The sequence below is a fragment of the Trichosurus vulpecula genome, chromosome 2 (assembly GCF_011100635.1).
Source record: "Trichosurus vulpecula isolate mTriVul1 chromosome 2, mTriVul1.pri, whole genome shotgun sequence".
Lineage (NCBI taxonomy): Eukaryota > Metazoa > Chordata > Mammalia > Diprotodontia > Phalangeridae > Trichosurus > Trichosurus vulpecula.
Window position 1 is genome coordinate 189,123,855 of NC_050574.1, and position 1,153,433 is coordinate 190,277,287.

A 1,153,433-nucleotide genomic window follows, 5' to 3' on the forward strand; every position below is an offset into this window, starting at 1 on the left:
AGAATTCTATTGAGCAGAAAGTCGGAGCTGTTAGCTCAATGGTCTTCCCCTGCCCCCCTTAGAATTTGTCTGGAATACAGTTCTAAGCATCACATTCTAAGAGGGACGTTGACAAAACAGATTGGATTCAGAGGAAGGCAATTAAAATGGTGAGGACATTTGAAAACATGTGCTGGAAGAACTGGGGACTATTTATCAGGGGTGACATGGTGACTATTTTCAAATATTTGAAGCTTAGATAAAAAGAAGGATCTCCTTGGATCCAGAGAACAGAATCTGGACGTTATAGGGAGCCAGTTTTTTTGGCTTAATATTAGGAATGACTTCATAACCATTACAGAGCTGTTCAAAAATAGAATGGGTATTGTAGCCGTAGTGTGTTCCTAGCCCTGTCAGCTAAAAGGAAGTTCAGATGATGGTAGAGGAGTGAAAAGAGAACTGGATTTTGAGTCAACTAACAATCTGGTGAGCTTTTTATCACTGCTGAGACCTTGGGCGGTTCACGTCTCCTCTTGGGCCTCAGTTTCCTCATCTGCAAAATGAGAGAGTTGGACTTTTAAGGTCCTTTCCATCCCTAAATCTATGTTGCTATGATCCTTTGGGATACTGCAGGAGGATTTATGTCTCATATTGGGAAGACCTGTGTGTGTACTCTTTTTCTAAGCAGATGCTTAGACTGTGATGCCTGGAACTAAACACAGTATTCCAAATGAGGTCTAAACATCTTTAGCTGCTTAGGAAAAGAGTACACGTACACACACACACACACACACACACACACACACACCCCAACACACACACACACAGCTCTTCCTATATTTCTTAGAGGCATAACGTATTAGTATTAATACGTTACATTAATAACATTACAGTCTCCTTTTTACGACACTTTCCTGCCTCTCATAAACCTTAGTCTAAGATTCTTCCCAATGCCAACCTAAATTCTTCTTGCTAGCATTTAAACTTACCGCTTCTTCTATCCTAAATGTTAATTACTGTTGGTTTGACATCCTACCTAATTATACCCTTGCATACACAGCCTGCCTATGACTGCCTCTATTCGGTTATCTCCTCTGTCCGGACAATATTCTGCAGTTCAGAGGGCCAGGTCAGGATCCCCAGTCGCAGAAGAGGTGCGAATGAAAACGCCTATGCTTTTAGGCGCCTGGGTTAAAAACACCAAGTACCAGGGCGGCCGCCGTTCCCGACGGGGTGGGCGCAGAGGGCTGTTGGGGCTGCAGAGGGCGCTGTTCTCTCGTCTCCAGGCTTGTGGCTGCAGCCGGCAACGAGCCGCGGGCACCGCTGGGTGGCTGGAGGCGCCCTCTGCTTTCCGTGCTTGCAGCAGCAGCTGCAGCCCCGACCGCTGCCGCGTTGTGGGGGTGTGCGCGCCTCCCGCTCCCTCCCGCCCGCTCCCCAAGCTGTAAGGGAGGGCAGTAAATCTGGAGCGAGAGACACCGGCTCCGCCGCACGTTTCCAGGCGCCGGCTTCCCAGCCGCCGCCTCCACCTCTACCGCGGCTTCTCTTTGTCCGGGGAAAGGAAGGAGGGAGGGAAGAAGGGAGGGGGAGTTGCTGCTGTTGCTGCTGCGGCACCAGGTGCATCCTCGGAACCCTCCATCACCCTGCGCCCCTTCCCCCGGGCTCCGCGCGGCGCGCTTGGGGACCCGTGTCGAGCGGCCGCAGCTTCCTCGGGTGGGTACCCGCGGACAGGTGAGTTCTAGGCGGGGAGCCCGGCTGAGGCTAAGGCGGCTGCGAGATTTGCTGCTGCCTCCGCGCGGCATCTGCATGTGGGATGCGTGGGAGGTGTTTGGCGGTGACAGTTGTTTGGAAGTGCAATACAGGTGTGGCTCCATTCCCTTCCCTCTCCCGGTTCACCCCTCCTCTCCTGTACCGCTTGGCAAGTTCGTTCAGCCTGGGCACCTGGAATGACCCCTTCCCCCTCCAAAACCTTTGGACCCTCAGCAGGACCCCGCGTCTCCTTCCAACCCCCAACACTGGAAAACACTTGAAGATGGGAGTCCAGGACCCAGCTTGCGGCTACAGCCTAATTAAGTGTAGTCGTAGGCTTAGTTTTGGACATCTTCCTCGCTTCCTTCTGGAATCGCCAAGGCTAGGGTAACCGATGGGGGTCTTCTGTACCGCGTCTTTATTTTTGGCCCTGGCTCCCACGTTCATGGGTGTGGGAGGGAACAGAGTTTAGAGCATAGGGGGCATTTCCCATTGCTTCCACCTCCACACCCCGAAATAAGGCATCCCCTCCCCTCCCCCTTGCTAGAAGAATCTCCCTTTGCACCCCGCCTGAAGATAATTGAGATGCAGGAGCTATTTGATTCCCTCCGGAATAGTGTTGGGCGATTGCAGAGCACGTATGGCTATATGGCGCATACACGTGCGGACTGTTTGGGTAACAGCAGGATCCCCTAGGGGAGGGACAGGTTAGTTCCAAGACTGGAGCGTCCTCCCGGCCTGGGATGTTTTAGTCCGCTGCCGTACTACTAATTTAGCACGGCCATACTAATTCCTTTGAACTTTCTAATGAGACCTATTTTATTTTTCTTACATACATACGATTTAGCTTGGAGGCTATGCACAGAAGGGATTTCTGGCACATGGAAGTGATGGTTACTACCATGCTATTTTAAATACAAACGGGGAATAAGTGCGTCTGGCAGGATACCAGAAGAAACCCATACTCACTGTTATGCAAGTACATTTAAAAATACCTGCTCATTGGTTACAATGTAAAGTGATCACCAGGGCCTCTAGGGGGAAGCTGAGAGAGAAGCTAAGGACATTCATCCTCAAAACAAAAGCGTACCAGAAGGGATTGGCACGTCTGGCTTGAGGTCCTCTCTGAAGATGGTATTGGACAGTTTTAGACAGCATTTCAACCGTGGGAAGAATACATGAGCTCTAATAGAGCAGATGATGCTGCAAAGCATTTAGGAGAATTAAATGAAACAAATTGTTCGGTAAACTGCAAAGTGGGGTGAGAATTACGACTGTTACCACGACATGATGGTAACAATTCAGAACTTACTAGGTTTTCAAAATTTTTGATAACATTTTTTTAGAGGCTGATTTTGGAAATTTAATAATATTCGTTGTCAGTCAAAGTAACTCAACTGAAACTGGATTCAGATAAAGGAAGGACTTTCTGGTTACCTTTTCATCACTTCTAATAGTTTCTTGGTAAAATTAGGTATTTTGCTGACATAGTAAGGCTAAACTGCTGGACAATGAGATAGAAACCCTACAAACCACACACTTGCACAGTCCGGCTCTGAGTTACATCTCAACAGGCATCACCGTGCCCAGCTCGATGCAGGGATTGTTAGGAGACTTGCAATAATCAGGAGAACAAATATTCAACAGGTGATACTTGGCAAAAGGTAGCGGATAAGATGCGACTAATTGTGGGTTTGTGTGAATCACTTTTTTCTTTGACTTTGTGTGATCAATTTCACTTTTGTTACTATGTCCCAACCCCAGTTTTTACTCAGGTGGTCAGAAGCAAAGAAAAATATTAAAATAAAATGGAAAGGAAAGATATAATTTGGGGGAGGAGACCCAGACATGTGAGTTCATCGGCACATGGAACTCCCAGTGGGGAAATTGTACCTATTAATGCAGCTGAATACCTACTCTGTAACTTATAGACTTAGATGCCTGGAGGTCACTGAGAGGTTAAGAGATTTATCCAGTTTGACACAGCTAGTTCGTGTCAGAGATGCAAGGACTTGAACCAAGGCCTTCCTGACTCAGGAGCTACTATGCTTTTTGAGTAGTAATTAAAGATGGATAAAATAAAGTTTAGCAAAGGAAAATTGACAAATTGTTACATATACTTTTTATGTAGCCTTTCTGGAAGTATACTAGATCTTTTGGTGAACTGCATATACTTGTGATTTGTAATTCTTTCTAGCATTCAGGATCTGGCTTTTAAAACTCTCTTTTAATTTTTGGAGACATCAATGACAGATTAGACAGCAGTGTCATTATTTTAATTTGTTTACAAAATAACATAAGCAATGCTCATTTAGCATTTCATTATTTTCTCTATCTAATATAAACTGTTTGTTGCCTTTGATATAAAATAGCCCAGACAGTTGAGTGGGGTGCAAAAAGCTTTTGTCTTAAAGTTTTTGTCTAACACTTTTAGATTTAGATATTTTGTATCAGGTTTCAGCAAATAAGATGTTTTATGTGGAGTCTTATGTAAAAGGTATGAATTGGGTTGAAGGTATTTTATGAAACTCAGGTTTGGCTATTTTGTAACTGACAGCAAACTAAATTATTAAAGTCAAAAATAGGGAAACAAGAATGCCGGTGTCAGTTGACCAGACCTAATCCTATAATAAATTGCTGCTGCCAAGTTAGAAGACTATGCCTGCGAGTGGAGAGAGAAGTACAGTGTCTACAAGAATGGTTCCCGTTGGGTGGTTCATGAATCTAAGGTTCTCAACAATGGTCCAAGGAGCTTGCATTAAAAATTTTTAATGATGCCTTAATCATTAAATAGTTGTAAAGAGTATTATGAGTAGTATATTAAATTACCCCAGGGGTTCAAAATTTTTTTATTGTTGTTGAAAGGGGTTCATGGAACAAAAATGTTGGGAATTATTGGTCTAGAAGATGACATAAATTTGTTCCATTATATGCGTGAGTCTTTTCCTAAAGATTTCAGTGCTGATGTATAAAGCCTTTTGGGCTTTTGTGTCTGTCAATTAAGATCATCAGGAAGAGCAAGTTTAAAAAATTGATTTTTTTCCTAATTTTTGCTTTGGTAAGGCCAATCAGAAATCTGACCCAGATTGTCATTCACCTGGCTGAGAATGTTCAGACTGATAAGCTCTAGGGCCCTGAACAGCCAATGAAATCACAATATAACATTAAGAACAAGAACATCGGCTTGTGATTTTGCACTGAAAGTGACTTTTGTGTGAAGGTGAGTATTAGGGAAGCTGAGATAGGGTTGGGAGTGGGGGAATAATATAATTATGGCTCTCCAATTTTTCAGAGACAGGTTAAAGAGGATTTCAGAAGAGAGGGAGCTTAAGCAAGTAGCAAAGACACACCAGAAGATGCTTGATTTTTCTTTGTCCTTGATTAATAAAAAATTGACTGGGACCTAAGAGAAGAGAACTCCGAGACTTTCAACCTTAGAAATGTTCTTTAGAAGAGCATCTTTTTTTCCTAAAAAGAATTTTAACGACTATAGCAAACCACCCCTTTCAAATCTAGAAAATTTTCTGCAGGGAATAATTTCCATTTGAACGTAGACAAGGAGATATATGGGATCATTTTCATTTTCAATTTTTACGATTAAGTGGAACTTACTGTGTCCATAGGGAACTATTGTTGTTGTTTTATTCCTTGAAAACGATGCTTATTTCATAAGTGTGGCTGCCAAATTTTCTCTTTCCATTTCTGCATCACACAGACTCTCAGTGTTAGACGTATCCAGAACTCATAAAAATACCTTTTTTTTTACGCAGCTCATTTTATGGTGCCATCCCCCTCCCCAAACTGACTAAACACTCTAGAATGGCTTTTGTCACAAGACCAGGAGGTTGGAATTGTGTGGATCTTCCCACTAACTCAAGAAAGTTACATCATGCCAGTTTCTAAGTTGGGAAACTTTTGGAATGGATGTAGAAAGTATGGTTCTTCACTGAGTTTGAGTTTGAAAGGGAATTTGGAAATTCCATTTCAGTATAGAATATCTGAAACCATCCTTGGAGCCAATAAGAATTTCCTGAGAAGGGGAATATGGGAAATGAGGTTGAGTCAACAAGCATTTATTAAGTAGCCATTATATGGCAGGCACTGTGCTAAATGCTGGGGATACGAAGGAAAGCAAAAACCAGTACCTGCTGTCAAGGAACTCATAGTCGAATGGAGCAGACAACCTGTAAACAACTATGGAAGCTCCTTGAAGGCAGGGACTGTTTTTTGCATCTTTCTGTATCCCTAGCCCTTAGCACAGTGCCTGGCACATAGTACGTGCTTAATAAATTGAATATACAAACAAGATTGTATACAATATAAATTGGAAGTGATCAACAAAAGGAAGGCACTAGGACTAAGGAGGACCAGGAAGGGTTTCTTGCAGAAAGTGGGACTTTAGCTGAGACTTGAAAGAAGCCAAGGAAGTCGGGAGGCAGAGATGATGAAGGAAAAAGCCCCAGGCATAGGGGTTAGCAAAAATGCCTGGAGTGGGGATGTGAAGTGTCAGGTAGGAGGAACAATGAGTGAGAAAACTAGTGCAACTGGATCATGGAATATGTGTTGGGGAATAAGGTGTAAGAAGACTGGAGAGGTAGGAAGGGGCCATTATCAAGAGCAGGGCTGTCCAAAGTGCGATTTATGTGGGCCTGCCTACAAGCATAGAAATTTACATAAATGCTTTAGTAAATGAAGCTGAGCTACCACAGAGCTCTCGCTAAGATGGCAAATCAAAATATATTCTCTGTTGTTTCAATAAAAACCTATGGTTGGATAGCCCTGATCTAGAGCATTAAAAGGCAAACAGAGGGTTTTATATTCAGTCGTGGAAGTATAAGGAGCCACTGGAGTTTGTTGACTAGGAGAATGACACATCTACCATCAAGGATTCTTTGGGATGTTTTGGTCCGGGAACTAGCTAGTAGATATCTGAGATTTGCATCCAAATACCCCTGGCTTTCAGGTAGCACATTAATCTCAGTGCTAAACTGTCTTTCTTTTCCAGTCTAAACAACCCCAGAATAATTTAAGCCCCAAATTAATCTCCATATAGCATGAAATCAAGATCTTTCACCATGCTGGTTGCTCTTCTCTAGCCAATTTTTAGTTTATTGATGCCTTTCCTAGAATGTGGGATTCAGAAGCCAACATGGTTCTCTAGATGTGATACGATCAGAGCAAAGTGCAGCAGGACAATTACTGCCCAGCTCTTAGATACTATATTTTGCTTTGTTCAACCTCAGATTGGGTTCTCGGCTGCCAGACCACAATATTGATTCACATTGAGCCTATTGCTCCTTAAAATTCCCAAGTCACTTTCTGATTAAAGCTGCATAGCCATTCCTTTCCCATCATGTACTTGTGACTATGATTTATTTTAATCTAAATATATCCCTATTAAAATGATTTATCCCTATTAAAATCCATCCTACTAGATTTTGGTGGAAATACTCGTTATCTATTTTCCTTGTATCTTCTCTAGATAGATCATCAGACTAGAAATTGATAAAACAAATGTGGTTATGAAGAAATTTAAGCCTGAGATAATAAGATGATAGTGCATAGTTCATCTAAATGATTTTTTCCTCTTTGCTCAAATTATATCCTAGGGTGCTGAAAGATCTGGGAGGCAAGATTACTTGTGTCAGTGATCTTTTGAAGAATCCTGGGTAGGGAGAATAGATTCTGGAAGATTCAAGTTGGACAAATATCTCCATGTTTTCAAAAGTGAGAAGGGAGATTCTACAAATTATAGAATATTTGCATTGAATGGGTTCAATCTTGGGGACCTCTCTCAAAAACTATCTTTCTTTTACTGATGCCTGGAAGCAGTCAGAATTTGTCTTGCATGTATAGGTTTCCATAACACAAGAAAAAAGAACCTCATCCCTGTTGTTTGCATAGAAACTTACAACATCAGTTAAAGGAAGACCTGTTTGTTTTTTCATCCAACAGTCAAGACCCTTATGCTTTTTCCTGTGAGCCTTTGCTTCTCAGTCTTCCATACCCAGAGTGCTCCATTCAGACTGAGGCCTCCTGTAAAGGGAAAGCATGTGGGATTGCTAATGGGAAAACTCCTGCTGTCCCAGACTGGCCTAGCCCATTTTACTTACAACACTGGTAAAAGTCACCATCTGGGCTTGAGTAATAAATGAGTTTCATCCTGGAGGAAGGCATTCTGAAGAGATAGCTGCTAGCCCTGTCCTATTCAACAATTTTATTGATGACTTAAATGAAGCTGTGTGGTTTAGATGGTTTGCTTGCCAAATTTGAAGAGAACTCAGAGCTGATTTGTTGAATGACATAATGAGCTCAGAACAAGCTGTAATGGGGCCAGATCTAAAAACATGAGATTTAGTTAGGCATGAGTCCTGTATTTCTTTTGACTGCAACTGTGATTTCATTGGTGCCCTGAACTAAGGTTCAAGAAGAACTGTAAAAATATAGGTGAGAAGCGATTGTGGCTAGACACTCCTTCATGAGAAAAACACTTGGGGATTTTTGTTAACTATTAGGGCAATGAGAATGAGTTGCATGATGCGACTGCCAACAAAAGCTAATACAATCGTAAGAGGCATTAATATCCGTACTCAGGAGCTAATAAATAGCACTAATATACATGCTCTTGTTAAACCACATCTGCAGGATTGTGTATCATCCTGGCTAATACATTTTAAGAGGGTCATTGACAAACTGAAATGTGCATCCATAAGGAAGCAACCAGGATGGTAAAAAAATTTACGTCATGTTATTATCGAGACTCGTTGGAAGAATTGTTCATGTTTATGAGAAAGAAGACATAATGGATATCTTATTACTAGGTTTTATTTAAAAATCTGCTGCATATTGCTGGCTCAATGCTGCTGAGTCCTACTATGATCAAAATTAGGAGCACCCTCTTCTCCCCCCAAATACGTGTTTCAGCTCTATCTGGGAATGGTAGTTGTATATACTGGGGACATAGTGGGCATTTATGAGGAAGAAAGAGTGTCAAGAAACCTAGGGGAAAGCCACATTCCTGCCCACTTGCCGCAGACCCTTCCAAATAGCCAAGAGAGTGATTGATTAGTACTTCTGAGATCAAAGCCAGAAATCCACAAAAGTAGCAGATCTACATGGGAAAATGTGATATAAATCTAGGAGCAACAGGTCCAAAGTTAGGTCTGGGGAGTTGTAGATCTTGTACAGAGACAAGTCAAGAAACCATTGCAGAGGATGGAATGTAGATTCTTAGCTATTGATTAACTTATTGAAAAAATCAAGCCCTTGTAGTTTTCCTTAGGTCAGCCCCGCCCCCCCCTCCAAAGGCTGGGGAAGGATGTTGGCTCCAGCACCCTACTCTGCCTTTACACCAGCCTTCATTATTGGAGAACCGAACGTGCTTCTGGCCTTACCATCTGACTACAACTACTCTCTCCCAAGTTGCCAATGATCACTTAATTTGTAAATATGATGGTCTTTACTCTGCACCTTTTGATATTATCAGTCATGTTCCATGTTGTCTCCTCTATTAGACTGTGAGCTCCTTGAGAGCAGGGACTGGCTCTTTCTTTGCCTTTCTTTGTATCCCCAGTATCTCAGTACCTGGCACACAGTAGGTGCTTAATAAATGCTTGTTGACTTGCTCATTCTCCTCTTTTTTATCTTTGTTTTTCTGCTCTTTGGATGTGACACAAACTGAAATAAAATATGTCATTTTTTGGCATTAAGAAGTTAATTACCAAACTGTAATGTTTGGAACTTTGGAAGTCACAAGAAATCACAATATTTTTCTTTCATTCTAGGGCAGCATATTACTTGAGAGTCAATGTTATGTTTTGGATAGAGGGCTGGCCTTAAAGTCAGATTTGGGTTTAAGTCTTACCTTTGATGTGTTCTGGTCTTGTGATTGTGGGCAAATAATTTACCCTCTCAGTAATGTTGGAGACTAAGCATGTAAGTCAATGAAAAATTGCCAGTCTGCATTGGTGCAGCCTTATACCAATTAAATAACAGAGAGAGAGAGAGAGAGAGACCGACCGCATGTGTGTTTTTTTCTTGAATCTTTCTCTATCTGTTTATTCCTGCTCAACTGGCTATAACAATATTCAGCTTTCCCAGCTGTTAAAAACTAACAGAACTTATTAAATCCTATCCATCTTACTAGTTATCATCCTGTGTCTTTTATGCACTGCTCAGTTAAAATCTCTTAGACACCCTGTACTCCTGTGGTTTTGTGACATATGCTGTCCTGGTTCCCTTCCTCCCTCTCTGAATATTCCCTCTAAGTCTCCTTTGTGGGATTGTTATCTATGTTGTACTCCTTTAGCCTGGATATTCCATAAAGCTCTCTTGAGGTACTTCTTTTATTCTCCATGTACACTCTGTTGGTTGGTCATTTCATCCTTGAGTTCACGTGTCATCTATAAACAGGTGACTCCCATTTGGAACTAAGCTTTTGGGCTAACCTTGGTCATTATAGTTATGTAGTATGTAGTTTTTTTTCATTCTTGCAATTTACATTGTCATAGTCCTTGTAGTATTATATTATTTTCCTGGTTCTGCTTATTTGACTCTGCATCAGTTCATACAATTCTTCCAATATTTCTCTGAATGATTCCTATAAACTATTTCTTATGGTGCAGTAATATTACTTAATTTCATGTACCGTGATTGATTTAACCATTTCCCTGTAGATAAATCTTTTTTATTTCTAATTGTTTGCTGTGATCATATTTAAATGCAACCAAAGAGATGACGTTTCCTAAGAAGAATACTAACAGATGTTAATGCGTGTGTAATCATTATTACAGCACATGTCAGCCCTTAATAGTAGACATGGAGTTCACTATGAGAAAATCAGCTACTCTCATTAAGAAGCAAAGGTGAATGAACATATGCCTCATACCATAGCTCTGTTTACCTAAAGTTTATGCTTGTGAAGGTATACGTTCGTTGATCTCCCTATGACTTGACTACTTTTTTGCTGACCTTGTTTCTTTGCTGCCTTGCCAGGACCTTGTGCCTCTTCCATTTCTAGCGCTCTCAGGGGCGCCTCTCCTCTGTTTCTTTTATCTAATAATATTTATTCTCTTTTACTGCCTGCTTTTCCTGAACATGGGTTCTATACTGCAGCCTAAGGATCTAGTTTATATAAAATAATATCTTCACATTGTTGGCAGATTGTAGAGTGATTTCTGGGAGAAGTTATGAAATCTTATTCTCTGAATGCTTTAAAAATAAGATTAATTTTTATCTTTTAGGCCAAACAGAGCCTTTCCTGAATGGAAGGTGAACTCTAAAGAGTGCTATGATTCTTACTCACAAGCCTTAGATTCAGTCCCCTGAAAAAACCCCAAGACTACATTCCCAGTGGTTATATTATTTTGTGTTGAATAAGTTAGCACCAGATGGGATGAGTGGCACATCTGTCACGTAGGATAATGATGTGAGTGAGGACACCCAGCAGTCTTTAGAAAGGCAGGATCACTTGCCAAAATAAAAAGCCAAGGTATGGTGTTAGGATTCTGAAAAGACAGTAATAAGGCAAGTGGATTGCTGAAGCTTGCTAGTGTAGATTTTGTGGCTTTAATGGCCTTGCAAAAATACAGTGGGGAGAAGAGAGGTACAGGCTGTGAGAAATACCAACAAAATAGAGGAAGCAAATAATGAAGAATTAATGAAGGAGCCAATTTTCCACACTCAACCAATTTTCCACTGTAAAGTGCTAGTCTAGAAACTTAATATGTATGCCATCTATGCTAGATGACAGTGTAGGAGAAGTAATCTTCAATCAGCTAGCATTAATTATCTTTACACTTGATTGTTGAAATCATTCATGGAGTGCATCATTTTCTCAAGACAGGCAATTTTCCTCTCTCCACAAAGCATTCTAAGTTTGGAAAATTTGCTGCCTCCAAAATCAAGCCTGCTTAGCTTCATGATACTGCTGTTGCAATCCATTTATCCTTTGGGACAATCTAATTTAATGACCAAAATATCAGAATGATTTAGGTTGAAATTCATATTACTTTGCCTAGCATAGAGTTTCCCCATCATTTTGAATGACATCTTAAGATAATTGAATGTGGGATGAGGGTGGTATTACCTTTAACTTCTTAAAGCCTCCAAGTACTATTAATCATTGAATCTACATTTTGTTAGCCTAGCTAGCAGCCAGTGATGAAGTTTATGAGAGCTAGTGGTTTCCTTTATCAACAGATTTACATGATGAGTTTAACTTCCTTATTTCATTCTTAACCTTCATGTGAAGGTTTTCCTTTCTTAGTCAGAGTCCAGAGTGTGACAGTGGAATGCTCTTCACTTCTGTATATTTGCCATTCCCAATCAGTTGTTTTCTCTTTTGTTTCTTTGGTGAGACTTGCCACCCTGGATTCAGGTTTTTCTATCTGCCAGTTATTTCTGCCATGCTGGCCATAAGTTCTGCTTACACAATTCTTATTTCCCTTTTAAACTATTCGGAAACATTCTGCTGTGCTCACATGCTCTCTTGGGAATCCACAGGATTCTCTGCCTCATCAGAGGTTACCTCATTTTCTTTTGTCTTGCTTTATTTATTCATATATATATGGACTCACATAACTAATCAAGAGGCCATATTCCTTTCTGTTATTAATATCTTCCCTGTTGGTTTATCTGCTTGTAGTCTATGTATTTGAGTTTTCTTCCTCCTATGACCTTTGGAAATTTTAGTCATTTTCCCCTTACATTCTCTTCTTACTCTCTTTCTGACTCCTTCTTCTTTGATTGCCTGGGGTCTGGATTTCAAAGCTGTTGCATTTTTTCCCAAGCTGGACAGTTCATGTTTCATTGGCCTTAGTCTCTGTCCCAAATGACTTCTGAGAGAACTAGCCATATCTGGATGCCAGTACCCCTTGCTTCAGGTGGGCTCCGGTGTCCTGCTCCTCCTCCCTCTGTTCCTCACTTCTCTAGGTGAGTAGCTATTATTATGTTGCTGGTAACAGGACCCTGATGTATGGCAGTGGAACGTCAGTGTAACCTCTCTGAGATCAGAGACTATTCACTTTTTCTCCTTGTGCTCAGTACAGTACTGACTTGTAATAGGTGCTTAGTAAAAGTCTTTATGTGGACCTTTGATCCAACAGTACCACTAATAGGTCTGTATCCCAAAGAGATCATAAAAAAGGGAAGAGAACCCACATGTACAAAAATGTTTATAGCAACTTTTTTGTGATGTCAATGAATTAGAAATTGAAGGGATGCCCATCAACTGGGGAATGGCTGAACAAGTTGTGGTATATGAATGTAATGGAATACTAGGGTTCTGAGTGAAATGAGCAGAACCAGAAGAACATTGTACACAGTAACACCAACAATGTGTGATGACCGTCTTTGATAGACTTAGCTCTTCTCAGCAATGCAGTGATCTAAGACAATTCCAAGACAGTTTCCATGATGGAAAATGCTGTCCACATCCAGAGTCTGAATGCAGATCAAAGCATATTACTTTTTTGTTTTTGTGTTTTCTTAGGGTTTTCAAAAGAAGAATTGCAAACTACAATAAACTACTGTATAGGAAGGATTCCTCCACATCACTGAAAATATTGGAAATGCAAATTCAATTAATTGTGCCACACAGCTAGCAAACTGGCAGAATTGAAAAAAGACAAAAATAGTCAATGTTTGACAGTGAGGCTGCGGGAAGATGAGCACAAATTGCTAAAAACTTGTCCAGCCATCCTGGAAAAATTATTTAGGATGATGTGAAAGAATTGGTGAAACTATTTATACCAAGGAATCCTACTGCTAGAAATATAGCCCCAAAGGAGGTGAAAGATACAAAGGTCCCATATGTACCAAAATACTAATAGTAAATACTAATTCTAAATACTCACTTTGTGGTAGTAAGAATTGGTACTAAAGTGGGTAGCCATAGATTTGGGAAGTGGCTGAATAGATTACGGTATATGAATATAATAGACTTTTAATGTGTCATAAAGAATGACAAATATGAGAAATTCAGAGAAACACAGGAAGTTTTGTATGACTTGATATAGAGTGAAGTAAGCAAAACCAAGAGAACAATATACAGAGTGTCTGTTATAATGTAAATTTAAAAGAAAATCCTACTGAAATGTAGCAGAAATGTATTTGTTATGTCTAATCTTGACCACAGAGAAGAGATGGGGAAAAAAGGTGAGAGGCTATAGGTACAGAAGAGCATATCCATGATTAGATATGGTTGGTTTTGCTGCACTCTTTTTCTGTGTTAAAAGAGAGGGCTCATTGCCTGGGAGTGGAGATCTGTCCACAAATGACTGTGGCATAAAAACAAAAGAAACAAAACTTACTGTGAAATAAATAAATGATTATTGAATGCCAAGCAAAAATCAAGTTACACTCATTATCCTGGTCATGATTCCTATCCGGTATTTTTTTACAAGACGGTATTTGGCTTAATCTAGTGCCTGGTGAATTCATTATTTTTAAGTAGGGTATGGGAAATGGATGCATAGTCCAAAGAAAGGGGACACCAAAAGGTCTGCCTCTCAAATAGCTTCTCTTTCATGCAGAGAACAAATTTATGCCAAGACTTTGATTTAATGTTTCTTCTGGTGGAAGGGACAATGGATTTGAAACATAGACTAGTCCTTTGGAAAGAAGCAGATTTTTGGTATGTGAGTTACTTTTAAGGACGTCTGTCTTTTTTCTATTTTGTTTTGAATTTCAGTTGGCTTGCTGCTTCTATTATTGAGGGAAGCTATGGTTGGTGTTAAATGTAGATCAGAGAAATGCATTTTACCCTCATGTTCTCCAAAGTTCTTTGTCCACTTGGAGCATTCAGCAAGTAGATCTTTTGAGCTTCAAACAGTTGTCGTCTACTCCCTAGAATATTTGCTGTCCATGGATTCCTGTCCTTCTCAAACCTTTGTAATATATTCTGAGGCCACCCTACCATGGAAGCACGGGATCAGGGAAACTTCCTTCTTTTCTAGATTTTTTTCCTTTTTATAACTTTTCTTTTCTTTTTCACAAGTATTCTCTACTCTTCCTTTTCCTTCTTCTCCCTGACTTGAAAACAAAGTGAGCCCCTACTTCCTCTCTCCCCTATTCCTCTTTATTTATATGCTGTTGTTCTTTTTAGAGATGAGGAGGTTGAGAAAAAGGTGGAGAAGGGACAGAGACTGAATGATATAGAGAAGGATGTAGAGATACCCAACGATCCTCCAAGAGATTTTAGCATTTAGTTTATCTTTTGGGAATTGTGATTTTATGTTGGAAGAGAATGAGACTTCAAGATGACAATGCTATAATAGCCATTCTCTGGAGAACTGATTACTTAATGTCATAGAGTTATAGTTAGAAAGAGACCCGAAAGGGCAGCTAGTCTAACCCCTCATTTGACAGATGAGGAAACTGAGATGTGAAATGAGCTGCCCAAAGTCACACAGGTATTTTGTGACTGTGACAAATCTTCAAGCCTGGATTCAATCTCTGGGCTCAGGACGCCGACTCTGATGTTATTTCCATAAATTTATTCTCTAGTAGTCTGGATGAGAAATAATACCATTTTAGGGGAGAGAGGGCAGCTTCTGAATCAAGATAATGCAAAAAAAGTTTAGTGTGCTTGAGTGAGTATGACAGTCTAGAGATTCGTATTCCCCTTTGCTTTTGATTTCTTCACATCCCATATTACTTTTCTCCCAGCTAAATATTCCTTCATGATTTTCCTTCCTCTATATCTAAAGGCAAATTTGGTTATATATGGATTATCTCTATCAAGAAATTCTATTATGTGGTCACATCTGATAGGTTTGGTTTTGCCTAATCATGCTTGGATGATCATTTCCCAACCATTTCCATATCATGCCTCCTGTATTCTGGCCCTTCCCCTCCTCCCCTTCTATTGAACCCTCACCCCCACTGAAACTTTGGGCTCCTTCCCGGGATGCTAGACTGATAGATAAGCATTCATTTTAGCTCGCCCGGTACCAGGCCTCCACTTCACTTCCTGGCCATTTCCACATTATGGCACCAGGTGTATATTACGCACCTCTCCGCCTCCCCATCCTTCTATCTCCTCTGTATGTGTTGTCTTCCTCTGTTAGAAAGTAAGCTCTCATTTAAGGGGAGAGACTGTCTTCCTTATACGTGTATTGTCAGATATTAAGGCACATAATAAGTACCTAAAGCATATGTTAATTGTTTAATAAATGCTTTGTTATTCATTTATCAATCATGTCCTTTAGAAAGGTCCACCTTTAATTGTTTAACAAACGCTTTGTTATGCATTTATTAATCATGTCCCTTAGAAAGTGCCACCATGGACCCTGAATTCCTTTTGGAGAATTGGATGAACCATAGTGGGTGTGTAAGGAAGAAAGGAAACAAGCATTTATTTATTAAGCACTTATTATGTAGCAAACAGTGTGCTAAACCCTTTACAAATATTAACTCATCTGATCCTCACGACAGCCCTGGGAGGTGATTGCTATTATCCCCATTTTAGAGTTGAGGAAGGTGAAGCAGAAAGTGGTTAAGTGACTCACTCAGGGTTACACAGGTAGTACGTGTCTGAGGCCAAATTTGAACTCAGGTCTCCCTGACTTCAGGCCCAATTATCTATCTACTGTCTTTGATAAGAATTCAGAATGTTCAGACGAGCTTGATCTGTGATGTAACATAGTGAGGGAGGCACGGTGGTTGAAGTAGAAAAAGTGCTGGAGTTTCTAGTCAAATGACCCAGGTTGGAATCCTGGCTTTGCTACTTTATTACCTGTGTGACTTTGGGGATGTTACTTCATTCCTTCACTTCAGTCCAATCTATAAATCAGGAGGTGGGCCTCTGAAGTCCCTCCTGATGCTGAATCTATAATGCTATGATTGCTGATTTAAAGACAGTAGGGATTAGCAGCCTCAGATAGGAGAGATAAGTTCCATTTTTAGCAATCTAAGAAAAGTCAAATATATTAAAGATAGGTGTGTGTGTGTGTGTGTGTGTGTGTGTGTGTGTGTGTGTGAGTGAGAGAGAGAGAGAGAGAGAGAGAGAGAGAGAGAGAAAGACAGAGAGAGAGAGACTGCTTATCACCTTACAAAGGAAGTTTTCCTTCTCTAGACCAAAAGAATATTTTAAAAGTTAAGTTCTTCTTAAGCTGTGTGACCTTGGGTAAGTCACTTAACCCCAATTCCCCTGCCTTCACCCCTCCAAAAAAGGAAAAAAAGAAAAAAAGTTAAGTTCTTTGTATATTGACATTCTCTAGAGTGTATAAGGATATGTTTTCAGTTCATGAACTACCTGAGAGACCAGGGTACAAAGGAACTTAAATCTGAAGTGTTAGCAACTAGTGGAGATTAGTCTGAAATGCAGATCAAGCATCTCTGGAATGCTGATGTAAGCCAATGGACATATTATTTAATTTATACAAATTACATTAATGCATGACTTTCCAGGGAACACAGCTGATTATGTAAAGGGAAGTACTCTTCCAGTAATGGTTTAATTTTTTTTTTAAGTGGGAGAGGTGCTTACATGGAATGAATATTTTCAGGTCCCTAAATTTGTCTTCTTCCTATTAAAGCCTCCTGTCTTTTATTTTTGTTTTAAAGGTTTCCAACAGCTGGACTGGCTGTCTACTAAGGCAGATTGTCACCAATGGCAGTAAAACTTGGCTTCTGGTGCACTGGGTGAGTTTTTTGTTTTTCCATTTTATTGATTTTTAATCCATTTTGATTTTAAGTTCCTAATCACATTTTTGCCTTTTAGGTGGTAATGGTGTATATCACATTGGGTGACATTCAGGTAAAACATTTGACCATCACATTTTGTAAACCAATTGAAAAGAAACCATTAAAAATTAACTCTTACATGAAAGCACGACTTGATGATGCATTCTTGTTTGGGGGAAAACACTAAAATGTTGACTGAAATATAAATCCGAACAAATACCATATGATTCTAGGACAACTTCTGCTTTCTTTGCTGATGTACGAAACCATTTAGTATGTGGTAAGTAAAGGACCTGTCATGTAGTGAGTGTGAGGGATAACAGATGTGCTGCCCAGATGTTACCCTGGTGCTCCTCCTCCCCCATCTCTCTTGTCGATTTATGTGAGCACATGGATGCTATTGCTTTACAATGAGAAGTCAAAAATGGTTTTGTTCTGTATAGCTGAAGAGTGTACTTAACATGGATGCAATCACAGATGTATTGAAGCTTGAAGAAGGGAAGGGAAGCCAGTCTGGTGGAATGAGGGGAGTCCTTGACTAATTCTAGCTCTGGCTCTTTGTGATATAATGGAAAAAGAAATTGAATTAAGGGTTCTAGGATCTGGTTTTAACTTTCATCTTTGTGTGGCTTGTGGAAAGTAACAACCTCTCTGGGTCACAGTCTTCCTCAGCTCTAAAATAAGGGAGTTAAGCTAGATGACTTCAGAGATTCCTTTTAGCTCTAAAGTCTGTGAATCAAAGTGAGGCTAGCTGTGTAATCTTTGGTAAATTACTTAACCTCTCTGGGTTTCTTGAAGGTATCAGACTAGGTCATTCTAAATTCTCTACCAGCTCTAAAAGTTGTACTTATGTACAACTGTGCTTGTGATTTCATTGTAGGGAATTCCACTGAGGAAGCTCCTTCCACCAATGCAGATCTGTGCCTACTCCAAGACTGGCAGTGTTCAAGGGTTGACAGGGGCCACTCAGAGGTTGTGACTTGCCCAGTGTTACACAAGAAATACGGGTCAAAGGTGGATCTTGACCTAAGGTCTTCCTGACTCGCAGCTGCCTGATAGAATTATACATATATGTGTTATATGCACATATACTTACAGCATCATGTACCCTCTGATTAAAACACTAGTCGTCCAATGCATGTTTATGTAAATGTAGGTTTTGTGGAAGTTAATTTTTATAATGGGGCAGAGGTTAATGGACTGAAACAGAATGATCGAGAGTCAGACAACATCTGGGAAGCTGGAGGGAGGGAGAAGGGCTCCAGGGGAGTATGTGACTGATAGAAGTAGAAGTCGAGGTAAAATAGGCTTATTAAGAAAAACAGGCTTGGAGAAGAGCAGATAGGGTGAATTGAGTTGCAGTGAGTTTATAGCCTTTGAGAGGAGCAAAAAAATTTGCAGAGCTAAAGCTAACAATCAGTTAGAGAAAACTCTTGTGGCTCTTGACCCAGACTGGGAGAATTTAAGGATGAAGAGAATTCAGGAGATTCTAGTCCTGGAACCCAGAAGATAAGCCACTTCCTTTGGGAGTTAAGTGGCAGCAGGAATAACTCTATGTGTGTATGTATTTTTTTCTGTACAGTTTGACTATTCATGATCCTATTTGGGGTTTTCTTGGCAAAGATCTCGGAGTGGTTTGCCATTTCCTTCTCTAACTCATTTTACAGATGAAGAAACTGAGGCAAACAGAGTTAAAAGTGATTTGTCCAGAGTCACATAGCTACTAAGTGTCTGAGGTCAGATTTGAACTCAGAAAGAAGAGTCTTCTTGACTTTAGGAACTGCACTCTATCTGCTGCACTATCTAGCTTCCTCTTATCTATCTATCTATCTATCTATCTATCTATCCATCTATCTATCCGTCTGCTACATATATGTGTATATACGCTCGTGTATATACACACATGTACACAAATGTATATATGCGAAATAACATATATATACAAATGTGTATATTCATACAGAATATACTTATACATACCTAGATGTATATAATACTCTATATAGTATAATAACATAATATATACTTATATATGCTATACACATATGTACATATACTGTAATATACATATGCTCTCATATATATTACATAATATATATTCTCTCTATGTAAATTGAATTTTTTTACTGTACAAATTTGAAATAGCATCACTATTATTAATAGCTAACTAGTTAAAGCAACTATTAAGCACTTGCTATGTGTTTGGTGCTGTGCCAGGCACTAAGGCTACAAATATAAACAGCTAACATACCTTGCCCTCACTATTTTATATCTACCAGATTGGCTAAAATGACTGAAGGGGAAAGCAACAAATGTTGGAGGGGATGTGGAAAAATTGAGACGCTAACTCACTGTCCGAGGACTTGTGAACTGATCCAACCATTTTGGAGAGCAATCTGGAATTATACCCAAAGAATTATTAAACTACTTATACCCTTTGACTCAGCAGTACCACTGCTAGGCTTATTTCTAACTGATAGGGAAAAAGGAAAAGAACCTATATGCTCTAAAACATTTATAGCAGCTTCCTTTGTGGTGGCAAAGAACTGGAAATTGCAGAGATGCCCACGGGTTTTACCTTACTTGTATTTAGAGTACATGGGCTACATGAATAGAGTGAAGGAGATAGGAAGTCTGATTCAGCCTTGCCTATGATTGGATCATAGATTGAGAGCTGAAAGGGACCAAGTCTGACAGCTTTCGATCTATGATCCAATCATAGGCAAGGCTGAATCAGACTTCCTGTCTCCTTCGATTTTGAGTCATTGGCTTCCATTTGCCCAATTCTGATTTTTAAGGGATTATTTTCTTCAGTTAGCTTTTGTATTCCTTTTTCTATTTGGCTAATTTTACTTTTAAGGAGTTGTTTTCTTCAGTGGATTTTTTTTTCCAATTAGGCCAATTCTACTTTTTAAGGAGTTTTCTTCAGGCAACTTTTGTGCTTCCTTTTCCAAGCTGTTGACTCTTTTTTCATAGTTCTCCTGTATAACTCTCATTTCTTTTCCCAATTTTTGTTCTGCCTCTCTTGCTTGATTTTTAAGATCCTTTTTGAGCTGATCCAAGAGGACTTTTTGGGCTGAGACTAATTCATATTCCTCTTGGAGACTTCACATGTAGACATTTTGACATTGTTATTCTCTTCCGAGTTTGTGTTTTGATCTTCCCTGTTGCCATAGTAGCTTTCTATGGTTAGGGCTTTTTTTCTGTTTCTTACTCATTTTCAAGCCTATTTCATGACTTTTAAAGTTGAGCTGTGCTACTAGAGTACAGGGGGCACTATGCCAACCTTCTTACGCTGAGGACCAGGGTTCTGGTCACTAGCTTTCCATGCCAGGGCCTCAGGTGCTTGCAGCTTGCCCCCTGTGCTGGGGTGGCCTAGCCTAGTCACACCTGTTGTGCTGAGTTTCTGGGGCTTGCAATATGCCTTCTGCACTGGGGCTGGAGGCCTCACAGCTGGCCTGCTGAGCTAGGACCAAGTGGCCTCGGTTGCTAATCTGTGCTGTGGCTAAGGGCCTCCTCCCACTGGCTTGGCCAGACACCATCTACACTGGACTGCATTCCCCTTTTACCCAAGGGAGGCAGACCTTTCCTGATGTCCTTCTAAGTTATCTTAAGCTGAAAAAGCTGTTCTGTCGCTCCAGAATCCATTTAGAGGCTTGATTTAATGTTGTTTCTGAGGGAAACTGGGGAGAGCTCAGGCAGCTTCCTGGCTTCTCTCCGCCATTTTCATGACTGCTGTCAAGCCACTTAACTTTTCATCATTTGTAAAAAAATTACCCATGTCACAGATTTGCTGTGTGGAAAGAGCTCTGTAAGTTTTAAAGCTCTATATGTGGGGTGGTATCAGCAGTGAACATACTGACGATTAATGTGAAAAAATGACAAGTAATGTATTTTTCCTAGCATTACCAGCATCCTGAGAAGTCCTTTCCCACAAAGCTCAAGGCCTCTTTCCTCCCTTCATCCACTTATTTCATTTTTGACTTGAGAAATGCTCTTACTAAATGGTACTAAACAGTAGTCACGTCCTCACAGGGGTTATTTTTGCCTTCTTTCATGTGTCCTCCTGGGCGACAAAGAGGTGCATAAACCACAGGGGGAAAGAGATTTAGATTAAACATAAAGAAGAGCTTTCCAACAATAGAATCAGGAATCATAGAATTTCAGAGTTGGAAGGTAACCTCGTTGACCATCTAGTCCAATATGGACCCAGATCCCCTCAACGACATACATGGAAGACTGGCAGAAAAACAGGTAAAAATCATTTATTAAGTCCTTACTATGTAGAGAGTCCCTGCCTTCAAGGAGCTCGCATTCTAATGAGGAAGACAATAATACATAAGGAGGTGGTAGAAATGAAGGAGCATAGTATAACAGTAACTGGGAAGTAGTGGCAAATGGGCTGGCCCCAGCAAGGGAAGACAAAAGCAGAAAAAAATGTAATCCCCCTTTTACATGTCAACCTTTTAAAGATAACTGTCATCTCTCCCCCAAGTCTCCTCTTCTCCAGCCTAGGTCATATGGTATTAATTCAAGGTCTTTTATCATCCTGGTTGCCTTCCTCTTTGACTTGTCAATATTGTTCCTAAAATGTGGCTCTCAGAAATTGACACAATTCTCTAGATATAGTCTGACCAGTGCAGAATACAAGAAGACTCTGCCTTCTCTATCTTCCCTATTCCTGAAGACTTAGCCTCCCTTTATGCATCCCAAGACCACTTTGTCTGCCATATTCTTGGGCTTGCCCTGCACTAAAACACATAGATCTTTTTTCAGATGAGTTATTGTCTGGCTATCCCTTTCTCATTTTGTGCTTGTGAAATTTTTTTTTTAAATTCATGAATTTGGTGGAATATTCTAGCTTTGCACGCACTGGTCTTAATAAATTCTTAATAAATTCTCTGAATTTCACCCTAACTCTTCAATTTGCATTGTTGACTTCATGGTCAGAAGAATTTAGAATCACCCTCTGGGTTTTAATCATCACAGGGGACCAGCTGAACAAGGCTAGAGAAATCTTGGAAGCAAATTTACTCTGTGTAATGAGATGTTAGGGAATTGTCAACTAGGATTTGTTTCTAAGGGACCTTGGAGATTAAAGAAAAACACAGAAAAAAAGAGTTTGTTTTTCCCTCCCTGAAAGAAGATTCTGTAATTCTGAATTGACTGGATGACAAAGAGAACCGAGATAGAGTTGTTTCAGAATATGATTACTTGGTGAAAACCTAATGAGCTGCATATTTTATCAGCTTGAAAATTATTGACAAGGAAAGATTAGAAGCATTAGTCAATCAAAGCATATTATTTCAGGAGGAGTAAGACTAATCTTCTACCAAATCCATTCTTACTGTAGGCCAAAAAACCCCATGGGAGGCAAAGATCAAAAAGCATTATTTTTTGCTCCGAAAAATGACCATTTCTTGACCCCAGACTTTTAGGAAATTGTCTGCTGGTAGTAACACCATTACTAGACCTCACGGAAATAAAGACTTAGATTATATGATCTATCAGTGTTTCTATCTAGTTGGTTTTAAAATAACACATAAAGAGCATCCGTAATTTTTCCTTTGTTTTGCTTAAGATGTATTATGTGCTGCATAACTGCAGCAGGAAATTACAGTTTGATGTGAAAAAATTGACAAGATGGCTAGGTTTTTTTAAAAAAAATTATTAGGTCATCAAAGCATACTCAAAGGGCCCCGAGTCAGCTGTAGAATGCTAGAACTATATCATCTCTGGTAATTAAACAGGGAAACTCTCAAGAAGATAAATGGAACATCCTCACGCCTGCTATTAGACACAGATAGCAGGCAATTGGGTAACGCTTTAACAGTGGTCCAGTTAATTAATATTGAATTACAAATGGTAGGAAAAGGACTTGTGATACTTCCATTATGTCAGAAGGGTTCATCATGGCTGTAGTTGTTAACAGCAAGTTCCCAAAGGATTAATTGTGATGGGGTTATTCTTTAAAATAGCCATGGCGACATCGTGCACATTTCTAATAGAATCTGGTTTTATCGCCTCCTTTAAAAAATTCAGCAAAGCTATAAATATAGGCCACATGGCAGAAGCTCCTGTGTAGCAGAAAGAGCCCTATGTAGAGGACCATTTGATAGCTTTTCATTCCAGTCTCCCTCATTCAGAGATTTACTGTGGGCTTGCCCAAAAGCAAAATGATGACTTAGCTGACCTTTAAAGGTTTCTACTTGTCCCTAAGGTATGTGATTAAGTACTATTATATTTCTGTGCTATAAAGTTGTTAACAATACCTTCAAAAACTTAGCTTGGCTAATTGGCTTGTTTAAATGATGCTTTCTCTGAGCAGCTCAAAGGCAGATTCTCTTTTTATGCCAGCAGAAGATAAAGGCTCTCTTCTGTAAGACTTGTGGACTCTATTGCATAATCATCTCATCTGGAAATAGGCTTTTTTGACCTTCCCATATCTCCCCTTCCTTCCTGACCATGGGCAGCTGGAATTTCTTCCTTCATCTCCTCTAGGACATATTTTCTCCAATAACAAAGATCTCAACCCATCTGTGGGGGGATCTTGTCCATGTCCTAGTGCAGTGGATAGAATATTGAGAAAACTTGAGTTCAAATCCAACCTCGGGCACTTATGAGGTCTATGGCCTTGGGCAAGCCACTTAACTCAGTTACGTGCCTCAGTTTCCTCATCTATAAAATGGGGATAATTATAATGCCTGCCTCCTAGGGTTGTTGTGAGGATCAAATGAGATGATGTCTCTAATGTGCTTTGCTGACCTTATATGAGTTATATAACTAAATTGCATTTATTATACATAAAGATTATATGAATTCTAGCTGCTATTACCACCACCAACACCAGAACCACCACTTCCTCCATCATCATCACCACCACCACCTCCTCCATCATCACCACCATCACCACCTCCTCCATCATCATCACCATCACCACCTCCTCCATCATCATCACCACCACCACCTCCTCCACCATCATCACCATCACCACCTCCTCCATCATCATCACCACCACCACCTCCTCCACCATCATCACCACCACCACCACCACCATCATCATCATCATCATCATTATCAGCAGCAGCAGCACAGTGGATAGAGTGTTGGGCCTTGAGCCAGGAAGACCCAAGTTTAAATCCAGCTTTAGATACTTACTGGCTGTGTGACCCTGGGCAAGTCACTTAACCTTTGTCTGCCTCAACTGTAAAATGGGGATAATAACCTCGTTGGGTTGTTGTGAGGGTAAAATGAGATAATATTTGTAAAGCAGCTAGCACAGCACCACAAATACCTATTAAACTATCATTGTTATTATTATTTTATCATCATCATCATCTCATGATGTTGAGGATACCACTGGAGGAGTATGATTGTTAAAATGATGGGTCTTTGTCTCTGGGAGGAGCTCGATGTCATAAAAAGCACTGCCCCATTTCCCACGTTGTTTTTATTTATTCTGGGTGCCGCTAATTGTATATTTCTTAATTTCTTAAACTTAGAATCCCTTAATGTAGGGAAAGAGGTGAACTAAAAGTAGTTTTTCCATCTCTTAGTTACCCGGGAAGATGACCCAGGTGAAAGATGGGAACATACAATATAAGGTGCCACTCTCTTTGTTCTGTCCCTCTACCCTGCTGTGGCACCCTGCCATGGAAACATTCTCAGCAGACAGATGAGAGCTGCACCATTTGGCAAACATTAATTAAATGGTCAATTGACATTTATCATTTACCTTTTACATGTGCCACTGGGGCACGTATGAGGCTTTGAGAGTACAAAGACAAAATTGAAAAAATCTTGCCTCCAAGGGACTTACACATTATTGGGTGAACAACACCTGCATATGTATGAATGTAAAAAATGCACTTCAAGCAAACAAGAATTTTGGGAGTGCAGCACTAGAGGCTGGGGGATGAGACAGAAGAAGGGAAGATGGGAAGAACTACCACCACTAAGGATGCCCTGCCCCTTTGCTGTCCTCCTTCTGGGGAGCTGCTTGACCTCCCATGGTTCTTGGATGAGATGGGAGCCAATGAATCTCTTCCTTCTGATGAGATGGAGGACCACCAGGCCTTATCATCCACTCTGCCTCCATTTCAAGGGTTCTTAATCTGGGGCCCATAATCTTGTTTTAAAAAATATTTTCATAATATTATTGCAATATAATAGCTTTCTTTTGTAATCCTATGCATTTTTATGTACTTAAAATATTATTCTGGGGAGGGGTACATAGGCTTTCCCAAACTGTCAAAGGACTCTGTAACACACACAAAGCTAAAATCCTTGCTCTGTGCCCTTCAATTCTCTCCTCCCTTCCCCTCCCCTCCCTTCCCCATCTGATATGCCTGTATAACCTAAGGACCCCTGGCCCCAGCATCTACCTCAGTGATGCTCCCTTAGGATTTTGGGGCCTTTCTGGCTGTCTTGTAGCTGATTTTTTTAATGTGTTATCTCCCTGAATTAAAATGGGAGCTCCTTGATTTCTTTTGCCTTTTTTGTGCTTAGCACAGTGCCTGGCATATAGCAAGTGCTTAATAAATATTGACTGATTGATGTCTTGTCTCCCCCAATTAAAGCGGGAGCTCCTCAAGGACAGAGACTATCTCCTTTTTTTTTTGCATCCCCAGTGTTCATTTGTTCATTCATTCAGAAAGGCTTCATATGGAGTGGGGGTGGTGGTATTTGAGCTGAATTTTGAAGAAAGCTAGGAATTCTAAAGGCCAAGGCAAGAAAGTGAGAGCATTACTGTGCATTCTGAGGGAGAAAGATGATTTTATGGAGGTGCTTTTTCAGGTACTCGAGGAGCAGAGTGGAGTTGCCCTAGCTTCTCTGGGCCATTTTGTTGGTTCCTTAGGTTACCTGGCTTTTGGGGTCTCCAGGAAGCTGTACTTTCTTTAACTGATCAGGGCTATGTATTTTTTTTCTCCTAAGGCAGCACTTAGGCATTTTGGGAAGTTGAAGCAGAAAACTGAGACTATTGTAGAACAGAAACTCGAAGGCATTTTCTGTTCCTATATAACTTCATCCCACGTCTGATAATAACTATCGGTGTGTCATTGGGTAAATCACTAACTTACCTCGGGTCTCAGTTTCCTCATCCATAAGTGGGGCGGGTAGGTGGGTAGGCTAACTGGCCCTGATGGTCCCAACTCTAAATCTTCAGTCCTGTGGAATTAGCAAAGTTTCAACAGCATCAAGATACCTGGTAAATTGGTTTCCTCCTGGTATTTATTGTGCAGGAAATTCTTCCAGCCAACATTAATGCAGGGCAGGATGGTGCCCTTGCTAATCTTGCCGTGCATTTTACAGATGTACAGTATTTCTTTTTCCCTCCTTAAGACTGAAGGTCAGCTTGAACTCAGTCACACAGGGTAGCATGCCTGAAGTCTTGTGATTTGGCTCTGTTCTGAGGCATGCACAGTGATTAGGTCTCCGTATAACTGAACAATTTTGGACTAGTTTGAGGGAAAAGTTTGTTCTTGGATGCAGAATTCAGCTTTGAAATTCTGAGCAAAAGCTGTGGGGGATCTAAAATTGGGTAGTTTCTGAAAGCTAACCATTGTGTGCAGCTTTCTCTTCAGGGTGCAGTTTAAAAGAATAGTATTCTCTAATAACTAAAACTGTATGAAAGAACTAGATCCGAAACAATTGGCTGATTATAAATTCTAAAAGGGTGGTTCAGAATGCTGGGAATAGTCATGTGCTTTGTATCATCAGAACGCACAGGGGCACTTGTGAATGCGTTGAGCCAACAGCAACGTACTCTCATTATTTGTTTCATTTTCTTCTCCCAAGAAAGGAAGAAATTATATTCTCTGGACAGTTTGATCCCCATAGATTGTTCTGAAATGGGCAAATAATATGCCACTTGCATTGGGTTTTCTTAATAGGCAATTTCAGATGAATGGATGAATTCCAGGTGGATGTCATATATGTTCCCTTTCCCCCCTCAATGTGGAGACAGTGTTTGTTTTCAGAAAACAAAACAGCCTTTGGAATGTATGTTTACACATCTATTCTTCATTTTTTTTCCCTTAAGAAAGAGCATGAGACAAAAGCAATGCTTAAATAAAATAGGGGCAAAAAAAGCAGTTTCTAGAACTCTTCCCCCAGGCTTTCTTACCTTGCCAATTAGGGAAGAGTCTGACTACACACAGAGAGGTTGGTGGTGGGGGAAATGGTTTGTAAGTATTAAAGCACTATGCTGTTATCTGACACCTGGGCTACTGCTGTATACCCAAACATTCTAGGAGGAGAAAATGCACGAAAAGGACTGGATTCCATGTCTAAATGCTATACCTTCAATTGAAGGCCTTTCACAGTTGTCTCCCCGCCACACCCCCCCCTCCCAAGCTGCTACAACCTTCTCTAAAGTTGCCTCCTATCTTTGTGTAGATTGTATGGAGCTATTTATTTACAGATTGCCACCTCACCCACTAGAATGTAAGTTCCTTCCTTGTAGGTTTTGTTTCATACCTTTTATATATTATCTGTCATCTAGGTACATCTGTTGAGAATGATTTTATCCTTAAGCATAGTATATGCCTTACACATATTGTTCACTCATTTCAGTCGTGTCTGACTCTTGGTGACTCCATTTGCAATTTTCTTGGCAAAGATACTGGAGTGGTTTGCCATTTCCTTCTCTAGCTCATTTTACAGATGAGAAAACTGAGGAAAACAGAGTTAGGCAGCTTGTCCAGGGTCACACAGCTAGTAAGTGTCGGAGGCTAGATTTGAACTCAGTAAGATGAGCCTTCCTGATTACAAGCCCAGCACTCTATCCACTGTGCTTTTAAATTGGTTGATTGTAGTTGGAGGAGATGGTTAAAGGGTGATCTCAGTGGTCCATGCCAGAGGTGTCAAACTGATCTCAAATAGCAGGGGGAACCAGATTGAAGTATAATTGGGAAATGTTTAATAAAGTAAATAAACATGCAATGCAATGTAGATTGTGGTTTTCTAAGTCATTATATAGCCTTCAGGGGATCCATTTCCATTTAAATTTGACACCACTGGTACACTTGCGTCACTGCAGGGTACCATTTTTGGGATGAGAAGGGCTTATGTATTAAAAAAGTAAGTTGTAGGAAGACCTGCCAGTTGCATGAAGTCAACTTTTTAATCACTAGCACTCTGTGCTTTCTGTATGGCCACCCAAAACAGTGTTTGGGGCATTAGGTTGAAATGCAACTCCTTTTAGACTAATTTTACTTAAGTGGGTATTATTTGTTTCCTTGAATTCAAGAATTAGAGGTTAGATCTTCTACGTTTGGGGAACTTTCTCTTCAGAAACTCCTATGAAGTTGGATGGGAGAGTAAAGATAGGATGTGGAAGGTGGAGGGGAAAGGATCCAAGCTGTGTCGTTCACTGCCTCCATGGCCTTGGGCAGGACACTTGATAGTCTCATTGGCCTCAGTTTCCTCATCTGTAAAATTAGAGGTTAACGTTAGATAACCCCTGTGTGCCCTTCCAACTTGAAATCTATGATCCTATGACATGATCGATTGTGCTTATGTCTTAGTTTTATTTTTAAGGCAATTAAAAACAAAAACCAATTAGTTAAATGGAGCACTTTTGAGATAATTAAAAAAAATTAACAAGCTATTAAAGCTTGCAATGAGGATGAAATTTACCAATTTGCTGATAGCGGTTGGATGTTACCATCTCTAAAGTCTATTTTAGTTGCTATTAAAATTTATATAGATCCATAACTTTTAACTTATTTTATTTAAAAATACACTTCAAAATCTCCTTTCAGGAAGCACATGCAGATTTGCTACTTTGTTTTTTTGTTACTTGTAGAAACCCAAGTCCTTCTAATTCTCTTTTAAAAGTCATATATGTTGTATAATCAGTATCATATTGTTTGCCTTCTCAAAGGGTAGGGGAAGGTCAGGAGGGTGGGAGAGAATTTGGAACTTAAAATTTTAAAAAAACAAATGTTAAAAATTCTTTTAAATGTAATTGAGAAATATTTAACAACATAAAAATATATTTAACTAAATAAAAATCATATGTACATTTATACTGTGAGACCTTACAGTGGTTTCTTTGAAGCAGTTTTGCTTTTATTTTCTCTACAAAAATTGTCAGTTCACCTTATTTCAGGTTTTTAAACTTATCAAATATCTTTTCTGATTTACTATTTAATTAATTTCCATCTTAATGCAGGTATTACTATGAAGATGTAGCTCAAACTATAATGAAATGCATTCTTTCCTCCAGTCATTTATTAATCTTTCTAAGGCTTCAAGACAATGGGTGGGAGATTATGTAGTTTGCGTTAAGGTCATATGTAGCCCCTTCTTCCAGGGATTCTACACTTTGGCCTGGCCAGTAAGGAGAGTTTATAATAGGTATGAGATAGTATTTAAACCTGTTATTTTTAGTTAAGGAGATGTTATGTGTGTGTGTTTTCGCTCATGTAGATTATGTGTGTCTGCATTGGTCTCTCTATATATGGCTTAGATAGATGTCTCCGAGGGAGGAAGGGAACATGAAGTTGGGACTGGCCAGAGAAAGGGTACTAGCCTAGAATTATACACATAAACACATCTTCCCAACAAATGCCTTCCACAATGAACACACGTAGCAAATAGAAGATAAACTTATATATTCAACTTGCTGGCAAACAGAAATCAGAGATGGTATATAGATGAGGACATACAGTTATTCCTTCCACATCATGGGGTTAGGTGCTCAGTGTCCCCATGATCTGGAAAATATGTGTAAAATTTTTGACCCTCCCTTTATATCAGAGAGGTCTGGATTTTTTCCTTTTTCTTTTTTTTAAATTATAACTTTTTTATTTAATATTTTTAGTTTTCAGCATTGATTTCCACAAGATTTTGAATTACAATTTTCTCCCTTGACCCTGTCCCTTTTCAAAAGTGTTTGTTTTTGATTACCTCCTCCCCCTATCTGCCCTCCCTTCTATCATCCCCCATTTTGTATCTCCTTCCTCCTTCTTTCCTGTGGGGTAAGATACCCAATTGAGTGTGTATGTTATTCCCTCCTCAGGTCAAATCCGATGAGAGCAAGATTCACTCATTCCCCCTCACCTGCCCCCTCTTCCCTTCCTACAGAACTGCTTTTTCTTGCCACTTTTGTGCGGGATAATTTACCCCATTCTCTCTCTTTCTCCCTCTCTCAATATATTCCTCTCTCATCCCTTAATTTGATTTTATTTTCTAGATATCATCCCTTCATATTCAACTCACCCTGTGCCCTCTGTCTCTATATATGTATATTCCCTTCAGCTACCCTAATACTGAGGTGTCATGAATTATACCCATCATCTTTCCATGTAGGAATGTAAACAAAACAGTTCAACTTTAGTATATCCCTTATGATTTCTCTTTCTTGTTTACCTTTTCATACTTCTCTTGATTCTTGTGTTTGAAAGTCACATTTTCTATTCAGCTCTGGTCTTTTCACTGAGAAAGCTTGAAAGTCCTCTATTTTATTGAAAGTTGACATTTTGCCTTGGAGCATGATACTCAGTTTTTCTGGGTAGGTGATTCTTGGTTTTAATCCTAGCTCCATTGACCTGTGGAATATCATATTCCAAGCCCTTTGATCCCTTAATGTAGAAGCTTCTAGATCTTGTGTTATCCTCATTGTGTTTCCACACTACTCAAATTGTTTCTTTCTGGCTGCTTGCAGTATTTTCTCCTTGATCTGGGAGCTCTGGAATTTGGTGACAATATTCCTAGGAGTTTTCTTTTTGGGATTTTTTTTCAGGAGGCGATCAGTGGATTCTTTCAATTTCTATTTTACCTTCTGGCTCTAGAATATCAGGGCAGTTTTCCTTGATAATTTCTTGAAAGATGATACCTGGGCTCTTTTTTTGATCATGGCTTTCAGGTAGTCCAATAATTTTTAAATTATCTCTCCTGGATCTGTTTTTCCAATGAGATATTTCACATTGTCCTCCATTTTTTTCATTCCTTTGTTTCTGTTTTATAATATCTTGATTTCTTATAAAGTCACTAGCTTCCACTTGCTCCAATCTAATTTTTAAGGTAGTATTTTCTTCAGTCGTCTTTTGGACCTCCTTTTCCACTTGCCTAATTCTGCCTTTCAAGGCATTCTTCTCCTCATTGGCTTTTTGGAGCTCTTTTGCCATTTGAGTTAGTCTATTTTTTAAGGTGTTATTTTCTTCAGTATTTTTTTTTGGGTCTCCTTTAGCAAGTCATTGACTTGTTTTTCATGGTTTTCTCACATCACTCTCATTTCTTATCCCAGTTTTTCCTCTACTTTTCTTAGTTGCTTTTCCAAATCCTTTTTGAGCTCTTCCATGGCCTGAGACCAATTCATATTTTTCTTGGAGGCTTTTGGTGTAGGTTCTTTGACTTTGTTGACTTCTTCTGGCTGTATCTTTTGGTCTTCTTTGCCACCAAAGAAAGATTACACAGTCTGCGTCTGAATGTGAGACCGTTTTTGCTGCCTGTTCATGTTCCCAGCTTTTTGTCGGGATATGACTGCTTGTAGAGCAGAGAGTACTTTGTCCCAAGCTTGAGGGGCTGCACTGCTGTTTTCAGAGTTATTTCTACACAGCAAGCTCTGCCACACCAGTGCTACTCCTCCCTTAAGAACTGCCAACCTGGACCGTGACTCAGATCTGAGCAGGATCTGCACTCCTTCTCTGATCCACCACTTAATTCCTCCCACCAGGTGGACCTGGAGCCGGAAGCAGCTGCAGCTGTAGCTGTAGAAGCAACCTCATAGTTGCACCACCTGCACTGCCTCCTCCGCTCCCTCCCCCCCCCCCCGCAGGGCGGTGGCCAACTGGGAACTCCTTTCATTCTGTCCCAGCAACTTTTACCACTAACCTTCTCTGTTGTCTTTGGAGTTTGTGGGTTGAGAAGTCTGGTAACTGCCCCAGCTCACTGATTCAGGGCGCTATGGCCTGTTCCGCCTGGCTATTGGTTTGGTTGGTCCTGGCGCAGTCCACACTGAGCTCTGCTCTGCTCCACTCCCTGCTCCATGTGATAGACTTTACCCAGCGACCATCCAGGCTGTCCTGGGCTGGAGCCCTGCTTCCCTCTGCTGTTTTGTGGATTCTGCAGTTCTAGAATTTGTTCAGAGCCATTTTTTATTGGTGTTTGGAGGGACCTGGGGAAGAGCTTTAGGCAAGTCCCTGCTTTCCAGCCGCCATCTTGGCTCCACCCTCCACTTTTTCTTTTATGGGGTGTTTGCAATACCTTATTGTAAAATTTGGTTAAATATTTGGTCATAGGCTCTGTGTTGTCTGCTGTCCTTTGTATACTATCTGTGGCTTCTGCGAAACTCCCCCCAAATTCCCATTTAATTTCTAATGCTGACCTGTGATATATAAAAACCATGATGGGGAAAGTTGCAATGTGGACAGGATAACTGTATACACTGGACAAGGCACAGAGTGAAAAAGCTTTCCTGTTGGGAGTGTGATTATCTCTCTAGCCCAGATCTCTAAAAGGGGAAATTCCCTGATGTCTCTAGTGTAGCAAATTGAGAATAGAAGCATGATTGGGATCTTCTACATGCTCTCTTCTTCTCAGTCTTTCTCTCCCTTCAGGGACCTGAAGAGAGTCTGGAACCACTTGTCTTTTCTCTTTCTCTTGAAGCCAGAAGAATGCAATGTCTCTTCTCCTAGGCTTTCACCAACTCCATTCCTCATTCAGGGATTCAGTGTTAACTAATCAAACTCGACCAGTATTATTGTATTAATTTCATTAGAGTCTTTGAGTCATGGTAATATTTAACAACTATTTCAGTGTGTTTAGTACTATTTGAAGAATGCATACAAGTATATCCATGTCATCTAGAAGTTATGTTTTGAGTTGCCTTCATTTTTCAGGGCATATAAATATGTAAGAGAAGCAGTAGTGATGTATGGGGATAGAGATCTAGCCTTGGAGTCAGTGAGACCTGGATTCATCTCCTGCCTTTGACACATATCAGCTGTGTGACCATGGACTCTCTCAGACCATAAACTAGTGACAAATTGATGATTCGCATTGGTGGAGGAGTTTCTATGCTGAGAAGTCCTTAACCTGGTGAAATCACAGAACTACATCAAAATAAACAAATTAATAGATCTGTATGAAAACATATAAAAGTCCATTATTATACCCCTCCCCCATCCCCATCTGTTGTAATGCTACCTACCCATCCTTCAAGAGTCAGCTCCAAGGAGACTGCCTGAATGAAGCTTAATCTGATTCCTAGCTGACTTGATTCTTGCATTCTCAGAATTCAAGTAAGCATTTTTAACCTCTCTTATGTACTTGTATTTTAATTTTCATGATAATTTTGTAGAGCTCTTAATTCCTCCCTTTTGAGGAAAGGGGCTGTCTTTTATATCTACTATTACCCTCAGTGCTGTGACTTGTATACAGTAGGTGCTTAGTACATGAATGTAGAATTATTCTCTTTTACCAGGTTATTTTTAGTATCTCATGCTTCCTTTCTTCCACTTTTTGTTATGCTTGACATACTGGAAGTGAATCTTCAGTTTAAAGAGGGCAGTTATTAGACTGAGGTTTGGGCAAGAAGAGAGTCCATTTTTTTCTTTGTCTTATTTGGGAAGGTTGCTTTTTTAGGTTGTTGCTGTTCAGTTGCTTCAGTTTTGTCTTGCTCTTTGTGACCCCACTTGGGTTTTTCTTGGCAAAGATACTGGATGGTTTGTCATTTCCTTCTCCACCTCATTTTACAGATGAGGAAACTGAGGCAAATAGGGTTAAGTGACTTGCCCAGGGTCTCACAGGCAGTAAGTGTTTGAGGTCACATTTGAACTCAGGTCTTCCTGATTCCAGGCCCCAGTGCTCTATCCACTGTACCACCATTAGGTAGGGTTAGATTATATGGTTGGAGGAGTTTTTAGGATGGAACGTATAGCATGGAATCAGAGTTCAAGCCTGGAGTGGAAAGAATATGATCACAGATTCATGGGAGGAGGGAAACTTTTTTTTAACTTAGGAAAAGATGGGAGCTGTGGAGAGAAGGATAGAGACAGATTAGGAAAAAGAGACACTTACAGGGAAATGGTTAAATCAGAGTAATTGCCCTCTCCTATGGAATCTTCTTCTTTGCCAAACTTAAGAAGAAACTAGGCACAAAAAGATAACCCAGAAATAGTGATCATTGTTTGGTTTTAAACAAGAAACTTGATAGTCTCTCAGGGTACCTTTTATATTAGATGGAAAGATGCTGGAGGCTAATAGGGTTAAGTAAATTCATAGCTAATTGAATGAACAAAAGATTAGGTGGCTCACACTTGTATAGGGCTCTACAGCTTATAGAGCAATTTCCTTATAATAAACCCTCAAGGTGGGTAGTGCAAATATTATTACTGTGCTTATTTTATAGAAGAAGAAACTGAGACCAAGAGGTTAAGTGCCTTAACCACATTCACATGGCTATTAAAGTGGGACTTAATCCCAGGTCTTCAACTCTAAAACCATCCACCTTTCTACTATATTGTCTAACTGCCTTTCCAGGAATGTTAATGGGTAGTTTTGTATCAGGGCAGCTAGGTGGTGCAGTGGGTAGAGCACTAGGCTTAGAATCAGGAAGACCTGAATTAAAATCTAGTCTTAGATACTAGCCGTGTGTCACTTAACCCTGTTTGCCTCAGTTTCCTCATCTGTAAAATCAGCTGGAGAAGGAAATGGCAAACCACTCCAAGTATCTCTGCTAAGAAAACCCCCCAAATGGCGTCATGAAGAGTCAGACATGATGGAAACAACTAAACAAAGTTTAATATAACCTTAGGGTAAGGTCTCTGGTGTCAGAAGCTAGATAAATGTTGCTCAGAGATGTCATAAAGGGCATCTTGGGTCTGGTGAGCAGTTGGACTAGATAGTTTCCAACCATGATTTTATATAATCTGTGAAGCGTTTGAAGGAGACGGTAGTGAACTTTGAGCAGATTGATGGTGATAAAGTTCCCAAATGGAAGATTTTTTTTTTGTGGCCACACCTAGGAACAACTGAAATAGCCCCATGAATTAACAACCATTTATTTAGTGCTCAGTGTGAGCCAGTCATTGTGATAAGTGCTAAGACTAGGAAGACAGAATTGAAATTGTCCCTGCCCTCAGGCAGTTCATGATCTTATCAGAGGAATCAGCAAGCAAGAGAGTTCAGCTGTAAGGTAGATAGAAGACAGGAAAAGAAGTAAACAAACATTTATTAGGCACCTACTATGTGCCAGACACTTTGCTAAGCGTTTTTAGAAATGTCTCATTTGCTCTTCCCAGCAACCCTGAGAGGTAGGTGCTTCTTTTTCAGGAAATGGCTAACATTTCATCATAGGTACTTTGGAGGCATGGTTGGTTATCACATTGAACAGAATGCTTTTCAAAGTTGTTTTTCTTTGCACTGTTGCTGTCATGTATAAATTGTTCTCCTTTTCCTGTTGACTTCAGTTATGACAGGTCATAGAGGCAGCTGGATATAGAGTGCTGGGCCTGGAGCCAGGAAGACCTGAGTTCCCATGTGGCCTCAGACACTCACTAGCTGTGTGACCCTGGGCAAGTCACTTCACATCTATTTGCCTTAATCCTCTGGAGAAGGAAATGGAAAACCACTCCAGTGGGTTTTTTGTTTTTTGCCAAGAAAACCCCATAATAGGGTCATGAAAAGTTGGGCATGATTTGCCGCCAGCGGCCATGGGGCCAGGAAACCAGAGGGAAAAAGGATGCCATAGACAGTGGAAAGAGTACATGGGCCAAGCAGGAGAGTATAGCACAGCTCCATTTATTAAACTGAGGGAAAGGGCTTATATACTCTTTAGGCAAGCAGATAAAGAAGTTCTTGTGTGAAACATTTTGTTACATTGCATGACTTCTTCGTGCTTTGTTCCCTTTTGCTGTAACAATATTGTGTTAATAGCCCACAGAGGGTATTCAGCACGTGTGTGCCAAGGGGGTTTTGGAGAGCCCACACCCTGAGTTATCAGCCCAAGGACAAGAACAGGCTTCAGTAAAAACCTGGCCTGTATTTTATCCCAGAATGGACTTTCTCAGAGCTGGCCCTCTACAGTGATTGATTGACTGAACAACATAAATTGTTCTCCCTGTCCTACTTCAGCATATGACAGTTCAAATTACCCAGGATTCTCTGAAATTGTATCCTTCATCATTTCTTACAGAGCATTAATATTCCATTGCATCAGAAGCTACAGTTTATTCAGCTTTTCCCTACTTTTTTTAAAAGAAGAAGTCTATTCTAAGGTCCCCCTTTTAACTGCCCCTTAAGGATCAGGAAATGTATTTTGTGTTTGACTATTCCCTCACTGATATTATTCTTCCACTCCTTGCCTATCTCTGCTTGTTTATCTGTTCAGTTTGATGCATTTCTGCAGCAAATTATATGTGTACAATTCAACCTTTACTTTGTCAGTTTCAGGTAAGAGTGAGGTTCATCTGATGCCATTTCCCCCCACACTTTCCTCCATCTTTCTGTAGTCTTCTCATGTGCCCACAGTTATGAGAATTAGCAAGTTCCATTCCCTTCTTTCTCCTTTCTACACTTGTGTATCCCTCTTTTTACCTTCTCTCTTCTTTCTCCTTCTTCAGACCCTCAGAGTAGAACCAATCTACTACCAAGCCTTCTGTTTTTCTTATTAAACTTTCTGAATACCCTTTAAAGACGTTAAAGTTCTGAAGGGACACTTGTTTCTTCTCTTTCTGTTACACTATTAGCACTACATCATCATATGGCTCCTCTGAGATGCCTAAATGAATTTACCTGTATAGGGAAGTTTCTTTCTGGACTCGTGTTTGTAATGGAGTTCCAACTCAGCTCCAGTCTTTTCATCAGGAATGCTTGAATGTCCTCTGTTTTATTAAAGATCCATTTATTTCTCTTGTAGAATTATAGTATGCTTCGTAGAGTAAGTTATTCTTGATTATAAGCCTATCTCTTTTGCCTTTGGGAATATTGCATTCCGAGATCTCCTGTGCCTTTTTGTAGAAGTTACCCAGTCTTGTACGATCATGACTAGTTCCTTGGCACTTTTTTCTAGATGCTTGCAGTATTTTTCCTTTGATGTGAGAACTCTGGATTTTGGTGATGACATCTGGGACTTTCCCTTTTGGGGTTTCTTTCAGAACATAATAGGATTCTTTCTTTCTTTACTCTGGCCTCGGGCTCTAACAGATCTGGGCAGTTTTCATTTATGATTTCCTGAAATACGGTGGTTAGGCTTTAAAAAAAAACAACATTGATTTCAAGGAGTCCAATTGAATTATCTCTCTTTGATCTGTTCAGTTGTTTTTGATATCTGATATCTTACACGTATTCTAATATTGTCAAGCTTTTAATTGTGTTCTACCATTTCTTGCCATCTTGTGGGGCCATTGATTTGTGTTTGATTAATTCTACTTTTGAAGAATTCTATTTCTTGGATAAGGTTTACTATTTTAAAAAATAAACCACTTATTCTCCTTCCACTACCTTCCCAAGAGATTTTGTTTAATTTTTAAACTCTTGCTTCATTTCTTCTGGGTATTTGTACAGTTCTTTTGGAAAATTATTTCCTTTGGGTCTCCACTTGCAATTGTTACAGAGTTATATTTGTAATACTTTTTGATGCTGGATATTGTTTTCTTTGATTTGCACATTTTTCCAGCTTTAGTTTCTGAATTAGAGCTGTGTATCAGGGACAGGCTTAGCCCCTTACTGTACTTTTGGTGTGTGGTAGTTAGCCCTGCTTTTTTTTCCACTCTGGATCCCCTTGGTTCCTGTACTAACCTCTTCTGATGGGATTCACCCTCCTCATCTTTAAGATTCAATGTGTGGTTCTTCAGAGCTCTCTCTGGCATTTCAGGACAGAGTGTTAGGGACCTCAGAGCTCCTGGGACTGGGTTCTTTTGGTCTGCGTGCTGAGGTGCTCAGTACCAGAGTACTAGACTGGTACTAGTGCTGTTACCTGGGGCTTCCAAAGTCCTCCCTGGCCTGAATACCCTAGGGCTTTCTCAGGGGAGCCTCCATTCTTGCTGCCTCCAGACACAGAAGCTTGCTGGGTGTGTTTTTCCCTGGTTGCCTTTGGTGGTTCTTGGAGGTTCTTTTGAGCTAGTCCTTGTTTTGCTGGAGGGAGAAAAGGTGGCCAGCTTTTTGTGTGGTTCTGGGGTGTAAGAAGTTACTTAACTCTAGTTTTTCATTGCGTTGCTTAATATTATTTAGTCTGGTACAAACTTCAGGGTTCTGCTGGAGTAGGTCCTGGTGGGAACTAGATGTCCCTTCCTGTTCAGGTTACAGTTTTCACTGGAAAACGCCATAAAGTTCATTCTTAATTAGTTTTGTTCTCTCAGCTCTCTTTTTATCAAGACTGCTCTGAACATATGAGATCTTTAAGACCCCTTTTACTCTAGTACAACTTAGTTTTGGAGAATGTTACTTGTATATCCCTAAAGGCACCAGGATTTTACTTGTTCCCTAGTACATCTCTTATGATATCATACCCAATGGGGAAATGTTCTTTCAAAAGTCTAGGGACATCCTTTCAAAGAGAACATAGGCTCAGAAAGAAAGAAAAGAAGGAAGGAATAAAGGAAGAGAGGAAAAAAAAGGCACTTGGTTCTCCACTGGGGAACAGTTCAGAAATTGGGAAATGCTTTAGCTTTCTTGTGCACATGTAGGTCTCATATGTTGAACTAGCAAACATAGCAGAAAATGCACAAAAGAGTGTTTGGATGAAGGCCACAGAGGAATATACTGCTGGGAAGGAGCAGGGCCTGAAAGCAAACTCAACATAAAACCTGTGACAAGAAAGCCGGTAGGCAAATAGTCCGGGGAATAGAGGGAAGGTCTTAGCTCTGAGCAAGCACTGTCAGCACCTGTGGTGAGAGCACTGTTGGAATCAAATAACAAACTTGGACAGCATCTTAACAGCACGTTCATGAGAATACCATTGTGGCAACATTGAGCCACTAGGGATGCCTGATTTGCTTTGTTTGAACAACTGTACCTCTTCACCTTATCTCCCACTCTTTCCCTGCAATTCTTGTTTTCTCGTCAAATTTCTCCAATTATTATCTTCCCATTCACAGTCGCCACCCATCCCCTAGCTCCATTATTTTCACACCATTTCTCTCTCCTAGTATGCCCTACTTCTTCCTTTCTGTTTTCTCTGAGTCAATTCAGTATAACCAACATTAATCAAGCATCTGCTAGGTCCAAGGTGTTGTGTAACACACAACTGTGCTATAGTTATCCTGGAGTTTTTATAGTATAGTAAAGTGTGAACTCAATGAGCTGGGGACTGTCTTATTTTTGTCTCTATGTTGAACACCTGGCAAAACTGCAGCTGGCCCAGAGGTCTGTGAGATGCCCTTTCATGTTAACTAGTTGCCTGATCTCCTTAGTACTCTTGCCTTCCTTCTGTTGATTCTCTCTCCTGTTTATCCTGTATATATCTTGTTTGTACATAGTTGTTTGCATGTTGTCTCCCCCGTTGGACTTTGAGCTCCTTGAGGGCAGAGGTTATCTTTTCCCATCCTTTGTATATACATTGTTTAGTATAGTGCCTAGAATATAGTAAGCGCTAAATAAATTCTTGTTGACTAAGGGGCTTCAGCTCAAGACTCATGGACCTGATTTGGTCCTGGCTTAGCCTGGCCTTTAAAAAGAATCTAGACTCCTTGATATCTTTGGCTCTTATGACCCCACCCTAAAGTCCCAAGGAAAACAATCTAAAGCTTAGGTTAGGTTCATGTTTAGGGTCTACCCAAAGTGGATCAGAAAAGTACTTCATGTAAAATGTAGATTAGATATAGGACAGCTATTTATTTCCTCTACAGGAAAGTAATGCTTAAAACACAAAAGATCCTTACACATGCATTGACAATAACTTAAAACATGAAGCAGTTACCAGAGGATTCTCCCTAGAAGTTGATACTTAAAACATGAAATATTTTTGTGCAGTTTTTCAATAGCCTTCACCACCTCTGCACTGTCCAAATAACTCTCTAAAGTTCTGTATCTTCTGGCAAACAAATATATGGCTTAGACTTTTCTTTCTTATCTTTAAATGACTGAGTTGGACTCAGTGCTCTCTAAGGCCCCTTGTAGCTCAAAATTTATGATCTTATGATCCTATGAAAACAGAATTGGTGTCTATCCATTGGAGAATGACTAAATAAATTGCAACACATAAGTGTTGTAGAATATTATTACACCATAAAAGACAGACAAGAAGAATTCAGAGACAAATGGGAAGACATATAACCAGAGGCAAAGTGAAGCAAGAACCAGGAACACAATATACCCAATGACAGTTGTTCAGTCTTTCATTCACGTCCGACTCTGAGTGACCCCATGGACCATACTATCCATGGGGTCTTCTTGGCTAAGATACTGGAGTGATTTGCTATTTTCTTCTACAGTGGATTAAGTCAGACAGGGTAAATGACTTGTTCAGGGTCACACAGCTAGTAGGTATCTGAGGCTGGATTTGAAGTCAGGTCTTCCTGGTTCCAGGCCCAGTGCTCCATGCACTGAGCCACCTAGCTGCCTCCACACACAATGACTACAGCAGTATAAATGGAAAATTCATTAAAATAAAAATTAATGCTGTCTATTGATCATAACTAATATTAGACCTAGAGGAAGACAGAGAAATTGCAGCTTCCTTCCTTCCTTCATTGCAGAGGCAGAGGTGAGAGAGTGGTGTGTGGGTGTAGAATATTTTATATGTTGTCAACCTTGGTCAGTGTGTTGGTTGGTTTTGCTAAACCTTTTCTTTTCTTAAAAACAAACAAGCAACTTCGTTGTAAGGGACAATTTTCTGGGCGGGGAGGAGGAGAGAAATATTCATAAATGAATGTGATATAGAAGGAAAACGCATCAATAAAAATTAGAATTGTAGCTTATTTTTTTGAATTATGTTCTCTGACCAGGGTCAGGTAGAAGATGACAATCCAGGCTAGTCTAAAAATATAACTGCTATAAGGTCCAGAGCGGGGCTGGGTCACTGTTTCTTCTCTCTGTCTTTAGGGGCCCATCTTCAATTCTGATTTTAGGCTCCGGTCCAACCAGATTCAGTCCTGAGGAGGACTTAGAAAAGGAGTCATACTCCTTTTCTCATATTTCTTGGCTCATTAAACTCTTCACCCTGGTGCCTTCAGGAAAAATTGCTCATGGTTTAGGTTTTTGCTTATTTTCAGTCTTTCCAAGGGTGGAATAGAAAGGTATGGTGTATGATACCAACCAATTATGAGGCATGTGTTTATTTTCTACCCATGTAAGAGATGCTAAGCATAAAATACTCATAATAGCACACTGACAGGAAAACTCAAAACAGGGTATCAGTAATTTACAACTACTATTACCTTCTCCTCATCAGAACATAAGGTGGTTTACAGGGTAGCTAGATAGGTATTGTTACATTTCACTGTGATTTTGTAAGGTTTCCTGAAAGTCCATTTCTTTGGGCAAGTCAGGCCAGAGATTTCTCATATTAGTGATTGCCTTCTTTGATCCAGAAACTATCCCTGTTGCCGGTGAGGTCTAAAAAAGGGACCTCAGGACCTCTGAAACTCTTGAACCCCCAGGATTGCCTTCTATGCTGAACATAACCACATCAAGCGCAATATTCAGTCACCTGTGGAAATCCATGGAGGCAGGAGATATCTGAGAACAACAGGTAGAAAAGTTTGTCAGGAATTTTCTGATCAATCAATAAACATTTATTAAGTGCCCACCACGTGCCAGGTACTGTGCTAAGCGTTTTGATTTATGGGAATTTGTGACTGACAGTTATTTACACTAAATGGAGGAGAGGTAGGATCAAAGAATTACAGTTTAAATGAACCTTGGAGGTCATCTAGTCAAGGTTTTAGAAACTCAAATAGAAATGGATCCCTACATATTGATTTAGAAAACCACAAATCAACATTATAGATGTTAAATTGTATTTTTATTTATTTTTGTTAAACATTTCCCAATTACATTTTAATCTAGCTCAGAGTTCACTCCCAGAGTTTTGCTGGCAGCTTGTGGCCTCAGGCAGCAAGTTTGATACTTCTGATTTATTCCATCTCCCTCCCTATTTTATAGATGAAGAAACTGAGGACCTGAAAAGTAAAGTGACTAGTCCAAGGTCGCACAAATGAGGGCTAGAACCAAGATTGAAATATTCTCTTCATTGCACCTACAGGCAGGAGCCAGAGTGTAAGCTAAGTTTATATGCCAATCCGAAGAATTTGTATTTTGTCCTAGAGGTAATAGTGTGCTATCAATGGTTCTTGAGTAGAGAGGCTAACACAGTCAGACTTAATGCATTAGGACAAAAGAAGGATTATTGTCAGCTGTGTGCAAAATAGATAGGAAAGGGGAGAGAGTGAAAATTGGGAGTCCAGTGAGGAGGCTGTTGCAATCTAGGGGAAAAGTGAATAGGGCCCCTCTCAACAAAGGTGGGGAAGCCCGATGTGATGTGAGAGATGTCTAGAGGTGGAGGTGTTGGGGATGGGTGTGAGAGATGTCTAGAGATGGAGGTGTTGAGATTTGGCAACTCACTGGAAATAGAGAACCTGGGGAATAAGTATGGTGGTAAGTTAACTAGAAAACAGGCTTTTCACCTCCCCCTCTGCCTTTCCTTATAAAATCCTACTCTTCATCTCCACAGTGACCTCCAGTCTTTCAACACCTTATTTGTCTCCCAGGCCATCTCCTCTTCACTAATCACTCTTTCCCCCATCTTGGCCTGTTGTTGAACCAATTCAACTCTACACTGTCCTGTTCTCTTAATACTTAGTCCCCTTATCATATTTCTAATTACACCCAGACAAGCCTCAGCCTTGGATCATTCCCACCATTTCCTACCTTTGCTCCTTCACACATACTGCTAAATGAAGATAGATAAAATCACACAACTGTCCTGTCTGGGTCCACTACAAATTTATGTTACACAACCTCAACTGGGCCCTCACTGCTGCTAGGCAACCCTTCTGTATCTCCCTTATCAGCTCACTATCCCACTGTCTGTATTGGCTCTTCGAAACCCTTCATCCCTCCTCAAGCCTCCCATGGCTGCCCCTCTGTACTACTTTACTTCATGATCTCATCGGCTCCCGTGGGTTTAATTATCCTTCCTATACTGATGACTCTCAAATCTACCTGTCCTATCCAGGTATCTCTGCTGGCTTCCAATCTCATGTCTCCAACTGCCTTTCAGACATCTTGAACTGGATGTCTAGTAGACATCTTAAACTCAGTAAGTCCAAAATGGAATTCATTGTCTTTCTTTTCCCCCCACTCCTTTCCTATTATTGTACAGGACAACTTCCCTCCCAGTCCTTCAGGCTCACATCTAGGAGATATCCTGGATTCCTCACTATCTCTTCTCCCCGCCACCCCCCCCCCCCAATCCAATCTGTTGCCAGGGCCTGTCCATTTTACCTTTGCAATGTTTCTAGACACTTCTCTGCAACATCTCCTGTGTTACTGCCCTCACTCTAGTGCAGGCCCTCATCACCTCACACTTGGATTATTGCAGTAGCTGGTGGGTCTGCCTGCCTCAAGCCTCTCCATGTTCCAGTCCATCCTCCATTCAGCCGCCAAAGTGATTTTTTGTAAAGCACAGGTTGAGTCATATTGTTTCCAAGATTAAATACAAAATGCTCTGTTTGGCATTCAGAGCCTTTCATAACCCAACCCCTTCCTACCTTTCCAGTCTTCTTGTATCTTACTCTCCAACATGTACTCTTTGATCCAGTGATGCTGGCCTGCTGGCTGTTGTATGAACAAGACTCTTTATTTCTCAGCTCCAAGCATTTTCTCTGGCTGTCCCCCATGCCTGTAAATACTCTCCTACCTCCACTTTGATTACTGATGTTTCTAGCTTTAAGTCTCAACTAAAATCCCACCTTCCACAGGAAGCCTTCAGTAACCCCTCTTAATTCTAGTGCCTTCCTGTTGTTAATCATTTATGTCCTATTTATCTTGAATGTAGCTTGCTTTGTATATATTTGTTAGCATGTTGCCTCTTGTATTAGATTCTAAGACTTTCAATAAAGAGATGTTGATTGATGGTTGGGAAGACCTGCTGTTGTGACCTTATCTTTTGTGGTGGAAAGACAGATGAGTGAGAAGACATTTTTAAAAATCTGCCTTTCATTCTCCCCGCTTCATTGCCTTCTTCAAAGTCTCCATTACTTTGGACAGTGAAATTACCAATGATCTCTTAATTGCCAAATCTGATGGCCTTTTCTCCCATTGTAATAGTAATTAAGGTGGGACTTTTTGAGGTTGACCTTTAATGATTCTGGCTTTTGTTTGAATGGGGCAGATAAAGTGGGATGTTTTTGTATTTCTCAGCACTGAGACAATTAGGAGTCATTGATTTGTATCTGATATGATATTGGGGATGGAGAACTTTTCCATGCCCAGCCTGGGTGAGGTCGGGGCCCTCGGGGCCCTGAACAGGATATATAAGCGCAGAGGTTACAGTGCTCTCTTGGAGCTCTGAGCCACGGCAGGAGTGGTGCATGACTCTGGGTCAGCCGTTGTAATGAGCTCCCCGGCTGAACACTTGTTGATAACTACAAATTGTATTTGGTCTGTAATTCAGGGTGCTGGTTTTTTTCCCCTGAACTAAGTAAATGATATTTGTATGCTGGATTAAAGTAAGATTGTTAACCCCTCAATGTTGCTTTCCTTAGTAAAGCAGATGAAAAGGACCTGGGCTTGCAGCATTCTGTGAGCTAGTTGTTGTTGGTTTTACATCCCCACAGCACCTGCCAGCTGGATTGTTGATACACCCATCCGTCCTGACCTCTTTGCAGCCTTTGATGATGTCAGTCACCCTCTTCTCCTCAATCATCCTCTCTTCTCTCCTGGTTCTTCTCCTCTTTGTCTAACACTCCTACTCAGTCTCCTTTGCTGGATCTCCATCTATATTGCACCTGCTAACTTTAGTTCCTCTGGAGCTTTCTTTTCTTCTCTCTCTATGCCATTTTGTTTGCTGATCTTATCGGTTCCCATGGATTCAATCATTATTTCTATGCTGATCATTTTCAGATCTATTTATGGAGACCTAACCTCCCTCCTGACCTGAAGATTCGCATCTCCAGTGGTCTCTTAGACATCTTAAGCTCAGCATGTCTAAAACTTAACTCATCCTTCCCCTCCCAACCCTTCCACTTCTCTTAATTTTTCTTATTATTGTGGATAGTTCCACCACCCTTATTTGTCACTCTTGACTGCTCATTCTCACTTTGCATATCCAGCCAGTCTTCAAATGATCATAACTCCGCCCTTCTCTCTCCTGTCACTGCCACCGCCACCACCCTAGTCCACACCCTCGTTACTTCATACCTGGAATATTTCACTAACCTGCTAGCTGGTTTCTCTGCCTCCAGTCTCTCCCCATGTCAATCTATCTTTTCTGCTATGAAAGTGATCTTCTAAAGCACAGGTCTAATCATGTCATCACTCCCCTGCCTCCATTTCAGTGAACTCTGACTTCTTATTGCCTCCAGGATCAAATTGGAAATCTTTTTTGTTTTTTAAAACCCTTCTTAAGTTGGACCCCTCCTTAGCTTTCCAGTATTCTTATGCTTTACTCCTCCCACCCCACCCCCCAATATACTCTTATAATCCAGTGACATTGGCCTCCCTGCTGTTCCTTGCATAGAACTTTGCATCTCCGGCCTTGTGCACTTTCACTGGCTATGCCCATACTTGGAATTCTCTGCTTTCTCACCTCTATCTTATGGCTTGCCTGCCTTCCACTTTCAGCAATAAGCCTTTCCCAGGCCCCCCCTTGATGTTAGAGCCTTTCTTTTGAGGTTATCTCCAGGTTATCCTGTATTTATCTTGTTACATAGTTGTTTGCATGCTGTTTTTCACATTAGTGAGCCTCCTTGCTTGTCTTTGTATACCCAAGGACTAGCACAATGCCTGGTACATAATAAATGCTTACTAAATGTCTGTTGATTTGACTTGCTTTAAATTAAAGTCAAAAACAAGGAAGAAATGAAATTTAGTGGGAAGTTTATATATTTCTTGTACAAGTATGTAGAACCCAGGTTTCACTGTGTTCAGTAGTGCGTTAAATCAAATGGTGTTAATTCTCTACATACTTAGGATCCCTGATTGGATGATGGATATTCTTTTTCTCCTATAAGTTTACAATGGATTCTCGGAGTAGCCTACATTTTGTGACTAGGTCTTGGATCCTGCCAAGCCCAGAAAGATAACTGATTCTTTGCTAATTGGCCAGTCAGTCCCTCCTCTGACTAGAAGAACCATTTAGCCTCACCAGGGAAGTTTTCCCCAGGATTCCACTTAGATTTTTACAATATTGTCTAAAATTCCCTATAGCGCTGGGTTTTGATCAGCTCTTTTTAGGAGAATGATATTAAAAACATAAATCGCCCGGAGGGCTTTCTTAACATTAACATGTTAGGTAGTTGAAAGACAGGAAAGGGACTTGTAAAAATAAAATGTAATTATGTAGTGGATGACCTTTGCCCTCTGTAGGCCATTTTTTCCATTTTTTTCACATTTTATTTCTTTATTTAATATTTTTTAGTTTTCAACATTGATTTCCACAAGATTGCAAGTTACAAATTGTCTCCCCATTTCTATGCTCCCCCTACCCCAAGATGGCATATATTCTGATTGCTCTTTTCCCCAGTTTGCCCTCCCTTCTGTCACCCCACTTTCCCTCCCATCCTCTTTCCCCTTACTTTGTTGTAGAGCAAGATAGATTTCTATACCCCATTGCTTCTATATCTTATTTCCCAGTTGCATGTAAAGAAACAACTTTTTTTTTAAGCACTTGTTTTTAGAACTTTGAGTTCCAAACTTTCTCCCTTCTCCCCACCCCCCTTGAGAAGGCAAACAATTCAACACAGGCCACACATATGTCATTATGCAAAACATTTCCATAACAGTCATGTTGTGAAAGACTAACTGTATTTCTCTTTATCCTATCCTGTCGCCCTTTATTCAATTTTATCCCCTTGACTCTGTCCCTTTTTAAAAGTGTTTGCTTTTGATTACCTCCTCCCTCATCTGCTCTCCCTTTTATCATCCCTCTCTCTTTTCCCCTTCGCCCTTACTTTCCTGTAGGGTAAGGTACCCAACTGAGTGTGTATGTTATTCCCCCCTCAAGTCAAGTCTGATAAGGGCAAGATTCATTCATTGCCTTTCACCTGCCTCCTCTTCCTTTCCAATAGAACTGCTTTTTCTTGCCACTTTTATGTAAGATAATTTACCCCATTCTATCTCTCCCTTTCTCCTTTTCCCAATGTATTTCTCTCTCACCCCTTAATTGTATTTATTTATTTATAGATATCATCCCTCCATATTCAACTCACCCTGTTCCCTTTGTGTCTCCCTGTCTCTCTCTCTCTCCCTCTCTCTCTCTGTCTCTCTCTCTCTATGTATATATACATATATATATGTATATTCCCTTCCACTACTCAAATACTTAGAAAGTCTTGTGAATTACAAATATCATCTTTCCGTGTAGGAATGTAACCAAAACAGTTCAACTTTAGTAAGTCCCTTACGATTTCTCTTTCCTGTTTACCTTTTCATGCTTCTCTTGATTCTTATATTTGAAAGTCAAATTTTCTATTCAGATCTGGTCTTTTCTTTTTTCACGAATGCTTGAAAGTCCTCTATTTTATTGAAAATCCATATTTTGTCCTGGAGTTCTATGCTCAGTTTTGCTGGGTAGGTGATTCTAGCTTTTAATCCTAGCTCCTTTGCCCTCTGGAATATCATATTCCAAGCCCTTCAGTCCCTTAATGTAGAAGCTGCTAGATCTTGTGTTATCCTGATTGTGTTTCTGCAGTACTTGAATTGTTTCTTTCTGGCTGCTTGCAATATGTTTTTCTTAACCTGGGAACTCTAGAATTTGGTTATAATATTCCTAGGAGTTTTCTTTTTGGAAAGTTTTTCAAGAGGTAATTGGTGGAGTCTTTCAATGTCTATTTTACCCTCTGGTTCTAGAATATCAGGGCAGTTTTCCTTGATAATTTCTTGAAAGATGATATCTAGGCTCTTTTTTTGATCGTGGCTTTCAGGTAGTCCAGTAATTTTTAAGTAATGTCCCCTGGATCTATTCTCCAGGTCAGGGGTTTTTCCAATGAAATATTTCATATTGTCTTCCATTTTTTCATTCTTTTGGTTCTGTTTTATAATATCTTGGTTTCTAGATAAAGACAATGACCTTGATTTTGTACAGTGAAGAATGTTTTGCTCCCTGCTTACCACATTCTCCATTATTTTTAGATGAAAATTTCCTTCTTCATGTAGCAGTTTGCATTTCTCAGTGCTCGGAGGGGAAGGGAGATGCTGCTAATATATAGGGACCATTTGCCAAGGTGAAATGCATTCAAAAACAGGTGAAAGTGTACATGGATATGCATGCCTGGAACATATTTGCTCTGAATGTTATTTTCCACATTATTTTCCTTAAAGCTTATTAGGGAAGTAAGCTGCCTACCAGAAATAAAATCTCCTTATTTGGGAGTAAGGTACAGTATTTATGTAAAGAAATTTGCATATAGTGGACTTCAGGGAAATACGAGAAAATTGATATTTGCATATTTTAAACATGCAAATTGGTTTTGACAGGATAACTTCTGTTTGAGTTGTGACTAAAAGGAATATGAATAATGAGATGAGTCCCACTCTGTCACATTGTTTTGTTTACCAGGATGGTGTAAGGATGGCTTTTACTTTATTTCAAAAAATAATTATCTGATCTTCATGTAGATAGTATCTTACTTGATCCTCACAACAGACCTATGAGATAGTGCTGTTATTATCCCCATTTTATGGATAAAGAAACCAAGGTTGGGGGGGGGGGCGCGGTTCTAGTGAAGGAAGTGAACTGGATGATCTCTAGGGTGCTTTCTGATTTTTGTATCTGTATTTTTATGTGTACCAGCAGGTGGTTATTTATAGTACCAGGGTGCTAACTTATAGTAACAGGGTGCTAACTTATAAAAAGAAAAAAAGATGGGTATAAATACTTTGTTATAGCTATTTTTAGATAACTACATTCTAAACTATGTCAGCTCGGCAGTAAATAAGACCCATGGATCTGGGATTGTTTGACAGTTTCACTAGCTGGTGAAACATAATTGTAAGAAACCATAGAGAAAAGTTGTCTCTACAATCCCATTCAACACTTGGTCAAATGATGGCTTGTAATATTCTGGGATATTAACTGATCTCAAATATTATGAGTAAAGACTTCTCTGTTGCTCTCAATTATTAGTGTCATCTATTTCCTCAAATTGTCTTATGTCTATCAACCAGTCAATAAATATTTTATTAAGTGCCTACTCTGTGCCAGGTGCAGAGCTAAGCACTGGGGATACAAAAAGAGGAAAAAAAGACAGTCTCTGCCTCAAGGATTTTATAATCTATTTCCCTTTGGACATACTCTATATTCTGTTCTCTCAGTAAGCCCCTTAGGGGTAAGGTACTTTTCCCCCCCTTGTCACCCCCAGCATAGCCCTTCAGACATTGTAGGAACTTAAATGTATTGAATTGAAATTATTTTAAACTCAGCACAAAGCACCAACATTCTTGTATTTTAATTTTCTTTTTTTTTACCGTTAGAATGTGAGCTCCTTGAAGACAGGGATCGTGTTTTTGCCATTCTTTGTATCCCCAAAGCTTAGCCCAATGCTTGGCACATAGTAAATGCTTAATAAATGCATGTAGACTAACTAGGGGGAAGGAGTAAAGTAATTTACATTTATCAACAGCCATATGCTGATACAGCTTCTTCTCTTAAGGGACTAGTTCCTAAACCCTGGCAGTGGGGTGGAGGGGAGCTCAAACTATAGTCTTTTCTATTTTTTTCTGCCAATGCTGGTGGTGATTAAAAGGGACCGTAGTTTAGATGTTGAGAACCACATTCTACCACTATATCTCCTTATTTAACTCTTGTTCATGTGAGGAGATCAGCAAAATTTTTGTCAGTTAGAATGAAGCCCCAAAAAGACCCGTGATTTTGATGATGGCAGTTATACATCATGCAAGTAGGACAGTGAAGGCCAGGTTGAGGGCAATAGTTATGTCTGCTTCACCTACCTTGTTTTATTACTCCTAGCTTCAGTGAAATACTAATCAATGAGAAACTTGAGAATAAGGGAAACCTTCACCACCCCACCTTCTACACAGTTCTTGTGAGTTTGTCTGGGTCACAGGATACAGTGCCTCAGACACAGTAGAAACTTAAAATTTATTGAATTAAAATTATTTTAAACTCAGCACAAAGCACCAACATTCTTGTATCAGAATTCACGTTCAGAATTCAACAAGAGTTAGAAGGAATTTTCTTAATCAGAGTCAGATGGTTGTATGGGACCAAGGACCTTGAATATGTCCAAAGTCCAAGGTGGTCAAAAGAATAGATTTAATCTTAGTCTGGGACATTCTGTTGGTCTTTGTTAGCAACCTGTCTGGCATTGATACCTCAAAGATGTAAGATACCACACTAAAAGCATATCAACCAGTACTTTTCAGGGTGATTACTTTCTATCTACTGTATCCTAATAGATGGTAACAGGGAATGGCAGATGTTTCTGAGGATCACAAGCCCACTAGGTGATAGCAGAGAATGGCTCATCAGCTGTTACAGGAATAGAGCTAACAACCAGCAGAGAAGTCATTACTAGCAAGTATGATGCTATCGCCAGAGGACATTGGTAGCTCTGTGGTGTCAACTGTGTGATTTACTGTAGCCACATAGATGTCTTCCATTGCCGTGTCCCAGCCGTACTTTTTCATGATGTATGTTCTTTTATGCCTGCTTCCTTGACACACATATTCCTTCCATGTTTGCTTTTCATGTGTGATGCTTTCTCAGTTTGTACCCAGCCCCACTGAGGGTGTGATGACCTTTGGAAAAGCATTTCCCATGAATATATGGGAAAATTTTGTTGTCATTTTACTAGTTTGTTTGATTAAATGTATTTTTCTTTGAACTGACTTGTTCTTTGGCTGGTAAAAGTAACCCCATTGTTAAAAGCTAGTATTAACTAGCTTTAAGACTACCTTGAATCCAGGCTAACTTTTCTTGGGAGACCACAAGGAGAGGGTTTCAAGGACTACATTTAATTTGCTTATTTTTCCTAATTTTAGAAAATTTAAGGATTTTAAAATATTTTATAGAGAAGTAATTGGGTCAAGCTCTATTTTTCTTGTCTGGCAGTTTGGGAATGAGTTTAGTTTCATCTTGAGAACAGAAATTCGTGCTTTAGGTCAGGAAAAATGAGGAGTTATCAAAAATACAATGAAATATTTGTTCGCAGTGTTTCCTTTATTAAATGTTTAAAGTTCAACCAGCAAGCATTTATTGAGTACATACTATGTTCCTGTATTTAGGTACTGGCCTTATGTACTGCGCCTACTGAAGAAGTAAAAGGCATAAAAGCTTATGATTTTGTTGGGGAGATAAGATGAACACACTCCAAAACCATGATGTAATAACTAAATGCTAAATTGACTACAAGTGGAAAAAGTAGGACAAAGAATGGAAAGATAGTATAGGCTGGAACAATCAGGGAATGTCTTCATGGAGAAAGGCTTTGAAAGGTGGATGGGATATTGGATAGGCAGAGGGGAAGAAAGGAATATCAGAGGAAGGAGCATGGATTGGGATGAGGAAGGAGACAGGTTCCCAAGACCTTGAGAGGTGTGAACTCAAGTAGATCTTTAAACTATTTCTCCTCCTCCTTCTTCCCCTCTCCTTCCCCCCTTCTCTTCTTTCTCCTCCTCTTCCTCATTTTATAATTGTTCACAGGAGTTAAAAATGAGGCAGCGTGGCACGGTGAAAAGGGTTCTGGTCTTAGAATCATAAAGGCCTGGCTTCAGATGTTGCCTTCTTATTTCTCTGAACCTCAGTTTACTTATTTATAAAATAAGGATATCTACTGATGCCTATAACATTTACCTCACAGGGTCGTTTGGGGGTAGGGGAACTCAAATGAGAGAACATATATAAAGATATTATATACATTTTAAAATACTCTATAAATGTTAGCTACCATTGTTGGTTGTTATTACTGGGCCTAAGCTGTCAAAATTTGCAGAATTTCTAAACTCTTCTGAAAGCTGCTTTTTATTTATTTATTCCTTTGTAAATGTGACAGATTATCCAAAATAGGCCTGATATTTTAGTTTATCACCAATATAGAATTTTCAGGCCCAACTCAAGTGTTTTGCTTAGGTTTGGATGTGGGAGAGAGTGTGGAGGCAAAGTGGAGGGGGGGGGAGGACATTTTTTGTTTTTTAGTTTTAAAAGCATCTTCATTTTGGTGGGGTAGGAGTTCCAGACCTGCCAATGAAAAGACATATTATGAATAAAAATTCACATCATAAATAGCAATGATTAATAGTATTAATACTAATGATTGTTTAGTAATACTTCTATCACATATTATAGTTTAAACAAAATTAAAATGGCATTGCTTTATAGAGCACTTTATATATGCTGCCTCATTTGATTATCAGAGCAGCCCCTGGAGGAAGGTGCTATTACTATCCTCACCTTATAGAAGAGGAAACTGAAAATAAGAGTAAGTGATTTATTCAGCATCGCATAAATAGAAAATGTTTGAGGGAGGATTTGAGCTTCAGACTTTCCTGACTCCCTAGTCCAACATTCTGTGTGCTGTATTATGCTGATGCCTAGAGATGGATGATCTTGTTCATCAGCAAAGATGCCAATGTCTCTACCATATGAACTCCATGATGGGGAGAGTATGGTGTAAGAAGACTGGAAAATGGGGTGGAGCCAAGATGGTGGCTGGAAAGCAGGGACTTGCCTAGCGCTCTCCCCCAGGACCCTCCAAACACTGATAAAAAATGGCTCTGAACAAATTCTGGAACTGCAGAACCCACAGAATAGCGGAAGGAAACAGGGCTCCAGCACAGGACAGCTTAGATGGTCACTGGGTAGGGTCTATCGTGCATTGAGCTGGGAGTGGAGCCGAGCAGAGCCCAGCATGGGCCACTCCTGGACCAACTAGACCAACAGCCGGGCGGAACATACCCTAGCGCCCTGAATCGGTGAGCTGTGGCAGTTACCAGACTTCTCAATCCACAAACACTAAAGACAACAGAGAAGTTTAGTGGGAAAAACTGTGGGGACAGAGTGAAGGGAGTTTTCAGTTCGGCCACCGCCTGGGGCGCAGTGGAGGTGGTGCAGCTCTGAGGATAGAACTACAGCTGCTGTTGCTTCTGGCCCCAGGCCCACCTGGTGGGAGGAATTAAGTGGTGGATCAGAGCAGGAGTGCAGGGCCTGCTCAGATCTGAGCTGCAGTCTGGGTTGGTGGTTCTTGAGGGAGGAGTAGCACTGGTGTGGCAGAGCTTACTGTGTAGAAATAGCTCTGAAAACAATAGCTTAGCCCCTCAAGCTTGGGACAAAGTACTCTATACTCCACAAGCAATCATACCTGATGAAAAACTCAAGGGTCAAGTAGTTGGCTGGGAACATGGCCAGGCAGCGAAAATGGTCTCAGATTCAGACGCAGACTGTAATCTTTCTTTGGTGACAAAGAAGACCAAAACATACAGCCAGAAGAAGTCAACAAAGTCAAAGAGCCTACACCAAAAGCCTCCAAGAAAAGCACGAACTGGTCTCAGGCCATGGAAGAGCTAAAAAAGGATTTGGAAAAGCAAGTTAGAGAAGTAGAGGAAAAATTGGGAAGAGAAATGAGAGTAATGCAGGAAAACCATGAAAAACAAGTCAATGACTTGCTAAAGGAGACCCAAAAAATACTGAAGAAAATAACACGTTAAAAAATAGACTAACTCAAATGGCAAAAGAGGTCCAAAAAGCCAATGAGGAGAAGAATGCCTTGAAAGGCAGAATTAACCAAATGGAAAAGGGAGTCCAAAAAACCACTGAAGAAAATACTACCTTAAAAATTAGATTGGAGCAAGTAGAAGCTAGTCGCTTTATGAGAAATCAAGGTATTATAAAACAAAACCAAAGGAATGAAAAAGTGGAAGACAATGTGAAATATCATATTGGAAAAACCACTGACCTGGAAAACAGATCCAGGAAAGATAATTTAAAAATTATTGGACTACCTGAAAGCCATGATCAAAAAAAGAGCCTAGATATCATCTTTCAAGAAATTATCAAGGAAAACTGCTCTGATATTCTAGAGCCAGAGGGTAAAATAGAAATTGAAAGAATCCACTGATCACCTCCTGAAAAAGATCCCAAAAAGAAATCTCCTAGGAATATTGTCGCCAAATTCCAGAGCTCCCAGGTTAAGGAGAAAATATTGCAAGCAGCCAGAAAGAAACAATTTGAGTAGTGTGGAAACACAATGAGGATAATACAAGATCTAGAAGCTTCTACATTAAGGGATCAAAGGGCTTGGAATATGATATTCCGCAGGTCAATGCAACTAGGATTAAAACCAAGAATCACCTACCCAGCAAAACTGAGTATCATGTTCCAAGGCAAAATATGGATTTTCAATAAAATAGAGGACTTTCAAGCTTTCTCAGTGAAAAGACCAGAGCTGAGTAGAAAATTTGACTTTCAAATATAAGAATCAAGAGAAGCATGAAAAGGTAAACAAGAAAGAGAAATCATAAGGGACTTACTAAAGTTGAACTGTTTTGTTTACATTCCTATATGGAAAGATGATGTGTATAATTCATGAGGCCTCAGTATTAGGGTAGCTGAAGGGAATATACATACATATATATATACACATATATATGTATATATGTACATATATATGCATGTATGTGTATATTTACACATATATATGTGTGTATGTATATATGTGTGTATGTATATATATATATACATATATATATATAATATGTATATATAGACAGAGGGCACAGGGTGAGTTGAATATGAAGGGATGATATCTAAAAAAAAAATCAAATTAAGGGATGAGAGAGGAATACATTGAGAGAGGGAGAAAGGGAGAGATAGAATGGGGTAAATTATCCCACATAAAAGTGGCAAGAAAAAGCAATTCTGTTGGAAGGGAAGAGGGGGCAGGTGAGGAGGAATGAGTGAATCTCGCTCTCATCAGATTTGACTTGAGGAATAACATACACACTCGATTGGGTATCTTACCCCACAGGAAAGAAGGAGGAAGGAGATAAAAAAGGGGGGACGATAGAAGGGAGGGCAGATGGGGGTAGAAGGTAATCAAAAGCAAACACTTTTGAAAAGGGACAGGGTCAAGGGAGAAAATTGAATAAAGGGGAATAGGATAGGAAGGAGCAAAATATAGTTAGTCTTTCACAACATGAGTATTGTGGAAGGGTTTTGCATAATGATATACATGTCGCCTATGTTGAATTGCTTGCCTTCTTAGGGAGGGTGGGTGGGGAGGGAAGAGAGGAGAGAATTTGGAACTTGAAGTTTTAAAAGGATATGTTCAAAAAAAAGTTTTTGCATGCAACTAGGAAATAAGATTGACAGGCAATGGGGGATGGGGGGGGTAGTGGGGTGACAGAAGGGAGGGCTGACTGGGGAACAGGGCAATCAGAATATATGCCATCTGGAGTGGAGGGGAGGGTAGAAATGGGGAGAAAATTTGTAATTCAAACTCTTGTGAAAATCAATGCTGAAAAGTAAAAATATTAAATAAAAGAAGAAAAAAAGGACCCCAGTTCAAACTGGGCTCAGATACTTCCTAGCCATGTGACCCTGGGAAAATCACTTAACCTCTGCTTGCGTCAAGTTCCTTCATCTGTAAAATGGGGATAATAATAGCACCTGCCCCATTGACTTGCTGTGAGGATCAAATGAAATAAATTTAAAGTGCTTAGCACAGTGCTTTGCACATTGTAGATGCCATATAAATGTTAGTTGTTATTTATTATTAAAATGAAATATTTACAAAGCAAAAAAAAGACTGGAAATCTAGGGAGGAGTCAAGTTAAAAAAGGACTTTAAAAATCAAACAGAAGAGATTACATTTGATTGTGGACGTGATGAGGATGCCACCAGAGTCACACAAATTATTGAATTGTGTGTGCGATGTGGTTAGCCTTTAGGAAGATCAGTTTGACAGTTGAGTGGCAGATGGACAGTTGAGTGGCGGAATGGGCAGACACTGACCGACCAGTAGGCTATTGCTGTAGGGCTAGTGTGAGGTGATGAGGGCCTGCGCTAGCGTGGTGGCGGCGTCAGAGGAGAGAAGGGGGCATATCCGAGAGATGCTGCAAAGGTGAAATCAACAGATCTTGTCCTCAGCTTGGATGGGGGAGGGGGCGTTGAGAGATAGTGATGAGTCCAGGATGGCTCCTAGGTTTTGATCCTGAGGGACTGGGAGGATGATGGTACCCTCCACAGTAATAGAGAAGCTAGGAACTGAGTAGGGTTAATTGAGAGGGTAAAGATAATAAGTTCCTTTTTGGGCATAGTAAGTTTAAGCTGTCTGTAAGGTATCTAATTTGAGTTGTCTAATAGGCAATTGGAAATGCATGACTGGGAGGTTAGAATAAAGACTGGGTAAGTAGATCTGGGAATCATCAGCCTAGAAATGATAATTGAATTCATGGGAACTACTGAGATCATCAAATGAAATGGTATAAATGGGGAAGTGAAACGAGCCCAGGACAGAGCCTTGGGGTTCACCCACAGTTACCAGGAGCAATCTAGATGAAGATTGAGTAAAGAAGACTGAGAAGGTAGGAGGTGAACCAGTAGAGAGCAGTGTCATGAAAACCTACAGATAAATAAGTATTGAGGAAAAGAGGGTGATTGACACTGTCAAAGGTAGCAGAGAGGTCAAGAAAGACGAAGCTTGAGAAAAGGACATTAGATTTGGCAACTAAGAGATCACTGACTACTTTGGAAGAGAGTAGGAGGTGCAGTGGATAGAGTGCTGGGTCTGGAGTCAGGAAGGCCTTCGTTCAAATCCAGCCTCAGATACTTACTAGGTGTGTGACTCCGGGCATGTCACTTAACCCTGTTTGCCTCAGTTTCCTCATCTGTAAAATGATCTGGAGAAGGACATGGCAATCCACTCCAGTATCTTTGCCAAAGAAAGTCCCAATGGCATCACAAACAGTAGGACATGACTGAAACAACTGACAAGTTTCATTTGAATGATGCAATAAGGAGTCACTTAATGAGAGATGAGGGGAAAAGAAGTGGAGGCACACGTTGTAGCTGGCCATCTTAGGGAGGAAAGCTTTCAGACAAGAGCCGGTTGGGGTACATGGATCAAATGAGTGTTTTTTTTTTGAGGACATAGGCAACATGGGCAGGTGTCAGAAACAAACAATATACAGGGATAGAAGATGAATGAGAGATTTGAGCGGCAGAGAGGCCAATCTGTTGGGGGAAGATGGGATAGAATGAGATCACTTATTCACGTAGACAGTCTCGGCAAGAAGGGCACCACTTCATGTGAGATGGGGTAAATGAGAAAATAGTGGCAGAAGGCATCTTAGTGATGTGAAATGAGGAGGTAGAGGATAAGAGGGAGCCTTTGGTGAATGGCCTCCTTTTTGTTCAGTGAACTATGAAGCAAGGAAGGATCCTTCCCACTAAATTGTAAGTCACTTGAAGGCAGGGACTGCATCAGATTTAATTTTGTGTTTCCTCTAGTACTTAACACAGTGCTCTCTGCATATAGTGGGCATTCAATAAATTTCTAGTGTTCTGTAAAAGATTTATGCCAGGCTAAGGTTTACTAATTCATTGGTTCATCCTTAAAGCAGCATAATTTTTCATTGCTGTTAAAAGAAGAGTTGGATGAAATTCTAAAAAAAACTTAGAAGCTATCAGTGAATATCATGGTCATATCTTTCAGATTGGTCTTCAGCAGCTGTGGAGTTGCACCATAGGCCAGCCAAGTAAACCACTCAGTATTGAAAATGTCAATGCTGACAGATATCCCGAAGGTCGGAATTTGTAGCTGAGTAGGCCAGACATCTGTGTAAGCGGGCTGATGCCTGGCCATGCTGTTGATGGGGCAAACATAAGAGCAGGCAGAATATCCGAAGTGCTACAGTAATGGGCTCTCAGCTGAAAATGAGGCTGCTATTCTCACTTTGCCAGCAACAACAGTGCCTAATGCTGATGTTTGCAGTTGAACACATCTGCTTCTTTGCTTTGGAGCTCTGCCACTTATCCTGGGGAATCTGTTCGACAAGTTTGTTTGTATTTAGATATGAAGTTGTATATCAGCTAGCCAAACAGACCAAAAAGTAGTTTAAAGAGATTTTTTTTTAAGAAAAGAAACGACCAGTTTTGTTGGTGATGGGGGAACCAGTCATTCCAAGGCATTGCTTTTTGAGTTGGGTTGCGACATTTAGTGATGTCGGCCACATTATTTTCCTGGATACTATCTCCCTTCAGGATTGTCTGGTCTCTGCTCTCTCTTGGTTCTCTTTCTGCCTTTTTGAATTAGATGTACCATGGGCATCTCAAATTCAGTATCTCCAAAATAAAATTCATTATCTTCCCCTCCCTCCCTCCCAAACTACCTCCTCTTTTCAACTACTCTATTAATGTTGGATCTCCCAGATTCAAAATCTTGGTGATGTCCTATATTCCTCTCTCTTGATCTAATCAGTCATCAAATTTTGTAATTTCTTTCTCTATAATATATCTCATATGTGTTTCCTTCTTCATTCACATAGCTATCATACCAGCCTAGTTCAGGCCTTTATCACCTCTCAGATGGATTCTTACAATAGTCCTCAAATTGGTCTGCCTGCTTCATTTCTCCTCACTCCAGTTCATTCTCCACTCAGCTGCCAAAGTGATTTTCCAAAAGTGTAGCTCCTAACGCATGGGGAGGTAGCTTCTCTTACCACCCCTGTCTTACAAAGAGGAAACTAAGGCTCAGAAGGGTTAAGTGACTTGTCCAGGGTCACACAGCTAACAGCTATCTGAAAAGGTATTTGAAATCAGGTCTTCCTGATTCTATCCTTAGCTCTCTTTCCACTCTACCACTGAACTGCCTAATATAGTTATTTCTACAGTACTTCCAGTATTACACACTTCAGGCATGGTTTGGGTTAAACAGGCTTTTTCTGAGGTGACCTGGGAGTCTAACCACTCTGTATAATAACACTGTTTCCATGTAAAACATATTCAGAGTTCCAGAAGAGTGAATCACAAGCAACCTTTTGGAACAAAGGGTAGGGAACATGACTCATTCAGAAACTTGGGGCTTCATGAAAGTAGGTTGCTTAGAGTTTTTGAACCCCTCTCTGATTCTCATAAAATTCACCCAGATATCTTTTATTAGCTCTAGGTTCATGGGTATATTATATTCACATATCTGCAATAAGCATGACTTTTACAATTTAGAAGAACTCACTATAATTTGAAGTTGAAATGTCGGTATTGAAGTAGAAATGTCTGGTATTGATAAGTAAAACTTTATAATTTTAGAAAAAAATGTGTTATATTTTCAAGATTTGGGAGAAAGTAAATCTTCAAACTGGTTTAGAAAAGACTATTAAGTGAAGGACCTTGACAAGGAAACAATAATTTAATAGACAAGAGATACTGAGGACAATATAATAGGCAAGGGACCCCGAGGGCAACTTGTAATGCTCTAACAAAAAATTTTATGCAAAAGCAAAGTGGGAGAGAGAGAAAAAGCAATCAAATGGAAAACAGATTGCTGGTGCACAGAGTAGGGGAGTGGAAGCATTAATTTTATGCCACACTTCCACGTAAACAAGCGAGGTAAGCATAAAGACAGATACTGTAGGGTTTGATTTTAGAATTAATTTTGCTGATCAGTACACTTCTTTCTGACTCTTCCCTGTTTCAGCATCTGTGGGCCTTGGGGAGTAAGTTCCATTTTACATCACCATTGCTTTCTGTAGGTTGGATAAACAACTAATAAATTATGGTATCATTGGGAAGGTGGATTTTTAATCAGCTCAACTGCAATTTAGTGAGCTCTCTGGTTGTGAAAGTTCTGTGCCCTGTGCAGTCATGCCTGGCTTCGCTTGTGGGGCATTGTCTTGGAGAGTAATCTGAGTAGTCCTAGCTTGTGCCTTTTCGACACCTGCAAATACAATTCTTAATGAAATCCCACAAACATTTCTGGGAAGAGCAGAGCCTAGAAAGGAAACTACAGTTTCTAAAGCTCCTGGACCAATTTCACAGTTCTCCATAGGAACTTCTTTCCTCTGAGGATGAGCTCTAAAACAGAAGGAATGGATCTGTGTCAAGTTCCATATGATTGTTCTGATCTGGGTTGATTTTCCAGTGGTGTGATGATCTTTAGGGGGATGTGGCTTCTTGCTACTTACCGTCCTTTTGTGCTGATGCATGCAGATCCCACAGAGAAGTAAAATGTAATTAAAAGAAAATGGTAAATGAAGAGCGAATATAGATTTGATTTAATCTTTTGGGGAAAGCAAGAATTGGTCTGGCTAAAACAACACGATTATAAATGCGAAGCCTCCTAGAGATAAACCTCATTTAAGAAATCATTTTAAAAGAGTTGTATTAGTCTTAGCCATTTAACTGTGGATACAACTATAACTTGCAGTCTGGTAGGCTCGGCTCTGAGAACCTATGCAATTCACCTATCATCCTTCCTCCTATTCATGCCAAAGCTTCAGTGAGTAGGATGTTAGAATCAGAGTTTAGTACAAGCCACTCTAGGTGTCTTTTGTTCCATGAATCATTTAGTTACTATTGATTGCAAAGCTCATTGTGAGAATACACACTTAACTTAGGTTTACAGTCATGTGCTGGGTAAAGTGCAGCAGTGGCATCCTTTGCACCTGATTTAGTAGGTCCCGTGGTGGACCCGTTTTGCCATGCTCACAGAAAGTTGTATACCTTCCAGCTCCCCTAAGTACCTTCAACTTACAGAAGAACTCCTGCTGGCTCATTTTTATTATGGAAGAGGTTAGACATTTGTTCAAATTTGTCATTAGGGTCAGTAAACATTTATTGGCATCTGGGCTACTTCACTTGAAGGAACAAGAACACTTTTACCATTAGGTATAAATCAGCAATAGCTTACATTGTTTGAGTAGCCTGGGAGGAAAGCATTTCTGCTTGAAAATACCTGTGGTTATGGGGATGGAGAAGGGGAGAAGGAGCCAGTAAAGAGCTCTCAATGAAATGGGGATGAACTGTGAAAATGTTTACTGTATCGGTGATTTCTTTAAAACAAAATCATGTGGATTGATTGTCCATTAAAAGTATTTTCAGGTTTAATAATGAAAATGGTAATTAGGATTTATGTAGGACCATAAGGGTTGCAAAGTGTATTATAGTACAAGTATGTATCTCTTTTGATGCAATGTGGTCAATGCTATTGTTATCCCTATTCCATAGACAAGGAAACTTAAGCAACTTTTTCAAGGCCATGTCGTTAATAAGTATCACAGGCAAGATTTGCACTCAAGTCTTCCCGAATCCAAATGTTGTGCTCTGCACTCCATGCCCACCTCCCTTGTTAGCTCATTGAGTGAATTAGTCATGTATAGACTATGAGTAGAAAAAAAACAAAAACCAACACAAAACATCTAAACAACTCCCTCCCCTGAATAAGTGTTTTATTATATGCCAGGATCAAAATGTTCTCGGTGGGAGCATCCTCAGAATTTACACACAGCTTCTTAGGATTATGTCCACAGAATACAGTGAGGTCAACATGTGTGTGTTAAGGTTTTAAACCTATCTGATCTTGACTCGAAAGTAGATCAAATTAAAAAAAATTTAAAAAGTAGATCAAATTATGAGTCATTGGCTTGTCTAGACACACCTTAATGTCTAAGGATATAATAGGGATGGTTGCTTTGCTCAGGCATTGAGAATATCCACTATATCTGTAGGACTTTTGATGAAAGGTGCTGTTCATTTCCAGAGAAAGAACTGGTAGAGCCTGAATGCAGATCAAAGATACTTTTTCTTTACTTTCTTTATTTTTCTTGGGTTTTTTTGGTCATTTTTTTCTTTCACAGAATGACTTACATGGGAATGTGTTTTGCATGGCTACACATCTATAACCTATGTCAAATTGTTAGTCTTCTCAATGAGGGGAAGGGGGTAGAGAAGGAGAAAATTCGGAATTCAAAATTTGAAACAAAAATAATGTTAAAATTGTTTTTACATGTAATTTGGAAAAACAAAATATTGAATAAGATTTTTTTTTTAAAAAGAGAGATTACTACTGTAACAGGGTGTCCTGGGAGTGTTGGTATGTCTCACAAGCGTGGGAGGGGGGAGGGGTGGCAAAAGTGAGAAGGAAGACCCAGTACCATGACACCCAGACTCCAGGCTTTTCCGACCTCTCGAAATAGGCTGTGAAGAACTTACAGCTCAGTTGATTATACAGTGAGATTAATTAATTCAGGGTTATGGGTTCAATCTCCATATGGCCCAATTAGACATGCTTAGAGAAAAACTCAATTCCATGGTCACAGACAGCATTCCTGACACCAGCCAGCTGTCCTGCAATATATAGCATTGGCCATGAGGGCTCCCTTGAGAGTATGGATGGCTCATCATCATCATAGCCAGAAGTCTCAGTGTTTTGATGGGGTAGTATTGTTCTTTTTTTGTCATCCGACAGCATGTTTAGTTTTGTCTTCACATGCCATGTAATGACTATGCTTGACATTATATTATAATACAAAGAAACAAGGACTTGTATTTCACTATTGGGTTTACTCTTCTCTGTAAAATCTCTTTTCTTGGAGTGATTACAAGCAAACCTTTATGATAACTATTCAATGGACAGACCAAGAGGAATATGCTGTCCTTTTTCTCCATCAGTTCTCAAAGTGTGGTCCAGGGACCCCCTGACATTTCCTGAGATCATGTCAGGGGGCCTGGGAGGTCAGCACTATTTTCATCATGAAACTAAGGTGCTATAATTTCTATGCAGTAAATACTGGTAGATAAAACCCACATGACAAAAATTCTTTGGAGGATCTTCAGTACTTTATGAGTATAAGGGGTCCTGAGACCAGGAATTTGAGAACCTCTTTTGTTTTGTATAGCTCGGGCCTAAGTGACTTATCCCTGTGTGTCGACAATTATCACAGTAGAGGCAAAGGATAGAAAAGAAAGGGTTTATTTTTCTTTAAAAAGACACTCTAAAAATAACAAAGTCAGGATAAAATGAGGAGTTCGAAGGAACAGAGTATTCTAGAGGTGCTTTCATTCACTCAGTGTTTATTTGAGGGCATATTAATGCCAGCATGTGTTGCCTTGTACTGTTCTGGGCTCTGTAGGAGATGGAAAGAAATATGACAGTGATTTTTTAATAAGCTTACCAAAGAAAGAAATGTCATCAGGCAAGGGTTAAAAGACATAAAAATGAATGAGAAAATGTTAGGGAATGGTTAAGGGCCTCCGGGTCATCCCTCATTATGAAGACGGGTCAAAGCAACTAGGTTGAACCTAAGAGATGTTTTAGGATGGGCTAAGATAACTGCATTTGAAGGGTAGTCACCTGGAATATAGGGATTAATTTGCTCTGTTTGGCCTCAAAAGCTAGAAGTAGGAGTAAAGGGTAAATTGCAAAGAGGGGAATTTAGGTTTGATTAGTGGGGGAGGGGCAAAGAGAAAGGGGCTTGGGAAGCTTCCCAGCAATTAGAGCTGTCTAAAAGTGAAAAGGACTACCTTGGAATATGGTGGATTTTCTGTCATTGTTGGGCTTGAAGTGAAGGCTGGGTGATCATTTGTTAGGTGTGTTCAGAGGTTCCCAAACTTATTTGGCCTACCTTTCCCTTTTCAAAAAAATAATTACTCGGTGCCCCCCCCCCAAGAAATCTTTCTTTAACCCTTTAATTTTTTTTTAAATTTGTATCATTTCAAAAAATATAAAATATATTTTTTAAAATGGACATCTTAAGTTTAATAATTTATTGTAAATTTGTGGGGGATTTCTTGCGTTGAAATTTTGGTGATGTAATCATCATGTGACCATATACTATGTTATTGTAAACAAGTCATTATATGCATGTCTTCCTGCCAGTGCATGCTGGACTTCCCAACAATGCACAACACACTCACCTGTCAACACTTTCTTGTTAAGACCTGTTGGCAGACTTGACCACTGATGGGTTATAACTTGCATTTTATGTGTTTTTTGGAAAATAATGTAATCACTATGACTTTAACTCTGTTACACAGCAGATGAAACATGTATGAATGGTTTTTCAAAATCTTCTTATCCTCTCTTTCCTTATGCTTCCTCTGCCCCCTTAATTTTATTCATTGCCCCCTCCATTGCACCTGAGATCGCTGCTGCCCCTCCCCCCCCCATTGTTCCAGCACCCCCCAGGAGATGATATTGCTCACTTTGGGAACTTCTGGGTGTGTTTTAGAGGGTTCAGGTATTGGTTGGATCAGATGAACTCTGAAGTTGCTTCTAATCATAAATTCCTTGATTCTGAGCAATACAGATGATTCCTTCCTCTGGGAGTTCAGGAGAGGGTGACATCACTATGGGCTATTGTGGGGCTAGAAGGTTTCATTAGACAATAGAAGTCACCAAGTTTGTTGCCTGTAATCCTGAAACCCAAGCTCTATGCTGATCAATGCTCAAAATACTCATGTAGTTTTTATGCATCGTTGTGATTCTCTTGTTCTCATACTTCCTTCCATGGATTTTTTTTGTTCCCAGGCTTGCATGTAAAGCAAATCCTAAAGCATTAGACAGCAGCATGAGCGCTGAGCTTTTTCTTTTTGAGTCGTTATGGTCCTTGCCCATGCAACTTCTGCTCTGGGCTCCTGTTCAGTGCATCTGAGTCAAATGAACATGTAATTCCCAGAAAGGATTAAATCTGTAATATTAAGTTAGCAACCTGCTATGCCATTCAAAGCCTGTAGCTTTCCAAGTGTGATGTTATCATTCCACTGTAAATATATAATGAGAGTATATGCTTAGTTATGCAAATGATGTTAGTATCCCATATCTACTGTATGCTATCAGATTAAAGTTTGGAAGAAGAAGATATAACCACCATGGTGTAATGTGCGTTCAGTAAATCAGTTCTGACTGTTAGTTTTTGGTGGGTGATGTCTCTTCTATAACGAAGTAAGTTATGGTATTTTATTTAGAATTAGCCAGATGATGCTAGCAGTGTGGAAAGAGCCATTCTGTCTGGAGCTCCTAGGATATCATGTTTTCCCCATGGTGACATTCTAGTGGGGAAAGGATATCCTGGAGTGGGGGAAGAGGTTGAAACGCTCAGCTGCCACAGTTCTTTGTAATTACTGCTCTCTGGTGATTTCCTAGCTGAATGAACTAGAATGTTTTCTTGCAAACAGATCTGAGAACAAACCATCCTTTCTCATCTCTGGTGGAAAATTCTATTTAGGATGCTATGGTTTATGAATGTCTTCTGGCTTTCCTGTTTCACAGGTTAACAGGATGTTTTTGAATATTTTCATTTTCTTTTAAGGACCCCTTTCTCTTTAAAGTGGTCTTTAAAGACCGCTTATCTTTCAATTGGTGATGTTTTTAATTTTTCATGAAGGGCACAGTTCACTGCCTCTCCAGGTAGATGGCTCTGATGCTAAAAGCATGGAGAGGTTTTCCATCTGTGTGGGACATGTATATTTTGCTTCTATTATATGCCACTGAGCCAGGGGTGATTGGTGCAGTTGACTCCTGTTTAGATTCAAAATTTGAACGTAGCTCTTTTAATGTAACCATAGCTGACCCTCTACTGTATTCCCTTCCCTCCTCCCTTCTTACTCCTCTTGTGGTTCCAGGAAATTCATCTGGCTGGAAAACAGCCTTGATTTCTAAACAGCTGGCAAGCACAAATCCACCTCAAAATGTGGGTCCAAGTGAATGTGTGGTGTGACCAAAAGCAGAATGCTGTTACTTTTTTGTCTGTTTGTTTGACTCTTTTATTTGGAGGCAGTGGGGTTAAGTGACTTGGCCAGGGTCACACAGCTACTCACTGTCTGAGACAGAATTTGAACTCAGGTTCTCCTGACTTCAGGGCTGGTGTGCTATCTATTGTGCCACATAGCTGCCCCTATTTTTTTGACTCATAAATGAAGGAAGGCTTCATTGTTGTTCCTGGTCTTTATGTAATTGGTGTAATTTGGTTTCTGAAAACTAGGTAGCCTATACCTTCCGATGTAGAATTATCAATTTCACAATCCCAGTTTTAAATGAGAAACAAAGAAGTTTTAATTTTCATATACTTTTATCAGAAATTATATTCCTTGAAATAAATAGGTGATTTGTTTGCACTTTTTTTATTTAAAGAGTTTCATCTGAGAATTGGGAAACTACCTCATTGGGAAATGGTTCAAGTTGACTGATATATTGTCATTTTCATACTTTGGTTTTGTTGTGTTTTCTTTTTCTTTTTGCTGAACTCTTTAGAGCAGGGGCTCTTAAACATTTTTCGGTGGTGGGCTTTGTCGGAAATCTGGGGAAGCGTCTGGACGCCTTCTCAGAATAATGTTTTTAAATGGAGAAAATAAAATAGATGACAAAAACACAAGTTTTTGAACCCCTAAGTTAAGAACACCTGCTTTAGAGTTTGGTTTTTGCTGTCTTTTGTTTTTTTTGGTCCAAATATTTCCCATCTTAAACTGTTTTAATAACTTGGCAATTCTAAATTGTCATACGCTTCTTTAATAAATTATACGTTTTTTCTAGGTGTGGTGGCATATATCTGTGATCCCTCCTACTGGAAATACTGAGACCAGTGAATGCCTCTTGAGGCTCTTGAGCCAGGGAATTCTGAATTGTAGTAGGCTAAGCCAATTGAATGTTTACATTTAGTTTTTAAAAAATATTTGATTTTTCCAATTGCATGTAAAAACAATTTTTAACATTCTTTTGAAAAATTTTGAGTTCTAATTCTCTCCCTCTTTCCCCTCCCTCCTGCCTGAGATGGTATGCAGTTTGGTATAGGTTATACATGTGCAATCATGCAAAACACATTTCCATATTAGATTGTGAAAGAAAACACAGACAAAAAACCCTATAAAAATAAAGTATGCTTTGATCTACATTCAGACTCCAGTTTTTTGTCTGGAAGTAGATAGCATTTTTCATTATGCATCCTTTCTCTTAGAAAATGAAGGATGAACAACAATGTGAGTCCTTTGGAATTGTCTTGGATCGTTGCATTGCTGAGAATAGCTAAGTCATTCACAGTTCTTCATTGTACAGTATTGCTGTTCCCATATGCAACGTCGTCCTGGTTCTGCTCACTTCACTTTGCATCAGTTCATGTAAGTCCAGTTTTTCTGAAATCATTCTGCTCATCATTTCTTACAGTACAATAGTATTCCATTATAATCATATACTACAACTTGTTCAGCCATTCCACAATTGATGGGCATCTCTTCAATTTCCAGTTCTTTGCTACCACGAAAAGAGCTGCTATACATACTTTTGTATAAATAAGTCCTTCCTATCATTCTCTTTTAAAAAAATCTCATTGGGATTAAATCTTGAATCAATATGGTAAGCCCCCAGGTGAGGTACTGGTGGTGGTGGTGGTGGTGGTGGTGGTGACCAGGTTGCCCAAAAAGAGGAAAAGAGATCAAACCTTTTGTTCTGGGATTGGGCTGTAAATACCTACCGCATTTCCAGCCTAGGTGAGATAGGGAGTTTTATTTTTTTTTAAATAGCAGTAGCAAAATTCTTTATGCTTATTATGGGAGATTAAAATTGTAAAAGAAAAATATTTATTTAGGTTGCTTCCTTTGGACGGTGATGATGAAGCCATGGATTCGTGAAAATTCACTGTATTGAATATACTTTTCAGGTAAATTTTAGATTGTTTCTGAATTCCCCATGAATTTGTAGATGGATAAGTAAAAGAATTAACTCTGTCCCTCCTCTAGGTAAAAGTTATGGTTAGAAATTAAGGCCAACATACTGAATGATCTGCCCAACCCTATCGTGTGTGTGTGTGTGTGTGTGTGTGTGTGTGTGTGTGTGTGTGGAGGGAGAGGGAGGGAGGGAGGGAGAGAGAGAGAGAGAGAGAGAGAGAGAGAGAGAGAGAGAGAGAGAGAGAGAGAGAGAGAGAGATTGTATATGGTTTTAAAAAAGAAAAAAAAAAACATTTGTATTTCCTGACTATTGCCAATATTGTAATTTCTAAAGAAAACCTAGTTTTGACTTGCCACAGTACGTACAGTCCAGTGTCTCTCTTGTTCTTCTTCTCTGTCCTTCCATAGCTTATTCCATGTGAACCTCATACAGTAGGGTGCAGTGCAGAGAACACTGCCTCTATAGTTAGAGATGTGGGTTCAAATCACACATTTGATGCTTATTACCTGTGTGACCTTGGGCAAGTCCTGCAGCTCTATAGCTATGTTCCTTTGTTGTTTATTATTATAATAAGTAGATACCAGTCTTACATCGACAATATCCTGGGTTCATTTAAAAGTGAAATACCTGTTTAACTTATAATTTGGAGTAATTCTGAGCACCCCATTAAGAGACTTCAGGGTATCTCCCATGGTTGTCTTAAGGGTTGTTGCTTGATATTAATTTGTTTTGTTGACACAGTGGAAAAATGACAACCACAATTATGGGAATTCCCACATTAATGGGAATAAAGCAGAGCGATTTCATGAAGTACAAAATATACTACATAGTATGACTTATGGAGGGATTTCATTCAGTAAAGAGAAATATTCTCAATGCATTGACCTGGTGGAGTTTCTGTGGTTTTTCATATAAATAAATTAGCTACCTAGAGGATATGATTTTTGTTTCATTTGGGTTGTTTCTGGCATGCAGATTCTATACTCAGCTGGTCCCACTCAGTCTTAAAGACTTCTGAGTTTATCAAACAGCAGCATGGTTGCCCAGCAGAGTAATTATAAATAATTTAATTGTTCTACACATCTGTCACCTCAGTGGAGAGAGAGCCGGTCTGTAGTGTGAGCTGCTGGGCCAGCCCTGGGCTTGAAGCATCCCTGTATTAGAACACTAAAGATACCTGGAAGAGAATCCAGGAAAGGGTAACCAACAACATCATTTTGAGATCCCATAAGAATCCCCCCACCCCACCCCAAGGAATTCAAAGTACTTTTCATTTATGTAATTTATTCTTGGCTGCATGTGGCAGGGATTAAGGGATCACAGGGACTTATTTAGAAGGGGAGAAAGAGTTTTAGTGAAAAAAACCCCAAATTTTGGCCCAAGTATGGTATTTTGGGAATTACTGCACGCGCAGTTTAGCCTAATCGAGCATTACTCCAAAATGCAGTCCAATAGCATGCAGTTGGTTACTAGTTTAATGTGTTCTAGCTTATGACCAACCATCCATCCATTCTTGCATGTCTGTAGGGCTTTTGTGACTGCTTTAGCTTTCGGCTGGTGACATCAGAACGTACAGTAATAAGTGGGAGCTCTAATGTTTCAGCCCAGGGGAATATTAACAAAGCCACTCTTGTTTGTTGATAGTGGAGCTCTAGAGATGGAAAGGAAGAGTCTGAGACTTTGGGTGCAATCTCAATGTTGGATTCTGCTGGCATCCAGGGTGGAGAGGGGATTTGAATGTCACTTGAGAAAACGTTTGAAGGTATCAGGGAAACCTCTGAGGTTCATGTTATCTGTGATTCTGTGTTTAATCCGGTGAAGAAAAGACTGAAGAAAATTTAGAAGGAAAGAGGGATTAGATTTATACTTAGCTTCCTGTGAAGTAGATCTGGGCCCAGTATAAGGAAGAAATAGAATTGTCCAAAAATGAGCAGCTTTATGAGAAAGTGGGTCTCCTGTCCCTTGGTTTCTTCAAGCAGAAGCTACATGACTTGACAAGAACATTGTAAAGGCTTAGGTTAAATTTGAACTATTCCTCCAATGTCCCATCAAGTCTGTGATTCTTTAATTCCTTGGTTTTAATTGTTGGTATTTGAGGAGCAAAGCAACAAATTTTGAGGCAGTTTCTTTTAAGGCTTTGAGCAAAACATTTTAAATTATTTTTCTCTTTTTTTCTTTTGATGTTGGGGTAAATGGATGACTTAAAGGGATGATACAAATTATGGTAACACTTGAATTCGATAAATATTTTTTAATCATCTGCCAGGCGCCAGGTGGGGTGTATGGAGTGTTCAGGGAGGACTAGCATCTCTGGTGTGAGGGCTTGCCGAGTCCTTCTCAGGACTGCTCACCCACCACCTTTCACCAGCTCTCACCTTTGGCTCCCAGGAGCTGTAGCATGTACAGCAGCCACATCCCAGTAAAACTGTCTCAGAACGGGCTATAGCAGGTTGAGTGGAACTGACAGGACTCAAACCCGTTGGTGAGTTAGGGGGATGTCCATCCTAAGCACGTGAAGACTTCCCCTGGTGGAATGGGCAGATGAGAACAGTTTGTTCCAATGGTCATGAAGGTGGCTAAAGCAGGTGCTGCCAGTGAGCTTAGAGCTTGGTTAGTATCTGAGTTCTCTCTGGTAGCCAGGAGTTAAACACACACACACAGAGACACAGACACACAGAGGAGTTGAGCAACAGTGTCAAACTGAAATAGAAATGGGGGCTACTAAACCATATATGGGGCAGCTAGGTTACTAGAGTGCCCAGCCTGGACTGAAGAAGACTACCTTCCTGAGTTCAAATCTGGTTTCAGACATTTACCATCTCTGTGACCTTGGGCAAGTCACTTAACCCCATTTGCCTCAGTTTCTTCATCTACAAAATGAGCTGGAGAAGGAAATGGCAAACTACTTCAGTATCTCTGCCAAGAAAACCCCAAATGGGGTCACAAAGAGTCCAACGTGACTGAAAAACGACTCAGCCACAACAGTTATTACTGTACAATGGTTATTGCATAATAATTTAATCCTATAACAACATAACTATCATATCATTTGCTGCATATTTATATATAGTTGGACAATATAATAATATATCATATAAATACTTTAGAAATTATTTACGGTTGTTATTGGGGGACAGAGGTGAGAAACAGAATGTCACTGTCATTTATGGCCTAAGGCCTTCCCCAAGGACTTTGAGCCAGGTTTGATTTCAGGCACCAAACTACCCTCCCCCCCCCCAAGGTGAACTTCTCTTATTGGCTTGTTATATTCAATCCCAGATTAGAACTCCAGAGAAATCTCTAAAACAAAAGGTTATGTATGGCCTATATTTAGGGTTTCTTCCAAGTACCAACAAGGTCTCCACTCCTTTATAGCCATTCACTGTATTGTAGAGGCTTTGCAAATGAGGTCCTATTTCACCCAGCATAGAGAATGTTCAAGATGCAAAGGATTCAGAGGAGACTTTAAAACAAGAGAGAAACCGGAAGCGCTCAGTCTCTTTGTTACATTCATTAGACTTCTCTGGAAGGTGAAGACCTTTTGTGCAGCTGCCGAACAGCTATTTCCCATTCACCTCGGGCCTGCAGTGTCTGAACAACTCCTAGCAATACTGTGGAGGGCTGGCAAGATCCAGAGCTCCTGGAGCCTCATTGCATGGCTTTAGTTCTTTAGCTGCAGGGCTAAATCTGTCCTCTGTGGAGGGTCCTCTTCTCTTCTGTGAACCTTGCTATTCAGATAATCTCTTTCTGAAAGCCCAGTGCCTGACTCTTGAACATGGCTTTTGAATGGGAGTATCAAGAGATGTAATTAGTGTTGGTGGCATTTTAAAATTGCCTTCCCCTTAAAAACCTTTAAAATAACATCTAAGGCACCTTCCAGCTCTGAGTCTGCAACCCTATGATATTATGATTTGGCACCAGTCTATGTAGTGGAGCAGGTGAAAATTGGAGGTAGGGAGACTAATTAGGTCATTATTGTAATAAGGCAAGTACCAGATACCCACAGTGAGAACCCTTGCAAGATTGGTAATGATAAAGAATGGAAGGCACAGATGAGAGAGAGATTAAATAGAAAACCTGTATTAATAATAGTGCGTAGAGTGAAATACCACAAAAATGAGTTGCATCTGTGTTAGTGAAGCTTTCCGCGTTCCAATGTTAGGCTAAATGAATCAAGATTTTGTTTTTCTTTTATCACTTTAAGGCACATCCATGTATCTTTCTGTAAGGTCATAGTTTAGACATTCTGGCTTAATATCTATGTTAAATTTCCAGAGAGATTTGCCCTTAAGGACAGGAACAACACATAAATAAACAGATGAATTGATTTGTATAGACTTAACTTCTTGCAACGGAGAGGAATGTTGGAGTTGAATTATGGGATGGATCACCTGATATCCCAGAAAAATATTGATTCTTCCAATGGTTTGGGTCAGAAAAGAGGATGAGCTTATATTGTCCTAGATAAAATTGTTTAGTTTGTTTTGGGGGCATATTATTAAGTAAAAATACCTATTATCAATTAATCAACTGATAAGTATTTATTAAGTGCTATTGTGTGTTAGACACGGAATAATATGAAGACAGAATGAAACTGTTCTGTTCTCTCTCACTCCTTGAAGTTTTTTTATCCTATCGGGGCAAATGACGTACACATAGAAGTATATGCAGAGCAGTTGCAAAGTAACACAGTTGTGTTTTTCTCATGATTATTTTACCATGATATGCAGTACATTAATTTATTTTGCCTAATTAAAACTGTGTTTTAGAACACACAGGTTATGCTTAGACACCAGAAAGCATAGAATCCTTTTAGTTTCATGATTTCTGTTATTCTGAGACAATTTCTGTTAGTCTTATTTAAGTGCTTTGTTTGAGAGTTGTGAATTGACTCAGGACAGAGTAAAATTCCTGAGTGGCCAAATTCATTTCAGACTTTATGGAAGTACAAATACACAAAGATGCAATTGTTCAGCTCCTGATGGTCTAAGGAAATGATAAGTTGAGGTTCATTTATTTTTATGCTAATGTCATATTCACAACGAAAATTCAAACAAAAGTGAAAATGTGACATGAAAAGGACGGTTAGTTATAGCTTTGGTACCTCTTAGGATGCCAGAAGTTGAAAATTCATCTTGGCAGTGACTGTCCGTGCAATTTTCTTTTCTATAAAGGAAAAATTTGTTAACAATTGGTATAATCAGGTTTGGGTTATAGCCAGTGCTTCCTCCAGCGAAGGAAGGGCTTCAAGCAAATGCTGGATGACTGCTTGTCCGGATGTTGTAGTTGGTTGTACTCTGATGGTTGTAGATGGATGTCCTGTAGATAGGCTGGATTCTGAGGTCCCTTCCAACTCTGAGATCCTGTGACAAGTCAGAGAGGCTTCTTCTGAAGCAGGTTCTCTGTTTTCTCCAGCTCGCCCCTTCCTCAGCCCAGCTGTTTTGTCATTCCATAAGTTAACACAGACTTTCTTCATTGCTGGTGTAATGCGGCTGATCTCTAATTGGAGTTGGGGAATAATTAGCTGAGCTACTGAGAAGAAGTGTCAGGAGGAAATTTTTCTTTGAGATTCAGGTATTGTCCAATCCTGAAGTTTCCAAACCCATCCTTTCCTCCTCTTATTCCTTATCCCAATTTTTAGCATTCTTTCTCTCTTAAAATTTCTTTATTTGAAATCATTTTGTATATGCTTTGTTTTTACCTGTTTGTATACAAATAGTGCCTTCCTAGTAAAATGTAAGCTTCTTGAGGGAAAGGATATATCCCTGTTGCCTCATCTAGTGCTGTAGAAATAGCAGTGATTGTTTGGTTAGACTTGAATTATGCAGAATTTAATCTAAAGAGATTAAACAAATACAGACAGCACAAAGATGGTGATTAGAGTGGAAAGTAAAACTTGTTTTGATTTCTTTTGCATCAGCTATATAAATGAGCTCTGCACATTGATCTCTGAGGAAGCTTGTCATGTGGTTCTTTCACTGCTTACAAACCAAGTCCTCTGACCTGGGAACTTAGGAGCTCTTGTTAACTGTCATCATAGTGGTGGAGGACCAGAGCAATCAACTGTCATGTCTGCAGTGGGTGGGAAAGACTTATTTTTTCCTCATGGGCTTGTCTGAAGAATCAAATGAAGTTTATGCAAATGTGCTTTGGAGATGTATACTATATACATAGATTCATACAATATAAAATAAATTTACCTTGTATTTTTTTGTGGTGCAGTGGATGGAGTGCCAGGCCTGGAGTCAGGAAGATGAGTCTTCCTGAGTTCAAATCTGACGTCAGACATTTACTGGCTGTGTGACCCTGGGCAAGTCACTTAACTCTGCCTCAGTTTCTAAATCTGTAAAATGAGCTGGAGAAGGAAATGACAAACCAGTATCTTTGCCAGGAAACCCCCAAATGGGGTTATGAAGAGTCAGACACAACTGAAAAAATGATACGTGTCCTGCCTCTCACAGATAATTAACTGGCTGTGTTACCCTTGGCAAGTCACTGGACCTTTCAGGGCTATTGGCAACTCTTTTAGACTATAAATTTTAGAGATTGTCCTGACCTGTACTGGTAGAGGAAATTTCCTTAATCTAGGAGTTCCCAAAGCCAATGAAAGTTGTAGTTATTGAATCCTATAGATACGTACTATACATACATACATACATACATGATACATACATACACACGCATATGTGTATATTTTTTTCTTCCAATAGAATATACTGTCTTTGAGGTCAGAGACTTTCATTTATGTTTTTGTATCTGTAGGACTTAACTTGGCATATACTAGGCACTTAATAAATGCTTGCTTGGTTAATTGTTCATCTGTATTATTATTAGATTTTGAGCTGAGATACCTCTATATGAACATTAGCCATGAAGGAGTTGGAGGAAAATGGTATGCAGATAGGAATCTGGTTTTGAGTTCAAGAGTTACTAGGTGGCAGCATGATAAAACAGATTAAACATTAGATGGGGAATTAGGAGATCTGGCTTCTGGTTTTGGCTCTGCCACCAGTAATAGAATGTTTAGTTAATTGTCTACAAAATGAGGAGATTGGACTCAGTAATCTCTAAGACCCATTCCATGGGTAATATCCTGTAATTTTGTGAGTCTGTATGGTTAGCTTATTTTTTAAAAATCCCTGCTACTAGCAAAAGAAGTTTAAAAAGATGTGTTAATGCATTATGGAGAGCAATTTGGAACTATGCCCAAAGGGCTATAAAACTGTGCATACTTTTTGATCTAGCATTGCTACTGCTAGGTCTATATCATAAAGGCATAAAAAAGGGGAAAAGACCTGATTGTACAAAAGTATCTGTAGCAGCTCTTTTTGTGGTAGCTAAAAATTGTGGGATGATTAGAAATTGTAAGAGACATACTTTCTGGGTAATTTAATCATTTTATTAATAAGACCAGTGCATTTATTAATAAAAGGATGGTCATTTGGCTGTCTCTCTTAGACCAAAGACCCTTCATGGCAATGGGCTCACAGTTTATATGCCCTTTAGAGAGTAAGTGTTCCTTAGGGGTACCAATCAACTTTGATTGGTTAATCCAGTGGGATGTGGGCTATATTAAAATGAGGGTCTTGGGGTATATGTGACTTGGGTCACCCAAATCTCCTTTAGCAAGTCATTGACTTGTTTTTCATGGTTTTCTCGCATCCTTCTCATTTCTCTTCCCAATTTTTCCTCTACTTCTCTAACTTGCTTTTCCAACTCTTTTTTGAGCTCTTCCATGGCCTGGGACCAGTTCATGTTTTTCTTGGAGGTTTCTGTTGTAGGCTCTTTGACTTTACTAATTTCTTCTGTCTGTATGTTTTGGTCTTCTTTGTCAGCAAAGAAAGAATGCAAAGTCTGAGACTGAATCTGGGTGCGTTTTTGCTTCCTGGCCATATTCCCAGCCAACTAACTTGAGTTTTTCAGTGGGGTATGACTGCTTGTAGACTACAGAGTTCTATGTTCCACGTTTGGGGGGGAGGTGCCAGCTCTGCCACACCAGCACTGCTCTTTCCCCAAAAACCCCCAACCCGAACTGGGCTTAGATCTTCGGCAGGCTATGCACCCCTGCTCTGATCCGCCACTTAATTCCTCCCACCAGGTGGGCCTGGAGCCGGAAGCAGCAACAGCCGTAGCTGCCCCACCTCCGCTGCCCCCGGGGCTGGAAGCCGCACCGCGAACTCCTTCCACTCCCACAGCTTTTCCCACTAACCTTCTCAGCAGTCTTTGGTGTTTGTGGGTTAAGAAGTCTCGTAACTGCTGCAGCTCACTGAATCAGGGCACTAGGGCATGCTCTGCCCGGTTGCTGGTCTTGTTGGTGCACGCCGCTCAGGCTGGGCTCTGCTCCACTCCGTTCCCAGCTCCCAGCTCCATGTAGGATAGATCTCACCCAGAGACCATCCAGGCTGTCCTGGGCTGGAGCCCTGCTTCCCTCTGCTGTTTTGTGGGTTCTGCCGTTCTAGAATTGGTTCAGAGCCATTTTTTATAAGTTTTTGGAGGGGCTCCGTATGGAGCTCACATTATTCCCTGCTTACCAGCTGCCATCTTGGCTCCGCCCCTCGGGTCACCCAAATCTCGATCAAAGAGATAGCAATTTCCACATCACCTGTCTTGACAAAAGGGAGAATTACTACTTCCCCAGACCTGTCTGAGCAAACACAATGAGCAGGAATACACCCATTAACCCAAACTTAGAATTTGTTTTACTTCTGATTGGATCTTGGTCTAGGTAAATCTTTAAGAGAGATTTTCCACACTGGTTGGTTTCTGGATGAGGAAGTAGAAAAGAGGAAAAACCTTGGTTCTGATTCAATAATTAGTTACTACATACAAGAGAGAAATACTCATTTCTCACAACTGGAAATCAAAGGACTCTCTATCAATTGAGGAGTGGCTAAAAAAGGTGTAGTATATGATTGTGATGGAATATTATTGTGCTATAAGAAATGAGTGGGATGATTTCAGAAAAACCTGAAAAGACTTACATGAACTGATGCAAAGTGAAGTGAGCAGAACCAGGAGAACATTGTACACAGTAACAGCAACATTGTTTGATGAAGAACTGTGAATGACTTAGCTATTCTCAGAAATACAATGATCCAAGACAATCCCAAAGGACTAATGATGAAGCATACTAATTTGAATGCAGACTGAAGCATGGTATTTTTCACTTTCATTACTTTTCTTTTTTTATCTTCTTGTACAAAATGACTAATTTGGAAATGTTTTACATGATTGCACATGTATAACCTGTATCTTATTGCCTACCATCTGAATGAAGGGGAGGATAGGGAGGGAAGGATAGAATTTGGAACTCAAAATTTAAAAAAAAAAACAAATGTTAAAAATTGCTTTAACATGTAATTGGGGAAAATATATTTTAAAAAAAGGTATGTTAATGATGATAGGTTAATAGCCCCATCGTCATATATGGGCCCACAATGCTAATATAAGATCTTAATACTTTTTGGTATTTGATTTTTGAAAAGAGGAAGCTGGATGGCACAGTGGCTAGGGGACTGGGCCTGGAGTCAGGAAGACCTGAGTTTTACCTCCTGCTTTAGACCCCGACTAGCTGTTTGACCCTGGACAAGTCACAACCTCTGAATGCTGCAGTTTCCTCATCTGTAAAATGGTGATAGTTGAAGCCCCTACTTCAGAGTTGTTCTGAGGGTCAAATGAGATAATCCATGTAAAGTGCCTTGCAGGCTCTAAAGCACTGTGTAAATGCTAGCTATTATTGAAAATTTTCTCATAGCTTATAAATATGCACAATATAGCAGCAGCTCCAAACAGCTAATTAATTAGCAATTAATGATACTGTCAAATATGATTTAAAATGGCTTGGTTAATATGGATTCAGACAACTTTGTTAGCATATTCTGGGCATGAGAGTCATTCTGTTAACACTGAGAATGAGACTGTGACCCATTATTATAATTTATAGGCCAATGGAAGTATCCTATAGAAATAGAATTACCTTGATGGCATTTAGTAGGTACTACTAAATCCTTCATTACTACATGATTGTTCTTCAATTGTAAGATACCGATTTTGTGAGAGATAGCTATAAATTCTGTAACTAATGCAATTATCATATGACACTTTTATAAATGGATTTTTAACAAGATCTCTTATTTAGAAGCTGTCTTGTTGATACTTGTTAATGAAAGTATATGGAAATTTTCATATCTTGGAGAAATAACTACACCTGGATTTTTATATCACCAATAGCCCTTTTCTTTCCATTTAAAGTCTATCTAGCATCCAGAGAAAATATTACAGGGATAACACTTCGTATAGGTTCATGCATTTAGAGATGGAAGAGATATTAGAAGTCATCCACAGGCTGGCCCCAATTTATCTTTTCAAGCTCACTGTATATTTCTCCCCTTCTCACACTCTGGGCTACAACCACACTGGCCTCTCTGGTTTTCACACATAATACTTCAACTCCCATTTCTGCTGCTTTGGCGCTGGCCATTCCAACCTGGAATGCACTCCCTCTCTTCCCTCAGGTCACAACTTAAATGTAACTTTTTGTATGAAGCCTCCCCCTGTCCTGCTCAGCCCCCAACAGCTAGTGCCCTCCTTCTGTCCCTTGTATTTATTTTATATTTATTTGTACTTATTCTTTCTGTATAAACACATACATATGTATGTGTGGATATACACAGATATATACATAAATTCACACACGAAGGTATATATTACACATACACTTACAGATATATGTATATAACACATAGATACACACATACACAGATTTATATATACACATCCATGCACACAGATATGTATACACACATACACACATACATATATACACATACATATACACAAAGATATATACACATATACTTACAGATATATGTACACATACACATATACATGCATATACACACATATATACATATATACACACACTTATATACACAAAGATATACACACATACACTTACAGATATATGTACACATGTATATACATACATACACATTACATGCATATACACATATATACACACATGCACACACAGATTTATATATACACATACATACACACAGAGATATGCATACATACACAAATATACATATATACATACACATAAATACACACATATATATATGTATATATATATATATACACACACAGAGATACAAGAGACACACACACATATAATCCATTTCCCATTGCTGTCTCTCCTGTTAAAATGTAAGCTCTTTGAGATTAGTAGTTGTTTCATTCTGATATTTGTATCCCTAGCACCCAGCATGGCACATTAACTTAATAAATGTTAATTGGGTTTATTGATCTAGTCCAAACCCTTCATTTGAGGCAGCTAGCTGGCACCATGGAAAGAAATCTAGACTTAGGGTCTACTTTTGGGGAAGACTGAGTGTCACGTAGATGAAGGTGGGTAAAGGTCCCCACTTACATCCTGAAATGTCAGTTGCAGTTCTTCTGGTTATCTCCTCAACCATCATTGTATATCTCAGGGATATTTTGGTGTCAAAAGTTTTCATTCTTAGTGAAATGGACATCTCAGGGCACTTCTATGTGCTTTTTATTGTTTCCTTTTGCACACAAATTGGAGGGTAACCAAGGATGGAGAAGTATTTGCCACAAGAGCAGCAAAAATCAGTCTATTACCACTCCTCCCTCCCAAATGTGTGAAACTTGGCAGCTATGAAGCCAGACGAAGTAGGAGAAACATCTCGTCCTTAGATTTTGTGAAGTGGAAATGGTGGAAAGAATTCTGATGCCCTTGTAGCCCTTGTACACATTCTGATTATTCATGATGTGAATCATTTCCTTGAGTTTTCCTTTAAAAACCAAAAAGAAAGGGATAGAGAGAAAACAACTAAGCTGAAGAGATGTTTATGTTTTTCCTTCAAAAATAAACCATTGTTCATCATATTTCAAGAGTTTATGTTGCTTTCCATTATTCATGAGATAATGAAAGAAGAGAAACAGGATGAATTCATGTGTAATTAACATTATATTCTAAAATTAAATAAAGATTATAAAAAACATGACTCACAACTTACAATGTAGCAGCATGAGTCCTTTCTTTAGGAATGCTTATTCATATTCATACTCACAGTATTTCAAGGATCTATGATTTAATTTGTGTGGGTACTCTACCAATACAGATTGTCTTTCCTTACCCTTCAACAGATAATTCGGCTGTCTAACTTGCTACACTCAAAAGTCATATTTGTTTGCACGTGAGTCTCTCTGTACGTATATAAGCATACATATCTTCATGCTTTAGCATGTCCATGCCTTCATTGATGTGGTGTTGCCTTCGCAGTACCTTGCCATGGTCTTTCAACTTGAGCAATTCTTGTCTGTGTGTTCCCTTGGATCTTGCATAGGATCTGTCCAATGTTCTGGAGCCTTTCCTCTAGGATCTTAAACATTTTTGAGGAACTAATGCATCACTCCATCTCTCCATCTGTTACACTTTGCTGTCTCTGACCTTTTCTGACCTCAGAATTCTTGGTTCTCCCTGATGTGCGTATAATATTGTAGAGGACCATGCTCACAGATATTGATACTTGGGGAATTTCTGGGTTATATTCAATAAAAGCAAACTTTGCAAATAGTTATTAGGCTTTTAAAAAACATCCTTCATATCAGTTATCTTTCCAGGCAGGGAATTCCATTTTAAGGAAAAGTTTCTTTGTTTATGTGAGGAGTAGCCATCCAAAAGAACCAGCCTGACATTTAGTCTAGTAGAAACAGTAACAGCTTTGGAGTGACATCAGGTCATACCATGTTCCAAACCATTAGCACTTTTCTAATATAAATGCATCATCTTAACAGATTCTATTTGGATTTAATTTAGTATGTTTTAGGAAAAGTAATATTCATCTCTTTTTTGTCTTGTTTCATAATGATTGTATTCTTTTCTCATGTTCCTTAAATGTTAATGAGAAGTTTTCTAAAGAATGTTCTATTTTTAAAGTATGTTTCCATAATTTTCTAATTTAATTTCCCTTGGTTATTAGAAGGACATTGTAGGGGAAGCATGTTAATAAAATATATAATAGTTGGAGATTATAGGTAGCATTATCTTAATTAATAAAATATTCTTAAGGACTGAGTGATGTAGAGCTGTGGTGTCAAACTCAGATGGAGATAGGGACCTTTAAACTATATGTAAGGATTCCTGCAGGATGCATATTGGCTTAGAAAACCATATGTTAACATTCTCTGTGTTCTATTTTATTTTTATTTATCTTGTTAGTATTTCCTAATTACGTTTTAATCTGATTCAGGCTGCTCTCAGGAGCATTGTGGGCACAATTTGGCTCTGGGCGGTAATGTTTGACGCCTCTAGTGTAGAGGAATGTTGATTAATCAACAGCCTGGCTATGGACATCAGGTTGGCTTCCTGTGTTGTTCTCCTTTGGCCCTAATTCTGAAGCTCAGGAATTCCCAGATTCCATTTGGACAACCCTTGCAGTAGGCACAAATGATTTTCTTAGCTTGTGCTTACACATAATCTTAGAATTAATACCTACTACCCTGCATATGGACTATTTGTGCCTGATTGTGGTAGAACCTTCTGAGCTTGTATTGGTCAGATCATCTGCAGTCCAAAACACAGTACCTTGAACCCAACATAGTGATGGCATTTTGGTTCTTTTTGAGCATGAAGGACAACAACCAACTACCCATCAACCAATTAATGTTTACTGAGTTTGCATCAACCTGATAGGGCATATAAAGAAGCATAAAACTTAGTCTCTTCTTGCCCGCAAGGATCTTACAGTCTAGCCTATGAGACAAGACACATATGTAGAAAGATGATTAATAATGCAAGGTAGCATTGATAAATGGTATAGACAATAAAGGCTATCGGAGTGCTGATATGGGAGGGAGGTCCTTATGAAGGCTTCACGAAGGAGATTGCATCAGAGCCTTTCCTTGAATGCTAGATAAGATATAGATAAGCGGAAATATTCCATTCAACCAGCATTTCTTGATCAGTACCATGTAAGGTAAAGTGCTGGATGCTGTGTATACTAAAATAAGACAACACTCTCTTAAGGAACTTATATTCTGTTGAAAAGGATAATGGAAAGCCTTTTAGATGAAGAGAGGGCCTTAAACAGAGATACAGAGGTGGGAATAATTGAAGGACACTTAGTAGGTGAAGTTAGCGGGAGCCAAGGATTTATGTTGGGAAGTAGTGGGAAATAAAGTTGGGGCCAAATTTTGGAAAACCTTGAATGAAGGCGTTTAGGCTTTATTCTGTAGGTCACTTTACTCATCGAAGGTTTTTGCTTGAGGAATCAACATGCTGAAAGCAGTATTCTAGGAAGATTGTGTGTGTGTACATGTGTGCAGGTGCATGCACGTGCAGGCTGTTCCACATACCTAGAACATAATCCCGCTTTACCTCTGTCTCTTAGAATATTGACCTTCTTTCAGGCTAAGACTTCCCATCTCCTGCTCTCTCTAATTATTCTTCTTCCCCACCTCAGTTACCATGTTTTCAGTCAACTGTGTACATGTAACCTATCACTAGAATGGAAGCTCTTTGAGGGGAGGCACTCCTCCCCTTGATTTTGATTTTTTATCTCCAGATCCTAACACCATACCTCCTACATAGAAGGGTATGAACAGAATTTAATTCTTAAAAGGGAACAACCTGTGATTCTTGAAAATAATTCTGGAACCTCTAGATTGAAATACATTGGTTTTTCAATAAAAAGGCAGTGACAGGAATCATATGCATAGTACCCTTTTTATTAGGATAGGTGCTGAAAAAGGTCACCTTAGGTAGCAATTCAGGCCAGTAATCTTTTGAGGGGACGATTTACACCAGACAAATGAAACACATCTATGCAAATATTTAATTATTTGTTATTTTTTTGTCTGGATCTGTGATTTCATTTGTGTAAACTCCCCATGTCAAAATGCTGATTTGTTATCTTAGATGAGTGAGATAAGTAGTGACTTGCCCAGCTTAATGAAGCTAGTTTTTGCCAGAGACAGAGCTTGAACCTGGGTTTTCTTGACTCCAAAGCCAGCCCTCTATCCACAATGCCATGCTGTCTCTTAGTATCATAATCACAATAGTCAACATGATAGAGACAGCTTGGTATAGCAGATAGAGAACCAGCTTAAGCATCAGACAGACCTAGCTCCAAGTCTCACTTCAGGGACATACTGGCTGTGTGATCTGCAGAAATGACCTTGCTTCTCAGAATTCCAGGCAGAATATTGATAACAGAGGTTTCCTCACCCTGCATTCCCTATGTCAATGAATCACAATCTGGTCCAAAAAATATTGTCATCCTCCTCCTCCTCTTTCTCCTCATCCACCTGAGACTTTTTCTAGGAGCCTACACCAATGAATTTTATTTCCTGACTAAGTGCCTTGCATGGACCTTTGAATTTAGTGGCCTTTTCAGAGATGGACAACTAGAGACTAGTCTTTCTAGATTTTACAGTCAGCCTTATCCTTAGCAATCAGAGTCATATTATCAGTGTCTAGGGCAGAGCTAACGGGCTGGGAACATCATTTAGAATGATCGATTAAGGAAAGCCAGACACAATTGCATGCCAAGCTGAACCCTTCCCTTCCAAAGTGAAAATGTTAATTGATAGTGAAATTTAATAACTGAAGAACCTACTTAGGAAGTAATTATCATTTGCTGAGTGTTCCATGTATCCCATTTATTTTAGTTTATTTTTAATTCTTTGTGGTGATGTCAATGACAGGCTCATTGTACCCTTCTGCTTGGCTCTTCCCAAGAGATGTAGCTCTCCATGCTTTTTTCTTCTGTGTTTGAAATAAAACTTTTAAAAATCTTATGGTGCTGTAGCTCCATTCAAGGGGGAAAGAAAGGCTTCTTCTCCTAGACACTCATATAACTTGTAAATCTGACTGAATTAAGACATGCGTTCCTGGCCCTAGAGTAATTCCACTTATTTCCATGCTAACATTTTTTTCCTCATTGCTAGAACTGAGGTTGTAAGTAAGCCTGTGGTTGTATCTACCTTTCCAATTTTAGCTAATCCATTAAAGATTAATAAGCGAGTCACAGAGTTACTATTGATGATGTGCAATTTTCCAGTGTGAAACTCCAAGAAAACTGACAATTATGCTGAGTTTTGGCAGGAGGTCCTTATGTTTTTCTAGATGCTTCACCATTTAGTAGGATGGTTGAAATTTTATTAAAAGCCATCATTCATTCCATACCCTCAAGGAGAATGCTGTAGAGCACATGTTCTTCACCTTTTTTGTGTCATGGCCCCCTTTGGCAGTCTGGTGGAGCCTTTGGACCCCTTCTAGGGATATACCGGTAAAAGTTTAACAACCAGCTCTGAGGCGGGGGAAGGGCAAATGTAGGCTTTTAACACTTTTGCAACACTTTAAAGCTTAATCTGCATTATTTTTTCCTCTATCACTTTCATAAATCTAGAAGGCAATAAAACAATAAATTAAGTCCCGGTAGTAGCATTTGCTGATTTTCTGAGGTATAGTTATTCACCCTGAAAAATCTAACAGTTGGCTCATGGATTTGAACTGGCTCTAGAAACTTTATGAGTCCCCTTTTCAGAATCATGTTCTTTAAAGCACAAAATAAAAATGCATAAGATTTCAAAGGAAACCAATTATATTGAAATACAGTCATCAAGATAAAAAGCAAAAAATGTCACAAACTCTAGGTTAAGAATCCCTGCAAGAGCTTACTGGTATTAAATAGCTTAATTAGAGAGAGGGTCTTGTAGAGAGAATAAAGCCTCAACATCAGGCATATCAAATTTTCTTTTTTCTTTCTAAGGATAATATTATTGGTCCAAGTTTCTTGGACATATTGCTACATGGATAGTTGTCATATGTTCTTCTTGTATGATTTCAGGGAGATCACAATTTACTTTTTTTTCCTGTTCAAAGATCTTGTACCTGGATTTAATTTGTTCCATTAGATAACTTGTCATCTTATATGTAGCTTGTCTAATAATCCTTTGGGGAAAGATATTAATGTAGTTGCTTTTAGATTTTATTTTGATATCATGCCCTTGTTGCTTTTAATTTGAATATTTCTGGGGGATTGTGACATTGTCATTTCTCAGGTGTGTTCATATAAGTTGGGAGGAGGGGAAAAAGAGAAATTTCTAAAACTTAGAAGAATTGTAGGACATTTGTTGATAATAACTAGCATTTATATAGTTCTTTATGGTTTGCAGAGCACCTTACATATATCTCATTTAATCCTCACAACAACCCTAGGAGGTGAGTGCTTTCATTCCCCCCCCCATTTTACAGAAGAGGAAAGTGAGGCACAGAGCATTTAAATGATTGGCTCAGAATTACATAGCTAGAGCATGTCTAAGGCTGGATTTGAACTCAGGTCTTCCTAACTCCAACTCCAGCACTCTAGGTACAGCACATTGGATAGAGAGCTGGAATTAGGAGGTCCTGAGTTTAAATCCTGCACCTAACACAACCCAGCTGAATGACCATTGCCAAGTAACTTGAACCTGTCAGTGTACCAGACGGTTCTCGCTAAGATTTGACGTGTAGATGAAGTGTCCATCTGCATTAGTGGAGGGAGTTTCTTATAATAATTAAATCACAGGTCAGGACCAAAAGAAAGTTAAATTTCCCTTAAGTGATATGGGTAATGAGAGTGAAATATATCCACTTTATTTGGAAACAATTTGAAATCATATTTCAGGACACTTAAAAACCATATGAGGACTAGTTGAAGGAACCAGAGATGTTTGGCCTGAAAAAGAGGCCACATATTGGAGGAGGGAAGGCATGATTGTAATCTTCAAGTATTTGTGGGGTTGGGCCCAGAGAGTGGAACCAGAACCAGTGGGTGGAAGTTACAGAGAGGCAGATTTCAACTCTAAGGCTAGACTTCCTAAGAACTAGATAATTCCCAACAATTATCCCCAAATGGAATCAGGAGCCTCAGCTGGTAGTGATTTCCCTCTCAGTGGAATTATTCAAATAGTGCCTGTATATCCTCTTTTCAAGTATGGTAAAGGGAGGATTCCTATTTCAGGCATGGCTTATACTAGAGGAAGTGTAGGGTAGTGGATAGAGTCAGGAAGCCCTGGGTTTAAATTCTGTCTCATCATTTGTTGGGTGACTCTGGACCCATCATTTAAGTTCTGTGCCTCATTTTCTTCATTAGTAAAATGAGAGCGCTGGACTTTTTGATTTGAGGTCCCTTCCAGCTCTGATTCTATGATCCTATGAACCTCTTACCACTAAATTCCCATTCGTTTGTGGCATACAGTGCCTCTGTGCCTTGGGAGAAGGATACTGGGCAGACTTGACCCATCACTCTGCCTTCTGCCATTTGTAAGACTTGGTCCTGCTCTGTTTGAGATGAAAAATACTCATGATGACTTTGGCTCCTCCCCTTCTTTCTCTTAGCTGATGGTGTTATAATGTTAATGGGTTAGAAAGATCTTCCCCACCCATTCATAGGCTTCATGTGGAGCCCATTAAGGGAAGCTTGCTTAGGAGAGACTGGCTTGTAGGAAGACTCTCATCTTTTGATAATTTCTGATTAGGCACTGAGTCACAAAAGGTTGTGATGCCCTCTGGCCTTGAGAAGTGTATATATATTCTGAGGTGAGGTTTTGCTTTGGAGGCTTGCTTATGAGAAGGACCTTGTGATTTTCTCTGGTCAAGGCTCTGAGTGGCCCTATGTTCAGAGCTCCCTGACTGCTTAGAGGTAAAGGCTTTCTTGATCCAGTGATGTATGTAAAGTGTATGGCAACATTGCTTTGATTCAGGCAGTAGAGCCCTGTATGTTGGTCTTTATTTCTCTGCTTGTATTTTCTCTGAAGTTTGGGGTGCTGACTTTTCCCCTGAACTAGTGAATGCAATTAAAGATTGTTTCCCCCTTAAATAGCTATCTTTCCCAGTAAAGCAGATCTAAGAACCTGTGCTAGCAGCCATCCTGGGTATCCTAGAGTGCTTGCTGTTACAGGTGTCAAATTCAAACGGAAATGGGGTCACCAAAACATACATAAGAATCTTTACAAGCTGCATATCGACTTAGAAAATTACATATTAATATTATCTGTGTTTTATTATATTTTGTTTATTTTATTAAATATTTCCCACTTACATTTTAATTCAGTTCAGGCTAAGCTTGAAAGCATTGTGGGCTGCATGCAGTCTGTGGACTGTTTGACATGGGTGTTTGACACCTCTTCTCCAGGCCTATCCTCATTTATCTTGTTGTTTAATTGTTTTCAGTTGTGTCTGACTCTTTGTAATCTCATTTGGGAATTCCTGGGAAGAGATATTGGAGTGGTTTGCCGTTTCATTCTCTAGCTCGTATTACAGATGAGGAAACTAAGGTAAATAGGGTAAGGGCCTTGCTTAGGGTCACACGGCGAATAAGTGTCTCATTTCAACTCAGGAAGATGAATCTTCATGACTCCAAGCCCAGCACTCCATCCACTGCACCACCTAGCTGTCCCCAGATTTACCTGCCAAGAAAGGCCTTCTGGACTCAGAATTATTTAGGGACGTTGGAAAGAGGTAGGTCTAGTGACCAAACAGACCCAAAGCCAGGACCCGCTACCAGCAGGGTAATGGTCTTTTGGATTTTCTTAAATTTGTTAGCATAGCTTCATTTACGTGTGTGTATGTGTATTTGTGTGTGTGTGTGTGTGTGTGTGTGTGTGTGCATACACACATGTGCATTTCATTCTATGTCATTGCCTCTTAGTATCAGTTTTTCTTTCTGGAATTGATCTGTACCGGATTATAAGGAAAAATTTGGCATGCAAGTATGTAGATAGTAAATTATTGTGAAATCTTGTTCAGTAAAATCCAGTTTACCTGTTTCCCAGTGGCTCAAACCTGCAACCCGCCACCACCATCTTTTCTATTGAGAAACCACAGCTGGGGAGAAGCTAGCGCTACCAAAAGCCAGAGACCTGAGGCTCCAAGAAATCTACTGAATGGATACATTGTTTTAGAAAGGAGGTGATGTTGTGAATGGAAAAGAATGCTGCTCACTTGGGAGGATCAGGAAACCATGGTCTCTATTATTGGTTCTTCCTCTTAGGTAGTCGTATGACCTTGAACAAATCATTTAACCTTTTTGCCTGTCATTTTATAAGATCATAGGATGAATCAATTAAATATTTATTGAGTGCCTGCTATTTTGCAGGCTCTGTGGTATGTACTGCAGATACAAGTCCAAAGAATGAACAATCCCTCTTCACAAGGAGCTTATGGGGGAGATGAGTACATATATAGTATATATATCACAAATATAAAATTTTGATTTATGCTCACAACAAAATAGTTAAATATGTAGTTTGAGAAGGAGTACAAAGCAGTTGGGAGAATTAGGAAAGGCTTCATAAGTGCATCTTAAAGAAAGAAGACGACTATGAGGCATGGAGTCAGAAGAGATGAGAGTCACAAATGAGGAACCGAGAGAAGGCCATTCTACTTAGATTGCAGAATGGTGGAGGAGTAATGTCCAGTGAGGTTGGAAAGGTAGGTTACAGCCAGGTTGTGTACCACTTTAAAAGCTAAACAGAGGAGTTTATATTTTATCTTAGAGGCAATAGGAAGCCACTGGGGTTGGTTATGAGTGGATATAGTGGATTAGTGTGGTCAGATTTCTGCATAAAGAAAATTACTTTGGCAGCAGTGTATAGGATGGACCAGGGTGGAAGAGGGACTTGAAGCAAGAAAACCAGTTAGGAGACCATTGCAATAATATGGGTGAGAGGTGATGAGGGCCTTACCTAAGTATTTGAATATAGATGTGAGATGTTATGAAAGTACGAATACCAAAACTTGGTAACTGGGTAGGTGGTGTGAAAGAGAGTGAGGAATCAAGGGTAATGCTGAGATTATGAATTTGAGACACTGGAATGATGGTGGTCTCCTCAACAGAAAAAAGGGAAATTTGGAAGAGGTAAGGATTAGGGGAAAGATGGATTCAGTTTTAGACATGTCAGCTTTAGGGTGCCACTATCTTAGATCTGGAGCTGGAAGCAGCCTCAGAGAAGATGTAATTCAGCTCCTTCAATTTGACCCGTGAGGAAACTGAGTGTCAGGGAAATTAAGTATGCTGGCCAAGGCCACAAAGGAAGTGAATGTGAGAGAGAATATTAGAACACAAGTCCTTTAACTCATGAGCAAGTGCCTTTATCCAGGTCACCATACTGCCTCCCAATCTGTAAAATGAGGCGGGTCAATTATTAGGAGAGAAGAGAGAAGAAAAGAAAAAAAGAAAAAAAATGAAATTTACACAGTAACTTTATTACATATTTAAAAGAAATAGCAAGTTGTACATAATAGATTTGCAGTTTCATAGGCAATCATCTTTTTAAAAATTCTGCTATTATAGAAATGCTTATTTTATTTCATAAATTAAAAATAAAATAAAGACAATTAAAAGAAAGAAAAAATGAGGTGGTCTCTAAGGTCTTCCAGTACTAACATTTTATGGTCTAAGAACAGATAATGAAGTTAGTGAGTGCTGTGGTTGTTTGGTTAACAGACCAATAAAAGTGGAGACCCTCAGGGGCCAGGGAACAGAAGAGAAGAGATGTCTAGGTGAAGGAAGAAAGCCAGTGTATCATCTTTCTCAGATGGGTGTCTATATCTTACCCTGAGCTTTCCTTTGTGTGATATTTCTGCTCTCCTGCCTAAACTGGAATCCCTGATTCATCGCCCGTCAGATCCAAATGGCATTCCCTATTGAGCCTGTGGTTACTATTCTTTAATATGACATTAAGCAGTGAGAGGCTAAGGAGTGGTAATTAAATTCAGCTCTCCCATATGGCAACACAGATCCAGAATCGTCCAAGAGGGATTGGATTGTCTTCAGTATGCTGTATTTACCAAGGCGGAAGAATGGAGTAGACAGGCACATCTTAGAAAAATCTTTCTCAAGGAAAGAAAAAGAAAAGACCGTGATGCTTAAAGAATTGGTCTTAAGTCGGTGAATCATTTCCAGTCACACTGGTCAATGGAGATGTTACTGTAGAACAAGGTGTAGTACAAGCTACTTTTTAGAGACCGAGCAGAGTGGAGGGGAGGCAGTTTCCCTACTGGGCAGAAACCTAAACAACTGCGGTTATCTTGGGTTTTTGTGGTCTCCGTACTTTCTGCTTTGGAGTATCTTGACAGCTGCTGCCCTGATGTACACCCTTTTTGACTATCATCTTTTCTGTCTTTGCCTGGGAGCAGCATCCTCCTCGTCTCTGCCTTGTAGAATTCTTAGCTTCCTTCAGAGCTCAGTTCAGGTACTGCCCGTTACAGGAAGCCTTTGTGATCCATTTCCTCATGATTGCTTTCTCCCTTCTCAATTTGGATATCATCAACCAGTAAATGAACTTTCAGTTATTAAACATCTATTATGGGCCAGACACTGCAATATAAACGCAAAGAATGAAACCATCTCTATGCTCAGTACATATATCTATGTGTGTGTGTGTGTGTGTGTGTGTGTGTGTGTGTGTGTGTGTGTATAATGTATCTCTTCTGGTAGAATGTAAGCTTCTTGAAAGCAAGGACTTTTTGTGTTCGGTTTTGTTATTCTGTCTCGAAACCTGAAGCATAGTGCCTGGCACATAGTGGGTGGCTAATAGACATTGAATTGAATTTTTATTTTTTTCTCTTGGATCTAACGACAAAACATCATAGTTCTGTAGTTGCCTTCCTTAAAATAAACTTAACAGTTTAGGAAAAGTCTTGCACTCTTTTCCTCCTTTTTTCCTCTCTTTGTAAGAATATCAGAAAGGATGGAATTTTCATAGGACAAACTATTCTGGCCTATTATATAGTATAAATAGTACATTACATAGTTTATTATGGTTATTCATTTAGTTGGAGCCTGTGTGATCATTATTTTAGTGGTGGGTAGAATCTATATGCTGACTTAGTAAGCAGGAATGTCAGCCATCCTGAGAAACATTTTGAAATTTATACTGAGATGAGAACACAGTAAAGGATTCTTTCTTCTGAGATTTCTTGGAGCATCATGGAAAAACCCTCTTATACATTCTCTGTTTCTGTTGGTGATGACCTCAAAGTACAAAATGTACGTATGTCTTTTGTGAAAATGACAAACAGACTTAAAATCATTTATTTCAAAAGATGGTTGTTTTGGCTTGGGCCAGGGTTTGAATGGGTCTGTTATTTATGGTGGAAAGAATAGAGCTTGACTTCCTGGTTCCCACCCAGCTATATGACTGTGGGAGTAATCCACTTAATTTTCCAATTTCAGTTTCCTTATCTGTAAAGTTGAGGAGGTTGAATTAGATGTTTCCTCAAGTTCTTTTACCTCTATCATTTTATGATTCCAAAAATGTAAGGATTAAACTTTCTCATGCATCACCTCTAGTTTTGTTGAATGCAACTTAACATATGTGTTAACAATTAATTCCTTAGGCTTTTTGTTAATAAAGATGCTTACCCTACATGGTAGGAAAAAAGAACAGTTCAGTTTAAACACACAGCCATCACTAGCTATATAAACTTAGTAGGTTATTAATCAAACTGGCTGCAGGGAAGGAAAAATATTCCTAGGGATATTATAGGATTCTTGGAGTATCATCAAGGAATCCCCTTTATTTTTCTGGGTTTTTAAAAAAAATCCAACTTTTAATTTAGAGTATATCAAAGCTTGGGTTTTTTTGCATAATATCCTATGACAGAGCATTAGCTTGGGAATGACAAAGGTAGGGAGGAAGGGCTATATTTTCTACCTGTTTCTGTATGTCATGAATTATATTCCACAAATATTGAAAACTATGAAGCTTTCAACGTCTGTGCATATAGGCAGCTTTATCCTGTGGTTTCAGAGGTTCATCAAGCATTCATTCATTCATTCATTCCGTGATTCAACAAACATATATTAAGTGTCTATCATGTGTCAAGCACTTTGCTAAATGTTAGGGAAGATGAGTAAATAAAATATGGCCTATGCTACCGAGAAAACTGGAGTCCAGTAGAGAATATAAAACAAGTACATGAATAAAGCATATACCAAATATTTAAGCCAGGGCTGAGGGAGCTTGGGTGAAGAGTACTATTTAAAAGCAAAGATATTATAAGGTCATTACTAATTGAGTTCCACATTATTTATTAATTCATCATGCAATTACTGAGTGCATGTGCAGTGGGAATACAAAGCATCTAGTTAGTTGACCTACTTTCTCCCCTAAGGAAGGGGAGGAAATAATTGGGGAATTCACAGGTGTATGTTGGTTAATGTAGAAAACAATGTTTGTACGTAGTGGTAGATTACGCAGTATAAATACTCTTCATGAGGGCAGGTTCCCATGTCTTATTTATCTTTCTGTCTTATGTGAATCCCATGTGACATGTACTTAATAAATGCACATTGAATGAATGAGAGAATGGTTAGTTTAGCCAAGGGAAGTAGATTGGAGATATTGAATCTTTATTTTTTTTTAAGAAGATGTGAAAGATCTGAACTGTCAAAGGGGAGGCACAAAATAGAGATAAGCAAGACCAAGCATTTTTATGCTGGATTTCACAGGTGAAGATATGTTAATTATTTCCCACCACAGCTCTAGTTTAGTGATGAGTTGACATGCATGATTGCACAGTGGACAGAGAATTAGCTTCAGGGTTAGGCAATATGTGCCTCTGCCATATATTGGCTGTGTGACTTTGGACATGTCACTTAACCTCTCAGAATGCTTCAGACAACCATAAGACAGATCAGGTGTTAAACTGCACTGACAGAAGAAAATCCCTACTCAGTGCTCCCCAGACCACTGAAAGCTCAGGTCTGGTAAAAAAAGAATTGTCTTTCTCTAACCACGCCCCCCTTTTTTCTGTTGCTGGGGACATTAAAGGATGCTTGACTCATCAAGGAATCCTCTTTCTCAAGGTTCAAAAGGAAATTTTGACATTCACCATTGTCTTCTATATAAGGTCAGAGTGTCTCAAAGTATTGAGAATGCATTTAAGATAGTAGGGATCTAGAATGTATTATTTTTTTCCCCTCTGAGAGAAGATCATTTGCCCTTTGGGTATAGAATCTGTGCTCTCAGGTTCATTAGCATCATGCTTTAATTATATATCCACAAAAGGATCACTTATCTTATTGTCTGTATTAGAATATCAGTACCTTTGAGATTGGAAGACTTGATATGCTCCCTTAAAGTCTAGTATGATAACCCCTTTGTTCAGATATTCTGTTAATATTGGTATATTATATTGGTTTTGAGCACTAGTGGTTCTGCAATGTTAAGGTGTCAGAACTTGTGCTTTCATCGGTATGTGGTCTGTCTACAACTTTGAGTCCTTTAGAAAGTTGTCTGAGTCTCAGAGAACTCAAATTACTTGCCCGTGCAGTTATAGAGGTAGCATTTGAACCCAGGCCTTCTTGATTTTAAGTCCAGCATGCTTGATTATGCCACGCTGCCTCCCAATTCTAAAATATTTTCTGAAAAAGAAAAATTCTGTCATGTATGGTGCTTTACAAAACCTCCTTGTCTTTGTACCATTGGCTGGATGACTTTAAATTTCAGCCAAGCTGCTGCAGATTGTCTCTGTCTGTCTTTAAACTACCCTCCAAATGTTTTTTTTTTAAAGCTACAACTTTTTAAATGGGAAAGCAGGTTAAACAAAAACACCATGTGAATAGGGACATGATTATAATTGTTTCCATTCCTTTTAATTTTAAGATAATTTCCTGACATGTTCAGATTTGTCAATAAATTTTATGAGTTACAGAGTCTGTGAAGCCTAGATTCAAATAGAAATCCACTTTTTTTGCCCCCCTCCCCCCACTAAGGACTCGTTATTCTGTAGTTGTATTAGTTTCTTCCCAGATTTACAGAATTAACATTAGGTTCAAGAGATCTAGCCCTTGCCTTCCTACCAAGAGCGAAGCTTCTAATGTTTCATACACTCATAAACATCTGCCCAGAGAGGCTGCTTTGTTCCTTAATTAAGTCCAGTTTAGTTCAACAAAAGTGTAACAGTGACAGACCGATGTACAGATTGGCATTTAGGATCTGTGTCTGTGGTGAGCTAGTAAAGGGGCAGACAGGGTTTGCTTGTGAATCTCTTAAGCCCTGGGAGCCTGGAATGTAGGTTGCTCCAAGTATGGAAATTTTGAGGCATTGGTTATTTAACTGGGTTGGTGTTTAAATATAAAAATTCTTGTGCATGGGGTTATGATTAATAGGCTGGACAGTTCATGATTAATACCAGCTTGTTGTGCAAAGTTCAGTTGGAATACCTAGAAGAGGGCTCTTAGCTTAAATAATGGTGGGGGAAGGAGAGGTCCAAAGGGCTGAAAATGGGGGATGGGGGAAACAGAACTCTAAACTAGCGTGTCTATTCTAGTCCTAAAACTATTTTTCTTGCTAGCTGAATTCTAGCCCCTTCTGAGACAAAAGAAAACTGGTAGGAAGGACAAGCAGTACTTCTCTTCTTATCCCTATGTGGAAGGGGCACTATGAAACAAAAAACTCCTCAGTAGATTAAATCCATCAGAATCCTATCATCCTGGTGTCACGCTATACCCACAGTGTAATATGACTTTTACCATCATATCTAGCTGATGAAGTATTTCTGTTTCAGGGATATGATTTGCTTTTGGTGAATCTAAACTTGTACCCTCAAAACCGATTATATCTACATGTCTGTGTATGTCTATATATACATATATATTAAGGTTTTTTTGTTACTAGGATAAAGAAAGATATATTTCTTTTATTATTAAGATGGTTGGTAGGAGAGAAGCAGCTATTCAACCTAGTACCGTTTAACAGCTTGATTATAAATAAGACACCTAGGTACATTAATTTAGGTCATAAGAATATTGATAAACCATATAATGCCTAGGCATTACATAGAATTAGGTTAAATAAACTATTTATTCCTTCTTGCTCATTCATATAACATTTTTAGGTTTTAAAATTACTTTCCTCACAACAACTCTGTGTAGTAGGGATACCCTGGGTTTCAAGTTCGTCCTTTGTAGAATAGGCTTCCCCCCCATTCTTTTTGTGGCCATACTACTCATCTTGTCTTGGTAGATGGTGAAGTAGATAGAGCACTAGGCTTGGAGTCAGGAGGACCCGAGTTCAAATGTGACCTCAGAGACTTGCTAGCTATGTGATCCTGGTCAGGTCACTTAATCATTGTTTGCTTCAGTTTCTTCATTTCCAAAATTCGAATAATAATAATAATAAATAATAATAATGATAAATTGCATCCAGAACTAACCAGACCAGGTGTAGTTGGACCAGAGCAAAGTATATTGGGATCACCACCTCTCTTGTTCCGACAGTATGCCTCGTGCCATACCCTAAGACTGTACTCGCCCTTGGGATTCATAGGTTTAGAGTTGGAAAGGACCTCAGAAGCTGCCTCCCAGGTTGTTGTGAAGATAGTGCTTTGCAGACCTTAAAGTGCTATGTAAATGCTAGCTGCTACTATCCAACCATCCTTGTTGTTTCTGTTCCTGACCAGGTTGGAACAGAACATTGATGGTGCTGTTTCCCAGGCACGATGGAGGGGAATAGCATAGGACCCAAGTCCTTGGCCAACTCCCTTCACAAAGCCCCTTCCTGTGAGCTCCCTCCTCATGTTTTTACATAGAACTTGCTGGATGTCTCCTTTGTACTTACTGTGTCTCACTCTTGTATCATTTATATGTACGTTTGTCTTTTTCTGCATTGCTTTGAAAACGTCTTGAGACAGAAGACTATGCTTGAACACTGACAGAAGACTACCCTGCACAACTATGTGGTACAGTGGATAGAGCATTGTACTCAGAGTCAGGTAGACCTGAGTTCGAATCCTGCTTTGGACGCTTACCAGCTGTCATCCGGGCAAATCATGGGCTCTCTCTGTCTCAGTCTCATCTTCCTCATCTGTAAAAATGGAGATGATGTTGGGCTGTTGTGAAGATTAAATGCAATAACATACATAAATGTAAAGCTCTTTGCAAACCTTAAAATCCTAAGTAAATGCTATAATGATGATGACAATAATAATTATAATTATAACTGGCTTAGCAGATATTTAATAAATACTTGTTGAATTATTGCTAGGTCTTCCTTTTATTCTGATCATTGCTAAGACGTTTAAATGAAAACTAACATTACAATTTAGAAAAAAAAACCCTTGGATCATAGAATCTAGTTTGAAGATGAGGCCAACTTGTAACTAGCACTGATGGTCACTATTAATCTGTAGTTGACATTTTCAGTGAAGCCTTGCTCACACCCCAGTTGAACACTCCATGGGTACAACACAATATTTCTTGTTGTGACGCTTTGTTAACCATTAAAAAGTCCCAAACTTGAAGAAGACACCACAAAATAGAGTGAATCACGTACATGCATCCTCTATAGTGTGGTATGTTTCCCCTTGAGTGCCAGGGAGCCTGAATTCTAATTTCATTTTAGGATACCAATTTTGTGGTGTGATAATTTGGCTGTGTATGTGATTTCTTTACACTTTAGTTTCATTCTCTGTGAAGCAGAGAATATAATATTTGCCTACCCCACAGGGTGGTTATAATAATAATGATTCATATTTATTAGTGTTTTATGATAGCAATGTACTTAGATTTTCTCATCTTGTTTGAGCTTTACAGCATCCCTGGGAAGTAGAGACAATGTCTCCAGCAGTGTGGTAAGCATTGTAGATTCAACAGAACACTTAGCTTTGGAGTCAGAGGGCCTGTGTTAAAATCCTGCCTCTGAGGCTTACTGCCTTTGTGACTGTGGCCAAGTCACTTATCCTTGATGAAATGGAATTTCCTCATTTGGAAAATGAGGGGCATGGACTAGGTAGCTTCTGAGTTCCTTTCCAACTCTAAACCTATGAACCCCAAAAGCAAGTGCAGTCTTAGGGTGCATCACAAGGCATCCTATCCAGAACAAGAGAGGTGATGATCCCAATGTACTTTGCCCTTGTCAGACTATACCTGGTCTGTTTAGTTCTGGTTGCAATGTCTTAAGAAACATTTGCAAATGAAAATGATTCTAGAAATGAGAAACCAGGGTGTTAAAGGGATTCAAATCTGTATGAAAGTAGATTGAAAGAACTAGGAGTATTTGGACAGAAGATAATAAATGATAATGATGACCAGGGGCAGCTAGGTGGTGCAGTGAGTAGAGCACTGGCCCTGGAGTCAGGAGGACCTGAGTTCAAATGTGACCTCAGACACTTGACACACTTACTAGCTGTGTGACCTTGGGCAAGTCACTTAACCCCAATTGCCCTCCATTCTCCCCTCAGGAAAAAAAACAAAACCAAAGGAAAATGATACTGATGACTGGCATCATGACTAGTTTATACATTATTTTATTTACTCCTTAGAATGATTCTCTACAATATGTGCTATGGCTGCTACTATCCCCATGTGATAGATGAGAGTGAAAAACTGAGAAAGGTCAAGTGATTCACCCATAGCTGTGCAGGTGGTAACTGAATTGCTAGTTAATTTATGAAATTATTAATTGTGACCAAGGGAATGGGACTACATTGGGTCCCTCTGGATCGAGTAGGGGGCAGATACACTTGCTTCTTTGGGTACTTGCTGGGAAAGATCACGGTGGCAGCAAGTGGGAATTAATGCTTTAATCACATTTTAATAAAGTACAGAGGCAGAGAGATGGTGTATGGTCGGGGAAGGGGTGGTAGAGGGAGGCAGACGGTGTGAAGAGAGAACAGGGAGGAGGAGGGGACCGAGATGGATCAGAGTTAGGAGCATTAGGACAGCATAGATCTATAGTAGATGGAAGAATGCCCAGGGCAGGGTGAGGAGTTTGAGGGTCTCATTTTTATAGTGTTTTGATAGAGGACAGACTGACTCGTCCATGCCACTTTACGGTTTTGTTCAGTCATTTATGATTTTTTGTGACCCCATTTTGTTGGCAAAGATACTGTAGTGGTTTGCTATTTCCTTCTCCAACTCCTTTTACAAATGTGCAGGCTAAGGCAAACAGGGTTAAAGTGATTGGGCCAGTCACACAGCTACTAAGTGCTGAGGCCAGATTTGAACTCAGGAAGATTAGTCTTCCTGACTCTGGGTCTGGCACTCTATCCACTGTACCACCTAACTGCCAGCCTTAGGGTTAATTCGTTAACATAGCCACATCATCTCAAAGTTATCAGTAACACCTGGTATCCTACTGGTCCTATTTCTCACTTATCTGAGGCTTACAGACCATGGGCACTTAGCAGGACTGAGAGGCCATTACAGTAAATCCTGGATGGCTTCCTCTGGTTTAGCATATAGTCTTGGGAAGTGGTTTTAGTTAATTTATGAGACAATTTCCAGTGACTCCTATATACTCCTAATTTATGGGACAGTCTGTTAAGTGACTTCTAGACAGCCCTTTGCAATCTTACTTCCTACTAAGGTTACTTTATATAAGATACTTATAAAATTACCTACTATACTAACTAGAAGGGGTGGTGGTGGTGGTCAGGGAGACCAGAACAAGATACAATTTTATTTTAGCACAGTAACTGACTGAGGTAGAATTGAAACTCTCTTTTTCCTGACCTAAGTCTAGCCTCTATTCATTACTCTATTGAACCATCACCAGATAGTAATCTTTAAATATGTGAAAGGAATCACATAGAAAAGGATTAAATAGCTTGAGCTGGGAGGTCAGAATAAAAAAGGCCAGTGGGTAGAAGTTGTAGGGAGGCAGATTTGGGTTCAATATAAGGAATTTCCTAACAGTTGAAGCTGAACAAAAGGAGAAAAAGCTGCCTTGAGAGATAGTGATCTTCCTCTCATAGAGGTCTATAAGCACAGGCTTGTCACACTTGTCAGAGATGTTGTAGGAGGGTTTCTTTTCTCCCTCTTTTCTCTTTCTGTCACAAGTGCTTAACACGTTAGTTGTCACATAACATGCTTCATAAATGCCTTTTCAGGCAATCAACTAGTATTTAATAAGTACCTACTGTGTGTCAAGCTCTATGCTAGGTGCTAGGGATACAAAGAAAGACAAAAAAAAAAAACAGTCCTTTCCCTTGAGGAACTCAATCTAATCAGAGAACCAGTACACAAACCACTATGTACAAACGTGGCAGCTAGGTGGCATGAGGAAGACCTTAGTTCAAATTTGGCTGTTCTCGGAGAGTTCCCTTTTTCCCCCCTTCTCCTCATCTTACGTCCTCCTGTTATCACCCTTCACTATTTCTTCCAGCCTCTGATGAAGAGGTGGGCATCTCCTTATTAAGACCAAACCCTCCCTCTACATGCACCCTTGGTATTCCGTCCCTTTTCATCTTCTCCAACAGATTGCCTCCGTTCTCCACCCTCTCTCTAACCTTTAATCTCTCCCTTACTACTAACTCCTTCCTCCTGCCTATAAACATGCCTATGTTTCCCCCATGTTAAAAGGAAAAAAAACTCACTAGATCCTACTATGGGACAGCTAGGTGGTGTAGTGGATAGAACTCTGAGTCTGGAATGAGGAAAACCTGAGTTCAAATCCAGCCTCAGACACTTACTGGTTGTGTGACTCTGGGAAAGTCACTTAACCTCTGTTTGCCTCAGTTTCCTCCTCTGTAAAATGGAGATAATAACAGCACCTACCTTGCAGGGTTATTGTGAGGATAATGATTGTAAAGTGCTTAGCACAGTGCCTGGCACATAGTAGCACTATATATATGTTAATGTATATATGTATATGCAAATACGTACATATATGTATATGTATGTGCACATATATGTATACATATATACAGATATTAAATCGGGAGTGGTCTCAGAGGGAAGGTACTACACTAACGGAGAATGGAAAAGGCATTTTGCAAAAGGCAGGACTTTAGCTGAGACTCGAAGGCACCCAGGGAAGATGGGAGGTGGTGATGGGGAGGGAGATAGTTTTAGGCATGGAGGAAAGCTGGTAAAAATGCCTGGAGTTGGGAGATGGAATGCTTTGTGTGAGGGTCAGCAAGGGGGACAGTGTTACTGGATTGCCAAGTACACGGAAGGGAATGAAGTGTAAGAAGACTGGAAAGGTCATTGCATTCACTCATTTATTCCTTCTTGCTCTAAGAGGGTATTACTTCCAGCTCCAGGATTCCACGATTCTAGGCATTGTGATTGCCACCATTTCACAGATAAAGGAACTGAGGTTCCGTGGAGGCTGTGACTTGCCTGTGATGAGATAAGTGCAAAGTTTTATTCGCTGCCTCTAGTTCTAAAGATGAAATAATTGCAGTATAAAATATCTGTTCATAGTTTAAATGCTATCTGTGTGCAGCAGGAGTGGAGGTATGGCATTCTTAGTAGACGAGGAATGGTGCAGATGAATACAGGATATCCTTGGTGTTCCATATTGCTTCTCCCTGGGAAGAATAACACCTTGATATTGTGCTCTGTATGAAGAACACATTTTACTCTACAGCCTCATCTTTTTGGCATGTTGAAAGGCAAGAAGTCCCTCGTGTTCACAGTTTATTTTGTGACTAAAATTTAGAATTTGACCAGGAGAATAGATCATTTGCTGTGAGTCTGTATCATCCCCTGTGATAAATCTCCCTCAGGCATCACATGAAGGCTCCTGTATCTACCACTGGTAATTCTCATTGCCACCATTCATGGGGATAGGGTGGGTATATTTTCCCTTTTAGATTTTGACCTGGAGACTAAACATACTATGCTCTTGTACCACATCCAGGCGTTCCATATTGGGTCACCAGTTCATCGTATGCCAAGATAGTTGGCAAGGTTTTTAAATATACTTTGCTAACACGTTAAGAATTCCTGTTGTGCAGAGGTGAGGAACCTGTGGCCTCAAGGCCACATGTCTAGGTCCTCAAGTGCAACCCTTTGACTGACTCCAAACTTCACAGTAACAAATCCCCTTAATAAAAGCATTTGTTCTTCAAAACTTGAACTCAGTCAAAAGGCCACACCCAAGGACCTAGAAGGCCACAGGTGACCTTGAGGCTGCAGGTTCCCCACCCTAATAAGCTATAAATAGATTAGCCAATTATGGGTGCCTTGCCCAGTCATAGAATCCAGCTTGATGTAGCTTAGTACCAATTGCTCCATCTTTCTGTTTCTCTACTACTTAATTGGCTCTTTATTCTCATTAAGACCTCCAGGCTCTTTATCCATTCCATTTGTTGTAAATGTGGTATTCTTTCTGCCCTGGGATTGCCTCTTCTCCCCAGCTCCTGTCCTCGGGCTGTGCTCTCTTGATTGGTCAAAATTTACCAAATCTAGCCAGTCTGCCGTACTACAGTCAAGCCACTAGGGACATACCTCTATCACCTTCATTTCTCCTTTTGTTCTTGGAATAATAATAAATTATCATTTCTGGGAATTTCTAGAAAGGGGGAGTCAATTGTCCTTTGACTCTACTCAACCTTTTTCACTTCCCTGGCCAAAATATGCTTCCTGGCTACCCCTCCCCTTTACGTGTTGCCTTCACTTATTACAATGCAAGGTCCTTGAGGGCCGGGACTGCCTTGGACTTTCTGTTTTTGTATACATAGCACATATCATGGTGCTTGGCACATAGCAAGTACTTAACAAAAACTTTTTTGTTCATCCACTCATTCATTTATTCCTCAGACTCTTCCTGCCTTTGGTTGCTTCTCCTCCAATCTCGAATTTGGCCATCAGAGAGCAATTCTGTCCCAGGTACTCTCACATCCCTTCTTCCCCTTTAGTGCTACACTTGTGTAATGATTTTTTTTTAACTCTGAGTAAGTACTCCTACATGCTATGCAGTGATGCTCGTGAGTGACACCCCCCGAAGTCCCCACATCACAGAATCTGAGTCTACAGAGGCCATCTAGATCAACCTTTATCTGAACAATAGCCCCCTCCATGGTTTAGCTGACAAGTGCTAAAACACTGCTAGTACCTACTGAAATGGAAATGGACTCTTTACAAATTATACCCCTTGCTTCTTATTCTGCCCTCTCAGGTCTCCTCCACATGCCATCCCTTAAAATACCTGAGGTCCCCTGAGGCTCCTCTCCTCAAGGCTGAACCTGATGTGGCATGATGGAGCAGTTCTTAACCCCCCAGCCCAACCTTCTCTGGGCACTTTATCTAAACCTTTCCTAAAGCTCTTTGCTTAAAACTGAAAGGATGTGTCTCCACCAGGTCAGAGTAGAGCCAGACTATGCCCTCCCTAATCCAGGAAGTTAAATCCCCCTTAATGAAGCCCGAGAGTACATTAGGTTTTTTGACCACCACATCCCCTGGTTCATAGGATTATAGATTTAGAGCTGAAAGGAATTCTATAGATCATCTAGCCCAACTGTCTCATTTTACAAATGAAGAAACTGATGACTTAGTGAATTTTCAATCTGCTGTGACTGCTGTCTGAGCAATCTTCCTAAAATTCGGTTTAAATCATTTCACTCCCTATTAATCAGTGAACGTTTATCAATTGCCTACTGTGTCACAGGCACTGTACTAAGTGTTGGGGATACAAAAAGAGGCAAAAGACAGTCCTTGTCTTCAAGTATAAAACTAAAATTTAAGCTCTTTATTCTGGCATTTGGCCTCAGTTTACCTGTTGCACTTTTTCTCCAGCTACTCCCTTTCATGCACTTAATGTTTTAACCATCAGCTATGAAAAAACACCAGACAAACCCAACAACCTATGATGTTCTTTTTCCCCTCTCTGTTTTTGCTTTGGCTGTTCTTCCATTTAGGATGTCTTCCTCATCTAACCAGTCTCTGTTTCTATGTCAAATTTCTTTCCATCATTCAGGACCCAGCTTAAATACAAGGTTCTTTCTGAAGTGTAATTCCTCTGGTCACAGGTGTAATCTGGCCCTTCTTTATGCTCCCAAAGCACTTTGCTTCCATTGCTCCTATAGCACTTAAATGATTTTAATTGTGTTATGGTTAGTTGTGTACTAGATTATAAACTCCTTAAATGCAGGGACTCTGTTTTATTCATCTTTTTATTTCTGTCAGAATCTGGCACAGTGCATTGCTCAGAATAATAACTATTACTGTGATAAATATTTGAATTTAATTGACAGTTTCTCACCCAGGCCACCTAACAGCAGACTCCAGGTTGAGACTGCTGTTTCCAAAGTCATTTCAGTTACTTCAAGCCAACAGCTCCCCTCAATTTTTCAACCTGAAACTCTTTAGCAGAACCCAGGATCATAGTATTGTAGACCTACATCTGGAAAAGATGTTAGAGGCTATTGGCCCAACTCCATAATTTTACAGATAAGGAAAATGAGACCCAGGAAAGTAAAGTGACATACCCAAGATCACACAGGTAGTCGGTGTAAATAAACCCAGGTCGTCTGACTGATTTCAAGGACAACGAGTGCTCTTTCTACCATGCTGAGTCAAATCAGGTTAACAAGCATCTATTGAGTACCTACTATGTGCCTGGCACTATGTTAAGCTCTAAGGATACAAAGAAAGGCAAGAAACAGTCTCTGCTCTCAAAGAGCTCTGATGAGAGGGACTTGCAAATACCCAAGTGCAGACAAGATATATACAGGATAAATTGGAAGTAAAATCTCAGAGGGAAGGCACTAAGATTAAGGAGGGTTAGGGGAGGCTTCTCGAAGAATGTGGGACTCTAGAGGAAACTTGAAGGTAGGCAGGGAAGGCAGGAGGTAGAGATGAGGAGGGAGAAAATTCCAGGTACTTTCCCTCCCATGTACTTCTCTTATGGGTCTATTACTGTTTCCCAAATTCCTTCCCTTTACCTTGAAAGCTCTTACATTGGTCCTCTAATCAGACAGTATCTTCTTGTTCCCAAAGAACAAAAGACTCTCTAGCTCTGCTTCATTTGTTGAAGAATGGAACTCTGTGGACCACACCTCTTTTATTTATGTTAAACTCCACCTTCACATTAATGTAGAAATAGTGAACTGAATAGCTAAGCAAAGGTTTGGAGTTGTTGTCCTCAGACTGGCATAATAAACCCAACTCCAGCTCTCAGTGATTTCTTTCCCCATTCTTGGGACTTGTGCAGGTCGATGTAGACAGAAACCTGTGGGAAAAGTAGTGGTAATTCCATCTCCTCGTTTACATCAAACTAGAGCAAGCTGAGGAACCCTGAGTCAAAGAAATATCTTTGGCCTTATCTCTATGAAGTTCCTGCCTTTTAGACCCTGGAAGGAAATGAAATTTTGGGAATCATTTTAAGTTCAGAGGGAGTCAGCAGAGAGCCAAATGAGCTCCCTATCTGCTGGTCATTTTTCTTTTAAATAAAAGTATATATAGTGCCTTCTGGGCTGAAAGATAAACTAGGATTTTTGTCTTTTCCGAAGAGATATTGTAGTAAGGCATATTCCATCATATACTGAATTGAAAAGGAAGGAGGTTATTTCATTTTTCATACTTGCTCCCAAGTGCCTTCCTCTCACCCCCTCTTCCAATACCCCCCAAGCCCCCCTCCCCCACCACACCATGTTAAGAATCAGTAGTTTTAAGACCATGGCATAGATATCATGGACAATTGCCCAAGCACCATGACATGGATTGGGTCATGAGATGAGGGCAAAGTTTGACTCTACTTCCATGTTTTATGTTAATGTTTGTTGAAAGGTAGTGGGGTGACAATGGAATTGGAGTCAGGAAGATCTAAATTCAAATCCTATCTCAGACATTTACTATCTATGTGGCCCTGGGCAATTTTCTTAACCTCGTGGTCTCAGTTTCCTCATCTGTAAAGGGGCATAATAAAGGCACCTGTTTTACTGGGTTGTTGTGAAGTTTAAATAAACAATGTTTATTATGTACTTTATAAACTTTACACCTTTATAGAAATGCTAGCTATTAATGTAATTGAAATAATGTTTTAATCTAAAAGTACCTTGCTATATTTCTGTGGGGCAGAGGAGGGGTAAAAGGGGATGTTGATAGTGACTAGTTTTGCTTAGGGAAGCAGCCGGGAAGATTGATGACACATTTGAAAAGAAATTTTATTGATATCATTTATTTTTATGTCACCTGTATTTCCCAGTGTATCCCTCTGCTCTTTCCCTCCTAGAACAGTATCTCTTATAACAACAGCAGAGAGAGAGGGCGGGGAGAGTGGAGAGAGAGAGACAGGGAGAGAGGGAGAAGGGGGGGGGGGGGAGAGAGAGAGAGAGAGAGAGAGAGAGAGAGAGAGAGAGAGAGAGAGAGAGAGAGAGAAAGAAAGAAAGCATTTTAGGAAAACTAACATATAAAAAAAATCTGACATTATATGTAGCATTCTATAGCCATAGTTCTCCACCTTTGCAAAGAAGGAGGAGAGATGGAAAATGATTTAATAAATGAATTTGCCAGCTTTGGGGATGCTTATCATAGCTTAGGAAAAAAAAACTAATTATTTAATTGTGCCTTACCTATGCTATAAGTATTGGGTGTTGTCCTTTTTATTGATGCTAAGCTACACCTTCACATTAATGTAGAAATAATGCACAGATTTGCACATGGAGATAGCTAAGCAAAGGTTTGGAGCTTTTGTCATTAGACTGGCATAATAAACTCAACTCCAACTCGCGTTAATTTCTTTCCTCATTTTCGGCACTTGAAGAGATAAATATGAATTACGTTCATATTGTTAAAGGCTAATTATTGTTTCTTCAGGTAAAATGTTCTACTTTAATTAAAACCAGTAATTTTTCACAAGTAAGGTGAATGTGTATTTTTTTGGGAATTTGTCTTATATTTCATTTATATGTGCTTTTATTATTGTATTATAAAACCTTTTAAAATATGCCTATATTTCCAGTAGAGATGCAAATTAACCCCTATGCCACACATATTTTAAGTACTTACTATGTGTACTGAATTATATAAATAGTACCTTGATACGTGAATCCAATAAATGTTCACCCCAGATCCTCCTGTTTTCATAATAGAAGAATTATGGGACCACAGAATCTTACTTTGAGAAAACTAAAATATTATGCTTGTGGCCATAGCATATAAAGACTTTAAAAAATTTGTTTCTGGTTACCAAACTTTCAGCACCCTGGACAGTGAATGTTTATGTAATCCTATTAATTTTTTTTTAGCTTTATGCCTAATTTTAATTCAGTACAGCAAACATTTATTAAATATCTATGAAGTGCAAGGAAATGAAGATATAAAAATGAAAGAAGACAATAGTTACTGTCCCCCAAAGGAGTAAACATTCTTTTTTGGGGGGGGCAGGGCAGTTGGGGTTAAGTGGCTTGCCCAAGGTCACACAGCTAGTACATGTGTCAAGTGTCTGAGGCTGGATTTGAACTCAGGTCCTCCTGACTCCAAGGCCGATGCTGTACTCATTGCACCACCTAGCTGCCTCAGGAGTAAACATTCTAATAGTAGTATACACTTTCTTCAAGTTATTTCATATTTACTTATCTGTACAAATGCAGACGTGTAATAATTGAAGTTATAGAAGTCAATGAGATTAACAAAGGAAGATGTGGAGAGAGAGAGAAGAGAGGGGAGTAGTAAAGAGGCCAAGTAAAGAGTCTTAGGGGGCCCTCACCCTAGAAGTTAGGAGCAAAGTGAAGCAGCAAGAGAGATAAAGACAGTAGTCAGACCTGTAGCCAGAGAAGCAGGAGAGAACAGCATCATAGAAGCTGAGGGTGAAGAAAATGTTGAGGGCAAAGTTGATGAAAAGTATCATTTGATGAAAAGAGGACAAGTTTGATGAGGGTTGAGGAAAAACCATTACATTTAGCAACCAGGAAGTCATTGGTGACCTTGCAGAGTATACTTTTATAAAAATGAAAGGGATTGATCAAGATTAGGTTGTGTGAGGTTGAGAGGATGAAGAGATGCTGACGTAGGTAACTCAGTGGATAGAGTGCCAGGCATGGAGTCAAGAAGACTCATCTTCCTGAGTTCACATCTGCCTTCAGACACTTACCAGCTGTGTGACCCTGGGCAGGTCACTTCACCCTGTTTGCCTCAGTTTCCTCATCTGTAAAATGAGCTGGAGAAGGACATGGCAAACCACTCCAGTATCTCTGCTAAGAACACCCTAAAGGGGATCACAAAAAATCATACATGGAAACATAAATAACAACTGGACAAGAACAGTAGAATGATAGAATGATAACTTGAAAGAGTTGTAGTAGTGACAAAGAAAGTCTTTAAAAATAGTAGTAATAGCTAACATTTATATAACAATTCAAGGTTTGCCAGACACTGTACAAATATTATCTCATTAATCCTTAGAACATCATTGGGAGGTAGGTACTATTATTGTTTGCTTTTTACAGATAAGGAAATTGAGGCAGGCAGAAATTAACTTGAGCAAGGTAGGCAGAGGTTAAGTGACTTGACCAAGAATGTACAGCTAGTAAACGTCTCAAGGAGGATTTGAACTTCAGTCTTTGCAGTTCCAGATCTAGTGCCTTACCCATTGTACTGCCTAGATGCCTCTCTAGGGTAGATAGGTCAGAGCACATTTATAGGTGGAAGGGAAAGAGCTAGTAGATAAATAGACATTCAAGTGAGAGACGGTGAATCAGGGCACTGGATGAGATGGGAGAGGATATAATCAAATTAATAAATAGAGAGTTATATCATAGGATTGTAGATTTAGAGCTAGAAGGGAACTTAGAGATCACTGTGAAGGCGGATCCCCAGAAAGGTTAAGTAACTTCTCCAGAACCACACAGCTAGTAACACATATCTGAGGTAAGATTGGAGCTTGCAAGCTCTTCATCTTCTAAACCAGAGAGAATGAGAGAAGATGAATAAATACTTAACAGAAGTTTTAGGTATGGAGGAGCAGAGATGACTGTGCTTACAAAGGATACCCTCAATCTTCTCAGTAAAATAGTATGTGAAGTCATCTGTAAAGGGAGTGTAAGGTTAGTAGGGAATAAGATCTTCCTGCCCATCAGGCTTCATGTGGAGCCCATTAAGGGAAGCTTGCTTACTTGTAGTAAGGAAGACTTGCACACCTTTTGTTAATAAGCTGATTAGGCAATAAGTAGGGTTGTGATGCCTTCTGGCTCTGAGCCTATTAGCTGAAAGAGTATATATTGTGAGAGGTGAGCTTTTGCTTTGGGGGTTTGTTTATGAGAAAGATGTTGTGGTTCTCTGGTGGAGACTCTGAGTGGCCATATGTTCAGAGCTCCCTGACTCCTCAGAGGTAAAGGCTCTCTCGATTCAGTGGTGGCTATAAAGCTTTGATTCAGCCAGTAGAGTCCTGTCTGCTGGTCTTTATTTCTCTTCTCTGTATTTTTTCTGTTTAATTAAAGAAGATTATTGACCCTTGAAACAGTTATCTTTCCTTAGTAAAGCAGATAAAAGAACCTTCACTGGCAGCCATCCTGGGTATCCCAGTGTGGTTGTTATTACAGGGGGGCAGAAGTAGAGTTTGGGAGCTTAAAGAAAATGTTTGGAAGAGCCAAGGAGTCAATGATAGGGGTTCGGTTAGAGAAGAATAACTGTGTAGTGGTGAGATGAGTGGTGTGAAATTCAAAGAGAAATGGAGGCCACTCATCCATACATAAGGATTCCTGTGGGCCATGGATTGACTTAGTTTTAATAGGTAATGTTACCTATGTTTTATTGTATTTTTTTATTTTGTTAAATATTTCCCAATTATTTTTAATCAGGTTTGGCTGAACTAAGGGATGTTGCAGTTCACATGAGACCACCTGGGTGTTTGACATCTCTGTTGTAGATGGTGGCATGATTTTGTAGTGGGCCCAGTCAGTACAGTTATATAACTTCTTCTGGCAGCTCTTCATGGTTACTTATAACTAGGGAGTAGGCATGCTGACTTTGAGCCCTTTGTGGTCTGGCAGTCTGGGCAGCTGCCTCTTTAGCTCATTGCCTTTTTGCCCTTCCACATCCAAGAATGGTGTTGTTTATTATCTGTTCATTATTCTGTTTTTTTAAGCTCTGAAATTGGAGACAAGACATTACACACTCAATAGCCCTATCGACTGCTTTTTCAGAAAGGCATGGTCTTAAAAAGTAGTTTGCATTTATGAGGTTTAATTTTGTTATACTTTGTTATTAAGGAGAAATGATGTTAGTGGCAAATGCTTAATAAAAGTCAATTAAAATCATTTAGGGAAATTAAATTGCTGACAAGCTCATAATGGCTTTTCTGGTTGTTAAATGGGATTGACATGGATTAACATTAGGCAGTAGATGGTAAATTCTCTGAATTCATTGAAGGATATTTTCATTGAAATGACAGCTGCTTGTATTGGACTGCACAGGACATTTAGTTATGCTATCCAGGAGTGTGAAGGAGAGGGCTAATCAAATAAGATGCACTTTTACTTTGGTTTAATGAGGTAAATTCTCCTTCACGTTTTAACCATATGAACTGTGGTGGATGTTATAGAGCAAAGGCACAATTTTTTCTCTCTCTGCTATCTTTAATATTCATTTTTGAAAGAGTTAAGTTTATATAAACTTTGTTGTTGAGAGAGTACTTTGGTACTTACTGTGGTGACTGGAGAGTTGGAGACGTAATAGGATGTTCCCTTCTGATACCCTGGCTCTGTGACCCTGGGTAAGGCATTTTTTCACTCTGTGTACCAGGCAAATTTGTAAGACAATAAGTTTAATGCAGTTGTCATCTGCATTGGTCGAGGAATTTTCCTTATTGGGATGTGATGAGTAAAAAATCTTTTTGAGTGTTTTGGGATAAATTTTAATCAGTTTTATCAATCACAGCTAACAAATAGTTTACAAAAAAAGGTTCATTGCCCTCCCCATAATCAAACAGGAATCATGGCCACTTCTTGAGGCTTAGACCCTTGGACTAGTGGGTGTTCCAGCAGATAGCAATCAACTCTGGTGAACAATTAATGAGAGGTGGACTTTACAAAGAAAGATGGGCTCACTCCAGCAAAGGGCTGGGAGTTACATCATGTTACTCTTGGACAAAGAGACTATCTCTACACCCAGACCACTACCAGCCTTGGGCAGTCTAGACCAGCTCTTCTTAAACTTGTTCCACTCTTGACCTCTTCAGCACTTCTTAAACTGTGGGTTGTGACCCATTCTAGACAAAGGTTCTACCTCCACCCAAACTTGCCTGATTGGAACACAATGGGCAGGAATTCACCCTAGATAAGATTCCTTGTAAGATTGAGTGGGTCTGATCAAGAATGAGGAGAAAGTTAGTGCAACCTTCAGAGACTGAGTTTTTGAAGTGAGGACTTTAGAAAAAGTGGGGAACTCAGGATCTCCCCAAGTCATTGGCTATTAATCATTTCTCTCAGGGAGTTCCCTACATCAATGAAATCACAGGTCTGGTGCACACTCCCATCAGCTCTAACCAACTTGCTAGAACCAATTGTTAAATTTCCAGTGTGAGCATTTACGTCTTGCAAATCAGCAATTTCTACAGATCAGAGCTGGATTCATTGTTTTGTTGATTGTCTAGAAGAATGGACAAATGTTAATAATGCAGATTAAACTTAAAAACCATATCTTATATCAGTTATATTATGTGGAAAGCTAGTAGTTAAACATGTCCATCTGTCTATCTCTCTATCAAAAGCCAATACATATCTATCTCTCTATCCAAAGCCAATACTTAAACATTTACCAGCATACTACTGGCCCCCCTCCTAGCCCAATAGTATTATTTTAATAACACGGTGTTGCATCTGTTTACATTCTAAATTCACCTTTTGGTTGAGTATCATTTTCTAAGATTTTATACATCTACGTGCATACACACATTTTTCATCTTGCAGATTTATTTTTTATAAACATAAGCACGCGTCACTGTTTAGTCTGTCACAACACTGTTACAAATAAGAGAGCTAATCTTGAGTAATCAAAGTTAGAATTACAATTTAATATCCATCATTGTAGAGAAGTGACAGTGTATTAAGTCAAGGTTGGACTGCTTGGATATATGTGACATCAAAGTAGAAAGACAACACACCAGACCATCAGAGGGACCCTTTGATGTTGCTGACAGCTAGCAGAATGACAGTGAAATAGGGAAAAGAGCAGTTAAAGGACAAGAAGAAAAGACTCAACAACTTCCCGGAATGCAGATGGGGAAAGGAACCTTTACTTTAGGTTCTGGAGTTAGAGCAAACTCGGATCAATTTTAGACATTGAATATGGTGTCTTAAACTGCCTCCTTTTTTTTGAAAAACAACAGTCCTACACAGCTTGGGAGGGTGTAAAATGTAATCCTGTTCTGTTGTGTAGAATGATGAAAGCAGTGGAAAACACTAACCTCCATTGCAATGTGTGGATGGGGGAAGGAGGTGGAGGGGAGGAGACAAGAACCAAATTCCCAGATAATTTTTTTCAAGAGGTAGCAGCAATGTGGCGGCCAATGGTTCAGCAACTTTACACTTCTGAAAGTTAAAAAAGAAACAAGAAAACTGTCCTCAAAGCATGCACGCTCTCTCTCCCTGTCTCTCTCCCTGTCTCTCTCCCTGTCTCTCTCCCTGTCTCTCTCCCTGTCTCTCTCCCTGTCTCTCTCCCTGTCTCTCTCCCTGCTTTTCTTTCTCTCTATTTCTCTCTCTGTCTCTCTCATTGTTTGATGCCTTTTTATTTTGATCTGTTCTGCTGGTTTTAGGGGCAGCTAAGTGGTGCATAGAGCACTGGCCTGGAGTCAGGAAGATCTGAGTTCAAATTTGTCTTCAGACACTTGGTAGCTGTGTGACCCCAGGCAAGTCACTTCACCTTGTTTGCCTCCGTTTCCTCATCTGTAAAATGAGCTGGAGAGAGAAATTGCAAACTACTCCACTGTCTTTTTTTTTTTTTAAACCCAAATGGGATCACAAAGAATCACACACAACCACCAGCAACTACTGCTGCTGGTTTAGTTTTGTTTATTTTTCTGTGTGAATACAACAAGACTTGTTAAAGTAAGTACTTAATAACTCTTTAACGCCTAAACGAAAAACAAAGATTTAAAGTGGCCACCAAGAATGGACCAGCAGAAGATCATTAGAAATGTCCCTAACTGTAGGGTGAGGCTTAATACTCCAGGGGACCTGTGATCTCCTGGTTGAGGACACTCCTTCCAGTGATACATATCACAACCTATGCATGCCCTCCCATTCATACTCATATATATCCTCTTATAAGTCCTTTATAGTATCCACTCAACTTGGAGGAGAGGCGAAGAGAAGGAGAGGGAATCCATATCTTGATACTGCATATGTATATCCTGTGCATAGTTTATCCCTCACTTTTGGTTCGTGTTATTATTATTATTTTAATTGAGCATATGCTTCTCTGGTGGTATCCTTTACACCTGTAAGCTTCTGTACAATTCCTCATTTGTAATGGATTGCAACCTGCTCCTGCCCTCCTCCATTTTGTCATCTTCACCTTCATTCTTGGGAGAATATAGCACTTTTTTTTGGAGGCAATTGGGATTAAGTGACTTGCCCAAGGTCATGCAGGTAGTGTCTGAGGTCACATTTGAACTCAGCTCTTCCTGACTCCAGGTCCAGCACTCCATCCACTGTACTACCTAGCTATGCTGAATGTGGCACTTCTTGACTTGAAGCCATCCAGCTCCACTAGAAGTACAATGATGTTAAAAAGATGGGCCTTTGTTTCATACAGAAGTTTGTAATTGTTGAAAGAATTGTGCTTGCTCCCAAAGGCAATTCAGCCTACTCTCTTCTTCCTATTCAGTATTGGGTCCAGCCTATTGCTCAGATGCAGCAAATGTCTGCAAATGCTACACTCACTGATGGTTGAGGATGCCATCCAACTGCACGCCATAGCATCAACAATAAAAATTCTTATTTTATTTAGTTTTTTTTTCCTCTGTGAATATGATGAAAGTTGTTTGGGAACAACTCTATGCAGATATTCGTCAGGAATATCTCTCACGATCTCTTATGTAAGTTTTTATTTCCAAAATTAGATTGTAAACTTTTTGAGAGTAGGGAGTTGTTTGTTACACCTTCGCCACGCACTGTGCACAGTTAGGTGGAGCAGTGGCTACGGTGCCAGGCTTTAAGTTAGGAAGACCTGGGTTCAGATTTGGCCTTAGACGCTTACTAGCTATGTGATCCTGGACAAGTCACTTAACCACTTTGGCCTCGGTTTCCTCCTTGCAAAATCAGCTGGAGCAGGAGAGGCCAAACCGCTCTATCATCTCTGCCAAGAAAATTTCAAATGGGGTCACAAAGAATGGGACAGGAGTAAAATGACAAAATAACGACGACAACAAAAAATAACACTAACCGTGTTATGTTTCCAATGAGTAAGTTTTGGTTGGTTGTTATTAGTTGAAAAGATTTTTTTTAGTGAGAGCTTTAGAAGCAATGGTGCAATCGCATGTTGAATACCTGAAAGAAGAATATGGGATCACCTCAGTTGAAAAGTTTTTGGGAGGTAAAACCCTTGAAGTCCATTAAGGTCAACATTAAAACAACCTGTATATGGCCTTCTGCTAATCAGCTATTCTGAGTTATTTCCTGGGGGTGGGGACACAGTCGTTGATCACATTTGGTCAATTCAACAGTGTGCAAAAAAAAAAAAAAGAATATGGTCATTTTCTACTGAGTTCATCTTTATCACCATAAAAAGCACCTCATATTTAACTACCTCTCCCCACCCTTTTCCTAAAGCTATGCACTATGGATTCATTCATCTCCTTACCTATCCATATTCAATAAAATCTCACTAATTGGAAGTAAGCTTAGTGGGATTTAGTGAAAATTTTGCTCTCTGAAGTAGGTTAAATATACCCCCAGGAGTCTCGTTTACATGCTCAGTTTGCTTACAAACCCTTTATTCATAGATAATATAAAAGTTTGCTTCAGCCCAGGTCAAATTATCACTAATTCCAAATGAATAATGTATGTACTAAAGATATTCAAATTTTTAATCACCTTTGACCAGATTTCTGAATAAGCTCTGCTTTGTTAATTGGCTTAGCTTTTAATGAAATAATGTGTGTATCCTCCATAGTCTCAGGTTGCCTGGGTCAAATAGTTAGTGACAACAGTCATAACTCTTTTCTGCTGGATCAGAGAGAGGCCAGTGTGTTTGTCCCTGAATTTCTGGTTCTGTAAAAATAGGTTGAGGCCAGCTACTTTACAATAATGTGATAAAATCAAGGGCTCCAAATTATTTATGGATAGGCATGTTGCAATATAACAATAATTTATAATAACTCACATTTATTGTAAAAATATATAATTGGACATCAGGAGGTAGGGAGAAACTTCATTGTTATAATCTGTACTCTAATATGCATCTGGATCCTTGAGATTCACATTAGTCCATCCATCTGTACCTACACCACACTCTCATTGTCAGCAGGAAGTTGTGGAGTTTTTTGCTCTTTTGTTAAAATAACTTGATATATACTAACTTAAGGAATTCTTCCGTTAGCTTTTATTAGAAGTTCAGCATGACCTGGTACTGTATGTTATGCCTATATCCAAATCCATATCTCCCTTCTCCTGAGAGAAGTTAAGATGGTCTTTTGCTTTTTCCTTCCAAACTTAAAGGGATAATTTTGTCTGTTTGTAGTGATAAAGACCAAATGCCGGTTAATGTCTGCAACAGGTGAATTAATTATTGTGTTTTTTATAAACTGTTTTCAAACTTACATGTTAAATTAAGGCCTTCAGCCTTGATCAGAAAAACATGTTTCCACAGACAGTTATCTTTACCTAGAATCTTGGAAAATTCAAGCATATGCTAAATACTTCAGTTATATGACATATTTGGGGGATAAAATAGTGCTTTATAGTTGCTTGTTGACTGACTGCAAGATTATTAGTTTTTTAAAATGACAGCTGAAGGTAAACTAAGTTCCAAAATCTTTTTATTCTAAAATTTTAAATAGAAATTTAATCATTCCTCTAAAATATATGTTATACATCTCTCTACCTTAGTAAACAGTAAATCTTAGTCATACCTTAGTATGGTCATCATTATAATCAGGACATTGTACTTTAAACACAGATTTCAGATATTGGACTGAATCTCTTCAGATACCAGAGTATAGCTTAGAATTTGCTTTCTTGAATAAGCCCCTCATGGTCAACTTATTTTCTTGACTCTTTCTTGTTAGAGTAGAATATATAATATGTATTTATGACCTTGTCAGTATGTCATGATTTTCTTCCTCAAACATTAATTATGAATAGCGTCATCTTGAATTATTTTCTTGCCCAGCATTTGCATCTTTATTGACTTTTATCAGTATTTTTTGAGTTTTCAGCATTTTATTTCATCATCTGTAACCATTTAAATTACTAATCTGCTTTAACTTATGTGGATTGTTTGCATTTACTTCATGGGAAAATATAGTCGTGTGATTATTCCCACTAAAATACATTGAAATCTTTTTATGTTATTGCAATTATAGTCATTAATGGGACTTTGTACCTTAAGCTGTCAATTTCTAGGTTTACCATGATGTTCCATACTTGAGGATCCTGGATAATCAAAATTTACTGTACTTACTGTATAGTACAGATATTGTACTTATAAAATAGAAACTCTTTTAATCTCTTTTTGAGGCATAATATCGTAAATCTGCAGGTTGACAGAGGCAGTTGGTGGCTCAATGGATGGATCACTGGGCTTGGAGTCAGGAAGACATGAGTTCAAATTCAGCCTGAGATACTTCCTAGCTGTTTGACCCTGGGCAAGTCACTTCACCTTGTTTGCTTCAGTTTCCTCATCTATAAAATGAGCTGGAGAATGAAATGGCAAACTACTCCAGTATCTTTGCCAAGAAAACCCCAAAGCAGGGTGATGCTTGCAAGGACTGAATAACAACACAGGTTGATACTTGTATCAAGATACAGTTGCTTTGATTGCTCATATAGATAGAAGACTAATTCATGGGTCTGTTAATGATAATTCTTGATTATGATTCCTGATAATGGACATTAACCTGTATTTGGTCTTTGCCCACATGTAACATGGCAAAACTTTGCTTCTAGGAAGCTACCACATTTGCCATGCTCAAAACTTAAGGATAATTAATTTATGATATAAGGTTTTATTGTACCTGGTTTGACACCATTTGGGGATAGATTTTCAAGTTACAAGTTGAGCATGTGTAACTGCCTTGTGAGAAGTGGGAACCATGTCTTAATTATATTTTTGTAAAATTTAGAATTAGAAGGGACCAAAAAATGATGCAATCTTCCCTTCCCAATCTCCCATTTTATAGATAAGGCAACTGAGACTTATAGAGGCAGAGTGACTTATTCAACATCATATGTTCTGCTTCTTTCTCCTGGAGCTCCCAGGGCTAGGAAAAGGGAATTTGCTCTGAATATTTACTGAGAAGACTCAGGATTCTAATCACTTTATTTTTTCACAATCCAAAGGCTCAGGCAAGTCAACTTTTCAAACTCCATTCTACCGGGGATTTGTACTCTAGAAACTGTAAAAAGGTAAGGGCAATATTAGATGACATGTTTCTGTTTGTGAGGGGAAAAATGTCTTCCATCTCCGAAGTGTATTTAGCATTTCAGAGAGTGATGTTTTTATGCGAATTGGAGTTGGTAGGATATTGTCTGAAACATATTGTCTTAGTCTTATAAAATTAATGGGAGATAGAAATAGAACATGAAAAAGTCTTTTGTGGGGGTATTTACTTTAGTAATTCTTAGAAATTGAAGGCAAGATATTGTAGTTGAGGATATTTTTCTATCCACTAACAAAGAGAGATGAAATAAGTCTCAGGTGAGAGGGCCCTCAGTTCTGAGATTTGCTATTCACATTGGTCTAACAAACATAATTAATTTCATGATTCTAAGACTTCAGACCCAAGCTGTTCTCTTATTTAATTTGGTTAGTAAACTGGGAAATTGGCTTATATAAATTTTAAAATGCAACAAATCTTGTAGGTTTCATAGGCTTATGGGCTGATTAAAGTGCCAGGAGAATCTTCCCAGGAGTGATGTTAGAGGAGTCAGTATTCCCAACTCAACCAAATACCATAATTAAATAACCCATAAAGACATCTTGCTAGGAAGTGAAATAAATCTAGGATATATCCCTGTAAACAATGTGCTTCTTGTTCATTACAACATAGAAGATATTCTAATCATTGCACATAATTTAGATCTTGATTTTTACAAATTGTGCTTATTTGTACATTTACTGTTGGATCACCTATGTGCCATATATTCCAACTTTCATACTTGTTAATTTTATTTGTTGTTATTGATGCTGATGAGTTTTTTGAAGCTTTTAGAAGGAAGGAACCTTGTTGTTAATGTGGTATTATAGAGGTAGGCACTACTGATTGAGGGCCTAGCAGGCTAACAGTAATGCCTATTTCCATATTTGATGGATTATTAAGTCTGAAGCACATTAATAGATGAAATTGGAAAGAGAACAGCAACCGCATGGGAAATGAGGCAGGTTTGTTTGCATTTCTATAGCATTCCCTTATCATTGATGATAATAGTATATCTATCATATTTGGACACTTTATTAAATCTATTTTTTAAAATTTTTACATGCTTTCCTCCCATTGCTCCTCTCCCCCACCTCTGAGCAATAACAACCAAAAACAACAACACAAAAAATAAAACTCTAATCATCAACATGCACAGTCCCATAAAACAAATTCTGACACTGGCCATGGCCAAAAATGTACATATCTTTTAATTTCATAACTTCTCTGGCAGGAGGTACCTGGCATATTTTATCTTCATTCCTCTGGAATCATGGTTTATCATATATTTGAATTGTACAGAGTTCTAAAGACGCTCAAAGTTATTTTTTTCCTCTTCGATGCTGCTTTCTTTGTATATATCATTCTCCCAGTTATCACTTTGTTTTGCATCAATTCATAAATATTTTTACCAGTTTCCTCTGAAATTGCACATTTTGTCATTCCTTATGGTACATAATATTCTATAGCATTCTTATGTCTTTATTTGTCAGCCATTACCTTGTAGAAGAATTACCCCTTAGTTTCCAGTTTGAGGACATTAGGAAAAGAGCTGCTATAAATATTTTTACATATAGGTAATTTATTTCCTTCTTTCATCTGTTTGAAGTATAGGCCTAGGAATAGCATAGCTGGGTCAAAGGGTATGAACAATTTAGCAGCGTTTGAAAGCTTGACACATCTATAATAAATGGTATATGTTGCTTGAGAAGGTGAGACTGACTCATTACTTTCTGTGAATGACTTAATTTTAATAGCACTCAGGGATCAGTTTTTAAGATAATTTTTTAAAAAGGGAAGATTCCCAGGGAATAGCGATAGGAACTAGGTCTGCAATTTTATTGTCATAGGGAACTCTTTGCATGAAGAAACGGCTTTGTCCAGTGTTAAGTCGGCACCTTCTCTACAACTTATAATCTTAGAGAATGCCTAGAACTCTGAAAAGTCGAGTGACTTGCCCAGGGTTACATAGCCAAATGTGTCAGAAGTGGGACTTGAGCCCAGGTCTTCCTGGTTCTGAGGCCAGCTCTCTGTTCACCCTGCCATGCTGAGCCGAAGATGCCACAAGAATGGGAAGGATTACAAACAGCATTGTTGTCGTTTCACTTACATCTGACTCTCCATGACCCCATTTGGGGTTTTCTTGCCAAAGATACTGGAGTGGTTTGCCATTTCCTTCTCCAGGTCATTTTACAGATGAGGAACTGAGGCAAATAGGGTGAAGTGACTTGCCCAGGGTCACCCAGCTAGTAAGTGTTTGAGGCTGGATTTGAATTCAGATCTATCTGATTCCAGACCTGGTGCTCTATCTACTGCGCCACTTAGCTTGCGCAACAAGCAACATGATGACCCCAAATTACAATATTCATTCAACAAAATCCAATAACCATTTAATAAACACCTTCAATATTAATTATATATATCTATATATAATAGCAAGAACTTACTAATTATTACATTAATAACTACTTTTTTGCCTGGGCATGTAATGTCATTGGTATAGAGAACTCTCACTACCAATACAGATATATATGTGTGGATACATATACATACATTCACATATGTACACACACAAACATATGTGTGTGTATATTTATTTTTTGTTTGTTTGTTAGTTGCCTGGGATTTTGAGAGGTTAAGAGATTTACCCAAGGTCATAACAAGCCACAATATATGTTACATTAATTACCCAGCAATTAGTTGTTATATTAACTGCCATACTGAGAATATCTGGTGTGATCTTATTGGAAGCCAAGAACTATGGGAATATGCTTGTTAGTCTTATGAAAAGTAGAAGGGACAAAGCCAGAGGATGAGAGTTCAAATGCCATCCATGGTGCTATTTACTCCTCATGTGGCTTTTTATTAGGGACCTGCCTGTCTCCCTTGTGGCCATATTATAATTGTTAAAATAATCCATTTACCTTTTAGCTGCTTGTAATGTAGAGTGGATAATGGCTCACTCCTCCCCCATTTTACTTTAGTCAGAACACTAATGGCTCCCAGTGAGTCGTGTTAACTAGATTGAGGAGGAAATGCCTCTAATTATGTATATGCTCCTAATTCGACCAATCAACAAGTATTTATTAATTTATTACTAAACCTCACACACTGTGATAGCAGCTGGGGACACAGAGAAGTGAGGACTTGAGACCAGCACTCCATCCACTATGCCCCCATACTCCATCACAAACAATTTATATAATGCTTTTCTCCTCCTTAAATGGTGTTTGCCAGTACTTTGATGAAAAAAATGGAAAAATAAATTAGCAGATGATTTTGAAATAATTTTTTAAACCACCTTGGTGGACAATGAAGATGAGAAAAATCAATGACATTTTATAGTACGTGATGGTTAATTATAAAATACCAGATGAAAAAAAGTCAAACTAAATTCTAAATGCATTGTAATGCCCAGAGAAGCTTTGTATTATTGACCAGAGATAGGATAGTACAGTGTTAAATTGCTTTGAATAAAAGTCAGATGAACTGAGTTCAAAACACAGCTGTGCCACGTACTATCTGTGTGACCTCGGGCAAGTTGCTTAACCTATGTGGGTCTCGGTTTTCTTATCTCTGAAATGAGTGGATCTCTAAGGTCCCCTCTAATTCAAAATTTATGCTCCTTGATCCTCCAGTTAGTTATTTGTGACCTCCTCCTTGAAGGGAGGAGCCTTTCTTGCTTCATTCATTAGATGTAGAGGTGGCCCTCCTCCTTGCCTAGACCAACCCTTGACATGTGCACTCAATCCCATCTCCTTCTGGCTTCTCCAGCAGGTTGTCACAAGCATCATCTTTCCCTCTCTCTAATATTCAGTCTCTATCTACTGTAAGCTTGTTCTCTGCTGTCTAGAAATATACTTGTATTTTCTTTATCCTAACAAAAAACAAAAACCTTTTCATGTTTACTAGCTATCTTTCTATATCACTCATCCTCTTCTCTGCAAAACCCATATGCAGTAGGTGCTTCCATTTCATCCGTTCACTCTCTTCTCAACCCTCTGATATCTAGCCTTTGACATCATTACTTAACTGAAAATGCTCTCTCCAAAGTGACCAGTGATTCCACTCTTTCAAAAAATCCTCCCAGATGGTTTATCTAGTTTTAAATAGAATTTTATTGATAGCTTTTGTTTCTGTACCTCCTAGGATCCCTCCATGTCCTGTCCGCTCTCCCTTTTCAGAGAGGCATCTATAATAACAGCAAATTTTTTTTAAATGAGAACAAGTTAGTAATGACTATCAATACATTGAAAAAAAAACTTATGTTTTATTTGGTCTTCCATGGATGTACCCCACCCTCTCCAAAGGATCAGAAGTGGCATCTTCCCTTCTTTGGGGCCATATGTTCTTTTTAATTTTGCAACATTCAATTTTAGTTGTTCTGCATTGATTGTTCTTTTCATTTACATTGTAGACACTGAATATTGTTTTCTTGGCTACTTAGTTCACTTTGCATCAGTATATATCTTTCCATGATGTTAATCATATTCATAATTTCTTATAGCACAGTAATATTTCATTACATTCATATACTACAATTTGTTTAGCCAACCTGCATTTGATGGGCATCTACTCTGTTTCCTTTTCTTTGTTACCATGAAAATTAGTTTTAAATATTTTGTTTTATATGGAACCTTTCTTTTCATCAATGGTATCCATGGAGTATATGCCTAGCAGTGTATTTCTGGGTCAAAGGATATGGATATTTTATTATATTTTAATTTTAAAAAATTTATTGATATTTTATTTTTGCTTCATCTAAAATTTTTACCATTTCTTTTAACATATAATATTTTATTCCCTACAATTGAATGTTAAAACAATTTTTGACATTTTTTTTAAAATTTTGAGTTCCAAATTCTGTTCCTCCCTCCTCTCTTCCCTCCTTAAGACACTAAGCAATCAGATATAACTTATATGTGTGCAATCATGAAAAACGTTTCTATATTAGTCATTTTATAAAAGAAGACTCGAATAAAAGAAAAAGGATAAAAGAAAGAAAATGGAGTGAAAAATAGCTTCAGTCTGTGTTCAAACAATATGGAGGTAGATAATATGCTTTATTATTAGTCCTTTGGGATTGTCTTTTGTATTGCTGAGAATAGTTACTTTATTCACAATTCTTCATCGTGCACTATTGTTGTTACTGTGTATAATGTTCTTCTGGTTCTGTTCATTTCACTATGCATCAGTTCATATAAGTCTTCCAAAGTTTTTCTGAAATCATTTTCCTTGTCATTTCTTATAGCACAATATTATTCCATCACAACCATATACCACAGATTGTTTAGCCATCCGCAATTGATGGGCATCCCTTCAGTTTCCAATTCTTAACCACCACAAAAGAGTAGCTATAAATATTTTTGCACAAATAGGTCTCCCCTCACCCTTTTTGTGTCTTTGGGATATAGATCTTAGCAGACTTCATCTAAATTTCACCCAGAATCCCTCCCCTCTGCCTCCCAGACAGCGATCCTATATAACAATATTTTTAAAGAAAAAGAGGATGAAATTTTTAAAAATCAGCAAAAACTGAGCAGTGTATACAAAAAGTCTGAAAATATACACAGTGTTCCTCAGCCATGAACCTCCCACCTTTCTGAAAGAGTTGAGGGGAGTGTATCCTCATATCTTTTCTTTGGGGCCGTCCTTGTTTTTTGTCTTTTTGTACTGTATTTATCATATTCATCACATCTTTTTTCACAGTTAAATTTCATTGTATTCATGTACCACAGTATGTTTAGTCATTCCACATTTAGTTGATGGGCTTCTACTTTATTTCCAGTTCTTTGCTGTCACAAAAAGTGCTGCTCTAAATATTGATACATAAATATTTATATGTATTTGTATAAATTTATGTGTGTATGAGGAGTGTCTTCTTACTAATGATCTAATTCCAAATCTGACGCTATTAACACTGTGTCAAGCTGAGTGTCTGTTTTTAATTCTCAAGTCCTTTCTGACTTTGTCTTTTGATCCTTGATGGCAGGGCTTCTAAATTTATTTATATGTATATATGAGGACTTCCTTCTTGTCAGTGATCTGGTTGAGGTATATTTTCGTTGTGGCCTAGTAATTTCAGGCATCTCTGACTCTGTGACCCTATTTGGAGTTTTCTTGGCAAAGATACTGGAGTAGTTTGCCATTTCCTTCTCCAGCTCATTTAACAGATGAGGAAACTGAGGCAAACAGAGTGAAGTGACTTGCCCAGGTCACACAGCTAGTAAGTGTCTGAGGCCAGATTTGAACTCATCTTCCTGACTTCAGGCCCGGTGCTCTACTGTTCTACTCTTGAGGTATATATCTAGTGTCAAAAGGAATGGACATTTTAGTCACTTTATTTGCACAGTTTCATAATTCTTTCCAATTTAGTTGTACCAATTTCCAACTCCATCAACAATGTATCAGTGTGCCTATGTCCCCACAACCCCTCCAACATTGACTATTCTCATCTTTTGTCCAATTTGCTGGGTGAGAGATAAGACCTGGTGGTTGTTTTGATTTATATTTTCCTTTGGATTTGGACAATTATTTCAAGGTTGTTAATAATAATTTGTAAGTCTTCTTTTGAGGAATGTCTGTTCATTTGACCGTTACTCTATTGAGAATTGACTTTTTATTTTATATATCTCTGTTAACAATGATCTCTTTATCACCATATCTAATGACGTTTTCTCAGTCTTCATCTTTTTTGAAACTTTTGTATCATCCTGCAGTGATCCACTTTTCCTAGATACTCTCTCTTCTCTAGTCTTTCATGACATTGTTCTCTCTGTTTTCCTCCTATCTTTCTTTCCATACCTTCTCCATTTCCTTTGCTTGCTCTTCATTTGTGGATGTCCTCCAAGGCTCTTGGACTCTTGGTTGTTTTTTTCCCTCTCTATACCATTTCACTTGGTGATTTCATCAGCTACTTTGGATTCACTTACCACCTCTATGCAGATAATAACCAGATCTATAAATCTAGTCTTAGTATGTCTTCTAAGTTGCAGTTCGTAATTACTGACTGCCTTTTGAACATCTTGAACTGGATGTCTTGTAGGCAACTCAAAATCATCTCAGAATCAACATGTCAGAATCAACAGAATTTGTCATCTTTTCTTTCAAACTGTCCCATTTTCTGAAGTGCATGTTCCATAAGATGAATTCACCATGTCCATCTTCTACATAGATGTCCTTCAAAGCTTGTCTCAGTTTAAGATCTACTTTCCACACGAAGGCAGCCCTGATCCTTTCAGGGACAATGGCTTTCCTGCCAAAATTATCTTGTATTATTTTGCATATATTCTTACGCAAATTATATCCAGAGACAGCATAACATAACAGATAGAGATCTGGCCTCAGAGCTAGGAATGAAAAAAGGAAGGAAGGAAGGAAAGAAGGAAGGAAGAAAAGATGGAAGAAAGGAGAATTTATTAATCCACTATACTAAGTGCTTTATAAATATCTTAACTGATCCAACCACTCTGGAGAGCACCTTAGAACTATGCCCAGAGGACTGTAAAATTGTGCATATCCTTTGATCCCAAAGAGATCACCAAAAGGGGGAAAATGCCTACATGTACAAAAATATTTATATCAGCTCTTTTTGTGGTGACAAAGAATTGGAAATTGAGGGGATGCCCATTAGTTGGGGAATGGCTGAACAAGTTGTGGTATGTGAATATGATGGAATAGTTGTGCTGTAAGAAATGATGAGCAGGCAGATTTCAGAAAAACCTGGAAAAACTTATGTGAACTGATGCAAAGTGAAGTGAACAGAACCAAGAGAACATGATACACAGTAGCAGCAACGTTTTCTGATGCTTGACCATGAATGTCTTAGCTCTTCTCAGCAATACGGTAATCCAAGATGATTTTAAAGGACTTATGATGGAAAATACTGTCCACATCCAGAGAAAGAATTGATGGAGTCTGAATGCAGATCAGAGCATACTATTTTTACTGTCTTTGTTTTTTTATGGTTCTTTTGGCCTATTTCTTCTTTCACAATATGACTAATATGGAAATATGTTTTACATGATTACACATACATAATCTATATCAAATTGCTTACTGTTTTAGGGAGGCATGGTGAGGGAGGAAGAGAGGGAGACAATTTGGAACTCAATTTTTAAAAAATGAGTGTTAAAAAATTGTAACAGTATTACCCTTGTATGTAGCTGCTATCGAGAGAAAGAGAAAGAGAAAGAGAGAGAGAGAGAGAGAGAGAGGGAGAGAGAGGTTTTCCTAACTCCAGTTTTTTATCTACTATGCCATGCACTTGTCTCTAGAAAGACCTTGATTCAGGTCCCACTTCTGACACATAGTGGCTGTGTGACCTGGGTAAGTTGTTTACTCTTTCAATGCTCTAGGAAATTCTGCAGAGAAGGTGCTGAACTACATTGGTAGAGGTTGTTTCTTTATCAGAGTCCCCTCTATTAGTGAAATCACAAGTCCAGTTACTATCCCTGGCTATGCTTTATACAAACATATATCTGCATGTATTTCCCAGTAGAATGTAAGCTCCCTAAGGACAGGCTTAGTTTCAGCACAGTGCCTGGCAGAAGATATTTAATAAAGGCTTGCTTAATTAATTTTCTTTTTAATTCAGTTTTATTTTATTTTCAATTCTGAATTTTTTCCCTCTTCCCTTTTCCTCTTCCTTTCACCCACCTATTGAGAAGACAAGAAAACCAATACGTTTTACTTTGTGCCCTTTTTTATGCACTTATACTGTTCTACATGACATAATTATTTATCTGTCTTCTATGTACCTACTAGAATGTGACGGCAAAAATTTTGATCTCTTTAAGTTTCTTTCTATTTCCTCCAAAACCTAGTGTACGACATTAGTGCTATCAACAATCTCTCTGTATGTCAATGTCACTAAGTCACTTGGGGAAAGAGTACATTAGTGTAAAATGACAGAAATGAAATTTTGATTTTCATTACAAATATGTATAGTCATGCAGAGCAAATTCCCTCATTTCCCATGTCCAAAAAAAGAAATAAAAGACAGAAAAAGATAATATACTTCAATCTTTACTCTTAGTCTATTAGCTTTCCGCCTGGAGGAGGATATTATGTTTCATCATGAATATTTTGGAATTGTGGCTGGGCATTATGCTGCTTAGAATTCCTAAGTCTTTCAGAGCTGATTAACTTTATTAATTTTATATGTAATCCATCTTATATCTGAACATGAATTCTCTTTGGCAACATACCCAGCAAGTTGTCATATAGCCATTACTGGAAGTGCTCCAGTATGGAGGAATTCTACTATCTCTACAAGTATCTCCATCTATTTCAAGATCAGTTTTTGCCTCATGCCCTAAGTCTACTTCTCTGTATCTTCTATGCATTATTCTTAGTTCCCTTCTTTGGGGTCATGTAGTCAGTCATTCAGCAATGATTAAGCACCTACTATGTACCAGGCACTGCATTACGTGCTGGGAATACAAAGAAAACTAAAAGACAGTCCTTGTTCTCAAGGAGCTCACAGTCTAATGGAGGAGATGACATGTAAACAATTATGTACAAGCAAGTTATTATATACATGATAAATTGGGGATAATCGACACAGAGAAGGCTCTAGATCAGGAAGAGTCTCCCGTAGAAGGTGAAATTTTAGATGGACTTGAACGTAAGTCAGGCAAGCCAGGAGGTAGACACAGAAGGGAGAGCGTTCCAGATAGAGGGGACAGCCAGTCAAAATGCCCTGGGAGGCATTGTTGGGAGATGAAGGTCTGTGTAATCCCTATGACAACTCTGCAGATATTTGAGGACAACTATTGTGTACCCCTTTATCTTCCATTCTCCAGCATCCCTGATTTCCTCAACAAATCATTGATTAGGCATGATTTCAGCCCCTTTTGCTATCCTGATTGCCTTCCTCCAGAAAAATCTCCTTGTTTCATATGTTTGCTAGATGAATGATGCATCTAAATTATTAGGCCACGGCCAGCACATTAGTCTTTGAAAATCACAATTTCACTTATCTCATTTTTACCCTAATGCACTATTTATTTCCCCTAAGTGACTTAGTGACATTGACATACTGAGAGATTGTTGATTTCACCAACGCAATGCTCTGGGTTTTGGGGAAAATACAAAAAAAAATTAGATAAGACAAAATTTCTGCCCTCATGGAGCTTATACACCAGTAAGTAGGCAGAAGACAGACAAATAATTATATTATATAGAACAGTATGAGTGCATAAAAGAGGGTACAAAGAAATTTCTACATGAGGCTCAAGGAAAGAAAGATTATTTCTAGCTGAGTCATAAGGGAAGAACTTTAATAGAAATTTTGGCATTAAAGCTGAAATTTGGAGGATTAAGAATATTCCAACAGGCAGAAATGTGTGGTTGAGGTGTTAAGGAGGCAAAGACATTTCAAGAATTGAGAATATTATGAGCAAAGGTGAAGTGGTGGGAAAGTTCCAATATATAGAGACAGAAGTTAGTCCACTATGGCCATTTATCAATTGGGGAATGACTCATTCTTACAGATGTGATAAAGTTCTTTATATATTTGATATGTAAAATCTTTATCTGAGAAACTGTAATCCACCCCCCCTCAATTTTCTGCTTTCCTTCTGACCTTGGCTACATTTGTTTTATTTGTACAAAAACTGAAAAAAAATAATGTAATAAAAATTATCCATTTTACACCTAACTTTGTTCTCTATCTCTTGTTTATTCTTAACTTTTTTTGCCTATCCACAAGTCTGATAAGTAATATGTTCCATGTTTTTTCTTTTTCAGTTTTCTTGTAGTATCCTCTCTTTATATCTAGGTCATGTATCCATTTTGACCTTATCTTGGTATAGAATATATGGAAAAAATATTGTGATATACCTTTGGAGAGGAAGATGTCTGTGTTTTAGAAAATTTGATTTTTAAAAAAAAATACTGCATACAAACCTTGAAGAAAAATCAATGGTTGTTTTATTTGCAACTTTATTGGTAGCAAAAAATATTATCTGCTATGTCCTTATGATTAGCCTATGATACTTTATGCTGTGCCTAACTTGGCCTTTCCCCATGCTCTTAAAGAATGATTGTCCCTTTCATAGCATTTTTATAGCATCAAAATATTTGGCCTCAATGGTTTATTTGAGAGGATGTAGTTGTATTCTTTCCTGCTGGGAAGGGAGTGCTTCAGAACTGAGCAAAATTTTGAAGCTAGATCGTGCATATCAGAAACAAAGGAAATGTTCTGGCTAGATATAGTTGGTATCAGACTTTAAAGCATATAAAGGTAATACACAATTCTTGATAGCATACTGTTAACCTGTCGTTGACACAGTTAATGCTGTTTTAAATGAAAACTGCATGACATGGTATCCTTACCAGTACCCACTCAAAATTTCAATGAAACTGTTCTTATCCTTCTATTTTCTTTTTAAAATTTGGAAAGTAGCATTAAATTTTATAAGGTTCAGGGGAGGAATTAATTCCATTAATGTCATACAGCCATTAGTACTAATGACAGTGCAGTGTCTGATCAAGGTGGTTTCCTTTTAATATTCCTCATGCAGTAATGACCAAACCCTACTGTAAAGTCACAGTCCATTGTAGTGGTCTTTGATGAATGTGTTTCTCTGCCACATAGGTGAGAATGTTTGCTTCACCTTGGCTGCATATCCAGAATTGCTTACATTCTCTCTCTTTTTCTCCTCTGTCTCTGTCTGTCTTCTCTCTCCCTCCCTCTCCCTCCCCTCCCACTCTGCATTCAAGGGTACAAGTCTTCTTCACCTAGAGCATGAGCACCATACACTAAGCTGGGTTATGGAAAGCAAATATTCCTCCTTTCTCTTAGACCTTGTGGCCCTGAGAAAGGGGCTTGTGGTTTTTGGCCTGTTTCATTTGTCATTTTCCAGTTCTAGGTCCAGGGATTGGAGTTCTAGACCCAGAAGCTCAAGCCATGCTTACTTTGGAATCAGGATTTCAGGTTATGTGTTGCCACCAGCCCATCAGGGAAGCCCTGAGGGGCTGGGATGTAAGTCCAGGGAGACTTTGGACTTGGAATGTGGTAGAACTGATGCAATATAGAGACTGATTTAAGCTGTGAACCTCATCACCCTTTCCTCCCTAGAGATGGAGGGAATATAGGGAGGGATTATGTGCTCCCCATGTGTTGGGGGCAATGTTTCTATGTTTATTCTTGCTGTGCCTTTGAAGTAAATATTCTTTTGTAGAAGCTAATCTGACTGGGGATGTTTGGATCCCTAAAATTGGGAGTACATCATCAATGAGGAGCTTGAACCAGTCACAGAGATATCCATCCTCAACCCCCTTAAATGTACAGAAAACACAATGGGGAAGGGTGAAATGTAACTCACCTGATTATTAAGCAGTGGGGGCCAGAGGAATCACTGTTATGTCTGCTGAAACACTGATTCATTGTTCAGATATAGAAAATTTTAATATTGTTTCTATGAAAACAAATCCCAACAGAACATGGCAAGTTGTTTCCTTCTCCAGCTCATTTTACAGATGAGGAAATTAAGATAATGTTAAGTGACTTGTCCAGGGTCACAGCTAGCAAGTGTCTGAGGGTGGATTTGATCTCATGTCTTCCTGACTCCACACCCAACACTATCCATTGGGCCACCAAACTGCCTCAATTGGGTGTTTTCACTAAGCCCATAAAGGTGTTGAGTGGGGTGTGTCTACATCTCTCTTTCTCTTAATGAAGAGGAGGATATGTAGAATGTAAGCTCCATGAGAGCAGGGGCTATCTCCATTTTTGTCTGTCTGCTTAGACCCCAGTACAGTGCTTGGAACAGAAAAGGTTCTTGTAAGGTTAATGGGGAGTAAGATCTTCCCCACTCATCAATAGGCCTCATGTGGAGTCCATTAAGGGAAGCTTGCTTGATTGTAGGAAGGCTTACACACCTTCTGTTAATTACTAATTAGGCACTGAGCCTGTTAGCTGAAAGAGTATATATTGTGAGAGATGAGCTTTTGCTTTGGGGAGTTGCTTATGGGAAAGATGTTGTGATTCCCTGGTCGAGACTCTGAGTGGCCGTATGTTCAGAGCTCTCTGACTCCTCAGAGATAAAGGCTCTCTTGATTCAGTGGTGGACGTAAAGCTTTGATTCAGGCAGTGGAGCCCTGTCTGTTGGTCTTTATTTCTCTTCTCTGTATTTTTTCTGTTTAATTAAAGAAGATTATTGACCTCTTCTAAGTTGCTTTCCTAGTAAAGCAGATAAAAGAACCTGTACTAACAGCCATCCTGGGCATGTCAGTGTGGTTGCTGTTAAAATACTTAAGAGAAATATGTTGAATTGAGGTCTCATGGGAGGAAGTGTGGTGTTGTGAAGAGAGTTAAAATCCCTGTTCCTTACTATCTGTGACTTTGGGTTTTTCAAATATTTTTTTAAAATGTCTTATGTCTTCTCCAATCCAAGTTCCTTGAGCCACTTCAATTCCTAATCTGACACTAACTGTGTGACTATTTATCATATAACTTGTCCTCAGTCTCACCATTTGTAAGAGGTGATAATACCTATGATATCTATTCTGTAAGGTTGTTATTAGTCTCAAACAAGATAAGGTATGTACGTGCTTTGTAAACATTAATGATGTATACAGTATTATGCTCCCACCCTTTTACTCTCCTCTGTATATATTTTTGCTTCTTACTCTTAAGAATGGAAACTGAAAGGGAATTTCAGCTCTTGTTATTCATTAATTTGTTGAAAACTTATGGGTTCAATGTAAGCTTGACATCCTTATTCCAAACATTCATGGTTCTACTCCCTCTTAAATGTGATCCTTTTTAAGTTAATGCTCTTGAATTAGGCAAACAGATATTTTTTGGGGGGAACTTATTTAGGTGAAACTTTGTCATTAAATGAGGTATTTAGCCATTTGCTAAAGGCAGGTAAAATTTTTCAGGCAGATCATTAAAGGTAGAGATGTTATTCACCTAAATTGCTGAAGCAACACATCCAAAAATAAGCCAGCGTCTTTAAAATGAATAATTAAAATGATGCATAGAGGAAAAATATTGTGTTGTTTTTTTTTAAAAGAGAACAGTTTGCTGAAGAGATCATCTAATCCAGCCCCCTCATTTACTGGTGAGAAAGTCTAGGGATGATGTGATATGCTTCACAAATCCCTACCACCCCAAGTTAGTTTGTGTGGGGAATATACTGGTCTGTAAGAGTATTAAATTTGGGTGTTGCTTTATCAAAACTCTTTTTCATTTAAATATTTTGTTAAGAGCTATAGACATTTTCCCCCTTCTTTGTCTTTGTAAAACAAGGCTGAAAGATGCTCTGTGTATCTCAGTTTCTAAGTGGTTCTAAAATCTTGTAACTGATCTTTAAAGGAGCTGAGAATTATCTAACTAATTAGAAAGCTAAAGAAAGGAGCATTTTGAATATACACTCATGTGACTAATCTAGTTAGATGGGGAGGGTACATTCTAAAAGGTGTCTTATTTTAAACTGTTGCTTCTGAAGGAAAGAGAAAAAGAGGAAGATGCCTCTCTCCCAAGGCAATGGAAAACCTGTGTGATTCATGTGTGTAAATCTTTATTACCCTTTACTCATGGATTTTGGCATAGTATTGAAGGCAAAGGTGATGTTTCCCCAAGTGGAACATGAATTGACCCTTGCCAAATCAAAATGTTCTGTTAATTAGTGCTAGAGTATCGAATGCTGGAATGGACCTTCCAGGTCACATAGGCCACCCCCCTTGTTTTTCACAGGAGAAAATTGAGGCCCAGACACCTTTAAATGACCTGCCAAAGCTCACTCAATTAGTGAGTCACAGAGCCTTGATTTGAATCCAGGTCCCTTAAATCCAAATCCTGTGTTTCTTTCATAAAACTGTACACATTGCTTCCTTCCTTTTCTAGTCTTCCTCTCCTCCCCAATTTCTCCCCTGCTCCCCCGGCAGCTGATAATGTGCTATGTTACTATAGTGATCATACAGGCAGAGGATGGTTAGAGTCACAAAATATGCCTTCCGTATTTCAGTGCCAGCTTTTAAAAATAGCTTTTTAGAATTTCTGCACATCTCAAATTCAAAATTTGTCATTCATTTTAAAAAGTGTGCTAAAATCAGTCAAATGCTTCCAACCATCATACCTGGTTCATGTGATTCGCACATTTTTTGACCTACAGAGTAAAAGGGGCATGATGTAAACATTGAGATGAAAAGAATTCAGGGCTCTTGACATAAATCAGAGCTTTACGGACGATGAACTCATTTTTCTTGGTCAGCTTTACAGCCCAAAGTAGAAACCAAACTGTGGCGTGATTACCATATTGTTGATTTATTTGCCAATCATTATCTGTTATTCAAAACAAACCAGAATGCATTCTCAGTGTCTAAAATCTCTTTCTTTGAGAACAGTTTTTATTTCCATGTCAGAAAAGACCCTATTGCCCCCAAACTTTTGAACAATTTAAATTATTACACAGGACTAAGTAGAGTTGGTACCTGGCTTGCTAGCCTTACAAACTGTGATCCAGATGGGACATTTTTCTCTGAGAGTCTGTCCTAAGGCCTAGACATGCTTGTTTTGCCCTTTGTTATAATGGGGAAAAATGGAGCGAGATGTGGGTTTGAGCACTGGTTCTGTGGCTTTGGCCACAGTCTCAGTTTCCCCATCTGTAAATGAAGATGATGATGATAATATTTTATAATTTATCCTGGACTTGTCATATTATGAGAATGAAATGAGATAGTACAAGGGAAAGGCTTTGTTGCAGTGAGCCAGATGTGAGTTATCATTCCTCCCCACACCCAGTTGCTAGAAGCCATTAACAGTTAGCTGTTAATGATCTTAGCTCCTTGCTGAGCCGACTTTACTAATTGTAGATATACCTGAGTAAGGAAGCAAGTTGTTTTCATTTTCTTCTGCTGCTTAAATATTTCCAGGATTTCTATTGCTTACATGAGCAACACATTTTGTCTCTGCTTCCCAAAGGAGGTTAGGTTTCTAGCATGCTTTGCATAGCTGGCTGGGGGCCAGGAAGACTGAATATTTCTTTTGACAGTGTCCTGTTGTGCTATTTAATTAAGTTGTGGAATTTGCATTGTGGGAGATGAGAATAAATGCCATCACCCACAAATATGGGCATGTTTCTGTCTCACCTCAGACCCAAGATTAACTGAAGCATTTTAGGAGCTGCAGTTACCTGAAGCAAAGTTAAGGAAAATTAGGGAAAGTACAGCTAATGATTGTGGTTGTTCAGTTGTATCTGACTCTTTGTGACCCTGTTTGGGATTTTCTTGGCAAAGTGGAGTGGTTTGCCATTTCCTTCTCCAGACCATTTTACAGATGAGGAAACTGAGGCAAACAGAAGCGACTTACCCAGAGTCACACAGCTATTAAGTTTTGAACTCAGGTCATCCTTACTCTAGGCCTATCACTGTATTTACTGTGCCATCCAGCTGCCCAAATTATAACAGCAAGTGTGTGTGTGTGTGTGTGTGTGTGTGTGTGTGTGTGTGAGGGAGAGAAACAGAGAGAGAGTTAACATAGGTGCTATTATTATCCCCATTTTACAGGTAAACAAAATGAAGCAGACAGAGGTTAAATGACTTACCTGAGGTCACATAGCTAATGCATACCTGAGGCCAAATTTGAACCCAGATCTTCCTGACTCCAGGCCCATTGTGCCACTTAGTGCCTTTTATGTTCAAGGAAGAGAGGAATATCTCTTGCAGGACATATACTGCCACATTTTCTTTTCAAACATTGTATTTGGAGGATATGACAGATGATGTAGCCATGATAGGACAAGTGATAATTAAAAGATAGGGTCAGTAGACATTGAAGAAGTATAATGCTATTATGAATCATACTAAATGAATAAATAAGTGACTGTTTCCCAATTAAATAGTATTCTTTGTTGTTGCTGTTATTCAGTTGTGTTTGAATCTTTGTGACTCCATTTGGGGCTTTCTTGGCAAAGGTACCAGAGTGGTTTGCCATTTCCTTCTCCAGCTCATTTTACAGATGAGGAACTGTGACAAACAGGGTTAAGTGACTTGTCCAGGGTCACAGCTGAGTGTCTGAGGCTAGACTTGAGCTCATGAAGATTAGTCTTCCTGACTCCAAGCTCTGTGCTCTATCCACTGTACCACCTAGCTGACTAAATAGTATTCTTTGGTGGGCAGTAATTTCTAGATTGTTTCATCTTGTCAACCTTGAGATAATAACCACAGTGACAATAGCTGACATTTATATAGCATTTTAAGATTGATAAACCTTTACAAACATTGTCTCATTTGAAACTTATGATTCTCTGAGGTAGGTGGTATTATCCCCATTTTACAGATGAAGGAATTAGGCAAAAAGACCTTGAATTGCACCTGGAAACCAACAGTAAATGTTGCTCACTTCAACTGGATTTCCTATTTGCCTCCCAGATTTTTTTCCAGGGAATACTAGCATGATCGATTATTCTCCTTTGAGTGTTTATAATTTTGAATGGCTGTGTATTAGTTTGTAGTTTCCAATCAAATTTCATGTAATTTTTTACTATCTTGAAAGGATCCAAAAGTATTCATGAAGGTCATACCAATGGCATGCCATGGCCTGGAATATCTTACCAAGCTTGACAGGTTTTGAATATAGGTGTAGGATCATAGGTTTAGAACTAGAAATGACTTCAGAGGTCGTCAAGTCCAATATCGTCATTTAACCAATAAAGATGTTGTGTCGTGTTATGGGACCAGCTTAGTTAAGGCCAAAGAGGCTCATGATCAAAAAGTTGGTCACCAGGTAATGTTTTGTTTTTCCAGCCATAATAATTCTCCAAGACCTGTGAGTCTATACAAATAGCAAACATTTACTGTCTTCAAGCATCTTGCATTCCCTTGGGATTACATTTCAACCAAGATTTATGGTTTTAAATTAGAAAGCTGCTGAAATCATAGCCTGGTATGGTGTGGCTGCCATTACTGACTTTATAGAGTCATTACGGACTCTAGCGCTTAGTACAATTGCCTGGCACATAGTAGGCACTTAATGTTTATTTATTGATTGATGTATAGACAATAGTTTGGTCATGTATGATTTCCATTCTGGTGTTGTTTGCACAGCTTAGTGTAATATAGTGTGTATAGGGTTGCAAATTGCCTTGTTGGTGGTAATATCCTCAGTGATGACAGTATGACTTCCTTGAAGCATTGAATAAGATGAAGTACTCTAGAAGCCCTTGCAAGATCATCTCCCCAAAGTTCCTGCTGTCTTGTTGAAGTGTATGGATCAATGGTGTTCTGCCTTCCATGGATCTCTCTTCCTGGCTGTTGGCTGGCTGCCAGGTAAGGACAGGTTCTTGAACAAAGTACCATCATTACCAGCATTGCCCTGGAGGAGAAAGCCTATCAAGAAATTTTCTAATGGTGTAAAATGCTTTGCTAATAGCAAAATGAGGCAAATCCAGTTGAGAATAGCCTTCTTTATGAAGAAAAGAATCCTTGGAGAATCAAAAGAGCAGTGCTTCTCCTGAAGAAAGTCTGTGTGAGAAGTGGATCACATTCAACTATTTGGAGAAATGAAATTAAGCAAATGACTACAAAATAGTAAAGGAAGCACTGGTGTTGTGCTGTTCCTCAAGATGAATTTCTGCCCCCTGGGAATATTCTGTTGGCTTTGGGCATTGCCAATATGCATCTTTGGAGGGGAAAACACCCCAACGCTAATTAAAGTGTGTTTCCTTAACTAAGTAACCGATGCTTTATTGTGATTGGATTCCATTTCGTGGCTATGGATTGCATGGACTCTCACATTACTTTATGTCAGTGTTTTAATTGAATTCCAAGGGTTTCTTTAATTAAAATTCCATTTTGAAGAAAAAAGCTAGTTGATGATTTTAGCATTAAGGAAAGCATCTTATTAGGTGGTAAAACTTCTGGAAGTCAAAGAATGAGTCGGGCTTCATCTGTCCCCAACCGGTGTCTAGTTCAGGGGAGGGGAACTTACGTCCTCGAGGCCACATGTGGCCCTCTAGGTCCTCAAGTGCATCCCTGAACCTAAACTTCACTGAAACTTCAGTCCAAGGACTGCACTTGAGGATCTAGTGGGCCACATGTGGCCTTGGAGAATGCAGGTTCCCCACCCCTGGCCTAATACCTGGTGGAAATTGAGAAATACTTAAATAATTTTGGCTATTCCAAAAAATAAACAATATGCACAATTGCTACAGCAGTGTAAGAAAGAACAATCACACACACAAAAATTGTAAGAACATGGCTCAAAAAAAGAGATAAGATATTCTGATCCCACCCACCTTTGCAAAGGTGAGAGGTCCACAAGGGTTGTACATTGCACTTATCTTGAGACTTTTTGGATGTTTTAATCAGTTGTAGTGATTTCTCATTTGTTTTCTTTTTGTCTTTAAAGAAATACTATTTGTTATATGGAATTTCTATGTAGGAGAGGTGAAGAAGGATACTATAGAAAACTATAGTGACGTGAAAAACAAACTACATCAGTAAAACATTAAAAGTAATATGGCCCTGAAGAGAAGTTTAGTGGCTTAGATATGTTGGAGGGAGACATTTTTGGTCAGAGAATGTGGGCTTTTTAGAAGAGAAGTTCTTGATAGAGGCTAATGGTGAATGCTATTTCCTCTCTATTGGAAAGGGTTACGTTAATATTTTGTTTTCACTGTCCAACAATTTTCCCCACGTAGATTTGTTCAATTTAAAAGGGAATATTGAACCACTTAAACCATAAGCTATGTCCTTTTTTAGTTAAAAAAAAAACAAAACCAAACCAAAAACAACCCAAAGGAGAGATTTTACAAAATAATGTTTATGACTAGTAAGGGAAATGGAATAGAAATACATTCTTCTTCTGGAATAAAAGAAGCAAAGAGAAACATTTAAGTTTACAGTGTGGTGCCTAACCCCATTCAATATCTCTGTCCCCTGCCCCGCATGGTGCATTTAGAAAACGTTAAATAGCATGTCAATTGTATCAACAGTGTTTTAGAGATCATCATAATCATAGATTTAGAGCAGGAATGCGTGTTACAGGTTATCTGAGTTTAATTCCCTTCTGTACAGTGGATAGAACTGGGGATCAAAGACAAAAAGTGACTTGCCCAAGGTCACATACCTGGTTAGGCAGAGCATGGTTTAGAATTAAAATCTTACTCCAAGTAAAGTGTTCTATGCATTGTATTTCATTTCTCCTAGGTGAAAAACTTGTAAAACAAAAAGGCTCTGGGTTTAAATTATTTTTACTAATCGTTAACATGGGCAATCACTATCCTGGTCTGTAAAATGGATACAAAGTAGCTTTAGGATTGTTGTTCTTTAGTCATTTCAGTCATGACTGATTCTCTATGACCCCATTTGGAGGTTTCTTGGCAGAGATACTGGAGTGGTTTGCCATTTCCTTCTCCCCCTCATTTTACAGATGAGGAAACTGAGGGAAACAGTTACATCATCTGTCCAGGGTCACACAGATAGTGTTTGAAGTATAATTTGAACTCAGGTCTTCCTGACTCCAGGTCAGGTGCTCTATTTACTGTGCCACCTAGCTTCCCAGCTTTAGTATATATACCTCATAATGCAGTGATGATATGTGTGAAGCAATGTGAAACTTAAATTACTATATGGTGAAAAGCTATTATTTAAATTTACTCTTTATATCTTGCAAAATAAAAAGAGAATATTATCTCATATAAATTGACTAGATTTAAGAAAAAAAATAATTCTAGTTTGTGGATTGAGAATACAATTGGTTCAAATCTATTGTTTTTATCCTAAGGGGAATTTAGTAGAAAAATTTCATACTGAATTCTTAGACTAAATTCCTGTTAAAAAATGGCTTGTTGTTTTCACAGTTATGGTATTTGTGCAAACAAAATCACTGAGTATCCAATTATCTAATTTCCAGGAACAGAACAATTTGTTTCTATTATTATTTAGACTCATAGAGCTGGAAGATTGTCTCAAAGTTAATGAGTGCATATCTACAACATAGGTCCAACTGTTTTCAAATAATGTGGGAAAGACAACTGCTATTCATTTTGCTGAGTCTCTGGAGTAGATAGACCCTTAAGCTCTTTTGCATTGTAATATGAGAGCCATCACTTTAAAGATGGCCATGGCTGTCTCATTACCCCAGCCACGATTGCTGCTGACTTGGAAAAAGTCAGGTGTGTGTGTGTGTGTGTGTGTGTGTGTGTGAGAGAGAGAGAGAGAGAGAGAGAGAGAGAGAGAGAGAGAGAGAGAGAGAGAGGAGAGAGACACCTAGGTAACAATGTTAAAATAAAAATTAGGTTACTTTTGTGTGACCTGTTCTTGAGGAAACCATGCTGGGTCTCTTTTTCAAGGATGATTCATTAACCCTTATCATAAATGGCATTCTAGAATTGCCAGGTGTATGGGCCTATAATTTTCAGGTTCCACTCACTTCCAATTCTTAGAAATCTTCTCTGATTCCGTAGCAGCTTTACCGGTCTTTGTGGTCTTTGTGGTCTTTCATAGCTTGCTGACGGTGGATTAGCTGTCTTACACACGAGTTCTTTCATTAATTAAGCTGAGATATTGTTCACCTACTTTTGATATTTAACATTTTATCTATTTTTTCTCATTTTCCCCTTTTCTTTCCAATTCAAAGATTATTCTCTGTGTTATGTAGAGACAGTTTTGTGGCATAGTGGATGAAGTGTTGGTCCTGAGAATCAGGAAGACCTGAGTTCAAATTCAGCCTCAGATACTAGCTACATGACTCTGTGCAAGTCACTTAACTTCTTTGTGCCTCAGTTTCCTTGACTGTAAAATGGGGATAATAATAATACCTGCCTTGCAGGGTTGCTGTGAGGATCAAATGAGATAGTATTTGTAAGGCATTTAGAACAATGCTTAGCACACAATGGAAGCTTAATAAATATTTGTCCCCTTTCTCCTTTTCCATGTCAGAGGAAGCTTGCATCCACGCAAGTATTAAGCAATTCTGCTTTCTCTCAATTTTCTCATCACTGTCTCATCCACACCAGGAAAGTCTCCTCCCTTCTTTTATCATACTTTTTTGACTTAAAAAATAATCCCTAAACAAAATAACTAAAAACCTTCCTGATTATCCTTAGATTTCCTTGCCAGATTCAGCTTATCTTGAGCTTCAGGATTATGTCACCTTTGAAAAAAAATTCGTTCTATGTTATTTGAACCTGCTCCCATTTTCTTGGTCTAAATAAAAATTATGTTTAAATAAAATTTAGATCTAATACAAAATTAAATTTAAATAAAGCTTGAATTTAAAAAAAATCAAAGTTGGTTGATTAATTTTCTATAATTCACATCACTCTCTTTAGTTAATCCTTTGCTTTTTCCTCGTCAGAATGTTTGTGTTATCCTTGGATTTCATTGTTGAGTGTTTCCCATTCATGTTGGTATGACTTCATTGTAGAATTTTATTTCACGAGATCCTACCTCCTTTTTTTCCTAATTCTTTCAAATACGTTATCTTGAAATCTAGGGTTCATGTCTGTTTCCTATTTTTTCCCCTTCCATCACAGGAGTGGTTATGTTTTCCTTAATTTTTTTAACCATCTCCACCTCAGTAATCATTTTGTCGATTCTGGTGAAAAATAGTTCTAGAATAGAATATCTTCCTATTGGTTCATATACTTTTGAAGAATATAATGATTAAGGTAAATTATTAGGTATTCCAGCAAGTGTCCAAGTAATTGAAGTTATCTATTACTATAATGCCATACTTTCGTGATAGACTGGAGATCTATCTTCTAAATTACTAATCTATTTTTTCTGTCCGTGGAGTCTGTAAGCATATTTTGATGACAATACTGTTAATGCTTCCACCTTCTTTGATCTTTACCTATATGGTCTTCATTGTGTTTCTCCCATCTAGCTCCTGAATTTCCTCCTATGTATATGCCTTTTACTCTACAATGCTATTCCTCTTCCTTGTCTGTTCCTTTTTTAAAACACATTGTCCTCTTTGAGAGCTATTTCACAGCTTTCAGAGCTGCAAACACATTAATGATGACAATATTATATCATGGTTAGGAAGTGATTCTCAGGATGCAGAGTGTGTGCAAGCTTACACCTGCAGAAAAGTAAGATGGGGTCTGTTATCACTTTAAAAAGAACAGAATTTTGCAACAAAAAAGATATTGTATGTTTTGTTGTATAGTCATGTGGTTAAACTTTCCCCTTTCAATTAGTATCTATCTAGTTGATTACCATGTCATCCATGCTTTATGCCTTTGCATATAAATATTTGAGACCATAGTTTTTTGTTGCTTAGAACTTTCTCAAAATTTCTATCTTAGGAATTTCTGACTGTCTCTACTATTCTTATTCCTGTATTATATAGCTGCTCACTATGGCATCTAACAGATCCATGGAATACTCTTAGCCGACATATCAGTTTAACACCCTTTCTATTATATTTGTGAGGTTGTTCTTCAGTTGTTTCAGTGGTGTCTGACTTTCCGTGACCCCATCTAGGGTTTTTTTGGCAAAGATACTAGAGTGGTTTGCGATTTCCTTCTCCAGCTCATTTTAGAGATGAGGAAACTGAGGAAAACCAGGTTAAATGACTTGCAGGGGGTCACACAGCTAGTAAGTGTCTGAGGCCAAATTTGAACTCAGGTCTTCCTGACTCCAGGCTCAGTGCTCTATCCACTCTGCTACCTAGTTGTGAGTCTCTTAGGCAAATACATTTTTACCAGCAATCTTTAGCTATGCTGCATCTCTCACTGCAATCCTGTCATCTCTGTGTATTAGGCCATGGTCCAGAAATCCAAATACTATTCTTATACACCATCTTTGTAAAAACCTGTTCATGTTTGAAATTGTTCTTTTCATTCGAAGACTTTGCCTTTGATGGTAAGGAAGAATGAATACTGTATAATACCTGTGCCCCTAAGGTCTCAAGTTTCCTCTCAAAGGCATCATAATCTTTAATACTGCTTCCTGACATCCTCTGGGTGGGCACCATAATTTTTAGTTGTTATTTAGAGTTTTGAATTTTATTTCTATTTTTTATATCACATTCGTTTCTCAATATATCCCCCCTCCCTTCCCCGCCCATTGATCCATGCCTTATAACAAAAACATTTTTTAAAGAAAAAGAAGAGGGATGGGAAATGGGTAAAGTTAGCCAATGGAGTCTCACAGTCTATGCTATATTTCTGAAAATTACCCATCTATGTAAAGGAGGGAAGCAATCGACAGCATTTGTGTCTGCACAAGACACCAAAAGTCAGTAGTAGTCATCACATTTGATGAGTCTTAGGAGGTTCTTGGTTCTCTCTCACATGTTGGGTGCATGCCCCAGAAAGACAGTAGACTTTTCCTCCTGTAATTATTAGAGCTCCAGTATCCTGAGCAGGGGGTTATCAATAACCATCTTTCTTACTCTGACCCTTACCAAATGATCTCTCATACGTGAAGCCAAGTCATTACTCCTTGAAGGATCGTGTAGTACTCAGAAGCTTCAGCACCCTCCTTTTGTGAGACTCCGCACTAGTTAGCTCTCAGTGTTCAGTAGTCCTTCTTCCTTTTCTCACTATGTGACCTAATGGGGGCAATGTCCAGTAGTCCTGATCTATATCTGGCCGCTTGACCCAGATGGTTCTGGAGGAGAAAGTGAGTCTGGTGACCTTGCACAGCCCTGCCTCATTTAAATCCAATTCACTTGCAAGTTATGGCATCACCTTCCTGATGCCATGGTCCTCTTCAAGAAAGAAGGACAAACAACAATATGTGAGATAATGCTACCCTTCAGCTCCATGAATGAAACAGGTCAGGATCTGCCTCTGTCTCTTAACATATTTTTTCCTTTTTCATTTTTATCATTGGAGCCATTATTTCATTTTTTTCAAAAAATATTTCTTTTTCCTTGATAACCTGGAGAATGGAGAGGCATTCCTCATGCCCCTTTACCTTATTCCCTAAGAGAGAGCCAGCTTGTATTTGGAGCATAGATAGCAGTCATCTGACTGTGGCAAAAAGACAAAAATTGCATATTGAAATCAGATACTCCCCAAATTCTTCCTACATCCCACCCTTGCTAGAAGAGAAATCCTTATTGTTTGTTTCTCTTCCTTGTCACTCCATTGGAGAAATGTGCAAAATTGCTCTTAGTAGCCTTTAAAGTTTAGAGTTGTCATTCTCCTCATCTTATTAGCGCCTCGATAGCCATACCTACTTGTAGAACCACCTTGTAGAATTTACCCCTTACCTTGCCTTTCTTCCTCAACTTCTTCATCTACGTCTTTCATTTTGTCTTTCTCAGACTCTTCTCGTGTCTTCCTCTATGAATCTCTCTTCCTCTTATTTCTGTTCCTTCTCCTTAAACATGAGTCTTTCTCTTCCTTAAATTTCTGCTCAAGTCTTCCTGAATTTACACTTGCCAAATAATATCTTTACCTTTCTTCACGATTCCAGAACCCTCCAAATCAGCTTCACAATGCCTTCTTCAACTTTCCCTTCACCTACATAGATGTGAATACACAAAGGTTGAAAGTTGCTGTTACAGAAAATGTGTCACCTTATAGCGAACCTCTTGAGTGTTTCTCCACACTTTGTTAGGTTGGTCTTTGGACTACAGATGTACGGAATCTGGAACTGAGGCTGGGGAATAAGTGACCAAAATATAATATCTGCTGTAATGAAGAAATACTGTAGGTTAAGAGAAGCCCATGGGGCAAGGCCAGAAGTAGAGTATAGGTTCAGAGTAACTCTATAATAAGTACAAATAGAGGCTTAGAAAAAAGAATGGTGTCGCCACCAGGACTCCAAGAAGTGATGATACCAAGGAAGCACTTGACTTTTTATTCTTTCTCTCATTCTCACTAAATGACCAGTCCTGCTTTTTCATTCATGTATTTCTTTGCCCTCCTGAACGTTGTTTTTCCTATGTAATTCCTTGATCACACCTACCATAGCCCTCTGGGTGATTCACAGTTTCAGTTTTTTAGAAACAGTAGTGTTCTATACCTAATGGCCATATATCAAGAAGCCTCTGTGATACAGACTTCAAAATAATCCTTGTGGACCCCCCAAAGACCCCTGACTTCCTCCTTCCTCCTGCCTTAAGTAAGGCTGAACTTTAGTACTGCCTTCAGTAAGGCTACCCACAGTCTTAATCTCAGCTTGTGTATTCATGCTTTGTAATACTATATTAGTGTGAAAGGTGGTGCAGTGGATAGAGCACTGGACTTGGAATCAGGAACATTTTTTTCCATGAGTTCAAATCTGGCTTCAGACATTTACTAGCTATGTGACCCTGGGCAAATCCCCCTGTTTGCCTCAGTTTCTTCATCTGTAAAGTGATCTGGTGAAGGAAATGGCAAACTACCCCAGTTTCCTTTCCAAGAAGACCCAAATGGGTCTTCTGAATCAGACTCAACTGAAAAAATGACTGAACAGCGACAACAATAATTACTTAATGTTATTTTTTCCATTTCCCTAAATTGTAGATAAACTGTCCCTTGAGTATTTGAAAATTGACTGTAAAAGAAAATATAAGCAAATATGAGCTGTCTAGTTTTCTGGAAGCAGACACCCGAGGGAATAAGAAGTTGTTCACTTTGTTCTATTTCACACATTCCATTATAATAAGCAGGTAATACCAAGGTGTATGTGGTGACTCATTTAGACAGGCTGTTCTCTTTAATTAATGCACTATAAGTGGGACATAATAGGTTCTGCCATAATTGATTATCTCAGGCCAACCCTTCTATATTTATATATTTATTTATATCCAAGAAGGAGAAAAGGTTGGTTTGGCAAGCGTGAAGTGGCTTCCACTAATTTTTTCCCCAAAGACAGGTGCCAAACTAATCACCTTCTAACATTATTTTGCCCTTATTCTTGGAAAAGGAGCAGCTAGGTGGTGCAGTAGATAGTGTTAGGCTTGGAGTCAGGAAGACTTGAGGTTAAATGTGGCCTTAGTCACTTACTAGTTGTGTGATGCTGGGCAAGTCACTTAACTCTGTTTGCCTCAGTTTCCTCAGCTGTTAAATGAGCTGGAGAAGGAAATGGCAAACCACTCCAGTATCTTTGCCAAGAAAACTCCAAATGGGGTCACAAAATTGGACATGACTGAAACGACTGAACAATGACTTTTCTTGGAAAAATATTCATTTATACCCCACTGCTCCCAACTCTGCACCACCTCTATTACGTTTACCTTGAATGACACAGAAGGTAACAGACCTCAGGTCTCCAATGTTTCTGCAGCCTGCTCTGCCTCGGCTGTGCACTTCCCTTCAGAGGTCTTCTTTCTTTACTGGCCAGAGGAGACCTCCCTCTTAGGCTCAGCAGTGGCCTGGCTTCTATCTGCTTCCAGAAGGATGCCCCCTTGACATCCCTTCCAAGAGATTCAGCTTCCTTGTGTTTGTTGATTAGGGCCATAATCCCCACCCTCAGCCAGAATCACAATACTCAGAGTTACACGTCTAACTTCCTTAGCCGGATCTCTCTTTTACAAAGAATGACAAAAGGCAAAAAGGTTCAGACAGGGCCTTCAGAACCTAAAGCATATAGGATAAGAACTCCACCTGTGATTTCATCCATATAGGGAACTCCCAGGTGCAGAAACTCCCTCCATCATTGCAGAGCTGTACTTTCTCTGTAACTTGTGGTCTTAGAGAGTTGCCTAGAATGCTGGTTCAACAAAGTCAGAGGTGGTACTTGAACCCAAGTTCCTCTGGCTTCCATACCACCTCAGATCACATAGAGCTGGTGAAAAACAGAAAGAGTGGAAGAATGTGGGTGGGTCTAAGAGAAGATGAATGAGAAAGGGCAGAGTTAGTGAGTGAGTAGGAAATAAGAGTACAGGGAGACAGGATAAGTTGGTAGCCGGACATAAGTGATTAAGGATGGAGGTATATAACTTGGTCATCCAACCAACCAACTTGTATTTATTGAGGGCATACCATGTGATAAAAGCTATGCTAGGCATTAGATTTATAGAGACAAAGATGCAACAGTCTTTGCCCTCAGAGCTCTTATTTTCTTTTAGCACACATGCGTGTGTATGTACAATATATATTTATATATGTTTACCCTATATAAAGTAATTTGGCCAGGGATTGGGCTTGGTGGTAGGAGGGAAGCCTCCATCAGCTTGGAGAATCAGGAAAACCCTCATGTAGGAGATGATACTTGAGCTGAGCTTCAAAGGAAGGAAGCTAAGCACTCCAAGAGGCTGAGGAAGGAGAGCATCCCAGGCATAGCCAACCATTTGTGCAAAGACACAGCTTGCAGGTGCTCAAATGCCGTTTGCTTTTGAGGAAGAGCAAGAAGATTCTTTTGACTGGCCCTTAGAGTGTGTGAAGGGAAATGTGTTATAAGGGTAGGAAAGTCAGCTAAATCTGGAGAGGTAGATTAGGAAGGGCATTAAATGCCAAGGAGAGGAGTTTATATTTGCTTTTTGGAACCAGTAGGGAATTCCTAGAGCCAATCGAAAAGGTGAATGGTACTTACGGAAGAAACCCAGGGAAAGGAAAGAATGAGTGGTCACCAAAGACATTCCAGGAGAATCAAGTTTGAGAGGAGTCATGAGTCTGGAATTTTGTATCTGCCCTTATGTATGTGTTCAAGGATATAAACATATGCAAGTTTGTAAGATGACTGTTCATAGAGGCTAAGGTGCTTTTCACTACAGTTAGCATCAGCTCTGTTCTTTGGTTGAAGGAAACTGGTCTTTTGATGGGTAATCTCAAGACCTTCTTCTTAGGTCAAGCATCATCCCCTTCCTTTCCCTTCTTAGAAGAGGAAGTAGGTGGTTTCTTCGTGGATCTCTCTCTCCCTCTCCCTCTCCCAACACTTGTTTAACATGATGTCAGCTGTTTTCCGGTACAGTGCATTTGGTGTATGTCATTTAGCATGCACACACAGTTCTGCCTTTGTGTGATATGCATGTGTGTAAGCAACATTGGAATGAGCTCTAATTTTAGCCTTTAACCAATTATTTGCATAAGTCTCTTGGAAACTAATGTATCTGGGGCAAGTTTGCTGAGTGTAACACATCTGAAAGCATAACCAGCATCCCAGCTAAGACCCATCTGTGCTGAATTGTCAGCTGGGGCTATACTGTTATAAGTAGTATATTAAGAAAAAAATTAACTTCTGATTAAGCTTTTCCACTTGGAGTTGTAATCATCACTTACTTAGTACCATCGCTCTGGAAACCTTGTTTGCAGCTACTACAAGATTGCCTGATGTGGGTGTTGTTGAAAGTGGGGATGGCATGGGATTTTTTTTTCCCAATGAGCCATATCACAGATTACCAGTTTTTCCCTGAAATCACTCAAGGTGGTTATTTTAGCCTTAATAGCAATAAATGGTTTAGTCTATTGATTTCGATTAAAAATGGCAATATGTCACTTAGCCAGAAATCACTTTTCCAGTAACTCCAACACTGCCAAAGATGGTAGACATTAGTAGAACAGACCTTAGAACTGCTGTACCAGAACAGCTGTAAAATGTGGAGTTCACATATAAAGGGCTTATTAACTTTATCTATAGGAAGAGAGTACCTTGCAGACTCTTTACTCTTCTTTTAAACAGAGGTCTCAGAAAGCTTGGTTTATTTGTTTTTGTGCCCTGTGGTAGATCAGAAATGTTGCTAGGTCGTAGAAGGAATGAGATATCAAAGTGTACTCCCTAAGGCCCTTACTCAGTACCTAGCACAGAGAATAAGCACATTAATGTTTGTTGAGTATTTGACTGAGTTCAAAGGGTAGAAGAGGCCCTGTCCTTAATGAGCTTACAGTCTACTGGAAGGGATCAGGCATGTGAGCAGTGTTGAATACACATACAGTTCTGCTAGTTCTAATTTTTAAATGGTGATGGGACTAGAAGCTCTTTTATTTGACTCCTTATCCAATGCTCCTTATACTGCATAAGGCTATGGAGTACAATATTTTTATTCTTCAAAAGTAATGAGTACTCTTACTCCTCCATGTGTGAATTTTATAAATGATAAAATGTGTCCAGAGAATGCAAGGCGTAGGAACATTTTCCCTTGCGGTCTTCCATTCTCCCCCTATTGACTACCTCTGAACTTGTACCATTCTATATAACTAGTTTCTATATATTTAATATATCTGATATAATAGGATATGAGAAGCAGCATGCTATAGTTGATAGAAAGATGGCTTTAGGGTAAGGAAGACTTGAATTCAAGTCCAATCTCCGATTTCTACTAGAAGATTTGCAGTTTGGTATATGACCATCTTTTTTATTGTACTGTTATGGAAATGCTTGTTTTATTCCATAAATTAAAAATAAAATAAATAAAATTGGAAACAATAATTTATTCTATATGTGTGACTCTAGGGAAGTCACTTAATGTTTCAGTGTCCTAGGCAGTTCTATGAAAATATAAGTTACAGAGAAGGGTGCCAGCATGCATTGGTAGTATAAGTTTCTCACATTAACCCAATGAAATCACAGATCTAGTGCAAAGAAAAATAACAGGGTTTGCATATATACGAATTTAGCAAAACATAGAGTGACATATGATTCAAGTCAACTTCCTTGTTCTTTTTTCTTACTTGTCCTACAGGAAAATAGCTCCATTTCTTTTGTCAATTTCTCATCATTTTCATCCCCAACTACTAGTCTCAGATGCATAGCAAAGACTGAATATTGGCATTTTTTTCCTTTCTGAATAACCTTTTTTTCTAACCTGAATTTAATACCAACTTCTGTTTCACAATAAGGAAATTCAGCTTTCAAAACAAAATTCACTGACATCTTTCCAAGGTTCTTACAAATAAGTGTTTCTAAGCCTATTTGCTTTCTTCTACCCCTGACCCCAACATCTATTTCTGCATCCCCTATTCTGCGAGATGTCTTCACTTCCCTTTCAATGATTTCCATCTGTTGAAGGAGGGAAGGGATAGTGTTGCTTTGAAATAAAACAGCAAAAAGATGTTTTCCTGTTTCCAACTGGTGTATACTATACATCATTGTAGCCATTTGAAACTATCGACTAGTACCTAGTTTCTGGCCTCTTCCTCTGATTATCTTGTGCTGTAACATTGCATTAAAATGTATATTTGTTACAGTATTAATTCACAAAGGTGGATACAATTCTTTCTGCCTTTGAATGGATCCAATTTTAGTTATTTCCCTCAATTCTAAGTTTTTATCACAGCCTGAAATGTATAAGGAAGGAGATGCTAACCTTGGTTAGTCAAAGTGAGCTTCAAAACTGTTTTGAGAAGTCTTTAATTCTCTTTAATCCCAAGGGTAGGAGAGCTGTTGGAAATCACCATCAATATTAACAAAATTAGGTAGGTGGCAATTTAGTGAAGACTGATCCATTCTCTTTCCCTGCCTTCTACTCTCCATTCATTCCTTCTTGCTTTGGAAGTCAGGGTTGTAGCGCAGGAACAAAGACACTTGACTTGGAGTCAGGAGACCAGTGTCTCCTACAGTGGGTCTGCTCTTGCTTTGAAAGCTTGATTTGAGTCCATTCCTTCTGTGAAATGGGATGAAAACATCTGTCCCCAAGTCAGGATTTGTTCCCATCTGTGTTGTGCAGTTTGTATCTGTGTGGTCTCACTGGAGCACAGATCTTGCTGTCTGTGCAGTTAAAATAATTTCATATGATTGGAGCCAATGGATGTTTGTCTGATGGAGACTCAATCATGTCAAACGTAGCTTATTTCTTGGACTGATTTACCTCCCAGGGTTATTGTGAGCCACAAATGCTCATTTTGCCTTCATGTCTAGAATGTTCTCCCTCCTCATAGCTGCCTTGTGTTAATCCTTGGCTCCATTCAAGAGTCACCCCATGGGATATTTCCTACAGAGGTCTTTCATGATCTCTGTGATTGTTAACTCCCTTCCTACTCCACCTCCATATCTTTGTACATATTTTGGACACATATTACATTTACATGTTGTTTATCTGCTGCATAACATAAGCTCTTTAAAAGCAAGAACTGTTTACTTTTCTATTTTTGGCAGCCAGGTGGTCCAATGGATACAGCACTGAGCCTGGAGTCAGGAAGATCTGAATTCAAATTTGGTACTTAGCCATATAGCCCTGGAACTAACAGCATCTGCTTTGCAGGCTTATTGTAAGGATCAAATGAGATAATATTTGTAAAGTCCTAACATAGTGCCTGGCATATAGTAAGTGCTATGTTAATGCTTGTGCAGCTCACTGCCTCCTGGGCCATTGCCAGTTGTCCTGACTTTTGTCTTGCCACTGGATTACAATGACTCTGGAAGAGAGAGTGATACTGATGACTTTGTGCAATTCTGCTTCACTTAAACCCAATTAGTGCACTGAGTCAAGACATGATGTCATTGATCTTCTTTGAAATGAAGGACAAATAACAATATTAATGCTTATTCCTTTCCCTTTCCCTCTTTGCATACCTTGTGCCTAGCATAGTACCTGTGTAACATATGAAAAGTTCGAGGGACATAGTTTCTGGGTAACTAATAATCAATGTTATTAATTATGGCTAGCAGATAATTAATAAAATGATGGTCATTTGGTTTTCTCTAAACCAAAGATGAATCATGGAGTCTGCTCAATGCTTAAATGTCCTTGGAAGACTGGGTATTCTGGACAGGTGGAAATAAACTCTGATTGGTTAACAATTAATGAAAGAACAAATATTATAATGAGAGATGGGCCTGCTTCGATGAGGGGTTGGATACATGACTCTGATCATGTCACTCTTGGACAAAGAAGCTATCTCTGTGCCTAGATCACACCTTCTTGGAGCAATCTAGGCAAAGGGATCCACCTCTGCCCGTCTTATGTAGTTGAACAATGGGCTGGAATTTACCTAGATCAGATTCTCTTTACTCTTTAGTCAGAACTAAGATTTCCCCAGCTGGATGGGGTCTTGCCCAAGATTGAGGAGAATATTAATCCAAATCTCATCATTAGCCCTGTCCTTCAGATGCTGATTTGACCTAGTAGAGATAGGACAGGGAAGAAACCAGGATTTCCTCCCTTCCCCCATAGTAATTAGTTATTAATATGAGAGAAATAATTATTTCTCTCACCTGCCTCCTACTAGGTGCTTAATTAAGTGCTTTTTAAATTGAATTGAACGATGCATGTAAAGGAAGCCTAGTGTAGTGAATGGAGAGCTAGCCTGGGGACTAGGATGAGGTGGGTTCAAGTCTCCCCTCTGACATCTATCACCATATGGCCTTGGGCAAGTCACAATGTGCACCCTGCTCCAGGTAACTCTCTAAGACTGAGGTATAGAGCAGGTGCAGGCCTCCATTGATAGAGAGTTTCCTGGCCAGGAACTCCATCAGCTAATTAAATTACAAGCCTAGTCTCTCAGTGTATTTAAAACACATTGCAAACTTAAAAGTGCTGTATTAATGTCAGTTATTGTAAAACTGTGCCTTGGATTTGAAAACATATGAAAGAGATTCTAAAGTGCCATGCCTAAGAGGAGATGAGACTCTTTTGTAGCGTTTGTGAACAGAATACATGATGCTCCTAATCATGCATCTCCCATCATCATGGCTGAGTTTCATGCCGATAACACCATATTTTCTATAATTTTTGATGTGGTTCCCATTTGGGAAACATGGTTTATATGAGATCACTCTGCTTAGCTGATGAGCAGAAATATAATTGAAATAGCCTTGTGGCAGTCTGCAGTTTTTTTCTTTAGGTTAAGGTCGTTGGAAGCCTCCTTTGATTACATATCACAACTTTGTGATATAATTCATGTCTTAATTACAACTAGTCTTCTTTTGTGGGGTAACTTCAGTGCTACTCCAACTCTTCTTGTCTTAGCTATGCAATAACATTCATTACTAAAGTGGGAAATCAGTTCTGATATTTGAATATGTGAGAGAACTGATTCTTTTTTTTTTTTAAATCTTGGCAACTCCTGCTCAGGCATGTATCCCTTTGTGTTTTAATAGGTGGATGGAGCCTGAAGCGCAATCACTTTTACAGAAAGATTTTTGGAACCTCTGAAAAAAATTCAATGTTCTAGATGATTTGACCCCTGACCCCACAGGGTTAGTGATCTAATATGGTATCCATTAAAAGGTGTACTATAATAAAGTAGTAGGCCAGAGTGAAAGCTCTAATTATCAACCCATTTCAAAAATGGTCCTCAGTATTGTCTCCAACAAATGGATTTTTCTTTCAGCAGAAAAGTAGGTAAAGTTGATTAATTCCTAGAAAAAAGCTATTAGAAATGGTTTGGGTTGTCACAACCTCTTATTTTAGGGGATTGCTTAAAGACAGGCTATTTGCTCATTTCATGCTTTGGAGATTTTCAGAAACAACGCACTACAAATATCCAAGAATATAACGTATTTGATTTTTCTCTTTGGGTTTTAATTTTTGTTCAAATACTTTGGTTCAATTCAAGAGATATTTTGGGATGAGTCTTTTGCCTGTGAATCAGTGAAACTGGTGCCTATCCTGAAATTTAGGTATAAATCTAATTTACATTAGATTTGCGTAGATATTCCTTTGCCTGATTTCATTCTAAGGCACTGAGTGGAAGCTTTGGATGTGCCTACTTTAGACCATAATCATGTAGGGGCTGCTGTTGAGTGATGATGAAAAGCCTTCCAGTTGGCTGTGGAGCTAGAAAAATTCATGACAAAGGGGTTGCTGAGCTGGATCTGAGTGGACATATGAAAGGGTTGATCTGCTTCTTTACCTTTCTCCGTCTTTCTCTGCTTCTGTATCTCTGTCTTTGTTTCCATCTGTGTCTTTCTCTATCCATATCTTTCCCCTTGCTCCAAGCCATTATTACTCATTCCTAGTTTCCATGTATTCACTTGGGCTGGACTCAGAAAAGGAATATTTGCATATACTCCAAGGACTGGTCACCCATAGGCCAATCTACATAGTGATTTCTTCTACAACTCAGGAAGATGATATGGTAGAAGGGCTAGTTGGTTTGGAGTCAGTGGCCCTGGGGTTAAATCTTTGGTTTGCAGCTTTCTAGATCTGTAATTTTGGGCAAGTCATTTGCTTGACCTCAGTTTTTTAATCTATGAAAGGAAGGGGTTGGACTAAAAGCCTTTTAAATTCCCTTATATTTCTAAATTCTAGGAACCATTGTTTAGGTTTCCCCAGTAGGAATCAGTATAAGTTATAGTTATTTGCATTCATAGCAAACTCTTCATTGATTAGGTATAATGGAGATTACTGAATCGTTGAGCATTGCTAAGGTAATTTTTTATTGACTGTCCATCCAGAGTCCTTCCAGTCTACCTCAGCTTAGGAGTTCTTAACCTAGATTCCATGAATTCATTTGTTTGTTTTTTATGACCATATTCAATAGAGGTGATTTCTTTTGTAGTCCTTTGTATTTTATTCATTTAAAAACAATATTCTGAGAAAGGGTCCATAGGTATTACCAGCTTGCCAAAAGGGTCCTTGAAAAACACAAGAAAGGTCGAGGATCCCTGTCATAGTTGAACAAAGTGTCAATGTGGGTAGATATACTGATACACTGGTCTGCTAAATAGCCCAGCCTACCTTTTGTGGCATTTGTGTATTAGCTGTGTTGCCTACCCTGCCGTGCTAACATCCTGCTATATTTTTCAGGTAGAGATTTTGAGCATGAGAAAAAGTATTTTCTTATTTGCCTCTCCATCTGGCATCTTATTCTGTAAAGCCCTCTTTCCTTGAAACAGATCGTAACCTTTTCCTATATATTCTTGATGTGTCCACAGAAATATCCCTTTTCTGTTTATAATAGCTCACATTTATACCGAGCTTTAAATTTTATAAAGTTCTTGCCTCAAGATAAGACTTGTTATGGAAGTTGGACAAATAGTAGTGTACATTTTATGAGGGAGGAAGCTGATAATCAAGGTCATATGGCTATAAAGTATCAGTATCTGACCACAGAATTCTTTCCATTACACTGTTACTTTTTTTTTTTACTGTATGTATCAATTTACAATGAGCATTTCATTCAAGAGAAAGGGAAAGTTTGATCTAAAGAACCAACAGGAGTTTGATATGTCATTTTGTTGTACTTTATTTCAAAAGTCCTTGTATCAAAAGTAAAACACACAACAAATAAAAATAAATTGCCAGTTTCAGTCTTGAAATTGTTCAGTCTTATGCATTTCTGTGATAAAAAAGCCAAGAATCTAAGAAATTGTGGTTAGTTTTCCACAGGGAATTCACTGAATACTTTGTGAAAGAAGCATCATTTTGTGATTTCCTTTAAGGTTATATTTTGCGGTTTAAATGAGCAAAGTGTTTGCTGAATAATCCTGTCCTTCCCATATAAGGATGCTACTGCTATTGACCTTCTATCCACAGAGCTCTGTTAGCATCTTTGATAGATTAGTGTTGTCAGCCACCACCTCTGACCTGATGCCTCTTGTGACAAGGACACACCCATATGTGAGCTAGGTGGCTGGGGTCAGGGTGAAGTCTGTAACCATGGAAGAGAGAAATGCTAGCTAGTCCACGTGGGATTAACTTTCCATGACATCAGCCTCATTAGCACAGTGCTTTAATCAGTGGAGCTAACCAGCCATAGACACAGTAAGCCTTCTACAGGAAATATGGTATTTTAATCTTAAGAAATAATCTGGCCCCTGGTTTTTCACAAACTGAAAAAAGAACTGATAGAGCAGTCAGATTAATAATATCTGATGGAGATAATACTGCCTTTTAACAATCAAATGAATCCTAGGAGCTTGTATGAACACAGAATAGAATTCACTGTATGACAACCATGACTCACAGACAGTTTTTTATATTATTTAGCATATAGATCACATATATTTTAAGAACACTGTCATTCTCCATAAGAAAAAAAACCCCAGAAAACAAAAAAACCCCATGAAAATAGAGTACTCCACAGAAATGGCCATTGCCAGTGCCAGAGATTTCATAGCATGAAATCAGTTTTCACTTACAAATAGCCAAATAAATAATCTCTTCTCCAAATGATGATTTTGGTAATAATTAGGTTTTCCAAATTCGCATGAAGAGAGGCATATTTAGGGGGAAGGGTGTAATGTGAAAGTAGAAAAAAAACCAGATGTTTCTTCACATTTTACATCCAGGCATCTTACTCAAAAGAAAAGTCTGCTTAGATCAAACAGAATTTGAATAACATCTTGCTCCATACATCTGCAAAGGCAAAGATGGTTTTATTGTTGTTATTGGTTTTTGTTTTTTGTGGCATGGCACATCCTGCATTGTAAGACCATTAAACACAGATGGCAATATTTGGGGTAGGGGCCAGTGTACAGAATTGTCATATTTACAGCATAAATAATGAATGATCCCTCCCCTGAAAGAATGAATCCCTCCTCTACCCCATCCTTTAGTATTCTCCACTGTGAAGAACCTCAGCAATATTAATCCAGAAAATAATTGGTCTCTGCAAAGTTCTTTATGATTTTGCCAGATGGCCTGGCTCGCACAAGAAGTCAGCTAAAATCATGGCTATTCAGCAGTGCACAGTGTTTCAACTACTTATACTTTAGGATCTAGTGTATAAGATTGGAACATTAGAAAAACAGAATGCTCAGGAGCCCAAAGCAACCCTGAAGGTTTCAAAGAGAAGTCATTCTAAAAATATCACTATGTAAGTTCTACCTTTAAGCTCACAACCTGCTTGCTTTTGCCCAAGAAAACAAAATTCAAAGCATTCTATAGCTGTCCAAGAGGTTCTGTGATTGCCTCTAAGTATTACAGAAACAGCTATCTTTTGAAACTTAGTGACTATTTAAAGACACATGGGATGGAGAGTTGATTCTAATAATTAGAAAAACAGTAGGAGACAAAGTCGGTATTGTCAATGTAGATCTGGACAGTCATGAAAAGTTCTCCATTTCATATTTATGAAAACCCTTAAATGTATTAAAACCTTAAAAACCTTCTTAGAGAAGGAGGTTAGAAGCCCAAAAGACAGCAGTAGATAGAGCTCAGGAGGATCTGAGTTCAAATGTAACCTTAGACATTTATTAACATTGTGACCCTGAACAAGTCCTTAACTTTCTGCCTCAGTTTACTCATCTGTAAAATGAGGACCATAATAACAACTCACGTCCTAGAGTTGTTGTGAAGACCAAATTAGACAGCACTTAGTATAATGCCTGGTATACAGTAGGTGCTTTATAAATGTTTGTAGCCTTTCCCTAGGAAATAGAGTCTCCAGCCTTGAAGAAAGCTACACGGTGTCTAAATCATTGGTTCTTTGGAGGGCCAAATGGATAATCTAGAGGGTTCCATGAAAGAATATGAGCAGTGATAATAAGATGATACTTACCTCCTGACAGAGAGGTGAGAGATTCCAAGCTCATACAAAGACTTATTTTTATTTTTGGACATGACAAAAGTGGGACTTTGTCTTGCTTGACTGTATGTGTTTGTGCCAGGGATTTTGTTTTTCTTTCTTTTTTTCAGTGGCTGTAGGAGGGGAGAATGTGGTAGATTTTTATTGTTTTAAAAAAAATTACAAAATCTATGAGCACTAGTCATTGGCCTTTTGGTTTTAAACTCTAACAAACTATTGCGGTCACTCTGAGCAAACACACCTTTGAATAAATATCTTGCTCTTATACACATTACACTTCTTTACAAATATATATATATATATATATTATACATACATATATTATACATATAGATGGTACTGTGATTAATTAAATTGAGATTCAGTCAAAAAGGGTCATTAAATTTGTAGTAGCTTTTTGTTACCTTGTATGTTCTCAATCAAGGATTGCTAACTAGTCAGAGCTGCTATCATGGTGGGAGAAAAGCTTTACAATTTTTTTGACATTTACACGGGGTTTTGATATTCAAAGTTCAGGAACTCCTGCTCTAGAACAGAGATCATCTCGTCTGGCAATTCTCAAACTTTTTAGTTTGGGGGTACCTTTATATTCTAAAAGATTATTGAGGACCTTACCCTTTTGTTTATGTGAGTTATAGCTGGGAGTGTGCTGATAAATGTTTAATAACTGGCTCTCTGGGAGGGAAAAATTATCATGTGTTCCAACAATCTGGCTAGCAGCTGTTGTGTGGGTGAAAGACCAACACCAGCCCAACAACAAGAACGCTACCAGCACGCTGCAAAAGCACAGGTTCTTTTGATCTGCTTTAGTAAGGAAAGCAACGTTAAGGGATTGACAAGCTTACTTGAATTCAGCACACAAATATCATTCACTTAGTTAAGGGGAAAAGACCAGCACCCTGAACTTCAGGGCAAAATACAAAGTACAAACATTGACAGACAGACCTTGTCTGATTCAAATCCCAACACATAGTTACCAGAGTTTAACAAAGTCCCAACATCTAGGTTATGAGCTGGAGGGCTCTTAGCTACAGCTGCCTGGATTCTCTGTATCAGCGCACCAGCGTGAGTGAGAGCACCTGAGCAAATGGCTGTCTTCTCCTCTTAAAGCATTTCAGACATCATCAAATGTTATCTGAATGACCAGAACTTAGGCTCCTATGGTTGGCTCTGGAGTGAGCACCTCCCCTTAGTTAGCCCCACCTTGGGCCCCACCTTAGTTACCAATCCACACCCACATAGGTTTTACACCTAACAGGGGTCTGGGCCTGGGGCTGAGCACCTAGTAAGACTCAATGAAATACACCGAATTACTCAAAGGAAACAAAAGACAAACTCTTCAAGGGCACTTGGCCCAACTGAGTGCTAAGAGCCCATTTTGCTTACTAACACATCATGACACATACTTTCAAGTTTAAACTGTATTATTAACATTTTTGCCATCACTTTTTTATGCCTCAATAAATCGTTTTAAAGCAAGCCCTGTTTTTGAGCATTTATCCATTTCCAGGGGGTAAATGCTTACACTGAACATTTAACAATGGTTTTCTTGAACCAGTGCAAGCAGGCACCAGGTTATCTCTTAAATCAAATTTAAATATTTAAACTCATCTAGTCAATCGCCTCGATTTGCTGATGAGGCCACTGAGATGAAATTATTTGTCCAAGATTACACAGTAGCCCGGAGCAGGCCCAAGAATGAAGTCAGGCATCTGGCTCCTATCTCTCCAACTCCAATTCCAGGGTTTTATTTTTTTTATCTAGTAGCTGTCTCTTTTTTTGCTCTTCATCTCTTAGGAGAAGCTTAGCAGTCACAAACAAGAATTCCATGTAGTACCTACCCCTTTGCCTTTCCCTTGGATTTATCCACAGAAACAGAACTGTGAAATGGCTAGACAGTTTTCAAAATATGAGCATTGGATTTTATTTCTTTATTGTATTATTTATCATTGTATTTGAGTCTATTTTATGGACTATTATAGTGGGAAGAGACCTTAGAGAACATCTAATACATGCATGAATGTTGGGGAGCCATAAATGCATTCCATTTTACATGAAGCTGTAAAATACCTTATTACTGTCAGTCTTACAATGAAAGCTTTTATTAATATTTGTTAGTTTTATAATGTTATTTTGAAAAGAGGCTAATACTGAAAATAAGTCCCTTCTCATCCAAAAACAATCCATAAGTCATCCACAAACTCTTCCTGAGCATCTGAATTGCTACATGGCTAGACTATAATTTATCAAGAATTTTCAGCACATTGATAGGTTCAGCAGTGGGGAAGATGAGCAGTGAAGAAAATGACAGCTTTGCAAAGAAACTATGAAGCACTGTTGGAATATAATACTCTCATTATTTTCACATATGTAGCCTATTCATCCCCAGAGTATTTGGTGGGAAGAAATATAACAATTCTTTAGCATTAGAGTAGGATAAAATGAAGTTCAGATGTCACAGATGATCAAGTCCAGAAAATTGTAGGACATTGGGGATTCTGGGACAATTAACATTATTACAACCAAGTTAGCTGTGTTGGTATGATGATAATGATAATAATATCTAGCATTTCTGTAGCATTTTGAGGTATACAAAATACTTTGTAAACATTATCTCACTTTATCCTCACAATATTCTTAACTCTGGGGAAATTTGTGTATTCTTTATCACCTCCATTTTACAGATGAAGAAGTAGGATTTGGACTTCAGGTCCAGCACTCTATCCACTGTTATTCCTAGCTTCCTCTTCAAGTGAGATTACAGAAAGTGTTAACATCAACAGGACTGAACTTCAGCACCCTTTTCAGCCTCATTTTTTTCATAAATGTCAAAGAATAAATTAAGTTATAAATCTCTTAACTATATAAAAGACATGAGTGCTTTGCCACCACCTTAGACTGTGATGCCAACAGATGGTACACTTTGTCAGTCTCCAACCCTGGATCACTGTCCCTGTCTACTTTCTCCATTCTTGTTCGAAGGACTTAGCCATTATTCTCTGGTGGTATTCTATGTAGATGTTTCCCATGGCAAATGCATACTGTCCGGTTCAGCTGGGTCCTTCCCATAACCACTTCAATGCATTTTGTTCATGAGCAAATGCATCACAATGGCTGCTTCACACCTTCGCTTTTCCCAAGTTTCTAGCCCTATAGAGTTCACTTTTCTTGTGGTTACTTCCAGCATATCACCTCCTGCTTCACTAAGACTGAGGCCCTCCTCGGTGTACCCCCATACCCTCAGTATCACTTCATCATTTCTGTTTCCACACCTCTTAACATCTGTCTACCTCAGTTTCCTCAACTGTATAATAGGGATCATAATAGTATAGAGTTATTTTAAGGATCAAATTAGATAATATTTCATTCAGCCTCAGAGGACCTTGACCTTACTTTTCCTCATTAAAGCTAACTGATGGACTTCTAAAATTCAGGAGATTCCAAATCAGATAAGGGTTGAACTAGGTTCCTGTAAGGCCTTCCCATCCTCCATCCTGCTTCAGTGCTTCCATTCACATTGTTCTCATTTGGAGATCACCTTCTCTTTTTCCAACCTAGGCAGCTGATGGTGAAGGCAAGAGAAGAAGAGGAAGGGGAGAAGACACCAAGCGTTTATTAATAGCCTACTATATGTCATACAAAGCACAAATTAGATATTATCTAATTTGATCCTTAAAATAACTCTATACTATTATGATCCCTATTATACAGTTGAGGAAACTGAGGTAGACAGATGTTAAGTGGCTTACTCATGGTCATATAGTTAATAGGTATTCAAGGCCAGATTTGAATTCAAGTTTTCCTGACTCCAAGCCTACCACTCTCTACCTCTTAGCTTAGCTAGGTGGATAGTGGTAGACTTGGAGTCAGAAAGACCTGAGTTCAGATCCTGCCTTAGACATTTATTAGCAATGTGATTGCAGGCAAGCTTTATATCATCTCTCCTTTTAATTTTCTCATCTATAAATTGGACATAAGAGCCCCTACCTCACAGAATTGAGATATGACATGTGTAAAGCGCTTCACAAATCTATATTTGTATAGGTGCAAGACACTATCTAAATACTAGGTACTGTTAGCTATTATTATTATCCCCTGTAACTGAAACATTTAAAACTCTGCTCAAGGACTACCTCATTTACACAGTTTTCCCCTGACTCCCACAGTCCTCATTAACCTCCTTCTCCCTCTCAATGGGAGCCACTTGACTGGGGTTGGAGTAGGGGACACAACTGGGTTATTGGTGAGAGCTGGTGGTTTCAGAAGGTTGAAATCCATTGACAAATTAAGGGAGGTGATGCAAAATCAGAATTCCAGGAAAAACCTGTCTAAATGATGACTCACCTACCCACATATCCCTTCCCCCATATTATTTGACTACTACTCCCCCTTCACCTTGTTACATTGAGAGAAATTTTGTTAATTTTTAGATATTTATTTAGCGGTCATTCTGAATACTTCAACCCCTTTTCTCTATATCCAATCAGTTACCAAATCTTGTACAATCTACTTCCACAATATCTCTTGCATTTTTCCCCTTCTTTCTTCTCGCCTCTCTCCTCTCTGTCCCGTAGCTGCCTATGCCTCTCCCAATTACATTCTATCCTGTATCTATTTTATATACTTACATATGTATTTAGATGCTTACATATAGGCATATAAATCAATCTGTTCTGTATTATCAATTATGTTAATGTCTATATTAATTAACATATTAATCTAAAACATTGACATCATTCTCTACTCTCTTCTTCCTAATTCTCTGATAATGACTTGGAGTATCTCCTGTATATTGCCCCCTGAATCATCCTACCCCCTTCTTCTCTTTCCTCCTTTCTTGCCTCCTTCCCTCCCTCCTTCTCTCCTCCCCTCCTTCCCTTTCTGTCTTCCTTCCTTCCTGTTTGCCTTCTTTTGTTTTAAATTTTTACTTTTGTCTTTATTAACAACATTAATCATACCCAAAGCACAGAAGGAACTGTTATGCTTCCAAACATATCTAGGCAATGTCAGTAGTAGGGCAGAGGTGTACAGGGTGGGGAAGACTAGTGCCTCTGATATGAGGGCTGCTGAGGCCTTGCCAGGGCTACTTTGTACCTTTGGTGCCCACATGCCACCCAACTTTCCCCTGTAACTTCAAGAAGCTGTAGTATGTGTAGAAGCCATACTCCAGTAAAAGCCACTTTGGCAGGCAGGCTAAACCAGGTTGAGGGTAACTAAGGTGCCTCAGGCCGGGGATCCTACCCTGTGGTCGAAGAAGTGCACAAAGGTACACAAAAAAGTACAAAAACTTGTGAAGATGATTCCACTCACTACTGGTAAATGAAATATGTGCGTACTTATGGACAACACAAAATCCAACAGACTTGAAAAATGAACAGCTCTTGTTGTGAGATAATTCATCAGGCATTGCATCCAAATAGCAGCCCTGGGTGAATCAGGGCTGGCAAATGAAGGCCAGCTTTCCAGTGTCAGAGTTGGAAACACATTTTTCTGGAGTGGTCTTTGTGATATAGGGCATTATGAAACTGACGTAGGTTTCCCAATCAAGTCTAACCTAGCCAACATGTTTGTATGCCTTCCAAAAGGAATTAATCTCAGGCTTATGACAATATGATTGCCACTTGTGGAAAAGTACCATGCCACCATCATCAGTATGTATTCTCCCACTGTGATGAACCCTGATGAGGTCAAAGAAAAATTTATGAAGACCTTGAGACCCTCATCACAGTGTCCTGAAAGAGGACAAGCTTATAATTCTGGGTGACTTTAATGCCAGAGTAGGCACAGAGTATCAGACATGGCAAGGAATCCTTGGAAGTAATGGAGTTGGAAACAGCAACAGCAGTGATCGCTTACTACTGAAGATTTGTACATTTCATGACCTTCTCATCACCAACACTGTCTTCCTTTTACTTAAATGCAATAAAACTTCATGGATGCTCCCTCGAAGAAAACATTGGCATTTAATTGACTGTAATTGTAAGGACGAGAGACATTCAGGATGTGAGGGTGATGAAGGCAGTGTGTGGTACAGAGTGCTGGATTATCCTTTCCAAGCTAAGTATTCACATTTCAATAAAAGTAGTGGCCCCAAGGTTAGATGATTGCCAGAAGACAGTGTCATCAGATTAGAGTGCTTCTCCATGCATAAACAGTTTCTCGCTAATTTGGAGGGAAAGCTGAGCCAACACGTGGTTGGCAGCAGTGAAGCAGAAAAGGAGTGGGAGGCTTTCAGAAATTTGATGTACAGTACCACATTTCCTTGTCTGGGTCAGAACACTTGCAGATGTCAGGATCAGTTTGATGAAAATGATGGGAAAATTCAGAAGTTACTAAATGAAAAAGGAGAACCTCACAGATCTTACTAGTGGGATAATTTTTCCATCTCTAAGAAGACAGTAATTAAGTCCATCAAAAGTAAAGTGCAAGTGAAGCTTAGAGGGATGCAGAATTCTTGGCTCATGAGACAAATTAAATTCGGTTTTATGCTGATAGTAGCAATTCATAGTGCTTTTATAATGTCCCAAAGGATATTTATGGGCTGAAGACCTATGGTACATCTCAACTACTCATTGCTGATGAAGAAGCCACATCGATTAGTGATAAGGACATGATTCTGGAGAGATTATCTAAACACTTCCATAATATTCTCAACATACCATTATCTACCAGTGCTGAAGCTACTGACCCTATACCTCAGGTTGAAGTCAATCCCTTTCTAGCTGATTTTCCAATCAAAGAAGAGGTTTTGAATTCCATTTCCCATTAGGCTCCTCTTATGTGGCAAAGCACCTGGTGCTGATTCTATTCCACCAGAGATTTATAAAGCAGGAGGTCCACTGCTCATACAAAACCTGACTGAAATCTCTCAGGTTATATGGCAAGAGGTTATCCCCTAGGAGTTCAAGGATGCCTCCATCGACCATTTCTATAACAGAATGGAAAATGAGTTGTTCTGTGACAGTCATAGGAAGTTCTGTCTCTTGATCATTGCTGGCAAGATTCTTGCCAGAGTCTTTCGTAATCTGCTGATCCTTCCCCTGGAAGATGATTATCTACCTGAGAGTCAGTGTGGCTTCAGAAAGGGTCAAGGAACAGTTGATATGGTGCTTGCTGCCTGACAGCTCCAGGAGAAATGCCAAGGAGCAGAACAGAGGCCTGTACACAATGTTCATCAATCTGACCAAGGCCTTTGGTACAGTCAGTCATGAGGGCTTGTGGAAGATCATGGCAAAATTTGCTTGCCTGGAGAAGTTCATCAGTACTGTATATTAGTTCCAGGACAGCATGTTTGCAATGGGTTCTGGATGATGGATGATGAAGCAGGGCTTTGTGTTTGCCACCAAGCTTTTTAGCATGATGTTTTCAGTGATATTGTCAGACAACTTCAACAAGGATGAAAATGACATCAATGTCAGCTGTTACACTGATGGTAAATTATCTAACTTGAAAAAGCTACAACCCAAGACTAAAGGGAAGGGAGAGTTAGTGTGTAACTTTTTGTTCTCAGACGAGTATACGTTCAATACAGGCTCTAAGGCTGAGATGCAAGAACGTATGGATTAATTCTCTGCCACTTGTGCTAATTTTGGCCTTACAATCAACACCAAGAAAACAGAGGTTCTCTATCAGCCAGCATCACACCATCCATATGTGGAACCATCTGTTAAAGCAAACAGAGAAATTTTGAATACTGTGGATAAGTTTGCTTACCTTGGCAATACACTTTCCAAGGATGTACACAAAGATGATGAGGTTGATGCACACATTGCCAGCGCTAGTTCAGGGTTTGGGAGGCTTTAAAGGAAAGCAAGGATGAGAAGAAGTATTAGGCTGCCTACCAAACTGAAAGTCTACAGAGCCATTCTACTGATCTCTGTCATATGCCTGTGAAACCCAGACAGTGTACCAATGCTATGCCAGGAAATTGAATTGCTACCATTTGAATTGTCTTAGAAAGATTCTGATAATCACGTGGCAAGATAAGGTACCAGACGCTAAGGTCCGAACTGCTAAGCATTCAGATTCTACTACAGAGAGCACAACTACAATGGGCTGGTCACGTTGTTCAAATGCCAATGAACATTTGCCTAAGAGATTATTTTATAGAGAACTCATGGAAGCAAGCACTTACATGGAGGTTAGAAGAAGAGATACAAGGACACTCTCAAGGTCTGTCTCAAGAACTTTGAAATAGATTGTGAGACTTAGGAGACACTGGCAAAGGACCGCCCAGCATGGCATGCCTGCATCAAAGAAGGTGCTGTGCTCTATGAGCCAAGCAGAATTGCAGTAGCTCAAAAGAAATGTGAGATGAATAAATTTAGAGGCATCTCTACCTTTACTTGTGGTAGAGCGTTATGAGCTTGTGTTGGTCTGATCAGCCACTGCTGGACACACAGCCAGACCTCGACCCTGACATCGTGATGTCACTTTGGTCCTCTTGGAGCATGAAAGACAACACCAACCACTAGGGCAAAGAAAGAGAAAATAGGAGTGACTGAACAATATTACTCGTTACCCCACCACTGCTACCTATTTATTCTGTATACACATCTCTGCCTCTGTCTCCATCTATAGAAAGGTATGTGTTCATCTATAGATATGTAACTATAGATAGAGTTGGTGATGGAGTTAACATATCTATATAGCTTACATATATGTGTATGTATGTATGTATGATTGTTGCTTCCCCTGTTAGAATGTAAACTCCTTGAGAGTAAGACTTTTTTCATTTATTGTATTTGTATCTCCAGTGTCTACACAGTGTCTGGCACAGAGTAGGCACTTAATAAATGCTTATGGATTGATTATCTAGACCTGTCACCTTTTCCATCTGGCTAACTAACACCTTGAGTAACCCCTACCATCTACCTCTTTATTCCTACTCTCAAGTGGCCAAACACTGCTGGAGGAAGTAATAAAATTGTCACCTACAGATTCATTCTCTTCATTCCAGCATGGTACAAGTACTATTGCATGAATAACAATCTTTTTCATTCATCTAATTGACAATTAAATTCCACACAATGACTGTTCTAAACCACCTCATCTTTGTTGTCATTGCTAAGGGGTGTCTTTATACCCTGTTCTACTAGGGTTTAGTCCATCACATATGAACTCTATCTCAAATTCTTTTTACCCCAGTTTTCTAAGCATTTTTTGACCTAGCTCATCTATTCGATCTTCCCTGCACTCTCAGAGGAAGAGAAATAGGTAGCTCAACTGAGTTAATCCTTTTTATTTTAAATTTCCTCTCATTCTGTCTCTTTTATGACCTTGCACCAGTAATTATCTTCCCTCTCTTATATATCTTCAAACTCTTTTTCTGCTTTCTCTTTCTCCCTCAACCTGCAAACATGCACAACTCCCCCATGTTAAATGCAAGAAAACTTTGACTTTGCTATCTATTCAAACTATTGCCCCAAACATCTTCTTTTTCCTGTTAAACATCTAGAATCTACCCTTTTTGGTACCTCCTCACCGTTTACGTACTCCTCAGTATCTTGCAAATGGCTTCCATTTCTAACTCTAATTAAACTCATGGCTCCAAGGGTCAGTTTCCTCACCACCAGATCCAATAGCCTTTTTTCTGTCCTCATCCGCCTTGAGCAAGATCTCCACAGGATTTGACACTGTTGATCACACTCTACTTCTTAATGCCCTCTCTCTCTTTTTTTAAACTGGAATTCCATGACCCTGTGTGCTCATCTTTCCTTTCCCTTTCATGTTGTGCTGTTATACATACTGAAAATGAACTCACCCTAACTCTGATGAATATTTTTTTTGGAAACTCTCAAATAGGCTTTCTCTATCTCTGCAGCTTCCTCCTCAAGCTGAAAGACTCCAACTTCTCATCAGATTTTTCCTGGCATAATGCTTAGACCTCTTCCTTAGACATGTCACAGTGTCTGGGGCTTTACCCTCTGCCAGCCTTAGGCACTGAGCTCCATGAGAAGCAGGGACTGTGCCATAGCTCTCATTATATTGCCAGGCTTTAGCACAAAGTCTTGCTACATAATAGGTGCTTAATAAATACTTGTTCGGGGCAGCTGGGGGTGAATTAGACAGAGTATTGGGCCTGTAGTCAGGAAAACTCATCTTCCTGAATTAGAATCTGACCTCAGACACTTACTAGCTGTGTAATCCTGGGCAAGTCACTTAACCCTGTTTGCCTCCATTTTCTCATCTGTAAAATGAGCTGGAGAAGGAAATGCAAACCACTCTGGTATCTTTACCAAAAAAAATCCCAATGGAGTTACAACAACTTGGACATGACTGAAATGACTAAAAATAAATATTTGTTGAAAATGAACAGAATTTTGATTGAGGAAAAAGAAGGTAGATTATTTTGACCACTTTCATGGGTGAAGACCAGGCCTGGGTGAAATATCATTGATATGGGAGAATGGAGGTTAAGGGAACATGGAGACACTGGGCATCTGAGGAATGTGGCATTCATAGATGGTCAAGAGGTACAGACGGTGAATTAGAAGCATACCAATGACACATTTTGCTTACTTTATGGTTATTGTCTAGGGCAGTGGCTCTTAATTTTTGTGTGTTTCATGGGCCCTTTCACAGAGTGATTTATTTTTATTTTTATTTATTTAATATTTTTAGTTTTCAGCATTGATTTTCACAAGAGTTTGAATTACAAATTCTCTCCCCATTTCTACTCTCCCCCCCACTCCAAGATGGCATATATTCTGGTTGCCCCATTCCCAAGTCAGCCCTCCCTTCTGTCACCCCATGCTCCTCCATCCCCTTTCCCCTTACTTTCTTGTAGGGCAAGATAGATTTCTTTGCCCCATTGCCTGTATATCTTATTTCCTAGTTGCATGCAAAAACTTTTTTTTTGAATATATGCTTTTAAAACTTTGGGTTCCAAATTCTTTCCCCTCTTCCCTCCCTACCCACCCTCCCTAAGAAGTCAAGCAATTCCACATAGGCCACATGTGTATCATTATGTAAAACCTTTCCACAATATTCATGTTGTGAAAGACTAACTATATTTTGCTCCTTCCTATCCTGTCCCCCTTTATCCAATTTTCTCCTGTGACCCTGTCCTTTTACAAAAGTGTTTGTTTTTGATTACTTCCTCCCCCTATCTGCCCTCCCTTCTATCATTCCCCCTTTTTTATCTTCTTCCTCCTTCTTTCCTGTGGGGTAAGATACCCAATTGAGTGTGTATGTTATTCCCTACTCAGGTCAAATCTGGTGGGAGCAAGATTCACTCATTCCCCCTCACCTGCCCCCTCTTCCCTTCTTACAGAATTGCTTTTTCTTGCCACTTTTATGTGAGATAATTTACTCCATTCTATCTCTCAATTTCTACCTCTCTTGATATATTCCTCTCTCATCCCTTAATTTGATTTTTTTAAGATATCATCCCTTCATATTCAACTCACCCCATGCCCTCCTGGCCATGTTCTCAGCCAACTTACTTGACCCTTGAGGTTTCATCGGGGTATGACTGCTTGTAGAGTATAGAGTACTTTGTCCCAAGCTTGAGGGGCTGTGCTGTTGTTTTCAGAGCTATTTCTACACAGCAAGCTCTGCCACACTAGTGCTGCTACTCCCCCAAGAACCAAACCCGGACCAGACTCAGATTTAAGCGGGGTCTGCAATCCCACTCAGATCCACCACTTAATTCCTCCCACCAGGTAGGCCTGGGGCCAGAGGCAACTGCAGCTGTAGTTCTATAGCTGCACCACCTCCGCTGCCCCTGGGGCGGTGGCCGAACCACAAACTCCTTTCACTCTGTCCCAGCAGCTTTTCCCACTAACCTTCTCTGTTGTCTTTGGTGTTTGTGGGTTGAGAAGTCTGGTAACTGCCACAGCTCACTGATTCAGGGTGCTAGGGGCTGTTCTGCCCAGCTTCCAGTCTATTTGGTCCATGCTGCCCATGCTGGACTCTGCTCTGTTCCTAGCTCAGTGAGCGACAGACCTTACCCTGCGACCATCCTGGGTGTCCTGGGCTGGAGCCCTGCTTCCCTCTGCTATTTTGTGGGTTCTGCAATTCTAGAATTTGTTCAGAGCCATTTTATAGGTGTTTGGAGGGACCTGGGTGGGAGCTCACGCAAATCCCTGCTTTCCAGCTGCCATCTTGCCAGAGTGATGTTTTAAATAATTGAAGAAAATGCCAAATATTGGTTAGAAGATAGTAAAAGTTAAATGATGCATTTTTCCAATTTATGTTTATGGATCCCCTTAAAATCTATTCATGGATCCCTTGGGCATTCATGGACCCCAAGTTAAGAACCCCTAGCCTAGGGCCTACTCTTTGTTCAAGAAATGGGAAGAAATTTTTTTTCCTCTCTTGCATGCTTAATGGGCACCCAGTTTCAGTTAAATAGGCTTTTGTGGGATAATGCTGGGATCTAACTTGCTATTTATGACACCATTCCAAAAATGTTCCAAATAACTGGCTTATATATATGTATATATATATATATATATATATATATATATATATATATATACACATATATATATATGTGTTTTTGAACACAACCTATCTATTAATTGGAGGCCAGCTAGACCACTTCCAAAAATTTCCTAACAGGGTAGATATTGTGAGCAACAAATTTAATAGCTTGGGTGCAAATTAGTCATTATAAAGTTGTTCTATAAAATGAGCAAGCAGAGATTTCAGAATTGTGATCCACCATTAGAAAATCAAAGGAACAAATAAATACATTTTTTCCTACTGGGATGAAAGAAAATAATTAAAAATAATACCTCTGCTAATCCTGGGAGCTCAGGATTTATTTTGTTTTAGGGACTTCACCCCTCATACCCAAAATGGTTATCATCTTTATTTGAGAACTTGGACCATTTTAGAGTTTTCACATCTTCCAAGGGTATAGGAAAAAAACATTAAGTAAAAATATAGGAACAACAAAAACTCCCAATTCAGCCCTCTAAAAGGGCTACAGCAATGTACCTATGTCCATTATAGATCTATATCGAAGAACAAATGGTCATTGTCACATAAAAATGACTTGTAATACATAATGTGATAAAAAAAGTGTGACATTGCACTGTGAAATGAAATGTAATTTTCCTACTATGTAATCAGAGTTATACTCTACTGCTACCTTTCTCTAGTCATATGTCCTCCATCTTCCTTTCAGCAATCGTTTTGCTTGTATTTGAACAATCAATCATTAAATCATGTTAAGATCATGGATAGGTAAGCGGGGTCACCTCCTTAGCTCAGTGTGGCAGATATGTACTGGTAGAAACTGTTGCTGTGGTTTAAAGATCTCCCTACATCAGAAAGGATGACTGTGCTTTACAAAATGATTCAGACAGAAATGAAATAGGGCTCAGATCCCCCTGCCACAAGATAAACCTTGAGCACCCACAAACAAAGAGAGAAACACTAGAGAGCCTCCTTCTTTCTATCTACTCCCCCTCCATCCCATATACTCCAGCCCTTGGGAGAAGAAGCTGAGGGGTCTAGAGGGTAGAGAGGCTCCCTCGAAGAATAAGTCAACATTTATTAAGCACCTACTGTGTGCCAGGCACTGTGCTAACTTCTGGGGACACAAAAAGAGGCAAAAGACAGTCCCTGCCCTCAAGGAGGTGATAATCCAATGGATGAGACAACATGAGAACAAGTATATGTATGTGTGTGTGTGTGTATACACACACATATACACACATATATGCACATTCATACATATCATATATATGTACCTATATGCACATATATACTCACGTGTGTGTGTGTGTGTGTGTGTGTATATACACATACAGCTATAATCAAGATAAATATAAAATAATTAACAGAGGGAAGGCACAAGAATTGAGAGGAATTGTGTTTGAGTAGAAGATGGATGACCACTTTTCAGGGATGTTGTATAGCCGAAGTCCCTTCTTCATAGCTCTGAGATTCTGTGATCTCAGTCATTGAATCCTGTGATCTCAGAGTTGGAAAAAGCATCTAAAGTCATCTAGTCTCATCTCTGCCCAAGTCACAGGTCCAAGTCTGGCATTCCCCAATACTTTCAATGCTTTGTCTACTCATCTCCACTTCCTGCTTTCTCTGACCACCTTCCATAGGAATCCCCTTAAGGCTGGTGTCTTCCCTCTGCTGTTGGTCTCCAGTTCACGCTGTATCCAGCTCATTTGTACACAGTTCCTTGCATTTTGTCACTCTAATTAGATTGTGAGCTTCTCAAGGGTAGGGACAATCCTTTACCTTTCTTTGTAGCCTCAGCTCTTAGCACAGTGCCTGGAGCATAATTGACAAGTGTCATCAACCTAATCACTGAACTGACTATAGTCTCACGCAGGATATTTCAAAGAGTGAAATGCTTGTTGAACTCCAGTGACAAGGGACCTCAGTAAGCCAGTCCATTCTGTTTTTGGACAACTCGCTGCTCGGAATCTTTTCTTTAGGTGAATGAAAGTCTGCCTCCTTGTAACTTTCATCCACTCATTCCAGTTCTGTCTTCCTGCGACAAACAGAGCAAGTTGTAATCAATAAATCCTGGAATTAGCAGTGCATCGAATAAGAAATGGGCTTGGGGATGATGATAATTCCAAATCATCGTATTAAGAGGTTGAATTATGAATAGAATGACATTTATAAGGAAGTAGGGTAGGTTGAATGTGAGCTGGAGTGAAAGAAGTTAACATGTTCAGATAAAACCTGAAATATAAAGTTAGGTGTTCTCTAGGATTAAAGTTCTCTCTTTCATGGCCAAGCTGCTATTAATGTTGAGTGTTGAACACTCAGCAGTTGAACTTAGGAATTTTATGCTAGTAAAATTAAACTAAATCTTTCAGAATTTCATCCATCTATTTTAATTATAGCTGACACTATCTTTATTGTTATTATAACAATAAAAACACGTCTTTTTAGAAGAAAGAATTGATGGCTCAATTAACAATTCTTTTTCATCCTGAAAATGAGTGTGTCATTTTCAGTTTTGAATAAAGTGATGAAAATTTAAGAGTCTACATGATTCCTTTAAGGTTCAGTGATTTACTTAACTGAAAATCATTCTGTTTTTTTAAAAGTTAGAGTCTCTATTTCTCAAGGATGAAAAGAACTGAAGTTTGTGGAACACATATTCATAGAAAATCAGATCTCGATTTGACGCGTAGAGAAACTAAGGTCAACAGAAATGAAATAACACCCAAATTCAGTGTCTGTCTTACAGGGTTATTCCAGGAAACTGCTTTGTAAACCTTAAAGTACTTTAGAAAGGTGAGCTGCTATTATTTGCCAAGGTCACATAGAGACAGTTAGGCGGTACAGCAGATGGAACTCCAGGCCTGGAATCCAGCGTCAGCCACTTACTAGCTTTGTGATCCTGAGTAAGTCACTTAACCTCTGTCTGCCTCTTTTAACGTATCTGTAAAATGGGGATAACAGTAGCATCTGCCTCCCAAGGTTGTTGTGAGGATTCAATGAGATCATTGTAAAGTGCTTCATATAGTGCCTAGCACATGTTATGCGTTATATAAATGTTAGCTATAATAATTATAATATATTTATGATATAATAATGATAGTATTATCCAGAACTAGGTTCAGAAATTAGATCTCCTGCCTTCTAATCTAATAATTTTTGTCATACCATATTACTTTCTTAATTCCCTGCCTATTAATAATTATTAAGATTATTATAATTATTATTTTTATCCCAAACTGGGTTTAGACAACAGAATTCCTATCTTCTAATCAAACATATATGTATGTTTTAAATTTTTATTTTTTTGCCGCATCATGCTGCTTTCCAAATTCCCCGCATACTAATAGTGATACTTATGACAATTATAATGATAATTACTTTAATCCAAAACTGAGTTTAGAAACTAGATTTATCTTCTAATCATATATTTGTATCTACATTTCTTTTAATACCTATAGCCATATTTTTGCCACAGCATGCCACTTTCCTAATTCCTTGCACATTGAGCTTTCTTTTTGTATTCAATTGATTGTTGCTTTTCTGCTCAAAACTCTTCAGTGCCTCCTTATAGCCTACTGCATAAAGTTTAAAGTCTTTTGCCTGGCATTCAGGGCCCTCCACAGCCTGGTACCACCCTACCTTTCCAGCCCTATCTCAGATTTCTTTCCTTCATTCTCTTTGCACTCTGCCTGGTGGCACTGGTCCACTCTCTGTCCTTTGACCATGCTTCATTCTTTCCTGTCTCTGGACTGTGGTTCACTTCAGTTCCTATGTTGGCAAAGCCTTTCTGTCCTTCTTCTACTGAATTTCTTTTTTTTTTTGGCAGGGCAGTTGGAGTTAATGACTTGCCCAAGGTCACACAGCTAGTACATGTGTCAAGTGTCTGAGGTCAGATTTGAACTCAGGTCCTCCTGATTCTAGGGCTGGTGCTCTACTAACTGTGCTACCTAGCTGCCCCTTTCTGCTGAATTTCTATCTGATCTGAAATCCATCTCTCAATTTCTGCCTTCTTCATGAAATCTTCCCTGATTTCCCTCCTTCATTTCATCAATTTCCTTACTTCTTGGACCCTTCTAATATACCTGTCATGCAACATTGTGTGTTAATGCATAGCATGTATTTGTCTTATTCTTTTTTGGTATGGACAACATTTTCAATATCAGTGAAGATAAGAAAAATGAGATTATGGCTGAATTATGGCAAGGGGGGCCCTTTTTTCCCTTCTTATACTCAGAGGCACCCGAGCATATTTATAAATAGATGTAAAGGAGTCGCTGTTAAGGGAGGCATTCATAGAACATCAGACCTAGAATGGGCACATCATGGGAGACCCTTGAGAATTACAGGACTCACCTGTGAGAAATAAGTCCATGAAGATAAATGAGAGGAAGAGGATGATGACTACAGGATATCCATCCAGCTTTGAGGGATATCATTATGCTAAAGAGTCTTCTGTAGTAAGAAACTAGTGCGTAGAGACTGCAGTCTTCCATTTTTGTATCCTTAGTTCATTGTAGGAGCTACATGCTGACTATTGACTCAACATGCATTTATTAAGCCCCTACTATGTACTTGCATCATAGGAATACAAATCTGAAGGTTAGGTAGACCCTTCTCCCAAGGAGCTTACACTCTAATTAGGGGATAGAACATGTTGGCAACATAACAAGTATAGAATACGTACAAATATATGCAGATAACCACATGGTGAATGGGACGTAGGGCACTAACTACTGTGAGTCACAAAAAACTCATAAAGAAGGTGACACCTGAAATGTCTTTGAAGGGAGTAAGGGGTTCTAAAAGATGGAGCTGAAGAGGGAAGCCATTTCAGGCATTGGGGCAGGGGAGGGGGGCACAGTCTGTGCAAAGGTACTGAGTTGGGAGGTAGAATTTCATGTATAGGAACCAATAGGCCAGTTTCAATTTAAGGACGGTACCCATCCAACCCTTCCAGCCATTGTTGGGGAAAGGGTAGCAAAGGATCCATGGAGGTAGCCAAGATAAAAATCATTGTGTGGAATAAGAAATATGAAGGAGAAAGAGTCTCAATAGTCATGACAAACTGGAAAGCTGGAATCAGAATGAGCAACACAATCAGAATACGTGGGTTTGATCAAAAGTGTCCAGGGTTATGGCTTAAGGCTCCCATTTAAACTCAAAGCTTCCCATGGGACAGCTCACCCTGGTTACTTCTAAGGAACACAGTTTATTGCAGCAACTCTGTATCTAAATCAAAATGTGTTTAATGAAATCCAGAAAATGTCCTTTGTCTGATTTAATGGCTGTTTGCAGAACATGAACACCAGTCACCCCTCCCCACCAGGGGCTCTTATAATGATGTGTTTTATATTGACTGCTGGAGGCCACATCTTTGAATGGTGGTACAAATAAGTGCAATGTCCAGAGTTTGGGGAAATATTTTACAAGTAGGGAACCTAGTAGACTGCATGTTTGATAGGAAGGAAAGAAATGCACATTTATTAAGCATCTGCTCTGAGCCAGGCATTGGGCTAAGCACTTCACAGACATTATCTCATTTGATCCATCTGAATTTGAACTCTTAGCCCAGCACTCCATCCACTACCCACTTAGTGGCTTCTAGCTGCTATTCTGGCTCTAGAATGCTGGGCTTTTCTGAGTTCTTGATGTTGCTTCACGAATCGATGAGACAATTAATCATGGATTTAGACCTGGGAGAAATCTTGGAGACCATTGAATCCTCCTATTGAAGCCTCCTATTTCAAGGATGAGGAAACTGAGGCACAGAGGATAAGTGACTCACCAAGTGTCTGAGACAGGAACTTAGATCTTCCGGCTCCAAGTCCGGTGTCATATCCACATTTATCAAATAGAAATGGAACCCTGCCTCCATATATTAACTTAGAAAAACAGAAAGTAACATTGCCGGTGCTGTATTGTATTTTTAGTGAACTTGTTAAACATTTCTCAATGACGTAGTAGCCTGGTTTGGGCATCTCTGGGGGAGTTACTGTGCTATAGTGTGCTGCCTCTCAAGAGAGAGCACCAACCTAGGAATCAGTAATACCTGAATTCAAGTTCTACCTTTAATATGTGCTGGCTGTGTGACATAAGACAAATTACTTAACTTCTCAGTGCCTCTTAGGTTAACTCTCTGAGACTAGGAGCTCATGTATCTTAAAGCAAAGGCAGTTTCCTTACTGGGAATTCCTATGCCAATTATCATCAATCTATTTTTAAAAGAAAAGGTTCTTAGACTATTAGATATAGAAGGAACTTCTTTGTTGTTATCATCCAGAACTGAATTCAGGCCCTCCTGACTCCAGGGCTAGTGCTCTATCCTCTGATATAGAAGGAACTTTAAGAAGTCACTTAATCCAGTCTTCTCTTTTCTAAACATTACAAAGAGTTGACTTTCTTTTCTGGTCATAAAATTCTTCGGCAAGGAGGGTTCCAAAGCCTCCCTCAATAATTGGTAGTTTGTTTTGATATTTAATCAGCATTTTCATCAGAGTTATCATCTTTATGACAACCTCAATTTATTCAGCCCTTCAGACATCTTCCACAAAACCATGTGAAGTAGACGGCGTGGTTCTTATTGGGAGGAAACTGTCTCAGAGAAGTTACGTGACTTGTTCATGGTCAGAGCCAGAACCCAAACCTTTGTATCTTTCCTCTAAATCCAACATTCCCTCCCCTAGAGCAAATAGCTTCTTAGTAATGTAACGGTTATCTCCTTTATCTGGCTAGCAATCGGGCAGCTTTACCTGTCCAGAATATAGGAAGGAGCCAGGAAAGAAACGGGAGAAAAAAAATCCTTCTTGGCAGGCGAATGAACTGTCACAAAATCCATAGAGTAGGCCAGAGGTGGGAAACCTTCAGTCTTGAGGCTCCCCACCCCTGAGCTAGGCAATCCCACACAGCCTGTTCACTCTAATTGTGTACACAAGGTCCTAACGAGCTGGATGATTTGGTTGTCAAGCCCATGAGGGATTGGAAGCTGAAAATTAAAAATGATAAGTGGGCCTGCTGCAAGCAAACTTAATGCTAATAGGGAGAAGTGACAACTTTCTGTCTGATAGAAAAATCATAAAAAGCCAATTTAAGAAAGAACTCAGAAGATGGAGTTAGCAGCCTGCTATAGCTGTCTGAGCCCATGGAGTGTAGGGATGAGTAGCCTGCCCTGTGCAGTGGGGCCCTGAGGTTATCACTATATCCCTGTGCAGGGAGATTTTTCATTGAGAGACTTCATGGTCATGTAGAAGTGCTGCATCTCTAAGACCTTGACCTCTTGGACCACAGTCTTCTGTTCTTCCCCCACTACTCCTGCTGAACCTGCCTACTCTTCACCCTCGCTGTGGAATGAGAGAGGCTATGTCCCTGCCTGTTGACTTCCTTGCAGGCGAATCAGTTCAAGGCAGAGTAGCCCTATGAGAATACTGAGGTAGGCAGGACTGAGCTGAGCCACGGGGCAAATCATGGCTGTGGCAGCATTTTCCCTGAGATTGAAAATGTTCCCTTTTCCTCCTCCTTCAAAAAGTCGGGAACCAGTAAGAACAATGGAAGTACCCAGAGTACTATTTTCCCACAAAACACGCTCAAAGCTTGGGTTCTGTCTTTATCCTGAAACCCCAGAGAGTTACAGAACTCGCCATGAGGATTAAAGGTCCAGGGGCCCTGATATTCTCTGAGCTGTGATCACATCATGCCCTGGGTCTCTCCCAATACCTGCTACTTCATAGCAGGCAGCAAGCATTGCTATGTGCCAGGCGTTGTGCTAAGTTTCAGGGATACAAATGCAAGCAAAAGGGGTCCTTGCCTTCAGGGGAATTACATTCTAATGGGGGAAGAAAAGACAGAAAAGGGAGTTGGAAAGGTGGGGCAAGGGAGAGAGGTTCCTTTGTGGTGGGAAAGGCTAGAGAGTCAGGATGGGAATGAACCATTGGCCCATGCCCAAAATGGATGACTTTGGAAGGACCTCACCTATGGGATAACGGGGTTGTCATGGTGGACGATGTTCCTGAGTGGGGGCCTTCTGCGTTGTTTCCACAGAACTTCAGTGCCCAGTGTCGTGTTATTATTGCTATGATTAAATACCCTGAGTATTATTACCGCTTTATCTTGTGTCATTTCCCTTCATATACTCTGCGTTCTAGGTAGCCTGGACTACATGTCATCCCTTGTTCTAGTCCTGCCCACCTTGGTGCAGGAAGGACGTAATTTGAGTTTTGGTACTTGGCGGCTTGAAGACAGTAACTAGGTAGTCTCCTAGCATTGCTGCGCTTTGATTAATTTTAATTACCTGTTACAAAGAGATTGTACTTACCCAGTGTGAAGATCATTCACCTTGGTAGAAAATAGTCATCGTTATTATTATTTATTGTTGTTTAGTTCAGTCGTGTCCTACTCTTTGTGACCCCATTTGGGGTTTTCCTGCAAAGATGCTAGAGTGGTTTGCATTTCCTTCTCCAGCTCGTTTTACAGATGGGGAAACTGAGGAAGACTGGGTTAAGTGACTTGCCTAGGGTCACACAGCTAGTAAGTGTCTGAGTCTGGGTTTACACTCTGGTCTTCTTGACTCCAAACCCAGTGCTCTATCCACTGTGCCATCTAGCTACCCTAATAATAATAATAATGATAATAATTAATAGTTATAATTATAATAGCTAGCATTTACACAGTGCCTACTCTGTGCCAGGCACTGTGCTAAACACTTTACAAATATTGTCTCATTTCATTCTCACGACAACTCTCGGGGTGGGGGATTAGGTGTTATCATTATCCTCCTTTTACAGATGAGGACATTGAGGCAAACAGAGGTTAAGTGATGGGCCCAAGGTCACATAGCTTATAGATATCTTGCTGCCATGCCTATCATACCATCATAGATTTGGAGGTCACCTAGTCCAGGGCTGGGGAACCCGCGGCCTCAAGGCCACATGCAGCCTTCTGAGTCCTCAGATGTGACCCTTTGACTGAATCCAAACTTCACAGAACAAATCTGGACTCAGTCAAAGGCCCCACTTGAGGACCTAGATGGCCACATACGGCCTCGAGGATGCAGATTCCCCACCACTGACATAGTCCAATCCTTTCAATTTGTCAGGTTGAGAAACCTGAGACCTAGAGAAGTTGATTGACTTTCCCAAGATCATGCGGGTAGTGAGGGGTCAAAGCTGGGGTTTGAGTCCAGATTTTCTGACCCCAGGTCTAAGACACCTTTCACTATAGCATGCTGCCTCCCTATAGTGGTTTGGAGAAATGGATGCTGTAATACTTTTCATTAGGAGTTGTGTTTCTTAGAAATCATGATTCGTGTGTGTGTGTGTGTGTGTGTGTGTGTGTAATAAGAGCAATATATCATGCAGAATATGTATGACCAGAAAAGGAGTTGGGCAGGGAAAATGAGGACTAACAACTGGATAATCTGAGTGTTCCATGGGCCCTATCCACAAAATAGGAGCACTTCCAGGAAACTGGTAGGTGTTCTATGCAGGGTGTACAGAAGGACAGGGGCAAGGATCACTCAGGAGGAGAGGTTGCTCACGGACTGTTTCTTTGATGAGGAGATGTGAATGAAATCACGAATCCATCCAGTTTTGGAAGTGTAAAAACCTCTCTACCTTTGCCTTTCCACTCCCCTTTTCCTAAAGAAGTTAATTCAATTTTGAAAAGCCCGAATATCATTAATAAAAGAGAATTTGGAGTGAAACCAAAGAGGGTGGGTGAGAAACATTTTTTTTTGTTTCGTTTTCTTTTGTTTGAGACTTTATCTCTGTCTTTCCCAGGCTGGAAGTACATAAGTCCCATGCCCCATTCCACTGCTGATTGACTTGAAATCTGTTCTGTTTCTGTCTTGGGGGCTCCTGGTCTTGGGAGCTACCATATTGGTGCCAGACTCAGTGTGGATGGATTTTAGACATGCCGCCACTCAGAACTGCTGAGGTCAAGTGGTCCACCAGCTTCAGGGCCTCTGCTACCCCTACTTCAGTAGTATGCCTTGAACCATACATGGCCCCATAAACATGTTTAAATTCATCTAACAATAGTTGTCCTTTGAATACACCTAAATTATGAGTGAACACATCTGTAACTGCTTTTAAAACATAACATAAAAGTTGGAAATTCCCTTGATGATAAAAGATTTAAAGTATTTATAGTAAACAAAACTGCCTGATACCATTCATAAAGGGCATTTTATTGTGGAACATTTTTTCTGCATTACAAGTCAGAGAAAGTTCTCTATAATTTAGTGATAAATGAAGTTGCATGGGGACCTAATAGTTAAAATGAAACAAAAGCTATTGTCTAAAATACTGACTTAATAGGGGTAGTTAGGTGGCACAGTGGATAGAATGCTGGACTTGGAGTCAGGAAGACACATCTTCCTGAATTCTAATCCGGCCTCAGACACCAGCAGTGTGACCCTAGGTAAATCATTTAACCCTGTTTGCCTCAGTTTCTTCATCTGTAAAATGAGCTGGCAAAGGAAATGGCACACCACAAGAAAACCCTCTGGAGTTATAAAGAATTGGACATTCCTGAACAGCAGCATCAACAACAACTGACTATATAATACAAGAATCTGCGTGTTCACAGCCTGAGTGTGTTGCCTCCTAGGCTCACCTGGTGTTCAAAGGCACTTGTTTGTAAAACAGTTTCACGGTGTCTGGATTCATTTGGTCTTGGACCAAATTCTGATGAGGAGATGCAAATATTTTTGTTTCATTGGTTTCAAAGGGGGATTTGCTCTGTTAATTTAAGATATCTTCCCATGCGTGATTATATAATTCCTGAAGCTGTGAAAAGACTGGGGAGCTGTGATTCTGCAACCTTGGGTCTGCTCTCAGAACTACAAGGAGCCATCTGTAGCAGCTACAGGAAAACCACTGCACCATAAATTCGGGCTTTGGGGTTCCAAGGTATAGAGTAAACTATGATGAAAGACTGACTCAGATCCCAAAATTCAGGTAGTGTTAGGAAATATGTGGAGCACCTGGGGAGGGAAATTATGGAGAACAGATGACCCAAGCATAGGAAATGAAAGAATTAGGAGCATTTCCTCCTTAATATTCGTCTGCACTTCAGATACTCTCGTTTGCCCTGCCAAGGATAGAGGAGGTTGGAGGTTAGAGAACCATCAGATTTCTGTACTGAAAGGGACTTTAGAGAATTGGTTTCTTGAAGGGACAGAGCAGTTAAGGATACTCTGAGCATGAACGTACTGAGAAGTGGTGTGCCTTGCTCTTCCATAAGAACAGGTGTGTCTGGTTGGCATTCCACTCTGGTATACGTGGAATGGAGCCATAGTGTATGAGGTCTGAAGATCTGGACTCAGGGCCCATATTTCCACTTAACTATATGTATGACCTTAGATAAACAAGTTAACTTCTTTGGGCTGTTGTGTACCCATCTACACAATGAGGAAGTTGGACAAAGTGATTTCTCCAGTTAAATAGGAAGGGAGTGGTTAGAGTGCTGGAGCTATTAGCTATGGAACCATGGGCCAGTCACTTAACCTCTCTCTCTCTCTGCCTCAGATTAATCATCTGTAAAGTAGGGATAGTAATAGCACCTGCCTGACACAGATCAACTGTTGTGAGAATCAAATGAGGCAACATATGGACAGCCATTTTATAAACCTTAACTGCTGTATAAGTGGTGGTTATTATTCTTGTTCTTGTTCATAGATGTATATATCTATATCTATATCTATTTATGTCTATGTCTATATCTATCTATCTCTTGTTCTTTTTATTGTGATTGTTCTTTCCAACTCTAAAGTCCTACGATTCCAGAAGTAAAGGAACTCTTGTTTCTGTAGGGAATGCTGTTACCACATCTCCCATCATGGTGAACTTTGGGCAGAGGGCAGCTCTTCCGAGTATCATGCTTATTACCCTTGGGACTTGATAATGACCCTAATGGGTCATTGAATGGTTCAAGACATTAAAAAATCATTATAGACTCAATAATATTCTCATAAATATAATCATTCAAAAATATGGAATAAATCAAAATTAAATCTTAACATGAGAACTATTTACATTTTTATTAGAAAATGGTAATGTAGCATTTAACAAAATTAAATTAAAATAAATTAAAGTTAGATTCTCTTCAATTTAAACCACAATTGTGGTGTCAGTTTCTGTGACCTTTATAATTCACAATGGAATGGAAATATACATCATTATGGGTACTTTCTGTATGTTTGAATGAGTTACACTAATACTGTAATTGCTAAATTAGAGTGTTGAAGACACAAGCTGGACAGATATTTTCTTTATCCAGCAGATTTTTATTAATATTTTCTAGTTCATATTAAGGCAGCTAAGTGGCACAGTGAATAGACCTAGAGTCAGGAAGACCTGAGTTTAAATCTGTACTCAGACATTTATTAGTTGTGTTACCCTGGACAAGTCACTTAACCCTGTTTGCCTTAGTTTTTTGATCTGTAAAATGAGCTGGAGGAGAAAATGGCAAACCACTCTAGTATTTCTGTCAAGAAAACCCCAAATGGAGTCTCGAAGAGTTGGACACAACAGACCTACTAAATAACAACAACAGTTCATATGAATATTCTTTTTTTTGCGGGGGGGGGGGAAGGCAAAGTAATTAGGATTAAGTGACTTGCCCAAGGTCACACAGCTAGTAAGTGTTAAGTGTCTGAGGTCGGATTTGAACTCAGGAACTCCTGACTCCAGGGTCGGTGCTCTATTCACTGCGGTCACCTAGCTGCCCGCATATGAATATTCTTAATTGAAAATAGCATATGAATATAAGTTTATTCACTAAACACTTATTGAGAATCTTCCTAAAATCACGATGCTATGATAAGTGCTGAGGGTTATACAAAGGAGACTAAGGCATGGTTCCTACTTTACAGTCTAGTAAGTGGCAAGAAGAATATATATAAATAGCTGCAATATAAGGCTGTATGTGATAAGTGCCTTTGGAGTGGTAGAAACAAGTAGCCAAAGGAGCAGTTTTTAGACAAAGAGATCAGTTCCAGCTAATGAGGATAGGGAAGACTTAATGGATTAGCATTCAAATTGGACCTCCAATGGTGAGTTGGATTCTAACATGTGCAAACATCCTGAGTAATGGGGAAAATGTGGAGTTGGGAAAGTGAAAGCCAAGGCATTAGCTGGTAGCCCAGTTTGGCCGGGTCAATGGAACCGGTAGGGGAGGAGCAGTAGGAGATAGAACTGGAAAGGTAGGATGGGACAAGATTGCAGAATGCTTTGAATACCAGACTATGGAGTTTAAACTTTTTTTAAGTACTTGAGGTAGTGCCAAGATCAAAGCTATGTTATAAAGTGTTAATTCATAGCATGATGGAAATATGAAGTAGAAGGGGACCTCTGAGTCCAGCTAATCCAACCTCATTGAAATTGAAATGGCCTAGATAGCATTTCCAATGAACCATCATCTAAATTATGCTTGAAGACCTTTATTGACAACCCATTCTATGTTTGTAGGCTCTAATATTCAGAAAGTTCTTCATTATAGCTATGACCTCTGGTAGCTTCAAAGTCAGACTCCTGCCTGGTGACCCTAGAGCAGCCCTCTGGGCCAAAGCAGAATGAGCCTAATCCATCTTCTGCATGAGGGCTCTACAGATTCGAAGGGCAATTCTTCCATCACTAAGCTCTTATTAAGCACTTAACTGTGTGCCAGGCTCTATGCTAGAGGTTTCTGCTACAAAGAAAGGCAAGTCTTTTCCTTTCCAGTCGTATCCTCATTTCCTTTAGATGAGCATCATGTGGGGAATGATTTTGAGCCTCTTCATCATTCTTTTTTCCCCCTCAAATTTAATTCGTTTTATTTTCAGGTCTTCATTGTCTTCCTCTCACCTTGCTCTGCTCCCGCATTGAGAAAGCAAGAAGAACAAAACCTGTTGTAAATATGTGTAGTTCAAAAGCAAAACAAATTCCTGCATGTCTGCCTCTTCTCTTCCCCCCTCAAAATTTGCCTCTTTTTGTACTCATCACCTCTCTAGCTAGCAGGGGTGGGGAACCTGAAGCTTCAACCCCCTAGGTCCTCAAGTGTGGCCCTTTGATGGAATCCAAACTTCACAGAACAAATTCTTTTATTAAGGAGGCCTCAGGTTTCCCACCCCTGCTAGAGGTTTCATCATGAGTGCTTTGGAATTGTGTTTGGCTGTTGTGTTGTTCAGGGTTCCTGTGTCCCTCAAAATTTTTTGTCTTTACAATATTGCTATTATATAAATTGTTCCCTTGGTTTCCTCTATTAGTAATTGTTATGATACTTAGAAATGGATAGATTGGCATGGGTTGAGATTAGAAGCAGGGAGATGATTTGTGTGGCCATTGGAATAATAAGAAGGGTCTGTGTTAGGCTGATGACAGTGAGAATGGAAAGAAAAGGATGCATGGGAGGGAAACAATAAAGGAAAAGAGATGCGACCTGGCAACTGATTACTTGGAGGAGGAGGAGGAGAATGAGAAGTATCAGATTTCAAGTTTGGATGACTGGGGAAATGGTGGTACCATTGATTGGGATGGATGGAAGTCAGGAAGGGGGATAGTCGAGAGATGCACTGTACACATATGGAGCTGCTACAATTGATTATTTAAAATAGGGGATAGAATTTGAGAAATGCAGTTTTGCTGTACATTTTTTGAAGAAATATATGTTTCACATTACAATCATTTCAACCCTCCTATTCTCCAGATTGCATCCTCCCTTGTGACAAAGCAAAATAATTTAATGAAAACATCCGATATAGTGAACGTATCTGACAACATCTATGATACTCTTTGTAGTCCCTCACCTCCTGGCCATAAGGAAGGAAAGAGTGAGATTTTGTTTTCTGTTCTCAAGGAGCTTTATTGATTTTTCATTTACTAAGGGTTCAACTTCCTTCTAGAGATCTTTTTTTACTTAGATATTATAGTTATTGGGTATATTGTTCTCTTGGTTTTATTTATTTTGCTCTAAATCATATAGATTTTCTTGTGTTTCTCTAGATTTCTCGTATTCATCACTTCTTACTATATAATAATATGCCATAATCTCCATGTGTCATTGTTTTTTTTAGCTATTTCTCTAGTGCTGGGTTCATTTACAGTTCTTCGCTACCTCAGAATATTGGTATAAATATTTTGGCACATATTAGATCTTTTTTTCTGTCTTTACTTCCTCAGGATGTGTGTATGCCAGATAGTGGGATCCCTGGGTAAAAGGGTATGGATAGATTAGTCGCTTTTCTTGCATAAGTTCAATTTGAAATCCAGAATTCTTGGAACATTTTTCTGTTCTACCGACAGTGTATTTGTCTTCTCATTTGTCTTCCCATAGCCCCATCCACAATGACTCTTCCTACATTTTTCCATCTTTGTCAATTTTTGTGGGATAAGCAGAAATCTCAGAGTTGTTATAATTTGCATTTCTCTTACTATTAGCAATTTAGAACGTGTTTTTATGTAAGGATGCTGACTGTTAAGTACTGTAAGATGTGATATGTCAACTCTAACCCATGAACTAGAACTGAATTTATGGCTTAACAAGTTAAGTTCTCCAACTTAACAAAGGTACATGAACATAACCTTGGATCCTCTGATATAATTGGAATGAATCCTTCAACTGAATCTCTTTTATTATTGGTAGTTTATTGTTTTATACTTATATAAGGATAGTACTTTATGAGAAATGCTGTAAGTTCAAAGTTGGGTTGCATGGTCAGACTAAATACAGGGAGAGAGCAGCAAAAGAGGAGCAAAGGAAATTAGGGTCAAATCAAGGTGATGCTGTAGACATGTGTGTACTGTTGGAAAGTCATTTTTCCTTCAGGGGTGAAAGACATAAAGAGCTAACTTAGTAATTTTAAAATGGAGTGAGATATGGCATAGTGGAAAGAATGTTCTGTTTAGAATCAAAAGGTTTGATTGAGTTGGGTTTGTTTCATTTCTGCTGCTCATTGGGTGTATTCATTCATATATTCAACAAACATTTATTAAATGCCTTCTGTGTTCCAGGAACTGTGATGGATGCTGAAGATACAGAAATAAAAATGGAATAGTGCCTGCCCTCAAGGAGCTTACTTTCTATTTGGAGTGCAGAGTGGGCAGGAGATCATGTACACAGAAAAAGAGACATATAATATGCAAAAATTAAATAGAAAATAATTCCCAGAGGGGAGGACATACTAGTAACTTGAGAGATTAGGTGATGATTCAGTATAAATCTTGTATATGAGATAGCAGATAAGCTGATCCTTGAAAGAAGCTTGATATTTTACTAGACTAAGGTGAGGAAGGAGTATATTACAGATATAGGCTACAACCTGTGCAGTGAGACAGTCACAGGAGATAGAATGTCCTAGAAGATGAAGAGTAAGAAGAATGTAGAGTTTATGAAGAAGAATGATATTCAGTGATCCTGGAAAGGTAGGTTGGAGCCAGATTGTGAAGAACCTTAAAATCCAAACAGGAAAGTTTCTATTGTATTCTAAAATCAAGAGGAAATCACTGGAACTTCTTGAGCAAGGGAGTGACATGGTCAGACTTGTGTTTTATGAATATCACTTTGGCAACTCTTTGGAGTATGTACTCTATGATGAGTAAGAGACTGGAGGCAGACAGACCAATTTGGATGCTGTCGTAATAGTCCAAGCAAATATTAGATATCTTGCGGTTTGCGGGCTAGATTTTTTTCTCTTTCTTACTTATTTGTTCTGTCATTTAAAAAAAAACTGGGAGAGTTAACTCTTTTGTCCCATGTAGTTTCATTTATGATTTCTTGAAATAAGTTCTGGAAAACCAGGCTTTGATAAAGTCCATTGGGATTCAAATGGAGCTACTTGACTATGACTTTAAACCCAAATCACTGTGGTTCTCACTTATTGACCAATAATAGGCTGCAGCCCAAGCTTCACTTGGTCATTGTTTGGGTTTTATGGGTCAGAGTGAGTGTAAATTGTTTCTATTCTGGCCAGAAACCCTGAGACCTGGGAAAGATCTTAGTTTAAAAAGGCCCAGGTCTCCCACTACAGCCCAGGCCAGTCATCCTGACCTATGTCTCAGCACTGGACTCAGATGACCCTGGTGGAGAGAGTGAGACTGATGACTTTGCACAGCCCTGCCTCCCTTAAATCCAATTCACTTTCAAGTCAAGATACCACCCTGCTGATGTCGTTCCAGAATGTTAGATGAACCACAACAGTGAGGTCTTGAGCTATGGTGAAGGCCGTATGACCAGAGAGCAGGAGAAAAAGAGAAGGTATTTTGTTAAGAAGTATTATGAAATCACTTCTCCTCTGGGTCAACTGTTTCCATATCTCTAAAATGGAGGGATTATATTTGACCCCTAAAGTAAATTGCAGCTTTTTGATTCTGGGGTTCAAGCAGGAGATGAGGAAGACGGTGATTTTTGTACTGACTTAGAGAAATGAGAAACAGAGAGATTTAATTTTCAGGCATTGCTCCTTAGATCAGGGAGAATTTCCCTCTGCCAGGACTTCACCTGTGTCTTTAGGATTGGTAGTAGTTAAAAAAAATACAGTAACAAAGTGAGGGGAAATCCTCGGTCCTCAAGCATCCTGCATTTATAACTTTCAATTAAGAAAGAAGAAAGACATGGAGTGACTTTGTTGCTTCCAGTCAGGCTGCTTTTCCTCTTTCCCTATGGGTAAGATAAAAGGATTCTACTTGGCTCAATAGAATATCAGACAGCAAGAACACAAAAATAAAAGAGAGAGAGAGGATGAAAGCCGAGTCATGATTAAGCATACACACACGTTACAAAGGAGATAATTAAAGCCCTAGGTAGATATTAGAAATATTTCACACTTGGAGGAAAGTCCCCTGCTACTTGAAACACTCTGATTATACATCTGATTATACCTAAGTATGCACTTTTCAACAAGCAGAAAAGGTTCCAGTTGATTTTTTTCTGCGGCTCAAAACATAGACACAAAAGAAGTTCTTTGGATGGCGGGCTATCCTCGAGTGTCCAATCCACCTCTTAGTTTTTTGTTTTGTTTTGTTTTCTGACTGAAATGAAGAGGGCAAACATTTCAGATACTTTTTGATTTATAAAAGTCTTAGACTAATGTTAATCAGTAGGTATTCTGAATAAGACAGGCAGTGCCTGGCTTTTAAAGACAACTGAGAAGAGAGGCGGGGTGTGGTAGAGGAGAAAAGAATCATAGAATCACAGGATTTCAAGATGACTAGGGTCTTGTGAGCAGCAAAAATAGTGGTCAGGGTGTTTGCATAGGTAAGTTCATGTTTCTTACTCATAGGAAAGTCCCTGGGACCCTCACTCAGAGCCTGTTTATTTTCATTTAGAAACAGCTCCAACAAATGTGGTTCTTTGATTTTTGTGAACCACAGTTGGGGATAAGGAGCAAATTAGAAGATAGGAAGTGGATTAACCGAGGCAGACAGACAGTGCTAAATAGTGATGGTTGTTAGCATTTGCTGTGAGGGAGGAGAAAAAGGAGATAAAAAGAGCCATGAAAACTCAAACAAAACCCAGTATCATGGTACCCAAATGGTAGAGCATTGGGCCAGGAGTCAGGAAGACCTGAGTTCACATGTGACTCAGACACTTACAAGCTGTGTGACCTCATTTAACTTGTGTTTACCTTAGTTTCCTCATCTGTAAAATGGAGCCCATGACGGCTCTGACCTGTGCTGTGAGGATCAAGTGAGATCGTAGTTGTAAAGTGCCTAGCACAGTGCCTGGCACATAGTCGGTGCTATCTGAATGTTAGCTGTCACTGCTGTTATTACTGTTACCATTTAATGTGGAGACCAATAGCCCCATAGTCCTCAATAGCCACTGTGGCACCTGTATTTTATAACACAGTTCATTGATCAGTTTTATACCTTGACTTATCAATAATCTAGTTTTTATGCCTTCTTTATATCTTCATACTTTGACTTATCAATAATCTATTTCATATACACCAAGGATGTATCAAAATATGTAATATTTTGTAGAGTTAATTTTTAGAGAAAAATTGCTATTTGAAGGGGCAAGTATTTCAGTTATAGGGAATATTTTGAATGTTCTATTCTCCAGTAGTGATGGAAAAATAAGTGTATCTTATTAACAGCAGCAGGTGAGGAAATTGAGGCTGAGAGTGGTTGTGTGGTTTGTTCATGGTCACATTGTTAGTAAGAGTATATGAGGCAAGATTTGAAATCAGATCTTTCTAACTGAACAGCAGCTAGGTGGCACAGTGGATAGAGCGCTGGGTCTGGAGTCAGGAAAACTCATCTTCCTGAGTTCAAATCCAGCCTCAGACACTTACTAGCTGTGTGACCCTGGGCGAGTCACTTCACCCTGTTTGCCTCAGTTTCCTCATCTGTAAAGTGAGCTGGAGAAGGAAATGGCAAAGCCCTCCAGTATCATTGCCAAGAAAACTCCAAAAGGGGTCATGCAGGGTCAGACATGACTGAAATGACTTAATAACAACTTCCTGACTGAACTTCCAACACTATCCACTGGGCTACCTAGTTGTCTTTTGCAGAGTACCATCTTGAGTGTCAGGCTACATAACCTTAGGCAAAAATACTAAGGAATTTTTCCAGGTAGGGAAAATGCAGAAAGGCTGCCGCTTGCCTTACCTTCCTTCTACTCACCATCCTTAAGCCCTTTGGTGAATACTGCGTTGTTATAGAAACATAGCCCACTAATTATGGACCTCTGCATTACTAAATGCAAAATGGATAATTTTGATTACATTAAATTGAAAAGGTTTTGTATAAACAAAGCCAACGTAGTCAAGATTAGGAGAGAAGCAGAAAAATGGGAAAGAATTTTTACAACCAGTGTCTCTGACAAAGACCTCATCTCTAAAATATACAGGGAACTGAGTCAAATTTATGAGAACACAAGTCATTCCCCAATTGAGAAATGGTCAAAGGATATGAACAGGCAATTTTTAGGGGAAGAAATTAAAGATGTGTATAGTCATATGAAAAAATGCTCTAAGTCAGTATTGAATAGGGAAATGCAAATCAAAACAACTCTCAGGTACCACATCTCTCCTGTCAGTTTGGCTAACATGTCAAAACAGGAAAATGATAAATGCTGGTGAATATGTGGGAAAATTGGAAAACTATTGCATTGTTGGTGAAGTTGTGAATTGATCCAACAGTTCTGGAGAGCAATTTGTAACTATGCTCAAAGGGCTATAAAATGTGCATACCCTTTGACTCAGCAATGCCACTTCTAGGGCTATATCCCAAAGAGATCACACAGAGGGGAAAAGGACCCGTATGCACAAACATATTTGTAGCAGCTCTTTTTTTGTGGTGGCAAAGTATTGGAAATCAAGGGGATGCCCATCAACTGGGCAATGGCTAAACAAATTGTGGTATATGAATGTAATGGAATACTATTTTGCTATAAGAAATGAGGAGCAGATGGACTTCATAAGAACGTGGAGACATTTATATGATCTGATGACAAGTGAAGGGAGCAGAACCAGGAGAACATTGTACACAACCACAGACACATTGCTTCTGTGATGGCTAATTTTGATAGACTTGGCTCTTCTCAACAATGCAAGGTACTAAGACAGCTCCAAAAGATGCATGATGGAAAAGACTATCCACATCCAGAGAAAGAATTATGGAGTCTGAGTGCAGAATGTAGATTGAGGAATCCTATTTGCTCCCTCTTTTTTTAAAAAATTTATTTTATTTTTGGTTTTGTTTCATTTTTCTCCTGATTCATTTCATTGCTTATTATTCTTCTTTACAACTTGATTATTGGGAAAATAAGTTTAATGTGAAGGTATATGCAGAACCTATATAATATCACATGTCGTCTTGGGGGGTAGGGGAGTTCAGAAGGGGGGGAGAAGATTTGGAACTAAAGACTTGTGAAACTGAGTGTTGTAATCTAAAAACAAAATAAACAATATATATAAAAAATTGTGGACCTCTGGTTCTACCTGGTCTTGCCCAAATGTCTGAATCAAAACCCTGGAGAATGTTCCCCAGTAGTTTTTGGCCACACTGAAGTTTATTTCAGCCTGTCGTTGAGCTCCATTCAGCTTTGCTGGCAAGTAGTCTGAATCTAGACAATGTGTATTACTGTACAATTCTCCTTCAAACAGTGCCGCGGCATCACACACAGCTAATCCACTCAGAAAGAGCAGAGCAAAGCCCTCCTATCTGATACCTCCATTGCATTTTCCCTCCTCACCCACTCTGTTGCCAAGGTAGTAAGTGCCAAATGGAGTTGGCAACACTTTCTCCTGACACCTGATTGTAAAGATGTTCTGTGAAGTAGGGCCGCCTCTTCAGGCTCAGATTTAGAGCCCTAAAATTAGGCGATTTGTTGTGTTTTCTGCAAACATGAATTTCGTGAATAAAACTGCTTCTCTGCAGTGATTTTAAGCCTATTGAATCAAAGCATTTGGCGGGGCAGGAGATGTAGGGCCCTGGATCTGCACTTTCATCAGCATGCGGAACTCCAGGTTTGAAGAACCACTCCATCAGTGCAGGTCTGCATCTCATCTGTAAATGATACGGTCCTTATTTTGGAGAGCATGGGTCCCAGCAGGGGGGAGTCTTCCCAACAGCTGTAATGATGGCACTTCCAATATCCAGGCCCTCACTTCTGGAACCTAGCTTTTCAAGAAAAGACTAAGACTAACTCAATGGGTGAATATTATCATTGGTTTTGTTTCAAAGCTTCTGTCGACCAGTGGCTTCTCAGATACCCTGAACAACACAGAAGAGAATGTTTGTTCAGTTTCAGGGAGGATGGGAAGGTGCAGATATACTGAGGGTACCATAATGGTGCGGACAGCAAAGCTCTGGGTTCCTCAGCAGATCAGACGATAGTGCTGTGGTCTGGCTGGTAGGGAGGCAGTACAGATAGCAAATCCTGAAGGATTTCAGGATACAGTGGCAGCGTGAGGTGTGGAAAAGAATTGGAGTTGTTGGCTCTCATCTTAGCTAAATCATGTGAGCAGTCAAGCAATCCAGAAGTGTTCTCAGTACCAGCAGATAGAGGGTGAAGAGAAGGAAAGGAGGAACGGTCCCCTTTGAATTGAATGGGTCTATTCTGGGCTGATTGGGAGGATGCTCAGGGAAGGAGCAAAAGAAAGGCAAGGAATATTGAGAGCACGCCTCATCCTTCTTTGTAACAGTATGGACTATTTCGAATATAGACTATTGTGCATAAGGCCAGACTTTTTTCAATATATTGGTTAATTTTGCTTAATTGTTTCTTTTTAAATTTTTTTCTCCTTTTGTTCTCTGTTATAAGGAAAGGTTTTCCTAGATTGGAGAGGAAAGGATGTATTGGGAAATGTAGAAGACAAAACATATTAATAATAAAGCATACATGCTAATGACAAACAGATCAATAATAAAGCACAATAATAAAATATTAAAATTTTTGACAGTCTTTCGAGGCTAACTTCTGAAGAGTTTTAGACAAGGAGAGCCTACTTGTACTTTCTTTGAGATCTGTTCTTCCAAAATTTAAGATATGCTCAGTTTTGCTCTCCTCTCACAGATTCCGAGATGGAATGGTCACTTCCTCCTAAAGTAACCATTACTCCCAGCTCAACAACTTCCTTAAACTCACAGTGCCCACACAGAGTTTTACCAGTTGGTAGAACATTAGTCATAAACATACTAATCTAGGCAATTGTAGCTGCAGGTTTTGCTGTGAAGTGCTCATGAAATCTGGGTTGAATTGATTGATCACAAAAGAGGTTTCTTAGAATATATCAGTGTCATCCTCAGGAGAGAATGTTTTGGGTTCCTAAGGGATTAATACCATCACTGTTTTTGCAGTCTGACCCTGATCCTATCTCCCCATCCCTCCATTAGAGTGGCAGTGTTTGGACCCTTAATCCATAAGATCCATCTTCACATCCATTTAGGCAAATCATTTAACCTCTTTGAGACATTTGGCTCCTCTGTCAAAACAGTGAATCAACCAGCAAGCATTTATTTATTAGAGACTTTTTTGCTTAATAAGCAATTACACTCTAGGGATATAAATGTTACAAATATGCTCTCTTAGAGTTAGCATACTACTTCTGTCTTCAGGGTTCTAGGGGTACCCCTGAGGAGTCAGGTATCTCTCCCCCAATGCTGTTGTCTCAAGGCCACATTTTGGTGTGGTTCCCCCACTGTTAGATGCCAGTGACTAGCATCCCAGTTTGATGTAACCATTAAACAATAGCTTTTACACAGGCATATTTATTTTGAAGAAATAGCAATAACTTAACAAGCATTTAATATGCCCCTCTATATACCAGGCACTGTGCTAAAAAAGAAAAAAAATCACTTCCTCCCAACACCTTGGGAGACAATTCTTTCTTTTTCCACCTAAGTTTCTGGTGGGAATGAGCTCAGACTTACCTCAGTTTCTACATAGCAGTGATCTAACCAATTTCATATTCATGTCCAAAAATGGCATCGCAGTTGAATGAGTCAGCTGTTGTTAGGATGGGTCATAAAGGTCATTCTTTAATCCTTAAGGCATTGATGTTGGACTGGCTGCAAAACCCTACATACTCTAACCTTTCAAATGCCTTACTCTCTTTAACTTTGTAAACCGAAAAGGTCATAGCTCCCAATTTCTTTCACCTAATTTGAAAAAGAACAATCATTGAGGTAAGCAAAGAAGTGAGGATTGTATTCACAGGGCCAGTGTTGGCTTTAGAGGGAGAACACCCAAAGCCTTTCCCCTTACGGTATTGTAACTCAGTGAGTCCAAGGGAGGGCCTGAGACTAGTTAAGGCCTTTTGAAGGAGTCCACCCTCCTAATTCCACAACTGTATCCAATCAGATAGGTATACCTGAACCAGTTGTAGAATGTCTATGTGTGCTCTAACTTCCCTCCAAGACTTGTTCACTACGTGTCATCATGAATCTCCTTGACTCTCCAGCGTCTTCTGCATAGGGAACTGTATGAGAGGAGCACAGTGATGCACTCTGTGCAGGGTCCTATGGACAAGGCTTCTTAGCCAGTCTCCCATAACACAAAGAAATACTGAAAAAAGTCCCTGACCACAAGGAGCTTGTACATAAACTAGCACATACAAAATACATACTTGGCAGATGTAGGCTTTGTAGGGGTAGGCACTAGAAGCTGAGTGCGTCCTGGAAAGACCTCTCGTAGGAGAGGATGCTTGAGCTAAGGCCCTAAGGAAGCCAGGAATTCTAATATGCAGAGACTGGGAGACACCCAGGGTTTAGATAAACTGGTCATCTTCGTTGATTCCTTCACCTTCCAGACACCTCCAGTCATTTATCAACACTTAAATCTACTTTGTCCATCATTTCCACTCTTTCTTCACTTGAGAATGAGACTGTCCCTGGAGCCACCTTGAGCTTTGACTGATCAGCTTTGGTCTTATACCATTGTAGTCCTCCATTTGTACTTCCTGGTCATCTCTGTCCATATCCTTTCCTCCGCCTTTCCAGTCCCCTTTAGACTATGTTACCTGAGAGCAGGGACCATGTTTTTCACCCTTTGGGATCCTCACCTGTGTGCTTAGCACAGTGCCCTGGACATAGTAAGCTCATAATATTTGCTATATTTTTCTTCTTCCCACCCCTTTCTCTCCTCCTCCCACTCCCTCTCTCAGGAAGCCAGAAATTCAGAACTAAAGAAGGAGAGCATTTGATAATACTTGGACCATCTGTCTTATAGTATTTTTGTTAGGAAAGTACATTGTAAAACTTGAACTGCCATATGAATATTGAGTTATCATTATGAAATGAGTAGACTGATTTCAGGACTAAAATAAATGCATACATAGAAGGAGATTTGATAGTGATTAGTGGAGGAAATAAAATCTACTCATTAGCTTTATAAGTTGCCTTTGTATGTAAGATCAGAGACTTGTGACATTTTAGTCTTTGATGAAAAGGATTGCCTTTTCAGAGTTTTTCAAGTTATCCAGTCATGAGTTCTAAAATGTGAATTAAAATATTGAAAACATTAGAATTAGTCATGTATAATTATTCAGATTTGGGCTTTCTGGAACAGTGTTTGATTTTTATTATTCAAAGAAACTTTCTGTTTTGATGATAAGGATCTATAATCTCAAAGTCTTACACTTGACAAGATGGAGAGCTGGATCTCCTGCCTTAAATCCAGAGGGAAGGGACTGCACTGAAATAATTAGGGCAGCTCTTCAAACTCATTTAAACTTATTTGTCTTTGAAGATTATTATTAAATTATTGGTGAAAGGGGGACGTGTTATGTTTCTTCCTGAGGATTTGGCTGAGGTTCCAGCACTGCCAAGCAGTCACCAGAGTAACGTGTTATCTGACTCCTGGAGCAAATGTGGAAAGGTTGTCACCTTCTCTCCCCTCTCCTCTTCCAAACTGCAGAAGACACCTCTCTTCCACCAATCTCAACTCCTTATTGTTGTTCAGTCATTTCAATTGTATCTGACTTTTCATGACCCCATTTGGGGTTTTCTTGGCAAAGAATACTAGAGTGGTTTGTCATTTCCTTCCCTAGTTCATTTTACAGATGAGAAAACTGAGGCAAACAGGGTTAAGTGACCTGTTCAGGGTCACACAGCCAGTAAGTGTTTGAGGTTGGATTTGAAGTCAGGTCTTCCTGGCTCCAGGCCCTGTGCTCTCTCCACTATGCCACCTAGCTGCCCCCTCATTGACCCTCACCCCACATATACGATAATTTGCCAAATCTTGCCATTTCTACCTCCACAACATCTCTCATCGTGGACCCCTTCTCCCTACTCATATAATTCTCTCTACTCACAGAGCCATTGCTTTAGGCTAGACCCTCAAAACTTCTGTCCTGAATCATTCCAATGACCTTCTCACTGGTCTCTGTCCCAAGTTTCTTCCCACTCTAGTCCATCCTACACATGACTGCCAAAGAGATTTTCTTTTAGCACAGATCTGACCACGTCATTTTTCTTGTCAATCAGCTCCATTATCTTTAGGATAAAATTCCAACTCATCTATTTAGGTTTTAAATCCCTTCATAGCCTGGCTCTTTCTAGCTTCATTGAACATATCCTAACTGTAGTAGTCTGTGATCCAGACATAGCAACTCTTACGTTCCTTGTACACAGCATGCTCCACCAACAGTCTCCGTGACTTTGTGTATTGACCATTGCCCATCTGCCTGGAAGGCACTCCCTCCTCACCTTTCCCTCAGAGAATCCTCCTAATCCTTCAAGAACCGGTGCTAGCACTACCTTTTACATGACACTCTTCCCCCTTCCCCCAACTTCTAGTGTTCTCCCTCTTGAGTACCTCTTAAATACAAGGTAGTATCAAACTACTTTGAATTTATTTTCTTTATATTCATTCTGTATATCTATGTCTATATCTACATCTATATATGCACACATGGATGTGTGTGTATATATGTGTGTGTATGGTATGTACATATGTATAGTATGTGTGTATACATACACATACATATCTGTATTTGTCTTCCCCACTAGAGTCTAAGTTTGTGAGTAGGGATTATTTCATTCCTTATATTTCTATTCCTAGAGGTCTAACACATAGTCGATACTTAATTAACACATCATGATTGATTTAAATCAGGGCCATCTTTCAATTTATTTTTGAGACCTTCTAGGCCCAGGTTAGTTCCCAGTTAAGTATTATTTTCCCCTTTTTCTTCCTTTCTCCCTCCTCTGAATTTTTATCTCGTCTTTAGTGTAAAGACATTTCAAAAGGGATGATGATGCATACCTTGGCCATTAGATAACACTACCTATGAAAGCTAGGAGATTCATGATGTTATCACAAGTCACAAAGATAGTGAATAAAATTGTCCTTTCTGTTTAATCTCAGGCTCCTATATGGCCCTAAAATCACTTTACACAGACATTTGGGTAGGTTTGTCCCAGAGTTCCTGCATGGTTATATAAATCCCTTCCACCAAGTTCTACCTTATTCATTCAGTAAAAAACCATTTACTGCCTCCTGTGGTAATAATAGCCCCATCCTAAGTGCTAGGAGAGATATAAAGTCCCTGCCCTTTTGTAGGGGTATAAGACACCAACCTAGGATACCCATTATTGTATAAAAATGCTCTGTGAGATTAGGGAAGATCATTACTAAAGAAACAGATGCAGTAGAAGAAGTGGCATTGGAGTTGGGCTTTTAAAATGCATAGAAGCAGTTCAGACAGAGAAAACATGAGCAAAGGCACAGACGTAGAAGGATGTGTGCTGTATTTGGGGTACCGGGATTAAAGCGTTCTGGCCAGAGCGTAGAATGTATGGGGAGCAGTACTATTAGACAAGGCTTGAATAGGCATAGAGGCATCAGAGAGTAGAGTGCCTTCCTTGCCAGGCAACATGAATTTCCATTTGAAGCAGGAGGACTCCCCTGAAGATTTCTGAGCAGAGCATGGCCAGATCTATGAGTAAGAAAGACGATTCTGGCAGTGTTACGAAGGATGAATTATGAAGGGAGTAGGGAAAGGAGGATGAGCTATCCGTCAGGAGAATATGGAAATAGTCTAGATGGATGATAATGAAGTTCTGTACTAGAGTAGTAGCGCTGAAAATAGAGAGAAGGGAACAGAACGGGTGCTAGGGGTGTTTTGGGAGTGACAAGACTTGGTCATTTACGGGAAGTGTCAAAGATAACTCCAAGGTTGTGAACATGGGAGATAAAGTGATACCACAGAGGAAAGTGGTAGCTTTCTTTAGGGGGAAAGAAGATAAGCTTGATTTTGAGATACATTATGATTAAGATACTAGTAGGTCATCCAGCTGGAGATCTTCTGACCTGGAATCCAGAAGTGAGATCAGCACCAGAGAGAGAGTTTTAGGAGTTCTTTGCCTAGAGGTGGTAGTTGAAGAGGCAGCTAACTGGCTTAGGGAACAGATTGTTGTCTAGAGTCAGGAAGACCTGAATTGAAATCCCACCTCAGATGCTTACTAACTGTATGACTCTGGCCAAGTCAATTAAATCTGTGTGTCTCAGGTTCCTCATCTCTAAAATGAAAATGAAAATAGCACCTACCTCCCAGGGTTTTTGTGAGGGTAAACTGAGATAATATTTGTAAAGTGCTTGGCAAACCTTAACATGCTCTGTATGAATACTCTTATTATTATCATTATGAAGATGTGGGAATAAATAAGATTGCTAAAGGAAAGACCGAGAAGGCCAAAAACTGACCCTCAGAGAGAGGACTGATCCGCGATTTCATTAGTGTCGAAAATTCTCAGGTGAGGAAATTCCAGCTACTAATGTGAGTTGGAAATTACTCTGCAATTTGTAGTCTTAGAAAGTTGACTAGAGCAGTGTAGTGTCAAGAAGAGAATGAGGAGCTAGTAAAGGATGTAGATCAGGAGCAAGTAGAGAGGTGGAAAGAGAACCCACCAAATGTGGTGTCTCCGAAGCCGATGGAGAACGTTATCTAGTAGGAGTGACTGGTTAATTAAATTCAACCAACTGGTGAAATTTCAAAGGACTTTTGTTGTTGTCGTTCCATCATGTCAGTTGTGTCTGACTCTTCGTGACCCTATTTGGGGTTTTCTCAACAGGGATACCAGAGTGGTTTGCCATTTCCTTCTCCAACTCATTTTTACATATGAGAAAACTGATGCAAACAGGGGTAAGTGACTTACCCAGGGTCACACAGCTAGCTAGAGAGTATCTGAGGCCAGATTTGAGTTCATGAAGTCTTCTTGACTTCAAGCCCAGCCCCTTTATCCAGTGCACCATCTTAATTTCATTCAATTCACTAAACATTTATTAAATGCCTACTATTGCCAGGTACTATGTTGGGGGCAGATGATACAAAGACAAAAATGAAACCATCTCGACCTAGTGTAGTACAAAGAAAATTGAGTTGAGAGAGGAAACATTAACAATAGGTGGTTTCAGAGAATTCTGCCTAGTTAATAGTCAACAAGCATCTATTAAACACCTACTGTGTGCCAAGCTCCAGATAAAAAAAGATAGTTGCTGCTCTCAAGGAGCTTCCACTCAGTCCAGTGTGGGGGACAACGGGCGAACAACTATATACGGAGTAAATTGGAGATAAACAATAGAGGGAAAGCAGAGGAATTAAGGGGGGAGTGGAAGCTGAGCTGAGCCTTAAAGGAAGCCCAGAATTCTGAGAGACTTAGGTGAGGAGAGAAGCACACTCCAGAGATGTGGACCAGCTAGTGAGAGAATGCCCTGAAGCAAGAGGGTCAGTGTTAAGTTCAGAGAACAGCAAGTATAGTTAGTTGGCTGGCAGGAAGAGGTCAAATAGGGGTATGGGAGCCACATTGTTGAGAGTAGTGTAATGGGACTCCAATGAAGGATTTTGAGTGCTGGGAGTGATTTGGTTGGACCATAGCTTAGGAAGATTATTTTGGCACCTGGGTGAAGGATGGCAGAGTTGAAACAAAGAAACTGAATAAGAGGCTGTTTTAATGCTCCAGGCAGGAAGTGATGAGGACCCAAAATAAGGTCTTGGCTGTGTAAGGAGAGAAAAGGGAACAGATCTGAGAGGTGTTGTACAGCTAAGAATGAATAGGATTTGGGAGCTGATTAGATGGAGTGGTGAGGGGGAGAGAAGGATGACTGAGATTATAATAGAAAGAGGAGAATTTAAAGGGTGGCTGATAATGAATTTCATCTTGAACATATTACACTTGAGATGCCTATTGGATATGCAGAAGGAAATACCCAGTGGCAGTTTTATAATGAATGATTAGGGTTTAGGAAAGAGATTAATTTTATGCACACATATACATACACGTATGTGCATGTATATATGTACATACATACTATATACACATACACACATTGTAGATATATACATACATGAGCAGATGGGTGGTGCAGGGCAGCTAGGTGTTACAGTGGATAGAGTGCCAGGACTAGAGTCAGGAAGTCTCATCTTCCTGAGTTCAAGTCTAGCCTCAGACTCTTAATAGCTGCGTGACTCTGAGCAAGTCACTTACCCCTCTTTGCTTCACATTCCTCATCTATGAAATGAACAGGAGAAGGCAGTGGCAAACCACTCCAGTATCTTTGCCAAGAAAACCCTAAAAGGGATCACACGGAATTGGATGTAACTGAACAACAACATAGACATTTTAGAGTCATGTGCATAGAGATGATGCTTAAACTCATCAGAGTTTTCTAAAGGAGAAAGTGTGGTGACAGAAGAGAAGAGAGCCCAGGATAGAACCCCGGGGAACACCTACACTAAGGTGACAGGACATAGATAATAGTACCTCAGAGGAGAGAGAGGGAACAGTCAGACTGGTAGGAGGAACACTAGGAGAGGGCAGTGTCATGGAAACCAAGGAAGGGAGAGTGTTCTGGAAGAGGGAGTAGTCAATGTGTCAAAAGCTGAAGAGAAGTGAAGGAAGATTAAAACTAAGAAAAGACTATCAGACTTGGTAATGTAAGAGATCATTAATAATCTTAAAGCAATTTCAGTCAGGTGGTGGGATTGTGATCCATATTCCAAGGGACTGAGAAATGGATAGTTTATTGGGAAAAGTAGATACAACAAATGGGCACAATTCTTTCTAGGAGTTTGGATATGAGAGGAAAGGTATAGGATGATAATTTAAGGGTAATGCAGGACCAAGTAAATTATTTTTAAAGAATAGATCTGAATATGTTCACAGGCTTGTAATTAGGAAGAGATAACGAGGAAAGAGAAAATAATCAATGGTAAACTTCAGGAGGAAAGAATAGGAGAGGCTTCTAGGGAATATGTAGAGGGGGTTAAGCTTGGTAAGAGGAAAGACTACTTCCTCAGAGATAGGATCAGTTATCTTACTGAGTCAGAAAAAAGAATAACAGGGTTCATTTGGGAGAGCAGAGGTTCAGGAACTTCAAGAAAACCAGGGGGAAAAGATGTCAAGGAACTAGATTCAGTAGTATCATAACTTAAACCATATTATAAGGTGAGAACAGCATAAAATGGATAATTTTGATTATTTTAAATTAAAAATTTCCTGTGTAAATAAAACTTTTGTAGCCAAGAATAGAGGAAATGCAGAAAATTGGGGAAAAACTCCCAGACAGTCTCCTAAATAGAATGTAATTGGGTCGGGATATTGTTGTGGTGTACGAAATGATGAGCTGGTAGATTTGGAAAAATATGGAAAGACTTGGACTTATGAAGAAAGATGCTCTCCACCTCCAGAGAAAGAGATAACAGGCGGAAATAAGCATAATACAGTCTTAAGTATATGTGTTTGAGTGTATATATATATATATATATATATATATATGTGCACGCTTAGGGATATCTATGTATATCTACATAGATACATATGTATATGTGTCTGTTTATCTGTCTATCTATCTATGTATCTATCTATCTCTGTGCTTAATTATAGCTTTTGTGGGTGGGGAAGAGGTGGAAAAATAAAGTAAAAAGTGCACAGCAGAGACCAAAAGAAAACATACAAGGAAGCAAAGAAAAGATGGACAGCTTTGAAAATAATATGTACTATTCATTATTTAGGTTTTCTTGAAATGGGAATTTATTGCTTTACATTGAATCTTCTCCTGTGTTCTGCTGTGGACATGGAAATGTTTTCCCTGTTTTGTATTTGTTTAAATTAAAAACTAAAAGAAAAGAGAATTAAAGTAGGAAATGAGGCTTGAAGATGTTGAGAGGTTTTGAGGTGTGGAGAAGAAGAAAGAGATCCCTTGGCAGATGGCTTCTTTTTACCCAGTAATTACTTAGGAATCCTTTTCCAAGCCAAATCATAAGGGGCAGGTGGGAGAATGGGTAGTGATGAAGTGAAGGGATTGGGTAGAGACAACTTTATAAAAGAGGTTTAATGGCGAAAGAAATAGATAAGAGTATTTGCTCATTGGGCTAGAACAGGGGTGGGGAAACTTCAGCCTCAAGGCCACATGTGGCCTTCTAGGTCCTTGGGTGCTGCCTTTTGACTGAGTCCAGGTTTTACAGAACAAATCCTTTTATTAAGGGGATTTATTCTGTGAAGTTTGGATTCAGTCAAAGGGCTGCACTTGAGGACCTAGAAAGCTACATGTGGCCTCGAGGCTGCAGGTTCCCTACCCCTGAAGGGGATATTTTTCAGGAGTGGAGAGACGTGAGTGTATTTGTTTGCAAATAGCAAGGATTTGAGAGAAAGGAAGAAGTTAAAAGATGCGTGAAAGCATGGACATGTCTGCAAGAATCAGGTCCTCAGAAGACCTTAATGCCACAAAAGAGATTCCTTCCTCCCTCCCAACAGCAACATAAAGAAATTCACTTCCAGGGGAAAAACAATTTGAACTCATGAGTAAGAGCAGCTTATAGTGAGCCTTGTATAGACTTTTGAGTTTTAGGTTATCCTGAATTTATCCTTGGGGATGCTAGTGAGATTTATTGCTTTGTTCCAGATAGCAATCTCTGGGATTTAAAACCTATAGTCACGGAGGCAATGAGGAATCCATATATTGTACTTGAGTTCCCATGGTTAGTTGGTTTCAAAAGTCCAGGACACAAAGTAGAATCTAGCCCATACACAGACTAATTTGGATTGTGAGCATCTTTCCAAAAGGTTACTAAAATATTTAAGAAGGTCTTCATGCTTTTTTTGTGTGCTTCCCCCTTCTCCTCCCAGAAAAACAGATAATTTATTTCACCATTGGTTCCCTTCTCAGATAGCAGTTTGGCAATATGGGAGTCAAAAAAACTGATTTGTACCCTTTGATCTAGAAATTCCATTGCTAGGTATTTATCTTAAAGAGGTTGTGAAAAGGAAATCTGAACCTATCTTTACAAGAAAATCATAATGCCTTTATTTGAAACACCAAAACAAAACTAGAAGCAACCTGTGTGTTCAGTATTGGAGGATGGCATAGTAACTTTGACAAATTAATGTAATTGAACATTTTGACATCATAAAATATTAATATGAAGCATTCAAGGAAATATTTGTTATTGCTTGAGGTTTTCCTAGCAAAGAGACTGGCGTAGTTTGCCATTTCCTTCTCAAGTTCATTTTGCAAATGAGGAAACTGAGGCAAACAGGGTTAAGTAACTTGCCCAGGGTCACACAGCTAGTAAGTGTCTGAGGCTATGTTTGAACTCACTAAGATGAGTCTTCCTGACTCTATCCACTGAGCCACCTAGCTTCCCCTCAAGGAAATATAATGGAGGATTTAATGTGTAATCATTATGAGATGTCATTGGTCCTCTTCAAAAATGAAAAAAAAAAACCATGAATCCTTATATTTATTTATTATGTTTTTAAAAAACATTATGTGATGTCATTGGTCCTCTTCAAAAATGAAAAAAAACCATGAATCCTTATATATATTTATTATGTTTTTAAAAAACATTTTTAAAAATATCTCAGGGAAATCTCTCAAGAAGGCATTGATCACTCTGTTCCCTCACTGGTGAGAGTTCTAAAAGTGTTGATAAAATGTAAAGTTTCTTCCTACAGTGGCTGCTACTGGCATGCCCTAACCATTCCCACTGTGTAGAGGGCCCAGACTTTGCTTTAAAAAGCTAAGGAAGAAGAAGGAAGTATTATTCTTTCGTAAATGAGATCTGTGCTGAGGAGTGAAGGATTAGAGTAAAAAGTACTTAGTAGAGTAGAGACATAGACTTTAGACAAGATGTTAGAACCTGGTTGGGATAGGGTTAATGGCCTGACAGGATTTTCATGAAAACTTGTTATAGCCTAGTAGTTAAATGAGGAGTTGATAGATTGATTGGCATGCCAGTGCATTATATATGAGCCCAGGAGCCTTAACCAGTGAGGTGGAAGCATGGGCAATTAACCCATGGCACCTGGGTCCTGCTTATAGCTTTAACACTAAGCTGCAGCTTACTTTCAAATGAGAAAAATGAGACCCAGAAATATTGTGACTTGCCAAAGGCCACATGGGGAGTTAGCTGCAAAAGCAAATAGGCAAATAGCCATATTCATAAAGAGAAAAGGGCTCACAGCTGCCCCAGATCATTAAAATATATCTTGCTGGTGACTGTGCTTTGGAATGGAGGCAAGATTTGACGTCTCTGTGTGTGTGTGCGTGTGCGTGTGTGTGTCTGTGTGTTTAGCATTTGACTGTGACATCATGATTGAATGAACTTGAAGTTAGACACTTGTTAAGAGAAGAGCCTTCAAGGTTGCTCTTGAGAGAGATGCTTTGTTTAATGGCTAACAAACAGTGAACCCTGCGACATTTTGTATACTTTGTACCTTTCAGCCAACCATGTGACTTTAAATATGTGGTCTGCTGTCTATTCCTTTTTCATACCATTATCAAAGATGTCTTCAGTACATATATTGTTGATTATCTTTATAAAGATAAGAAAGTAGACATATGGGGGTAGTTATTTACTGTGAGATGATTTTCTTTAGTATTTTCTTGTTTGCCTTTTGGGGAGTAACAAAAGTAGTCACTTTTATATTGAAAGTCTCAGAAGTCTTAGTGCTGTTGTAAACTATGAAAGTTTTAATAACTTACAACACAACAAAACTTTTGGGACACTTTATTTAACACTTTAAGGTTGGAAAAGAATTTTACTTGTATTACTTCATTTGATTCTCCAATGCGAGTAGACACATGGGTTGGCAGTTATTTATTATTGTTATTATTATCATTTTGAGTATTTTGTGTAAATTTTCTCTACCTCTTCCTCTTCTACAACAGATAAATGACATATAAGCTATAACTGTCTTTATTCCTTTTTATTTTGATTTCTTTTTGCTTCTCCTGGTTTAAATATATATATATATATATATATATATATGCATATATATATACACACACATATATAGCCATATATATATACACATACATATATATTTAAAAATTTTGAATTTAACAATTGCTAGTAAACAGGCATTTCAATATGCAAAGGAGAACAATAAACTCTGAACCTTTGTGATAGATTTTAAGTAAATATTACATTTGACAAGATATTAATGAAATTGATTGATTTTGTTTTATCCCCTTCTATGTATTTGGTTTTACTGTGTGCATTTGTTTCAACAATCCGGCTAGCAGCTGTTGTGGGGGTGAAAGACCAATACAAGCCCAATAACAAGCACACTGCCAAAGCCCAAGTTGTTTTGATCTGCTTTAGTAAGGAAAGCAACGTTAAGGGGTTGACAAGCTTACTTTAATTCAGCATGCAAATACCATTCACTTAGTTCAGGGGAGAAAGCCAGCACCCTGAACTTAAGAGCAAATACAAAGTACAAACATCAACAGACAGACCTTGTCTGATTCAAATCCCAATACATAGTTACCAGAGTTTAACAAAGTCCCAGCATCCGGGTTTACGAGCTGGAGGGCTCTTAGCTACAGCTGCCCAGAGTCTCCACCCCACCAAGAGTGAGAGCCCTACACAAATGGCTCTGTCTTCTCTTCATATAGCATTTTAGACGTCATCAAACGTCATCTGAATGACCAGAACTTAGGCTCCTATGATTGGCTCTTGAGTTAGCACCTCCCCTTAGTACCCTGGGAGCTTCACACCCACATAGGCTTAGCACCTAATAGGGGTTTGGGCCTGGGGCTTAGCATCTAGTAAGACTCAATGAAATACACTGAATTACTCAAAGGAAACAAAAGCCAAACTCTTCAAGGGCACTTGGTTGAACTGAGTGCTAAGAGCCCATTTTGCTTACCAACACAGCATTTCAAATTTTATTAATGCTTTTTTCTTGTTGTTACATTGCTATCATGACTGACTAACAAATCTCCACAAATAGAAGTCCTGCCTTATGACAATATATGTATAAATGAAATATATATCTTACATGTTATACATACATATACTATATGTAACGTGTGTGTTATATATAAAATGCATATTATATGTTATATATGTGTTATATATAATGCATACATATATGTAACATATATTATACATATACATAGGTAAGCAAAATAAATCAATATATTGGCTGTTTCTGAAAGTACATATCTTATTTTGCATCTCTAGCCAGTCTCATTTCTGTCCAAAGAGAGGTTGCATACTTCGTTATTAGTCCTCTGACATTGGGACAGCCCACTGCTTTGATCACAGCTCTGGAGTCTTTTAAAGTTATTTCTCCTGGATCTGCCCATTTCACTTTGTATCAGTTCATATAAGTCTTTCTGTGTTTTTCTTAAGTTGTCAGTCATGAGTTCTTGTGAAGCAATAACATTATATCTTATTTACATGCCAGACATTGTTCAGGCATTCTCAAATTGATGGGCTTCTACTCTTCCCCCCCACCCCCAGTTCTTTCCTACATCAACAACAACAAATCACTTATTCTCCTCATGAGCACTGCAATGCAAGGTGACCAAGTATTGCGGGAAATTATACCTTTGGTCACATGATAAAAACGACTGCCAATTTTTAACATTTTCCTTTCTTTAGAGGACCTATGAATTGTCTTTACATATAGTGGCAACTTATACTATTCATTTATGACAAGGATACCAACACTGGTGAGATTCAGTTCCACCATTAGTATGTTGACTGTTGTTATTCAGTTGTTTCAGTTATGTCCAATTCTTTGTGGCCCCTTTTTGGGGTTTTCTTGGCAGATACTGGAGTAGTTTGCCATGTCATTCTCTAGATGATTTTATAGATGAGGAAACTGAGGCAAACAGGGTTGAGTGACTTTCCCAGGGTGACACAAATAGTAAATGTCCAAGGTCAGATTTGAATTCAAGAAGATGAGTCTTCCTGACTCTAGGCCCAATGCCCTATCCCTTGTGCCACTTAGCTGCCCAGTAGATTGACTAGGATTGAATAATGGTGAGGATTTGAGAAAGATGGAGAAGGGCATAGCAGCTAAGTGGCAAAGTGAATAAATAGAGTGTTGGGCCTGGTGTCAGGAAGACCTGTGTTCAGATCTTGCCTTAGGTATTTAACCTCTCAACCTGTTTCCTCATTTGTAACATGTACATGATAAAACCAACCTCACAGGGTTAATTACATGACATAACTTATGTAAAGTACTTTCAAACGTGAAAGCATTAATAATATGTAGTATTATTATTGTTGTTATAGGAAAAGGATCATAGGATCATAGATTTAGGGCTGGAACAGAGCTCAACAATGATCTCTTCCAATCTCTTCATTTTGTGCAGTTGAGGACCAGAAATGTTGAATGAGGCCCCACCTGTAGTAAGTAACAGAGCCAGCATAGGAATCCTGACTTGCTAATTCCCAAGCCAATGGTTGTGGCAGAAAGATTGTTTTTTTAGAGTAGAAACTTATAGGTTAATGTTTGTGTACGATCCCAAAGCAGTGGTTCTTAGCACCCTCTGCCTCCTTTTCTGGTGATCTGAGACCATTGATGCAGCAATAAAAGAGGGGTGGGAATTGTATGCAGAGTCAAGTTGTTATTTTCCTTTGCCTCATAGGTTGTTGTGGCCAAAGAATTCATTCCTAAATGGCCCCAGCCTATTGGTGATGAGCCTCCTTGTGGTTAGCTAGGTTGGACTGTGGAAAGCCAATAGAGTCTGTCGCCCGGACAATATGACCATTCATATATGACAGAATATGGTAAGAAGGGTGCAAACTTTTGGAACTCAGAGAAGTCAATAAACGTTTGTTAAGCACCTACTACATGACAGGCACTGTGCTAAGCACTGGGGATACGAAAAGAGGCAAAAGACAGTCCCTGACCTCAAAGAACTTACAATCTAATTCAAGAAGTTTCATGAAAGACATGAGATTTATATGCTTTTTCTTGAAAAATGTGGGAAGATTTAGACAGAAAAGCAAAGAGGACTTTTCATGTATAGGAAATAAGATGAGGTTAGGTTCAGAGACAGGAATGTATGGGACTTTTTTCTTGGAACCTGCTGAGGTCTAGGATATGTAGAAAGGAGAGGTAAAAGAAAAGACCAAAACATAGGTTAGAGTCAGAGTATGCCAGGGCAGCAGTTTTGTATGGAGCCTGAAACTGGGGCAAATGACACCTGGAGGTTCTTTCTAGTTCTCTGATTGTAGGAAGCAAATGCAATATATTTGGTTGATGTTGTCTGGGGGAAGGTACTACTGTTGTGAAGAAACTCCCAGCTCAATTAAATTGCGAGATCTTGGTTCTTCAAAATAAAACAGCTTTTCTCTTTATTGGAAAATAAAATTGGCAGAGTTGTTACATTAGCATCTTTTATTTAATTACATGTAATCATAAATTATAGGTCAGAACATTTTTATGATCATATTTTACATTCAAAACAAAATTTACTTTGTCTTTGGCAGACTAGGGAATAATACATTTGTTTATATCAACTCTGACATTAAACCTTCTGACAGAGTCACAGGGCTGTGAGAAATCACTTGTTTGTTTATGCCCTTCATGTAATTTTGTCATATAATTGAATAAATGCTTTTTAATTACTTTTATATCTCACTCAAAGTTTGCCTCCTTTTCTCTCTTATTTCCTTCTTACCCTTTCTATTGTTCCTACTCAGCTATGCCATTTCTTTACATATAGATATATGTATATATAGAAAATTTATATATAATATAGTATATATAGAAAATTTATATATAATATGGTATATAGTATGGTATATATAACATAGTATATAATACAGTATAGTATATATAATAAAGTATATAATATAGTATATATGGTATAGTATATATAGCATATATAATAGAGTATATTTATATATAATATAGTATATATTTGCATGTAGCTGCATGTCTGTATAGATATGTTCAAAGAAATATATACATATATACCTGTGTATATTTTTCTGGATGATATGTCCTGATTTTCATTCATGCAGCTTTTCCATTTATTATATAGTCTCTATATAATTTTAGATTTAGCCTTCTTGCCTTCTCCATTTCCTGTTGGTAAAAGGCCTCATTTATTGATTCATGTACTGAATGTTCTTGTTCCCAGGTTATCCTCTCATAAATAGAAAGTGGGAGAGTATCAGAAAGCATGCTGCAAACTAGCAATTTGAAGCATCTTTAGTGGGGTATATATAGCCTATTTCATCACTACTGCATAACCTAAAGGGATTGCACCCAACTCTAGCTGGTCCCTAGGTTTTTCCCACTTGCTCACAGATAAATGTAAAATAACACATCTTTGACCAGAGAAGCTTAGCCCTTATTACAGGCTGGCACACTGCATCCCACCAAAGGATTTCTGGCAGGCCCTTGAAAAATGTAGGGTTGCCACTGTGCACGCTTTTGTTTGTCGCGTGACCTGTGACAACCAGCCATCATCAGTGTATCTCTAGTCCAGCCTGTGGGGGGCTTGAAGAAGTTTAGCCTATTTTAATTTTGGCCTTTACCTACGTAATGGCAAGCAAAGTGGGACTTTTTTGTTGTCTCTTGTTTTAGAGTGCTTCTCAGCACTAAGACAATCAAGTGCCTTTGAGTCTTGCCTTTGTTTCACTCAAGAGTATTTGATTGAATCAGGAGTCTTTGATGACCTGCTTGAGTCATGGGAAGGCTTAGGTCACATGGGTTTGAGTCGCATGGTTGTGATGCCCTCTGACCCTGAAGAAGTGTATATATGAGGTTAGCATTTTGTTTGAGGCTCACTCATTGGAAGAGTGTTCAGGTGGAGACTCTGGGTAGCCTTTAAGGAGCCCTCTGGCTTTGAAAACCCAGATGTTGGTGCTTCTCTCTCTGGTAACTATGTACGCATTGCTATGGTCAGACAGAAGCCTGTCTGCTAATTTGTGTTAATTTCTGTTTGTATTTGCTCTGAAGTTCAGGGTGCTGACTTTTTCCCCTGAACTAAGTGAATTATACACACACACACACACACACACACACACATGTTTAATTAAAGTAAGATTGTGAACCCCTTTCAGTTACTTTCCTTGGAAAAGCAGATCAAGGACGGGAGCCAAGATGGGGCTGTGAAAGGAAGGAACTAGGGGAGCTCTCTCACAAATTCTGTCAGATAAATCTAAAAAAGTGAATCTGAGTAGATTTGAGAGAGTTAGAAGCCACTAGTAGAATGAGAGGGGTAGGAGCACCGGGCACACAGATTGGAACCAGACCAAACCAACCAGGAAAGGCAGAGAAATCCAGCCAGCATGCTGGTCTGGGAGAGCACTGGGTGAGCAAAATGGGCAGGAACAGGCCCAGAGTGGAAGTACCAGCCACAGCCATGATCGAGCCCCAAGCCTCCCAGCCCAGGATGGGAGTCTGTTGGAGCACAGAGCCTGCGGCAGCAGGAGCAACTAGCCAGGAGGCCTCCAACCCCAGGCAAATGCAGGGGCACCAAACCAAACCAACCAGGAACAGCAGAGGAATCCAACCAGCCTGTGGATCTGGGAGAGCGCTGGGTGAGCAAACTACTGGAGCAGGAACAGGCCCAGGGTGGAAGTGCTGGCTATGGCCATGATCGAGCCCCAGGCCTCGCGGGCCAGGACTGGAGTCTGTTGGAGCACAGAGCCTGCAGCTGCGGGAACAGCTAGCCCAGAGGCCTCCAACCCACAATCTAAAGGTTTGAAACTCACCTTCTTGGACTCCTGGCAGCCAGGATGTGCAGGTAAAAAAGCTCATATCCCTCCCTTGAATAAACCCATAGAATAAAGTCTCAGGAGAAACAGAGGAGCCAGAAGGGGGGCTTCAGTAGCGAGAGAAGTGGGGGAGAGGGCCTTTCCTGTGGTGGCGGAAGGAGACCAGTGCAGGAAGAGAGGTGTTCTAGGAGCCCTCACCTCAGCAGAACAATGAGAGTAACTGAGCCCCAGGGGGTGGAGCTAACTAATATCAAGGCCAGGACCCCAGACTTGGCTTTGCACAGCCAGGGGAAGTCGCAGACACCAGCACAAACAAGAGCTGAGACCGCGCATTCTGTAGAACAGTCCTGGGGAAGAGGAGACCCGCCCCAGCAGTCAGATAACCTCTCCCCCACACCTCACAAAACCAGAGGCCATAGCACATAATGCTAGATCTCAACACAAGAAAGTTGGGACAGAGCCCCCAGAGCCCCAGAAGCAGAGATGCACTTCAGAAACCAGGAGAAAAACAAACACCATGAAGAAGAATAGCAAGAAGCTTTCAAAGACAATTGACTCATATTATGGAAACAGGGAAGACCAAAATACCAATTCGGAAGAGGACAGCATGGATACTACACCCACATCTGAAACCTCAAAAGGGAAAGTGAACTGGTCTCCAGACCAAAAAGCGTTCCTGGAGGACTTTAAAAACCAAATTAGGGAGGTAAAAGAAAAAATGGAAAAAAATTCATTGAGGAAAACAAATCTTTAAAAGGTAAAATTGGGGAATTGGTTAAGAAAATCAGAATATAAATGGAGAAAATGTCTAATTGAAAAATAAAATCAACCAAATGGAAAAGGAAATAGAGAAGACAAAGGAAGAAAACAAAAGATTAAAAATTAGAATTTGCCAAGTAGAAGCTAGTGACTCTATGAGAAATCAAGATTCAGTCAAACAAAATCTTAAAAATGAAAAAAAATAGAAGAAAATGTGAAATATCTGATTGGAAAAACAACTGACCTGGAAAATAGATCCAGGAGAGACAGTCTAAGAATTATTGGCCTGCTTGAAAATTATGATGAAAAAAAGAACCTGGACAGTATCTTCCATGAAATCCTTAAAGAAAATTGCCTGGAGGTCCTAGAACCAGAGAGTAAAACTGTCATCGAAAGAATCCATCAATCACCCCCTGAAAAAGATCCCAAATTGAAAACTCCAAGAAATATGATAGCCAAATCCCAGAACTACCAGGTTAAGGAGAAAATATTGCAAGCAGCTAGAAAGAAACAATTCAAATATCACAGAAATACAGTCAGGATCACACAGGATCTTTCAGCTTCAGCATTAAATGACAGGAGAAATTGGAATATGATATTCTGAAAGGCAAAGGAGCTTGGACTACAACCAAGGATCAACTACCCAGCAAAACTGAGCATAATTTTCCAGGCAAGGAGATGGACATTCAATGAAATAAGGGAATTCCAGACCTTCCTGATGAAAAGGCCAGAGCTCAATGGAAAATTTGATCTCCAAATACAAAACTCAAGAGAGACATAATAAAAAGATAAATGGGGAAAAAAAACCCTAGTTAATCAATAAGATTTTAATTACATCCTTATATAGGGTTATTTTGTTTTATATATGTTTGAGATATATATATATATATATATATATTATATATACGTCAATCTTGAGAATAGTATAGTTATTATTACAATTGAAAGGGATATTCATAGACTGTGGATGTCAGTATAAAATAACGGAATAAAGTCAGATCTAAATAAATGGAAAAATATCAGTTGTTCATGGCTAGGCTGAGCTAATACAATAAAAATGACAATTTAACCTAAATTAATTTATTTATTCAGTGCCATGCCAATTAAACTACCAAAAAATTATTTTACAGAGTTGGATAAAATAATTACAAAATTCATCTGGAAGAATAAGAGGTCTAGAATATCTAGGATATTAATGAAAAGAAATGCTATGGAAGGTGGCCTAGCCATACCAGATATTAAACTGTATTATAAAGCAGCAGTCATCAAAACTACCTGGTACTGACTAAGAAACAGAGCCGTGGATCAGTGGAATAGGATAAGTCCACAGGATGCAGTAGTCAATGACTATAGCAGTCTACTCTTTGATAAACCCCAAGAATCCAGCTTCTGGGCTAAGAATTCACTATTTCACAAAAACTGCTGGGAAAATTGGAAAATGGTAGGGCAGAAACGGCATAGATCAATATCTTACACCATATACCAAAATAAAGTCAAAATGGGTTCATGATTTTGGAATAAAGGCTGATATTATAAGCAATTTGGGAAAACAAGGAATAGTCTATCTATCAGATTTATGGAAAAGCAAAGAATTCATGACACAACAAGAGATAGAGAGCATTACAAACTGCAAAATGGATAATTTTGATTATGTTAAATTGAAATGTTTTTGCATATAAAAAGCCAATGCAACAAAGATTAGGAGGGAAGTAGAAAATTGGGAGAAAATCTTTACAATTGGTGTCTCTGATAAAGGCCTCATCTCTAAAATATACAGGGAACTGAGTCAAATTTATAGGAATACAAGTCATTCCCCAATTGAGAAATGGTCAAAGGATATAAACAGACTGTTTTCAGAGGAATAAATTAAAGATATCTATAGGCATATGAAAAAATGCTCAAAATCACTACTGATTAGAGAAATGCAAATCAAAACAGCTCTTAGGTACCACATCTTTCCTGTCAGATTGGCTAAAATGACAAAACAGAAAAATGATAAATGCTGGAGAGGATGTGGGAAAATTGGAACACTGTTACATTGCTGGTGGAGTTGTGAACTGATCCAGCCATTCTGGAGAGCAATTTGGAACTATGCCCAAAGGGCTATAAAAATGTTCATACCCTTTGATCCAGTAATACCACTTCTAGGGTTGTATCCCAAAGAGATCACACAAGTGGGAAAAGGACTCATATTTATAGCGACTCTTTTTGTAGTAGCAAAGAATTAGAAATCAGGGGGATGCCCATCAATTGGGGAATGGCTGAACAAGTTTTGGTATATGAAGGTAATGGAATACTATTGTGCAATAAGAAATGGGGATGATATGGACTTCATAATAACATGGAAAAATCTGCACGTTATACATTATATAATGCTGAGTGAGTGGGGCAGAACCAGGAGAACATTATACACAACCACAGATATGTGGATTCTCTGATGACTAACTTTGATAGACTTGTCTCTTCTCAGCAATACAAGGTGCAAAGACAACTCCAAAGGACTCATGATGGAGAGAGGTATCTACATCCAGAGAAAGAACTATGGAGTATGAATGCAGATTGAGGCACACTGTTTGTTCTCCATCTTTTTCCTTTGTTTTTTTTCTCTTTTGTTTGTTTTTGGATTTTTTGGTTTTGTTTCTTCTTTCTCATGATTCATTCCATTGGTCATAATTGTTCTTTACAACTTGACTATTGTGTAAATAAGTTCAATGTGAAGTTATATGTAGAAGATATATTGGATTCCATGCCATCTTGGGGAGGAAGGGTGGTAGGGGGAGGAAGAAAATCTGGAACTCAAAATTATGTGGAACTGAGTGTTGTAAACTAAAAGTAAAAATCTTAATTATTAGAATAAAAAAAAGCAGATCAAAGAATCTGTGCTAGTAGCCCTCTTGTGTGCTCATGTCATTGGCCTTACACAGCTACAGTAGTGGCAAGCAGCATTGTTGTTACAACCTACTGCCAAGTACAGCCGATCTGCCTTATTAGAACTCATGTATGCATGGAACAATCTGCCTTGAGAGGAAGGCCATTGGCACATAACCCTTCTGGGATACACATAGAACTTACACACAAGCACCTGTGGGAAAAAATCACTCTGAATTGCTAAAAGTTTGCTGAACAAACAGCTATCGCATGACTAACTCTCCTCACTTCACAGCAACAACTGCTCATTTTATCACCATTCTCACCAGTAAAAGTGATCGCTAGCTTGTATGTATTTGCTTTACCTATGAGCAATGAGCGAAAGTTGAGCATGGTTGAATTACTACAAAAAGCTTTCCATAGCAGGGTCCTTTCCTTGACTCCCATATTGGATTTCAGTGCTGGAAAGAGTTATGGAGTCATTTTAGACATGATTGTTAATTTTTCTGGATCTCAGTTTCATCATCTGTAAAATAAGGGGTTGGACTATGTGACTTCTGTGTTCCCTTCTGGCTCTATGTCTGTGATCAGATGATCTCACCTGGGCCTAACTATAACAAGGGTCTTATAGAGTAGATGGCCTTTTGTCTTCTTATGCCTGTCTTCCACAGGTGCTTCTGTGTCTTCACTCCCTCCCTGCTAATGGATCAAGTGGGCTGATACACGGCTGTTAAGAATGATTAATGTCTTCCATACTGTTTCTGTCCTGCCAGAGTATTCATTGTGGCACCAAGATCTGAGGTCTAAGTTAGCAGTTCTTTTAAAAAATAGAACAAAATAGGTACAGTATGTGATTACACTTCCCATATGTCACGCTATATAACCCTGTGTTCCTGTGGTCAGCTTACATGGTGGCCTGCCTTTCATAGATCCCTTCATGGTTTGGACTTTAACTATTTTGACTATGTATTTTCTTTTATACCATCCTGGCAATCAAGACCAGCCAATGTGATTTTTTTTCTGAAACTTCACCTGGATAGAATTAGAGTTAGGTGGGAAGGTGGATGGGTAGAGGGAGTTAGAATTTCTCACTCATTCTACTGGCCTCTGGGCCACAACGTCCTTTAAAATTGGTGTCGTCTTCATCATATCATGGGTCCCCGATGCTGTCTTTCAATGTCCTTGTAATATTTGTGCCTCAAGGACAAATCTGAAGGGAAACCATTTTACAATCTAGTAAAGTTAAAAGTAGGTGATTCAAGGAGAAAGAACATTTTGTGATAGGACAACCAACAGATATGAAGGGAAGTCAGCCGCCTAATTGGACCTTAGTCCTCTAGGAGGCCCAAACCATATGGGATATTGGCACGGAGAGGCAGGAGATGTGGGCAAGAAGGAGGGGGAAAGGAAAGGGATAAGGAAGAGAAGAGAAATGGAAAGGAGGGGAATAAGTATTAATATAGTACCTATAATGTGCCAGATACTGTGCTAAGTCCTTTGTACCTATCTTGACCCATTTGATCCTTATAACAACTCTGGGAGGTAGGGGCTATTACTATTATCATTATTATTATTATTTCTATTTTACAGTTGAGGAAAGTGAGACTAAAAGAGGTTAAGCATAAGTGTCTGAGGCTCAATTTGAGCTCAGGTCTTCTTGACTCCCCTCCCAGATTGATTTTCTTCAGTAGGCAAACTAGACCATCTTTTGACCCAAATCTTACGTAGGCCTACATCACTGAATGGGCTCAGACCAACTGAGACCTGGGAAAGACGTTAGCTTAAAAAGGCCACAGTCTCCCTGCATCCAGGGCCATCTCCAATCGTTCTGAGCTATGTCTCGCTACTGGACTCAGATGATTCTGGAGGAGAGAGTCAGGCCAATGATTATACAGCCCTGCCTCACTTAAATCCAGTTCACTTGTAAGTCAAGATATTGCCCTCTTGATGTCCTTGGTCCTCTTTGAGAACGAAGGATGAACAACTACAACAAACAGTACTGACTCCAGACCCACGGTCCTATCTGCTATGTCACCCAGATACCTCTAAGAGAGGCAAGAAATGAGCAAAAAGGTGGGGAAAGAAAGAATAGATAAGACAACTGGAGTAGAGGTAGTAGAGGAGAGAATGTGAGGGAAGAAAAGGAGATGGGGATAAAAATTCATACAAAAAAAATAAACCCATACCTGTGATAGGGAATGGTACCATGCTGTCTCTAAGCTACCCACTACTGCCACCATTGTTACCACCACTACCATTGTAGACTGCCCTAGATGTGAACTTGGTTGAGGAGTCTAGGGCTAGTTTATCTGTCTTTGAATGACTCCTTGAATCCATAAGCTGAGAAGAATATCTGGCTACAAGTGTAGAGGAAGGGATGACAGATTCCCAAGGATATTTTATATGATATGCATGTGTAGTCTAGCAGCTCATCACTTATTTATTATATATGATTTGTTATATTTATTGTTTATTTATTATATATTTACATTTATTTATTATTTATTATATAACCTGGTTCCTGTGGTCAGCCCTCAACCCCTCCCACCATGATACCTTCTCCTGAAGACCGCAAAACTTCTTCTGCAGAGAGTGAAAAGGTCTTACATCTAAAAGGAGCAAGATGAGCAGGGAAAACCCTTTAGCAAGCATCCTAAGAGAAAGAAAAGCCACATACCTAACCTCTTAGATGGTCCTTGGAACCCGTGCTTCAAGTCATCTTATTCTGCTCTCGTTGCATTGAAAATTGTCTCCTTTCCATGAGTTCCCTTCCCTCTGTTTCCCATCCAGTAGGAAATCTTGGACCTTTCTAGGCATTTATCAGCTAGTCATTCAGCATACAGTTATTGAGTGCCTACTAAGTGCTGTGCCCTGTGGTAGCGGCTGAGAGTAAGATAGAAAGGAAACTGTTCGAGCCTTCAAGGAGCTTGCATTCTATGTGTGAGACAATATGGATGTGTATGTACACACGTGCATGTACATACTTGCATATGTAAACGTGTGTGCATACGCACGTACACATGCAGGTAGGTATTGACTCTCCATGACCCCATGGACCATGCTGTTCACAGGGTTTTCTTGGCAAAATTTCTGCAGTGGTTTGCCATTTCCTTCCCTAGTATATTAAGTTAAAGAAAGTGACTTGCCCATGGTCACACAGCTAGTAAGTGTCTAAAGCTGGATTTGAGCTCAGGTCTTCCTGACTCTAGGCTCAGCGCTCTATCTCCTGAGCTACCTAGCTGCCTATGTCTATGTATATATGTAAGTGTGTAGGTATATACATACATGTATGTACATATACACATGCATATATACATACGTGTATGTGTGTACATGTACATATGTATGTGTGTGTATATGGGGATTGAGGTGGTGGGGAATAGAAGTGAAAGTGAAGTACACCTCACAGAACACCTTAGTTCGTGCTTCATTCTAATCCAATACTTCCCCCCAGCTGCCATCACATTTACAAAATAGATACACAGAGTGATTGGGGGCGGGGAGGGCATCATATAAAAGTCTCCTCTGTTTTCTTCTGAAGTTCTGATAACTTGGGTTTCCTGGGGGTGATTTATTAAGATAACTGTTATGCTGCAGTAGAATTAGAGGTACCTATTTTGCATATTTTTCACTAATTCATTAGAGGTTAGAATATACTGGCTGGTTAACTACATTGTTTTTCACAGGAGTAAAATATATCAGCCAGTGAAATAGAGACCGGAAATTTGTTGTTGTTTTTAGTGATTGGAGTTTTTACTACGCATTTAAGTGTTAACATAAATCTTCCTTTAGTAAAGAAGTGAACAGTTCACATACACACACATATACACATAAGCAATACACCTAAGACGCCTATAATTAAATAACTGCTGTTTATATAGAGCCTTAAGGCTTGCAAATTGTTTATGTGTATTATTTCACATGAGCCTCACCACCGCCTTGTGAGCAGAACCTCCACTTTGCAGAAAATGAACCTGAAGCTCAGAGAGATTAGCTGACTTGCTCATACTGATCTTAGTTTGTAAATGTGGGAGGCAGGGGAGAAACCAGATCTCTCCTGAGCTTAACTCTGGCATGTTACCCACTCTCCCCCGTTACTTCCAGATGTAGTGAGTAAAGTCTGTTCATTTGGTTGCTGGATCGAGTCATGAGACCTGGGTCCAAATCCTGATGCTTCTACTTTATTAATTTCGTGACCTTGGGCAAATCACTTAGCCTCTTTCTGCCTCTCCTTACTTGTTTAGAACTAGATGTGCTTCTACTTAGAACTAGAAGGATGAGATTTTATTTTTGATCATAGGTTCCCAAAGTGGGTGATGCTGCTCCCTTTGGGGTGCTGGGATGGTCCAGGGGGGTGATAGTAGCCTCAGGTGAGATTGCAAGGCATTGATTAAAAATAAGGGGTGGTGGAAGCATAAGGAAAGAAGAGAAGATAAGAAAATTTTGAAAAACCATTCCTACCTGTTTCATCGGTTGCATAACAGAGTTAAGGTTATAGTGGTTACATTATTTTCCAAATAAACACACAGAATACAAGTTATAACTGATCAGTGATCAAGTCCTCCAGCAAGTCTTAACAAGCAAGTTTTGGCAGGTGAGCGTGTGGTGCGTTGTCGCGAAGTTCAGCATGCTTGAGTAGGAATATGTATGTGTGATGACTTGTTTACAACATGGTACTATATGGTTACATGACACAATATTGTGTCATGAACATTTCAATGCAGGAAAAAAACACAAGCTTGCAATAAATTATTAAATTTAAGATGTGTCATTTTTTAAAAAAATATTTTTGAAATGATGTAAATTTCAAAAACAAACAAACAAACATTAAAGTGTTAAAAAAAAAAGTCGATTTCCAGGGGGCACTGAGTATGCTTTTAAAGGAGGCAGTAGGCCAAATAACTTCGGGAACTTCTGTTCTAGATCATCAAGAGGTCGCTAGGTGGTACCGTGGATGAAGCTATGTGTATGCATCTAGAGTCAGGAAGACCTTCATTCTAATCCAGCTTAAAACGCTTACTAGGTGTGGGACTCAGGGCTCTGTTTACCTCCCTTTCTTCAACTATTAAATGGGGATCATAGTGACACTTACCTTGTAGGTTCATGAGGATCAAACGAAATGATAATTATAAAGCACTTGGTACTATACCTGTTATGTGGTACATCCTTAATGAATGTTTGTTTCCTTTCTTCCCAATTCAGCATTAAGTGTATAAACTGTAGAACTCTATAATATTCCTAGGAATCTCCATCTTCCAATGTAACAAGCATGTTTTTTTTTGTTTGTTATAGGTCAGATGGACTAACTGGCTCTCATTCAGAAGGAACCTAACAGATCAGTTACCCTGCTGTATGTCCAGAACATTGTTTGGGTCTGGGAGCTGTTTTAAAAATGATTAAAGCAGGACAAAAATGTGACAGTGACATGGGACTCCAAGCAGCCTGAGAAGCAGCTTCCAATTAATTGCTTTGCAATTGGGAGGAAGCACTTTTCGATTTCGTTGGGCCACCAGGAAAGGCACTTCCCCCACTGAAGGGTTAAAATGAGTGCCCCATTGGTTCCCAGCAAGTCATGTTATACTCAGGTGCAAGACAACAGAAATGGAGTGAAAAACAATAATGAAAGCAACGCAAGCCTGGGAGATACAAATGCCAACCAAGTCACATCAGAGGTGAGCCCCTCTGTTGGTGAGACCAAGAGATGTGGTCTTGTAGAAGAAATGGGAAATGGAAACTTAGGTGGGTCAGAGACTATCACCCAGCTTCACAAGGAGTTTCACCAACTTCAGGGATATGGTAAAGAGGCCCAGAGAGGACACATCAGCGTGAAGGAGTTTAAGATTGCTTCTACTACTCTGCTCAGGGATCTGAGTGAAGAGTACATGACAGAGGAAGCTGTTGATATCACATCGATTCCTCAGCTGATCCAGGGACCGGAGCTATCCAGTCTGAAAAGTGTTGTGCATGGGGCCCATCCAGAGGTTCTTGCTATAAGTGATGCTGACATTATCCAGCATGTGTCTAGGGAGAAACTGGCCAAAACCCAGGGTAGCAAAGAACTGAAAAGGCATTCTTTGGAAAGAGCAAGCAGCTTTCCTGCTAAAATGGAAGCATTCACAAAAGAACATGCCAGTAGCCTGGCTCATAAACACTTCCAGCCTGCTTTGCTTGATTCCATTGAAACATCATCACATCATGTTGCTGGTGGTACAGAGATATCACAGACGACATCGGCGGATCACCTTCTAAGGGCAGTGTTTCATCCAAATGACAATACCTCAGAGGAAAAGATTGTGTTTTATTCTAAACCATCTACCTCAGAAACCAAGGAAACTGTTCTCCCAGAGACCCACGTGGATGGGAGAAATTCTCCGAATATCGGCGTTGAAAGCACACCCCTTCCTGCACACAGAGATTCTCCTCTCATTTTCACTGCAGCACCTGAGGGGATCTTGAATAAGCCAGAAGCACAATTAGGTCAGGGAGAGGAGAGGCCCAAACTGGAAGTGAAAAATGTACCGTCCTTGCAGCCTGAGACTGTTTGGGAGCAAAAAATACTCCAGGTTGAATGCCAAGATTTGCCTAAGGTAGAAAGCATGGCCACATTGGAGAAGAGAGGATGGATTCAGGAAAAAGAGGGAGGAAGAGGCCCTCCCCTACCAGGTTCATGTGAGGAAGCAGTGGATCCTGTCATAAGTCAAGCAACAACTTATGTAGATGGTGGTCAAGTCCTTTTGGATTTGGGGAGAGGAAGTAGTGGCAAGGAGAAGATAAGTACTCTCTGTGATGAAGGTGCAGTAGCTACTGCCCAGAAACTGGGGTCCATTCTCCCTGTTGCCTTAGGGACTGACAGTGATCAGCTCAGTGGTGAAGGTATCCTAACCACAGCTAAGTGCTTGGGTGAAGCTGTACTGGGTAGCCTTCCCATAGTTGAAGGTCACGCAGCATTTACTCCTGACAGTCTAGCTGAGAGCAAACCCTTGAAAGTTAATGAGAATAAAGGCATAGTAGTTGGAGGAACCACCACAGTTTCAGCTCTGGACCCTTTGGGTCAAGCAAACAGTGAAACTGTATCTGTTGAACATCCCATCCGTCAGGACAGTGGTTTAGAAGCCATGAAGGATCATCAGGCTGCTGCCACTCCTGAAAATAAACCCCTTCCTGATGAAGCAGCCAGTGAAGTTGAGACAGTCGCAGGAGGAACGGCTGGTTCTCTTGGCGTCCCTAGACCATTCCAGGTAGTGACAGCTGTAGATACAAACCACCAGCCCACATCATCCAACAGTAATCTGAAGGAACTTTCCCCATTTCACAATGACACGGTGTCATCTTCCACCATCCTACCTCCCGTTGACAGTGCACAGTTACTGAACATATCTTCTAAAGTGCCTAATAAGACTGCTTGCAACAGTGGGATTCCCAAGCCAATCTTGGTGCATTCCAAGGACTCTCTTCCCAACCAGGGAGAGATTGAGAGTGACTTTGTTGAGAAACCTGAAGAAAAGATGGAAACAGAGCCCATTATCATACCTAAACCCAAACATGTGAGACCCAAAATCATCACTTATATCAGGAGGAATCCTCAGGCCCTTGGCCAGGTGGATACTTCACTGGTCCCAGTGGGGCTTCCTTATGCCACTCCATCATGTGGCATGCCCCTGTCAAAAGATCAGAAGACGTCAAGTGGTGACCTCAAACCAGCCACTAACCTCTATGAAAAATTCAAACCAGACTTACAGAAACCACGAATCTTCAGTTCCGGATTGATGGTATCCGGGATCAGGCCTCCAGGACATCATTTTAGTCAAATGAGTGAAAAGTTTTTGCAGGAGGTAAGAGAATGCAGTCTCAGTATGATGTGTGATATGTGTTTTACCTCTTACAGGAAATTTGCTGTGATGGCTGGCAATTAGGTGCTTTCCTCTAGCAAGTACCTGATGTTCATGGATGCGTTTGATACTTCTAATTGGAGAAGAGAGGTGACTTGACATTTTGGGCTGTATCATTATAATCCGATGAGTTCAAAGTAGAGCATAATCCATTTATATACAGCTTTATTGTATAAGTGAATAACAAGCAAGAGAAGAGGGGGATATAGCATAAATACCCTCCTTAAATTGTTCTGATCTCCATTTGAACAGGTTTCTTTTGAGGGATCCTTTAACCTTTCTCCTCCCTCTCTGTCTCTCTGTCTTTCTCTGTCTCTCTCTCTGTCTCTCTGTGTCTGTCTGTCTCTTCTTTGTCTCTCTCTGTCTCTGTCTCTCTCACTCTCACACACACAAACTTAGACACACACAGAGAGCTGACTATATGTGGAATGAGTTTTTGAAGAGGAGGATTCTCCCCATCTTTGTCATTTTTTTTGAAAATAAACACTCATGGCACAATAATCCAATGAAAGGAATCTTGTCTAGGTACAAGACCACATTATCACTGATTTTTCTGATTCCCTTCCAGATTTTTTTCCATTTCCTTGTTTTATTTCCACATTGCTTTGTATGTGCTAGTCACTTAAGAAGTGTCTGACGAATTAAGTTGAATTTTCCTTTTGCCTCTCTGTGTCTCCTTTGTACCACTGATGAGCAATTTGTGTTATGACTGGATATTTTTGCCAGCAATTTATTCTCTTCCGCCTTTTGAAATCATGTTCAAAACTTGGCAAAGTAGACAGATTTGCACATATCCATGGCTTCAGTCATTCAGATGGGTATGCTCTGGGCCAAGGCTGATTGGAAGGATGGATTTTTCACTTCCTTCTGACTGGCATGCCCTTATGCTTACCATGAGTCCTATATCCACACTGATGGGAACACCAGAGGTCCTTGAACTATGCCTCGTACAGAGTTTATGCTTAAAATAAATGTGTGTTAAATTGAATCAGACCCCTTTGGTTGTTTCCCTTAGGCTATAGGATAGAGACAAGGAGTAATTTCCGTGATTAGTTCTTTTACCATATGAGGACATGGTTTATATGGTAAATAACCAGTGGAATACAGGACTGTGATAAATTAAAAATGAGTCTAGAAAAAAGAGATGAGAGAAGTGAGGTTTCAGAAAGGCTGGAATGATTACCCCTGCTCCTTTTTATAAAGAGCATCTCAGGGCAGAGATATTAGATAATTTTCCAAGTGCGATTCTGAAGAGTGATGGCTTCAGTTTGCCTCTGGTAAGACAACAAATTCCGGACTAATAGGAACAGAAGTAAGCTTCAAATGAAGAAGCCATGCATTTTTAATAAAATGTCTGAGACTACCAGAAAACCCCTTCAGACTTTCCTATCCTTACTGTTAAGGCTTCTCCAGGTATCACAGTAGGGTCATGAACACAGAGAGATTAGCATAGCATCTTTCCTAGTAGAGGGGATATTAGGGATACTACCCTCTGTCTATTTCTCTGAGCTATATCTGAGTGGGTGGTCCGTACTTGCAGAGAGATAAACTTGGACAGAAGGGCCCTGGTAATAGGAATGCCCAGGGCATAAGATAGGGAGACAATAGTCTAAGGCTTGTGCGGGGTGGCTGCCTTGTGTTAATTCAATCAGATTTTAATTTCTATATTGCTAGTTTTAGGATTTAAAAAAATTAAAGTACCTTTTATTCCTTTTTGAAGTTTGATCTAATAACCTCCCCATAAGAATATATTCCCTCCATTAGAGAAGCATTTTTCGTTGATCTCTGTGTATTTACGGCCAGTCTCTGCTACCTCAAGTGCTCTGTCAACAGAGATGAAAGCGAGTGGTTTGAAGCTTTTTGCAGGTTGGCCTGTTCTATTAAAAATGTATGGTTTTTACATTTGAAGCTCATTTCTGTTCCTGATACTGAGAGATTTGTTGTTTAACTGGAGGCAAATTCTCTAACAAAATGACAAGGCATGGTAGATAATGACATCCTCGGGGTCATCTTGGAAGGAGTGAGTTTGACCTGGGAACAACATCTGTTTCCAAAGCACTGAGAAATTACAGAGAAGATCAAAACACAACAGAAGCTGTTAAATGGACCTGGAGAAATGGAGGTTAGCAAAGATGGTTAGTTTGGCGTTAATAATTGCTTGAATGGGAACACCTGTTTAAAAGTGGCAAGGTGTCATTGACCAAGAGATCAGTATGTCAGCAACCAAAATTTTAAAAATTAGTTCTGTGAACATATTTGAAAAAAAAACAAAGAAACAAGGAGAAAACAAAACTAGATTCAGAGACCTGCCTTCCCGCCCTCCCCTCAAAAGATCACAAAGCAAAGAGAGAATATTCTTTCAAAGGAATATAATCTGACACTCTCTGAATTCATATATCTACTATAACAATCATGCCTACTTTAAATATAATTCTGATAATAAAAGCTTTGAAGACATAATCTCTCACTTCAATAATGGCAGTTTTAAGGAGATTTTTGTATCTTTTTCAGTTTTAAAAGGGTATCAAATTGGGCTGGCATCTTGAACAGTTAGGATCAAAGCTTTTATAGCCTCTATTAAAATGTATTGTTTAAATGCTCATAATTGCTAAATAGAGAGTGGTTTGACATATTAAATGCATTGTAAGTTATAGCAGAGTTAATTAACCGTTATATTTTTGTAGTGTAGCCCCAGGCGCTATTTTTGATTAAATTTTAAAGGAAATTGAATCATGATTTTCACCTCATTTTTTTCATTTTTAATATAAATGAGATACAGTAAATATTAATAGGCCTTACCAGTGCAGTAAGATTTTCCATTTAAAAAGACTTTTTATAAGTAGGACTCTAATCTAGACCATTAACTATAGGGAAAAATACTTATCTTAAATTTTAGGGAGAAAGAGAAGCTTTGATCTGACTTTCTTGGGAATAATTACCTTAATCATAGGAGAAAGAGGAAGTATCTGTTATCTAGAACATGATAGGCTAATTTGGGTTCCTTCAACTTTTAGTCATTTAAATGCAGCAAGGCTGTCCAACAAAATGCTTTTTCATTTTCAGCTTTGAAAATTAGCTTGCTCTTCCTGGGTAACAACAGTATTTGCCAGTGCTGGCTTAGATCTTTGCCTACTGATGGGCTGGTGTTCTTCATATAGTTTGGTAGTGTCTGTCTCCTTATTTGCAAAGCTTCATTGCCATTGAGATCTCTTCAGGAACAGAGTAAGTTTTCATAACATTTAGATTTTCTGACAGTTTTCCTCTTTGTTTTAACCATTTGGATAAGCACTCCCATGTCATCTCATGAGCTCATGCAAAAGATTCTGAAGTCAGAAACTTGCATGATTACCATTATATCTTCTTAAAATGATATGTATTACTCAGTAACATTATTCCAGAATTGTAAAAGACAAAATGGAACATTTCATAAATCAGGGAACTGTGTGAAACTTACTACATGGCTAATTGGTAATAATACTGGAACTAGAACCCAGACCTTCTGACTCCTTTGTCCATCATGCCCCATCATCTTGTTTTTGTTATTCTAATTGTTTCTTTCTCTGAAGGTTACAGACAGACCTGGAAAAGAAGAATTTTGTTCACCCCCATATACCCACTATGAAGTCCCTCCTACTTTTTACCGATCTGCCATGCTTCTTAAACCCCAGTTGGGATTGGGCGCAATGTCCCGGCTGCCATCTGCTAAGAGCAGGATTCTGATTGCAAGTCAGAGGTCTTCGGGTACTTCTCTTCATCCACCAGGACCAATTGCAAATGCTACCAATCTCTATCATTCTGATCCTTCAGGTAAGTATTTAAATAATTGTTCTCTGATGTTTTTTTAATGAGAACACATAAAATAGAAGTAACTGAGATTAATAGCTACTGACACTTTAACAGGAACTTTTTTTCATCATTCAAAGTTGTGTCTTCTATGGGTTATGTAACTACCTCAGACTAATCAATTTCTTCCCATTTGCAAGGTACTGACTTACTGTTCAGTCCTTAGTCTTGTTATTCTTCCCCCAAGAAATGGTTTTAAAAATATTCATTTTCATGGGCAAGAGATAAGTGGTATTTGATTTTTCTTTCATCTGGGCCTATGAGATAGTCAGTGTGGGCATCTCCCACTGGGGAAACTCCCACCATGGATGCAGTTTGCTAACTCATCTGTAACTTGGAGTCTTAGAGAGTTTCCCTGGTACATTAATTCTTGACAAGTTAAGCAAGACATGTTTCATCATTCTTTTATATGTTTCCCTTTACTACACTGTATTCAAGTATTACATAATGCTAGCTAGCTAAGATTTAATATCTACTAGGCTATAGGATCATAGATATAAAGTTAGGAGGGATCTAATCCATCCTCTTCATTTTACAGGTGAAGAAACTGACTCTCAGAATGGTTAAGTGACTTGCCCAGTTTCCCATAGGTAGTAAGAGACAAAGCTGAGATTTAAATTCAGGTCTGTTGATTCCAAAGCCAGGGCTCTCTCCACCTTGCCTGAATAGATGCATTATCTGACGTTAAAGACCCTGGCAGAAAAAGTAAGGTTTATTCAAACTTGGATTTTAGAAATGTGGCATCTCCCACCCCCACCTTCCATATGACCTTCCTGAATGCTATATTCAGGTTCATGGCCCTTTGGGAGACTTCATGTATTCACACCCACAGCCCTTAAGGCCCCATTCCATAAATCTCCTAGACAAAGCCAACAGACACATAAATACCAAACAGAAAGCATTGAATAAAACGTAACAAAGTAGTATCAAAGATATTAAATCAGGTAATAAGCCCTTTTCCCCAGCCCATTTGCCCATGACTGTCTATCACCTCCTTTGACTCCAAGGGAGGCTGTGGATCCTTTATCCATTCATTCCCTCAGCATCTTCAACCCTGTAGCAGAGGGATACAGGCAGTTTAAGCTTATACACTAATGATACAGGGCAGCTAGTGGTGCAGTGGATAGAGTGCCAAGCCTGGAGTCAGGAGGACCTGAGTTCAAATTCAGCCTCAGACACTTAATAGCTGTGTGACCCTGGGCAAATCATTTAACCCTGTTTGCCTCAGTTTCCTCTGGAGAAGGAAATGGCAAACCACTGCAGTACCTTTGCCAAGAAAAGCCCTAATGGGGTCACAGAGGGTTGGACACAACTAAAAAAACAGCTAAACAACTAATACTATATCTAGCCTTGGCTTGAGAGGGCAGAGAGCAGTGTTCACCATTACCATGTATACAAAAGCCCCTGGCCTCTCCATTGCCCTGAACCTCTGCTACCAGGGTTCATTTGTTCCATTTCTCTCCAGCCTCCTGGAGGACTTCTCCTCTCCCAGTGGCTAATTATTCTGCTCTTTGTGCGAGACTATCCTTGTGTACTTTTTTTAACTTCTTCCAGTGAGTGAAGCTTTGGAAAGCTTTGTGGGAACATTTTATATATGTTATAAATGCCCTTGGGTGAGAGGCAGGTATTCTACAAAAGGTGTGAACACAACTCATTTCCCAAAGTTAATTAAACCAGTCAGGCTTCATTTAAAAGGAAAAAAAAACATTTTAGGCAGATGAACAGATGTCTTGCTCTTAAAGGATTTCATGGCTGTCTTTTTGATACCTAGTCTAAGACTTCACTCTTAGCACATCCTACCTTAAAATCAACTTGAGCTTTATCTTGTTTTTTAAATCCATTTAAAAATAATTCTTTATTTATTTGAAATAGATAAAACCTAGCTGCTGTCTTTGACAGTTAACTACCTAGTTGATATCTTTGCAAATGCCAAAAAAAAATTCAAATTCCCAACATCTTTTTTACCTGGAGTCCTCTTTTTCAGTCCTTTACTTTTTATCACTCTCCTCTGGACCTTCTCTGAGTTCTTTGCTTCTTGTTTAAGCTGTGGAAATCTTCAACAGTAATCAGGAATTTAAAGTCAAATTTTCTCCTGATTTGCCTCATACAAAAGAAAAAAAGAATTATTTAAAAACATAATAATAATAATTTTGTTGATGATAACAATAACTAGCATTTGTGGAGCAACTTAAGGTTTGCAAAGCGCTTTGCAAATATCTCGTAACAAATATCCTCATAACAACTGGGATGTAGATGCTGTAATTAGCCTCATTTTACAGATGAGGAAGTGGGCAAACAATTCCTGTCTTGAAGTCCAGTTCTTTATCCACCCAGCTGCCTCATACATGAAGGGGGAAGTGTCAAAGATTTGTATTGGACATTGTGCCTTAAATCTCAAAATTTGTATGTTTTTTCTCCTGTAGTTCATCAGTGGGGAGAGAGGAGTGCTGCTTCACAATGCATGATGGTCTAAGATAGACCACATGTGGCCTTGAGGCTGCAGGTTCCCTACCCCTGGTGTAAGAAATATAGAATTGCTAGATTTGAAGAATGAACTTTGGTTGAATTTGTGTGAGCCTAGGTAGTAAAAATGGGTTGTGTTTTTGCAATATGATAGGCTTGCCAAATATCCTGGAATTTGATTTATAAACTCATACATACCACAATCAATTAAGCAGGCAGGCAACTGGGACATTGTGAAGCACCCATGTCATGTCAATAGAATTGGAGCCTTTAAAACTCCTGCATTTCTTCATACTTGAGTATTTCAGGGATCTGTGCATTTATCGCTTTTGTATGCCTTCCATTACTTATTGGAGAAGGAAATGGCAAACCACTCCAGTCTCTTTGATCAGAGAACCCCAAATGGAGTCACAATTGAACAACAACAAAAATGCCTTCCACTGATGCCGATCTCACACTCTTTCTGATTTGTTAGAGAGTCTTTGGAAGGGATTATAGCCAAAAATTCATCATTCCATGGCCCCTTTGCTGATGAGCCTATCTGATGAACCTAGGTGGGTTTTTGGATAACAAACATATGGTCATTGGGTAAAATCAGTAATAGACTTAGTGGTAGAAGGGATCTTAGAAGTTATATAAATACAACTCATTCATTTTATCTGTGAAGAAACTGGGGCCAGAAGTTAAATGTCAGAGGTGAGATATGGATCTAGGTCCTGTAACAAGAAAGCTGGCACTTAGAGCTTAGAAAACCAGCACTCCACTGGCAAAGCCTTTGAAAACCCAGTATCATCTTCATGGTTTGATGGAGGCGTCAACAAATTTAAAATTTTTATCTCATTTATTATGCCGTCAATTATTTATTTCTATCATTCATTCATTATTTATTACTAGGCAGCAAGATGGTCCACTGAATAGAGCATTCACCTTGGAGTCAGGAGGATCTGAATTCAAATTCTCAGACACTTACTTGCTGTGTGGCCCTGGACAAGTCACTTAACTTCTGACTCCCCTAGTTTGCTTATCTGCAGAATGGCGGGGGCGGGGGGGAGGGGAGGGATAATAATAGCACCTACCTCCCAGAGTAGTTGTGAAGATCAAATGAGATGCTCTTTGTAAAGCACTTTATAACTCTAAAGAGTTATATAATCGCCTAGCCATTAACTTTTATTATTTATTTGCTAATTTAACAAACAATTCCTGAGCAAAATATACAGTGCTAGTTGCTATGTGAAGACACATGACCCATACCTACAATGAGTATTGCCTACAGTATTGCCTAGCAGATAAGGCAAATATGTAAACATCTACAGTGCAAGTCAACATATGAGAAATGTCATATTAGAATTTAAAATAAAATTGCAAAGGGAGGGAGAGTTGCTCCCAGCTGTAATGGTCAGGGAAGTTATCATGGAGAAGGTGGCTTTTTATCTGGCCTTAAACAAAGGTTGATTTTCCACAAGTTAAAAGATAAGTGATAAAAGATACATGATTGCATATGTATAAACTGTATCAGATTGCTTATCATCTCAGAGGTGGGGAAGGGGCGGAAGGGAAGGATAGAATTTGGAACTCAAAACTTTAAGGAAAGTTTAAAAAATCATTTTAACATGTAATTGGGGAAAAAAACAAAATATTATATATGAAATATGAGAGAGGAGGTAAGATGGGGTGTCCAAGTCAGCCTTAGAAGCCCGTAACCTACAACATCTCATTTCTTAACCAATCAATACATTCTTATTTCTTAGTCAACACAAAGTTGATTTCTGTTTGAAAAGTTAGATGTTCTTGGTCTTGTTATTTTAGATTTTATAAAAAGCTGACACCATCAATTGCTTTAAAAAAGGTTCTGTAAGAGATATCTGGAAACAAAACTTGGTAACTCCTACATTATACATAAAACAAAAGAAAAATTATTTCATAGCTTGGGACAGAAATACATTTTCAAACTTGACTGAAATGCTGAAATAAGCATTAGTCTCTATTTTTGTTTGTTTGTTTAGAAGAACCCTTAGGAAGTTTGGGAACCAATAAATAGAGTTTTAAACTAAAAAAAAACCAGCAAAACAAAACAAAAAGACAAAGGGAGCAAACACTCCAGACGGACAGACTCATATGAATAAACCAAGGATTGGATTGTTCAGAGTCATGGTAAGTTATCCTGAATGGATAGAATTAAGGATTTCTGTTGTAGCAAAGTAGACCTGATTGTGGAGGACTTCCAATAGTAGACAAAGGCATTTGGACTTTATCCAGTAGGCAGTAGGAAGCTATTGAAGACTTTTGAGAAAGGGAGAGAAACTCTAGAGAGGATCCTTAACCTTAATCATATCATGGACAGCTTTGGTGGTCTGTGAGCCCTATGGACCTGTTCCCAGAATCATGTTTTTAAATGATTGAAGAAACGCTAAAACTTCATTTGGAAGTTAGTGAAAGTAAAGATGTCATTTTTCCCCATCCATGTTTATGAACTCCTGAAATCTGTGGTCCAGGGACCCCAGGTAAAAAACCTCTATTTTCAAGGAACATCTTAAAAATCCCTCAGGCAGTAGCTTAGAGCAGCTTCTGTTTACATTGAGGTTTTGGAAGGACTCTGTGTTTTTATGGATCAAAGACAGTTGTACCATTAAGGGAAAGAAGAGGCAGGAAAGTCTTTAAAAAGCAGTCTGGCACAGTACCTATCACACTGCCTTGTACACACACTCAGTACCAGAGTACAGATTACCACAGATGCTCTGTAAAGATTTGTTGAATGAACGAACAAATGAATGACATCCAGAAATAATTTTAGGAGAGGGGAGTTTGGACATCCGATAGAGCATCAACTGGGACCAGAAGATATTGAAGTTCAAAAGCAACTGTGCAGGAGGAGTAAGTGCCAGAAGTCTGATTAGCAAAATGAGGAGAGAAGCAAAGGAAGAGACAAGAAGGGGTTGGGAATTTGATTTCTGCCCAGGATTATGTCATGGCCAGAAAACGATAGCAGCTTCTGTTTGCATTATGGGTTGACCAGAGTAAAATAATACGGGTCAGAGGTACCTGAGGAAGCTAATATCAATTCAAAGAAATTCAAGGAGCTTTTGCTAACTGGCCACTATGTATCAGGCCCTGTTCTAGGCTCTGGGGGCTACAAAGACAAAATGGTCCCTGTTCTCAAGGAGTTTATGCTCTAGAGTAGCAACATAGACCTATTAAAACATAAAATATATGACAAGTAGTTGAGTGGAAGGATGGAGGCAGGGATGGCACTAAGAAATGGGGAGGATGGTATTTGAGTTTAATTTCAAGATTTCAAAAGGTTCCATTTTGATATCTCAGTGAGAAACGTGGGTCTGAAACTCAGGAGGGAGGTTAGGCCTGGAGGCACATACTTAGGTGTCATCCACAAAGAAGTAATAGTTGGGAGTTATGTGAAGATCACTAAGGAAGAAAGACAAGAGAAGAGGAAGAGGCCAGAGTTTGGGGGAAATGACTGGACAAAAGAAGCGTGAGGAACCCACAAAGGAGGAGAAGGAACAGAGAGGCAGAGAGAAGAGTGTTACACGAGCCAAGAAAGGAAAGGTTCAAAAGTTGAAAGCAATCCAGAGTGATGAATACTGCAGAGGAAAGGTGGAGGAGGAGGAAGACAGGTGTTCTCTCCATTTCAAAGATAGAAAAACTGAGTCTCCAAAGTTAAATGAGTTTCCTAAGATCATATCAAAAGATCTTGTCAGAACTAAATGAAAAATAAGGTCTCATGATGCCTCACACTGTTCCCTAAGCCACATTGCTAGATAATTAATAAGACTGTTATTTAATTTAAGTAATAATCTTGTGATTTAATTAGGAAGTATGTTATTTAGTGTACTGGACCCGGAGACAGAAAAACCTGAGTTTGAATCTTGCCTCAGATACTTACTAGCTTATTATCTCTGGACAAAGCTTTAGCAACTCTCTCAGTCTCAGCTTCCCTCATCTGTAAAATCGGGATAGTTGTATCTATGTTTTGAGGATAAAATGAGATATTTGTAAAGCACTTTTGCAAACATTAAAGCTTTGTATCAATGCTAGCTATTACTGTCGTCCTTATTTTTTAAAATACTTATATTGTAAGCTACTAGAGAAAAGAATTTAGTTCTCTTTGTGCCTTGCAAATACATAATTAGCTTCTATATTAAGTTTTTAGGATTTATGGTGATTAAGAAAGGAGAGAAAAATTTTGAATGTGTTTTATAGACTCTTAGAAGCTACAATTTCAAGTACTTTTTCTATTAACTTATAATTGTAGAGAGAGGGTGATAAGGCTAAGAAATGTAATACATGAATGAGAAATATGCATGGGTGAGTCTAGTTTTGGGGGTTTGGTGAGAAAGAGGAAGATGATCCTGTTAACTTTCCCACTCTCTGAACAATGAGTATGTTAATGTGAAGGAAAGCGACTCATCAGTAGGACTTCTTGAGACCTGCCTTACTGAGTGTGACACTCACTGATAGTCATCTAAATAAAGATGGACGTTTCAGCCGTACCCCACTGTTTTATGGGTCAGCACAAATCTATTAGCTTTTCAAGGAGTTGACACTTTTTATCTATTTGCTGTCAACATGCCTCCTTAATTTGACAGGCTGTGTATGTTATCTGGGAGATTTCCTCATGTCTGTTTGCTCAGCTTTTAGGTGACCAGAGCAGAAGAACAAAGTGTAGCCTCGATAAATAGGGGAAGCCCGGATGGCTCATGGGAAAGGACTCAGCTCCTGAAGGCTCCTACTCCTCCAGGGTCAGAAGGGCCACAGAAGTTAAGGAAACTATAACTTGGACAACGGCAGTCCAGCAGAGTCAGGCAATGGGAGCAGTGGAGCTTTGACTCCACCTGAGGCTGCATGATCCAGATATATTTAGAATTTCTCTGGCAAATTTAAGTATCCTGCTGGGCTGACATGGCCATCCCCCAGTCAGCAGGGCTAGAGACCTAGGAGTTATTTTGACTCCTCCCTGCCCCCATATTTTCAACATCCAGTCTTCCTCTGTAATATCCCTTAGTTCTTTCTCTCCGTTCCATTAACCCTAATTCAAGCCCTTATTACATCTCACTTGGACCAAAGTATAACTCCTGAGTTGTTCTTCCTACCTCTAGTCTCTTCCCTCTGCCATCCATACTATGCCCTACTGACAGATTAGTCTTCCTTAAGTGTGGCCTTGATTAGGTCACTTCCTTCCTCAAAAACTTTCACAGTATCTATCAAGTAAATCCATAGCATTCAAAAGCCCTTCACATTTACTCTCCTCTTACCCTTCCAGTCTTCTCTTTGCCAGGTATACTTTAATCCAGTGATACTAGCTTTCTAGCTGTTTCATGAACAAGGCACCCCATCTCCATTTCTTGACCTTGGGGATTTTCTCTGGCTGTCTTCCATGCCTGGAATGCTCTTCCTCCTTTTCTCCACTTATTGACTTCCTTGGCTTCCCACTAGTGCTTCCCAACCAAAGTCCCATCTTCTACAGAAAGCCTTTCCTACCCCCTCTTCAATCTATTATCTCTCTTAATTATTTCCTGTATACAACTTATTTGTGTATATATTTTTTTGCTTGTTGTCTTCCCCATTAGATAGTAAGCAAGTACTATCTTTTATCTCTTTTTTTTTGAATCTCCACTGCTTACCACAGTGCCCAGCACATAGCAGACAATTGATAAATGCTTATTGACTGAATTTAGCCTGACATTCTAAATCAGGGGTGAGGAACCTATGGCCTTGAGGCCACTTGTGTCTCTCTAGATCCTCAAGTGCGGCCCTTTGACTGAATCCGAACTTCGCAGAACAAATCCCCTTAATAAAAGGTGGTTCAGTGGATAGATACTGGGCTTGGAATCGAGAAGACTCATCTTCATGAGTTTGAATCTGGCCTCAGACACTTACTAGCTGTGTGACCCTGGGCAAATCACTTTACCTTGTTTGCCTCAGTTTCTTCATTTGTAAAATGAGCTGGAGAAGGAAGCCACTCCAGTATATTTGCCAAGAAATGGAGTTATGGAGAGTCAGTCAGACACCACTGAAAAATGACTCAACAACAACAACAAAAGAAGTATCTATTAAAATCAAGTGCTATGATCTGTATATTTAAATAAATATTGATGCATCACCTTCTCTACTCACATGGATACCACCTCAACAAAGGCCCACATCTCCTTTTCCCTGGACTAGTAGAGTAGTTTTTTTTAATTGATCTCCCCTCTATCATCTATCTGCCATAGAGAGGTTGAAATGATTTTCCTTAATCATGGGTGCGCCCATATCATTCCTCTGTTCAGTAAACCTCAGTGACTCCCTTTTGCTTCTAGCATCAAATACAAATTCCTTTGCTTGTCATTTAAAGGCCTTTAGAAACTCATTCCAACCTAATTTTCAGTCTTATTATTTATCACTCTCCTTCAGGCATACTGTGGTCCATTCAAACTGGTGTATTCTCCTTGTTCTTCATAAATGATATTTTGTCTCCACAATTCTTCACAGACTGTCCTGTTGACCTGGAATGCATTTCCTCCTCACCTCCACCTATTAAAATCTCTACTTTCCTTCACATTTCTGCTCACCTTTGACATGAAGCCTCTCCTGGTCCTCCAGCTGGTCATATCCACTTCATTTTACCTTGTACTTATTTTGTATGTATCATATGTATTTACATAGCTATATAATGCCTGCCCCCACAGGACAAAAGGCCCTTAAGCCCTGGAGAGGTTAAATTTCTGTCTCTGTGTTCATATTCCCTAATATAATTTCTGGCACTGTGGATTAACAAACATTTGCTGATTGGTTGATCGATTAGTAGCCCAAAGCACATCAAATAGTGTTTGTTACACCTGACAAAGTTGTGTCATTTTACATTTGCTTCTGAGGCTAATAATTATCATTTAAGGAATGTTATTCTGAAAATAAAATTTAACAAAAAATTTTTAAAAACCTCAATGGAGGGTCCAGATGGCAAGACAATACCTCCTTTTGTTAAGAGAAATAACTTAAAGATTTTTGTCTAATTAATATTTTTGTACTGGTGGGGAAAAAATAAAGAAGGTTCTTGATAGGCAGAGTCCCCCTATGACTCTGTGCTCATGTAGACAAGGACACATATAAATAATGTTCAAAACTTCACTGCCATTTGTTTTTGCCCTTTTCTTTAAAGCACAGCAGCAAATGAGAACGAGAGACTAGAATCTCACTCAGAAGCGATGCCCTATAATTTCATTGCTTCTCCTCTGTTAGCTGAGAGCAAGTTCACTCATTCTTCAGTCTGACAAACCCTGAACGTCTCCATTTGTGAAGGAAACAGGAGACATTTTCCAAAAGGAAAATGTTCCGTGCCCTAAGAAGAGAATGGCAGATCTTTGAGTCAATAAATAATTCTGTGATATATTCTGTACCTTTTGTAGTTGAGGAGGGAAAAAAGCTGATTACAAGTGTATGTAGAAATAAAGTCATGACTCCCATATTTAATATAGGCTGAGTTCATCATCTAGGCAGGATATCAAAGAATACAATTCAATATATTCATCCTTTTTCTCCTGATCTGAAGGGTTTTTCTCTCCAAGTAATAACTGTCCCCCACTTTTTTCTGAGTAAAGAAATTACATTAACATAATGTTTCCTAGGGCGTTCTAATAATATAATTCCTCATTCCCCACATACATCCATAAATCTGTTTTCTGTTCAGTTCAGCATTATTCCTCTTCTCTTCTGCTCTTTTCTTAATGTAGGGCAGGTGATTTTCTACCTTTTGGGCGGGGAGGAAAAGGGAACATGTCAGAATGAATTTGAAATTGTGGGGGATTGCCTAGAAATGCAGGCCTGATAGGGGCATCATGGAATGGTGCAGGCAGGAGAGAGGGCTAAGAAAGAAAGGAAAGTCTCTACATTCAGAGGAATACAGGAGGCTACAAGATATCCTGTGAGAGAGGAAGAGAGTGAATATTCACAGTGACGAGCGCTTACTACTTAACAGTTTTTGCCTAGAGATGAATCAGATGGACGAATGTAACCATATCATACGGGAAAGATAGAAAACAATTTTATCTTTTCATTTTGTGTGTTTCTGGGTCGCAGGCTCTAGATTCAGAGGTGCATTGCTCTGTTGTTTAAATTAAAGAACCAGTCTGGAAAGCAGACTGGATTAGGAATCAGAAGGGTTTTCTTCATGAACTCTGCCATTTACTAGCTTTGTGACCTTGAAAATCATAGAATCTTGAAGTTAGAAGGCACCATCCATAGAGGGTGTCGGCAACATCAGTGATTCCCAACCTGTGGGCCAAACACTGGAGAGTTATAAAAGTCTCTTAAGGGATCTTTAATGCACAAATCTATATAAACAGGCAAACATGACTCCTGTGGACTCAATAACTTATATGTCTGGCCATATATGTATTAGCATTTGTCAAATATTACTAATAGTAACTTACATTTATATAATGCTTTAAAGTTTGCAAAGTGGCCTGTTATTTCATATGGCAGCTAGGTGGCACAGTGGTTAGAGTGCTGGGTCTGGAGTCAGGAAGGGTTGAATTCACATCTGACCTCAGACACTTACTAGCTGTGTGACCCTGGACAAGTCACTCAACCCTTTTTTGCCTCGGTTTTCTCATCTGTAAAATGAGCTGGAGAAGGAAATGGCAAATGACGCTAGTATCTCTGCCAAGAAAATCCCAAAAAGGGGTAACAGAGTTGGACATGACTGAAATGACTAAACAGCAATGTTATTTCATCTTATCTTCATGGGAACCTGTGAGGTAGATGCTTTTATTATCCTCACTTTACAGATGAGGAAACTGAGGCTGAGAAAGGTTAAGTGACTTGCCCATAGTCACAGAGCTAGTAATACTTGTGGAAGGATTTGAACTTAGGTCTTCCTAATGCCAAGTCCGGCACTTTATCTATTGCACCCACTTGCTGCCTCTAGGAATAGATAGATAGGTACGTAGGTAGGTAGGTAGGTAGGTGGATGGATGGATGGATGGATGGATAGACAGACAGACAGACAGACAGACAGGTAGATAGATAGATAGATAGATAGATAGATAGATAGATAGATAGATAGATAGATAGATAGATGGGTGGATGTTCTCTACATCTCCAAATGTGTGTATGTGTATTTGTGTATGCTATTGTGATTATGAAAAAGAAATCTATTTGAAAGTTTGTTGAATTCATAGATTCATAGCAACTTTTTGTAATTATGCATTTTAAAATAGGTGGATCCAAATTAGAGGCAGTGAGGCAGCACAGTGGATAGATAACTGGATCTGGAGTCAGGAACACTTGGGTTCAAATCCAGCCTCATATACTAGCTTTGTGATTCTGGACAAGTCATTTAACCTCTGCCTGACTCAGTTAACTGCAAAATTGGGTTCAAAATAGCACCTCCTCACAGAGTTGTGAGGATCATATGAGATAATATTTGTTAGGTGTTTAGTACAGTACCTGGCACATAATAGACACTTAATAAATGCTTATTCCTTTCTCCACTTCTCCTAATAGTACCACAGTAGTAATGTTCGGATTCCATACCATGTTCTAATATTAAAAAGGGTCCTAATATTTGAGATAACTAAGAGCTGTTGATGTGGATCGACCCATACACATGAGGAGCTCTCTTTGCTATAGCATCCCCAGTATGTGGTCATCTAGGTTTCACTTCATTACTTCCTGAAGCAGCTCATTTCGCTTTTGGACAGCCATGATGATAATGTTGATAACAATGATTCATATTTGTAGTGCCGTAAGATGTAGAAAGCATCTTCCTCACAGCCCCCTGTTAGGTTGTTACTCTAGAAGTATTATTTTTCCTGCTTTAATGATAAGGAAAGTAGGACTCAGGAAAGTGAACTGGCTTTTTCAAGCTTATAAAGTGGCCAAGCCAAGAATCCAACCTGAATCTCTTCCTTCCAAGAATGGAACTTTTCCCATTATAACATTTTCCTTATAGTTACTCCAGATTGGCACAGGTAGCCCTAAAAACTCTCATTTATAACAATGGAGACACAAGGACATAAATTCCTGATACAAACAGTCTGTCAGCACTCAGTTTAGCTGTTCTTTTTGTCCCTCGTATGATGGCATGGTTCTAGGGGAATCTCTACGAAGTCAAAATGATGGCTTTGCTTTCACCTCCACACCCCACATATGATGTTTATAGTATAGATGCTAGCATTATTCATTGCCCAATTTTTCCTTTTGGCCAAGTGGTTAGTAATATACTCCAACAAAAATACGTCTTCAATCTTTACCTCTTTTCAATGTCACCTCATTGTTCTTCCTCATATTTTATTTCTTTTGGGGCATGGATTTCTATTTTATTGTATATGTATATGCATAGGTATTTCATGTGTATCTATCTTCTTATACATTGCTACTCAAGAGCCTTTAAAAAATTCTAATCTGTATTTTTTGTATAAAACTTATCTATCCATTACCATAATATAGTAATAGGTAAAATACTACAAGGACTCAATTATACCTTTGAAGTGATTTTTACTTCCTTAGGACAAGATACCTAGTCAAAAATATCTATACCTATTAAAAATATCTCTACTCTCTCCATTCTTGTAAAAATATCTGAGGCCAGGAATATTATTGATATCTTCTTTGTTACTTATCATCACTGGTAAATTAGTAGACATTTCCTTGGTTATTTTACTTTATTTTAACTGAATAAATTATATTATTTTAGTGTAATATTTTTATTCTACTTAACCCTTGTCTCTCCATTGTCCTTTACATGACCTTCAACATACTTTTTTAGAGACTGTGGCAGTCTATGAATCATAGCCCTACTGAGTGAGAAGAATATTGATATTAAAAAAGATGAGCCTTTGTTTGACAAAGAAGTTTGAGGTCAATAAAGGGGGTAGTTTCTAGAAAGCAATACAGCCCCCTCTATTCTTTCTACTTAATTTTGAGAATAGTCCATTGTCCATCTATACTTTCTGTCCAAGATATATGCATTGATGAACCAGCTTTATAGGTTGTTCATCTGATATATGATAACATAGATGACAGGCAAAATCCAGATGTCTCAGATTAAGGATAAAATACTGCAAGCAGCCAAAAAGAAACAGTTCAAATATTGTGGAGCCATAGTCAGGATAACTGCTACATTAAAGGATTGGAGGGCTTAGAATATGATATACCAGAGGGCAAAAGAGCTAGGATTACAACCGAGAATCACCTACCCAGCAAAACTGAGTATATTTCTTCAGGGGGGGAAATGGAAATTCAATGAAGTAGGGGACTTTCAAGCATTCCTGATGAAAAGATCAGAGCTGAATGGAAAATTTGACTCTCAAATATAAGATAGAAAAGAAGCATAAAAAGGTAAACAGGAAAGGGAAATAAGGCATTCAGTAGGGTTAAACTGTTTATATTCCTACATGGGAAAATGATATTTGTAACTCCTAAAAGCTTTCTCATTATCAGGGCAGTTAGAAGGTGTATACCTTGACAGAAAGCAGAGGTGTGAGTCGAGTGTGATGATATGATTATCTAAAACAAACAAAACAAAATTAAGGAATGAGAAAGAAGAATACCTTGGGAGAAAGGGAAAGGGAGAGGTAGAATGGTATAAATTATCTGACATAAAAGAGGCCCAAAAGAGATTTTACAGTGGAGGGGAAAATGGGGGAAGCAGGGAGATGAACACGTGAACCTTACTCTTATCAAAACTGGGAATAATATGTATCAAAATATATATATTTGACATAATGATATGCATATGATATATATGTCAAATATATATAAAAATGATATGTATCAAAGAGGGAATAATATACACACTCAGCTGGGTGTAGAAATCTGTCTTACTGCACAGGAAAGTAGGAAGGGAAGGGGATAAGAGAAGGGGGGAGCTGATAGAAAGGAGGACAGTTTGGAGAAGGTAAAAGTCAGAAGCAAAACACTTTTGAGAATGGACAGGGTAAAAGGAGAGAGAGTAGGATACATGGGGAAAACAGAATGGAGGGAAATACATAGTTGGTAATCATTACTGTGAAAAAAAAATTTACATTGAGGTTCTCTGATAAAGACTTCATTTCTCAAACATATAGAAAACTGATTGAAATTTATAGAAATAAGAGCCATTCCTCAACTGATAAATGGTCAAAGGACATTAACAGGCAGTTTTCAGACCAAGTAATCAAAGCTATCTATAGTCATATGAAAAAATATTGACTAATATGACGGAAAAGGAAAATGACAAATATTGGAGGGGATGTGGGAAAATTAAAACATTGATGTACTATTGGTGAAGTTGTATACTAATTGAGCTATTCTGGGGAGCTATTTGAAACTATGCCCAAAGGGCATATAAACCAAAGGGCTATAAAACCATGCATACCCTTTGACCAAGCAACACCACTACTAGGTCTCTATCCCGAAGAGATAAAAAACGAAAAGGAAAAGCACGTGTGTGCACAAAAATATTTATAGCTCTTATAGTGGTGGCAAAGAATTGGAATTTGAGAAAATGTGCATCAATTGGGGAATGGCCGAACAAGTTATTGTGTAGGACTGTGATAGAATACGATTGGGCTTTAATAAACGATGAGTAGGATGCTCTGAAAAAAACCTGGAGAGACTTATATGAAATGATGCAAAATGAAAAGAGCAGAACCAGGAGAACATTGTACATAATAACAGCTATATTATATGATAATCTACTATGAATAATTTAGCTATTCTCAGCAATATAATGATCCAGGACATTTCTGTCGGACTGGTGGAACTCAAATGAAGATCAACAATACTTTTTTGTATTTTTCTTGTTTTTTTTTTGTCTGTGTTTTCTTTCACAGAATGACTTTCATGGAAATGTGTTTCCTACATCAAATTGCTTGCCTTCTCCATGGGGAGGTGGAGAGGGAGAGAATTTGGAAATCAAAGTTTGAAAAAAATGTTAAAATTGTTTTACATGTAATTGGGAAAAAAATAAAATATTAAATAAGATTTAAAAAAGATATGCCCCGAGTGAAGATATAAGATGAGTATATAGTCCTAGCCATAGCTGTGGTACAAATTGCCCTTGTTGGTTGCAGTTACTTCCTGAGAGGGCATAATCATCTGATCCCCAGCACTTTAGCTCTCAAAACAGCTTCAGAGTAAACAGATATTGGAGGCTTGAGGGAGAGGTAGGGGAAGGTAGAAGACTGGAGGGCTCAGCAGGTGGGAATGGAGTTAAAGGTTAAATGAAGTCCCTTGACTTCACTATGTGAGCACTTGGCCCACTGGTTATTGGGCAAAGGGCATAACAGTAAAAGAACCAAGAAAGGTGATTGCCCAGATAAAGGAGTGAGGGCAGTTGTGACATGGATGTGGAGCCTGCCATAGAAAAATGAGGTAGGGGGCAACAGGATAGAGGTCCACTGTATGAAAGAAGTATGCTTCACAGATGTTGGCCACCCACTCTCACCCATTAATTTCTTATACTTGCTGGAGAAGCATAAGTAATTTTAGTGTCTTTTAAATTTCAGTACCCCAGGAAAAAGCCCTGGTCATCCTACCCTAGTTATTTTATTTCTCTGCTTTGAACTATCAAGAAATGGAACTGAAACCCTCAAAAGAGAGGGAGTTATATTTCAGTAGATTGGACAACCTCTTGCCACAGATGTCAAAAGGGAATTCTTTAGATACAGATTGGAATGGGTAATCTCTGAGGTCACTTTCACCTGAAACTCTTTGATTCTGTGGACTCCATACTCTTGGGCAACCCTGACTTTTCAATAGACTCATACATGTTTAATGCTGTACTTCTTTAATGAACATTTGTTTTAATTGAAAATGATTTCCCAAGCTCCTAGAATATTCTTGTTAAAAATGTACAGCTCTCTGTAATTCAAGAGTGTATTGAGGTAATTTGTCTGCTGGGTGAATGCGTGTAAAATGATGTGAGCAGGTTTCCTTAAGGTTTCCCGAGCATAACTTTCTAGTGCCAGCCAATTGCTATGGAAAAGATTCTAATGCTTTCTGATGGAAGTAGTTGAAGTGTCAGAGAATAACTGTTATGTAAAGTACAGATGAAACTACCTAATTCTATAAATAGAGTAGAGAATTCAGACAGCTCAGAGGAGTCAAGACAATTTTGTTAGTTTATTTTTTGCAGATTTGTTATAATGAACTCTGCTTATTAAAATAATTTTATTTTGAAGTCTGACATACTAGAGGCTCTCCTGTCTAAGCTGTATTTTAAAAATGTACAAGAAGATGGTTAACAGGACTCTCAAATGTAGACAGTTAAGCCAGTGTGACATATTTTGGTGAGCTTTTAAATTGGTCTGAAAGAATTTATATGCCTTTCTGAGCCAGGTTGCGGATTTACTTAAAAATTAAATGCCTACTATACTATAAGAAATTATTGAATGCCAAGAATATGCTCAGTAGATAATTCAGAAGTTATAAGTTCTGTAATTTTATTGGTATTGTACTCCCTCCAGAAAAACTCAGCATCCAACCAACTAACCTGGTGATGACCTTCCTTAAGCAAACCAGGCATGACCTTGGACATCAGACATACGGTCTATCAGAGTCTCTGAACTTTAAGCCTTTTCTTGGTTAGGTAGGATATCCCAAGATGTTTTATTCTGCTGGTATGATCTTCAAAAACCCATGGTCATCTCTAAGCCAAGGTAGGGCATTTTTCTGGGGGACTCAAATATGAAACAAAAGTGATTATATAACTTCATTTTTTCTTGCTTTTGTTTTTTTCTGTGCCAAATCATGTTTTATTGTGTTGTCTTATAATTCATATTTTTAAGTTTTCCTTACATTTTGAATGAGCATAGTTATTGTGAAAGAAATGGATTTAAAAACCTTTTGGACTTAGACTCTTCCTGTTCAAAGACAAACAGAACAGCTTTTCAACCTTTCTTGTTCCAAGGAATCTCAGTTTCAGTGAGAATTGAAGCCCTGATGGATCAGAAAGAATAAGAATTAAGTTCAGTCTTAGCCACATTGTAGGAAAAACATGATGAACCCATTTGTATCACCTGGTTTCCACTTTATTTTTTTACGCTACCATTTTTGTCAGCGTTGACTTGGTCTCCTGGAACTTGATCTTGATCAATGAAAACATGAAATTGTGGTCATGCTAAAGTAACTTAGTTACTTTTTTGGAAAGGCTTAATAAAACTTAATTGACTGTGGGCATGCTGTAACTTTAATTTACTTAGATTTTATTAAGGCATTTTACAGAGACTCTCACTCTTTTCTTATGTGCAATATCAAAATATGAGGGCACAATTAGTTAGATTCAAAGGGTAGTCATCATGGGTTCATATAAGCTTGGAAAAAGGTGTCCCAGGGATGTGTTCTTGACCCTGTGCATCGTAACATTACTATTAATGACTTTTATAAAGTTACAACTATTTTAAATTGCACCTGGACTTTATGGACACCATGTATAGCATGCTTATCCATTTTGCAGGTGGCACAAAGCTGGGGTGCATAGCTAACACATTACATGTCAGAATTCTGAAAAATCTTGGCCAGCTGGGATGAAATTTAATGAAAATAACTGCACAGTCTCATATTTGATATAAAAATCAACTTCAGACACATAGAGAAGAAGAAGGCATGGCTGCACTGACACAGATCTGGGGTTTTTAGATGGCTGCAAGCCCAGTATAAGGCAACAGTACAATATGGCAGTTAAGAAAACCACTGTGTTTTTAGGCTACATAAAGAAAGGCATATTTTTATAGGACTAGAAAGGTCATAGATCCATAGTATTCCACCTAAGTCAGACCACATTTAGAGTACTGTGTTAAGTGCTGATGGCCACATTTTAGGAAGGACGTTAATAAGGAGTAGAACATCCAGAGGGGGGCAGTCAGTGTGACAAAGGGTGTCTAGATCATAAATGATTTTAATGGACTAGAGGAACTAGAGACTTTTGCCCAAAGGGGAGCTTTAGGGGAAGATGTGATAACCATCTTCAAAAATGTGAAGGACTATTATCTGGAAGAGGGCTTATATTGGTTCTTCTTGACCCGCGATGATAGAACTAAGAGCAGTGCATCAAAGTTGTAGCTAGATGGTGCAGGGCAGTTAGGTGGATCGAGTGCCAGGCCTAGAGTCAGGAAGACTCCACTTCCTGAGTTCAAATGTGGACTTGGACACTTACTAGCTGTGTGACCCTGGGCAAGTCACCTCACCCTGTTTGCCTCAGTTTACTCATCTGTAAAATGAACAGGAGAGGGAAATGGCAAAACACACCAGTATCTTTGCCAAGAAAACCCCAAATGGGGTCATGAAGAGTCAGACAATACTGAAAAACAAGAAGGAAAAACTTCCTAATAGAGCTATCCAAAAGTAGAATAATAATAGCTAGCATTTATTATAGCACTTTAAGGTTTTTAAGGGGAGTTTGGTGGTACAGTGGATAAAGACTGGGCTTGGAATCAGGAAGATTCATCTTTGTGAGTTCAAATCTGTGTGACCCTGGGCAAATCACTTTTCCCTGTTTGCCTCAGTTTCCTCATCTGTAAAGTGATCTGGAGAAGGAAATGGCAGACCACTCCAGTAACTTTGCCAAAAAAACCCAGATGGGGTCACAAAGAGTCAGAAGCAACTGAACAACAACAGCAAGGGAAAACTTCCTATTGGAGCTATCCAAAAGTAAAATAAATAATAGCTAGCATTTATTATAGCATTTTAAAGTTGTAAAGGCACCTTCTATATGTTATATCGTTTGATCCTCCCAACAGTCTTGTGAAGTAGGAGTTGTTATTTATGGATATGGAAACTGTTATGGCTGAGAGTGGTTAAATAATTTAGCTGGGATTACACAGCTAGTAAGTGACTGGGGCAAGATTTGAACTCAGGTCTTCCTGTATCTAAAGCCAACACTGCTGTCACCTAGCTGCCTTAATATGTCTACCTTGGAAGATGATGTTTCCCCTTGTTTGATGTCTTCAAACAGAGATTGGATGATCCCTTATTTGGTATATCTACAGATCAGAGGGGTCAAACACATCCCTCAATGCTCCTGATTGAAGCCTGAACCAGATTAAAATGTATTTGGGAAATATTTAACAATATAAATAAAAATACAATAAAATAAGGATTTTTATTGTATGAAATAAACAAAAAATATAGTGAAATGTAGATAACATCACATTTTAAAACTAAGTCAATATGTAACCTGTAGGGATCCTTAGATATGGATTAGCGGTCCCTGTCCCTATTTTAATCTGACACCTCTGTTGTAGAAGGGATATTTTTTCAGGTATGCTTTGCAGTAGAAGGCAGCTGATGTCCTTTCCATCCCTGAAATTCTGGAATTCTGTTAGTCTGCATTATATGTACATCCTCACTAACATTTTGTTTAAATGATCCTCCTCAGCTGCTTGGGGCAGGAGACAAAGGAGATGTCACAAAGGAAAGATGTGAGGCCCAAGGAGCATGTGTGAAAGGGGAGAGGAAGGCACTGCTTTTTTCCACAGTAAAACCTTGGTAACACGCTGATCATATCAATGTAGAGTGACACAGATCTTTTTTAGCAGTAGGTTGGTAACCCACCTTCATTCCCCTTTCCCTTGAGGCAGATAGAGAAACCCAGTTCCCATAGCAACCCAAAGTCTCAGAGGGCAGGACCATGGATAGTTACTTCAATTTCTGATACCCTGAATATGGGCATGGGTATTTCAGCCTTACTTCTGCTTTCAGAGGGCTATTTTAAAATATTAATTTCATCTGATTTTTGACATTTCATATTTTTCCTAAAAATTCCCTTGCTGTTCAGTCTTACCTGACTCTTCTTGGGGTTTTTCTTGATAAAGATACTGGAGTGATTTGCCATTTCCTTCTCCAGCTCATTTTACAGATGAAGAGACTGAGGTAAACAGGGTTAAGTGACTTGCCCAGGGTCACACAGCTGGTAAATGTCTGAGGCCAGCTTTGAACTCATGAAGATTAGTCTTCTTGACTCTATCCACTGTACCACCTACCTCCCTTTAAAAATTCCCTAGGATAGTTCAAATTCACAATTTTTCTTGAAAAATGAATGACAACAGTAACAATTTCTTGGTCTACCGGAAGGTTTCCTAACCATTTCTGTGTCATGTAGCGCTTTGACAGTCTGGTGAAGCCTATTAGACCTCTTCTCTAAATAATTTCCTTAAATGCATAAAATAAACTATATGGAATTACAAAGGAAATAAAATTATTTTGAAATGCAGCCATAAAAATATTTTTCAAATTTTTGATATCTACTGGCAGGTCTGATAACTATAGTAATTTTTAAGTAGTGACCAGTGTAAGTGATATTTTGAGATATCTGCAACAGTTGTAATTGAATATGAAAATATCTGCTATCTCTATTAATGGCAAAATCACTGATCCTGCTAATATCTCTGTGGTTTGTTGTCTATATGTATAATGTAAGGAAATGCCAAGTTTCTTTTAGAGGTTAATGAAAATCCAATTTTATGAACCCCCTTTCAGGGATTCCTTAGTTAAGAACCCTTGGTCTAGAGGCACCTCAAAGAATGAAATGCAGTTATTGCTGTATTCATTTCATTATTGATCTTGGTGCTGAAATGGCAAGTAGGGTGGTCATTGGTAAGACCTGTTTCCGTTTCCTTCAAGTCATGGAATATTTGAACTGGAAGGAACCTTAAATATAATTTAGTGTAATTTTATTTTTTGAAAGAATGGGGAACTGATCAAAATGAAGTGAGTTAACAGAAGAATCATGACTAGAACCTAAGTCTCTCAACTCCAAATCTTGTGGCCCTTTCTATTATATTTTACTGATTTAGTCAAATTCCACTGATTCTCCTTCTCTATTTTTTTTTGGAAGGGGAAGGCAGGGCAATTGGGGTTAAGTGACTTGCCCCAGGTCACACAGCTAGTAAGTGTATCAAGTGTCTTGAGGTCTGATTTGAACTCAGGTCCTCCTGACTCCAGGGCTGGTGCTCTACTTGGTGCTCCACCTAGCTGCCCCCACTAATTCTTCCTTACTGCGACTTAGCCAAATACATCTATCCCTTTGCCTTTCTGTGTCTCTGTTTCCTAATATGTAAAATGAAAGGTTAAGTTAAATGATTTCTAAGACTCTTTCCTGCAATAAATTATAGAATCCCAGAACTTCAAAATTGGAGGGAACTTTAGAAGCCATCTATTCCAATCCACATCTGAGCAATAATTCTCTCTAGAGTATTCCTGACAAATTGTTATTTGACTTTTTCTGGAATCACTCCAGAAAGGGTGAACCCCTCCTTGAAGTAGGCCATTCAAAAAAAATAGGTCATTCCAATTTTTGGAAAATAGGGGGAGGCGAGCTATGGCCTCAAGGTCAAATCTAGCCCACTCATATTTTTGTAGGGTGTGTGACCTAAGAATGATTCTCACATGACAATGGAAATTTTTCCATAATTCAACCAAAATCATACTCTCTACGATGTCTACTCATTTTTCCTACTTCTGCCCTTTGACACCAAGCAGAAGAAATATACTCCTTCTTCCATATGATGGCCATTCAGATACTTGAATACAGCTATCCACTCACCCCTGTATACCTTTTACATATGTTTAACCACCCCCAGGCTCTGAGCCTTATGGGGTAAGATCTCAAGATCATTCATCATTCTGATTGACCTCCCCTGAATGCTCTTTATTTTATCAATGTCTTTGTTAAATTGTGACAATCAGAACTTAATGCAATATTGAAGATGTGGTTTGATCAGGGCAAAGTATTTTGGGACTAGCACCTCCCTGATCCTGGAAATTCTACCTCTCAGTGTTGCTGCAGAGCACCAAAACCTTCTTGGCTGCTGTGTCACCCAGTTGACTCACATTGAGGTTGAAATCCACTAGAACCTTCAGATTGTTTTCAGTCTAGCCTTACCCTTTATCATCCTGTACTTATACATATGGACTTATACATAACTTGTACATCATCTTGTACTTATTAGCTTTTGAACCAAGTATTTTTTTTGTTATTGTTGGCCAGTCATTTCAGTTACATCTGACTTTTTGTGACCCTGTTTGAGGTTTTCTTGGCAAAGATACTGGAATAGTTTGCCATTTCCTTCTCCAGATCATTTTACAGATGAGGAAACTGAGGAAAACAGGATTAAGTGACTTGCCCAGGGTCATAGAGCTAGTAAGTGTCTGAAGCCAGATTTGAACTCAGGCAGATGAGTCTTCCTGATTCCAAGCCCCGTGTTCCATCCACTGAGCCACCTAGCTGCCCCACTCAAGTATACAACTCTAAATTTACCCTTATTCAATTTCATTGTGCTAGATTTGTCCCAGTGTTCCAGTCTGTGAAGACTTTTTTGTACCCTGATTTTTCTCCTTTCTGTCTTTTTATCATCTGCAAATATGCAAAATATGCCACTTGTGCCTTTTTCTAAGTCTATGGATAAAAAATGTGAACATACTTAAGGTCAAACACAGATCCTGGCAATATTCCACTAGGGACTGCCTTTCAAAGTGACTTCAGACCATTGACAACCACTCTTTGCTTCCTGCTGTTCAACCATTTATGAATCCACTTAACCATATTATTGTCCAACTTACAGTTTTCCATCTTGTTCGTAAGAACTGAATGAGAAAGGTTATCAAATGCTTCACTAAAATTTGATTAACTTATATCTAAGCATTCACCTGACTTGCCAGTCTAGTAACTATCAAGAAAGGAATTGAGGTTAGTCTCATATATGACCTTTCCATGATGAAGTCATGAAGCTCTTTGTGAGCCTTATTTTTCTAGACATTCACAAGGACTTTTCTAGGGAATCAGAGCAAAACACACTGGTTTATAGTTTGTAGACTCCCCTCTCTTCCCATTTTTCAAATGCCATGACAAAATTTGCTGTTCTCCAGTCCACTTCTCTTCACTACAAAGCTGGAAAAGTTTTGAATATGCATTTTACGATGGACCTTATGTCTGTGGGAAAAAATAGCTAAATCCAGAGAGGCTTTTAACACCAGGCTGGCTGCAGATTAATTAAATTTTCCGCAGCAAATCTCAGTGCCCATCTATTAAGTCATAAAGGGATAGAGATCTGTGTAATTGGAGGGATTATGTACATTGAGGGACAAAATGATCCTTGAAGTAAATTAAGGCATAATCATATTTATAGACATAGGGAAAGGATTTATAGAGACTGAGAGATTTAGGAGTGGGATCACAGGATCAGATATCGAGGCAGAGTGCCACCTCATTCTTTGAGCCAAGGCGGAGGAAGGAGAGGATTGGGGGAGTCATGTAGTTATCTCAGATTTTTGTTTCTTTTTATCCCCTCCATTTGACGAGTTGCCTTTCAATTCTACCTCTGCAATTGCCCATTTATTGTAATCATGGAATTTTAGGGTTGGAAGGGTCCTTAGAGTTCATCTCACCCCAACCACTTCATTTTTAAAATACGAAAGCGATGGCTACAGAGGTTGAATAGTTCATCCAAAGTTATTTACGTGTAGTAAATTACAAGGCTTAGGATTTGAACCTATACCTTATGACTACAAAATTGAGAAGTGATTTTTCCTTTGTATGAATGGTGTTAGAGATTCAGTTAGGGAAATATATGACAGAAAAAGAAGAGGGACTGGTTACGTAGCAAGGATAAGGGATGACAGGGGGACAGCCTTCACTGATGTACTGCCAGGAAAAAATGAGGAAGGGTTCCAGTGTGTTGGGTGGACCTCATGTGGTGATCTTACTAGAAGATAGGGACCTAAGTCCCTTAAAATGAACAGGCCTTAGGGGAGGATTTCAGTCTATATCACTGGAGGTAATAATAAAATCAGTAAGATCATCAGTTTGCTTGAGTATCCCCAAGCTGTACCCAAGTGCCTTGCACACAGTAGGTACTTAATAAATGTTTGTTGAACTAGGTTGAATTACATCTCTGATTTCCTCTGATGTTCTCCTACCTCAATATTTTTGCACACTCACACTTACAATGGATTTTGCCTCCCCTTGATTAAATCCTTCACTTCCTTCATCTGGTTTAGCTATAATCACACCCATGAAACTGTCTCAGATCTCCCCATCTAGAATTGCTTCTTGTAGCCTATAATCCTGCATGGCTCTCCGACTAATCTTGTTCTATAATGTATTATTATTAATTGTTATTATTATTATTTTCATATCCCCTGTACTTTGTTGAAGAATCTTGGTGCAGTGATACAACGTAGTTCTTCATATTTGTAGTTTCTTTGCTAAGGATGGTATGTTGCACATAGTAGGTACTTAATGCTTGTGGAATTTGATTATTGAATGATTCACTTGCCAGCCCATTGAAATTTCACATATGTGAAGATATCAAGGTGTATTTCTCATAGAACAATAGTCTAAACATTGGCGAGGAAGAAACAGCTATAGTTATTTGGGACCTTACTCAGTAAACTCCAGTGGCTCTCTGTTGGTTCTAGAATAAAATCTACATTCCTCATTTTTGCCATTTAGAGTCCTTCTTAACCTGGCTTCTCCCTATTTTTGAAGACTCGCTGTATGTTACATCCCTTCCCACCTTCTATGGCTTTCTTACTTTTTTATTCACATACAACATTGCATCTCCTGCTTCTCTGTCTCTTCCTGGAATGCACCCCCTCCTCACTTCTGTGTCTCAGAATCCCTTACGTTCCTCACTATTCAACTCAAGCTACACCTTCTACAGGTCTTTCTTGATCTTCCCTAGCTGCTAAATATTCTCTCAAATTGATCTTGTATTTATTTTATATGTGTATATGTCCCTACAGTCTACCAAACTCTACTGTTTGGTGTGTTTGTAATAGAGCCTAACGTGAATATAGCCTTCAGGACCTAACAGACATCAGACTACCCCTACATGGAATGACCCAAGTTTCTTGTACTTCTTTATTTCATGTTTCTTTTGTTTCCTAATGACCACCACTGCCCATTCATTTATTCATTCATTCAGAAAATATTTATTAAGCATATTTTATGTGCTAGGAACTGTGCTATGTAGAGGCTAAAGATACAAAGACAAAAATGTAACAGTCTTGATCCTGGAGATTTTATAGGGGAAAACAATGTGTACACAGATAAATCAATATAGAATACATTAAATGTAAATAAAATTGTTGTTCAGTCATTTTCAGTCATGTCTGACTCTTTGTAACTCCGTTTGGGATTTTCTTGGCAAAGATATTGGAGTGGTTTGCCATTTCCTTCTCCAGCTCATTTTACAGATGAGGAAACTGAGGCAAGCAGGGTGAGGTGATTTGCCCAGGGTCACACAGCTAGTAAATGTCTGAGGCCAGCTTTGAACTCAGGAAGATGAGTCTTCCTGAATCCAGGTCTGGCACTCTTTCCACTGTGCCACCTCGCTGTCCCAAAATAGAAATAGGCACTAACAATGGGACATGTGAAGTAGGGGATGGCCCTAGGGCTGAGTCTTCAAATAAGCTAGGAACTTTCGGAGGTGGAAGTGAAGAGAGATGGCATTTTAGACCCGGGGTAGAAGCCTTTGCAATGGCATGCTGGTGGGCGATTGAATGACATATGGGGTAAGTAGCAAATGTTAAAGAGATATGAAGGGAGTGTTGGAGCCAGTCCATGATGGTCTTTAAATTCTAAATAGAAAAGCTTGAATTTTATCTTAGAAGTAATAAGTGACTTTTTGCCACCATTACCACCACCATATTTCAACTGTTGGATGCTTCTCCCCTCTTTTATCTACTTAAAAAAGTTACTTTTTACTTTCTCTGCTGTACCAGGTTTTGACTAAGCTGTTCCATGCCATGATAAGAGAGCTTTTTTCCTTTGGAAAGCAAGCCAAGAAATCATATCCCATCCCATGCTAGCTTGACATTTTAGGCTCCGTGCAGCATTTTTCGGGGGTAAGGGGGCAGTGTGGAGATGGGGTTATTGGGTGGTAGGCCTTGCTTTTAGGGTCATGGCTGTCCAGGAAAGCTGAAGATGCTAGAAAACTGATAAATGAATAACCTGTACCTCTCTATACTATGTCAAAGCCAATGCCTTAGTATATGGAGCCTTGACTGCAACCCAACTCGTGTCTTCCATGCAGATCTATGTACCAGAAGATAGATAGTAAATGCTTTTGGTTTTATTTGATTATTTTTGTATGGTACCTATTGGAGTCCATCTCTACAACCACCCACAGCACAAATATACCAATTGATCCTCTTCTCTGTATTCCTATATATGCCCTTTGTATCCGAGGGCAGCTAGGTGGCACAGTGGCTAGAGGTCCAGGTCTGAAGTCAGAAAGGTCTGAGTTCCAATCTAGAGTCAGATAGTTACTAGCTGTGTGACCTTGGGCAAGTCACTTAACCCTGTCGGTTTCCTCTTCTGTAAAATAAGCTGGAGAAGGAAATGGCAAACCACTCCAGTATCTCTACCAAGAAAACCCCAAATGGGGTTGATAAAGAGTTGGACACAACTGAAACAACTGAATAAACAACAACAAATTTGTAACAAGGAAAACAAACTAGCTCTGTTTTCTATTGCTTTTCACTGCTCCAGGGCACAAATTCTGTTTTTCTATACTGAAATATTGTAGTTAATGTCTCCTTGATTAATGGAAACCTGATATATACAGATTGTGTGTGTGTGTATGTGTTGTGTGTACATATACATACATACATACATATATATAGATACATTTTTAATGTTTCAAAACAAAACAAGAAAGAATAGCCATGCATCCATATAAGCTACCCACCTACATACTGTCAGAAGATACTTTGGCGAGGGTGGGGAGAAATATTGTTATGTTATGTTATGTTATGTTATGTTATGTTATGTTATGTTATGTTATGTTATGTTATGTTACATATATTATTTATATTGTATTATATCATATGTTATATTGTGTCATATCATATATTATATCATATTAAGTAGTTGTAATTGTAATAGCATTTATTATAGAGCTTTAAGATTTGCAAAATACTTTATAAGTATTGTCTTACTTTATCCTCAACAACCCTGGGAGACATCGTATTACTACGAACCCCATTTTACAGATGGGGAAACCACGGCAAGCAGATGGTAAATGATTTGCCTGGGGTCACAGAAGTTTGAGGCTGGATTTGAACTCAGGCTTTCCTGGACCTGACTTCATGTTTTCTAGGTCCGCTGTTCTGTCCAGTGTACCACCTAGCTCCTTAAAAGAACTAAATTTATGCAAAATGTATATACTCATGGTATAGTAAAAAACAGTGATAGAAGCAATTTTTTTCTGACATAAAATTCTAGAAAAAAAAATGAGTCTGGAAGACATATACCCATTCTTATCCTCTCCTCTTCTTGTTTTCTCTCCTTCCATAAAGGATATGACTTACTAGGTTGTTCTGAACATAATTGCCTTTCAAGTTCTTGATTCTTTTATTTTATTACCTATGGCTTGAAAAAATGTTGCACGATGACAGCTACTGCCTCATCAATATCACTTAATTCAGAGTTTAAAACACTGGCTTGTTCTGGTTGGCATTCTGAGGAACCATCCTTAACATTTACAGTGTCACATTTAGAGGAAGATCAACAAAAGAAAAAAAGGCACAACAGAAACAGCTCTTGAAGTTTAGGAGGAATTTGCCAATTTCCTTTCTTCAAAAGATTTATTTTTCAAAAGGACAAAATGGTTTCCCTTTGAAATAGCAAAACATCTTTCAAATTTTCAGTGACATGAAAATCAGTTTTTCAGTTCAAACAGAGCTGTTAATCTTTTATTCCTATAAAAATCTTGTCAAAATGTAATGCCTTATTCAAGAAAATAAGAGTGCTTATCTTAGGCTGCTTTGCATAGGATTTGAACAGTTGATACTGAAAAGCTTATTTGAAAAAACCTATTATTTATTTTCATTAATTTCCTTTTAAATAGACAATGATAGAATTATTCATTGGGAAAGGTCTTTGATCTGTTATATAAATCATTTATTCTACCTAGCAGGTTAGATGCAGCTTTTGGAAAAAGACACAATGACAGACCACGTTCAGTATGTGACACTTAATGGCTTTCTCAAAGGCCTTCCAAAGTGAATCTGAATGAAATGGTTGAGGTACAGATGGCCAGGAGAGATGGGAGAGGGTGTTGTAAGAGACTTATCTCTTCCTAAGTTCTGTGCTGTGTTATAGATTGAAAGAGACCATACACAATATTTCTCACTGTTTCCAAGGGCAGAGCTGTGTATGTGTTTCCAGACAGAACTGCATCCTGAGTAACCAAAATTGTGACTGTTCTAAAGGAAGGGCTATTCCTTCCTTTGGGTCCCTCTGGGAAATTGTAGTGACCACAATTTTTTTCAAAGAGCCCCCTTTTGTGAGGACTTCTGTAAGGTATTTTAGATTTCAGAGACTTGGATAACTTCAAATCATTTAGGAATGAGTAAACTTAAACATTTCACAAAATCAGAGAATGGAGTGGGATGTCTAATGTCATCTGGTTTGTTCTATGTGCAAAAAGGAGTGAATTTTATCCACCCCATTCAGCCACCCATGCTATGATTATGTCCTGGAGATTAATAAAATGCAGACTTGTATGAAGGCATACAAGGTAAGGGGCAGCTTGGTGGTATAGTAGATAGAACTCTGGGCCTGGTAGTTAAAAAGAGCTGAGTTCAAATGTGGCCTCAGACACTTACTAGCTGTGTGACCATGGAAGTCATTTAGTCCTCTTTACCTCAGTTTCTTCATCTGTAAAATGAGCTGGAGAGAAAAATGGCAAGCTAATCCAATATCTTTGCCAAGAAAGCCCCCTCAGCAGGGTCAGAAAGAGACAGACGCGATTGAAATGACTGACCAGCAACAACTTACAGAGTAAGCCAGTTTTAGACCAAAAGAAAGACAATAAGAATTATAGGTATTATAGTTTGTTTTTTTAGGCAGAATCAGTAGGTGATTTCGTGGATATAGGATATTTCGAATGTGGAAACCCCATCAACCAATGCAGGTCAGTAGCTGTTCTTCAGCTTCAAGTCTTAGAGAGTTACTGAAGACATGAAGAGGTTAACTCTGCCAGTACTTAAGCGTACCAACTGTGCTACTGTAAGTCCTTCCATTTCACTGAGCCTTGGTTTCTTCAGCAGTAGAATGAATGAATGACTCAGATTAAATGATGTTTAAGATTTTTAAATGTTCCAGCTCTAAGGTTTTGGTGCTCCATTGTCTGACTGGCTGAATGACAACTAATCTTATGTTTGGAGAAGAAGAGGAATAGGAAAAGGCTAGTGAAATGAAAAAAAGAAGGCTATCGATCGTTCAGTAAGCATTTACTAAGCTCCCACTGTGTGCTAGGCACTGAGGGTGCAAAAATGAAACAACTCCCGCCATCAGGGAGCTTAAATACGCACATACATTTTATATAAATGTATGTGTATATTGTACATGTTTATACACAAACATATAAGATGTATGTTTGTGTACAAACCTGGAGCAGCTAGGTGGCAAAGTGGATAGAGCATCAGGCCTGGAGTCAGGAAGATTCAAATCCAGCCATAGACACTTACTAGCTGTGTGACCCTGAACAAGTCACTTAACCCTGTCTGCCTCAGTTTCTTCATCTGTAAAATGAACTGGAGAAGGAAATGGTAAACCGGTCCAGTATCTTTGCCAAGAAAACACCAAATGGGGTCACGAAGAGTCAGATGCAACTGAAGAATAATTGAATGACTATGTACAAACATATGTAACATATATGTTTATGTATAAACCTATGTATTATGTGCATAATACATAGGTTTATAATACATAGGTTTATACATATTATATATAAAACATAATGTCTATGACTATATATGCATGTATATACACATAAAATAAATACAAGGCCATTCTGAGAAGATACTTAGCAGCTAGGGAAGATCAAGAAAGACTTCCTGCTGAAGGGGTAACTTGAGTTGAGTATTGAAGGAAGTAAATCGAGAAGTGAGGAGGGAGTACATTCCAGACACGGCATGGGGGGTGGTCAGGGAAGAAAGAGATGGAAGCAGGAGATGGAGTTTTGTGTGTAAATAATAGTAAGAAAAGCAGTTTGGCTGGATCGTAGAATGTGGGAAAGGGGCATAACGTATGGTAACTGTGAAAAGATAGGGAACAGCCAGGTTAGGAAGGACTTTAAATGACAAAAAAGAGGAATGTAGGTTTTATTCTAGTACCAATAGAACCGCTGGAGTTTATTGAATAAGATATTGAATGTAGGTTTTATTCTGGAGCCAACAGAACCACTGGAATTTATGGAATTAGGTAATGCCATGGTCAAACTTGTGCATAAGAACAGTTACTCAGTATCTTGAGACTTGTATGGCCTAGTTACATTTGAACACACTTGTGTCCCAAATAACTATTGATATTTCTTCCTCACCAATTTTAGGACTATTACTGTTTTTTATAAGAAATACTCCTGCTTGATGTCTTCACAATTAGACTGTGTGGTTGTATACAGACTCAAAAAAAATACCAAATGATGTTTGTACACTCAGAGACCAAGTGCTGAATACTCTGAGAACAATATTATTAGATTTCCTAACTAGATGGTTTGGGGTTCTCCATTGTTAGGTCAGACTAAGGAGCATGACACGAGATTGTGCTTTTTCAATTTTATAGAATATTAGTTTATCAGAAACTTTTCAGATTCTCTTCTTGCAGTGATCACTTTGCAATGAGTCCTGACTCAATTCTCAGTGGCCAGTGATTCATGGAGCCTGAAGTAGAGGCTGGAAATGCTGAGGCATAACTTTTTTATACCCAAATGTTAATATTTTGGAATAAATGGGCTTTCACGTGATTCCAAAGTGGTCTCAACGACTAGAGCAGAAGCAAGTAATGGAAGGAGCCAAACATTCTTCAAAACTATCCCATGAGCCCGTCTTCTGTGAGTCTGATAACAATTTGGTTCCAAGCATTTATGAATTATGATGCATGTGCCATTTGGTTCCTGCCACATCTAACCAGAACTCTTGAAACCTTTGTTCTGTAAAGTTAAAACAGAAGTTGCGTCCCAAGTTCTGAAACTTGGCAGTACTATTGAGAAGCAGCAGCTCAGGTTAGAGGAAAGACTACTGGGTTAAGGTCATAAGAACTGAGTTTTGCTCTTTGTTATCTGTGTGACCTTGTACAAATCACCTTTGCCACTGTGGGCCTCAGTTTTCTCATTGGTAAAGTGACATTGGGGTTAGGTCACCTATCAGCTTTAAATCTTTAAAGATAGTGGCAAACTGTGGTTTATGCTCTATACAACTTATGCGGTTCCCTGGCTTATCCTGTTAAGTAAAGCACTGTTTGCCCTTCTTTTCAGCTGATTTGAAGAAAGCCTCCAGTTCAAACGCTGCGAGAGCCAGCCTTCCCAAATCTGGACTTCGCCCTCCTGGATATTCCCGTCTCCCAGCAGCTAAACTGGCAGCGTTTGGTTTCGTCAGGAGCTCCAGCATCTCTTCTGCCTCCAGCAACCAGTCAGCGGACAGTGTCCAAAGCGATCAGAACAAAACAGCCCACCGTAAGTCAGGGGAAGGGAGGTGGGGAAGGAAGGTGGAGCAGGGCCGGAGACGGTCTGTTTGGGTATCAGAAAAATGCTAGAAGGAGATTTTCAGTGGATGGGTTAGTTTAATATATGTGACAGTTTTAATACTGCTGTATTTCTAGGATTGGTGGAGGTAAATAAATTAAGCATTCATGTAGACAGGCTTTTGAAAAAAAACTAATGATGGTATGTTATTAGCTATAAAAGAAGAATTTTTTTTTCAAAATCAGATTTTGAAAAAAAATTTGGGGAAAATATTCTTTGGAAAGATGAATGTGAATTATTTGCAAAAATGACTCTGGATCCTGGTTCCTGTAGTCAGTGTGTGTCAGATAGGCTCTAGATAAGAAAAGAAGACAAGGAAAGATCAGGGAATTTGCCTTATGGCATTGTGCTGGTCGTGACTAAAGGGACTGGGTTCTAAAGATGAGGAGCTGAAAGAATATTTTTAGTTACCAGTGATTACCTGTAATGCCTTTGAATCGTGCGGCACGTGACTTATTTTTAAAAGTTAAATAATTGATGTTAAAAATAGAAATGAGAAGCCCAGCAGTTTTCTCTTGCACTGCTGCTGTGGCTGTTCTCCACTCTCAGAAAAGCCCTATTAGCTGAGATGATGTCACCATCCCATCCGCTGGCTGTTTCCTGTGACTGGTGTGAATTCTCTGAAGAATGAAATCACTCTCAGCAGGGTCTGCCACCCTTCTGGCCCCAAGGAAGGACTGGAGGCTATTAGATCCTGCCTGAGCTTTGAAGATGAAGCTTTCCCTGATCCATGTCAATTTGAAAGCAATTGTTATCAGATCCATGGATGTTCCAATCCAAGGTTCTAGTTAGCAGGACAATGCCAGAGGCTGGGATAGTCTGAAACTGGATGGCAGTTTTGAAGGGATTATAGTAAATAGAACCAAACCAAGATAAAGAAGGAAAAAAAAAAAACCCACACAACAGGAACCTGAAGTTAAATTGGCCCAGCCCTCTTTGTGGTATTCTTTTTTTAATTTAAAAAGGTGCACAGTTCATCCATAATATTAATTTCTACCCTTAGACATCACATCTTCATTGCTCATAACTAGTTACATACAGCTTAGAGTTTGCTGTGTTACACTCATTTAAAATCTAAGGGCTGCTCATTTTTTTTCTTCTGAGGAAGCTACAGCTAAAAGTACTTTCGATGCATTCTCACAAAAGATTCGTCTTCTGAATATCTCTGTAATTAAAGAGTCGGTCTGTGGCATAGATGATTGCTTGGAGTCTGAGCTACAAATACAGCAGAAGCTGCTTCTGCAGGCCTCATTCAACTTCTCTATGTGTTTGCACAGGTAGTGTCAGAGTTGGAAGATTTTTAAAATTAGGCAGGTTTTAACAAAGTGAAAATTCAGCATTTCTTCAGACTGCAAGGAGGGCACCTGTATTTTCAATCTCAGAAGTATAGTTTCCAGCAGAGTCTCTCATTTAGAACTGGAATGAAAGAAAGCCATGTGTGCTTGTTTGTCTTCTCAGTAAAGAATTTGTGGTTATTTTAAATCAGGGAAAGATTTAGGTTATAAGAAAGGAAGAAAATTATTAACCTTGAGTTGAGCAATATCTTTTGCTAAGTGAATATAGGCTGTTTTCCCTGCTAGGTTGTAGAGAATAATTCTTAGACAGGCATAAGGCATTTCTTTTTCCCCTGTAGCAGAGGAAGCTTCACTCATCCCCTTCTGAGGAGCAGGGGTTGTTGTTGTTCGTCCTTCATTCTCAAAAAGGACCAATGACATCACCAGGATGATGTCTGACATAGGTGTGAATTGGATTTAAGTGAGACTGCGCTGCACAAGTCATCAGCCTCGCTCTCTTGAGGAGTAAGAAGAGAGCCCGTTATATGCCAAAGAAAGTATCTATCTCCCATATTAGGAGCATCCCATTTTACAAATTTACTCTCTTTAGACTTTTATTTTACATTTTAAAAAAATCACCGTTTCAGGATATTCTTGTTCTGGAATATCATTTTTGTGACTAAACCAGGCTTTTTGACTGTGTTGGAGGGTTGAGGCTGCCACATGTTTGATAAGCTGCATGGTGTAATCTGGATAAAGTGTTGATGCTTGGAATTCCAATGGTACCTTAGATATTCACTAACTGGGGCAGCTAGATGGCTAGAGCACTGGCCCTGGAGTCAAGAGAACCTGAGTTCAAATCTGGCCTCAGACACTTGACGCACTTACCAGCAGTGTGACCTTGGGCAAGTCATTTAACCCCAATTGCTCTGCCTTCCCCCCCACCCCAAGAAAGAGTACCTTGCAAGACCTGTCTTTAGATACTTACTAATTGTGAGACCCTTGACAATTCAAGTTCAGATTTCTTCATCTGTAAAGTGGCACAGCAGCACCTGTCGCACATAGTTGTTGTAAAGCTTAAGTGAAATAATATATTCAAAGTGTTCTGCAAATCTTAAAATACTGCATAAATGTGAACTTCTATAATGATTGTTATAAACAATTATACATTTGTCGTTATTTTTTGGAACCAGATGCTCATGAGATAGAGTAGAATTTTGATAGTGACAGCGCCCCAGTTCAGTTTTCCAGAATGTAATGGGAAGCCCATTTAGCATGTAGGCTAATACCTGAATTTCTGTTGAGAAATTTCCTTTTCTCTGTTCTTTAGAAGAAAGGTGCCATTTTGATCAGCAGCTCCTTGAGAAGAGCCCAAGTTCAAGGGCCTTCAAGAAGGGCCAGGTTGGGAACAATGCCTGGTGTAGGGGATTGCGTTTTTTTTTATTTTTCTTTTTTAATAGCACCCTGTGCAGCCATTGTTCTGGTGACATTTATGAGGAGATCTAATGTGGTATTAGATTTCACATCATCTTTATTTGCTTTGAAACAGGATTTTGCGTACAACCCATTGGCTACTTTTGCTTATATCTTCTGAGCGTTGGCTAGTGCAGGGTAAGAATTACTGGCTCTAGAGACTAGTAAGACAAAGCCAGGAATACAGCTTTGAATGAGAGAACTTTCTATATGAAATGCCCAGCCTCTTAGTCCCACCAACTTCGAATGGTCTTCACTAGACTTTGGAAAAGACCTATGGTAAGTGTGATGTGACCCAAAGCATTTAAGACAAAGTTGAACCCTGGATTGTATCAGGTGGGTGATCAGGTAAGGTAATCAGTCATGTGAATCCCATGCTCTGTGTGCCCCACCTCGGGGAATCCTGTTAACTGTAACTCTAACCTCTAAAGAGTGGAAGTCACCAGGGAGAGAAGGGAGGATGTGGCCTTTTCCAAGCAAAGGCTGGAGTTTTGGTGACTAGCAGGCCTGCCCTGCATTCTCCTCCTGATACTACATGACTTTATCTGTGATCCTTCCTTCTGTCTCTCATCCTGCAGATTCTAAGAACAACTATGTCAAACATAAATACTGAGCGACTTTGCCCATAATCCCCTGGTACAAGTTCTGGCTGTGAGTAGATGCCCAAGGACCTCTCTTATTTTGTCTCTGTGGAGCGCTGACTTCATCTTTTTTCAAATCAAATCAATTCAACAAATATTTATTAAATGACTTCTTTATGCAAGGGACCGTTCTAGGCATGGTAGATACAAAGGTAAATCACAAATTCCCATTTCTATAGGACTTTGAGAAGAATGCTTTATAGATGAAACTTTCTACTTCTGACAATCTTGTAACATGATCCTTGCTGTTGGGGAACTTCTGGTCTAGTTGGGGAGAAAACCCCAACCCAGATGAATGTAATGCATATTAAAAAGTGAGAAGTATATAAGGGAAAGTGTAGGGTAATGGGTAAATAGATGGCCTTGGAGACAGAAAGATCTGAGTTCCCTCAGACACATTGAGTGTGTGACCCTGGCCAAGTCACTTAACTTCTCAGTGTCCCCAGGTGACTCTATTACTTCACCAGAAACTCCCTACACTAATGAAATCAGAGCTCTAGAAAAAAATAAAAATGCATAGGAGAGAATATAGACAAAATGCTATGGAAGACCGAGTTTACGGAAGCTCCCTTGGAGAAGATGGCACATGGGACAGCAAAGACTGAAGTATGGGAAAACTCTAGTAGGCAGAGATGGAAGGGGAATCTAGGCTAATAGGAAAAGGGACAAGGAGGTGGCAAAAGGTGACTCTTTAGGGGACTTGTGAGTAGCTCAGTGTGTGAAAGGCAGTGTGAGCCAAGGCTGGAGAAGCAGTGTGATGGGGTGTGATGGACACTGGCTTTAGTATCAGAGAGCCTTGGTTTGAATCCTTGCATTTGACTACCTGGGTAATCTTAGTTACTTCCTCTTGGCTTCCCTTTCCTCATTCATAAAAGATTTTGAGACCGCCATTGTCCTTGAGTCATTTCAGTTGTGTCCAATTCTCCATGACCTCATTTGGGGTTTTCTTGGCAAAGATACTACAGTCTTTTGCCCTTTCCTTCTCCAGTTCATTTTATAGATGAGGAAACTGAGGCAAACAGGGTTAAGTGACTTGCCCAGGGTCGCAGTGAGTGTGTGAGGCCAGATTTGAACTCATGATGATGAATCTTCCGGACTCCAGGCCTGGCATTCTCTCCACAGAGTTGGATTAGATGATCCCTGAGGTCCATTCCAGGGCAGCTAGGTGGTACAGTGGCTACAGCGCCAATCTTGGAGTCAGGGAGACCTGACTTCAAATCCAGCCTCAGACACTTACTAGCTGTGTGACCCTGGGCAAGTCACTTAACCCTGTTTGCCTCAGTTTCCTCATACGTAGAATGAGCTGGAGAAGGAAATGACAAACTACTCTGGTATCTTTTCCAAGAAAACCTCAAATGGCATCATGAAGAGTCAGAAATGACTGAAACAACTCACCACCAACAACAACAAGGACCATTCCAGGTCTAAGCCTTTGGGCTTGTGAAACTGTATTGCAACCATATTGTGAAGGGCCTTGAATGCCATATTAAGTAAATTGGATGTCACTTTAGTGGGCAAAGGGGCACCGTTGCAGGTTCTGAGTAGAGAAGTGATTTGAGCAGACCTGTGAATTTGGAACATTACTTTGACCTCAAGGCCCATGGCTGATTATGTTGGATATGTTCAGAGCACATTAAACCTGTGTTCTTCTGTAGGCACCAGAAATGTCAGTGGACTTGGAATCAGAGGACCTACTTTTGTGACCTAGGGAAGTCACTTAAACTCTCTGAGTATCCTTTTCCCCATCTGTAAAACAATGAGGTTACTCTAGATGACCTTTGAGGTCCCTTTGAAACCAGAATCTGTGATCCTATCATCTATTGACATCATTCCCACTTCCCAAAGACTATTTGCAGATATACATAGGGGTACATATATATATACATACACACATATACATACATACATACATATACACCCCTATATGTGTGTGTATTTGTGTGGGTATATATATATATATATATGTATGTGTGTGTGTGTGTACTGCTGATTTCATTCATAGAGTCTTATTATTTTAAAGGGACTGATACCTAGTCTAACTCATTTTATAGATGACAAGTGAAGGGACTCGGGTGGTTAGTCTCAGGGCTGGGTCGTTGTGATGTAGCATCTGAACTCTGCTCCTTCTTCTCCAGCCTCAGTTTATTTACCTGTAAAATAAAGGAGGATGAACTCAGTGACCACCCAGCAAATATTGGAAGCAAGATTCAAACCCGGGGCTCCTTGTTCTGAGATGACAGCTCCCTGTCCTGTGTTTTGTTTATACTGTGTCACAACCCAAACAATCGTGCTCCTTCTTCCACATAGCAGCCTTTTGAGTATATGAAGACATCTTTTAGGACTCCTCTCACTCTTCCCTTCTCCATGATAAACTCCACCAGTTGCTTCAGCTGTTTCTTAAGTGATCTTTAAAGGTTTGGTTTATTTTGAGCCTTGCATAGAACTTCATATCATATTAAGTCTGTGATTTATGGCTCTTTCTAATTTGGTCTGAAAAGGAGAGACAAGAAATATCTCATTTGAAATCATACTGCCTGATTGTGGTCTCCATTTCTGATCCATAGCCAGTACCGATATTTTGCTGGCCTTTAGGGGGAAGAAAATAAAATTAATCTAATTATGGTGGAAATGGTCTGTTACTAATATCAGTTGTCATGTTAGCATTCTTTCAGTAATCAGGGACTTAAAAAAATTGCAGCATTAAATCCCTGTCATCTGTGGTAGCACGAGGATGCCTAATTATTAAATTAATCACAAGACTTAGGCATTGATGTTAGTTTCCCAGTGGGTAGGTAGGCATAATATTTTATTTAAAAAGTCAGAACCTCAGGAGGTGAGTATGAGAAGAGAAGGTAGATGGATGTGGGCCTTCTTGGATTAATCATTAATGGAAATCACTTGACAAAAGAAAAATTTAGGTGCAGGGACCATGTCTAATTGTGTGTTCTGAATATTACCTACCATATGACAAACCCTCATTAGAGATAACATATGTTAGTGTTCACTACACACTAATGTATATTAGTGAGAATAGAATATGAGGGTTAAGAGTCACTTCCTCCGTTCTTCCTCCATTTTTGTTGTTGAGTCATTTCAGTCATGTCTGACTCTCTATGACCCCATTTGGGGTTTTCTTGGCAGAGATACTGAAGTGATTTGCCATTTCCTTCTCCAGCTCAGTTTACAGATGAGGTAACTGAGGCAAACAGGGTTAAGCGACTCACCCAGGGTCAGATAGCTAGTAAGTATCTGAGATAGGATTTGAACTCAGGTCTTCCTGACTTGAGGCCCACGTGCCACCTAGCTGCTCCTGTTTCATCAAATCCTGCCTTATGTTATAGCTGTTTGTATTCATACATTCTTTCTTTTTATTGTATTGTAACTTCCATGAGAGCAGGGATGAGGCCCATTATGTCTGTATCCCTATTTCTTCTAGCACAGTACCATATGCAAAGTGCTAGATAATTTTATTTTCAAACTTGCATGTGAAAGAGGGTTACTGTGGTTCAAGGTTCATTCCTCTTGCCACCGCCTCTCCCTTGCTTTTGCTGACCAATTGTGAATGGAGCTGGGGCACAGCTCTTTGAACCAGCTTTTATATGATATTAAGGAGAATCTTTTTTTTTTAAAGAGAAATCATTGCCGAATAGAAGCTCTCTGTGTCTCCCTCCTCTCTCTATCTCTCTTCCTCCTCTCTTTCCTTCTGTCTCTTTGTCTCTTCCTAATTTAAGCACTTTGAAAGGGGTGGACCTTGGGAGAGAGAATGATCCAGGTAGCTTTACAAAACATTTTGTTAGAAACAAATTTCCCCTTCTCATTAGGTCTTTAGAATTGTTAGAAAACAACAACAACAAACAAACAGTGTTTGTGAATTTCTTTATTTGAAAGATGTCTAGAATATGCAGTAGCCAGTATGTCATTTAGTGTAGCCAACCTGGTCAACTTAAGTAGCGAAGAGAGCAGACTATTGAAAAATATGTTCCTGTCCTAAGATAAATAGTAAATACTGTAAACTGAAATAATTATACAAATATTTAATAAATTTTATATTTATGCTCTATACACTTAGTGGTTTATTAATAACTATGCTAAAATCTCACAGTGAAGGATATTTCCTTGTGAAGACTGTGAAATTTTGCATCTTCACAATTTATAATTTTTTCAGTTTAGAAATGAATATATATATACACATGCAAATATATGTATATCCTCTATGTGTACATGGAATTTTATTTCCTGTTTTCATCATATGAAATTAAAACAGTTGATTTTCCTTTAGTTTCTTGCAGGAATCTAATCATGGAGAAAATTTGAACTGGGAAATAGCCAGCTTTTTTGGTCGGTTAATTAACCAAGAAGGTTAATACCAAAACTGTTTGCATTCTGAACTCAGCATTTATTGTCATGACTACTATAAAATACATTTCCATACAAAACACGTTGATTTTCTATGTCTAACATGCATTCTAAATAAGATCATAGTTGACAAGGGGTATATTAATAACTCCTACAGAAACAGCTATTAGCCTCTCTCTTGCATTGCTAGCAAACAGAGATTCATTTTTTATTCATGGAATAGGGAGATTGAAGTGATTTATGAGGTCAGATCTCTCTCTCTCTCTCTCTCTCTCTCTCTCTCTCTCTCTCTCTCTCTCTGTCTCCCTCTCTCTCTCTCTCTCTCTCTCTCTCTCTCTCTCGCTCTCTCACTCACACACACACACACACACACACACATATGTATAGCAGTAAGTATAGCAGCCACTCACAGGCCTTTTCCTACTACTGATTTGCGTGGGAGTTTTGACCTGATCCATTTCCAACCTGGGCCATTTCATCTCACCTTAGGTGGCCTGGTGTGCTTCTGTTCTGGATAAGGGCTTATCTTAGGAGCTCACTATATTAGTACTAGATTTAATGCGGACACCCTGTTGACATAGTATACTGCAGCTCAGAAGTCCCAAGAATAAGAGAGCCACCAGCCTCAGTCTCCCCAGGGGCAGATATTACACATGTGCACCACCATGCCTGGCTGTAAGTGATTTAAGAGATCAGATCTCTACTCTTCCATTGTCTTTTGAGCTTTACGTGTAATTGGAAACTTTGTTTATCCCTTACAAAGCCTGAAGGAAATAACTGTCTATGAAGAGATGAAGTCAGTCCAAAAAATTCTGAAAAGGATTAGACTACAGAGGAAAAAGAAGATTTTTTTTAAATGTCATAAATAGGGAGATTTAAAAAGTCATGAAATAGGAATCAAAAGACTTGAGTTCCAGTCTCATCCCTTGCCAACTTACTAGTTATGCGATCTTGGGTAAATCAACTTCTCAGCCTCAATTTCTTTATCTGTAAAATCTGGTTTTAAAAACCTACTATGACTACCTAAGGGTTATTTTGAAGATCTCATGAGTTCCTGTGTGTGAAATCTCTTCCTGCTGACATCCTTGCTTTCCTTCAAAGCCCGGCACAGATGCCTCTCCCTTCCTGGTGCCTTCTCTGATTCCCCATGAGAGGCAGGGTGTCACAGGAGACAGGGGGCCAGCCTTGGATTCAGAAAGACTTGGATGGCTTCATTTCCCACCCATTAGAGTGGGAGCCTCCTGAAGGCAAGGACTGTCTTTTGTGTGTCTTTGTCCTTATTGCTTAGTACAATATCTGGCACACAGTAAATGCTTAATAAATGCTTATCGACTGACTTGGTTCATATTTGTACTAGATGTGTGATCCTGGACTAGTCATTTAACTCACTGAGCCCCACTTTCCTCATCTGTAAAGTGATAACTGACTGTCCTTGAAAGCATTGTAGGATATGAATTGATTTTTTCTTCCTGATCCCTAAAAGCATTATAAAAGTTGGCATTTATTATAGTGTTAAAGTTTGTAAAACAGCTTATATATTTTACCTCATTTGCCCTTTACAGTAGCCCTGTGAGGTAAATGCTGTTGTGTTACTCCCAAAATGAGGCAGACAGAGTTTGCCTCAGTGACTTCTCAGTATCACACAGCCAGTAAGTATCTGAGGAAGAATTCAATCTCAGGTCTTCCTGTCTCTGAGTCTAAAGCTGTTAATTTTTTTTCCTAAGTGCCCTTCATAATATATTCATTTTTCTTTACATTTTTCTTTGTCTACTCTTTCTGATAGCTAAAAAAACGATTTTCCCCAGATACTTTAATTAAGAGATATGATGTCATCTAAGTTTCATTTAATGTTTAAATCACACCTATTGCATCAACTTTGACACACATTTGAGAGAAGGCAAGCCCTTAGAGTTTCAACAAGGCCACTGACTTCTCCAGTTCCAACATCCTCTCTGAAGTAGAAATGTGGCACAAATGTTTAAAATTGCACAATTCATTAAAAAGAGCTACCATGCTTTTGTTATATTGAACTGTTTTTATTTGTTTTGCTTTGATGCCTAAATGTGAAATTAGACGTGGTCTGTGAGACACAATGTTTTTTGTGGGGCGTTCTAAGATTAAATCTGTTTCTATATCCCCCTACTGTTAAATCTGTGAGTTTTTCTATACGAACTCAAGGCTCAAAAATATGAAATGATTCTGATTGCACAAGGGCAAAACTTTATCAGTTCACATTAGCAAAACTTAGGCAAAAACGGAGCTGTTGTATTTTTGTGTAGCTGTACCTAAAAATGACTCTTCCAAATCCTTCCTGTCTCATCAATCAGGGAAAGAAATCCAGTTAGTTTTCCCTCTCAAGTGGAACATGTTTATGCGAGGTGACTAATAACAGAGCCCATTAACCTAACCCTGATGGCATTTAAAACCTGTGCTCAAAATAGGAAATGAGATTGTATCTGTTCCCATTCCTGTGCTTTTATGGTCCCACAGGGCCAGGGGTTGGGGTGCAGAAGGGAAACATTTAATTTTGTAGTCTTCACGGCTCCTCATTTTAAATGAGCCTGATTTCTGTTGTACCAAGATTTTTCCATTATATTAATCAAATATATCAAGGAATCTCAAAGCACTTTAGGTAAGTAAAGGAAAGAAAGATTAAGAGTGGGCACAGAACCCAAATGACTGACCTCAGAAATGAGATAGACTCTGAAGAATTTAACCCTTCTGTGCACTGGCATGCTATGTTTTCAGTGTAAATATTGGTCATAATACCCTGGAAATATTACATGCTGATGATTTAATTGTATTTGTTATGGCCTGTACTTTTTCTATATAATCATAAAATTCTACCCCAATATTAAAAAAGAAATAAGATAGACTCAAGAATGTCACTGAAGGATATAAAGAATCCATTTTTCTGAAGTATATAATTACAGAATTCCAAGTATTTTTTAAGAGGGGAAGAATTTGACTCTTTCTCTCTGAGCCTTACTGTTAATTTTTACTAATTACCTCTCATAACATATTCAATTCTCTTTACACTTTTCTTCTTCATCTACTGTTTCTGACAGCAAAAGAAAACACGATTTTTCTAGGATCTCTCAATAATCATCTAAGTTTCATCTAACGTTTAAATCAACTTTGCATCAACTTTGACACATATTTGAGGAAAGGCAAACCTTAAGAGTTTTGCCAATCACTTTTCCACTTCCAAAACCCTCACTCCTGAAGTAGAAATGTGGGTCAACTGCTGAAAGTTGCACCATTTGTTAAAAAGATCAGCCATGTTTTTATTTTATTAAACTGTTTTTTATGCTTTGTTTTTGCCTCTTTTTGTATTATCCTTGGTGCTTAGAGCAGTGTATGGCACATGGTAGGCAATTAATAAATACTTGTTGACTAGAACCTAAGAGAATGTACATTCATTAGACAAATTCTGTCTCTCCAAGGATTTTATTTCTTCCAACTGTGAACATCTAATTTGCGATAATCTGAATTCTACCTCTTTACGGACTTTGTAAATCAAAATCAACCCACAACTACTGAATATGTTTTAGTGCACAGATATAGTCTTGAATACTCCCTGTAAAGTCAAGTCAAAAGCACTTACTATGGGTTAGTCACTACATAAGCAATGGGGATACAAAGACAGAAACAGGCCCTGCCTTCAATAGAAGACTTGGTACCTGCTGCTGTGAATTCTGCATTTGTGCAGATGAGGGCTAAACCTGTGAACAACTTGTATGGTTTGGAATGTGTTTATTTCACCTCTACCAAGAGTCATGGAATTTTTAAGGTAAAAGGGCTCTGTTTAAGCCCTTTATTCGACGATGAGAAAATGAAGCCACGATCACATTAAATGACTCACCTCAAGGCCATACAGACTATTTGGTAAAGTTGGCTTCCTAACACTCTTGAGCTTGACCATGGAATATGCTTCCCTTTAAGTTCAGTAAAACCCAAAGCTGCCAAACCTTTTAAAGGAACAACTCAACGTTCAGTATTTGTCCCTTATTTCTGCTTCAGTTGTGGGATTGTTGTGCCTGGAGAAGTCATTGACTGTGTCCAATTTCATAGGGTTTGTCTTACCTTCATTATAGGTCAAGGTTAATGTAATACATTTCTCCCAAAGTAAAGAATAGCCTCAGATAGTGGATTCTAGCATGCTAGTGATGCCTTACTGACTTTGGAGAGCTCTGCGTTAATGACATTCCCCAGGGCTTTTGCACCTTCTAGAAATTGGAACACTCTAAGGAAATTACAAAAGGGGTCAGAGACAAGAGGATTGGAATGTTAAATAGGGGACAGAGATGATGACTTCATGCATGGTTATAGCTGGTCTTCTCATCTTTTGGGGCTCTTCCCCTATTTCTCTGGGACAGAACAGTTGCTACAATTCCCAGAGGAAGATGATCAATGGATTTTTTGTCCTTTATTTCATAGAAGGCTTATGAGATATCCAAAAGCATAAGATAAAAATAATGAACTAGTATCTTCATGTCAAGACTTTAAATATGGGGGGTGGGTGGAGCCAAGATGGTGGCATAAAGGCTGGGACTTGCCTGAGCTCTCCCTCAAATGACTCTGAACAAATTCTAGAGCAGGAAAACCCACAAAAAGACAGAATGAAACAACTTTCCAACCTAAGACAACTTGGAAGGTCAGCAGGAAAAGTCTGTTGTACCATGAGAAAGGAGCACAGTCCAGTGTAGGCTGTACCAGTGCAGATCAGGCCCCAGCAAACCCGGAGCAGGCCTCAGGGTGACTGAATCACTTGCAGCAGTGGCAGTTTCTAGACCTCTCAGCCCACAGAAGCCAAAGATGACTCAGAAAGTCGGGAGGAAACATCTCTCCCTCCTGGGTGAGAGAGGAGCACAGTCCAGTGTAGGCTATGCCAATATAGCCCCAGTCCCGGCAAACCAGGAGCAGGCTTTGGGAGTGCCTGAATCAGCAGTGGCAGTGGCAGCAACTAGTTCTGGAGCTCTTAACCCACAGATGGTAAAGGGGTTGGACATCTGGTCAGAAGGAGATTACTGGGTTTTTTTTAATAGCACTGAGGCAGGACTCTGTTGCTTTACCCATACTCAGATCTGGGTCACAGTCCTGGGTGGCAGTGACAGAGCAAGAAGGAGCACTAGCATAACAGAACCTACAGCCAGAGCGGAGGGGGGGGGACCCTCCTCACAGTGCCAGGGCAGAAGAGAGTGGTTGTTCACAGACCAGAGCATAGGCCAGGAGAGTAGTAAACACCTCTCTTTATATCATACCACTTGGAAGACTTCTAGGTCCCTAGATGTATCTCTGAAAATAAGCTACACAAAACCCCTGAAGCTTGGGACAGTGTGCCCTCCACCCTGGAAGCAGAGTCCTACTTTAACAGATAGTTAAAAGTCAAGTAATAAGCTAGGAAAATGAACAAACAATGGAAAAAAACTGACTATAGAAAGTTATTATGATGACAAAGAAGATCAAAACACACACTCAGACAACAAAGTCAAAGCTCCTACATCCATAGCTTCCAGGAAAAATATGAATTGGTCTCAGGCCATGGAAAAGATCAAAAAGTATTTTGAAAATCAAGTAAATCAAGTAGAGGAAAATTTTGAAAGAGAAATGAGAGTGATGCAAGAATATTATGAAAAATGAGTCAACAGTTTGGTAAAGGAAACACAAAAAAGTACTGAAGAAAATAACACCTTAAAAAACAGACTATGTCAAATAGTAAAAGAGATCCAAATAGTCAACGAGGAGAAGAATGCCTTAAAAAGCAGAATTGGCCAAATGGAAAAGGAAATCCAAACGTTCAATGAAGAAAATAATTCCTTAAAAATTAGAATGGAGCAAATGGAAGCTAATGACTTTAAGAGAAATCAGGAAACTAAAACAAAACCAAAAGAATGAAAAAATAGAAGACAGTGTGAAATATCTCATTAAAAAACAACTGACCTGGAAAATAGATCCAGGAGAGATAATTTATTGGACTACCTGAAAGCCATGATCAAAAATAAGAGCATAGACATGATCTTGAAAGAAATTATCAGAGAAAGCTGCCCTAATATTCTAGAACCAGAAGGAAAATTAGAAATTGAAAGAATCCACAGATCACCTCCTGAAAGAGATCCCAAAATGAAAATTCCCAGGAATATTGCAGCCAAATTCTATAATTACTAGATCAAGGAGAAAATACTACAAGCAACCAGAAAGAAACAATTCAAGTATGGTGGATCTACAGTCTGGCTAACACAAGATCTAGCAGCTTCTACATTAAAGGATTGGAGGGCTCGGAATATGATATTCTGGAGGGCAAAGGAGTAAGGATTACAACCAAGAATCACCTACCTACAAAAGTCAGTATGATCCTTCAGGGGAAAAAATAGACATTCAGTAAGATAGAGGAATTTCAAGTAATCTTGATAAAAAGACCAGAATATTAGGGTAGTTGGAAGAGTATATATAGACAGAGGTATATTAGGAAGGCAGAATTTATGATTTCAAAGAGAATCTCATATGTGCCTAAAAGGTCCAGAACCACAGGATATAAGGAATTCTCTAGGCAGAAGGCAGGAGAACTAAAGCATGTATTTACACTCCACAGTAACAAGCCCACAAACCAGCATCCCCATTTTGATATTTTCATCAAAAGCTTCCAGGCCCAATAAGTCCGCCTCACAAGGGTAACGAGGAGGCCACAGAGAAGCGAGATGGTATGAGGCAAAATCGTATACATGCTTCCCCTCTACGGTAAGAAGATTACCCACTAGCCTCCAGTCAGCTCTGCTACCGGCAGCTCAGCTTCAGCTGTAGGTGTCTCTGGCTCCAACCAGAAGAGAGAGAATCTTCAAGCTGTCTTCTCCCCTCTTATAGAGTTTTTGACATCATCAAGCACCGCCTGAATGACCAGGGCCGATTGGTTCTTGACTTGGCCCCTCCCCCTAGCGTAGACCAGGTTAACACACCTCTCCTCAGCCAGCCCCATGATTCATCACACAGGAAGTTCTCTGATTCCTGGCATGGTCGCTGGGCTTCCTGCCCCGGAAGAGCAAGCCCCAGTGTCCAGGGAAGCTCAATGAGGTAAGCCGAGTCATTCAAAGAAAACAAAGTCCATTCTGGTTACACGAGGGCAGATGTGAGTTGGATATGAAGAGATGATATTTAAAAAATAAAATTAAGGGTTGAGAGAGGAATGTACTGGGAGAAAGAGAGAGAAGTAGAATGGGGTAAATTATCTCACATAAAACAGTTGAGAAAAAGCTTTTATAGTGGAGGGGAAGAGAGGGAAGGTGAGGGCGAGTGAGTGAACCTTAGTCTCATCAGAATTGGCTCAAAGAGGGAATAACATACACATACAATTGGGTATAGAAATCTATCTAACTCTACAGGAAAGTAGGAGAGGAAGGGGATAAGAGAAGGGGTGGGGGCAGTGATAGATTGGGGAGGGTAGTCAGAAGTAAAACACTTTTGAAGAGGCACATGGTAAAAGGAGAGAGAGAACAGAATGAACTGGGGAGGGCTATAGGAAGAGGGAACTATAGTTCTCATTTTTCCCTTTTGTTCTGATTCTTCCTTCACAATATGATTAATGTAGAAATAGGTCTAATAGGATTGTACACTTATAGACTACATCAGATTGCATTCTGTCTCGAGGAGCGGGCAGGGGAGGGAGAAAAAAATTTGGAACTCAAAATCTTATAAAAGTGAATGTTGAAAACTATCTTTACATGTAATTGGAGAAAATAAAATACTATTAAGAAAAAGAGAGGCTTCAGAATAGGTTCTGGAAACCAACCCGAACTTTGAAGGAAGCTAACAATTCTAAAAAATTTTTAAAAAGACTTAAAATATTTAGATTTTCCTTTCCTTTTTGGACCAGCTCAAATTATGCCTTTGTCTGTCAAGCCCTCCCTGACTACCACAGTCCCCTTTGTGTTGCACCTTTCTGGCCTCAGTTATTGCTTATCTTACACACTTTCTTGCTTAATTTTTTATACTTTTTCATTGTTCACATATTGCTCCAAAAATTTGTTGTCCCTCTAGGTGCACTGTAGGTTCCCTGAGAACAAACACCATGGCTTATTCTTTGCAAATGTCCCACAGAGCTTTTAACTTAGTGCCACCCAGACTGAGGCAGGACTTGGCAACTACTTGTTGGTTGAATAGAGTATAATCCCTCTCGTCTGGAAGTCCAGGACAGATAGCTAGGGACTTTTACTCTTTCATGCTTAGCAACAACAAAATGGAGACCTTATCCCTTTGCAGCAGAACTGAGAAACAACATCATAGATGAGGGTGAGGACCACACTGAAATATGTCTTGTGCCTCTGTCACCAGCTTGGCTCCAGGGCTCCTGCCTTACCTGTCGGGCAGGACCAGGGACTATACATTTGCTCTGCCCTTTCTTTGTACCTTTACTCCCCAGAGCCCCACACCCAACACACTTTTCACTTCTTATGAATTGGTAACCATATCAACATACCTTTGCTAAGGATATGTCTCCATTCAATAGTCCTATGCTTCATTAGTGTATGTATTCTTTCCTTCCTTCCTTCCTTCCTTCCTTTCTTTTCTTTCTCTTCATTTTTCTTTTTCTTTCTTTCCTCCTTCCTCCCTTCCTTCCTTCCCTCTTACCTCCCTCCCTTCCTTCCCTTCCTTCCCTTCTTCCTTTCTTCCCTCCCTACCTCCCTCCCTCCCTTCTCCTCTCCCTTCCTCCCTCCCTTCCTTCCTTCTTTCCTTCCTCCCTCCCTCCCTCCCTCCCTTCCTTCCTTCCTTCCTTCCTTCCTTCCTTCCTTCCTTCCTTCCTTTCTTCCTTCTTTTCTTTCATTCTTTCTTCCTCCTATTCATACCAGATCTGTTTTCTCCTCCCAGAGGAGAATATATTTGTGTTTACTCATATGTGTACATGATACTTCCATCCAGAAGAAAATAAGCTCTTTGAGGGCAGGGACCATTCCAATTTGTCTTTGTATCCTCAGTGCCTACCCAACAGAGTACCTGATACATATAAGATGCTTAATAAGTGATTATAGTATTGAATTGAAATTGATAAGAATGTGGGACTTGGAATCAGGGAGACCTGGGTTCGAATACAGATTTAGACACTTAATAGTTTTGTAATCCTGGGCAGATAATTTAATCTCTCTTAAGCCTCAGCCACCTCATCTATGAGATGGAAATGTCAATATATATATAGGGCTAGGTTGATGACATGGTAGATAGAGCACTGGACCTGGAAACAGGAAGACCTGAGGTAAAAATCCAATCTTAGACATCTACGCTTTGCTACCTCAGTTCCCGCATCTGTCAAGAAGGGATAATAATGACACATATTTCCCAGGGTGGTTGTAAGAATTAAATGAAATATTTGTAAAGTTCTTTGTAAACCTTAAAGTGCTCTATACGTGGTAGGGAGAAATAGTAGTGGTAGTAGTGGTAGGAAGAGGAGGCAGAGAAGGAAGAGGAGTATTAGTAGTACTTATCTCAAAGGGTTATAATGGGGATTAAATGAAATTAAATTAGAAAATGAATTTAAAACACTTTGCAAATGTTCTGGTACTATATAAATGTCAGTTGTTGTTTTTTACCCTTGTTCTTCCTTTAATACCATTCTTCATATGATCTCCATCCTTATATTTGCCTTTTAGCTTCCTTGACTTCCTTCAACATTGAGCTCAAATCTCCTCTCTACAGGAGACTTTTCCTGGTCCCCTAAATTGCTAACGCTAACCCCAACCCCTCTGAGATTACCTCTTAGTATCTGAGATCACATGTGTCTTCTGCACACCTAGTTATTTACATGTTATCTCCTCTCCTTGAATGTGAACTCCTTGGGACAAGGACTGTTTTTGTCTTTCTGTGTATCCCCAGCACTTAGCATGGTGCTTGACACTTAGTAATGCTGTTCGCTGACTGATTTTGTTCTTGTCCAGTCAGGCTCGTGGCCCTGGCTCTTATTTTTTGGTTACACAATGGAACAATAAGGAAAATGCTCTTTGTTTTAGATGTGTAGGATGGTTTCTGTGTGTGTGTGTGTGTGTGTGTATGTGTGTATTGTTTTTGTAGCTTTTGTGCATCTATGTGGGTATGTCTAGATGTGATTCTCAGAAAGGCACGGATAAGTATCTCTGGTGTCTCCTCTGCCCAGGTAGCACCATGTGAGACTTTAATTCCTGCCAGGAAGGGAACAGAAACTGGGGCCACAAGGCTGACTCCTCTGATCACCTCAGAAAGGAGAGAGGGTTCCCAGCTAGAATTATATCCATCTCTCCTCCCTAAATATTGTTAATCTAGGGGAAATCATTTTGAGGTTCAAGCTGAACAATTGTTCACTATCCCTTAACAAGGAATGACTATACCAAGCTATATATCCAGGCTTGGTTCCTTTCCCAACAAATGCTGGTTATGTAAAGATCACATATCAAATAGCAAATTCATTTATCCAAGCCAATAAAAAAAATGGAAGCCAAAGAAGTTATACAGGTGAAAATGTATCAGACAAAATATAGATCTCATTCACAGGAAATTTTCTGAAGTCTCTAGTGTGATAAACTGGGTATAGGGTCATGACTGAGGTTCTGACTCATACATGTCAGCTTCTTCCCAGAATCCCTCTGTCCCGGAAGAGAATCTGGAACCACATGGCTTCTCTCTAGAAGCAGGAAGCTAGAATATTAACAACTTCTTCTTCTTCTTCTTCTTCTTCTTCTTCTTCTTCTTCTTCTTCTTCTTCTTCTTCTTCTTCTTCTTCTTCTCCTACTCCTCCTCCTTCTCCTCCTCCTACTACTCCTCCTACTACTCCTCCTCCTCCTCCTCCTCCTCCTCCTCCTCCTGCTCCTCCTCCTCCTCCTGCTTCTCCCTCTCCTCTCCTTCTTCCCCCTCCCCCCCAACTCCTCCTTGTACAGACATGGAGCAGTGAGTGTTCAATCTCCACCAGTAAGGAGAGTCTTGTGTAAATGGGCTTGAACCTCTGGTTACAGATAGAACACACTTGTCTATGGTTATTTTATCAATGGTGGCCAGATCCCAAATAATCTCAGTATTATGGGAGGCAGAAGGTCACAGGTTTTAGAGGCTGAAAACACTTACTTGCTTCTTCAGGACATCAGATTAAGCTAATTATGAAGGGGCACAAGTGTATCCAGCAGTAGAGAGTTTTGATATACCAGAATTCTCTGTATTCAGGCCATTCCTTGTCTCATGCCACTGCCAACCTTAAGGGCTAAATTATAGCAATTAAATATCCAGAGTCAAGATACAATTTTTATTAGTAATCTTAAGTCACTTGAACTTTAAACATGACCACATGAGCAGCTGGGAAAAGAATCTTCAGAACAATTTTCCCAATTGAGCTCACTGACACTTTCGGTAAAAATACTGGCTATTTCTTAGAAGCATCATTCAAAGAGAGAATTTCTGAGAATTAAATTCATAGCTATAGGGAATGACTACTTGAGGTTATATTTGACTTATTCATAAGATGATTTAAGCCTCTGGGGATGAGTGTCCTTTTAAAAAAAGGCTATCAAAGGAATTGCCAGTAAAATTGCCCAAGCAATTGTAGTATCCCATGTACTCAAATTTGGCATATAGATTATATAAATATTATCCACCTCCTTCCCTAAAAAATTATGTTCACATATTTAGATGTATATTAAAAGCTTAATAGTTATTTTTGAAAACATGTTTAGCCCATTTTAACCTTAATTATTTAAATGGGGAAAATTATGTTTATTCGTGCCCTAATAGGCAGAAGAAGGCAGTGGCACAGTGGATAGAGGTCTGGGCCTGGAGTCAGGGAGATTCGTCTTAGTGAGTTCAGATTTGGCCTCAGACACTTGACTAGCTGTGTAACCCTTGGTAAATTATTTAACCCTGTTTGCCTCAGTTTCCTCATCTGTAAAATGATCTGGAGAAGGAGATGGCAAAACACTCTAGTATCTTTGCCAAGAAAACCCCAAATGGGGTCATGAAGAGTCAGATATCACTGAACAACAACAAAAATAGGTACAGTTCATTGTGCATAGATTGATGGGGAAAGAGGAGGAGGAGGAGAAGAAAGAAGAAGCTAGTATTTATAGAGCTTTTAAAGTTTACAAAGCACTTTACAAATATTATCTTATTCAATCTTCACAATGCAGTAGGTGTTATTATTATCCCCATTTTCCAGATGAGAACACTGAGATAGATCACACAGCTATTAAGCATCCGAGGCTGCCTTTGAAGTCAGATCTTCTTGACTTCAGGTCTAGTGTATCCACTGTGCCACCTAGCTGGTACAAAGAAGTATAACACATAGTCTATACCCATAAGCAGTTAATTTAGAGTAGCTCCTGGTGTAGGATATATAATACTTCAATATGTAGGCATATGTGGATCCATGATCTCACCAATGTAACTGTTCCCTCCATTAGCATAGTATAGTGTAGTCTATCTATTCCAACTCGTCTATGCTTTCCCATCTTGTTTGATTCTTGTCCATATTCTCCCGTAGATCCTTTACAGAGATCTACCAAAAGTGTTGGAAACCTTCCTCTTTCTTCCTTGTGGGTGCCAGTACAGCACTCAATGCTGCCACATCTTAACTCGTTCACTCAATGCATAACTGCCCCACCTCCTTTTCCCATAACACATTTTCTTAGTGATATCATTTACATCATTTCTTGCACACTGGCCATCGCTGAAAATATCCTATACCTCACACGTGCTTCCCACTGTGCATCTCCCACTTGGTTCACCCCCAACTTGGATTTTTAGGAAGATTCAGATCACAAACACATTCATTAGTTCATTGGTTCGTTAGTAACATGAGAAAGTACATAAATTGGACAAATGGGTGGTAGAGACAACAAATACTATAAGACATCGAAATAGAGAGTAATTTGGATAGCAGTAATCAGGCTAGATCTTAAACAGTTGTGTGGATTAAAAAAGGTGGACGATAGGGAAATTCGTATGAAAAAAATTAATATGATAAATATACATAAATGATATATATAAATAATATATATAAATAAATAAATGAAGTAATATATAAATGATAGGTATGAGGTGGATTACTTTAATTTGAATTTCTCTAATTAGTGATTTGGATCAATCTTTTTTCTTAGAGCTGTAGATAGCCTGGTTAAAGGGCTATATAAATGACACAAGATTCCTGGGGAGCAGAGAGTTAGCAATTCTTCCCAACCCTTCTATCTGTAGCACCTCCCACTCATTCTCTACTTACATCTTCTCCCCCTCCACCCAGCTTCTGAGAGGTCTCCATTCATGATTCTACTTCTAATCGTGTCCCTCTCTCTGAGTCCTCCTATGCTCACTAGTTCTTTACTCTTTCCATTTAGTCCTCTACCATCTAAATAAAATTCCTAGTTCTCCTCCACTGTCTGCAACTCTCAGAAACAAATACCTGGGATGACATAATTTCTGGTTTTCACTCTCTGGATCTATTAATATGTCCGGTCAGGCCAGCCAAGCCCAACCCAACCCAGCCTGCTCCCCATAAATCCCTTGACAAAGTTTCGTTTCTCTACAGAAAATAATTTTAAGGTTTTTTAGTCCAAAATTTGGCTCTTTAGAAATGTATCTTTCATTTTTAACATTGCAGGTATGGAACTAACAGTGCCGTGCGCTGTTGTTTCACCTAGTCATGTTTTCATGGGACCAGTTAATGACTCTAAAAAAGCTGCACATATATTAAGTGTTTGCTTTTATGTCTTTGGTCTACCTGAATCTGTGTTATATTAGAAGCTTTTGGGGAGTTGTTAGGATGTACCAAATTAGCAAATATATGTAAAGTACTTTGCAAGTCCCACATAATTATGCAAATATCAACTGTTATTATTATTTTTATTATTATTTCTGTTTATCTTATGTTATACTCAGCAGATGTCTGTTTGTATAAAGGCACTGAAGGAACACTTTTTTGGTGATGATGAAATACATTATACAGGACATTTCATTTTCTACCATTAAAAAGTCTAATTTCTGAAATGGAAAGATGGAGACTGCAGTTTGGGAATTAGGGTTCTAAATGATAGAGGAAAAAAAATTAATTGGCCACTGCCTAATAGCCTAGGAGAACAGAGTTGCACCTGGATTTGTTTTTCCTCATATTATGAAAATATGCTGTTATCATTCCTATAATGCTAGTGCATAGAATGGAAAATATACACAGTTGGGATCACGAGCCAATTTCTGCTAAATGAGATATTCATAAGTGAAATTAAATCACATGCTGTTCCTAACTATTCCGTTATAGCACTACTTGTAAACACTGTGATTGCTGTTTAACAGGCATGAGTGGTTATTCTAGTTGGTTTAGAGCAAAGAGAGAATAAGAGGGCAACTTGACTAATAGAGGGAGCAATTTACCAGCCATACGGACGTAGGGCTACAATAATTTTTAGTCCATATCTGAATACTAAAATTGTTCTCATTATTATGAATATATTTTTGCCCTTTTGACCATATTGAGCATTAGAAAGAGACAGAGGTCATATAGCCTAGCACCTACCTCAAGCATGCCTTCTGTCTTCCTCAACCACCCTAATGTGTAAAGCTATGTAGGGAGCATGCCACCCTGACAATATTAGCCCCATAATTTCAGTTGGAGGTGGCCAAACTCTATCAGCCACACATGGCTCATGGAAGTTTTATATGGAACAATAAGGTATGGACAAAAGTCTTGAATCAATGAGTAAGGGACCAAAAAGTGCCTTTGTGAATTGTATTACTGCTATGGCTTCAGGGCAGGGACTGGTTCTGTTTTTGTTTCCCCATTTACAGGACTTTTTCGTCCATACCTTACTGTTCCATGTAAAACTTCCATGAGCCACCTCCAGTTGAGATTATGGGGCTAATGCCATCAGGGTGGCCTGCTCCCTGTGTGGCTTTATGCAATGGGATTAATGGGGAAGACAGGAGGCATTGCCCTCCTAAGACCACATGGACCCAGCTCTGCCTGCTCTGGATTGCAGCCGTCTTTTATTTTCAGTCAAAAAATTATGCTCCCCTCTTGATAAAGCGTTTTTCAAGCGGAGTGAAAAATAAACTTCTTTAAAGAAGTGGAGGCCTCTCCTCTCACTGAGTGATAAAACACTTGATTTCTGTGAAGTGCAAATTTGAGAATGTGGAGCTGGGCTATGAAGAAACCAGGGCTATTCGAATAAATCATATCATGCATGCAACAAAGCATCCATCCCCTCATATAAGGGCAGCTTAAACGGAAAATGTGACAAGATGCAAAGCTGAGCGGCTAATTGACGTTTAGATCTTCTTTACTGTGGAAAACAAACCCTTTGCAAGCAGTTATCATTGACAGCGATGAAATATTCCAACCCCTGTGGATAAGCAATTTTTCTGTTCTTACAGCTTCTCTAAGTACTGATAATGTGCAGGTTCTGGCCAACAGACACCCCAAATACCACTTAGTGCCTTGGCAGTTACTTTGATCACTTTGTTGGAGATGTGACTTTTCAGATGGATATATTTAAGAAATTGAGCCCTTGCAGACTGGAGAGACCATTACCCTGCTTCTCTGAGCTGTTGATTTAGACACTTTGACTAACCAAGCTGGTAGTAAAGTATCTTTGGAGTGGTTTGTGAAGATATAAACTTGGGCCATTTGAATATCCCAATCAAAAAGATTTTAATCTTCAGAGCTACTTGGTGGTCATCTCTACATGGTATTTAGGAACAAAATGAAAATTCACATTAAAGCTTAGTCACTGTCTAAGAGAAAGTCATAATTTTAAAAAATGTGATCATTTTCAGACCAAATTTAGTTTGATACTTAACACGATATGAATTTTTTTAAAAAATTATCTTTGAATATGTTTCTGTGAAATACAAAATGTATCCAGTATTGAGAGTTGAGATGACTCCTAAAACCTAGCTGGAAATGCTTTGAGTTCGTATTCTACAGCAGCATTACCCCTATTCAATCCTAGAGTTTGTGTAATGATGATAGATGACATCCAAAGGCCTTAAGTTTGCTTATTTCTTGTCCAGATGGTACGTTTTACTTATAGTGTTCATTCAATGATATATAAAGTAGAATAATGTAGTAAAATTACTGTGAAGTACAATTCTATTACATATCCACAAGCGAAATACTACACATTTTTTCTTATAGAACAATTTAATAATATTATTGTACTAATATTTATTTTAGGCCTCGATCCTGTGTTTTCAAAGTGCAAATACTTTGAATATGATAGGATAAAAGTTTTTTTTTGAAATGTAGGCAAAATTATTAACTTGTAACATAAACTATTAATGTTATGGAAGGGTTGAAGGCCCCTCTTTTTGGAGTCAATGTTAGAATCAGTTATTCCCAATTATTTTGATAGACTCCCATACGAGGGATCATACTCAAGTGTTTAAACAGTAATTAGAGTGTTTTTAAGTCTTTTCTTTGAAATTTTGTAGTTATTGGGGTTGTTTTAATATGGTGTTCACCTATGGTATGTGTTAACAACTTTAAATATGAAGTGAAATATCCTATAAACAATGTATATTGCACCTGCTTATAAAAAGAAAATGGAGTGCACAAAGACACTTTATTACTCTGGGAACTGGACTGGAAAGTATATGAGAACACGTGAAATTGCACCTAAAGTTTTGTTGTTAACTAATGGTTATAAAATGAAAAGCTAAATTGATTGTACTTCAATGAATGTACTTAGTCTGGTCTTTTAGTTACATTTAAATGTCTAAATTATGTCTCCCTAAAAATGTGTTTGACTGTAATTCATGCTGTTGGGCTTTGGGGGCCATTACTGGACTGCAGGGGTTGTTGATATGTAACTTGTATTCATTATTTTATAGAATCATCTATACCAATTTTATAATTTAAGTGATATTTAGATCATCCTAATAACTGTATATTTGGCAAACTATTAAAAATTTTCAGTGAAAAAAAAGTTACTTATTTTTAGTTTTTAACATTCACTTCCTTAAGATTTTGAGTTTTGAATTTCCTCCCCCATCCTTTCCTCCCCCTCCCCAAGATGGCATGCAATCTGATAGCAATAAATTCTTTGTGGCTATAAGAATTTTTTTAAATTTTTTTAATTTAATATATTTAGTTTTTAGCATTGATTTTCACAAAGGTTTGAATTACAAATTTTTTCCCCATTTCTACCCTCCCCCCACTCCAAGATGGCGTATATTCTGGTTGCCCCACTCCCCAGTCAGCCCTCCCATCTGTCACCCCACTCCCCTCCCATCCCCCTTTCCCTTCTTCTCTTGTAGGGCAAGATAAATTTCTATGCCCCATTGCCTGTGTATCTTATTTCCTAGTTGCATGAAAAAAACTTTTTTTGTTGTTGTTTTTGAACGTCTGTTTTTAAAACTTTGAGTTCCAAATTCTCTCCCCTCTTCCCTCCCCACCCACCCTCCCTAAGAAGGCAAGCTGTTCAACATAGGCCACATGCGTATCATTCTGTAAAACCCTTCCACAATACTCATGTTGTGAAAGATTAACTATATTTTGCTCCTTCCTAACCTATCCCCCTTTATTGAATTTTCTCCCTTGACCCTGTCCCTTTTCAAAAATGTTTGTTTTTTATTACCTCCTCCCCCGTCTGCCCTCCCTTCTATTGTCCCCCCTTTTTTATCTTCTTCCTCCTTCTTTCCTGTGGGGTAAGATACCCAATTGAGTATGTATGGTATTCCCTTCTCAGGTCAAATCTGATGAGAGCAAGATTTACTCATTCCCCCTCACCTGCCCCCTCTTCCCTTCCTACAGAACCACTTTTTCTTGCCACTTTTATGCGAGATAATTTACCCCATTCTATCTCTCCCTTTTTCCCTCTCTCAATATACTCCTCTCTTATCCCTTAAATTGATTTTATTTTTTTAGATATCCCTTCATATTCAATTCACCCTGTGCCCTTTGTGTGTGTGTGTGTGTGTGTGTATATATATATATATATATATATATATACCTACATATATACACACATAGACACACACACATATGTATATATATGTTTACACACACACACACACATATATATATATATGCATATTCCTTTCAGCTGCTATGATATTGAGGTCTTATGAATCATACACATCATCTTTCTATGTAGGAATGTAAACAAAGCAGTTCAACTTTAGTAAGTCCCTTATGATTTCTCTTTCTTGTTTACCTTTTCATGCTTCTCTTGATTGTTGTGTTTGAAAGTCACATTTTCTATTCAGCTCTGGTCTTTTCACTGAGAAAGCTTGAAAGTCCTCTATTTTATTGAAAGTCCATATTTCACTTTGGAGCATGATACTCAGTTTTGCTGGGTAGGTGATTCTTGGCTTTAATCCTAGCTCCATTGACCTCCGGAATATCATATTCCAAGCCCTTCGGTCCCTTAATGTGGAAGCTGCCAGATCCTGTGTTATCCTGATTGTTTTTTGTGGCTGCAAGCATTAAAGAAATATTTGCCCAGAGTCATTGAAAATTCTCAGATAGACGTTTATTTTATTGTTCTTCATTTATTTTTCTTTTATGCATCTTGTCTAAATCATTTCTTCAGCAACACTTATTAAACAAGCACACTGTGCTAGGTGGAGATATATATATATATATGTATTTGTATGTGTGTATGTATATGTGTATATATATACACACACATACACATATATAGACATAACTAGAACAGGTACTCACCTTTACCTTCAAGGAAACTCGCATTTATTTGGGGAGATAATTGGTGCCAAGATAATGAAATGCAAACAGAGAATATGATTAGTGTGCGAAGCACAAGATGCTGTTAGAGTTGAGAGAGATCACAAAGAAAATGACTGGCATAAGTTTAAGGGTTTTTTCTTTGCATTTAAGATAAAGTATTATCTTTTGAACAACACTTTATTTTATTGAGTTTCCTGCTGTATAAGGGGTTATTTTTTTTTTTTTTTACTAATCACACACTCTACTAAAAACAGTGCTAGACTGGAGGTCTAGAACTTGTTTTCCAGTTTTGTTAGAATGACCTTTGACACCTTCCTTATCTTCTCTAGGTCTCAGTTCCTAATCTAGAAGAGGAGAGAGTTAGAACAGATCATCTCTAAATTTCTTTCCCTGTGATTCTATAATGGTCCCCTTCCAGAATATTCTAAGGGATTGCAAACTTTGTGTCTTGATGCTGCTTTGTTATCTGGCTTTTTGGAGTCATAATATAAAATCAGTTTGTCACCTACCTGGATGCTCTGTAGTTACTGAGGACTGAAGCATTGCATTTTTGGTTGGTTCAGTGATACAGACAGGATAGGTGCTGCTCCACCTTGCTGGTCCACTGATTGGGAAAGGATGCCTTGATGTCAACTGTGCAATGGCTTTCCTCACCCCATTCCATCTTTAGCACATATACTTCTGAGTTCTGTGATAATGGAGGGTGGAGGCATTGTTGTTTTTTAAGAAGTATTTGATTACATGAGATAGTCTTTAAGGTCCTCCATACATGGCAGTAGCTTTTAACTAATTGAGTTTTGGGTAAGAAAACCTCCAACACCGGGCCCTGAGAATGTGTAGGCCTAGTGTTCCCAACCTGACATATCGAACAGTGACTGTGGCTCCATTGACGTTCTCTTTCTTAGATTGCTCCTGATTCATTTAAGCATCTACTTCACAAAGAACCCAAAGTAAGTCAAAGAATCAACCTTGAGTGCTATTCCTGTTTTCTAACTTCCTCTGGAACTTGAGATGACCAAGGTGGAAATGTATGACATCCTGGAGAGTGGTTTCCCAAAAATGGCACTGTGAGAAACCTCCTTGCTTATAAAATCATAAGATTTAGAGTCAGGAGGACTTTTCAGTTGACTCAAAGATTTGTGATTTCATTGATGGATTTCCTTCAGTGACTCAGCTCTATCTACTACTACCTTGCACACATTGGTAGATATAACTCATGAATTACCATGGTTAAAAAAATGACACAGTTATGGACCTTTTTGAACTTAACTAGGCTGGTATTTCAAAAGACAGATAAAGAGTCAGTCCTGGTCATCTACCCAAAGTCTTTCTAGCTTGGTAGACTACCCAGAGTTTATCCTTCTCAGGCAGAAACCTTGAGAGCCCAATTGTAGAGTCCCTTTGACTTCATGGTAAGGCACCAGAACAAGATTTTAGGGGACAATAGAACCCTCCATTTGAAGCACAGGTTTAGTAGAGCCCTTTAAGAAAAACGAATGAATGAATAGAGAGATGGATAGGTGAATGAATGGGCAAATGAATGAATGAATGATTTTTTACATACCTATTACAAATAGTACTAAATAACACCATAATAACATAGCTTAGACATATCACTAGATACGCAGTCAGTAAGACCTAAATTCAGAGCCTGCCCCGGATACTAATTGTGTGAGTTTAGGAACCTTAACCTCTCTGTGTTTTAATTTCTTCATCTATAAAATGGAGATAAGTAGGACCAACCTCACAGGGTTGTTGTAAGAACCATTAAGTCAGTCAACAAAGTATTTATTAAGCACCTGCTATATGCCAGACACTGTTCCCCGTGCTAGGCATATGAAGAAAGACAAAATTACCTGTCCTCAAGGCAGACTGTTCATTGTCTAATGGTGGAGATAGCGTACAAACAGCTATGTACAAGTGCGATATATACAGAGTAAATTGGAGGTAATCTCAGAAGGAAGATACTAAAATTAAGGGGGACTGGCTTTTCTTGTAGAAAATAAGACTTCAGCTGGCACTTGAAGGAAGCTGGGGAAGCTGGGAGGTGGAAACAAGGAGGGATAGAGTTCCAGACTTGGAGGAGGGGCAGTGACATGCTTTCAGTGTCTTGTGTGAGGAACAGCAAGGAGGCCTGTTTCACTGAATCACAGAGAACATAGGTAGTGGTGTGATGTGGGAAGATAGTGTAAGGTGTAAGAAGACTGGAAAGGTAGGAAGTGACTAGATTGTAAATGACTTCAAAAGCCAAGCAGAGGATTTTCTGTTTGATCTTGGAGGGAACAGGAAGGTACTGGAATTGATTGAATGGGGAATCGGGGAACCAAGTGGAAGATAGACTGGAATGGGGAGAAATTTAAGTTAGGGGCACCAACTAGCAGACTATTATAGTAGTCCAGACATGAGGTTATGATGGTGGTGGCAGTGTCAGAGTAGAAACAGGAACATAGACTAGAGACATTATAAAGGCAGAAACTACAGAATTTGGAAACAAATTGAATATGGGAGGGTAAGAGAGTGAAGAGTCAATGTTGACTTCTGGGTTGCAAGCCTGGGTCACTGAGAGGATGGTGGTACCATCAGCTGTAATAAGGAAATAAGGAAGAGAAAAGATTTTGGAGGGAAAAGATGAGTTCAATTTCAGATGTGTTGAGTTTAAGATGTCTTCAGGGCACTCAGTTTCACATATCCAATAGACTGTTGGAGATATGATACTGGAGGTCAGGAGACAGGTTAGAGCCGGTAAATAGATCTGAGAATCATCCATAGAGAAAGATGATCGTTGAATCCGTGGGAGCTGATGAGATCACTGAGTGAAGCATTATAAAAAACAAGGAAAACCCAGGTCAGATCCCAGTGGGATGCCCATGATTACCTAATGTGACCTGGATGCAGATCCAACAAAGGAGACTGAGAAGGAAGTGGTCAGACAGGTAAGAGTAAAACTAGGAGAGAACAGTATCATCAAAACCTGGTTAGAAGAGCATATCAAGGAGAATAGGGTGATTGACAGTGTCAAAGGCCAAAGAAAGATCAAGAAAGACAAGGACTGAGAAAGGTCTTTGGATTTGATGATTGAGATCCCTGGTAACCTTGGAGAGAGCACCTTCAGTAGAATGGTGAGATCAGATCCCAGACTGCTGGGAGTTAATAAGAGAGTGAGAGGAAAAGAAGTGGAGACATCTGTTGTAGATGGCCTTCTCAAGGAGTTTAGCCACAAGAGGCAGGAGAGATATGGGAGGATAGCTAGCAGGGATGGGTAGACCAAGTTGGGGATTTTTGAGATTGGGGGAGACACGGACATGTTTGTAGGCAGTAGACAGGGAATGATTGAAGGTCAGTGAGAGAATGGGAATGAGAGAGAGAGGCACAACCTGCTAGAGCAAATGAGATAATATGTGTAGATTGTTTTATGTGCTTCTAAATGCTATCTATTATTATTACTGAAAATGTATTTTAAAAGAATCCATGGACTATTAGAGCTCTTTTAAATTGCCTACAAAAAGAGAAAACCCTGAAAGACTGAATCTCTTTTCCTCTTGCAGAGACCCTGACTTGTTACTCCAAAATCTGTAGAATGTAAGCTTTAAGGGAGGGACTGTGTACTTTTGTCCTTGTAGCCTCAGCCCCCAGCACAGGACCTGGCACATAGTAGGTGATTAATAAATGCTGTTCAACTGAATTGAAAAGAAAAAAGGGGGCTGTCTAAGAACCATAGTTGTTTTCCTTCCAAACCAGATTTGCCCGAGACCCCAGGAGAGGAGGATAATTGGAAATATGTGCAGAGAATCTTAGAGTGTGGTAGTTCACAAAATTGGGGTATGATTTAAGGGGGCAGTTGTGGCAGTTGAAACTACAGAGAACCCAGGAAGATTACTTCCCTCTGCATTCCTTCCTTAATTTCTCTTAGAATTTCTCTTAGAAAAACCTAAGTAGAGAGAAAAGAATGGGGGCACATCACAGTTAACAGTAACAGCTAGCTTGTATACAGATCACTTTTTAAGATCTGCCAAATGCTTTGCAAAAATTAACTCATTTCATATTTATAACAGAACTGGGAGATAGGTGCTATGGTGTGCACTATGCCTCTTAGTTGCCTTAAACATAAACAGAGAAAATATTGAAGGAGGGTATGGGCCGATTAAAAGGAGAAGGGTAGTATTGGAATGGTTTGGAGGGAGGATAGGAACCTAGGGAGAAGAGCAGCTAGGACTACTCTGTGTCCTAGAGCACAGGTAATGAGATGGAAATGGAAGACACAAAGTTCTGGGAAAGTTACTGCAAACCTCTCAGCATCATGGCTCCAACTGTTGCTTCTAATTTTGCCCTCTAAAGTGAGAACTACAAATAGCTTCCAAGGAGCATCATGTCTCCTTCTCTAACTCTAGCTTCTCACCTTTACTTTCCCTCCAGAAAGATCTAAGGTTTTGTTGTCAGAAATTTTAAGGCCAGAGCAGTAACTTGAGGATGAGAGCCAGTGTTTGTACTTGTGTTGATGTAGCCCCAAACCTCTGCCAGTCCTGCTGAGATGATGATGGTGATGCTGATGATGTTGATGATAATGGTAGTGATAGTGATGATGATGGAGATGATAATGATGGTGATGATGATGATGGTCATGATGGTCATGATGGTGGTGTTGGTGGTCATGGTGATGGTGATGGTGATGGAGATGATAATGATGGTGGTAGTGATGATGGTGATAAGGATGATGGTCATGGTGATGATGATGGTAATGGTGGTGGTGGTGATGATGATAAGAAGATAATGATGATGATAGCTAGAATTTAGCTTTTTAGTTTAAGGTTTGCAAAGAATTTTATAAATATCTCATTTAATCCTCACGAGAACTCTAGGACTTAGTTGCTGTTATTATCTTTTTTTTATAGTCAAGGAAACTAAAGCACATAGAGGTTAAGTGACTTGTCCAGGGCCGCATGGCTAGTAAAAGTCTGAGGCTGTCTTTGAACTCAGGTTTTCCTGCCTCCAAGGGAAAAAATAGAGAGCATATAGTGTGCCTCAGTCTGCATTCAGACTCCGTATTTCTTTCTCTGGATGTACATAGCTCTCTCCATCACGAGTCCTTTGGAGTTGTCTTTGAACCTTGTATTGCTGAGAAGAGCCAAGTCTATCAAAGTTAGTCATCACAGAATCCATGTGTCTGTGGTTGTGTATGATGTTCTCCTGGTTCTGCTCCACTCACTCAGCATTATATCTTGTAGGTTTTGCCAGGTTATTATGAAGTCCATATTTCCCCATTTCTTATTGCACAATAGTATTCCACCACAACTTGTTCAGCCATTCCCCAATTTATGGGCATCCCCTTGATTTCTAATTCTTTGCTACTACAAAAAGAGCCGCTATAAATATTTTTGTACACATGGGTCCTTTTCCCACTTGTGTGATCTCTTTGGGATACAACCCTAGAAGTGGTATTGCTGGATCAAAGGGTATGAACATTTTTGTAGCCCTTTGGGCATAGTTCCAAATTGCTCTCCAGAATGGCTGGATCAGTTCACAACTCCACCAGCAATGTAACAGTGTTCCAATTTTCCCACATCCTCTCCAGCGTTTATCATTTTCCTGTTTTGTCATTTTAGCCAATCTTACAGAAGAGATGTGGTACCTAAGAGTTGTTTTGATTTGCATTTCTTTAATCAGTAGTGATTTAGAGCATTTTTTCATAGGCCTATAGATATCTTTAATTTCTTCCTCTGAAAACTGCCTGTTCATATCCTTTGACCATTTCTCAATTGGGGAATGACTTGTAGTCCTATAAATTTGGCTCAGTTCCCTGCATATTTTAGAAATGAGGCCTTTATCACAGACACTAGTTATAAAGATTTTCTCCCAATCTTCTGCTTCCCTCCTAATCTTTGTTGCATTGGCGTTTTTTTTATACAAAAACATTTCAATTTAACATAATCAAAATTATCCATTTTGCATTTTGTAATGCTCTCTATCTCTTGTTGTGTCATTAATTCTTTGCTTTTCTATAAATCTGATAGGTAAACTATTCCTTGCTTTCCTAAACTGCTTATAGTATCAGCCTTTATTCCAAAATCATGAACCCATTTTGACTTTATTTTGGTATATGGTTTAAGATATTGGTCTATGCCTAGTTTCTGCCCTACCATTTTCCAGTTTTCCCAGCAGTTTTTGTGAAATAGTGAATTCTTATCCCAGAAGCTGGATTCTTTGGGTTAATCAAAGAGTAGATTGCTATAGTCATTGACTTCTCCATCTTGTGTACCTATCCTATTCCACTGATCCATGGCTCTGTTTCTTAGTCAGTACCAGGTAGTTTTGATGACTGCTGCTTTATAGTACAGTTTAATATCTAGTATGGCTAGGCCACCTTCCCTAGCATTTCTTTTAATTAATTCCCTAGATATTCTAGACCTCTTGTTCTTCCGGATGAATTTTGTTATTATTTTATCCAGCTCTGTAAAATAATTTTTGGTAGTTCGATTGGTATGGCACTGAATAAATAAATTAATTTAGGTTAAATTGTCATTTTTATTGTATTAGCTCAGCCTAGCCATGAACAACTGATATTTTTCCATTTATTTAGATCTGACTTTATTCACGTGAAGAGTATTTCATAATTATGTTCATATAGGCCCTGGGTTTGTCTTGGCAGATAAACTCCCAGATATTTTGTAGTGTCTACAGTACCTCTGAATGGAATTTCTCTTTCTATCTCTTGCTGTTGGGCTTTGTTAGTAATGTATATGAATGCCGTGGATTTATGTGGGTTTATTTTATATCCTGCAACTTTGCTAAAGTTGTTTATTATTTCAAGTAGTTTTTTACTTGATCCTCTAGGATTCTCTAAGTAAATCATCATATCATCTGCAAAAACTAACAATTTAGTTTCTTCTTTGCCTATTCTAATTCCTTCAATTTGTTTTTCTTTTCTTATTGCTAGGGCTAACATTTCTAGTACCAAATTGAATAACAGGGGTAATAATGGACATCCTTGTTTCACCCCGATCTTATTGGGAATGGATCTAGCTCATCCCTATTAGGTATAATGCTTGCTGATGATTTTAGGTGGACACTGCTTATAATTTTAAGGAAGATTCCACTTATTCCTATGCTTTCTAGTGTTTTTAATAGGAATGGGTGTTGTATTTTGTCAAAAGCTTTTTCTGCATCTATTGATATGATCATATGGTTTCTGCTAGTTTTGTTGTTGATATGATTAATTATGCTGATAGTTTTCCTAATATTGAACCAGCCTTGCATCCCTGGAATAAGTCCTACCTAGTCATAGTGTATTATTCTCATGATAAGTTGCTGCAGTCTGTTTGCTAATATTTCATTTAAAATTTTTGTGTTAATATTCATTAGGGCAATTGGACTATAGTTTTCTTTCTCTGTTTTGACTCTTCCTGGTTTAGGTATTAGTACTATATTTGAATCATTAAAAAGAATTTGGTAGGACTCCTTCTTCACATATTTTCCCAAAGAGTCTATAAAGTATAGGAATTAATTGTTCTTTAAGTGTTAGATAGAATTCACATGTAAAACTGTCTGGCCCTGGAGATTTTTTCCTAGGGAGTTCATTGACAGCTTGCTCAATTTCTTTTTCTGAGATGGGGTTATTTAGGAATTTTATTTCCTCTTCTATTAACCTGGGCAAAATATATTTTTGTAGATATCCATCCATATCCCTAAGGCTGTCAAATTTATGGGCATACAATTGGGCAAAAAAATTCCTAATTATTGTATTAATTTCCTCTTCATTAGAGGTTAATTTACCCTTTTCCTTTTTGATACTGGTAATTTGGTTTTCTTCTTTTTTTAATCAAATTGATCAAAGGTTTATCAATTTTATTGTTTTTATCATAAAACCAGCTCTTGGTTTTATTTATTAAATAGTTTTCTTGATTTCAGTTTTCTTAATCTCTCCTTTGATTTTCAGTATTTTTAATTTGGTATTTAATTGGGCATTTTCAATTTGCTCTTTTTCTAGCTTTTTCAGTTGCATGCTCAATTCATTGATCTCCTTTTTCTCTATTTTATTCATGTATGCATTTAGAGATATAAAACTTCCCCTAAGAACTGCTTTTCTGGCATCCCATAAGTTTTGGTATGTTGTCTCTTTATTGTCGTTCTCTTCAATGAAGTTATTAATTGTTTCTATGATTTGTTCTTTGGTCCACTCGTTCTTTAGAATTAGATTATTTAGTTTCCAATTAATTTTAGCTTATTTTTCCATGGTTCTTTATTACAAATAATTTTTATTGCATCGTGATCTGAAAAGGATACTTTGACTACTTCTGCCTTTCTGCACTGGATTGTGAGGTTTTTATGCCCTAGTACATGGTCAATTTTAGAGTATATGCCATGTGTAGCTGATAAAAAGTATATTCCTTTTTATCCCCACTCAGTTTTCTCCAGAGGTCTATCATAGTTGCCTTTTCTAAAATTCTGTTCACCTCCTTAACTTCTTTCTTGTTTATTTTGAGGTTAGATTTATCAAGTTCAGAGAGGGGGAGGTTGAGATCTCCCATTATTATAGTTTTGCTGTCTATTTCTTCCTGTAACTCCCTTAACCTCTCCTTTAAGAATCTGTATGCCATACCACTTGGTGCATATATGTTAAACAATGATATTGCTTTGTTGTTCATGGTGCCTTTTAGCAGGAAGTAGTGCCCTTCCTTGTCTCTTTTAATTAAATCTATCTTTACTTTTGCTTTGTCTGAGATTAGGATTGCAACCTATGCTTTTTTTACTTTAGCTGAAGCACAATATATTCTATTCCAGCCTTTTATCTTTACCCTGTGTGTATCCCCCTGTTTCAAATGTGTTTCTTGTAAACAGCATATTGTAGGATTATGATTTTTAATCCATTCTGCTGTCCACTTCCATTTTATGGGAGAGTTCATCCCATTCACATTCACAGTTATGAGTACTGTCTGTGTCTTTTTCTCCATCCCATTTCCCTCCTGTTTATGCTTTTATTTCTCCCCTTCCCCTTCCACTCCTCAACAAAGTTTTGCTTTTGACCACTGCCTTCCTCAGTTTACCCTCTCTCTTGACTCTCCTCCTTTATTTTACTGTTTTCCATTTGCTATTTCTTCCCTCTCTTCTGAACACCCCTCCCTCCCTTTTTCCCCCTTTCCCCTCCTACTCCCTGTAGGACAAGTTAGATTTCTATACTTCTCAGGGTATGTTATCCCCTTCTTTAACCAAATTCGATGAGAGTAAAGCTCAAATACTGCTCTTCTCCCTCCCTTCTTTGCCTCTACTACAATATGTTTTTGTGCCTTTTCATGTGATATTATTTTCCCTTTTCTACTACCTCCTTACCTCTTCTCCCAGAACCATCCTTTTTATATCTTAATTATATTTTTATCATAATATCGGTTATTTTATACTGATATCCACAGTCTGTGGATATCCCTTTCAATTGTCATAATGAGTATACTGTTCTTAAGATTGACATATATATATATATATATATATGTGTGTGTGTATCATATAAAACAAAATAATCCTATATAAGGATGTAATTAAATAGCCTTTTTGATTAGCTAGGGCCCTCTCCCCATTTACCTTTTTATGTCTCTCTTGAGTTTTTTATTTGGAGATCAAATTTTCCCTTGAGCTCTGGCCTTTTCGTCAGGAAGGTCTGGAATTCCCTCATTTCATTGAATGTCCATCTCTTTGCCTGGAAAATTATGCTCAATTTTGCTGGGTAGTTGATCCTTGGCTGTAGTCCAAGCTCTTTTGCCTTCGGGAATATAGTATTCCAATTTCTCTTGTCTTTTAATGTAGAAGATGAAGGACCCTGCGTGATCCTGACTGTACTTCTGTGATATTTGAATTGTTTCTTTCTAGCTGCTTGCAGGATTTTCTCCTTGACCTGGTAGTTCTGGAATTTGGCTATCATATTTCTCGGAGTTTTGAATTTGGGATATTTTTCAGGGGGTGATCGATGTATTCTTTTGATGACAATTTTACCCTGTGGTTCTAGGACCTCTGGGCAATTTTCCTTAAGGATTACATGGAAGATACTGTCCAGGCTCTTTTTTTCATCATAGCTTTCAGGTAGACCAATAAATCTTAGATTGTCCCTCCTGGATCTATTTTCCAGGTCGATTGTTTTTTTTTCCAATCAGATATTTCACATTTTCTTCTATTTTTTTTTCATTTTTAGATTTTGTTTGACTGATTCTTGATGTCTCATAGAGTCATTAGCTTCTATTTGCCCAATTCTAATTTTTAATGTTTTTTTTCTTCCTTTATCTTCTCTCTTTTTCCATTAGGTTGATTTTACTTTTCAATGAGACATTTTCTCCAATTATATTCTGATTTTCCTTAACCGATTCCCCAATTTTACCTTTTAAAGATTTGTTTTCCTCATTGAATTTTTTTTTCCATTTTTTCTTTTACCTCCCTAATTTGGTTTTTAGTGTCCTCCTTTAGTTCTTCCAGAAATGCTTTTAGGTGTGGACACCAGTTCACTTTCCCTTTTGAGGTTTTAGATGTGGGTGTAGTGCCCATGCTGTCCTCTTCTGAATTGGTATTTTTATCATCCGTGTCTCCATAATATGAGTCAACTGTCTTTGAAAGCTTCTTGCTATTCTTTTTCATGGTGTTTGTTTTTCTCCTGGTTTCTGAAGTGGATCTCTGCTTCTGGGCCTCAGGGGGCTCTGTCCCAAGTTTCTTGTGTTGGGATCTAGCTCTATGTGCTATGGCCTCTGGTTTTGTGAGGTGTGGAGGAGGGGTGATCTGATTGCTGGGGGGGCGGGTCTCCTCTTCCCCAGGACTGTTCTACAGCATGGGTGGTCTCGGCTCTTGTCTGTTCTTGTGTCTGCCACTTTCCCTGGCTGTGCAAAGCCAAGTCTGGGGTCCTGGCATTGACGTTAGCTCAGTTACTCTCATTGTTCTGCTGAGGTGGGGTCTGCTGGGACACCTCTCTTCCTGCACTAGTCTCCTTCAGCCACCACAGGAAGGGCCCTCTCCCCCACTTCTCTCGCTACTGAAGCCCCCCTTCTGGCTCCTCTGTTTCTCCTGAGGTTTTATTCTCTGGGTTTATTCAAGGGAGGGAAATGAGCCGTTTTACCTGGCCATCATGACTCCTGGAAGTTCAAGAAGGCGAGTTTCAAACCTTTAGACTGTGGGTTGGAAGCCTCTGGGCTAGCCACTCCTGCTGCAGCAGGCTCTGGGCTCAGACAGTCTCCAGTCCTGGGCTGAGAGGCCTGGGGCTCAATCACAGCCGTAGCCAGTACTTCTGCCTTGGGCCTGTTCCTGCTCAGGCATTTCACTCACTCAGTGACCTCCTAAACCAGCGTGCTCCCTGGATTTCTCTGCTGTTCGTGGCTAGTTTGGTCTGGTGCCCTTGCATTTGGCTGGGGTTGGAGGCCTCCAGGCTAGCTGCTCCCACGGCCACAGGCTCTGTACTCAGACAGACTCCCCTCCTGGTCCTGGGCTGAGAGGCCTGGGGCTTGATCAAGGCGGTAGCTGGTACTTCCACTCTGGGCCTGTTCCTGCTCTGGCATTTTGCTCACCCAGCACTCTCCCAGAGCCACAGGCTTGCTGGATTGCTCTGCTGTTCCCAGTTGGTTTGGTCTGGTGCCAATCCACATAACCGTAACTCTACCCCTCTCAGTCTTCTAGTGGTTTCTAACTCTCAAATCTGCTCAGATTCGCTTCTTTAGACATATCTGTCAGAATTTGTGAGAGAGCTCAGGTAGTTCCTTCCTTTCACAGCGCCATCTTGGCTCCGCCTATCCTAAAATTCTAAATGGGAAATCAGTCCAGGAAGGATTTTTTTTTAATTGGACATTGATAAGTTGAGAAGTATCCAGAGGAGGGCCACCAGGAAAGTGAAGAAAGGGCTTGAGTTTATGCTACATGAGAATGGTCAAAGGAATGGAAGACATTAAGCCAGGAGAAGGCTTGAGGGTGGGGGTGGGCAAGGGGAACATGATAGCTGTCTTCAATTATTTGAGGATCCCTCATTTAGAAGAGGGATTGGTTTTATTCTTCTTAGAGTCAGAGGATGGAAGTGGTAACAAAAGGTAGAATTGCAGAGGCAAATTTAGGCTTAATGTCAGGAAAAAAAAAAATCCTAACATTTTGAAGTGCCCCAGAGTGGAATGGGCTGTTTTAGGAAGTGATGGATTTTTCCTTCCTTGAAGTCCTCAAACAAAGGCTCAATGGCTACTCATCGGGGCAGTGTTGAGAAGATTCTCATTCAGGTATGGGTTGGAATTTACCATTTTGAGCTCCACCATCTTGTGGTTCTCCAAAGCAGATGATTCCTACATGCATATGTCCATCATTATAGCTTTTGTCTTTGTGAAAACCCAGCATTTTTTGGGATACAGCTCTAAAAAATAAACTATACCAGAAGATGTGCCTATAATAATTATTCTGATATATCTCCGTCTACTTATTCCAACTTTTGAAATGCAGTTCTTAAAAAAATGGCGACAGCAAGGCAAAGATTAGCATACCCATCAAAAGTATGTGTGTATGTATATGTGTATAATATATTATATATCATATATATATATATATATGTGTGTGTGTGTGTGTGTGTGTGTGTGTGTGCACTCATTGTCCTTATGCCCCCCACCCCGTTTCACGGTTCAGACTCTTACCTCATGCTAATTGAGGCAGTGTTTGCAAGGAAGCCAAGATCTATTCTAATGTAAAGAAAAAGTATGGCAGGAAATTGGCGGCACTGAATCCCTAGCCCCAACCACATTGTCAAAATGACATGGAAATGATGACATGCTATTCTTTTCCTAGGTGCTAGTTATCGGGACCTACATGGTTGAAAATTGACACGCCAGGCATCCACAGCTGTCAGCTGTCAACATTCATTTACCCCATTTCCTTTGATTAAAAAATGAAAACTGCCAAGGTGTCCTGGGCGCTGTCAGCCTTGAGGCGAGCCTCTGAAGTTAGTACCATTAGAAGGGACTTCTGCCACCCTTAAGATTGTTAGTGAATTGCAATCAAGGCTGAACCTTTTCAGGATGGTTCTCTGAAGCAAGTGCTAACTGAACTGGGTTCATGGGGTGGAGGCAGCACTCAAGGGGGCTCCTGTTAATTCCAACCATGATGTGACTTCAGAGATCCTGTGAGATTTCTATCTCATCTGTCTGAGCTTCACCTTGCTGCCTAGGAAAAGTTGTTCTGAGTCTCTAGAAACCAGCTATTTGAACTCTTTTCATAGTAGTAAAAAAAACAACAATTTGGAATGTATAGAATTGCCTACCTATTGGAGAATGGCTAAAGAAATTGTGATACATGGATGGAATATCATGGTGCCATATGAAATGATGAAATGGACAATTTCAGAGGGAACTGGAAAGACCTTTATGAATTGATGCAGAATGAAGTGAATAGAACCAGGAAAACAGTTTATAGAATTATAACAGCATTATGGGCAGCTAGGTGGCATAGTTGATAGAGTGTCAGGCTTGGAGTTAGGAAGATTCATCTTCCTGAGTTCACATAAGGCTTCAGACACTTATTTAGCTGTGTGATCCTGGGCAAGTCACTCAACCCTGTTTGCCTCAGTTTCTTCATCTGTAAGATGAGCTGGAGAAGGAAATGTCAAACCATACTAGTATCTTTGCCAATAAAACCCCAAATGGGGTCATGAAGAGTTGGGCATGACCAAAAACAACTGAACAACAACAAAAGAATGACCCCAGAAAAGCATGGTAATATGTTTAAACAGGTAAAAGTAGTTGAATGTTGAGAGTCTATAACTGATATGATATTTATTCAGTGATAGTTCTTCTCTACCATTATATAAGGGGTCTTTAGCCTATATATTGATATACTCATTATATTTACTATTGTGAACTGCAGTAACCTTCAGAGTGGCCTAATTGTTCTGAGGTTCTATGCATGCTCTATGCATGTTCAGCTGGATCAGTGTAAAGGCACTAGAAGATTACATCAATATCCAGTTGGTACATGCAGTAGAAAACATGACCGCCATGTTGTCTGCTTAAAGGGACTATATGGTACAAAAGTAGATGAGAAATTCTGTATTCACTTTTGGCCTCTGAGAACCCTTCTGGTTCTAAGTCCATGACATAATTGAAGGACCTGTGAGTAATTGAAGCAAATGTTAAAGCATTAAGGTGATACAGAGTCAAAACAACTCAATAAACAGTTCCATATCAATCAGAAACTTTACCATAGAGACTTGAGGAGTAAAGAAATCCAGGGCAAGACAGGAGCCCGGAAGAAGGAAGATGTGGAAACTTTCTAGTTATCCAAATGGTCTGAGGAAGTTGTCTAACACAATAAAAATGCAAGTTGGATCAAATTAGGAACAGAAAGTTTGAACATCATTGGTGTAATGAATGACAAAACAGTTGCATCAAAGAGGATAACTTAAATTCTAGCCTCTCTGCAAAACTGTAAAGTGGAAAAGCTAGATAAGATCAGTAATTATTGGCTGAAATGCTTCATAATGGCAGCAATTACTAGCAAGGCATATAACCACTTTCCTCTAAGACCTGAGACTGATTGTACCTATCTTAACATAAGGAATCATATCTCAAGTGGTTTCAAAGGACGAAACCATTGACCTCTTTAAATATGGGCCAGTTATATGTTTATGCACTTCATACAAAGCATTCATAGCTCATGTCACTTAGAAAAAAAGTTCTATAAATGCCAGAAAACAGTATGTTGCCTGAAGACCAAAAAGAGTCTGGCAAAAAGCCCCAAGCCTGTGAATGGCAACTTATTATCAATTTTGCTGATTATTGAACAAACTGAACCCATATAGCTTAACATAACATATATACTGCCTTTGAAGGTTATCACAAAGCTTTTGACTCAGTTCTGCACTCATGGCTTATTCATGTACTGCAAATAGATAAAACAAACCTAAGTATAATGAGAACAGTACAATATATTATCTCCACATGGAAAACTGTTTTCTATTAAATAATGCCACCAGAACAATAACACCAATAAAAATGTATGTAGATGTGATGGAGAATCAGGAAAAGATTTACATGAAATGGTGCAAAACAAGGTAATTAGTACCAGGAAAATTTTATATATATATAATGTAATTGCAAAGTAACTACAGAACAATAATATTGATATTACAAAATTATAAAGAACACACTTGGCCTCAAGTAAGATATATGAGAAGACACCTATCCCTGCTGTTCTGCAGAGATCTGGGTCAATGGGTATGAAGCATTCCATGTAACAGCAGGCTTTTTCAGTAAGTTGACCGATTTTGCCAAATTTTTCTCTTCATTTTTTTCTTTCTTTTTAAAAGAAATTATTTGTTAAGAAGGGATGGCTCTCTGGGGATGGGCAAGAAGGTGGGATTTTTAAGGGAATCTAGGCAATGTAAAAAAGATTAAAAATCCATTTTTAAAAATTAAAAAAAATCATAAAAAGAACAAAACTCTAGAGAAGAACATCACTTTAAAGCAGTAATAGACAGATAAAAAGATGATTACTTCCATTCAAGAAAAGTAGAAGAGAATTGATAAGACATTCTTAAAGTACTTGAAAAAAATATTGAAAATCTAGAGGAATGAAGCTTTCTAAATAAAGAGGTCTGGCCAAAGAGATCCAACCCACATGGGAACAGGATGAGGGAACTCTCAGAGACTCTGCTGTTCTGTCTGCTATTGGAGTGGTACCAAAGATGCTTTTCATAGAGCATAGTTTATCTAACACTTCCATTTTGCCACAAAAAGCAGTAATTTTATCCACCATTATAGTATCCATATAACATGGAAGATATAGGAGTCATACAGATGGTGATGTGCCTTAGGATCATTTCTATCTGAACTCCATCAAGAAATATGGGAAGAATATAATTAATAATAATAATAATAGCATTTCCATAGTGCTCAAAGTTTGCCAACTTCATCACTTATATTATCTCATTGGACCTTCAAAAAGAAATCAAGTGACTTACCTAGCTGAGGTAAGATTCAAATTCAAGTCTTCCTGACTCCAAATCCACTCTGCCACTGAGCTTCAGGCTCAGAGAGGCTTTGATTTCTAGTAAATGTATTCAGTGCATTCCATGTGCTCTGCATTTTGCTAGGTGCTGGGAAGAATACAGAAGAAACAGAGGAAATGGTCCCTGTCCTCCAGGAATTCATCATTGTGTTGCCGAGACAAAATAAACAGAATAGAAAATAGAGAACAGTGCAAGACAGTATGTGATCAAATGGTAATCACAGGGCTGGGCACACAATAGTCAGCTAATAACTACTGAGGTGAACTGGGAGGCTCAGTTTGGACTCCTGAGGTGTCCAAGAAAGCTCTGTGGAAGAGGCTGGGCATGAACTATGTGCAGAAGAATGGCAACAGTTTGAATTACCTGAAGGGAAGAAAAGGAGAATTTTTGATGCAAACAGAATATTGATACTAGAAAAAGGGCCTTTTTACTAAACAACCTTGACCCTAATGCTCAGTGGCCATCTCCACATTTCTTTATCACTGCATATAAAACTTGTTTCTGTCTCAGAAGAGTCACACTACCATACTCTAGTCTTTATTTAAAAAAAATTTATAGATCGAAATTGTTTTATTTCCTTGTTCACCCTCTCCCCCAAACAACTTGATATCCTGGAGTGTCATCAATTTCTTCCATTCATCTTAAAAAAATACTCTCTCTGATGGTCAGCTGTGAAAAACTTAGCTACTCTGATTAAGACAATGATCAAAAACAATTCCAAGGGACCCATGATAAAAAATACTCTTCACCTGCAGAGAGATTTGATAATGTCTGAATGCAGTTTGAAGCATATTTTTTAAACTTTATTTTTCTTGTGTTTTTGTGGTGTTTTCTTTTGCAACATGACTAATGTGGAAATATGTTTTCTATGTTTTTACATGTGTTGTTATTGTTGAGTCAGTTCAGTCGTGTCCAACTTTTTGTGACGCCATGTGGGGTTTTCTTGGCAAAAATACTAGAGTGGTTTTGCCATTTCCTTCTGCAGCTAATTTTACAGATGAGGAAACCGAGGCAAACAGAAATAAGTGACTTGCCCAACCTCACACGACTAACAAGTGTCTGAGGCCACTTGAATTCAGGAAGATGGTATTCTATCTACCTCGCCACATAGCTGCCCCAAATATGTATAATTGATGTCAAATTCCTTGCCTTCTTAAGGAGCAGGGAGGAGCAGGCGAGAGGAAGAGAATTTGGAACTTAAAATTTTTAAAAATCAATTTAATTTTTTAAACATATTTGGGAAATATTTAACAAAATAAAATGTATTAAAAAGAAAAAAAAATACACAGAAAAAAGAAACTGTTGTCCTGTGTTTAATAGTAGTAGCTTTTGCAAAATCCCTATCTCTCACTCTGTTAATTTTTGTCAAGCAGGTAGGAGTTTGGAGCAGAGGACGGGTAAGGTGGTTGGGGAAACAGATACTCAATTCAGCAGTTATTAAGTGCTTACTGTATGGAAGGTTCTGTATTAGGTGTGTTCCCTTTGTAGCTGGGGAATACAAAACCAAAGATGCTAGGGGAATAGGACATTGATAAATATTAATAGTAGCTAGAGTGTGATGGTGATAAAGTTAACTTTGAGACAAAATGTTCTTAGAAAATTTGAGGAAGGAGAAAAAATTTTCACAATTGGAGAAGGAGGTGATGCTTCATGGATGGTACCTGATCTGAAATCAAAACCTATCTCCCATCTCCATATATTTGCATAGGCTGTTCCTCACACCTGGAAAACACTCCCCCCTCATTGCTGTTTTTCATATTCCTCCTCTTCAAAGCTTAGATCAGGTACCATCCACATCAGGTACCCTGATCACTTTTCAACCCCAACTTTTTGTGACCCCATATGGGGTTTTCTTGGAAAAGACACTGGAGAGGTTTGCCATTTCCTTCTCCAGCTGATTTCACAGATGAGGAAACTGAGGCAAACAGGGTTAAGTGACTTGTCCAAGGTCACACAGCTAGTATCTGAGGCTAGACTTGAACTCAGGAAGACGAGTTTTCACAACTCCAGGCCCAGAGTTGTATCCACTGCACCACCTAGCTGCCCCATAAGGTACACAGTCCTGTTCTTGAACTTACACACTAGTTGGAGAGACAAGATTTACATGTAAGATACAAAAAAGACTGCATACAACATGGCAGCACTCTGATTAAATACGTTACAAAGATAGAGGAATAAGCAACATATTTTAGAAAGATTTCCACCAAATGAGAATTATATTTGCAAACACTAGTATTTAAATTCTTAGGTCCACAGTGATTCCCTGATGATTCCAAATAACAGGTTTTGTTTTTCAGTTCTTGATCCCAGCATTCTGCTCACCAGTCTTCATCTCTGTATCTAGCTTGGATCTGACTTAGGGTTAGAAAACCCTTGCAACACCCATTTGGTGTCTAATTGCTACACTGTACCCAAACATCACCAGCCTGGAGGTGGTTCTTCCAACAAAAAAACACCAGGGTTCTCTGTTTCTGAGGCCTCCCAGTTTTTCTTAGCCCCAAAGTTCTATTTGGTTTCCCATGCAAGTGAATGGGGACAAAAGGCAAAAAATAAGATACCTCAGGTAGAGTGGCTGCAGGCATTGACCTCTACTTCAGTATTTTGTTTCAAATCCCTGCCTTTTGAGCAGTATCCCTGGTTATGAGATTACCAAAGTTACTTTAGAAGACTGACTCTTAAAGGTATGATTTGGCAGTTGCATTTTGACCCATGACCTTAGACTTCTTTAGCCACATGATCAGTACATTGTGCTATCCTTACAAAAGGGATCTATAACCCATTCAGGTCTGTGTGTATGTGTATGTGTATCTATGTGTGTTTCTGAGCATATACGTGATTGGAATCATCTGTGTGCAATAGTTCCTGAATAACCATCTCAAGGTTTCTGTCAAGCAACCATTTACTCAACATCTCCCGTGCTACATTTTGTGCACTATGAGGGCATACAGAAGTAATGGGAATGTGTGCTGTCTGTGCTGGTGATGCATATGTTCTGAATGGGGAGGCAGGACCATCAGCTATAAAGATGATACAATGAAGGGTAATTGCAACCAGGCAGGGTTAATTAGAGAGTGTTTTACTGGAGGAGGTGATTTGAGAGCAACACTGTTCTGAAGGATGGGCTGGGAAATACAAGCGATGGGAAAGGCATTCTGGGTGGGTGGAATGAGCTATGGAGCCAGAAGGGAGCAAGCAGTATATAAAATAGTAACCTAATTAGTTCCTTGAATGGAGTGAGTTTCTTGTAGGAAACAGCAAGAAATGAGGATGGCAAGATTGAGTAGGGCATGGGGGACAATTAGGAGGAAGCCTAATAACAAAGCTAAGGAGTTTGGATTGGATATAACAAGTACCTAGTATAGATTTCAGAGTGAGGAAACAAGCTAGGCAAAACATTTGACCTTTGTTAATGTTTTACTTTCTAAGAAGGATCAGAGACATATTTAACACTAGGTACTGGATCTGATGCAGTTTGAGGGGTTCAGGGACCCCTCAAGGACCGGAGAGCAGGACAGGGTGGTCTGGAATGAATTCATGGACTCAAGCAATCTTTAAGTCAAGTTGGCAAAAATTATTTTTACACTATTCAACAGGCAAAAGATCTTAAGGAACCTATGACCTTAGAGGGATACAGTTAAAGTTTATACAGGATAAACTATATTAAAACATGTGCCAAGTATGCTAACTAGGTGATACCAGGTAGGATTAGGGAGTGGTTAAGGAGTGGTCAGTTCTTAAAGGAACATGTACTTTTTGTGTCTACTGGACAGGCATTTTACCCAGAATTCATGGGGAAAAGCCCTGGGGAGGGGGAGGAAAGAGGGGGAAGGGGGGCCCCACAGGGAGGTGTGGTTTTTAGGTATACTACATCACTAAGTTAACTAGTGGTCAGGGCCGACTGAAAATTGCCCAGTCTGTCACCAATCAATGTCTTATTTGACAAGATAGATGAAGGGAGTATGCATACGTCTAAAGCCTAGGATACACATAATGAGGAATCCAGGATGCATATGAGATAGAGAGTTGTTATACATAGTCCAGTGGGTACCAAATATCTTTATGAGTCAGTACAAAGCCAGTTCAAACTAATTCCTACAGGTGTGGTTTGTTACTCTACCAGGGAGAGAGATAAGTGTTTTGCTGGGGCCCACTCACGAATAATTGCTAGGCATAGTGTCCTTGGGCTGGGGAGAGACTGCCAGGGATAGTGTTTTGTGGCTAGGGAGAAACGGGATCTTGGAATTGGGGTCTCAGCACAAGTACCCAAGCCTCCCATTGGATCCATTATTTCATCCTTAGAGAGGAAGAATGGTGTAATGGAATCTGATGCTCACTTTGACACTTGTTGACTCTCTGACCTTCTTTATCCTTGCTGTTCCCCTTTCCCTGTCCCTTTAAGGAGGGAGGCACTAAATGCTAATTAACCATGAAAAAAAGGCTGGAAGCAGGCATCAGTGAGCTAGGCAACATTTCCTGCTGAATGACTGACCACCTTTTGGAAAGTGCTATATTGGTTGCTGTGGGCTCTCACCAAAGAAGCTAAGAATGTCCTTCTCCAAAGTTCTTAGAATAAAATGTGAATGCAATAAGCCTACATGAAACAATACAAAAATATTAATCAGAAATCAAGTTTTCTTGACTGCTAATGACAGGTGAGAATTAATGAGAAGTGAAATCGGTGAGCCCGGATAGTACAATGTAGAGAGTGGTGGCCCTGGAGTCAGGAGGACTGGAATTTAATCTAGCCTCAGACACCTACTAGCTGTGTGACCCTGGGCAAGTCACTTAACCCTGTTTGTCTCAGTTTTCTCATTTCTAAAATGCGCTGGACAGGGAAATAGCAAATCACTCCAGTATCTTTGCCAAGAAAACTCCAAATGGGGTCATGAAGAGTTTAGACATGACTGAACATTAAAAATACAGTATAGATGGAACAGGCAAGTAAGTCGAACTACTCAAGTTCCATTTTAATGTGGTCTCTCCAAATCCATGTCTCTCTTGAGGTGTGTGTTTCTGTTTTTGGCTAGATATATTGTCTGTTCAGTAATTCTGCTCACACAGTCAGTAGGGTAGTTTGGAGGTGTCTCCTCCACAAAACACTCCCAAACCTGGACTCCTCAACTCTTGAACCAGAGCTAGTGAAATTCTCTCATGTATTTAAGCCCCCTTAAGCATGGCTGGCTTGTTTGCTCAGCTAGTCATGATTTTCCTTTCTTGATCCAGTCCAAAAGGCTTGTGTCTCACAAAGGGATCACAGTATGTATCTTGTTCATACATTAAAACCTCTTTATATAGCTATATCAACCAGAGTGGGAAGAGAAACTCACACTTTTGTGTTTGTACCACCTACCTCAAAGTGTGAGGAAAGCCCTTTGGCCAGCTTCATTCCCCTAATGGTGAGGGGTGGGCCAGGCAGTGTGCATAAATGTCTAAAGATAAAGTGCAAACTAGTGATTGACACAGAAGAAATCTGAACCATCTTATCCTTCAAAAGACTAGAAGTCAGCTTGGAAGAGGCAAAGGGGAATCCATTTTCATACCCAAGAGTAGAAATATCTAGTCCTTCTCTGCAAATTCAAAGCCTTGGATGTGCAGTAAGAGGCACATTTAGTTTCTCTAGCAGTTTGATCAGTTAAAATGTGAATAAATGCTTAAGTAGTTTGCAATTGACTAAGAAACATTTAGGGTTGCCAAGCAACATATGACTGCTGTCAACAGAAGCAGGTCTATTATTAATTTTTATATCTTATATAGTCTCTAAGATGATAGAAGAAATATTAAATCTAAATATTTTCATTTCTGCTTACTGTTCTGAATGGTGTAAACAATTTGATTGTCAGGAATGTGGCTCTTTTACATGTACAACAATGTCTTTATGGAGAAATTCTTATTTCTGTTTTATTTGCAAAATGATGTCCTGTCTGTTAGGATAAAAACAGGCTGTATGGGGATAGATATCCTTTACTATATTTACATGGAACAGAAAATTCCAAGCCAATGCTCTTTTGGAAATCTGTTTTTCCTGAGAGGGCATACATTCACCACATTATCTGAAGTCATTAAATAGAAAAATGACCTCTTAAGATTACTGGTTTTTTTTAACCGTGTGCTTTTGTTGGTTATAGAGAATGTAGTTACAGTAGCCAGACTGCTAATTGTTTTTTATGCTTAAGTGCACAGAGCAATGTAACAGACAATTGGACCTTAGAAACTATCCATCAGAAGCAACTGCTTGCTTTTGAAATTGTGGTCTAGGGACCTCAGTAATGGTGCCATTTTAAATATTCAAATTTTTTGTATTTCACTAGGTTCCCCCCCAAAATGACAGTAAATGAAAGTAGCTTTTCCCCTTTTCTAAATCAAGAAAATTGTCTTCTCCCCAGCCTTAATCTGTGGTCCCTCCAAGTGATGGATTGCACCTATCATATGTTAATGGAAAATATAATTGTTCATTTACCCTGTTTTAACGTTGGAACCTGATTCTTGTAAGAATTGGAAAAAATATGCCTGCTAAAAGAAGTATCACTGAGCAAGTGATTTGCACTATCATTTTCTTTGTTGCCTGCATAGTGTATTTTTCTAAAGAGTAGTATTTATTCGATGTTGTTTTTTTACCTGTAATTCTTTGTGAATAAGTAGAATAAGATTGAGAAAATACTTCACTAAGTACACGAAGATGTTCTTAAAGCACAGTTTAGATAAAGCACATAAATGATTGCTAGCAGAGTTTAGATAACAAAACCTGTTATTTGGAATCATCAGAGAATCACTGTGGACCTAAGAATTTAAATACTAGTGTTTGCAAATATAATTCTCATTTGGTGGAAATCTTTCTAAAATATGTTGCTTATTCCTCTATCTTTGTAACGTATTTAATCGTAATAGAGGTAGATGGTATTAGACATAGAAATAGATCATTTAACTTTTCACCACATTACCGTAAGCAGGGAATGCCCCCCTGCCCTAACTCCCTTCATCCCTCTGCCTCCCAATGAGCATTGAAGACATCACTGGGCCATGTTCCCTCCGTTATTATTTCTAAAAAGAAGTAAATGTACAAAAAAGACTTCTGCACCATATTTGGTACAAACACCTTCCTTGCAGCACAATGACTCCCTTAGATGTTCACCTTGTGGTTGCCACTTTCTTGGCTCCCCACCCTCTCTACACAGAGTGGTCTCTCTGTGTCTGCTACTTAAGAGACTACAGTATTGTAGTACTGGTGGCTATTTGTATCCCTCCTTGCCAGATAGATATCTGCTCTATCTTTTTTTCTCCTCATCGCTAACTTTATGCTCTTCATTACTGCTCTCCCCACACCTCTCATTGTTTCTGAAGTCTTTAGTGAGTCAGAGAAGGGGAGGTGGGGACACATAGGTTTTTATTTTCAAAGAGTTTAGCTGGAAATGGGTAGAGATATAAAAGACAATAACTAGAAGGGGTAATAGTAGTGGTGGTGATGGTGGTGGTAGTAGTAGTGGTGGTGGTGGTAGTAGTAGTGGTGGTAGTAGTGATGGTGGTGGTAGTAGTAGCAGTAGTAGTTGTAAGAGTAATAACAATGGCTAACATTTCTATGGCACTTACAATGTACCAGATACTGTGCTAAGCGCTTTGCAGTTACTGTCTTCATTGATCCTCACAACAACCCTGGGAGGCAGGTACTGCATTATCTCCATTTTTAGCGATTAGAAAACTGAAGCAAACAGAGGTTGTTACTTGCCCAGAGTCACACAGCTATTAAGTGTCTGAGGCTACATTTGCACTCAGGTCTTCCTCACTCCAGGCTCAGTTCTCTATCCACTGCACCACCTAGCTGCCCCATAGTAGGAGGTTTTTCTATTTCTTAGTATAGAGGGGAGATGTAGGCATGCTTGTAGGCAGCAGGGAAGGAGTCAGCAGGCAGAAAGAGATTAAAGTTTAGAGAGAGTAGGGGCAGTGTGATGGAAAGGGATGGGATCAAGGGTGCTGTAGAGGGGGGGTTTGACTTTGACAAGGAGAAGCCCACCTCTTCATCAGAGACTGGAAGAAATAGTGGAGTATAATATCAGAGGGATGTAGGATGAGGAGAAGGGGGAAAGAGGGAATTCTCTAAGAATGGTCTCAATTTTTTCAGTGACATCTGGCCTAAGGTTTTTGACTGAGAGAGAGTTTGGAGGCTTGAGAAGTGGGTTAGTTAATTTTCAATCCAATAAACCTTTGTTGAGTGCTTGCAGTGTGCCAGGCATTGTGCTAAGTGTCTGCGATGCAATTAATAAAAAGAAAGACAGTTCCTGACCTTAAGAAGCTTATAATGTAAAAGGAAAGACAACACATGAAAGGAAGCAGGAAAATGGGGCGGGGGGGAGGTAGGATGGGACTGGCACCAGGGATTACTTGACATAGGGGTGTCTTGTTCTGTGAAGCCGAAACCAGGAAGAGTAGCAAATAAAAAGTAGAGAAATCCAAAGAGTCCAGTTTCTGCCCTCTATGAAGGAAGGCATCAGGAGAAGTTTGGTACCCTGCCCTCCAATCCAAGGAGGAGGGAGCCTGAGGGAGGTGGTATCAATCAAGGCTTTAGTTAGCAGCGTGTATGGGGAGTTTAAAAGAGATGAGGTTATTCTGGCAGAGGCATCTTGTTCAATGGAGTTAAAATCAAGAAGGGCATCAGTGGCAGAGTGGAGAGAAGAACAATTAGTACAATTAATTTTAGGTACAATTAATGACAAGCATAAAGATTGCTTTGTTTTGATGAGAGCCCAGTTAAGATTAGATGGCAAAATTGTACTAGACTTTGTCAAAACAGTCCCGTGACCTCTTCTATTCCTTTTAGCACTATATGACTAGGAGCGAAAGAGGCAGATTGTAGGAATAATCCAGGGTTGGGGAATGGCAAGGTGTGATTGGCAACTGGCAAAGGGACAAGTGATTCAAAAATATACATCATTGTAGAGTTGAGTGGCTCACCAGAGGCTGAGGAGATCAGAGTCAGTGCAATGTTGAAGGGCAAAAGAACTAATGGTCAAGACGAAGACAAGCAATAGAGTTAGGGGTTGTAACACATATGGAAAGATGCAATCACAAAATACTGTGGTCAGATAAAGGAATTTTGGAGTTCATGAGCATGAAAATGGAGGGTGTCAAATTTGAGGATGTGACCATCTCTTAGAGTAGCAGAAGTAGAATAGAGGGGTAAGTCATGGAGCTTGAGTAGGTTGAGGAACTGGGAAGTTTGGGCATGTGAGGAAGCATCAGTCTGTATGTTGAAGCTCCCAGGTATAAGGGCTGGAGGAGTTGTGGTAAAGTAAGTGAACTTGCATTTTTAAGCACCCATTATGTTCCCTGCATTATGCTAATTGCTAGATACAAAGGGAATCTATGAACCGGGCAGTGGATAAGCATTTTTAATCACCAGTTTAAGGCACAGTACCAGGCACTATGGAATACAAAGAAAGATAAAAAGACAGTCCCTGCTCTCAAGGAGCTCACAGTCTAAGGGGGGTGGGGAAACAACTTATGCGCAAAGGACATATTATACAGTATTAATTGGAGGCAGACACTAAACTCATTGAGGAAGGAGGGAGAATGTTCTGAGGGTTGGTACATAATGGCCACTGGGTTCTGCATTGGATGATATATTTGGATAGAATGAACCTTACATGAGAAGTTTCTAAGAGATGGTAGTAAAGAGAGAGTCCGGAAGTGGAAATTGAAAGCAAGGTATTTGTGGAAAGCAAAAACCTACCAAGGCTAGGATTGGTTCTTTCCTTCTGATGGAGAGCAGAGTGAGTGAAGCTTCTTGGGTGATTATATCTAGACTAAGGAAAACCATCTAAATATATGGAATTAAATATAGAAAATATTTCTTTACATAAATTGCATTAACAAGTTTGTTAAAGAATATTCTCCTAGTTATAATATTCAGCAAATGATGTGCATCTTTTTATGTTTTAATGGGGATGTTTCATATACTTTACCTGTAATAATTTCTTCTCACGAGACATGTTTCTTTTTCCCCCTTAATTTAATCATCCGAGTGACAATGTTTCCAAAAAGGTTCACTGTGTAGCAATGATATTTTAATTTGTTGAACATCCCCACATGTGAATGTGAGCATATTAAACCTCCATAGCAAGACTGACTTTCTCAAAGATCACAAACCTGTGTGAAAAGTGTTTCTAACGTTGAGGCAAAGATGAAATTTACTGTGCTGTCAAATACACACAAGTAGACATTTAGAAACTGTGATGGTTCTTGAAGTGATGATAAGTGACCGCTTCTCAAACTGAGAAGGTTAGGAATTTCTGGGAGCATATTTTAGATACTGGCGTCATGGGACTTGAAATAGCTACTTGGTGGTCAGTGCACTGAATTTCATGCTACAGGAAAAGGGAGAGCCAATTATCCTTCAAGCTTTCACCTTGTGAAATCCTCTAAGTTTTGAAGGTATTCTGAAATACAGAGGACATGAGAGCTATGACCTTCTGAAATTGTTGATGGTTGTGGGACTTGTATGTTGATATTTTACAGTGCAGAGGTGGTGTGTCATGAGATGACCCAGGAGCATCTAAAGGGCCTCACTTTCTAAAGGGAAGGTTGACTTAGATCCTACACATCAACCATGATGATGATGAACACCTATGACAAGCATATGTCTCCTTTTTTGTGCCTACCTTCATGTTAATAATCAGTTGGTTGCCTTATGATTACAGTTGTTAAGTAGTTTTATATGATCTTAACATATGCATACTTAATGCACTGCTTTGCACTTAATAAGTACTTAATAAATACTTTTCCATTCATTCATTCAAAGATTTTTTTAGAAGGGAGCCTTTAAGAATTGTGCTGGATTTAATTTGGAAAATTAGGCAATGTTTTTAGTGATCCTAAGCTGCTTCTTTTAAATGTCAAATACTCTTTTTAATACTAGGGATGCTTTGTGTTTGCAAATTATGGATCTCCACAGTCTCCAAGGGAATGGTAATCCAAAGGAGAGACATATGATGGGTCTAAGGTGGTTTGGGTATGTTTATTAAGGTGACTTATATGCAAACAGTTGTGTAAGGGATATTATCCAGACAGTTACGATTGGAAATAGAGATTGGCTGGTCATGACGTGAGAGCAAGAAATAACAGGTGAGCCAGAATGCTATGCTGTTATCATGAAATATATGTAACCTAGATGTGAATCATTCCCAGTGCACCAATTTTACCTTAGTCATAGAATCTCAGAATTGTTAGGGACTCATTAATAAAGCAATCAGGGAGCAAAATGGATAGAGTACCAGACCTGGAGTCAGGAAGACTCATCTTTGTGAGTTCAAGTCTGTCCTCAGATATTTACTAGCTGTGTGACCCTAAGCAAGTCATTTAACCCTGTTTGTCTCAGGATCCTCATCTATTAAAAGAGCTGGAGAAGGAAACGGCAAACCACTCCAGTATCTTTGCCAAGAAAATCCCACATGAGGTCACAAGGAGTCAGCCACCACTGAAATGATTCTACAGCAACAATTCAGAGACCATTTAGTAGTTCAAATAATATCCCTCTAGAATATTTTTCATGGTAGTATCCAGTTTCTATTTAAATACCTCCAATGAAGGTTAACTCACAACCTCTCAAGGCAGGCCATCCCATGTTTAGGAATATTCCCCAGTTCCTTAATCTTGATCCTTCACCAGTTTAGTTATCTTTCTGTGTTTGCTCTCTGGTTGATCACTATTCTTTCTGAAATATGATGCCCAGAACTGAATGGAATATCCAGAAGTGGTCTGATAGGCAAGGAGACCAATTTAAAGGCCATTGTGATAATCTAGGTGAAAGGTGATGAGGGTGTGAACTAAAGTGGCAGTTTTGTGAGTAGAGAGAAGGGGTTAGAAGCAAGCAATGTTGTGGAGGTCAAAACAGCAATATTTGGATGTGTAGCGTGAGGAAGACAGGATTCCAGGATAAGGCCAAGGTTATGAATCAGGGACACTGAAGAAATGGTGCCACCTTCCGGAGAAATGAGGAAGTTTGAAAAAGGCAAGGGTTGGGGCAGGAGAAGGACAAAAAAAGGAGCCCAGCTTGGAACACATTGATTTTGAAATATTACTGGGACATCTAGTTTGAAATGTCTAGGAGACAACTGGTGATGTTATATTGAAGCTCAGGAGACAGATGAGATCTGGATATATAAATATGGAAGTCATTGGCATAGAGAGATAACTAAGTTCATGAGAACTGATGAAGTCACCAAGTCAGAGAGCGTAGAGAGAAAAGTGGGGTCTGAGGCACATTTTATTAGTGTTTGTTTTTTCGTCATCATAAGCCAGGCCAGCCAGGTCTTCAGGCTCATTCAATGTTTAGAAACTGAGAACCAAAGGGAAAATAGAATACAATTTTTTTCTCTGACAAATGAGGTCCACGACACCCAAAAGGTTTAGAGTCCCTGAATGTCTTGGCCATAAAGAGCCTGAGCCTGTAGTCTTTAACCAGCCAGTTTTCCTATTGGATTTAATGCTATTCCCTTTTTATTCAGTTATATTTATTCACTGTACATTTCTGCGTAACCAGTCTTTGGATTGTTGGTTTTATCTTCCTTCTCACTCCCCCACACCCGCCATGGTAGAATATATTTGGACAACAGTTTGTAAATAGCTGTTTGGGATAAGCTGTGTGATTTTCCCTTCCTCCCCCTCTAGGATTTTCTCTTTCCTCAACAGGTTGCTTTTTAAGTACTGGCAAGAGATTTGTTATGAAAAGCAGGGTAAGGCCAGAAATGGCCTCATAAAGATGCCGGGGCAGATTGTGATATATTATCATTAACTGTGAAGTTCTGGCTTAACCTCTTATTCACTACCCTGCTCAGATTTTTAATTCAGAAGCATCTTGAACTGAGAATGAATTATCTCCACCATGCATTAGATATTCATCTATCTAGTTCAGCTCCAAAGGTCTGGCCTCAGGCTTTTCTTCCTTACATGTCAACCATTGGTATCTACCTTTAAAAGCTAACAACGCAGAGAAATATCCTATTTCAGAACTGGTGTTTTGTGCCCATGAAACAATTAAGATTCTTTGGCTCTCTTTCCGTATGAGATAATGTGTTTTGTCAAAGTAGGAACACGTGGACGCTAAGAGTGCAGGCAGTTTCTTGGATTGTTTGGATCCAGAGATATCCAAGGGCCTAAAAATAGCTTGGAAAGAAATGTATTAGAGTGTTTCTCACTTTAGAAACTTCCTCACAATAGGTTACAAAAGTGCTGTTTCATCTTTCTCACTGGCTCATGGGAATTATGGTTGTTGCTGAGTCATTTTTCAGCCATGTCCGACTCTTTGTTGACCCCATTTGGGGTTTTCTTGGCAAAGATAATAGAATGGCTTGCCATTTCTTTCTCCTCATTTTACAGATGTGGAAACTGAGGCAAACAGGGTTAAATGACTTGCCCAGGGTCACACAGTCTATAGGTGTGTGAGGTTGGATTTGAATCAGGAAGATGAGTCTTAGTGATTTCAGGCCCAGCACTCTATCCACTGCAGCACCTAGCTGCCTATGCCATGCTACCTATCCAGGTTCCCCACCCCAACCTAGAGGCTCTGATCGGGTCCTAACTTCTGCCACTGCTTTCCCATCCAAAATGTGGGGAAGGTGAAGATTCTGAAATAAAGGAGATAGGACACGATTAAACCACATGTGCTTTAAAAAGGAAGACGGGGTCTCAAAGCTGTTAGCATATATAGGGATGGTATATCAAGCACACACCATAGATAAAAATATATCTATATCCATATCTATCTAACAACTATTTATCTTTCTATCTCTATCTTTCAGTCTCTCTCTATTTTTCCATCTTTCTGTTTGTCTTTCCTTCCTTCCTTCTTTCTTTCTTAAGTTTTTTCCTTTCTTCATTTCTTATAGCACAACAGTTAGTATTCCATTACATTCATATACTACAACTTATTCAGCTATTCCCCAATTGATGGGTATCCCCTCAATTTCCAATTCTTGGCCACCATGAAAAGAGCTGCTATAAATATTTTTTTGTACATGTGGGTCTTTTCCCCATTTTTATGATCTCTTTGGGATACAGACCTAGAAGTGGTATTGCTGGGTCAAAGGGTATGCACATTTTTATAGTCCTTTGGGTATAGTTCCAAATTGTTCTCCAAAATGGTTGGATCAGTTCACAACTCCACCAACAATGCATTAGTGTTCCAATTTTCCCGCATCTTCTCCAGCATTTATAATTTTCCTGATAATTTTGTCATGTTAGCCGATGTGATAGGTGTGATGTGGTCACACTGGCTTTCAATAGACAGATTGACCTTAATAACAAGTGGAACCCTTGGAGGCTGCCTTTGCTTAAGCCATGGTCTCTGATTTTCTTGAGCCTTTTGTCCTTAATTCTTATGCAAAAGTGAAAGCTTGTCCATGAAAATAAGCCAGATGATAAGTAATAAGGGGAAAAAGAGAGGAGCCATTAATTTCTAAACTTTTCTTTTAACCTTACCTTTATCAAAAGAGTATTGTCAAATTAAATGATTAATAGTAATCATAATATCTAGCATTATTATGATGCTTTAAGGTTTGCAAAGTGTTTTGTAAATATCATCTCATTTTATCCTTACAACAACCCTGGGATGTAGGTGCTATCATTAACCCCATTTTACAGATGAAGAAATTGAAGCTGCCAGATCCTTGCCAATGACTTGCCCAGGATAATACATCTAATAAGTGTCTGAGGTCAGATTTGAACTCAGGGCAATGAATCTTCCTGACTCTAGGCCCTGAACTCTATCCACTGTGCCACCAATAATAATGATGATGATGATGATGATGATGATGATGATTAATGTTTATATAGCACTTGAAAGTTTGCAAAGCACTTTCATTCACTCCTCACAATAACCTTATGAGCTAAGTATACCACAGTTTCTTCAAGTAATCTACCAATTAATAGGCATCTATGTCTAATTGTTTTAGGTGTTCCAGTTAGACCATGGACTGACTCCTCAGTCTGGAATCATTATGTGAAGCACAGTTTTATAGGCTGATTGGCACCATGAACATTTCTCCTACCTTACAAATGTTTATGGCCATAATTCCTGGTAAAGCCTGGAGTTGCCCAGGTGGTAACTTCTCTTTGGCACTCTGTTTTATTCATCCTGGAGTACATTAAGATTCCGTAGTAAAAGTATCTGCCTTTCGGGGCCCTGTGTCACTAGTTTTGTGCTTCAGGAAACCTGTGTTTCTACCTTTTTGGTACCATTTTCTCAATCCTCTGATTTGTGGAATGAAATCCTAGCATTCATTTTACTATTGGAATTTAAATAGAGAGGGAAGAAATCACTATGGCAACCCTAAGAAACATGCTATTTCTAAGAGGCAAACACCCCTACGCAGCAGTCTGCAGGGTGATATTTCCATTTAAAAAATATTTTTCAATTAAGTCTACCATGCCCTTGCCTTGTATTTGTTGTTCAAACAAAAATAAAATGGACTTATATAGATAAAATTTTTTTTTTGTTTGGGCTAGAAATGAGAGAGATACAGAGGACTAAATTATATTGTGGCTTTTTAGGATGGTGCAGGTTGTCTGAGATGATTTTTTTTCCTATGTAAACCTTGTCTCAGGGGCAGGCTGGGGGTGGGGTGGGGCTTATACCAAACTGACAAATGGTGTCTTCTGGCTATAGCTTAGTGAAGCATTAAATAGTCTATCAAAAAAAGATGGGATCTGACATTAAAGAGAGAACAATACAAGCTAGCTACATCTTCACATAAGCAAAAAAAGCCAGAGATCTGCCCAGTACCACGTCTGTGGCCAAATCAGGTATTTCATTCATTAACACAGGAATTGAACTTTTATTCTTACAAACATCTGGGTGGAATAGATCAGGTTTATTCCTTCCTAGCCTCCCCTCCCCCTCTCCCCCAGTTATTTTACAACTGGAGTGATTAAGACAAGGGAGAGAAAATTAATTCCCCATTATCACTGCAGCATCAGCTGTGACTGGAGTCAGAGCTTACACTGCTTCTTTCTGAGCCTGATATCCAGTCCATACAATCATTTGGCCTCCTCTCTAGCTAGCTGTGTTTGGAGGTAGACAGATTATGGTTCCCTCTCTACTAGAAAGAAAGGGGACAATAGCTCTGTTTTGAAAGAAAAATGTACATATGAAATTCTCCAGCATCTGTGGCTCAATGTTTCAGTTTTTCCATCTGTTTTGCACTTGAGGATTTCAGAAGAACCATGATTTCCATTTCATTGGTGAGAATTCTCTTTCTGCTCATGCACACTGCCATCTGATCTTTACCTGCCTTCTCAAGCAGCTTCACAAGTTACTGCGGCCTGAAAAATTCATTCTCTGGTAGCTAGCCTTTGAATGCTAAACATCTGTGGCCTTAGGAGGCTGCAGCTACCATCTATACTATCACCTGACTCACACTTTTGCCAATCAACAAGCATTTATTAAGTGCCTGCTGTTTGCCAGGTGATCTGCTGATCATTGAAGATACATGTGCGAGGTAATGCGCTAAGCTACTGTGGAAACATGAGGCAAAAATAGAACAGCTCTGGATCCCAAGGCACTTATAAGGTGTATTCAAAATGAATACAAGCTAGCCTATGAGGGAACGGGGGGACTCAGGAAAGGTTTCACATAGGTGATGCTTGAGGTGAGTTTTGAGGGAATACCATGGACTCCCTGAGACAGAGGTGAGGAAGAGGAGCTTTCTCATCATGGAGGTCAGCCATGTTGTATATGAGGAATGGTGAGTAGGCTAGTTTGACTGGAGGAGGAACACAGACTAGGGAGTGAGTTCTTCATATGAATAATAAAATAGCTGACTAGGCATTTTATCTGATGCCCACAACCATTGTAACTTCTCCAAAACAGAAAAGATGTGCCAAACATAAAGTGAATTCAGCTCTTTCCATGGTCTAGGACACCCAGAATCCAAAAGAAGGCAAAAAAATCCCTTCAAACCCCAGAACTGATGATGCTCACTGACCCTGAGCTCACTCCACACCCTTCTTTAGCCTCCCATACTTCCCACAAGGCTGCACCAGCTGAATCAAGCAACATTACACAGACATATCAGAACCCACCCTCATCCCCAATTTCTTCTTCCTTCTTTTCAATGCCTTAGAGACCAAGGTTCCAACCCATGGATTTTTGCTCAAGGCTCAACAGCCAGTTTGGCCACAGCCCTTTAGGAGCAGAAGTCTAGGAGGGTAGGGAGATGCACCCCAAAAGCATCATCATTCCCAAGCTCTCAACTGCCTGTGCAGGGAAAGTAGGCTCTGAACTGTTGGTGCAGGGCCAAAGAACAGGGAGAATGGGGCAGGTCTTCAGAAAAGAATTCTGTGCACTGGAGGCCTATACTGCATTCCACCAAAGCCTAAGAGAAAGAGCACAGCATCTAGGTGGGGCCAATTCTGACCATTCAGAAGTCAGTTGGAGCAGAGACTTAGGCTGGTGAACTATGAATTGCCTAGTGTGGGAGGACTCTGAGAGGTTTTGAGATCCAGCGCCCAAGAAAACCACCATAAGAGGGTTTATCACATTACTATGGTCATATACTATAATGTAATGTATGCCTAATCAATTCCATTGACCCACCACTCTATTTCTTAGCCTGTACCAGATTGTTTTGATAATTACTGCTTCATAATACAGTTTTATATCTGGTATGGCTAGACCACACACACACACACACACACACACACACACACACGACTTCAAACTCCTAGACACATAGTGGTTAAAACAAATAGTTCAGTTCAGAAACAAATGCTACAAGCCATCAGGAGAAATACCTTCAAATTCAAAGGAAAGGACATTTGAATAACCCAGGAAGGAATAAAATGTGTTCCAAAGAGTAGTGGAGGTAAAGTTGCATCCCAGGGTGACCTATTCTGCAAATTCTGTGTTTAACTATAGAAGACAAAAGAAGGGCATTCAATAATAAAGAAAAATTTGAAAAATTTTATTTTAATTTTTTCCAATTTTTAAACATTTTTATTTAAAGTTTTCAGTTACAAATTCTATCCCTCCCTGCCCTCCTCCTTTCCTGAAATGGTAAGCAATCAGATCTAGATTATACATGTACAATTATGTAAAACATTTCCATATTAGTCATTTTGTACAAGAAGACTTGAATAAAAGAAAAAAAATGAAAGAAAGAAAGTGAAAAATAGCATGCCTCAACCTGTATTCAATCGATATCAGTTCTTCCTCTCAAGGCAGATAGTATGCCTCATCATTAGTTAGAAATTATGCAAGTGAAGTGACTAAAATGTCTGTACCTTTTGAATTGTAGACTCCATTACTGAGCTTACACCCCAAGGAGGCCACTTATAAAAAAATATCCTCACATACGCCAAAGTATTTATAGCCGTACTTTTTATGATAGCTGAGGATTAGAAACAAAGTAGAGGCCCATCAACTGGGGCATGGCTAAACAAATTATTGTACGTAAATGTAATGGAATAGGATTGTACTGCAAAAAAAAATGATGTATATGATGGATACAGAGAAGCATGAAAAGATCTATATGAACTGATGAAGAGCAAAGTAAGCAGAGCCAAGAAAACAACATACGCAGGTGACCTCAACAATGTAAATGGAATGAAGAGCTACACACCAAAAAAATCAAAAGTAAATATAATAAAATTATAAGAGGTATGAGAACACACTCCCATTGTACCCCTTCACTGTGATGTGAAGGCCACGTTTTCAGACTTTTTTCAATATATTGACCCATTGTACCAATGTTTTCTTCTTTTTCCTCTCCAAAAGATACTATTTATCATCTGAGATGGTTCTCTGAGAGGAAGAGGGTCAAGGATACATGGGATACTGTGCTGATGTAGGAAACAGAAAATATCAATAAAAATGAATTTTTGTATGTTTTTAAAATACTGGAGAATTTTAGAAAGACTGGAGAGTTTGAATGGCTGCAGATCTGTGTAAAACTTTGAATACCAAACAAAGGAGTTTATGTCTGATCCTGAATAGTTGTGTATATGTGTGTGTCAGGGAGTGGGGGATGATATATGTAGTCAGACCTGTACTTTAGAAAAATAACTTTGGTGGCTGTGAAAGTAGGTATTGTAGTGAAAAAGGAACTTGAGGCTGGGAGTTAGTTAGAAATTAGAAAGTTATTTTGGTAGGCCAGGTGACAGGTGATAAATTCTTGAACTAGGCTTTATGAGTGGAAAGAAAGGGAGAGAGAGAGAGACAGAGAGAGAGAGAGAGAGAGAGAGAGAGAGAGAGAGAGAGGTAAATATATGTATATATACATATATAAAATTTATATATATATATATATATACTGGATTCATTCATATATAATACATTTTTAAACATTTATATACATATGTGTGTATGTGTATATATATGTATATGTATCTATGAATGACATTTTGGAAGTCATTGGACATTCAGAAGAAAACATAAGATTTGACAAGTGATCAGATATGTGGGGTTGAGAGTGAGGAGCTGAGGGTGACAAGCAAGGTGGTAAACTTAGGTAATTGGAAGGATAGTAGTACCCTTAATAGTAAGTAATAGGGGTGTTTGAAAGAGGTAGTATTTGGGAAGTCAAGATAATGAACTCCATCTTGGATATGTTGAGTTTGAGATTCCTTTTAGTCCTTTGTGGTGTGAGATTAATGCTCAAGAAAGAGACTAGGACTGAAAATATAAGTATAATTATATCTAATGATATCTACCAAGTGAGAGAGTATAGTTAAAATAACCTGTGTCAGAGCCTAGAGGGAATACCTACAATTATAGGCTTATTAGGATTGATGATCCAGGAAAGGAGACTAAGACAGAGTGATAAGATGAAGAATCTTGAAAGGGAAATGTCAGAAAAATTCAGGAGGAAGAGAGTACCCAGAAACAGATGGTCAAACATGTCAAATGCTACTGATCAATTCCAAAGAAAGTGGATTGAAAAGAGAACTTTAAAGTTGTTCATTTAAAAGATCATCCGTCACTTTGGAGGGAACAGTTTTGGTTGATTGATGAGGTTGGAAGCCATATTGCAAAGGATGGAGGAGTAAAAGGAAAGGAAGTAGAGGCACTGAATATTAATGTCCTTTTCAAGGAGTTTAGCTAAGAAAGGGAGAAAGAGAGATGTAATGATAGCCAGTAGGATCTATTGAGCACTTTTTTTAAAAAAGGGAAGAGGTTTTGGCATGTTTGGGGCAACACAGAAAAAATAGTAGATATGAAGCAGTTGAAGATTAGAGAGGGTAGGGATAATGAAGATGATGGGAGGGGTTGGAGTTAAAGATATATCTAGGGAAGTTGGCCTTGGTGAGGAGAAGAGCCATCTCTTCATCAGAGACTGTGGTAAAGCAGGAAATGGTAGAAGGTGATGTTGAGATATTGTGAGACCAGGAAGGGAGCAGTTTTCTCAGTAAAGTATCAGAGACGAGGTCCTCAGCTGAAAGGGTTTGGGCAAGGGTTCAGTGGAAGGCTTGAGAAGAGACAAGAAGGTAGAGAATCAGTTCCTCAAAGTGCTCATCAAACCTATGGTGCTTGCATTTCTGCTGGCATTGCCTTCAAGAATCCAAAGCCATCTCCACATCATGAGTCCTTACAGTGGACCTCTAGCAGAAGGAAATTGCCTTAGGGAAATAGTGGTTTCTAACAGATGTGGCATGAGCAGAAAGTCATGACTGAGTTTAAATTCCTTAAAGACTAAATACAATTCTTTCACTACATCTTTCTAAACCATGCTGGCAATATTCTGGTCATCCTCCTCATTTCTCTCCCATTATATGTCAACTATGACCCTAAGACACTAGTGAAACCTATCTGGATTGGTGAACCTTCTTACTTTGCTGGAAGCCATGCCGCCACTCACATACTTTCCAATATCTTTCTTCTACCTCCCCTCTATGTGTGTCTTCCCCTATTAGAACGTAAGCTTCCCGAAGGAAGGGTCGCTTCTATTTGCGTGCTTTCCGTAAGGCAGCTGGGGGCGCAGTGCATAGAGTGCTGGGCCTGTAGTCAGACTCATCCTTCGGAGTTCAAACCTGGCCTCAGACACTTACTAGATGTGTGACCCTGGGTGAGTCACTTAACCCTGTTTGCCTCAGTTTCCTCATCTGTAAAATGAGATGGAGAAAAAAATGGCAAACCACTACTGTATCTCTGCCAAAAAAACAAACCCAAATAGGGTCGCAAAGAGTCAGACATGACTGAACAACGTTCAATGTACTTAGTACAATACCTAGCATGTAATAAGTATTTAATAAATGCTTATTCATTCGTTTTGTGGTGAGACCACCTTCATGGTCAGTGGCTTTCTTGTTCATCTAACCAGGTGATATCCCAGGACTAGCTGGCCATAGGTGCTATTCAGTGGTTTTAGTCTCAGGATCATCTATGCGGGTCACAAGAAGTCCTTATCTGTGTGGAGCTGCATTTTTCTCCTTACCCTTACTCCTAACTAGAATGTAATCTCTTTGAAAATAGTACTGTTAGATTAATTTTATTTTAATTTTGCATTTCTAGAAACTGAGGGAGTCAGCATTGTGTAGTAGAAAGAGGGCCTTGAGGTCAGAAAGTGCTCTGGCAAGTCCCAGCTCTCATATATATTGACTTTATGGCTCTAGGCAAGTTACCTAACTATTCAGTGTCTTCAGGCAAAGCTCTAAGACCACAAACTCTTGAACAGTTGCCATTTGGAGGCATTTTTTTCCAGAAGTTCCTGCACCATTGAAATAATCGGTCTATACCAAAAAATCTCTAGATTGTAACATGGTACCATGCATAGAAGGATGGGAGATAGAGTCTAGATCTGGATTCTACTAGTATAGGGAATTCTAGGATGAGGAAACCCCTTCTATCAATGGAGGCTGGCACTTCTTCTGCATCTTATAGCCTTAGTTGCCTACAGAACTCAGAGGCTAGTGACTTGCCCAGGGTCACATAGCTCATATGTATCAGAGAGGACTTGGACTCAGGTGTTCCTGGCTTAAAGGACAGCTTTCTTTCTGTTCCACCCCTCTATTGAGTATACGTAGTATTTGCTTAACAAAAATTTATTCAAAGCTTTTTTCTGGTTTTCTTAAGAATGTCCTTAAAAGCTCTGGAGATAGTTTGAATACAAGTTCCTTTAGAGTAGTGATTATTTCAGTCTTTGAATTTGTATCCTCGGTGCCAAACACCATTCAGGGTCCATGGTAACCACTGAATAAACGTTTGTTGAATTTAATTGTATGCCTCTACCGCCATCACTCCGATACATTTCCTAGTACTGTCCATTGTGAAATGGAACTTCTTTGGAAAAGGCGCTGAATTGTCCAGGTAAGGCAGTTTGGTAGGAACAAGAGACGGTCCATAGGTGACTAAAGTACCTAAAATGAACAGCTGAATTAACATATGTAAATAGCTATCACAATAATCATTCCACCTTCTTTCTTCTGTTTTTAGTTCATGCTTTACAGACCCTAACACATCCTGACTTCTGTCTTTTGCCTTCTCTCTTACCGACATCCACATTCTTCTCAGAAAATAGAGTCCACAATTTTCACTGAGCTCCGTTGGTCAAGATAAATGTATTTGTAGATGACTTTCATTTGTGTGGCAAATGTGCTCACAAGGAACCAGAGTAAAGTTTCCTTGTTAATCCGTTGTTGACTGAGCTATCAAGGCTAAAGAATGAAGACTTTGTTTTGCATCGAAGGTTTTCCTTAACAGTCTATAAACTCTGCTGTCCTGGGATCCTGGTTCATTGACTATTTTAAGGATGATTGAATCAAAACCAATGTGTTCCCCTTTGGACTATATAACTTCAGCATTTGCCTTTAAGAGAAAGAGGCAGGGAGATGACAGCTATGAGACTCTTAGAGGATAAGCATTATTAACAGACTCGCTTCTTTGGAGAGGAACTCTGTGCCTCTCCAGGGCCCCTCAAGGGAACCACATGGCCCCAAGAGAAGAGCCATTGCTTGGCCACAGGCAGCAGCAGAGCAAGATTGGAATCCCAAGATGGAGCATCTGGGAGAGAAGTTCCTAGGCAATGCCAAGTTCATGGACCAAGCCACCTGGGGCTATGTGGTTCCTCAGACAGACTTCACAAATAATGTGTGGGCTTCCCTCTCAAGGAACTGAGCCCAATTAACCATCGCCCTCTCTTCCCTTATGTGTGTCTTTTAAAAGACTGAGTCCGTGGTGTAAAAAGCTGACCATGAATCAATCACTCACGCAACTTGAGCTGATGTCACTGGGCCAATGAGTACCGAGGGCAGAGGGAGCTTATGCTTCATCAGGGAGGCGTCTTAAGGGCAGAGCAGGTTAACCTTGTTAACCTGATTAAAGAGGGGAATTAAAATTGACCAGATTCCTCTGGGCCCTCCCTCCCATTGGTTAAACTGAATTGATATGCACCCAGTGGGGCTCAAAACATGAAGAAAATGAAAAGAAATTTTTGTGTCTCAGGAATTCGATCATCAACTCATTGGCATTAAAGAAATAGTGCTGGGCAACATAGGGGCTCAGTTAACTTATCAACTATCAAAATTCTGTTAAGTCCTACTAGGTAGAAAATTTCTCTGCTGGATAGTCCATAAGATTGACACCTACTCTCCTCACTTGTAGGCACATTGAGTGCAAGATAATAAAAGAAAATTTTATTAAAAGGAAAAAAAAACTTGGTTCTGTTAACTATTTTGTAGCAGGAAATGCACCAGGAGTATTTGTCAGTCTTGGAGGAGGATGGATGCACTTAAAGGCATACTATATACTTCTCAAGGGCAGCTAGGTGGCACAGTAGATAGAGTGCTGAATCTAGAGTCAGGACGACTCATCTTTGTGAGTTCAAATCCAGCCTTAGACACTTATTAACTGTGTGACCCCGGGCAGGTCATTAACACTCTTTGCCTCAGTTTCCTCATCTGTAAAATGAGCTGGAGGAGGAAAGGGCAAACCATTCCAGTATCTTTGCCAGAAATACCCCAAATGGAGTCATGAAGAGTTGGATGCCACCGAAATGACCGAATAACAACAACAAAAATGCTTCTCAACCTTGAGCAGAAGGAGGAGGACCAGCCCCATCCCCTGTTCTGTTTGCTGTGGCCTGGGCTCCCATCTGACAGAGCCATTCTATCAATGACAAGGTCACTAGGTGTAGATCTTCATAGATCGCTGCAGAATCCACATCTGTTTTCCCTCATCTATATCTGTATCTAAGTCCAGAGAAATCTTGCTACCTTAAGATGTCAGTCATTAAACGTTTATTAAGTACTTACTATGTGTCAGACACTGTGCTTGGCACACTAGGGATACCAAAAAAAGGTAAAAGACAGCCCTTTCCCTAAAGAACCTTACTTTCTAATTGGGGGAGAGGAGAAGGGAATAACATATAAATAATTATATACCTACGATATATATGCAGGATAAATTGGAAATAATCAATATAGGCAAAGCACTAGAATTAAAGGGGGTAGTGTCAGGCTTCCATAGCTCTTTACAGGACTGATTAGTATTATAGGAGACTTGCAAGCTCACTCTCAGCCACTGATCACCTTATCCAGCTGCGTTTCTTTCCTGGAGTCTATTTTCTTGTACTAAAATGCCAAAGTAAGACACTTCTCCTGAGGTTATCCCACCCGCTTATAGTTTTATAACAATTAATTTTTGCCATGCATGCAGCAACCAAGAATGTGGTCCTTTGACTCTCCATGTGCTGGATATCATTAAACCAAGGGCAATCAGGAGCCAAGGGAGTAGTAAGACCAAGAAATTAACAACGAACGTCTTAGTTAGAATTATCCATCATTTTTTCAGGGCAGTTAGGTACTCCCTGCACCGGCACAAGTCAACAGTGCTTTTAATGTTTTGCAGTGGCTAAAATTTCCATCACCTTGTGTCAGAGCTTCTGTTATTGGACTTCCCCAAACTTAGCTAGGTGGGCCCTTAGGTGACAGACACAGTCACTTGTCAAGCCTGTTCAAGTCTTTGCAGCTTGGTAGTACTCGTCAGAGCTGTTCTTTTTTGGCATAACCCTTGGCAACTCAGGGTTACCTCCATGCCATTTGATGATGTCTGATAGGAAACTAGTGACATCATGCAAATTTTTTAAGGGGCGGGCTGAGGTAAAGCTCTGCCATGGTCTTTCCCTTGAGGGTGAAACTCAGTCCCAAACTGAAGCTAACAGTAACTACCAGTCAGTTGAGTTAGTTTTCTTGTGCCAGGCGCTGGGGATGCAAATGCAAAAGAGACACAGTTCTTTCCCTCAAAGAGCTTACATTCTGTGGGGGAATGCAATGTACTAACAGATGAGCAAATAAAGGATATATACAAAAATAAAGTGATTTTGGAAAGGGGTGCTGCCTACTGTGAGAATTTGAGAATTGAAAAGAATTCCCAAAGAAAGTGGTGCTTGAGCTGAGCCCTGAAGGGAGTAAGGATTTCTGAGGGATGAGGAGGGAGAGCGTTCCAGTTATAATTGAAGCCCAGTGCAAAATGGGAAGAGGACTAGAATTGAATTCAGAAGTCCTGAGTTCAAATCCTGGTTCTGCTACCTATGGGACCTTTTACCTCTCAGCTCCAGCATTTTGTTAATCATTTTTTGCTCATCGGTAAAAGAAGGAAATTGGGCTAGATGCCCATAAAGGTGCCCCCTGGCCCTAGATCTAGGACCTTTTCATTCTAGACCAGTCTGGTTGGAACGTAGAGTGTATTGTGGGATTAATGAATGATCCACCTGAAATGATAGAGGAGGTTGGATTTTATTCTAGAGGTAATAGGGAGCCACTGAAGATCCTTGAGTAAAGGAGTGACATGGCCAGACCAGACACCAAAGTGAAGCCCAGATGAACATGAAGAGTCTAGTAACTAGGAGTTCTAAGGAGTGGGAGATCTATCATCAGTTAGAACAAGGGACATATCCAGGAAGAAAGGAAAGAAAGAAGTATTTATTAAGCACCTACTATGCGTCAGGCACGGGGCTAAGCACTTTTCAGATAACTTATTTGATCCTCACAGCAACCCTGGAAGGTGAATACTATACTCACTTTACAGATGAGAAAACTGAGACCAACAGAGGTAAAGTGACCTTCCCAGGGTCACACAGCCAGTGAGTGTCTCAGGCTGGATTTTAACCAAGGTTTTCCTGACTTCAGGCCCAGCGCTCTGTGCACTATGGCACCACCTAGTGGCCTCCATATGCAGGGAGAGAAATCTGGAGTCCTAGTCAGGTCTGAGTACCAAGTCTGTAGGAAGACTCAATTCAGAGTGATGAGCTCATCAGGGGGAATTGGATGTGGAAGGAGCTTTTGACAGCTTCACGGGACCCCTGAGTGTCCCTTTCCCTGAACCTCATAGGAGAACCTTCAGGCCAACCCCAGAGACCCAGTGGGAGAGACAGGTGCTCAAGAAAGGTGATGAGCAAGCACAAGGTCATATAACTAGCCGAAGGCTGTTACAGCTGAATCTACAGGGTATCCCAGAAGTCTTAGTCCAGTTTTAAACTACTAAGCTATTAAAGTTAAAACCACTCTAAGACTGCCTTGTACACTTAAAGATCTCTGAATCCTTTCTGAGTTCACTCTGTTGAGCATGTCAGAACAAGAAATCAGACCCATAATTGTCTATAATTCGTGGTTGTATAACCATGATACCTTGAGAATGAGTCTTAAAGTAAATCTCATCTTGCGGTCCTGACTTTTACCTGTCGTCTGAAGCCATGGGCAGGCCTCACATTAACTTTATAACTCAATAATCCTATACCATTCACTCAGTTTTCTGCTATTCCTAAGAGGACCCAGTTTATGTGCTGAGGTGCAGTGAAGTATGATAGATTATGAGACAAGGAATGGCAGTTGCTTTGCTTGTGTCTCCAATGGTAGAATTGAAAATATGTCTATTATTTTGTGCTTCTGTTTTGCTAAGTGCCCCTATAGATTATGCTGTGAGGCTGAAAAGCCAAATGCTGTCAATCTCTTTTAATATAGCTCTCATCCACTGAGAAAATCTCAATTCACTACAATTTAGGTGCGTGGTTTTGTTTCCCACGCCCCCCAGTACTGGGGCAGTAGAGAAATCCCAGGGTCTCTCTGGAAGAACACTAAAGCATGCTTAGTCTTAATCAGAAGTGGTGTCAACACTGGGTAGGGAGATATTATATTTTACTTTCTCCTATGAGTTATCTGAATCAACATTCCTAACATGGAAATTCATCTTTGTTATTTAGGAGAATGAAATTTAGATGTTCAAAGATAAATTCAGATGTTTTCTTGCCTCACCACTCCTAGTGTGTATTCATCATACTCCTTCATGAGTCCAGTGAGCCATCATGAGCTGAGCCTACCTTCTTCCCCCTTCCTCTTTTGAAAAAAAACTTCTTTTCACATGACTTGAATCCTCACCATAAAACTCTCCTGCCCTTTCTCCTCTTACTTTGCCATGTAGTCTGATGGATTTCAGCTTCCATGTAGAGTTGCCTACTTAAGATGTATATTAAGTACAAGCAGAGGAGCTGTAAATCAATAGGCAGAACCACAAAGACAACTTAATTTTTGATCATGGGTAATAGAACTTAATTTTTCATCGTATGTCATAGTAAGCATATCAAATCCAATTCAACCCAGACATCTTAAATCATTTCGAGTGTTAAATAATTAAATGCATTGTGTAGTCAAGGGATGCAGCATATGGCTCACCCATAGGTTCCCTTCATATATTGATTTTCATGCAGGAAGCATCTAGCAATTTCCCAGCACATGTGCTTTTGAATTTGCATTCTGCTGGTGGAGATGCAACAATCACAGGCTGTCCCATCTACAGTAAAAGTTATAGTAACACTAAAATTGGTTACTAGCATATTTTGTTGCAGAAACTTTAAACATTAGTAGATCGAGATAGTGATTGAAGGGTTTATTCCCACCTCCCCAAGGCTTAATTAAGCCAGCCTTAGACAACTTTTAATATTTATAAAATCTTATTTAGACTATAAATTCTCATGGTATGAGAAAAAAGGTACATAAAATGTTTCTGCAAATTAGCACATATTACCTTTAGACATTGTGGCATAGCACATACCAATCTTAGAGTTAATGGAGCACAGAAATTTTATCATGACCTGGTTTTGAGGATAGGAAGCCCGGGTGTGAAATTTTGTTTAGTAATAAGTTTCAATAGCCTCAACAAAGAAGTCATTCCCTATTGGTTGAGCTGCAGGGCCTGCTATCTTTTTGTTCTCTTCAGTGCACTCAGTAAGTGATTAATAGATCAGTCAATAATGATGATGACAAATGGTTTGTTTGTCAGGGAAACTGTGGACAAGGCAGAAAGGTCAGATGATTACTGAGAAAGCCCAGCCATTAATTGAAATCGGTGGTCATGTTGAACAGATAACAGTTTCCTGAGAATCAATGGAGAGTAGATTTCTCTAGGTATTGACCACTTGTAAAAATTGGTCTTGAGCTCATTGATTTTAGAAAAACATAGATAGACTTGTACAAAATAATGAAGAGTGAAACGAGCTGAACCAAGAGAACGTTGTATATAGTAACAGTAATACTGTTTTAAGAACGACTTTGAGCGACTAAGTCATTTTGAATATTATAAATACCCAAATTAATTATAAAGGACAAATGAAGGAAGACACTATGTATTCAGAGAAAAAACTGATAAACAGAAGTATATATAGAATGGTTTTACATAAGTATGTGTATTTGTGTCCTAACGCCATTTCTAGGATGGGGAAAGGGAAGAAAATAAAGAAATTTACATGATAACTTTATTATACATTTAAATGGAATAGCAGGGTATACTTAATACTTTCGTATACAAGTTTTTTTGTTCAACTACATTATAGAAATGATTGCTTCATTTCATATATTAAAAATAAAATGAATAATTTTTTATGGCATCCTGGCCATTGATTCTAAGCAGCCATTCCAAGAGTGTATACCATTCCTTCTATCTCCTTCCACCTCAAAACAAAAAAACTCAAGGATGTAAAGATGTTCACTGATGTATAAGCATGGGAATGAGTATTGAACTTGAAGTCACAGTATGTGAATTCAAATCCTGACTTGGACACTTAGTGGCTCATAATTGGAGAAGGAAATGACAAACTACTCCAGCATCTTTACCAAGAAAACCCCATGGAAAGTGTTGGCATGATATGGTCCATAGGGTCATGAAGAGTCACACAGAATGGATGACTGAGCAACAACAACCTCATGACCTTGGGCAGATATCTAACTTCTTTGGACCTTAGTTTATTTTTTTGTAAAATGAGTAAATTTGATTATAGATCAATAAACATTGAGTACTTATTATTATAAATTAAGAAGCAGTGCAGCGTGGTGGATAAGGTTTGACCTCAAAGCCATGAAGACCTGGATTCAAGTCATACTTTTAACACCTCCTGGCTGAGTGATACTGGGAAGGTTGACTACTTAACTTCTCAACAAAACCCTCTAAGGAGATATTTTGTAGAAAAGCTCCTGACCTGCATTGGAAGAGGGAATTCCTATATCTGGTATTTCTTTATATTAATGAAATCACAGTTCTGGCCTCTATCCCTTATGCTACAGTGTACTAGGCATTGTATTCTCCTGTCCCTTCCAGCTCCAAATCTCTGATTTCATAAAGTGGTGAGGAACCCAAAGTGAAACATAGTTAAACAAAGTCAAACAAAAGGTACAAAAAAAGGAGAGTAACACTCAGGAAGAAGGCAAATGGAAAGGTTGGATTCAATGAACTTGTCTTAGGATCTAGGACCATGTACTGGACTGCTCAGAAAAGCAGGGAGATTAGAGGTCAGGGGAGCAGCTGTGCCAAGGGCAAGAAGGTTATGAGAGAAGGGAAAGGATCTGAGGTATCCAAAGGGCATGGGGAGAGGGTAGTAACACATATTAGCTAGTTTGTGAATGTTAAAACTACTAGTTAAAACTCAAGGTGTAGAGTTAGAATTTGCAGTTATCTGGTTCTGGTTAAACCCTACAACTCAGAACCATAAAGAAGAGCCTTTAAAATTATCAAAATTCTCTTAGCACTTGGCAGTAGATAGTGGTAAATGTTGCTGTTGTTAGTCATTTTTAGTCATGTCTGACTCTTTGTGACCCTATTTGGGGTTTTCATGGTAAAGATGCTGGAGTGGTTTGCCATTCCTTCTCCAGCTCATTTTACAGAGGAGGAACAGAGGCAAACAGAATTAAGTGACTTGCCCAGGGTCGAACAACTAAGTGTCTGAGGCCAGACTTGAACTCAGGAGGATGAAGCTTCCTAACTCCAGGTCCAGCACTCTATCCACTGCACCACCTAGCTGCCCCAGTGGTAATTATATTGCAATTAGCGACAGTGTGACGTTGCAGTGTCTGGTGCATAATAAGTACTTAATAAATCCTTTTTTTTATTCACTCATTCATTCATCAACCTATCCATTCATTCATCATTCCATCCATCCATCCATCCATCCATCCATCCATCCATCCATCCATCTATCCATTCATCCATGTTTGGAGTGTTCTACCTAATATGAGATTGACAAAGCCTGCCTAAAGCATCTACCTATCTCCATATTTATAAGTATAGAATCATAGTATTTTGGATTTTGGGGGTTCACAGAGATTATCTCATCCTTTCCTCTAAATTTACAGGTGAGGAAACTATTAGTCCAGAGTTCTTTCTCTATACCATTCTGCTTAGAGCATCAGAGAAATAAAATAATTTTCGAAGTGTTTTTAGAAACCCCTTGCTAAAGATAAGCACCAGTATAGTTCAATGATAGTCTTCAAGGTAATTTAATTTAACATAAGCAACTAATAGTTATTTAAACTTAGGGAATGTTCACGTGTTAAAAAATATTCTCCTTTGAAATACCATCAGGGTAGTTATAACCTGGGAACTCATCAAAGCCAAGGAAGTCCAATTTTGCTCAACCATGGAATTGTGTAACTTTGTAAAATTTGTGAACATGAGGCTGGTGTGTAGTCGTCTGTTTTCATACGTATACAAAATTCTCCAGTGATATAATTGGAGAATATAAGAACTCTGAAGATAAGCAATGAATTTATCTATCTCTGTAGAATAGATCTGATGGGTGGAAATCTGCATGGGCTCCATAGATGGTTAATGAACATAGTGGAGAATCAGCTGAGGTATTAGATTTAGTTTTGCTGTTATGATGTTTTATCTTGATTCATGATTCTTACAAATACAAATTGGCTATTGTGACCCCCTGGGTTAAATTCTCTAGCCTTTTTGCAACAACTTTTATTACCTTTTCCATCGCTTGGAATTTTATAGAACTTAGATCTCATGGGTTTTCTACTCTGCATAACTCAGCAACAGAGAAATGTAAGTATTTCAATAGGCTATAGACTCTTAGCTAGTGTCTCATGCTTATATGAGAACTAATCTTTCTTGTTGGAGTAATTTATTTACCCCAATTGCCAAGCAAATAACTTCCCTATGCATGTTTAACAAAGGTGGCAAGGTAATGTGGAGAAAGTCACTTAGCACTTATTAAGCACCTACTATGTGCCAGGCATTGTGCTAAGCTCTAAGAGTGCAAAAAAGTCAAACCCCACCCTCCCAAAAATACCCAAACAGACCAAGATTAAAAAAGAATCATTCCCTCCTCTCAGGGAGCTCACATGAAAACAACTGAATACAACAGGATAGATCCAGAATAAATTGAGGCTAGTCTCATAGGGAAGGTACTAAGATTCAGGAAAACTGGAAAAAGTTTCTTGCAGAAGGTGGAAGAGACTTGAAAGCCATCAGGGAAGCCACAGATAGTAGGGAGACTGGTCTGGTCTGGGCTTATGGGATAGCCACTGAAGGAAGGGACTTGGAGTCTGGAGATGGAGTTACAAGGAGAGAACCAGAAGGCCACTGTTACTGGATCAAAGCGTAGGTGGAGGGGGGAAACATATAAGAAGACTGTGGGGAGATAGCATTGATTTATGTGTCCTCATTGCTCCACTTGCCAAACAGTTTGATGTCCAGGGTCTTGTCCACTACAGAAAGTCATAGGACCATATATTTGGACCATTGAATCCAATCTCCTTATTTTACAGAGGAGAAAATGGACACACAGAGAGAGGTTAAATGACTTGCTAGGGTCACACAGCTACTAAGTGTCAGAGGCAGGATTCGAACTCGGTCCTCTTGACTTCAGGCTCAGCATTCTAACCACTTCACCGTCTTCTGTCTCTGTTTGGATTTCAAAGATGGTACATGGTGGGAGATTCTAAAATAATGGTTTTGGTTGTTACCTTGGCTAGATTTTTTTTTCACACGTGCAGTGGTAGCAATTCTGTAGCACATTTTGTCATTCCCCCTTTTGTTTGGGGGAGGGAAAGTAGGAAAACATTCGCTATTTTCAAGTTCTTCAGGTTCTCTCCTATTTTTATGATCTTCCAAATGTCATTTACAGCTCTGCCAAGTTCCTCTGAGCCAGGTAAGTAAAGTCATCCTAGGCAGCCCAGAGCTCTCTTGCTTTCTCCTTACTTATCTGGGATATGATCTGCCTGTTAGCCACTATCTTGTTCTGTCCTTTGCCCTACAAAGACTTCTTGACACAAAGTGAAACAATACAAGCAAAAGTAGAAGGGAAATAGGGATGGAGCAATTCTTCCTTCTCTCTCTTTCCTTCTCTCTTCCTTCTCTCAGTTATCACTGTCCCATCTACCCCAAGCAGTGATCCTATCTTTTCTGCAGTCCTCATTGCTCCTACCAGCCTGAGTTTTAGTATTCCTAATGCTTTATTCTTAAAGTACCGTACCATTCATTTGTATTTGTTCTGTTACATGCCTTTGCTTTCATCTTCTGCACATACGTTTTTCTTTAAAAACAATCTAAATTAGTTGATGAGTTTCCTCTCCATTGACATCAATTTCTTCACATAATCCCTCTTTTGCTTCCTCATCAGAATTTTTCTTTGTGTCTTTAGAACTTTATTCTTGAAACCATCCTCCTTGAGCTGACTTCCCCTTTAGGTGGAACAGTGATATAGAAGACAATTAGTTCCATCAAAATAGCATTATTAGTGGATGATACATTCCTGGGTGGCCCAAATCCACATGGGAAAAATGCAGTAGATCTTGAAAGATTGTCACACATAGATTCAGGGGGTCTGGGTTATGAATTTTGGCTCTGACAGTTATTATCTATGTGAATGTGCTTTCTGGACCTGAATTCCCCAGTGTGTAAAATGAGAATAATAACACTTGTACCTTGTACCTCACAGGATTGAGGAGAGCAAAGTGCTTTTTAAAAATCTTTAGGCACAAAATACATGAATTGGGTTTTGTTGTCATCCTTCTCATTGTTGTTATTGTTATAGCTTTGCTTCCCTCTCCTCTCCCCTGAAAGGGCCCTTCCTCTGTTCTCCTGGCCCTCAACTCTGTTACTTTCATGTAGTCCTGGACCCTCTTAATGTTTGCCAACCCCTGGCAGGGAGAAGGCACTGATTCCTAGTTCTTTCTTCCCCATTCAGTCCCTTGGGCTACTGAAAACTCTACCAGCCTGGAAACTGTGAGGAAGAGGCAGGCTCAAGCTGTGGGACACTTCTTGGATGAAAGTGTACTGGAGAAGATCACTCAAGTTGTCCTAGTATATGTTTTCTGTTTGGCTATGCCAATCAGGGTAGTGTACCGGAGTCTCCCCTGACCGTTATTTACTAATAACTAGCAACCAAAAAATATGCAACAGCCAGGAACTGGAAAGTAGCCTCTACGTCCTTATTTAAAACACCTACATTCATGGTAGATGCAATATGCTTGTGTGTGCATCAACTGACACAGTTTCTTTTTCCTAATGTCCTCTGGTTAGACAACATACATGATAAATTTAAATGATTTCCTATACTAAGCATGACACTTACCTTCATTAAAATTTATCTGCTGTCCTATTTTCTAGTCCTGTTTGATTAGATCCTTCTGGAATTTCTTGCAATTCTCTGTAGTTTTTGCTAGCCTACATAATTTCATGTCGTCAGCTAATTCAGCGAGCTAGCTACTTATTAAAAATACGAATCACCAATTCCTGAGACACCCCATTAACTTCTTATATTGGACATTTGTTTGTACTCATTTTATTCCTCTGAACCAATTTTGAAACCACGAGAGAACTTGATATCACATTCCATCATTAGCAGTAATCACCATGCTTAGCCTTTTGGATGTTCAAAGCTCTTTAGAATCATTAGCTTGTTTATCTTCGTAGTACCCCCAAAGGTAGGGCAGCTTATAATCCCCATTCTCCAGATAAGAAAGTAGAGATTTGAGGGAGGTCACGAGACAAGCTAATCATCTGGCCAGTGAACCTTGACTACGTTGTGTAGAGAGTGCAACTAAGGGGCTATAGAAACAACAAGCAAAACAGTGGGTTGGTCCCGTCCACCTCAATAAATTGGCAAGTCCTCATGGGCCTTTTGGTTTCTACTGCTTTCTTGTGTAGTACTGGGGTCAGGGGCATTGTATAAAGCTAGTTCTTAGAAAAGATTATTCACTGACTAACCTATTCCCTTATGTCAAAGAGTTTGTAATTGAATGGGATAAAAAACAAATGAAGAACTTATAAAGTCAAGTGTCGAAGCTACAACAGCAAAAGGATACCCAATTAAGTTGGAAAGCATCTACACAAATGCTTAGTAATCAGTAAGGGGAGCAAAAGTAGAGCAAAAATGATAGATCCATGGAAATAGTTTTGAACCTGGGGAAATTACAGTTCTGATGTGGAGGTCATTGTCTTCCTTACAGTCAGTAAGTCTCTATCTGCTTTGTGACATCGCCAAATCACTTCAGTGTTTGGTGGCTCGGTTTCCAAATGAGTGGGATGAACTAAATGATCTCTTAGGTTCCCTCTAAATCTATGGTTCTCTAAGATAGGTGTTCTTATCCTTAGATTTGTGAATTTTTTCAAAGTATTTTGATAACAATTTCAATATAATTGATTTTATTTGTAACCCTATTCCTTAGTTAAGCAGATCAAAAGAACCTGTGCTGTTGGCAGCTTTCCGGGTGCTGACTGTGGGTGGATCTTACACCCTCACAGAAGCTGCTAGCCGGATTGTTGAGACAGTAGTCCGGAAGACTCATCTTTCTGAATTCAAATCTAGCCTCAGACACTTACTAGCCATGTGACCCTGGGCAAGTCACTTCACGCTGTTTGCCTCAGTTTCCTCATCTGTAAAATGAACTGGAGAAGGAAATGGCAAACCACTCCAATATCTTTGCCAAGAAAACCCCAAATGGAGTCATGGAGAGTCAGACATAATGAAACGACTGAACAACAACAAACTGATTCCATGCCATAAAGGGCTCAGTTGAAGGAACTGGAGGATACTTAGCTTTGATTATAGAAGACTGGGGAGAAAAAGAGTACATGTTAACTGTCTTCAAACAATGTAATGGTTGATGTGTGGAAGAGGGATTACACTTGTTTGATATGTTCCCAATGGGCAAAACCAGGAACAAAGAGTGGCAGCTTCAAAGATGCAAATTTAGACCTGATGCAAGAGGGAAAAATACTTCCTCACATTTAGAGCTGCCCAGATGTAGAATGAGCTATTTTGGGAAGTTATGGATTTCTCTCCTAACCCCCCCATTGGAAGTCTTCAATCAATGGCTAGATGACCACACAGCAAGTAAATTGTAGTGGCAATGTCTTTTGTATATAGACTGGAAAAGATGGTCATCTAGGTCCTTTCCAACTCTAAAATTCTGGGATTCAGTGATAATGTGCTATTACTGAGGTGGTTTTCTTTTTCCCCCAAGGTTACATGAAGTCAACTTTTGTGTAGATTTTTTTTAACTCTAATAATGTGGTGTTAACTTTTCATTTAAGTTGGGCCCACTATCAATAATTCAGGGTTTTGTTGATTAAGTTCATGAACTATACATTCAAATCAGTAATTATTTATTAGTATAGCTCCCCCTCTGGCCTCCTGACCCCCAACCTGAGCTCACAAGTTAGGGCAGCTAGATGCAAAACACGGTGAGCCACCAATACCATCCAGGTTTATCACTTCATATCTAGATGAGTGACGGATCAAGATTGGACCTGTGCTTTCTTTGGTATAGGGAGCTGTCAGGTGAGCATAGCACCACCTTCTCTGCGAGTTAGTCTTAAGGGAGTTGGCTAGAATAGTAAATGAGGTGACTTGCCCAGGATCACACAATGAAGAAATCTCACAGGCAGAACTTCAGCCCAGATCTTTATGGCTTCCAGACCAGCTCTACTGCCTCTTAATATATTCCAATTCACTCTATATGGCTTATTATATTGAACTTGAAATGGTATAGTTGTTCCCAGTGGCCTAAGAGAATCACAGAATCTGAGGCCCTTTCAGGGCCTCAGAACCATCTGATGCCTGCATCTGACCAGGAATCCCATCTGTAACATCCCTAACTATTGGGGATCCATTCTGTACTTGGAAACCTCCAAAGAAGGGATAGCTATTGCCTCCGGAAGCAGTGCCTTCCACTTTGGGGAAGCTTCCATTGTTAATAAGTTTTTTGTTATACCAAGTCTTAATTTCTCTCTTTGTAAATTCTGCCCATTTCTCCTAGTTCTGTTCCCTGGAGACATGGAAAACAAGTATCATCCGTCTTTCACAAGATAGACCTTCGTATATTGAAGAGAGCTATCATACCTCCTCTAGTTCTTCTCTTTTCCAGGCTAAGCATCCCTCGTTTCTTCAACCATGTTCTCTAATCTTCTCATCATTCTAATCACCATTTTTTTGTACACACACCTTTTTCTAGAATATGGTGCCCAGAACTGAACATGGTACTCCAACTATGGACTGACTACAGTGGGACCACTGTTTCCTAGATTCTAAGCACCTTTCTCAGCCTAGGACAGCATAAGGGAAATAGGAATTGGGGACATTTAGCCTAGAGGAGAGAAAATTGGTAGAGGTTGGGGTGGCAACATGAGATCTTTCCTTGATATCTAAAGAATTATAATGTGGAACTATTTAAAGACATTAGAGATATTTAAAGAATTTTAAGGTGGACCTATAATGTGTTCTTCTTGGTCCCAGAATCCAGAACTAGAAACAATGTATGAAATATGTAGAGAGGCACCTTTAGGTTTGATGCACAAAAAAAAAATAATAATTGATGGCCTCTGAAGTCCCTTTCCATTGAAAGTCTGTAACTCTATACTTGGCTTTTCATGGCTGCCATGTCACATGATTGAATCATGTTGAGCATAATGTCCACTAAATTCTAGATCTTTTTAAAGGAATTATTCTGGAACTGCACCTCCCCTAGGCTGTATTTGTGAAGTTACGAGTGTAAAACATAGAGACTTAGAAGATGTGTGAGGAACTCTGACAAAGTCAGTTTGACCAGATCACCAAGTACAGGAGGGAAATGGTGTTCAATTAGACTGGAAGGAAAAGCTGGGTGCCAGGGTATAAAAATATGTAAAAGCTAAATAGATGGGTTGATGTTTGATTTTAAAAAAATTTTTATTCAATATTTTATTTTTCTCCAATTACATGTAAAAACAATTCTTAACATTTTTTTTTTACATTTTGAGTTCCAAATTCTCTACTACCCTGCCCTCCCCCCTCATTGAGAAGACAAGCAATTTGATACAGTTTATACATGTGTAGTCATGAAAAACACATTTCCATATTAGTCATGCTGTGAAAGTAAACATAGAGCAAAGAAAAAAACAAGAAATAGAGTTAAAAAAGAAGTATACTTCAATCTGTATTCAGACTCCATCAATTCTTTCTCTGGGGATGGATAGATAGCATTTTCCATCAGTTATCCTGGATCACTGTATTGCCAAAAATAGCTAAATCCTTTATGGTTGATCTCAATATTTGATTTTAAAGACAACAGGGAGCTGCTGGAACTGGCTGAGTAAAGGAGTGAAATAATCTGTTCTTTGCTTAAGGAATATCACTGTGGCAGCGGTATGTAGAATGGACTGGAGCAGGGAGAGACTTGAGGCAAGGAAACCTAATAGGAGGCCCCTGCAATAATTCCTCACCCTTGTATTGCCTCATGTTGCTGAGTCTTGTTGGTTCTGCCTCAACATTTCTCAAAGCTGTCCCCTCCTCTTTGCTCACATGTCGATGCCCCTAGTCCCTTCATCTCTTCCCTGGGTTATTGCCGTAGTCCCCTAATTGGTCTTTCTGTCTCAAGTCTTTCTCCTCTCTAATCCATTCCTCCATACAACTCCCAGACTGATATTCTGAAAGCAAAAGTCTGACCATGTAATAATTCAGCTCAATAAACTCCAACAGCTCCCAGTTGTGTCTAGGATCCAGTCTGAACTCTTGTTAGGCATTTAAAGTTCGTCACAACCTGGCTGCAGTCCACCTTGCACAGATCATCCCTCATGTCTGGAGTGCACTCCTTCCTGGGCCTTGCTGCTTAGAATCCCTCCATTCCTTCAAACTCAATTTAAATGGTCCTTGCAATGTGAGACCTGTTCTGATCCGCCCAGATAAGTGTCCCCCAATTACCTTGTATTTGTTTCATATATTCGTACCTGTAAGTGCCATTCCCTATAGAATTTAAGCTTGTTCTGTGCAGGAACCATTTCATTTTCCCATCATTTTTGTGTTTTTATCCTCAGAGCCCAGCATATGGTAGGCATTTGAAACATGTTTAATGGGTGACTGATTGCCCACCCCAGACATTTTACTTATCTCTTTTAACTTGTATCTTATTTTTCAGTGTATCATCCTAGCATATCAATTTTTTTATTGTGACTGTCATCCAGCATATTAGCTATCCCTCAAATGCTGCGTCATCTGCAAATTTAAAAACAAAATATGCCTTCATGAAAATCATTAATAAAGAATGTTGAATAACATTGAACAGCAAATAATAATAATAATCCCTGGGTCACTCTAACAGAGATTTCCCTCCAATTTGATTTTTGTTCTTCAGCCATTTCAGTTGTGTACAACTCCTCGTGACCCCATTTAGGGTTTTCTTGGTAGAGATACTAGAATGGTTTGCCATTTCCTCCTCCAGCTCATTTTACAGATATAGAAAGTGAGGCAAATAGGGTTAAGTGACTTGCTCAGAGTCACATAGCTAGTAAGTGACTGAGGTCACATTTGAACTCAGGTCCTCCTGACCCCTAGGGCCATCATGCTGTCAGTTAGCTGCTATTATTGAATACTCTTTAGGTCGAGTCATTCCCCCAGGTCCCCAAATGCCTAATTGTATGCCAGCACACATCTCTTCATTTAGTCCATAGCACAAAGGGGCTTTATGAAAAGCTTTGATGAAAATTCAGTTTACAATGTCAATAGCATTTTTCAATCTGGCCATCTAGTTACATTATCAAAAGATAAACCGATAGATAGATGAATGAATGCATGCAGCTTGGGATGTCCATCCTGCCATTAATGACATCTTGGCTTTTAGAGATCATGACTTCCTTTTTTAAATTTTTTAATTAATCCTTTTTTTCAGAGAACTAAAACTGCTTATAACTTCTCTCGGAAGGGTGATTCTCTCTAGACTCATAGTCAGGGCCCTGGGTGCTTGCAAAATTTAGGAACTGCATGATCTTATTCAAAAGAGTACCAGGGGAGCTGCAACCTATTTCAAGTGCACCAATCATGCATGATTCAGATAAGGTTATACCTAAGGGTTTGTAGAATTTCTCTGGATGTGGGGCAGGATAGTCATCCATCTGTGGAAGTGTTTGGGTGTATATGTCACTTTTCCTTCAGTGGGCAAAAGGATCTGATCTAACTAGCCTCCATCAACAATGTATCAGAATCACCTTGAAGTCTGGGATTGGCCTAAGCTGCTTTTTGTAATCACAAGGATGGGCAGGCAGCAGGCAGAGGAAAAGGGTTTGCAAATGAGTGAGGTATGCCTGTGACTTCTTCCTCATAGGGAAGAGCTTTCTGAAAGCCTGTCACAACAATGGACTCCCTTAAAAGTCTGACAGGCACGTGACTGGGTGATTAAATGTGTTTCACTGCAGCAGGATTGGCTTTGAACTTCTGTCTGCTGCCAGGTTGTGTTTCATTGGTACTACTAATGCCAGTATAATGGGCACACTCAAGGTCAGGGGTGGGTAACCTGCGGCCTCGAGCTCCAGGCTGCAGGTTCCCCACCCCTGACCTAGGTTTTCCCATGTCGAGATAATGGTTCTGACTTGATAACTCACAATGTGGAATACTTTGATCTGAATGCTATTAATTGTTATAAGCCTAGTCTCTTCTTAAAGGGAAGTCCTACCAAAAATAGTTGTAGATTTTAGAACTAATTTTGGTTCTTCTTTAATCCTGTGACATGATGTCTGACATGGTACCACAGGCATCAGAGAGGCCAAAAGCACAATGACGTTAGGCACATTCTGGCTCCAGGACTTGTGTTTGCTCCAACAGAATGTTCTGCCCGCTGCTTCAGAGATAACACTTGGCAGCAGGTCATTTTCATTCCAAGGAAAGGTGTCACTTGTTTACCAGCCCCAGGGTGTCCATTATTTCAGCTCTGCATTTGAGCCAAGGGTCAAAGATAACTGGGAAACAGCTGGAGGAGACCTTAGAGATCGTCCAAGCCAACCCGCTCATTTTAGAGATTGGGAAATTGAGGCCCAGAGAAATTAAGTGACTTGCCCCAGGTTATACAGATAAAAAGAGACAATGTGGAGTTGAGAACCCAGGTTCTTTGGTTCCAAAGCCAGCTGTATCCATTGGACCACAACTTGTTGGTTGCCTGGGCTGGGGTTGAAGGTCGTCCAGGAGAGAAGTCTGGGGTGGAAGGGCCCTTTTAGAAAGTATCATTAGAACCCCAATTTCATCACACAAGATGCCTCTCCCAGGAAAAGCTCATCACCTCTAGTCTCATAACCTTGGTGCTGACACTCTCAGCCTCCTCATGTCTCTGTTTGGAAGGCTGGACAGTAGAGCACCAAACTCCTCCTCTCCAAACCTTCCTTTATAAGGGTAGAAACTGGACTTCCAGATAACTGCTGGATGTAGGATGCCAGCTGTCTGCAGGTGCCAGCAAAGGCATCTGCGGCTGCCTGAATTAAACTCCACTGAATGAGAAGCCCCCATGCTGGGTACTCTGGTGTCTCCCCTTGCCCCATCCAGAATCCTTTTATGTATTATCTTCACCTGTTAGGTTATAAGTTCTTCCAGGGCAGGAATTGTCTTTATTTCTTTCTTTTTTAAAAATTTATATCCCCAGAGCTTAGCATAGTGTTTGGTACACAGTAGGCAATTAATAAATGTTTATGGAATTGAAGGAAGATCACTTAGTTCCTAGGGCGTCATGGGCTGAATGAGCCATTACATCTGACCAGTTCATTTCCTTGAGGTAAAAGAGAAGGTCAGAAGAGTCCAGGAGAGGAAAGGAAAAAAAGAGAAGAGAGCACCTGCATGGTAAGAAAGCTAGTATAAAGTCTGCTGGGCAGAGAGCAGAGAGTAAAAGGAAAATAGATAGAGGTACAAAAATAGAAGTTTCTGGGGTCTGGAGTCAGTGAGACCAAGGGCAGGGAGGTTCTTGCAGGTCTGGAACACAGAGAAACCTGCTGCAAGCCCGGATGTACCATACCTAGTGTTGAAGCTGGAGAAGTAGGTTCTGGAAGGGCTGTAATAGTCTTGTCAAACCAAATCCACTTCCATCAGAAATCTGAAGTTTGAGTGCCTGGCCTAGCTAAAATAGAATTGTTTGACTTGGAGGATTAAATACCCTCAGTGTTTCTTTAATCTAAGGTACATGAGTTTGATTTTTAGAACACTTTGATGACTGTATTTCAATATTAGTTTCCTTTGTAGTCCTATGTATTTTCTCTTATGCATTTAAAAACATGATTCTGAGAAGTCCATAGGCTTAATTAGATCCATGGGGTCCATAACACACACAAAAAAGCTAAAAACCCTTCTAAGAAGAAATTTAGAACTGAAAAAGAATAAGGTCTCTTTCACTTAATATTTACATTCATGAGAATGATTAACTATTAAGGTCTTTGTAAACTTCACAACTTGGCCTTTAATCTCCTATATTTTAGTAGAAAATCCTTGAAAGAGCAACCACAAGCAACAACCTTAGAGGAATTTTGTACTGTTCATATAGCAGGGCAAGAAGTGGGAATAGGCCTGTGTCATCTGAAGATAGGGTTGGGTTAGTAACCCAAACCAGAAGAAGGGCCTATATCCATAATCATGTGGGAAAAACAAAGGTGAGAGAAAGTACTTAGAGGCCAAATATTGGTACTTATTGGTACAGAAAAGTTAGAAGTCATAGGAAGGAATAGTCCATCCCATCCTACTCAGATGCTCATAGGGATATGATCTCATCCATATTGATATTCCCTCCAACAATACAAGTTACAACCCATCCATGCCTGCTGATCCTGAGACCTTGGCCCACGTCCTCCTGCAAGTTTGCTGGCAGTGGGGAATCCTTGCTTCCTCTTGATAGCACAAAGATACCAGTAAAGTACATGGGCTTTCCATCAGTTCTCCCTCTCTCATGACTAGACCATTTTCTCTTTTGCTCATTAATTGCTTTAATTTCTTTAAATCTTTGCTCAAGATCTTCTTTGCAATTTCTTCTTTGTAATGGTCCATAACCTTTGCCAAATCATATGAATCTCTTAGACATTGGAAAGTAGATGCTATTTATTTTAAGTTCTTTGTAGGAGGGCATCATGGAGCTCCAGATCTAACTGTTTTCCTGTCACCAAAGCACTACGCACAGATGAAGCACTTGATGTTTTTCATTTAATTGTTTGATCATCAAAGCCCTGCTAAAGTTGATGGGAACCCAGCTGGCCTCCTTCTGCTATAGCTTCTCATGAAACCTGACTTAACTGCTATAGCTATAAGATTGCTCTTTAATTTAGGTAAGTGGGATGAAGCCTGGTTGGCTGGATACCGTTAGGTAAAGAAAGAAAACGTGCTAGAGTGGTGGAATTGGACTCAGAAAGACGGGGTCTGCCTCTGCCATTTACAAGCAGTGCAAGCATAGCAAACCATTTAACCTCAGTGAGCCTCATCTGTAAAATGGAGATGATAGTACCTGCAGTACTTACACAGAGTTGTTGTGAGGCCAGAATGAGATAGTGTATGTAAAGTACTTCGCACATTTAAATTGCTACATAACATCAGTCATTACTGAAATGATGCCTTGGTTCTTCTAGCCCAGAAAGAAAAGCTTTTTCTGCTGGCTTAGGTCTGGCACACTCCAATGAGCTCCCAAGACATTTCTGGTGCTAAGAATATTTCTGTGGAAGCATCTTCCTGACTCACTGATTTTGAATATTTCTATGGATTTTTTTCTTGGCCATTAATAGTATTAAAGTGCATTAAATAGAGAAGACATACTTATGTAAATCTCAATAATTTTAGTGATTATTAAAATATTGCCACAACCAAGGCAGAATGTATTTAAGACCAGGTTACTGTTTGGTGGTCCAAGCCAGTGGCTCTTTAAGTGTGGTCTGGGGCCTCCCAAAGGCCCCTTACATCTTCTTAGGAGGTCCTGAAACTATTTTCATGACAATACCAAAATGTATTAACTTCCAATATGATAAACATCAACAGATGTAACTCACATAAACAGAAGTTCTCTGGGGGTTCCTCAGTAATTTTAAGAGCATAAAGAGGCACCGAGGCCAGCAAATTTGAGAGCCCTAGATTTAGGCCATTTCTGCTGCCCTGATGTAACAGCTATAGTTTTGAGGTGCTACAGTTATATCACAGGTGTAAATCCCACCCCCAGGGACCCACTGTTGGTACAGGATGCATGAAAGGACAGGGAAGAGACATTTATTTTGCACTTAATCAAGGGTCCTTTTCCAGGATATTTTTAGTATTGTGGTGGGTGAAAAATGAAATGACTGAGGAAACAAAGGCTCAGTCTTCCAAACATATTGATTTATAAAGCAATGCATGACAGTTGTCCAGCAAAGTGGGACCAGACCTCCTCAGCTTAGGCCCAAACCCCAAATACTGGGGGAGACAGACTTTTATACATTAAAAAAAATCGAATTAGGCCAGTTAATGAAAAAGAAACAATACAATATTAGATAATCTGATTTCTAGTTGGAGGAAATATTGGGAACCTTCCCAGTTGGGAAGAGGAGAGTAAACCAATGCACAATTCGCTGAATTCAGAAAAAGTGGTATCCCGCTCGCTGCAAGTGTTTATAAACAATCAAAAGAATATGGAAATAGTAACTGATTGGTCAGTATGGGACAAGTTTTCAGATAAGATAAATGAGTTGTTTGAGATGTACAATTGTGAGAAAACTCCTCGCATTCATCTATGGATATGACTGAGTTTCTGGTCCTTAGTTAAGGGTCTCTAAGCAACAGGTAGAGGTGGTCCAGTTTCCCACCTACACAGGGCTAGGTTCAAACAGTGCAATAAGGTGCTCTCGCAATTCCCACAATTGAATAGTTTTCCCACAAGAGAGAAGTTAGACTAGACCCATAATAGAATAGAAAAGGAACTAGCTCCAGAATTGAGTCACAAGATGGGGTCACTGTGGTTGACTCAATTCTTACAATTAACCACTTGCTGTCTAAATCCCCTCAGTATAAGGAACTCAGAATTTAAATTTTTGTGACTTCTGAACGCTCGTTTTAGGAAGCAGAGAGCTTAGCTTGAAAAATGATATCAATTTAGTTTTAGTCATTATTCAGAAGAAACTCTTCATGAAGCCTAAGTTAACTGATCTTTAATATTTCTATGGATTTTTTTTCCATTAGATACTACATACCAGATAGTAGGAAATGAAAGAAATCAATATAACAAGTAATTGGGACCTGGAATCCTAGTAAAGCATTAAAGTTTCATGCTCTTAAAACTTTTATTTAAATATGTATACCTTTGTGAAAGGATGACAGTTTGAAACATGTGAATGGAATTTCAACTTAAAATTCATGGATATTGCTTTCCCAGAAGTTTTAATAATAATAACTGAGATTTAAATAACACTTTAAAATTGGCGAAGCCATTTATATACATTATCTCATTTAAGTCTCACAACAGCCCCATTAAGTAAGTGGTAAAGATATTATTCTCATCCCTCTTAGCTCTATTTTATTGATTAAGAAACTGAGGCATAGAGAGATTTAATGACTTGCTAGTGGTCACAGAGTATCAGGGGAGGGTTTCAAACCCAAGTTATTCCTGACTCCTGATCCTACACAATTTCTAGTCAATCTATCAACAAACAAAGAAGGGAGGGAAAGGAATAAGCATTTATTTAGTGCCTACTATGTGTCTACTATTATTTGATCCTCACAACAACTCCACAATGTAGGTGCTGTTATATCCCAATTTTGCACTTGAGGAAACTGAGGCAGATAGAGGTTAAGGGATTTGCCCAAGGTCACATAGCTAGTAAGTATCTGAGGCTGGATTTGAACTGAAGTCTTCCTGACTCCAGGCTTAGCACTCTATCCACAGTACTACCATCTAACTTCCTACTGTGTGCTAGATAGCATACTAGGTTCTAGAGATATGAAGGAAAAAAGGAAACTGTCTCTGCCCTCAAAGAGCTTACATTCTATAAGATGATATAATATGCACTTAGACAAATTTCTCCAGGAATAAATAAAAGTTAATTTATTTTTGTTGGGGGTAGGGCAGGGAGCAGGGAAGGCATTGCTAGCTGAGGGGATCAGGAACAACTTCAAGTAGAAGGTAGCCTTTGAGCTGAATTTGAAGGAAATTAGGGATTCTGAGAAGCAGAAGTAAGAGAAGATGAAGGTTCCAGATGTAAGGAACAGTAAGTACAAAGACAAAGAAGATGAGCCATGGAGGACTGTGTGAACAATAGGAAGAAGACTGATTTGGCTGGTCCTTAGAGAACATGAAGGGAAGTAATGTATAAGAAGGTTGCAAAGCTCATTTGGAACCTGATAATAAAGATGTTTAATCACAGACAAAGGAGTTTTTATTTGATCTTAGAGAGATCAAACCTAATAAGGCTGTTGGAAGGCTTAAATGAGATAATTTATGTGAAGTGCTTCACAAACTTTAAAGTCCTAAATAAAAATTAGTTTTTTATTATAATAATAAACAACTTGAACAGAATAAATTTTTATTTGCCTCGGAAGAATTGTTTGCAAAGTTTGTACAGTGGCAGTTATCAACTGGAGTTTACTGAGTAAGGTTTTGAAATGATAGGATCTAAGCATTAAAAAAAATCTGTTTGGCCACTGTATAGAGGATAGAACAGAGAGAAAAGAAATTTGAGGTAGGCAGACAAAGTAGGAGGCTATTCCAAAAGACCAAGCAAGAAGTGATGGGGGCTTGAGCTCATGTGGTGGAGTAGAGTAGAGAGGAAGGAACACATGGAAGAGATTTTCTAGGAGTAGGGTCAGCAATATTTTGCAACTAGTTGCTTATGTTGGAGTAAGGTAGAATGAGGATGAGGTTGTAAATCAGGTTGACTAGACTGATGATGGTGCCCCTGATAAAAAAGATAAGTTTGGAAGAACTTTGGTGGGTTAGTGGAAAGATAATGAACTCTGTTTTGATCATGTTGAGTTTGAGGCACCTATGAGATATCCAATTGGAAATATCCAAAAAGGAGTCAGGGATATAGGACTCTATCTTATCATGCTACCTCTGAGAGCTAGGATATTGAAAAGAATAAATGAATAGTGTACGTGCAAGCCTTGCCCTTTTAAAAGGCAATCAACATGGCCCAGTGGAAAGAACATTAGACTTCAAATGATTCCCAACTCAAATGCTTATTTTTCAGTGCCACAAGCAAAACACTTAACCTCTCTAATGTTTAGTCTCCATATCTATAAAATATGGATAATAACAATACCTAGATAGATAGCTTAGCATTCATATAGTGTTTTAAGGTTTGAAAAGAGCTTTACGTAGGTTACCTCATTTGAGCCACAAAATCATGATGAGTAAACAAGCATTTATTAAGAACCTACTCTGAGCAAGGAGCTGTGCTAAGTAGGGGGGATATACAAAGAGAGACAAACAATTTTTGCTCTCAGGGGGCTCACAATTTACTGGGAAAGATGATATGAAAACAATGTTGTACAAAGAAGATATGGAGACCTTTCCTGTGGGGGTGGAGCCAAGATGGCAGCTGGAAAGCAGGGACTTTTGTGAGCTCCCAACCATGTCCCTCCAAAAACCTATAAAAATGGCTCTGAACATATTCTAGAACTGCAGAACCCACAAAATAGCAGAGGGAAGCAGGGATCCAGCCCAGGACAGCCTGGATGGTCGCTGGATGAGGTCTATTGCACCCAGAGTGGAAGGGAGCAGAGCTCAGCGTGGGAGGCAGCAGGACGAACCAGACCAGGAGCCAGGCAGGACAGGCCCTAGCACCCTGAATCAGTGAGCTGTGGCAGTTATCAGACTTCTCAACCCACAAGTACCAAAGACAACAGAGAAGGTTAGTGGGAAAAGCTGCGGGGGACAGAGTTCCTGGTTAGGCCACCGCCTCAGGGGCAGCGGGGGAGGTGCAGCTACAGAACTACAGCTGCAGTTACTTCTGGCCCCAGGCCCACGTGGTGGGAGGAATTAAGTGGCAGATCAGAGCAAGAGTGCAGAGCCTGCTGAAGATTTGCGTCAGGTCCCGGTTGGTGGTTCTTGAGGAAGGAGGAGTGCTGGTGTGTCAGAGCTGGCTGTATAGAAATAGCTCTGAAATCAACAGCGCATCCCCTCAAGCTTGGAACAAAGTACTCTTTGCTCTACAAGCAGTCATACCCCGACGAAAAACTCAAGGGTCCAGTAAGTTGGCTGGGAACATCGCCAGGCAGCGAAAACACACCCAGATTCAGTCTCAGACTTTGGAACCCTTCTTTGGTGACAAAGAAGACCAAAACATACGCCCTGAAGAAGTCAACAAAGTCCAAGAGCCTGCACCAAAAGCCTCCAAGAAAAACATGAACTGGTCTCAGGCCATGGAAGAGCTCAAAAAGGAGTTGCAAAAGCAAGTTAGAGAAGTAGAGGAAAAATTGGGACGAGAAATGAGAATGATGCAAGAAAACCATGAAAAACAAGTCAATGACTTGCTAAAGGAGACCCAAAGAAATACTGGAAAGAAAAATATTGAAGAAAGCAAAGAAGATATGGAGAGATACAGATATACATATGTGTACATATACGTGTATATACGTATAATATGCATTATATGTATATATGTATGCATGTGTATATTTTTCATACACAGAGATGTATATGAGGTAATCTCAAAAGGAAAGTATTAACATTAAGGAAAGGTTTTGTTCAGAGGGTAGTATTTAAGCTGAAATTTGATGGAAACCATGGAGGCCAGGAGGCCAAAAGGGAGAGAATTCAAAGCATGAGAGACAGCCAGTGAAAAGGTATGGAGTTGAAAGATGGCATCTCTTTTGCAAGGAACAGTAAAGACATCAGTGTCGCTGGATTGCAGAGTATGTGGAGAGTAGTAAGGCATAAGAATACTGGAAAGGTAAGAAGGAATCAGGTTATAAAGGCCAAAAAAAAAGGACTTAATATCTGATCCTAGAGATAATAGGGAGCCACTGGAGATTATAGAATAGGGAGGTGACATGCACTTTGGGAAGATCGCTTTGATAGCTGAATGGAGGATGGACTGAAAGGGAGAAAGACTTGAGGCAGCATACCACTCAGAAACCTATAGCAGCAGTACAGGCATGAGGTTCTAAGGCCCAGCACCAAGATGGTGGCAGTGTCAGAAGAGTGAAGGGCATGTTTATAAGAGATGTCACAAAGGTAGAATTGAAAGGACTTTGTAACTGATTGGACATGATGAGAGAGGAGTCGAAGAGGACATTTAGATTAGAAGCCTAGGTGACTGACAGGGTAATAGTGCCTGCCCTCAAGGGGGCTCACAGTCTAATGGGGGTGACATCATGAAAACAAATACATGCAAATATAATTTTTGCATAGGATAAAATGGAGATAAACTCAGAGGAAAGGGAGAAAGGGATTTTTGCACAATCCACACCTGTGCATACCTCTCTGTAGCTCAGACTTTATATTTCACTTTTAATGGTGTTGTATGTGAAACCTGCCAACAGAGAGGCAGCTTCATGTCCAAATTTTAATCATCCGTGGAAAAAAAAGAGAGAGAGAAGCAGGCAACCCTGACACAAACCCTGGAGGAGAGCACAAGACATGAATCTTCCAGTGAATAAAACTCTTCAAAGAAACAACTTGAAAATGTCACTTTCCTCCTAAATATAACTTGAGCTTCCATAACAACAGCTGCCTGCCAGTGTGCTGTGTACCCAGCAGCCCACGAGCTTTACTACTTACTCTACAACTCTTGATGCCTGTCACTGTATTATTCAGATGGGTTCTCCAAGAACTGTGCATCCTTGTACAGGCATCTTCATCCCCCAATCCTGTGCTGCAAGAGCACAAGAAAACAAAATACATAATTTACCATCTTTTTCCTATAAATATGCATACTATTTTAGTACCTCTGTATTAAATGTTCACAATTTGTGTCAGCTTGGCAGTTACATCTGAAAAAATTAACTAGCTCATAAAAATGTTTTATTAATTGGTTTTTGTCTACTGTTCAATCCACTGCACCTCCCCAACCCCAACCCGTGCCATTGAATTCTTTACTGAGAGGCACCATGGTATAGTGGAATGAGCCTGGAATGTGGGGACAGAAATGACCTGTGTTCAAATCCTACCTCTCATTTTGCAACTGTTGGCAAGTCACTTAACCCTCTCTAGACTCAACTTCCTCCTCTATAAAATGAGAGGTAGAATGCCTATAGTATCTCTCTCATAGGACTGTTGGGGGGATTAAATGAGATGATTCATGTGAAGCACCTGCAAACCTTCAAATTCTATAGAGATAGTAGTTTTTATTATCATAACTTAACCAGAATAGATTTTTGCTTACTCTGAATTTCTTTTTCAAAGCTTGTTTGTACAATGGTATTATAAACCCTTGAGTCCTAACAGAAATATATATGTGTGTGTGTACATATATATGTGTGTGTGTATATATGTGTGTGTGTATATATATATATATTTAAAGAAATACCTTTCTATTCATTTTAAGTGTCATCTTTTCATCGTTTTAGATATTTATACACTTATTCATATTTCTAGCACTATTTACCCAGGCAATATAGAGTTAAGCTTATTTTGTGCATATAAAATATATATATAAATGTGTGTGTGTGTGTGTGTGTGTGTGTGTGTAAAACCAAATGTTAACCATGTGTATAGGATATCCCAAAAATCCTAAATAGTTTAATTTTAAACTTTAGTAGATTAAATAAGTATATATAATATATATGCTTATATGTGTATATATAAGTATATATAATAAGCTATAATTAATAGCTATAGTGCATATAGGGTCTTGAAACTTGCATGAATTTCCTTTACTTTGCTAAATTACTATATAGTTCATTCCAATAAATCAATGTAAACTCAAATAGGAGACTTGCCTACTTTCAGTAAGTACTTCAATGTAATTGCTACAATTTATGAGTTCATGAAAAGACAAAAAAAAAAAAAAAAGAAAAGCATCTGCCAAATCAAATATTTTGGCATTGAATGACAGCAGTGGGTTCTCTTGAAATCTTGAGATTTCATTCCTAGGAATCCTCACCATAGTTCCTTTGAAAACTGAAAACCAAGCATGAAAAACATGTTTTCTAGAAATGAATTTAACTTAATTAACTTACCTTAATGTCTTAGGAAAGCTGAATTATAATTCAGTACTTCCCAATAATGAAATGACTGTAGTGATGTGGATTTTGAAATTTACTAATTAAAAACCAACTATAATCAATTGGCCTTTAACCACCAAAACTGAATGAGGATCTTCAGATTAAGATGTCATGACTATGACATATCAAAGCTCTCTCTCTATTTCCAGAAGAAGGAGGGCAATGGATTTTTGAGAGAACCTATGAGGCTAGTTGGATCATTGTTTTGGCTCCCATATTTAATAAAAGAATTGTAAATGCACAAGAGGAGCCTTGTGATAAGGCTGTATTAACGTAATTTTCTGGGGTATGATGGCAGTTTTTAGTGCTATGTATCTGATATTTAGCGCACAGGTCAAATATCCCTGGGTATTGCAGCCAGCTAGGAAGAAGGAGTATGAATATTCAATTGCCTGAAAACAGTAATTATTTCCCTGGGCTGTAAAAAGGCATCAAGACCTTGACCACTGCTGATTGTATTTAATAGCCAGTATGGTTTGGCATATTGGGTGCCAGTTTAGACTTCTGCATGTGTTAATGAGTAAAAGGTGGAGGCAGGGAGAAGTACCTTGGAGAGAGCAAGAGCCCCACCCCAACACACCCCCCACATGCAAATGCAGAAGAGAAAAGAGAATGTTTTTAGAGCTTACCAAACAGTACTGGGGAGCCAGAGGAATGACAGAAGGGACTTTGAACATGGCCTCAGTCAGTGAAATCAGTTCTGTGTTGGGTTTTAGGGTAAGATTGATTCAAGTTACCCCTGATTGTGCAGTTGACCAAGGTGATTGATTACGAGTCACGGGCCTTAGAACCACACCTATTGGGCTACAATGATGAGCTGACTCTATAGTGATTTAATCTTGAAGTCCTTAGATTAAGTCGGTATTTTCCAAGCTCCTACATAGTCTTTGCATAGAAAATAGGGCATGTGAAGAGAAAATTGGGCTACAGAACTTGAAAAATCACTGTTTATGGTACTTTTGTCCCGAATATACTGCATGCCAATCTTGGGGCCAGCGCTGACATTCTTAATCAGCTAATCGTGACAACCAAAAGAACCTGCTGAAAATTAAACTAACATGGCGAAAACATCTGATTCCATACATGAGAACATTAGCCATTGACTGTTGTTGACATTATGTGGTTAAATTCAGAAATGCTGACTTCATAAACACATGTTGAACATTAGCCAGTGACTATGAGTGCTGTCAAAATTAAGTGCTTAGTGTTGATGTTGGCCCTGGTTCAGACTTTCGTGATGCCATCCACAGACATCAGAATGCCTCGAAAAGCACCTTGTACAGCTGTCACTCAACAAGTAATTCTGAATGATGGTTAAGTGCTTATAAAAGCAGTTTATATTTTGTGACATGTTTTTCAATCATCTTTTATGAATTCTTTTTCCAGCACCCCAGTGAGGTAGGTGATTACCGTTAGCTTCATCTTATAATTGAGGAAACAGATTAAACAAATTGCCGTTTCACATTCAGGGCTAGAGCAGGGGTGAAAATTCACAATTCAAAATCAGCACATGGCTGAGCTCACTTGGTTCCACTTGCCCTGCTATCTTTCTATTACAGGACTGAAGCAAAAAAAAGCCTCCAAGACTTCAATGGAGAAGGTGAGACTGACATCCGAAAACTGTCTTGCTGACAGCCAAAATATATATTCCAGCCATTTGAGGGTTGCGCCTTTGCTTCATCCTTCCCTTCCATCTTTACTCCCCTGTCCTCCGGGGTTACCTTATTAGTGTTCAAAGCAGAATCTCGACTTCTTGAGAGGGAATCCTTCCACGCTGCTGCAATTTGAACTTTGCCAGAGGGAGAGAATTCTAATGTGTTACATCTCAGACACACATTGGTTCACTCTCACTCTCGCATTATTTCTCACAAGCATCGGTGTGTGCACATTATTAGCATGAGACAATAAAGCCACTGGTAATTATCATTTGCGTGTATGTGATTGTAAGTGAAGAATGGAGCATGACTAATGTGCCTTCCCAGTTGTGCACATATAAAAGCTGCCATTTTGTTTGTAGCCATAGCTAGTGTTTAGAATACCCAATGCAGTTGTTGATGCTGCCCCCTAGTGGGAAGGGCATGGGATTTGCATTCCAATCTCAGCTTGGTTGCTTACTCTGGGTGTGAACTGGAGCAATTCTTTTTGCTAGGGGACTTACTTTTCTGTTATACAAAGTGAGAGAGTTAGAATAAATGATTTTCCTTTCTGCTCTAAATCTGTGATTCTACCACATTATCCCTACTCAGTAAACTCTGGTGGCTCCTTATCAACTCCAGGATCAAAATATAAAATTAAAAATACTATATATTTATATATATATATACATATATAAAATTAAAAATCAAAATATAAAACTAAAATGGATTTTCAAGTCCTTGGTAACCTCCACCCTCTTATACCTCCCACTGTGTACCATACCTGAAATGCTGTCCCTCCTCAGCTCCACTGCAGGGCTTCCCTGGCTTCCTTCAAGTCCCATCAACCACCTTCTACAAGAAACTTTTCCTTATAATTTCTCTTAATTCTAGTGTCTTTCTTATGTTGATTATTTCCTTCTCCCCCTGCCCACCGCCGCACCCGATATAGCTTGTGTTGTACATATTTTTTGCACATTGGTCTCCCTCATTAGATTATTAGCTCTGCAAGAGCAGGTGCTGTCTTTTACCTTTCTTTGTCTCCTGGCACATTTCAGTTGTTCTGACTCTTCATGACCCTGTGTGCAGTTTTCTTAGCAAAGATATTGGAGTGGTTCGTCATTTCCTTCTCCAGCTCATTTTACAGATGAGGAAACTGAGGTAAACATGGTTAAATGACTTGTCTGGGGTCACCCAGCAAGTAAGTGTCAGAGGCTAGACTTGAACTCATGAAGATGTCTTCCTGACTCCAGACCCTGCACTCTATCCACCTCACCACCTAGCTACCACCTGGCATGTTGCAGGTGCTTGATAAAACCTCACTAACTCACTCTCCATGGTCTTTCTGAAACCCTTGATAAAAGAAAACTTGTTCATTCCCAGTTTGAGTTCAGCAGACATGTCAGGGGATAAACTAAGCTCTGCTAAAGTTAGGACTTGCTTAAATCTCATGAAACAGCAGGAACAATGAACAAAACTAAATTGAAAGCCAAGAGCACTTTATATGTGCATTACATTTCATACTTTTCACAACACTGATAAATCCACAGCCTCATTTGGATGTGTCAGCAGCACCTTGAGAAGGAAGAGTTCACTATGCTAGGTTTTGAGGGGGAAGAATAGTCTTAATCATTCCCTGGGAGAAATAAGACAACAGTTTACAGTCTAATGGGAAAAAAGAAACACACTTAATGGTCAGCATAGTTAGGTTCAGAGAAAAACAATCTTTTTCAGGAGTGGGAAAGGAAATGTATTAGAACAACAGTTGTACTTGGGGGCCAGAAAATAGTTGAAATTAGTTTGCATTTGGTAGGTGCTTAGTGCATAGTTATTGGTTGAATGCCTGAATGAATGGGTGGGCTTTTAAATGTATTTTAAGGAAGAAAACAGTATAGGTTAGATTTCAGGAAAGGTTTTGTTTTTAAAACAAGCTCAACCAGGGACATTGTTAATTCCTAATCAGCCTTTTTTTTTACTTATCCTATTTTTTACTTATACCATTCATATATGTGTATGGATTTTACTTAAAGATCTTTAGAAGGATCAAAGAGAAGGTCACTTTATACCCTCTGAATGTCACTTTTCTCATATGTAAAAATGAGAAAGGTTGGATCATATGACCAGTATAGTCCCGCTACTTCTGTGGTTCCCAAACACAAAAAAAAACTGACAATGAATTTGACCCCCCTCTCGAGCTGTTAGTCAGACAAATAAAGTAAAATAATGGGTTTAACAGCTTTGAAGTGTATTTTTTGCTGGCTTGTCTTTTACTTGAATTACATGGGTGATTGGGACTATGTGGCTCTGATAGTTACATGACCTTCACAAAATGTGTATACTCTAGTACGAGAGATGGTGCCAGTAGGGGTGAACTAATTCTCAGGTAACAAGGCCTATATATTTATTAATGAGGAAATATTGGGCACCTGTTCTTTACAGAACATTCTGCTAGTTGCTATGCGTCCCATTAATAGAATGTCCGACAAGACATCCCCAAATAGTGTAGATTGTGGAGGTATGATACAGAGGCTGAACAATGCCTCTCAGGTGCACTTGGGTATAATCACACCAGCCTCCACCTATCTGTTTGCTACTGACTTATCTCCTTATTCATTCTCTTTCTCTGAGAAAATACCAAAATTATAGAATTCTCTAATTGTCTCAGTCCCAACCTGAAATAAACCAGGGAAATATATTCTCTGAAGGCCTGGCTTCCCCTCTTTAAATCTTTAACCTTTTATTAATAGGCATAGTTGTTGTTGTTGGTGAGTTGTTTCAGTAGTGTCTGACTCTTCATGAGTCCATGTTAGGCTTTCTTGGCAGATGGGGAAACTGAGGGTGAAGTGACTTGCCTAGGGTCACACAGCTAATAAGTGTCTGAGGCAAGATTTGAACTCATGAAGGTAATCTTTCTGACTCCAGGCCTGGCACTCTATCCACTGCAGTGCCACCTAGCTGACCTATAGGCATAGACAGCTATCCCTTGTAAGTATATACAGTAGTGATAGACATTACTATTGATGGCTATATAATTTATTAGCAGTATCAAGAAACATAAAAAGACATTTAAACAACACGGGGCTCATACTCCAAGGGGAAAGAAGAATTGTTGACTGAATCTTAATTTCACCAAGTGCTGAAAGTGTCCAGTTCATCCTGATCTCAGTTTCAGACCACACCTTCCTTTTCCCTGTCTTCACTCCTCATGCTCCCTGTTCCAGAAGGTCATTTACTTACATCCAGCCCTTAACTTTTTGCCTCCCTAAGTAGTTCTACTAAACTCAGGTTTAAGTCTCTCTCAAAGCCAACAACCAGCTTTTCTGAATGCCTACAAGCAGTCTAGTCCAAGGATATGCTATGCTTTCTATACAATCTTCAAAATCTCCAGGATCATGGGGAGATCTTGTAAAGTCCCTGTGATCCCAGAGGGCCACCCAAATCTCTGTTATTGTACATCTTGACAACCTGGGACCATAATAGCATTAGTCAGTATATGACCATTCCCATATTACGTATTTTTTGCTGAATCATTTGCAGTTGCTTCTTTACTTAGAAATCTGGCCAATGGATGAGTATTTAGTTCCACCCAGGTTCTCCCCTCATCTCATGTAACAAATAGAATTTCCTCTCTGTCGCATTGTGCTGATAGAATATAAGCTTCCAGAGGACAAGAATTATTTCATTTTTATTACTGTTTCCCAAGAATGTAGCACTTTGCCTGGCACGTAGCAGGCACTAATAAATGAGTATTAGTTGATTGATGGTTATATTGTACATTAAGAAGTGACCTTGGTAGCAGCAGCCCTGAGGACAATTGCATAGCTACCTCACACAAGCCCCTTGTGTCTGCCTTTTATTTTGCAATCATCTTGTGAGTCCCCCAAACTTGTACACTTGTAAGTGCCTCTCTGTCAAGTGATCCCTGAGCACCTCATTACCCAGTGAATGTTTATAAATTAGAAAAGATGCAGGAAGCCATGTGGTGGCAGTGATTAAAAGTCACAGAGAGAAAAGTGAAGGATTACATAGAAAAGAAACCCAGGAGGGTCAGAAAGCTGTTCCGAAGCCTTGGGAGGGTATTAGCTTTGAATGATATGACTGATTTAGCAGAGGGCAGAGGCTAATAAACTGGGATAGAATGAATTGAAGGAGAGGAAAATTTAGGATAAGTACAAAGAAGGCTTTTCTTAATGAGGTCTACCAAAATGGAATGGCCTCTCCAGGGAAGCATTAAATCTGCCCCCCATGAGAACTAAAGACCTGAATCTAAATTGGATACACCGTAATAAAGTACGATTGCGATTTAATCTTTGTCCAAGCTTTCTCTCTTACCCTGAGCCACCATAGGACGATTTTTAATTGGGCCCACCAAGTCCTACAGACTGAGAGAGACACAAGGTCTCTCTAGCCCACTCTAGTCTGGACCTGGATCTTGTGGCCTGATCCCTTCTAAATCTGAACCCACAGTCAGAGGGAGGTACCAGGTCACTCGCTGTACATCCCTTCCTACCCATGTATTCATGGAAGTGGCATGGTGGTAGGCTGAATGGTTCCACTGACTTTGAGGAGGGGATGGAATGATGTACATTTTCATTTATAATTTGAAAATGCTACCTTGTTTGGCTAGGAAAGTTCTTGGGACAGAAGGAAAGAACATATGCATCATCCTAAAAGGTGGAATCCATCTGATGCTACATCTTCCATTTGCCAAGTGCAAATGCATGGTGCACCATTTACATGGTATATTCTCCAGGGAGCACCATTTAATATCCCACCAGGTTGTGAATCAGGAGACTAGGTGTTCCAGTTTTTGCTTTGCCAGTGGCCAACTGAAGAAAGCGGCACTATCTCTCTGATCAGTGAGTGGTTTGTCTGTCTGTGTAAAGTAGGGCACTGAGTCAGGAAAATCTGAGTTCAAGTGCTGCCTCTGACTCCTACTGGCTGTGAGACCCTGAACAAAGACACTTAATCTCTCAGTACCCCCAGGATGCTGTAAGACTATAAGTTATAGAACAGATCCTGATTTGGGGCAGCTATTGGCACAGTGGCTAGAGAGCTGGGCCCAGAGTCAGGAAGTTGTGAGTTCAAATCTAGGCTTGGATACTCTCCCTGAGCCAGTAACTTAACTTCTGCCTGCCTCAGCTTTCTTTTGTTGAATGGAAATAATAATAGCCCCTACCTCCCGGGGTTGTGAGGACAAATGATATATTTATGGGGATAATAATAGCATCTATCTCCCAAGGTTGTGAGGAGATGATATTTGTAAAGTGCTTTGAAAACCTTAAAGATCTAGACAAATTCTAGTTATTATTATTATCATCGTCCATGATATACATGGGGCAGTTAGGTGGCACGGTGGATAGAGTACTGGGCTGGGAATCAGGAAGACTCCCTTATGAGTTGAAATCCAGCCTCAGACACTTACTAGCCATGTGACCCAGGGCAAGTCACTTCACCCTTATTTGCCCCAGTTTCCTCATCTATAAAATGAGCTAGAGAAGGAAATGGCAAACCGCTCCAGTGTCTTTGCCAAGAAAACCCCAAAGAGGTTCACAAAGAGTTGGACATGGCTGAAACAACTCAACTGTAACATCAAATGATCTACATTGGTAGAGGAGCTTTCCTATACCGGGAGTTTGCCATACTAGTCAAATCATGAGTCTGGAAATAAACATTTTATACATCTCAACCTCCATTATGAGAATATTGCCAAGTTAATTCAGTAATAGAGCAAGTATATCTCAAATACCTGGAATGCTCAGGGAATGGAGACATTGTATGTGGTGAATTGAATTTTTCTGGTTAACTGGGCTAATTTTAAAAACCATCTCTCTATTTTAAAAATTTTACCCTCATTGAAAACCTTTTTAGTATTATTGTTGTTGAGTCATTTTATTTTTCAGATGTGTCCGACTCGTTGTGACCCCTTTTTAAAGATTTCTTGGCAAAGATACTGGAGAGGTTTGCCATTTCCTTCTCCAGATCATTTTACAGATGAGGAAACTGAGGCAAATATGGTTAAGTGACTCGCCCAGGGCCATACAGCTAGTAAGTGTCTGAAGCTGTCCAAGCCCAGAACATCTTCTATAAGAAGATAGAGTACTATGCTTGGATTCAGAAGGATGAGTTCAAATCCCACCTCAGCAGAACCTAACTGCATGACCCTGAACAACTCATATCTTCTATTAAGGCCTTAATCAGCTCCTCAGGTGTCATCAATTAAGTCTTGGACCATGGCAAATCTTCACTAATTGAAACAGATGAAGGGAGTGTTCCCTCTGGAAGTTTCTCCTCCTGACCCAAATCACAAGAGTCCCTCACCTATATCATGCATATTTTGTAGCACATTAAATAGAAATATAAACTTATTCGATGAATCAAGACATTGTAGTGTCTCCAGATAACTATTCTGAGCATGAATAACCATTACTGGAATGTCAACATAGGAGCTGCAGATGATTGGGCTGAATTTATCCTGACTCTGAAAGTGACTCTTGTGACCAAACAGATGTTTACTATCTTGTTTTTGTTAACTATTTGCTGCTCTGCTCTAAAATGGAATTTAGGTGGGAAGTCCAAGTATTTGGACTCTCTGGTTATTTATATTTTAAAGGTTTTTCTGTTCTTGGGGAAGTCCCATACCTTAGAGGAAAAGTACACTACAAAGAGTCTGAGTGTTGTAATAAAATAAGCCCTAAATGCCAAATCAGCCTTGGGTTCCAGTGAAAGCTATGTCACTCACTAGCTCTGTAGCCTCGGACAAGTCACTTAACTCTACTTCCTTTCTCTGTTGGAGAAAGTTGTGGGAGGAGGAGTACAAGAAGAGAGATTTCAGCTGAATAAAGAGAATAAAATCATATGGTTCACTTGGAGGGGTGTAACAACAATGTTACTAGCAGCTGCTGTGGGTGTAAGACCAATAACACCATCACACAAGAGGGCTGCTAGCACAGGTTCTTTGATCTGCTTTTCTGAAGGAAAGCAACTTAAAGCAGTTTGCAATCTCACTTTAATTAAACATACATATATAATTCACTTAGTTCAGAGGAAAAAGTCAGCACCCTGAACTTAGAGAAAACACAAACAGAAATTACAAGCAGAAGTTATATAAATAGGGCAAATAACACAAATCAGCAGACAAGGCTTCTGACTGTCTGTCCATAGCGAGACATACATAGTTACCAGAGAGAGAAGCACCAACATCTGGGTTTTCAAAGCCAAGGGGCTCCTTAATGGCTATCCAGATTTTCTTCTGGCCAAATCATACAAATACTCTTCCAATGAGTGAGCCCCAAAGCAAAATGATAACTTCAGAGTATATACACCCTTCTTCAGGGTCAGCCCACAGAGGGTGTTACAACCGTGTGACTCAGACTTAGGATTTCTTGTGACTTAATCAGGTCATCAAAGATTCTTGATTCAATCAAAGACTCTTGATTCAAACACAGGCAAGACTGCTGAGAAGCACTCCAAAAGAAAAAACAGCAAAAAGTCCCGCTTTGCTTGCCATTTCAAGGGGTTTAGACTAGTGAAGTAGGACAGAGGTTGATCTTTGCGTGGAGAAATGTGGCAAAATGGAGGGAAAAAAGATGAAAATTTTAATAACATTGACTAGGCACAGATACTTGCCCAGATTCTTCTTCTGAGGTATTGATAAATAGCTAATAGAAAACATTTAAATAGTACTTACTATGTTCCAGGTACTGTGCTAAGCATTTTAACAATTGCTCTCTCATTTGATCCTCATGACAACCCAGGGAGTTAGGTGCTATTATCATTCTCCTTTGACAGTTGAGGAAACTGAGGCAAAGAGAGGCTTAAGTGCCTTGCCCAAGGTTATGCAACTGTGAAGTGTCTGAAGTTGGATCTGAACTCGGGTCTTCCTGACTTCAGGCCTGGCTCTCATCTACTGTGCCACCTGGCTACCTTGAATCAAAGGCAATTAAAGTGTATGTTTTTATATTTTCCTTATTAGGAAGGATTAAAGAGCAGAACCTAAAGAGGTTTACTCAAGAAGGAGAAAATAGTTGATGGGCCAAGGCAAAGTATATAAGAAAAGGTAAGGAAAACAATTAGAGGCCTAAGCACATTGACACAGAGTGGAATGCTGGATGGGACAAATTGAAAAGAAAGAAGATTAGTACAACTATGAGGGGGAGGTGGGTGTGTTTGTGGCAGTGGAATTAGTATTGACATAGACCAAAGAAATGTGAATAGGGTTTTCAGGTTATTTTTAAATGACAATTGGCCATAAAAAAATTTTGACCCGGACCTTATAGGTAAGGTGACGCTACCCATAAGCATTTTCAGTAATCAAGGCTGACAGTCTCAGCTGTCTCTTGGTGAGTAGGAGAAATTGTGTCATGACTTGCCCTGAGCCTGTGATGTTTGTATTTATGCTGGTGCTGAGTGACCATTATCTGTGTCCCCAGTGTTGGCTGGCATCCAAGCAGGAAGCTTATGTATTATACCATGAGCATTTTGCTGCCTTGGTTCTCCTAGAACGTGGACTCGCGGCCTGAGACTTTTGAAAACTCATTAACAGCAGCAACCTCGTAGTTGTGTATTATTATTTCAAGGCTTAAAAAGAGCACTTTGCAAACCTTCATTCTCAGAACTGCTCTTTTACGTGGGTGGCCACTGCTTGTTTCCTTGACCATTAAAAGGAATGCAATTCTGTCCTGTTTTATTTTTCCTCTTACGATCACTTTCTGCCCATGCCTGAACAGTCCCTTAAATTTCTGACATTTTCTTGTAGCTTCTGCCTCCTGCCCCAGCCTCTGTCCTCACGCTATTAAATAGCTATTCTTTGCATCCTGGGCTGGTTTATTCAGAAAAAAAAGAGTTTCTTTTTTCTGTGTTTTTCTGCCCTTTCTCCAATAGTTTTGCCTATCTTTGATTCCCATCATGTGACAGTTTTGTGGGGCTCCCTTCTGGTTCAGGAAAGCCCAGGACCATGTTCATCTCGCCTTTCTCCTTTACTTGCACTTGGCCCCAGGATTCTCCTCTCTCATTCCTCACCAAATATCTCAGTGATGGGTTTATTTTGTATTTTTATTTTTGATTCTTCCTGCCTGCCTGGTGATCCCAAACTTTCCACCTGTTGGAATCCCAACACTTTGTTCAAAGCATGGCTCAATGTTGCCCTTGTTAGGAAACTTTCCCTGAGCTCACCATCTACCTCTGAACTTCCAGCCCTTTTTTAAAAATTTTTTTAAAAATTTTTCTTTTTTTATAGTATTTAATAAATGTTTATTGAATTGTAAAAAGCAAACAAACTAAAACCAAAGTAGGCCTTGCTTATTAGAAACACAAAAGAATAAAAGTCTGAGTAGTACTTGAGATGGTGTAGCTAGTGGAGCGTGTCCCTGAGCCTGTAATATAACATTTTCATACATTGTCTTAAAGACTCACTGTAGCCCTGGAATCAGGAGATTGGGGTGCAAGTCCTGACTCTGACACTCACTGTATGATTATAAATTGGTTATTTAAGGTCTCTGGCCCTCAGTTTCCTCCTCTGTAAAATCAACCTTGGAATTAGGGATTTAGACCTAGAGGGTTCGGGAGAGGCCAGAGAGTACCTCATTTTACAGATGGGGAAGCTAAGGGCTGGAGAAGTAAAACTGATTTGTTCCTGGTCACATGGAGGTAGTAATTGATAGAGCAAAGTCCTGTGACGCTGGGTGATGGTGGCTTTGCTGCAAATTAGAGGTGTCCTAGCATGGTTTGTAGAGGGACAGTTTTAGAAGGAGGAATGTTTGGGTTCAGTCACTCTAATGTATGCTGACAGTATGACTGATGCCCGGCAAGGCATTTCGTCCGCTAGTGCCCAGAGGCGGCTCTCTGAGGTAGTGGGTGCAGAACAGTTGTCCATCTGCATTGGTAGAAGTTTCTCACTGAAAGTTTCTTTCACTGTTGAAATTATATGCGCAGAACAAAATAAAACAGTTTTAAAATAAGAGATAAGACCAGGGCAGCTAGATGGTGCAGTGAATAGCTCACTGGCCCTGGAGTCAGGAGTACCTGAATTCAAATGTGGCCTATGATGCTTACTAGAATTCACCTAAGCCCAATTGCCTCCAAATATATATATATATTTGTGTGTGTGTGTGTGTGTGTGTATACATATAAAGATAAGACTAACAGAAGGACTCTCCTCACAGAGTTGCTTTTCAGGATCTTATGAGTTAATCTATGCCAGGTACAGTATAAACCATCAGCTATCCTTTCTCTCTGAGCCAGAATTTCCTCATCTGTGACATGCAATTACTAATTCATTCACTACCCACCTGGCTTGTTCTGAGCAAAGTTCTTTGTTAACTCTAATGTGCTATAGAAAAGTAACCCATTATAATTATTTGCGTGTGTGTCTCCTTTCCTCTATTATACTGTAATAAGCTCCTCAAGGCCAGAGACTGGTTCTTCTATGAGTTCCTATCTCCATAGTACCTCCTACGTAGTTGAGGTTCCATAAATACTTGCTGAATGAAAGGATCTACAATGAAAATCTCTGTTGTATTAGTAGACCTTGGGATGAAATGGATGTTTTATTTAAACATGAATCCTCTGTAATATTTGGAATTTAAGGCTTTCTGTTATCCCTAAGAATCCATTCAAACATTGGGGTTCTTTTACTGTATTTGAAAGCTACCCGAATCTTATTCTTTATCTCTCGTAAATTATCCATCTAATTCCATGCTAATGTCTACTCCCTGTTCTGGCTCCCTGTTTGGTATCCTCCTTCCATTTTGGAGTTGTAGTGAATCAACTCCACTTCTTACATGTGATTCAGCAGTCCTCTATCTGTGTTCAGTACAAGATGGTTTGCAATGGAAATGCTGAAATCTTTTTAAAAAAATCAATTTTACAAATACGAAAGGTATGAAGCATTATTACACAGTGGTTTGTCTGAAAAAGATCTTCAGTCCTTAGTGCAAGTTTCTGTATAAATGAACAATGTGTTGTGGTAGGTGAGACGTTACATGTTATCTTAGACTGCATTGAAAGAAATAAGTCCAAGATTAGTCACATCACATCTGGAGGATTGTGTTCAATCAGGGACATCAAACCTTGGAGAGGATGTTGATAAATTGGAGAGCAACCAGGTAGGAGGAGGGCTTTGAGTGCATGCCCTATGAGGAGTAGTTGGAAAGACTGGAGATTTTTGTCCTGGAGCAGAAAAGTGTTAGGGGGATGTCATGAGAACTATCTCCAAGTTTGTTACGTGAACAGGGGAATAGATTTGTTCTGCTCAGTAACAGAGAGCAGGATACAGAAAGGGGTGGAAGCTACAGTGATACAGATGTAGGCTTGATGGCAGGATGCATTTCTGATAGACAAATTTGTCTATTTAACTGTGATAGGCTGATCTGGGAGAGGGCAGGCCCCACCTCATGGGCAGGCAGCCTTCATGACCATGCATTGCTGGGGGGAATCTTGTTTGTGTACAGGTTGGTTACATGTCCAGAGATCAAGAGGTAGTTGGAGACAGACAGGAGTCCTCTGATGATAAGGAGTAACCCACCTGGAAGCCTCCCAGGGTCCTTAAGCAAAACCACAGTTTTAGCTCCCTGCTTTCTGTTAGCTTTTGAACCCATCTTCTGTTTATGGCCTCCCTTCACCAAATCTTTTTAGAACAGCAGGGGCACAGGCCAGTATAGGGTCTGAGACTTTCCAAGATGCATAAAAGAAACAGGATTACAAAGAGCACTAGATTTGGAGTTAGGGAACCTGTGTTTGAGTCTTGGTTTTGCTACTTGCTGCCTGTATGGACAAATCCCATAATCTCTCTGGGCCTCAGTTTACTCATCTGTGAAATGGCTGGAGTGGGGATGGGGAGAGGATTTTGACAGGTTGATCCCTAGAGCTACAGCTCTAAATTTATGCTCCTAAGAACCTTAGAGCTACTATATCAGGTTCCCAAATCTGACCAAATAAACCAGAGGACAAAGTTCCAGCCTGCTAGTTGCTGGGAGTCTTTCTGAACCTTTCCCAATCAATCAGAAAACATTTATTAAGAGCTACTATGTGCCAGGCACTGCACTAAGTGCTGAAGCCACAAAGAGGGGCAAAAGACATTGCCTGCCCTCAAGGAGTTTATAATCTAATTTTCCAAAACTCCTTCAATCAGTCAACAAGCATTTATTAGGCACTATGTGCCAGGCATTGTGCTATGTGCTAGGGTACAATGACAATTTCTTTAGATGTCCCTCACCTCAAGGAGATTACATCCTGAGAGGGGGAAGATAACATATACTTAAATTGGTACATACACAATACCTACAGAATAGATGTATATATGCCTGATGGTCCCTTTTGTAGAAATTGCCTTTTTTTAAAAAATAAAAGTAAATTTGTGATTTCATTGATATAGGGACTACCAATGAGGAAAATTCTTCTAGCAATACAGATCAACATCCTCATTACAGATTCTAGTCTCAGAGTGTTGCCTGACTTGGTCAACATCATCCAGCCAGTTTGTGCCAGAGAAGGGATTGAAACTTGGATCTTCTTCACTCAACGGCTGGCTCACTATCCACTTTGCCACACTGCCCTTCCCTCTGTTGTCTCTAGGAATTTACTATACTTACTGTGCCCACACATGCAATGTTGAAATAGCTGGCATATTCTGTAGCAGCTGTAAAAATACATATATTGACCTAAGCATCCCAGAGGCATCTTAGAGCCTTTCTACTGGTTGTTACTAATTTTCTTGAAATTTCTTGAAATTGCACAGTGGATAGTTCAAAATTCACTGTTACTCTAAGACAGAGGTGGGGAACCTACAGTCTCGAGGCCACGTGTGGCCCTCTAGGTCCTCAAGTGGAGCCCTTTGACTGAATCCAAACTTCACAGAACAAATCCCCTTAATTAAAAGGATGTGTTCTGTAAAACTCAGACTCAGCCAAAAGGCCACATGTGGATTCGAGGCTGCAGGCAGCAAGCAGCAAAACCAAGACTCAAACACAGGTTCCCTAATCCCATCTCTACTTTATGTTTTCAAAGTTAAATGGAGAATAAATACAATTTTCTGTTCATTCCAAGCCTAAAAATCCCATTTACCTGATATATTTAAACAACTGAGGCAGAAAAATATATTTTTTCCTTGAATTATTCAGATAATTGTCCAAATTCTGAAGTTCATTATATATAGGTAAACACAGTCCCAATGTCTGTTTTCTAAATCTATAACCTGCAAAAAAAACCCTGAACAACAGCAAACCAGGTTGTAGCATGGTAAATTTTAAGTAGATTCAAGGCTTAGCTCAGGACTAACCCCTTCCTTTAAAACTTCTCTGATGCTCTCCAACTAAAATGGTTCTTTCCCTCTTCAAATTTGCCTAGAGATTTTTGTCCAGATTTCTCTTTTAGCCATCACATCCTTCCTTGAAATTTGTGTGTACACACAAACACACACACACACACACACAATATACATACACACAAACACATACATACACGTACACATATATAATGTACACGTGTATACGCATGTATATGTATATGTGTATATATACATATATGTGTATGTATTTTATATGTACCCACATAATATATACATATATACCAAAATGTATATTTATATATGCATGTGTATATACATACATGCATACACATGTATATATAGATGGATGGATGGATGTGTATATTGTGTGTATATATATATATATATATCCATACATACATACATGCATACATATCCCTCTAAGAGGCTTAATTAGGATTCTTGAAGGTAGCAACTGTATTTTTCATTGTGGAATCCTCAGCATTAGCACAGTGTTGCCTACGTTTGTTACTTAATAAATGTTTATCAAATTAAGTATTCACTTCTCCAATTAGCCCCTTTCCTATCCAGCTTGGGCCTGGGCTGTCTGGGGATTTTGATGTGCAAATGAGGTAGATTGATCATCAGGAAAGCCATCAGCGTGTGTTCCTTCCTTTGCCTATGGAAAATTTATAATTTTAAGCAATGGCTAACGTGGAAATAGGGTCTATTGATTATCCACTGGTGAAGGTCAAGATGATGAATGGTTTGAACCCTTCCAGGCAGCGTTGGTTACGAGGTTTTAAGTGATGAGATTGATGTGTCATTTGTGTTCACTAGCTCCAGGAAAACTGCTAAAAGCTCCCCTTGGTGTGTTTCTAGAAATTTAAAAAGAGATCTTGGGTGGTTTTACTTATGGGCATCTCGTGACAACTCAAACTCAACCTCAGATTTTTGTTGAAATGTTTTCACTCCAGCCGCATGTGCACTTAGATGAGATGCTGAGGTATTGCTCATGGATTGACGCTTCTTATACTCCGAAGAATGAACAGGAAACCCTGCTGTGGTACCCAGGAAATCAGCTAGATTTTTCATGAATTTGAAGACAACCATACTTGCATGTTATTGTTTCCTACCATTTTCTCCCTCCCCCTACCCTTAAATCAGCTTTTTAAAAAATTTTATTGGGAAACGTGCTTCATCGATCCCAGATGTTTGCCCCTTACCTGGGAATATAATGATATGCCTACACCATTTATTTTGCATAATGTGGCATATTGCATGTTTGGGTGCACTCTTAATGTCTTCCGTTTACCTCTGAGATTATCAAAAAACCAATTTCCTGACAACAAAAAAGAAATGGCCCATGGTAGTTTGCACATTTCTATTTACTGGGTTATCCTTGAGAAATCCTTCACACCCTTTAAGCATCAGTGAACTATTAGCATTGGAGGCTCAACTCAGCTCTCATACTTTGTTCATTAGTGGACGTCATGCTTACCCAAATTGAATTATGGAACTTGAAAATACTTTAAGCTGAGAAAACCTTGTTGTATGTGGACTCTAAAACCAGTGATGCGAATAGAATTTCCATCAATCTGCGTGTTATTTCATGTTCTGTAGTTGTATAGAATTTGTCTAATAATCTGGTTTTTTCCTCATTTAGAGACTTCCTCGTCACTTAACTTGGCTCTAAGGAGTCAATTTGCTAGCACAATAGCGAATCAAAACGTTTTTCTCTTATATAAATATGGGCCATGCCAAATGACATGATTGTTCCCATTTATTCTTATTAGCTAGACATCTGAAGTGAAAGAAATTGTTTTTTCTCTCCGTCACAATAAGGCAAATTGTCATTTTTCCTCCATCAGTGTTCAATGGAATTCAGATTCTCCAGATTCCACTAAATAATCCTGTTAATAGTTTGTAGTTCTTACATCAAGGTCACCCCTTACTTGATTTGCTGGTTAACAAGTCATTTAATGCCTCCATACCTCATATTCCCTGGCTACATAATGTCCTTAAATCAAAGGGATATTTTGAGACTGAATAAAATATTGACTTCTTAGGAGAACAGTGTTGTGGGAAGACAAACTGTGAACATCAATCCCTTGTGACACCCTCTCACTTTTAAATTCTCTTTTTATGATGGGCACATTTTTTTTCATTTCCATTGAAGACAATCTCACATAGAAAACAGACATGAAACCCCCTAGTATATGGTCATTACAAATACAGGCACCACAATGCTCTTTGATTGGCAAAGATATATTCTAAGATTGTATCTCTATTTTTCATAAATATGAATAAATTTCTCCAGGAAAAAAGGAGGGTTTGATTCTATTTGCCCCCCAGGAGGAATGGATTTGCTGTCCCTCCTTCCTAATTACAGTAATTTCTATTTGATTTATTTCACAGGCAATGACAGAATAGACAATACCAGCAGCCATCTGTGGTGGCCATTTGATGATGCTCACTCCCTTAATAATTTATGTGATAGATCAGAATGACTTGTGATTGGTAACAAAGGATGCATCTGTTACTACTGTTTTGTATCGACTTTCAGTGACTTTGAGAAGTCTGATTGTAGGCTAGCACTCAGCTGAATTGCTGGAAAGGTTGAAACTACCATTATCTCTCTTTGAACTCAACAGTAGGGCAGAACAAGTAGGAAGAGATCTTTGCTTTGTCTCCTTGTAATCAACAGAATTCTGCACATAGAAAGAGAGACCGTCGTCATAGCAAGGTCTAAAGAGCTTGCTTTGTGTTCCTTTGGAAGCTTCCAGCAGAGTTCTCTTGCCTTCTTATAGGTTTCTTTGGTGGCCTGTGGAGCACTTAAAATCCTGTTGTCTTAAAGCTAAGCTACCAAAGGGGTGGTAAAGATCAATCCCAAGTGGTTCCCTGTCAGAGCAGGTGCATCTCACTGCTGTGATTGTCAAAGCAGCAATGCTATAATTTACACAGTGCCACAGGGCTAGAGAAGGAAGTGCTTAAGACACCTCATTGTCAAAGAACATGAGTTTCCAATTCTCAGAGATTTGTTAACTAAGAAAGAGCCACTTGGGAGGTTCCACCATTCTAGCATGCATATGTGTATGCAGATGCATCCAAGCATGCTCATAGGTTTATAGGTCTAGAGCTGGAAAGGAGGTCATCTAATCCAACCCTCTCATTTTACAGTTGAGGAAACTGAGGCCCAGGGAATCGAAGTGATTAGGCTAAAATGGCCCTGGTAGTAAGTATTGGAGATGACATTTTGAACCCTGGTCCTCTGATTCCATGAATATGTCAAGTTTCCTTGTCTATAAACCAACATACAGGATTGTTGTAGGGAAAACACTTTGTAAGCTTAAAGTATTTAATAAACGACTGTTACCAGAGAGCGCTTAGAAGGATCTCTTGTGTGAGCAGAGCAATTGACTTCCTTTTGGAGGGAAACCCTTTGTAACACTCTACTCCACCTGGGCCAGACTCCTCTCTCTACCCCCATCAGAAGGCTTGCAGTGAATATAGGGTGGTCAAGGTTACTTCATAGCCTACCCAGTGTGTCACCAGCCAGGACTCCAGATCCTGGTATGCTGGCTATGTTCCCTAATCAGCAAGGCTTTGGTCTCCTGCACAGAATTCATCTAACCCTATACCTTTTCTTGAAAAAGTTAAGCAACTTGCCCAAGGTCATACAACCAGCTACTTAAGGGTCAGAAACAAGATTCAAACAAAAGTCTCTCTTATCTCCAAGCCCAGCAATCTTTCCACTCTACCACAGGCTGTCCTAGCTGCCTCACAGAATTTCCTGTGATCCTGTGAGTCTAATGGCAGAGAGATCTCCAGAGGCTGTTCCCTCTACCAGTGCATATTTTTACCTACACTGCAAGCTGCAGCCTTACCTGGGGGCCCTGTAAGAGTTATCAGTGGAGCTGGGGATAAAGAGCCTGCATCATGGAGAGAATGGTTTCACACAGACACACACATACATCATATACACACATGTATTTGTGTCTAATGGTAGCCATCGGTAGAGGCGGAGGAGAGAAGAAAAAAGGGAAAAAAGAAAGTTATATGTTAACTTTATTATATACTTAAAATATGTTATATATTTTATATTATATACAAATAATGTATATTAAAATAGCAAGTTATGGATAATAGATTTGCGGTTTCATGTTTAGTCATCTTTTTTCTGTTCTACTATGTTATGGAAAAGTTTGTTTTATTTCTTAAATTCAGAGTAAAACAAATTTTTTTTTTTAAAAAATGACTTAATCATAAGGCAGAAAAACCTAGATTCAATAGCTCTCTTTAGCCCACACAGTCTGTGTGACCTTGGGCAAGTCGCTTACCTAATAGGATTATCATAAGAAAATTATACAGTAACCTTTATAGGGATGTGTGTGTGTGACATATGTGTGTGCATGGTATTATTCAGTTGTTTTTCAATTATTTCTGACTCTTCACGACTCCATTTGGGTTTTCTTGGCAAAGATACGGTAATGGTTTGCCACTTCCTTCTCTGTCTGTATATAGTATATAATTATTATTATAATAACTTGGTCCATACCCTAACCGACCCTCCCAAATTTGTGATTTCCATAATCCACTCCCCCAAGTCAATTTTGCTCCTAATAGAGGAAAAGAGAGATAAGAACTCTGATTACAGCCCCTGAAATCCTCAATAATCACAAGGAATTGTGTAATGTAGTTTAATGTGGAAAGGTACAAACTAATGGGGCAGAACCACAAAGAAATAAGGAAAATTAAGTTCAAAGGGAAACTTTTTAAATCATGAGGTCAATTAGACATTAACCTATTAATGTCATGAAAAAGGTAATTAGAGGCAGGGTCACTGAAAATATTCCACAGCAGAGAACTGGATCATAGCATTGCAGAGGGTCCACTTTCCTGGAAGGAGGGAGGCTCTATCAGAATAACTGTCTGAGATAAGATTTTGGGGCTGAGTCCTCTGCAACTCTGGCACATCATCCTAGCATTCTATGAGGATATTGGGGGGAGAATTTCTTTTCCAGTTATAAACTGGTCTCAAGGGTCTCTATGGACCCTTCTAACGTTGTCATATGATTCTGTGATATCTGGTGAACCTGAAAGCCAGTGGTAGCCAAGAAATTAGGTACAGAGCTCTCTGAAGTACTTTTAAATTGATGGGGTCCCAAGAATAGTTATGAGACAGATCAAATTTAAGTAATTAAGGAAAAAGGGAGAGGGAAAAAGACTTCCAACTCAGGCCCACGTATCCCTAAATGGAACAAATGTCCCAGTTTTATGTGTCTTCTAGACACTGAAAAAATAAGACATTTATAAAATACTTTGCAACCTTAAAGCATTATATAAATGCTTGCTATCATTATTATCATTATTACTGAAATACATAGTTAAAATTTCTTAATGAATCAAGTTTATATTTGAAAGTTTAAAAAAAACTTGAGATTTAAATGGTCTCTCTCTCTCTCTCTCTCAATATTCACAAATCTGACATGCAGCTGATGCACACCTATATCTTCACTATAAAATAAAGCCTAAGATTGTATTTTTTAAACTGATGAGTGATAGAGGTTTCCAGATTTTCTTGATTCCCTCTCTTGGTGTATCAAAACAACTGGGCCAATCCATTCTGAAATGTGTATAGAAATTTCTTACACTGCAGAGAATTTTTCTGGATGGGTTATAAATAAACTCCTTAAAAACTAGTAACAGTGGCTGTGTTTGTAGGCAGCAGGAGTGTGTGGGTGTGTGAGGTGAACAAGCTCTAGCCCAAATCAGGAGCTAGTGGAATACGTTAAAGAGGAAGCTCTTTTTTTCTTTTCTTCCAGGGCTTAGTGTGATTTATTAACTTCTTAGTTCCTTTCCCTTTTTGGTTGGCTTCCAAATGAAAGTATTCTAATAAAAGAGGCTTTAATGGTTATTAATATGTGGAGTTTGTTTCCTTCTCTACTGAAAAAAAAAACAAGGAAAAAAAACCTTGGGAGAAGGCTGAATAATTTATGCATCTTTAATATTGGAGTGGGAAGTTATTCCTTGAAGGCCAGGATTTCATAACCACTTTTTCATGCTTGAGTTGATCTTTCTCCTCACAAAATGATATGCTTTCATTAAACACACAACCCAGTAAGCCACTTAACCTGACTTCTTCTCAAATCCCGTTAAATGGGTCACAAAGAATATATCTGCTGCCAAGTTCTTGAATTATGAGCACTGTACTTAGGGATTATTGAATTCAGAACTGATAGAGGTTCTCGATAGATAGAAAGAAAAAATAAAGTATGCTTTGTTTTCAATAAAAAGGTGTTTTCTCCTGAAAAAAAAATCCATTGCTTCTTTTCCCTCATTGGTAGGTTGAATTTTTTTACATGGCCAACTCTTTTTTTCATTTTTACAAGGTTTTCAGATTACCATCATCTAATCAATCAATTAATTAAAAATATTAAGTGCCTACTATAAGCAGGCACTGTGTGAGATGTTGGAGATATAAATGCAGTGAATGAAAAAATCCCTAATCGTAGGGAGGTTATATTCTAATGGGAAGAGCAAAGGGGGATTTACTTACATGTACAGAATAGTTATCAAGAGAATAAATACAAATAATAACAAAGTAGGTAAATACAAGGTAGTTAAAAAGGGAGGGTGGTACCCATCCAAGGGATCAGGGAGGTCTCATGTAGTTGGTGGTGCTTGAACTTCTTCCTGCAGGAAGAGAAATTGTCTCTGAATCAAACAAGAAATGCTTATCATTTTCTTTAATACCAAACACACAGTTTCTCTAAGACCTTGTTTATTGTAGGGAAGGAGGGAGGGAATTAGTGCTTGTAGAATGCCTACTTTGTACCAGGCGTTGTGCCAAGCACTTTACAAATATTATCTCATTTGATCTTTACAACAGCCTTTAGAGGTACTTGCTATTGTTATCCACATTTTAGTTGAGTTAACTGAGGCAAACATAGGTTAAGTGACTTGCCCAAGATTGCACAGCTAATAAATATGAGGCCAGATTTGAATTCAAAGTCTTCCTTAATACCAGCCCCAGTGCTATATCCACTGCCCCACCAGCTGCCTTTAAACTCTGATGGCTTAAAACTACACTAAGATTTTTGGCACACTCTGCATGTTCATATAAGTTAGGAAAGCTAATTAATAAATCTGCTATCAGAATGATGTTCCTGAAACATAAATCTGACCACATCGTCCTTCTACTAGGACTTTAGTGACTCCACCTACTTTCTCCAGGTTCAAATATAAATGTTATCTGTTTGTAATTTAGAGCTCTTCCTAATTTGGCTCTATCCATTTGTAATGTTAATGGGTTGTAAGATCTTCCCAGCCCATTAATAGGCTTCACAAGGAGCCCATTAAGGGGAACTTGCTCAGGGGAAGCTTGCTTATAGGAAGGCTTTCACACCTTTTGCTAATTTGTAATTAGGCACTGAGTTAGGAGGGTTGACTATGAGAAGTGTATATATATATATATACTCTGTGTTAGTATTTTGCTTTGGGAATTCACTTATGAGAAGGACCTTGGAATTCCCTGGTCAAGACTCTGAGTAACATATATTCAGAGCTCTCCAACTGCTCAGATGTAAAGGCTCTCTCGATCCAGTGGTGTATGTAACACGTATAGCAGTATTGCTTGATCGGGCAGTCAGAGCCCTGTCTATTGGTCTTTATGCTAATTTCTCTGCTTGTATTTTCTCTGTATTTTTCTCTACTTGTATTTCCTCTGATGTTCAGGGGGCTGAATTTTCCCCTGAACTACAGGATGTAATTAAAGGAGGTCGTCAACCCCTTAAAGTTGTTTTCCTTTAAAAGCAGATTGAAGTACCTCTGTTAGTAGGCCATCCTGGGTACGCTAGGGTGCTTGCTGCTACACCATTCTTGCCAAAGTTCTTCTTACACATCACTCCCCTCAGGCACTCTCTGGTCCAGCTCTACTGCATGACATTCCATGACCCTTACCCATAAAGTTCCATTTGCCATTTCCCACCTCCATGTCTTTGCACCAGCTGTCTCCTGTGCCTGGAATGCACTCCTTTCTCATCTCTGCTTCATAGACTCTATCTCTTCTTTCAAGACTCAGCCCAATTATCCTCCTCCATAAGAAACTTGTCTCATATCCCCAGCTACCAGTGCTTTCTCCTCTAATGTTACCTTCCATCTACTGTATGAATTTTGAATGTACCTCATTACGTACTTTCTTTTCCTATTAGAATGTAAACTCACTGAAGGCAGGGAGTGGTTTTTTTTTTTTTTTGCTTTTCTTTCTAGCCTCAGTACTTAGCTCAATGCCTAACACATAGTATTTGGCTAATTACTAAGCACTGGGGCAGCTAGGTGGTGCCCCAATGCACAGAGAGCTGGACCTTGAGTCAGGAAGAACTGAATTCAAATTTAGCCTCAGAAACTTGCTAACTGTGCAACCCCTGAGTAAGTCATTTAACTTCTGATTGCCTCAATTTCCTCATGTGTAAAATGGGGATATCAATGGCACCTGCCTCCCAGAGTTGTTGTGAGAATCAGATGAGACAATGATGGTGAAATGCTGAGCACAGTGCCTGGCACATAGTCGTCACTTAATAAACGTTTATTAATTGGTTGCTTGCTTGATTGTGTGGTTCCTATCCATGTGCTTCTGTATATTCTCCATATCAGGTCCGCCAGAAGTATTTTAGGGGTCTCCCTCTTATCATTAGGTGCCAGCCCAGTATACAAACTCTAAGTGATTCCTCACTCTCCCTTTTCCAGTAATACCTTCTCTTGCTAATACCTTTTGTTATGCTCCTGTGTGGTTCTTCTTTGGTAATATGCTTCAGCGAGTGAGTTAGCACCCATGTAATTAGGCACAAATCATTTAATTTCTCTGGGCCTGATTTTCATCATTTGTTATATAAGGGGTTTGGACTCAAGAACCTCCAGGGTCCCTTTCCACTTGAAATATATGACCTCTGGTAGAACCTTAGAGCCAGCTATCTCTTACCTTTAAAGCCATATTTAAAAATCAATTTCAGTCATTTTCCTAAATTTTGTTCTTATCTATTTCAATATCTTCCATAGAAATCTTCGTTTTTGGATAGCCTATAAATAGGCCAGCTTCTTCAGGCCAAAAGGTTAAATCACAGAGCGGGGGTGAAAGAAACACATGGCAGGCCATTCCCATTCATTTTCCCCACAGTGTAGAAATGGGGTGCCAAGTGTTAGCTAGAGCTAGGGGCGTGGATGCCATGAAAATCAGGGCTTTCTTGCCCTGTCCAGCCCACCAGGATGGAATGTAGCAGCCACCAGGAGGGTGATCTCAGAACATCTGTTCGCACTGAAGCATCCCTATCACCCATTTATTCTGTGCCCATGACAGCATCATGGGTGTGTGTACACTTGGCATGGGTCCGCAGCATCCTTACTGGCGTCCGGCGGATGTGACCCTCATCTCCTCAGGATGGAGAGAGGGAATTATCATCTTCAGGCATGCACTGAGTTGGCAACCTGGCTGAAAATGCATTAGCTGGCAGGATGGCCATCTGCTTTGTGAATTTCTTTCACATCCAACTTATAGCTGCCTTGGGCGAACATAACCTTAACGGATGCCTTTGTTATACGGTGTTAAACTGTCTAGGGATGTTGAACAGATTATAATCACAGAAGGCTTCCTCCTTAATGCAGCTGCTTTGTAAAGCAGTTCTGAGAGTAAATTGCCACAGTCAGTGAGAGGGAGGAGGGACTAGCCTTATGCACTTGGGCCTGGGTTAATATGTTAGCCAGGGGGATGAAATTTAGCCACATTTTTGGAAGCTGTTTGCTTAATAAGTATAATTAGCAGGTCAAGAAAAGTTTTTTTCTTCCGTTGCCGGCTTTGTTTGCAAACAACAATGAAATACACAAGAATGAAGATCTCAAATAGGCAATCACTTCCCTCTGTCATCGCTTTAAAAGGTATCCTTGAGATTTCCATTATGCTTGAGGAACATTTATATAGGCTTTAGTGCTTGGGAACAACATTTGCTTCTCACAACAACCCTATATACAGTAAGTGCCCATTATTACCACGATTTTACAGATGGAGAAAATTGAAGGAAAGAAGCTGTGACTTCCTCAGGCTCATAGAGTTAGGAAGTGTCTATGACAGGATTTGAAATCCAGAAGTCTAGGACTCTATCTACCTTGTCACCCAGCTGCTCTAACAATTGTTGTCCTAATGAGAAGTTCTCAGCACTTAGAGGCAGTTAAAAATGGGGGACATTAGAAAAGTATTGTAAATACATGTTTTCCTGCTAAGAAGAAGAGAATAATTTAATGTAATTTTGATAGGAATAACTGTTTGATGCATAAAAATAGATATGTGATTACATCCTCCCAGTGAGGAATTACTCTCCATCAATGCAGATCAGCACCTCCTCTGTGACTTATAGACTCGGAGAATCACCTGGGACACTGAGAGGTTTAAATGACCTGCCGGGTCACAGTTGGTTAAATGTCAGAGATGGGAAGAAGAAGGCTTTATATCCATTCACCCAGGCTGCCTCTACTACAAAGTGTCAATACGCTTCTGCAAATTGTTCTGACCACGTACCTCCTTATATTTCATATCTATATCTATATCTATATATATGTATGTATGTATGTGTATATATGTATGTATGTGTGTATGTGTATATATGTGTATATATATGTATGTATGTGTATATATGTGTATACATACATATATAAATAAAAAATATATAAATATAATGTGTATAAAATATAAAATAAATGTATACAGGAGTCCTCCTTTACACCATCACATTCTCTCATGCACCCAGCTGATCTGTGTTAATATCTTCATGGGGGTGGATTAGGGAGGGAACCAGGGCCTTGCCAAACCACCAAGAGCAGAACTGTCCCTGGCCATTGCCACCGCTTAACTAGTGTCTTCCCCAGTGTTCATTTCAAACCCTTGAGAGTGAAAACGCTCGGAAGTGCTAAGCATCCAAAAAGTTAAGCAGTCTTTTTTTTATCTTTTTATATCCAGAACTATCACAGTGCCTCACATTGCATGTTATAGATGTGTGTTGTATTCCAGTGAGTTGTTGTTCACTTGTTTTCAGTCATGTCCAACTCTTTGTGATCCTATATGGGGTTTTCTTGGCAAAGATATTGCAGTAGTTTGCCATTTCCCTCTCCAGCACATTTTACAGATGAGGAAACTGAGGCAAACGGGGTGAAGTAACTTGCCCAGGATCACACAGCTAGTAAGTGTCTGAGGCCAGACTTGAGACTCCAGGCCAGGTGCTCTATCCACGGAGCCACCTAGCTGCCCATAGCAAAGGCCTTTCTTCATACTACTTAAAATTGTAAATCCCTTTTAACTTGATTGGTACGTTTGTCCCCTGGGTATGATTGGTTGGATTCATTCCATCTTCTACTCCCTCTCATACCTTGTCCTTCTCTCCTTTCAAGCAAATAGGAAGATCTACGCTCTCTAAAGATGAAGGTTCACATTTGTGTTGTTTATACCTGGAGTATATTAGGCCTGGTATGACTGTGAAGCAATCCCTGACAGGAGAATTAAGACTCATTCTGCATGGCCCCCTGGGGGCAGAACACCCAATAGTAGGGGAAAGTTATAAATAGATTGAAGAAACAGAAGTTTGAAGTGTGATGTTTAAAAAGTTTGAGAGACATAATTTCTCGATAATTAATCATTTTGTTAATAATGTTAATATTTTAATGAAAGAGGTCAGTGGCATTCTCAAATGCCAAAGATGATCATTGCAGCAGGCTCATGGCTTATATGCCCTTGGATAGGTGGTGCTGCAGAGGGTGGCAATCAATTCTGATTGGTTAACAGTTAATGAGAATGAATATTACAATGAGGGGCTGGGCCTATCCCAATGATCCTTTGATTATGTCATTTACTTCCAAATTACCCCCAGCCTCGAGCAATCTATCCAAAGAATTTATGCCCACCCAAACCAGTAAAGAGCACAATGGGCTTCACCACGTTAGGTTAAATTTCTTAAATTAGATTAAATTCTAATTAGATTAGAATCTAATTAGATTAGATTAAATTCCTGAGTGGGGTCTGACCAGGTTGAGGAGAGTTAATTCAATCTCATTATCAGTAAAGTCCTTCAAGAGTCTGTATTTTGGAGTGAGGACTATAGAAAAAGGGGGAACTCTGGATCTCCCCAAATCATTGGTTATTAATAATCATTTTTCTCAAAAGAAAGAAGTTTCCTGACAATTAGAACTATCTAAAAGTAGGATGGGCTCCCTTTGGAGGGAGAGGATTCCTCTTTTCTAGAGGAGGTCTTCAAGCAAAGATTGGATGACCATTTGTTGGATTATGTTGAAGGGGATGTCCTTCAGATATGGATTGGATTAGATGACTGGACTATCTCCAGTTGTCCTAATGAATATCAGGCCACTGGACCCAGATGTCTCTGGAGGAGAAAGTGAGACTGGTGACCTTGCACAGCCCTCCCTCACTCAAATCAAAGTCAGCTGCAAGTCATGTCATCATCTCCCTGATGTCATGGTCCTCTTGGGGAAGGAAGGATAAACACAACCTGTGAGTATTCTGAGACCTGTGGGTAGTCTGAGTTGCCTGAATGGGGACCCACCCAGTTGGGTAACTCAGCTCATCCTCTCCCGCTCCCTCTTCTGTTTCTCTCCAAAGTCAAGTAAATTTTGTTGGCGGAAAGCTACCCTGTTCACTTGGGGTTTACTGGCCAGATATCTTTCTCAAAGAGCAAACCTTAAACTGGGCCTGGCTGACATCATATCATAGATTGTCTCACCTACAAGCAGCTTTGGTTTATCAAAACTGAGTTGATCAGCTCAAGATGGGGATATAACAGTAGAAAAGATTGTTGATGGACTTAATCATTTCAGGTGTTATGTTTCAGGTGTTATTAATTTATTTGCATTAAATTAGGTGTATATGTTATATACATACATATCTAGAATTTGTACCAGAGCATTTGTTTTATTAGAACAGTAGTTTTCTTGGAACAAACACATAATAGAGATCTGATGCTTAATAAAAATAGACAAGTAGAATATGTTTAAGTGAAAATTACTTGGAGATATATTTTTTTTGTATTGTGTGTGAAAATAGCCACCACCACAAAAGCTTAATGGGTAAAAATGTCTTTGCTTCTTATAAGTAAAAAGTCCTGGGTCTAAGCTATAGTCTTCTGCGTAGATCACTTGTTGTCTATGTTATAGTGTCTGTCAGTCACTCTTACTCCTCTGTGTCTGTCTGTCTCTGTCTCTCTGCCTTTCTCTGTTTCTGTCTCTGTCTGCCTATCTGTCTGTCTCCCTGTTTCTCTGTCTTTATTTTCTCTCTGTGTCTTTCTGTCTCTCCCTATCTCCCAAAAGCAGAGCAGCTAGTAAATGACTGGTTTGCCTTCACAACAGTTTCATTAACAGGTGGAGGAAGTGACAAGGGGACTTGTTATTTTGAAGTCTTTTTGTAATAAGATTGCTTTAAAGTAGAAGTGAGAGGAACCTGGTGGTGTAAAAAAAAAAAAGGCATAAAAAATTTATTTAAAAAAAAGAAATAATAGGAGCCTTGAGATTAAATCCATCAAAAAGTTAATGAAAAGGAAAGCAAGGAAGCCTGGCCACAGACTGATACACCTCCTAGATCTTCAGAAATCAGGTTAGAAAGTATTCAGGAAAGCTTTAGATAGTTTTGTTTGCTCAAAATTCTGTGGGAGATGAAAGCCTAGAAGGAATGGGGAGCTCTCAAGAATGAATTTCCGAACATAAAAACAGAAATGATTCCAAATAAGGAAAGGGATAGTTGTCTAAAGAGACTGATATGAATTCACCAAGAATTTATCCACCAACTTAGATTTTTAAAAGATCCGAATATATGATGGAAGCAAGATAATGGAGGATGGAGGTAAAAGAAGAGTACTAAAATTCAAGAATTAAGGTTTATAATAAATATTAAGAAAAAAAAACCTTTTTTCAAAAAAGTTGCATTGAGAAAAAGGTAGTCAAAGAACATATAGGACCACTGCTCAGAACAGATGGACTCATGATAAGAAATGGTAGAGAGATGGCTGAACTACTCAATGCTTATTTTGCTTTCTCTTTTCTCTGCTGAGGAGAATGATCTTTGCACTGGGAATTGCAGAATGAAGGTAGTTAATAGAGTTGAAAACAAAGATGACTAAGGTCATGGTCAGAAGCACCATGCTTCCTTTGATGAGTTCAGGTCACCAGGTCTGAGAGAACCACGTCTCACAGTACTGAAAGGTCAGGAAGATGTGCTATTTGTCATTCATTTTTGAAGAGGGCCAATTACATCATGAGGATGATGTTTTGACCTGTACGTGAATTGGATTTAAGTGAGGTAAAGTTACGAAAAGTTGTCAGCCTCACTGTCTCCCCCAGAGTAATTGAAATCCAGTGGCAGGACAAAAAACAAGATGACTGGCGATGGCCTGGGGTGCAGTGGGTGATTTTTCTAGTTGGCCTTTCTAAATGAGGGTCTTTCCTGGGTCTCATTTTGTCTGAGGCTCTGCCCATTCAATGACTAAGGGCTAGGTAGATAGGCAGGTGTGATTGCAGAGTTAATATCAGACATTCTTGAAAGATTGGCATCACAAGAGGGAGGTGCCACAGGGATGTATGTACGTGAAAAAAATTCCTGATTTGCCAAACAAGCAAAAAAAAAAAACCTGAAGAGAATATAGTCTGTGAATTATGGGCTAATGAAACTGATTGTGATTTCTGGCAAATTTCTAGACCATATTATTAAAAGGAATACAAGAGCCAGCATGGCTTTATTAAGAACAGGTGTTGCCAGATCAATTTCATGTCCTCTTCAAAACAGAAAAAAAAAAAGGTTGGTAAGCTGATAATCATAGTCATCATTTACTCAGGCTCCATTGAAGCATTTGATATAGACAAAAGCTGGTGAATAGGGAAAGACTTTAGAGGTCATCTTTTTCAACCTGCTTATTTTACAAATGAAGAAACTGAGGCCCAGAAAGGATAGGTGACTTGCCTGTGGTCTGACAAGTAATAAGTAGCACATCCAAGGTTTAAACCCAGGACCTCTGACTTCAAACCCATGGTTCTTTTCATTGCACCATACTTTCCCAAGAAAGAGAAAGGGCATAGAAAAATCTATTGAGGGAACTGGGGATGTTTAGCCTGCAAAAGAGAAGACTTAGGGGTGACATAATAACTGTTATTAAGTGTAAGAAGGGGGACTGAACCCATCCTTCTTGGCCAAAGAGCAGAATGACTGGGCTAAGCAGTCTCTAAAATACCCTTCCCACTATAAGCTCCTGTGTTCCTTAAACTGAACAGAGTAGTAAACAGTTACTATTTACATTCAGCCTGAGCCAGGAGGGCCCAAAAGTAGCCATTGAGTGGTGCTTGGGCAGGGACCTACTGTTGTCCAGTCTATGAGCTTGAGTGAATTGGGTAGTTTGGTCTTTGAGAAAGAAATCTAGCCAGTAAACCCCAAGTGAACTAGGCAGCTTTCCGCCAACAAAATTTACTGTGTATCTGAAATCTTGGTGAGGCAATTTATAAAGACTGCTTTGGAACACTTTTTTCTCTTTCAGCTAAACGTATGCCTCTAGTCCTAATCATTGCCTTGCTAACCTCCCTCTTCTCTACATACCTACCCACAAGCGGAGAACATTGCTCATTCCGGAGGGTCAAAGTAATAATTGGTCATGCTGTTTGCTATCTGATTACTTTATTGAAAATTATTCCAAGTGATTGGCCAAACCAATTTAGTTAAATTAATCTAAATGCTGCACCTTGTGTTCTAAAGATTAAAAGCCCAATTGAAAGTAAATTGTTCTCAGGAAGCCTTCTCTGATGCTATAGTACATGAATTTTAATTTCATTTCACCAACTGCCAAAAGAATTGCAAACCATTCCCCTCCTCCACCAATGTGCACATCGCCATTCTAAGATGGTTTCACTACAGAAGCGTTTGACATGTGAACTCTATTGGTTTAATTCCTCCTAAGTCTGTAAAAGGTTAGAACTGAGCTGGTCAACCTTTTCTGTAGCACACTTATATGCCAAACACATTTCTTTCTCATTTAACAATTTATCATTGTGCAGGCTTTTATTGTGCTCCTTTGCATTGTCCTTCCTCTGTCCTTACCCCTTTCAGTCACATTCTTCCCCTGATCTGTCTTTCCCAAGTCTTCATTCTTTTTCTAAGCAATAGATATAGTTAGAAATTCCCTGGCTCTCCTTCAGATGAAAATTCTTTTCACTGCAATTGTCATCCACAAAAAAGAATAATTTTTTGTATTCTTTGCCCTACCCTCCATCTGATTAATTCTTTTCTCCTCACCAATGAGTTTGGTAATCAGGCCTTGATTCTGGTTATATTCCTTCTTACAACATATTATTGTCTTTAACAGGTAACAAGATTTCTCATAAACCTTTATTTGCCCTTTTTTTTTTCTTTCCTTTGCTTTCATTACCTCACTCCTGTGCTCATCAAAGTCCTGGGTGAGATCAGTTACAAAAGTGTATATTTCTGATTCAGTATCGATCAGCCCATTCTTGTTTTATCATTTAGAGATTCTTCATCTTTCTTGTGTCATTAACCCTTTGGACAGTCTGGTGAAGGGTGTGAACCCCTTCTCAGCATAATGCTTTTAAATGCATGAAATAAAGTATCATAAAGGAAACCAATTGTGCTGAAATATAGTTATCAACACAGTTTTTAGAAAGGTCACTAACTCCAGATTATAAAAACCTTTGTCACAAACCCCTGGTGTAGTGACCCAAAGTTAGGAAAACCTGAGTTTGAATCCTGCCTCCTACACTTACTAACTGTGTGGTCCTGGACAAGTTACTTAACTTTTGTCTGCCTCAGTGTCTTCATCTGTAAAATACAGATAATAGTGGCACCTACGTTCCGGGGTTGTTGCAAATATCCAGTGAGATAATATATGTAAAGTGCTTCATAACCCCTCAAGTGCTATGTAAATGGTAGCTATTGTTATTGTTATTAATATAAACCTTCATCAAGCAGCTCTCCCCAGGATTCTTATGTAAGGCTTTGAGAAATGGCAGCTGCTCATTAGGAGTGGTCAGTAAAGAAGAGTGGCCCCAAGGAGTGACTATGTAGAATGTATTTGTTGTTGCATCCTCTAAAGCTGGAATTAAAGAACTGGGCCAAAATATTGTTAATATAATTGCAAAAAAAATTACTGTGTAGGCTTTAGCAGTTTTCACAATTTCCATTTAATGTAAATTATATGTACATTTTCTCTCGTAATGCAAAAGTGAAACTAAATCCAAATTTTTCATTTGGTTATTTTCTGGGTTTTGATCAGATTTTTTCGCCCAGTATTCATCATAGACAAAGAACTGCACAATCATAAACTTTAAATGCCTCATCTCAAGAAGTCAAGAGGAACCTAAATAGGCTCCTTGAGGGTAAAAAATATTTATGTTCAGTTATTTTCAGTTGTGTCTGACTCTTCCTGATCCCATTTGGGGTTTTCTTGGCAACGATACTGGAATGGTTTGTCATTTCCTTCTCCAGGTCATTTTACAGATGAGGAAACTGAGGCAAGTAGGGTGAAGTGACCTGCCCAAGGTCACACAGCAAGGATCTGAGGCTAAATTTGAACTCAGGTCCTCCTGACTCCGGGCCCTGCCCAAAATATAAAAAATTAAACCTACCCAAGATTATTTAAGTGACATCAGGGCCAAATTTATTGCTGTTGTGTCTGATGTTGATGATGTAGGATTCTTCAGATCTCCTAACTTCCAAGTTACATAGAAGCTCATCAAAACCTAAATTTGAGTCTTACTTCAAGCCATCAGTCGCTCTGAGTTAGAGTTCAGCATTTTGCTTTTACGAGAAATATCTTTAACTAAAGGAACCAAGAAAAGGTGTGATTTTTTTTTTTAGTTTCCCTTAACGGTGGAATGAACCTTTCATTTACCACATGGTAATTTAATAGGCTCTTTGAAAATGGAAAAAAACAGCAGAGTAATGAAGGAATCCAACATGTCGTTAAGAGGTGATGGTGATAATGAGTTTTTGAGACCTTTTTGCACAGGTATTAAGAGACATTGAGAAGGGAAAATGGCTTCTGATCGATTGACAAAGTAACATGTGCAAAGGTTGATATGGAATCATATCTACTCAGATATGTCATTAGATTTTTTTTCAGCAGAGGGGTCCCTTAGATCATTTCCTAGTAATACATTGCCAAGTAATTTGTTTAGTATTTCTGCTTTAATATTGCTTCAATGAAAAGCCAATGGTCATCACTTTAACATTGGCCCATAAGTACACTAGTCAAAATGACCCTGCAAATTCAACTCAACAAATATGGATTTGTTACCACATCACATGGTGCAGTGTGCTGCAGATAGACAAATAAAGAAGGCAAAGAAACTTATAAGACAGTGTTAGGATAAGACAGACATAGGAATAATTAAAATACAAATTTTAGCATGATAAATGCACAGGAGAGGTCCATATCAAACTGCATGAAAAATTCCAGAAGGATTTATAACTGATTTTAAGGGCAGAATCAGATAAGACTTCATGAAAGAGGTTGGTGCCCAAGCAGGAATGTGAAGGAAGAGAAGAATTTAAGCCAACTGAAAGAGATGAAGAAAGAGACCATTTCAGAAACAGGAAAGAATGAGTACAGAGTCACAGAGGTGAGAAAGAGCAGAATGAAATTGAAGGATGACAAATATAATGGTTTGGCTAAAATATATAAGGCAAAAAATAAAACATTTATATATTAAAAATAATAAAATAAAATGTATAAGGCATAAAATGTAAAATAAGGCTATAAAGTTAGATTGGAGCCATTGTGGAGGGCCTTGAATGTCAAGGTAGGCAATTTTAAATGTAATAATCCAGAATTGCTTTCATGATTATAGCACACACTGAAGAAAATTTCTCTTCTTGAAGAAAATTTGACTATAAAATGAGGGCAAATGAGGCTGAATCAGAAATTAGGAGAGACCTCTTAGAATTTCAGATTTTGTACATGGGAAACAAAAGGAAGGATATCTCTTCAAACAAGCAGTTACTTAGCTCCTACCATATTTCATGCACTGTGTTAGTTGCTGCAGATAAATAGACAAAAGACCATACCCATGAGGATCTCATAGTCTGGTTGGGAGAAACATCTTATACAGAGATAATGTAAAATATGTGGTGCTATCAGCCTAGAAGGAAACTCAAATCAATAAGGATATCAAGCATTTATCAAGTGCCTACTACTAAGAGCTAGGCACTGTGTGTTAAGTAGGGAGAATAGAGAGTAAGGCAAACAAAGTCCCTGTCCTCAAGGAACTTACGGTCTGATAGGGGAGACGAGATGCAAACAACTATGTACAAACAAGATCTATGCCAGATGAATTAGAGGCAATCTCAGAGTGAAGACACTAACAATAAATAGGACTATGAACAGCTTCTTCCATAATGTAGGATTTAATCTCAGACTTGAAGGAAGTCAGAGAGATCAGGAGGTAGAGATAAAGAGACAGAGATGTTTCAGACATGGGGGATAGCCAGGGAAAGGCCCAGCAAGGAAGTAGGTGTTAGTGGATCACAGAGTACTTGGAGCAGGGAGTAAAATATAAGAAGACTGGAAAGGTAGGAAGGGACCATGTTTTTGTATTGGGGATCCTTGAAGAGTTTGGCCTTTGTTTCCTTTGATTAATTCAGTGTCTTTGATTGAGTCTTAGTAGGTGCTAAGCCCCAGGCCCAAACCCCTGTCTGTTAGGTGCTAAGCCTATGTGGGTGTGAATTGGTAACTAAGGTGGGGCTCCAGGTGGGGCCAATGAAGGGAAGTGCTAACTCCAGAGCCGATAGTAAGAGCTTAAGTTCTGGTCGTTCAGATGACTTTTGATGATGGCTAAAGAGTGCATAAAAAGGCAAGACAGAGCTATTTGCTTAGGGCTCTCACTCTTGGTGGCCTGCTGATGTGGAGACTCCAGGCAGCTGTAGAGCCCTCCAGCTTGTAAATCTGAATGTTTGGACTTTGTTAAACTCTGGTAACTATGCACTGAGATTTGAATCAGACGAGGTCTGTCTGTTGATGTTTGTAATTTGTTTGTATTTGCTTTGAAGCTCAGGGTGCTGGCTTTTCCCCCTGAAGTGAGTGAATGATATTTGTATACTGGACTGGATTAAAGTCAGATTGTTAACCCCTTAGTTGCTTTCCTTAATAAAGCAGATCAAAAGAACCTGGGCTTGCAGTGTTCTGTGAGCTGGTTGTTGTTGGTTTTACACCCCCACAGCAGCTGCTAGCCAGATTGTTGAAACAGTTACATGAGAGCAGATTTTATACTTTGTCGTAGAGATAATAAAAAGAAACTGAAATTTATTGAATTCTGACATGGTCATGCCTGTGCTTTAAGATGGAGTGAAAAGAGACTTGAAGCAGGAAGATTAATCAGAAAACAGTCACCATAGTCTAGGCCAGGGGTGGGGAACCTGCAGCCTCGAGGCTGCATGTGGCCCCATATGTCCTCAAGTAAAGCCTTTTGACTGAATCTAAACTTCGTAGAACAAATCCTCAAGGCCCCGGTTTCCCCATCCCTGCTCAAGGCATTAGCTGATGAAGAGCTCCACCTGGGCGGTGGCAGAGCTGGAGAGAAGGGTGTTTATATGAGAGATGTTGCAAAGGTAAGAGTCCACAGGACTTGGCAACAAATTGCATTTTGGGTGGGGGGAGAGAAAGAGAGGGATGATACCTAGGTTGTGAGTTTAGGGGGCTGGAAGGATAGTGGTGCTTCAGTGTAATTAAAAGGTATCTGTTGTCTTTTTTATCCTTTGAAAATTGCATCTCGTTTCCTACTCTATTATATGTCAGTGCCTGACAATTGTTGGTGTGAACTCTCTCTACCTCCCTCCTCCCCTCCTCTCCTTCTTCTCCTTCCTCTCTCCTCCTCTCCTTCTCCCCCTCCTCCCCTCCCTCCTTATCTCTCCCTCTCTTTTTCTCTGAATCTCTGACACTCTCTGGGTCTCTTGTCTCTTTAAGTCTATGATGAGCCTGGAGTCAGGAAGACCTGGGTTGTTGTAAGGATCAAATAGGTTAGCATTTTTAAAATGTTTTAGTGCAGTGCCTAGCACATATTGGATGCTTAATTTTAAAAAATGATTCTTTCCTTCTCTGTCTCTCTCTGCATTTCTCTCCCTGTCTTTCTCTTTGTGTCTCTGTCTGGCTCTATCTTCCCATCTCTGTCTCTCCCTTTCTGTCTGTATCTGCCGCACTCTTGCCCTCCCCACTGGTCTCCCTCTCTTTCTCTCTCACTGCCTTCTTCGTTAAATTGTCCTGTTTTCCACTTTTAGTCACACTCCCATTTGTGCTACAGGTCATTATGCTGCTCTTTTATTTTTTCTTTAAAGCAAGCATAGCTGTGGATTTCTGGGAGCCCCAGAGGCAGAGAGACTCACTTGGTTTGCTGCTGTTGGAATGGGGCGGTCCCTTCTGAGTGAAAGCTTGGGCAGCCCAGGAGGCAAAAGTAGAACCACATCAGTAAACTGCTGCAGTCCCAATGAGAGCTTTCTTGTGGGGAGTGGGTAGAATGGTTGCCTTGGTCTGCACTGGACCTTTCAGCCAGCCCTGTGTACAGCTCAGTATTGCTGGACTACCCACAGATCTCATAGGTAGTGGAGGCTGCCCCAAATCTACTGGTTTCCCTAGTAACTAGGATGAATGAGTACACCGGGGAGCCAAGAAACAAGTAGGGTAGGAGAAAGAACACTGAACTTGCAGTCAGTCTCTGCTCTGCTGCTCATTAGCAGTGCAGTTTTGGACAATGCATAGAACGAAATTATGTTAAAGCTCCAAGAGATCTTGGACCTGGGTGCCACAGTGGACGATGTGCTGGACCTGGAGTCCACAAAGTTGTTACTGTTGTTGAGTTGTTTTTCAGTTGTGTCCGACTCTTCATAACCCCTTGTGGGGTTTTCTTGGCAAAGATACTGGAGAGGTTTGCCATTTCCTTCTATAGATCATTTTACAGATGAGGAAACTGAGGCAAAGTTAAGTGACTTGCCCAGGGTCACATAGCTTGTAAGTGTCTGAGGCCAGATTTGAATTCAGGTCTTCTTGACTCTAGGACTGGCATTCTATCCACTGTGCCACCTAACTGCCAGGGATCAGAAAGACCTGAGTTCAAATGCTACCTCAGACACTTATAAGCTGTGCGACCTGTGGCAAGTCACTTAATCTTTGTTGGCCTCAGTTTCCTTATCTGTAAAACAGGGATAATAATAACACCAACCTCCCAGGGTTTTCATAAAGATAAAATGAGAATAATTGTAAAGAACTTAGAACAGTAGCACATAGTAGGTGCTTCCTCAATGCTTATTCCCTTACTTCCATTCAAATCCAATCATTTTTTTATATGGCTTTCCCATACAGCTAGAGGGTGACATAATTGGGACCCAAACCCAAGGCTCTTGACTCTCAGGCCACTGCTCTTTAAATGTCTTTAAACTTTATTTTCCTTACCTAAAAAATGGGGACAACATCTCTTTCTGCCTTACATGTGCTTTTGAGGATCAGAAGAGATCCTATATACAAAAGCATATAGTCAGTCACTCAGCTTGCATTGATGTAATGCATTGGTGTTGCCTTCCATTCTTCAGAAGTCTCCACACCCAGTGTCCCTCTCTAGTCTCGTCTGCCCATTTAGGGGAAGCCACAGACAAAGCTGGCACTCTCCCCAAAAAGAAGGGTTAGATTTTAATCCCCCTTAGCTTGTATACTTGCAAAGGGCCAAGCCTGTGTCTGCTGAAATTTTCTTAACTGATCACCCAGTCTAGTTTCATTTGCGACAGGGACTTTTTTATATATGCTTTTCTCATGACTAGTTCTTGAAGTAGTCAAAAATAGCAAAGCTGTTAAAAGTCCCTTTCATTTGAGCTCCAGATACTCAGATTCACTTGTTAATCTTCTATCCAGCTCCTTAAGAGAATGGACTCTCATTTTTGTGTTATATTCCTAGTGCCTTGCATATAGTGGGTCCTTTTAATAAATGCTTTTTTGATTGGGGAATGGCAAGAAGCTTGTCTTCCTTAAACACCACTTTAATCATCTCACTGTCCTGCTTTAAGCTTTTAGCGATTTCCTGTTTCCTACAATGGGATCATAAGATCCTACATCTTGAGCTGGAAAAGACTTTAAAGACCACCTCATCTAATCCCCTCACTTTACAGACTAGGAAACTGAGGACCCAAAGAGATAAAGGGACTTGTCCAATGTCACATAAGTAGGAAGTAAGGCATCAATTTTCAGTTCTCCTGCCTGACTTTACATACATTTTAATTCCTTCTTGCATCTGGTTTCCACTACTCCCAAAGACAGACTTTCAATCTAGTCAGGCCAGTGTATACTCTATCCCACAAACATGTAGTGCTGACTCTTGGATCATAGGGTTTACAATTACAAGGGAAATTACAGGTCCTCTAATCCAACCCTATCATTTTACAGCTGAGGAAACTGGGAGCCACTCAGTGGTTTTCCCAAGGTCACAGAAATAGTAAGTAAAAAAAAATTGGAAATTGAACCCAGATTTCTTCTGATTCCAAATCTACAGTTTGTTACCCTCCACTTCATTCTTTCTGTATGTTATGTAAAATGTTTACCTGGTCTTTTGGAAGGCAAAGAAAGGGGCAAAGCATAATAAAAATTTTTTAAAAATTAAATATACAAGAAGAAAAGGAAGAAAAGAGGACAGAAACTTTGTAGCATATGTACCATGACTTTTAGAAGCATAAAAGTTCAGAAATTCCTAACAAATTTGTTAAGGAGCAAAAACGTTTTTATTATGCAGATCTCCTTTTTGCCAGCCAGAGTCAATTAAAAATTTGTAATGTATATCTCTATTACATGTATGTGTCATCCTCATATTATTAGAACTATAAAGCTGCCTTTGCTTTAAACTATTGAAACTATTAATCTCCTTCTACTAGGAAAGGGACTGCTCCATCAAAGGAGCAAAAGACCAAGAACACTGATTAAATGAAATTTTCTAAGGCAGACGGTTTAAATGCCCACTTACTTAATGCGTATTTTTCTTTCTGTAATGTAGCTCAGCCAATATTACTTTATATCCTTAGTTACCTCTTAACAGTTACTGTCTCTCTAATGAAATACACTGGCAGACTTTGCCTCCTACAGTAGAGGGGTGATTAGTCAATGCCTATGCTGAGGAGGGTTACTGACCTATTTCTTCCTGGCTCCAGTGACATTTCCCTGAGAAAGATTCCCTCTCTTGTATGCTACCAAAGCCACATTGGCTTCATAGAAGACTTTCCAGATCCCTCCAGCCTCTATTATCCTCCTCTCCCCTTCCCACCAGTCACTTTGTATATATCTATATATATTGAGATGAATGAAAAACCCAAGAGACAGAGTTTCTGGGTAATTAGTAATCAATTTATTAATTAGGCTATCTAATAATCAATAAATTGATGATCAGTGGTTTCTCTTGGTAACCAAAGATTGCTAATGGGGATGCTAAATGCCATAAATATTTTTTAAAAGGGAATGTCCCTGACAGAAGAAATCAACCCTGATTGACAGATGCTTAAATGAGGAGGTGGGCTAAAAGTCTTTCATAGCTTCTTGCTGAGAATGTGGCTTGATCATGAGATTAAGCCACCTTCAGCAATCTGGACAGGGGAATCCATTTCCACTCAGACCACTCTGATGGTGATAAGCTGGGTCATTCTAAACTCTAGTGGAGGAGTGCAAAGACATGGGCTTATTCCCTCAGGACAGGATTTTTACCTAGATTATATTCTGTTTATACTTCAAACAGAATTAAGGTCTGTTAGTTGGGAGGGATCCTGCCTAAAATCAAGGAGCATGTATCCCGAGGATTAGGGCAATCTCCTCTATCAGCCATACCCTTCAGAGATTGGCTAACTGACCTACAGGGGCTGGTCCCTATATGAGGAAATAAAAAGCCTGGATCCCAATTAATAATGGGCTGTTAATATAATAGAAAATGATCTTTTCTGTCATTAGATATGTTATCTTCCCTGAGTTCCTTGAAAATAAGAACTATTTTTTATTTTGTATCCTCAGTGCCTAACACAGTAGTTGGTTGGTTACAAAGTTTGCCCTTTTGAAGATTATAGACTGATCCCACTCTGGCATTACTGGTTATAATAGAGAGTTTATATAGTTGTGGTATAATGACAAAACCACTGGAGGGTTTGTCACCAAAGAACTGGGCTTCAGATCCCACCTCAGCTACTTATCATATGTATGACCCAAGTCACCTCTCTGAAAATTAGCTTCCGCATCTATAAAATGGTGTCTGCACTACACGACTCAAGGGGATATATTGTGGAAAACACATGGAAAACTTAAAATGCCAAGGGGAAGCATAAGTTGCCAGCATGAAAAACACAAGTAAATATAAAGAAAGGTATGTAGCATGTTCCACTGAGACCTGGATTCAAATCCCGGCTGTGCCACTTGCTAGCTACGTAACCTTAGGCAAATTCTGCTTCCATTTGTTATTCAGTCATGTCTGACTCTTCGTGACCCTGTGGACTATAGCATGCCAATACATGATTTTTTTCCTGGCAAAGATACTGGAGTGGTTTGCCGTTTCCTTCTCCAGTTGATTAAGGCAAACAGAGGTTAAGTGACTTGCCCAGGGTCACCCAGCTTTAGTGAGTATCTGAGGCTGAATTTGAACTCAGGCCTTTCTGGATCTAGCCCAGTGCTCCATCCACTGAGCCACCTGGCTGCCCCCAAGTGACTTACCCAGGGTCACACAGCTAGTAAATATCTGCAGTCTTCCTGACTGCAGGCCCATACTCTATCCACTGAGCTGTCTAGCTCCCATCTTACTTCATGGGCTCTCTGAATTTCCTTAAAACAAAACAAAAAAAGAAAACAAAAAAAGAAAGTGACTATTCCCTATTCCTCACTTAAATCCAATTCACTTGCATACTATGGCATCACCTCCCTGATGTCATGGGTCACTTGGAGAACAAAGGGCAAACAACTCTGTATTTCCTCATTTGTGAGATGCAGATAACAATATATGCTCTTTCTATCTCCCAGGGTTACAGTGAGGATCAATGATAGAAACACAAAGGCACTTGTAACCACTAGCAAATATTCAGCATTATTGTTAATTTTAATGCTCAGTATACTCATTTAATGCCATCTAGGTTAAAATATGATTCAGTGTGGAATATTTTCTAATTATCCCATGCCAATTGTTAAATTTAAGGATTTTGTTTGCATGGCTTCAACCTTAAAGCACTGAGATTGCAGTGAAGTAGAATTTTTTAAAAATGGCAGGTTTTCAACCTTTTATTTCCAAGAGTGCCTTCTACCATTTTCAATGGAAAGACAAAGGACTCATAGGGTCACAGGCCCTCCCACCCTCTCTTTATCAGATTTATAGCAAGGCATGGATTGCTTGATATTGGTTCCATTACTTTTACGCAAGATCTGCAAAATCATAATGTTTTCCCAGGGGCACTAAAACATCAAATGGCAGTGATTTCCCTCGGGAAAATACTGTGTTGAAATACTTGTACAGGCATATCCTGTAGGGGGCTTATTTTTAAGCTCTTATCAGAGTAGCCATGGGGATTCCACTAGGAAAAAAAAAAGGGAATTATTGAAAAAGAAGGCAGAGTTGTTGCTGGGGTGGCACAAGGCAACGTTATTTGGTGTTTCTGACGTGAGGGTTCTCTGCTCACCATCCAAGGTCTCATGCAGCTATGATTCACTCAGGGTATACAGACTATTAATCAATACCTAATTAGCATTAGGTTCATGGTTCAGTAATCTGAGTTTTAGATCAAAAGGGGATCTTTATGGACTATCGTAAACAATCCGAAATAGGAGAACATTGGAGATTTCAGCCCTAACAAACACTTCATCATTTCTAAGATGCATGAGGTTCTGTGATTGACTTACAGGAAATCTAATTTAAGAAGGAGGATTCCATGTGCACAAACACTGATAAGAAGCAATGATTAAGGTAGAAAAGTGAAGATTAATGGAAACAGTGCAGTCTGGTTCCCTATATAGTAGTAGCAATAGGAAAGCCAAAATCTTGGCAGTGTAGTATGTGCATTTTCATTCTCTATACACCCAGGAGACTTTTTTTTTCACTGTTCTTTTTACTGAGAATTGCTATTTTTGAGATGCAAATAGAGATTTGGTGTAATTATAACTTTGAGATCCTTTGATCCAGTGATAACCTGGGGTTGAGTAGAACATCTTAGCAGAGGTGCGAACAGTGATCATCCATTGCACTTAGCCTGTGGATCTTAGTTCTTATGTTCCTCGGACAGGATAAAGGATCAAAGGAAGAGAGCTTGAAAGAACCCTACAAGTTATCACATCTACCCACCTCATTTGCCAGGGGAATCGAGACCCAGAATAGTTAAGTTATCAGAAGCTACTCAGGTAGGGGGCACACACCACTTGACTCCTAATCCAGTGTCCTCACTCCTATACTTTGCTACCTCATTGGCTGCCAAACTCCAGCTGTTTGGTGTCATGGAACACAATCTAGGCAGCACATGCAAATAATTATTTGGGTGCAAAATTACATAGAGCTTTTAGGGGCAGCTAGAGTCAGGAAGACTCGAATTTGAATCCTGCCTCAAAAACTTATTGACTGTGTGACCGTGGGCAAGTCAAGTAACTGTTCAGCCTCAAGATCCTCATCTGTAAAATGGGGATAATTATAGTACCTACTCCCCAGAGTTGTATGGATTTAAATTAAGTAATATATGTAAAGTACTATATAAATATTAGCTGCTGCTGCTGCTACTAATTAACCTCCATCCTATTTCTGAATAAAGATAATGATGTGATACTTGGAAATGACATCCTGACTTTCTTATAAGCCTTCAACTTTCCCACAGTTAAACCTTTTTAATTTGTTGAGGGCAGGGATTGTCTTTTGCCTCTTCTTGTATCCTCAGCACCTAGGACAGTGTCTAGCATATAGTAGCTTAATAAATGTTTATCAAATGAATGAAGATTGAATAAATGTAGGAGATTGCATGAATCCCATAAACTCTCTAGCTGGTCATTTATATGTTGCATTATTTCCCGACGTGTACGATGGCTAATAAAACTTAGATGCATTAATCATATAAAGGTTCATATTGATGGTTATCAAAAAAGTCAAAACATAAAGAATCTATGATATCCTTGGTGTGAGAGCACTCCTTACTGATTGCAACCTGGTCTATATATAAACTATTTTTATAGTTCAGAGAGAGTTGCTTTGAGTTTCAGAGAAATTAAATGATCATAAAGAGTGAGAAGTAAGATTTAAGCCCAAATCTGACAACAAAAGGACAACATTCTATCATCTGTGATAGGCAGGTACCTTTCTTTTTAAAAAATGGCATCATGAATCCCAAATTTTTTAATGTGCTGAATTGTTCTACTGAAGTTATAGTACTATTGTAAAATTTATATGTTGAACAGTAAATCACTCAGTTCAAGTATTTGCAATGTGTATGCCTGTGCAAATACACGTATTCTTTGTTTTCTGTTTCTTTCCTTTTTTTCTTTAAATTGGGTATTGTGGGCATAGATATTTGTGGAGATGGATAGGCTAATGTATAGATGGTTGCCTATGTTAAAGTCACTAAAAAGTATGCCTGACCAAATCTATTTCCTGCTGTGACCTCCTATAATTGCATTAGATTTGCTAATGTTTTAGACAACTGAAATGGGGATATTATTTTCTGAAGCTCCTGACTAAAATATACCTGAGAGTCTAGGAACAGCTATCTTTCATCTGCATAAATTAGTTCATCAAATTATCGACTTCAAACATTAGTTTCTGATGGGTTGAAATTCAGGAAGCCCATTAGTGACTACTGGGTGGCAGAGAGTAGCATGAGGAGGGCATGAGATCAAAGAGGGCATGACTTATAGAGTAATGGGGTATGTGGGTTGGTAGGTGTGGTCATAAAAAGGGAAAAAAGAGATTCCTTAAGACAAACTTTACTTCACAATTTAAGGCTTCCCCAATTATAGAGAAACCCTGAGTCAGGAACAGGTTTAAACTCCAGAACATAACTTTACTAAGAATTTTCAGAATCTCAGAACTCCAAGTGACCTCAGAGGCCACTGCCTTCAGAGGCTGCTGGCCTTCATCCTATAGCTGGACAAGAATCCTGTCTAATAATGATAGTGGCATCAGTAATAACAACTCACATTTCTATAATGCTTTCAAGTTTACAAAATGTTTTCCTCGCATCTTCTTGGGATGTAGAGTAGTATTGTTGCCATTTTCCTCCACATCTCTGGCAAGGGTCATTCAGCCTTCATTTGAAGTGATGGGAAACCTGCCGTTTCCAGAGGAAGGTGTGCTACTTTCACACATTCTAACTATTATGAAAATTTTCCTCACATTGAGTCTAAGTCTTACTAGTTCTTCCCTTGGTGGCTAGACAGATCCTTTTACCAACCTACCACCAGCACCACTCTTTGGTTCATCAATTAACTCTTTGATACTTCAGAAATTACTTGGTTATTGGCTATAGTTAGTCTCTGAATGTGCCTGCTGTGAACGAATACTGTATTTTCTTTAAAAATAAACTGGAGAGAACAAATCATAATCATAGATTTTCAAAGTTGAAAAGAACCTCAGAAGTCATCTGTTTCAGTCTTTGCCCAAAGCATGAATTCTCTCCCTTTCCCCCAAAATCCCCAACAAGAGGTTATCTAAACCCTGCTCGAATGGCCCAGGAGGTAACGTGTCATTTTTGAACAGCTTTGATTGTTAGAAGAATCTTCCTCCTACTTGGTACTTGGAATTTTGGTGGGTCCATTATTTCATCATTGCAGACACTCTACAATCTACAAATGTAGTTTAAAATCACTCCTTATGGCTTAATCCTCTGTGATTCTTGTTATATATTTCCATAAATTCATAGAGTATCAGCCTCTACTCTGTAGAGCATCAACTCAATGCACTATCTGCCTTCCTCTTTATTATCTTAGGGATGCTACTTTAGCACTAAGGCTGTACATCTCTTGTCTTTGAGTTTCAGGAAATGACTGTCCCACATCCTTTTATAGTTATTCTTGTTTTTGGCAACTTATTCCGTGCAAGCGATTAGGATTAATTTCTACCTACTGATATTAGATCTGTTCTCCATTCTCACAGACCATAAATTTAATCTCTTTTCCACATAACAATAACTTGAAAACAAATAAAGTCCTTATTAATGCTGTTCCCTGTCCCTTGACACACTTTGGCGTCTAGACAATATGGCCAACCAGCTGTTCTCTGAGTTTGACATGGAATCTCACCACTCCAAACCTTTTCTCAGGCTGCCTCCTATATCTGGAATACATTTCCTCTTCCTCTCTAACATGTGGAATTCCTAGCATCCTTTAAGGCCAAGTCTAGTTACCATAGACATCTAAATGCATTTCCTAAATCTCTGGAATTTCTACTACTCTCTACTTCTTAAAATTATTTTGAATTGCTTTATCTGTGTATATGTTATAGCTTCTTCAGAGGAGCGTTGTCGTTGTATCCCCAGTGCCTCGCACAGAATAGGTGCTTAATACATGTTTGTTTAATTGAATTTTCTTCCCTTTTCAATATTAAATCCCCAAGCATAAATTACCTAAGACAGAATTCCCTATTTGACAAGAATTGCAGAGAACACTGAAGAGCAGTCTGGCAGAAAATAGGTTTGGATCAACATCTTAGGCCACATAACACAATAAATACCAATAGATGTGTGGCCTGAATATTAAAGATCATACTATAAAATAATTAGAAGAGAAGCAGATCACATACCTTTCATATTAATAGCTAGGGGATGGGGGGGGGGGTACATTTTCAACCAAAAAAGAGATAGAAGCAATAAAAAGGCAATTTTGATTACATGAAATTAAAAAGCTTTTGAATGAACAAAATTAATATGGCTAGGGTAGGAAGGGAAGTAGTTGATTGAGAAAAAATTTTTTATCAAATATCCCTAATAGGGATCCAATATCTAAGACATTGAAACAACTATCAGAAATATGTAAGAATAAAGACCATTCCCCAAATATATGTGGCTAAAGGATATGAGCAAACAGTTCTCAAAGGATGAATTGCACACTACTAACAGCTATATGAAAAAAAATTCCAGATCGCTAATAATAGGAGAAATTCAACTCAAAACTACTAGGTTTTATTTCTCACCAAGAAAACAGGTAAAGATGAAAAAAATGATACCCAATTTTATAAGGGCTGACGCAAGATGAGCATAGTAATTCATTGCTAGTGGATCTATGAATTGGTCCAGCCATCCTGGGAAGTAATTTAGAATTTTGCAAAGGGGATAATTAAAATGTCCAGGGATTTCTTTCCTAGGCATATACAGTGAGGAGGTCAATAGCAAAAAGAAAAGCCCCATATGTGCCAAAACACACACACACACACACCTTTTGTAGTAGCAAGTAACTGGAAATAAAATAGATGTCCATCAGTTGTGAAATGGTTAAACAAAATGTGACATGAATGCAATGGAATATAACTGTGCCATAAGAAATAATGAATATATAGAAGAAACAGAAGACTTACATGAACTGATGCCAGTAAATTAAGAATAAGCAGGAGGATGATATACACAATAACTACAACCAAAGAAATGAAAAGAACAACTACAAAACAATGAAAAATAAATCCTGAGAAATATCATGACCAAGCTTGGCCCCAAAGAAGAGATATGAGGGGGCCCTTTACCATGCTTATTTGCAGAGGTTGTGAAAATTAATAGCAATGAATATCAAATTTTTTCAATATGTTGGCTGGTTTTGCTGAACTTTTCCCCTCTTTTTCCTTTTTTAAAATTTTTTCATTGAAAGGAATAACTCTCTAGGAGGGAGAAACCCTTTGGGAAATGTGATATCAAAAAAAGGCATTAATAAAATTTATTTTAAAAGGAAAATGGTTGAATATCCCCATTTCTCCCAACTGTGATTCTCACATAACATGGCATTGTAGCTCCTCCTCATTATACTCACTTTCCTGTGAATACTTTCCACCTTTTTCCTCTTAAAATACGATGCCTAGAATGGAACACTGTAATTCAGAGGTGATGTGATCACAGCAGTGTTTGATGGGAACATTCATCCCTTCTTCTGGACACAGGAGTTCTATTAATTAATTCAACATTGATGGGTATTTTTTTAGCCATATCTCACTGTTGATTTGTATTGAAGTTTCAATCAGCTACCACATGTAAATCTTTTCTACATGCATTATTTCCTAGCCAAATTTCCAAAAGTCATCAGTCTATAATATTCTGGCCTGTCAAGATCTTTTTGTGTCCTGAGTAGTAAATTCAGTTTTATCTTCTAAGACCTGTAAGCCAAAAGCAGTTTTACATAGACTTAGTAAATTTTAAAATTTATTTATAAAATTATGTTTTATGCCATCTTAGTGTGTACCTAGCATAACATGGCGTAGCACCACACTTCTGTAGTTCCCTTCCTCTCATCTGTCATGATGTGACCAGAGTTGACTGTGACATTCTCCTGATGAATCATATCATGATCTACAAGCAGAAAGATGATTTCAGGAATGATGATTGGAAAAACACATTTGAATAGTTTATCTGAACCATAAGGCATGGACATCACTGATAGAGTTTAAATGGCTAGAATGATTTTTAAAAATTAACCTTAAGTTCTAATACATTAACATCCAAAGATTTTCCCAACTTTAGGTAAGAAATTATATAAAATCCTTAGCATTTCCTTGCCTCTGAAGTGTTTAAATGCTGACTTGGATTAAGGCTTTTTTAAATAATATAATAATATATTAATTATTGTATTTTATATGTATTATCTATAATATATTATTATATATAAATTATTAATAATAATACCATCATAATAACAGCACTTTATCTTATGAATCCTTTTTTTCTGCAATTATATCTTCAAAATGTGTGCTATTTTTCTACTGATAATTTGAATAAAAGTTAGCTTTGCCTTTTAACAAAAACTATTTATATTCATTAGTTCATGCTCTCGTAATAACAGAAGCAATTAACTGAGAATTGATATGTCCTACAGAATTAATTCTGTGCCCCCCCCCAACTGTCATGTTAAATTTAGTTTGGTGGTGGTGGCAGTTCTCCAGTGCCCTGCCAAGTAAATATTAGCTCTCATCTCATTGTTGTCACACCATCTGTACTTAGGAGGTGTTATCCAAATCACCAAAACCAAAAAAAAATGTGAAAGATAATTTTTCAAATTCCACATGAGTCTGTCACATTTAGACATACTTCAGTAGGGAAAGTCACAACATCAGAGGACTAAAAATAGTATAAAGAATTACTAAAAGATGATGATTGTATCCCCCACTAGGTCCACATGAAAAGAATATTACTAAACTCTGGTGCCAGGCTTCCAAAGGATTCCCAGTGTCCTTATTTGCACCTTAAAAGGACCAGAATGATAGACCTAGTTTTTTAATACTAAAGGATCAAAATTTATGTGCAGAAGTTAAGATTCACATAATCTACTCTTTGTTGGAAGTACTACTATCACTTCATATTTCAAGAAAATTTCAGGTTTCTCAATCCCAAGATAGGAAATAAATGAATTTTATGTTATTTTTCTCTGTTTTACATGTGAAAAGGCATTAATATTTCTATCTTCTAAAGTTTTTAAGCCCGTGGAATTCAGTTCACCGTGATGCATGTTTTATGACATATAAAAATGTGCAAATGTCTTGAATTGCCATTATTTATTCATTCACATTTTAAATATCTTTATGCAATATTAAAATCTTTGCTATGTATAAATAAAAAATGTTTCCAAGCTTTTTATAGCTATGGAAGAGTGTGAATTAAGCAAATAGAAAAAAAAATTATTGAGCATGAATATATGTAACCTTTAAAGTTATCTATAATCCAAAAATAGACCAAAAATTCAAAAAGAAACCACAATTCAGAAACTGTGCAAATGCACATCTATTATCTTTGCTTTCAACATGGAAAGAAAATGTTTGATCTACATTGGATGATTCAGAGAAAATTGTTATAGACTTTCAGAATAGTTACCAGTTTTGGACATTTCTCTGCTCTTTCCTGATCTTTGCCTTTGGGTACTAAACTTACAATAAAATTCCTTACATTGACTTGGAAAACTAATGTGTTTTGAGGTAATATATAAAGAGTGAGAGTCAGCAAGGGATGGATAGTGAACTGTTATTGGAGGCAACCAGACTTGGGTTCAAGTCCCATCTCTGACACTTCACTGGCACTGTGACCCTGGGCAAGTCATTTTCCTCAGCGCTCCAGGTAATTCTGCAGGTTACTATAAGTTGCAAAGAAGAAGTTGACATGCATTGGAGATTCCCTTATCTGATAGTTCCCTATGCCAAGAAATTACATGTCTAGTCCCTATCCCTGTAGAAAATCTTAGATCATCTTTAATCAGCCAAACTACTTGAGACTGCTTGGTGATGATCTTTGGAGTGTTTCCCCTCTATTTCATAAAGAACATCTGTGATGTAGGTTAAAGTACTCTGAATGTCTGGGAGAGATATGTATATATGCTAGTTCCTATTAAAACAGTCTGAGAGTTTTTTAGTGTCCTGCAATGGCATTATGAGTCAAGAGTAGAACATGGCAGCCAAAATACCTAACTTGACCGTAGATTTCTTTGAGAGGCATAGTGTCCAGAGCAAAGGAAGCTGATAGTCCCAATCTACTCTGTTGTGGTTAGATTATACCTGGACTATGGTTCTCAGTTCTGGACATCACATTTTAGTAAGTGCATCCATAACATAGAGTGTATCTAGAGCAGGCCAACCATTATGGTGAGGGAATTGGAAGCCATAGAACATGAGGATTGGCTGAAGAAACTGGAAATGCTTAGCCAGGATGAGAGAAGACTTGGGGGAAAGACGAAAAGGGAAAGCTCTTTGCAAGAATTTGAAGGCTTGTTCCATGGAAAAAGGATCAGACTTGTTCTGCTTGGCTTCAGAGGGCAAAAGTAGGAGGAAATTAAAGACAAGCATATTTTCAATTAATTTGAGCAAAAACTTCCTAACAATTAGAACTATCTAAAAGTAGTTTGTACTACATCATGAGGTGTAGTGGATTCTCCATCATTAGTGGTTTATAGGTTGGGTGGTCACTTATCAGGGATGTCATAAAGGGGCATTCTTTTCAGGTAGAGATTGGACTAGAGGATTTCTAAAGTCCTAACTTTGAGGTTTTATGATTTTGTGAGTCAGAAGACATAGATGTTAGTCTGAACTTTGCCACCTAATAGCTTTCTGACAGTGAGCAGAGTTTCTTTGAACCTTGTTTTCTTCATCTGTTAAGTGAGTATTAAAAGACTTATACTGCCTATCTCATATGATAGGATACAATGGGACAATGGATATGAATTGTTTTTTTTAAAGTATTTGTTTTTGTGCATCCTTTGGACTTGAAGAGGACCAATGACATCATGATGTTGGGGTCAAGGTACAGTGTGTTTGACTGTGGCTAATGGGTCCAGTATGAACTTGGGAGACTCTACCATAGGTCGGGTACAAATAGTCCATTTGAACATTTGGGATGGAGATGTCTCTAGGTTGCACATCTCACATTTCCTCTGTGCTACTGCAATTCTACTTTTGCTTATTGTGTATAGCATCTTCTTTGATGAGGGCACACCATGCCAGGTAGTCCTGTGCCTGCAATTTCCATGTCTCACAATCCATACTAAAGTTCTTCAGAGAGAACTTGAGCATGTCCTTGTATCACTTCTTCTGACCTCCATGTGAGTGCTTGCCTTGTGTGAGTTCTCTGTAAAAAAGTCTTTTAGGTAAGCATACTTTTAGCATTTCAACAACATGGCCAGCTCATCAGAGTTGTGGGGTCTGCAGTAGAGTTGGAATGCTTGACAATTTAGCTCGAGAAGGGACCATGGTGTCTGGTACCTTATCTTACCAAGTAATCTTCAGAATTTTCATAAGACAATTCAAATTGAAGTGGTTCGTTTTTCTGCCATGACTCTGGTAAACTATCTAGGTTTCACAGGCATACAACAATGAAGTCAGCACAACAGCTCTGTAGACCTTCAGTTTGGTATACAGCCTAATAAATAACTGTTTGTTTTTAAATATATAAATAAAATCCATTAATATTATTTCTTAAGTACTTTTGGGTTGGAAAGAAGTATAAGAGATCTAGCATTCTACCCTGATGCCAACATAAAAGAAGCAACTTGATAATGCCTAATATAACCTGAACAATAGTGAAGAGTAACAGTGACCCATGCAGCAGGACACACTACCCTGTAAGGCAGCACCATGGACAGCTGCATCATTTTGTTTCTTCAGAATTGTACTTATGTCAAGACTTCAATCAGGGTAGTTAGTAGCAGTGGTGGAGGTGATGGTGGTGGTGGTGGTGGCAGTTGAAGTAGCCATAGTGGTAGTGGTAGTGATAGTAATAGCTGACAATTATATTAAGCTTTAATAGATTAAAAATACACTGAGCCTTGAAGTGTATGGTTTGCTAAATATTTTCTTCACAACAACCCCATGTGGTAGACAATTCAGCAACAAATATTAAGTGCTTACTATGTGTCAGGCATTGTGGTAGATACTTAACAATATTTGATTGGTATGAAAGCTACTGGGGCAGGTGGTGGCATAGTGGATAGAGTGCTGGGCCTGGAGCCAGGAAGACCTGAGTACAAATCTGGCCTCAGACACTTCCTAGCTGTGTAACCCTGGGCAAGTCACTTAACCCCGTGTTCCTCAGTTTCCTCATCTGGAAAATAAGCTGGAGAAGGAAATGGCCAATCACTCCAGTATCTTTGCTAAGAAAACCCCAAATGGGGTCACAAAGAGTCAGACATGACTGAAAATGACTAAACAACAAGGAAATCTACTAATCTACTAATTTTTTCTTGATGAAGAAACTAAAGCTCAGAGGTAAAGTGACTTGCTTTTGGTCACATGGATATTTGATAAAAACAATTCTTCAAATACAATCCTATTTATGAAGAAAACTATTCAAGTTTCCTCTGCTCATGCTGTTTGGCTCAAGGCTTGGCATGAAAATTAAATGTGAATAAAAATATAATTACATTAGAGTTGCTAGCTCTCTAGATTCCCTTTTTACTAAACTATAAATTGTTTCCAAAACTCCAACTGCATGCCATGATCTAGAAAATAAGAATTTGCATCCACTTAATTTTTTGTGTTAATTATTAGATTGACCCTTTGTGAGGATCTTACTGAGGAAACTATGTAGTATTTTGTGTCTTGATGTAGTTAATACTGTGCTATCCCCAAACTTGAACATCAGAAGGATTCTCCTTTGATCCAGAGTCGGAAGATTATGTCAGGGATCAGCTTGTCCAACTGCCTAGTTTTACAAATGAGGAAACTAAGGGCCAGAGCTTGAGGTTGGACATCTGGTAGGGAGCAGAGTGGAGATTCAACCTCAGGGCTGCTGAGTGCAGAAAATTCTACTTCCATTTGGACTTGTTTGAAGGATCTCCATGACAATAGTGAATACCTTTGGCAAGCCAGTTTTACAGTAACAGGTGACTGTTAAATGGTTTTTTCAGTGATTGCTTTATCAAAGAATCTCAAATGACTTTGACAAATGTCTTGCTGGAGAAAAGCCTTTCAGGCTGTGTTCTCCTCTACAGTCTAATGCTTTTTCATGATCAACCAACAATGAACACACTTGGACGTCATCTTATTTTTACTCATCGGTGAGACTTAAGATGTGATCTGCTGTAGAGAACCACTAGCAAAATCCCACCTGGATCCATTTCATCTTTTCATCGAACATCCCCTCAATGATAAGCTGGTGGCATCCTGCCTTCTATTGATGAGCTTTTCTGAATTTAGGCCAGGAGTGGGGAATCTGAAGCCTCAGGGGCACATGTGGCCCTCTAGGTCCTCAAGTGCAGCCCTTTGACGGAATCCAAACTTCACAGAACAAATCCATTTAATAAAAGGATTCGTTCTGTAAAACTTGGACTTAGTCAAAAGGCTGCACCCAGGGACCTTAAAGGCCACATGTGGCCTCGAGGCCACAGGTTCCCCATCCCTGTTTTAGGCTGTTTCCTGGCCAATAGACACAACATCACTTTTCAGGCAGGTGAAGAGCCTTAGAGAAAGTAAATGACTTACCTAATGTCACATAGCTAGTGGTGGAGCTGGGCTGCAAACGCCAGGACATTTGGCTACAGAGTTTTCCTTTTTGTTTCAAAGTCAATCTGTCTCCTCCATTTTTGAAACTACTTGGCTTTGATTTCTCCAGCTTCTGAGGGATTCTGTCATTTCCGGCTCCATGATATCCCTCACGTATATCGCGTCCTCCAACCCTCCTTCAGACCCTTACTACTTCCCACCTGGACCATAGAGATTCCTTCCTAATTGGTCTCCCTGCCCTAATACCATCCTCACTCCAATCTGTCCCCCACACAGCCGCCAAAATAAGTTTCCTAAAGTGCAGGGGTAACAAGGTCTCACCCCCCACTCAAACTCCAGTGGTTCCCTATTAACTCTAAGTTGTTCATCTGGCATTTAAAGCTGTTTCCAAACTACCCCCTTCCTACCTTCTCACCATTATTACATATTGTTTCCTTCTACACCCTCTACTGTCTGGTCAGAATGACCTTCTTGCCACTCCTTACATGACACCCTATCTAGTGCCTTTGCAGTGGCTCTCCTCCATGCTGGGATGTTTTCTCTTTTCACCTCTGCCTTCTTCTTTTTCACCTTTGCCTTCATGACTCAGCTCAAATGCAGTGTTGTGCATGAGGCCTTTCTTGGTCCTCCCCTACTTGGACCTCTATATATGTTAATGTCATCTCTTATATCAGAACGTAAGCTCCATGAGGGCAAACATTGTTATATTTTTGCCTTTGTATTTCCAGTTCCTAGTATGGACTACATGTGCCTTTGCTTCAGTTCAGAGATAAATGAGGGGAATGATGGTATTCATAGAATCACAGTCACAGAATGCATCGCTAGGGAATTTTAGAGCTAGAAGGGACCCTTAAGGTCATCTGGTCCAACTGTCATCTTAAAGATATAAAAGCAGATGAATGACTTGGCCAAGGGATGGACAAGTAGAGGTAGGACTCATGCAGTAGTGTTTCCCATCCCATACTGCCTAAGAGATGCAAGCACCTACTATATGTCAGACATTGTACCAAACACTGGGGATATGGGAGAAGGTGAGATAGCAGAACAAAGGTACCCAGTGTGGGGCCATCATGATGTGGAGCTGGTGGAGAAGAATGAGATGGATTCCTCAGGCCCCCACCTTAAGTAGAGGATCTGGGAGGAGCTCTTCAACATCCACCCTATTACCTCTTCAGTTAGAGGAAGAGAAACGCCCCATGGTACTGAGAATGTACTGACAGATATAAGTTTCAGGGTTGATGTAATCAGGATGACTTTCTGGATACCGTGATGAACCAAGATGTAGCCTGTTTATATTTCGGTGGTATGTGTTTATGTGTGTGTGTGTGTGTGTGTGTGTGTGTGTGTGTGCGTGTGCGCGCACATACTTGGTGCAGATAATTGTTACAAAATCAGTGTAACTACCAGAAACTTCAAGCAAAAGAGGTTTGGGAGGTTTTTTTTTAAACTTAAAACTAAGTAGCTATGCCAGCTTTGGACTTCCGTGTGGCTGTATTACTCCAACTATGAAATTTTTAGTGTTGTCTGTGATATTTTTTCAGATTAACTATGATTCTGAATAATCCATGTCTGTGTTTTGGTGCCTGGGAAACCTGCCCTGCCACTCTTATTGTCTACATTAATCTTGTGAGACCTGAAGCTTTTTAATGTGGGGGCTAAGTCACTCTCATATAAAACTGTGTGTATTGAACAGGATTAGGAAGGACTCGGCAGTGAGCGTACCTAAATGATACAGTGACTGCTGTCCGAAAGAGACATCAAGAGGTTAGGCTCAAATTCCAGGAAATAAAAATTAGAGATGCTTGGGTGTTTACTACAGAGAAATGCAAATCGCTTTCACACTTTAGTATGGGCCAGCTTTCTGGCACCTGGAAAACAATAGATGCTCATTGCTTTGCCTTGTTGCCTTTCAGTTACATACTCCTGTGGGTAACACAGTCTCATTCATTCTGTCATTGAGCATTGTTGTCGTTGTTCAGACTTTCAGTCCAACTCTTCATGAGCCTGTGAACCAACTATCCATGGAGTTTTCTTGGTAGAGGTACCGGAGTAGTTTGCCGTTTCCTTCTCCAGCGGATCACCTCTTGTCAGAACTCTCCATTATGACCCGTCCATCTTGGATTACCTGCGTGGCATAGCTTATAGTTTCATTGAGTTACATAAGCCCCTCCACCATGATGAGGCAGAGATCCAGGAAAAGTATTAAACATTTACTCTTTGGCAAACACTTTGCTAAGCACTGAGGGTGCAAAGGCAGAAGGGCACAGTTCCTTTCTTTGGGGGAATCCATCAGTACAACAATACAAAATATGTCCAAGATGATTTGTGTTGCATACACTAACAACTAGAGACTTCACGTAAGACAGGGATTCTTAACCTAGGATCTGTGAACTTATGTGTGGGCGTATATGGGTATATATATACACATATGTATTCATATATACATATATATGTATATAGGTGTGTGTACATATATATTTCAAAATAATCGGTTTCCTTTGTAATCTTATGTATTTTATTGTAAGCATTTAAAAATCTTATTCTGAGAAGGTTTTACCATATTACCAAAAGGTAAATCTAATTTAATTTAATTTAAATTTATTTATTTAACATATTTAGTTTTCAGCATTGATTTTCACAACAGTTTGAATTACAAATTTTCTCCCCATTTCTACCCTCCCCCCCCACTCCAAGATGGCATATATTCTGGTTGCCCTGTTCCCCAGTCAGCCCTCCCTCTATCACCCCCCTCCCCTATCATCTCCTTTTCCCTTCCTTTCTTGTAGGGCAAGATAAATTTCTATGCCCCATTGCCTCTGTAACTTATTTTTTAGTTGCATGCAAAAACTTTTTTTTTCTTTTTGAACATCTGTTTTTAAAACTTTTAGTTCCAAATTCTCTCCCCTCTTCCCTTCCCACCCACCCTCCCTAAGAAGTCGAGCAATTCAACCTAGGCCACATGTGTATCATTATGTATCACCCTTCCTCACTACTCATGTTGTGAAAGACTAACTTCATTTTGCTCCTTCCCAACCCATCCCACTTTATTAAATTTTCTCCCTTGACACTATCCCCTTTCCAAAGTGTTTGTTTTGATTACCTCAACCCCCATCTGCCCTCCCCTCCCTCATCCCCCCCCCTTTTATTTTATTTTATCTTCCTCCCTCTTCTTTCCTGTGGGGTAAGATACCCAACAGATTATGTATGGTATTCCCTCCTCAGGCTAAATCTGATGAGAGCAAGGTTCATTCATTCCCCCCTCACCTGCCCTCTCCCCTCCTCCCACAGAACTGCTTCCTCTTTCCACCTTTATGCGAGATAATCCATCCCATTCTATCTCTCCCTATCTCCCTCTCTCAGTATGTTGCTCTTTCATCCCTTAATTTCATTTTATTTCTTTTAGATATCTTCCTTTCATCTTCAACTCACCCTGTGTCTGCTCTCTCTCTTTTACATATATATATATACACATACATACATACATACATATACATACATACACATACACATAGATATATACATACATACACATTCACCTATATATATATACATAAACATATATATATATATATATATATATATATATATATATATATATATGCATATTCCCTTCAGCTACCCTAATACTGAGGTCTCATGAATCATACATGTCATCTTTCCATGTAAGAATGTAAACAAAACAGTTCAACTTTAGTAAGTCCCTTGCAATTTCTGTTTCTTGATTACCTTTTCATGCTTCTCTTGATTCTTGTGTTTGAAAGTCAAAGTTTCTATTCAGTTCTGGTCTTTTCACTGAGAAAGCTTGAAAGTTCTCTATTTTATTGAAACTCCATATTTTGCCTTGGAACATGATACTCAGTTTTGCTGGGTAGGTGATTCGAGGTTTTAATCCTAGCTCCATTGACCTCCGGAATATCGCATTCCAAGCCCTTCAATCTCTTAATGTAGAAGCTGCCAGATCTTGGGTTATTCTGATTGGGTTTCCACAATACTCAAATTGTTTCTTTTTGGCTGCTTGCAGTATTTTCTCCTTGATCTGGGAGCTCTGGAATTTGGTGACAATATTCCTAGGAGATTTCTTTTTGGGATCTATTTGAGGAGGTGATCGGTGGATTCTTTCAATTTCTATTTTGCCCTGTGGCTCTAGAATATCAGGGCAGTTCTCCTTGATAATTTCTTGAAAGATGGTATCTAGGCTCTTTTTTTGATCATGGCTTTCAGGTAGTCCAATAATTCTTAAATTATCTCTCCTGGATCTATTTTCCAGGTCAGTGGTTTTTCCAAGGAGATATTTGACATTGTCTTCCATTTTTTCATTCCTTTGGTTCTGTTTTATAATATCCTGATTTCTCCTAAAGTCACTAGCTTCCACTTGCTCCAATCTAATTTTTAAAGTCGTATTTTCTTCAGTGGTCTTTTGGACCTCCTTTTCCATTTGGCTAATTCTGCCTTTCAAGGCATTCTTCTCCTCATTGGCTTTTTGGAGCTCTTTTGCCATTTAAGTTAGTCTATTTTTTAAGGTGTTGTTTTCTTCAGTGTATTTTTCAGTATTTTTTTGGGTCTCCTTTAGCAAGTCATTGACTTGTTTTTCATGGTTTTCTCGCATCCTTCTCATTTCTCTTCCCAATTTTTCCTCTACTTCTCTAACTTGCTTTTCCAAATCCTTTTTGAACTCTTCCATGGCCTGGGACCAGTTCATGTTTTTCTTGGAGGCTTTTGTTGTAGGCTCTATGACTTTGTTGTCTTCTTTAGGCTGTATGTTTTGGTCTTCTTTGTCACCAAAGAAAGAATCCAAAGTCTGAGACTGCATCTGGGTATGCTTTCGCTGCCTGGCCATATTCCCAACCAACTAACTTGACCCTTGAGTTTTTCAGTGGGGTATGACTGCTTGTAGACTAATGAGTTCTATGTTCCACGTTTGGGGGGGAGGTGCCAGCTCTGTCACACCAGCACTCCTCCTTCCCCAAGAACCCCCAGCCCGGGCTGGGCTTAGATCTTTAGCAGGCTATGCACTCCTGCTCTGATCCTCCACTTAATTCCTCCCACCAGGTGGCCCTGGGGCTGGAAGCAGCAGCAACTGTAGCTGCCCCACCTCCACCCCTCCCCCCCCCCTAGAAGCCGAACCGAGAACTCCTTCCACTCCCGCAGCTTTTCCCACTAACCTTCTCCGCAGTCTTTGGTGTTTGTGGGTTGAGGAGTCTCGTAACTGCCGCAGCTCACACATTCAGGGCGCTAGGGGCCCCATCCGCCCAACTCCAAGTTTGGTTGTTCCTCGCCGCTCAGGCTGGGCTCTGCTCCACTCTGTTCCCCGCTCCCAGCTCCGTGTGGGATAGACCTCACCCAGAGACCATCCAGGATGTCCTGGGCTGGAGCCCTGCTTCCCTCTGCTGTTCTGTGGGTTCTGCCATTCTAGAATTGGTTCAGAGCCATTTTTTATAGGTTTTTGGAGGGATTTGGTACGGAGCTCACAGTAGTCCCTGCTTACCAGCCGCCATCTTGGCTCCGCCCCTGACACTGCAAAAGGTAAATCTAACACATACACACACACACACACACACACACATACAATACAGACCCTTGACAAAGGAATCAACACTTAAGTTTAGCCTTGAAGGAAACTTGGGGATCTTTAAGGTGTAGGTGAAGAAGTATGTCCGTGGAATACATGAAGGCACAATCTGGTGCAAAAATAGAGAGACAATATGAGTGAATATAGTGTATGTTGTTGTTTTCATTCAGTTATATCCAGTTATTTGTGACCCTATTTAGGGTTTTCTTGGCAAAGATACTGGAGTGGTTTGCCATTTCCTTCTCCAGCTCATTTTACAGATGAGGAAACTGAGGCAAATAGGGTTAAGTGACTTGTTAGTAAGTGAGGCCAGATTTGAACTCAGGCAGACAAGTCTTCCAGATTCCAAGCCTGGCACTCTATCCACTGCACCACTTAGTGGTGTAAGGGAGAATAGCAAATAGGCCAATTTGGTCAGAACCGGTGAGGGAAGATAATATGATGTAGAAAGATAGGTTGGTGCCAGGTTGGACAGGGTTTTAAGTGGCAACCAGAGGAGTTAGTATTCTATCCTTGAAGCAAGAGGAGACTGATGAAGCTTCTTGACTTGAGATGGAGAGGTGGCTGAGCATCCCTACACTTTAGAAACATAGATTTGTAAGCTATGTAAAACATGGATTGGAAAATGACTTTGACTTATTTTCCTTTTTCTAATTGTTAGATGATCAAGGGCAATTTTTAGAGATAGAAAAAAAGAGAAATGAATACAGGCCACTATAGGCCATATTTAGATTACTTTTCAGTGAGATTGGCACATTGTACTATGAAGCAAAAAAGAAAAAAGAAAAGAAAATGGGAGGAGGAATGGGGGAGAAAAAGGCGGGAGGGAAGGACATTCCCAAGAATAGTTACCAACAAATAGCTATCTACTCCAAACAATTATGATGGGACCTAATTTAAAATCTTGTGGTGGGGGGAAATGTGGCTTTAGGGGCTTTTTTGTAAATTTTCACTCCCCTACAGCCATTGTTCATTGCAGTGATCCAGTCTCAGCATTTTATTCCACCTAAAAACCATCTGTTTTGAGGAGAGCATTTCAACAATAATTTTGTGGAGGTAAATCCAGCACATCATCTGGCAGTTGACAGGAAATAAGAAAAATGACTCTTTTGAATGTTCTTGGGGGGAAAGTGAGCCATTTTAGTCATTCCCATTTCAGAAGGTCATTCTCATCTGAACGGGATGCTTGGTAGGTTGAAAGGGAATATTGCCACAGATGAATAGGAGTAATAACCAATTATTTTAGTATGGAGTTTTGCAAAGGTATAACATTCTATGTCTTAGACCGTGCACTCAAGGAAAATTGGAAAGCTGAACAGTTAGTTCTTTAGTGAATCTGGGACAGATAGATCTTTCAGGGCACATATCTTGATTGGCCATCTAGATTGCCTTTTTAACATTGTGAATTCAAGTGTTTGCCTCACTAAATGTGTAAACTGGGCTTATGAATGCAAATTTCTACTTTCATTTTTGCAACAGACCGCAGAAATTATGATTGAATGTTTGAGCTATATTTTATCTATTTTTGTCTATTCCAACTCCATCATTTTACAGATGAGGAGATGGGGTCTTAGAAATTAAAAGTGAAATTTACCCCAGGTTGTGGAGGAAGGTTACGTGGGAAGATCTAATATTATCTTAGAGATAGGCTTCAGGAAAAGAATTCAAGAAATGTTACTGATTTAGTTATCAGAAAAGAAATTCCATCAGGTTAAAATGAATCCCTGTTTATATCAATCCCGATACAGGAGAAATAAAGGCACTCATTCAGTCGCAGGTGTTTTTCTCCATTTATTTGCCACAGTGTTCCTGAGTGAAGCCATTGGGAATACTTTTAACTACTAGAATGTGGATGTAAATTATTAGATAGGCCCTAAAATGAAACGTCAAGGTTGAGTGAGAATTTCAACCAAAAACAGTGTGAAGTTGTCTCATTGTGGACGAAGTTTTTTATATGAGATTCTTGTTTCTGAAAGAGATTGGAATATATCACCTCAAAGGTCCCTTGCAATGCTAAGACTCTTTGTGGACAGTGACTGCTTCATTTGTATTATTCTATCCTCACCCTACCACATAGTACAAATTATACATAGTAGATACTTTATTTACTGTATCATAAAAAGAAACAAAAATCTACACATGGGTATAAAGTAAGCAAAGACCATTGATGCCTTGAATTAGGGTATATAATGTTTTTATCAACCCCACATGGTATGTTTTTATTTTCCATCATTAACACCAAATAAAGTCAACAACATTATTATTTTCACTAGATACATACTGTTTACAATATCAAAAGCAACCTTTTTGTATTGTATAAACTGATTTAAATTTTCATTTGTCTTTAAATATATTTCCAGCTTCAGACACTTACTAACTGTGTGATCCTAGGCAAGACACTTAATCCTGTTTGCCTCAGTTTCCTCATCTGTAAAATGAGCTAGAGAAGGAAATGGCAAACCACTCCAGTATCTTTGCTAAGAAAACCCCAAATGGGGTCATGAAGAGTCAGACATGACTGAAACATGACTCAACATATTTTCCTTATATCGAAATTTCACTATATTACCTATATTTCCTCCTAAGTGATTTTAAGTGTCTTCGGTCTACCAGAAATATTGACCATGGTGCAGACATTCCTAGTGAATAAAAAGAAAGCCCTAGTTAAGTTGACCCAGTATTTTTCATCAAGGCTATGGAGCCATGTGCTCATAGTAATGGAAAGGACTGCAGTAATAACCTTATCTGACTAAATCACATGACTGTCAAGGAAACTAAGACCCAGATCTCTGAAGTGATTGCCCACTTCCATTCTTTCATCTTCAATATGGTTTCCTTACCATTGGAATCTTGGAGTAGAGGATGTGCCTCTCTAAGAAAATCTGAAAAATTAAATTGAAGACTTAGAGAACAATCAATTCAGAGTTAGCATTCAAAAACTGAAAGATGTCCCCTCAGGAAAGCTCTTGTACCCACAGTTTCCTTCTAATCATTAACTACTTGAAATGGGTAACATTGGGGACATGGATAGAATAGTTTAAGATTAAGGTGTTGGGAGTCTAGCAGGCAAAGGGAAATCAGATGACTCCAACATTTCTCAGTGCGCATAATGCCCTGAAAGACATAGATGAGTTGCCAATCTATATTAGTGGAAGAGGTTTCTACATATGCTGTTCCCTACATGGATGAATTAAGAATGGATTAAGAGAGAATGAGAGAGATTCTAATGAACACACACATTTTGCTAACATTTATTGCTATTGGCAACTGTTACTTGGAAATTAGTCAGAGTTCATCACTTTTTTAGGCTATTGTAATATTCTGTGCTTTGGAAAGTTCATTTAGAGAGACACTGTGTCATAGTAGATCTAGCTGAATTCGTAGTCAGGAAAGTCTGGGTTTAAGTACTGCTTCTGACACATCCTAGCTATGTATCCCTGGACAAACCACTTAACCTCAAAGTATCTCAGATAGTAACCCCTTAAAAAGCCTTCCCAACTGTATTATCTCCCTGTCCTCATGCATGCTACTGCCAGACAGACACCTGGTGTTCCAGCTACCCCAGAGTACTGGCTGTCTCTGGAATATACCCTGTGCTTACCTGCCTCTGTTAGTCAAGTGGCTTCTCGTGCCTGGAATGCTCTCCAAACCTTTATTTGTTGATTTCCTACTAAAGCCCAACTCAAATGCCCCTCCTCAGAAAGCCTTCCCTTATTTATCTCTTTAATGACCCTCCTTGCTGTGGAGCTCATTTAGCATTTGGTTTGAACTTCTCTAATACGTTCCTAAAAAAGGAACCGAAGAGGCAAACAAAATTATTTATAGAAATATAACTGATGCCTTGTTCCACAAAAGAAGAGTCCTGGAAGCATTGAAACAGGTCTTAGACTAATCCTTCACAGTGTTTCATGAGTACCTTTCCATTTGGGAAGATGATTCACTTTCAACGTGTTTATTCAATTTCTTTGTTTATACATGTATTCAGTATGTTAATTTCCCCAACACAAAGGCTACATGAGGTAATGGACAGACAGCTGACCTCAAATTCAGAAAGACAGGTTCAAATTCCATCTCTGATACGTATTAGCCATGAACAAGTCACTGACCCTCTTAGTGACACCAGGAGATCCAAGACTTTGAGTTGTAAGACTGCATTGGTAGAAGGGGTTCTTGGTCTGGAAATCTCCACAGTGATGAAATCTCAGTTGTCATCAAAAAGAAAAATAATAACCAGATGCATAGCTCAGATCAGTCCTATGTAAGGCTTAGGAAGAGAAGAACGAATCAGGGGGCATAAAAACTGATGGAATGACTTCTTACCCTAAAGAAAAGCCCTCCCATCTTTCCACTTCTCTCTCCACCTCAGCTAGTCCCCACCCACAAAACGTTTACCCACCTTACCCTTCAACTATCCTCCTGATGTTGACATTCCTTCTTTCCTGAGACATTTGCTGCATCTGATATGCATTTTCCTACATTGCTAGATTCAATGCAAGCCAAATCTTCTCTTTTAATATGACACCCAAGACCTTTTGGCATTTTGTTGAAGATAAACTTTAATATTTTTCTTTCTGTTCTGTTGACTAAATTAGTTAGACCCTTTAAAAAAGTATGATAAGGAAGAAGCAATGACCTAGTATATTCTGCATTAATGGAAAAGACATCTTGTCTCTAGCTTCGGGGTCTTAATAACCTTCAAGCTCCACATTTTGTTTATTCTGAGCTTAGGTTTTGCTCATTCTAAGGCATTCTCTGCACAGCTTTTCAGCCCTCACCACCAGGACTTTTTCCCATAGAGACAATAACCTTTGCAAACCCCCAGCACTACTTAAGGAAAAAGCAATATATGGAAAGCACCTCTAATGAGCTGCTGAGATAAAGGTGATTCTATTGCTGACTTTGAGTACATAGCCAGTGCTGCACATGTTCCTGCATGGTATGTTAATTAAGAATATAGAGGAACATGTAAAAAAAGTACTTATTCTCAGAAAATGAATAGACATTTCCTTTTGAACCAAGAGATCTTTGTCAAGATCATCAGCAACAGAATGTTGTGAAGGCCTGTTTCTGGTTAGAACTTTTCTAGATTCTGCTGGGGAATGGATGACTTAGGCAAAATCCCTCCCCTTTAGATATTTATTCTCTCACATACAGACAACACTAAATAGAACTATTACTAGGATGGGATGGTTAACTGGACTTTGTGCCAGTGTACTGAAATTTAGACAGCATTGACAGTACTTGTATTCCCTCTGCGGCTGGAAACAAATCAGCTTATTACTGAATTGTCAAAACTTAGTTAAAGTAGGAAGCAACCAGGTGGTGTACTTCCTCCCCCCAATGCCCTTTAACTCACTCACTTCCCTCCTGTGCTAGAATGCCATGCAATAAGATGTTCAATTTTTTATTAATGGAGATGAGCTCCCTTCTGAAGACAAAAAAGAGCTAATTAGATATGAAACTACACTGCATGAAAACAGGTATGACATTATATAGTAAGCAGCAGCCTTATCACCATTGTTTCCTTTTCTCAAAGGCTAATCTTGTATTGGGTTTCTAGGAATGGATTCTTAAGAAAGTGTGATTTGACAGATCACCCAGACAAAGTGGCACTTAATTTTACAGCCTATAAAATCCCAGCTCAGAGATGGGGCCAAGAGGAGATAAAAGACATGAACAGGGAAGAAAATAGAAAACATAATAGTGAGAAAGGAAGAAAAAAGGAATACCATTCAATTAAGTTTCTGCTTCACGCTGGGATCAGTGGGATCTCATTCCTTTGCTGGGGTAAGAGGATGAGGCTTGATGAAAGTCAGCACTTTGTTCTCTCATTTAAAATTCCTATTTTTTCATTTTTAAGATTTTTGAATAGGACAATTAATGAACAGTAGTGTCAACAAACTTTAAATAATTAGCATCAGAACAGTACTTTGAGATGCTGTTTTTGATAATATAATACTTTGGGGTTTTGTAAAAATCAAAGGGCAATCCATTATCTTGAGCAGCCTTTGAATACACTTCCCAATTATTCCTTCTCTCTCGCTTGGGCTGCATTTTCTGTACAGGATTGTTTTTATGTCATATTAGACTTGCACTGTGTCTCAGCAAAAGTGAACCAGAGAAGGCATTCAAGTCTGACTGAATTAAAGTTTCTCTCCTCTGTTTTCAGAAATTGCAATTAAAATGCTTGTTCTAATTAACATACAAAATATTGAATAGCATGTTAGGTGCTACATAGTCCCTGCTAAGAGATCACGTTAAAATAGACTTGCTCCTCCTCTCAAAACAAAATGCAAAGTGATTAACAAGGTCAGTGAAGAATATTTGAATGTTTTCCAATTCCAAGAAATATCCCCTTAAGGAGCCTGAATTTCAAATATTCTTCTCATTGGCCAAAAATATCATTTGATACTTCCCCCATGAAAATGACATATTCCAAACTTTTGAAAGGTTGACTTTGGATGGATCCAAGTAAATCCTTGTATTTACCAAATTTATGAACAGTAAATGAAATACTTCCTCATAATTCTAGTCTGATGCCTCAGCATGCTGTAGAAATGAAGCTCTGGCAGACACAACAAGGCTAGAAAGGTCTGAGTCTGAGTCTGCTTTACAAGGAGCAGCCTAGCTAAGTATGGAGAGACTCCTCACCAGCAGGTGGGCCACTTGGTTACAAATTCCTTGCCCATGGCTTCCTAGCAATAGCATACATGAACAAAAATGGAGATGGGTTGATCATGTGGTGAGAGTAAAGCGTGAATAATGGACCATTAGGGCATTCCTTTAGTATCCTCACAATGACAACAGATAGCAAAGAAGGCCCCAGAACTTTGGGTAGGCCTGCTTTAGTGAGTTTTTAGGAAGACATGAACAAGAGTTGCACAGGATGTTACAGACATAAGTGGATTGCTTTAGTCCTTCCACTTAAGTTTTTGTGGCATGAAGGTAAATCTGGTCCTTAAAGGCTTTGCACAAGATTTTTTAAGTCCTGCCAAGCTAGAAAGACTTTGAATACCACCCTGGTGGTGAATTATGTGTTTGCTGTCCAAGGACCAGCTTAACCCAATTCAGAGAGGTACATCTACAGGTTGGCCTTCAGGTGATGAATTTTTCAGCTATAGCACTTCTCAAAAACTCTCCACTAAATTATAGAATGGTTACAATCTACATCATGTAGGTCCTATCCATCCTGACAAAATTATTGAAGCATCAAGTAAAGGAATCATTGTAACCTAGTTTGTAAGGGGTTTTGTTGAACATTATATTCCATTTTGACTTGAATTTGACGTATTATTCTCATGAAATTCTACTATTACCAAGCACAGTTCTGCCTGGGAAAATAAAAAGAAGAAAACTACACTTTATATTCACTATACAATGCTTTAGCATTTAGAACCTAACCTAGGGAAAGTATTGATAGAAATGAAGGGTCTAGATTCAGGGAAATGCATCTCTAGGACCATTTTCCCAGTTATATCATTTAATCTAAATTATACAAATTATACAAATAATCAAATTATTTACACATTTTTTGATGTATATCCAAAGTAAGTTACTTCAACCAACCTTTGCCTGTACCCCAATTATAACCAATCCCTCCCACCAAGAAAATTCATATAATCTTCTTCACATATATCAATTGTATGTGGTTTAGTATTATAGTAATCTGTGTAGGTCATAGCCTGCAAGTGGATTGTAAACTCCATGAAGACCAAGGACATGTGTTTTCTAAACTTTATATTTCCACCAGCGTCTTAAATAGTATTTAACCCATAGTAGGTACTTAGTAAATATTCTTTGAACTTTATAGAAACAGACATGGGTCCTTTGTCTCCAAAAGTTTAGAAATTATCACACAACATTGATATCAACTGGTAGCTATAAAGGTGGTATTTGTCCTTCATTTTCAAAGAGGACCATGACATCAGGGAGATGATGACATGACTTGCAGTTGACTTTGATTTGAGTGAGGGAGGGCTGTACAAGGTCACCAGCCTCACTTTCTCCTCCAGATCCATCTGGGTCCATTGGCCAGACATTCATCAGGACAACTGGAGATGCCCAGGATGCAAGGGTATTTAGGTCACTGAATACTTTCAGTGCCTAAGAGCTAAATACTCAGTGTAAGAAGTCTTCCCACCTTTCTAATGGCCTTTCTTTCCACTATTTGAAAATTCCCTCTTGGTGCTGCCAGACATTGAGAGGCACAAGGAGGAGGGAATAGTTCACACAAGTCACAATCCGCTCACAGCAACTATTAGGTGAGAAGTGGGGGTAAGGAGGAGGTGCCCTTGACATGAGTTTCCAAAGGAAAGAGATAGATTCTATATACCTCATTGGAGTTTGGAATGGAGTTTCTTATAAAAAATAATTTTCTGTGGTATTTAAATTCTAAGCGTAGCCCACAAAAACCTTTTTTAAAACCAGATAATGTAATTAATTCATAAAACTGACCTGAGAGCTAGGAGACTTGAATTCTAATCCTGGCTTTGTTGCAAACTAGCTGGATGATTTGGGGCCAGTCATTTCATCTGTGGAACTTAAGTTTTCATCTGTAAAATAAAAGTGTTTCATTAGATGACTTTTAAGTCCCCTTACAACTCAAGTATTCTCTGGCTCAATACTTTAGTATTAAAGTATCAGCTTAGAGGGAAAAACCTCATATGATTATAGATTTAGAGCCAGAAGCAACCCTGAAGACCACCTTGTCCAGCCACCTCTTTTTACAGATGAAAAGACTGAGTCACAGAAAGGTTAAGTGATTGGCCCAAGGCCACATAGCTAGTAAGTGTTAAAGATGGGTTTTGAACATGGATTCTTTTTTTTATTAATTAACTTATTTTTAGTTTTCAACATTCACTTCCACAAGATTTTGAGCTCCAAATTTTCTCCCCATCTCTCCCCTCCACCCACCCCAAGATGGCGTGCACTCTGATTACCCCTTCTCCCAATCTGCCCTCCCTTCTATCACTACCTTCCCCCTTCTCTTACCCCCTTCGCTTCTGTTTTCTTGTAGGGCAAGATAGATTTCTATACCCCATGGCCTGTATATCTTATTTCCCAGTTGCAGGTAAAAACAGTTTTTAACATTCGTTTTTAAAACTTTGAGTTCTACACTGTCTCCTTTCCTCCCTCCCTCCCTCCCCACCCACCCTCATTGAGAAGGCAAGCAATTTGATATGTCATACATGTGTAGTCATGCAAAACACTTCCTTAACTGAATTTTCAATATTTCATGTTGTGAAAGGCTAACCAATCTCTTCTCTCCTTTGATGCTGTCCCTCCTCAAAAGCATTTGCTTCTGATTACCCCTTCCCCCAATCTGCCCTCCCTTCTATCATCCCCCCTCTCTTATCCCCTTGCCCCCTGCTCTCCTGTAGGGTAAGACAGATTTCTGTACCCAATTGAGTGTGTATGTTATTCCCTCCTTAAGCCAGATCTAATGAGAGTAAGAGTGAACCTGGATTCTTTAACTCTAAATCCATTGCTGTTTCTGCTGTGCTATACTGTCATAGAATAATGCTAGTAGTCCTAATAGCAGCATTCACATAATGCTTTAAGCTTTGCAAAGCACTTTACACATGTTACATCATTTTATCCTCCTAGGATCATTGTGAGGGTCGAATGAGATAATAATTGTAAAGTTTGTAAAGCACTTAGCACAGTGCCTGGCACCCGAGCACTGAATAAATTGTTGTGGTTGTTGTTATTGTCCTCACAACAGCCCTGGACGTTAGGCACCGTTATTATCTCCATTGTACTGATGAGATCCCAGAGGCAGACAGAGATTACGTGATTTAGTTGCCCATAGACACTCAGCCAGTAAGTGCCCAAGGTCAGATCTGAACTCAGGTCTTCCTGACCCTAGGTACAGCACTCTCTTCACTGCGTTACTTATACTGTATGTGAGCAAAGAATTGTATTTTATGAAATGGTGAATGAACAAAGAGTTAGGAAGTTTTCAGGTTTGGAAATCTGGAGGCATTAAAAATAAAAGAATTTAAGGAAGGTCAAGGGAAAAGAACATTATGGGGGAGGCTTAAAGCATAGAAATGGGGGATTAAGTGAATTGACCTAAAAACTTCCAGCTGAGAGGGAGAAAATGGAAGTTGTCCAGGTTGACAATATACATTACTGTCCACACCACATTCTGCAGTCCAGCCAAACTGCCCTTCACACTGTGGCTCACTCACAACACTCCATTTTGCATCTGTGCTGTCTTCCGGAGAGCCTTCCCTCCTCACCTCTGTCTCTAGCTTCTTTCCAGACTCAGCTCCAAGGCCATCTTCTAAATGAACCTTTCCCTATCTCCCTAGTTCATAGTTCTCTCTCTTCCAAAGTTGCCTTGTTTTTATTTTATATAAGTTCTCTATATACTTCTGTATGTCCATATTGTATATAGAATATAAGCATCTCAAGGGCAGGAAGTTTCCCTTTTGTTTTGTATCCCCATTGCCTGGCCTAGTGCCTGATATAATGAAGACTGTGTAAATGCTTATTTATTCACTTGTTGAAGTGAAAGACTTTAAACGTGGTTAGCTCCTTGAACTTGGTGGTCGTTCTTGAGCGTTTTCCAGGTACTCTGGGTAGTTATAAACAAAGCCAGCCTCCGTAGCTACATGAGGGTCCCCTGGAAGAGGTGGCACTGCAGAATCCTGTGGAGTCAAATACATTATTGGCCTGGTGGCAAGAAGTGATTGACCAGGCTCTGGACCAAGGTTATGCCCAGGGGATGGAAAAGGAGTGAATTTAAGAAATGCACCAGGTAAATGAAACAATTTTGGACAAACCTGATACTTTGAAGCTCCTGGCTTAGAAAGGTAGTGATTTATCAGGATTTGCTCCTGTGATAAGGAAGCCAGACATGGGGCAGAGACAAAGAGGGAAGCAGAATAGTTCAGGCTTAACCACATTTACTTTGACATAGACATCTAGTGAGAGAGAATAATGCTAATGTGGTCACCAAAGTTTAAAAACCGAACAAACTTTGCTTTCCTGTCTAATTAAAAGTGACTCTTCTGCCTCTGTAATATCCATGTGACCTGGCTTCCTCTGTTTCCTATGATTGGGTCTTTCTTGCTGACAAGAGAACAAAATACTATTTCACAGAGATACAGAAACCCTGACAGTTTATATTAGCATCACTCCACCTAGTCCTGCCTTTTCCCAGCTTCTTGTACTGTTGATCAACAAATACGTGTTACTGCCAGCTGAAATACCAGTCAAACTGCACCATCCTGGGTAACCTGCTTTTCCCTTCTTTCTTTCTGTTCCCTTTCATTGGTTTTCACAATTATAATACCCTTGGCATGCCATTATGGTTGTTATTATCTCTTTAATATTTCTAAAACCATTTAGCTGAATAAAATGTGCCCTGTGATTTTTCTTTCTCCATAGATGGTGATTTCTTCAAACTCCTTAGCTTCAAGAAAAAAACAAAACCAAAATGAAACAAAGCATAAAAACATTTTAAATAGCCCCTAGATGAACATTTCCCAGATGTGGCCTTAGCAGTTATACTTGAATATACCATTAGTGCAGATGTAGGCAAAAGTAGCTAATGAAGACTTAGGCCTTTGAAGATGATCATCATATTACAGAATTAGGGTTGGGGCATCAGAGGGTAAGACAATATGTCTGCACAGATTGCTAAAGATAAGCCTTATTCTTTGCAACCTTGAAGTTAATCCCAAAGTATTTTTTTTAATTACAGCATTATTAGAATTGTTTTGTTTTTTTAACCCCTTAGATAAGTTTCCATCAAGTTGGTTTCAAGTGATGCTTTATCCATCTCTCATCGTGCCAGCCCATCTCCACAGTAGAATGGAAGTTCCTTGAGGGCAGGGACTGTTTCATTTTGGGCTTCACATCCCTGGCATCTGGCATAGTGCCTGATACATAATGGGTACTTAATAAATATTTGTTGAGGTTTATTAAATTGAGCTGACTACCATAGGTCTACTTGATGTTTCTCTCATGTGATACTACATTTCCCATCACCATGTCTTTACCCTGGCTGTCCACCATTCCTTCCTGCTCTACCCCCTCACCTCTACATCTTAGCTTCCTTGACTTCTTTCAGGATTCAGCTGAAATCGTATCTTTTTCACAAGGCCTTTCTCTCTTCATTTAGTTTCTAATACTTTCTCCTACTGTATGATTTTCCATCTACTCTTCTAGTTTGTGTATATCTAGTTGGTTTTTTAATTTATTTTGCCTTTCTTTATGGTCACAGCAACTGGTATATAGTAAACACTTCAGTGCTTGTTAACTTGCTAACTGATTGGCTGGCTTGCCAATCAATCACTGTTACACCCACCAAAGTAAAAGTAAAGGGTTTCCCCTGTGATAATGACTGTATCTAATGTTTCTTTGCTTTATGACATGATCTACTTCTGTGATGGCTCCATTAGCATATATGTTAAGTTCTTATTATTGTTATCTCATCCTACTCATCTTTTTCAGTGGAGTTCAGATAGAAATAATCTTGGGGCAAATTACCATTCTGCTATTTTTACTTCATATTCAGTGGTCCTTTGACTTTTGCTGAGGTGGATAAAATAATTGATTTTTGTAGGTGAATAGGATTATTAGGATGTAAGCTTATCCTCTCTAGGACAGTCCAAAGAAAGGTAAAAGATAGTCCCTTCCCTCAAGGAGCTCCAGTCTAATAGGGAAGACAGCACATAAAAAGAAGCTAAAAAAGGAGGTAGGAGGATGGGTACCCAGAACATGATGAAATCCTACAGCCAGGTGGGAAATGATGAATTGATTGCCTTGGGTGTCCTCCTTAAATAGAGGCTCTGGAAGGAGCTCTCTACCCTCTACCCTCTCCACTCAGAGGACCCCAGGGGCTGGGGCCATTGAAAAGGTATGACATGATCTTGCTCTAAGATGAGTTTTATACAGGATAACAGAGATGATGTGTAGTTCATCCTGTTCCCACAGGCTTTGGGTCTCCTTAGTTACATCTCTATATTTTGTAAGTTTTTTGTTCCATGTAACTTGGAGTCTATCATCATCATCATCCTCCTCATTATTAGAGTTATTTATTAGTTATATACTACAAATAGATGGCAGTAAATTATAAATAAGGAATTACAATAGTGGACTGCAGTAGAGGATATTATTTAAGAAGGTAGGAGTAAAAAAGGAGATAGATTGGTCATGTGGTAGGAAAAAGGCCAAACTATGTACCCTACTTATGTCAAGACAAATGGAGGAGGGCTATTAGTGTGTCGAATAGACCCCATATTGTAAACACATTAGAAGATGTGGACAAGACTCGCAATCTACCATTTTTTAAAAACAGTCATAATCTTCCTTTTTTATTGGAAACTCTTAAATTTTGCTGCTTGAATGGATGAACAGTAAGTTGTGGGATTGCAAATCCCTTGGTATGGTAGTTGTTAAGTACCTTGATCTTGGTGTTTCTTAGTGAAAACACATCCTGATGTGGTATTGAGTAGAACCAGTGTAGCATTTCCTATCTACCTGTGACAAAGTCATTTTGAAACTTGTGGTTCTTAAGTTCATAGAGCAGGATGACATCAAGCTAATTGTATCAAGTCCCCAAGCACTACAAATCCTCAATGAAATTCATACTCATCCAAAAGATATTACCCTAATAAAACTAGACAAAAAAGGAATAAAAATACGTATTGCTCAAATTATAACATGTAACTGAATAGGCAGCCCAGTGAATTAGTCCATCAGTATATACATCTTGGGCAGGTACTACAATTGGGCAATGAACTTAACTTAAGGGGTTGATCAGGCTAAGACATGCTTAGATAAGTGTCTTGTTCTTAATGATTCTTTACTTTGTATGAGGAATGGTGAAAATATGTGATCAACAGCATATATAAGCAGAAAAGTATGGCCATGTAGTGAAAGTGAGGGGTCACAATTAGACTAACATCTGCACTGGTATCCACCCATCATTTATTTGGTGAAGCCACTGTGGAGGATTGATGGAAGATAAGGAACAGGAGTTGCATGGGGAAAAGAGGAGTGAATGGGCCACAGTCTTGACCAATGGGGGAAGCATCTCACATGGGTGAGGTGGCTGAGGCACTGAAGGATTGAAATATTGTCGAAGAAGTGTCTTTCCTTTATTCACCAGACACCTCATTTCAATGTCTTTAAAAGATGAAATATTTAGGTGGTTGGAATGAATTATTAATATTCTTCTTTGAATAATGATTAAACCTCCATGGCTGTATTAGAAATATGCAAATCAAAAGGCAATCATTCTTGTCATCCTGTTGGCATTCAGCATTTGCTTCAGTTTCTTGAATGTCTAAGGTCTTGCATTCTACCTTTCCCCTATTAATTTTATTTTGGTGGTGTTTATTTTTGTTGAAATGCCTTATTTAAAGCCTGATATTGAATACCAACTCAACTAACTGAACTTGCTTTGTAACAATTTACATTTAAATTAATTTCAATGCATAAAGTATCATAATATTTTCTCAGTTAGTCTCTCTAAGCAGGATACTTTCTCCAGTCATTCTCATTCACTTTTTCTCTAATATGTCATAGTGACTGAATATTTCATTCTTCTGGTTTTGCTTTTTTCACTTTGCATCATTTCATAAAGGATTTTCAGATTTCTTTGTATTCCTCCTACTTTTTGGTCTTAATTTCTTATAGAATGCCATGACATGAATGCATCACAGTTTGTTTAACTAGTACCCAATTGTTGGATGATTAGGTAATTTCCAGGGTGTTTTGCTTTTGGTTTTTATTATTGTTGTTGTTGTTGTTGTGGGTTTGGGTTTTGTTTGTTTTTTTTTTTTTTGCAATTACGTATGACACTTATGAATGCCTTTGAATAAATTTATTTTTGGTTTGTTTTTGGTAATCCTTTCGGATCACCAACGCTTTTCAGGTAGTATACTTAGACATGGAGATCTTAGCCCTTAATAAATATTTTAGGAAACAATCTATTTGCTTTTTGTTTAAACCTATGGATTACTTAAAATGTGGAACAATCTCTTCTTTTTTGGAGTTTACAAGTGAAAGTGCTTTGAGAGAATCAAATTACTATTATATTTATCTGGCTTAAAGTCTTGCAAAAGGGGGAAATTTCCTTGGGACTCTTAACTGTTCTGCTGCTAGAGCTGGACAGAGGAAAAGAATGCTCTTGCTTCTAATGCGGTGTCAAAGAAACAATATGCAGATGTCAGAACTACACAGTTGAAGCCCAACGGAGGGAGGATCATGAAATGAGAGGAGCAGAGCTAGTTCAGGGCTCTTTACTGCCTGTCAAGGTAAATCAGACAAGAGTAGATTTTTTGGGGGCAACTGAATTAATCAGATGGGTTTGAGCAACCTTCAGATCTAGTCCTTTTGGCAAAGATTTGCTTGCTCTCTCTTAGATTCTTTTATTGGATTGGGGTCTTCCAGTTCTTTGTTAAGTTATGGTCACCACAATGCCATGAGGCACTGCAGTAGAATTTAGGAGAGGTATAGATACTCTAGATCATGGGTGGGGAACCTGTGGGCTGGAGGCCACATGTGGCCCCCTAGGTCCTCAAGTGCAACCCTTTGACTGAATCCAAACTTTACAGTGAAATTTGGATTCAAAGGGCCACACTTGAGGCTACATGTGGTCTTAGGCCACAGATTCGCCACCCTTTGATGGAAAGAGAGCTGCCCTTGAAGCCAGGAAAATCTGGGCTTTTCTCAGTGTCCTTAAGAACTCCTCTAAGATTATAAGACATACAGAAGATGTTAGCCTGTGTGAGTATTGGAAGTTTCCTCACCTTGGAATTCCTTATACACATAAAATCACAGGTCTAGGTACTATCCTAATAGTACTTATCCCTATAAATTCTTGGGTCATATGAGTTTAATAGCTTATAGTCAAGAGCAAGCTGGTCCATCTGAAGAAAGGGAGAAACCTTCCTTATATATTCTCTGTGAAAGGAGTTTCCTGAAATCCCAGGAAGAGATAGGAAAAAATACATATTGGGCAAGATATTAATATCAGCTTGGTTTACTTGATACTTTCTTAAGACCATTTTGCTCTATATTGGGAGTTCACAAGGGCTTGAAATTTTTTTCTTCTTAATTCTCTCTTCTTAAATTTTCTCGTAGCATTTTGCCTATATTTCTCCTTTTGTCCTCAAATATTCTACCTTATTTCATATTTATCAAGAGGCAATATGGGTAGTACTATAGTGCAAAAAGACTGAAACATACTATTTTTCTCTTTCTTCCTTTCTTTCTTCCTTCCTTTCCTTTCCTTCCTTCCTTCCTTTCTTTCTTTTTCCCTTCCTCCCTCCCTTCTTCCTTCCTTCCTTCTCTCTTTCTTCCTTTCTTTCTTTCTTCTTTTCTTTCTTCCTTCTTTTCTTTCTTTCTTTTGAATCCTCCACAAAATCACAAATATGCAAATGTTTTACATGACTACACATGTATAACCTATACCAGATTGCTTACTATCTCAGGGAGGAGGGAGAGGAGAGGGAGGGATAGAATTTGGAGCACAAAACTTTTTTTAAAAAAATGTTAAAATTGTTTTTACATGCAGTTGGAGTAAAATTAAATATTATTTAAAAAAAAGAAAGAGAAAGAGAGCTGGCTTCCCATTGAGAAAGACCTAGGTTCATGCCTTGCTTCTGACACATCATGATTTTGTGACTCCAGCAAGTCACTTAACCTCTAAGTATAAGGCAGGTATTGATACTTATTAGTAGGGACAGTCCCTTACCAGGTACCAAAGAACTAGCAGAGCCAGTCCAATTGTATCTGTTAGCGAACATGCTCCCTCCTCCCCCTGCCCCAGCCTCTGCCCCAATTTATGTTAGAAGCTCCTTACTGGAGGCATTTGTTTTGAGGTTTTGTTTGTTTATTTTTGGAGGCAGTCAGGGTTAAATGACTTGCCCAGGGTTACACAGCTAGTAAGTGTCTGAGGTCAGATTTGAACAAAGGTCCTCCTGTTTCCGGCCTGGTGCTCTATCCGCTGCACCAAGTAACTGCCCCTATGCAACTGTTTTGTGTATTGTATCCATTGCCCCTAACACTTTGTCTTTTTTATAGCAAGTGCCTAAGAAATGTTTGTAAATTGAATTGAACCATTTGCATTCTCTCTAGAAACTTCAAGGTAGTAGAGATTCTTATTAAGTCTACTAATTATGTCCTGCTTCTGGGCGCAGGAGTCACTTCACTAAAGGCATCCTCTCCTCTGGAAACGTGCAAGCGCTGGCTGCGTTCAAGCCCTGGGAAAGCCTGCTTCAGAGGAGTTAGGATATTTTTCTTGTATTCTTTGGCTCATTGCATCCCATATCCTGACATCCTGGGGATGATTTGCTCAAAGCTTATTTTGTGGCTCATATTTAGTGTTCTTCCCAAAGAGGGGAGTACAGAGATGCTTAATATTAATTGTGAATCAGGTATGGGACAGGTATTTCTGTCCTCCGCACAAAAGAAATGCTAAACACACGATGCCCATAAGTGTGCATTAACAGAAAGACTTAAGACAGGATTCAGTAACTTTACTTATAGTGTAAATAATGTTATCTTCTCGTAGGTTCTGTTCTCATCATAAAGGACGTAAAGCAGTTTGTGAGATTGCTGAATCAGCATTTTTACATTTCACTTCAGTTTTGTGCTCCCCTTCAAAGTTCGTGTCTACTGGCGGGCTAGACCAGAGGTTGAGTTTTTCTCTTTGTTGGGGTTCTTCATCTGCATTAGTGGCAGCTAGGTAGCAGAGTAGTTATAGAGTGCGAGACCTGGAGTCAGGAAGACCTGAGTTCAAGTGTGAGTTCTCTTGGCCTCAGTTTCTTCATCTCTAAAATGGGGATGATAATTATAGCACTTACCTCCCAGAGTTGTCGTGAGGATCAGATGAGATAATATGGGTAAAGTACTCAGTATAGTAGGCACACAGTAGGTGCTATGTAAATGCTAGTTGTCATCTTCATCATCACAGTGTTTTACACAACTCTGTATGCCACAGGGGAGCAGCTGCCATAGAGGCAAGGTGGGGTAAGGGCCACCAATCCCAGTTCTCACCCCTCCAGCTAGAGTTTTAAATGATACTCACATACTTTGCAGCCAAGAAAAAGAAGAAATTTGGTTTTCCAAATCTGTTTTTACTCTAGAAAGAGTAGAATAGTAATAAAAAAAAACTTTCATGTAGAAATAAACTTTGGATACCAGAGCTTCCACTCATCTTTTGTTCTATGCTGGGTTTGGTGGCCTATAAAATAAGGTGCTTCTCATCTCATGACATATATAACAGATATTTGGGGGGAACAGAGAACTTGAGAGGACCCATTTGCAAAATTAGACCAAGATTCCCATAATTTTTGACACGCCCCACCCAACTTACATGTTAACCTCATGCTTAGTTAAGAAAGAGGTTCTCCATGATACAAATTCCATAGCCCTTTAGTAGCCTTGAAATGTCCGAGGTGATGTGGCACAGAAGTGGATTTGGAGGGGTCTTCAGGGTCAAACCCACGAAGAGCCATAATGGCCCCCTTCAACGTTCTTGTTGCTTTAACAACATGATCTGGTTCCTAAGCCCTTGATTCGTAATTTCTTGTACCATATTAGTAACTTGAGCAGACTTTAAAATGAGCTCAAATCAGATATGCCCTTATCCTTTGACAATCCTGTATTAAGCATATGATTGAAATGCTCCAGTTTAAATGCTCCAGTTTAAATATTTTCCCCAAGCCATTACCTACCCTAAGAGTCACAGTGATGAACCAGAGTGTTCACAAATGATAGTTTAGCTTTTGAGTACTTTATATGGGAAAAAAAGATTTATTATACCTGACCTAATTGATAGAAAGTAGGTTTGATAGAAAAAAAATGGCTTGTAATTACTCAGAGGTCTTTTTTATATTAGCCCTTGGTTTGTTTTTTTTATTGTTAAGAAAGCAAAGATCTAAGAAATCAGTGTTACACTGTATTCTCCACTGTGTGAATGTGACCTCCTAAAAGTATTACAAGGAATTTTCTCATATCAGAAGGAGATCTGTAGACCTTGTAGTTTGCTGGATAGTGATGACAAGTGCAACATGGGGCTGCTTTTATCTTCCACAACTAGCTCGATGACCGTGGGAAAGCTAACGCCTCTGTCATCGCTTTCATCCAAGCTTACCTTCTACCAAAAGGTGGACAACATGTTCATAAATTAAAAAAATATATAGGATAGAGACAAAAATACACAGAAGTGATTTATAGATTCATATCCTAATCCTCTTCAATCTTATTATCACCTCCCACATCACTATAGTTATTTTCTTCGCATTTTGTTCCCTATACTCTCTGTTCCATTTCCCTTCAGCGCACCTTACCCATTTCTTGCCGACATTATTGCAGAAGTGGAATTGTCAAAGAGCAAGGATATACCTCTCTTTCAGACACTAGAATGTGTTACAGAGGTCTGTTTTAGAATCTCTGTCTGTAGACCTTAAAAAATGTGATAGATTCTTGTGGATCTTCGTTTGTCCATTCCACAGCTAGGGGGCACCGACCCTGGAATCAGGAATGCTAGTCTCCCTGAGTTCAAATTGGGCCTCAGACATTTATAGCTATGAGACCCTGGGCAGTCACTTAACCCTGTTTGCCTCAGTTTCTTCATCCATAAAATGAAATGGAGAAAGAAATAGCAAGCTCAGTGTCTTTGCCAAGAAGAGCCCCAGATGGGGTCATAAGGAGTTAGACACGACTGAAACAATAGAACAGCGACTATGTTCAGTGCCCTGAGTTGGACATTGCTTAGAAGACAACTATGGAATTGACTCGCTCTCTTGGTTGCCTGGGCTTTGAGCCCTGTGATTCTAAGGCCAATGGGATTGTATTGGTCTGTGAGCATTTGGCAAAGTTAGGAGATAGCTTTTGATTTACAGGGGCAAGAAAATGAAGTGGGGGAGTCTTGAGGGGCATTTTCCCACAGGGCTTAATTTGTGCTGCATCTCACTGGATTGAGCACCGAATTGGGTGGTATTGAATGGGGAAGGGAAACCATGCCGGATGGTAGGAAAGAGCAGGTATTCTGATACCTTTAAAAATGCCTTTATAGCATACCAGCACAGACTGTGCTCCTCTGGGAAAGGAAAATGGGAATCCTCAAACAAAGTTTCTCAAAGAAAAGCATGGCAATGTATCTGTAACCTTTATTACCCAAAGAGAGAGAGAAAAAGTTTGTTTTGTTTCTGGGAAAGGGGAGCAGAGGCAACATGTGATTTCAATAGTAAAGGAAGTTTCTGGTAAATAGGGCCCCACTAAAGCTTATGGCCAGCTAGGTGGCACAATGGATAGAGCTCCAGGCCTGGAATCAGGAAGACTCATCTTCCTGAGTTCAAATCTGGCCTCAAATACTTACTAGCTGTGTGATCCTGAGCAAGTCACTTAACCCCGTTTGCCTCGGTTTCCTCATCTGTAAAAATGAGCCGGAAAAGGAAATGGCAAACCACTTCAGTATCCTTGCTAAGAAAACCCCAAATGGGGTCACAAAGAGTCAGACACAACTGAAAAATGACAGAACAACTGGCAAGGCTGATCTACCACTACTGTGCAATTTTCAGTCTCAGAGAGTTGTCTGGGGGTTGTTGGGTTTTGTCCTTCTTTCTCAAAGAGGACTATGATATCAGGGAGATGATGACATGACTAGCAGTGTACTTTGATTTGAGTGAGGGAGGGCTTTGCAAGGTCACCAGCCTCACTTTCTCCCCAGAGCCATCTGGGTCCAAGTGGCCTGATGTTCACCAGGACCACTGGAGATAGCCCAGGATGCAGTAGGAGACCCTGGCCCTTTTAGGCTAAGATCTTTTCAGGTTCTCACTTTGAGTGAGGTAACACCCATTCAGTGAATAGACCTCTTTGAGAAGTTAATCAAGGGATGGCCTCTTTAATCAAAAACTCAAAAATAAAATCAAACTGAGAAAGGAAGATCCTTAGGGTTCCTGGCCAAAAGGGTTATACAACCAGCATATATCAGATGTAAGACATGAACCCACATATTGCTGCCCCTATTCTGATCCTTATCCACTATGTCTAAATGTCGATGATGATGATGCTGCAGAAATTTATTATAGCAATAGAAATAATGTATCTGCCATGTATATAGCCATCTATTGTTTCCAAAGCACTTTACACACATTATCTCATTTGAGCCCTACAGCAACACAATGAGTAAGTCTTAACTGTCTCTTACAGGAAATGTTTACCCATTAACCAATAGTTGGGCTCCAATAGCATTTTTTAAAAATTCAGCTGCTTTTCAGATACTCTGACCCAGATAAATACAAGTGATAATTTTGGCTGAAAGAACCAGGATTTTATCCACCCACTTGAGAAAACATGTGTTGAAATCTTTAATTAGGATTATTTCTATTAATAAATTTGTTTTTTGCCATTGTGTCTGTGTTTATCTGAAAATCTCAAAGCCAGTCAGGGAAGGAATGATTATCCACAAAAAAACGATTATCAGAAAAGCAATCAATGTGGTTATAAAATATAGAGAGTTCATTTAAAAATATATTGATTATATGATTTCTATATAATACTTTGCTGGGCACCATTGGAATACAAATAAATGTGGAATATGATGTGTGCCACTTGGTTGATTATAATCAGTCTTAAGTGGGGGTAGGGGGAAGAAAAGAAGGTTAAGTCTTGAGCCAATTTACCTGCATGTCAGGTTATGGAGGAAAAAATTTTGTATTTGGATAAATTATCTGATTTTAACTATTGATTCACTACTTAATTGCTCAGCTTTCCCACTTGCTCTATCTACATAGAAGCAAGCTTAATGGTTTTTTTTTTCATCATTAGCTCATAGAGAAAGAGATAAAGCTTTATTAATTCCCAAATATAATCATGATATTTTGGTAACTTGAGACAGTCTTGATATATGGGAGATGTTGGAGGAGGGAGGTGTAGATTTCTTACAGAGTATAGGTATCAATGCATACTTATAATAGAGATTATAAGAAAGGAACTAGAAAGAGCCAGGGGGGTGATGGGATTCTGATTAATGCAAGTTTATAACTTTCTATTCCTTCCTCTTTCCTCCACTCCTTCCCTATGACAGATCTTAATTGACTGCTGATTTGTTTGAAGCAATTTACACTGAGATATAAATGGGCAAAGAGCTTAAGCCTCCCAGGGAATATTTGCACCCCTAGAGAGATCTTTAACCCTATTGATCCTCAAATAATAATATTTAAATGAGTAGTGGTAGTGGTGAGATTATTTGAAAGCATGGGAAATCCTCTAGAGACCTTAATCCATTCCAAACAGTTATCTGTCCTTCCTCTACCCACAGATAGAGGAAGTGGAAGTGGAATCCCAATTTTTTATGGTAGGGAATATTAGGTACTCTACCCTCCTCCTAAATTTTGTGAGTGTCGTGCACCTATCTTCACTCAGTTTTTTAAAAAGGAAGGGGGGTAAGATATCACTTTAAAGGGGAAAATGAGCTGCCTTCCAAGCATAATTATGTCCAAATGAATTATATAGACTACATCTATGGACCTGTAGCCTGTAACTTGGAAGTAGCATGGCAGTTCTAATTTCAGTGTACCTTACTTCGGTGGATTTGATCAATGTGGACATACTCTGAAGCACTCACCATACAGTCTTATCCTATGTTGCTTTTTTCTATTGTTGTTGCTCAGCTGTGTCTGACTCTCCATGACCCCACTTGGGGTTTTCTTGGCAGAGATACTGGAATTGTTTGCCATTTCTTTCTCTGGCTCATTTTACAGATGAGGAAGCTGAGGCAAACAGGATTAGGTGACTTCCCCAGAGTCATGCGGCTAATTAAGTTTCTGAGGCTGGATTTGAACTCCTTAAGATGAGTCTTCCTGATTCCAAGTCCAGTGCTCTATGAACTGTACCACCCAGCTGCCCATGGCTTCTCGCAAATCTTCCATAAAGGATTTAACCAAAGCAATGGAAACTTTCCTGTTGGTATTTTCACATTTCATGGGTACCAGTGCAGCATAAGTCTACCTGCCTTTTATCCCTGCCTAATTCTCAGTTTGTGATTGGCCAGCCTCCCAGATTGATCTCGTATTTCCTGGATGAAACCCTTTTCCCTGCTTCATTGCAAGTAATTATTGGGGAACATCCTGCAGCCTTCCTACACCTACCATCATCTCTCCATTGCCTTTTGGGTCAATCAAAGTTTGAATCCTTCAGAGATTCACAGGAGGAATGTTAACATTAAAAAGAAGGGATTTTATGTCAGCAAAAGCACTACAGTTTGCCAAATGCTATGCAGTCTTCTCTTCCCCCTGTGCAATCCTGGGCCTCTCTCATTATCCCACATTCAACGTGTATATGCTAATGTACCAGGTCAGTAAACTACCCCTTTTGCTACATGTCACTGTCTAGATGTTAAATAATTTTTTAGACATTTGTTTTTTTGCTTTGTGGATTATTATACCAATTTCTTTTGAATAATAAGGAAAACATGACAGTAATAAGGTTTGCAAAGCACTTTACAGATATTTTCTCATCTGTTCCTCACAACAACTCTAGGAAGTAAGTGTCATTACTATCCTTGTTTTACAATGAGGAAACTGAGGCATGTCGAGGTTAAGTGGCTTGCCCAGGGTCATGTAGCTAGTTAGTGTCTGAGACTGGATTTGAACTCAGGTCTTCTTGACTCCAGGTATACCATTTTATCCACATGGAATACCACTTGGACACCTGTAACCTTGGATCTCATTGACCAGGCTCTGTAATATCCTGCAGCTTGATAAAAATTGGCACAATGTCAAAAAACATATTTGTCGGTGTTTCTATGATGATCCGATCTCTTCATCAACGTCAGTGCAACTGCTAAATGTAAACTCTTAATACCTTAATAATCAATGTTCTAAATGAAGACACACACATGGCATTCAGGAAGAGGGACCGGACTATACAGAAGTAGTTTGGGCTAGAAGTAATGCAGTTTTTCAAATCAATGAGGTATTGATTTTCTAGATATCCCAAAGAGGGGAAGGTGTTAAAAAAAAAAAAAGCTTTAAAAAGACACCAATCATTTTGTTGCCAGGTAAAAGTGATAGGGAAATATCCAAAATCACTGACCTATAAACCTACTTTCTTATCTCTACAAAATCTTTATGAGAATAAGCTACATACACACAAATGCATCAAAGATGTTCTTGATTAAAATACATGAAGGGAACAGCCAGGCTTTGGAGAAATGGCTTTCTATGGCAGACACCCTCCTTACAATGATATGTTGAACTGAAATGTGTAGCGGATACAAGATGCTAACATGTTTATTGACTGATTACCAAAAAAAAAAAAATTTGACTTGGTGGAGCAAAACACATTTTTAAAGGCTCCCTTCTAACAAGGCATCCATTTTACATATATTAGAATTAATTAATATTCTTTGACAGAAGTAATGACACAGATAACTTTGTTCAGTGATCTTCTGATTATCAGTGTCAGGTAAGACATAAAACAGAGGCATGCTCACCAAAGCTGTTTGTCCCTGTCACGGAGGGTGTCCTATATATGGTCCAAATGGAAAAAAAATACCCTGGTGATGGTGAGGATTTTTAAGTGCTACTGTTTGCAGTCCAGCCAGCATTTATTAAGCACCTTCTATATTCAAGGCACCGTGCTAGGTGCTGGGGCCAATAAAGACAATGAGTAGACAGTGGTTGCTCTTTAGAAGCTTACACTTGAGAGATATAGCACATATTCACATTGGTAAAAGAGAAGGTAATTTGAGAATCAGGAGGGGGCTAGCTAAAGGGCATATCATGTGAGGCTTCGCAGAATCCTTGGTTGAACCTTGAAGGAAGGAAGAAGAGGATTCTGAGAAGCAGACATGAGGGGGCGGTGTAGTCAAGGCATTAGTAACAGTCTATGAGTGTGTATGAAGGCGAGAGATGTAATGTAGTACATGGAGAATAGTTTGGCTGGTAGGTGAGATGGTGCACTGGGCCTCGAATCAGGAAGACCTGAGCTCAAATCCAGCCTCAGACTCTTAGCTAGTTGTATGACTCTGGGTAAGTCAGTTTCCTCATGATAGCACAAGCCTCCCAGGGTTGTTGTGAGGATCCAATGAGATCATTACTGTAAAGCACTTAGCTCGCCACCTGGAACACAGCTAATGCTCTATAAATGTTTGTTCTTGTTATCGTAGTTCAATCGTGTCCCCATCTCTTATTTTTCTTAGTATTTTATTTTTTATTTTTCCCCAGTTACATGTAAAAACAATTTTTAATGTTTGTTTTTAAAATGTTGAGTTCCAGATTCTCTCCCATCCTCCCTCCCCATCCCCCCTTATGGAGAAGGCAAGCAGTTGGATAGCGGTTTTAGACGTGTAGCCACACAAAACATATCCATAATCGTCATGTTGTGAAAGAAAACATAGAGGCAAACAGGATTAAGTGAATTGCCCGGGGTCACACAGCTAGTAAGTGTCTGAAGTCAGATTTGAACTCAGGAAGATGAGTCTACCGGATTCCAGGCATTCAACCCACTGGGTCACCTACATGCCCTATATAAATGTTAGTTGTTGTGGTTTTTATGTAAGGGTAAGTTGAAGCCAAATGGGGGGGGGGGTTTAATCTAATTAATTTAATTAAGCATTTATATTTTATTCTAGAGGCAATAGATTGCTGCTGCAGATTTTTAATAAGAAAAGAAATATCATCAGATGTGTACCTTAGGAAGATTATTTTGGTCAGCACATATGACAGGATGGATTGGAAATGGGGCAGGACTTGAGGCAGGGTGATCAAACAGGGGGCAATTGGGATAAATCAGGTAAGAGATGATGCAGGCCTGACCAAAGGCAAAGGAGACAAAAGAGATGGAAACAGATACAAGGGATTTTTATGGAGGTAGAACCAGTAAGAGGGTGACTTATTCAATCTGGGAGTGTAAAGGTGGGAAGAATCAAAGACAGCTCCAAGATCATGAACTTGAGTAACTGTGAGGGTGATAGCAGCCTTAATAGAAATAGGAACATTTAAAGGAGGGCCAGGTTTAATGGAAAAGATGACAAGTTCTGTTTGAGAAGATTGACTTTTAGTAATTCAAAAAATAGAATTTAATTTTAAGAAGTGATGATGGTAATAATATAAAGCCTTTGTCTGGTACTTTTTATAGCCCTTTCCTGTCTACCGTTAGACGGATTGTTGATAATTAGCCCATAGCAAGCCTGATCCTGAGACCAAATTTTAAAGGTCAGCATTCCACTGTAAATTACCTGGTACTTAGTCCATCAGAAATTTTTCAGAACAGGTGCAAAATAAGGTTTGTTTTGTTGTTTTATAAGATTATTCCTGAGCCTCCTCAAAAGACTGTGACATATTTACTTGACAGTGGAAATAGGGGATAAAGGAAGAAATTAATTGAAAGTCCATTATTTATCTACCATAACTAGGTGATCAAGGAACTTGAAGAATAGCATAGTGGATCTTAAAGGCAGAAATGATGGGGTTTCTAACTGCTCAAATGACAACCGTTTAATAAGATTTTCTCTGATTTACTCTAGGGGAAAAATGGTTAGGAAATTCAGCACAGGGACACTATTTCTTTAAATACTTCCCCAGTGACTTTCATGGGGGCGAAAAGGCTAGGAGCTTTTAAAGGAACTCCAGGTTGAGATGTGATGGAGAAGAAGAACTTGAAAAAGAGGGAAAACTTATGGGAGCAAACCTGTGGGCTAGGCTCTGATTCACTAATTCAGTAAATATTTATGGAGCACTTGATTATAATCTCTCACTTGATAGGGGAAGACAAAAGTGAATATGATGAGGTCTGTGTCTTCAAGGAGAGTGAAAGAGAATGGAAACAAGATACTTGTGGCAATTCAACGTGTACTATAATTGGAGTAAGAAGAAGCATGGGTTCAGTTCTTGATTTTGTCACTTCATAGTTGTGTGTCCTCCAGCAAACTAACTAGCTCTTCTGAAAGTTTTGTTTTCTGTGTTGTTTTTGCTCATTTGTTTTCAGTTGTTTCTGACTCTCAGTGATCCCATTTGGGGCTTTCTTGGTAGAGATACTGGAGTGGTTTGCTGTTTCCTTTTCCAACTCATTTTACAGATGAGGAAACTGAGGTAAGCAGGATGAAGCGACTTGCCCAGGGTCACCTAGTAAGTATCTGAGGCTGGATTTGAACTCAGGAAGAGGAGTCTTCCAGACTCCAAATGCAGTGCTCTATCCACTGGGCCACCTAGATGCCAACCTTATCTGTAAAGTGGGGTTAATACTTGAAGACTTATCAAATCTTAAAGTGCTGTATGAGTATGAATTGTTGTTAGGGTTGCTGGGAGGCAGAGTAGATGGTGAGTTGTGCTTCCAGTCAGGAAGACCTGACTCCAAATCCTCCCTCAGACACTTAATAGCTATTAGACCCTGGGCAAGTAATTTGCTTATATTATTCTTGTTTCCTCATCTGTAAAAAGAGGTTGTAGGGAGGATCAGATAAGATAACATGTAAATGTGCTTTGCAAACTTTAAATTGTGGATGCTTGCTATTTTTATGATGCGTACAAATAATTGTAATATCTCTTGATAAGAGTCCATTGAAAGGGTACAAACAAAGTATTAAAGAAGTTAAGGAGAGAACACTTTGCCCTAAGAGTTGTCATGGAAGGACAGTGTGGTGTAGTGGGTAGAGGACTGGTCTCTAAGCCAGTCAAATCATACCTCAGGCACAGTACCTGTGGGACACTGGACAAATCGATTAATCTCCCAGTGCTCTGTTCAACTCTCTAATAATGAGGTGCTCACCTATACTGGGCTTCAGGGAGATTTTTTTTTTTAACCTGGGAAATTACCAGCAAAATTATAGGTCCAGTTTCTATCCCTCCACAATTTTCCTAATAAGCTATTTAGCTAATCTGTTTGTATTGTCAACATTACAGAGACCCCAAAGAACAATGAAAAGATGCATGGTGACCACAGCATATTACCAAGAATGAGAAGCACTAAAAAATGGCATAAAAGACATTACTGGGAACACATATAACTAGGGAAGGTGATGTGTTGTTCACCTAATGAAGAGAGACAACACACCATGAGAAGTCATGTATTGTTACTGGTCAAATATTTAAAGAATCAGAGCAAGATGTCTAGGACATTGGGTAGGATTTTGTATGCAGTGTTCATGAGAAAAATATGGATTAAAAAATTTCAGAAAATGAGGTAAGTGAGCTCTAGTCTACATTGGTGGAAGGAGTAGGTCCTGAGACTAATGATAGATATAGATAATGATAGATGGATAGGTACAGTGGAGATATAGACATATACATATATACAGAGAGGGGATAGATAGGATAGGAGAGAGAAAAAGATGGATAGATAGGATAGAGAGTGGATAGATAGGGACGCTAGAGAGAGAGAGAGAGAGATAAATACATAGCATAGATAAATAGATACATAGATAGATGAAAGGTAAATAATTTAGTAAGTGCTTCCTGTGTGTCAGGTCACTGGTCTAATTACTGACAATACAAATAAAAGAAAATAAGATAGTCTCTATTCTCAAGAAGTTTATATTCTAGAAGGGGAACACAAAGCATACAGGAGATCTGGAAAGGGGAGGTACAAAGGGGCAAGGATGCTGGTGAGCTGGGCAGTCGAAAGAGTGAGTTTGGCCAAGAGTGAAATGTGCCTGGTGGAGTCCCTTTCAGAAATGGCAAATCCATCGAGGGTTTCACCAATCAGGAGAGCAGGCCTTAGAAAGTGAGGCACCTTGAGGTGGGCAAGGCTATTGGGGAGGAGATAAAGCAGTACTGAGAGTGAGGTAGACCAAGGGTGAAGTAAAACATGCCTGTGGTTCCTCCTGAAAATCCCTCCCAATTAGATCAAAATTTTTAGAAAGGGCAATGATTTAGTGCAAATGAGGGAACTCCTATTTACAGTGGTTTTCCAACTAAATTGTAAGATCCTTAAAGACAAAGAGCTTATCTTACCTGTTTATTTATGCCTCAGCATTTGGTTTTTTTTTTTTTTGTGCCTCAGCATCTACTTAAGAAATCTTTGTTGATTTAACTTAATTGCCTGTTCCTTACATCCGTGTTCAAGTTACCCAACTTTTAGAAGCCTAGGAAGCTTATATCATTTCAGCTTTACTACTTGCCCTAACACAGGAGTAAAAGCTTTTTGGGGCGTGTGTGTGTGTGTGTGTGTGTGTGTGTGTGTGTGTGTGTATGTGTATGTGTGTGTGTGTGTGTGTACATATGTATGTGTGTGTATATATATGTAGATTATACACACACACATATATACATACATGGAGAGGAGAGAGAAACAGAGACAGAGAGAGAGAGAATGAAGCTTTATTAGAAGGCGAGAAAAACTGTAGGACTTTGCTGACTTCACTTGCTCAGACCAACCTAACCACCATCATCAGAGAGACTTCAGAGTAAAGGAGAGACATGAAATTTTTTAAATTTTAGACAACAAAAATACTGTTTCCAGGTTGTTGTGTTGTACTTAGTTTTATTATTTTAAATCATATTTCCTGACATTCCTCCTCTCTTAAAAAGGCAAAAGTATTTTTGTAATCTTGCAAATTAGTGTCTGGACCACAGAGAGCTGCCATATTCTTTGAAGTCCTCTTATGTACCCTCTGCTTCCTTGAGCCCCCTAATGTTTCCATTTCCTTACATAAGACTCTCAGCAAAGGAACAATCTGGAAGAAAGAAATACTAGGGGGAAATCATTTACTGTGAATACAGTACCCCAAAGTGCCAACAGATATCATCCTTTGTTACCTGACATGTGCCCTAATTTGGCATTCCTTGGCATCAAGAAGGTTTTTTTCCTGTGGGGCAGCTATCCCTTCTAGCCCTCTATTTGGCTGGCACCTGAGCCCTGATGAAACTGGCATGCCATCTTTGAGAGGCATAATGCCACCTGAACAGATGGCTGGGCATGTATGTTGTATCAGAGAATTGTTCTGTAGGCTGGGAGTGAGTCTTGGCGTTTAGCTTGCTGCCAGTGTCCATCAGGAAGGTTATTTTTTGTAACAGACACTCCTCAGCTGACTTTGTACACTATAAACAAAACTGTTCAAGAGTCTTTTGGCACCTGAAAGTGAAACTGAGGAGTCAGGATTAAATATTGCTCACTTTCCATTTCAAACTACCTTTTGAGGTATGCAAGTAACAGGGGCCACCTTTCTCTCCACTCATAGAGCTGCTAAGGTTCAGGCCCTCATAACATTTTGCCTAGATTGCTGCAACAATCTTCTAATTAGTGTCTGTGCCTCAAGTCTCTGCCCACTTTAGTCCACCCTCCTAAATGCTGCTAAGGTGATTTTCCTAAACACCAGATCTGATCATATTACTCTCCTATTCAATAAACTCCATTGGCTCCCTGTTGCCTCCGGAATCAGAAACATAAATACTTCTGTTCAGTTCACAACCTTGCCCCCAACCTATCTTTCTGGCTTCATTATAGATTATTCCTGTCTCCCACACTCTGCAATCCAAATGTGTCTTACCTCTGACGCTCTGTTGCCCATCTTGGTACCTTTGGGATGGCTGTCCCCTATGTCTGGAATGCCCTTCCTCCTCACTTCCTCCTTCTACATGAAGTCATCCATCAACTACTACTGCCATCTTTTTCAAAATAACCTTATATTTGACTACATGTGTATTTATTTTTTATCCTTTTTCTGTGTATGTGTATATATGTACATATATATGCATACACATATATGTAATATATATTTGTTGTCTCCCCCATTGGACTATAAACATTATGCAAGTAGGGATTTCTTCACTCATAATTGTATTCCTAGCATCTCATAGTACTTGGCAAATAGTTAGCATTTAATAAAGACGTGATTAATTGATTGACTGAGTATAGTTTTTGCATACCTTGGTTCTGTAGGAGTGACCTTTGCCACAAAGTGTTCTCTGTGGGGTTGTTCCTGTCTTTGCCAGTAGAGACCTTTCTTTTCACATCCTTCCCAGTAATATTTCAACTAATTGAGACATTGCCTGTGGAAAAGGAATTTGATTTACTCAGCTTGATCCCAGAGTGCAAAATAGGACCAACAAGTAAAAATTATAGCGAGATTGTCAGTGGTTTGTCTTTTCACTCTCGAAGAGGATCAGGACATCAGGAAGATGATGACATAACTTGAAAAGGAATTGGGTTTGAGTGAGAGAGGGACGTGCAAAGTCACCAGCCTCACTTCCTCCTCTAGAGCCATCTGGGTCCAGTGGCCAGATTAGGATGATTGGAGATGACCCAGGATGCAGTGCGAACCTTTGGCATTTTTAAGCTAAGATCTTTCCAAGTCCTCACTTTGATTGAGACAACACCCATTCAGTGAATAGGCCAAGGGATGGCCCCTTTAACAAAAATAAAAAAAAGTCAAACTGGGAGGGGAGTTACTGGTCAAAAGAGAAACAATTACTATTCACATTCACTCTGAGCCAGAAGGGTCCAAAAAGTAGCCATTAAGTGGTACTTGGGCAGGGACATATAATTGTCCAATCAATGAGAAACTGAGTGAAATGGATTTAAGTCATGGTCTTTAAGAAAGAAATCTCATCAGTAAACCCCAAGTTAACAAGATAGGTTTCAGCCGTCAAAATTTGTCTTCCTTTTGGACAGAACACCCATGGGTAAGAGCATGATACCCCATGTGGGGAGAGGAGAGGAGAGGAGGAGCTGAGTTATCCAATTGGAACTGACCAACTGTGTCCTCATGGGGGCAGCTCGGACTACCCACAGGTAGTACTTCATTCTCATGGTTTGTCCCTCATTCTCAAAGCGGACCATGACATCAGGAAGATGATGACAATTTCAACACAATAGAGCAGAAATTAGTGCCTATCAACAGGCCTTTTAACGGAGCCTGGATATCCTCTCGTCACAGGTGTTGGAGGGGCTATGTCATTCACAAATGGATTGGATGGGATGACCACTAAGGCCATCTCTGAAATTCTAAGATTCAGTAAATAGCCATTGTCATGTCCTCTTCCATTCAGGGCAGCAAATGGGACAATGTTTTTCCCCTCATTTCATCCCACTTATAACCATGACTCCTATATATGTATCTATCTTACCCCAAATTGGACCAGTCACAAGCTTGCTATGTAACTTGGAGTCACTTAATCAGCCTTCCATGAAGCAATTTTCTATAAGCCATATGGAGAATGTAAGCTCCTTGAGCGCAGAAACTGTCTTGTTTTTATCTTTGTCTTTATGTCCCCACCTTCTAACACAAGGCCCAGCGTGTATGCAGTAGGTGCTTACTAATTGTTTATTGAATGGAAACTAAGGAAAGCAGCCACTAGTTAGGTGAGACTAGCATGTAGAGTTAGAGTATGTGGTAGAGAACCAAGAGCAGGGAAAGTATAAGAAAACAGTTGGCTTCCCGTTATATGTCCCTCTCCTCATCCGGAAACTAGTAGGTGATGATTTACCTGTAATCTGTGATATGAGACAGCCTGCTCAGCCACGTTGTCTACCAAGGTTCCCCCCTTACAAAGCACTGGATAATTAGGTAGGCATGCCTCCTCAGTACCCCTTGTCCCTGGGCCTCTACCTTCCTGTGATTGGAGAGAGTGTAGCGTGGACATAAGAGAGTTCTTCTCAGGTTCTCATTTAAGGAGGGTACCCAGCATAGTCCTTTCATAATTTCCCACACTGCCAAAGGATTTTTCATGCCTCCCGTGCCAGGCTACCCTCCGTCCTTCCTCTCTCCCTTAGTTTCTTTTTGCATGTTGTTTAGGCTGTGAGGTTCTTCTTATAGGCAGGGGCTGTCTTTTGCCTTTCTTTGTATTCCCAGTACTTTGCAAAGTGCCTGGCAAATAGTAGGAGCTTAATAAATGTTTATTGGCTGACTGGCTCATCACAAATCTGAGTTGAATTCAAGAAACAGATAATCTGCAGTATGTTTGGAATGTGAGTACATGAAAATGTTTATTGCAGCACGTTTGTGATAGCAAAGAATTGGAAACAAAGAATTGGGAGCCCATCGATTGGGAAACAGCTAAACCTGTTATGGTACATTAATGTAATGGAATATTACCATGGTGTGAGAAATGATGAGGGTGATGAATGCAGAGAAGCATGGGAAGAATTATACGAATGGATGGAGAGTGAAATAAGCAGAGCCAAAAAAGCAGTGTATACAATGACTACAATAATATAAAGAGAAAGAACTACAAAAAAAATCAAAAGTGAATGTTAAGGAACACCAACCCTGGAGTCAGGAAGACCTGAGTTCAAATGCAGCCTCAGATATTTACTAGCTTTGTGACCCAGGTGTTTCAACAATCCGGCTAGCAGCTGCTGTGGCAGTGAAAAACCAACACAAGCGCAACAACAAGAACACTGCCAGCATAGGTTCTTTTGATCTGCTTTACTAAGGAAAGCAACGTTAAAGGGTTAACAATTTTGCTGTAATCCAGCATACAGACATCATTCACTTAGTTCAAGGGAAAAAGCCAGCACCTTGAACTTCAGAGCAAATACAAATACAAAGATTCATTAGAAACAGACCAAGTCATAATTCATAGTTACCAAAAAGCATCGACCTCTGAGTTCGCAAGCTGGGGAGCTCAACAGCAGCTGGCCCAGAGTCACACACCACTCCTCCTGTGGCTCAGAGCTCCAAGAAAGAGAAAGCCAACCCCTGGTTTTATATCTTTTTCAGGGTCAAGGGTGAGTCACACATGCGACTCACCCATGTGACCTAAAATCGTCACAAAGAGGTGACTTAAACCCTAAAAGCCTCTGATGTCCCAAACATGCCACTCAAACCCAAGTAAACTAGGCCCTCCCCTGAGGCAAGGAGGTCACCAAGGACTCCCACTCTAATCAAGGAAACAAAGGCCAAACTCTTCAAGGACACTTGGTTGAACTGAGTGCTAAGAGCCCATTTTGTTTACCAACACACCAGGGCAAGTAACTTAACCCTGATTGCCTCTGAAAAACAAGTGAATATTAAAATTATGAAGAATAAGCTTGGCGCAAAAGAAAAGATATGAGACATTGCTACCCCACTCGTTTGCGGAAGCAGAAGGTCCACAAGTGCTATAAATTGCACATATTTTCAGACTTTTCCCATGTATTGATCAGTTATGCTGACTTTTTCTCTCTTCTTTTTTTGTCTTTAAAAATACAATTTTATATATGGGATGACACTCTGGGAGAAGAGGGAAGATAATGGGGAAATTATGTTGATATGCAAAAAGACGTCAATAAAAACTTATTTGTAAAAGAGAGTATTGGTAAATTTTGTGGGAGCAGCTATGGTAGAAGGGAAGGATGGAAGGCATATTATCATGAATTTAGAAGTGAATGGCAGAAGAAGAAGGGGAAGAAACAAGATTACTTTTTCTGAGAAAGAAAAGAGATATCGAACTCTAGTTTTAGGGGATGGCAAGGTTGAGCAAAGGGTATTTTTTTTTCAGGGTGAAAGAGAACTGAAGACCACAAGAAAAGAGCCAGCACACAGGAAGAAAGCAAAGAAAACAAAGAGACAGAAACCCGAGGACACTCCAGGAAGTGGTGTGAGGGAGAGGCGGCAGGCAGGGGGTACAGCAGGGGGACACATTTGGAGGCAGTCATCTTTCTGGACTCTACACAGAATACTTTCTTGTGGTGTAGTCATTATTAGGAGCAAATTGTCCTGTGGATTGGGGGAAGGAGGTGCAGCAGAGAACCAGTAAACGAGCCCAGAGAATGAGAACATCACTGAATGGAGGCAGGAGGAAGGATGAAGTATGCCCACCCCTGATGTCAGATGCTCTGACCTCAGTCACCCTATCCTAGTCATAGCTCCGGGCAGGAAGGTCTTTGACACCACAGCCAAGAATTGCTTCTAGTAAGAGAATCCTTTAATTCCAAGTATGTAGCAGGGACAACCACTTCATTCCTCCTCTTTCGCCACTTCCATCCCTGTCATGCTTTCTAAAGTCAAGTCCCTTCTGACTCTGAATCCTGTGAGAGAGAGAGAGAGAGAGAGAGAGAGAGAGAGAGAGAGAGAGCCCTAGGTAAGCCTCTGGTTCCTTGGCACTCACCCATCAGGAAGGGCTTGTTTTCTATTCTACTCTTGTCCAGCTCTATGAAAAGGGAGCCCCAAATCACTATCCAAGTCTGTTCCACTGTCTAACAGCCTTTACAGTCAGATATCCTCGACCAAATATTCTTCTTGACCTCCAAGGCAACTTTGGCAGAAATTGTAAAGTAATAGAATGGTTGCAATGTAAAAGCTGTTTGAATTAAAAGACACAAACTGGGGTTATATGGTGCAGAAGGAATATAGGAAATAAATCATTGAGTTTATCAAAGTTTAATAATCAAACTAAATGTAACACCAAATGAAGAATCTGCTCAATCAATGAAATATGTAGCAATTAGAAAATTATGCACCCTGAACCTTAGACTACTTGATTGCATAGATTTTGTTATGAAAAATGAATAGGGAAGAAGGCAGTTTGATCACTAACGTCTGGGGAGGAATGGTACCAAATCAATGAAATATGCTCCTTAAATTTGCATTTTAATACCATTTGATTATTTATGATAGTTAAGGGGATTTTCTTCCAGAGGCTTCCCTTGAAGAAGCTCTTCTTTTTTTTGGAGAGGGTAGAATATTATCCATTAATTCCATTATGTCTTCTGTTTTTGTAATTTAATTCATATAACCATGTTATTGATCTTCCCAGCTAATAAGTAAGGAAAAAGCATGATTTCCTTACTGAGCTAAATGTTTCTGAGTGTAATTGGTAGCTGTTTTTCTTTAATGCTCCCAGAGATAAAAAAATTTTGTTGGTAAGACATCGTCATCATCATTATCTTCATAACAACTAATACTCATAGAGCACGTCAGCATTCGCAGAACTTTTTCCACGTTATCTCTGTTGAGCCTTTAAATAAGCCCCTGAGGTAGATGTTACTGACATTATTAGCCTCATTTTGCACATGAGGAAGCTAAGGCTTGGCTTAGCATGTTGAAGTGATTGGCCCAACGTCAACCAGCTATTAAGTCTCAGAAATGAAATTCGAACCTATAGCTTAGGACTAGATATGATTATCAACAGAGTGCCAATGAAATCCCTTGTTTTTGAGAGTAAAAACAGAATAGGTTCAGAGTGGGTAGGATTTGGAGAGAATTGACATGATTTTCAAGCTCCCCAGATCTGTTTTATATCTTTCCAGTGCATCTGATTCATTTATTCTGTTTAAGACTTTGATCTCTCTTTAAATTGTCAGTCTTCCTGAGGATGGTGATGATGATGATGGAGATGATGAAGATGATGATGATGATATGATGTGATAATGGTCATGATGATGATGAGGTGATGATGATATGATGATGTGATAATGTGGATGATGATGGAGATGAAGATGATAATTAGCTACCAGCTAGGTGGCAGACATTGTGCTGTCCACAGGGAACACAAATAAGAAAATGAAACAACCCCTGCCTATTGGGTTCTACTAGGGGAATGCAACATGTTTACAGATAAGTAAATGCAGAATGTACACTGTATGCAAAATAAATATACAGTGATGGGCGAGGGGAGGCTAACAACTAGGGAAGTCAGAAAAGGCGTCTTAAAAGAGCTCAGCCTTGAAGGGTGCTAGTTTTTCCAAGAGATACAGGTGAGGATGGAGAGCACCTGTATATATTTCATATTTACTTATTTGTGTTTATGTTGTTTCTCTCCAATGGAGTGTAAGCTCTTTGAGAGTGGAAACTTTAATTTTTGTCTTTGTAACCTAAGGACCTTTGGACTTTGTGATCTGTCCTACTACTACACCATTAGGACTTCCAGGTCTTTCCATCTGCCATGCAGCTAAAATTTCTTTTCTACTTTATCCACCCCACCCCACCGCGTTGGAGAGCAGGGACTGTGTTACTTTTTTCTGTTTCTATCTGCAGCACTTAACATGGTGTTTGGCACATAGTAACTGCTTAGTAAATGCTTTTTCATTCCTTTGTTTATTTATTCATTTGTTAAATACATGCTGTGAGCTAGACAATGTATTAAATGCTAAGGATATAAAGATAGACCAAAAAAAGTCCTTGCCCTCAAGATCCAGCAAAGGAGCCTAAGGAGGTACAGTCAGACAAGTAGGAGGAAAACAATCTTGTCTAATTTGAAGATGACACAAAGCTGAGAGGGAAAACTAATACTTCATGACAGAATCAGGATCAAGTGAGACTGTAATAAGCTTAAACATTCAGATAAATAATGATAGCAACTAACATTTATGTACTGCCTGCTATGTGCCATACACTGTGCACTGTGCACAATTTTTCTTATTCGGTCGTTTCAGTCCAACTCCTTGTGACCTCATTTGAGGTTTTCTTGGCAGAGATACTGGAGAGGTTTGACATTTCCTTCTCCAGTTCATTTTACAGATGAGGAAACTGAGGCAAACAGGGTTCCAGGACTTGTACAGGGTCACGTAGCTAGTAAATGTCTGAGGCCAGATTTGAACTCAAGTATTCTTGACTCCAGGCCAGACCCTCTCTCTATACACTGTGCCACCTAGCTGAATTCAATAAGATAAAATTTAATAGAAATAAATTTAAAGTCAAATATGAGTCCAATTAACTCCGCAAATGTGACTTGGGGAAGGTATAGTTTGAGAGTAATGAATCTGAAAAAGATCCATAGGCTCTATAGGTTCAGTGAGTCAAAGGTGATATGGCAGCCAATAAAGCTGTGCCATCTTGGACTCCATTAGGAAGGGTACCTAGCGTACTGTGTTTGGTCCTCGGTGCCACATTTAGGTAGATTCATTGATAAACTGGATGACATCCAAAAGAGGTGGGCCTCAGTGGTTGAAGGGTCTTGTGTCAAGGACTGAAGGAACTGGGTATATTTAACCTGCAGAAGAGAAGACTTTGGGGGAAACGTCATAGTTGTGTTCAAGTAGTTGAAAGGTTGTCATCAGGAGAAGGGATTAGACTTCTGTTTAATCTTAGAGGGAATAATCTGGAGGTGGCAGAGAGGCACAATTAATTGGGCTTGATGTCAGGAAAAACTCTTCAAGAATTAGAGCCGCCTCAGACTAGGCAGATGGGTGGCATATGGGATAGAGTGCCAGGCCTGGATTCAGGAAGACTCCTCTTCCAGAGTTCAAATCTGACCTGAGACACTTAATAGCTATATGACCCCGGGCGAGTCACTTCACCTTGTTTGCCTCAGTTACCTCATCTGTAAAATGAGTTGGAGAAGGAAATGGCAAACCACTCCAGGATTTTCCAAGAAAATCCCGCATAGGGTCACAAGGAGTTGGACACAACTGAAAACTGACTGAACGAAAATAGTGGGTTACCTCTCAGCAGAAGCTTTCATGTGGAGATTGGATACAATACGGAAGTAGAAATTATGTTGTGGTGGGGATTCTTCTCCCACGTGTGAGTTGCACTAGAAATGCCAGCTGAGGTCTCTACCACCCATCAGGTTCTGTGGTCTGTAAATGAAGCTGGATGAGTATGTGTGTTATTATTTTATTTCTGTAATTCAGGTTTTCTCTGAGAAGAGATTCTACAAGCCCAACTTCCCCCGATACCTCAAACAGAAGAATTACTTGCCATGCTGGAAAGCAGCCAGATTTCTAAATTGAAATGTTCTCAATATAATAAATTTCACATAAAAGAATAAATTCAGCTACAAGAGGGATTGATAAAAAGGACATTTCAACTCTGTAAAAAAAAAAAATTAAAAAAATATTTTCCCTCTTAAGGAACTTGAGTCAATTACTGAAAAAACTGTACATATGAAAGCTTGTTGTCTAAATCATCTAGTTAATAATACATGTTTCAGTGAAGAAAAAAGTGTAGTCAATGGGACATTTGACTCAGAATTAGGAAGACCTGCATTCCAATCCTGCCTTTTACAATTATGAGCTATGTGACCATGAGCAAGTCAACTAACCATTCTAAGTCTCGGTTTCCTCATCTGTAAAATGGAGATAATAATACACTTACCTCACACGGCTGTTGTGATGCTCAAATGAGATAGCTTATTTAGGTGGTTTTGGAAACTTTATAGAGCTAAATCGTTAGGTAGTAGGTAGCAGCAGCAGCAGCTTGTGGTCAACATGCTGGACATTCGATGATGTCATGTGAAAATATTTCTATCCACCAAGACCCCCTCAGCATCAAGAATGGCATAAGATCCTAAAGAGAAATTCCCAAGTTTCTACTGTGAAACTGGTAAAGAAGCCCCATAGTATAGGAACAGGCTAATGGTCTTATTTCAATGTGTCATGTGCATGCCTCGGTTCAGATCGTGCCTGCTCTTTCTCAGTCGGGCACAGACTGGATTGATTGAGTTTTTAATGTCACTGATTCCGCTTGTAAGGGTCATTTACGTAAATCCATGCAGGTGCTACAGTTAAACCTTGCTCCACCAGCCACCTTAAAAGACCAACGAGGCATAGAGTTCTCAAATTGAAATAGCCCGATGTTCCTTTTCTCCCATAAATTTGCTTTTCTTCTTAACCCTTGCTCATCCCCCTCCAAAAGAAAAAAAAAACTACTTATCACAAATTATTTATGACGTGCTTTGAGGCCTTAGGCAGAAATGGAGGAAAAATTCTCTTATTCTACGAGCCTGAGCAAAATCTTTGCATTAAAACACACACACACACACACACACACACACACACACACACACACACACACACGAATGCGTGTGAGCTATTTTAATAATGTTAGCATTTCTCCGCAGGCACTATCTGGATGGAATTTTCTTCTTGTCTGTTTACAGGGATGAAAATAAAAATCATACACTTTTTCTGAAATTCCATGGGGTTCTTCCAGCTGTTGCTGCTGATTTTTTTCCTTTGGAGAATCGTCACCTCCTTGAGACTGTTCAGTTTTACTCCAGGCATGCTGTAATTGCTCATTCATTGACTCATTCGGTCAAACAAGCATTTCCTGAATACCTACTGCCCACCAAGAAATGAAGATACAAAGACAAGAATGGCATAGCCCTTGTCTTCAAGGAACTAGGCAGTTAGGTGGCACGGTAGATGGAGCACTGGACCTGGAGTCAGTCCGGAAGACCTGAGTTCAAACCCAGTCTCAGACACTTTACTAGCTGTGTGACCCTGGACAAGTCAGTTAACTTCTCTGTTCTGGGATTAGGGATCAGTATATGGCCCTTACCACAGCTGGTAAGTGTCTGGGGCTGGATTTGAACTCAGGAAGATTAGTTTTCCTGACTCTAGGCCCAGCATTCTATTCATTGTACCACTTCACTTCCCATTATTACTGATTATTCTCCTGCAAATTCTAGTCAAAGTACCTTATAAGACTAATCTTCCTGAGTTCAAATCCAGATAAGATTCTGGAGAGTCAGACATGACTGGAAATGACTTGATGACAACAAATCAGTAATAAGCCTGGAAAGGTTGACTAGGACTGGGTGGTGACATGCTTTAAAGGTTAACAGAGAAATTCTCATCTTATTTGAAGGCAATTAGGAACTACTGGAACTTTTTGAGCAGGGGGATGACATAGTCAGATCTGTGCTATCTCTGTGTTGGCATTTTGTTTGGATGATGGATTGGAGAAGGGCCATATACTGCTCCCTAATCACAAAGTCCAGGTGAGAAGCAATAAGGAATGGAATCAGGCTAGCCCCCATATGAGGGGAAAGCAATGTGCAGGTAGAATGAGTAAGACTTGGCCAGCGATTAGATATGGGAGTTGAGAGAGAAGGGAAGATTAAAGAATAATAACGCCAAGCACGCCAACTTGGGTTACATGATCCCTCAAGGATAAAAACATGGGGTGGTCTTTAGCAGAAACAGGGAAGTTAGGAAGCAGAAAGTGTTGGGGAGGAAGATAACCGATTCTGTTTTGGATATGATGAATTTGAGAGGCTGATGGGATGTGTATTAAATGTCTAATAAGCCGTTGGTGATATGGGACTGAGTTGAGGAGAGAGGTGAAGTCTAGGTTAATGGATCTGTAAGTTTTCCCACTTATGGCTGCTAGACAAACATTTCAACTGAAATTTCTCAGAGGTTTATATATGTGTGTATGCATATTGTTGATATCTGGCATTTATTATAACATTTAAGGTTTCTGGAGTACTTTACATACATATCACATTTAAGCACACACATGTATGTAGGCTTGTTTACCTTCTGTTTTGTCATAGTAAAATAGATTCTCGTTGTTTTGTCTCTATACAAACGTGAATGCTGAGATTAAGTTCTTACGTGAAGGCTGTGTGCCCAAGGAATGAAATCTCTGTTCCCACTTCCACCTCAAAAAAAATAAAATAAAATGCGTTGGATTCTCCCATCTCCACACGATTACCCCCATTGTTCCCTCCGTCACTAGCACTCTCCCTCCTATTCTTAGCTGTTTGAATTTCTCACCCTTATTTAAAGAACAATCCAAAGGCTACCCCCTCCAGGAAGGCTTCTGTGATGTCCTTAGCTGGTACTCTCAGAAATCACAGGGCACTTTGTTTCATAACTCTCTAACATACTCATTATAATAGTATGGATTATAATGTTCAGTATCAATAGGCAGGGACTGTGACAGCCAAACTCTGTGTCTCCTCCAGAGCTTGGTGCATAGTATTGCTTAATAAATGCTTCTTGTGGTGATCTAAATTTCAGATAAGAGAACCTGTTGAAAACTGGTAGATTCCTGAAACCAATATTTATTCTTTCAAACTTAATGTGTCATTTCTTCTGAAGAACAGAAGAATGGATTCTTAGTAACCCTTCCTATTTAATAACTGTGACATTGTCAGTCAAGCCTGTTCTGTGTTTGGGAAAAAAACTAAGTTCTGTCTCACTTAGGCTTGCTACCCAGTTGTAAGTTTCCATCCAGATGTGCTCCTTTTCTTTCAGGATCAATCAATCAATAAACGTTTATTAAGCTCTTACTGTGTCTAAGGCAATGTGCTAAGTGCTAGGGATGCATAGACAAAAGCAAACAGTCTTTGCCTTGAAAATAACTTAAGGAGACGATGTGGGTCTGAATAGATATAGTTACCTCTTCCCCATTGTGGTGTCGATATATTGCAGGTTGGCATAAGAAATTAAATGGGAATTTTGGGGGGAGTTTTGGTAGTTGATAGGTTGGATTTCTTCCTCTAAAAACTACTTGTATATGTCTTTTGACTTTATCAATTGCGAAATCTAATCAAAAGCTAACTTGTGTTAACCAAAAAGCTATTACTACTTAGCCCCAGCTGATTTTAAGTTTCAGTATCAGATGACTAAATAGAATTACAGAACTGAGATCTGTTGCATTACTTTAAACCTTTACCTATTTCTTCCCCACCCACCTTATTCCCAATGCAGAGATAATTTGGGAGCAATAGTTATGGTTTAGGAAAAGTGAATTATTTTTTCCATATATTTGGTTACACAGAAAGATGTACTTCCATGGTCTCTTATTAAAGTCAGGTCAAAACATAAGGATGCTCTGCTTTTATCATCGTTGGTAATTGCAAATAGAAACTGAGTCAATCTATTTTTCATGAAGTTATAATTAATGACTCTTGGCCTCCTGCAGGTTCCAGCTTTGTAAATGAAGATCAGCCTACTCCAAAGGCAGCCGCGCTTTCTAAAGATGCACCCAAGGGGACCGGTAGGACCACAGCACAAGCAGCCAACATCGTCACCACTCCCCGCCGGAGTTTGCTTCCTGCACCGAAACCAACTTCCACTCCAGCTGGTAAGACTTTCTGATCTAAAGAATCTGAATGGCAAAGTAGAATGGCGTACTCTGCCAGACACTTTCCTAAAGTCATTGTGATCTTTTCAACATTTACAATGTAAAGGAGTAGGACAGATAACCCCTGAGTGTGGCAACTATGTCCTGGGTTTTCCAGTGAAATCCCAGTTTCTAGAGGAAAAAGTAACTTTAGAGAAGTTTAACTAAAGGAATCAATCAATAAATCAATATTTATTCAACACCTATTGTATGCTAAGCAGGATACAAAAAGAAGCAAAAGACCACCTGCCCTCAAGAAGTTTACAATCTAATCAGGAAGTCAGTATCCAAATCCAGATATATACAAAGCAAGCTATATACAGGATAAATCGAAAATAATTACCAGAGGGAAGGCCCTGGAATTAAGTCCAGGGGTTGGAGATTTCCTATAGAAGTTGGTATTTTGGAAGCTAGGGTGGTCAGTAAATCAGAGAAGAGGAGGGAGATTGTTCCAGAAATGGGGAACAATCAGATAAAGTGCCCAGAATACCCTTCGTGAGACTCTGTACATACGCCGATGTTTGTTTTAGAAAATATGGTATGATCATTTTTTGCCTCTAAGACGCCTTCCACCTCAGTGTCTATGAGTCTGTGAGCTTCCTAAAAACTATCTATGAATGGTATTTTAAAGTGCCTTTATTAACAGGGGGTTGTTTACCTGGGGTCTGTGACTTTTTCTTTTTTTTAGATTTTCATAACTGGGAAGGTAGGTACCTCAGTAGATAGAGCACCATACCTGGAGTTAGGAAGACCTAAGTTCAAATGTGACCTCAGATATTTACTAGCTGGGTGACACTGGGCAAGCCATTTAACCAGTGTCTGCCACAGTCTCCTTATCTATAAATTAGGGATAATTATACTACCTACCTCCCTGGGTTGTTGTGAGGATAAAATGTGATATCTGTAATGCACTTTGCAAACCTAAAAGCACTAGATTAGTACTAGCAATTACTAGCATTGTTACAACTGTATTTCAATGTATTTGATTTCATTTGTTATCCTATATAGCTTCCTTTATGCATTGACAAACATTCTTTTGAGAAGGGCTCCAAAGGCTACACCAGACTGCAGGAGGGGGTCCTTGACACAAAAAAACGTTAAAAGCCCCCTGGTTTAGACCCTCATTATTACATCATTAGGTGCAATGGATTGTTCCAGATTCTGTGACAAACAAAAAACAGTGTTCTGTGGCAGAACTCAAATTCTAATCGGCTTGAAAAAGAAAATTTCTGCTTTTATTAGGAAAATAACAGATTCTTTTCATCATGCTTACCACCCGGGTTCTTGAAGAGTTTCAAAGGTTTTATGTAGACCCTCACATCAATTTCGTTATCATTTATGTTCAATGAATCCCCATCCCGAGAAAAAGAAATTGGACTTTTAGGGAAGTTTTACAAAAGGAATACCCTCTGTTTAACTGTGTACATGTCCTAATTTTTTTAAAGTAAACAAAATAAAGGGCTATTTGGAAAAATGCTGCCTTGGGTTTCTCTTCTGGTAGAATGTGAATGCAACTAACCACATAGAATTGTTGTGAGGAAAAAGATGTGTAAATCTTAAAATGTTAGAGAAATGTGATTGGTTATTCCCTCCTAAGCTTAATCCCCTCTTCTGACTTCACTGTTTCTGGCTGAAGTACCACCTTTCACCCTCTGTTCCATATCCACTTGCCAGGTCTGGTTAATCCTCTCTGCTCACTCAACCGCCTTACTTATCTAGCCCATACTTTTGCAATAGCCTCTTCATTGGTCTTCCTGCCTCAAGCTTTTCTTCTCTGTGAACTATCCCCATTCTTCCAACTACTGAGGTGATGTTCTTAAAACACAGGTCTGACCACGTCACACTCCCAACTCAGCAAACTCCCATGGCTCCCTCTCATCTCTGAGATCACCTAGAAACTCTGCTGTTTAAAGTTTAAAGCTCCTCCCAACCTGGCCTCAGCCTCCCTTTTCAGTTTTATTTTACATTATTCCCCTTCATTTACTCTATGATATAACCAGATGAATCTTCTTGCTTGTTGTTCACATGTGACGTTCTCTCACCTCTGCCTCTGCATAGGCTGTCCCCCCCACCAATCTGGAACGCACAGCCTCCTCACCCCAATCTCTTGGATCCCTTAGTTTACATCAAAGCTTCTTCATGAAGTCTTTCCAACATCCTCTCCCCACCCCAGCTAATTCCTTCCTCCCTCCTCACCAAAAAAAAAAAATTACTTTGCAAATACTTCTACATAATACATGTTGTTTCCTTAGATAGAACATAAACCCCTTGAGAGCAGGGATTGTTTGTTTTTTTCTGTATCCCCATCACCTAGCAGAGTGTCCCTACTTATTAAATGATTGATCGATTGACTGGTTGATATGAAGGAAATGTAGCAGTACGGACGTTAATTCAGACCTGTGCTACACATTGCAAATAACAGTTTAAGTGATAACAATAGGATTCCTTGGCATTGAATTCAGATCAGGAGGGATCAAACTGGAAAAAAAATGATGAAAACAAAAAGAAACATTTTTGACAAAGAGGAAAAAGAGACCCATGCAGATGCTCAGGCAACTCAATAGAAAACTTAGCTTTTTAAAAAAAACCACATGAAGACTAGGAAAACAAGGATGAATAGAAGAAGAAGGCATGTTCCTATAAGAATAGTGCCAAGAACCCTGAATTCCAGAAGTGGAGCCTGATGAGGAAAGATAAAGACAAGGAGGGTTTTGTTTTTGTTTTTTTGATGTTGGAGATAAAAGAAGGGATAGTGAAAACTGACAGAAAACAGAGCTGCTCAACTTTAATTTTGCTTCTGTTTTTCCTACTCAAGAAAATTATCTTTGGACAGAAGAGGACATTGCTGGCATGAGAAATGAGTACAATTGTTCAGTAATTTGAACATTTCTTGGCACTGCCCTTCTTTAGGATTGGGATGTAAACTGATCTTTTCCTGTCCAATGGCCACTGTTGAGTTTTCCAAATTCCAGATTTCAAAATGCTGGAATATTGAGCACAAAGCTTTAACAGCATCATCTTTTAGGATTTTGAATAGCTCAGTGGAAATTCTGTCATCTCCACTAGCCTTACAGTTCTTCCCTAAGGCTCACTTGACTTAATTCTTCAGGATGTCTGGCTCTAGATCAGTAACCACACCATCATGATCATCAGATGTTAAGATCTTTCTTGTATAATTCCTTTTGTGTATTCTTGCCACCTCTTGCCATGACAAGGCAGTGAGGGATCCAGGAGGGGCCAGGTCACTTACAGGACCGATAGATGTGATTGTCGAGACACTATCCATGATCTTTGAAAGACTGTGGAGAATGAGAGATAGAAAAGGAATAAAAAAAGACAGATAATTTCCCAATTTTCAGAAGAGAGTGGAAGTTGCAGACTCTAAGCCAGTGAACTTGACTTCAGTTTCTGGCAAGATTCTAGAATGTCTAAGAGAAAAAGCAAGGATCCCAAAGAGTCATCATGACTTCATCAAGAACAAATCATAATAGATCAATCTCGTTTTCTCTCTTGACACAGATGATAGCTTGGTAAATGTTGTTTACTTAGGTTTCAGCAAAGAAATAGACAATCTCTCAGGCTATTCTTGTGCAAAGGTGGAGGGATATAAGCTAGATATAATGCAGTTAGGCATATTCTGGAGTGGTTGAAGGACTGTAATCAGAGTCATCACTGCTGGCTCTTTTTCAGCTTGGAAGGAGGTCTCCAGTGAGGTGCCCTGAAGAATCAGTGCTTGGCCTTTTGCTGTTTAACATTTTGATTAGTAACTTGGACAAAGGCATTGCTTGTATGCTTATCAAATTCACAGATAACACAAAGCTAAGAGGGATAGCAAACACTTGATGCCAAAGTCAGGATGCCAAGAGATCTTGATAAGCCAGAACATGGGGCCAAATTGAATAATGAAATTGAATAGCAATAAATGTGAAGTCATACACTTTAATTTTTTAAAATCAACTTTACAAGTAAAAGATCAGTTGGTTTACAACCATTTTTAAGCACTTACTATGTACCAGATACTTTGCCAAGGACTGGGGATATAAAGAGAGAAAGAAAAAAACAGTCCCTGCCGACATGGAACTCACTTTCTAAAGGGGGAGTCATTCAATCATTTTTCAGTCATGTCCGACTCTTCATGACTCCCATTTAGGGTTTTCTTGGCAAAGATACTGGAGTGGTTTGCCATTTCATTTTCTAGCCAATTTTACAGATGAATAAACTGAGGCAAACAGGGTTAAGTGACATGCCTAGGGTCATACAGCTGTTAAGAGTCTGAGGCCATGCAAATGACTGAGATCACTTTCCACAGCAAACTATTTTCATAAAGATAATGACTTTTGACTTGAATGGTAGTTTTGACCATACAACTTTTAGATAGCTTTGTTCTATTTATATGGTGGCCATTGATCATTATGGATGTATTCTTTATGAATACTGCTATAAAAAAAAGTTTTAAATGACTTGCTGAGTTGAATAGTTATCATGGCAAAACCCACAAACTTCAGTAGAGATGAAAGAACATCATGCCAAGCATCTGAGAACTATGTGACAGTCTAGAACAGGGATGGGGAACATGTGGCCTTGAGGTCACATGTGGCCCTCTAGGTCCTCAAGTGTGGCCCTTGGATTCTGTCAAAATGCTGCATGTGAGTACCTGAAGAGCCACATGTGGGCTCGAGGCTGCAGATTCCCCACCCCGATCTAGACTTTATCATTTCAAAAATGTTTTTAAAAGAATATACATGCGTGCCAATTATGTTTTTCAGTGATTTGTGACATATGTTTTATGACTAGAAACTTTTTTGAACAAGACACTCCAATAAATGTTTTGATTAAAAAAAAAAAAGAGAGAGACTGAGGCCAGATTTGAACTCAGGAAGATGAGTCTTCCTGCCTCCAGGCCCAGTACTCTGTACATAGGCCTATTCTAAAGTGGGAGACAAAACTCACACTTATGTGAATGTCATCTAAAGGGGGAGAGAACATTTAAATAATTGTACATACAAAATCTATGTAGTGTCAATACAAGGTAATCTCTGAGAGAAGGCTCTAGCCGTGGGGGAATCGTGGTGGGTTACCCCGAAAGGTAGATGTGACTAGATGGCAATTCACGCGCAAAGGGTCTGTAGGTTTTAGTGGATTGCAGACTCAGTGTGAGTCAGCACTGTCATTACAGTCGAGAAAGTGGATGCCATCTGTTGTTGGTGTTGGTCCTTTGCTCTCGATGACATATAGGGCTACATTGAAAGGCGTAGTGTTGGGGGCCAGGGAAGGGTTGGTTGGTCCCTTCTTCTGCCCTGGGTTGTACTCCATCAAGAGTGTCACACTCAGTTCAAGGTGCCATGGTTCTGGAAGGCCTTTGATAAATTGGGGGGTATCCAGAGAAAGTCATTATGTGAGTATTGAATTCATGTCAGTCAAGAATCATTTTATGAATCTAGGATTTTTTAGCATGAAGAAGGGAAGACTTGGCAACCGTGGTGAGTATATTCATGTATTTTAAGACTGGCACATAAAAGGGGGTTTAAATTTGATTTATTTGGTCTCAGAGGGAAGAGCTTATGTCAATAAATAGAAATTTAGGCTTAATGTAAGGAAAAATTTCCCAACAATTTTTGTTCAGTTGTTTTTCAGTCATGTGTGACTCTCTGTGACCCCATTTGGGATTTTCTTGGCAAAGATAGTAGAGTGGTTTGTCATTTCCTTCTCCAGCTCATTTTACCAATGAAACAACTGAGGCAAATAAGGTTAAGTGACTTACCCAGGGTCACACAGCTAGTAAATGTCCAAGGTCAGATTTGAACTTAGGTCTTCTTGTCTTTCTAACAATTAAAGCTGTTCAAAAGTGGAGTTGGCTGGAACAGGAGGTAGTAATCTCCCCATAAGTGGTGATTTTTAATCAAAGGCCAGAAGGCTACTCATCAGGGATGTTTTGAGGGGGTTTTGTCCAGGTATGGGTTAGACTAGACAGCCTCCCAATTCCCTTCTAACTAGAAGGTTCCGTCTTCCTGAAATCCTTGCTTGTAGCATCCTTTGAATGTAGGTTATATTTGTATTAAGATGGCTGTCATTAGTATTCCAAATACAGCAGCTTCCAGGGGGAGAGGAGCGACGCTTCCCCCAGAGGCCTCCCCTTCCCTCTTGGCAGAGAAGCGCAGCTCATTATATTTCTGAGAACAGCCACCCTGCCCTCAGCACGGAAGGCATCCCTGCTCTTGTTTTCTCTAGAGACTGAGTGGAAACCTGAACTTGCATGTCCTCGCCTGTGATGAGCCATCATTTTCCTTGTTGAAAATCAAGTAAATGCCCTTTAGAGCTTGCTTGCAGACATCCAATGATTTAATGGCCCTCGAGTTCCTAAGTCAGGGGAAAAGAGGTTGAGGCAGTAGAGATTTTATCTTCTCTATTTTTCTTTTGATGAACAGGGCTATTATTCCCTTTACCATCCCAGATAAAAGTCGAGGCAATCTCCTCATACTTCAGAAGCACAGATTGAGAAGTGCGTGGAGAGCAGTTTTTAAAAAAATTTATTTTTTCAGTTAAGAAGCATTTATTTCCTCTGCCTTCTACTTCTGCTCCTCCATCTGAACAAAAAGGAGAGAGAGAAAACATTCATAACAAATATGTACAATGAAAAAGCAAATTCTTTGAGACAGCCGAGCAGCACAGTGGATGGAGCAATAGACTTGGAGTTAGGAAGATCTGAGTTCAGATCCTTCTTAGGCACATACTAGGTGTGCAACCTGGGCAAGTTATCTAGCCTTTTGTTGGTCCTCAATTTCCTTGTCTATAAAATTGGATAATAATAGCATCTCCCTGATAGTTTTGTTATGAGGATAAATCCTGAAAAAAAATCAAAGTATTAAAGTATTATATTCTCTCTCTCTCTCTCTCTCTCTCTCTCTCTCTCTCTCTCTCTCGCCCCTCTCCCTCCCTCTCCCTCTTCCCCCTTCCACTTTTTCTACCTTTCCCTCTCTCTTTCATTTTCTCTTCCCCTCCCACTTGTCTCTCATTCTCTCTCTCCATACGTATACACCTACATGCACATATACATATACACATATATGTATGTATATATAAAACAAGTTGAAATTGAAATGACCTATTGCTTGTCCCTTTCGAAATGTAGAAGCACTTGGTTATTTGTTCCTAGTGCTGTGCGAAGTTTCATGCATGAGTTATGACTGATGAATGTGGCCTTTAGAAATACCGAAGAATGAAACTTCAGTTTCCCAGCAAAGCCAGATAGATTCACGTGGCAAACGTTTGTGAAGAGACCTGCATAAGGAGTCACAAGATAAGAATTCCAACTCTGCCCCTTTTAAACTATGTGATCTTTGCGAAGGTTAGTTAACCTCCCTAAGCCTTAGTTCTTCCCTTCACTTATATAAAATTTTAGTATCATAGGTATAATATTCTTGCCACTTACGTAGCCTTGGGATCATCAGGAGGGCACTAGAGGTCTGGAAAGCTGCATGTTACTGCCCTCTTGTCACCCACCAGTCCTTATGGAGAGATCCTTAAGAATCTAGAAAAGAAGAATGCCCAATCCAAAGATCTTCTACCACCTTCCCCACAAAAAATACTCGAGTCCCAGAGCACTGTGACCAGTCCTCAAGAGATTTAACTGGCCACTCCCTGCTGTGTCTCCCACCAAGAGTCAGCCAATTTGAAAACTATACCAGCTTTGTTCTTCAGCACTGGCCCTGCCTCTGTTCTTACTCAGAGTTTGCTTCAGGGGTTCATCTCTGGTGTGGCACCCCCACTAGTGTTCTTCTGAGCCCCCCCATCCTACAACTATGGCTCTGGATATGTATCCAAGACAATTATTGGATTCAGTCAACCATCAATCACACATCCTTTTATGCCTTGGACAGTGCTTGGTGCTATAGGATAGGGATGTGCTGGAGCCAACTTAAAAGTTGATTGTTAAATTTGAAATGTGAGCATTTATAGCTTAGAAATTTGTAAATGCTACAAATCAGGATTTGATTTCTTGTTTTGTTGATTGTATAGACTTGAGAAAGTGATAGAGAAAATTTGAAAGTATGCATAGATACATTCTCCCTCTGAGAGCCAGTCATTAAACATTTATCTCAATGTCCCTGTTAGGGAGTTACCAGTGAAATATAAAACAGTCCTTAAAAGATACTGTATTCTTCCCTAGGTACAGCATTGGGTCTATCTTATCCCAAGATATCTTCCTCATGGTAAAATGTAATGCAGTATGGTGGAAAGACCAGTGGACCTGGATTTAGAAGATCTGGGTTCATATATCTCCTCCAAAGCTTCCCATGTGTGACCTCCCTTTCTAGACTCAGTTGCCCATATGTAAAATGAAAGAATTGAACTGAATTATCCCAAAGGTCCCTTCTAGTCCTAAATCTATAAGCCAGTGAATTGTAGCAATGACTGTCCCTGCTCACAAGGAAAATTTGCTAACTCATGAGACAGCCTTGTGGGAGTCTTCCCAATGGGAATATTCAGTTTTGAATGGGGCTTTTCTTGGGATAAAAAAACTAAACTTAGTTCCAAGGTTCTTAATTTTTTAAATCTGCCATCCTCACAACACCCTCAAGATGCAAAGAGAATTACATTATCAGCAATTAAAATTCATTTTTAAATTTTCCCAAGCACAAGCACTTAATATGAAAAAAGGAAAATGCTATCTCTGGAGCTGACAGTCATCACTGGTCTTCCCACCATTGTTTCTGCCTTGGGTAGTGATGGAGGGTTCTCCATCATGTTTGAGGTATGAGACCCAAGAGCCAAGACCTTTTAGATTCTGTCTGGCCATCTGGCAGGATGCTGGTCGCCAGCATTCTGATTGCCTCATTCAGATAACTCCCAGCCAAAATTTCCAACTCTGATTAGGGTGATAGGGCCTGGGCTATATACCAACTCTGGCTTTTGGCAGCCATAGTTATTTTAAATTGGGCTGACTTTCACTTACTCATGTAGTGGTGGGGATGTATTATAAGCTTAGATATGCATAAATAAAATAAGCTAACGCTGACTTTAAAACTATAAATTAAAGATTGTCCTTATTATAGAGGGATTTGCTACATATTATTGGCATCATTTATGAATTTGATAGAGGAAAAGAGAAATTGTATTTAATGCATTGGATCTCATATAATTTTTATAGGTACTTGAGTGCCAGCAGAAGTAGATGTTCACTGGTCATAAATTTTATGAGTGTATAATCCCAAGTGTTTCCACTGCCCCATATACAACCACCCTTTCTCCAAGGTAGTTGAATATTTCTTAACATTATTGTTGTTGATTTCAATGAAAAAGTCTCAGAGGAGTTTTGCTGAAGTGAAAAAATTTATGGGGCTAAAGATAGGGTTTTTTGGACCTGTGATTTCATTGGTCTAGGGAATTCCCTAGGCAACAAGCATTCATTTATCATTTACCATATGCCAGGTATACAAATATAGGTAAGTGCTAGAGATAGAAATATAAGCAAAAAGAAAGATGGCCCCTGCCCTCAAGGAGTTTACAGTGTGATAGGGGAAAGACAAAATACAGAAGGGAGCTGAAAAGGGGAAAGTGAAGTCCAGGAGGGAAAGGAGACATGACCATCCTGGACCCACCCCCAAAATGGAGTCTCCCTTCCACCCAGAAGGAACTCACCAAAGGGAAGAGGGGCTAGCATGGTAAAGGGATATTCCAGGTAAGGAAACTTCCTTTACCAATGCAGCTTGTCCCCTTCTGTATAATTTAGGGTCTAAATGAGTTGCCTGGAACACCCAGAGGTGATTCCCCAGCCTGTACACATTACAGACAGGACTTGTATTGCGAAGCTGGCTACAATTGACCGCGGAGGTAGGAAAAACCACAGCAGTTCCAGCTGACTTTTGATTCCATATTATTCTGGTACATTAAATAAGCTTCTTAATCTTAGGTAGAAAGAAAGGTCTGTCTTGGTAATGATGTCTCACCCTTACAGAGACATTCAGAATAGAGCGATCACGACTTGGAAGATTCAAAGCTATTAGGCCCTGCTGAGATTCCTCAGACTGTCCTGGATACCAGGAGCTGGTGTTAGCTGAGGTCTCCCTCAGGCTGAATCTGAATTGGTCCATTTGTCACTTTGAAGCCAGCAGGAGTGGGCACCAGAGACAGGGCTGGGAGAGTGTAAAAGTGAAGAGAAGTATTTAACCATGTTTGAGTGCTGTCCACATCCACAGAGTCTGAATGCAGATGGAAGCATAATATTTGCTTTTTTTTTGTAGTTGTTGCTTTGTTTCTTCTTTCTCATGGTTCCCCCCATTGGTTCTAATTCTTCTTTACAACATGACTAATGTGAAAATATGTTTAATATGAACGTACATGTAGAGCGTATATCAGATTGCATGCCGTCTGGGTGGGGGGGAAGGGAAGGAAGAAGGGGGAGAAAATTTAAAACTCAAAAGCTTATGGAAGTGAATGTTGAAAACTGAAAATAAGTTAATAGATTTTTTAAAAAAAAATAATATTTGAGGAAAAGGCAAGAGAGTCAGATCAACTAAACCCAAAACAGAGGGTCATAGAAAGAGAAATATGAAGATGATAAATATAACCCTGGGCAAGAGAAGTTACATCCCTTCATTACTCAATCAAATTACATTTGCTCTGTGTCCTAGAAGGCCTATTTACTGCCCTTTTCCTACCATGAAAATAGAAATTTTTCATATTTACTACCAACAATAGAAGTTGTTTAGCCTTCTTGGGAGCAAGGATGGAAATAAGACAAAGAACTCATAACCTGAAACTACAAAGTTACGATCAAATCATAGATTTAGCTTGATACTTTGAAGGGTTTTTAAATGGTACCTCTATAACCTTAGAGATTATAGAGTCTAATCCAGTACTTTTTACAGATGAGGTCCAGAAATATTTAGTGATTCAGCTATTAGGTGTCTATGGAAGGATTTGAACTCGGGTCTTTCCCAACTCCGAGTCCAGTGGTCTATCTACTATGCCAACTAGCTGCCCAGCTTTCATTTACCTGTCGCAAAGAGGACGATGATAATGTGAACCAATGTAATCCACAGAAGAGCCACTTCCTTTTCCCCTTTAGTGGGGACTGCTTTGTGAATCAATCTGAATGTTGTGGCCAGGCCTGGGTGGGCGCACGCGCGCGCGCGCGCACACACACACACACACACACACACACACACACACACAGCATTTGACAATTCTTTCCTGTTCTAGCCAGGTTCCCAGCACAGTGCATATGTACCGATTTAAGAATTATCTCAGAGACTGATGATTTTTGCACAAAGCGCAGCAGCCTATGGTACATTGCGCAGGGGACAGCATCTTTATGTCTTAGCCTTGGGACATGGCTCCTGGTCCCATCCTTTACTCCTCCTGCATTAGACTGAGCCCTGCCCATGGCTGTCTTAGCTTAGTCTCAGTCATCCTCATTAGGTTTTTCTCCCACAATGTTAGTCTCCTGTGTCTTTGGAAACTCAAGTTTTATCTCTTCAGACCACAGTTTTCTCAGTACTCGCAACCAATGATCAGAGGCAGGACAATAGATAGATAAGGTGGGCAGTTCCTTAGGACACAGAATATAGAGGGATACATTGGGATATTTTTAAATATTTAGGACAGGGACAACTGAACCTGTGATTTCATGGTACCAGGAACTTCCAGAGAGGGAAATTCCCTCCACCAATGCAGGTCAACACCTTCTTTGCATCTTACAGAGCCATCCAGGGCACTAAGACATAGGGTGACTTTCTCAGAATCATGCAGCCAATATGTGATAGGGACAGGCCTTAAACCTAGGTCCATGACCACCTCCCTATCCACTATGCCATGGTGCCTCATGTTTCTAAAGATTATTTTTAAATGTACATGTTTTAATACCAAAAATTCTTCTCTCTGTTACGCACAGAAATTTGTATTAAGTCAACAGACTTATGTGTGACAGACAAGGCTCAAAGCTACTGGTTGACAGTGACACCCAAGGTAATAATATTCAGTCCTTGCTGAGGGTGCAGAAATAAATGCCTTGTCAGGTTCTGCCAGCATCCTGCTTCCCCAGCAACTTGGAGCCTGATTGACTCCACCCAACCTTCTATTTATTTACTGGCTCTTGGCCTCCTGAGGCCACATTGGATTTCTCCCTCTCTGTCCCAATTCAGACACTTGCCACCCACTGATAGAAGTGCATATGAGCAATTATACGGTCAAAATATAGATGACCAAAAAAGAGAGAGAGAGAAAAAGAGGTGACATGATCTAGGGGAAAGACTAGGGGGTTTAAGGTCAGTTGACCTAAATTCAAATCTTAGTTCTGACGTTGTCTGGCCGTGTGACCATGGGCAATTTAATTATCTTTTCTGAACCTTAATTCCCTCACCTGTAAAATGGGAATAATGATATTTAGATTGTCTACTTGCCGGAGTTGTTTTGAGAGAAAAGTGCTGTATAAATGTGAATTATTGTTATTGCTTAGAAGAGGCACAGACTGTACAATGAGCCCCTGGGTGACCAAGGAACTGAGCAGAACTCAACTTTGAGCATTACATAAAGAGTGATCCATAAGCAGCTTTGGGGGGGGGGCGGGGTAGGAATGAGAAGAAGAGGATTTTTTATTTTTTATTCAGGTAGTTATGTTTCTGAAATGCTTTCCTCCACCTCCTGCCTCCTCACCCTGTGCCTTCAGCCTGAAGCTCTCAGGGGGCCAAACAGTCTGTTATTGTTGAAACGCTGCAAAATAATCACAGAGGAGGAAGACAAAGTGTAAATTGTTGTAGCATGGTTAAAAATATTGGGGCCGCGTCCTCCATGGCCATCAGCCTTCCAGAAGCAAGAGGAATTGTTTTTTCTTAGGTAATCTAGGAAACATCACAGCAACACGGGCACTGTCTCTCTCGCCAGAGCAAGCAGTATAAATAGAACACATATTTGTACAAGCTTATCCTGATGGTTTAAAAAATAACGGGAGATTCACTAGCAGGCATGAGGTGGAACCTTTCTCTCCAGCATGTGGGAAGATAAGGGGAGGGGGTGCAGAAAGTAGGCCACTGGAATGCTAGCTCTCATTGAATATATGTATATATATATATATATATATATATATATATATATATATATATATATATATATATATATATATACACACGCAACACACACACACACACACACACGTATATATATTTTTACTGTTTCCAGAGAGGCTGCCACACCTGTTATTTTAGCCTGTCTGCTTGTCAGTGAGGAGTGGGCCAGGAGCTAGTCCATGGTAATGAATGCAAATGGCCTCTTCCAGCAGCTTCCCCACTGTGAGCTTAGGCACTCTTGTGTTTCTGGAAGTCTGCCTGGTGAAGGTAATGGTGCTGGAGAAACATTGTTATGCAAATAATTACCAGGACATAGTCTGATTTCCTAGCCCATGAGGGGGAGCATGGCGTTGCTTGAACTTTGCCTGTATCCTCAGGCTTTTGTGCCTTATTGGATATGATGCACGGATGAATCATCAGAATGAGGTGATGTGGTATCAGCCTTTGAATATATTTGAAAATGAGTGTGATATAAAAACCAAAGGCATCAATACATCTTTTTAAGTCAAGAAGTTTACATAGAAAGCCACAATGGTGGAGTGGAGAGATGGGTGGGTTTGTAATTACAGAACCTGGGTTTCAGAACTAGCTTTGTCATTTGTTGGCGGTGTGACCTAGGACACTTCATTTTATCCCTTGAAATATTCATTTCCTCCTCATAAAAGGAGGCTCATAGGATCATAGATCAAGAGCTTCAAGGACCACAGAGGCGATCTACAATGATGACGATGATGGTGATGATGATGACGATAACTATCTATTTAGTACCAGTACCTACCTCCCAGGGTTGTTGTGAGAATCCAATGAGATTATATTTGTAAGGCACTGAGCAAAGTGCCTGGCAAAGAGTAAGGGCTGTACAAATGTTAGCTGTTATTGCTATCACTATGACCATCATGACTGAAAAAAAAAACAACTCCAAACGACCGTGGCAAACCACTCCAGTATCTTTGCCAAGAAAACCTCAAATGGGGTCATGGAGAGTTGGACATGACTGAAAAACGACTAAACAACAGTTCCTTCATAAACTTTATCTCATTTGGTCTTATCACATGAGGAAACTGAGGCAGACAGAGATTAAGTGACTTGTCCAGGATCACACAGCTAGTAAGCATCTGAGGCTGGATTGGAATTCAGGTCTTCCTGATTTCAGACCCCAGGTCCTATCCACTGTGACCCCCTCATTTTATAGACGAGGAAACCGAAACCTAGGGAGGTTGTGACTCACCCAAGGTCACACAGAAAGCAATCATAAGATACGAAATTTGAACTCAGGGCTAACATGAGGACCAAATGAGATAAAGTTTATGAAGTAATTATTATTCAGTCATTTTTCAGTTGTGTCTGATGCTTTGTGACCCCATTTGAGGTTTTCTTGGCAAAGATTCTGGAGTGGTTTGCCATTTCCTTCTCTAGTTATGAGGAACTATGTAATGTAAACTGTTTTCAATATTAGACTGGAAGTCATAGGGAACAGGTAGACGTTGAAGGGTTTTGAGCCAAGAAGTAACATGATGGCTTCAGTATTTAAGGGAAGACTAGACTCTCAGTTGTTTATAGAATGTATTAGAGGGGAAAGAATCTGGATTCATGGAGACCAGCTAAGAGACTTGCAGTAATCCATGTGTGAGGAAGCGAAGGCTCTTAAGATGAGATCAAGAGTGGGGAAGAAGAGCAACCCTCCTCTTTGCCTCTATTCTCAATACATCTTCTTTTCCTCTTGGAATTGGTGGACCACTGTAGACTAGGTGACCTATAGGTGACAGCTGTCCTCTGGAGACAGGAGGTATTTGCATGGTAGGCCTCTTAGGAGGGTGCTGAGTTGCTATTTTTTGAGAGTTATATCATAACTCTTTAACTGTGCCAAGGCAACCTCTACTCTAATGAGCAGCTTAGCATTGTACTTATTTGTCATTGGCAGGGTAGCTAGTTGTCAGTACATGCTCTGAAAACCCTATATATGCAGCCAGAGATTTTCACAGCACAAAGCTCAAAACAAGCATCAGATTTTGCTCTCCATCCAACATACTGCCTAGTGAGTCAATAACTGGCAGAAAAGAAAAATCCTATCAGGCCATTGTGTAGGCAGGGGATCTAAGGTTAATGGGGAATAAGATCTTCCCTGCCCATTAATAGGCCTCATGTGGAGCCCATTAAGGGAGACTTGCTTAGGGGAAGCTTGCTTATGGGAAGGCTTCCACACCTTTTGGTACTAAGCTAATTAGGTACTGAGTCATAAGGGTTGTGATACCTTCTGTCTCAGAGCCTATTAGCCAAAAGAGTATATATTCTGAGAGGTGAACTTTTGCTTTGGGGGCTCCCTTATGAGAAGGATCTTGTGATTCCCTGGTCAAGACTCTGAGTAGCCGTGTGTTCAGAGCTCCCTGACTGCTCAGAGGTAAAGGCTCCCTCCGTCCAGCGGTGTATGTAAAGTATATAGCAATATTGCTTTGATTCAGTCAGTAGAGCCCTGTCTGTTGGTCTTTATTTCTCTTCTTCTGTTTTTTTCTCTTGTTATATGTAACTAAAGAAGATCTTTGACCCCTTTAAAGTTGCTTTCCTTTAGAAAGTCAAATTAAAGAACCTGTGCTAGCAGCCATCCTGGGAATGTGGCACCAACTGTAGCATCATGCTCCAGAATGAACTAACCCCAGAGATCAAGCCTGTTTCTGGCCCTGAGCCTTGGACCCATCATATCCTTCATACCTGCTTTTTTGAGTGGCTTTATCTGAGGCAACTGTGTGTGCACCATAGTCATTATTTATTGGCAGGCTTTAGACACACTGGCTCTTGCTGTTGGTCACCTCTACCTGGTGCAAAGTATTATAAAGAATGGATGACATAGTAACAGCTGTGTTGTGTGATGATCAACTGTGATAGACTTAGCTCTTCTCAGCAATGCAATGATCTAAGACAATTCCAAAAGACTCATGATGGAAAATGCTATTCACATCCAGAGAAAGAACTATGGAGTCTGAATGCAGATAGAAACATAATATTTTCACTTTTTTCTTGTCTTTTTTTCTTCATGGTTTCCCCCTCTTGTTCTATGTCATCTTTCACAACATTACTGATGTGGAGATACATCTAACATGATTGCACGTGTATAAGCTATATCAGATTGCTTGCTGTCTTCCAGACTCCAGGCCTGGCACTCTATCCACTGCACCACCTAGCTGCCCATATATAATGTTAACTATTAGTGTTATTATTTAAATTTGTACATATAAACACATATATGTACATGTTATCTCCTCTGGTGCAATGCAAGCTTCCTGAAAAGAAGGATTGTTTCATTTTTGGTATTTGTGTCCCCAGTGCCTAGCACTATGCTTTGGCACATGGTACATTAGGTACTTAATAAATGCTTTTTGATTGTTTATTGAGGTAGGATAGTGCAGTGGAAAGACCTGTGTGGCCTTAGGAAAATCACAAAAGACCTGACCTCAAATCAGTCAACCAGAATACATGTACTAGTAGCCTGGTATGTGCCACGCACTGCATCCTGGGAAAACAAAGATAAAAGCAGAAGATGTCTGCCCTTGTGGGGTTTACAGTGTAGCCAAAGGAACCTTTCTCCTCTCCCTACTTGTAATACCTTGAGTAAATCATTTAATTATTGAGATCCCAGTGCCTTCATTTGCAAAATGATGAGATTGGATGAAATGTCTCTAAAGTCCAGCTCAAAATCCGATTCTCCCCCTTGCTCTTTTGACCATTCCTTTGGCTGGCTTCCCATTCTTTTCCTGGCCTTTATACATGGATGGTGGATGTCCTCTAAAGGTCTATCTTGGCTCTCTTCTCTTCTCTCTTTCTACACTCTCTCCCTTAGCAAGCTCAGAATTTCAGAGTTGGAAAGTATTTCATTTACCATCTTGTCCTATGTACAGATGTCCAGAAGGAATCCCTCCTACAACATATTAACCTTTTCCTAAAGACTTCCTTTGAGCGGGAACTCAACACCTACCAAGGCCATTCATCTCACCTTTGGATAGCTCAAATTGTAATTGTTAGAAAGATTTTTCTGACATCAAACTTAAATTTGCATCTTTGCAAATTTCCCACCCATTGTTCCTGGTTCTGCCTTCTGGGACCAGACAAAATAAGCCTGTTCCCCTTTCCTTGTTATAGGTGAATCAATTTTCTACTTTTTGTTTTTCCTTTTGTCTGGACCTGTGATTCCTCAGGCATAGGGAGTACATGGTGTACAAGTTACTTCCATCAATGAAGATCTGCCATTTGTCTGTAATTTATAATCCTGAGAGTGGCCTGTGGAACTCAGAGGTTAAGGTGACTTCCCAGGGTCATACAGCCACTATGTGTCAGAGGCAGGGTTTAGGACTTAGAGTTTAGGGTTTAGAGTCTAGGACTCCCTGATTCCCATGCTGCCTCTCAATTCTAGATCTACCTAGATACTTTAACTAGATTTTCATGGGAAATCAGCTATGTGAGTATGCTTCTTACAGACTAAAGTTTGTGCTGTATAGATGAAGTGATGTGGGTAGCAGTTAGCGCTGGAAAGAGAACTAGTGAAAATGAAGGCAAATACCTCTCTCCCTTCTTTGCTGAGGAATGGGAATATTGCATCTATTGCTAGGCAGTAGAGGTATTGGATAACTCTGCTGAATCTTTGTATTCTTTCTTTTTTATTCTTTGTTGCAAGGGATGGCTTACTGAGCAGGGGAGGGGGAAGGATAGAGTTGGAACCGAAAGTGATATAAAAACAAAAGATAAATTTTTTAAAATTTTTCTTTTAAGAAAATGAAAGCACAGCGAAGACTCAGACAAAATGTATTCCCATTCTGTCTTCAAAATGTCCTAAACTTGAAATAAAGTTTAATATTTGGAGTCCAGATCTATCATCTCTGGACTCCAGAGGGGTAGAAGAAGAAGGTTAAATTTAGAATAAGAAGACCTAGATTTGAATCCTCCCTCTACCACTTGCTACATCTATGACCTTGAGTAAATCACTGGATTCTCTGGAGCCTCGGTTTTCTCGTCTGTAGGATGAGGGGGTCCCTTCCTGATCTAAAAGTACGATCATAGGAACTGAAGCAAATGAAAATGAGTGAAAATCTCTGTTGCCACAGGGATTGGCACGGTGGATAGAGTGCTGTGCAGTATCGGGGGTGAGGATCAAATTAGATAATAATCATGTCTGGCATATATTGAATGATATATAAATATTAGCTATTGTTATGATCAATCTTAATCAGACCCCGAGATACTGACATGCACAATGACATTCCTTTCAGGAAAATTCACGATAGGAATGTCCTGATTACGGTTTGTGTTTGTGGTTTTGTTCTTTTATCAAACCACTTTCTTTTATAGGAAGAAGTCTATTAATCTCTTGAATTAAGGTGAATGTAAATTATTTATAGATTCATCCAAATTATACTTGCCTTTTTTTTTCTTTGTGTCTTTCTTAAAATGAAGCTACCAGAGTGAGAAGAGCCCAAGTATATGTGCATTCATTCTGACACATAGATGGCCTTTCCCCCCTTACCCACTACTTATTCGCATTCTTTCAGGGCCTCATAGATCATACAATGCCCTAATTCTCTCGGGACACCAGATTGTTCTCATCCCAGAGAATCCATCATATTCCCAGCTTTGCTCATTTTGTCTCAAACAATGTGTGCCAGGATTTCTCATTACTCACCAAGGACATGACTCGTTATGATTATTTGCAGGGAAGGGGGAAGCTGGGGAGGGGAAGGAGAAGAAAGGAAGGAAAGGCTTTACTGTAAGGCATTTCCTGCTTCTGAATAATTCACTTCCTTTCAATGTCTGTTTCATCTAGGGCTGGGAAGGATAAGATTCACTAATTTTGAAAATATGCTCAAAAAGAATTTTTCTCCAAACTAAGACCAAATAGTCACATCAAATTCATAATTTTAAACTTAATTCGCAAGTTCTTTTAGATGAATTGTCAGTATGGGCTCTTGGAACTTATATGTCAGGCAGACCCAGAGAGTTGTGTGATTTGTCCATTTTCTTAATTCAGTCTTTAGAATCAAACAACTCAATTGAATCTGGGCTAAAAAAATCTGTTCTTGGATAAGTCACCTCACTTCTTGGGACCCCAGTTTCTTCATCTGTAAAATCACAGAGCTGGATTTAATCTCAAAGACCTCTAATAGTGACTCCAAAATCCTGTGGTTCTAAGATTCCTTTCAACCATGGGAAAGGAAGTATAATTTTTCTAAAATTAGTGTTAGTTGTGTATTATATGGCTACAAGACATAGAATCCAGTAATCTCTAAAGAATTGAAATTCAGGTGGAATTATGACAATCTAGATGTTGAAAGGGTGTAAATAAATCCATTTACGTCTTTTCTAGGTGAATTTTGGGATTTTCTGCACTGACTTATCTAGAAACAGCTCGTTAAAATACATATAATTACAGTAAAAATTTTGTTGATATTATAGTGGTTCATTAAATATAGCCTTTTAAAATTTCATCTAACCATAAATATATAAATGAATAAATGAATGAATGAATAAAAGTAATTGAATATTACAGAGTTTTCACAATGGAGAGGCGCATGGTGTTTGTGAACAGGCAGCAATATTTAACCAGAGGGATTTAAATGAAAAACAGGGTAGCAGGGAAAAATACTTGATAGAAAGACAAGATGGGCTAACATGTGGTCAATTTGTATCAGATCATTGTCAAGAGTCACACAGAATGAGCAAGAGTGGCTAGGTTGCAATCTGTATTGTTGGAGGGAATATCCAAATTGCTAAGAGCACAGTTCCATTTGAGCATTCAATAGACACCATCTGAATATTATTAAATTATAATCTAGATTGCTGAGTTGCCATGTTGCTCCGTGATCCTAAGGTAGGCTTTGGTGGGTTGGTTTTTTAAACTTTCGCGCATTGCCGTAATATCTTCTCCCAATTATCTTCCCCGTGTTCTGGAACTAAACTAAACCAGTCATTTTTTTTTTAGCCCATTTCCATTTGTAACATTTCTATACATCTCTCTCATTTGAGACACTTCTATCTAGATTGCTTCCCTTTCATCCCTCCACTCACTTCCTGTAAATCTCACCTTGAAATGTTGCTCTTCAATTTATCTTACAAATGACACCAAAGCCCTTGTTTCCTAAATACATCATTCATTCCCCTGTTATCCTCCTTATAGTGACATGACTATAAGAATAATCACTTGCGTTGTTACCTCTTTTTAATTCCATCTTTCTCCTTGCTCCACTCCATCATTCTCCAGCGACCTTGTGCCATTACTTCCTTTGTCTGTGGAATGATACTGGAAAACCCAAGCCCCTTGTCTGTGTTCAAAGGCTTTTGCTCATGCTGCTGGAGAATCCTATCTATTTCCACTTTTGTTGCTTTATCCTTCTTTCTTCTAAGCCTATTTTATTGACGCTGGAATTTGCCTTACTGGAGTTTGCTGCCTATTATGTTAAAATCCAATGCTGATTCGTTCTGATTTTCTTTGGAGCCAGGAAGGAGGTGATCAACTCAATTCAGTAAGCATTTATTTAAGTCATGTCAAAAGGGTATAGTATCTTCTAATCATTATCTTGAATTTAACTTTTGTCATATAGATTGGGTAATATTGAATTGTACATTATACCGTATGTCCCATTCAGGTAGAATTAAAAAAAAAAACAACAAATAATGGCAACCTCAAATAAAAGGTATTATTCTAGACAGTAGAGCCTTTGAGACTATACCTTGAAAAATAATCCCTATTTATTCTCATAGCTCCTATGTTGAGGAGCTTTTGCTTCAGCAGTCAGAAGTGAAAGGATGGTAAATCTTGTTTTTCATAACTTGCTCAGGAGTGAAGTACAAAAGATGGTTTTACCGGTATATCGTGAATGTCACTCATTTCACTGGGAAAGAGGCTAATCACAGATGAGAATCTGAGCCTTTCTATTTTCCTTTTCATCATCTGAGCTTCTTTTAATAGATCCCCAACCAAGTGCATCTTTCAACTTGGGGACTTCTGAAGGCTCCTGGCTATGCTCTTTGCTATTAAGTATTTTGGAGTAATTTGTTCTAGGTTGAATTCCCTTTAAAAAAATTCTTTTTGAATGTCTTAAAAAGTCAATGTCAGACATAAGTGACAGAGCTTTATACTTTCCAAGTCTGTGGTCCCCATAAGTGAGAGAAGAGTTGAGAGTGATTTTCTTGCTCCCCATGGACACTCTTTAACTATCTCCAGTTTTGTCCTTGGAAGATAGAGAATTGCTTTGTTTTACAGATTGCATGTGACTTTGGTATAGCTGTGAATGTGTGTACAAAAGGTGAGCAAAGTGTAGTTGCTGACAGAAGGAGAGGGAGATGGAGGCCCGAGGAGAGGGAGTAGCATGTATGTTTTCGGAGGGTAGAATTTCCTTTCCTTTCGCCTACAGCGCATACTACGGAAAAGGAAGACGAAAAAGCCCAGCAGCTTCTAGGGAGAGGCTGGGGTAGATAGAGAATCAAAAGGAAATGTTGCAAAGCTTCATTTGTAACCATCAGAGACTAAGTGACTAACACAGACCAAACAAATTGTGTCTTGATTAACAAGAGGCGGGATTGTCCTTAATGACAAAAAATCAACTTAGCTTTGCCAGGCCCTCACGGAAGTTGGACAGAGCTCCGTTAGAATAATGCTGGAATCAAACCCTGAGCTCCATAAGAAAAGGAAGGGTGGGGGGCTGGGCGGGGGGCCAGAGACCTGAAAGTTCTGGAAAATTTCTGTGAAAGGAAGATTCCCTAAAACAAAGATTGTCAAGGGGTCTGTAGATCAATTTCATGGTGTGTTTGTGAGTTTGGATGGACAAATGATTGACAGCTTTATTTTCACAAACCTCTAAGTGAAACTTAGCACATCTTTCAGTTATTTAAAAGCAATATTATGAGATTTTACTAGACTATCAAAGAGGTCCATAAAACAAAAACTATTCAGAACTCCTTTTCTAGAATCCATCCAGACTTCCTGGGGCCACACTGTATAACTAGGGCTCAGGAAAATGAAGTTTGAAAGAAAGGAAGTGATTGAGAGCCAGATCTTACTGACGTTTTTATTGAAGAATCTATTGAAATAAGCTTCAGGCTGGCTTCTCACCTCTCCCTTTAATGGATTGGAGGCATTTGAAAGTATTGAATGTTTGTGCTCCCCACCTACCAAACCCCACTTCAAACTAAGAAATATTATGCAAAGTGACGCTTTCATCAATTTAGCTTTCTAGCTACTCATTTCCCAGCAATTAAAATGACTTTCCATTCTGGTTAAGGACTGAAAACAGACTCAGGTAGGGGCTGTGTTTATATTGGGGCTACTTAGGTCACCCCAGGAGAGGTAGGTGTTACTGATTTAAGTAGGATTAAGTGAATCTGGGGCTAGGGGAGTTGGGAGAAGGACGATTCTGTCTTGTTCTGACAGGCTAATAAAATATTAAGTCACTGACCCTGTCTGCAAGGAGCACAGGACTGACTGAATGACCCTAGAGCCCAGGGAAGCATTTGACTACCTTGGCACTGTGAGCCCTTCTGAACTAATAAAGCTGAGGTGCCTGACATTTTCTGGTCCTGAATATCCTGGCTTTCAGTAACCCTTCCAAACCCCCTATTCAATATTATGTTTTCTCTAGTCAAAGAAAAATAAAGCAGGAGTCCTAGTCATTTCTTGAGTCATGAGACTCCTTTTCCTCCCTCTCCTCCCACTTTTCAGCATCTTTTTAATGTATGGTTTTCCCCCATCAGATTGTGACCTTCTTGAGAGTAGGTACCATCTTTTGCCTATCTTTGTATTCCCAGTGCTTAGCACAATGCCTGGCACATAGTAGGCATTTAATAAATCTTTACTAACTGATTAACTCTTTGGCAGTCTTGTGAAGCCTTCTCAGAATGTTTTTATTTGCAGAAAACAAAGTGCATAGGACTACAAAAGAAACCAAATATGTTGAAAAGAGATATACAGTCAATCCTCAACATAGTGGGGGTTGGGTTTTTTTGTGGGGAGGCAGTTGCGGTTAAGTGACTTGCCCAGGGTCATACAGCTAATAAGTGTCAAGTGCAGGGGTAGGGAACCTGCAGCCTCAAGGCCACATGTGGCCTTCTAGGTCCTTGGGTGTGGCCTTTTGGCTGAGTCCAAATTTTACAGAACAAATTCTTTTATTAAGGAGATTTGTTCTGTGAAATTTGGATTCAGTCAAATGGCTGCACTTGAGGACCTAGAGGGCCACATGTGGCCTCAAGGCTGCAGGTTCCCCACTCCTGGCCAAGTCTGAGGTCAGATTTGAATTCAGGTCTTCCTGTTTCTCCACTGTACCACAAGCTTTCCCAATCCTCAATGTTTTTAACTTTCCTGACTTCACACATTTGCATGATTTTGTTAGCAACCTCATTTTCACTTTTGCATTGGCAACCTTGAACATTCAAGGCTTGTGTGCAAGAGAGAAAAAAAATGAAGGCAAGTTTATAAAGTGGCTGATATCCTACTTGGGTATATTATTTCAAGCTAGTGCCTCTTTCATGATCTCCAATGCCATCCATTAGCTGTGAAAGACATAGTATGGGAGGTAATGTGAAGACCTTGCCAATCTTGGTGTATTCTGACAGCAATGACTGAAGTCCCAGAAACTTCTCCCTTGGTTTTCAGAGGACAGCAGTATGGTATATAGAATAATACCCTCACGCCACAAACTGACCCAGAAAAAATTTATGTGCTGTACAGTATTTATGGTTGTATTATAAAAAGTGAATATTGTCCAAAATCATTGTTGTTGTTTTTTTATTAAGATGTTAGCACAAAAGATCAGAGAATTCTAGAGGATTGCTAACAAGAAAACATGTTTTCCATGTTACCAATTTTATTTTGTGCACTGCATTTCATGAGTTATTTCATGGTTACTGTGTTATTATTAACACAGTACATGTTATCAGAAAAGTGAGTATTATCAGAATTAATGCTTTGTTATAAAAAATTGTATGTAGAAAAGTGCATTTTCAGCAATCTCTAGCAAGAGATTCTAGTTTTTGGCAGTTGAGGGAGCCTAACCTTCTCTTTTCTGTAGGTTCAGTGTATCAGCATTCATATTTTTTACTTTTGTGCTGTTTTCTAGGAATGCTATCTGCAAAAGTAGAAGATTGACTGTAATTTTTTCCCATCACAGACTCCCTGAAATCTATCTATCCATGGATCACTCAATCCCTGAAATTAAGGAAAGGAAATAAATTCTAGAGTTTGCCATGTGTTTAACAATAACGATGATAACAATTAGGATTCTTATAGCACTTCAAGAAAATATTTTCTCATTTTAACCTAACAACTCTGGGAGAGGTAGATGCTATTATTAACCCATTTTACATATGAGGAAACTAAGGCAGACAGATTAAGTGGTTTGCCCAGGGTCACACAACAAGCAAGTGTCTGAAGCTGGATCTGAATTTAGGCCTTTGTGACTCTAAGTCTAACACAGTATCCCCCATCACCCTGCATATGAGCATAAGAAATAAAAGAAAGGAATTAATTTCCGTAGGATAATTTAGCAATTTGCCAGATATTCAAATATTCCTTGATAAATTTTTCTTACCCCATACGGTTATACATACCTCAGGTTAAGAACCCCTGTGGTAGAAGTTTCTGGTTGTCACTTGTTAGGAGAGATCATCCATCAGGGAGGAAATCACTGATTAGGCTTCATTTTACAACTAAACTAATATGGTCAAAGATTAAAATAATCCATTTCAGCAAAAAAAAAATACTATGCTGTTCCTTAAAAACAAATATGCTTTAAGGTCCATGGCACACAGTAGGTGCTTAATAAATGTCTGTTGATTGTTGATGGGGTTAGAGATAGGGAGAAGGAAAAGAGAGGTTTTTTTGAGGAACATACTGTCTCTCAATTGAACTTTTTACATGGCAAATATATGGATCTGTCTCAGAAAAGAAACCTGGCATAGTGGGGAAAACCCCAGACTTGAATTAAGAAGACCTGGACTTGAGACCTTCTTCATACCAATTATGTGACCTTAGGCCTGTTGCTGAAATTCTGTGTCCTCTTTTGCAAGAGGAAGATAATGCCTGTGTTAGGTGGTACAGGAGCTGGCCTGGAGTTCAAATCTACCTGAGTTCATATCCAGCTTCAGACACTCAACTGGGTGACCCTGGACAAGTCTCTTAACCCTCTTTGCCTCATCTTCCTCTTCTGTAAAATGAGCTGGAGAAGGAAAAGGCAAACCACTCCAGTATCTTTGGCAAGAAAACCCCAAATAGGGTCATGAAGAATTGGACACTTCTGAAAAACGACTCCATAACCACAATGCCTGCATTGTTCTTATGAAGATCAAAGGAGATAATTCACAGAAGTTGCTTTGTAAATTGTAAATTTTCATATACGTATGTTTTTATTATGTTTTTATGTGTTATGCATATTCATAAGTGTATTTGGAGGGGCAGTATGCCATAGTGGTTAGAGGGACAACCTTAGAGTCAGGATTCAAGTCTTCTCTCTAACATATTAGCAACAAAACCCCAGGCAAGTCATTTAACTGCTCACTCCTTGCCCCTCAGACTCTGAATTACAGATAGGTTGCTTTTCTGAATCAGTGCAGTGCATTTCCATATTGTAAGTGCCTCAAAAAAAAAGAGACAATATTCACTATGAATGAATGGTAAGCAAGGAAGCAAGAATAGAAGCTGAGAAGAATCCAGACCTAAGAGGAGTGAACAGGAGTAGAGCTGTGTGCTCATTGAAGTAATTATGAAGGAAGACATGGGCATTTGGAACAAATGTGTGAACAGAAAACAAGTGTGTGGGAAACAAAGGGGGGAGAAGTCAGATAAGTGAGAAGGAGGGAAGCTAGATACATAGATTCTAAGAGAACAAGGCAAGTGGTAGCCCACTAATATTATAGGGGAAAAGGGAAAAGATAATGCATAGTCCATTAGTGATTATAGAACTAGATTTTAATAATTCTATGAGGCAGGCCAACAGCTCTCAGGTTTGAAGATGAAACATAGGTGTTTCCATTTTTTCAGCGAAATTTCATTTTGTCAATATTGTGATCTTCAGGGCTTAGCCTTCTTGGTTGAGCTAAACAAAGTTAATGTAAAGAACCACCACACAATTTAAAAATCAAAAAGGACCACTGATTGTTGTTGGGCTGTGTTATTCCTTGTGCCCCTTGACATAGGATCATAGGATCATAGCTGTAGAGCTGGAAGGGGCCTTAGAAACCCTTAAGTCTAATTCCCCATTTGGCAAATAAAGAAGCTAATGCAGAGAGAGCTTAAATGACTTGCCTAGAATCACACAACTAGGAAGCATCTGAGGTAGGATTTAAACCTAGGTCTTCAAGTCCAGTATCCTATCCACTGCGATTTGTTGCTGTTGCTTGGTCACTTAACTTGTGTCTGACTCTTTGTGACCCCGTTTGGGTTTTCTTGGCAAAGATAATCAAATGGTCTGCCATTTCCTTCGCCAGCTCATTTTACACAAACAGGGTTAAGTGATTTGCCCAGGGTCACATGGCTAGTAAGTGTCTAAGGACAGATTTGAACTCAGGAAGATGAATCTTCCTGACCCCAGTTTTGGCACATATATGCACATCTACTATCATACTGCCTTATAATGTTAGCAATTACCAGATATACTCAATCATCTCCACACACAGATGGGACAAAGGAGAGTCAGATGTAGACCTGACACCTTCCTGTTCTCCTGAAGCCAATTTTATTTTTATGTTTAAGCAATTTGTGTTGAGATGGTGCCCTCAGCCACAGATGAATTGCCCAAAAGAATCTTGGGATCATCTCTGAAGACTTGATGCTATGGAAATTAATTAGAATCAGAGGGAATCTTAGGTGAATTGGGGACTTCAGTAATGTTTAAGTCATTACTAATTATATTTGTAGAGTTTTATTAGCCTTTGTTTTCTGGAGATGCATTGGTAGAGAAAGAGGGCTCATGAATGAAGAGAGGAAATTTTAATCCGCAGCTAAATCTACAGGGTCATTGGAGTAGCAGTAGCCTCCAGACATGGAGGTTTCTTTCATCAGATCAGAATCAGCAGTTTACTTGGCCTTTTGACTGCCAGAAAACAAATCATTTCTCGTACAAAAAAAGCAAGTCTCTGCTAAAGGAAAGGTAATGATTTCTACACCAAGTCATCCAAATATTATTTTAAAGAGTTTGGTTTTTATTCAGCTCCATTCTGCACTGACAACTTATATTACAGTTTCAGGTATAATTGACTGTCCATTCATTTTGTTTCCATAGGATCAAAAAAGGAAGTGCAGAAAGATCAAGAAGCAAATAAACCTGCTGTTTCATCACCTAAAAGACTGGCAGCTTCAACTACGAAACTTCACTCACCAGGTATTTGGGAAGAGAGCTCAATGTTATTTCAAGGAACTCTTAACCTCAGGGATTCATTCCCTCCCAGCTCCACTAATGTGATGGTAAAAGCCTTGAAGCTTATATAATTCTCATAGTCTGTCTATGGCATGTTTTTTTGACCATTGCCAAGGTAGAATCATTAGCATGACGTATTTATTCCTAAAGAGCAAGATATCATCTCTGTGTACCAACATGGGAAAATCTATAGGGAAGACTGCCCACCAACATTTCTCTGGTGTCCTATAGTACGGGCAAGCAATCTAGAACTGGAAAGTAAACCCTCTGAAGAGATGGCTCGGAGAGCTTAGATTTCCTATAATGGAGGCACTAAACTACACATAGAAAAAGTAGGTAATATATGCTGTTTTTAGTAATCAGGAAATCATTGGTTTAAATTCAGATTTGACTAAGCTAACAATTGTTGATTATGTTTAACATATTTTTAAACAAACTTATGAATAGTCATAATATGAGAGCTTAACTCTTTGAATATCATGTTGTGCTATTGATGAATTTGTAACTGAGAAAAACACTACAGACACATCATGCCCTGAAGAACTGAAAAAATGAGGATGCTAAAAGCACCTAACTCTCAGGGTTTGAGGATCAATGAATTAATATTTGTAAAAGGTACTTAGCACAGTGCCAGTACACAGTAGGTATTACATAAATGTGCATTTATAAGTAGATGTATTTTATAATTATCTATATTCCTTATTTTTGTTGTTGTTCAGTCGTGTCTGATTCTTTGTAATCCTGTGGACTTAGCACAGTGCCAGTATACAGTAGGTATTATGTAAATACACATTTATAAGTAGGTATATTTTGTAATTATCTATATTCCTTATTTTTGCTGTTGTTCAGTCATATCTGATTCTTTGTGATCCTGTGGACTTAGCACAGTGCCAGCATATAGTAGGTATCATATAAACATGCATTTATAAGTATACGTATTTTATAACTATCTATATTCCTTATTTTTGTTGTTGTTCAGTCGTGTCTGATTTTTTGTGATCCTGTGGACCATAGCATGCCAGGCCCTTCTATCCTCTACTCTCTCTCTCAAAGTCCATCCAAGTTCATGTTTGTTGTTACCATGACACCATCTATCCATCTTATCCTCTGCCGTCCCCTTTCCCTTTTGCCTTCAATGTTTCCCAACATCGGGTCTTTTCCAGTGAGTCCTGTCTTCTCGTTATGTAGCCAAATTATTTAAGCTTCAGTTTCAGTATTTGACCTCCCAGTAAATAGCCTGACTAATTTCTTTAAGTATTGACTAATTTGACCCCTATATTCTTATATAGTGACATATGTTCTTGCGTATGAAGATATATGTGACTTACTCCTTACCCCTTCCGTGTAATGTCAAGAGAACATGAAGAAGGGCATCCGAATATTGGGCAAACATCTGATTCAGGTTTATGGGAGGACATGGATGAGTCTTACCAGATGAGCAGGGCTGTGAGGGGGCTGCAGTCTACATTATTGGAGAGAATTTCCCACATCAGTGAGACCACACAGCCATTGGAGTGTTAAAGTATATAAATAGAGTCATTGAAAACACAATAGACCAGAATGAAGTTCATGGGTCAGAGCCGAAATAGGCTTGAGACACCATGTAACCAAAACCTCTCTTTTAATATTCGAGAGAAGTGGGTCTCAGAGAGTTGAAGTAACAACCTAAATTCTCTGACTCTTAAGACCAGTGCTCTTTCCTATAGATGACATTGGGTGTTGTGCTTAATTTAGTTTTCTGGTTAATTTAGCTTTAGCCAGAAACTTCCTTTTGTTTTAACACATAATACCAATTCTCATTTATAAACTGTCTCGCAGTTTGCAATGACAGTGTTAGAAAAGAAGGCTAAGTATCATTGTACTTTGTTAGATGAAGAAGCCGAGGTTCTCAGAGATTGGGGCGTGTCTGCAGTCACAGACTTGGTGTCAGAGTTGGGTTTGGATCCCAGCAGTGGCCCGTTTTTCTTCCTGAGTATTTCCACAGGGCATACAATGTTGTTAATATTGTTAAGCTTATGTTGAGCACTGTTCAGTTTCAGCAGGTAGAAGAGATAAAGCTTGAAGAATGACCTCTAAGACATCTAAGACTCCCTTCCAACTCATAGGTGTTATGACTCTGATTCTACAGTAGAAATTATAAGGCACTTGGATGTTCTTCATTCAGCCCTCCAAACAAAGAATGGAAAAGTTCAGAATTTCTCTGGGGAAGGATACTCTTACTTTTTTATTTATTTATTTTATTTTTAATTTATGGAATAAAACAAGTATTTCCATAACATAGTACAATAAAAAAGATGGTTGTACATGAAACTGCACATTTACTACACACAACTTGTTATAACAAAGTTATCATGTAAATTTGTTTTTGTTTCCTTCCCTCCCTCCAACCCTGCCCCAGAGATAGCTACCATTAGATACAAACAGGTGTATATTTACATGTAAAATTATTCTATACATACTTCTATTTATCACTTCTTTCTCTGGATGCAGATAGCATCTTTCTTCATATGTTCTTTATCTTTAATTTGTGTGTTTATAATAGTCAAAATTACTTAGGCACTCAAAGTCATTCTTTTTTTTTTTTGGAGGGGGAAGGCAGGGCAATTGGGGTTAAGTGACTTGCCCAAGGTCACACAGCTAGTCAGTGTGTCAAGTGTCTGACACTGGATTCAAAGTCATTCTTAAAGCAATGTTGCTGTTACTGTATATAATGTTCTCCTGGTTCTGTTCACTTTGCCCTTCACTATTTTGTGCAAGTCTTTCCATGTCTTTCTAAGATCATTGAGCTCATTATGTCTTATAGCACGGTAGTATTCCATCACTACCATACGCCACAACTTGTTCAGCCATTCCCCAGTTGATGGGGATCTGTCACAAAGAGAGCTGATATGACCATCCCGTTCACATTCAAAGTTATAATGACTATGTGTGAATTTCCCTCCATCTTATTTTTACTCACTATTTTCTTTCTTAGCCTTTCTTTTTACCCTATTCCTGTTACCTTATCTTCTCCCCCCACCCTCCCACTCCCCATCCCACCCTTCCTTAGATAAAGACTTCTAAGTATCCTGGAGATGAGAATTCTTCATATTAAAAAGTTGAAGATACCTAGAAACTGAATGACATTAATAATTTGTGGAGTTTCCTTTTTATTTAATTTTTTGTTACATTTTAAGTTTCAGGCTGTATCCCTCTCTCCCCAGCCCATATTAGAGAAGGCCACCATTTGACACTGATGTGTGTGTGCGTGTGTAAAACCATACTGTGCATACTTCTGTTTATCAGTTCTTTCTCTGGATATGGATAACAACTTCCTTCATAGGTTCTTTGTAGTGGATTTGAACATTTATAATATTCAGAATAACTCTGTCATTCATAGCGGTTCTTCGAACAATATTGCTGTTAATGTATACAATGTTCTCCCGGTTCTGCTTATTGCATTCTTCATTATCTCATGCAAGACTTTTCATGTTTTTTGTTCTAAAATCAAACAGCTCGTTGTTTCTTGCAGCACAGTGGTATTCCATCAAAGTCATGTGCCGCAACTTATTCAGCCATCACTTGTGGAGTAGCGATAAACTTTGGACAGGCTGGGTGTTTTCTGCTCCCCCCACCCCGTCTCCTTCCTCCCCAAATTGATAACAATGATAACAGCAACAGTATTAACAAAGTCTTATTACCCTGTGCCAGGCACTGTGAGAAGCGCTTTACAATCATTATCTAATTCGATCTTCGCAACAGCCCTGGGAGGGAAAAGCTATTATTTATCCCCATGTTACAGAAGAGAAAACTGAGGCAAACAAAATCCAGGGTCAGAAAGCTAGTAAGAAGCTAGATTTGTACTCAGATTTGCCTGACTCCAGGCCCAGCACTCTATGCACTGTGCCACCTAGCTTAGCTTCCCCAGATGGGGAAGACAGAGTCTTGGTATAAGTGTTCAGTCCTTTCTCGGTATCGTTTCTTCTTTGTAAAATGGCAGAGTTGGACTGTAGGGCCTCTTAGATTCCTTCTGGTTCTAGATGTAGAATTATAGGATTGAGGTTGCATGTGGTCACTCAGCAGCTCTGGGTTCTAAATCCCTGATCATTCCTCCCATGAGCTTCATTCCCTTGCCCGGCTTGGGAGAGCAATAATGTTTCCATGGAGTTAATAGCAGAGCCCTACTATACATAAAAAGAGTGGTGAGTGCCATCTTTTTTTTTCTTCATTCTTTTCTCTTCCACCCACCTCCTCAGTCAGCTCACTAGCTCCCAAGGCTCAGCAGGAAAATCACTCTTGCCAGTCCTGTCCCTGTCTCAGCCAAACCCCTACATGGTCAAAGAGGGCTTACGAAAAGAGGGAAGGAGATATTGGAGGGGTTTGGGTAAGAGGTGACTACATTTGAAACCAAATGTCAGCCTTTTCCAGAAATGAAGTTGGATTGTTTTAATGAAAGTCAAACCCCCAAAAATTCTCAGCCACTACATTGAATCATGTGGGGGGCAGGAGGAGAGGGGAATGTGTGCCAAGCTGGAAAACTCTTTATTTTCTGCCATGGATTTTTTTGAGATGGAAAACTGGCAAAGTTTTGGCATCTGTTTCTTCTTTGCGATTGAGGGGTGTTTAGCCTTCCATATTGCACTGTTTGGTTCTTGTGCCAAGTCAGCTTCTTAGCTGTAAAATTATGAAGTGGTTCCTTCTATTTAAAATGCTGGGAATGGAGGGGAATCCCTGCAGATGAATATTTTATAGGCTTTTTTCCACTTACAGGGGTTATGCTTTCCCAGATGTACAACCTTGGCACGCAAGGCACTCATATTCAGCTTGCTGGCCTCTCTGGCTGCTGGCCTCTCCCTGGAGGCCAAAAGAGATATGACAGGGACTGCCATCTCTTTCACTTCCTCCCACCACCAACTAGAGGCTAAGAGCTGTCAGAGATTCCACAGAGGGAAATATAAAGCAGCAGGTGAACATTCTGGAGCTTACCCCTAAAATAGTGGAACCCATCAGTGACATGAGCCTCCTGTAGCTAGAAAGCCAAACTAGGCTGCTTGCTGTTATTCACACAGGAATCTCTGGACTGTATATCTGCACAGTCTATGCCACATGCCTGGAATGCACCCCCTCCTCATTCCTGCCTCTTAGAATCTCTAGCCTTCTTCAGGGCTCAATTCAAGTGCCTCAAGAGACTTGAGACCTCTTCTGATGCTTCCCAGCTGCTAGTGCCTCCCCCTCCTCCAAATTTCTCTTGTATTTACCTTGTATTTTATTCCATGCAATGTTTCGTTCATATGGACTATTTGTACTGACTTATGGTAGAACCTTCCAAGCTCATATTGATCTGAACAGCCACAGTTGGACCCAGTGTACCTGGATTCACCATAGCGGTATTATTTTGGGTCCTCTTCGAGTGTGAAGGATAACCATTTCATGCACATTTTGCATGTGTGTACATATTGTTTCCCCTCCCAGAATATAAGCACCCTGAGGGCAGGGATATCATCTCATATAGTACTTGGCACATTTTGTTGTTGTTCAGTCATTTCAGTCTGTCCTATTCTTTGTGACCCATTTCGCATTTTCTTGGCAGAGATACTGGAGTGGTTTTCTATTTCCTTCTCCAGTTCATTTTACAGATGAGAAAACTGAGGCAAACAAAGTTAAGTGACTTGCCCAGGGTCACACAGCTAGTAGTTGTCGGAGGCCAGATTTGAACTCATGAAGATGAGTCTTCCTGATTCGAACCCCAGTTCTGTAGCCACTGTGCCACCTAGATGCCAGTTGGCACATAAAGAGATACCTCATAAGTGCTTTTGGTTGCCAAGAAAACAAGAGGAGAAGAATTTGTTTTTACCTTTCTAAAGAGCTTAAAAGGATAAGAAGAGCAAAGGGTTTAGATAGTTAGCTCATGCATAAAATGTTGCCTTAATAGATTTCCCTTTCTCTTTCAGAGGCTGATTTAACCTCAAAAGCCTTATGAGCCACTTTAATTGGTGTTGATTCTCAAGAAGCTACCCTATTTAAAAATCCAGAAGGAATTCAGCCGCCAGAATCTCCTCAAACATCAGCTTCTCTCTTCCCTAAATTATATAATAATGGTTGAATAAGCTCATGGATTGTTAAATCAGAAGGAACCTTAGAGATTGTTCTAATTCAGCCTCTTTTGTTGTTGTGTTTGTCCTTTGTTCTGGAAGAGGACCACGGCATCAGGGAAGTGATGACATGACTGGCAGTTGATTTTGATTTGAGTGAGGGTGGGTTGTACAAGGTCACCAGCCTCAGTTTCTCTTCCAGAGTCATCTGGGTCGAGTGGCCTGATATTCACCAGGATGACTAGAGATGACTCAGGATGCAATAGGAGACCCTGGCCCTTTTAGGCTAAGGCCTTTTGGAATGAGGCCCAGAAGGGTGAGGTAACTTGCTCAAAGTCACATAGCAAGCTAGTGGTTCAGCTGGGGAGTGGGAAGGAGCTAGCATTTGTGAAGAACCTACTATGAGCCATGCACTGTGCTAAGTGCTATATATGTATATATATGTGTGTGTGTGTATATACATATGTACGTATATACAAAATATGCTCTTTTATGCCACAACTTATCTCTACTATGCATCAGGGCCCTTAATTATATTTTCATGTACTGTATTCATTAGATTATAAGCTCCTTGAGGGCAGGTACTATCTTTTTTTTATTTGTTTCCATAATGTGTAGTACAGTGCTTGGCACATAGTAGGTGCTTTATAAATGTTTATTGAATTGAATATTTTAAGTACTTCCTGCACTATCTTGACTCCTCTACTAGATTGTGAGCTCTTTAAGGATATAGGATATATCATAGATTCCTTCTGTAGCCCCCCATCACTTTGTACGTAATAGTATCTGATGTAATAAACTGACACTATAAGGTTTGTCAACCACTTCTTTGTATGTTATCTCTTTTGAGCCCCTTTTGAACAACCCTATGAGGTAATTTGTGTGGCTATTGTTATCTGCCATTGATGAACGATGAAACTGAGGCTCAGAGACATTAGGTGTCTTGTCTAAGGTCATATGGCTAGGAAGTATTGAAAGTGCGATTTGAACCTGGTCTTTATGACTTCATTCTAAGCATTCTGCCTCTATTTGCTGTTCAGTCACTTTCAGTTGTGTCTGACTCTTATGACCCCATTTGCGGTTTTCTTGGCAGAGATACTGGAGTTGTTTGGCATTTCCTTCTCCAGCTCATTTTACAGATGAGGGAACTGAGGCCAACAGGGTGAAGTGACTTGACCAGGGTCGCATAACTAATTCATGTCTGAGGCCAGTTTCATCTCAAGTCTTTCTGATTCCAGGCCCAGGCTCTATCTATTGTGCCACCTGGCTGCCCATTCCCCCCTAGTACCATGTTACTTCTCCTTATCTCATTGAATTGAATTGAGTCATAGGATCAGAGTTAGCATTAGAAAAGACCTAAGATGTCATGGAGGCTAACCCCTCCATTTTATAGTTGAGGCCCCAAAGTGAAGTGACTCACCCACGGTTATACAAGTAGCATTCATTCAAACCAGGGTTCTCTGACTCCAGATGCTATTTCCTGTACAGTGCCCCATGCTGATGCTCTTGAGATGAGATAAGACCTATAAAAGTTTAAAGAAAATTTAAGTAAATGTTAATTGAAATGAAATACAGTAAAATAATTGTAAAGACCTCGATAGGGAAGGTTAATAATAGTTGACACTTATACAACATGCTAAGGTTTGCAAAGGCGTTACACATATTATAAACCATTACCTGTCTCTGTCCCTTGCTACCTATGTAACTGGGTAAATTGTTTAACTTCTCTGCGCATCCTTTCCTCATCTGTAAAATGAGGGAGTTTGACCAGAAAAATCTCTGAGATCTTTTTCAGATCTAAATCTATGATGACTTAAATCAGGTGTTTGTAGCCTCCAAGGTCACTGCATAGTCAAGAAGCACTTACTAATTAAAGGACATCTAGATCAAACCCCTAATTTTACAGATCAAGCAACTGAGGCCTAGAGTGGTTAAGTGACTTCCTTTTACCTTTGTTGATAACCCTATTCTCAAGCAATGAGGTGGCACAGTGGAGAGAGTGCCAGGCCTGGAGTCAGGAAGGCTCCTCTTCAAGAGTTCAAATCTGACCTCAGACACATACCAGCTGTGTGACCCTGGGCAAGTCACCTAACTCTGTTTGCCTCTGTTTCCTCATCTGTAAAATGAGCTGGAGAAGGAAATGACAAACCACTCCAGTGTCTTTGCCAAGAAAACCTGAGACAGGGTCAAGAAGAGTCAGACACAATTGAAAGGACTCAGCAACAACATGTTCTTAAGCACCCAGGCTTGCAGCCAGGGAGTCTTTGATGTTTTTCCTTTTTGTCACCCTCACTACCACACACACACACACACACACACACACACACACACACTCCTTTCAGTTCTATATCACATTTCAGTTATCATTCCCTTGTGTCCACTCATACTGTGACCACCTAGTTCAGACCTTATTACTTCTTATCTGAACTGTTTTAATAGCCTTACTAACTAATCTCCCTTCTGTCTCTCTCTTCTCTAATCATAATACTCCTCTTAATGGAGAGGCCTGACCATATCATTCCTCTGCTCAAATACCTTTAGTCGTTCCCCATTGCTTCTGGGTTAAAATGAAGACTCCTTGGCCTGGCAATTTAAGACTTTCTACAATTTGGGGGACATTTAAAAAATATATTTTGTCTATAGTATATTTTTATATAGTATAAACAAAATATATAAAAACTAAAACTACATATGTAAACTACATAAAATATATAGTATTTTATATAGTATATATGCATATGCATATATATGTATTATATTTTTTTCTCTATGATCATGTTGTGTTCTACTCTCCAGTAGAATATGAGCTCTTTGAGGGTGGTGGGGTTTTTTTTTTGTATTTTATATCCCTACCACTTATCACAGTATCTGGCACGTGGTAGTCTCTTACTAAATGCTTTTTAATAGTAATATTGACTAGTCAGAGATAAAGGTGGATTTTATATGGAAAAACAAATTTCAAAAGCCTTTCTGCCTAAAGGAAAAAAGAAAAGGTGCTATAACATCAGGCCCTGAATTACCATAGTCCCATTTCTAAAATCGTATTTCTTAAGCAGAAACAGTGTGATTCTGTGGGAAAGAATGTAGCGGCCTTTTTCTGAATTCCTGTTCCAAAATATCTAAGTCACTGAAACTCCCAGTGTCTCAATTTCCCTATTTGTAAAATGAAGATAATTTACTACCCAGGTCATAGTGCCCTGGTGAAAGGAGGCAGATAAAAAGCAGTGACTTTGGAGTCAGAGAACCTGGGTTCAGACCTACCTCTGATAATGTACTAGCTGTGTGACCTTAAATAAATAAGTTACTTTATCTCCTTGGGCTTCAGTTTCCTCATCTATGAGATGGTTGGACTCAACGGCCTCTGAGGTTATTTCCAGCTCTTGAGGTCTATGATCCCAAGCTTGAAAGTGCTATGGAAATATGTTATTATTTAAATTTAAATACTGTTGCGTGACACCTAAAATACTCTAAGAAAGTCTCTCCTTCCAGATTCTAGCCAGAAAGGAATTCCAAGCAATTTAAACTCTCAGAAGGCAATTGTGTTTGTGTGGTGTTCACAGCCTGGTGTTTAGAATATAGAAGTGGATCTTCAACTGGTTTTTTACAGTCTTTGTAGAGGAGGTGAAATGTAGACCTTATGTTACAGTAGGTGTCAAAGTAAAGGGCTGAACATGGCTTTCCCAATCAGAGGAACATAATGACCCTAATGTCAAAGGAAACACCTAGGTAGCCAAGGAAACAGTTTATCCAAAGTTCTTTTGGGTCATCCATTCCTACTGTATGACATTCAGACATATTAAAGAAGGGGAAATTGGCTATTTCTTGTTCTTCCTTCCAGTAAAAAATAGTAAATTCGCTGAATAAAAACACCCACTGCATTTGTGCTTTTTAACCTGAAGCCCAGAAATGACAATATTTGCCAGGGACAGCAATTAGCTTAAATGCACTGAGCTCAAATCAGGTTTTATTATTTCCTTTGTATTTTCTTTTTGGGCTCAGTGGATAGAGCACTGGCTTGCAATCAGGAAGACTCATCTTCTTTAGCTCAAATCTGACCTCAGACACTTGCTAGCTGTGTGACCCTGGGCAAGTCACTTAACCCTGTTTGCCTCAGTTTCAGCATCTGTAAAATGAGCTGGAGAAGGAAATGGCAAACCACTCCAGTATCTCTGCCAAGAAAACTCCACATGGGTTCACAAAGAGTCAGACACAACTGAAACTACTCAACCACAAAATTATATTTTCTTAATATTTCTAAAGAGATGTGCTCTTCCTTATCAGGACCTTAGGCAGCTGGTACAAATTAATTACATTAATTAAAACACTCAAGTACTTTTAAAAGCACCATAGCAATAATCAAATGGCAAACCACAGTCATCAAAGCAAAAATATTTCCTTGGGGATAAATGCCAGCAACCAGTACGTTGCTGCCCTCTTGGAGTAACCCCAATGAAGCAATAATCTAACATCATGCCTTGGAGCTCAGTGCAGACAATAAAATGTTTACTCTCAAACTGCTTTTTTCCTGCACTGATCAGCATCTCTGGAAGAATTAAAATGTAATAATTAACATTAAAATTGGTTTGTATTCGACATGAGTGACTTCTTGAGAATCTGACCTTCCTCACTGCTATACAGGCAGCAGGAATTCCTGACTCTGCTTTCCTGCTATTGTAGTAATCTGAGGCATGCAAGGTTGGAGGAACCATTTCAGCCTATTGCCTCTTACTCAAGAAAGAAATCTCTGGTGGACTTTTGTTTTTCTTTTAAAAGAAGAAAAGGAAGCATTTAATTAAAACCAGCATATAGTTATCATTAAATCAACAAGCAGAAGTGTGCTTGGATCAATTAAGTCATTGTTTTCTTTAAAGGATGAGGCCACTTGGGTATTCTCATCAGTGGAATACATTCCCTAATAAAGACATGGTGGGGATGTTTCCTCTGCTTACTCAGTCATCCAGTTACTACCCTCCCCCCACCTATCTTTGTCTTATATCCTGAACACACACACATACAGGTACACATTATAGAAAAAAGAGCACAGGAAAAGAAAGAGGAGGGGGCAGATGTTTGCCACAATATAGTTGGTTATTATGCTGTTGGGGTCTGTGTTGTTCCCTCTGGTGTCTGATCTGCCTAGATACAGAACAATATTTATCTTTTTAAGTGTGAGTTTTAAGTTTAAGACTTCATTCTAATCATTGTCAGTAGCAAACAGCTACTAGCTACATGCTGTGATGCAGGATACCCTGCAAGGACCTGGGCAAGAGGGCAGGTATATCGATAAACATACATGACATTGCAGCATATGTCAAGCAGAGAATAAGTAGAACAATCAGTACTCAAGGAACTCATGGGAGGGTAAGATAGAAATTCCTGTTGGTTCAGGTATGTGGAAGTCAAAAAAGTCTTCTTGGAGGAGATTGGGATTAGTGCTGGACCTTAATGGAGCAGTTGGATTTCTATAAGTAGAAAAGAGAAAGGCGTCCTAACACCATACTGTAAAGATGGTTGATACACAATTCCAATTCAGATCTGGGTTCAGTTACCCATCTTCCATCAGGTATATTATCAGAGCATAAAGATTTGGGGACAAAAGAGAAAAGGAGTGAGCGTTTGGGGATACCTCAGAATGAGAGTAGGTGGGAGGTTCTTTCATTAGAAGCCTTGGAGAGGAGGCTAGGTGACCTCTTATCAGAGGTGTTGTAGGAGAGAAATTCTCAGGTATAGGTTAGACTAGATGGACCCCCAGGTCCTCTCTACCTTTGAAATACTGTGGTTCTGGGAGTTTGGGGAAAGTGAATGCCTCTGCGTTGAAATGACTGATCTGAAGCCTTCACCAGGAATATCAATATGTAGAAAGAATCTTAGATACGTCCTACACTGTGAGGATGGTGGATAATTGAGGACAAGAGGGTTTTTTTGTTGTTTGTTAGTTTGTTATTTTTAAAATAAGGTTTTACTCAGGTTAAAGTCAAAATGGGTACATGATTTAGATATAAAGACTGATACTATAAGCAAACTAGGAGAGCAAGGAATAGTTTACCTGTCAGATCTATGGAGAAGGGAAGAATTTATGACCAAACAAGAGAGAGAGAACATTGTGAAATGCAAAATGGATGATTTTGATTACATTAAATTGAAAAGTTTTTGTATAATCAAAGTCAATGCAACCAAGATTAGAAGGGAAGCAGAAAGCTGGGAAGCACTTTTTATAGCCACTATCTCTGATAAAGACCTCTGATAAAGACAGGGAATTGAATCAAATTTGTAAGAATACAAGTCATTCACCAATTGATAAATGGTTAAAGGATATGAACAGGCAGTTTTCAGAGGAAGAAATAAAGCTATCCCTAGTCACATGAAAAAAAAATGCTCTAAATCACTATTGATTAGAGAAATACAAATCAAAACAGCTCTTAGGTACCAATCACACCTGTAAGAATGGCTAACGTGACAAAACAGGAAAATGATAACTCTTAGAGAAGATGTGGGAAAATTGGAACACTAATGCATTGTTGGTGGAGTTGTGAACTGATCCAACCCTGCTTGAGAGCAATTTGGAACTATGCCCAAAGGGCTATAAAACCATGCATACCCTTTGATACAATAATAACACTTCTAGGTCTGTATCCCAAAGAGATCATAAAAATGGGAAAAGGACCCACATGTACAAAAATATTTAGAGCAGCTCTTTTGGTGGTGACCAAGAATTGGAAATTGAGAGGATTCCCATCAGTTGGGAAATGGCTGAACAAGTTGTGCTATATGAATGTAATGGAATACTATTGTGCTATAAGAAATGATGAGCAAGCAGACTTCAGAAAAACCTGGAAAGACTTGTATGCACTGATGCTGAGTGAAATAAACAGATCCAGGAGAATATTGTACATGGTAACAGCCACATTGTGCAATGATGGACTTTCATAGACTTCGCTCTTCTCATCAGCAGTGCAAGGATCTAAGACAATTCCACAAGTCTCATGGTGGAAAACGCCATCCACATCCAGAGAAAGAACTTTGGAGGCCGAATGCAGATGGAAGCATACTATTTCGTCTCCTTTTCTTTTGTTGTTTTGTTTTGTTTCTTCTTCCTCGTGGTTCCTCCCATCAGTTCTAATTCTTCTTTACATTATGACTCTTGTGAAGATATGTTTAATGTGAATGTATAAGTAGAGCCCATATCAGATTGCACGCCATCTTGGCGGGGGGGGCGGGGAGAAGAGGAAGGGGAAGAGAATTTAAAACTCAAAATCTTATGGAAGTGAATGTTAAAAACTAAAAATAAATCAATTATAAAAATATAAAATAAACTCTCATAACTTTAAAATAAAATTTTATCTTCCACAGGGAAATAAATAAGACTTTGCATTTGAGCTCTCTGCTTGAAATTCCAGATACTGTTTCTGTTCCAGAATGCTTGTGTGCAAAACTCAATTCAGTAAGCCTTTCTGAAGTGCTGCTGTGTGCCCAGCATGGTGCTAAGCACCAGGGACTTACAGATAAAAATAAATACAGTACCCTGCCCTCAATGAGCTTATGATATTTTGAAAGGAAATAACATACATAAATGCAAGCTGTATATAAAATAGATAACAAAGTAATTTCGCAAGGAGAGCTGTGAGAACTGGGAAAATCAGGAAAGTTCTCTTGTAGTAAGGGATGCTTGAGCTGAGCCTTATAGGTAGCTAGAGTTTCCAAGAGCCAGAGAGGAAGGAAAGTATTCCAGGAATGGAGGGGCAGCCAGTGCAAAAAAACACAATTAATGGAATGTTGTATACAGGAGACATTAAGAGAGCCAGTTTGGATGGATAACAGAATACAGAGAGGGTGTAATATATAATCAGGACAGGTAGGTTGGAACCAAATTGTGAAATACTTTTAAGTTCCAAATAGAAGAGTCTGTATTTTATCTTAAAAGTAGTTGGTGGCTCACCCACATGTAAATAATCACCTTCGTATATACTTGTGTGAAGTCTTATCTTTCGTTAAAAATAGGAATTTTACATAGGTGGAAAGAGGATTAGTGATAGTCAGTAATTGTGTTAGCAACTGGCTCTGATCAGTAGCATCTGCAATAAAAGAAGCAGGAATTCATTCATTCATTCATTCATTGGTTCAACAAGGATTTATTAAGTGCTTATTGTATGCCAAGCTCTCTGCTAAGCACTTGGAATATAAGTCTATGTACAGAAGCTCTGGTTTGTGGATAAATTGGACTGTTCAAAAATATACTTTTCCTTAGTTCACTAAGCACTTATTAAGCACCTACTATCTAAATATTGTAGGTAAAATTTAGAATTGATGTGTTTGGAGAAAATAGAGGACTCAGGCCATCCTGTACATTAAAGACTGGTAGCTCAGGTTTTGAAATCCTCAAGAGGCCTGTTTGGGTGGCAAAAAAAATAAAAAAGTTTGCACATCTACTTAATTCTGCAATTTCTAACTAAAGGAAGAAAGGGTGGAGGACATAATTTAAAACAAAAATCCATCCTTGCCCTCGGGGAAACTCACAGTCTACTATCTTTGTTCCAGCACATTGAGATGCCAGAATCAAGATTATTCTTAGTTCAAATCCCACCTTTCCCCTCTCCTACAGCAAAGCTCTCTGGACCTTGAAGGAGGTTCTCATTATAGCTCTGGAAAAGGTACAGGGGAAATTTGGTGAATTTGGTTCCCTAGTTATTCATGCATACTTCTGCCCCAAAGATAAAGATGTAGAACTCATAGATGAGGGGAATATTTTGAGTCATTTTTGGTGGTTTTTTTAGTAAATTAAATTTTTAAAAATCATTAATTTCTTCTTCCTTCCCCCTCCCCGCAGCTAACTGGACCCAGACCATATTAGAGAAGAATGTTCTTTAAACCCTAAAGCATTAGTCAAATGAAGCATCACCATCACCATCGTAGCATTTACATAGGGCTTTTAAATGTTGATAAATGCTTCTCATATATCATTGCATTTGATCCTCACAAAAACACTGAGGTAGGTGGTATTAAGTTTAAGTTAAAAAGTTGAACTCTTAAGAATTAGTATCTGAGGCAGGATTTGAACTCAGATCTGTCATGACTCCAAGCCAAGTGCTCTAGGCCCTACACCTCCTAGATGCCTTACATTTGCCAAGCCTTATTTCATGTGTTTTTTTCCTTCTTATAGGATACCCAAAACAAAGAGCTGCCGTTCCAAGAAATGGGTTTGCCACCAAACCAGATCTCCAGGCCCGGGAGGCAGAAAGACAATTTGTTCAGCGACTGAAGGATAAGTGTGAAGAACAATCCAAGCAGCTCAGCTACGTTCAGGGAGAACTGAAGAGGGCCATTCGAGGCTTTGAAGTTTTTGCTGTATCTACTCAACATTTCTTTGGGAAGGTGAGTCCTATAGTACAAAACTGGAACATATTCTTAGAGGGACTTGGGATCTCTTATTTTTTTAAATTTTATTTTGTTTATTTATTTTATGTGTGTATATATATATATATATATATATATATATATATACACATATAATTTTATTTTGTTTATGTTGTTTGGTTTTTCAACCATTCTTGGAAGCCAAGTTATTCATTCTATTAGGGAAAAGCTAATAGGTGAGGAAGGTTCTCAATCAAATATAACAGAGAATACAAGGGTAGGCAATGGTGCCCAATTATAGTATGTGGGAAAGTTTAAAAGGTAGAACCTGGTATCACAATGTTGGGATAGAACAGAAATGTTTGTTCTTAGCATCACTAGTACCCAATTGAGTCCATCTGTCTTTTGCTGTGACATAGTCCATGTGACACTTGGGTAGTACTAACCTTAGAACTTAACCATAATGAGTTATTTTTGGGTAGTTTGTAGACCATCTTGCTTTTTCTATACATACTTTAGGATATCTGGTCTGTCATTTATGGAGGTTGTGATAATGCCACCCTGGAACTGATTGTGTGACGTGGAAGATGCTGGCAAAGGACCACCCAGCATGGCATACCCACATCAAAGAAGGCGCTGTGGCCTATGAGCAAAGCAGAATTGAAGTAGCTCAAAACAAACACGAGATGCACAAATTGAAAGAACCCACCCCAAATGTTCATATGAAATATTTGTACCCAACCTGTGGTAGAGCCCTCCAAGCTTGTGTTGGTTTGCTCAGCCACAGTCAGACACACTGTAACCCGACTCTGACATAGTGATGTCATTTTGGTCTTCTTTGAGAATGAAGGACGACAACCAACCAACCGATAATGCTATGTGAAGTCTCCCCTAATGAGGAACTGAGCTAGCCAACTTCATAGCTGATTTAAAGAAGCAAATGTGGAACATTTTAAATAGGCCTGTAATATTAGATATCGACCACTTGGGTTCCTTCTTTCACTAATAATGATAATTAGTAATTATTAATAATATTAATAATAATTATTAATAATAACAATTGGCATTTACATAGTGGATTAAGGTTTGAAAAATGCTTTGCCTACATAAGCTTATTTGAACTTCATAACAACCCTGTGAATTACATATCATTATCTTCATTGTACAGGTTAGGAAACTGAGACTCGGGGAACTTAAGTTACTTGCCCACAGCCACACATTGGGCAGAATTTAAACCCAAGCCTTCTTGATTCCAGGTCTAGCATTGATTGATTAGAATTCTTTGCATAATCTTTTATAATACTGCCACCACCTCTGCTGCCAGCCTTCCACTCTCTTCCTCCCTCCCTCTCTCCCTCCAAAAAAAACTTCAGAAGCTATAACTTTGGATTTTTTCTTATGTAAGTACTTTATAGAAAGAGAGCAAGCTCCTTGATATGTGGCAATGGATGGCAAAGTTAGTTTATAGAGCTAATACTTATACCCTAAAACTCAGTTTTATCAATTCAAATCAGGCCTCGGATACTTACTAGCTGTGTGACCCTGGGTAAGTCACTTAACCCTGTTTGCCTCAGTTCCTCAACTTTAAAATGAGCTGGAGAAGCAAAAGGCAAACCACTCCAGGATCTTTGCTGAGAAAACCCCAAATGGGGTCACAAAGAGTCGGACACGACTGAAAGACAGGGCTAAATAAAACAGTTTCAACCATCTTCCTTTCTAAAGCCTCTAACCAGAAACAATAACAAAGCCAGCCGATTTTAGTAGAATGTAATGTCATTTAGGGCAGGAAACATTTCATTTTTGCTTTTGTGTATCCCCTGAGCTGAGCTTAGTGCTTTGCACATCATAGTTGCTTAATCAATGTTTGCTGAATGAATGAATAAATTAATTCAACCATTTCCTTTCTTTGTCCAACCCAGTAGCACTGAGGTTGAGGTGTATGTCATGGCAAGACACTCCCATTATTCACAAGTGACATAAAGAGACGTAAACAGTTGATAATTGACTGAATACCAGCCTCTGCGTAGAAAAACTGGTGCATTTGAAGTACCTAAAGAGGCAGGCTGACAGAGTGGCTGGGGGGCCAGCCTTGGAGTCAGGAAGGCCTGGATTCAAGGCCTGCAGCTGAACAATCAATGACCATGGGCGAGTTCCATCACCTGCAGTGCCCACAGACAGCAGTCCAGACAGTAAGTTGTAAACCAGTTACAGACCTGTGTGTGAAGACAGCTGAGAAATTATCAGTCTAGACCACTACCACCAACAACAAAGGAAAGAAGAGAAGCCACATATTTGTGGTTTGCCTTATAAAATGTCAGCGCTTTTCATTGTAGAGAAGGTAGAGAATAGTCCTTCCTTCATGTGTGTGTGGGTGTGTTTTACATTCACGAGCAGAATAGGCTCTTTAAAAAAACATTTATAGTGACAGTTTAATACGTGACTTTTTTTTTTTTACTAGACTTGTGATTTAATTGGTAAAGGGAACTGCAAATGAAGAAATTCTCTTCTTTTAATACAAGTCACCTAGATAGTAGTACAATGGTAGATAGAGTTCCAGGCCTAGAGTCAGGGAGAACTGAATCCAAATCCATCTTCAGACACTTACTAGCTATGTGACCTGGGACAAGTCACTTAACCTTGTTTGCCTCAGTTTCCTCATGTATAAAAATGAGCTAGAGAAGGAAATGGCAAAGCATTGCAGTATCTTTGCCAAAAAAACCCAAAAAGCAGTCACAAAGAGTCTGATGTGACTGAAAGGCACGACTGAACGACAGTAAAATGCAAATTGGTACCTGGTGTGCAATTTATAGTCTGAAGGGAGTTGCATGGGCAGTGAAAGGTTAACTCACTTGTCCACGGTTACAAGTCCAGATAGGACTTGAACCCAGATCCTCCTGACTTTGAGTGCTGACTCTCTATCCAGCTAGGTGGAAAAGCTACTCTCTTAGTAGCTCTGTGACCCTGGTCAAGTCACCAAACCTCTGTTTACTTCGCTTTTCTCAAATGTAAAAAGAAAACAATGACAGCACGTACCTCCCGGGGTTACTGTGAGGATCCCATGACATAATATTTGTAAATAGCGCATGGTGCCTAGCACTTAATAAGCACTATATTGTTGTGGTATAGTCATTTTCAATCATGTCCAGCTCTTCACGACCCCATTTTGCAGTTTTCTGGACAAAGATACCAGAGTGATTTGCCATTTCCTTCTCAAACTTCTTTTACAGATGATAAAACTGAGGCATACTGGGTTCAGTGACTTGCCCAGAGTCACACAGCTAGCAAGTGTCTGAGGCTGGATTTGAACTCAGGTTTTCCTGACTCTAGGCCTGGAGCTGTATCTGCTGCACCACCCAGCTGCTCAATAAGTGCTATATAAAAGCCTATTCCCTTCCTTTTCCCCCTGCATCACAAGTAACTTAATTATCCAAAGGAAAATAGAATCTTTTAGCAATGATTCCATAGTAATGTCTATGTTCTCTCTGAATACAGACAGGGATTTTTAATTTGCTTGCTCTATTCACAAAGTCAGGGTTTAATCCAAAGGGACTCTTGTATCTGATAAACTGAAATTCAGGTTCGTTCAGCCCTCTGCCACATCTCTGTAGAGTTCAGATGCATAGGGCATGGTGTGCATGGAGTCATTGTGCATCTGGTCAGTTAACATATTGTTTCCTCCACACCATGTATGGGTTCAGTGGGCAAGAGTTTTATTCCTCTGCAGCATTACACGTCCCTTAAATCAGAGACAAAGCATCCTGGCAGGTGATTTATCAGCTTTCCCATCAGGCTTCCCCACTTCTAGAATTGTACTCAGTGTGACATTTTAACAAGATGGATGACAGGCATGGATTTAGTTTTCTTTTCACTAAATCATAGCAAGCCACCCCAGACAGGCCTCCTGAATGGCCTTGTCATTTAGCCTTTCAAACTCTTGTCTTTGTGAAGTGTTACAATCTCAGCAGCATCACTTCTTGAGGTCTTCAACCCAGGCCCAGCAGAAACAAACAAGGCGGTAAAAAACAGGAGTCTACAGTTGGGTAGAATGAGAGGTGACCCACAGGGGTCTTCCATGGGCCTGCTGCTGTGTAAGATGACTGTAGAGAGTCTGCAGATGATGCCCTGTTGGACAAAGAGGACGTGTGGAGATATGAGCGATACATTGGGGAAAAGGAAGTGAAGACAAGTTTCCTTGAAAAGTAAGGAAAGTGGTTAGGAATGATCCTAATGAAGTTGGTTAGGGCATGAGCATAAGTTTAATCCCCATATAAGAAGGCCAACTGCTTGATGGCCACGGGCTTCAGTTCTAACATTAGCCAGCAGTTTCATAAAGCACGTCATTTATAATGTTAGGAGATCTGTTATCTTTATGTATAAAAAACTCTACATTTCATTCTCTGCCTAAGGATGAAAATGGTGATGCATTAAAATGTCAAGGGAAACAATGGAAGATTTGGATAATGAGTTATTTCATTTCAAAGCAAGTGTCATAATGAGTTCCCTAACCTGGGACTTCTCCCCTCTTCAAGTATCTGAAGGGCATGGATACCAGATGGTGGCTAACTGTTCTTTATCACCTCCATCTCCATCTTGGCTTCAGGAAAAACAAAATAAAATAGATTATATCATGAAAGGTTTAGATTAGCTATAAAAATGAACCATATTGACAATGAGTGTTAAACAAGGAAATGAGTTACCATTCTTTGGTTGTGGGATCTTCTTAAGATTATAGATTTAGAACCAGAAGGGATCTTGAAAGCCTCATTTTTACATAGGAGAAAACTGAAACCCAGAGTTGTTAGGTGACTTGCCCAAGGTCATCAAGGTATGGCCCACTAGGAATTGAACTCAGGTCTTTTGATTCCAAACTCCTTACTATTGAGTCCCACTATGCTTGAAATGGTATAAAGAGATGCTGTCATTCATTCACTTTCCCAAAAACCTTATACCTCTTTCCATTTTCCTTCCTTCTGTAGAGGGCGCCTCCATTCTTCCAGTCTCCAAGGTTTACAATCTCATCTCTCTCTTTCTCAACCTGCATATCCATTCGGTTGCCAAATCTTGACATTTCTAACTTCCTAACAACTTTTGCAACTGTTCCCTTCTCACAGCTTACGCAACCGCCACCTTGGTTTAGGTTTTCATTACATCTCACCTGTACTATCACAATGGCTTCCTCATTGACTTCCTTCATTTAAGTCTATCAACTCTAATTCATCCTCACACCAAAATGATTGTGTCACTCCCCTACTCAGTAAACTGTGGTAGCTCCCTATTACCTCTAGGATAAAACATAAATTTCTCTGTTTGGCTTTGAAATACTTTATGTTATTTATTGCTCCTCTTTCTGTACTCTACAGTTTAGCCAAACTTCCCTTACTCTTCCTCATAGCACTCTGCCTGGCATGCCCTCCCTTGTCGCCATAGAATCCCTTCCTTCTCTCCAAACTCAGATTTTACATGAGGCTTTTATTGATCTTCCCAACTGCTAGTGCTCTCTCTCCCCAAACTACCCTGTATTTATTCTAGAAATACTTATAGATGCACTGTTCTCTCCCTTGATAAATTGTAAGCACCTTGAGACCACAGACATTTCATTTTTGTCTGTTTCCTCATTACCCAGCACAGTGCTTGGGACAGTGTAAGCACTGAGTATGTACTTGATAGGTAAATACTTGATGATTCATTGTCATGTAGGGTTTTTTTTCCTAGTTTGATCATTCTATGTATAATCAACTCATTCATCTGCCTGGATAATGGAAGTGTCATTTATCTTTATCTTTGAAAGGTGACTCCCTGTGGCTAGTGTCTTTCCTACTAAGGTCTCCCTTCCATCTAATCCAGAGGTGGCCTTCTAAATCCTTAATCCTAAATCCTTCTGAAGTCAAAAGGCCGCACTTAAGGATTTAGCAGGCCATGTGTGGCCTTAAGACCACAGGTTCCCCACCCCTGATCTAATCTATTTATCTTGTAGGTGTGCTGATTTATATTTATTGTCTCACCTATTAGCATGTAAGCTTCTGGAGGGCAAGGAAGTTTTTTACTTTTTCTTGGTATTGCCAAGTGCTTAGCACAGCATGAGTCACGTAGAAAGCACTTAACAAATGTTTGTTGATTGATTGAAAGTGAGTGGGTCCCACTACAATTGAGTGAGGACATGAAGTAGAGGTAACAATATCTGTCCTTCCTACTTTCTAGGACTGATGTCAGGATATAATACATTAATATATTAATGTAAATATGTTAAAGTCAATTAACAGATACTGTGTTTGCCATATGCAAGTCTTTGTGCTAAATATGACATGAATCCTGACCTCACACGGATGTTGGACCAGATGACCTCCAAGATCCCTTCCTGCTCCAAATCTATCATCCTATGATGCCATATCCAGCACCCTTTCCACTGTATTATTCTGCCCCTTTCTATGCCATGCTGTATTCTAGCTTGACCATAAACCTCAGTCACCAGAATGGTGGTGATGGTGATGATGATGACTGATGAGAAAGAAGAGGAGGATGAGGATAGTGTAATGCTGACGATTGATGAAAAGGAGGAGGAGGGTAGTGGAGGTGATAATGATAATGATGGTGATGATTATGATGATGGTGGTGGTGGTAATGATAAGGTTAGTTGAGGTGGCAATGATAACGATGGTGATGATGATGATAACGATGGTGATGATGATTAATGAGGAAGAGGATGGTCTAATGTTGATGATTGATGAGGAGGAGGAGGGTAGTGGAGGTGATAATGATGGTGATGATAGTGTGGTGGTAATAGTGGTAGTGGTGCTGATGATGGTCATGATAATTAGCATTTCTATAGCACTTTAAGGCTTCCAGTGCACTCTACTATATTATCCTGTTTGATCTTTACAACAGCCCTGCATTGTAGAGGCTATTCTTATTATCTCATTTTTGTTGTGGTTGTTCTATTGTTTCAGTCATGTTTGACTCTTTGTGACCTCATTTGAGGTTTTCTTGGCAAAGATGCTGGAGTGGTTTGCTATTTCTTTCTCCAGTTCATTTTACAGATGAGGAAACTGAGGCTGAAAGGTTAAGTGACCTGCCCAGGACCACAAATCTAGTGTTTTGAGGCAGGATTCCAACTTGGTTCTTCCTGACTTCGAGTCTAGCACTCTGATTATTGGTTTCGCAATAGCAAACCTTCCCTCAAAAGATGATTTTTTTCAATGCCTGGGAGTTTCCAAAGAATATGCTCTCAGTCTTTAAAGGCAGTTTCCAAAGCACTTCCAAAGAGATTTTGAAAAATGGCAACCTCTTTGGAATAAGTCTATATAGCCTTCAGGGTGACTACTTTGAAGAAGCAACACTCACTTGGATGTATAAGTTCTAACATATCCAACATATTAAATCAGTGTCTTTACTGTAGTCATAGCTTGAAAAGTGAGTAACATTCCATAGTACAAGTAACCATCACATCTGAGCTAGGCTCATCTTTGCCCTCAGAAATTTAATGTATCAGCAGGATCATGGACCCTGTTTTATAATCTAAGGTAGGAAAATTAAGTAAGTATTAGAAAAAGATGGGCTATGAAACAGTCTTGAAAGGAGCCATGCCAGCAGGTTGGCTGTTGTCTTGGATGAGAAATATTGGACTGAGATGCCTCCCAACAAGAGGGATTACCTCATGGAAATTCCGCTTCTGCCTGATACCCTATAGCTTTTCAGATATATGGATGTCTGCCAACTACCCAAACTGAAGTGTGGGAAGACTGGAAGATGCTTAATCTCAGCCTAAAGATTTCATTTTTGAAATTCTCTCTCGTATATATGTAGTCTGAACGTTGCCTTTTAAGTCGAGAATCCTCAGCTAGAGTTCAGTTTGTGCCTTGTGTAGTTAATAGAAACATTATGCCATTTTTCACATACCATAAAAGGCAGTGCCAGCCAGACTTGAATCTGGAAAGACCTGGGTTCAAATCCCAACTCTGATACGTATTGGCTATGTGCCCCTGGGAAAGTTATTTAACCTCTCATTTCTCTAGGCAGCTCTCCAAGATGATTATATTACAGAGAACAGGCTGACCTGAATTGATAAAAGAAAATTTCTTTACTTGAGAGGAGATTATAAAAATCACATATCTGGGCCCCTACTTTATCCCTCCTTATACCAAAAGCTTCTGTGTGAGAATAGGAATTATATAGAATGTAGGAAGAATAGAAATAGAAAAATCAAAATATATATTCTATTCCTGAAATATTCTCCCTTTTCACCTCTGGCTCCAAAACCCCGGATTCTTTCATGACTGCTCGAGTCCCACCTTCTAGAGCAGGCCTTTCTGGGTCCCCTCCACTAGTGCTTTCATTTCTGAGATTGCTTTCTATCTACCTTGTGTTTGTCTCTCAATTAGGGTCCAGGGGCATGCTGGGAACAACGAAAACTAGCTCTAGACTTAAGAAAATAATGCAGAAAATGTCAGTAATGAAGATTAAACCTTAAAGTGTGTCGTGGGTACGTTCTTAAAAGAGACAGTTGTTAAACCTTTACCAGCGCAGCTCTGCATGTATCTAGTTATTTTCACATTTCCCTCATTAAAATGGGAGCTCCTTGAGGGCAGGGATCATGTTTTTGTCTCTGTGTTCCCCCAGCACTTAAGTACAGTGCCTGGCATATAGTAAATATTTAATAATTGCTTGTTGACCAAACATATTACAAATACACACACATATTGTAATGACAATTTAGAATCGAAGATCTTTCCCGTTCATTAATAGGCATGCGATCTGCTTTTGTCACAGGAAGCCTAAGTCATATGTGGTGGGAGGAGCTTGCCGAGAGGAAAAGGAAAGTGTGTCACAGGAAATGCAGAGAGAGCTGAGGGTTAGAGCAGACCTGTGCTGTGCTGTGCTGTGAGCGATTGTTGGTGGCAAGGCCACAGCACGGGGGCAGAAGGTTATGGGATGGCTTGGCTCTCTGCTGTGGTTTTATGTTTTGAATTCTTTGCGGCTGTGATGCATTGGGCTTATTGGTTTGGGGATCTAGTTCTTTGGTTTACTTCTTCTGCTTTCTATATGGAGAGTCTCTTATATTTTGTGGTACAGAACCACATGAGCATATTGACAGTTACTGTCTCTGTTGTGTTTATTGCCTTGCATATGCATCTATAAGTAAGCTAGATATGTGATTTCATCGTTGTGGGGAATACCTGGTGTGGAAATTGACTCCACTAATGAAAATCAGGAAGTGATCTATAACTTAAAGTCTTAAAGAGTTACCTAAGACATTGACAAATGACTTGTCCAGGGTCACATGTTTTTTTCCGACTCCAAGACTAGTCCTCCATCCCCCTATGCTAGCTATGTCTCATTATTTCATATTATATGATTTATAGGATCTGTTATAAAATAGATGTTATTATAATAGCCAACGTTTCTATAAGAATTTCCAGCACTTTAAGATTTGTAAAATATGTTACAGATATCTCATCTGATCCTCAGAACAATCCTGGGAGGTAGGTGTTATTATTACCCATATTTTGCGACATAGGAAACTGAGGCAGTAGAGATTAAGTGACTTGCCCAGGGTCACACAGCTAGTAAGTGTCTGAGGTCCTGTTCATACTCAGGTCTTCTTGACTCCAGGTCCCGCCCACCTACCTGCCCAGGTATGTTTTAAGGCCAGTGTTTGGCTGTTGTTGACAAGCTTATAGAACATAGGGGATATGTTGGAAAGATGGCAGAACTCTATGAGAAGAAAGCAGAGCCAAGAATGTAATATGCACAGTGACTACCGTAACATAAAGAGACAGAACAACCATACTACAAAACATTAGAAAATAAATGTTGCAAAATTACAAAGAACAAACTTGAGCCCCAAAAAAGAGCTATAAGAAGATGCGCCTGTTCCACTCCCTTGAAGAGGTGTGGAACGTTGCATATATTTTCAGATTTTTTTCAATGTATTCATCCGTTTTGCTGATTTTTTTCTCTTCATATTTTTTTTAAAAAATATTTGTTATATGGGATGACTCTCGGGCAGAGGAAGAGGTAATCTTGGAGACTAGGAGAAATTTTGTCGGTGTGAAAACAAAAGGTATCAATAAATTATTTTTTTTAAATATACAAGTAGTCATGAATGAAAGGGGGGAAAGTCTAGGAGAAAAAACTAGGCTAACGGCTAGATAAAAACTGTTATTTTCCATCCTGTGAATCTCCATTTCTTGACACAGAGCTGCCATGAAAATTGTCAGTTGTGATACAACACTTCAGCCAGAATTAGGAAGGAGTTTTGAGATGTCACTTTTAAGTGCCAACACCAAGCTGGCACTTGAGTTAGTTCCCAGCAGGTCTGGCCCTTGGGCATTTCATGAACGGGCAGACCACAGGCCAGGCGGATCTGCTGTGAGCTACGATTGCTGAACTGTGTGTGGTACATTAATGAGTGTGATTCCCAGAGACTCTCACTTCTGCTGCTTAAAGTTGAGTTTTTCATCATGGTCTTGCCAGCTTGTCCTGCGAAAACCCTTGTCGACCCACTCTTGAGCACCCTCTAGTGGCTGGCAGGCATATGACCTAAGTCATTGCTTCGATATTGTCCAGGTACCCACTGCTTTTACAGAATAGAAATGATTCTGAAAAAATCATGCGGGTTAACTTTTGGCATATCAAATTCAACTGGCTTACATTGTAAACAAGGGAAGATCTGGCTTCATTTCTGATTCATCTTTAATTGGTTGTGGCTGCTACCGTAATGAGGTAGTTGTGTTGGAATGAAAAGAGCATTGAATTTGGAGACAGAAGACGGGTCAATTACTGTTTATTAAGCACCTTCTGTGTGCCAGCTCACTCCTTCATGAAGGTGAAAGGTTCATAGGTGTTACAAATTGTACACATTTGGGGACTTTTTCAGTGTGCTGCTTAGTTTTGCTGAGTTTTTTCCTCCTTTTTTGATCCTTAAAAAATGCTATTGGGGCAGCTAGGTGGCACAGTGAGTAGAGCACCAGCTCTGGAGTCAGGAGGACCTGAGTTCAAATCCGACCTCAGACTTTTGACACACTTACTAGCTGTGTGACCTTGGGCAAGTCACTTAACCCCAATTGCCCTGCCTTCTCCCCTCCAAAAAAATGCTGTTTGTTATGGCTGGCTCTCTCTGGGAGGAGAAGGGAGAGGGGGATGGATACTGGAGGATAACTATGGTGATATAAACAACAGAAGCGATCAATAAAAAGCTTATTTCAAAAATAAAATTAGGATTGTAGAATGGAGGCAAGCTAATGTGAATAATAAAAATCAAGGGGATATTTTTTGAGATATTGGTAACGGCAATGTGCATTAGCAGGAAAACGACTGAAATAAAAACCAACTATGGCTGGGCAGGTAACTTTCTGTGTGATAAGTCACTTGATTTCTCTGGGCCTTCATTCCCTCATTAAAATGAGGGGATTGAATTAGAGGGTGGTCTCAGGGCCCGTTCTGTTCTGAGATTCTGTGATTCTAAATGAAAGGCACTATGTTAGACTCTACAGAAACACTTCACAGAGCAGGGGTGAGTTTAGAAGCAATAGTTAGAATTGGAATAGAAAGAAAGAAGCAGAGGGAGGTGAGGTTGGCATTTGGAGCCGAGGGAATGGCATTCACGTCAATTCCATGAGAGTTTATTAATCACCTACTCTGTGCTAGGCATTGTGTGGTAGGTTTGGGGATAAAATGACAGCGACCAATCCCTGACCTAAAAGAGCTTACATTCTACTAGGGGAGAGAGAGACACAACTATTTATAAAGTATATAGACAACGTTTTCATGGAGGAAAGAGCCCCAAGAACTGGGGTCACTTGGAAAGATTTTGTGTAGTAGGTCAATCAGTCAGGAAACATTTATTAAGTGCTTACTATGTGCCAGGCCTTGTGCTAAACAATGGGGATACAAAGAAAGAAAAACACAGTCCTTCCTCTCAAGGATATCAGTCTAATGGGAGACACAACATGAAAACAGCTATGTCCATATAAGTGTTACACAGGATAGACTGAAAATAATCCACAGGGGGAAGGTACTATGTTCTACTTTCCTCCCCCTAGGGATGACAAAAGAGGTGACCCTTGAGCCAATCAATATTTGGGGAGTCTTTTGATAACATGCATATGTATGTACTTGTATACATACATGCATGTGCTTACACCATCTCACAAAGTTGTTAGAAAAAGGATTTTTGTTTTTAATTGTAAAGCATCATATGATTTTATTCTGTAGTAGTCCAGTGGATTGGATAGAAATCTTGCCTCAGAGTAAAAAAGACCTAGTTTCAAGTTTGGCCTCTGACACATTAACTGTGTGGGCCTGGGCACAGGGTTACTACTAAGTGGCTGGGCAAATCACTTAACCTGTCAGTGCCTCCAGCAACTTTCTGAGACTATAAGTTGCAAAATGATGGCTACCTGCATTGGTAGACCAGGGAAGTCACAGTTTTGAACAAAAACAACCAAAAATACTCCCTAGCTCATAAGAACAAAGACTTGCACAGAGTAGGAACACAGCAGTTAGCACAGTACTTGGCACACAGTAGTGCTTATTGAACTGACAAATCATAAATATTCTACTTTGAAAGAATGATGTTCATGAGTGAGAAAAGAATTAATTTTATAATTATAACAAATGATGTATATATATACACGTGTGTGTGTGTGTGTGTGTGTGTGTGTGTGTGAAATTAATCAGCTCTTCTTTCAGCTGTTTGATCACTTCTGATCTTCAAGGATGTCTCATGCTTTGTTTGATCAGGTAACCCTGATAGTGGAAACATGCTAATACGGGATGAATTTAGTATAAGTCATGGACCAAGCTAGTCCCTCTAATCTTCATAAGCAAGAAAAAGAAGCCTTTACTTTCATTAGTCAACAAAGACGTTTCAGAACTCTGCACTGAACAAAATTCACCAAATAATGATTGTATCTATGTCGTTCTTTATAGGGTACTTTCATCAATAATAAAAATGACTATTTTAAAGGAATAATGATTTTTTTCTGCATTGCTTCTATAAACAGAACTCAGGAAAGATTAATTTTGCTGTGGTCATTTAGCCTGGAGTAATTAAACGACAGGACATTTTTTACATCTCATGAGCCCACAGGTCAAAATTTCTGACAGTATTATCGGATAATACTGAAGACTATTAATATGGAGAACTCAAGATGAATTAAAGTTAGGAATCCACTGTTATGAAAGGTTCAGATTAATTGTTGTTCTGGGAGCGTGTCCCGTGGCCCAGAAGTGAAGTTATCTTTACAGATTGATGATCTTTAGGTCTCTGGACCTTAGCACAGAGGATTTCTGAGCAGAATATCTGAAATATAATATTCTTTTTACTGAGATGCAGGAAGGCTGATCATGTCATGCAAACCGTTAAAATAAGAAAGATCTCCTAATAGGACGGATCAATAGCGGGACTTAGAAAAGCTGAAGCAAACATAATTAAGAAGTAATTGCAGCCTAAGATGAATGAGCAGATATTAAGAGAACAGCTTAAGTATTTTATATGACTTCATCTCTCCAGAGCCGGGTAAATTTCGGTCTCCCAATCAACAAGCATTTATTAAGCATCTGCTATGGGCCACGCAACGTGCTAAGCACTATGGATACAAAGAAAGGTAAAAGACAGCCCCTGCTGTCAAGAAGCTTACAGTCTAATAGGAGAGACAACCTGTGAACTACTAGGTACCAACAAGACATATGCAGGACAAATTAGGGGTAAACAACAGAAGGAAGTCACTAGAATGAAGGGGAAATAGGAAAGGCTTCTTGTAGAAGGTGGGATTATAGTTTAGAGTTGAAGGAAGCCAGGGGAACCAGGAGGCAGAGATGAGGAGGGAGAGCATGACGTGGGGGACTGTCACTGAAGATGTCCAGCATTGGGAGATGGAGTGTCTGCTCCAGGGATAACATTCAAGAATGTGGAAAGAGTCCATGGGTATGATTGTACACCAGCTGGTAGTAATCTTTGAGGACACACGGACAACAAGAGAGGTCCTGGAAACCTGGAAAGGGGAAAATGTTCTAGTATTCAAAAAGAGGGTAAAGCTCAACTATAGCTCAAAGGCCACCTCCAGCAAAACCATAGAACAGATAAGTTTGTGAGAAAAGGTAGTGGTAATCACTAGGTACCATTGTAATAGTTACACCAAACTAGCCTCGCTCCTTCTTTTTTAAATTTTTTTAAAGGGTAACCTTGTAAATTAGAAGAAATGTAGACATAGCAAACCTAAATTTCAATTGGTAACATCACTTCTCATTGTGATGCCTTGCATATAGTAGGTGTTTAGTATATGCCTGGGACAGCTAGGTGGTTCAGTGGATAGAGTGTTAAGCCTGGGGTCAGGAAGACTCATCTTCATGATCTCAAATCCAGTCTCAGACACTTACTATGTGACCCTGGGCAAGTCATTTAACCCCAGTTGCCTCGGTTTCCTTATCTGTAAAATGAGAAGGAAATGGCCAGTATTTTTGCCAAGAAAATTCCAAGTGGGATCACAAAGGGCTGAAAATGATGGAGCTGAACTAGTAATCAGAGAGTTGTTGATTGATATATGTTTGTGAGCAAGATAAAAAGTGAAGACTGGATGACAGAATTAGGTGAACACCAGAAGAGCCTCTGGTACAGTAGAATGCCTTCAATATCATCTTCGTCAACAGAAACAAGCACAAAGACATAAAAGGAATTCTTATCAAATTTGCGGATGACACAGCATTGAAAGAAATAACTGACAGATTTAATGACAGAATCTGAGAAATAGAAATTTAATAGGGATTAATGTGAAGTTCTGTACTTGGGCTTCAAAAATCAATTGCCAATTCCTATAGGGACTAATGTGGGAACTTTATTTTGCTTGCAACAGGTTTTATGTCATCTTAGTTCATCAGTTATCTATTGGTAGGCTTGATGTATGTATGTGTGTATGTGTATGTGTGTGTGTATGCGTGTAATGGAAATATGGTAACACCCTACTCTGTCTTTAATGATAGGTGCTCTCTTGGTCAACAAAAGAAACTTTTAAAAGGCATAAGAAAATTGAGCAAGATAAAGAGAAGGGTGATCCAGTTTCTTGCTTTACTCAGTCACTGATTTGTCCTAGTACATTTCAAATTCTTTATAATTCAGAATTCGTGATAATTCAACCCAGGGCAGCTAAGTGGTGTAGTGTGTAGAGTGCCAAGCCTGGAGCCAGGAAGACTCACCTTCATGAGTTCAAATCCGGCCTCAGACATTTGCTAGCTGTGTGATCCTGGACAAGTCTTTTAACTCTGTTTGCATCTGTAAAATGAGCTGGAGAAAGAAATGGCAAACCGCTCCAGTATCTTTACCAAAGGAAACCCCAAATGGGGTCACAAAGCGTCAGAAACAACTGAAATGACCAAGAAACAACAATACCAGACGCCTTTAAAACTGAGTAGTCAAAGTAGTGAAAAAGGGCATTCATACTAGGAGGCAGGAGGCCCAGGTTCAGGTTCCCACTCTGCTGTTTCATGTGTGACCTTTGACAAATTTCTTAACCTCTCTGAGCTTCGGTCGCCTTCACTATAGAATGGGATAATAAGAACTCACCTGCTTTAGAAAAGGCAAGAGGCTGAATCTGATAACCTTTTCATGTTCTGTCCCAGCCCTAAGATCTATGATTGCGGAATTTCTCTCTGAATCAATGTTGTGTTATTTTAGTTTAAAATATTTGAAAATTCCAGATGAGCAATCCCTAGGCCTCTCTTGAGTAGCCTAGAGATCTAGGTTTAGCAGCCCTATGGCCACCTTACACCCCCTCACTGTGCATAATACATGGCAACTGTGGAGTATAAAGTTATATATGAAAATCATATTGATAAAACATGAACTCAATGATTTTATAACCATCTTAGAATAATGGGTAGAAAGCTCGTCTTGGAACCAGGAAGATTTGAGTTCAGATCCTATCTTTGACACATACTGGCTACATCACTCAATTCTCTAAGACTATGGGGGAAGTGCAGGTGGGTGCCATTACTTTCATAAATCTAGACAATCAACAGAATAGTAGACAAACCCTGCTTTGTAATGTCTGATGATTTGCAAATGCTCTCCCTGAAAATTTAGCCATCAGCTCTTCCAAGGCAGCACAAACTGGTTCCAACATTCTCCTGGAGTTTCCACATTGGGAGTCTATCATTGATCGGGGGTGTGTGTGTGTGGGTGTGTGTGGGTGTGTGTGGTGTTCTGAAGACTGACAGTTACTTCACAGGAGGGGAAAGATCTTCTACTTTGCCTCCATTAAATTGGAGGTCACCTTTAAAATTAGACATGACTTAGAAATATTTGATTTTCACACAGACTTTTAAGGTAGCCAATGGTGCAAAGAGTGAGTACAAGCTGGCTCCCAAGTTTCTGCCCCTTCACTAACCAGCTACATGCCCCGGAACAAGTCGTGTTGCTTTTCTGGGCCTGAGCTTCTTAGTAAACAAGGGTTTGGATCTGAGGTGATGTACAGTCTCTTAGCCCTTCCATTTTTTCAGATTCTGCACGTGCCTCTCCTGACCAAGGAAAGCATAAATAGGCTTAGAAACAGACCGGCGATTTTTGGTGCATGTTGCAAAATCTGCCTCATTGCCAGCAATCCATTTTGGTGCTTAAAACTCTGAGCCAACCGGTTCCTTCTTAGTCAACCGAAAAGTTTCCGACTTCTTTTTAGAAAGCTCCCTGGCAATCCATCCAGGGGACCATCTCCTGTAAGGAATAACAATAGTGACATCTACAGGCCACTGGTTCAAAGTGAAATCTCGTCCCCAAAGCCCTGAAAGATTTCCTTCCAAAAGAGTTCCCATATTTGTCTACGTTTAAGCTTGTTTTAGGAGCATACATGATTTCTATCTCCTCCTGTATCTTAAGTGCTGTCACTTGGAAGGAAGGACTAGATTTTTTTCAACTTTACCCCAGAAAACAGAACTAGGAACAAAGTGTGGAAGCTCCGGTGTGTTGGATTTTGCCTTAATGCAAGAAACAATTTATTCTATACAAAAAATGGAATGAGAAGGAAAATAAGCACCGCCCCCCCCCCCACCATGGCTGGAGGTTTTCAACAGAAGTGGGACAATCTCTTGATGTGAATGTAACTGATGGGGGGAAAGGGGTTCCAGCTTCAGCTAGGGATTAGACAGATGACTTCTCACTCTCTTCCAACCCTAAAATTCTAAAGACTGGATTTCTTTCTGCAGAAAGCCAGACCCCTGAACCCCTGTCACTGTGGCTTTGACCCAATACCATGAACTCCAGACTGATTTGCTCTACAAATTAAATTGAAGCAAGATCTGGAACTGAAAACACCCAACCTGTTTTCCTTTCTCATTTTATTCCTGACAGTCACATTCCAGAGACAGCAAGAACAAGATTTATGTGGCCTACTGTAACTGGTGTGCTGTGAGATAGTTCACAGAAGCAATTATGTATGGCACAAACAAAGCCGTCACAACAATCTATACCTGAAAATAAAGTCTCTGGGGAAATGAGAGACCATCCCCCACTGCCTTGTCAGCAGCGCAGAGACAAGCTATTAGACTCGGAATGATGGAACAATATTGGCTGCTACATATCATTTTGAAAAAACAAGAATTATCGCCAGATGTCTTACACTCATTAAACTGATAGGCCCTGATAGGATTTCCCTGAAACTTTTCTAAAGTTTCTTTCCAAGTTTGAATTGGATCTGCAATAATAATTCCACTTGAATTCTGTATGAGTGTATCTCAAGACCCCAAGGCGATAGCTATTTTGGGTCATTTGGGACTCAGCTCTTGAGGGCTTATTGGAATGTTTTGCTCAGCCTTGTTTCTTTCCAGCTGTTGGGTCTCAGTCCATTGTTTCACTAAATGAGATTCTTTACCTTTGAGGCAAATGCCAGAGAATTTCCAGAAGTCGTGTCACAGGCAGTCAGTCACATGCAAACAGCTATTAGCCCAGGCCAGACACAACAAAAGCAGGTTTCATGGGAATCCCATAGTCCAGGGTCCTTTGCATCTTACTGAGACTTAGCATTATCAAAATTTAGAGTACATTCCATTCTCTCAACCCCTAAGGACCTCTTCTAGGAAAGGAATACAAATTTCATAGCATCTTTTCTACCTTGGGTAATTAGAAAGAAAGTTCTATTTCTCTCCTCAATAAAAAGCCTAGTTTTAATTGCTTTCAAATATTTCCCACCAGTTTGCTGAATTGCAACCACTTACTCAAATGAGAAGAAAGAAAATCTTCTTTGTTTTTTTTTCTCATGTCTTGATTAATAGGCCTTTCACCTCTATGTATTGTTTCTGGAAGGTCTTTCTGAGAGTTTTTACTGAGAGTTTAATTCTAGGGGAAGATGAAGACTGGTAGTCTAAGGCCAAAGGTATTAATCAATTAACTAACAGCTGCTCCAAAGCTATAATGAAAAGTGGTGATTTGACGGTGTATATAGAGGTACCCCCATCTGACACTTTTAACTTGTCCCATAAGTGCATGATATTAGGCAAAACACTTGTGGCTAGTTAGTTCCACAAGGAAAATGTGCTATAACTGAATATCATAGAAATTTATTTTAATTTTCAATTTTGTATCATTCCAAACTTGACAAATACAAGAAAACATTAGTATTTCCTCAAAGAGCAGAAAAGAGGATTGCATATGAAAATATAAATCTCATGTGTAGCTTGGGTTTTTTGTTGTTGGTTTTTCACTTTGTTTTTTTTGTTTCTGAAGAATATTCAGAGAGTATGTTAATTCTAAAACTGCCTTGCTTGTCTGTTACCCTCTGAACCTCCTGAGCTCTTCTAAGTATTTTATTTAAATAATTCATTGATGACACTGTCTATCTTTGGGGTGGGGCATCACTATTATTAGCCCTTTTTCCTCTCCCCCAAATTTGTACTCCTTGCAAAAAAAAAACTCCCTTATAACAAGTTAGTATAACCATGCAAAACAAATCCACATATTGTCCATGTCTGAAAATATATATTCCATTCTAGTTTATTGCCTTTCTGTCAGGAGGTGGGTAACAAGCTTTGTAGTTAGTTCTCTGGAATCGTGATCGGTCAGTGCACTGATCAGAGAGTTTTTAAGTCTGTCAGAAGTGTTTTTCTTTCTAATGTTACAGTCATATAAATTATTTTATTGGTTCTGTTCACTTCATTTTGTATCAGTTAATACAAGTCTTCTTAGGTTTCTCTGAATCCACCCCCATCATCACTTCTTACAATAATATCCCATTTCGTTCATATGTTATAATTTATTCAGCCATTCCCTAATTGACAGACCTTCCCCATAGTTTTCAATTCTTTGTTCTGATTTTATTTCTTTGTATAAATGGGTCTTTTAAAAATCCCTCTGGGGAATCAGAGGGTATTCACAATTTAGTGACTTTTTGGATATAATTTCAAATTCCAATCTAGAACATTTGGACCAATTCAGGGTTCCATCGGTAGCGCATTATTGTACCTGTCTTCCCACATTCCCCTCAACAATCATCTTCCCAGAAATATTTTATAACCTAACTGTGAAGATTGGTTATAATAGATTAATAACTACTTTGTTAGAGTCAGCCTTATGTGCAATATACCTTTCTATCTAAAATCATAGAATCATTGATCTAGATGGGACCGTATCGATCATTTAGCCAAATACCCTGTAGATGAAGAAGTGAATCGCAGACAGATTAAATGGCTTGCCTAAAGTCACACAGGTTATGGTAAGTTGCATTGCCACTATTTGAACCCTCTGTTTCTAAATCTAGCATTTTTTCTACTGTACCACATCTAGAGGGTGAAAGCAACATATGGCTAGAATGGATGCCTGGCAGTTGTTTGAATGCTAGAATTCACTTCCAATGAAAAGTGCTTTTCTGCCATGTGTTCAATTATCATAAAAATATAATGAGAAGGGTTCAGAGTCATAGAATTATTGATTAGAAGCTGGAGGGGACCGACTCCTTCATTTTATAGATAAGTAATCTTAAGATTAATCTGTAAAATTAAGTGATAATCAGCCCACGCTCACATAACTAGACATCCTATCAGAGATGAAATTTAAACCTGAATCATCTGATTGCATACCCAGTGCTCTTTTCTCTGTGCCAAGATGCCCTCATCTGGTCTGGACCCTGTAGAACTGGACTAAAAGTAGAAAATCCCAGTGAGGCCTGGACTGGGGATATTTTGTATTCATTACTTCTCAGTGAGTTCTCAGTTGGCAATGATTCCTTTTGCTGTTGTTCTTCTGCGTCTGGGATATTCTAGCAAGAAGTACAGTTCAGAAACCAACATAGCAGAAAGAATGATTTCCCCCTTCAGCCTCTGTTTCCGTAACTGGTGCCTGTAGACAATGGTGTCGCCTAAGGCAATGATACATCCTTAGTAGGAAGACCAGGGCTGCTTTGGACTCCACAGCTACAAATTAACAAAGAACTTGGCTAAACATGGCAACTACATTGGCTTCATCCATTGTGATAGCATAGCAACCCTCTTTCAAAGCTGTTCTAAGCCAAATTTCTTCCCCAAGACTATTCATGGTAACTCTTGTCAGTCTTGGGAACAGATCATATTCCTAATTTAGTGGTCACTGTTTATAGGTATTAAATGAGACCCATAGGACTGCTGTTGTTAATGTAAATATTTATATTGAACATTGAAATTGATTTCTAGAACCTCATACGTTTCTTTTCTGGCCCTCCACACAAATACTGAAGGCTCTGTGGCATGATGGGGAAAACGATGGATTTGTAGTTAGTAAGGGTTGGATTTAAACCTCGCTCAAGACGCTAGTCCCATGACCCTGAGAAATTCACTCCTCTCTGCCTTAATTTCCTCATCTGTTAAAGATGGCTAACGATCCCCATACATGTGCCTCACAGAACTGTGTCAAATGAAATCACTTATGTGCAACACTTTGCAAACCTCAGATCATTGTATAAAATGTCAACTATTATTACCTCTATTGAATTTGAGACTCCTTGCGGTTCCCATGTCTCATAGGAAGAACAGATTAATAACTAAGCTGGGGAAGAAATCAAACCCCGGCTCATTAGTCAGTCAATCAGCAAGCATTAATTGAGCTTACTTTGTTATGTAACTCGCAGAACTGAAAGCAGGTGAAATCCATAGAAGGAGGAGTGATGATAATAACAGCTAACATTCATGTAGCACTTACTATGTTGTGAGGCGGTGTGCAGAGCCCTTTACAATTACTACTTCATTTGATCCTGACAACAACCCTGGCAGGTAGGTGCTATATTATCACCCCCATTTTACAGATGAGGAAACTGAGGCAAACAGTGGTTGTGTGATGTGCCTCAAGTCACATAGCTGGTACATGTCTGAGGTTGGACTTGAACTCAGGTCTTCCTGACTCCAGGCCCAGTACTTTAAATGGGGAGGCCCATAGAAACAGGAGACCTGCAACGTGGGAAATGTATCAGTCTTGGGAAATCGCTTCTGATGTTGGCCATTTCCGAAGCCTTACTTAGTAGAAACAGTGAACAGAAAGTCTATGTCTCTAGTTTCACAGCTGCAGTTATACAGATGCCAGGAATCCATGGGCATGACCTGTACTGCCAATCAAAGCAGAGACGCCAGTGGCTTTGGTGATGAAAAATGAGAGCCGTTCAAAACTGTTAGTAAAGCCTCCCTCAAAAGAACTTTATTTCTGCTGATATCTTTGAATCTGAAGGTTAAGCTGACTCGGAACAAAGGAGAAGATCTCTGCGGGTATGCAATTAACTTCTCAATAGGGGAAAATAACAACTAAGAAGAAGAATAACAATAGGAATAACAATAACTCATTTCTTTAGTGATTTAAGGTATACAAAGCACTTTCCTTACAACAGTTCTATGAAGTAGATAATCAGGACAGTTATCTTCACTTACAGAGGAGGAAACTGAAGTCCAGAGAGCTTTCGTGTCAGATCAGTGCGTTATAGTGGGATAGAAGGCGGGATCTGGAGTCATTAAGAACTGGGTTCAAATATTGCCTGAGATCCTGAAGAGCTGTGTGACCCTGGAAAAGTCATTTCCTGTCTACGAGCCAGTTTTCTCATCTGTAAAATGGAGATGACACTGCCACATAGGGTTGTTGTGAAGATGTAAATGAAATAATGTATACAAAATATTTTGTAAACCATAAAACTATGCTATTACTTATGCATTGTCTGTTCATTCATTTCAGTAGTGTTTGACTCTTCATGACCCCATTTGGGGTTTTCTAGGCAAAAATCCTGGAGTGGTTTGCAATTCATTTTACAGATGAGAAAACTGAGGCAAACATAGTTAAGTGACTTGCCCAGGGTTGCACAGCTGGTAAGTGTCTGAGTCTGGATTTTAACTCAGTCTTCCTGCTCATACCCAGAGCTCCATCCACTGCACCACCTAGCTGCCCTTATGCATCATCTCATAGCTAGAAAGTACTGGAGCCAGGACTCATACACAGTGTCCTACCTCCAAACCAAGTCCTCTGCTCAATAAGATACATAAGGCAGAAAAACAAAAATGCGAGGGTTCAGTGGAGTAATAGAGCCTGTCAGCACAATGGGAAGTGAGGGTTAGGCAACCCCAGATAAATATCTGTGTATTTACCTGTAATTAGAACAAGAGATATAATGAGCTGCTTCAGGAGGACAGGAATATCCCCCTTCCCTTCAAATAACAGGAGAAGCAGTTTAAATAATAACATAATAGCTAGCATTTGTATAGCACTTATGGGTTTGTAAAGCACTCTACAAAGATCATCTCATTGGATTCTCACAACAATCCCAGGAGGTGGGAGAAGGGAAAGTGAAGAGAACAAGTGTTGACTATGTGCACACACTCTGCTGAGTGCTTTACAAATACTCACAATACTGTAAACTGTAAAGTCAATGCTGTTATCCTCATTTAGCAGTTGAAGAAACTAAGGCAAACAGGTTGAGTGACTTGCGTAGGATCACACAACTAAGTGTCTGAGACCGGATTTGAACTTAGGTCTTCCTGACTCCAGGCCCAGTGCTCTAACCACTGTAACACCTAGTTGCCTCCAGGAATTGAAAGCTCCATTATTAGCACAGTGTTAGTGCTGTAGAGTTGAAAACAGGACAGGAAAGGGTGTAAGTCTGTTGGGTCTGAGACCAGGAATGACTAACAGCCCATGTTCTACAGGAAGCTTTCCCTAACAGGTCCTCTTCATTCCACTGCCTTTCCTTTGTTATTCATTTCTTATTTATCATCTCATATCTATCCATCCATCTATCTGTCTTGTCTGTCTATCTGTCCATCCCTCCGTCCGTCCATCCATCCATCCATCCATCTATCCATCTATCTATCCGTCTATCTATCTATCCATCCATCTCTCTTATCTATCTAACCATCCATCCATCTATCTATTTATCTATCCATCTATATGTAGCTTGTTTCTTATATATTTGTTTTTATGTTGTTCCCACCATTAGATAGTAAGCTCCTTGAGTTTAGGGACTGTCATTTGCCTCTTTTTGTATCCCTAGTGCTTGGCACAGTGCCTGGCACATAGTAGGTGCTTGAAAATCAATTAGTAAATATTTATTAAGTATTTGAACATATGATAGCATAGTGGTAGAAGCAATGCCAGTCAGTCCCCAGAAAGGCAATTGCTTGACTCTGAAGGAGTAGAGTTTGTCTTGATCACATGACAACCTTGTGAACTGTGGGGAGTTGTTGAATTTGGGCTTTTTCATCATCATCTTAGCAGTATCCCTGGAATGGTAGTAGCTGGTTTTAGTGTTTTCATCAGAAGGAGAGGACAAACTGAGGAAAGGCAAATTTAAAACTCTGCAGGGAGCCCAAGAGAAAAACTATACCATGCCTGAAGGGAGCTTCATGAGTACCCTATGAAGGAGGTAAAAGGATTTCCAACAAATAAGACCTGTGAGTTGTCCCACTGCCATTTGTACTTTATAATTTTAAGCCTGTTTCTCCGTAGACTCTCTATGTGCTGGTAGGATAGTGGATCAAAGAACTGGGAAGAGGGAACGTTTTCTACCAATTGTTCTTATTATACCACCTCAGTAAATACTCCTTTCTAAAAGCTAATTGAGTCTGGCTGACTAATTAATATCAACTGATAATCATAGTAGAAGCATACTAATGGGAGCTTATGGGCAATAGCCTTCTAAGTTCAGTCTCCTTCCCTTCAGGGTCACCTAGAACCCTGAAGGGGTAGATATAGCAGCCAGCCTTTAGGGGACCCAACCTGTAACTGAAAATGGGGGCTGGGAGAATAAGCCCAGAGCCTGTGCTGCACATTTATTCTGGAAGAATAGCTAGAGCTTACCTAACAAAAAAAGAAGGGATATTTGAAATACACAGTTAATGTGAATTATATAAGGCCCTTTGTTATTGTTGTTTGGAGATGGGGTGGTGGGGGGAGATTCAAATACCAATGCAAATATAGTCCCTGCCCTCAAGGAGCCTACATTCTAATGAAGGAAGTTACACACATGGAGGAGTAGTGGCCAGAAAGGGGCACTTTGGTACAGAAAGTTACAGGGATACTGGGTGAGGCCATAAGGGAGTAGATTTACACAGATCACTCCCAAAAGATGGAAGAATTGATTTGGTCATGGTTCATGAAGCTATCTGTTTATGGTGATGTAGCAGAGGAATTGTCCAGAGAGAATGAACTTTTCTGAAATAGGGTTCCAGTAAAGACAGTTATCAGTCAGGAGGGCAGAAATTCCTCCAGGGCATGTTGTCTAGTGATCATCCACTACCCTTTAGACACTTAAACCACAGGCACATTTATAGAGGAAAAGAAACTAAGTAATAAAATGAAAGAAAGAAAAGGATGTGAAAATATGGCAGAAAGGAGATGTCAAAAAAGGGAGAGACAAGATAGAGAAAGAGAAGAGAGGTTAAGAAGTCTGCCTTATAACTTTAACTCCTTAGAGAATTAATTGTGCTACTAGATGAGAGGAATCCTCCACAGCTATAGATTAAAGCTATGAAGATAAGGAGGATAGGGGGCTAAAAGGGTGTGTGTGAGATGGGAGGGGGAGGTAGGTGCTTTTTCCAATTTCACTGAAAAAGACGATCAAGCTATTCAGTTGAAGTCATAGCATACTTTGGGGTACCAGGTAGGTGGTGCAGTGAATGGAAAGCTGGACCTGGAGTCAGGAGGGATCAAGTACAAATCCGGTCTCAATGACATTGGGCAAGTCACTTAGCTTCTGTCTACCTCAGTTTGCTCATCTGTAAAATGGGGATTACAATAGTACCTACCTCTCTGAATAGTTGGGAAAATAAAACAAGATAATATTCATAAGGAGTTTTTTGCACACCTTAAAGCCTTATTCTAGCTACAGTTGCTAGCTGTAACATGGAACGGCTGCCTAGCCATTCAGCTTCCCCAGATCCTTCTGAATTAAACTAATTTCCTCCTCAGAGAAAGGATCGTGTGGGAGGACACTAATTTAGAATGCATAGCTGGCTAGAGTCCCCTCCATAGCTAGTCTGCAGTTCCCAGAAGGGCTGGTTTCTGGGTTAACACCTACACTTATATGCTGCCTTGGTAATGGCTAGAGAGAGAGTCTATTTCACAAGCACCACAAGAGAGGAAAATCTGTGCCACCATGAACACACAGAAAAAGGAAGTTTGCAGTTTCAGAAGACAGTAGCTAAAAGCAGCCAGAAAGCCTGGCCCTCTGAGGCAAAGACACCATAAAATGTTAAAAACCAGTTATCTCAGTGACTCTAATGTAGTTAGATCACAGACCATAATGTAACAAAGTATAGAGAAATGTGACTTTTAAAAAGTTTGAGAGGCATAATTTCTGGGTAATTAGTCATTTTATTAATAATGCTAGTGTTTTAATAAGAGGTCAGTGCCACTCTAGAATGCCAAAAACAAGCATAGCAGCAGGCCCATGGCTTTTATGGTTTTGGAAAAGTGGGTGTTCCAGAGGGTGGCAATCAACTCTGATTGATTAACAAGTAATAAGTGAATGAATATTACAATGAGGGGCTGGACCTATTCTAATGAACTTTGATTGTGTGATTTACTTCTATGTTGCCCCCAGCCTTGGGCAATCTAAACAAAGAATCGATATCTCCCACCTAAGCCTGAGTAGAAGACAATGGGCTGGGAGTTTCACCTTAAATTAGAAGTCTGTTCTAGTTGGGTGGAGTAGCAATACCCGGAATGAGGAGAATAATCCTATCTTCCATCAGCCCTGTCCTTGAGAAGTTGGACAAGGAAATAGGACAGGGGGAAAAAAAACTTGGGTTTCCCCAATTTAATTGTTGTTTACTAATATGAGAGAGAAATAATAATTTCTCTCAGAAATTGGAAATCAGAAAAACTATTTTAACTGTTGTCATTTTGTATTTGTTAAATATTATAGGGTGTACCACCTGTTCTAGAAACAATTAATTCATCCATTGTGTTTTCACTTCAATCCAACAAGTACTTTTTGAGTCAGTCAACAAACTTTTTTTTGCACTTAATAGTATTTTTTTCCAATTACACATAGTTTCATCACTCACTTTTTTTAAGATTTTGATTTCCAAATTTTTCTCCTTGCCTGCCTCCCCAGCAAACAATTAGACAGCAAATGATCTAATATAGGTTATACATGTACAATCATATTAAATGTATTTCCACATTAGTCATGTTGTGAAAGGAGAAATCAGGACCAAAGGGAAAAAGAACAAGAAATGAAAAAAAAGAAAGACAATAGTATGCTTTGATCTGCATTCAGACTCCAATAGTTCTTTCTCTGGATGTGGATAGCATTTTCCATCTTTAGTCTTTTGGAATTGTGTTACATCATTGCATTACAGAGAAAAGCTAAGTCTGCCAAAGTTGGTCATTGCACAATGTTGCCATTACTGTATACAGTGTTCTCCTGGCTCTGCTCACTTCACTTAGCATCAGTTCATATAAGTCTTTCCAGGTTTTTCTGAAGTCTGCCTGCTCATCATTTCTTATAGAACAGTGGTATTCCATTACATACATATACCACAACTTGTTCAGCCATTCCCCAATTGATGGACATCCCCTCAATTTCTGATTCTTTGCCACCACAAGAAGAGCTGTTGTAAATATTTTTGTACATATGGGTTCTTTTCTCTTTTTTATGATCTCTTTGTGATACAGACCTAGAAGTGGTATTGCTGGCTCAACGGATAAGCACAGTTTTATAGCCCTTTGAACATAGTTCCACATTGCCCTCCAGGATGGTTGGCTCTGTTCACAACTCCACTGACCATGCATTAGCCTTCCAATTTTCCCATATCTTCTCCAATATTTATCATTTTCCTTTTCTGCTGTATTAGCCAGTCTGATATGTGTGAGGTGATACCTCAGAGTTGTTTCAATTTGTATTTTTCTAATAAATAGTGATTTAGAGCATTTTTTCATATCAACAAACATTTATTAAGCACATATTATATGTCAAGCACTCTGCTAAGTCCTAGAGATACAATGAAAAGCAGAAAACATGGTACCTACCCTTAGGGAGCTCACATTTTAGTGAGGGAGGCAACATGCAAATAACTACATACATTCAAGATAAAAGTGGAAAGTAAGTCACTGACTCTGTGCCTGTTACTGTCCTAAGCCCTGTGAAGGATGCAAGAGAAACCTAAAACAGAATTCTTGCTCACAGAGAGAGAACTTACAGCTCTTAACACTGACTTAACTCCCTCCTTGGCTCCTCCCTCCACATTCATCAAGGAGCTCTCCATTCCAGCCTTTAACACATGCTCTTCTCCACTTATCTGGCCCCCATTCTAATTTAGTCCTTCACTGTGATGTGCCTAGGCTCTTGTAATAGCCTCCCTGTTTCTAGCCCCTCCCTGCCATCCTCCACACAGATGCCAAAGTAATTATCCTGGGACATAGATTTTACCTCGGCATTCCTCTGCTTAAGAGCAAAGTGTAGCTCCCTATTGCCTACAGAATAAAATGCAAACTCCCCTGTCTAGCATTTAATGTCCAGTACAGTCTGACTGCAGGTTACCTCTCTAGATTTATCTCTTATTATTCCATTACATGTCTTCTATCAATGTTATGGCCAAAATGAGCTGCCAGCTGCTCTCTGAATTTGACATTCCACTTCCTTCCTCCATGAATTTTTGCACAAACTGTTTTCATGCCTAGCATCAAAGCTATAATAAGGAGGTGGTGAGTGAGGGTTTAAATCAGGCACCAAATTTAAGAGGGGGGCACTTTCAGTCAGAGGCATAGAAACAACTGAGCATACTATCTAGTTAGCAATAATTATTGCTGCTTGTTCTTCCCATTCTCTCTAATTATTGTCCCTTATCTTTTCTGCCCTTTGTAGCTTAGTTCCTCAAAAAATTAGATGCCTCCACTTTCTTTTCTCTCACTGTCTTCTTAATGCCTTACAATTTGGCTTCCAACCTTATCACTCCACCAAGCTGCTCTCTCCAAAGTCATTAATGATGTTGGTTGCCATAACCCAATGGACTTTTTTCTATCCTCATTCTCCCTGACATCTCTGCAGCCTTTGACACTGTTGATCATTCTCTCCTCCTTGATTATTCTCTTCTCTCTAGGCTTTTGGGATACCACTCTGTCCTGGTTCTCCTCCTTCTGACCTACCTGTCTGCTCCTACTCTGTCTCCTTTGCTGGATCCTCTTCCAGTGCCATCTAACCATAGGGATCCCTCTGGGTTCTGCCCTGGGTCCTCTTCCCTTGTCCTTCTGTATTACTTCATTTGCTGATCTCATCAGCTCGCATGGCTTTAATTACCATCTCTGCCAGTGATTTTCAAGTCTACTCATCCTGCCCCAAACTCTGTGCTGACCTCCAATCTTGCATCTCCAACTGCCTTTTGGACATCTTAAACTGGATGCCCTGTAGACACCTTAAACTCAATATGTCCGAAACAAAACTAACTTTCCCTCCAAAAACTCCCCACCTCTTACCTTCCCTTTTATTGTAGAGGGCAATACTATTCTCCCAGTCACTCAGGCTTGAAACCTTGGAGTCATCCTGGACTCCTCACTATCTCTCACCCCTTATATTCAAGCTATTGCCAAGGCCCATCAATTCACCTTTGCAATATCTCTCCAATATGCCCCCTTTCCTGACATTGCCGTGACTCTAATCGCAGACCATCATCACCTGATACCTGGATTATTATAATAGCCTGCTGGTGGATATGCCTGCCTCAAACCTCTCCCCACTCCAAGCCATTCCCCATTCAGTCACTAAAGTGATTTTCCTAGAAGTACAAGTCTGATCACAAGGGTGATCACCCTATGATCAATAAATTCCAGTGGCTTCCTGTTCTCCCTAGGATCTAATAAAAATGCTCCATCTGGCATTCAAAGCCCCTCATAACTGCCCCCTTTCCTGCCTTTCTAGTCTTCTTACAACTTACTACGCCAACACTTATTTTTTTGGTCCAGTCACACTGGTCTCCTGGCTCTTCCCTGAATGTCTCCCCGCGTCTCAGTCCTGGGCACTTTTCTCTATCTGCCCTCCATGTCCGGTATGCTCCATCATCTCATTGCTACCTACTGGCTTCCTGTAAGTCTCAACTGAAAGCCCAGCTTTTACTAGAAGCCTTCCCTTAGAAGCCTTCTCTTAATTCTAGTGCTTTCCTTCCATTAATTATTTTCTCTCTCTTTCTCTCTCTCTCTCTCTCATACATATACATATATATATACATACATAGATATATGTATATATATTATATATCTATATCTATATATATCTTGCTTTGTATATATTTATATATTGTCTCCCACATTAAATTGTAAGCTTCTGGAGGGCAGGAACTGTCTTTTCCCTCTTTCTGTATCTCCAGTGCTTAGCATAGTGCCTGACACATAGTAGGCACTTAATAAATATTTAGTGGCTGATGTAAATTGGAATTTAACAGGTAGTGGCTTCTTCCCCCAGGTAACCACAGATCAGGTAAATTCCTTTTTGGCCTGGTTCCATCCTTCTCCCTCTCCACCAATATCCTCAGGAGTCACCTCACAGTGTTCTAGGGTTTCTACCACCTTCTTCCCTATCCCCAAATGATTTGCAGTTGCATTTTGAGCACTTAGTTCTGGAGCAAAATTTGCTGGTTACAACTCTTTCTTGAATGTTTCTTCCTTATCTCTGCCTCTCAGAGTCTTTATCTTGATTCAGAACTCCCTTAAGTTATCACCTGATCCCTGATCCCACCCCTACCACCATTGTTAATATTTCCTCCTTCAAATGATCTCCTATTTACTTATCTGTGTCCATGTTGTGTCTTGGTCCTTTTCCCTCACCCCCAGTAGACTGTCAGCTCCTTGAGAGCAGGGACTGTTTTGTTTTCTTTCTTTGTGTCCCTTGCGCCTAGTGCAGAGCCAATAGGAACTTAGTAAGTGTTCATTGAATTTCCTGAATTACAGTCTCATTGAAGAGAGACAAAGTACATGGAAAACAATATGAAAGGGGATATGATCATGTCCCAAACAGTGGTGCTCTAGGATAAGGGTCTGCAAACTAAGCCTTTTGGCCAAATGTTTTTGTACAGCCCTTGAGCTAAGAGTGATTTTTATTTTTTTAAATACAATAAAACTTTATTTAGAAGTGCAAAAACCATTCTTAGCTCACAGGCCATACAAAAACAGGAGGGCACTGGATTTGTCTCTTGTTTGCCAGCCTCTGGGAGATCAGAGTGGGGGATCAAGATGGGCTAGAGAATCTAGGAAAGGCTCCCTGGAGAAGGTGGGGCTGCCAATCCCAGGAAACATCTGAAACTGGGAAACATCTTCTATTTTTATTTGCTTTTTATTACGTAAGACATTCTTATCACATACAAGGAAAAATCAGTCATTGAAAAAAACTTAAAATGACATGAAAATTGAATATATCCATACACACATACACACAAATATATATCAATATGTATGTCCATATATATCAATGCAGGCAACTAGGTGGCTTAATGGATTGCGCACTGGGCCTGGAGTCAGGAAGACCTAAGTTCAAATCTGGCTTCAGACACTGTCTGTGTGACCCTAGGCAAGTCACTTAACCTCTGCCTGCCTTAATCCACTAAAGAAGGAAATAGCAACCACTATGGACAGTATGAATCACAGAGTCACAAAGAGTCAGACATAACTGAACAACAATTACCTATCAATGCATGTGCAGACACATATATGTATGTATTGTGTGTGTATGTATGTGTCACTCTAGCTTCAAACAGTCACCTAAATAAAAAGCAAATGTTAAAGTAAAAGTGAGGGGCTAGAGAAAATGAAGGGGGAGAATGAATGGCTTTTCATGTTCTCATCACTTTCCCCCTTCATTCCAAGGGCTCAGCTGCTGTCCAAGGTAGCTAGGGTGAGCCTATAATCTAATTGAAGGCCCTGCTGCAGAAGGTAATGGGCACAAAAGTACACTTCTAAAGAGAAAGCAAATGTATGAACTATTCTTATTAGCTTTCAGGTCATGTGGGAAAAAATTCATGCTCTGATTTGGAAAATGGAATAGAAAGTATAATCATTTCCTGGGGGTTTGGATGTGAATTCCCCACTGAATAGGCCATCTCATTAGGCCCGCTATCATTCACTGTTCTTAAGAAACAACTCATCTGCTGGCCCCTTAGATTCTACATCTACTTCACTCATGTATGGAGAAAGAGAGATTTTACTCCCAAGGACTCAGAAGAGGGAAAGGCTTCATTGTTGTCGGGGCAGAAGAAACACCTCAGCATCATCCTGTACTGCCCTCCAACCTTATCTGGGGAAACCAAAGTTGTTTCCCTGTAAAATTATTCATAGGCCATTTAGACAGAGGGCAGAAGGGCTCATTTCTCTTTTATTTTCAGCTTCTACTTTTCCTCAGTAATAGGGAAATTTACTCATGCAAGACATACGAAGTGGTTCAGGGGAAGCCATTGTGGGAACCATTTTAAATACCTTGACCTATATTGCACATAATTAAGCCTGGAACAGAGTTGCACTTTGGAAAAAAAATCCTTTCAGATTAATGACTATGTTGTTGCTAGTGGGTTGTTTTTGTGTTGCCCTTTAAAAAAAAAAAAACAATGTTCATAGTCACTGGCAATATACCTGCAAAGATGTACTTGTAAAACATACTGTCTGTGAGACTGCAAATAGAAGCAATAGCAAGTTAACCAGGGAGCTTGCATACAGAGCAAGGTCTCACCTTCCATGTCACAAAATGAAATGTTTTGAATGCCTTTTATTTATCGTAGAGGAGCGGGAAAATTTTGTCCATTTAAATTCCAAAGCCATTTGAATTTTGCTATAGTAACAGATTACCATGCATTATGTCACCAGTCAATTAAAACTCTAGATTTTTGTAACTTGATATGTTACTAATGCCAGTACCATTCCTTTGATTTGGAACTATGGCCACAGAAGTTTGGCTGGGGGAAATCACCATTTAGGTTGGAAATGGTTGATGAATCAGTAGAAGGAACCTTGTCCTGAGCTGGTCCAAAATTCTATCCTATGTTAACAAAGGAGCCATATCATTGAAAAGGTAAATAAATTAATACACAAATAAAGAGATGCTTACATTTACATAGCACTTCATGTGCAAATGCATGGAAGAGACAGAAAAGGATTAGGAAATAGGTAATGGTCTAGTGTGGTTGTAATTAAGTATTTAAGTATAAGCCTTCACTCAAAGGGCCAATTGATGTGGGACTCTCTCCTCATTGGTGGAGATTAATTGCTTAATACTCCAAATTTGCATTAAAGAGTGGAGTTGGTGAGAACTGAAGAGAAGAGATATCTTGGTCTTCCTTGAGGCTTCACAAGAGAAATGATGCCATTCCAGACACTCTTCAGGTCCCTAAAGGGAGAGAGAGGGAGATTCTGAGAAGAAGCTGCCATGTAGAGGAATCAACACTTCCATCATATCAGCTTCTTCCCAGAGACTTTGTCCTTCCAGAAACCTGAAGAGAGTATGGAAAAGTATGAATTCTCTCTCATAGCTGGAAGCCAGAAAACTAGTCTCTTCTCTCCAATTCTCACCAACTCCTTAATGCCAACCCAGAACGTTAAACAATCTGTCTCCAACAAGGAAGAGAGAGTCCCGTACCAATGGACTAAGCCAAGAGTTATATAAAAAAGAGAACAGGACTGGAACAAGACTTAAAAGATAGGTTTGACCTTAGATTCAGGGATAAAGGGTTTATATTTTATCTTATAGGCAATGGGGAGCCCTGGAAGGTTTTTGAGTGATGTCAGATCTATGGATTGAGAAAATTATTTTGGCAGCTGCTTGAAGGGAGAAATAGAGGCAAAGAAAACCAGCTCAGAAGCTATTACCATTGTCTAGGCAGTAGGTAATAAGGACCTTAATTAGATGTGTGGCAAGGGAGAAAAAAGGAGGGACAGAAGCTAGAAACGTAGTAGAGTTAGAGTTGATTCTGAGTCTCTTTAGCCCCTCTCCTTTCTGTGTCTCTCAGCTCTGGTCTCACAATCAACTGTGACTCCTCTTCCTTTTAAAAGCCAACTCCCACAGCATAGCTCAGTTGGGCCATATATCAGTCATCCTCAAATGCTATGATCCAGTCAAGCTCAATAGAGAATCAGTGGGGATGTTTATAGCTTCTTCTATCAGGAAGTACTATCCATGCCAACAGAAAAATCTTATCCTTGAACCCTGTTAAATTTCTGCACTAACTTTTAGAGTCATTGTGAGCCAAGTACTTTGTAAATATTCAAGTGCCAAGTAAGAGAGTCAACAAGCATGTATTAAGTACCTACTATGTGCCAGGCACTATTCTAAACACCGCACAAAGAACACAAAGAAAGGCATATAACAATCTCTGCCCTCAAGGAGTTTGTAATCTAATTGGGGTGTGGAGGTGGGGGACAATAAACATGAGTTTTTTCTTAACTTTATTTATACCTAGATCCCTGGTCCTGATTAGCCTCAATTAGCATTGCGTATTTCCATTGGGCTGGAACCAGTTACCGTATTTTATACAATTATAGCTTTGAATAGTGCCAAGTTGGAATATATAGACCACTTCTGGGTATTCATTATTCATATTAATCAGAACCTGGCTGCTTACACCATGAATCTGAGTAGATTCAGTGTGGTTCTATGATTGCCTCCAGTAATAGCAAATGACTGGGGAGTAGGAGGAGAAATAGCAGTTGGGGGCAGGAGGTAGCATAGTGGTGATGACTCAGTGTCTGGGAATAGCAAAGTTGAGACATCATCAGATAAAAGGAATGAAAGGTTGTTGTTGTTCAGTCATTTTAGTCATATCAGACTCTTTCTGATCCCATTTGGGGTTTACTGGAGTGGTTTGCCATTTCCTTCTTCAGTTCATTTCGCATATGAGGAAACTGAGGCAAACAGGGCTAAGTGACTTGCCCAGGGTCCTACAACCGGTAAGTGTCTGAGGCCAGATTTGAACTCAGGAAGATGAGTCTTCCTGACTCTAAGCCCTGCTCTCTATCCACTGTGCCACCTAGCTGCCCAAAAAAGGAACAAAGGATATATAGGCATAAACAGGGCTTTGTGGACATTGCTGCCCAAAGGCCAAGGATGTGAGGGAGGGAAGAAGTTAGAACAAGAGCGAACAGGGCTTCTGTGGAGGTGGACAAAGGGGGTAAGTAACAATGAGAGATGTTAGAAATTTTCATTTGAAATTAAGAAATGAAAGGTGCCAAAGGTAGATTATTAAAAGCCTCCTACAATAGGTAGCATGGTAGATTGAATCCTGGAGGAGGAGTCAGGCAGACCTGAGTTCAAATCTTGCCTGAGACACTAACTGTGAGACCCTGGACAAGTCATTTAATGTCTATTTGCCTAAGTTTCCTCATTTGTAAAATGAGGATAGTAATGGTATCTATATCTCAGGGTTCTTGTGAAGGTCAGATGAGATAGTATTTATAAAGTGCTTTGCAAATCTTAAAGCACTGTATAAATGATAATGATGATGGTTATATAATAAATACCCAAAGAAGAGACTTGGAAAGTGAAAGCCACTAAAGACAGTCCTGTGAAATGAAATTGACTATATCTTATCAAACTGCAATATCGGAATTATTTCAGTACCAGCTATTTGTGTGAAGTCAGATCTCTGACCGATTTAATCAGTGGTCAAAAATGCACACCAAATTAAAAGGCTCATAGGATCCTAGATTTAGAGCTGAACAGATGTCATATACGCTGATCTCCTACTTTTGCAGCTAGGAATTGAGACCCAGAGAGGTTATGACTTGCCCAAGGTCAAGTATCAAGCTAGTGGCAGGACAGGGACTAGAACCCAGGTCTGATGAGTACTAGTCTAATGCCCTTTCTACCATCTCCAAGAGCAAATATGAGAAGAAATTATGTGCAAGGACAGTTGTTTCAACACAACCTTTTAAGTGAGTTGTTGGCTCTGAAAATAGTAAATGAATAAAGGCAAAGATATTGATTTTTTATTTTCATCGTTCTTTAGAGAATTTTTACCAACATTAAACAGTCAGCACAGTGAAGAGGCCAGACAAATAGGAAAACTGGCTCAGCCAAGAAGAGAGCAAAAAGCAGTTTGCAATTAGAATTACATTAGAATTGTGAAAATATTATGGAGGAGAATACTGAGAAATTTTTAAGTATTGTCACTTCACAAGACAGTAAAAAAAAAAAAAAAGTAGAGGACAAAGTAAGCCTGTGGAAATCTTGGTGTGAGACCCAACTGAGCCAGATATTCCTAAGAATATTTATAGATAGTTCTAAAACAACATATAGATGGGAAATGGAACCGTTTTGCTTTTGTTTCTATAAGAAACTATATTCATCATCAGTAATAGTAGAACTAACATATTTGGATTCTATCTCTTCAGTTCTCAGTGTGTTGGCAACAGCACTCCAAAAAAAAAAATGAATTTGGGAAGAGCAAGTAGACCTGACCAAATACATATCAAAGGGATCTCTGCTGATGGTGACATAACTTTAAAGGTATTCAGGAGAACAGTTTTCAGTATATCTCAAAGAATAAAAGATTCCCCTCAAATGGAAAAGATCGTTGGCAATATTAAGGCAGAAAAAGGCAACCAGGAAAGCAACAAAATTGCCTCTCTATGTGCGTGCTTTGTCATATCTATAAAATATGAGAATTATCTACGCATATATTGATATTATACTTGAAAATCTAAGTAAGGAAATAGACAAGCTACCTAAGATCATTCTGTTGCTAGTCGTACAGTTAACTAAGAATTATAGAGATTACAAGTTCCCACCGTGTTTATTATTTATTGACTCAAACTCCCAAGAAAAGTACTTAGTAGAGCAGAACTCAGCTTTGAGATGCAGAGGGAAATACAGTGTGGTAAAGTTTACAGGGCCAGATGAATTCAAATCCCAACTTAGATATTGATTACCTATATGGCTTTGGGCAAGTCGCTTCTTTTTCTTGAGCCTCAGTTTATTTATATGTGTGTGTGTACATACACACACATATATACGTGTGTATATGTATATAAATAAAATGAGGGGATTTAGATTCCAGCTTTAGATGTAGGATCCTATGTTCCTTAGCTTAGAGATAAATGATGATGCTCTTTCTTGGTTGAGCACTCTGAGCATGTTTTAAATAGTTGTCTTTACGTGAGTGTGTAGATGTTTCATACTCTCATCAGATAAAGGAACGTCCCTTCGTATTTGCCTGGAAAATTTCATGAGCAAAGAAGGTTGTTCTCAATTCACAGGCAGGCATTACCCTCATGGAGCAAATAAATTTCTGCTGCTGTCTAATTACTTCCCTGAAGCAGTGTAGTTGACTCCATAGCCCGCATTCTGACTAACTGAGGGGTTAGAAAACAGAAAAGACTTGAAACTTCCTCCCTCCATAGCTTGAAAGGAAGATCAGATCACACAAAATTCCTTGAGCAGAGACTATAGGTTCCTGTCCTGGCTATACCTTTGGCATTACAAAATTAAAGGAGATGGGGGTGGAGCCAAGATGGCCACATGAAAACAGCTTCTTACTGGAGCTTTCCCACGAGTTCTGTCAGATACTTCTAAAAAAGTGAATCTGAGCAGATTTGAGAAAGTTAGAAGCCACTAGTAGACTGAGTGGGGCAAATTTTCAAGCCAGGAGAGTCCAAAAGGTCAACAGGATGGATCTGTAGGCTGGGAGAGCGCCCAGTGCACAGAGCTGCACCCAACAGTACCAAAGCGGAAGCAGCTGCAGAAACCACCCAGTGATCCAGGCTGGGAGAAAGCTGGGCGCCCAATACCAGCAGAGCTCCCCAAGCCTCCCAACACAGGATGAGAATCTGTTGAAGTGACAGGAGGCAGCAGCACAGCACCTGTGGCCATGAGACATCCATTCCTGAGGCTTGCAGCCCAAAGGTTTGAAACATACCTTCTAGAACTTCCCAGAGTCATAATGGCCAGGTAAATGGCTCTCATCCCCTCCTCCCTCCCTCCCTCACTGACCCAGAGAATTCCTCGGGAAAGATGCTGGAATAGAGGAGACAGAAGTGGGGCTTCAGTAGCCAAACAGTGGGAATTCCTGAGTCTTAGAAGGGTGGCGCCTGCAAGGGTCAACACCAGGAACCCAGACATGCCTTTGCACAGCCAGGGGAAGTGGCAGACACCAGCACAGACAACAGCTGAGACCACTGGTGCTGGAGAGCACACCCAAGGGAAGAGGAGAAATCCAGCAGCCAGACAACCCCTCCCCCACACCTCAGGAAACCAAAGGCCATAATACACAAAGCCAGGAACCAGGCTCACAATTCCCAGAACAAGAAACCTGGGACAGAGATCCCTGAGCCCCAAAAGCAGAAACCCACTGTAAATCCAGGAAAAAGCTAACCAGCATGAAGAAGAACACAAAAAATACCGAGGACCATTGATTCTTTTTATGGTGACAGGGAAGATCAAAATACCAATTCAGAAGAGGACAGCATTGACACTATACCCACATCTGATACCTCAAATTGGAATGTGAACTGGTCTCAAGCCCAAAAAGCATTCCTGGAAGAGCTAAAGGAGGATTTTAAAAACCAAATTAGGGAGGTAAAAGAAAAAATGGGAAAAAAAAACACAGATGAGATCAAATCGTTAAGAAGTAAAATTGGCGAATGGCTAAGGAGATTCAGAATCTAAATAGAGAAAATGACACCCTGAAAGGTAAAATCCACCAATTGGAAAAGGAGACTCAAAAGCAAAATGAAGACAGCAACTCATTAAAAATTAGAGTTGAACAAATGGAAGCTAATGACTATATGAGGCATCAAGAAGTAGTCAAATAAAATGTAAAGAATGAAAAAATAGCAGAAAATGTGAAATACCAGATTGGAAAAACAACTGACCTGGAAAATAGATCCAGGAGAGACAATTTAAGAATTATTGGTCTACCGGAAAGCCACAATGAAAAAAAGAGCCTCGACAGTATTTTGGAAGAAATTATCAAAGATAACTGCCCAGAGGTCCTAGAACCAGAGGGGAAAATAGTCATTGAAAGAATCCACCAATCACGGCCTGAAAGAAATCCCAAATTGAAAACTCCAAGAAATATTATAGCCAAATTTCAGAATTATCAAGTCAAGGAGAAAATACTGCAAGCAGCCAAAAAGAAACAATTCAAATATCATGGAACTACAGTCCAGGATCATGCAGGATCTTTCATCTTTTACATAAATGACAGGAGAAATTGGAATATGATATTCTGAAGGGCAAAGGATCTTGGACTACAACCAAGGATCAACTACCCAGCAAAATTGAGCATAATTTTCCAGGAAAGGAGATGGACATTTAATGAAGTAAGGGAATTCCAGACCTTCCTGATGATAAGACCAGAACTCAATGGAAAATTTGATCTTCAAATACAAAACTCAAGAGAAACATAAAAAAGTAAACAGGGGGAAAACCCCTACAAACCTTGTTGATTGATAAGGGCAAATTGTTTACATCCTTATATAGGATTATGTTGTTTTATATATGTTTATATATATATATATATATATATATATATATATATATATATATATATATATAGGTTCTGGGAGAAGAGGTAAGGAGGTAGTAGAAAAGGCTAAATTACATCAAATGAAGAGGCACAAAAACACATTATAGTAGAGGGAAAGCTGGGAGGGAAAAGAGTAGCATATGAGCTTTACTCTCATTAGATTTGGTTTGGGAAGAGAATAACATACTCTGAAACGTATAGAAATCAAACTTGTCCTACAGACAGTAGGAGGGGAAAGGGGAAAGAAAAGGGCAGGGTAAGAAGGAAGGGAAGAAGTAGCAAGGGGAAAAGGGTAAGATAAGGGAGGGAAATCAAGAGGGAGGGTAAATTTAGGAAGGCTGTGGTCAAAAGCAAAACTCTTTTGAGGAGCCGAATGGGGGAGGGAGAAATAAAAGCATAAATGGGGTGGGGAACAGGATGGAGAAAATGACACAGCTTGTAATCATAACTGTGAACGTGAATGGGATGAATTCTCCCATAAAATGGAGGCAGACAGAAGAATGGATTAAAATCCATAATCCTATAATATGTTGTTTACAAGAAACACATTTGAAAAAGGGTGATACACACAGGCTAAAAGTAAAAGGATTGAGTAGAATATATTGTGCTTCAGCAAAAGTAGAAAACAAGCAGGAATAGCAATCCTAATCTCAGACAAAGCAAAAGCAAAGATTCATCTAATTAAAAGAGATAAGGAAGGACACTATATCCTGCTAAAAGGCACCATAGACAATGAAGCAATATCATTATTTAACATACACCATACATATTAACATGCACCAAGTGGTATAGCATGCAAATTCTTAGAGGAGAAGTTAAGGGAGTTACAGGAACTGTATCTGAACTTGATAAGTCTAACCTAAGAATAAACAAGAAAGAAGTTAAGGAGGTAAATAGAATTTTAGAAAAGGCAGATATGACAGATCTCTGGAGAAAACTGAATGGAGATAAAAAGGAATATACTTTTTTCTCAGTGGTACATGGCACATACTCAAAAATTGACCATGTACTAGGGCATAAAAACCTCACAATCCAGTGCAGAAAGGCTGAAATAGTCAATGCATCCTTCTCAGATCATGATGTAACAAAAATTATTTGTAATAAAGGACCATGGAAAGATAAACTAAAATTAATTGGAAACTAAATAATCTAATCCTAAAGAATGAGTGGGCCAAAGAACAAATCATAGAAACAATTAATAACTTCATTCAAGAGAGTGACAATAATGAGACAACATACCAAAACTTATGGGATGCAGCAAAAGCAGTTCTTGGGGGAAGTTTTATATCTCTAAATGCTTACATGAATAAAATAGAGAAAAAGAAGATCAGTGAAATAGGCATGCAACTGAAACAACTAAAAAAAGAACAAATTGAAAATCCCCAATTAGATATCAAGTTAGAAATACTGAAAATCAAAGGAGAGATTAATAAAATTGAAATCCAGAAAACTATTGAACTAATAAATAAAACTAAGAGCTAGTTTTATGAAAAAAAAAAAAAACAAGAAAACTGATAAACCCTTGGTCAATTTGATTGAAAAAAGAAAGAAGAAAACCAAATTACCAGTATCAAAAATGAAAAGGGTAAATTCACCTCCAATGAAGAGGAAATTAAAACAATAATTAGGAATTATTTTGCCCAATTGTATGCCCATAAATTTGATAACCTCGGGGAAGTGGATGAATATTTACAAAAATATAAATTGGCCAGGTTAACAGAAGAGGAAGTAAATTACCTAAATAACCCTAGCTCTGAAAAAGAAATTGTGCAAACCATCAATGAACTCCCTAGGAAAAAATCTCCAGGGCCAGATGGTTTTATGTGTGAGTTCTATCAAACATTTAAAGAATAATTAATTCCCATACTTTATAAACTATTTGGGAAAATAGGCGAAAAAGGAGTACTACCAAATTCTTTTTATGACAAAACCAGGAAGAGTCAAAACAGAGAAAGAAAATTATAGACCAATTTCCCTAACAAATGTTGATGAAAAATTTGAAATGAAATATTAGCAAAAAGATTGCAGCAACTTATTAGAAGAATAATACACTGTGACCAGGTAGGATTTATTCCAGGAGTGCAAGGCTGGTTCAATATTAGGAAAACTATCAGCATAATTGTTCATATCAATAACAAAACTAGCAGAAACCATACGATTATCTCAATAGATGCAGAAAAAGCTTTTGACAAAATACAACACCCATTCCTATTAAAAACACAGGAAAGCATAGGAATAAACGGAGTCTTCCTTAAAATTATAAATAGCATCTACCTAAAATCATCAGCAAGAATTATATGTAATGGAGATAAGCTAGATGCATTCCCAGTGAGATCCGGGGTGAAACAAGGATGTCCATTATCACCACTATTATTCAATTTGGTACTAGAAATGCTATAGCATTACGAGAAGAAAAAGGAGATAGGTTTAAGGATGGCTGTAATGGGGAGATGGCCCTTGGCTCTTGGAAGGTCTCCTCCACCCTGAGAGTTAGAGTTCTGAGATATAAAGGCACAAACTACAAGAGGGAGGGAGGGAAGAAGGAAGAAAGCAAGGAAAGAAGGAAGGGAGGGAGGGAGGGAGGGAAAGAAAAAGAGAAAGAAAGAGAGAAGGGGGGGAGAAAGAAAGAAATCAAGGAGGGAAGGACAGTATAGTAAATGATTTTCTCTCCTGAGGGACTAAAGCTTTGAGCTCTGGAATTCCTGCCCTGAGGTCTCTTGTCCTCTCATGCCCTTGGTCAGTGTCTTATACCCATTTATCACTACATCCAACCAGCCCCAATCATGCTTCACATTTCACAACATTCATCTTCTTGCCATCTTCCCTGCCTGCCTCTTCACTCTCCAGACCACTAGCCCTTGCCACATTCCCTACCTCATATGCCCCATCTCTTTTCCAGTTCAGGATCCTTTATCAAATCAATGTTTTCCTTACTACTGGAAAACATATATCAATCAGCTCCTGGTGTGAGTTTCTAGCTCACTTGTTACCCTTGTTACTTCCCAACCCAAAACACTACTCCCTGATTACAACTCTCCTATATTGTACCACTGTATTTTATGTAGCTATAAATATAGATATAGATAGATATATATACATATAAATATAGATATAGATAGATATATATACATATATATATGTGTGTATATATATAGTATAACATGTTATGCTATATATTATGCTATATATGGTATATAATATATGGTAATATATAACTATGTGTGTATATGTATACAAACATACACACATATACCTATACACACACACACACACACACATGCCATACCACTCTGTTATTACAACATAAATTCCTTGCAGGCAGTGACTGTCTCCAGCACTTACAATAGGGTTGAGTACACAGAAATCATTTAACTAGTGCTTTTTTTTTCATTTAGTCAGTCATGCATTCCATTTCCATTTCAAGGACCTCAGGCTGTGGTAGGAGCAATGACTCCCAGGATTCTTACTGCATGGGCTATGCTAGTTTTTCCTAAAGCTAGACTAGTTTTTCCTTTTAAGATTTTAAAATCATCATTGAAATTTGATGAGTCCCAAAGACTAAGGCTCAAAGCCTTAATGTAACTTCCTGGTGACCAGTAAGCAAGGAGTCCAGAACTCCTCCTCACCTTGTCACCCCTGCTGCACCATGTCGAATACAGCAGCATAGAAGCGGCTTCCTACTGAATCAATGCTCTATCCTCCCTGAATATCCTCTCCGTGCTGTTGCTAAATAAACTCCCTTTTGTTAACTGTCTCATTTTGTTCCAGTCCCACCCCTGGATTACCAGTCTGGCTTAAGTCAGAACTGGCCTACAACATAGGCTAACAAGGTGATAATTTAAAATAATTTCAGAATTCATTAAGCAGCCAGGTGGCAAAGTGGATAAAGTGCTAGAGTGAGAGTCAAGAAGACCTAGGTTTGAATCCTGCCACAGACATTTATTGGCTGTGTGACCCTGGGCAAGTCATTTGCCTTCTCTTAGCTTTAGTTTCCCCATCTGCAAAACTGAGATATAATAGTACCTACCTCACAGGTTGGTAGTAAGAGTCAGATGACTTGACATACATAAAGCACTTTACAAACCTTAAAGTGCTGCATAAATGCTAGCACTTATTAACCAACTATATTAGATATGGCGTATTTCCTTCTCTACTAGACTATAATCAGCCTCATGGAATTCAGTATTTTAAGAGTGATCTTTTACAATCATTCATCTGAATAAGTGCAGAATCCTTTAATCTAGAAACACAACCAAAGAAGAAGGACATATATGCCAATGTGTCATTCTCTCCCTTCTGCAGATAATTATGGTGTTGTTCACCTTTAAAGTCATAGCAAATTTCTCTGGACCCATTCAGTGTTCTCTTCCCCATCCCCACTTCCTCAACGTCAGCTTCAGGAACTGTCCCAGTATCATCATGACACCACCAGCTTGAATTAGGCAGAAAGACAATAGCTGTCTCCAAATTAATTAGGATGAGCCTCAATGTATTTCCATTAGTCAGTGTTTAGTTTAGCATAGTGACAGACCTCCAAGAAGTTACTGATATCACTGGCAGTTAAATTAAAAGGTGGGGCTGAGGAGGTTGGCTTTGTTCTTTTCTAATTTTTTTTATAGCAGAGCCACCACCTGATTAATTCTGTGGGTTTAATGGGATATGACTGCACACACACACACACACACACACAAACATGCACACACACACAGCTGAGCACATCAGATTTTCAACTTGAGACAGGAAAACCAGTACACAGTTGCTTTCCTTTGTTTTCATGTTACCTGCACAGGAAGATCAGCATTATAGAACCCTTTTTCCCCAGGAACCAGCTTGCTGTAAATGCATGAAGAGGTTGGACACCTCGCATTCCACCTCCCAGTCCATTTTAGTACATGGGATCATCAGAGCAACTGAAAGTTCACTACATCCAGAATTATCCAAAGCAAACTTAATGTCTCTATCAGACATCATTTTACATTGCTACAGAAATAATCAGGGAGGGAGGGGAGGTACAATATGAATTGGCTAAAAAGAGAAATGTTTTACAGGAGTGATATATTATGTTAAAAGGTGTATTGTTTATGATTGTTGCTGGATAATCTTATTATACTTGGGGCATAATCCTTTGAATAGAATTGGAGATTGATTTTTGTTGGGAGTGTCTTCAGCCTTTGTATTCATTTGCACTGAGAGGCGTAATATTTTATGCCCCATAATGTGTTTCTTGCTTTGGGCTGCAGCCTACCCAATATTTCCTTAATGGAACTGCTCTGAAATGGCTGTCTTCATAAGGGGCCAGCTGGCATCATCTGTGTACCCCTTTCCTTTTATTATTGCACACAATAAACTGTGAATTAGGCCTATTAACATTTCATAGACATCATTACCAATTTGATGACTTTGTTTTCTGTTAACTGGGCTTGGATTATCATTGTCACAGCTTCCTTCACTCATGGATAAAAAGGAAACTCTTCAAAAAATGTCCAAATGATGAGCTTGCTTAAAATGACTGAATGAGACATGTGTGACAGTTGCATGCCCACAGTCCTGGCTACTGGGGATGCTGAGGTTGGTGGATTGCTTGTGTTCAGGAGTTTCAGAGCTCTGTTGATTCAGAGCTGTGTCCCCACTATTTCTAGTAACAATATGGTGAGCTCCAAGGACCAGGGCTGTTGGAATCGTGCTCCAGGCTGCCTAAGAGGGGCAAACCAATCCAGGTCAGAAACACAGTAGGTCAAACCTTCTGAACTGATCAGGATATGAGTGGTCATTGCATTTCCAAATTTGAAGAGATCAGGAGACCAGTCTAAAAAATTAAATTTTAAAGAAGGCAATGGTCAGAGTTTCTATATTAGAATCAGTGGGCTCCTTTGGAATATGAGTTAGCATCTGCCTTCTTACTATTTCCTTTAACAGTGTAATATCATGGTAAGGATGCTAGATAGAGTTAAGAAATGTGGATTATATATAGTCTATTGTCTGTCTCTTGCTAGTTGTATGGCTTTACCCAGGTGCCATAGCCAAAAAGTTCACTGCTCTTTAGCCAGTTTGGAATTAAATTTCTTTAAACTTCGCTAGGTTGGTTATCAGACAAGCATCTAGTCCAGGGGTGGGAAACCTGCAGCCTTAAGGCCACATGTGACCTCAAGGCTACAGGTTCCCCACCCCTGATCTAGTCATTGGGTCCATATACAAAGCTTTTCTAGTCCAGCTGAATTTTCTGTAGCTTCTGTTCCAAGGGCATAGCTTTTCCAACTCCAGTATGAGGACAGTGAGAAATTTATTGGAAAACATAGATCAAGAATAATAAATCGAGACTTCCGGGGGTGGAGCCAAGATGGTGGCTGGAAATCAGGGACTTGCGTGAGCTCCCCACCACGTCCCTCCAAAAACCTATAAAAAATGGCTCTGAACAAATTCTAGAACTGCAGAACCCACAAAATAGCAGAGGGAAGCAGGGATTCAGCCCAGGACAGCCTGGATGGTTGCTGGATGAGGTCTGTCACGCATGGAATGGAGAGGAGCAGAGCTCAGCGTGGGAGGCAGCAGGACCAACCAGACCAGGAGCCGGGCAGGACAGGCCCTAGCACCCTGAATCAGTGAGCTGTGGCAGTTACCAGACTTTTCGACCCACAAACACCAAAGAAAACAGAGAAGGTTAGTGGGAAAAGCTGCGGGGGACAGAGTTTGGGTTCGGCCACCGCCCCAGGGGCAGCAGGGGAGGCACAGCTACAGAACTACAGCTGCAGTTACTTCTGGGCCCAGGCCCACATGGTGGGAGGAATTAAATGGCAGATCAGAGCAGGAGTGCAGAGCCTGCTGAAGATTTGCGTCAGGTCCAGGTTGGTGGTTCTTGAGGAAGGAGGAGTGCTGGGGTGGCAGAGCTGGCTGTATAGAAATAGCTCTGAAATCAACAGCGCATCCCCTCAAGCTTGGAACAAAGTACTCTTTGCTCTACAAGCAGTCATACCCTGCTGAAAAACTCAAGAGTCAAGTAAGTTGGCTGGGAACATGGCCAGGCAGCAAAAACGCACCCAGATTCAGTCTCAGACTATGGAATCCTTCTTTGGTGACAAAGAAGACCAAAACATATGCCCTGAAGAAGTCAACAAAGTCCAGGAGCCTACACCAAAAGCCTCCAAGAAAAACATGAACTGGTCTCAGGCCATGGAAGAGCTCAAAAAGGAGTTGGGAAAGCAAGTTAGAGAAGTAGAGGAAAAATTGGGACGAGAAATGAGAATGATGCAAGAAAACCATGAAAAACAAGTCAATGACTTGCTAAAGGAGACCCAAAAAAATACTGAAAAAAATATTGAAGAAAACAACACTTTAAAAAATAGACTAACTCAAATGGCAAAAGAGCTCCAAAAAGCCAATGAGGAGAAGAATGCCTTGAAAGGCAGAATTAGCCAGATGGAAAAGAAGGTCCAAAAGACCACTGAAGAAAATACTACCTTAAAAATGAGATTGGAGCAAGTGGAAGCTAGTGACTTGATGAGAAATCAAGATATTATCAAACAGAACCAAAGGAATGAAAAAATGGAAGACAATGTGAAATATCTCATTGGAAAAACCACTGACCTGGAAAATAGATCCAGGAGAGATAATTTAAAAATTATTGGACTACCTGAAAGCCATGATCAAAAAAAGAGCCTAGACATCATCTTTCAAGAAATTGTCAAGGAAAACTGCCCTGATATTCTAGAGCCAGAGGGTAAAATAGAAATTGAAAGAATCCACAGATCGCCTCCTCAAAAAGATGCCAAAAAGAAAACTCTTAGGAATATTGTCACCAAATTTCAGAGCTCCCAGATCAAGGAGAAAATAATGCAAGCAGCCAGAAAGAAACAATTTGAATATTGTGGAAACAAAATTATGATAACACAGGATCTAGCAGCTTCCACATTAAGGGATCAAAGGGCTTGGAATATGATATTCCAGAGGTCAAAGGAGCTAGGATTAAAACCAAGAATCACCTACCCAGCAAAACTTAGTATCATGCTCCAAGGCAAAATATGGATTTTCAATAAAATAGAGGACTTCCAAGGAATCTTGAAAGAGGAAAAGGTGATGCTATTGTTAGGATCCAAGACCATCCCTCTCTTTTTACTACTAGGAGACACTGTTTTCCAGAGCTAAGGCCCAGCAAGCAAGCTGTGCCCCAAGCTTGGCATAACAACAATCCTTTGCGCTCACCCTCTGGATAAATTCTGCTGCAACTCAATCACAGAACTTATGGTCCCTGAGCTCGGGCAAGCACCAACAGGCCCAGACACGAAGCTCTGCTATGAATGGACTTTTTGTCACTAGACAACCTTGCCTCATTGTTGCTGCAACTACACTGTTTAAGTCTTTGTCTAGCCACAAATACATCAAAGTTGAGCCCCATTGCTTTGGGTCTCCTACTAGAGAAAGCCCTGCACATGTGTCTAATTTCTCTTCCCCAATGGAATAAAGAACACTTTTTGCTTTTAACATATGTGAGTTCTGTGGTATTTTTGGAGTCAACAGTGGTTGCAAAACCTCTGTGACTCTGGTCGTTTGTTGCCAGATTGACATTATGTTAAAATAAGTTCCACAATAGCCACCCCTCAGCTTCTTCTTGGACAACTTCCCTTAAGGATGGGAAAGAATCTTTCCTGTGATCAATATCTCAATCTTGATGTAAGAAAAAAAATTCTAGCTATCATTATTAATAGGAAATACTTTATGAAGAGAGCAGCAAACACTGATTGTCAAGCTTAACATTTTATCTCCATCTAAAACATTTTTCTTGTACAGTAACTTTGGGCTAGCCCCACCTTCTTGACCATTACATTGGTATTGCTGTGGACCTGGACACTTGGTAAAATGAAAGGAAGGGGCCAGATAAATTCCGAGGCTGCTTTCAACTGTACAAGTCTATGTTTCTGTCATTATCAAAAATCAGCAAACATATATTAAGTGCTTACTATGTGACATAGACTGTGCTGAGCACTAGGGATCCAAAGAAAGGCCAGAGCAGTTGGTGCCTTTAGGAAGGTCACTTTCCAAGGGAGGAGACCAGACAGAGGGGCTGGACCTGTGGTTTTTCCAGCCTGAGGGAGCTCAATTTATCAACAGAGGGTCAGCTTCTTGTCTGAAACTTAGAGAATTGTCTAAACCACTGAGAGTTTAATTGACTTACCCAGGGTCACACAGATGCTGTGTTTCAAAGGTGAGACTTGGACTTTGGTTTCAAGGTCAGCTTTCCAACCACTAAGCCACGGTGACCCTTGGGGGAGACAACATAAAAATAGGTACATTCCAAATAGATGGCTCCAGCCTGATGATTGATAGCAATGATGATAAGAGAACTATAAACCACCTTCCCCTTCCAGACTTCCCTATTACTGATTGTGGCACCACCATTTCTCAGTTATTAGGACCCCAAACCATGGTGTCATCTTTAACTCAACCTTCTCTACCATTTTTTTTCCTTCCAAATGCCATTTGTCACAGCTCTTTCTCTTTATCCCTATGGTAATCACCTTAGCACAAGCTTTTAATACTTCATATGTAAATTACAATACTAGTTTTCTAACTAGCTTCCCTACTCATTTTTTTCCTTCTACAGCTCATCCTACTAATCTTTCTAATCTTCATAACATTTCCATGTTGACACACAGTTAGTTAGTGTCTCCCGAGTACCTACTGCTTGGTATTCAGTAACCATAATTAGGTCCCTTCTACACATTCTGTCTTTCTTACCATAGCCCTAACCACAACCTTTGGCTTCAGCTAGCTGACCCTCCTCCATTCTCAAACCACCCCCCTGCCAAAAAAAAAACAAAACCATTCCATGTTCTTTTCCATATTCATACCTTTGCTTCATATACCTAACTGTTAATTCCCTTTCAAATCTTTCTTCCATAGCTCCCTGAGTTCAAATCCAGCCTCAGACACTCACTGCTGCGAGACCCTGGGCAAGTCACTTGACCCTGTTTGCCTCAGTTTACTCATCTATAAAATAAGCTGGGGAAGGAAATGGCAAATCACTCCATTATCTTTGCCAAGAAACCCCAAAAGGGGTCACAAAGAATCAGACATGACTGAAATCACTATACAACAGTAACAACAGAACACTGGACCTATAGTCAGGAAAACCTAGGTTGAAATCTGGCCTTTGATACTGACCAGCTGTATGACCCTAGGCAAGTCACTTAACCTCTCTGTGCCTCAGTTTCCTCATCTGTAAAATGGGGATCATAGTAGCAACTACCTCCTGGTATTGTTCTAAGGATCAAATGAGGTAACAGTTGCTCAATGCCTGGGTACTTAATAAATACTTACTCCCTTCCTCCCACCATCCCTTCAGTTGTTATTTCACCATTTTGTTTGTGGTTGTCTTATTTTCTCAACCAGACTGCCTCTCCTTGAGAGTTTGGCACCATGTTTTATCCTTATTTTATGCCTACTTTTTCTGAATTGTATTGCATTCTAACCTATTCAATAATAATTGTATAGGATGCCCTGGGGTGATATTTAATATCATTCTTAATATTACATTTAATAGTGTCCTGATATGCATATGAAATAAATGATTTTACAACTATTCATGCAATAGACATTATCATGTCCATATCATCTATCAAGGCATGGAGCTGCCACCAAATTGTGCCTTAAGGCCACATTGCATCTTAACATATAAGTAGGACTAGATAGTGTGTACATTTTAAATATCCGCATTGGAAATCAATAGGATCACATTTCAAACAACTCATAAGAGATATGCTGCCAGAGCTAAATCAGATCTTACCACTGTGCTATTGGCAAATTCTGTTGCTATAACCACCAAAGTGCTGGAAGCTTACTTACATAGTGATTAAAAATGAGGATGGAAAGGAGCTTATTAATTCCATCTATGGCCATTGGCCTCTATCTGGAAATGAGAAAGTTAAAAAATAAAGATATTTGCTATTTAGCTCTTTAGAAATTATATTTCTCAAGCACTGTTTCTTTATTCCCATTACAAGAGTTCCCATTTTAAGGAATAGATCTTGGAGAAAACAATGTAAACTAAAACAATTCTCCCTCCCCCCCCCAAAAAAAAAACTCCACTAAGTTATAAATGAACTATTTGGGCTCCACAGTGTCTGTCACTTTGGAGATGAGATTTGAAGGTTATCTGTGGTCATGGGTTAACTTTCAAAAACCTAAAGACCACATTTATGACAAGGCCACTAGGTTATGCTATATTTCAACTTAACAGACCCTTCTGGTGAAGCTATCCATTTCTCTGAAATAGCCTTTTTAAAAGCACGGCACATAACTCCTGTTGTCAGGATTCATCAATATATTCATTATCTTGGAGAACATTGTCATGCCAGGCTTTCAAAATATGATGCCTTTCTAGGTATGTTTAAATTAGGTTGCTGTAGAATTCATCACCAGTACAGTAGGACGTAGATGGAACAAATCCTTGTCACTCTGCTTCATTCTGTCAGTTTTGAATTTAAATAAATACCACACAGCAAGCATTCCTGGATGGCAGCAATTTCAGAGGATGGTCAGATGAGTTAATCTCGATTCTTTGTGGAATATTGAACCTGGATTTTTTGGTTATCTCTATTTGGCTAGAAAAAAAGAAACAAAATCTCATCTGGTTATCAGTATCTGCTGAGCAACTGGTAGAAGACTGTAGAACCCGGTACCAGGCACTATGAAGAGATATGAGAGAAATTCTGTCATTGACATGGAATGTGCTGTCCAGGGCCTCCTAATCTACGGAGGAAGATAGGTCACAGAGAAAGAATGTAGAAACAAGTGTGTCACTAATTATATGTATTGTCGCCATATGTAGGGTTATAGAGATAAATATTAAGGGGATTCAAGAGTTAGGCACTATCCCAATTGTAAGCATATGGAAGTGGTTTGAGGGGCATCAGAGCAGGAGGCTGCCTGTGTAGTATGAACAGTCCTGAAAGGCTTCTTGACCCAAAAAATGGTAGGAGCCTCATTTCTTTATTTTCTTTTTCTTTTTTAATTTAATATTTTTTCCAAAAACATGTAGAAAGTTTTTACATTCATTTTTAAAAATTTTGAGTTCCAAGTTCTCTCCCACCCTCCCTTCTCTCTCCCCTCATTGAAATGGCAAGAAATTTTATGTGAGTTACACATGTACAGTCATGAAAAATCTATTTCCATATTAGTCAGGTTGTGAAAGAAAACACAGACCCCTCCCCTCAAAAAAAAAAACCAAGAAAAATAAAAGTTTTTTTTAAAAGTATGTTTCAATCTGCATTCAGGCTCCATCAGTTCCTTCTCTGGATGTGGATAGCATTTTTCATCATGAGTCCTTTGAGATGGTCTTGAATAGTTGTATCAATGAGAATGGCTTTAATTGATCATTGTATAATATTGCTGTTACTGTGTACCATGTACTTCTGGTTCTGCTCACTTCACTTTGCATCAATTTGTGGAAGTCTAAGTTTTTCTGAAATCAGCTCGCTAATTATTTCTTATAGCACAGTAGTATTCCATTACTATCATATACCACAACTTGTTTAAGAATGTCTTGTATTTTTATAAATTTGACTCAGTTCCCTATATATTTGAAAAATGAAATCTTTATTGGAGAAACTTGCTATAAAAGTTTTTTCTAAGTTTTCTGCTTTTCTTCTAATTGTGGTTGCATTGGTCTTGTTTGTACAAACTCTTTTTAATTTAGTGTAATCAAAATTATCCATTTTGTATCTGTAATGCTTTCTATCTCTTGTTTGGTCATAAATTCTTTCTTTATAGGTCTGACAGTATACTATGCTGTGTTCTACTAATTTACTTATGGTATTACCCTTTATGTCTAAATCATGTAATCTACTCTGCTGTCTGCTTCCATTTTATGGGTGAGTCCATCCCATTCACATTCACAGTTATAGTTATTGATTGTTTATTTCCCTCCATCCTACTCTCCACCCCCAGTGTATCTTTCTCTTTCTTTCCTTTCACCCTTTGCCTCCTAAGAAGTGTTTTGCTTCTGACCACTACATTCTTCAATCCACCCTCCCTTTTATTAGTCCCTCCCACCTTCTCTTATTCTTCCCCCCAACTTCTCTATAAGGTAAGACAGATTTTCATACCCAATTGAGTATGTATGTTATTCCCTCTCTGAGCCAAATCTGATGAGAGTACGGTTTAAGTGTTATCCATCACCACCCCAGTCTTTCCCTTCACTATAAAAGCTCTTTACATCTCTTTTATGTGAGATAATTTTATCTCATTCTACCTCTCCCCTCCTCCTTCTCCCAATGCATCTCTTTTTCTCACCCCTTAATTTTTTTATATCATCCAGTCATAGTCAGCTCACACCTGTGTACTCCATCTATGTATACTGCTTCTAACTGCTCTAATGCTGACAAAGTTCTTAGGAGTTACAGGTTTCTTCCATGTAGGAATGTAAATAGTTTAATATTGAATCTCTTTTAATTTCTCTTTCTTGTTTACCTTTTTATGCTTCTCTTGAGTCTTGTATTTGAAAGTCAGATTTTCTATTCATCTCAGTTCTTCTCATCAAGAAAGCTTGAAAATCCTCTATTTCATTAAATATTCATTTTTCCTCTGAAAGATTTGTTGCAACAATCTGCTAGCGGCTGCTGTAGGGGTGTAAGACCTACCAACAACCAGCATACAGAAAGCTGCCAACACAGGTTCTTTTGATCTGCTTTACTAAGGAAAGCAATGTTAAGGGGTTAACAATCCTACTTTAATCCAGCATATACATATATCATTCACTCAGTTCAGGGGAAAAAGCCAGCACCCTGAACTTCAGAGCAAATACAAATTACAAACATACATTTATAAACAGACCAAATACAATTCATAGTTACCAAGAAACCATCAACATCTGAGTTCAGCTGGAAGACCCTCAGAGCAGCTTCCCAGAGTCCTGTGCCTCCAGGAGTGAGAGCTCCCAGCAAATAGCTCTGTTTTCTCTTTTTATACACTCTTTAGCCATCATAAAATGTCATCTAAGTGACCAGAACTCAGGCTGCTACTATTAGCTCTGGTCTTAGCAACTCCCCTTAGGACCCTGAGGGCTTCACACCCACATAGGCTTAAGTACCTAGTAGATAGGGGTTTGGGCCTGGGGTTTAGCACCTAGTAAGACTCAATAAAAGACACCCAACTTAATTGATATTACAAGATTGTACTCAGTTTTGCTGGGTACGTTTGTAATCCTAATTCCTTTTCCTTCTGGAACATCATATTCCAAGTCCTCTGATCACTTAATGTAGAACCTGCTAAATCTTGTGTTTTCCTGAGTGTGACTCCATGATATTTGAATTGTTTCTTTCTGGTTCCTTGCAATGTTTTCTCGACCTGGAAGCTCTGGAATTTAGCTATATTTCAAGAAATTTTTATTTTGAGATCTCTTTCAAGAGGTGATCAGTGGATTCTTTGGATTTCAGGGCACTTTTCCATAATAATGTCTTGAAATATGATGTTAGGCACTTTTTTAAAGTCATGGCTTTCAGGTAATCAAAAAATTTTTAAAGTATCTTTCCTTGATCTGTTTTCCATGTCAATTTTTTTCAATGAGATATTTCACATTTTCTTCTGTTCTTCATCTTTTGATTTTGTTTAATTGTTTCTTGATGTCTCATTAACTTCATTAACTTCCACTTGCCCAATTGTAGTTTTTAAGGAATTATTTTCTTCAATGAGTTTTTGTACCTTCTTTTCCATTTGGCCAATTCTATTGTTTAAGGACTTTTTTTTCTTCAGTGGACTTTGTACATCTTTTTCCATCATTTAGCTAATTTTACTTTCTAGGAAATTTTTCTCTTCAGTGGATATTTGTTCCTCTTTTATCATTTGGCCTGTTCTGTCTTTTAAAGTGTTATTTTCTTCAGTATTTTTTGTGCCTCCTTTACTGACCTGTTCACTTTTTTTCATTATTTTCTTGTTTCACTCTCATTTCTTTTCCCAATTTTTTCCTTTACCTCTCTTACTTCATTTTTAAAATCCTTTTTGAGGCCTTCTAGGAATTACTTGGGGGGGGGGGGAGCGGGGATGAGTGAGACCAATTCACATTTTTTTTTTGAGGTATTATTGCATATAGCTGTTTTGACATTGTTGTCTTCTAACTGTGTGTCTTGATGTTCCCTGTCACCATAGTAGTTTTTTATGGTTATGTCTTTTTGTTGTTATTGTTTGCTCATTTTCCCAGCCTATTTCTTGATTTTTAACTTTATGTTAAAGCTAGTCTCTTCTTTCAGAGTGGAGGGGGCACCATGACAAGCTTCAGGTTTTTCATGCTTCTATTTTCAGAACTAGTTCTGGGGGTCTGTAAGTTTCCAGTTCTTCCATGGAGGTATGATCTAAGGAGAGGTGTGTTTACTGCTCTCCTGGCCTGTGCTCTGGTCTATGAGTAACCACAAGTGCTCTTTTCTACCTTGAAACTGTGTCCAGGGTCTCTACTCCTGTTAGGGCTCCTCCTTACTCTGGGATTACAACCCAGAACCATGTATGGACAATGCAACAGAATCCTGCTCCCAGTGTCAGTAAAGGGTCCCCAGTAATCTCCTTCTGACCACTTGTCTGATCCCCTTACCATCTATTTGCTTAGAGTTCTGGAAGCTGCTGCTGCTGCTGAAGTCATCCCCAAGGCTTTCAGTAGCACAGCCTGTGCTTGGCTGCATTCCATTCTCACCCCAGTGAGACAGATCTTTCCTGCCAACCTTCTAAGTTGTCTTGGGCTGGAAAATTCCTTCACCCTGTCCTTTTGTTCAGCTACTTCAGAATTCATTTTGAGGCATTATTTTTAACACAGTTTAGAGGAGGCGTTGGGAGAGGTCAGGTGAGTTCCTGACATTACTCTGCCATCTTGGCTCCACCTATCAGGAGCCTCACTTCCTACAGGCTTTTTAAGGAACCATAGTTCAGGCATTTTAGGTGGTGTTAATTTTTTTACTCTGCCTCCACAGGGCCACTGGAACCCTTGGCCCATCTTCTCCCAGACAAGGACCACTATTAATAATAATATCTAACATGTATGTAATGCTTTAAAGTTTCCAAAGCACTATATGAATATTATTTAATCCTCACAACAACGCTAGTGTTTTACAGATGAGTAAACTGAGGCTAATGGAGGTTTAGTGACTTGCCCAAAGTCACAAGCTGATAAGTGTCTGAGGCAGGATTTGAACTGGGGTCTTCCTGACTCTAGGTCCAGCACCACCTAGCTGTCTCACATCAGAATGAGAAGATCAGAATAAGAGCAGTATGCAAAGCATGGCAGAGAATCAAAGCAGAAATAGGTGCCCCTACCCACTCACTGTGCCATCTCCTTGTGCATAACTGTTTTGGGGGGGGGGGGAAGAGCCACCTTTTCAATAGTAATTTCTCCTATCTCTTGATAGCATGGGAAATAGAGAGAATGAAGGAACTAAAAAACAGGAGGCTTATATCCTCCCAGAAGGGGAAATGAAGAAGCATCATTAATGCATGATCCTATGGATGAGATGGCAGAGGGAAGAGAGATGGTGTCCTTGTAATGGATTTTATTTAGGGAAATGGCAACCTTAGAAAGCCACCTTCTCTGAGAAAGACTTTTGTTTTCTAGGACAGTATTCCTCCTTAGGAAAGGTGCAGTAAGCCCCTCGAGTTATGGCCAGCATCCAAGACCAAAGGGGGTGACACAGATCCAGAAGTAGGACATACTGGCCATAGGTAGGATGGATGAGTGACATCAAGGACAGGGCTAGGACCAGTCTTCATGACTCACGGTATATAATGATCCCCACAATGCCACACTCACCCCTTCATAAAGTGATATTCCTAGGATTGGGGCACAGCAGAAAGCACCCTTGCCAACATGCACACACACACACACACACACACACAAACACACATATGTCAACACAAATACATATGCACACACACATAAAGGAAACAAAGGGCAACAAGAGGAAAAGAGGGAATGAGGTAAGGTCTACAAACGCACTAATACAAAAACAGGATGTAGTAGGGTGTTCAACTTTTATATTCCATAGGTATTGCCCTTCACAAGAGAAGGGAGGAAGGGAAGGGAACAAGCATTTATGAAGCACCTACTATGTGCCAGGCACTGTGCACTTTACAAATATTAGTTCATTTTATCCTCAAAATAACCCTGTAAGGTTAGTGCCATTGTTATTCCCACTTCACAGCTGAGGAAGCTGAAGCACACAGAGGTTAAGTGACTTGCCCAGGACCACAAGCTATTAAGTATCTGAGGCAAGATTTGAACTGAGGTCTTTCTGAATCCAAGCCCAGCACTCTAGCCACTGCGTCATTTATCTGCCTCTATGAGAGATATATAATAAAAAAGAAACATGCAGATATTCTCCATTCTTCCCAGTGGATGGCAGAATAACATTCAGAATAGTCTAAGTAGAAATAAAAATAAGGAAGACAACATAAATGCTTCTTAGAAAAGGACATACCAAAAGGATATTACCTAAGAGGTTGGATTGATAGAGGGGGAGCAAGGGAAGATTTTGAATCACACTTTAATGTGAGCAGGGAAAAGGAAGATAAAAAAGAGGAGAGAAAATAAGAAATTAACTGTTAATATAACCAACATTATAAGTGCTTTCTAGGAACTTGGGATAGGGCACATAAATAGACATGATGGGAAGAGCCTGTGGAAAATAAGTATAGGGACAAAGTACCTATTTTAAAGATGAAGGTGATAAAAAACTTGATAAAGTAAATAAATAGTAGAAAATACAAATCTAACAATTACAACATTAAATGTAAATGGATTAAATGATCCTATAAAAATGTCAGAGAAGTGAAGAATGGCTAAGAAAAGAAGCCCAACAACCTGGAACAAAAAAGAAACATATCTTAAAAATGAAAAACATTTAGAGAATAAAAATAAGAAACTGGACCAATATTTATTATGTTAGATGATTGTAAAGAAGCAAAACCTTCCATTTTACTATTAAAGCAAAAAAATAAAAATTTACCATGTCAGGGGAGAAAAATAAGGAAATAATGGGGCTTAAAGGCTCCATTTTGGGGAGGATTCTGGGAATATGGTGAAATAAGACAGAAAATACCAAGCTGTCCAAAATTCACCCACAGACAAGATAAAATATTGTCTCAAAGTGAACTTAGAGCAGCCAAAATAACTAAAAGGTGAGGTAAAGAAGTTATGCTCCTAAGAGAACTTGGGAGGACCTCAGGAAAGACCTGATCTTCAGGGGCTGAGGTTTGGCCTGAATAAAGCACCTCCAGGCTGTCTCTGCTGAATCAACAAACAAGCCCTGGGAACAGCTTGGTCAAGGAAAGGAATTCTCACCTCACAGGCAGTGTGGAGGTCAGACAGCTAAGCAGGAAGAGATTGAAGGACCTTCCACTGTCACAGCCCAGTTGTGCTGACTAAACATGGTCCTTGACTGTGGCTGTGGGCAAAGAAAAGAAATCACACATGCCCAGTGTAGCAAAGGGGTCAGAACCTTGTTGGCTGTGGGCACTTACAGGAGAATGGAGTCCCCAGTTTTGGTGCCAGGGTGGAGGAGTGAGTTGAAGTTTGCAACTGTAGGAGGGACCACAGGGAGTAAGAACATTTGTAGTGACAGTGTAGCTGAGGGCCCTAGCCATGACTCAGGGACAAAGAAGAGTGCCCAATGATGGGCCTCCAGACAGAGCTCAGAAAACAACAGCTCAGAAAACAACAGAAAACAAACCTGAAGCCTGAGGCATCATCCCCCACACCTCAGTTCTAGAACCTGACTATAATAATAAACCATTTTTAAAATAAATAAATAATGGATGAGTAAGTGAAGGAGAAAGAACCCAACAATAGATTGCTACTGTAGGGATAGGGAAGATTTGGGTTCATACTCAAAAGAAGATAGTGAAATTTAAAAATCCACTCCTCCTCTAAAGAAAATGTCAAATGGTCACAAGCCCAAAAAGAGTCCTTGGAAGAGCTTAAAAAGGACTTTAAAAATCAAATAAGTGAGGTTGAGGAAAAATTAGGGGGGAAAGAGTAATCCAAGGGAAAAAAAAGAAAATTATGAAAAGAAAATCAACTAATTGGAAAAAGAAATCCAAAAATTTAAGGAAGAAACTCCTTAAAGACTAGAATTGGGGAAGGGGAAGACATCAAGAAATAATTAATCAAAAGAATGAAAAAATAGGAGAGAATCTGAAACATCTCATTAGAAAAATGACTGATCTGAAGAACAGATCCAGGAGAAACAATATAAGAATTGTTGGACTACTTGAAAGTTATGATTTTAAAAGAATCTAGATACATTATGAGAAATTATTAGGAAAACTGCCCTGAAGTTCTAGAATGAGAGGGTAAAATAGAAGTTTTTAAAAAACATCAATCCACCTGAAAGAGATCCCAATATGAAAACTCACAAGAACATTATAACCAAGTTGCAAAGCTCCCAGGTGAAGGAGAAAATACTATAAACAATAAGGGGGAAGAAAACAATTTAAGTACTGTGGAGCTGTACTCACAAGATCTAGCAGCTTCTACATTAAAAGACTGGAGGGCTTGGAACATTATATTTTGAAGAGCAAAGGAACTGAGTTTACACCAAGAATAACCTACCCAGCAAAGCCAAGTATAATTTTGAATGGGGGAAAAATAGACATTTAATGAATTGAAAGACTTTCAGGTATTTGTAACAAAAGACTAGAACTCAATGGAAAAATGTGACATATAAGATCCAGGAGAAACATAACATAAATATTAAAGATCAATGATCATGGATTCAATAAGGTCAAACTATTTACTTTTACATGGGAAAATGTCATCTGTACTCTTGAGAATGTTATCATTACTTGGGTAGTGTGAAAGAGAATACATAAATAGAAGGCTTAGAGTTGAATTGAATATGATGGGATCATTCTAAAAAATAAAATTGGGTAGGGAGAGATAAAATGGAGCAATTATACAAATGAGGTGTGAATGGAAGAACTCTTACAGTGGGAACAGGTGGGGGTGGAGGGCTGGTAGTGCTGGAATCTTATTCTCATAGGAACTGGGTTAAAGAGCAAATAACGTATATCTCTAGAAGGGTATAAAAGTCTTCTAAATTTATAAAGAAAGAGGAGGGCTAGGAGATAGGATAAGGGAGGGAATTTTAGAAGGATATGTAGATGAAGAAGTAGGGAGGTGGGAGGAGAGGATAAGGGAGGGATTCTTTGAGAGGTGGGCAGATTAAGGAATAGGAGGATAAGGAGTGAGGATAAGGGAAGGATTCTTTAAAAAGGTGTGAATTCAGAAGACAGTGGTTTGAAGTAAATCAGAGGGACAGGGTAAAAAAAGAGGTTGAGAAAGATGATAGGGAAAATAGAATAGAGGAAAATACACAAATAGTAATTATAAGTTTGAATGTGATTGGAATAAACTCTCCCATAAAATGGAAATGGAAAGCAGGATGGATCAGAAATCAGAATCTGACAATATGTTGTTTACCAGAAACACATTAAAAAATGATAGTTAAAATAAAAGGCTAGAGTAGAATTTGTTATGCTTCAGCTAAGGTAAAAAAAAAAGCAAGGGTAGCAGTCATGATCTGAGATAAAATTAAAGCTAAAATAGATTTAATTAAAAGAGATAAACAGGGAAACTACATTATGACAAAAGATATCATAGACAATGAAGCAATATCAATACTAAAGCTGTATGTACCAAATGCTATAGCATCTAAATTTTTAAAGGAAAGGTAAAATGAAATACAGGTGAAATAGATAGTAATATTATAATAGTGGGGTACTTTAACCTTTCCCTCTCAGAATTAGATAAAGCTAACCAACAAATAAATAATAAAGAAGTTAGGGAGAATATAGTAGAATCTTAGATAATATGGAATAATAATATGTATATATAATATTATACATATATAGAGAGAATATAATAGAATCTTGGATAAGCTAGGTATGAGAGATATCTGTAGAGAATTGAAAGGGAGTAGAAAGGAATACATTTTTCTCCACAGTACATGGTACCTTTACAAAAATTGACCATATATTTGGACATTAAAATGTTATGGTTAAAAACAATAATATTTAATACCTCCTTTTCAGATCACAATGCAATAGAAGTTATATTCAATAAGGTACCATGGAAGCCTAGATTGAAAGCTAGAGACTAAACAACCTAATCTTAGAGAATGACTGTGTTAAAGAACAAACCATAGAAACAATAAATAATTTCATTAAATAGAATGATAATAATGAGAAAACATATCAAAACCTATGGGATGCATCAGAAGCAACGATCAGAGGAAAATATGTGTCTCTAAAAGCTTATATCAATAGAATAGAGGAAGAACAGACCAATGAATTAGGTATGCATTGAAAAAAACTAAAAAAAGAACACATTAAAAATCGGTAATTAAACACCAACTTTGAAATCCTAAAAATAAAAAATGAAATTAATAAAATTGAGTGTAAGGAAAACATTGAATTAATAAATAAAAGTAGGGGTTGGTTTTATGGAAAAAAAGCTAAAAAAAGAGATAAACCTACTGATTAACATGATTTTTAAAAAGAAAGAAGAAAACCGAATCACTAGTATTAAATTAAAGAGAGAATATTCTAGTAATGAAGATGAACTTGAAGCACTTATAAGGAGATATAGATGTAAATTGAACCTAAGTATTGACATGTTGACATGCCAATAAATTTAACAATTTAAGTGAAATGGAATAATATTTGCAGTATTTAGAAAATATAAACTACCCAGGGGTGTGGCCTTGATGCTGCAGGTTCCCCACCCCTGCCTTAGACTAACAGAAGAGGAAATAGAATATGTAAATGAATGTATTTTAGAAAAAGCAATTGAACAGACCATAAATGAGCTTCCTAAGAAAAAGTATCAGGACCAGATGGATTTGCAAGTGAATTCTACCAAACATTTAAAGATCAACTAATTCCAATATTGAATAAATTATTTGGAATAACAGGCAAAGAAGGAGTCTTACCAAGCTCCTTTTATGAAAAAAAAATATAGTGCTGATACTTAAACCAGGGAGAGCAAAAACAGAGAAATTCAGTTATAGACCAATTTCATTAATGAATATGGGTGCAAAAATCCTAAATAAAATAATAGCAAGGAGACTACAACAGTACATTTCCAAGATTATACATTGTGACCAAATGGGATTTATACCAAGAATGCAGGGATGGTTTAACATATGGAAAAATATTAACATAACTGATTATATCAATAACAAAAGTAACAAAAATCATTTGATTATATCAATAGATGCAGAAACAGCTTTTGATGAAATATAACACTCATCCCTATTTTAAAACACTGGAAAGCATAGATATAAATGGATTTGTCCTTAAAATGATAAGAACCATCTACCTAAAACCACCATCAAGCATTATTTGTAATGTAATAATAAGTTAGAAGACTTCCCAAAAAGATCAAGAGTGAAACAAGGATGCCCACTGTCTCCAACATTATTCAATATTGTATTAGAAATCCTAGCAATAGCAATAAGAAAAAAGAAATTTAAGGAATTAGAGTGGGCAATGAGATAATAAAACTATCTCTCTTTGTAGACAGTATCATCATATACTTGGAAAATCCTAAAGACTCAACTAAAAAAGTTGATTAAAATAACAATTTTAGTAAAGTAGCAGGATTTAAAAAACTCACATAAATTATTAGCATTTCTATGTATCACCAACAAAACTCTTCAAGAAGGGATACATCATTTAAAATCATTTTAGGCATATAAAGTACCTGGGAGTATACCTGCCAGAACAAACCCAGAAACTCCATGAACATAATTATAAAACACTTTTTATACAAATGAAAGTCAGATTTAAATAACTGGAGAAATATTAATTGTTTGTGGGTAGGCAGAACCAATATAATAAAAATGACAATTTTACCTAAACTAACCTATGTATTTAATGTCATCCCAATTAAATTATCAAAAAATTATTTTTCTGAGCTTAGAAAAAATAACAGAATTCATTTGGAAGAACAAAAGGTCAAGACTATCAAAAGAAGTAATGGGAAAAATGTAAAAGAAGGAGGTTTAGCAGTACTAGATCTTAAATTATATTATAAGGCAGTAATTTTCATAACTATCAGGTATTAGTTAAGAAGTAGGTAGATCAGCGGAACAGAGTGGACACACACAGAGTATCAAATGATTATAGTAACCTTGTGTTTGACAGATGTAAAGATTTAAGCTTTTGGGATAAGAATTCCTTATTTGGTTAAAAAAAAATTGTTGGGAAAGCTGGAAAGCAATCTAGTAGAAATTGGGCATAGACCAACATCTTACACCATTACCAAGATAAAGTCAAAATGGATACATGACCTATAGATATAAAAGGAGATATAAGAAAATTAGAACATGGAACATATTACCTACCAGACTTGTGGATAGGAGAATAAATAGGTCATGAATAAATAAGAGAGAGTAGTGTGAAGCATAAAATGAATAGTTCTGATTCTACTAAATTAAAAAGGTTTATACAAATAAAACCAATATAGCCAAGTTTAGAAGGAAAACAGAAAATTGGGAGAAAAATTTTATAGGTATTTTCTCAGGCATATTTTTCTCATATTTCAAATATATAAAAAAGTTGTCAGATTTATAAGAAAATTGATAAATGGTCAAAGGAAATGACCAAGTGGTTTTTTGATGAAAAAAAAAATAAAAAGTGTACAGCAGAGAACAAAAGAAAACTTAGAAGGAAGCACAGAAAAGCAAGGTAGCTTTTAAAATGATGTGTAGTATTTATTACATAGCTTTTCCAAAAAAGTAAACTGTGAAATGGAAATACATGGTTTAATATTGAATCCTCTTTTTGTGTTGTGCTGTGTACATGCAAATATTCTTTATTTTTTGTCTTTTTGTCTTTAAGTTTAAAATGAATTTAAAAATTTAAAAAAAAAACATAAAAAAGATTTTCATTAAAAAGGCCCTAATTACAGTGAAACAATATTATTACTAAACATTTAAATGTACATGCACCAAATGATAACACCTAAATGCATAAAGGAAAAGCTAACTAATTTGCAAAAACAAAAACATGTAATAATATAATAATTGTAAGAGAATAATATTTCTTTGCCAAAGCTGGACAAATATATATTTTTAAAAAGAAGAAAAAAAAGAAAAGAACACAGTATTGGAAAAGGAAAATATGAAAGACAGGCTACTTTCTGAATGGCAGCATTGAAGTCAATACATATATCATTATTGTAAATTTACTTTTTGTGCTAGGGCACAATGAAATTATAATGACATAAATAACAGAAATAATAAATACATCCTATGTAACCCATCACTCAAAAATAGTGATTACTGTAGAGAATGGAAGCATAAGATATAGATGTAAATTGAACCTAAGTATTGACATGTTGAATAATTAGTAGATCAAAGAGCAAATAATAGAAATAATTAACAAAAATGTAAATATATGAGTAATAAAACAACATGCCACAATGTTTGGAATGTTGGTAAAGCAATTCTGAGACAGAAAAATTCTACCTTTGAAAACATACATTAACAAAATAGAGAAAGAGAAGATTAACGAACTCAACATGTAATTTTAAATATTGGAAAATCAAGAAACTAACTAAACCAAAATAAATAGCAAAGAAGAAATCTTAAAAGTTAGAAGAAAAATAGATACAGTGAAAAACAAAAAAGACCACAGAAGTGATAAAAGTAAGAGCTATCTTTTAAAGACTAGCAAAATAGGTTAGCCTTTGACTATCATGTTTGAAAAAAGAGGAAAGGAATCAAACTACCAAAATCAAAAATGCACAAGATGATTTCATAGAGAAGAAAAATTTTAAAGGACCTATGTATGCAATTATATGCTAACAAAACCACAAATTCAAAAGAAATAGACAATATCTATGAAAATATAAAATACTCAAAAGTAACAGAATGCAAAAAAAAAGTACTCTTCAACAACCCAATCTCAAAAAGTGAAATTATATAAGTCGTTGTTGTTGTTGTGTGTTTGTCCTTCATTCTCAAAGAGGACCATGACATCAGGGAGATGATGACATGACTTGCAGTTGACTTTGATTTGAGTGAGGGAGGACTGTGCAAGGTCACCAGCCTCACTTTCTCCTCCAGAGCCATCTGGGTCCAGTGGCCAGATATTCATCAGGACAACTGGAGATGGCCCAGGATGCAATGGAAGACCCTGGCCCTTTTAGGCCAAGGTCTTTTCAGGTTTTCACTTTGAATGAGTTAACACCCATTCAGTGAATAGGCCTCTTTAAGAAATGACTCAAGGGATGGCCCCTTTAATTTGAAAAAAAAAACAATCAAACTAGAAGGGGAAGACCCTTGGGTTGCTGGCCAAAAGAGAAACAGTTACTATTTACATTCACTCAGAGCCAGGAGGGCCCAAAAAATAACCATTAAGTGGTACTTTGGCAGGGACCTATTGCTGTCCAATCTACGAGCTCCAGAGTGAAATGGGTTTAAGGTTGGGTCATTGAGAAAGAAATCTAGCCAGTAAACCCCACCTTAACTAGACTGCTTTCAGCCATCAAAATTTACCTTCCTTTGGAAAGGAGAAGGAGAGGGAGAGGGAGAGGTGAGTTACCCCACTGGCTAGGTCCCCATTCAGGCAGCTTGGACTACTCACAGGTTGTGTTTTTCCTTTGTTCTTGAAGAGGACCATGACATCAGGGAGATGATGACATCCTCATCATTTAATCAAATGTTGCACATCCTTCATCAGGGCCTAGATCAAGTCCTACTTCCCCCTGACCATCCAATGCATTCACTGCACTCTTCTCTAGGCCTAATCATATGTTGCCCAGGGCTGATAATCTAATTGTTTTCTGTGAGTATATCATCTTCCTCATGAGATTAGATGCTTCTGATGAGCAGAGATCCTGTGAAGCTTGTAGTATATCTCTCAACATCAAGGACAATGAGTTACTCATAATAACTGACTGAAAAACAAATACAGTGAGAAAATAAATATGGTGTCCTTAGAGGAAATTAAGCATATGTAGTCCAAAATCTAGAAAGCCATATGGGCCAGTCCCCTGCTTTGGTCTTCATCCTCACTTATTTTTAAAAATAAATATCTTTCTATTTTATTTTTAAAGCTCTCCAAAGATGGAGATGCTACACCCTTCTTGGGGAATTGGCTAAATCTCACTTATGAGTATAGAATATTTCTTACAGTGTCAGAAGTTGTGCCTATGTGGATTGGTTTTACTTAACTCTTTTTCTTTGTTACAAGGAAAGGCTTGGTGGGAAAGAGAGTAATATTTGAAATGACTGTGATGGAAAAACAAAAGTCATAAATAAAATGTTAGTTTCCCAAAAATAAAAAATAGAATCCTTGCCTTCATTAAGCTCAACCAAGTACCAGAGCTTCTTAGCCTCCTTCCTGGAGGACTAAAGAGAGAAAAGTGCAGAGGTCAACCCCCACCCAGTAAGAGAGAGGGGCCAGGGTCAGGGAAGGCACTTGGTTATCTCTGGGGACCATAGTGATTCTCACCCTATTCTCTCCCTACTAGTCACCTCAAGAATAGAGAGCTGACCTTGGTGTGGGGGGCATGTCCTGCCTTTGAAATATAATCACTATATAACCATGGGCCAGCCCCAGCTTCTCAGTGCCTCAGGCAATTCTCTGAATGGCCAGTTTACATGCATGGAGAGATTTTCCCACACTGAGAGCTTCCTATACCAGTGGGATTAAAGATCAGGACCAAAAATAAATAGAAAAAAAAAAAACAATTTAAAGCTCACTGGAAATGAAACTTATTAAGCCAAATATTAAAGTAGTTATAAAACACCTGATAAACTCTAGAACCATCACCCACTCCTTCTATTCACCCAAAAGTAACATCAAAATTTGGTCGCATGTCTTCTGAGCATGCAAGATCATAGGATTTTAAGTGGAAAGGAACCTTAGAGACTATTTAGTCCTGTCCCACCCTTGTTCAGTTCATAGAATGATAGATCTAGAACTGGAAAGGAACTCAAAGGGCATCTAGTCGAACCCTCTTGTTTTACTAATAGGGAAACTGAGGCCCAGAGAGGTACAGGGACTTGCCTAAATCCCTACAGTTAACACTAACAATAACAATAACAGCTAACATTTACATAGGGTCAGCTAGGCGGGACGGCTGGGCCTAGAGTACAGAAGACTCATCTTCTTGAATTCAAATCCAGCCGCAGACACTCACTAGCTGTGTGACCCTGGGCAAGTCACTTGACTCTTTGTGCCTCAATTTCCTCATCTGTAAAATGAGTTGGCGAAAGAAAAGTCAAACCACTCCAGCAACTTTACCAAGAGAAGCCCCAGTGAGGTCATTCAGGGTCAGACTCTACTGAAACAACTAAACGACCATATTTACATAGCATTTACCATGTGCCAGGCCCTGTGTTAAGTGCTTTTCAATTTCCATCTCATTTGATCCTTATAACAACCCTGGGAGGCAAGTTCTATTATTTTCCCTATTTTAGAGATGAGGAAACTGAGGCAAACAGCAGTTAAATGACTTGCCCAAAGTCACACAGTTATTAAGTGTCTGAGGCTGGATTGGAATTCAGATCCTTCTGACTCCAGACACAGCACACTACTTACTGCATTACCTAGCTGCCCCTCTAAAAGAGCCAGGATCCAAATCCTTGCCATCCTTAACTGCTGTTGGAATACAGAAGAGTAGGCCAGAGCATGTGCATGAGACAGCACTCATGAGTGGAGTCTCACATTCTCTCTCTCTCTCTCTCTCTCTCTCTCTCTCTCTCTCCACCTCCCCCCCCCTCCCTTCCTAACACACACACACTTACTCACTCTCTCTCTCTCTCTCTCTCTCTGCTTCTGTCTCTCTGTGTCTCTCTGTCCTCAGTTCAGTGTCAGCTCTTGAAAAGAAGCAGGTCACCAGCCCTTACCAGAGCTGCTTCTCCCCCCTCCCCTCTGGCAGGAGGGAACATGGCACCAGAAGAGCTGTAGGGGAGTAAGGAAGACATGACCATAGAGAGGATTTTCTCCAGTCTTCACCCCAGAGAAGTTTCTCATGTACATGAGCATTATGGTTTATAATGAACTTTACATAGGCGGGGGATTATAAAGGGGTTCCATAAACTTGGTTTTTAAAAAATCCTTTGCTAACTTCATTTCAATAGAATCAGTTTCCTTTATAAACGAACATTTTATTTTATATCTTTAAATACTTGGTTCTGAGAAGCAGTCCATAGGCTTCCCCAAACTGCCCAAGAGGTCCATGATGCAAAAATGTTTAAGAACCCTTGCCTTAGAACTGTCTGATGGTAATAATAGTGCTTTAAGCTTTCCATGAGAGGCAGCGAGTGTGGGAGAGAGGAATAGAAATCTAGCCTCTCAAAGCCAGGAAAACTGGGATTCAAATCCTGTCTCCAACACAAACTGTGTTCCTTATCCTGGGCAAGTTGTTTAAGTTTCCAGTGCTCTAAGCCAGAAGTTCTTGAAGTAGAGGCCATGAGATGAAAAGTATTTTTATAATCATAAGTTTTCATATCTGATGTGATGTGATGATGTTGTTCAGTTATTTCAATTGTATCCAAGTCTTAGTGACCCCATTTGGGGCATTTTTGGCAAAGATACTGAAGTGGTTTGCCATTTCCTTTGCTAGCTCATTTTACCAATGAAGAAACTGAGGCAAATGGGGTTAAGTGACCTGCCCAGGGTCACACAGCTAGTAAGTGTCCGAGGCCAGATTTGAACTCAGGTCTTCCTGACTGTAGGCCTGGCACTCTATCCAATGTGCCACCTAGCTGCACCTCCCCCCAAAAAAACCCCAAAAAACTAGGTGCATAAAAGAAATAAACAATGGAGATTGAAGTTAATCTCAAGGAGATTTACAGAAGCCTGGGAAAGACCCATACAAGGATAGTTTTCAGAGGAAGAAATCCAAGTTACAAAAAAAAAAATGCTCTAAATCACAAGTAATTAGAGAATGCAAATTAAAACAACTCTGAAGTTCTACCGTATACCCATCAGATTGACAGAGTTGACAAAAAAGGAAGATGACAAATGCTGGAGGGGCTGTGGGAAAACAAATATGCTAATGTTCCATTGGTACAGCTGGGTACTGGTCTCACCATTCTGGGAAACAATTTGGAACCAGACCTGTAATGTCATTCAACTGTGCATACCCTTTGATGCAGCAATATTACTCCTGAATCTATAGTACAGAAAGATCAATGATAGAAGAAAAGAACACATATGTACAGAAATATTTATAGCAGCTCTTTTTTGGAGTGGCAAAGAATTGGAGGCAATTGGGGAAAGGCTGATTAAGTTATATTATATGAAAGTGATGGAATACTATTTTGTTATAAGAGATGATGAAAGGGAAGGCTTAAGATTTGTTTAAACCAACGCAGAATGACATGAGCAGAACCAGGAGACCAATTCACAAAATAACAACAATATTTAAAGATATAAACAACTTTAATACAAACACAGTGACCAGCCAGGATTCCAGATGACTCATGATGAAACAGGTTACCTACCTCCTGACAAAGGGAGAGGGGATGGACTCAGGGTACTCAGGTTTTTGGACATGGCCCATGTACAAATATGTATTTTTCTTGACTATACAAATTTGCAACAAGGGTTTTGTTTTTCTTGCTTTCTCAATTGGGGGTAGAAGAGTGGAAAGGAGAGATGACAGATATTCAGGAAAATAAAATTTTTAAAGAAAAAAGTCTACAGAAGGGTAGTCTTGAAGGCAATGAGGAAGAATATTCCAGGCATTGGTGACCTCCAGTGCCAGGGAGTGAAATCAAGGTAGAGCGTTACATGTGAAGAGCAGCAGATAGATCAAGATAATAGCTGGATTGTAGACAACATAAAGGAGAGTAGAATGTGTGAAGATTGAAAAAGTAGAAAAGGTTGTGAAGAACTGTCATTTCCAAACAGAAGACTTTCTATTTTATCCTGGAGGTAATAGAAAACCCCTGGGAGGAGAGGTAACATTGTCAGACACTGGCGGGTAAGTGGAGGATGGATTAGAGAGAGGACAATCAGTACAGTATTTCAATAGCCCATGATAAGGGCCTGTACTAATATGGTGCTTGTGTGAGCAGAGAGAAGGGGACATACATAAGAGATGTAACGAAGGTAGAATTAACAAAATTTGACAACAGATTCAGTATATGGTGTACATGAGAATGAGGATTCTAGGCTGACACCAATCTCGGTGTAGACCTGGTTGGATAGAAAGATAGTGATGCCCTAGACAGTTATCAGAAAAAGTGGGAAGAGAAGAGAGTTTGCTGAGAAAGGTGATGACTTCTATTAAGATTGGGATGTCTAAATGATAGTTGGTGATGCAGAACTCTAGCTCTGGAGAGCAATCAGGGTGAGATATATAGATCTAGGAATTATCTGCATGAAGGTGATCATTGCACCCATGGGAGCTAATGAGATCACCAAATGAGAAAGTATAGATGGAAAAGAGAAGAGGGTCAGAGTTTGAAGTGACAGCTATCAGTTAGTGGACATGACACAGATGAAGATCCAGCAAAGAACACTGAGAAGGAATAGTCATCGGTGGGAGGAGAACCAGAAGTGTCCAGAAAAAATTAGAGAAGAAAGGGCAGCTAGGTGGTGCAGTGAGTAGAGCACCGGCCCTGGAGTCAGGAGGACCTGAATTCAAATCCGGCCTCAGACTCTTGACACACGTACTTAGCTGTGTGACCTTGGACAAGTTACTTAACCCCAATTGCCCTGCCAAAAAGAAAAAAAAAATTAGTGAAGAAAAAGCATCCAGGAGGAGATGGTGGTCAGCAGTGTCAAAGGTTGCTGGGAGGTCAAAAAGGATGAGGATTAAGGAAGGGGAGGCTAAATGGGATCATGGAAAGGGCAGGTCTTGAGGTCAGAAGACTTTGAGTATTTCCCACACCGTAGGAGGGTGAGACAAGTCACAGCCCTTCTGTAGCTGAGCTTCCTTAGCTATAAAATAGGGATGATAATACCTGTGCTGCCTATGGGGCACTGTTGTTTTGAGTTTCAAGAGATTTGATATATGTGAGAGAGCTTGGTAAATACTAAAATCCTATAGAATTGGAACTCTTATTATATTATTATACATATCTCCTTTTTCATTAACATAATATAGGTCGTTAGTCTTGGTTTCCTGGGATGTCAAAAAAGGAAGTTTATCCTGTATGATGCGGTAATTCAGTTAAATTCAACAAGCGTTAAGTGGCTACTTTGTCCAAGGCTCTATGCCAGACACTGAGTACAAAGACAAGATGAAAGATAATCCAGAAAGGAGTGCTTTATAAATGATAACCTATTGAATTAGTTTTTAATTGTCATGAATACCAACTAGTGAAGCTCTCTGGAGTTATTTGATACTGTCTGAGTGGACTAAGCTGGTGTCTCAGCCTGACCTTGGGAGGGGAGAAATATCACCAGGCTAGATATCGCTTTAAACAAATCTGTTCTTTTATACCTCCCTTCTCTCTGTTTAGAACAAATAAAATTTAAGCAGGGGATACTTTGGTGTTGTCATTCAGTTGTTTCAGCCCTGCCTTATTCTTCATGACCCCATTTGGAGTTTTCTTCACAGAGACACTGGAGTGGTTTGCTTTTTTCCTTTTCCAGCTCATTTTACAGATGAGAAAACTAAGGCAAACAGAGTTAAGTGACTTGCCCAAGGTCACACAGCTAGTACGGGTCTGAGAGGCCAGATTTGAACTTAGTAAAAGGAGTACTTTCCTGACTCTAAGCCCAGTGTTTTATCTACTGTGCCACCTAAGCCACCCGAGGATAAAAGCGCCCAAAAATATAAATTGTAGTTTTATCTTTTAAGAGTTGTATTTAGAGACCATACTACTAAAGCTGATAGTTTTCTATATATTTGTGGCAGAAAAGACAAAACTACAAAAACAAGTTTTCTGTATAATTCTGAAGAAGCAGATTTTCAAACAAAAAAGAATCCTTGCACCTTCCAGGCTATTTAATGCAAAATGTACCACCTTCTCCTCTTTCCATACTGAAATCCTGCATATCCTTCTTCCAGGCCTAGGACAAGTTCTACTCTTGCCTGACCATCCAACACATTCATCTCTTCTCTGAACCTTACTGTGCTCTGCACTGGGCTGACATTTAATTGTTTTATGTGTACACATAAAGAGATTAGATGCGTCTGAGGAGCAGAGATCCAGTGCAGCCTGTAGTATGTCTCAGCATCGAGGACTGATTAGTAAACAAATAAAATGAAGAAATAAATATGGTGGCTTTGAAGAAAATGAGGCATATGTAATACAAAAGCCAGAAAGCCTTAGAGACCATGTGGGCCAATCCCCTGCCTTGGTCTTCACCTTCATTTATTTTCCAAGACAGATGGCAGCCTCTTCTATTGTTAAAGCATTCCAAAGATGGAGTAGTTGGTTACAGTGTTTGATCTTCTATCCCAGAGTTCTTTACCATACCACTGAGCTCCCATTTCAGCCCGTTTCCTTCTGCCTTCTCCCAGATGACTTTCAGCAGCCCTGCCTCACCTAAATTAAATCCAATTCATGCACAAGTCAGGACTTTAGTCTCACGATGTCATTGGTCCTCTTCAAGTAGGGCAAACAGCAGGGATAACAAGGGATAGTTGTGAAATAATTGTTTGCTTGCCTACTAAATACCTTCATGTACTTGAAGACCATTATTTTCACCTTAAACTTCTCTTTTCCAGATTAAACAAGCATAACTCCTTTCAATTTTTTTTTTCGTCTGTCACCATGGCTATAGTGATCATGGAAATACAAGGTTTTCTCGATTTAAAAATTCTTCCTCGAGGCACTGCCCAATAAACGTTCAATTACTTTCCAGATATTGAATAAAAAAATTCCACCTGGTTTCAGTGTCACCAGAGACTAGTTTAATGTTCTTGGGGGATTCCATTCAAATTACCTTCATTTGAATAATCAGTGCTGTAGTCCTGTTAAGTAGGTACTTAAAGCAGGCATGGGTGTTGACCATTTTGATTTGCTTTTTAATTAAAAGAATGTTGCAGGAATGTACACTCAAAAAAATGTTAGCTTCAAATTCAGTGTACAGAACTGCTCAGGATCTTTTAGAAAGTTTTACCAACACCAGAATTTTTTTGAAGATAATTCTCCGTCTATTATCACCAAAGCAATACTAACCCCCAATCCCACAGCCAAAGAAAACAAAAAACTGTACCATCTATTTGAATCCTTATAGAAAGCAGTGCTCTCTAATCATTAGACAGTGAGCCTAATTCTTTGCCACTGAGTCATAAGGCAAACTCACCTAAATCCCTGATTCCTTGGTCATTTAATGGCAGATCAAAATATCTTTGATATTTTAAAATATCTTTTGAATTACACTGGTCTCCTAGCTTTTCCCTGAACAAGACACTTCTCCAGGCTCTAAGCATTTCCTCTCACTGTCCCTCATGTCTGGAATGCTCTCCCTCCTTCGCTCCAACTACTGACCCTCCCTGGCTTCCTTTAAGTACCAACTAAAGACCCACCTTCTACAGGAAGCTTTCTTCAGCTCCTCTTAATTCCAGTGCTTTCCCTCCTGTTAATTATTTCTTGTTTATCTTATATGTGGCTTGCTTTGTATATATTTGTTTGTATGTTGTCTTCCCAGCACCTTAAGGGCAGGGATTTTTGCCTTTTTTTTTTGTATCCCCAGTGCTTAGTACAGTATCTGGCACATAGTAGGCAGTTAATAAATGTTTATTGAGTGACTGAAATAAAGATGTACTTTTCCCCCCATCCAAGTTCAAGGACTCCCTTTGGGATAGGGCATGTGTACCCCTAGTTAGGAACCCTGAGCTAGAGCATCAGTCAAGAAAGAATAAAAGGATGGCCACATAGTAGTGAGGGCCCAGTTGAAATCAGATAACAAATCGATTTCCTTAGTGTTGTTTAGGAACTAGTCCAAGAGGACCTGAGTCAGGATCTTACCAGAAATGGACAGCAGAAAAATGGCATAATTGCAACAATCAGCTTTCACACTTTCCACTTTAAGATGATGTCAGGACCAATACATGAGCCAAAGCAGGGACAATGACTGGTACCCACAAATAAGAGAAATATGCTGAATAAAGCAGAAAGTCAAGAAGGGACCTGGTGCTAGGTATAAGGAAAAGGCATTTGCAGGTGGTAGGCATATCAGGGAAGCACTGTCTCGGATTATAGATATTAACAGGGAAGACAAAGAGATCTGGGTGGGCAGGCAGTTTACATCCAGGTCATCTAGGAGAAGGCAATAGAGAGTGATCCAGACAGGAAGGCATTCAGCAGCAGAAATATAACAGTTGGCCATGTAATTCCAGAGCCAGGACCTGGGGCATTTGTGTATTTATTATATGTTTTGTACCTTTGGTGGACTTTATGCAAGATGTGTCTTAGTCACCTTGGAGCCTTGCAAACCTTAGTGGAGTGCTCTCCAAATACTGGACATTTAATAAAAATTCGAATTAAGTTAAATTGAATCTCCCCTCCTTGCTGAAAGACTTCAATAGTCAGTCAACAAACACTAATTTTCTGCTGTGAGCTACACGTTGTGCTAAATGTAGGGGAATACACACACACACACACACACACACACACACACACACACACACACACACGCGCGCGCGCGCGCAGCAAAAAAATAAAACCAGTCTCTTCTGTGAAGTAGCTCACAATTGAATGGGGAAGACAACACGAAAATGGCTATGAACAAACAAGGAATAAGTTTGAGATCATCAACATAGGGGTGATACTTGTATTTAGGGGGATCAAGAAGGACTTCTTGTGGGAAGCAGAATTTTAACTAGAACTTGAAGGAAACCAGGGAAGCCAAGAGGTGGAAATGAGGGAAGAATTCCAAGCATGGAGGAATGTAATGAAAATATGTTGTCGTCCAGAGATTGTATTATTCTTCATGGATCTGATGCTTGACCTTTTCAAAAGTTAATGAAGGCCATATGGCTGTGTCTTAACAAGGTCTTTATGCTCACATGCCTCCTTGGTATAGACCCCACTAGACTAGCAGGTTTATGCCTCCATTCAATAAATATTTACGTGCAGACGCTGTGCTACATACTGGATTCTGAGAATATCAATGACGTGTGACGCCCATCTCTGATGTGGTGGCCTCAGGGTCAGCATTAATAATAACTGGTGTTGATATAGTCCTTTTGAGGTTTACAAAACCCTTAACAGTCCTAGAAAATAGGTGCTACCATTATCCCCGTTGTACAGATGAGGAAACCGAGGCAGATAGCAGTTCAGTGATTCCTGCAGGGTCACACAACTAGTCTGGAACTCGGGTTTTCCTGACTCCAGGTCCAGAGTTGTCCACCGTCCCACCGAGCTGCTTTCATGGGTGCCTGTATATCTTCTGTGTCTCCGGCGTTTTCTCCTGAGCGAGATTAAGCCGTCTTATATCCAGTTTGTGTTTGCTACCTTGAGTACCTGTACAGGAACTGAGGGCCTCTGGTTAGTGTGGAAGTGTAGACATGAGCTATAGTTAGAGATCTTCCTGGAGGAAACCCTGGGTGGGGGCAACAAGCCCTGGATCAGACCTGGTCCCCTGTCATAGGTCATATGCATATGTGTGTGTGTGTGTGTGTATGTATATACACATACACATATATATATATACATACATATACACACTCATACACAGATACATACAGATAGTATATACATATATACTATATATGCATGTCTGTACACATATATAAATAATAGTATTATAGTATATACATTTATACTACATATAGTAAATCATATACTATTATATACTATGCTATATATTGTATACTATTATATAGTAAATTATATGCTATTGTATAGTATGTTATTTACTATTACATAGTACATTATATATTCTTATATAGTATATTAAATATGCCAATATATGATATAATATTATATAGCATATATACTAATAGATGACATACTATTATATAGTATATTATATGCTGTCATATAGTATATTACATACATTAATATATGGTATATTATGTAGTATATTAAATATGCTAATATATAGTATATGATATATGCTAATATATGATGTACTACTATATAGTATATTATATAATGTTACATAATATATGTACTAACACATGCTTGCTATCATATAGTATATTATATATACTAACATATATGATGCTAATATACTATTATTTAGTATATATACTAATATACGATGTACTGTTTAGCTTATTAGTACTATTATATATTGTACATTATTTACTATTATATAGCATATATATGTATATACTAGTATGTGACATGCTATTATACTATGTTATATACTGTCATATAGTATATTATATATACTAATATATGGTATACTATTATATAGTATATTATATATATACTAATATATGATGTAGCATTATATAGTATATTACATATACTAACATATGTACTATTATATAGTATGTTATATATACTAACATATATGATGCTAATATACTATTATAGAGTGTATTACATATACACTAATATATAATATACTGCTTAGTATGTCATATATACCATTATATATATAGCATATTATATACTATTATACATACTATGCATTATATATCATGTATACCGTTTATATGATATACTATTTTATTGTATTATATACTGAGAGAAAGACAGAGACAGAGAGAAATTGACTTGCTCCTTCCTTGTCTTCCATGACTGTACTCTGCCCTGGTTCTTTCCCTCCCTCCGTAACTGCTCCTTCTTCTTCTCCCTGGCTGGATCATTCTCTTTCTCCAGATCCTTTAACATGGGTGACATATGGGCCTCTGTCCTACTCTCTCTTTTCTACCCTCCTTCCCCCTCAATGATCTGTTGCAAAAATCCGGCTAGCAGCTATGGTGGGGGTGAAAGACCAACACAAGCCCAACAACAAGGATGCTGCCAGCACAGGTTCTTTTGATCTGCTTTACTAAGGAAAGTAATGTTAAGGGGTTAACAGTCTCACTTTAATCCAACATATACATATAAACTCACTTAGTTCAGGAGGAAAAGCCAGCAGCCTGAACTTCAGAGCAAATACAAACAAGTTACAAACATATACAATATAAACAGACCAGATCACAATTTATAGTTACCAAGAAACCATCAACATCTGGGTTGATGAGCCAGGAGGCCCTTAGAGTGGCTGCCCAGAGTCCCACGCCAACACTCCTCCAGGAGTGACGGCCTAAAGCAGATAACTCTGTTCTCTCTTTTTACACAGTTTTCAGATGTCATCAAACATCATCTGAGAGACCCAAACTTAGGTGCCTACTATTGGCTCTGGTCTTAGCAACTCCCCTTAGGGCCCTGGGGGCTTCACACCCTCGTCGGCTTAGCACCTAGTAAATAGAGGTTTGGGCCTAGGACTGTGCACCTAGTAAGGCTCAATCAAAGACACTTAATCAATTTAGCATTCTAAAACATTTTTAAAAGTCCCAGCTTAGTATTACATGATCTCACCTACTTACTGCCACAGAGTAGTTCAAATATCATCAGTATATAGATGACTTACAGATCTATATATCTAGCTCTAATATTTCATCTGAATTCTAGTCCTGCTTTGTAAAGTGCCTGCTGACTATTGACTCTTAAATGCCACCTGGCATTTGCTACAAGCCAAGCTGATTATCTGCTCCCTCCTTAACCCACCACTTTGCCAATCCAACAAACCTTTTTGAACACCTACTATGTGCCAAGCACTGTGCACTCTGAGGATACAACTAAAAAAGACAGTCCTTGCCCTCAAAAAGCTTACAGTCTAATAGGGGGAGAGAACACACAAAAATAGGCAGGAGAGGGAGAGGGGAATCTTGTTCCATAGAGTTGAAACTAGGCAAAGCAGCAGGTGCCATGTTGAAGGTACCACCACCCTCCCTGGCACACAGGTTTGTAACCTCAGAGCCATCCTTGAATCTTCCTTTTCTCTCATCACCATATCCAATAAACTACCAAGTCTTATGGATTGTCTCCATAACCTCTCGACTGTTGTATCCATTCCCATGATCACCACCCTAGCTTAGGCCCTCATCACTTCTCACTCAGACTACTCTGTAATAATAATCCTGATAGGTTCCCTTGCTGCCACCTTCTCCCCTCTCAAATATAGCCTCCATACAAAATAATCTTCTTACATCATGGGGCTGACCATGCCCCATACTCAGATACTTATGGTAATTCCCCATCATTTCTTGGCTAAAATACAAATTCCTTAGCCTAGTATTTAAGGCCCCTCACGATCTGGTTCCTACCTAACTTTCTAACTTTTTTTATAATCTCCTTTTCACAAACTCCGTGTTCCAGCCAAATTAGACTCCTGGCTATTCCATGAATTCAACATTCCATCTCCTTCCTACATGTATTGCAAAGACTGTGTCCCATACGTAGAATGCTTTCTTTATCTCTACTTTCAGAATCCTTATTCTCCTTCAGGGCTCTGCTCACGTGCCCTGTGTTCTGTGAGCTTTCCACTGATCCCTCTCAGCTGTTAGGGTTCTTTTCTTCCACAAATTACCTGGGAATTATATTTACATCTGTGCAACATTAAAATCACCCTCTCCCACCCAGTAAAATATCATTTTCTGCAGACAGGGGTTGTCTTTGGTTTTGTATTCCCCAGGGTCTAGCATAGTCCGTTGCATGGAGAAAGCACTTAATCGGAAGATTTGTTCAATTGATGCTGACCAACATTTGTTCTTGGTAAATTTGTCTGGGCTATTCTAGGCAAGGTCTTCAGCTCATTAAGGATATTCTCAATTTAGTTTCTCCATTAAAGAGAATAATCATCTCTTCCCACTTGGCATAATCCAGAAACTTACTAAAAATGCGGCCTCTCCAATGAGCTGAATCATTGACAAACAGACACCATTGAAGAACAGCCAGATTAGAATAAAAAATTCATTTGGGGTTTAGTCTCTCCTTACATGGTGATTGTATAAAGATGACTCACTTTTATACATCCATTTTGAAACGAATCTTTGAGCTGAAAATGCTTCGTGTCATTCATTTCCTTTCTATCTTAATTTTCTAAATCCTGAGTATTCAAAATTCTATCAAAGATGCTTCCAAACGCTCTGTCATATGCAAGTTTAGAACTCACTCAGGCCATCCATCATTTTGATCTTGAAGACATGGGGTTTGTCCTATCCTTTTGCAACCCCATCTCAGTAAATAAGATTTCTTGAAAGACAGACTATATTTTATTTTTTAAAGTAGGTTTTTTTAGGGAAGGACTTTTACAGGGTCTATGGCTAATAAGAAAATATTTATTTTAGATGCATGGAAAAAGGGTGTAGACAACTGGACCAAATAGCCATATGGCTACTTTCATCATTTGTTAAAAAAATAAATAAATAAAAGAACACAATTAAAAAGTCATCAAAACATAGATTCAGAAAGTAACAGAGAAGGAAGGGACCTTGAAGATTGTCTAATCCAGCCATCCAATCTTCTCATTTTATAGTTGGAGGACACAGTACATGAGACAGTAGGGTCCATGCATGGGAAGCCTGTTCAATGGTAATGTGATTCAAGTGCTGCGCCAAAGATAAGAAATGTGGATTTCAAGAAGGTTGGTTTGTTTTAAATTAGCTCTTTCTTACTCATCACCTAATCATTTTCATTCACTTAGCCAGTGCTATAACTAGCTACTTTTGCATCTAGGGCAAGCAGCACAAAATACACCTTCAGAATCAACTTTTAAAGGCAAATTCAGTAGACTTACAGTGGTGGTAGGGAGATCCTGGAACACCAACCTGTGCAGATAGGGGAAAGAGACAAATAGCCTAATGCTTGAGATTGGAGGGGTAGGGGAAGAGGGAGGCAGAGGAAGCAGGGCAGATGTGATTAAGGACATTCCTGGAGTACAACTTCTCAAGGGCAGAAAGTAAGCCATCTGGTAGCTTCCATTCTTGCTAATTCATCCTCACTAACCAGCTGCTAAGCACAATTGTCTCTATTGCTCTGAAGTCTATCCTAAGGCAACAACCTGGTCACCCCCACCTTGGCTATAGCTCTGTTTTTAGCATTCTGTTTGTGCATTCAGTTTTCAGCATGTCCTTGTTTTTATGGGATTTTTACAAATATTATTTTTTAATTTAATAATTTTTTCCAATTATAAGTAAAAAAAAGTTTTAACATTTGCTTCTTAAAACTCTGAGTTCCAAACTCACTCTCTTCTTCACTCCCTACCCCTTCATTGAGAAGGCAAGCAGTTTAGCATAGATTACACATATGCAGTCATGCAAAACATATTTCCATATTAGTCATGTTGTAAAAGAAAACACAGACCAAAAAAAAAAACCCACAAGAAAAACAAAGAAAGTGAAAAATAAAGTACACTTCAATCTTCATTCAGACTCCATCAGTTCTTTCTCTGGAGACATATAGAATTTTTCATCAGAAGTCCTAAGTTATTGTCTTGGATCACTGTATTGTTGAGAACAGCTAGGTCATTCACAGATGATCATTGTACGATATTGCTGTTACTGTGTACACTGTTCTCCTGGTTCTGCTCGACTTCACTTTGCATCAGTTCGTGTTAAGTCTTTCATGCTTGTCATTTCTTATAAAGCACAAAAGTATTCCATCACAATCATATGCCACAACTTGGTCAAGTATTTCCCAGTTGATGGACATCCCCTCAATTTCCAATTCTTCGTACTAAAAGAGCTGCTATAAATATTTGTGTACAAATAGATCCTTTTTTTCCTTTTTGTTTTTTATCTCTCTGGGATACAGACCTAGTAGTTATATTGCGCAGTCAAGGAGTATGCATGGTTTTATAGCTGTTTGAGCATAGTTCCAAATTGCTCTATAGAAGGGTTGAATCAATTCACAACTCAACCAACAGTGCATTAATGTCTTAATTTCCCACATCTCTCCAACATTTGTCATTTTCCTTTTCTGTCATATTAGTCAGTCTGATAGGTGTAAAGTGGTATCTCAGAGTTGTTTTAATTTGTGTTTCTCTAACCAATAGTGATTTAAAGCATTTTTTCATATTATTATAGACAGGTTTGATTACTTTGCCTGAAAATCACCTGTTCATATCCTTTGACCATTTATCAATTGGAGAATGGCTCTTATTTTTATCAATTTGACTCAGTTCTCTATATATTTGAGAAATGAGGCCTTTATCACAGATACTTGCTGTAAATTTTTTTTCATAGTTACAATTATTAACTTAATTTCCCTCCATCCTATTTTCCCCATATTTATCCTACTCTCTCCTTTTACCTTGTCCATCCTCAAAAGTGTTTTGCTTCTGACTTTCACCTCCCCCAATCTACCCTTCTACCCTCCCCTTCTCTTATCCCCTTCCCCTTCTACTTTCCTGTAAGGTAAGATAAATTTCCATACCCAACTGAGTATGGATGTTATTCCCTCTTTGAGCCAGTTCCAATGAGAGTAAGAATCAAATGCCCCTGCCCACTTCCCCCATCTTCCTCTCCACTATAAAAGTATAAATATTCTTTTTTGTTGTTTTGTTTTTATTTTTTAATTTTTAAAATTTATTTATTTTTAGTTTTCAACATTCACTTTTATAAGATTTTGAGTTCTTTTTCCCCACTCCCTACACTCCTCCCTCCCAAGATGGCATGTAATCTGACATAGGCTATACATGTACAGTCATATAAACATATTTCCACATTAGTCATGTTGTAAAGAAGAATCAGAACCAAAGGGGAAAAACCACAAGAAAGAAAAAAAAGAGAGAAAATAGTATGCTTTGATCTGCATTCAGACTCCATAGTTCTTTCTCTGGATGTGGATAGCATTTTCCATCTTTAGTCTTTTGGACTTGTCTTATGTCATTGCATTACTGAGAAGAGCTAAGTCTGCCAAAGTTGGTCATTGCACAATGTTGCTGTTACTGTGTACAATGTTCTCCTGGTTCTGCTCACTTCACTTAGCATCAGTTCATATAAGTCTTTCCAGGTTTTTCTGAAGTCTGCCCGCTTGTCATTTCTTATGGAATAATAATATTCCATTACATTCATATACCACAACTTCTTCAGTCATTCCCCAATTGATGGACATCCCCTCAATTTCCAATTCTTTGACACCACAAAAAGAGCTGCTATAAATATTTTTGTACATGTTGCTCCTTTTCCCATTTTTATGATTTCTTTGGGATACAGACCTCATAATGCTATTGCTGGATCTAAGGGTATGCACAGTTTGATTGCCCTTTGGGCATAGTTCCAAATTGCTTTCCAGAATGGTTGAATCAGTTCATACAAATATTGTTAAAACACTTTAAGTGGGCATTGTGTTCCTGTATCTCATGCTGATCCCTGTGAAAACTTGCATGTTTGTGAAAATGTTTGCATTTCCACAAACATGCTTACAAATTTCATAAGATTAAGATTATCATACCAGAAAAGCTTTCATGTACTAAGAGCTCTAATCTTGACAAAAATGTCCCTAAAATTAATTTGAGATTATAAAGGAAACTGTATGACCCAAACACATATTCATTTTTCTTTTTTCTCTATGGACAACAGCTAGACTTCAATTATTAGCCATAACAAGCTACTTCCATCTGATTAATTACTTATCTTGAGTCTTTTTTTCCAAGATAGCAAGGGCTTTAGATACCATCTAGGCCTATTCCATCAATTTATTTTAATTTATTGATACTTTTTTTTTACATAGAAACAACAGACCCCTTATAAACTACACTCCCTGAAAACAACTGAACAAAACTGCCTAACCGTTGCATTGTAATTGATAGTACAGTTTACTAATTGTTACAGAATGTGTGCTTCCATTTTGATGGCACGATGCCGATATCTTCACTTGTCTTTGTCGTCACTTCAGGGTGTCTTTATTTGCTTCATTGAAGCCATTGTGTAGATGGTTCTTTTGGCTCTGCTATCTTCCTACAAGAGGTATCATGATGTAGTAGACAGAGGGCTGGCTTCCAAATCAGAAAAACCCAAGTTCAAATCCTGCCTTTTATACATATCAGCTGTGTGATCATGGGCAAATCACTTAACCTCTTGAGGACTCCAAGGAACTTTGTAAGACCGTGCATTTAAGAGGAATTGTTGATCTTTTTGGATGGAGGGGATTTCCTCAATAGGACCTGCCAGCATCAATAAAACCACAGATCTGGACCAAGTCTTCTCAGGTCCCACATTTCTCTAAATTCTTCATACTTAATATTCTATTAGATTCTTATATGACTGTTAAGCCATTCCGCAATCACTAGACATGTAGTTGTTTCCAGTTTTCCCACAAAGAATATTGACATGAATATTTTTGTACATACAGTGTCTTTCCTTTTCATCAGTAACCTCCTTGTAACATAGTCCTAGTAGTGATATCCCTAGTTAAAGGGTATGAACATGTCTTAGATCTACTAAGCAGGATTAGAAGCCCTGTAAACCGATGGACATTCATGATGCTCTCTCCTTTGTTGTTTTGAGAAATATCATCAGAAGTATGTGTATCTGTAATCTGATGACCTGACTTAGAAACTCAGGCCTGTTGCTTATTACCTGTGCAGCCCTGGAGAAGTCACCAATCTCTCTTATTCCTTATCTGTAAAAAGAGGGAGTTGGGCTTCATGGCCTCTTCCAGTTCTGAACCTCATGATCAGTTCTTACTAATAAACTTTCTAAGCTTGTTCTCCCATTCCATGGCAGATACTGTCTAGATATCCACGAAGGAAATACACCAGGAATAAAAACATACCAACCTGAATGATAAAGGAAGATTTAGGCTTCTTCTTTGAAGCTCTCCAACAAAAGATCTAGTCGCCTCTCATTGGCTTTGATTAGATCCTGATTTTTTTCCCTCAGTCCTGAGATCTAAATAGCCTAAACTACCTAATGAAAGTCTGTATTTTGGAGAATTCCAGGCAGAATTAACTCATGTCACCTGATTCCTGTAGGTACTGCCTAAGAATAGTGTTGGGCAAAGTCAGTGTTCAGCATAAAAATTTGGTGTGTTTGCTCATGTCTGTGGATTATTAATGAGCCTAACCTTTCAGGTTTTCTTCTGTGAGGTACAAGTATTTCCTTAAATGATTGTCTTGTAAATAGATATAGCTTTCATTTCCAGATTTATGAATTCTGTTTTTAAAAGGCCAAGTCCCCTTTGAAGGGTAATCCCCTCCTCCCCTCCTCTTTTGACTTTCTACCGTATGAAAATCGACCAATTGCTTCGAAATATCATATTGCTGAAGGCTTTTATGCTGTGAAATGCCTGGAAGAAAGGAAACCTCCAAATACCACAGTTTTAATCAACTGGACACTTTAATGACTAGGGTAACTCTTGCCCAGGCAATCAGACACATAATTATATTTCAGATGCAAGAAAGGTCTCATCAAACAGGGAAAAACGTGTTCATGGTACACGGATTTGAAAATGAGCAATTAGAGATCCCAGTAGGCTACGGATACTCTGACAGGCAGAGTGATGAGGCAGGGAAGGCCTGTTGTCTTATCATATAAATCACACTTATAAATATGTTTACTTCTGAGAGCAACAGAAGCCCTGGGTGGGGACCGCGAATCAGAACCCAGCCTAGCCTTAAGTCTTAAGTGAGGCCCTTCGGAATGCTCTTTTGTGCGCTTCTCTCGTAAGCTTGTCTGTTGTGAACAGTTGTGTGTCCATCATAGCGGTAGAAGGGATGAGCATTGCAAGGTGGTACCCATCAGTTAGCAACAGAGGCAGCGGCGGTGGCGGCAGCGAGAGGCTGCGGGTGGCTCGAAGGGTGATGAAATTGGTAAATGCCCAGATATTGTGCGCCTATTGATCCGCCCCACTGGAAGGCTCTCAGTGGCTAAGTGACCCTCCCTGCCGCCCCCAGTCGGAGCCTAGTATGCAGCCGGCTCTGGCTGGCTGCTCCCTCCTCCTCCTCCTCTTCCTCCCGCTCCTGAATTCCTGAAGTTACACGGAGAGATAAGGGAGCCCATGGAAGCCCGAGCAGCAGTGGCGGCAGCGGACAGCAGACGGCAGCAGGCGCCACTCTCTGGTGACAGCCTCGCGGCTCCTGGGCTCGGGGCTCCCGGGCTGATGATGGCACGCTGAACGGAGCCGGCGCGCTGGGTGCCGCGAGCCTGCCTGCTGCGATGGGTCAGTGCTGCTGCAAGCTTTACTACTGCCTTCAGTGCCTGGACCAGACGGTACTTTGCTTTTCTCCTCCCCTACCCCCCCACCCTCTTTTTGGCATTTTGCTTTGAACGGGCAGAGAGGGAACCCCGAGCAACCACCAGTCTGATGCTCCTCCCTGGCCGGCGTGCGCGGCTTTGCTTTGTTGGTGGGCCAGCCCAAGCCCGGGGAGGCTCTGCTTATTTATACTCGGCTCAATTGTGAGGAGTGTTCAGGGAAACCGTAGATTATACACACAGACACACACATGCACAGAGACACACACATACACACAGACACACACACACTGCAGTGCCTTGCATAATTCTGGGTTCTTGCAGTTTGAGGTGGGCATTGTCCAGAAGGGACTCCCCACCCGCCCAAACGTTTCCGTGGCCACACCCGGCTCCGAATCCTTGGAATGATTTAACTTGGATTTTCTGGTATCTTAGGTACCCTACGTCATTGCAGCTCAGAGTTTCTGAGGTCACTCTTACTCTTGGGGGAAGAGGAGCGTTCTTTCTAGATCATTTTAAGTTTAACCTCAGTTTAGTCCAGCCTTTAAATTTCTGTTAAGTTTCCCAAGGTTGTCCTATTGTAGAAACTCAAAGATGAAGACAGTAGAGAGATTGAGACAGAGAGACAGAAAGACAGAGAGGGAAGAGGGAGGGGAGGAGAGAGGGAGGGACAGAGGGGGAGGGGGGAGAGAGAGAGAGAGAGAGAGAGAGACAGAGAGAGAGAGAGAGACAGAGAGAGAGAGACAGAGACAGAGAGAGAGACTGAAGTGTATCTGAGAGAATGTGGGAGAGAGAGCTACTGTAACAGTGTGTTTAAAAAGCTTACCTTAAAAATCCTACCTAGGTATTGACAATAGAGAGCGGATGAGAAAGGATTGTATGACGAGCCAACACAAAGCTGTTCTTTCTTTTTCCTTTGGACATTTGCCCAGACACGTGAGCTTGCACAGGTTGAGAAGGAGCATGTGCTTTTAATTTCCTTAATAGAAAAGTATGTTGGCAGGACCACTTGTCTGTGTAATATATTTTATTAGGTTGCTGGGTTTCTCTGAGATATGTGTGGTAGACTGATAAAAAGTTGGAGCTGTCTCCTTTGGGTCCAGGAGTGCATTAGTTAGTGAGATAGCTTGAGGTATACAGTATGTTACCAGATGAAGGGAAATGTATGGCTTAATATAAAACTCATTAAAATGTGGTCCCTGGGGAACATCTTAGTGATCAGTTCTGCTTGTGAACCTTGACCTGAAGGATGGCTACATACCACCTAGGATGATTAAACTGGCAGCTTTACAGCCATTTAGGCCTTTCTTTAGAGGGAAAAGAATAACTGTTCCCCATTTCTAACATCAATTTCAATGAGTTAGGCTATTGCTATGATGCACGTTGAGATGAAATATTTATATACACAGTAGACATGAATTCATGTGCTTTTAGCTTTAATGGAAATATTAAGCATTGGCACTCAGTTGTCCTCGAATCCACTATAGCAGTGACCAAGCACCATTTTAAAGAAAAATGTTCATTGTAATAGGAGCTGAAGGGTGCTTTGTAATAGTAGCTGTAGTTTTAAAAATGTGAGAGAATTGATACATGTATGTGCATATTATAAAGCTCATAGTCTATATTATAATACCCTATAATAGTACATTCCATTTTATTTCCTGGGGGGAAAAAACATATTTTACTGGGACTCTGTCTTTTCTTTGTTCTTATCCCAAGTTAAGTTAAAAAAAAATACAAAAGATAGACATATAATCAATTTGGGTTTGGAGAGATTAGATGAGAAATATTTTATAGATGAAAGACCATTAACCATATAGTGGTGTAACTCCTAAACTTCAAATTTAACATGAAACTTTTTGTAGCTGTGAAGATAATGTTGAGTTTATCAACTTAATTTTAGACTTTCTGTTGTTGACTTTTCTTTGCCCAATTACAGTGTCATGGTCCTCCTATAAAAGGGGGCAGCTAGCTGGCAAAGTGGCTCTCAGGCCTGGAGTCAGGAAAACCCGAGTTCAAATGTGGCCTCAGACACTTGCTAGCTGTTTGACCTTGAGCAAGTCACTTAACCCTATTTGTGTCAGTTTCCTCCTCTATAAAATGAGCTGAAGAAGGAAATGGCAGACTACTCCAGTCTTTGCCAAGAAAACCCCAAATGGGGTCACAAAAAGTCAAACATGATTGAAACAACTGAACAACCTCCCGTAAAAGATTTTGGAGAGGTATGCTCACAGACGAGAGGCAACCAGAAATAATAAAGATCTAACCTCTGAGTCAGGAAGACTTGGGTTCAAGTCATACCTCTCTCTCTCTCTCTCTCTCTCTCTCTCACACACACACACACACACACACACACACACACACACACACACATAAACACAGAGGTTGCATATATGTGTATATACATATGTGACCAAGGTCTAGTCGTTAAACAATTCTGACCCTGAGTTTCCTCAGCTGTCTGGAGAATAATGAGGATAATAGTAGCTCCTACCTCAATGGCTATTGTGAGGATCGAATGAGATAGTATGCAGACAGAACTGTGCCAGCCTTAAAAAGCTATCTAAATGTCAGCCCTTGTGATGATAATCTGATCCCACCACTTTACAAAGGAGGTAACTGAAGCCCAAAGTAGGTATATTATTTGTTTAAGGTCACACAATGAATTAGTGGCTGAGCCTAAATTAGAACCCAGGCTCCCTAGCTTCCAGTCTAGGGCCCTTCAGATGATAGCAGCCACACCATTAAACTCAGAACCTGAGAAACTGGACATTTATTTGGTAAATTAACAGAATCCAGGTATTTAATTAACCTGGGGCTGTTTTCATGCAGAGACCCCTCACCTAAGAGTATCTCTGAGTAACAAAATGTAAAAAGTTACAGCTTTAAATCTGAAACATAAAAGACAGCCCCAAGGTAAGTAGAATTGTGCTGGCTTGTCAAGTACTTTTTCCAAGATTCCCTTCCTTTAAGACTTTGGTGGAGGGGGCATTCTATACACACACAGTCCAACGAGCAAAAGCAACATTCTTTGGGATAACTGGACCTTCATAAATTTAGTGTTACCAGACAAGTGAGTACTTCTAGGGTTGATACCATTAATGGTTGATTTTCTTTAGCTTTGAATACTCCATGAATAAATATTTCAGTCTGCTTTTAAAATGGGTCATGTCTCCTAAAACGTTTATTTTCATGTAAATCCAGATGAAGGATATTTAAAGTCAACCATCCAGTCTTTACAAGCTCTGCTGTATAGCTCTTGACCAACCAGAAACTGTAGAGGCCAGGTTGTTTTTTTAATAACCCAATAAAAATCTTCAGCCTAGTAACCAGACATAGCAACCAGCTACCCCAGCTTCAATAACCCTTTGAAAGAGCCTGACTGTTCTTTGTTAGGGGTGATGACTTTCTGGGAGTGGGAAGGGGTCAATATAGATGATGTAAAAACAAAAGTTATCAATAAATAACTATTTTTGAAAAGAGACTGACCATAAATGCAAAACCTAAGATGCTTCTGGTAGCTCTAGTCAGTAGTTCAGCACTTCTGGGATCTTTCATTTTTGTCAGGGTGGGTGCTCCTTCTTCTGTGCAGATCACAACCCCTCCACAACCAGAGGTATGCTGGTAAATGTTTAACAACTGGCTTTCTGGAAAATGTACACTGGTACATTTTAAAGTTTAATATGCATTATTAACATTTCTCAGTCACTTTCTAAGTCTAAATAGTCAATAAAACAAAAAAAATCAAGCCCTGATTTTTAGGTTTTGCCAATTTCTGAGGTATAAATGCTCACACTAAAAATTTAACGATCAGCTCTAGAGCTGGTTCAAGCTGGCTCCAGCACACCCTATCTACAATTTAGTAGATGGTCTTAGGAACTTTCTCAGGCCAAAAGTCACTCTGGAGCCAAATCTGATAAGGAGGTTCTCTGAACTTGGCAAACCTAGTCCTAGCTAAGAGACCAACACAGGCTTATCATGGGCCTGTATTCTAAGCCTTTCAAGCTTGAAAGGAGCCTCCAGCATTTATATTCTACTAGCATTGCCTTTGAAAATCCATGATCATGGGGAAACTAGGTGGCATAGTGGATAAAGCATTGATCCTGAAGTCAGGAGGACCCTGAGTTAAAATCCAGCCTCATATACTTACTAGTCGTGTGACCCTGGGCAAGTCACTTAACCCAGACTGCCTCCAAAAAAACAAAAGTTAATAAAATAACAGTTGGTATCCTGGAACCAGGATGTTAAAGTGTGTTTAAAAAATTTTTTTTAAATCTATAGTCACTTCCATAACTTGATAAGGGACTTGAGTCAAGCCAAAGAACACGTACCTTTAACTTCACATAGATAGAAAATAGTTTCAGAAATGCATGTATTTCAAAAATAATATTTTGTTAGAACTGCATTAGATTAGAAACATAATGCATTTAGAGAAGATTGCTTTAAAAAAAAAAACTTCAAGAAAAGCAAATTGTCTTTAGGGGACTTGCTGCCCAAATTGATTCAGTTACTGTACTTTCAACCAAGGCAGCTAGGTGGTGCTATAGTGCACACAGCACTGGGCCTAGAGTCAGGAAGACCCGAATTCAAATTCTAGATCAAACACTTAACTAGTGTTGTGACTTTGGGCAAGCTATGTAACCTCTGTGTCTTCCCCAGTTTTCCCAACTGCCAAAAAATTACGTAAGCATCTAAGTGGTGCAGAGGAGAGAGTGCAGGCCTAAAGGCAGGAAGACTCCTGAGTTCAAATGTGACTTCAGACACTTACTAGCTATGTGACCTTGGGTAAATCACTTAGATTCCCTTGTTTGCCTCAGTTTCCTTGTCTGTAAAATGAGCTGGAAAAGGAAATGGTAAACCATTCCAGTGTCTTTGCCAAGAATACCCCAAATGTTGTGGAAATATGTTTTATACGATTGCACATGTATAAACTGTGTCAGATTGCTTGCAATCTTGGGATGGGGAGAGAGGAGGGGGAGAGGGAGAGGGAGAAAAATTTGGAACTCAAAATATTTCAAAAAATGAATATTGAAATTACAAATACACGTGGGGAAGCTAGGTGGCACAGTGAGTAGAACACCGGCCCTGGAGTCAGGAGGACCTGAATTCAAATCCGGCCTCGGACACTTGACACACTTACTAGCTGTGTGACCTTGGGCAAGTCACTTAACTCCAATTACCCTGCCTTCCCCCTCCAAAAAAAAAAAAAGGAAATTACAAATACATGTAATTGGAAAAAATAAAATAAAATACTGTTAAATTTAAGAAAACCCTAAATGGGGTCATAAAGAGTCAGACATGACTGAAACAACTGAACAACAACCAAAATAATAACAGTACCCACCATCCAGGGTTGTATTAGGCGCTTAATAAATATTTGTTTCCTTCCTTCCTGATAGAAAATGATGATCGGTCTCAACAAGTGTTTATTGAGGGCTTGCCGTATGTCTAGCATGGTGCTGGGCACTGAGGGGAGCACGAATAAGCTCTTGCTCTTGCTTTCAAGGAATGGAATCTAATTGCTAAGACAATACTAACTACATTAAGCCGTCAGAAATAAAACCAGAATAGGTAATATTACAGAGTCTGGTTAGAGAGAAATCAATATGGGCTTGAGTAGTGGGGGAAGAAGTCCCACTGGTGAAAAGGAGACCTGATCCTGGGTCTCAGAGAATGGAGGGGATTTACTCAGGTAGAAAGGATTCTGTAGACCATCTGTGTCAGACTCAGAGAGACACAGGACTCCTAATCCATGCATAAGGATCCTGGTGGGCTGCCAGATGACTTAGTTTTAAAATGTAATATTATCAGTTTTAGCGTATTTTTATTTTGTTAAAATATTTCCCAATTATATTTTAATTGAGTTCAGGCTGCCTTTAGCGAGCAGCAGATGGCATATTTGACACCTCTGATGTACAACGTTAAAAGCCAGAGGCAAGGGGCAGCTAGATGGTGCAGTGAGAAGAGCACTGGCCCTAAAGTCAGGAGGACCTGAATTCAAATCCAGCCTCAGATACTTGACACATGTACTAGATGTGTGATCTTGGGCAAGTCACTTAACCCCAATTGCCCTGCCAAAAAAAACCCCAAAAAACAAGACAAAAAAGCTGGAGGCAACTGTAAAGATCATCCCAGCTTCTCATTTTACAAATGAGGACACTGTACCCAAAGGTTATACAGCCAGGAAGTGGACTGAAACCTGGACTTGAAACCAGATCTTCGGATGCTTTGTCTAGTTCTCTCTCCTCAATGTCTTCGTCTGAAGAATAAAAGGTTTGCACTAGATCTATGAGGAATAGTTATACATAAGATTAGTTAGGGAGTAGAGGGACAAATTATGGGTTCTCCACCCCCCATCCTCCTCCACCCCACAGAAAGGTAATGGACTCAGAGAACAGACTGAGACATCTATTTTTGTGGATGTGGCCAATATAGAAATTTGTTGCACTTTATTATACATATTGGTTACAAGAGTTTTTTTTTTCTTTGTCAGTAGAGATGGGGAGAGGGAGGAGGACAGGAAGGTGGAAAAGACACATTTTCATTAAACAAAATATAAACCATTTTTTAAAAAAAGAAATCTATCTCTTACCTCCTGACAGAAGGGTGATGAACTTAAAACGTGGAAAGAGATATAATTTTTGGGACATGGCTGATGAGGGAATTGTTTCACCGGATCATGTAGATATGTATTAAGGGGTTTGGTTTTGTTTTTTTGGAGGGAAGATTATTTTTTTATGTGCTCAGTGGGGTGGGTGGGTGGGAATAGTGGGAGAGGCGGATTAATTTTTAAAATACAAGTAAGAGAGGAAAAGAGTATAAAGTCTCAAGAAAGTTAGGCAGCACTGTTTGTACTTGGGACATTAAAACTAGGGAACTATTGCAGGTCCTTCAATAGAAGAGTGAGGAAAACATTATGTTAGAAAACTAAGCTTTATTTAGTTGGGTAGAGAGATAGACAGCAGGTAGAAAGTAGAAATTTACTTCAGATTTATTTCTCTGAACTTGAGTAAGAGATGAATTTGCCAGTTGTTCCTTGGTGAAAATGGCAGTCCATTCTTAAGTCTATGTCTTAGTTAACTGTAATTTTTCATAACTAACCAGCACATCTCCTTAAATATTTTTTAAATATTCTCATGCTCTGAAACTGTATGCAGCAACTGTTAGTGCTGTAACAGTAAGCTTTGTCTTCATGCATTTTCACACAGTAGATGTTAATATAATGCTGGGAAAAAATTCAGCGTGAAATGTGGTTTCACATTTGGCTAGACTGGGTTTGATTTCATTTCAGCAAAGGAAAAGCTTATAATTTTGCAGAAAACAGGGTTGCTCACGTATAATTACAAGGGAAAGAAATAATAAAGTTATTGATTAAGGCAAGAAAGGCACTGTACTTCCACTGCCCTAAAGCCCAATAAAAAGTGAATTGAAAGGCAAAGGGTCAGCTCCCAGTCTCAAGGGATTCTTCTGTAGATATCCAGAATATGAAGCAGGCTGGTGCTAGTGTTAATACTGAAAACAGATGTGGTCATCATAAAAGACACTGTTACCGTGGCATCCTGAAGAGTTAGGTCTTTTATTCATTTCTCTATATGGCAATAGGAAATAGTGTGAAATATGCAGAAAATTTTTTTTTAATTGACTTGTCAGCTACTAACCTGCATCCATCTGCCCAGGGTGAGGGAGAAAAGGCAGGAAGGTACTTTGGGCTCCTGGTAAAATGACACAGTCCTTGAGCACTGAGGTGTGTTTGGAATTTTCCTGGATAGAAATGGAACCTTATTGATTCCTTCAGGGTCACAGTCACGTGTGACTTGCTTCTTTGACTTGAGATAGTATGCTAGGCTCTCCTCATCCTCTCTTCATGGTCTTACAGAGAGCTCAAGAAAAGGATTCCAGTATTTGGGCTGGTCTCTTAGGGCTTTATTTCTTCAGGAAGTCTTCATTCCTTCTTTTCTTGATTGTATTTTGAGTTTTGGGATACATGTAAATATGTATGGGAGTGTGTGTGTGTGTGTGTGTGTGTGTGTGTGTGTGTGTTTAATATTGGGTGGGAAAGAGACTAAAAGTGAGTCATTAGCATCTTTAAGTAAGCAGGACTGGCTCCATCAGAGTACTACTGCTAGGTCAAAGAAATAGGGAGGGGAGACTTCCAGTAGCCAAGATGGCTGAGTAAGCAGTCAATGACTGCAATTCTCCCTTACTCACCTCCAAATAGCCATAAAATAGAGTCCCCAAACAAATCCTAGAACAGCAGAACCAGCAAAAAGATGAGGTGAAACAATCTTTTAGCCCAAGAAACTCAGAGGACCAGCAAGAAAGGTCTGTCTCACTCTGATGAAAGGAGAGCCTGACCCAGGTTGGGAAATGTCTCAGCAAACCAGTGGGACATCTTGAGCCCCAGTGTGGCAGAGTAGGCAAACACCAACAGCAGGACCCTCCTCCCCAGGCTTTAGTATAGCCAGGGGAACCGGCAGACTACAGCTCTGAAAACTGAAAATCGTACCACCACTTGCTTCAGTGTAGCCCTGGGCAAACAGGAGTCCTCCAGTAGCCAGATCTCTGTGTGCTTCAGCACAGCTCCAGGCAAACAGGTAGATACCAACCCTATAGGTACCTAAGCAAACAAGCAGCTGCCAGGGAGCACTGGCCCTGCCATTCTTCAGCATAGCCCTGGGCAAACAGGCAGCCGCCAGTAGCTAGACCTCCAGGTGCTTCAGCACAGTCCTGGGCAAACAGGTAGATGCCAACCCTATGTGTGCCTAAGCAAATAGGCAGCCACCAGCCAGCACTGGCCCTCTACCTTCAGCATTGCCCCCTAGTAAACAGGCAGCCTCCAGAGGCCTGACCACTACATGCTTCAATGCAACAACAGGGAAATGCAGAAACACTCCATTGGGCCTCAGCATGTTCCAGACACCACCACTAAGACCTCAACTCAGCATCAGGTAAACTCAGACCCCTACAGCCTCCAGCACCAGCCAGCTGCCACCCCACACCCTCAGCACAGCACGGGACATGAGAGTTTCCCTTGGGCCTCAGGACAACATCAGTGCAGCACCAGTTTAACAGCCGGTCTACAGCCACTAGCACAAAAAGCCTGAGACAGTGCCCCTGCCACCCTAGAAGCAGAGCTCAAATTTAAAAGGAAGAAAAAAGGCCAACAACAACAACAAAAAAAGGATGAGCAGAAAACAACACAAAAACAATCTGACCTTAGAAAGTTATTATGGTGACCGGGAAGAACAAGATAAACTCAGAAGAGGACAACCATGTCAAAACACCTGTGGGCAAAACCCCAAAGAAAAATGGGAAGCCCAGAAAGAGCTCATAGAAGAGATCAAAAAGGAGCTTAAAAATCATATAAGAGGGGGAGAAATCATATAAAAGAGACAGAAGAAAATAGGAAAAAGAAATGAGAGTGATGCAAGAGAATTCTAAAAAAAGTTGTCTGAAAAACATCTTTAAAAGTGGAATTGACCAAATGGAAAAGAAAAGACAAAAATCCACTGAAGAAAACAACTCCTTGAAGAGTATAATGGCTAAATGGAAAAGAAAGTACAAAAGCTAATTGAGGAAAACAATACCTTAAAAGTTAGAATTGGGCAAGTAGAAGCTAATGGCTCTATGAAGCATCATGAATCAATCAAACAAATTCAAAAGAATGAAAAAATGGAAGAAAATGCAAAATACCTCATGGAAAAAACAAGTGCCCTGGAAAATAGATCCAGGAGAGACAATATCAGAATCACTGGACTACCTGAAAGCCACAATTAAAAGGAGGACCTGGACAGCATCTTTCAAGAAATTATCAGGGAAAACTCCTCTGATGTCCTGGAACCAGAGAGCAAAATAAGCATTGAAAGAATCCACCAATCACCTCAGGAAAGAGATTCCAAAATAAAAACCCCAATGAACATTATAGCCAAATTTCAGAACTATCAGGTCAAGGAAAAAATACTACAAGTGACCAGAAAGAAACAATTCAAATATCAGAGAGTCATGATCAGATCACACAGGACTTGGGAGCTGCAACCTTAAAGGATTAGAGGTCATGGAACATGATATTCCAGAGGGCAAAGGAGCTAGGACTACAACCAAGAATCACTTGCCCAGCAAAATTAAGCATAATACATTAAGGGAAAAAAATAGTCATTCAATGAAATTAAAGGATTTCAAGCCTTCATAAGGAGAAGACTAAACCAAAAATTTGACCTCCAATATCAAGACCCAAGAGAAGCATAAACAGGATTTTCCAATTATACCATCATATCTTCAGGAAGTAGAGAAGGTGAGATTTTATCTGACACTTGAAGGAAGCCAGGAAGCTATCTGGCCAAGTTGAAGAGGGAAAATATCCAAGTCCTGGGAACAGCCAACAAAAATGCCTAGTGTCAGAAAATGAAGTATGCTGTGCTAGGACCTTCAAGGAGGCCATTGTCACTGGATCACAAAGTATCTGAAGAGGGGAGTAAGGTGTGAGATGACTAGAAGAGTAGAAGGGGCTAGGTTATGAAGGGCTTTGAAAGCCAAACAGAGTATTTAGTATTTGATCCTGGAGGTAACATGGAGTCACTGGAATTCTTGAATAGGTCAGACTTGTTTAAAAAGATCAACCTAACAGTCAAATGGAGAATGGATTGGACCTGGGAGAATAGGGGGGACCAATATAGAGAGACCAACCAACAAGCCATTGGAGTAGTCCAGGTGTGAGGCAATGAGATATTTCATAAAGGTGGTTGTGGTGTTAATAAAGAGAAGTGGACATAAATAAGAGAACTTCCTATGGGAGAAATGCCATGAATTTACCACTGATGGAATACAGGGGTTAGTGAGAGTGATGACTTGAGGATAACAATTGTGTTTTGATCCTGGATGACTAGGAGTTTGAGGTACCTAAAGTAATAATATAAAAATTTGGAAGAGGGAAAAGTTGTGTTGGGAGGATGGAGGGGGATAATTATTTTAAATAAATTTGAACTGAGGTCTTTTTAAAAAAAATAAATTTATTTTTAGTTTTCAACATTCACTTCCATAAGTTTTAAATTTTCTCTGCCTCCGTCCCCTCCCCCCTCCCCAAGAAGGCATGCAATCAGATATAGGCTCTACATATACATTCTTATTAAACATATTTTTACATTAGTCATATTGTATAGAAGAATTAGAACGAATTGGAGGAACCATGAGAAAGAAAAAACAAAACAAAAAAAGAGTGCAAATAGTATGCTTTGATCTGCATTCAGATTCCATATTTCTTTCTCTGGATGTGGATGGCATTTTCCATCATGAGTCTTTTGGAATGAACTGAGGTCTTAATGACTCAGTCCAGTGTTTTTAATCCACCATGCCTTGCTATGTCTCAATATATTTGGAGTCTCAAATCAAAGAACAAAAAAATTAATCTTCATGAACAAAAAAAGAGAAAGAAATAGAAAGGAGTAGGGGAGGAAGAAGGTTGCGGGGAGAATAAGAGGACTTACAAAAGAATGCATGCTACCAGCAACTATTCAGTGTTCATTTGGTCTCACTGGTTTCGTAGGTTTCCTGAATTCAGTGGAAAAGAAATAACTTCATATTAGGTCAGAACATATTGGTAATAGGCTGGCTATCACCTGATCTTTGGCTTTGTGAAAAGATTGATATGATATTCAAATGTAGAGTCATATCGATGAGGCCAAGAAGGGGAAGCATTTTCACATCCAATTGAATTCCATGAGAATTACCAACCATCTCAAAGATAACATTTCGTTAGCAAATCCCCTTGAAATAATAGGACATGTCAGGGCCTTGTAAGCTGGCAAAACATCTGAGGTACTTGAAGGTTAATGGAAAGATTAGCTGACACTGGAGCATGCCAGTCTCTTACAGCTGAAAAAGATTAAAGGCTGCCTTCCCAAACAGTGAAGAAAAAGTATTAGAATTGAGCATAGTGTCTGAATTCTATAGACTTGACCCAACTTACATCTTGAGAATGAGATAGAATGGTGACAAAGGCAACCCACTGCAGAAAATCTGTGGCTGAGAATTACCGTGTAGATAGATACCTGCAGAACATAAGGACTTTACAAATCTCCTGCTGAACTCTGCTGAGCTAATATGAAGAGCAATATACCCTCACAATTCAATAATTCTGAGATTCATTATTCTCTGAAATACTTTCCACCTAGGATACTTTTAAGGGGAAGAGGAGAGGGGATGGATACTCCTTTAAGAATTATATACATAACTTTTTAGAATGTCATTGTACCAATCTTTTAAGACTATAAGTGACACTTTTGCTGCTTTATATTGGCCCTCTTGACTAAGAAACAATATTCCCACAATACCAAAGACTCCATTCCAATCTGGATACCTCTGGATTGAGTGTGACCAGATGTTAGAGACCAGGATGGTATAAGAGGACTTAAAATTATGTCATTTGCACATTGAAGGAACTTTGGAAATTTAACCTAGAAAAGAAAAGATAGTGAAGTAGTGGGTGATAATCATGATTGTCCAAAAATTTAAAGTCTGACATATGGAAGAGGAATAAGATTTCTTTGTCTTTTTTTGATGTCCCAGAAGGGAGAAGTAGCAATGTACAGGCATATTTCAGCTAAGTATGGAAGAATTTCCTAGCATTTGGAGTTATTTTATGAGATAATGAGTTCCTTGAAACTGGAAATATTTAAGCAGAGGTTGGATGACCCTTTGTGGGGGGTAGGGGAGGATACATTATAAAAGAGACTATACAGCATCTACCAGGAGTTGAACCAAATGGCCTTTCAGGTGCCTTCTAACTTGAAGATTATATGATTCTATGGGAAACATTATCTACATACATACATCTATCTCACACTTTAACATACTCAAAAGATGATGCCTGGAGGGGACAGGAGGGGAAGGAAGAAAATCAAATTTTTAAGGAGTGTTTCTTTACAACTTGATTTTTCATGGGAATATTACATTTCTAGTGCTCTCAAGATGAGGTCTAGTGAAACTGAAGGAGAGTAGATAATTTTCACTCTAAAGATCATCAGAACTAAATGAATGTCACCAAGGGAAAGTGGTAGACGAAACTTTTATGGGTAAGCTCAAATGGCCAATGTCAAATGGCCAAGGTTCAGTCTATTTGAATAGTGAGACAATAACTGTAAAGGGAAAATTCTTTTATTGGTTGAGTATCTGGACTGTCTCACTAAGAGAGTTTAGATCACTAAGACCGAGTTCTATTTTTAGCGCTTTTGAGAAGAACAGGACCCCATGTGTTTGGCTCCAGTAGAGAAATTTTCCACTCACCCACTCTTCAGGGAGACACTGATCCAACTCCATGATATCAGAAAGAGGCCATGTTCACATGCCAATCATTCTCTCACATCATCACCCTAGACCTGATTTATATTTTGGGAATGAGATGAGATGGTGTCAGAGGCAATTGACTGGGCCAACTGCTCATAAGAATTGCTGTTTAGATGCCTACACAACCTGTGGATAGACTATTGAGCACCGAAATGGATAGAGTAGTACTTTCAGAGTTCATTAATGCTAAATATCATGGCCTCTAAAATAGTCTTCACCTATGAAGAGTGAATTATTCTCCTTATTTCAGGAATAAGGAGAATGGAGTGAGATTTAAAAAAAAAAGTGGTTGCTTTCTTTGATCTACCAGTCCCTAGGTCACTCTCCTTCCTTTCCCAAAAGGTTCAGTGACCAACTCACATGCATTCTCCATACTTAAACCTCTACCCTCATACTTTGGGATATCAATATGTCCCATCAAACATTCTATTTCCTCAGTTCATTGACCTCCTCAACTCTCTAGACCTACATCTTCACTATACCTCAGCCATCACCTATAACTGTGCCACCTCTTTAACTTTGAATTCATAAATTCTCCCCTCTTAATATCTCTCCTTTCCTTTCATCTCTCCTTATAACTCACTGTTCATTAACATTTTCATCATCTTTACTACTACCTCCAGTCCATCCATCCAAAGGATTTGGAATCAGAGGACCTGGGTGTGAATCCCAGTTCTGACCATATGACTTTGGGCATGTCATTTAATCTCACTGGGCCTAATTTTCCTCATCTATAAAGTGAAGAGATTGCTTTCAGTGATGTCTAAGTTTCCTTCCTCCTTCTTCTCCCAGATCATCAACATGGCTCTGATCTCACTCTCTTCCCTTCATAGCCTTTACCGGATCAATTATACAGTGCCCTCCACCCTTGACTCCTTTTCATTCTTGTCTTTCAATTGTTCTTCCCTAGTGATTTCATTTATTTAGGGGCCTCCTAGTAGGGAAATTCTCCCCATCAGAACACATTGGCAACTCAACTGTAACATGTAGTCTTAGAGAATTTCCTTTGGAGCTGAGAGATCAAGCCCATGGCCACATCCTTGTCCATGTCAGTCAGGACTTGACTCCAAAATTGGACCTGTTGCTGTTGCTCCAGGCTGACTCTTGTCTTATGCATAATGGGCATTTTAAAAGTTTCTGATGAGCAGATTCAAATTATCCTTCAGGACTGCAAGTGCTGCCTGAGTTCCATCACTTCTTTTTTTTTAACTTAGTACTTTATTTTTCCCCAGCTGCACGTAAAAATAATTTTCAACATTCATTTTTAAAACTTTGAGTTCCAAATTATCTCACTTCCTCCCACCCCACCCCCATTGAAACAGCAAGGAATTTGATGTAGGTTATACATGTGTAGTCATGCAAAACATATCCGTAATAATCATGTTGTGAAAGAAAACACAGACAAAAACTGAAGAAAAAATAAAGTTAAAAAAAGTGTGCTTCAACAAGTTACTTTATTTCTTACCAGGCCAAGGACATAGGATTTGGAGTCAGAGGAGCTGTCTGAATCCCAGGTCTGCCTGTATGACCATGGGCATATCACTAAATATCATTGGGCCTCGCCAATTTCCTCATCTATAATGTGAGGAGATAGTACTCAATGACTCTAGGTTTCCTTCTGTCTCTCAATCTGCAAGCCTGTGAGCTGAAATATTCCATTAATGTCCTAGATGCTGGGTCCTTCTTGGACAGGGGAGTCCCTAATCACTCTGACAGCTTGGATAATAGGAAATGATCAATAGCTTTCTTGAAGTAAAAAATTAATAAATTGGAAAAGGTGGTCCAAAAGCAGGCACTTACAGGAATGCCTTGGGCCAGCCAGACTGTATACAGCCTCAGGAGCCATGATCTCCTTATCATCAAAAGGCTTTTCTTAAGTAAGACCCTTTCCGCATATGTGTTTATAATGTTATAGAAAATTACATATACACAAAGACTATTCTGTAGGACCTTACAGTCCAGTGTATGCAACCCAGCCCTGCTGTGGTGCAGACACAAAAGAAGAATAAACATTGGGAAAGTGCATATTTATGATCAATCAGTGCAATGACTCTGAATAAGCAACAGTATATGCCAACAATATCACATATTTAGGGATATGTGAATGGGAACGTACAAAAGTTTTATGTAGGGACAAGGTGAAGTGAAAGGAATTCCTATATCTCTTTTCCATGGAAGTATGGTAGTGTAGTTTTGTGGATAGAGTACTGAATGTAGAGTCAGAAAGACCTGATCTACTAGATGCTAGTAGATTCATCTACTTAATAACTTTGGAACTCTGCACAAGCACTTAACCTCCCTGGGTCTCAGCTCCCTCCTCTTCTAGTGGGCTTTGAGTAAGGTTCCTTCCTGCTCTAAATCTATTATCCTTTTGACTTTAAATAAGATGTGTGCTGTCCATATAAAACATTGGGACTGCTTGGATTGTCTAAAGTGGCTCATGAGAGGCACTTATTGATTGGTATTTCTGCAATCTTACCCATCCCCTCCAAAGAAGATTGCAATGAGTTGGAGAGTTCTTTTCTTCAGTCTCTGAGAGACATAGTAGACCAGAACTGAATCAGTCTTTCTCCCTAAATATTGCTGGTCTAGGAGTACAAGAGATCCAAAACAAAAGCCACTTCCCTAGTTGTCGTTGTTCAGTTGTGTCCAACTCTTCATGACGCCATGGACCATAGCACACCAGGCCCTTCTATCCTCCACTGTCTCTCAAAGCCTTTCCAAGTTTCTGTCCATCATTTACATGACAATATCTATCCATCTCATTCTCTGCCGTCCCCTTTTCCTTTTGCCTTCAATCTTTCCCAACATCAGGGTCTTTTCCAATGAGCCCCGTGTTCTCATTGTGTAGCCAAAGTATTTTAGCTTCAGTATTTGACCTTCCAGTGAAGAGCCTGAATTAAACTCTGAACCTGTTGACTGATTTGATCTCATTGCTGTCTAAGGGACTCTCAGAAGTCTTCTCCAGAACCACAATTCAAAAACGTTAATTCTGCAGCACTCAGCTTTCGTTGTGCAACTCTGTTCCCTAGTTACTAGCCCTTACTGGGGGAGAGGTAGCCCAAACCTACACCCTGTGGCTTGGCTCCTTCCCACCAAACACTGATTACATAAAAGACAATCAAAATAGCAACTAGCAAGTATATCTGTTTATCCAAGCAAAGCAGCAAACAGAAATTGAAGATGCGACACAGATTAGGATAGAGCACAAAAATACATGAGAAAATGAGCTTTTCTGATGAGCTCACATCTCAGCTCAAACTGAGAGACTCCAGCCTTGCCCAAGAGGAAATTCTCTTTCTGAAATGTTTAGAAGGCAAACTGGAAATCAGGGACATCTTGAAAGCTGGCTTTCTCTACATGTTTCCAGTTTACAAAGTCTGCCTGTCTGTCTCTCTCTGTCTCCCTCTTTGTCTCTATCTCTCTCTCTGTCTCTCTATCTCTCTCTCTCTGTCTCTCTGTCTCTGTCTCTCTCTCTCTCTCTCTCTGTCTCTCTCTGTCCCTCTCCCTCCCTCCCTCCCTTCCTCTCCTCTCTCTTTTCTTTCGATCAGTCCTAAGAATATCTAGAACTATGCAGATCTCTTTCTCAAAGAATGTCTACTTCCAAGAGGTTTTCATACCAACTCTCAAGAGGCCACACAGTCTTACATCATCATTCTCTCCACCAATTAGGAATCTCCTTCTACACACGCAATAGATGCAAACACCCCAGGCTTGTCTAGAAACTCAAATCATATTTGCTTCATAAACCACTAGGAGGCAGTTTAGTATAGTAGAAAAAGCATTAGATTTGGAATTAGAGATTTTGGGATTAAATCCTACTGTGCCACTCATTACCTCTGTGACCTTGGACAAGTCATTTAACCTTCTCTGGACTTCCATTTCTTCATTGGCCTTAGAGGCATAACCTCTAAGGTCCCTTCCTAGCTTTAACTCTGTTATCTTGAAGTCAAAAATCCGTTAAATTCTATAAATACTTTTCAAGGGTACAAGAGGAAAGAAGAGATCAGTAGAAGCATTGTCCTTTCTTTTCTGTACTAACTTCTGAAAGGATGATGCCTGATAGAATACCTCAGTTGACTCCCCTTCTATCTTCTCCTAGCCTTCTTCACCTATCCTGGTGTCCCCTCCTCCAAAACAATAGGTGAGTCAGGGAGTATTCAGGGAAAGCCACCCCTGGGGCTAGTTGAACTGGCAGATTTTCACCCCTGGTAACTCTTGAAGGATTACCTACTAAGGCAGAGAGGGGTTGCTGTTCACATCAGTAAAGTACTCATGCCAACAGTATCACAAGTCTTTTAAGTTTGAGGTGTTGGATGTGGTAACTACCTAAAACAGTGCCTTGCACTTGGTAAATATTTGAGAAAGGGCATGTTGAACACAAGGGAATGGGCCATTTCTTGAACTTAGATCCCTTGTGCCTGGGTTCAAGGTAGCTGTAATTCCCCTAAAACATCTTTTATTTCAGAACCGGTGAGTGAATAAAATGCCATGGGCTTTGTTGTCCTTGAGTTGTTTCAGTCATGTCCTACTCTTTGTAGCCTCATTTGGGGTTTTCCTGGCAAAGATACTGGAGTGGTTTGACATTTCCTTCTCCAGCTCATTTTACACATGAGGAAACTGAGGCAAACAGGGTTCAGTGACTTGCCCAGGGTCATACAGCTAGTAGTAGTCAGATTTTAATTCAGGAAGAGGAATCTTGTGACTCCAGGCTTGGCACTCTATCCACTGCACCACCTAACTGAGCCAATGGGCCTATGATCACTTTAATTCTATAAGTAGTTTTAGGAATTAGTATGCATATTTGAAAATATTTCAGACTTGGGTATTACATACAGAGTAAACAAGTTGACATTTTGAAGGCTATTCATTTTATCATGTTCCCTAAAATGAAATTGTTGAATTGAGTTAATTTTTAAAAAATAGGAGTTCTCCCATTAGCTTGTGATAACATGTTGAAAATGAGACAAGGTAACGGTACTGTTAGAGCAAGGAGTTCATCTGTTATACTCAACACTGGTCAGACTCTGGCTCGAGCACTTGCTTGGTTCTGGGCTCCACAACTTGTTGGAACCGTGAAGAATCTGGACTAAAATCAGAGGAGAGTCACAAAGATGATTAAAGAGTTAGTGGAATTTAGATTATTTCATCAAAGAAGGGATAGTCTGTAAAGGAAGGTAACCAGCTGTTTGCCATCCACACTTAACGTGAAATCTAAGGGATTTGAGTTACCTGGGAGGAAGGAGGGAGGGACATTTATATAGTCCTATACATTTATATCAGGGCTGTCCAAAATGCGACCCACGGGCTGCATGCAATTTATGTGGCCCGCCTACAAACATAGAAATTTACATAAATGCTTTAGTAAAGGAAGCCGAGCTACCGCAGAACTCTCACTAAAATGGCAAATCCAAATATATTGTCTGTTGTTTCAATAAAAACCTAAGGTTGGACAGCCCTGATTTATGTAGTGCCTACTATGTGCCAGGCATTGTGCTAAGCACTTTTTACAAATATCTGGTCCTCACAACATCCCTGGGAGGTAGGTGCTATTATTGTCCCCCATTTGACAGTTGAGGAACTAAGGCAGACAGAAGTTAAATGACTTACCCAGGGTCATACAACTAGTAAGTGTCTACATCTGGATTTAAACTCATATCTTCCTGATCCAAGGTCCAGTGCTTGATCCACTGTATCACCAGCTGGAAGAATTTACTCACATTAAAAGTTCATTCATGGACTACCATGAATAGAGAGGCAGGCAGTCAGCATTTATTAAGTACTTACTCTATACCAGACATTGTACTAAGAACTGAGAATGCAAATACAAACCAGAAGAAAACCCAGGAAGCATGGACAGACTGGGCCCATCCCCAAAATGGAGGCTTCTGGCAGGAAATCACCAATGGGAGAAGGGGGCCTGAATTCAGGATAAAGTTCCTGGGTAAAAATGACCCAATCACTGAGGGAAGTAAAGCAGCTGAGACTGAGAAGATCTCTTCTGTAGGCCTTCACACTAAAGCATGTTCTCTTTTACTTGAGGTCTACCCTGTACGTGGGGCAGCCTATAGAAACCTCTCCAAGGTTTACACACCAGTGTCTCTGTGAACCAGATTTTCTCCAGTGCCTACATTAGCCCCCACTAATTAATTAGGCAAGAGCTTCTGAATGCACTTAAACCTCGTAGCAACAGGCACGAAGGCAATCAGAGACCTTCAGAATAGGAAGAAACTTCAGCAGTTCTTCTCAACTCCTCCTCAACCAAGAATGCCCTCCACCACCTTCTGGATAGGTGCCCATCTAGCCTGAACTTGAGAATAATCCCCCAAAGAGTTAGTGCACCTCATAGAGTGCCTCATTTAATTCCAGGAAAGACTTAAGTACTAGGACCAACAGGGCTCATTTTAATAACCACAACTGTATAAAAAATCCTCTGATAGGAAGTAAACAATCCCTCCAGTTCAGTCAATCTCTGTCTTGCCCCATCAATGTCTCCCTTTTATTATGCCTACTTGTGTACATGTCTTATTCCCCATAGATTGTAAACTCCCTGAGGACCAAGACGGTGTCATTTTTCATCTTTGTTATCACTGGTCCATAGTATAAGGCCTTGTGTATAGTAGGTGCTGAATAAAATGTCTGTTTAATGAATTGTAAGACATAGCTCATGAACTCAGAGATCTGCTAGGTGCCAGGGATGCAATGAAAAAAATAGGACAATCTCTGCCCTCAAGGAGTTTACATTCTATTGGAAAAGACAACATGTGCATCTATAAATAAGTATATATATATGCATATATGTATATATATATACACACATTTATACATATGTGTATGTATATATATATATATATATATATATATATATATGTACACACATATGTATATATTTTTGTGCAAATTAAATACAAGATAACTTGGTTGGGGTGGAGACACCAGCAACTGATATATGAGAAATAAGAAGAGAAAAAAATTTTAAAAAAAGTATATAATTAAATGTATAGTTGTCTAATAAAGATCAAAGGTGCTAAAACAATGTAGAAAAAGGGAGAAATCACTATGGTCTGGGCTGGGTTAGTGAGGAGGGCTTTATGGAGAAGATAGGAACCTGAGAACATCATACTTCACATCTATATAATACTTTGCTGTTTTTAAGAACTTTGCTCACAACAAATCTGTGGAGTAGCCAATGTGTAATGTTATTATCCTGATTTTACAGATCAAAACACTAAGGCCCAGGGAGAAGTCAAGTGACTGGCCCACAGTCACATAACTTCTTTTTAGAGCTGGGACTCAAACCCAGTCCTTCTCTGTTAATGTCATTCTTAATCCAGGGTGAGTTTGGGGACATTTTTGATGTGACAAATACCCTATTGATTGACTGAGAAGTTTATATCAACAAAACGCAGCATCTATCAAATGAGAGGATTAGTGTAGATGACCTTTAAGATCCTTTTGACCTCTAAAATTCTGTGATCGTATGACTTACATGGACAGGGCATTGCAGTACTCAAGCAAGGGGGCAGAGTGAAAGAATCATGTTTTAATGTAAATGAGGGACAGTCATAATTTATATAGCAGCCTATTAGAGCCCAAAACTTTATCTACCACGTCATTCTATCTCTCACAGCACCAGAGATTGGACCACCTTTTCTCTTTCTTTTTAAATTTATCATTACTTTGAACATCGATCACATTTGCTAAGTTATCCCAAACCTCTGGAAATCCGTTTCCATGGAATAGTATAGAAAAACCAAAATGGCACCCACTGAGTTAATAAAGCAGCACCACTCTTCAGGCTTGTAGATGTCTCTGATGATGGCTTCTTTTTGTGACATTATTGATTTTTAAATACTTTGAAATGAACTAATAGGATGTACCATATGAAAACCTAAAGTGAAAGATTTTAATAATTCATTCAGATGTCAGAATGTCACCAAATGTCTGGATACTTGGACTGACATAAACAAAACATCTAGATGTTGAGTGATTTTTTTCCCGTTTTCATCTAGATGGTGAGATATAAAACCCAATCACATGAGCATCCCGTAACAGTCATCAGAAAAAAAGGATTTGGAAAGCTAGTTAGAAATTGGCACCAATCCTGTAGGTGGAATAAGATCAAGGTCAACTGCAGTTTAAGAAAGATTTTTTAGAAATTCACTCGGAGCATTTTTTCTCCTGATGATAGATGTGTTAGATATTTTGGTCTCCTTTGTTCCACATTTCAACCTTAGATGTCTCTCAAACAATCAGTTTACTGGGCTGGGGGGCGGGGAGGGGGGAGGGGAAGAGGGAGGGGGAGAGAATTCCACAGAATGTAATTTCAGGCAAGGGTTTTCTTTGAGACCTTGGTTTTTATAACTTAAAGGATACTATGCTCCCCTCCAGCATTTTCAATTTTACCATTAAAAAAAATTACTATTTTTTGTTGTTGTTCAGTCATTTCAATCACAACTGACTCTTCGTGACCCCATTTGGGGTTTTCTTAGCAAAGATGTTGGACTGGTTTGCCATTTCCTTCTCCAGCTCATTTTACAGATGAGGAAACGGTTAAATGACATGTCCAGGGTCACACAGTAAGTGCCCAGGGCTAGATTTGAACTCAGGAAATTGAGTCTTCCTGACTCCAAGATGGCACTGTATCCACTGTGCTGCCTAGTTGCCCCTTATTATTTATGGCATATTAATTAATTAAATACAATTAGATGGTGACCACGTCAGCTAAATAGATCGCAGTGTCGCATCCATTTCAGGTCAGAATGAATGCTGATTCAAAAGTGACACTGACATTTTCCTTTTTGTGCCTCATCCTAACTCTCTTTTTGATGCAGATGGTAGGATCACATAATTCCTAGAAACTAAATTTTAGTATTAGTACCTTATTATTGTAAAAGAAATATTTAATGTTTTTCCTTTAAAATATTTGCATCTTTATAATTTAACGGCTGGGTTGGAGGTTTTCATAATAAGGACAAAATTATATTGTTGAGGGTTTTTTCCTACTTTGGGCTCTTTGCCCGTCAAAACTTATAATGTTTCATAAAGAGAATATGAATTTTAGAGGTCAAAGCCTTATCAGTTTGTGTGACTTAGGCATGTATATCCACAGCTATGATAAGAAAATGTACCCAAAGTAACATTATATATGGAAAAATACAATCCATGCATATAAATGATATTGCAAACTTTGCATTTTGGATCCATTAGAAATGAATGAGTCAGACTTGGCTTCCATGGTAAGTTTTATTTTTATAGTAGATATATTGTAATAGAAAATAATCTGCTTAAAGGCTAAACTTGTAAACATTTGCCTAATCTGGTTCATTAATTAAACATGTGAAAGTGCTTAACTAGGATAAAACTAGGGACTTGGTATCCATTTTGTTTTTTCAGAATGAAAGTGCCCTTGTGAAAGAAAAAGAGCTGTCAATCGAACTTGCAAACATCAGGGATGAAGTTGGTAAGTAGGGCATTGAAAATAAGTAGTGTAAAGAATGTCCATTCCTTAATGCATATGAACGTGTAACCAAAGCAATTGTGCCTTTTAATCAGCTACTAGGAAAAAAAAATACTGCCTAGACAAAACAAAATCTATTCCCGAGCACAGTGGTGGATTTCAGCGGCCTTGCAGGGAACCACAATTTTTACCTCTCCACAGTTACAGCGGCAGGTTCTTAACAGTACACATAGGAGCTAATCAAGCATTTACTCTGCTCCTCACAGATGGCGATAGATATCAGTCGGTACGATCTGTGCTAGGCAGCCATCTATCCATCTAGGCCCAAACTGAGCCCAGGGCTCAGGTCACGCATCATTTGAAAAGAAGCAAGAAGTCTCAAGAGCTGTATGGTGAATAGTAATATATGTCCTCTCTAGGATGCATGTAAATCCATGACCTCATTGTATATCCTTTCATAAAATATCATACTGTGATGGAAAGCAAAGTCAAAAAAATAAATTTAGTTGGATTAAAATATGAAGCTTATTAAAATTCATGATCCCTGGCTAATGGAATGCTATCGGAATGGTTTAGGTTTTTGAACCACAGGAATCCTACCTTTTTTGGAGGGGAGGGGGCCCTTAAGGTCTTTGATTTCCTCCATACCAGTAACTCCCAGTGGGGGGACTCCTCCTACTGGTGCAGATTAGAAATTGATTTGCAATTTAGTGTCTTAAGAGTTCAGAGAACCAAGGAATCCATTGATTTGCTTAGGGTCCATACAGCCAGCGTGTGTAATGGACTGAACTTGACCAGATTTTCCTGACTCTGAGGCTGGCTTTCTATCCTCTCCTGCTTCCCCCTCAGTACTTAGGAGTAATTACTTCATAGAAACACCTTGGAAATAGTATGGAAAAGAAAGGAACTTTTACAGCAGTCAACACTAGGCTGTGGCTTTTAATCATCTAATAAACACCCCAACATGCCTTAACATTGTTTTTTTTTTTTCCCATTATACACACAGGGTAACTGAAGCCCAGAGATGTAAATTGGCTTGTGAGGGTCCTAACAGTAGCTAACAGGCAGATACTATGAATTCTTGATAGCTAACAAGATGGCCATCTGATTGGTGAATTGTCTGCAGTGAATTTTAAAATCTGCACCTGTTTCCCCTCTGCCCTTCAATGTACTTCTAGACTATCTTTATGTAGAGAGAGCGTTGTTTAGGGAGTACTTAGGGCTAGGAGTGCTTGAAATAGTGTTGAAACTAAAGAAATTGAGGAGGATGAAGGCTGAAAATGGCCATTGAAGCTGGTGATTAGGAGGGCAACAGTGACCATAGAGAAAGCATTTTCAGTAGAGGAGTGGAGTTACCAACCAGGTTATAAGTTGAAACAGATCCAAAGGAGGGCAATAAAATGTTCAAGGCCCTTGAGTTCCTGTTATTAGGGTTGGTTGAAGGAAGTGGCCATCTTTAAGTTGGAGAAGAGTCAGTGAGGTCATGGCAGAACTGTCCAAAAGGGGAATGGACTGCATCAGGAAGAGGTGATGGGTCTCAAAGAAGAGGCTGGATGACCACGTATTGGGTATGGTAGAGTAGGGATTCCTTTATTGTATAGGTTGGACTTGATAGCCATGGAGCTCCCTTCCAACACTCAAATTCTTTATTTCGGTAATCCTGGGTAGAGGAGACCATGAGTAGTGAGAAAGTGAAAGGATTTGTAGAGACATTTTTTTTAAAGTTTGGCAGTGAAATGCAGGAAAAACAAGGGGCTGGCATAGAAGAGAAGGGAGGGGAGGGCAAGAAAGAAGAGGGGAGAGGAAATTTGAAATAGAAACTGTGGAGAGTGTACAACAGAGGGAGTATAAGATTAAGTAGAATGATTACTGAATAGTAGTGAGGACCTAACCAAGGTTATAAAATATAAATTTGTAAAAGGTAAAGGTTAGCTCATTTTTGTGATTTTTCTTCATTGGTGTTCAAAATTCCCAGGATAGAGGAGAAAAGTAATTGGAAAGTGAGGGTTAACTTGGAATGATGATTTATAGGTTAGTCATAATAAAAGGTCACAGCAGGGAAGGGGAGGGGAGGAAGGGATTCTAGGGTAGCTGTTAATGAACATTAATGATACTCTATGAGGTCAAGTCTGAACCTGGAGGCAAGTCAAGCCAAAATGAGGGAGATGGATCAGGGGAAGAGGGATATGTCAAGTAAGGAGGAGTCACCAACAGCTGGAGAATACACTCATTGTTGGTGAAAGAGTGAGAAGGGTGAAGTTGTGGTCAGAAAGTAGAATTTCAGGATTCCAGATCTTAGAGGTGACATAATTTTTAAGATGTGGCAATGTCTGATGTGTGGCCATGCTGGCGTGTGGCTGAAGAGGGGGTGGAGAATGGAATGGAGGAGGTCAAAGAACTGAGGAGTTAGGTTTCTAGAGGAGTGATGATTGTGAACATTGAAGCCCCTAAGAATGATACAAGGGACAGGGATAGAAACCAGGTACTAGATTCATTGAGAAAATATAAATGACCTAGAGATGAGTGAATGACAGTAACAAGGATGGGGAGAGGGTGATACGCATAGATTGTGTGAGCTTTGAAAGACAAAAAGTAATTGAGAGAAAGTGGTAGAATCTAGTGGAACTAGAAATCTGTCTGTCCCTCCTAGCCTCACCCTGTGAATTGGGAGAGAATGGGGAAAAGTGTGGCCTCTGTTGGAGAGGATTGGGGAGAGCCTGGCTTTTGTAATTATGAGGCAGGAGAAGGAATGTTGGTTGTGTCTCCTGAGCAGTACTCCCATGGGGAACATGTGCCCTTAAGGTGTGATGAATTAAGATCTCTAGGACCCTTTGGCTGGCAAGTACCTCTATTTATAGTCCATTTAAAAGTAATTTCTAAGTATAGTTTTCCTTCCTTTACTAAAAGAAAAAAGCCTTTTCCTTCTCCATTGTGATTTATTACTTCTTTTGTCATTGAAAAAGGTCACTGGTTGTCTCTTCTCCTCTCCAGAGGTAGCTCAAATCCTGAAAGAAGCAATAATTCTCACCCTAGATTTACAGCGGTTCTTTGTACTTACCTTTCACATATTATCATCCTCCGCATTTCCAGCCTCAGTGTCAGAAACTCCCCTCAGATTACTTCGCCAACAGGGAGGCCCGTTTCCTATCACTACATAGAATCTTGGCACTGCCACTAGTGGGGGTCCTTAGCAGCCCCCTCAATAGTGAGATCTGCATTACTCAGAATCTCTGATCACCAGCTCTCATACTGTCAAAGATTTAGAGCTGCAAAGGTTAGTAGGTGAGTCGTAGAGAGGTGTCTGAAAAATATGGGGTTAAGGGATCACACATCTAGTAAATGTCAGAGGATCTGAACGTAGGTATTCCCGGTGCCAAGCTCAGTACTCTGTTACAGCAGCAGCTGTTCAGTTATTTTCAGTCCTGTCCCACTCTTTGTGACCCCAGACTCTACCCACTGCGCCACCTAGCTGCTATGATTTTATGTATCATATTTTATTTGCATTCAGCCACACAAATGTACCTAAACTGTGATCTCATGAAGAAGATGGGTAACAAATACACCCATCACATCTGCTCTAATTCAAATGTAGTGGATTGGATCTTCCTCTCTCCCAAATAAATTGGTCCCTTAGAGAGACTTAAGTACCATCACCATGTCCAGTTCCCAGAAAAGTGACTAACAGGTCAGTTGGTCTACAACAGGCACTTAGAATGTCTTGATGCCAGAAATAATGGGATGTGGAGTGCTCAGCCTCCTCCCTGTCCTTGTGCTTCTAAACCTCTGCTTATACTTAGCTGATGACTGCCTTAGCCCTAGGAGCCCCTAGCTCCAGCCAGAAATGCAGTTGGCTAGAGTTCTGGGCTGATGAACCTAAAAGCATTCTTAGAGATTAAACTAATCCACCACAATTATTTCACAGATGAAGGATCAGAGACCCAGACAGGTCAAACAACCTGTGGAATCTCCTATAGAAAGAGTGAGTGGCAGATCTGGCTAGTGGGATTGAGGCCGCCTGGTTCCCAGTCTGGGGCTCTTGTTCCTCCACCAGCCAGCATCCCCCAATCACAAAGTCACAAGAGAACTCAGCATTTCATCCCAGCTGGCACCTTAGTGCCCCCAAACAAAAGTTTAAGCTTGAGGAATGAGAATAGGTTATCCATGAGGAGGCTGGATGGGAGAGATGTAGCTCTTCCCCATCACACCAAACCTTGTATTTATTGGTATTCACATTGGTAGAATGTAAGTTTCTTAAGGGCAGGGCTCCGTTATTTCTGCCTTTGTCTCTAGTGCCTAGCATCAAGCTTTGTGCCTAGTAGGCTTTAGAAAAAGTAAAGTGTTTTTATTAGAAGGCTAGGTTAGGAAGTAGAAAACAGAAAGAAAAAGAAACTTAATAGTAAGCTACGTGAGGCCTATAGATACATCCATCTCTTATTTGTGGATGTTTCTCAAAGTACCCACCACAACCATATACTCCCTACTCTTAAATACCATGAGTCTTTAAATGTCATCAAGTCTAAGCCCTCATTTTTCAGATAAGGAAAATGAGGCAGAGAGTGGATGAGATTTGTTGCCACACAGCTGGCCGGTATGAGTTCTGGGACTAGAACACCGGTTACCTAGTCTGGTGCTTTTCAGGAACATCTGATCAAATTCCTCAGGCTTTCTATATTAGGCTTCCCAGACCTTTACTGCCATCTAAACATGTCCAAGTGAGATTTGTCAAAGGGACTTCCAGCATCAAAATCACTGAACTTATTTGAGGTCAGAAGATAAATTGTGGTAGCCATGTCCAAGTTTCTCAGCCTTTGAAAACACGTGAGTTTTTTTTTTTTCCCCAGCAGGAAGGCAAAATGGTTGTTCAGTTGTGTCCAACTTCATAACCCCATTTGGGGTTTTCTTGGCAAAGACACTGGAATGGTTTACCGTTGCCTTCTCCAGCTTGTTTTACAGATGAGGAAACTGAGGCAAACAGGATTAAGTGACTTGCCTAGGCTCACACAGCTAGTAAGTGTCCGAGGCCAGATTTGAACTGAGGAAGATGTCTTCCTTACTCCAGGACCAGTGCTCTATCCACTGCACCCCCTATCTGTCTGTAAAGGTAAAATGGAGATCTCTACCAAAAATTTATTAGATGCTTCCCATGTGCAAAACTTTATGGAAGGCACTACAGACAGACAAAAATAGCAAAACCCCTGACCTTAAGAAACTTATATTCTACTGGGTGGGATACAATCTGAAGACAGATAAACAAGGTAAGGTAGGGCATGGTGAGATGGGGGCTAACTCTCTCACCCATCCTCCTCACTGATCACCAATTCATGTTCCAAAGCACAGGTCTGATCGGGTCCCTTCTGTCTCAAGGGGCTTCAGGTGCCTCACTACAGCCTCTAGGCTAAAATACAAACCCTTCTGTTTGGCATTTACAACCCTTCCTAACAAGGCCCCAGACTGCCCAGGCTAATTACACTTTACACCCAGACTCCAAACCTAGGTGTGTTTCTCAACAACTCCCTTTTCCATCTCCTCCCACATCCAGTCTGTTGCTAAGTCATATCTGTTTTTTCCTCCATGACAACATATGCCCCTTCTTTCCTCTGACACTGCCACCAAAATGGCACAGTCCCTTGTCACCTCGTGCCTGGACTACTACACTATCTTGCTGGTTGGTCTCCCTGACTTGTCTCTCTCCATTCCAGTCCATCTTCCATCTAGCTGTCAAATTTATCTTCTTAAAGTATAGATGTGACTATGTCAAGCACCTATTCAATAAACTCCACTGTCCTCTAGGACCAAGTAGAAGATCCTGTTTGGCCCCCTCTTACTGATCTAGTCTTCTTATCCCTTACTGATGTGCAGGTACTCAGATCTGGTGACACTGGCCTCCTTGCAATTCCAATAAAACCCTCCACATCTTCCAACTGTGATCATTTTTTAACGGCTGTTCCCTCCTGCCTACAATCCTCTCCCTCTTCATCCACCTCTTGGCTTCTTTCAAGTCCTAGCCAAAATCCCACCTTATATATAAAAAAAGCCTTTCCCATCCCCCTTCTACTGCTTATCTACCATTTATCCTGTAAGTATTTTATCTGCACTTAATTGTTTTCATGTTTTCTCCTTCATTAGACAGTGAACAACTTGAGGGCAGAGACCATCTTTTGCCTTTCTTTGTATTCCCCAGGGCTTATCACAGTCCCTGGCATATAGTAGGTGCTTGATAAATGCTTATTGAACTACTGACTTCATGTCTTCACATACACTGTACTCAAGCAAACTGGCTCATTTGCCATCTGGCGTGCATGACTTTGTACAAGCTTTTTCCTTTGCCTTCTCACCTCTGCTTCTTAGAAAAACCTTTGCTCCCATCAAGGCTCAGCTCATGTGCCTCCTTCAAAAGGTCTGTCCTGATTCCTCTAGCTATTAGGATCCACCCTCACTGAAACTATTTTGTATTTATTTTGCTTATGTCCTAAACTAGAAAGGAAACTCCTTGAGGGGTGGGACTATCTCACCTTTGTATTTGAATTCCCAGAACCTGGCACATACTAAATGCTTTTTGGTTGATTTATTTACTTGACTGATACAAAGTTCTGTAGAAAAAAATTCAGAAAGGAGAGAACATGATCAGCTGGTGGGATCAGGGAAGGCTTTCACAGAGGAGATGGTACCTGAGTTCAGCATTGAAGAAACACTAGGATTCTAAAAAACAGAGATGAAGGTAGGGTATGGTGTGACAAAAGAGATTCATGTCTCCAATCCAGCCTCCTCACAGATTCCCTCTTCGTGTTCCTAAAGCACAGGTCTGACCATTCCAGGGACAAGAGGAGAGACAGCAGGGCAAGTTTGGGGAATAGCTTGTAGCCCAATTTGGCTAAAATGTAGAGTGCATGAAGGAAAGTTTTATAAAGTAAAGCTGAAAAGATAGACTGAAGCTAGACTGTAGAGGTTCTTTAAACCCAGCTGAAGTATCTCTGTTTTATTCTAGAGGCCATAAGGAATGCCTAACAGTGACATAATAAGACTTCTGCTTTGTGAAAGAAGGATTAGAATGGGGGGATATTTTAGCAAAGAGTCCAGTTAGGAAACTAAACAGAAGTAACAGCAAGCAAAGGGTGATAGCCAGAGCTACTGTTTTGGCACTATCAAAGAAAAAGACAATTCTGGGAGATGTCACAGGGTTAGACTCAAGAGGGAAGATTCACAAAGGACTGAGATCTCAGGACTGAATGATGGGGTGACTGAGGGGATAGTAGCATTATTCAGAGTAATAAGAAAGTTGTAGGGCCATATTTAGAAAGGAAGATGGCAAGGTGAATTTTGGCCACCAGCAGGACGTCCAAGTGGAGATGTCCATCAGGCAGATAGAAATGCAGGCCTATAGCTCAGGGAAGGGATTAGGGTTAGACATAGGAGTTGGGAGTTGTCTGTATAGAGGTGAGCATTGATGCTTTGGGAGCATAGGAGATCACTGAAAGAGAGGAGAGAAAGAGAGAGAGAGAGAGAGAGAGAGAGAGAGAGAGAGAGACAGAGAGAGACAGAGAGAGAGACAGAGAGACAGAGAGAGAGAGAGAGAGACAGAGAGAGAGGAGACAGAGAGAGAGAGACAGAGAGAGAGAGAGAGAGAGAGAGAGAGAGAGAGAGAGAGAGAGAAGAAAGAGCCTAGGAGAGTATCCTGAAGGATACTCACACTTGGAGGGCAAGAAGAAAAGGATAACCCAGTAAAAGAAAAGTTGTTAGGTCTATAATTGAACTCAAGGAAAACAACATTAAAGGAGCTAAGGGGGAGGGAGTGGTTGAGTCAATAAGCATTTATTAATTTAATTATTATTATTAAGTGCTTACTATATGCCAGGCACTGTGCTAAGCATTGGGAATATAAATAGAAGAGGAAGGAAGGAAGGAAGGGAAGAAGGGAAGAAAGAAAGGAAGAGAAGGAAGGAAAGAAAGAAAGAAGGAAAGAAAGAAAGAAAAGAAGGAAGGAAGAAAGAAAAAGAAGGAAGGAAAGAAAAAAGGAAGACAGGCCCTGCCCTCAAGGAGTTAACATTTTAATGGGAGGGAAGATAATATATATAAAAGGAAGCTGAAAAGGAGAGGGCCAGGAGAAAAAGTACCTGCATGGGGATATGGTAGAGAAAGTTAGCATTGTCAATTCCTGGCAGAAGGTCACCCACAATAAGGACTGAGAAAAGGCCATTGAATTTAGTAATACAAATGTCATTAGAGACTCTTGAGAAAGCAGTTTCAGAAGGGTGGAACATTGACTATGTAGTAAGGAAATGGAAGGCGTAAATGTAGAATACTCTTTCTGGGAGTTCAATTATAAAAAAGAAAAAAACCATAAGAAGACAGCTTGAGGAGATGGCAGAGTAAAAGGAAGAGTTGTTGTTTTTAAGGATAGAAGACATACATATAAGCATATTTGTAGGGGGAGATAGGAAAGAGGCAGTAAAAATAAAGAGAAACATTAAGATAATAGAGAATGAGGCAATAGTCAATAAAGAAAGCTCCCTGAGGACATGGGAGGGGATGGATCACAGGTACAAGAAGAGAAATTAGCCTTGGTTAGGAGAAGGTCCATCTTATCCTCTGGGACCAGAGCAAAGGAGGAGAGAATTGATAAAGATGTTGACAGATGTAGCGGTCAGGGGGAGAGGAGATGAGAGAGATGATTGTCTCACCGTACTCTTCCCTTAGTTTCTTCATCTGTTAAGTAACACGGCCGCTTTTGATAATCTCAGAAGTGACTTCTGGCACTAAGACTATGGCATGGGAGTTGAGGAGGTTAATGAGCTGGATATTCTTACAGCTCAAAAGTCATATCTGCCTGTTCTTTAAATGTCCAAGGATATAGTCCATCTGAGACTATTAACCTGAACTCATTGAAGGCCGATCAATGCTATCTGACTAACTTCTCATCGATCTGGAAATCACACTCTCTGCTAACGATGTCTGTTCTGTCTTGATTGACCAAGGAAGAGAAACAAAATCAAAATGAGAGTTCTCTTTCATCCTTGTCGCCATCATCTGTTATCCCATCTATCCCAATTAGCACTGTTTCTTCTTTGATTCTCTTTCTGCCCCAAACATTACTTTTTTGACCTTTTGGTTATTCTTAGCATTGTTATTAGAGCTGGATCGCTCTGGGCGTTAGTACTCTTGACGCAGCTCTCATAGAATCATACTACCTTTTTGTCATTATCCTCAGTTACTTGAGTTTGCTTCCATCTTAAAAAATCTGAGTTGACCAGTGAGTTAGTTTCCTCTTACCCACATCAGTGCCTTCAGATAGCTCCCTGTTTTCCTCTGCGTCAGAATTACTTCTGCCTGTGTCTTTAGAGTCTCATTATTAAGATCTTCCTCTCCTTGAGTCAGTTTGTACTATAAAATGTTAGACCGTTGGATCATATAATTAAGATTTCCCTGAACCCTTTGAAATGCACTCTCCCAGAATCTAGGGTACATGTCAGACCTCGTTCAGCTTTTTTCTTATCTATCACAAACTCTATGATGGACTGATCACTTGCTGCAAGAGTTCCTATCACTTCTACTTCAGTAATTAATTCTTCCTTGCTGAATCACAATAAGGTACCAAAAAAAAAGAAAAAGTTGCCTTTTGAGTTCCAAATTCTCTCTCTTCCCTCTCCCCTCCCTGAGACAGTACACACTTTGACATAAGTTATACATGTGCAATTATGGAAAAGATATTTCCATGTTAGTCATGTTATGAAAGAAAACACAGACCAGAAAATTAAAATAAAAACCACACACATAAAAAAGAAGAAAACAGTAGGCTTCAATCTGCATTCAGACTCCATCAGTTCTTTCTCTGGAGGTGGATAGCATTTTTTATTATGAGTCCTTTGGAATTGTCTTGGATTGTTGTATTGCTGAGAACAGCTAAATCTGTCACAGTTGATCATCTTTACAATATTGCCGGTATGGTGTACAGTGTTCTCGTGGTTCTGCTCACTTCACTTTGCATCAGTTCATGTAAGTCTTTTCAGGTTTTTCTGAGAGCATCCTGCTCATCATTTCTTATAACACAATAGTATTCCATCACAACCATATGCCATAATTTATTCAGCCATTCCCTAACTTCTTGAATTTTAATAGACAGAAAGTATCAGTCTCTGTTCATATAATTGAAGAGTCCATTGCTACTATATCGTACTTGCATACCAGGTTTGTGGTAAACCTAAACTCCTTATCTAATTCCTTCTTCTATCCAGGTGAGATACCACATGCCCTACAACAGTATTGTTTCTCTTTCTCCCTCCATTGATCATCAGTCATATGTTTTTTACCTTGCTTCCCTGTATTTATTTCCTCTCCTGACTATATATCTTAATTTATAATGATGCTCCAACATCATTCCCTCCACCATTTATCTGTTCTGTTCCTTTGAATAAGGTATATCCTTCCAGATACATATGCCAGTTACGAATCCTAGCTCACCAAGTCTTAGTGTTCATTGTGAGGTCAAACTTCTAACTTTGTGTTGTAAGCCCTAATTTATCCACCTTGTTTCGCATGCCTTGGGCATTTGTGTATAGATATTGGAAACCATGGGTTTTATGGCTAGCTTTCTCTTTGGATATTATCTCCAGTGAATTACTGATTCTCTTTTCTGTTTTTTTTTTCCTCATATATAGTTATCCTCTATGTTATTGGACTTAGCAGATATTTGTGAGCAGTTTTCTCCCTATAATTCATTCTTCAGTTCAAAGCATTCTTGATTAGATTTTAAGCCATAGTCTGTGAATAATAATTACTGACATTTATGCACACTTAAAAGTTTGCAGAATGTTTCATACTCTAACATAGTTCAAAATATTCAGCATCCCTTCATCTTCTCTTCCTTCACTATCTCACGTTCTCCCACCCTCCACCATTCCGACGCAGATGAAAATACTTGCCTGCCCCTTTACAGCCCTTTTCTTCTTTGTTTCTCCCTGAAACACCGTTGCCATTATTCAAATCAATTCAATTCAGTAAGCATGTATGTATTTAAGCACCTACTATGTGCCAGGCACTGTTCTAGATGCTGTGCAAAGACTAAAATGGAAATGGTCTGTGCCCTCAAAGTGCTTAATTCTAGTGGGGAGACACAGCCTGTACACAGTTAAGTAATTATAAAGTAATTTTTTGGGGGAGGGTCTAGAGGATAGATAACCCTGAGGGGAAAGAAACATTTTATTTTCCCTCATAATTTGGAGAGTAGAAATGTGCTCTCCCAATTTCACTTCCTCCTTTAGGGTCGAGACCCACTTATACTTTGCACATATATCAGTGCTAGGTGTGTGAGTGTGGGGATTGGTGTAGTCAATTGCTGAAATCACTCGCTGTACTTTAAATAAATGTCAAGGTGGTATAACCATGGGAGAAGCCTTCATTACTAATTATAACACTTCTTTATTAATCATAGGCTTTAGATCAAATTAAAGGAAAGTTCTCGATCAATTTGTTTGTAAAACATTTCAGTCCTGTCAATTCTGTGTGACCTTGTTTTTCTTGGCAAGGATACTGGAATGGTTAGCCTCTTCCTTCTCCAGCTCATTTTACAGATGAGGAAACTGAGGTAAACAGGGTTAAGTGACTTGCCCAGGATCACACAGTTAGCAAGTGTCTGAGGGCATATTTGAACTCAGTTCCTCCTGACTCCAGGGCCAGCACTCTATCTACTAGGCCACCTATCCAAGGGCCACCTAAGTACCCCTTGATCAATTTATGCGTCTTTAAAAGACATTGGATGGGGTAGCTAGGTTGTGCAATGTATAGAGCATGGACCCCGAAGTCAGGAGAACCTGAGTTCAAATGTGGCCTCAGACAAAACAAAACAAGACAAAGGACATTGGATGAACTGGAGTGCTAACGCTCAAGAACTTGAGACAGCTGCAGAATTCTCCTTTTCTTTATCCAAAACAGTTATCTACAGTCTGACTCCTTTTCTTCTGGTAGCTTTCCTAGCTAGCCTTTGTGATTAAAATGCTAAGACAAACTGCCAATTTTTGAGATGTAGGCCTGCTGAGATTCTGCCGACATCATCCACCTTACCACTGACCCGATTATTTCACTACTTCCCTGAAAGGTAAGTGTTCTGTCCTTACCTGGGGCGGGTCCTCATCACCTCATCTCTCGACTGTTAGAATAACCCATGGGTTAGTGTCCATGCCTCAACCCTATTCCATTCTATCCTCTGCTTAGCTGTCACATTGATCTTCCTAAAACATAAGTGTGATGACATCATTCTTCTGTTCAATAAATTCCAGCATCAAATATAAAATCCTGTTTGCCTTTTAAAGCCCTTTATCACCTAGTCCCTCCCTACCTTTCCAGCCTTCTTACTCCCCCTCCATGTCTTCTGGCCTCGTTACTATTCCCCTGAATGAGATACTCCATCTCCTGAGCCTGAGTGTTTTCACAGATGATTGTCCCCTGTGCCTGGAACCCTCTCCTCATCTCTTCCTCCTTCCTGGCTTCTTTCAAGTCTCAGCCAAAGTCTCACCTTCTGCAGAAAGTCTTTTCCTAGTCCTTCTTAATGCTAGTCCCTTCCTTCAGTGATGACCTCAAATTTATCCTGTGCCTACAGGAAACATTTTACAGCATTGTTTGTCCCATTAGACTGTGAGAAAAGGGCCTGAGTTTTTTCTTTGTTTGTTTGTTTTTACACCTTTCTTTGTATCCCCAGCACTTAGCACCATGCCTGGCACATAGTAGGTGCTTAGTGATGCTAATTGACTTGCTAGTGTGGGTAAAGCTTGCCTTACTTAGCAGTTACACACACACACACACACACAAGCATACAAGGCACTGGGACATAAGACAAAATACAGTCATCTAATGAAATCTACCCACATTATTTCACCTTGACCCCCTGTCTTTGGGAGATGTCCTTCTAAATCTCCGGAAGATAGGCTCTCTCCTCAGTTGGAATTAAGGTTTGATTTATGTAGTAGGAGAAGCAGACAAGTAGAAGTATTCAAGGAAAAATCCAGTTATTGAATAAGAACCACCTACTTGGTTTATCTTGTCATTACTTTCTAGACATTTCCCTAGACACTTGGCTCCATATATGCCAGCTCCTCATTTAACAGATCAACTCTCTATCCTCTGCACCACCAGTAATATTTATTATAATCTTCAATATTTAGTAATATGGCATAGTGGACAAAGTCAGCCTCAAAATCATGAAGACCTGGGTTCAAATCCTGGCTGCCCCTGACACATAGTGGGTGTTTTACCCTTGACAAATCACTTAACCTTTCAGAGAGCTCAGCCATTCTCTAAGACAGTTGCAAAGCAGGCACAGCCATGCATTGGTAAAAAGAAGTTTTCTGCCCTGGGAGTTCCCTAAACCAATGAAATCACCAGTCTAGCCCCTGTCCTTAGTGAGTCACTAAATTAGATAAGTCACATTTATTCCAGATTGGCAAAGGAGCCTTTTTCCCCCAATAAAGTTCTCCTCCAGTATCTCATTGTGAAGGGAATCCTGAGTTTCCAGTGACTGCCAGTGACAAGTAACTTGCCACCAAGTTGGAAAGGACAAGCCCAGTGATGAACTTTGAGTCTGTTGTCTTTGAACCCACCTAGCTAAGTTAGGAGAGGCAGCAGACCTGGGTTCAAATTCTGCCTCTTCTATTTAATAAGAGTGTAACCTTAAGCAAAACACTTAGCTTAAAAAGTCTTCCACTGCATCTGGGGTCATCTCCAGTCATCCTGATGTATATCTGCCCACTGGACCCAGATAGCTCTGGAGGAGAAAGTGAGTCTGGTGACTTTGCACAGCCCTGCCTCACTTAAATCCGGTGCACTTGCATGTCATGGCGTCACCTCCCTGATGCCATGGTCCTCTTCGAGAACAAAGGACAAACCACAACCATACAATGATCTACCTTTGGATTCAAATTCCTAATCTGTAAAATGAAGGGACTGAACTAGATAATCTCTGAGGCTCCATCCATCTCTCAAAATATTATCCTAAAATCATATGAAAGGTCCATTCCCAAGATACTGATCACTAGATAATGATTTTTTTTTGGCCACGTCAAGGGAGGTCAACAGGAACCTAGGGAGCACAGAATGCTGGACCTAGAGTGAGAAGACCTGAGTTCAAATCTGGATTTAGATACTTACTAGCTGGCTGACTCAGGCCGAGTCTGCCTCAGTTTCCTTATCTGTAAAACAGGGATAATAAGAGCACCTACCTCCTAGGGTTGTTGTGATGATCAAATGAGATATTTGTAAAAGTGCTTTCTAGACCTTAAAGTGTTACACAAATGGTAACTAGTGTTATGATTTTATTAAGCTCCTACTCTGTATCAGGCATGTGATGATCGAATGAGATATTTGTAAAAGTGCTTTCTAGACCTTAAAGTATTACACAAATGGTAGCTAGTGTTATGATTTTATTAAGCTCCTACTATGTATCAGGCATGATTCTAAACACTGGGGATACAAAGAAAAGGAGGAAAAGAACAGTCCCTTCTCTCAAGGAGCTCATTACCTAATGACAGAGCCAACATACAAATAATTGTGTGGAAGTAAGATATATAAAGGCAGCTAAGTGGTGCCACAGTGCCCAGAGCGCCAGGCCCAGAGTCTGGAAGACTCATCTTACTGAGTTCAGATCTAGTCTTAGAGACTTAATAGCTGTATGTCCTTCCCTGGCAAGTCACTTCACCCTGTTGGCCTCAGTTTCCTCCTCTGTCAAATGAGCTGGAGAAGGAAATGACAAGCCACTCCAGGATCTCTGCCAAGAAAACCCCAAATCAGATCACAGAGTTGGACATGATTGAAAAACAACTGAATGACAAGAAGATGTATACAGAATAAACTGAAACTGATCCCAGAGGAAAATCACTGGCATTGAGGTGGACAAAGAAAGGCCTTTTCTACAGAAGGTGGGATTTTAGTTGAGGCTTGAGAGGCTTAGCTTGAGATTTATACATATGATAGAATACACACTAGTTCTCAGAAGACAGTTTAGACACAGAGGTGAAGATTGTGAGTCGTCTGCCTATACATCATAGTTAAAGATGTGATAATAAATAAGACGGCCAAGGGAAAGAGTGCAGAGAGAGAAGAGGAGAGGGGTGAGGACAAATCTGTGTTGGGTGTTCACAAGAAAGGTTCAAGAAGAGAATGGGGAGCCAATAAAAGAGACAGAAAGAAGAGTTAGGTAGGAGGAAGTCAAGGAGAATGAAGGTCTCTGAACCAGGGGAGGAGAGGATATCAGTAGGACTGGGTATTTAGTACTCAAACTTTAGAAAGATAAGGCAATGAATCTGAAGAAGAGGAAGTCACTTGTCTTGTGACCTTCCAGAGAGCATTTTCATTAGAGTTATAGGGGCAGAAGCCAGTTTTCAAAGAACTGAGGAGAGAGTTGTGTGAAAAAGCATAGAGATCAGGTATAGAAGATTATTTTAACAAGTTTAGTAGGGAAAGGGAAGAGAGATGGGAGAGTGGCTGGATGGTCAAAAAAGATCAAAGGAAGACTTTTGTAGGATGCAAAAAACCAGCATATATTTGTAGCCAGAGGAAAGGAACTAATGATGAGAGGGGATTCTTGCTGAAGCAAAGTCTTACAAAATGCAAGAGAAAAGGAGATAAAGGGTAGTATACATAAGAAATGAGATTAGCCTCACTTGGCATAGCAGTTAAAATATATCATATCATATCATGTTATATTATGTTATAGTATATTATATTTATTGTATCATATTGTATTATATTACAGTTAAAATATTCCTATAGTAAAAACTATATTAATTTAGATCTCACTAAACTATTTGCAATAAAACAAAAAAAATATTGCCCACTTTATGTGTTCAATTTTCTATTTAAGGCCAATTATTTCCTTAAAAGGTAAAATATTTCCTTGTAAATATACTTATAGTTCCTAACCTGGCTAGCCACGAGCAGAACTAACAAGATTTATTCCTATTAGACCAATTGTAGGCTCCATCTAGTGAAAGGATGATTTTTGTATAGGTCGGATTATTGCCTGCCTACCTAAATAAGACACTTAAAAAATTCTGACTCATCTTTGGTGACAGTGGTTTCCAAAGCCTCCAAGCTTTGACAGTCTCCTGTCTGTCTCCATTCTTTTGAGAGGATGAATGTCTCCGGTTTGTCATTGTAGACATAATTATATAAAGCCAGTCAGATAGTCAGTTCACAAGCATTTTTAAAATAAGTGCTTACTATGTGCCAGGTAGTGTGCTAAGTTTTAAGGATACAGGAATAGCAAAAACATTGCCCCTGTCCTCAAGGAACTTGCATTCTAATGGGGGAGAAAACCTGCAAACAACTATGTACATATAAGACATATATATGGAGTGGCTAGATCATCTTGAGGAATGAGGAGGAAGAAAAGACTGGGAAAGGCTTCCCTCAGAAGAATGGATTTGAGCTGATCCTTGAAGGAACCCAAGGAAGCCAGGATACAGGGGTAAGGAGGGGAGTGCATTCCAGATATGGGAGATGGCCAATGCAAATGCATGTAGTTTGGGAGTGGAGTGTCCTGTGTGAAGGACAGCAAGAAGGCAGATGTTATGGAATCATAAAGTTCCCTACATCTAGGCATGTACCCCAAAGAGAACAATGAAAAGGGGAAAGGATATATTTTTGTTGTTGCTGCAGTAACAAAGACCTAAAAATAGAGTGGATGTACTTCACTTGGGGAGTGGCTGAAGAAATTGTGTTATATGAAATATAATAGAAATTACTGCCCCCAAGACACAATAAAAGGGAAGGATCTAGAGAAAACCATGAAGACTTGTATGAACTGATGCTTAGTGGAGTGAGCAGAACCAGAATAATTTATATAATAACTGTAACAGTCATAAAATCAAGCAGCACTGAAAGGATTAAGAACTATGATAATGCCCAAACCCCTTATCAAATCACTCAGAACCTTTCAGTTTGGCCCCAACCAACCTCTCCAATACTATTTTTAACTGTGCCCCAGCAGAGTCCACTACTCTGAACACGCATTGTGCATTTCTCCTTTAAATATGCAAGAATGACATCTTCTCTACCCATTTAATTCTTATCCAGCCTGAATCCTACCTTCTCCGAGGAGCTTTCCTTTCCCTGACATCAACAGTGACCCTTCCCTCCTCTGAATCTTGTAGAAGGCACCAAGCTATACCACATAGCACTTATCGTTCCTTGTTCATTATGTTATTCATTATGTGGTTCATTATGATTTTGGGTAGCGAGATCTTATCCCATTCAACAAGGCTGTGTGATTCTTGGTGGCAACTGGTCAGTCACATACTCAGAGTGTCTCCCGTAGCGTCTAGAACAACCACCTTGCATATGGTATGTGTGTGTAATAAATATTTAGTTGATTGATTCCATTCAAGTCATGCTCCCAAACATAAAGACTCAGAAGTTCTGCAAAGCCTTTTCACCAGTGGCGAAATACAAATGGGTCCCCTGCAGAAAGGAAAAATCAGCAGATTGTTTATATAATAGCACCTAGAATAGGGCAGCTTTGTTATTGTTGTTCAGTCATGTCAGTCATGTCCAATTCTCTCTGACCCCATTTGGAGTTTTCTTGGCAGATACTAGAATGGTTTGCTGTTTCCTTCTCCAGCTCATTTTATAGATGAGGAAACTGAGTCAAACAGGGTTAAGTGACTTGTCCAGGGTCACACAACTAATAAGTATCTGAACTCAGGTCCTCCTGACTCTAAGGCCAATACCCTATCCACTGTACCTCTTCGCAGCCCCCTCTTATTGGTGCCATTATTCTCTATGTCATTAAAAGAAATAGAAGGGAAAACCTGCCAACATTCAAAAATAGAAGAAATGAGTCTTGGTAACAGAGCAAGAAATTTTTATGTAAAAGGACAAACTTAGAAGGGAATAGAACATAACATAATAGAATAAAATAGATTCTCAGAGTTAGATGGGATCTGGCAAATGAGCTAGTCCAATCCAACCTGATAAATTAACCCCCTCTTTAAACCTTGCTTGGGTAGGAGAAGCTGGTTGGAACTCTCAGGAATATGCTGGTAAATGTTTAACAACCAATTCTCAAAGCAGAAAACCTGTGCCCACAACATATTTTTAAGTTTAACCTGCATTTACATCGTCTCCATGACTTTATTAAGTCTCAACGATCAACAAAACAATAAATCAAGCTCTGATTTGTAGCATTGGCTGATTTCTGAGGAATAGAGGCTCACGAAGAACATTTAACCATCAGCTCTCACAAGCTTGTTTGAGCTGGTCCCAGCATACTCTGATCAGGGCGCCTCCTAAATACAACTTCCTTCTTGTTTATAAGGACTGATGGGAAGTTAAGTAACGATTGGCATTTAGTGGCTCAAATAATTGTTTCATTATTGTTTAGTGGTTCATTCATTGGATTGTTTTCATTTTCCATTTCAGACTGACCTCAGGAAAATCATTTTACCTCCCTCTAACTTAGTTTATTTAATCTTAAGATGAAATATTCAGCTATAAAGTGCTTCTGTGTTTCAGAGAAGACAGATGGGATGATAGATCCTTATGGACTAAGTGAATGTAAGCTGTCATCTTGATTTGCTGAGCCTTTTTAATTTCTCTAAGTGACAGGTTCAGTGAAGAAATGGATGCTGTATCGTGAAAATTCCGTTTTTAGTCATTCAGCTTTTAATTGCCACAGACTGATTTAAGGGGGCTTTTAAGCCGCTGTTATTTGCTGCTCTTGGAGATAATTAGTAAATAGCTGCTGGGTTCATAGTCCTAGAAAAATTGAAAATTGGTCAGCAGGGTGAGCCTTAGGGAGTAAGCAAAGTAATCCTTCTGTTTGGATTGTGGTGAAGCATCTCTTCCATAATGCTGGTCAATACATAGGTGACATGTGCCTTCGGGTTTTATGCCATGCTTGAGGTCAGTGCTCATCAGAGCTGCTCTTTCCTTTTCTCTATCGCATTCTCTTGGGGAAGAAGGGGAGTACTGAAATGAAAAGCGCGTCCAATCAGTGAGAGAAGAAATAGGAATTAACAACCACTAGCCTTTTGGCTTTCTAGTATGACCACTCCAGGCATTCAATCATCTACCCATGTTCCTTTCTATGGAAATATCATCATATAAATCTATTTACATTGTTGTAGCATTGACAAAAAAATGTGTAATCTTGTTCATTTCTATTCCATCCTCTCTAAAACACAGAGCTCACCAAATAGGAGAGAGTTAAATGGATCATGACTTGAAATCCCAAGTTCCTAAATCCTTGCTTTAAATAGTTCTCAAAATAGCCATCAATTGACAGTTAAAAAAAGAAAAATACAGAGCAAAATCTGTTGCTAAGAAATGAACTAACTTCATATTTTAATAGGTACTGTTCTTTTAATAGCTAACATTTCTATAGCATTTACTATGTGCCAGGCACTATGCTAAAAGCTTTGCAATTATTAAATTATTTGATCCTCATAATAACCTTGGGAGGTAGGTGCTATTATCATTCCCATTTATAGCCAAGAGAGGCTAAGTGACTTGTGTCATGATAAAAATCTATAATAAAGAGAAACTGAGGCACAAAGTTCTGAGCTTGTTCAATTTATTAGCAAGTCTAGCAATTGCCAGTAAAAGGGACCCAAAGCTCTTCAGTAGCCAAGGATGCATCTGACAATCAGAGCAGCTCTTTTATATGTTTGAAAGAGTAGCCGTACCACAAATAATCCAGCGATGCAAGCTAAACTAAGACTGTAATTGGTGTGACACAGAGATAAAGAATGAGCTTACAGTTGACTCAGAGAGGGGATTTCCATAGCCCATGGCAATGGGAAAATTGCAGAGTTTATTAACATACCCTGGAAAGTCTTGGGATAGGCAAACATACTATGACGAAGTTGACTCATCTTCCTCACCCCATCCCCACCATGGTCGGCAAATTCACAGAGTTGGGTTACAGGTGTAACAGGCTCAAAGTCACATAATGAAGGGGCCAACCAATTCATAGTGGATTGATCACTAATACGTAATAAATTGACTAAGCCTTATTAACATAATACAAAATAAAGTAGGCTATCAATTTTCAGGTTCTCACTTGCATAGGGTCGCATAGCTAGTAAGTGTCTAAGGCTGGATTTGAACTTAGGTCTTCCTGACTCTAGATCCCACACTTGATATCCACTATGCCACCTACTTCCCCCTAGTTCTTTTAGTTGCCTAATATATTTCCAGCTGTTCATGAAGATTAAATCTAACTGAACAGTAAGAAGAATTGTTGATAGGGAACCTTTAAAGTATTCAAAATTCGGATTTGAGTGAAGATAATATATGTTGCTTATTCCTCCTGGTAATGAAAGGAGCAGGAGATACCTTTAACCAGACAGACAGATAGACAGACAGACAGACACACACATGTGCCTGCATGACATTTCAAATGTATAAATGCTGAATCTTTAAGAAAGCTCACTTAAATTCAGGTCATTCACTTTTATTTGACCAGATTTCCCTTAGCACTTTTGGGATGTTCTCTCTCTTTGATTTACTTATTTAAAATATCATAATCAAACTTAACATTGGGGATTATTATTTGAAATAGATTCATAGGGTTATAGATTTAGAGCTTGAAAGGATGTTAAAAAGTCATCAGGTCCAATACCCTTATTTTTCAGTTGACAAAACTTAGGCATAGAGTCACAAAGCCAGTGAATATCTGAGGTTGAGATCTGAACCTAGCTATTCCTGATTCAAAGTCTGAAGCCCCATCCACTGAACCATGTTACCTTTCACAGTGCAAGAAAAATACTAGTGTTCTAATTCAGAGAGGAGTAAAATTATGAGGAAAATACCTTAACATTGACAAAGAAACTTAAGGCATGTCCTTTCTCCTTTATAAGTCTAACTTTATATCTTGTTTTCATTTACACACACGCGCACACACACACACACACACACACACACACACACCCCTTTCTTTGGGACTTTGCATTAGTCAGTTACACCTGCTCTCATTTCGAATCTCTTCTTTATTTGTGCCTACAAATATTCAGGGGAGCTATGGGGCACAGTGGAAAGAGTACCAAGCCTAGAGTCAGGAAGACTCATCTTCCAGGGTTCAAATTTGGTCTCAGACGCTTAATAGCTGCTATGTGGCCCTGGGCAAGTCACTGTTTGCCATAGTTTCCTCGTCTGTAAAAAGTAGCCAGAGAAGGAAAGGCAAACCTATATTTGCCAAGAAAACCCCAAATAGGGTCACAAAGAGTTAGATGCAACTGAGGTGACTGAAAAACAACATAAATATTCAATTACATTATCTATTAAGTGCCATTTATGTCCAAAGCATTATGCCAAACTTGGGATTGGGGTAGGAATTTGTGATTTCATTGGTTTAAGGAAGAGATGTCAAATTCACAACCACCAGGCCACAGGGAACCCTGAGTTCTTCCTGAACCAGATTAAAATGTAATTGGGAAATGCTTAGCAAAATAAATAAAAATTCAATACAACATAGATGGCATTACTGTGTGGTTTTCTAAGTCAACGTGTAGCCTGCAGGAATATCTTTCTATTTGCATTACATTTTACTGGTTTTGAGACCTGCCTAACGTGAGGAAATGAGGAAACTCCATCTACCAGTGCAGGTTGGCACGTTCTGTGCAACTTATAATCATAGAGAGTTGCCCGGAGCACCCAGAGATTTAGTGACTCATCCAAGCTCACACGGTACGTTTAAGTCTGCGTGGCCTTTCCTCCAGTGAATATATATTGTGTTAGCATAGAAAAGCAGCATAGTTCTGTGTGTGGAAATCTGCTCTTGGAGCAGGAAAACTTGGGTTTAAATCTCATCTCCTGTGCATAGTGGCTGTGTAATCCATCGTGGGTAATTTAATCATTTAACGCTCCTCAGCTTTAATGTGGGAAATAATCCTATCTGGAGTACCTCCCCTCCTGGGGTTGTTGTGAAAATCAAATGAGATCGTGTGTACACAGTGTTTCCCATATGTTAAAGTCTATGTAAATTTCAGTTATGGTAGAGGGAAAGTACTGGCCAGAATACTGGTACAAAGGGCTTTTCCTCTTCTTAGCAGATTTACATAAGAGATGCAGGACTGTGGAAAATCAAAAGCAATGACCTTCCTTTAATTAGCTTGTGTTCTCAGTTAAAATTAAATTCATTATAAATTAATATATATTAATATATTATATGTTACATATAACATAATGATATATAATAAATATGAATTAAATTTCATCAATTAAAATAATTAAATTAAATCAAAGAGAATGTGGGAAAAGGACTTTTTGTTTTTTTTTTCATGGTAGAACACCATGAAATGGGTTTTGGGGCCACAGAACACCTATGAAGAGCTAAATGGGAGTTGCAAGGAAATTCTTTTAAACAAAAAAGAAGAGCTAATTGTCTGGGGCCACAAGCTTCAAATCAGCACAAGACACAGACGATCCAAAGAATAGATTTCATCTTAATCTAGGGGCTTTTTTTTTTTTGGTTGCTGTTGCTCCTATGTGTTGGGCCATACCCCTCAGCACCAATGCACTAGAAGAGTTCAGCCAGCCATCACACCTTAGGAGATGGTGGCCGAGAGCCAGCAGATGGCAGCAGAGAGCAGCTCAACAGGGCTGTGCGCTCCCAGATGTGAGTTGTCCACACAGGTTTCAGGTGTTCCTTGGTCAGGCATACTTTCTTCCTGTCTGTTCTCCCCGGTGGTTTAAGTAACCCGTGGGACAACAGATCCTTTGTGCAGATGGGGCATATGTTTTCTCGCCACGATTTGTTGAGGAAGCTAGGAGGCAAGGTGGATAGAGTGCTGGGCTTCCAGTTAGGAAGATAAGTTTGAATTCTGCCTCAGATGCAGAGCAGCTTTGTGACCCTAGTCACGTCATGTAACCGCTGTCTGCCTCGGTTTCTTCATCTGTAAAATGAAGGATGATTCCTACAGGCCCTTCAAACTCTAAATCCACGATCCTATTGTTTTAGTTGTTGCCGTCCTGTCGTTTCATTCGTGTCCAGCTCTCCGTGACCCCATTTGGGGTTTTCTTGGCAAAGATACTACAGTGGTTTGCCATTTCCTTCTCCAGTTCATTTGAGGTAAGAAGAAGCTGAGGCCAACAGAGTTACTAGCTGTGAGGCCAACAGAGTTACTAGCTGTGTGGCCCGGGGTCACACAGCTAGTAAGTGTCAGAGCCCAGATTTGAGCTCAGGAAGAGGAGTCTTCCTGACTCCAGACCCAGTGCTCTGTCCACTGTACTAACTAGCTGCCCCGTTCCTATAGTTATGTAGTTTATTTGAATGTCTTTTCAGTTTAATTTGTGTTTTCTCTGAATGAATGCTAAGAATGAAGCACATTGGGGGAAGTTGGTGAGCCACGGCCCCCATTGGTGCAGAGTGACTGCCTCAAAGCTAGAGTCGCTTTTCCGGTTGTCATTGTGAGAGGGTATGCTCCAGGTGCCGTATTATCATTGCTCTTACTGTCCTTACCGCCCCTGAGTGGTGAGTGGAGCCAAGAGGCACCTCTGACTACATTTTGATATGGACCTTGATCTGAGATTCAGCTCCATCATCAGAAAGGGATGTTCCTTAAAATTATTAGAAATTTTAATAAGAGTCAATCATCAATCAACAAGCACTTATTAATTGTCTGGTATGTGTAAGGCACGGTGTTGAGAGCTGAGGAATAGGAAGAAAGGGGGAAAATAGTTCCTGTCCTCAAGGATTTTTCATTCCAATGGAAGAGACGACAAATAGATTACAAATAGAATACAAAATTAATACAGAACTGATAGAAGGTAGTCTTCAAGAAGGAAGCCTAGTTTTTATTCCTTTGGTGAAGGGTGGCAAAAACAACAACAACAAAAAGACAAAATTCATAACAAGGGGAAAATCTTACCCAAACTCCCTATTCAGAAGGCAGAACATGCAAATAAAATATTTTTGTTCCGTGTCCCCTTCTAGGCATGTCTGAAATTCTGCCAACTTTGGCCATGTTTTCCATTCCTGAGGGCATGTTTGAAAGCCTTGATGTAACACTAGAAAGGTTGTCACGCTCAGTACCGAAGCCACCATTGATTAGCTCCTGGAAGAGTTGGGAACACAGGGAGGAAGTAATATTAAAGGATCACTTTCAGACTCGTGCTTCCTTGGCAATCCTGTCCCTCCCTGTGGAGGCCCATCAGGTGACTGCTCCCCAACAACAGTCTCCTGGCCCATCTCTAAGCCTGGCTCACAGGCTAAGGATAGCCCTATAGTAAAAGGTCTGGTGGTGTTTGGTGGTCATAGCCCACTGGTAGCTTCTCACTTTGTTGGAACAGGAGACAACTACTTCTTCTGCTCCCACAAAACAGCCAGGACTGTGTCAAAGCCAGAGGCTGCCAGTAAGCCAGTTTTAGTGGGTTATCAAAGTCTTTTTGCCACCCCCAAAATGCCCAGATTTATGGTTTCTGATATTCTGGATTAATTATTCAAGCCACCATGGCATACTCAGAATATTTTTTAAGACCACTCAAGTCCCTTTGTACTAACTCTGTGCTGTGAATAACTAGTTCTGGTTTCAGTGCCAGGGTCATGTATAAATGTGTTAACACATCAAGAATGGTGACCAGTTGGCTTCTAGCTCAACCAAGGACCCAACATGCTGAAGAAAGAGGGATAGGATTGGTGCTCATATGGCAACCCCAAGAGGAAGAATAAATTTTCTATAAATAGGACCTGTTGCTATAGGGAGGTCATTAGAAGAGGCGGCTAGCTAGGCGGTATAGCAGTTAGAGCTTTGGGCCTGGTGTCAGGAAGACCTGAGTTCAAATCTAGCCTCAGATTCTTATTGGCTGTGTGACACTGGACAAGTCACTTAATTTCTGTTTGCCTCAGTTTCTTCAACTGTACAATGGGGATAATAAAAGCGCCTACCTTCCAGGATTGTTGTGAAGATCAAATGAAATAGTTTTAAAGTGCTTAGCACAGTGCCTGGCACATAGAAGGCTCTATATAAATGCTAGCTATTATCATTAATTATTATGTCCCATTTTAGACAGTCTTTGAAAATGTCTGTGGTTTCATCAGCATAGATATTCTTTCTACCTTCATAGATCACAGCTCCCCCATGCCTTCACGTACGGTTCCCCGAGTTACCGTGACCAAACAATTCTTCTTTATGCAGTAGATTCCCACACCTTGATTTGGCTCCAACTCCAAAAATTCAGTATTAAAATTGAACTCATTCCCCCACCCCAAGCCAACTCCTCCTTCAGACTTCTGTATTTTTATCAGTGGTATCATTATTTACCTAGTCACCAAGGCTCAAAGTCTTGGAGTCATCCTCAAGTCTTCTCTGTGTTCTGACGTGTACCGAGTCTCAGTGATTCTTCCTTCATCAATGTCATAATCATGCCTTCCTTTTCATTCAGGCACCTTGTGCATAGTAGGCATGTTGTAAATGTTTGTTGCATTGAATTAAATTTAATTGATCCCTGACACTCTTCCGTAGTATAAGCCCTCATCTCTTCACATCTAGCTGGTATACCTGCCTTCAGTCTTTCTTCTTGCATTTACTTTACACGTCACTACCAGGTTAACCTTGAAATATTGTTTTAAATATGCTTCCTCCCATCCCCTCCCCGCACCACACACATACATACAACACTTACCTACCTCCAATCAAAAACTTTTCATGGTCCACAGGATAGCATTTGTTCAAGGTCCTCTCTAAAATTAGCTTTTTATGACTACTCCCATATGTGAATTCTACAGAATGTGGTCTGCTCATTGTTCCCCCAAAATACCATGCCTAGCCCAACCTCTCTGCCTTTGCTCACACCATTTTCCCCTTCTTGGAATTCCCTTTCCCTATGTCAATATTCTGTCCTTTCTGAGTGTCCAACTCAAGTCCCATTTCCCTCACATTAGTGAAGGAAATTCTCTCCATTCTATGATTCTCGTCTTGGTGTCTAACCCCCTTCTCTCAAGCCTTTTGCCATTGCAAAATACAGTCATTTCTGCTATAACTCTTCTTTTGGAAATGTGAATTTGTTCCAACACGATTGACATATTAGGTAACACTATGAGCAAAACCTGACTTTGTATTTACTTGTGCTCGATTTAGTCTTTGAGAAGCAGTGAGAGAACACAGAAAGGTGCCCCCCTTCACAAAATGTGCAAGCCACAACTCTTTCTGATGCCCACTTCCACTAGCAAACTTGAGGTCTTTTTCAAGGCCAAGCACTGTATTTATTGAATATCTTCTGGTGCACGACTGAGGCTTTGCAGCCCACCGAGGCTATCCTATCCTTCCGTGTCAACTCGACTTTGCCAGCCCAGGTCCTGTGGAGACAGGGCGCAGGTGGAACAGCAGCCTGAGGCCTTGGATACTACTGTTGTAGGATTTGTGCATTTCTTAACCCTTTAACATGTATAAAACTGTACTACCATTTTCATTAGGTTTCTGTTTTTTTAATGTGTCACTGATAAAGTTTTTGAATATTACCTACCTAATTACCCTACTAACAGCACCGCCCCCCGCCCCAGGCTCTATGGTTTTTATTGTACGAACTTACGTAGTGGGGTTATTTTTAAGAACCCATATATCAAGTTATAGCACAACTGACTGTAGATTTTTATTGATACCTTTGGTTTTTATATAGCTTGGATTTCTCCCTATATCTCTTCCCTTCCCCCGGTCCCTTTTCTAACAGTAATTTTTAAAAAGAAAAAGAGGAAAAAAAAGGGGGAGGGAAGAAATTCAACAAAACCAATCAATACATCAAAAAAATCTGACTTTGTATATAGTGTTTCATATCCATGGACCCCTGACCTCTGTAAAGGAGTCAGGGAAGTTATCTTCTCATATCTCTTCGTTAATTTTTACTGTTTACTTTACACTTAGTATACATACCATATTTCCCTTCTCTCTCTTCTCAACTTGACTATAATCCCCTTGAAGGCAGAAACAAAGTCTTGTACCTTTTATATCCCCAATGCACAGCAGTGTCCATACACAGGAATGGTTGTTACTGGTGATGATATCAGACGTAAAGCAATATGGGTCTGCTTCAAAGGCAATTCCTTGCAAGCATTTATTTTCATTTTTCAGGTTTCCCATAGGTCAGTGAGAATGAGTTATACTTTAGGGGAAAAGGAAGGGTGGAAGATGTGAATGTTTAGATTTTGAGTCAGCAAGAAGAAGGGTGGGAAGCTGGCTGCCCTTTGGTTGCAGCTCCTCCTCAGGTGTGGCTGGGAGAGGATCTCAGCAGCAGGCAGTATTCTGTGCATGCCTACACACACCCAAATATACATGTACACACACACACACACACACAGCATTGGTGTGGAAGACCTAGTTTCAAATTCCTTCTCTGACATGGAGCTTCTGTTTCCTCACCTGTAAAATGATGATAATGACCTTCGTAGGGGCTATGTCATAGGATTATTATGAGGTTCAAATAAAATGATGTTCGGAAATGCTTCACAAACTCTAAAGAGCCATATAAATATCCCTCCTTATTAGGGTGAGTTTTGTATTTCCCCATTTTGCTGATGAGAAAACTAAAATGCAGAGAGACTTAGTGAGTTACCCATGGATCACTGGGCCAGAAAATATTAGAAGGGAATTCTGTCCCGAGGGCCTAGTACTGCTCTTTTGCTGTACTACACTGCCTTCCTGGGAACCACTTTGGAATTGGCTTCATTGGCCTTTTTCCTTTATGCTTTAAATATAGCCAACTCTTTGGGACTGATTATCCAAATTATGAGTTGTCTAAGAACTTTTCTGCTTTCTCCTTGTAAAATCAGTAGATGGACAAGGGAAATAGAAGGTAAGAAAACTAAATACAATTCCATTTGATTTTTTGGAATCATTTGAGATTGATGAGGGAAGACATTCCTGTTCTTAATGGTGAAAATGATCTTTGAGGGTCATCTGCATATTTCAGTTAGCCGTGACCTAGCATTCCTTGTCCCTGCCACAGAAAATTCAAGTAGGCTGTGTGTTCAATTGTACACAAGGTCAAATATTCAAGCATACCCACCCAGCGCTCTTCAGAGTTCCCATAGACAAAGGAACTATAAAATGTCCGGCCCAATGGTGGGGTTTCAGAATTGCCTGACCACAATGTCCTCAAGGCATGTATAGTCAAACTGTTCTTCACATACAAGGCACTTAATATGAGTTTGTGGAATTGGTCAGTTACAAGTCCAGGTGAATTTGGAAGGGAAGGAAGAAACTATGTACACTACCATTTTCTCCTGAAAGGAATTACTTTTTTCTTTTTAATTGACATTATTATTTCTCATATCTACAGGACTTTTTAGTTTCCAAATGCTTTAAAATCTGAAGCACTTTTTTCAAATCCATTCTCTCCTGTCTCCTAATCCCTCCTCCCACCTGTACTCCTGTTGATGGATTGTAAACATTACCACAGAGAATCATAAAGCAGCCATTTGTTGAAATACATGTTATCTTAATTAACATGTAAAAACATGACACGGATTTTTTTAAATAAATAAAAATACTTTAAATTAACTTAAATTGTTTCATTCTTAATTTTCCTTCCTCCAACCTCCCACTCACTTTGTTCTCTTTTTTTTCTTGAGGGGGAAAGGCAGGGCAATTGGGGTTAAGTGACTTGCCCAAGATCACACAGCTGGTAAGTGTGTCAAGTGTCTGAGGCTGGATTTGAACTCAGGTCCTCCTGACTCCAGGCCAGGTGCTCTATTCACTGCACCACCTAGCTGCCCCCCACTCACTTTGTTCTTAAAAAAATTTACTATCAAGGGAGACATATACAATACCTAATACTGAAAACTGGTTCTATGAAAAGATAATAGACAAAACAATGTCACAGGGGACTCTCTTTTGTGCCCCTTCCTTCCCAGCTGATCTAGAGGATCAGGGAAAGGGGATAAGATGGAGTGTTGTTTAAAGTACCAGAGAGACTTCTTCAGCTAGCACTCTGGAGAAGCAAAAGGAAGAAAGAAACTCTACACTGGAATCCCACTCGATTTTACCAATGGCAGCTGCTAGTTTTGTTGTAATCCAGTCCACACCGTAGTGGTAGGAGCAGCTGTTCTTCGCCTCTTCTGGCTGCCTTGGACAATCCAATCTGTACTATACTTCCATTCTCATTTTCCCTTGCCTCCATAAATAGCTTTACTAAGAATTTTCAGTTCATGTTTTATTTTCCTCGGCTTGTGGTTTCAGAGTTAGCATGACCACATTCTCTGACCCTTGCCACAAGGCAGGAAAAGCACAGACTTTTGTGTGGCTCCTTCTTCCTCCCCTCTCACAACCCATAAAAACTCTAGATGGAAGTGGCTCCAAAAGCGAAGGAAATGGAAACCTGAGTATGCTGGGAAATGCATGTCCACACAAATCTCTTAGCTCACCCAAGGCTTGATGATTCCCTTTTTTACCCCAGTCCTCTCAGAAGTCTCAGAAAATCAGTCTATATTTTATTGCATGTATGTACTGATCTGTTTAACACATTAATATTTCAGATCATTAAAGGTTATTCTTTAAAGGACCAGGTCCTAGAACAGTGCATTGCATATAGTAGCACTTAACAAATGCTTGTCAAATGGGTGAATGAAGGACCCATACTTTAAACATTCTGGCCATTTTCTATGGCAATCCTCCTCTTTCATAAACAGAAGATATTGGACATAATTCAACTTTTCGTTTTGGATGTCTTAGGCCAGATACAGACAGCCTCAAATGCGAGTTCACATTCTTGAGAGACTGAGCCAATGAGACAAATTTTCAAAGCCTCTTTTACTAAAAGAAACAGTAAGTATAGTCAGGTGCAAACCCTCACTCTATATGCTCAAAGGGTTCCATCCTCTACCGCTTCTCCAGCAGATTACCTCCTCTAATATCCCCAGTATCTTGTAAATCTTCAGCCTCTCGATGTCTACTGGCTATTTCTCTAGTGAATACAAACACACCCATGTATCTCTCATACTCAAAGAACCCTCATTTGATCCATCCATCCCCCAAAGCTATCCTATAGCTCTCCTCCCTTTTGTGGCTAAACTGTCTGAGAAGGCAGTCTGCAATTAATGCCTCCATTTCCTTTCCTCTCATTCTCTCTCACTTCATCATTCAAGTGAAACTGCTTTCTCTAAAGTTACCAATGCTATCTTTGCCAAATCTAACAGCCTTTTCTCAATCTTCATCCTTCTTGACCTTTCTGCAGACTTTGGCTCTATTGATCACCCTCTTCTATTCTCTTCTGTCTAGATTTTTGTGACACTGGTCTGTCCTGGTTCTCCTCCTGTCTGTCTAACCACTCCTCAGTCTGCTTTGCTGGGTTGTCATCCAGGCCACATCTGCTGATCATGGGTATTCCCCAAGGCTCTGCCCTGGGCCCTCACACTCTGTATTTTTCTTGGTGATCTCATTCTGTTATCATCTCTACGTAGGGAGTTTTCAAATCCATTTAACCAGCCCAAACCTCTCTGCTGATCTTCACTCCCACATTTCCATTGGCCTGTTGGACATCTCAAACTGGATGTCTTTTAGACATCTTAAACTCAGTATGTCCAAAACTGAACTCATTATCTTTCTCTCCAAACACTCCTCTTCTGAACTTCCCTATTACTATCATGGATACCATCTTCCTCCCAGTTACCCAAGTTGGCAGTCTCAGTGTCTACCTTGACTCCTCACTCTTTCTCACTGCCCCCATATCCAATCTCTTGCCAATTCCTGTTGAATTCTGCTTTCACAACATTTCTCATATACATCCCCTTCTCTCCTCTGAAACTTCCACCACCCTCATACAGGGCCTTATCTCTTCCTACCTGGACTATTGCAGTAGTGTTTATTGGTTTCTTGCCTCAAGTCTTTCCCCACTATAGTCCACCCTCCCCCTTAGTTGTCAAACTGAAAAAACAAGGATCTGACCATAACACATACATACACACACACACACACACACACACACACACTCAATAAACTCCAGTGGCTCCTTATCACTTCTAGGATCAAATATAAAATCCTCAGTTTGGCTTTTAAAGACCTTCATAACCTGACTCATTCCTATCTTTCCAGTCTTCTTACACCTTACTCCCCTCTACAAACTCCTCCATCCAGTGATATTAGCCTGGTTGTTCCTCAAACAAAACACTCCATTGCCTGATTCCATACATTTTCACTGACTCTCCTTCATGTATGGAAATCCCTACCTCACAGCCTTCTGGCTGCCCTGGTATCTAAATTGGGTTTGAGTGAAATTAGGGATTCCCAAGTCTAGTACAAAGAAACATGGTGCACACAAGAAGACCAAGTCAGGAGAGAGGAAGTAAAGCAAGTCAGCTTTTTCTAGGTGAAATATTCATAATAAGAAGGGAGAGATTGGACACAAGTGGTTTTTATGGAGCTCTTATCTGGTTCCAATAGGACCAGGCACTGTAAAAAGGAGTTGGACTTGGTGAGAAGATCAAGGTTGGGGGACTGGGGCTAATTCATGTTATGGGAAGCACCTGGAAAATTGATAGCTAGTTGATATTCAAACTCCCCAGTTATTGGGAAAAGGAGCATTCAGATCCTTAGCTGTAGGCCTTACTTTGGCAATATAACCAGGAATTTAAGCCTTCCCAGTGGTTCCTTCATTCCGTGGTGTGGGGAGGCTACCCCAATCCCTGGAAATACTAGTATTATCTCTTTGAAGCCATCTCTAGTTATCCTGTATGTAGCTTATTTCTATCAAGTTGTTTGCATGGTGTCTTCCCAGATTAACCTGAGGACTGGGACTAGTTTTGCCTGCCTTTGTTCCCCCAAAGTTAGCACAGTTCGCAGCACACAGTGAGTACTTAACAAAAGCCTGTTGACTTGACTTACAGCATTCTAAGTCCCCACCTTTAGGAACACACTCAGGTCAATAATGGCGACAGCTTGGATGGAGAATAAGTAGGTCAACACATCTGAAGAGTGTCCTGTCTTCTTGATACTGGTTTACATGATTCCCTCAAAAGGCATTTAGCCCAAGGGCTGCTCTGTCAGCTCTTAAAATCTTGAGCACCGTGAAACCTAATCTAATCAGCCCCTTAGGCAACAGAAGACTTGTCATAAGATCATAGATTTAGGGACCTTGAAGGCCATCCAGGCCAACATCCTCCTTTTACATATGAGGAAATTAAGGCACAGTGAAGTTACATCACTTGCCCAGGATTATACAGCTAGTAAGGCTTTGTTGTTGTCGTTGTCCAGTTATGTCCAACGCTTTGTGACCCCATTTGGGATTTTCAAATGGCAGAGATACTGGTGTAGTTTGCCATTTCCTTCTCCAGCTCATTTTACAGATGACAAAACTGAGGCCAACAGGGTTAAGCAACTGTAATGGCAAGCAAAGTGAGACTTTTTGTTGTCTTTTGTTTTGGAGTGCTTCTTAGCATTAAGGCAATCAAGTGCCTTTGAGTCTTGCCTTTGTTTCAATCAAGAGTCTTTGATTGAATCGGGAGGCTTTGATGACCTGCTTAAGTCATGGGAAGGCCTAGGTCACACGGATTTGAGTCGAATGGCTGTGATGTCCTCTGACCCTGAAGAAGTATGTATATACTCTGAGATTAGCATTTTGCTTGGGCCTCACTCACTGGAAGATTGTCATGTTATTTGACCAGAAGAGACTCTGGGGAGCCGTTAAGGAGCCCCCCGGGCTTTGAAAAACCCAGATGTTGGTGCGTCTCTCTCTGGTAACTGTATGTAATGTCTTGGTCAGACACCTAGAAGCCTGTCTGTTGATTTGTGTTATTTTGCTCTGTTTATATAATTTCTGCTTGTAATTTCTGTTTGTGTTTTCTCTGAAGTTCAGGGTGCTGACTTTTTCCTCTGAACTAAGTGAATTTTTTATATATATATATATATATATATATATATATATATATATATATATATATATATATATATATATGTTTAATTAAAGTAAGATTGTTAACTCCTTAAAGTTGCTTTCCTTAGAAAAACAGATCAAAGAACCTGTGCTAGTAGCCCTCCTGTGTGCTGGTGTTATTGACCTTACACAGCCACAGTAGCTGCAAGTACTGCTATTGTTACAGTGACTTGCCCAGGGTCACACAGCTAGTAAATGTCTAAGGCTGGATTTGAATTCAGCCTGGCACTCCATCCATTGCACTGCCTACAAACTTCTAAAATATTTCTAAATCCTTAATGTAGACACCTTCCCCCCCCACCCCTATTAAAACAAAAACAAACAAACAAAAAAGTGATTGGAGTAAGGTGCTTTGATACAAACAGTTATAACCAAGAGCTTGGTGCTGAGCAGACTGGCTCTTACTCAAGCTTCATATTGACATGCCCAAGGCACACAGCAGAGGTAGAATCTGAACCCTATTCTTTCTGCCTCCAAGTTCAGTACCATATCCATTATAACAGGGATGGGGAACCTGCGGTCTTGAGGCCACATGTGGCCCTCTAGGTCCTCAAGGGTGACCGTTTGTATGAATCCAAACTTCAGAGAACAAATCATTTTAAACTTCACAGAACAAATCCTTTTATTAACACATCCTTTTAAACTTCACGGAACAAATCTTTTTATTAAGGGGATTTGTTCTGTGAAGTTTGGATTTAGTCAAAGGGCTGCACTTGATGACCTAGAGGGCCACATGTGGCCGTAGGTTCCCCACCCATGCACTAAACTTCACTGCCCATTAAATGACCACCTATTATTGATATTATTGATCTGTTTTTGTCAGATCCATGGGGATCTCTGGGTTGTTCCTTCCCTGTCAGTGTTCCTACCTTTAAGAGGTACCCTCCTACTCCCTGCTTCTAATCTGCTGTGGAAATTAGATAATCAAGCTCATTAGAATCATGTGATTTGAGGGTCTGAGGAATAAAGTGCCAGATTTTTAGATCTGAGGCTTTGTGACAGCTATTTAGAGAGCTAAGGATCCTTTACTCATAGGCAGGGGCATGCTGGAACCAAACTCCCTTCAGAACCAGTAGTTAAATTTTCAGTGCGTACATTTACATCTCAGAAATTGAGATCAAGACTTGACTTACTCTACTGCTGACTAACTAGACTTGAGGAAGTAGTGGAGAAAATGTTAATGATGCAAATTCAACTTAAAAGTGTCACACACTTTTTCCCCCAGAGAGCCAGTTGTTAAACATTTACCAACATACCTCCGCTCACAGGCCATGCTCCAGAGAATTGAAGTTTCTATAAGACTTTATCTTTGAATAAGCAAGTTTTTTTTTTGAGATTCGTTTCAATAAGAAATCTATTTTCATTTTAGCTACATAGCACTTGAAATTCTTATCTACCTCGCTGGGATTAGAAGGGGATAGGAGAGGGTGGGCAGGGAAGGGGGAGGCAGGTGGGATGGAAGGAGACAGAATGTACTGCTTAAGGATTTAATTATATGGATTGTGTTGCACACCTCCTCCTCCAGACCAACAATTTCTCTGAGAAATCTCTCATTCTAGCCTAGCTTCTTTGCAAAGATTTAATAACTAAAGTTTGTCCTAAGGCTTGATTTCCTTCATAAAGGAGGGTAGGGCACATTGATGGCTGTGCTGCAGGAGATTAGTATCAGCCACTCAAATGGCAAGATACTTGTCCAAATGTATGAGTCAGTGGAGGTCCTTCAGCAGCCTACATCATGCTTCTCTCCACACCCATGTGAAGGAATTTATCCATCAGCAGAGGGTAATCTTTGCCAGGTGGGTTCTGAATTAAAGAGGAAGATTTCCTTGGAACAGGTGTGATGGAATAAGAATGAGAATGGAAGACAGAGGACCTGTTTATTGTGATAATAATATCTTTTGAAGACCTGGCATTTAGCCTGTCCCTAACAACTCCACTATTTACTAGCTTATGTCCCTGGGCAAATAAATCATTTAACCTTTTAGTTTCCAGAGGGCACAGTGAAAAGTACATTAGACTGAGAATCAGAAAGGCTATCTAAATGCTGGGTGCTATCATTACTAATAAACAAGGCGGGTTGCATTCAGTGACCTCTAAGGTCCCTTCCAGTTCAGGAATACTTGCTCTAGAATCAGAGAACACAGGTTCATATCCCACCCCTCACACTTAGTCCTGTGTGACCTTCAGCAATTTGCTTAAATGTCAATTCCCTCATTTGTAAAATGAGCTTATTAGAATAGATGGTCTCTGAGTCTGGCTCTATGATACCAATTCACTTCACCACTCTGACCCTCAGATTCTTCTTCTGTGAAATGGGGATAGTAACCCCATAATACCTACCTCGCAAGGTTGTTGTAAGGATCAAAAGAAATGATACACATTAAGTGCCAAATAAATGTTGGCTATTATGTAGCCTTACTTCAAATCATAGAGAAAATTTTTATAGCTTTTAATAGTACATTTATGGAATAAGAAATCAAGGTATTATTGCTCCCTATTTTTTTTACATATGGGGAAAATGAGACATAAATTGTGTTCTTAATAGGTGTATAGTACAGGCAGATTCTGAATCTTCAGAGGACCTTAGAGATTGATGCACAGCCTATTTTTGTAAGACCTGCTTCTTTTCCATCTTTAAATGAATAGCATTTAGAGACACAAAAATCACTCTTAGCCATGGCTCTGATTGAACCTGTGGGTAGTTTGCCGACTCCTGGTCCAATCTCATTTTGTGCATTAGGAAGCTGAAGTCCGAGGTTAAAATGACTCACCCACCAACCTGCAGCACATTATCTAACTTCAAATCCAGCCACCTTTGCTCTCTACCACAGCTGTCTTCCAGCTGAGCGCTGTAGCCCCAATATCACTTGCTACGTCTTTGAAATCCCACTGGATAGCTATGATCATGTATGACCCAGAAGCCCCCGGACTGGCCTGGTTTTCTCCTGTTCACTAACTTATGCACTGTTTTGAGATGACGCTTGCGTTGTAAACTATCCCACTCTATCGAGAGCTTTGCTCAGCTCGAGTGTTAATGTTACACACAGTCATTCACCTCTTTCACCTCAAATGATCTATGACTTCATCCAGGCGGGCATTCCCTCCACTGGCACAGATCACAACCTCGTCATACCTTAGTAGACAGTTTTATGAGAATCTGTGGTTTAAAAAAAAAATAGCCTCTGTTGGCCAGCTCCTGGCAATAACTCTCTGAACAAACCTAGCGAGGCCGAGTCTCAGATTCATTCCCAGACTAGTACTCAGTGCTTTTCCAATTTGAAAGGATCTGCTAGATAGATTTTGCTCCATGGGGACAATTCCAAGCCACAGGGAGGCATTGGAGGAGAATATTAGTGGAAGACAGTTGTTATAAGTGCACAAAGTACTATCTTTTTATTAGTGCTTTACAGCTAGGGGAGGGAGTAGGAGGGGGGGACAGAAAAGCACTTATTAAACACCTACTATGTGCCAGGCAGTGGCAGCTAGGTGGTGTAGTGGTTAGAGCACTGGCCTTGGAATGTGGAACAATTTGGCTAAAACTTGGGGGTTGTCTATGAGAGCATTAGAAAAAGAGAAGTAAGGCCAGACAGGGCAGCTAGGTGGCATAGTACATAAAGTGCTGGGCCTGCAGCCAGGAAGACTCATCTTCCTGAGTTCAGACCCAATGACTCTGGGCAAGTCACTTGACCCTGTTTGCCTCAGTTCCTCATCTGTAAAATTAGATGGAGAAGAAAATGGCAAACCACCCTAGTATCTTTGCTGAGAAAACCCCAAAACAGGGTCACAAAGAGTCGGACGTAACTGAAATATCTGAATACACATGTGCCAGGCACTGTACTAAGCATTTTATAAAAATTCTTTCTTTTGATCCTCGCAACAACCCTGGGAGGTATGCCTATTTAGCGTACCCATTTTACAGTTGAGGAAACTGAGGTCGACAAAGGTTAAGTGACACGCAGCTAGTCGCTGAGGCCAGATTTGAAATCAGGTCTTCCTGACTCCAGGCCCAGGACGCTATCCACTGTACCACCTACCAACTGGCTACTGCCTCTACCTACCTGGCCAAGTGAGGGTCATTAATGAACAGCTGTGATGAGAGTTCAGTGATTTTCACTGATTCATTTAACAGACGCTTGTTAAGCACCTCCTCTCTATGTACTGTAATAGGCATATCTTTTTTTATCTAAATTTTATTTATTTATTTACTTTTAGTTTTCACCATTCACTTCTGTAAGATTTTGAATTCTAAATTTTCTCCCCCTTCCCTCCTCTCCCCCCTTCCATGATGGCAAAAAATCTGATACAGGCTATATATGTATAACCATATTAAACATATTTCCACACTAATCATGCTGTAAAGGAGAATTAGAACCGAGGGGGAAAACTCTGAGAAAGAAGAAATAAAAAAAAAGTGAAAGTGGTATGCTTCGATCTGCATTCAGACGCCATAGTTTTTTCTCTGGGTATGGATAGCATTTTCCATCAAGAGTCTTTTGGAATTGTCTTAGATCAGTGCTCTGCTGAGAAGAGCTAAGTCTGTCAAAGTTGATCATCGCACAATGTTGCTGTTACTGTATACAGTGTTCTCCTGATTCTGCTCACTTCATTCAGCATCAGTTCTTCCAAGTCTTTCCAGGTTTTTCTGAAGTCTGCCTGCTCATCATTGCTCAATAGTATTCCATTATATTCACATACCACAACTTGTTTAGCCATTCCCCAGTTGATGGGCATCCCCTCAATATCCAATTTTTTGGCTACCACAAAAAAAAAGCTGATATAAATATTTTTGTACATGCGGGTTCTTTTCCCATTTTTATGATCTCTTTGGGATACAGACCAAGAAGCGGTATTGCTCAGTCAAAGGGTATGCATAGTTTTATAGCCCTTTGGACATAGTTGCAAATTGCTCTCCAGAATGTTTGAATCAGTTCACAACTCTACCAACAACGCATTAATGTTCCAATTTTCCCACATCTTCTTCAACATTTATCATTTTCCTGTTTTGTCATGTTAGCCAATCTGTAGTACCTCAGAGTTGTTTTAATTTGCATTTCCCTAATCAATAGTGATTTAGAGCATTTTTTTCATATATATTCATATGTGTATTTTCACAGATAGCTTTAGCAGGCATATTTTTGAATATCATTTTTCAATGTATATGCATTATTTGTTATTGGCTCACATTTACTATTTAAATCTAGCTGGCAGTGTGATAGTAACCTCTCTGGCTATCTACTCTAATAAAGGGGTTGTACTAGGTGATCTCTAAGGTTCCTTCCAGGTCTGATATTTGATGAGAACCCCTACTCAGACCCTGATCTGATTCCATTCTTGTGTGTTTATGTGTGTGGCAAAAGTTATATACTCTTATCCACTCAAAATCTACTGTAACCCATAGAGTCCCCTGGCTTCTTATGGGAATGATTTTTATTGCCAGAATTTACGTCTCCCTGGAATAGCACTAACCATTTTTCACCTCAATAAAAAAGAAGTAAGAATCCTGTTGCCTGATGCTCTTAAATTAATGTTCATTAATCTCTGTAGGAGAAATGTCCTAGTAGATGAATTTTTTAAAGTTCACTGGAGACAAGAGAATATTTATTTCTTCAGGGACTTCTTTATAGGAATCCCTTCTCTGAACCTAGCCTTTGTCCTCACATTGCTTTTATTGCCCACCATCTTCCACAGTCTGATACATAGTGACCCCATCTAATGGGGTCCCATGACCCCAAACTCATCTAAACTGAGAGATCATCATCACTTTTTTAATATATAACACCAATTGGAAACATAGGGGGGAGAGTCACAGTAACCCACCAATAATGAATGCTATTCATCTCCTTCTCTAGTGAATCTCACACCTTCCCCAAGTCCCTCTGGCCCTCCATTTCATAGCAGCACTTTATGGTTTAGACTCCCTTAGAAGGGAAACAAACTTGAGGCCAGCCAGAAGGGCAACCCCTGCCTCTCCCAGTATTCTGGTAAATCTAATCCAAAGACTCATAAAGACATCCAGCCTTGGGTCATTCCTCTGATCTCATGGACTTCTCTCAAAAGGCAAATGAACTTTGGGTATCTCGATGGGCTACCCTCTTCCCAATGGAATTATATACTGAAATGGAAATATAACTCACAGTCATGGTCCAGATCTTGTGCTCCCTTTTATCTTGGCTTAGACTGTACTATTCTTTTAGCTTCATGGGCCATGTGCAAATATCTAGCCATCAAAGATGAAATATAGATCTAACATAATATAGATGGAAGATACATCCTCCATTAAAATCTTATTCTATTGCCTTTTCCTTGTAGAATGTAAGATTCCTGAGGGAGCTCTTTCTCCTCTTTTGTTTGACCCCAGATTGCAAAACCAGAACCAATGAGTAGAAGATACAAAGAGAAAAATTTAGGCTTGACATCAGGAAAGAATTTTCTAACCATTAGAGATTTCCCAGAATGGAACAGGTTGCCTTTGTAGAGGAACTGGGTTCTCCCTCGTCAGAGATCTAACAAGGGATAGATGAAAACAGTCACGTGTATGGTAGTAGGCGTCTCTTCTGTGCTGAACTCGAGGGTCACTGAGGTTGCTTCCAGCTCTCAGATCCTTTGATCTTGTGAGGGCAGGGATGGATGGTTTCGTTTTGATCTTTGTCTCTCTAGCACCTAGAACAGTGCCTTGAACATAGTAGGTGCTTAATAAGTGCTTATTCAATTTGTTGAATGTACTGGAGAAGTCAGTGCCACAGAAGGTTGTCCTGAAAGGCAGTAGCAGCAGAATGCTGCCCCAGCAAGCTAGAAAGGCTCAAGGATGAACTGACTGTATGCCATCCGAAGGCCAGCCTAGGCTCATTGCCAGAGAGCCACCACCAGGCATTAATACTTGTTGGCCACAATGACTCATGAAGTCCTTCTGCTGAGGCATGGAGGGCTAGCCATCTGACATCAGTGCTACACTCAATGATGAAACTGCACATCCTTGAAGTATCCAAATAACTATAGATTTACACATAGAGGGATTCACAGACGTAGGTCTATGCCTGTATGCTTTATGTAGTTAGCCCTCCAAAATCCAGGTGGTAAAAACCAGTAGTACCAACCTCAAATAGAAATGGAGGCCACTAAACGGTGCATAAGGGTCTCTGTGAGTAGCATATTGACCTAGAAAACCACATAGTTATATTATCCCTGTTTCAGTATTTTCTTTATTCTGTGAAATATTTCCCAATTACATTTTAATCTGGTTTGGCGCATTCAGGAGTGTTGTGGGCCACATGCAGCCTTGGGGCTACATGTTTGACACCTCTGGTATAAACAAAAACACTGTGATGGGGAAGGCACTCGGCAACCACAAAGGCCATATAAATGTGAGCTATGGTAAGAGGCAGCATGGCATGGTGGTTAGAGAGCGGGCTTCACCATTAGGAAGACCAAGGCCCAAGTTCTGCCCTTGACATATATGGGCTGTGTCATCCTGGACAAATCAATGCATCTCTCAATGCCCCCCGACAGTGAAGGCTGGAAGGTACAGAGGGAGTGGCGATCTACACTGGTAGAGGATACTGCTCACTGGGAGTTCCCTATGCAGATGAATCCCAGGTCTTGTCAAAAATAATGGTAACCAGAATGCAAAGCAAAGCGCCTTGTTCATTTTCTTGTTTTCATTTTCCTCTAGTCACCCTTATATCCTAAAAGGTCTTAAAATAAGATGAATGGTTTAATTATTTCCCTGGATTTCAGGAGAGTAAGAAACAAAAATATAGCAAGCCAGGGCAGAGGAGAAGATGGGAGAAATACAGAAGGTATTGATAATTACTGTATTCTACGGTCACTACCCCAGCTCATTGAAAAAAAAATTACTTGGCAAGAATTAGGGAATGGACCTCCACCAATATCCTGCATCCCCCAGGAAAAATATAGGGAGAAAAAACTGGTTGCAAAGAATAAAATGTTGACTTCTTGAAGGCAGAATAAGCATTTTTGTCTTGGTAGCCCTGGTACCTGGCACAGTTGTCTAGTACATGGTAGGCACTTAGGAAATGTTGATTGATTCCTCCATTTGTCTTGGTCCTGGTTGCCTGAATAGGAGTCTGGAATTCATTTCTGAGAAATGTTTTTCATTTGGCTTTTTTAGTGAGGAGGGGTTGAGGAGAACCTTCTTCCTTCAGGTAAGGTCTTCCTCTTTGGGCATCTTCACCTGCCCAGCTAAATCTCTTACTTAATGTTTGTGATGATGTTCTCACTTATCCTGCAAACGTAGCTGGGATAAGGCTATTTCACAGTTTTCTATTTTTGTTTTTAAACATTCTGTTGTCCCTTCCCCGCAGCCTTCAATACAGCAAAATGTGAGAAACTACAAAAAGAGAAAGAGGATCTGGAGAGAAGGTTTGAGGACGAGGTGAAGAGACTCCGTTGGCAGCAGCAGGCTGAACTCCAGGACCTGGAGGAAAGGCTGCAGCAGCACTACGTGGGAGAAGTGAAACGCTTACAGGAGGAACACCGGATGCAGCTAATGAGGCTCAAGTGTCAGCACCAGGAGCAGGTCAGCTCTTTGAAACACTGGAGAGGCTTGTCGACAAGGTGTAAATGGGAGGGACGGATGAAGGGGAGAACCGATACGATTTTCAAGCAGCTTGGTGGTTTGGCAAATAGAGCGCCAGACCTGGAGTCAGGAAGACCCATGCTCCTGAGTTCAAATCTGACCTCAGACTCTTACTAGCTTTGTGACCCTGGGCAAATCACTTAACCCTGTTTGCCTTAGTTTCCTCATCTGTAAAATGCTGGAGGGAAGGAAATGGCAAACCACTCTAGTATCTTTGCCAAGAAATGGGGTCAAAAGGAGTTGGATACCACTGAAAATGACTGAACAACAACAAAAACATAGCCTTAACAAGGCCTCATGCATTTGTTCATTGAGTGAGCAGGCACTATCTGTCACAGGTTGGAAAAGTCTGATCCCATACTTTTCTAAAAGAATCTTTTACTGTTTTCCTTTTTTAAAGGCCTTGCATCCCTAACCTAGATCCATCATCATAGCCCCTTTGGGGGTGTAAGTGCAGTTAGGGCCTACCTATCCCCCACAGCCTAACACTGTATCACCAGGCCACTGAGAATCCATCCTGTGTCTCTGCTCCCAACTAAAATCCTGGTTTCTACAGGAAGACTTTACAAATCCTCTTCATTCTAATGCCTTCTTTCTCTTATTTCCTATTTATCTTGTATAAAGCTTGTTTGTTCTTTATCTCTTTCTTTTTTCTTTCCCTTTCTTTCTTTCTCTTTCTTTTCTTCTTCCTTTCCTTCCTTACTTCTTTCCTTCTTTCTTCTTCTTCCTTTCTTCCTTTCTTCCTTCCTTCCTTTCTTCCTTTCTTCCTTTCTTTCTTTCTTCCTTTCTTTCTTTCTTTCTTTCTTTCTTTCTTTCTTTCTTTCTTTCTTCCTTCCTTCCTTCCTTCCTTCATATTGTCTTCCCCATTAGGTTATGAGCTCCTTGAGGACAGTGCCTGCCTTTTGCCTCTTTCTGTATCTCCAGTGCTTGGCACATACTAGGCACCTAATAAATGCTTATTGACTGACTGCTATGTCCAACTTAACTGGCATTTTTGGCACTGCTCAATGAAGGTCAAGTAGTTGGATAGCTGTTATGCTGCTGTTTTCCTGGGGTTCTTAATTGTTTCTTTTGCTCACCAGCTCACAGTATATACTGCTTTCTAAGGGAGTGATTCTCTCACCCTGGACAGAATCCCTATCTGCCTAACTGACAAGATTGGCTTTGAATGGATCCAGGGTACTATCTCCGTTGTATTACATTGTGTCTCGAGTCATGTTGCATTGACAAAAAAAAAATCAGTAACAAAAAAATCAAGCATTTATTAGGCTCTTACTGGGTAACAGAAGCCGTGCTAGGTGGTAAGGTTACAAAGACAAAAAATGAAATAATATCGGTTAAGAAAAACGACATGAACACAAATAAATATACGTAAAACATCTACAAAGTAAATATAAGGTAATTTCAGAGGGGAGGTATTAGCAGTTGGGAGACCAGGTCATACATACCTCATGGAGGAGATGTATGCAGAAGGAACCAGACTTCCGCTATCGTCAGATAGAATGAGATCCTAGAAGGTCACCAGCATATGGCAGAGATCCACTCCTTTAAACTGGGAATACGGAAGCAATGGGATTCTAAGGTACTGTTTTCTAGGCTGTGGTGGGACGGGCATGAGACATGTACAGAGGTGTGCTATAGTATAAGGAAACATTCTTAGCAGAACTGATACATGTATGGGAACAGTAGTCTGGCTGTTGTGGCAGGGCAGAAAAAGAGGGGGGGAAAATCTCCCTGTGTGTCTAGGAAGGAAAGGTAGGAAGATGTTGCAGGAGAATGTGTGAGCCATTCCTACGAATTTGCTTCCTCACCATTTGTTTGTTTCATCTGATACAGACACAGTTTTCTCTGACTTGGGAAAATGAGAATTTAGTCTGATTTGGGTTCCTTTCACAAGTTAAAGCAGTGGCAGTGTAGAGCCCCCATTTCTTCATGCTAAACGTAAGTCTTCTCTAAATGAATTATCCAAAGCTTCTGATAACAGACATGAGCTATTTCTGCAAAGAGCTTAATGGAGTTAACCCAGCATGTCTTTACTTATGTCTAGGGATTGCTGCCCTGTTGTTACGCTGTCCTATAATTCAGTACATGTGTGCATCAGATAGTTGTGGGTGCAGAATAGTATCATTGAGAGTAACTGGTTTGTTCTCTAAAATAAGAATATGCACCGTCCCTTATTAAAGGATGCTCATCATGACAATAAAAACATGTTCTCACCTCTTTGAGCCAAAAGAGAGAGTATTAGTGGCCAGACCTAGTTTATGAGCGCCATCAGGAGTAATTACTCAGTGGGCCCCTAGGAAGCTAAAAGTTAAAAAAAAAAGTGATATGAAGCCATCCAGTTCTGCCATAGACCAGTAATAGGTAAGAGTGATTAGCATCTGATTTTTGTTTTGTGATCTGGGGTTCATAAGATAAACTTGTGCTTGTGCTGTATTATTAAGCCTTAATCACCGAATGGGAGTTGCCTCAGTCAAACTGAGAGACCTGTTAAGGACCTTAGCTTGAAAAGGCCAATGTCTCCCGCTGCACCCTGGGCCATCTCCAGTTGTCCTGATCTATATCTGGCCACTGGACGTAGGCAGCTCCCGAGGAAAAAATGAGGCTGGTGACTTTGGACAGCCCTCCCTCACTTAAAAGCCAATTCACTCGCAAGTCATGGCATCATCTCCCTGATATAATGGTCCTCTTCAAGGACAAAGGACAAACAACAACTCACAATATAGCTCTTGAGCCGTGAACTTGGAATCTAAAGAACTAGTTAGATTCTAGCTGTTACTAAGATTCTCTTAACTACAGGATTTTAGGTGGGGCCTCGTTTTCTCTCATCTATCAAATGGAGATTAATAATTGTATTCCTGACCTTACGCATTTGCGAGGAAGAGATTTTTAACTCTACAATGCTGTATTAATATAAAATCTTGCATCTTCTCCATTTTGTTATAGTGCAGACATATCTTGCAGGATTACCCTTATGTTTCCCCATTATATTATTAATACATATAATATATTGTTACTGTAGGAAAAATTACCCCGATAACATTATTTCGCTTCATGGCTTGTTTTTGTGTAAGCAATTAATGACATTAGCACAGAATGCTTATTTATCTTACTATTCTTTTCAAGAAGGACTGAGGTTATAAGACCTGGGCCTGAGTTATCTACTGGTCTTTGTATTAGTGTGACACCACCCCCATTTAGAAAGGAAAGTGATCATTTCCTGACTGTGAAGAAATGCTCCCAAAAGAGGTGGGATGGCCCAATAAAGCCACTCAAGGACAGTATAGTGAATCTGCCACACTGATCTTCTCTCTGAAACATGATGGGTAATGACTCTTTAATGTCCCCAAAGGTCTATGAACTTCTAAATTGCTGAACAGTAATAAGACTTATGCTCTAGTTTTAGCTCAAGTACTCCCATTAGCTTCAGACAAAAACATTTGGCCAAGACAGTGTGGACAATTAATAATCTTTCTAGTTACACAGCCCAACAGCATTGTGGTGAATCAACCTTTCATTAATAATAATTCCTCAGAGTATTCGTGGATATATGGGACCATCATACCATACTCACTATATATAGTGGTATTCTATCACCATGTAATCAGAGGCACACCACACAGCAAATCATGAGTATAAAAAACAAGCTTTAATAAATATTACCAACCAGTGGCGATAGACCGCCTAGGGAATATGGGGTCATTCTTCAAAATGATGCCTTGTCACTATCTCATTCTGGATCTGTGCCTGGAACTTCCTCACCTTGGAACATCCAGCCATCCCTGTGGCTTTCTCAACTTGAAATATTGTTCTATAAAGCTTTGCTCTTCTCCCATTGGTGAATTCTTCCTGGGGCCTCTCATTTGTAAAGGGACCCAAGCTGACCTTCATTCGCCTCTCAGCCCTGTTCCTGCCTCCTTAACTTGAAAACCACCACCCCAAACTGGGTATACTTATTCCCCACACCATATCCCCATTTTTTAGATCTCTTTTGTGGGTTGTATTGTTATATTCTATCATTAACATTTAAAGGAAGGGACCATCTTTTTGCTTATATCCTTAGTTCTTAGCACAGTGTTTGGCATGTAGTAGGTGCCTAATAAATGCTTGTTTCCTTCCTTTCTTCCTTCTATAGCTTAACTTTTCAGTTCATCCCTTCTTCCTCATAGCTTAATATCTAGAGAGCACAAGAAACTGAATCTTGTAGTAGGAGTGCTGAATGATTTTGCATTATGCTACATGGTCTGTTTGCCTCCAAATAATTTGTGGGCTGTTGTAGGTTCCATAATTAACTAATATCAATAAAAGAGGAGAAAAATATATTTCAGTTTTCGGCTAGTGATTCATTTCTGCACTAATCTGAGGCAGCTTTGAGATGATGATCCTAGGGAAAAAAAAGCCAACCCTCAAACAGGACCTGGGATGATTAAATACTACCATATTCAGCCTTTCTGCAGAGAGGAAGAGAGATGTTCATAGCTTTGGGCCTCAAAGAAAATATTGCTTAATTAAGAATGTTCAGTAAACAAGAGTGAATCATTGCAGGCATCTGTCCTCGCCATGTTTGTAAAGCTCGGCTAACAATAAATAGCTGGTGTTACATTATAGACTCTGACTGCTGATGCTCCCGCCTGGATAGACGAGGTTCAGGTGAGGCTCTCACCAATGTCACTTTTGTTGCTGTTCAGTCATCTCAGTCATATCTGACTCTTTATGACCCCATTTGGAGTTTTATTGGCTAAGATCCATTCCTTCTTCAGCTCATTTGACAGATGAAGAAACTGAGACAAACAGGGTTAAATGACATGCCCAGAATCACACAGCTAGTAAGTGTCTGAGGCCAGATTTGAATTCAAAAAGATGAGTCTTCCTGACTGCAGGCCCAGCACTCTATCCCGTGCAGTACCTAGCTGCCCTATGTCACTTAGCAAAGGAGAATTCAGATAATTTCTTCCCAGAAAGTACAGTACCCTGAGAAATTGTTCTGTTTCAATATATGTATGCACATGTATACATGTAAATATGAATATATCTGTATATGCATATATGTGCTGATTAATATATCCATATATCATAGGGAGGATATTGTGTGTACAAGCATATACATAAACATACACATGTAACTCTTAACTTAGGAATGGAACCTTAGAGATTGTGAAGTCTATGCAAAGCCTTGGATGACATTGTATGAGTTGTTCCTGAGATCGAAGGACTGTAATATCTTCTGAATTTTAAGAGGAATAAGAATAATTCAACTTTACATAGTTCTTTCAGCTTTACAGAGTACTTTGCTAACAACAGCCATTTGGAGCAGGTCACACAAGTATTATGGTCTCCATTTTATTGATGAAAAAACTGAAGCTCAGAGGTTGTGACTTACCAAGGATTACATTGACTAGTAGGTATTAGAACTAGGATCTCAACTTGGGTTTTCTAACCCCACAACTCTCTTTGCACTATAATGTGCTCTTTACTGAAAAGAGAACTTAGCTTCAGGATTAGGGGACCTTGTCCAATTTGTTCAGTCATGCATTTGTTCAACAGACTTTTAAGTGCCTGCTGTATACCAGGAACTCTGCTAGGTTCTAAGGATGCTTAGATTGGAAAGCAACATGGTCCCTGCCTGGCACATGGTATTTGCCTAATAAATTCATTCTCTGTCTCTCTCTCTCTCTCTCTCTCTCTCTCTCTCTCTCTCTCTCTCTCTCTCTCTCTCTCTCTCTGTTTCTCTCTCTCCCTCTCCCTTTCCCTCTCCCTCTCCCCCCTCCTCTTCTCTTCCTCCTTCTTTCTCTCTTCTCCCTTCCACCCCTCTCTCTTCTTCCTTTCTCTCTCTCCTTTTTTCTCCCTCTCTATCTATCTTCAAGGAGCTTATGATTACAGTGACACTTTAATAATATGAAATGAGCTTCCTGACCTTAAGAAGCTTGTGATCTAATATGGAGAAGGTGGCATAAGCATGATTACTTACCTTAAGGAGCTTATAACAAAAAATAGAGGTAACACATATAGCCAAATAATAAATAACTCAGCCCTTTTATCAGTTAAGCCTTAACCCCTGACACAACAGACCTGAGAACAATTTAGGAGGATCTCTCACAAAATCTCTCCGACTCATGCACCTACCTAGGGAAACCTTGGAAACATCAGTATCTGCCTTGTTTTACTCTCCAAAATGGGCCTTCAATTCTCTTGCAAATAATCATAGTAAGAAGACATCAAATGTAGGACAGATTTTTAGTCTAAAAGCACACACATATATAGACAGAATAGATTCATACTTGAGCCCTTTAGCTGTCAGGAAAACTTTCTATTTCCAGACAGTGTTCAAAGCACCCAAAACCAAAAACACCTTCCTGCTGATAGGTTGCATTTTCCTTCAGGATTCATATAGTCAACGTGTACTAGCAAAGTACTAGCAAAAAGAAGTGGGGGGAGGTCTGAGTGGTCCCTTGTTGCACAGGGTTCCCTGCTGTAACATGTCTCAATTACTAATTTAATAAACTGAAGAAATCTTTTTTTTTTATTTTAACAGCTGCTTATATCTCTCTATGGAACAAAAGTACTATCTTTTAGGCTTTATAAATTATTGAAAGTTATTGGCCATGTAATTCATTAACTAGATAACCAATCACATAAAATTATCATTTTTATCACTTAAGCTATGAGAAGGATCAGAGCCAAAATCCCCTTTGTCCATCATTACCATTCTTAACTTCTCACTTATGTGAGAAGTATCTCTCTAGTCTCTTCTCAAGAATTCTCTTCCTCTTCACAAGAAAAAAGTTACACCAGTTCTCTAAACAAAGAAGTCCTCTTCATCCTTTTTCTCTGTACCTCAGTTTATCTCTAACCAGGAAAGAAAAACAGTCTCTTTACCAATGGTTCCTTATCGAATGCTGAGCCCACACCAGCTGGGGTGCTCTGCCCATCCTCTGCTTTGTACCAAAACACAGAGTTTGGACTGGGTTCAGTGCTGGGCCACCTGCTTCTAATGAGAGGGTTTAGGTTTCCTTTTCTCACTTTCTTTGGCTTGTTAAACTCCAATTCTGGCGCCCCGAGACAGAATTACTTTAGTTTAGGTTATGGCTTACATTTAGTGTTTCTCAAAAAACAAGAAGTAAAAAGGTATCCATGTACCATATTAATCAACTTTGAGCAGGTAGGTAATTTGTTCCTGCACACAAAAGAAAAGAAAGCTAGGCACAAAAGACTCACAGCATACGTTAATAGAACAACTTAACATAAGACTCAGTAACAGCTTTTAACTTCTATTACATCTGCTGAGAGGCTGATAATTAAACCTCATCAGAACCTAAAGCAGCTTACAGGACTGCTGATTAGGCATTTTACATTTCGCTTCATCTTTGCACTATCCCGATCACTAACACTACATTTCTGGTGGTAAAATATCCAGGTTTGGGACAGTCCCTTTCTTGCTGGGAAGCCCCACCAGGGCTGGGACCTGATGGGATTCAAGACTTCCAGATCTCTAGAACTCACAATGTTGCCTCCAAGGCATCTCAGTATAAATCAGAAATTAATATAAAATAAAGAAAAGAGGCAGCCCCAACCCAGAATGGGGTTTGTTTAGGCCTTAGATGCCATGTGCATGGAGTTTGGAGGCTACACTCTAGCCGCTAGAGCAAGCCACTCATTTCCTCCATCCCCTTCTCTGGAAGTGGTTCATGGCATGACAAGCAGCAAGAAGCAAAGGAAGAGGCTGAGGAGGGTAGAACATTTGCTCCCTTCTGTGTACACCCACTGAGTCATCAGCCATTCCATCTCCATAGTCATTAATTAAAGGGATGCTCCCTCATCTGCAAGTGAAAGCCTCCTAGCCCTGAGTCAGCTCTGGAACTATGAATGACAGCTCTGAGCATGCTCCATGGGATGGCCCCTATAGGCCAATTCAGCCTCACTGCAGCTGTTAAACTGTCACTTCAAGATTCTAGCGCCTCTCAAAGATACAGTAATGGGATCTATAGTCCCTGGCGGGGAAGCTAATGAATCTGGTGTGACAGTGGCAAGGCCAAGGTTGGAACTTTGGCTCCTCCCCATTGTTGTTAGAGTATCTCTAAGTGGCCTTGGCTCCTAGGTGATTCCCTGTTTGGGGCTGTGTGGATGAGCAGACCCCCCTCTCCAAGGCCTGTGTGCAGCTGGCTGGTTTGACCTCTCATGTCTCCTCCACAGTCCACATGTTCCCTTATATCCAGACACAGATCCCTTCTTGCACTCTCTTGCACACGTGCTCTAGGGATCCCCCGAATAAGAGTGGAGGGAAGTGCTTAACCCAAGTGAGGAGGGATGGATGGACTTACCTACACACCTGCTATAGGTGTAATACAAAATAGAAACCAAATGTGCGAGAAAGGTACAGAGTGCCTGAGAACCAGAAAGGAAGGAGAATGATTCTGGCTGGGGCTCGGTGGGGGAAGTCAACGAAGGCTTCATAGGGAAGCTGTCGTTTGAGCTGGTCCTTGAAGGATGGGTAGGAATAAGATACTTAAATTTGGTGTTGGGGGAATTTCATGAAGTGCAATAAGGAGGTGGTAAGCAAAGAAGAGGGAAACAATCCACTTTGTCTTGAGAATAAAATCTACAAAGGGGGTTCATTTGGCTAGAAAGGTAGGTTGGAAGCCAGTTATTTAAAGGCTCAGAAGGTTTAGAACCAGAAAGGACATCAGTTATCATCTAGTCCCATCCATACATTTTATAACCAAACTGAGATCGAGAGAGGTTTAAATTGCTTTCGCGAAGTCCTACAGATAGCAAATGGCAGGGCAGTGCCACATTTGAACTCAGATCATGATTCCAAATCCAGAATTCTTTCCACTACACTGCATCGCCAGTGCCAGGATCAGGACTTTATTTACTAAACAGTAGGGTGCCGTTTAAAGGATACTTTCAAGGGGGTGAATGATGTCTTTAGAGCCATGAATGAGGATGATTAATCTGGCAGCCATTATCTGCAGGATGGATTGGAAGGGGAAGAGACAGAATGTGGGAAAGCAGTCATCATCAGTGCCCCAAAGCGAGAAGGAAATGAGAGAAGTAGCCATGGGAATGGAGAGGAGCAGATGAGTCCAAATAAAAGCACGAAAAAGTCCAACGTCCCACATACAAGTGAGGAGGCAGACTGGATCATGCATTCAGATGTAGGAAAACAATGAATACCCCTAACAAAGCTAAGAAGAGACCTCAGAGTAGCTACTGTCCCTTCTATCCAATATGCCTCTCAATCAGCAGGATATATGTGAAATAAAGGAGCTGTGATATGGTTAATTACACATGACATCTTGGAAAGAATTAGTGATTTTGGGGGGCACATACAGCACAGTCACCTGGCGTTAGAAGATCTGGATTCAGATACCGCCACTGATGCTTACTCCCTGTAAGTAAGCTTCCCTCGGGCCTCAGTTTTCTTGTTTATAAAAAGAAAGGATTGGACTAAATGCTTCTGAGGTCCCTTTCAGCTCCAGATGCAGGATCTTATGATCTGTGCCATATCTCTATCCATCATTCATGTGAGATATTCCAGGTCCTCTCTTGTTTTGTGCACTGGGGGTCCTATCTGTCACTGATAGAATTATAATGCATAACACCTTTTCAAAGGGTCAGACTCCTAAAAGACGGATAGCATTGTCCTAAGATGGCTGCCCCTTTTTTACTACTAGCTCATGTACCATCATAGGTCCACAAGACCCCTGCTTATCTCTGGCATTTTGAGATAACTGACTAGGCAACTGTATAATAATAATCTAGTATTTGCAAATACTTTAAGGTTTGCAAAGCACTTTACAATTTATTCTTATCATTTTATCCTCACAAAGAGCCCTGTGACGTAGGTACTATTGTTATCCCAATTTTTATAGAAGAGGAAACTGAGGCAGACAAAGATTAAGTGACGTGCCCATGATCACATGGCCAGTAGGTACCTGATGGTGGATTTGAATTCAAATCTTCTTCACTTCCAGTCCAGCACTGTGGCCACTGCACTACCTAACTAGCTGCCTCTTCTAATGATTTCCCTATAGCAACAAGTCATATTTACAGAGGACTTATTCCTCCTCCTGAGACTGCCACTCCAGCACCAATTCTGTCCCTCTTCCTGCAGTGTGTTTGGTCCTTTGTTGAGCTAGAAGACAGTTGGTCACCATTCTTCATGTGTGAACACATTCATACGTGATGCTTTCAGCCACCAACCACTGATGTTTCATTTGTGACCACATGGTAAAAATGAGGGTGTTGTTGGACTGGGATCCCAGATGTCACTCCACAAGGGACCCCAGAGGTCTGCTAGTCCAACTCACAGGTGAGAAAATGGAGAACATGGGAGTCCAGGCAAGTTGGCCAAGGCCACTATGGTTTGTCGGTATCGGAAGCGGGATCCTCTGGCTCTGCTGCTTATCCCTCTGAGTCTGTGATTTCTCACCTGGCAGTGACAGCGGTGAAAGCCCATCCTCTGTCTCTGAAGCTCCCTGACCCTTGTACTTGCTGCTCTTTTTTCCAGGTAGAAGACATCTCAGCCACCCATGAGGCTACCTTGTTAGAGATGGAAAACAACCACTCTGTTGCCATCGCTGTCCTCCAGGATGACCACGAACACAAAGTTCAAGGTAATGCCTGGGCTTGTATTTCACCCTGGGCTTTGCAAGGAGAGCCTTCAATTCCACCATGTTCTCCTGCAGACTCAGTTGAGTCTGTCTCAGCTCTATGTTTTCACCTTTCCATTGTGTCCTACACATCGGCAGCTTTGGGAGCAGTGGGGGACCAAGGCATGAGTGTAACTATGATCATGTAGGCCCGGACACACATCGGCAGCTTTGGGAGAAGTGGGGGACCAAGGCATGAGTGTAACTATGATCATGTAGGCCTGGACACACATTGGCAGCTTTGGGAGCAGTGGGGGACCAAAGCATGAGTGTAACTGTGATCACGTAGGCCCGGATGCACATCGGCAGCTTTGGGAGCAGTGGGGGACCAAGGTATGAGTGTAATTATGATCACGTAGGCCCGGACACACATCGGCAGCTTTGGGAGCAGTGGGGGACCAAGGCATGAGTGTAACTGTGATCATGTAGGCCCGGACACACATCGGCAGCTTTGGGAGCAGTGGGGGACCAAGGCATGAGTGTAACTATGATCATGTAGGCCTGGACACACATCGGCAGCTTTGGGAGACACCTACTAGCTGTGTGACCCTGGGCAAGTCACTTAACCCTGTTTGCCTCAGTTTCCTCATCTGTAAAATGAGCTGGAGAAGGAAATGGCAAACCACTTTAGTATCCTTGCCAAGAAAATCCCAAATGGGGTCCCAAAGAGTCGAACATGACTGAAATGACTCAACAACCACAACAAATATAGTATGGTTGTTTTTATTAACAGTATATGCTTGAGTAAATAGCTAAGGAGCTTCAGGCGAGACTTGGAGACACCATCCTAATGTCCTAATAAGGTTGGATGTTATCTAAAGGTTTTCAAGGCCAGTATTTTATAATTAATAAATAAGAAAACATTGATTGTGACTCTTAAGTCCACATTTTAAAAATAAAATCTCGGTATCTCTAATAATGTTGCACTTGGACTCTGCCTTGGCCTTATCTATTAGATCTCGGGTCTGAAGACCTGAGTTTGAATCCCCTGCCTGATGTTTGCCTTCTCTGTGACCTTGAGTAAGTCACTTCATTCCCTCGGGTCTCTGTTTCTTCTTTGATAAAATGAAAGGGTTGGACTAGATGGTCACTGTGATCCCTTCTGGCTCTAAATCTCTGATCACATACAGTGAGTTTAATGTGAGAAAGGGGTCAGAAATAGGAAAAGTCTCTTCCATTTAATTTTTTTTTATATCTTGCATTAAGATTCAGTTCTCTCATCTCCCACCATAAGCACATTCCTTTTCTTCTCCATGAGTCTCCCCTGCCTAAGAGAGCTCAGTCTCCCCACCTGTTTCCATGAGTGTTGCTCTGCACTCTGCATCTTGTCTGGATCATCAGAGCGCTCCAGGGTAACTCTGGGGTTTTCCTGCTTCTTCTAGTGTGCTTTGAGTTGTGTTTTTATCATGATGTACAAGACAAACCGTGAAAGATTTATTATAATAAGCTGAATAATAACTTTTCCATTGCTTTCAATGGTTACCCCTTATCGATACACCAGACGCTCAAAAATTGACTTGCTCCAATTTACACAATAAGGATTTCCTTTTTTTAAATATTTCCATCGCTTCTGAAATCTGTGATTTCTCTGGAGAGGTGCTCCCTCTCACCAAAGCACTCAGACATTGTTGTTTGTCCTTCATTTTCAAAGAAGACCAATGACAGACTGTAGAGGAAGTAGGGGAGGAGAGTCAGGTGTGCAGCCTGGGAAGGAATGAAGTGAGAGGCGACCAAGACATCCTCCTTAAAATAGAGGTACTGGAAGGAGCCAGCCAGTCAGAGGGAGGGTACTTAACATGTGTGAGATCTGGAGCCGGAGTGAGCTGCCAGGGTGGAGAGGTTTCTGGAGCATTGTAGACAAAGTCTGGGTAGAAGGTCAAGAGCGCAGCAGCCTAGAGAGGAATAAAGATGAATGTGTGTGTGTGTGTGTGTGTGTGTGTAGGTAGACATGGTAAAACACCTCAATGCCAAGAAGTAATTGCATGGAATGGTTATATCAAAAACGTATAGCTAAATGTTCACATTTATTTCCATTCAAATTCATTTTTCTCTTTACGTCATCCTTTGATTATTCTCTTCTTTACGCTCCCTTCACCACCATACATGGCATTTGAAAGACAACCTTTGTTGTGAAGCCAAAGGACAAGATAATCTTTCCCACAGTTTCAATCCAGTTGAACATCAGACCCGCCATTGGCTTCTTCAGCATTCTGCCTTCTCTATGGACCATATCCTACTCCCAGAATCCTTTGGAAGCCTCCCTACAGGACTGACTCGTTGTTGTTCATCCTTTGTTCTCAAAAGAGGACCGTGACATCAGGAAGGTGATGTCGTGGCTTGCAGATGAATTGGATTTAATTGAGATGGGGTTGGGCAAAGTCACCAGCCTCACTCTCCCCTCCAGAACCATTTGGGTCCAGTGGCAAGATATAGATCTGGATGACTGGAGTTGGCCTTGGATGCGATGGGAGATCTTGACCTTTTTAAGCTAAGGTCTTTCCCAGGTCTCACGGCCACCCTGAAACCACCTTGTAGATGTCATTCTAACTGGAGAAACACCACCATGTGATTTCTGAAGCTCCAGTCTTTTTAAATTCAGGGGACCTATGCCTACTACACATATCTGACAGGTCCCCTGCTTTTGAAGAGTGCCAGGGCTCTGAGGGCACACAAAGGAGGACCAGATAATTGCTAACCTAGTCATTGTCCAGTCCTTTTCTCAGCATCTCACAAATCTGCCATGGGGAACTTTTCTTTCCATTTTTCTCGTTTCTAAGAGCATTATTACTGGTCCCACTCAGGTTTACAAGAGCAATATCTGGGCAGAAAGAGTGACCCTTTAGTCAGACCCATATAGGAACTGCTAATGGATCCTTACAATTGTCATTTCATCAGAGGGTGACTGGAATCCACAAATTTCATTTTGAAATACTTGTCTGGTAAGGCCAAGTGTCGAATGGATTTTTTCCTTCTGTTGCCAGAGGATCTTTAGTAGTTTTCTCTAGTTCTTTCTTTCTTCCCAGGTATATCACCTTTTATCCACTCATCTCCTTGTCTGGTTGGCAGATGTACTTCCTTGTAAAGATAAAATCAATTTTACCTGCCTCCCCTCCCCCGCAAAATGGAAAATTTCGTGTTCTGTCCTATGTCTTAACAAAAGAGTCCTGTGCAGAGGAACTTTGGGTACATCCTTGTTCTTATTAAAATCATTTATCCATGTTGTCTGTTTTTCATTTCACCTTTATTTGAACCTGTGCAACCATATTCAGGTTTCCTAAGATCAAATCAGGTAAAGCATGACTAAGCACTTACGTGTTTTGTTTTGTTTTTTCCCCATTTGTTCTTCCTGGATTTCTTCCCAAGCATTTCTATTATATATCCATTTAAAGCCCTTAACAATCTGTCCTTAATCTATCTTTTCAGAATAATTTAACATTATTTCCTCTCACATACTTTACATTCCACCCAGACTGGCTTACATACTGTTCCCCGGATGCAACATTCCATCTCCACCCCCATGTCTTTTGCATAGGCTGTGCCCCAAGCTTGGCATGCTTTCCTTCTTTCCTTTTCCCCCTGGAATCCCTGATTCCTTTTAAGACTACTCCCAGGTACCAGTACTTGCATAGGACCTTTCTTGGTCCCTCCCCAACCCCAACTGCTACCATCCTCCCTTCCCAAATATTACTTTTCTATTCACTTTGTGCATAGCTTACATTTATTTCTCAGTATACATGTTGTTTCCTCCCTGAAACATGTCTGCTTCTAGAAGAACAGAAATATTTCATTGTTATCTTTCTATTCCCAGTGTCTGGGACATGATAAGGACACAATAAGGTGCATGTTGAATTGAATAGTATGGAATTGAAGTGTTAAGGAGGCTTATTTATAGATAGAAAAATGCATTTTCAATTTTTAAAAAAATCCATCTTTATTTCTATGTAAAAAAAATCTTTTTACAGTTTTCTCCTCCCAATCTGCTTGTCATGGTAGATTAAAAGTAATATGTTTTTAAACATTAATTTTTAAAACAGGCTTTTAACATTTAACATTTTTTTGTTGCTAAAATGCTGTTTTTAAAAATTAGGAGAACCAGATAAGGTACATTTCAGCCTACATTTCAGGTACAGTCTAAATTAGGGAAAGAATTCTTGAATTTAAAAAAAAATGAAAAAAGAATAAAAGCAATCACAAAATATAAAGTAGGTATTTTAATAACATAAAATTGGAACTTTTTCACAAACAAAAATCAACACATCTGGACTAAACATGGGATTAGTCAATTTAGGGGCAGAGATAAAAGGGAATCTTTGTATCTAATAGTTCTGATAAAGATATATTATCCAAGAAGATCTAGGGAACAAAGAGAAATATCTAATACCAAAAGCCATTTCCCAACGAATGAGTGATCAAAGGATATGAGCGAATAGTTCTCAAAAGAATTGCAAACTCTCAATAACCATATTAGAGAGTGCTCCAAATCATTAATAATTAGCGAAATGAAAATCTAAACAATTCTGAAGTTTTGCTTCACACCCAGCAAACTGGCTAAGCCGACCAAAGATGATGATATAATCAATGTCAGAGAAGCTGTGGAAAGACTTACAAGTAAACAATGTACTATTAGTAGGCCTCTAAATTAGAACAACCATTCTAGAAAGCAATGTGGAATTGTTCATCAGTCAAGAATTTAATAAGTGCCCATTCTGAGCCAGGTGCTAAGGATGCAAATACAATAAATGAAATAATTCCTATTTGCAAGGAGCTTTCACCCTAATGAGGAAAAAAAAAAGTAACTAAAATGTCCATACTCAAATCCCACTGCTAGGCATGTACCCAGAAAGACAGGTCCAATATGCCTCAAAATATTTATAGCAGCAAAGAATAAGCAACAGTGTGATTGCTGATAGATTGGGGTTACGAATTGTGGTACATAAATGTGAATGTTACTCTGCTATAAAAAATTACTTTGATGAATAAAAGGCAAATACAAAGTGAACTAAGTGGAACCTGTAAAACAATATATGGAATGACTTCAACTTCAAATGGAAATATACTCCATCACCACCACCAAAAAAGAGAAAAATGAAACTGCATGCCATGTAATTATAATGACCAAGTCTGAACCAGAAGTAAGTATAAAAATGCACCTTCCTCCCTTCTTGGCAGAGGGGAGGGACTGTGGATATGAAATACAGCATATATTATCAGGTTGGATTGGTATATTTAGTTTTTCTGAGCTACATTTTTTCCGTCTTTTTTATCTTTTGTTATAAGGAGTGGTTCTCTGGTTGAGGAAGGAGATATGTTGACAAATTAATATGACATAAAAGATATCAATAAAGGTGTTATAATATTTTATTTAAAAACAAAAATTCTCCATAAAATTTACCCTGATTAATCAGCATCCAAACTGCTGTTACGTAGCCAAAACCATCAAGAAGCTAGAAGTCCTAATTATTCTCAGCAATACAATGATCCAATACAATCCCAAAGGACTCATGATGAAAAATGCTATCCTCCTCCAGAGAAAGAACTGATGGCATTTGAGTAGAGACTGAAGCATACTATTTTTCACTTTTTCTTTCTCTCTCTCTCTTCCTTTCTTCCTTCCTCCCTTCCTTCCTTTCTTTTCTTTCTTCCTTTCTTTGTTCCTTCCTTTCTTCCTCTTTCTATCTTTCTTCCTTTGAGTATTCTTCTACAAAATGACCAATAACCTATATCAGATTGCTTACCATCTCAGGAAGAGGGGAAGGGTAGAATTTGGAACTTTAAAAAAAAGGATGTTAAAATTTGTTTTTACATGATATTGGGGGAAAAAATAAAATATTATTTTGGGAAATGTAAGTGAGTTTAAGCCAAAAGACATCAATAAAAATTAAATTAAAAATAAGAAACCGAAAGTCCAAAAGAGTTTAAACCTAAGTTAACTTCATCTAAATGTACCCCTTCTGTGTTTATTCTGTAACCTAAAAGATCCAGGAGCAGGTTTGTATTTGTATTTTTATCAATCAATATTTTAAATTTTTTCTAATTGATTTTCAGAAGTACCTCATGTATCTGACATTTTCAGTCAAATCCCATTTTAAACTACTTGTCATTTTTCATGAACCTCTAAAATGTTGTGGGGTTGTTTTTTTTCCACATGTATGTAATCTGGGGGAAAGGTATTTTTCCCTATATTTTTATATTGACTGGACAAAGTCCTTAAAAACCAGCTGAGCTATTAATTTTTATGACGCCTCTTTCAAAGGGTATTAACTCTACACTTATGATCAGTTTGTTTCTATATTGATAATTATTTCAACACTTCAAGGATCAGTCTTCTTCATATGGGATAACCCCATCCACCTATAAAGAACATGCCTTAGTAAACTGAAGTTAGCTATGATGGACCTTAGACAAGAGATTTTATGACCAAGATTTTCCAAGTTGGCACAAAAAGTCCAGTCTTGCCATTGGGATAGTCTTAGCAAAACCTAGAGTCATCTCTGTGACACAATGAGTCATGAGTGTAAGACTTTAGTAGTAGATGTGGAAAGTTAGTGTCCAAAAAGATTATGTATTTCTAAAAATCCACATATTAGAAGCAAATTAGAACATGGCTGAAATCTTCTGTAAGTGTATTCTTAGAACATAAATAGGTACAACTAATATGCTTCCTTTGTCACTCTTTCTTTACCTTGCTAGAAGGCTAGTGGAGCACATGGGTTCTCTGACAGTTATCCCTGCCACATGGTCAGCCCATCTTCTTTTTCATTCCTACATTTTTCTAACAACACCCTTTATTTCATTTCACCTTTATCATCCCTTACCTATAATGTGTTTCATTCTGCTCCTCCCCACCATTGTCCTTTGAATGATTTTCAGTTTCAGTTCTTTAGAGACAGGAGTATTTCATGAGTGTCCATCATTAGCACTGGGCGAGTATTGGCATTAAAAAGATGGGCCTTTGTCTCAAGGAGAAGCTGGTGGCTATTTAAGAAATATACCATTTTGCAAGGCACTTTAACCCACTCTTCAGTCCAATATGGTCCTCTCTCATTGTCCATTTGTGATGCCTGTTCAGTCAACTGGGATAAGCTCTATAGGTTGTGAATCCAACTGAATTGTTCATTTGGACAATAGGGATTCTTCATCCCCTTGGTTTTTCCTATGTGGATAGTTAGACTAAACTGCTTTGACTGATTGCAGTCTGCTAAATGAGACTGATAATGTTTGATGGCTCACTACAATTAACACAAAGATATCCGTAATTAGGGGGCATCTAGAGGATCTTCAGGTATTCTTCCTTCTCCAGAGGTCATTCTTCTTGCACTATGTATTGGATCTCCTTCATGACAGCCGTAAACACTTTTGGTTAACAAACATCCCTTTGTGCTTTTGTCTTTTGTTTTGCTTGATATAAATTAGCAGCGGTTTATCAAAAAGTTACGCCTATTATTATATCTTTCAAGCAAACACATAATTTTAACATATGCACGGAAGACAACTCATTAAAGGAAAACCCTTAAGGCAATATTTTGCTCTACAAATAAATCTTCTAACTATAACAAATGGTAACACCGGGGGAGCTTGTATTCTCTGCATCTTTCAAGCAGTTGTGTTACACAGTAACGATGCTGAGTAGTGCGGTGAATAGAGTGTCGGAAGTGGAGTTAGGAAGACCCGAGTTCAAATGCTGCATCACTTAACTATGTGACCCTAAGCCAGTGTTTGCTCTGGTTTCCTCATCATTCTTCATTCCCATTTTATGGGAATAATAATAGCACCTATCTGCCAGAGCTGAGATAAAACAAAATAAAATTTGTAAAGTACATTGCAAACGTTGTGTTGTATAAGTGCTGGTGACGATGACATGACAGTGATGATGACAACGTGTTCTACAATGGAGTATCACCCATGCCAGCCTGCCTGTTCTTTTTAATACCCTCATCATGGGTGCTCCCAATGCACGTGTAGATTTTCCTTAGAAAAATGGGAAATTGGCATTCAGGTTAGTAGTTACTGATATTGTATTGGTCATCTTTTTTCTTTTAATAATGTCATACATATGTATATATACGTACATATAGATATACACATATACATGTAATATATCTTCTTTCCAGATAACGTAAGAATTAATCTCTCGATCCCCTCAAAATTATGCATTAACCTCTTCTCTGTATACTCAATCTCTAAAGCCCCATATCTAGTTTTTCCCATATTTGTTTTCTTAAGTTCTCTATGAACACAGCTAGGACTATGATATTGAATCCAAAAAAAGTGACCCTGTTGTTCTTAATGGTGAAAACCATTTTTAATAGATATCTTCGTACACATTTTCCATATTTCTTTTATTTTTTGTCCATCCATCTTTATCCTTAAATATCCTTGGGATGACTTTGCTTAGTTGGGTCCCTTGCCAAGTTTTCTTTAAACTCTTTTTTTTCCCCTTTACTGTTTCTCGCTGTTTTATAAGGTAAAACTGCTTATAATCTACTATCTCTCCATAAGATTTTATAAACGAGTGTATATTCTAAAATAGCCTTGCCTTTGACTAGTATACATCACCATGAATAGATGGATGGAGGAAAGGAAAAAAACTTATTAAATACTTACCATGTGCAAAACACTGGGCTAAGTACTCAGGATAAAAAGAGAAAAACAAGACAATCCCTGCTGTCACATTCTAGTAAAGAGAGGTTTCAGCAGTAAGTCAGATGGAAGGGCCCAGTGGTCCTTAAGGTGCAATACCAAAACATGGTCATCTGTTTTCTTTAATCTTATTTCCATTTTTAAAACCATATCCATTTTTGATGTTGACAAAAACTTTGGTGGTAAGAATATATTTTTTCAAGGTCTTCAGTAGTTATGGCTACTGAGAAAGTATACTGTATAGGCGTTGCTGCATTCCATCTCCATGAGGGAGAACTATGCCTTCTCGAAACAATGGCTGTAGATGCCAGGCTATGGCAGGGCTGGTGATCTAGAAGGAGCTGCTATTTCCAGTGCTTTGGGGCTTTTACCTGCCCATCTGTGACAGATGGTCAGCAGTTGGTGGTGGCAAAGTGGTCTGGGAGCCTGTGCTGGGCTTAGGGGTCCCTGTCTTCACCGGAGTCTGAAGAGAGCTGGTCGTCAGGGAAGACGGGGAGCAGTTTGGCATGCTTATCAGGTCGCCTCTTGTCACTCCTTCAAGGTGACTTGCAGCTTCAGCTGGGCTCACATCCCTTCCTCGGCAGTAGCAGGTGGTCCACGCTGCAATTGGTCAACATTTGGTGTTAGTGGTAATGGAGGTGGCAGGCCCCTTCTCTATAATAGGGCTTGCTGTCCTGGCAATGGCTGTCAACAGGGCTGATGTTCTGGATGCCAGTGCTATTTCTGAAGCTCTTGGGCTCAGAGTCCTAGACAGACTCCACTGAAGTCTGAGGAGAGGTGGTGGTGGAGATGGTTTGACCTTCCTGGTATATGCCACTTCCTGTCTCTCCCTCAGAGTTACTTATTCCTTCCAATAGGTCAGATGTTGGCTAAGACATTTTTTTTTTATATTTTGGTCTCCTCAACATGAAAACTTATTTACAACCTTTAAACTTTTGTGTGAAATTATCATAGTCGTATTCCACCACCTGCCCAAGCCATCTTGCCATCAGCTTTTCCAATGCACTGCTTTCCTCCACCTGGCACCGCTAGTACCCTCTGGACTAAACTTCTAGAAACTCTAGCCCTGGTCACCAAGAAAATAAAACCAGCTCAGCTTTGAAACTCCAGTCCTGGGGCTGTGCTGCCTTGATTAGTGAGCATGTGTGCAGTTCACCAACCCATTACATCTGGCTAAATTAGTTTCAAGCCAGCCATCAGCTACTGCAGCCCGTGTCTCCTCTACTGCCCCCACCTGCACGCTCCTTTTCCATATTCCGCTTTCCACTTCTGGGCACAGTAATCAAATCAATACTGTTGTTTATGGGAAGTTCATGAAAATTGACTTCCCTACGGGTCAGTTTGAAATCCCTGTGACTCCCTGGACCAAAACTTCCTTCTCTGGCTAACGCTGTCCTTTGTGTATCGTCTCAAATATAAACCTCTTGAGAACAAAGACTATCTCACCTTTGTATTCTTATCCCCACTGCTTAGCACTTAACACATGGAAAATAATAAATGCTTTTCATTCATTTTTCAGTGTCAATGGCTCGTTTAAATTCATCAGGTAGGAGCTGTATAAATTGCATGTCATATATTTTTTCTTGTTCTTATTATTCTGGCTTTCTACTGATTTTTATCTTTACCTTAACAAGTCAATAGTCTACACAGGCACATTTTAGTCACATCAGCCACAAGCTATTTCCCGTCTTTTCCAAGTTTTAATCCATTTTATTTTTGGCAGTGTTATTCAATATCTGCCATATCCAGCATTTCCAATTCTTTTCTCAAAGAAAGTATTCATGATGTAGACGGTTGTGAAGCTTCTGTGTAGCCTACAGACCTTTGGCCTCTTTTCTTCCTAACTCCTGAACTGTATCTTCCAATGTATTTTTGCCATCCTCACCCATCTTACCTTTGCACTGGAGTCACCAAAGTATCTAAGTAGATGTTGCTTCAATTTGGAAGAACCTTGTCATGTTCTTTGCTGAATTTCTGTACCTTTTCTTCTTCTTCTACAACAGATTGTATTTGCATAGGCTGCAAATATTTTCATGGTGATGTTTCTGCAAACATCCATCATGAGCCCTGCCATGCAAGATGACCAAATGAGTATATGAAGTCATGTTTCTTTAACAATAAAACAAATAACACCAACTCCTTTGTATGGAGGAGAATATGTGAACCATCCTTCCATCACACTGCAACTTCTTCCTGTCTTTTGGCTCCATTTACATTCACAATGTTAAGATTGCTATCACCCAGTTCATGCAGCAGAATGTTCATTCATAGGGCACTGGACAAGGATCTCACACTGAGAGCATCAACAGCTGCATTAATACCAATAGAGAGTCTACAAATTCATCATTAGCATCTCCTGCCTCTTTTTCTGTCACTATGCCCCTGTCACACCAGAAGCAGAAGAGGGCCACAAGGAACCAAGGGCTGGATCGTATCTCCTTTTCTTTTCATGAATTTCAGTGGTAGGAGAATTCATTACCTGGTTGCCAGCCTCCCGGAGCTGAGCCTCTCCATACTTAACTAGGCTGGTCCTTGGAAAGCAGACCCATCCTGTTGCCTGAGCCACTGAATGCTACTTAGGGAAATCTCACAACCACCCTGACTGGTAAGCTGGTAGAACTTTCTAGAGCTTGTACCCCATGAGTGTAGCCTTCAAAAACCCAGGATCATCTTCCCATCACAGTGAAGCACTGGCACAGAACTTCTTAATAGTAGGGCATCAAAAGTGCCAGTGAATCGAGTCACATGATGGGTGCAATAGGGCAGTTGCCTATTCCAGTGATGACCTAGGCTTAAAAAGTGGCATAAGTGGTATTATTGAGGAAATAAACATTGAGGATTAGAAAAGGAGGTGGATGGACCTTTTATGAAACAAGAGTGAGAGATAACATGTGAACAGCCTAAGTTACTCTATGAAATCTTTTAAAGCTAATGGATTGCTAAGCTCCTTTCACTCTACATTGGCTCATAGAGTTGAGAGTCCTCTGAAACTCTCCATTTTATCAGTTCTCATGACACAATAATATTCCATTTAGCGTAATTTTTTGCCATTCCTCGATAGGTGGGCAACCCCTTAGTTTCCAGTTATATGTTACTATGAAAGGAGCTACTATAAATATTTTTGCATATATAGCTTCTTTGCCTCTTTCTTTGATCTCTTTGTGGTTAGTACTGTACTCATAAGCCCCCATCATTATTCTCCCCACTTATTATCAGGTAGTAGTATCAATTTACTTGTAGTAAATGTATTTACCAAGATGGTATAGAGAAGATAGTAGTTTAAAAATGTTCCCTCAAACTCTCTTGGTTCCCAATTCCTCAGCCTCCAAAATCCTATGACCTACTCCTTCACTCCACCTCACCCATAGATAGGAATGGTCACACATGGAACTCACCATTACGCACAAGTGATTCACCACCGTGGCTTGTCATCAGCAGGCCTCAGCTTCCTTCTCCCTCCACCCCTTCAAGTCTTCTGCTCCTGAGTTCATCCTGAAACCTCCTTTTTGAGGAAGGGCCTAAAATCAGTCCTCCTTCATTCTCCCCATTTTTACCACCCCCATTAGAATGTAAGCTCTTTGAAAACAAAGACTAGCTTTCTTTTTTCCTTTTATTTGTATCCCTAGCATTTAGAATGGCTCCTGCAAGTGCTTAAGTACTTAAATAAATGCTTAGTAAATATTTATTAACTTGACTTCCATTTCTCAATTAGAAACTGATATTCCCCTATTTGACTATAACCTCCTTTCATTCCACTTCCCCTTATACCTCTTGCCTTCTAAACCTATTTTTTATCTTCATCAAGATCTCCAAGCCCTCCACCCCTCAGTACTTTCTCAGGTAATTACCCCTGTTCTGACTTCACTTTCCTCCCTAACCAGACTCATCCCAGTTGTTAGGCATTTCAACTTCACATTGTCCTCTGCTCTTGAATCCCTTGTCTCCTTGTCCTGTTACCACTCATCTGCCAAAACACAGCTGTGGGTTGCTTCCACCATCTGCTTTCTCCATTTCTTTTCATGAGCCACTGAATGCTTCTTAGGGAAATCTCACAACCACCATGACTGGTACATTACAAATTCATGTTATCTAGTCTCAGCAGAGCCCTAACTGCAACAAGGAAGTCTTTTTACTCCTCTTAATTTATTTCTTATTTCATTCCCCTCAAGAGCTAGTTCAAAACTTGTCTTCCCTTTCCCCACTGTCTCTCAGCTGACAGCCTTGCCTCTTACTTTACTGAGAAACTTGAGAACATTTGATGTGCGCTTCCTGTCTTTCCATTCCCTTTTTCCTGGTCTCTGACAAAAAGATGGCCCTTTATGCCAGACCAACCCCTCTACATGTTTACATCCCTCCTGTCTTCTCTAGTAGATCACATCATCAATCATATCCCCTCTTTCTGTAATCTTCATCCTCTCCCTATCTGCCTTCAAACCTGCCCAGGTCTCCCCTATTCTTAAAATACTTTCACTAGATTTCGGCCATCCCTTCAAATTACTATCTTGTATCTCTCTTCCTTTTCTCAGCCAAATTCCTTGGGGGAAAAAAGCTCTTTTCACTTGTTGCCTCTGCTCCTTCTCCTCTCATTCACTCAACTCTTTGCAATTTGACTTAATGAGTTCATCCAGCAGTTGAAACTTCCTTCTCCAAAGATGCCTTTATTGTCAAATCTGATGGTCTTCTCTCTGTTCTAATCCTTCTTGACCTACCTGCTGCATTTGCCAGGGTTGACCAACCACTCCTCCTGGATACTATGTAGGTATTCCCAAGGTTCTCTCTCTCTCTCTCTCTCCTTCTCTCTCTCTCTCTCTCTCTATCATCATCATCATCATCATCATCATTTCTATACATCTATACATTTCTATATATAGATAACTCCCAGATCTACATAGCAAGCTCTAATCTCTCCCCTCAGCTTTATTACCACATCACCAATTGCCTATCAAATATTTTATCCTGGATGTCTAGGAAACACCTCAAAATCAACATGTTTAAAACTTAACTCATCTTTCTATCCAAACCATCTCCTCTTTCACAGTTCCCTATCTCTGTCAAAGGCACCCACATTTATAACCTAGGGATTATCCTAAACTGCTTGTTCTACGTCAGCCAGTTACCAAATCTGAACCTTTCTGTCTTCACAACCTCTCATACCTAAAGCCTTATCTCTATTCATTCAGTAACTACCTTACTTTAGGCCCTCATCATCTCTCATCTGTGTTATTACAACAGCCTCCTAGGTGATCTCCCTAATCCATCCTACACACTGCTTCTAAAGTCATTTCTGTTAAACTATGCAAGTTCAATCAATTCTAGTGTCTTCCTCTTGCCTCTGAATTAATATACACATGTATGTTTAGGTTTTAAAGCCCTCTGCAGCCCAGAGCCAACATATCTCTCCAACACCATTGGACATTACTTCCTCTCCCATTTCTGTGATCTAGCCAGATGTGCTCTTTGTTCCTCATACACGGCACTTCATGTCCAATCGCCATGCTTTTTCATTGGTCATCTCCATTCCTGGAATGTACTGGCTCCTCACCTTTACCTCTTAGAGTCCCTCACTTCCTCTAAGATGCAGCTCAAGCAACACATTCTGCATGAAGTCCTTCCTAGTCCTCCCAATGCTAGTGCCCTTCTTCCCTCTCAAACCACAAAGAAGGGCAATCTCTGTTTTAGACATATTGTCTATGGGATGGAAAAACAGCTACTGGGAGGCAGAAGTAGAAGAGTGTGTCAGAACAGCAACCAAACACAGAAGGACACTGAAGAGGACACAAGTATTTGGTACTGAGTTAGAAATTTTCAGGTGTAGATATGGGATTTTCTTTTCAGCGGGGGCTTTGAATGAATTTGAAAAATCTTGTTATAAAGTGGTTTTCTTAAAAGACAAATTTAGAACAATGCAATGAGCCTGATTGTGGCTCATTTCTTTCTGGGTTTTCATTTGGACAGCCCTCGTTGATGGGCCCCAGTATGTGGCCAACAGCTCCACTGTGACTAATGAAGCTTCTTTCCTCTGTCGCCCTATCCAGGGCCATTGAATTATATATGTTATCAAGTCAATACACATGATTTTAGCTACAATCCATCATTCGTGAGTTGATGATACTTCTCAATGCCTGTTTCCAGCCACAAGAAAGGGATGCCTGTGAAACATGCTGAGGAGAACTTTGATGATAGATGAGTTTTTTCACCCAAATGTAAATCCATTCTCTTTCCAGTCCATTTTGTGCCTTCTCTTCTGGACACAGGACTTCTTCCAGCTTTAGTCAGAATATTTGGATTCATGTAAAACCTCAGAGTTCTTCCTAATTGCAGACCATGCTAGGAAGAGATGTAATTAATAGCTGCTCCTAGGCAGTAGCCTGCTCTGAGCATAGGGTCTGGACTGATTAATGAGAGCTTTCCTCTCATCAGTTAGAACATGAAAACAAATTGCTTGCATAGTCAGAATGAGAAAGGCTTAACCCTGACTAATGAGACTCTTCCTGTCTTGAGGAAAATGGCCCCCCATCTTCTTAATAACATTTACATGACATTACTTTTTGCCTAGCTCCTGCAAATTATTGCTGTGTTGACACTGGCCTCCTGAGAACAATTGTTCCAAACACTATAAAGAGGGTTCAGCTGGTCCTTTTCCCTGGTGGAAGCATCTTAAAATTGAATCTTTGCTTGAGTAGGGTGATTACACACTTTGTGGTCCTGTGCATCCCTCTGTTTTCTGGCAGCCTGTCTGACCTCAGAACAATCCTTTTTCCTCAAAACAGGAGGATTTTTTTCTTTTGTTCTTTAATAAATGAGATCACTATCCCATCTGTCAACCAATCACCGCCTCTAGGACCTTCCTTTATAACAAAGAAGTAGTTTAGCAAACCAATACATTGGCCATATCTGATAACATATGCATCATTCTGTACCTGTAATCCATCGCCTCTCTACCAAGGGGCGGGAGGCAACTTTTCTGCTGGTCCTCTGAAGTCAGGAATGATCACTGTGCTGGTCACAATGCTGATGTCTTTGAGTGCTTTGAGAAGAGTCACCCTTTGGAGTTATTCTAACCCGGGAAGAAAAAGGTAATTAGAAATTGGCAAAGAAAAGCTAAGCCATTTGACTGGTCCGTCGTAAGGAAAGACGTGAGAACTGGTTCAACTCTGATAACAAACGCTGGAGGTTTTCTTCTCCTCTCCTTTCAGAGGACAGCTGTCAGATGATCTCCTGTTAAAGGAATGGCCTTGCAAAGATGAGTCGCAACATGGTAATGATACGTCATGTCATGGATATGGAGGCAGCAAGGCCCAGTGGAAAGAGTGCTTTAACGAGCGGTGCCAGACTTGGTGCAAGCCACCTTTGTGACTCGGGCACATCACGCAATCTCCCTGACCTTCTTTTCCTCACCTGCATAACGAGGGAGCTGTACTACGTGACTTCTTTGGCCCCCTCCAGTGTTACGGCCCTGTGCTCAGATCCAGGCACTCAGCGCCCTGATTCTCGTGAATACTGGGCTCACTCACATAAACTCATTAGCGTCCTCGCTTGAGTGAAGTAGAAGCTCCCCCTGCTCCTAAGCTCGATATCAGGCAGGAGACCCATTTAACAATGTGTTTTTTCTTCTCTCTAGAGCTGATGTCTGCCCACGACCTTGAAAAGAAGGAATTGGAAGACAGTTTTGAAAAGCTGCGGTTGTCACTCCAGGTTAATACTTACATTATCTACTTACTGCAGCTGGGGAAGTGCCAGCATCATTACCATCATCAAACATTTCGTGAGCATCCACAGGGTATGGGGCACTGTGCTAGGCAAAGAAGATTCAGAGACATAAGTCCTTTCCCTTCAAGGAACTTGTGTCCCACTTGGAAAAATAGAACGGGTGGTAGACTAATGCCGAATGCTAAGTGTGTAGAAAAGGCGGTAAGTGTTAGGGGTGTTCAGAGGAAGACGCGATGTCTGATTGTTAAAGTGCTCAGGAACAGTCTACGATTTGGGGTTGTCCATGGGAGTGATAGAAAAGGGCAAGCGTGGCCAGATTAAGTTAGACGGGTGAGTAGGAGTCCAACTGTGAAGGACCCTGAATGACAGGCTAAAAATGTCCGATTTATCCTATGCGCAATAAGGAGAAATGGACTGTATAGAAGGACAAAAAGGGATATTTCTCTAAGATTAATCTGGAAGCACCATATAGTGTAGAACAGACTGGACAGGAGAGATGAGAGGCCAAGAATTAACTAGGATACTACCGCACTAGTCCTGAACTGATTAAAAGCTGGCCCAGATGGTAGCCGTGGTAAAGGATTTGGAATCAAAATATCTGAGTTCGAATCCAGGCTCTGCTGACTTACTAGCAACATGACCTGGACCTCATTTTAACCAGGGGTGGGGAACTTCGGCCTCGAGGTCACATGTGGCCCTCTAGGTCCTTTGGATTCAGTGAAAGGGCCAGACTTGAGGACCTAGAGGGCCACATGTGGCCTCGAGACCACAGGTTCCCCACATCTGGGTTAAACTATATTGCCTCTAATGATCCATCTAGTTCTAGATTAGTAATCCAGACTTATGATTAACTGCATATTGAAGGAGAAGGAAAGAGAAGAGTCAAGGACAAATCAGAAGTTTTAAGCCTGGGTGACTGGAGCGCGCTAGACATGTGGAGATATGGAGAGGGAGCTGACTTAGTGGAGGAGATCTGTTTGGTTTTAGAAGTGTATAGTAAAACATTTTAAAATGGACTGGACTTCTCAGGAGGTAGTGAGTCTCCCCATCACTGGATATCTGCGAGCAAAGCGCTGCATGGCCGCTTGCCCGGTACGTTGAACATAGACTTCTTTGGGTATATGTGGGTATATATGAGGTTGTTCTGTAATTTAATGAAACATCCGGTTGGCAGTGGGGAAGATGGCACCTAGAGATAGAGATGAGGGAGCAACAGCCTAGAGGTGATTACTGGAGCTGTGGGAATAGATGGGATCACCCGGAGCCAAGGGAGAGACAACATGAGAGGGTTGAGGACGGAGCTTTGAGGCTGCCGCACTTAGCTGGGGGTGGGGGGGAAGAAGGAGGGGGAGACAGAGTAGATGTGGTCAGAAAGGTGGGAGAAAAACCAAGAGTATCACACAGCAAATAAGAAGAGGGTTTTGCTGTGAGAACCATTCAAGAAGGTTCCATTTCTGCTTCATTACCTCTAGCAGGGTTTTTATTCCCTGTTGGCACCTGCCATAGGTGTTTGCAGCTTTGAGGTATCAGCAAATATACTCCCCTTGTTGCTCAAAGCTACTCACTGAATCAGCAGCAACTCGGAATGTTGGCCACCTGCTGAGACCTGGCCCTGCTGAGACCAAAATAGTCAGCCAAGGCCATCCTGTCTTTCTGGCCCAGATAGTTGTTTTTCCTGTTATTTCCTACACCTCTCCTGTATGTTCAGCAAAGAAGGAAAGCTCATTTGTGAGCTCTATAATAGAATGATTTTTTTAGGCTGCATTGTTTAGGGCCAGCTGTGACAGTTAAGCAAAAGACGTACTTCATTCTAGTGAGTAAGCGGAAGTGAAGAGAGGCAGAAGCGGCCCTGAATCTTCAGCTCTGCCCCCGTCCCGTGGGCTGAAGGTTCACGTCCCAGGGCCCAGCTGAAAAAGCTTTTCTTCATCTACAAAAAAGGAGAGTGTCGGTTGGCCCAGGTGTCCTCCAAGGCCTCTTCCAGCTTCAAGTCCTCTGATGCTTGATGTGAAATACTCAACTGTATAGCCTGATTTGCCCCTGGAGGGAAAAAGCAGGGCTCTGTGGTCACATGCTTTTTCAGTCTCCTGCCTCCCAGAGATACAGGCCCAGTGCATCTGCTAAATAGTAGTGTAGGGAGAGCCTGTCAATCATGAAGGAACTGTCCCCTTTTCTATTACCACCTGGGGTAGCCGGGTGGGACACTTGGAAAGATCACGGGGCCTGGAGTCAGGACAACCTGAATTCAAATTCAGCCTCCGACACTTAGCAGCTGTGTGGCCCTGGGTAAGTCACTTAACTCTGTCTCCTTCAATTTTCTCATCTGTGAAATGGAGATAATTACAACATCTGCCGCACAAGGTTGTTATGAGAGTCAAATGGGGTAATATTTGTAAGGGGCTTATTCAGCACAGCTCCTGGCACAGAGTGTTGCTGCTGTTCAGTCGTTTCAGTCATGTCTGACTCCTCGTGACTCCATTTGGGGTTTTCTTGGCAAAGATCCTGGAGTGGCTTCTCCCGCTCATTTTACAGATGAGGAAACTGAGGCAAACAGGGTTAAGTGACTTACCCAGGGTCACATAGCCTGAGGTCGATTTGAACCCGGGAAGATGAGTCTTCCTGACTCCCGGCCCTGGCACATAGTAGGGTCTGTATGAGTGTTAGCTAACGTTATTATCATCATTGTTGTTGTTAAGTGTGGGAAGCTGAGTCAGAGCAAGTTTATTTATAAAGTGTGTGACTCTAGACAAGTCACTTCGCCTCTCTAGGACTGGGACTCTTAAGTTTCTGATCTGCCTCAGTGGAGGTCATATCAAAACCAGGAATTCCCTACAAAAATAGGACTCCATCTTCTCCCCGCCCCCACAAAAAAAAAAGATTCTCCCAAGTCTTAGGATTGTATTTCTACTCTAACCACAATGCACAGTGACTTCTCCTTTTTCTCCACACGAATGTGGTGTGATAGAAAGAATGCTAATAACCTGAGAGTCCAAGGAGACCCGGACTTATAGGATCAGAGATCAGAAGCTGGAAGGGGCCCCCTCCACCCCAGCCCCTCATTTGATGGGACTTGCCTAAGGCTGCACGAACATTTAGCATCGGGGTAAGATTTGAACCTGGGTCCTCTGACCCGAGCTCATTGACTTTCCACTCGGCTAGAGTTCAGGTCCCGTCTCCTAGCAGACTTGCAAGTCACTGTTTGAGCCTCAGTTTCCTCATATGTAAAATGGAAAGACTACTACCTGAAGTACCTGCTTCACCCAGCTGTTATAAAGATCCTATGAATTAACGTGTGCCAAGTAAATTGCAGAGCCTCAATGCACCATAAATGACAGCTATTATTAGAAAATACGTGGCTTATTTTCCACTGTTGATTTTCATTGGTGAAAAAAAAAATCATGTTGGCTATCCTGACCAGAGATAAATGCAGGATCATGGAAACACAGTTAGCATCATCAGCCATCAGATATGCTGATACTGACAAATCCTGAAATGAGAAACTGCTCCAGCACACTGCCTACTGATTCCATAATATGTCACTACGGTAAACTGTCCAATTTGTAGATTATCTTGGGAAAATGGGTTAATCCCAAACTGCTCCCCTCCTACCCCATCTAACACTCCTCTGCTCAGTCTCAGCCCCCCACTAGTGTCTGTCCTCAGGGAACACAAGCTAATTTGAATATTAGCTCAAGTCAGACTTTAATTAGGAAGATGGGTCTGTTGTCTGACAACCAACTAACCAGCACATCAAAACACAAAATAGAAGTTATTTTGCATCATCTATGACGTCCAACTTCTACCGTTAGGGCAAAAAAATTGGGAATTGCCTTATTTTGATTTTAAAATCTGTCAAAATTGGACTTCACCTACATTGGTCTCTCAGATTTAGAGATTCTTTGTTGTGAAATTCAATAACCTCTTATTAAAGCCTACTGTGTGCAGGGTGCCACCATAGGTACTAAGAAAGATACTAAGTTTTGACAAGACACTTTATGTTCCCGCCTTCAGTCTCATCAAGTAGACCCTGAGAGTGGTCACAAGGACTGTGGCTTCCCCCCACCCATGGAGAAAAGGGGACTGAAGTAACCTGGGAGCAGGATGGGCAAGTTCACACACTTGTCTTCTTCACTGGCTCAGAAGCCCCCTGTAGAGGAGCCACTGGAGGCCATTCTGTCTTACTGATGCCTTGGCAGCTTCCCAGATATGGGCTAGAAAATGGGGGAGAAGGCAGAAAGATCCCATCCTAATATCCCATGTGAAGTGTGCAATGAGCCTTTGGGGAAAAATACTCTTCCTTTGTCTGCCCTGAGTAAGTTTAATGCTAGACGCACATGGAGAGAACAGGCAGTTTTATAGTTGAATTTGAGAAGGTAGCAGCATGATAATATATGTGCTCTGGGGGCCCAGCCATAGTTGCCATGGGCTTTGATTTACATTTCCCAGTTCAGGTGTATAGTAAAATCCTATTGACAATAATATTGCCTTAAAAATTTGTTTGCATTTGCATTGAATACCCTTGTGGGACTTTTATTGTGGAAAAAGAAATGGAATTAATGGAAAGAAACAAGAAAAGAAGATGCAGTGTGTCTGCTGGGGCCAGGATGCACATGCTATTGGGTGTCTCATCTTCCTGGGCCTAGAGGTCATTCAGCACACCAAGGAAGGTCACCATACACTGCTCAGCTGCCTTTATGAAGCGAGAGCAGAGATAACCCTGAAACAGGCAGAGTTTTTAGACCCAGGATCTCTAGTATTCCATACAGCAAGACCCTCTCTCTGCTTATCAGTGGTGCCAAGAGAATTAGTGGGAACACCTCTGTCCCTTTATTTTTAAAGTCCTGTAATGGGGTAGTTAGGGCTGAGCACAAGTTTTTAAGTGGATGGCTAGGCTAAAGGAGGGGGAGAAGCCATCTCACCTCTTTCCCCTTTCCAAGGGTCTGCAACAGCCCTGACACTGCGTAGGACTGAGCAATGGGGCTTATTCCCCTTAGAGCCTGAGGAAAGTGGGGAGTGATTTTCATCTGAATATTCCCTGTGCCTTTTCCTCCTCACTTCAAACTGTAGTTAATTATACTTAACTTCAAGCCTGGAATCAGGAAGACTTGAATTCAAATTCAGCCTCAGGCACTTACTTGCTGTGTGACCCTGGGCAAGTCACTTAAAACCCTGTTTGCCTCAGTTTCCTCAACTGTAAAATGAGCTGGAGAAGGAAATGGCAAACCCCTCCAGTATCATTGCCAAGAAAACCCCAATGGGGTCACCAAGCATCAGTCACAACTGAACAACAACAACAACCTTCCTGATCCTCAATTTCCCCATCTATACAGTAGCCTAGATGGCCTCCGTGTGGGATGAAAGACCCTCGCCAATTAAAAGTTAATTTATAATAAGGAGTCATCTCAGGGTGGGAACAGAAATAAATTTTATTCAATTCTCGAGAATAGGGCGTCCTCTGCTAGAACAGATCTAGCAAGGAAGGCACTTTCCAAGGGGCAAAGCACCAATAATTATACCTAACACAAGAGAATTCCCGCCCACCTCTGACCCTTCTCACCATTGGCTGGGAGGCGGCCTTACCATCTGAGCACAAAAGCTAGACGAAGAACCGGGAAATTGAGGCACAGAAACTCCAATTCCCATTCCCTTGGTTAATGATTACAACTGAAGTGACATCTATAAATCTAAAGAAGGAGAATAGGATAAGGGGAGGGGGAGACCCTCTCCATTCTTGTACAGTACGTTTACAGTGACCCTATTGTTACTGAGCAAATCTCTAAACCAGAACCAGAAGAAAGAACAAAAGGTTTCAGGGTAGACTTTCCCAGAGGCTGAGCCGTCCGACTCTCACGGCCTCAGAATTTTCTACTTCCCTATTTCCCTATTTCTTGATTTCGTAAACATTTCTTAGTGTAGATATAGGTTTGTTTGTTTATTCATTTATTTATTTATGCATACATACATACATACATACATACATACATATCTTCCCTGTGAAGTCTTCACATTTTATTTACCTCACACAGCCTCTGAGGTCCTTTCCAGCTCTAGACCTATACTCCTAAGTAGTGTGATATCCCAGGAATAGAACCGACCTTGGAATTAGACGATCTGGTTTTGAATCCAGGTCCCAATACTTGGCGTCAGTGTTGGGCCTCAGACCGCAGAGTTCACTGCTTTGCATTTCAGTTTGTTCATCTGTAACATGGGGATAATAGCACTTGAGCTCCCTCCTTTACAGGGTTGTTGGGAGGAGAAAAGGCCTGGTGAACAGCGAAGCTCGGCATCAGCACGGACTCCTTTTATTCTAAGGCAGCACAGCATAGCAGATGGCACGTTGGCCCAGGAAGGATGGCCTGGGTTGACATTTTTCTCCAGACGCTTATTTGCCCTGCAGGTCTAGGAAATCCCCTGAACCTCTCTAAGCCTCGGTTTCTTCTGTATTGTGGGGATAATAAGCAGAGGAGCTAGCTCCCTGAGGCCTTACGAGGGTCGCACGAATGTCTAGTTTTGCCGAGCCTTAAATTGCCCTCTAAAGGTGCGCTCTTTATAATCAGTGTTGCTTTTGTTACATCATTATTGTCACAGCAGCCCCGTAGTCACCAGAAGAGTTGGGCATGGACCTCCCCAGACAGCGAAGGTCTTCCCACAGTGGAATGAGGCACCGAGCGAGGCTCTCACATGCCCCTTTCCAAAGGGCTTTAGAATGAGGATGAGTTCTCAAATCTGCCTCACAGCAGGGCTATAGACAAGCCGTGTGTGCAAGGTGTCTCCTTCCCTGAGGCCAGAAAGGTAGAGACCCACAGGAGAAGCTGGGTGGTCCCTCGGACGTCAGGCTAGCGGTGCCCTCTGCTGCCTAGTTAGAGTAATAGGATGCTACTGAGGTGTGGAGATTGTACTCAGCCCCATGAAAAGGAATTTTCATCACCCGTAAATGTTTATTGTAGTCCTTGGGTACATGACGCTGTAGTAGACATCTTCTCAGATTAGTTTCTCTGGTTGGGGAGGAAGAATTCTTGTAGATTCTATCTTTAACCCTCGGAAAAGGGCATGAAAGAGACAGCCTTATTCTGGACTCTTGTTTTTGTAATATGAATAATAATCATGATGAAGGCTTGCATTTCTATAAAGTTCATAAAGTGCTTTATATAGATGATCTTATTTGATACAGCAACCCCATGAGGAAGGTACTCATCCCCTTTTACACCTGACAAAACTGAAGCTGAGAAAAGCTAAGTGGATTGCCCAGAATCACACAGCTGGCAGTGTCTGGGGTAGGATCTGAACTCACATCTTCTGGAGGCAGCAGAGGAAGAGCTCTGGCTCTACAATCGAGTGACCTCAGTTCAAATCCTGCCTTTGACCCTTACTACCTTGGGCGAATCCCTTAAAGTCTCTGGGCCTCGGTTTCCTCATAGATAAAATGAGGAAATTGGACTATATGACCTCTGAGGTCCCTTCTAGCGCTAGATCTGTGAGGCTGGGTCCAGAGCTCTGTCCACGAGGCCACCTCATTTCAGACAAGGAAACTGAGGCTCACATCAGCTAACTGACTCGCCTAGGGTCACTCAGCTTACATCTGAACCGGTAACTGAACCTGGAACTTCTTGACTTGGAGCCCAGCACGTTATTGTCTCCACCTCTCAGAACTGACTGTCCTGCAGAATAAAAGGAGCTCATGTGATATACAGCACTTCACTGATTACATGGCCCTTTTCTTACAAAGATAATTCCAGTGTTATGTAAAGCACACACACACATAGTACCAACTGTTACCAAAAGACCCACTGCCAACATGTGGGCTTTCTTCATGCATCTCTAACCGGCCACCTCCACTATGCTGTCTTTGACCTGTGGCCCTGTCCACTGAGTCCCAGCTGATCTTTTCCCTCCTCTTCTCCCTTGTTGTTGCTTATCTGTGAATTGCAGGACCAGGTTGACACACTCACGTTCCAGAGCCATTCTCTCCGGGACCGAGCTAAACGATTCGAGGAGGCTTTGAGAAGAAATACGGAGGAGCAATTGGAGGTAATCAGCAGCCTTCCAGTGCCCACCCCTTATCAAAGGCCCACATTTCGGTCCATCTGCCCCCAGACTGGCCCTGCCTCCCCCCACCTTCTGTGAGCAGCTGCAAGAGCCCCTCTTTTCTCTAGAGACAAAGACTCAGAGTTGGTTCCTTGTAAAAGTAACAGCTAGTCCCACCCCTCCCAGTTCTCTGAATGCAGCCCAGTCTGAGGTGGTACTTGGCAGCTGTGTCTCTGTCTCTGTCAGCCTTGACCCCATCGACCTTTCTACCCATCCAGTGCTGTTAAGCTTCTGTGACAGTCAAGAGAGTGTCTGGGGATCTGCTTATGCATATCCTGCATAGCCTGGGTGTGCCGCTGCCCCCATGCCCCTATGCCCTTCCCCACCCACGTCAAGGCTAAGGGTGGAGCAAGGAAGCCATGCTTGGCAAATGCACAGGTAAGTTTGGGGCCACTTAGAAAATCAGGAAAATTTTCTTGCATTCCATTTTTTTAAATGCCTGTTTTTCTTGAAACTTTCTTTGTTACAATCTAATTTCATGATGATGCGTTCTTCATCCGTGTTGGGCAGCACCTTTATGATGGTGGTTTTTCTGTTGTGTGCTGATTGAGCATTAAAAGCAAGGTTTTATTGCATTCATTCTGCATGTTCTATCCATCAGAAGGGAGGTAGACTGAACATCTCTGTGGGCAGGATGTTGCTTGGGATGATCTCTGAGCTTTCCTTTGTAGGGTCATGCATTCATTTGATGAGCATTGATTGAGGGCCTTCTTTGAGCCAGGCATTCTACCAGGTGCTGGGGATACACAGACAAACAGGAGATTTTTTTAAAAAATTTTAATAGTATTTTATTTTTTTCCAATTATGAAAAGACAATTTTTAACATTCATGTTTTCAGAATTTTTGAGTTCCAAATTTTTCTTCCTCTCTCCCTATTTTTCCCCTCCCTAAAATGGCAAGTGATTTGATATAGGTTGTATATGTCTTGTATTACTTTAGCGAGACAAAATAAATTAAAAAGTATACAAAATATTTACAATGCAATCTACCATTAAGCATTTCTTAAATGCCTACTGTGTGCAAGGCACTATATTGGGCACTAGGGATACAAAGACCAGAATGCAATTATCCTTGCCCTCAAGTGTCAGCAAATAAGCATTTATTAAGCTCTTATTGTGTGCCTGGCACTGTGCTAAGCCTGAGGGTACTAAAAAGGCAAAAAACCAGATCCCTGACCTTGAGTAAGTCATCTTCCAATGGAGAAGACAGCATGCAAACAACTATGTTCTTAAAAAGTTAAGTGCAGAGTAAATGGGAGATGTCCAAAGGAAGGACTCCAGGAGCTTACCCTGAGTAGGAGTTGGGGGAGGGAGGGAATCACTGGGGCCAAAATATGCAAAGTATGTACAAAGTACAAGGTAATGGGGGAAAAGGGTGGAAAAGGAAGCTGGCAGGGTCAAGAAAAATCTCATGGAGGAAGTCTTGTTTGAGCTGAGCTTTGAAGGAAGCTAGGGACTCCTAGGCAGAGGTGTGAGGACAAAATGCATTCCAGGCATAAGGGAAAGTCTGTGCAAAGGCTTGGAGATGAGAGATGAAAAGTCATACAAGAGCAGCAACAAGAAGGCCAGCTTGGCTGAATCACAGAGTGTTTGAAGGAGAGTAATGTATAATAAGCTGTGAAAAGTAGGTTGGAGCCCAGTTGGAAAGGCCTTTAAATGCCATACAGCAGAGTTTGTATTTTGTCCTGAAGGTTATCCTAGAGGTAATAGGGAGCCACAGGAGATCCTTGAACAAGGGAGGGGCATAGACGTGTGCTTTCAGAATATGACTTGGGCGGCTCTGTGGAGGATGGGTTGGAGAGAAGAGTGACTTAAGGAAGGGAAGCCAACTGGGAGGCTGTTACGATGGTCTACATGAGAGGTGATGAGGGCCTGAAGAAGGATGTTGTCTGTTTGAGCAGAGAGAAGGATGCATGAATGCAGGGGTGTCGTGGATTCTACAACACCTAATAACTGACTAGATGTGAGGAGTGAGAGAGACTGGAGTTGAGGAGGGTGCTGAAGTTGGGAACCTGGGTAATTTGAAAGCTGGTGGTGCCCTCAGTAGGCAAGAGATAAAAGAAACCACCAGGGGGCAGAGGCACAAGACACAGATGAGGGCAGGAGAGGCAGCCCTTGAGCTGGGCTTCAGAGGCGGATGGGGTTTATCGGGTGAAAGTCCTAACTGGAGCTACACCCAATGTACAGCTTTCTGCACAGTCCTCTTTTCCTATTCTACTCTGAATAAGGAAATATTTATTGTATTTGTGGTCAAGTTCAGAATTTTTTGAAAAAATTAAATTTAAAAAAGAAAGTACATAGATTGTGCAAAACACAGAGATGGGAGGTGGGATGTGATTTAGAGGGAACAGCAGGTATCAGATTAGTCTGGCTGAGATCTGGAGCATGGGAAGGAGAGCAATAGAATTAGATCTCTTAAAAGGCAGCCTTTCACATAAATAGAGCTTAAGGCAGTGGCTATCAGTCATGCCCAACAAGACAAAACAAGCAGCTGCTTCTGTTCTGAGGAAAGGACTGGCCACTGAAGAAGTCACAGTAGTTGCTTAAGTCATATTATCTACATGCTGTGTTTCAAAAGAGTTGCTTCTTGAATTTTGTAAGTCATTTATAAAACCAAAACATTTCCTCCCTGGTTACTAGTACCCTCCTTTCCCCACACCAGAAATTACTTCACATTTATTTGTCTGGGAAGGGCATCATGGTGCTTTTGGTAATAGGTGGAGAGGAGGCCACAAAACAAGGAAAATCTGGGTTCCAGGCCTTCCTGGCTCTGTGATCCTGGACAAATAGCTAGCCTCTCTGTGCTCTGGCCCAGAGGTGGCAGACACTCCCAGCAGCACTTCCTGAGAATGGCAGAACTGGATTAAAATGTAATTGGGAACTATTTAATAAAATAAATAAAGCCTCAATAAAACCTAGATAGGGTTACATCTTAAAACTGAGTCATTATGGAGCATCCTGGATCCTGATGTACAGATTGTCTGGTCCCTATTTCCATTTGAGTTTGACACTGCTGCTCCCGACAGTGCTCTGAGCCACTAAGTCAAAGAGAATGTGCCAGCCAAAAAAGGGCCTAGACTTTTCTCACGTGGGAGTTTGCCCAGACCAATGAAATTGAAGATCTGGTCCCTCTTCCGTACTTTTCTGTGTATATGTTGTTTGCCCGCTAATATAGAGTAGGGACTCCTTCATGTTCATCTCTATGCCCCTGGTGCTGAGCACATAGTAGGCATTTGCTAAATGCTTGTTGGACAGATAAATGAATGAATGGACAAATAAATTTCTGTTGGCCATACAGTTGCTTGAGAGGCAACATGGTGAAATAGAAAGCATGCTAGACTTAGAGTTCAGAAAATCTGAGGTCAAATCCCATCTGACACTCAGTAGCTGGGTGACCACTGGCCAGTCACCTAGTCTCTCTGGGCCTCAACTTCCTCATCTGTAAAAGGAGAGAGTCGGACTTGTTTACCTCTGTGGTTCCTACCAACTCCAAATCTATGATCCTGTGACCTTTTGTCTTCTGTTTCCAACAGAGCAGAAAGCATTTGCCTTAAGATTTTCCAAAGGGGAGTGTTCAAGAATACAAACGTCACCTCTTCTGTGCCCACACAGATATGCTGGAATAGCTCAGTTAATGCAGAGTTCACCTTGAAGCCAGCAATACCTGGGTTCAGGTCCCATCTCCGATACATACTAGCTGTGCGATACTGGGCAAGTCACTTAACCTCTAGGCCAGAGGTGTCCAACATGTGGTCAGCAATGCTCCAGGAACCATATTAAAATTCAATTATGAAATATTTAACAAAATAAAAATACAGTAAAACATAGATACCATTCCTTTTTAAAACTGATATTCAGGACACAAGGATCCTTATGTGTGGATAGGTGGCCATTATCTCTAGTTGGGTTTGACACCGCTGCTCTAGATGATCTCTAGAACTATGAGCCAAAGAGAAGATGCCAGCCGACATTGGTAGAGACCGTTTCTTCACTCAGGAATTCCCTCTCCCAGTGAAATCACATGTCCAGGCCTAGCTAGTCTCTATGGGAAATCTTACCATGGAGGGCGGGGATTTGCTGAATCCATTTTTCTAAGACCCATAACAATGACACTGCTGCTTTTCCTGGTTTCTGTAGGTTGCCCTAGCTCCCTACCAGCACTTGGAAGAAGACATGAACAGTCTGAAGCAAGTCCTAGAGATGAAGAATCAACAAATCCACCAACAGGAAAAGAAGATTATCGAGCTGGAAAAGCTGGTCAGTTCTTCCCTGTAGCTGGGAGGACCTGCATCTAGTTCTATTTTCTGTGATCTTCATTAAGATCGTCACGTAGCGGTATTAGGCAGAAAATTCTGGACTGGGCAGTGCCCTAAGTAAATTAAGTGGCTGTGTTTCTGTAGTGTTTTTCAGCTCTCAGGATCTTCTGATTTGAAAATCAGCCTTCACAAGTGCAGAGCAGGGGATGCATGGTCACACAGCAGTTGTTTTGAAAGAAATCTATGAGTTTGATGGGGAGGCGTGGAGTGGGGTAGAGGGTAACCTCGATATGAGTCTAGCAGGATGGGGCAGCCACAAAAACAAATGCACTCTTGGCTTGCATTAAAAAGGGCATAGCTTCTAGGAATAGGGAAATGCTGATTCTATTGACTCTGCCCTTATCAGACTTCATGGGAAGAGGCATTACTTTCAGTTCTGGCTGCCACTGGATAAGAAGGACATTGATAAGCAACAGAGTGTCCAGAGGAGGGCAGCCAGAATAGTGAAGAGCCTTGAGTCTGCCATCGGAGGAGTAGTTGAAGAAACTGGGGGATTTTTAGCCTTGAAAAGAGAAGACTAAGGGGAGGGAGAGAGGGGGGGAGGACAGCTGTTTTCAGGTACTTCAAGGACCCTCAGGGGGAAGACGGATTAGATTTGCTCTGTGTGTAACCAAGAGCAGAACCAGGAGTGACTGGTGAAATTTACAGAGAGACAAATGTGGGCCTAATGTCAGAAGAAGGGAAGGGAAAGTGTCTTTTACAAATCTTATCTCACGTGATTCTCACATCAACCCTGTGAAGGAGGTACCATTATCCCCATTTTATAGTTGAGAACGAAGGTCAAATGACATGTCCAGGGCCCCACAGCTAGTAAGAGTCAGAGGCTGGCTTTGAACTCGGGTCTTCCTGGATTCAGGCCTGGTGTTCTCTATCCACTACACCATCAGCTGTCTCCTAGGAAAACCTTTCTAACAATTAGAGTTCTTCAAAGGTGGGCTGCCTTAGGAGGTCTGCACCCATCTCCCACCCTTGAAAGTCTTAGACCTTCAAGACATGATGTTAGATGATGTGGGGCAGCTAAGTGGAGCAGTGAATAGAGCACTGGTCCCAGAGTCAGGAGGACCTGAGTTCAAATCCAGCCTCAGACACCTACTAGCTCTGTGACCATGGGCAAGTCACTTAACCCTGAATGCCTCCAAAAATTAAAAACAAAAAAAAAAAAGAAAAGAAAAGAGAAATTCGATCAGTCCCTCCTTGGGAAAGGTGTTGTCCATGATGAGCGTATACAAGTGGTGTCACCATTTCTGTGCAGGTGGCTGTGACTAGCGCATAGCACCGGTCAGCTCTCTAATGAGCTGGGTTGCTAACCCACCAGTGGTACTCCATTTTAAGGGTTCTAGTGACACAGAAGGACTTGCACAGTCAGCTCACAGATCCTGTGTCAATAAAGTCACTTGTTTTCATTACATTTTTCAAATCATCTAGCAGGCTGCTTTAGAATAAAGACTCCAATCCAAGGTGAGTTAGGGACAGTCTTGACAGGGACTTGATGGCTGCTTTAGCTACAGATCATTTTTCTCCACCATGGCAATACGTTATTTCCTTCTGTAATTCAAGAACATTGAGAAAATCTCAGTAACCGCCTCTGAGTTTTCTACAATTCCTCTAACCTGAGGGAGGATTGCCATAGCGTGATCAAGGTGAGATAGTCAGTCCTCTGTGTAGTTCGTCCTAGCCCATCATAGCCACACAGAAGCTACACAAACATGTCATCAGTATGTTATAGTGAGATTTCCTTTCATCTCCAGGTAGGGCTAGATGAGATTTAGTTAGCTGGCCCAGTGGATAGATCAACAGGCCTGCTGGAGTCAGATATTTACGAGTTGTGTGACCTTGGGTAAGTCACTTAACCCTCTGGGCCTCAGTTTCCTCATCTGTAAAATGAGCTGGAGAAAGAAATGGCAAACCACTCCAGCATCTTTGCCAAGAAAACCCCAGATAGAGTTATGACGAGTTGGACAGGACTGAACTGTTTGGACAACAACAAAGGGCTAGATGACCACTGAGGTCCCTTCCAACTTGTTTTCCTTTAGTGATTGTGAAGCTGTGGATCTTAGAAGGCAACTCTGTCCATGGAGAAAATTGTGGTGGCTTCAGTTAAAAACAAGCTTGATTAAGTAAAAACTCCAATACTCTCCTTAGGTACCAGATGGGATGGAGGTCATGTGCCTCCATCCACAAGAAGTTTTTCCAGTCATTTCCCTAAACACCCCCTTTCTTTAAATCTTGCTCTTTCTACTTCAGTGTAGTTTCCTCCATATCACCGTGCCTCAGGAATGGTCCACAGCTTAGTTGTTCCGTGAGCAATCTTGTCCAACTCCGAAGCCTGTGGAGGCTATCTCTCTGCTAGGACCTGGAGCCTATAGTTGCTAGCTTTTTTTAATGGGCCTCTCTCACAGGATCCCTGCTAGACATAAAGCCAGGAAGGGATAAGGGAGTCACAGACATGGAAGCAGGTTGGCCAAGCATGTTTAAGTAATCACAGGGGGTTTCTTGACTATAATTCTGAGCCACAGCAGAAAAGGTTAACTCGTTTCTGTGATGGAAGGGAGATGTGATTGATGAGGCAGCAAAGACAGCACAGAGATGCACCATCTCCTCCCCAGTGGTACCACAGGCACGTCCAGTGGGCGGCACTGAGTAAGTTGACGCAAACATACACATACAGGTTTTTGTGGGTTTTGGGGGCTGCTATAACAGCCTGTCCCCTGTAAATGGCCCTCTCACTCTTTTGCAGCAGCCTATATGCTTCCCTGGGAGGGAGAAATGGACAGATGGACGGGGTGTGATGTGCATCTCTGTATTGAGCTACCTCACTGATGAGCATCTCTAGCTTCTCTTTTAGCTAATTATCCCAGGGGCCTCTCCTAGCAGAAAGGGGTCCTGGAACCTTAGGCAGGGTCACCTGTTAGCCAGCTAGGTAATGCCTAGAGTCTGGAAGACCTGAGTTCAAATCCAGCCTCATACACTTACTAGCCAGTTGACAGTGGGCAAGTCACTTAACTGACATCTACCTCAGTTTCCTCAACTGTAAAAAACTAACTGTAAAAAGAAAATAAGAGTATCTACTTTGTAGGGTTGTTGTAAAGATCAAATGAGATAGTATTTACAAAGGTGCTTAGCACAGTTCCTGGTACAAAGTTGGTATAATAAATAATCAATTAATGCTTGATCTCTATTGAGTAGTGGGGACAGATGCCAAGCCCTTTGACTCTGATTCTTAAGCCATGTTCTAGAAAAGGGACATTTTTAAAATATGCAAACAGTATTAATAATGTTTTTCAGTCCTTTGAGAAAATAATTATTTTTGACATGGGAGTAAGAATTAATAACTTGGATTCATAGCTGTTACTCACCTATTTGTGTTTACGTTACCACTCATTACCACTTCTGAATATGTGATACACATCGTTGACCCATTTTTTATTTGTGTGACATAGTATTTCAAAGGCAGGCTTAGTTTGTAAAGTACTTTATATCCATCATTTTATCTTCACAATAACTCTGTGAAGAAGGCAATACTATTATTAGCCCCACTTTACAGGTGAGAAAACTAGATTCAGAAAACTCTAGAAGCTTGCCCATCATCACATGACTAGTAACTCTGGTCTCTTCACTAAACCACACTGGCCCAAGGCTTCAGGTCACCTTAGTTATTGATTCAGTCTCATAGAATTATAGCCTCAAAGGTTGAGAACTAGAAGGGACCCCAGAGATAATCTAGTTCAACTCCCTCACTGATAAATGCAGAGACAGAGATCCAGAGTTTAAATGATTTACCAAAGGTCACATAGATAGTGAGAAACAAAGTTGAGATTTGAACCCAGGCCCTCTGACTCATGCTTTCTTTCCATGGTGCCACACTTCCTCTATTCATTACCCTCTTAGAATATAACTAGTTGAAAATTATAGAATGTTCAACCTAAAAAGGAACTCAGCCTTATCTTATAGTTGGGAAACTGAGACCCAGTGAGGTTATGACTCGCCCAAGGTCACACAGTGTCAAAACAGGGACAAGAACCCAGGACTTCTGTCTTCAGATATTCTTTCCACTAGAATACAATCCCTACTGCTCAGATAGGTCCCACACCCACTAAAATGCACTGTCAGTGAGTAGTATGTGTTAATGAATGAATTAGATACAATTCAATGGCAATGAGACTGTGCATCTTCTGAAAACTTTCTAAAATGACCTTGGCATCTTGGTGTCAATGGTACCTGTTGGCCAAACAGCAGAGTTCTATCGACATTGTTGTAAATTATGTCCTCTTCTGTTAACCCGGGATGGTGACTTGTCCAGGGTCTTGACTGCTCACCTGACACTTGGGAAAACAACCTGTGTATATACCTCTAAAGGGAGGAGCTGTAAAACCAGGAGAGGCCTTTGGAAATGCAGGGCATTTCCCCTGCTGAGCCCTCATGTGGCTCAGACCAGGAGACTGAAGCTGACCCTGGGCTCTGCTGTCCCAAGTGATCCTGCCACACTCTGACCATGGCCCCACCCCAGCTGTCCCAAGGTAAACGGGGTTGCTCCTAAATTGAGGCAGAGCAGCAAGGCCTGATTAGGTTCAGCCTTCTAGAGTTCTGGGTACTGAGTGGTCCTGGAAAACAGAGTCCAGGGCACTGGCCCTGACCCGGGCTGTGTCCTTGCAATGAACTCACAAACTTTTCATTCTTTGCAGGCTGAAAAGAATATTATCCTAGAAGAAAAAATCCAAGTGCTCCAACAGCAAAATGAAGACCTCAAAGCAAGAATTGACCAGAACACTGTTGTTACAAGGTGTGTAGGTTTGAGAATCTCTAATCTCCTGAATGAATGTCAGCCCATTGAAGGCAGGAGCAGGTTAGGTTTTTATCTTTGTCACAGTGCCTGGCACATAGTAGGTGCTTAATAAATACCAGTTGTCCCCCTTTCAGTTGGCTTTAGGGATCTGTTACTTGCTCCCAACTTCCCCCTCAATCCCCCTCAGTGGCCACGCCAGGAGAGCGCTTCCATTACAAGGCTGTCTCTCAGCCTGGTTCTTGCCTTTTCCCATCTGAACATTTTCCATCCTGAAAGTAGAGAGCAGTGCCAGGATTGGAACCCAGGACCTCTAGATTCTAAATCCCCCACATTCTCCATTGTGCCAGGTTGGTTTCCCAAATCTCAAGATGGGCACAGAGCACTTTGAGAATGAAGAGGAGGGATGGAGCATTGCCTTGCTGAGGGGAACAGAACAAATTTGCAGCTCTCCATGCAGGCTAGAGTTAACACCAAATTACTAGGATGGGGCATTTGGCTCAGGGGTATGGAAACAGTCCTCGAGCACAGTTCCTTAGGAGAGGCCTAGGGGTGGAATGTGCCCCTGAGCAAGGGGAAGTGCACAGGAATGTGGTTCTGCAACCTTCTCAGGCCTCCCCTATTCAAATCAGAGAGCTCATATCCTCCAGTTTCTTGAAGTCATTCCCTGGTCTTTCTCTGTTCTCTGCCCTGTCTTTAGCCGGAATGGCCTCTGCCCTCTTCCCATCCCCTCTGTGTTCCTGCCTTGGCCTGGATAGATAAGGCAGAGTCCTAGTTCATGCTTCTCAGCCCTCCGAACAGACAATGCCTTTTGTGTCCCGAAGGGCTAGCTGGGAGAGTCTGGGCTGTGTGCTGGAGCTCCCACCTCAACCTGGAACCCTGCTCGCCCCTCTCCATTACGGGCTTCCCCCAACCCCAAAGCTTCTTCCCCAATCCTAAGTAAATCTGGCAAAGGAGTTTGAGCTGGGAAATCTGTCAGAGAACTGCAATGTCCTTCTCCTCTTTTGAGTCTGACAGAAACCCAGGGCTTTTGTATTTTCTTTCTGTACCTGGAGAAACAGGCTTAGACCCTCTTGGGTGCAGGGTCACCTTCTGGCTGGAAGCCTGTGAGAAGCTACAAATGTGCTCCTTCACCCTTGGAAGGGCCAAGAAGCATTTCTTTCTCCTTTGAGGAAAAAGACTGGAGTAGTCCTGTTCCCGGTCCAGGCCTGGGCCCACACGGGCTCACCCCCAGTCACTTGGATGGTTCTTGGTGTGCCTTCACATCACCCTCTATACAATGAGGGTAATGGGTAAGGAATGAGCACCTCTGCTGACATAGGGAGCAAGACTGTCGACGTTAGGGCTGATTCTAGACTTCATCAACCTACTTTGTCAGTGGTTCTAGTAAGAGCTGGAGAGGAGGAAATGAAAGCTGATGTTTCAAGAAATATCTTGGAGAATCTGTGGCTTTGCATCATCCGTGCTTCTCTCTTTCCACGAGCAAAGGCCATCTGAGACTGACCTTTGGTCACGATTGACGATGCTTTGCTGTTGCTGTTCCGTTGTGTACAATTGTCTGTGACCCCATTTGGGGTTTTCTTGGTGAAGATACTGGGGCGGTTTGCCATTTCCTTCTGCAGCTCATTTTACAGATGAGGAAACTGAGGCAAACCAAGGTTTGTGCCCAGGGTCACACAGTATCTGAAGCCAGATTTGAACTCAGGAAGGTATCTTCCTAACTCTAGGCCCAGCACTCTATCCGCTGCGCCACCTAGCTGCCCCTATAAATGCTAGTTACTGCTTTTTATTATTGTGGTTGGTTGTATCCTTGTTTGCGTCTTTTTTTAATGTGTTATTGTTTGTCCCATCCAGGCAGTTATCAGAGGAAAATGCTAACCTTCAGGAGTATGTGGAAAAAGAAACGAAGGAGAAGAAGAGATTAAGTAGAACCAATGAGGAGCTGCTTTGGAAACTCCAGACTGGGGACCCCACCAGCCCAATTAAACTCTCCCCCACTTCCCCCATTTACCGCTCTTCCTCGGGGCCTCCATCGCCAGCCAAGATGAGCACGGCTCCGAGATGACAGCGCCTCGCCCTCCACGCAGCCTGCAGATGCCCTCCAGCTTCTCGGATCCCCTGAGGGTGTACATCCTAAGAGAGTGTTAACGGGAGTAGGTGATACCCGAGGTCTGCTACTGCCTGCATGCTTGGTAGTGGCATTCCTGTGTCCTAGACGGCGTGCTCTTCTCATTCCAGTGTAAGAAGTTTTTGGTCTTGGCCCTCCGATGTCCTCGAAAAATGTAACCCTTGTAGTCTGGTGTGCAAACTTTTTTTTAATTATAGTTAGAGCCAAAAGACAGAAAGCTCTAATGACTGTCCTTCTAAGGTGAACTTTCACTGCAGTATTTCAGGTTAGTTACAAACAGCTCGATTTGGAATAGACCCTCGTGTATGTACCACACCAACACGTGTGTATCTCTAGACGTGTATACAGATATCCTTGCAGCTGTTCTGAATTGCATTTTTTATAACGCTAAGTGCTGATATATTTTAATGATAGTCAGCAATTTTCTAACTTGTGCCTAAGAATTATAACTAAATTAGATGCATTTCTGTCTAGCCTCCCAGGAATATTTCTACCCAAAATAGAAAAAGAAAAAAAAAAAGAAGCGCCTTCAGCCAACCACCGAGTGGTAACCCTATTTAACATGAACACCAGCGATCTGTGATACGGTAACTACCTTCACAACAATCAGCTTCTTATTCCACTTGTTATGAGATCACTATTATTCCATTTGCAGATTTTAATTATTAGTATCCTTGCCGTCAGTTGATGAGGGACAGCAGCAAGAAACCCTGAGGGTTTGTGGCAGTTTCTCAGATATTTTTCATGACAGTGACTCATATGTATTCTCCTAAACACAAGTCTTTACTTTGTTCCTAAATGACATTTCAGAAGCAATCAGCAAGCTAGAATGCATTCAGAGAAATGCGGTGGTCCTTCCAGAATGAAGATGAGAAAGACCACAGCAGGGACCAAGGCATATTTGGTTCCCATCTCAAAAGGCTTCTCTTAGAATCGACATTTCCCTTAGAACAAAGTGCTCAGGCTGGCCCCGGCCTTTTGATTTGATTTGGTCCAGCTTCCCACAGTCCTCTGGAAAGAAGCTTGAAAACGGATAAACTACATAATGCTACTTTAGGTCCCCCACGCTAGAGGCCACTGTCCTAACTACCCCACATCTGGACTACCTGTGGGGAAGGGGATGTCAGCAACTTCCTGAGAACTGGCCAGCCCAGATGGATCAAGCCCTGAGCCTTGCTAGATCATCACATGGGGACCCACAGATACAGCTATATCTTATTTGGTGATGAGCCCTCAAAGCAGCTGATGATGGTCTTCTCTGCGTTGGTCTGGCCAGTTCTCCCAGAGGGAACCACAGAGTCAACAACCAGAGTTGACTGTTTGTTCTCTGTTGTTTGCCCAAGTGGGCCAGGTTAAGCCACCTGCCTACCCCAGTGTTTTATCTGGGGCAATAGAACAGAATGTGAAAGATGTTCTGTGGTGTGGTGGCAGGTTAGGAGCATGGCTAACAAAAGGAAAAATAATTAGTTTTGAAAGATGTGATGATGGTGATGATGATGATGGTGGTGGTGGTGGTGGTGGTGGTGGTAACGATGCCATTATTTTGTGTTTGTGGCAAGGGCCCTACATGTTCCTCACCCCACCCCGGAGCCTTTTCCCTGTGCCACGCTCTGAGCAAGCTTGATGCAAGAACACCAGTGCCCAAAGCAGACAGGTTCAGAGAAAAAGGAGGCCAAGAAAAGGCACAGGGAGAATCGTTGAGGTGCCCCACGGGTCGTGCACACGCAGCTGGGTGTAGATGTGCTGCTAGCAGACGCGTCTGGTACAGGTAGCTGTATGGGTAACTCAGATACTGGCACGGCTAGTTTCCAGCAGACCTCCAAGTGTCTCTTGCCCACTCCAGGACATGAAAATTAGGTTAAGGCTTAAGAAACATTTATTTTTCTTTTAGTGGCATTGCATGAGGCTGTGATATTGAGTACATTGGGCATTCTGTTAGAATAGATTATGCCATATTGACTAAGAGTTTTGAAACACATGACTAGATGTAATTTACTTAGCAAGTACAACCTGCAGGTATACGCACATCCCTGGGCATAGTTCCTTATTACAGCAATTTCCACTTTGCACTTGCTAAATGCAGCTTCCCCCGGCAATACATGTTTCAGTGTTACGTTAGGTTACGTGATGATGCGGTGTGTTAGAACAGTTAGAGTGGTAGCCGTGTTAGAACAAAGTCTCTTACTGGACTGACTAGAGCTTTAGACCGATCTGACTTTGGCCAGCTGAGTGAGCCAGATGTGGCCCTGGCTTTGTCTGGACTTTGTCGTCCCCCTTCAGTCATGGTGCTCCATGCTTCCCCTCACCTCTGCTGAAAGACGTGTAAGCAACAGCTGCTTCCCCTCCTAGCTCACAGAGAACTCAGGCCTCCCTGAAAAGGAAAGGCTTTCCTCTCATTCCTTTCATCCATCTGGACCTCTCTATTCATCATCCTGTGCAAGGCAGCAGCTCTGGCTCCCAATCTACCCGCTAGCCCTGAAATACTCCCTACATCCTTCTCACTCCCTTCCACCAGCCAGGTCCATTTCTGACTACCTTGGACCTCTTCACCAGACTGGGGCTGGGCTCTAACTGATCAGTAAGGCTGTGTACAAAAGCTTGGCCCCAAGAAGTGTGTGTGTGTGTGGGGGGGGCGGTTAATGTGGGTGTGCACACGCACGCACGCACACACACGTGTGTGCAGAGGTAGTGATTACCATGGGGCCTTTGTGGGATTTGTGACATCCTATTATTAGATTTTACAACATTGTCCCTGTCTTTCCTAAAAGCACTCCATAGCACTTAAAGTGAATTGAAACTGTCCTGTAGGGATCGTAAAATACCCTTTGAGATAATTAGAGACCCTTCCCCTGAACTAGGCGTTATAAAGCTAATCCTGAGAAACAGTGTTTTAGAAATAAGGAAGGAGCTGTTTTTGCATGGGAATTCTTGCTATTTCTACCAACTTATTCACCTAATTAGCCCCCTAAAATCTCCTTGCCTCTGCAGGGTAAGGTTTCTTAATCTTCATTCCCATCACGGTCATGGGTCCTCTGTAGGCAACTCATGACACCCTGGAGAGCAGAGCTGTTCTGCTCCGGGAAGTTAGTGATGAGCCGTGTCCTGGTCAGTCAGAATGAGAGAAGTTGTGCATCAATAGAAAAGGAGCAGCGGGAGATTCATGATGAATTTCTGCAGTCATATGTTTTTTTAACACCCTTTGTTTTCAAATCAAAGCTGATTGAGAGAACTCCCTTCAGCACATGCCCCTCGATTCACTCAGAATAGATTCTGCGATTGGAAGAGGAGGACTTCCAGTCCACAGGCCAAGCAGAGAGCTGGCTTATTGACTGCTGCCTCTAGTAACTGGTCACCGGACCCATTCCCTGACAAGGGCCTAGCGAGAGCTAGAGGACTCTTTGCACTCTGCAACTACAGTTTTGAGTCAAATGTCAGAGTTCTTCCCTCGAAGTAAATAAGCTTAAACCTTAACATGCAAGGTGAGAATCTTCATTCCTCCTGAGAGTCACTGTCGGGAGCATCATCAGTGAACCCAGAAGGCTCATCTATATTGCTACTTACCCCCCAAGGTAGGGCTCCCTCCATGGCAACCAGATCCTTTGGTTTGGCCATCCCAAAAATTATATGAAGTGTAGGAAAACTAAGCATAAGTCTTCCAATTACTTTTGAAGGATTCCTTGTTTATTTGTTTTTGCAGGGGTGTGAGTTTATAGGGGGTAACTTCTATATTACCTTTAGAGAAAACCTATTTCCTTAAGACAGCTTTGATAATAGAGCAAAACAGGTGACCCTTCAGGACTTATTAAATGAAACCATTGGTCAGTAGCGTTCTTCTGGATTCCTGAAAGCTTATCTGATCCTCTCATCTATTCAGATAAAAAGAATGTACTTTTCCAAGCATTATAAAGTGGAATCAGGATTACATTTGTTTGTATGGTCAACACTGCTTTATCCTCGGTGGTAAATTTTGCTTTCAATTTGATTAACATTTCCTTAATTACTCTAAAAACACACCTAGACACTTTATTGATCAGCAGCCCTGCTAATTATTTTTTTTTCTTTTTGGAGTCCTCTTGAACATAGAGCCCCTAAGATCCTCAATCATCTCCCCAATACTAAAAAAGGTCACGTCTACTTCAGTTGGCAGGATGGGTTTGTTCAGAAGAGGAGCCGGTCAGCCTCCAGATGGAGAGCGTTACATAGGAATCCAAACCAATTTAGGCTGAAACAACTGAACAGCTTCCCAGCTGCTCCTTCTTCACATCTCTTATGTTGTTCTATTATTTTAATTGAAGTCGGTTTTCCAGACATGTCATATTATTGCTCTAAACGACACACACACCCAAAGATTCCCAAGCCAAACTTAAATGCTTTGGGAATCATCCCATGTTTCAGACTGTCCACACCTTTCTTGTCTTCCATAACAAAAAGTGGACTCCACTACCCAAAGGAGTTTGAGAAATGTGGAGACGACCCCATAAACGTTTTTAAACACAACCTGAAACCCAACCATAGACTTTTCTGATCTGCAGCTTTTTCCTCCCTCCTCATGTCCCATTAGATCTGAAAGGTCAAGTGGTTAAGAGCACCAGGGGATGAACCTAGGAGGCAGAAGACAATTTACCCCGTCCATCAACAAAGCCTGATTTTTGCTCTACCCACTCCACCCAGGGTTGCTCTCCTGCAGGACTGGACTCAGGGCTATCCAGGACTTTGCAGTTTTGAAGGCTCCTGATAGTTATTTGTGAAGCCCCAGCCTGCCACTATCTTGTTCTCCAGATACAGAAACGGCATTCTGTCCCATTAGCCATGGACAGCCACACAAACAGAAAACAAGCCCGTTATGCATATGCTTAACACTTTTCATTTTATTTAAATGTGTCTTGGCTGCTGGCCTAGATGGGCTGTCTGACTGGTCTTTGCTTTGCTCCTCCCCTATCAATACTTTTAGGAAGGGAACTCATGGAAAAATGTTTCTTCCTTCCCCCTTTATAAAAATAGCTCAACCAGTCCTTGCAAAGCCCTGAGTCTATTAGGATTAGACAAGTGCCAGTGACGAGATGTGTGAAATGATTCATTGCAAATGTCCACGTGGCACCCTAAGCTTCCTTTGCCTGTGGCCTTTTGAGTAGAGGCTTAGCCTGGCCAGGCCTTACTATTCCCTTCAGAAATAGGCCACATTGATCTATTTCCTACTCTTCCTCACACTATACGCTGTGCCCACGGAATGCTGCTAAACTAGTAATGGCTGGGGAATGGTCATCGGGCCCAGAGCCTGCAAGGCTGAAAACGGCCTGGGTCATGAAGGGGCCCATCGGAGCTCACGCCATCACTACGAATGCCAAACCTTCGGAGGCACCAAAGCTCAAGGTAGCCTTGAATCTGACAGACACAGCCAAAAGACTGAACGCTCCAGAAATGGGGGGCTTCTCAAATATTCATCATGTCCACACCACCAATGGTTGGGTTTTTATTGTGGTTTAATTGTAAATTCCAGAAGCTCGCCATTAGGCCTTCAGGCTGCCTGGAAAGGGAAGGGTTACAGCCCACCTGGGCCACTGGATGGCACTGTTGTCTATAGGATTGCAACCACATGCTTGTTTTCTGGCCTCCATTCAGATCCCCAATACTCCAGATGCTCAATCCATCCCTTCCACCCCACTCACCAACAGTTGTCTTCCTCAGAAATAATCCAGTGTAAACCTGACTCCTTGAATGGTTATAGGAACCATGAAATATATCCTTTAGTTCAGGGGCATAGGGTAGAGATTCTTTCTCCTTTTTGACTTCCTAATTAAATTCCTCATTGGGCTACAGGATGCTGTGAGACCTACCCCCGCCCCTCCCCTCCCCGGCCTTTTTTTGTTTTTTAATATATATATAGTTGAGTTTTAGGTAAAAATAGTTCCTGCCTTTCACAGCAAGCTCACCGAAGACTAAAAATGTCACCAGGTGTGTAGAAATGATTGGTTTCACTTTGGGGAGGGAGGGGACGGGTGGGGGAGTGAAAATGAAAATCAGGTATTTGATGTCTCTGCACTGAATGCATTTGTGTCCTGTGGACACATTGCACATCCCTATGTAAAGGGTTGGGGTTTTTGTTTTTTTCCACCATCTGAGTTAGTCTGATTAATTTGTGGTTGACAAATTACACGAAGAGTTTGTATTGAGTCCTGATGTACAGATAGGTGTAATATATTCCTGATAATAAACACATGCTCCAAAGCCTGTGGGATGGAAGCATGCAAACAGCTGGGTTGCTGCTCTGTGCTTTCTTCAGTCTCTTTGAGAGTATGCATAAAGAGAGAGAGAGAGAGAGAGAGAGTGAGTGTGTGTGTGTGTGTGTGTGCGCGCGCGTGCGCAGCACTTCTGGACAACTTAGAAAACACAATGACAATTTCCTGCTGCCAGGCAGCAGACCTTTGGGAGTAACTGGCTCAAATCACTACAACTTCCATCTTATAAATTAAATTATAGCCCAACTGATTGAATTTGCCTCTTTTACTAAATATTACTCCCTTCTCAAGGGAGGGGGAAACAATAGGATTCCAATTCATCCCAAACCCCAACTGCACATCTACCATGCTGATAAATGTAAAGGTGGGGGCACAGAAGGATAATACTGCATAGCAAGGAAAACTCCCTCTTTTAACATGGAAGAACTGCAATCGACATATTGACAGTGCTTCGCATTTCATGTCAAAATCACATCAGAACCTTATGAAGCATCTAGCACGTATTATCCAATCTGAAAAAAAGACACACAGAGGTTCAGAGATAGAGCATTTATTAAGTACTTGCTATACTCCAGGTACTGTACTAAGCATTGGGGATGTAAATGTAGAAAATCAACACAATCTCTGCCTTGGAGAAACTTACCTTCTAATGGGAGAGAGAAATGTTTGGGGGGAGGGATAAGCAGAAGTGGCATGGATGCCCGAGTCCCCAGCAAAAGAAAGCACAATCTCATGTTACTAGGAAACCAAAGGACATAGTCCAAGGTTCTCGTAGAAGTGGATGAGGATGATAGGCAGGGAACAGAAGGCGTGGTGTGGAGACCTTGGGGAAGTGCCACGGTGGCCTGGGACTCAGGAAGATGAGGCAAAAAACTGACCTGTAAGAAGCAGCACAGCCAACCTATGGTTACCCTACAGTAATAACAGAACAAGGACTTGAAATCTCAGATCTCCCGATTTCAAATGTTTAGTCCCACCTTCGCTGCAATCAACCTCCACAGCTTTGCAAAAGCCAGTAGTTGTGAACGATGTTTTTTACAGAGAAAAAAAGCATTGAGAGAGTAACGAGGGTGACCCAGAGCCAGGTACGCAAGCCGAAATCATGCCATGCATAGTAATTCAGGCAAACAACTAATTGGGAACTTGGTACTGCCTGCTTATCTGCAGCCAGCCTGCCAAGACATAGGGGCAGGAAAGGAAGATTGGAAGAAACAGGATTTGAACCCAAGTCAACCTAATTCCAAATTCACCCTTTCCTTTGCATGAATGTTGTATGCTGCTTATCTTTGAATTTGTTGTGTACTTAGGTGAAAATATCTGATTAAACAAGAGACATCGTGTTGGAGATAAAGCAGTAGAGGAAAGACACAAGTCAGTTCAAGCCCCAAGGACAAAGTTGAAATTGGATTTATTCTGCTTTGGGCTCAAACCACTGGCACCTGCCAATTTTACACCATGAACTACAGGAAATCCCACCTGGTCAAACAGCCTTTTCCGAAGTCAGGCACAGAAAGGAGATATTTTTATTGTTTCCAAAGATGGGTAATTGAGCAATTAGCATTAACTTGAACCCAACCTTGGGAAGCTAGTGCTAGAAATGTCAAACAAACCTCCCTCCAAAAGACTGGAAAACCTAGGTGGAGCATGCTTCAGTGAATCAGACACACCAGGGTAATTTGGGGAGCCAGCAGAGATGTCTTCCAACTTCATAAAAACAGCTAGCATTTAGTACTTTAAAGTTCTGCAAATTTAGCATGGGTCTTTATTTAGAGTTTTATAAGTTGTTTTATTTTATTCTCACAATGGCCCTGGGAAGCAGGTGCTCATTTTTTACAGAAGAGCAAATCAAAGCAGACAGGTTATTTGACTAGAGTCATACTAGTGAGCTAGAAAGTATCTGAGGCCAAATCTGAACTAGGGCCCTCCCGATTCCAGGTCCACTGGGCGACCCACTCACCTCTATGTATAACAGACAGAGAACTCCCCTGATAATGTCCAGCTTAGACCAAGCTTCATAAATGCAATTAGGTTTCTTAAGATCACATTGATTAGAAAGGAGACACCAGTGAAAAAACGACAGCCATCATTTATTAGCATTGGGAAGCCACATTTAATGCTGTGCCACAAGAATTGGATTTTACAAGTAGGGGAGGATAACAGGTAAGAAGAGGATTAATTCTATGTAAAGTGTTGTCACTGTGAAAGGTCTATACGCTGCCCAGAGGGGCCCATTTTCACGTTTAAAAAAAAGTGATGGCTATACTTAGGTAGTTTTTTTTTTAAAAAACTAAAACTAAAGAGCAGCTGAAACCAACTTGATTTACATTTAGTATTAGACTTAAAATCTCATCACAATTATAAGAAGTTATTAGAAAAATAGGACATTGAACAAGCAAAAAAAATATATACATTATATATAATTAAAATTCGACAACTCTTTCATAGCTCCTCTCGGTAAATGGAAACTTTACCGAAGGGACAACATATGTTTACTATAGGTTTGATAATAAACCAATCCTCACTGTCATCATCCTTTGTGCTCCTTAAAGTCTTCAAGCTAAAAGGCACAACTTTAGGCAGGAAACTTTTTAACTTTAAATCCATATTGTTAATTTTGTCATCTGGAAAAAACAAGTCTAACTTAACACTCTGTCATCAGGGAAGCAAAATCAGATGAAGTCCAAAAGCTTCTCACACTTGCTCTGCTTCCTGGTAGCTAAGCCACGTGCTGATACCCTGAGGAAATTTTGGTCTGGACTTTTTGACAGGCAAGGTCTTTTACTGTGTTGGTTTCTCAGACTGGCTGATTTTGAAACTACCATTTCCACAGAAAGCAAATCAAAGATGGAGTATTCAGGCTCCTGGGAAACAAAGGAGGTAGTGTCTCTTAGATGTCCAAAGGCATGGCAGGAAAACTTTGATGATAAATGCTTTCTAGCTTTTTTGCCTCATGTGATTGCCACTCACAGATAAGTAATCAACCATTTCTCTCTTGAAGATCCTTGAAGTATAGTGACAACTCAGTTGACCCTTTTTGCCTGAAAAGTCCAATAGGCATTATGTCTGCAATGATGAGATATAGAGGTGGTTTTTTGCACCATTGGATCAATAAAGCATGTAAAGAAAAGATTAAAAACAAATCCAGCAACAACTCAGGTAAAATGCACAATTCCTGCTCCCCATCAAGTGCCTTCTACCTAAATGCCCCTTTTCCCGCAGCAAATGAACAATTTTATTTATAATATATATTTAATATTCCACTTTAAGTAGCAATTTTCTACATCACTTACATACATCAGTAATATACACAACCTATATATAACAAGTCATTTTATCTTCATAGGTGCTTAGGGAGACTGAAGGGCACATTGTTCCTGTTGCCCATAAATACTAACTACAACTCCTCCCACTTGCCCTAAAAAAAGAAAGACAGTGTCTTTCACAGTGCCTCACACCCTTGGCTCCACAATATCTATCAGCTGATACTTCTTTGGTGACAAGAGGTGGGCAGTTTTTTATAGATTGTGAATAATGATGCTTCAATGCAAAAAAAAAAAAAAAGTGTTCAAGTGAGGAAGACTTACTCTCCCATGGGGCAAGTTAACAGATCATCTTCCAGAGTGAATCTATTGCACACATCTAGCAATACCTATAATCCTAATCCAGGGGTGGGGAAACTGGGGCCTCAAGGCCCCAGGTGGCCCTCTAGGTCCTCAAATGTGTCCCTTTGACTGAATCCAAACTTCACAGAACGAATCCTCTTAATAAAAGGATTTGTTCTGTAAAATTTGGACTCTGTCAAAAGGCTGCACCCAAGGACCTAGAAGGGCCTAATCTGTCATTTTGGCATCAAAGCTCAAGACCACATGGCCCTCTTTGTCAGGAAGAATCTACTTGTGCCCAACAATAAAACCAATTCTTTTATTCTTTGCTTTGCTTCAAAGCATCATCAAACAGTAAAGAATGTTAAGATCATTCATGAAAGTTCAAGACAACTGACATTTGTTAAATACCAACTTTGCGGCAGGTACTGTACTAGCCACTGGGGATACAAAGAAAAGAATGAAACATTCCCTGTCTTCAAGCATATGCCCCAGGACATACCCCACAGGACTGTAAAATGTAGTCAGCCTAGGCTATTTTTCTGTCACTGAAGGAGAGGGGAATATAGTTGTTTTTTAAATTAATGATTTTAGGTCTTCAGTGAAGCAAAACATGCCCAAGGGGTGGGCTGGGGTGGGGATCAGGGAAGGAAGGAAGCAGCTCTTACCAGTCTAAATGGGTCTTTCCAAAGTATGCAGGAGGGACTGAAGCACAATTATTGCCTACATAAACAGATGAAAGCGCATATATTGTTCCCTTGAGGGTCTTTCTACTACAGCAAAAGTCTGAATTACAGAGGAAAAGAATAACTAGGCAACACATAAGGTACTAAAATTCCCATGGAAAGAGATTCAAGCTATTTTAAATTATTGTTTTCATGGTCTCTTCACCAAAGAAAAATATTGGGGGGATGAGAAAGTGTGTGATAATAGGAGGCCCAATCCTGGCTAAAATGAGCTAATGCTTCTTAGTTCCTCATTCCTTTATCTGGTGAGAAAAGCTCAAGCTGCTAGCTATACAAAACATTCCCTAAAAAATGTAGTGATAACGCAGTCTATATACATGGTAAGTCTTCTGAGTGGAAAAGGGAGACGGGTGTAACAAAGGTCCCTTCTTTTTCTCTGAGTCCCTGCCTATTTCTGACTATGGCTTTAAGGCATAGGGAAGGAAAGGAAGAGTAATCATCAAAAAATTTGTTCTCCAGGAAAAATTAGGGGAGAAATAAAAGATACTTTCTCATTTTTTGAAATCTGGGGACAATGGGTATTCATGAGAGAGAAGTGGATTGTCAACTCAAAATATAGTCAACGAGGGCTGGACTTGCAGTAAAATTTTTGCCAAAAAAGAGAAATGGAAGTAAAATTTTTCATCCCAAACCTTTTCTTCTTACTGCGTCCATTTTCTCAATACGTTATAAGAAAAGGAAACTTTGACCAGTTCCAAAGAGACAGCAGATATTAAATATCCAACAGAAAAGTTAATATTTATCAAAATTATTTTATAGCTACATAAATTTAAATTTTTCCTTTGGAAATCTAGGATTTGCCAAGAATATTCACAAGTTTTATCTTAATATAAACAATATAGTGGGAGAGGGAGGGAGATTCCCCATTTATTTCACTTGTCTATGGAAATTTAGGGTAGATCCATTATTCAGGAAGACAACTACCATAGGGATTTGTTGGCTTCCGTATTTCTATACACCAAAGACCAAGGAAGGGGGGCCAACTCTCCATAATCCAAGGGCCCTTGTGGCATGTTTCTGGGCATCTAGCTTTATTAAATGGCTCCTAAAGGGAAATGGGGGAAGGAAGGGAAGGAAAAAATGGTGAATTAAGTATGATCTCAGAGCCAGGAAGAGAGGATTCAAGTCCTCCCTCCAACACATACTGGCTGGACTGATCCTAGGCAAGTCACCTCTCCTGAAACTCTGAGCAAATCACTAAGTTGCAGAGGAGGTACTAACTTGCAATGGTAAAGGGAGTGTCCTCATCTAGGACTTACTTATACCAATGAAATTATAGGTCTAGTTCTTATCTTTAAATAGGGGAGATTTGACCAGATGGAAGAGAAGTTTGAAATTAAGGGTAAAAGAGATTTTTTTCCTACTTTCTATGTTGCCTGGCTATGGCATTAATCCATTAATACAAATCACTGACTTTTTTTTTTTTGCCTTTTTGAGGTATCCAAGTCACATCAAAGGTGATGAAGTTCTCTTGAGCTGCCTACACCTGGCATAGAGAAAGGGAGAGATCTGCTCCAAATCATGCAGAAGAAGCACCAGACAAGAACCACAACATACCCTTTGGTAGGTGGGTGTATTCCCTCTTTAAATGTCAATAAGACTAAGCTCCCACACTGAGTAGGGCTGCAACAGCCAGTTTGACTCTTAGAACCAACACTCTTGCAACCCTAAGGGGCTGGCACATGCAAGAATAAACAAACTGAATCCACATACACAGGCAACTTAGCTCTTCTATTAACCTAAAGTCATTTAGACATAAGTTAGATGCCCCCCCACTCCCAACTCCAACAATGCAGAATGATATGTAACTCTCAACTCTTGGGCCATCTCCCAAACTGGGTCCATCCATGATGATGATGATGACGATGTTCATCTTTATGGACAGATCCAACTTAGTGGTGGTACCACAGCAGTGAATAACTCATTACAGACCCAAGGGCCAAGTAAATAAAAATGTGGTTCCAGAAGTAAATTACCAATCTAGTGTGAGCATGGCCATGCTGGATTCTCACCCCCATCAATATCTCCTTGGGTTCACCTCTGACACTGGAAAAAATTGTAAATGGAAGGTGTCAAATTTCTTTAACCTAAAGTCTGTCTTAATACACTTAAAAATGGGTGTAGCCAACTGGGACTTAGAAGGAAATATTTAAGAGAAATTCAGGTGAATAGCCATGTATCACCACTGCTAAACCCCATCCCCCAATGGTGAGCTGTGTTAATTTGAAGCTGGTACTCAGATTCAATCCGATGTCCCAATAACCTAGAGACATCGATCAAAGAGCTCAATACAAGACAGCAACATGAGGCAGGGTCAGTGAAGAGAGTCAAGAAAGGCTCCCTATACCTCTCTGCTTCAGGTAGATATCATCAAAAGTCAACCAAGAGCATTCATACATGACAGTTCAAAGCCAATCCCAGTCAACGAGAAGCAGGTCTAATGATAATCTTCACTTTGGTAATTTCACTTTGATACATCCCAAGGAGGAACTCAGAGTTAGTTACATATCTGCACCTCAACCATTCATGATTCCACCATAGTCCTCATGGTGAGAATTATGAGTGATATGTCCACCACAGTGACGGAAGCATGAATCGGCATGGAAAAGAGGGCTAAAGAGGCAGACAAGACTGGATATGAGGTGGTTAAGATCTTTCTTGAAGAAACAGGGAGGAGGAAAAAGGGAAGTGGGTCATGAAAAATATGCCCAAGTTTTTCTCCCCTACTTCCTAAATTAATGGCTATAGTTTGGCTGGCAGGATTAACCTAATTTTGAGAGGAAATAAAACACTCTTCTTGGATGCAGCACACAGCTTATGGCCCAACACGCTCAATTACAAAACAGGGCACTGAATTTATGGAGATGAGACATTTTCAAATTTAGATACAGAATCTGAAAAGGAAGGAGCTAACCATGAGGTAAAGCCAAAGAAAGGACCTCAATTCTGCCAATGGCAGTGGTTGCCCCATCTATGGAGCCGGGGAGGAGAGCCTTTCTTTTGACTTGAAGAAAGGGGAAGGGAGAGAAGGAAACTAGGCCAGTATTCAATTGACTGACCCAGGCTATAACTTTGTCTAGGGAGACTGGAGGGCTGCTAGCTTCCTTGGAGTTTTGTCTTTAAGGTAAAATGAGCTTTTAGGGGAGGCCACAACTCAAGTAATTGCACCTTGTGGTTAGTACTGGAGGGTGGGCAGGAGGAGGGGATGGGAGAGGGTGGCACACTTATGCGTTTTTCCTGGGTTCCGAGTCATGGAGGCAAAAGCTGTTTTTCTCTGAAAGGGGTGACTGTCCCCACCGCAGTCCAGGACTCTGTGGATCATTTGCAGTGGTCCGAACTGTTATCTGGGGTTCTCGCTGTACCAGCTGCCAGGGATGCCTCTTCACTATGCCACAGACCATAGCCGAAGTAAATTAAGAAACCTGTTTGGAAGTAAGGATGAGGAGGAAAGGGGAAAGAAAACTCAGCATTAACACACTGGAACCTGGAAGCTGCGTGTCCCTGGTTCAAGCTGCTTAACCCCAGGAAAAGAGCCCAGCCTGGTGCTACCCCTGTTCAAAACCAGACAATGGGTGATCATGGTAACAGGGTTGCTCACTAAAAGGACTTCTACATAGCACTGTTCGGGGTTATGCAGATGGTAAGTATTCCACATGGCCAAGGCCAACCAGGACTGGGTTACTATATTTGGAAAATAAATGTTATTTCATTTTTAATCTTTGGTACAAGGGAAGGCTAAGTGTATAGAAGTGTGTGTGTGGGGGGGAATATATTTGGAAAGGAATGTGATATGAAAATAAAAGGCACCAATAAAACTAAAAAAGGAAAAATCAATGTTCAAATAGGGGTATACTCTGATAAACACAATGAAGGACTTCTTTGGTTCAAATCAGAGTCAAAGCACTTGCAGATGCCACACTACTAAGTAGTAAGCCCCCCAAATTAGCCAATAGCCAATATGCAAGGCTGTGATGAACTCAATGACCTTCCATTCAATTTCTCAAGCATTTCTTAAGGGCCTCCTATGCGCTCAGCTGGGGATACATGCTGGGGATACAATTTACTGGACGGCTATCTGAATGTGCCTAGTCGGTCCCAGCAGCAGGTTCCTTTCCACAAGTGCTCTCACTCTATCTCCCTGTATCTGTCGAACCCGGCAACCTGTGTGGCTATTCTTCCTATCCAGACTTAGTATTCAGCTGCTTCACTTCAGAGGGGCTGCAGATGTGTTTATGACAACTGATCATGGATAAGAAAGGCCCTCATAGGAAACTCTTGGGTTAAAAGTCTAGGGGACAGGAGGTATTTACTTTTGTGACACTGAGCTAATGCTTTTACTTATGGGGTTGGGGGACCTTCACCTAAGCATCTTTGTGGGGTGGGGAACAGAGAGGGGTGGGGTGGATTTGATAATTTCATATAGGGAATTTACAATGTAGAAACTCCCTCTACACTTGAGAATCAAAACTCAAACTTAGAGAGTCCCCTAAGACTCTAGAAAGTTAAGTGACTTTCCAAGAGTCACAAAGACAATTTTCACGAGGGACTTGAATTCAGGTCCACCTGGCTCTAAGGCTGTACAAACAGAGCCTTCCTATGACAGTCAACAAAGTGACTCTGCCTCACTCACTTGGGGAACTGGCAGATATACCAATTTATGATGAAATACTAAATAGCTCTCCTGACCCTGTACTTTGAGAATCAGCAACTGTTGGGTCAGAATCAAAAGGAACAGAGCAGGCAAATGCCCCTTGTTGAAATCATGCTACAGTCAAGAGCATCCATATTCTAGGCTACGGGAGAGATGAAGAAACTTGCCTTGTGCCACAAGCACAACAAGCAGAGGGAAGGGTAAGGCACAGCTTGGTTTTAAAATCACCTGTTCTTCTGACCAAAGTAGTTGGGGACTGTGCCTAAATGACTAAATCTCCTTAGAGTAATGTTGTTTCTTGTTGATATCAGTGCCACTGACTGCCAGCAGCTACTTAAGCGAGTGGCTGAATAGCTCTGAGCTGTGACTTCACTCATGGTGGGGTGGGGAGGGAAGATACCCCAGTACGACCAGACCTAACATAGACCAACATCACCTAATGGCCACTTCCACTTTTACAGCACCTCACATGAGGTCATCATGGCACTCCCAACAGGAGGAGCCTGGCATTCAGGTCCACCATCCCGCTCGTCCAGGACTGATGATGGGGTTTGTAGCAAATTATCAAGTTTCTCACAGGTTCCCTTTGTGGCCACAACCTACATCTGTCAAATAAGTCGGCTGGTATTCTGGATACAGTCCCACAGAAATGTTTCTTTTCTAAGTGAAACTCACCAACTTGTATGTAGTTCAAGCTCATAACCTTGGCCTCATTACCAACTGAGATAAGTGGCCTGGGTTACAAAATGCAAAGTATCCCATAAGAAAAACCCACTAGAAATTCATCTTCTTTAGAGAAAATTGCTGAATGAATCCTTTTTTAAACATTTTATTAAGAAATATGGGAAGCGGAAAGTCTCTAATACATCAAGTTTCTTACTAAACATAGCAGAGGATAGAAATAGCAATGTAGCATTAGCGGCTTTGGGACAAAGAAGCAGAGTATTCAAGAGGGCTCAGCTGCCTGAAAGAGGGAACCGGGAAATAAAAGATGTTTAACTAATAAAGGGAAACCTATGGGGCAGAAAGGAGTCCCAGGTCTCCCACCTACCTATCAACATCCACACAGCAAACCGGAGCCAGGTACCACCATCCAGCTGCATCATGAGATACACGTTCACAAAAATACTCAAAACAGGAAGTAAAGGCAAGAAGGGCACCTGCAGAGAAACAAGGTTAGGTTTAAGGCCTTCCTCTGCCGAACACCTTTGCAGAGCCTGGAGACGCCCAAAGACTCTCTCCTGCCTCTTAACAAGATGTGGTTAATGGGCTTAGGGCTCCCGGCACCAAACAAGTTGACGTACATTAATGAATGAAGGAGAATGCATTACTTTGTGTAATTACCTTCTATTACATGACTGCTATATGCCAAACGCTGTTTTAAGTGCTGGGGATACATATATATTTTTGTTTAAAAGAGGAAGTCCTTGCCTTCATAGAACTTATATTCTAATAGGGCAACACATACAGGACAGAGATAACCAGTAAAGGGAATTTTGTAGGCGAAGGTAAGATGATACAAAAGCTAAAGGAGAAGGGGTACATGGGGAAGTAGACAGATGGTGACCCCGCCTGATGGGTGGGATGGGAAACAGAAGGAGGCTGGGTATCGAGAGCCAGCCAGGAGTATAGTGGTCTAGGTGGGCTAGTTTGCCCACACTCAGTCCCCAGTCTCAAAACTGTCATTCACCCTGAAAATAGCTAGCAGTGGCCACCAGAGTTGAAAATACTCCCAGGAGAGTACACAGAGCAAAGGGTACAATACAATATTGTAGTCCTGTCAAAATGGTAGTTCCCATAGTCACTAATCTTCCAAATAATCTTTCTGCAAAACGTATCTGGAAATGGGTGCTTACCTTAAATGAAAGTTTGGTTTTGCTCTCAGGCTGTCTCCAAATGAGAATGGTGATGACAAAGCAGAGGAAAACTGAGCCTACAAGGACAGCAATCACCCATGGGGTCCCCTGCTCGAGTTCCTTTTTAGCAAGGACAGTGACAATGCAGAAGATGATAATATGAATCCCTGAAGAGAACAAAACGGGAGGCAGGTGCTTAACCATTCACTTGGCTCTCAGAGACTAACATCAGACATTCTCAACCTCCCCTCGGAAGAAATGCTTATTTTCAGTGGGCAAGTCATACTTTTTTTCCATTTTGTTCTCTTAATACGACTATTAAAATACTGCACCCAAACCATAATCACCTTAGCGAAGCAGCAAGGTGCCTTCTCATCACCCCTCAGATTTGCCAAAAGGTAGGTGTTACAAAAGGTAGTGCTTACAGAGCTTACTGAGAAGCAGCATGGTGCAGCAGGGGGAAAGCACAGGATTCAAAGGTCAGAAAATTTAAGTTCAAGTTCCCATTCTGACACTTAGTAGTTAGTTATGTGAACATGGGCATGCAGCTACTTCAACTCTCTGAGTCTCAAAACTGCACGCTACCTACCTCACAGGGAAGGCTCACTGAAAACCTGCAGAAATGAGCTATCATCTCTACTATTATTTAACAATGTCGGTGCCTTATGCAAAGAGATTACCTATGAGGCTGGTTGAGACATTCACAATAAACCCGGAGAGTTTAGAAGGTTCTGTGTTCTTTGGACATAATATGGCTTTCAGAGAACATTTCTCCACTTCTGGCAAAAATCCTGTTTGAGAATCACTGGTGCTCACTACTTCATTCTGATCCACAAGGTCGAGTTCTTCTGTTGTTCTGGCCATCTGGTATACTAAGTTAGGCTGCTCTGGTTGGTACCTACAAAGGGATAACACTGTTACTGCCATGACCTTCCTCCTGTAATGAGGTCAAAGGGGAAAAATTAGTTTCAACTCTTTAACTCCCAAAATGACAGAGAAATTACTTTATTCTCCTAGCTGTTGAGACCAAGCTGTGAGATGGTATACCAGATAAGAGTGATCAATATGGAGTCAGAGAAACCTGAATTCAAATCTGCCCTCAAAAACTTCCTGTGACTCTGGACAAGTCACTTGACCTATCTTAACCTCAGTATTCCAATATATAAAATGGGGGTAATAATAGCCCTGATATCACAGGGTTTTTGTGAGGATAAAATGAGGTATTTATAAAACAATTTGCACTCTTTAAAGCTGCATATACTTGAAATCAGTCTGATATAAATTAGGCTTAGAGCAATACCTTACACTATATTCCACCTTAATATTGAAAATATGTCTCTGGGAGGGGAGCAGGGAGAAATAATAGGGAAAGTTATAATAATGTAATAAAAGACATTAATAAAAACTTGTTAAAAACTAATATATATGTATATGCATATACACATTTGTATATATACATATATACATACATATTAGTGAGGCCATAAGAAAATCCTTGCTCCAGGACCCCTGCTAAGTTAGAAATCCTGTCTCTGTCAAGCTCTGTCCTGCCAATTTCTGTCATACTCTCCCCCAGCTCACTCTGGTACTTCCAGAGTATGGGAAAGTAGTGGTATGAGGGTAAGCTATACATGTTCCTTTTACGTCTTCCGGTAAATCTTGTTAATGGGGGCATTTCCTGTCAAAGCCTTCCTTTTGAAAGAAAATAGGCAATATAACACCATAGTCCTAACAGAGCTATGATACACTGCTCAAATGGATCTGTGACTTCATTGATGCGGACATGACCCCAGCGATGTCACAAGTCATGCAGGTTCACCCATTGTGTGAAATTTTTGTCCAAGCCTCTAAGCTTGCTATAGTGTGCCACCCAAGGTTGCGAGGGCCTTCTCCATTTTTTCTGGATGTCCAGAGAATACCACTGGAGCACACGGCCAACTAGCCGTCATTCTTGCCACATGACTGGAATTATTTACCTTTGTCATGGGTTTTTGTCACTGTCTAACTTCCAGTTATTGGAAAGCCCACCCTTCCTACATAGTTTGGGAATCAGGCTGTCTTCGTTTGTTCCATGATAGACAGCCAGTGATTAGTGCATAATAAGGAGAAAAGAGAAAATTCATACCGTAAGACCAGCACGCAGGCTGCCACCAAAGAATACGCTAGGAGAGTTCCAATGGACATCAGGTCAACAAGATCTTTCAGGTCAAAAAGAAAGGCCATCACAGCTGGAAGGGAAGTAGAAACCAGCATCCAATGAAGCCAGAGATACCACCCAGCTATACGTACCACAAAGACCTAATTTCCTATTCAAAGAACTCAAATGGGACAGACCATGTTTTGTCTCTCTGTGGGTGTTTTCGTAACTATTAATAAATAATGACCAGAAAGAGCAGAAGCCATATTACAAACAGCCAAACTAAAAGACAAACCATGATACAGGATAATCGCCAGAGTGTGATTTTTTACCTAAGGAAAGCCTAAAGTTATACAGGTACAATCATCAGTTTCTTCAATAGTCTTTCTTCCAGTTCTTCAATTGCAAAAGATAGTTGATAAACAGTCTATGTGCTCCACTAAGGTAGATATCCTTAAGATATCAGAGGAAATTGAGGAAGGTCCTTCAAGTATGCTGAGTGGACCCTCCCCTTTGTGGTTAAAAAAAGGGAACAAAGACAAGAGTTGCAAATTATGGGTACAGATCACTGATGGGTTTGCAGATCTACCTGTCAGAATAAATATACAGTTCTCTAGAAACATCGGGACTAAAGGTTCCAAATTAAATTCTATGTATATTCCCAGAAGTTGTTCTCAGAAAGGTCTTTAGGAAGACTGGGCTCATGAGAATACTCAAATAGACCTATCATCTCAAAACTCACCCATACCTGTACATCTTATATAACTTTTGTCTATGTCCTCTAATGTTCACTGTCTTCTATGTTCCCTACAGGGACTACAACCCAACCCCAATTTCCCCTGACATCCTGAGGATACTGATGGAGCTCTTGGGCGGTCACCCCCTTCCATCTCCGGAAGTCCCTCATTGCTCATATGTTGTAGCCTGGTCATACCCACCATGTATGTCTCTGTGTGATATACATTTTCAATTCTTTGGAGACTTGTGTTTAATGTCTCCAAAACATATAACAACATTGGCAGAATATTGAGAATATAGTTGTCCAAGCAAAAAGTTGAATTTCTAATAAAGCCTATCGATTTTATAAATGTTTAGAAGGATAGGTGTGCAGATATTTTAAATGTTTTGTATGTATGTATTTATATTTTTATTATACATACATATATTTTAGGTAGTATGCCTCACTATTTTTGGCCAAACAATCAAGAAGATTTGTTGAAAGTAGATAGCCAAGGTTTTTTTTTAAACTTTCATTTTGTGGTTGCTATAAATTTATAACTATAATGCCCACTTTTTAAAAACCACATGCTCTTAAAATATATGTATGTATAATTAAAATATAAATATCTCAGCATTTATCATCTCACTCAGTTTCCTTCTCTATAAAATGAATATACTGAATGGGGAGATTACCAAGGTCTTTTACTGATCTACAATTTGACCAATTGATCAAGGTTTGTTGAAAGGAGATGGTTCAGTTTTGTTTGTTTGTGTTTTTTAAACTTTCACCTTATGGTTGCTATAAACTTATGATGCCAACTTTTAAAAACAGTGAGAGATTAAAGCGACTTATCTAAAGTCACACAACTATTTAAATGACAAAGACAGAGCTAGAAATTAGGGTTAGTGACTCCCTGAGACTTAGGACAAGTAGCAACAAAAGAATAACGAATGGCCTTCTGGACGGTTAAAACTATCAACATGTTAAACATACCACAAATGCCTAAATTCCTGCTCTAAGAACTATGAAATCAACAAATGCTGACCAGAAAAAAAAAAACCAGAATGACACAATTGTTTTGGTGAATGGCATGTTTTGCTACTTCCCCATAAAACATATCCCTTAATACCCTTTCCACAAGAAGGAAATTAAGAATGATTGAAAAAATAGCATACGTGATCAAAGTAAGTACTCTCTAAATTAAGCAAAATCATCAAACAGTTCTTTAAGTCAACTGGTAGGTCCCTTAATGTTTCTATCTATCTCACCCATGTTTGTAATCTATCCCTGATGGCCTAGTCTTGCCCACTAACAAAGGAGTTAAAAAGAGTGAGACCACAGGGTTAACTGTATCACAGACTGGTTTTCTTATATTAAATAATTTTAATCCTGTAACTAGCAGACATGCCAATACCGACAATATTTAATGAATAACTCATTCATCTGAGGACTTTATGTTGCTCATTAATAAGGATTCAACCCATCACTACAACTGCAGGCATTATCACTTTCAAATTTTGCAGAAATCTGGCATGAGAAGAACTCCAGATTTCCTATCACCTTGTATCTGTCAAGTTTCCTTCCTGTTTTGACTTAAACATATTCTTCTTGACAGGGTCTGAAATCCCTTACAAGTTCTGAGCCAAGATGACTTCAAAAGTAATACTTCCTAAACTGAGATGACCTCTTACTTGTCCACATCCCCAGGGATACCCTTGGCACCTATTACAAAACAACATCTCCAAAGGGGAAATATCCTTTTCTTCAGTGAGTTCGTAGTCTATACACAAATCAAATGTCTGGTTTATACAGTTAAAGAGGAAATCACCTGGCCAAAAGATCAACATGGAATCAACTGACTAGGAGTAGTGGTGAATGGTTTCAGAGGAAGAAAATGTGTTTTGGGTTCTCCTGATTGAATAGTGAAAAGCAAGTCACCATACTCTGAAGGATCTCACAAAAGAAAGTCTCATGATTCTGCAGACTTAGTGTCAACTGTAAGAACCTTTCTGTCTGACCATGAGGTACAAGAAGTTTCTTTTCCAAATAAGCACACCGTTGGTTTTCACGCTTTTGTAGATCTCTCTCTAATTCTTACCAGCAATGGCACCAGAAGTTAATGTTGCTATAATTGGAGTTTTGGTCCTTTCATTGACTTTGGCTAAAAATTTAAACAGTAGTCCGTCTTCAGCCATTGCATAAATGACTCGAGGCATGGGAAACATGGAACCTAAAAGACTAGATATTAGGGGAGGGGATAAAAGGCAAAATTCATCAGGCTATAATTATAGTGAGTTTATCAAAAATAAAGCAACAGTACTAGAAACAAAGACACATAGTCAGACAAAGACATAGTCCTGATAATTGATCCATTTCCTTCCCACCATCTCTCAACCCCCAACGCTCAGTCATGAGAATCTCTTTTAAGTATGGGTCAAACAGAAAATTATCAATATTCCAATATTTTACTTCCATTATTTCATCACTGTGTGTACTCCTTCTGAGGCACATTGTGACATTTCTCAAAATGGTCTTTAATGGTTGTTATGCATGATTGTACATGTATAACCTATATTAGATTGCTTGCTGTCTTGGGGAGGGAAGGAGGGAGAAAAATTTTACAAAAATGAATGTTGAAAACTACACTGGGGAAAAAATACTATTAAGAAAAAAAAATATTTGTTAAGGCCAAGATACTTATCACCATATAGCTAACCTGCTGATCAATGTCTCCAAACTTCGCTAGGCAGTCCCTTAACTAACAGACCAGCCTAATATTCAAAGTCTTTCTAGTTTAATAACATCTGAGCTTTGCATTCTGTTGATACAACCTTCAAGAACATAGTCAAACAAAAAGTAAATACGTATCACTCACTGTTGAATAACCAGAATAATCTGATATATATCTAGATGCAACTTCACTTGAGGGTAATTCTGTATTTGTTTTTTAGAAACTTTTTAACTAAATCAGAACTCACCTGGTGGAAAGCGCACAGAGGGAACCAACAGCGACAGCGTACTTTGCCCCTTCCCAGCCCACATGCTTAAATGCATCAGGCAATGGGCTATTCACATCCAGGCAGAAGTAAGGCATCATGAGCGTAAGAGCAGCTGATACCCCAAAGTAAGCCACAAAACAGATCAAGAGGGATGCGACAATTCCCACGGGGATAGCTTTCTGGGGATTCTTGACTTCTTCACCTATTAAAAAAAGGGAGAGGAAGAGCAATATGCCACAAAGGAAGGGTACTGTAGCCCACAGTATCAAACTTTTAATACCTTAGCCTTCAAACGTAAATCAAAAATAGACCAAATAACAACTTTCACATTTGTAGACTACTTTGAAAGGTTCATGGAATACACTCCTCATAACCCAGCAAAGAGGGCAATATTCAAATTGTATTGGTATTAGCCAAATTTTTAAGATGGGTAAACTGAGGCCCAGAAAGGATTAGTGATGATATCATCATAGATTTAGAGCTGGAAGGAACCCTACTGATCATCTCGTCCAAACCCTTCATTTATAGGTTAAGAAACTAAGGCCAAGAAAGGTGACTTTCCCAAATTCACACAGATTCACAAGACTAGAATCCAAATCCTTCCAATCTGAATCCCTTGTTGTTTCTACTGTACAAATGCCTGAGCCAGAGTCAGAGCCAAGACTGAAACTCCTGTTTCCTAAGTCCGGGCTCAGCACTCTCTCTACTCCCTATGTGGTCACATCCTAGTCTGTCCAAATGCATTCACAGATTCAAGCAAAGAGACTTCCAAAGCATTTATGGATACTAAAAACAGACTAAGCCCTTCTGACTCTTCCTGTGATTTCCCTGGAATGCGAAACTCTCAGTAAGGAAACTCCCTTCACCAACATAGATTTACAATTGTTCTGCAATGTACAGTCTTAAATAATATGGAATTGAAGACACAAGAATCTCTACTACTAAGCCATCCTAACCTATGAAACAGACAAATATATGATACCATCCTTCCTCTTCTCCTCCACTAGAGTCACTATCTTCTTATACCCTAGAAACTGGTTTCTGGCTTTGTTATTTGAAACTGCTCTTTCCAAGGCTATCAGTGAGTCCCCATTTGCCAATTCCAAAGAACTTCTCAGCACTCATCCTTCCCTGACCTCTGTGTAACCTAGCACATTCATCCATCTCCTTCTTGAAAAGGGAGGGCAGAGTCTGAAGAGCACAAACAGTAGCCAGAGGATCTGAGCTCTTGTCTGAGTTCCGCTGCTAAAGCCACGTCACCTAGGAAAGCCACTCCTTCTCTCAAGGTCTCAGGTTCCTCATCTATAAAAATTATTTATTACCGAGTTGTTTGAATCATCTCCGACTCTTCACTACCCATTTGGGACTGTCTTGGCAGAAATACTGGAGTGGTTGGCCATTTCTTTTTCCAGCTCATTTTACAGATGAGGAAATTGAGGCAAACAGGATGAAGTGACTTAAGTTCCCAGGGTCACACAGCCAGTAAGTGTCTGAGGCTGAATTTGAACTCAAGTCCTCTTGACTCCAGAAGCAGAGCTTTATCCATGGACTACATGATTTATAACACCTCTATAGCTCTGCTATTTTCCGATTCTTTCTTGGCAATGTATTCCACATACTCCTACCACTTCACACGCCTCCTCATCTCCATTTCCTTAAATGCTGGAATAAGATTGCGCTTCCTTCTTCCTCCCACTAAAAGGTCCTTGGCTGCATCTGGGTATAATCTCTTCCAAGTAGCTTGCTTGGCTTCAACAAGCAGCTCCAACAGCTCGAACTCTGATCCTTTTCCCGAGCTCCAGTCCCATATTTCCAACTGCTTGCTGGAACTCTCCAGCTAGATGTCCTCAAACCCGCCATGATGAAACCCCATTTTTCCATTCAATGGATTTCTAACCCTGAGAGTCTCCTTATTTGTGGCAACACAAATCCTATAGCTAACCTGAGAGTCATTCTTCTCCTCTCATATCCAATCACTGGGGCTTGTCAACTCTTCGTCACTATGAATTATTAACAGTTATGTATTATTATATTATAGATCAATATTTGCTTTATCAATTATTAATAGTGTCTCTTCCTTTTCATTTTCTGAACCTTAAAGTCCCATCACCTCATATCTAACTAGTACCCTTGCCCCCAGGCTCAATCTTTTTTAATCAATTAATCAATAAACTTTTTATTAAACATGTACTATGTACCAGGCTAAACTAATAGGAGACCAAATTTATAATATACCTATCTATATTTATATAATACATAATGTATTATTTATATTATACCTATCTATAGCCATGGTTCCCAACCTGGGAGTTTTGGACCCATGGCAGTTTCAGTTAATGCAAGGAATCCATTTCATTAAATGAGTCAATATAATGAATAAACAGGCAGCTCTGTAGAATGAGTAAATAAGTCTCATACAAATGTATTTTACAATTTCATACAACACTAAAATGTACTTTTCAATATTTTTTATTCACTACAATGCCAGAAAACAAATCACATTCAGTTAAGACCAAGCAGTACATACCAGGTTAACCTCTCATTTTTAGCCCACAGTACTAAGTACTCACTCCCAGGGAGTCTCCCATCCAAGAACTAACTAGACCCAAGATCTGATATATCCAGCGTAGTATGGCCATACTCAGTATGTAAACAAGCTCAGACGAGGAAATTATATGAGTGGCCAATGAGTGACTACATTCTAGATCTTCTGACTTAAGTTTTCCTAAAACACTTTTTTTGTACATGTAATCCCATGTTCAAGAACTGTTCCCCATTACCGGCAGGATAAAAGCCAAACTTCAATTGAATCTCCCATTCAAGGCAGGTACTAATATTACCACCCTGGGTTCTCTTCCTAGTCCTCTTACCTTTCATAAATCCTACCAGAGGCAACTAAGGGGCACAGTGGATAAACTGGCGGAAGTCAGGGAGACCCGACTTCAAATTGGATCTCAGAAACTTTCTAGTTGTGAGACTCTGGGCACACCACTTAACATCCATCTATCTCAGGTTCCATAACTATAAAGTGGGTATGATAATAATAGCACCTACATCCTGGGGTTGTTGTGAGGACCAAATCAGATAATATTTGCAAAGAACAGAACCTGGCACATAGTAGGTGCCCAGTAAATGCTTATTTCCTTCCTTTCCTCCACAAAGGCCCAGTTCCATATTTTTATTGTTTTTCTGATCATGCCCATCTCTCTTTTGAACTACTACGGTACCTCCTGTTTACAATGCTGACCTCCAATTAGACTGCAAGGGTAAGAACTGGTTCCCACATTTCTTTGAATTTCAAGTACTCACCTTTTACGGCACCACAGTGCCTTTTATGAGGGTAGGTACTATGTTTGTTGATGATTTGGGAGCAGTCCAATCCAAGCCATTGAATAGGCAATCAGTTGACCTTTCATGTTATGTGAAGTTTATTAATGATTCTATTTCTATTTAATGAGTGTAAGTCTTGTTATTTGACAATGAAAATATTGAGACCTTTAGTACCAGTAATAAGAATTTTTCTCCCCTGGGATTTTGGAAACTCAAAGACAAATGGTGAGAAAAAATACAAAGTCTTGAATAGCATAATACATCTGTAGTGAGTAGGCAGCAATTCAGGACAGGAAAGGAAGAGCATTATAAGCTTTAGCAGAGGAAAGCCCTTTGTAATTGGTTATACTTCTACTGAATCACATCTAAGGGCTTGATACTCATAAGTCTCAGGAGTCAGAATCAGACTATATGACCAGTGGTGGGATTCAGCCTGTTTGCACTGGTTCGGTAGAACCCATACCTAATTTTAGGTTGAGTTCTGTGAACTGGTTGTCAGTGGGGGCAGGGTCTGTGCCCGCCACATTAGTGGCAGCAGTGGTGCCTCAGCTCGGTTCTGTGGAGAACCAGTTGTTAATTTATTTGAATCCCACCACTGCATATGACTGACTTTCAGTATTATTGTTTTTGCTAATGATAAGAGGTTTTCCTTTTGCCATCTGGATTAGGGATCAAGGAAAGAAATAAAACAGCAAACTGCAGCCGTAAAATTTACTGAGGTGCACAGGAATGGTTTTAAGCATATTAAACAACAGATGAGTTATGATTCAGGTATAAAATTAGCTGTGGAATGACAAGCCAGAAGGTCATAGTAACCGTTGATCCCCAAAACATCCCATGACCACAATGTCCAAGCCCATCTGCTTACCTGTGGTTGCAATGCAGTCAAATCCTACAAAAGCATAAAAGCAGGTGGCTGCACCCGATAAGACACCACCGAATCCAAAGGGCATAAAACCACCAGTACCAATGGAGCTGTCACTCAATGTTTCACTAGGGGGAAAAAAGACAAGTATTACTTAAGGTTCAATCTACATGTTTCAACTACTGCAGAATGGTTAATCAAGCTCACTGCCTGAGTCAGGGGCTTCAGAACACTTAAGATGTGATAGGTGACATTTCTAAAGGGCTTTAATTGTCAGGGGTGGGGCCTGAACCCAAGTCTCCCGGATTCCACCTCCAGGATGTTGTGCCATGCTGCCTCACAACATATATGGAAGAGGGAGGACACCAACACTTACAGATGATCATCCCCACAGCTCTTTCCCAATTCTCCTTGGTAAGGGAAGCTTGCGTTTCTTTGTTCTGGAGCTGGTGGCACATGCTGGCTCCTAGGAGCAGATCAGTCCTCCTAACTGCAGCCAGACCTCCCCCCACCCTCTGTCCCAGATCTCCTTTAAGGACAGTCACAAAGTGTTTTCTGTCTAAATGATAAGCCAAGTGAATCTTAAGTCCAGCCATAAGTATTTTGACCGGAACAACTTCTGGATTTAGGATGGGTGTCCAATTCAGTCCAGAATTCATTTTCTTGTCTTCTATTGTCTTGTCCAGGGGAAGACTCCAGCTTGCAAGAGACAGTATTCTATAATCCTATAATTCTATAATCCCCTCCCGTTTTCATCTGGCCTTTCTGGCTTGCCTAAGACATAGTAGCCAATAACTCTTCACCTGCTTTTGTTCCAAGCTGGCACTGGGCTGGTCTAGTTAGAAGCCTTGGGACTTCTTGTGTTTTTCTCCTTTGGCTATCCAGAAGCAGACTAATTTTGCTTTGGGGTGGGGAGGAAGTCAAGGTTATTTTTCTTTAATTCTGCTTCACAATGGTTCAAATAAATGCCTACATCCACCTCTACTCCATGGGCTCAGCAGACATAGGTAGGGTACCTTGCTGACCACCTTTCCCAAAGTCATCTTGTCACCTTCTCAGTGGGTCACTAAGTCAACTAGCATTCATTAAAGCCCTGGACTACATGCTAAGGATGAAAGGGAAAGGCAAAAACTTGATCCTGGCCCTCTAGGTGTTCATATTCTAACGGCAGAGACAATGTGTAAATATATAGTGTAAATGGAAGGTGGTCTCAAACAGTCCCTGCCCTCAAGATGGTTAGTTATCTTTAAGGACACAGTTAACTACCATAGGGGCAGTGAGGTAATACAATGGATAGAGCCCCAGGCTTGGAGTCAAGAAGATCTGAGTTCAAAACCAGCTTCAGACACTTACTGGCTGTGTGACCCTGAGCAAGTCATTTAACCTTGCCTCAGTTTCTTCATCTGTAAAATGAGCTGGAAAAGGAAACAGCAAACCGATCTAATATCTTTGCCAAGAAAATCCAAAATTGGGTCATAAAGAATCAGACACGACTGAAACAAGTGAATAACTACCAGAGGATAAAGGGTCATTTAATAACATAACACAATACTATGAACATATTTAAAGCTGCATCCACACAATTTCATGAATTTTGCTTTTAATGGGACTAATAAACTGGTTCAAAAGATGACTCCGGATTAGGAGGCTTTCCCAGTGGTATTTTTTGGACAGCTACATCCACAAAGCAATTGTTTTTGAAAACAGCCTTTGAGGTACTAGAGTTTGGGGTCAAAGTTTATAAATGTGGGCATTCTTCTACAGTTCAATTCAAACATCTATGAACCAACTACTGGTCACATGTAGTTTAACTTCAATAAAAGACAGGGTGAGAACTGAGATGTGCCTATGTGGCGGCTGCAGAGGAAACCACTTCATTAAAAGTTGTCCTTGCCTAGGATTATGACCAAAATAAACAGATGACCCAACAACTGGGCTATGACAATAGTCCATGCATGAAGTGAAATGGTGATGGCATTTGAAAGACAGCAGAATGGATGCAAGAGATAATAACCAAACTTGGCAATAGACTGAATTGGGGGGCTGAGGGAGAGCGAGTATCGTGGGACACTCAGAACCAGAGAATAAGTAAGCAAGACCACACAGCAGGGGGTGGCTAGTCCCTGAGCCAACATATACACGCCTCCTAAGACCCAAAGGCCAGACTCAACAGCCTCGACACACCCTTGGTGTGTACAAAAGGCTAAGGAATGCACACCCTGGAGTGCTGGATTCCATTACAAAATAACCTATGATAAAGACAAAGACAAGATGGCTAAACAAAGAAAAAGAAATCAAACAGAGGATTTTTCCAGGGATAATAACTCCGGCACGGGAAGACAAAAAGAAGAGAAGACTTACTCAGAAAGTCAAGAGGCATTTCTGCAAAGTCCCCTTACAGAAGGAGACTTCCAACCTGACATATATACAGAAATGATGAGACTATAGGAAGATCTGTTAACAAAGGCTCTCTGTACTCCGATGTTCCCATAACTGCCAAGGCAGGCAGGAAAGAACTACAAGGATGCTCTGTCCCACCCTTCCTTTATTCCACCAAGTGAGCTAAGGGTGAAGGTGGTGGTTTTGATGTAAATAAATCAAGATTGCTTTTGATGGGTTTGATTTGAATGCTCTCCAGGCATAAGAAGCCAAGAAGGTTCTGTGACTTTTATCTTCAGAGGAAAGAAAAAAGGGCACTGAGAACACTGAAGAAGAGAGAAGAGAAGAAAGGTTCCAGGACGACAGTGCTATAAGTTCCAAGATGGCTCCATCTTGAATGCAAGGTTCCCTAAGCTTCTGTGTCAGAAAACCCTTTGTAGGCCTGGCAAAACTTCTCAGAATGGCTTTTAAATGCATAAAATAAAATACATAGGATTACAAAGGAAACCAGTTATTTGGAAATAGTTATCAAAATATTTTTTTTAAAAAACAAGGTTAAGAACTCCTGCTATCTAGATAAACTGCAGTTTTCAGGAAGATCAAAGCGTGGGAAAGGGATGGGCACAGGAAATCAGCACCAAACCTGGAAGCTGGAGAAAAAGGAATTTCATTAGGCCTCACTCTGGGTGGTCAGGTAGCTGACTAGAACTAAAAGAAAGGGGGAAAGGAAGAAAGAGACCCAAGAATGTGTTTGATATGTAAGTCAGGAAAGGGCTTTGAAGGTCAACTGAGGTTCTAGGAAACACAGGTCCCCTTCTCCCTCCGGCCCCCACTTCCAGAAGTTAACATAAACCAATGTTTATGCAGTCTCCCCCCACCCAACAATTCTGTGTCTTTAAGGAAATCATGCTGTGACAGGAGGAGAAATCTAGCTCACCATTACATCCCCCATAGGGAAGGGCTATCACTATGAAGTGCTAAGACCAGCTCAACAAGTAACCCAAAAAGCCATCTTTTTACTGGTTTCAACATCATAGGATCAAATGCCCATAAGAGTTCATAACCTAGGTTCTGTGTATTTAGTTTTTAGTTGTTTTTTTTGTAACCCCAGAAATCCCCTCGGTTTGATTTAAGATGAAAGAAGCCACATCAGGTTTGAAGAAAAAGCGCTGTCCTCAGGAAAGATATTTTGTTTTATTTTCTGAATGGGAATCTTCCTTGACTTTAAGAGGAGTGTCATGGACCCCTTGGGGAGTCTAGACCCTTTCTCAGAATGATGTTTTTAAATGCAAAAAGAAGATACATGGGATTAAAAAGGAAACCAATTATAAGGAAATGAAAATGATATACAGTTATCACAAGATTTTTTTTTAAAAATCAAGCCCACAGACCGCAGGTTAAGAATTATGCTGAGCCTATGAAGGTAAGGGGTAAAAAAAGGGGCCAGTCATGCGCTGAAGAAACTTATATTCAACATCAACTCTATTTCTTTTTGGTGGGGCTTATTCATCTGCACTCTGCTAAATATGGTTTCTGGAGGGGGAAAAGAAAAAATAGTATTAAGTAAAATTTGGTTTCTTTAACCAATAAGGGCTTTCCTAAGAATGGCCTGTTGCCATCCTGCCCGCATCAAACAGTACCAGAAGCCACCTGAAAGATGACAAGGTGAAGCTTGTTGCATCCCCGGTCCCCTGTCTGATACTGACCTATTTCCGAATCTCACCGAAATTGGTAGTACTACTAGTTCTTCCCTCTTTCTCATATTCAAAAAAGCAAGGGCAGCATTGATACATAATTCAAGGCTTGCTTATTCTCTTACTCTCCCCCTTTAATTAACAACTGACCACAGGATCGATCAATCAATCCACAAGCATTTATTAAGCATTTTCTCTGTGCCAGGCAAGGTGCTAAGTTCTGTGGATACAAAAAAAAAAAAAAGACATAGTCCCTACCCTCAAGGAGCTCACAATGGAGAAAATGTAAATAAATGGTACATACAAGATAATACAGAGTAGATGGAAGATAAACTTAGAAGGAAAAGGTTATAGCACTGGGGGAGAGAGAAGGGGGGAGGGGGAGAGGGAGAAAGGATGGAGAGAGAGAGAGGGAGGGAGGGAGGGATGGAGAGAGGGTGGAGAGGGAGAAGGAGAGAGAGGGGGAAGGTGATGAGAAAAAGGTCTCCTGAAGAGAACAGCATTTGAAGTCAGTCTCGAAAAAAGGCAGGGATTCTAAGAAGTGAAGGTGACTAAGAAGAGCATTCCAGGCATATGGGATAGGGAATGTTCACAGAATGGCAAGAGATAAGAAAGTATTTCTCTCCAATCATTGGCAAAGGTGAGGGGCTAAGGGTGTGGAACATAGTATATGGTATCAGAATCCACTGATACAGTTTTGCTGAATGGCTCCCACACACACATGCCTTTCAAAGTAACCTACTCAGAAATGAATGACGTAAAAAGAAATGGAGAAAAGTGTGCAGATTACAAAAAGTGGGACACATTGATAAAAACATAGTTATGTTATCATAGCAATTCCTTATTCCACAGACAGAAAGAAATCTCATTCTCTCTGAGAGAGAAAAAAATCTCTGCATTTGTAATAACATCAAAAAACCACAAAGTCCATTCCATATCCAACTCTGCTCTGGAGCTTCTGTAACTCATTCGATTTGAGCTAATACAAGACTGTCATACAATGTAGGGCTACACTGAATAACTGGGGGGAGGGATATAGTATATGGCTAGAAAAAACTATATAATAAAGTGTTGATAAAATGTGAAACTGTGACACACTAGAACTATCTTTAATAAAGTAATTTCATTTAAGCACCTGGCAGAAATAGAGCCAGACAGCAACAAGAACCCTTGGATATCACAGAAATTCCATAGGTTGAAAAATGCTTCCCCTGCCTGATTAGCCAGTCCACAATTGATCAATGCTGGAACACAGGGTAGAGGTATGGTTAATGAAAATGAAATTGCTAGCTGGAAAGCATTTTCCTGGGATGGTGAGGGGTGGACAAGGCTGTGCTGAACGACAAAAAGATTCACAGTCTAAACACAGATAAGATAAAGGTGATGCCGGGCAAACTGACAGGTCCCAAGCTAGCTCTAGGCATTTACAGTTTTAGCACCTAAAGAGAACAGATAAGGAGCAAGCAACCTCCTGACAAGCAGCTATAGCAGTGGATAGAGCTTCAGACCTGGAGTCAGGAGGACCTGAGTTCAAATATGACCTCAGACACTTACTTGCTGGGTGACGCTGAGCAAATCACTTAACCCTGTTTATCTCAGTTTCCTACTCTAGTATCTTTGCCAAGAAAACTACTCAGTTTCCTACTCTAGTATCTTTGCCAAGAGAACCCCAAATGGGGTCAGGAAGACTCAGACATGACTGAAATTACTGAACAACAACAAAAATCTACTGACAGGTACAGAGGTCAGTCAGTATAGGTAATGAGGATCAGGACAGATGCCCTGCATCTCACTATGCCCTATGGATACCAAATGGAAATATTTACCACCACAAACTTTTTCAATCTTACTCCACTACTTCAAAGCATACTTTTGATTGGCTTGCTTCCATCCTGTATTAATGTGTGGGAGAATGAAGGGCTACCAATATATTTAGGGCTACCAATATATTTGGCATGAATATTACCAAGCAACAAATGCCCCTTTTCCTGCAGTAGAAGTATATCTCAGAAAGGTATTTGAAATGTGAACCATACTAAGTATGTATTACTCTCAGTAGCATCTTGTTTTTACTAAGGACAGTTATTCCTTTAATTTTAATTGGCCACTCATGCAAATAAGCCCCCAGCCACATAATCAGACACTCATCTATTCATTCAACAATTATTAAGAATCTAAAAATGTTATGAAAAAAGAATAACTTTCTTTAAAAAAAAGAATCTTATGGGGTCTATAAATTTTATCAGATTGCTTACTTTCTCAGGGAAGGGGGAGGACAGAGAAGGATGGATAGAATTTGGAACTCATAAATTTAAAAAAAGAATGCTAAAAATTGTTTAAATTTAATTGGGGAGGGAAATAAATTTTAAAAAAAGACATCAGCACACACAGAGAGAGAATCTATTATGTGCAAGGCACTGTCCTAGGTACTAGGTGTATAATTTGCTTTGGGAAAAGTTGGATAAAAAATGACAGTTCATGTCTCAAGAAAGCACTCCCTCTCCTTTTGTCCCTGTACTCCACCCATCCCTACTATCTTTACATTGTTAAACTCAAACTGGAGGGCATGTATAATGAAGCAGGGCACTGCCATGCTATCATATAGAAAAATGTGCCTGAAATAAGAAAACTGAAGTTAAGATTGAAATAATTATGGTGGAGATTTAAAAGGGAACAGAGGTCATTTGGTGAACAATATTAAAATTTAAAGGGGAATTAACTCTCCAAATACCACTGTGTGAATTTACAAAGTTATACCCAGTTTTAATGAATAATATACCCAAAATACATTCCAAACATTATGAAAAATACCTTCATTATGGAAAAGAATATTGCTAGGACTCATTAAAATTAGATTAAAAAAAGAATGTTTCATGGCGTGTGCTACCATGAACAGTGTGTTGTTAAATACATTAAAATGAGCATAAATTTGACTTGTATCTGAAAAACAAGCTGTCTGTGCATATGCACACACATCCCAAAACTTGACCACTTACTTGTTCAAACAGATACTGCCATTAGCATTCATGATATCTTCTTTGGTAAGCTGCCAGTTTTTCATGGATCCCTTCACAAAACCTGACACCATCACAAAGCCCAGGACGAGCACATTGATACAAGTGAAAACTTTGTTAACCATGGCTGATTCTTTCACGCCGAAAGTTAAAAGCGCTGGGAAAATGCACAAATAAAATATGATATTTAAAAGATAAAATTTGCACCAAGCAAGCAATACTTTACTTTATAAATTCCTTGAGAATAGGCATTGTTTTGTTCTTTGTTTGGGGCCTCCTTAACACTGTGCCTGGCATGGAGTATGCACTTAAAATGCTTGTTCATTGGTTTTACAGTTTCCTAGTTTAAAAACAATTAAACAACTAAACAAAACTTTTATTTTCTCACCTGACTGAGACAACAAACTTCTAAGTCAATTCACAGATTTAGAGCTGGAAGGGACCTAAGGCCCTCATCCAATCTTCTAATTTTACAAATAAACGCAAGCCACAGACAGTTTAAATGACTTGTTTAAGACCATCCACACTGCTTCCCTCTTAAGTTTACAAGGTTAAAATGACAATCTTTCAAGCTCCAACTTTCTGAGATTTGGGGTTGATCTATAAGGTAAGCCACTGAAAGCAGCCCATGGTATATGACTTCAATTCTTTGACATGCAAAATAGTGGCAACTGATTTTTAAAGTCCATCTAAGCTTTGTGAACTTCAAATGAGACCCATCTTGCCTTCTGACTTAGCATTTAGATCACATAAATCAATTTGTCAATCTCTCCTTTTCTCAGGTAAACTACACAAAGGAAAATCTCCCACACTGGTATTAAAGATATCTGAAGACTTTATATGCCAGACAAGCTGTGTTTTCCAGAAATATTTTTTTAATTCTGTGACCAAGACTAATATTTAGCACATTTCTTCTTTTTAAAGATCTGTTTTGATAGTCGTTGTGTACAAAACAAACAAATATTTCCATTAAATAAACAGGCACACTTGAGCAGGTTCCACAATCCTCCCATATTGCTCCACATTTTGCTGGCTGGCAAACTCTATCAACTGGCAACATCATGAGGCTTGACAACTTCACTCACCAGGCAGAGTTCTACTAAATAATTTATATCCCATTTCTGTCATCTAAACAAAAATGTTTGCTGAAGAAATCTTACTCCACAAACAGACAGCTTCATCAAACACTTAGATTCTCATCTAATAAGAGGGATTTTAAAGAGAAGATCTGGGCTCTAATCTGGATGCTGATCCTTAACTAGCTGTGTGACCTAAGGCCTCTGCTCACCAGTAAAATTAGGGATTCAGACCACAGAGAGGCATGTACAAGTCAGCTCTACAGCTATTAAATAAGCCAGTCCATGTTTACTATTAACAAAAATATCTTTAGTGAGTTAGAAGCCTAGCCCAAAATAAATGAAGATTTTTGCTTCTTGCTGCCAATATAATGAAAATACTAGAGGTGCTTGTGACATAAACAGCTACCAGAGATGATTATTTTTTAATGTAGTCATTTACCTGTTAAAATCAGAATGATAATTACAGAAAATATGTCTGGGTATTCAGCTAGTCCGGGAGTATCCAGAGACATATGCGTTCGGGAGAAATCCCCAATAGGTTTGCCTATCAGTTCATCAAATGTTGCACTCCAGGCTCTTGCGACACTTGAGGTACCTGTCAAAGAGACATAATCACCAAAGAAAGTTCATAGAAAATAATGCGCTTAAGCATTTGTCACTGAGCACAGTGCAGGAAATGCAGCTGATGCCATGAAATACACACACTGACATGGCAGACAGGGGCCAGCCAACAGAACACTGACAGGGAACAGTAGAGAATCCCAGCTAATGGTTCTAGGCAATTGTGTGTCCTTGGAACAAGCTAGTAGCAGCCTTTACTTCCTGGATCTGCGGATGGTCCAGTCAGGATGCCAACTTCACAAATCTCATTTGTGAGAAGTATCCATCATGTCAATATCGATCTCCATAAAAAAGAAGGGGGCAAGGTCATCCATCTAAAAGGTTTCATCCTTTCCAAGGGAGACTGGCCCATCATACTCAGCTCTATAACAATGCGCTGAGTACTGATTCATTGCTTTATTTGCCAAAAAGTAAACAACTGTCTAAGGTGCTGCTTACCCCACTGATCCTGTAAGAGATTCATGTATGTCCCACCCAATTCAGGTTTCAAATGCTAAGCTTGGAATGTGCTGATGGAGATAGCTACCCAGAGGGCCTTCTTATATCATTTCACAATAATGATAGGCACATAAATGGAGGTAGCATCGGGCACCAAATAAATATGGAAGTTTTCTTTTGTTCCTCCATACCCACCAATAAATTCTTCGTTGTTACCCCGAGTGCCCTTCATTTTCAAAGGTAGGTCTGCTGATAACCATAATATGAATTGTTAGAAATGTGCAAGTGAGAAATATCCCTCAGTTGCTAATTGTTATAAAAATTACTTTTACTCTAGATTTTGTTACACTTTAGACCCATAAAGAACCTGTCATAAAGAATATATTTCAAAGCCATAACCCAATGTACAAAGTACATAACCCCACATGTACACCAAGAAATCTCACTCCAATTTTCAGTCTATTGTTTAAACTTTCAAAATTACAATACTGAATTGAAGGTTTTATAATACTGGACTATGAGGCAACAGTGGCATAGTGGGTAGAAATTTAGCCTCAGACCCTGGAAAACACACACACACACACACACACACACTCACACACACACAAAATCTGATTGTGTGATCCTGGGCAAGTCATTTAACTTTCTCAGTGAGACTAGGCTGTGCAGAAGATGCTGACCTGCATCGATGGATGGAATTTCCTTACCCAGGAATAACCTTTATCAATGAAATCACAAGTCCTTTCCCGTGCATGTTACATTTTGCTGTTTTTAATAGCTAAGGCTGAGGGCTTTGTTCATGTGTTGGTCAAGAAAGAGCAGACACTTCGCAATAAATATTTTTCTTACCTCTCTCTACCCAAAAACTCCTCTGGAAATATAATGTTCCATTTCACATAACCGTGTTTATAAATTCTGACATGCTTTGGCTTATTAAATCTATTTATGTCAAGAAAATTTTAATGTTTAACTTTTTAAAAATATCCTCTGCCACTTGTTTTCATTTTAAACTTAGAAGAATAAACTGTGTTTTGGCTATCAACAGGGACAGCAGGTGCTGAAATGAAGTAGAAAGCCTCTTCCCACTGACCTCTGCCCCAGCTGGGCCTTTGTTAAAGCAGCAGCCTCTTCACTCACAGACTGAGAGGAGGAGTAAATTCTATGGGTTAAGCTCTATACTCCCTTGCCCCATCATTGGTGGGATATACCAAACAAAGTGCACTATCCCAAGATGAATTCATAAACTAACTGTGACCCACTCAACCCTACCTATCATTTTAATTTTAACAGGATCAGGAAGAAAACAGAAAATCTCAATTTATACTGTGTTGACCAAACTATCAAGAATTGAATTCTTATTAGCAGAGTTTAGTTACCCAGCAGAGTTTTCCTAGATTGCTACGCATATGGGAAGGTGCAAAGCAAAAAGGACAACGTGGTAGTTCCCATCTTTTCCAAGTCTAAAATTCTAATAGACAAAATTAGAGACAGGGTCAACTCCAACCCAAGAGTAGAAAGGGTAGGATTGTAGTAAAGTGGAGGAAGAGAAAGCGCTCTGGCTTAGAAGCACAAAACCTAAGGAAACACTCTAATACCTCCTAAAACTACTTACCAATGATGTAGGAGAGAATTAAGTTCCAGCCGGTGATGAAAGCCCAGAGTTCACCTACAGTGACGTAGCTGTAGAGGTAAGCAGAACCAGTCTTTGGAACCCTAGCACCAAATTCTCCGTAACACAGTCCTGCCAACACGGAGGCCAAGGCGGCAATCAGGAAAGAGATAACGATGGAAGGGCCAGCATTCTTCCGGGCCACAGCTCCAGCCAGTACATAGACACCCGCTCCAAGTGTACTGCCTACACCAAGAGCTACCAAATCGAAGGTGTTCAAGCAGCGGGACAGGCGACTCTGCTCTCGGCTACAGTCCACAACCTTTCGCCGTAGCAGCTGCTGTCCAAAATTGAGGAATACTTTGCAGCCCATGGTACTGTTCAGATCTGATCAAAAAAGAGAAGAGGATGCCATTATCAATGATGTTTTGTCCACACGATCATTACACCACCACTAATAATAATGAGAGTCAGCATATGGCATGATGGTCCTAGAGGCAGTTTCAGAATCAGGGAGATCTTTACTCAGATTCCACCTGCAACATCCTGGCTGTATGATGCAGCTCTCAGGTCCCTAAGGCAGCCCTCCAGTTCTGTACTACGGCTTCTGAGGTCTCTTCTAACTCTGGATCTATCATCCTATGATAAGGTATCCTATGACACCAATCTACATTGGTAAAAAAAAAAGCTTCCTCACCATAAGCTCTCTACCCTGATGAAATCAAGGGCTGCTAGGTGGTGCAGTAGGTAGAGTGCCAGGCCTGGAGTCAGGAAGATCTATCTTCCTTAGTTCAAATCTGGCCTCAGACACTTACTAGCTTGTCACCCTGGGCAAGTCACTTAACCCTGTTTGCCCTCACAGCCTCCTCACCTGTAAACAACAAAAACTTAGCTGAACTCAATGATTAACATACTTCCACCCCATCCCAGTGATTCTGAATGTCATTGTTCAAATCCAGTTCCCTATCCCCCAAAGACTTCCCCCCTTACTTCTATCACCCTCCACTCAAGCCCCTAGACCATCCGACTTTGAATCTACCCACTCCTTTCACTGTGCCTTCTCAAATGCCTGCTTTACTACAGGTAACAAACTTGCTTTTTCTTTCTCACACCCTCCATCATCTTTTACTCACTGAGTACTGGCCTTGATGATTCAGCTGATTGCACATTTATTCATACCTATCCCATACAGCTGGAGGAGCTGGAATGTTCTTTGCTCCCCATTACCACTCCTAGGCTCCCCCTCTACAAAAATGAAGGGGGCCTTACCAGGAAATAGAAGACAGCCCCAATGGAATGTAAGCATTCTGAGGGTAACTACTGCTATTTGGGGAGGTGGGGGGAGAGAAGATGGCATTTAGTACAGTGGGCCACACATAGCAGTTTTATGTTAAATGTTTGCTGAATTAAATCTGATGTGTCTGACAGCTAAATGTAAAATATAAATGCCAGGTGTCAATCACACTTTCTCTTTGATCCAATGAGATAAGAGATATATAAAGCTCTCTGCAGACCTTAAAAAGCACTATATAATGATAGCTATATCTTGCACGACTATGAAAATGTATGAAATGGGAGGGCCTTAAATTGTTTTTCCATTGCTGAAAAAAAAAAGAGGGTGTGTGTGTAGATAACATAAACTAAACACACACAAAAAAGGATCTTTCAAACATAATGGGAAGAACATTCTTTGGAAAGTCAGCTGTGACCACACAGATGCAGTCCATTTCTTTTTAATAGGTACACAATATCCCATTCAATTTGGGAACAGTCCTTAAAAGTGCGCATCAGAAAAATATACTTGGACGTAAGAACTCTGGGACGGTGAAGAGTCCTGGACTAGGAAGTCGGCCAATCTGGATTCTAGTCCTGACTCTGCCACTTACCATCTTGGGCAAGTCAAAATCTTGGGCAAGGCATCTATTTCCCTTAAAATGCAAATAACTGTCCTGACTACCAGATGGGACTGCCAGTACAGGTCAAATGAGATGTAAAAGTACCTTGTAAAGCATGATATAAACACAAGGCTTTATTATTAGATGATTATCCTGGAGGCAGGCAGATCAATTAACCTTTAGTTTATATGGTATTACTATTTTTATAACACTTGTACCTTTAGAAGAGTAATTATAATAATGGAAAGACTGGATTTGAAGCCTCACTGATTTGATTTCACTTCACACCTCAGTTCCCTCATCTGTTAAATGGCACCTGAGCTTTCTGCCTATGTTGTGAGGAGAGTGTTCTGTGAAATACAAAGCGCCCATATAATTAGAATGACATCTTGGCCCCAAAGGAGAGATAAGAAAACATGCCTCCCTCCCTTCTTTGAAGAGATGGGTGCAAAGCGCCATATATACTTCAGGCTTGGTTGGCAGGTTGGCCGGTTTTGCCAAACTGCTTTTGTCTCTTTTTTTATTCTTTGTTAAAGTGAGTGTTGGAAGAAGGAAAGGGGGAGACATAAGTGGAAATGAAGGCAATGTTAAAAGCAAAACATTTTTTCAATGTTCAAAGCACCATGTAAAGGTAAGTTATTATTAGCTAATCACATCTCTAACCCATCAATCTCTGAACATCTGAACTGTATTTATGGGGCAGCTAGGTGATGCAGTGGGTAAAGCACTGGCCCTGGAGTCAGGAGGACCTGAATTCAAATCCAGCCTCAGATACTCTATTAGTTATGTAACCTGGGGTAAGTCACTTAACCCAACTGCCTCCTCCCCTCCCCCCAAAAATACTCCAGAAAATGAACTGTATTTTTATGTAAGTACACACACACACACATATACACACACAATAGTATATGTTGCCATGTAATTTTACAGATTATATAATATTACAACATATCACAGCAAAATTATGACAAATTCCAGCCAGGACATCCGTTGTTGGATTTTCTATAGAACTAAGGTCTCTACTAAAAGCTAAGAGCTATTTGTTTCTACCTTTCAAGATAGAGAAAAATGAACTAGAAACAAATTCTCTTCCTTCCAGGATGATTTTTGAAGAAAAATACTATGATCGTGGAATTGAGAGTTTAATGTCTACATTAACAGTTTGCCTCACTTAAAATTTCAACTCCTTCCACACTTTACACTTACACACACACACACACACACACACGCACACACACACACTCATGCTCAGGCTCCAAAGCAGTTGGATTCCAAAACAGTAAATATGATGAAAGTACTTCCCTGTTTTCACAATGACCTAATTGTTCCACTTTCTATGTCAGGTACATGGGAAGACTTCCTCCTCTTGTGCTTTTAGACAGAAAGCTGCCGAAATATTTTGAAAACATTATCTAAATAATTAAGTTACCCTTTCTTTGCTGGAATAAATTCGTACAATAGTAGACTTCTCATTTCTTCCAACTTCAAAACCAGATTTTTTCTATAATCAATCAACAATGGAAGACAGCAGGGTTTAGAAGAAAGATAATGATTTGGATAGAGGACTTGGGTTCAAATCCTAGGTCAATCACTTAGTATTTGTGACTGTGGGCAAAACACTTCAGCCCAAGTTCAAATGAGGAGGTCAAATTCAATGACTTCTAAGGTCTAGTATAGCTCCAAGCCTATGATCTTATATGAAGTACAAACCTACCCCTTACCCTGAATCTAGAAAAAAACATTACAATAGTTCTGATCATGAGATGATGTCCACAATGCAACTCATTCTCAACTCCTTCCTTTTCTTCCCAGAAAAACGTTCTCTAAAGTTGCCTCTTTCTCTAAAATTAAAGAGTGAATGCATGCTTGCCTGAAGAGAACATCCTAAATCTATCTTCTCCATAAATTTCTAATTCAGAGTTGACCTAAGTGCCACCGTAAAGCTGGAAAAGGAATAAAAGAAAAAATGAAGTGACCTCATGGTCAGGATTTCAAAAACAAAGCCTATTTCATTTTTCCAATCTTAAAGGTTCCCTATAAATGTGGTGGTGAAAAGAGGGTCGAAATGATGAAAAGCACTCCCACTCCACCTTTTAATAACATCAAATAGTATGCATTTTTCATTGGCAAGTTCTTTCTTCTCTGTCATAAAGAGGATACCACCCTTAATGGTTTATCAGAGAGAAAGGCTGTTAGTAGTTTATAAATCCCTTTTTTTTTTGGAAATGTGTAGAAAACAATGCTTTCCTTTATAGAGTTGGTTTTATTGAGACAAAGCTACTGAGCAACCAGGCTTAGGAATGCTTCAGGTAGCTGATTGGCCTGCTTTCACCTCTCACCTGGCAGAAGCTGATGACAATCAGGCTTTTCTATCATTCAATTTGTAATCATTCCAGGAGAAGCCAGAATGATCTTCAGAATGAATGCAAATGCTGTTCAAACTGTCCCTTCTTCTAGCATTTAAATTCTATTATTCTATAATGCTATGAGCTAATCATTTCTCCTCCAACGAGAATGTAATTCCTTCCAATCAGACTCAAAATCTGTCTTGTACTTCTTTGTATGCTCTTGTTTAGGTGTTTCAGTTGTATCTGACTCTTTGTGATCCCATTTGGGGTTTTCCTGGCAAAGATACTGGAGTGGTTCACAGATGAGGAGACTGAGGCAAACAGGGTTAAGTGACTTGCCCAGGGTCACACAGCTAGTAAATGTCTGAGGCGGGATTTGAAGTCAGGTCTTCCTGCCTCCAGGTCCAGGGCTCTATTCACTGCACTACCTAGCTACCCTTTGCATACTCCACAAATGTTTAAAAAACAAAACAGCGTTATCAATGCAGTAAACATAAAAACAGATGCTATGAACCAGGGTGAGGGGGCCTTTTTATCATCAACTCTCTGAAAAGGGTCTTATATCCAAAGTATATAGGAAAATAACACACCCGGAAGAACGAGATCCATTCTTCAAAGGATAAGTGGCCAAAGGATACGAAAACAGTTCAAGAGAACATTGCAAAATATGAAAGACTGCAACAATTCCCTAATTTAAAAAAATATACAACAAAGTGACTGAGGTTTACTCTCATACCCAGCAAAAAAGATGGAAATAGTCGTTGTAGGAAATACTATAGAAACACTGTTGGGCTGTGAATTGGTCCCAAACCTTCTGGAAAGCAACTTGGAAATATTTGGAATTTGGATTTATACAAAGAAAGCGACTCTATAACTTCTGTAAGTGACTCTAAATCTTCTTTATGACAGCAACCCAAAGAATTCCACGGCTAGCCAAATATTCCAAGTAGATCAAAGACAAAAAGGTCTCATATACATCAAAATATAACAAAAACAAGAAAATAAAGTGAGCGCTTCTCCATCAGAAAACTAAAATGTGATATAAAATTAAACTGAATATTACTGTAAAAAATTATGATGAAGAAATCAGAGGAGCATGGGAAAGTGATACAATGAAGAGAGTGGATTGAGAAAAACAATGTATACAATGACTACAACAAAGTAAATAAGGGACCAAGAAATGAAACATGCTTCCTAATTATTGTGGGTGAGCTCAAGGCCAAAGAAGAGATGACAAGAGACTGTGGACGTGGAACCCTGCATATGTTGTTTCCAGGCTCCTTTTCCTTCCCTTTTCTCTTTCTTTCTTGCTGTGCGTGTGGAACGCTGCATATGCTTTTTCCAAACTCCACTTCCTTCTTTCCTTCCTTCCTTCCTCCTTCTTTCTATGGATGTATATGTTGTTTCCAGGCTCCTTTTCTTTCCATATACTGTTTCCAGGCTCCACTTCCTTCCTTCCTTTCCTTTTGACATGTAATGATGTCACAGACACTACGCCGGCCTCTCAGGCTGCACAAATGATGGCTCACCAGCTGCTCTGGTGATGCTCTGCATCTTCACAAGCCTAGCACGTAGTGGGAAGGGGCTGATATAATAATGATTCTCGGGAGACTTAAATTATTCAACAAAATGACCTTTTCCTTAGCAAATTTAGAAAATGCTTCAGTAAAATCTGATATACTAGACCAAGTTGGGGTGCAGGGGACAGTTTCAAGTGCCTTGGGTAGGAATGGCATAACTTTCCCCTAAAAAAGATCCTGCTTTGGTTAGCTATAAATATATATTTATATACTCTGACATAATGACATATATATCCCCCTTGGTGAGACACCTCACACAACTCTAAGACTCTACATAACTTGTAGAGCAGGTACATGCTGCATGGAGGAAGGGAGTTTCCTCATTAGGAGTTCTCTATACCAATGAAATCAAAATTCTAGTCCAAAGAGACACACACACACACACACACACACCCTCTAATGGTTGAACACAGGTAACATTTTATAATTTGTTGCTAAATCATTAACAGTAATGACAATTGAAATGGTCCTCTCATGACTGAGAATCCTGCTCTTTACCTAAAGGTCATGATTCTGAACATTCATTCTCTGTTCGGTTGGGTGGACATATGAGGAGGCAAAATAATGGCCATTTTTACAACTTAAGTTGTTTTGTTCTACTCTTCTTCCCCCTTCCCCCAATTATTTCTGTCATTTGCCTCTTGCTCAAAAGAGCAAGAGAACACAAACAAAAGATTCTAGTTATCTGAAGATTCATTCCCCAGCTCACCCCAATGATAAAATCAGGGATCCATCAATACATCTGCTGAGCTAAGCTTCAAACGTAGCTCTGCCGTGAAATGCCACCACAAAAGCTTTTTAGCTTTGCCTGCCTGTCTATTGGGCCCTGCTCACACAGTCTAGACTCCACTCACAAAACTGAGAAAGCCCCTCCTCCACCAGCTCCAATCCCTAAATAAACCCCAAACATGTCTCCCGTTCATGTTTTTGTTGTTGTTGAGTCATTTCAGTCGTGTCCGACTCCTCATGACCCCATTTGGGGTTTTCTTTGCAAAGATACTGCCATGGTCTGCCATTTCATCCTCTCCAGCTCATTTTTCAGATGAGGAAACTGAGGCAGAGTTAAGTGACTTGTCCAGGGTCACATAACTAGTAAGTCTCTGAGGCTGGATTTGAACTAATGAAAATGAGTCTTTCTGATTCCAAGCCCAATGCTCCACGCACCACCTGGCTGCCTACAGACACCACCACCCTCAATTTATGTTACCTTGCGCTTAGTAACAGAAATGCAATGAGGCAGTAGAGACAATACAAAAAAAAAATTCTAGATTTGGAACTGGTGCTTGGGTCCAAATCCTGACTCTGGCAAATGCATGAACAAGTCACTCATCCTCCTGGGGCATCTGCTGGTTCCTCATTTTTAAAATGAAAAGGTTGGGACTCTCAGTTTCCTTCCAGTTCTTGTTACAGAGCTCCACTGATACTGTAATTGTATAAACTAAAGGGTCTTTAAGGACCCTTCCAGCTCTTAATCTCTGGACCCATGATCTCTCCTGAACAGCTGAAAGATCCTCAGAAAAGTGGAAGATAGAAATACTTGCATGATAGAAAGAAATGCCTGTTCTAACTGTTGTTTAACTCTCCAGGTCCACACTTTTGAACATGCTTAACTTTTAAGGCATATTACATCAAGGAACCTCACAGCATCATGTTTAAACAGGTTCCTAAACTGTCTTTGTTCAAAATCCTAGATTCTAATTCAGTAAAGGCAATCAGCAAACACCAATGGCAAGATCAAAGATGAAATATCTAATTTCCTTTCAAATATAATTTAACTAGATAGAATATCTGAATAGGGAGGTGATTCTAAAAGAAATGCTTTCACAAGTTAAGCTCTCTACTGAATGTGAAGGTTTCATCTGGACAGCCTAAAACATTACTGAATCTGTTGCTAATGAGATCTTCTCAGTTTTCACAGAATCTCAAAACTGGAAGAGATCTCAGAAGTCATCTATCCCAAACCCTATCTGAACTGGAATCTACTCTTTAACAGACAGCATGTATTTGAAGACCTGCTTCCTAGTGAATGTTTTTTTATACTCTTGATAATGCTTTTGTTTTTTTTAGAATTACCACTCATCAAGATGAACAACCAGGTGATCATTCAAAACTCATGTGGATTTTTTTTCCCCAACATTCACCAACACTTGATATTAATTCACTTTAATTCACTGAGCAGCTCCCAACTTAAAAGCATCCAACTTAACAGTTCCCAAAGTCCCTGGCTTTCCCTGCCCCCCCTGAAAATTCTTGGGAGTTTTTTAAGAATTTGTGAATTCATAAGCAAAAGTGGGAAGAAGATATTTCAAAAATCAAGAGCAACTTACAATTGCTGGAACACAAGGAAGAGGCTAAGGGACACACTCCCAAAACAGGGTAGCCCCAGAACGGCTGCAACTCCAATCCCCTTAAACGTCTTTCCCAGCTTCCTCATTTGGTTTCACTACAGGGTCTGGCATTCTATTAATTAGATTAATTTGAGTGAACAACCATACATTTTTGTAAAGGCTTCCAAGAAAAGTAAATCCATTGTTAGTCAAACAGCGCAAATTTGTATAATTAGACTGCTTTGCCCCTAAAGCCTCCCTGTGATATGTGCAACTAAGGAAATGAGTTGTTTGGGGAGGTGAGGTATGATCTGGAGCTGGAGGATTATAGGTAATTTTTAAATGTTGAACATTTGGGAGTAAAGACAAGCCAAGGGGACTTAATGAGAAGATGAAGATAACAGGAAAGCATTTGAGAGCTTGGAGATGGGTCAGGAGTAATGGGCAGTGGAAGCCTGCCCCTCCCTACCCCATGCCTAAATCTAGCCCTTTGGCCTAGGAGAAAGGGCAGAAACTCTAGAACCTAAAATTTCAGTCTGCCTTACTGAGGCTATTTATTTTGCAATCTAGAATAATAATAATAATACCTGACACTTATAAATTGCTTTTAAGGTTGCAAAACACTTTTTATATAGTATTTATTTAGTCAGATAACTACCTTTCTGTAATATTGCCCCTAGTGAAAAATGTGTCCCATGTTCCAAACAAATGAGTTACAAACCCAGTCTTTAACACCAGTCATTCACACACTTAAGAACTGCTTTTTTTTAAATTGATAGCCTACTATGTGTGAGGTACCATGCTACATTTGGGGGGTGTGGGTGGACAAGTGGAGGAGGTGCAAATAAAACGACAGGATACATTCCAACACGTTCTTTGCTCTTACAATCTGGTTGGGGGAGATAAGGCACACAGAAAAATAACTCCGGGCCATGAGTGGTATAGGCAATAAAGGAGGAAGGAGGGCCCCACTTCCTGCTGGGGTGATGGAGGAAAGCTTCACAGAGGTGATAGGCCTTGGAGGAAGAAGAAGCGGAGCTGGGGGTTGACTGGAAAAGATACTGGTTTTGCCAGACAAGTGAGATATAAGAGCATAGCATAGAGTAGGTGCTTCTCCCTGCCCCCCCCCATCCCATGGTGCCCATATTCTTTCATAAATTCACCACAGGGTATCTATGAACCCCAAAGGCCAGGGGCCTGCCTTTGGGCACCCTTCACATTGCAAGAAGCCAGAGGAACACATAAGATGTACACATCGTTATCCCTTGCTCTTGTCCAGTAACCAGTCCATCTTCTTGAGATCACCCATTTCTTTAATAGCATCCTTTATGCTGTATTTTCCAGATTCCTTGTTTATCATGCCTTCTCAGGGCTGCCATGTTTCTCTCAACTGCCTTTTCAAGTCATTCTCTTCTTCCAGTCTTAGGTGACCATAGTGTTCCATGACTCAAAAGCTCATACATCACCACCAGAAGAAAACACCATGAACCTTTGTTTCAGGAAGAAGCTTGGCATTTAGGCTTCTGAGCATGTGGGGGAATAGAGGGTAGAAATCCTTAAAGCTGTGCCCTGTAAGTAGAAGCTCAGTGTGCCATATTTTGAGCAAAATGTTTTCAATTCAACAGGCTACGTAAGAAAATACTGCTACATGGCATATTTTCCTATGATTTTTTTCCTGTCTATGTTATTCTATCAATTAGCCTTGAGATATATGTAACACACGCCCAGAGTTACCATAGAAATTATCTATGTGGCTTATGTCATGCAGATTAGACTCAAAATACCAGTCATAAATAATCCCGAAACTTTATCCTCAGAAGCAGGAAATACCACATTTCGGGGCAGTTTCTCCTCTATTTTTAGAATCATCTTTTGTGGGTATCCCCAAAAGTCAGAAATTTGTCCAAATGCTAAACATTTAAATTTCATACCACTGACTTTCTTAGCCTAAGTTCAAAAATCATATTGTCACCCAATGGACACATTCAGCAAACAGAACCACTCCCTATCTGCCTTTTTTTTTTACCAGAGCTTTATATGAAATAGAAAAAGGTACTGGTTATAGATGGGAGTTAGGAGATTTAATAATAATAACAGCTAGTATTAATTTATGCAGTGCTCTGAAGTGTACAAAGAATTTTACAAATATCTCATTTGGGAGGTAAGTGCCATTATTACCTCCACTTTATAAATGAGAAAACAGAGACAGATGGAGGTTGAGGTTAAGTGACTTAATAAGCATCTAGGCAGGATTTGAACTCAGGTCTTCCTGACTCCAAATCCAGCACTCTATCCATTGAGCCACCTAGTCTATTCTAGATCTAGGATAGAATCTTTATTAATCAATTACTCAGTGATCACAAGAAACTGACAAGTTTTTCAAAGCGCCCACTTCTTCACCCATGTAATCAGTATAACAATATTACTGCCTATAATAACACCTATGACCTATTTCTCCAACAATGATCATTCTACAAACATAAAATTTCTTTCTGCTTCGATAGTGTCATTTGTGCTTTCTCCTACAAAAATATATTATGCAGAAGAGCAAGACTGTATTTGCCTGAATTCCTGAGATTCCTCTGAGGAATCCAAAGAGCATGGTCAATTAAATCAGTATCTGATCACTGAATGGCTGATCACAGGAAAGAACAGACCAACGTCTCCTAGGTATAATAAGACAGGAATTCTGAAGGCACAGAAAGGCAGCTTTGTACAAATTTTTGAGCAAATTTAACTGTGACATGGAAAGCAGTTGGGTGGCGGCAGCCTGAAAGGGGTAGTTTTAAGGAGAGGCAACTTTTTTAAAAGTCCTTTCAGGGGATCTGATTGACTGTAAACCTTTGTTTCCAAAAAATAAAAGTGTTAACACAAAAACATAGAAAGATTTAGAAAAGAGAACTACTTGCCCCTATAAGTCAGTAAGTCCTGAAGGCTTTAAAGGTGGCCATCTTTAGATTAGTTGAGTTTTGCTGGAGTATACTACAGAGCTAAAATTAAGGACTAAATACTAGCTTTGGATTTCAATTATCTATACTCTCTTTAGGCCCCCTGATCAAAAAGTCAAGTATGCTGTCTAGCATTCTTTATCACTGGTTGGTTGGTTTGTTTGTTTAACAGCATACACAAGAAAAGAAAAAGTTGGAGGCAGCATGCACAGCCAAGTGTAAAAGTCTGAATCAAGAGGCGGCTGGTTATTCTAGACATTTTAATAATGGCTGAATTCAGGGCACTGCGTAATTGATCTGACAAAACCAACACTGCCCTTGTGTATTTCAAAACATCAAATATTTGGATTTTTGTGGCAGTGTGAATGTAAAGGCAAGCCTATACACACTAGATAGCTTCATTGCTTTAAAGTGCCTAATTGACTTACTAATAGCAGGCAGCTATGTGGTACAGTGGATCACTCATGCTAGTAACTAGGTTTCATCTGCTTCATGTGTGAATGCTTTAGGAAGTGAAGTAATTTGGAATTATTGGAATTCCAGGAGTTAGGAAGACCTGGATTCAAATCAGACCTCCAATACTTACTACAAGTGTGACCCTGGGCAAGTCACTTAACCTGTTTACCACAATTTCCTCAATTAAGTAAAGGGATATAGCAACTCCCAGGGTTGTTGTGGGGGTCAAATCATACAATAGTTATAAGCACTTAAAACCTTAAAGCACTACATAAATGATAACGGGCCAGTTAATACTAAACTACCTGAAATCCTAAAGGAAGAGTAGAGAGATCACAATGCATTACAAATAAATTAATTAGTCCCCTGCTTTTCCTTAATCCAGGAATCTTTCAATTGATTTATTCTAATTCCTTAGATCTCCAAATTTACTGTACAAGTACAGAGTAATGAAAACCGGAGAAATTAATTTAATTTTCTCAGAAACATAATGAATGGTATTCCCAAACATCTCTTGCGGGCTTCCACAAGCACTCTGATGACAGTATAGAAAACTAATTCTAGGGCTGTAATTTCCTGCCATTGTAATGTAATAAATATCTTGCACATCTTGTGACTAAGAAAAATAATAGCTCAGTCCAAATTACCTGAAAAAATTAGCATTAGTCTCAGAAGTTCTATTTTCTCCAAATGATTTCTAAATCAAGTCATCAAATTTAATTCAGTGGAATATGATAATAATAAGTTATGGCTGCCTACTTGTCTCTTTTTAAGACAGAACTCATAGTTAATCAGGTAATATTTTCCATAAGAAGAAAAATCTAAATGACATTTTTGGAAATATCTATCTTTTTGTAAGAACACTGAATTCAACAAATGTTCTTTGGCAGAAATCAAATTTTGAAAATTCCTTAGCAATTATTAAGACTTCCTAAAGCATTTTCATATGCCAAAGGGAAGTAAATGAAACCTGATTACTAGCATGAGTGATCTTTATTCCAAAAGCAGGTCAAATACTGCAGAATAAAACATCAGCTATGCCTAACGCAGAAAGGATCTGGGCGTTAACAGAAGATAGAACTGCGTGCGTTCTATTGGTCTGTTGCTACTTCTGTGCTCCAATCCAATTCTTTGCCTTTCAGGTTCAAAAGCTTTGGCTTCATCCAAGGTATAGTACTCTTTAGGCCACTTTCCATAGCCTCAGTAGAAATATTATGTTAAATTAAGAACTTTCTTAAGGGCACTTTCTCCCTTGAATGCTGACAGAAGACAAGTTCAGCGGGAAGAACGATGAACCTGGAATGAGAGGACCCAGGTTCAACTCCTTCACCACCTGAGGGACTTCAAACAAGTACCTTCTCTAGATGTGTTTCCCCAGACTACAAAATGAGTAGATGAACTCTAAGGTCACCTCCAACTCTAAACTTAGAAGAAAGGAAAAATCCACTGGGCTTGCTATAGCATCACATTTTGAAACTGTGATTTCACTAGCATCACATAGAAAAGTAGAAGGTAAATGGAGAGCTAAGAAAAAGGCTTTTCAGAGTGCGAATGCAGCTCCAGTGGAATGTAGGGTCCTTGAAGGACTCCCTGCTTCTCCAGGCCTAGCAGAATTCGAGAGAGACACACAGATACATAGATCCAACCATAGATCCATGTATGTATTTGGTATACAGATGGTGTGGATAGTAATAAATATATGATGATTACTATAATATATAGTAATGGTGTATATCTATTAAATGCATATATATATGCATATGTATATACGTGTGCATATATACATATACATACACACACACATACATATATATCTCTGTGTGTGGAAAGAGAGACAGAGAACTGCCTCAACTTTTTGATTATAGGGGTGAAAAGGGAGGATTTACAAGGCAGAAGCTCCTAACTAGTGGGTGAAGATAGCATTACAGTTCTAAAGGAGGTGAAAAATAAATCACTGCCTACAATAAACTATCTTATAGAAGGAGGGAGGTAAGAAATATAAAAACTTTCAATAACATATGGAAATGGAAATATATCAAGCACCAAGATAAGCAGTATAGACAAAAATTGTGGATGTATTTCACAGGACAGAGATGTGCTTGGTCCAGAGCAGGGGTGGGGAATCTGAGGCCTCCAGTGCAGACCTCTGACTGGATTCAAACTTCACAGAACAACAAACTGTGAAGTTTGAATTCAGTCAAAGGGCTGCACTTGAGGGCCTAGAGGACCACCCCTGGTCTAGAGTCATAGGGGAATAGCACTCAATAAATATCTGCTGCATGAATGTGTGAATGGAGAATTGACCAAAACAACCTGGAGAATGCTGGGCATGATATATTCATAGGACTTGAGGAAACCAGCCTAGCTAGAAAAGGCTGGTATAGGTAAGTACTAGGATATAAAGTTGAAAAGATTCTTCAAGATCAGCTAATCTGAAAAGAGTTCGGGAAGGTAACACCGTAAGTCTCCTAGCTCCCACGTGGTTTCTCTCAAAGGTATTATTTTTGCTTAATGCCTTGCATAGATGGAAATGAGGTCCACAAACCATACATAAGCATCTGGGCAGGCCACCTACTAACTTAGAGAACCACATATTAACATTATCTATGTCCCACTGTAGTTGTATTTATTTTGTTAAACTATTTCCCAATTACATTTTAATCTGGTTGGGCTATGTTGCTGGCCGTACTCTATGGCTGCTGGTTTGACATCTCTGCTTATGCAACACTGCATTTGCTAATCCTCAACCAGTACAGTCTCAAGAGAATTCTGAAAAGCATTTCCTAAAGTGAAATGTGCCATCCTGTGCTGCGGGCCAAGCAGTCAGAAATGCTAACCAATCAACCAACTGTGTGCTTATAAGAAAATTTAAAAATATAAATTCCCCTTCCCAATTACAAAAGACTCTCTAGAGTCTTTTGCCAGCTGTCTTGGATCTTGTCTTTCTGGCTTTTTCTTAAAATTCCAGCTTCTGGGCTCTCTTCTCCAGAAACAATCCACCTCATATTTACTTATTGTTCTCCAACCACACCTTACCCACCCAAGGTCCCCAGAATAAAAAGGGTCAAGCTTGTATCCTGTCAAAATCCCTTTATTGTCATCAAAACTGATTATTAGGTATTTAATTAGAGAATTACGGAGTAAGCGCCTAAACATAGCACCTGGCACAGAGTAAACACTTAACAAATGCTTGTTGTTTTGACTAATGGATTGAATTACCTGATTCTCAGAAAACATCTACACTGTTGCACATCGTTCTGGAACTTGACCAATTTACTACACGTGGAAACCTAAACTCATTACTTCTAACAGAAACACAATAAAGAATACTGATATAGTTATAAGTTTAAGAGCTCCTTTACAATTTCTCCCTCAATTTATTCAACAAACATTAAGTAAATATTTAATGTTTGCAGAGCATTTTGAGAGAGAGAAAATTTAGCTAAAACCTAATTCCAACCTCAGTAACTCCCTAGCAATTCTTTAAAAAGGACAGAATTGTGAGCTTCCACTTAAGAGAAACTGGAGGCAGAGGCTAAGGAAAAAGGAAAGGGACTACAACCACCATGAAACTAAACTAGAATTTAACATGTTCTACCCAGTTTCTTGGGTCACAACCAAGGGTTCAAGCCCCAGATCAACCACTAACTTGGGTATATGGCTTTAGGCAACTCAGGTAACCTCTCTGAAGCCCAGTTTCATCATCCTCTATAAAACAGTGATAATGCTTGAAAGAGCAAATAAACATGTGCATTTTAAACACTAACTTGAAACTATAACTGTTATCTTTACCATTATTAAACCACTAAACTGGAAAATTTCAGGGTACAACTTGAACATAAAAATTCATTTTGGCTTCTGAAAATCAGAGGTTTTGATTTTACCTAGAGGCCTCCTTCCTGACTTCCTATGTTCTGAACTGAGGTTAAAAAAGAATACTAAGCACAGAAAGTTTCTTTCTTCCTCAACCCAAGGACCCACTAACCTACAAAGCTATATTATTTATTTTACTAAATTGTATATACATTGAGTGGAAATGTTTGTTTTCCATGTACCATTCTATGTCTTTAGAAACAAATGATTAAAGAATAATTTCAAGGTCTGTTTTTTTTTTCTGTTGTCCCTACTCTTATTTCCTGCCTTTTAACTTACATTTCTGCCTACTTTTCTTTTATTCTTCTCTGTTGGCCTTGAAGCATAAATATCTCTGCAAGGAAAAAAATTACAAAGTAAAGGTCAAATCGTAATGTTGTCTACAAAGATGGCAGGTGGCCTAATGGCCAATGTCACCATAGCTACTGAAGTCTCTCCAAATGGACTACTTGTTAGCTTCTTGATGACAGACACTAAGAGGTAGAAGAAATATCCTCAAAACTGTCAAGTCCTTTAAAAACACAAACCCAGGATAATCGACTCAGCACATTACCCAGACAGAAGAGGGGTGGTAGGAAGAAAAAGATCTGTTATTAGTGCCGGGACCCAAGATAGATATTCATTCATCTACCAGGCATTGTGCATAAATAAGACAGTGTTTACCTACTAGGGAGGAGTTAACCTAGTAGGGAAGAGAAGCCATGTTTTTAGTTACATATAGGTTAACTTGGAATCATGTTCTGAAGGCCATGAAATAGAAGCTAAGGCTTCCCCCATCTGATTGTCCCTGTTATTAATTACCGACAAAACTGTATGTAATGCAGTAAGGTTTCTCCATATAATTCTGGGGAAGCTCAGAAAAACACAGATTTCTCTTGGCTGGAGAAATCAAGAAAGATTTCATGGAGAAAATGAACTTGAACAAAGGTTGATGGACGGTGGAATTTCTGTAGTCAAGAGATTGGAGAAAGCATTTCAGGCAAAATGGAGGGGCCTAAGCAAAAACAGAGAGGAAACTGAGAGGCAGCTGGGAGAACAGCAAGTGCCCCAGTTTGGTTGGGAAGTACGGTTCACAAAAAGAAGTAGCAGGACAGAGAACTGGGAGGAAAGTGGAAACCCACCAATTGGGGAACAGCTAAACAACTTGTAGTATATGAACGTGACAGAATATTATCATGCTCCTAGAAAAGAGGAATGAAAAAAATCAGAGAAACTTGCATTTGTATGAAATGATGTAGAGTAAAGCAAGCAAAACCAGGACAAGTTATACCAAGGCCACGATAAGTTTATGTAAACATCATTGAAGGACACCTTTGATTAAAGCAATGACCACATTTGCCTTTAGAGGCGGAGCATGCCTACCACCTCTTCCCAGAGCGGTAACAGACTATATAAGGTGAGGAATGGAGCATACATTTTCATAAATGGCCAATGTGATGATCTGTTTTTGCTTAACTGAACTTGTGCAAAGGAAAATGTTATGGGGATGGGGGGACGGGGTTGCTAGGGAGTAACTATTGGAATGTAACAGTGATACAACAAAAAGATCAATAAAACTTTTTAAAATTACAGCAAAGGGGATTCTCCTAATCATTTCCCATTGGGTTACTTTCTTGGCCTCATCATCTTCAGAAACTCATATGATTAAATCAACTTGGAAAACCACACCTCCTTAGCACCCCTTGTCCCTGGGGCCCTTCCCTCTCTCTGGTTGGAGAGCGTGGGAGGTGGAAATCTGGGAGCTCCTATGTTTTATTTTGTTTAAAACTTAGACCTGTGATTTCATCAGTTCAAGGAATTCCTGATGTGGATGGAAACTCTTTTAATAAAGTACATCAGCAACTGTCCTGTAATTCACAATATTGAGAGTCGTCTGGAACAATAAGCTGCCCATGGTCACATAGCTGTATGTTGCAGACAGGACATGAACCTTCTAGTTGCCAAGGTCAGCCATCTACCCACTAAATTCTCCACCCAGTTATCTTATCTCATACAAATGAGACTCTGAGAACAAACTCTGTTCAGATGGCTGCCCTGTCCCACTTTATAACTATGCTTTGGTTTTCTTGGTCATTGTGTGATAGATATTTTACTTAATTCTGAACTAAATAATCATCCTGGAGAAAGGACATATGTAATAATGTTAAATTACCTTCCTCTTTAAACGAGGTTTCAAGATCAATGTATCACACTTGAGCCAAAGGAACAAATGGAAGCCACCTGTTATTCCAACATGAAACATATGACAAGTCATTGAGCAAAGCTGAGAACAGCTCACACGTAAGCCATGCTTTATGATTTACAAATATGGATATCATCTCATTTGATCCTGACAACCCTGTCAGTAAGAGTGCGAGGTCTCCTGTGTCTGTTGAAGAAACCGAGCTTCAGATGTTAAGGCAGAGGCAAGTAGTTTGGCAAAGCTGATAAAAGAACTGCCATTGGCACTGGGAAGACCTGGATTCAAATCTTTCGTCTTAGCTACCAAGTGACCACCATGAGCAAGTCAATTAACCTCTAAATGAATGGGGTAAGAATAATTGTAGTACTCCATAGGGTTGTTCTGAGCCTTATGAGAAAATGTGTTTCCACAATACCACAGTTGTCTCAAGAAAGAAACCATGTCACTTCTAAAACTAAATACGGATCAAAAATCACTTAAATATCCACATGTGCAGATGCAGTTTTCATTTCATTACAGGAGCTCTAAATCAAATAAACATCTACGAATACAAAGATTTTCTTTTTATACATACAATGATTATTCAACCCTGTGCCAATTTCCTTTGATCTGTCCTGGAAGAAATCCCAGGGCCACCTTATCACAACAATAGTTAACTTTGAAAATGAAAAAGATATTTTTTGAAAAAAAGTCTACATTGTCTATGGGGGAAGGGGGAGATGAGGGATATGGGAAACACCATATTCATCAAAGTAGCTTTTTTTAAGTACACCTGTATCACTGTGTCTGCAAAGCAGATAAGGCTTCTCCATTTTGCAGAAAAAGCTCCAATCTTAAGATTTCATAAAGGGAAAAAGACTTCACCAAACTGAAGACTAACTGAAATGCCCTTCTTAAATAGCTCACCTAAGAAAGGGAGTGACAGAAAACCCGTCCAAACTGAGAAATGCTCCAAGGACTTAACGCCCCCAAGGAGCAAAGATCTCCATTCATTCCCCAAACACTGCATGATACAATGTATGGAGTAGTGGATTGCAACTCCAAAGACCTCCCCTTCTAGTTTCCATACGTTTGGTACTTTTGATGTTCAGTCGTTTCAATTAATTTTCTCTGAATTTGACAGCAGGAAGGAACCTACCTCACCCAGATGAGTTCAAACTACCAGGAGCAGGAGAACTAGATACTTGGGTATATCTTAACAGATGGGATTGCTGCGTTACTGCTACTGGGTAATCATTTCTGAACAATTGTGGAAAACAGAAGGAAATACTGTCTGTATTTTCAAAAAGGGAAGAGAGTGGATCTCCTAGAAGATGAGCAGACTTACCTTTAACCCAGGACAAAATTCTAAAGGAGTGAACACCTAGAAAAAGAAGCAATGACCAGAAAGAGCCAGCACAATTTCATCCACATCTCATTTCCCTTTTTGACGGGATTACTAGGCTGGTAGCACAAAGGACTGCTGTAGAAACTTTAGAGACAGCTATGTGGCACAGTGGACGGAGCACTAGCCCTGGAGTCGGGAAGACTTCAGTCCAATTTCACACTCAGACACTTAAGAGCTGTGTGACCCTGGGTGAGTCACTTAACCTGTTTTCCCTTAATCTCCTGGAGAAGGAAATAGCAAACCACTCTTTGCCAAGAACCTCATGGACAGAATTGACATGCTATGGTCCACTGAGTCACAAAGAGTCAGACTAGCTACTGAACAACAATAGAAAGTTTCACCTAGATCTCACCAAAGTATTTGACAAAGATAAAGAGATAGGGTCAGATAACAATAGCACATACAATTATTGGCCCTGGTACTGTTTAAATGGCCAGATTCAAAAAGTAGTCACAATATCAACCTGGAAGGAGTTCTCTTATGGAGCACCCTAGGGATTTCTGCCTGGCCTTTTGTCTGTGATTTGAGTAAAGCCATAGACTGCACTCTTGCTTATCAAATCTGCAGATGACACAAACATACTACATACAGGAGCATGGTAAGGAAGAGGGGAGGGGAATCCTGAAACAAAGAGCTAGCCAGGAGTCCAAACATACTCTGGCTGCTGGGATTTTGAGCAAATCATTCCAGTTACCCAGACAACTCTCTAAGACTGTAAGTATCAATCTACATGGGCAGGGGAGTTCTCTAATCCAATAAGATCAGAAGTGTGTTAAGAGTAAAAATATAAAGAAATACAAATTATTCTTTGTTTTATGGGGTTGCCATGGGAACTGGTCAACAGAGTACCCAACTCAATGTGATCAGGGATCTACCATGGTGTCGGAATATTTGTGTGTACTCCAATGCATACACACACACACACACAATGTCCAAGGGCAGGCACAAAAGAATATTCCAATGTGTCTTCTCCAGAATTATAACAAGAGGCAAATCTACATAACCTTAAGAAAAGAAATCCCCTACCTGGGGATAATACGCTGATTAAGTTTCAAGGTTTCTATCACATCTTTTGAAGTCCTACGAGCATTTTTGCATATGGAAAGGGGTACAGAAATCAGAAAATCAGAATCTGGCGTGTTCTGTTCTGTCCTGCTATCCCTGGCTAAAAAGGTCACAGGAGTCTATTACTGAGATGGCAAGGCCTCTGATCAGGACCCCATTCTGGGCCTTTTGGCATTCAATGCCTGTGCACACTCAATAGTAAAAGAAAGCAAGCTCCTCAATTAACAAAAATATCCCTACCATTAGGTACCTGGCACCAATTAAAAGTCTAACTTAGAAGATGTTGCTACATCTAGATGAAAAGCTTACTTTCACAACATATGCTTTTTGCTAAAGCAGCAATAAAAAGGTCAACCACATGCCATTTCTTATCCATGAGGCAGCCAAGGAAACAGATATTTCACCTTTAACATTTCTATTATCTGATTACAGAAAAGGGTGTCTGCGTAGAGAGGGCAGAACCAAGGAAAAAGTAAAAACATCTGAAGCAAACACTTCAAAACAGAAAACAGTGGATCTTTCCAAATATTACAATACACAGTTTCAATTGTTCTTTATGAGGGCTGAAGTTTTCCCCTCAAATTCGAGCTACCATAGACAATACCTAATTCTTTTTTCCTTTGATAAAACTTGTATACATTTTGATGTGTGTGTTGGATAGTCCAGTTGAAAAAATAACCTCTCCCAAGCTTCCTCCCTGCTGAGATCATTCTGATGCCAAAACTTCTCTCGAAACTATCCCAAGATACTAACACCTTCAGAAGAGAGATACCACACACACCAGGACGCTGCTTCCACCATGCTTAACAGTAGGAAACAGGCATTCCTTTTTAAATATGTCTCTTTCCCTTCTCTGGGGACAAATATTTCCACTAGAGCGGAATATGCCCATTTGGATTTCTGTAGACCATAAAACTGTTCCAAAAATGCTTGCTTTTCTAAGTCACATTAAGCAAAGTTAATTCAGAAGGGTATTGATTTATCCTGCATAGTTCCATGCACTGGCTGGTATCTTTTTGTTTTGGTAATAGGTAGTTCCAGGCAAAACACTCCTTAATTTTCCTTCATTTCTATGCTGAGATCAACAAACGCAGAGCGCTTAATGAACATTTCTACAATAGTCTGAATGAACTTTTTTTCCACCATAAGACACAAGAAATGAAAAATTCTTCAAAATTTAAAAAAACTTTTATGGGAGGATTCAGAACGAAACGAAAAAAATACACACACAACAAAACAAACACACCAAGAAAGTATCTACACAACCACAACAATACAAAGGAAAACACCTCCAAAAATAGTATGCTAAGTAAGGTAACAATGAGCAGTCCTGAAAAGAGAAATAATGACCTGCCCTTTCCCTGATCTCCAGATGTGTTTTTATTTTATATCTAGTTTGTATTAATCACATCGATGACTGTCTACTAAGCGTTCCAGGTTCTGTGCTAAACTGTGGGGACACAAAAGGTAGCAAAACATTCTCCACCCTCAAGGAGCTTATACTCTAACAAAGGAGCTATCTGTATGCGTGCTGTTACGGCTCTTGAGGGAGCAGACTTCCTTTTCCGCTTTTCTTTTGTCTTTACATCCCCAAAATAAACCAAGCACACGGTAAGCTTTTAATAAATGCTTATTAAATTGAACTAGATTGAGGACAAATCATACTCCCCTTCTTTTGGTAGCAAGGTGCCAGAAATAACAAGACTACAGGCAGCTAAGTGGCACAGTGGATAGAGTGCCAGACCTAGAGTCAGAAAGCCCTGAGTTCAAATCCAGCCTCAGGTACTTACTAGCTGTGTGACCCTGGACAAGTCACTTAACCCTGCTTGCCTCAGTTTCCTCACCTGTAAAATGAGCTGGAGAAGGTAATGACAAATCACTCCAGTCTCTTTGCCAAGAAAACCCCAAAAAGGGATCAAAAAGAGGCAGACATGACTGAAGATGACTGAACATGCGTGTAATGAGGCACAAGCGTTCAGACATGGCCAATGTCCTTTTGTGTCCTTAACTGGACTAATAAAGAGGGGAGGCATTTGTTGGGCCTGATATCAACATAAAAACAAACCACAAAAAGCATCATTAAACCTTCCTTTAATACAACAAAGAAAGTTTCTCCCCAAGATAACCCACTCCTTGCTGCTTTGTCACAGCTCTTACAACCACAGAAAAGAATCATAGACCTTAGAGATGGAAGGTACTTACCTGTTATATCTAGCTCAATTCCTTAATTTTATTGTTAAGGAATCATGGGTCCAATGAGGAAAGAGGTAGAAATTAAAAACTTAAGCGCAGAACTGGTTAATGGCAAAAAAAAAATAATAATAAGGACTGGAATCCAAATCTTCTGACTCGGGGTAGTTTATATAAGCTGGCTCAACTCAACCTCCCTATACCACTAATTTGCTTCAGTTTTCTTTGCTGAAAAAAAATATTCTGCTCCTTTGGAGAAAGACTACCCTTTTACATGGCCACAGTCACTTCAATTCACTAAGCCCTTTCTCTGACTGTGATCTGTGCCTCTCCATGAATCTTAAATACATGCTAGTTTACCCATCTGTCTGTGTCACTGAGGTATCTGCTTATTTCCTTCTTTGCTAAAGCGATGAGTAATTATAAAGTTTCTGGAATTAGGCTCCCAACAACAGAATCCCTATAACAATCCAAACCAGGAATTTACTACTCATCTTCCCATCATATACTCGGGGCAATGAGGAACTGTAATTGTCAAGAAAATGCAAATATAAAAAATGCTGAGTACGGGCAGCCCCCACATTTACTACAGCTTCATTCCTGGAAAAGGTACTATATAATTCTCAAAATAAGAGGAAGTCTCATAGGTTGATATGATGTTATTTCTCTATTCAGGATTCCTCATTATTGCCTTAATTTGCATACTACTACGGTTGTATAGAATACTTTCTTGGCATATTTGTTTTGTGTGTGTGAGTGTGTGTGTGTGTGTGCATGCGCGCACGCACGCATGTGTGTGTTTGTTTCATTCTGAATCCTCCCATAAAAGTCACATAATGTTATTATCAATGACCTAATCTAAAAAATCTGATTTTTCCCCTAGCAATGTTATAAGGAGATACATTCTCCAGAATGGAATAGGTATGCAACATTTTATAGAAACAAATCCAATTGTCAGTTAATTCGACCACAGGTGATATGAGTGTACAATGCATAGCAAACTTCCTAACGTTTAGGCACACCGGAGGAACTTAATACTTACCTGTGTTGATTGATTACATAAACAAATTAAATAGAGAGTGTCACTAATCGCATTAAGATTGTATTTACAGCCCCCTTTGTAACTCCTGCTTTATTTTTAATATGTCTAATCAGAAGGTGAAGAAACATAATCACAGTGATGGAATTCACGGGCATTCCTATGAATTGAGAAGTCTTAGGCCTGATTAATTTGGAAAGGGGCAAACGATCTATCCACCTTGCTGCTGTCTTAATATCATACACATTCATTTCAGGAAACACTGGGCTTTCTGCTTTTTGTTAAAGTTTTAAAGTTGCATTTTTTTTTCTACTTTCTCAACCTGGCATCTTATCGAAACCAGCAGCTTCACTTCACACTGAGGTTCTACAAGGCAAACTTGCCTTTAAAATGCAATAATGGGAACACCCTTATTTGCACATGTTAAACCCCTCCTCAGGTCTCAGAGCTTTGACCTAAGAGGATGTGAAATTTAAAGGCACACCCACACTGGTCCAATAAAAATTTAATAGCCTACTATGTGTGAGGCAGTCGGCATGATGCTCTTTGAGGTGCAGGGGCTTTTGTCTTATCTTACCTCACTGAAAACTTGGGTTCACACTGTCAGGCACTGATGCTTTAAAAATCCAGTTCGATAAGCATATCTAATTCAATAATACGTTAAAAGCATGGTGGTAAAGTGCAGAAGATTCAAAAATGAGCAACAAGTTCCCAGCCTCTGGGAGCTTACCAGCAAATACTATGTTATGCTGGGGATGGTGGAGGATTATTAAGATGGCCAGAAGGCAGCCTGATAGAGGCAAAGGAAATAAGCAAACTGTTCTGAGATCAAGGAGACTTCATCAGGGAGGAGGAGAGAAGGCTCTTCAGGGAGTAGGGTGGCAGCTGAGCTGGGCCTTAAAAATCATGAGATAATTCCAGTACAGATGCTTGGGGCTGGAGCCATGAGACAGAAAGCAAGAGTTAGCAGTCCAATTTGGCTGAAGGATAAGCTGCACAGTCATATCAGAGATTCAGAGGAAGGAACTCAGAGGCCACTGAAATCAACCTCATTTTACAAATTCAAAAATTGAGGGACAGAGAGGTTATGGGTCACACAGGTAGGTAAGTGTCTGAACTGGAATTTGAACCCAGGTCTTCCAGACTCCAAGATGCAATCCATAAAAAATTCAATTATTTTTGGTTCATCTGTCCTGCATTTCTCCATTGTTATTTTTGGATTATCCATACCGTGCCCCCTGGATGAGCAAACTAGGCTCCTTATAAAATTATACTCTGTTCTCCCCTGCCAATCCACCATCCTGCCTCGCCCTGCCCCACCCGCCAATGTTACCCTACCCAAATAGCACATAGCTTCTGGAAGAAAGTTTTAAGCGTTTGTGGAAAAGGAGAACTAGCAGCCCCCTTAGGCTCCGGGTTCCTTCTAGCTCAGTAAGGTTACCAACATACCAACAGGATATAAAAGCACCTTATGGTTGAGGATTTCAGGAACTTGGTTAGTGTGAAACAACCGATGTGTACCATTGCTAAATTTTTACATGCACTGATTACCCAAAAAGAAGATGATGAGTTTGCTTTAAGTATCCTCCAAAGTTTTTGGCTGAGATTTTAAAAAGCAATCACAGTTGCCATAAGCTGCTAAAAGTACAAAGTTGAGGATTTATAGGAAATGCTATGTCATTACAAGCCACTCTTGCTTCAAACAACGGTAAGGTATTAATTCCTATCACTTTTGTGTTAAATCTTGGTCATTTGGGGACTGCAGTGACTGAACCATGATGGAAAAATGAACTACTAGGAATCACTATTTTCCAATGGAAAGGGCATTGTTTCAACGAACTAACCAATTTATCTTCTGTTCTTCTTTGTAGTGTCACTGTGACCTCGTTTCCTAAAAATTATTCCCAAATGATTTATCAGTATAGACGTCCACTAGGGTGTATTTTATCAAGTAAAACAAAATTTAACTCATGAAATACTACCCAGAACAACAAAGTCTTCAGCTTACTTGAACACTCTACTCAATAATAACAAAGATTCAGAGTGTCCCAAAAGTCTTGGTGCAGTTTTAAGCTCTTGAAGCTTTGCTTTTGGGTTAATAACCTGAAAACTACGCCAAGAGGAAGAAAGTTCAGAACACCCTGCATGGTGGTTTTATTCATTCATTCATTTACAATGAACGCAACTAAAGCTAAGATTTAGTATCTTAAAACTGCACTAAGACTTTGAGAACACCCTGCATAATGTTTTAATTATTATTAAATTATTATTAAAATCAAAGCTAAGCTTTAGTAATCTTAAAATTGTGTCAAGACTTTCGAGACACCCTGCATAGTGTTTTAATTGATTGAGCTTCACTAGCTTAAAGCTAAGCTTCACTAGCTTAAAATTGCACCAAGACTTCGGGGACACGATTGTTTTACTGCTTGCAAAATGCTTTATAAAAATCATCTCATTTAAGCCTCCCGACAAGCCTCTGAGGTAGTAGATACTACTAACCTCATCTTGTACACGAGGCAAACTGATGCTTGGGGAAGTTAAAGCGACCTTGTCCAGAGTCACACAGCTCAAGAGGCAGGATTTCAACCATGCCTTTCTAACTCAGTCCAGTACTCAATCCGCTATTCCACACAGCCCTTTATTTACCATTATCATCATTATAACAAACATTCTTACAACTGATCAGAACTTAGCACCATGTCTGGCGCATAGCAGGTGCTTAATAAATACAAACCAAAGGGTGTTGTTTTAAGAAGATTCCTTTTCTTGTACCTTCCTCTACAAAAGGAATGAACTTTGAGATAGAGTCCACCTACATCTAAACCAGTGAATTTAAGCCTAAGAAAAGTCACTTGAAACTGATACACATAAGCACCTCAGAATCTCAAAAAATGGGGTCTCTGACCAAACATGTCATCTACAACAGTGTAGAAGGAGGTAAGCTAGGGTCAGACAACAGAGGTCATTTAAAATAGTGTATACCATCTAAGCCTGATAGCATTCGTGGAAATAATTACTAATTTTCAGTGGATAATAGGAAGGTTAAGTTGTAGTAGGGATTTTTGCCTGAAGGTCACAAAATATTTATCTGAGAATCCTTACCCTGTAGAACCTCGAAGGAATGAAACCTACACACACACACACACACACACATACAAGAAAGACAAAATGGTATATAATGTGGAAAACAGTAGCCCTGGAGTCAGAGAATCTGGGTTCAAAACCTGACTCTTCAACTTACTACCTGTATGACCTTGGGCAAGTCACAGTAAATGACTCCATGGGGCTCAGCTGCCCTATCTGTAAAATGAGGCAATTGATCTAGACAGCTTCTGAGGTCCCTTCTGCTCTAGACCTCTATTAGCTTGCTACTGACTTCTCTATCTCAACTTATTCTCTGCTCAAGGCTAGTCCTTGCAGTGAATTGCTATGAGTTTGGCAGCTGGTAACTGAAATAATTTCGGGGCAATAGTATAGAATATATAGAGAATAATAATAATATAGAATGTAGAAGACCAAAATATAATGTTTTGTTGTTAAAGGAAGAAAAAGTCTCTATGGACCAGTCAAATGAATCTTTGTGTGAGCACACTGGGCAGTCCCACCAGACTTCATACTACTGGCAGGTGAACCAAATTTAAATCTGATTTCTTTTGTTAACATACCTGCCCATGGACAGTTCCTTGGCCCTCTAAGAACCAAATGTCACCATCTATCAAGGATAACACCCCAAAACGACAAAGCTAAGTACTTACTGATTTCACGATGTATTTCATTAATCAAAACACAGAATTAATCCCAAAGAGAGATGTTCAAAGCAACATTAATACATAAATCAAGCAGATTATTATTCTTCATCCCTGGGAAAACATTAGTATTCACTTAAACATCTTCTCTAGATACATATCAAAAGATCAAAACCCAGAGGAGAACCAGTTGGATAAAGTGTTAGATATAATCCAACTCAGAGTGATTTTAATGGCATGACCCAATATCTATCCTACAATCTTGTTAGAAATCAAAGAACGCTCTCACCAGACTCAGAGACCCCAATATGTTCCTCAAGATCTGTGAATATTGGGTCAGTCACACCTATATTTCAAGGCCGAAATCCTGAGTCTCCGTTTATAAGCTCCTTTGATCCAAGAGCACATTGTCTCTACGGAACAAGAAGTTTTATTTTCAATTTCCCTTCTTTTCAGGAAAGGAAATGGTTGCACTTCAAAGAGTTCCTTTGAAGAAAGTACCAATATACATGTGTCCCTTCCAGGTTAAGAGCTGTATGGCTCAGTAGGGTGTACGGATTCTGGGAGGCTGCACAAGGTGCCTGTATCAGGCCAATTCATTCAAGGTGATGGTGTAGCGCGTGAGGAAAGAAAAGAATCAACATCATAGTATTTCTTGCTTTTGATCCATAGCCGTGGAAGCACTTCCCACACATGAAGAATTGCAGCGAAGGAAACAGAAGCATCAAAGATGGGGGTGGGGGTGGGGAAGAGGGAAAACCTTAGGCTACAATTCCTTGCTGTTTCTGAGAACTTATCTCCTGATGACATACATTCCCTAATCCACAAACCAAACTGGTTTATCCAAAGAACCTAACACTGACATCAAATCTGGTGGGCGGGTTGGGGGCTTTTTGTTTTGGTTTGAGATTTTTTTGGGGGGGGGGGAAGAAGGAATGGAAAATCAGTTTCCAACCTGTGATTTAATAAGTATGGAGAACTCTCAATGTGAAAACTCCCTCCAGCAATGCAGAACTTTTAGCCCTAAAGAATTGTCTGGGGACACAGAGGTAAAGTGTCTTGCCCCAGGTCACACAGCTAATATGCATCAGAGGCAAGATTTAAACCCAGGTTTTTTGGACTCAATTCCTGATTATCCAAGATATACAGGTAGTTAGCATCAAGGCAGTGCTATTTATGGGTTTGCAAAACACTTTTACAAAATCCACTAACTGGATGGTCACTCAAATAACCCAAGTGACTGTCCATGAATTGAGTTTTATTCACTTTTCTCCATCCTACCTGCTTCGTTCTAAGAAAGAATAAAGAGTTGCAAAAACAAGCAAGAGAGAACTTTAAAACACTAGAACCTCTAATAAGATACCAGCATTTCCCAAAATGCGTTTCATACAATGAGAACAAAGATTCCCAAGAGAAAAATTCAATTAGTGGGAATTTTACCTTCAAACTATTAAATTATACATTAAATTATTAAAGATTAAAGATACTACATTGTTTTTTCCACTTTGTTTTTTTAAATGATTTAATATTTTATTTTTCCCCCAACTGCATGCAAAAACCATTTCTTCCACTTTGAAAATAGACATAATTTCCTCTTTTTCTCCTGAAATTTCTCCAGGTCCATTTTGTAATCAGAGGTTCTGTAGAAAAGTATGTGTGAGTTCCATCAAAATACTTCAAAGCCCGGGGTGGTGGATAGAGCCAGACAAAGTTAGAAAGGCACAAAAGTCCCTCATATGCCAGCTATGTGACCCTGAGTAAGTCAAAAATTCTCAGTGCCGTGGGCAACTCTCTGAGACTTCTAAATTGCAGAGAAGGTGCCAACCCCTATTAGAATTACAACCCAATCTGCTCTTCCAGTGGCTCCCTACACTGGTGAAATCTCAGGTCAAAACCCTATCTGGATCCCTATCAAAATATTTCAAGCTCAAAAATTCCATGGAATAATTCACTTGGAAAATGTTGATCTAGGCTTTTCCTTACCTGAAAGTAAACACTGACAAATGTCCAGGAAAAGCTGGCTGAGTTATTCTCTGGTGCACAGAAGAAGAGAAACCCACAGCACTGGGAAACTGTTGCAAAAAGTCCTAGGCCCCTCTCTCTGTTCCTGGGACCAAGGCGAGGCCCTTCAGGGGGAAAGGTTCTTGTCATCTTTCGTCAAGCATTTTATCTGGCTGAGCTCTGTATGAAGGGGACCTTTGAGAAACTGTACAGTACAGTGCGGAAAGCAGTGGATTTGGAGTCAGAGAACCTGGGTCTGAATGCAAGCTCCGCTACTTTCTGCTTTTTGACATCAGACAAGTCACTTAATTTCTCTGGGTTTCGGGTTCCACATTCGTAAAATGAGAAGGCTGGCCTGGAGGAGTTCCTTCTAGCTCTAAAGCCTTAGTCATCTGTAATGGCTCTGCTGTCATCCGGCTCTCCAAAGGCACACTGTGCATGATCATTGATTAATGCTAGTCAACCAAGCCCTGTTTGCAAAAGCCTATCTGCCACAAACGGTGCCTGGGAGGGACTGCGTCACAGACTCCACGTCAAAAACAGCTGGCTTCATCACTGCATCCAAATCCATTCTGGAGAACTGGAGATGTGTAAAATGTCCTTTCAGAGCTAGCAGGAGTTCTGACCTCACATGTTTGCTTTCCACAGGTTTCCAAACAATACACTGTTTAATAATAATGGGGGGCGCATCTCCAGTCATCCTAATCTTTATCTTGCCACAGGACCCAGATGGCTCCAGAGGAGAATGTGAGGCTGGTGACCTTACACTCCCTCCCTCACTTAAACCCAATTCACTTACAAGTCAAGACATCACCTTCCTGATGCCATAGTCCACTTCTAAAATGAAGGACAAACAACCATCACCAGTAAGAGAATGACAGTTTACCATGGTACTCAGAACGCTGGTGTTGACTTAGAAAGGGGGATGAGGGCTTAAGAGTCAAAAGGCCTGGGTTTGAAGCTTGGCTCCAACACTTACTTGCATCATCAAACATGTCACTTATGCTCTCTCAGGTTCCTTATCTCTATGAGGATAATAACCTGCTTGTCCTATCTACCCCACAAGGCTGTTTGCAAGGAAGCTTCTTCTTAAGTCCTTAAAGCAATATACAAATATGAGTTATAACTCAGAAGGATATAAATGGGCAAATTAAAGCTATCTTTATCATTCAATAGTGATGTCCGGTGGGAGAGAAAAAAATGGAGGAAAATAGCTTTTCTCACAGTGGTGACTCTACAATTAAAAGCTGACAAAGCACTTTGATTACAAGACCCCAAGACCCTATGACAGTACCCAAGTCAATGAGCTCAGGGATCTACCATGGTATGAGAGTATGCATGTAACTATATATAACATGCATAAATATGTATAAAAAGCATAAATATATATGTATATATCTATATTTACACACACACAGAAAATTTTTATATGAAAATGTTAATGCAATGATAATAATAAACAACTATTTCAAGGAACCAATTAATAGTATTAGGTGTAGTATGCCTGTAATGTGGTCACCCTGAAAAACCTGCCAACTTACAGAATCTATGGGCCTAACTAAAGGTGACAATGTTATAATTGACTTTTTTTCCCTTCTGCCACCCCACGTGGCAGGTTACATAGGTCCTTTGGGGTTAGAAGAAGAAAGTAAGTCACGGCTCACGACCAAACGAAGCGGAGAACCATTCCCCGAGTCTACACAGCCATCAGCTCCGAAAACCATGCACCTGTCTGCAGGAACTGCTGCAGAAAAACCAGATCAGCAGCCGGGAGTTCACATGGTCAATCAGTCACTTAGAAAGTTTAGATTGAGCATCCTTTTTATGCAGAAGTTCAGCAAGATTTTTTCTAAGTGTCAACATTTCTCTAATCTCTGCCACCACCATCACCTTCCTCCTCCCACTTACACTCACAAACATAAACATGAGGCTACTCAACCTAAGCGGTACAAAGTCAGAGGGGCAGCACACAGAGCTCATCTACTGCACAAAGGCTGTTCTTTTTTCTCTTCTGCGTTCAAGTAAAGATGTAGAAGCCTGCCCTCTATAGGGTTTTTACAGATCTGATCTTTGATCTCCTTGATCAAACAATGAGTCTCCTGTGAAGCAGTTTATCCTTATCAGGCTTGTGAGCTTGGATGGAATTAGATTTACAGAGTCAATCTTGAAAATATTTAAGCCCTCTTTCTTTCAAGGAACTTGTATGTCACCCATATCTCTACACCTTATATTGTATGTTAAGATTCTTTAATATGTACCAGATAAATGAATCAAGAGGCCACTGGCTTAGGGAAGAGATGGCAGGCCTTGGAGACAGAAAGTTCTGGGTCCCTGCATCTGACACACACTGGGCTAAGTTACTGTAACTCTCCTCCATCCCCCTAAGATTCTAAATCCAAGCTAAAATCTCACCTTCTATAGGAAGCCCTTCCCAGTCTCTTAATTCTCTTAATTGTTGCTGTCCCTCCTTTTATTATTTCCTATTTATCCTGTATACAGCTTGTTTGTATGTGGCTGTTTGCATGTTGTCTCCCCCATTAGATTGTGAGCTTCTAGTGGGCAGGGGCTGTCTTTTGCCTTTCTTCGTATCCCTAGAGCTCAGGACAGTTACTGGTACCTAGCAGACACTCAATAAATGCTTGTTGACTGAGATGAGTTGTCAATCAGCGTCAGTAGAGGGAATTTACCACCCAAGGTCCCTTACCCCAGTAGTATCAAACTCAAATAGAAATAAACCATACATAGGCATTAACTAAGAAAAGCATATGTTAACATTATCTATGTTCTACTGTATTTTTATTTTGTTAAATATTACAATTACATTTTTTTTGGAGGGGGAAGGCAGGGCAACTGGGTTAAGTGACTTGCCCAAGGTCACACAGCTAGTAAGTGTGTCAAAAGTCTGAGGCCAGCTTTGCACTCAGGTCCTCCTGACTCCAGGGCTGGGGCTCTACTCACTGTGCCACCTAGCTATCCCCTCCAATTACATTTTAATCTTGTTCAAGCTACGCTTGGGAGTGTTGCAAGCTGCATCAATACCCACTGAGTGTTTCACATCTCTTGTCGAAATCAAAGATCTCAATTAAATTAAATCAAATCTCAAATTTAAAAAAAAAATGAAGAATAAATCCAAATGACAAAATTATTTCTGAAAGTCATTCCAAATTTCTTGAAGCTACTAAATGAGAGTTGCAAAGTCAGGAGATTCTACAATGGGGACAATTCACCAAGGACAGCACCTACAATGTGCCAAGCGCTAGGAATACATGTACACAAGTAAATACCAAATAATGAGGGGGAAGGAACGTTTCACAAAAAAAAACTATGCAAAACATTTGAAGAGAGAGAATATTTTAGGCATGGGGGACAACTTATATAAAGGAATGTAGACTGGAGATGGGATGTCATACATGGGAGGTGGCAAGTAAACCAGTTTTGCTGGAATGGAGAATTGCATCAGGCAGTGAGATGGGGAATAAATTTAGAAAGCCAGATTGGAGCCATATGACGAATAGTCTAAATCAAAAACAGCAGAGTTTTTATTTTGATAAAAAGCCAGACCTCTTAACACAAGATATGTAAAATTAGGAGAAGTCATTCTCCTTTCTGAGCCACCCTGATAAGATGGAGTGTGTCTTGACAAAGATCTGGATGGTGAAAGACCTTGGGATTATACTGATTAAACATCAGGTAAAAGAACATGGGAGAGAAACTTAGGGGAATGTGATAACTACCTCCAAATATCTGAAGGACTGTCAGGCAAAAGGGGGTTTAATTAGTTTAATTCGGCTTGTCGTCAGAGGGCAGAACTAGCCAGGACCAAAGAGCAGAAGTTGGTAATTGTAGGAATTTAGACATGATGTAAGGAAAAATTTTCTCTAACAATTAGCTCTCCATTGGCTACCTCTGAAGGTAGTGAGGGGCCTCCTCCTCACTGTGGGCCTTCAAGCCAATGCAGGATGATGATTCCATGTCAGGAATGCTGTACACAGAGTTTCTTGTACAGGTATGGACTGGATTAGATCAGTGGTTCTCAAATTCTTCAGCCTTTACATTCTCAAAAATTATTAAGGATCCCCGAAAGAGCTAATGTGGGTTATATTTATTGATAACTACCATATTAGAAATTAAAACATCTTAATGTTATGATGAGAACAGTTTTGACCTCATCGACACTGGACTATGATCTCCAAGGTCCCTACCAACGCTGAGATTCAATGATTTCCAATTTCATGCCTTTTCCACTCAAATCTTACTTTTCATTGTTTCCTATACCTAGAAAGTCAGACATTTCAAAAGGATTGGTAACCATTAAAGCTGAAATCTTCAAAATCCATCTTCTTTCAATTATGATAATTATTATTCAGTTACAAAGCTATAACTCTAAGTTTCATTTATTCATCAAAAGTACAATTAAACTCTTCAGTTTTTTAGGCTCAAAAAAGCCAAGTCATTAACTTCATAAACAAACAACTAACAAACTTCCTTCTAAGCTTTTTTTACTAGGCAAGCTTTACAATCAAGTTTATTACTTTGTCCAGCAAATCTTTCCTACAGCCAGCATGTTGCCACGGTGAAATACTCATAACAATAAGGAATCAAGTAAACACAACTTTGCAAATACTGCCACAGGTGAATTAATGCCTTACAGGCAAAATCAAGAGAAAAAAAAATTTCCATCAACCTACAAATCTGCCAAAAGATTCGTAGGTCATAAAATACATTAAATATTTCTTTTTCAAAGTAAGATTCTGATGATTTCTTAAAAAGACTTCTTGGGACACAAGGGGGAAAATAAGTAAATAGTAAGATAAAAAAGAAAGTTCCCAAAGGTTTACCAGAAAAGGCTGGGTTAGTATGACAGCCTTGGAGTGGACCTGGGTTTCAGGTCCAGGAGTGCAATGTTCCAACACCTTCGCAGGATGACTGTGGTTAAATTCTTTAATGTCTCAGAAGCCTCGCTTTCCTCAATTGTAAATGATTCCTGCACTACATATTTACCTTGCAAAGTTCAGCAGAAAGCAGTTATACACCATAACACACTGAGTCTATTCTTATTTTGGCATCATGAAGTAAAAAGGAAATGTATGATAGGCAAAGAAAACGGGCTGGTCGCCTGGCAGGTAAAAGGGACTGAAAGGTGTTCCATAGGAGTGCTACCACTGGCATCTTGAAGATGTCAGGAAAAAGCAAAGTGGACCCCACTGTGGAACTTATCTGCGGATGTAGTCAAGGGTCTCACAGAACAGACAAGCATGGATGAGTTGCAAACGGCATCGCTGGACAGAATATCTAAATCTATGAAATCACAAATCCGTAAGTATTTGATTGTACCAGAAGAAGAAAAAAACTCCAGGAAAGCTAAATAATGGAGCACATTTTATCCTTACCTGGGAACAGTTGAGTAGAGTACCAGCTCTGAGTTCAAATCCAGCCTCTGACACTTACCAGCTTTGTGACACTGGGCAAATCACTTAACCTTGACTGCCTCCAAAAAAATAAATGCCATTAAAGGAAGGAATATACTCCTGAATTCCCAAATGCAGGAGACACAAGTAAAAGCTCTGCTTCAGCACTCAGGACCAACGACCCTCTCGACCCTCTCGGATCAGTGGAGGGGCATGGGCCCCCCTTCTAACCTATTCATATTTAACAGTAGGAGACATAGTTCTGTAGTCTGCCTTGTCCTAAACAGAGGACTGAGCTGCGGAGCACTGCCTGCCACAATCTCTGGCTCCAGTGAACAATTCAAGGAGCAAGAAATGGCACAAGGTTTAGACATAATTACTATCAATCCTATGGGGAATCATAGGAGAAGGGGGAAATGCCCAGACTGCCATGAAGAGAGAAGCTCCCAGGTCTAGCAAGGTGAGATCAGGAAAGCTAGGGGAAGGCAGAGGTAAGGCCCTAGGAAGAGACTATCAGCTCCAGCCCTTCAGCCACAGGATAGGTGCCGGCATTAGAGCGTTTTCCATGCTGATAACCAAGATGGTCTTATATTCAACCAAAGTCCTTCTCAAAGGTAATCTTCCCTACTCTCCCATCTTTACCCCACCCTACTAAGCAGCTTCCACCAAGAACCCTATCCCCAATGGTAGCCGGTAGTTGTAGCAAAGGAGGTGACTGGGGCTCTCTACTGGTAATACAGGGGATTACATTTATTTTGTATATATGTACGTATGTATGTTATGTCAACAAGTTGTTATTCTCAACGGAATTTAAGTACATTGATGTCTTTACACTAGCATACAGTAGGCATTTGAGTCAATATTGAGCAGAAGCTGGAGTGAGTCAGAAAACCAAGAAAACCATTTATTCTCTGTGTGACCTTAAGGCAAGTCATATCTATGACGTTCATATAGCTGCACCTCAGATTCTTTGTCAGTAAAATTGAGGAGTAAATGGCCTCTAAGTTTCCCTATGGCTCAAAACATATTATCCATGGTGCACGCTATAAACATTCATCACAGAACATCGTTGTTCAGTTGTGCCCTACTCTTCATGACCCCATTTGGGGTTTTCTTGGCAAAGATATTGGAGTGGTTTGCCATTTCCTTCTCCGGCTCATTTTACAGATGAGAAAAACTGAGGGAAACAGGGTTAAGTGACTTTCCCAGGGTCGTGTCTGAGGCCAGATTTGAACTCAGGAAGATGAGTCTTCCTGATTCCAGGCCTAGCACTCTAGCTACTGGACCAACTAGATGCCATCATGAAACATAGTAGATAGATTCTTAAATGCTTGATGAATTAATGGAACGGCAAGTGCTAAAATTCCGACTAGAACTCAGGTCTCCGTACTGTAACTACTCTTACCTGACTGATGGATCAATCAACAAACATTTAATAAGGGCCACCATATGCCAAGCACAGTGCAATAGAGATGAAATGCCAAAAAAGATAGGGTCCAAGGACATCCTTGGGAGGAGGCTGAGGGGGAAAAGGTGTCAACAGAATAATGAATGGGAGCCACTGACTTCTATCTTGAATGGTTAGAACAAGATGAATGTGCATAAAGAGTGAGAGCCTAGGAGGAAAAAGACCTAGGTTTAAAAAAAAAAAAAAGAACCCTAGATCTCCTACAATGAATACTTCATTTCCACCCCCAACTCCCCTACCCCCTAACACAGGCCTTAATAACTGCCTATTGAACTACAAGGAATATAAACTAGATAAGGCTGACTTTCTTCAAAGATAGGAAATAAGTCTGAAAAAAAACATCAAGCTCTAATATAAATGAGATATTAAATGTGACCCTAAGACTAGAGTGAGTTTCTCATTGTCTTTAACATCCTAATTTTCTATTACATTATAGGTAAACAAAAATCCAAAGATTAAAATTAGGGAAAGTGCCCATGGATGAGAGATTGGCCTTCCTGTCTAAGTAGGAGCACTTCCTTTCAAACTCTTCACTGGATCAAATAAGCTCATATTCTTCCAAGGACATTTGATAAATTGAATGGTATAGAAACGGTCCATTTAAAAAAAATCTGGAATTTCAAAAATGGGCAAAATTAATTTTCAAAGTACTTGATTTAAGACACTACAGATAGTAACTCCTTTCACTCCCCTACCTACTGGGTGGATAGACCTCTTTAGAAATAGTTAACATATGTCTCTCTTAGTATACAAGCTTCTAGGTTCAGAGACCTGTCTTTCAAGTTTGTTTTCTGTGGAGCAGGGCACCAAGTGCTTGAGAGGCATTTAATAAATACCATTGTAGTCCACTTTCAGATAATTAAACTACAACACATTATTTAACAAACCCTGTCCTATGGCTTTTCATGCCATTATTATTACATCTCCAATTACGATTTCCTTGATTAATTTGCAAATTGAACCTTATTTTTTTAATGGATAAATATAACCTTGTGACATATCAGTTTCAATTTTAAAATATTTTGTTTGATTTTAGCCCTTTTTGCCTACCAAGTTTCAGGTCTGGAACGTAAATTCTTTAAGCTCTTTTGTTTTAATGACAAAAGGGTGTGTTTCCTAAAGAAGATGCTGTTTTCCACTGAGACCAAGTGAAAATGTCATGGGAATAAATAGAGCACAGTGGCAATTATTTAAGCAAATACACCGGGCTAGATGTTTTAAGATAAAATGGAAAGACTAATGAAAGTTCCGCACGAAAACAATACGAAAAGGAAAACAACGTAGGTCGTATTCCAGTCGTAAAAAGTAAAACGTCAAACAGGGCAACCTCCTCCTGTACCTACGCACGGAAACCAATGCCAAGGCAGCGGCTTGTACTACTCCCGAAAGCATGGGAGTGTGGGTCGGTGAGTAAACGGAGCTCTCCTACAGAAGCACATGCTCCTCGTCCTGATCGAGCGAAGTTAAACAACTCTACCTCCCACGCCCACGGAAAAGGGGAAGCGACTGCCGTTGCTGGCAGGAGTAACAGAAGCCGTCATTACGGTGACCCGTCCTCCGCACCAGCACGTTTTTAACCACAGTCCTACTCGAGCCTGTCAAGTTTTATCGGGGAAAAGAAAAAGGGAATGATACTTAAAGTTGAGGCGGGCTGCCCACCTTCCCACCCCCGCCGGTCCTCAAAGTCAGAGCCGGCTCTGCGGGTCGCGCTAGCGAGTCCCCGAGCCCACCTGGGACGGAACAAAATGGAGAGGGGCGGAGGGCGACCTTGGCTTAGTGACCAGGTGCGACCGGCGGCCGCGGATGCGGCGACAGCTGGGCTTACAGGGATCCTCCGGAAGACCGCCCACCTGATTCGGGATAAGCCCGGGGGACTGGAGGAGGAGGGAAGAAAGGGAGGAAACGGGAGCCACAAGAGCGGCTCTGGGTGACACATCCCCGGCCTCGTGGCGGGGTGGGTAGCCGCTCCGAGCGCCATGTAAGGGAAGGTCCCTCCCGGGTGCCACCCCAGTCCGGTGATGCCTTTGACCTGTTAATGCTGGGGTGGGCGCCCACCCTCTGTGCTCCCCGAGCATCCCGGCTCCGGGGGGTGGCAAGGACAGCCCCCCGCGGGGAGAGTGAGGAGCGCCCGGCAGTCCACGCTTCCTTAGTATACATATTGCATCATACACCACGCTGCTCCTTTAAGGAAGCAAAATGGACTCCGCGGCGCAGGAGAGCAGCATGTGGAGCCAGCACTGAAGAGCGCATCCCCACGAGCCCTGGTCCTGGACCCAAGCCCTCCCCCGGCCCCGAAGCCGTCCCACCGCCCAGGTCCTCCCTCCAGGGGATGCGAGAGCCCCAGGAGGCGGGCGGGGGCCCTAACCGCTCCAACGTACGCGCCGTTCTCCATCCCCTAGCCCGGCCAGTGCCGGGGCACCCAACCAAGGTGACCCCAGGCTGGGGAAGAGCCCGAAAGAAGGGCGGAGGCACTGGTCACTCACCGGGCTGGGCGGCTGTCAAGGGAGTCGGTCCGGGTGGAGGCGGGATGCGGCGCGCCGGGGCGGAGGGAGGGATGGATGGATGGAGGTGCCGCCGCTGTGGCCTGTCACGGGGGGTCCCGGGAGAAAGCTGGGCGACCGCGGTGGGGGTCCCGAGGAGGATACTGGCCCGGAGTGCGCGCTGAGGCTGCCTCTGGTGCGGAGCGGAGCTGCGTGGCGCGCCCGGCCGTCTCTCGTCTCGCTCTCGGCTGCCCAGCTCCCTCTCTTTACACCTCCGGGCTGTAGGCACCGCCTCCCAGGCCCCCGCGCTTCACTGAATGAAATCGGAGGTCGGACGAAATCCAGGGGCTGGGTTTCATCAGACGCGCGCAAGCTCAGCCCGCCCAGCTCCCCGCGCCCTTCTCCCCCTCCCCACCCACACGCTTACCCCCCTGGCCCGGGCTGGCCCCCCCGCTAGGCTCGCTAGGCCCGCCAGCCGCAGCGTCACCGGGGCTCGGGCACCAATGAGAGGCTCGGCGCGAGAGAATGAAGAGGGGAGCCCCGGAGGAAGGGAGGGAAAGATGGAGGAGGGAGGCGGGCGGATAACTGGCGGGGTGGGGGCGTGGCTGGCATCTTCTTAGCCCTCAGATCTCCACCCGGAGACGCGCGTTGGGCCGAGGCTGACGCTCAGCGCTTGCCCGGGACGCGGGGCCTCGCCAGGGTCTCCGTTCCGCCGCAGCTGCAGCCCGGAGACCCCGAACGCAGACTGCACGTCGGGGGCCGGGGAAGACGAGTCCCGGGCCGGGCCCGGGACCACTAACCTTGACTTAGCCCTAAAGTGGTGTCAGTGGGAGGCTGAGCTGGCTCCCTGACGGGCTGTGCTGCGCCACGAGGCTTCAATGCCCCGTCTCTCACCCACCCCGCTTTAAAACGGAGCAAGCGTTCCTCCCCGCGGAATCTGCGGGTCTCTGCGCAGAGCCGCGGGAGGTAAGGACGGTTGTGCAGGCAGAGAAGGCCTGTACCAGCCGTGTCGTTGGGGCTCGAACCTCCAGCGCCCAGCACAATGACTGGCACACAGAGGTGACTAAGAAATGATGACTGCTTTTTTGTGCCCCGTCTGGACGCACAGACTTCACACGCTCCCACCATACCTTTTTAAGCTATATTTATTTCTACTTTCAGCAGATAAGGGGTGCCTATGCCAGACAGCGCTGCCTCTCATTAGGTGCTGGAGCTGACTGAATGCAGGGACCAAGTTTGAGGTCTTCCTGGTTCCTGCGCTCACGCTAGGTAGACTTAAGCATGCATATGGATTCTTCTTCAAAATACCCCCAGGACTGGAGGAGTGAGAGACTATTTGAAGAAGAATCCCTATGCAACCAGGGCCCAGATGGCTCCGGAGGAGCCTGGTGACCTTGCACAGTCCTCCCTCACTTACATGCAATTCAGTTGCACGATGGGCATCGCCCCCAGGACAAACAACTACTACTCAGTTCTTCGACACCTTCACCTCCCCATGAGCTACATTTAACCTCAGCCACACAGAATGCCCGTCATGCCCTTGCTCTTGCCATCACTTGCAAATGTACCAGCTCTGCGTTCAAGAATTCTGAAATCACCTTATTCAACCATAACCTTTTTGGTTTTTCACTTCTCTCTCTGCCTTCCTTTACAAAACCCTGCTCTTTCTCTGCACTGTGACTTCCAGTCGCTTGACCATTCCATACTCTACCAGGCCCTCTCCTCTGCACTAGCCACTGTTTCCTTTTCTTCCCGACTTGACCCCTTGGGGAACAAATTCAACTCTACACTGTCCTCCTCTCTTTGAATCCCTAGCCCCCCTGTCATATTTCCTAACCAAGCCTCAGCCTTCCCTCTGTTAATTATTTCCTATTGCTCCATATATACGTACACACACACACACACATATAGATATTTTTGTGTATACCGTTTGCATGTTGTCTTCCCCATTATATTGTAAGCTCCTGCCTCTTTTTTGCATCCCTAGTGTTTAGCACAGTGCCTGGTACATAGTAGGCACTTAATAAAAGTTTATTGATTGATGGACGCACCCAGCACTTAGTAGCCTTACTCATAAAGAAGAGTTTAATAAACATGTTGATTGAATATTTAATGATATTTCCAAATGCCTTGAGAGGGCAGCGAATTCTTTTTCTTTGTATCTTCAGTATCTAGCATAGTTTCTGCACCTAGTTAGTAATTGATAAATAATTGAATTGAATCAAAGCCTTATTATATAATGTTAAAACAGCAATATATAAAGCATTTATTAGGCTACAATAACCAGCAACCAATATTTCAGAGTATCCCAGATATTATTAGTTGTTGAGCACCTAGGAAGATAACCAAAAAGGAAATGATGGAACTGAGGTGGAAGGTAGGGGTTACAGCTAAATGGGGAGTCAATAGAAAGGAAGGTGTAAAAAAGAAAAGGCCCTTCTGTCAAGAGAAAAAAAGGTAAATCCTCACTATTCATGAGAAAGGGAAGAAGCTGGAAAAGCTGAGATCCCTTTAACTAGGTTGAAAATACACTGGGAGAGCAGGCAACTCAAATTTGTCTTTATCCTGTTCCTCTATGTTAGATTGTTGACACTTAGTTCCATTCTTTTAGTGCCTGTTTCACTCCCCAATAATAAATTAGATGCCTTGAAAAGCTTATTAACTCTTTCACCAACTGTAACTTAAATCTTCCAGCAAGAGTTCTAAAACGGCAATTTACATTATCCCAAAGGGTACAAGTTCATTTTCCAAAATACCCATAATCCTATTGAGATATTCCAGAAGCTCCTAAGTGATTTCCAATCAATGAAGTTACCAAATTTTTATGTACCCTTAGAAAATAAAAGTTAATCTCTATTGTATTTCTTTTGTATGTATGTATGAGAAATCTAGAATTTACTTCCTTTCATGTTTACTGGTAGCACTGCAAAATTTATTGAAAAGTCAAAGGATATGGGGAACTCCTATCGTAGGGAGTTTTCTGAAGCTAAGAGATCTTGTGACTTACTTTTTTATGTACTTCTCAATTTTTAAAATGTATATTATTTATTTTTAACATACTTTTCTTCTTAAATTTTGAGTTCCGAATTCTCCCCCTTCTTCCCACCCCTCCCCCACCCATTGAGAAGGCAAGCAACATGCTATCAATTATTTTTGTGAAACTATGCAAAACATATTTCCATATCAGCCACATCACAAAAAAAGAGCAAAGAAAATTATACTTCAATCTGCACTCAGAATTAAATAGTTCTCTCTTTCTGGAGGTGGATAGCATTTTTTCATCCTGGAGTCCTTTGGAATTGTCCTGGGCCATTGTATTCATCAGAATAGCCAAGTCTTTTACAATTTGATCATCCTTAAGATGTTGTTGTTATGGTGCACAATCATCTCCAGGTTCTTCTCACGTCACTTTGCGTCAGTTCATATGAGTCTTGCCATGTTGTTTTTTTTTTTCTGAAACCACCCCCTCTTCATTTCTTATAGCACAATGGCATTCCATCACAGTCATATGCCACAACTTGTTTAGCCATTCCTCAATTGATGAACATCCCCTCAGTTTCCGATTCTTTAACACCACAAAAAGAGCTGCTATAAATATTTTTGTACATACAGGCAGTGATTCACTTGCAATCATACTGCTTGTATTTACCAGAGACAGGACCAGAGTCTTCCTCTCTCCCAGCTTTGAACTCTTATTGATCTAGTTCTGTATTTGTAAACTCTTTTTCCAAATGCCTCTTTTATAGACATTATACAGGCTCTTTTAAGCCCAGAAAAGCTTGGAGGGTAACCATTGCCGTTCGATGCAGAGTCACTGGTGAAGAGCCTATTTTCTTGTCATGGCTAGAAAAAGACCAAAAAATGTTCTCTCTAGCTACCCCCACCCAAAACCAACCCCAACCTGGAACACTTTCCCTCCTCAACTCCACTTACTGTCCTGTCTGGCTTCCTTTAAATCCCAACTCAAACCTCATCCTCTTCAGGAAGGCTTTCCCAAATTCTCTTAATTATTTCCTATGTATTCTGTATATAACTTGTTTTGTATATATTTGTTGGCGTGTTGTCTCCTCCATTAGACTGTAAGCTCCTTGAGGGCAGGAACTATCTTTTGCCTCTTTTGTCCTCAGCTCTCAGCATAGTGCCTGGCACATAGTAGGTGCTTAATAATTCATTAAGAAGAGTGAAAATTATTTATGAAACTTATAACCTCTATCTTGAGGATTCTGGCAAATATTTTTCTGGCAAATTATTTGTTACACTGAATAAATGGTGTGAGACTGTTCTCAAAAGAGAAGACAAGTCATCTGCAGTAACAGTGAGGGTTTGAAGTGACTAGTCATTCTTACAGATAAAATACTGGAAATAAATACCTATATCTATTATTAATTTAATCATTAACAAATAGTGACTTTATTATTACTTATTTGTTCTTAGGAAGGAAAAGGAAACAATCATTATTAAGAGCCTACTATAGGCCAGGCATTGTGCTAAATAATTAGAAATATTGTTTAATTTAATGATTGGTTAAGAAATTAAACATATAGTTACCAATGATCTCTTAATTACTCTATTTTATGCTTTTTTTGAGTCCTCATCTTTCTAGATCTATTTATTCTATCTGACACTGTTAACTACAATTTTCTCCTGAATACTCTCTCTGGTCTGGGCTTTTTGTGATACCACTCACTTTTGACTCTCTTCTTACCTGTCTAATCACTCCATATCAGTCTCCTTTGCTGGTCCATCAATCATAGTATGTCCCCTAAAAATGGGTATTCCTCAAGGCTCTCTCCTGGACTCCCTGCATCTATCTCTCTCTCTCTCTCTCCCTCTCTCTCTCTCTCTCTCTCTCTCTCCCCCTCTCCCCCCCCCCCCCCACGGCATCCTGGGCCATCTCCAATCATCCTGATCAATATCTGGCTACTGGACTCATATGGCTCTGGAGGAGAAAATGAGGCTGGTGACTTTGCACAGCCCTCTCTCACTCAAAACAAAGTCCATTGCAAGTCATGTCATCATCTCTCTGATGTCATGGTACTCTTCAAGATGGAAGGACAAACCACAACCACCTATCTCTCCGTGTGTGTGTGTGTGTGTGTGTGTGTGTGTGTGTGTGTGTGTATACGCTTAATTATCTTTTTATGCTGGTAGCTCACAGAATTCACATATAACTATCCTTATATCTCCTCTGAACTTCAGGCCCATATCACCAATTTCCTACTGGACATTTCAAATGCAGTGTCCCCTTTTTAAACATTTTGAATTCAACTGCCATTGTGAAACATTTCAAATTCAAAATAGAACCCTAAATCCACCACAACACACTCCTCTTCTGAACTTCCCTATTTTTGTGGAAAGCACCACCCTACTTTGAGTGTCCCAAGTCAAAAATACGAAAGCATATTTTAAAAATCTTTCATTTGTAGAACTGAAAATTATTATAAAATAAGATTCCTCTCTGGCCTAATAAAAGCTTTTTTCTTTACTTCCAAGTGTGAAGGAAGGTAGGGCAGAACAAGAGTTTTAAAAATGCGACAAATAAAGTACTTCTGGTCTAGATAAAATCTCTCCTTTTCCTACTTCAAAAGTAATCTTATTGACCCATCTAGGAGTTATCTCCTCAAGGTCTTAGACTAGGATCCACTTCCAGGCAAATATCCTATTCGCTTCCTGGGAGGCACTCTCACTATCTCCTATTCAAAAATAAATTACCATATAGATGTGTGGGAGGGAATCCATTGATTCCTGGAAGAAAATGGTCCAGGAAGAATAAGATATATTGTTATATACCTTGATTTTCTTTCATTGATGCTTATGTTACCTAAAACTTTCTTTAAACAGAGGGGTTAGAGAGCATGAAGAAACTGTGATTTTAGATATCTCTCTAAGTCAGAAATGTCTTAGAATTAGAATGATATTAAAATAAAACTGTTACTGTCAGACTAGTGGCTAATTAGAAGCTGACTGATTCTTACCATTTCTATCTCCACAAAATCACATTCCACCCCTTCTTTTACCCATAAAGCTACCACCCTAGGATAGGAGAGACCTAATTAGTTCTGGCACTTATCACCTCTTGCTTTATTACAATAGCCTCTTAATTGGTTCCTCTTCCCTAGTCTCTCACCTCCAAGCCATTCTACACTGCTGCCAAAGAGACTTTTGTTAAGTAGGGATATAATCACATCATTCCCCAACCAAATTCAAGTGCCCCCCACCGCCCATTGCCTTTTGTTTAAGATACAAACTCTTTTGTTTAGCTTGTAAAGCCTTTCGCAACCTAGAGCCACCTTATCTTTCTGCCTTTCAATCCTCTCTCACAGTGCAATCCAGATAAGCTATCTTTTTTGTCCCTTCCTCACAACTATATTCCATCTCCCATCTCTGCTTTTATACTGGCTATCCCCCATGCCTAGAATGTACTTTCCCTCTCCTCACTTTCATCAACAGAATCCTTCAAGATACGGCTCAAGCAACAGCTCTTTTTTTTTTTTTGGTAAAATTTTTTTTTTTACAAGAAGCCTTTCCTGATGTCCCCAATTACCAATGTCTTTACTTCCAAAATAGCCTATAGTTGATTAATATGTATTTATTTTCTCTACATTTATTCAGTATTTAATTGCATACTTACTTGTCTTTCCCGTTGGAGCTTAAGTTCCTTGTGAGATTGCTTTATTCAGTGTATTTGTATCCCCAGAGCCTACTACAGTGCCTGTCACATACTAGATGCTCAATAAATTCTTGTTGATTGGTTGACAAAGAAATATGAGTAACTATTATTGGAAATGAAACTTTCCTAATTTATTAAATACACATATTGATGAATTGGGATGGAACTTCAAGCTTAGTTGATATATATACTTAGTTGATATATACATACATACATACATATACATATATGTATGTATACACATATACACACATACATAAGGGGAGTTTATAGAATTTCTTGTACCAATTAATGCCAACAACATTAAAAACTTCAATGAAATGGGAGAAAAATAACAAATAAAAATGCCCCAGATGACTAACAAAATAAGACAGCTACACATTAAATAACTGATCTCAGAGAGAGAAATCGAAAGCCATAAATAAATTCCCAAAGGGGAAGAAGCCCAGGCCCAGGTGGACTAATAAGTACATATTGTTAAGCATTTAAAGAACAACTTCTATGCTACATAAACCGTTCATAAAATAAAGAAACTATCTTACCTAACTTCATGTATGAGACAAATATGGTTCTGATACTCATACCAAAGAAAAATAAAGCCAAAAAAGAAAACCAATATCATTAATAAATGAAGATGCAAAATATTGGGGAAAATATTGGCGAAGAAGCTATAGCAATCTATTAAAGCAATTAATCACTCTGACCAGATTGGGTTTATATCAGGACTTCAAGGAAGGTTCAATATTAAGAAACCTATTAACATAATAAATCAAATTAATAGTAAGAAAGTATCAAAATAATGATTATATCTATAGATGCAATTTAAAAACTTTGGGGAATTACAACATGTTAAAAACACAAAAAATATTAAAACATTTGCTTCTTATAATAAATGTTATCTATCTAAAGCCGAGAGTTAGCAACCCTGAGGGTCTTTCCCTCCCAGCTTGATTTTTTTTTTCTTTTTCTAATTAAAGGGACCATCCCTGGACTCACTTCTTAAAGAGGCCTATTCACTGAATGGGCATTGCCTCACTCTAAGTGAGTACGGGAAAAGGCCTTAGCCTAAAAGGGCAAAGCTCTCTCATTGCATCCTGGGCCGTCTCCAGTCATTCTGATGAATATCAGGTCACTGGATTCAGATGGCTCTAGAGGAGAAAGTGAGGCTGGTGACCTTGCACAGCCCTCCCTCACTCAAATCAAAGTCAACTGCAAGTCATGACATGGTCCTCTTCGGAAAACAAAGGACAAACACAACAATCTGATCGACAAAGATAACAAAAGATAAAAATGATAAAAGTTGGAGGGCTTATGTGAAGAAAGTCACACTGATGTACTGTTAGGGGAGCTGTGATTGGTTAAATAGTTTTGTCAAATAATTTGGAAACACACAAGAAAATCCCTAGGCTATACATATCCATAGTGATATCCCTAAAGGGAATATACTCCCAAGAAGGTAAAAGAGCTTTTAGGTAAAATGAATATCTCACATACACAACAATATTTATACACTCATTCAAGAAGCATTCATTAAGCCTACTGTGTGCCACATACCATGTTAGGCACTGTGCATACAAAGACAAAACCAAAACAGTCACATGTGTGTCAAGAGGATATGCCAAGTGTGAGCTTTTCTTATTTTCCCTGAAAAGGAAGGACCAGTAGGATCTCCTGCCCAGAGAGTGTCGTGGGACCAGAGAGGCCAGCTGAGACACCTTCTACACATGCCTAGGGAAAAAAAAACCTTATAGTCAACTATGAATAAAACAACATGTACTCAGAAAAATAAAAAAAAAACCAAAAATAATGTATAGATGTAGGATATCAGTAATCTCTGGAGATCAAGAGGTGGCATTCAAGCTGAACCTTGAATAAATACAGAAGGTAGAGGTGAGGAGGCAGGAGTGTATTCCTTCCTAGCAATGGGGAATGGTCTGTGGAAAAGCATGGGAATAAGTGTTGGAAGTGTCATGTATAGAAAACAGCAAGTTTGCACATTGTGCATTACTTCACATAGTCTATATTTCAGCTCTTTCCAGATCTTACTGCATATTGTGAAATCCTTTCCAGACTTCTTATTGTGCATGACTCTATTTCACATATTCCATATACTAGTATGACTGGAAAATTTCAGTCATGTATAAACTACACATTACTCTTTCACATAGGCTATAGTCCAGTTTGCCTGGAATATTCCATTCACTTATCGCACATTGCTCTCTTTCATGTAATCTGCCTTCCAGTTTTACTGGAATATAGCCTATGTGGAAGAGAGTGATATGCAATAAGTCTGAAAAGCAAAGCTGGAGTTAGATTGTGAAGGGCTTCAAAGACCAGACAGAAAAATTTGGTCCCGGGGCAAATGGGAGTCATGGGAACTTCTTGAGCAGCAAAGTGAATGAACTGAGGGGACTGGAACAGCAAGTGGTGGTGGGAATTGAATGAACCACACTGACTCCATCTTGTAACTCAATTCTGGAGTTAGCTCAGTTCCCTTTCTACTCAATTATGGGTCTGTTCCAATTTCTTTCTTGTGGAAAAATTTTATGCAATTGTGGGAATTGTGAGAAAACTTTATTGTGTTGTTTGAATCTAACCCTGCATGGCTGGGAAGCTGAACCACATCTCCCTGCTGCTTAGAAACCCTTAACTAAGGACTATATAAGGCTATGCTGATCAGAAACTCGGTCAGATCCAAAGTTCGATGCAAGGAGTTTTCTCACCATTATACATCTCAAACAACTCATATGTCTTATCTGCAAACTGATCCCACATTGTTCAATCACTTATTATTTCCATTGTTGTTCACTGACACTTGGGAGGAGTTGGACACCTCTTTTTTTCTGAATTCAGGGAACTGCACCTCTATACTCTTTCTCTCCTGACTTGGAAAGTCCCTAATCTTTCCTCCAATTAGAAATCAGATTACCAAATGTTGTATTCTGGTTAATTGTTCCCTTTTAATTATCTGGCCTTATTTCATTCATTGTATTTAGTGTTTATAAATTTGTCTCAGGAAATAGGTTGGAGAAAAAGACGCAGATAGTAATCATAACTGTGAATGTGAATGGGATGAACTCTCCCATAAAATGGAAGCAGATAGCAGAATGGATTAAATACCATAATCCTACAATATGCTGTTTATAAGAAAAACATTTGAAACAGGGGGATACACACCAGGTAAAGGTAAAAGGCTGGGCTGGAAAGCAGGGACTTGCATGAGCTCCCTGTCAGGTCCCTCCAAAACCTATAAAAAATGGCTCTGAAAAAATTCTAGAACTGCAGAACACAGAAAATAGCAGAGGGAAGCAGGGATCCAGCCCAGGACTGCCTGGATGGTGGCTGGATGAGGTCTGTCGCCAACGGAGCAGAGGGGAATGGAGCTCAGTGTGGGCAGCAGCAAGACCAACCATACAGGGAGCCAGGCGGAACAGGCCCTAGTGCCCGGAATCAGTGAGCTGTGGCAGTTACCAGACTTCTCAACATACAAACACCAAAGACAACAGAGAAGGTTAGTGGGAAAAGCTTCCGGGGACAAAATTCGAGGTTGGGCCACCGCCCCAGGGGCGGCAGGGGAGATGCAGCTACAGAACTACAGCTGCACTTGCTTCCGGCCCCAGGCCCACCTGGTGGGAGGAATTAAGTGGCAGATCAGAGCAGGAGTGCAGAGCCTGCTGAAGATTTCCTTCAGGTCCCGGTTGGCGGTTGTTGGGGAAGGAGGAGTGCTGGTGTGGCAGAGCTGACTGTATAGAAATAGCTCTGAAATCAACAGCGCATCCCCTCAAGCTTGGAACAAAGTACTCTTTGCTCTACAAGCAGTCATACACCAATGAAAAACTCAAGGGTCAAGTAAGTTGGCTGGGAACATAGCCAGGCAGCAAAAACGCACTCAGATTCAGTCTCAGACTTTGGAATCTTTCTTTGGTGACAAAGAAGACCAAAACATACAATGAGAAGAAGTCAATAAAGTCAAAGAGCCTACAACAAAAGCCTCCAAGAAAAACATGAACTGGTCTCAGGCCATGGAAGAGCTCAAAAAGGAGTTGGAAAAGCAAGTTAGAGAAGTAGAGGAAAAATTGGGACGAGAAATGAGAATGATGCAAGAAAACCATGAAAAACAAGTCAATGACTTGCTAAAGGAGACCCAAAAAAATACTGAAAAATATACTGAAGAAAACAACACTTTAAAAAATAGACTAACTCAAATGGCAAAAGAGCTCCAGAAAGCCAATGAGGAGAAGAATGTCTTGAAAGGCAGAATGAGCCAAATGGAAAAGGAGGTCCAAAAGACCACTGAAGAAAATACTACTTTGAAAATTAGATTGGAGCAAGTGGAAGCTAGTGACTTGATGAGAAATCAAGATATTATAAAACAGAACCAAAGGGATGAAAAAGTGGAAGACAATGTGAAATATCTCATTGGGAAAATGGCTGACCTGGAAAATAGATCCAGGAGAGATAATTTAAAAATTATTGGACTACCTGAAAGCCATGATCAAAAAAAGAGCCTAGATATCATCTTTCAAGAAATTATCAAGGAGAACTGCCTTGATATTCTAGAGCCAGAGGGTAAAATAGAAATTGAAAGAATCCACAGATCGCCTCCTCAAAAAGATCCCAAAAAGAAAACTGCTAGGAACATTGTCACCAAATTCCAGAGCTCCCAGGTCAAGGAGAAAATATTGTAAGCAGCCAGAAAGAAACAATTTGACTATTGTGGAAAAACAATCAGGATAACAAAGGATCTAGCAGCTTCCACATTAAGGGATTGAAGGGCTTGGAATACAATATTCCAGAGGTCAATGGAGCTAGGATTAAAACCAAGAATCACCTACCCAGCAAAACTGAGTATCATGCTCCAAGGCAAAATATGGATTTTCAATAAAATAGAGGACTTTCAAGCTTTCTCAGTGAAAAGACCAGAGCTGAATAGAAAATTTGACTTTCAAACACAAGAATCAAGAGAAGCATGAAAAGGTAAACAAGAAAGAGAAATCATAAGGGACTTACTAAAGTTGAACTGTTTTGCTTACATTCCTACATGGAAAGATGATGTGTATGATTCATGAGACCTCAATATCATAGTAGCTGAAAGGAATATGAATATATATATATATGTGTATGCGCATATATACATATTTGTGTGTCGGATATATATATATATATATATATATATATATGTAGGTGTGTAAATATATATATATATATAGACAGAGGGCACAGGGTGAGTTGAATATGAAGGGATGATATCTAAAAAAATAAAATATATTGAGAAAGGGAGAGATAGAATGGAGTAAATTATCTTGCATAAAAGTGGCAAGAAAAAGCAGTTCTGTAGGAAGAGAAGAGAAGGCAGGTGAGGGAGGAATGAGTGAATCTTGCTATCATCAGATTTGAGCTGAGAAGAGAATACCATACACACTCAATTGGGTATCTTACCCCACAGGAAAGAAGGAGGAAGAAGATTAAAAAAAGGGGGGGAGGGAACGATAGAAGGGAGGGCAGACAGGGAGAAGGTAATCAAAAACAAACACTTTCGAAAAGGGACAGGGTCAAGGGAGAAAATTCAATAAAGGGGGATAGGTTAGGAAGGAGCAAAACATAGTTAATCTTTCACAACATGAGTATCGCGGAAGGGTTTTACATAATGATACTCATGTGGCCTATGTTGAATTGCTTGCCTTCTTAGGGAGGGTGGGTGGGGAGGGAAGAGGGAAGAGAATTTGGAACTCAAAGTTTTAAAAACAGACGTTCAAAAACAACAACAAAAAAAAGTTTTTGCGTGCAACTAGGAAATAAGATACACAGGCAATGGGGCATAGAAATTTATCTTGCCCTATAAGAGAAGAAGGGAAAAGGGGATGGCAGAGGAGTGGGGTGACAGATGGGAGGGCTGACTGGGGATTGGGGCAACCAGAATATATGCCATCTTGGAGTGGGTGGGAGGGTAGAAATGGGGAGAAAATTTGTATTTCAAACTCTTGTGAAAATCAATGCTGAAAATTAAATATGTTAAATAAATTAAATTTAAAAAATAGTTAAAAGGCTGGAATAGAATATATTGTGCTTCAGCTAAAGTAAAAAAAAGTAGGGTTAGCAATCCTAATCTCAGACAAAGCAAAAGCAAAGATAGATCTAATTAAAAGAGATAAGGAAAGACACTATATCCTGCTAAAAGGCACCATAAACAATGAAGCAATATCATTATTTAACACATATGCACCAAGTGGTATAGCATGCAAATTCTTAGAGGAGAGGTTAAGGGAATTACAGGAAGAAATACACAGCAAAACTATAATAATGGGAGACCTCAATCTCCCCCTCTCTAAACTTGATAATCTAACCTCAAACTAAACAAGAAAGAAGTTAAGGAGGTGAATAGAATTTTAGAAAAGACAGATATGATAGACCTCTGGAGAAAACTGAATGGGGATAAAAAGGAATATGCTTTTTTCCTCAGTGGCACATGGCACATACTCAAAAATTGACCATGTACTAGGGCATAAAAACCTCACACTCCTGTGCAGAAAGGCAGAAGTAGTCAAAGCATCCTTTTCAGATCATGATGCAATAAAAATTATTCTTAATAAAGAACCATGGAAAAATAAGCTAAAGTTAATTGGAAACTAAATAATCTAATTCTAAAGAATGAGTATGCCAAAGAACAAATCATAGAAACAATTAATAACTTCATTCAAGAGAATGACAATAATGAGACGACATACCAAAACTTATGGGATGCAGCAAAAGCAGTTTTTAGGGGAAGTTTTATATCTCTAAATGATTACATGAATAAAATAGAGAAAAAGAAGATCAATGAATTGGACATGCAACTGAAAAAGCTAGAAAAAAACAAATTGAAAATGCCCAATTAAATGCCAAATTAGAAATACTGAAAATCAAAGGAGAGATTAATAAACTTGAAATAAAAAAAACTATTAAATTAATAAATAAAACCAAGAGCTGGTTTTATGAAAAAACCAATAAAATTGATAAACCTTTGGTCAATTTAATTAAAAAAAGAAAGAAATGGGGCAGCTAGGTGGTGCAGTGAGTAGAGCACTGGCCCTGGAGTCAAAAGGACCTGAGTTCAAATTTGGCCTCAGATACTTGACACATGTACTAGCTGTGTGACCTTGGGAAAGTCACTTAACCCCAACTGCCCTGCCAAAAAGCAAAAAAGAAAGAAAGAAGAAAATCAAATTATCAGTATCAAAAATGAAAAGGGTAAATTCATCTCCAATGAAGAGGAAATTAAAACAATAATTAGGAATTATTTTGCCCAATTGTATGCCCATAAATTTGACAACCTTAGGGATATGGATGAATATTTACAAAAATATAAATTGCCCAGGTTAACAGAAGAGGAAATAAAATACCTAAATAACCCCATCTCAGAAAAAGAAATTGAGCAAGCCATCAACGAACTCCCTAGGAAAAAAATCTCCAGGGCCTGATGGTTTTACATGTGAATTCTATCAAACATTTAAAGAACAATTAATTCCTATACTTTATACATTATTTGGGAAAATAGGTGAAGAAGGAGTTCTACCAAATTGTTTTTGTGACACAAATATGGTACTAATACTCAAACCAGGAAGAGTCAAAACAGAGAAAGAAAATTAAAGACCAATTTCCCTAATGAATATTGATGCAAAAATTTTAAATAAAATATTAGCAAAAAGATTGCAGTGACTTATTAGAAGAATAATACACTGCAACCAGGTATGATTTATCCCAGGAATTCAAGGCTGGTTCAGTATTAGGAAAACTATCAGCATAATTGTTCATATCAATAACAAAACTAGCAGAAACCATATGATTATCTCAATAGATGCAGAAAAAGCCTTTGACAAAATACAACACCCATTCTTATTAAAAACACCAGAAAACATAGGAATAAATGAAGCCTTCCTTAAAATTATAAGTAGCATCTACCTAAAACCACCAACAAGCATTATTTGTAATGGGGATAAGCTAGATGCATTCCCAATAAGATCAGGGATGAAACAAGGATGTCCATTATCACCCCTATTATTCAACTTGGTACTAGAAATGTTAGCTGTAGCAATAAGAGAAGAAAAAGAAATTGAAGCAATTAGAATAGGCAAAGAAGAAACTAAATTATCACTTTTTGCAGATAATATGATGATTTACTTAGAGAATCCTAGAGAATCAAGTGAAAAACTACTTGAAATAATAAACAACTTTAGCAACGTTGCAGGATATAAAATACCCACATAAATCCTCATCATTCCTATACATTACTAACAAAGCCCAACGTCAAGAGATAGAAAGAGAAATTCCATTCAAAGTTACTGTAGAGACCTCAGTATTAGGGAAGCTGAAGGGAATATGCATATATATATATATATGTTTATGTATATATATGTATAAGTGAATGTGTATGTATGTATATATGTATGTGTGTGTGTATATATATATATATATATATAGAGAGAGAGAGAGAGAGAGAGAGAGAGAGAGAGAGCGCAGGCACAGGGTGAGCTGAAGATGAAGGGAAGATATCTAAAAGAAATAAAATCAAATTAAGGAATGAGAGAGGAATATATTGAGAGAGGGAGATAGGGAGAGATAGAATGGGGTAAATTATCTCGCATAAAAGTGGCAAGAAAAAGCAGTTCTGTAGGAAGAGAAGAGAAGGCGGGTGAGGGGGGAATGAATCTTGCTCTCATCAGAGTTGACCTGAGGAGGGAATACCATACATACTCAATTGGGTATCTTACCCCTCAGGAAAGAAGAAGGAAGAAGATAAAAAAGGGGGGGGATGATAGAAGGGAGGGCAGATGGGGGCGGAGGTAATCAAAAACAAACACTTTCGAAAGGGGGCAGGGTCAAGGGAGAAAATTCAATAAAGGGGGATGGGTTGGGAAGGAGCAAAATATAGTTAGTCTTTCACAACATGAGTATTTTGGAAGGGTTATACATAATGATATACATGTGGCCTATGTTGAATTGCTTGACTTCTTAGGGAGGGTGGGTGGGAAGGGAAGAGGGAAGAGAATTTGGAACTCAAAGTTTTAAAAACAGATGTTCAAAAACAAAAAAAAAAGTTTTTGCATGCAACTAGAAAATAAGATACACAGACAATGGGGCATAGAAATTTATCTTGCCCTACAAGAAAGGAAGGGAAAAGGGGATGGGAGGAGAGTGGGGTGACAGAAGGGAGGGCTGACTGGGGAACGGGGCAACCAGAATATACACCATCTTGGAGTGGGGGGGAGGGTAGAAATGGGGAGAAAATTTGTAATTCAAACTCCTGTGAAAATCAACGCTGAAAATTAAATATATTAAATAAAAAAATTTAAAAAAAAGTTATAGCTAAAAAAAAAGTTATTGTAGACACTATAAAATATTTGGAAGTCTACCTGCCAAGACAAACCCAGGGCCTATATGAATATAATTCAAAACACTTTTCACACAAATAAAGTCAGATCTAAATAAATGAAAAAATGTCAGTTGCTCGTGGTTAGGCCGAGCTAATATAATAAAATGACAATTTTACCTAAATTAATTTATTTATTCAGCGCCATACTGATCAAACTATCAAAAAATTATTTTACAGAATTAGATAAAATAATAACAAAAATCATCTGGAAGAACAAGAGGTCTAGAATATCTAGGGAATTAATGAAAAGAAATGCTAGGGAAGGTGGCCTAGCCATACCAGATATTAAACCGCACTAGTGTAATATCAATTAAGTTAGGTGTCTTTGATTGAGTCTTACTAGGTGCTAAACCCTAGGCCCAAACCCCTATCTACTAGGTGCTAAGCCTATGTAGGTGTGAAGCCCTCAAGGTCCTAAGGGGAGTTGCTAAGACAAGAACCAACACTAGGAGCCTGAGTTGTGGTCACTCAGATGACATTTGATGACAGCTAAAGAGTGTATAAAAAGAGAGAACAGAGCTATCTGCAGGGGGCTTTCACTGTTGGAAGTGTGTTGATGTGGAGACTCTGGGCAGCTGTAGTTAAGAGCACTCCAGCTTGTAAACCTGGATGTTGGGACTTTGTTAAACCCTGGTAACTATTCATTGAGATTTGAATCAGACAGGGTCTATCTGTTGATATTGTAATTTGTTTGTATTTGCTCTGAAGTTCAGGGTGCTTGATTTATCCCCTGAACTAAATGAATGATATTTGTATGTTGGATTCAAATAAGATTGTTAACCCCTTAACGTTGCTTTCTTTAGTAAAGCAGATCAAAAGAACCTGTGTTGGCAACTTTCTGTGTGCTGGTTGTTGGTGGGTCTTACACCCCTACAGCAGCTGCTAGCAGAATGTTGCAACAAATGGCATAATCAGTACGATTTGCAGATTAAAAGGAAAGTATGGCATTTTGGGGTACTGGGGTGGTTGAATATTCCCCAGTTTTTGGATTGCCCTTTGTACTTGGGTTGGCTATGGTTCTGTGGAACTCCAGGAGCAACGAAGGCCTGAAGGAAAACAGGCCAGTGGAAGTGCTGTGCTGGGAGGCAACTCCAAAGGACTCATGATGGAGAGGGCTATCTACATCCAGAGAAAGAACTATGGAGTCCGAATGCAGATTGAGGCAAGCTATTTGCTCTCCTTTTTTTTTCTTTTTTTTTTCTCTCTCTCTCTCTCTCTCTCTCTCTCTCTCTCTCTCTCTCTCTCTCTCTCTCTCTCTTTTGGTTTTGGTTCTTCTTTCTCATGATTCATTCCATTGGTCATAATTCTTCTTTATAACTTGACTACTGTGTAAATAAGTTTAATGTAAAGTTACATGTAGAAGATATATCAGATTCTACTCTGTCTTGGGGAGGGAGGGGGGAAAGGGGGGAAGAAAATCTGGAACTCAAAATCATGTGCAACTGAGTGTTGTAAACTAAAAATAAAAAATCTTAATTTAAAAAAAAATCTGTCTCACCTTGTATTTGGAGTCCACTGCCAAAGCTGAGAAAGTTTACAGATCCCAATTTGTTGGGCAATTGGCATGCATTATTTAATAAATATTATGCTCAGAAGCTCAAACCTTTGCTTCCTCAGTCATTTCATCTTTCATCTGCCACAATAGTAAGATTTGTGCTTCCGGAATGTCAATTTTTTTTTTTTTTTAAGGCAGGAATCACATTTTATTCCACAGTCAAGGTTTTATCGCCTTCTGTCATTTCATTTTTTAATATTTATTTAATTTTTAATTTATGGAATAAAACAAGCATTTCTATAACAGTATAATTAAAAAAAGATGACCGCACATGAAACTGCAAGTCTATTATGTACAATTTGCTATTACTTTTATTTATTTATTTTTTTTTAAATGCAATTTATTTATTTAACATATTTGGTTTTCAGCATTGATTTTCACAACAGTTTGAATTACAAATTTTCTCCCCATTTCTGCCCTCCCCCCCCACTCCAAGATGGCTTATATTCTGGTTGCCCTGTTCCCCAGTCAGCCCTCCCCTCTATCACCCCCCTCCCCTCTCATCCCCTTTTCCCTTCCTTTCTTGTAGGGCAAGATAAATTTCTACGCCCCATTGCCTGTGTATCTTATTTTTTAGTTGCATACAAAAAGTTTTTTTGTTTTTGAACATCTGATTTTAAAACTTTGAGTTCCAAATTCCCTTCCCTCTTCCCTTCCCACCCACCCTCCCTAAGAAGTTGAGCAATTCAACCTAGGCCACACATGTATTATTATGTATAACCCTTCCACAATACTCATGTTGTGAAAGGCTATCTACATTTTGCTCCTTCCCAACCCATCCCGCTTTATTGAATTTTCTCCCTTGACCCTGTCCCCTTTCCAAAGTGTTTGTTTTGATTACCTCCACCCCCATCTGCCCTCCACTCCATCATCCCCCCGCCTTTTATTTTTTTTTTATCTTCCTCCCTCTTCTTTCCTGTGGGGTAAGATACCCAACTGAGTATGTATGGTATTCCCCCTCAGGCCAAATCTGATGAGAGCAAGGTTCACTCATTCCCCCCTCACCTGCCCTCTCCCCTCCTCCCGTAGAACTGCTTCCTCTTGCCACCTTTATGCGAGATAATCCACCCCATTCTATCTCTCCCTATCTCCCTCTCTCAGTACGTTACTCTCTCATCCCTTAATTTCATTTTATTTCTTTTAGCTATCTTCCCTTCATCCTCAACTCACCCTGTGTCTGCTCTCTCTCTTTTACATATATATATGCACATACATACATATACACATAGATACATACATACATACACATTCACTTATATATATACATAAACATATATATATATATATATATATATATATATATATATATGCATATTCCCTTCAACTACCCTAATACTGAGGTCTCATGAATCATACTCATCATCTTTCCATGTAGGAATGTAAACAAAACAGTTCAACTTTAGTAAGTCCCTTGCAATTTCCGTTTCTTGATTACCTTTTCATGCTTCTCTTGATTCTTGTGTTTGAAAGTCAAATTTTCTATTCAGTTCTGGTCTTTTCACTGAGAAAGCTTGAAAGTCCTCTATTTTATTGAAACTCCATATTTTGCCTTGGACCGGAATGTCAATTTGGAAGCTGTGTGAAGTATATACATTGGAAAGGGGAAGAGACTGAAGGCAGGAAGACCAATCAGAAAGCTATTATAATAGTCCAGGTGAGGGAGCTGATGAGGGCCTGAATCAGAGTTCTAACTGGATGAGTGAAGAGAAGAGGACAGATGTAAGAAGTGCTGTATCAGTAAGATTTGGCAAATGATTGGATAAGAGAGATTAGGGAAACGTAGCAAAAGAAAAGTACAGACAAAGTAGGCACCTATCAGTGTGTGCTAAAAAAAATTGTGGCCTATGACTATGATGGAATATTATTGTACTTTAGGAAAGAACATGAAGCATTAAACTAGGGGAAAGCTGTATGAATAGATGCCACGAAAAGTAAGAGGAACCTAGAGAACAGTTTACACGTCTACAATCATGTATATAGAGTAAAGAAAAATGGGGGGCAGCTAGGTGGTACGGTGAGTAGAGCACCAGCCCTGGGGTCAGGAGGACCTGAGTTCAAATTCAGCCTCAGACACTTGACACATGTACTAGCTGTGCGACCTTGGGCAAGTCACTTAACCCCAATTGCCCTGCAAAAAAAGAAGAAAAATGAGAGATATCAGAACTCTGATCCATTGATCTTGATTCCAGAGGATTGGTGTTGAAACAAATCCCCCTTCCTTAGGCAGATTGGTGGTGACTAGAGGCATAAAATGAGGCATATATATATATACACACACACATACACACATATGCATAAATATATACACATATATGTATGTGTATATATGGTTTTAAATGTATTTATTGTTTTATTACACTTAGATATAATTATACCATATATTAATTATACATATTTTTTTTCCTCCAATTACATGTTAAAACAGCTTTTTAACACATGGGTTTTTTTTAAGTTTTGAGTTCCAAATTCTATCCCTCCCTCACCTCCCCTCTCTCTGAGATGGTAAGCAATCAAGAGATAGGTTATATATCTGCAATCAATGTAAAACATTTCCATACTAGTCATTTTGTACAAGAAGACTTGAGTTAAAAGAATGAAAGTAAAAATAGCATGTTTCAGTTAGATAATATTAGTTCTTTCTCTGATGGTGGATAGTATGCTTCATTATCAGTCCTTTGGGATTATCTCAGATCATTGTATTGCTGAGAATAGCTAAGTCATTCACAGTTCTTCATCATACAATATTGCTATTAATATGTATGATATTCTTCTGGTTCTGCACATTTCACTTTGCATCAGTTCATGTAAGTCTTTCTAGGTTTTTCTGAAATCACCCTGCTTGTCAGTTCTTATAGCACAATAATATTCCATCACTATCATATACCGCAGCTTGTTTAGCCATTCCCAAACTGATGGGCATACTTCGATTTCCATTTCTTAGCCACCACAAAAAGAGCTGGTATAAATATTTTTGTATAAATAGGTCCCTCCCTCCACCTTTTTTTTTTAAAAATGTCTTTGGTATATCCCTATAGACCTAGCAGTGGCATTGCTGGATTAAAGGGTATGCACAGTTTTATAGCCCTTTGGGCATAGTTTCAAATTTTCTACAGGATGTTGGACCAATTCACATGCATTAGGGTCCCAGTTTTCCCACATCCCCTCCAACGTTTATCATTTTCCCTTTTTGTCACATTAGCCAATCTGATAGGTGGGAGGTGGTACTTCAGAGTTGTTTTAATTTGCATTTCTCTAATCAATAGTGATTTGGAGCATTTTTCATATGAATACATATAGCTTTGATTTCTTTGTCTGAAAACTACCTGTTCATGTCCTTTGACCATTTATCAATTAGGGAATGACTTATATTTTTATAAATTTGACTCAGTTCTCTGAGGCATATAGTTTTAGACATAGCCAGTGTGTTTTATATTGTTTAATTATACTTATATTACAAGGGAATGATCAATATCAATGATATTCTGGGTGGGGGATGGGAAGGCAGATTGGGAAGTTAGAGGAAATCAATAAAATAATTATTTTGACAAAGTGAAAGAAAGGAGTAATTATATTTTTTAAAAAAGCTTTTCTGTAAATGGCAAACCACTACCTTCTAGGCAGGTCATTCCACTTTTTGTTAGCTATAATTGTTAGGAAGTTTTTGCCTTTGGCTAGTCCTAAAAATGCCACCCTGCAACTTCCATTCATTACAAAGATATTAAGCAGAACAAGTCTAATTTTTGTTTTTCTTGTTAGCCTTTCAAATACTAGAAGAAAGCACCCCACACACGAAGCCTTCTGAACACTAAATATCTATTGTTCCTTACATGGTATCTTGTTTGCTTTCCTTTGGACACTCTCCATCTTTCAATGACCTTTCTCAAATATGGCACACAGAACATGGTTTCAAGGCAAGTAAGATTATTACCTCTTTAGCCCTTTATATTATACTTCACAGTGAAAGTTAAGATTATATTAGCTTTTTTGGCTACCATATATTACTGTTGCCACATGACCTTAAAGTTCATTAAAACTTCCAGATCTTTTTCAGATGAACTGTTGTCTGGAAGTGACTCTTGCATCTTGGGCTTATGAAGCGAATTTTGTTAATATAAGTGTAATTTATATTTATTACTATAAAATTTTATTGGATTAGACTGAATCTGATGTTCTGGTCTGTCAAGATCTTTTTAAGTCTTGATTCTAACAACCAATCACTCACTATACCTCTTAACTTTGTGTACTTTACAATTCAGCTAACTGTAGTTTTCTAGCTCACATCTTTCCATCTTTTCCACAAAAGAATGAGGTCTTTTCAAATGCTCTGCTAAGATTTATGCAAACTATTTCAGGCAAAAGGGGGAGGGACTGTTCCCAAAGAGCAATGCTGCCACACAGGAATGGTAGCCACAGGAATGCTATAAGAAGACTTTCCTGATTCCCCCAGCTGTAAGTGTTTCCCTCCCCCCATTACCTTGAGTGTGTGTATATGTGTATATGTGCCTGTGTGTGTATGCACACACCGGCATATATACACACATGTATGTTTATGTACAAATGCATGCATGTGTACAGACATATAGGTATGTGTATTTATCCATCTCTCTATGGAAACAACAGTTACCATGAGTCAGTATGTTTACAAGAGAGGTTATGCCAGGCACAAGCTATATCTAGTATACACACATATACACATACACGTAGATATATGTATATAAATGGTAACAGGGAGGAGCATGCCCCTGAACTCCTCATCACACTGTGCCAAGCTTTACCCGCAAACCAATGGGTCAGACATGGAACAGGCTACACACTCTGATCCATGGTCCCAAGGCACTCAGGTCTCAAGCTTATATAAAATTATAGACCAAAACTGACCTGACACTAATGGGAGACTGCCCCATCAACCATGGGGCAAGGTAGCAGGAGTAGTCTAACCACTGAAATCAGAGTATTTTTTTTGAGTTGATCAATAAGGAATGAAGAATGAGGGCAGAGAACCAGAAACTTTACTGTCTCTCATAGCAAGCAAATGGTTGGGGAAGGGGCGAGCACTGCCCAATCTCTGGGTCATCTGAACCGTAACATATATGCATCCTGGGGGCTGAGACCACACCAATCAGATAGGTTTTCATAAGCTCACAATTACAGCTATAGCATTCTCCTATCTACCAGTCACATCTCCTTGTTTAAAAAAAAATCAAATTAGGTTATGCCTGACATAATCTGTTTTGAAGACATACTGGCTAATGGTGATGATTATATGTATGCACACACATATATATGTATGTGTATATTTATATATATGTGTATACTAGATATAGGCTGTGCCTGGCATAACTTGTCTTATAGACATATTGTCTCATGGTGACAACTGTTTCTATAGATGGATAGATGGATAGATAGATAGATACACACATACATATGTCTGTATACGCATATACATACACATATATACATATACATAATGCATATATACTTAACAGCTGGGGGAATCAGGAAAAGCTTCTTTAGCAGCTGGCACCTGAGTTGAGCCTTGAAGGGAGGTGGGGATGGGAAGAGGCAGAGGTAAAGAAGACCATTAGAGATATGATGAGCAAAGCATATATAAAGGCATAGCATTGGGAGATGGAGTATCATGTGAAGGAACAGCAATCTGGCTAGGACACAGAGTACAAGGGGGGAATACTGTGTAATCACATTGGAAAGGTATGTTGGAGCAAGAATTTGAAGGACTTTAAATGCCAGAGGACTCTTGTATTTTATTCCAAGACAACAAGGAGATACAAGAACTTTCAAGCAGAGGATTGATGTAGTCCAACCTGCATTTATTAATAGTAACTTGGCAGCAAGGTGGAGGATTGATTGGAATGGCTTTTTTTTCGGTTATCCATACTTTATGAATTTACGTATAGATAGTTAAGGCCATGAATTTTGTTGCTGCCTCTTTTCTTGACTTTTGTCCCCTGAGAATTTCTAGGTGGCTTCACCATTGTTTTCCCTACATTGTAGGTACTTTTTTTTTTAACCATCTCTCTAGTTTGGTGAGTACACATAGACAATTTTTTCCATTATCCTTTATTTTCCATTTAAAGCCATTTTGATTAGATTTGCATGACCATAAGAAGATATATTTTTATTGGCTTTTGTAATGGCAGAAATTCAGAAGCAATGTGTAGATGTTGAAAAGAGATAAATTTGGGCTTGGTGTCAAGAAAAACTTCCTAGCAATTATAATTGTACAAAAATAGAATGGAGTGCCTTGAGAAGTAGTGGATTTCCCTTCACTAGAGGTCTTTAACAGAAGCTGGGTGGCAACTATGTTGTTGTGGGTGCTACCATTTGGAGTTGACTCCTCAGTTCCTTTCAACTCTGAAAAATCTGTGATTCTGTAAGATGCAATACATCTCTGGCCAAAGAGCATGTGATTCCTGTACTTTAAGCAAAGGTCCAAATATTCCAATTTCACTCTCAGACATCATTTTCTTTAGCCACCTGTTCACCTCTCAAATCAGCCTTTCTCTTCTATCCTTGTCAACAATGATGAAAACACCTGCTCCCCTTAAGGTTTTCAAGCTTCCTGTCCAAGCCTTCATAATCTGTAGCTGTGCTTCATAGGTGCCTGCTATGAGCATCATTTATGGCCATGTCACTGACCAGAACTAGGTAGTAGTCATTTAGTTTGGTGAGTCTTGAGAAGTTCTCTGTCACATCGTGGATAAATAGGAAGGCAAAAGACCTTTCTACTGTCATCAGTTTGCCTCAGTATCCCTTAGCGGACAGTCTACAATATCACCTGCTCTTCCTCTGACTCTGACTGCATGATCTCTCACTTGAGAACACCTGTGGAGTTATATTATAGTTCCTTTGAAGACATATGGCTGCTTCAGTTTCAGGTGATTCTGCTCCCTCTTATCAGGAAGAAGCACTTACATATTTTTAGTTCTAAGTTTCCAGAGTCTTATTCTTCGTTTTCTTCTCTGTGTCACATTCTTCTCCTTACCAACCTCCTGACATAGGACTGAAGTATGACAGGTTTGTCCATTTAGTCCAAGCCTCTTATTTTATAGATGAGGAAATTGTAGCTCAGAGAGGTCAGGTGGTATACCCAAGGTCACACAGGTGACCAGGGCAGAGCTGGGAATAGGTAGGCTTTTCTTCTGATGCTTTATTCCTTTTTCTTCTGTTTTCACATTGATTACCTTTTATTTTATTTTATTCTATTCTTTAGGAATACTTCATCTTCCCTGATGGAAATGGAGAGATATTCTTTTTCTTCTTTTGTAGGTATAGTGAGAGAATGGCCAATGAGGGCCCAGACCTTAGTGCACGAGCAGTATGCCCTGCCTGGTATCAATCCATGTCCCATAAGTGGTTTGGTAAGCCTGATGCTGGAAGAGCATAATGTAGGGTCGCCCTTTACCTCTCTTCTTCATAGCACACACAAGTATTCTCTGAATGTTTTCTGTTTGCTTACTATGTAATGATTTTTAAAAAGAAAGATTTTTAATTAGCTGGGGATCCAGAAATGAGCAGATATACAAAATTCACAATCAGATGCAATCTCCCTGCTCTCTCTCCTTGGCAGCGCTCTAGTGAGAAGGAGGGAATGCTGATAAGGCTCTGGGTGGCTCCCATACCCGGTTACCATGTGTCCATGAATGCATGCTGCTAGTGTTTATCTCTCTCTCTCTATTTAGTCTTTCCTGATCTTAGTTAAATGAATATTGCAATTGTAATGGACCAAATTATGACCTTGTGTGCTTTTTTTGTTTGTTTTTCATTTTTCTACTAAGAAGCATTTTGGGTTAATCCATCCCTCTCATTACTCTTTCTCGTTGAGCAAATAAAAGCACAAACCTGAAAATTTACCCGTCAGTTCATATAGGTAGTCTGGAGAAACAAATTCCCACATTATCCATGTCCAAAAATGCATGCCTCTTCAGGCATAAGCTTTTCTCTCTTCTGTCAGGAAGATGAGTGTTATATTTCATCCGCATCCTTTCAGACTCGAGGTTTGTGATTTGCATTGGTCAGAACTCTAAAGTTTTTCAAAGTTTTTTTTCTTGATAATGTAGCTGTTACTGGGCATTGTTCTTTTAAAAATTTCACTTATTTTAAATTTTTTATTATTTTATTATTTATTTATGTATTTTAAACTTAAATATACAATAAGAAAAGGAAAAAAAAAGCATTGCCATGTGCACAGCAAAATGTAAGAGAGAATTCAAAATATACAGCAATAAATTTCCATTTCAGAAGAAAGATACTGTACATTGTGTTCTGAGCTGTCTATCTTTTCTTTGCTTCCTTGTAAGTTTTCTTTTGTTCTCTGCTGTATACGTTTTACTTTCTTTGTTTTTTCCCCTATTCCTCTCTCCCCCTCACCCAAGAAGGCTACGATCAAGTACGAACACACACACACACACACACACACACACATACACATATATATACAAACAAACATATACACACACATACATACATATATACATACAGGGTGTTCCTAAAGTCTGGACACATAGGAAATGTGGAGTTATTGCATTGAGTTCATCTGAATTTTGCAAAGCACATCAACCTTTGTATCACAAATGACAGAAATCATATTGAAGATTTTATTTGTTAATATTCCAATTAAATAAAATATTGTTTAAAATGTTATTCATTTCATTTCTTGAAAATATGCATTTTTGCTTATGTGTCCAGACTTTAGGAACACCCTGTATTTAGATAGTTATAATCATACTCATATAGACATATAAATTCATATGCATCTATGAAAGACTATATTATACCTATCTGTCCTCTGTTTTTCCGAGGGTAGATAACGTCTTACTTAGTGAGTCCAAGTCTTTCCATGTTTTTCTAAATCCTCCAACTTATCATTTCCTACACCACGGCAATATTCCAACCTTATGCTGTCTAGTTATTTTAAGTAGTCTGAAACAATATTGATTAATATGGCTGACATATAATGCAATTTCCCTATTTTTCTCTTTGGATTAAATCTTTTTTAGCTTTAACTTTGTCTGAGATCATGATTACTACCCCTGCTTTTTTTTTCTAATACATTCTACTTCTGAATTTAATCTTATGTTTGTGTGTATCTCTTATTTCCTCTACTTTACTGCTACCCACTACCTCCTCTTGACTCCATTCCTGATGAGAGTAGGTTTCCAGAAGTACCAGCCCTCCTCATAATTCCTCTGTGCCAGTTCTTCCTTTCGCTCCCCATTTGTATAAGATAATTACTCTTTTTACCTTTTCCTAGACAATTTACTTTTTAGTATCACATCATACTCAGCTCTACGTCAATCTTTGCTTTAAACTACCCAATTACTAATAACAATCTTAGACATAAGATTTACATTTCCTCATATAAAAAGTAAAATCTATCCTTATTGAATCCTTTGTAATTAGTCTTTGACATTTACCTTGTATTTTCCTTGGATTGTGTATATCAAATTTTCTATTGATTTCAAGTCTTTTTGCAACAAAATCCTGAAAGTCTAGCAATTCATTGAATATCCATTTTTTCAGAATTATGCTTAACTTTGCTGGGTATAATATTTTCAGCTGCAACCCCAGTTCTTTTGCTCTTCAACATACAGTGTTCCAAGACCCGCGGTCTTTCAGTGTAGCTGCTGCGAGGTCTTGTGTGATTCTGATTGTGGCACCATAATATTTAAATTATTTTTTCTTGTCGCTCATAATATTTTTATCCTTGAGCTGGGGGTTTTGAAATTTGACTATGATATTCCTATAAGTTTTCCTTGTAGAATCTCTTTCAGGTGGTGATTGGTCTATTTTTTCTATTTCTACTTTCCCCTCTTATTCTAACACTTCAGAACAATTTTCTTTAATTATTTTTTGTATTGTTGTATAAAGATTCTGTTATTGATCATAACTTTCAGATAATCCTGTTATTCTTATGTTTTCTTTTCTTGATCTGTTCTCCAGATCAGTTGTTTTTCTTATGAGATATTTCACATTCTCTTCTATTTTTTCATTCTTTTCATTTTGTTTTGTTATTTCTTGGTCTTGTATAACTTCACTGGCTTCCCCTTGCCCAATTCTAATTTTCAAAGAGTTGTTTTCTCTTCCTTAAGGTTCTGGATATCCTTTTTCATATGGCTGACTTTCTTTTCATAATCTTTTTGTTTGTCTTGCATTGTTTTTATTTTTTAAAATTTTTCCTCAATCGGGGGGGGGGCGGAGCCAAGATGGCGGCTGATAAGCACGGACTAGAGTGAGCTCCGTACCCGAGTCCCTCCAAAAACCTATAAAAATGGCTCTGAACCAATTCTAGAACGGCAGAACCCACAGAACAGCAGAGGGAAGCAGGGCTCCAGACCAGGACAGCCCGGATGGTCTCTGGGTGAGCTCTATTCCACACGGAGCTGGGAGCGGGGAGCTGGGAGCTGGGAACGGAGTGGAGCAGAGCCCAGCCTGAGCGGCGTGGACGATCCAGACCGGAAGCCGGGCGGAGGGGGCCCTAGCGCCCTGAACACGTGAGCAGTTACCAGACCCCTCGACCCACAAACACCAAAGACTGCGGAGAAGGTTAGTGGGAAAAGCTGCGGGAGTGGAAGGAGTTCGCAGTTCGGCTTCCAGCCCCGGGGGCAGCGGAGGTGGGGCAGCTACAGCTGTTGTTACTTCCGGCTCCAGGCCCACCTGGTGGGGGGAATTAAGTGGCGGATCACAGCAGGGGTGCACAGCCTGCCGAAGATCTGAGCCCAGTCTGGACTGGGGGTCCTTGGGGAAGGAGGAGTGCGGCTCTGACAGAGCTGGCACCTCCCCCCCAAACGTAGAACATAGAACTCTGTAATCTACAAGCAGTCATACCCCACTGAAAAGCTCAAGGGTCAAGTTAGTTGGTTGGGAATATGGCCAGGACGCGAAAACGCGCCCAGATTCAGTCTCAGACTTTGGATTCTTTCTTTGGTGACAAAGAAGACCAAAACATACAGCCTAAAGAAGACAGCAAAGTCATAGAGCCTACAACCAAAGCCTCCAAGAAAAACATGAACTGGCCCCAGACCATAGAAGAACTCAAAAAGGATTTGGAAAAGCAAGTTAGAGAAGTAGAGGAAAAATTGGGAAGAGAAATAAGAAGGATGCGAGAAAACCATGAAAAACAAGTCAATGACTTGCTAAAGGAGACCCAAAAAAATACTGAAAAATACACTGAAGAAAACAACACCTTACAAAATAGACTAACTCAAATGGCAAAAGAGCTCCAAAAAGCCAATGAGGAGAAGAATTCCTTGAAAGGCAGAATTAGCCAAATGGAAAAGGAGGTCCAAAAGACCACTGAAGAAAATACTACTTTAAAAATTAGATTGGAGCAAGTGGAAGCTAGTGACTTTATGAGAAATCAGGATATTATAAAACAGAACCAGAGGAATGAAAAAATGGAAGACAATGTGAAATATCTCCTTGGAAAAACCACTGACCTGGAAAATAGATCCAGGAGAGATAATTTAAAAATTATTGGACTACCTGAAAGCCATGATCAAAAAAAGAGCCTAGATACCATCTTTCAGGAAATTATCAAGGAGAACTGCCCTGATACTCTAGAGCCACAGGGCAAAATAGAAATTGAAAGAATCCATCGATCGCCTCCGCAAATAGATCCCAAAAAGAAATCTCCTAGGAATATTGTTGCCAAATTCCAGAGCTCCCAGATCAAGGAGAAAATACTGCAAGCAGCCAGAAAGAAACAATTTGAATATTGTGGAAACCCAATCAGAATAACCCAAGACCTGGCAGCTTCTACATTAAGAGATCGAAGGGCGTGGAATGCGATATTCCGGAGGTCAATGGAGCTAGGATTAAAACCTAGAATCACCTACCCAGCAAAACTGAGTATCATGTTCCAAGGCAAAATATGGACTTTCAATAAAATGGAGGACTTTCAAGCTTTCTCAGTGAAAAGACCAGAACTGAATAGAAAATTTGACTTTCAAACACAAGAATCAAGAGAAGCATGAAAAGGTAATCAAGAAACGGAAATTGCAAGGGACTTACTAAAGTTGAACTGTTTTGTTTACATTCCTACATGGAAAGATGATGAGTATGATTCATGAGACCTCAGTATTAGGGTAGTTGAAGGGAATATGCATATATATATATGCATATATATATGTTTATGTATATATATAAGTGAATGTGTATGTATGCATGTATCTATGTGTATATGTATGTATGTGTATATATATATATATGTAAAAGAAAGAGAGCAGACACAGGGTGAGTTGAGGATGAAGGGAAGATAGCTAAAAGAAATAAAATGAAATTAAGGGATGAGAGAGTAACTTACTGAGAGAGGGAGATAGGGAGAGATAGAATGGGGTGGATTATCTCCCATAAAGGTGGCAAGAGGAAGCAGTTCTAGGAGAGGAGGGGAGTGGGCAGGTGAGGGGGGAATGAGTGAACCTTGCTCTCATCAGATTTGGCCTGAGGGGGAATACCATACATACTCAGTTGGGTATCTTACCCCACAGGAAAGAAGAGGGAGGAAGATAAAAAAAAAAATAAAAGGCAGGGGGATGATGGAGTGGAGGGCAGATGGGGGTGGAGGTAATCAAAACAAACACTTTGGAAAGGGGACAGGGTCAAGGAAGAAAATTCAATAAAGCGGGATGGGTTGGGAAGGAGCAAAACGTAGTTAGCCTTTCACAACATGAATATTGTGGAAGGGTTATACATAATAATACATATGTGGCCTAGGTTGAATTGCTCAACTTCTTAGGGAGGGTGGGTGGGAAGGGAAGAGGGAAGGGAATTTGGAACTCAAAGTTTTAAAATCAGATGTTCAAAAACAAAAAAACTTTTTGTATGCAACTAAAAAATAAGATACACAGGCAATGGGGCGTAGAAATTTATCTTGCCCTACAAGAAAGGAAGGGAAAAGGGGATGAGAGGGGAGGGGGGTGATAGAGGGGAGGGCTGACTGGGGAACAGGGCAACCAGAATATACGCCATCTTGGAGTGGGGGGGGAGGGCAGAAATGGGGACAAAATTTGTAATTCAAACTGTTGTGAAAATCAATGCTGAAAACCAAATATGTTAAATAAATAAATTGCATTAAAAAAAAAAAAGATTATAAAACTGGAGCTTCTAACCCCTAAATCCTGTGTCTTTAATGTCTTTCTAAAAGTTAGTGCCCAAAAACCAAAACAATAAATCCAGTATTTTTTCCATTATAAAAAAAAAAAAATTTTCCTCAATCTCTCTCATTTGAATTTTAAAATCTTTTAAAAGTTCTTCTATGAATTCTTTTTGGGAAGGTGACTATCTGACATTACTGTTTGGGGTTGAAGAAGCTTTTTTTTTGCTTCAGTGTTCTCCTCTGAAGTTGAACCCTGGTCTTTTCTATTCCCATAGTAATTTTCTATAGTTGTATTCTTTCTCCTCTGCTTGCTCATTTTTTTAAAAATTGTTATTGTACCTTGTTATTGTAACCACCTTTAGTCCTTGGATATGGGGGATGGTGTCTCTGACCTCCAATGCCCCTTCAGTTCTCCTCTCTGGCCTGGAACAGAAACTAAGAATTCTGTCCTCTTGTAAGTGCCCACAGCCAGTAACATCCCTGCCCCACTGTTTCTGCACTCACCAGGTATGTGCTGGTTCTTTCTTGCCCAGGGCCACCTCTCAGCAGCACAGCTGGGTCTGGTGTCCCTTATCAGCAGAGGCTCCCTCAGTCTTCCCCTGCTCAGACACCTGACTCCCCGCACTGTCTAGGAGGTGAAAATTCCTGTGGCTGGAGCCAAGGCTATCTGCAACCCAGCTAGCCCCAGGGCTCTCCACTTGCTGTCACAGAGACCAAACCTCAGATCTTCTCCCGTTGTCCCAAGAGGATCACTATTCTGCCTCAACTCTTGTTAACATTCTCCTCTTTACATTTGCCCTGAGGTGCTGGCTTGTCTTATTTGGGGAGGGAAATCTGGAGAGCTTGGAATTTCCTGACCTACTCCACCATCTTCCCAGAATTGCGTCATGGATAAATTATTCTATTTTCACTTATTTACTCCATATCACTTCACAGAAGACTGCCCAAGTTTCCTCTGAAACGGTCTGTTTTATTATTTTTTATGGCACAATAATATTTCTTTATATTTATATACCAGAATTTGTTTAACTGTTCCCTAAATAGAAGACATCTCCTTAGTTTCCAATTTTGGCCTACCACAAAAAGAATGACTACTTGTAGTTTTGTACATATATTCTTTTCTTCTTTCTTTGACTTCTTTGTAGGTATGAGTGGTCAAGCTGAGTCAAAGGGTATGTGTGGTTCAGTAACCTTCTAGGCATAATTCCAAATTGCTTTACAGAACAGCTGGGCAAACTCGTAGTTTTACCGACAGTCTACTAATGTACCTGTTTTCCTACAACTCCTCTAGTATTTATCATCTTCCACTTTTGTCACATTTGTGCTCACGTACTGGAGAGGCAGCTAGGGTTTGCAAAGTAGGAAGGCAATTGTAATATATCTGTCTCCTATCAACCCCCTGACACCTTGCATACTGTACCTGGGTGAAGTACCTTTCCTGGAACAATTATAGACCTATTCAGACACAGCTCAAGATGCACTCTGTAAAAGTTACTGACTTGAGACTCAGTCCTACACATCAAAGGATATGTTTAAGAATGAAAACAATACTGACTCCAATTGGGCTCTAAATGGTATAGTCTTTGATCTTATAAAATGTAAGAACTAGCTAGTCAAAAAAGGAATAAATTAGATCTCTAGCAAGAAAACATCAGGGGGCTGTTATAGGACTCTAACTGGACTCTGACTGTATATATGTATAATGAAATCTATCTTGATTGATTTGGCTCACAGGGAAGCCAGAATAGATATATCTCTAGTATTTTGTCTCCTCACTCTTTTCTAGGAGTGGAAGCAGGAGGTGGAGGGCAAAGGCTGACCATTCTGTTCTCTTCAGAGGTGTGGGGGGAATTCTGGGATAGAATTCTATCTGTTCCCTTAAATATTGTTAGCATAGGGGATGTAGTTTTCAGATTCAAGCAATACTCCATTATTAATTAAAGAAGAAAAGGCAGCCACAAGCTTTACATCCAAGGCTTGACTTCCTTCCCATCAAATTCCAGTTCCATAATGAATACACATAGCAAACAGCAAAGAAACTCTCTCCAAGAGAATACTTTAATTCCTGCCATGAAGGAAAGCGTGAGGTTGACCACTCTTCTCCTCAAAGAGGGTGGTACTGAACTAGAATTCTGTACAGCTGCTCCCTTAAATGTTGTTAGGATAGGGGATGGAATTTTCATGTTCAAGCTAAACTCCTAATTGTTATTCATTAATGGGGAATAAAGGGCCCCAAGCTCTATATCCAAGGCTTGACTTCTTTCCTACCAAACACCAGTTCTACAATGGATACACAAAGAAAATAGCAAAAAAAACCTATTTATCCAAGCGGAAAGCAAAACAAAAATCAGAGAAAGTATACATATGGTGTTGTATACTAGGCAATACAGAAAGAGTTCTACCATTAGAAACAAGGTAACTCAGCTCACCCAAGAGAAAGCCTCAGATCTCACCCAAAGGGGAAATTCCCCAAAGTCTCTAGTGCAGCAAGCTGGAGATGGGGATACGATAAGGATTGCCAGCTTCTTCTCATGTCAGCTTCTTCCCAGATTCATTTTCCCCTTTCAACAGCCTGATATGGGTTTGGCATTGTTCATCTTGTCTCTCTAAGCTGGAAGCCAGAAATCCTCAAAGTGAGTCAAGAGACTGGCTTTTCCCTCTCTTTGGCTTTCACCAATTGCACTCCAACACTTATGCAGGCACAGGCATCTCTACCAATGAGAAGAGTCCCATACCAATGGATTTGGGGGCTTGGTTTACATACACACGTGTTACAGTGGATTGTCCCAGGATGGTATCCACCATTAAATCCTCAGCAATGCAAAAAAGTGCTCCACACTAGCACCTAAAATTTGATCAGCTCATTGGTGGCCTGGAGAAAGGAGATTGGGTCTAGTTTTTGGCCATTGATTTTTAAATCTTTAAAGGAGTAATCAATTCATATGGAATGAGAGTAGGCTCTTATCCTGAATGGTTGGTAAGCATAATCAATGATCCCCAAATGTTTTTATATTTAAATATCAACAGTGGATTTGGAAGAGACTTCCCTGTATCTAAGTTGCCAAGAAAAAATTGCCTTTATGTTTGGAGATAAAATAGCTTTGTCTTTTACAGAGGCTAATATAGCTCCATAATGTTCCTGTGACTTTTCATAAACACATGAAAATGCTTTTAGGTAACTTTCTATATCTGAATCATATAATTCAGTGTGTAGATGAATCTCTTCAGTTTTTGTTAGATGTATGTAAAATGCTAGTCTTTGGAACTGCAGAGCATTAATCACTTGGAATTGGTAAAGGAAGCTGGAGGTTAGAAAGAAGGAAGGAAGGAAAGAAGGAAGGAAGGAAGGAAAGAAGGAAGGAAGGAGGGAGGGAAGGAAGAAGGAAGGAAGGAAAGAAGGAAGGAAGGAAAGAAAGAAAGAAGGAAGGAAGGAAGAAAAAGAAGGAAGAAAGGAAGGAAGGAAGGAAAGAAGGAAGGAAGGAAGGAAAGAAGGCAGAGAGGGAGGGAGGAAAGAAACAAGCATTTATTATGTGCCTAATAAGTTCCAGGCATTGTGCTAAGTGCATTACAAATATTATTTCCTTTTATCCTCACAACAACACTGCAATGTAGGTGGTATTATCATTCTTTCATTTTACAGTTGAAGAAACTGAGGCAAAGAGAAGTTAAGTGACTTGTCCAGTATCACATAGCTAGTAAGTATCTGAGGCTGGATTTAAACTCAGGTTTTCCTGACTCTAGGCCCAGCGCTGAGATAGCTAGTTATCTCTAGGAATGCCTGTAGCATATAATGCAAGAAGACTATTTTTTGGTCTCTTCACAAATGCATTTTAAGTTTCCTATGTAGTCCTTGAAGGACGATCTCCAGATCAATAGAATGTGGCCATTGTAGGAAACCTACCACCGCCTGTATTGGATACAGTTCTTACGTATTCAGGTAGAACTGGTTTCTTCAGAGACTTCTTAGAAGTCAAGCATATAGCTTTCTTTAAAAAAAGAAAGAAGTAGCACATGGGTGTGTACCTCTGAGCATACGCAGGCTATTTGCTGAAACGAGGAAGATTTCCAAGCAGCCCTGGCATTGGCCCAGGTTGGTTATTATGGGCCTTTTATCTTAGAGGTGGAAACTTCTGATATGGTTTTGTCAGCTATTCTAGTAACAAAATGACATGTAGACCTATTACACATCTCATGGGTTTTAACTCCCATTGAATAAAAGTAAAATAAAAAAATGTGAGGAAACAACGTCAGTCATGTACTGACCTGCTAAAAATTATAACACGTTCCTATAGAGATACAAGGGAAGCCAGGTGGTACAGTGGATATGGTGTCAGGCCTGAAGTCAGGAAGACTCATCTTCATGAATTCAAATGTAGCCTCAAACACCCACTAGCTATATGACCCTGGCCAAGTCACATTATTCTGTTGGCCTCAGTTTCCTCGCCTGTAAAATGAACTGGAGAAGTAAGTGGCCAACCACTGCAGTATCTTTGCCAATTAAACCCCAACAACTGAACTATGAAAGCAGCGGTTCAAGCAGAGGCAAAGTAGGGCTGGTCTCTAATTCCCAGCTAGCCAACCTGATTCTCTTATGGAGTCAAACATAATATTTTAACCCTTCTCTCTATATATGTTATTGACACCCTTAACAACAAACTATCCCACTCTGCTCAGTGGCTCTTCCAAACCTTTTCATCCCTCCCCAATCCTCCCGATGCTTTTTCTCCTCCCACTCTCTTAGCTAAGAACCTTGCCTTATATTTTACAGAAAAAAATTGAAGCCATGCACTTTGAGCTCCCTCTCCTCCCTTCTTCCCCATTTCATATCACTCATATGCCTTCTGCCACTATATCCTCCTTTACCCCTGCCTCACATGAAGAGGTGGCCTTACTCTTTATCAAAGCTAACTACTCTATCTGCTCAAGGGGCCCTATTCCATCCCACCTCCTTCAACAGATTTCCCCCTTTGTCATCCCCACTCTATCACTTATTTTCAATCTCTCCCTGTCCACTGGCTCCTTCCCTACTGCCTACAAACATGTCCAAGTCTTCCTCCTCCTCAAAAAATCCTGACTTGATCTTTTTATCCCCATCATCCTATCTCTTCTGCCCTTTGTAGCTTAATTCCTTGAAAAATCTGTCTTCAACAGGTGCCAGTCCTTTCCTCTTATGTTCTTCTTAACCCCTTATAATCTGGCTTCCCACCTTATCATTCCACTGAAACTGCTCTCTCCAGAGTTACTTATATTCTCTTAGTTGCCAAATCCATGTCTTTTCTTCTCATTCTCCTTGACCTCTCTGTAATCTTTGACACTTGATCACCCTCTCCTCCTTCAGACTTTCTTCTCTTAGGTTTTTGGGACACCAGTCTCTCCTCCTACCTATCTGACTGCTCTTTCTCAGGTTCCTTTGCAGGATCCTCCTCCAGATCATGTCCTCTAACCATAGGTATCCCTCAGGCTTCTGTCCTGGGTCCTCTTCTCTTCTCTATTTTATTTCACTTGATGACCTCATCAGCTCCCATGGATTTAAATACTACCTCCATTCTGATGCCTCTCAAATCTACCTATCATGCCCCACACTCTCTGCTGCTCCAATCAAACCTATCCAATTGTCTTTCAGACATCTTGAACTGAATTCCAGTGGACATCTTAAACTCAATATGTCCAAACTGGAACTCATTATCTTTCTCCCTAAACCTGCCCCATTGCCACCTTCCCTAGTAGTATAGAGGGCAACACTATCCTCCCACTTCCTCAGGCTCACAACCTGGATGTCATCCTTGGCTCCTTATTATCTCTTCCCCCCTGCCCCATATCCAATTTGTTGCCAAGGCCTGGAGAATTCACTTTTGCAACATCTCTCAAATATGCCCCCCTTTTCTCCTCTGGCATTGCCAATACTCTCATGCAAGCCCTCATCACCTAATGCTTAGATTATTGCAATAGCCTGCTGGTAGATCTGCCTGCCTCAAGTCTCTCCTCACTCTAATCTATCCTCTATTCAGTCACCAAAATGATTTTCCTAAAATGCAGGTCTGATGATGTCACGAGCACACATGTGCGCGCACACACACACACTCAATAAACTCCAGTGGCTCCCAGTCACCTCCAGGATCAAACACTGTCTTCTCTATGGGGCATTCAAAGCCCTTCATTAAGCGAACCCATTCCTACCTTTGCAGTCTTCAGATACCTTACTCCCTACTATGTACTCTTCCATTCAATGACGGGCCTCCTTGCTGCTGCATAAACAAGACATTCTATCTTTCAGCACTGGGCATTTTCTCTGGCTGTCCCCCATGCATGGAATGTTTTCCCTAATCAATTCTGCCTGTTGGTTTCCCCTGATTCCTTTAAGTCCCAACTAAAATCCTATCTTTTGCAGGAAGCTTTTCCCAAGCCCCCTTAATTCTATTGACTTTCTTCTGCTAATTATTTCTTACTTATTCTGTATGTACCTCGTTTGCATCTATTTGCTTGCATGCTGTCTCCCTCATTAGATTGTGAACTCCTTGAGGGCAGGGACTGTCTTTTGCCTCTTTTTGCATCGCAAATGTTTTGCACAGTGCCTGGTACATAGCAGAAGCTTTAAAAATATTGATTTATTGATCTGTATTGAGCTGATCATTGAACCCATAGGAGTTGAAGAGGTCAAAAGAGAGAGTGTAAGGAGAAAAAAGAAGAGAATTCAATACTAAGTTGTGGTGATAGGATGAGTGGTAGATGGGAGATGAATAGCAAATCCAGCAAAGGAGATTGAGAAAGAACAGTCAGACAGGTAGGAGGAGAACGACTCAGAGCAGTTTCACAAAAGCCAAGAAAGAGTAGAGTATCCAAGAGGAGAAGGACAAAAGTTGTGGAAATGTTAACTAGAATGAGGTTTGAGAATATAGTTCACTGGATTTAGTAGTTCAGAAATAACTATTAGCTCAGATTTCAATTTCGACTAAGTGGTCATGTCAGAAGGGCAGTTAGATTGGTGCAGTGGATAAAATACTGGGTCTGGAGTCAGGAAGACCTGAGTTCAAATGTGGCCTCAGATACTAGTGGTATGACTTTGGACAAGTCACTTAACTCTGCCTCAGTTTCCTCATCTGTAAAATGAGCTGGAGAAAGAAATGTCAAACCACTCCAGTATCTTTGCCAAGAAAACCCCAAATGGGGTCACAAAGAGTCGGACATTAATGAAACAACTGAACACAACTCGCAACAACAGTCACGTCAGAAGCCGGAATCCAAGAGGCTAAAAAGTGAATGGGAGGGGAGGAAATGCAAAAAGTCTAGATGGCTTTTTTCTAGAAATCTGATTGCAAAAGGGAGAAGTGACATAGGATGAAAGTTTGAAGGGACTATAGGGTCACAAAAAATAGGATAAAGAAAACAGATCTCAAAAATTAAATGCTGAGGATACAAATACAAAACAAAAATAGCTCATGCCTTCGAAGATCTTACATTGCAATTTGTTGTTCTTGTGGTTCAGCTGTTCAGTTGTGTCTGACTCTTTACGATCCCATAGACCAACTGTCCATGGGGTTTTCTTGGCAAAGATACTAGAGTAGTTTGCCCTTTCCTAATAGGGAACAGCAAATAGAGGGGAATGGTGACCAGGGAGAGATATTTTGCTTTGGACAGTTACAGGAATTGTGAGTGGTCATAGGAGAGCAGGATGACACGCCCATTCTAGTAACAGTGGCAGTATTGATTGTTTATTGTTCTAGAACTTAACAAAGGAAAATGGAGTTGAGGATGTGTGTACGATGGCAGGGCAGCTGGAGAAGATGGAAGAGGGAGTAAAATGATGGATGGCTAGAGCTGGCCTTCATATAACAGGCCACATGCCACACTCATCACTGGGAATAGAGGGAAAATTGAATATAAAATTTATAGGTAATTGCTTGAAATAAACTCCAAACTTAACATGTACAGAAATGTGGATACCAAACAACAGAGCTTCCAGCTCTGCAAGTACCGAGAAGATACCAAAGACATGCCAAGGAACTCCTCTCAGATTCACACAGGATTAAACAGCAAATATAAGAAAGGAATGGGGAATATGAAGCTTGATATACCATAATGCAAAAGGGGAAAAAGAACCAAAAATAGCTACTTATAATATTGAGCCTAAACCTAGAGGGAAGAAAACAACAGATAGATGTTAATAATAGAACAGATAAAACCCAAAATATACATGTTGAGAGACCCAGAACTGAGCAGACTCATTGAAATGCAAACATAGGAGGCAAGAGAGACCTGGAAAGATAAATGAGTTGAACAATTTGAAACAGTTATGAGGTCTCAAAGGACCAATGAGGGAGAGGGAGAGAGAGAGAGAGACAGAGAGAGACAGAGAGACACACACAGAGAGACAGAGAGACAGAGACAGAGAGAAGAAGGGAAGAAGGGAAGAAGGGAGGAAGGAAGGACGGAAGGACAGAAGGAAGGAAGGAGGCAGAGAAACAGTCTGATCCTTGAGTCAGTAAAATTTGTACTTCAGACTGAACTGAATTATTCATAGTCATTACAAACCCATAGTCTTGGCAGAATCCCAAGATGACAGGATAAAGCACATTCAAAATATATCCTGCATATGGAACAGATACTTGGCCCCCAGTCTCTGAGACCCTGGAAGTAAAGAACTTTTAGTGCCTTTGGTGGCCCGATTCTTGAGGTCTGTGATGGATCTAGTCAGTAGCTTATTTTGGTGTGGATGTTCTTTGGGACAGAGCCTCTAGAGAAGGGGTTCTTAACTTTTTTCACAGACCCTTGGGCAGTCTGGTGAAACCAGTCAGTTAATAAACATTTATTAAGCACCTACTATGTGCTGGGCACTGTGTTAAGTACTGAGAATACAAATTCTAAGCAAAATACAGTCCCTGTTCTCAAGGAACTCACAGTCTACTGGGAGAGACAACATGGGAACAATTATGTACAAAGGAGTTATATACAGGATAAATTGGAGATAATCAACAGAGGGAAGACAATAGAATTAAGGGAGTTTGGGAAATGCTTCCAATAGACAGGATTTTAGCTGGGATTTGAAGGAAGCCAAGGGGTGAGGACAAGGAAGGAGAGAATTCCAGGCATCAGGGCAGCTAGTGAAAATACCTGGAGTTGGGAGATAAAGTGAATGAAAGTCTTATGTTAAGTCATATGTGAGCAAGGAGGTCAGTGTCACTGGATGACAATTTCTGGGAGCCTGGAAAGGTGTGGATGCTGGAATGGGGGTCAGGAGTAGGTTATGAAGCTCTTTAAACTCCAAACAAAAGATTTTATATTTAATCCTAGAGACAGTAGGGAGTCACTGGAGTTTATTGAGTTAGAGGGGGCGGTTTACATGGTCAGACCTGTGCTTCAGTAAAAATACTTTGGCAGATGAATGGAGGATGGAGTAGATTGGGGAAAAATTGTGGCAGGGAGAGAAATCAGCAAGCAACTGCAGTAGTCCAGGCATGAGGCGATGAGGGTTTAGGCCATGGCGGTGGTGCCATGTCAGAGGAGAGAAGGCCTGTGTGAGAAATGTTACAAAAGTAAAATCAACATGCCTTGGCAACAGGTTGGATGCAGGGGGTGAGGAAGAGTGAGGAATTAAGGATGATACCTAGACCGTGACCTCGGGTGACTGAGAATAAAGTTAGGAAGATGGGGAGATGATGAGTTCAATTTGGGACATGTTGAGCTCAATATTTCTAAGAGACATACAGTTTGATGTGTCCAATGGGTAGTTGCAGGTGTGAGTCTGGACTTCATAAGTTCAAAGTTCTGGGTAAGTAGATTTGGGAATCATCAGCATTTTGTTGCTTAGTCATTTTTCAGTCATGTTTGACTCTTCATGACCCCATTTAGGGTTTTCTTGGCAAAGATACTACAGTGGTTTGCCATTTCCTTCTCCAGCAAACAGGGTTAAGTGACTTGCCCAAGATCACACAGCTAGTAAGTATCTGAGGCTGGATTTGAACCCAGGAAGATGAGTTTTCCTGACTCCAGGCCTTGGGCTCTGTCTACTGCACCACCTAGCTGCTATTCGCATAGAGATGTTAATTGAATACTCTGGAGTTGTTGAGATTATCAAGTGGAATAGTGTTGTAAAAATACACTATTTATCCAGGCCCAGATGAGTACCCTGGGGGACACCCAAGGTTATCTAGAGTGACCTGGATGAAGAGCAAAGGAGACTGAGAAGGAAAGGTCATATAGGTAGGAGGAGAGCCAAGAGAGAATATTGTCATGAAAAGAGATTATGAGATTTCAGGGAAACTAATCATATTGAAATGTAATTAGCAAAATGTGATCTTTAAAAGCAACAAATTCACGGAGCATGTGTTTAGAACCTCTTCTCTAGTGCTTCTGGTTCCTTGAGGCTCAGGCTCTAGTCATGTGGGTCTCTTTCTGTTCAAGTCTTCTACCACCCTTGGCTCCCTAAGCCTTGGGATCTTTTATTGTTCCAAGACCCCTGTGGCAACAGATGATGACAGCAGTCATTCAATATTGGGGGACTGCACTGAGCTTACCGTCAGTTCCAGTTCTGTAGTCTCATGCCAATATGATGGGGGATGGACTACACGGAAGACACCCTGAACGCAGAGTAAGTATCCCGCTCTCAATGTCTGACTCATGCCCTAGGACCAGGTGGTGCGGTGCATAGAGCACCAGGCCTAGAGTCAGGAGGACCTGAGTTCAAATCCGGCCTTAGACTAGCTGTGTGACCCTGGGCAACTTACTTAACCCTGTCTGCCTCAGTTTCATCATCTATAAAATGAGCTGGAGAAGCGAACCACTCCAATATCTTTGCCAAGAAAACAAACGGAGCCATGAAGAGTCAGACATGATTGAATAACAGCAACTTCTAGATCCTTGATAGTACCTTTCATTCCATGCCATCTGGGGCCTCAGACATAGGAGAAAGGGGGCAGGGGATAAGCATTTATTAAATGCCTACTGTGTGCTAAGTACTTTATAAAAAGTATCTCCTTTGATCCTCACAACGGTAGGAGGTAAGCGGTATCATTATTCCCATTTTACAGTTGAGGAGACTGAGGCAGAAGTTAAGTGACTTGCCCAGGGTCACACAGCTAGTAAGTAGTCGAGGTTGGATTTTGAAGTCAGGTCTTGCAGACTCCAGCCCCAATGCTGTGTGCACTATGGCGCCACCTACTGTTCTACTCTCGTAGAATGTTGTAGGTTCAAGTCTCGGGGACACCATTTACTTTGCTGCCTTGGGGGAGTCACCCAGTTTCCTCCGTTGCCTTCTTTGCAAAATGGTGATAATGATCATTTGCCTACCTGAGTAATACAAGGATACTATGAGGAAAGCCGTTAACAGTCGACTTTGAAACACAGAAAAGAAGTGCGGAAAGGGACATGAAAATCAAAGTTGATTTCATTTCTACTATGTTAAAGTGATTTTTCAAAGCAATCAGTAAGTAACAGAAGCTTCTGGTTACACGTACAATAATCTACAATCTTTGGGGTTTTTTTCCTAGTCTTCTTTATTTGTGTATATATTGGATATTACACTTATCAACGGAAATTAAAATAGCATTCATTTTGAATTTTAAAAAGGAAAAAAATTAAGCTATGACTATTTCATCCTTGAGCCATCAGCATTTTGGATATAATCTCCCTCGGAGGAAAAGTCTGGGCAGGGCAGGGGACTTGGCTTTGCTCAGGACATGGCATCTCTGCTGGAATTCTTTGCCTTCGCTCTTCGCTGGTCAATCAGCCCCAGTCTGTTTCACCTTCAACAACTGGCTTGCCTGGGGAGTACTCCACTTTAGCTGGGGTACTAGAGTGCTGTTTGAGAGAGGGCTAGGATCTTCAGAAGCAGCTTCTCTTTGACCCCTCCCGGGGTAAAACTGTTTGGCACCGGAGGACTGGAGGCGAGAAAGAGATAACCTCTTTTGTTCTAACTACCCTTTCCAGTTTAAAAGCCCCTCCCTTCACTTAGGTACTCTACCTTGCCTCGGGGTTTCAATCCAAATTCAGTTGTTTTGCACCTCCAGCTTCTTTTCGGAACTAAAGTAGTTGAATAGTGAAAGGTCAAAGGTGCGAATACAGCCTGCTCCTCAAAGGAAACTCTTAATCTCCCTGGCCCCTTCATATGCAATTGAACTATTTAAGACTCCAGCTCTTTCTAGGGTGGGAAATGTCTACTTTGCATCTGAATACTTTCCCTTTGTACTTCAAAGTCCTCCTCTGAATCGAAAGCCTTTTGCTGAATTCTCAGCTGGTTATCCCAAGTTCAGGAACCAAGTTTCACACTGCTCTAAGCATGCTGTTTAACAGTAGAGATATGCTTTAATACCCTCTTGAAGGTAAACAGTGGTTGTTTATAATTCTTTTTTGAAACCCTCTCTGGAACTTGTTAGTATACTCGGGGTCACCTTCTCAGCCAGTCCAGTCAGTCAAAAAGCATTTGTTAAGCACCTACAGAGGTACCAAGCTTCAGGATAAGCACTGGGTATACAATGAAAGGCAAAAAGAAATAAACTGAACAAAACCTAGTCCGTGCACTCTTTGGTCTAATGGGGAAGGCAATGCACAAACAAGATATACATATATGAAAATGTAGAGAAAATCTTGGAGGGAAGGCATCAGAATTAAGGAAGCTGGGAGTTGCAGTACAATTTGTCTGGGGTTCCCATGAGAGTGACTGAGCATTAAAAAATACTAGGGATAGATGGTAGCTGTTTGGGACATGGGAGCAAGTTAATTTTCTTTGCCAAGGTGATAGTTATAAAAACCATTCCATCTTACACCATATTCAAGGAGATATTACTAACAGCTCTAAGTTCCCTCCTGAATTCCACTAATGCTGCTTCATGCCACCATCTGAAGCCTTAAGTATAATTAATGCAGGACATCCCACGTCCTGCAGGTCAGGTCAACAATAGAGACACCAGTACAATGTAAGCAGGGAATAGAGTCTCTGTTTCTAGCTTCATATTAGCAGGACCTAGAACAGTGTTTAATAATTTATAGGTGTTTAATAATTGTTTGTTGAATGGAATTTCTTGGTTCTTACCTCCCTCAGAAGTCCAGCTAACTGGATGTCATATTCTACTGTCACAAGACCATCCCCTCACTCAATAGGACAGTGAATATTTATGCAGACAGACTTAAAGGTTGTTTTGATCACATATTAATCTTACAGGGATAAATAGTTAAATACCTAGTAATATTAAAGGTGAATATGAAATCTAAAGAACATTATTACATATATACAGTTTAATTTTTAAATAGATCATAAAGAAACATTATGGGACATTACATATAAATTAATAGATATAATCACTTCTCACTATATTCTTTTCAAGAGCTCATTCTGAGTACTGCTTAATTCACCTTATATGTTCGATGTACATGTCCCTGTTCCATATGATGGCACCCATACCATCAACTTCTCCATCAAGGTAGCATTCTTTGGACTGATTTTTAATTTAGTGAACACAATGTCAGTAGTTGGATTCCATCCTCCTATGTCTCCCCACTATCAGTCTATTTCCCTATAGCCTTCCTGAGCCAGATCTGTCAGAGTATCTTCTCTACTGTGCCAGCCCTGGATGTTTGGAAGGCAGAGTATTTATTTTCAAAGGGCATGGTAATGTTGATGTTAGTGTCCATGCAGTTCTTAGTGCCCAAGATGATAATCTGGCCTTCAGGCCTAGAGAGGTCTGAAGAATCGTTGAATTTACCTAAATTTCAGAGATTTTTTTTCTAACACTTTGATAGTTTTAATGCATATTTAATGATCTTTTAAAAATAGCATCATAGTAATAGTCCCAGTCAGTTGAGGACCACAGTGACAGAGGATTATGGGAGCATTTCATTTAATGCCCCACATTGACAACAGTGCCTGTCTCCAGAGACCAAATTTCCTGGCCCCATTCAATGGGACACAGTCCACTCTGACTCTGTGAATGAATTGCCAGTCCATAAATTGGGTAAAAGATACTTCCCTCATAAAAAAATTTGAGGCTACAGCCATTGAGGTGATGTAATATACTTCACTCTGATGCTGTTCAAAATGGTATCTTAACATGTATTTCACATTCCTCTCCACACCTTCTAGGGCCAACAGACTGTCATTCAGCCACAGTGCCAAGACATCATATTTTTATTCTCCACTTAATTGAGATTTTCGCTGACAATTATCCAATGGAAATGTACCACTGGAAAAACTGCAGTCAGGACCTTTCCTGTTTATAATTAATGTACATTCCGAAGGGGGCAAATAACAGTTCCTCCTCCTACTCAGGTTGCAAACTTTGCAATTGTGAATTTGCAAGGGTGTTTCTCATTCCAGCCAAATGAATCATTTGGACTGGGGGAAAAAATGCAAAAATAATAATGCCCACTGGGCATGATGTCCCAATAAAAGCAGGATAGATTGAAATTAACCAAGTTATAACCAAGTTATTGGGGCCTGTTAAACTTGTGACAAAGAAGGAGAGGAAAGCTGGTCATATTTTAGCCTGCTCCTTAGATTTGGGAAGGGCAGAATATGAAAGATCCCACAGAATGGGAGAGATACTGCAGGACAAGAAAAGCCAAATGTCTAGATTTTCAAAATAAGGAAGAAAGTGGAGCTTCAAAGCTGTAGGCCAGTGAACTTGACTTTCATTCCTCTCAAAATTCTGGGATGAATTATTAAAGGAAAACAGGGATCATGAGAAGCCATCACACCTTCAAGTAAAATGGGTTGTAAGATCTTGTGATCTTGTAGAGGGGAATCTTAGGTCATCTACTCCCTTATTTTAAAATTAATGTAAATTTCATTTTACTTTTTTCAACTAATAATCATTTATTTCTCTCTTTCTCACCTTTCCCAACCCAATAAAAAAAGATAAAGAAAGCCTTTATAACAAATATGGATAGTCAAGCATAAAAAATCTTGTACTGGCCATGTCCAAAAATGTGTATCTTATCCTGCATTTTGAATCCATCACCTTTCTGTCAGTAATGGGTAGGTAGCATGATTCATCATGAATCATGGAATCATGGTTGATCGTTGCACTGATCAGAGTTCTTAAGCCTTTCAAAGTTGTTTGTCTGAACAATGTTGCATAAATTGTTCTGCCAACCCTCTTATCGTACAAATGAAAAAGAGAAGTTCGAAAGTTCAATGACTTGCCCAAAGTTAAAAAAAAAAAAAACAAAAACCCAGTAAGAGTCACAGTCAGAATTTGAATAAAGGTCCTTTGAGTTCGACCAACACTTTCCCCCTTACCACACTGTCTCACACATGGTGTGTGTATAAGTCACGTTAAATGAAACTTGTTTCAGTTTTTGACAGGGTTATAAACATGAGTCCTTCTGATAAGGCTTAGATTGACTATTGTGAGAAGATCTGCATTACTAAAGACCCCAGGAGTGGGATTTATCTCCTGTCTTGGGAAGAGAGAAAGCTATTGGAGGATCAGAACTGGAAGGCAGAGTTTTCCACTATAGTGAAAGTTTTTGGAATTTCTTTGGAGACTAATGTGAAGAAGGGAATTGAAGAGAGAGTTGGAAAAAGAGAGGTCAGAGTTGCAAAAGGAAAAGAAGACTGACCTTAAGCTTTATATTGGCTAGAGGCTTTTTCTTTATGTGGCTCACCGCTCTCAATAGTAAGAGAATTTCAGCAGGGAATAATTGAATTATGTCTTCTCAGAAAAATCGCTGGAACAATGGCAAATTGTTCTACTCACTGCTTCTGTCCATTGTTTCTTTCTGATGTTATTGCTGCAATGAGCAACATAGTTCATTACTAAGTGTTTTTCTCCTATTTAAAATTTTGCTTACTGGTTATTTACATTTTAAAATAATCATTTACTAGAAAAAGAAAATAGGAAAAGATAGGGCTACATATTGACTTAGAAAACTGTAAGTTAATATTATCTATGTTTTATTATATTTTTATTTATCTTGTTAAACATATCCCAGTTACATTTTTGTCTGCTTGGGGGTGCTGGCAGTATGTGCCAGAGTTGGGGGAGGAGGTTGGACATCTTCGACTTAGATAAAAATATGGTTATCTACTTTACAGATGTCCGATGTATGATGGTCAGGATCCAAAAAGGTCTCAATAGGTATAATTTAACTTGGGGGGGGGATGTAAAGTCTCACTGGGTTCAAAAAATAAATGTCATGAATACAAGATAGTGTAGCATTGAGGAGAAAGCAGATGTGGAAAAAAAAACCCATTTAGCAGTATCATTGGATTTTGCTCAATACGGATCACTTAGGTCCTTCTGACTCTGGAGCCAATGCTAGCTGCCACTTAGCTGCCCCCAATATGTGTTCTCACCTAGTTAAGTTATCAAGGCCAAAATGAGGTAGAGTGGTTTTGACCGCACCCTTCTATGTCAAAGCAGAGGATTAGACTGGATGACTTCTATGTTCCCTTCCAGCTCTAAGTCTAATATTCTGACAGTAATATCCTATGCTTGGGAGTCAGGAGACCTGGCATTTGGACTAAGCTCTAAAACAAACTCTTTGGATGACCTTGGGCAAGTCCTTCACTCCTGGGCTTCTGCTTCTTTATCTGTAAAATGAAAAAACAAGTGGCTTTCCTGATCCCAACATTCAGATGACTAAAGAGAGAGGCTGCAGTCAAAAGAGCCCTAAGCTCTGAGAAGGTAGTATACTACTGTGCTGCCCTAAGAAGCTAAAGCCACCTGACCCAAGTGGAGAAAGCAGATTTGTGGCACTGCCCTAATAACTCTCCTGGCTAAGGAAAAAAAGAAGCAATAGTGCTGGAAGCTTAGCATCAGGTAGGACTAGAGCATTGCTGGTGATGTTGGGCTTGAAAATTAAGTCCTTAGGGTGAATTAGGAGAAATGACAATTTCTCCTTGATTAAGGAAGCAGACGCTTCTATTGAAATGGCTAGGGAAGAGATAACACAGAAATCATCTACTTTAGGCTGATTTCAGTCCTTTCTGGACTTTCATTGGCTGACTACTGGGATCTTTCTTATAAGAACCCTCCCCCCCAAAATAATGAATGATACCTCCCAAGTACAAATATAATGCACAGGTAAAATTTGGCGATAGTAATAATGCTAATAATACCCAGAAGAGGTATATTGGATAAAGAGTCAGCCTTAGAGTTAGAAAGACCTGAGTTTAAGTGCTGCCCTTGATAAATAGTGGCTGTTGGATCCTGGGCACAAGCCACTTAATCTCTCAGTGGCCCGGGCAACTCTCTAAGACTAATTGAAGAACAAGTGCCGCTTTGTATTGATAGAGGGAGTTCCTCACTGGGAGCTCTGTTCTGATGAAATCATAGGTTTGGTAAATAAAAACATCAATACTCAAATTTATCTGCAATCTCTATGATTTGGATGTACATTCCAATGATATCAATTCCAGCCTATACACGTCCGACCAGCTTGCATGACTCTTGTCCCTGTCCTCCTCTCTAAGGGCTACACAGAGGACTTCCTCACTTTCTCCTGACATGATAATTGCTTGACTTGTCTTTCCAAGGAGTATCTATGATCTATCCTCCCATTTAACTGCAACTCTTTTCTTTCTTCGTTCATTGTGAGAATGTTAAGAGTAATATAATTTAAGCCCTTCGGTAGAATGTCTGCTCGTTGGTCATTGCACAAGGATTTCAATTCGAAGTCATGATGGTCAAATTAAAATGTATGGATGGTCTGAAAATTCTGTGGTTCATACTCACTATTTTCTATTCTTTTACTCTGCTACCATCACTTCAGAAGGAGAGGAGGGTTGCTCAGGACTGGGGGCTATTTGTTGTTTTTCTTTATTTTATGAGTGGTCATGGCTGAAGAGGTCATCAACAGGTGGCTAGCCTACTGGTGATGAACCTCTCTGCATTTACCAAGATAGGTCCTCAGAAAACAGACTTAATCTGTTGCTGGGGCTATACTTGAAGCTGGAGAAACTGCCAGAGCTTATTCTCTACTGGCATAGGTTTTGAGAAACTAGCATCATCTATTTATCATGATGTGGCACCAGATTTTGTGAAGGCATGGTAGTGGTGATGATGGTGGTGGTGGTGAGGATGAGGATGAGGATGGTGGTGGTGATAATGATGGTAATTATGATGATGATGATGATGATAACTGATCTATACATGGTCCTTTAAGGTTTGCATGGTGTTTGTTATTGCATTCCCAAAATGACCCCATTGTAATAACATTTATTATATTAAAATTTATGTTATCATATCAATAAATTTAATTAGTAATTCATATATTGATGCCATTGTAATTTCTTATTATTGTTATTATTATCATGGAGATAAAAGAAGTTAAGAGACCAGCCCATGGTCAGGCGGATAATAAACATCAGAGATGGGGTTTGAATTCAGATTTTTCTTGACCTCAAGTCCATTGCTCTTTTTGTTACATTATGGAAAGAGTTATTTTATGTAATAATACATTTCAAGAAAATAAAATTCAGAGTTACAAGGCAAGAAAATCATCTAGTCCAATTCCCTCATTTTACAAATTCCCTCAGAGGACCACAGATTCAGACCTAGAAGATCTTAGAGATCATCTAGTCCAATTCCTTCATTTTACAAATGGGGAAACTAAGTCCCAGGGGGGCCGAGTGACTTAAAGAAGTTAGATAGTACAGTGGATAGAGTACTGTATTTGAAGTCAGTAAGACCTGAATTCAAATCCTGCCTCAGACACTTATTGACTGTGTGACCATGGACAAGTCACTTTAGTCTGTTTCCTCCTTTGTCAAATGAAGATAATAATAGCACCTATGTGATGGGATTGTTGTGAGAATCAAATGAGATGTATGTAAAGTGATTCACAACTTCATAGTGCCATATAAGTATCAGCTATTGCTGTTGTTGTGGTTGTTGACCAAGGTTCTTTAATTCCGCACTTAAATTTGTCTTCAGTTTCTCACATAAATTGTTGGCCTTTCGACTCTATGTCCACCGTTCAGTGGACAAACTCTAGACCTGCTGCTCTTCCTTTGGGTGCTGCCCATTGGGTTCCTTTAGAGTCCCCTTCTCGTTTTTGATTGCTTAGCCAAATAAAGTGTTAGAGATGTTCCTTCCAGCTAAGTCTATGTTCTGAAGTCAAGTCTCCTGGGATGAGGTGCCATTTGGAAACTCTTCGCTTCCCTCTTTCATATCTGTGCATTTGTGTCCTTTTCAGAGTTTTACCCCCTAAACCAGACTGGTCCTCTATATTTGAATCATGTAATAAAACTATACAGGTTTTTTGTTTCTTCTTGCTGTCTCCTCCAGAAATCTAAGCTCCCCTATCTGTTAACATCATTGTTATCATTTGGGGAGATATTAGACTATTTAAAAATTCCGGTGAAGGTATGCATTGAACTGGATGGTTTCTGGGGTTCCTTTTAACTCTACAATTCAGTGATTCTGAATCAGTGATCTTGAGCTCCTCCACAGCACTAAAATTCTGTGAATGGCAGGCTAGTCTGAAAACTGTAGGCATGTGCTGGAGCCAGCTCATACAAGCTAATGAGACCTAACTGCTAAATTTTCAGTGTGAGAATTTGCCATTTGGAAATTAACAGATGCTACAGATAAGGGCTTGATTTCTTGTTTTGTGGCTTGTCTAAACTTAAGGAAGTGATGGAGAAAATGTTAATAACTCAGATTACAGTGTGTCCTGAATTTTTGGAGGACTTGTTAAACATTTACCGGCACAACCCTGGTTCTATAACATTGTTTCCAGATGATGCAGGGTGAGTTTTAAGTAAATGAATATGTTTCTGTACAATTATGGAAAAGAAACTCACATAGGGTATTTTTAAAACATATTTTTATTTCATTAAATATTCTCCAGTTACATGTAGAAAAAAATTTTAACATTCATTTAAAAAATTTTTGAGTTCCAAATTCTTTTCCTCCCTCTTTCTCCTCACCAACCATTGAGAAGGCAAGCAATATATCAATTACACATGCAAAGTCATGCATACTCCCATATTAGCCATGTTGCAAAAGAAAACTCAGACACACAGAAACCATGAAAAATGAAGTAAAAAAAGTATGCTTTCATGTGCACTCTGAGTTCATCAGATCTCTCTCTCTGGAGGTGAATTGTATTTTTCATTGGAATTGTCTCTGATCATTGTTTTGATCAAAGTAACTAAGTCTTTGACAAATTGATCACCCTTACACTAGTGTTGTCACTGACATAGGACATTTAAAATGAAAATATAATGCTAGTGAAGAAATCTACCCACCTCCATTTCATGACTCTCTTTACAACAGTATGGTGGTAGTAGCATTGGATCTGGAGAACCGGATTCGTATTCTTCCCTGTCATTTGCTACCTTGTGTGACGTTGGGCAAATCACCTAACCTCTCGGGGCCCCAGTTCTTCAGCTATAAAATAGGACGGGGGGTGGTGGTGACCTCCATAGTTCCTTCTGGTTGAACTTATTATTTTCCATTCTACTTTTATCTTATTAAATTTGAATGTTGCTAATTGTAGCTATTTTTCCCCATTAGCTCTCTCCACGTGTGCTTCTTTTAATCCACTCACTGCACCCAGCTTTGTCCACAGCTGTTCAATAGGTATTTATGAGCGAATCAGTGAACAACCATATTGGCTTTAGATGCTGATGCTGATTGTGATAATACAATTGACATTTAGACAATGTTTTAATGTTAATGTTAACAAAATCCCTTCTGTTCAATAATGATGAGGTAGAGGGAACACGTTTTCCTAGTGCTGTTTGCTGCTAGGCAAAGAAAGGTTGACTTACTCCCCTCTCTGTTCCTTCCTCTCTCCCTCCCCCCAAACTCAGGGCTACATTTTGAATATGAAGCATTGAATTGAGTCAGTGTAATGAATGAAACTGTTGGAGATCTCATTTATAATTTGCCATCCATTGACTGATTTTGACAGACTTAGGCCATCTCAGCAATGCAAAGACCTAAAACAATTCCAAAGGGCTCATGATAGAAAATGCCATCCACATCCCGAGAAAAAACTTTGGAGTCTGAATGCAGAGTAAAGCAGACTATTTTCTCTTTTATTTTGTTTTGTTTTCTTTCTCATAGTGTCTCCCATTCGTTATAATTCTTCTATGCAACATGACTAATTTGAAAATGTTTAATAGGAATGTATGTGTAGAGCCCATATTAGATTGCTTGCTATCTGGGGGACGGAGGGGAGAAAATTTAAAACTTGTGGAAGTGAATGTTGAAAACTAAAAAAAATAATAATTAAAAAGAATAATTTGCCATCCATTCTGGCCCCCCGGTAGAAGCCACTTTTGAAGACAGTAGATTGTCGATATATCACTATCATCACCATTCACCCACAGCCAATCCATTAGCAATCCTTTGGATTTCCATTAGGGATAGAAGAAGGGCTGGAGGAGGGGGCAAAGGAAAGGGTAAAGGGAAGGGAGGAGATGAAAGGAATAAAGATCTGCCTTTGGATGTCTATCTCCCTTAACAGCCTATCCTGCTAATTGCCCAAATCCCAAAAGAATTTGGGGAGAAGCTTTTGTAAGCTTGGGAAGATGTTGACATTTTCTTGAAACTTTGCAGTTATGTATAAAGTTCCCAATGAAAAACAATTAAATGTATGGAGGTTAATTGGACCTTGTGGGTATCCATAGATACTTATCAGCCACCAAACTTCTGAGCTCAGAGATTATATGGGGTTCAGGGTACACAGGTATAATTTGACTTAGCAAATAAAATACACTTGTTTTTCTTATGCAATATTTTTGGGGGCCAAGGAATGTATATTACTGTTAACAATATCGATATCAAGTGAGATAATATTTGTAAAGTGCTTAGCAGAGTGCCTGGCATATAGTATACAAATGATATATGATATATATGATATATAAATGCTTATTCCTTTCCCTTCCCCCGATAATAGCTAGCATTTGTGTAGTGCTTGTAGGTTTGCAAATGCTTTCTTTATTACCATATAATCTCATTTGATTCTCACAATAACCCTTTGAGGTAGGTGAATACTATCACCCCCATTTTACAGATGAGAAAATTGAGCCTCAAAAGTGATAAACTATTTACCCAGGATAACTATAATTATCCTCCTTACATTATTATAACTAGGCGGATGCCCATAGGGTCACACGGTTAAATATCTGAGGCAGGTTTCAAACTCAGGTCTTCCTGTCTCCAAGCCCAGTTCATTGTCCTCTACACTAAGGTGAACTTTGTGATCTTCCCGATTTCTGTGGGGAGTACCACTATCCTTCCAGGTACCACATTCACCACTTCAGTGTCATCCTCAGCTCCTCACTGTAAGGCTCCCTGTGCATCTAACCAGTTGCCAAATCTTGTTTCTACCTCCATCACACCCCCTAAATCCATCCTGTTTTCTTCATTTACATGTTTATTCCCTCATCATCTCTCACTCAAACCATTGCCTGACTTGAGCCTTTCCCCACCTCTATCTGTCCTCCATATAGTTACCAAACTGATTTTCCTGAAGCACAGGTCTTACCATCTCAGTCTACTACTCAATAAACTTCAGTGGCTCCCTATTACCTCTAGGATCAAAGATAATCTCCTCCATGGAACATTTAAGGCTCATCACGACCTTGCCCCAAGTGTATCTTCCCAGCTTTATTATATATCACTCCCCTTCTGACGCATTACAATCCAAGCAAACTGACCTTAGTGCTCCTCATGCATGATTTTCCATTATCTGTCTCTATGTTTGGCACTACTATCCCCCATGCCTGTAAAGCACTTCTTTCTCTCTGTCTCTTGGAATCCTCCATTTACTTCAAGGCTCAGCCCAAGTGCCATCTTCTACATGAAGAATTTTGTGATTCCCGGATGCTAGTGTTTCCCCCCCAAAATCACCTTATATCACTTTTGTCTATGATCACATATGTACATACATACTGTCTCCCTGGCCAGACTGTAAGCTCCTCAAGGAGAAGGATTGATTCGCTTTTGTCTTTGTCTCTGGCAACATACTAAATACTAAGTTGAATCAATACCAGTGGTATCAGTGCCCTCAAAGCTCCAGTTACTCTTCTGTAGCTACAGCTCTTTCTGACTCAAGCCCAGGAGTTCTTCTCAATGCACCATGATGTCTGTGCTGCAAACTTTGCTTCCTCTGGGTGGTTTCCCCAGGGGCCTGTGGGTAAATCTGCACTTTGCCTAGAGGGAGAGAACAGTAGAGTTTTGAGTCCTTGGACTCTATCAAATGGCATGGCCCCTTGAAGATTTCCCTGGGCTATTTGGAGTAATATATTCCATTCTGTCCCCATGTCTCTCTGCCCCACCCTTCCCTAGCTATAGGGTTCTAGCACTTTGTGAGGGAGACACAGAGTAACCCTTGCTCCCTTGGAGGTAATCTTGTAGGGTCTATGGAACTTCCACATGAATACCTGAACATTAGTTATTTAACTGCCCCAGGCTTCAATTATGACAGTTTCTTTGATCTTTTACTGACCAGTAAATTATTTATTGGGTCAGCCATAAAGAAAAACCAAAGACTATAATATATATTTTTAGTATCATGAAAATTTCTTCTCCTTTCTGCTGTCTTCAGACATATACTGTGGACCTTCCTGTCTATAGAATAGCCAATACACTGTAACATCACTATGAGATTTTTATTCTCTCTCTCTCTCTCTCTCTCTCTCTCTCTCTCTCTCTCTCTCTCTCTCTCTCTCTCTCTCTCTCTCCTTCTCTCTCCCTCTCTCTCCATCCCTCCCTCCTTCCCTTTTTCTTTTTCCTGTTGCTTCACATTTCTTCTGAGCTTCATTACATTTGGTCCCCTTCCCTTCTTCCCCCAAGATCATAGAAGAAACTAATGGTGAAACATGCTGTCCATGACAGAGAGATGATAGATTTAGGGTGCAGAATTCTATACGTATGTATATACATACATAATATGAATGTGTGTGGACGTGTGTGTGTGTGTGTGTGTGTGTGTGTGTGTGTGTGTGTGTTTGGATATAGACAATTGAGGGAATTTGTTTTGCTTGACTAGGCATATTTACTACACAGAATTTGTTTCCCCCCTGCAATGTGGCAGGGAGCATGAGGGAAAGAAAACACATTTTAGTTAATTTTTTAAAAACAGAGAGGTAGAGGGTGTTACAGATGTGGAATGCCATATGTACTTTCAGATGAAGTCACTGTATTATGAATTTTACTCAGTTGCTGTATGTTGGTATAAGAAACCTCTCAAGAAGTGGAAGTAATTTGTAAAGTTTCTAATATAAAAACAAAACACATTGATAATTTTTTTTAAAAAGCAAGGGGGCAGTGCTGCAATGTATTTTTATACTATCTATAAATTATTGAACCGTTAGAATTCTAATTGAGTAATTACCATTCAGTAACCAACAAATAGACACCACTTCAATCAACAAGCCTTTATTGAATGACTGCTATGTGCCAGGTACTGTGCTAAGTGTTGGAGATTAAAAAAATAAATAAATGAATAAAGCAAGGTCCCTGCCCTCAGGAAGCTCACATTCTAATGGGAGAAGATAACATTAAAAAAACAACAATAACCTTGCATTCAAGATTCATACAGTTAAATGGAAGATAATCTTGGAGAAGTTTGGACAATCAGGAAAGAAAGACTTCCTAGCATGAGGTGGGATTTGAGCTGAGTCTTGAAGAAAGCCCAGGAAACCAGGTGAGATGAGAGTGCATTCCAGGGAAATGAACAAAATCCATATTTACAATCTCTTATAAAAGAATAGCATCCCTGTCGAGCCTGGGTAATGCTTATTCTCTGCTATTCAAACCAGCCGCTGTTCCCCGTTCCTGTGGCCTCCTGGTCATGCATTTAAATTGCAGGTGCAGTATTCTGAGGTGGGTGAATGAAAGTAGGAGCCAATGTCATAAGAGGGGCAGCTAGGTGGCACAGTGGACAGAGTGCCAGGGATGGAGTCAGGAAGACCTGAGTTCAAATATGACCCCAGACACTTCCTAGCTGTTTGACCCTGGGCAAATCATTTAGCCCTGTTTGCCTCAATTTCCTCATCTGTAAAACGAATTGGAGAAGCAAATGGCAAACCATTACAGTATCTTCATTGAGAAAATTCCAGATGGAGTCACCAAGAGTCAGACACGACTGAAACGATTCAGCAGCAACACCATCAGAACAGAGGAAGCAGTTTTTCCCATCAGAAAGACCCAGGAGAGAATCAAGCTTAATATGCTAATTATGCAAATGGAAAAAAAGGTAAGTATTTCCTGAGCTGTCTAGACCATTGCAAGGTCAATACAAATCCTTTCTTCTCTTGCTTTTCTCAGACTTGCTGTTAACCACTCTCACCTAAGACAAGGCATTTGTGCCACCTAGGCAAGACTGGAAAATCCTTTTCTTTTCTACTAACCAGGGGGTATGGCATCATTCTCCAGAGGAAAAAAGACTTGAGACACAATTTATCACAAAATCATTGCCTGACTATCAGGGAGAGTGGGATTTTATGTCATCAAAATAATGTGCATTTATAAAACTGATTATTAAAAGTACCTCCCTCTGGCGTCTCGTTTATCCTTTGTGCAATGTGACTTCTAAATGGCTTCATCATCTGTATCTGCGTATCTCTTCTTTGAGGTTTCTGGTCTGAGATTCTGGTTCAGTAACAACGGGTAACAAAGAAAGTTAGAGGTTTTCAAAAACGAAGCAAGGACAACATCAAAGGAGCAATTATATAATTTTAACTTGAAAGAACTGCTCATTGAACACTATTGCATGTAAATGACATGCAAAACACATGCAGATAACATAGGCCTTCCAGATGCAAACCTTGAGAAAAATCTTAATGGCAATCACCGAGTTATAATTAGCCGGACTTGAATGAATCCATGTTCTTTTGAAAAGCAACATATTGTACAGGGGCACTTAAGAATAGACAGGCACCTATTCAGCTGAGAAGCATACTGCATTCATTGAATGCTTCTCCTTTTATCTCTGATGAATAAAAAAAGTCTTTGGAGTCTTTAAAAATTCGTGTGTGTGTGTGTGTGTGTGTGTGTGTGTGTGTGTCTTTCTGTCTCTAACTGTATCTCTCTTTGTCTCTGTCTGTATCTCTCTGTCTCTGCCTGTCTCTGTGTCTTTCTCTCTCTGTCTCTCTGTCTCTCTCTGGCGAAGCTAGTATTTCCACTGGAGTCTCTAGTGTACAATGAGCAATAAGACAAAGTCTTAATTCTAAGTGCCCATAGCTTAGTGTCTGGTGACTTGGATTGGTGAGGGGTTTTTAAGATTCCTATAGCTGTTGCTACAATCCACTGACCTAGATTGCTTTTAGGAAAAGCATTCATGTTTTGTTGCCTTTTTGCATTTGACTGAATCTTTGCATAGGGGCCATTTTGTGTATCCACTTGTTACTGCAAACAGGACTAACTTGATTTTCAAAGGAATGTGGATGATTTAAGGCTTTTTTTAATAGGCAGGGTGTGTGTGTGGCGGGGGAGGGGGAGTGTGCAATAAAGACCATTGATTCATAGATTTAGAGCAGAAGACCTTAGACATCATCTAGTCCACCTCTCTCATTTTACAGACGAGGAAACTGAGGTGCAGAGAAGTTAACCGACTCACTCCAAGGTCACACTAGATATTAAACTGCATCAAAACATCTGGCATTCTTTAGTGTAACCCACAGATTTTCCCTCCTTGAAAGAGCTAAATTCTTTTCAAGACGAAATGTTCTAGGCTGGGGAGAAGGGGGGAGCTAGTCCTTAACCAATCCCCAAGCCCAATCTGTAGTTACAGAAGGTAAGAAGAAGAAGATGAAGTGCTAAGTAGGTGGTGGAATGGACATAAATCTGGCCTTGGAGCTAGGAGGACTGGCCTTGACCTACACTGGCTGTGTGGCCCTGGGCCTAACCTCTCAGTATTCTAGACAAAACTCTGAGACCATAAGGTGCCTACCTGCATGGGTGGAGGAAGTCTCCTCATCTGAGAACTCGCTAGACCAATGAAATCACAGCTGCACTCTCTATTCCTAAGCCCAGTGAAAAAACGTATAGATACTCTATCTGGATCTCTTTATAAAGTGTGGAAAGTTTTCTTGATTAAATTGGAAAGGGTGCTATCAGTCGGGGTGGGAGAATGCACCCCAGGTTTATGGGAGGAAGATTTTGAAACTGCTATTTTGGTGATACCATCTTAGTAAGTTCTTATTGCTTAGTGGTTGTTAGTTGTGTCTGACTCTTCCGGACCTCAATTGGAGTTTTCTTAGCAGAGATACTGTATACTCTCTGAAGTTCAGGGTGCTGGCTTTTCCCCCTGAACTAAGTGAATGATATGCGTATGTTTAATTAAGGTGAGATTGTTAACAGCAGATCAGAGAACCTGTGCTAGCAGCCCTTCTGTGTGCAACATTGTTGTTACAAAAGGTTTGCCATTTCCTTCTCCAGATCATTTTACAGGTGAGGAAACTGAGGCAAATAGGGTTAAGTGACTTACCCAGAGTCATACAGCTAGTAAGTGTCTGAGGCCACAGTCTTCCTGGCTCCAGACCTAGCCCTCTGTCTCCTGTGTCTTTATTGTATAATCATTAAAGGTCAGCTCACTGAAATTCATGAACTTTAGTTTTAGGGATATGGACACGTAGACTTATACCCTTGAACCCGAGGGTCATAGGCACTCTCTGGAGAGATAGTCTAGAAGAGACATTACAGTAGTGAGTGGAAGAGTCAGAACTTGAACTCAGATCCCTTGACTCAAAATTCATTATATCACACACTGCTGCACAGAAGAAATCAATAATACTCTGGTCAATAAAACTAGATATTATGTACCGTCAAAATATCTAGCATTCTCCAATGTCACTGCAGATTGTGCCTCATTGAGAAAGTAAAACTTTTTTCAGGGGAAATTTGGGTCGAAGAAGAGGTAATGGGTCTCTCTACAGATTAGCTGTGTGACCATAGGCAAGTTATTCAATATTTGAGTGTCCTGACCCACTCTTTAAGAATTTAAATTATGTGTAGAAATATATTTTACATGATTGCACATATATAACCTATTTAAAATTCTTATTTTTCAGGAAAGGGGGAAGGGAAGGAGGCAGGGAGAAAATTTGGAACTCAAAAAATTTTTTAAATGAATGTTAAAAATTATCTTTACATGTAATTGGAAAAAATAAAATATTATTTTTAAAGAGAATTTAGATTATAAAAATGTTGCTGAGTTGTTCATCTGAATTGATCAAGTAAGTTTCCATATTGGGAATTCCTAATATATGAAAAATGTGCCAAACCCCCAGGAAAGGGAGAAGGAATGGTACTTATGCTTAATTCTAATGTGGGAAACCCACCAGCTGTAGCTTTGAGAGCATTTATAAATTACTGAGCTTTTCTTGTGGTCACTTTTATGAATGCCAGGATGATTTGATTTGATTGGATATTAGGAATGATGTCAGGATTAGATGCACAGACCTGAGAATCTTCTGCATAGAAGTGAGCATTGAATCCATAGGAGCTGATGAGACAGTCAGATGAAATAGTCTAATAGAGGAGAGGAGAGAAGAGGAGAGGAGAGGGGAGGGGAGGGGAGGGGAAGGGAGGGGAAGAGAGGGGAAAGGAGGGGAGGAGAGGGGAGAGGAGGGGAGGAGAGGGGAGAGGAGGGGAGGGGAGGAGAAGAGGAAGGCTCAGGATAGAGTCTTGGGGAATACCCAGAGTTAGCAGACATGACCTGGATGAAGATGTAGCAAAGGAGCTTGAGAAGGCTTAAAAACCAATTTTGATTAAAAGACAAACTTACACATATTTTGATCCTCTCATCTCTAAAGAATGGAAACTAAAGGTTTGCTATGGTTTCTACCCTACTTCCCTGAGTACACATGGCCATACTTTCATAAGTCAGTATTCTGAAGTAAAAGGGTTATAAGAAATTATCCCAAGGTAAGTGGGGTAGGTGATTTTTGACCCACCCAAATGTTCCATGAGCTAAAAAAGCTTGAGAACCACTGACTGCTTTAGTCCAATTGACCTCAAGAAGCTTTAACCATACCATCAGATAAATGGGAGAACAAGAAATTGGAAGCCTCCTTGCCTTCTGCAAAGGCTATGATTTTTCATTCAAGTAAGATTTCTGGTGGAATGAAGGCACAACAAAAATGAATGTTCTGCCTACATCTTGTGATGCAGCATGACAAAACAGAAAGTTTGATGGATTTGGAATCAGAGGTCCTGGGCCACCTAATAAAGTTGGGCACATCCTGTCTTCTCCAACCCCTTCTGTCATCCCCATTTTTCTCCCTAATCTTCAGTCTCTTCCTGTCTATTGCCTGCTTCCCTGCTGCCTGCAACACTCTCATGTTGACCCATCCTCAAAACCCTTATTTGATCCCTCCGTCTCCACTAACTATAATTGTTCTATCCCTTTTCCCACCTTGAGAAGATTGTCTACACCCTGTGTCTCCGTTTCCTTTCCTCTCTCTCTCTCTCTCTTATTGACTCTCGGCGGTTTAGCTTCAGGCCACATCGTTCAACTGAACTGATCTTTCCAGAGTTACTAATGCTCTCTTCATTGCCAAATCTAACAACCTTTTCTCAATCCTCATTCTTCTTGACCTCTTTGCACCCTATGACACTATTGATATTCTCTTCTCTGGTTTTTCACATCACTACTCTTTTCTGGTTCTCCCCTTATCTTTCTGACCACTCCTTCTTAGGTTCCTTTGATGAATCTTCACCCAGGCCATGTCCACTAACTCTGGGTATTCCCCAAGGCACCCTCTCCTCTCCTCTCCTCCCTCCTCTCTCCTCTCCTTTTATTATACTATTTCATTTGGCTGTCTCATCAACTCCTGTGGATTCAATGATCATTTCTATGCAGCTGATTCTCAGATCTGTGTATCCAATCCTAACGTCATTCCTGATATCCAATCTTACATCTCCAACTGCATATCGGACATCTTGAACTTGATGTCCTGTTCTTGTTCAGCCATTTCAGTTGTGTCTGACTCTTCATGACCCCATTTGGGGTTTTCTTGGCAAAGATACTGGAGCAGTTTGCCATTTTCTTGTCCAGCTCATTTTATAGATAAGAAAACTGAGGCAATCAGGGTGAAGTGACCTGACCATGGTCACATGGCTAGTAAGTGTCTGAGGCCAGATTTGAACTCAGGAAGACGAGTCTTCCTGACTCCAGGCCTGGCACCCTATCCACTGTCCTGTAGATACTTAAAATCAGCATTTCCAAAACTGAACTCCTCTTTCCCCCAAAGTCTCCCCTCTTCCTAACTGGCATATTACTATCAAGGGTACCACCATGCTATTAGTCACCCAGACTTGAAACTTATGTTGAAACCTTCAACTTTTTACTTCTTCTCACTCCTCTTCTGCCTCCCCCCTCCCCCCTGCCCTATATCCAACCATTTACCAAGTCCTGTTGTTTCTCCCCTCACAACATTTCTCTTATATACTTCCTTCTTTCTTCTACATTGCTTGCACCTTGGTGCAAGCCCGCATCACCTCATCCTGCAACCATCTCAGTTATCTGATGGTTGGCCTCCCTGCCTTGTCTTTCCCTCATCCAGCCCATCCTCCACTCAGCTCTCAAAGTGTTCTTCCTGAAGCACAGGTTTGACCTTGTCACTTCCATAGCCAATAGACTCCAGTAGTTCCCTAACACCTCCAGTATTAATTATAAAATCCTTTGCCTTTTAAAGCCCTTTATAGCCTAGTGTCCCTTCCAACCTTCACAGTCTTCTTATACCTCACTCCCTACCCCACATGCCCCACATGCTAGTCTAACATTTAGTGACCCTGGAGGCCTGCTTGCTGTCCTTCAAACAAAACACTCAATCCTGTGACTCCATGGATTTTCACTCACTGTCCCCGTCTCCCTCCTCATCTCTGCCTCTTGGCTTCCCTGGCATCCTGCCAGTCCCAGCCAAAATCCCACCTTCTTTATGTCAGGACCTTCTCTCTGAGATTATCTCCAATTTATCCGGTCTTTGCTTGCACATAGTTGTTTGCACGTTGTCTCCCCCATTAAATGGTGAGTTAGTTCCTTGAGGACAGGGACTATATTTTTTTTGTTTTTATTTTTGTTTTGTTTCATTTTGCCCTTATTTGTATCCAAAGGGATTAGCCAAGTGTCTGGCACACAGCAGTTGCTTAATAAAATACTTATTGATTTGATTTGACAGCCTCAACTTCTAAAATGAGGTGATCGGATCCAGATGCCCTCAAAGGTCCCTTCTGTGTGGGATGAAAGACCCTCACCAATTAAAAGTTAATAAGCAGCCATCTCAGGATGGGAACAGAAATAAATTTTATCTAATTCTTGAGAATTGGGCATCCCCCGCTAGAACAAATCCAGCAAGGGAGGTGCTTTACAAGAGGCAAAGCACAAATAATTACACCTAACACAAGAGAATTCCCGCCCACCTCTGACCCTTCTCACCATTGGCTGGGAGGTGGGCTTACAATCTGAGCACAAAAGCTAGACAAAGAACTGGGAAACTGAGGCACAGAAACTCCAATTCTCATTCCCTTAGTTAATGATTACAACTGAGGTGACATCTATAAATCTAAATAAGGAGAATAGGATAAGGGGAGGAGGATACCCTCTCCATTCTTTACAGTAGAGAAAAACAGGTCATTATGACCCTGTTCTTACTAAGTTCCTACTAAGTTCTTGCTAAGCAAATCTTTAAACCAGAACCAGAAGAAAGAACAAAAAGTTTCAGGGTAAACTTTCCTGAAGCCTGAGCCATCAGACTCTCACAGCCTCAGAATTTTTTACACTTCCCTATTTCTTGATTTTTAAACATTTCTTAGTATAGATATAGATATTTATTTATACATAGCTTCCCTGTGAAGTCTTCACATTTTATTTACCTCACACACTTCCATCTTCATCTCTGATCCTATGAAACAAAACTTCAGAGTTGAGACAATCTGGCCGGGGGGGGGGTGGAGTGCAGGGAAAGAGGAGAGGGGGGAGAGGAATGGACAGCTAGGTGGCACAGTGGATACAGCCCCAAACCTAGAGTCAGAAAGACCTGAGTTCAAACCCGACCTCAAATACTGTGTGATGTGGGCAAGTCAGTCGACTCTGTTTGCCTCGGTCTCCTCATCTGCAAAATGAACTGGAAAAGGAAATGGCAAACCACTTTGGTATCCCTGCCAAGAAAACCCCAAATGGGATCACAAACAGTCAGATGCAACTGAATAATAACAAAACAACATGAGCCATGACGATGTATCCTGGTCCTGCCTTTGCCATTTCCTGACTTTGCCATCCTGGGCAGGACACATAACCTTATTCTGTACAGTATACTCTTATACGCGTTGTCTTCCCTGAGAGGAATTATCAGGATTACTTTATTCTCAGTCTTTGAAACTTTCCCACTTCATATGGTACTTGGCAAATAATAGGCTATTAGTAAATGCTTCTTGAAGAATCACTTAACGTCTTAATGCTGTGGGCAAATATCTAAGATGATAAATGGTATAGAAGTTGCAAATTTACATTGGTTGAGAGAATTTCCTCCCTGGGAACGTCCTACACCACCTCTTCCCAATTGTGCTAAGCATTCCCTTGGGTAATGGGGGTAAAAAGAGGAAGACTGACAATCCCTGTCCTCAAGGAGTTTTCACTCTTACAGAGTGCTTCGAGGTTGCCAAACTAAGGGTTTTCTGATATAATATAAACTCCTTAAGGGCAGAAATGGGGCAGCTGGGTGGTGCAGTGGATAGAGTGTCAGGCCTGGAGTCAGGAAAACCCAAGTTCAGATATGACCTCAGACACTTACTAGCTGTGTGACCCTGGGCAAGTCACTTAACCCTGTTACCCTCAATTTCCTCCTCTATAAGATGAACTGGAGAAGGACATGGCAAACCACCTAGCATCCTTGCCAAGAAAACCTCAAATAGGGTCACGAAGAGTCAAACATGACCAAATAAGGGCAGAAATGGTTTCATTTTTCACCCGGCATCAGTTGAATTGGGTTGAAACAGATAAAGTTTGGGCTTAGCTTAGATCCAGAGGGAATTTACCCTTTCCCCTCAAAAAAATATTCCATCAAACACCATCCACACTAGCTCATCAGGCTTCTTCTCACAGTTAAAAAAGTAAAGCTTTGTCTCCATTTCCTGAATTATTTTCTCCAAGTGAAAAATCTAAAGAATTTGTTATCGTGTGGGCTCCCAATCCACTGGTTACACATTTAATTGATCCTTTGGGATAAAGCGGACAATTATCCTTTGGAGTTACGGCAAGCGTGTCATACTATAACGGCTGGCCGAGGGCCTTCTCCAAACTGGAAACGACAATGAGCTTTGTTCTAACGGGTCCACGCCTCTGTGCTTTGCTGATGTAGCTGTGCCCCACTTGAAGTGACTCCATAGCTTGAAGGAGAGACAATCTGGGCTCAGAACTTAACCGTAGTCTCCAAAAATGGTTTGAAGTCTCTCTTTCATTTATTTTTTCTGTTCTTGCCAGCATTTCATGATTCAAAAAGTTTTGACAAACAGAAAGGTCACGTAATAAAAAATGTTTCCAACTAGCCGTGGTATAAGGATCCTGGCAGGTCCTAAGGGTCCACTGTCAAGAAGACAAAAAGCTCTTGGTCTCCACAGTCACACTGAGGAAATCCAGCAGACCACTGACCTTTACCTTGACCGCTGCCTTATCTACCTGCTCAGCTCCAGACAAAACCAAACATTAATAATGTTACTAAATAAAATCATGAAAATGAAGCTGTCTCTGTCCTCAAGGAGCTGAGATTGGGGGGAGTGACAATAGGTGCATGTGTAAGTATATAGAAAACACGTACTAGATAACGGGAGAAGGCAGTAGTAGACAACTTATCATACATGTGAATGTATGTATACATACCTACATACGTACATATAATATGTATATGTTGGATAAATTATATATGTGTATCTATGCAATTTATACATCTATGTATATGTATATACGTAAGTACATATTGATATATCTGGTATATATGGACCTTTTTTTTTGGACGTTCCTTGTATCCCTGACAATAAGCACTATACCTGGCACATAGTAGTCACTTAATATTGTTGTCTGACTGATTGATCCATAGGCAAGTCTCTAAATAAAAAAAACAAGCAAGTAAAAATGTCAAAATGTCAGCAATATATGGTACATGGGGTCGTGAAGAGTCAGATGTGACTGAACAACGACAATACAACAATTGTATATATGTATATATATGATGTCTATACAGGATTAGGGTATGTACAATGTATATGTACACATATGCACATATACATACATACAATTTATATATACATACATAAACACATATAATTTATATACTCATGTATATATGTATGTACACATGCATGCATGTAGCTGCCCCAAACCTATACATACACATACATACATACACATACATATACATACATATATACATACATGCACATATCTTGTTTGTACGCTGTTGTTGGAATATCATCTCCTCCATTAGATTATAAGCTTTTTGGGGGCAGAGACTTTTTTTCTTTTTTGGTTCTTTCTTTGTATCTCTGGCAATTAGCCTTTGTGTGGTATGTAGTAAGTGCTTAATAAATATTTGTTGTCTGACCGACTAGTAGACAAATCCTTAAAAAAATTAGCCTAGTAAAATGTCACGCCCCTTTTGCTTCTACAGGGACCGTCCACAGAGGAGTTCCAGAGAAGAGGATAGGGGTAGGGGAGGAGCGACATGACAATGAGCTGCCCCAGATAAACAAATAGAGCCGGCTTGTAAGAATGCTCACATCTATAGGATAATAGTGATGACAATAATAAATGCCTATATAGTGCTTATCATGCGCCAGGCACTAAGCTCTTTGTGATTTTTATCTCTTTTGATCCTTACAACAACCTTAGGAAATGGGAACTATTATCATTCCCATTTTACAGATGTGGAAACTGAGGCAGGCAGTGGTTAAGTGATTAGCCCAGGGTCACATGGCTAGGAAGTTCCTGAGGTCACATTCAAACTCCAATCCTCTTGACCCCAGGCCTGGTACTATATCTGCCACACCACCTAAGTGATACATTTGAGCATTAGAGCCTGGGGATAAGAAGAAAGCAATTGGAAATTGGGACTCAAATAACGAACGCTCAAATAATACCTAAATGATAATTTCCTGTTCATCGTAACCCTAAAGTGGTTATCCAACTTTTCCCAGAAGCCTTCAGGGAAAGGAGGCAGGGTTTCAAAATGTACAGCTTCCTGAGACCCCATTCCATTTTTTGATAATCCATTGTTGGTAAATTTTCCTCACACCAAGCCTACATTCGTTCTTTTGCAGCCTCTACCTCACCGTTCCTAGCCCTGCCCTCTGGGACCAAGCAGAGCAACACTAAACCCTCTTTCATGTAACAGCTATCAGGTCCTGTCATTGCATGGTCCCTGGGAAAATCTGGGCTGTAGATTTCCCATATGGCTAGCCTCCAAATTATGGAATCTGTGATTGAGCCCTCATTAGAGAATGTATGAGGTCAATAGGAGAGGAAATGGCTTCGATAGAAGAACTGGGCTTTCTCCATGGTATCTAACTGGAGTGTTAATGGATATTCTTATCAGTATCGTTGGGCATTTTCCTTTAGAGGTTGGTTAGATCTTCAAACTGTGCTTCCTTTTAGCCTCAGACATAAAATGGCCTAGTGGAAAGAGCTCTCACCTGGGAGATGGGGTTTCTGAATTTTAGCTTGGACTTTAACTCAAGTAAGTCACAATTTTTCTGACTTTTAGAGGTCTCTATTTACAAAATGGAGCTAAAGGTAAAATTTCATTCTGCATAAAGAATCACGCAGTTGGAACGAATCATAGATTTAGAGTTAGAAGGGGTGAATCCAGCCCCCCTCCCATTTTACAGCTGAGGAAACTGAGGCCCAGAGAGGCAGGATGAGTTGCTCAGGTTTACACAGCTAGGAAATGTCTGAGATGGAATTCAAACTGAGATCTTTCTGAATCCAAGACCCATGCTATATGCACTATGCCATGTTGCTTCAAGGGGCCTCAGACGTTATATCCAAATCCCTGCCTAAAGTATTCAATTTACAATTGAATTTACAATATTTAGAATATCGTCATTTATAATATTTATTTACAATGTCCTCATCAAGCAGCCCTGAATAAATAGCCATCCACTTTGTACTTGAGGATCTCTCTCCCTAGAGATGGGATACTCATGCTTTCTTTTTTTAAAAATTTTTCTTTTTATGTTTTGTGTTTTATTTCAGTCATGGTGGGGTGGGGAGGGGGGCAATTGGAGTTAAGCAACTTGCCCAGCTAATAAGTCTCTGACGCTGGATTTGAACTGAGGATCTCCTCACTCCAGGGCCAGTGCTCTGTGCACTGTGCCACCTAGCTGCCCCTCACTTATCACTTTTTTTTTCTTTCAAATTTTAATTAATTAATTAATTATTTTTAGTTTTTGGCATTCACTTCCACAAAATTTTGAGTTCCAAACTTTCTCCCCATCTCTCCCCTCCCCCCACCCCAAGACAGCACACATTCTGATTACTCCTTCACCCAGTTTACCCTCTCTTTTATCACCCCACCTTCTTTTATCCGTTTCCCTTCTATTTTCCTGTAGGGCAACATTTCTATACCCCATTGTCTGAATATCTTATTTCCCAGTTACATGTAAACAATTTTTTAACATTTGTTTTTAAAACTATGAGTTCCACATTCTCTCCCTTCCTCCCTCCCCACCCCACTTATCACTTTCTAAGGCAGCCCATTGCATTCTTGGATAGCTGTAATCGTGAGGTGTTATCCTCGACTATAGCTTCGCCTTCCCCACTCCATACCCATCCATGTTCAGTCAATGGCCCAGTCTTGTCAATCCAACCTCTGTAGCATCTTTCACAATGGTAATCTTTGCTTCATACACCCAGCCTGCCACCACCTTGAAATAGTCCCTCAACACTTCTCCCTTTGACTGTAGAGCAGCTTCCTAATTGTACTCTTAGCTTTCAGTTTCCTCTCCACATTCAGCCCCTACCCAACTGCCAAAATAAGTCTTCCCATGTTCCTTCTCTACTCAAGAATCATCCGTGGCTCCTTCTTACCTCTGAGGTGAAATGCAAGCTCCTCAGCTTATGACAAAACCCAGCACAATCTAGCACCATCTAACCACAGCTTACCTTTCCTTCTCTTCTGTTTTTTTAATAAGTTAATTTATTTATTTTTACTTCTCAACATCCACTCTTTCCTTCTCTTCTTTAAGTTATCTTGATTCCTTTTGCTCCTGCTGTTGAGCTAATGTGTATGATTAACTTTCAACAAAGATATCATCTAAGATGCGAAAATTGACTCTATGTGGTGTATGTTCAAGCTAATATTTTAGAATCTGCTGATTGTTAGCTTTTGGTGCTGTTAGAGGTATCTAAGCCCACAAAAATGTTTGCCATCTAATTAAGATAGAGCCCCCTTACAATGCATTTCCATTAACGTTTTTAGTACCGTATTTATTTCTAAGCTGTTATGGGTTGCATCACATTTATTTCCAAATACATGTCTCCCTATTCCCTCTCCTGATAAACCCTCCCTTATAAAAAAGGATTAAAAAATAAAAAGCAGTCAGGCATTCAAGACATCGTTGGTGTCTACGCAGCATATGAAATATCCTACATTCATGGTCTCTCAGTGAAAGGAGGGAAGGTAATTTCTTTTAATTTCTTCTCTGGGTCCAGCCTTGATCACTAAAATTACACATTTAATTTTGTTACAGTGTTCTTTTTAATGACATTATCGTGATATTGTAGGTGATGCTAGTATATGAACTTCGCCCTTTTAAGTTCAATAGAAACTAACAGTATTTAGAATGTAAATTAGCATTTATAAAGTGCTTTAAGGTTTATAAGACACTTTAAAAATACATTTGCCTATGTTATTTTGCTGGTGCTGCTTACTTCCCTTTATATTAGACCATGTGAGTCTTCTCATGTTCCTCTCAATTCTTCCTTCTTAGATTTATGTAACATAATTCGTTTAATCTGGATTGAGTTGATCTAAAACATTCCTGACTTTATTGAAATTAATAGAATAATTAATAGAATTATTTGATACAATGATATGAAATGCAGAGACTAGGAGCACAAAGTAAAAGGATCAAGACAGAAAGATATCAAAGGCAAAGATTTAGAATTGTCGCTGGATTGAAGTGATTTAATAGATCAAATAATGCCTCTGTACAAGAGAAAGCGATTTCAAGGTTTTAGAAAATTCTGATGACTCAGGAGTTGAATATATGTTCTGTCTTTTAAAAACATTTCTTTTACTGGTAATTTCAGTTCCTTATGTCATCATAGTTATCCCAAGTTTCCTTACCCCACTCCCTCCCACAGAGTCATCTCATATGACAAATAGTAATTTTTTTTAAGACAGGAAAAAAGTTAACATAACTATTGATATCCTGAAGGAGTCTGAAAGCATGTGCAACGTGTAACACCTGTGGACTTCCCACTTCCACAAAGAGGTAGGTTGGGAGCATCATCTCATCTCTCTTCATACAAGTTCAGCATTCCAATTTTATAACGTTTACCTTTGTTTTTTTGATATGTTGTGCTTTCAGTTTACTCACTTTATATATTGTTTTCTTGGTACTGCTTATTTCACACAGATTCTCCCCTTTTCTATATTTATCATACACATCATTTCTTACAGCACAGTAATATTCCATTACATTTATGTATTATAATTTGTTTAGCCATTCTCCAGTTCAATTGAGTATCTATTTGTTTCTAATTCTCAACTATCACAAATACTAGAAATATTTTGGAGTATACGGGGCCTTTCTTCTGATCAATGACTGCCTAGGGGTATATACCCAGTAATGGAGTCTCTGGTTCAAAGGGCATGGACATTTTAGTTAATATATTTGTGTAATTCCAAATTGCTTTCCAAAATGGTTGTACCATTTCACAGATCCATCAACCATGTATTAATGTGCCTATGCTTCTACAACTCCTCTAACACTGACTTGTCATTTTCTGTCGTTTTTGCCAATTTGTAGGTATATGGTAAAACATCAGGGTTGTTTTGATTTGCATTTCTCTCATTATTAGTGACCTGGAGCATCTTTCAGTGTGGTTATGGATATTTTACAATTCTTTTTTAAAAATTTATTTATTTAATTTATTTAATATATTTAGTTTTCAGCATTGATTTTCACAAGAATTTGAATTACAAATTTTCTCCCCATTTCTACCCTCCTGCCCACTCCAAGATGGCATATATTCTGGTTGCCCTGTTCCCCAGTCAGCCCTTCCTTCTGTCACCCCACTCCCCTCCCATCCCCTTTTCCCTTCCTTTCTTGTGGGGCAAGATAAATTTCTATGCCCCACTGCCTGTGTATCTTATTTCCTAGTTGCATGCAAAAACTTTTTTTTTGTTTTTGAACATCTGTTTTTAAAACTTTGAGTTCCAAATTCTCTCCCCTCTTTCCTTCCCACCCACCCTCCCTAAGAAGTCAAGCAATTCAACATAGGCCATTTGCGTATCATTATGTAAAACCCTTCCACAATACTCATGTTGTGAAAGACTAACTATATTTTGCTCCTTCCTAACCTATCCCCCTTTATTGAATTTTCTCCCTTGACCCTGTCCCTTTTCGAAAGCATTTGTTTTTGATTACCTCCTCCCCCTATCTGCCCTCCCTTCCATCATCCCCCCTTTTTTATCTTCTTCCTCCTTCTTTCCTGTGGAGTAAGATGTCCAATTGAGTGTGTATCCCTCCTCAGGTCAAATCCAATGAGAGCAAGATTCATTCCTTCCCCCTCACCTGCCCCTCTTCCCTTCCTACAGAACTGCTTTTTCTTGTCAATTATATGTGAGATAATTTACCCCATTCTATCTCTCCCATTCTCCCTTTCTCAGTATATTCCTCTCTTATCCCTTAATTTGATTTTTTTTTTAGATATCATCCCTTCATATTCAACTCACCCTGGACCCTCTGTCTATATATACACACACGCGCGCACACACACACACACACACACACAAACATATATATATATGTATATGTATATGTATATGTATATTCCCTTCAGCTACCCTAATACTTAGGTCTCATGAATCATACACATCATCTTTCCATGTAGGAATGTAAACAAAACAGTTCAACTTTAGTAAGTCCCTTATGATTTCTCTTTCTTGTTTACCTTTTCATGCTTTTCTTGATTCTTGTGTTTGAAAGTCAAATTTTCTATTCAGCCCTGGTCTTTTCACTGAGAAAGCTTGAAAGTCCTCTACTTTATTGAAAACCCATATTTTGCCTTGGAGCATGATACTCAGTTTTGCTGGGTAGGTGATTCTTGGTTTTAATCCTAGCTCCATTGACCTCTGGAATATTGTATTCCAAGCCCTTTGATCCCTTAATGTAGAAGCTGCTAGATCCTGGGTTATCCTGATTGTGTTTACACAATACTCAAATTGTTTCTTTCTGGCTGCTTGCAGTATTTTCTCCTTGATCTGGGAGCTCTGGAATTTGGTGACAATATTCCTAGGAGTTTTCTTTTTGGGATCTTTTTGAGGAGGCAATCTGTGGATTCTTTCAATTTCTATTTTACCCTCTGGCTCTAGAATATCAGGGCAGTTTTTCTTGATAATTTCTTGAAAGATGATATCTAGACTCTTTTTTTGATCATGGTTTTCAGGTAGTCCAATAATTTTTAAATTATCTCTCCTAGATCTATTTTCCAGGTCAGTGGTCTTTGCAATGAGATATTTCACATTGTCTTCCACTTTTTCATCCCTTTGGTTCTGTTTTATAATATCTTGATTTCTCATAAGGCCACTAGCTTCCACTTGCTCCAATCTAATTTTTAAGGTGGTATTTTCTTCAGTGGTCTTTTGGACCTCCTTTTCCATTTGGCTAATTCTGCCTTTCAAGGCATTCTTCTCCTCATTGGCTTTTTGGAGCTCTTTTGCCATTTGAGTTAGTCTATTTTTTAAAGTGTTGTTTCTTCAGTATATTTTTCAGTATTTTTTTGGGTCTCCTTTAGCAAGTCATTGACTTGTTTTTCATGGTTTTCTTGCATCATTCTCATTTCTCATCCCAATTTTTCCTCTACTTCTCTAACTTGCTTTTCCAACTCCTTTTTGAGCTCTTCCATGGCCTGAGACCAGTTCATGTTTTTCTTGGAGGTTTTGATGTAGGCTCTTGCGCTTTGTTGACTTCTTTAGGCTGTATGTTTTGGTCTTCTTTGTCACCAAAGAAAGATTCCAAAGTCTGAGACTGAATCTGAGTCCATTTTTGCTGCCTGGTCATGTTCCCAGCCAACTTACTTGACCCTTGAGTTTTTCGTTGGTGTATGACTGCTTGTAGAGTAAAGAGTACTTTGTTCCAAGATTGAGGGGATGCACTGTTGTTTTCAGAGCTATTTCTATACAGTCTTCTCTGCCACATCAGCACTCCTCCTCCACCAAGAACCACCAACTTGGACCTGACTCAGATCTTAAGCAGGCTCTGCACTCCGGCTCTGATCTGCCACTTAATTCCTCCCACCAGGTGGGCCTGGGGCTGGAAGCAACTGCAGCTGTAGTTCTGTAGCTGCCCCACCTCCGCTGCCCCCGGGGCAGTGGCCGAACTTCGAACTCCTTTCACTCTGTCCCCCGCAGCTTTTCCCACTAACCTTCTCTGTTGTGGGTGTTTGTGGGTTGAAAAGTCTGGTAGCTGCCACAGCTCACTGATTCAGGGCGCTAGGGCCTGTTCTGCCCGGCTCCTGGTCTGGTTTGTCCTGCCGCTGCCCCATGCTGGATTTTTCTCCCCTCCACTCCCAGCTCCATGCATGATAGACCTCACCCAGTGACCATCCAGGCTGTCCTGGGCTGGAGCCCTGCTTCCCTCTGCTACTTCGTGGGTTCTGCAGTTCTAGAATTTGTTCAGAGCCATTTTTTATAGGTGTTTGGAGGGACCTGGAAGGGAGCACAAGCAAGTCCCTGCTTTCCAGTAGCCATCTTGGCGCTGCCCCCCTAACTTCCTTATCACTTTCAAGAACTCTAGTATCCTCCCAGTCACCCAAGCTTGCCATGTTTATGTTGTTTTCTTGGTTCTGCTTACTTTATTCTTCATCAGTTCATGCACATCCTTCCAAGTCAGTCAGTCAGTAAACATTTATTAAATACCTACTTGTTTGAACAATCTGGCTAGCAGCTTCTGTGGGGGTATAAGATTCATTCACAGACAGAACCCAGAAAGCTGCCAACAGCACAGGTTCTTCTGACCTGCTTAATTAAGGAAAGCAAGGTGAAGGGGTTGACAAGCTTACTTTTAATTCAGCATTCAAATATCATTCAGTTAGTTCAGGGGAAAAAACCAGCATCCCGAACTTCAAAACAAAATGCAAACAAATTACAAACATCAACAGACTTTGTCTGATTCAATCCCAACACATAGTTACCAGAGTTCAACAAAGTCTCAACATCTGGGTTTACAAGCTGGAGGGCTCCTTAGCTACAGCTGCCCAGAGTCTCCTCATCAACACCATCTCCTGAGCCCCACACAAATGGCTCTGTCCTCCCTTCTTATAAGGCTTCAGACATCATCAAACATCATCTGAATCACCAGAGATCAGGTTCTGGTGATTGGTTCTTGAGTTGGGCCCTCCCCTTAGGACCCTGGGAGGTTCACATACACATGGATTATGTTAACACCTAATGAGGTTTGGGCCCGGGCCTTAGCACCCAGTAAAGCTCACTGAGATAAATTGAGTCACTCAAAGAAAACAAAGGCCATTCTGGTTACACTACTGTATGCCAGGCACTATGTTAAGCATTTGTAATACAAAGAAAGGTAAAAGCCAACCATGTGCTCAAGACATTTTCAGTCTAATGGGAGAATGTTCACAAATAATTATGTGTGAACAAGCTACATACAGAATAAATTAGAAATAATCAACAAAGGGAAGGCACTAGAGTTAAGAAGAATTGTAAAAGACTTCCTATAGAAAGTAGCATTTTAGCTAGGACTTGAAGGAAGCTAGGGAAGCCAAGAGGAAGAAATGAAGAGCTAGAGAATTTCAGGCATGGGGGGACAGCCAGTGAAAATTTCAGATTTGGAGATGGAGTATCTTTTTCAAAGAACAGCAAAGAAACCTGTGTTATTGGATCACAGAGTATATAGGGGAACAGGAAAGGGTTAATCAGTATGAACACTGGAAATTTGGGGGGAAGGCTGGTTATGAAGTGCTTTGAATGCTAAATAGAAAATATTATAGTTGATCTTGGAGGTGATGGGAGCAACTACAGTTTGTTGAATAGGAGTGTGACATAATCAGACCTACACTTTGGGAAGCTCACTTTGATAGCTGAGTGGATGATGGACTGGAATAGGGACACATTTAGAGAGGCAGGCACATCAACCAGCAGTCTGTTGCAGTAGTCCAGATGTGAAGTGATAAGGTCCTGCAGGAGAGTGATGCTAGTGTCAGAGTAGAGAAGGGCACAGAAGGGAGAGATGTTACGAAGGTAAAATCAATATGTCTTTGCAATGGATTGGAAATGATGGACGGAGTACTGAGAGTAAGGAGTCAAGGAAAACATGTAGGTTGTGAGCCTGACTAATTGGGAGAATGGTGGTGCCTTTGGCAGTATTAGGGAAATTTGAAAGCAAGGAAGGTTTGGGGGAAAAACAATGAGTTAAATTTTACACATGTTGAGTTTAAGATGTCCAGGAGACATCCAGTTCAAGATGTCCAGTAAGCAGTTGGGGATGCAGCAGGAAAGTTAGGGCTAGAAAAGTGTATTTGAGATTCATCAACATAGAAATGATAATTAAAAATTTTGGAGCTGATGGGATTGCTGAGTGAAACAGTATATACTTTTATGTATTCTTCACACTCACCATTTCTTACAGCACAGTAATATTCCATTACATTCATGTACCATGATTTGTTTAGCCATTCCTCATCAATGAGCACCTGCTTTATTTCCAATTCTTTGCTGTTGTAAAAGTAACAGTATAAATATTTTTGCATATATGGGGATTTTCTTCTCATCAGTGCCCTAGTAATAAAATCAAAAGCCTAGTAATAAAATCTATGGGTCAAAAGATATGAATATTTTTAATCGCTTTCTTGCATAATTCCAAGTAGTTTTCCAGAATGGTTCTACTGACTCAGCTCCAGCAACAATGCACTAGTGTGCCTGTCTTCCCACAAACCTTCCAACAGTGATATTTTATGCTAGAGGCAAAAGAAGCTCCCATTGGAGAAACTGGTGCAAAGGAGACCAATTAAGATGCAGTGAGGGCCTGAATGTTGGTGACAACCTTGGGAATAGAGAGGAGATAGATGAGATAATGTTTTTTCAATAATTCCTTGTCATTGTGGGTATTCTATCAAATAATGTAGATCACAATTTATATTCATCTTTTCTTCCTTCGTGTTTCCTGTCTGTGCCTAATTCTAAATTTTCCACAGAGTCTGCCCAGTATATTGGGGGTCTAGACCTAGGTCTTCTGACATTATATATGTCCTTCTCTCTGCTTTCTGGCCTCCTTCAAGTCCCAACAAAAATCCCACCTTCTACAGAAAGTCTTTACCAGTCCAGCTTAATGCAAGTAACTTCCCTTATTAATTATTTCTAATTTATCACGTATGTTTAAGTTGCATATCATTTACATGTCGTCTTTCCCATTTTTTGAGTTCCTTGAAGACAAGGACTGTCCTTTGCCTTTCTTTTTATCCCCAGAACTTAACATTCAGTCAGTCAACATTTATTAAGCACTTAAATTGTGCCAGGTACTGTGTTAAGTGCTAGGGACACAAAAAGAGTCCAGACAGTGCCTGCCCTCAAGAGCGTACAGTCTAACGAGAGAGACAACACAAATCCAATACATTCATAGTTAGCCATATGCAGAATAGAAAGAAAATAAATAACAGAAAAGGCACTAGAAAAGAGGGATTGGGAAAGGCTTCCTGTAAAAGATGAGATATTAGTTGGGATTTAAAGCAAGCCAGGGAAGTCAGACGGCAGAGTTGAGGGGGCAGTGTATTCCCGGCATGCGGTACAGCCAGAGAAAATGCCTGAAGCTGAGAGTTGTGGTGTTTTGTTCGTGGAACAGCCAGGAGGTCAATTTCAGTGGATCAAGGAGTACCTTTCAGAGAGTAAGATGTAAGAGGACTAGAAATGTAGAAAGGAGGTAGGCTATGAAATTTGAATGCACAATGCCTTGCAAATAGTATATGCTTAATAAATGCTTATTGACTGACTCATATAGACTATCCATCTGTTATTCTTTGCTTTCACCGCACGACTAGATTCCAAACTCTTCTGGTTGTACATCTTTCTGATATTTTTTAACACTGTCTTTTGTATATAATTCATTGGTAATACGTTGAAGTCTTTTTGCACCTATTCTACATTTCTCTATCACCCTTTGGGTAATTCACAGTTTTAACTCTTTAGAGATTACAGCATCGCCATAAGTATATTCTTGTTCAAAAGATGAATTTTTGTTTAAAGGAGGAGCTTTGAATTGTTCAAAGTGGTGCACAAATTCCCAAATACAGTCCAGTTCATTATTTTCCTTATGTTCAAATCCTGAGCCCAGCTTATAATCTATTTGAAGTATCTGTGTAAATAATATGTACTGTACACTCAACTGTATACATAGATTGAGCAGTCTACATTCTTCATCCATTTGATTTTTCCAATGTGAATAGTTAGGCTGAACTCTTTTGAGTAATTATCGATCACATTTAGGAGACTCTGCAATGTTCTAGGGTTTAATGCAATCAGCACAATGTCATGCATAAACAGGGGTATCTGGAGGACCTCATCACCATAAGGAGTACCTCTTCCACTTGGCCTTTTTACTGGACATCTTCCTAATCAGTGGCAAATACCTTTGGCCAGAATACATCTCCCAGTTTTATATCTCTGTGCCCAAAAACTCGTCAAACAAAGTTATCTCTGTTATCTCTATCAAATAATCCCATGTAATCTTAACATATGTATGGGGGTTTACTTTTTTGGAGAAACCTTAATAATAACAATAATCTGCCCCTCGGATTATTTTGCAATTCTTTTGAGAATTGCTTGCTCATATCCATTGGGGAATGGCTATTGATTTATATATATATATATGTGTGTGTGTGTATGTATATATATAAATATATATATATATACATATGCGTGCACATACATATTTAATATATCTTGAATGCCATGCTCTTATCAGAGAAATTTGATACAAATTTTATTCCCCATTTGATTACTTCTCTTTTGAAGATTTCCTGTTTCATGTATTCAAAATGGTCTGTTTCATTTATTGTAATTGCCTATATCTCTTGTCTGGTTAAGAACACATCTCCTACTCATCGCCATGAGGAGTATGTGATCTGTTTATCTACTAATTTTTTACAGTATAATCTTTAATATTAAAGTTATGTATCCATTTAGAATATATTGTGGAATGTAGTATAAAGTGACAGTCTAAGTCAGGGGTGGGGGAACCTGTAGCCTTGAGACCATCCCCACCCCTGGACATTAAGCATTATTTTTGCCAGACTACTTTCCAGTTTTTCCTGTAGGTTTTTTTTGTTTTGTTTTGTTTTTTTATAAAATAGAGAATTCTCCCTCAGGTAATTTATGTTTTCCACTTTATCAAACACTGGGTTGTTTAGTTCTATTGTTTCCAAATCTTCCATGTCTAGTCTGTTCCTTTGATCTATTTCTCTATTTTTTAGCTAACACTAAATGGTTTTGATGATTACTGCTTTATGATATAGTCTGAGGTCTGGAAATGCTATGCCTCTTTCATCTCTTTGTTGTTGTAGTCATTTTCAGTCATGTCTGACTCTTCATGACCCCATTTGGGATTTTGTTGGCAAAGATACTGGAGTGGTTTGCCATTTCTTTCTCCAGATCATTTTACAGATGAGGAAACTGAGGCAAACAGGGTTAAGTGACTTGCCCAGGGTCATACAGCTTGTAAATGTCTGAGGTCGGATTTGAATTCAGGAAGATGAGCCTTCCTAACTCCAGTCCCTCCAGTCCAAATCCAAATTTTGAGAATGGGATTTCCCTTTCCATTATTGCTTTTTGTGTTTTTATATTATGATCCTTCAATTGTCTCTACACATCCTATCTTTGCTTTTTTTTTTGCTTGCAGAGTGAGTGTATTTTCTTTTAATGTTATTGGGTGTTTTTGCTTCCCTTCTAGATTATCCTTCATTTCTGTATGTTTGCATTCTCTCTCTCTCTCTCTGTCTCTCTCTCTCTCTCTCTCTCTCTCTCTCTCTCTCTCTCTCTCTCTCTCAGCCTCCCTCTCTCCCAGTCTCCCTCTCTCTCTCTCTCTCTCAGCAAGGCTTGCCATTGCAGACTCCAGTTTTTTTTTTTTGATCTGCCTGTTATTTTTGCTGTGCAGGCCATAAATTCTACTTTTATAATTCTTACGAAGCATTCAGGAACATTACGTTGTGGTTCCATGTTCTCTTCAAATTCTGCAGGGTCCTCTATCTCATCAAGTGGTGGATTATTTCCTCTTTTTTTTTTCCAGTGTATATGCTTAGATGCCTAAATTCATTCACTAAATCCAGAGGTCATATTTCTTTCTGTTTTTCCTGGTGATTTATCTGCTTATGTTCAACATCTTTGAACTTTCTTTTTTCTAAAATCTTTGATAATTTCAGTCTTTTTCCTCCCTTATTTTCTCTATCATTTACTTTCTGATTCCTGCCCCTCTGATTGTAGTTTCTTTTGGGGCTGGATTTCAGAATGTCTCAGCCTCCTCCCACACTGAGCAATTCATGATTCATCAACTTAGGTCTCTGCCCCAACTGACTTTTGGGTGGTGAGGGCTGGCCCCAGTTGGATGTTGTGCTCTTTCCCTCAGGATTGGTACAGTGCCCCCCTTCCTAACCCTTCCCCTCCTGCTCCCCACAGAGTTTCCTGTCCTGGTGTCCTGTCCCACTACCTCTATTCCTTAGTTTTTTGGCCCTGTACTGACAGCATGGTACTTTGCAGTTCTGGAGCTACAGTGTTGTCTAGCCCAGCACTGGCTCTGCCAGCATTACAGGGTTGTTGATTCAGCTCCAGGCTCTGCTGCTACTACAGGTTATCCACCCTGGCAGTGGCTATTCAGAGCTTTGCAGTGCTAATGCCACGGGGTGGTGACATGGCAGGCATTTGTTCCTTAGGGGCTGTAGCCTCTTGGCTTCTCGTCAGAGTCAGGGTAAATTTCCACATCCTAGAGCCAGAATCTCCCTGGAACTAGAAAGAGAGAGGGGGAACTGAAGTATGGAGGTGGCTTTTGTTGTAAATTTCTGTTGTGTCCTTGGTTGCCTAATACAATCCTACTGCCAATAGTATGGGAAGTGAGGAAGGGTTGCTGAGTGAGCTCAGGGTCAGTGAGCATCAATTCATGGATTTTTGGCTTCTTCAGGTTTTTTTAAACTTATTTTGGATTTTGGGTGTCCCAGACCATGGAGACAGATGAAGTTGCTTTTTTGTTGGTGCATAATTTTGTTTTGGAGAGGTTTGAGAGGTCATGGGGTTAAAAGAAAATATCTAGTCCTTCATTTTGTTGCTCATGTGATCCAGAAATCTAATATTTTCACTTAATCCTTTTATTGCTCTTCTGAACCAGATTGGAGGTCCTTAGAATTGCTTCGTTGTTGTTTCAGTGGGTCTTATAGAATAAATGATGAAACCTTCACCTTCTTCTACAAAATCCTATTTTGATACTTCATCATGGCATGGAGAGAAGATTCCAGAAAATCATAAGCTCTCACGGATTCTATCAAGCTGGAAAACTTTGAGTATGGTCCTGGCAATATATTGTCTGTTTTCTGAAGACCAACCTATTTAATTATGGTAGGAACATCACCAGTAAGGTTGACCAATTGGAGATGAAATTTGGGCCACGGTAACCCATGAAACAGAAAAATATATAAGGTTTCTCACGCCAATGTACCTCCTATCTACTTCCACAATGATGGTGGCAGAAGGGCAGGCAATGGGACAGAATTTGATAAGAATCACCATTTTCAGATTGTTTATATACATTAATTTGACTATTGGAATTTTAAATGTGAGATCCATGTCCAAATAACCAACAAGTGGATATATTACTGGAGGAGCTGAATCGTGTTATCTTGACATTCTTGCTATAAACAAAGAAAGAAATTGTAGATAAATGGAAGGATAGCTCCCAAGTACTACTTAGAGATGCAAAGAAAGGAATAAAAAAGTAGGTTTTCTCCATTTTTGTAGTTATTTAAACATATTTTTCAACCTTAATAAGTATTTCCCAAAAATCTGACGGGAAAATAATATCAATATTAGTTGTTGAGGATGAAGAGGTAGAATAGTTCTCTGAAGAATTTAATAAGATCCTCCAAATTAAATCAATATCCATTCTTGAGAGTTGGTGATTTCCATGCAAAAGTGGCGAACATGGGGAAAACATATGGGAAATCATGTTTCAGAAATAAGGAATGAAACATGCTTAAATTTTTAGATTCCATTGAAGTCTTCTTCCTTTATATCATGAACACTTTCTTTGAGAAAAGACTTGGCAAGCCCTATACATGACAAGCTCCAAATAATTGCAAAAAGTTTTTAAAAATTTAACAGACAAGAAAAGGCTTGTTATTGATGTGGGAGTTATTCCTGATTCAGCTGTCTGTGTAGAGGCAGACCCTTAATTTGTCAGAGCTAATACAAATCTAGTAAAAATCTAGAAGAAAGAACAGTGATGAGAAATATGCACATATATTTCTCATCATTGTTCTTTTTTCTAGCTTTTACTTTTTACTATATGTATATATGCATATATATACACACATACACACAAAAAGCATGTGTATGTAATTGAAAGAACTCAATCTTGAATGATTTAAACAAATATTTTAAAATAAAAATGGGAAAATGTAAACTAGATAATAGAAATGATTGTCACTGATTATAATAATTTTGTGCAGAAGTTTAACCAATGTATATTAATTGCAAAAAAAAAACCCATGTTTGTCAGCAAATACCTGACTTACTTGCCAAATGGAAAGGTAGCTGCCAAAACCAACCCTGGGTTCATATGCAAACCGATTTGTAAATCTTTACAAAGAAGGATGGTGGACAAGTATGAGCAATGTTTTCTCATAAAGCAAGTCTTCAGATAAAATCTAAAGTCTCAGCTAAAATGCCATCTTCTGCACAGAGTCTTTTTTTTTTTGATCCTTCTTAATGTTGGTGCCTGCCTTTGGAGATTCTTTACAATTTATCCTGTATATATATATTGTTCATTTATAGTCATTTGCATGCTTTCTTCCCTACTAGATGGTGAGCTCCTTGCAAACAATGCTTAGCACAGTGTCTGAAATAGGTAAATGCTTAATAAATTTTTGTCAACTTGAAAGCAGATAGAGGCAGTGGAAGATTTAAGCAGTTTAAGAGAAGCTTTGCAAGACATCCAACTAAGCAAAGTCATTCCAAGGGCATTTAATGAAGAAAATGTAAGAAAAGAAACTCTCGGAGTAAGTGTCTATTATCAGTATATACACCTACTCTTCCATTTTTGCAAAATTTTTTACAAAAGTCATCTGTATACAGAATATGTGCCTCCCTGATGAAGATATCATAAGGAATAATCAGATTTTTGAAAGCAATATTTAGAGATAAGCCACTTTTATGCCACTTTTCTTTGAACATTTGTTTATTTTTCATCCTTAGTCAGGTCTTATCTGTCTTTATCAGTCACTCTCTTGATTTTCTATGATGTCCTTGCTAAAAACATGTTTTTTTACAGTCAATCCTTTCTCTTTTGAAAGCCCAATACAGTATCTTTGTACCCTTTCCTCAGTCCTCACTGTCTGTCCTCTGTGCTCTTAGATCCTCAGGGCCACACAAGGTCTGTGGCCCTCAGAGGATGAGGATGACTAGCTGGGAACCTTCAAAATGGTCACTGTAAAGTGGCCTATCTTTACCCATCCCACTTTTCTGGGCTCCCACCTTTTTTCTATAGCTGACTTTCTTCAGTCTCCTTGATGGTCTCAGGGGGCTGGTCCTCAAAGATTGATTTGGGGCTAGGGGGTCCAAGACTACTAAGAGGAGTGCTCCAAGAAGCTTTTGCCCTTGGGTCTCTTCTTCACTTTTCTCTCCCTTCTCTTGCCTGCCTGTTTCCTCCTGTGCTGTATTAGAGTTCCTTCTCCATTTCTTTATTTCTGATTCTCCACTCTCCTTTAGAGTCTTTCCTTCTTGATCCCTGGGGTTGGTATGATTCACAAGTCTCAACCACTCTGGAAGTGAGGTCCTTCTGGCATCCAGCCAAGAAGCTAACTCTGAAAGTCAGTGCCTAAAATTGCAACATCTCTAAGTTTTGATGGGCTGGCAAACTGGTTTCAGTTATGTTTTTCTGTAAGAATTACCTTGTGGTAGCTTCTTTCATTTTTCCTCTTTCTGTCATTGCTTGGTTTTCTGTATTTTTTAGGCTTTTTGCTTGTATGTGGTAGAGGGATACCTCTCACTCTACCATTTTACCAGGATTCATGCTGCAAATCAATTTACATTAATTGTCTTATTTGGTCCCTGTAACAACCCTTTTGGATAGGTATTACTAATTTAGTTATACAGATGAGGAAACTGAGACTCAGGTAAAATTATTTTGCCTCCATTGTACCATTAGTAGATGTCTGAAGTAGGATTCACACTCAGATCTTCATGACTCCCAAGTCCAATCCTTTATCCAAAATACCTTATTATGTTTCTACATGTTTAAAGCTAAGACATTCTACCCCTACCCCAATCATCAGTTTCAAATACAATTTCTTAACCACTTCATTTGCCAGACTCTAGAGACATATGCAAATTGATAATCCTAGATAAGCTAGTATATTGCCAAGAATGGTATTGGGTGAGGCTGTTCATATCAGAGATGAAGCAAGGGTGACTTCAACCCTTACTGCTTAGTGCCAACTAGAGATACTTGCCATAATTATTTTCCCCCAGTTTTCTGCTTTCCTTCAAATTCTGGTTGCATTGGTTTTGTTTGTGCAAAAACTTTTTAATTTTATATAATCAAAATTATTAATTTTACATTTCATAAAGCTCTTCATATCTTGTTTGGTCCTAAATTTTTCCCTTATCCATAAATCTGACAGGTAAACTATTCCATGCTTGCCTAATTTGTTTATGGCATCACCTTTTATGTCTAAATCACATACTCATTTTGACATTATCTTGGTATACATGTGAGATGTTGGCCTATACCTAGTTTCTGCCACACTGTTTTCCAGTTTTCTTCTTTTTTTTTGGTGAGACAATTGGGGTTAAGCGACTTGCCCAGGGTCACACAGCTAGTAAGTGTGATGTCTGAGGTCAGATTTGAACTCAGGTCCTTCTGACTCTGGGGCTGGTGCTCTATTCACTGCACCATCTAGCTGCCCCTGTTTTCTAGTTTTCTCAGCAGTTTTGTCAAATAATGAGTATTTGTCCCAAAAGCTTGGATCTTTCAGTTTATCAAACACTAAATTACTATGGTCATTTACTACAATGTATTGTGTACCCAATCTATCCCACTGATCCACCACTCTATTTCTTAGCCAGTATCAGATTATTTTAAATAACAATTTGGAACACAAAACTTAAAAAATAAAACAATGAATGTTAAAAACAGTTTTTACATGTAATTGGAGAAAAATAAAACATTATTTTAATATAAAATACAGTATGATATTTTTAAAAGCATATAATAAATTCTACACATTGCTTTAAAAATACTTAGTGCCAACCTCCATAGCTATAAAGCTACCAAACATACATTTAACTTCCATTTCAAAAAGAGAAAATGTTTGGCAAGAAAACAGAGTTTAGCATTACCTAGATAGAATTTGCCTTATTTGATGGGAAGCTTGTTTCAAGGTATAGTTCTTATTTACAACTAATTTTGTGAGCATTCTTTATTATACAGCAACAGGGCTGAAGGTTCATTAATTCTGCAGAGAACAGTAGATGAAATATACCCTGCAGCCACCAGCAAGAGAATCTATAAGGGATAAATTCTTTAATTACAACATGAATTCCCAAAGACACATCTATCATGCTCTGTGCTTACAGGTACATAAAAAATAATGTGCTGGGAGAATGCTAGTTTTCAGTCTTAATAAAGGAACAAAGATTTCATTCAAGAGTACTCTCTGCTTTCTTGATTTACAGTAGAAAGTTATAGTATCAATCCATCAACAGGGGCACAATCTTCCTCTCAGTGGAAGAGCTGATTAGATCTTTTTCATTTTTGGACATATTGCAAAATGAAAGAGCCAATGTTTGATCATCTATGGCCACGGGGAAAAGGGAGATTGAATGATATATCCATAGGTAATCTATAGGTCAGTTAACTACAGCTAGGGAACACCTACTGGGTACAGTGGAGTTTGCTAACCTCATTCTAAGCTATATACTCAATTCTTAATTATTCTTGCTAAAGGAAGGAAGCGTTTTCTTGCATAATATAAAATGGTGGAGAAACAATCTGCCTGAGGCCTTGCATTCTTTCAGCAATAGAGAAATCATACTTTTTGGAGAAGCACGTAGCCAGAAAGGTGCTTTTTTAAAATTTTTTAGGGATGCTCTGGGGCAGGCTGGGAAAGATGAAGATGTGGATGCTAAATTCAAATCCTTTTCTCTTCCTGTTTTGATGCCTGCCCCTCTTTATTCTCTCATCTTGTACCAGCAAGGAGCAAGTATGAAAAAGGAAACACAAAGAAATTGAACTAAAACAAAAGATATAGGGAATATAAATGCCAGGAAATCCAGAGGAAGCAGGGAGGGTGGTGGGGAAGGAGATGGGAAATTTGTTAAGTAGCGTTGTTTGGGGAGGGGTAGGAGAGCCATATACTTTTAAGAAACCATGCAACGTTGGGGTAGTGTGAATGAAAAGGGAAATGGCTAGCAGGGCCAAGAATAAAGACTGCCATCAGCACATGTTTTACTCAATTTGCCAGACCAAGTCCCATAAGTTCTGGGCCAATCATCCATGATTGAATCACTTAGCATTGGACTCAGGTCCATCTTTCCTGACCATCCCTTCCATAACTCCTCTTAACTCCTACTCCAAACACAAGCTCCCTTGGAGTTTTAAAACTCAGGCTGTCTCCTCTGACTATTCCTAAATCTGTCTCCACTGCCCAACACGGCTTTCATCACCCTTGATCCCCCTTCCAAGACTTTTGGTACTTGTCTTCCTGTTCCAGTCATAACACAGAGAACGCTTGATACAGAAAAGCCACATGGTGATAACAGAGTTATGAAGAGCGGGTAGCAGATTCCTGCTCTTACCCACATTTGCAAAGGAGCTTTTCTGTGTTTGCAAAGGCCCAGTGCCAATGGGGTACAACCAAGGCATGAAGATAAAGGATCAACAGATTTTCTTACGTCTGGACTATCCAACTCCACCTTTACAGAGACTTCTAGTGTTCCCTAAAGAAGTTGGAGGGAGTGAGGTTTAGAAAAACTCCTGTGTTAGCGACTATGGGGACCATCTTTGTCAGTGAGTAATTCTTCTCTTTCACCGGACTTAAGCCAGTGAAGAAAGAGGAAACTCAAACAGAAGTGAGAGATGCGATCATCACAACAGCCCTAGGAGGTAGGTGCTATTATTATCTGCATTTTACAGTTGAGGAAACTGAGGCAGACAGAAGTTAAGTGACGTGCCCAAGGTCACATAACTAGTAAGTGTCTGAGGCTGGATTTGAACTCGGCCCTTTCTGACTTCAGGCCCAGTGCTCTATCCCTTGCACCACCAACTGCCCACAAAATTAGCTAGGAATGTTTAAGTAATTTCAGTAAGCATTTCTTAGGCACTTGCTAAGTACTGTGCTTAAGATGCCAGGTATATATCACACATTCTCCTTTAAAGTTTACAGTCTTGGGTGAGGAAGTTCGATCATTTTTCAGTCATGTCTCCCATTTCCTTCTTCAACTCATTTTACAGATGAGGAAACTAAGGCAAACTGGGCTAAGTGACTTGTCCAGGCTCACATGGCTAGTAAGTGTCTGAGACTAGATTTGAACTCAGATCTTCCTGATTCCAGGCCCAGCACTCTACCCACTGCACCACCTAACTGCTCCCTAACCTATATCCTTCTATTTGTTATCTTTCTCTCTAAAAATCTAATTTCCCTTCCTGTTGATTCTCTCCCTTCTGTGTCATTTGCTTTTCTTTCCAGGTTGCCTTCTGGCTTTTCTATGTCACAGTTCTTTGAGTGCATTTTTCCCTCGCTTTATTTATTTCTCTGTGACAAAGATGAAAACCTCAAATCAGCGGTATCCATTTCAGCTTGGCCATCTTTATTCATTCGAGCATCATAAGACTCCAGGCCACCATTCTGCCATTGATTGAGGGTATACACTCCCACTGACTTGTCCATATGCTAAGCCTGCATGCAGCACCGAGTTAGGTTACTGACAATGGAGGGTAGGACCAAGATGCAATGAAACTAATTCATCCAGACTCCCATTGATTTTCCTGTTTTCTCAGTTCACTTTCTCCCCAATACTTCCCTGGAGGGATAGTTAGCTACTTATTACACAGTGCTTAGAATAAAGCCAATTTTCTGACTTAATCTTCTTAAGCTAGCTAGCCAAATAAACAAATAAATAAATAAATAAATGGATGGATGGATGGATGGATGAATGAATTTTTAAAGGTATTCTTAAATTTGGTGGCAAACAATTTAACATAGAACTAAACCAAACTTCTCTGCATATGTGATTCATGATTCCACCCCCTCTAGTGTCTGGGAAGAATGTTACTGGAAGATATTTACAGAACAATGGGCCAGACTGAACCGGTGAGTCTCCTCTTTCCAGGAGTTTGGAAAGTAGCCTTTCACTTCAGCTACCCATTATTCTCTTCCCTTTCATTGTCAAACTTCCAGGAAAAAGAAAGTCATCTGTACCTAAAGTCTTTACTATCTTGTCTCTTAATCCCTTGAAATCTCAATTACAGATCCACCACTGACCTAAAGGTTTATGTCAAAGGCCAATGATAACCTCTTAATTGCCAAATCCAATGGACTTTTTTCTCTAGTCCTCATCCTCCTGGATTTCTCTTCAGTGTTTGGTATTATTGGAGCACATGTTCTAGATATTCTCTCTTCTTTTAGTTTCTAAGATGCCACCTGATTCTACTCCAGTCTCTAATGACTTCTTCCTTGTCTCATTTGCTGGCTTCTTGTTCCAGCCCCAGAGTGAGCACTCCCCAAGAATTGGTCCTCTTCTCTTCTCTCCACATATTCTCAAACTACTCAAGATATCTCCACTTTGATATATCCCTGGTATCTCACACTCAAAATTTCACAACTGAACTTAATATCTTTCCTTCATAACCTTGGACTCCTTCTGACTCCATTATTTCTCTCAATGGCATCATCACTTATCCACTCAAAAACATTTGAAATCCTTGACTCTTTCCTCTTCTTGCTTCACCCCTCATATCCAATTATCAACCCCTGCTGAGGCTGGCTTTGAAATAGCTCCTTTATCTATCCCATACTCTCTAATCTTATGGCCAAGCAGTACAAGCCTGCATTACCAGTCACCTGGAATATTGCAACACAATCTTTCCTCTTCTGTTTCTCCCTGGTCTAAAGAACTACTTATGTTACTCTCATCCTTACCCTACTACTTTAGATCACACTACTCCTGTTCAAAACCCTCTAATGGCATCCTACCACCTACCAACTAAAGTTTAATCTTTGCCTAGCTCATTACAATCTGATGATGCCCTAATTTTCTAGCCTTGTCTCAGTCTACTCTTCTGTCCCCATTTTATCAATTAAAATTACAATAAAGAAAATGCATTGCCGTCTTCTGTGCCAATGAAACCTAAAGACTTTCTGCTGACACCTTCTACTTGTGCTGACTCTTCATTGGAATGTGAGCTCCTTAAACAGGGACTATAGTACTCTTCTATTTGTATCCCCATTGCTAAACACAGTGTTACACACATAGTAAGTGCAATAACAACAAAAAAAAGGTTATTTAATGACTCAAAAGAATTCTGTTGTCCAGTGAAATTGAGCATAATCATTCGGAGGAAGAGGTGGATATTCAACAAAATAGGAAAATTCCAAACCTCCCTGATGAAAAGACCAGAGCTTAACAGAAAATTTGATCTTCAAATATAAGACTCAAAAGAGGCCTAAAAAGGTAAACAGGAAAGAAAAAAACAACATGTCATTAAGAAGGACAAACTGTTTACATCCCTACAAGGGAGGATGACACTTGTAACTCTTGAGAACTGTATTGTTATTAGACAGAGGTATAAGTTGACTTTGATGTGATGATAAAAAAAATCTAATTAAGTGGTAAAAAGGGATTGTACTGGGAGAGAAAGAGAAGGGAAGAGAAGAGAAGAGAAAAGGAGGAGGCAGACCAGGGTAAATTACATCACATGAGGTAATTCCCATGTTCCTAATCCACTCTGAGAGTGACTTTGTTTACCTAAAGAGTTTGACCCGTACAAAAGATTTTGGTATATTTCTCTCCCCTCCCCGCCATGACAACAGATTATATAAACCATACGTCCCTTTACAAGGAGCTTCAAAATCTCTCCACATTATTGTTCAGAAATGTTATTATAGTTTTGGAAATTGGGACATTGGTTAGACCTTGGAAGCAATTTTATTATGCAGAGATTTTCATTGCGACAGTGTTCATTATAATGGCTCAAGAAGATATAAAATGTAAAGCTGGTAGAAGTATTAAATATCATTTGATCTATATCTCTCCTTGCTCCATGCTTTGAAATTCTATTACTTCACCCTCTATAACTCTGATGCTTTAAATTGAAAAGAAAATCTATGTGGAGGTAACAACTATTTACCTAGATCCACCAGCTGTTGAAGGAAATGGGGCTGTTTAACCTGGAGAAAAGATTTAAAAGATCCATGAGAGCCATCTTCAAGTATATGAAGGGCAGTCATGTGGTAGAGACGTTAGACTTGGTCTGCTTAACCATGGAGACCAGAACCAGGAGCAATGGGTACAAATTACAAAGAAGGAAATTTAGCTAGGATGTAGGGGAAAACTTTCTAATGATGAGAACTAACCAAAAGTATAATGAGATGCCTAGTAAGGTAATGCATCCTCCCTCACTGGAAGTTTGGTAATCTGGAAAAGTTTTGTTTTGGGGCCTAACCATTCTTTTAAAAAATATTTTAAATTAAATAGACACCAAAAAAGAGAACATTTCTATACATAAAATAGAAAAGAAATAAGGAGAATTATATGTAAAACCATGAATCTCTATTATGTACAATTAGTTTTTTAGTATATAATAAATTCAATATATTTCTCTTCCTCCACCTCCTTCTTCCCCTTCTTCCTCCTCCTTTTTCTAGTAGGTCTTCTTACCTTATTTTGACTGAAAGTGGGGGAGGGCAATAAATATTTTTTAATGCTTTCTATGTACAGCCACTGTGCTAAATGCTTTACAAATATTATCATATTTGATTCTCACAACAACCCTGGGAGGTAGGTGCTATAGGCCCACTCATGGTGTGGTAAACTACTCATGGTCCCAATCTCACTCTGGTCAGGACAAGGGCTTTACCCTGCTCCATTTCTGATCTTGGCTCATATACTACTCCTGGGAGTTCACTATATTAATGTTGAACCTAGTATTGACACCTGATTGGCTTGGCCCACTTCAGCTCAGAACTCCTAAGCTCAAGAGATTCACTAGCGTTAGCCTTCACAGTAGCAAAATTTCTCTTAATTTTTTTTCTTTCTGAATTAAATGAACTTAAAAAAGATTATCTCTCAGAAGCAGTTGGTGGCACCCAAAATATGTTGCTCTATGTCCATAAAAGCTTTACATGATGACTTTGTACATATGGATCAAGAAAAGACTTTACATATGGTAAGAAACTAGCTATATATTTGTAGGATATAAGTACTAGCACGCCTTTGGAGCTTATCTGTGTTTACTTCATATATTTGGAAGGAGATAATTAAGAATATAAGCTACATATATGACATTTTTGATCAAGCACTGAAATGTTTCAGAGCTTCCTGGAAGGAATCCAGAGCCATCCCAAAGAGTATGACATGGTGCACAGTAGAGACCAAACGGATGAAAAACGTCTGTTGCAAAGATTATGACATGCATATATTTATTTATCGAGCCTGTTCATCAGTATGTATATCTGGGAAAGTGGTACAAAGAGGGAATGAGTTGGATTGAGAATTAAACAGGAGAAGAATGGGCTGAATTGTCTTCAAGTCTACAAAATTGTCTGCAAATATACTTTAATGACCCCAAGTTTTTCCTGTAAGCCGAAGCCCATGTTAATACCATACTAGTGTTGTATGGCTGTGAGAAATAGAGCGCAGCAGTCTCTGAAGAATTAAAAATGAATACTCCACAAAGGGCACTGGAAAGATGCATAGTGCACATGAGCAGGCTGCAACATATAACTAATAAAGGACTTTGAAGTAGAACAGAAGCAAAAATGGCCATCAGGAAAATGGACGCTAGGGAGAGAAGAAGGGCTAGTAGTTCAGTGAGGGCAAAGAATGACAGGCAGACATCTTGAGTGCTCCATTACCATCTTTGCCATTCCAGGAGGAGTAGATCTCCAGGATGCTGGGTAGACCACCTGTGGTAACCTTATAGGGTGACAGGGACAAAGACAGCATGGGATAGACAGGCATGGCTACGTTGTGATCTGCTTTACTGGAGGGAATATCCACATCAGTGATGTCACAAATCTGTTTGAATATTTGAATTGAAAGCAATTTCCCAATGACTCCTTGCCACCACCACCACCACTAAAGAACCCACCCTTGCACCAAATAGAACAATGAAGAAAAACAAGACAATGTATTGATCATATCTGAAAACATGTGACTCACTCTGCACTCAAAGTCTATCATGTCATTGTTGAAAAGGGGAATGCAAGCTTCACCATCACTCATCTGAAGTCATGATGGGTCACTGCATTGATCAGAGTTATGGAGTCACTTAATGTTTTCTTTTATATTATTATGGGCATTGTGCAAATTATTGTCCTGATTCTGCATACTTTGCTCCATAGCAGTTCATACATATCTAAACAAATTTCTATATTTTGCTGCTGCTATTGAAATCTCCAACCCTTCCCCACCCCCCCACTCCCCCCCCGCCAAATAAATCCCAGCTGCAACAGAGAGTCATCTTTGAGCAAAGCATAAATGACTATATATCAGGTATGGATTCCGGATCTAGCGTAGGAAGGGACCTTCAGAGGCCATCTGATCTAATCCTCCCATCATACAGATGAGAAAACTGAGGCCTAGGGAGGTTAATGTGACTTGTCCAGGTTCATACAATTAGTTAAATGTCAAAGGTGGGAGATGAACATAGGACTTCTAACTCAACATCAGAGCTTGCTTGACTATTACACACTACACCTATGTTAGAGAAGTAATTCTTTTCCATGAAATGAGACAAATGACCTCAGGGGCCTCTTTCAACTATGAAATTCTATGATTCTGTGTAACAGTGGTCTCATCGGGTCTCATTAGCATCTTTTCTAGAGACTTGTTAGTCATTTAGAGTCACGTACTATGTAGTGGTCCCAGCAGTACTGCCCTTTGTAGATCCATGGAGCGCGGCGTTGACTCTAGCTCTCTGAGCTTTCTCCTGGGGGTCTTGCCATTCTTTTACATGTCTTTATTGCCCCTAACAGGTGATACAAAGCAGACGGGCATCAATAAATCTCATTTTCAGAAGGAAAACCTCTCTTCTGTTGTGAGTCCATCTCTAATCAGAGAAGGGTGCTTCAGAGTTCTGTGTTATAGTTAAAACACCAGGTCAGACTCTAAAGTCTCTCTTATACAATTGTTCCTAAAGACCTTAAATTCACATTTGAATTTACCCAGCAGTCAGAAACACAAACATCCTTGACTAGGTCTCCATATGTGATACAAGGTTGGGTCATTGTGAAATTCCCAATTTCACATTCTATTTGCCCCATGACCCAGATGTTATAGGAGCTAGAGTTAAAATTTGAAGGAAGAGGAAAAGAATGACAGGGGTTGGAAGCAGCAGCACGTCCTTGCCCAAGGATGGGACTCTGTGGTCTTAGAGGTATATGTGCTAGTTTCAGGGTGATTTCTGGAGTCATAAAGGAGTTTATAGCCTCAGTATTTTCCTAAACAATTTATCTCAAGGAACAGGATATGGGAGTTGAGGGTGGTGTTGGAAGACAGGATGGAGAGGTCAATAAAATAGGAGTTATAAAAAATTAGTAGAAGGCTTCAGAAAGTCGCAGGAATGCTAAACTAAGAGGGACGCAGATCAGGACATTCGACACACAAGCAGACTTCCTAGAACAATGGAAGAATCTGTTCCCTAAAGCTTGGCCTGGGTACATGCAAGACTACTCCAGGGTGTGTCAGTGACAGGGTAAATAGTTAAGGGACAAGATGACCTGTGCAATAGTCGTGTAATAGTTAGAGTGATATTTGAAGAGTCATGAGGAAGAAATGGGTTACCTGTGTCACGGAAATGGGTGTAGGGACAGAGCTGTAGTGAATTTGCAGTGCTAGATTTCTAGGACAAGGGGGAGTTCTAGTTGGGTTCTCCATAGCTGCTAGTCAGTTATATGGGCTAGGAAAGTTGTTCGCTCATTTTTCAGTCATGTCTGACTCTTTGTGACCCCATTTGGGGTTTTCTTGGCAAAGATACTGAAGTGGTTTGCCATTTCCTTCTCCAGTTCATTTTACAGATGAGGAAACTGAGGCAAACAGGGTTCAGTGACTTGCCCAGGGTCACTTAGCTAGTAAGTGTCTGAGGCCAGACTTGAACTTAGGAACATGAATCTTCCTGATTCCAAGCCCAGTGCTCTATCCACTGCATCAGCCACCTGCCCCTACCTCCTAGCTAGGGAAGCACATAGGTAAATGAGTTTTTCCTCAACCCAATTCTAGTGCCTTCCTTCTGTTATTTCCTATTTATTCTGTATATAGCTTGCTTTTACATATTGGTTTGCCTGTTGTCTGCTGTATTAGGTTGTGAACTCTTCTAGAGCAGGGACTGTTTTTTTGCCTTTTTTTTATTCCTAGAACTTAGTACAGTGCCTGGCACACAATAGGTGCCTAATAAATGCTTATTCACTGACTGACTTGACTGGAAGTCACAACTGAGGAAAGGCCAGAGAGGAATATGGAGCAGTGTGTGCTTCATACCCATGCCATTAGTTCCCATAAGTCTAGAAGTCTGACAAAACCTTCAATTTTTTCTCCATTTAATCCTCAGGCCTTGTACCTTCAGAAAACCAACTCAAGGCAGTTATTAAAATTACCTGGGGCTACTTCCCTAGACAATGAGTCGTAGGAGGATAGATGAAGGAAGCTGAGAACTCCCCAGTGTTGCTCCTTAGCCAGGAAAAGAAAAATTACCAACCCCACTACAGGACCACCTAGAATCCTTAGTTTGGGCAGAGCTGCAATTCTTACAAGATGAGAGGAGTTCTGCCCAGAGGCACTAAAAGAAATCTAGTAGGCATAGAAATTTAATACGTGCATTCCTTCAAAAGCTTAGAAATACTAACTAGGATCTTTGCAACTCATTAGCAAGAAAAATTAATTAAAATAGGAAGTTACCAGATCTAGAGGATTATTTTTAAAATATATTCTAATTCTAATTGACATCTTTTATTTTCATATCGCCTAGATTTCCCTCTGTATAATTTCCCTACTTACTTCTAGAAAGCCATCTTTTATAATAAAGAATTGCTTTTTAAAAAATAATATTTTATTTTCCCCTCAATTACATGTAAAATAATTTTAATATTCTTTTTTTAAAAAGTTTTGAGTTCCAAATTCTATCCCTCTCTCCCTTTCTTCCTTCTCTCCTTCCTGTGATGGTAAGCAATTTGATATAGGTTGTACATGTGCAATCATATAAAACATTTCCATATCAATTATTTTGGGCAAGAAAACTGAAAGAGAGAGAAAAAAAGTTAAAGAAAGGAGGAAGGAAGGAAGGAAGGAAGGAAGGAAGGAAGGAAGGAAGGAAGAAAGAAAGATAAAAACAGTGTGCTTCAACCTGTATTCAGACACCATCAATTCTTTCTCTGCAGGCAGGTAGCATTTTTCATCATGAGTCCTTTGGGATAGTCTTGGATCATTGTATTACTGAGAATAGCTAAGTCATTTACAGTTGTTCATCATACAATATTGCTGTTACTGTGTACAATGTTCTCCCGGTTGTGCTTACTTCACTTATATCAGTCAATATAAGTCTTTCCAGATTTTTTCTGAAATCATCCTAATTGTCATTTCTTATACCACAATAATATTCCATTACAATCATATACCACAACTTTTTCAGCCACTATTCCCCAAGTGATGGGCATCCTCTCAATTTCCAATTCTTTTCCAACACAAAAAGAGCTTCTATAAATATTTTTGTACAAATAAGTTTTTTTTTCCTTTTTAAAAAATCTCTTTGGGATACAAACCTAGTAGTGATATTGCTGGATCAAAGGGATCTGATTGCCCTTTAGGCATAGATCCAAACTGCTCTCCAAAATGGTGAGGTCAGTCCACAACTCCACCAACAATGCATTAATGTTCCAGTTTTTCCACATCTCCTCCAACATTTATCATTTTCCTTTTTTGTCATATTAGCCAATCTGATGGGTATGAGGAGGTACCTCAGAGTTGTTTTAATTTGTATTTCTCTAATCAATAGTGACTTACAGCATTTTTTCATATGATTATAGATAGTTTTGATTTATTTGAAAACTGCCTGTTCATATCCTTTGACCATTTATTAATTGGGGAGTGACTTCTATTCTTCTAAATTTGACTCAGTTCTTTATATATTTAAGAAATGAGGCCTTTAACCAAGATCCTTGCTGTAAAATTTTCCCCCAGTTTTTTGCTTTCCTTCTAATTTTGGTTGCATTGGCTTTGTTTGTGCAAAACCTCTTTAATTTTGTACAATCAAAATTATCTATTTTGCATTTCATAATGTTCTCTATATCTTCTTTGGTCCTAAATTCTTCCCTTATCCATAGATCTGACATAGGTAAATAGGTAAATTATTTCATGATCTCCTAATTTGCTTACGATATCACCTTTTATGTGTAAGTCATGTACTCATTTTATCTTTATCTTGGTATATGGTGTGAGACATTGGTCTATACCTACTTTCTGCCATTCTATTTTCCAGTTTCCCCAGAAGTTTTTTGTCAAATAATGAGTTTTTGTCACAAAAGCTTGGATCTTTGTGTTTATCAAGCACTAAATTACTATGGTCATTTACTGCTGTGTCTTATGTACCTAATCTATTCCACTGATCCATCACTCTGTTTCTTAGCCAGTACCAGATTGTTTTAATAATTACTGTAATATAGTTTGATATCTGGAACAACTAGGCCACTTTCCTTGATATTTTTTTTTTTGCTGATTCCCTTGGTATTTTTGACCTTTTGTTCTTTCAGATGAATTTTGTTATTATTTTTTCTAGCTGTATAAAATAATTTTTGGTGGTTTGTATACTCCTTCTGATTGCCTAATAAAGCTCTTAAGAGTTGCAAATATCATCTTGCCATATAGGAATATAACCTTATTTAACCAGTTTAACCTTATTGAATTTCTTGTTTCTGGTTTACTTTTTTATTTTTCTATCGAGTCTTTGTAATGTGAACACAATCTGAAGATCTTTCCCATCCATTAACAGGCCCGTGTGACCTGTCTGAGTCCCATGGAAGCCTGAGTCACACGAGCCTGTGGTAGAAGGAGCTTGCTGAACTGGTGGAGTAGGAAGGGGTGGAGCAGGGTTGAGAGGAGGTGAGACAGAGCAGTCAGAGCTGGGAGAGAGAGAGAGACAGAGCAGCAGCTAGTGTGAGTGAGAGAAGGAGTGATTTTGCCATTGTTTGTGGGAAGGCCCTAACAGAGGGAAGGCTTGGGGATATCAGCGCCCCCTGCATTGATAATGAGTATAGATTTCTTTGTTGCTATGATGGATTTGGCTTTCTGGTATTTGAATAAGTGTTTTGGTTTCACCTTCAATGAAGAGAGTCTGTCGGGGGCAGCTAGGTGGTGCAGTGAGTAGAGCACCAGCCCTGGAGTCAGGAGGACCTGAGTTCAAATCCGGCCTCAGACACTTGACACATGCACTAGCTGTGTGACCTTGGGCAAGTCACTTAACCCCAATTGCCCTGCCTTCCCCCCTCCAAAAAAAACCTAAAAACAAGACAGTCTGTTACATTTTGTGATTCAGAACTACGCAGGCATATTCATAGCAGCCATAGCTGCTGTGAGTATCACATTAGCACTGCAATCTTACCTTTGAAGAAAAGATTTTTTTATTCAGCTCTGGCCTTTTGATTAGGAATACTTGAAAGTCCTCTATTTCATTAAGTATCCATTTTTCCTCCGAAGGGGTATACTCAGTTTTGCTGGGTAGGTAATTTTTGATTGTAATCCTACCTCCTTTGCCTTACAGAATATCATATTCCAAGCCCTCAGGTTCTTTAATGTAGAAGCTGTTAAATCCTGTGTAATCCTGACTGGATATTTGAATTGTTTCTTTCTGACTGCTTGCAGTATTTTCTCCTTGGCCCAGGAGTTCTGGGATTTGGTTATGATATTCCTGGGAGTTTTCATTTTGGGATCTCTTTCAGGTGGTGGATTCTTTCAATTTCTATTTTGCCCTTTGGTTCTAGGATATCAGGGCAGTTTTTCTTGAAATCTGATGCCCAGGCTCTTTTTTGGATCACCTTTCAGGTAGTTGAGTAATTCTTAAATTATTTCTCTTGGATCTATTTTTCAGGTGAGTTTTTTGTCCGATGAGAAATTTCACATTTTCATTCTTTTGATTTTGTTTTATCACTTCTTGATGTCTCATGGTGTCATTAACTTTCACTTGTTCAATCTTAATTTTTAAAGACTTTCTTTAGTGAACTTTGGTACCTACTTTTCCATTTGGCCAGTTCTACATTTTAAGGAATTTTCTTCAGTGAATTTTTATGCCTTCTTTTCCATTTAGCCAGCTTTACTTTCGAAGGAGCTTTTTTCTTCAACGAATTTTTGTACCTCCTTTTACATTTGGCCAATTCTACTTTTTAGTGAGTTGTTTTCTTTAGTAAATTTTTTGTATATCTCTTTCCATTTTTTGTGTTTCTTTTACCAAGCTATTGACTCATTTTCATAATTCTCTTCCATTGCTCTCATTTATTTCCCCAATTTTTCCTCTACTTGTCTTATTTGCTTTTAAAAATCCTTTTTGAGCTTTTCCAGGAGTTCTTTTTGGGCCTGAGAACAGTTTACAGTTTTCTTCTAGACATCACATGTAGCCATTTTGACAGTGTTGTTCCCTTCTAAGTTTGTGCCTTGATCCTCCCTGTCACTATAATAACTTTCTATGGTCAAGTTTTTATTTTTTTTGCTCATTTTTCTGTGTATTTTATGACTTTGTACTTTTATGTAAGAGTTGGGTGCAGCTCCTACACTGTCAAGCTTCTTGTGACAGGACTTGGGGCCTTGCTATTGGCTTGTACCATGCCTTGGGGCCTAGCTTCTGGCTTTTACTGGAAAGGGGAGGCCTCCCTGCTGGCTTTTACTGAAGGTAGGGCCTCCCTGTTGGCTTGCCCTGGCAGTGGAGTCTTGCTGCTGGCTTGTTTTGTAGGTGGGATCTCACTGTTGGTTTACTCTGGGGGTGTGGGACCTTGCTAATGGCCAGCAATGGGAATAAAACTTCATTTATGGCCAGCACTGCAGGTGAGACCTCACTGGTGGCTTGCCCCAGGGCTCAGAGCCTCACTGCAGGCCCCCTCGGATGTGTCCTGCCACTGCTGCTTGCCCAACATGCTGCCCTCTCACCCCAGTAAGACAGACCTTTCTTGCTTCCCCACTCCTAAATTGGTTCTCAGGCATTTTAAAATTTGTGTAGAGTGGAATTTTGGAGGGCTCCAGGGAGCTCCTGCCTCACTCCACCATCTTGGTCCTGGAGGTTCCAAAGAATTGCCTTTTAAAGAGAAAGATGAGATAAAAATTCAGGAAAACTAATTAGCACATTGAAAAAATATGATATTATATGCAATGTTCCATATCCATGAACCTTGAATTTTGTAAAGGATTTGGGGTTGGAAGAAGGAGAGAGAAAGGAGATATCTTTTTTGTATCTTTTCTTATTGTCAAGCTTTTAAAAAAATTCACAGTTTTACTCCTTGCATTATATTCGCGTCAAAATTGTAAGGTTAATTAGAGGGCCAGTTTTCCATCGCTTGTCCTTTCCTCCCCACCCCCAGTCCCACTGGTGTCAAAACTGCTAGATCAGTACTTAGGAGAGGACTTTCCATGAGTTAACAATAGCATCAAATGTGAGGAGTATGGGCACTGGGTGCTTTGCCCAGGGCATCTTCACCGGTGAGTAGTTTTAAGACAGAAACCACCATGCTGACTCAGGAAGAAACAAAGCATACTGTTGTATGCTAAAAGTTTCTGAATCCCATTCACACAAATGACCTAGTTGCAAAAGGCTAAGATTAATCTCTGTCAGCCTCCATTGAACCCCCAGAGTTTGAAGGTTTTTAGGAAAGATAATAGTCACCAGAGTAGAGAACAAGAAGAGTCTTTTTCCATTTTGTAAGTGGGAAACCTCACTCTGTGGTGTATTATTTTCTGACAGAGTGGTTACTTAGCATGTATTTTTAGAGCTTATAATGTTCAGTTTCTGACTTTCAAGTCTCCATCCCTAACCAGACAGTCTTTTTCTTCCCCTCTCCCCTGAATATCTCCTTGTTGGTACTATTCAGTAGAGTAGCATCATAATCTAATCTCCAATATAAATTCTCTCATTATGAAATGTTTAGAACTCTACTGTCTGAAATATGACTTAAAGATTCCATCAGTTAGGTAATTGGCAATGTTCTGAAAAGAATCAATCTATGAATTACAGAAGATAAAGCTGGGAACCTACAGCCACCACACTGTCTTCTTGTTTATATTAAAAATGAATTCGTTTTTCTGCTCCACAGCATGAATTTTACCCGTCTTCTCCCCTTCCCCATTTTCTGTGTTGTTCAGTGCGTTTTTGGTGGAAGACACTGAAGCTGTCTTCTAAAAATAGATGCAGTTATTACAGATGCCTCTGCTCAGCCTGAAAGGTACCACTGTAAGAATTCCAAACTGTAAATAATAAAGTGGATGGAGAAGATTGTGGATATTTACTAATTTTAAATTATTTATTTAAAATATTTATTCTCCTCCACCTCAGGTAGTAATTACACCTCAGGCCTCTAGGGTCTCCTGATTCGTTATTAGTTATTATTGTGACAGTTCCAGTTGCCTGAAGCAACCCAGATATTCTGACTGTGAACCATTTACTTCCCTTCTTCTGCCTCCCCATTTTTGGTACCCTTCAGATTTATTCACTTCTGGAAGAGAGTCCAAGATGGGAGTTCTTATAATTCCAGGTGGGAGAAGAACAGATTGACAAAGGAAAGAATCACAAGGACATGATCCATTTGGTCATAGCCCAGAGATTGTTCATTGCCTTTTTTTTTAGGGAGAAACAGCTATTTTTATCGCCTCATATAATCCTAGGGTCATAGATTTCGAGCTGAAAGGGACCTCAGAGATCATTTTGTTCAATTCCCCAATTTTACAGAAGAGGCAATTGAGTCTCAAGGAAGTAAAACGATTTGCCCAGTCAGACAAGTAGTGTGGGGCAGAACTGAGAGTCAAACCCACCTCCTCTTATTCCAAGCTAGTACGTTTCACTCTGACCTCCTCAGCCAATCACAGGGCTTCTTATGCCATTTGTTCTGCGGCACCTAACTTGGTCTTTGTTCCTTTTTTCTTTTGAACATCATTCCCAGTGTTTTTTTTTAAAAGCACACAAAAATAGAGAGGTGCTATCTAGTTAGCCTAAGCCAAGACACAAGCCAAGTGCTGAGCCATTAAACTGTCCCACTAATGAGTCCTTAACAAGGAGTAAAGTTTGGGTACAGTTAGTCCAGTATGTCTAGTTAGAAAATATTGCTCTGAGCTGCCTGTATGGGAGAAAAGGCTAGCATACAAAAGCGGCTGGTTTATTCTCTTTTGTTTTCCACTGAAAAGCAAGAACTATATTCTCTTCAACAGCCCTTCCAGGAGATTCTTACTAGCGATGCAGAGACTAGATACAAGCAACTAGAAGCCGATAGAAAGATGCCTATAAATTCAGGTGTCTTGCCTGAGCGCACCTGGGCTGCTGACCTAGCATTCTTTATCTTATGTTTAGAACTCCCAGGGAATCCACCTCTCTGGGATATTCTGAAGATACCTACAAATTGGTATCCTGTACTAACAAATGCTCATGTACAAGTATATAATGCATTGAATTCTGTTTATCTGTCCAGGCTAACATTACTTTAACACTACAATGAATCTGTCATCTCATTGATATGATTATTCATTTTAGCCCATCAAAAGCTTCTCATCCTCTGTGAGTAATGTATACATCTTCATGCACATTCTCTTCTGGGGTCCACTCAATGTGCCAGGAAATTTCCTCTTGATCTCTTTGGCAATATCTTTTACAACTCTTCGCACGTGCAGATCCATGTTTATAATCTACAGAAGCCTATTTATGCCCTCTCTGTGTCCCTCTGTGGTCCTTTGGTCTTTCTCCTGTACCAATTTTACCATACTATGCCACGTCCTAATATTAACGCTAAACTTTGTTCAACACTATTTTTATCATGTCACTTATCTGGATCACAAACTTCCCCCAGAGCTGTCCACTACCAACAGATAAAATCTAAGTTCCTTAGGCTTGTCTGATTGTTTCCTAATCATTAGAACAGCCCAAAGTTGGAAAGGGCTGCCTAGGGCAAGAGGAGATTGTGTTTTCCCTTCATTGGAGGTATTGAAGCTAAGGCTGGATGGTAATTAGATGGCGACATTGTACAGGGAATCCTTGTTCCAATACAGCTTGTACTAGATGACTTTTGATACCCCTTCTATTTCCGAGATCCTGCGAGTTTCCTGCAGCATTATTTTCCGCTATTCCCATGAAACAGTGTTTCCTACACTGTGTAATAGAACATGTTCCACTCCAAATGTTCACATGGACTATTTGTGCCCAACCTGTGGTAGAGCATGCCAGGCTCCTATTGGTCTGATCAGCCACAGTTGGATACACTATACTTTGACTCCAACATAATGATGTCATTTTGGTCCTCTTCGAGAACAAAGGACAACAACCATGGAACATGTGGTGTGACTAGGGGAAGAAAATTTTGATGCTAATGCTCTTTTCTAGCTGAAATATTAAATTATACTTCAATATGTTTGTGAGCTCATTGACAAGGGTACTCACTCCAATAGTACAGATTATAACCCATCTAAGCTTTTGCATCCTATGATAAAAACACCACCACCAATGATAAATTAGCATTTATATGTTATAGTCCTATAAGATTCGCAAAGCCCTTTACACCTTTTATTTCATTTAATCCATTAATCCATTTAATTCATTAATTCAATTTCATTTAATTTTTGTGGTTTTATTTTCCCCATAAAGGGACAATGAAGACAAATAAGAAACAGAAGCTAAGAGAGGTTAAATGAAGTCATTAGCTCAGGGTCAGATGCCTAGTAGGTATCTGAGGCTACATGTGAACTCAGGTTTCCTGATTCCAAATCCAGCACATCACTATATCCACCATACCACCTAGTTCTTATCCATATTTTCCCTGAAATATTCCATAGGAGACACACTGAAGTTACCAGGGACCTTCTTATAGGAAGCTCTCTCTCTCTCTCTCTCTCTCTCTGTCTCTCTCTCTCTGTCTCTCTCTGTGTCTCTCTCTGTCCCTCCCTCCCTCCCTCATAATCGGGATGAGGTGACTTGCCCAGGGTCACAGTAAGTGTCTGAGGTCAGAGTCGAACTCAGGTCCTCCTAACTCCAGGGCTGGTGCTCTGTCCATCACACCACCTAGCTGTCCCTAGGTCTCTTAGTATTAGATGGGTACCAGTAGGTCAGGAAGTCAGTAAACATCTATGAAGCATCTTGGCACTAATGTGCCAAGCACTGTGCTGAGCTCTGAAGATACACAAAAAAGCAAAGACAATCCTTACCCTCAGGGAACTTACAATCTAGTGGGGGAGACAAAAAACAAACCAATAAAGCTATGTACAGGATAAACAGGGAAAAAAATTAATAGGGGAAAGGAACTAGAATTAAGAGGGGTTGGGGAAGGTTTCCTGTGGAAGATGGGATTTTAGTCGGTACTTAAAGGAAGCCAAGGAATCCAGGAAGCAGAGATGAGGAAGAGAGCATTCCAGGCATGGGGGAGAACTAAGGAAAATGCTCAGATCTGAGAGATAGAGCGTCTTGTTCGCGGAACAGCCAGGAGGTCAGTACAGCGTATGGGTTATCTATTTGTTTTTCCTTGCTCTTGCTATATGAGATCGTTTCATTTCCATTGCCAGTTATAAACCTCTCAGAAAATATATTTTCTAAAAAGATAGATTTTTATTAATATCTTCTGTTTTTTAAATTGTTCTTTAATGGATACATTTTTTTAACACGAGATACTTTCCAACAACACCCTCCCCATGCCCCTCCCCCACCTGAAAAGTACATTCCCCAAAAGTGGTAAGCAGAGCTACCTCACAGGGCGATAGTGTCCAACAGTACATAATTTTCCCCTTTTATAGTTTATAGATTGTTAACAGGAAGGAAGGATGTGGGCTTTAATTCCAATAATTTGATGCCAACATCATTTGTTGCATTTGGATAATATCATTTACATCACTTCATGTGCAAGTCATTGTTGGTAAAATGATATAAACTAGCTGTACTTGCCCGGCATTTCTCCCTTGCCCTTTCTGTTCCATTCAGTCATTTGCAGTCGTGTCCAACTCTTCATGACCCCATTTGGGGTTTTCTTTGCAAAGACGCTGGAGTGGTTTGCCGTTTCATCTCCAGCTCATTTTACAGATAGGGAAACTGAGACAAACTGGGTTAAGCAACTTGCCCAGGGTCACACAACTAGTAAGTGTCTAGGACCCGATTTGAACTTGGGCAGATGAATCTTCCTGACTCCAGGCCCATCACTGTGCACTGCCCCACCTGGCCTTGCCCATCACCCTTTTGGTGACCCAAAATTTTGCTTCTTCAAGTCATATTCTATGATTAACAGCCATAGGGTATCACCCAAAGAATACTGGTGTTAAGAAGATAGGCTGTTGTTTCAGAGAGATCTGGGGTAATTCAAAGTGCTGCCCAGTTTTCCAAATGTGACTCAGCCTTCTCTCTTCCTTTTGCTCAGTTCTGTACCCAGTTATTGTACATACACAGTGTCTGACTAAAATATATAATGTACAATCTGAAAGGACCAACGATGAGCTATCCATTCCATACTCTGAACAATAGGCTTCCTAGAGCTCCTTGGCTTCTTCTATGGGGGTGTCTGGGCAGAATTCTTTTAGGCTGGCTATGATTTTCCTCTAAGGGGCTCTATAATTTTCTGCGGGTTGATGCACTTGTAACTGTATTACTTCCAAATAAGAACATCTAGCACGCCTTAGCATCTATACTAGATATCCTTCCTGATAGTCGCAAATATCTTTGCTGAGTTGTTGTTTGTACTTCATTCTTGAAGAGGACCATGACATCAGGAAGGTGCTGCCACAACTTGCAAGTGAATTGGATTTAAGTTTGCTGAGTACAATTCTCCTAATTTTATGCTTCACTTGATCTTGGTAATAAAAGGATAATTAATCAAAATTGCCTCTTATTTTATCAATCAGTGAAGCTTATATGATCTTAATTCATGCATGGGAGATACTTTTTTGGATACAAATCTTTAATTTTGCTTCTTGTTTTAACAAGTCAAATTTTTTTACATAGTAAAAGAAATAATACAATGGGATTTCATGTCCTCTGCACCCTTCAATTGTTTATACAAATATTGTTTATATAAAGATATGTTCTGCTATAGAATATCATTTGCAAAAACTTACCTGCTCCTTTCTCATATTTTCATATAGAATACTCTTGATGAGCGAGTAGATCATTCTCAAGGAGAGTTAGAAAAGAAAAAGTAGACATATAGTCCAGTATCTATTAATCTGCTTGATTGGCCTTTTTTCATTCAATATACTCCATGATTTTCACCAATCATTCAATGCTTTCCTTTCTTTCAGATATCATGAGAACCAGTCCCTCAATGCCCTCAGAACTGGGTTGCTTCAAGCACTAACCTCCTCTTGGTCTGGTCTGGTTGTTCTTCCTGCCTTTATCTTCTTTAGCAACATGATTCCTCAGTCTGGTTTCTCTTCCTCTTGTTGAACATTGTGGATTGAGATGTTAGGGCCCAAATACAGTTGCTCCACTATCATTACTGATGAAAACAAAATGCTGACAGAACTCTTCTATTTTTCATCTGTTTAGTATTTTCCTTCCAATTTCTTTAAATGATGTCAGGAAAATCTGACTTGTTTAGGCCTCTAGTAGAGCTTCTCCTGTTTTACCACCATCCTTTGTAAGCTTTTGTAAATAAGCTTCTATTTTAAACCAATTTTACCTAAGGCTGACTTGTCTCTCCTTGGCAAGGAGACCAATGAAGCGTTTATTATGAGGGCAACTTGTAGGCTCTTTTGGCCTCCATGCTATAGTGATTGCCTTACATCTACGATTAAACATCATTATTATCTGTGTCAATATCTCTTCCTTTGCCCATTTCCAGTAAGGTACTAGCCTGGAAGCTTTCTGTTTGGAGAATATGGTTAGGGGAATCTCATGGAATCCATGGTGATAATCTGAATAATCCTTCAGCATGCTTTCTTCCTATTGGATAACTAAACTCAGGTAGGGAAAAGGGGCACCCCAGATTAACCATTACTTTCTTAGTTTTCCTGGTAGTCAGAATACAGTCAATATTGACTCTCTGCAGCCATGGCTTTAAGATCCCCGCGCCTCTTGCACAGGTCTTCCTGAAAACTGGGAAAAGACTCTGAAGGGGATTTTAGGGACTATATGACCTTGTAACGCAGAATCATCCCTGCTCAAAATTTTGATGAATATTGTTCTTCAAGACCACGAGCCATCAGCTTGTAATAAGACTTACTGCGTGATACTTTACCAGCACAGGGAATGTTACTCAAGTAACTAGACTCCCCAGAGATGAATTGCCTTGTAGTATAAGGACAAGTTTAGAATATGGGGATAACTATCCTTTTCTAAGCTGGTTCCAGCAAGCTCTAGAGGGAGAAAGGACTGGTGCCCTTATCAGGGTTATTGATGGACAAACAACAACAGCCATCCACTCCCCCATCCAACAGGTATGTAAAGAACAAGCTTTCTGAGTCCTATTCCATTCCAGGATTAGGTTGCTAGCTCTACCAGTGTCCATTCTAGCATTACAAACCTCCATTTGTGCATGTTGTTCTTTTTGCCAAATGAGGCTGTTTTGTATTTCTTCCAGTTTCTCTGCCTCGTCCTTGATTCCCTTTGCCACTGCCTAAGTGCTGCTTCCATTACCAAAGCTTCCAGGACCATGACTTTGGGTCATCCCGTCTCTGCTTACAATGTATAGATCTTCACTATGTATCCATATGTGATGTCATGTGCGGAATATTCGCAGTGCAGCCCTTTCAGGGGACATCATTATACTATTCCATAGCCTTCAGAACATCTGCTTTTCACTCAAAACGCACACCCGCTATCCCTCAGTGCCATCTAAACTGATCGTAAAGTACAGCTGCCTTCTTCAGAGTTCCAAATTCAGCAAATGAGTCCTGAGTATCCACAGCTGACACCCCAGTTCCATATTGGAGACAGTAGTTTTCCACTTGTCTCTATGCCAGGACCTCCCCCAAATATGCTATTGAACAGGGTATGTTGCCACTCCTCTGGAAGCTATCCTAGATGGCAGTAGGACACAGACCTGTTCCTGATGCTGCATCTGTCTTCTTTATGGCCTATGGTGAGCCTATTCCAGAGAGGCCCATCACCTCAGAAACACCCCAGTGGTACCTGTGTATCTCACTCACCTCAGTGGCTGCTTGGAGCTTGAGTTTAATGATGTTGGCCATGGACTCATCTATCCTGTTGGCTGTGGTTGGCCATATATTCCTGTCTTTATCTTTTCTTCTAATTTGTCATCAATTTTGATCTTTGGTTTCACAAGTTGATAACACGACCAATCACAAAATATGTGAAGGGAAAATAGTTAGCTTAGTTGTTGGGGGAATATAAAGGAGATCCACAAGCTCCAGCTACTCCTTTTCCATATTGTTCTCAAGTAGATTGTTCATGGTACTCAGGGATATTTTCGGATTAAAAAGAATCTCCTCAACTTACTTCTAACCTGCCCCTTTGCAGCAGTTTTGCTAAGTAGTGTCCCTGGGAGAGTATGAAGGGGAACCAAGCTAGAGACCTAGGCAGTATTATAAGAATTAAAACTCAAACAAGACTTTAGACCAAAGGACCCCAAGCAACAGCAGGAAAAAAGAATTCAAAAGTCAGACATGAAAATGTTTAAGGGTTTCTCCAGCTTTCTGGCTAGGTGTAATTGGTCGGAACATGCATTATAAAATGGCTAGATAGGCTTGGGGCTAGACTCCTTCCTCAAGGGAAGAAGCTATATTATTATTATTACTACAGACAATGAATAATGATAATATTTATTCAGCACTTTAAAATTTTTAAAGTGCCTTACAAATATTATCTTTTTTGTCTTCACAAAAAATCTAGGAAGTAGGTCCTATTATTAGTCTTATTTTACAGATAAGGAAACTGAGGTACATGGAGGTTAAATGACTTTCCCAAAGTCACATAGCTAGTAATTGCCTGGGGCCATATTTGAACTCAGATTTTCCTGACTCCAGATCCAGCACTGTATCTGCCATGCCACCTAGTTATGTTATAGTTGAAGAGCAGCTAAGGCAGTTAGCAGAAAGCAGTAGCTGAGAAGAACCAGAATTGTAGTTGACAATCAAAAGACCGTGACTCAGTGGAGATGTTTAGCAGACAGGGGCAGAGAGCCATGTAGTAACACCATCCAAGGACCTCGGTGGCTCTGCCATATAAGGCATGATTGTCCTGATCATTCATGTTTCTTCTCATATGTATGCCCTAGACATGCATCTAGCCGCATGTGTTCCCCACATGCATGGCCATCTATGTGTTTTCTCCTGTCACATATATCCTGGGAGAACTTTTGAAGATTTATTACCAAGCTTCAGAGTTGTCACAGTTTGCACTGATGGTAGTTTTGGGGGTAGTATATCCACAACAATGAAATCATGGATCCTTGAAATATCAAAGCAAATGGTTTAGTTGCAAAAACAATATGGATTCTGGTACTGACTCTGCCACTAATTAGCTACATGACTGTTTGTTCACTTGTAACACCAAACACCCCGGCAAATGCAGGATGGCCTGCTAGCACAGGTTCTTTGATCGGCTTTTCTAAAGGAAAGGCAACTTTAAGGGGATCCACAACCTTACTTTAATCGAACACATATAAATCATTCACTAATTCAGGGGAAAGGTCAGCACCCTGAATATGGAGAAAATATAAGCAAAGAAATTAGCACAGAGATTCAACAGATAGGGCCCCAACTGTCTGATCAAAGTAATACAACCACCTACATACACTACTGGATCAGAAGAGCACAAACATCTGAGTAGTTGGGGGGAGGGGGGCTCTTAACAAATGGCTACTCAGAGTCCTGTCCAGGGAATCTAAAGGTCCTTCTCATGAGTGAACCCCCAAAGCAAAATCTCACCTCAGAATCTATACACACACACACACACACACACACACACACACACACACACACACTTTTGTCTAATAGTCTCAGAGCCAGAAGTCATCACAACCCTCATGACCCAGTGCCTACTTAGCTTAATACCAAAAGGTGTGAAAGCCTTCCTACAAGCAAGCCTCCCAGTAAGCAAGCCTCTTCCTAAGCAAGCTCCTCCTTAGGCAAGTTCCTCCCTCAATGGGTTCTAAATGACTCAGGATGTATCACAGCTGTGACTAAACACATGTGTTCACATATGTCTGTTAATGGATGGGGAAGATCTTCCTATGCCATTGACATTATATCACTTCATCTCTTTTCACCTCAGTTTCTTCATCTGTAAAAATGCAAAGGTTGAACTAGACTAGATATTTGAGGTCTCTTGCAGCTCTACAATTCTATTACTCTTTGAATACTACTTTTAATTAACTTTCATTATAAATGTAAGGGATGTACTCCCATCATCCCCATCTCAAGTAACACTGTGCTTAATATGCTCCCCGATACCTTAACCAAATGAGAATGCTTCTTTCATCAAGTTACAAAATCAATCAATCAGTGGACAGGAGGTATAAACAAGATTGTATATACTCTGAGGTGCAAATTTCTTGGATTCAGCCAAGAAAGGAAAAAGCATGATTGGCTCACCAAAAAAAACTAATTACACCTCTAGGAGCTTTAAACAGCAGTAGCCCTTCAATCCAGAGGAGACCAAACCCAGCAGTGAGAGATTTCTGTTTGAGTTGGGAATTACAGCTTGATGCAAGCTCCCAAAAAGGAATTACTCCTAAAAAAGAATTTCCTTCCTTCCTTCCTTCCTTCCTTCCTTCCTTCCTCCCTCCCTCCCTTCCTTCCTTCCTTCCTTTCTACCTGCCTTTTTTTCTTCCTTCCTTCCTTCCTTTCTTTCTACCTTCCTTCCTTCCTCCCTCCCTTCCTTCCTTCCTTCCTCCCTCCCTCCCTTCCTTCCTTCTTTCTCTCTTTTCCTCCTTCTCCTTCCTTCCTTCCTTTGCTTTTCTTCTTTCTGTGCCATCAGTTCCGAGAAGTTGAATTAGATGACTTCTAATAGTTCTTTGAGCTCTAAATCTATGATCCTATCATCCCTGCATGTGTCCCTCATCGCTAGCGGCATGATAACCAGTGGGAAAGCATAACCTGGTACGCATAAGGGAAATATTTCTTGTCGCTTATTTTGCTATGTTGTTCAATTTGTCTTTTGCTGAAAATTAATGTGTCCTTGCCTTTAGCTAGTAAAAGCAAGTATCTACTGATCCTGATTCTGTCACTGAATGAGTTGTGATTCCCCGACTCATATTACCCAAAATTTGATTTGCCATCTGTACTTTCATCTCACCCAAATGTTGAACAAAATAAGGATAAAAAGGAAGTCCTGTGTTATTTCACTAGATACCTCCTTCCACATTGGGGAAATATCACTTTTTGGTTCCCATTATTAAACTAGTTTCAAATCTACCCAAACAGACTATCATCAGGTCTACATCTTTTTTGTCTTCTCTACAAGGGCAGCACAGGGAACTTTGTCAAATGTCTTGCTAAAAATCTAGATACACCATATCCATAGAAATTGCCCTGATCTATTAGTCTAATAACTCTTTTTTTAAAGGCAGTGAGGTTAGTCTGGCTTATCTTGCTCTTGATTAACTGGTACAGATCTGTAATGGAAGTAGTGGGGCTAAGTGTCAAGTATACTTGATTTAAAGTCAGAGGACTTGGGCTTGAATCCTGCCTCACCTCCTTATTACCTGTGTGACCTGAGGCAAATCACTTAGCCTTTCTGGGCCTCAGTTTCCTCATCTGCAAAATGAGGGTGCAGGACTAGATCAAGTTGGGTCAACAAGCATTTATCGAGTGCCTATGATGTTCCAGGCACTGTGCTAAGAAATGAGGCTACAAGGAAAGGCGAACTACAGTCCCTTACTACCAAGGAGCTCACAGTCTACAGGAAGAAGCTATATACAAACAAGATACATATGAGATAAACTGGAGATCATTTTTGAAGGAAGATACGAGGAATGTCAGAAATTGGGAAAGGCTTCTTGCAGAAAGTAGGATTTTCAACGTGACTTAAAGAAAACCAGGGAAGCCAGGAGGTAGAGATGAGGAAAGAGAGCATCCCAATCATGGGAACAGGCAGAGGAAAATGCCTGGGGTCTGGAGATGGAGTGTCATGTTTGAGAAGCAGCAAGAAGGCCGGTTATCACTAGGTCACAGAGTATGTGGGAAGGAACAAGGTGTAAGAAGACTGGAATATGTTGAATGGGGTGATGTGATCAAAGCTGTATTTTAGGAAGGTCAACTTAAAAGCTGAATGGAAGATGGACTGGAGTGAGAAGAGACTCCAGGCATAAAGAACAATCCAAAGGCTAGTCTAGACATGAGGTAATAAGGGCTCTCTGCCAGTGTGGTAGAAGCAGCAGAGGAGAGAAGGTTGTATTTGAGAGATGTTACAAAGATAGTTTTGTGAGTGAAGTCTGAAATAACTGAGGAAACAAAGGTTCGGGCTTCCAAGCATATTGATTTATTAAGTGAAGCATGCCAAATGTATAACAAATCAGGACCAGGCCTCCTCAGCTTGTCACTGGACCCCCCAAAACTGGAGGAGACAGATTTTTATGCATCAAAAGAAAAGAATTAACATCATATGAACCAGGATACAAAATTAGGTAGTCTGATTTCTAATTGAAGGAAAAAATAGGGGCTTCCCAAGTTGGGAGGGAGAGAGCAAACAGGTGTGACTCCCTGTATTCAGAAAAAAAGAGGTGTGCCACCCCCCCACACCCAGTTTCTGTATTTGAGCAAAAGAACAAAAAATAGTAACTGATTGACCAATACAGGACCAGTTTTCAGATAAGACATATGGATTGGTTGAGATATATAATTATGAGAAAACTCCTTGCATCAGTTTTTGGATCTGACTGGGTTTCAGTATAACCTTGGTCCTTGGTTAAAGGTCTCTAAGCAACATGTAGAGGTGGTCCAGCTTCCCAGCCACATGAGGCTAGATTTAAACAATCCAATAAACTTTTCTCACAATTACCATAACTGAATAAAGTTTTCTCACAAGAATAAAATGGGGCTAGACCCATAATTGAATAGAAAGGGAGCTGAACTAGATCTGGAATTGAGTCACAAGATGGAGTCAGTGTGGTTCATGAATTCCCACAATTCCCTCAGTAGAATCGATAGAGCTAAGCGACTAATTGGATACGGAAAGTGAGGAAGAATAAGGAGTCAAAGATGACACCTAGATCATGTGCCTAGATGGTCTTTAAGGTGTCATCTAGCCTGAAAACTGCAATCATATGACCGCTGCTTCCTTCTCTACGTGCTCATGAGTCATCCCTTTTTAGTAATGCATTCTAAAACACTGCCAGGAATCGATGTCAAGCCTACCAGCACACAGCTGGAGAAGTCTACTTTCTTTCCCTTATTAAAAAATAGGATATTCGCCTGCCTCTGATCTCATTGCCCCAATCCCATTTGCTGAGCTTTCTCAAAGATCATTGACATTAGCTCAGCAATCTCACCTACAAGTTTTTTTTTTCCGTACCTAGGAATGCAGCTCACCATGGCCTGATGGCCTAAAGTCATTGTGGGCAGTAGAGTGCGACCTTGCTCTCTCCTTTCCTGTGTGAAAATACGTGAAAGGAGAGAACTACAGTTTTGTCAGTGTAGGGAACTACTGGTATGGCAACTCCCTCCACTATTGCAGACCATAATTCCTGGTGCAAGAATCATCTCTCTAGGTGGTACAGTAGATAGAGTGCTGGACTCGGAGTCAGAAAGACCTGAGTTCAAATCCAGCCTCAGATACTTTACTAGCCATTGTGACCCTGGGCAAATCACTTCACTTTGTTTGCCTCAGTTTCCTCATCTCTAAAGTGAGCTGGAGAAGGAAATGGCAAACCGTTCCAGCATGTTTGCCAAGAAAACCCTAAATGGGGTTATTGAGAGCTGAACATGACTGAAATCTCTGCAATGTCCATCCCCAGCTCCTAGTTTTGCCCCTTGAGGAAAAGTTGAACAAATCTAACCTTTCCTGATCCCCCTAGCATTAGTGCTCTCTCCCTCCTCAAATTAACATACATATCCTTCTGTATGTGCTATATCCCCCTGTTGTTCAGTCGTTCAGTTGTGTCTGATGCTCTGTGACCCCTTTGGGGTTTTTCTTGGCGGAGATACTGAAGTGATTGGCCATTTCCTCCTGCAGCTCATTTTATAGACGAGGAAACTGAAGCAAACATGTTAATGTTAAGTGACTTGCCCAGGGTCACACAGCTAGTAAATGTCTAAGGCTAGGTTTGAACTCAGGTCTTCTTGACCTGTATCTCCCTAGTAGAATGGAAATTTCTTGAGGGCAGGGACTACATTTTGTTGTCTGTGTCTAGCTCAGTGCCTTTCATGTATTGGTTTCTTAAGAAATGCTTTTTGGGGGCTCATGATGGAAAATACTGTCCACATCCAGAGAAAGAATTACGGAGTCTGAATGCAGATCAAAGCATACTATTTGCTCTCTCTTTTTTGTTTTGTTTTGCTTCTTCCTTCTAGTGGTTCATTCCATTGGTTTTAATTCTTCTTTGCAACATAACAAATGTGAAAACATGTTTGATGTGAATGTATATGCAGAGCCTTAAAAAATGCTTTTTGGATTGGACTAGATTGGAGTAAGTCGCAAATCCATCTGAGGTGAGTTTTCAGAAGTACATAGGCATTAAATTAGTTGCCCAGTTCACAGAACCAAGTAAGTTAGAAGCTTGACTTCATTGACTACATTGCTCCATCCATTACGATGTACTCCACAATTAAATTGGGATTCAATTTCCTGAGGATCATTCTCTGGGTAGAGAAAACAGATACAAAATAAGGGTTGAGTAGTTCTGCCTCCTTTCTGCTGCCACTTACGATCATCTTGCCTGATTATGACCCTGCCATTTTTCTTATTTTCCTTCTGCATGCCCACCAGAAATAGCTTTAAAAGACCTTTTAGTTGTTTCTTTTTTTCATTTTTTGGTACCAGCCTCCTCTCTTCCTGTGTTGAGCTTTTATTTATGCTGAACTATCTGTTCTTCCTTCCATCCTCTGGATGTGTCTTCCTCCTCTGAATAAGGACCTCTTTCTTTTTTTTTCTTTATTAACAAGAGAGACAATTAGTCTCTTTTCCTCCCTCTCTCCACTAATTTAACAAAGAAAAGAAAAAGAAAGAAAAAAGAAAGCCATTGCAACACCTAGGCCTTCTAAAAATCTAATTCCTCTTGATTTGAGTTCTATAATCTTAGGATGCAGAGTCAGAGTGAGAGTCAATAAATATCTATTGAGCATCTACTATGTGCACTGTGTTAAGTTCTGGGAATACAAAGAAAGGCATAAGATAGTCCCTGCCCTCAAGAATCTTATAATCTAACGGGGGAGACATAAAAAAAGCTGAATAGCAGGGAGGCAAAGGTGACCCAGCTCAGGGACATAATAGAATCCTACAGTCAGGGTGGAAAATTATCTAAGGGGGCATGAATTTCTGAGCTGCTTACTGCAGAATAATGAATTTGTGGAAATGATGAAGTCCAGGAAAGTCACCCAGTGGGAAACGATGAAGAGGATTCCCTGTGTAGCCCCCGTCAATGGTGGAGAATCAGGGAAGAGTTCCCAGATGGCCAACTCCCACCCTCTCCAACCAGAGGGAAGGGACGGCTCCAGGAGGTGGGAGTGGGGTGCTCTAAGGAGGTGTTTCTTGGTTGATTCGATTTTTCAGAATGAAGAGTTTCTGGAGATAATGAAGTCCAGGGAGACAGTCAGGTGGAAAATGAACTCTTTGAGCTGTGCTCTTTCAAAATCTCAAGTATACATCAGATTATGACTGGCATTCCCCCATTACTGATGCACCATGAACTTTAGAATGGCATGGTAATTTACTCTAAATGTCGGTCACCCAGTTTCTCCTTATTGTCAGATTCAGGTTTAGAAAAACAATTCCTCTATCACTATCAGAAGGGTGAAGTTATTATCAGGAGCAAGTTAAAAATTTCTCATGTATTTTGTCCTTAGTATGAAAGCTGGGCAGATACTCAAATAGTCAACATCCATCATCATTATTCTCTTCCATCATACCCCTTGAACTCATCATCTAATCCCTCGTTCTGGCCAAATGGGCTGTAGTAAATTACTACCACAATATATGTACAGTACCTTCTGTTTATCCTATCACAGATCTGCAACCAAATTCCCTCCCCCACGTTTCCCGACTCCGCTGTGTGGATTTCTACACTGCCTCCACGTATGCAACCCTATCCCTTTACCCAATTGATTGTTTTTGCAAAAAGCATGGCCATGGAAGGCCATATTCTGTTCAGGAGCCACAGAATCACAGAATTTTAATTAGAAGGGACCTCAGCTGCCATCTGGTCAAATAGATGCCAGAAAAATTATCCTATCAATTAGTCAACAAATATTGATTTGTCATCTACAATGTAGCATGTGGTTATCTAGCCTTTGCTTGAAGACCTCCACTAAGGGTAGTCCTTTGCCTCCCGAAAGAGCCCATTTCACTTTGGGGAGTGCTTTAAGTGTTAGGAAAATTGTCCTGACATCGAGCCTTAATGTTTCTCTTGGCAACTTCCACCTAGTTGCAAAACGTAGCCATTGCTGCTCATTCTGCATTCTGGGACCAATTGAGCAAGCCTAATCCCTCTAAGAGATGACAGCCCCTCCAACTATTTAAGGTTAGTGATCATGTCCTTCACAAATCTCTTCTCCTACTTGCACACCTCCATTTCCTTCAACCCGTCCTCATATAGCATGATCTTGAGGCTCTTCACCAGTGCAGTCATCCTTGTTCAGATCTCTCCACCTTATCTACTATTTTTTCTATCAGGACCTATGCTTTTACTAGTGTAGACAGCTCCAGGTGACGTAACTCCCTCTTTCAATATAGATCAACTCTTCTGCAACTTATAGAGAGTTGCCCAGGGTTTGTTGTTCAGTTGATTCAGTCATCAGCAACTCTTCGTGTACTCATTTGGGGTTTTCTTGGCAAAGATACCAGAGTGGTTTGCCATTTCCTTCTACAGCTCATTTTACAGATAGGGAAACTGAGGTAAACAGGGTTAAGTGACCTGCCTAAGATCACACAGCTAGTAAGTGTCTGAGGCTGGATTTGAACTCAGGTGTTCTTGACTCCAGGCCCAGCCACTATCCACTGCACCACCTGACTGCCCTTGCATTAGGGCACTGAGAGATCAAGTAACATACTCACAAGCACACAGTCAGTGTGATGAGATGGGGTACTTGAACCCAGGCCTTCTTGACCTCAAAGCCAGATCTCCATCCACACAATGGCCCCTTAGTTCTTCTTAAAATTTCATGCCCATCATACTTCAGATGCGGTCTGGTTTAGACACTGTGCCTGTCATGAAGCAGATTAAGACTATAATTGTTTTCTTGGCTTTTAAACCTGCAGTCAATTCATATTGAGCCTTTAGTCAACTGGACCTCCACACCGCCCCCACCCCTGCCAAGATCTCTTTCACATAAATTGCTCTCTAATCACAGCTCCCTCTCCCCATCTTACACTTGCAAAGTTGATCTTTTAAAAAACTTGTACGACACTCTATTTTTCTCTATTAAACTTTATCGTACACCATTTGGTCCAATATTCTAGCCTTTTGATATCTTTTTGAATCCTGCCTATCATCTAGTATGTTAGTTATCCTTCCCAGTTTTAAGTCGTCTACAAATTTAATAAGCACTTATAATAAACACAACTTAATATGCCTTTATATAAGTCATTGATAAAAATGTTAAGCGGCACAGATTCCTGGGGCATTCCACTAGAGACTTCCTTTCAAGTTGACATCAAACCATTAACAGATTGGATGCTTAACCACTAAAAGTCAACCATTAACTCTTTGGCTCCAGCCATTCAACAAATTCTGAAGTCACTTAATCGTATTATCCTCTAACCTAGGTTTTTACATTTTTTTCAGAAGGTTAGCAAGAGGGATCTTGTCAAATGCTTTGCTAAAAAGCTAAATAACCTATAGCTATAGCCTTCTCAGTTCTATAATATGATCAAAAGGGGAAATTAGGTTAATCTAGCATGACCTGTTTTTGAGGAAGCTGAGTGGGTCATATTCTAGTAAGTTGCAGATGTGCCTGTGAGGTCATATTCATCCCACTGAATTGAGTGAAAGGAGAGAAAGGAGGTGTTGTTTCTATCTTCACTAAGAAAAATGAGGAAAACTACCTCCTTCTTCAAGGGAAAAAAATAGCTACAAAAGATTTTGTTTTTCTATTGGTTCCAGGTTGATGCAAAAGACTGTTGCTAGGGTCTACTGCAAATCACTCAAAGTGAAATAAGATTATAATGAACGTGGGGACTACCTTGAAAGAAAAGTGATGTCCTACAAAAGAAATATTCCATCTGTGGGGTGCATGTAGAATGGGGAGGAGCAGTTCTGATCAATTAATAAATAAACATTTATTAAATACTATTATGTACCAGGTACTGTGCTAGGTGTTGGGTATATTAAGACAAAAACAGTACTTGCCCTCAAGGAACTTCCATTCTATTTGGGGAAATACTATGCATACATATAAGTAAATGCAAAATATACAGAACAAAAAAATATGAAGTAATTTGGGAGGTTGGGGAAGGCACTAACAGTTGAGAGGATCAGTAATAACTTATGTAATTAGTGGTGCCTGAGCTGAGTTTTGAAGGAAATTATCCTAAGGGCCTGAAGAAAGGAGGGAGTACATACCAGGCATGCCTCCACAAAGACTTGGAGATGGGAGATGGAATGTTGTATATAAGGAACAGCAAAGAGACTAATTTGTTTAATGTGTGAAAGGGAGGGGAATGACATTTAATAAGTCTAGAGAGGTAGACTGGAGTCAGATAATGAGGCTGAATGAATTATTCAAGAGCAAAGGCTCTTAACCTAAGGTCTGTGAACCTGTTGGTTTTGGAGTTTGTTTTTTTCGGTATTTTTGAAAATTGTTTCAGTATAATTTGTTTCTTGTGTATTTTATGCATTTAAAAAGATTATTTTGAGAATAGGTTTATAGGTTTCACCAGATTGCCAAAGGACTCCATGAAATGAAAAAGGCTAAGAACGCTTCTTCTAAAGGAAACAAGGATACCCTGAGCTTTTTAAGTAGCAGGGTGACATGGCCATACCTGCACTCTAGGAATAGCGTTTTGGTAGCTGGTGGGGGTAGATGGAGAAGGGATAGACTTGAGACAGGGGCAGCAATTTAGAGTCTATTATGATGGTTCAGGCCAGGTAAGAGTTGTTGGAGTCCTGCCTTGGCATGATTTTGGGAGTAATGCTGCTGGTGGTGGTGGTGGTAGGGGGTGCTTTATGAACTGTATCCCTATGGCTTCATAGCCCCAGCTGGTAGAGAGAATTCTTTTCTCATCTCCCGCATTCTTCTCTGTATCATTCATCATCCACTCTCTTCATTATTGCAGCAGAATGAGACTCCAGAAAATCTCAACCTGGGGCAACAGATTTACCATACCCTCTGCACTTATATAGTAGGCTCTTGGTTTCAATCATGTTCGAAAGAGAACTGAGGAGAGTCAAAAGAAACGTAACCCAGGCTGAGCCAATCTGACGACTAGAGAGACAAAAGAGTTTTTCCTTTCATGTGCTCACTCTAAGTTCTGTGCTGGTTTTTAATAGGGTATGAATCCTCAGGGAACTGTTGGATTCTCTACAGAGTCGGCTAAAGGAGCAGGGAAAGGAGCATTATGGGTAAGTGCCCAGAATGAACCCAGCTGGCCTTAGCTTAACTGGGTGGAGACGGCAGGCTTGTCTGGCCAGGCCGAATGGGAGGGGTTGGCCAACATATGGTTGTAATTGTGATTCAGAAACATGGCAGAGGCCAAAGTACAAGAGACTGGGACAAAGGTCTTTCATAGATTTAGAATTTGAGAAGGACTTTTGAGGTCATATAGTCCAACCCTCTCCTTTTATTGATTGAGAAACTGAAGCCTACAGTGGTAAAGTGACTTGTACAAAGTTATACATATAGTAAGGAACAAAGCTAGGATATGAACTTAGGTCCTCTGACTCCAAATCTAACACTTCCTACTCTGCCATGCTGGTTGGTAAATGCTGAGCTTTAGGTCATTACTTGGTCAGATGACAGTAGGTTAAAACTGATAGGAGTTAAACCAAGAAGAAGGATGGGTAAAGATGTGAGATGAGGCAAAGTAAAGTTAAGCATTTCAACAAAGCACATAAGGCAAGCATAGAAATAAAGGAGCAAAGAGACATGTAGCTATTCAATTGGGTTGGGATCAGATAGCCAGAGAGTAACACCAATGAAGTACTGAGCTCCGGAGCCAACGGGTGGAAGCTCTCTAAACAAGGCAAGGTAGATAGCTCTTAGAAGAATGTTGAGTCACTGTACAGTGTTGCCTTTTAGCTGTGGCTTGTGACTTCCAGGAAAGGTAAAACGTTTCTGCCTTAACAGGACTCAGGTCTCAGAGGGCTTTCGGGCTTCACTTTATGATAACTACAACTTCTATGCTCCAAGAATCAGAAGATGTGGTGCCGTCTTCAGGGCTGTTGGCTCTACGAATCCCTGAGTAAAAACCATCCCCTGCTGAAGCCACAGCATTATTTCTGAAGCCTTATTTTATTTATTCAGCCTCCCCCTATCCCCTATTTAGTAAGGTTTTGGGATGGGGAACCTGATGGTTTGAGGTTTAACATCCATTTAATAGAAATAACTTTAATTTTCCTAGTACTTTTCTTCTAATGAGAATCATTGAGTTGTAGAGTTGGAAGGAGTGATCTTGCCCATCCCTTATAGTCTTATACCCACCAGGAATTTCATGTACATCAATGCCCCTAAGTGCTCATCCAGTCTCTTCTGAGACAGAACTCACTAGGCCTTAAATGATCTCATTCTGCTTCTCAATAGCTTTGTTGAGTTTTCCCTTATGTTTTGTTGTAATATGCCTTCCTGTAATGTGTGCCCACTGTTTTAATTTTGTCCCTTGGGTTCAAATGGAGCAAGCAGAATTCCACTTCTATTTGGTAACTCTTTAAATATTCCAAGGCAGTTATTATGTGCTACCCTGCCAAGGCTTCTCTTCTCAACACCAACCTTCTCCTTAATCTTTGCAGGGTTTAGAACCATCATCTCATTATTAGTGTTGTCCTCTGGATATGATCCAGTTAGCCCATGTCCCTTCTAAAATGTGTAACCCAGGCTGGGACATCATATCCTAGATGTGATCTGACCAAGGCAAAGAACAGTAAGAGCATCATTTCCCTTGTTATGACTACTGTTCTATTAGAGGCAGCTGCTGGCACTGTGACTAGAGAGAGCATTGGCCCTGGAGTCAGAAAGCCCTGAGTTCAAATCTGGCTTCAGACACTTACAAGCGGTAAGAACCTGGGCAAGTCGCTTAACCGCTGTTTGCCTCAGTTTGCTTCTCTGTAAATGAAGATAATAATAGCATCTACCTCACAGAGTCGTTGTGAGGATCAAATAAGATAATATTTGTACAGCGCCTGGCATGTAGTAGGCACTTAGTTCCCTTCCACTTTCCTCTGTTATTGAAGCCTAACATGCCATATTGATCATGCAGTCTACTAAAAGCCCCAGATCTTTTTTTCCTACATGCATTAATTCTAGCTATGCTCTTTACTTCTACAGCTGGGTTTTTTTAATCTGAGTATGGAATTTTATACTATCTTTGTTAAATTTCCTCTTACTAGCTTTAGATTACTCTACCAGATGGTTACAGATCTTTTGGGATCCCAGTTCTGTCATTCAATGTACACTATAACTCACAGCATAATATTACTAGAAAATGTCACATCTACCTGCATCTAGATCTTTGATTTAGAAAATAATTCATAAAGAAGGGTGTCTCGTAGGATTTCACTAACTGTCTCTTCTAGATGACATGTGCACCTCTCTGGGGCTGGTTGGTCCACACCTTGGGTATGGTCAATAGACTATGCCTAAACATTACTATTTAGTTCATACCTATTCTTCTTGTCTTTAAGAATATTGTGAGAAACTCTGTTAAATGCCCTGCTGGAATATAGACACATAATGCCCATGGCATTCTTCTTATTTACTGGCCAATAACATTGTGAAAACAGGAAATTAGATTAGTCTGGGATCGGTCATAAACTCACGCTGGCTCATGGTGTTCACTGTTTCCCTTTGATTGCTGCCTTAATAATTCATTCTAAAATTTTGCCAGGAACTGATGTAAAACCCACCTTCCTATAGTGTGAAGTCTGTATGTTGCTTTCCTTTTGTAAAATTGGGACATTTGTCCATCTACAATCTTCCCTCTCATTTGTTATGGTTCATCAACAATCCCTGACAATAACTCAGTAATTTTACATGCAAGTTCTTTCAGTCTCCTGGGAGGTATATAGTTCATCTGAGTCCGGTGACTTGGATCTTTGAAAGACAAGTTTGTATTGGGTTTCATCTTTCTCTGCTAGCCAACTATTTTTATTATCCTCTGAGTCTGAAGAGCATTCTCCTTGATAGAAAACATACAAGCAAAATAGGAATAGAGTAGTTCAACCTTCTCTCTATCTTATGCTTTGTAAACTTAAAGCTTGATACACCTATAACCACTTATTATCATTACCTTCCTAGCCATTCCAAGCAGAGATTCTATCACTTCCTTGATCTTTCTATTATCCTCAACATAGCTAAAAATGTCTTTTTTAGTTTGTATGGTGTTCATCACAAATCTTGGCTTATACTAAATTTAACTAGCATGAAGCTGTTTTTATAGAACCTTGCCATAATTGCTTTGTATTAGTTTTCATGTACCTGCTCTCCATTCTGCTTCATATTCATGTTCATCCTCACTTCACTCCTCCTCTTATTGGGAAGGCTTCTAGCTTACCCTCACCAAAAATAATGTTTACTGATGGTGTTAGATAGATACTGCTTATTATTTTAAGGAAACCCCTATTTATTCCTATGCTTTTAAGTGTTGTATTTTATGAAAAGCTTTTTCTGTATCTATTGAGATAGTCATATAATTTTTGTTGTTTTTTTTTGTTATCAATATGGTCAATTATGCTGATAGTTTTCCCAATATGGAACCAGCCCTGAGTTCCTGGCATAAATCCCACCTGGTCATATTGTATGATGCTGGTGATATGTTGTTGTAATATCCTTGCTAGTATTTTATTTAGAATTTTTACATTTATATTCATTAGGGAAATTAGTCTATAGTCTTCTTTCTGTTTTTGGTCTTCCTGGTTTAGATATCATCACCATATCTGTGTCATAGAAAGAATTTGGTAGGACTCTTTCTTTGCCCATTTTTACAAATAGTTTATATAGTATTGGAATTCATTGTTCTTAAAATGTTTGGTATTCACTTATAAATTCATCTGGTCCTGGGATTTTCCTTAGGGATTTCAGGGATGGCTTGTTCAATTTCTTTTTTTATGATAGGGTTATTTAAGTATTCTATTTCCTCTTCTATTAATCTAGGCAATTTATATTTTTAAAAATATTCAATCATTCCACTTAGGTTATTAGATTTGTTGGCATATAATGAGGCAGAATATCTCCTAATAATTGTTTTAATTTCATCTTCACTGGTGGTGAATCTACCCTTTTAATTTTTGATACTGGTAATTTGATTTTCTTCTTTTTTTAAAATCAAATTAACCAATGGTTTATCTATTTTATTTTTTCATAAACAAGTTCCTAGTTTTATTTATTAGTTCAATGATTTTCCCCTACCTATTGTTTTTGTTGCATCCCATAAATCTTGGTATGTTGTCTCATTGTTGTCATTCTCATTGTTTCTATGATTTGTTCTTTGAACTACTCATTCTTTAAGATTAGATTATTTAGTTTCTAATTAACTTTTAATCAATGTCTCCATGACCTGTTAGTGAATGTAATTTTTATTGCATTGTGATCTGAAAAGGATGCATCTAATATTTGTGATTTCTGCATTTGTTTGTGAGGTTCTTGCACCCTAATACATGATCAATTTTTGTGTAAGTGCCACGTACAGCTGAGAAAGAAGTATACTTCCTTCTATTCCCATTCAGTTTTCTCCAGAGGTCTATCATATCTAATTTTTCTAAAATTCTTTGCATCTCCTTAACTTCTTTCTTGTTTATTTCTTGGTTTGATTTATCTAGCTCTGAGAGGAAAAAGTTGCTGTCCCCCACTAGCATTGTTTTACAATTTCCTCCCTTAACTCATTTACCAATAATCATTTATTAAGTACCTATTATGTGCCAGACACTGTGCTAAGCACTAAGGATACAAAGAAAGACAAAAAATAAAAACAAAAACCAATCCCTGTTCTTAAGAAGCTCACAGTGTAATGGGGGAGAGAATATGCAAACAACTGTGTGCAAATTAGATGCAGACAGGATAAATTGGAAATAATCTTAGAGGCAAGGCACTAACATTAAGGAGGACTAGGAAAGGTTTCTTGTAAAAGGTGTAATTTTAGCTGGGACTTCAAGGAGTTAGGGAAGTCAAGAGACAGAGATGAGGAGAGATAGAGTGCCATGCTTGTGAGACAGCCAGTGAAAATGCCTGGAGTTGGGAGATGGAGTATCTTGTTCAAGGAACAGCAAGGAAGCCAGTGTCACTGGATCACAAAGTACATAGAGGAGACTAAGATATAAGAAGCTTAGAAAGATAAAGAAGGTTGAATTGGGGGAAGGGGGGGTTAAGATGCAAAGGGAGGATTTTATAGTAATTAGGAACTTCTGGGATGTTACACAGTCAGACTTGCACTTCAGGAATATCACTTTGATAGATGAACCGGAGTGGGAAAAGACTTGAGGCAGAGACACCAACCAACAGCCTTTTGGATAGTCTAGGTATGAAGCGATGGGAGCCTGAACCAGGTTGGTTACAATGTCAGAGAAGTAAAGGTGGGATATACAAGAGATGTGGTGAGGGTAAAATTGGCAAAACTTGGCAACTAATTGAATATGGAGAACGAAAGAAGAGTCAAGGATGATACCTTGATGATCAGAGGCTATCTAATTCAACCTCCTAATTTTTACAGATAAGGAAAATGAGCCCCAGGGAAATTATCTAACTACTGAATTGCTGCCAGGTCCACAAGGGGCTGAGGTACCTACCCAAGCACACAGTTTGGATCCAACTCAGTTCTAAGGAGTTTGATTTAAGGCTCCCTGTTCTCACACTTCTATTTGTAGGGGAGTCTACACACTACACCCTCCCCTACCCTGGTGTCCAGAGGACAAATTTACTTACAACTTAAGCTGTGGCTCGTATCTAGTGTTTCTCCCCAAAAGAGTGTGAGGCAATCGTATATAAATATTTCTAGATGTACCATATGAATTAGCCGTGAGACATACAATTTATTCCTATACACAAATGCTAAGCATAAAAGACTCAGTGCACATTAACAGAAAGACCTAAAACAGGACTTTAGTGATTAACTTTAGACTACTGTTACAATCTACTGGAAAGCTGGTACTTAAACCTCATCATAACCGAGGGAACACCAAGCCATTTGCAGGCCTGCTAATTATCTTGGCTGTGCTGGTTCAACAGCTCCCAGATCATGTCTTTTGACAAAAACATCCCAGATTGGGTCAATCTTCTTGTCAGAGGCTGTCCTTTCTAAGATGGGGAGGAGTCTCCCTCTTGCCTATTCTACCCCATTGAGCTCTAACCCTATGGGACCTAGGACCCTGATGGTATCATCATCCTCCCAGTCACTCAGGCTTGCAGGCTAAGTGTCATCCTCAACTCCTCACTCTTCCACCACTCCTCCCTTCCATGTCCAATTTGTTGCCAAGGCTTATCAATTTTACTTTTGTAACCTCTCTCACATAGGCTCCATTCTGTCCTCTGACACTGCCACAATTCTACTGAAGGTTCTCATCACCTCATCCTGGACTTTTGTGCTAGCCATCTGGTGGATCTGCCTGCTCTAAGTCTCTCCCCGTTCCAATTCATCTTTCTACTCAGCTGCCAAAGTGATATTTCTTCCATAGGCCAGACTGTGTCATTCAACTATGCAATAAATCCAGTGGCTTCCTATCACCTCCATGATGAAATGTAAGATCCCCTGTTTGGTGTTCAAAATTCTTTGAGTCATTTACAAATAGTATACTATCTATGTCTTCATCCAAATCACCGAGAAAAACAGGAGCAGGGCCAAACACATGTCCCTGGGTTGCTACACTGGAGACCTCCTATCATATTGACATTAAGCCATTCACAACTGTCTTTTGAATCCAGCTACCCACCCATTTCTGAATCCATTTGATTGCATTACCGTCTCCTCCACATCATCTTCTCCCCAAGAATGGTAAGAGACACTTTATCAACAAATTTGTTGAAATCTAGGCAAACTATGTCCATGGTATTCCTCTCATCTTAGTAATCATAGCATACTAATCCTGTCAAAAAAAAAAAAAGAAATGAGATTAGTCTGGCATGACCTGTTCTCGACGAAGCCATGTTGGCTCTGTGTAATGATCCCTTTTTAGTTGTTCAGCAACCATCTCTAATGATTCCATTTGGATTTGTCTCAGGAGTCAAAGACAAGCTCACCAGCCTATAGTTTGAAGACTCTGTCTCTTTCCTCTCCTGAAAATCAGGGCAATGCTTTTCCTTTCCAATCTTGGTCACCTCTCCCATTTTTGTGACCTTTAAAATATGAGAGATATTGGCTCAATAGTCATATCTGCTTGTTCTTTCAGGACCCAAAAAGTTCATCTGGGCAAGGTGACTCAAATTCTTCAAGCAATTAATCAATCAATAAACATTAATTAACTAATTAATGTCAGGTACACTGTTCTAAGCACTGGATAGCTAGATCCCCTCATTATCCTCTTTCTTATCTTAGGCATCAATTTCCTTTAGTCATTTTTGTTCTATCATTTCAAGTACCAAAGATCATCCTCCTTTGCAGAGAAAACAGAAATGAAATAAAAACTAAGCACATTTGCCTTCTCTCTATTTTCAGTTATCATCACCTGATCTACCCCAGCAAAGATAGCTTTTTTAAAAGCCCATTTTGTTGTCTTTAGGTTTCCTTGACAGGCTTAGCTTATTCTAAGCTTTGGCATTCTTCACATTTTTTAATAAGATCATGCTATACTCTCATATTCATCTTTTGTTACCTGGGCTTTCTTCCTTCTGTATATATATATATATATATATATTTTTAAAAGTCCTTCCTTCTGTATATATATATATATATATATATATATATATATTTAAAAGTTTTTGGATGATGAGCTCCTTGTGCATCTACATTGGTTTTTCATACAAATCTCTTTTCTTCCTCATTAGAATTGTTTCTTTCTGTATCTTCAGAACTTCCATTCCTCATGAGCTCACTTTTCCTGGAGTTTTCTATCACCCTGGATCTTCCTGTCTTTCCTCCGAACTATTTTAAATCTGCTTTTCCAAAATTTAGGCTGCACATCAAACTATACCCAAATTTTCCTTTCCTCTATCACAAGCTCTGTATGGAAAGGACACTTCACTTCTCTAAGTATCTATAAATTCCATACCAGCAAACAGTTCCCCCATGCTAGTGAAAATCAGATTCAGAATAGAATTTCTGGTTACTTTATTGGTTACTCTAAGATGAAATTATCACTAAGGTAGATAAAGAAGTCATTTAGTTTATCTGATATTAGGAGAAAATGACAAATACAGAGATAGAAGGAGACAGAGACAGTCAGAAACAGACAAAGAGAGACACAGAGAGACAGAGAAAGAATGAGTGATTGAAAAAGAGAAAGAAGGAGAGATGGATAGTTGAAGTGCTTCATCACCATTTATATCATGCTTCTTTGTGAATTGTTTCCCAGACTTCTCATGTATCTTTCCTTTCTGTCTATGAGGTTTCTTGTGTATTCCAATGACAAAATCACTTTTGTTTCTCCTTCCTTTGACCTTCACTCAAGCATTCTTTATCACACCTCCCACTCCGGTTCCTGGATTTTCTTACATTAACATACATTAGTATACCATTAGTATACAATGGTACTCCACCTATCCTCTTTTACCTATCCTTTTTGGTTTGAATACATATCAAGAGTCATAGTCCGGATGTAGGTCTCATCTCATCAAGTCTTGGTGATACCTATATGAGGTCAAATTTGCTCCCTAGTGTTAGGAACTCTTAATTTTTCTCGTTTGTTGCCTAAACTCTGGGCATTTACGTAAGGACACTTGAGATCATTAGAAACTCATGAGAATCACAAAAATACATTACTGCCCTGGGGTGATCATCTAAACAATAAACAGATGATTGATTGGACCAATAACCCAGGAGAACACACCTTGTAGATCTGAGGGGGAAAACATTGCAAAAGGCTTAGCGTAAGTATAACCTGTTTCCAAAAGGCACACAATTTTGCCATTTTGGTACTCAAAAAAAGGCACCTTCTATTCATATAACTGCCAGACACATTGTAAGTCAGTGGTATGTCACCTTGTAGGAATTTTAGTAGCCTTCCCAAGACAAATCTCTTGAGTCACCCCATCAAACTTAGTTCTACAGTAACTTTGAAAAGCTCCTTTTCCTATTGCTGTGGAGTTTGAATATCAATAAATTGACAATAACCCAGACTTTCCCTTCACCTTGAATCAATATCAGTTCTTAAACCTTGACCTACACCTTCTACCCAATGCCTAGTCCTATTTGACTCAAATAAGAACCCTAATCTGTATTTTAGGGGTTGTAGGCATCTGATTCTACCCAGTGAAGAGGTTATTGGTAAAAATGATGATTGTAGGGGAACTATAGGTTTCTAGGGGTGCTCAAGACCCCAGAATACCAACACGCTGGGTCCTGCCAAAAGAATTCGACTCAAGCCTTCTCAGCCAAGGGAAAAGACAAAGTTTATTAGGGATTCACCATAATGGGCTGTCTTAAGAAATCCCACCCTTTGTGGACGCCTGTTTCCACAAGCGGGCCAGATTCAACCTACTGAATTAGATTGAATCTGAGCACCTTCATGGAGGCAAGATGGAGATTATAAACACAAAGATTGTAGGAGGGATTGAGGGGTGTTCTGGGGTGACTAGAGGAGGGGTTTAGGGAGGGTCTTGAGGGGAAGTCTAAGGAGGATAAGGTGGGATCAGAGTCCAGGAACCAAGAGAATGAGATCAAGGGCAGGAAGTTCCTGAAGGAATGTCAAGGTTGGGAAGTAACTGAAGGCATACATATCTAAAGTAACAATAGAGGGCAAGGTTTAGGTAGAGATTTGGGCCTAATGATAATGTGAGGCTACTGTCTTTGGGAAGTAACTGAAAGCATGCATATCTATACTTAACCGGAGGGCAAGGTTTAGGCCTAATGATAATGTGAGGCTATAGTCTCTGGGGAAGGCCAGATCTAGTTGGAAGATTCAAGGACAGTTCAAGGGGGCTCCCAGAGACTGTGCCCTCATCACCAGGATCCCAGTAGAATTCATCTATTTTCATCTTACATAGCTGTCTCTTATTGTTAGTATTTCCTCTCAATTAAGCTTGCTTCCTTCACTTTCTCTCTGCTAACTCCTATCTTGGGGTTCTCTGTCTTCCAGCCATGCTACTTTTCTCCTTAGAATCATTAGTCATTGACCAGAACTGGTACTAACAGTGTTGGCAGCTTCCCCCCATCTGTGGGAGATAGGTCCCACTTACCCCCTTCTCCCAGGACTATTCCTAGGAGTCTGCCCCAAACATGTGCCCCCAGGCTCTTCCTCCTGGCAACATTAGCCGAATATAAGTGAGATTGCCATCTCTCCTACAGGGATCCCGAATCTCACTCAGAGGGACATTAAGATACACCTTCAGACACTTGAGAGCATCTTCCCCGGTTCAAGAATATGTTGAATCTAGATAGAGACTGAGACCAACACAGACCTATGATTATACTATTAACTTGGGCCCAGGAGCTGCATCATAGATAGCCAGATGTAAATCTGTGACTAGGTCAAAGACAGGAGTCCTGTGAGAATTCTTGGGAAAGGATGAAGGGTTCATGCAGTCTTCCCACTCTCCCTGGTGGATTTTCCACCAGATAGAATACTCTCTCTTTTCTGAAATTGACCCAATACCCCATTTTTCTCCTCAGTTACCTCCATTAAAGGACAGAGTGGGATTATCCAAGTAACCCAAGGCCTTCAACAATTCCAAAAAGGGTGGGGAAGCCAAATTATGTGTATGATTCCCAGTTATGGCAAATTAGTATGATAACATTGGGCAGAGCACTGGCTCTGGAGTCAGAGGACATAGATTCAAATTCTACCTCTGATTACTATTTGTGTGATATTGGGTAAGTTGCTAAACTTCCTTGGGCCTCAGTTTCCTCATCGGCAAAATGAGAGGGTTGGATTAAATGAATTCTAAGGTTCCTTCCATTTCTAGATCTATGAGCTTACAATTCTGTGAAGTACACTGGAGAATTCCAAACAGAGTGGCAGGAGTCTCTGGAAAATGGCAGTATTACTTCAATTAAACAAATATATATTAAGCACCTATCATGTGCATTATATTACGCTAGGTGCTAAGGTGGCAAAGATTTTTTTTAATCCTTTCCTCAAGAAGTTTACATGATTCCTGGGGCATCATTGATTTGCAAGAAGGCTAGAATCCCAAACCCTCAACACCATTAACTGCTGGGGATTGGGAGTAGGTAAAGGTATTACACAGTCATTTCTTAATAAATTGTTAATTGATTTAAGATCAGCGTGTGATGATTGCTTATATGATGGACAGAAGAATCTCATTATCAGTCAAGTTGTATAATTCTTTCTTCAAAATTCTACTTGCTTTATGAGCAAGAAACTTGCCCCCCTCAAAAAATCAAAACAGTAAGAATCATATATATTTATTCCTACTTCCAGTGGAACTAGATTAAATTTCCGTTTAAGGACCTTGTTTGAAATTTGTTCAAAATATTCTGTATAAGAATAGAAAAGGCTCTTTAAGATAAGTATCTCGAGTGAGTGACTGCTGGTAGTTGAGAGGTAATAGACTAGCAGCAAGTCTTGTATGCAAATCAAGTTTGAACAAGTTCCCAGCTTGAAAGCTGAGTGAGAAAGGGAAAATTGGAATCCTTCAAAAAAAAAAAAAAGCCCCAGAACCTACTGGGATGGTGCCAGGGATAGGAGAGAACCTGGGTACTGCACAAGCCTGCTTGAACACCAAGATGCCCTGTGGTAACTGTTTCTTTGTCTTCTCTCTTCTGCCACGTGTGTATTAAGTAGAAGAAGCAGCGACTCAAGAGCAAGAAGTCTCCAAAAGGAAGTTTGAATTAACTCTGATTATCTTGAAACAGCCTGCACTGGGTGAATGGACCATCTGTGTCTGAAACAGAGAGCTGGGGGCCTTCAGGAATAAGCTGCCTAGAAGCGGAAAGTTGAATCAGAGCCACTTGAGGATAAATTAAAAAGGAGAAAGTTAAAAATCAGGGTTGAGGAATACAGGAAAAACTAAGGATTAGTTAGAAAGGTGCTGAATCATACCTCGTTTATTTCTGCAAGCTACTTTAAAATCTCGTCTTTAATGATAGAACAACGGCTATAATTTATATACCACTCTAAGGTTTGCCAAGTTTGCTACTTAAATCCTCACAACAAACCTGTGAGGTAGGTGCAATTATTAATTATCTCCATTTTACAGATGAGGAAACTGAGGTTCAAAGACTTGTCCAAGGTCACACAGCTAAGCACCAGAGACAAGTTTGAGTTTAGGTCCTTCTGACTCCACATCCAACATTCTATTCACTTAAAAATAATGAGCATTTAATGTTTGTCTAATCATAGGTATAGACACAGAATTACAGATTGGTTTTAAAAAAAAAGATTTAACCTAAGTAGACAAAAACAGAGAGGCTCAATAGGGAACCTCAGACCAAGTATATCTGTGATTTTATCCTCATCGTTAGGGCCGCGTGGTTCTGGTACACTGCTCCCCCTTGGTGACATTTAACCTAAACAGAACAATCAGCTTTTTGAGAAGTGAATAACCCCCTTGGAGACTGAATCTGCTCAACTAAACACCAGCGGCGACAAGAATGGAGGAAGGCCTTTATCATTAGAGTAATTACAAGTCATGGCGCCTGTCATCAGTGTGTTGCTTCTTCCACATCTAAAGCAGGATAGGAAAGCAAGATTTAAAAGGGGGGAAAAAACCTCAGTGAGGAAAAAATTCCAGTATAGGGATGAGTCCCAGTATTATTTTGTGATCCGTATTTTGGGAATTGGGAATCTACTCCTTAGATTATCCTAGTTCAAGATTTGATGGAAGAAAAGTTTCTTACCAGTTAGAGCTTTGTCAAAGTGGGATGGGCCCTCCCTAGGCTGGACAGTCTGTTCAACAAGGGCATCGAGACTTCACTCTGAATTAACTCAGGTAAGATCTAGTCGAGTTCAGTTCTTGTAAATTCTTAATGGGGAGAAGACAGTCTTGTGTGATACTGTAGAATCTACTGTTCTCAATAACATCTAGTCCTCAAAATAGTTTCATTTTTTGGACTGGATTAAACCTCTTCTAAATGAAATTTGGAATCTTCCTGTGGAATAGTCTAACAGTCTGTGAATTACCAGTCCTTTGGGATGTCCTCTTATGACAAAGAAGTTATGGAGGCTCAGCCCAACTCTTAGAAACTGGGCTAGTTCTGGATCTCATGCCATTCCCTGGAGCCTCTGTCTAATTTCCCTCATCCTGTACCCAAACAGAGAACCAAATTCCTAAGGCAGCCTTGGAACTGACCCAGACTTCAGAAGAAGGAAGAACCAGAAGTGAGCAGGAAGGGATTCTTCAGAGAAAGACTATATAAGAATTAGATACATCTAGGCAGTGAACAGACTTCTCAGGATGGTTATGGCTGGGTCAGAATCGAACCTGCATTTGGAAATTGGGGGTAGGTAGGTGGCGGGGTGGGTAATGTCCAGCTACTGGCCCCTTATTTGAAAATAAAAGGCCAGAATATTCCCTGCCTCCCCAACCCCCCCCCCCAACTTGCCTCTTCCAAGGGAATAAATGTGGAAGATCTATGTGGCCCTGTATTTCCCAGACACCTGAACACTAGAATGGATCTGATTTCTGAGGGCAACCCAAACTAACCCTGTCTTCTAGGGTTCCATGGGAAAAAAAAGAAATGGCCCAGAAATAGACTGGAGCCAAACTAGTCTTTGGAGATGGGACATAGGACAAAAGGCTGTTCACTTTAATAAATTTTACTTATTGCATTGTACGTAAGCCAGAATATGTTTTCTTATTATTGTAGAAAATGGAGCAAAATCAAATCTATCAAGGGAAGCACAACACCCCACCCTATCCCACCCTATGAGCACACATGGAGGACCTGAGATCCCGTCAACAATCAACCAACAAGCAGTTATTAAGCACCTACTACATGGCAGACATTGTGTAAGGTTGTAAGATACTAAGACAAAAATGAAATAGCCCCTGTCCTCAAAGAGCTGACATTCTACCAAGAGAGGCAACATGTACGTTGTATAAGCTTATAAAATATGTCTAAAATAAATAGAAGGTAATTTATGGGAGAGAGAGAAGAGAGGAAAATAGTCCCTGTCCTCAAGGAGCTGACATTCTGTCAAGGGAGACAACATGTGTATTGTATAAGTATATAAAATATATCTAAAATAAATAGAAAGTCTTTTGTGGGGGTCAGAAGAGAGAGCACTGAGGGGATGAGAAAGGCTTCATGCAGAAGGTGGCACTTGAAGGGGGATGATTATAACTGAATTTTGCACATATGCTATTGAGACCCAGATCCCAGGACTCACCTTGTATGACACCAGACTTAGAAAATTGTCTACTGAACTTTATTGTAAGAGAAAACTCTCCCTACCTAGTGTAAAACTCTTGAAGTTTCTCAAAAGAGCAATGGAGTTATAAAGTACAGTATCACTTATGATTATATTAATCCTCAGCACTTTCTGTGCATAGGTCTTCAAAGAATTTTGGAAAGATCAACCAGATAATCCTTCCCATGTCACTCAGGGGCCCATGGTGGGGGGGGGGGGCGGGGAGCGAGGAGGAAGGAATACTTTAGGCTCCTCTTATAGCTAAGAAAACTAAAGAAGAGACCACGTGAGCTGTCAAGAGAATTGAAGCTGATGGAAAAGCTAAGAACTCTGGAATCCTGGCTCCTGGGCATGTGGGCAAACCAGCCTTCTCTTTTATTGAGCAATGCATGTCTTGACTAGACCCTGTCAATAAAAATTTCCCAGACCTGTGGCCCCCAACTCTTCCTCCTTCCCAATCAAAATCACTACTCCTGAAGGCATAAGACACTCCTCTAAGGTGTGGGACTCCTCAGGGCTTAGGCCATTGTGCCTCCTTGCTGAATCATTTCCTGCCTTTATTGAGCCCCTCCTAGAATAAGAGAAGATTTCCAGGGTATAATCTGGCAGGAAAAGCAATGGCCAAATTTGGTCTTCACAAGACCCTTGGTTCTTCATGTGTCTTGCATCTATTACCACTGCCATCTCTCTAGTTCAGATCCTCATTCCCTCCTATCTGGAATATTGCTGTCCGCTCCTAAGCATTCTCCCTAGGTTGAGCCTCCCTCTAGCCCCCATTCATTCTTCATTGTATTTTCAATTGTAGGTATCTAATGCACAGGTCTGATCACACCACTCCCCTGCTCAAACTTCCTTAGTATTTCCCTACTGCCTAACAAAGCCTCTGCTGTTTCTTTTATCCAGAATGCCCTAACTCTTTTGCTATTAGAATCTTCCCTATTCTTCATGTTTCAATTCACATCCCATCTCTCATTGCTACAGTGGGTTTAAGGTTAAGAAAGAGTTCCCCTCATAACAACCCTATCAGGCTGGTAGTGCAAACATTATCTCTACTTAGCCCATAGCCCAGAACCCCAAGTTCAGAATCAAAAACATTTATCAAGTTCTTATTCTGTAGAAAACACTCTTAGTTACTGGGGATAAAAATTGAAAACTAAGATAGTCTCTGCTTTCCTCTGCTTTCTATTCTAATGGGGGAACAATATATAATGAAGGTTTCAGCTGTAAGTCAGATGGAAAAGTCTCATGGTCTGTAAGGCACAGCAGCAAAGCAGATTTAATGTCATTTCTATTGAAAAAATCCAATCAATTTGACAAGCTATTTGACAATGTCATGAGAAGGAAGGAAGGGAAGGAAGAAAGGAAGAAAAGAAGGAAGGAAGAAAAGAAAGAAGGAAGGAGGAAGGAAAGAAGAAAGAAAAGAAAAGAAGGAAGGAAAGAAAGAAGGAAGCAAGGGAAGGAAGGAAAGAAAGAAACAAAGAAAGAAGAAAAGAAGGAAGAAAAGAAAGGAGGAAGGAAGGAGGGAGGGAGGAAGGAAGGAGGAAAGAAGGAAGGAAGAAAAGAAAAGAAAGAAGGAAGGAAGGAAGGAAGGAAGGAAGGAAGGAAGGAAGGAAGGAAGGAAGGAAGGAAGGAAGGAAAGGAAGGAAGGAAGGAAGGAAGAAAAAGAAGGAAGGAAGTGTGATGCCAATCAGTGATTAAAGACCTTTTCCACCCACTCAATAGACCTCAGCTGGGGCCAATTAAGGGAAGCTTGATTAGAGGTTTGTTTGTAGGCAGGCCTACTCCCTTTACTTACTAGGCACTAAGCCTCAGGGCCACACTCTTTTGATGATTGGACGTGAAGCCCTTGGGCCCTAAAAAGAGTGTATATACCCAGAAGGTAACCATAGAACTCAGAATCTGCAGAGAATTCAGAAGTCAGAAGTGAGAATTCAGAATCCAGCACAAGGAGGAGTGAGAACTCCAAGACGACAGAGCTGCAGAAACAGTTCCGAGCAGAGAGTGGAGTGGAAACTAGGAAGCTTTGGGGACCAGATAACAGAGGGGAGAGAGAACGCAGGCAAGCAGACAGTTAAGACTCTTGAGTGTTTATGGGGAAGCCTGAGCAGAGAGGAAAGTTGCAGGATGACTTGGTTCCCTGCTATAATACTGTGTTATAATTTCCTTTTTGCTACATTGAGGTGAACATAATGGTTTTGGAATATAATTACTGCTATATCAAATTGGAGTTATTGGTCTTAGGATTTGATCCTGTGGTGTCTAGATAAATGTTATCTTCTTCTGCCTTCTACCTAGAGAGTTTTTAATACTTCACAATTCCAAACCATACAGGCATGTTCATGGTCATCCTCGAGGTCATGAATCTTGCCTTACTGATACAGGAAGGAGGGAAGCAAGAAAGGAAGGAAGAAAAGGAAGGAAGGAAGAAAGGGAGGAAGGAAGAAAAAGAAGGAAGGAAGGAAGAAAAAGAAGGAAGGAAGGAAGAAAAGGAAGGAAGAAGGAAGAAAATGAAGGAAGAAAGGAAGGAAGGAAGAAATGAGAAGAAAGAAAAGAAAAGAAAAGGAAGGAATTGTGGAGACTCCTTTAAAGTCTAGGGATTCAGAGACTCTTGCCAATCCTTTAGTAGCTAGGACTTAGGAATTCCCACAATTAATACACCTCATTCCCTTTTCCTAAGGCCATGTGATTAATAGCATTTTCAACTGCAATATTACTCTGCAACTGCTTCTCCATGACTGAGTCCAGGTATTCACAGTCCAGGAGCTCCTAATTTCTATCACTACCCATCACTGCTGCCATTTGTTGGGCCAAGCATTTCTGGCACTCTCTCTTTCTCCAAGCTGCCATCTCCAGGGTGGAAGCAGATGGTAGTTGTTCTCTGTGCACAGGCTTGTCCCTCCAGAGATCCAGGTCTCTGGTCTGTGATGTGTACTCAGATCTCCCTGGATTTCCATGGGCTACCCATTTTATAATTCTTTTACAAAGGAGTAGCTCCTCACCACAACTGTCTGAGCCTATCAAATCATCCCCAGCAATGACACTCAATACCTTATCTTCAGGGAGGTGTGATTGGGTCAACAAATACCCAGGTGGAAAATGTCCTAAGTCTTCTCAATGAGATGTCAATGGACATGCCCTCATCCTCCAGAGGGAAATGTTTTCAGAATCTCAAACTATGGCTCCTCTCTAACCATACCAGGCTGAGTAAGACACTTTGAACAACTTACTTTGCCAAAATAAAACTGAGGCATAGAGGGAGAAAAAAATTCTCCTGGGGTCACACAGTTCATTTGTATCAGAGCCAGGAAGGAAGGAATGAAGGAAGGGAGGGAGGGAGGAAGAAAGGGAGGGAGGAAGGAAGGAAGGGAAGGAAGGGAGAGAAGGAAGAAAGAAAAGAAAGGAAGAAAAGGAAGGAAAAGAAGAAAAGGAAGGAAAGGAAGGAATGGAAGGAAGGAAGGAATTGTGGAGACCAGGTAGTATGGTGTAGTGCTCGACTTGGAGTCAGAAGACCTAGACTTGAATCCTAACTCTGCTACTTACTGTTTTGTGACCTGGGGCAAACCCCTTAACTTCTCTGTCCCTCAGTTATATCATCTGTAACATGAGGGGGTTGGATTCAGTGACCACCACAGTCCTTTTCTATTTTAAATCTATGTTCCTATGATTCCACCATGCCACTTTGTCTACCCAAACCATTCCACTCTGCAGGGATCTCTCCCACTGCTAAATTCCCAAAGGATTCAATGTCTCTTCCATACCATTTAGGTTTATACTGTCTTATAATATTAGTCAAAGGCTTCATGAATTTATTGCTTGAGTCCTTAATGAAACTCTAAGTTTCTTGAAAGCAGGAAGCATTTTAATGCCCCCCCCATCTTTGCCAGTGCTCTACACTTAATAGACATTTCACAAATACTTATTAAATTGGATCTCTTTCTGCTCAATAAGAAAACCATGCGCTCTTTGTGATGGGCTGCCAAGCTCCAATTCAAGGAATAGAACATTTTCTGGGTGCTGTAGTCAGGCAGGCTGGATGGAGGCATGAGTCTATCTAGATCTGGCCCATTCAGTTTCCCTGGCCCTTCCATTCCCTAAATATTGGCTGCTATTGCCAGGCCTCACATCAAATCTTCTTTATGTCCCACTAGAGCATTTTGTCAGAAATAAATTAGTTTCTGTTCAGAGCACACTGTGAAAAAACTGCCCATTCAGAAAGCAATAAAAAGGGCCATCCCCCCAGACACCCTGAGTACACTGGAGGCAGCCTGTTTTCTAATAGCTTCCTTCTTCCTAACGGCAAACCTCAGGATGGAGAAGCATCCTCCATGTATGAGTGACTAAGGAAAAAACATTTCAAATGTTGAGATACATTGAAAAACAGAAGAATAATTGAAAGGGATGAGAAGGGAAGAGGTCTCTGTTTAGAGATGTAAGACCCAATAGGTCATGAATGACTGGCAGTTTCTTGAGACTCACCATAGCATAGTGTGTACTATGGCATGGACCACTAGGCTTGGATGATCTGCGTTCAAATTTTACCTCAAACACTTGTGATTGGGACTCTAGTCAAGTCACCTAACACCTGGCCAGTGTAAAATTCTGTCTCTGAATCTATGATGCCTTGGGCAAGTCACTCAATAGCACTGAGCCTTAGTTTCCTCATTAGTAAAATGGGAATAAACAACCTCACAGGGTTGTTCTGAAGATCAAATGAAATGATGGATATACATACAGTTATCCCTTCCACATCATGAAGGTTAGGGGTGCAGCACCCCTGTGATCTAGAAAATCTGCATAAAATCCATAGGGGTAGATTCTTCACCTTTTTCCTTTAAGAAATCCTATAAGGACTTAGTCTTTCCTCATAGGATGCCAGAGTCTACCAGAATGCCTTTTTTATAACAAGCCTGCATTTCTAAACCTTTTCTGTGTTGTCTGCTGGCCTTTGTATGTTGTCTGCGGCTTCCACAAAACTCCCCCCAAGCTCTCATTTAATTTCTTATGCCAACCCGCAATATATTGAAACCTCAATGAGGAAAGTCACAATGTGGAAGAGATAATTGTAAAGCCATTTGCAAACTTTAAAGACCTACATAAAGTGAACTATGGTTCCCCTAACACATATCTCTGGTACTCTAAGGTTTATGGAATACTTGCAACCTCTCTCCACTTCCTGAAGCAACTCTGTGAGGTGACGCTAAAATAGGAGCTCTGGACTCAAAGGCCATTGCTCTGTCCACTACAGGGAACGAAAAAGGGATTGTTGCTAAATTTAACTTGATCTTACCCTCTCCTCCAAGGAGTTCTAGTTTTCTCTCTCAAGTTCCTCTGACTTTTAATAGATGAGAATAATGCCTAGTGAGGAAAACCTAGCAGTATCAGGAATGTCTTTCCATAAATCATTGAGACATTGGGAGGTAGAACCCCGACAGACCCAGGGTACATTAAGAGAGGCCTAGTGTCCAGAATACAGCAGAGTAGGGTGCCAATTGAACTCTGTCTTCATCAGACCACACCTGGAATACCACGTTCATCTGTGGGGGCTTCGTTTTAACAAGGATGTAGGCAAACTGTAACAAATGTGGCAGCAATGATGACTTAGATGGCAAAGGGCCTAGAAGCCTCATGATTCAAGGACTGGGTGGAGAAATTTGGGATGTTTAGCCTGGGGACAAGAGTTAAGAAGCACTTAATAATAGTTGCCTTCAAGTATTTGAGAGGCTGTCTTGTGGATAAGACTTGTTCTGTCTGGCCCAGGGCAGAACCAAGACCAAAAGGTGGAAGTTGTAGAGGCAGATTTAGGCTTGATTTAAGGGAAAACTTTCCAGTAATTAAAGCAATACAAAAGTAGAAGGGGATGTCTCCAGATGTAATGGGTTTTGCTTCATTGGAAACTTTCAAAAAGAGTTTGGATGACTGCTTGCCAGGGATTTTTTTTTTCAGGGATGGGTTTATTAGACGTCCTCTGAGTTTCCCTTCTGTCTCTGAGATAGTGTGATTTCTGTGATGATTGGCCTGTTCGTTACAAGGGGGGATACTGGGTTCCTCTGAAGTGATGAGCTCCTTAAGGGTCAAATCCTTATGTTGCTTTGAATCTTTGAATCAACCTATCAATCGGCGAGCGTTCATTAAGCGCTTAGTAGGTCCTGGGCACAATGGTGGCACGGCGGTGGCAGAGACAAAAGGAGAAGCAGAGCTTGCCCTCAAAGAGCTCACATACTCTTGGAGAGACAACGTGGACCTACAAAAGCACATACACAATAAATAAGAAATTAATAAAGGGCAATTTTTAGGGGAGAGCCCTAGCACCTGGGAGTACAGGTCAGGAAAGGCAGAACTTGAGTCTTAGAGAAAGAAGGGATCCTTTGAGGTGGAAGTAAGGAAGGACTGCATTCTAGGCATGAGGGACAGCCAATGCAAAGATAGAGATGGGAAATGGAATGTCATGCCTGAAGAACAGCAAGAAAGCCATCATGGTTAGACCAGATTGAATATTGTGTATGTGGATGGAGGGATGGATGGATGGATATATATGTAGGAACTGAGGTTCAAATGCATATACATGTACTTGTGTATATGCATGCATGTATATACGCACATGTGTAGGTATTATGTGTACGCATACATATATGTATAGATGTGTGTGGAACTGAGGTTCAATTATATCTCTGGTATATGTACATATGTGGATATATGTAGATGCAAATGTATATGTACACAATATACATACATACATACAGCTAGGTTTTGCAATAGAGTATTGGGCCTAGAGTCAGCAAGACTCATCTTACTGAGCTCAAATCTGGCCTCAGACACTTACTAGCTATGTGACCCTGGGCAAGTCACTTAACCCTGTCTGCCTCAGTTTCCTCATCTGTAAAATGAGCTGGAAAAGGAAATGGCAAACTACTGCAGTATCTTTGCTAAGAAAACCCCAAATGGGGTCACAGAGAGTCAGACACAACTGAAAACAACTGACCAACAGCAACAAATATGTATGTGTGTATGTATGTATGTATGTGTGTGTATGTATACCTCAGTTTTCTCATTGGTAAGATGGGAAGTAGAAGTAAAATCGGGATAAAGTCTGTACGTGCGTTTATAAAACACGCTCTATTTGCCCATCAGGAAGGCATATACTTGGAGCTGCTTTTTAGGACATAAGGATTTAATTCAGTTCATGAACAGGATGAGTTTTCCTATCACATTTTGTCTGGATTTTTCCTTTGCCCCTATCATAGTCTCCCTTTTATTGCATTTGTTTGTGTATCTCCTGGTTCCTCCTCCCCTCACCGTAGGCCCACCTGCCTCCGGGAGATTAAGTTCTGAAGGATAGAGGCGGGTCGTTTTTCATCTTCCCTTAGCAGCTACCTAATGCCCAACATACATTAGACACTTAGTGCTTGTCTATTGAATTGCACAAACATTTATTAGCACTTCACGTGTACCACGCACTGAGCTAAGTGCTAGGGAACAAGAGGATACAAGGCCAAGTCCCCATCCTCAAGGGACTTAAAGTAATGATGAGAGAAGCTGTAACTTGCTTAAATGTTTTATTGATATCTTTTGTTTCTAAATTACCTTAATTTTCAAATATTTCCCTTCTCCCCCTCTCCACCCAGAGAATTATCTTTCATATTTAGCAAAGCATAACAAATGGGGGAAGGTGGGGAGGAGCTCATGCCATCCACCAAGCCCGCACAAGTATTTGCACAGTTCACACCCATAGTCCTCTCTTCAAAGGAGGAGGGGGGGGGCAGGTGCATTTTTCCGTGTCTTCTTCAGGGCCAAGTTTGGCAGTTCTACTTACACAGGAGTCATCATATAGTAAGTGCATAGGTGAGGCCCAAACAAAATGACACGAGCAAGTCTAAAGGGCAGAGATGGGCTCCTCTCTGCCTCTTAGTACTTAGCCCAGTGCTGGCACAGAGCAGGGGCTTGATAAGTAGTGAATTGACTTCTGCTTTGGGGGGAGTGGGAGGAACCACGGTTCATGGAGGAGGGAGCACTTGAGCTGGGCTGTAAAGAAAGGGGCAGATTTCACCAGGCAAAGAGATAGGGAAAACCATTCTAGGCACGGAGGACGGTATACACAAGGGCATGGGAGTGGCAAAGGATAGAATGAGACTGCTGAATGGTTGGCTTTCAGTTTATCAGAGACATAGAATATATGAAGGGGAGTAGAGTCTATCAAAGTGGCTGAAGGCAGGCAGGAGGGGAGGAAGGGAAGGAGAAAAGGAGGAGGGGAGGAAGGAAGGAGAGAAAGAAGGAAGAAAGCAGAGAGGGCGGGAAGGAGGGAAGAAAGAAGAAAGAGGGGAGGAAGGAGGGAAGGAGAGGATGGAAGAAAAATGAGAGGGAGGGAAGGGGAAGAGAGGAAGGAAGGAAGAAAGGAAGGAAGGAAAGAAGGAAGCAAGGAGAAGAGGGGAGGGAGCAGGGAAGGGAGGAAGGAAGAAAGGAAGGAGGCAGGGAGGGAAGGAAGGAGGGAAGAAAGGAGAAGAAAGAGTGGAGGAAGGAAGGGAGGAGGAAAGGAAGGAGAGGAAGGAAGAAAGGATGAGAGGGAGAGAGGGGGAAGAGAGGAAGGAAGGAAGGAAGGAGGGAGAATGGAAGGAGAAAAAGAAGGAGAGGAAGAGAGGAAGAGGGGAAGAGGGAAAGAGGGAAAGGAGGGAAGAAAGGATGAGAGGAAGGGAGGGAGGAAGAGAGGGAGAAAGGGAATGCGGGAAGGAAGGAAGGAAAGAAGGAAGAGGGGAGGGAGGAAAGGAGGGAGGATTAAGTGTCTGCTATGTGCTAGACACTGCGCTAAATGCTTTACAAATATCTCATTTGATCCTCACAACAATCCTGTGAGATAGATGCTGCTCTTGTCTCCATTTTACAGTTGAGGAAACTGAGGCAACCCAAGGTTAAGTGACTTGTCCAGGGTCACACAGCTAATAAGTGTGTGAGGCTGGATTTGAAGTCAAGTTTTCCTGACTCTAGGCCCAGTACTCTATCCACTAAAGGCTGGAATAGATTGAGGCAGGGAGACCGATGAAGGAGGCCAATACAAGTGAGAAGTTACAGAGAAGACTTCAACTAGGCTGGTAGAAAGGAGAGGGAAGATTTGAAAGATATTTCAAAGGCAGATTAAATGGAATTTGGATTAGATTAAACGTAGCAGATGAAGGAGGGCGTACTAGAAAGGGAAGAATTAAAGGTGACTCCAAGATTCGGAGCTTAGATGTGTAGGAGGCAGGTGGTATCATCATTGGGAATAGTGATGCTAAGAGTGGTGATGCTTATCCATCCTCTCTCAGCAAATCCTGTTGATGAGCAGTGTATACATTTTCTTCAGTTTCTTTATCTGTAAAATGATCTGGGCGGCTAGATAGTCCAGTGGATAAAGCAACAGGCCTGGAGTCAGGCAGACTCATCTTCCTGATGACACGGACTAGCTGTGCGGCCCTGGGCAAGCCACTGAACCCCCTTTGCCTCAGTTTCCTCGTCTGTAAAATGAGCTGGAGAAGGAAACGGCAAACCCCTCCAGTATCTTTTCCAAGAAAACCCTAAACGGAGTCCCGAAGAGTCAGACGCGAATGAAACAATTCGACAAAAACAACACATCCAGTGAGCGTCTGAGGCCAGATCTGCCTCAGGTCTTCCTGATTCTAGGCCCAGCACTCTGTCTTACACTTAGCTGCCCCTACATGGCAGCTCATCGGTAAAGATCTGGTGGTTTCAATGGATTATAAGGGCTGCCCACCTGAGTCACCGCCTTGCTGAGGAAGCCCCCAAATGCTAATACAGCTCTGCATTGAGAGGCAGGCAGAGTGTCCAGCACCGGGCAGTTGGTGGTCCTGCTGTATTCGGCTGGTCCGAACACTGCTGCATCCTGGGCACCACATTTTGTAGAAGAAGGTGGTGGTGAATCTGGGAGTGTCCAGAGGCGGGGCAGCTAGGGTGGTGAAGAGACCTAGGGGTCTATAGTACAGTATATGGACTGGTTAAAGGTACTGGAGAGTTTTAGGCTAGAGAAGAGAAAGCATATCCAGCTTCAAGTATCTGAAGGACTGTCATGTGGAAATGAGATCAACTCGAGAGAACAAACTGAGAGCAATGAGTAAAAGTTGCAGAAAGACCATTTTAGCTTCCACATTAAGGAAAAACTTCCTGACAATTTTTTGTTGTTCAGTCATTTCTCCATTTGGGGTTTTCTTGGCAGAGATACTAGAATGGTTTGCCATTTCCTTCTCCAGCTCATTTTACAGATGAGGAAACTGAGGCAAGAAGGGTTAAGTGACTTGTCCAGGGTCACACAGCTAATAAGTGTCTGAGGCCAGATTTGAACTCAAGAAGATGAATCTCCCTGACTCCAGGCCTGGAGCTCTTTATCACCTGAAGACCTACAGGGCCATGTGTGGCCTCCTCACCCTTAATCTAACCCAGTACGGATGTGTCCAGGTCTTGAGGTAACTTTGGAAATTCAAGAAAGCTGGGAGTCCTGGGAGGCAACAGGTTAGTGATGAATGGCAGCAGGAGAGGAGTTCCCAGCAACTATTCTAGTGATCTTGGAAAGGCCAGACACCAATAAGAGGAATGGCCCAACTCTGGCTCTTTTACCAGTGGACGTGTACTAGAAGTTATTCATGTGTGCTGTATTTTGTGTTTAGTATTTCTTGCGTGTAGCAATAAATAACCTGTCTCAAACCTGATTGTTATTGTAGTCTGAATACCATTTTTATTCTCCCTTTTAGGAAAAATCCTGGACATGAGCCATAAGCTACACTATGAGAAAATTTATCCTCAGGGCAAAGAGAGGGGAGAGGGAAATTAATGAGCAGAAGAAGTGAAAACAGGGAAGCTACTGCCTCTCATTAGAAGAGGGCTCCCTAGGACTGGACCCAGACAAAGAACAAGCAGTGGGCACAGTATCCTAACTTCTGTGCCCTGGCCAGACTCCTTTAATGTCAGATAAGCCCTCAATCTCCCAGAGACTGTCTCCTTAGCTATAAAATAAGGTGGTTTGATGGTCTCTGAAATGCTGTCCAACACTAGCACTATAAACCTAGTTCTTTTGGCCCCAACAATGATTCTTCAGTGGTAGACCATGTATCTCACTCTAAGTTAATTTCCTCGAAGTGAGGGACTATTTGCTTTTGTCACTGTATCCCCAGTAATGAGTATAGCACCTGGAATAGGGTCTTTTTTGAATTGTATTTTAAATTTATGGAATAAAGTAAGCATTTCCGTAACATAGCATAATAAAAAAGACAATTGTACATGAAACTAAATTATATAGTTTTTTGGTGAATGCTTGTGACTTGGTTGATATTAGCAGTTTTTTGTTGGGTAGTCATTCAGTTGTGTCTGACTATTCTTGACCCCATTTGGGGCTTTCTCGGTAAAGATACTGGACTGGTTTGCCATTTTCCTCTCCAGCTCATTTACAGATAAGGAAACTGAGGCAAACAGTGTTCAGTGAATTGACCAGGGTTACACAGCTAGGAAATGTCTGAGGTTGGATTTGAACTCAAGAAGATGAGTCTTCCTGACTCCATGCCAGGCACTCTATCTACTTAGCCACCTAGGTGCCCCAATATTGGCGGTGCTTACTTCAAAAGAAAACTATTTACAATGTATACTATAAAAGAGCAAACAATATTTTATCTGAGTTATAATTGCCATGAGAGGGAAAAATTGTAGTCCTCTTTTCTAAAGATGTCGGCTACCTTCCCTTATCACGGAGGAGTCAGACAGCCAGACAATCTGCCCTGAAACCCATGCTTTCAGAAGTGTAACTGTGTGTCCCAGGTGCCTTACTGGGGAGTCATCTCCCTGCTGGAGGGGCCAGAAAGCCCTCTTCCCTCCCCCTCTCCTCTTTTCCTTGTCTGAAGATTTGTTTAGGGGTGGTGAAGACAATGTGACCAAAGACTCCACATTAAAGAAAGAACAGAGCAGAGTGAAAAATGGGTACTACTCAGAAACTGGTAACTGGAGTAAACCAGCCTCTTCCAATCCAGAGTCCGTAGAGTGGTGTGAACACTCTCCTCCCTCTGAACACTCTAAAGCAGTGGTATCAAGCTCACATTGAAACAGGGGCCACTAAACTACACATAAGCATCTCTGCAGGCTACAAATTGACTTAGAAAACCACACATGTTTATATATTTCTTTCTTTCTGCCTTTTTTTTTTTTTTTTAGCACATCAACACATCAAAATCAGACAGGAACTACAGTTTAGTCCAGTTTGGCTGGGATAGCACATTTGACACCTCCAGTAAAGCACTCTTGAACGTCTCTTTCAAAATGTTAACTAGAAATGTACACATCTTTTTCCCTCATCAGGCTTTATAACAATGCACTGTTGGTGCCTGGGGCATATAGACCCGATATTCATTGTGGTAAACTTTCCCCACTGTCTTCTCTGCATCTGAGAGTTGGGTGGCAGAGTTTAAGGTAGGGGTGGGGAACCTTCAGCCTTGAGCCCACGTGTGGCCCTCTGGGTCCTCAAGTGGGGCTTTTTGAATCCAAACTCCACAGAACAAAATGGTCACAGGTTTCTCACCCCTGGTTTAAGGGTTCTGTCTGTGGCAGTAGAGGTTTTCTTCAATGAAGAGCTAATGAAAGCATATAGGAACTAAATTAAGGACCTGAGGCTTGCTAACACCCTGTTCTAACCATCTGAGAGAACTAGCCTAGGCGTAGACCTCAAGATGGTGATTTGAATAATTCAGGAAATAATGGGCCTCAGACTACTAGTGAGAAGGGAGTCAATGGCTTATTTTCTGGAGTTGTGGGAACTTGTTCAGTCATCACAGGTCTGCAGTGTAGTGTTTGCTAATCTGAGTTAGAGTGAGTGGAGCTGCAAGCTCAGATCGGAGAGCATCTTCCATGGACATACTGCCACTTGTGCTCCTGGGGCCCTGAATACCACACGTTCCATCCCTATAGACCCAGCTCTTCCCTGATTGACCCACTGCCATTAGCTGTTCCCCAGACTCAACATGCCATCTCCCACCTCCACACTTTTGCAAAGGTTGATTCCCGTCTGATTTATACTCCCTTATCACCTCAAACCTCTTATAATTTGTAACTTTCTCCAAAGTTCAGTCAGGTGTTTTGTTTATTAGTTTTGTTTCTGTCCAGTGGATAGAGCCCTGGACCAGGGGTCAGGAAGACCAGAGTTCAAATCCATTATCAGGCAAGCCATTTAAGCTGCCTCAGCCTCAGTCTCCTCAGGAGGGGACAGTAAGAGCACCCGCTTTGTAGGGGTGTGAGGATCAAATGAGAAAATATCAGTAAAGGGTTTATTACTGTCATTGCTCATCCTTCATTTTCAAAGAGGGCTATGATATAACGGGGTGATGTATTGACTCGTGTGTGAATCGGATTGAAGTGAGGCAGAGCTGCGCAGAGCCATCCGCCTCACCCTCTCTTGCAGAATCATCGGAGACCAGTGGCAGGACAAAAGTCAAGACTTCCGGCGATGACCCAGGGTGCAGTGGATGACCTCAGCATCTCCAATGCCTGACCAACCTCTAATGGCTCCATTGTGCCTGCTGCAGCCTTCTTCATGGCAGCTGGAACAAATTATTCTCATCTGCCCATTCCGCCAGGGGAAGTCTTCACATACTTAGGGTAGACATCCCCCTAACTCACTGGTGGGGTTGAGGCCTGTCAGTTACCCTCAATCTGGTTTAGCCCATCTGCCAAGATGGTTTTACTGGGGCTTTGCATGGCCATTGCACATGCTACAACTTCTTGGAGCCAGAGGTGAGAGTTGGGTGATAGGTGGACACCAAAGGTGAATGAATGGCCCTGAAAGGGCTCAGCAAGCCCTCACACCAGAGGTTCTACTCCTCTCTGAACACCCCATACACTATAGATCCCCATTCCCCTCCCCCATCTCCACATTTCCCTGAGTTAACTCAGTGTCCGCCTCCACTCCAATCCTTGCTCCCACTTCCCCCTTGGAGTCATTGGTTGGGGACCATCTACGTGCCCTACCACTGCTCCCTCTGAGATCAATAGGTCCTTACCATCTGCCCTGTTGCTTTGCCTACCAGACCCCAAGAGCTACTGGAATTTTCCATCCACTCTGTAACTGAACCCTCCTTAATGTGTTGTCTTCCCCAATTAGAATTTGAGTTCCTTTAGAGCAAGCTCTGGGTCTTTTCCCCAGTACGTAGTGCAATCAATGCCTTGTAAAGAATGATTAATAAATGCTTTTCAATTCCTCTCCTAACAAATTTGCAAGGATGTAGTAGAAGGGAACTATTAGGGAAGAGTTGACTTCCTTAAATTAGTTAGCTAAATGGACCTCAAGGGCCTCAGGATGCCACCATAGGTCCCCAAAGTGATAGACTCACCTTCCCTTATCAGCCTGTTGTGCCCAATTTTTATGAAGTGCCTTGAGCTCATTGGAAGAACAGTGCTAAAGAAGCAAATACATAATTGCTCTCATGAAGGCAGAGCTCTATCATGGGGCTAGAGGACCTTTGTTTCAGAGTACCGACTAAGGGGATGCTTTCTCCCCAACCATCCTCATACCTTGCTCCTTACTTAGCCAGGACATAGTATAATCTCTGGCCCCAGGCTAGCCCTAACCCAGGCTCTGCCTCCTGAGTTCCCATCACTGTGGGCTCTTAGGGGATCACCAACCCTGGAAGGATGAGGATCATACTGCTTCCCCTCCAAGGGTGATTCTACCCATGGTACGAAGGTTCCTGTTATGTGTTCCCTCATCCTGACCTCTGTTCTCTCAGCCTGGATTTCTTGTTTCTAGTCATCTGATGCTTTAAAAAGTCTCTGCCTGTTTTCCCCCAAAATCCTTCTCTGATACCTCCTCTTGGTTTGGAGGTCACCACAGAATCTCAGCACTAGAAGGAGACATCAAGTCAACCACCATCCCCTCTGAAATGTAGGTAGGTGACAAGACTTTACTTAAGAGCCTTCAGTGAGGGGGAAACAAACCTACTCCCTCCTGACACAGGCCTTGGCCATTTGGGGATACTAATCAAACTCTGGGCTTACCCTAAGCCCAAATCTGGCTCTTTGTCCCAGCTCTGTTTCCCCAAATACAAGTCTATCCCCTCTTCCATTTGAAGGACAGAATTTCAAATACCTAAAGACAGAGATCTAGCTCTTATCCCAACGCTACTAGCTGTGTAGTACAGGGTAAGTAACTTCTCTTCCCTTAGCCTCAGTTTCCATGTCTGTAAAATAAGGTAATGGGGTATTAGTTTTAGATTCAGAGGACTTGAATTCAAATCCAAATTTTGCTACTAATGAGATACCTCATTAGCAAAGATGTGCTGTAGCTAACTGAAGACAGTTCTCAAGAGTCTTTTGTTAAATGCTCAGTGTGAGCATTTACTCCATGTCATACATACATACACCCCCCACACCCCACCAAGAGCCGGTTGTTAAATATTTACCAGCCTAACCTCTGGATCTTGGACAAGTCATCCCAGCTCCTACCATTTGGCTCAACTAGTTTTGCCCCAGGGGAAAATATTCCTAGTGCAGTTTTATCTAGAGGTTCTTTGAATGAAAATGATTATAAAATCCCTGAACCTTCCTCAGAAGCCCTTCCCTAACCCTAGCTTCAATCCAAATCACAAAGAACCTCTTTAAATTGATTGCTGTTTTTCTCCTTGGAGACTGCTGGGTTGTTTGTCACATGCTTCTCATGTTGTTTGTAGACTGGGGCGTGATCATGATTTATGGGAGAAATAAGAATAATCTCCCTTCAACTAGAAGAGCAAGGGCTAGCAGTTGTATATTTAATTTTGAAAGCACAGAATTTGACTGCAAGGGGAGTAGAATCCAAAAGAAAAGCCAAACCAGAAAACAGAGCTGGCATGACAGATGTGTGAGGACTAGCATGAACTATGCGCCATCACCTCGGAGCTCAGAGCGGCTTCACTGGAGAAGCTGCACAACAAAGTGTGAAAAGGGCAATGTAATTATTTACTGCTGTGCCATTAAGTGCACCTGGTGGGGTGTCATCTCTCACTGTGACTGTCACTCCCAGGCTCTTCTTAATCTTGGGGAAAGCCTCATATTTGTTTTGTGAGGAGAGAAAGAGCCCAAAAGCAAGTGTGTGTGTGTGTGTGTGTGTGTGTGTGTGTGTGTGCACGCGCGTGAGAGAGAGAGAGTGTGTGTGTGTGAGAGAGAGAGAGAGAGAGAGAGAGGGAGAGAGAAAGAGGCAGAAGTGAGAGGGATAGGGAGAGAGGGGGGAGGGGAAGGAAGGGAGGGAGAGAGAGAGAAAGAGAGGGAGAGAGAGAGAGAGAGGGAGAGGGAGAGGGAGAGGGAGAGAGAGAGGGAGAGGAGAGGGGAGGGGAGAGAGGGAGAGGGAGAGGGAGAGGGAGAGGGAGAGGGAGAGAGAGAGGGAGAGAGAGAGAGAGAGAGAACTTCCTTTTAAATCGTAAGTGTAAATCATGTGTCAGTAGAACCTTTAGACCCCTCTTCAGTCAATTCAACAAGCATTTATTTAATACTCATGTGGCAGGACTGGTACTAGACACAAAAACAAAAAATGAAATAATTCTTGCCCTCAAGCAGTTCACATTTTACTAACAAATGTGCTGGGCTCAGTCTTTAGGCTTCTCTCTAATAATAAACTCTATGGTTTCTTGCTCTAATCAACAGTCTCTCTTGGAAATACCAGAATATGGTTCCTGCCTCATTCAGGACCCTCCATGTCCTTGAAAGTATCAGGCTTCCAAAGCAGTAAGTATAGAAAAGGTTTCTCAATGATAAGTGAAGAACAGAGGAAGGATTTGGGTCCAAGCCCTCTACCAAAATGGGATGGTTAGTTAAGAACTCAGATGACCTTCCTTTAGTCAAATTCCCTCTAAAACAGCAGAATCAGTCTTTGAAAGGTCCCAGTCACATGAATGGAATGACAGCTGTTCCTCCCCTTCTTCTCCTTCCTTAGTCTTTGATGGATCCCTGTAGATCCAACGACTTGCCAAAGTTTCCTTGCTCTTTGGGTGTCTCATTCTCTCAGTATGGCCCTAGCAGTCTATGTGGTTTCCTTCTTCCAGTTCATGTCTAGCCTCCACCCAGCTTGATTCTTGAACTTCCCAGCATTCACCCAAAGTCAATTTTCCCCAAAACCACTACCGATAAGATCCTCAGTTATCCAACCCTGGAAATCCCCTATTCAGGGCTTTTCATACGTGTGAACACTCAGGCTGTCTTCTAGCCAGGACACTGAGAAAGAAAGGATCTCGACCCACAATTTTAGTTACTGCTTGGTCCTTTTAGCCTGAGTCCCTCCCTCTGCTCACCTGCAATGCAATTAAAAGGCACCATCTATTTGCAACATCGCCCCCCCTTTTTTTACAGTATTCTCCTAAACAATAAGCACAAGCACTTTATTGGATTGATTAGTTTAACCACTGAGTTGCTTCACTGCTACCAAAAAAGTTTTGCGTTCTTTTTTTAATTAAAGGAGGAAACTTTCCCTAGCATCAAGCCAAAGACATCATCACCCTATTCAATCAACAAATATTTCCTGAGTGCCTATTATGTTCAAGGCATTTTTGAGGCACTTGGGACACAAAGTCAAAAATGAAACAATCTCTGCCCTTAAGGAGAGTATATGGTATGGGGCAGGAAGGGGGAGCAAAGCCAGGAGCAGAATGAAGGGATGGAAATAGAAATAGAACCTGCACACAGATAAGTGAATGCAAGCTAATTGAGAGGAGGACAGGGCATTCACTAATAGCTGGACTAGCCAGGGAAGGCTTCCTGTTAGAGGTAGTACCTGAGCTGTCCCTAAAAGGAAGTGAGGGATTTTCAGAGGTAGAGGAAAAGTGGAAATGAATGCATCGTGGGCAGAGAGGACGGGTTGGCCATTTCAGTGGGAATGCAGAACCACAGAGCTGGAAGGGACCTTGGGAACCTTCTAATCCAATTGGTACCTGAACCAGAACCAGAATCAGAACCCCCTTTATGAGATCCCCACAAGTGATCGTGCAGCCTTTGCCTGAAGCCCACTCCACTTTCCAATCATTCTAATTGTTAGAAAGCTTTTCTTTCCACCAATCCTAAATCTTTTTTCCTCTGTCCCTCATTCTGTGCAATGGAACCATTGAACATAATCAGCCTAATCCCTCTTCCATATCACCTTTCGAATACTTGAAGATGCAATGCCTGGCACACAGCAGTACTTTAATAATGCCTGTTGATTGATTGCTTGATCTGTCATATCCTCATGTGATAGGACTAACATTTATTACCACTCCTCAATAGCTTCTCCCAGACCTCTCCTTTTCCCATAATCCTTAGGGATTAACTTTCTCTAAAAGAAGACAAAATATCCCTGAGATCGGCCACACAATTGAGCTTTCCGGTCACTTAAAGGTCTAAAAAAGAGTCCTTGGCATGGACAATTAGTACCTCTCAGACTTGGTAAATTTCTGAAGACCATCATGTCCTTTACCATGTCCTCATCTGATGACAAGTTTCTATATGGAGAGGAGAGAAGATCTGTCCAGAGAAACAAAGTGTCTCTATCCTAGTAGGTACACATCTTGCTGTGTCGTGGCAAAGTAAATGTCCTCTTTAAAACATTTTTAAATTCAATTTTATTTTCAGTTCTGAATTTTTTCCTTCCCTTCTCCTCTCTCCCTCACTGAGAAAGCAAGAACAATAAAATACATCGCAGATATTTATAGTCAAGCAAAACAAATTCCTACATTAGCCAAATGCCCCCAGAATTGCCTCAATCTGCACTCTGGGTCCCTCGCCTCTCTCTCTGGTGGTAGATCACATTAAACTTCTTGGAATCTCTCACTTCCTTTTAGGTACACCTCAGGTGCTTCCTCCAACAGGAAGCCTTCCCTGACTCCTTTTGTTAATCCTTCAATGACTCCCAAGTGCCTATTTCCCACCAACAATCCAACCTGAACCAAGAGAGTGCTGGCATTGTAATTGTGTCCCATCCCTGCTTAAATCTGCTTTTCTCCTGGCCAATTTTGACAAATTTACATATGGCATCATCTCAAGGCTCTTCATCAGTTTCATCATTCCGTCATCTTCTTTGTAGGTTCCTTGGCTAATTGCTGTGTTTTCTACAATGTGGTGGCCAGAATTCAACTCAATATTCTGGATGCGATCTGACCAGGGCAGAGTAAGCAGAACCATCACTCACTTCTTCCTCTATTCTATGTCTCTCAATGTAGCCTATGATTTCAATAGGCAGCTGGTCCCACAGTATTTGATAGAACATCAGACCTGGCATCAGGAAGACCTGAGTTCAAATATGGCTTCAGACACTATAGTAAGCACTTAACAAAGAGCTGTTGATTGACTGGTTGACCTAAGGCTTTATAGTTACACGTCATTTTCCTATAAATTCATATAAATTATCTCATTTGATCCTTTTAAATAATTCTATGCTAGGTAGTATGGAATTTTGAAAGCTCATTGACGGCAGGGACTATCTTTTGCCTCTTTTTGTATCCCCAGCACTTAGCACAGGACCTGGTGCATAGTAGGTGCTTAATAAATGTTTATTGGTTGAATTTATCTCATTTTAGATATAAGAAAAGTAAGGCCCAAAGAGGTAAATTGGAAGACTCCTAGAATACTAGAACCTGAAGTGGGTTTAAGGATCATCTTATCCAACTGTTCTATTGCATAAGTAAAGAAATTATGGCCGAGAAAAGTGAAGTGACTTGTCTTAAAGGACACCTGAGTGGAAAGAACCAGTGGCAGGATCGAACTCTTCCTGACTGCAATCCCAGCCCTTTACCCACCATGCTATCCTGACTCTTTCTCAAGTTCATATAGCTTATAAGTGATTGTGTTAAGATGCAAATTCGGATGTTATACCTCTTTCCTCTTCATTATGTTGCCTCTCAAATGAGACATGATGAGTCAGCTCCTTCTAAAACCAGGAACCAGCCTCCAGAGTCTCTGTTTCAGACGACTTATATAAATATTCTCCGCTGGTACCATCAACAATTTCTGTTTATACATATTTTGAGTTTGTGCTCATCTATCTGGTCTCATCTCATGGCACCTTTTCTCATATTTACATCTACTACTCCCACTTTGTCTTTCAACTCCTTCCCAACTAATTATGCCATAGACACATTTAGTAGATTTCAACACCAGATAGTCGAAATATATCTTTTTCTGTGTTAGAAAAGGCACGGTTGCCTACAAGCCAATAAGATTTACAGACTCCTGAAATGGTAATGGACAAGAGGCAAACTTTGCTCAGCCTCAGGCCATCCAATAGAACATTCATCTGAGTAGAGTCTACCGGTGCACCCAAAATACCAGGCACCATCTTAGTCATTGCCCAAAGAAACTGAGCCCACATTGAAATGCTGTAGAGTAGCATTTCAAACATTTTGATCTCAACACCCCTTTACACTCTCAAAAATTATTGAGGACCCCTCAAGAAGAGTTTTTGTTATATGGATTATATCTATCAATACTTATTGTGTTCAGATTTAAAACATCTAAATATTATTATGAAAATAGTTTTGACCTCACAGACACTGTGAAAGTGTCTTGGGGATCTCTAAAGATTGCTGGACCATTCTTTTTTAATTGCAGCTATAGAGGAACTTGGGAAGGGCTTCCTTAGGATAATGGCTTCGCAAGCTAAGCTACAGCCATTGTAGAGAGGAAAAATGTTCTGTGGGGTCTTTCTTCATGTCGCAGATGCATCCATCATGGCCACATCCTTCCTAACAAGGTATGTGCTCCCCAGCAAGCTCACCATCATGAGACATCCTTGATTTCCCTTGATATGAGGATTATTCCATGAAGAATGATCAGAGTTGAGCTGCTGGGTCCCAGGTGACCACATGAGAGTTATGGAACCCCCTGAGTTGGTGCTGAATGACTTATGCTTTGAGATCATAGAGCAAAAAAAGCTGCTGATTCATTGGAGAGTGAAAAGCAAAGGAGCTCATCCTCACTGTTTTCTTTTTTTTTCTTCTAACTTCAAATGTTATACAGACTATTTAGAGCCCTTTTCCATGAGGGGTAAAGGAGGATTAGGGGCAGCTAAGTGGTACATTAGATAGAGTGCTAGACCTGGAGTAAGGAAGACTCATCTTCCTGAGTTAGAATCTGACCCCAGGCACTTACAAGCTGTGTGACCTTGGGCAAGTCATTTAACTCTGTTTGCCTCAGTTCCTCCATCTATAACATGAGCTGAAGAAGGAAATGGCAAACCACTCCAATATCTTTGTCAAGAAAGCCCCAAATGGGGTCCTGAAGAGTCAGACACAACTGAAACAACAAGGGAGTTGGGGTGGCTTACCCCACATCCTTCACTCCAGCCATGCAGCTGCCCTGCCTAAGCAAGGTTGAGACTGAGCTTTGGGCTGCCTCTTCAATGACTGTGGTTTCCTGATCTCAGATGAATGTGTACTTATCTCAAGACAAATGTTCTAGGCTTCTTCTTGAGCTCCCATCAGCTCAAATTTTGGGGGGGGGTTGGAATCTTTGACCTGGAACTGCCTGGAAACAAAGCGGAGGAGTACCAGTCAACTACTTCATTGCTCTTGAAGAAGAAAGATATCAAGAAGATTGCAGCAAACCTCACCCATTTTACTAGGTCTAGACAGTTTGGACAGCACAGAGCCAAGGTGAAATATAAAAATGCTTGGTCACCAGTCCTGCAAACTGCTTTATGGTCTGATGAGTTTTAACTATCTGTCTCCATAAGGAAGCTAATAGTACTGATTTTAGTTGTTGACTTTTGTTTTAAATCATTTTGTTTTCTGTCCTTTAGCATTTCTTTTTGCTGAAAATAAATGCCCACCCCATTCTTGATTTACATTGTACATTGAGTATCTTTTTTAGATTCAGAAACACCTAGACATAAGCCACAGCCTAAGCTATAAGCGAATCTTCCCAAGGGAGTCAGAGTAGGGAAAATAGTGAGCCAATGAGTATAATAAAAGGGATTCTAGCCTCGTACTCTTTAGAAGCCAGGCTCTTCCAGAATTGAATGCCAGCTAGAATTCATGCCTGGGTCTAGAGCAGAAGGAGTCCTTTAAATGGGGGAGAGAGGAAGAAAAAGAAAAAAATTACTAAGTTCCTATTATGTGTCAAGTGCTAAGTAAGCACTTTACAAATATTTTATCTCATTTGCTTTATTTGATTTAGGGAATCAAACAGTGCCCTAGTCAACCGGGCCCAGAAATAGTCCCTTAATGCTAGATACATAAAGCTCTACAAATAGGGGAGGGGAAAGGAATAAATATTTACATAGCACCTACTATGTGCCAGGCACTAGGTAAGCACTTTACAAATATTATCTCATTTGATTTAAGGAAGTAAGCACAGTGCCCCAGCCCTGGACGTAGCAATAGTCCATTAATGTTAGATACAGAATGCTCTGTATATGTATATATAGGGGAAAGGGAGTAAACTTATAGCACCTATGTGCCAGGCACTGTCCTAAGCACTTTATAAATTTTATCTCATTTGAATTACATTTCATGACAAATATAATTTAGCATCCTCTTCATTTCCTGATCTAGATGATCTGAAACAAGAAACAGGAATACAGGAAATGCTTACAGTGATCGCTAGGAAATCAGGGAGAGAGCCACTCTAATCGGTATTAAAGGAAGGAAAACAGGCTGGAAAGTACTTTATCAGAGTTCCTGTGACACAGGGATTTGTACCATTTGGGGAAAAAGTTACAACACTCACTCCTGTCCATTGAGAGATCTGCCTGTTATTGGGGGGCTGCCAGGTAGCTCTCTGGGTCTCTCCACAGCTAAATCAGCCACATGCTACTTTTCCTAAAGAGTATGTTATTCCAGCACCCCCTTAACACCCCCCTCCACTTAATCAAGTCCAATGGCTCTCTGTTGCCTTCCAGATCAAATAAAAAATGCTCTGTTTTGCTTTTAAAGCTCTTCACAACCTGTCCCCTTCCTACACTACTCCCTCCCACATAATCTACAGCTATACTGGCTTCCTTACTCTTCTTCCCACACCAGACTCCATCTCTCAACAATCTGCCTTTGCACTGGCTAGCCCCATGTCTGGAATACTCTTCATTCTCACTCTCACCTCCTGCATTCCCTTGCTATTGTTCAACCAATTACTCGTGTTTGACTCTTCATGACCCCCTGAACCATACTGTCCGTGGGGTTTTCTTGACAAAGATACTGAAGTTGTTTGCCATTTCCTTTTCCAGTGGATTAAGGCAAACCAAGGTTAAGTGAGTTGCCCAGAGTCACACAATTAGCACATGTCTGAGGCTGGATTTGAGCTCAGGTCTTCCTGACTTCAGGCCCAGCACTCTATCCACACTGAGCCATGTAGAAGCCCCTCTCCTCCCTAGCTTCCTTCAACCCCGACCTCTCAAAGTGGCCTCTCCCTATTCCCTCCTCCCCTCACTGCTAGTGCCTTCCCTCTGAGACTACCTCCATTTATACTGTACATATCTTTTATGAACACAGCTGTTCATAAATGGCTTTCCCATTAGGATATCATCCTCGATGGCAAGGACTGTATTTTTGGTTTTCTTTCATCTCCAGCACTTAGAAGAGCGTCTACACATGGTAGGTCCTTAATAAATGCTTGTTGATTGACTAACATGCAGAAGAAGGGCCTCTCAAGAGTTCCAGCGAGGCCCTCTGTTGATCTGGACTTTTTGGGGTTTAGCTTCACTGTGTAAGTTTTCATTGACTTCCTCAGAAGCCTTTGGAGTTTCTCAGACTTGATGAGCCCAGTGGGCTTTTATTAGCACAGAAGGAAGGGAGTGTCTCAGCTTACACATTGGGGGGAAGAAGACTTTTGCAGTTCTAATGTTTTATAGGTGGGGAGAAAGAGGAAGGTACAGGCCATGCCTGAGGCATGAGGATATTTGAGATTGTTGCCCGTGGTCCCTTTGTCCTCACTGTCCCTTTACCTAGAGCGCCCCAGGGAGAACCACTTGCAGATCAAAGATTGGCAAGGGAGAAGAACAGACAAGTCCATATGGTGTGGAGTGGTGAAAAGCTGGCTGTAATTGATTCAGGTCTCACCCGTGGCCTGAGTGCCATGGACTGTGATTTCCTTTCTCTCTCCCTCCCAGGTGAACCAGCCCTTCGTCCAGCTCTCTCTCGGGTCAACACCCACTTTTCCTTTATTTTTTTTCAAGGTACCAGTTTCTATTAACAAACTGATCCCAGATAAAGGACGCTCCCCAAAGGTAGAAACCCTCTAGTGCCTTTGACTAGCTTCCTTCTGCTGTCCTAGAATCACAGAATGTCAGAGTGTGCAGGAAGCTTAGAGATCATTGACTTCAGACCAGTTATTTTACAGAGAAAGGAGATGAGGCCTAGGAAAGTCAAAAGATTTACACAAGATCACACAGCCAGTTAGTGGATGAGCTGAAACCTTAATCCAGGTCTGCCCAGTACTCCTTTCATTATAAGCTGTCTGCTCTCCACTAGGAACATAGCCTCTTCTTCCTCTGCCATAGCTTTTAAAAACAATTTTTCTTTCTTTCTTTATTATGAATTTAACCCACATCAACAAGCGTGAATATTTTAATATAGTCTGCCCAGCCTTATCAGTGTACTTTGTTCCTGAAAAAAAATTCTCCTGAGTTGAATTCTTATATCAAAATCACAATTACCATTCATTTCAAAGGGACAGAATTCTTTTTCTGAGTCTCTGAGCTCTCAAATGTACATCCATTGAATACCCAGTGACACTTGATGCTTATATAATTAAACCTTCAATGTTTCAAAAAAAAAAGCAAACCAACCCACTGTGCCATTACAGTGAAGACCAAATAAATCAGTGGAGATGATATGCCCTACTCACCAGAATAAGTAATCACATGGAAGGAAAGCTGAAGCAAAGGAGAGACACTGTGACTTTTTTTTTCATTTTAGAGGGAATGAGGCATGAGTTTATCACAGCCATAAACCAGCAAGCCACAAGCTCTCCTGGAGCTCAGCTGCACCATTAGGAACAGGAAATACAAAACACTTCTCATCAATTGTAAGAAAGGCCTGAAAACTCAACTAGGAAGAGTGAATGAAACTCCCCCTCAAATCCAATTCTCATAACCCCAATGGGCCTACCTTGGGGTTTGACTGTTCAAAGGAAAACAGAAAACAAAAATTGTTTATGAAGCCATGAATCTCTATTATGTACTGCTTGGGTTGTTTTTATTTTTTTAGTGTACATTAAATTTAACAGATCATACCACCAACCCGGCCCAGCTCTGCTGCTGTTTTCAAGCCTGATGCTGCAGTTCCTGAAGGTGAAGCTGATTTCTTTCAACTGTTCTTGCAAATCCAGAGGTTTTATTTGTGCACCCCATTGACTGAGTCATCCCATTTGGGCAAAGAGATTTTTTGAAAGCATTTAAACTCTGAAAAAAAAGCCGCCACCCTCAGTGACAACCATCCAGCTCGTGCTTAAGCTAATCCAATCCTGTTAATGACTTGGGTACTTTTTGGCTTTGTTGACTAGCTTTCCATCTGGACGGGATGAATGGAGGAGTTGGTTGGGCCATTTGGTCCCCAGGGCTGCAGCAGCTGGCTTCACCTACTGCTTCACAGCTGGTGAAGGGGAAGAGTGAGTCCTTGGGTTATCAGACCTAATGATTGAACTGCTCTACTGCAGAAACCTCCCAGAAGGTGGAGTTGCCTCGCCAGCTCTTGCTGGGAACAAAGAGAGGAGAAGAGAGAAGAACCACGTGGAAAGAGCCAACTCCACATGGAGCCTGGACAAAATCTGTCCCAGTAAAAGCCAGTCCTCCCTAGCAGTTGTTGACAGACCAGAAATAGCAATGAGAGATGTTGTTTAATGGGAACTAGAAAATACTCCTGAATATTGTGATCTACTGGGGATCCTGTTCTATGTTTACTTCTGGCATTGAACCCAATGCAGGACAGTCTCTCTCATTTACAAGCAGGGTGAGATAACAGGGAAAGCTACTGGAATTAGAGTCAGAGGGTCCAGGTTCAAACCCTGACTCAGTTTCCTCAACTGTTAAATGAGAGATTTGGATTAGATGATCTTTAGGGTTCTTTCCAGTTACCCATCCTATGATCTCACTACACATGATGAACACTTAACAAAGGTTTGTGTAATGAAAGACTTTACTGCTCTTATAAACCTAAGACCCACATCCACAGAGCGCTTGCTGGCTAACATCTGAAACCACAGAAGTGCCGCATATACCATAGAAGAAATTCCAGACAATACAAGAAGCAGAAGTACAGCTGCAAAAGCAATGGGTTTGGAGTCAGAAGATCGGAGTTCAGGTCTCATATCTACCACTGTCTGTCATTTCACCTCTCTTGGCCTCTGATTCCTCATCTGTAAGACCTGGGGATTGGGCTCAGTGACTTCTAATGTCTCTTCCAACCCCAAATCCCTTGATCCTGTGGATGTGGGTTGTTTGGTATTCTAAATCATTTCGATTGATTGGACCCTTCCAGATGAAGGCTAGGGATTGGGGTAGAGTCCAGATGCAGTCTTAGCACAGAAGATGGAGTCTCTGGCTAAGTGGTAACTAGAACCTGGGCATCCCAATTCCCAGTCCATTAGCCTTCTCCCAAGATAAGGAACATTGTGACTTTAGCTATTTCTATAAATGAATGGTAATTACATTAACTGTGCCTAATTGGTTGAAGTTTTGATCAGAAGCAGCCAGGAGGAGGATTTCCAAGTTGACTTTTTGTCACTATTATTTGTGCTTAACCATCTGTCCCTGCCATTGATTGATCTCCTCTTGACCTCTCCTGCTGGTCCAGCAACCAAACAAGGCACATCACAATCTGGGTAGCTAAAACTTCCCCAGGGCTCATGCGAAATGCCATCCATCTAAAGGCAGATCATTGACTCCACATAAGTAACAAAGTCTCCCTTTTAGCACGGGGTTCCCTTTGGTGAGAGCCTTGTTTTAATGCCTTGGTGGGCAATAAAGAATCGTAATGATAAGGCGGAGGGGAGGAAGGGTACCCGTGGCAATGACAGGAGCAGGGAACTCTGGAACCTTACTTTGGCCCCATTTACCATAGAGAAGAACAGAGTATGAGCAGAGCCCCTTTGGCCCTATCCAAGAGGGTGTGGTGCTGTGGGCAGAGGACGGGGTTTGGAGTTAGATGATGTTGGAAGCAAATAGTGTCTGCTGCTGAGCGCCTGTGTGACCCTTAGACAAGTGGAAAACCTCCCTGGGCAGCAGCTTTTTCATCCACAAAGTGAGGAACCCATCCTAAATGGCTCCCAAGGGCCCTTCCACTTCTAAATCTATGAGGATGTGATACAAAAGTATATCAAAATCTAAGATCTCTTTCATAGCAGGTGACCTGGTGTAATACAAACAATTCTAAATTGCAACTTGGAAGACCTGGGTTCAAATCCTGACGTATCTACTATCTGCATGACCTTAAAAAGTCATTTAACTCCGTCTCTTCATCTATAAAATGGGGTTGTTTGTATTTGACCTATCCACCTCATTGAGTTGTACCGAGGAACAGATAAGAGAATATCTGTAACGCTGCTTTGAAAGTTGTAAAGGGAAATATATGCAAGGTATTATTAAGGCAACTTTTTTCTCTTTTTTGGTGGTGCAGTCAGGGTGAAGTGACTTGCCCAGGGTTACGCAGCAAGTGTCTGAAGCCCTACTATCAGAGCCTCCTGACTCCAGGGTCAGTGCTCTCTTCACGGTGCCACCTAGTGGTCCCATTGAGGCAACTTTATATCTAACGTGAGAACCATGTTATAGACTTGAGTGGGTCAGTCAATCAGCATTTGTTCAGTGTTTTGTTAAGCATTGGGTATGTAAAGGCAAAAGGCAATCCCTGCTCTCATGGAACTCACAGTAGAAGGGGGTGGGGAGGGTGGTGCTGAGAAGATACCATGCAAGCAGCTATGGACATACAAGCAATAGAAAGGTAAATTGGAGATCTCAGAGGGAAGGTGCTGAGACGAAGGGGGAGGAGGGGAGGCTTTATGAAGAAGGTGACACTTCAGCTGAGACTTGAACAAAACCAGGGGAGGCAGAGATGGGGAGAGAGAGAAAGTTCCAGGCATAGGGAGTAGGCAGTCAGTGAGAACGATTGAAGTTGGGAGATAGAGGGCGTGAGGAACCGCAAGAGTCCAGGGTTACTGGGCTGCAGAGTATGTAGGGGTGAGTAGGTTGTGAGGAGACTGGACAGGTAGGAAGGGGAAGGTTATGGAGGACTTTACAGGACAAACAGAGCAGAAATAATAACCTCCAGTCTTTTCTCGGGCCCCTTCTAGATTCATCTTATTAAAATACCACTTCCATTACATGATTTCCTACTCCAGAGACTGTGGGATAAAATAAAAACTTCTTACTCTGACATTCAAGGCACTCCTTGACCCGACCTCAATCTACCATTCCAAATGCACCCCCATTTATCTCATACAAACCCTCTGCTTTAGCCAAACTGGTTTACTCACTATCTTCCCAAATTACGTTATATTTCCTTGCTTCCAAACCTGTACTCGCACCATTTCTTCTACTGAGAATGCCCTTAACTCTCCTCTGCCTAGCCAAATCCTATCAATCCTTCAAGGCCTAGCTCTAACGCTGCTTTTTCCTTGAAGTCCTCCTGAACATTCTAGCCTAAAGTAATTTCTCCCTTCTTTTAAGTCTGGTAGCATTTATTGTCTGTACTATCTACTTGGACCTGTATAAATAGACCCTATTTTTAACTATCGTTTCCTACAATAATAATCATCACATCGACACTCAAAGCCCATCCAGCCATCTGCCCAACCTCTGTTCCCCTACTTCTCCTGACTTGGACCAGCACCTGTAGAGCCCAATCTCCTATTCTCGGGGAAGCTGATCTGATCGATTTTGTTGTCTAAGATTGTCTTGTCGATTTTGGAACTCCCTACTTGATTGGTGGCTGGATGAATACAAAGTTACCTAGTCCATTATATCTAGCCAGCTCCAAATTAGGCCATTTTTCATATTGCAAGCAGCCCTCCTCCTGGGATATCTTGCCCTGGCCAATGTTCCCCTCCTTTTTGATTAACTTAATTATTTTCGGTTTTCAACATTCACCCTCTATGTATTCTTGCTCCCATTAGAATGCATGTTCCTTGAGGGTAGGTTCTGTCTCACTTTTTGTGTTTATGTAACCCCATCCTACCTACACATGCTTGAGTAATTCCTTGAAGGACAGCCCTATGACACTACATATATGTAGGGAAATATAGCTTCTGATTGACTGAGAGTCTTCAGGGAGTAGGGGGAGGTAGAGTCTGAAAGAGACAGAGGAGAAAGAAAGGGAGAAGTAGGGTACAGAGTTTGAATGGCGGGCAGGAGTCCTCCCTGGAACCACAGACACATGGAGAAAGGTGGTGCTTCAACACATCTCTGGATTCCCTGCATAACTGTTGAGAGCATAGTTCTAAGGTGACATTGTTCTTCCCTTGGTAGAGCCAAGATTCTACCTCACACCCAAATCCCAGTGAGCGGTCTGTTCTCTAATCTCTGTAACTTCTCCAATAACTTTCACTACTTGCTTTGACAAATGTTTGCTCACTATTCACAGCAGTCTTGTGTATGAAAGCATTTGGTGGAAGGAGAGCTTAATTGGCAGGGATCAAGTTGTTGCCTTCATGGTCTGGAGTGGGACTACTACAAATCTGGAGTGACCAGGGAAAGTTGAGTTTATCCTTAAATCCCAAAGAGCCCTGTATCCCTAAATGGTTAATATCTAGTCCAATTCCCTTCTTGAAGATAGCAGAGTGAAGGCATTCACCCAGTCATAGCTGTCTTTTTACTTCCACACCAGTGTGGGGGCGGGGGGAGAGAGAAGGAGAGAGGGGAGAGAGGGGAGAGAGGGAGAGAGAGGGGAGAGAGGGAGAGAGAGAGAGAGAGAGGGAGAAAGACAGGGAGAGGGAGAGAGGAAAAGAGAGGGAAAGAGAGAGGGGAGGAGGGAGGGAGGGAGACAGACAGACTCCTGTTTGGGGTTTTCTTGACAAAGATACTGAAGTGGTTTGCCATTTCCTTCTCTGGCTTATTTTACAGAAAAGGAAATTGAAGAAAACAGGATTAAGTGACTTTCCCAGGGTCACACAGCTATTAAGTATCTGAGGCCAGATTTAACTCAGGAAGATGAGTCTTCCTGACTCCGAGCCTGGCACTCTATTTACTGTACCATCTAGTTGTCCACTATAGATCATATCTATCTGTAAATCCTCATGTGCCCTACGGCCTGTTTCAACCAGCTACATTTGAACCCCCGTTGCTTACCACAGTGCCTGGTATGTAGTAAACATTTGACAAATTTTTTGTCATTCATTCATTCATAGTGCTTTATGATTTAAAAAAGCACTTTTCCCACAACAAGAGTAGATACCACGAGCATTATTATTCCCCTTAAGCAATAAGGAAAACAGACTCGAGGAGATTAAACGATTCACCTATGGTCCCACAACTAACAGAGTTGGGACTTGACCCTAGATCTGTTAACTTGATTTCTGACTTTTTTTTGCACTTTTCTATGCTCCTTCTGTTCTAGACTAATTGTTTAATAAGTATTTATTTGATGTAGAATTATTTTTTTTCAAACAACTTTGAAAGCCTTAAGAACTCTGATCACTGTGATAAACAATCATGACTCCAGAGGCCCCATTTTGGCAAAACATGACAGCCAAGTGATGGACCCAGGGTGCAAAATGAGACAGATTTTTTTGGATGCAGCCAATGTGGGAATTTGTTTTGCTTGACTAAATATCTGCTATGATTTTTTCCTTTTTTTTTTCTTTTTCAATGGTAAGGAATATGGAGAGAAAATTGATTTTTGTTCATTGAAAAAAATAAAATTTAGTTTAAAAAAAGAAATACTGTTTTAAAGCCCATTTTTTTTGAAGAAGACAGCTCTCCCTGTTCAAGAAACATTACCATTTCAAAGTGACTGCAGGCTTTCTCCACATCCTCCCCCCAGCTTACCTTCTCCCAAACTCTGCATCCCCCCACCTCCTGTTTGCTTCACCTTCTATTTAGATTGGAGGTGTGTGGGGCTAGCAGCACTGTTTTGCCTTCTGATTTGACTGAAGTTTATTCAAGACTATTTCCAGAGAAGGAGAACCCACAGCAGTGTCATCAGTGGGGTTGCGAGGCAGCCAAACCACATCATCAGCACAAGCCTTCCTAAATCAAGCCCCTGGCAATTCCAGCATTGGGAGTCTGGCATAAGGACGCAGTGTTCTTGAGCACAGCTCAACATGCAACCTCCTGCCATTGGTGACAAGCCCAAGTACTTTCCCGGAATATGTGAGAGAGCCTTCATGACTTCGTCCAAAGAGCGGTTTGGAAAAGGAGTCGGTTGAAGGAGTGAATATATGAACATTACCCCTCCAACAGAAATAGAAATGTTTCCTCTAGAGTCCTCTTCCAATGCCCCAAGTAACCCTAGGTGTTTGAAGGTTATACCAGCAGAGCACGGGGTCTGGGAGGTCCTACAAAAGCTGTTGTGGCATTAAAGAGGCTAGCTGCGGATCGTGCCGGCTCCCCGAGGCAACAGTCTAACTAAGAAAGCTTAGAAATGCTCATCTCCAACAGGAGAGCCGCCCGGTGAGAAATCGTTTTGGACATGGCGGCTCCTCAAGACTGGTGCAAGGCAATCTGCATCAAGCCTCAGAGGGCACAACTACGAGCAGTGGATAGAGATTTAAGAGGCTGATTTCAGCTCAGCATATGGGGAAACTTCTTAACAATGAGAGCTATCCAAAAGTGGAATGAATTACCTTAACAAACAGTGAGTTGTCCTTCACTAAAGGGCTTTGGGGAAAGGTTGGATTGATCAATCATTAAGCATTTATTAAAGGCCTACTATGTGCCAAGTACTGGGGATACAAGGCCAAAGAATACAACAATCCCTGCTCCCTGGGAGTTAACACTCTGGGGAGGAGAGAACAAGGACTAAGTGCTTTACAAATATCTCATTTGATCATCATGATGACATTGGCAGGTAAGTGCTATTTTATGGGTGAGGAAACTGAGACAGAGGTTAAGTGACATGTCCAGGGTCATACTAGTAGTATCTGAAGACAGACTTGAACTCCAGTCTTCCTGGCCCAGTGCTCTATCCACTATGCCACCTAGTTGCCTCAACATTCTAATGGGAGAGACTATAAGTACATATAAGAATATATATATACTGTATCTGCTGGGTAAGCTATAGAGAAGATTCTTGTTCAAATAAGTTATTCTAGCTGGTCCCTGAGATTCTATGATTGATAGAGAAATCCACTCTCTTTTTTTTTTTTGCAAAAATTGGGACATTTGCTGATTCTTAGTTCTGTGCCATCTTTCTCATTTTCTGATTTTCCAAAGGTTACTACTGATAGTGACTCAACCACCATGTTTGTCGATCCTTTGGGTACTCTAGCATGCAGTTTTTCTGTTGTGGGGGTGTCCTGAGCTCATCTAGGTTCTCTCCTACTATCTTACCAAATGAGATAACATATGAAACATGTTTAGCCAATTTTAAAGTGTTACATGAATGTTTGCTATTATCATTGTTAAATTCACTCTCTTACCACCAGAATAGTGTGAGCTCCTTGAGCATGTGGACTCTGTTTTTGTTTTCCTATCCCTTGAAGGAACTTGATTTAAGGAAAGGAAAAAAAAACTTCCTAGCGATCAGAGCTATCATCTCAAAGTAGAATGAGCTGCTTTGGGAAATAGTAGTTCTCTCCTTACTGGAGGTCTTCAAGGAAAAGTCTTATTGGTTATGTTGTAGAAGGGTATGAGTTGGACTGGATGGCTTTTCGGTCCCATTCTAGAATTCCATTGAAGGGAAAGTCCATGCTAATGAAATCACACATCTGCTCAAGTTAAAGAATAAATGTAACTAAGCTGAAAACACACATACTCAACAATTTTTCTTGCCTAGGGTGGGCTTCCTTCAAAGGGACAAGACACCAGGCCTTGTTTTCCTGAGAATTTGTTGTATCACTATTATGTAACCTACCTACACAAGACCTTGATAAAGAGAGAGGTGAGGAAAATTGTTAACTTTCTGATACCAGCAAGGTCCTGCCTAGAGTACTACTCTCTAGTGATCGATAGATCATTGGGAATGGCAGAGCTATTTTGATGACCCCAAAATTCTTCTTGACATGAAGCCCTATCCATTTAGGTCCAACATTCCACTGGTGTTATATTGTTGTGAGTCGTGAATCATTGCAGATTCCAAAGAATTAAAAATGAGTATCACTCAAAGAGTGATCAAGAGGGAGGTGGGGGCAGGGAGGCGGTGCTGGGTGCATATAGTTGTGTGTTCAGGATGGATTTCATCATTAGCTCCAAAGTATAGTCATTAATCCATCTCCACCTCCAATCACTGCCTTGTCATGGCGGATGAAAAGTTGGACATAACTGAAGGACTGAATAGCAATAGCAAAAATGTGCTAGCATTGTGCTAAGCAGTAACGATACAGTGGAAGGTAAAAGACAGTCCTTGCTCTCCAGGAGCTCACAGTCTATTGGGGGAGAAAACATAAAAATATCTACACACACAAATAAGATACATCCAGGATGAATTGGGGATAACAGAGGGAAGGTGTTTGCCTTAAGGGGGTGTAGCCACAAAAGGGAGGAGAGATAGAGAATGATAACTAGCAGGGATGGATGGATCAAACAAGGATTTTTTTTTGAGGATAGTGGAGATGTGGGTGTGTTTGTGGATGATAAAGAAGCAGCCCGTAGACAGGGAGGGAGTGAAGATAAAAGAGTAGAGATGATAGCAGGATCAATAAACTGGAGAGGGTAGAATAGAATGGGCTCACTCTTGCATACAGAGGAGTTTGACAAGGAGAAGGGTTATGTTTTCATGGCAGACAAGGGTGAAGGAGATGATGGAGGGCAGAAGGCAGAGGAGAGGGGGGAGGGAGAAGATGGAAGGGAGGGGGAAGAGGGAAGAGGGGAAGAAGGGGGAAGGGAAAAGGAGGGAGGGGAGAAGGGAGAGGGGAAAGCTCTTGGTGAATGGTCTCAATTTTTTCAGTGAATTATGAAGCACAGTCCTCAGCTGAGAGGATAGGGGGAGAGGACTTATGGAAGATTTCAGGAGGGATGAAAAGGTCTAGAAAACCCTCCATAGTAAATGGAATGGTGAGTCAATTATGAAGGTAGGAAAGTACTGCCTTGCCAAAAGGAGGGTCCAATTGAGATTATGTAACATAAATTCATAGTAGACCTAGCTAGCATATGCTAGCTGTACAACGGGGCATCTGGGTGGCACAGTAGATAGGGAGCTAGGCCTTAAGTCAGGAAGACTTCCTAGCTGTGTGACCCTGGGCAAGTCACTTAACCCTGTTTGCCTCAGTTTTCTCATCTGTAAGATGAGAAAGAAATGGCAAACCACTCTAGTATCTTTGCCAAGAAAACCCCAAATGGAATCAAGAAGAGTCTGACAACTAAAAAGCAGCTGAACTGAACAGTCATTAATGGATCGATATCCTAGAGCAAGTTCTTTATCCTATTTCTTCAGGTCTCTGTCTTTGGTTCTGTGGTTTACAACATTTTGATCACTAATTTATAGGACTTAGCCATCAATAGGATGCTTACCAAACCTGTGAATGACCACTGAACAATATTTGTTAGACTCTCACTATGTGCCAGACATAACACTAGCCACCGGATATTCAAAGACAACCAACCAAATGAAAACCTGGTCTCTACTCTCAAGGGACTTACATCATATTGTGAAGTAACAACTAGGAATATATAAATGTATGTAACATAAATACACTATAGCTAAATACAAGGTAGTTGGGGGTGGGGTGGGGGGAGGCACTGACACCTGGAGGTTTCACTAGAAAATGGTGCTTGAACCAAGTCTTGAAAGGAGTGAGGGATTCTGTCACACAGCGGGAGGGAGGTAGTGTATTCTAGCCAGGCCTGGGGGATGGCCAGTGCAAAAGCATGGAGAAATGTGCAAAGATCTTCATAGGCTGTTCAGTGATGTTGCTGAAGAATCTTGTGCCCCTCCAGATGTTACCACGTGAAGACTCACTGAGAATGTACCCGCTGGCACAGCAAGAGTCTCATATTCCAATTATACGTAAGAAGATCCCGCCGATGTTGACCATGGGTGATGGCAGTGGGAAGCGCTGTCTTGGGGTCCTTCTCTGTGATTGACTTGATTTTCTCTTCATCACAGTTGGAGGAACAAGTCTCTTGTGAAGTCAGAGAGGCTGTCTGATGGCAGACTTTTTCGATTTGTTCCAGTTTCAGGAAGGAGCTAGGTTTGGGTTCTTACTTGTGATGTACCAAGATGGACTTATCTGTTTTACTTAAAATCAAAGTCTCTAAACTCCATGAAACATTTCCAGACTAAATAGAGGAAGTATTGAAACATTCCCTAACCCACTTGGCCTGAATTCATTCTCTCTGATTCACTCACCATAGCCAAAGCACCGCCCCCTTCCCTTGGGAATAATGTTAGGATTTAACCGTGGCTCATTACCTGTCTCTTACAATAATAATTTAATAGCTGCTTTTAGACTTGTTTGTCCCTTAATTCCACAGGATCACAGATTTAGAGCTAGAAGAGAGCGTGGAGGCCATGTAATCAATCAACAATCATTCATTAAGCACCTCTCTGACACCATGCTAGGTGCTAGTGGTACAAAGACAAAGACGAAGTCATCCTTGTCCTCAGAAAGCTTATATTCTATTAGGGGGAACAGCATGTATATAAATAAGTGCAAACAGAATAAATCTATGTAGGAAGTAAGAGAACCTGAGTCACGAAGGGAATCACGAAAGGCTTCACGTAGGAGCTAAGTCGGGCACTACAAGGCAGAGAAGAAGAGCTTTCTAGGCATGTGAGCCGGTAGAGCCCCAAATCACGTTAGCTTTTCTGCCTGCCACATCACAGTGCCAATTCAGACAGAGCCTAGGTAGAAAGTGGAAAAGCTGGAATTTGAACCCAAGTCCTCGGACTTCAACTCCAGAGATCTTTCAAAAACCCAGCTAAAAACCAGTGCAAATGCATGTACACAAGTCAATTCAATGAAGACTTCTCATGTGTATTTCTTCCCTAATACAATCGTTTCACACACATTCTAAGTTTAAGGGTTTTTTTTTGTTTTGAACTGAATCTATGATTTCACTGGTACTAATGCAGATCAGCGGGCAGCTAGGTGACGCAGTGGATAGAGTGGTGGGTCTGGAGTCAGGAAGACCTGAGTTCAAATCTAGTCTCAGGTACTTCTTAGCTGCGTGACCTTGGACAAGTCACTTATTTAACCTTTGTTTGCCTTAGTTTCCTCAGCCATAAAATGGAGATAATAGCAGCACTTACCTCTCAGGATTTCTGTGAGGATCAATTGAGATAATCAGCTAGGTGATGCAGTAGAGTGTTGGGCTTGGAGTCAGTCAGACCCATCTTCCTGAGTTCAAATCTGACCTCAGACACTTACCAGCTGTGTGACCCTGGGCAAGTCACTTCACGCCATTTGCCTCGGTTTCCTCCTCTGTAAAATGAGCTGTAGAGGGAAATGGCAAATCACTCCAGTATCTTCACCAAGAAAAACCCAGATGGAATCAAGAAGAGTCAGATACAACTGAAAAAATGACTGAGCAAAAACACCTGGATGGAAGTACCTGCTGTGAATTTAAATCTTAAAGCCTTATCTGGGGCATTGAGAGGTTAAGTGACTTACGCAGGATCACCAAGCTGGTATGTGTTTGAATGCACATCTTTGGATTCTGAGGCTGGCTCACCACACACCATGCCATGCCAGCAAACAATGTTTACAATATGTATTCAAAATTAAAATTTAGTCAATACTTTTTTAATTGAGTAGACCTCCAAGTAATGTTTTTGTATGCTTATTTAAATAATGGCAAATTATCGGAAGAACGGTTTGGACTGATGCAAAGTAAACAGAACCAGGAGAACAATCTACTAGCAATATAGTGAAGATAATCAACTTTGAAAGACTTAGTCACTCTGATCTACACAATGACAGGCCATAATTCCAAAGGACTCATGAAGAAATAGGCTATATCCACTTCCAGATAGAGAAATGATGGGCTCTGAGTGCACATTAAAACCTTTTTTTCTCTTTTTCTTACTTTTTTTTAGGAAGATGGCTAATGTAGAAATTTGTTTTGTATGACTATACATATATATTATATGCAGATAATATATATGTAATGAGTTTTGTTTTCTTGCCTTCTCATTGGAATAGGGAGGGGGAGAAGGGGAAGAATTTGGAACTAAGAGAATAACAAAATCTCTGCTGTAAGAAGAAATAAATTAAAATAAAACTTAAAAATAAATAAGGACAAATTGGAAAGTTATTTTGATAATGGAAAATAAGTAGGTTAATAGTTGAAATAGATATTTCTCATTTCTCTGGGAAATCAATTCTTTTTCAAGGTTTAAAGTGCCTTATGCATTTTGGGGAAAACAATATTTTTTTAATTGTGCGTATCATTCTTTTTGTCCATCATAGGCTGTTCTGCTACCCTAACAGGAAATTCCTTGGAGTAATTTTTGTCCTTCTTGAGGGGAAAAAAAGAAAGTTCTTCACTATTATACTAGAGAATATTAAAATACAACATTTCTTGGTTTATTTTTAATGATGTGTGCTTAGGCTTACTATGTATGAGGACTTAAAATATTTTAGGTAAACATTAAGGAACATATCTATATGCTATGATCAAGCATTTAATGAGAGAATCCACAGTATCTCTAACATTAAACTGCAATGTTCCTTTAAAAATTATAGCCCAATAAAGATACTTTTCTTCACCTCAAGAAGCAAATCCAATATCTGTGCAGTTAAATGGAATACAATCATCTAAAATTCACAATTCTGCTGTTTGCTGTCACTTCGATCAATTTACTCTTCCCACACTCTCATGCAGGCAACTAATTGAGGAGAAATTGAATGTTAGTTTCAAAATAGTGTCTCAAAAAAAAATACCATCTCAATCCCTAACGGTAGCAGAATAGACTTTTCCACTACTAAGGAAGCAGGAGTTTATTATACCTTTTTGCTACAAGAAATTTAACCAATATTTTAAAATGCCTAATAAGGGCAAGACAGCAAAATAAAGACAGATTTTTTACAAAAGACCGGAGTTTTTAAAATTTTAAGTTTTTATATGGAGAAAAAAATATTTTATACATTATATTTCCTTATGATATAATTAGAATGAGAGGTAGTAATTGAGGAATAAGATCTTTGTTTATATCTTGCCTTTTATACATACTGACTATAGGAGACTAGGCAGTACGCCTGGCTACTTTCTGAGACTAGAGGTTTCAGAGAAGTTGCCAATCTGCTTTGGTAGAGGGAGTTTCAACATTGGGGGTTACTCAGACTGAAAATAAAAGGTTTAGAAAAAAAAATAGAATGAACTTGAAGAAATAATGTTAATATAAAAAATAAGTAGAAACCATCCTCTTAAATGTTGGAGAAGATGTGGAAAAACTGGAACATTAATTCATTGTTGGTGGAGTTGTGAACTGATTTAACCATCCTGGAGAGCAATTTGGAACGATGCCCAAAGGGCTATAAAACTGTGCATATCCTTTGATCTAAAAATACGACTACTAGGTCTGTATCCCAAAGAGATCAAAGACAAAGGAAAAGGACTTACATGCACAAAAATATTTGTGGTAGCAAAGAATTGGAAAACAAGGGGATGCCCATCAATTGGGGAATGACCAAACAAGTTGTGGTATATGAATGTAATGGAATACTATTGTTCCATAAGAAATGATGAATAGGTGGACTTCAGAAAAACCTGCAAGGGCTTGCAAGAACTGATGATGAGTGAACCGAACAGAACCAGGAGAACACTTTACATAGTAACAACAACATTGTGCTATGACCAACTTTGATAGACTTAGCTCTTCTCAGCAGTACAGTGATCTAAGACAATTCCGAAAGACTCATGATGGAAAATGCTATCCACATCCAGAGAAAGTCCTATGGAGTTTGAATGCACATCAAACATACTATTTTTTCTTATGCGTATGTGCGTGTGCGTGTGTGTGTGTGTGTGTTTTCTTTCTTGTGGCTTTTCCCTTTTGTTCTGATTCTTCTTTCACAACATGACTAATGTGGGAATATGTTTAATATGATTGTAAATGCATAGCCTATATCAGATTGCATGTCATCTTGTGGGGGGAGGGGAGGGAGGGAGAGGAAAATTTGGAACTGAAAATCTTATAAAAGTAAATGTTGGAAACTAAAAAAGCTAGACTAAAATAAAGTAGACCAATTTTTAAAAGAGGGCAAAAAAAAAAAAAAGAAACCATCCTCTTTGAATAAGTAGGATAAAAATAGAATTGCCCAGTAGCATGGGATATACCTCAAAAATATGAAGCAGGGCAGGGGGGAATCAGTAAGATGAGCCAATATTATGTGAATCATGTAGATATAATTATCAATAGGTGAAAATCACTCAGATGGCTATAGAAATGACAAGGCTTTGGAAAGGGAACAAAAAGGCGATTGGGGAGTAGGAGAAGAAGAGCTGCCTAGGGAGATAGGAAGTAAGCAGCTTGATCAAAAATAGCAAGGTGAGGTAGAGTGGTACAGGGAAAAGAATGCTGTATTTGGAGCCAGAGGATCTCGATTCAAATACTACACCTGCTACTTAATACCTACGTGACAGTAGGCAAATCACTTATCCTCTGGCCCTCAGTGTCTTTATCTATAAAATGGCCTGGTGGGGGCGGGGATGAAGGAGAGGGGTCTGGACAACACAACCTATAAGCCCAGCTCAGATTCTATGATCCTGTGGAAAAAGCTACGAGCCTGGGCCATGACACAGTGGAATTCAGTATGGCGCCTAGTGGGTCATCCATAAGGAGCCAAACAGTTAAAACCACAACCTGTAATCAGAATCCCAAATATCAAAAGGAAGAGCACTGCAAACATGGGGCCGAAGTAAATTATCCATTGAAATGATGCCAGTTTAAAAACCTATGGTAGCTGGCAAAAGTCAACCCCAAGACTTTGGAACCAACTTACAGTGTTATTTTTAAAATAAAAATTTTGTGCAAGAGGATGAGGGAGGGAGGGAGGAAGGGAGAGGGAGAGAGAGAGAGAGAGAGAGAGAGAGAGAGAGAGAGAGAGATTGCTCATGGATAACCTATATCAAATTGCTTACCATCTTGGGGAGGGGGGGGATGGGAGGAAAGGAAGGATAGAATTTGGAACTCAAAATTTTTAAATTAAATTTAATTTAATTTAGTTTTAATAAGTTATATTAAAATGACCCAACTAAATGTTATATAGCTACCTATCTAGGAGGTTCATCCTAAATATTTAAATTCATATTTGCTATGTAATAGGTAATAACATAGAAGAGTAAAATTTTACTATAAATTCAAATGCTAACCTAAGTGAACGCTGTCTTTTAGTCGTTGTCCAAGTACTGACTAACACATCCAAGAAGTAGTACAACTCATGAAGAATTGGACTAAACAACACAAAACACTTGTGGGAGGGAAATTTAAGTCCACAAATGTTTTCAGAAAAGATACAACTTGCTAATTCTTTTGAATTTGTTATAATTTTAGTAACATACAAATTAAACATAAAAATAATATAACACCTATAGATATTTATAACAAAATCATCATCATTATAATGTGTTAGATTTGATTTGGGTACAAAGTTCAAAAAGTGGTGTCTAACAGCATTGCCACTTATAAATCTTCAACTATTTGCTTTTTTTTCTTTTACTAATCTGTTTTACCCTCCCCCATTGAATAAATTTAAAAAGAAAAAGAAACCCCTCAGTGCACATAAGCTTAGTCCAGCAAAACAAATTCCCACATTGGTCATGCCTAATTTTAAGTTCATTACCTCTCTGGCAAGAAGTAGCATGTTTCATCTTCATTCTTTCAGACTCAGTGGTTTATAATAATTGATCAGAGTTCTAAAGTCTTTCAAAGTTGTTTTTATTTATAGTTTTATCATTGTATATATTATTCTCTAGTTTGTTTTTTCACTCTGCATCAGTTCATAATCTTCCTAGTTCTTCTGATATTGTCTATTTCATTATTTCTTGTGATATAATAATATTCCATTTTATTCATATTCTGTAATCTATTTCCCAATAGGAGGACACTGTCTTCATTTCTAATTTTTGGCTACTATAAAAAAGCTGCTATAAATATTTTGCACAGATAGATCCTTTTCTTCTTTCTTTGGTTCCTTTGAGGCATAGACCAAGTAGTGACATCACTGATCAAAAGGTATAAACAACTTTCTGCAAACAGTACCATATATTGATTTTGAGAACTGCTAGAACAATCCTTCAATAATGCACTAGTGTACCTATTTTACCACAGTCCCTCTAACATTCGCCATTTTCCTCTTCTGTCATCTTTACTGGTCTGATGGCTGTAAAGTGGACCCTCAAAGTTGTTTTAATTGGTATTTCTTTAATTACTAGCAATATAGAACTTTTTTTCATATGTTTGTGGATAGCTTGGATTTCCTTCTTTGAAAACTGCCTGTTCACATTCTTTGACCATTTATTTATTGGGGAATGGTGTTTAGACTTGACTGATTTGAATTAGTCTTTTATATATCTTGGATATGAGACCTCTATCAAAGAAACTTGCTGCTAAGATTTTCCCCCATTTACCTATTCCCTTTCTCATTTTAATGACATATTCGTGCAAAAATTTTTAATTTTATATCATCAAAACTGTTTATTTTTATCTTCTATGATTCTACCACTTGTTTAGTCATGAAAAATTGTCCTGTCCATAGATCCACAAGGTAATTTCTTTCTTGCTCTTCTAATTTACTTAGAAGGTGTCCTTTTATATCTAGGTCATCCATCCATTTAGAGTTTATCTTGTTATATGGTATGAAATATTGGTCTACTCTAAATCTCGTTTCTGCCAGCCTGCTATCCAGCTTTCCCAGTTCTTTTTGCCAAATAATGAATCTTTCCCCCACTACCTGGGTTGGGGTTTTATCAAACATTATGCTATTTATGTAATCTAGTCTACTTTTTAAAAAATATCAAATAATTTTTAATGATTACTGCTTTATAAAGCAGTTTAAGATCTGGTACTAATAGAACCCCTACCTAATTTTTTTTTCACTACTATCCTTGAGACTCTTTTTTTTTTGAGGGGGGGGAGGTAGGACAATTGTAGTTAAGTGACTTGCCCAAGGTCACACAGCTAGTAAGTGTGTCAAGTGTCTAAGGCCAAATTTGAACTCAGGTCCTCCTGACTCCAGGGCTGGTACTCTACCCACTGTGCCACTTCGTTGTCCCATATCTTGAGAATCTTAGTCTTTTGTTCCTCTATATGAATTTCATTATTATATTTTTCTAGCTTTACGAAATATTTCTCTAGTAATGACTTGCTTGTCTGATTTTTTCCCTTGTTATTTCATTGGTGTAGGGAATGTCTGGTCATAGTAGCAATTTAGATTTGAAGATCTTTCCTACCCATTAATAGACCATGTGACCTGCTTATACCACAGGAAGCTTAGGTTACATGGGGTAGGAGGAGCTTCCTGACAGGAAAAGGAAGTTATGTCACAGGAAATGCAGAAAGAGAGAGAGAGGGAGAGGGAGAGGGAAAGGGAGAGGGAGAGGGAGAGGGAGAGAGAGAGAGAGAGAGAGAGAGAGAGAGAGAGAGAGAGAGAGAGAGAGAGAGAGAGAGCGCAAGCAGTTATGGCTGCTAATGGCCGCCCTCATGATTGTTAGAACTGAACAGGCTGACTTGGCTGTACTGTGAGTTTGTTTTGGGGAAGACCCCAGCAGGGGGTCAGAGAGGTTTTGGGATGGCGAGGCTAGAGGTTGTGATATTGTGTGTGGAATGCTTTACTGCTATGATAGACTGGATAAATAGCTTGTGGGATATGGTTCTCTGGTGTCTGAATAAATGGTTTACCTCTTCTACCTTCCATGTGGAGAGTTTCGTATACTTTGCGATACAGAACCACATAGGCATTTTGACAATTATCATCTACATTATTGATTGACTGTTACACTGGTAAAAAAAAAATCCCTTTATCAGTCAACACAAACCAGTAAATTTTCTCCAACTTAAAGAAATAGTTCATGTTTTTAAGTCTGGAAAGTACCTTATATATATTATCTCATTTGATCCTTGTAACTAGGATATACTTTTAAGTTTAATCTGCACCATTAACATTTTCTTCATTACTTTCTTAAGTTTAAACAATCAACCAAAAAATAAATCGAGCCTTGATCTGTAAAACTGTGAATTTCCAAGGTGTAAAAGCTCACACTGAAAATTCAGCTGTTGGCTCTTGGCCTTATGAGCTGGTTCCAGCAGACTACTGGGGATACTCTGCCACAGATACATGCACCTTCAGTAAAAGGAAAAGATACATATAAAGAATATGCCTGGAAAGCCACCCACATAAGGTACACATGTGACCAGGGCACTTCCATCTTCTGGAGAGGTCATTGCCCAAGTGCCTGAGTGCCTGCTCCCTTACTGTTCCTCTGAATGCTACCACCCACTGGACGCTGATCTGCAGGATACTGGATGTGGCCTCTGATGATCATTGGATATAAGGCTAGGAAACTTCTTGCTTCTTGTAGCTTCTGGCTTCAACCAAGGCCTTTGGCTATTGAACCATCTCAGCCATTTTCTTTTATTTCAAATCCAGAGACTTTTGCAGCTCAATTGTAAAAGCAGTCATCCCAGACATGGACTGGCAATAGTCCTAGACAGGGAAATACTCTCTGAGCTTTTTTTTTCCTTCATAGAGTAGCCTCTTTTTTTCCTTTCAGAATTCTGGCTGTAAGATCACTCATCCTCTTCAAAAGATTCTCAACCACTGGTCCCTAGCTTTTTTGGACAAATAGAAGAGATATCTCCCTCTAGCCAACTATTATCCTCTGGCTCAAGCCTGTCTTTTCTTTGGACTAAACTTCCTGGTCTCTAGGTTCAGGGTCTCCATCAGCTTCCCTCTAGCTCATTTATAGTGACTATTACACATACTTTTAGTATTGATTTTAATCTCTGAAGGCTAAACTGTAGCTGGTCATTGTCCATATAAGGGCCATTTGACTTAATAGCTCTGGGGTTTATGATCCCCTAGTCTTTTAACTCTGTTTATTCTATTCTATTCATGCTGTGGCAGGAACTGGCAAAACTCATGTAACCACTCTGACTGGGTCCACTACAAATTTATGTTATACAACGATCAACTGGGCTCTCACCACTGCTAGGCAATCCTCTTATACCCCCTTTGTCAACTCGCTATCCCACTCTCCACAGTGACTCTTCCAGATCTTTTCAATTCTCCCTCAAAATTTTCATGGCTCCTCTTCTCCCTACCTTCTTAGCTGAGAAGCTTACCTTATATTTTATGGAAAAAAAATCGAGGTCATTCACTGAAAGCTCCTCTTCTCCCCTCCTCCTTATCTCATATTACTCAGATGACTTCTATCACTATCTCCACATTCACCTCTCTCAAATGAAAAGACGGCCCTACTACTTGCCAAGGTAAAGTCCTCTACCTACATAAGCAATCCCAATCCATTCCATCTCCTCCAACAGATTGCTCCTTCTGTCATCTTCTGCCAATCTGTATCATTTATCTTCAATCTCTTGCTGTATACTTGGTTCCTTCTCTACTACCTATGAATGTGCCAGTGTCTCCCCATCCTCAAAAAACCCTTGCTTGATCATTCCATTCTTGCTAACTATTGTCATATATTTCTTCTGCCTTTTGTGGGCAAAACCCTAAAGAAGGCCATCTAGAATAGGTGACTCCATTTCCTCTCCTCTTACTCTCTTCTTAACACCCTACAACCTGGCTTCCAACCTCACCACTCCACCAAAATTGCTTTCTTCAAAGTTATCAATGATCTTGCCAAATGCAACAGCCTTTTACCAATGTTCATTTTTCTTGCTCCCTCTGTAGTCTTTGACACTGTTGATCGCCCTCTTCTTGATAGTATCTTCTCTTTAGGTTTTTAAGACACTACTGTTTCCTGGTTCTCCTCCCACTCCTTAGTCTCCTTTGCTGAATCCTCACCTAAGTCATGCTTACTAATTAGCTGTCCTATTGGGTTCTCTCCTGGGCCCTTTTCTCTTCTCTATCTAGTCACTGAATGGGTTTTGCCTCAGACAAACTGAGACCTGGGGAAGATCTTAGCTTGAAAAGGCCAAGGTCTTCCACTGCATCTGGGTCCTTCTCCAGTAGTATTGATCTCTATCTTGCCACTGGACCCAGATGGCTCTGGAGGAGAGAGTGAGGATGGTGACTTTGCACAGCCCTTCCTCACTTAAATCCAATTCGCTTGCAAGTCAAGACATCACCTTCCTGATGTCATTGGTCCTTTTGGAGAGCAAAGGACAAAACAACGACAACAAACTAATACTATTTTGCTTGGTGATGTCACCAGGTAATGTCATCATCTTCCATGGATTTAATTATTATCTCTATGCAATGATTCCCAAACCTACCTATCCCTCACCTCCTTGATCTTCACATCTTCAATTTTTCAGACATCCCAAAGTGGATGTCCAGTAGACATCTTAAACTCAACATGTCTAAAGCTAAACTCATGATATTTCTCTCTAAACTCTCTTACCTTTCAAATTTCTCTATTACTATAGAGAATATCATCATCCTCCCAGTCTAAAAGGCTCACAATCTAAGTGTCATCCCTGAAAATTCACTGTTTCTCATCCCATTCACCTGCCATATTCAATCTGTTGCTAATGCCTGTCAATTTCACCTTTTCTCTTGAATATACTCCCTTCTCTTCTCTCATACTGCCAACCCTCCAGTTGTAGGCCCTCACCATCTCACACTTGGACTATTGAAATAGCTTGTTGAGGGTTCTGCCTGCCATATATCTCTCCCTACTCTAGTCCATCTTCCAGTCAGCCACCAAGGTGATTTTCCTAAAGCACAGGTCCAGCTATGTCACCTCCTGCTCAATAAACTCCAGTGGCTCCCTATCACCTTCAGGGTCAAATACAAAATCCTTTTTTTGCCATTCAGAGCCCTTCATAACCTGCCCCCTCCCCACCATACCAGTCTTCTTATACCTTACACTGCCCTCACCTGTTCTTTGATGCAGTGACACTGATCTCCTTGCTGACATTTCATCTCTGGGCATTTTCACTGGTCATCCTTTGTGCCTGGAATGCTCTTCCTCTCCATCCATCTCCACCTTCTGATTTCTTTCAAGTCTCAGCTAAAATCCCTCCTTATACAGAAAGTCTTTCCTAATCCCTCTTAATTCTAATGCTTTTCCTTTGTTCATTATTTCCAATTTATCCTGTATTTAGTTTGTTTGCTTATTGTCTCTCCCATTAGAGTACAAGCTCATTGAGGGCAGGACTGTCTTTTGCCTTTCTTTGTATTCTCAGAACTTAACATAATGCCTGACACATAGATGCTTAATTATGCTTTTGACTGATTTATTTTATTCTACCATATAGATTAGAGGGCAGGAAAAAGACAAACAGACAAAGTTATGCCCACAGGAGAAGGCCATTGCTCTTCTATCACCAAAGCACATCCCTACACTTTCATGTGTCAACATGGCCAGCAAAAACTGAAAAGGTTTTGAACTCACTCATATCAATTTTCACTAAGAAAATATGGCCACAGTCTTTTAAATTTTTCCATTTTACAGTACACTTATTTTTAATTTTTAAAAATAAATATATCCTTTTCCATCTGCTATTTATGACATTTTATAAATTATTAGTATTTTTTCTACTTTGTACAGAGCATTATTATTGCCAGGAAATTTATACTGGTATTTGAAAGGAACATAAACAATTTGTTTTTTTGGCTGCTGTGTACAAAGATCACCCATCATCTGTGAATTCTTCAAACCTATAAGACAAGCTTCCTCAGCTTCATCATTTGCCAAGACCAGGTTTTGCCAAAGAGTTTTTTTTAATGCTCCTGGAGACAGGACAACTCTATGTAAAGATGAATGGGAGGCAAATGAGAGGCAGCAGATGGTTGAGATGAGGACTAAAATGTAAAGATAGCTGCTGGAAAAGTTCTGTAAGTGGGAACTTCCTAGAAAGGTTTTACCCTACTTTAGTAAATGTGAACTAATAAGGATGAGCACACTTGAGTGACTGGTGACTGCCCTGAAGTAGCTGAGAGTGGGGAAATGATGGGAGTTAATGGGACCAGAAGAGTAAAGAAGGAGGACGGAGATAAAATTCTCTGTTCTCTTGAAAATCTCTCTCCCTCCCTCCTCCCCCACCCTCATCTCTTTTTCCAGCTTTTCATCTCGATGATGGGCATGGGGAAGGGATGCCTGTTGTCCAGTGGATAGCCTCACTCAAACCTTTCACTTACATTTTTTTTTTTATTACTGGGACAAACTTCCTTGAATGTGTGAGGACAAAGAGTACAAGAAGCACTGTCAAGTAAACTAAGAAAAATGAGTCGAGGGGCTGGAGAGCCAGAGCCTTCCCTCCCTTCTGCCCACAACATACGGAAACTGCTCTGCTATGAAGAGAGGGCAGAGCTTCAGAGAGAACATTCACACTACCTGTAACTTCCATCATATTTTTTTTCTTGCTACCAATGCTAAGCTCAGTTGTTTCTCTCGGACTGAATGAGCATCAGGGCTGTCAGTACCATTTGCATTTTGGCACCCTGGGGCAAAGCCCAGGTTGCCCCACCCTGTTTGTGGAACTGACATGACGGGACCTAGAACGGTCATTAGCCCAAGTTGCTCTGATGTCAGCCAAGGACATCATTCCATCTTTGTGCTTTGACCCTGTTACAAATAAGGACAAGCTGGCTGGTCTGGAGAGGAAAATGTCAAGGAAACTGGCTGGTGAAACGAGAACTAGCCTACGTCTACTGCATCTGATTTCATCTCTTTCTAACTTCTTTCCAAATATCCAATTTCCACTCTTCTTTGGTTATGCAAGAGCTGGAATCTTAACATCCGTGTCAGAGAAGCACCCTGGGTGATAATTCCCTTTCCCTTCCCTTCTCCAGATGTTTTCTTTCCAGGCAGTTTCTGAGGGCAAGGATGAAATAAAGCAATTCTGGGACATAAAGCAAAGCTCTGAAAGCTCTTTTTTAAAATAGAGCTACATTTTAGAAAGTCAATATTCCTACAGAGGCTGTTTCCTATAATGTGCCAACTTGAAGAAAAGGAAATTCTTCGAAATCAAAATGCTCAGAACAATCTCATCCTCACAATTTTGCCTCGTTTTCAATTTATTTAGTGGAATTCTCTTGAACTGAGATTCCTTTTTCAATTTTCATGTCCTATGTGACTACTCCCCCTCAAAACGTGATGAAAAACTCAAGAGCAGCTGCCTTTGAACTGCTCTGAAGGACAGGAGTCAAGGCTAAATATTCCTTTTTTCCTGCTCTCTGCCTCTGATCTCTGTCAATCTGATAAGACCTAGAGGAAGAGGAAGTGAAGGACGCAAAACTTTATAGGCTTTAAAATACATGCTGTTATTATCAATAATAATATTGCATAGCCCATTACAATATACAACATCCGTTTCCTAACATTATCTCATTTTTTCCTTACAACAACTTTGTGACGTGGGCAAGTGGTTTTTTTTTTTTTATAATCCCTCCTCTCCAATGACTTCCCCTACCACCTGTCTCCCTGCCCACACCAGACACCATGCCCCTGAAAAAGTTCAGATCCAGTGCCCTCTGCTGACTGGTAACTACCCTCTTCCTCCCAGAGCACTATTTTAAGAAAGCCCTTTCCCTTCACTTCCTCCTTTGAGCCACCTCTATCAAAACTTCTCCCCAGCTGCCTTGCCACTGATCACCTTCCTCTTCCTCCTCCATTTGTGGAGCCAAGAACCATGAACCCTGAAAAGATCAGCCTTGACACGACTCACCTTCCTGGAGTATATCAATCTATTACTCCACTTACCATCTCTAACTTCTCCACCAAAGTGCCCTTCCCTCCACCAGATACAATGTAAGGTTCTTTAAGTGCAGGGATTATTTTTGCTTTTATATTATATTCACTGCAATGGTACAGTCCTCAACATACGGTAGACACTTAATAAATGCTTTTTCAGTCAGTCATTCGACAGATGAGAAAAAAGAGGTTTGGTGACTTCCTTAGGCTGGTACATTGTGAGTAGCAAAGTTGGACCTGAACCTAGGCCTTTTCATTTCTTGTCCAATCTATCATAGGCCGAGAAGTTGAGTGCATCTCAAAGCTCATCTAATCCACAGATTAGGAGGAAGTTAAGTGACATCCCCAAAGTCACAAGAGTTACTATCTCGTAGCCTCCAGGGGGGGAGTGAAGTGCTTGTCTTTAGACTTTAGAGTCATTGTCCCCCAAGACCTCAAACAAACTTACAGGTGTCCAGGGTCACAGAACTACCAAGCTTCAGAGGCAGTATTTGAATCCACCTCTCCTAAAATACATTCACTCTTTTAAAAACACATGTGTGTATATATTTATATGTATATATATATATATATATATACACACACACATATATATACATATATATATATAGACACACATATGTGCATATATATACACATGTCACAGTAATAGCACTTATATAATGCTTTAAAGATTGTAAAGCACTTTACATATATTCTCATTTTATCATCATAACAACCCTCAGAAATAGATACTATTAGTATTCTCCTCCCCCCATGTTAGAGCTGCAGAAACTGTGGCAGACATGTTAAATGACTTGCATGGGGTCACATAGCTAGTGAGTATATTAGACAGGTCTAATACTCTGTCCGCCATGACAATTAGCTGCCCTATTTCCTTCCTTTCTCCCAGGAGTGTAAAGACTTGTTTTGAACCCCTCCCAACTTGGTAGCCATGTTACTGGGGGCTGGAAGCAGTACTTCAAGGCTCATACCAAAGTTCACTCTTTATGATTTATCAGTTACCTTGAACCGGAGGTGGGTCCATTCTATCATCAGTGTGGTCGACGGCTCTGCCAGTTGCTGGTGAACAGCCATCTTTGCCGTCTTGTTCCTTATAAATTTTGTCCACTGGATCTTCTCCTAAATTCTTTGTAGAGAATGTATTAAACACACCAGAGGCTTTCTTCTGCTCTTGGAATATTTCAGGGTCTTCAGTGCATTTTACTCAGACTTTCTCTGTCATTCCTCACTTTCAGTCAAGAATCCCGTTTCCTCTATCCTCCACAATCTTCCTCTATCCTCAACAATATGCTGCAGCCTAATTCCAGTCGATTCTCTCTATTACCCCTTCTAGGGGAGGAGGTCTGGGGCATGGGCAATACAAGATCTTGATAACTGATCTTGGACTAGAGCCAGAGTTTTTTGTCTTTTTTAATTTTATTTTTAGCATATTTACATTCTTCATTGTGTTTGGCTTGGACCAATGCTGAAATCATTTGGATTTCTTACAATAACTCATAGCCACTGAAGGATAGCCACCCAGAAGGATACTGGATTTCGAGGAAGGATCTTGGGATTAAAATTTTACTGCAGATAATTAAAGAAAGTTAAAGAAATTTATCAACATGTGTTAAAGCTGGCTATTATTTTAATACTTCCTTTGGAGAGAAGAAAAAATAAACCTCATCTTACAAAATGAATACTTTTGTAAGTTCTGAAGTAGATTGTCTTTCTGGACTAAAGATAGGGTGACCGAGCCTTTTATCAGAATAGCTACACACTGCTTAGTTAATGGTGGCAGTTAGATGGTGCCATGGGTAGAATACCAGGTCTGGAGTCAGGAAGACTCATCTTCATGGGTTCAAATCTAGCAAAAGACACCTACTAGCTGTGTGACTCTGGGCAAGTCATTTAATCCTGTTTGTCTGAGTTTCCTTATCTGTCAAATGAGGTGGAGAAGGAAATGGCAAACCACTCCAGCATTTTTGTCAAGAAAACTCCAAATGAGGTCACCAAGAGTAGGTCGTGAAGAGTCAGACACAACTGAACAGCAAAAGCAATTCAGTTAATGTGTCATCCTGACTTTGTCATATAACATGCTATGGAACAAAGGACCCATGTCTTAGGGTGAAAATTAACTACACTTTATCTGTCCCCATCTCTCTGTCCCTCCCCCTTGTGAAGGTAATGACCTCAGGAAGTAAAGGTACTATGAAAAGAGCTGAATGGTAGTTGGGGTAGAAATGAAGTCAAGAAGGCAGTCAAAGGAGAGGTGGCAGATGCCAGGTCAAGGACATAACAGGCCAAAAGATTATGTAAAATCAGTCGATTGATCAATCAGACATTTATCAAATGCCAAATATGGGTCAGGAACTGCAGGATATAAAGACAAAAATGAATCAAGTCCTACCCTGAAAGAGCTTATATTTTACGAGGGAAAGGCAAATTTACCTCTATTAGTATAGATAAAACATTAAAAATAAGCAACAGTGAGGATGTTGATTTGGCTGGACTGTGAAGTATATAAAGGGGATAATATATAATAAAGCTGTAAAGTTGAAGCCAGTTAAATGCCAAGTTTGGCCTTGATTTTGAAGGCAAGAGTTTATTGAGTAAATAAGCAACATGGTCCAACTTCTACTTTAGGAAAATCTCTTTGTCCATGGTGGAGAAGGGAAAGATTTGAGGAAAGGAAGTCAGTGAGGAGGCTATTGCGACCTGCTAAGCAGGTTACTACCAGGGCCCACCTGGATGGCTGTGGAGTGAGCGGAGAGACATCGTGGAAGCAGAAATGGAAAGACTGGGCGCGGGCTCAGTTTGGGGAGGAAGAGAGTGAGTTTTGCCGTGGACCTATCGATGCTGACGCGCCTACCGGACACTGATCTGAAACATTCGCTCAGCTGTTGGTGATGCGGGGCTGGATCACGAGGAATAGGCATCTGACAATCGTCTGCCTGCAGACGCCACTCAAAGTGATGAGATCCGGTGATCTCCCACAGCCCAGAGCCCGGTGAGATGATCCCAGCTGCTCAGAAAGCGGTGGAGCCTAGCGGGGCGGAAGGCGGCCCGCTTTCTGAGAGCTGCGTGCCCTTTCCTTGGAGGAGAGTGTCTAAAAATCGGGGGGACGCTGGGACTTTCTCCAGCTCCTGTTGCTTCTTGTCCCCTAGTACCAGGACAACAGCAACCACAGCAATGACTAACATTGATAGAGCGTTATGTGCCAGGCACTGCGGTAAGTAAGCACTTTACAATTGTTATCTGGTTTAATCTTCGTGACAGCTCTGGGAGGTAGGTCCTGGTATTCACCCCGTTTTATAGATGAGGAAACTGAGGCACAGAGAGGTGAAATGACTTACCCAGGGCCGCACAGCTAGGTTAGTGTCGGAGGCAGAATTCAAATTCAAGTTTCCTGACTCCAGGCCCTGTATTCTAACCACTGCCCCACCGAGGTGAATCTACTAGGGTTTTTGTTATTCAGTCGCTTCAGTCATTTCTGACTCTTTGTGACCCCATTTGGGGTTTTCTTGGCAAAGATCCTGGAGTGGTTTGCCATTTTCCTTCTCCAGCTCATTTTACAAATGAGGAAACTGAGGCAAACAGGGTTAAGTGACTTGCCTAAGGTCACACAGCTAGGAAGTGTCTAAGGCCCAAATTTGAACTCAGGAAGAGAAGTCTTCCTGATTTCAGACCTGGCATCCGTCCATTGGGCCACCTAGCCGCCCACCTCTAATAAGATATGCCCCCTGGTGGTTAAAGAACAACTCCACCTAACTTTGGGTCGTTTTAAATTTGGTTACAAGCCCCATATGTTTTTGTTCCAGTCATTGATAATAATTTTTTTTTTCCAGTACAAGGCTGAGCACGAATTCTTGGAACCTTCTTCTGGAGTTCTGCCAAGCTGACCTTGGCTCATGAATGGCTTGCTCTTTGCAGCTAGCCGTTAAATTACTTCTGAATCCCCTTAACTGTACTCTTGGTAAGGCAGTATCTCTGCAGCTAGTCAGTGAGAAGAATAGGAACAGCTTTGTCAAATTATTTCTTAGAATCCAGATAAACTGTATCTATAACATTTCACAATCAGCCTAATAACTCAGTCAAAAAAGGAATAAGGTTAGTCTATGTGGAATACACATATATACACCCACCCACATATGAGGTATGCATACACAGAGAGGAGTGTGTGCGTGTGTATATATATATGTGTATATTCCATATACACATGTATATACATATGTACACATACATACATATAAACACAAACACACTTTTGGCGGGGGCACAAGTCTCCCAAAGATGATTTTTATTTTTTTTCTAATTATGAGCATTTTTCAATCTGGAGTCCATAGACCCCATAGGGATAGATTTCAGGAGGTCTGTGAACTTGGATGAGATAAAATTATATCTAACATCTAAAATTCTATAAAATAGACTCTAAACGAAATTTAGTATTTCCTTCAAATATCAAGGCAGGCAACAAACATTATTCTGAGACAGGGTCCATAAGCTTTATCAGTCTACCAAAAGATTGATAATACACACACACACACACACACACACACACACACACACACACATGTTTAAAAACTCCCGCCTTTGAGAAAAATCTAAGCAAGCCTCCCATATTAAATCATGAGATCTTTGAGGACAGGAACTCCTGTCTTTCAGCTCTGCTTCTGACCCCCCAGATTTTGAAGACATACATACATCAGCTGTGGTTGCCCCTGGAACTTTCCTCAGAACCTGGGACCTCCTCACCTTGGAAAACCCATCTTCTGCTTATGACCTTCTCCCCTTGGAACATTTCTCCACCATGGTGGCCCTCTTCTCCCACTGGTGAGTCCTCTGAGAGTCTCCATTTTGGGGGGACCCAGGCCAGGCAATCCCTTTTTCCCCCTCCTGGCTTCTGATTTTCCTGACTTCAACAATATGCCTCAGCTGCAGACTCAGCCTTGAACCTCCCTTACTCATCCCAGGCTGCACTTCTGACTTTGTGACTTACAACACCATCCATTCCATTCTCACCCCACTTTCCAGCTCTTTGTGTGGATTCTTCCTCCACTGAAATGTAAGCTCCTTGAAGCCAGAGTTTATCTTTCTTTTAGATTCTTTTGCATCCCTGGTTTATCACTCAAGTAAGCATTTAATGCTTGTTTGTTGTTCAGTCTCTTTCAACTCTTTGTGGCCCCATTTGGGGTTTTCTTCACAGAGATCCTGGAGTGGTTTGCCAAATGAAGAAACTGAGGCAAACATTGTTAAGTGACTTGCTCAGGGTCACACAGCTAGTAAGTGTTTGAGGCTAGATTTGAACTCATGAAGCTGAGTCTTCCTGACTCTAGGCCCAACATGCTATCTACTGCATTACCAAGTTGCCCCAAACATGGACAAGAGTCCTAGGGAAAACAGGACTTGTACTTGTAGCATGTGACAGGATGGCTCGTAGCTCAGAGGTTGATGTCTCCCCTTAAGGAAGCCCTTAGGCATGGCATAGCCTCGGGGGGCGGGGCACTGTTTGCACTATGATGATCTTTCTGGCCTTTTGAAGTTCACAAATTCATCCTCTGATTGAGGGAAGAGAGCAGGGAGGCTCCTCCTCAAATCATTCCCTCACCGGGTCTTGGCTAAAACTACTTCTATCTCTCAAGCTGACCTGCCACTCAAATGCTTGGCTTCTGAACTGATTTCCTATTTTATTCAGACCCAGAGGGTTTGATTGAGTCAATTGAGCTAATCCCAATTCACATCGTGTGGAGCATCATTTTTATCCAATGGCTTTCATTACTTCCAAATTGATTACAGATTTTCCGCACCTGATTTAGTAACTTGGATTGATTCAATAAAAGTGTTCTCACCTAGTCAAGTGAGCTAATCTATGCAAAGTTCTTTACAAACCTGAAAGCACTGTAGAAATGCCAGCTGTTATAAGTTGCCAGTTGGTTTTGGCCAACACATTTCAACCCAAGGAGTTGGGTTGAACCACCAAAGGAATTACAGTTTCAAACAAAAAACACTTCCTTAGAATAAGAAAGCACCTCCAAACTCTCTGTTTATTTAAACAAGCATATCTTCCATGCCTAGCACAGTGTCTGCCACATAACAAATGCTTAATAAATATTTACCAGCACATAGTAAGTGCTTAATAAATGTTTATTTATTGATTGATTCATTCAGCTACTTCAATGATAACTACTACTAGGAAGGGTTCAAATGTCTAGAAGATGCTTCATGCCAGCTTTCTCATCAACTTGCTGTATCCTGTTGGATTCTTAACCTCCAAATGCTGCCTTCCTCACCTCCCGCAGACACCAGGAAGGCCGGAGGTTGTAGGAATTGAAATAAATTCTTCGTGCTTTAGTGTTGATGAAGTGTTAAATAAATAAAGATGAGCATCACATTTTAATTGATAGTGCAGAAGTTGCCAAGAACTATTTTAAATTTATCCAGCATTAGGTAACTCTCCTTATTCCCCTCACAACTACTTAAAGTTTACTTAATGTTAAATTGCACCATAACCCTTAATAGGCTGTTTGTCTTCAATTGATTTTGTGATAAAATATGAAGGTATCTTAACAAGCCCCTGTTTTACCTGATGATTGTAGTTGTGTTCCTGTTTTAGGCCATGAAAACAATTGGAAACTGGCCTCAATAAGCAAAACATTCAATTAAGTTTCAGGATTATTGTTAAATGAAATGATTAGATAATAGAATGAAGTCATATTATACTCCAAGATTGTTTTAAAACACAAACAAAAATGGAATCTAAATGGAATTTTTCAAAGGCAATGAGTAGCCTGAGTGGGCTTTCAAATAACATAAATTGTGTACAGAACATAATTAGCTTAGAAATGAAATTTTAAAAAATCAGACCCAAGCTTCCCACTTGAAAAGTAAAATAGAATGGCTCCCACATCTCCTCTCCTGTGAACTGTGCTGGTCTGTAGGGGCCTTCTGAGTCACAGCTCCTAACAAACCTTAACCACTGGGATCCAATCAGCTTCCTGGGGACTGAAATATTAATAACTCTGAAGTCCATTTAAATTAGGCCATGGAGTGTACATGCTAGGAGAGAGCACCTTGTGTTGGTTTGGGTATTTCTCTTTCATTACAACAAATCTGGTCACAGGTTTAGGTTTTGGTTGCATTCTTCAGTGGCATGTACTGCGTACATTCAGGCAATTCTCAGACATATGGCTCCTACTCAGGCAGTTGTGGCAAGATGATGCAGCCATCACTGTTTCCACATGTTTGGTGTTTTGTTGTTTTTTCAAAACATGCCAGCTTAGCGTGAAAAAAAATATTTGGGGGAAAAATGAAATTAAAATTGCTTTTGCAATTTGCAATTTTCACTAAAATTTTCCCACTCAATTTATAAATCTGAACACACTGCATCCTAGCCCATTTTGGTTTAAAAATCTAAGACTAAAGCCCTTATTGTAACTAGAGTCTGTCTGACTTTTGGATGCATTCATAAAAATCCTATTCCATCCAAAAATCTCTATTTCCATCATTCTACATTCATTCATTTATTCATTCTACATGTACTGCCTTGACTAAATGACTCTTCTACTAAACATGCATCCCCCTTATCTCTACTCACATAGCCATCACCCCTAACTTACTGAAATTTCCTCTTCCTAATTGGTCTACCTACCTTAAGTCTCTCCAAAGAGATATCTGGGTGTCACAGTGGATAGAATGAGGGGTCTGGAGTTAGGAAGACCTGAGTTCAAATCCAGTCTTGTATACTTCCTAGCTGTGTGATCCTGGACAAGTCATGTACTTAAACTCTGCCTCAGTTTCCTCAACTGTAAAATGGCAACAATAGCCCTTACCTCTCAGGATTTCTGTGAGGATCGACTAAGATAATCAGCAAGGCAGTAGACAGAATGACAGGCCTGAAGTCAGGAAGACTCATTGTCCTGAGTTCAAATCTGATTTCAGACACTTACTAGCTACGTGTCCCTGAGAAAGTCACTTAACCCTGTTTGCCTCAGTTTCCTCATCTGTAAAATGAGCTGGAGAAGGAAATGGCAAACCACTCCAGTATCTTTGCCAAGAAAACCCCAAATGGGATCATGAAGGGTTGGACGCTACTAAAAAAATGACTGAACAACAAAATTAGTACAGTTCCTGACACATAGTAGGTTGGTCTGTTTTCTTTCACAACATGACCATTGTGGAAATATGTTTTACATGACTGCACATATATAACCAAATCAAATTGCTTGCTTTCACAATGATGGGGAAGGTAGAGAATTTGGAATTCAAAATTTTAACAAACAATTGTTAAAAATTGTTTCTACATGTAATTGGGAAAAAATTTTTAAAAAATTTGAAAAGTTGTCTGCACTTGTTTCTTCCACTTCCTCTTCTTTCATTCGCTTCTCAGCCCTCTGTAACCTGGCTAACAATCTTATAACTCAACCGAAACTGCTCTCTCTCTCTCTCTCTCTCTCTCTCTCTCTCTCTCTCTCTGTCTCCCTCTCTCTCTGAAGTTACAAATGATCTCTTAATTGCCATGTCTGGTGTTTTCTCAGACCTCCTGTTTGCTGACCTTTCTAAAGCACTTGACACTCTCTCTGGATTCTCTCTTATTCTCTCCTGGTTCTCTTCTTACCTATCTTACAGCTCCTCTACCTCTTCACATCATTCTTCTTAACTAGGGATATACCACAAGAGCGTTCCACGCATGAGGGTCAACCAGAGAAAACACCCAGAGCTGAGAGATGGAGAGTCTCGTTCATGGAACAGCAAAATGGCCAAGGTCACTGGATCCAAGAGTATGTGGCAGGGAGTGAGGTTGTAAGAGTAGAAAGTTAGGAGAGGGTGGGTCATGAAGTGCCTTAAATGCCAAAGAGAGGACTTTGTGTTTAATTCTAGAGGTGATGGGGAGCCACTGGAGTTTACCGAGTAGGGTTTGACATAGTTGGACTTTAGGAAAATCACTCTGGTGGCTCAATGGTGGGTGGGTGGATTGGAGTGGAGGGAGACTTGAGGCAGGCAGACCCACCAGCAGGCTATTGCAGTAGCCAGTGACAAGGTGATGAGGGTGTCAGTGACAGAGAAGAGAAGGGGCTATATTCAAGAGATGCTGCAAAGGTGAAATCCATAGGCCTTCATAATAAATTGGATGGGGAAGAGGGTGAGAGATAATGAAGAGAACAGAATGACACCTAGGTTGTGAACCTGAAAGGATGGTATATAGCACATACCTATACTGTAGTCTATAGTAATAGTGGAGATGGGGGGGTGGGGTTTGAAGGTAAAAATAGCAAGTTTGGTTTTGGACATGTTGAGTTTAAGATGTCTCCTGGACATTCAGTTCCAGATGTCAGAGAGGCAGCTAAAGATGTGAGATTGGAGGTTAGCTGAGAGAGAGATTTGAGGCAGGATAGGTGGATGTGAGAATCAAGAAGATATCAAAAGAAAAAAAAAGCTATCAATAATCACAGGAAAAAGTGTTCCACTTAACTAATAATAACAAATGCAAGTAAAATTGCAAGTAAAAATGCAAGTAAAAAAAATGCAAAAAAAATGCAAGTAAAAAAAAGTTTCTACCTTATACTTATCTACCACACACTCGCATGGCAATGATGAGAGATTGGAAATTGATCATTGTTGAAAGAACTATTGGAAGCAAACATACTAATGAACTGTTGTTTCCATAAACTGGTCCAACTACTCTGGAAAGCAGTTTGGAACTATACCTGAAGAGTCACTGAATTGTTTCTAATCTTTAATCCGGTATGCCCCAAGGATATCAAAGGCAAAGGTAGACGACCCTTATGTACAAAAGTATTTATAGCAACACTTTTCATTATAGTAAAGAACTGGAAACAAAGATAGCGACCATCAGTTGGGGAGTGGGTGAATAAATTATGGTCCAGTTATGTAATGGAATTTGAATGTATCATAAGAAATAACAAAAAGGATGGATTCAGAGATACCCAGAAAGACTCATTTTCCTTTATCCAGGATGAAGTGAGCAGAATCAAGAGAACTATGTACATAAGGACAGTACTATAAAGGAAAAAAAAATTGAAAGACTTGAGCATTCTGACCAATGAAATGACCAGTTACGATTCTAGTCAACTAATGAAGCAAGAACGCCTCCTGCCTTTTGGTAGAGAAATGATAGATTGCAGGTACAGAATGAGACAAACGTAGGCATGGTGATACATGCCTGTAATCCCAACTATGAGGAGAGGCTAAGGCTGGTGGGTCACTTAAATTTGGAATTCTGGGCTATAGTAAAGTTAAAAAAAAACATATGGGACATCTATTCTGAACCTAGTAAGCTCCTGGCAGCAGAGGACCACCAGGCTGCCAAAAGAGGAGCAAACCAGCCTAGGTGGGAAAAATGGAGTGGATTAAAGAAAGCTTATGTACCAATCATCATTGGATCAGGCCCATGAGTGGGCCTTGATATTTCTACCCTGACTGCAATAGGGAGCCGTAATGAGAGAGAGATAGAGTGTTAGACACACAGAGAAACATGCAGAGAGAAAACAATCAATTTGATGTAAATTTGCTTTGCCTGATGATATTCATTTGGTACAAGGGAGGGCTTTTATTTGGGAGAGGCTCGGGGGTTAGTGTTAATGATGAAAAAAAGAGGAAAAAGAATCAATGAAACATTAAAAAAACCACAAATGATAGCAGAAGTAAGAGATGAGCAGGGTAACATTGGTATTACCACCCCCCCCCATTAAATTGAACATATACGTGAAAACAAGTTGCTTATGATAGATTCACAGTTTAATATAAAATTCTTTTTCTTGGCTTCTTTGTATATGGAAACATTCATATTTGTTGGTGATTTTTCTAGTTCATAATAAAATATTTTAATACTCAAAAAGGAAAAGATCAATGAATTGTGCATGTAACTGAAAAAAACAAGAAAATTAAAATATTAATAACTCTTCAAAATACACAAAAATAACAATCCTGGAGATCAAAGAAGAGATAAACAAAACTAAAAGCAAAAAGGCTATTGAGATAATAAACAAAACTAAGGACTGTAAGTTGTTTTCAATGTTCCTGATCAAACCGGAAGAGAGAAAGCATTAAAAGAAAAGTGATGACCTATATCTCTTATGTATATTCATGTGACTATGCTGAATAAAATACTAACAAAAAGCTATGGTTAAAAATGACTCATTGTCTTTAGATTGGATTTATAAAAGGAATGAATGGATAATTCAACATTAGGATAACTATAAATGATAGAAGATATTAATAATAAAATTGTTTTAAAATACATGATTATATTAATAAACACAGAAAAAGCACTCAATGAAATACAATACTTATTTATATTAAAAGCACTAAAAGCATAGAAATAAAAGAACCTTTCCTTAACATGATAAAAAGTACACATCTAAGCCAAGAGTTAGTTGTGTAATGGGGCCCTTACCCTTTTTTGTGTGTCGTGAATCCCTTGGGCAGTCTCGTGAACCTTGTAGATCCTTTCTCAGATATTGCCTTTGTCTCCTAAGTGGGACTTGCCTGGCCTGTCAATATTCTCAGAATATTGTTTTCAGATACATAAAATAAAATACTTATAGGGGAGAAGGGAAAGGAACAAGCATTTATTAAGTACCTACTATATGCCAGGCACTTTGCTGAGTACTTTACAAATATCACCTCTCTTGATCCTCACAACAAACAGTTGAGGTAGGTACTATTACTATCCCCATTTTATAGTTGGGGAAACTGAGGCAGACAGCGCATAAGTGACTTCCCCAGGGTTATACAACTAGCAAGTTTTTGAGGCTGGATTTGAACTCAAGTCTTCCTGACTCCAAGCCCAGTGCTCTATCACTGAGTCACCTAGCTGCCTATAGGTTTACAGAGGAAATCAATTCTACTGAAATATAATTATCAAATCATTTTTTAAGCTCACAGATCCTAGGTTAAGAACCTGTACTAGGTTCTTACTAGTTCTACTACTTCCCCAAGAGGATCAAGGATAAGGGCAGAACGTTCATGGGCTACATGTGAACAGTGCTAGAAATAATAGCTGTCGTAATGATAAAAGAAAAAAGAAGTCAAGAGGAGAGGAAAACCCCTTTTTATAGATGAGATGATAATTTAATAGAATAGATAATAGAGTCCCAGGAATTCAGCCCAAGGGTAATCCTAATATTGCTAAGCTACAAATGAACTCAGGGAAATCATCAGCCCTTTTTGTATATTACTAACAAAACCCAGCAGGAGAGGATAGAAAAAGAAATAATATTCGAAGTAACTACTCAGGAGGAGAATCAGGTGTTCATTTATCTGAAGCTGAATGGCACCAGCCTGGCTTTGGGAAATGAGGACAGGACCTGCCCCTGACTCCAGACTCTAGGCTGAGCTCCACTAAAACCTTATCCAGGTCCTTCCTACCCGGACTCATAGTATTTTGTGCAGAAATGACTGTGAGGATTGTAGAGAAAGAGCATCATGCCCGACTGAACAGCAGACCTTAAGCAACAAACATGTTCTGGTCATTCTGGTTTTTATTGTTTTTGTTTTTTTTTGTTTTTTTGTTTTTGCAGGGGGGAAGGCAGGACAATTGGGGTTAAGTGACTTGCCCAAGGTCACAAAGCTAGTAAGTGTGTCAAGTGTCTGAGGCCGGATTTGAACTCAGTCCTCCTGACTTCAGGGCTGGTGCTCTACTCACCGCGCCATCTAGGCATCCTGTTCTGGTCATTCTGAGAAACATTTGTAAACCTTACCTCTATATAGCCCAAATGGTTAAGTTTCTGTGGACTGCATGAGGCCTATCTGTACCAGGCCTTCATCGATAGGAGCTTGATGTTCCTTAAGGAAGTCAAGGATGACAGCACACAAAATATTAAAATGTTTTACGTGATTGCACATGTAAAACCTAGATCAGATTGTGTACCATCTGGGGGGGTGGGGGTGGGCAGGGAGGGGAGAGCAGGCCAGTGGGAGGCATAAAATTTGAAACTCAAAACTTAACAAAAAAAACAACAAATGTTAAAAATTGCTTTTACATGTAATTGGGGGAAACAAATATATTGTTTAAAAACAAAAATAAAAACTTGGGAACCCTGAAAAAAAAATACTGTTTCACTTTTAAAGCCCTTTACAATCTGACCTCCTTCTACCTTTCCAGTCTGGTTATATCTTTCTCACCTGCCACGTACTCTGTGATCCAGTGGTGCTGGCCTCCTGACTGTTCCTTCATACAAGTCATTCTGTGTATTTTCACTGCTGTCATAGTCGTTGGCATATGGTCTCTCCCATTAGAGTGTGAGCTCCTGGAGAGTGAGGACTATTTTTTTTAAACTTCATTTGTATCCTCAGCACTTGGCACAGTGCCTGGCACCTAATAGAAGCTTAATAACTGCTCATTGTTTGACTTGACGCTGTGGCTCTGGCCTGTCAGCACTGATCCGGTCTGTTCTAAATGCTGACAGAATTACTGTGGGCAGTAACCTGGGCCTCAACAGCCACACACCCTGACAATCTATGGCTTTTGTACTAAAACTGACAGGAAGACAGAAAACAGTAGTGACGGTAAGGGTAGGAAGACACTAACGTCCCCGCCTTGACAGCGAATCTGGAGAATTTTAACTTTAGTCACTCTCAGGCACTTGATGAATAGAAGGATCGTTTGTGAAAGAAACTCATTTTACAGACTGGCATGTTCTTACTGCATGAGTGGGATGCGAGGTGTGCCCAAGGAGAAACAACCCTTATCCATTCTTGATCTTTTCATGAGTCCTCTTGAACGTGTTCCCCTACTTGAGTGGGAAGATCTCAGAGATGATCTGAAGGAACTGTTAGTCAGTGGAAAAATCATGGAGCCGTACAATTCATATGCCTCTTCCACAGTGGCGACATGAAACTAGACTGGGAAGATCCCTGTGTGTCTATGCCACCATACATGGAACACGAGAACTAAAGTGGACCAGTACACTAAGTCATGAGTTCAGGATGCCCTATGCTATTGGTAGCCAAGGCCTCCAGCATTTTCTGTCTTGGACCTCTGTGATGGGTGCCATCAGATCCCCATGGCAGAGAAAGATGAGAAGAGGGTCTTTATCTGTCTAGCAGTATTCAGTCAATTTAAGTGTACGGGCCATGGAAGCTCTGAGGCACTTGCTGCATTTCAAGGCCTTACTGGAGAAACTGAGGCCTGAGCAAAAGATTCAGTGAAATCAACTTTTGGCTTCCTTCAGCACTCAGCTCAAATCCCACCTTCTGCAATAGCCCTTTCCCACTCTAACCACCCTCAGCCACCACTCATTCACTCCCTCTAATATGGCACTCCATCTATTCTATTCTCATATCTTGAATGTACACAGTTACTTGCCTGTTGTCTCCCTTGTTAGAATATAAACTTCCTAGGGGCAGAGACCATGTTTTTGTCTTTCTTTGTGTTCTCCGAATTTAGCACAGTGCCTGGCCCATAGTAGGTACTTAATAAATTCTTGTTGATTGTTGACTGACTGACGTTCTTAATGCATGGGTATGATGCTACCAAGAATGAATCTATAGATTTGACCTCCATATTTGTTGAAGGTTAGGCAAGAATCACAGTTACAAAAAATAAAATAAAGAATAAATTTTTAAAAAAGATGCAACACAGTCAAGTGCTGCCAGAAACACCTTAAAAAAAAATCACAGTTACCTATTGATTTGTGCTTTGAAGACTTAGAAAATGGAAAAATCATAGGGAATCAGCCAGTACATCTCAAGACTAAAGCTGTCTCTGAAGGCCTATCACCCAGGTATAGCCTCAATCAGGGGTGTGCTAGTAAGTACTTAACAACTATGGGTGGGAGGGGAAGGGTGAGAGACACATTTTTAAGTTTAATCTAAATTATTAGGCCCAAGAGCAAAGAATGGCTTTTATGTTTTTAAATAGAATAAAATTTATCTTAAGATGTAAAAACCATTCTAAGCTCAAGGGACGTACAGAAATAAGATGTGGGCTGAATTGGACCCTAGGGCTAGAACTTGCTATCTCTTGGTCTAGACAATCAACAAAACAATTAACCAAGCCCCGATTTGTAGCATTTGCTGGTTTCCAAGATGTTCACACTGAAAGTTTAGATCTTCTGAACCAATTAGAACTGGCTCCTGGCCCCTTTTCATAAAAACTTTGATAAAAGCAACCGATGACATGATGCTCAGGTCCAAAGTCAAGAACTACAGTGAGACATTGTCTTGTTGTGCTGGGCACATTCAGTGTAGTGGCCTAATGGCAAGCCATTCTGTCCCAAGTCATTGAAAGATGGAACAACTTGCCAGTTTACAAAATCACTCCAGAGAGTGGTCAGGGAAATATAAAAACTATACATTGCAACCATCTGTTGTCCTTCGGGGAATTAGTCAAACTTTCTAGCAAATGAGGGAGAAGAGTGATGGAGAAATCAATCAAATGGGATATGTGAAAAGGAGCTCATGCACTAGACACTAAAGCACTAACAGAGATAAACATGGCACTACACAGTTTTGGGAATGTTCATGTCCATTATGCCATGAAGCTGGGAGAATTATCTGGGGCTATGTTATATGCTAAAAGATGGTGCTTATGTTATATGCTCATAAATACTCAAGTAGGGATGTGTAGGGATTTGAGGGTGGATGTCTCAGTGGGTTGAAGGACTTATGGGGCTGAGGTGACATCAGTGGTGCCTCAAAGGAAGCAGATTTTTTTGTAGGTGGAGGGACAGAAAGAGGAGGAATGATGGTAGGCTTGCTAATTTCCTCCCATAGGACTCCAGTGTATTCTGACCTAGGTGCCTTTAAGCACTGGGCAATGTTTTCTAAAGGAAGGTGGGGCTTAAAGTATAGATCCATGCTAGGGCCTTGGGCTTTTGAAAGAGAGGGAGGGATCCCATTATACATTAGGTGACTAATACAGAGAATTGGGAAAATTGCAAATGGTGGTGGGGAAAGTGAAATATACTCCCCTTGCCTTGCTATTCTTACCAGTGCATTCCTATTTTGAGATAGACACCAGTTGCCCTATAGTTTCTGCATTCATTATGAATGGCATGCCCACATCAGAGAAGGTACTGTGCTCTGTGAACAAAGCAGAATTGAAACAGCTCAAAGGAAATGCAGGATGCACAAATTTAGAGAATCCACCTCAAATGTTCACGTGAACTATTTGCGCCCAACCCGTGGTAGAGTATTTTGAGCTCATATTAGTCTGAATAGCCATAGTCAGACATACTGAAACTTGACTCTAGCATAGAGTGATGTCATTTTGGTCTTTTTCGAGAATGAAAGGGCCATGGGTGGTCACCCATGATTGCCCATTTCTCAAGTGGGAACCTTTTGGCTAAGCACCCATTTGGGAGTTAATTTCTGGGGTTTTGCCCTCTCTGCTGTTTAAGTAGATTGGAATAGTGCTGACTGGAAGTCTCAGCTGATAATGCATAGGGCCAAGGTGTTGATATTAACATCCTTGTGTTTATTTTACCATTTTTGACTAACTACTTTTATAAAAATAGCAACACCGGATATCAGTGATTGAAGCTGGTAGAAGGAACATAATGGAATAGGAATTGCAAGTGAGTGGGGACAAAAGAGTGATTTGATTAGTGGACCCATCCAGAGAGAGCCCTTGACTCAGAATTAAGAATTCAGTACCAGCCATGCAGAGGTGGAACCTAGGGGTAAAAGGCAACCAGCTGCTCTGAGATCCTAATAGAAAGGAACAGGCGACTTGGCTTGGCTGACACCCACATTACTCTCTGGTGCTGGACACGGAGTATATACGAGAGAATGTGGACAAGAATTCTAGGGGATGAGGAACTGTGGATGAGTTTCAAAGTGACCTGGGGGTGGAATATCCACATTGATGAGATATTAAATTATCAAATATTGAAATAAAGAGCTATTTAAGATTTAACCCAATAGCTTAATGATTCTGCCAAAGAAATGTTTCCCTCAAAGTTTCAAAAGGCAATTGTTTCTTAGTGGGGGATTTGCCAGTATAGTTTGTGTGTGGTTTCCTCTGGGCCTGATAATCAGCCTCCTTTGGAATGTGTGCAGAAAGCTGGGTTTGGAGTGTCAGCAATCAGGTTGGGACTGGTTCAGTAGGAGTACTGTTAGCTCTCCAAAGGAAGGTTTCAATGGGTACTCTGGGTAATTGAACACATGCAAGTTGTTTATTTCATCCATAAAGAAATGACCTCTCTCTGAGGAGAATTATCATATTAGAGAAAAAATTCTGTTCTTCGTCATTTAATTCCCAACTATGCCAGCTATAGAGACTTAGTTCCTAGCAGTTCAAATAAACAATTCCATGTGTACTCAGTCAACCTGGAGAGAAAGGTGCTAGGAAATGAAGCTAAAGATCTAAAATAAATATGCATCTATGAGCACAATGGTTCACTATTGAATCAAGAAGTGGTTTATCGTAGAATCGCAGAATTTTAGTTCTGAAGGAACCATTGAGGTAATCTAGTACAACCTTTTCATTTCATAGATAAAGAGATGGAGAACATGACTTGTTTAAGCTTACGTAACTAGGTGATGGAAGACTTTTTACTTTGAACCAGGTCTCCTAAGTCTCTCTGTTCACAGCTTTTTTCTGCTATGTGAGATGGTGTATTGTGGAAAGACTACTCAGCTTGGAGTCACTAGATCAAGGTACAAATCTAGACTTAGATACTTAATAGATGAGTGACTATTAGAATTTGGAAACTCAATTTTTTCATCGATCAGATGGGCACAATAATAGTTCTACTACTTCTGAGAATGCTTTGCAAACTACAAAATGTGATAGAAAAGTGAATTATTAATTTTGTATATGTCAATTATATTTATAATTATTAATAAATATTATAAAGTAATGGAAACCTGGGTACTTAGGGAAGGCCTGACAGATAGGTAGGATCTGGATAGGGAAAAGGGAAAGGAAAGAATTTTCCAGGCCGGGGAAATGATATAAGCAAGAGCATAGAGGAAGGAATGAGCATGACATGATTGGAGGAGTCTGGAAAGACTGATAAAACTAGTGGAAGATACATCTTTGGAAGTAACGAAAAATTAGATTGTATCCTTAAGGAGAGGATAGATTATGAAAAACTTGAAAATAAGGCAAAGGAATTTAGATTTGATGTGACAAGAAATGCAAAGCCACTGACTATTATTGAACAACAAAAAAGTGATGTAATGACGAGCACAATATTTAAAGAAAATCAGATGAATTAGCTAGAAGAAATCCTGCAGTAAGAAAGGTTAACTAGAAGGCTATTGCATTGACTAAGATATGAAATAATTAGCATGATATTAACATAATTAGTATGTTACCAATGGGAATAAAAAGGCATAGGTTTAGTTTTTCTTGGCTCCTTAGGGCAGAAATAGAACCAATGAGCAGATATTAAAGCTCTATTTTTGCTTACTATATGGAGGAATTTACCAGCAAGTAGAGCAGCTCCAATACAGAGTGGGCTATCTTTGGAGTAGCAAGTGCCATGTGACTAGAATTCTTCAAGAAAATGCCAGATGGTTAGGGATGCTGCAGAGGATTTATATAGAAAATTCTTTCTGGTCTTCTATGGATACAAGAGATAGTTTAAAGGACAAATCTACAAGCCTTTTCAATTGACTATAGATTGCACATGGCAGACAAAGTAGAATGAGCCACACATGGTCATTTGATAGGAATTATTTGTTTAGAGTACTGGCGAGCACTCAGACTTGGTTGTTTTGATAAGATCTATGCCATTTGTTTTTGGAGCTACTGCATACTTTTCTAATAATTTTCCAATGTTTATTGAATTGAATTGACTGCATCTGCTAATCTAATACAAAAAAAATCAGAGTATAATAGTTAATTAAAAGTAGAAATAAATAAAAATGATCAGGTAGAGAAGGAAAAAAGAACCTAATATAAAATAGTTTTTTAAAAGATATGTTGTCCTTTGCAGCTGGTATGTTAGACCTATTACCAGGCAGTTTTATCCCACATGTCACCAACTATACAATTTCCTGGGTGAAGTATGTATCCTATTATGGTCTTTGTTAAGGACATGCTGTAAGATTTCTCCATTTTTTTCTTTTTAAAATAAATTTTATTGATCTTCTGTTTTTGCATTACCTATACTTCCCACTGTATTTCTACCAGAGAGCCATACCATGTAACAAAAAAAAATCAAAGAAGAGAGAAAAATAGGAAGAGAAAAAAATCAGCAAAAAAAAACCCTATATATCTAAAAAGTCAGACAATATATTCAGTGTTCTACACCCATGGACCACCTACCCAACCTCTGCAAAAGTGTAGAATTATTTCATATCTCTTCTTTGGGGATGGGTTTTTTCCTTTAAAATTTTGTAATATTCATTTTTTAATTGTCTTGTAGTTTTTGTTCTTTTTGTTAACATTGTTGTAGATATTGGATATAAAGATTGGAACTCCCTTTTCTCATTGAAACATAGTGATCAGAAGTGCAACATGAACTTAAAAATTATTTCCCTAGGTTAACAATATTGAGGTCCTTTTCTTTTAAGAATGTATTATTGTATTCCCTTCTGCAGTTTCTGGTGGGTACAGAATAGTTGTGTTATTTTAATGTCCTTTTTAGGTCTTTTTTTTTTCTCCTAGTCACTTAAGAGACTTAGTACTTTCATTACAATTGTTAAATTACACAATTTTGTGTTTTGGAGTTTGATAGAATTTTTCTGGAGGTGATCTGTGGATTCTTTTGATTGGTATTTTGTTTTCTGCATTCAAAAGTTTTGTACAGTTTTCTTGCATTATTTCTTATATTATGGCATTCAAGTGTTTGTTTGTGTTTTTTGCTTGTTATGTTCTTCTGAGGGTCAGCTAGGTGGCGCAGTGGATACATCACCAGTCCTGGAGTCAGGAAGACCTGAGTTCAAATGTTCTTCTGGAAGGCCTATGATCCTTACGTTGTCTCTCTGCCCCCATCTTCCAGATCAATATGTTTTGCTTGTCTGGATAGATTACATGTTCTTTGAAAATTACTGCTTTGTTGGTTCTCTTCTTCCAGAGAGTCATTCACTTCATTATATTTGGATTCTCAATCTGTAGTTTCCTCCTTTCCTTCTTTGAAAAAATTTGCCACTGCGAATTTTTCTGTTCTTCCTATGATTTCTTCTGGGGAGATCATAAATTCTGTCATTTGTTTCTATCTAAATGCTTCCTAGAGCAGTTCCATGATCCCTTGAGAATCTGCAAAGTTCTTCAGATGTTGCTTCAATTTTCTTTGTTTTGCAATATATATTTAGATCTGTTTTTTTGGTACTCCTCCTCTCTTCTAATCTTTGTTGATTCATCTGTTTATGCCATAGGCTTTTAATTGAATTTTCTTCTTTCTAAGATCTTTAGTGATTTTAATCTTTTTTTCCCTACATTCCTCCATCATTCTCTGACTCCTTCCCTTTGATGGTGGGTTTACCCCCGTGTATGGATCTCAAAGCAGTCTCGGTCTCTTCACACATTGGAGGATTCACTTTTCACTGGCCTCTGTCCCTGCCCCAAGTAACCTCCAAGTGAATAGGACTGACCTCAAATGAATATCATTCTCCTTTCCTTCAGACCTGGTGCAGCCCTGCATGATGGCACCCTGCTTCCATTCCCTCCATCCTTTACTTCTCTAGCTAGTCTGCTACTTTTCTTGCAGGCTTGGTTGGGGGTGTGCAGTGTGCATTCTGGGGAGAGCTGGTGTTCCCTATTGTAGCAGCTGCCTCAAGCAGAGTAAGATCTTGTCATCTTGTACCTCCCCCTACCCCATGCTGGGCAGAGTTGAGGTCTTCTGCTTTTTTCTAAGAGAATGTTGGAGTAAGGGCAGGCATGATGCTTGTTGATAGAAACTGTAGCAAGAAGAAAATCTCTGAGTGGGTTCCAAGGCACAAGCTAGTGGGTCAGTTTGTGTGCCTTTTCAGAGTATGGAGGGTAGCAGGGGAGGTGTATTGACTGAGATAGTCAAGTATTAGCACTCTACAGTGTTAATTCATGAGGCTGCTGCCTTGTTGGGCTTCTTGTATTTTTGACTTCTGGAAACTGTCTCTGGCAAATTCTTACTATCTCTTTCTCTCTTTTTTTTCTTTGAGAGTTAGTGGAGACTGGAAAAAAATGTCTGAACCTCCATCTTGTTTGTCATGCTACCTTTGTTTTTTCTTATACCACTCAAGGACTATCAAGAAAGATGTCAAAGGGGACATAGTGTAGATTTTCCTAATGGGAAAGAGAAAGGGAACCTGAAATAGTTTATGAGAGTATTACTACTTTTGGATCGACTGCCTTACTACCAACTAATTCACTTACAACAAACTAACTTACTCTCCTAGAGATGGAAAGGGTTGTCCCTGATAGCTAGAGCCAGATCCTGCTAGGTAGAGCTAAAGGAGCTGAGAATAGCTGTTGCTCAATCCCAAAGCCAAATTCACTATGTTATTAAAAGAGGCAGTGTGCCATAATGGATGGGAAGATGGCCAGGAAGACCTGGGTTCAAGTCCTGCTTCTGACACATATTAGCTATGTTTACACTTAACTTCTCAGTGCCCTAGACCACCCTCTAAGACTAGAAGTTGCAAAAAAGGGAACTGGCCTGCATTGGTCAAATACTTTCTGCCAAGGAGTATGCCTTGGTACATTACCAATGTAATCATAGTTCCAATCTCTATCTCTATGTTATTGCAAAGCCTCTCATAAATATATGCTTCCTTTACATACTTTTACTGGTCTCCTGAACTTGGAAGCTTCTAGTTTTTACAACAGTGTATCTTGGCAGATTGCATCCAAAAACTTGCTCCCAAAGATCTTTCCTTGAAAACAAGAATGTGAATTTATTAAGTATAGAGAATTAACATATACATTAATCATCTTGGGAAAAATTTAGCTCAGAGACAAGTACATGAACTGTTATTCATCGAAATAAGAGTTAGTATAATCAGGTAACTTCATTAGGAACTTTGTTCTCACAAACTTTTGCTTTAACAAGAGGTGATGTAAAACATCAAGCATGTGAAGACTTCCTCTGGCAGAATGGGTGGATAAGAACAATTTGTCCCAACAGCAATTCAGGTGGCTGAAGCAGACTCTGTGGAGCACTCAGAACTTTGTTAGACATCGAAGACACCAATGTCATCCACTGCATCTTGAGCAATCGCCTCTTGTCTTGACTTTTGTCTGGCCACGGGACTTCAATGATTCTAGAAGGGAGTAAGGCTGACAACTTCCCACAACTCTGCCTCATTTAGATCCAATCTACATACAAGTCAAAAGACATCACCCATACAATTTTACCACCTTTTACCTACCTCAAAGCCCTGCAGTGAGAGGCAAGTGATGAAGCAGCAGACGCAAATACACAGGGAGCTATAGTCACAACCCCGCGCACAGCCCATAGGGTTATCTTCTCACTGGACTGAAGCGACAGTGAGATTTGTCAACCCCTTGGTACATTATGAAGGCAGAATTCATGATTTCAAAGAAAGTCATGTTTATGCCTGAATGGTTCAGAACTGCAGGATATAAGGAATTCTTTAAGTAGAAGACAGATTGCCACTTGCAGGAAAATGCCACACCATCCTCATCAGTGCTTATGCTCCCACCATGACAAACCCTGATGAAGTCAAAGAAAAATTTTATGAAGACCCAGAAACCCTCATCATCAATGTGCCAACAGAGGACAAGCTTGTAATTCCGGGTCACTTTAATGCACAGACTACCAGACATGACAGGGAGTCCTTTGGAGGAATGGAGTTGGAAACAGCAATAGTAATGGTGACTTACTACTGAAAACTTCTGCATTTCATGACTTTCTCATCACCAACACTGTCTTCCATTTACCTAAATGCAATAAAACTTCATGGATGCACCCTCACAGCAAATGTTGGCATTTATAGACTACGTGAATTGTAAAGAGTTGAGAAAGACAGAATATGAGAATGACAAAGGTGACGTGTGGTGCAGAGTGCTGGACTGATCATAGATTTATCCTCTATAAGCTAAACATTCACATTTAACAAAAGCATCAGTCCCCAAGGCAAGATGACTACCAGAAGACTTAATGTCAATAGATTAGGGTGCTTCTCCTTGCATGAACAGTTTCTTGCTAACTTGAAGGGAAAGCTGAACCAATACGTGGTTGGCAACAGTGGAGCAGAAAAGGAGGGGGCAGCTTTCAGAGATTTGGTGTTACAGTACATTCACTCATCTGGGTCAAAACACTCACAAATATCAAGATTGGTTTGACAAAAATGATGAGGAAATTCCAAAGCTGCTAAACAAAAAACAAGAACTCTACAGTATTCACCAGCAGGATAGTTCATCCATCTCTTAGGAGGCAGCATTTAATTCCATCAAAAGTAAAGTACAAACAAAGTTTAGGGAGGTACAGGATTCTTGGCTCAGTAAGAAGGCGGATGAAATACAACTTTACACTGATACTGAAAATCCAAAATGCTTTTATGATGCCCTGAAAGCTATTTATAGGCCAAAGACCTATGGTGCATCTCAACTACTCTGTTGATGGAGCTACATTGATTAGGAATAAGGACATGATCCTGGAGAGATGGGCTGAACACTTCCATTGTGCTCTCAACAGACTGTCAACAATCAATGCTGAAGCCATTGACCATATACCTCAGGTTGAAGTCAATCCGTCTCTATCTGAGCTTCCAACTGAAGAAGAAGTCTTAAATGCCATTAGACTCATTGCATGTGTCAAAGTGCCTGGTGCTGATTCCACCACTGCTCATACAAAAGCTGACTGAAATTTTCTGAATTATATGACAAGAGGAGGTTATCCCCTGGAAGTTCAAGGATGCTTCTTTTGTCCATCTCTATAAAGGATTGTCCTGTGACAATCATGGGGTGGGGAGGAGGTGTCTCTCTCTTAGTCATTGCTGGCAAGATTCTTGCCAAGAGTCCTCCTTAATAGGCTGATACTTCACCTGGAAGGTGATCATTTACCTGAGAGCCAGTGTGGCTTCAGAAAGTGCCAAGCAATGGTTGATGTGGTGTTTTCTGCCTGACAATGCCAGGAGAAATTCCAAGAGCAGAACAGAGGTCTGTACACAATGTTCATTGTTCTGAACAGAGTCTTGGATACTGTCAGTTGTGGGGGCTTGTGGAAAATCATGGCAAAATCTGGTTGCCTGGAGAAGTCCATCAGTATTGTACACCAGTTTCACGAAGGCATGCTTGCACAGGTTCTAGATAATGGATGATGCTCTTGTGCTTTCCCAGTCACCAATGGAGTGAAGCAAGTCTGTGTGCTTACTCCTATGCTTTTTAGCATGATGCTTTTAGAGATGTTGTCAGATACCTTCAATGAGATCATCTACTGCCTTGATGGCAAATTACTTAATTTGACAGGCCATGGGAGTGGAAGAGGTAGGCATTAGACTGACTACCAAACTGAAGGTCTACAGAGTCATCATGCTGACCTCATTGCTGTATGCCTGTAAAACTTGAACAGTATACCAGTGCCATGCCAGGAAATTGAATTGCTTCCATTTGAATTGTCTTAGGAAGATTCTGAAGACCACCTGGAAGGATAAGGTACCAGACACTGAGGATCTTTCTCAAGTTGAACTGCCAAGTACTTAAACTCCATTGCAAAGAGCACAACTCTGATGGGCTGGCCACATTTTTTGAATGCCAAACATACATTTGCCTAAAAGACTATCTTATAGAAAACTCACACAAGTCAAGCCCTGACATGGAGGTCAGAAGAAGACACACAAGGACTCCCTCAAGTTCTCTCTGAAGAACTTTGGAGTCAGTTGTGAGATATGGGAGACACTGGCACAGCACCGCCCAGTGTGGCATGCCTGCATCAGAGAAGATGCTGTGCTCTGTGAGCAAAGCAGAATTGAAGTAGCTCAAAAGAAATGTGACGTGCAAATTTAGAGACATCTCCATTCCAAACGTTTCGAGCCTTCCAAGCTTGTATGGGTGTGATCAGCCATAGTCAGACACATTGTGCCCTAACCCCAACATAGTGATATTATTTTAGTCCTCTTTAAAAACAAAAGACAACAATCATCAGCAATATATATATATGTGTGTGTGTGTATGTATACATGTATATATACATATATATATGGATTGTATTGGAAACTATGAACTTCTATTAGTAGTGTGGCCATGTTTTCCCCAATACATACAGTTTGCCGTATTTTTAAATTTAGATTTAACATGGTAGCTCCAACGTTACCCTGCTCGTCCATATCTGCTTCATCATTTTCTCAAGTTGTAATTAGTCGTTGTATTGATCATAGTTCTTAAATCATCCATAAATTGTTTTACTTTACAATATTTTAGTCATTCCATAAATTGCTCTTCTGGTTCTGTGACTTTACTTTTCAACAATTCATGCAAGTCCTTTCTGGTTTCTTCAAATCCATCCCTTTTGTTATTTTTTATGGCACAATAATATTCAATCACATTCGTGTGCCATAATTTGTTCAGCCATTCCCCAGCTGATGGGCATCAACTTGTTTCCAAAACAAAGAGAGTTGCTATAAATAGTTTTGTATATATAGGTCCTTTTCCTTCTCCTTTGATTTCTTTGTGGCTATAAATTTAGTAGTGTTTTCACAGAGTCAAAGGGTATGAACAGTTTAGTGACTTTTGGGACATTTTCAAATTGCTTTCTAGAATGGTTTGAGTAATTCACAGTTCAACTGCAGTACTTTAGTATGCCTGTCCTCCTGAAGCTCCTTCAACAATTGTTATTTTCTATTTTTTACAAATAATTTTTTGGTAATCTACTGAGTATGAGGTGGAACTTTAGATTTGTTTTAATTAGCATTTTTATTATTAAAGGTTAGATTTATTTTCCCCATGTAGTTGTTGATAGCTTGCATTTTTTCCTTGAGAAATGCCAATTCATCTTCTCTGACCGTTATTTCTTTTTCTGAATTTGGGCTATGTAGACTTCCCACTTGTTCTCATTATTTGAGTGTTTTACATATTTTTTTTGTAAATATCTATCCATTTCTTTTGTTATCAGCTTTTGGGGCATATAGCTGGGCGAAATGGTTCTAATAATTAACTTGACTTCTTTTACATTTGTTGTGAATTTCCCTTTCTCCATTTTTACGTCGGCAATTTTGCTTTCCTATCTTTTAAAATCTTTTAAAATTGGATTAGTTAAGAATGGTTCTGTTATTTTATTGGGTTTTTAAAAAATCTAATGAACTAGGTCCTAGTTTTAATTATGAATTCACTTTTAAAAATGTTTATCTCTTCTTTGATTTTAATAATTTTTATTTTTGTATTTATTTAGGATTTGTATTTGTTGTTTCTCCAATTTTTTAAAGCTATATGTCTAATTCATTGATGTGTTCTTTTTCTCCTCTAGTGATGGAAGTATTTAGAAATATAAATTTGTCCCTCAGGATTTCTTTGGCTAAATTCCCAAATTTTGGCATTTTGTCTTCTTGTTGTTTTACTTATGAAATTATCTATAGTATTTGATTTTTCCCTTGCCTCACCAATTCTTTTGGATTAACTTATTTAGTCTCCTTTTAAGTTTGAATCTTTTATTCAAAGGCCTTTAATTGATTGTGATTTTTGCTGTATTGCGGTTAGTAAAGGATGTGTTTAACATTTCTGCTTTTCTGTGTTTGTTTATAAGGTTTTCATGACCTAGTTTTGATTAGTTTTTGTAAAGGCACCATGCACACCTGAGAAATATGTATATTCTTTTCAATTCCTACTTGACAATTACTATGGATCTATCATATCTTTTGTAAAATTCTAAGTAGTCCTTGACTTCTTTGTTATCTATGTTTTTGATTTACCTCCAACAATTGGAGTTTTGCTGTCTGTCTTGTAATTTGATTAACTTTTCCTTCAATACTTAGATGCTATGCCATTAGTGTATATATATTGAATCTTGATATTTCTTTTAAGTAGCTTGTAGTTTCCTTGCTTATTTCTTTTAACCATGTCTATTTTTACTGTTGCTTTGTCTGAAATCATGATTGCTTTTTTACTCCTGTCTTCTTTAGTTTGCCTGAAGCATAATATTAAGTTCCTACTACGTGCCTAAATTGAACTTTGTATGAATTTTTATGTTTCAAATATGCTTCTATTGAAGAAATATATTGAGTTTTGCTTTCTAATCTAATTTAACGCTACACGTCTCCATTTTATGGAAGATTTCATCCCATTCATGTCCACAGTTATGATTTCTAATTTTATGTTTCCCTCCATCATATTCTCTTATTTTTTCTCTTGTTCCCTCCCCCTTACATAAAAGAGAAAGATAGAGAAAGAGAAGGAACCTGATTAGTAGAAGAAATCTGCAAGTGAAGTGTCTTTTCCTACTCCTTCACCCCCCTTTTAGAGCCAGCCTGATCTCTACTTGTTATACAATACTTTTTCTCAAATCATCCGTTTTATGAATAACCCTCTAAAACTGAGTTTGTTTTGTTTGTGACTATTCCCTTCCTGACTCTACTACCCCTCTTATACATCCCCTCTTTTTTGGTCCCTAACAAATCTCTGTTGTGTTTCGTGTATGTTTACGTTTCTTTTTTGTGTATGTCAGAATATTCAACCCTTCTTTATTTAATTCAGGTAAGTGTGAGGTCCTGAAATGCCTACTCCCCTTCAACCTTCCTCCATGTTTGCATACACTTCCTTTCTAGTATCCCATTCAAGTGAAATAGTAAACATCTCGCTCTTCTTTCTCATTTCTTCCTTAGTGTATTACTTTTCATCTCCTTTTTCTTTCCTGTCAAAACCAACATGGCAGAAGAAAGCCACCCTCAGTGTTATTTGTTTAATTTACCTCCCATTGTGACCCTTGAAGGCATTAGGATTCTGTAGGGACAATTGTCTCTTCTCTCTCTGCTAGAACATTATCATCGTGTTATTACTTCTAATTGTTCAACTGTATTTACCTTGCTAGTTTTCCCTAAAGTTATGTGTTTACATATTAATGCAAACACAGAAGCATTGATCAAGAATATTTGAAAGTCCTCTATTGTTTTAAAGATCATTTTTCTCCCTGCCCGTCCCCATCCCCAAGGATTATACTTATTTCTTCAGGGTAAATTTTTCTTAGTTGTAAGCCTGTTTCTTTTGCCTTTTGTAGTGTATCACAAGATTTTTTCTCTTTCATAATAGTTTCTCTAGTTTTGTGTTAGTACTGAAACTCCAGCTTCCTTTTTGGCTACTTGTAGAACACTCCCTTTGACTTGAGAGCTCTGGTCTTGGGCTATGAACACCTTGTGTTCAGTGTGTTCAGTCTGGGAATTTTTTCAGGAGATAACTTATTGATTCATTCTGTTTTGACTTTGCTTCTTGGTCCTAAAAGATTTGGGCAATTTTCTTTCTGGAAATAGGATGTTTAGATTTTTTTGGTGGGGTTGGGGGTCATGGTTTTCAGGGAGTCAGATGATTCTTTAATTATCTCCCCTTGACATGTTTTCCAAGTCAGTTGTTTTTGGTAGTAGAAACCCAACATTTTCTTCTATCATTTCAGTCTTTCGACTCTGTTCTATCTAGCTGTTCTGGAGAGTAACCCTTGGAATCACTGAGTCCTACTTGCTTCGTTCTGTGTTTCAAGGAGTCCACTACCTGGGTTACAGATAGTTCACCTTCTGTCCTAAGCTATTTATTCTGCTTTCAATTGTTTTTCGTATTGGACTCTCATTTTATTTGTAATTTCCTGTCTTTCTCTTGCATCATCTCTTCTCTCGACTGATGTCTTTGTAAACAAGCCATTTTTTTCTGCCAAGGCTCTTAATTGTAATTATTATGAATCCATTTCCATCTTCTCAGTTAACTTGTGAATTTCTCTTAATAATGAAGATAATTTTTTATGTATTTGACTTGTTTTTTCTCTTTAGTGCTATTTCTATCCTCAGTTCTTGGTTTAGGGGTTGTTCTCAGGCTGATCCTTGACCTCAGCAATGGTTTGGATAGGCCTAATTTGGGTCTGTGCCCACTATAGCTTGTGTGCCATTGGCAGTTCATATAGTGTGACTAGCACTGGGCTCCACCTTGGCTTCTATCTCAGTCCTTTACTGGTCCTTTGTAAGTTCTGGCCTTAGATGGAATCTGTCTTCTTGCATGACCCCCATTTGGAAGTTGGTTCCATCCCTTGTGGCCCCAATCAGCCTTAGTGGGATGCTGGTCTCAGACCTCCTGCTCAGTTCTCTCAGTATTGGCACCCAGTCACCAATTTGGTCCTGTCTCCTGCTATGCTCTTGACAAACACATAGATGAGCCCTGTCTCTCTATGCAGTGATCTATTGAGACTAGTTCCAACTGGGCTTCATTCTGACATGCCAATATTAGGATCTGGCTATAGGACCCCAATTACTAGAGTTTACAATGGCTTACACTCCCTTCTCAGAGTGCTAGTTGACTTCAGGTTTGTTTGAGGAAGCTTACAATGGTTTCCCTGGGGAAGCTGATCTCCCTGGCTCTGCTGGCCTCCACTTCCCTGGTACATGTCCTCTTAATTATGCCAGCCTCAATGGAGACCCTTCTGCCCATCTCTGTACATCATTTTGTGCAGTTCTGAATGGGATAATGAAGTGTACTTCCTTTTTTCTCCTTCAGTTTTCTTTTTCACTGATCTTTCTGGGGTTCTTCTCAGATACTTACTAGGGTTATTTTGAGAAAGCTAGACTTCTTTAGGACCTTTTGCATTAACTAGAAATCCTCATCTTGATCTTAATTCCTGGCAAAATTCTTGAATATATTATTAAAAGTATAGTATGTGAGAAATAAGAAAGGGAAATGATGGTCACTGAAACCCATCATTGCTTCTTCAAGAATGGGTCATCCTAGACTAACTTCATTTCCTTTTTTGACAAGGTTCTCCATAAATACAGGGCAAGCGCTCACACAGTGGTCAGAAGAAGCAATACAAGGATACTCTCAAGGTCTCTCTTAAGAGGTTTGGCATTTTGTGTGACATGGGAGACATTGGCACAGGACTGCCCAGCATGGTGTGCCTCAGAGAAGGTGCTGCGCTCTGTGAGCAAAGCAGAATTGAAGGAGCTCAAAAGAAATGCGAGATGCACAAATTTAGAGAATCTACCCCAAATATTGACATGGACTATTTGTGCCCGACCTGTGGTAGAGCATTCCAAGCTCATATTAGCCTCATCAGCCACAGCCAGACATATTGCAACTTGACTCTAACATAGTGATGTCATTTTGGTCCTCTTCGAGAACGAAAGATGGCAACTAACCAATGACAGGGTTATAGGTTGGTAGACCAGAGAGATGCTTTAGCCAAAGTTTATCTAGATTCTAACCGGGTGTTTCACAAATTTTCCTATGATATGTTTGAGAACAAGACAGAGAGATGTAGACTGGATGATAGAAAAATTGTACATCTTTCAAACTAGTTGAATGATTGGACCTGAAGGGTAATCATTAATGGATTAAAATCAGTCTGGAACATCTCTAGTCTATTTTCTCAGGGATTTGCTGTGACATGCAAAGCTTTGATCATTGATTCAGAAGGTTTAGACATAGATAAGATGTTTATCAAGCTTGAGAATGATAATCAATAAACACAAATTTATTAATGACATGCTATTCACTATGGACATAAAAGCAAAAATGAAAGTCTCTGCCCACAGGACTTCATATTTTATTGTGGTGATAACATTGTATATACATATAAATGTATTCAAAATAACTACAAGGTTAGTGAGGGGGCATTTTCAGCTGAGTGGATCAGATAATGACTAAGGTAGGAGGTGGCTTTTGAGGTGACTTTAAAGGAAATGGGATCATAAGAGGTAGAGATGAGGAAGGGGTCCATGACAGTTATTGACAACCTAGACAGGTGGGCAGGAAAGGGAGACACAGTGCCATGTGTAAGGGACAGCAAGAAGACAATTTGGCAGGACAATAGAGTGTGTGAAGAGGAATAATGCCTAATAGGGCTGGTAAGGGTAAGCTGAAGGAATTTAAATGCCAAACAGAGGAGTTTTTATCTGATCCTAGAAGTAATAGGGAGGTACCAGAGTTTATTGAATCGCACGTTGATATGGTTAGATCTGTGCTTCAGGACTATCATTTTGTCAGTTAGGTGGAGGATAATGGAAAGGGAGAGACTGGATGCAGGAAGGCCAATTAGAAAGCCATTGCAATAGTGCAGGCAAGTAGGGATGACAGATTGAACTAGAGTGGGTAAGCGAATAGAGAGAAGGGTGTGATTTATGGAGGTGGAATCGACAAGACTTGGCAATTGATTGGATTTGTGTCATGAAAGAGATTGAGGAATCAAGTAGGACTCTGCGGATGTGAGCCTCGGTGATTAGAAGCATAATGGTACCCTCAAAAGAAAGAGGGAAGTTTGTAAGAGGGATAGATTTGAGGGGAAAGATAATGAGTTCTGCTGTGAATACATATAGTATGTGAAGTTCAAAATGTCCTAAATGACACAAAGCTGGGAGAAAATAGCCAAAAAATTGGATAACAGATTCATGATTCCAAAAAGGCGCTAAAAGACCAAAATGATGGTCTTCATCTAATAAGCTAGACTTTAATAGGGATAAAAGGATTTGCATTGGGCTCCACAAATTAGTTGCAAAAGTAAGTACAGGATGGGAGTGGTATAGCTATATAACAGCTCCTATGAAAAAAGCTAAGTCATTTTAGTGGCCAGCAGGCTCAATCAAGTCGCAGAGGTTTAAGGTCTATAGAGTGCTTTTACAATGGATCGATAAACATTTATTAACTGACTGCTATGTGCCAGGCCCTGTGCTAAGTGCTAGGAGTATGATTTCATTTTATTCTCACAATTACCCTAAGAGGTGGGTGCTATTATTAACCCCATTTAGCGGATGAGGAAACTGAGGCAGAGAATAATTAAGTGATTTGACCGGGGTCACAGGACTAATCAGTGCCTGAGGCCATATGTGATTTCAGGTCTAGCAGACTCCAAGTCTGGTGCTCTACTCACTGAGCCGCCTAGCTGCCTCTGAATAATAATCTGAAATAGCCACTAATTGAAACTAATAAGACCTTAAGCTGAATAGATAGAATGACAGAGTCCAAAACACAAACAAAAGAAACAGTAGTGCTATACTCTGCTCTGGTCAGCATATGCTCTGGAAAATTGTGTTGAGTTCTGGGAATCACATTTTTCAGAAGGACATTGACAAAGTGGAAAAGGAGAGGGAGAGGGGGAGGGGGAGGGAGAGGGAGAGGAGGAGGGGGAGGGGGAGAGAGCAGTGGAGGGGGAAGGGGAGGGAGAGGGGGAGGGGGAGGGAGAGTCTACTCACAGGTTGTGTTTGTCCTTTGTTTTCGAAGAGGACCATGGCATCAGGGAAATGATGACATGACTTGCAGTTCACTCCAAAGCCCATAGATTGGACAATAATAGGTCCCTGCCCAAGCTCCGCTTAATGGCTGTATTTTAGGCCCTTCTGGCTTGGAGTGAATGTCAATGGTAACTTTCTCTTTGGAACTGCATCCCTGAAGGCTTCCCCTCCCAGCTTGATTTTTTTTCTAATTAAAAGGGCCATCTCTTGACTCCCTTCTTAAGAGGCCTATTGACTGAATGGGCGTTAACTCACTCTAGGTGAGTACATGGAAAGGCATTAGCCTGAAAAGGTCAAGATCTCCCATTGCATCTTGGGCCATCTCCAGTCATCCTGATGAATATTGGGCCACTGGAGTGAGGCTGGTGACCTTGCACAGCCCTCCCTCACTCAAATCAAAGTCAACTGCAAGTCGTGTCATCATTTCTCTGGGATGCCATGGTCCTCTCCAAAAATGGAGGACAAACACAACAACACAAGTAGAACTCAGACCAGTTTTGCTTGGCTAAAAATAGGCAGAACCAGGAGCAATGGGTAGAAGCTTAAAAGAGTCAAATTTGATATAAAGAAAAGCTTCCTAAGAGATGTTCTTCAAGTGGGAAATGGTGTCTTGGGGCATATTGTGAGTTCCCTGTAGCTCAAGATCTATGTGTTGAAACTGGATCATCGTTTGTCCTGGACATTGTTGGAGGGATTCTTGTTTAGGTACAGGCTTAATTAGATGACATGGAAAGATGCTTTCTACTTCTGAGATTTTATTAGCCTAGGACTGAGTGATTATTTTTCCAAAGGCTATCTCAGGCAGTATTAGGGCTGCCTATGGTTCATTGAATCATAGGATTTAGAGCAGATTTAAAAGGCAGTCTGGTGAAGCCTATGGATCCTCTGCTAATACAAAGTTTTTAAATACTCAAATTAAATACGTAAGATTACAAAGAAAACTCTAATATGGGGTTGCAACCCATAGTTTAAGAAGTGCTGAAGGGGTTGTGAATGGAAAAAGTTTAAGAAGCCCAAATTCCTACTCCAAGCTACATTTTTCCTTTGGATTTCCAGCAGCCTTGGTACCAGTTCCTCAATTTTCTTTCACCTATTAATGGTGATTTCTTCGCAGTTCATTCCCATTCCTAGTACAATAGTTGTTCACATTTAAAAGCTCTGAGCGGGTGGGGTAGGATTAGTAGCCTGCAAGCTCAATGCATGTGACATGTGGTAGCCAAAACAGTGATCTTAGACTACATTAAGAGAAAGTGTCCAAAACACAGGAGGTTCCATTTTCCTTGGGTCAAACTACAAATGAGAATATTATGCTAAATTCTGTACACCACAAAATTAAGACAGAAACTGATGTGAAAAACACTGATAGGAAGCCTCAAGATTGTCATACAAGAACTAGTTGAAGGAATTGAGCTTATACTAGTGAAGAGTATCAGATAACTGTTGCAGAGAGGAAGATTTCAGCTTACTCTTAAGGAAAATGTTCTAACACATCAAAGTGGAAAAGGCTGGTGTGGATGAGAGTGTGGTGCCCCTTTATTTGAGCTTTTCAGGCAAAGGCTAGATGAACTCTTGAAGGGGAAACTATCAAGGAGATCCCTGTTTAGAAAGTTTACAATAAATGAGCTCTGAGGCTGCTTCAAACTGAGATTCTGTGATTTTTAATATAATTCTGACGGGGATGATCTTTCTATTGTTGGAAAACTATGAACTTAACTATTTCACAAACAGGCATGTTTTTAAAACTTGGATGTATATGTATGTTAAGTTGTATGAATAGGTATGGTCTGGGATAAGGCCTGCTTGAGAAGGAAATGGAACTGGTTTGTTGATGGTGTTGTTTGGGTGGGAAAAAAATGGATTTAGAAAAAAAATTTAGAAAAAATAACTGATTAGAGGAACCATAGGCTCACCTGTTCCCCACTTACAATGCATTCTCCCTACCTTGATCTGGGTAAGTCTTCCATTCTTTCCCTATAAAGCAACCATAGACATCAGATGTATTCTAGCTTAGAGATATACATTCTCAATTTGTAGATATCCCTGTAGGTATAAATTTTATCAGACATGTGGTCTTAGCATTGCAGACAGAGGGATAAGGATAGCAAAATATCCTTAAAATGAATTAAGAGCAAGGAGCATCTATAAAATCCAAATAGCTGATCCATAGGCATTTTTGAGAAAAAGATAAAAGTAGAATTTGAGAGAATGGAGGAAGGTGAGAATAACATAAAATCGTGATTTATGAAATTCCTCTGTATAGAATTGGCACCAATTTTTAGTTCTAATTCATTGAATTATGACAGCTGACCACTGTTAACTGGATTCTTAACACTTCAGTTCATTTATTTATGGAATAATAAAGTTCAAAGACAAGACACATTTCCTAGTGAAAAAGTGTTGCAAATGACAGATCTAGAGCTTTTATTTAGAGTGAGGCCTTTACATTTCAACCTTCAATAAAACAGAATGATAAGAATAGGGAAAAGCTTAACATTTTTGCTTTTTCTACTTCAGTTTGAATGGTCACACTCTTAAAGAAGAAAGAAATCTGATCATGGAAGATACATAGACTGGGGGATGGGAAAGAAACTGGGTATCCAAGCACCAGAGAGCAAAGTTGCAACAACAGATAGCAAGATCCTTCGACTGCAGTTGAATACTAGTCCCATTAGTCTCTTAAGCACCGTTGAGTACCATGATTTTAGTCCGAGGATAAGACAAAAGTATTACCAAATTAGGACAGAAGTGGAGTTAGGCATTCCCTATGTACCCTATGGAAATGAGGCTCAGACTCAATGGTCAAAAAGCATACAGAGGAAAAGAGTTGCATAACCAAGAAACTGACCAAAAGGACAAAATAGAGATTTGTGAATTTTAAGATAAGTGGGAAGATAACACTGACTCTGAAAAGGCAGAGGGAAGAGGGGCAGAAAAACTGAAGAGGAAGGTCAGGTTAGGAACATTTAGGTTCACAACTATTCCTGTTTTGTACCTTTGACAGAGGCTTTCAAAATAATATCAATTAAAGTGGAAAACTGTTAAAGCTAATGGGCAAAATTGCTCCTGAGTGGTACTGAGAAAAGCAGTGGCATGCCAATCAGCGAGGGTCAGCTGATTAATGGTAGAAAAGAAAAACTCCTAGGAAGCGTTGGTGTTTGTGCAGCGGTGGATTAGTTGCCTGCTATTTAGAATTCTTCAGAAGCAGAAGGAGCTGTCTCTTTCCAGTTAGCCATTGTGTGACCACTTGTTGGAGAGGTCATAGACTAGACAACTGGTTTGAGTTAGACAGTAGAACTACATCTCTTTCTGAGGTCCTTCCATCTCTAAGCTAATGACAGTAATAATAAAAATCCACCCTTATGTAGGCCTTTGAGTTTGACAAAACACTTCCCTCACAATTCTATGATATCTACCCAAATACTATTCTGTCAGTTTTGCAGATAAGGAAGCTGAGGAGGCTTAAGATTAAGTGACTTGGTTCTGTTTATCAAGCTAGTAAGTGTCTGAGTTGGGCCACAAATTCAGTATTTCTGCCTCTATGATTCTGTAATTTTATGATGTTGGCCTTTTCCTTTGGACAAAATAAGTGAGACTCTGTAGCAAGTCCCAAAGTTTTATTGCTATTTTTGACTTAAAATTCTTTCCAGTGTTAATTTAGAACATATATATACATATATATATATATATAGATAGATAGATAGATAGATAGATATAGATATAGATATAGATATATATGTGAATTTATACCTTGTCATAGGGACAAAGAAATTCAGTATGGTTGTCAGAACATAAGACAATTTGCCTTACAACCCAAAGCTCCTGCCATATTTTAGTGCAATTTTAAACTTATATACGAATTCTTCTGCTTAGTTTTGTCCATCATTTCTACTCTGAGTCATTCCTGTTCTTGCCACATTATTGGTAGTTTTGAATATCAAACCAAATCCTCCATGTTATCTACTATGGTTAATCAATCTTTCATATTACCAAACAATAGTAATAGAGGGAAGAGCTGAAGACCTGCTTGGAATGAACTTAAAGAATTTTAAAGGTAGAGCTAAAGTGGACAAGCTCTTTGTGTGTTCACTTTCTGTATAAAAATTTATAGCCCAGAAAAGAAAACCATGGCTTTGCCTATCAAGTAACACAGATTAAACCCCAAACTCCCATGAGTCAAACAATATCATATCATACATTTAACTATCAGGATAGAATGGAAGATTCTACTTTTTTTAAAAAATTGGATTCAATTATCAAAGTTCCTGAGTTAATGGAAACTGGCACCAAAGGTGAATTCTCTGAAGGACTGACTAGCAGAATTGCAAAAAGGAAGAAAAACAGTAAATAGTAGAAGATGAAAAAAGATGAAGAAAATACAACCAAAAGTGTACATGTAAATTATTCAAAAGAAGCGTTTGGGTAAATTTTAATCTCATTTCACATGAAACATCATATACCACACTTGGCTAACAGAAAAATACTATTAACTCTGGTCAAGGTGATCCTACTAAAACTAAAATTCAGTGTTAGGGGTAAGCCTCATTTAATATGCATGATAATGTTAGATTTTTAGCCTTTTCAGTGTCAAGAGCAGATATAATTTCCTTTAAATAGAAACCACACAGTTGACTTAAGACTCCAGAAGAACATTGACATTTCTGTAAAGACCAAGACCCTTATTATCCTGAGAACCTTAATTATTCCAACAGGAGGCTAAAATTGTTGAAGGACAATAAGGCATAGTTGAAAAACCAAGCTCAAGGCTGTATACTTGTACTGACTAAATTAAATGGCTATAAATCTATGGTGTCACTACTTTGGTTCTAGTACAATTTGAACCATTAGGCAACTGTGAGGTGCCATTTTTTGGCAATGAGGCCTCAGAAGTATTCAATCACGCCTAAACTTTGATGCAGCACAAAATATTGAAGGGGTACTTGTACTTGGTGTTTTCATTTTAACTTAAGTATTGATTATGAATTTTTTTTGAAAAATAAATGGAACAAGGAACATAGTTTTGTACTGCCATTGTGTATGTGTTGTATCCTCCTATTAATATTGTAAACTCTGTGAGGGCAGGCATCACGTCTTATTCAACTTCTACATCTCTCCTAGTTCTTAGAACACTGATCTGTACAAACTGGGTACTTAATAACTACTGAAGTTTATTTATTTAGCATACCTATTATTTAAATATTTAAGTGTACTAATTCTTTCTCTAGTAATTAATTTCTTTATCCTATTTAGCAATTTCTAAATAACTAGCGAGTTTCAATTCAACAAACATTAAGTGCCTAATTTGCAGACCACTCTTCTAAGTGCTAAAGAATATACAAAATTCAGCCAAATTTTTGGGCAAAATTTTGCCCTTCTGGAGCATACAGTCTTATGGGAGGGAGGAGAAATATACAAATACAGATAAAAGTAATACAAAATAAAACGTACGTACTTTAGAGACAGGGCAAAACAAAGTGCTTTATGAGGATGGCTTTAAAGGCTGGAGGTGGCATTTCAGTTGGACTTTAAAGGAGAGGCAGAAATTCAAAAGCTGAATAAGAACAGACAAGACATTACAAACCTAGGGAACAGTTTGAGAAAGGCACAGAGGAAGAAAAGTACAAGACTGTGTGAGAGATGATGAGTGGTCCAGTTTGGTTGGAGAGTAGAGCAGGTCTGTACTAGATGTTAAGCTGTAATAGTATGGTGGTGTCAGACTATGGCAGGCCTCAAATGCCAGGCAAAGGATCAATCAATATGGAAACAATGAAGACTGACCACAGAAGATTGTTTGGAGGACCATATCCACATTAAGAAGATTAGAGTGACTGCAGTGTTAAGAATGGATTACAGAGAGTAGGAGGTGGGAGTACGGAAATAAGAGGAGTTATTAGGATGTAATTTATAATAAAGATTAGATCAGCTACCCAATTAATTATAAATATAGTAGGGAGAGAATGGAGGCAAGGAGACCTGTTAGGAGACTGATGCGATAGTCCAACAAGTCAGGAATGGAACACTTGCCTCACCAAGTAACCTGTCAGAGTATTACTCTTTAGGTCGCATTGATATGTTTCTTGTGTGAGCTATATTTTTAAAAAAAAGAGTATAAATATTTAGTATCTATGAATATAATATTTTTAATGAGAGCACAGACTACATAAACTTTTTCACTGTAGTGACTGTGCAGAAATAAATCAGATTAAATACCAAAGAAATACATTGGGAACACATCACAAACTAAATAATATTATATTAAGTAATTTAAAAAACAAGATTCAGAAAAAAAATACCAATAGAAAACATAGTTTCATAACCATAATGAGAACCGTTTAAACAATTATTGATCTAATCAAGGACCTCTAAAATTACCACCCAAATGCACTACAATATTCTTTTATTTAGTTTACAGGAGGATTTTATCAGTACAGGTTGCAGAAAGAAAATGTTTAGTACTATTTACAATTTGTTTTAAAACTCTGCTCTATACAAATTTAATTCTGATCAGTATGAACAATATTTTTGTAGATCTACTGCATATAAAGCCTTTTCATCAAAGCGATAACAATGAATAAAATAACCTGATTACATTTAAATGATGTTGACCATCTGGAAACGTTTACATGTATGTTTAAGGGCTGTGGACACTTATTAAATACAGAACACAATGTCAGCCTGTGACTTTAATTTCTGTGAAGGCTAAAGCTATTTATATGGAATATTGTTCTATTATACTACACGCCAATCTATATTTAAATTCTATAGTTAAGTATTTTATAAGATTTTTATTAAATATATTCTACACATATTTGTAATTTCACCCAGGAAGAATTTCTTCCCAGTGAAAAAATATAAAATCTTTTATATTTTTACAGTTTTAGATGAAACTAGCTCATGCTTTAGTGCTGTGCAAATTTCTTGAGCATATCAACTTTTAAATTATTGGTATGAAACAAAAGAATGGCATCATTTTAAATCATGTATGCCTTAAAAATCAGCTTTTGATTTTAATACAATTGCGAGCACTAATACCAAATGCAGATTACATAAACAAAACTAGTACTATGGCAAAGAGGTTGTTTATTTTTTAAATATTAAGAATTTGTTTGAAATGTCTAATGAGTAAGCATGACATTGGACACTAAGGTACAGATGAGAAAAGATTACTGGAAAAAAACCATTTGCTGATATTCAGATACATAAAATTGATCAGTAGATGAGGTTTTCTAATAGTTATGCACAATAATAAAAGCCTATGGACTACAGGAAATTACCCCTCCCATATTAAGGCTAGGAAACACACTCTTTGCCCTATTTGTGCTGTATGAACAAGCACTCGATTACTGTATGACCAAAGAGTGCACATCATAATGAAAACAATTAAACAGCCCTCTGCAGAGTGCTTTAAATAACAGGCACATTGTTTTTTCATTTGTTGCAGTTAAAATAGAGTCACACTCAGTTTAGTTAGTATCCTATGCCAGTGTTGCCACCAAGGTTAACTTTGGTAGAAGTCACTGAACAGTTTAGTTTATTTTCCATTTTTCTCCTGCCCCTTTTCTGTTTAAAAAAAAAAAGTTGGCCATTAATGATCATTATTAATTGCTGAGTGTTTTTCCAGTATGGAATTTATAGTAGATCATTTCTAAGTGTCATGGACAGTTACAAATTCTATTGATGAAAATAATGAAATCATGTCAACCATTTTTAGTGCAAATTGCATTTGGAACGCTTGATTTATTAGTTCTCTGGATGAAGATTTTTATGGCAGCAAAATGGTTTCTGCTCTGGAAGATAACACATTAACTTTTTTTTTTCCTGGATTGACTGCATTCAAAAACCAATGAATTATAAGATTGCTGAACATAAAAATAACTAGAGATAAAAAAATCATAGTGAAAATGTTCTTGAATCTCTTCTTGCAAGAGAGAATGCAACAACAGTGTTCATGTAATATTTCAGTTCCATGGATTTACAGACAGACTGTTCCTAAGCATGTCTGGAGCAATGTCGGATCTCTTCTATCCCAGCAGCATGAAAGACAAAGACTTATATTACACCACACTTAGCAGAAACATCAGCATTTACAGGATCACACAACAATTGCTTTCTCCAGTCTTTTCACGGTTCCTTTGACCTGTGGAAATTGAACAAAAGACCTATTTACAAGCTAGAAACTGATTTTAAAAAACCACCTTATCCAAGGTAAGTATAGTTATCAACCTAACACAACTGTAAAATTTTGAATTTATATGTACTGGGCAGCTAGGTGGCACGGTAGCTAGAATATCAGGCCTAGATACAGGAAGACTCATCTCCATTAGTTCAAATCTAGCCTCAGACACGGACTAGCTGGGTGACCCTGGGCAAGTCACTGAACGCTGTTTGCCTCATTTTCCTCATCTGCAAAATGAGCTGGAGAAAGAAATGGCAAATCACTCCAATATCTTTGCTAAGAAAACCCCAAATGGGGTCATGAAGAGTCGGACATGACTGAAAACAACTGAACAGCAATTTGTAGTACTAAAGATGCTTTTAATAATAAATGCTTTTAAAAAAAATATTAGCATGTCCCGGAATGTCTGATAATTTGTGTGACAATAACTATTCATAAAGTAAAGATTTCCTATCTTTCCCTTGGAAAGTCCAAGGAAAGCCATGGTAGTTTTTAATGCTTGCCCATGTGACTCTAGTTAGACCCTTCTCCAAAACACAGCTCCCAGCTTACCTTGAGAATTTGGTTCTGGCAATGTCTCTCTAGCCACCAAATGCATCACTGTTGTTTTGCCAAAAGGAAGTTTTAATGCTGTGTGAAAAACAGAGTAATTTGTTAAACATACATCAATTTTTTTTGGCTAACTGAAACCATCTTTTTAACTAGATTAATGCCTTTTACTGAGCTTTAATAAGATGACTGTACTTCCACACAATAGAATTTCATATCTTTAAAAGATGGCAGTTTAAAAATGAAATAATTCTCATGATCAACAGAAAAATTAACTCACTCGCTCATTCTTAACAAATATTTACTTAACATTTACTATGTACAAGGCACTGTGCTAGCATTGTGTGGGTGTTATGAAGAAGAATAAGACACTGCCCTTTTCTTTGTAGAGCTTATAGTCTATTATTTAAAGAGTAATATCTAATTATTTTGAAAACTAGAAGGTGCCGAACAACAGTCTCACATGTTAACAGTTCCATGCCTGATTTTCCAACTACAATACCTATGTAATACCTATCTTTTGACAACTATTGGTTAATCTTGTGAGAAAATAAATTTTTGTTTCCTAGAATTACAAAACTATGGACATTAAAAATAAAATTCATAATTTTTTATCATCAGCATCCTCTACATTTATATAATGCTTTACATTTTTAAAGCTACTTATTTTCACACAGATTATCTCATTTGATTTGGATCGTGTCAGATAAGCTTAGCCATATACTTGTTTTTAAAGGGGAAAGCAACAACTGAGAACCAGAAAGGACAGAACTGCCAACACTCCAGTCTCTACCCCCTCTACCAAGGTCTAGGGAAGTCAAAACCAGGCATCTCCTTTTCCCTCAGGCCACCACAAGAAGGGCAGTGATATGGGGAAGAATGCTAGGTGTTCCCAATTTTAGAGATTCCACTGGGGATGAGCTAGGTACTGGGGGGATGAGAAAGGGAAGAGTATGTGATTATCCTACCTCCAAGACAGACATTCCAGTAGGCTCTCAACTATCCATTATCCTAAATATATAGGTCTGGTCCAGCTGGGACTTCTGTCTTATATAGGATGATGGAAGGTGGGCAGAACTAAAGGCTCCCCTAATTAGCATCAGTTATGGGGAAGTGATCTTGTTAGAGAAATTTCTAATCTTTCCCACCTTGAGGATTGTCCCCCAGCTGCTAAATCTCCCTAGGAATCAGAAGAGATAATGGGTGCTGGGGTTTGTTTAGATACCTGCCTTTTCTCTACAGCAAAAGGTTCTGGCTTTTCACCTGGGGCCAGGCCCCACTAGTTAATCCATACATGACCAGTCTAGGATAAAGGGAGAAGGATCCAGTACCCCTCTTATGTACCCATCTTCCCTTTCTACCACCATCCCTGTCCAAATGTCCATGAAATATGAGGCACCAATCTCTCCCTCTTGTTGCTAGGGATAGGCAAGGCCTAGCCCCAGGCAAAAAGTCAAGACCTTTTGGCCTACCCTCAGCAAAAAGAAGGACAGATCAGTGTCTCATGTTTCACGGACATTTGAACAGGGATGGTGATAGAAAGGAAAGATGGGTACATAAGAGGGCTATTCGATCCTTCCTCTCCCATACTTGCCATTCTAGACTGGCCATGCATTGATTAACTAGCACCCAGCTAGCAAGAATCTATGGACATTTGATAATTAGTTAAAATAAGAAGCTATATTTCCATAGCTCTCCTTTCTTTGACAGTCAAACACCTAAAGACCTTTATAGTTCTTGTCCACATTTCTGCTTACCCCTGGTTCTCCTTCTCAGTTTTCTTTGCTCCCTCCTTGCCCTGAGGGAAGACCAGTTTGAATCAAAGAGTATAAGAGGGGGAGTACTGTCCAATGAGCCTGGAAAAACAGGCTGAGAGTAGGCTGTAAAGGGCTCTAAAAGGCAAAAAGGAATTTTACCTTCTACCATCGAGGCAACAAGGAGTTGTTAGACTTGCCTGAGGGGGAAATCAATGGTCAGACCCATATTTAAGGAAAATGATTATGGCAACAATGTGTGATGGCCTGGAGTGACCAATGAGGCAGGGAGACCAATTTAAAGGCTGTTCACTAATTCATGCATATTGCAGATTTATGGCTGACTTTGGGAGTCTAAAAGCATATCTTCATCCCTAAATAATTCACTTTATCCAGCAGAATAGAAGCACAGAGAGGTTAATTTTTTTCATTTTGTCTTTGTATCTTTGGTGCCTATCACAGTGCCATGCACATAGTTAAGTACCTCATGAAATGAATTAAAAATGTGGAACACAGCAATTAGGTTAAATTGAAACAAATAGTATAGAAACTGATACAGACACAGAAATCCTAGTTAAATACAAATTATGAATGTGTCTGATATATTACTGAGAGAGCATATTGTGAGTGGGATTCTTGTTCTGCCCTACCACCTACTATTCATATGACTTTGGGAAAGTCAATCGACTTCAAGAGGTCAGTTTTCTAATCTGTAAAATGAGAGAGATGAGCCAGATGATCATTAAGGTACCCTCCAGTTTTAAAATTCAATTATTTGAAGATTCTAATATTTAAAACAAAAATGAAACCTAATTACAGAAAATCTGAACCACAAGGGGGCACCCTTGAGCTGCATTTCCACAAACATTCGTGCAAAAACCCATATATTTTTGTTGCTCACAAGACTAGCAACTCTGCCCTAGAGACAGAATGGCCTTTCCTTATTATTTTTAAGTTGTTTCCTGTCACGTCATGACCACAATATTATTCCAACAAATTATCAAAAATATTGCAACAATATTATGTATACACATATATATATGCACATATATATATACATGTACATACAATGTGTATATGTGTATGGATGTATGTATATAGAGCATTCCTCTCAAATGACAGTCTTCCAACTATGCCATACAGCCTTCTACTACAACAGAAAGGAATCTAATTCATAAAAGGTTAAATACTTAGGTTTAGCAAAATATTAAATATTAAGAAGGAACCACACCAAAAACAAACAGAAAGTAATCTAAAAGAACCAACAAACAAATCCTACCACTCAATGGTTAATTCCTTCTACAAAAATGATTTCATTACCTCCTAGTGTCACATTTCCATGTAGAAATCGTCCTTGATAAATAAGTCGAAGAATGTTTGGACTGCTAACCTGTTCTTCTTCCCAGTCTGAAAAGAAACCAGAGAATTAGTTATGAATTCCAAAAGATAGGTAGGGAGACTGTATTTTTCTTATCCAGTTTCAAGCTTGGCAAGACACAACAAGGAAGGAAAAGTCTTAATAGTTTTTGCAAAGGCATGGATTGGGGAGGGTGTAATGTTATGCACAGTGTATCACTAACAATAAGAGAAATACATATTAAGACAGCAAATTGGAGAAAAATGACAAAAGACAGAAATATTAAAGGCTAGAGGGGCTACAGTAAGGAAGGCAAACTAATACACCAGTTATAGAAAATAGGAATTGATTCAACCAGTCTGGAAAACAATTTGGAATTATGCGAGAAAAGTAAATATACTGTATCACCCTCAAAGAGATCAAAGACATGAGGGGGAAAAATCCACTATATACTAAAATATTCATAGCAACAACACCTCCTAAGGAAGAAAAATAGAGAAGGTATCCATCCATTGATCAGGAGGTAGCTGAATAAACCGTGACACAGAATTACAATGGAAAAATAAATAAATGTGTCTCTATGGCTCTGAGCTTTTACATGACTGATCCTAGAAAGTCAGTTTCTGTTTTGGCTCTTTGCCCTACATAGACTTACTCTAGGAAATCTCCAAACATGGATTCGGTAGGTCTCATGTCTAGGTTTTCACATAGGCAGATAAAAGGGGTGCCCAGCTCCTATACAAGCATTCAAGATACTACAGCTATATTGGGTAGCAATGCAGAATGATGCAGAAGAGGCAAGGAACTCATAGGAGCCTACAGACAAAAACAGAAAACCCTCAGCACTTTAGTGGAGCTCATAAGCAGATTCAGAAAACATAGAAAGCACTCAGATAGTACATAAATGACCCTCAAGGATGAGGTATTCCACGTGAGGCCCATTTTCCCATAGGAAATAGATTTTGGTCATCCTGGGTCTACAAGGTAAGGGTGAATCTGGGCTGCCAGGAGACTATGGCCCCTCTCTCCTCTGCTCATGTCTGTCCCTCCTCTTCTGACTAAATGTATTTCTCTAAAGCCATCTTTGTTTCTCTTTTTAACTTGCTCTCCATTAAGACAGTACAATGCTCTAAATTCCCTGTTCTTAACTTGAGAAATAAGTTGAATTGTTTTATCTTTCTCTGGGAAGATTAGGTGGGGTGGCCAACAACTCAACAAACCTGCAATTGTTTTTTTCCCCCCACATATATAAGGGCCTTGTTGGATTTCTTTCAATGTCAGTAGCTCTTCACAGAAAAAAGCTACTCTATTTCTGGCTTAAGTCCTGATGCTGCCCTATAACCGTAGGCTTATAAACTGTTTTAAAGTTTATAAACTGTTTAAAGTGGTAAGACTGACTTTATTGTGAATATCCCATCCCAATTTCTGCACACTGATAAAAATGCTATTATTTTCAATATCAACAACTGATTCAAACTACTAAAGGAGAATATATTATACTATTAAACTATCTCTTACCTTAGACAGGATTAGACATTTGGATTTTTTTTTAATTCCTATTTTTGTACTCATTGTTATGTATATTACTGGGTCAGGATACAAGTTAATAGACCTAAGAGATGAGCTCCCTTCCTTATCTCAACCTCATAGAACCCTCCTTTTCCTTCAAGGCTTCCTCATGGAAAGCTTTTCCCACTCCTATCCCCACCTCCAGTGGTCAGTACTCTCTCTTTCCTGAAATTAATTTGTATTTACATATCTCTGTGTGTGTGTGTGTGTGTGTGTGTGTGTGTGTGTGTGTGTGTGTGCTTGCGTGTATGCAAATTCTCAAAATAGCATCCCTGGCCACATATCAAGGATTGCTGGAAACCTTGCCCCTCCCACCCCCCCACTAATTTTAACATTACTTGGATTAAAGATAATTGTTAATGAAAAAAATTTACTCCTTTCTCCTCTCAAAGTATAATACAGTTCAAGACAAGTAATACGGAGATTAAATTTTTTTTGTTTGATCTTTTCTTCCTTGGATATTACATAACACTTTTTGGGGTACCTCTCTTATACTCATCTTGTTGTATTCTTCGTTATTGCGATTTATATGAGTAATTAACATCCCATTAGACTATAAGCTCTGTCTTGGTAGGAAAAACATCTTATTTATCTCTATCTCTCTCCAAGGAATAGCACAGTGCTTTGCACATGATCAAATATGGTTGCATATGTGAAAATGTTTTCTAGATCCAACGTATTATACAAATAAAAGGCATTATTATTCAACGATTTTCATAGAGATTTATCTATCACTGTTAATAACTAAAAAGAATAGGAAAGCTATGCAAAATTATATGAAAATGCTAATCTTTCCAATACTCCTAAAATTTTTAAAAGCCCTGTTGTGGTCCCTAATAACTTAGCCACAATCTGTTTAAGTGATGTGACCCAATACAATAAAAAGTCTTTTGCTTCCATCAGTAACAAAATTATCAAAATAAAATAAATCAAAAGGTCACTGATTCAAATTCTAATACAGAAAAAGGCAAGTCTTGGAGATACTCGTTGTAGAAAATGTCTAGAAACTATAAGGTGAATAAGAAGGTGAATAAAGAAACTATTTCCTTCCCCTCCAAAAAGGAGATAAAGTATGTACACAAATAATGGTGAAAACAAGGTAGAATGTGATAAGTGCCAAGAGGAGTACAAATAACAGTAATAATTTTTGCCATTCAGTCATGCCTGACTCTTCATGATGTCATTTGGTTTTTGTTTTGTTTTTTGGGGGTAAAGATACTGGAGTGGTTTTCCATTTCCTTCTCCAACTCATTTTATAGATGAGGAAACTTTAGGTGTCTGAGGCTAGATCTGAACCTATGAAGATGAGGCTTCCTGACTCGAAACCCAACACTAGCCACCCCAAAATAATAATAATAGTTCACAATTGTACAGCACAACTTATGCTTTATAAACTTGGGTCTTTGCAATGATCTTGAGGGATAGGTAGACAGAAGTAATCTTTCTTTTCTTTGAAGAGGAGATTTTTGCCTGGGGTGCATCAGGATTAGAGAAGGCTTCACAGAGAAGCTAGAACTTGAGACGGGTCTTGAAAGTTATCAACAGTAAGAGATTTAGGAAGAAGGTGATGCCATTTCAAGCAAAGGGAAAAGCCTAGTCAAAGCTGCTCCTTCGTCTGGAGAAAAGGATGCTGAAAGAAGTACTGGGGTTTAGTTAAAGCTAGAAAGGCAGTTTTAGCACCAGTCTGTTGCAGCTTCTGGATTTCAGGCTGTGTTTGAATTTTATCTTGTTGGGCAATGGAAGCCATGAAATGGTTAGCCAGGGAAGGTATCACAGCTGTACTTTTACTAGTAAGTCTGTTCTGGCAGCAAAGTACAGAATGGATTAGAGGAAAGGAGACAGTTAGCAAGTCAGTGCAACAGGCCCAAAGAGAAGTAAAATGGGGACCTAAACTAGCCTGGTGACCGAGGGAATGGAAAGGAAGCAACTGGAAGAGCATTTCAAAGGCAAAATATCCCCATCAAAGAGAAGTTAAGATTTGGGGAAATGGTGTTGACAGCAAAAATAAGGAAAGTGAAAGAAAAAAAGCAGGTTTTTGGAGAAGATATTTAAATTTGTCCAGGAATAAATTATATACACATAACACAAGGGTTCCTTGTAGAACTGCTTCAACAAGTGGCCAGGCAGACTTTGAAAAGGACTGAACAATATATTCCTAAGTCTCTTCTTCATACTGCATATAATTTCTCTTCAATTAGTTTTCTTTTAATTTTGCTCAGCCTCATTCTTTCAAAACCTCAATGGCTCTAGGGGCAGCTAGGTGGCATACCGTATAGAGAACCGGCCCTGGGGTCTGGAGGATCTAAACTGAAATTTGACTTCAGACACTTGACACTTACTATCTGTGTGACCCTGGGCAAGTCACTTAACTCAGATTACTTTGTCCCCCAAAAAACCAACAAAAACAACACCACCTCATTGGTTTCAATTCTATGTTCTTTCCAATCACATATATTCTCTTGCCCCTGCCTTCCAATAGCCCTAGGCTTAAAGTTGTTTGAGTGAGGAGCAAATTCTGTCCTAGCCCCAGCCTCAGATAAAACTGCTTGAATTCAGGGACCAACATTCACCTATAGATTACAGGCAGAGGAACAAAGTAGTGACTAATTTTCATATATAGAAGTGGTTCTGCATTAAAAGTTTTGCCCTTAAAAATCCATTTTTCAAAGTCATTTACTAGCTTCTGCTTATGAACTAAGTTAAATCAGCTGAAAAAGTCCTATCACTCTGTCTCTCCTATAAAAATGGCTTAGAAAAGTCCAGAAGAAAGTGGCTAGTCAGATTAGAGACATATTGCAAAGAGAATCTCAGAGGGGGAGAGATCTGCTACAGAAAAGAATTAATAGAAAATGGAGATTTTGTGCCAAAGAGAGGTTTTAGTTTTATTTTAAGAAGTAGGCTGCTTCAAACTGGCTTTTTTAAAACACAAAGGAGAAACTAACAGATTTCCTGACCTCATGACTGTGCAGAGTAGAAAGGTCTTATTAACCTGTAATTATAAATGGCCTTTGAAAAATAGCTTTGAACAATGTATAAAGAGAAGGGGTCAACATGAATTTGCCTCAATTAAAAAAAAAGTATTCTGCTTGTATTTAAATTTTCTTTTTTGCTATGTTTTGGTATTTATTTTTTTAAAAGTAACAACTATCTCATGGTCTTTTTCATAGAGAGAAGAAAAGGGTGCAGATAGAAAGACTTAACAAATACTTGTTTCCTGTACAAAGAAAGTACAGGTAGCACACTAAAGGTTTCTTAGTTTCTAGTTCTAAGGTTGAACTATACTGTTACTCATTCTGATTGTGCTACCGTAACTAATAGCATCAACAAGAGGAGGTAGAAGAGAAAAATGACAAAAATCAAAAAGGCTCCAACAAGATCCTCTGGGACTTGCTTCGACTCCTAAAGACTGAAGGGACTGCCACACGTTTTAGTTACTAGGCTAGCAGCTTAGGACCTCTCTCTGGGCTAGAGGCTGAAGCCTAAAATTGATTTTAAGTATACAGCAAAGTTACAGATACGATCAAGGTAGAGGAACTTCAAATGGAGGCTGTGAGATTAAGACATTGTTACTGCTAATTACATTGTGAAGCTCTTAGCAGGGCTCATCAGAAAGAGGAATTTTATGGCCATCATTATTTCAGTTCCCTTAATGTGACACTACCCTCGAAAACAGACATAGAATCATATAATTTACAGAGATGTAAAGAGCATAAGTCTTATGATCCCAGTTATTCTAAATTATAAAAAACATATAATCAAACATTCATATTGAGAAGAGGCTACTCACCCATTGGCCAATTGTCATATACATGCTTTGCAATATCTGCTGCTGAATCATTAGGAGAAAACAGGAATTCTTTAGTTTTTCCACTCACTAAGATGAGTCGTAAATTTATCTGAAAGGAAAAAAAACATCTTTTTAAAAAAAGACATTATTTTACAGTAAAAAATGATCATATAAAGTCATTTAATTAAATCATATAAGATTTAATCACAACTGTTATGACAATTTTCATTTATCCAAAACAAAAAACTGTTCAACTTGTTCAGTTTACTATGTCCCAAATAACAATGCTACAGTACTCTGACATTTAAGAGCACTTTTAAAGAAGTAAAAATGTAGTAGTCTTATTAGGCTCGTTTTAAATCTACTTCATAAAGAATCTTTTTAAAAAGGTTTGCATTTCTCTTCACATATCCTCAAACGAAAACACTGATATTTTGTTTTAAAATGCCTCTATAATCTTTTAGAAAAACAGTTACCTCCCAAAAGATCTATTTTTTGATGTCACTTTACCTTTATTATCAGTAAACAATAAAAAATTCTATAGACATCACTCAGTCCTACTACTACATCTCAGAAAATTTGTGATTGTTAAAGTGCTATATATTTATATACACGCACAGATGCGCACATGCATGCACACATACACACAATTTGGAGCTCAACCAATACAACTGGACATAACTAAAAAAAAGTTCTAAGACTTACTCAATTATGGATTCTATAAGCATCTCTATTCTGAATAGTTTCACTAAATAAACAAAAAACGTGAATGCTTCTGCTTCACATTTAACGTCTTGAACAATCTAACTCTGGCCCAGCTTTCCAGACATGTACATTCCTGTCCCTAACTCTTTGTGGTCCATCCAAACTGGCCTACTTGTGGCCCTTCACATATAGGATTACAAGCTCCTATCACTCGTCCTTTCTACAAGCTGTCTCCTGTGCCTGGAAAGTAGTCCCTTCTCACCTCTACCTTTTAGAATCCTTTGTTTCCTTTAATGGTTAGTTCAAGCACCACCTTCCACCTTGAGACCAACAAAGACTATGATTCTCCTTAGCTGCTAATGCTTCCTTCCCTTCTGCCCTCCCTCCAACTGTCTTTTAACTTGTACATATTGTTTTCCCTATCTAATTTAATATAAGCTGGGCAGAGGGACTATTTTTTTATTTGTACGTGTATACCCAGCACCTAGTACGGTATCTGTATTAGCCGACATGGTTGGCTCTAATAAATACTTGTTGACTGATATCTTCTCATGTATGTTATAGTGGGTATTCTTTTGAATATGGATTGAACTAGATCCCATTTGACTCTCAAATTCTGTGATCCATATCACTTAATATGGACCTGTGATTTCTTGGCTATGGAAACTTCCTCTATCAATGGCAATGCAGCTCCTTTTCTGCAACTTGGTATTCTGCTTGAAATGATCTGGAGTCTGGAGATTTAATTCTTTGTTTTTAATTGCTCTATTTTATTCCTAGGATGTTTATAGAAATGTGATAATTTCTTTCTTGTTCATGCTTTCTCTAAACTATGATTTCATGTGCAAAATTCTTATACTGTTACAGTTTTCCTATAAATTATTTTAAGTAACTTATGATACCTATGGAAAAATGATTCAATATTTTATTCAGTGTCCAACTTGCTACAAAAAAATCAGGGTAGACTTTAAGGTAAGACTTTTTTCTACTTTAATAAGAGACATTAGTGAGACCTTCCAAGAGCTTCTCCTACCCAATCAAGTCCAGAGAAACTACTTTGCAGATAATCTACATTGATTGTTGCAAATAGCACTGTTTGTTTAAAACCTTGATATCATAAAAGTGCTATTTGTATAAAAACTTAGGAAGTTTGGAATTCATATTGAGTTAAAAATATAGATGCCTAGGCACTACTGATGATATAACTCACTAAGCATTAATGATGAAATCTTAATAAAGGTATAGTTTTGGGTGCCTTGAAGCTTTTATGGTAGTCCAGTAAAGAGTTAATTGGGGCCCAAGCTGGGGTGACTGTGATGTGAGTGGAGAGAAAGGGGTGAATGACGGAAAGGTTGTACAGGTAAAACAATATTTGGCAACTGGTTAGGTATGGAAACTGAAGAATTAAGTAAGATCCATAGGTTGAAAACCTGGATCCAGGGAAGGATGATGGTACCCATCATATCAATAGCATAGTTAGGAAAGGGGGTGGATTTGGGGGAAAAGAATGATGATCTTGGTATTGGACATATTGACTCTGAGGTGCCTGTGACATGTTTTTTTCTTAAATTTGACTGCAGATATATCTTCTTTTTAGATGAGACTAATATCTATATGGCACAAAGAAACCTGAAATATAAATTAACATGCAAGCTTCGTACTACTTGAGGTATATAGAATGGAAGACTGCATATTTGAAATAAGGAATGAATAAAGAACTCATTAATGTGATCATCTGTCCATAATAATGTTTGGGAAATTAAGGAAATTTGATTGGAATACAAGTCCAATTTTCCCACTTGCCAGCAAATTTTCAGATCTTTTTGCCCCCTGGTTTTATTTTCTAAGTTCAAAAGACATTACTCCTTACAAAATAATCTACATATTAAAATTCTACTGAAATCAAAAGTACATGAAGATATTCTATAAGTCTGGCTAAAAGAAAACAACCAGGATGTTGTCAATCTTCTCCTCCAAACTTAAAAAAAAAAAACCCTAAGTAACCTCATTTAGAAATGTATCTTAACTGTCTGGGTTAATATCTGCAACATTCTTAGCATTCTATGCAACAAAACTGACCCATCATATGTTTTATAGACTTTAATTGGCTTGACACCTCCCCTTTCACATTTCAAAATCAATGCCCTAGAGAAAAGCTTTAGATAGTCCATTCCTATTTAAGAGTATAAAATTCCAGCAATTCAGATGGCATATCAGTTCAGGAGTTCAAAAGTGGCTTTCGGCTAAACAATAAGATGCAACAATTTGCAAAAGCTTTAAAAATTAGTTATTTAAAAGATACAACTTGGGGATAAGAAATAGGTCCAGGAGAAGGGGGAAATAAATTAATTTCTGGTAGAGTTTGCCATTCTGATGGGCATTAGAGCTATTCTAAATTGAAAATAGCTAAGTGGGAGGTTTTTTTTTTTCAGTCTGCATTTTCTGCAGACTTCAAGCCTGCAATTTAAAATAAAACACAAATCCTAACTTGCTGAATGCAGATTGTGCACCAGCTGCCTGAAACACGTCAAGGCAATATTTCTTTCAGCTTCTTTGATCTCAAAATGCAATTCCAAATGTGTTTGGGGAATGGAGAGAGTAGTTCTTTTAAAAATAGAGACGCTTTACTCTTACGTTCTTTGCCATTCTCCTTGTAGCTTTCACAAAGAAAAATCATAGCTGAAGACCTAGAGTCAAACAAATGCTGAGAGTTCTTTGCAATTTAGTTATAAGAAAGAATATCAACTTGTGGCTACATGGCTTGTGATAAGAAAAGGTCAAGCTTGTTTCTAGCTGCTGGTCCTTCAGCTTTCACCTCAACCCAAACCAAGAAGCCGAGGGCCCTATTTTCTTGTTCTTTTTCTTTTCTGAGAGCCAACTAGTTGGATTTAAAAAGCGCTTTGAAAAGCAACATGAATCGATGTATACAGTAAAAGTAGGTTAGTGCTAACAGGTGTAACTTCCAAATGAAGAAAAAGAATGAGCAAATAAATTGCTATATTCAAAACCATAGTGAATTTAGTTTTTATCCTTTGCTTACATTCACAACGCTGCCCTGATTTTGGACCCAAAACATGAACTTACTATAGTATTTCAACAATCATATTTTAGATTCTGATGGTAAAAAACACAACAATGAGCTGCTATAATCTTAACCTGGAAAAAAATATCGAGAGCAACAAATGCTTTTATGCTAGAAAATTTGTCACAACTACGTGGTAGGTAGTCTTAGTGTTGGTCATAGCTACATTTTAATGTACTTGGATAAATACCTGCTCAGGCTTGGATAGATTCTATTATCAAAAAGTCTTTCCAGTAAACCTATGCTACAATGAATATATGCGCTCAGTTACCACCACCACCAATCCACCCTTAATGACTACTACCGAAAACAGAGCTGCTCAAATGTAGAACGGGGCTGATCCAGGAGGCAAGGACTCTCCTTCCTAAGAGCATTTCAAGCAGAGGTTGAACGATGACATTTGGTGAATTGTTGGTTGGTCTAGATGGGTTCTGAGACCCTCTTCAAATATGAGATTTTGAGATGCTGCATTGGTTATATAAAATACCCATTTAATGACACATATTTTCATTACTTTAGACCTCAATCAAATTCAATATTCAAGTATTTTAAAGTATCGGCCTGTGTAAAAGACAGCTGCTTTAATAATGGGTTAAATATGAGAACTTTATTTATAACCTAGTATGTGACACATTTAGTATACATGCTTATCTAAAAATAAAAGCTCCACACACTCAAGATGACTTTTTGCTTTTAAATGTGGACTACAGATCCCACTATATTGTACAATCCCTAGGGGATTTGATTTATACGATCTAACCTCTGAATTTTAAAATATAGCTACTTTTTAGGCAACAAGAACTGCTAATGATGTAGAACAGTGGTGTCAAACTCATATAGTAATTGAGGTCATTAATTTGTACATAAAGACCCCTGTGGCCACAGACTTAGTTTTAAAATGTAATGTTATCAATATTTTAATGTATTTTTATCTATTTTATTAAATATTTCAATCTTGTTCCTGCCTCTCTTAAGAGTGCTGCATGTGACACCCATGGTGTAGAACACCATGTTCTTACCTCTGTAAGAATTTATGAAATAACAAAAACATTTTTGCTATATAAAATTTCAAAGCTTGGTTCAATGAACAGAATGCTGGCTGAATCTGGAATCAAAGAACTCTGCCACCTACTGAACCCATCTAGGCCTCACTTTCCTCACCTGTAAAATGAGGGGGAGGTTCAACTAGTTAAAATGGTGTCTAAATCTAGGATGCAATGATTCTCTGTATAAAAAAAAACCAAAACAAACCTCTAGCTGAATCCTCTGTTTGGCATTAAAAGCTCTTCATAACCTGTCCTCTTCACATTTCCTCACCTCCCCCAGTGACACCAGCCTCCACGGATCACTCCAACATCCAGTTCTGGGCATTTTCACTGGCTGTCCTCCTTCCCTCACCTCTACATCCTGGCTCCTGCAGGGAGCCGGTCCCAGTCTCTCTTAATTCTTACGCCTGTTTATCTTAGAGATGATTTGTTTGTACACAGTTGGTTACATGTTATTTCCCCCTGCTCCTTGAGAGCAGGCACTGTCTTTTACTCTTCTTTCTAACTCCAGTGCTTAGCACAGGGCCTGGGAAAAGTAGGTATGTTCATTGACTGAATCATCATATCTACTTATAAAGACAAAAAATGGAGTTTGAAGAAGGTAGTATACCATCTAGCCCACAGAAATTTATTTTTATTTTTAAAGTTTTATACAGTTTGCCAAACTCTGCAGTATACTTTCAGATGTGAAACCTTCCTTGAAAGGTCAGTACAAGGATTGGAAAAACGTGAAGAAAGTATTTAACGGGTTAAATTTCTGGAAAGGGTGATGCACACAACTGTGGGACGTGAATGTTGCCATTATAGAGCTGAGGTTGCCACACTACAGGATATCAAGAGTGCTTAGTTGGGCTGAGATGTTCTCTTTGGGTTTACTTAGAGGTTGATAGAATTTCTTTTCCTCACCATCTTACCTCGCCATGTTCATCATCAATAAAACAAAAAAAAATTGTGGGGCCTTACATAAACTTCAATAGGTGTAATATTGTATTTAGCCAGAAGACTAAAATTAACCCTAGCTTTCTGAATGGTTAAAAATGTTTCAAATTTTATCCTACAATTTTCCTTAAAAATTCCTGTCAGCTGTTTCTGACATGAACTTATTCAAGTTAATGATTTTTGCTCATCAGTCAATATTGATTAGAAACTTCAAATTTCATATTCGTTAAAAACAAGGAAAGTCAATCTGTGCTAGATATCAGAACAGGAACAAATGCAGAATTAACATTTGAAGTACCCTTTAAGGTACTTCATAAAATCCTATTAGTGTGTCAAGAATGTTGTAGTGCGTACACAAAGTGTTCTAAGACAATTATATTTAAATACACTGGGAAATTTTAAAAAGTACAGTTGTCTATAAGCTTCTCTTCCAGTGAATGAGCAAATGAAAAAAAAATTTGACTTACGTGATAAAGAAATATTTTGGAATTTTATCATGATTTAAAGAAAACAATGTATTTATATAAACCTTGATCATAGCCAACATTATACTACTGAGATTTGCATTTTGGGTTCAAGTAGTTAATAGGTAGTGGATAGAAAACCATACTAGGTGGTGGAGTAGATAAAGAAGAGATCCATATTAATTCAATATTGTTGAGACTGCTAAGATTTTATGCCATGTGAGTCTCTGAGTTAGAGAATCAAATTGAACAACTTAACAACAATTCTGTCTGAAGACTAATGAACAATAAGTAGACACCAAAAAATACTGTTAACCTGAATGCAAAATACAGAATAGTACCAGAATTATTCTGAGGTTTTTTTTTTTTCTACTTTAGGTAATGGAATTATATCAAGTGGTGAGGTGGAGCTTGCCCCACCCTCCAACTGCTAGCACCGCCCACCCCCCAATTCCTTACCATTTATGTGTTTATTTTGTATATACTTTATATTTAAAAGCTGTTTCCCCTGATTGCACATCAGAAGGGACTGTCTTTCATCCTGTGCCTAGCACATATAAGGTATTTAATAAAGGTGTACTGATAATTGATGGTACAATGCTACAAATGGAACTCCCAAAGGAGGGGGAAACTCCTAGAGCAGATGGATTTTATAAATAAATTCTTTCAAACATATAAAGAATAATTATTTCCAATACTAACTAAACTGTTAATAATAGTACTCAGCATTTATATAGCACTTCAAAGTTTTCCAAAGCACTTAACATTTGCAAAGTATTTTACAAATATTCTCATTTTATCTTCCCACCAATCCTGAAGGGCAGGTGCTCTTACTATTCTAATTTTACAGATGAGGAACTGAAGCAGACAGAAGTTAAATGACTTGTCCACGGTCACATAGCTAGTATGTATCTGAGGCTACATTTGAACTCAGGTCTGCCTAACTCTGGTCCAAGACTCCACCTACTGTGCCTTTTTAACACAAGAAAAGAAGGTACTCATCCAATCTTTCTATGACACAATTATGGTCTTGATATCTGAACCTGGGAGAGACAAAGCAGAGAAAGAAAACTACAGGCCAATATCCCCAAATGAACATTGATGTCGAGGTTTTAAATGAAATATTAGCAATACTAAGATTATAAATTATGGTCTGGCTGGGTTTAAACCAACCCTTCTGGAATAAATGGTCACCCACCTTTGTTTCCAGGATTTTGCTACCACTAAAAGTGCTGCTGTGGACATTTTTAGTATATGTTAGAACTTTCTTCCTATTTTTTACCTTCTTGGAGAAAATGCCCAGAAGCAGGATTGCTGGGTTAAAGAGTATGAACAATTTAGTCACTTTTCTCACAATTGCAAATTGTTTTCCAGGCTGGTTAGACACACTGGTCAGTGTGCCTGTGTTCCCACAGTCTCCTCCAACTTTTTCTTATCTTTTTGATCAACTTTGACTATTTGCAGGGTATAAATTAAAACTTAGGATAAGTTCTGTGATCTCAGAAACATTTTAATGTGTGTTACAAATGATTTGAAGCATATTTCTGTATGGTCATTTATAGTCTGAAACTCTCCTGCTGAAAATGGTTCATTTCCTTTTACCACTTATCTACTGGTAAATTTAGTCTTAGTTTCATTTGTGCTAATTTTATGTATCCTGGATATCAGATTTCTATCAGTGATATTTAATGCAAATATTTCCTCACCCCTTCTAATGGACAATTTCTCTTTAAGATTAAATAAATTATCTTAGTATACTGGGGGGTGAGGAGAAGAGAATGAGTTATTTAAAAAGACATATGATTTCAGAGGACATTTATCTTTCTATAAGCAGTCTTTCAACCACTATTTTATTTCAAAAAACTGTCCATATTTTAACAGGGTCTTTTTAAATACATCTCATAAAGATAAAATTATTAAGCACCTCCAGGAAATGACACCATACCACACTTGTAAATGTTACTCAACTCTTTTTCAAAGGACTACTATTTCCATTATAACTAACGTACTGCAAAGGGAAAGAAAAGCATAAAGAGGCTAACGAGAAAAAAGGCAAACATCAATTGAAATGAATCTCTTACCAATACATGATCTGAATCATTACATATTTAAAGTTTTCATTACTCAAATATTAATATAATTATTCTAAACTCAGAACTATCTGTTTTTTCTACATAGTATATTATATTATGGTACATGGCCAACATTCATTCCTTTAAAAGGAGAAGAATTACTATGCTTTACTTAACTCTTAATGAAGGCAATGAGAATAAATAGCCACCTCTTTTATATTGGACAGTGGTCTCCAAAGACCAAGAAGCCACCCTACAGAGCCTAAGGCCTGACACAAAGGGGTTGTAATGATCAATCACAGGGTGGGAAGACAGGTTATATCCTCCCTTCCTGCATAGCTAATTACCAGGCTTGTCACAAAGACAACTACACCTACCCTTATCCCTGACTACTCCTCCCTCTTCCTCCTATGCAAGCTCCTATCCTCTGAAACTGGCACTGGCCACTCTGGGTTGTTACAACCTAAACTAATCAGCACAGATCCCAATAAGAAAATGCTGTCCCCACCCTTTGACCTCTAGATCACCTCACAAGAGAGCATGCTCTGTTCTTGGAGGCAATGACCTGTGAGTAATAGGCCTACCTTCCCCTTTTCCATTCTGGGTGGGACAGAGTGAGTCACACAGGGTGAGCTGTAATGATGGATTGTGATGAGGATCACAGATATCATTACATTAACTTCTATCCAAACCCAGCTATCTTCTAACTTACCTATTACTATGCAAGGTACCACCATCCTTCTGGTAACCTAGTTTCTTACATCCTCCATGTAATCTTTGACTCCTCACTTTCCCTCAGCCTCCAGTTGTAAAAACAGTCTCCTAATTGATTCCCACATCAAGCCTTTCCCCATAGCTTTCACAGTGATCTTACTACAATGTTTGATGATGTCATGGTTCTGCTCCATAAACTCCAGTGGCTACCTAGTGACTTTTAGGGATCAAATATTTCATCCTTCCTAGAAATTATTCTATTTTTATGTTTTATAATGTACATAATTATTAGCATGATAGTACATACTTAATCTATAAATAAGGAAATATATACATATGGGGGTACATAATGAATGTAATATATACTCCCAAGTTTTTATTGATGGGGTGCAAAATCAAAAGTTTGGAGACTGGTGATTTAGGAGATAAAACCATTGAGAATCTCTACTATGATAACAAAGCCCCACACGTTTTATAAAAATAATTTGATTAAAATTCAAAATTGGGAAAGGATATTAAGAGCTAAAAATGTCTTCCATTCAGAATTGTTTAAATTAGAACAGAAAATCAAATTTGATATGTGGAATTAAATATGTCTTCTGTGTTATTTTTTGTGATTAAAAACAGAAAAAAAATTTCTATTCCTAAAAACCACATACTGAAGTCAGGGAAACTCTTACGGTTCCTTCCAACTCTAAAATTCTGTATATGATTTTAAGGAGGGGTTCTTAACCTGAGGTCTGTAAACTTTAAAAAATATATTTTTTGATAACTGTATTTAAATATAATTTGTTTCTTTTGTAATCCTATGTAATTTTTTTTAACCATTTAAAAACCTTATTTGTAGAAGGGATCCACAAGCTTTAAAAATTATCAAAGGGGTCCAGGACACAAAGAAGGCTAAGAACACCTTTTCTAAAAAGATCACTGATCATAACAACTGGCATTTATATAGCATTCTAAAATGTAAATTTTTTCCCCTACATCTGATCCTCATAAAAACCCTATGATGCAAGAACTAAAAGTATCTTGTATCATCTCCATTTTAGGGATTAGGAAATTGAGTTTTGTGGGGTTAAGTGATTTGTCCACCACAGGAGAGTAAATTTCAGAGGTGGGATTTAGACCCCAGGTCTTCCATTTTACTATGCCAGCTTTAGTCAAGTGATGGGTTGAAAACCAAAATGGATGGGAGTTAAGAAATGGAGTCAACGACTGTCTGATGAGATCCAAGGACAAAAAGCAGTTATCTAATCTGTTTTGCATCAAGTGTGTTTAGTAGATACTATGCAATCCTGCAATATTTCTTTATGGCTATGAAATCGCAAGATCATATATGTAGACCTAGAAGGGACCTCAAGTAGTCACTTAGTCCAACCCCTTCATTTTCTAGTTGAAAGACCCATGAGAAGAGTAGGAATATTGGAATGACTTGTCCAAAATTACAGGTTCTAAGTTTCATGGCCATATTTTGAACTCAGGTCTTCAAAGTCCAGACTCAGTAGTCTTTATACTTGCCATACTACTATTTATTAATTATGAATTTTATATACCAAGTACAGAGTATGAATAATAAACTTAGAATTTTAAAGCGAGGAGGAAAATGAAATCTCACAGATACCACACCTTTACTGATGGGTTGGAACTCATGACTAAAAATGGACAATGAATGAGAACACTTTGTTCAAAAACATATTGAAAGTGTAATAATGATGTAAGTTAAAAAGCTTGTACATATACAGAGAAATCCATAACCATGAGAGTAGAATCACAGTAGAAGAATTCTGGTGAAAATAAGAGGAAAAGAGTAACGGTCAGAATAAACTACAGACTGTTGAATCAAATGGAAGAAATGAATGATGCCTTTCTAAAACAAATCAGAAAACTGGGTCAGAGGCACTGTGTGGAGGAATTGATGTTTAAAGTAAGGAGATAGCAAGAAATCACACAGATGCTTAAATTTCATTTCTTCATTTAACAAATGTTTATTGAATCTCTACTATGTAAGTAGTACATTAGTAGGCTTAAATCAGTACAAGCCTATAGGCCTAGAATAACTACATTCCAGGCTATAAAATAACTTACAGATACCACAAGGTCATTGACAATTTTTCTGAAATTATGAAGAATGAGTTTAAGATATGTTCTTAATCTTTTTTTGTGTGTCATGGAACCTATAGCAGTCCAGTGATGTTTTTAAATGCATAAAATAAAAACACAGGATTACAAAGGAAACAATGTATACTGAAATAAACATGTAATTTTTTTCCTATCCAAGTGCATGGACCCTGATTAAGATATTGATGTGATGAATGTCTTAATTTAAGGAAAAAGCTGAATAACGGAGAATGCTGACTGGTAGCTTACAGTCAATCTCTGGGAAAGTCAAGTTAACAAGAATTTATTAGGTTCCTACTGTATTTCAGGAACTGTGTTAAGCAATGGAGATATAAAGTCAAGAACAATCCCTGCCCTTAAAGTGCTCACAATCTAATATAGTAGACAACATGCCACCAAGAATTGTGCTCTACCATTGAGAAGGAACCAGGGAAGGCTTAAAATTATAGAATGGAACTTTGTAGACAATTAGAATTAACCAAGAATAAGTGATGAAAACTAATCTAGTTTAAGCAGTCAGGTGGTGAAGTACATCCAGCACAACACCTGGCCTAAGACACTATGCAAGGTATTTAACTTGTTGGTCTCAGTTTCCTCATCTGTAAAATGAGAATAATAGCACCTGCCCTCCAGGCTGGTTGTGAGGACAGAAGGAGATATTTATAAAAAGACTTTGCAAACCTTAAATCTCCATGGAAATGCTAATAATGATGATGATGACGATGATGATGATGCCCCTTTCTGATACAGTAACTAGAAATTTAGATAAAGGGAATTCTGAAGATTTAGAAATATCTTGACTTTAATAAGATGGCTAAAAAAAAAATCTTTCAACAGATCGTAAAAACTACAGTAAACAAGGAAGCCCAGCATTGAACCTTGATCAACAAGCTCTGGGCTCCCTGTCTTTATTGCCTGGTCCTGCTAGACTCAGATAAGAACTCTGTAAAAGCCACCAGACTTCACTGTGGGGGAACAGAGGGAAGAAGAAAGCATGCCTACAAGGGTCCCAGTGAGCTACTCTAAATTCCACCCAGGGTCCCAGTAGTTCTGACCTGCTTCTACCATCCTCCTTGACTGCTCTTTATATTCTAAGTAGGTTCCTTCAATAAAGGTGGCTTAGTTTACTGTTTACTTAGTTTACATTTCTTCTACGTTTCCTTATGTTGGTCCTAGTTATTCCAAACCTTCCTACGTCTATATTAAGACATATATTCAGGGACAAGTATAGACTGAAATTTCAAGAGCTAGATGTAGCTAGCTATAGGCTGGTAACAATGGCAACCAAAGAGTTTGGTAAATGTTTAAATGTTATTCTAGAAAGAAATCTTTAGTAGCTGGCCAGTGAGTTCTTTGTCCATGGATTTATTGTATTCAACATTTTCATTGACAGTGATAAAGATTATATGTATGCATAGTGCTCACAACCAGCCATGTTCACTGCATGCTGTCAACAGGGAGTCACAACTTCATGAAACTTAAATGAAAACTAGGTTTATTATAAGAGACATGAATGTGCAAGTGGAAACCAAAGAGCTCACAATCCATACAGAAATTTGCATATTTATGACAGGACAAAGGAAGGAGGAAAAAGTATAAATCTCCACCTAAAAAGGAGTGGCACAAGACGGGGGAAAGTGCATTAAAGGTGGGAAAAGAATAAAACCACTCCCAAAGAGGGGGAGCAAGGTGATGGCAAAAGCTGCATTCTTTTCCCTTGGGAATTGCTAGAGCATGAAGATATGATGATGGTCTGCACATCTACAAGGGTCCCAGCTGCACAAGCAATTTCCCAATCTAGGGCAGACTGACTCCCAAAGACAAACAGGGAGTCCAATTAGGGATGCAAACAACAAATTATGTCAGTTCAGGGAAGGAAAGGGGCTTTGTCCTTGACACAATCAAGGCCCCCTGCATACTCTGGTTTCAGTGTTTCTGGAAAACATGGCAACTCAAAAAGACAAGTTTAGGGCACCCCTTAACATTTCTCAACAACACCTATAATAAAGACAAAGTCATGATTGTAACACTGAAGATTACACAAAGCTAGGATGGATGTTAATATGATGGATAATAGAAACAAGACTCAAAATTATTGTCCACATGCTAGAATAAAAGGCTAAAACCAATAAGATAATACTTATCACTGTTAAATTTTAAGTCTTGCATTTACGACTTTAAAATCAATTACATATATGTAAATGAAAAGACCTAGCTTAACAGCAGTTCACGTGAAAAAGGCTAGGGGTTTTGGCTGACCACAAACTTAATATGAAACAAACCAATAGCATTCTTAAACTGCTTTAAAGAGCTAACACAATCTGAGCCTACACTAATATAAGTAATAATAACCGGACCTTCTCTTAGGCTTCTTTCCTTCCTTCCTTCAACTATGTACTCCACAATTTGGTTAAACCATACTTCTCATCATTATGCATATACTTTCCCCACCTCACACACTACTTTCCATGCTCAGAATGCTCTCCTTACTCTCCTCTGTTTGGTAAATTCTTACTCTATAGACTACTTTAAAAAATGCCAGCCCATCTAGGAAGACTTTCTGATCTCCTTAGTCTTCCTTGAATCTTACATGACACTTTTCCTGAACTTTGCACACATTTGTATATTATTTTATATTATAGTTATCTGAACATGTCATTTCCCCCAACATACTATAAACTCAAAGACTATAGATATTATATCTTAACTTTGTATCTCTCTGCCTTAATATCTGCCAAATTGAACTGAACTGACAAATAACTATAATGCAAGTTAAAATATGATTAAATGCAAAGGAGAGGTCAATAAGAGTAGCATGAGCCATTCAAGCCAAAAGAGATCACTCCTAGATGAGCAGATCATGGATGAGTTGGTCTTGAAGTTAAGACAAACTACATTTGTCAAGAAAGGGTTGGGGGCAATTGAGGAATAGATCAATAGCCAAGGCTGGCTTCAGCATGGAGTGCCTACAGGACAGAAATGCTAAATTAGGCTGAAAATGTAGGTTGAGGGCAGATTTTGGAGAGCCCAGAATGCCAGGGTAAGGCATGGATATTTTATTCAGCAGGTAATGACAAACTACAAAAGAGTAACATGATTAGATCTGAACATTTGGAATCTTAGTAAGGCCACTGAAGGGAGGACCACACAGAAAATCATGGAGCCTTTGATGTGTGAGGTTTTGGTTTTTTTTTTAAACTAATTAAAATTTTAGTTTAATAAGTATGCTTTACTACATTAAACTTAAGAACATATAATAAGACAAGGCAGCCAGCCAGAAATTCAGTGAAACTTTTGGTCTGAAAAACTTGAAATTAAATGATGTTTCTAGCCTCACTTTCAAAATATTAGATTATATAATAAAAGATTCCATTACAAGTTCATTTTTGAATACCTTATTAACAAACTGTTGCTTAATAAAGGCCCTACTTGAGCTTTGTTTTAAAGAGTAGATAAAAATGAATTGAAGCATTTTTTTTTCAATTCAAATCCAATGTTTATTAAGGACTACTAAATATATGACATTATATTAGACACTAGGGGAACAAAAAAAAAACTAAACAGTCTTCATTCTCAAGAAGTTTACATTTTACTGGGGGATGCAACATTCAGAAAGATAAATGTATAAAAAGTAATGTGAGGAGGCAAATAACATATCAACTGTAAGGGATCAAGAAAACCACTTGAGCTGAGCCTGATAGGAAGCAAGGGATTCTAAGAGGCATAGATGAGAAGAGAGGGCATTACAGGCATGGGGCACAGCCTATGCAAAAGCACAGAGAAAGGCAATGGAAGGAAGCATTTGAGGAATTGCCAGGACAACAGTTTGGCTGGAATATAAAGTGCAAGAAAGAAGGAATGGTAGGTTAGAGCTATATCATAGAGTACTTCAAATTTCAGGCTAAAGATTTTGGTTCTTTATTGCCTCAAAAGTAAAAAGCACTGGCAATCTTAATATTATTGAGCATGGAAGTGACATGGTCAGATATGTGTTTTCTGTTGTTGTTGTTGTTGTTGTTGTTTTAATTGTGACCTGTGATTTCACTGCTGTGAAGAAATTGTGGTGAGGCAGGCAGGTCCTTCTACCTATGCAGATCTGAAACACAGCCTTAAGATAGTTGCTCAGCACCCTCTGAAGTTAAATGACTTCCCAGGGTTATGGAGCCAGAATGTGACAAAAGGAATATTTGAACCAAGGTCTCTCTTTGTTGCCTGCAAATAGATTGGCTGAAATGGACAAAATTCTATTAGAAACTTAAAATATTTACTATAAACACAAATTATTTCTAATACTCAAATTTAATTCTTATAGTCTCAACAAAGTGTCTCAAAAAGCCTGAACACAACCAAAGCAGTACAGAATATACAAACTATGTACACAACCCAGAGCTGAGTATATAAAAATAACCACCTAATCAGCTTTTTACAACACAATTTGAGATGACAAATTTATATACATATGAAGTCTTAGATTCTTGGTTAATCAATGATTAGTTACAAATGTTCTTCACTATGAACTGGGGCGATGTTTATCATACATTAGTTTACTGGTAACATCTAGTTAAAAGTTCATTCTTTAACATGAGTTATGGCATAGGGAAAGAAAATGAAAACAATTCAATATTATTTTGCTCCTGAAGGCAGGAACTGTCTGTTTTACTCTGTGTAGCCAGCACCTAGCACAGCAGTTAGCACACTTACTAGGCACTCAATAAATGTTTGGTGAATTAATGAGCACTAGGATTTACTTTAACGGAGAAAATCAAGAGACATATTAGGAAGGAATGGTAGACAAACTCATTACAATGGAACTACAAATTGTAAAATTTTGTTAGCACTAGATTTCCAGTTTATTCTGTGGTGATATGTCAGAAATATACCAGGAGTCTAAATCACTGAGCTATGATAATTAAGCATAGCAGGCCATATATAAGATCATATTACTAATCTAAAATAACTGAAATGAGCATTTAATTACATTGCTAGATATGAATTTGTCAATTTTCTTTTTATACTTATGAAAATAACCAAGGCACATGTGAATAAAAAGATGCCATATTCCAATTGCCTTCCTGGTATTCTTCCTTATATGAGAGAGATTCAAGTTCAGGGGATAAGTTGACTAGGGAATGCATCATCAAAGAGGTGGGATCTAAATTAGACCTTGAAGGATAAATATATTTTGGGTAGAGAAGAATAAAGGCACTCAGGCTGACAAATCTAAAGGTTCAAAGGTAAGTGAATAAGCAGTATTCAGAGGTCAGTAAGGAGACAAGACTGGTTCTCCTTGTCATGGAGTGGAACATGGCGTTGGGAATAGATGATAGAGTTCTAAGAACCAAACTAAGTAATTTTAACTTTGTCCAGGGAAACAATGCATATTTTTCAGCAGAGGATGATAAAGTTAACGACTTACGAGGATAGTGTGTATGACAGATCAGAGTTGGGGGAGACAATAGGCAGAATCAATTAGGAGACTATGGAAATGGTCCATGTGTGAAGTGATATTGAACTAAATGTCTGAATTAGGACGGTGGCAACTGGAACTTAAAAGAAAGGATAAATTACAACGATTATAGAAAAAAATACAATTTGGTTACTTGTTTGAGGATGGGGAAGTCAAGGAAGAGATAAAGGAGAGTCAAAAATGGTTCTGAGGTTTCTAGCTGAAATGACTGAATGACAGTACATGCTATCCAGAAATCCACCCAAGAGGTAAATTTGGGGAGATGATAGTGACTTCAGTTTTACATATGTATACTTGGAAGTATAGCCATAGTGAAGTAATGTGATATATTGATGATCTTAAGGATCAAGAGAGACCTGAATTAAAATTGTACTGCTATTACTTATTGCCACTGTAAACACAATCACAACCCCTCTGAGCTTCAGCTTCTCATTTGTGAAAAGAGATAATAATACTCATCATATCTACCTGTAACTACAATGTTACTTGCATCTACTGTGGCTGTGTAAGGCCAATAACACCAGCACACAGGAGGGCTGCTAGCACAGGTTCTTTGATCTGCTTTTCTAAGGAAAGCAATTTTAAGGGGTTTACAATCTCACTTTAATTAAACATACATATATCTTCACTTAGTTCAGAGGAAAAAGTCAGCACTCTGAACTACAGAGCAAATACAGAGAAAATATAAACAGAGCAAATAACACAAATCAACAGACAGGCTTCTAGCTGTCTGACCGAAGCTATACGTACATAGGTGCCAGACAGAGAGAGAGAGAGGCACCAACATCTGGGTTTTAAAAGGGGGGTGGGGCAGGGTGCCTCCTTAATGGCTACCCAGAGTCTTATCTGGTCAAATCACAGGAACACTTTCAGTGAGTGAGCCTCAAGCAAAATACTAACCTCAGAGTATATATACACTTCTTCAGGGTCAGAGGGTGTCACAACCATGGGACTCAAACCCATGTAACCCAGGCCTTCCCGTGACTTAAGTAGGTTATCAAAGACTCCTGATTTCCTGATTCAATCAAAGACTCTTGATTGAAACAAAGGCGAGACTCAAAGGCACTTGACTGCCTTAGTGCTGAGAAGTACTCTAAAACAAAAAACAGCAAAAAGTCCCACCCTACTTGCCATTACACTACCTCACAGGGTTATTGGTGAGAATAAAATGAAAACGGGTAAGGTACTTTGCAAACCTTAAAAATGCTATGTAAATGCCAGCTCTGATTATTACTATAACCAACCACAATGATCTAATAATAATAAGTGGTTATAGATACAGAAATGAAGCTTAGAAAAGGGGTCTGGGCTGGAGATAAATTTGTGAGTCTTTTATATGAGGTAACAGAGGTAATAATAGGCTCTAAGTCAAGCCTCCTCCTGACAGAACTATTAAGACAGTCTAGTACTTATGAATATACTTTAGCTATGAACAGGACCTCTGTTCTAGTTAACACCACTAAGGCATAACTGAAACAACTCCCCTACAGAAGACTCTACAGAGCCTATCTTTGATCCTGCTGATGGAGCCTTCTGGCGGGCCTGCCAGAAAAAGTTCTCTACCCACAAAGGCCTTCAATGAAGCAAGCCCAGAATTCCTGTCTCCTAAAGGCTTTTAGCAGTTCCCTGTTCTCCAGAGAACACTGAGATATCCTACTGTTGAGAATAAAATCCCAAGACAAAGTTTCTGGGTATTAAAAATCAATTTACTAGTTAGGCCAGCCAATAATCAATAAATTGATGGTCAATGATTCCTCTATAACCAAAGACCTAGACATAGTGTCTTGGATAACTTGAATGTCCCTTCTCTCCCCTCCCCCTTCCAGGAGGCACACAGCTGAGCCCTGTCCTCACCAGAAAAATATATTGTCCACATTGACAAAGTGGACAAATTGTCCACAAAGGTAAGTGTCCACGCTGGTGGACACTTAATGAGTAAGTGTGCTAAGAGTTCTCAGCCTCAAGATGAAGGGAAGATATCTAAAAGAAATAAAATGAAATTAAGGGATGGGAGAGCAACATAGTGAGAGAGGGAGATAGGGAGAGATAGAATGGGGTGGATTATCTTGCATAAAGGTGGCAAGAGGAAGCAGTTCTGTGGGAGGAGGGGAGACGGCCGGTGAGGGGGGAATGAGTGAACCTTGCTCTCATCAGATTTGGCCTGAGGGGGAATACCATACATACTCAGTTGGGTATCTTACCCCACAGGAAAGAAGAGGGAGGAAGATAAAAAAAATAAAATAAAAGGGGGGGGATGATGGAGGGGAGGGCAGATGGGGGTGGAGGTGATCAAAACAAACACTTTGGAAAGGGGACAGGGTTAAGGGAGAAAATTCAATAAAGCGGGATGGGTTGGGAAGGAGCAAAATGTAGTTAGCCTTTCACAACATGAGAATTGTGGAAGGGTTATACATAAAGATACATGTGTGGCCTAGGTTGAATTGCTCGACTTCTTAGGAAGGGTGGGTGAGAAGGGAAGAGGGGGGAGAATTTGGAACTCAAAGTTTTAAAATCAGATGTTCAAAAACAAAAAAAGTTTTTGCATGCAACTAAAAAATAAGATACACAGGCAATGGGGCGTAGAAATTTATCTTGCCCTACAAGAAAGGAAGGGAAAAGGGGATGAGAGGGGAGGGGGGCTGATAGAGGGGAGGGCTGACTGGGGAACAGGGCAACCAGAATATATGCCATCTTGGAGTGGGGGGGAGGGTAGAAATGGGAAGAAAATTTGTAATTCAAACTGTTGTGAAAATCAATGCTGAAAACCAAATATGTTAAATAAATAAATTTAAATTAAAAAAAAAAGAGTTCTCAGCCTCCCCAAATTACCACATCGTAGGGGAGGTAGCTGAGAACAAGGATAGGTAAAGAGTTTTGAGCCCTTGCAATCTGGGCACCCAGATGAAGTTCTCTCTGGTTTTATTTCTCTTTCATGAACAAGGAAGGACACACAAATCTCTCTGGGTAGCATCTACCAGCTCAGTTTGGCCGGTGTTTATAGAATAGACAAAAAGTCAGGCTCCTATATGGGTGGAGCACACTACAAATTAGTTAATGAGTAGATGGAGGGAGAGGCCCAAGACTGTAGTCATGCCCTTCAAAGACTAACTAGCCCTTGCTAGAATGGGGTCTTGACAAAAATAGGAGACCAAAGGATGGGTCACTAATTTACAATTGGTTATTAATATAATAGTATATTAGCTTCCCTCACTATGAAGGAAGCTTTAAGTCTTCTGCACTGAGAGTTCTAGGATAGACTATGCAGAAGGGGCTTGAGCAATAATCAAAGTTATACCTAGCCTTACCATGAACATCAGAGGAACTAGGGAGTCCCTGCTGCAGTTGTCAGGGTAGGAGGAAACATTCCTCTTATCACAAACTGCGATTTGAACTTTCCCAAAGAAATGTTTAAAATAGTTATGTTTTACAATACTACTAGAACTAAGTTACACTATAGGTTTAAAAGACTTTTATGGGATGGCCTAAGAACCTTAAATGAACTTGGTGATATACTTTTTGGGAACGTTACAGAGCTTCTATGGGAGAATGCATTCTTAATTCCACCAAGTGACTTGATATTTTGAAACATAGTCCATGACTACGTTGAGGACAACTTATACTGTCTTAATGACAGAATTACTTCAAAAAGTGTCTCTTAAAATCATGGTGAAATTTTAAGATCCTATATATCTATATGTTCCCAAAGTGGGCAATACTGTCTCCTGGGGGGTACTGGAAAATCCAGAGGGGCCATTGTAGCCTCAGATGTAACTGGGTGGGGGATTGAATAAAAATAAGAGTTAACCTAACCTAACCCCAGGAGGGGCACTGAGTAATTTTTTTAAAAGGGCCAAATAAATTTGGGAATCTCTGATCCAAACCATTATATTTGAAACAGCTCATACATCTACAGATTATCTAAGAATAAAACTAAATGAAATAAAACTTTACTGAATCACACAATCTCAGTATTTGAAAGGACTCAAAGACCATCATCTAGTCCAATCTGCTCCTCCTCAACCTACCACTTGGGCATCTAGCCTTTGCTTAATTAAAGACTTCCAGAGATCATCAACCCTCGACTTCCCAAGTCAGCCCATGCCATCCTGAGATGATTGATAATTTTTACTTATAGTAAGCCTAAATCTTTCTCTGCATCAACTTTTGCATTATTTTTTAAATATTACAAGCAGGATTTTTAAGACACCAATAGTCAACCTAGCACCTTTTATATGTTCTGCTCTGTCTTTAGCTCACTTATCTCTCTACGTTCACTTTTTTTAAAATATCAACCACTTCCCATGCCTTCAATTATCACTTCTATTCAGTTTTGGAAGCATATTGAAAACCACCTTTTTAGCAAAATTGTAAACCTTTTTAAAAAGATTTTTTAATCTTAAAAAAATAAAAGCAACACTTTGCAGACTTTTTCCTTTGGAAAAGTGGGTAGAACAAAAGGCTTTTCTTAAGAAATTGGGTTAAGGACAGTAACCAAATCGCTGTCTTTGAAATATTGCCTACCTAACCCCATAGTTATTGGGCTATTGACCCAACTAAAGGCAGACTCTCTCCCCTTCTCTGAAGCAAAGAGGATGAAGCAATGACCTATCCTTCTCCATTGAGAATGGCTACTGAGAGAGGGAGCAGTACCTTTGATTCCATCAAGTGGTCCAAGAAGGAATGGGATGGTGACTATTACTCAAGTACATGTCAATGTCAATTCAAAACTGTGTTGTTTTTGTTTTTTACATAGTGATTTTCTCCTTCAAGATTCCTATATATGTTATCACAAATTGTCTTGGGTTAGAGAGTCATGATAGAGGTTATGGGAGAATTATGACAAGACAGCTCTCTCTCTAAGCTAGTAATGGCTTGGATATTAATATTAAATTGCTTCTGGAAGATTTGTGCCTAAAATGCTAAGTGTAGTCTTAATCTTTTTTTCAACAAAGATGACTCCCAAATCTATTCATATCCTGCATAGCTTTGAGTTTTAGATTCACATTTACAACTAGACATCTAATATCAGCTTACATTTTTTAACCCCTACTAGGTGTCAAGCACTGTCCTAAGAGCATTATAAATATTATCTCATTTGATCTTCACAACACACCTGGGAAGTGCTATTATTGTCCCCATTTTACACTTGAGCAAACTGATACAAACAGGGTTACTTGCCTAGGGTCACACAATTACAAAGCACCCTGAGGCCATAAGTGAACTCCAGCCTTCCTGATTCCAAGCTCATCACTCCATCCACTGTACCATCTGTGAAAGAATCATAGGTCTACAATTGTAAGGGCTCTCAGAAGCCAAATTCCTCATTTTATATAGAACCTTCAAACTCTAGGAGACTGACTTTCTCAAGGTCATACAGAGGCAGGATTTAAACCCAGCTCCTCTGACTCCAGAGCCAGGGTTCTTTTTTTTTCCTGTTGGAACCTCAAATGCAACAAGTTGTACACTAAAATCATCATCTTCCTCCCCAAAACTTCTCTGCAGAGCAATTCTGACAGTTACCCATGCTCAAAATCTTGGTTTTAACTTTGATGTCTTGATTCACTTTTTACTTAAGTTCAGTTACCAAATCCCATCAACTCTGCCTCTCACATTTCTCTTCTCCTCTCCATTTAGGCTAACACCATTTTAGACAAGTCTCCTATTTTCCCTACCTGGATTACAGTGACAGGTTTCCTTGCCTCCAGTCTCCAAACATAGCTGCCAAAACAATTTTTCTAATGAATAGACCTGTTTTGTCAATGCCCAATCAAAAATCTTAAGTGGCTCCTCATTAACTAAAAAATAAAATACAAACTGAGCCTGGCATTTAAGACCTTCTACAATGAGCTCCAAACTATCTTTCTAACCTTTTTATATACTATTCTGCTTTGTATACTCTATATTGCCTCACTTTGTCTCACATGCTTCTACCCACCTAAGACAGGCTACTCACTTAGAAAGCACTTAGTCCTCATCTCTATTTACTGAAATCCTTCTCCTCATCCTTTGAAAGTTATCTTTCCCTTTCTTGAATTTTTCCTAAAGCACTTTATCCAGATCTCTCATTTCTTCCTACCATATTCTACCCTGCATTATACTGATTTATGTCATTTTCATCTCTATATCCTCAAAACCTAGTATAGGGCATACTGCAAATCGTAGCTGCTTGATAAATGTTTGTTTAATTAAATACATTTCACACTGTACATTCACTCTGAAAGTTTTTCAGGATATGAAATAGATTTAAGTTTTAGCTATCCTCTCTATTTCCTTACTTTTAAAACCACATTAGTTTGCTATATACCATAGTTTGCTATGTACCAGTGACCTTCAAACAAGTCTTACATTATCGTATAGAGCTTTGCCATGGATCAGTACGGTAAGTTTAAACCCTAACCCCCCCTAGTAAAACACCATAGAAACATCCTTTGCACAAGCTATCCCATATGCCTGGAATGTACTACATCCTCACCTCCTTAACTTAGAATTCCTAAGCTTCCTTCAAAACTTAGCTACAGGATACCTCCCCACCTGAGACCTTTCCAGATTCCTTCCAGTTACCAGTATCCCTCCTCCATTACCCTGTATTTACTTTTCTATTTTATTGTTGACCCCACCCAACAAAAGGTAGCCTCCTCAAGTCCCATATCAAAATGTCTTTCTTTACTACTAGAATTAAAATAAATTAAAATTAAATTAAAAATCATCATTTTTCAAACTAATATTAAATGAGAGCAATAGTTGTTTCATAAATGGTAGTGACTGTGTGTGTGTGTGTGTGTGTGTGTGTGTGCATGTGTGTAAGAAGGAGGGTAGAGAAGAGTTCACATGAACCCAGCAAGGCTTCTTGATCAAAAATACAAATATTTATTTCACAAATTAGCATTTCATTCAAGTGCTTCTCATTTTAAATGCATATCATCCCTTCCCCCCATTATCTGACGGTCACATCTAGGTACAAATTACTTAGGTAGAAATTACTTCTCCTTTATTAAACCAATAAAGTAAGATTTTTTTTTTATTTGGACCTGGTCACATACCATAGTGGAGAATTCTAGACAGCCAGAGGGTCAAAATAAGGGTACTGGGCTTTGATGGTTAGAGGAGAAGAGTACAGACAAAAACCAAATTTGCCTGCTTTGTACTTTTGGTATAGGGCTCTGAGAGTACGTAACTGGACCAAGAGGAAATCATCTAATATCATGCGTCGTGCTATCTGTACTATCTTATTCACTACCTCTTTTTAGTAAGATTTCAAAATGTAACACAGCACAGCAAGTAGCAATCCCATACTCAGGCATAGCTACTAAGAAAGAGCTCTTAAAGCAATTCAATTGCCTCACTTGGCAATTGGCTTAGGCTAGTAGTACACCATGTTAGAAGTGGTGGTATCCATTCTCAGCAGTGAGCAGTAGGAAAAATAAAGAAGGTAAAAACTTAAATTCTGAGAAAAGCCTCTTTAAAATTTGAAATGGGGATTACTACAACATAAATATATTAAAATTTAAGTAGACAATGCATTCTAAAGCCAAATACAGTATTTTTTATTCCAAATTATCTGAAGCCAGGGCCCACTTCATTTTTTCCCATTCTTTGGCGCTGACTTTATTTGACTAATCATTATCATTGTTATTATTATTTTAGTTTTGGGTCTAGACAAGTGATTTCATGGTTTGGGGGTACTTTAAGTATAGAAACTCCTCCCACTGATGCCAATGGGCAATTTTTATATATAACTCATAGACAGAGAGCCTGGAGAATTAAGGAATTAAGTGACCTGCCCATGGATTACACAGCTCTTGCCTGTTTAGTTGTTTCAGTCATGTCTGACTCTTTGTGACCCCATTCTGGGTTTTCTTGGCAAAGATACTAGAGTGGTTTGCCATTCCCTTCTCCAGCTCATTTTATAGATGAGGAAACTGAGGTAAACAGGGTGAAGTGAGTTACCCAGGGTCACACAGCTAGGAAGTATCAGAGACCAGATTGGAACTCAGGAAGATGAGTCTTCCTGACTCCAGGCCTGGCTCTATCCACTTCACAACCTAGCTGCCTGATTACACAGCTAGTCCGGATCAAAGTCAAGACTAAAATCCAAATGTTCCTTACTCCAAAGACAGCCCTCTCTCCAGTATACCTCAGCATCTTTTATTCTAAGCTGGTATGCTTATTTATACTACTAACAATACTAGTAAGTACTCCTTTCAAGAACACTGAAGTAGACTGAAGGAGAATGATGCAGTGGAAAGAGTACTCTCTTGGGTCAGAAGAACTGGGCTTGCAAGCCAGTTCTGTTTACTCCCTGTTTGATTATAGGAAAAGCACTTAACTGCTCTGGGCCTCAGATTCCTTGCCTGTAAAAAGAGAGGGTTGGACTATATGACCTGAGGTCCCTTCCAGCTCTAGATTTATGATATTATGATCCATGATGATGTATACATTCCAAAGTATTCAATACCAACAACCCAACCCTTGATAGGTATAAATTACTAGCCTTGTGTGACTCTGGAGAAGCCACTTGACTTTCTAAGCTTTGCTTTCTTCATTTGAACAGGAGATAATACTCGCACACTAATTACCTCATAGTGTTATCATGAGGAAAATACTTCATAATTCTTAAAGCACTGTATAAAAGTGAACTGAGTGGCTATATTCCAGACTGTGTAGACAATATTTCTAAATTGTACCTTCATGTACACACACCAAGACACTTCAAATGCAGAAGGGAAATTGACTTGCCAATAGCTATCTAGAAAATACTTAAAAGAAATATTGTTTTTAGAGAAGGCTATGGAAAAATGCAGTTCTACAACAAATGACTGTATTTATTCCAAATGCCATGCTATAAAGGAATAAGGCATACCACACTGACTATGACAAACAGCTGCCTTAAAGAAGAGAAAGGGAATACAGACTTTAAAATCATCCTATTATTTCCAGTGTCTGTCAGATAATTCATTGTGCAAAGATGATAGCAAGATCTCTTAGTTAAGAAGATTACATTCTATCTCTCTCAAGAAAACAATTGTTTCATACTCTCCATATTCTATTCAGCTGTAAATAGATATTTTGCATCAACCTAAAACTAGAAGACACTGTCACTTGGTAGTGCCACAGACAGCTATGACATCATCTTTTTAAATATTGGCATTATTTGTAAATTAATGCTTTTAGAATATTAATGAATATAGATACAATTATGTTTCATTGCTTTCTTCACAGACAAGGTTGCTGAATCTTAATAATAACCTATCAGTATATATGGAATGAATGCAACAAACTATAGAGGCTAGAAAGAATTATATATCAAGAAGAGAGCTAGGTGAGTAAGATATACACAGTATGAAAGCTACTATTACCTAGTTTTCTGTTATTAAAACATCAGTCATGATGACAAAATCACACATCAATACATATTCTCTGAGTTAAGGATATCATCACAGCTCAGTTAACCTACATCATGCTACCTAGGTGCTAAACATTAGAGATGAAAGCACCCTGCAATACGTTATCTTTTATAATAGCCTCTGAAAAAATAGGATGCCTTAAGTATAGCGTTAAAGCACAAAGAAAGCAAAGCAAATGCCACTAGCTATGTTAGAAGGTAAATACAGACTAATGCAGAGTAATACAAAGGTATAAATTAGAAAATGAAAAATAATAACCTTTATTGGATAAGAGAATCCAAATGAGAAAAGTGATTAACAGAAAAGAGAGATTATTCATAACGTAAATATTATTTTGGCCATGTTAGAAAATCACAGAGGGAAATAAGGAACTTCAATTCAGCAATTAATTAAATTGTTAAGTGCCTTCTATGTGAAAAGCACTATGACAAAGCGGAATATTTTTGTCAGAGACAAAATTGTAACCAAAAGATGTTTAGTACAGATGTTTAGTCAGAAAAGAGTAAAAGTAGGAGCTGACATTTATAGCATTTTAAAATTTGCATCTCCTCTGATCTTCCCAACAACCCTACAAAATAGGGACTATAGGTATTATGAATGTTTTCCAGGTGATAAAGAAGATGGGAGGGGTGAAATGTTTTGCCCAAAGTCACAAAGCTAGTAAATTATCAGGGGAGGAATTCTACTATAGCTCTTCTTCATGCCAAGGCCAGGCAGTCTCTATTTACAAACAAAGAAAGTTCTTTAAGTTCTTAAATAAGTTTCCAAGGTTACAAAACAAATACATGATAGCTATTTTAAAATGAGAATTAGATTGGCCTATCTCAGGCCCACCTCTCAGCCTAGTCTATGATCCCAGTGATAGTCTATTAGTTCTAGTCCAGACAGCCTCTTACTATATAGCCTATAAGTGTCATCTGGAAGAACATAGGCAGTATTCAAAAAGAAGTTGTTAAACTAGAATAATTCAGAATAACCAATACCATAAGACAGCTAGAAAAGTACGTCTCTGGAAGATATTTCATGAGCCCTTTGGAAGGGAAAGAAGGGAATAAACATTTTATTAAGTACCTACTTTATGTGCCAGGCCCTGTGCTGAGTACTTCACAAATACTATGCCACATAATCCTCACAACAACCCTGGGAAGCAGGTGCTATTATTATCCCCAATTTACAGTTCAGGAAACTGAGGCAGGAAGAGGTTAAGTAACTTGCCCAGGGTCTCACAGCTAGATTTGAGTCGAGGTCTTCCTGACTACAGGCCCAGAGCTCTATACACTTTATTACCTGGCTGCTCCTTGGAATTCTGGAAGCAGTGTTTTTATCTCTTATGCAAGGTTTCCCTTTCCCCTCTTTCTGCCTTGCTTTCTGGCTCCCCTTCCAACCTCCAAATCCTGCCCTGGGGCTCTGAGCCCCAGTCTTCTGAGAATGCTCCATATCAATCCAACCCAGAACTCAGACCTGAAACATGGATCTCCAATCATTTTTATGCCACTTTTCCTGGTTCTTTTAATCATTTTCCACCCTAAACTGGGCACCCCAACTCCTGTCCTGAATTAACAATTGTTAAGAGTTCACCCTTACCTGATCAAGCCAGATCCACTACATTGTTCTGAGGTCATTATCATGATTCCTCGTAATTCTCCCACCTTTTCTCCTCTAGCTCTGGTAAAAGTTATCAAATCTAATATTCCTAGAAAGGATGTGCCAATCAGTCACCCTTTGGTTCCACTCATCATTCATGTGACTTTTAGCCCCAAATGCTCCTTCCTGGCTGCCACTCTCCCCTATATGTGCTGTCTTCCAGTATTAGAACAATTAAAATTACAACCCCTCTGTGCACTGCCCCCTCCCGCCCCCCGACTCTCAGTAAGGTGCCTACCAGGTCTGGAAGAAGGAGCTTAACAACCCCTTTTCATTTATTCATTAATTCATTTCTTTTATTTTCAGTATATTCAAGAGATTATTCATTGAACACTATAGGCCCCATGCCTTATTCTCCTGAATTGCTTCAAATTATATGAAGGAGAATATATATCACAGAGTTTTCTTTTTCACTTGTTTTCAAAAAGACGGATAATAATACTTCATACTTATGTTACACTAAGATTTACAAAGTGTTTTCTTTATAATAATTGGGTAGAATAGGTAGTACAAATAATATTATTCCCAGTTTACAGCTGAGGAAACCATGGCTCAGACAGGTTAAATGATTTGGCCACGACCTGATATCCAGAAAAGGGAAATACTTGAAAATAGGTCTTATGACTCTACGATCAATGAGTGCTATATTCACTATGCCACAATCCAAAAGTACATTTTTAAAAAGTAAAACCAGAACACAACCAAAAATACATGTTTTCTTAGCCTGGCACAGTTAATAGACATGATGGTTAATTAACTGGCTAAGGTTCAATCAGACAATACCATAATAATGAAGCTAGAAGCTACAGAGCAAGGTTAAGGGAAACATATTCTTCAACAAAGAATACTTGGCCCATATACTTTTAATCACTGAAACCAGGTAGGATTACTGACCATTCTTTGCTACAGATCCCATCTATCTGGTCACCAGGATCCTGGTTATGATTCCTTTATAACATCTCTCATATATATGCCCTTGTTTTTTATTCCCAGTATTACCATAGTCCTTTATTTTGGTGAAAGTAAAAACCTAAAGTCACAGAGTGTGGCCTTTTCATTTTACTAATGTGGAAATTTGGGCCCAGTGGGATTCAATGATTTACCTAAATTCATACCCCTAATAACTGGTAGAGATAGGATTTGAACTCTGGTCCTCTGACTATAAATTCAGTGCTCTTTCTACTGAACCGCTGTCTCATCTATTAAAACCAACAGTGAGGATCTAAAAATCTTCAGTGGTATGGATCACCATTCATTGCCTACAGGCAATGTTCTACTGCTAATAGACAATTAAAGGTTCTCTATAAACCATGTTTGAGTGTCTTGGGAATAAGAAGAGATAATTCCAGCCAAGCCCAGAACAGCAGGAGAGAAAGAGGAGCACAACACTCTGCTCCCCTAGTTTTCTCTCCTCCCCCTCAAGTCCTTACATAGAGCAGGACCTTGAGAACTTGGGAAAGTCAGAATTTGTACTAATCAGCATCCTAACAGCATCCCTAGTACAGCAGTGACTGAAGACATTGTCTGCATCAGGAATCAAGGACAAACTGTATACTGCAAATGAGAAACCTGACTTCAGGCCTCTTTAAGAAGCCCAGCATCATACCCAAGCAAAACTTCATAAATACCCCTAAACAAACGGAAGAAAAAGGTTTCCTGCAACCAGGAAATGCTGTACTCCAGAGCTTGGAAATCACACACTGAATTCCATTCCCTGTGGCCTCTCCCTCTAATTGAAACGTTCCTCCCAGAGTTTCTATATATATATTAAAGCAGCAGCCAGGCCAGCCATACTCAGTCCTCTCCAGACTCCTCTATGACTCTGCTAGCAGTACTTTATCTTCCTCCTCCCCCCAACCCCAATCTCTCCACCAGCCTTTCAGTTCTCTTTTATTTATGGTCTTCTGACTTTAGAACCTAAGCTCTGAGAGGGTGAGGGTAAGGGTTTTTTTCAGTTTGTGTTTGTATTCCCAGTGTTTAGTAAATACTTAATAAATGCTTCCTGATAGACTGGAGATAATGTAACTTTCAGACCTTAAGTCTAATTATTTCTCCATAAAAACTTACTCACTCCTCCACCCCTCAATTGCTTTACTTTCAGCCACTCTGCCCACACTTTAGGTATTATAATTCTATCTCTCCCATAGACAATTAAATTTTCTCCTAACCACTCATTCAAATCCCGCCCATATCCATAAAGGCCTGGTTCAAACTCCAGCTTGGTCAAGGCTTATCAGACTAAAACCAACCAACAGAGACAACTCCCTGCCCTGGAAAACCATTTGATAGCAATCAATACTTATATTAGTTTTCATTAGCTCTTTGGTACTTTATTATTCATAGCCCAGTACTTTTGTAATCTTTTCTTGTGTGTGTGTGTGTGTGTGTGTGTGTGTGTGTGTGTGTGTGTGTTTAGCTATACAATAAATTCTTTGGAGGAAAAGAATTTGCTTCTATTTCTTTAAATCATTACAGTAACTAGCAGAGTATCTTGCATATAGGAGAAGAGCAATAAATAGCTGCCTATTGATCAGGAACATTTTGCTCACTATCTACTGTAGCAAATAAAGTATTTTCTTTTCACCAATGCCTTAACATATATGCCTTCCCCCAAATTAAAATTATAGAGCATACTGGATTTTGTATAACCTTTCAAAACCACTTTAAATCATAACAAGTCAACTGCTTTTGAATTTTGCATTTAATAAATTTGAAAGTAATTTCATTTGAATATCTTCACTTTAAAGTAACTTATGAGGTGCCAAGAGGTCAAAATCTAGCTTCTACTATCCCAGAATCAGTTTTTTAAAAGGCTTTAAAGACACCAACAGTTATCAGTAAGAAGAGAATTAATCACTGTGTGCAATACCCCATAATTGGAGGAAGGGGGAGGAGTGAGGGGGGGAGAGAGGGAGAGAGGGAGAGAAGGAGAGAGGGAAAGAAAGGAAGAGAGGGAGAGAAGGAGAGAAGGAGAGAGAGAGAGAGAGGGAGAGGGAGAGGGGGAGAGAGAGAGAGCGAGCAGTAATAGAGATGACTATGCAGACAACTTCTTGTGATAGCCACTAGGTGGCGCCATTGGCCAAGGACTCAAGTCTCTCCTCACTCCAATCCATCCATGTGCTCAATGATCCAGTGACACTGACTACCTTACTGTTCCTTAAACAAGACACTCCATCTCAGACTCCACACACTTTTACTAGTTGTCCCCTTTGTCTGGAATGCTCTCCCTCCTCATCTCCACATCCTGGCTTCTTCCATGGCTTCCTTCAAGTCCCAGCTAAAATCCCATACTCTACAGGAAGCCTTTCTCAATGAACTCTTATTTCTAATGTTTTCCCTCTGTTGATTATTTCCAAATTATCCCGAACATAACTAGTTTGTGCAGTTGTTTGCAAGTTGTCTCCCCTTAGACTGTGAACTCCTTAAGGGCAGGGTCTGTCTTTTGCCTTTCTTTGTATCCCCAACACCTAGCACAGTGCCTGGCACATAACTGTGATGTGGGTAAGAAAATCCCTTGTTTGGATCGCAGCTGTCACAGGCTTATATAGGAATGGGGGAGGGGGACATTCTCTAGAAAACCTAAGTGAGCATTTGATTTACCCCAACTGCTTAAGGATCTTTTCCCACTTACATTATCACAGTATGACCAAAACATCTAGAGCAACAGATCCATATACACCCTGGGTGATTATGCATGTATAAAATAGTGGAGCAAAAATTCAAATCCAGGTCCCACTGCCTCCAAATATCATATCTTTTCCACTATCTCTTCATTTTTCCTTCTAATTCAATATAACCTGAATTTGTCATTTACCAGAAAAGTCTTATTGTTGACTTTCTTCTTCCTTTGGACACCTTTCCAAATGTAATTATGGTAAATTATTAAACGTTATGCTTTCATTTGCTGTTCTTGTTCAGTCATTTCAGTTGTATCTTACTCCTGGTGACCCCATTTGGGGTTTTCTTGGTGAAGATACTGGAGTGGTTTGCCATTTCCTTCTCCAGCTCATTTTATAGTTGAGGAAACAAAGACAAACAAGGTTTAAGTGATTTGCCCAGGGTCACACAGCTAGTAGGTGTGTGAGGCTGGATTTGAACTCGGAAAAATGAGCCTTCCTGATTCCAGACCCAGTGATCTATCCATTGCACCACCTAGGTGCCAAATGTTATGCTCCACATCTTTAAAAACCTCTGTGGGGTAAAAACAGAACTATAAAAAATAAAAATGCTTTCTTTTGAAAACAGTACACTTCATTCTTTAAAATAATCTTTACATTTGTAGCTGCTAGGAAGCCTAATTTATATGGATCATCTTTTTACTGCAAACATATATTTAATAATCAGATTATCTGTTTTAAACTATTCTATATATTCAGAAATACATCTATGTATGATTCTCTCTACAAACTGAAAAACTTTACATATAAAATATGTGCTGTCATTACGGTTTGTCCTGCCTATAACTTTTGAAGCTACTCATGCTAAAAACCATTATTATTATCACCCTTGTGCATTTGGTAAGTTGGAGCTGTCATGATCAACCCTTTACTTCAGGAAGATCATCTTGGCTGCACTGTGGAAGATGAATTGGACACAGGAGGGACGAGACTCTGAGAGACCAATTAAGAAGTTATCAGAATAGACCAGGGTGGTTTCAATGTTTGTTGAGGGAAGCCTTGTTCTTGGTCTCCCTAGGTCCTGGTTGTTCTCCCCACTCTGATCCATACCCCAAAGAACTGCAAATTGCCAAAGAGATTTTGTCAAAACCTAGGTCTAATCCCACCACTATCCCTATATTTCTCAAAGACTGACTATAAACTTTTTATTCGGTATTTAAAGCTCTTCATGACTTGGCCCCTTCCTACTTCTACAGTCTTCTTACACTTTACTACCCTCTGAGTTCTGTGTCCTAGGAATACTAATTGGCTTCTTGCTGTTCAATACCCATAGCGCGCCATCTCTTGTATGCAGCCACTTACTAGCTGTGTGACCCTGGGAGTCACTTAATCTGTCTGCCTCAGTTTCCTCAACTGTAAAATGGGGATAATAATAGCATCTACCTCACAGGATTGTTAAAATCAAATGAGATATATTCATGAAGGGTTTAGCACAGTACCTAGTACACAGCAGGAGTTTAATAAATGTTTCCTCCTCCTCACCGTCCTTCTTTCTATCTGTGCCTTTCATTGGCTGTCCTTCATGCCTGGAATGTACTCCTTCATTATTTCCACCTCTTAGATTCACTGACTCAGCTAAAGTATCATCTTCTTCATGAACTTTCCTGGTTCCACCACCTTCTTGGGCACTCCCTTCCCTCCAAAGTACCTAGTGTTCTATTTTACACACATAGTGCATAGTTCATCTATGTTGTCTCCACCATTAGAACGTAAGTTTCTTGAGGTTGCAGACTGCTTTACATTTGTCTTTGTATCCCCAGTACTTAGCACTGGTGCCTGGTACATAAGAAACCCTTAAACACTGATTAGTTGATTTACTCACAGGTTAGAGACCTTCCCCCCATTAAAAATTAGAGACTATTATTTGAAATAATGGATTTGTATCAACCTAATGATGAGCCTCATCCCAAGTAGACATACACCATAAAATATAAGCTAATGATAGTGTGAAGCCATTATAATTATCAAGACCTTTAAATACCTTTGTTATTGAAACCTGCATGTCTTACCCTGTGAAAGTAGGGGAGGGAAACACAACAAAATTTTCTTGGAAACAAAATTTTCTAACCTATTTAAAAATCTCCCAAATGAAGAGTTTCAGTAGGACCTGAACTCCATGTCTAAAAATTTTTTAAATGTAACACCTTCTGTTTAGTTTACAACAACAACTGACTGTCTTCAAGGGAAGACGAACATTTAATGGTCAAAAATTCAACAAAAACTTTCACATAATTCGTGAATAAGATTGAAAGATGAGTATCATAATTTAGCAAACACAGTCAATGACACACACACTGCTTCCAGTTGTTTCTATTTATCTTCACCAGGTATCTTTATCAGCCATGATAACCATTAAAACCAAGTATCAAAATAAACTGTACTGAGAACCATGCATTCAAGTTGCTGTACCACAAACTTTTAAATCAAGATTTAAAAAAAAGGTCAAGAATATTCAATCAAATTACTCACAAACATATTGTGTTTCATAACACCCATGAATATATGTACATACATTTGTAAATAAAATATATACATACTAAGAGTGTTCTGAAAACCTTTTTTTACTATTAGGTATGAATAATAAGAGAAATTTAGAGATCACTGCCTTGGATGAAATACCAGCTGTTGCTTACTACACACACTTAACTTATACTGACTTCAATTTGTAAAATAAGAGAGTTAGCCTGTAAGATCTCTAAGGTCTCTTCTGGCTCTGAATCTATGAATTCTTCTCTTTGATGCTTCTTAAAATTTATCATGATATCTATGAATTGGGTTCCACAAAAGCCCTAATAGTCATACCAGACATGTTTGTTGACAGTTTTGACCAAGATATAGGAAGATTATATTTAGAAACTTCAGGGTACTTAGGCACAATTTTACTTTGAGACTTAGAAAGATCTGGGAATTCAAATCTACAGATATCCTCTCTACTAAAGGGGATCACAAAACATTAAAAGTTGTGGATGAAAAAAAATCAAATACCTTGGTAGCCAACCCTCTGGTAACAAGTGTTTCCATAGTTAGGTAATAATATCTTCATATCGGCAGACCTATAACTGGAGCTTTTCTGGCTCAGCAAGACCTATCAGAGCTTGGGCTCTTAAAACATGCTTTTAAGAACTAGTCACTTCTATAACACAATGAGGTACCCAAGTAGTACTTTAATGAAGACTTGGCTTCCATGAAATGGAAACTGAAAGTTTAGTATAATGGACAGAGGGGCAACATCATGGAAGTGGGAAATGGAATGACAGGTTTGGGAGACAGCAAGTAGACAAATTTGGTGGGAATAAAAAACGTGAAGAATAGTGTAAAATAACCATCATGGGCACCTCAGTTTCCTCACCAGTAAAATGCTGGGTTAGTCTAGATGGCCTTTGAGGTCCCTTCAATCACTATGACCTTTTATGATCCTTACTCTGGAAAGGTTAGCAGAAACCAGATTACAGAGGCCTTTAAATACCAAGGAAGGGTATTAGATTACTTTCACACCATGTGAAGGACAGATTAGAGAGAAGAGACTGGAAAAAGGTAGACAAAGTAAACTATTGCAGTAATCCAGGCAAAAGGTAAACTAGAGTGAAGGGGGAGGAGTAGCATAGGAGTGAGATGAAGGGGTTGGCTACAAGAGATGCTCTTGAGACAGAACTGACAAGATTTGTCAAGTTATTAAATACGGGAAATAAGGGAGAGAGAAAATTTGTGGATGACCAGAGTTGGGAACCTGGGTGGAATGGTAGTATCCTCAATAGAAAATGGCAAGTTTGGAGGTAGATTTATGAAGGAAAACAATGAATCCCAGTTTGAATACACCGAGTCCAAAATGCCTCTGGAGAATCAAGGGAAAGATATCCAGAAAACAGTTAGTGATGAGGAATGAAAACTAAGAGAGATTAGGACTTGATATATAGATTTCAGAGTCAGAACTCACAGCTCTCCCATTCTTAATAAATTATTTCTCCCACATCAACTTTCTTCCAAAATTAATCAAAATTAATCATTCTAACTGCTATCCTTTTGGTTAGCAACTCGAAGTCTTTAGTATTAGATGTCTGAATACTGGGTTTCATACTTTTAAAATATCATATTTAGTGTAGGTTCTACAGAAATCAAATAAATAAGCAGGGCAATAATATAGTCAGCTGTACTCTCGGAACACTGCTTTGTGTGTAAAATCTAAAGTGCTACTTTGTGGTTCTCTTAAATTATTCAGGGATGAAAGTATCTTTTTAAAAAATGCAAACAACCAAATCACTCAGCTAGAATAAAGACCATAATTTCAGTCAGTCAAACTGAGTGAACATCCAACTTTTAAAGGGCACATCATGGCTTTACCTCAAATGACTTGCCAGATTCTTTTAAGGTCCTTCCGAAGGTGGTTAGTTTCATCTCTTCACTTAAGCAAATACAATTTATTAGGTATCCTTGTGTTTATGCATCCTGTTAGTCACTATATGAAAGTTATAACATGGTCCCCCTGTGATCTGGGCTTCTGCAATTAGATTCCTATATGGACTTGTTTTCCAAATCCCAATTGCCCATGAGAAAATGCATCAGTTAAAGTATGCTAACAATGAGGAAGCCTGATTAGAGACCAGTCAATGCTCTATAAAAAGTCTGACCAAGCAGGACAGGTCCAGGTAGGGCACAACTAAGCTGCTATAGTTCAAAAGGAAATTGATACCCTCTGGCAGCCATTAATGCAACTACTGCAACTGTATTTAAAGACTGAAGACCAGAAATATGGTGTCATGGAAAGAACCTTGGAGTCAGGAGACCTGGTTTCCATTCCCAGCTCTGAGATGAACTAACTGTATGACCTTGGATAATGCACATAACTTCTCAGGATCTCAGTTTAATTAGCTATAAGATATGGGCGTTAATTTAGAATCAGCAGTTCTCAAGACTTTTAGCCTCAGAATCCCTTTAACACACTTAAAATTCATTAAGGAAAGACCTCTAAGAGCCTTTGTCTATGTGGATAATATCCACTGATATTTGTTGTATTAAAATTTCTAATATCATACTGCTATTTTGAAAATAGTTTTGACATCACAGATTCCCTAAAGGGGATCCTGGGGGTACCCAGACCACACTTTGAGAATCACTTAACTAGATAATACCAAAAATTCCTAAGGATTTAAGGTCCTAAATTCTGACTCTTTGAGACACTACTTTTTGTATCTTGCCTTTTACCTTGTTTACTGTACTTCATGGTGATCTACCTGGCCTGTTCTATCACATACTGTCCTGCCCCAGCTACTCAGTTTTTTTGTGACCTGATCCAGTAACCTTGAACCTGGGTTTTCCTCCACCAGCTGAACCAAAATGAAAAAGCAATGCAAAAACAACAGAGAAAACAAATTAAAAATAAAATTGGAGACATGCACTTCATTTTTATTAAGATTTAACATTTTTGCTTACTATGCCATTGTAACTGGAATTTTAGATTATTCAGTTATGCCACTGAATCATTATGGTAGGAGCAAAGAAGAGAGAACATTTTAGACCAAACATTTTAGAAAGCTATAGCAAAGGAAGAGAGACTTCTGGAGATAGTACAGCAGATAGCAGTTAAAATTAATAATGAAAATGCAGCTATGTGCTAAAAGGCTGCAGGCATGAGCTACAGAATCTTTTTGACCTCTCACCACAAGGTACTTCATATTCAGTTGTCATTCCTCAATTCCTTTAGAATTAAGAGAACTGCAGAAGACAGCAGATAAGATAGGTCTTATTCCCAAAAAAGTACATAATTTACAAAGTATATTTTTACTTTAACCATTGCTGATATGTCAATTACAATTGTTATTCATATTATTCTCCAGTTGTTTAGTGTGGATAAGTCTTGCCCCCCTCAGACAGAAACCTCTTTGAAGGCAAGGGCCCAAATTATGATCTTATTTTGGATTCCCTGTGGCACCTTGCACAGTATTAAGCACAGAACAGGCACTCAAAGAATCACAAACTTAACGATTTTCCCCCTTCTAAGCTTATCACTGCAAACTCCCATACAACTTACACCTGTATGCCCTGCCTCTGACTGGATCATCCCAGAATCTCTGTTTAAGGATGGCACCTAAGACAGTCATTTCTTCATTTCTCACCAGGTTGCAAACCAAGACCCCAACCACTGCTTCCTTCGCTCCCTTCCAGCTTCCTTTTCCATTCTGTCTCCCATTGCCCTGTTGGAATGCAAACTCCTTGAAGGTAAGCTGTCTTTGTTTTAGCTTTTATTTGTATTCCCACTGCTTAGCATAGAACTTGGTACATAAAAAATGCTTGTTAACTGATTGACTAATAAGGCAAAAATCCCTTCTTTGGTACCTCTAACAAGTGGTAATCCAGGCTCCAAAAATATAGTGACAGGGAACTGAATCATTACCTGTCAATGTTGTCCACTCCATTATTATATGGAATTATATTGAAACAAAATCTACTTCCTTATAATTCTTATCCACTAGTCCCCACTTTGACTTCTGTTGCCAAAAAAAAAAAAAAATCAGCATTCTTCTACATAAAAGGCTTTGAAATATTTGAAGATAATTATCACATGTAGCAGTTTTCCCTTCTTCAACTATACTCACCAAGTCCCTTCAACTATTTCTCATATGACACTCTTGATCACTTCTCTAAATGCACTTTATCTATGCCCCTCTAAAACAAAGAACCCAGAAATTGAATTGTTATTTCAGATATGGTCTAATATACTACAACTGAACAGTTTCCCAAGATCTGGACATTAAAGTTTTATATATGTATAAACATAACCTAAGATGGCCAAATAAATACTTGTGGAATATGAAAATTCATTTAAATGCATGTGAAACAGTCAATAACTAAGGATGCAAAGTGGTGTAGTGGAGAAAATACCAGATTTGCAGTTAGAAAGACATGGACTCTTCCTCTGTCACTTATTAGATATATGACCAAGTGCAATCCACATACTCTATGACTCAATTTCCTTACCTGTAAAACGAGAACAGCACCAATCTCTCATGCCTTTGATAATGTTGTTTCATTTTCATTTGTATCCATCTCTTTGTGATCTCATTTGCAGTTGTCTTGGCAGAGATGCTAAAGTGGTTTGCCATTTCCTTCTCTAGCTCATTTTACAGGTGAGGAAACTGAGGCAAACAGGGTTAAGTGGCTTGCCTTTAGTAAGGCTCTAATGACAGAAAACATGTCAAATGCTTTGCAAGCCTTAAAGTTTTATGTAAATGCCAGTGATGGTGATAACTATAGATGTTATTTATTTTTATATATGTATATTATATAATTTATGTAATAGATATTTACTTATTTTACACATTACTACATACTCATCACATCTGAAAATGTAGTACTCCTTGTTTCTGCAATATAAAGTTGACAATATTTTGTTCATGTTCCCAAAATAAAGTATTTCTTAGATTTTAAATTTCGAACTGAAAGAAGCCTTGCAGATCAACTAGTTCAACCCTCTCATTTTACAGATGAAGAAACTAAGGCCCAGAGATAAGTGAATAAATGACAGAGATAGTACTCAAACCCTTGAAGATGCAACGGAGTAGCCTCAATTCACCTGAATTATTCATTCCCCTATGTAATATATAATGTATAAGAGCAAAAAGGTGGCACAGTGACTATAACACTGGGCTTGGAGTCAGGAAGATCTGAGTTCAAATCTGGCCTGACACATTTCTAGCTAGTGACCCTAGGCAAGTTATTTAACCTTGGCTTGTCTCAGTGTCCTTAAATGTAAAATAGGGATAAAATACTTCCCAGGGCTGTTGTGAGGATCAAATGAGATAATATTTGTAAAGTGCTTAGTACAGGGCCTGACATGCAGTAGGTGCCATATAAATACTTATCCTCCCCCACCTACTGCGAGCCCCACCGCCCTGCCCCAAGCATAATATAAAAAATGAATGAGCCTTTAACTCAGGAAGATCTAGGTTAAAACCCCATCTCTGACACACATGGGAATTAATGCCATCTATTTCCTAAAGATCTATAGTTAGAAAATTTTCAGGCCCAATTCTCAAGTTATATTTCAGAAAATGCCCCTTCCTCTGAAATTTATTTTAAATTTCATTTTAAAGTGGTTTCTCAGCTGAAATTATTCACAGAATTGAAGACAACCTGTTTGTTTCGGGTCAGTAGCTTTCATAACGTACTAAGAAGTTAGCATAAGGAATCAGAGAACTGGCATCATTCTGTAACACATGGAACAACATCTCAAATCAATATGGTTTTTCAAGGTTTAAGGCGCACTGGATTTGTAGTTTGGAGACCTGGGTCCACCTCTGCTTTCTTTCCCTGGGTTGTCTTGGGAAAGTCACCTTACCTCTCCTGCTTAATTTCATCCACTTTCACTTTCTCCTCTGGAGCCCTCTGAGTCCAGTGATTTTACACAGCCCTCCCTCATTTAAATCCAATTCACTTGCTAGTCACGACAACAGCAACGACAATTTCATCCACACTAAAGCGAAGGCACTGGACTAGACGTTCCTCTTAGATGCTATTATAGTAACCCAATGAAGTAGGTAATATAACAATGTTACATTTTACAATTCACAAAGCTACTTCATGTTCATTATTCCATTTGAACTTCCCAACAAAAAGAGGTCAAGATGAGCAAACTGAGGCTCAGGGTAGTAGTAGCTTGACCAAAGGAACAAAGTTACTAAGTGGAGGAGGTAGCACTTGAATCCAGGATTTCAGTCGCTGAGTTCACCTCTTTTCACATACAATAACACTTTCACATACAAGAAAGGGACAAAGAGAAATTCAGGAAATTCCTATTTGTTAACCTATTTTAGTCAATTTCATGTGAATCAAATATTTCATTACTTTAAATTTTAAATAAAAGAATGAGAGTATCTTAGGTTGAATGACTATGATATTTTAAAAAGTGCTTTCTTTTACCCCCTCCACTCCCCCCAAAAAAGAATAGTAGAAGATAAACTAATTATCAAAAGATTGTAGTTCTGTCCTTGGTCACCTTCTTTGATGTGGATCGTGTAGCAGCGAAAGTGTAATGTTCCACCTGTGATCTGAAATTATTTTTTCAAAGCAATGCAGATGTTACAGGCACCTGAGCTTTATGAATTTACCAAAGAATAAACCTCAGAAAGAAAGGCATTAGGAGGTGAAGAAATATAACATAAACAAAAATGGCTAAAATAGTATTTGAAACAATTTGCAAAGAGATCAGATAAAAATATCAAAGAAAGATTTTGGTATAAAGAGCTCTTTTTGTTCAAGTTTGTACTACTATGAAAGCTTCTCTATGGTGCTCAACCTTCACTGACTTAACTAAGCCACTACTCTGTAATTTTTAAAAGTCTGCTACAACTCTCTAGAGAAATTTTCATCATTATCAAAAAAGCTTTCTGGGCAAAAACTGAATTCATCCATGAACAAAGTCTGATGACTCAGACATTAAACCATATTCAAAACACATTAACATATGACCATGATACCAGAACAGTAGTACAGATGTGGAGTTCAAAACCTGAGATATTTCAGACCACTTTATATTATGTTTTAGTGAGAGCATTATTAAAACCTTTAATGAGATCTTCCTACAAGTACTGAAACAGCTGATCATCTTCACCTTCCTCCCTAAATGCGTCAATAAAATCATCAGGGGGCTATTCACTCTACAGAGGAAGAGAACATTACCATGATTACCTGATGCAGTCTCTCACAAATCACAGTAGGTACAGAAGAAAGGTCCCTAGAAAGATGAATTAGCACATAGGCCATGTTATTTAGACCACAAGGCCAAAAAGACAAAAGGCTCTCTCTAAAGTTTAGCAATTATCTTATGATTTTCTAATGTCTCAAAAGAACCTTTCAAACTAAAGTATTCTACTACACTGATGACACATATCTTTAAAGACGACCTATCCTGTAAATCACTAGAAAATTATACAAAGAAGTAAAGGAAAATAAATCTGCATGTAGACTTACTAAGAGATAGTTATCAGGCAACTATAAAGTATAATTTTCTCAAGGATAGCTAGTAGCAAAATAATAACAGTACCTGTACATCCTTGTGAAATGTTAATACTTTCATAACTCTGCATGTGAAAATTAAAATAAATATTTTTAACACTAGAAGGACCAGAATTTGAAATACCTCAAAAGACCAAGCTGGCTTATTCAATGCAGTATTTTTTTTTCTATCCATAAGGCAAAGAAAATTTAGTTCAAAGTAAAATTGTAATAAAATTTTGCACTAATTGATGTGCTGGATCCTTTACAAAGTCCCAATTTTTATTTTTATATTTTTTTTGGAGGGGGAAGGCAGGGCAACTGGGGTTAAGTGACTTGCCCAAGGTCACACAGCTAGTAAATGTGTCAAGTGTCTGAGACCAGACTTGAACTCAGGTCCTCTAGACTCTAAGGGCGGTGCTCTACTCACTGCACCGCCTAGCTGCCCCTAAAGTTCCAATTTTTAAAGAAAAAAATTGGATTATTTAAAACCATTCATCTATTAGAGAATTCCTCAGCTATCTGATAAATCTAATAAAATTATTATTTTTATAAATTCCCAATATTTACAGTTTTTAAGTTTTATAAATCATGCTTTCATATGTCATTTAGTGATTTTAACATGATGCACCCAATTTAAGAAATACTAGCATTTGTATATCCAAATGAGTGTCATCCTTCAAAGTATTCCAGTATCACCAATATCGTGCATCTGTTGCTCAAAACATTTTTGGGATTCTTGTTTTGGAACAGCCTTTAAGGGTAGTTCAGTAACTCTATACTATACCATGATTCTAACTAATAGATTTTGATGTAAAATATCATAACTATCATTTTTAATAAGAATTTGTTCTGAATGACCTGAACTTATGAAATCCAGTCAAATCAACATATATTTATTAAGCACCTGCTATATGTGCCTGGCACTGTGTGATACACTGGGGATACAAAGAAAGGAAAAAATAGTTTCGGCTGTAAAGGACCTCACAGTCCAATAGGGGAGACAACATGCAAACGATCATGTTTGCATAGGCCAAAAGTGTGTGTGTGTGTGTGTGTGTGTGTGTGTGTGTGTGTATTTATATACACACAATAATATGTTGGAAATAATCAACTGAGGGAAGGCATTAGCATTAAGCGGGATGGAGAAAAGCTTCCTGTAGAAAGTGTCATTTTAGCTAGGGCTTGAAGGGAGCCAGGAGGCAGAGACAGAATTCTAGAATTCTAGGAATGGACAACAGCCACCTTCAAGTGATAAAGGTTTGCCTACATTGAAAATATTGTTTTAAAAAAAGGCCAGAAGCTTCTAAAATAATTTCAAAAGAAAAGTTTAAAAAAGTTTTGAGAAATGGTAGCATCATTAGGATAAGTATATCACTGTAAAGTAACTACTCTGAAGGGGATTCTTATGCATCCAGATTCCAGCATAAAATTTTTCTACTTAAAATTGAGTTGCATTTTTTCATGTACATAAGAGATGGAAAGAGAAATTCCATTTAAAGTAACTGTAGACACTATAAAATATTTGGGAGTCTGCCTGCCAGGACAAACCCAGGACCTATATGAACACAATTACAAAACACTTTTCAGACAAATAAAGTCAGATCTAAATAAATGGAAAAACATCAGCTGCTCCTGGTTAGCCCAAGCTAATATGATAAAAGTGACAATTTTACCAAAATTAATTTACTTACTTAGGGCCATACCAAACTACCAAAAATTATTTTACAGAGCTGGATAATAATAACAAAATTCATCTGGAAGAACAAAAGGTCCAGAATATCAAGGGAATTAATGAAAAGAAATGCTAGGGAAGGTGGCCTAGGTATACCAGATATTAAACTGTATTATAAAGCAGCAATCATCAAAACTACTTGGTGCTGGCTAAGAAACAGTGGTGGATCAATGGAATAGGTTAGGAACATAAGATGCAGTAGTCAATGACTATAGCAATCTATTCTTTGATAAACCCAAAGAATCCAGCTTCTGGGTTAAGAATTCACTATTTCACATAGTATGGCAGAAACTGGGCATAGACAGTATCTTACACCATATACCAAAATAAAGTCAAAATGGGTTCATGATTTAGGAGTAAAGGCTGATACTATAAGCAATTTGGGAGAGCAAAGAATAGTTTATCTATCAGGGAAGAATTCATGACCAAACAAGAGATAGAGAATGTTACAAAATTCAAAATGGATAATTTTGATTATGTTGAATTGAAAAGTTTTTGTATAAAAAAAGCCAATGTAACCAAGATTAGGAGGGAAGCAGAAAATTGGGAAAGAAGTTTTACAACCAGTGTCTCTGATAAAGACCTCATCTCTAAAATACACAGGGAACTGAGTCAAATTTATAGGAATACAAGTCATTCCCCAATTGATAAATGGTCAAAGGATAGGAACAGGCAGTTTTCAGAGGAAGAAATTAAAGATATCTATAGGCATATGAAAAAATGCTCTAATTCACTATTGATTAGAGAAATGCAAATCAAAACAACTCTTAGGTACCACATCTCTCCTGTCTGATTGGCTAACATGACAAAACAGGAAGATGATAAATGCTGGAGAAGCTGTGGGAAAATTGGAACACTGTTACATTGTTGGTGGAGTTGTGAACTGATTCAGCCATTCTGGAGAACAATTTGGAACTATGCCCAAAGGGCTAAAAAAATGTGCATACCCTTTGACCCAGAAATGTCACTTCTAGGGCTGTATCCCAAAGAGACCACACAAGTGAGAAATGGACCAGTACATACAAAAATATTTATAACAGCTCTTTTTGGGGTGGCAAAGAATTGGAAATCAATGGTATGCCCATCAATTGGGGACTCACCATAGCACTATTGTGCTATAAGAAATGAGGAGCAGACAGACTTTATTATAACCTGGAAAGACTTGTATGAATTGATGCTGAATGAGGGGAGCAGACCCAGGAGAACATACGATTACAGACACATGTTATCTGTAAGGACTAACTTTGATAGACGTGGCTCCTCTCATGAATGCCAGGTTCAAAGACAGCTCCAAAAGGCTCACGATGGAAAAAGCTATGCACATCCAGAGAAGGAATTATGGAGTCTGAATTGAGGCAAACTATTTGCTCTCTTTATTTTCCCTTCTTTTTTGGTTTTGTTTCTTCTTTCTCATGATTCATTCCATTGGATATAATTCTTCTTTACAACTTGACTATTATGTAAATAAGTTTAATGCGAAAGTATATGCAGGACCTATATCGGATTACATGCCATCTTGGGGTGGGGGGGGGGGAGGGAAGGGAGAAGAGGGAGAGAGAGCAAATTGTGGAACTCAAAAACTTGTGGAACTGAGTGTTGTAAAATAAAAATAAAAAAGAAATTAAAAAAAAGAAATCAACATCTCCAAGCACCACTGCTATAAATTCTTGAATCCTCTGAACATGCCAGTGTCAACTTATATTGAAAGGCTACATCATTGGTATCAGATTCAAATAGAAATGGGGGCTACTAAACTAGAAAGACAGAGGAGAGAAAGATTTGTTGTGTAGTCGGTAAGTCATGTCTGACTCTTTGAGATTCCATTTGGGGTTTTATTGGCATAGATTTTGGAGTGGTTTGTCATTTCTTTCTCCAGCTCATTTTACAGATGAGAAAACTGAGGCAAACAGGGTTAAGTGACCTGCCCAGGATCAGACAGCTAGTAAAGGTCTGAGGCAACAACTGCAATCAGGTTCTTCCTTCTCCAGGGCCCAGTCTCTAACCACTGTGTTTCAAGCACGTGCACGCATGCACCTGTAGCCACATGTTGACTTATAACACCACATATTAATTGTGTTCTGTTGTATTTTAAAATTTATTTAGTTAAATATTTCCCAAATGCATTTTAACCTGGTTAACTTAAAAGAGTTTTGCAGGCTCTGTATTTGACACCTCTGAGCTACAGAATTAGAATGGGAAATTAAAATTCCCAGCTAATCCAACTCCCTTTTTTGAACCAATAGCTTTAAAAAAAAACACTTCCATTAAATAAGAGATACTAACAAAGTACAAGAATTGACTGGTCTGATCTTCAACTCTTTTGTTTAAACCATTTCTAACTGAAAATGGATGAGCTTATATGTGATGGTAGCCCAAAGTCAGACAAACAAGAAAGGACTGGAAAAATACACAAATTAGATATTGACACAAGATCAATAAGGGGTTGATTACAGCTCCTTGCCTTTAGACATGATAAAAATTTATTTCACCTAAGTCATCTATTTGTATTATTTTTTGTATTTCCTAATGATGTGGCAGTCTAGTTAGCTTAACTCTATCACTTTTTTTTTTCAAACAATCCTTGCCATGGGACTGACATGGGGATAATACTTTATAATGAGATCCCTTTGGTATTTCAATGACTAAACTTGCTTGGGTTGAGTCCAAAAAAGACCTGCATTGACAGAATTCCACTCTATGGCAGTGAGTCTCAGAGACAGGTTTTAATACACAACGAAGTCTTATTCTAAATAAGTCTGATGTACAAAACTTCAAAATTATGGAACTGATAATGTAGGGAAAGAATTCATTTCACATAAATAAATTTGCACATTTCATGAATGTTCAGAGAAGAGTGTTGGCTTGTAACAACCTTTTCTGGCAAGGGTCTATATATAGTCCAGTACTATTAAATAGTACATGGGCAGCTAAGCAGCACAGTATTTAGAGTGTTGGGCCTGGAATCAGGAAGACTCATATTCCTGAATTAAAATCTGGCTTCAGACACTGACTACTTAACCCTGTCTGCCTCAGTTCCTCATCTGTAAAATAATCTAGAGAAGGACATGGCAAATCACCTCAAATGGAGTCCTAATGAGTGAAACATGACTGAACAACAATTAAAGAGTATAAAAATTTAGATTAGAAAATTTCAATCAACATAACATTTGTTTAGTACTTTTGAACAAAATACTGTATTAGACACTAGAGAAATGCAAAGTTTAGATAAGACATAATCCCTATCCACATAGAGTTTATAATGTAGTACAGAGATAATGCACATTAACAAATAACTATCATACATAAGAATAAAAATAATAATCACTCATCTCTATATAGTGCTTCAAGATTTACAAAGTTATTTTCTTACAACCCTGTGAAGTCGGCAATGTTAGTGTCATTACCTTAGAATCCTTAAGAGCAATGTTTACCTCTCTGAGACTCAGTTATGCCACCTGTAAATGGAGATAATCTGAAGGCAAAATTCAGCCCAGGTGCTATGTTCAATGCAAGATTTTTCCAAACTCCTTCATTTATTAGTGTCTTCTCCTTCCTTAAGTTGTGTTGTACTTACCAATTTGGGTATAGATTCTCTCCTTAACAGAACGAAAATTCCCTGAGGACAAAGAGACTGCTTCATTTTTGTTTTGTAACCCCAGGACTTAGTACAGGGTCTGGCACATAGTAACTACTTAATAAATGCTTATTGGATGAATTATACCCATTTCCATAGATAACAAAATTAAGAAGGTTGAAGAAAGTAAAGTGATTTGCATAGCATTGTGCTACTAGTAAGTGTCAGAATTGGGACATAAACACCTAGGTCTTCTAAATTCAGGTCCTGCAATCTTTCCATGTTGGTACACTGCTATGTGAAGTCTGGAAGTAGAAGAGAAAGTCACTATTGGCTTGAAGGAATCAAAAAGGCTTCATGGAGGATGTAGAAAGTTTAGTGCCACTGTGACAGATTAGCGAAAGGTAGGTTTCCACAGAAGAGCTAATTAAGTTCCACAGAATAATTAATGAAGTGTCAGCTTGAACAAAGAAGGGAGTAAAAATTAACCAGGATGACGGTCCCCAGCCAATGGGTATAAAGTTTGCAGTTTTGCAGAAACCACAGATTCACGATGTTAGGAAAACTAGCCTAAACTGGCCAGAGAATAGTCAGGGTGGAAGAGGAAAATTGGGTCAAATGGCTACCATGCATGCTTAATAGGCTAATTGAATTACCTTACACACCTACAGGGAGGAGTTTTCTGCCATTTTTGAACATGGGACATATGTTGAAGTAGGGAGAACATTCCAAGGAGTTACATGTTGGGGGCTATAGGGAAGACTGTAACCCAGAAGGGAGCGGACCAATCCGTTCTCTGAAGCGAGGTACTGAGCTGATGGTGCATCAATCTATGTCAGTCTAACAGAATAAAGTTGGTCTCACTCCTGTATTCCCCATTCTCTCCTCCTGAAGAAGGTAGAGTCTGCTCCTGGCAAAGAACAATTACCAATTCCTTTGGATTCCTCAATAATAATAAATTGCCCTTGATACCTGAATTTCAGTGTCAAGTGTATTTCCAACACCACCATTTAAGCTTTGCTTCAGATCTAAATATTGTAATCCTTCCTGTTCTATTTCATATTACCGTCTCTTATGCACTTTATGCTCTAGACAAATAAGTCTCTCAAGTCACTGAATAAAGGCTTGAATGCCAGACAAAGAAGCTTGAATTTTCCTATGTAGACACTAGGGAGCTACTGAAGATTTTTGAGCTTAGAAGGGACAAGGCCAGATCTATGCGTATGGAATATTAGACTAACTATAGTATGAAAAATATAAGGGCAAAACAAATGGTGGTGGGAAAACTCTTTGGAAGGCTGCTACAATAATCCAGGTAGTTAGTAATAAGACTGAGTATGGAGAGGGTAAATTCCTAGGCAATTCCTTGGTTTGAGTTTGAGAGTAAATTGTCTAATGAAGGTGAAAATATTTTAATCATGATGTACAGATCCTGTCACAAATTAGCTTTGTGACCTTGGGAAAGTCACCTAATTTCTCCATACCAGTTTCCTTATCTATAAAATGAGGAAGCTGGGTCATCTCAACAATTCCTTTTTCCAACTCTTAAATTAGCAGTACACCAAGGAAAACAATTACTTCTTCATGAGAATTATAATTCCTACCAAACATACATACCTAACATGCTTTATAGCAGGCTGTTATCCAATCCCCATTCTCATCATGTTCAACCTAGTGGATTTTTCCCCCAGCAACAAATTTTCTATTACATAATAGGAGCCAGGGGACAAACAGAATTCACAGAATTATATAATCTGATTGAAAAGGGACTTCAGAGATCATTCTATTCCAATCTGTGCCTGAGTAAAAATCCTCAGAATGTATCCCTAACATGTTACAACACAGTCTCCCTGAGAAGACTTCTGGTGATGGGATACTCCTCATTTTAATAGTAAGGTAGCATTTCCTCACATTGAGGCTGCGACATATTCCTCAGTACTCTCACCAACTGAGATGGCCCTCCTTAGAACCTAGCTCTACTTTGTTAATGGTGTTCCTAAAATGGTACCCAGGACTGAATGCATATTCCAGACATGGAGCATAACTCTCCAAATGGTTTCTAAGTAGTAAAGTGACAAGATCAGAGGTCTACTTTACTAAAAGATTAATATGGCAGTAGTGTATAGGACAGGCTAAAGGAGAGACTAGAGGTAGGGAGATTAGTTTATAATGCTTACATTCTTCTGCTTTAGAAATAAGAGATTCCTTAACCCACTTGAAAGAACCAGAAATTTAAATATCAAAACTGCCATCTGGAACCAAATCATGAGGCCAATTCAATTAGACCAAACAAGCAAAAATATCTATAAAAAGATGAAATGATTAAAAGGTATTTAATATCTGTGAAACACTAGTACTAAAATTTTATGTAGAACATATGTTCCAAATATCAAAACAAGAATGTTTGTCATTTTATAAGGACAATGGAAAAGAAAATATTTTTTCCACAACTCTCATCTTAGAACCATGTTTTTCTGAAAGAAAAATTTTGAAATTTTACGTAACAATTTGAACAGTTCCTTCATGTGTTTCTTAGGAAATACAATTACTTCTAATTCTATTCAAAGTAATTAAATTTTTTTTTAGCACAATCACCAGACATATTCACAGAATATTCTTTTATTGCAAAATTATAAATTCTTCATCTACATATTTTGTAAATGGTTGAAATGGTAGTATCATGTACTTTTCATGAAATTATCTAGCAATAAAAATTACACATTTGGCAGGTATTAAAACAAAAATCTTACAGATAATTCCACAAATTTGGATAACCTGGAAAAACAGGGGCAGAGTATCTGCCATACTACAATAAATGCATTATATTCTTTTCATATAAAGGTGTGAAGTTATGCATATAATTAGAGAATTCTGTGCCATAGTGGATATGGAGAAATTTCTTCTTCATTCCAGATGGCAATCAGCTTATATCCCTTGATACATGGGGATTGATTACCCTAATAGCTTTTATAGTAGCATAGTATATTTCCATGGCAGACCACATCTTTATTAGTCACACTCAACTGACTGAAAGTATAGGGACTATAATATCCTGCTGCATTTATTAATTATTGATTTTTTTAAAAAGCATTTGACTCAGTAGAACAAAATACAATCTTGAAGCCTATCCTCAAATAAGATATTTCTCATATGTAGAATAAAAATATACAATACTATGACATACGCCTAAGGAGATAACTTAGTTGAAAGATCCACTGACTGATATAGCAACTAAATTCTGATAACATTTGCAATGCTGCCTTCATAACTTTTCTATCTATCTACAGAAAGGAGAGAAGCCTATTACATAATCTGTTCTCTTAGACCAAGATTGGCCATTAAAATTAATCTTTCCATTCTTGTCTTTATTTGCATTTTTGTAGTCATTCTATAAATTGTTTTCTGGTTCTGCTTACTTTATTCTTCAACTCATACAGGTCTTTCCATGCTTCTCTGAAATCCTCACATTTACTCTTAACAACACAATTGTATTCCATTACAACTTATTCAGACATTCCCCAATTGACTGGCACCCACTTTTCCCCCCAGTTACTATCACAAATGAATTAACACTGTTACTACCACTATGAATTTCTTTACACACACACACACACACACACACACACACACACACACACACACGGCACCTTTGTTTCTAGACTTCGTGTGTGTGTGTGTGTGTGTGTGTGTGTGTACTAACAGGATATTGTAAGCCACTTCTTGTCATTAGATTTGGCAACTAAAAGATTACTGGTAACTTTGGAGAGAAGTTTCAGTTAAATGATGAGGTCAGAAGCCAGACTTCAGAGTTAAAAAGAGTAAGAGGAAAGGAAGTAGAGGCAGTAATTACAGACCACTTTCTCAAGGACATCAGCCATAAACAGAAGGGAAAACATAAGTTCATAACTAGCAGGAAAAGATGGATCAAGTAAAGAGTTTGTGAGGATAGGGCAGACTATCTGTGGGCGATAGAGAAGCAGCCAGCAGATAAGGAAAGATTAAAGATGTAAGTAAGAGCATGGAGATCATGATAGAGTTGACAATTTGCCAGAGAAGGTGGTATGGAATGAGAGAGGGGTTTACTTTGGCAAGGAAAAAGGGCACCGCCTCATGTAAATCAGGGGCAAAAGAGGAGAAAGTGGCAGAAGGCATTTTAATAATTTTTGAGATGACAAGGTCTTGTCTGTTTGTATCTATCAGTTCCACCAATGTCCAAACAAAAGAATGCTGCCACACCTAACTCAGAGTAGTTTTTGGCAATTTTGTCAGACCTTTTGAAACTCTTTCTAAACTCTACACTAATAATCTGGGCTAACAAAACTGCTTTCCACAAAAATGTAAAGTACTCAATTAACTGTCAACATGCCAAATAGAGAAATTACCCAAGGCCTTTATTTGGTCTGATGCTAAGTGGTTGAATCTGTAGCTATGAATAAACTGAGAAAGTATGAGAAAGTGAATAGATGGTGAAAAACCCTTCCTTTTAAAAAATACTAATTTACATTACCTACAACAAACACGCAATCTGTGTACCTTATAGTGTTATGAGGAAATTTTAAAGTAATAAAAATCATCTTGGATACCTCTGCTCCCTAAAATGAAATATAGGTGGATACCAGAAATTCTCACCAGTACAGAACAAAACTCTTCCTTTCTCTTGCATCCTGTGCAATTCCTGTCCATACTGGTTCACTGTATATGCAAGTAAAAAATACAATCAAAATAAAAAATCTTCTATCTCGTAGTTAAAAACTTTCACAACCTAGTCCCTTTCTATCTTTCCAAGTCTTCTTACAGTTTATTCCCTTCCAAGTACTCTATGATTCAGGAGCATTGGCTTTTTTTTTTCTACTCAAAAAAGACACTCACTTCCATTTTTCACAGCTGTGCCCTATACCTGGAAAATTTTCCGTTCCTCCTGGTTTCCTTTAAAACTCAGCTCAAATGTTGGAGGATGTGGAAAAATTGGCACACTAACTCCAATGCCTTAGTATGGAGTGGTGATAACTCTGGGGTCCCAAAGGCTATGATCGTATATTGCAAACTCTGGTGGGTTTTACCAAGTTAAAATGTCCCCTAGGACTGAAAGACTAACAACTAGGAAAAGATTTTTTTTTGAGGTGGGGGGGGCAATGATAAAAATGAAATTTACTAATACAAAAGGTATTAGCTCAGACTTCCTTGTAAACTTTTATGAGATCCGAACAATTCAAACCAATATCTAAGCATTCCTGTATTCTAAGATGGAAAGCAAAATTACTTTCAATTTGCTGTATAATCAAAACGTATTATAGTTAGCATACTAAGATGAAATTAAACTTGTGATAGGACAAAGTTATAATTTTTGTGTTATAACTATATTATTACTAGATGACTGGCCAGCAGGTTGTTTTTAGCCAAAGTAGCTCAAGAAAGCTAATCTAGGGCAGAGAAGTCTTATTGGAGGAAATATCCACATTGCTAAAGTACAACTCTTAAAGTGTTATGTAAATTTTATGATTCATGTTCAAATAATCAATGGGTGCTATAAATTTATGTTGATTCTGTGAGATTTGAGGCACAATTTTACTTCTTAAAAATTACAGAATTCAAACAATACAGGGGTTAAGAGAGGAGAATTTATAGTTCATTGTTTTTAAGACATATTGCTGGTCTCAGAAGCAATTTAGTTAATGCCAAATTCTTTGCCAGGGATCCAATCCTCAATTGAAACAATGTTCCTATTAAAAAAAAAAAAGTATGGTACACCTAGTCAACATCAAGCTTTATGCCTTTCCCCATTGGGCAAATCAATTTAACCTTCCCAAGATTAAGTTTTCTCATGTGTAAAAGGAAGGGGTTGGACTAAATGGCTTGAGGTCCCTTTAAGCTCTAAATCTAAAATAGATACTTTACAAACCACTCAAAATCCAACTTTAGAATCTATGTGCAAATCTTTCATTTCCTACAGGATCTAAATTAAAAAAAAGGGTAAGATGGAAGGAAAGGGAGCATTCCTTGTGCTGTTACTCAGATATTCCTATCAGTAAATAAAATAAAATCTGGAAAACCTCAAAAGAACAGGATGCTTTTTGCAGGGCCAGGAGTATGAGAAGAAACTCAAACTACATCCCTAATCCACCACAGCTTCAGGGAGGAGAAAAACTGGAGGCTAGAAAGAAATCTGTGCTAGCAATAAAAATTTTAAAAATCAGACTCATTAATCTCTGGAGGCCAAAGAGCAGGGGGCGGGAAAAAAAAAAGAGCACAGTAACTGAGGAGCTAGCTTGGGACCAAAAAGTGTTCTCCATGAGTTTATACTTCTAGAAGGGACTCCACTCATCAACCACATGGTTTATTAGCTTAAACTCCCTGAATTATCTTGCAAGCTCTCCTCTTCCTCAATACCCACTCTGATGGGCAAACTGGAAAGGCTTGACTAGTATATCCTGTGAAGGAAGGAAACAAGCATTTATTAAGCACCTACTGTGTGTCAGGCACTCTATGAAGTACTTTACAAACAGTATTCATTTGATCCTCACAACCACCCTGGGAGGCAGGTGCTATTATTACTCCTATTTTACAGCTGAGGAAACTGAGGCAGATAGAGGTTAAGTGATTTGTCCAGGGTCACACAGCTACCAAGTGTCTCAGGCTGGATTTGAACTCAGGTCATGATGACTCTACATCCAGTATTCTATCTACTAGCTACTTTCTGGCTAGGTAAAACTAAGGCAAACTACCACTTTTCAATCTTTCACACTAGTCATGATATCTAACCTATTGTATGCCAGCAGGGTAGGGGTTGAGAAAGAGGAGACTCTGCAAAGAACACAGTGCCTCTAAGTGATTTCAGTGGCACAACAGTTATGGCCCTCCCTCCCCACACCACCACAGGACCTTATGGAAAATTGCCCTTTGGGGCCAGCAATCAACCTCCGACCTACTTCATCATGCCCTTTGGTTGTCCAAAGTCCTCCACCTACTCCAGACATCCTACTCCGGTATGAAAAATCAAACTAGGCTTTATGATTATTTCACACTAACGTTGTGAATGAAGTCTAATTCTCCTTATGTAATCAATAAGGAGCATGAATAAAGCTGCAGGAATGAATGAAATAAAGATGACATACATTAAAAGCATTCCATGAACATTGTTACATTGTTGGTGGAGTTGTGAACTGATCCAGCCATTCTGGAGAACAATTTGGAACTATGCCCAAAGGCCTATAAAAATGTGCATACCCTTTGACCCAGAAATAACACTTTTAGGGTTGTATCCCAAAGAGGTCATACAAGTGGGAAAGGGACCCATATGTACAAAAATATTTATAGCAGCTCTTTTTGTGGTGGCAAAGAATTGGAAATCAAGGGGATGCCCATCAACTGGGGAATGGCTAAACAAATTGTGGTATATGAATGTAATAGAATACTATTGTGCTACAAGAAATGAGGAGCAGACAGACTTCATCATAACCTGGAAAGACTTATATGAACTGAGGCTGAATGAGGGGAGCAGAATCAGGAGAACACACGATTACAGACACACATTATCTGTAAAGACTAATTTTGATAGACTTGACTCCTCTCATCAATACATCTCATCTCATCCCATCTCATCAAAGACAGCTCCAAAAGACTCATGATGGAAAAAGCTGTGCACATCCAGAGAAAGAACTATGGAGTCTGAATGCAGATTGAGGCAAACTTTTTGCTCTCTTTTTTTTTTTCCTTCTTTTTTGGTTTCATTTCTCCTTTCTCATAATTCATTCCATTGGATATAATTCTTCTTTACAACTGGACTGTTATGTAAATAAGTTCAATGTGAAGGTAAATGTAGAACCTACATTGGATTACATGCCATCTTGGGGGGGAGGGAAGAGGAAAAGGAGGGAGAAAAAATTTGGGACCCAAAAACTTGCGTGTGGAATTGAATGTTATAAACAAAAAATAAAAAATAAATTTATTTTAAAAAGCATTCCATGGAAGAACTACCCATTTTTGTAAGACTCCATACTTCTGTTATTAAAATTTTATTAAAATGCAAGGAATTTTATGCCTTCCATGTCCCAAACTCAGCCAAAGAGGGGAAAATAAACTAAAACATGTCATAAAATTCCAGGGTATTCTTTTAAAAGTTTTTTAAAAGCTATAAATTATATGCTTATCTCTAAAACAGATTCTATCAAAATAAAACAAAAGATTCAATGCCAAAGTAGAGATCTTGGCCCAGATCCAGACACTGAGCCTATCCAAAAGAAACTCTTATGTGATAAGAGCAGTTAGAGTTATGAATATGCTTCCTGTGAGTAAGGGCTATTTCATTCTTTGTATCTATATCCACACTACCTAACACAACGCCTGGTGCATTGTGTTAAAATAAATGCTCCTTGGCTAACTGAAAACAGTGGTCAAAACACCTATTTTTAAAAACCCTCTGTTGCTTTTAGTGGATTCATTTTGCTTTTTACCATATACGTTTATCCCTATACTATGGACCCAATTAAACTTTTCCTTTCCAAAGAAAATGCCAAAAGTCCCTTGGTGCACTGAGCCAAAAATATATCCACTCCTCTGGATTTGATACATTAAAAGGCTCAGACTGGAGAAATTATCTGGAGATAATTATCTTAAAACCAGTCCAGTTTAAATCAAAAGAGTCAGCTCTAATCTTTCAAAGAAGATAATTCAATTTGAGAATTTTTTTAATGTCAAAGAAACTTCCACCATAGTTGGTAAAATTAAGATTTTAAAGTTCCAAAGTAAGTTTGTTTAAAAAAAAAAAAGCGTGTGCCTGATATTATTGATTCATGTGTAAAACCTTCAGCAATAAATCTATATTTCAAAATTAACTTTAAAATTAAAAAATAAAAGCAAATAAGCTATTTTAGGTGCTGAAAGGACACTGCATTCTGCTGGAGGACTGACTAATGAGAACTTCATAGGATAGTGGTAGCGGCAATAACTTAATTTGTACCTTCAGCTATACAGAATATCAAGGCTTAAAATGAATATTGAATGAATACATAAAGTATTTATTAAGCACTTACTATGTGCCAAGCACAGTGCTAAAGCCCTGGAGATAAAAAAGAGAACAATTAAGCCAGTTGCTACTCTCAAGGAGTTCACACTCTAATTGGGGAAGAAAACACAGAAGAGTTGGAAAGGCCCAGACAGTCCAATAGGTACACATAGAACGGTTTTGTCTCTTCCGTATTATCCTTGAAACCTATTAACCTCCCAACCTTTTCCTCTCCAGTTTTTATCCCTTTTCCTTCCCCTTTCTCTTTTATCAACCAGATATAACTAGGAAGGATTTTTTAAAAATTTGTAACATTTATTTTATATAGTTGTAAGTATCCCATTCTTTTTATAAATAATTTAGTAAGATATTTTAGACATGAAACTGCTTTTTATCTGAGTGTGGTCTGCAAATTATTTTCCTTCTGGATTAATGGCCTTTGAATGAGGAAAATATCCCATAGTACTACTTAAAAAGATATAACTTTTTAAACTATTCAGGTATTTAAATAAGTTTCAGATTCTTATTTTGATATACTTAACAAATTACAAGAATCTATTTTTATCCTCTAAATGCAAACATGTTCTACTTCATCTCCCACTAAAGTTTCAAACAAAGCAGATAATTAATACAACTTATCCATTCAGCATTTATCCAAAACCTAATATGGGCAAGATACTGTCCTAGGTGCTGAAAGAAATTCAAAATTGAATAAGAATAGGTCTCTGCCCATGTAAAGTTTATTCTCTAGTAAAAGAGAGACATGTATATAAATAAATGTGATGCAAAACTCTGTGATAAGTACATGAGAAAGGTTTAAAGTAAAGTGATATAAGAATTCAGAGAAATGAGAGAAGACAAAATAATATTTTCAGGGCTCTTCCATTTTAATTAAAGATAAATAGTCCATTTAAAAGGGAACTACTATAGCTTCTCTTTGTAACAAAGTAAATGCATTTGGGGTATATTTAATTTTTAATATATTTTTAGTATATTATTATTAAATATACTATTGGATTGATAGCTGTTTTTTAAAGTTTCAAATTCATAAATTATATCTAGCCTATGCATAATTTTACTTACACAGCTTTCTGGTTTTTTTTTTTGGATTAGGTATTAGCTAAAGAGTAAGTTTTAGAAGCCATACACACACATTCCACCCTCTCTTAATAGTATAATACCAGCCAAGCTACCTGCAATCAATCAAGTGATTATTCTCATCTCCTTCCAAGCATCTTGAACTCTGTTTCTGGATGTTTCAAGCATCTCTGGGCTCTCTGAGGCAAGTTTTACCCTTATCTTACCCAGAACCAGACCTCCACCATTTCCAGTCCATGGAAGACTTAGACATGTGTTTACTCCCACAACTCCCCTTCTAACTTGAATTTATGTAGTCTCCTCCCATTAGAATGTAAGCTTCTAGAGGGCAAGAATGCATTTGCATTCCCAATGATTAGTGACCACTTACTATGTGCCAAGCACTGTGCTGTGAGCTAAGGAAACAAAGAAAGTCAAAAATGTGTTATATATTACTTAGTAACAAATGCTTTTTCATTCATTCAAAGCAAAACTGAACTCATTTTAATTAACTTGCATTAATTAAAGTGGGTCCAATCCTTCACGTTACTCTTTCATATTTCCAATTTATTCTTCGTATACTTCCTTTTCAACTGAAATACCTTAGTTCTTATTTTGTTAATTAACTCAGCAATTATCAATAAACATAAAATATAACAATATTATTATGTGTATTTTCAAGGGCAACTATAATCACAAATTAGATGTATAAGAAATAAATTTCATTAAGATATGGTAGCATTACTGTTCTGCTTTTCTAATAAATAAGGCTTAAAATCACAAGTGTGATCTGAGTCAGATTTTTTTCAGTTTAAGAAAATAATTAAAGTCTACTTTGAACTGAATTAAGAGGAACTACTATGATGTGACTAAAGAAGTATTTTTTTGTTGCATAAGAATGCATGATGTTACTGTATTATGATAGTCACCTTTTTAATGATCATTTGTTAAATAAGCAAGCAAAACCAAAACTCAGATGTGGGATGATCTAACTTAAAACAATGCAGCCCTCTGGGGGAAGCATTATAGTATAGGAGAAGTAGTTAGTATTGGTTCAGTGAAAATTCCTAACACTGTCAACTAGTTATGTGATATTCTCTAAGCCACACTTATCTGGGTCTTAGTGTTCTCATCTGTAAAAAGAAGTAGAAGATATATAAGGTCCTTTCCAGATTTATAATTTTCTAATTCTTGTTTTTCTTGGTTTCATGTGTACACACACACACACACACAATGACAGAATCATTCCAAAGGAGTTGTTTGGCCTGATAAAGTATATATACTTTATACTCTGGCAATGAAAAACCTAAAATCATTTTATATATGAAGTACATGTTAAGATGAGAGGTGCACAGTATTATTGAGTGAGTATAGAATTTAATTAGGACACTTGGGCTCTAGCCCTGCTATTTGCTACTTATATAACTATGGAAAAATCACTTAATCTCTCTGGGTCTCAAATTTACTCAGCTGTAAGATGAAGAGTTTGAACAAAATGATTTCTAAGGTTTCTTCTATCTATTCCATGACTAAGGTGAAGTGAAGATGAACAGACAGAAGGAAAAAAAATAATTTCACTTGAGTCCTTTGTTAATCTGCCATTAACTCTTAAAGATAGTTTTGTCCCTTCCTCTCCATGTACAAGAAAGAAGATGTGGGAAGAACCCTAACAGGGAGGTTCAGGAACACCAGCTCCAGGAATATAAGAGCCCTTCAATTCATTTCACCAAACATTTATTGAAGGAATGGGAGGGGGGAAGGGGGTAAGAGTTTGATGGAATTGACTCAAGACAAGAAGAAAAGTTAACTGGTATAGAAGCTAAGGTAGAAGACAACAAAGATCAGGCTGAACTCTATTTACATCCCAATGAAAAACAGAAACTATCACAACAAGACTTTATTTTTAAGACTTTTGGTCCTGACTGTAATTTTCTCATGCTTATTTTTCCTTATCTCTTTATTTCCAAATTACTAATGGCCAAAAAACAACCTAACAACAACAACAACAAAAACACCTTAAAGAGGCTTTAAACTTGCTCTAGGAACCAACCATAAGGGAAAAGCAGTGAGACTGTCTGGGTTTCACAGTGTGCCTGGAAGGAGAAAAATAAAATGTAAGAAGTTCCTCTGAGAGCAGACATTGGTTCGTATCTATCTTCATTGTACATGTACCTTTGTTTATATACATTGTGTCCCCCATTAGAATGTAAACTCAAGGGCAAGGACAGTTTGTTTTTCCTTTGTATCCTCAGTGCTGATACATTAACTAATAGATACCACAGTAGGTGTTCAGTAAATGCCTGTTGGTTGATTTTAATTTCAGGGATCTAGCACAACGCCTGGTACTTTTTTTTTTTTTTTTTGGTATGGCTGGGGCATACAAGCTTATCCATAAAGGAAGTTCCTAGTAAAGAAATTCTCTCCAGCAATGTAAATCTGCAAATATTCTGCAACTGTAGCCTTTGAGAATTGTGTGAGGCCCTGGGAGATTAAGTGACTAGCCTGGGGTCAGCAAGCCAGTAAAAGTCAGAGTCAGATGAAATCAGGGTGTCCTGACTCTAAGGTGCACTCTCTATTTACTGCACAATGAGGTTTCTCACTTTATACATACATAGTGGGCACTTAATAAATGTCTATTGAAGTGGAAGAGCCCGTTGAAAGCTGATGGGGCAGTGTATTGAGGCCCATAAGAGAGAGAAAGGAATTGAAGGGAGAGCTGGGATATACACTAAGAGGACCCTTAGACCCACCACCCTTCTCATGGGAGTATAATCTCAAGAGAATCAGCTGGTATGCCGATTATTATCTTCAATTTACAGCTATGAACAACAGTGACAAAACTCTCCCAAACCAGCAACAGACATGCTTGGCTTGATCACTGTCACACTTTTTTTGAAAGGGCGAGGAAGAAAAACGAGGGAAAAGATGGTGTGCACTGGAGAGACAAAAGAAAAATGGTCATGTTTAAAGCCAGAGGTCTCCAATTCACAGATATACTTACAAGCTTTCTAATTCATGATCAAGAAATTTTAGTTTATATTGACTAAGGAAGCCAAGAGCCTAGCACACACATCCTCATTAGTCCGGAAGAGGCAGTTAATAAGATCTTCAAGGCCCTCACACCACAAGAATTCAGAGACACTTAACATCAATTATTTAAATAACTACTACTCTCTAAGAGAAGAAAGGAAAAAGGGGGCAAACTGTGTAGGTCAGATGACCAGTCACAAGAAAGTATTATCTTTTAAAAGCTCAATAAAAAGGAAGGTAGAAGCCTAATTATTTCCCATACTATAGTCATTACAACAGCCTGAAGGCATAGGCAAGCACTGTTTCTAAATCTTGAGGCATATTCCATACCATATTCAAAATGTTTAATCATCTTAATCATAGAAATTCCTATATCTACACCATATTGAACAACTGTAACAAGTGTAGTTATTATATACAGGAGCATGCATCTGATACTAATGGCCAAGGGTAACAATTTATAAATTCTAATAGATTAGTAAAACTTCCTTCTTACAAAGTCTAGTCATTAAAGACAAAAAGAAATCCCAAGTACTTTGTTGATTGACTGATTTTGGGGTTTGCCTTTGTATTCCCAATCTCTAACACAGTGCTTTGTATATTGTTTTTCAAGGTTGGGGGGATGTGATTTCATAAGTGTAGGAAGTTCCTAGTGAAGAAATTCCCCCTACCAATGCAGATCTCCAGGATGAAAACAGGGCATTTAATTCCAATAGAATTTACAGTACACACTTTTTAAAATTTTCATAAATGAGAATATAATTGTACTTTTAATACTTTAATGGGCCCATAATTTCACTGACATGGTTATTCCCTCCAATGATAGGGACCACAACCCATCTAGCACATCTCAAGCTGTGCAACTTTCCTGTTCGTGTCATGCCCAAATCTTTTAATTCTGAACCTTTTCAAGTGTTTGTCTTAGTTCAGACTACAAAAAGTTTTATGCCAGATATTTTTGCAAAACTGTAGGAAAATGACACTTCATTCAGGTCTCTAAGAATCTCTGAATCAAAACTTATATAAAAATTGATGATTTGGCTTTGAGAATGACAGATGAAGAGTAGGAAGTGTGAGGAAAGAAAAGATGAAGATGTTCTCAAGGCTTGAGTGTTGTTGTATGGATTTAGATAATACTATTTATCAGGGGTTTTGCCAGGAACAAATATGAAAAATGGAGATTTGTTCACATTTCTAATATCAAACTGTCTTCTCCATCAATGACAGTATAGCTATCTCATTTGGATCTTAGCATCATAGTACCTGATGAAAAGAATGAAAAATAATTACATAAGCATAAGTTAGAGAAGTAGAGATATAATAATAATAATCAAAGCAAACATGTATATAGCACTTACTATGTGCCAAGCACTGTACTACATGCTTTACAATTATTATCTCATTTGATCCTCACAACAACTCTGGTAGCTAGGTGCTATGATCTCCATTTTACAGATGTGGAAGCTGAGGCAGACTGATTAAGCAACCTGCCCAGGATCACATACCTAGCAAATACCTCAAGCCAAATTTGAACTCAAGGCTTCCTGACTTCAAGCCTGGTGATCTATATGCTGTGCCACTTAGCTTGTATATAAATATGTAACTTAAGGCATGAGTATCCTCTTCTCACCTTCCAAAACCCCTTTACATCATTGCCTAGTCTCTCCTCCTTCCTCCAGTGATCAATGGTCTCAACTTTTTCTGTAAAGTATGAGGCAAGGTTCTCAGCTGAGAGCATCAGAGAGAGAAATCATGGAAGATATGAGAAAGGATGAAAGAATTTAGAAGAGTCATCACTGTGGAAAGTGGAATAGGGAGGTTTAGAAGGATTGCCTAGTGGCAATGAGGGACCACTTGAGGTTGTATAATGTAAATTTGTAGTGAACTCAGTCAAAATGGTTGCATGATTTTCACCACCTATGTTCAGCAGCACATATATAGAACAGAAGGCAGTGGGTGGTAAGAATCATCCAAGGCTGAGGCTTGGCAGGGTACAACTGGCAATAAAGAGAGCTGGATAGCATAGTGGGTAGAGTACTAGGCTTGGAGTTAGGAAGACCTAAGTTCAAATCTGATCTCAAATACTTACTAGCTGCATGACTGAGCAAGTCAAATGAGCTGGAGAAGGAAATGGCAAACCCCTCCAATATCTTTGCCAAGAAAACCCCAAATGGGGTCATGAAGACTTGAACACAATCAAAACAACTGAATAACACCCAAAAATGGCAATATGATAAGGACAGAAACTCAAGAGAAGATGACAGTGTAGAGTTGAACTGGTTCACCAAGGAGTCAACATGGGGAAAAGAAAAGAGAATGGCTAAATGCAGGAAAGATGGCCTGGGGAAAACTGAGGGGTCAAGGAACTGGAGGTTGCAGCATGGATGAAGAATAGGATTTGGTAAGGGGAAGGCAAAGGAAAGGTGAAAAGCCAATAGATTATGGTCAGATAAGGGGGTTTTAAAATTCTTGAACATGGAGATGATACATTTATGAGTAATGGAAAAATCAGGGTATGACTACTTTTGTGTGTGTCAGAGATGAGATGGAAGAGAGGAGTAAATACTGAGAAGTAAGTAGCTGAAGGGCTGAGGGGTAAGTCAATATATATACTTAAGTTCCCTAATATGACAGTAGGAGTTGGGGAGGAGAAAAAGATTATTCAAATCAGGGAAGGAAATGTTCCTCCAGAATAAAACACCCAAGGACACAGATTCCCAGGATTGTTCATGCTCCTGGTCTATGGTACGAACACTCAAAAAGGAAATGTTGCCTCTCTAGTCCTAGATGTTTTGTCCCCAGGTTATCAGGAAGCTATGTCAAAGGCCCATCTGTACCAATCAAATGTCAAGGAGCATTTCAATATCTTTTAAGAAACGACTAGCCTAACTTGCATGGTTAGGGTGGAAGAAGGGAGCTGATGAGAGTATCGCTCCCACTATTTCCTCATATATCCGATCAGTTACAAAATTTTGTTATTTGTACCTACACCAGATCTTACCCGTTTGACCCCTTCTATCTATTGACACAGATACTACCTTAGTTTAGGCCTTCATCATCTCTCACCTAGACAATATGAAAGGCTTCCTAATTAGTCTCCTTCTCTTAAGTCCCTCCCCAATATAACCTGTCCTCCCTCCACACAGGTGCTGAAGTGATTCTCCTTAAGTACATATCTGATTAACATCACTGCCACTATTCAATAAACTCCAGTGGCTCCCTGTTGCTAACATTGAATATAAACTCTGGGTTTTAAAACCCTTTACACCCTGGCCCCAAACTGTTTTTCCAACCTCATTATATTTTACTTTCCTTCCTACTTTTAATGTACAGTCAAATTGGCTTCTCTTTGCACTTCACATATGACACTCCTTCTGTCTCAACACTTCATCTTCTTATCACCTTATCTTTGCAGTGGCTATCTCCCAAACCTAGAATGTAGCTCCTCCTCACTGCCACCTCATAGAATGTTTTTTACCTTCAAAACATAGGTCAGGCACAGCTTCTACTATGAAAGCCTTTTCTGACACTCATCCTGCCTCCTTATTGTCAGTATTCTCCCTCCTTAAGTACCTTATACTTATTTTGTATTTATTTCCAATTAAACATAAGCTCCTTTTCAGTCAGGTTTATTTAGTGCCTAACAGTGTCTGGAACATAGGAGGTAAATAATAAATCTGTTAATTAATTTCTAATAAAAGTTTTTAAATATTATTTAAGTTTAAAAATCATGGCCAGTAACAAAAAGAATCATTAATGAGCAGCACTTAATAGTGTCAAAAATTTTGGCAAAGAATAACTGATTGAGATACCTGATATTTCTGTCACAGTTTTGACAAGGACAATAATCCATACTTTACCCCTCATGAAGTTTCATACAGCTGAAATAAATTGCCAATCACTTAAAATGGAAAAGGTATTACATATAATATTGTGTATTGATATATATTGTTTGGGAGATACTAATGTATGATTCTAAATTGAAGGGCTTTCACAGCAACATCTGATTTCATTTCTTCTATGAAAGAAAAGCATAATAGCGAGCTCCCTAGTGACCCCAATATGTTAGAGATCCTGGAAAGAAAAATAAGCTAGGGATCAGTCTCACTGATCATTAAGTTTTCAAGTTAATGCAGACAGTGCATATTCAAACTAAAGGTTTAGGCTATCTCTAATTCCTTGAAATCCTAGAAAATACTTTTAGTTCTTGTTTCCTATATTTGAAATCTAATGACATAAATATCTTGAGAGTGTTTTTTCCTTGCAGCATCATATCCAAAATAGGGAAGAGATCTATACAAGAAAAGTCAAACTACATTAAAACTGATTATCTCCAAAGAACAAACGTAAATGATCTACTTTAGGAAGAGGAAAAGCAGAAAGGAGAAAGAGAATAGAATAAATGGGGGAGTGTGGGGGGGGGGTGGGAAATAGTAGGGAGGGAAATACATTTAGCAACAGTAACTGTGAAAAAAATTTTGAAGCAAGTTTCTCTGAAACAGGCTTCATATCTCAAACATATATAGAACTGAGTCAAATTTATAAAAATAAGAGCCATTCCTCAATTGATAAATGATCAAAAGATATGAACAGTATTCAGGTGAAGTAATCAAAGCTACCTACAACTATATGAAAAAATGCTCTAAATCACTACTGATTGGAGAAATGCAAATTAAAATAATTCTGAGATACTACCTCAAGCCTATTAGATTGGCTAATAGGGCAGAAAAGGAAAATCACAATGTTGGAGGGGATGTAGGGAAAATGAGACATTAATGCAATGTTGGTAGAGTTGTGAACTGATTCAACCATTCTTTAGAGCAATCTGGAACTATGCCCAAAGGGCTATAAAAACCATGCATGTGCTTTGACCTAGCAATGCCACTACTAGATCTATATCCAAAAAGAGACTAAAAAAAAAAAAAGGAAAGGGACCTATATGTACAAAAATATTTATGGTAGCTCTTTTTGTGGTGGCAAAGAATTAGACACTGAGGTGATGCCCATCAAGTGGGGATAGGCTGAACAAGTTATAGTACATGAATGTGATGGAATACTATTGTGCTATAAGAAATGAAGGGAATGGTTTCAGAAAAACATGGGAAGACTTATATGAACTGACACAAAGTGAAGTGAGCAAAACCAGGAGAACGATTTACACTGTAAATTGTAATCACAGTAAATATTGTAAAGATAAATCAACTAACTCTGAAAGACTTGGTAACTTTGAACAACACAATGAGCCACCACAATTACCAAAGGGCTCACGATGAAAAATGCTATCCACCTTCAGACACAGAACTCATGGATTCAGAATGCTGATTGAAGCCTATTTTTTCTTTTCCTTTTTTCTTTCTTTCCCTTTGAAACATAGCTAATGCAAGAATTTGTTTTTACTACTTCATATTTGCAATGAGTTTTGTATTTCTTGCCTTCTCAATGGATGGAGGAGGGTTTGGAGGGAGGGAGAGAATCTGGAACTGAAAATAAAACTGAATCTTTAAAAAAAAATGTATCATTGGACAGTATCATCCCTATCATACTGATAAATTTCAGTTTAGTAATGCTGATGAAAATCTTTAACTTATTTCCTTGTCCTAAGAGATATGAGACCTCAGTCTTCAGAGTTATTGTTAGTTCTTAAGATAATGCTGAACCTACAAAGCGGTCAAAATCTAATCTATCAAATTGCATTTAGGCTCAAAAACATATTCACCAACAAATATCAGCTCAAAAAATTCTGATAGCCTGTTTAAATAAAAGATTTTTTCCAGAAGATCTTAAACTGTTTTAGCACCAATTTTAGGGTCCTTTGTTTTACTCTTGAGTATGGCAATCGGCTTCCCTTCAGCATTTATGACAAACACGTTGGGCTGGATGCTCAACTTTCATAAAACTACCCACATAACCCAAGAAGCAAATTTTGCCTCAGTTAATGTTTCTGCCTGATGAAAACTTATTGAGAAAATTTTAAGGGTAAGACTCTCCTTTACAGAATGCAGTTGTTTGTCCTTCATTCTCAAAGAAGACCAATGACATCACAAAGGTGATATCTAAGTACTCCCAAAAGGCTAATCTATTCTTGAAAAGTGTGTAGAAAGAAAAGGAGTTTAGTGTGAAGATGGGGGGGGGGGGGGGGGAAGAGGATGAATTAGAAGAGTAATGCCAAACAAAATAAAACAAAAGTGAAGCATTTCATTGTTGAAAGAAAATGCAATAATTTTTTTAATTGTATAGAAGAGATTCCAAGGTTCAAAGGAAAACAAAGAAAAAATGAGAGAGAACCTTGAAATAAACACAATGACCTGGTTTATATGGTTTTTTGAAAAGGCAAGCTGTATGCAGTTAAGATTTGCAATTTCTTTATCTCTTCTTTGTATGTAGAAATGTTCATTTTTGGTATGGACCAACAAAAAAAATAAACATTATAAAAGTATGTGCATACAATTTTGTAAACAGCATTACATTTTTCCAATTATTTTAAAGATGTTTAAAAATATTCCTTGATCTTCAATTAGCTCAGACTCAAAACTTCTTTACAGTTAACTTCCCCTCCCCTACCTTATACATATTTATCAACTAAATGCTCTCTAAGTCAACATTAAAAGACACTAGGGAACTCCCCTTTAAAAGAAAACCCTCCAGGGCTGCAGGAAATCAGGCATACTAATACACAGTTGCTGGAGCTCTGAATTGGTCTAAATGCTCTGAAAAGCAATTTAAATATGTTTAAAAAGTGACTAATACGTCCAAATCTTTTGATTGAGAGATTCTTCTTCTAGGTACATATGCCATGGAAATCAAAGACAGAAAGGAAAATCCCACACATACCAAAATATTCACTGTAGCACTTTTGTCATAGCAAAGAACTGGGAGGAAAGCTCACTGATCAGAAAACATCAAAAAAATTGTAGTTCCTAAGTGTAATGGAATATTGCTGCACTTACAGAAACAATGAATATGAAGAATTCAGAGCAACTTGAGAAGCCTTATCCAAATACATTTAAAGTAAAATAAGAAAACTACAAGCAATGACAACAATGTAAATAAAGAAGAAGGGTGGAGACCCTGAATACTATATAATTATAATGACCAACTTTGACCTCAGAGAGGAACTGAGAAAATGCTTCAACGAAGATGAGGGAGGTCTGGAATACTATATATAATATCAGATATGATTAATGTGTCAGGCTGGTTTTTCTGAACTGTTTCCCCTTTTTCTTTTTTTAATATTTGTTACAAGAGATGGCTTGTTGGGTAGGGGAAGGAATCCATTTGGAAATTAATATGATATAAAATTAATATGATATAATTGTGTATCATATATTGTAAAATTATTGCATTATTTTATTGCATATTATAAAATTAATAATATAATTAATATATATGATATAATATGATAGTAATTTTTAATTAAAAAAGACCCCCCCCCCACTAGGGAATCTTTTCATAGAGTAATTTTAAAAAAATACTCACTCATTAATCTGCTCCTGTAAAAGATATGAAGAATACATCTCTTAAAAAAGCCACACCTCTTCAGTGTCAAGGTATGCCACTCCCATCAATACTTTACCTACAACTGCACCAATGGCTATCCTTAACAACTTTCATGATACACAAAGAAGGAATTCTCAAGCCACCAATCAGATAATTAAAATCTAAAGCTTAAATGAAGAGAATCAGAAAATTGTTTGGGTAAAATGTATATCCTCGTACATATTATTTATCCAACATGATGTAATCAGATACTTAAATCATAGCAGAGAATCAGGGAGAAAAAAAGATACCTGGTCTGTAAAACTAGCAAAACTATCAGTAAAACTATTTTAGTTTAGTAAACCTAAGAACTAAGTTTATGCAATTTACTCAGAGTACTTTAGACCTTCACTTAGAGCCCATTATCTCTCAGCTACAGTTCTCAATAAACCCAGTGATCTTAGAGGGGAAATGAGTAGAGAAAAACACACTGGTAGCAACAAGAAGTGACAGGTAACAACTAGGGGAAAGAGAAGAAAAACAGGTACAAGAACTCAAGAATCTGAGCAGTCTGGGATCATTTGGTGAGATCACTATGTTACACTATAGTAACTATTTATGACAGTCTGCCATCCAGTTTATGCTCATTAACAAGTCAGGCAAACATAAAACAATTTTAGAAAAGCTATCCATTTAAAAAAAACAAAAAATGTCACTTAGAGGAAGACACTTCAATTATCTGGTAATACAGATAACTGCTCCTTCCCCACGACATGAAGGAGGAAAATCAGGAATATGTCAGCAGCAGAAATCAAACATGAGTGGTGGATTCATTCTGTGGAAGAACACAGCAACAAAGATAGTGTACCAATACAAATGTGCCTTTCTCCTTACTTGCATTTAATTGACATAGTTGTGCAAAACTGAACAACAGACACCCCAAGTGGCCAGAGACAAGGAAACTGATGGCATAAGTATCTTCTGTATTATTTTTCCATAAAATGGTTTGCAGTAATATTATCAATAAACCATAACAGCTTGATCTTAAGCACAAGAGCTTTGTCTCGGTTTCTTGATATGCAGGACCAGACTAGCGGATCTCAAAAATTAACTAAGAACTTCTACTTCATTCCCGACCTGATACTGGGTGATTCATTACCACACTAAAATTCAAAAATGGCCTGAGATAGGATACAAAATAAAAATATGAGTAAAGCAGTTTGGAGAATGTTTTCCTTTGCTGATTTTTAAAAACTGACCAGAACTAAAATAACCTGTGAAACTGTCAGACCTTTAAACACAACAGCTTCCTATTTTATGCTTTCCAAGCAGTACTATCTAATAAATTTTTGCCTGAAAGTATGTACTTACCAATGCATGGAACTATAAGACACTGCTATAAAGTAGTGGGATTGATTTATGAGGTTGGGAAGTGCAGCTTGTATAGCGAAAGAGTACTCTAAGGTTGCCAAATAAGGGTCATTTTTACTCTTTCAATAGTAAAGGAGCAAGGTCAAGAAAGAGACTTATACTCTGGAATCTCTGAGGTCCCTGCCATGTTGTCCTCCTTTGTTCCTGCTTCCCATGAAGAACTAGACCTTCCTAATGCCAAGGCACACCTCTGCCTGTACAAGTGATCCCATTCCATCCTCTCTTCTCCTCCACCCTGCTTTCCCTCACTTCTTATGTCCTCATTTCTCATCTGGCTGCATGACTTTGGGACTCCTCTGACTTTTCCACCAAGCCCCAGGAAAAACTCATCATCCAGCCAGATCCCATCGCCACCTCATCACCATCAAAACGTCCATTTAAGGAAAGAGCTCAGTTCAGAATCTCTCCTTATTTTTCACTTAGCTGCAGTACTTTGGGACTTCTGGATTTTCTACCATGTCCCTACTTTCCCAGGCTCCCCTAACCTTTTTCAGTTCCTTTTATGTACTGGCTTCCCCAGTTAGATTGTAAGTGCTATGTGAGCAGGGATTGTCTTTTTTTTTTTCATATTTGTATCCCCAGAATAGTGCCTGGCACATACTAGGCAATTAACAAATACTGACCCATTCCCACTCTCTCATTTACCTTCACCCTCTCCCAGTCTATTGGCTTCTTGCTCTTACCTACAAACGTACCCATGACTCCCTCATCCATAAAAAAATCTTGATCTATCCATGCCCCTTAGCTGTCATCCTCTATCTCTCTTCCCTTTCAGGGCTAATATCCTTCAGAAAGTGGCCTATGATCTCTATCTCAACTTCCTTTCTTCTTACTCTCTCTTTAATCTCTGCAGTCTGGATTCTGACCTCATCATTCAATTGAAACTGCTCTCTTCAAAGTTACTAATGATCTCTTAATAACCAAATCTGCTGGCCTTTTCTCAATCATAATCCTTCTTCATCTCTCTGCAGCCTTTGACACTATCATCACTCTCTTTTCTTTGATACTTTCTTCTCTCTAGGTTTATGTGACACTGCTCTCTCTTGGCTCTCCTTTTATCAGTCTGACTATTCCTTTATAGTCTCCTTTGCTGGACAGTCACCAAGGTTGTGATGGGAGTACTCCAAAACTCTGTCTTGGGTCCTCTTCTTCCTCGATAATATTGCACTTGACGATCTCATCAGCTCCCATGGATGATTCATCTGTTTCTACGGTAACCTTTCTCCTGACTGCCAGTCTCACATCTTCAATTAGATATTTTGAAATGGATGCTTCATAAACATCTTAAAGTCAACATTTCCAAAACTGAACTCATCATCTTCCCCCCTAAATGCTCACTTCTTCCTAACTTCTCTATTGCTGTCAAAAGCAACGAGTAATCCTCTACTCCTTACTCTATTTCCTCATATCCAATCTTTTGCCAAGTCCTGGTAATTCTACCTTTGCAACATACTCTGACACTGCCACCAACCTAATGCAAGCCCTCATCACATCTGGAAAATTGCAACAGCCTTCTCAGTACATCCTTCACTCAGCTGCCTGAGTAATCTTCCTAAAGAGCAGGTCTGATCACCTCATCCCCCTACTTAATAAACTCCAGTGGCTCCCTGTTACCTCTAAAATCAAATAAAAACTCCTCTGGCTTTTAAAGCCATTCATAATCTACCTGGTTCCTCTCTTTCCAGTCTTCTTACACTTTAATCCTTTATACATATTTCACAATCCAGGGACACTGGCTTTCCCCCCCTATTCCTTGAACAAGACACTCCATACATTTTCACTAGCAGGCTATCCCCCATGCCTGGGATGCTCTCCCTCCTATCTCTGCCTCCTGGTTTCCCTCTATGCTAAAATCCCACCATCTACAAGAAGCCTTTAATGTCTGTCCCTTCCCTTGGAGATTACCTCCAATTTAGCTTGTATCTTGTAGGAAGTTATTTACCTGTTGTCTCACCCATTACAGCATGAACTCCTTGAGGGCAAGGACTATTTTGGGCTTTCTTTATGGTCTCAGCACTTTGCACAATGCCTGGCACATAGTAAGAGTTTAATAAATGTTTGTTGACTTGGTGATGGCACTATCTGCCAATTCCCACCTGGTCCAACTACCAGCATCCATTTAAGAAAGAGCTGACTAGAATTAGGAGTACAAACTATGGCTGTGTAGTACTAAGCTAAATGTGTACACAAGCAACCTCAGCCTCACTGTCACTTTACTTTAACCTAAAGAAGCTAATTATAAACATAATAAGATTTGATTTACAAAAATCTGTAGCATACAAAACATTCAGAAATTCATTTAAACAAAGACACAGATGTATAAACATAGTCTTTCTTTTCTTCCTTTAAAATTACTACAGAAGCTAAACTGTCTAAAAGCTCTAAATCTGTAAAAACAGAAATTTTATTTTTAAAATATTGTTTATGCTTCTTTTCTTAAATTACAAGATAACAAGCTTCTCTTTATTCCTAATCAAGTATTCAATACCTTGGATTCTTATATGTCATGGCTACATTTCCTAGGAACTAACTACTATAATCCTATAATTTCTACATACGAATTCCTTCTGAAAATCATTAACATTTTAAATTCATTAGTTGCCTAGAGTCTAGTATATTAACTTTCATATAACATCTATGTATATATAGGTGCTCAAGGCAATAGAGAGTAGTAGATTATAGCTAACCAATAATCTAGCACTGAATGTAAGGATACTATACCAATCTTAAAACTAGAAAAAGATAGAAGAAACTACAGTTTGGTGTTTTCTATAATAAATCATTATATGTGATACAACTGATTTTCATAGATCAAAATATAACCTGACTCTGGAATTTTACATCTACTGCAGATTAGGAATATGAGGTAGATTTTAACTTCACAAAGGAAATGAAACTCTGAACAAAATCTGTCTTCACTTTAGCAAAAATATCATTATTTATTCTCATTAAACAAAGTCAGAAGAAAAGAAATCAGCTTCCTTCATGGTAAAATCAAATAAAGCAAAGAAATAAAATGGATAATCTGTTTTATTATAGTCTCTCTTGAGTGATATTTTAAAAGATATTGCATATCAAATTAATTTTGTAAAACAAATTTCATGCCAATACTTTTACTTTTAAAAATTACCCAACTGTTTTTTATTCATTAAAAACTAACACATACAAATAATTTAGGCATTGAGTTTTCATCTTAATCACAGTGAAAGAAGCAAAATACTAATAACATTGAAGTTTTCATAGATCTATATTATATATATATGTGTATATATATATATATATATATATATATATGCACAAATTGAAAATGAAGGGGTAAAATATAGGTTGAAACAGATAATTTCTGTGACAATGGTTAAGTGAAATGATTTGAAGAGAGAACGAGACAGACATAACTAGTAACCTGGACACCTGTGTTCTAGTCCTGGCTAGTCCCTTACTCTTGCAGATAACCTCTCAGGACCTTGGCTAACTTAGCACAAAACTATAGGGGCTGGGCTAGATAGATAGTATCTTAAGTCTATTCAAGCCCTTAAAATCTCATTATTCTAGAGTAGATTAAATTATCTTTTTGTAAAATCAAGAATCTAAAGTCTGTCTTTACAAAATTCAATGTTTTTATCAAAGTTTTAACAAACTACACAAAACTCTATATAAACAGCAAGTCAACATGTATTACCTTCTTTTAGGTGCCAAGGGAAAACAAATGTAGGTGAGACACAGTTCTCGACTTCTTGAAGCTTACAATCTAATACAAATAAAAATTTCAGGGAACCTTCTAAACCAAATTTAACCTGAAACTATGGTGATCCTCTGTATGGTACTTACTAGAACTACAAAACCTGAAACAATTTTGGACATAAAGCCCTGCCCAATATTTAAAGTTTACTTACCATTTTTAAGTACAGCATTTACAGATTGATAACATCCAGGAAATTCAAAGAATCTATGTAAAAATACTAACAACTTTCTTTTTAAAAAAATTTGAATCCATAAAGATTATAGGCACTGGTTTTGAATTCACATTTACAGCTTATTTTAGTTCATTTAATGTCCCAGGACCAAACCCTAAAGGACACCTAAGGTTAGAGGGCAGGATCAGAAGGAGGATCTAGCAAAGGAGAAGAACTGGGAGTGGCATTCTGAAAACCTAGAGAAAAGAGTGTCAAGGAGGAGAAAGTGATCAACAGTGTCAGAGGCTATGGAGAGGTCAAGGAGAATGAGGACTGAGAAAGTCCACTGGATTGGACAACTAAAAGATCATTAGTGACTTTGGACTTAGCCATTTGGGCTGGTTTGTAAGAAGACAGTGAGGAAAGAAAATGGAGGCATGTACTATAGAAGGCCTTTTTAAGGAATTTAGCAACAAAGGCCAGAAAAGATGAAGGATGATAGTTAGCAGGTAAGAAAGAATCAAGTGAGGCTTTTTTTCAGGATAGGGGCAGGCATGTTTGTAGGCAATAGGGACTGAGCTGGTAGAAAGGGAGAAATTGAAAATAAGTGAAAGATTGGGGATGAAATAGGGGGCGATCTGTTGGAGGAGAGGGTGGAGTGGGATCACTTGAACAACTAGCCTTAGTAAGGAGTAAGGCTAGCCCTTCATGTGAAGGTAGTGGCAGAGGGCATATTAGTGATATGAGATGCAGAAGAGGGAATAAGAGCAAGCACATGATGAATGGCCCCAATCTTTTTTTCTGTAAAATATGAGGCAACCAGGTTCTCAGCTGAGAGAGTGAGGAGTCATGAGAGGTTTGAGGAGGAATGAAAAGATTCAGAAGAGCCTCTGAGAAGAGTGAGATATATGCTATAGTATTCCTTTACTCCTATCAAAGTCTCACTTTGCACGTTAGATTCCTTCTTACTAGATTGTACGTTCCTTGAAAACAGAGATATTTTTCATCTTTCTACATTTAAAGGTACTTACAGGTAGTAAATACTTATTTTTTTAACTTTGTTTTAGATGCATGAAAATTAATTTATGCTTGTGGGAAATATTTTTTTTTTACAGTGTGACTATAAAGTAACAACACCATTTTCACTAAGACATGCATGATGCAAAACCAGGAAAAATATTATTATTTCTCTTCTTGTCTTTTTTTATCACCACAATCTTTGTGTGTCCATAAAACACTAACATAAATTAATACTATAAATAAAATAAATATTAAATAAATATAATATAAATAATAAAATCAGGCCCCTTTTCTATGATTTATACAAAAGAAAGGAGTAGTACCTAACCAACAATAATAACTACACTCAGACATAACCAACAGTAACAACTACCTATATTTGCATAGCACTTGAAAGTTTATGGAACAGTTTCCCAACAATTCTCTAGGGTGGGTAATGCAACTATTTTCTTTATTTTACAGATAAGGAAACCAAAGCTGAGAAAAGAATTATATATTAAATACATATATCACATAGGTACAAATACAGGTTATGTAATTTTTCCTAAATCAGGCTTGTCATTGTGGTCTATAGTCAATATTATGCCTCAGTATACAGCTATTTATTTTTTTTCTTTTCAAAGGAATCAATCACATTTTAGCTTCTTTCTGAAACAGATGCCCAATTTTTAACTTCAATATTTTTCCGGTGATAGAGTCATGGAACCTACAGTTTTAATTCTTTTAAGTCTGGTATTCCACAACTGCATCAGAATGCTCAGTTTGAGTCCCATATCTGTTGACTACTCACTGTGAATTTGAGCAAATCATTTAGCCTCTATAAGGTATCCAAGTGGTGCAATGGATAGATTGCATCAGGGAGACGTTCAAATCTGGCCTCAGACACTAGCTGTGTGACCCTGGGCAAATCACTTAACCCTGTTGGCCTCAGTTTCCTCATCTGTAAAATGAGAAGGAAATGGCAAACCACTCCAGCATCTTTGCCAAGAAAACCCCAACTTGGGTCACAGAGTTGGACACAACTGAAACAACTCAACAACATTATGTAGAGTATTATTCCAGACACTGGGGAAGTTACAAAATTTAGAAAAACCACAATCCTTGCCCTAAAAGAGCTTACAGTCTAGTAATTTTTTAAGTTCTTATATAAGTACATTCTTAAAGAGGACAAAACTCACTATAAATTTTATACAAATGTATTTAAACTTAATATCCAAACCACAGGAAAATAGTCACATACATGTGCTTTGTCAATTAGATGGCTATAATAAATACTGATATACAGTTATTCCTTCCACATCCCAGGGGTTATGGGCATAGCACCCCCCCGATTTGGAAAATCTACATAAGATTTTTGGGCCCTCCGTTACCAGAAAAGTCTAAATTTTTTTCTTTTTCTCTTATGGGATGTTTACAATACCTTATTATAAACTTTGGGTTAATATTATACAATACTATACATGTATTTTATGCATTTCTGAGTTTCTAAACGTTTTTTGTGTTATCTGCAGCTTTGGCAGATTCACATTTATAATTTCTTATGCCAACCTGCAGTATATCAAAACCATGATGTGGAAAGTTGCAATAAGGAAAGTCATGATGTGGAAGGGATAACTGTGCTAGTTACGTCATCTTTAAATTTTTACTTAGATAATTCACTGCCATTATCTTTGGTATGCTAATCATGACACAGAAGACATTGTTTTGCTATCAAAAGCATGAATGAAATTCTGCTATTCAACCTACCTAGAAAAAATGAAAATGCTGTATCACTCATTTCAAATATTATACTGTAATTGCAAATCTGATTAACTTTGGGTTAGCTGGTGCGCTGAGACAAAAAGAATATGAGTAAATCTATTTGTGATCAAATATTTTCACTACAAAAAAGCCACAAGTGTTTAGAAGCAAAGTTGCTATGAAATAAAAAGTGTTTAGCAACATACAAATATCAGTAAATACAAATTAACTCCTATTCTGTGCCCACTCTGCAAAGGCAGCGTAGAAGACACAAAAGAAATAGGAAATCCTAGCTCAAGATAACAATTCTTAATCTTCAGGAGTTTACAAACTTAGATTTACAAATGTGAAACAAAGAAGAGAGGGTAACATAAGATCAAGAGCTAGATTATGTGATGCAAATTATGATGTAGCAATTTTTTTTTAAGCATCATTATCAAGCAGGGATAGTTGGCAAAGATACTGGAATGGTTTGCCATTTTCTTCTCCAGTGAATTAAGGCAAACAGAGATTAAGTGACTTGACCGGGATCCCACAGCTAATAAGTATCTGAGGCTGCATTTGAACTCAGGTCTTCCTGTCTACAGGCCCAGCGCTCTATCCACTGAGCGACCTAGCTACCTCCAAGCAATAGTTAGAAAAGGTCACTTGGAGGAAGTGAAACTTGAGTTTCACTTTGAAGGAAGATGAATGTTTCTGTGAGAATCAAGAGGTTATTCTAAATGAGGATGAAAGATAATTTAATTTCACCTAATGGGAAGACCGAGTTAGGAGGTAGGCAGAATGATAGCTATTGGCTTGAATGAAATGGAGGATCCGTATTAGGGGGAAGAGAAAGCTAAGTTGGACAGGTAAAGTGAAGTTATTTGAAGGAGAGCCCTGAATGCTAAGTTATATTTTATTCCATTATTAATAAACAACTATTGTGTGGTCTTAAGTAGGGAAATGATGTAGCAAGGTAAGCAGTGTATAGAACACTGGGTGTGGGATCAGGAAGACTCATCTTCATGAGTTGAAATCCAGTCTCAGATCCTTACTATCTGAGCAACCCTAGGCAAATCACTTAACTCTGTCTGCCTCAGTTTCCTCATCTGAAAAATGAACTGGAGAAAGAAATGGTAAATCTCTCCAGTGTCTCTGCCAAGAAAACCCCAAATGGGGGTCACAAAGAGTTGGATGTGACTAAACAACAAGTAGGGAAATACCATAATGAAAACAGTATTTTGTTTACCTTAGTCTTATGGCAATGTGCAAGATAGAATGACATTTTTGGAATATATGCTCTGTTAAGAAATTAAGAGATTTTTACATTAGATCAATTAAAAATTACGGTACATATTATATGTGAAAGATATTGGGCTAGGTGTTAAAGTGTATAGAAAAAAAGAAAATGTAGCTTCTTTCCTCATGGAGGTACAGTAGAAAAAAATAACAAAAATGCCTATAACAAAAAGTAGAACATGAAAGTGAAATAAAGATAAAAATTATTACATAAGTACAAGAAAGGATCAAAGAGGAGTTTAAATGTTTAAGCTGGTGAATCTTAGAGGGATAATTATATATTAAACAGCAATCTTCGAGACACTGAATAATATAATTTAGTATAAAAGCCTTTAAAAAGCTTAAATCATTTGTGCTTATTCAAAAAGTTGATAGTCAATTTCATAAAATGAATATGAAAGCCCACCTGCTAAAGGACTATCACATGGGGGAGTCACAATGGAACTTAAAAAAAAAACAGCTTAATGTCATGGCAGTTGCCCCAACACAATTTGCAGGGACTAAAAAGAAATGCCTAACCCTGAGAAATATGAAGAGAACCACAGAACAACAGTCTCAGGCAGGAGATAAGTTTCTTCTCTGATTTCATATTGTTCAGGATGCCAGGTGATCATCCCTCTTTCTAAGATAAGAATAACCAAATGGCTATACTGATAGCAAAAAATCACATTTTGGCAGGAAAGTAAAAAAATAATTTGTATATCATCAGTTAAGATTCTGTCAGGCCAAAATGAATTGCCAGGCGAATTTAACTATCCAGAGAAAAGAAGACATAACGCACTACCCAGCTTTAAAAGTTTTCTTTGACAGAAGGAACATTTTCTTCCTATAGCATAGTCTTAGAAGAATGCCCATATGCCAATTTTATTTGACTTATCTTAAAAGGTACAAAATTAAAATAAATTTATGTAAAAAATTGCCAAACCCACAGAACAATGTTGTAAAGATTACAGATGATTAAAATGTCATGGAAACCCATTGCTAAGTCTTTCATAAGTTAAATGTTATTATTTATATAAATTACCAAGTACTGGTATTGTACTTCTTAAAAGTTTTTGCATTTATTAAAGTAGACTTAGTAGAGTTGATATATTATTAGTGGTAGTTCCCAATTTAAGAATAGGTTATATTCTATTAAGTTTGGACCTAAGTCACCTAAGCTGGGTACTCTGAATACATTTTCCCATAGAAACAATGTTATATGGAGTAGTTAGGTTTAGAAGTCAACTCCAAAAGCCTATTTAATCCAGAATGTAACTTAGTTATAGTGTTATTCTGGATTGTAAACCCTATAATGTTAGGAACCTGGTCAAACTCTCTCCTCCTCTTGTTCTATTTCCCCTCCAATTCATCTTTTATATTGTTACTAGATTAATTTCCTTACACACAAATGTGATCATGAAAAGCCTGGCATTCAAGGCTCTTCATTAATACCACCCTAACTCTCATCCTACCAACTCTAACACTACCAAGCCTTACCCCACACTACTCCCCCACCATATGAGGTACATTCTAGCTAAACTATGCTATCCACCCACCATTCCCACACACATTCCACTTTGTGCCATATCTTTGCTCATACTGTTTTCTATACCTGGAATACATTATTTATTTCTTTGAAATCCTTGTTATTATTCAGTCATTTTTCAATCACATCCAACTCATTGTCATTTGGGGTTTTCTTGGCAAAGATACTGGTTTGCCATTTCCTTCTCCAGCTTATTTTACAAATGAGGAAACTGAAGCAAACAGGGTTCAATGACTTCCCTAGGGTCGAATAGCTAGGAAGTATCTTAGGCTGGACTTAATCTCAGGAAGACGACTCTTCCTGACTCCAAGACTGACATTCTACCCAGTGCGCCACCTAGCTGCTGGAAATCCTATTCATCTTTTACAACCTAACTCAATAATTTATGTTTTCAATTAAGTCTTTCCTATTCCCATCCAGTTAATGAGGATCTTTCCTCACTCTCCTTTCCTACCTCCCAAAACTTTATACTGAACTTAAACACATTATAGTTCCCATTCCTCTATTACAAGAGTTCCTAACCTTGAACTTAGACGGGAAAAAAATTACATCTTCATTTTCACTAACTTCTAATTTGAAATCTAGCATTTCCTTCAATCATTTAAAAACATGGTTCTAAGGAGGGATCCATGATACCAAAAAAAAAAAAAAAGGTTAAGAGCTCATGCCCTAACCTTTGATCCAAAAATATCACTACTAGGTCTGTATCCCAAAGAGATCATAAAAAAGGGAAAAGGACCCACATATACAAAAATATTTATACCAGCTCTTTTTGTGGTGGCAAAATGTTAGAAATTGAGGGGATGCTCATCACTTAGGGAATGGCTGAACAAGTTGTGGTATATGAATGTAATGGAATACTATTGTTCCATAAGAAATAGTGAGCAGGTAGATTTCAGAAAAACCTGGAAAGACTTGCATGAACTGATGCTGAGTGAAGTAAGCAGAACTAGGAGAACATTCTACACAGCAACAGCAACGTTATGTGATAACTGACTTTGTTAGACTTAGCTCTTCTCAGCAAAACAATGATCTAAGACAATTCCAAAAGACTCATGATGGAAAATGCAATCCAGAGAAAGGACTATGGAGTCTGAATGCCAATCAAAGCATACTATTTTCTCTTTTTTGGTTTTTTGGTTTTTCTTTCTCGTGGTTTTTCCCTTTTGCTTTGATTCTTCTTTCACAACATGACTAATGTAGAAATATGCTTAATATAGCTGTACAATATATAGACTATATTAGATTGCATGCTGTCTTGGGGAGGGAGGAGTGGAGGGAAGGGAGAAAAATTTAGAATTCAAAGTCTTAAAAAAGTGAATGTTGAAAACTAAAAATAAATAAATAAATTTTAAAAAGAAAAAAAAAAGCTCATGCCCTACTAGATGATGAATTACATGAGAATAAAGATTGTCTTATTTAATCTTTGAAACCCTTCCCCCTCCAACAAATCTATAATCTCATCAATGTATTTACTGCAACATCACAACCTATCCACATTTTCCCATCTCAAACCATTCTTGTATGTTTTTCCACAAATTCTTCACTTGAGTATCAACCCAATTCAGTAGTGAACTTTTAGCTCTGCACCCACTAGGCACTTAGTAAATGTTTCTGGAAGCTGAACAATGGTTTTTATTGGAAAACGACTTCATATTTCCAAAGAGGAAGACCCAACATATAAAGCCATATACATACATATACACATATACATATATATCTTCTATGTACATAGCTTTTTGCATATAGTCTCTGCCATTAAAATGTGAGTTCCTTAAGAGTTAAGACTATGTTTTTGCCTTCCTTTGTATCCACCACTTAGCACAGAAGTGCCTAAAATGCTTGGAGATTGATGCTTGGTTGAGTAATCTCCTTCACCATTCTTCAGCTACAGAATAACTGGAGATTTCCCCACTCCTCACCTTCTCCATGTCCAAAATACATTCTATGATTTTATGAACCCCATGTTCTGGAAAAGGCCTGTACAGAGTTAGAATAAAAACCCGTAGTAGTTGATGGGTTTCTATCTACATAAACTAGGAATATTTTTTAATTCTGGCAAACTTCCCAGTCACTTCCTTTCTTTTCTTACCCCAGCCTCAGTGACCAGCTTGCCAACTTCCCTTTTTACTGACACCACCTGCTGCTTCCGACCAAGATTTGTCCTCTAGCCCACCACAGAACAAAATGCTATCTCCCACACAGCCTTTTTGAGTTGTTGTTTTGTTTTTTTGGGGGGGTGGGGGGTGAAGTTACCATCTTGTAACAAAGAGTGAACAATTAAAACATTCTCTCTGATGGCCCCTCCTGCCAAGAACCACTTATTCCCCTATTCTTCCACATCTCTTTTTTCTTTCTACTTAGACCCTGTGTGGAAAAAGAAAAGTCCAAGATACTTAATTGTATAGGTCTCTATACACAAAAGTACTAAATTAAATTTATGTAAATTTCGGGGGGAAAAATCAGACTGTTCTGTACATTTCTTTAGTGTAATTACAGAGAGGAATGATGGTTCTGAGTTAAAGGTTAAGATAGGGCTGGATACAGCATACCTGGAAACATGATGAAATACTGAACCAAGAACTGGAAACAATAATCTTTCAGGCTAGGTAAGTTAACATATTTTGGGATGAAGAAAGATCACCTGTGGGGTTTATCCTTACCTCCTTCCTCCACTTCCTGCTACCAGTTATGTCACTACAGACTCTTTCCCCACAAGGTGAGAATCAGAGACTAAGCAGGAATTTTAAAAAGTAACCCAAACAATGGAAGAGTATGAGAGAGGGAAATCCCAACTCACTACAGGGAAGGAAAGGGAGTTCCCATGTCAAAAAAAAAAAATCACTCTAGAATAGTCATTCAAAACTGCTTCTATGTTATAGATATAGCTATAGATGTAAAGAAAGATAAAAGAATAAGCTCAGTATATTGGACACTGGAGTACTGGTCAAACTAAGCCTGGAAAGGCTCATAACCAACTTGGCTTCAGCAACTCTCGAAGATCTTTTTATTAAATTATAGAAGGGCTATGATCTGCATATGTGGAAGGAATATACATACTGATTAAATACCAAGTCATTGAAGTACTGAGAGATGCAAGATGAAAGGAATCCAATGTTGCAATAAGTTAAATCTCTTTGATTTAAAAAAGACCCAACTTTTAATAAAAATCAGCCTATTTTCCCACCAAAACACAAATTATACCTTAACTATTGAAATTCTGCTAACACAACAAAAACCCCAATAATAATAAGCTCTCAGAATCTAAAACATATATATTTTTAAAATCTACACATTGATCCTCATAAACTTACAGGAGCTAAGAATCTATTTTTTCTTAATTTTGACAAAAACTTGTTTATAATTTGAAGTCCACAGAAGATTGAGAAGCAACAAATTGGATATGAGAGCTGCTACTACAGACAAACACGCTTACAAGCAGTAGACGTCATCATGGACACTAAGGGAGGAGAAAGAAAAATTATAAAAAAAAAGATTCATGATTTCAAAAAGCACGTGTTCTGAAACCATTTAGCATAGGTATAAACAGTCCTATCCACCTCAACAGCCCTGAAGGTATATCATGTAATACATATAACAGCTCAGTAAAATAATTTATGTTCCTAATTATAACAACCCTGAATCATCAAGAAATTATGTTCAGTATAACATTTAGAAAGATTTCCATGCAGAATGTTGGGTTTTTAAAGTATGGGTACTTAAAAGGAACAAGTCTCCAGTTCCCTGAATAACTCAGTTATTTAGAATGATTGGAACTCCGAGAGTTTCAGATAGTTGATGTTTTAATATACACACAATTTCTGTCTTTTTCTTGCCTAGGAAGAAAATTATCTTAAAGAATCAAAAGACCATACTTCAGTTTCTTAAAATCCATTTGAAGTTTTCAGTTATGCTTCAAGTTCTAAATGTTAAGACGGGGATCTGGAGTCAAAAATCCCGAGTTCAAATCCAGCCTCTGATACTTTCTCTTCCTGCGTAACTTGGTCAGGCCATTAACCTGTATGTGCCTCTGTTTCTTCATTAGTGAAACACTGGGGTTCCTTCCATGTCTTATGTCTACGTTCCTATGATCCAAAAGAAGATGTTTCCTTTATGATAGTCTGATAATATGAACATAGTTTTATACTCTATAGTGAATATCAACATTATAATGGGGGAAATGCTCATCTTTCTCATTAGTAGCAAAGAAAATATTTTAATCTTAAGGAAAATAGATAATTTTTGAGCACTCGCTACATACAATTCTAGTAAATCCTGATGTGATTGACAGAGTACTCAACTTAGAAGACCAGTTCTAGTCTCAGCTGCAATACTCACTAGCTACGCCACCATAAGCAAGTCTTTTAAATTGTCTGTTAATGAGAAATGAACATTTACCATCTTTTACTAGTAATAATCCAAAATATATAAAATGTTTCTAAAACCCCAAACATTATAAAAAAAATGTAAAACTATAAGCAATTATATTAAACTAACACTATTTACTAACATTATTTGCTAAACCACTTATATTTATAGGCAGTACTCAGTCTACCCTTTATAAAACTTTAAAGCTTGAGATAGGGAGGGGAGAGAAGGAGGTAGAAACTTTTAGTTCTGTGCCTTAATTACCATGGCTACCTGGTATTTAAAAATGCCCTATTCCTACAGATCAATTTCTTTATACAAATGAACTGGTATTTTCTTCATGTATACTCTGAATCAGATATTTTTAACTAAGCTTTAGAAAAGAGATTAAAAAGATCGGATTAAAAGAACTTTGATTAATGTCTAGCAGTATCCTGTTTTAGTTAAATATTTTAGATGCAGGTGTTTTATACAAAAAATAGCATAGATCTCAGGTTTACTCATTTACACAGCAATAACATTTTGTCCACCAGAGGGCTCCAATTATTCTATACACGAAATAGAAATATAACCAAAAATGACAACTTAAAAAAAATAAAGCACAAAGCCCCAAATAATACTGTAAATTCAAACTAATTTCATATTATATCACACCACAGCTAACATGGAAAACAGAATTTTGTTACATCTGGCCAGCTTCTATGAGTAACAAAAATGACACTTTATATGCTACTTTTCTTCAAAGATACAAAAATACTTTCTAGAATTCTTTCAATAATACCCAACTCCTCTTATAGGCAGACAGTTGTTATTCTACAGAAGGATCTTTAAAAGGACAGACTTGCACCAAATCTAATTCCAAAAAGAAAAAAAATGGGATTGTAGTCCAGTGATTCACCCAGTAGTTCAAAACCAGCATACAAAAACTTCTGTTTGAAAATACAAATAATTTTTTGCCGGAGAACTCCTCCCACCACTCCAAAAAGATGAATTACATTCCTGTCTACACCACTGACGTTCTTTCTGACAGACAGTAAATAGTCTTATGCTGACTTGACCTAGTCATCAAAATAATTCAAGCTATCATTAAGAACAACCAGAATGAAGCACCGAATTTCCCCACTAAGAACAGTATACTGTGAATTGATTTAAAATGTGAAATACTTTCATGATTCACTTCTAAATTATCATGCTGATTTTTGTGTTTAATTCAAACTTCTTTTAAAAACAAGTTACTTAGCCAAGTTTTCAGCATTTAATTTAAAATTAAAGTGCTAGAACTTATTTAGTCAATGGACCCAGTATCTAAAAACATTTTAAGTAAATAAAAACTGATAAAACTAAGTAAAAGTAATACTGATAAAATTAGCCTAATGATCTTAAACTCTGAGTTTGAGTATCTGCATATGTAAAATGGAGATAATTGTATTAGCACATTTTACAAAGTTGTTGTGAGAGTCAAAAGAGATAAATGACTTGAAATACTTTAGGTAGTACTAAGTAAGATAAAATCATTAGTACTAATGATTTTAAAAGTGCCAAAACCACAATAGAAAGTGACCAAAAAAACATCAACCCACTTTACTCATAGGATCACAGATCTAGTGCAAGAAGCAACCTTCAGTTTTTGCTGGAAAAATGGGAATATCACGTGGTGAGCAAAAAAATTAAATTAAAAATAAGTAGATTTACAAAAATACAAAATCAAGACTTAAATGTATTTAAAAAAAAAGATGTTTTTAAAAGATCAGAGGATTTAACAATGACTATTGAACTTTAAGAATGAATTATCAATTGATGAAACATAGAGCTCCACAGCTCCACCATGTCCCCAAAAGAGTATTTTCTCAGATAACAAGCACTCACTACAACAATGTAAGAATAATAAAGTTACCTTCTAAGTAGTATTCTGACTCTAATATTAGAATTTTGCATATTTGGAATTCTTGAAATTTGGTCAAATGAACCTGAAGTGTGCTAATTGACTAGTGTGATACATGCTTAAAAGCTTATAGGAATGTAACATACACATGCTAATCAATTTAGGAATTTTGTTGCAATAAAACAACTTAGTTTCAGAGGTATACTTTTAGCTTTAATTTCAGTCTAATAAAGAATGTGTGAAAATAGCTTCCACTGGTTTTGAATAATCAATGTAAACATAAACAGTAAATTATTTATCCAACAAGTCTAGCAAATCTGGAAGTAATCATTCTACAACTTCTAGCCAATATTTATACATGATTTCTGAAAGTACCTTGGGGTTGTGAATCCTGGACCAATGTTAAATTAAAGAATATATTTTAGTAATGTGCTATGTTTCTAACAACAAACAGAATCTAAATGACATGGTAAAATGTCAAGAACCCCAAAACAACTAGAAAAACAAACTTTGGAACAAGTTAATTTGGACTGGACCATAGTGCCTATTCAAAAACATCTACATCAAGGTGTTACATGAATATTACATAACATTGCTTTGCCCTTGTTGCACATCCCTTTTAATCAAAGGATCTCAAAGCGCTGGAGAAGACCAAGGCCTCTACAACAATGTCAATCTAAAAAAGATAAATTGTGCTAAGTTTAATTTATAAATGTAAAAACTGATGTAGCAATGCTGCAGAAAAGTAAATTAAATTCTATAGTCTTCCTTCCAAATCCCCGTATTTGACCTGCAGCTTCCATTCCCTATCTCTGACCAGAAAACAATATTCCCAAATCATCTGTAACAGGGACAATATTATACATGATGCTACGCACATTCCAGTTTTTCTCCAACTGTAATTACCAGGCCCAGGTAATATCAACATTATTTTGATTGCATGTTTATTTCAATATGGCTTTTGTGACAAAATAAAGAAAACTTGGGGCTTTCAATACCAAAAAAAAAATTTTTTTAAGGGTAATTTTAAAGACAAAACCTTTTCCTGGAGTTCTAATGCTCCCCAGACCAACAGAGTGCTGCTCACCACCAAACAAGAGAAAAAGCACTAAACAGCACTACCTAGAGACCCCTCTAGTCAACTTCAGCAGAGTGAAGGATAACATGTCCTGGCATCCTTAATCAGAGAAAAGAGCTTTGGCCATGTGTGAGTTTAGGATGTGTGCGTGGTGGTGAGAGAGAAATTAAAGGAGAATGCAAGGACCTTTTTGAAGCTTGGAAAAGAGAGGTTTCCATCTGAGGCCAACTAAGCAGGAACTTACATTTATTCTGCATTTATACATCACGTTAACTGACAAATCGAGATAAGCGCAAAATAAATGTCGACATGTACTAAATTATTTTTCATTCCATTTAAAAAAACTGCCAATGCAGTTTCCTGCTGTGTAATCATTTATCTCTTGGCTCTTAACGGGTTTAATTTTCTATAGGGATACAATAAACAACTAAAAACTACCACACTTCAAACAACAAGGTTATCTCACCTATATTGACTACAAATCTATTTTGCCAAGATTATTTTAGGCTTTTTCCATACTTGCCTTTATTATTGCAAAAGGCATGTAATTTCACACCAAAAACCCACATTGTAAGCTTACACAGTCATTCTAGTTAGTCAACAAAGTCACAATCTTAACCTTTAAAACAAAAGCATCAATAAACAAGAATAGTTTTGTTTCAAATACTAAACATATGGCGAAATTCAATAATGTATGGTTTGTCTGTTTTTTAAGTCCAAGGATGTTAATAATGTCAAACATTTGATACACTTACAGGAAGTCGTGGAAAACTGATGTCAATTTCTAACATTATGACCGTCCTATTTTGTGAGATTTCCTTAACAGCTTAACATTTTTCTTATCCAGACACATATTAACCGGTAAACTGGGGGGATGGGGGAAGATAACTAAATGTAATTTAGATCGTAATATAATTTTAACCAAGAAGTAGTAGTACTTCACTGTCCTTGGAAAAATGTCAAGTTTGCAGCTACTGCATTAATGATCTTACTGTGTTATAAAGGCGAGATTTTATTTTTCTAATGATCAATTTCTATCCAGTACATGAAATTCAATTCTCCGGCTCTACCTGGTGCCACTGACAATTTCAGAAGCATTAAGGTAGAAGGGTTTCTTACATTTGGTTCTGGAGGAAATAGGAAGATCATTTGTTTTTTTACTAAAGCTCCCTACTTCTGCATTTTTTTTTATGATTCTCCAAACAAAAATACCGGTAGAAAAGGGGGAAAAAAATCAGAGACTGCAACTTTAGTGCTCTAGATCACCAGACGCCGTGGTTTCCCAACTATTTCCATCAAATATCCCCTTTGCACCCAATACCCTTCCTGAGTAAATAAGACTGAAATATCATCTTAAACAAATAATAACAATACATCCTTCACTTACCATATCAGCCGGAACATTGCTGGACATCTTGCTGTTTGATTTATACCCTGATGATCAAACAAAAATACAGAGAGATCTTCAGAAAGCCACGGAAATAGCTCCTCTACCAATTTTGACTTATGTTTCGTGCTTTTAAAAGAAACTTGTTTTAAGAAAAAGATTGTTGGATTGGTTGAGATTCTGACGGAAAAAAAAGAAAAAGAAAAATCCACAGGAACTGTCTCTAGCTGTGTCAAGAGCAAAACTCCAGAGATGGCAGCAGATCCCTGTCAGCAGCAGCAGCAGCAACAGTACCAACCGTGCCAGGTAGACCAAACCGAATGAGACATGGACATGAAGTGGGGTGGGAGGGGGTTAAATCTTCCTTCCTCCTTTCCCAGCCCAGAGAATGATTCACAGTGGCTCCCGAGTCAAGTCCTCATTAAGCAGGAGAAAAAATGTCCCGATGTGTACATAGATAACTATGTAGATACACATGCAGAGTAAGAAATAGCTGGAGAGCCGGACCAGTCCCAGAGCACCCAGAAACACGCACAACTCCCGGACGGGGAGACTCGGAGACGGAAAAACCCTGCGGGAGAGGGGAAAGGGGGGGAATATCTCGGGCAGGGGGGAGAGGGTGGGACGCAGCAGCTCAACTTTGGGGGGGTGGGGGGATTCAGGAACTGGAGCAGAAAGAATCTTTAACTTGTGAGTGGCAGAACCGAAAGCCCAGGGGGAGGAGGAAGGTGGGGGAGGGGAAGAGGTGCAGGCTAGGAGGGGGCCGGACCGGGCCGGACTGGGCCGGGCCGGGCGGGACAGGAAACCCCCGCACTCCCCGGAGGATTAGGCGGCCGTCGGGGTCGCCCACAGGCGGCAGCAGCAGCAGCGGCCAAGCCGAGTCTCGGGAGTCATCGTCTCCAGCTACTCAGGACTCTTTTCTTCTCCCTCTCTCTTTTTCGTCCTCGTCTCCTCTCCCCTTCTCCCCCGTCCCTCTATCCCTCAGTCAGGCGGATCAAGGCCGGACGCCGCCGGGAGCACTTCTCCCCCTCTCCACAGCCCGGTTCCGGTTTCTTCTCAGCGCTCTCTCCTCCTCCTCCTCCTCCTCCTCCCCCAGCTGCTGCTGCTGCTGCTGCGCCTCCACTTTTCAGCCCGAGACACAGCAGCCACCTCCTGTCATCGCCTCTCAAACCAACATGGCGGCTCCGGCGGCGGCGGCGGCGGCTGCCTGAGTCTGGAGTAGGGAACACCGTGAAGAGTTCTGCCGCCCCACTCCGCCTCCCCTCACCCTCCCTGCCTCCCACTGCCCCACTCCCTCCCAGCCACCAACACCGACTGCGTCACTACGGAGACCACCCTCTAGCATCACGGGAATTGTAGTTCCCTCTCCAGAGGGGGCGCACTTGACGAGCCTTCCTCTCCAGATTCACAAGCCACGCCTGACCCTAGAGATCGACGGTTGCTAGGACAGAGAAGCTCCCTGCTTCTGGTGCTGCCAAGCTGCTTGCTTAGGACTTTGGGGTGACTCCCGCGTTATTAAAACAACGCTAATAACAGCTTGCATTTAAGGTTTGCAAAGCACTTTAACAACCACAACATTTATATAATGCTTACTATATGCCAGGCACTGTGCTAAGCATGTTATCTCATTTGGTCCTCTCTGGAACCCTGGGAGGTAGGTGCTATATCATCTCCATTTTACGGATGAGGCACCGAGGCTACAAAGTTCCCAAGGTCACACATCTAGTGAGTGTCTGAGATCATATTTGAACTCAGGTCCTCAGCTCCAAGCTTGATCCACTATGCCACCTAACATTATAAAAGGCAGGGTGGTGTGAGCCTAGGAGAATTCATGTTATTATTGCTTTCATTATCAAAAAGCAGCATTTACTAAAATCTGCTTTTCCCTGAGAAGCATCCACGTGCATTGCACACACACATTCGGTTAAAATGTAGCCAGGTCCAGTGGGATGAGCAGTGGAACCCAGAAGACAGGGTTTGAATCCTGACTGTGCTAATTATTTCCTTTGAGAGCTTGGGCAAGACATTTAACTTCTGAAACTAAAGCTTTTTGTTTTTTGCTTTTTAATCTATAGATAAGGAAGTTGGACTTAGATGATCTCTGAGGCCCCTTCCAGCTCAAAAATCTATGATTATGTGGCACTCCATAGTCTAAAAAGAAAAATGGCTTAATGCCTTATCTTAGTATTTCAAAGAATTCTGCAGTCAGTGAATCATTTCCCCACTAATCATCCATATCTATTGCATTTAAATATCAGAAGCAATCACTAATTTTTAATAAGTTCCTCAATGTCCTGTCACAGTAATTTATCATGTAGTCCAGTTTGTTTCTGATTAGAGCAGAAAATATCAGCCTACTTAGAGTAAGTAGCCTTCCTGCTTTAACAGATTGGCTAGGAATGCACCAAACCTTCCCATGGGGTGGAGGCAGAGATGGAAGCAGATGGATCAAGTTTCTACAGAAAACCGGTGGCAGAGGAAAAAAAGGAGTGAGAAAGACAGAAAAGTAAGATTAACTGTTTACTAGGCTTCATGCATATTCCTGAGCCTGTAGCCTGACTATAATCTCAAGCTCCCCAGCCTCCTGACAGTCAGCACTTCCTCCCATCACTTTCCATCCCTTCCTGCTCCAGGTATTGAGGACTATTTAAAGAAGCTTTCAGTTTGGCAATATATTCAGCAGGAATTCTAGGACATATTTTGTGAAGCTCTCACCGACAGGACCACCTCCAGCCCTCCATTTAATCCAAGGCTGTGGTCACACTTACCACACTGACGGGGGCAAAATATAAAGAGTAGAAAGGGGTGTAGGATATTAGGACCCATGAAAGTTTGATTCTATACTTCCCCTAACAGAGGTTTCCACCAGGCTATACAGAGAAATGGTTCCATCACAACCAACTTGCTATGTGGTCTGATGCCCCCTCACCCCTTCCACTGTCCCCACGCCATCCTTAGATGTCCACATTCTCCTATCCTCCAGACTTAGGATCAGGACATGCAAAGGAATCGATCAAATGGTATCCCTTCAGAATAGAACAGAATGGCTATTTCCTAATACTGCTGTTACAATATGATACAAAGTTAATATCATAGTTGCAAGCTTCTCTACCATCTTGTCCTTGATGGAGTGAGGGGAAAAGGAAGGAAGAAACAAAAAGTAGCAAAAGTATCTATCTGTAGCCACAGTCAGGAAAACGAGGCTCCTACCTGTTCCCCAAATAGGCTTTCACTTTCTTTCTTCCGGCCACACCTCTACCTGGAAGGTTCTCTTCTGTCACCATAATCCCAGGGGAAACAAGACGAGATCGTACCAAGAGCTGGGAGATATTAAAGGTGGTGACACAAGAAGGGGAGGAAGGAATAGCATCTCTTTAATTTTGTACCTGAGAAAAAGATCAGGGTTGAATGAATGTGTATAGAGTTATTCTTCTTTTGTCTTTAGTGTAAAGCGGCATAGAGCAGTGAAAATGATACCCAAGTGGCCTAGTTGCATGGAGGGACTACATTCTACACCAGCGAAAGATGTTCCCACATTAATGTGACTTTGGTATAAGCTCCCTGGGAATAGAGGATATTTCTTTTTTTGTCTTTGTAGTCTCAGCACCTACAATGGTGCCTGACACATAAATGCTGAATAAATACCTGTTGATTCATTGATTGTGAAGTATTACTATAAGTGCTTTTGCTAACATAGGACTATAGAATTTAGTGCTGGATGAAGTCTTGGAGCAGGGGTTCCTAACCTGTGATTCACAGACAAGGGAGTCATTGACTTGGATGGGGAAAAAAATTACACTAGATCATTATTTCAATATAATTGACTTCCTTTGTAATCCTATGTATTTTATTTTATGCATTTAAAAACATGATTCTGAAAAGGGGTCCAAAGCCATCATCAGACTTCCAAAGAGATTCATGGCACCAAGAAGATTAAGAACCTCTGCCTTAGAGGCTATCTGGTCTAGCCCCCCATTTTACAGATTACAGAAACATGCCCAAGTCTTCCAAGTCAATTTTATTCATCCTTTTAATACCCAGCTCAATTCCTTTCTCCTCCTTAATATATCTCTTACCAGCCAAGCCTACAGTAATCTGTCCTTCTGACCTTCTGTAGTATTAGCAGTTATTATCTGTGTCTACAGCAGGCCCAACAAAAGGGCCTTGGAGATAGATTGTCTAGGCTAACCTCTTTGCTTTCACAGAATCTGAAAGCAAGGACAGTTAAATTACTTTGCCTACAAAGGGGCTAGAGGCAAAATGGTGACTTAAAAACCAGGTCTCCTGACTCCTTATTCAATATTCCTTCCTTGTATCTCTTTGGCAATTAATCTTATTCCACTACATTTTATATTGCTGCATGGAGCAGGTATTTATCTCTTACACTGTTATTTAAATCTCATGCAGATGTTTAGCTTCCCTAGACTGTAAGTTCCTTGAAGTCACAGACCCCTTGATTTACTTCTTTGCACCTCCAACAGAGTTTTAAAAACACAAATTTAAAACTGGAGGGGACCCTAGGGGAGATCAAATTTGCTCTCCCCGTTTTATTGAAAAGGAAGCAGAGAAGTGAAATTACTTGGCCAAAGGTCACACAGGTACTGAGTCCCAACTCCACTTTTTATACCTACCTTCTCTGACTCCCAAGCCAGTGGTGCTCTTTCAAAGTACCCTCTTGAAGTATTTTAAATTTAATAGATGTCCAATTAATAATTTTAGTTGATTATGCAATTAGGAGGCTCAGGATAGGATATGATCTTACATGAATTTGGGGCTTGATTCCCACCCACCAAAAAGGATCATTTTCCATTTCTTTGTCTGGCTATCTCCACCTAGAATTAATCCAGGAAAGTTTCCAACATAAAACTTGGGTAGAGCTAATGTCTTTGAGTTTCTTCAACACTGGGGTAAAGCAGGAAAAAAGAGAAATATACCCTCTCCCCTCTTCCTACATTCTGGCCCAGAAATCCAAGGGAAAGCAGAAAGGAATAGGAAGAAAATCAATTGAACCATTTCACATTTCAGTTTTATTGACCACTGGGAGAATTTGCTCTTCCATTAAGAGTCAGTTCTGTTGACTCTCATTCAGCAGTTATCTTGGAGGCTGCCCAATCACTGGTAGTTCAGAGGGGTTCCCTGTATGTTCTCAACAAAGGGCTGAGTGCATGAGTACCCTTCAGACAAATATAAAACATTTACCTTCTTGCCTTGAAGCAGGGATGGCCCCTAAGGTCCAGCTCCTAAGGTCCCTATGACTATAAATTTATCTTATTATCTTGCTATCTTATTATTATCTTTAGGCCCAGATATTTCTGTGCTTTACCCAAAAAAGATGTTGGATTCTTACTTCAATTGTTCCCTTATGGAAAGACTGGTGTATCTTATGTAAAGGCACACAACTGTCATTAAATCTGGAGTTTGCTTTTAAAAATGCCATCTCTTCTACATATTCCACCAGTAACATCTTTCTGGACATATTTTCAGAACATACAGATATTGGGTGGGTAGTTTAAGAATTCATAGGACACAAAAGTAGCGCTGGGAAAGTTTATATTTTTTCGTTTTCTCATCTCCCTACTGCTGCTACTCTACCTCTTCTTCATCACTTTATTTCAGACTCTGACCTTAAGAGGAATCAAGGCTGGGCCCAAAAGGAAGGGCATACATCCTTCCCTGATGTGGACTCAGGATAGTGGCTGGGCTAGGTTCATCCCTAGAGGAGCTTGGCTTCCTTTTTCTCATACTCTTCAATTCGTTAAGTCCCCATACCAACGGCCTCAGTATGATTTTATTTAGAGATCACTTCTAGGACCTCCCCAAAACACTAAGTAGATAAAGGGTCTAAATGTACAACATGCATCTAGTGTCAGACAGGTAATTTATTCTTATACACTGTCAACTCCAGAGTTTGATCTAAGAAAGACAAACGGAATCAGGTTGTATGCATGTTTTATTTTTCTCAAGCTGGTGGCATGCATGTGGAGCTGCAGTCAGAGCTGATCTTGCTTTGGAGTTAGGCTACACAGATTATAAAGACAAAAAGAAAGCATACAGCTGGGTGGCAATGGCCATGGCCATGTCATGACCCAATCAGGTACTGCCACAATCCCTTGAGTTCAATTTCCATTTCCCAGGGAGGGGCCATTTCAAGAGATCATGAGATACCTACATGGAACAAAGAAGAGGGTAAGGCTGAAAAGTCCCCAATGTCTGAGAACTAGGTTGCTTGTGCTAGTTCTGTCCATTAGAGCTGGTATGAACCAGCTTAAATCAGTTCTGTGGTTGCCAGCACAGCAGAGGGAGTTTCAGGTTTACCAAGCGAACACTGCAAAGGATCTCTGATGTGTCAAACTTAAGGGATGCTCAGTTTGCCTCCTGATTGGCTGATTTTGATTCCCAGGTCAATCCAGCCTCTTCTGAATAGTAAGGAGGAAGCTCAAGCAAATCAAGGTGGTTAGTAAAGTCGTTTTTCACAAGTGTCAGACAGATAACACCAGCTACACCAGTTGTTGGGCAGGAGACACAGGGGAGCTTCTAGCACTAGCAGGTTCACTCCTGATCTGGGAAGCCAGAAGAACAGGATCAGAGATATAATGAGGAGTTAAATAATATTACTATATTCTAATAAATAAATATTACTATATTCTAATCTTCTCAAAGAGGTAATCGGAGCACCAACTCTTACTAGCATTCCCTAATTACTCTTCTCAAAGGGGTGGGAGAGAATATAGTAGGAGCTACAACTCCTACAAGTCCCCTAACTCTTGATAGGGGCCAGTAGAGACTAACACACATTAACAAATTCCCCCAAGCCTTGATGGAGGCTGATCAAGGAAAGCACAGCATTTCAGTTTGTGCATTCCCCCCAACCCAAAATGGGGGCCAGTTGAGAGAAGCACACATGCACATTCCCCTTGTACATTCCTATTCCCCACTTACTGACTAGTGCCCATTTGATTTATAGGGTAACAAAAAAAGAAGGCATTTTGTCAAGGAGTAACTTCACAAGTTTACATTAACTTTAGCAATATCATGTTGATTCAGCATAGTGCACGTGCAGTACATCTTTATGACTTTAAGCACAAATGTTTATATTTTACAAGGTTATATAATATGATGCTGGAGATGTTTACAAGCCATGAGCCTAGGAATTAGAGATTGTTATGGCCATGGATCCTGGGAATTAGTATCTATGGTCCTGGGAACTATTATCTAGAAAAGAACAACAAAGTCCACCTCGCTTCCCAAAATCCACCTTACATATAACAATGAATGTAAAACATAGGATATTTAAAAGCACACATCTGACAAAAATAATTAAAACAGTTCAGTAACAGCACATACCATATTTCCCCATGTATAAGATGCACCCTTTTTCAAAAAATGTGGGGTCTAAAAACTGGGTGCATCTTATACAGTGGTTGTAGATTTTTTTACTTGCATTTCCTGCTTTTTCGCACTTGTCTTTGCGCTCATTGTTTGGCATTTGTTACTGGTGTATTAGGTTACATTTTGCCACGTTCTGCCCAGAAATGGTTCAGAAAAGATTTTTGTACAGTGCTGAATTCAAGTTAAAAATGATCCAGTTTGCAAAAGTGAATGGAAATTGTGCTGCTGAACGTGTTTCATCCTCCTCCAACTGAGAAAACAATCTGAGACTAGCTACGGGAAGAAGAAACCCTACTGAAAACTCCAGGGCAGAAGAAGGCCATGAGAGGCAAGAGTGAAGAAACCAACTATAGGAGAAGTTTGTACCTGGGTGAAAAGATCCTGGGATAATATCAAGATTGAGATCGTTGTCAAGTCATTTAAGAAGTGTGGCATTTCAAATGCCATAGATGGAACTGAGGATGAAGCAATATATGAAGACAGTGATTCATCATCAAACACAGATGAGGACAAGCTAATGGATGGGAGTTTTGACAGTGATGAGGAGTTGTATAAATTTTATGATGAATAAAACTTGAGCTCAATAACTTTATGTAATACATTTTTTTTTTCAAATTTCGGGCCCCAGAATTAAGGTGCATCACATACATAGAGAAATACAGTAACTACTGTTCTATGAGCCTCAGAACAGAAAGCAGTTTGTAGGACTGCTAATTAGGCATTTAACATATTTCACCTCAGCTCAGCACTGTCCAAACAACTCCCAATACATGTCTACCATTAAAATAGCCAGTCATGAGCCAATCTTCCTGTCATCTTCTCTGATGCAGAAATTTCCTAGGCTAGTCAGCACTCACAAACCTCTAGATGGCTCAGACTCACAACATCACCTCCAAGCATGGATATATTCATCTTGAGGTTACCACTTGGCCAACCATTCAGGAAAAGAAACACGAAAGAAGAAAAACCAGCCAGAGACCCATGTACAACTCTGGCTAGTTGATTCTTGCCATGGTTCCTGAGTAAAGAAAAGCTAGCCTTCTCCTATCCCTCACTTGGAAGTCTCAAAACTACATGCCATCTGGAGAGCTAGAATCAAAGAGTCTGAGATCTTATAAAACTATCATCAAATTGTGAATACATATAGTTATACTCCATCTAACATCTTTAATTGGTTCTGTGAAAACACAGCTTTAGGAGAAACAGCATTATCAGGCAGGCAGTCAATAATTCAGACAGTCAATAAGCATTTATTAAGCACCTACTATTTGTCAGGTATGGTGCTAAGTGCTGTTGTTGTTTGTCCTTCTTCTGGAAGAGGAACATGACATCAGGAAGGTGATGCCATGACTTGGGAGGACTGTGCAAAGTCCTGAGCCTCACTTTCTTCTCTGGAGCTATCTGGGTATATATGTCTATATGTCTATATGTCTATAGACATAGATTGGGATAACTAGAGATGGCTTTAGATGCAGTGGGAGTCCTTGGCCTTTTTAAGCTAAGGTCTTTCTAGCTAAGTGCTAGGGATACAAAGAAAGGCAAAAAACAGTCCTTACTTTTAAGGAGCCCATAGTCTAATGAGGGAAACAATATGCAAACAATTGGATACAAACAATGTGTGTGTATAGGCGTATATGTACATATATATATATGTATATATGTATATACATACAATCTATGTGTGTATATATATATAAATATATGTGTGTGTATATACATATACATATATATTTATTTATGATAATCAAAGGAGGAAGGCACTAGCATTAAAGGTGAGCAGTAAAGGCTTCTCATAGAAGGTGGAATTTTAACTGGGTCTTGAAAAAAGCCAGGGAAGCATTAATGTTCCAGGCATCTAATGAAAATGTATGGAGTTGGGAGAAGGAGGGTCTTGTGAAAGGAAAAGTAGGAAGACAAGTATCTGCTGGATCTCAGAGTACATGGGGGTGAGAAAGGTGTAAGAAGACTGACAAGGTAGTAGGGAGACAGGTTATAAGTGCTTTGGATGTCAAATAGAGGATTTTATATTTGATGCTGGAAGTGATAGGGAGCCACTGGAGTTTATTAAATGAAGGGAATCATAATATGCTTTAAGAAAATCAATTTGACAGCTGGGTGAAAGATGGACTAGATTGGAAAGATACTTGATATACGAGGCTAACCAGAAGGCTATTTCACTAGCACAGACATGGGATAATGAGGGCCTGCTTCAGGGTGGTGGCAGTGATATAGGAAAGAAAGGAGGCATGTAAGAGAGATACCATGAAATTGACAGGATTTAGGGACAGATTGTGCTTGATCAGACCTGTGCTTTAGGAAAATCACTTTTCACTTCTATGTGGATGATGCTGTAACCTACCCATGCATCTCTCCATTGCTATTTGGGTCTTCCACAACTTTGACTTCTTATAGATCACACTGTTCTAAAATTCATAACCATATGCCCATTATTTTCAACTACATACTCTAACTAGGAGAATATTTGTATTTTTTGAACAATGAATCTTTGCTCTGGGGAGCAGCTTGGAATCACTGAGAGTACCACACAATATACCAAGTACAACCCAACCCACTCTCCTCCTTCTACTCAATTCTGGGACCAACTCATTGTCCATCTAAAGTGCATGTCACAGATACATAAATGGACAAGCTACCTCAATGGATCACTATCTGATGGCATGTCATCATCTGTACAATAGGCATTTTCATCCATTTAGTTTTTCCTTAGTGGATTGTTACATGAATCTCTTTTGAAAAATCATGAATCTTATTGAGGAGACTCTTTAATGTTCTGTGGTTTGATGCAATCAGTTTGAGGCAATAATTTGTGGTTGCTCTACCAAAAAAAAAAGAGCAACCCATGAAACCTATGAACACTATGGTAACATAGTTGTAAATGAAAGCTATATGCTCCCAGGACGCAAAAGTTCCAACTATTTTGTAATCTATATTTTCATAGACTTGAGTCTATAATCAGGCTTGGCTAGGCAAAGTGGCTGTGCTATGAAGATATGAGACACTGAACCATCAGAAAGACCCTTAAGGTTGGCCTTTGACATCCAGCAGAATGAGGGTGGGATGGGGAGAAGAGGAAAAGGACAAGTGGTTGGCTGGAAATAAGAGGGAGAAAAATCTAGCAAAGGCCTCAAAAATGGGATGGGAAGAGGAGTCAACTTTTTCTACTTTGTGAATCCCTCTAGTTTAAGTTCTACACAGAGATGAGAACTCTCGGATGAGAGAATTTCTTCTTTTATTCTGGAAGGAAGGAAGGAAGGAAAGAAGGAAGGAAGGAAGGAAGGAAGGAAGGAATATTGTCCATAGGTAGGGAAGGTAAAACTACATACTAACAATGGGGAAAAATCCATATCAGCAATGGAAAAATACTGAGCCCTAATGCAATGTTGGAAGGAGGAAGGCAATTGATTAGAATTGGAGTCTTGGGATTCAGGATTCAAATACCACTACTGCCATCCCCTTTTTTTAATAGGGCAGAGGACTAGGGCAATCAATGAGGAGTGACTTTAAACTTGTCAAGTAATATTTAAAGTGTTATAAACCTCAAGATTTTTTTTTTCTGTTCTTTTGCTTTATGTTTTAAAAGCAACTAGGTGGAACAATTAATTAAATACTTTTTGTTTGTGAAAGGGGCTGCTATTGATAAGAGCAAGAGCTGTTTGGATAAAGTATTTCATATCTTTCTGTGATATTTAGTAACCCAAGTCAAGAACAAAGACTTGGGCTGGAGATCAGGGTAGATTTACACTGGACTCCAGGGTTTGGCTGGAGGACATCACAGTGGAGTACTAACCTTAGGGTGGGGTTTGGTTATCATATAACTGGCAATGTTATTGTGAAATGTCATTGGTTGGGGAAACCTAAGAGGGCTATGCCTTTAATACAATTGTTATTATTGCTTTAGATACTTGAATATTGCTAAAAAATAAAAACATGCCTTTGTTGATACAGGTATCCCTCCACACTTTAACTCAGTCTTAGAGGATCAGAGTTCTAAAGCTGAAAATGACTTTAGAGGTCATTTAATCAAACACCCTCACATTACAGAGGAGAAACCAAGACCCAGAGAGGTAAAGTCACTTACTCAAGGTCATATAGGTAGAATTGTAGCCAAAAAAAATATAATGTCATACTGGCCAGTCTTCAGGTAATGAGCCTCTCAAAATATAGCTGTTCCTCAAACAACAGTCTACAAATGGTCCCATGCTCTCAAAATCTTTTCAGTTTGGTACCACCTGCCAGACTCTGTCCCTCTGCCATTTCCTCCAAGAACCCAGGGTCTCCTGCATGCCACAATGAGATATCAATCAGGAGCAGTGGACAGTTGGCTTTGATTATCATCCCTTAACCACAGTAATCTTCTCAGTAAGGGTGAAAGCATGAATCTCTTTCCTACCTGTAAAACAAAAGAAATCATACCTAATATATGCACCACACCCCCAATCAATGAAAAGATAATTCATCTGAACACTAGGATTTATTAGATTCAGCTCTTTCTGAACAGGGATGGTACCCTTTGTTTCTTTGGAACACCCACAGTGCCTAGTTCAGTCCTCAGCACATAGTAAACAGTGAGTAAATTCTGGATGATTGATTAATCCACACTGTCCAAATAAACTGAATTATACATTGTCTTAATTCAATGAATGAGGAGCAGTACTGACTGGTAATGAACAGATTGCTCATTATACTAGAGATAAGCAGAGAACAAGCAATCAATGAAAGATGTCTCCAAAGATTCTTACTTGCTCTGTAAGTTTGCTATACAATCACTATACTATTTATTTACATTACAATGATCACAGCTGTAGAATGGTTGGGGCCTGACTATTGGAGCAGTCATCCCTGTCTCATTTCTTGAATCAGAAGGCCTGTTAAGCAACTGTCAATATGCCTGAATTCCATGATTGTATTTCCGGACCTGGAACATCCAGTTAGCTTCAGTGTGCCAATTGGAGCCCATTAAGGAAGCAAAGACTAACAGTTTCACAAGATAACAATGTAAAGAACTGATCATCCTCTTTAGCTTGGCATCAAGTCTCAACATGTCAGTCATTCTATCAGCTTCCTGTCTAATTTACATGTTTGTGATTCATACATATGCCTAACTGATTATAATGTCTTCTTGCTAGAGCTTTTGATATTCCAAAATCATTAGTAATAGCATTTTACATAGGGCCCCTGATTTAGAAAATAGTCTCAAACTAATTCATATATGAACACTTATCTGCTTTCAGAATCAAAGGGTGATTATCTCTCCAAGTAGACATATTCCAGTGTTACTTTTTTGATAAGTGTTTTTACCTGATCATTCAGAATGACATAATTCTTAGTATGTATTTTGTGGTAACTATATTGACTTTCTTTCTGGGTATGGTGGGGTGTCTACACTAATTTCAGCATTAATGTGATGAGAACAGGGGAGCAGGGGAGAGGGGGAGAAATAGATTGTCTAAGGAGGGGCAAAATAGCCCAAGTTGGAAACAGAGCAGGTCAAATCAGAGTGGGATCAAGCCCTGGACTTCCAGATTAGATGAGATAGGGAGAACGGGTCTTAAGACCAAATCAAACCAAACCAAAACTATTCCTTCTTAGAGAGAATTGGCTCTGACTACCACTAGCTCTACAGAAAGGGCATATACTTTGAGTTGTTTTTCTAATAATGGGGATGGATTTGAGCAAATACAAACCCTCTTTTCTTTCATACTTTCCTGTTTCAGTCAAGGGCATCACTTCCCTTCCAATAACCTAGGTGTGCAACTTGCTTGTTACTTCTACCATTCATTCTCCCTCCCCCCATTTATCCAATCAATTGCCAGATCATAATTGTTTCTACCTTCACAACATCTGTCCCATCACTCCTGTTCTCACATTACTACCACCCTCATTCAGGCCTTTACCACTTCTTGCCTAGACTATTACAACAGCTTCCAATTTGGTCTCCCTGCCTTAAGTATTTCTTACTCCAATTCACCATCCAAAGTGTCAAAGTGATTTTCCTCTAGCCCAAATCTAACCATGTCACTCCACTGACTCCCTATCTTCTCCAAGATTAAAAGTCTGTCATGCAATCTCACCCCAACCCACATAGTAGATACTGTATAAATGCTTATTCCCTCTTTCCTGTAATTTATTCTATATTCTTATTCTGTATTATCTTGTTATTCTATATTATCCTCTTTCCTGCACACTATAGTTTGTCTGAACTGACCTTCTTTGTTTTCTTCATCCCTGAGCTTAATATCCTATCACCATGGCTTTGCACTGGTTATCGCCCATGCTTAGAATGTGCCATCTCTTTTCCTCCTATTCAAGGCTCAGCTCAAGAGCTGACTCCTACAAGAAGCTTTTCCTTATCCCTTTAGTTGTTACTGCTTTCCTCCCAAAATTATCATTGTATAGTTTGTAAATATCTCTAGGTGTTTGCAGGTCTTCTATAGCTACATTATAATCTCCTCAGAGGTAGGACTGTTTGACTTTGTCTTTGAATTCCCAGCCCCTAGTATAATACCTAGCACCTAGTAAGTAAGTAGGTGCTTAGTAAATGCTTCTTGATTGAATTATTCAACTTCTACTGTCTTTGAAACCAATAGTGCACATTTTTGTAAAGGTTAGCTATTGATGGGGTGGTTGGGTGCTTGTGCTTGGATACCAGTACCAAAACCACATCCAGTTCCAAAATCATATCTTTCCCTAGCCTCAAAACACTGTCCTTAGCAGTTTCTCTCCAGCAAAACAGGACAGCATACCCTAGCAAAATACTTTTCTCTCTTCCTGATACAGTAGCCAGGTGTACCTATACAATTTACTAGTTTGAACCAGCTGTGTACTCACTGAACTGGCTGTGTACTGGGTCATAGAGATATTTTCTACTCACTGACCTATCATATGGATGCTAGACCTAGACATATGTATACTCCCTTACATTTATCTCATCTAACAAGACATTGATGGGAGCAGTCTGGATATTTCTCAGTCATCCCTGACTGTTAGTTGACTTAGTGATGTTTCAGCCCTAAAACCACACCTTGATGTAGCACCCCCACCACCTTGGGCTATTTCCCAGTAAACTCTATGCAATAGATACAAAAAGTACATGTTCCTTTAAGAACTGACCACTCCTTAACCACTCCCTAATCCCACCCTGAATCACCTAATTAGTATATTTGGCATATATTTTATTATAGTTTAACCTTTGTAAACTTTACCTGCACCCCTGTAAGGTTGCAGGTTCCCTAAGAACTCTTGCTTGCTGAAAAGCATAATAAATCTCTGCTACCTTCACTTAAAGAATGTTTTAGTCCATGAATTCTTTCCAGATAGCCTCAACCCTCTCCAGTACTCTGGTTCTTAAGGGGTACCCCCTCTCAATGACCCTGTCTTAGAACGCCAGTCTTGGGGTTCCTGGATTTCGTCCAAACCCTCCACACTATATCAGCCTTCAGAGTTAGGTCTAAGAAAGAAACAGGATCAGGATGTATGTGTGTTTATTTCTCGCGAAGGAGGCAAGCATGCATATGAATGCATGGGAGCTGCATTTATAACTGCGCTCACCCTTGCAGTCAGGCTGCACAGTTATATACCCTTCCAACAGGGGCTGATGTCACTCTATCATCATTTCCCTTCTGGACAGAGAAAAGGTCTCTATGCCAGACCACTCCCATCCTTGGGCTATCTAAACAAAATGATCTCTCTCCACCCAAGGTTGAATAGAATACAATGGGGTTCCCCACTTCAGACCAAATTCCTTGTAAGCTTGGGTGGAGTTTGACCAGCATAAGGAGAGTCCAGGCAATCTCATTATCAATAATGTCTTTCTGAAGAAAAACTGAACTTAAAGTCAGGACTTTAGAGGAGGGGAAGCTCTGAACCTCCCCAAGTAGTTATTAATAATCAGTTTGTTGTAGTAGTTTGGAGGGATTTCTGGGTTCAGCAAGTGAATCTGCAAGGATCTCAGGTATGTCAAGTTTAAACTCTTATCCACTATATCACCTAGCTGCAGGTACTCAATAAATGTTTGTTCAATGAGTATAAATGAATCAAGCCGTCCCTTCTGATTTGCAGCTAGCTAATTTATCCAAAGATCTTATTTCTTAGTTTTAAGGAACTTGCTTAAGACAGTACTTTTCTGCCCCTTGCATTTTAAAGTGTCATTACCACAATCAGGAAATGTATCCATTATCATAAAGATGGGCCATGAATAATAATACCATTAGAGTTGGATTCAGAAGACCTGGGGTCTAGTCAAACATTAACATATTGAGTGACCTTGAATAAGCCAATTCCTTTTACTAGGCTTCCACTCCTCTTTGTTAAGTAGTCCATGTATACACTAGGGATCCTCCTTTCAACTCCCACTCCCAACAAAGAGCTGGGTTCCCTAGAGCAAGTCCGGCTACCTCTCCCTCTTTAACAACTAACAACAGTATCCAGGCGTAGCTCTAAGGGGTCAGAGTCCTTCTCTAATGTTATTCACTCAAGCCTCCTTCCAGTGTGTTCCTCCAAATATCAACCACCAAATTATCTCTTCATTATCATCTAACCAGTGCCAGTTATTAACTCCTCAACATTATCTCTATAACTGATCAGCACCTCATTATCATTTAACCAATTAACATCAATTGACTTTTACAAAAGGGATATTTTAAAAATATATTTTGAATAATATTTTATTTTTTCCCCAATTACATGTTAAAACAATTTTAAACATTTTAAGTTTTCAGTTCCAAAACCTATCCCTTCCTCCCCTCCTCCTCTCCTCAGTCCCTGAGACAAAAGAGATATTTATTGGAAAGATTTAGCAAGAACAAAAGTACAATCACATTCTTCCTGAACCTGGAGTACATTCTTTCCTAGACCACCTTTGTGCCTGGGGAGAGTGGGCTTAAACAAAGTTGTTAGTATAAAGCATTCTACCTACCAAGCTTACTTCCAAATGCTGCATAGGTGATAGACAAAGGTGCTGCTGCCTTGTTTGTAGTCACTTTGGGCACTGCGCTCCATTGCGCTCGGCTGCCTACAGACACAGGCATGTACTCTGGTTTTCGTTGCTCTCCTGACTTATTTAAGTACACAAGGTCACAGCCTAGTCCACCCCATCTCTAATACTTTTTTATCTAAGGCAGGATAGAATATACACAGCAGGGACTGCAGGGCCATGTGCTTGTGGATTTATGTTGACTCAGTAGGAGAGATAGTCAGCTGGCAGCAAGAATCGGCTACCACCAAAACCACTTTCTCCATACCTAGGGGCTTGCAATATAGTTATTGTCCCTTCACTCAAAGTAGCCAGGCCAGAAAGAGAACAAGGTCAAGTCATTAGGGTCTTTTGTGTGCATGCTTCATTCAAGCTCAGAAACCAAAGGGAAATCCTATATGGACCAGAATAGTCAGAATGCCCTTCAGTGTATCAAGCTAAACATGCACCTAAAAGCCTATCTCCTGTTGTTGCTGTTTGCCCTTTGTTCTTGAAGGGAACCATGACACCAAGATGGTGATGCCATGACTTGCAAGTGATTTGGATTTAAGTGAGGGAGGGCTGTGCAAAGTCACCAGCCTCACTTTCTCCTCTGGAGCCATCTGGGTCTAGTGGCCAGATAGAGATTGGGAGGACTGGAGATGGCCCTGCTATCTCCTAGTATATTTAAATGAAAGGATTGAACTAGATGGCCTCTAAGATCCATTGCTGCTCTAGACTGATTATCCCATTGTCCCTTCTAGATTTTATAGTCTACCTTTTGGGCAACAACAAAAAAACATCAGTTACTTTTTATTTTGTTAAACTACCGCTGACATTATCTGTATGAGGTGGAAAAAGAATGCCAAGGACTTTAAATACAATAAGGATAAAACAAAAACACTTTTGGAAAATGATGATAAAAGCTGGCATTTAGATAGTGCTTTTATTGCTATTACTCAGCTGACTCCTTGTGAACCCATTTGGGGTTTTCTTGGCAAAGGTACTGGAGTGGTTTGCCAATTCTTTCTCCAGATCATTTTACAGATGAGGAAACTGAGGCAAACAGGGTTAAGTGACTTGCCCAGGGTCACACAGCTAGTAAGTGTTTGAAGTCAGATTTCAACTGACTTCTGGCCCAGCACTTTATCCACTATAACACCTAGATGCTTCCATTGTATGTTTAAGGTTAAGGCAATATGCTTCGCATGTTATTTCATTTGATGCCATCATTATCTCTACTTTACAAATGAGGAAACTAAGCCTGAGAGAGGCTAAGTGACTTGCCCAAAATCTCACAGCTAGTGAGTGTCTGAGGCAGGACTTGAACTCATATCTTCCTGCCCACTGTTTCGTGCTATTGTGAGGAGTACAACTGTATTACAAATGTTAGCAAATGTTAATGGCTATTTGCTAGTAGATTTTCCATTTTCCTGCCCACAAAGGCACTAGCCATGAACCCAATTAGCAGACTTCCTTCCTGTGTTCTCCACTGACAGCCTAAAACGTTAAAGTGTACCTATACATGCTTTTCACAAGGCATATATGAGAGAAGGTCATCCTCAGGAGAGAGCTGTCAGATGAGACCTCATGCTGACACTGTTTTGCCCTCCTCTTCTGAGCCGCTTACTCTGATTCGCCAAAAGTATCTTGGGGACAGTGTGTCTGGAAAAAGCAAATCTTCTTTCTGCCTTCCCACCTATACCCCACAGAAAGGACAGTGGCTATCATAGCTCCTCTTTCCAATGTTTTCATCTATATATCAAGCTATGGAAAATCAGGCAGGTTGTTCTTACTGTTTCAATGGATTTAGTTCAAAGTGAACTCTGCCTGACTTTATATCTCATTCCCTATAGTGACTTTTGCAAGTCTTTTCCTGTCTTTAAGCTTCCTACCACTCCACCGTCTTCCTACCCTTGTAGCAGATAGTTTATTCTCCTAGTTAATTGCAAATCTGAGACCTTATAGTTTGGGCACTCATTCTATTCTCCTCTTCAAAAACTTTTCACCATCATCACCTATGCTCTCTTTCTTCCTTTTAGCTTAAAGTAGTATTCCTACCCTATTTAGAGAGATAATCTAAACTTATAAGTGCCTTGCTTAACTCAGTATTACTACTAACACATGTGCAAAGTGTATTTTTAATTCAACCAAGAATTTATTGATCTCAACCCTTGTTGACGAGGTAGAGAAATGGGAACTAGAGGGACGGAGCCAAGATGGTGGAGTGAAAACAGGGAGCTGAACTGAGTGAATATGTGATTGAATAACTATATCCAAAACATTAGCAATCATGCCTAAAGAATCTTGTTTAATGGCAGAGAAGGCATGCTGGAGGCAGGTCTTTTGTGGTGTGCTTCAGGGCTCAGTCCTCAGCTCTTGGCTAGTTCTCAGGCATAGATGGATGGTATAGTTCTGAGTCTGGAGTCAAGAAAACCCGAATTCGAATCCACTCTCAGATATGTATGAGCTGTGTGACCCTGGGCAAATCACTTAAGCTCTGTCTCAGTATCTTCACCTGTAAAATGTGGTTCATAATAGCATTTACCTGCCAGGGTTATCGTGAGGATCAAATAAAACAGTAATTGTAAAGTGCTTAGCATAGTACCTGGGACATAGTAAGTGCTACATAAATGTTAGTTATTATTATAATCATTAGCGTGAAATAAAGACATAGAAGACATACTTATGGAAATTTCAGATGGCAAGATCTGGGAGAGAGGGTTAAAATGTGGGTCATAGATTTAAGATGGACAAATAGCTCAGCAGGCTTAAATGGTGAATTAAAATCAACAAGAGCAGAGGTTCTTAACCTGGGCTCCAAAGATAAATTTCTAGGATTCTATAAACTTGAATGGGAAATATTACATCTTTATTATCACTAAGCTTCAAACTGAAAGTTTGATTATTTCAAATCATTATTCTGAGAACCCCTTCTCAGGTTTCACCAGACTGACTAAGGGGTCCAAGGCACAAAAAAGGTTAAGAACTCCTGAATTACAGGAAACTTAATAGCAATAAATACAAATTTCTACTCTTAGATTTTTAAAAATCAATTGTACAAGAATGGTATAGGGGATACCTGACTTGACAATAGTTCAAGTAAAATAGATATGAGAGTTTTAGTTTACCATAAACACCAGTCAATAAAATGAAAAACCAATACAAACTTTTAATAAGCTATTATAATACAATTCAGAATGGATGTTTTTATGGAGAACATAGTTAGCTTAGCAGTAATTAATCCTTTCTGCTCTTTATTATCTGCTTGAGCTGAATCCTTCCCAGGTCTTTCCCGTCTCTTCTTTAGTGGATTGTTCAGGGTGTGATCTTTTCTCTAGTCACTACCCTCTTCTTCCTACTCTCTTTCTAGGGTCTTAATAAGTCATGTCTTGCTATAACAATTTATCCACTTTTTAGGATAAGGGCAATATCTCAAGTCCAAATGGTTCCTTTCTCTGCTGTTTCATAGAATTTACACCAGACAAAAAATGGCTCAGAGCCCCCAATTAGGGAAATTTGTAACATTCAAGCAGCTAGGTGGCACAGTTGACAGAGTGCTGGGCTTAGAATCAGGAAGACTCATCTTTGTAAGTTCAAATCTGGACCCAGACACTTACTAAGTCAATTAATCCTGTTTTCCTCAGTTTTCTCATCTGCCAAATGAGCTGGAGCAGGAAATGGAAAACCACTCCAGTGTCTTTGCCAAGAAAACCCAAAATGGGGCCAAGAAGACACAAGTAAAACAACTGAATGACAATAACAACAACAAACAAATAACATTTAGGCAAATTTGGCTCTCTGCCCTAGTTAAAATTATATTTGTTTCTAGCTAAACCTTGTCATTTTTATGTTTGAAGCAAAAATTGTGACATAGAAAATGTTTAAGTAAAAGAAACAAGCGGAGTATATTACAGCACTTGTTACAGAACATTGGGAGGGGATGTTGGGGTAAGAACAGACCTTCCCTCAGCTTTTAAAAATGTGGATATAACCAGCAGCTTCAGCCTGAGAATTCTGTTCCAAGATTCCTAAAGGGTGCCGGTAGCCCTCTTTGATTTCACCCTTCTGTGCTTTAGTTCAGCCCTCCTTTCACTTTCTCCTTTCAGTTTTTCTTTTTGTCTATTGCCCCTATATAACCAATTTTTTCCAGCTTAGCTCATTATATCTCAGGTAGGGTTATAGATTCTGTCTCCCCGCTGCTGCTGCTCAACTCTTGAAGTGCCTATGTCTTCTCCTTTCGTCTGTGTCTTACAAACGATGTATATACTTTTAAAAACTCTTGGGCTTAGGTCCGCCTTTCAGCTCAAAAACTGGGACAAGTTGTAAATCATTCTTAGGGCGGGGAATGCTCATCTCTTTTGATGACAAACCCCAGGATGCTAATCAGCTCCCAAACTCTTATTATACAATTAATAAAAGAAACTCTTTCCTTTTCTGAAGAGTATCAAGCAGCTGTCTATCCTCTCTAGTGGGTTCCATCTTTTCATTTAGACATGTACGTATATGTATATAGTTCATAGACACAACCGAAACGACTCAATAACAGATGTGCTCAGACTGCGTCTATAATATTGTGTTAAATTGTGATTGCCTGATTTTACTAGGAATATTAACAAACTAGAGTGCATCCAGAGGAGGGCAACTGATATGATGAGGTTTCTGAATAATCGGTTCTATGAGGAAAGGTTGGAATAACTAGAGATATTTAGCCTGGGGAAGAGAAGAAGGTGGGATGATAAGATAACTTTTCAAATAGTTAAAGAATTGTCATATAGACAAGAGAAATGGATTTATTCTGAATTATTCCAGGAGACCAAACCTAAAGCACGTCTAGAAATTACAGAAAGGGGGATATGTAAGACTTAGAATAGGAAAGAACTTCTTTGGAAGGGTGAGGAGGGACAATATAATGACAGGTTTTGTTTAATTCAACAGAAATTCAGAATAGGCTCATTGGATCCCAGAGCTAGAGCTGGAAGCTCAGAGGTCTTCTAGTCCAACCCCTCCCCTTTCATTGTACAAATGAGGACTGGGGATGTTGTGACTTGCCTGAGGTCACACAGAGTCAGAATTTGAACCCAGGTGTTTAGGCTCCAGAGTCAGAACTACTTCCCCTGTATGGTGCTGAGCTAATTGGCATTAAGGAAAATTCTCCTCCCTTTTCTGAAGGGCATTCTCAAAGAACTGTCCTGCCTGTCTCTTCTGTCCTGTCTTCCCTTCGGACGAATGTAGTCTATTTGAATCGTTGTTGCTGTTGTTTGTCCTTTGTTCTCCAAGAGGACTGTGACATCATGGAGAGGATGCCATGACATGCAAGGAAGTTGAATTTAAGTGAGAGAGGGCTGTGCAAAGTCACTAGCCTTACTTTCTCCTCTGTAGCCATCTGGGTTCAGTGGCCAGATATAGATCAGGATGAGTGGAGATGGCCCTGGATGCAGTAAGAGACCTTAGGCTTTTTAAGCTAAGGTCTTTAACAGATCTCAGTTTGACCGGGCAAAGTCCATTCAATAATGAAGGCCAGGTAACAAATGAGGCAGACAATAGCCTCTTTACCTGGCCAAAAAAATCAATCTGGGAGTGGAAGACTTAAAGTTTCTGGCCAAAACAGAAACAATTGCTATTTACATTCACATGAGCCAGTTAGGGCCCAAACAATGACCAGGCTGGGGTAGGCTTTCTTTTTTTCTTTTTTTCTTTTCTTTCTTCTTTTTTCCTCTCTCTCTCTCCCCCCCTCTCTCTCCACATGGGGTATCATATCCTTACCTGTGGGTGCTCTGCCCAAAGGAATGCAAATTTTGCTGAAACCTTTTTTTCTTAAGGATCACGCCTTAAACTCAATTCCCTCTGGCTCTTCCGGATTGGCCAACAACAGATCCCCGGCCAAGCCCCACTTGGTCATTCTATTGGAATTGTTGTTATTGTCGTCTGTCCTTGGACCATGACGTTAGGAAGGTGACACCATGACTTGGCATAGAATTGGATTTCAGTGAGGGAGGGCTGTGCACCAGCCTCACTTTCTCCTTCTCCATCTGGGTCCTGTGCCAAGATATAGATAGGGAGGACTGGAGGTGGCCCCCTTATTTTGAATCACAAAACCAATGAAGGAATAGGTCTAGGTTAGGAGGATTTGCTAGGACCTGAAAGAGATCTTAGAGGCCCTTGGGCCCAATCCCTCGTTTTACAGATAAGATAACTGAGACCCAGGGAGATTAACTGCTCTATACAGGTTTATACGAGTTCTGTGAAGTTTGGATTCAGTCAAAGGGCCATACTTGATGACCTGGACGGCCACATGTGGCCTCCAGGCCGTAGGTTCCCCACCTCTGGGCTAGATAGATTTAGCATTGGATAACAGTTTAGAGATCCTCTAGTCCTACCCTTTAAAAACACCAAGGTGCCTTCCAATCATAAATTTCCAATTTTATGATCCTGATACAAGTTTTAGTAACAACAATTGTTAAAAGGATTGCTTTTTGATCTTTTAGTTAAGACCAAGTGTCATGTAGAAAATCCTCCAAGGGTGACAAGACAGCAAATCATGTGGATTAGTGAGTACAGGCAGTCCACAGTTTAAAGCAGGTTGTGTTCCCAAAGTGGCATTTCTAAGTTGGTTGCTTGGAACTCTCAAAAGTTTCCCTTAGAAACAATGTGACATATGATGATTAGGTGCCCTAGCCAGCTCACAAAAGCTTACTTAACCTATTAAAAAACCTGAAGTATAGTACCCTACTAATCTTACTAGTTCAATTGCATCTAACCTCCACTTTGAACACAACCTCTAGAGGTAAATATATTCTGATTTTTTTAGGGTGGCTAAGATTAAAGGTTTGTAGTACAAAATCACTGAGCCTATCTTCCTCATTGTGTAAAGGAGGAAACTGAGACCCAAAGAGATTAAGTGACTTAACCTAAGGTCACACAGCCACTTAGTGGAAGAGTCATTTTGCAATGTGATGAACACCATTAACTTGTGCACTGTCCGTACCTGCATAAGAGAATGTATCGTTTTAGATGAATTACTCCCCAGGGGTTCCGATTTGAGGAACAACGAGGCAGTTGCCCCCCCCCCCCCCCCCCCCGCCCCGTGAGGAGTGAGTCACTGATCTCAGATTTTCCCATTCAGGGGAATGGATTCAGTCACTGGAAGTCATGTCTGTAAAAACATTAATATTATGGAGAAAGAAATTTATATTCCTTCAATTCATCTGGCTATGGGCAAAAATCTTTCAGTTTTTAGAAAAAAATAATTCTTATTACAAAACTTAGAAACAATCTTCACTGTTATACAATAAAAATCTTAAAAGCATCACAAAACCACAAATTCCAAATTATTAATATTTTGATGAAAAGAAAATACATACATTTTAGCAAATTAACAATAGCTTTTCATTTGTTCTATGTCCCCTTCTTCCTGTTCTGCTTTCTTCTTATTCTTTCAATGAGAGCTTTTTGTTTTTATTTTTATGTAGGACTTAATCAAAGAGTATGCTGTTCTGATTTTGTTTCCTAATTTAGCATCATTTAATGCACGTTTTCCTTATTTCTATATGTTCTGGATTTTTCTCCTTTTCTGGCACAATAATAATTTCTATTTTAATGCTTTAATGTTTATAAAAAAAAATTTTCCTCACAGTAACCCCATGAGGGAGGTAAGATACTGCAAATATTAATGTACTAGTTTTACAGATGAGGAAACTGAGACTCAGAAAGGTTAAATAATTTGCAGAAAGTCACATATCTTAGAAGTCTGAGAAACAGAATGTGAAATCGTGTTTACACATCTATATGCATCACTCCTTCCATTGTACCATGTGACCTTTCATTCTATTGCATTGTTCTGTAGTTTTAATACTTTGATGGGTCCCGTGCATCATCTGTGTGGGCACTCCCTCAAATGATACAGACCTATCTGTACCTCTTGTGCAGCATGATTCTTGGCCATGTCTTCCCATGCATTCTCCACAGAGAATCTACCCAAGGCACAGGAGGCTTTCCTTTCTTTTTTCCCAAAAATCTTTTTGTAGATATATACATATCACAAAAGCTTCAGTATGGTATTGTGAGGAATTTTTTTTTGGAGGGGGGAAGGCAGGGCAATTGGGGTTAAGTGACTTGTCGAAGGTCACATAGCTAGTAAGTGTGTCAAGTGTCTGAGGCTGGATTTGAACTCAGGTCCTCCTGACTCCAGGGCCGGTGCTGTACTCACTGAGTCACCTAGCTGCCCCATCCAGTATGGTATTGTGGATGAAAATTGTGGACTTGACGTCAAGAAGACTTGGGCTCAAATGCCACCTCAAATGCTTAGTAGCTGTGAGATCCCTAGCTAATGCATTTAACCTCTCTGGGTCTTTTATAAAATGGGTGACAGGGGGTGGATTAATAACTGGTAAATAGTCAAAAGATATGAATAGACAGATTTCAGAGGAAGAAATCCAAGCTATCAATAACCATTTTAAAATGCTCTAAATCACTAATTATTAGAGAAATTCCAATTAAAATAATTCTGAGGTTCTACCCGCCCTCCCACAAGCTTAGAAAAGTTAACAAAAAAGGAAAAAGACAAATGCTGGAGGTGTTGTAGGAAAGCAGGTCCTTTAATGCGCTATTGGTGGGTATGTGAATTGGTCCAGCCATTCTGGAACACAAATTGGCAACATGCCCAAAAAGCTATTAAATTGTGCATGGGACCCTTTGACCCAGCAATCCCATGACTAGGTCTGTCCCACAAAGAGATCAAAGAAAGAGTCAAAGGACCTAACTGTATAAAAATATTTATAGTGGTGGCAAAGAATTGGAAACTGACAATTGGGGAAGGGCTGCATAAGTTACGGTATATGTATGTGATGGAATATTATTCTGCTATAAGAAATGATGAAGGTGACAGGTTCAGAGAAATATGGGAAGCCTTGTATGAACTAATAGAGAGTGAGTTGAACGGAACCAGAAGAACAATTTATGCAGTAATGGAAATATTGCAAAGTCAAACAACTTTCGAAGACTTAGAAATGTCTGATAAAAATGATAACCAATTGTAATTCCAGAAGACTCAAGATCAAATATCCTACCAATTTCTTGATAGTGAGGTGATGAACTCAGAGACATATTTTTCTTGACATGGCCCTGGTAAGAATTTGTTTTGCTTGACTACACATATTTATAATGAGTTTTGTTTTTCTTGCATTCTCAGTTGTGGGGTGGGGGTGGGGTAGGAGGAAAAGAATAGAATAAATATAATAATATTTAATTAAAAATAATAACAGGAGGGGGTTGGAGTTGATGACCTCTAAGGTCCTCTTTAGTTCTAAAACTATCATCTATGGTCTCTTCGCCTGTCATCCTTTCAGCCTCTTTTTCCAGTCATACATTTTCTTGATGACGACTTTTATGCCACCGATATGGACACTCTTCCTGGCAATATTCTGCAGACTACTTACATGCTCCAAATTAATAGCCAATTGTTGATCTAACAAGTCTAATAAATATAGAAACAATCAATTAGCTACTTCTAACCAATATTTAATCATGAGTTATTTCAAAGAGTGGCTTAGGTTGAGAATTCTGGACTAATGTCAAATTAAGAAATATACTTGCTAAGTAATGTTCCTAACAGCAAATGATGTCTTAACAGCCTTAAATGACACAGTAAAATCTCAAGATTCCAAAGAAATAAAATAGCTATAAAAACAGACATCATAGCCCAACGCTGGTATCATTCTGCACAGTGGCCTCCATGCCCTGACTCCCACGCACAGTCCTACTTGCTTCAGGGTTCATTGTTAGCCTCTGCTCTGGCCCTAATATTTACTCTTTCCTAAACACAGACTGAACAAATCCTCTTCTTACTCCTTATTGCAATCAATCTCTCTTCACACTATTCACTCTCCTGAATAATTAATTCACACAAAGCTAACTGTCTATCTATGGTCTTCTCTCTATATCCAGTGGGTTGGATGTCACTTTATTACCATATTACTTTACAGCCTTTATGCTTCTTGACTATCCCTTCAGTCATTTTCCCAGTAGAATGTAAGCTTGGGAAGGGCAGGAATTGTTTTTAATTTTGTCTTTGTATCCTTAGCATTTAGCACAATTTGCATAGCCTTATGCAGAGTGCTTTTTATATTGGGTTGGACTAGAGGATAATTAATAGCTACAGACAGCCACTTACTGCCTCAAGTATATAGTTGTTGTTCCTATCAGTGTCCCAGTGGCTAAGTTTACAATCTAGAATTTCTCTTATCTCATATTCCACCTATGATATAATGAAAATGGAAATTGGCCACTTGAATTGTTGTTTCAGGAATTCTAGACAATGTGTAGGTTTTGGATAAGAAATATGGAATACTAAGTATATTTTCCAAGCCCTGTGAGACTTCATTTGGTATTTTATTGGATTCAAATGCCAGATGCTATCCAAATGAACAAAATTAAGCTCATCAAAGACTTAGGAAGGTTTTTGTTCAGGTAAGTGAGACCTAGTAAAACTAGCCTAGTTCCAGGATAGGGATATCCATACTGTGCTTCCCCCTAGGCCTAGCCTACATGAGCAGGTCAAAGCTTTCTGTGCTACATGCTGTTCAGCTTGTATCACTGCCAGGCTGCCAAGGTAGATAAATGGTGCATCTCTGAAATATCTACCAGGGAGAGGGCAAGGTTTCACATGTGACCTGGAATAAAGCTATTTCCAGAGTCTATTTGGCTAGAGTCAATAGAACATCCTGACATTCTTTTTAAAGCCTTGGAATGGGGCAAAAGGGAGAGGAGTGGGGAATGATTGTGGACAGATGTGTGAATGGCTTGTGTTCCCAGAAAGTTCTCTATTTTCCTCCATGATTCTCAATCCAAAATCCCAAGGCTGAGAGAAGGTGTATGTCTCTAACAGTACCAGCCATGGTGCCGCAACATCTCTGCTTATGACACAAAAATCAAAACATGATAAGATAAGCAATAACAAATTAATTGAGAGGGTTAGCAGGAACTTCACTAATAGAATATTTCAGCATTGCCAGGACATTGGACTGGTATTGGCCTAGCCCACATGATATAACCCAGAGGATAGTGTTCAAATTTAGTTGAAAGATGGTGTTCTGTTTATCCCTGGCCCTAATTTTTACACGTATAAAACATTTGTAATTTCAGTTTAATATAATTGAAACCCATGGTCCATGGCTCTGAGTTTACTGGATTCAGTCCTCAGTGCTTCTCACTAACCATACTCTGGCTTCTGTCACCACCCAGAATTTCTCCTAGCAAGATCAGAATACGGCTTATGTTTAGGTCTCCATAAGAAAGGGAAAGAACCCTAAGCTCCCACGCCAAGAATTAGGCTAATATAGCATTGAATGTGAGACATATTTTTTAACCTGAAAAAAATGCAAAGGACTTAAATCTGAATCAATAAATAAGACAACTTCCTTTCATCCTTTGGTGGGCTTTCACCTCCTAGAGACTTAGTCAGATCTATAGATATATGGTACTACCCTGGGGTTCACGTTCCACACCCTATCCCCCAAGAGGGTAAAGCACTTAGCAATGTTAGAGTTAAGTAACTCTCTCCTGTAGTAAACTGTATCTCGATAGGTACCTATGTACTCATCCATATTCATATTATCCTGGAAGTGTGTCCCAAAATAGAGAAAGTATTCAGTTAATAGAGAGTTAACACCTTCTTCTGGACCTGCAGAGTCCAAATAAGTCACAGTACCAGTGAAGGGCAAGGTTCAGGTTTTCACTTCTATATCATAGCTCTGTTCCTTTCTCTTAGATCTAACCACTGCTTTGTCAAAAGACTCCTCAGTTTAGCCTAGCAATTCCTTCACTGGGTGCAGAATGCTTGGTCTAGGAACACCTCTGGCATTTTCTTGCATTCCACTGCTTCTGATTTGTATTCCTACAACTCAAGCTTGTCAAAGGAATTCCTTGTCACTTGTCTGCTGATTCCATCAAATGTCCATTACCTGGTATAAATGGTACCATCATCTGGTACAAATGGTTCCCTGGAGAGCGTAGTTTCCCAAAGCACAAGATTTTATAGTCCAAATGCTTCCCTAATATGAATGGTTCTCTGGGTCATGTGGTTACATGGAAGAATCACTTGGCTGTACAAAGTTCCTTTTGGCGAACCAAGTCCAAGGTCTGACTGTCTTCTCTCTGTCAAACCTCCTAGCTCTTGTTCTCTCATTCTTCTGTTCCCCTAAGTTTCTGCTATGCTTTTAAAAGGCCAAGTCCAAGTGCATAGCCCACATATATGAACTGGTTGTGAATGAACCAATCATCTTCAAAATTGTGTCAAGAGGATAATCCAGGATAAGGAAAGGAATTCCCACATTTTCAAGATGTGATCAATGCCAAAACTAAATCTTAAGCAGTAGGAAATGAAGACTTTCACAATATTATAAATGGAGACATCATCAATGCCAGGCAAAATCCTCAACAGCAAAAGCAATGAGGCTCTAGGGCAATGTCTATGTATATTTATCACATAAATGCGGGACTGCTGGATCTTTTCCAGGATATCTGAAAAAAGGGACTGCAGTTAGTGACTTCAGGCAGTAGTTTTTTGGAAGTCTTTAATAACTATACCAGACATTGTAGACCCATATAGTCAAAATGACAGAATTTCAGAGACACCTTTAAAAAGAATTTGCTGAAAGTCTCTCAGAGGCCATCTCATACAATTCATACTTAAGAATCCCTGATTCAGGATACCCTATAAGCAAGCATCACTTGAATAATTCTATTGAAGGGGAATCTGTTATGGGTTCCTGAAGCCTCACAACTATACTTGGGGTTTCCCCCCAAGCCCTAGGCCTTTGCCTAGCAAAGGACCTGATCTCGTGGACAATGAATGGGGCGGGAGCCGAAAGATGGTGAATGACTCTGTTTATTATTTCAGCAAGCAGCACTTTTATATCTTTAGTGACGTGGGTACATTCTTTGGTTACATGGGTGAAGGACAGGTAAAAATCAAGACACCTGGGTACTAGGACTTCCCCGACTCCGCTTACTCTCCTCCCCTTCTCTTCCCTTCTAACCTGAAGCGCCCTGCGGTCAGACAGTCCAGGCAAAGAACCAGAAGTTCCATGTGCTCAGGCAGGTCCAGGCAGAGAGCCGGAAGTTCCATGTGCTCAAGCAGGCAAAGACCTGGAATTGCTAGGGAGGCAACAAAGGCGAGACCCCTCCTCCTGGCTCCACCCATATCTCAAAGCCCTGAGTTTATCTCAGCAGGCCCCTGGGCCTGGAGGTCCGAGGAGAGCAGGGCTCAGCTCTAACTCGGCCCCTAACAGGAATCCATTAGCTTAAGTAGCTTCCTTCCCCCGCCCCCCCATTTTTGGATAATTCTGTTAGGAAGATTTTCCTTATATCAAGCTCAAATTTATCTTCCTGCGAATTTCACCTGTCATTCCTAATTCTATCCTCTGGGGTCAAAGAGAGCTAACTTGATTCCTTTTCTGCATGACAGCCTTTCAAGTACTTGAAGACAATTATGCTTCCCCATCGTCTTTTCTCACCTTCTTCAGGATGAACATATATAGCTTGCCTTCAATTGATCCTCCTATGACATGATCTCAATGCCCTTAACCAATCTGACTGCTTCCCCTAGATATCTTCCAGCTTGTCAATGCAATGTCCTTCCTAAACTATACTGCCCAGAACTGAACAAAATATTCCAGATATGATCTAAAGAGGTCAGAGGAAGGCAAGGCTATCATCTCTCCAATCCTGGACAAGATTGCCTCTCCTAACACAGCCTAAAGTAGTATTACCTTTTGGGGCTACCATATCACACTATTGACTCATTTTAATCTTGTAGTCCATTGAAACCCCAATATCTTTTGTGGACAAAATACTGTCCAGCTATCACTCCTCCATATTTTATTTGTGAAGCTCATTTAAAAAAACCTGAATGTAGTACTTTACATTTATTCCAATTAAATTTTACCTTATTAGTTTTGGTCTAATGTCCTACCCTATTGTAAGACTATAGGATGTAATACAGACAGGGACCTCAAAGATCATCTAATGTTCCCTAAAGAAACTGAAGCTTCATGTAATTGAGTGATTTGCCTAAGACCACACAGCTTTTAAGTAGTAGAGTCAGGTTACAATCCATCATTCTAGCATGAACAGGAGCTTTTTGGATCCTGACTCCATCATAGAGTTAGGTATCCCTCCAAGATTAGTGTCATTTGTAAATTTGATAGGTGTGCCATCTATAGTTTTTACCCAAAGCATTACTAAAAATGCCAAACAACAAGCACCAAGGACAGATACCTGTGGCACCATTAGAGCCCTTCTTCCAAGTTCACATTGACCGAACAATGACTACTCTTTTAATGGGACCATTCAACCAATTCCAAATCCCCACAAGGGTACTGTTGTCTTTCCCACAGCTCTCCATCTGATTCACAAAGATATCAGGAGACATTTTTAAAAAAGGATTTCCTGAAATCCAGGTACTCTATCTATAGGATTCCCTTGATCTGTGTTCATAAGTTACCCACTTGAAAAACAAATTAAAAAGGAAATGAGGTTAGTCTGGCATAACCTGTTCTTGATGAAATCATGCTGACTCTTTGTGATAACAATTTCATTTTCTAAATGTTCACTAACTACTTTTTAAATGATACATTCTAGCACTTTTCCAGGAATAGACATTATAGTCATTGGTTTTAAGACTCCACTCTCTTCCCTTTTGTTAAAACTGGACACTTGCCCTTCTCCTGTCTTGCAGTATCTCTCCTATATTCTATGATCTTTTGAACATCAATGACAGTGGCTTAGTAATCAAGCCTGCCAGTTCTTTCAGTACTGTGGGATGTAGTTTGTATTGCCCTGGTGACCAGAACTCATCAAGGGCAGATGGTTGTCTCTTTGTATATCCTTACTTATCTTTGGGTTTAATTCTTGATTAGCCATTTTTGTCCTGTCCTTTCTATACCAGAGATAATTCTTCTTGGCAGAGAAAAGCAAAGCTAAATAAAATTGAGTAGTTCTGTCTTCTTACCATTGTCTACCATCATCATTCCATCTACCCACAAAATTGCTCTATCCTTACTTTGAGCCTCTTATTTTCAACAATATATCTTAAAAACACTTTTTTGTTTTGCTTGGGATTTCTTGCTAGCCATGGTTGCTTTGTTGTTTTGTTTTTTGCTTGCTTCTTTCTTGGATTTTTTTTTCCCTCTTGTGAAGCACTGGGCATCTATGTTGTTCTTCTTCCTTTGTTGTGTTATTCAAGTTAGGCATATAAAAGTAGGCAGCATTTCCTTCCCTCTACCCTTTTAAAGTCCTTTCGATTAGGTGTGCAAAACTCCATGTAAACATATTTTTGTAAGGGCTTGTTGGAGGTACTCTATCAGAACCTATAATCCCTATATGTTAAGCCTTTATCCAGAAATTCAAATTCCATTCCCAGATAACATACTCTTAATCATTGTACATTTCCAAAATCTGCTTTCCTCCTCTGAAGTTCTCGCCTTTAATTGACAACTGTACTAAAAGTACTACCTGTGTACCCCTAAAGTCTTCAAATTCTTGGCCAGCAATTTGTACTCCTTCCTAAGGCTTTTTAGTTTCCTCTGACAGTATCATTTGTTCCTACATTAACCATCAGAAGTACATAATCACCACTGGTTTTGCCAGATCTTTGTGGAGTCTTCATCCCATCTCAGACTCATGCCCCAGATATCTTTCTACCAAAAGTCCCTGTGGATATACACTATCATTCTTCCAAACCCAAGCAATTGCTTCCTTCTCAAAGTCCAGTTATTCCTCTATGGGAAGAGCATGTCTTCCACAGCTCTTTGGTACCATGTTCTCTTCTGACCCAGTCATCACCCTGAGGTGAAATGTGGAGGTTGCTGGGGACTCAGCACAGCACCATTGTCCATTCAGACAGCAACTGTCATCATATCCCCAGAACTGGAGTCACTTAATGGGGAGGATAATTGTATTTAGCACACACAAATCTTGCCATACAAACTGGGAAAGACTGTCTTTGTATACTATTATAATCCTATATTTCTCTTTCTATTTTCCCTAAGTCAAGGTGAACTCCAGTGAAAACACTAACCCTTTGGGATCTATACTCCCAGACATCCACAAAACTGATGGGGATTTATACTTGGACCTGGTTCTATCAACTCTCAATATGTCATATTCTCTATCTTCCTGCCTACTCATGCAACTACTCTTGGCATCAACTCAATCACCAAAGTCACAAAACCAGCCCTATATGCACACTCTATACTCAATGCCATCAGGGATCCAATTTCCCAGCCATGCCTCAAGTACCAATTACTAGAACAGGAGGGTCCATGTTCTTGAATGGGGAAAAAAATTACATTTTCATTTTCACTAACGTCTAACTGAAATTTAGCATTTCCTTCAACAAATCAAAAATAATTTTGAGGAGTCCATAGATTTCACCAAATTGCCAGAGGGATCCATGACACAAAAAGGGTAACGAACCCCTTCCTTGAAGGTAATTGATAACTATGAGCCCTCTTTGATTTGAGTGCATAGCAATGCCCCCTCAGAATCTATCAGTAAAACTGCAGGTCCCCCTTATTAGAGATAAAGAAATGTGGTAGCCCTGCAGCTTAACAAAAAGGATAAACTTCTTTACAGTTTCCTGACTATAGTGTAAGTATATTGAGTAGGATGCTAAACTTGGAGTTAAACTGGGTTTGAATCCTTCTTCAAACACTTACTAGCTGTATGACCCTAGGCAAGTTAGTTAATCTTTCTGAGTCTCAGTGACCTCATCTGTTGAGCTCAATGACCTTTAAGGTCCCTGTCAGCCCAGTAAATTTTTCCCCTCTTGCTCAATTAGTGGGGAAATCCACATAGAGGATGAAGATATCCTAGGACAGAGATCAATTGGTCGTCATAATCCAGGTAGATTTATCACCTCTCTCTTGATCAAATATAAACATCCATCGCAAATGCCAGGAGTATCTGGGCTCTTTTGAGCATAATTGTAGCAAGTAATTCTGGGAGATTGTTTGGATGCTTCCAAATCTAGTTGAGATGGTTCTTGACAGTTTAATTAAATCAACTAATGTCCTATTGAATATGAGCTTTGTGTTGTCATAATGATGGTAACCAAACTCTACAACCATCGGTCTGTCAATAAATGTTTACCTTCTATGTGCTAGGCACTGTGCTAAGTGCTGGGGACGCAAATATAAATAAAGACACAGTCCTTGCCCACAAAGAACTTACCATCTAACGAGAAAAGACAACACACAAAAGGAAGCTAAAAAATGGGGAAGTCTAGGAGAGAAAGGACATGATGGAAAATTTCAAAGAAGTTGAAAAGTAGTGTAACTGGGTGGGAAATGGGGAGAAAAACTTACTGAGTTCCTTCCTTTAATAAAGGCCTTGGAGCCCATGGCTATGGGTCAAAGGGTTCAATCAGAGCAGTAGAGGGAACAGATGAGATACTAGCCACATTCTATCTTGCAGCATGAGATTTCCCAATGACAAGTTTCCTGGAGAAGGAGATAGAATGGAGATTTCAAAGAAGTCGAAAAGCAGTATGGCTGGTGGGAAATGGGGAGAAAAATTGTGCCCTCCAAAAAAAAAAAACAAACCCTTGTTTGACCCTGATTTTTGCCTGACAAATGAGGTTATTGTTTCTCTACCACAATAGACCTTACCCTAAATGTCACCTTTTACATATTCAGATAACCTGATTTTTCAGTGGAGAGGAACTCCCCATTTTTTCACCGGACTCAAAGTCTCTGAGGTACCAGAGTCTATTAGAACTTTGCATTTTCTAGTGATCCCCTCCCTAGAGTACCATCAGATCTCTACTGAGAGAAGAATGATAGGGGGGCTTCTTTCCAAATTTCTGGTGGGTTCTGTTCCCCTAGCCAAAATTCTTTCTCTATTCCCAGCCGGCACCCCCTGCCTATAGAGACTTCAACTGCAATGCCAGGGCAGGTGGTACGGCTTGTCATGCTTAAAACAAGCCTGAACTTTGCTCCATTCTCTTAAACCTTAGTTGACTTGGACCTCTGACAGGCTTCCAGGTTTTCTTACTCTTTCCCTGATTGACTTGCGGTGTCCCACAAAATTCCAACTTCTTTTTCATTCCTCTAATCTATTGCTCAGCTGTACTATGATGTAATCTAGATCTAAATCTTGTATGTCCTGCTAATCTATCTTTGAGACTATTGTTTAAATCTCTTCTGAAAATCTCAATTAGTGTTGTCTCCTCCAAGTTAAAGATAGTTCCCAGTTCCTAAAGATATTAACATATTAATATTAACATATTAAATTAAGGGGTCTATTAGTCTAATGGAACATACTGTAGACTCTGTCTTGCTCTCCATGTATCCAAAAATTACAAGCAATTTAGTCTTGGTACAAGACTAATGCAGCAATTCCCTTTTTTTTTTTTATTAATAGGAACTGATCAAGTTGAATCTTTACTCCCACTTCCCAACTTAGTTTTCCAATAATAAAGACCACTTTCATTTCATCAGCTGCAAAGGTGCAAAGTTTTGCCTTAAAAGACAATTTATAGTGGCCAAAAAAATCTCATCCTTCCAACCTAAAAATTGAGAGAGGGAATTATAGTGAGATCTGGCAGAAGGGGAACCACTGCTATAGTGGAAGGAGAGGGACCAATCGCAATCAATTTCCAAGATCATTCCTACTGAGGCACTGCATGGGTGGTCACCATTTGTAGCTCTTATAATTCCTTTCCTAACCATTTCACCTTGATATCTATTCCAGTGTAACTGAGAGAGGGACATATGGCTCTCTTAGGATTGGTTTATTTGTGATATAGGATGCAGACTTCTAGTCAATATTTCCAGTTGACAAAGTACTGAATTCAGTCATGAAGGTTCAAATATGTGTCTCTTTGCCTGAATGTGCAACACTTAGATAGATACATGCTCTCTTTAGTGTACTTTGTGTTCTAGCTCCTGAAAAGCATAGTACCTTACCATGGACAACACGCAGACACCTGGGGAAACACAGACATACCACACGAGGTCCCCCAGGACCTCAAGAGCAACACAAAATGGGGAAAAAATGGAAAGAAATTCAAGACTCTCACAGCTAATCTACTATAAAATTTTTGGAGCCTTATCTGATCTTAACTCATGAACTCTTCTACATAGACCCTTCACTATTTGGGTTCTTCTCATTTGTACATTGAAAGGTGTCATGGAATAGTGGACAGAGTTCTATGGAGTCAGGAAGGCCTGGGTTCAAATCCTGCCTCAGACAGCTGTGTGACCTGGGTAAGTCACTTAATGTCTCTTGGATTCAGTTACTTCTCTGTGAAATGAGGGGGTTAGACCATAGAGTTCCTTCCAACTCTAAATCTATGACTTTATGATCCATGACATTGTCCGGCTTATCACTGCCTTTCCTAAAGAGTAACTTCCAAAATGGGGCACAATACTCCATAGGTGGTCTAATCGGAGCAGTGTTCAGTGGTTCATATTCTAGTGGAAGGCTGTAACACACATTAGCTTTCAGGACACACCAGCTATATTAAAGTTGATCCACCTATATTCAGGCTTGTTTGTTTTTCACACAATCTACTGTCCCCCCCCACCCCAGTCCTGTACTTGTACATTTGACCTTTTGAATTGATATAGAATTTTATTTTTATCTCTGTGAAGTATAATCTTATTAGATCTGATAATAAGATCTTATTAGATCAGGGCTAGCCTGTGGGTATCTTTTGAGGTCTTGATCCTGTCATCAAACAGGTAAGCTATTCCATCCAGCTTCATGTCATACATATCTATAGCAATCACACCATCTGTGCCCTCATCCAAGTTATAAATAAAATTGTTGATCTGAAGAGAGCTAAGGACAAATCTCTCTGGTACTCCCTCTAGCTTGACTTGGTTCAATAAATCATTAGCTTTGAGATTGGATCATTGGAAAGGTTTTGAATCTACCTTACCATATTTTTATGGAGCCTATCTCTTACTATCACGGTCACAAGAATGCCAAAATACTTCTATGAAACCCGGATGGATTGTGTCTACAGCATTTCCTTGGTGAATAGATGAAAAAAGATTTATTAAGCACTTACTATATGCCAAACACCATGCTAAGCACTGAAAATACAAACTAATTTTTAAAAAAGAGTCCCTGATTTTAAGGAGCTCACCTTTTTTTTTCCCTAGTTTAATATATATTTTTTTTTATTTTGAGAAAAAAGTTCCAAACATCAGGCTGTTTCACATGAATTACCCAAAATTTCAACTTTAGGAAAAAAGTCTGTTTAAAAAAATATAAGCACACACTAATTCCTCTTGTGAATGTACCTGTTTATGCATTTCTACTGACAACTGTCATTCACACACACAAAAAAATCATTGCTACATTTTTGTAGCCCCACAATGTAATCCTAGGTAGAGGAGAAGACACTCAAAGTTCTCAGATACAGGGACCTGAATTAAATGAGACTGCCTTTTCACTTTTGGAAGTAGCTATCAGTCTCATGTTTGAATTGAACAGAGAACTGTGCTTACTCCCCACATAACAAGAGATTCCTTTGGAGACAGCGGACAAAAACCATACATCCTTTTTATTGTTAAGTTATAAAGAGGTATCAAAATTAAAAGAGCAAAATTACAGGAGACTTAATATAACTACTAGGAGAATTGAAGGAAGTGGCAAAGGGGCAGGGCAGCATTAGTGAACACAGGAAGGATAAAGTTGGGTACAACAGTGAACATGTGCTGGAAGATACTAAGGGAGAGGATCTGGTGAAAAGTTTGATCAAAGACAAGTGCCTAGGTAAAGAAATAATGGGACGAGAGTTCTCAAACCCCGACATATGCTTAAAGGTCATCCTCGCCATTGGCACTGTCTCTGTCAAACTCTCCTTCTTCAGCTTCTTTTTCATAATCCTTGATCAACTCGGGCTGGTCACCACTCCCCCCCCCCATCTTCATTATCATTATCACCCCTCCTTAGCAGAGTCATCTGCACCCCCCGCCCCAGACTCCATCTTCACATTAGTCTCATCTTTCTTCAGGGAGCTGCTGCTCTGCTCCTCTTCTGACTTGTTCTTCATCTCTACTGTTTGTTTGCTTTGTTCTTTCTCAATTTTTTCCAGGCTCTTCAACAGAGAATCCACTGTTTTATCTGGGTCAGCTGCCTAATTGTCTGATGATCATCACCTCTCAATTTGCCAGATTTGGATGAAGAGCCCCGCTGCCCACTCTTGGAATTAAAATTACTTTTGCCTCTGCAGGAAGTGTTTCCTGATACACGCTGGTGTTTGGAGGGCACCACTGCACAAGTAATGGGAGGAGGAGGTGGTACACAGGCTGGGTAACTGTACATCCTGTCATAATAATCTCGTTGAAAATCATAATCCAGGTCAAAGGAAGAGCTGTACATTGCTGCAGAATGCTTCACACCTGCTTTTCCTTGGTTTGCTTTTGGCTCTGCAGCCAGATTTATATCTAGTACCTGGCCAGCGATCATTCTGCCATCCTCTCCTGCCACAGCAGCATGGGCATTTCGCTCATTAACATACTGAACAAAGGCAAATCCTTTATGAACCGAGCAGCCCATGATCTTGCCATACTTCGAGAAGATGGCTTCAACATCAGTCTTCTTAACACCCAGAGGGTTGAGATTCCCAATGAAGACACGGGAGTTCATGGAACAGGGGTCAGTCTTGTTGATGACACCGCTGGCCATGGTGTTTGATGGCAAGGGGCAAATAGCCACAAGTGTAGCTGAAGATCAAAAAAATCTCAACAATGGGGAGAGGGAGAAAAGGTTGGATTCTGAATCTCTGCTTCCCCAATCCAACAGCGGTAAAGAAACAGACTACTGCTCCAGATAGCCTCTTCAACAGTTACTACTACTTCTCCATCCCCGTGTCCGTCTCCTTACCAGGAGCTCACCTTCTAAGGGGATGAGGGAATGATGGGGGCATAGACAATACATAAAGAAGAGTTCAGCTGTAGGGTGGATTGAAAGGCCCCAAAGAAGTGCAACAGAAGGGCAGATGGCAAGGCCTAGGGTACCTTAGGGTATGCCAGCAGGTCAGATAATATTCATAGGAGTTTGGGGAATTTAGTGGCAGGGCATTTGGAAAGTCCTAGAGAACTTTAGGACACAGCAATAGGGCAGATTGTAAAAGCCTCGTGGTCCTCTACCCAGCGGTATGTTGAAGCCAAATCTAACCAGCTTGTGAGCCTGTTGTTAAATTTTCAGTGTAAGCACAGAAATTGGCAAGCACTACAAATCAGGGTTTGATTTCTTGTTTGTTGATTGTTGAGATTTAAGGAAGTAATGGAGAAAATGTTAATAATGCAGGTTAAACTTAAAAGTGTATCCAGAGTACTTTTATTTTGGGGAGAGAGCCTGTTGTTAAATATTTGCCACCATTCCCCTGCCTCTGCCCCAGTGGAAGTCTTGTAGTTGGTGATTCTCAGTTCATACAAGTGTTATTTTTGACACCATACTGCCCCTATGAGGTGTGGGTGGCCTGGGGTGTCATCAGGGTAGGGGCAAAGATAAGGTAAGGCGGAAGGGAGCCCCTGCTAGTGGCCCCCCCCCCACTCCTCTGGCCCTGATCTGGCACATTTTTCCAAAAAGGGAATGAGGTTATTCTGGCATCTCCTGTTCTTGATTAACCAATGCAGGCTCCCAGGGATCACTGGGTAGAGCTCACTTTCCAAGTGCTAACAAACCTTCCCTTCCTATAGCATATTGGAGAATTGTGTTGGGAATTGAAGGCAGGCACACATGCCTTAATTTGAAGAATTTAATTTGTTCTTTGTTTTGAAAACTGGCATAGCATTTGCATTTTTTCCAATCCAGCAGTACCTCTAACATGATTTTTCAGCTATTAGACTAGTGGCTCAGCTATCATTTGTCAGTTCTCAGTAACAATCTGTGGTGGGTTGGTTTTTGTCTTTTTTTTAATCTAGTTTTAGGAACTTCAGTTCGTTGAGGGTAAGTAGGTGTTTACTTATCCTTTGTCCACTTATGGAACCCAACTCTACTCCTGACTTTCCAGATTTTATACCCTTTCCTCTTCAGCCCCCTACTCCCATTGGTGACTTCCTGCCCAGCACCTCCATTTGAGAAAATACCCAGGCCAGCCGTACTCACTTCTAACCCAGCTCCTTTCCTGACACTCTGGACTTTGACACCTTCCCCTGTTAGGGGATGCCACTAAGCTCCCCAAACTCCTGTGAACTATAATCTGACCCTCTGGTATACCCTAAGATGCCCTAGGCCTTGCCATCTGCCCTTCTATTGCACTTCTTTGGGGGGGGGCAGGGCAATTGGGGTTAAGTGACTTGCCCAAGGTCACACAGCTAGTACATGTGTCAAGTGTCTGAGGTCAGATTTGAACTCAGGTCCTCCTGACTCCAGGGCTGGTGCTCTACTCACCATGCCAACTAGCTGCCCCCTCTATTGCACTTCCACAGGCCTTTCAATCCATCCTACAGGTGAACTCTTTTTTTTGCCCCAATTATCCCTTCATCCCCTTAGAAGGTGAGCTAACTCTTTGAGATCAGGGACTCTGTCTTTATTAATTTGCATTTTCAGTGCTTAGCATGGTGTTTGGCATATAGAAAGCACTTAATAAATCCTTTTTCAAATCCATCCACTGAGGAAATGCTGTAGGGGTATGCCACCTTCCCTCATTAGAAAGGATGATTTGAATAATTCATGTAAGCATTTAGTCTACCATATATATAGCAATGTACAAGATTATGAATGATACAGTCTCAAGAAGCTTCCAGTTCATCTGGGAAGACAAAATCTACATACGTGAAACAAGGAGAAAGTGTAAGTAAATTACAATATCTATATTTGGTCACTCTTGGTTCTATTGCACAGGTCTTACCCTCTTAGAACTCTCCTCAGACCCCCTGTTTGGGAAAGATTGTGATCAGCGATGCGTTTGATCCATCTTATGTAAGCAAGGGAAGTTTAATCGTTGGGGAATTATTATAGTTTCTGACTTGTAAACAAAGCTTGTCTGCGGCTCCTGGGTATAGCCCAGTTCTGACAGTTAGTTTCAACTCTCTATGGGGATTTAGAGAGAAACTTCCTATTTTCTCTTTGTGTGCTTACAGAAGGCTTTTCATCATATTTCCTTTCCTCTTTTTCCAACTGCTCCCCTCCCTTCCAGATCCTTAATCCTAGTGACATTAAAATAGGCAGGACATTTCCATAGAATTCAAATTCTGTAGAAGAGCCATTCAGGACATAATTTGATCTGTTTTGAAGAGATCCAAAAGCTTTGAATAGGAATTGTGTTTTACCACCTCTGAACAGAATTGAACCTTGATGAGAATCTGAGCAGGGAATAGGCTGACTAGTGGGCTACACTTTTCACCATTGCACAATTGACTGAAAGGTGTAGCTTGTTAGGAACCTCTCATTTGAAGTCATTTTGATCTCATGCATGCCCTGTGGTCCAGGTTTCCTTCAAAACCCTCCTGACAAGTTCTTTTCCTAGACTGGAGCTACAGAGACACAGAAACTGGCAGGTAGAAATATAACTAGTCTTTCTAATTACTGCTTACCAAATACTGGTATCATTGTGTGGAAGAGGAATAACAAGGAAAAAAAATACAAAAAAAAAAAAGGTGGGGAGGGTGGGAAGCTAGGTGGCACAGTAGATAGAGCACCAGCCCTGGAGTCAGGAAGACCTGAGTTCAAATTTGGCCTCAGATACTTACTAGCTGTGTGACCTTGGGCACGTCACTTAACCCTGCCTGCCTCAATTTCTTCATCTGTAAAGTGAATTGGAGAAGGAAATGACAAACCACTCCCGTATCTTTGCCAAGAAAACCCCAAATAGGATCATGAAGGATGGGACATAACTGAAAAATGACTGAATAACAACTGAAGTCTACATCTCACAGAGGAATGAATAGGAAATGATAATAATAATAACTTATAAATAAATGACCAATGCTACAGTCTCCTGAACTCTCTCTCACATTTGTTACTTTTCATTTTAATTCTCTTCTTCTATTTTCCCCCATACATAAAATCATTCTTCCTACTGATTCTTCTCTTTCAAACATTGGGTTCTTGAACCTCTTTCTATATCCAGAACAAAATTTCTCACAAACAGCAGTGATGAGCACACATCCCAATGTCTCCTAAATAGGCCCAGGGCATAACTAACAGCTGTGGGCAGTGCATGCCCATGTAGACTCCTGTGCAAAACTGTGCTGCTTTAGTCAGTAACCCCAGACTGGATGTGGAAAACATAATAGAGATATGGGAACACAATATGCTTTTATGTTTATTGATTTTAAAAAAAATTGATAGTAGAGCAAGATGTAGCCTTCAAGGCTTTCCTCTAAATCTCCCACGCTCATGTTAAAATCATCCAGTATTCATTGATTAACATAATCACAGAGATAACTTTGTTCAATGATCCTCTGATTCAAAATCAAGTGAGAAATATGCTTCGCAAACAGTGTTTGTTACTGCCAAGGAGGATGTTTTACAGATCGAAATGAAAAAGGGATTTTCTATAGATGATGAGATTCCCAATATGCTTTTCTTTGTAGATGACACTGTGCTAAGCACCAAGCTCTAGAATACTGCATTGTCAATCCATACAGACAGAAAACAAATGGATAAGAAATGTCAATTACCCAGGCATATATGTAGCTGAATGGGCACCAGGTTAGTCAATCAGTACATATATGTATATGCACACACATATTAATATGTATGTATGTTTGTATGTGTGTGTGTGTGCATATCTATCTATATCTGCCTACATCTATATGTAGAACCATAGGTGGAGAATAAGAGAGAGAGAACAAGCTGGATCACGTTTAGGAAACTGCTTAGCCCTTTCAACAATCCTAAACATATCTGACACAAGGACCCAAGATTTTGATATTATCATTCTGACACTGAGGCTGTGAACCATGAAATATCACAACCTCCAAAGAATCAAAAATATAAGTGACTCAAGGAGCAATGGAAAAGTGCATGTCAGGCATAAGAAGGTTGAAGGATATTACTAACGATGACATATACTCACAAAGTGACATAAGGGATGTTTTCTGGGAAATGTGTGCCTAGAAAAAGAGCTAAGCCCACCACGTGTTAAGAGAAAAGGATAACAGAAGGACAGCTCGAGGTCTGACCTAGTTACTCAAGAGATGTTAAGCAAAACAAAACTTTACAAGAAAATCTTCAGTGCATTGGGGAGACCCTCTAGGAAGGATTTATGGGTGCACTTGGATAAGAATTACATAGGAAAAAACTATATGGATTGGTTACAATCTGCACTACTGGAGAGACTACCCAATCAATGAGATCAAGGCTCTGTTGGAATATTAAAGGTAAAGAACTGAAATTCCAAATGTTTGGGTTTAGCCTAAAAGTGAAATACATCTGAAATTTAAGTGGGTTCCAAAGTTGACAAAATGCGTTCATCTTTTCTTGGTGAAAATACAGCCTGACTTTTCATGATAGAGAAGCAGGAGACTAGTGGGATAGAATATTATATACATTGTCAGATGTGGCCCCCGCACTGGATGTTTTTGCTTAATTGTTTTCCTTTGTCACAGAAGGGACAGTTTAGTCTGGAGGGTTTGCATGAGATGACTGTGATGTAAGGGTATCAATAAAATACAGTTAAAAAAACCACACAAGGAAATTCACTAAAAATCTTTATCCTGAAAGTGTATCACATCATACAGTCTAGAATTTGAAAGAATTATAAGGAGACTGCTTAATGACAGGCCTAAGTATGAATAGACAGTTTCCAGATTTGATTGACAGCAATGGATAATAGACCCAAACAACCTTCATTATATATTAGAATCTCCATTATTCATTATCTTTTAGCAAGGTGGTGACTCCTAATTGATCCATTCCTTCCTTCCTATTTCTTCAGTGAGAAGAATGCATAAGTAACTCAGGCTGCTTCACGTGCAGGAGCTAAACCCCCACCGTGCTCCTGGGAGGCACAGAGAGTAAAGGAAGAGATATTAAGGAGAAAAAAATTAGCACAGGAAGCCTTAAAATTTTGGGGGAAAAATAAACTAATTGAAAAACAGGAACCCCAGCTACCATAGTTCCCTGAGCATGAGGCACACACTCTGGTGGCTTTTGTTCCCCTGCTAATCCTCCAAGAAGTCCTGGCCAAATTTAATTGCTCTTTTCAATCTCTTTATATCTCTCCCCTTTCTATTTGTAAACTGGGCCTGGACTATTCAGTTAACCTTTCTAAAGGGAATAACCCAATTATAAAGTCTTTTAGAAATGAATTAAAACCTTTTATCATCTTGAATTATTTTCTACTTCCTGAGTAAGCAGTACAATCCAGATTTGTTTAATATGATATGATATTATTTGGACAGTTTTTACACTTGTTCAGAACTTGTCAAAGATCATGAAGGTGGAATGAAACCCTCTCTGATTCTTTCTTCTTGCTCCAGTCTCCTCCTTAGTTCTCTCCCAACCTTGGAGTGACTCTACCACATGGCTACCATTTTAAACTTTAGGAGAGTAGAAAAGAAAGGTCAAGAGAAGGGAAGCAGGAAAGTAGAGGTAAAGAAAAATAAAGATAATTGGAGAGGCAAGGTTGGGGGCAGGGGGTAGTGCTCCATAGTACTGGCCAGCTGCTTACTCTCAGGTGCTCACAATTGAGAAAGAAAATGAGAGAGCCTTGGATTGTCCATCCTCTGGAGATTATGAATATGCTAAAGTACAGCTCCTGTTGGCTGTATAGAAAAGAGGAAAAAAATGGTTTCAGGGGCCCAATAACGAATTATTGGTTTAATAATGCACTGGTATTTTTGTTTCTTCTTCAAGATGCCATTCATTCATCAACTTCTTCCTAGAAGGATGGTCCAGGTTGTGTTTGTCCTTCATTTTCAAAGAGGACCATGACATCAGGAAAATAATGACTTTCAGTTGACTTGGATTTGAGTGAGGGAGGACTGTGCAAGGTCACCAGCCTCACTTTCTCCTCCAGGGCCATCTGGGTCCAATGGCCTGATATTCCTCAGGACAACTAGAGATGGCCAAGGATGCAATGGGAGACCCTGACCCTTTTAGGCTAAGGCCTTCTCAGGTTCTCACTTTGAGTGAGGTAATGCCCATTCAGTAAATAAACTTCTTTAAGAAGTGAGTCAAAGGATGGCCCCTTTAATTAGAAAAAAGAAAAAAAAATCAAACTGCGAGGGAAAAATCCTCAGGGTTGCTAGTCTAAAGAGAAACGGTTACATTGACATTCACTCTGAGCCAGGAGGGCCCAAAATGTAGCCATTAAGTGGAGTTTGGGCAGGGACCTATTGTGGTCCAATCTATGAGCTTCAGAGGGAAGAAAGAAAGAAAGAAAGAAAGAAAGAAAGAAAGAAAGAAAGAAAGAAAGAAAGAAAGAAAGAAAGAAAAAGAGGGAGGAAGGGAGGAAGGAAGGAAGGGAGGAAGGAAGGGAAAGAAGAGAGAAAAGAAAGACAGGAAGGCCAGAGAAGGATGGTCCAACCTTCCCTTTTATTTATCTATCTACCTATTTATTTATTTGTTTGTTTCTCCCCTTTTACCCTCCCATTTATTTAAAAGCAAAGAAGGAGTATGTGTAGCATCTAGAGGACCAGCCTTGGAGTAGAGAACATGTGAGTTCAAGTCCTGTCTCTGACAGATACTAGATAAGTGACTTGGACAAGTCACTTGACTTGATATTGCCCCAGGCAACTGTTTAAGACTTTAATTACAGATGAGTCCCTCCTCTGCCTTGGAGGAGGGAGTTTCCCAATTGCAAGTCTCCTGTCTCTTAAAATCACAGATCTGAACCACCCATCCCCTACTACCTGATCCCCCTTCAAAAAAAAAGTGATCATAGAGTTACCAGTTAATATGAAAAAGACCTTGACAGTAATACAAAGAGGTCCGAATATCAGTGTTGCAGAAAATAGCTATCTCATTTTCATTCTGCTTTTTAAAAAAAGATATTTGTCTTATAAACCTCATGGGTTTCTAAGGCTTCAAGTCAGTTGCCTTAAGCTCATTTTCTTTTACATGTTTCAGAGTGCTACTTGTTGGATTTCAATTCCATATCATAGAGACAAATCTTCCTTGTGGCTGTCCATAGCGCAAAATGAAGATAATCCTGTTAGACTGATATAAGCATTTGTGATCCAAGAGATAATGCTCCTGGTTAAATTAACTTCACATGGCCCTCCTGGGTTTGTACTGTTTATTGAATTGAGGGCCAGGTTACCCAGGATAAAATGATTGCCTTTGAAGATGCCAATAATAATAATAATACCATTTTGTCTTGAGAGCGTTTCCCTCTTAAAAATTGGTTTTAAGTTATATGTGTGACTGTGAGTAAGGCTGCATGGACATATGAAAGTGGTTCTTCTTTAGTTTCTGGGATGAATCAAGTGTGTGAAGGCCCAGGGCTGCAAACAGATTGTCTTAGTAAGCATTCTTACGTGACTAGTATGAAATTAAAATTCATAATGATAAACTAGTGGGACGTCCATTGTCATGGGCATGCTGTCATTTCTGAACAGCTGCCGGATGGATGATCCATGACTGCTGAGCAGTGTTGGTATGCCTTTGAGCAGGCTTCCTAGTCACTCTCTATTTATAGAGCCACGGGTGTGTGTATTTTCATTCTTGTATAAACTTTTTGCTGACTGTAAGATATAACTAGGGCTTCATATCAAGGGTTAGGAGTCACAGTTTGTGGAATGAATTTTTATTTTATGACACAACTCACTTTGAAATCTTCAACCGCAGTTGATGACCTCCGTTTCAGACCTTTGTTCTTTACCTCCACTACTCAAATTGGCTTTAGATCGTGAATTCATTAGATATTTGCTCAGTTCTCTGACCTCACTTCCCACTCACCCATTTCCATCCATTTTAGGGAATATCATAGCTCTCCGTAGTTGGTCCTCCAGATCAAGGATTAAAGGTACTAGTTTTGAATGATAAAAATGTGTAGGCCTGGATAATCCTAAAAGTAGAGTCTTTCATCTTCATTTTTAATAGTACTGGGCCAGTGAGGAAGGTAGAAGGCCAGATAAACTTTTTGCTAGACAGGAGTTGATTTTAAAGAACACTTGCAGATCTCTGTTTGAACCAGTAGAGGAGTCCTACCAGATACCAGAGGCTATATATTCCCTGAGATTCACACAGGTAGGATGTCAGATAAGAGGGTCCCAAAATGAACAACCACAAAATAAGAACAGGAACAAAATCCAAGGAATCCAGATACAGAGAAATCAATCACAACAGGAATCAGAACTAGTACTTTTGGGGGCTTACTTCGTAGGTCTAGTGTTTGTTAGTAGTCCATGGACCATTTAAAAAAATTAAGTCTGATTATTTTCAATAAACAAAAACTCTCCCTTACCCCCAGTAATATAGAAAAAAAAACAAAACTCATATTACAAAGACATATAGTCAAGCAAAACATATTTCCATATTGGTCATGTACCCCACCCCCCAAAATTACATGCCTATCTGTATTCTTAGTTCATTGTCTCTCTGTCAAGAAGTGGATAGCATGTTCCCTCCCACCCCCCACTTTATAGTATTTTTTTCCCCAATTACATGTAAATGTAATTTTCAACATTCACTTTTATAAGATATTGAGTTCCAAATTTTTTTCTCCCTTTCTCCCTCCCTCTCCTTCCCAGGATAGCATGTTTCTTCATGAATCCTCCATGAGTTCCTTCATGAACTCTCTGGATTCTTGGTATTTAGAGTATTTATTGGTAATTATGCTGATGAAAGTTCTAAAATACTATAAAGATGTTTATCTTTACAGTTGTTGTCATTGTGTAAATTGTTCTCCTGGTTCAGCTCACTTCACTCTGCATCAGTTCATACAAGTCTTCCCAAGTTTCCCTGAAACCCATCCCCTTCATCATTTCTTATAACACAATAACGTTTCATCGCCTTTATACACCATAACTTCTTCAGTTGTTTTCTAATTGATGGGCACCCTATTAGTTTCCAATTCTTTGCCACAGGAAGAAGAGCTGCTACAAATATTTTTGTATATCCTTAATTAGAGTTTGTTTTGATTAAAACTAATACCTCCTTTAATTTCCTTATTCTTTCTTATTTCCTCTCCCTATGCCAGACTTCACTGGAAAAAAAAAATGACTACTTGTCATTTTTTTTTTCATGTATTTCCCAATCAAGCTTCAGTCTAGTGCATTTTCTAGATTATTCTTCCTGCTACTCCTCTGTTTTGGTTCTACTTTCTGTGGGTTTGTCTTAGGGACAACTTCCATGCCTGCCTGGCAACACTTCTGTTGATTCTACACATCTGTGCTGGCAGTGTGTACTAGATAGTTGTGGATCCCCATAAGCAGAGTACATCTGCAAAATCTTGGTATTGGCCATGAAACTCTGGGCCAGGCTTACTTGATGGGGTAAGGACTGACAGTTGCTTAGATGAGCTGTTTACAGTATAAATTTCTGTACTTGGACTCCAAACATTTTTTCAGCATACCTAGCAATAATCATGATATCCTGACCACTACTAGGAATAAAGAGGAGCTGAAAATGCCCAGGGCCATGGTTTCTGTCTATTTTCCTTACTACAATTCTAGCTGTAAGGTTTCATAGGTTGCCAGACCAGACCACAAGGACTATTATTTTTATTCAGACCCATGAAGGTCAAAGCTAACTTGAGACTCCCTGTTGGATTGGTATATGTTCAATGAAGCACTCTAATGCTCCAGAGTTGACAAGAAGCTAGAACCAGAGCACCTAGTGGTGTTCATCCTCATTATTAGCAAGAGCAGTTGGCCAACAAAATGTTGCCACAAAAAATGGGCTAAGGTAACAGTAGCAGCCTCTTCTTTCCATTTTCCTGGGAACCTGGGCAGAGTGGCATGTTTAATACAGACACAAATGCCCTTTCAAACATCTCTTCCACTTGACGGGTGTCAGTTGGGGCCAAATCCTGCCCACCTGTATTGGCCATTTTGAGTCAAGTGTGGGAAACTCCTGGTATCTGAGGTATTCAGTGTAGGCATCCTATGCTTTGCCAGGGAAGGAGCAAAGGCATCCCTCTCTCCATGTGTTCTTTTGAATAAACATCCAAAGGGACATGAACAATGCCATTGGGTATAAGTTCGTCCCTTCCATGATTGGTCTTGTAAGGTAACCTCATTCTGTTGAAGGTTGCTATATCATAGAATCTTGTAGTTAGGTCATGTAGTCCAGCTAATTCCTAATCAGGATCCCCTGCTACAATAATCCTGAAGGTCCTCGGGTGTCCAGTGAAACCTAATTTACTATTTCCTGAGGTAATTTGGGGGTGTATTTGGACAGCTCCAAGCATTAGGAAATTTTTCCTTCTATTGATCTAGAATCTGCTTTCCTGAAATTGCTCTCATTCTGACCTCTAGAGCCAACTAAATCAAGTCTGATTCCACTTCATTATAATCCTTGAACTACTTACTGACAGATATCATGTCCTTCTTAAGTTTTTTCTCCTCTGGGTTAAGCATCCCCAATTCCTTATGCTGATACTCATATGACATGGTTTAGAGACCTTGGCACACATCTGGGTTCCACTACTGAGAGCATCCTATCACAGGGTCTAGATCTTCCATCATTCATTGCAATCTCCCATCCCCTGTGCCCAAGTATATCTTAGCCATGAAATATATCAGCTCATTAGGTTTTCTCCCTCAGTGTAGATAGCTACCTTCAATTGAATTTCAGGATTTCCTAGCCCAGTATGCTCCCATTGAGTTTGGTGCTTGATGGCATGATCTTTGTGGCTTCCATTTCCTCACTTCCCACTCACTTTTCAGCCCACTTTGCAATGGGCTTCCATTTGCAAATCCAAGGTGATCAACCATTTCTTAGACGTTGAATTCAGTGGCCTCTTGTCAGTCATTCTGCTATCCATCTCTGCAGTTTTTAACAATGTTGACCTGGTGCTCTTCTCAGATCCCTTCTGTCCCTGGACACACTCTATACCTTGGACTGCTGTGACGCAGTCCACACACGCTGTGTGTTGTCCTTGTCCTCTCAGTCCATTTCCTGTCTCCTGCCTCCCTCCTGTGGATGATTCCTGGGGGCTCTATCTTCTCTTCCCTCTCTACACTAGCTCCCAAAGGTTCGATGATATCTATAAGCAGATGACATCCAAATCTATATGTCCTCATATTATTATAGGATCAAACATTTAGGGCTAAGAGAAAAATTAGAAGCCATATAGTCTAAGAATAGCTAATAACTGACATTTCTATAGCACTTTAAGGTTTGCAAAGTGCTTTATGACTATTATCTCATTTGAGCCTCACAACTCTGGAATGTAGATGCTATTATTATCCCCATTTCACAGATGTGGAAACTAAAGGAAAGAGATGTTAAGTGACTTGTCCAGCGTCACACATCTAGTAAGTGTCTGAGGCAGGATTTGAATTCAGGTCTTTCTGACTCCAGGTCCAACATTCTATCCACTGTGCCACCTAGCTACCTCTATAGCTCAGTTGAACCATCTCATTTTACAGTTGAGAAAGCTGATGATCAGGGAGGTGAGATGACTGTTCTAAGGCTACAGGGGGTTAGTTCCAGAACCAAGATTTGAACCAGCTCATCTTAGCCCAAACCCAGAACTCTTTCCACTATGCTCCCACTCCCACAATATACAACTTTACCCTCTACTACCCTACTTCAGGCCTTCGTTACCTTTTCTCTGGACTATTATACAAATGTCCATGTCTCTTCCCTCTCCAATCCGGCCTTCATACAGCTACTAAATGAATATTCCTAAAATGAAGTCTGACCATGTTATTCCTTTCCCCAAAACTGTGGTGGCTCTCTATATTCTCCATAGTCTTTCTTCCTCCTACTTTTCATTGCTTATTTCATATTATTTCCCTTCTCTACATTCCAGCCAAATTGGCCAACTAGCTGTTCCCTAAGTTTGATGTTCTATCTTCTGTCCCTGTGGCATAGGCCATCTCTCATTCCTGGAATGCTTGTTATTGTTTAATCATGTCCAACTCTTTGTGACCTCGTGAACCATACTGTCCGTGGGATTTTCTTGGCTGAGATACTGGAGTGATTTGCCAATTCCTTCTTCAGTGGTTAAGGAAAGCAGAGTTTAAGTGACTTGCCCAGGTTCACATAATTAGTCTGAGGCCCGATTTGAACTCAAGAAGAGGAGTCTTCCTGACTCCAGGCCTAGCCCTCTATCCACTGCACCACCTAGCTGCCCTGCCTGGAATGCACTTCCTCCTTAGTTCTACCTCTTAGAGTTTCCAGTGTCCTTCAAGGCCCAAGCTTAGGTGCCACCTCTTGGAAATCTTTCTTGATCCATACTCCACCTTTCTCAAGTCATTAGTATTCTTTCTCTTCTAAAATGACCTTATATTTATCATTTTCCCAAGTAATCCATAACCCAGAATCAAAGACTTCATATGGACTAAATTTAACCTTAGGGGCTTCTCATGAATCCAGGTTGCTATTCTTCCCTCGGATGAGCTTTGCCTCCCAGGAATCTATATCATCTCCCTCATGGATTCTTTACCCAATATTTTATGCTTTCTTACGAGTTCTCAATAATACACAAAGTCCATTCAGTGGTGTTCTTGCTACAGTCCACAAGCAACCCCCAAATCAGCAGTCCTTCATGAAGATCTTGACCTTCCATAATCGGGTGGATTTCATGGTAATTTGCCCCTAACTCACAGAGGAACAATGATCCTCCAAATTCATGTGTGTCTCTGATGCTTGCAAGGACTAAACTATAGAAAGCTGAAACCCAACGGAAAAATCTGTGCTCTCCCAGGAGCCGCTAAGATCGAGCCTGATTTGTATAAATCCTGATCTTCAGTTCTGGGCCATACGGATTACTCTGATCTTTCTAGCCAAACTTCCATGAAATATAACCTGCATTCACTCAGTTTGGCATTCATTTGTACTCCTGGGCTCTCTGAGGGCTTTGGGGATGATGTGTACTTCATTTGACATGAAACCCCATCCCTGCTTAGCTGAGAACTACTAAGATCATTTAAATTCAGTATTGGGCTAGCCTATTAGGTCAATCAATCAATCAGCAAATATGTAGTAAGCACCTACTATGTGCCAGGCCCCGTGCTAGAAAAGAAACATGCATTGTAGTAGTAAAACATTTAAACAAAATTAAAACAATTAATAAAGTAACAGGAAAAAACAATTTTAGCATACACACTATGGGTATTAGGGTCTTATCTTCAAGCAAATAATAGAGGAAACCACCTCTTCTAAGACTCTTTCTCTGATCATACAGTATGTTTAGCAATGTCTCTGGCATGGCCAGTCTGAAGGTTAGAAACATCTTCACACACAGTATTCAGGTCTCCATTCAGAAGGCCCACTAGTCCCCATGGTTTCAGTCAAAGCACAATGATTTCTCAGTCTCTTAGCTCTCCCCAGCCTGCTCTTGGTGGCCAGCAAAAAGTTATACCACTGCTGTACCTTTCCCTAATCCTAGTGCTGCATTACCATCACTTCCACATGGCTTCCCTTCTCTGAAGTTTCTGTTGCTCTCCCAAAGGAACCCCTGCACTGCAGGGGCATAGGCTCCCTGGTACTGGAGTCCTGGGAACTTCAATCAGGTCTATCCTATATGGCATGGTATACTTGTATTCCTCCTCCTCCAGATTTCCCACCCTTCCAAATGAATGTAAGTACTCAGTGGTTGGCAAGCCCTGTGCCTCGCTCCAAATAGGCACTTAATAAATATTTGTTGAATTGCATTGAATTACAAGCCACAGCTTTTACCTGGGGAAGGGGACAATGGCGAGTGGGAGAGGAGCTTTTCTGTCCTTCAAGGGAAGTTGTGAGCAAGCAAAGTCTGTAAGGTAATCCTGGGTCATTAGTGAGAGGGCCGAGAGGACGATAAGCAGGAATCAAATTCATAGTCTGTCTGGGATGGGAGGTAGAGAAAAGATGAGAAGTGGATAAGCAGGGCTAGAGGTAACAGAGCCAGGTCTGGTACATCAATGAATCTATTCAGATTGAGACTGGGTTCAGTGGAGCTCACACTTGATGCTGCGGGGTGATGCTTAGAGTTTCTAGCCCCAAGATGACTTTTAACTAGGCTCACCCATATATTCTAGCAGCTCCATGGGAACTTCTGGATCAGTGTATATGTGAGAGAGTGCGGGCTTATTTATTTATCTATTTGAGAAACATGCTCCTGTTAGGTTACCTATTCACACATGTCAGTATTTGGTGTCTCCTTTCCTCCTGAAAGTGTCATATGGCATGTTTATATAGTATGCATACATACATATACATATATATATATATATACACATACATACATATATATATGTGTGTGTGTATGTATGTATTTTCCTAAATTGAAATGAATTTGCTTGGTGTTAAGGTTTGGGGTCATGGTAGTGTTCCATGACACCTAGAAGATACATGTTGCTACTCTGGATTCCTACAAAACTAGGGCTGTGTAGGTCTGGTGAATATGATGTCTGGCATTTTGACGTGAGATGGAGACCCATACTTTTTTTTTTCAACATTTATTGAAGCACTATAAGAAAAAGGAAATGCTGTTTATTGCTTCTGATGACTAGATTTCATTCTCATTCAATGAGGCTCATTTAATTCTCATTAGAAATCAGTTTTTACTGGGAATTTACTAAGGAATTTGTGGCACGTTAATAGAAACACTCCATTGCTCATAATGCTCTGATTTCTAATTCTTTAAAACTATGTTCATGAAATAAACAATGCTGAGAACCCTCCATTGGTGTTGATTGAGCCATTAAGCTACCGTTCTGCTCGTGTCCAAGCAGCAGAATATACCTAAGGTTGTAAAAATACAAGTTATTTGGTGAGCTAAGAGGCCAGCCCTGAGATACAGGTCTATCCAGCTACATATTGGGGGCTTTATACAGGGTGTCCTAAAAGTCATAGTTCTGTGATTTTAAGCTGCCATGAAAGAAATGGATAAAATCTATGTACTGTAAGTTGGGGGGGAGGGAAATCTTCCCAGAAAGAGTAACCTTAGAAATCAAAGAAACAAATTCTGGCCCCCTCTCCCACTGTCAGGATTCTTTAGATTTGCAGAAACTGCATCAGCAGTTTGTGAAGGTGAAATAGCTGTGAAACAAAGGTCTAAATTTGCTTTGAAGGTTTGGCCAGGCGATAAAGCAAGATTCTTTTCCTCCCAAGAGAATAGTATGGCAGCTATACAAGATAAAAAAGCACATGAGTGAGGGGTTCAAAGTATAAATTTAGAGGACACAACCCAGTTTTCCTATATAGAAAGGAGTCCTTATTTTTAGTTCTATACTCTCTAAGCTTGGAGGAAAAAAATGGTTCTCAAACTGGTTTTGTTCTTTTCCATTTGCTTGACATAATGTGACAGTTTTGTTTCCTAACTACAAACTTAGTTATTGCCCCATGGTGTTGAAATTTCTACTCATTCCAGCACCATCCATTCTTTGGGATGATTCTGGGAAAAGAATTAGTTACGGGTTATTGCTTCAAAGTTGATTATAACTAAAGTTGTGGAATGATGAGCTGTGGGATTTGCAGGGTGGGGGGGGGGGTGCAGTGTTCATGGCCTACCAATTATCGGAGCCTAAATAAGATGCCCCCTCTTCTAATGAAGCCTTCCTTGATCACCCTAGATTCCCGGAGGATTTCTTCATAGTATAGTTTTCTACATAGTACATTTTTAAAATGTAGGCTTGCGAGATTTCTATTCATAAGCAATATTTTCAGAAACAAGCAGATTGTGAAAAATGGCATACACTTGTAGAATACAGATTATTTAGTGTGGAAAGTCCCGTGGATCCTAATCAGATCCTGTTTTCACCACAGAGAATAATGTTGCTAGCCTAGATAGCACTGATGTCAATTGCAAAGGAGGCCTCCAGTGGAGTGCCCCCGGGATCTGTACTCAATCCTCTGCTGTTGCACGTTTTTAGTAATAACATAGATAATGGCATAGATAGCTTGCTGATGAAATTTGTAGATGACAAAAGTTGGGAGAGATGACTAAAACACTGGAAGACAGGATTTTAAAAGATTTTGGCAGGCTAGACTATCTGACTGAATTAAAAAAAAATGAAACTTTAAAAGGAAAAATGTAAAGTTTCACATTTGGGTTAAAAAACTCAACTTCACAAGTACTAGAGGGTGAGTCATATCTAGAAAGCTGTTTGTCTGCAAAAGATCTGGGTGTTTCAGGAGACCTCAAGCTCAAGATGAGTCAACGGTATGCTGATGTGGCCCAAAAAAGTCAAGGAGCTCTTATTCCAGATTAATCGATTGATGAATCGCTCAACAAGCATTTATTAGGTGTCTACCATGTGCTGGACACTGTGCTAGGGGGTAGGAATACAAGGATAAAAACGAAATAATCCATGCCTTCAGAGAGCTTACATTCTATCGGGGCAGACAATACGCACATACAAAAGTAAATATAAGATATACATGAAAGAAATATAAAATACTTTTCTTTTCGAATTGGGGAGATGGCAAAACCACAAATTTAGACTTTATGAAAAAGAGAGACTTCTTATCAATTGGAGTTATCCAACAATAAAATGGGCTGGTTTTAGCAGGTTTCCTCAGCTTTAGAGCTCTTTAAGCAAAGGCTGGATTACTGCTTATCAGGTATGTTATCTAAGGGATTCTTGTGCAAATATTGGTTAGACTGCATGATCTCTAAGGCCCCTTCTAATTACAAAATTCTGTGATTTTTGTGGTCTTAAAAATGAAGAATACACATAAGCAATGAAGCCTCTATAATTTAGAATAAGAGAATGTTCTACTGGTAAGTGGAACTCTGTCAGACTTAGCAAAAAAAAGTCTCAAATAGATGTGTCTTGGATCTCATACTTGGGAATGTAGTTACTGTAATAAAAAGGTCGTTTATTATAGGGCACTTTGAAGTATAAGCTGGCCCCAAGATAGACTCTTGAATGAAGTGTCATAGTGCATGTCCAGTAAATGTTTGAAAGAATACAGTCTGATAATTTTCAGCTATGATTTCTATTTTTAAAAGTTATTCAAATGTAGTTTAGCAAAGAAAAGTGAACAAAAGGAAAAATTACGAGTGAACATTAAAAATAGAACTTAATGTGCCAAAGACTGTTGGACCTTGAAGTTGAAGTCATGTTTAATTTGTTTCCTAATTTTGAAAATTGAAAAAAACAAATCCGAACACTATTTTTATTTTATACTGGATTCCTCTTATTTGAAAAACTTTGAAATTTTTCAGAGGAGGAGATGATTTCAAATTTTATACTCAGTAAAAAGCACATGATCTGTCTGAATTATTTTCAATTACAAATAATTTCCAATTATAAATTTCAAATTGCAAATTACTTAAAGAATATGCATGTGTGTGTATATACACTTACATATGTGCGAATAAATATTTACATCTATTTGTATAAATATACAATATGGTTTTGAACTAATACTTTAAAAAGTATATATGCATGTTCTTTTCTAAAACCATCAAGGCTCCCTTTTGTGGGAGTTTCTCCCTTTCCTTCTTACCTATGTAGGCCCTAAAGAGGATTTGAGGGAAAGAAAGACCTAGGGCTGTGTCAAAGACCGTGTTGGGAGGAGGAGAGGGAAGCATTGGAGCCCCTTCTTCCTCCTGTTTGTGTTCCCAGGGCATTTGTGAGAAAGGAATGAAAAATAGCTGGGCTCACCTCTCTGACCCTGGATGGAGTTTTTTAAATTAAAAACAAAGAAATAAAATCTCTCTGTCTCTCTATCTGTCTGTCTACCTTTCTTTTTCTCTTTGTCTTTTCCTCTTTTTCTTCCCACTTCCCTCCCTCTGTCCTTTGACAACAACAATAGTAAGTCATGACTGCTTTAACTTTTAGAAAGCCAAAAACCCTTTAAAATCACTACCTGTTCTGGACCATTGGCCTTTCAAAAGAGCTGCTCCTGTAGAATCTTGGAAATTCTCAGTGCAATCAGGCTCTTTACACCAACTGGATAGAACCTTCCATAGACCTATCTCCATATGCCCTTGCTGATGCAACTGGACTCTGTTTTTAGATTGGGTGGGGAGGGGGAAATAAAGTGATATTTTACGTTCCAATTCACAAAGTGCTTTCACATGGGACAACATGGGACAGGAAGCCAGAGGACCTGGTTTTGAGTGCCAGATGGCCCTGGGCTAATACTTAACCTCTCTTGGCCTCAGTTTCCATATTTGTAAAATATGGGAATTAGATTAAATGACCTTTAAGCTCCTTTCTAGAAATAAAGGCCTGTATTTCTATGTCATTCCTATGTGATTCTATATTATTAAATCTTTCCTCATCCCCCCCATACATTTGTTGCACTCCTCCCATATATTCTGTATCTATTCTCTATTTACCATATTTCACTGCATAATCGTCACCACCGCAAAATTGTCACACTGGTTTTTTTTTTTCAGTCCAAAAATTGGTTTATAACCTTTCATCGCATAATCATGGCATGGCATAATTCTGTTTCTCATGCTGCTTAAAGGATAAACAGAGCAGCAATGGATTTACCAGTGGCATATGGATATGCATTTATCTCTTGTTAATTATGAGCCACAAGCCTAGAATTCTCAGCCCATGCACATTGTCAGTATTTAATTTTAATGTATGTTCATGAATATTCCATGCATCCTAATCTTGCACCAAAGACAGTTTAGTAATAAACGATTGTTAAGTAACACCGGCAAAATTTTTAAAAGCTTCACATAATGGTCACACTCCACTTATTTGCAAAAATAATTGGCATAAAATCTGCAATTGTTATGCAGTGAAATACAGTACTTGCTATTACACATGTCATATCTATATGTATATGCTGTATATACTATACTATTCATATTTTCTCCCCCAATAGAATGTAAGCTCTATGAAGAGAGGGACTGTTTGATTTTTGTGTTTATATCTCCCGTGTCTGGCACAGTAACTGGCATTCAGTAGGCACTTAATAAACGCTTGTTCCTTGTCTGATCGATTTTCACAGCTAATATAGGTGGGAAAGATGTTATATCCAATTCTTTTCTTTTCTTCTCTGTTCTGTCTGTCTTTCTTTTTTTTGCAGATGAGAAAACAGATTTAGATAAGTGACTTGTTCAGGGTCACATATCCAGTTAAGTGTCAAGGCTAAGATTAGAACACAGGTCTTCTGACACTGGGTCTAGTGGTCTAGATGAGCTGTTATTTCAATAACTGATTTGTAGCATCATTATATACTGTTCTTTAATTGTTCCATATGTCTACATCTTATCTCAGTCTTATTAGACTGAGTTCTTTGACAGTCTGCTGCATCTCTATTATCTCACCTAGCCTTTCCTGTAGTCAGCCAGATAGGATGCAACTAATGAAGACTTGTGGAAATAAATTAAATTAAATTGATTAGTATCTGTGGTTCTATGTTATTTCATGGATGCTAAAGTTAATCAAATCACAACCAGCCCTGAACTCCTGAAAAAATTTTAACCTGCAATTTTATTGCCATAAGAGACCTTAGAAATTATCCAATTGGAGCCTCTCATATTTCAAACAATAAAATTGAGGCCCAGAGAATTAAGGGACTTGCTCAAAGTTACACGGCTAGTTGGTGGAAGAGCAGTGACTAAAACCAAGTCTCCTGACACTTTGCTGTATATGTTTGGATAAGCCTGACCCTATACAAGTAAAGAAGTTAATTACCTATTTGAGGATATTTAAAGGATGCCAAAGTCCTTTCTGCCCGAAAATGTCAATGGCATTTATCATCTGCATGAAAACATCAAGGCATTCAGCATTCCTTGGGGGTCTTCTTTATTCACTCTTACGTATTAAGGCTTTGAAGACCCCACTTAATATATTTTAAGAATAGACAACGCTGAGTTCATGAAAACATGTATCATAAGATTATAGATTTAGAGTTGAAAGGAACTCTAAAAGCTAGTAAGACCAACCCCTTCATTTTATAGATAAGAAAACTGAGGCACATAGAGGTTAAATGACTTGCCCAGGGTCACAAAGCTAGTAGTATCTGACTATTTTTCTTTGTTGCAAAAATTTCACTGAGACAGGATAAAATATTGGAATGACTACAACGTAAAAATAAATAAATATAGCAAACATTCTCTGGACTACTATTCCAGAGAGAGGCCAGATAATGCTCTTCAGGGTTCTAGGGGTACCCTGAGGGGTTTGAGCAACTCTTCTCTAATGCTATTGGTTCAAGCTCCCTCCCAGCATATTTCAAGTTTCATTTAGCCACTTTACATCAATTAGCTTTCACAAAGGGATATTTACTTTAAAAATATAGCAATGACCAAAATACAAACTTTTTTCTCTAATACCTTAAGGTATACTGTCCCCTGTACCATCACAGTCTCTGCATAGTATCTGGACAAGTTCACATCCAGATGTGGTATGACTGCCAAGTGAGTCCTTGTCTCAGCTACTTTTGAGCCAGGTTCTAATGGTCACTCCTTAAGGTTGCTTCTTACTTCTCTGGGCATCCGTACTGAGCTGGCTACAAAACCTAATTCTACCCTTATCAAGTTGGTCTTCACTCCAACCCACCCTCTATTGAGCCAAAGTGCAGGTCTGACCAGGAAATTTCCCCCCTTCTCCTCAATAAACTCCAATGGCTCCCTATTGCCTCCAAGCTCAAATAAAAAATCTTCTCTTTTGTGTTCAAAGCTTTTCATAACCCAGTCCACCCTAGCCCGTCTCCCTCCCTCCCCCACCTTTCCAATCTTTTCACACCTTGCTGTTTGTCCTTAGTTCTTGAAGAGAATCAATGACATTATAAGGGTAAAGTCTTGACTTTTGAGTGAATTGAATTGAAGTGAGGCAGACCTATACAAAGTTGTAGGCCTTACTCTCTCCTTCAGTCACCCTCACACATTATACTCTCCCCATGAACTCCTTGATCTAGTGACAATGGTGCCTTTGGTGTTCCTTGAACAGGACACTCTGTCACCCAGCACCAGGCATTTTCTCTGGCTCTCCATTGTGCCTGTAATGCTCTCTGTCTCTATCTCAGGATGAAAGAACGGTGAAGAAAGGATGAAGAACGGCTTCCTTCAAATCTCAACTACAATCCTATCTTATTCAGGAGGCCTTTCTCAACCCTCCTTAATTCTAGTGCCTTCTCTCTTTTAATTATTTTCTATTTAACCTGAATATAGCTTATGCATACATGTTTGTTTGTTGATTCCTCCCTCCTCCCATTACATTGTGAGCTTCTTGACAGCAGAGACTGTCTTTTCCCTGTTTTTGTATTCTTAGCACATAGCACAGTGCCTGGAACACAGTAGGTGCTTAATAAATGTCAGTAGTTTTTGACTATCTATTTCAATGTCATTTTTAGGGTTAAAAAAAACCCCTGAAATCTGGGTAAGTTACTTGCCCATTGTCAGTCACATTAGCCTTAGAGGTGAGATTTGAACTGAGGACTTCTGACTAAAGACCTAGTGCTACTTCCACTGTACCATAATAGACATTGAACAGGCACATATTGGAGGCAAGGGGTCTGGAAAAGTCTAGAAGAAGCTCAATGTAGTGAAAGAATCTTGGCTGAGAATCTTGGCTTTGCTTGTAATTACTGACAATGGGCAAGAGATTTAGCTTCTCCAGGCCTCATTTGTCTAATCTGTAAATTGGAGTGGTTGGACAAAATGACTCTAGGTTCCCTTTCAACTTTCAATCCTCTGACTCTAAAATACAGATTACTACATGTGAGGTCATGCTAGGGTAGGGGCAATATAGTCAAGAGCCTTTGGAACAGAAGAAAGCTACCAGATGCCAGTGAAGAAAGAAACAGCCCAAGGAGAAGAACCACAGAAATAAGGGAGGGAAGGCATTGAGATCAAACTTCATCCACTTCACATTTGGCTTGGGGCCAGTTCTGGGTTTGGGCCACATGGCTTCTGTGATTCACAGTTTAAAGAGAAACACTTTAGCTGTGCTTGAACAGCAGTTCAGACAGAATTTCTGAAGCCCCTCCCTTTTCATGGAAAGGAAAAAGCTGCCTCTTTCCCCTGGCACACAGGGAGAGAAACATCTCCAGTTGCCTGGCAGTGTTTTAATTATCCCTGGTAGAATATTAGCAACAGATAAAGTCTGAACTCATCCTTAAAAAAAAAAAAAACCAACACAGCGCTGCATTAACATCAAAGCCTCTCTGCTCACATCACTGTGGCCTTTTTGAGCCTACTTTTTTTTTTCCTTTTGGGAAAAAAATTAAAGCTGCTAAATTATTTCAAAGTCTGAGTTGAAAAAAAAGACTGTTCTCATGGAAACATTAATTAAAGTACCCATTTTCTACATCATATCCTAAGATTTGTGGATTTTAATAGTTTAATTAGGAATTTAAAATATGATGGCCATGATAAACAAGTTAATATTTTTATAAAAACCTTAATGTTTTAATTCCCCCAATTCTTGTGAGCTCTGTGAATTTTCAGTGGCTTTATTGGAGTGTGGAAGCAGAATTGTACTTAATACATATGGAAGTGTATAATTTATATTTTGTACTAAGAAGTGGTTAAACCAACTATTAGAACAATACTCTTTGAAATATAGATAAAAGAAAGAATTGTGCTGATGGGAATATTGTAATAAAAATTTGCTAGTCTTTCCATTACAGTAAAACACATATTAATACTTCATTTCATTTCAAGGTAATTAGGGCAAAGAGAAGGGTATTGACTAAGAGCAAAGCACAGAAGACAGAGTTTAGAGACTTGGGGTTGTTGTTGTTGTTGCTGTTGGTCCTTTGTTCTTGAAGAGGACCAGTGGCATCCTGAGGGTGGTGACTTGACCTGGCTTGAATTGGATTTAAGTGAGGCAGAGTTGGACAAAGTCATCAGCCTCACTCTGTCCTCCACAGTCATTGAAGTCCAGTGGCAAGACAAATGTGAAGAAGACTAGCAATAGTCCTTGATGCAGTGGGTGACCTTGTCCTTTCTAAATTAAGGTATTTCCCAGGCCTCAGCTTTTCTGAGGCAACTCCCATTCCATGACCAAAGGCTAGGTAAGAACTGAGACAAATAATGACTTAATTTACCATTACAAAAATATCAATCTGGGAGAGGGAGACCCTCAGAGTTTTTGGCCAGAACAGAAAATAATCACTATTCATACTCATTCTAAGCCATCAAAATGAGTCACAGATGCTTGGACTTGGGGTAGAGGAAACAGGTTGGAGTTACTGGCACGAGGCAGCTCTCCCTACTGAGAAATGGTGGAGCCAAGGTGGCAATCCAGAGTTACATATCAAACTTCATAGCAGTAAGGTGCTTTGTAGAGGTTATTAGGGAAATGGGAAGATTCAGAGAGGAGCAGGGAAGAAAGGGCATGATTATTGTTTTAAAGTATCTGAAGGGCTGTAATATGGAAGAAGGTTTAGACTTGTTTTGTTCATCCTTAGAGGGCAGAACCAGGATCAATGGGTGAAAGTTGCAAAGAGATAATGTGGGGTAGTAGTGTCTTCCCACTCACAGCCTTCAGGCAAAGATGATCACTTGTCAGGCATTATATAGTAAGGATTATTGTTCTGGTGTGGTTGGACTCACATGGCCTTTTTAGTTCCCATCCAATTCAGATATTCTGTGTTTCTGAGATTAAGTTATTTTAAAGCTTATTCACATTTGTTTTGCATGATAAAGGACTATTGAGTTGGATTCTCTCACACCTCTTACCCACCAAGCACTGAGGGCTCTGTCCTGAGGATACCATCCAGGCACAAAAGCAAGGTACAGCTATTCTAAAAGTAAGTAAAGTAAGGCAGAAGCAATAGGACCTGTGGGACTCAAAAGAATGAATCTTGGATAATGGGATTTCAGGTTGGAGGGACCTTTCAGACCATCTAGGGCAAGCTTTCTCATTTGCCAGATGAGGAACCTGAGATCCTAAAAGGTTAAGTGATTTGACAAGATAGCTATCTATAGGAAAGTCCCCAGCATAGTGAGTGGATCTTCTGTGATGAATGTATCAGGAAAACTGGACAAGAGACATGAATAAGAGTCAAACAGGATGTGTAAGCATGGATGGGATATAAACTGTAGGATTGTAAACACATTAAACATGGTAACAGATCAAGTGGAACATTGAAAGATTTTGAGGCCAATTGCTGGGAAAAGTATTTTTGTGGAAAGTATGGATGGGCTCCTTAAGTGGGTTACATTATACATGTGCCACCAATTGAAACACTGATATCTTAAATTCTAGCAGTTTTTATGGAAATTATTTGATAACTTGAGGAGTTGCTTTTGAAGTCTGAAGGAAGACATTTTTCTCCCTTAAAATCAGAAGCCACATTCTGCCATGGCTTAACTAGGCATCAAAATTCTCAACTTAGATGTAAAATAGCAAATATATTCTTCTATTTATAATACTGGGTTTTATTTCGTGTCAAATTCACCAACTGACATCTTAACCTTTAAAATGATAGAGCATATAAAATTCTTTTTTCCCGTTGGCTTAAAGAATCACCTGACTGGGGTTGCCTTTTCCCTGTTGCTCTGGAGATAGAATCTGGCTAGTGCCTTGTTGTTTCAACTTAATGGGACAATAGTATAGTGTGTCTGTGGAATCCCAATGTTTTGTGTGTCTTTAAATTTATTACTATAGATACTAAGCACAATTAACAAAGACTTCCGAAGGGTGAATGATGCCAGTATCTGAAATCACTGAATAACCCTCTTTATTATTCCTGAATGTATTGCTTTCTTTGGATTTGTAAGGAAAAACACAGGGGAAAAAATTATAATATTGAGCTTGCCTTTGAAGAGACTTGATAGAGGAAGAGGAGTGTGGTTTTGGGGAGGGGTGAATTCTTGATTCTCTTTCAAGTTTGGGACTTTGAGAATTCTTTTACCCATAAAAGATAGTTTTAAAAAGATTTTGTCCTTCTATTCAGTTTCACTGTCATCAAATTTCAGAAACAAGCATTCTTTCTATCATGGCTTCTTTGCTAGGGTGAGCAGTGATCTGAGTCTTTGCTGGGAGAATTCTGATTTTTTGTGTATTGGGCAAGTCAGCACAAGTCAGGGGGATGGAACTTCTGCTTATAATTAAATAGGTAGATTTCCCCCCCTCAAAGATGGCATATCCTGTAGATGGATCTGGTTCTAGAGTATACATGTTATTTCTCACTCAAGCAGCACAATAGGTAGAAATGACAGGAGCTCACTTGTTGATGTCTAAGCAGAGAATATCCTTAAAGCAACATAACACAGGATTGAAAAGCTTTGAAGGTCTGAAGAATGGGGCTGCTGCAGGAAAAGGAAGAGCTAGGTAGAATGCTAACAAGGTCCACTTTAGTTAGGGGATAGAAATGAAGGCAGTGGGTTCCTTGCAGAAAGGAGGGAAGCAGAGGTGATAAAGGCCAACTCTGTCTATTTCACAATTTTCTCAGTCCTGTCAGGAGGACACATGCTTTTTTAGCCTGATTACATGCGAAGTGTTTAGAGAAGATAAACCTAACCAAAAAGGGAGGGGGAAAAAAGATTAGTCAATTCCAATTTTATGAATTGGCAATTTTTGAGAGCTGAATGAAAATTAGACCACCCTCAAGTATTTGATAGTTCATTGGACCTACTCCATCTTATCTTTTCTGCTTTATTCTCTTGATCTTACCTACATCCTGGATTGGACCACCCAAGAAGGCAATTAGACATTTGCCCAGTGGCCCACAGGGTAAACAACAATCTTTGCATTTCTTTGTTGGGGCTAGAGGGAAGAGTTACAGGGGCTTGCCACCCCTGGAAGGTCAGACCAGTGACTTAGCACTAAGGGAATAAGACCAGTCTTCTTTCTAGAGGTGGGTTAAACTCTGCATCTCTCCAAACTCCTCCCATTTCCTGTTTTGCACAGATACAGAAAATCCTTCAGGAAATTGCCTATTTACATTTTGTAATCTTCATCTCCTTCCTTTTCTCCTTTTGATATCTCCATTCCTTCTTGTAACTTGGTCTTTCTTCCCAGAATAAATTAAGAGACCCGGGATTCATTTTGTTGTGTGGGAGATCATAAAATGAACAATGAGATGTCTTCTAGAGTTACTCTGTGAAGCCTTGCTTAGTTCCTAAGTGGCAGAAATATTGAGCTTAGATTTACTGCCATTGTCAGATTGGAGGTTTCTGATGGTTATAACTCTTCAAGACCAGTGCCAGGCAACACATTTTTTTTAACCATATTGAGGCTATCTAAGACCAGAGCACTGATGCTTATGGCACTGGGTCTTTGGGAACTAAGTCCCATGGTGAAAACGTCTATTCTACCACTACTATTGAATCCTGAAGGCACAGTTTCAAATTTATGTCTGGTAATAATAGTGATATGAACAGTATCATTATATACTATTAATTACTACAATATTATATAATAATGTTAAAAGCATTTAAATAGTACTTTAAGATCTGAAAAGTCTTTTATATATAATCATCTTACTGGGTCCTTACAACAACTCTGTAAGGTAGCTAGCTGCTGTTGTCTAATAGCATCTCCTAGGTCAGTTTAGAATGAAAAAATTTCAATATTAATATTTGGGTGCTTTGTGTAGGTTTTATGATATGATTCTTATTGTTACATCTTGGGTCTTCCCTAACTCTTTCACTCTGATGTATTGGATATACATCATCTTTTTTCCCCAAATATTACACCCCTTTTCTCAGTTCCATATCTTGCACAATTACATAGAATCACAGAGGTGGATAGGACCTCAGAGTCCAACTAGTCTAACCTATCCCTGAACAAAAATACCTGCTACAACATCCTGGAAAAGTGGTCCTCTAATGTAGACAGGCAGTTTTCAAAAGAAGAAATTCGAGCTATTATTAACTAAATGAAAAAATGCTTCAAATTACTAACAGTAAGAGAAATGCAAACTCAAACAACTCCAAGGCTCTAACTGGCACCTATCAAATTTTTAAAGATGACTAAAGGGGGAAATGTTTATTGTTGGAGGGACTGATGGAGGAGAGGCATTGTTGGTGGAGCTATGAATCAGTCCAATCACTTTGGGTAACAATTTGGAACTATGCCTCTGAAGACACTGTACATATCCTTTGACCCCATGAAACTGCTGTTAGGCATATATATATATCAAAGAGGTCAAAGACAAAAAGACCCATGCTTACAAAAATGTATAAGGTAGCACTTTTTTTTTTTAAGCAAAGAACTGGAAGGAAAATGAGTCCACATGAATTGGAGAATGGCTATACAAAGTATGGTATATGAACAAGTAGTCATCCAACTTTTGCAACAAAATCTCCAGTTAGGGGGAACCCACTAAGAATTGGAATGGCTCTTTCCTACCTTTGGACAGCTATAGTTGTTAAGATTTTCCTTTCATAGGAAAATGATAAATGTTGGAGAAGATGTGTGGCAATTGGGACACAAATGCATTGTTGATGGAGTTGTGAACTAGTCCAGCCATTCTGGAGAGCAATTTGGAACTATGCCCAAAGGGCAATCAAACTGTGCATACCCTTTGATCCTGCAATAGCACTACTAGGTCTGTATCCCAAAGAGATCATAAAAAAGGGAAAAGGGTCTTCATGTACAAAAATATTTATAGCAGCTCTTTTTGTGGTACCAAAGAATTAGAAATTGAGAGGATTCCCATCAAGTGGGGAATGGCTGAACAAGTTGTGGCATATGAATATAATGGAATACTATTGTGCCATAAGAAATGGTGAGCAGGTAGATTTCAGAAAAACCTGGAAAGACTTACATGAACTGATGCTGAGTGAAATGAGCAGAACCAGGAGAACATTGTACACAGTAACAGCAACATTGTGTGATGATCAACCATGATTGACTTAGCTCTTCTCAGCAATACAATGACCCAAGACAATACCAAAAGACTCATGATGGAAAATGCTATCCACATCCAGAGAAAGAACTATGGAATCTGAAGGCTGATTGAAGCATATTATTTTCACTTTTTTTGTTTTTTTGTTTTTCGTGCCTTTTCCCTTTTGTTCTGCTTCTTCTTTCACAACATGATTAATGTGGAAGTATGTTTACATGATTGTGAATGTATAACCTATATCAGATTGCTTGCTGTCTTGGGGAGGGAAGATGGGAGAGAGGGAGGGAGGGAGAAAAATTTGGAACTCAAAATTTTATTTAAAAAATGAACATAGAAAACTATCTTTACATGTAATTGGAAAAAATAAAATGCTATTTCCAATTTTAAGAAAAGAAAAATAGTTGCTTCCCTTCTGAAAAAAAATCCTTTTATTAAATTAAAATCTGGGACAGCTACATGGCACAGTGGATTGAGTGCACAGTGTCTGACTTCAGACACTTACCAGTTGTATGATCTTGGGCAAGTCACTTAATCCTGTTTGCCTCAGTTTCCTCATCTGCAAAATGAACTGGCAAAGGAAATGGCAAAGAACTCTGGTAATTTTACTCCAAAAATTACTCCAAATGGGGTAATGGAGAGTTGGACACAACTGAACAACAATTGTTAAGCTTTTCTTTTCTTTAAATCAAAATTTGCCTCTCAGCAACTTCTACCTCTTAACTCCTATTTCAGCCCTGAGGAGTCAAACAGAATATTTGCCAATTCTAAAGTTGCCTTTCTTTATTTGGAACTTAGCTATTTTACCCAGGTAAGCAACTGAGAAGTTAAAATTTTTTTCTACTGGGCCTTCAATTTCAACCCTAATAAGCTGTAGCCACATCTAGATGTATCTGCACAAAACAAATGACTATAAACTGTCACCATTACAGGTGACAGTGACACATGTCCAAATTTCTTATTATGATCAAGATGCCGGTTTTTGCCACTCCAGTAATCCAGTCTGCCTGAAGAGTGTCTAACCTATCACTGTTCTGTCTTTAATTTTTTTCCTACTGTATCATTAGACTTTAGATGAGGAACTTGGCAGGGAGCAGGGGGATTGTCTCTGACCCAACCCTAAGTTAGTTATTGCTCAAAGTAATGCATATTTATAGAGCTACCAGGGATTAAATAATCGTGTACCATTTCTCCTAATGCTCTCTGCAAAGATGGTTTTCTGAAGACCAACTTAAATATTTACTACTTAACATGGCGAGAAAGAGATTGTTTGGGATATAGAAGGAGCATCCTGCTGGTCTCAATGACTCTGTATCATTCCTTTCTTCCCTGCTGGGTAGCAGTAGTTCTTCTTACTTTGCAGAAAAACAAAAAAATGACTTATTGGAAGAGCTGTTGTCTAACAGTGTGTTAACATGCACACATCAATTTTAATACCTAAGTAGTGCCTCTCTCTGTAGTCTGCAGGTGATATGGAGGCCTTAGTGTATTGGAACGAGATAGTAGATATGTGGGAAGGATAAAATTCATGGGTTTCTGTGATGCAAAAAAAAAAAAGTAGTGACCAGAAGTAGTGTGATAAGCTTCAAAGCTAATCAGTTACAATTACCAGGAGATGTCGAGCTTCAGAGACCCTTCAGAGGACCTATACCAGAGTGGGGGAACCTTGTGGAACATGTGGCCCTCTAGGTCCTCGAGCGCAGCCCTTTGATTGAATCCAACCCTAACCCTAAATGCAAAGTTTATTCGGTCAAAGGGCTGCACTCAAGGACTTAGAGGTGGCCTTGAGGCTGCAGGTTCCCCATCCCTGATAGACAATATGGTTCTAGGACATAGTGTGGTACATTGGTAAAGAATACTTGGCTCTGGAATCAGAAAAGCTTGTTTTGGTTCTCAGATCTTTCTCTTACTATCTTAAAAATCTCCTGTTTTGGCTTTTAAAGAAAGCCCTTCTGTATCTGGTCCCTTCCTACCTCTCCACTGTTCTCATACTTCATTCCCTTCTACCTATGATTCATTGACACCGCTGTTTCTAGCACATAATAAATACTCTATTTCCTGACTCTGGCCCTTATCACCTGCTATCTCCTATGCTTGGAAGATTCTTCCTTATTGCCTTTACCTCCTGGCTTCTTTCAAGACTCATTTAAAATTCTACCTTGTGTAAAAGGCCTTCCCCAGTCTCCCCTCCCCACCATCCCTCCCACTTGAGATTACCTATCATTTACCACATAGAAATATAGAGATATAGATGGAGATATGTTGTTGTTGTTGAGTCATTAAATCACGTCTGACTCTACGTGACCCCATGGACAGTCCATGGGGTTTTCTTGGCAAGCATACTAGAGTGGCTTGCCATTTCCTTCTCTACAGATGAGGAACTGAGATAAATAGGGGTTGAGTTGCTCAGGGTCACATAGCTAGTAAGTGTCTGAGGCTAGATTTGAACTCTGATGCTTTATCCATTGCAACACCTAGCTTCCTTCACACACACACACACACACACACACACACACCCCATATATACATACGTACACAATACAGACAACACACACATAGATATACAACATACCTATACATATATACATGCAAGGGCATGCACACACACACACACACACACACACACACATTAAATACCTACTAAGTACCAAATGTTGTATTAAGTACTAGGGAAACAAAGAAAAGTAAAAACATAGTCCCAGTTCTCAAAGAGCTCACTTTCTAAAAGGGGATGGTGACATACAAGAAACTATGTACATTTAATATATGTGCATATAGACAGATACAAATATACATATACAGCTAGGCATATACATATGTGTGTGTATGTATGTGCATATATATGCACATGCACATGTGTGTGTATATCTATCTAGAGTTTGTTGCTGATGACGTGACCTTGGCCAATTCACTGGATTTCTCTGGGCCTCAGTTTCTTCGTCTATAAAATGAGTAGGTTGGACAAGATGGTCTTCAAGGTGTCTTTCAGTTCTAGATCTAAAATTCCTGTTTCCTTAGTTTCTGCCCCCATTAATCAAATAGTGATGAGAACTGAAACACCTGCTGAAGCTGTTTTTTTTTTTTCAATTGAATTCTAGTTTCTTTTGGGCAGTTTTTTCTTTAAAGACAAAGTTCCTCTTGAGGTTAAAAAAAAAATGCTGGTCACTAGAGTTCCTAGTGTAGTTTTTGCTGGGAGACAGCCGTCTCATTTACTTCCCAAACTTGTTTCTTTTCGGAAGCAGCAGGGAAGGCCCTCATTGGTGGGAGACTACAATGGAGATGCATGGAAGGGTAGCTCTATCCTTCAAGTTTTGCTAGGTACTAGATACTAGGAAACTGCCCCTTTGAGTTTTAGATATGGTTTGTTATTGTTATTATTATAGAGAGAGAAATTTTCAATTCTGTGGAACAGACTATTTTGATCCACCCAAGGCAGTATTGGTTTTCCTCAGCCTATATGAAAAATGACGACAATAAAAACCAAGTCTAGTTTTCCTTATTTATGATGCACCTCTTCACCTGAGCATAAACCGCTAACTCTTCAGCGCCTTAGGACAACGCTAGTTATAAAATAGGAGAGGCATTGGAAGCAAGGCGACGTGCTCTTCTCAACAGGAAAGAAAGATTCTAAAAGGAAGCTATGTCAGAAGCATTTCCAAGCAATCGCTGACTGAAAGATTCTTCTGCTTAGTTCTGGTTGGTACTATTTCCATGTCATCTGAGTATATAGTGTATGTTATCGGATATTTATTGTCCTTCGCATAAGAAAATGAAGCTGGTAATGTTGAGTCCTTTGGGGGGAGTGGAATGGAATTGTGATTTCATCAGCATAAGGAGCTCCCAGGGAGGGAACTTCCTCTACCAATCTACACCTGCAAATTACAGTCTTAGAGCTGCCTGGGATGCTGGAAAGGGGAGTTATTTGTGCAGGATCAAATAACTAGACTTTCAGAGGCAGGATTTGAACCCAGGTCATCCCGACTCTGAGACCAGACCTCTAGGGACTTCTCCATGCTGCCTCTCAATGTTATAAATATGGAGGAAAAAAAATGGAAGTGGGAACAACAGCTCCTTCATGTAAGTCCAAAGACATGTTTCTTTTATCTGTCTTATCCATAGAAACTATTCATCAGACTTTAATTCTTTTTCTCTTCTGATTTTGTTGGATATCCATGTCTTCTGGCTCAATTTCAAAACACATACACACTTACATTATGTCATGTTATATTCTGTTATGTCATGTCATATTATATTATATTGTTATACACTAAAGAATTCCTAGTATCCGATACATAATATATGCTTGTTGACTGACTGTTGACTTTTTAGCTCCTGTAGGTGGGCCATAGACTAAGAATTAAAAAAATACTTGTTGATTGGGGAAGCTGGGTAGCACAGTGGATAGAGTTCTGGGCCTGGAATGAGAAAGACCTGAGTTTAAATTACATCTCAGACACTTAATAGCTGTGGGGCACTTAACCCCTGTTTGCCTCAGTTTCCTTATCTGTAAAATGGGGTTCATAATAGAATCTTTCTCCCAGAGTTATTGTGAGGATCAAATAAGATAACTGTTGTGAAAAGCGCTTAGCACATGGTGAACCTGGCACATAGTGGGCACTATCTAAATGTTAGCTGTTATTATTATTGTTTGTTGTTGTTAATTGATTGGTAAAGAACCAGTAAGGAAGACCTGGACTCGAGGTTTACCTCCATCACGTACTGTGACTCTGGATAGGTTAGGATCTCATAAAACTCTAAACAGTTGTACATCTTCTTTGGTAGAGTTCACGTCCTTATCTGAAGTGCCCTGTCCCAATGAAATTGTAGGTTCAACAGCAATGACAAATCCTAGGCACAAGGGAAAACAATTTAACCGTGGCCACAAAAGAGCTTACACTCTAAGAGGGCAGAAGGGGATATGTATATAACTATGATTCAAGTTAAGATGGGATGAAGATGTAGGAGAGGTTTAACAGAGAGAGGCAAAAGATTCAGGCAGAGAAAAATCATTTGTCTGTAGGAGGAAACAGAGGAGGAGGTACCTGAGCTATGGCTTGAAGAGAGAGAAAGATTCTGCAGGTGGAGCTGGGAGGATAGAGACTCTGTTCCCTCATTGTGAATGTACGGGGAGGAGGAGATCAGGACAAATAGTGAAAAGGGAGTAGATCACATAAGCTGGACCATGACAGACAGGGAGGGGAGTACTGTGAAATGAAGTTGGAAGGGCAGGCTCTACCCTAGTTGTGAAGGGCCTTGAATGCCATGCTAAGGAGTTTGTATTTCAACTTATGAATGTAGAGAGATAATTACAGGTTTTGAGCAGGAGAGTGATATGATGATTTTCCTCTGACAGTTGTGTAAAGGATGAACTAGAGAGAGGAAATGCAGCAAGGCCCTGAGGGGACTGGACAGAGAAGAGTTTATTTTAATGGTGGGGTGGATTGGAAGGGAAAAGTCTGCCTCCTGGGAAAAATGATGGTCCAGTCTAATGGTGGAGATGTCCTATGCAGTTTGGATAAGCATGAAAACATTGGTAGGAAGACCAGTTAGAAGGCTATTGCAATAGTCCAGGTGAAATGTAAGGCCCTAACTTAGAATGATGTTGGGATGAGGGAAAAAATAAGGGATGAATAAAAAAAAGCAAAAAAAAAAACAAAAACAAAAACATTGCAACTTGGTAACTGATTGACTGTGGAGATGAGGGAAAGGGTCAAAGACCACTCTGAGGCTATAAGCATGGGTGACTGGGAGGACAGCAATGCCATCGCCAGAGGAAAAATGCTTAAAATTGCTTCCTTTCTAAAATGTCCTTTGAGGGACTTTTCCAATTCTCCATAGGGATACAACAAAATTTATTGCATTGATCTCTTTTAGATTTTAAGTTTGGCAGCTTCTAAAAGGCAACGTTTGTGTCTTTTTTAACTTGTAAGCAATTTTTGTTGATGAAAATGAGTCTTCACAGAAATCAGATCTCAGTTTCCTTATTTGTAAAATGAAGGGGTTGAACTAGATAATAATACTGTCTAGGATTTATACAGTACTTTAAGATTTGAAAAATTCTTTACATGCCTTCATTTGATTTCAGATATCCCCTGAGTTGACCTCCAGTTCCTGATTTGGAAGCTATGATCCTACCCTGATGCAGCAGATGTCCTTGGATTCTCAAAGGCTGCTTGAACTGAGCACAAACTCCAGAAGGTCCTATAGATCTAAGGAAATGACTTCCCATGAACTGGCCTAGCCAAGATGTCAGTGTTCATCATCAGAAGGATAGAATCTCAAAATGATTTTTTTTTCAGCCACAGAAACTCATGAAGTCATAAATTAAGGCATGGAAAATTGTAGGAGCATCCACACAGGAAATCACAAAACCTTAAAGTATTGAAGTATAAAGCTAATGTTGATACTAGTTTACAGTTGAATCAAAAGTCATGTCCTTAAACAAACAAACAAAAAAACCCTTACAACATCTTTTATGCTTTCTAAATTTACTTTTTTTTATGTTGACCTGATATCATAGGAGCAACATCTACCCCACATAGGCCAGGCTAGTTTTCTCTAAAAAGCAAAAAACCATCATTATGACTTAATTTCAGTTGTCTAGGTATAAAAGCCCAGTGCCTGGGGACTAGGATCTCTTTAAGCTTGACATATCTCATTGATGGGGTCGATGGCAAATTTGAAGACTTAAGGGGTATGCCCAATTAAATTAATGTCATATCCTTGCTGAATATCCTTTTCATGTCATTTTAAAGTAAATTTCTTTTTGTTAAATGTTGGGTGGTCTATGAGTGTTATATTTAGCACTCATCCTGGGCCTGAGCCTCTGGACTAGCCTGAGTTAGACCTGGCCCAGAATACCGGCCATCTTTTAACTTGTTTCTTGCTCTAACTACCAATCATACAACACATCCAGAAATGTCTTTATATTAAGTGCTTACTTTGTAATTTCTCTTCCTTCAATAAACAAATCATGATTGAAATCTAGTTTTCATTCTTTCCTTTAAAATGTCACTAATTTGTGGTCCTAATTCCATAGCAGGAATCCTTCATAAGGGGTCCATGAATTTGTTTTTGAAGATTTGATAACTATATTTCAATATAATTTATTTCCTTGTAATATTACACATGTAAAAATATGATTCTGAGAGGGAGTTCATAGGCTTAACCAGACTGTCAAAGGAAGGCCATGACACAATATAGGTAAAGAACCCCTGATCTCCACATTCTGAATGAAGCCAGTCCATGTCCTTCCTTTTTACGCAAGAACTTTATGTATGCTCATCATGAATGATCACAGCCTTCTTCTCACCTCCACTTACCTTCAGCCATTTCAACTGCCATTTACAAATCATTGCTCTTTTCCATACACATGATTTTCAGTCCTCCCACTGGCTGTGTGTGAAAACTTCAACGTAATTCAAATGAATGATTCTTACTATTCTTTGTCATATTTCTATGTGCTGTGTCTTGCCATTCCCTGGTGTTGTCTACACATCAGAAGTTTGGATTAACAGATTAAAACTGAAAAAAAAATTCAGCTGATCACCTTAATGTTTGGTGTCTTGTAGGCAAAATAGCTAAATCATTTCGTTTTCCCTTATGTACCTGATGTGGTAGTACTGGGTAGGCATGTTGCCTATCATTTTGGGTGTTCCCGTCATCTAGTCTCCACTATGAAAGCCATTCTTAAAATCTTCATTTTAGTTGAAACATTCCGCTAACTTTGAAAGAGTCAATAAAAACAGGCCAAGAGAAATGGAAGAAATGTTAATTAAAAAACCACCTCCTCTCAGTGTCTTGGTGTATCTGTAAGGCAAGATGCATGATCTTGAAGATGACCATGAACATGCCTGTATAGTTCAGAATCACAAAGTATAAGAGACTCTCTAGGTAGAAGGCAGAGGAA

General features: G+C 39.5%; 3 protein-coding genes and 1 pseudogene across 4 annotated transcripts; 1 reads left to right on the forward strand and 3 right to left on the reverse strand.

Annotated features, from left to right (window-relative positions):
* The first annotated feature begins 216,640 nt into the window (after positions 1–216,640).
* On the forward strand, positions 216,641–692,933 carry MTUS2 (microtubule associated scaffold protein 2). Of its 2 annotated transcripts, XM_036747013.1 has the most exons (14): positions 216,641–218,998; positions 222,622–222,862; positions 254,602–254,799; positions 449,063–449,224; positions 476,577–476,675; positions 491,940–492,151; positions 598,875–598,941; positions 640,101–640,315; positions 650,886–650,991; positions 667,289–667,362; positions 675,304–675,402; positions 679,596–679,715; positions 684,457–684,554; positions 686,409–692,933. In XM_036747013.1, exons 1-14 carry the CDS (start codon positions 216,710–216,712, stop codon positions 686,617–686,619), a joined length of 4,191 nt encoding a protein of 1,396 aa, XP_036602908.1. In that variant the 5' UTR covers positions 216,641–216,709; the 3' UTR covers positions 686,620–692,933. The 2 variants fall into 2 exon arrangements, with proteins under 2 accessions (XP_036602908.1, XP_036602907.1); XM_036747012.1 differs by lacking the exons at positions 216,641–218,998; positions 222,622–222,862; positions 254,602–254,799; ... (1 more) ...; positions 476,577–476,675; positions 491,940–492,151 and adding an exon at positions 575,987–576,158.
* A 2,055-nt stretch (positions 692,934–694,988) lies between these two features.
* SLC7A1 (solute carrier family 7 member 1) lies at positions 694,989–763,556 on the reverse strand. The gene is made up of 12 exons (XM_036745921.1): positions 763,480–763,556; positions 724,663–725,046; positions 722,431–722,586; positions 720,895–721,069; positions 713,829–713,953; positions 709,610–709,832; positions 708,730–708,869; positions 705,899–706,001; positions 704,454–704,671; positions 703,774–703,940; positions 702,969–703,077; positions 694,989–700,688 (listed from the first exon to the last, which is right to left on the reverse strand). The coding sequence occupies exons 2-12, from the start codon at positions 725,030–725,032 to the stop codon at positions 700,585–700,587; spliced, it is 1,890 nt and encodes a 629-aa protein (XP_036601816.1). The 5' UTR covers positions 725,033–725,046; positions 763,480–763,556; the 3' UTR covers positions 694,989–700,584.
* Positions 763,557–981,491: 217,935 nt separating this feature from the next.
* Positions 981,492–1,080,674, reverse strand: UBL3 (ubiquitin like 3). The gene is made up of 5 exons (XM_036743523.1): positions 1,079,380–1,080,674; positions 992,560–992,668; positions 987,167–987,253; positions 984,096–984,173; positions 981,492–983,504 (listed from the first exon to the last, which is right to left on the reverse strand). The coding sequence occupies exons 1-5, from the start codon at positions 1,079,404–1,079,406 to the stop codon at positions 983,452–983,454; spliced, it is 354 nt and encodes a 117-aa protein (XP_036599418.1). The 5' UTR covers positions 1,079,407–1,080,674; the 3' UTR covers positions 981,492–983,451.
* A 35,878-nt stretch (positions 1,080,675–1,116,552) lies between these two features.
* On the reverse strand, positions 1,116,553–1,117,450 carry LOC118839124 (annotated as a pseudogene).
* Positions 1,117,451–1,153,433: the final 35,983 nt, after the last annotated feature.

Excerpts from the sequence above, each read along its gene's own strand:
- SLC7A1 (XM_036745921.1), bottom strand. The coding sequence starts at position 725,032 with ATGGGCTGCAAAGTATTCCTCAATTTTGGACAGCAGCTGCTACGGCGA. Across the intron at positions 709,833-713,828 it reads TGACTGCATTGCAACCACAG|GTGAAGAAGTCAAGAATCCC; the intron begins GTAAGCAGATGG and ends TTTTTTTAATAG. Across the intron at positions 703,078-703,773 it reads AAACCAAACTTTCATTTAAG|GTGCCCTTCTTGCCTTTACT; the intron begins GTAAGCACCCAT and ends GTTTCTCTGCAG.
- MTUS2 (XM_036747013.1), top strand. The coding sequence starts at position 216,710 with ATGAGTGCCCCATTGGTTCCCAGCAAGTCATGTTATACTCAGGTGCAA. Across the intron at positions 218,999-222,621 it reads GTGAAAAGTTTTTGCAGGAG|GTTACAGACAGACCTGGAAA; the intron begins GTAAGAGAATGC and ends CTTTCTCTGAAG. Across the intron at positions 449,225-476,576 it reads ACCAACTTCCACTCCAGCTG|GATCAAAAAAGGAAGTGCAG; the intron begins GTAAGACTTTCT and ends TTGTTTCCATAG.
- UBL3 (XM_036743523.1), bottom strand. The coding sequence starts at position 1,079,406 with ATGTCCAGCAATGTTCCGGCTGATATG. Across the intron at positions 987,254-992,559 it reads ATATGACAATTGGCCAATGG|ACTGGGAAGAAGAACAGGTT; the intron begins GTGAGTAGCCTC and ends GTTTCTTTTCAG. Across the intron at positions 983,505-984,095 it reads GCCAGAACCAAATTCTCAAG|GTCAAAGGAACCGTGAAAAG; the intron begins GTAAGCTGGGAG and ends CAATTTCCACAG.